Source organism: Symphalangus syndactylus, chromosome 19 (genome assembly GCF_028878055.3).
Source record: "Symphalangus syndactylus isolate Jambi chromosome 19, NHGRI_mSymSyn1-v2.1_pri, whole genome shotgun sequence".
NCBI classification, from domain to species: domain Eukaryota; kingdom Metazoa; phylum Chordata; class Mammalia; order Primates; family Hylobatidae; genus Symphalangus; species Symphalangus syndactylus.
In genome coordinates this window covers 61333082-62486514 of record NC_072434.2, presented here as the reverse complement: position 1 = coordinate 62486514, position 1153433 = coordinate 61333082, and the positions used below count along the sequence as shown (strand labels likewise).

Here is a 1153433-nt window from a genome sequence, read left to right as displayed (position 1 = left end):
GGATTGTGTTCCAGGAGGACTGCTGAGCTTGAAGCCTGCCCTTGGCTCCAGAGGGAGACCCCATCTCTCTCTTCTAAGGCTGTTCCCTGTACAAACATCAGGGAAAGAGGAGTCTAGAGCCAAGATAGAGAGTGCTTCTGCTAACAGTATCTACAGACATGTGAAAGACACATGGAGAGTATCTCCTAACAGTGATAATCTGGAAGTGTCAGATTGTTCACCTTTTATCTAGAAAACAGTTTTTTAAATTGAAAGTCACTTTCAGACTCACATGGTTAGGCCCCCTGTAGTACTGGTAAGACAGCAGCAGGGTTTTCTGGTATTAAATCACTTCTCATAGACTCTAACACAGATCTCCTTTCAAACAAATTCTTATGCCATCGTAGGATGTATAAAGGGTAAAAGTTACGCACTATTGAAATATAAGTGGTGAAAGCAGTTTTAATTTTCTTTCTGGCGCTATTATCTTTTAAGTCCTAATAATCTCTCTCATGCTCAGGCCATGAGCCTATAAATCTGTACAAGTTCAATTAGCAGTGCAGGAGAACTTTTCCTCAACAGTGCAAGGGACAGATAAAAGCAAACAATACAATTCTAGCATGCTGCTTATTAAAAAGAAGACACCCACACAGCCAACAGCAGACTGAAAGCCTTTTTATTTTGATGGTACTCTTTGACTGTCTATCATAAACTTAGCAAAGCAGGCTTTCTCTGTCCTGCTCTCCTTTTATTGGATATAAATCACCCCTGACAGGAAGTTTTATGTCCGAATCCGTTTACTGTCCTTGTTGGTAGTCTTTAAATTAATATTTATAAGCTGAAAGAGGCCTAAAAGGATGCAGCAGTAAAATAGCTAAATGCCTCAGTTGGGCTTGAACTGATTTCCACCTCCTTGGCCATTGACATTGTTTAATTACCCCTGACCCAGGCATCCATTGTCAATGCCGTCCCTATACCCACAAATCACTGGCTTTGGAGGAACCACAGTGGACAAAATAGGAGTTCAGAAGGGTTTAGCTTCCGTGTCACGTGATTTTTGAAAAGCTTTAGTAGTCAAGGATAGAGACAGAAGAAAAGAAAAAAGAGTTATATGAGTTAAACAGTGGCTGACCAGGTATGGTGGCTCACGTGTGGAATCCCAACACTTTGGGATTCTGAGGCAGGCAGATCACTTGAGGTCAGGAGTTTGAGACCAGCCTGGTCAACAAAGTGAAACCCTTTCTCTATTAAAAATACAAAAAAATTTTTAGCTGGTCGTAGTGGTGTACGGCTATAACCCCAGCTATTTGGGAGGCTTGAACCCAGGAGGTGGAGGTTGCAGTGAGCTGAGATCATGGCACTGCACTCCAGCCTGGTTGACAAAGCCAGACTCTCCCCCATCCCCCCCGAAAAAAAAGAGTTAAGCAGTGGCTGAAAAATAATGGCTTGGGAATTGTTCTAATTGGAATTGTATAATAATGGATTTTTTTAATTCCATAAAAATGCACACCATAGCCTAAGATTACCTGCAAATCAAAAATTAACTTAACCACTGAATTTTAATGTACAGCATGAGCTTCGCACCTTGGAATAATGATGGTTCCATGCCTCCATCCTCCACTATTGCCTTTGTCAGTAACCCTTCTGATATCAGTCTCATTGTGATCATTCCTGTTTTATTCAGGGTTCCACATTATTCTTCCTTTGTCTAGCCAAATGCTGCAGGCAGGCTGGCCCCAGCCTCTGGGGATAAATTTTGAATGGTTTAAGTCAATCATGGTGTAGGCATGGGCACATGACACAATTATTGGCTAATATGACATTAGAGAAAGTAGAGGAGGGGGCGTCTGCAAAATCCTTTCTCACTTTCAAGAGCACAATCAAGGACGGCCCTTTTAAGTTCAATGTCCTTGGAACTAACGTGGCCTTCTTGGCACTATGAAGGGAACGAAGATGAGGTCAAATTCAACACACAGAGGAGGACAGATCCAGTGGAATCTCAGAGAAGCAGAGCTGATGCCCTCACATGCCACTCCTAGATAACTGCCCTAATAGGGACTTCTTATGCCAAAGGTAATAAAGTCCTTTAGTGGTTAAGCCAATGAAAGTCAACATTTTCTGGTACTTGCATCCAAAGTCATCTGCTTTCTCTAAATCAAGATATATGGTGGCTGGGCATGGTAGCTCACACTTGTAATCTCAGCAATTTGGGAGTCAGAGGCTGGAGGATCACTTGAGCCCAGGACCTGGGCAACACAGTGAGACTCCGTCACTACAAAAAATTAACTAGGCATGGTGGCACATGCCTGTGGTCCCAGCTACCCAAGAGACTGAGGTGGAAACATTGCTTGAGCCTGGGAGGTTGAGACTGCAGTGAACTATGATCATACCACTGTACTCCAGCCTAGGTGACAGAGTGAGACACACACACACACAAACACACACACAAACACACACACACACACACACACACGGTATTAACTAGGATATTGAGACCTTAAAAGTTCAGCATTTATATTAAAACAAAGCAAGATAAGCATCTGTATGTTCAGGTTTTCTACAAGTCCTTACTTTTTGCTCCATAAAATCAATATATGCTTCTGTGTGTTGCATGTCTTTAGGAAAGCTTGTATTTAGAATTCTACTTTTCCTCCTCTACAATCCCCATCTATAGGATTACATCGGTTCTTGTGAATGTTGTTCCATACGCTTATTGTTTCCAAGCATACCTGTTAACTCAGTATCTTGTTATTCTACAGTCCTCTTTCTCCAGCTGCTCCAAGGGTGTATAACTTTGGCTTGGAACACAAGTACAAAAAAGTGAACTCATTGTCTTTCTCCAAATAAATTCAGCTTCCTTATTTTTTTCCATCTCTGACAATGGCAATAATCATGCATTCCATATGTCCCTTAGGAGTTGTCTTTGCTGTTTCCATCTGGTCAGTCATCTAATCCTAACAATTCTTCTCCTATAGTGTCTCCTGACTGCAGTCAGGGATTTGACCTGCAAGCAAGAGAAAAGAGATGTCAATATCTTGCAAAATGGGATTCTGTTGAAAGGCTATAGGCAGCTCCTAGAACTTACAGATGGCTTATAAAGCAAGCAAGAGGTGAGACGGCTAGAAGCCCAGGCAGAGGAAGTCAGGTCTCCACCTTTGCTGCATTGCCACTGCAATAATCTCACCTTCAACTCATTCCATATACCTTTATCACCTGTCCAAGATTCAATGTTCCAGGAGAAAACATTCCATTTGTCAAACTGAAGGCTCATATTCCATCCTCCCCTCTCATTCCTGCTGTTCAGCAGAGAAAGGGGGAATCTGGTCCCTTTAGATTCCAGAGTGGGAAATGGACAGATGGACACCAACCCATCAAGACCACATGCAGTGAGGGATTCCTTCAAAAGGGAAATCACAAGCTCATAGACAGGAGTGAGTGTGAGGAGTTAGACAGTCAATGGTTAAATAAAAAAAAATTGTGTACAGTAACCATACATTTTATCTTTCTCTCAATTTCCACAATATGGTTCTAATCTAGATCTCTGCCACTTTCTGTTCTTCTTGCTGGGTCAGCCACTTATATGGCTTTCCCACCTATATAGCTGTACACTTCCCAAGCCTACTTTAATCATCTTCAACTTCTAGAAATAGTGACCTCAAATACAGCCTCAAATTTAGAGATTTTCCTGCTTAAGGACTTGTCTGTCCTAACCCACATAGCCCATCACCACTTTTCAAGTTCTCTTTCTTACTTTATCTTCAATATGACTCATAAATTTTCTCCTAAATTTCCATGTTGCTGCCACATCTGTTTGATTTATGCACAATCCATTTTGCTTCTGTTTCCTTTTGCTCCTGCACTTACTATTTTTTAAAAATTATACTTTAAGTTCTGGGATACATGCGCAGAACGTGCAGCTTTCTTACATAGGTATACATGTGCCATGGTGGTTTGCTGCACCCATCAACCCATCAGCTACATTAGGTATTTATCCTAATGCTATCCCTCCTCTAGCCCCTCACCCCACAAGAGGCCCTAGTGTGGGATGTTCCCTTCTCTGTGTCCATGTGTTCTCATTGGTCTCAAGTGAGAACATGTGGTGTTTGGTTTTCTGTTCCTGTGTTAGTTTGCTGAGAAGGATAGTTTCCAGCTTCATCCATGTTCCTGCAAAGGGCATGAACTCATCCTTTTTTATGGCTGCATACTATTCCATGGTGTATATGTGCCACATTTTCTTTATCCAGTCTATCATTGATGGGCATTTGGGTTGGTTCCAAGTCTTTGCTATTGTGAACAGTGCCGCAATAAACATACGTGTGCATGTGTCTTTATAGTAGAATGATTTATAATCCTTTGGATATATACCCAGTAATGGGATTGCTGGGTCAAATGGTATTTCTGGTTCTAGATCCTTGAGGAATTGCCACACTGTCTTCCACAATGGTTGAACTAATTTGCATTCCCACCAACAGTATAAAATCATTCCTATTTCTCCACTTCCCCTCCAGCATCTGTTGTTTCCTGACTTTTTAATGATCGCCATTCTAACTGGCATGAGATGGTATCTCCTTGCAGATTTGATTGCATTTCTCTAATGACCAGTGATGATGAGCATTTTTTGTATGTTTGTTGGATGCATAAATGTATTCTTTTGAGAAATGTCTGTTCATATCCTTTGCCCACTTTTTGATGGGGTTGTTTGCCTTTTTCTTGTAAATTTGTTTAAGTTCCCTGTAGATTCTGGATATTAGCCCTTTGTCGATGGATAGATTGCAAAAATTTTCTCCCATTTTGTAGGTTGCCTGTTCACTCTGATGATAGTTTCTTTTGCTGTGCAGAAGCGCTTTAGTTTAATTAGGTCCCATTTGTCAATTTTGGCTTTTGTTGCCATTGCTTTTGGTGTTTTAGTCATGAAGTCTTTGCCCATGCCTATGTCCTGAATGGTATTGCCTAGGTTTTCTTCTAGGGTTTTTATGGTTTTAGGTCTTATGTTTAAGTCTTAATCCATCTTGAGTTAATTTTTATATAAGGTTTAAGGAGGGGGTCCAGTTTCAGTTTTCTGCATATGGCTAGCCAGTTTTCCCAACACCATTTATTAAATAGGGAATCCTTTCCCCATTGCTTGTTTTTGTCAGGTTTGTCAAAGATCAAATGGTTGTAGATGTGTGTCATTATTTCTGAGGCTTCTGTTCTGTTCCATTGGTCTATATACCTGTTTTGGTACCAGTACTATGCAGTTTTGGTTACTGTGACCTTGTAGTATAGTATGAAGTCAGGTAGCGTGATGCCTCCAGCTTTGTTCTTTTTACTTAGGATTGCCTTGGCTATGTGGGCTCTTTTTTGCTTCCATATGAAATTTAAAGTATTTTTTTCTAATTCTGTGAAGAAAGTCAATGGTAGCTTGATGGGGATAGCATTTTCGAATTTATAAATTACTTTGGGCATTATGGCCATTTTCATGATATTGATTCTTCCTATCCATGAGCATGGAATGTTTTTTCATTGGTTTGTGTCCGCTCTTATTTCCTTGAGCAGTGGTTTTTTGTTTTCCTTGAAGAGGTCCTTCACATCCCTTGTAAGTTGTATTCTAGGTATTTTATTCTCATTGTAACAGTTGTGAATGGGAGTTCACTCATGATTTGGTTCTGTGTTTGTCTGTCATTGGTGTATAGGAATGCCTGTGATTTTTGCACATTGATTTTGCATCTGGGACTTTGGTGAAGTTGCTTATCAGCTTAAGGAGATTTTGGGCTGAGACAATGGGGTTTTCTAAATATACAATCATGTCATCTGCAAACAGAGACAATTTGACTTCTTCTCTTCCTATCTGAATACTGTTTATTCCTTTCTCTTGCCTGATTGCCCTGGCCCAGAACTTCCAATGCAATGTTGACTAGGAGTGGTGAGAGAAGGCTTCCTTGTCTTGTGCCAGGTTTCAAAGGGAATGCTTCCAGCTTTTGCCCATTCATTATGATATTGGCTGTGGGTTTGTCATAAATAGCTCTTATTACTTTGAGATACTTTCCATCAATATGTAGTTTATTGAGAGTTTTTATTAGCATGAAGGGGTGTTGAATTTTGTCGAAGGCCTTTTCTACGTTTATTGAGATAATCATGTGGTTTTTGTCATTGTTTCTGTTTATGTGATGGTTTATGCTTATTGATTTGAGTATGTTGAACCAGCCTTGCATCCCAGGTATGAAGCTGACTTGCTCATGGTGGATAAGCTTTTGGATGTGCTGCTGGATTCAGTTTGCCAGTATTTTACTGAGGATTTTCGCATCGATGTTCATCATTGATGCAAAATCAGGGATATTGGCCTCAAATTTTATATTTTGTGTGTGTGTGTGTTTCTGCCAGGTTTTGGTATTAGGATGATGCTGGCCTCATAAAATGAGTCAGGGAGGAGTCTCTCTTTTTCTATTGTTTGAAATAGTTTCAGACATAATGGTACCAGCTCCTCTTCGTACCTCTGGTAGAATTAGGCTGTGAATCTATTTGGTTCTGGGCTTTTTCTGGTTGGTAGGTTATTAATTACTGCCTCAATTTCAGAACTTGTTATTGGTCTATTCAGGGATTTGACTTCTTCCTGATTTAGTCTTGGGAAAGTGTATGTGTCCAGGAATTTATCCATTTTTTCTAGATTTTCTAGTTTATTTGCATAGAGGTGTTTACAGTATTCTCTGATGGTAGTTTGTGTTTCTGTGGGATCAGTGGTGATATCCCCTTTATCATTTTTTATTGTGTCTGTTTGATTCTTCTCTCTTTTCTTCTTTTTCAGTCTGGCTAGTGGTCTATTTTGTTAATCTTTTCAAAAAAACAGCTACTGGATTCATTTATTTTCTTGAAGGGTTTTTTGTGTCTCTACTTCTGCTCTAATCTTAGTTATTTCTTGTCTTCTGCTAGCTTTTGAATTTGTTTGCTCTTGCTTCTCTAGTTCTTTTAATTGTTATGTTAAGGTGTCAATTTTAGATCTTTCTCGCTTTTTCCTGTGGGCATTTAGTGCTATAAATTTCCCTCTAAACACTGCTTTAGCTGTGTCCCAGAGATTCTGGTATGTTGTGTCTTTGTTTTCATAGGTTTGAAGGTACTTACTTATTTCTCCCTTAATCTCTTTATTTACCCAGTAGTCATTCAGGAGCAGGTTGTTCAGTTTCCATGTAGTTGTGCAGTTTTGAGTGAGTTATCCTGAGTTCTAGTTTGATTGCATTGTGGTCTGAGAGACTGTTTGGTATGATTTCTGTTCTTTCGCATTTGCTGAGGAGTGTTTTACTTCCAATTATGTGGTCAATTTTAGAATAAGTGTGATGTGGTGCTGCGAAGGATGTATATTCTGTTAATTTGGGGTGGAGAGTTCTGTAGATGTCTATTAGGTCCTTTTGGTCCAGAGCTGAGTTTAAGTCCTGAATATCCTTGTTAATTTTCTGTCTCATTGATCTGTCTAATATTGACAGTGGGGTGTTAAAGTCTTCCACTACTATTGTGTGGGAGTCTAAGTCTCTTCGTAGGTCTCTACGAACTTGTTTTGTGAATCTGGGTGCTCCTGTATTGGGTACATATATGTTTAGGATAGTTAGCTCTTCTTGTTGCATTGATCCCTTTACCATTATGTAATGCCCTTCTTTGTCTTTTTTGATCTTTGTTGGCTTAAAGTCTGTTCTATCAGAGACTAGGATTGCAACCCCTGCTGTTTTTCGCTTTACATTTGCTTGGTAAATGTTCCCCCATCCCTTTGTTTTCAGCCTATGTGTGTCTTTGCACGTGAGATTGTTCTCCCGAATACAGCACACCATTGAGTCTTAACTCTTTATCCAATTTTCCAGTCTGTGTCTTTCAATTGGGGCATTTAGCCCATTTACATTTAAGGTTAATATTGTTATGTCTGAATTTGATCCTATCATTATGATGCTAGCTGGTTTTTTTCCAGTTAGTTGATGCAGTTTTTTCAAAGTGTCAATGGCCTTTACAATTTAGTGTGTTTTTGCAGTGGCTGGTACTGGTTTTTCCTTTCTATGTTTAGTGCTTCCTTCAGGAGCTCTTCTAAGGCAGGCCTGGTGGTGACAAAATCTCTCAGCATTTGCTTGTCTGTAAAAAATTTTATTTGTCCTTCACTTATGAAGCTTAGTTTGGCCGGATATGAAATTCTGGATTGAAAATTCTTTTCTTTAAGAATGTTGAATATTGCCCCCCCAGTCTCTTCTGGGTTGTAGGGTTTCTGCAGAGAGATCCACTGTTACAGTCTGATGAGATTCCCTTTGTGCATAACCCAACCTTTCTCTCTGGCTGCCCTTTACATTTTTTCCTTCATTTCTACCTTGGTGAATCTGAGGATTATGTGTCTTATGGTTGCTCTTCTCGAAGAGTATCTTTGTGGTGTTCTCTGTATTTCCTGAAGTTGAATGTTGACCTGTCTTGCTAGGTTGGGAAATTCTGCTGGATAATATCCTGAAGGGTGTTTTCCAACTTGGTTCCATTCTCCCTGTCACTTTCAGGTACACCAATGAAAAGTAGGTTTGGTCTTTTCACATAGTCCCATATTTCTTGGAGCCTTTGTTCATTCCTTTTCATTCTTTTCTCTCTAATCTTGTCTTCATGCTTCATTTCATTAAGTTGATCTTAAATCTCTGATATCCTTTCTTCTGCTTGATCAATTCAGCTATTGATACTTGCGTATGCTTCAGGAAGTTCTCATGCTGTGTTTTTCAGCTCCATCAGGTCGTTTATGTTCTTCTCTAAACTAGTTATTCTAGTAAGCAATTCCTCTAACCTTTTTTCAGGGTTCTTAGCTTCCTTACATTGGGTTAGTACATGCTCCTTTAGCTTGGAGGAGTTTGTTATTACCCACTTTCTGAAGCCTACTCATTCTCAGTCCAGTTTTGTCCCCTTGCTGTCCAGGAGTTGTGATCCTTTACAGGAAAAGAGGCATTCTGGTTTTTGGAATTTTCATGCTTTTTGCACTGCTTTTTCCTCATCTTTGTGGATTTATCTACCTTTGGTCTTGGTGTTGGTGACCTTCGGAGGTGGTTTTTGTGTGGACGTCCTTTTTGTTGATTTTGATGCTGTTCCTTTCTGTTTGTTAGTTTTCCTTCTAACAGTGAGGCCCCTCTGCTGCAGGTCTGCTGGAGTTTGCTGGAGGTCCACTCCAGACCCTGTTTGCCTGGGTATCACCAGTAGAGGCTGCAGAACAGCAAAGATCGCTGCCTATTTCTTCCTCTGGAAGCTTCGTCCCAGAGGGGCACCTGCCAGATGCCAGCCAGAGCTCTCCTGTATGAGGTGTCTGTCGACTCCTGCTGGGAGGTGTCAGGGACCCACTTGAGGCAGTCTGTCCCTTAGCAAAGCTTGAGCGCTGTGCTGGGAGATCTGCTATTCTTTTCAGGGCCGTCAGGCAGGAACGTTTAAGTCTGCAGAAGCTGTGCCCACAGCCACCCCTTCCCCCAGGTGCTCTGACCCAGGGGGATGGGAGTTTTATCTATAAGCTTCTGACTGGGGCTGCTGCCTTTCTTTCAGAGATGCCCTCCCCAGAGAGGAATCTAGAGAGGCAGTCTGGCTACAGCATCTTTCCCAAGCTGCAGTTCAAACTTCCGCCTAGTTCGAACTTCCCAGCAGCTTTGTTTACGCTGTAAGGGGAAAACCTCCTACACAAACCTCAGTAATGGTGAACGCCCCTCCCCCCACCAAACTCCAGAGTCTCAGGTCAACTTCAGACTGCTGTGCTGGCAGCATGGATTTCAAGCCAGTGGATCTTAGCTTGCTGGGCTCCAAGGGGTGGGATCCACTGAGCCAGACCACTTGGCTCCCTGGCTTCAGCTCCCTTTCCAGGGGAGTAAATGGTTCTCTCTTGCTGGCATTCCAGGTGCCACTGGGGTATGAAAAAAACTCCTGCAGCTAGCTCAGTGTCTGCCCAAATGGCTGCCCAGTTTTGTGCTTGAAACCCAGGGCCCTGGTGGTGTAGACACCGGGAGAATCTCCTGGTCTGCCGGTTGTGAAGACCATGGGAAAAGCATAATATCTGAGTTGGAATGCACCGTTCCTAAAGGGCACAGCCCCTCAGGGCTTCCTTTGGCTAGGGAAGCTTTCCCGACCCCATGTGCTTCCTGGGTGAGCAAGGCCCCAGCCTTCTTCTGTTTGCCCTCTCTGGGCTGCATCCACTCTCTAACCAGTCCCAGTGAGATAAGCCAGGTACCTCTTTAGCTGGAAATGCAGAAATCGTCTGCCTCATGCATTGTTCTCACTAGGAGCTGCAGACTGGAGCTGTTCCCATTCAGCCATCTTGCCCAGCTCTTGCCCAGCTGGGATTACCTCTTTTTTTAGACAGAGTCTCACTCTGTTGCCCAGGCTGGAGTGCAGTGGCATGATCTCAGCTCACTGCAACCTCTGCCTCCTGGGTTCAAACGATTCTCTTGCCTCAGCCTCCTGAGTAGCTAGAATTATGGGTGCCCGCCACCACACCCAGCTGATTTTTGTATTTTTAGTAGAGACAGGGTTTCACCATCCTGGCCAAGCTGGTCTCAAACTCCTGACCTCAAGTGTTCTGCCCACCTTGGCCTCCCAAGGTGCTGGGATTTCAGGCATGAGCCAGCACACCCAGCCGCCTTCTTACTTTTTTTAAGCCCATGAAAAATGTTTTATTCAATTAATTAGTTGATCATTGTCTCCAGGAGTGCCTCTTACCAAATCCTACCATCTTTATGTGACCTTCTCACATCCAATATCCTTTAGTATTTACATATGAAGTAGTTTAGTGAGCTGTACAACATGAATTAGGCAGTAAGATGCAAGAAGGGCAGGAATTGCACCCTAGATCTTGTTGTAGGTTAAGCATGTAGGATCTGGAAGTAAGAAGACATTCGGTAAATGTCTCTCATCCTGTTTATCTCAATTCAAATGCTTGCTTCTCTGAGGCAAGCGCTTTCAGTCCTTCTGGGTGTTTCTTGTGTATGTGTGTGTTTATAATCTATTTCTAAATAACTTGGTTTTCCTGATTTTTCAGTTTTAGGTTTTTATATCCTGCTATGAAAAGAGTATATTTACCTAATATCCCATTTAGGTCTTAACCTTCCCACTTCCCTGCCCTAATACATCCGCATACCATCCCTCTTCCTATCTTTCCGAATTAGTTATACTGACTGCTATTTTGGCTGAGACTTTATTTAGTATTTACATTATGAGGACTATTAGAGTAGTACGTACTCTACTGGGTCACACTCTACTGTGGTAACATTTCCTTTTTCCCACAATCATTTTTTCCTGGCTTCAATTACTTGATTTTCTTTAGGAGATTAGGCTTTTATTCACCAGATATTAGTTTAACCCAAACTCCCCAAAAGATTTCTACAAGTTCTTTCAATATGCCCAGCTATACAAGACAATCCAATTGGTTTCATGTTTCTCTTGGCAACATCTCTCCTGGAGCCCTCTGACTTCCTGTGCTGCTAGCTCTCTAGGCTCCCACCCAGATGGCACTATGCACTGCTCTTCACTATCATCTTGGAAATCCTTATTGTCTCTCAGGTGTTAAATCCCTGGTCTTCTAGATTCCATGCCTGCAATCTCTTGTTTTCATAGAGCACATACTTTAATAGTTCCCTAAGAAAATAGTAGTAAGGGGTAAATTTTTTTCCTAAGCCCTGCATGTTTACAGTGTCTTCATTTAAACTCATACTTGATTGACAGTTTAGCTAGGAACAAAATTCCGAATTGGGATCATCACCTCAGAATTTTGAAGATATTTCTCCTATGTTTTCTAGCTTCTAGTATTTCTCCTGACGACCTGCGACATCCTAACCTAATCTCTGTATTTCGCCGGTTTTTTATTTTAGTTTGTCTGTTTGCCTTTTTGGAAGATTTTAAAATTGTTTTCCCTCTAGAGAACTGATATGCATGATGGCATGCCTTGGTGCAGGTCTTTTTAAAATTCGTTGTGCTATGAAGGAGCAGGCCCATCAAGAGCTCAAATTGTTAAATTCAACGTGCAATTCCTAAGCCTCATCATACTTGACTTATCAGTGGCATCTGACATCATTGGTCAGTCTGACATTCTTTGCCTCCTACTTCACTGGTCACTCCTTTGCAATCTTCTTTACTAGTTCTTCTCTACTTCTCAGACCTGTTAAATTTGATATGTCTCAGAGTTCAGTTCTTTCCTGTCTTCACCCACTGCTCTGGTGATCTTCTCCATGCCTCTACCTCTCTTTACACACCAGCTATAAGCTCCAGAACAACATGTTCAACAGCCTCCTTGACATCGTCACTTGGGTTGCTAGTAGACGCTTTAAATACCAGGTATGCTCCTGTCTTAGGGCCTTTGCTACGTGGAAGATTTGCTCAACTTTATTTTGTATTTATTCTGTTCAATTTTTTTTGTTTCTCTAATATTTACAGGAGTTCTTTCTCCTATCTTTTGAAAGCACCTTTTTTTGTGGTTTTAATATCTTCTCTTATTTTTCTGAGGATTTTCTTTTAATTAAAAAAAAATTTTTTTTTTTTGAGACAGAATCTCACAGTGGCATGATCTCAGCTCACCGCAACCTCTGCCTCGTGGCTTGAAGCGATTCTCCTGCCTCAGCCTCACGAGTAGCTGGGAGTACAGGCATGTGCCACAACACCTGGCTAATTTTTGTATTTTTAGGAGAGACAGGGTTTCACCATGTTGGCCAGGCTAGTCTTGAACCCCTGACCTCAAGTGATCCACCTGCCTTGGCCTCCCAAAGTGCCGGGATTACAGGTGTGAGCCACTGTACCCTGCCCTTTCTGAAGATACTAATAGGATTTTGAAAACGTTTTCATCCGCTTCACAGTTTTTCTCAAATCCCTGCATTGCCTTTCTTCTCTGCAGTTGCCTTGCTATTAGTCTCTACTTTTCTTGGTAGAAATTTTCCTCATATGTTAGGTCATTCTGAGTTGTCTGTTTATATCTCAGATTCAGCCACTAGCAAGACCATTAAGAGCCTCATGTGTTTTTGTAAGACTTGTTGACTGATGTGCCCTACTATAGATGACTCGGTGAGAACCAGGCCATTTCACAGAAGGACCTTCGACAACAGGATCTTCTTTTACATATGTCTTTTTTCTTGGATTTCTCATAGTCCTCAGGCTCCTTCCTCATGGGTGTAGTTCTGCATTTTGGTCACCAAGCAGAAAGGAGGCGGGGGTCTCAGTGTTCAGCAGATTTTCACTTAATGGCCTATTTATAGTAAGGACTTTCATCCTTGCCTTGCAGACCGTTGTTCCAGAATGCAGGTGTCTCTGGATTGGACTCTGCAGAGGATGGCACTCACTTCTTCTGCTGGGTTTGGGGAGGAACTGTTGCCTGGCTGGGGGAAGGGATCCAGGTGGGCTAATTTCTCTTTATACAAATTTTCAATGAATCTTCTTTTTTTCCATCCCCATGCTACATGCCTGCCTCCTTGAGTTACTTGTCTCCAATTCCCAAGGCAGGGTTCTGAGGTAAAATTAGTCAATCTCCTAACTTTCCTTATGGCAGGCACAAGTTTCATATTTCTTGGTCTGCTAAGTCCATGGCCACTTCTCCATCTATTTTCCAGTTTCTAAAATACTGATTCCTATTTCTTCCTGAACCTTCTTTCTCACTTTCCTTGTCTTTGCAGATTTATGCCTTTTTTTCTTTCTTCATTGTCACTTTAGTATAGTTTCAGAAGGAGGCTGACATAAACAGGTGTGCTTATACAATAGATCTTCTTTTATGACACATTTGACTCAGAAAACGTAAGAACTAAATCTGCTAAGTAATAATGCATCATCCTTCTGGGTAATGCTGTTTTTTGTCAAATGCAAACTGTGATGTGAAATAACAAGATTGGCTTTCTGATGTGGCTCATAATCTACCTCCAAAGGCAATTTAAAAAAATCAGTGTCGAAATGTTTTGAGCAATAGCTGCCTGCTCAGGATAAGTGTCTAACCTCTAAGGGGACTGCTTTGTAGGGGACAACAATCCTTTAGGTATTTCAATTCTGGTTTTGTATAAAAGTGAGTTTTTTACTTTGTTGGATCATACTTCAAAATTGCCCTTTCACTGTTTGCCTTGTGTGTGTTGTGTCAGTGAAATCATTAATGACTCTCCAAGAGTGGTCATTGGACTACCTCTATCAAAACCACCTGGGAAAGTCGTAAAAATGAACTTTCTTGAGTCTCAAACCAAGCTGACTGCACCTGAATTTCTGGAAGACTGTGGCCTGGAATTAGATTTTTCACAAGCATCTCAAGTGATTTTTATGAATAGTAAAGTCTGAGACCCACCACTTTAGCATTTTGTGTGATTGCTAGTAATCACTGACATTCATGGGGCCAGGAACAAGGATGCAAATGGAAGCTCACATTCCATGAGTCTAATATTTAAAAGTTAAAAATCAACCTAAAAGTTGTTAAAAATAATACATTTCATTCTCCCACCTTCACAGGTATTCTTTTATAATGGTACGGAGGGACAATTTCAAATGCGGCATTCTCAGGCTCAGTCCCTTGAAGTTCCAACTGGAACATGGAGAGAGCTGACCCCAGCCCCTGGACCCCAGCCTGTAGCCTCACCCCCTTCTCTTGTCATCCCAGCTCAGACTCTCACCGTGAATGACCTGAGGAGCACACGTATCAACACTGCAGCCCTGACCTCCAAGCCTAGCTCCTCCACGAAGAGCAACTCTTTAGTCCAGGGATGCATACATCAGTGGTACAATTTTCCCTTAAAAGGTCAGACCCCAGGAAGAGGCCTGTGTAGGTCCTGAAAGTGGACAGAAGACCATCTGAGCAGAGAATTCTTGGGTCTACTATGCCTGGTACATGGTCTAGAGGGAAGGTGTGGACTCCAGGTGGCCCCATAACTCCTTGCCTGGGGTGGGATGTGGCCAGATGAAAGCTGGAGGAGAAAACTTTTACCTAAATCTAAGGGTGGCACTGCTCTTCCTGCCTGGTGCAATATGTGATGATATTAAGCTTTAATTAGACACAGTAAAAACGAGACACAATCCAGTTTGCTTTATCCTGGTAAATGATTTTTAGGGCACTGCATTTGTGATCTTCAGTGAGGAACTGCTATTGTTTTAATCTCTACAGAGAGAGAAGCACAGAAAGACCAGGCCTGGCCCCCGCTCACTCAGGTGTGTCACCAAGAACACGCTGGCTCTTTGTCCTTTATTTTGCATGCCAAAACAGCCAGATAGTCCTAACTATCAAGACCCAGATTCCTGAGAAAGGCTCTGTATTATTTGAACCCATATGAAAAAATTCTAACAGAAGGTTAGAAAAGGTATTTGCAGAGAACATCTACAAATACTGACGAATGTGAATTGGTTTCAGAACACCCAGCCTCCGTGAGAACTTGCATGCTTTTTCAGACTTAATTCAGCTTATTTACATTTTTGAAGCATACAAATTCCAGCCAGAGGAAGCATTAAGCAAGTCTTGCCTCCTGAGGTTAAAGAAGGATGATAAAAGTTTGCATAGTGCAAGGATTTTAGCCATAGTGTCATAGGATCCTTAGGGTGTTGCTTTGCCAGCCAGAAACCTCTCTGGCCAGTGGTGCCTTTGCCTGAGTTTTCACTCAGGCCTGCTAGGCTCATTCTGCCCACTTTGCCTAGCAGGCTGCACTCAGCTCGCACTACCTGAATCTCATGCCTGCCAAGGGTCAGTCAGGCATGAAGTGGTGATGGGTGTGCGAGCAAGCAAGTGTAGGGTCCAGCCACTGCACCCAACCAGGCACGCTGGCTGTGGCAGGGCACCAGCTTCCTGTGAGGCTGTGGCTGGATCTGGTATACTGCAAGCAGCTTCCATGTCTGGCGCTGGGGAATGTGGTGGAACCTGGAAGCTTGGAGACACTAGGAACCTCAGAGACCCAAAGGGGGAGTCACAGCCTTGGCTTGGGGAGCTGTTAGGTCTGGGATCCCCAAAGGGCCACAGCTCTTCTCTCCTTTTCTCTTTTCTCCTTCTTGTTGCCCACAGCTCTTTTAGGCCCACCATTTGGCAGGTCCCAAGTTCTTGTCCTATGTCCAGGAAGAAAGAGGTACCTGGACAAGTGGAGGATGAGCAAGGCAAAGAGGAGCTTCATTCAGTGACAGAACAACTTAGAGGAGACCCACACTGGGTAGCTCCCCTCTGCAGGCAGGGTGTCCCAATATCTGCTCAGCTGTCAGCAGAGAGGAGACGCTGGAGTGGGTGGTTCCTCTCCACAGCTGTTTGAACCAGCGTCTTCTCAGCTCTCAGCAGAGAGGAGACTGTGAAGAGGGTAGCTCCTCTCCACAGGCAGGTCTTCTGTTTGTCTCCTGGAGTCTGGCTGAGTCTGGGGTTTTTATGGACTTCAGACAGGAGGAGGTGCATGCTGATTGGTTTCTGGGCAACCATGGGCAGGCCCAGAAAGAGCACCATAAATTCCCATTCTGTCTGATCAGCTTAGCCCCCAGGCTTCAGGCTGTCCCTGGCTTGAAGGTGGGGCTTCACTGGGGAGCCCCTAGCTACACAGGAACCTACCTGTCTGCCTCCTGCCATCATCCACAGTGCCCAGGCTATTTATGTTGAGGGGTGCCTGCAGGCCAGTGTTGAGCTGCTCTCAGCTCCCGCTTGGCCTCCCTCCCCATGCTCATTGACACCCAAAGTCCAGAGGGGTCCAAGACAGCAGGGAGCTGGCATGTCAGCGCTGCTCCAAGCATGCACGCACCCAGCTGGGTGCAACCAGGCTCAGTCTCAACTTTGGTCTGAGATTAGAGTGGATGCCAGGAGCAGGGAGCAGGCACTTATGAGGCTGCAGGGGTAGCGGGGCTTCCCGGGTCCCTGAGAGTCAGAGATGCCAGGCCTGCACCTACCACTGGTAGGCCGTGGCTGTGCCTGAAAGTGCAGGGCTCCTGCCTACTCCAGGTCCCCAAGAGCACAGGGATGCCCGGGTCTGGAGCCGCGGCTGAGTGGCTGCAGCTGTGCCTGGGGCACATGAGGCTCCTGCCCTGCTAACTCAGAAGCCGGTGGGGCTTCCGCCTGTTCCAGCTCCTGCAGGCTCTGTGGAGCACTCAGCCCCAGCTATGCCTCCCCCACTGCCGCCTGCGCCATGGCAGCGGCCACTCCAGAAAGGCCGCTGCTGCAAATAGGACTATATTACATTGCTTCAGAGTGAGAATAGACAAAACTTTGCCTGGTGGTGGCCTGGAGGCGACCTGGTCTGTAGCCCCAGGACCATATCTGGTGTCTCTGACTCCTGTAGACTCCCCTGGGTGGTGGCACAGTCAGAGGGAAAAGAAAGGCCTTCTGTTATTTTCTAACTCAACTCACAGGAGGAGGCTGCCATTGACTGGCAGCTCACTTCAGACTTGAATTTTATCTCAGCTGGAATCTTTTCCCATGCATTTCTTCAGGCACTAGTTTAGGCAAAGTATGGGTGAGGAGAGGGCAACAAACAAAGAACTAAAACAAACAAAAACCATGCATAGCAGGACAGCATGGTTCTAGGGCCACTGCCTTGAAGGATCTGTGCACTGTGTCCAAATGATTGTGCGTTTGTTCTAAGGCCAAGCAATAAATATTTGGGCTTTATTGCAGAAGGAACATGGAATTATTACTCAGGGCTTTGCAGTCTGAGTGACCAAGATTCAAATCCTGAGTCTTTGTCTCACTCATTGAATGCTTTTGGAAAAGATACCTAAACTTCCAAAGCTTCTATTTCCTTTCCTGCAAAATGCCAAAGATAACACCTTGTGGCAGGGTTATTGAATACTGAACAAGATAATAAATGAGCTCCAAAAGAGCAAGAGGTTTTTCCTGTTTGTTTACTACTTGTAATCCCAGCACTTAGAACAGTGACTGGTACATAGCAAGTGCTCAATAAAAACGTATCTAAAATTACTGCAGTCATTGGCATATGAGAAATATTCAAAAAATAAATTCTCTTTAATTGAATTTTATTTACTTTATGATGGTAGTACTGTTAGTGTTTCTATAACCCTCATAGATCAGAACTTTTGAATATGTTGAGAGTTCAGTCATTCTTGTTGACTGCAAATAACGACATCTAGATTTAATATAATTGAAACTCCAGTTGAATGATAATATAGCACAATTTTCATTTGGGCCATGATTCTTATATCTCAGATATCACATATAGCTTTGAACAATTTCATCAGTATTGCCTATTATTTGTATATTATATTGAATGAAAGATGGTGAATTAAATTACCATCTGCTTCATGATGTGATAGAAAGAGCACAGGGTTTAGTCTCTGATGATTAGATCCCACAGAATGTATCATATGGTGTCCATGTAACATTAAGAAGTCACTTAAACTTTCTGAGTCTCATTATTTTAAAGGTGTAAAATGAGAATGAACACATTTATATAGCTCCAGAATGACTGGGAAGAAAGGATGAAATAGGTGAAGTGTAAGTAAGTACTTTTATGCCTGTTCTGTTGGGCAGGACTGGAGCGCAGAGTGGATGAAGGCTACCGTGCTCTTCAATTGTGAGTGGGGGAGCCAGCATGGAGGACCCTTTTGACAGCGAAATTTGGTGACCTGTGTTGAGAAGTGGCTTTGGTGAACAGCCCATTTGGGCAGTTGTCAAAAAGAGAGGCAAGATTTGAGGCGGACCAGAAGGCAAAAAAGCAAATTACCAGTGAAAAGCTATGGATACAACCAAATACAGGACAGACTTTGCTGTGCATATGGCTGGGACTCCACGGTGGTGCTCAGTTCCTGTGCAGGTAGCCTCGCTCCATCCCCTCCACACATCTGCCTGACTTTCTCTCCACTGTAACTCTCAATGCTGTCACTACAAGGCTTAATGTTTATTTAGCACCTACTGGTGTCAGGGACTGAATTAGATTGCTAGGGCTATCCTAACCCAGTCTCACAGAGACGTCTTAAGCAACAATTTTTTTTTTTTTTTTTTGAGATGGAGATTGCTCTTGTTGCCCAGGCTGGAGTGTAATGGCACAATCTTGGCTCACTGCAACCTCTGTCTCCTGGGTTCAAGCGATTCTCCTGCCTCAGCCTCCCAAGTAGCTGGGATTGCAGTCATGCACCACCATGCCTGGCTAATTTTTTGTATTTTTAGTAGAGACAGGGTTTCTCCATGTTGGGTCAGGCTGGTCTCAAACTCCCGACCTCAGGTGATCCGCCCACCTTGGCCTCCCAAAGTTCTGGGATTACAGGCATGAGCCATGTCGCCTGGCAAACAGAAATATTTTTGTTGAGATTTTAGAAGCTAGATGTGTCTGAGATCAAGGTATTGGCAGCATTGGTTTCTTCTGAGGCTTCTCGGCTTGTATTAGGTTGGTGCAAAAGTAATTGTGGTTCTTGCATTACAAGTAATGGCAAATTACTACATTAAAAGTAATGGCAAAACCTGCAATTACTTTTGCACCAGCCTAACAGGAGGTCATCTCCTCCCTGCGCCCTCACATGGTTTTAAAACTCTGTGCTTGTCTGTGTCATAATCTCCTCATTTCATAAGAACATTAGTCATATAGGATTAGAGGCTACCCTAATGACCTCGTTTAACCCTATTTACCTCTTTATAGACTTTCTCCAAATTCAGGCAGCTTCTGAGGAACCGGGGGTTAGAACTTCCACATACGAATTTTGGGAAAGCACAACTCGGCCCATAACTTGGGCTTTACCCAGTGTCTCAGGATGGTTATTTTTTTTCTCATTTAAGAACTTTGGAAATTGAGGAACACGGAGGATGAATTAGTTGCCAAAGGTCACACAGAATTTCTACATGCTGAATTTAAATTCAGACCCCTTGGACTCCACTGCTTCATGCTGGTAAGCAACTTAGAGAGAGTCCCTAACCGCAGTGATGGCACTGGCTGCATAGACAGAATGGCAGTATATGTAAATAAAGACGCTTTAGGCTTCCTGTTGGGTTTTTCAAACTTCTCTGGTTTCTGTACCTGAGCTGAGCAGGATTAGAGTCCTGTGACAGATTAGATCTACCGGCACATCTCTGACACACCTATTAATGTGATCTCTGTCTTAACCTCTTCCTCTCCTCCTTTCCCCTACCCCAAATTTCCCGTGCTCTTAGCAAAAACAACTTGAAGTGTTTTTTTTGTTTTGTTTTGTTTTAATGGCAAGTGTTTCTGAGGAATGCGTTTCCTCTCTCCTTGTACGAACTTGTTTCTATTTCTGTTCTTTATTTCAAATGACATGAAACCCATATTGCTCAAAATGTCCTCTCTTCTGGTGTATAAGTTTGATAATTTATGTAAATTTACTATTTATAGGCTGTTTTTGGCAGGGCCAAAAATGCACAATGACCAAGGCCAGACTTGTAACACCCATTAGCCCTAATACTAACATTGGGCAAATAAGAGTCAGTAAATGAATGTCAGTGAGCTATAAAATACATGATAGTGAAAGAGTTCTCTCAGTCACCTTTTATAGGCAAAAGCTGGCCACCAGAAGATATATAGGCCCAATAAATCAATGAGAAGGAATTCCAAAATGGATAAATCAATACTCAAGCAGTCAGAGAATCCTACAGGTATATGAAAATGACCTATTGGGGCCTTTAAACCTCAGCCAGGAGGTTTTGCCAAGATAGTCTATAATGATAAATATCTCTGTGGAGGAAGCTTGTATTGTTTGTACTTTTTCTAAAACACCCTTCATACAATGGCAATATAAACTGACTTCTTTAAACTAAAGAACAGTTTCATAAGAGGTTCCAGTTGTAAATTCATACACCTGGGAGAAGATCTCCAAGGAATTGGGTCATTTGCATAAATAGTTTCAGGTGTGACTAGTCTACATCATTAAGTTGGTTACCATTTGCATTTTACAGATGTGCAATCATGCAGTGGCTGTTAATGGGAGTGTATATTAATGCCTTCCTTCTGGAATAGAATGTGACATATGTGAAAAACACTAATTGCCGTTTACTGGCTATTTGACTTCTAGGAGGCCAACCTAAAAAGATCATGTGATGTTAATAAAGATGTTCGTTTCAGTGTTATTTATAACTTAAAAAAAAAACAGAAATAGGCTCCTAAATGTCCAATATTAGGAGGGTATGTAAAATCACAATAATATGTTCATGAAAAGGTATTATAGGCAAATAGTAAACAGATACTATCAAGTAAATTTAATGATACAAGAAAATGCTTATGATTTAAACTTAGATTTAAAAGCAGGCTGCAAGACTGTATTCATATCCACAATATAATTGTAATTATGTTTTTAAATGATAAAAATTACAAGAAAATATACTTATTAAAATATGGTTTCTACATTGTCTTTTTTCATATTTTTCTGAGTTTTCTATAGAGATAGGAATTAATTTTTAATCAGAAAAGATCCTTATTTAGGAAATGTTCTTTTCCATTGATCTCTAGTTTTACTTCAGATAATATATTTTAAAGATACACTCCAAAATATTTCTTTAAAAAGTATTCACAACACATTATTTATAAATGTGAAAAAATGGAAACTTCCCAATTGTCTAAGAAACTAGGTTGATTCAGACAATTATAATGTAGGTACATAATAACATATTAGGAAGTCATTAAAATTATAATTTTGTGAACTTTTAACAATATGAAAAATATATATTAATGTTAAGTAAAAATTACAGCATAATATTGTATATACGGTATAAATATCCACAACAATAATGCCAAATGCTCCAGAATGCTAATTCTGGTTTAATCTTTGAATAAGACTATCAAATGTACATTTCTTTTTGTTATTATCTTATTTTTCAAATATTCTATTGCAAATATATTTAACATTTATAATTGGATCCTGGTAAGTAAACTTTATTTTGTCATTTAAAAAACCTTTTGTGAGGTATTGGCCCACTGCTGTGTATTGTCTTTCTTATATAAATCACATTTATAATATTCTCTCCAAAATTTTTTTTTTATTAAAATGTTACAAGAACTTAAGGATACTTGTAATGCAATCTGAGTGTATGCAGTCTGTGCTTCTAGATTTTATAATGTTACCCAGGCTTTTGACGTTTCTCCTCCTTTTCATTCTACAATACTCTTTAGTGAAATGCCTTTTTAGTTTACTTAGAAAACGATTTTTTTCTCACTCATATTTAATCCATTTTTATAATACTTAGTTAACTTATACTTCCAATAGCAAGTATAACTTGTGTAATTTAGCTTTAGCAACAACCACAACTGACCCTTGACAAGCACACATTGTGGCTGGGAGGATCAGAAATGCTCAGGTATATTAGAGAGTAGCCCACTTACTTAAGGCAGGGGACAACAATAACATGTTTATAGGCAAGTGAGGAAGCACTAATTAATTTGGCTACCAAAATAGAGAGTTCATTGAATGTTTAGCCCTGGTGCTAGATCCCATGGATGTAAAGGTTCATGCGTTGTTTAGTTAGGATTAGCAGTGGACACTTTTGGCCAAGCTGAAGCTTCTTAGCTCACTTACTCCAATGACTGAGCAATATATACTTAGCCTCCTCTGAGATTTTTATTTTTTATTTAATTTAATTAATTAATTAATTTATTTATTTATTGAGATGGATAAATCTCAATAAAAAGATGGAGTGCAGTGGCACAATTTCTGCTCACTGTAACCTCCACCTCACAGGTTCAAGTGATTCTCCTTCCTCAGCCTCCCCAGTAGCTGGGACTACAGGCATGCGCCACCACGCCTGGCTAATTTTTGTATTTTTAGTAGAGATGAGGTTTCACCACGTTGGCCAGGCTGGTCTCAAATTCCTGATCTCAGGTGATCTGCCTGCTTCAGGCTCCCAAAGTGCTGGGATTACAGGTGTGAACCACCACACCCGGCCTCCTCTGAGACTTTTAAATTTAAGAATGAAATTGAGAACACATGAAGAGATGTTCAACCTCATTTGATATTAGGAAAATGCAAATTAAAACCCAATGAGATATTAAGATGTTGTAACCTTAATTAAAACCCAATGAGATATTAAGATCTTAAGATAGTTACAGAAAAAAAAAATCCCTGACGATATCAAGCTTTGGTGAGGATATGTAACTACTAGAATCCTCATGCATTACTGGTAGGAATGCACAATGGTATTGCTGTTGTGGCAAATGGTTTGGCAATTTCATATAAAATGAAACATATACGTACTATGTGTTTCAGCAATTTCACTCCTAGGTATATTACCAAGAGAAATAAAAACATTAAGTCAACATAAAAACCTGTCTTTGAATATTTGTAGTGACTTTATTCATAGCAGCCAAAAATCAACACAATTGTTCCTCAACTGGTGAATGGATACACAAATTGTAATATATTCATACAATACTATGTATATATAAAAAAACACTAATACATAAATCTCAAATAAGTTTTGCTAAATGAAGGAAGTGAGGCTCAAAACTACGTATAGTAGGAGTTGACTTCTATGACATCTGGAAAAGGAAAAACAATAAGAACAGAAATCAGATCACTGGTTACCTGGGACTTCAACAGGAGATTGATGAGAGAGAAAGGGAGGAAAGGGGTGGGGGGTGGAGAGAGAGAGAGAGAGAGAATTGCTATCTGAATTGCTATCTCATTAATCAGAGCAATTTTTCTGCCTCAGCTTCATCTATAAATAAAGTGATACTTAACACCAAACTCTTTCTTGGGAAGAGTTCTAAATGAGCCTCAAAGCAGCATGGGAAGCACACTAGCTTTATAACAGGGGAGGCTGAGTTACCTTTCAGTCAGGAAGTTAAAGCCAGTATGATATAGTATTAATCTCTTCCTTAAAGAAGAAATAGACAGACCTAGATATTAGATAGTGAATAACTAAGGAGGTTTTCAGTTTCTGGGGCTCTTTGGAGAGCTGCATCTGATGAGTTAAATGTTGATTTTGTACAGGCAAAAAGAGTTACTACCAGGCTGGCTGAAAACTCCATAGTTACTAACTAAAGAAGTTTAATTTTGCCAGGTGAATTTTAGACATACATTGTTACTGCAGACAAATAATACTAGAATTTTAACTTTTCAAAATTAAAATATGAAATTATCAAAGTAATTCTGAATATTTTCTCATTGTTACAAAATCTCAAATATACAGTAATCAGCTCTCCTTACTTCACTCCACTAATTTAATCCTGTTTGCAGAGGCTACCACTGTTAACAGGTTACCGTGTGTAATCCTAGATTAGCCCTGTGCATTTTCAAACATGTTTGTATGCAAGTAAGTGTATTGTATATTTAATATAAATGCACTTTTAACTTATTTTTACATAAATATATACATTTATACAAACATACACACATACCTGTTTTGTTTCTTTCTTTTAACATCAATGTTATTGAACTGAATGCATTGTTACTCAATATACTTTTAACTGTTAACCACCTATCATGAACATATTTCTGTCACTACATACATATTTCTCCTATTCTTTTTAACTACCTAAGTTTTATTTATGATGCTGATGGTATTATAGTTTTTATTTGTGATGAATTTTATTTGAAAACTAATATACAAATATAAGAAAAATTCAAAGTACAAAAAATATGACAGAAAGTAAGCCTAGACTTCTTCTTACTCCAGACCCTCAATTGCCTTATACACTTCCATATTAGTTCCCTATACTTCAAAGGCATTCTATGAATATATAATCAAAAATATATATACATGCATACATCTATAATACATATGATACATTTTATATGTAATGTATCTATGGTATACTTCCTGTTGTGTTAAACATATTTCTGTGTGTATACGTGTATGTAGGTCTGTCATATGTACATAAAATATATATAATCCTTTTGAAAATTGGAAGTATACACCACACCCTTCTGAAATGTCATTCTTTCATTAACAATGTATCTTGTAGCCAGGCACAGTGGCTTAGGCACTTAGGGAGGCCGAGGTGAGTGGATCACGAAAGTCAGGAGTTTGAGACCAGCCTGGCCAAGATGGTGAAACCCCATCTCTACTAAAAATAAAAATAAAATTAGCTGGGCATGGTGGCGGGTGCCTGTAATCCTAGCTACTTGGAAGGCTGAGGCAGGAGAATCGCTTGAACCCATGAGGTGGAGGTTGCAGTGAGCCGGGATGGTGCCACTGCACTCCAGCCTGGGCGACAGAGACTCAAAAAAAAAAAAAATGTATCTTGTAACTTTTTCATTTTGGCATACATGGATACATCTCATTCTTTCATACAGTTGTATAATCTTTTCATATGAATATTCCAAAACGTATTCTACTACCTCCCAATTAATGGGCATATATAGTGTTTCCAGTTTTTTTCTGTAAGTAACATTCCAGTGAATTTTCTTGAATTACAATGTTGCATATGTCAACAAAAATTCCTAAATGAGCCGTAATTTATGTACTTATTCTTCTACTGATATTTAGTTATTTCCAATATCTTGTTATTATAAACAGTGCTGCAACAGACAACCTTATACATAGTACTCAGTGTCATGTATGAGTGTTGCTCTAGGGCAAATATCTAGAGTTGGAATTCCTGAAGGCTTATTAAAATGTAATCTGAATAGATGCTGTCAATTTGCCCTCCAAAAAAAAAAAAAGCCGATTTGCTTCCACTAACTGGTAATAAATAAACTTTGTCCATATATTTGCCATCACATATTGATTTTTGACAATTTAATGAGTGGAAGAAATGGTATTTAATGATTGTTTTATTTTTAATTATTTCCCTGACTCCTGGTGAAGTTGAGCATATTTTCATGTGACTATGTTCTTTGCAGTTTTCTTCTCTGGAAGTTGTCTATTCCTTTCCTTTTCAATTTAGTTTGTTTTTATTTATTCATAGGTGTTCTTTATATATTTCAAATATTATTACTCTTTATTCTGCATGATTGCAAATGTTTTTTTCAGCTTTTGGTATTTGCTATAATTTCTTTTAACGCAGAGTTTTAAATTTTTGATTCCGTCAAATTTATCCATTTTTTTCCTTCACAGCTAGCTTTTTATGTTTTATGTCTTATTTAAGAATATCTTTCACACATTTCTTTTCTCTTTATTTGCAACACTTTTATTTTTAACCTTTGGCTCTCTAATCAATCTGTAATTTATTTTTGTGAATTGTGTGAGGTAGCAATCTAACCTTTTATTTTTAAAATGGGTAATCTTCCAACACAATTTGTTAATGCATTTTTCTCCATGGGCCTGAGAGTCTACCATTATTATAACAGGAATTTTCATATCTTTTATTTTTGAAATAAATGTGTTTTGAAATCGATTTGTTTCTGAATTCTTTCGACTGTTTCATTGATCTATTTTTTCCTGAACCAACACCACGGCGATTTAATATTAAGCGCTTTAAAAATATTCTGAAATTTGGTAGGAGAAGCTACTGTCCTTACCCCAAAGAATTCTACTCCTTAAAAAATATTCATGCCTTTTTTTTTTTGGTATTTTTTGGTATTTTCTTTCTTTCAGGTGAATTTTAGAATTAATCTATCAAATATCATTCACAAATCATATTGAGATATTAATTGAGGTTGCCTGGAATTCAGTGGATAATTTTGAGAGTACTGTCAGCATTTAAATGCCAAATTACTCCATATACTCATAGTTTTTAAGAGGATAGGCAAAAAATTTCCATGCTAATTGAAGAAAACATACAATCGAGTTTATATTTGGAATCCTCTACTTCAAACTTCATCATTCAATAAAATTTCCAACACAGTTCTATAGGCGTCTTGCCTATACTATCCGGTAAGTATGAATCAGCTTAAGTGGAATTTTATTTTTAATTAGAAATGTTTCTAGAAAAAATGGCATTTTCAACTAAAGGAGAGCCAAATCAGGTTGGAACAGATCTACTTTTCCTTGTTACCTCAATGATTAACAAAATATCTGCACTATCGGTTTACTTGGACTTTATATGTATATTTTTACCACCTTTGTATGAGAAAAACATAATAACTTAGACTTCATTTATTTTAGGTTTTTGTGATACTTCAACTTTAACTGGACTGATGATTCACTTTTGTCCTACTTAAAAAGAAAGGTTTACTTAGCAAATTAATAGTATAAATAGGCAGTGAACACGTTTAAGCCATTATGAACACTATTTTTAAGGGCTTTAGCAAATTAATTTTATGCAAATGGTGTTTCTAATGCTAGTGCTGCTAATCTGTTCATTAAAGCCAGAGGAAGCAAACCTTATTTTGGCAATTAGTTGAAGTTACTATATGTATTAAAAAGCACTAAACTGCATTTCTTTTAAAGTGTACAATAAATTCAGACTTTTCACGAATTCAGACTTTTCTCCATTACATAGTATGGAAATTATGAGCTTAGATGCTTGCCTTTGGTAGTAGTTACAGGGAAGCTGCATTGCTGAGAAATTACTACAATAAAATATCATAGGTGCTTTGAGTTCAGGAAAAATGTATCTAGTGAACTGATACCTGTAATTGAAAGAGAAAAGCAACTCACCTGTCTGGAGGCACATGGCTGCCCCTCTGACTGAGGGAAGCAGGGAGACTGCACGGGTTCATCTTTCAAAGGCAGAGAAGAATTGCCTTTACTTAACAGGACAATGATGTGCCCTGATCTATTATCAAATGTCAGGCTGCTGTTGCATTTGACTTCTTTCCCTGCTCCAGAAACACCATGTTGTCTGATAGTGTTTGGAACGAGAGACATAGCAGGTGGCAACTATCGATGTGACCTTTTGGGTTATCTACAGAACACTGAGTGCATTTAAAGGAATAAAGTTGGCATTTGTTGTTATGATCATTCATATTCTTGTCATCTGTCCATTGATCTAAGACACTGGTCACATCAATGTCTGGAAGCCCAGTGACAAATGTGACATCTGACTGATAGGCAAAAGCTCAAGTGAATTTTGCCATTTATTATTATAATTATTGTTGAGTCAATTTTCCTTTCCCCAATTATGGGGCCATAGGTTAGTGAGCTGTCAAAAGAAAAGCTATGGCTGCCTAATGTCACAGAAAGCTATAGGAAATATTTTGATGTAGACAAAGGTTGTCTTTCAGCATCCATGCCTTCCTCTTCCATTATTTCCTCTATAAAACAAGTTTCAAAATAATGAAAACTATCAGATTATTTCGATGGGCACGGGGGTCTACATTATCCTAGATGTTTTATATGCCATATTGTTTTTATTCCCAGGTGTGTTAGTTATTTTTTGCTGTGTAACTAGTTACCTCCAAATGTAGCAGCTTTAAACAACAAACTTTTCTTAGCAATGAGTTTCTGTGGTCAGGAATCACGGCACCGCTTACTAGATACCTCTGGCTCAGGATTTTCCAGAAAGCTGCAATCAAGAGATCAGCTCAGGTCTTTCACAAGGCTATACTGAAGGTAACAGCTGGGCTGCAGTCCTCTCAAGGCTCAAATAGGAAAGGATCTGCTTCCAAGCTCACTCACATGGATGTTGGCAGGCCTCAGATCCTTACTGACTGCTTGCCGGACACCTCAACTCCTTAACCACATGGGCCTCTCCACAGGGCAGCTCACAAGGTGGCAGCTAGCTTCCCTTAGAATACGTGAACTTATTCCAGAGAGAATGCAAGAGAGTGAGAAAGAACACCTGATATGGAAGCCACAGCTTTTGGAAATTAATCTCAGAAGTGGCATCCCATATAGCTTTGGCTAGAAGTGAATCACGAGGTCCAGCTCACACTCACGGGGGTGGAGTTACCCCAACGTTGAATACCAGGAGGTAGGACTCATTCGAAGCCATCTGAGAACTTCCTATTAGACTAGGACAAATGGAGGAGGTGTGTTTCACATTCTTTATCTGCTTTAGAGAAAAGGCAACTAACATTTACGGAGTTACTTGTGTGAGAACATACTGCTAATCTTCTAGAACAGAGATTTGAATCAGATCAGGTCACTCCGATGCTTTTAATCACTGCATAGAGCGGCCACTCCAGGTCAGGGCACATGACTGACCCTCAGGTGTGCCAGAAAATGAATTCTGCTGTCTCAGGAAAGGCTAAAGTAAACACATTCCAACAGCTAAGCCTTACTCCCAGGACCAACACCCTAGTTTTTAAATTAAACCTTCAGGGTCTGACATAGCTGGCTTTGTTCAAATACTGGTTTTAACGCTAAGTGGCTCTGTGATTTTAGTCATGTTTCTTAATGTCTATGATTAAGATCAAAATAGATAATTTGTGTAAAGATATGTAGTATCCATATATTAATAAATAAAATGTCATTTCATCTCTTATGTATGATATGTGATAAATATATATTTTATATATATCTGTGTGTGTGTGTAAAATGTAGTATAATGTATAATTGATACTTAATTGGTTTTCTTTCTTTTCCGACCCCACCCAGTTGTGGAAATTTAGCAGACAGGAATGTTAGCATTTGCTTTAAGCAAAGGAACTTTTCTTGAGTTATAAAAATCAGTTTGGTAGTTATTATTGCCTACGCTTAAGGGTCAAACCTGTAAAGATATTTCACTCCTCATTAGGGGGAATTTTAAATGTCTTTACCTAAATCCTTCACTCACAGTCAGGGACATGTGCTGTGGCACCAGGCCAGGAGAGTGGAAGACTCTGACAAGATCAGCTGGATTATGTATAAGGGGTCGGTGCCTGTGGATGACAAAGGTGCTTTGGGTGGGACATTAACATTAATTTCACTTTTGTTTTCACCTCTCCCTCCCTGGTGCATATCCCTCAGTTGAACACCATGAATTGAATACTACTGCAGCTGAGACAGAAACACATGTTCTATCCACCCCATACTCTGCCCCCTGTCTACCCTAGACTACAGTTATTCTGAATCCCATTCTTCTGATCCTTACTGAACCCATAACATCCAATTCTTCATTGTGTAGTGTTGCTCTTCCCAATGTCGTAAATCATTCCAAAGGCCAGACCCGCAAAACACCAAAAGGGGAGGAAGTGAGTGGATGTAGAGGGCAATTTCTGTTTCCCCTCTGTATTTCTTTTGTAAACACAGACTTTTCTTGGGAATATTTTGTTACAGAAAAATCTCAACCAAACTTTTGATAAAATGTATTTCGTTCTGCAGCTTATCTAAAAATGAAAATGTTGGTGTTGGATGGTTTCACACACTGAAGTGTTAAGAGATTAAGCTGCAATGTATCCTTGGGCAGCTTATGATCATTGATTTTTTCTTAAGCTGATTTTTCAAGAATAATGGTAGTTGGCCCCATTGCCTCTACAGACTTATGGACAAAGACACCATGTGCATTTAAAAATTGGGCTTGAGTTCTAAATCATGTCTTCTTCAAACTGTCATGAATGCAACATTAATTAAATGGTATTAACTAGTATTTATAAAGCAAGTGCTATGTGGAAAGCATTGGGCTAAATATTTTCATCTCTATTATTTAATACTTATATCAACCCTGTAAATTATTACTATCATTGCCATTTTTTAGATTCAGGGGATAAGCTTAAGGAGATTAAATGATTTGCCCAAGGTTATATAGATAGTACTTTGCAGAGCTTAGATTGAAACTTATTTTTCTGATTCTACATGAAAAGCTCCTTCTGCTGCGCATCAAACATTGATAGCAATGTGTGGCCACATTTTTAAATAAGTTTGCCATAAATTATATAGGATAAATATATTTCTGATGGCATCGATTCTTCATATTTCAAAAAAGCACTTTGGAGGTCTTACTGTTTTGCAGAGGAGCAACAGGAACTTCTATTTTAAATTTCAAATTCTCTGCCAATTTCCTTGCCCAAATTGCTTGCCATTAGAATCACAAGATTAGCATTAAAGGATGAGGTGTTCTGCTATAAAGACACATGCACACGTATGTTTATTGCGGCACTATTCACAATAGCAAAGAGTTGGAACCAACCCAAATGTCCAACAACGATAGACTGGGTTAAGAAAATGTGGCACATATACACCATGGAATACTATGCAGCCATAAAAAATGATGAGTTCGTGTCCTTTGTAGGGACATGGATGAAACTGGAAAACATCATTCTCAGTAAACTATCGCAAGGACAAAAAACCAAACACCGCATGTTCTCACTCATAGGTGGGAATTGAACAATGAGAACTCATGGACACAGGAAGGGGAACATCACATTCCGGGGACTGTTGTGGGGTGGGGGGAGGGGGGAAGGACAGCATTAGGAGATATACCTAATGCTAAATGACAAGTTAATGGGTGCAGGAAATCAACATGGCACATGGATACATATGTAACAAACCTGCACATTGTGCACATGTACCCTAAAACCTAAAGTATAATAAATAAAATAAATAAATAAATAAATAAATAAATAAATAAATAAAAGGATGAGGTGTTCTCTAGGACTGAAAGCAGTCATGGCTGAAAAAAGAAAACATAGCCAGCTCTCCACTAAGATAATAGGGGACAGGAATTGTGTGCATAATTGGATCTGTAGTAAACTTTGATATTGTATTTTAGCCAGTAGTGTTAGTTTTTCTCAAATCATTCTGTTTCTAAATTTCACTAAGAAGCAAAATTAAATATTGTTATGTTAGAATTAGGTTCAGCTATGGTAAGCAATACTCCTCGAGTGGTGAATAAAACAGCTAATTTCTCTGTCATATGAAAACAAGCTGGACATAATTGGCTCCAGAGTGAGGTGGCAGCTCAAAGCCATCAGGACCCAGCCTTCTTTTAATTTTTTTGGATTTTTTATATTTTTAGTTTTTATTTTTATTTTTTTTTGAGATAAGGTCTCACTCTGTTGCCCAGGCTGGAGTGCAGTGACGTGATCTCAGCTCATTGCAATCTCCACCTCCCGGGTTTAAGCGATTCTCTTGTCTCCGCTTCGCGAGTAGCTGGGATTACAGGCACACACCACCACACCTGGCTAATTTTTGTATTTTTAGTAGAGATGGGTTTTCACCACGTTGGCCACCAGCCTTCTTTTAGATGCTGCATTGCAGCATTTCCAGGCTCTGGTCTTTGTGCTCCTGTCCAAGATGGCTGTGACCAACAGCCATCACGGATACATTTCAAGCTGCAGGATGGCAGAAGGAGGGAACAGGATTTTAGCCTCCTTCTAAAGAGACTTCCTGGAAGTCTCACGTAATACTGTCACTTATATCATCGTAAGCAGAATTCCTCCCTTGGGAAGCTGAAAACCAGTTTTAAGGGAATATGTCAATGTAACCGACTGAAAATAAAGGTTTTGTTAATTTGAGGGAGAAGTTGAGGATATATCGGTGGCAATGAGGAAAATCGACCTCAGTTATGCAGCTACTTTTAATTTTTAAAGGTATACAAAAATGATAATGTTTGGTGAAGTGGTCAAAAAGTTGGTGATCGGAAGAGGTTTGAAAGGTGATGTATGTATCAATTCCTGAATAAATAAAAGTAGAATTTCCACTTTACACATTTAATAATTGTCACTATTGGGAAGTGTGAAGTTCAATTAAAAAAAATAGGAACAGCAGTGTATGGCCCAGCCGATGATCCAACTGACTTTGACTGTGGCAGTAACGGATATTTATAAGAGAGAGGAATCATCTGCTTGATAAAAAGCTGAAAAGTCTGTTTTCCCAAACATTTTAGTTTTGAATAATAGCCTACATGGCCCATGCACACATTAATTTATTGAATCTAGGTTTGAACTGTTAAAAATAAATATGGAAGCCATCTGTTAGATACACCTTAAGGCCAACCACTCATAACCACATAGCCAAAGCTTAAGTCATCCTGATTTCCCTGAAATGCCATCCCTAATCATGGACATAAATAGGAGCTTTAGGTCCTTGTCACCATGATTCAGTGAAATTAAACCAATCAGCTATGGACAAATTGGCTTAAACAGCTCTATTTGTCTTAAAAAGAACGATAATGTATAACAGCAAATCACAAACAAAGATCAGAATACTTCCTCCTTTATGCTTTAAAATCTGGTAGCTCATGCCTCTAATTCCAGCACTTTGGGAGGCCAAGGTGGGCAGATCATGAGGTCAGGAGTTCAAGACCAGCCTGGCCAACATAGTGAAACACCGCCTCTACTGAAAATATAAAAAATTAGCCGGGTGAGGTAGTGGGTACCTGTAATCTCAGCTACTCGGGAGGCTGAGGCAGGAGAATCACTTGAACCTGGGAGACGGAGGTTGCAGTGAGCTGAGATCGCACCACTGCACTCCAGCCTGGATGACACTGTAAGACTCCGTCTCAAAACGACAACAACAACAACAACAACAAAAACTGCTGTCACTGCTGTAAGACCAGCCTCTTCCAACTTGGTTTGAACTCTCCCAGGCCACAGTCTGTACTTTCTCTTATTGTATGACAATAAACTTTTAACTTTTTTTCTAACTTGATCTGATTGTATTTTTGACAGAATGTATTCAATCTTCCATCTATTTCTTGATGTAATGAAAAATATATTCCCCACAACATAAATTGGTGTTTGCTTCATTTGTCCAAAATTTATCTCTGTCAAGCTTCAAGTATCTCCCCTTTGAGCTGCCTAGTGTTCTAGGTTATGAATAATGTCTGGCCCACTTTACTTAGTTCATGAAGAAAAAGTCATGTAGGTCCCCACCCTGATATTCTACCAATTACTAGTTGATCCTAGAATTCCCTTTCCAAAAGAAATATGCTTCTATTATTTTAGAAAATGCCCTCATACCACCCATGCCAGTATTTCTTTGTTTCATTAGCAATGTTTCTTTCTTGCTCCTGACAACATTTTTTTTTCTCACTGACAATGTCCTGACTACCCTAGAAACTAGTGGTAATAGCATAACTAGTTGTACATAAACATCAAAGACTTAGCACCTTCTAATTTTTCTTGTCTGGCCTCAGCTGTAACTATGTGGCATTTTATCTCCCTGGGCTTCAGTTAACCTAATGGTGAAATAAATGAAATTGGGCTAGATGGTTTCTGAGATCCCTTCTAGCCCAGGAAAAGTCAATGACCCTGTGACCCTACTGGTGTATGAGCTCATAAAAATGTTTCAGAAAGTCCCATTCTTTTAAACGCACAGTAGTGAGAGATATGCCTAGTTCTAAATATGACACAAAGGCTCCACCTGTCCTCTGCTAACTGCTAATGGCAACCCAATTGTCTAGTCTACATTCTGTACACTACTCAAGAGTGAAAAGAAATTACTCCATGACTTGACTTAACATATAGTCAATTCTCAATTAGCTAAATCATGAAGGTATAATGGCATGGACAGAGATTACAATTCATTAAAAATCACTCATATTTGCGTTTGGCACTGTTACATTTTCTGTGGAGCACCGATTTCTGAATAAGTATATATTGCTCTGTCTAAAAAATTACTCTTCTGTATTTTCTGATGATTCACATTGCATTACATTGCTCCATAGCTCAAGCTAGAGGAAATCAGCCAAAAAGAGTGGTGGGTAATCCACAAACAGATAATTGAAAATGTAATTTTATCTACCATCTTTCACTGAAATTAACTTGAAGCAGTTTACAAAACTACATACGACACCATGTAATTGAGAATTTATCATATTCTGTTAAATCGAAACCTCATGTCAGGGCAATTGAAACATTCAATTAGGTGAATTTGTCTTTGGGAAGTTTGCAACTAGTCAAGATAGACTCTTAGTATGCGTAAAACTTTTACAAATAAGGATAATAACAGCTCCCCTGCTGTATCAATAAATCACCACAGCTCCTATGTGAGAGACTGACAGCAGCTGTCAGAACACAGTTTCTTTAAAATGCTTTATAAACACCATCTAAAGAGCCAGATTGTCCTTTAACAGCCTTGTTATCCTAATGAAATCACTCTACTTCCTAATCTTTGCTCCAGACACCACCAAGGTTGGGCAAAGGAAGCCCCATCTCCCCAAATGACTCTAAACACCAAGTTTGGATGACAGATTAATGATTGGATCTGCCTCCCCATTAATTTATTTGCAGGAGACACCTGTGCCAATAACCTCGTTAGGGTTTGGAGTTTGTGCCTAGAAAGGCATGCCTTCCCTCTCACTGAATCCGCTTCCCATAATTCTTAATTACTTTCTATTGCCTAGTGGGGAAAAGGCACATGACATGGAAAATTTTACAGGATGTAATCATTAACCAACTCTGTTCTTGAGTGGAGTTAGAGTCTCAGAGAAAATGGTCTGTCTCAATCCCCCTAGCTACTTTCAAAATCATTGGCCAAAGGAATTTTCCACATGTATTTTCTGCCTGAGAGCCATTCCGTCAAAGATAACAGCAAATACTTTCAAGGCACTTGCTTTGTGTCAGGTACTGCTCTAAACCCTTTACATAGAATTCATTTAGTCCCCCAGCAACTCCACAAGGGAAGTTACAATACTTATCTCATTTTACAGATGAGGACACTGAGGCACAGAGAAGTGTCACTTGCCCAGGTAGTAGAGCCAGGATTCAAAACCTGGTTGTCTGGCTACTGAGCTCTTCCTCTTACAAACATGTTCTTCTTCTTCTAGAAAGGAGACTTTAGGAAAGAGAGAAACAAGTTTTGAACTTGGCCTTCTTTGTTTTGATAACTTATCAAAATTATAGTGGAGGTAAAGGGAGTTCTGAGATATCCTTTCGAAATCACAAAACTAAAATGATCAGCAATAACGTAGAGATTCCAGTTCCACTCTAGTAGTTGAAAGTCTGCTTCATGTGTTTAGCTCCTGCCCTCAAGTCCTGTGAATCTCAGCCCTGGAATCACCTGGAAACCTTGAAAGAAAGTGTGCTTCACTCTCTCCTACATCCTCTCTCATCTATCTGTGATCTACCTACCTACATACCTACCTACCTGTCCATTCATCCATCTGTATTAATCCATTTTCACACTGCTATAAAGAACTACCTGAGAATGGATAATTTATAAAGACAAGAGGTTTAATTGACTCACAGTTTCACATGGCTGGGGAGGCCTCAGGACTCTTACAATCATATTGGAAGGAGAAGGGGAAGCAAGGCAGTCTTTCACGGCGGTAGGAGAGAGAGAGAGAGAGAGCAAAGGGGGATGTGGCACACTTTTGAACAATCAGGTCTTGTGAGAACTCACTCACTATCATGAGAACAGCATGGGGGAACCACCCATATGATCAAATCAGCCCCCAACAGGTCCCTTCCTCAATATGTGGGGATTACAATTTGAGATGAGATTTATGTGGAAGCACAAAGCCAAACCATATCTCTATCTGTCTATCATCTATCTATCTATCTATCATCTATCTATCTATCTATCTATCTATCTATCTATCTATCTATCTATCTATCATCTATCTATCATCTATCTATCATCTATCTATCTATCATCTATCTATCTATCTATCTATCTATCTATCTATCTATCATCTATCTAATCTATCTATCATCATCATCTATCTACTGTCTATCATCTATCATCTCTGTCACATACATCAATCTATATCACATCTATCTATCATCTGTCATAACATAATGTCAGATAATGATAATGCTATGAGGAAAACTAAAGACAGAAATGAGAATGGGGTTGTTGGAGGAGGGTATTTTTTTTTAAAGAGGATGTCATCTTTGAGAAGGTGATATTTGAATAGAAACTTCATTGAAGTGGGGGAGCAAACCTCGTCGACATCTGGAAAAGTGTGTCTGCAAGTACAAAGGCCCTGAGATGGGATCACACTAATTTAGTTTGAAGAACAGCAAGGAGCTCAGGGAAGTTGGCTAGCAGGCAAGTGAAGTGGATACTGCTAGCGGGGGAAGAGGGTGAAGAGGTGGCCAACCACAGATGGTGTGAGACCTTGCAACTCATGATGAGGAGCCTGGATTATATTGTGAGTCTATAGAAAAGCCGTTGGAGCTAACAAGCAGGAGAGTGGCATGATTTCACATATTTTAAAAAGGATCACTCTGGGCATGTGTGGAAAATGAACTAGAAGGAGTGAGTATAGAAGATGCGGAACTAGTTAGGATGTGTATATAGTTGCTCATGAGAAGGAGACTGTTGACTTTAGCTGAGGGGTGAGCAGTGGAGGAAGGAGAAGGGAGATAAGCCCTGTTGACTGAACATAAGCCAAGAGGGAAGATGAATCAAAGATAATTCTTAGGTTTTACTGCCAAAAAATTGGATAATGCTGTTTATAGAGATTATAAAGAAAAAATGGAGAGTAGGATTATGGAGTGGGAATAGGGATCAAGAGTTCTGTTTAAGACAGTAAATTTGATTTGCCTTTTAGATCTCCAAGTGGGACTGTCAAGTGAGAAGTTTAATAATCAAGTTTGGAGCTCATTAAGGAAGTCAAGCATGAAGATATAAATCTGGAATTCATCAGTATACAAACAGGTGATTTCTGAATGCTTTACAGACCTCCTAAATTATATTTTTAAAAATATGTTCACTACTTAACTATTTTGCTAATGTATATTTCTAGATGCTTTAATCAAACTTAAGTGTGACTGAAAACATTTATGAATCATGTGCAGGCACCTAGATTCTCCTTGTCCCATCCCAGATTGAAAGTAAATATAGTTCTTTCCCATTCAATTTCCAACTCATTTTTTTCCATTTCAACTTCAAATTCTTCTTCTTATCTTTACTAGACCCTTCCCACTCTTTACAGGCCAAATCATTTCAAAAGGGGATTCTCTTTTACAAAGACACTAAAATCCTTCAGTGTGAGTTGAGCTATGAATGCCTAGGGATCGGGGTGGTTCAGTGAACTAATAACTGCCTTCTTACCTCTGGGATTCACGTTCCAATATAGCCTTTGATTAAAGTGCCTCTAAATCATCCTGATTATCATTGCCCTTATTATAAAGTGTGCACCACTCTAATTTGTGTCGAGACACTTTAAGAAGTTTTCTATCATTCATGTAACTGCCTGCCCATGAAACTCTCATTAGATTTGCTCTCTTACATCTTCTACATTTTAGTGCATATGTGTGGATGGCCTGATGAGAAACAAAGGTCCGGCAATCACTTTTTTAAAAACATATGGCTTGCAGGTGGAAATTTACCTGCAAAATGTTCAGGTTTCCAAAATGTTCAGGGTCCATTTCTGCCTCACTACTTCCTCCTCCTTTTCTTTTTCTTCTGCCTCTTTTTCTTCCTACTCCTCCTCTTCCTCTTATTCTTCTCCTCCTTCTTTTTTTCTTGAATTAGGTATATTAAGTGATTTTACTGCTAAAAAGAGAGCTCAAGAAAAAGAAACTGACAACTATCCACAATTCAGATTAATTCCTAGGATATTTCTTTTCATATTTGCCCCAAACATTGATGGGAAGTAAACATATTGATGACAGATGTAAGAGTCAAAATAAACCAAACTGAAATTAAAATGCATAGGTATAAAGGTAAAGTCTTACACTGAGATTGAAAGGCAATGACATGAGCGCAACAAATGGGTGGAGGAGCTTAACTGATCCAAACTCTAAATGAGCTAACAGCCTCGGAAAGCACCTAGATAGCTGCAAAGTACAAGCCTCATTAATGGAAGCACAGCAATCAGATCAAGGGAAGCAAGGGTTCCTTTGATCAAGCAACATCTAGATTTTATATTCATATTGGTGCCACAGAACATTGACAAGATGGAAACCATTTAATGAAAGATGATGATGGTGAGTGCAGAAATTCACATCTTATAAGGAACCGACGAAGCAAATGGAGATCTTCAGCTTGTGGAGAGGTAACAACAGGAGAGGAGGAGGTTAGAGCCTGAGAGTTATCTTCAAATCTTTGAAGGACTACTGCATAAAAAAGGGATTCACCTTCTTTGAATGTTAACTGCAGAGAACAGAACTAGAAACAATGAATGAGAAGAAGGCATATGACAGAGGTTCTTAACCCTGGCTACACCTCAGAATCATCTTAATCTTAAAGATTAAGATTTATGGGCTCCTTCCCTGTTGATTCTGATTCAGTAAGCCTTAGGTGGGGCTTGGTAATTTGCAGTTTTTAAAACGTTTTTGGAGAATGGTCCTCAGTTTGATTTGAGAACAACTCTAAGGAGGTCAATTTCACTTTAATATAAGAAATAATTTTCTAACAATTACAACTATTACAAAACTGAGATTAAAATTAGCCTGTCCTGTGGGGAAATAAGACCTTTAGAGCTGGAAATGTCCACATAGTGACTACATGCTGAAAGGAGGATTTATCTTTGTAAGGCAAATTGTATTTGGTGACTCCAGAGACTACTAGGTACTTTAAGGACCTGTAAGTTCTCTGAGGGCAGAAATGGGATCTGGTTGCCTTTTTCCCTGGGCCCAGGATATTGCAGGTGCTAGAATATCTGCTATTAAATGAATGAATGCCAAGGACCCTTTATCCAGCAGGTAATAGGGACACAGAAGCTGGAATCTGATTTCTGAGACTCATTTCTAAACCTGTGCTGTCTCACATTCAAACTTCGCTCCCTTTCTGCAGCATATTTCTCCCTTACCCTTCAGACTGGTGCAATGGAAAGTTCCAACATACAGAGCCAATGTCACAGAATGTCAAATTCAGCTAAAACATAACATAAAGGGTAACACATAAAAGTGTCTTTCCAAGAGAGGAAATAAAGCACAGATAAACATAGACAACTGGTGCTATTTTGTAGCAATGCCAATGACTACCACATCCTTGGACTCCAGACCTCATACCCATCCTCACTATTCACCTCCTGAGCATCTCAACCAAGCCATACCCCAGCATGAGTTTCCCCATTTGCCTACTCTTTTGAGTCACCCGAATACTGAGGATCTGCGCTCTTCAAAACATCATGTAGTACTTTGGAGATTTTTAACCTCAAGATTCTTTAACTCTGACAGGAGGAAATTACAATACCCTTTGGTGCATTTTTCTGTCAGCTCAGCATTAGAAGGATGTCCTTGCTGTTCATGATACACACCATGTTTATTTTCACTTCTGTGATTTTATTATATAAATATTATTTTTCCTTTCCATGAACCCAAATGTATCCATATTTTAAGATTCAACTCAAGCTACATTTTCCTCATAGTTTTTTCTCAATTACTCCAGAATTTGCTAATCTCTCCTGTCTTTGAATTCCTAAAATATTCATATTCGCCTCTCACCATTTGTGCCTTGACCAACTCCTGTCTTGAAATGTTGTTTGGCGGTGTGATCCTGTGAGTGAAGAGGATGCAACGTATTTCTTGGTATTTCCCAGTGTTTTGATCTGGACTGTACACAGCATATTTCCTCGGAAAATGTATGCCTATTGATTTCATGTAAAATTAAGTGCGTCAATCTGGTTATGTTGAAAAAGCATCTGTCAATGGAATTTCTTTGATAAATCTACAAGAAAAGATTCCAAATCCAAATTTTGGAACGATACACAGCCTCAGAAGCTCTTTGTGTGTGTACTTACATATGTGCTGTGGCTATGCCCAAACTCCCTGCCTGCCAGAAAGCTCCCATCTCCAATTCTACTTCATCTCCATTCTCACCACAGGCCTCACTCTCACTCAAGGCTGCAGAGGATGATGAAGTCCAACTTGTCAGAGTTGGTTACTTGCTAGCAAAATACTCACACCTTTGACAGAGCTGTCAGATTTTTGTCCCCAAACCAAATGAGCACACAAACGGAATTTTCCTCCCACTAGACTAGAGGGCAACGCTTTAAATCAACTCTCAGAAATAGTTCAAGTCAGTGGCTCTATACTAGCAAAAAGCCAAGGGAGAGTAGCTCTTCATCCATAGTTCATGAGGCTCCTAAGAAAGGTGCTTTCACATTAAAAAAAAAATTAAACATCCTTCCCTGGGTAGGGGGCAATGGAAAGCAGTAAAGGGAGGCTAGGGGTCAGACCGTGTGAATGCTTAATGCCTTTGTAAATGGCATGCAATCACCAAGTTTGGATTTTCACAATGAATGAAGAAGCTAGATTAGTAAATATTCTAAAGAGTTATCCTCAGAGACTTACAGAGACCAACCTAGTGAAAAAACAAATAAGAAAATATTAGCAGTAGTTAATAATTTATAAAGGTAATATATACTGTAAATGAAACAATGTGAGTTGAAGATGATAGATAGTCAAAGATACACAAAGTTAAGTGGTAAAAGGATAGAGAGGGCAGTGGATTCCTAGCACATACAGGCCCAGATCTGGGCTTCTGACATTTTAAATGCCATCAAAAACATCACTTGTAATGATTTTTATGACTAATAGCTACAGAGTAAACAATAGTAGCAAAACCTCATTTGATTTAAGAAAGATTTTATGTGAGTGATTCTGGGAAGAGAGTATCCTCAATATGTCTACTCTCCCTGGTCAATGCCAATCTAGACATCAAGACATCATCAATAGCCCATGGTGTTCACAGACTGGCAGGGCCTGAAGAGTAGTGAAAGCTGGGGCAAGATTTCTTTACCCCTGGGGAATACTTGGCCTGTAGAAATCCATGGACCAGAGAAGGGAGGCAGTGCCGAGCTGCGTGAGCGTTCCTGTAAGACACACTGAGGGATTGCTAAAAGATTTAGCTAGTGCTACCAACCCCCAAACCTTTGGAGAGCATGAACTTCTGCAGTTGGAGAAATGGGGAGCCATTTATCAACAAAGAATTGGCTACTTGCTGGCTATTGTATCACCAACTCACAGGGCAGTGGTTGCTGCTTCTCCAACCTATATGGATTTGCAAATGCTTAAGCTACCTCAGCAGCAAAAGCCGACCCTCAAGGATGAATTAAACCATGAAAAAGAAAAGGGAAATATAATTCATTTAAGAGGATCAGTAGCAAGAAAAAGGGAAAACAAGCAAAACACCCAGAAAATGAACTAGAGTCTTTAGAGGAGACAGGCAGGAGCTTAAACGGCTACCAAAAAAAAAAAAAAAACAAAAAAAAAAACCCCAAACCAAAAACCAAATAAACAAAAAACATATAAAAAAGACTTAGTCACAGTATTAAAATGCTTCCTCGAAAAAATACTAATTAAATGTTTAAAATCGAGTAGTTCCAGGATCCCTAATGCACAAATAAGAAGGGTTCCAGGAAAGGGAGTAACAAATAAATGAAAAGAGGGAAAATGTAAGCATGTAATAGAAGAATTAAATACTTTAGTCAGCATATTAAAAGTTTTCATAAAATTCTAGGCAGACTGATAAGAAAGCACAAGTTTAATGAGTGGTAAAATTCCTGGACTCCAAGAGAAAATTTTAAATATTCTAAATCAAACAAGTTACTTAAAAAGGATAAAGAAGAAGAATCAAATGAGCATCAGACTTCTCAGGTACGGCACTGAAAGCAAGAAGATTTTGGAACAGCAGCTGAGGATGACTGGGTGTAAAGACTGTGACCCAAGAAAGTTATTCTCAGCTGAGATAATAATTACCTAAAATAATTTTTCAAAAGAGAGAGAAACAGAGAGAAATTGCTAGATGGGCAAGAGCTCAGACAATTTTTCTCCAGGTACTTTATCAGAAGACAGCCCTCACGAACAGGCTTTAGTCAAACAGCAAATGAATCAGGGCAGAGATTTGAAGGTAGGAGATGAAGAAAAGGGGAAGCAAGGGATGAACAATAAACACACTATGGCAGACGTTTAAGTGAATAACGAGAGAGTAACTAGCAATGTGTGATATAAATGCTACATAAAGATCCTTAATATAGAAATGGCATTCTATAAGGAAAAGCCCAATGATGATCCAAAAGAAAAATAACTAAACTGTCTAAGCAAAATAGGAGTTTGTGGGGCAGGAAGTGTGAGCAATAAAAACATCTCAAACATTATATTCATATGAGATGGTGCGGATGCTGTGGATCGGGTCAGCAAAAATTTTCTGAGAGTCTCATTGAGATGGGCGGGAGCAGTGGAAGAAAGAAAATAGAGGGAACAACAATAGGTATGTAGTTTTCATGAAATAGTATATAAATATGTGATTATGTCTGTTAGAAATAGAAAAGTAAACACTAGTGGAATTATAAAAAATAAAAATAAGTTGTTATGCTAAAGATGAATGGGTTGGATTCTTCTAATGAAAGTCAATGTCATATTGAGTTAAAAAGCCAAACTCAGTTATGCTATTTAAAAGGAACATATTTATAAAAAGTGATTTTAAAATATTGAAAATAATGGGACAGTCAATTAAATGCCTGGCACATGCAAAAGAGGGTGGAAAAAGAGGTGGAGGAGGAAGAATGGGAGAAGAAAAACAGGAAGAGGGAAAAGGAGGGGGAGAAGGAGTGGAATAAGAGGAAAGCAGAAGTGATATGAATATTGGTTAAGGCAACACAGCTGCTGTAGTGATAAACCCTGAGATTTCAGGGGCTTAATATGATAGAGATTGTATCATCACTCAAGTGAAGTCCAAAACGAGGGAATTCCTTGCGGATCTCTTTTAGGCAGTGATTCAGGAAATCCTTTTCCTTTCACCATTTTATTCTATTATCTTCAACACAAGAGTTCTAAGCTACTGTACTCATTTGCATAAGATCCAAAGGGGAAAAAAAGAGCGAGGAGATCAAACACAAGTTTTTATGGGCTAGACCCAGGAATAGTACATGCCACTTCTCACATTTCATTGGCTGGAAGCTGTCACATGACCACACGGGCCTGAGCCGCTGGCCAATACAGTTTAGCTGGGTGCCCAGGAAGAAAAGGAAAAGGGATTTATTGAGTAGCAAGTCAATTTCTGCCACTTCTATATTACCAGTTATGCATTTTAGGAAATTAAAATCAAAAGAGAGAAAGAATTTTAAAATTTTCCCAGATAAACATACCATTTATAATGATAAATAATCTTATTTGTGATTTATATATACATCTGTATATGCAAAATCATATGCATGAAAGGATGATTACTAAATATTAATAATGGTTATTGGATCACGAGGTCAAGAGATTGAGACCATCCTGGCTAACACGGTGAAACCCCATCTCTACTAAAAATGCAAAAAATTTGCCGGGCGTGGTGGCGGGCACCTGTAGTCCCAGCTACTTGGGAGGCTGAGGAGGAGAATGGCTTGAACCTGGGAGGCAGAGCTTGCAGTGAGCCGAGATGGCGCCACACTGCACTCCAGCCTGAGTGACAGAGCAAGACTGTGTTTCCCCCCACCCCCCAAAAAAAAAAAAAAAAAGGTTATCACCAGATGGTGAAATTTCAGGTGATTTTTACTCTCTTCTCTTTACTTTTATTGATTGGTTGACTTTTAAAAAATTGATGCATAATTTTTTACATATTTATGGGGGCACGCATGAGTATTTGTTACATGCATAGACTGTAAAGAGCAAGTCAGGGCACTTGGGGTATCCATCATCTTGAATATTTATCAGTTCTATGTGTTGGGAACATTTCGAGTCTTTCTTTCTAGATTCTTTGCAATAATGTAATACATTGTTGCTAAACTTACTCTGCTGTGGAACATTGTAACTCATTAATTCTATCTAACTGTATGTTTGTACCCATTAACCAAACTCTCTCCATCCCACCCACACACGGTTCCTGTCCTCTAGCACCTACCCTTGTACTCTCTTCCTCCATGAGTCAACTTTTCTTTTTAGCTCCCACACATGACTGAGAACTTGCGGTATTTGTCTTCCTTAACATAATGTCTTCGTTAACTTAACATAATGATTCCAGTGGTTGACTTAATTTTTTTTTTTTTTACAGTGAGCAGGTGTTGTTTATATAACCAGAAAAAAATGAAACTAATTTTATTGTGGGGAAAAGAGTCTTTATGATAATGAAATGAAGTTTACTTGCTCCCATCTTTGGTTTTTGGTTCTTGCTAAGAAAAATGTAAGATACAACACAGTTCATGTCAAATTGCCAGTTAACAACAACTACATTCACACCATGGATGATTTAATTTTCAATATCATAATCTTATTTCTAAATTTTTGTTCTGCATATATTCTAGGAGCTGGAAGTTAGGAAGTACCTAGCATTTATTGAACATTTAATATACATCAGATCTCTTATGTACGTATCTCAATTTTTTTTCAAATAATGCTATCAGGCAAAAATAATTATTTTCATTTTTAAGATGAGAAAATTAACAAAAGACTAAACAGCTAATTAGCAAAACAGTCAGTATTAAAATCCAGGACTAGTTTTAGAGCTTGTATAATTTACCATGATCTCAATTTTTTTCTCAGATAACCCTATCAGGTAAAAGTAATCATCTTCACTTTTAAGATAAGAACATTAACACAAGAGTAAACAGGGTAAAAGAGTCAGTATTCAAATCCAGGACTAATTTTAGAGATTGTACAATTTACCATTATGCTCTATATAAGTTTTCAAAAATAAATATGTCATATATCCTCATGTTATGTGCCTTAAGTTTGTCTACTTATCTCAAAGGAAGCAGCTCATTTAATTCTCACAGCATCTCCATGAGGTAGAAATATCTATTTTTAGAGATGAGGCAATTAAACCTAGAGAGAAGTTAAATTCTTCCCAGCACTTCACAGGGTATAAACAAGGGCCAGGCCTTCTGCGGAGAGTAGTTCCTAAGCTCACCTCAACCGCACCGTTTTATTCTGGCTAGAACTTTTGTGCTTTAAGACTTCTCCCTGACTCCTGCCTTAAATTCTTCCCAGCACTTCACAGGGTATAAACAAGGGCCAGGCCTTCTGCAGAGAGTAGTTCCTAAGCTCACCTCAACCGCACCGTTTTATTCTGGCTAGAACTTTTGTGCTTTAAGACTTCTCCCTGACTCCTGCCTTGAAGCAGCCTATGTGGAGGTCTGCAACTCCAGAGAAATTGTAGACTCATCTCACACTAAAACTGAATAATTAAGGCTGTGAGAGGATTGATGAGTTCCTTCCAAGTTATCAGTGCCACACTAGACTTAATAAGCCATCTTTCCCGCAAGGCTTGGAGTTTTTCTTTCCATGGGAACCAACAGAAGCAGGATTTTCCCTCTTGTGCAGAAGAGGTTTAAAAGCACTGGAATCACCAAAAAAGATAATGTTCTTTGATATTCAAGTGTAATTTACATTTCTCTATTCAGCCTCAAGCATGTGCTCAAACGTAATTGAGTATACAGGAGACTTGCATGCTGCCCATTGACATACCTCAGGTCACAGATGTCCTACCCATTTGCATGGTGTGGCCTAGTTTTGTTCTCCTATCAAGAAAAATAAATAGGCTGCAGACGTGGGGAAAGGGAGTAAAGGATTGGAGGGGCTTTTAACATTTCTGTCATAAGACATTTTTCTCTTTACAGCACGGGTTATTTGAGTGCAAGCTGCTTTGCATCCATGAGGGGTTTCTCCAGCCCACCCCACCCCCATCTCTGGCCCAGACCCCTTCGCATGGTCCTGAGGCCCGTGTTCATCACCTGGAGTGAAAGCTGACAGGAATGAGCACAGGCAGGGAGCAGCGAGACACGCGGGCATTGTCATGCATGACTGACCAGCAGCCATCAACGGCAATTAAACATGGAGAGCTCGGGATCTTTTTGGACAGGTTCAAGTTCCCTGGCACTGCTGTGATTAGATGTTTTGCACTGTTTCCCTGTAGTCAGGATGTGACATATTCCCTTTCCCTTGCTCTTTTCTCATCTCCTTTGTGCTGTCCTGGTGCTGCCTGATCACCCAGCAAAGACATTTAGACGACTTTATTTCGACGAGAGTTTGGTTCAAGCAGATGCAAGAGGAACAAAATCAGAAGTGGTCCTAATTCAGGGAAAATTAGGGTTTTTTTTAGATGCATTTTTTTTCCAGATGCATGAATTTTAGCTTAGTAGATAGAACCTGCCAAGGGAGGATTCCTGCCACTATTTCCTTTTCTTTGTGGTAATTTACATCCTGAATTGGATTCTGCAATTTGGTTCGTTAGAACTCCGCTGTTTTCAAGGGAACTGAAAGAATGCTAAGCTGTGCTTTCTGAGTGTCTTTGGTCACTTAATTCTCACAAAGTTTGAGATAGTTTAAGTTGCTGTGATTTTTTAAATGGCTAGTATGAAAGTTGGCAGAATTAGACTTATGAAATGGGACTTGCAGGGAAAAGGAACTGGATCACTTTAACAGGGTTAGATACTTAGTTTGGGGTCTGGGAGAAAAGGAATTGATGAAGCAAAGAAACCCTGTCTCTCTAAAGATACATGAAAATAGAGAAAAGAAATGATCATTGTTCTCTGCTTCTAAGATCTACCTATGATCATGATTACCTCCCTATAATCTGGTCATTCCAATTGTTCTTCCATTAATTAATGGTTCACAAATATTTAGAGAATTCCTTTTGTGTGCAGAGTAGGACAATGGGTAGAGTGAGGATAGAGAAAGGTATAATTCAATGTAACAAACACTTACTAAGTCCCAATATGTGTCAGGAAGTGTCCTAAACATTGAGATATAATGAAGACTAAGATCAGGTGCCAGGTGTCAAGGAAAGCACACAAGCACATCTAAATACAGTGCAAATGAGGGTCTGAGAGGCAAGGTACAGGAAGTGAGACTCTGAAGTCACAAAATTATAAGGGCATCTGGTGCTGGAGCAGACAGGAGACAAATACCTGTAAATTAAATGCAACAAAGTGAAATGATTTTATAAGCCTGTAACTGAGGGAAGGAAAATGCTAAAATGTATCCAGCAGGTAAGAGATGATCACTTAAATGAAAAGCACAGTGTCCTTATTTAGTACTTTAAGATGTACGTAATATCATTCATGGAGATGGGTGTACTATGCATTGTTTTATTATTGGGAACATAAAAACAGTTATAAAGGCTGTTTAAGGCTGAGCTCTGTTAAGTTTTTAAATTCTGAGGTCCTTGTGGGGTTTTTAGAAATTCAATTCAGAAGTTTGGGAAGATAGGTACTATTGCAGCCTATTTGACTCTGAGTTAGGAAAAAAAAGCATCTAGTTAATAAGATAGTGTAGTCCCCTTTGTCACCTTAAAACTTGGATTGAAAAGTAAATGCTGCAGACAAATAGGAGGCTTTTCTAGGGGTATACCAAGGATAACAATCTTAAGGTATTTGAAAGTGAAATCACTTACATTTTGATACATGAGAGAGATTTTGCTTTCTTGTTGAGGAGTAGTCCCTGCAGGTATCCTTGAATGTGGGGCTCATGACCTGCGTCCTTAATATATGAAAGGAAACAGGAATTGTAGTGCAGTCAATGCAAAGGAGGCACGTGGTACAGGAGAGACTACGTAGGCTAACCTTGGTTTCAATTTCAGCTCTTGTCCTTACTAGCTGGGTGGTTTGGGGCTACTTTCTTAATTTTTACAGGCCTTAGTTTCCTCTTCTGTAAAAGGGAAATTATACTTCCTAATGTGGTTATTGTGGCATTAGAGATAATGCATGTGAAAAGTACCTAACACTTAGAAGATGATTAATGTATTAGCAATAATTATTGTCATTATTTTTTATATGGGTTGTAGTGACTGCAGCATTGGAACAGCCTAGGTATTCTGTGCACAATTGATCACTGCTGGTTAGAAAACAGGAAGTAAATGAACAACATCATATTCTGGCTTTATTAATTGTATAAACCCTACTTAAGCTCATGTTTATTGTTTTTGAGTCCAGCTTTTGGAAACTGTCTGCGTGTCCTTAACTTCCTAATGCCTTTCTAAACATTTTTAATAGCTGCTCCCTTAAAAAATGTCGAAGGAGGACTTATCTCTAATGCGTGGGATCTGAAGAATTAAACACGTCAGAGCATCAATACTAGAAAAGCCTCTTGAAATTGATTTTTCCTCTCTGTGAAATGGGGATAAGTGGACCATCTCCTAGGGAAGTGCACCTGAGTTGCAGCAAATAAAGGTGATTGGAAAGCAAGGTAGGACTCACAGTGAGTGTAACAGTAGCCTTTCCTGAGTAACAAACTATCCCAAACTATCCCAAAGCTTAGTGATTTAAAACAGCAATCATTGTTAGGTCATACTGTTGTCAATTTCAGACTGGGTTCATTAAGGAAATTCTTTTGATGGTTTTTTTTTTCCTCAGGCTCACTGATATGTCTATATATAGTGCAAAAGGCAGATAGGTTTGAGGCTGGATGGTCTAGAATGGACCCACTCACACAGTTGCTAGCAGTTGGTTGGCAATTAGTGAAAGCATCTTTTCTTTTGCAAGGAAAAGAAACTGGCTCATTCTAATAGGGTTAGATACTTAGTTTGGGGTTTGGGAGAAAGGAATTGATGAAGCAAAGAACCCTATCTCTGTAAAGATAAATGAAAATAGAGGAAGGAAATGGTCATTGTTCTTTTGCTTCTAAGATCTGCCTAGGATCATGATTACCTTTGTAAGCGTTCCTTTATATGACTTCTCCAGAAGGCTAGCTTGTATTTTTTTCTATGGTGGCTGCAGGATTCCAACTGCAACAAGAGAGGGCAAACCCCAATAAGATAAGCAAAGGCCTCGTTCTAATCATATTTGTTAATATTCCATTGAACAAAGCAAGTCACACGGCTAAGCCCAAATTCAAAAGGTCAAAAAAGAGACTCCATCTTTTTATGGAAAGGGCTGCAAAAGATTGTCCCCATTTTTCTGAATATACCAAAGTGAGGCAATATGAATGACAGCATAATCCCAGATCTGTCTTTTAGGCAGAAAGGTGGGAATAAAAAGAACTAAACAATTTACAGAGCATCTGATAAGACTAGAGTTGATTGAGATTACTCAAGAAAAACTTCGAAAGGATAAGATCTGAGTAGGACTGCTGTGAATGGGGATGGATAGGAAGAGTTTCTGCTTAGTGCAGTAGAGAATTGCTGCTGTTAAGAAACAAGCTATGTGTTGTTGGTTTGGTTGGCTGGAGTACAGAGTTTAAGTTGGGCAGTTAGGGCGATGTTGAACAGTCAAGTTGACTGGTACCAGTGGGAAAAGGCCCTTTAATTAATATTTATTTTTCTGGAAGTCAAAATACATAAATTTTACTCTAGGCTTAATAACACACTGAAAAATAAAACCAGTCAGGAAGAGTGGCTCACACCTGTAATCCAAGTGCCTTGGGGGGCTGAGGTGGGAGGATCACTTGAGGCCAGGAGTTCAAGACCAGCTTGGGTAACAGAGCAAGACCCTCATCTTTATAAAAATAAAAATTCAAAAATGAGCTCGCCATGGTAGCACGCACCTGTAGTCCCACCTCCTCAGGAGGCTGAAGCTGGAGGATTGCTTGAGCCCAGGAGGTTAAAGTTACAGTATGCCATGACTGTGCCACTGCATTCCAGCCTAGGTGACAGAGCAAGCCTGTGTCTCTACAAAAATAAAAATAAAAATAAAATCTTGTACAAATTATTTCACTTCCTTGAACCTGTAAAATGAAAATTCTAAAATAAGTACTCTCTTAATTCCATCTGAACTCAAAAATTGGTTTTACCTTAAATACATTTTTACTCAGAGAATTTAGAACCTGCCTGCTTACAAAATAATGTAGAAATAGACTATTCATTCCTCCAACATATACATATAGCATAACAGACCCCGTGCCTGGGACTGGGAAACATCAATGACCAAGGTGGACAAGGTCCAAGTCATAGCTGGTGAGTGGGATGGGGGCAGGGGAGTGATAACTCAAGGGAAGCAAATCAGTCAACATGACAGTCACCAGTCATGTCAAATATCATGAAAGCAATAAATAGAGTGAAGAGATTTTGTGTGTGTGTGTGTGTGTGTGTGTGCACATGCCAAGGGCTTCTTTATTATAATCATGGAGGGCCTCTTTGAGGAGAAGAATATTAAACTGAAACCTAAAAATGAGAAGAAGCCTGTCATGTAAAGAACAGACATAAAATAATGTTCCAGGCAGAGGGACTAGAAAGCCTAAAAGTAGTGAAAATAGAGTATTATGGTAGGGAAAATTCAAGGTGCTACCATAAAATTTTGTAATATCAAAGAAGAGAAACTTCTAGCATAGACAGGGATTCTCCCTAAGCCAAGTTCTTAAGCTTTGAATAATCCTATAAACAAAGTCTTTAAAAGAAATCCTAAAAGATACTCAAGACAGTTGAAAAACACTAAGGAATAAAATTCTAGCTTATTAATCACAAGCACTCAATGACCAGAAAAAAAGTGCCGGTAGGTTAATCTACAGAAACCAATGCAACTGACTACATAAGAACTCATATATAAAACTGCAACTGCAGAAAGTTAGGCCTAGAGAGGCCAACGATGGGCAAAGTTCGTGAAACTGGAAAAAACACAAAAGAAAAATCTAACTGTATTTGGAGACAGAGGCCAAAGATGAAAGAGGTATGTACATACCTGGGGGTTTGGGGTAATATTTAGCACACAGGTTATAGCAAGAAAGCCAAGTTATTCAACTCCCATTTGACCTCCGTCTTTCTCATCAAGAAGAATGATACTCGAAAATTAAGCATATTGAACAAGAATCTTGAAAAAGACATTGAACTCCAGGCTAGGCAATAGTGACAGAGACCCCTGTGCAGATGAAGCAGGTATAGAAAAAGAATAAGCTGAAATGTTGGGATATGCCTATGAAACTTTGACATTGCAGTGAACAGCTATTTGTTAGCAATACATCCTTAATTGCATTACAAGCCTGTATTATTTTGGTTTGGATTTTGTCTGAAAATCAAAGGCAAATAAATATATTCTCTTTATGAGTTTTTAATAGCACCATTGAATCATTTCTATAATGATAAATGTTTGCATTCTCATGAAACTTCTTTCTGAAAGAACTGTTTTTCCATTTCGACCACCTTTTATCACAAAGCTTAGTCATTTTTCTTGAAGACATACTAAGGTAATTGCCTTGAGCTAATACTTCTTATCATCCTCCTCCTCTTCCTCCTCCTCCTCATCATCATCATCATCTTCAACACCTTCACAGAATGTATAGTGCTTTGGCATTCTTCATCTTATAAATCTTTTAGATCTGTATATTACTCTGTGAGGCAGGCAGAACAAATATAAATTTACTTCCTTTCACAGATGAAAAAAAGAGGAGGCTCAGAAAGTGTAATATTTGATGATAATAGAGATATGGAGCTGCTGATATTACTCAGAACCAGGTCTTTGAATTCCACTTCCAGTGCTCTTTATACTTAACCATCTTATGTTGATTAAGTGCATCTCCCTCTTTCCCCAAAATGTGGAATAAACAATTCTCAAGTTTGACTTATGAATGTACCATTTGCATAGAGAGGACTGGACTAGGTTAGATTTGAATTCCAAAGAGCTAAAGAAGCTAATGTCTTTGATTTTTCTCATCCCCATGCTCTTAACATATGTGCTGCTCCTCCCATGGAGATAGTTCTCCAGTCTGGTTTTGTCTAGTTTTAGTAATGAAAGGCTCAGTGGGTTCCAACACACGGAGTTATTAGGGTCCTGTGATCACTTGCTCTGTGATATTGTGTGGCCAAGCAGATTGCTTCAGGGGAGCCCTATGAGTGTCTGATCACAGGGCTGGAGCTATCAAGTCATTCTGCAGATAAATTATTTTAATAGAACAGGTATGTAAGATCTCCATCGCTACCCCAGAGGAACCAGTTCCTGGATAATCCTCATGCTGGCTTATCTCACCAAATCCCTCTCAAAAACACAATGCTGTTCTACTATGATGAGCTAATCTGTAGGGGGGAAAGCTTACACTTTAAGGAGGGAAATGGACAGAGTGTCTGGCATTTCTTGTTAATTTGATAGCTATTTCTTAAACAACTCACAGGCATTTGAAATGAGTTATTTATTTTGCTTCTGATGCCCCTGTCTCAGAACAAAAGCAAATGTACTATTAATTCTCATTTGCAACAGTAGTTTGATTTCGATCTCCGTCTCAATTTACTTTGATGTTTCGTGGTGGTGTGGGTATGTGTTTAGGATCTAGGGATGCGGCAATAGAAAGGTTGGATTTATTAAAATAAACGCTTATGAAGTGTTTTGTTTTGTCTTTAGAATTTACCTGTCTTTTGGCAAGTTTTCCTTCATTCTTTAATATCACTAATTTGATGATACCTATTCTTTTAAAAAGTGACCCCTTCTTTTTTTTTTATTTTTTAAGGACCTCTGAGTATTCCATTAACTGCTAGATTGGTTCCACAGTGTCTTTCTAATGGCTTTTTGCCTCCTGGGAGATTTCTCTCTATTTTATATCCTTAATTAATAAGTTCTTTACCAATTGCTACACGATAGTAGAGTATTCTTTTAAGCTTAGCGAATATGTTGGTGCTTGTAAACTCATTCTAGGACCTAGATAATTTGAGTTGGTCCTGCTGATGGAATTTCAGTGGACATAACTGTAGGTACTCTAGTCCTAAGAGAAAAGGATGGCACAATCCATTCTCTGGATTTCAAGTGAGCACAGGGTGGTAACCACTTGTGAGTGGGAAGGGCTGAGTGGCAAATGACAGCAACAGATATAGGAGAACAAAGGTTAAGAAAACCATTTAGGTTCTTGAGAGCTCTTGAAGAAAGATAAAAACAAAAGATGGCATTACCAGTCTCCAGTCTGGAATGCATCTGACTCTAACTTTCCAGGGGCTAGTAAGCTGTAAGCCATGGTATGTCCCCACCTCACCACCTCATTGACTAATTCATTCATTCATCCCTCATATTTTTCAGCCATTATAATATACCACCCTTGGATTGACAATGAAGAATAAGATATTCTTCTTACTCATAAGACACGGGCCTATGTCAGTTTTTCCCCAGCAGACCAAATGATTAAGAGGATATAGAGTGAGGTAGTTCCCAGTTGAATAGTCTTCAGATGCAGTAGGGCAAGACTACTACACCTTGTACCCTAAAGGTTTATATGCTATACTGAATGATGTGTTAACCTGAATTTTTTTAAAGAACGAAGAGAGTCCAAAGGAAGAAGATGAAATGTTACCACAAACTGAGGTGGAGGACAAACGGAGGAGAGGAAGGGAGGTCTTGTTAGTTTATTAGAGGTTTGATAAGTTTTACAGAACTCTAAAATATTAGAAATCAGTAGGACTGAAGGGAATAGTTCAGGTCTCTCTTTCGGTAGATGAGAAGACAGGCAGAGAGAGGTTAAGTCTATTTCCTAAGATAAAATAGCCAATTAGTGGCAATATGACTCTTGCCTTGCCTTTTCCCATTGAATCCAGTGATGTTCTAATAGATATTTCTGAGCTCAGGTGTCAAATTCATCTTTTTTCACATTCCCTCTGCTCTACATTAGGCCTTCATTGTCTGCCATCCAGACAATGAAATATCTACCTTCTTGACTTTTCTCTTCCAGTGTTTTTTCCTCTCCATCGTATCATCCCCCAAAATAATCTTCCCCATTAAAAGCACCCTGTACCAAAGTCTTTGATGGATCCCATGCCTTACTGAACCAAGGCCAATCAGGCACAGCATTCAAAAGCCTCCTAGATCTGCCTCCAGCCTGTCTTTCCAGACTCTACATTTTCTCGTGCATCCTGTACTTCCATGGCCCCACCCATGCCTTTTACAGGCCAACTCTAAGTGTTTGCTCATGCTTTCCTCTCTGCTGTCGTTCAATTAACACATACCAGGGACTATCTTAAGCATAGGGGATAAAAAGTTGACCAGGATATGCAAGGTCCTTGTTTTCTTGGGAATTATCTTCCAATATAGAGGTTCCCAAATGGTAAGATGCAAATGAATTATGTATATGCCAAAAATACTTATTCCTTCAGCCTTCAGAGCAGCCAAGTTTGTTCAGCTTTGGTGGGAACCTGTGGCCAATTGCCTTTGGTCAGTGTCCTATATAAATATTAGCATTTTCTTTATGTGCTATGACCCAGAAAAGATTAGGAAACACAGTTCCAGTAAGTTACTTGAATACCTTTAACTTCCTTCACTGTCTATCAAAATCATACCCATTTTTCAAGATTCAGATCAAATGCAAACTTCTCTATGAAGCCGTCCTCAATGTCCCTCATTGGAAATTTCCCTTCTGTATGTTTATGTTTACATCCTTCATATATTTATTCTATCAATACGTATTTATTGGCCACTCAATGGGAAAGCTAGACATAAATTTAGGTTTTGGGATTACAGCAATGAAGAATTTATGACACTTTCATTATACTATAAGCATATTGAGGGCAGAGGCCATTACTTAGTCATCTTAGTATCCTTATCTTCTTGAAAAGATTTCTTGATTATTTCATTATTTTCTAGATCAATTCCAAAATATTTGCTTAATATAATACTAATAGTAGATTTCTGTGCACTCTCATTTAATCATCACAATAATCTTATGAAGTAGTTATACTTAATCAATATGCAAACTGAGAAAATTGAAGCACAAAATTGTTAGCTAACTTCTCCAAGGTCATCTAGGTGGAAGGTGGCACAGGTATTCAATAAATGCCTCATGAGTTGAAGTACTTCACGTACTTAATCACATCTTGAGGGGAAGGTAGTACTTACAATATAATTACTAAGAAATTTCTGGCATATTTTAGTGATTTTTGAATCCAAATAACAAGCTAAAAATCTGCATAATCACTTTATCCCCAAACTAAACCTAGATATTAACCCTGGGGAACTGAACAATAAACCATTTGCCAAACCAACACAAGAAACATAGGATAGTTTAGCAACACCCAAGCAGTAGGAGTTTCATTTGAAAATAAGTTAGAATCACCTGCCAGAAGAGTGATAAAACTGGCTATCTAACTCTAGAGGGTTATGGAGCCTTTATAACAAGAAGTAAATAAATAACATCAGTAGTTTAATGATGCACCTACCTAAGGGAGGAGACGGGATCGGGGGATCTCATGTGCTCTTTCATTCTTTAGGGCTCTCTGGTCATTGCTGCTTTCCCACCTTTACTTCATTGTATAATTCTTTTGCAGATAAAATGCAATGCCAGTGGGCCCACCCATCTCTGTCTTCTCTTTGAAAGGTAGAATCTCTTCAGAAAAATGCTGTGTCAAGAGCAATATGCCACAAAAACTAAAGACCGCAAGAAGACATACGAAAGGGCTAAATCTGCCAAGGGAGGATTTGGGTAAGGGAGAATGTAATTACCTGAGTTGGAACTTGGCCAGCAAACAAAGATTAATGCAGAAACAGGAAGGCTTCTATCCTCTGAGAAGTTCCAAGCAAGCCTTTGGGACCAGAGGTGGTCAAGGCCTGAGTGTTATATTTCATTTGATTTCTGCCATCCCTGGGAACACAGTGGCCCCTTGCTGAAACATTAGTTCCAAACTGACTTGAAGAACAGCCTTGCTTACTAAAGCATCAGCGTTATCAATTACTCTGGACAGTCTAGGAAGCAAAAGGGATTTAAGTGTTGGCAGGATTGTGAAACGCAATCCAGTGTGTGAGGAGAGAGGAAGGGAGGAAGTGCTGTTTCAGAGGCATGGACAGCTTGTACTTAGCAGCTCCCCAGTGGCTTTCAAATTGTGTCCCTCCTTTCCCCTCCGTCTCCATCACCCCTCAAGCTTTTTGCTTCGTGTTTGTTATTTTGGGCCCAAATTGTTGCAATGGAGACACGAAACTCTAGGGGGAGCTCCAGCCTCCCTGGTGGGTTCTATGCCCTAGGTTGGGAGCAGAAACTCTAGATGAGGCCTCCAAATTCACGATTGATGAGCAGTGTGGCTAGAACCAAAAAGCTGAACGCTGCCCTCTGTCAGGAGCGCCTCCTTTTGATTGCTCTACTCTCTTGTAGAATTCTATCTATGTCATGTGGTGGCAAAGCAGCCTAGGATTTCTTAGAGAAAAGCAAAACAGTTTAATGATGAAAAGCAAGGGCAGGTTACCAGGGGCTTGGGGGAGTCGGGGAGTTATTGTTTATTGGGGTCAGAGTTTCAGTTGAGAGGTTCTGGGGATGAATGGTGGTGATGATTGCACTGTGTAAATGTACTTAATGCCACTAACTGTACAATTGAAAATGGCTAAAATGCATATTTTACCACAATTTTTAAAAATGCTAAAGTGTATATTTTACCACCATTTAAAAAAGTCTTTCATTACAAGTTTGAATAGATTCGAAGGTCTAAATTCTTTGGTATATTGTAATAGTGGGATCTTTAAATGAAGCTATGACATTGCTCTTAAAAAACAAAACAATCAAACATCATTGGAGGCATTTAGACCTGAGTGATCCTCTCAGGTAAATTTCCCTCCAAATTTATTCTCTCCACAGGAAATGTGCTCAAAGTCAAGATTGGAATCTACCCTGTTATCTTGCAGAAGAGAAAACTTAGACCAACGCAGCAACCCAACTAAATCTCAGTCTGCTGTTCCCGTGGTCCTGGAATCTTTATCTGCTCCTTTGATGCTGTTACTCATTTCCACGCTTTTGTTATGCTGTTATTCCAACAAGACTCAACTCAGGTGTGGGATAAGTTCAGATCCCTCTTCTCTGTGCCCAGTTGCATTTGTTCTCTTTCTCACTAAATTAGACAGTGAACTTCTAGAGTGTAAGAACTATCTTTAAATCCTCAACACATAACCTGGCACATAGTAGGTGCTCCAGAAATATTTGTCAAACTCAACTTTACATGCTATGAATCCCTTACACATATTCCCTTTCCCAGTTTCCACAAAGACACCAGAATATCCAAGTTTAGAATATGACCCACCCTATGCAAAGATAACTAAAATTCCTGTGTAAATAGATCACAAAGTATGTAGATGAGAGAACAGGGGCCAGGAACAGAACCAAACACCCAAACCCTAAATACAACTCTTTAAACCCGAAGAAAGTTTCACAGAATGATAATCTTCCACCACAGCACCAAAGTAACTTGGGTGTTTCATTCACTCCTATCTCCACTTGATGTCACTCTCACTGCCCAGTAGAACAAGGTGTCAAAGGCCTTTGGTCACAGAGCTCCTACATTAAGACCCTTTGGAAAAGCATAACTATACCTGGTTTGGGAGGAGTTGAAGGTTCCCTGAAGACAAAGAACTGTCTACAATGCATCATCCTTCTTGTGTTCTCTCTTCCTTACTCTAAGAACAAGATACCCTCACCCTGTTTCATTTCCAAGTTCTTTGTCCTGAAAACACTCAGAGAGAGATCTAGTACTTGTGGAGCTTGGCACTGAGCCAGGCCTGAAAGAGTGAATGTTACTGTCCGCCTGGGAATATGGACTTAAGATTAAATTCAGGAGCTTTCCTTCTTGTTCTCATCCCAGAGAAACTTATTGTTTTTCAGCTGTGAATTCTCCATTTTATGAATTGACCAATTACATTTTCCCCCAAGATAGAATTTTGCTATATGCTAATTTGTAGGTCCTGAAAATGCAAAAATAAAACAAGAAACGTAGGCTTGCCCATTATAACAGTTGAAAAGAATTGGAATATCTGGGTTCTATTCCTGGCTCCTCTATTCACTTGCTAGTTGACCCTAAATGGATCATATAAACAGGCTGTGTCTTTTAAGTGTGGATTTTTAACTAGAGTGCATATGTGGGTAGTTTTAGGGTCATGGTGAAAATAATTTGGCAAGCTTTCTAGAGAACTTTTAAGGAAAATTCACAGCATAAAGCCTGGCTGGCATGATTCTCTTTTTCAAACCCAATTAGTGACATAACTTTGGGAATTCTCAGCCGTAAATATACAGGAGCTGAACTCTCAAATGCACTTTCCTCTCTTCCCTTTTTCACCCAGTAGTAGTCTCATCAAAATGCCAAAGGACAGAGGACAAAATATTTTGCCTCTTTAAGCCTGGATTTAAACAATTGTTCACAGTGAAACCCAGCTCTCCCTGTGAGCTCTTCATTGCCAAAGTCCATTGGCCAGGATGAAATACTTTGAGGATAGTCATCTGCTGCTCTGTGGAGCCCTGATCCTCTCACTACTGTCTGCTTGCAGCCTGAGTAGCAAACACTTTGTGTCAGTTCACAGACATCTCTTGGTGCCACGGTCCAGATCAGATCTGATGCTGCTGCAGGATTGTGCTTCTTTTTCCTCACCAGCCTGGCCATGAGTGTTCTCTTTTTCTTTGTGGCTTCTTCATAATCAGCCAGTTGTCTTGGGGTCTCAGACAGCGTCGAAGAGAGTCCAAGGAGCTGTTTGACAGTGTTCAATGACTCAGGAACACCTCCTATTCTTCCATTCTCCCAGGTGCCTGTGCCTGTGTGTGGCCCTTGCTGGTACTCAGACAAATGTCATTCAGAATGTGATAGATTGATTGAAAAAGCACATTTTTTTTTTTACCCAAATACATAAATCCACCGACGAGTTCAAACTACTTAAGAAAACTAAGTGATTTTCAGAAGTTTTTACTTCAAATCAATTACCATTAGTGATATGGTTTAGATTTCTGTCCCCCCTCCAAATCTCATGTCAAATTGTAATCTCCAGTGTTGGAGGAGGGGCCTGGGGGACATGGTTGAATCATGGAGGCAGACTTACTGCTTGCTGTTCTCATGCAGTGAGTGAGTTCTCACAAGATCTGGTTGTTTAAAAGTGTGTGCCACCTCCCTCCTCTCTCTCTCTTCCTCCTTCTCCAGACATGTAAGGCATGCCTGCTTCCCCTTCAACTTCCACCATAATTATAAGTTTCCTGAGCCCACCGCCCCCAGCCATGTTCCCTGTACAGCCTGCAGAACAGTGAGTCAATTAAAGCTCTTTTCTTAATAAGTTATCCAGTCTCAGGTAGTTCTTTATAGTAATGCGAGAATGGACTAATACAGAAAATTGGTACCGGGAGTAGAGTATTGCTTTAAAGATACCTGAAAGTGTGTAGGCAACTTTGGAACTGGGTAGTGATCAGAGTTTGGAAGAGTGTAAAGGGCTCAAAAGAAGATAGGAGGATGAGGGAAAGTTTGGAACTTCCTAAAGGCTTGTTGAATGGCTTTGACCAAAATGTTGATAGTGATATGGACAATGAAGTCCAGGCTGAGGTGGTCTCAGATGGAGATGAGGAGCTTATTGGGAACTGAAGTAAAGGTCACTCTTGCTATGCTTTAGCAAAGAGACTGGTGGCATTTTGCAACTGCCCTAGAGATCTGTGGAACTCTGAACTTGAGAGAGATGATTTAGGGTACCTGACAGAATAAATGTCTAAGCAGCAAAGTGTTCAGGCTGTATCCTGGCTACTTCTAACAATGTATGCTTATATGCCTGAACAAAGAGATGATGTGAAATTGGAACTTATATTCAAAAGGGAAACGGAGCATAAAAATTTGGAAAACTTGCAGCCTAGTTGCATGGCAGAAAAGAAAAATCCATTTCCAGCAGGGAGAATTCAAGCAGGCTTCAGAATTCAAGCAGGAGCTATGTGCAAACAGCCAAGACAATGGGGAAAAGGCCTTAAAGGCATTGCAGAGACCTTTGTGGCAGCACCTTCCATCACAGGCCTAGGAGGGAAGAATGGTTTTTGTGGGCCAGGCCCAGGGCCCTGCTGCCCTGCACAACCTCAGAACACTGCTCCCTGTGTCCCAGTTGCTCCAGCTCCAGCTCCAGCTGTGGCTAATGAGCCCCAGATATGTCTCAGGCCACTGCTTCAGAGGGTGTAAGCCATAAGCTTTGGTGGCTTCCATGTGGTGTTAAGCCTGTGGGTGTGCAGAGGGCAAGAGTTGAAGTTTGGTAGCCTCTGCCTAGATTTCAGATGATGTATGGAAATGCCTGGAAGTCCAGGAAGAAGTCTGCTGCAGGGGAAGAGCCCTCATAAAGAACCTCTACTAGGGCAGTGTGGAGGGAAATGTGGGGTTGGAGCCCACACATAGAATTTCCACTGGGTCACTGCCTACCCTACTAGATCTGAGAGAAGAGGGCTACTGTCATCCAGACCCTATAATGGTAGATCCACTGACAGCTTGCACCGTGCACCTGGAAAAGCCACAGGCACTCAGTACCGGCTCATGAAAGCAGCTGAGTGGGCTATACCCTGCAGAGCCACAGGGATGGAGATGCCCAAGGCCTTAGGAGCTTACTCTTTGCCTCAGTGTATCCTGGATGAGAGACATGGAGTTAAGGGAGATTATTTTGGAGCTTTAAGATTTAATGACTGCCCTGTTGGTGTTTGAACTTGCATGGGGCCTATGACCCCTTTGTTTTGACTGATTTCTCCCTTTTGGAGTGGGTGTGTTTACCCAATGCCTGTACTTCCATTGTATTTTGGAAATAACTAATTTGTGTTTTTTTTGTTGTTTGTTTGTTTGTTTTCTTGAGATGGAGTTTTGCTCTCTCACCCAGGCTAGAGTGCAATGGCACAATCTCGGCTCACTGCAACCTCTGCCTCCTGGGTTTGAGCAATTCTCTGCCTCAGCCTCCCGAGTAGCTGGGATTACAGACGTCCACCACCACGCCCAGCTAATTTTTTGTATTTTTAGTAGAGACAGGGTTTCATCATCTTGGCCAGGCTGATCTTGAACTCCTGACCTTGTGATCCACCCACCTCAGCCTCCCAAACTGCAGGGATTACAGGCGTGAGCCACCGTGCCCAGCCACTAACTTGTTTAACTTGTTTTTCACTTTATAGCCTCATAGGCAGAAGGGACTTGCCTTGTCTCAGATAAGACTTTGGACTGTGGGCTTAAGAGTTAATGCTGAAATGAGTTAAGACTGGGGGACTGTTGAGAATTGATGATTGTACTTTGCAATGTGAGAATGTGAGGACATGAAATTTGGGAGGGGCCAGGGGCAGAATGATATGGTTTGGATTTTTGTCCTTGCCCAAATCTCACATAGAATTGTATTCCTCATTGTTGGAGGAAGGGCCTGGTGGAAGGTGACTGGATCATGGGGGCCGACATCCCCCTTGCTCTTCTAGTGCTAGTGAGTGAGTTCTCACAAGATCTGGTTGTTTAAAAGTGTGTGCCACCTCCCTTCTCTCCCTTCTCCTCCTTCTCTTGCAGTGTAAAACATACCTGTTTCCCTTTTACCTTCCACCATTATTGTACATTTCCTGAGGCCACCCTAGCCATGCTTCCTGTACAGCTGCAGAACTGTGGTCAATTAAACCTCTTTTCTTAATAAATTACCCCATCTCAGGTTGTTCTTTATAGCAATATGAAAATAGACTAATACAATTAGTAATACATAGCTATACATTTTGTTTAAAATTGTTTTCTACACAGCTGGTGAATTCCACAGGAGCAGTGACTGTGCACTTTTGTCCTCAGTGAACTCCAGAGCCCAGGATGGTGTATGGCTCACAGTGTAGTCAGTAATATTCCATGAAAAAAATTAACCTTTTTGGAAATCTTTATTATGTAGAATCATAAGGCGTTAAAGCCAAGAAAAGAATATTAATGATTGTCTTCTTCAATTTCCCTCTCTTGAAGATCAAGAAATTCCGTCGAAAGAGTGAAGTAACTTACCTAAGATTACATATCAGCAGCAGAGAGTAAGCTTCAGGCAGTCCATTTCTATCAATTCTATTTTGTTCCCTTCTGTATCCCCAGGGCTCAGATACTTCCTGGAACATAGTAGATGTTGTGCTCCAGGGACCACAGTTTGAGATCCACTGGTCTTGTAACACCAAACTTCCTGTACTTAGCTGACACATCATCTACTTACCCCAATCATTTATGACTTGCTTTGCCTCCCCCCAGGGATGCCTTTCACATGGCCTTTTCTCAGTGGCAAACACAGCATATACTTCTACCCAGCACATACCATATTAGAATGAAATTTGTTCTGCATCCTAGTCTCCTGCATATGACTGCAAGTCCCTTGAGAGAAGGCATTCCATTCTTGCTAATAGCACTCTCAGCCTAGCACAGCACTTGGCACATAATAGGAGCCCCTTGAATGCTTATTTGTGGGAGAACGGAAGGCAATGGTGAACATTCACTGTACATATTCTTTCAAACCTATATACCAAAGGTATTGTTTTCTCACATTTTGGTCTTCCAAACTCAGCAAACACCAGAGAAGAGTTAAGGACAATTAGAATCATAGGGAATGTTTGCAAGAGGACTTGTTCCATTGTACTGTAAGCACACAACATAACGTGTGTTCAATGACAGGAGGAACAGTGCAAGAAAGTGCTGGAGGAATAAGGAGGTGTGTGTACAGAGAAGTGGTGAAAATATGATAAATGTGCATGTTTGCTGGCAAGGAAAATCTACTCTCAAATGTTCTTGTTGTTTATTGTGAATGTTGAATACATCAGGTGTGGTTTCCAACTTTCAAAATGAATAATATACATTGATGTAACTGCACAGGGTTAAAATGCAACAGGGGAATCCTGGAAGACAGGCTGTAGAGTGTCACCTCAGCTGCTGAAATGGGGTTGGGAGTGCATCACCACTGTGAAACTTCTGGGCAAGGCACCAGGTACAGATCCCGAAGGTGAATATTCTAGATGTCAGGAGTCCTGGCAAGGGCACATGCTTTGAGTTTGAAGCCCAGTGAAAATCAGGCCTCTTGCTATTTTCTGACCAGAGCAAAGTACTTAACCTGTTTGAGCTTTCATTCCTTCATCTGTAAATCAGAGCTAAAACCTGGCTTATCTGAGTATTACATATCAAGCCCTCAGCACAAGGCAAGGCATGTGGTAGATGATCAATAAACATTAGCTATTATTATTCCACAAGCAACTTCATAACACTGCATATAATGCATGTGTTCAATGGATTATCTTAATATTTTCAATTAAGAAATCAGAGGGACCTTGATCAAATGACTAAAACACAATTCCACCTTAACATGACAGGACCAATGACACCAGTGTTCGAGGAAATCTCTGGCACATTTATTTGGAATTGATTATTAATTTGTCAATATGGGAGTGAAAATTGTCACTCAAAATAAACACAAAGTTGAAGTAGTAATTGAAAATGGTAATGTTATTGTTATTATTATTAATAGCTCCCCTTTAATGAGGCACAGATATATGCTGGCAACTGTGCTAAGAGCTGTATAACCATGATTACCACTTAATCTCCCCAAGGACTATGAGGGATTACTCTTATTAAGAAGTAGATTCTTTGAAGTAGATACTGTTATTGTTCTATGCAGCAGGTACTATGAGAATCCCTATTTTGCAGATGAGGAAACTGAGGCTTAGAAACAGGCAGCTCAGGGATGAGCCCAGAGATGAACACACACGGAAAAAGCAACTTGCCAAGGTCACATGGCAAATAATGGCTGCACAGGAACTTAAACCCAGGTCAGCCTGACTCAAACGTCATGCCTTGCCCCACAACCCTAGGTGACTTCCCATGTGTGTAATATGAACGATCTCATCACACCTAATAAAATCATGACCCCTAGTTTCTTAAATCCCTAAGCGTGGTTTATTTTAGAGATCGACTTAAGAAACATTTAATGGGAATGGCATTATATGCAAAGTTCTGCGTTAGCCACAGTGGGGAATTTAATAAATGAGCAAGTCTTGATTTTGTCTTCAGAGCAATTTACAAATAACTCAAGGTATAAAAAGTATTAAATCTGGGTACAAAGTTAGGATCAGACAAGGGACTGAGTATGAATTCAGGCAACTTTTATCTTCCAAGTTGAAACTGTTTTTCTAGCGTGGGCCTCTTTTAACTCCTGTCTGAGTGGCACAGTTAAAGACAGACTTTTACTGAAGTCTGGGGCAGACAGGCTGGATGGACTGCTTTTAAATCCACAAACTCCCCCATGTCTAGCCCATCAATCCAGGATGTTGTTTCTTCCTAAGATATCTCAGACACAGCTCTCTTGGCAACTAAGTTGCATATCTAAGTTGAAATCATAGGTTCAACTCTGCCGGTATCTTCTTGGTAGGCTGACTTCTCACCTTTTCCCCTCTCTGTCTTTGAAAAATGTCAGCCTCTCATCTTAGCTGGCAAAAGAGTCTTTACGAAGCTCTCTCTCTCACACTTCTGGGCTCACTTCCTCAGGGTTTTCTGATTTCAGTGCCTTCTGGGCTAAGGCTGACTGGCTAGAAGTAAGGGTGGCTGGACTAACTTGCAAAGTTGGATCAGCTGGTGAGAGTTTCTTGCCATCCATTTTTACCATGACTGCTGGGTATGTGGGGAGTGAACGCACTGACTTTATGGTGTTCTTACGATTATTGGTTTTATAAATTAGTCTATGATTGACTTTTGGGGATTTTATTTTTTTATTTCTTTGAGACGGAGTCTCATTCCCCAGGCTGGAGTGCAGTGGCATGGTCTTGGCTCACTGCAACCTCTGCCTCCTGGGTTCAAGCAATTCTCTTGCTCAGCCTCCCAAGTAGCTGGGATTTCAGATTTGCACCACCATGCGCAGCTAATTTTTGTATTTTTAGTAGATACGGGTTTTCACCATGTTGGCCAGGCTGGTCTTCAACTCCTGACCTCAAGTGATCCACCCGCCTCAGCCTCCCAATGTGCTGGGATTAAAGGTGTGAGTCACCACGCCGGCCCTGACTTTGCTTTTGCCCAAACACTGGCTTCTATTAGAAATGAAGGCAAAACTTCATTTTAGTGAAATGAATGAAGATCATGTCCCCAAATGGCTTTAATATAAATACATATAGATGATAGCAGCTCATCTTTAGCCCAGTAGCAGTGGTTTATGAATATAGAAAAGTGTGAAGTACAGGAAGCAAACCTATACGGATAAGAAATATGCAAGAGACATTTCATTGTTCTTGAGGGGACAAGGACAATATCAAGAAAAGATAGTAATAAATAGTTCTGGACTGCTTGTGAGTGCCTGGAAAAGATAGATGGAAGCAAGGTAGTGAAAGTGAAATAGACCCACATGGACGTAAGCAGAAGGTTGTAATGCTTGGGAGAAGGAGAGAGCTGGAGACAAATTCCTGTGTCGTCACTGTGCTTAGCTCTAGGAACACTAGAGTCACAACAACAACCACACATAATAACAGTCATAATAAAAGTAGTTATTATTTATCGAATGTTGTTTTTCTTGCGCCAAAAATTGCACTAGGTGCCATCCAAACATTTTCTTTATTCTTCATAACTACCCTGCAATATACATATAAATTATGTTCCCACACAGAAACTGAGGCACAGAGGGGTGATTTGAGTAATTTGCCCAAGGTCAGACTCGTAAATGGCAGAGCAAAAACTAAACCCAAGTCTGTTTGACCTCAAAGTGCTCAAAAGTGCCTCTCCCCTATGCTTCATATAACACTTTCCAAAGTGATAAGACGACTTGGGGAAGGGGAGAGACCCAGCAGCACCTACTGCTCATTGGTTGTAAGGCCAGAAACCACGCCCCTTCCAAACCCTAGTCATGACACATCAGAGCCTGGAACGAGCCACTGTTGGGCTGGAAGAAAGTCTCAAGAGTCTTCTAGTCAACTGGGTTCATTCTTGGAGACATAAGAGAGACGAAGGACTCAGGTTTCCAGATGGCTGGTCCCAAGTTTTTCTACTTCTCTATAATTATTTCTTATCAATAATAGTGTTGGGACTTGGAACTCAATCCTGTCTAAAATAAATTCCTTACTCTTTCCAAGTTACTGTGTTAGATAGACACTTCTATTTGCCTTTCCAGAATGCTTCCATCCTTTGTCCTTCATAACAGGATCCAGCTTTGCTCAGGGTAACAGAGCTCCAGGTGATGGATCACAGCCAATCCTGACAACCCTGACGCTGGGCTTCCCAGCCTTCCTTGCAGATAGAGGTGGCTGTGCGATGCAGTCAGAACTCCGCTGGGGAAAATTCTGGGGAAATACTTTGTTTTCCCTATAAAAATAGACAGATGTGGCTGGTATGCATTCTTTTTCCTAGTTCACTTTATCCTGACTTAGATGTTGACATATGGTTGGGTCTAAAGAAGCTATCTTGGAACAGTGAGAGAAAAAGTCAAGGGAGTTGGAGAGATACATGCCTCAACATGATTGAACTGCTGAACCAATACCAGAAACCACTTAATTTTTACATCAGAAAAGTATGCTACTGTAAGTCAGGGTTTCTTCTTTTCTTTCTTTCTTTCTCTTTCTTTCTTTCTTTCTTTCTTTCTTTCTTTCTTTCTTTCTTTCTTTCTTTCTTTCTTTCTTTCTTCTTTCTTCTTTTTTCTTTTTCTTTTTTTTTTGAGACTGAAGTCTTACCCTGTCGCCCAGGCTGGAGTGCAATGGCACAATCTTGGCTCACTGCAACCTCTGCCTCCCGGGTTCAAACAATTCTCCTGCCTCAGCCTCCCGAGTAGTGGTGATTACAGGCACCCACTACCACGCTAATTTTTGTATTTTTAGTAGAGATGAGGTTGCACCGTGTTGGCCAGGCTGGTCTCAAACTCCTGACCTCATGATCTGTCCACCTGGGCCTCCCAAAGTTCTGAGATTACAGGTGTGAGCCACTGTGCCTGGCCAAGTGCGGTTTCTTATTAGCAGCCAAACACATTCTCACACACTAAGCTCTATTCTGTCACTGAAGTCTGTCCTCCTGTTTCTCAAATATGTATCTGGTGAATGGTGATCAGATATGTCATCTTTTGACCCTCAGCATAAAGGGGAAATTATTGCTCCAACTCACAGACAATGAGGAGATAAGGATCTTGTCATTTTGCTCCCAAAAGATGCCTTCATAAATAAATGATTGTTTATTTAAAGGAAGCTCAGGTTTTCTTCTTGCAAAACATAAGGAAACACCATGCCCCCACTTTACCATGACATATTCCATTTCCTTTAGTCCCAAATAAAATGTGCTTCAGTGCAACTAAGTAAACTCAAATGTTTGGAAGTAGAAGAAATTGAGTGGCATGCAGAGGCATTTTTGTGTGCAGCTCTTTTCAGCATGCAGCTCTCCTGCTTCGTTGCTATGTGAGGAGGAGCAAAGGCTCCCTTTCTGCTTTCACTTCCTCTGTGCTCTGTGGTTCTAAACTGTAAGAGGGCTAGGAAATCTCACTTTCCTCCCCAACCCTCACACCGAGGGCAGTGCCTTCACAGAAGAAAAAAAATCCTCCTTTGTCAATCGATATATGCTTGAAAAGGAAATTTTCTTTCCTAATTAAAAAATACTGTTGTGGGGTGGGGGGAGGGGAGAGGGACAGCATTAGGAGATATACCTAATTCTAAATGACGAGTTAATGGGTGCAGCAAACCAACATGGCACATGGATACATATGTAACAAACCTGCACATTGTGCACATGTACCCTAAAACCTAAAGTATAATAAAAAATAAATAAATAAATAAATAAATAAATACAATTTTTCTTAAAAAAATATGGATTTGGGAATAGTCTGGGGTCATCTGATTCAACCTCTCATTTTAAACAAATGAAAATTCAAATCAGACTACCTGTTTTTAAGAAAAATGCTATGAAGAGAGAGATATCACATTCATCTTTGGTAGAATTTAATCAAACTTGTGTCAGGTGGCCTAATTGACCTATATTTCTTTAATTAAAAATGGAAAATAGACAAAAGAAAGAGCAAAAAAAAAAAAAACCCCTCAGATTACTTCTTGTTCTCAAAATAATATTTAATGAATTTGCAAATAATTACTAATTCTCCCATCTTTCTTCCCTTTCCAAGATGAAATAAGACCAAGTGAAAATCTTATCAGACTCTTCCCATTTTCCATCTTTTCATTTTCGTCTTTCACAGTTAGTCCAGGTTCTATTGTAAAATTGGGATGTGTAGGCCATGTGGCCCTTCAGCCATACTCTGGTCACACACCAAGTCCTTCTCAAGGTCCTTCTCTCCTGCCATGTGACTCTCACCCCTCACTCCTCCCAAAACACATCTAGATTCACTTCTTTTTGGTTTTTGGCATCCAGACCCACCTGCATCTGATGGAGATGGTTTTGCCTACGTAAGAGGCTCCACATGCTCCCTGCGGGCCGTACACTACTTAGCCTTCAACTAGTTTCTTTACTATTCTGCTCACTACCTCCAGTAGATCCAGATTTTTTTTAATGTAGCAATCCAAACCAGACATGGGTCTGCACCCTCAAGAGGATGTAAACATAGTGCTTTCTTGCCTTTTTTTCTGTTTTTATTTTATGTGTGAGAAAATGCATTTTCTCTTCAGTCAGAGACCATCCCGGCCTGGCCCACGTGCCACCAGCCATCAGGCTTGGTATAGTCAGGGTGGAAGGAAGAGAGTCTAAAAGTAGGGCTCATTTCAGAATTAAGCACAGGGTGAGCCAGTGTTATCGACAGAAACTCTCTTTCTCATAATTGGTCTGCTGATATACTCAGAGACTTGGAAGGCCTCGGGCTTTGAAGAGGAGCCACTAGGTAGGGCTGAGTCCTGGCCTAGCCCAGCCAGCCGTTGCTCTCTGAGTGATGGCTTGACACTACCGTCCTCTGTCAGCACTATTGTTTCTGTCATCCCTCGAGACCAAAGCAAGTGCAAAAGCTAAGAAAACCGTGAACTCGAGAGCACATGGATTCACTCTCAAGCTTCATAAGGGAATTCTTCCTCAAAATGTGGACTAATTCCTTTGCATCTCGTAGCACAAGAGGAGAGGCCGCTGCCTCCCTGTCCCTGAAGAATATGATCTATTTTTAAAATTTTATATGCCCCCGAATCTGGGTTTTCCCTGTGGGTTCCATGATCGCTTCTCTTTTATTTACTTTTTCCCCAAATATAAAACATACACTGCAGGATGGGAATGACCACTACATAGATCCATGCTTTTTACTTTCTCTGTCTTTTTCCCGTTTCTAGTGCTACTTTATGACAGTATCCATGAGGATTTCCACAATCTTATTAATATTTAACATTTATTGTTAGTCTCTTGAGCCACCACAGGGACATATATTATCTCCTTGCAAGATTTAATGTCACCCTTAGTGACTCATATTCTCAATGGTATGCTTTCTACTTAGAAAAAAAAACCCTTCTTCATCTCCAAATTAAAGCATTTTGTGCTCGGCTGAAGTTCTAGCACTTGGGCAGAGGAGTGAGTAATAGACAATGAGGGATACTTTGTCTATTATACTTTGTCAGCCAGGGATCAGAAGTTTTTCACAAAAACTTTTGGAATTATTTAGCTCAGGTCCTGTGTGTATATTTACATTTATATGAAGTGCCTTAAAATGTAGACTTTAATTGAATTAAAAACATAGTAAAGTCAGACATTTAACTTTGCACAGTCTTGAAAGCAAAGTTTACTCTGCAAGCAAATATTATAAACTTAATATCATGGGATTGATTTACTCATCAATGGGAAGAAGTTGTTTTTGAATCTTTTAGCAGTGTCCTTCCACATACTAATAATGAGTGTACTCATTGAAAATGATTCTTATATATTCAAAATATGATCAGCAGACTCATTTATACTTTGTTGGCTTATTTTGACCAGTTGGAACTCCTGATTTCAATTGACAGATGCCCAATTTATTTAAAAGAAATATTCTCCAGTGCTGACTGTATAGTTTTTCAAATTAGTCATTGACCTGACTAGCGCTTTTGGCGTCAACCTTGCAATCAGAATTCAGATTTACCCTCTAGCATATGCAGCTCAAAACATTTAGGTTTGGATGGCAGACAGGCCTCATTTTATATTGGCTCCTCATTTCCTTCCTATGTGACATATAGAACAAACATTTAACCTCTTAAAATATATTGATTTGGCTGGGTACAGTGGCTCATGCTTGTAATCCCAATGCTTTGGGAGTATGAGATGGAAGGATCACTTGAGGCCGGGAGTTTGAGACCAGCCTGGGCAACATAGCAAGACCCGGTCTATGCCTGAAGTCCCACCTACTTGGGAGACTGAGGCAGGAGGGTTGCTTGAACCCAGGACTTTGAGGCTGCAGTGAACTATGATCATGCCACTGCACTCCAGCCTGGTGACAGAGCCAGACACTGTCTCTAAAATAATAATAATAATAATTAGCAGAATAGCAGGAATAACAACTGCACTTATTGAAGTATAACTATGTTTTAGTAACTTTCTTTGGGGAGTCTGCTGGTCATTTCTGATATACAGGAGAGTCCATGCGTAACTTGATCAGGTATCCCTAGCCATGTATCTTAGCTCTATACAAAGCCACATTAAGTCAAAGCAAAATGTTGGTTTCAGTTTCCCCCATCTCATTGTGACCAGATGCAAAGCTTGGTGAGTTTAGTAAAAGATTGGTGCATCCCCGGTGATCCAAGGTAAGTTATTTACTGCTGCATATAGGGATGTAATAATTACCACTTTTCAAGAAAGATTGTTATCTTTCTGCAGATGATCCTAAGCAGAAAGCATATATCACCTCCAAATATTCAATCTACGATTCAAGTATGTCTATAATGTCTTTCTTTTTACTTACTTAGTGCCCTCCTTCAATGTAGTTGAACTGGTTGTTGCATTTGCTCCTCCCTTGAAGGACCTTTAAGGTAAATGCTTCTAACACAAAGAATTAGCCAGAAAGATCTCATCTGCAGTGTGAACAACAAGGTACAAAGCATGAGAGAACAGCCTACCTTCCTGAATATTCTGTTTGTTTTAATAACTAATGCTTATTAAGTGCTTACTAACATTATTATTCCCACTTTACAGATGAAGAAACTGAAGACCCCAAGAGGTTGACTTGTCCAAGTTCCCACAGCTTATAAGGGACAAAGCCAAGGTTCACACAGGGTAACTTGCCTCTTAAGCTTGAGTTTGTAAACTTTGCCCTGTCTTGCCTCCTTCTGTAATCAAACAAACCTCCTCTAGCCTCTTTTGTTTTATTTTCTCAGTTGAGATCCTGCCTCTACTTCTTCAATGTACCCCATAGGAATAAATGAGTACATTTCTGCTAATGTGTCCCACCTGTCTCCAATAAACATCTCATTCAGCTTCAACTCCCAATAAGTTACCCATGAATTGCCTGAGAACTTTATCTTCTTTATACATCTCCTTCATAAAGTTATTCCATCAAGGATCTTTTTTTTGTGGTCAGAGAGAAGGTTGCATAAACAATACACATTTCTTACTCTTCCAAGTTAATAACCAATTGTCATATGGATATAAGAGACAGGTAGGTATAGATTTTAATTGGGTTGTTTGTCTATTACTGAGTTTTAAGAGTTATTTGTATATTTTGGATGCCAACTCTTTATCTAATTATGTATTTTGCAGATATTTTCTCTCTCCCAGTCTGTGGCTTGTCTTCTAATGTTCTTAACCGTGTCTTTGACAGAGCAGAAACTTTTCATTTTAATGGAATCCAACTTGCCAGGTTTTTCTTTCATGGATTCTGCTTTCAGTGTTATGTTTTTAGTCATTGTCATACCCAAGATCACCTGGATTTTCTCTTACGTTATCTTCTAGTTTTATAGATTTGCGTTGCACATTTAGGTCTGTGATCTATGTATGGGTCAACTTTTATGAAAGGCATATGTTTTGTGTCTAGATTAATTTTCTGTATGTAGATGTCCAGTTGTTCCAGCACCATTTGTTGAAAATATTATCCTCTCCCCACTGTATTGCCTTTGTTCCTTTATCAAAGGTAAGGTGACTATATTTGTGTGTTTCTATTTCAAGACTCTCTTTTGTTCCATTGATCTATTTGTCCATTCTTTCACCAATACTGTTTTGATTACCGTAGCTTTATAGTAAGTCTTGAAGTCAGGTAGTGTCAGTTCTCTGACTTTGTTCTTCTCCTTCAATATTGCATTGGCTATTCTGAGTTTTTTTGCCTTTCCATATAAGCTTTAAAACCACCAGTTTGTCAATATCCACAATATAACTTGCTAGGATTTTGATTGGGATTACATTGAATCTCCAGATCAAGTTGAAAAGAACTGACATTTTGACAATATTGAGTCTTCTTATCCACATACATGGAATATTTCTCCATTTATTTAGATCTTCTTTGATTTCTTTTGATTAGAAGGTTTTCGTTTTCCTCATATAGATCTTGTACACATTTTGTTAGACTTATCCCTAAGTTATGGTTGTTTGGGGACTTTTGGTGTTAATATAAATGCCATTGTGTTTTTTATTTCAAATGTCAATTGTTCACTGGTGGCATATAGGGAAACAACTGACTTCTGTATATATGAGAAGATTTTAAAAATCAAATATATTACTGATCAAAGCTGGATTTCAGGATATGAATAGAATTGTGGCTTTTTAACACTATATAACGCATTTGACATTTTTCCCTACCCACTTTCAACACAACTGAACAGCCACAGGCCTCTCCCAGACTACTGAAGGGAGATCACCACAGAGAGAAACTGAGAATGTGCCCTGAGAACAGGCACCTCCACAAGGAGAGAGAAAAGCCCAGGAGGGGCAGAGCCAGTGTTACCAGCAAACAGATCACTCCTTCTCTGTTGGGCAGGGGCAAGGTCAGCGGCTGAGAGAGTCTAGGAAACTCTACTGAAGCAGAGCTGCGCATCAAGGAGATCTGAGACTGACAAAGGGGAATTCTCTCAAACGTTCTCCACTAGTCACTCCAACCTGAAAAGACTTAAAACATTAAGACAGACAGTGAAAGTTAAAGGTGGCGTCAAAAACGTACTTTACTGTGTGTGTGCTTATGTGTGTGCAGATGCATGTGTATCCCTTCCATCACGTTCATCAAACCTCCGTAAAAGCAGTCCTATTAAAATATTGTCACTTAAGGCCTGGGCTTCCTACATACATGGTATGTCACCAGGAATTCTGTTTTTTGTTTTGTTTTAAACATAATATATCATTTATAATAAATTATTAATCTAAAATGTGGAAAATAGAAAAAAAGCACAAAATAGCCCCACATTATGTCATCAGAGTTCAGTATTTTCCTCTATGTGTGTGTATATATGTATATGTAATACAGACACACATATATACACACACATATACATATATACACACACATATACATATGTACATTTAAAAGAGGATTGCAGTCTACATATATTTTTATGATCTGATTTTTAATTAATATATCTTGAAAATTTTCTACCCATTAAATAGTCTTCTACAAGATTGCTTTTAAGGTATGAGTAGTATTCCATCATATGTAGATGTGTATGTATCATAATTTATCAAATCAACCCCTTATTGCTGAACTCTTACATTATTTATAAGGTTTTCTCCATCATAAATGATTCTACAATTAACATTTGTGTTCATAAATCTTGCACAATTTTCTAATTATTTCCTCAAGTTATAGCCCTGTAACTAAACTTACTATGTGACTAGGTATGCACTGTTATTTTAAGCCTTTTGAAGCATATTGTCAAACTATGCTCTTATCTGCAACTTTTAATACATTGATTCTCCTAGTTTCTCAACTACTCACTGGTACTAAGTTTGTCATCAGCGAAAACTGTTTACAGCCATGTGGTTCATGTTTAGACCATGGACACGTGGATTTGTTGAAATCACCCTGGAAGAATAAATTAATTAATGTAGATTCTAAAATTAGGAAGTAGCTGAGCTACAAAACTACCCTACCAAATATCGTGGTGCATACACTGTTGTACTTTTCTTCAACTTTCTAAACTTCTTAGAGAAATTGAGACTGCTTCTTTGGATAAAATGCTCATATGGAGAGAAAATCCTTAAGCTCTGAAATACCTTTTTACCTAGATCCTGATAGACAGCAAAATCTGTGGTGTGACAAATGGCATCTGACATCCAGGAAGGAACATATCCTAAAAAATAAGTCCATATCTCTCATCCATCTCTAATTTCAGGGGACAGGCTTTCGTGCAAGATCTGTATCTGCCTCTGCCTTCCACAAACACCAAGTCTTAGTTTTCTGGCTCTATAATCAACTTGGCTGAAACACAGCCACAACACAATTTGAGTTAAAATTTGTTCCCATAAAGAACGCTGACATGCTGCTTGTGTGAAAGTGATTTCTAAGGAGAAAAATATAGGTAAGTAAGCTATCAGTCAAATAACAGATATTTTCCTAGTTTTAAGAAGTGTGCTTAAAGAATTCATATTTTTGCATTTATATATAATATCTATCAATGTATTTGAGCTATTTCAGGAGAATATTTGTAATAGACATTAACTATTTAGGACCTTTCTTGTGAGGAGTTCAAAGCACAGTACTGTGTATTAGCCAGGGTTCTCCAGAGAGACAGAACAGATAGGAGAGAGAGGTAGATAGATGAAGGGATTTATTAGGAAATTTGGCTCACATGATTATGGAGGCTGAGAAGTCCCATGACAGGCCTGCTGCAAGCTGGTGACACTGGGATGGTGACAGTGTGGCTCAGTCCTAGTTCAAAAGCCTCAGAAGGGGGGACACAGATGATGTAATTCTTAGTTCAGTGGCAAAGGCCTGAGTGAGACATGGGGAGGGGTGGGCACTGGCATAGTCCTGGAAGCCAAAGGCCAGACAGCCTGGAATTCTGATGTCCAAAAGCAGGAGAAGAAGAGCATCCCAGCTCCTGGAGAGTAGAAGAGAAAGGAAATCTCTTTTTCTCTTCCTTTTCTGTTCTATCTGGGCCTTCATCCAAATGGATGGTGCCCATCCACATTGAGGGCAGATCTGCCTCACTCAGTTCACTGACTCACATGCCGCTCTCCTCTGGAAACACCCTTGCAGACACAGCCAGAAGCAATGCCTTACAAACTCTCTGGGTATTTCAAAATCCTGTCAAGTTGACAACTAAAATTAACCATCACAAGTCCACCTCGTGTCAGCTTGGCACCCATATGCATTTCCTTAAACCATACTTGATCTCCAAACAAAGGTAACAACAAGGTAATAGTTCCTACTGAAAATGCACTAATCCCTCCCTCAAGTGAAGACCTTGGGTAATGTTTACTATTCTCCCGATATCCCATAACTTAAATACTATGATGTAAAATGAACAGTATTTAAATATTGTTATAAAGTCAATATGTCTTATGTTACATGATAAAGGAATAAGAGAAGAATAAAAGCAAAGATATTTGCCTAATATATGTCTATACATGCACAAACATATTCTTAACCAAGTAGGGAAGAAATATTCATGAAATGGTTCTCCTTTTTGTAACTGGTCATGCCGTGATAGTCGATATTTATAACTACCTTCTGTAAACCATTCTATATTCCCTTTGCCTTCAGCAAGCACCCCAGCTGCTCATTGTTCTTTATTTGGCATGGTAACTCAAACCTTCATTCCTGAAGGGTCTGGACCATTTGTAGTCCTGCCTGGATTGGGTTGTCGTAATTTCCCATTGACCTTAATCACAGGCACATAGTAATACTAAGACACTTTCTAAGAGATCTCCTGTATTCCAGCCGTACTCTTCCTTACATCCATTATGAAATAGTAGTTCCAATTTCCTATGGGAAGCCTGGCTCAACCATCCCAGCCAACACTACAACTTCTTTCTTAGTCTGTTGACTCAGGAGCATTAAGTGCCCAAAGAGGCTAGGTGGCAATCTTAACTTCCAGTTCAGTGGAATCATTATTGTCTCCTCGTGGAAGTTTTCTTCCTCTGACTAGCAGAGCATAAAGTTGTGGGAACAGGAAACAAAAATGTTGCTAGTCGGTCGCTAGGGGAAATGGTGAGTGGTGCCACTTCCATTTCTATTCCTTGATTTCTGAACCTATGAATCTTCACTATGAAACAGTACCATACATTGAATGCTGATTCTGAACATATACAACCTTCCAGAGAACTTTTCCCAACCCTACAAAGTATGACAGTAGGTGACAATCCAGCTGGCATTGTAACTGCAACTTCAAGTCAGCTGCTTCAAATCAGTGAATGCCATGAGCATGAGGCTATTACTGCACTTCTTTGGCTGTGAAGTGAGTTGCTTGGTCAGAAGCAATGCTGTGTGGGACATAATGATGTTAGATAAGGCATTCTGTAAGTCTATGGGTGCTAGTTTTGACAGAAGCATTGAATGCTGGAAAGGCAAATCCATATCCAGAGTAAGTTTCTATCCTAGTAAGGTGCAGTTCCTTCCATGATGAAAGCAGTACCATGCAATCAATCTGCTGCCAGGCGGCTGGTTGATCACCCCAGGGATCATATCAGTGGCTCAATGCTGGTCTTTTCTGCTGGCAGATTGAGCATTCAGAGGTGGCCTTAGCCAGGTTGATCTTGGTGAGTAGAAGTCCACTTTGCTGAGCCCATATATAATTTCCATTCTTGCCACTATGGTTGCTTTTTTCATGAGTCCATGGGGTGGCTGGGAAAACAGTGACTAATATCCGTAGAATAGGTCATCCTATTTACTTGATTATTAGAATCCTCCTCTGCTGAGGTCATCCTTTAGTGAGCATTCATATGGGACACAAATACCTTCACATCTTTTGTTCACTCAGGGAAGTCTATCCATACTTCTTTCCCAGATGTCTTTGTCATCAATTTTCCAATTAAGTCCCTGACCATCCAGCCAAACCTTTGGCTACAGCCTATAAATTGGTATAAAATTGCATATATGGACATTTTTCTTTCCAAGCAAAGTGCACAACCAAATGCACTGCCTGAAGTTCTGCTCATTGAGATTTCTCTTTACTACTGTCCTTCAGAGATGCTCCCAAAAAGGGGTGTAGAGCTACAACTGTCCACTTTTGAGTGGTCCCTGCATATTGTGCAGAACAATCTGTAAACCAGGCCCTAGACTTCTTTGCCTCTGTAATCTTATCATAGGGTACTCCTTATGAAGTCATCAGTGCAGACTGGGAGAGAGAAAGCAGTGTAGAAGGAGTAGGAACCATGGGCATTTGGGCCACTTCTTCATGTAACTTTCTTGTACCTTTAGGACCTGCTCAGGTTTGATCATGTATATACCACTTCCATTTGATGAGAGAGTGCTGCTGTGCACATCCAGCCTTATGGCTTGATGAGTCAGATAACATACAATTAATGACAGGCAGCTCAGGTTGCATGGTAACGTGGTGAATGATGGTCAAATCTTCAGTTTCCACTAAGGCCCAGTGGCAGGTCAAGAGCTGTCTCTCAAAAGGAGAGCAATTATCTGCAGATGATGATAGGACCCTACTCCAAAATCCTAAGGACATTTGCTGTGATTCATCTATAGGAACCTGCCAAAGCGGCCAAACAGCTTCCTTATCTGCCATTGACATCTAAAGCACCATTGGATCTGCTGGATTATATGACCCAAATGGCAGAGCAGCTTGCACAACAGCTTGGAGCTGTTACAGAGCCTTCTCCTGTTCTGGGCCCCACTCAAAACAAGCAGGTTTTCCAGTCACTCAGTAGTTGCACTGGAATAACACACCCAAATGAGAAGTGTGTTGCTTCGAAAAATCCAAATAAGCCTACTAGGCATTGTACCTCTTTCTTGGTTGCAGGAAAGACCAGATGCAACAACTTATTCTTCACCTTAGAAGGGATATCTTAACATGCCCCATACCACTGGGCCCTTAGAAATTTCACTGAGGCAGAAGAACCCCAGACTTTAGTTGTATTTATTTTCCATGCTCTGACACGCAAATGTCTTACTAACAAGTCCACAGTAGTCACTACTTCACTACTCACTAGGTCCAATTAGCAGAATGTAATCAACATAATGGACCAGTGTGATATCCTGTGGAAGGGAAAATTGATCAAGATCCTTGCAAACTAAACTATGACATAGGCCTGGGGAGTTGATGTATCCCAGATGTAGGACAGTGAAGGTGTATTGCTGGCCTTGACAACTGAAGCAAGCTGCCTCATAGACAGAAAGGGAGAAAAAGGCATTTCCTAAATCAATAACTACATACCAAGTACCAGGAGATGTGTTAATTTGCTCAAGCAATGAAACCGCATCTTGTATAGCAGCTGTGATTGGAGTCACCACTTGGTTAAGCTAATAATTCACTGTTATTTTCCAGAATCCATGTCTTCTGCACAGGCCAAATAGGAGAGTTGAATGAGGATGTGGAGGGAATCACCACCCCTGTATCTTTCAAGTCCTTGATGTTGGCACTAATCTCTGCATTCGTCTCCAGGGATATGGTATTGGCTTCAGTTTACCATTTTCTTAAGTAGAGACCGTTCTAATGGCTTGTATTTGGTCTTTACCGCTATAATAGCCCTCAGTACACAAGTTAAGGAACAAAAGCTGCTGAGTATGTCTATTGTAATTACGTATCTGGAACTGGGGAGATGACAACTGGATGGGTTTTGGGTACCCACTGGGAGGCAGACTTGAGCTAAAACTACATTGATTACGGGACCTCCAGAAGCACTTACTCTGACTGGGTGGCTGCAGTGATGTTCCAAGACTCTTGTTAGTTGAGAGCCAGGATCTAGTACTCCTGAAAGGTCTGATTATTTTCTTTCCTCCAATGCAGTTACCCTGGTTAAAGGCAGGAAGTCCCTTTGGGGAAGAATGGGGGATAGATCAATGGTAAATTCTCACTAATGTACCAGGTTTCTTCCTGGAGGGGACCCAGCCTCCTCTTCATTCAATGGGTTCTGGATCTGTAAACTAGCTCAAGTCTAGGAAGTGATTGAGGGGCTGTGATTCCCTCTTTTTATCATTTGAATTCAACTCTTGTTCACTTGACCTGAAAGTTTTCTGCCAATACAAATCAAGTAAGAACTTAGTAGGTTTATTCTTTATTTCACTTCTAGGAGCAACATGATTTACTAGCCAGCACCACATTCATTCAGCATATGAATCTACATGAGTCAGACTATTCTGAATGTTGCTTTGCTTCTGCTGTCCATTACGGCACCTATGCCCACCTTGTTATGGATGATTGAATGCTGCCGCTTGTCCCCTTCCACCTTGGGATCCAATCATTACCATTGCATTTTTTTTTTCAATTGAATGACTGCAATTCTCACTTCAAGGACCTGTCTTCAGAGAAGAACAATCACGGAACTCTTCAGGGATGTTGGGGCCCCCCTTACAAATCTATTTATCAAAGTATTGGTGAAAGGTATGTGTGGATGAGTAGGTTTTAAGTGACAAATCCACTCTAGTATTGCAGTCTCCCTAAGCCTTTGCATGCCTTCCTCTATTGTAAACAGGGAGATAGGATGTTTAGGTCATCTCCTACTCACTCACGGTGGGCTAACTTTTGATCCATGTTTTAGCCAACCAGCCAAAGTGTTAGCACCTTTTCTAACTCCCTGAACTGCAACATTAAATGCATAAGCTCAGCTTAGTAGGCCCATACCAACAAACTTGGCCTGATCCCACTTTATGTTCCTTCCACTATTATCCCACACCCTTGATATCTATTCCCATATATGTTCCCCAGATTTCTGCTTATATAAATTAGAAAACTCAAGTAGTTTCCTTTGTAGTGTAGTGCACCTCCTGGTGGGCCACACTTTGTACCTCACTCTTAGGGGCCTGCTGGGACTTGAGTCTCTTTATAGATCTAGAAGCAAAGAGGGGTGATAGAGTTGAGTCCTGAGGAGCATCAGCGTTGCCTTGCTTGACAACTGACTCAGAGGAGGACACTGCCATTTCCTCAGGCAAATACAGAGTTAATCCCCTCTGTCAGAGGTGGAAAGGCTGATCGCACTATGGGTGGGAATGTGCTGCTGCTAGGAATGGAGAGCATTGGCAAACAATGCTCATCAGAATTTAGGAGCTTGAAGTCTCAGCCTCACCTGGATTTTCCCACATCATTACACTCTGACTTATGGGACCTCATTCTTTACCAACCAATGCCCTCACTTTAAGTGGACAGCCTTCGAGACTGAGAGTTCAACTTTTGTTGTAATTCAGCCAACTGCATGATGAGGGCTTGTGTTTGATTTTCAGCTATTTCTGCCCTGCGTCTACAGGAGAGAAGATTCTCCCTCAGGGCACACTTAGAAGCTCTTAGGCTGTTTATGGTTTTCCACAAATGTTCAAAAGTATCATATACACAGTTACCAAGCTCCTTGCCTTTTATAAGTGGTTAGTTAGGTGTATCAAATACAGATGTTTTGTGTATCCCGATAAACAGTTTATACCATGAACTATTAGTGCTGTCTGTACTATTATAAGTAGAGTTCTCAGCACTTTTATGTCTAATCAGATTAGGCAGCCAAATCTAGAAACCCCCAAACCAATTAAGAAAACTAATCCTAAAAATTCTGTTCTTCTAAAACCATTCCTGGTACCAATTGTCTGTCTTAGTCTGTTTTTTGCTGTTATAACAGAATATCTGAGACTGGGTAATTTATAAAGAACAGATGTTTATTTCTTATAGTTCTACCTCCTAGAGTTCTAGGAGGTAAGGGGGATGAACTCATCCTTTTATCAGGAACCCACTCCCATGTTAACTAACCCACTGTCAAGATAATAACATGAATTCATTCACGAAGCCAGAGCATCTTAAAGGTTCCACCTCTCAACACTGTTTTTTTGGGGGATTAAGTTTCCAATGCATGAACTTAGAGAAACACATTCAAACCATACACATACACAGAAACCATGCCCCCGCCCTTAAAATTCATGTTCTTCTCACATGAAAAATACATTCGTTTCATCCCAATAACCCCATATTCATTTCATCCCAATAGCCCCCTTACCTTCTCTTGCTCTCACACTCTCTTGCCTTCTCACTTTCTTCCATGTGATCATGCAGCATAAAAGCCCCAGTTGTGGGGCCCTTGATCTTGGACTTTCCACCCTCTAGAACTGCAAGAAATAAATCTCTGTTCTTTATAAATTAGTCTCAATTTTTTTTTTTTTTTTTGAGATGGACTCTCACTGTCTCCCGGGCTGGAGTGCAGTGGCGCGATCTCGGCTCACTGCAAGCTCCACCTCCCAGGTTCACGCCATTCTCCTGCCTCAGCCTCCTGAGTAGCTGAGACTACAGGCATCCACCACCACGCCTGGCTAATTTTTTGTATTTTTAGTAGAGGCAGGGTTTCACCGTGTTAGCCAGGATAGTCTTGATCTCCTGACCTCATGATCCACCCACCTTGGCCTCCCAAAGTGCTGGGATTATAGGTGTGAGCCACCGAGCCTGGCCTCAGATACTTTGTTATAACAGCACAAACAGACTAAGATAGAGAATTGGTACCAGGAATGGTTCTAAAAGAACAAAATTTTTAGGATGAGTTTCCTTAATTGGTGTGGGGGTTTCTTAACTTGTTTTTATCATCAACTCAAAAGTCCAAAGTCCAGAGTCTCATCTGAATCAGATATGGGTGAGACATAAGGCATGATTCATTCTGAGTCAAATTGCTCTCCAGCTGTGAACCTGTGAAATTAACAAATTATGTGCTTCTAAAAGACAACAGGTGGACAGGCATAGGATAGACATTCCCATTTCAAAAGGGAGAAATAGGCTAAAAAGAAGGAATAACTTCCCCCACATAAGTCCAAAACCCAAAAGAGAACATTAAGTCTTAAAGTTGGAGAATATTCTCCTTTGTCTCCAAGCCCCACATCCTGGGCATACTAGGGTGGGAATGGGCTCCCAAAGCATCAGGTAGCCCTGCCCCTGTGGCTTTCCTGGGCTCAGTCCCCTCAGTGGCTCTGCTGGGTTGGAATCTCATGCATGCAGGTTTCCCGGGATGAAGTTGCATGCTGGTGACCCTACAGTTCGGGGGCTTCTGAGATGGCCTTACCCCCATGGCTCCACTAGGCATTACCCTAGTGGGGACTATCTGTCGAGGCTCCAACCCCACATTTTTACTCTGCGTTTCCAAGCTGTCCATGACATTCTTTGAAATCTAAGTGGAGGCTACTATGGCCTCACAGCTCTTGCATTTAGCACACCTGTAGAATTAGCACCACATGGACACCACCAAGGCTACTGTTTATATCTTCTGGAGTGGGAGCACAAGTTGCAGCTGGGCCCACTTGAGGTACAGCTGAGATTGCCAAGAAATGCTGTGCCGGAAGGACAGAAGCAGAGACTCGAAGCATTTCAGGGCAGCAAATACTGATATCCCACTGGCACCTCTCTGGAAACATTGCCCTCAAGATCCTGTTCTGGACCAGTAATGGAAGGGGCAGACTTGAAGATCTCTGAAACGACTTTGGGGTCTTTCTCCTTTTGTCTTGATGAATAGCACCTGGCTTACTTCTATCCATGCTAATCCCTTTGTCAAAGGGTTGTTTGGCCCTTGTTCTCCTAAAAATGCCTTCACTCTTTTTTTTTTTTTTTTTTTTGAGATGGAGTCTCGCTTTGTCACCCAGGCTGGAGAGCAGTGGCGTGATCTCGGCTCACTGCAAGCTCCCCTTCCCAGGTTCGTGCCATTCTCCTGCCTCAGCCTCCCGAGTAGCTGGGACTACAGGCACTCGCCACCACGCCTGGCTAATTTTTGTATTTTTAGTAGAGACGGGGTTTCATCGTGTTAGCCAGGATGGTCTCGATCTCCTGACCTCGTGATCTGCCCATCTCGGCCTCCCAAAGTGCTGGGATTACAGGTGTGAGCCACTGCGCCCGGCCAAGATGCCTTCACTCTTTACATCTCCAGGCTGAGAACTCTGCTTTGCTTGCCTTTTAATTGTAAATTTCATCTTTAAATCACTTCTCTCCTCTTGCTTCTTACTGTATGCAGTTAAAAGTAGCCAGGCAGCTCCTTCAATATTTGGGCAGAAATTTCTTCCACGAAATATCCTAGTTCACTGCTCAATTCCACCTTTCATAATGCCCTAAGACATACATACAATTCAGCCAAGTTCTTTGCAAATTTGTAACACAGATGGCCATTACTCTGGTTTCCAATAAGATATTTCTAATTTCTGGTCAAGGTGTGTTGACATATATTACCTGAATTTATTGCTGATGTATAATAACACTTTAACTCTAGAATAATATAGCTTTTGGCTGAGAAAACCAAAACTTCCCCCAAATTGTGACAAACTTGGTTCCCAAAGCCACTATTTTCAGTCATATAATTTTTCAGAGGTCTCGAAATTCTATTTAAGAGAATAAAAGAAAGTGCTCAGAGTACTTGATTATCTTGTTTCCTTTTTTTTTTTTTAAAGAAATTACTTGGCTGGGTGAGGTGGCTCATGCCTGTAATCCCAGCACTTTGGGAGGCCGAGATGGGCAGATCACAAGGTCAGGAGATCGAGAACATCCTGGGTAACACAGAGAAACCCTGTCTCTACTAAAAATACAAAAAATTAGCAGGGCGTGGTGGTGGGCGCCTGTAGTCCCAGCTACTCAGGAGGTTGAGGCAGGAGAATGTCATGGATCTGGGAGATGGAGCTTGCAGTGAGCCGAGATCATGCCATTGCACTCCAGCCTGGGCGACAGAGCGAGACTCCAACTCAAATAAATAAATAAATAAATACATAAATACATAAATAAATAAATAAATAAATAAATTACTTTTATGTTTTTATTGTGACTTTGTAGAAATACAGGAACTATTCCAATAAGGAAAGGATAAAATGTAAAGAGAATCACAATTAGAAGACTTAAAGGGGCATACACTTAACAACACACACACACACACACACACAAACACACACAGATATTCCTAATTTCTGTCTAAGACCTCATCAGAATGGCCTTTACTGTTTATATTTCTACCAACATTCTAATCACAACCACTTAAGTAATCCCTAAGAAGATTTAGGTACTTCCTACAGCTGGTCTTCTCAGCCCTCATAGAATTGTCCTTAAGGCTTCATTAGTGGTAATATGGACTTTTTCTAGTTCGCTTCTCCAGATTCTTCTAGCTTCTACCCATTATCCAGTTCCAAAGTCACTTTCACATTTTCAGATATTTGTTATAGCAGAAGCCCCACTTCCTGGTTCCAAATTCTGTATTAGTCAGGGTTCTTCAGAGAGCCAGAACCAGTAAGATGGAAAGAAAGAAAGAAAGATAGCTAGATAGATAGATAGATAGATAGATGATAGGTAGATAGATAGATAGATAAAGATAGATAGACAGGTGATTTATTAGGAGAATTGGCTCACATAATTGTGGAGGATGAGAAGTCCCTTGACAGGCTGTCTGCAAGCTGGCAACCCTGGGATGCTGATAGTGTGGCTCATTCCTAGTCCAGAAGCCTCAGAACCAGGATGCCAATGGTATAATTCTCAGTCTGCGGCTGGAAGACTGAGAATCCAGGAGGCTGCGGTATAAGGCCTGGCGTGCAAAGGCCAGAGAGCCTGGTCTTCTTCTATCTAAGGGCAGGAGAAGAGGAGGATTCCAGCTCCAGGAAAGAGAGAAGAAATTGCTCTTGCTGTTCTATCCAGGCCCTCAGCCATTTGGATAGTGCTCCATTGAGGGCAGACTTGCCTCATTCGGTCTATTGACCCACACTCCAGTCTCCTCTGGAAACACACTCACAGGCACACCCAGAAGTACTGCTTTACCAGTTCTCTAGGTATTTCTTAACCCCGTCTAGTTGACACATAAAATTCATCATCACATACTGATAAAAATTAAATATGTATTCGTTCTTTTTCTAAATATTACTATAAATGTATCCCTACGATATGCCAGTTTGTATTTGGTTCTTGAGATAGTAAAATAAATAATATTTGGGACCCACACTTAAGAATCTTCCAGTGTATATTAAAAATGCTTAGCATCATTAATTACGTAGAGGGACTCATTATTAATCAGGGAAATCAAATCAAAACCACACTGAGTGTGTTAGGCTGTTCTTCGCTTTGCTATAAAGGAATACCTGAGACTGGGTAATTTGTAATGAAAAGTTTAATTGGCTCATGGCTCTGCATGCTGTAGAAGCATGGCACCAGCATTTGCTTGGCTTCTGGGAAGCCATCGGGAAGCTTACAATCATGGCTGATGCTGAAAGGGAAACAGGCATCTCACATGGCAACAGTGGGGGCAAGAGGTAGGGGGATGTGCCACACACTTTTAAACAACCAGATCTCATGAGAATTCACTCACTACGGTTAGCACCAAGCCGTGAGGGATCCTCCCCCATGATCCAGTTACCCCTCACCAGACACCACCTACAACATTGGGGATTACAATTCAACATGAGATTTAGAGGGGACAACATTCAAACTATATCAATGAAATACCACTTCATGCTCACTGGGTTGACTCAAGTCACAAAGATGGAGAATAGCAAGTGTTGCCAAGGATGTGGAGAAATTAGAAACTTCATCCATTGCTGGTGGCATTGTAAAATAGTACAGACACTTGTACAGCAGTTTGGCAGTTCATAAAATGTTAAACGTGAAGTTGCCATATGATCTAGCAATTTTACCTCTAGGAATGTATACAAAAGAATTGAAAATGTATGCCCACATAAAACATGCACATATTTTTAATGAATTAATGATTTAGATAATTATTTGATTTGACATTGTGAATGTACATGGCAGCATTATTCATAGTAACCAAAAACAAGTGGAAACTACGCAAATGACCTTCAACCGATGAATGAATAAACAAAATGTGGTGTATCTATACAATGAAATATTATTTGTTCATAAAAAGAAATGACATGCTACAGCATGGATGACCCTTAAAAACATTAGTAAATGAAGTAAAAGAAGGCAGACACAAAAGCCCACATATTTTTATTTCATTCTAGAAAATGTCCAAAAGAGGCAAATCTATAAAGACAGAAAGTAAATTAGTGGTTGCTAGGACGGGGGGTGGGAGAGGGAGTGGGGAGTACATGATAATGGTATGAGGTTTCTTTTTGGGATGATGAAAATGGTCCAGAATTAAATTACAGTGATCGACACATAATGTTATGAATATACAAAACCTATTGAATTGCACTCTTTAAATGAATGAAATTTGTGATACATGAATTATATTTCAATAAATGTGTTATTCAAAAAAAAAGAAGAAATTCCCAGGATAATGCAACTTACTCTACTCATTCTGGTTGAGTAGAATGAGTCACATTATCCTGGGAATTCTACCATGCCATCCTTTAAGAAAGGGTGGGGAGAGGCTTCATGAAGGCGCTAACATCTACCCTAAATATGAGTAGGAATAAAGTTCATGCAAGGAGAAGGAAAGAACATCCAGGTAAAGGGAATGACACTAGCACTTTATAGATATTGAATAAATATTTTTAAATAAATTAGTGATTTTAGAGAATTATTTGATTTGACAGTCATGAGAACTTCCTCTTCAAGGGCCAAGAAAGTTAGGGACTTGCCCCAAAACTATGATGAAACTGGGATGGGAACCACTGCTTTTTGGCAGATTGCACAATAACAAAGTTATGATCTTATAAGTTTCCTTTGATATAAAACATCTAGCAATTTCTGGATTGATCTCTGATGAGATCTTAGAAGAACTCTTTGCTATTTCTTTTATCCTAGAACATGTCTACAAGATACATGTGTAAAGCATAGTAAAATATCAAGCAAATGCTAATCATCTCACATCGTATAAATAGGCAAGATTAAGTTGAATTTTTCCTTTTTAAACTTTTCAACCAACTTTTTTGGAATAGGGGACTATAGACTCATGTCTATAAATTCTATACATTTTCTAAATTATGGGTGATGTTTATAGAATTCACAACTAATCTTTTTCTATCCCTAGATTTAAAGAACATTTAAACAAGCTAAGTGTTCAAAATATGTTAAAATTAAATTTAAAAAGCACAGTTTGAATCCCAATAGGGTTTCAGCTATGGAAAAATTTAGTTAAACCAGTGAAGGTAGGAGATGGCAAATGGAGTTGAGTGCTACATAATTTAACTTTAAGAAAAACATAATTAACCAGCTTATCATTTTATACAACTGATCATTTATAATGAGAAGATATGGGGTAAAGGCCAGGCATGGTGGCTCATGCCTGTAATCTCAGCACTTTGGGAGGCTGAGGTGAGTGGATCCCCTGAGGTCAGGAGTTCGAGACCAGCCTGGCCAACATGGTGAAACCCTGTCTCTGCTAAAAATACAAAAATTAGCCAGGTGTAGTGGTGGGTGCCTGTAATCTCAGCTACTCGGGAGGCTGAGGCAGGAGAATCGCTTGAACCCAAGAGGCAGAGGTTGCAGATTGCGCCACTGCACTCCAGCCTGGGCAACAGAGCGATACTTTGTCTCAAAAAAAAGAAAAAGAAAAAAAAAGATTTGGGGTAGGATGATAACAAGAACCAATATGAGTGAAAAACATTTTGCCTAGGTGAAACTGTCAGTGGTTTGCAAAAGTGAAGAGAAGAGAATAGATGTCTAAGAGGGTGGGTTAGAGGTAATAGGATTTTGCCCTACTGTGGAAACTTAAACTAAAGATTGCAAAGTTTTTATGTGATATCGCCTTTGGAGTGATAACTGCCAACAGGAGTTGAACGGTGGCGAGGTCAGTATAGATTTTTTCTAGGTCTCCCTGTTGCCATTTCCTGTTATGAGAGTTGTCATCTTCAAATCACTTACATACATTCAGCTATTTTACTGCATTGGTATATAGCAAAAACATTGGGTAGGAATATTTATTTAGTTTGAAAAATTTTCCATTTTAATGTATACCAGGTTGGGAAATGCTCTGAACACTGTTTAAAAATTCTTTCTTTAAAAATAGGTTAATAACCTGCAAGTAATTTTTTTCAAAGGCTTGGATAAGTGTATTTTATGTTTCCTTTAATGAATAGAAAAGTACTTTTGTTTAAAAGACTTTCATTTACTCTATTGTACATTTTTCATCTGATGGAGAGAAAAATCAATTATTTTAAGAGTTAAGTTCTTTCTGTCAGTTCATTTAAGTAAATCCTTCTAAGTTAAATGACCATCAGTATTTTTTTCTTATTTATCAACTCCAAGAAAAGTGCTATAACGTACAGAAGTGGAATATAATTTGCTGTTGAGGAAATGGCATTGATTTTTCTGTCTGTTAAAGACTGCTAGTTAGAAAACAAGAATAATATTTAACTTCTACTTCGAAAAATTTTCTTGGTAAGAATTATTCTGGAGTCAGAAAAGAAGGCAGCTAGTCCCATATCCTCTAAAACCAGCTTATGCCTGAATGTTAAATGCTCAGGTAGAAATAGAGAAAGGATGTTACATATGGAATAATTATAACCAAAATGTTTTACAATTTTATATGCATAATGTTTTTTGCAATGTATAAAAGACTTTTACATACGTGACATAATTTAATTACTAATACATGAATTTTATGTAATCTGGCATTGGATGGCTAAAAGAAAAGACTGCTTTCAAATTGCAAATTGAATTATAAAATACATCTTAAGGTTTGCTGGATTTGATCAAAACACATAATGTACCTATATCTGTTTTATTTCTTTAAGTGCTAACATCTGATTAGATGTCCACAGAACTGTCAAAATACATAAACCATCAAAGTGTAAAAACTAGCAAAATATATAAACTTTTCAAGGGCCAGGAGGATTTCTTTTCATTGTTGATTTTTTCTATTGAGGTCCAGATATTAAAATGATATCAATAGCAACTATTTTGTGTGTTGTTTCCCCAAAGGAGTTAAATAATAAAGACATATTTGCTGGTCACTTAAGGGGCTCCAAATGGGTTCCCTTGATCCCCACTTGGATTCAGAGCTAACTGAAAGAGAAACAAAAGAGCAAGGCACAAGGAGTTTTGGGAGAATGTGGCTTGGTTGTGTAGCAACAATGGGACCCCTAATGCCCTCACTCAGCCACTGCGTAAACTGTGGTCTTCAGGACCCCTTCACACGGACAGAACCTGTGGCAGTAACCACAATGGCACAGAGGAGCAGAGATGAGAAAGAACAGGGAGTGAAAAGAGATAGGCTATCAAGTCCTCTTTCTCGTCTAAAACTCACCAATCTGATCATTTGGAGGAGTGAGTGAGGTAACAGAGCCCAGCGGGGCTAAAAAGTTGTCCCATCATGTTAAAGTCCCTCCACTTAGAAACTCAAAACATGGGGATAACTACTGTCAACAAATAACAGAAAATAATGCATAATTACAATATTTATTTAATATCTAATGTTGCATTATAAGACATGTCTTCAAAAATAATTTTTAGAGGGAATTTGTCCAATACTTGTAAAGTATTTGATTGAGTATACCTGTAAAAAATGAGATTTGGTTAAGGATTTATCCTTTTAAAACCCAGATCTAAGAGAAACATCTCCCTGATTATTTCTTTCATTACAAATTATTCCAAGTCAAGAAAGATTTAACATAGTTTGAAAATGTGTATTCAAATATTCATAATAGAGCTGAAATCTATAATACCACCAATAAATTTTTAGTTTAAAAATTATAACCTTTAAATATATGTTATATGGCAGATAATAATAGCAATGGTCAAAATAATATGACCAATATTGATTGAGTACATATGATATTACAAGTATTATATTAGGTAAATTCATGGTCTCATTAAAACACAACTGCCTTGTGAGGTAAGTACTATTACTATTTGCATTTGAGAAATGTCTACTTGGCTTGAAAATTCCATATGAAGTATGTGAATGAGACTCTATTTGTGCTGTTTTTCCCTTTCACTAAAAAGAGAGACAAATATAAGCCCTGTCTTTTATGCTAGTAAATAAAACCAATATCAGTTTTCCACAGGTTAGCTCTTACAATTGTGCTAGTCAGGGATAGGAAAGCTATCATATGCCCACAGAGATGCAGGCATTGAAGAACATAAATAATTAGTTCAGAGAACCTACATGTACGTTTAGGAATTATCAGTAAGAAAATAATCAGAATGACCTGGATTCAAGTCTCACCAGTCCTCTTTTCTAGCTGTGTACCTTAATTCCTTGAAGATTTGGTCTAATAATCTCGAAAATGGAAATAATAAATGGTACTACCTCACAAGGTGTTGTGAGAATCAAATAAGATATTAAAGCGACCTAAAGCGAATTGCCTATGTAGACACAGCCTTTTCCTCCCCTGTATGTTGCTGGGCTGCTGCTTCTTTCTCCAGCTCAGCCCTTTGTGCTTTTGGGCACATTCCTCCCCAAAACTGGCTTCCTCCTTGGTAAGGGTACTGGGCGTAATCTTTACCTGCCAGTTATAATGATATCTGCGTCAGATGCCATTCCCTCCATCTCTGTGGTCACATCATGTCTCCCGCGGGTTGCTGTCTGCATTGACTATGAAATACTTACTTTTGATATAGCAAATACATATGAAACAAAAAAGAGGGAAAATATTCAATTTTGGGGTCAAGCTTAGGAAAAAACCACTTTTTCTTGCAAAAGTCAAAGGACTTGGAAAGGATATCTGTTATCAAAATGAGATGATTTGCTTTAGAAATACATATTTTTAACTAAAATGCATATATTAAAGAAAGCTCATGACATTCAAATCCTTAAAGATCCAAGACTTTGGATTTTGTTGTGAAAATGTCTTCTTAAGACATGGCTTTGATCAAGCTTTCTTGGATTCAGTTCCAGTCCATTTAGGTAGTTGTTGAATTTTATTTGGAAATGAAATCGGAAACCCACACTAATAATTGGGGACTGACATCTGAAAGATCAGACATGAACTGGAATCAGCTTTTATCAAGACACTGAAGCAGACGTAGCCATTATGTCTATCCTCTTTGAAACTTAAAATGCTTGTGTTGAAGGAACATTAGAGATTAGGTGGCTCAGAGATTCCCCTCCATCATTTGAATATCAGACACTTGACATTTGACATTTGAACAACAGACATTTGAATATCAGACACTACTATAAAGACACATGCACACGTATGTTTATTGTGGCACTACTCACAATAGCAAAGACTTCGAACCAACCCAAATATCCATCAGTGATGGACTGGATAAAGAAAATGTGGCACATATACACCATGGAATACTATGAAGCCACAAAAATATAAGTTCATGTCCTTTGCGGGGAAATGGATGAAGCTGGAAGCTATCATTCTCAGCAAACACAAGAACAGAAAACCAAACACCGCATGTTCTCACTCATAAGTGGGAATTAAACAATGAGAAGACATGAACACAGGGAGAGGAATATCACATACTGGGGCTTGTCGGGGGGTGGGAGCTAGGGGAGGGATACCATTAGGAGATATACCTAATGTAGATGATGGGTTGATGGGTGCAGCAAACCACCATGGCACGTGTATACCTATGTAACAAGCCTGCATGTTGTGCACATGTACCCCAGAACTTAAAGTATAATAATAATTAAAAAAACACATTACTTGGACTTAGCTTAAGTGAGTGGGTGGGAGAAGCAGATACTAATTTCTAGATCTTAAGTTCTGTAAGAGAGCTGGTCACCAAACTTGCTGCATAAAATACAAATCCTGCAAAAAGACTTCTAGCCTGTCTACCTCTGCTGGAGAGTCTGAATGAATTTTTTCACCAGGGTTGAATGTGTTGCTTATTTCTTCTCTTTCCATGATGGCTCATCTCCTCCTCTTCTACTGCAATGCTTCATCAACTCACTTCATTGCAACAAGATGAATCTCAGTGTCCTAAGGTGTATGAAGAGAGGTGACTTCCTTTTTACACAATTGAACATAATCTTTATTTCAAGCTTTCATTCTACCAGAGCGTAGAAACCCAATGTCAGGCCACTGAGAAGTGCTTCTGAGGCTGTTTGTAAAACCAAGACACTGAGGTGGAGATGAGCATTGGATTCTGACTGGGCATCGTTTGCTCCCTCAGAATTCCTCATTCCTGTGATCTATGGGCACCCCGTCCTCCACCTCTGCCCACCGTAGTCCACTTCAATAGTTTTTGGTAAGATCACTAATGCTCTCCATTGCCAAATACAGGGTACATTTTTCATTGTCACCTTACTAAGATACCCATTGGCGTTTGACCTATTTTCTCCTTAAGGCACTTATTTTCCTTAGCTTCCTCAGATAGTTTTCCTCTGCTATTTCCTGCCATTTTTTTCTTTTTAAAAGTCCATCTCTGTGTCTTTTAGGGGCACTTCTGTTTCTTAGTTCTCTCCTCTCTCTATATATTCTTCCTAGGTGATGTCTTTCATTTCCATTGCTTCAAATACAACCCAATTCAGATGACTTAGCATTTATATCTTCAGGCCAGAGAGAGTGTCTCAATTTATAACTGTATATTTGATGACAAACATTACATCTCTACTTAGATGTCTCAAAGACACTTCTAAGAACAAACCCAAAAGTAAATTCAGGGTCATTGTCTCCACAAAACATGTTCCTCTTTGAGTTTTTCTGCTCAGCATGTAGTATATTTTTGCTATCTCTCTATTTCACTTCTTCCCCTATACATCAAATATAATGCCTATCCTCCAAATGTATCTTAAATCCACCTACATCCTTACAATCTCCACTAATGACATGGACCCCCGCACTGACTTCTTATGTGATTACCTTGTAATCACTCTTGCCTTCCTCCAATTCCTTCTCTACAGAGTAACCAGAGTGACCTCTTAAAAATGACCTGAATCCCATTATACCCTTCCAAAAATACTTCAGAAGGCTTGTGATTGCCCTTATAATAAAGTATCTAATATTGAAGGTACCCTACAAGGACTTACGTGAGGTCCTTCCCAATTGCCTCTCCTGCATCATCATCCTGCATCACTGCTCTCCCAAACATCGTGGGCAAGATACATTTTCTCAATTGGTGCAGCCAAATATCTCAGATTTTTGGTACTTTCCTTAGAATGTGCAGGTTTCCTCTACTGTAATGGTCTGCAGCCTCCTGTTCACCTGGATAATCCTATACATCTGGACACTCCTACCCATACTTTGCCTTACTTAGGGCAAAATCTTCCTCAAATTCTCAAACAACTATACCCTTATTTTATATTCTCACAGTAGCATAAGTAGTCCATTGGTTTAATGTCTATCTTATTCATTACTGTATACTCAGCCCCTAGCACAGTGCCTGGCAAACAGTCGATATTTGATAAGCAATTACTGAATTTGAAAAATACAGCCTTTATTAGTTTCTTACAGCTGTCATAACAAACTTGGTGGCTTAAAACAATAGAAATTTATTCTCTCGCAGTTCTAGATTCTAGAAGTTCAAAGTCAAGGTCTCAGCAGGGTCATGCTCCAACTGAAGGCTCCAGGGAAGACACCTTCCTTGCCTCCTCCAGCTTGTGGTGACCCTGTGCATTTCTCAGCTTGTGGTGGCATAACTCCTATCTCTGTCTTCATCTTCATATGGCTGTCTCCTCCTTGTGTCTCTCTGTGTCCTCTCTTTTTATAAGGCCCTGCCATTGGATTTAGGGCCCACACTATGTCCGGGATGATTTCATTTTGAGATTGCTAATTAATTATATCTGCAAAAGACCCTATTTCCAAAGAAGTCACATTCTAAGGTTGCAGGTGGACATGAATATTGGGGATACTATTTATCTCTCTATGCATCTCATCTCCCAATACCTCTTGCTGTTTCCGTTTTCCTTCCTCCTTCCCCCTTATCAGCTGGAGTTCATTAGAAAAGCTGGCTTCATCATTAACATTTATAGCAGGATCTTTCTCAGCTGCTCAATTAGAGCTTAATTCCCAAGATCAAAATAACACCTTAGGGGGCAAAAGTCCTCCGTGATTATTTTTATCGGTGAAACAAGAAATATCTTTAGAAAATATAGTCCAGAGAAGGGAAAGAATTATTTAGCTTCCAAGAGACTGAAAAAATGACACACATTACTCTTACTATATGTGCCTTGCTTCCAAACAAGAAGTGAACTTAAACATTAATATTGACTTATGTATAAACATGGAAAAAAAGGAAGTGTACAGTTTTTGAAATCCACAATCATGTAATCAACTGTGAAGAGTGAAGGGTATAAAAATTCTTACCTGGCCCAAAACAAGCATGTGCACTGCCAAATGCTCGCTTTTCAAATATGCTTGGAAAGGACACTATGACATGGATCTTCTCATTCATAAAAAGACCCAGTCAGAAGCACTCAGGGCACCACACTCTTTAGGTAACCCCAAATCTCTGTTTCCAACCTACTACCTGAGAAATATAAGGTAATGATTTTCATGTTTCTAGTGTATGGTTATATTTTCTAGCATATTTCACACTCTGCATGCCCCCAGCCCTTGCCCTGCCACCCTTCCACCATTGCTGGTCATGAGTAACTTAAAGAAAGAGGTAACACCCAGTGCAGGTGAGCAGATGATGAAACTTGCATTAAACTTCTTCCACTTTTGTGTTCTGGTGACAATATAAATGAGTACAAATCATTTGTAAAGTTATTTCAGGATATATTTTTAAAAATATAAAATTAATTGTTTAGGCCTAGAATAAGTAAGAGATTTATATTTATTGAGCATGGCCAGGTCTAGTGTCTGACAGTGGGCAGACAGAAGTCAATAAGGAATGGTTCCTGCCATCGAGGAGCTCAAGTTTCATAGGGGAGACAGACATATAAATAAATAATTATGAAACAGAGGAAAATGTTAAATAATAGAACTCCGCTCTTGGTTCAGAAATAGTACCCCCTAAACCCACAAACAATAACAAAAAAAAAAGCAATGTGTTTAATCTGTTTGTGTACAAAGGCGGGAAAGGTTTCCCAGAATAGGCATCTGAACAGTTTTAAAGGATGAATGGGGATTTTTCCAGACACTTAGTCTTGGGGTGTCGTTGGGAGAACCAGGTGAAGGGAGGGAAGGAGCAGCAATGTTGAGAAAGGAAATAGATGTGCAGGAAATAGGAATAACAGGGATTGTCCTGGGAACTATAAAGTATTTGATAATGTTGGGACATAAAGTTAGTTGGGTGACCAGAGAATTGACTCTAGACCTAAAAGGCTAGATAGGAAGGTCTTATGCACCATGCTAAGGACCATGGTCTTAGACCAGTGAAGATTTGTTGAAGAGATTTAAGCAGCATGTGGTGGTGGTGGTGGGGTGGGGGAGATCTGATCATATCTTCATATATATTCATTAATCCCATTCCTATACTATTTCAATACATATTTATTCCTAATAATAAAATAAAATACATTTTTCTTCCAGACACAAAAATCGTTTATTATATTTTGCACATCAAATTAGAAAAATATTATGTCACACTTAAAGCATAATAAAGGATTTTGTAACCACGTGGCAAAAATGATATATTTTAAGCATGCCTTAGTATAAATAAAATGAGATGCAGTTATAAACTGTGAAGTTATTCTTTTATTTAATTCCCTGATTTTCTATTGAAATTCTGATGGCCTATAAATAAATGTCATAGTGAACATAAAATGTTTAACAAAAATTAAAATATATAATATTTATGAATTGCATTTGTTACTAGCATTTTTTTAAAAAAGAAAACATGAAATTCACCTTTTTAAAGAAAATTCTTAATTGTTACCACATTCTCATCCAGCAAAATATATTCAAACTTTTTCTCTTGTTGTTGGTACCAAAGAGTGCTCATTGTCCTCTAAGTGACTGAACCTATCAGCCCAGGAAAAATAAGTGAGTATAAATCACAAAGTTCAATTCCTTTCATTTGTACGCTGCTTTGGAATTTGTAAAGGCCTTTAACATAACTTATTAAAGCATGTGTCTGACACACAGGTATAATCCTTTGAGTGAACTGTTTGTTACAAGAGTTTAGTTCTTGCCTGGGAAGTTCAGAGTATTTGGTTATTCAGGAACAGAATTTAGTTTGTCTGGGTTCAGTCTTCGAAGCAGAGTCAAGTGCTGAAACTGCTGACAGTACAACTCTTCTCAACGTATATGCAGTATCTGAATTCTCCATGTAAGAACAACTCCGTATTCTACGATTCTGTATGGCTTAGAGAAGATACTAATGCTCAGACTACCAGGAAAATTGTCATGTCATAATGGATTTGGGTTTTAAACAGTAGTTCACGTGAACCAACTACAATAAGAAGTCTGGTTCAATACTTAAAGATCTATAACTAAATTCTTCCAATAAGGGCTTATTGGCTGCCTATTAATATCCAGCCCTGTGTTTAATGCTGGGGGGAATCAAAAGAGATGTAAGAAACTCTATAAATTTATCGAAAATTAATGTGTACTTACACTGAGTAAATTGAATGATATGTAAATTATACCTCAATAAAGCTGTTAAAGAATAAGGAGGAGGAAGACAGGGAAGGGAAGGGCAGAGAAAAGGAAAGAGATGAATCAATTTACCCAACTGCTGCAGAGGGGATTCTAAAAGGACAAGGCAGGATGGAATAGAGTCACTTTTACCAAACTGTAATTATTAATTGGTGGCTTTTCCATGTTGCCTTATCATGTAATGTCTGTATTTTAAATTATTAAATGGTTCTCTATTTTTGGCTGTTTTTTTAGTCTAAAAGCTTTATGTTCTCTTTAAACCAGCTCATCTTTTTGTGTGTACCCAAATAAATTAAACAGTAGAAAGCAAAAAAGATGTAAGAGATGTCTTTGCCCTCCAGGAGCTTACAATGTATGTAAATTACTGGCTGCCTACTAGTGCCCAGCACTGTTTTTAGAGCTGCGAGGGAATTAAAAGAGATGTAAGATAGAAAGAATAACTAAGATTTAGTATTTGATAGCACAACTGGGTGACTCTAGTCAATAATGACTTAATTGTACATTTTAAAATAACTAAGAGAGTATATATAATTGGATTGTCTGCAACACAAGGAAAGGATGAATACCTGAGGTGATGGATACACCATTTACCCTAATGTGATTAATATGCACTGTACGCCTGTGTCAAAATATCTCACATATCCCATAAATATTTACACCTACTACTTACCCACAAAAACTAGAAATTAAAAAAGAGAGATGTAGTAAACACTAGGGAAGATAATATATGTAAATATAGCAAGTCTTCAATGTCATCATTAAGTTCTTAGAAGCTGTAACTTTAAGCGAAACTTTGTATAACAAAACCAACTTTACCATAGGTGAATTGACATAAACAAGAGTTAAGTTCCCACGGCATATCTGTGATCACAAAACATAACCAAACATTTAAATAAAGACCAAAATAATATTAAACTTTTAAGTACATGTGAGATATATATACATTTAAGAATGATGACTACAACAAGTAAGATAATTATTTACCCAATTTTTGGTGAATCAGTAAATGGCTACCATCGTTGTGGTTGTAGGTTAAATCAAGCAATAAACGTTTGCATAGCAAAAATTATAAGGAGCACTTCCTATCACCAAGCAGTTCAAAAACAATCACAAATAGGACAGACTCACTGAGCAATTTCGTACTGCATCATTTACTGGCTTGCATTTGTGTGATTATTGTAGAGTTGAAGAATATTTATTTGACAATAATTTGTATCCATTCATTTTCCAACCTGCTTATTCCAGTTCAGGGTTGAGGGTGGTCAGGTCCCATCTGGGCAGCTCGGGGCACCAGGTGGGAACCCACCATGGATAGACCACCATCCCATCACAGGGCGCCCTCAGACACCCACACTCACTCACACTGGGACTAGGAGGACACTCCTATTCACCTAATGGGAGGAAACCAGAGTACCTCGAGAAAACCCACGCAGACATGGGGAAAATGTGCAACTCCACACAGACAGTGGCCTTGCCAGGAAGCAATTTTTTTGTCACCCGTGTTATAGCAAAACGACATTCAACAAAATGGCATTATTTGAGGACCTATCCAGGCAAAGAAAATTTTATAACAAATCAAATCTTATACAGTTAAGTGCTATAGTTAATGAGCAGAAAATAAACATAAATTAAGGGAAAAGTGACATTAATATGGGCTAAATTTGTGAGGAGAGTAAGTCACAGAGAAATTGGGACTTGAGCTGGACATTGCAGAATGGACAAGATTTGAAAAGTGAAAGAAATGAATTTTATCCAACATCCATCATTTATTGTGTCCTTCTTATATGCTAAACACATTATAGGCAATTCACATACAAGTGTCATGTATTATCTTATTTAAATTCCATAGTGATCATTTAAAGAAGTAGTACTCAGTTTACACATGAGGAAATCAGACCTCATACATGTTGATGGACATGACCAGTGTCACACAAGTTGTACTGCCGGATTTCAAATCCATGCCTGTTTGATGACAAAGGCAATGTTTCTTCTGGAGGAAAGAATATTTTAGATAGGAGAAACAGTGTGAGTCGGGGCATGAAGTCACGTGCATGGTGTGTGAGGAGCCTGTGCCGCTGTGAATAGAAGATTCTTGAAAAATAATTCACCCTCTGTCTCCACAGAATTATAATCTACTTATGATAGCATATCTATCCACAGAAAGAAAAGAGGTATTTACTATTAGAAGAGAGAGAAGACTTGGATCCCAGGGACTTCTACTACCAGCCAATTGGATGATTTAAGACTATGTGGTTATTTTTAGCAGGACTATATTCTTTAATACAACTGTATTTTTCTTTGTCTCTGCAATGGAGTTGTTTCTAAGTATTATGACTCTACTAGTCTACTACAATTATTTCATTATTCCATAAGCCAACTTGAGCATATGTAGGGAGAAAAGAGGTAAGAACTCCCCACCCTCTACACACATACACACATGGCTATTGGAGGGCATGAAAAGTAGGATGAGAGCATCTTCTTTTTTTTTCACGACAGTGAAAATTTATAGAAATCTGTAGAAATTATTACATATTAGACAATGAGTGCTAGACTGACAATATTATTGTTGACCCTTAAAGCAGAATGGAATTCTATGGACTCACACCATAATTTATGTAAATCAAGCTCCCAATAACAGATGAATGGATAAAGAAAATGTGGTATATATACACCAAACTACTCAGCCATAAAAAAGAGTGAAACTGTCATTTGTGATGACATGAATGAAACTGAAGGCCATGATATTATCAGTAAATTAAATGAGCCAGACACAGAAAGGCAAATACTGCATGATCTCACTCATATGTAGAATCTAAAAAGGAAGTTGATAAAGAATCAGAGAATAGAATAGTGGTTACTAGTCTAGGGTAGGGCAGTGGGGAGGGAAGGATGGGGAGAGGTTGGTCAACAGGTACAAAATTACGGTTAGATAGGCAGACTAAATTCTGGTGTTCTATTGCACATTCAGGTGACTATGGTTAACAGTAAAATATTTTATATTATAAAATAACTAGAAGAGAGGCTTTTGAAGGCTATCAACACAAAGATATGATAAATGCATGAGGTGTGGGATATACTAACTACTCTGGCTGGATTATTCTAAAACATAGATATGTATCAAAATATTAAGTTGTACCCTATAAATATGTGCAATTATAATGTGTCAAATAAATACACAAACAATTTTTAAAATATATTTTTACACTTAATTTGGAGTTTAAAATGGTACATGCTTTATTATAAAGTTTAGAAAGTATCAGAAGACATTAAGAAGAAAATAATAATTACCCCAAGTTTTATTACCCATAAAGGGGAAGGGGAAGCAAACACATAGTTCTTCACATGGCAACAGCAAGGAGAAGTGAGAGTGAAGTGGGGGAAGGCTCCTTAGAAAACCATTGTATCTCCTTAGAACTCACTCACTTTCTGGAGAATAACATGGAGGTAACTGCCCCCATGATTCAATTACCTCTCACCAGGTCCCTCCCAAGACACCTGGGGATCACTGGAACTACAATTCAAGATGAGATTTGGGTGGAGACACAGCCAAACCATATCAATATTATATATAAATATATTATATAAATGTATTTAACATTTATATTATATAAAATTTAATATATAAATGTACTATATCAAAGCATATATTTAAATATATATTATATATTTATATGTATAATATATTATATATTTAAGTTTCAAATTTTTGCTTGTGTAACTCTGAATATATATCATTTTACTGAAATAATTTTGCACATCTTTAACTGTTTCTTTAGGAAAAATTCCTGATGTGTAATTGCTGGGCTAAAGGGAATGTATTATGTTTAAGGCTCTTCATTCATACTTCAAAATTACATATTAGATAGCTTATATTAGTTTAAACTCCAACCAACAGTTTTTGAGAGTGCAGTTTCTACATGTCAACTCCCAGCCCCATTCCTCACAACCATGGTTACTATATCATTAAATTGTGCATATATACTTGCTAATTTGCTATGTGAAAAATGACGTTAATTTCATTGTAATCAGATTGACATTTTATGCTTAATTGATAGTTTGTATTTCTTCTTCTGCAAATTACTTTAAAAATATTGCTATTTTTTCATTGATTTATAAGATTCTCTCTTTGCATCAATAACATAAATTTTGTCATATATGTTGTAAATGCTTTTTCTAATTTTCATGGGTTCTTTAATATCAAGTTTCAAGGTTTATGTAACGTAATATAGCAATATTTGCCTCATGGCATCTTCCCTTCTTATATTTTAAATTTCTGTAGAGACAGGGTCTTGCTTTGATGTTCAGTCTGGAGTGAGTGGTGTGATCCTAGTTCACTGTAAACTAGAACTCTTGAGCTCAACCCATCCTTCCACCTCAGCCTCCCAAAAGTAGCTAGGACTACAGACACGTGCCACCATGCACTGATTTTGAAATTTTTTGTGGAGATTGGGTCTTGCTTTGTTGCCTAGGCTTATCTTGAACTCCTGGACTCAAGCAATCCTCCCACTTTGGCCTCCTAAAGTGCTAAGATTACAGGTATGAACCATGATGCCCAGCTGGCATCTTGCTCTATTTAATGTTAGAAATGTCTGCAATGCAGATGGTTTTATTTTTTATATTTAATTATTTAATCTATTTTATTTTAATTTTGTTATATAGTATGAGGTAAATATATTCTCTTTTTTGCCCAAGTAATTAATCAATTGTCCCAGAATCATTTAAAAATAATCCAGATTTTTACTCATTGATTTAAAACCACCAGTACTTAAGTATGTTTCTGGTCTTTCATTTCTGTGTCATTTCATTCATCTTTATGCCAGTTGTATCTCTGTTAATTAATTAGCACTGCATTGCAATTTTACTATCTTTAACAGTTTTCTCTGTTATTATTTGAAAAATAAATTATTCTAGATGAACTGTGAAATCATTACACAGATTAAACATTTACATTGTACAAATACATTATTTCTCCCTTTCTTCATTATATAAAAGGCAGCACAACTCTTATTTTTACACTATTCAGTCTCCCAGGAATGAAGTCTCTCTATAAAAATATTCCTTCATGTCCTTCATGTCCATCATTATAGTCTTGTATGTTACATATGCAGTACAAAACATATAGGTCCTATACATTTCTTATAAAGTTTATTCTAATATATGTATTTTAATTAATATTTCAAATGACTGCTTTTTCTAACTATATGTATATAGTACTTATTTTACTAGTAGTCAACTGAATAAATTTACCAAATCTTACTAGTTCTAATTGTCTGTTATTGGGTTTTCTGAATTTTCTGGTAGATGACTATAGTTTTTACATCTTTTAAATTAGTTTTTTCTTATTTCTGCCTTATCATCTATTGACTAGAACTCCTTGAACAATTTCAAATAATAGTAATCAGTTTGTGTTCATGCCTTTATTCTAACTCTCATAGGAGTACCTCCAGGAATAATAAGCTATGATTTGTTGAGCTTTTAGTTTTGGGCTGTCACAGATTGCTTAATGTAATCATAGAAACCTCTTTTAGGTAGGTTCAATTATTGTCCCCATTTTATAGGTGAACAAACTGAGTTTCATAAGTTAATTTGCACAAGATCAAATAGCCACAAAGCTACTGTTGAACCCAAAGGAGACTAAATATTGAGTAGAGTTGCTTAACCACTTTGGTGTCTCATCATGAAATATTATTTTGATTGATAGTTTAAAATAGTTATTCCCATTTAATCTAATATCTTTGTATTAATATTCCTCAATTTTTTTTAATTTTAAATTTATAGTGAATTTTATATTCCTTTTTCATCTATTGAGCTATCTTTTTTGCCCATTGAGCCATCCTTGCATTCCTAGAATAAAATTATTTGACCATAACATATTATTCTTTTAATATGTAGATGTTATGATTTGCCTAAATTACTTTATAAGTTATCTGTATCTCTACTATTTTTTTCTGCTTGTCCAATTAAGAAAGAGATAGTGAAATCTTTCAATTTATTGGAGATTAAATTTTTTCTTCTTCAAATAGGAATGCTTTTACACTATTGGTGGGAGTGTAAATTAGTTCAACCATTGTGGAAGACAGTATGGCAATTCCTCAAGGATCTGGAACCAGAAATACTATTTGACCCAGTGATCCCATTACTGGGTACATACCCAAAGGATTATAAAGCATTCTACTATTGACACATGCACACATATGTTTATCGAGAACTGTTCACAATAGCAAAGAATTGGAAGCAACCCAAATGCACATCAGTGATAGACTGGATAAAGAAAATGTGGCACACATACACCATGGAATACTATGCAGCCATAAAAAAGGATGAGTTCATGTCCTTTGCAGGGACATGGATGAAGCTGGAAACCATCATTCTCAGCAAACTAACATAGGAACAGAAATCAAACACCACATATTCTCACTCATAAGTGGGAGTTGAATGATGAGAACACATGGACACAGGGAGGGGAACATCACACACTGGGGCCTGTTGGGGGATGGGATGCTAGAGGAGGGATAGCATTAGGAGAAATACCTAATGTAGATGACAGGTTGATGGGTGCAGCAAACCACCATGATACGTGTATACCTATGTAACAAGCCTACACGTTCTGCACTTGTATCCCAGGACTTAAAGTATAATAAAAAAAATTCTCCTTCAGGTTTTATAAATTTTTACTTTTTTTGTTTTGAGTCTATTTTAATAGAAATATACAAGTTTAAAACTGTTATGTCTCTCTGGTTACCTAACCTCATATAATTAAGTAGTTGAGTCTTATACTGCTTGTCTCAGAGTCTACTTTGTCTGACAATCATATAGCAAAACTAGCTTATTTTTTATTTTGAATGATATAATTTTCCTTCTTTTTACTTTTATTCTTCTTTGTATTGTATTATTTTTAGTGTACCCTTTGTAAACAGCATATAACAGGATATTTTTGTCTAATCTGAGAATATATCTTAATGAGTTTAATCCCTTTAAATTTATTAAAATGTATTATATAGTTGGATATAGCTTGAATTTTGCTACCATATATATCTTGCACTTTACAAAACCTCAGGACACTTAACTCCAACATTTCCCTTTTGAATTAAGACTATTGCTAACAATATTTTAGTTCTGCCCTTAATACATCTGCACAAATTAAACATTATTATTATTTTATGCAAGCAATGTTTAAATTTACATTTTTTGGTTATTTTATATTCTTGGTATTTCTTTTTGAATGTCAGATAATCCTTTTATAAATCATTTTTGTTCTTCTCAAAATGCATTCCTTGAAGGTTCCATTGGCACGGGCCTATTGATAGGAAATGTTTTCATCATAAAATTATAAAATAAGATCCTTTTATTATAAAATCAAATGTCCATTATTTTACCCTCATTCTTGACTGACAGTTTTTCTGGATACTGAATTCTTGGTTGATAGTTATTTTCTATTAGTGCTCTGAAATCATTATTCCTCTATTTTTTGGCTTCTTTTGCTGTTGTTGAGGAGTCTCTTGTAGTCAAATTGTTATTTCTTTGTAGGTTATCTTCCTTTCCTTTGCAGCTACTTCTGAAAAGCAGAATTTTAAAATAGCTATTGGAAATGGGATTGCTTTCTTGATTTCTTTTCAGCTAGTTTTGTGTATAGAAGCATTACTAATTTTTGTATGTTAATTTTGTATTATGCAACTTTACTATATTTATCAGTTTCTTAGAGTTTTTTTAATGGATTTTAGGTTTTCATATATATATATATAATATATATATATATATATATATAAAATCATGTCATCTGCAAATAGGGACAATATGATGTTCTCTTTTCCAATTTGGATGGCTTTAATTTCTTTCTCTTACCCAATTGCTCTGGATAAGGTAAAAGAAGTTGAAGAGGAAACCAAAAAAAAAAAAAAAAGAAAGAGAATGCTATCCTTTGTTCATAGGTTGGAACAATTAACATTGACAAAATGACCATACTACACAAAGCAATCTACAGGTTCAGAATACCAATGATATTCTTCACAAAAATCGAAAAAAATCCTAACATTCCTATGGAACCACAAAGGACCCCAAATAGCCAAAGCATTATTGAGCAAAAAGAAAAAGCTAGAGGCATCACACTACCTGACTTCAAAATATACTACAAAGCTATAAAGTCCATGGCACTTGTATAAAAATAGATACATAGACCAACAGAACAGAATAGAGAACTCATAAATAAATCCACATATTTACAGCCAACTGTTTTTCTACAAAGGTGCCAAGAACATATATTGTGGCAAGGACACCCTGTTTAATAAATGGTGCTGAAGAAACTAAATATACATAAGCAGAAGAGTGAAACCAGCCCCCCACCTCTTACCATAGAAAAAAATCAATTCAAAATGAATTAAAGACTTAAATGTAAGACTCAAAACAATAAAATTACTATAAGGAAGGGAAGTGCTTCAGGACATTAGTCTGGGCAAAGAGTTTATGAGTAAGACTTTAAAAGCATAGGCACCAAATGCAGAAATAGATAAATGGGATCATACCAAACTAAGAAGCTTCTGTACGGCAAAGGAATAATCTTCAGAGTGAAGAGAAAACCTGCAGAATAGGAGAAAATATTTTCAAGCTACTTATCCAACAAGGAATTAATATGAAGGATATATAAGAAACTTAAACAACTCAACAGCAAAAGACAAAACAGAACAAAACAAAAATCAAATAACTTGATGAAAAATGGACAAAGTGTCTGAATAGACATTTCTCAGAAGAAGACATACAAATGACCAACAGGTATATTTAAAAATGCTCAATATCATTAATGATCCAGGAAATGCAAATCAAAACCATGAAATATCATCTCACCCCATTTAGAATGGCTATTATCAAAAAGACCAAAAATAGGCCAGCATTGTGGCCCACGCCTGTAATGAGCTTTGGGAGGCCAAGGTGGGGTGAATCACCTGAGGTCAGGCATTCGAGACTAGCTTTGCTTACATGGTGAAACCCCGTCTCTAGTAAAAATACAAAAATTAGCTGGGCATGGTGGCATCCGCCTGTAATCCCAGCTACTCAGAAGGCTGAAGCAGGAGAATCGCTTCAACCCGGGAGGCAGAGGTTGCAGTGAGCTGAAATCTCGCCACTTGCCACTGCACTCCAGCCTAGGCAACGAGAGTGAAACTCCGTCTCAAAAAAAAAAAAAAGACCAAAAATAACAAATGCTAGTGAGGATGCAGAGAAAAGCTAATTTATATACTCTTGGTGGGAATGTTAATTAGTACTGCCATTATGAAAAACAGTATGAAGCTTCCTGAGAAAATAAAAATAAAAACAGAACAACCATATGATACAGCAATTGCAGTACTACTGGGTATTTATCCAAAGGAAAGTAAATCAGTGTGTTGAACAGTTAACTGCACCCCCATTTTCATTGCAGCACTATTCAATATAGTTAGGATAGGAATCAATCTAAGTGTTCATCAACAGATGAATGGATAAATACAAGTTGGTATACGTACACAATATACACAATAGAATACAATTCATCCATAAAAAGGAATGAAATCTTGTCATTCCTGGAAACATGGATAAGCTTGAAGGATGTTATATTAAGTCAAATAGGTTAGGCATAGAAAGACAGATACTGCATATTCTCACTCATATGTGGGAACTAAAAATTTGTACTCACAGAAGTAGAAAGTAGAGTACTGGCTACAAGAAGCTGCAAAGGAGAGGGGGGAGATGGAGAGGATGGTTAACTGATGCAAAATTACTGCTAGATAGAAGTAATAAGGCCTAGCATTCTATATCACTTTAAGAAGACTATGATTAAGAATAATTTATTTAGTCTCAGCTACTTGGGAGGCTGAGGCAGGAGAATCACTTGAATCCGGGAAGCAGAGTTTGCAGTGAGCCGAGATTGTGCCACTGCACTACAGCCTGGCAACAGAGCAAGACTCTATCTCAAAAAAAAAAATAAAAAGAATAATTTAATGCATATTTTCAAACAGCTAGATTATAGCATTTTGAATGTTTCTGATACAAAGAAACTGTTTGAGGTGATGGATAAGCTACTTACTCTGAATTGATCGTTACACATTGTATACATCTATTGAAATATTACTATGTGCCCGATAAATATGTACAATTATTTTATGCCAATTAAATCTAAATTTTTTAAAACACAGACTTTAGTTTTCTGCAGTGTCACTGTGCTGTGTCTGGGCATGGATTTGTTTTTATTCATTCTGCTTGAGAAATGTTAAACTTCCTGAAGGTGGGTTTATATTTTTCATCACTTATGGAAAATTCCCAGCAATTATGACTTCAAATTACCTTATGATCTTCTTTTGGGACTCTGATTACTTGTATATTAAGCTTTATGTTATCCTTTACCTCTCTTAATTTTAATTTCATGTTTTATATCTTCTTGTTAATTTGTGCTGCATACTAATTTTTCAGTTATACCTTTCAGGAAATTATCTCTGTATTCAATCTGCTGTTTAATCCATTCACTGAGGGCTTTACTCAACAATTATATTCCCAGTTCCGGAACTCCATTTTGTCTCACTCAGATCTATGTAATCATTCCTGATAATCTCCTGTAGCTGCTTACTTTCGTGTGATTCCATCCTTCAGTTCTTCATGTATTTCATATATGAATATTCAATTCTGTTTGTGATGAATCAAATATATGAAGTCCATGGAAGGCTATATCTGTTGATTTTTTAATTTTCCTTTTTAAAAATGCTCCCCAATGGAAACTTGCTCACTTTTGAGCTTGATGATCTTTGTGAACTCCAAATTGCACCATCTTTATCTGTGGAGACACTGCAGGATTAAATTGGAGGTGCTTTCCTCCAGATACAATTTATGCTTGCCTCTGCTAGGAGCAGATGGTGCCACCAATCTACACTCCCCCGGAAGGGGGTTTCGTTCCCTTCCAGGGTTATGTCTTAATGAGAAGTTGTCTAGTTCAGCTCCCACTCATTACCACTGGCCAAAGCCTTGCATCTTACTTTTAGGATGGAGGGCTGCCATTGGCATTGCTGTCAGGATAGTGTGGGTCATCTGGCCTGTTCATGACTCACTGTCCCAGCAGTCATTCATCTCTATGGTTGGTTCTCCCCCTTTTGAAGCGGGGTAGGGGAGACATACTTGGAGATTTCCTTTCTTCCACTAGGTAGAGGAGTACATTCACAAGTATGTTTTGCAGCAGGAAGTTCCCTCAGTTTATCTGGTATACCAAACTTCTGAAAAGGGAAGACTTCTGTTTAAATCTTAGCAGGAAAATTATACTCATTGAATATAAAAATAAGAATAAAATTCTAGTTGTTATTGTGTGAAATGCAAATAAGATCCAGTTCTGCCTGATGCAACATATGTTGAAACACAGTAACAAATCATTTAACTCTGCCTGAGTGAAAACATAAAACTTACTCCCTGTGATAAAGAAGTACCTCTACTTACAAACAGTTTAGATTTCAAAAGGCATTTCCCAGTTCCATTTGTTAGCAAATCCACCGTGACATATTTCAACTGATGAGGGCATGGTATCCTGGTAAATTTGAGTTTCACTTCTAGGTCTATCATAATCGTTTACCTCTTCCAACCTACTCAACATTGTCACATTTTTTACACTTGTATTACAGAGAATAACCTCAAATAAGTAGAAAGACAGTGATATGCTGTAGACTGAAACTAAAACAGTGGTTTATGTTTGCTAACACTGTGCTGACAGTAAAGGTAATGTTCTCTTGCTCTGGTCATAGCTTTGTTCTAGCTACACATCTCTTTAATTCCCTTAGAGGCAAAACTAAATCTTTTAATGTTTCGTATACAAATAGATGGAGAAATTACAGCTCCTGGGAAAAAAAGATATGTACAGGAAATATGCTATATTGTTCAACATAAGTTTTTGTCGGAGCACATGTTTAACATCTAATTGCATGTAGTACTCTGCTAAGTACTATATTACATAACTATACAGGTCTGCTTCTGGAAACTAGAAGTATGCGGTATAAATCAGAATTTATAAAGTACAGTCAGGTGCCATATAACAACATTCTGGCCAATGACAAACCATACATATGGCGATGGTCCTATAAGGTTATAATACCATATTTTTACTGTACTTTTTCTATGTTTAGATACACCAATACTTATCATTGTGTTACAATTACCTGTAGTATTCAGTACAGTAACCTGCTGTACAGGTCTGTAGCCTAGGAGCAATAGGCTACGCCATATAGCCTAGGTGTGTAGTAGATTATAGCATCTAGGTCTGTGTAAGTATGCTCCATGATGTTCACACAATGATGAAATCACCTAATGACATATCTCCATCATTAAGCAAAGCATGACTGTGTGTGAAAGAACTACTGAGAGCAGAGTAAAAATATAAATTCATTCCAGAGTAAGGTGTTTATAGTATCTATGATTAACAATGTATGCATTTTGGAAGTAGATGGAAGAGAATACTCATTTTGGGAATGAAATCAAATTATAATCATTGGAAATCTAACTTGAGCTAGGTTGACAAGGAAATATCAATAATTTTGTGCCAATTTATTCTGTGAAGAAGAGAACACTGCTTTCCACTCCTAATGTTGCATTCATTGTCACTAACATAGAAAATATTGCTGGTAAAATAGGAAAGAATGAACTGGGAATACTCAGTCTAGTGCTACCTTCCTTACTGAAGCCAAGCTGTTCACAGTTATTTTTCCATCTGCCTCCACCAAGGCAGATTCTTTTCTTGTGACGTGATGGGTAGTGGTGAAAGGATGGGGCTGTCATCCACTAGCCCTACCTGAGATTGGGCAGGTAAGTCTGCCAGATCCTCTTGTTCAGTTAGCAGCTTGATTTGTCTCAAAATACCATGTATGCTGTATTGTTCGAATTATTCTTTAACAGTAGTAAAAGTGACATTTTTGTTTCACCTGCTGACTTTTGTCTTATTCTTCAATTGGCACAGAATTCACAATGGCAAGATACATGCTATTTATTATATTATTCTTTCTTCAGTGGCAGAACAGCTTAAGCATTCTCTTTGTTTTGTTTTGTTTGTTGTGTTCCTCTGGTGGGATTAGAAACCCAAATACTGCTTGTAAAATACTTTAAGAAATGTACTATGTAAGAAATGTCCTATAGTATCACCACACCCACAGAGCCCAGTTCTCATATTTGAACCAATTTTTATCATGCTTTGTACAAGGTAGTAAACAAATACTTCTTTTTTTTTAAATTTTAATTTTAAGTTCCAGGGTACATGTGCAGGATGTACAGGTTTGTTACATATGTAAACGGGTGCCATGGTGGTTTGCTGCACCTGTCAACCCATCACCTCGGTATTAAGCCCAGCACACATTAGCTATTTTTCCTCAGTCTCAGTGTGTCTTGTTCCCCTCCCTGTGTCCATGTGTTCTGATTGTTCAGCTCCCATTTATAAATGAGAACATGTGGTGTTTGGTTTTCTTTTCCTGTGATAGGTTGCTGAGGATAATGGCTTCCAGCTCCATCTATGTCCCTGCAAAGGACATGATCCCGTTCCTCTTTATGGCTGCATAGTATTCCATGGTGTATACCCAGTCTATCACTGATGGGCATTTAGGTTGATTCCATGTCTTTGCTATTGTGAATAGTGCTGCAATGAACATATGCATGCATTTATCTTTGTAATAGAAAGATTTATATTCCTTTGAGTATATACCCCATAATAGGATTGCTGGGTCAAATGGTATTTCTGGTTCTAGATCTTTGAGGAATCGCCACACCATCTACCACAATAGTTGAACTAATTTGCATCCCCACCAATAGTATAAAAGCATTCCTATTTCTCCACAACCTTGTCAGCATTTGTTGTTTCTTGATTTTTTAATAATCGCCATTCTGACTGGCAAAGATATATCTCATTGTGTTTTTTTCTTTTCTTTTCTTTTCTTTGAGATGGAGTCTCGCTCTGTCACCCAGGCTAGAGTGCAGAGGCGTGATCTCGGCTCACTGCAAGCTCTGCCTCCCGGGTTCATGCCATTCCCCTGCCTCAGCCTCCCGAATAGCTGGGACTACAGGTGCCTGCCACCACACCTGGCTAATTTGTTGTATTTTTAGTGGAGATGGGGTTTCACCACTCATTGCAGTTTTAATTTGCATTTCTCTAAAGGTTAGTGATGTGGAGCTCTTTTTCATGTTTGTTGGCTGCATAAATGTCTTCTTTTGAGAAGTGTCTGTTCATGTCCTTTGCCCACTTCTTAATGTTTTTTTCTTGTAAATTTTAAACACATACTTCTTAATTCAGCTCTTCTTCCATGCATTGCCTCAACGTTATCCATAGTATTGCTTCGATATGTCACATTTGATGCATTACATTCCTGTAGGACAGATTTTAAGTTTGTCTTTCAAATTCACTTTGTAGCAAGAGCTCTTCTTGTTGCATCTCTAGCAGTAGTAATTGCCAGAAAGAATGTGCAGAGAGAGGCTGCATTTATCATTTCTATTATCAGTAATTTGAGATAGTTTAATGAATTCATTTACCTGCTAAGGCAGGATTGAGAGAAGAACAGAGCAAAATCATAATTTTTAAAATAATGAATGTAGGAAAAGGTATATAGATAATCAGACCATGAGAACATTTAGATCACTGCTCAGTGTGTTTTGTCCCATTTCATCTCAGCAAAGAGCTACTTGCAGTGACAGAAACACTTTTTCCCATTTGTTCTGAATGCCAGTGCTGGTGTTCCTTAAACCAGTACTGTGAATCTATTTCCATGTGTTGAGGTTGATATCACCTTCAGCTCGGTTTTGCCCTCTACTACCTTCTTTGGATTGCTCTAATACAATACAGTGTTTCTGTTGATTATGGCAGAAAAGCTTCCTTTGGCTTGCTAATTATCATAAGTGGGTTCCAATGAATGTTTTATTCAATCTACTGATTCAACTAGCTGCTTTTTAAATATCAGTTTCTGAAAGGGATTACTGTACAGTTGCTCCTATTTGTTCATGGGGATGACTGAATACCCACCATATTGCCAGTGATGAAACTGACTCCTGGGCTGTGTCCATTCAGTTTAACAGTTCAGTTCAACAAATATTCACTGAGCGCTTATTATGTGTCATACACAATGCTAGGCTGGGAACAAATGCATATTGGCCTTTTTGCCAATCAAGTAAATGGTTACTTTTAAATCAATTTGATTTGTTGATATTCTAAAAATATTTTCATCTTTTTAGGGTTTTGTTTTCTACTCTATGCAAACTACAACCAATTGTCATGTTCCTCGTTACATATTTGAAGAATTTCTTTCATTCACTGAGTAGAGATAAGTTTCTGGGGCTGCCAAAAGGGTTGATGACAAGGAATATTCACGAATGGGCAATTTGGGGATTAAAAGTTTTAGTAAATGATAAAATCATTTTAAATCCACATTTTATTTATTTCAAACAGGAACTACTGACATAAGATATAGATTTCTCTGATCATGTTTTATTTCCAATTGGGTTTCCAGTCTGTGAAGTAGAACAACATGTAAATATAGCAAGAAGTGTGTACATATATTCAGTCTGGGCTAAATACTTTGTCTAATGCAGGTGGATACTGACATTAAAAAAAACAGGAGGGAGGCAAATTCAAACCCTTCCACTTTTGTGTCTCACACACACACATGCACACACACACCATAGTATAAGTATGAAAAAAATAATTACAGCAAAGGTAAAAAAGGAATACGAGGAAAAAGGCCAATAAATATTACTTTGAAAATACTGTCTCTCTAACTACCATAAACTTTTCAAATGTCTGTATTCAAACACAACATAACTATCTGATAAGAAATGTAAAGCATATTAGTCATTATATAACAAGCACTGTCACTTTTTCATTCTTTTCTTGAAATAGGAGAAATAATTTATCCATGAGTTTCTCAACATTTATTTAACATCTACTATGTGTCAAATTCTATGAAATGTGCTGCAAATACAAAGTAAAATCAGGTTTCTAGCCTTGGAGGATAATAGCCTGTTTGAAAAGACTTACATATAAGCTCACAAAAGTGTTTTATATAATTTGTGCTATATATGGTTACTAATGGCAGTTTAAATTCAATACATTGTATATTTTGCCTTAAAATAATAAAAATGATGAATCAAAAACCAGTCAGGAGAAAGTAATCATTAGGAATTTTCTTAATTCTAGTAGCATCTTTTCCAAGGGGCAATTGTTTCTCTTTAGTTTGGTGCCTTTCAAGGTTTCCTAAAATGGTTGAAAATATATGAATATTTTATTTGCACTCCTGTATATGAGATCTGTGAGGAGTTGTGGCTTTGTAGAAAATTCCGAGTTTATTTTACACTATTATTTTTACTGCTAAAAATAGTCTCCATTTATTGAGCAATGTATTAGTCCATTTTCATACTGCTATAAAGAACTGCCTGAGACTAGGTAATTTATAGAGGAAAAAGGTTTAATTGACTCACAGTTCAGCATGCCTGGGAAGGCCTCAGGAAACTTACAGTCATGACAGATGGCAAAGGGGAAGCAAGGCACCTTCTTCACAAGGCAGCAGGAAGGAGAAGTGCCATGTAAAGGGGGAAGAGCCCCTTATAAAACCATCAGATCTCCTGAGAACTTACTATCACGAGAACAGCATAGGGGAAACTGCCCCCATTACTCAATTACCTCCACCTTGTCTCTCTGTTGACACACAGGGATTATGGGGATTACAATTTAAGATAAGATTTGGCTGGGGACAAAAGGCCTAACCATATCAAGCAACTATTGTATGCAAGGCTCTATACACACATTATCTTAAAAAAATTTTTATTTCAATAGGTTTTTGAGGAACAGGTGGTTTCGTTACACGAATAAGTTCTTTAGTGATGATTTCTGAGATTTTGGTGCACCCATTACCCAAGCAGTCAGTGTACACTGTACCCAATGTGTAGTCTTTTATCCCTCAGCCCCCCACCCTTTCCTCCAAGTCCCCAAAGTCCATTGTATCATTCTTACGCCTTTGCATCCTCTTAGCTTAGCACCCACTTATGAGTGAGGACATATGATATTTGATTTTCCATTCATGAGTTACTTCACTTAGAATAATGGTTTCCAATTCTATCTAGGTTGCTGTGAGTGCCATTATTTCATTCTATTCTATGGCTGAGTAGTGTTCCATGGTGTGTGTGTGTATGTATATGTATATGTGTATATATATATCACATTTTCTTTATCCACTCATTGGTTCATGGGTATTTGGGCTGGTTCCATATATTTGCGATTACAAATTGTGCTATTATAAACATGCATATGCACACATTATCTTGTTTAAGCCTCATAGCCATCCTAAAAAGTAGGATATTATAGATGAGATGTCTGAGGCATGAAGAGATTGACTTTCCCAGGACTGCACAAAAAGTAAATGGTGACACGAGTATTTGAACTAAGGTCTATCTTAGTCTCCAGTCTCTGCTCTTTCCCACTAGCTCAATTGCCTCCCATTTTGTACAGAATCTTCCATGTGCTCTTCTACATTTCCAAGGAATGATGGCAATAATCCAAATAAAAGGAATGAAGTACATAGGTTATATTGATAATCTAGAACATTAGAAGCTATTTAAATTGTAGGGAACTATAAAAAATATACAAATAAGGGAGTCTTCATTAATATGTATCTCTGTGTTACTGATTGTTGTTTTATTGAAATACACCTTAATCTCTAGCCCAATAAAGCAGGAGTTAGACCAGTGATTCCTTTCTACTTTTTAGCAAGATCTTCCCACCCTGGTTTGAGGAGTACAATGAGGGCAAAGGATTAAAACAAATATTATTTCAGAGTGAGAAACCTGATGGGAAACTTTAGTTCTCTGAAACAGATTGTTTCTCATAATACCCAAGACAAGGTATCTGAAAATGAGTCTGGCTGGTGGGCCTATTTATAAAGTAGATCTTTTAATAAAAATGTATCTTGCAGCACATCTGGTTTGATTTAGCTAAGTCCACAGAAACAGTGCATTTGCCTTAGCAGCTTCATCTCTAGGGGTTTGAACAAAATGAATTATCCATGAATATTATCTAGACATAAATAACACAATGTTCTTGCCTTTATTAGCTACCTAAATCAGTAGTCATGAGCATTTATTTTTGATGTGTCATGTTACTTTTCTGATGAGTCATGTTACATTACATATTCTTTGGCAGGGAAGAGGCATGTCATTTTGCCAAAATGAGTTGCAGCCGGACATTGAAACAACCCATAAAATAAAGTACCTCGTCAGAAAAATCACCTAATCAATAGTCCTAAAATATCAAACAGCTATGATGAAAAGTACAGAATGTTCACACTGTAAGCGAGCAAACAATTCTCATCCTGTATACTTTTCACTCTGCAGTCTCTCCAATGAGCTGAAAAGGAAAGCCAAGTTTTCAGTTCCCAACACTCTCTTCCAACATATCACTCTATTTTAAAACAATAAATCACCTCCCTTTGCTCAAATGCTAAACAGCATATCATATTGACAAGAACCTGGCTTAGAGTCAGAAAAACTTAAGTTTCGAAATCTAGACCAGCCATTGACTAAATCCGTGACTTCAGCCAAGTTAGCTGAGTTCCCCCAGCTTCTCTATCTCATATGGAAAACTTTTTGGAGTTATCATGTGTTTTGAAAGATGTAACAGAAACAAAATGCCCAGCATAATGTTTGTGGAGTCAATGAATTAGTGGGGGCTACCCTGGTACTGGTTTCTTGCTACCCTGCCTTGTATAGATATATGAGCAGGATGTCTCTCTTCATGTGTTGTGATTATTCAATTCAATCAACAGTCTGTTTCCCTTTTTAGAACATCCATCATGAAATTGTGTGAAAAAGTGGCCAGGCCATAAACTATGAGTAAGAAACTACTAATTCTGTATGTTCAGAAATAAGTCATTTGATCTCTCTGGAATCCCATTTTCTCTACAGTATTTGGGAATTGAAATTCATTCTTAAGTTTCCTCCCAGCTCTGACTTGCTATAATTTTATGATTTGAACTCTCAAGACAGACAAAACCAGATCAAAGATACTTTGGGTCCTTGATTATTCCTTTAAATAATAATATAAGCTGGTTATTTTCTAGTTTGTGAACCAGGCCTATTTGATGAAAGAATCTCACAGTCAGAAAGAAATGTACCCAGTGACATGCAGGCAAGGCCCACAAGAAGGGTATAAGTGAGTGGTCAAAGAGAAAATTATGTCAGGTTTAATTGTGACTTCCTATCAGTATAGAGAATCTCCTAGATATGCTGAAAAAGAAAACAAGTTCTTTTGTAGACAAATTGAAATTGAAATTATTTATAATGATGGCTAGTCGATCTTTGTGACAAAAGTTTGATGATATTAACATGAAATGCCAAAATTTAATGCTGACAGTATGATGTTATCATATTATCTTTATAATAGATAGGTCATTATAATAAATCGATATAATAGATAAATCATAGATATTTGATAGCATCAACAGCATTCAATATTCAGTATATTCTATGACTGACGTATACACAAAACACAGTGTTTATTCTTTAAGGTAAAGCATTTCACACAGAAAGTGAACATTGATTTCCACTGAGTGAAGACTTTGCCTTTAGGAGGGATCACATTTTCTGAAACATTAGATTACACAATGTTGGGAACCATGAGGGAAAATGCTGCACTATTTAAAAGCTGTGTGGGTGGTAGACTTTAGCTTCGTGAGAAAGTGGAGGACCTATTTCAGTTTCAGCATTCTGGGGAGGTGATGACTTGCTAATGGGTACTTACAGTCTTGGTAATAATGCGTGTAGCGGCACACGGGAAGCCTACTTTTATCTGTAAAATAAGAGGTAGTAAGAGTATTTTCTAGGATTGCTATGAGGATTAAATAAGATATAGTTTTGCATATAGTAAGTACTCAATAAATGTAAGTCATTATTAGTAGTAATTATAATATACTACCAAGGACTACTTGGAACCGTCCTAGAAATCAAAGTTGCCAAAAGATCTCACATCCAGTTTTACTATGTTATCTTCAACTGTTATTAGTGGTTTTTTTTCATAGATACGAAATTAAAGCAATAAAGCAATCTGTCCCATGAGAATGTTCTGTGTGTACTTTAGAATTAAGAGCATTCTCAATGGAATGTAAGCTCTGGCATTTCCTTTTTTGAGAACTCATAGATTGGAAAGGGCTGGAATAAGGGCAGATTGTGGTACGTGGAACTATTGGGGAAATGAGCAACGTGCACAAATCTTTTAGGATCCACTGCGTGAATTGTAATGCAGGAAAGAGCAGTAATGACTCCCGATTGGCCATCTTGAGTCTAGGACACAGAGCCGAGTCAAACCATAGTGAGAGAATTGTCCAAAGAAGGGGAGAGGGGCTGGGAGCTGTGGCTCACGTCTGTAATCTCAGCACTTTGGGAGGCCGAGGCAGGAGGATCACGAGGTCAGGAGATGGAGACCATCCTGGCTAACATGGTGAAACCCCCTCTCTACTAAAGATACAAAAAATTAGCCAGACGTGGTGGCAGACGCCTGTAGTCCCAGCTACTCGGGAGGCTGAGGCAGGAGAATGGCGTGAACCAAGGAGGCGGAGCTTGCAGTGAGCCGAGATGGCGCCACTGCAGTCCAGCGTGGGCGACAGAGCAAGACTCCGCCTCAAAAAAAAAAAAAAAAAAGTCGGGAGACATTCTTTACCTGCTTCTGTGATGCTACCAAGAAACCAAACCTAACAAAGAAGTAGATATCCTTTCATGTTAAAGGAATATCACCAGTTACAGCAGAGACTGATGTAATGGAAGTATGTGTTTTATTCTTACATAAGATTTCTGGACAGTTAATTCATCTCTCAGGATTTGCTTCTGGAAATGCAGGTAAAACTAAAAATCTGTTAGAAAATTTTCAAGCGTCATGATAAAAAAATTGATTTTCATCTCTCTGAGAGCTGGAAAAGCATGCTTGTAGGATGTTTGCTTCTTGAACAACTATGTACTTCAAAAATTTCATGTCTGTTTGGTGATAGCAGAGATAAAGCCATTATTCACTGTCTGAATGCAGGATCAAACAACAGAAAAGCATTAATAAAATCTCAACTGAGTATACATGTACAGTAATGATTGAAGAAATAACTGAATTTGAATCAGCTCAAACTGAATTGGAAGATGAGAGAATTGTTTCTTGAAGTGACTTATTTAAAATTCAAACTACATGGTTCGCTTAGGTGCTAATTGTGTTACTTGTAAAAAAATTTTTCTGATTTTTTTTCTCAATATTGAACTAGGCATCTGCAAGAGGCCTCAGTTTAAAGGCATCCACAAAATTTTATTGCTTGGTCATATTTGGCTTTGACTGTTCCAAGACCATCAGCCTGATTCTCTCTTCTGCCTCCTGCAAGAATAATAAAACTTCTTCTGGAGCCAGAGACGCAAAGGTATTCTCACCACTGCTCTTGCAAAGAAAAGTAAGATTCTCTCCTATGTACACTTGGCAGAGCTGCCCTTCAGGGACCTTCAAACACCAGTCTCTACCAAGTGCCATGTGGATAGATCCACTCTTTTAATTTTTTAAGTATCAATATACAAATGGATGTGTGCTATTAAATTCCATGTTAGGCTAGAATATTATCTTTTATAAATTCAAAATCCTCATAAACATTATATCTATGTGGAGTACAAGGTGGTGCTTACTAGAGAAGTTTCTTCATAGACACTCAGTTACTGGGATTTTTGGCAACTGTTTTTCATTGTTTTGAAATGATTCAGTGGTTTCCGAGGGGATCAGATGTCCTAGACTAGAGCCTGTTATTTTGCTGATAAGGTCTTATAGTAGAAAAAACATTCTTAAAATACCACCTGGTGTCTTTTTAAAATTTCCAGTCGCTCCTAGAGTCTCCTAGTTGCCTACATACACATAACTTTCCACTCATATAATAGCATTCATATTTTTGAAGAGAAGGCAGATCCAGGCTTTTACTCAGCTCAGAGTTTCCAAATTAGTTTTTCAGAGCTCATAACAAAGATAATGGTCTGAAACCTCAAAGGGCTCTTTTGGTGTGTAGGAACCAAGCTGATGAAAGAGACACATTTTGAGGAAATGTAAAAACATGGTTTGCTTGGATATATCTTAAAACACAGTCTAGGAATCTTTGGTCTATGGGCTCTAAATTTTTTTCTTTATTCATTGTTGAAGTCTAGTTCAGTGAATGGGCTGAGGGAAGCAGGTGCAGCGGGGCAGAGGAATGGCTTCTTTTAGCTAGAAGTGGACTGTGAATATGGGTGAATGTATGGTTTTGGAAGATGAGGCTGAATAGAAAGCCAGAGGTCAGATAAGGAAATGTCCTTCATGCCACCCTGAGGTATTCAGATTTGATTCTAGAGGGCAAGAGGGAGCCATTGAAAGGTTTAGTACTGAGAGTAACATAAGCAGGTTTTCCTTTAGCAGGACTTCTCTGGTAGCAGTTAGAAGAACTTACTAAGATAGGTGAGTGATAGCTGAGTTACATCATTACAAAGTTAGGAAGTATAGTAATTGAGAGAAAGCATTAAAAGGGTCTCAATTAAGAACTGGAGGGAGAAAATTATAGGTCAGATTATTTAGGCATAAAATATGTGAAACCTGGTGACCGAGGATGTAGGGGAAAAAGGGAAAAAGAGGTTCATAGAAAGGCTTCAGGGCCAGGCATGGTGGATCATGCCTGTAAGTAATCCCAGCGCTTTGGGAGGCTAGGGCAGGAGAATCACTTAAGGCCAGGAGTTCAAAACCAGCCTGGCAACATCGTGAGACCCCTGTCTCTATAAAAAATTTTAAAAAATTACTTGGACATGGTGGAGCATGCCTTCAGTCCTAGCTACTCAGGAGAGGGAGGCAGGAGGATCGCTTGAGCCCAGCAGCTTGAGATTACAGTGAGCTATGATCGTGACACTGCACTCCAGCCTAGGCAACAGAGAAAGACCCTGTCTCTATTTTTTTTAGAAAAGACATCAACATTTCCATCTCAAGTACTGGTTGCATCATTCATGGAGCTACGAAACTGAGGTCAGAAAAAGAAGTTGGCAGGGACGAGTGGGTTTGAAGATAGTGTGAATTTCAGACATCTTACATTTGGGGAAGCATTTGGAAGGAGGTGAGGATTTAAATTTGAGAATCTAAATTTGGTGGCAGTTGATCTCAAACACCTGGGTGAGATTTTTGCCTATGTACCCTCTCTCACTCTGAGTCGATACTGTTTCTATCTCTTTTTCTACATAAGGAATGACCATAATGCTTTCATCCAAAGTAGAGTGGCATAAATTTGGTAAAGCACTTTTAATTTCTTCAGGCCACAGGAACCAGGCAATTAAAACCATTTTCCAAAAGAATTTCATTATAGTCTGCGATTTACTATAAGCTCCCCTAAGTTAGGAAAAAGTGGATTTGTGTATCTCCCAAGTACACAAACTGTCTTTGCATGACCAACCCTGATTTTTTTGAGTGAGTTCTTAGGACTGAGTTTTGAATTAGATTCCAAATCTAGTTTAATTCACCTTTTGATGAGGAAATTAAGACCTAACTTCAGTGCACCTTCAGAAGGTCATCCTCTAGTAGGGTTCCATTATTTTCTTCTTTTCTCCCTTCATCTACAGCCTAGCTATTTCCACCTCTGGTTCTTTCAGAACTACCCATCTTCTTTATATTTTTTCTTCCTCTCAATATTTCTTCAAGCATTCCACAGAACAAGCTTTCATTCTATGAAAAATTAGGTGATGAAAATATGTGTCAGTAATATTTGATATCTTTACATGGAAAAGACAGGTACCCTTAGGGTTATAATAAGTGAATACCCTACTTGATATCTTTTAAACATTACAGAGGGGGCATTTGTAAACCTTTTATTTGTTATGGCATAGGTCTGTGTATGCTTTCTTACACATTGAAAGAGTCTGATGGTATTTTTCTGTCTACAAGATGGTGTGCAATTGGGTCTCAATGATGTATAGTGGGACTAATATATTTTTTATGCTTCATGTACTAAATTTTAAAAAAGTTACACCTGCAGATTTTTATCTGTGTTCCATCAGCATAAACGCTCCAGGATCAGCACTTTTCAGTTCTCCCATGAAAAGTGATGAGGTCTTGCAAGGGCTGAAGTCATATGATCTGTCTCAGTGCTGTCTTAAACAGTTGCCAGAAGCTAGGGCATAAAGTGAGTGCTATTTTGGCCACACTTTATTGAATTCCCTCTCCAGATGCTCTACATATTTCACAGCAGAATTAGCAATAGCAATCATCGTGGAAGATCATAAATGTCCCAACTCCTCCTCAATCCCCAAACCAGTTCACAGCTACTACTAGCCGAAGATGACGACAAACTTGTTCCATCCACCTGACAATGCAAAAAGTCCATGTGCTTGAGGGCTATGGGATTCCAAGGGAGATAGGAGGGAAGTTAGGGGGAGCATCATGGGAATGCAAAAAGTTTGGCTTTAGTCTGAGACTTTTCCTTGCTTGACATTCTGTGTATTTTATAAGGCCTAAGGGGGCAGCCAGTAACTATCAACTGTGTTTCATACCCTGAGCCCCAAGCTGGACTTGTCATTTTCATTCCAAGCTCACAGAATCCTCCTGCAAGCCATTGCATCCAGATCCATTTTAGCAGGTAATTTGCATAGCCAAACATTTCTTGAAAACTCTCTCTGGGGTGAATTTACCTGGGAATCTCTGAGGTGTCATCTGAAATAAAGTGACCAGGATTCTAGTTTTCACTTAAAACTGCAATCTAGCTCAGCAGTTCCGTCAAAATGATGTTGATGCATACTAATATTCATAAGGGTCCATGCCTTGTGGGAAGATATATTTAGAAGTTTTTCTTTCTGTGCAGCTATTTAAGGCCTGTAGATTGGTCTCTTTATCATGGCATCCCCTCAAATACAGTAAGTTACTTCCAGCAAATAAGTGCAAAAGTCAGACTAGATCTTCATTTTTTAAAATGCTAGGGTTAAAACACATGCCTGAACCTCAGGGCTCTGTGATAATCTTGATTATTGGGTATCCATGTGGTCAACATGATCTGGTGATAATTTTTTGCATATATTTCTCTAGTATTTATTTTCCTGATCAAGCTCCATGAAACCTTAGAGTGGAGCCACTCTCCATCTCCACGTCCATCAATAATTTCATACCTTCAATACATGACTCTAATATCTGCCCTCTGAAGAATTAGAAATGCTAGGAGATTCATTTATGTGAATGATATAGGAATTTTATGACCTGTATTTTTTTTAAAATCCTATGTCTCTTCACTTTAATTATGACTGTTGTGGTGTTTAGATTTAGACTATAATCTTAGGTCCAAAAAATGTCAGATAATCTATAGTAATTATTGTAAATGCATCCACTAATTTCCCCCAGATTTTCAGGCTATTGGCTATAGTGATCAGCATATTTTGGACCGTAGCCCTATTGAAAATTGTCACATGGAAAAATGGTTTTCAGGAGTTTATACAATAGATTGAGCTCACTGTATGCTTGATCTAGTTGATTAAACTATTTAAGGTGCTGATAGTAATGAATTAATGAAAGAGTGGTCAACTTCGTGTCATCAAGTTGAATTGAGTTGCATTGCTTTCCATCTTCTTTTGGTTTATTTGTTGAAGTTTGGCCTATAGGATTTGTTTAATTATAGAGCAAACATGTTCTGCCATCCTTAAATCTCTCAGAAGAAAATCATGCATTCTTCAGCCTAGAAGCTATCTTGAGAAATCACCTAGTCCATAAATTGCCTTTAGGCAAAAAATATACCTAAATCAGTCTATTTGATTATATTTTAAGCCTCAAAAAATAATTTCACAGCTACATCTGACGCCCATTCCATGTTCCCTTTTCTATATCTAGAATGGTGTGTCTTCTCTTCTCTAAGGGTTCTGCTTTCCCTTCATTACTGACAAATATACACACACACATTCCCATGTACTATCCCCTACAATTGTCACCCATTTCCTGTGGTTTTATCCTTTACAGAAACCTTTGATTACAACACTGACTTTACAACAGTTGAAAACACATCCTAGTTTTCTTACCCAGGTTTCTCCTTTGGCTGGGGTTGTGAGAATGTTAATGGTGAATGGTGTGGGTGAAATGAAGTCCCTGTTATCATGCAAGCAATTGCTAACTGTGGACCTCTGACTTTGTAATTTGTTCTTTATGGACTCCCTGCAGCCAATAAGCAAAATCAATAGTCTTTGCTGAAAAGTAAGCAAGTGCCAGTGTGTTATGTGACAGGTGAAGATACATGTGCTTACCAGGGGTCGGGGGCCACATCAGATTTCTCTCTGACTTCTTTTCAAAAAGCTAAATCCATTCAGGGAGCATTCATCATTGGAAAATGTTGCAGCGGGGGAAAAGAAAGGCTGCTGTTCTTCTTTTCTCATTTAACGATGTTTGTTTTCAACAGCCTGTTCAATAATGTCACTGGGAAGAAATTATGTGAGAAGAATAAAGTGCTTAGAGTCTATTTATTTATTCATTCATTCGTTTTCGTACAATAACACTAGGTGTTGCTTTCTCATGTATATTAATACAGCTGTGGTTGTCCAAACATTTGTTTCCTCTATTCTTTTCCAAGAAATAGGTAAGTGTCTTTCTATTGCCATGGAATTGATTACCTGTAGTTTAAGTCAGAGGGAAGGTTATATGAGCTTGATGGGAGACATACATATCTCTAGGCCAACCTTACGGAGGGATGTAAATCTACTCAATAATTTGGCCTCTGATAAGATGCCAAGATCCTTTTCCATTCTATCTTCAGAACCATCAGACATCAGGCAATTTTGGAGAAGGATATAAAATAAAAGGCTAATGAGAGAAAGATTCAAAAGAACTAAAATAAAATGGGCTTTTAATCTTTGATATTTTATCACTGCACTTCTCTATTTGGCTTCTTGTACTGCGATTTGTTTGAATGTTCAACTCAGAAAACAGGATTTCAGTCACAAGTAGGATTTCTTAACTTGGTATTAAATTGAAACAATAAGTGAACAGGGGATTTTCTTTCCTATTACTTATTCAGGGGATTTTAAGGCATCCGCAAAAGACCATGAATCAACATATGTAGCATTTCTCAGGCAGGGGTGTCAAAGGAAGAAAGAGCTGACTAGCAGCCATGTGCCCACTGGCAGTGTCTGAGCACAGGGTTTCATGGGGCATGGGAGTCTCCTATTTTGACTTGGAAATTCTTCTCAAGGAAAAATTAAATTTAGGACATGTTTATGTAGAAGACAGCTTGACTTCCATGGTTTTTATGGTTCTTAGTGGTAAATTTGATTTTGTTTATATTTTACAATCATAATCAATATTTATTTTTGCAGTCATGTCATTCCAAGGGCAAACATACATGGTTTATTAAGAACCATTACAAAAACTAAGATGATACCACAAGAGCTGCTTGTATGTATGTATGTATGTATGTATGTATGTATATATGTATGCTTTTGAGACAAGGTCTCACCCTGTCACTGTCACCCAGGCTGGAGTGCAGTGGTGCTATCATGGCTTACTGCAGCCTTAACCTCTTAGGCTCAAGGGATACTCTTGCTTCAGCCTCCAAGTAGCTAGGACTACAGGCACTGGCCAGCACAGCTGGCTAGTTTTTTAATTCTTTCTACAGATGTGGTCTCTCTGTGTTACTTAGACGGTTCTTAAAAGGCTGGGCTTAAGTGATCCTCCCACTTTGGCATCCCAAAGTTCTGTAATTCCAAAGGGATTGCAGGTATAAGCCACCATGCCCAGCAAGAGCTGTTTTAAGAGTACTATGGGTTACTTTGAAATCCTTTGAGAATTCAAATTTCTATGGCATCAGAATTGATGCTCAGTAAGATTACCAGTCATCTATTACATGAATTCATTACAATGAAAATTCCTGCCTGCCAAAAGGATATGTAACACCTATCTAATATCTTGTGTATTTCATGTTATATTTAACATTACAGAATTCCACTGTGTGAAGGTAATTTGAGCAGTATCTTAGAGTGCATTGGAGCTCCTGCATTGAGAGAGAGTATAGACATTTTTCCTTAACTGGAGTGTAAATTCCTCGAGAGCAGGGACTGTCTTACATTTTTTATATTCCGTATATTTCAGCTACCAATTCAGAGTCTTTTATGAGCAAAACCCAAATCTGATTTTGAGACTGACATATATACAAATTTATCTACTATGTGTATATGTAAAATATGTATATGAGTTACATAAGGCTATGCCAGTCAAAGTAACATAATTTGTTTTTGAATTAGATAAAGCTATATATACAAGCTTCATTTTCAAGAACACATTACCATATTCATTTTGTATTTATGTTTTTAAATAACTATGATAATAAAAAAATGGGATAGAAGTCTTCTCTAAGGGAGTTTAACACCCATTCCAGTAAGTTTCCCTGCTACATCAACATGAAGTAATTGTAGAGAGACAAATACTCTTATAATTTTTAGATATATAAATTGCTAGAGAGAATATAAAACTTCACTTTCCAGTATTCACTTGGCAATTGAGCACTTGAAATGTAGCTAGTCAAAATTGGTATGTGATTTAAGTGTAAAATACACACCAGAGTTGAAAACTCAATGTGAAAAATATGTTAAATATCTCATTCATCATTATTTTATTGATAATATATTGAAGTGATAATACTTATTTATGTTGTATTTAATAAAATAGATTAATAAAATTAATTTCATGTGTTTCTTTTGACTTTTTGAAATATAGCTACTAGAAAATTTAAAGTTTCATTAGTGGCTCTTATTATATTTCTATTGGGTAGAGTTGATAAAGTGTGACTTATCCAGGTTAACACAGGTTGACAGATCTAAATTGCCACATCAGATCTACTTGACCATTGACATAAATATCATTTCCTGTTTCTCTTTGCTATAATTATAAGATCATATTTTGTGTATTTTTTCCTTCAAAAAAGGCATCTAAATAAATAGCTCATGTGGTTAAATATTTCATTTTCTTTATGCTTCTTGCAAAAATGAATTTATAAACCAAACCAAAGCTTTGTTTGACCTAGTGTTCTGAGTTTTGGGACATAAAGAAGTAGATTCACATGAAGCAATTTGCAACCTTATTCATTGACAAATAGAAAGCAGCTGTAGGTTTTTCCCAGTTAATAGTTTATTTACTTACCTATTTGCTGTCGTCTTCCTCCTCCTCCTCCTCCTGTGACCCAATGTTGTTTCTTCATGATTATCCTCAACATCACTACACCCTGTTTCACTTCAAATGATCTAAATCAGGGTTTTCAGATTTTAACAACTCTAACATTGGGATGCAACTTATAATCAATGACATCATGAACACTGTGGCACAGTGTAATTGACAACATTTTATCTTTCTTAGAACTAGGTAAAATAATGCTCCCATCTGTAGCTGATTGCATTTTAGATTTGTTGAAATCTGGTAAATCAGGTAGAGAACGTTTATAAAATACACCTTTCAGGGTGTCATCCCATGCACAAGGAACCATAATATTTGGCTGGTATAGCATGGTAGTTTTCTCTTGTTAAGCACTGTCAAAGTGATCCTGCTGTAGCCCTAGGACCAGCATCTCAAGAATCACTGATCTCAATTCTTATTTAACACAGTGTAGGTACCCTGACCAATGGTGTCAATTCAGTCAATCTATAAAACAATCAGTTAACCAATGAACAATTTTTACCTAGTACCAGCAATTGCTAGTCACTGAGAAAGCCATTAAAAATGGGTAAGATAGTCTTTTTTTCTCAAGAAATTTATAACTTGCCTTTCACATCGCACTAGCATTTTTTAAGTTCCAACATTGTCCTGAAGCTCAAATATTGTATCTCTTCTGTCATTCTAGATAATCAGAAAAGAAGCATTGTTCAATGAGAAGTTGACTACTACCTTTGTGAAGAGACCAGATTGTATGATGACCACTCTGGAGCGAAAGGTGCCTTTTGGTTAGAAGCAGAGACTGCAGGCCCACACTTATGGCAGTGATGTAATCTGCAAGCTAGATCACAGGAGCAGCACAGGAGGTAATGAGTTCCCATTTTTGACTTAATTAAGACTTTAATGGTTATAAGGACCAAAGACTCTCCTTAATTCCACACCAACCGAGGACAGCAATTTCAATCACTTTTATAGTGTTGACCCAAAGGTACAAAAAAGAGGAAAAAGCCTGACAGTACTAAGGATCTTGTGTTTATCCAGGTCACTTTAAGCCCAGGGCGAGGAGAACATTACTATCCCATTGCTTAAGTTATCTCCTAACTCTAACCTGGCTGCTTGATGTAGAGCCATCAACCCTGCAGGGCCATTTGGAGGAAGATGAGAGTTCACAGTCACAGAAAGGGAGCTGGAATGCGATGCACTCTGAGAATGCAGGCAACTATCCTCAATATCTTATTGCAACTTATTGCAGGGACTAAAAGGCCACTTATGTGGCAACCATTGAAGAGTGATAAGAGGAGCATTACCCCTTCCCAGGGAGAGTTTTCTCTTTGTCATGTTGAAGATGCTTGAAATTTTCTATTGGAGATTCCTGTAAGATATTTTCTCCCCTTGCCTGAAAATGCACTTAGTATATAGGACATATTAAACTATAATTAGTTATCCATACCTTGAACTTAAATACTTACTAATCCACTAAACAATTATTTATTGAACCACAAGATGGGTCACATACTGTGTGAGGCACTGGGAACATAATGTGAAGGAAAAGCTTCTGATCTCATGAGGTCACAGTCTAGTAGTAGAAACAGGTACTGATAGAAAAAATTGCAGCAATAAATGGCTGATCATAAACTGAGGTAAATAAAAGAGCATCAGCATATGTGTTAGTCACTAATAACCAGTTACAAGTGAACTTAAAACTAAACCAAGAAAAAAGGAAGGAAATCTTCTTTGAGGAAGTGACCATTGAAATACATCTGAAGGCTGGGCTTGGCGGCTCATGCCTGTAATGCCAGCACTTTCGGAGACTGACGTGGGCAGATCACTTGAGTTAAGGAGTTCAAGACCAGCTTGGCCAACATGGTGAAACACCGTCTCTACTAAAAATACAAAAATTAGCCTGGTGTGGTGGCGCACTTATGTAGTCGTAGCTAGTCAAGAGGCTGAGGCAAGAGAATCGCTTGAACCCAGGAGGCTGAGGTTGCAGTGAGCCGAGATCGCACCACTACACACCAGTCTGGGTGACAGAGCAAGACTCTTTCTCAAAAAAAAAAAAAAAAAGAAAGAAAGAAAGAAAGAAAGAAAGAAAGAAAGAAAGAAAGAAAGGAAGAAAGAAAGAAAGAAAGAAATATATCTGAAATAAGCATAAAGATAAGTAGAAATTGACTAGATAAAGAAGGGGGGCAGTGCTTGAGCCTAACTGGGATAGATTTCAGCCCTCTAAAAGACAGATTTTAATAGGTTTTACTATTAACAAATCAAGGAGAATGGTAAATCTGCTGAAACATGAAAAATATCTTTGACAGGTTATTTCTGGAGTATTCGTGAAATAAAATTTTACATATTTATAAAACATTAATTTAACTGTAAATAGTAAGTAGAATGTATTTAAGGGGGCAGAGAGTAGATAAAGCTCAGACAATTAAAATCTACAGGTAATATGTATATTTATTTTAGAAAACACTTTGCTTTCTTCTCTGAACCAGAATTTTTCTGGAGTATATAAAAATAATAAGTGCATGTGTGCATGTGTGTGGCAAATGTGTGTGTGTGTGTTTGTGTGTTCAATTTCTAGCACAGAGGCTGCTAAAATAAGAAACAACTGGTCATCGGGGGAAGAATAAAAGAAGACAAAAGGCTAGAAGAGAAAGGATATAAGGGTTTAGAAAATTTATTCTTCATGGTGGTGGGAGAAGTCAAGTTTCTGGGGAAAAGGAAAAATATGACATTCTAACAACTAATGGTTGGACAGATTGACACTGTTCAAATAGCAGAAATTGAGACTATTGAGTCATTGGTGCTGCCATGCATCTTTCGAAAAGGGACACATGCAAAGACTTATCTTTTTTCATAAATGAATTGAATTGCTTTAAATTATGTATAGCAACAACGCCTCGTCTTACATGCCAAGTCCCGTAGATGGAAGACCAATATCTAAGAGCATTGAATACAGGCTACGAAAACCATGTCTGGGCTTAGCAGGAAACAGCACCCTGATTAGTAAAGCCTATAATAGACAAGAGAATTGCTTGTCTATCAGAACTTTTGTCATCCTTGCTCTAAATAGTCTCATTCACCTGAATTTTACGTGTTTTACCTTTTTTTTTTTTTTTTTTTTTGGCCACCTAGAGCTACTCCAAGAGACAGAAAAGAGGAAACCATTTTTAACATCTTTAATAACTGTCATTATTATACAAGCAATATTAGCTCATCAGGGTTTTTTTTCCTTTAATGATTTTAGAGAGGAAATAAAATCAGCAAACAACAAAGGCAATTTCCTTAACATAAAGATGAAAGTTTTAAAGAAATTTGCATTTCCAGTGTTGAGAAGTGTCAGGCCTTTTTTGGACTCAAATCCGCTATGTCACAGCAGGGCAAGAAGGGTAATGTTTATAACATCTGAATCTCTGAACCAGTGACTATAAGATGTAAGTGTTACTTAGCTGAGATGTGAATAAATATTTATAACAATGGCACATGCATAGCTAATTGAGTGACTTTTGTTAATATTAAACTAGATATTCATGGACATGTGCCTTTTTCTATAATGAAAATACTGCCTTGGGCTAGTTTTGTTTTTCTTGTCTAGAACAATTTATGTGCTTTCACTGAAATGAATATAAACTCCTATTCTCATGACAAAAGAATTCACCATTAATTTGAGTAAAGAATTCCTTTATTCCCTTTGTAGTATACTTTACTGAAAAAGCAAATCCTCAATGTATCTTGAAATTTTGTTCATGCATTTTATTTAATTTCAACAACATATTCAATGTCTATAAATAGAGATTTCTAGGATTATTAGAACCAGATGTATTGTTATCAAGTTCATAAGAGATTTTCTTTTGATTAATTTAAAAAGTAATAAAAGCAAAGCAACAAAGCAAAGCAAAATAAAATTCCTCTGTGGTGGTTTGTGTGAAGTTTGAATCCAATATTTTCATTTCCTCAATCTTTTTTTCTCCCTTCTTTTTCTTCTCCTCTTCATTATTCCTTGTGTGCACTGCAATGGATATTTGGTTTGCTTTTTTTTTGAGACCGGATCTTGCTCTGTCACCCAGGCTGGAATGCAGTGGTGCCATATTGGCTCACTGCAACTTCTGCCTCCTGGGTTGAAGCGATTCTTGTGCCTTGGCCTCCCAAGTGGCTGAGATTACAGGTGTGCACCACCACACCAGGCCAATTTTTGTATTTTTAGTAGAGACAGGGTTTCACCATGTTGGCCAGGCTGGTCTTGAACTCCTGACCCCTCAAAGTGCTGGGATTACAGGCATGAGCCACTGCACTCATCTGGTATTTATTTTTTATTGGCTGCTTAGCATTTACTCTCTCTTCTTAATAGGACCTGACTTCCTTTTGAACAATGAGCTCTTCCTTATTGTGATCAGTCCTGCCTCCTACTAGGAAATCTGGGCTGTTGTATCTACTGTCTCCCTGCTACTGGCATAATCAAGGGAGCTGGCAATGACCTAACTTTGATCAATTAGATATTCTTCTTGAGAACTTTGGATGATAAACAAGGTAGGCATGGCCAGAATTAGCTCTTGGAGATCTTCTATCCAAGAGCTATGGTGGCAGCATCTTGACCAACCTGTTCCTGCTAATGAGATGATTGCTCTGTTTCCTGCTTCCTAGACCACCAAACTTCCTTAATTTCTGCCCATTGACCAGCCCTTTTTCCTACCTCCAGCCAATTTAGTGAATCCCTAATATCCTTCCAACAAATTCCTTGCAGCATAAAGTAGCCAAAATCTAAGAAATGCTGACACAAACTAATCTATTCCCTACTCTGTTCTCTTTCTTTTAAGTGATGCATTCATAGCTCAGTCTTTGGAGTTATACAATAGTTAGTTAGATCTCAGATTGCCAATACATTGACCTAGCCCCTAAAATTTGCCTGATATGGTCTCACGAAAGATTTCTGTAACCTGACTAATATACTAAATACAAGAGCATATAAAATTCACAGTGTGATCCAGGGTTTTCTCCAGTTCACAATCACTCCGTAGTGATGGTAATTGAATTGAACTTGAAGCTGTTTAAGTAATTAGACATATCCTGTCAGAGCCTCAGTGTCACTCATTTGTTGTTTTCAGGACTTAGGAAACCAAGAGAGGATCCATAAAAACATAGAAAAAATACAAAGGCATTGGTTGCTATATAATCTGTTATTTGGGCCTTCCATATATAGTGATTTCCTAATTTGATTGGTAATAAAAATTACTTAAGATCTTCTGTGCAAATGCAAATTGTGTATGCTGGCCCCATCTTGGGTGTTCTGAGTAACTAGATCTGGGGTGGGATCAATATTAGCAAACGCATGCGCTCTAAGAGAGGAAGACTGAAGTAGAGGGCCAAAAACAAGATGAATTCAGTGATTCAAAGGAGAAAATTTGAAGTTACAAATTAAAACACTAATAATGGGAAATGAATAGGAAGGAATGAATTTGAAATTTATTTAGGAGGTAACATAAGCCAGTCATGCTTATGATTAATTTAATGGAATTGAAATAAATATGGTTAATCTTGAATTCTAGGTTTTTAGCTTGTTCAGTTGGGTAAACGGTGGTTCCATTGCTAAGGCAGCAAATAAGGGAGAAAGATTTTGGAAGAGGTGCATTTGAACTTAATGAGGTAAAAGTTTTTGTGTGATAACCAGGAAAAATGTTCAGCATGAATGTAAGGTCCAAATATCAGGTTAAAGATAATGTCTAAAGATATAAATTTGAGTACTGACTGCATACAGGTGGTAGTTCTAATCATATGAAGGATAAGATCATTCAAGGAAGGTGTGGGAAGGGAAGCGTGCTGAGTCAGAATCAGGATTACTAAAATTTAAAGAGCATTAGGAAAGGAACTTGGGAGGAAGAAGTGAGTATGGACATAGGAGAAGACAGTACTATGAAATAGGAAGCAGTTCCATTGTCAGATACAGTGAAGGTTCATGAGTATAAAGACTGAAAAGTGCAGGTTGAGTTTGTAGAAGAACTCCATATGTTTTTTACCAAGATTGTCAGGTGAAATTTTGAGAACAGACTTTGGATAGAAATGGGTTAAGGAATCAATAGAACTATACATGTAGGCAATTCTTTTAAGAATCATCAGGTTTTTTATTCATTTCAGATCTTCCGTCCCATGTATAGGCCAATTCTGGGTTCACAAAAGTTCAAGCATCTGAATTCAGGATAACTATGCAATGAGATACTACCATGGTGTGTTCAGCTCGAAGGTAGAGATGGTCACCAAAAATTTATGCTCCCTCTTTCATGGTGTAGAGTTGTTTCTGATTGATAACTGTGCAGCCATAGATATTTTCAGAAGCCTTTGTATTTAAGTGTGGCTATGTGACTAATTTTCAACGGAATATAATAGAAGCAATAGTTAGCACTTCCTGTCTGAGGTTTTAAGAGGCAGGATCCTCCACTCTTTCCTTTTCTTTCCTTTTTAAAGTTGGGGTTTTGCTCTGTTGTCCAGGCTGGAGTGCAGTGGAGTGATCATTGCTGACTTCAGCCTCAAACTCCTGGGCTCCAGTGATCCTCTTGCCTTAGCCTCCTGAGTAGCTAGGACCATAGGTGTGCACCACCACACCTGACTAATTTTTAATTTTTAATTTTTTTTTTGGAAACAGAATCTTGCTATATTGCCCAGGTTGGTCTCAAACTTCTGTCCTCAAGAGATTCTTCTGCCTTAGCCTCTTGAGTTCCTGGGATTATAGGTATGTGCCACTGTACTTAGCTCACACTCTTTCGTTTTCTATCAGTTATGTGCAACCAAGTTCAAGACTCAAGGTCATAGCAAAGCACAGGGTGGAAGCAGTCTGTGAATCCTGATCATTCAAGAGGAAAGCCACCAGCCAACTAGGAACATCTGTGTTATGTTACCAAAATGTTAGTACTTATTTGGTTTATCAGCTTTAATACAAACCATGTCTAAGCATGATACGGACCAAAATTTTGGATAACTGACTTATAGCTTAAATGTATTAAATATAAGGATGTGTTGGCATCATATAAATGTAGGTGATAACATTTATTTGGTGCAACTCTGAGATAATGTGGTCCATGGCCCAATTCATTGTTTACAAACTTTAATAATTTAAAGTTTAATGATGCTATTCAAAGGTAACAAGTGGTCTTAAGCACTAAATTAACTAGTCAATTAATTCAATTCAGAAAGTAAATTGAGATGGTCTGGTAAATAAAAGACAACTCTTTCCACTAGATGATTAAAGCTTAAAGGTCCACCAACTATTATTTTCCTTGTGGGTTATATTAAGATATCATCAATCCATTATTTCTTCTCAGAGAGATAATTGATAGTATGCTTATGTGCCAAAAGAACGATGTTTTTGTTTCTTAAATGCCATTTTTAAAAGTAATGTAAGTGTTTGATCTGGAGCCAAGGTGACCACATATGGCTCTGCCCTCCATAAGGGTGTGAGATTGAGGACGTGAGTGAGGCTAAAATCTTTTCCTGCCTCATTCACAAACAATGGGTCCAGACAACTGTGTCTATGCAAAAGAAGAGGGCATCTTTTTCTAATTTTTACAAAAACACCATGTGGGGCAGCAATGGTCCTTGCTAGTGACCTTTTTTCTCCTCTTAATCTTGGAGGTCATTACATACTAACACATAGTTTTATTTTTAGTAGTTTCCAAAGTTTGACTGATGGACCTATTGAGTTACTTTCAAACATTTGCTCTTATAGACAATACTCCACTGAATATCTTTGTACATATATATGAATATCACTCTAGAATAAATTTCTTAAACTGGGATCGTTGCATCAAAGAGCAGATGTATTTGTATTTCTATAGGCATTATCAAGTTGCATTCCATAAATGGGTTAATTTACAGCCCCACAAGCAACATATGAGAATGCCTGTTTACTCACACCTCTAGACAACCAATGTGTTATCAAACTTTTTGATCTTTAGTAATTTGATAAGTGAAAAGCCCCTTCTATGGTAATTTTACTTTTAACTACTTTATGAAGAAAAGTTCTTTTTCATATGTTTAAAAAGCAGTTTATGTCCTTTGTAGTTAACTGTCTTTTTTTGTATAATAAACTTTTGTACATTTTATTTTCAACCTTTCTTTGTCAATGTGTTTTGATGGTTTTTTTTTTTTTTTTTTTTTTTTTTTTTCAGAAAGGGTCTCACTTTGTCACCCAGGCTGGAGTGTAATGGTATGATCTTGGCTCACTGCGGCCTTGACCTGCTGGGCTCCAGCGATCCTCCCACCTCAGCCTCATGGAGTAGCTGGGATTACAGGCGTGCACCACCACACTGGGAAAATTTTTGTATTTTTAGTAGAGATGGGATTTTGCCATGTTGCCCAGGCTAGTTTTGAACTCCTGAGCTCAAGTGATCTGCCCACCTTGGCCTCTCAAAGTGCTAGGATTATAGGCATGAGCCACTGAGCCTGACCTTATCAATGTATTTTAAATGTGTGTTTATTGTATATATCATATGATTGGATTTTACATTTTGATCCAATTTGAGAGGCTTTATGTTTTAATAGAAAAGTATATCCCATTTATACTTACTGATATAAAATATACCTTTCGTTACGGAAATGTTACCTTTTAATGTTATTCTTATTTTTGTGTTTTTATTCAATCTTTTATTCTATGATTCAGATTTTCTTTGTGCTTTTTAAGTAAAGGTTCCTTCTGAAAGCTTGCATTCTGTCTAGTGATATAATCTTAGAAATTATAAATTTAGAACAAATTTTTAAAAATATTATAAACATTGTTTCTTTAGGCAACATCTACTATCTCCCTACATCAAACAATGGCAAAATTCCTATATTTGTATTTCTTCCTAGCTCCCATTATTCCTCACTTGATTTTAGCTAATTATATTATTGTTTCATAGAGCTTTCCTATGTTTCTTTAAACATGTTTAAACATATACTACTTAATTTGTTAGATTGATGTCTTTTGACACTCACCTTTTCTCCTCCACTATAAAGGTTGAGGAAATCAGCCTACATATGTGGCTTTCCTCTTTTTCATCCCTCTTCTACTTCACTATTATTTATTGTATTATGTTGTTTCTATTGAAGTGATATTAGAGAGAAGAAAAGAGAAAAGGCATCTTTACTCTGCTGTCTTAGAAGTTCTAATTCATCTTTATCTACTCCTCAGTACCAAGAACATTACTCTGCATGTAGTGATTACACAACAATCTAAAATACTAAGCTTGACCTGTTCATGGTTGAGCTGGCCTGGAAGAGTGATCTCATTCATTTGAATATATCCACTCAGTCATATGCAGCACTAAACAAAAATTACAGGCCTTCCTCTACAGAGGCAGGGCATTTACTCCCTGAGCTTAGGCTGTGGCCAAGAGTGGACCAGTGCTCATGCTTCCTGCTGGCAGACAGATCCTAAATGTGACTTTCAACAAGAGCTGAACCATGCAGTCCTTGTTCCTCTTCCCAAAGTCACATAGTGGTGGGGGAGAATGAAGAGAGAGTATAAGAGAGGCCAGGAGTGTTTTACTAGAGAATCTTTCTCCATATCAAAAGAAACATCAGGAAAAGGAAACATGTGCCCCCAAATCTCCATCCCAGTATCTCACCTGCTTCAAATAGTTCTGTAATACTTCCCAGGTAAACAAGACAGGACCTAATAATCGCAAGAAATAATTCTAGAAGGAATATAATGACATGAGGACATATTACCCCATAATTACCTGTCTTTTGGCATTTGGGATTGTGGTAGGCAGGATAATACCTTAATCTCCAGAACCTGTGAATATGTTATGCTACATGACAAAAGGATCTTTGCAGATATGATTAAGTAACAGAGCTTTAAATAGGGAGCTTATCCTGGATTATCTGGTGGACCCAATCTAATCATTCAAGCTTTTGAAAGAGGAAGGCAGAACAGCCAGTCGCAGAGATGCAGCACAAGGGGAGGAGGGAGAAGGATTCAATGCACTGTTGCTGGCTCTGGATGCAGGGAACTAACATGCAAGGATGGGAGAGAGACCTCTGGAACTAATGGCAGTTCTCACCAGAGAGCCAGCAAGAAAACAGGACCTCAGTCCTACAGCCGCACAAACCAAATTGTGCCAACAATCAAAAGGAGGCTGGAAGTAGATGCTTAGAGACTTCAGAAAGGAATGTAGCCCTGCCAACACCTTCATTTCCACCTTGTGATATTCTAAGCAGAATATCAGCTCACTGTACCTGGACTTCTGACTTACTCAATTTGAGATAATAAATTTGTGCTATTTTAAGCCACTTAAGTTTATGGTAATTTCTTACAGCAGCAATAAAAAATACAGGGCTAATTCAGGCAACAGCACAACCCACTTTGGAACCTGGTAGTCTACAGTGGCTATCCTCAAGATCTGTGTAGCCCAGTCTATGATATGCAGACGTCTAATAGGCACCTGCAGCAATCACCAGGTTAGTATGAATAGACTGGAAGATCTACTACTTTCAGTTATTAATATTTCTGTGCTATTAGGAAACAAAATAAATGAACACAAATTGGTAATTTTATCTATTCATTTGATAATTGAAATATCCAAATCAGCTGTAGGCTTGGTTTTTCTAGTTTGTGTAAATTTTAAATTCACAATATAAATTTCAACACCCCCTCCTTACCTACTTGAGACCATACCAGCTGGGTCAATGAGGATAAGCTATGTTAGGCAAAAACATGTAAAAACTAGGGGCTGAATGTGTCTTCTGTCTTCACTTGATATCCTGGATTTCTGCAACAGCATTCTTAATACTGAAACTCACATTTCTATCTCTGAATGGACTTGGTCTCAGAGCACAAACTAAACCAGTAGGTATCTTGTTCAGTCAGGTAGCTAAACAATAGTGACAGTCTAAAAGTAAATCAAATTTTAAAAAAATTTGCCTACTAGCCCTATCCCTCACTTTAGTGTTATTATTACTAATTATATAAGTTATCTAAATGATTTTCTTTGGGAATACTTATTTTGTTTCATCCTTATATCTGTAGATTACACATGACCAAGGAAGCACAAAGTTAAGTGAACTGACAAAGATAACACAGCAAGTTCCTGGCAAAACTAAGGCTGCTACAAAGGTCTTAGCTTTTTATTCCTACTGTTGTTCTTCTCTATCTGTTTTTTGTTGTTGTTGTTTCTACTTATTGTTCTCTTTACTTTGACACTTTGATATTTTCCCAAATAAGTAAAATCCTCATTGTCCATTAAAGGTCTAGTCGGATGAATGGCCCTAAAACCCATCCATTGTCTTTCACTATAAGCCGTGTTTTACCAGTCCACTGTCATGATTTTTCTTTATTCACAGTAGATGGTTTATTTTGAGAGAAACATTTTTGTCACTATTGCTTCCTAGTACAATGGTGATTTGCTAATTAATATATGGGAAATTCGACCTCATTGTTGGTCCTTTCTTCTGCATATCATATAGTACTCAATAACTTAACAATTTTTTGTTTGTTTCACTTTTGCTTATGGGATGTCATCTTTGTTCTGGGTTCCCATGCAGAAAAGAATTGATTCCTTTAAATTAGAAGACAGAATTGTAAAAAGGGATTACATGTACATGAAGCAAGAGACTTGGTGATTTTTGCACCATGCAAAATCTGTCTCACGGGATATTTCTGAAAGGATATATAGGAGGGAGCTTTTTTACACTACACGATTTTTGACATTTTTAATTTTATTCTGCATGCAAACTATACCCAGTCCAAAGGTAAATTAAACTTGAATCTTAAAAAGAAAAAGATAAAAGTAGAATTCCTATAAATAAAACAAAAAAAAGGAAGCACATGAACAAAGAGAGAAATAGAACTGTAGCAGACAATATTAGTGGTCTGCCCAGATGCCTAGGATCCCTTCTTTCCCTCTCTGTGCACTCTCACCCCACCACGCCCACTTCTTCATGCCTGCCCTTCTGTGCACCAGCATCTGCAGCTTTTCTCTGGAGGATGCCCCTTGGGCCATTGGAGCCATTGTGCCCACACTACACAGAGGTTTGGAAACATCTAGGCGTTTGCTATCCAACTGGGTGGCTGTTGTCCAAAGACAGACAGATATAAATGTAGGAAAATCCAGCTCCTTTACTTCAGGCTGGGACAGCTCTGAGGTGTCACACTCCAGAGTTCCACTCTGAGATCAGGCTGAAGTCTACCTTTAGAGTGACCTTTGCCTGAGATTACACACATGCCAGACTTCCTCTCTGTCCCTATCCGGCATTTCCCATTCTTTTACTAGTCTTCTCCCAAGAATTTTCTGAATATTTTCTGAAATTCTTTGCATATGAATCCCCACTTCAGAGAGTGCTTCTGCAGAACGGCCCTGAGATAGTTGATACCAGAAGTGGTCCTAGGAAGTAGGAAATGCTGACCAGATTCTGGAATTGGATATTTGATGGCCATCTGAAAACACAGGGTCCCTTTATTAGTACTAAGTCGGGGAGTGACTATCCCTGGCAGTAGCATAGTTAGTAAGACTTCCATCACTGTTAGGTTGGGCTGGAGTAAAGATGGGAAGGATTCTTTGACTCATACAACCTTCCATTTGAAAGAAATGAAAAATTCATAATTATAAGAACAATGACATTGATTGGGTGTTACTGAGTGTCACTGGTGCATCAGAGAGAAAAAATAATACAGATTTAGGTAAGTCAGTTGTCAGCTTAAGGCACAAAATGAAAGCCAGCAAAACTTTAAATACATCCTTCAGCCAGAGGAAGGACATACTTAAGGCCAGGCATAGGACTCAATTGTAAGAGTAACCAAACTTCAGAGAAGACTGAATTTAACAACCAAGCCAAATGCCCTACACCAAAACTGTGGCCCTAACAAGAAAGAAAGGGCACCCTGAGACTCAAGACAGGTATATCTGAGTAGATGTGCTATAGAACGTTGGATCCCTAGGTTCTATTGGACCCTCTGAGCCTGCAAAATTGACACGCTCTCTCTCCTTTTCTAGAGTATAGCAGTCCCCTTGATTCTTGGGGATTACTCAGAAGCCTCAACTAAGGCAGGTGCATTGAAACGCAATACTTGCCCTCCTCTTGATCTGCCCCCACCTTCCCTCCTCACTAGACAGACACCTAAGGTGAGGCTTCAGCATGACTGAACTGGGGAGATTTTGGCCTTATGAAGCAGGGAATGAATTATTTGCCAAAAATAATCTGTAGGACTTGAGTAACATGTACTCTCAGATACTAGCAGAGCATGACTAGAAGTAGATTTTGAGGATGCCAGTTTAAGATGGTGAATAAAAGAGCGTTGACTGATATAGGGCCCTCTCCTGTGACTCAGTATTTAACACAACAGCACCTGGAACTGTTCCTCATATGCCACTAGAATAGCTCCTTGAGGCTTGAAACAAATAATGACCTGGCAGACTATTGAGAAAGGGATAAAAGGATTTAGAGGTGTATGCATGACTATGTTCTTCATGAAAGCGCAGAGGGAACTTCCTTCACTGGAGCAATGAAGAATGTGCTGGTGAGTAGGGCATAGCATTATTGTTAAATTCAATAGGAGTTGAGAAGAATCTAGAATGGATGGTAAAGAGGGGATGATGAAACTTTCTTACTTCAGGATCAGTTTGTGGCAGTAGAGACTGTAGCTTATTCCACTCACCTTCCACTTACAATTTTCACCCCGAAATTTTGAGCAACCACTGCTTTGAAGAATTGAAATGTAATAGAATTTGAGCAGGTAAGGGGTGGACTATAGCAGAAAATGTTTGTGCTTTGCCCAGATCTTTTGAGGTTTCTCATGATATCTTCTGTGCACATCCTCCATTGCCCCCAATACTAATTTTCCATTTTACTTTTTTCTTTTTTTTTTTGACAGAGTTTTGCTCTTGTTGCCCAGGCTGGAATGCAATGGCACAATCTTGGCTCACTGCAACCTCCACCTCCTCGGTTCAAGTGATTCTCCTGCCTCAGCCTCCCGAGTAGCTGGGATTAAAGGCATGTGCCACCATGCCCGGCTAAGTTTGTATTTTTAGCAGAGATGGGGTTTCTCCATGTTGGCCAGGCTGGTCTCGAACCCCTGATCTCAGGTGATTCTCCCACCTTGGCCTCCCAAAGTGCTGGGATTATAGGTGTGAGCTGCTGTGCCCGGCCCTCTGTGTTTTTAATGACTGGAACTTGAAGCTTTTCTTTGGAGAACTGCCTTCAGGTTACTGGAACTGCTTTACCTGAGAGCTACACATGCTTGCTTGGGGTTTATCTCTTCCCCAGGGTGGAACTGACAAATGACTATCAGAATATGGAGGTCCAGCTCCCTTGCCTCTGTGGAGCATCTTGCCTGAGAGTACACTTTTGTATGACTTCCTTCCTTTGCCTGCTATGTTTCTTTCTTCTTTACTCATCTCCCCATGAAGTATTTCCTGAATATATCACTTGCATCAAGATCTTTTTTACAGAGACTTTCTAGAGACTCAATCTAAGACGTCAACTTTTAGTCTCATATATTTTTGATGGAAGTAAATGTTAGCAAGTCTTTTTGGACAGCAGTTTAACAATATTGCCAAAGACAATCAACAGACTTTAAAATGTGTTTAACAGTTGCACTATCCATCCCATATAAATATTTATGCACAATTAGGTTTAATGCAGTGTGGTTTATAATAGCACTGAAATAGAATGAAAACAGTCTAAATATACAGTGATAGGAGATTTTGTAAGCTGTGATACATTCACATCATGTGATATTAGTCAGAGACTGAAGTTCAATTAAGAAACAAGAAATAGACCAAACACAAAAATTATTCCCATTTTCTCCAACTGGTCTTCACCTTCCAACCTGCCTCACAAATGTCTTCTAATATGGGGAAATAAGTTCATTCATGAATCTCAGAGTGATTTAGAGGGTACTTTTAAGTCATCTGGTAGTTAAGGGGGAACAAAATTATACTTGAAATGCCAAAACCTCAGTTCATATCCCAGTTATTCTATTTACTATCTTTGAACCTTTAAACAAATCATTTTACTTTCCTGGCTATGAGAAAAATTTGTGTTCTTTCTATTATGAGGACAAGAAACAACTGGGGTTAATCCCCAATTGGACAGACTGGCTTCATTGCAGGAGCCCCCAAAAAGCTGGCAACATTATCCAATGGCTTAGTCAGAGGAGCCAGGGTGCAGCATAGCAGCAGGGTTATAAACATTAAATATTTGATTCAGGAATGTCTAAGTCCATTTGAGGATGTGGGTGTAGAAAAGATTGACAGTTGGCCGGGCGCGGTGGCTCACACTTGTAATCCCAGCACTTTGGGAGGCTGAGGCGGGCGGATCACGAGGTCAGGAGATCGAGACCATGGTGAAACCCCGTCTCTACTAAAAATACAAAAAATTAGCCATGCGTGGTGGCGGGCGCCTGTGGTCCCAGCTACTCTGAGAGGCTGAGGCAGGAGAATGGAGTGAACCCGGGAGGTGGAGCTTGCAGTGAGCCGAGATTGCGCCACTGCACTCCAGCCTGGGCGACAGAGCGAGACTCCGTCTCAAAAAAAAAAAAAAAAAAGAAAAGATTGACAGTTGTCCCTCAATATGAATTATTTCCTTCTTTGATAGTGGTAGAACTTCTGATTTGAATAACTTTTCTCAGCTCCCCTTGCAGTTAAGAGCCTCCATGCGATTAAGTTCTGCCCAATAGGATGAATCAAATATAACTTGCGATTTCTAGGTAGGGACTCCAAGGGAAGGGATGTTCCTATCCTTCTTTCATGTTCTTGTAGTTGGAAGGTAGACATAGCGGTCAATCATCTTGGACTATACAAAAGAAGGTAACACCCTAGGAATATTTTCCTTCGTAAGTGTCCAATAAATATTGGCTGTTCTTATGATGCACAGATACTGGCACATAGCAGATAATAAGTATTAGTTTATTTTTCTATTAGATTTTCAGGATGCCATAACAAAATACCACAGATTGGGTGGCTTAAACAACAGAAATTTGTTTTTTCATAGTTCTGAAGGATGGAAGTCTAAGATCAGGTGTTGGCAAATTCAATTCCTGGTGAGGGCTCTCTTTCTGGTTTGTGGACAGCCAACTTCTGGCTGTGTCACGACAAAGACTTTTCTCTGTATAGATGCAGACAGACAGCGAGCCCTAGTTTCTTTTCTTCTTTTTATAAGGATATCACTCCTATCAGATAAGGGCCCCAACCTGATGACCTCATATAACCTTAAAGGCCCTGTCTCCAAATACAAGAGCATTTAAGAGTTAAGGCTTCAACACATTAATTTGGTGTGTGTGGGGGGGGCGGTGGGGACACAATTTAATTCACAAAAATCTTGTTCATCTGTCAGTCCATGTCCCTCATATACAGTTGTTGTAAAGAAGAGACAGAATAAATAGCAAGATTCCTGATAGTAGAGCACCTGCATTTCCTAAACATTGGTATACACTTGTTGAGTCATTTGTATTGGATATTCTGAAAATCATATTCTTGTTATAAAACTATATCTAAATGCTTGGTATCAATACATTGTGGGGAATTAGATTTTAAATAGATTAAATGTGTAATTGGTCTTCACAATGGCAAAGTTAGAATACCACTTTTTAAATTTTATGCTAATAAAAAGTGTTTAAGTTGGCTGAAAATTATGGCTGACAGTTTTTTTCTTTTTCTGAGTGTGTAACTTTGCCTGGAGACTCAAATCTGCAAATGCAGGAATGATATTTTTCTAGTGCAATAAGTGCTCAATAATATTTATGAATAAATGAGTCTTTATTTTTTTCTTTGCTTAGACTATAAGCTTTAGATGAATCAATTTCCACCTTATGATTTTTCAACTGATTTTATTTATCTCACTCAGTATCTAGTATGTTGGTATCCATTTGGAAAACACTTTATAAGGCGAAATATCTATGAAAAAATATCAAATGGCAATATTTTTAGAAGATCAATTGGTAAGACTCCCTTCAATTTAAGAAGGCTTTTTATTAAAAATCTGTATGTCTTAAAGAATATATTGTATATTTTGGCCATAAAAATATTAAGCAATGACTACCTCTGGGCTGTTTCTCAAAAAGCAAAATACAAAAAATATATAACCAACTTATTGATGTTATTTGCAAGAAGTTCCTTTTCCAAGAGATAATTTATCTTCTAATGGAATATTTGTTCAATGTTCAGTAATTTGTCTGTGAACACTACACCATTTTTAACAGAAAAGCCCTAAACTACTTGTAATTCACATGGACTCAGAAGTAGAGACCCAACCATGGGCTCTGCCATATGAATGAGAAGTCCGTTGTCAGCTACGTGTGCCAAGCAATGTGGAAAGGGGAATGAAAAAAGGTGTGGAAAAGAAAAATGTTGGGAAAGGCCACACAGGTAGGAATGGGCCTGGGTGTACAACACATGAAGACCGTGACAAGACTGGCCTCACAAAAATAGAGAGAGAATATTTTCGTAATTTCCTTATGAATGAGGAAAAAAACTTTTCAACTTCGTATGTGAAGAGTTAGAGAGCTCATGAAAGATAAACTCATCATATGATCATATGAACCCCAACTTTATCATTCTGTTGGATTTCAGTCTCTTCTTTAAAATACAACACACACACACAACACACACACACACACACACACACACACACACACACACACACTTCCTGGAGCCCAGAGGTCGCTCTGGCTACTTACCTGTCTCTCTCCTTCCCTTGGCAGTTACTTGTCCTCTCTGTCTGATACCACAAGTTAGCACCTACTTGTTCTCCAATTTCAGCTTAGTTCTCACCTTCTTACAGGGAATCTTTGGCTTTACACGGGCTATTATGTGCTCTTAGAGCCTCATACATTTCTTCCATTTCAAAATGAGCACAACTACAATTTCACAAATTTGTGTATGACAATTTAATATTTGTAACTCCACTAGACTGTAAGTTTAATTGGGGTAAGAATCGTATTATTGATTGTTATTATTCTTTCTATTTCAAATTTCTATTTCCCATATCTTAGCACTTAATGAAAGAAAAAAACTGGCATTAGGGGCAAAGAATTATGAAAATATGAGATGGCTCTAGCCCCTGAACAACTCCTGTGTGTCACATGAAAGCTTTTATTCCAAATAATTAGGACTCCTGGCATTCTCTGACACTTTTTGAGGTTGATACCCAGCGTGACTGTAGTTTTCTCTTACCGTATGTTATAGCTGTTTGATTTGCCATGTACCTGAGCTGCCATGAGCATGTGTCTCCATGCTGAGCTTTGCCTTAGCCTGTTTGTTATGATGGCCAGATAAGCTGTGGTCAACACAAATGGACTTGAACCTTACTGGCTTTCTTCCATGCAAGCTGCTCCTGGTAACAATACTTTTTTCATTTCCAGATGAGAAGTCGCTGTCAATCTACTTGAGACTGAACCTGGACATTATTTCCACTGTGAATCTCTTTGCTGGGGTTTGCTTAGCTGAACTGATTATATATTTCTGGATCTCCTACGAGCGAGCTGCCAACCAGGCCAAACTGTCTGCTGGGGAATTTGAGGAAAATGCTAACTGGAGCTGAGTATAAGCTTGCCAAATTCACGGCTCACCCTGACATTTAGTGGAGACATTTGGTGCACTTAACACAGTATCCCAGCACCCCTTGCCTTAGTTAGTATGATGATTAATTCCTTCCTTGCAGGGTGGAGTTCACTGAACCAAAGTGCACGCTTACAGCCTACATCTGGCCAGAGGACAGATTTCCCTGTACAACATTTATAGAACCCAGGCATTCGGTCTTATGGGACCTGAGCCCTTCTTGGAGTTCAAGTGCCTGAACTGACTATTTGCCATGATATCTTTGGATGTTATCAATCCTCCCTTCAGAAAAATGCAGGGGGATTTGGGAGTTTGCCATTAGGTCGCATGCAGCTCTGGCCTCTCCTGTGGCTCAGTGCATATATAATCTCTGGTGGGAACAATTTAAATGCATCATTAATCCCTTGATGGTCACGAGTAGTTGTACCCTCTGGGGTTTCAGTGGCAGGGCAACCGGCATCTGCTTTCTCATGATTTCCCAATGGAGCCAACAGTTTTTGGCTCTGCATCTTGGTCCCTTTCCACAGTTTTAGCCCTGATTCAATTTGTTAATTTTTTTTTTTTCTTGAGAACTTTCTTTGGCATCACCTATGTGAGTGCCAATGCTTGGGTACGAAGATAATGTTTTTGCTTCTTTTAGAAGGTGATAAAAGAAAGGACTGGGTCTTATCTTCATCTGTATTCCTAACATCTAATACAGCACCTGGAAAATTGTGGGTAATAAGTGCATACATAGAATGGAACCAAATTCTTCCAAGTCTTCTAAAATTAAGGCTCTGTATTTCCTACTGTATTATTTCCATTCCTTTAACAGAAAATTATATACCAAGGATTACCATTATGATGACACCATTTTCTTGGATGTTGGTAGGCATCCTAGAAAGAACATTTTACAAATGTAGTTTTGCTCCTGTAGGACTTAATCTCAGGATTGGTAACATTGCCCTGGGTCTATGTTACAGAAACACAAGAGAATAAAAGCTTTGAATCCAAATATAAATGGTTAGATCATACTTAGGTGGTGGAGGGAATGTTTGAAGTGGGGACTCAGATCTTACGTATACCAGTGTTGGACTCGGGGAGAGGATGAGAGTTTCTTGTCGACAGAGATCACAGACAGGGGAAGCACATTGCACACCTCCAGGAGGCACCATTAACATGGTGTATTATTGAATAGAGTCTTATCTGAGTCCCCTTCTAGATAGGGGCCTGCCCTTTGTCTAGAATTACTAAGAGTTAAGGCCTGGAAGAAACTATAGATGTCATCTAATCTGACTCCTTCATTTTACAATCGAGGAAACTGCAACCCAGACAGGTGAAAATAACTCTGAGGTAACATAGTCAGCTGGTGGCAGAGCTACACCTAGAATACAGATTTCTGAAATTCAAAGTTAACGTAATATATGGAGAGTGTCTAGAAGAGAACTTGACACATACATTTAATAATTCCTGTACCCCAAAGACAGGTCCATGTCCACATCCCTGGAACTTGTGAATGTTACCTTATTTGGAAAAAGTGTCTTTGCAGATGTAATTAAGTGAAGGATCTAGAGATGAGAGCCTCTTGGACTATCCAGGCAGGCCCTAAACCCAACGACAAGTGTTATTCTAAGAGACAGAAAGAGAGAAGACGTGGACAAAAGAGGAGGAGGCAACATGAACAGAGGCAGAAATCAGAGTGATGCAGCCACATTACATACCAACAAACACCAGAAGCTGAAAGAGCCAAAGAACAGACTCTCTCCTAGAGCTTTCTTCATGCTTCTGTACTCCAGAACCAAAAAAGAGTACATTTCTGTTGCTTTTAGCCATGAAGTTTATGATATGTTATAGCAGCCTCAGAAACCTAATGCAGTAGGTATTAAAGAAGTAAATCCTATTCCTTAATTCTGCTTCTCACTTCTTGCCTCTGCATAAAGATGTTCACAGATCACTTGTTATTTTAAGTAAGTGGCAGTTAGAGCTACCAGGACCTCCACTCAGTACCGTAGCCTCCCTGGGATCCAGGGTAATGTAGTAAAGAGAGAGACTGGTGTGGCTTATTGAATCTTAGGAAATTTTATCGATCTCAGGATGCTACTGGCATCTTGGGAGAAGGCAATAAAATTTCACAAGTCTAGTTTCCAGGAAGAAATTTTCATGACGATTTATATGGCTTCTGCCCTTGTTCGTGTTATATAATTTTTCCTAATTCACCCCACACTGTAATTGCCATAACCATCCACATCCCACAGTAGGCTACAGATGATTTATCAGGTGATCTGGAAGAAATAAACCCACAGGTATGATCTTAGCTTCTGATTCAGTGAATATTATGACTTGAGATCCCACTCAGTAGCCTCAGCTGCCACTTATGAGCTCCTGGCATCATGTGAAAAATGTACCAGCTTGCACACACTGGAGAAGTCCCTGGGTAGACCTAGACACTTTCAACATCTTGACACAGGGGTGCATATGTGTCCTCCGCAGTGCCCAGCCTCATTAATAGAGAAGACAAATATACAAATACAGAAATCACACATGACGGCTAAGGGGAAAAGAAAGCACACTTCTACTCCAAAAGTTCTGAGACAAAAGTGGATGCCAGCTACCACCAGATAGCGCTACATAAAATGAGATGTCAAATTGTAGAGAATAGTAAAGGTATAGTCCAGGGAGAGCAGGGGTGGAGAATAGTCAAGGCATGCTGATTGCAAAACCTGTCTTCCTAAGCTGGGCTGGTACCGCTTAACGCAGTTTTGAAAGAGCGTGCTCTCCTGCTTTCCTGAGACCAACAATGACTGCCAGGGAGAGAATGTCAGGAGGAGAAAACATGGCTGCTGACACCTGAGAGGTCAGAAGGGCTGTGTGAAGACCCACGCACAGCTTGACGCAAGCTCCTGACTAAGGCTTGCTCAGTGAACCCCACAGCTGCCATTACCATGAAAAACAAGATATTCCAGAAAATACTTGTTTTAAATGTTCTGGATTTTGCCTTGTGGAATGCAATTCTCTATAAAAGGGCCAATATTTCAGGGAGGTTTAAGCACTTTTTTCATCTATGCTACCATAGTCCTTTTTTCATAGCACTAATATAGCCCTCATCTCCCTGTGCAAATTGCACACACACCTGTCTCTGGAGGATCCAGATGGCAAGAAGGATAATAATGATGGATGATGAATAAATGAATGAATCCAATATTGTTTCTTTTATGATTGTGCACAAGAGTTTTTGTTCCTTAAAACAAGTATACCTTGCAGAGACCTTACGATACAAAGATGTAAGTAACTTGTCTGGGAGCAGGGCAAGTATCTTTATATATAGATAACTGTTTCCTCTTCCTTCAAAATCTAAGGCATAATCTTGGATAATAAGCTCACTTTTGAGGGAACTCTTGAATCTTTTGGTCAAGTATTTCAGGCACTTCAATTTCACCCTAAATAAAAAGCTGTGTAATAAATTGGTACGGTTCATTTTCAGGCTTTCCCTAAAGATGCTTTCATTCCCCAATGGGCTCAGCAAACTGACGATGTTCATTAAATTAGGATTACTATTTGGCTTTGACAGGTAAATGTGTTTCCCGGAGCAATGTTGCTTGTACATTTAGAGTGTTGTATTGCTTTGTTTTAAAAGGCATCAGACTGTTTCTTGTTATATTACCAGAAAAGCAATATTAATCCTTCTGGCCTCAAGTAGGAATATTTTTCAGCAAATACAGCAATGGGATTACATCACTCAGGAATATAAATCTACAGATTTTGCTGCTAGAAATCTAGGTTTTTACAGATGCTTGTATTTTAACCAATAAGTAACAAAATTCTGTAAGATTTGTTGATTCATTCAGATATTTTCTCATTCAACACTCAATGCATATCTATTCTTCCAAGTACTTATTCTTCTTCCTTTATTGCTGAGCGCGAGTTTCTTAAAATCTTTAATAGTAATAAGCTAATTGGCTTGTCTTCCATGAGTACTTAAGTTGACCATGATTTGCCTGTTTGGTCTTACTTGGTTCTTTGTTTCTCTTGGAACTACTCTTCTCACCATCAAACTTCTGGAAACTGCTTATTGAATATATTTAAATATTTTCCTAAACTGAAAAGAGAAATTTGCATTTTCCTCTCAGAATATCTTACCTTTGAATAATTTCCAGGGTGGCTTTGGTAAATATCAGTAAGAATTGAATTCATCTTCCTTTTCTATAAGAGAAGAAAACTAGCACGAATCCCTTAATGAGTCGATATTGTTCTAATGTCCAGTGTAGTGTTGCTAATCTGTCAGATATTTATGGGCTAGATAAATAGCTTTAGAAATAAAAGACCTTTCTAGCTTTTTCTGTTCCTACATTACTAAGAAAAGCAACATTCCTTCAGGAGCTTCTGATAAAGACATGATCCCACCACTGAAACTGAATGGAGAAAGGTTCCCGGCCTTACACAAATCTGTAAATCAGCTCAAGAAGAAAAATGTATTTTAAGAGAGTTTCGTCTATGAACTGACTCTTACTTAAACCCTCAGGAGCTGGTAACCGAAGTTTTGATTTTTTAAGTTATTAGTTTTAAAAACCAAGATAGAGAAATAATCTTAAAGTGGATGAATTTCTTGGACTCAAAAAAATTAAAGTTAAAACATGGAAAGTTTAAACCAGTGTGGAGAGGATAAGACATCACAAATAAGAGTTGAAAGCAGGATAAAAGAGTAGAATTGATGAGGGCAATTTAAATGGGTTTTTGTCAAATAGTCAGTGTGAAAAAAACTCAAATAAATCAACTGGATTCATTTTTATCAGAGGCTGACACCAAATGAGGACATTGGGCTGGGCGTCAGTCAGTCCCTGACAAACAGAATCTATCTAATTTTCCCTTCCCAAAGTGGTATACAGACATAGTTCAGCACCTGAATTAGTGTTCCTTATTTCACTTAAACCAATCAATATTTATTCATCTCATTTACAACAGAGCTCAAAACATAACACACAGCTGCTTGATCAGTAACTTAAACTCACATCTAATCTCCTAGATTACGTATGTGCGTGTGTGTGTGTGTGTGTGTGTGTGTGTGTGATGTAGGCAAAGTAAGTGGACAAATAGCCAATAACCATTTTGGCGTCTTAATAGGTTGCTTGTTTGGGATCTTAATAGGTTGCTTGTACTGAACATATTCAGTACTGGTAAAGCTTGAGAGGAGTACCAAAACAATATTCCTTTCTATGCTTTACCCCCTATATCAAGCCAATTCTAATGGTTGTGATTAAACCCTACCTCTTCCAAAAATCTCTCTGATTGCTCCAATGCACAGCATTCTCTCTTCTGAAATCTTATAACATTGTCAAATATAATTCTCGTAATAGACTTGATACATATCACACACTAATCTGCAGTGTGTTTGTTTATGTGTTGCTTGTGTGTGTATGCCTTATGACCTCAGTGAAACTACAAATTGCTCAAAGATTGGAATTAAGCCTTAAACTTCATGATCTGCCTACCTAGGAGAGAGCGAGGCACACACAGGGTCTTTATTCGTTATTATTCATCTTTAAAATATGTATTTAATTATAAACAATTGGATTAATTAACAGTTAATAATTATTAATTTACTCTACAAACATTTATACAGGATCTACTATGTGCTCAGCACTATTATAAGTGCTAGGGATTTAAAACGGATAATATCTCTGCCCTCATTGAGTTTGTATTCTACTCAGGAAGACAGGCAATAAACACATAATAAAATAACAAAATAATGCCAGATTGGATAAGGGTTATGAAGAAAAATAAAGCTGAGTGAGAGAATAGAGAGAATTGGGCTATTCTAGATAGGGCACTCCCAGACAACTTCTCTGAGGAGGTAATATTTGAGCTGCAGCCTAATATAATCAAGGGAAAAAGCCATATGAATATCTGGGCATTGAGTTTTCCGGGCACTTGAGGTTGGTTTATTTAAGGAACAACAAGAAGACCCCAATGGCTACAGGAAAATACATGTGAAGGCAAATGGTGGATTAATATATATGAAATAAAATACTTGTTTTTATATATTTCTGGGCATACATATATGCCCAGAAATATATATATAAATATATGTATATTTTTATGCACATTATATATATTATAAAAACCTTTTTTATATAATATATAAAATATATATATAAATATATATATATGCCCAGAAAACATTATTTTCCAAGAAGTTTCTCACTCTTTTGTATTTATTATATATGCCTTTTGTTCTCATTGATACCTCCAATGTATTTTGGTTCTGATCTCCCAGTCTTTTACCTCTCCTGTATTTACCTCTGTTAGGCACTCTTGAATCCAGACCAACCTTCTCAACTAGAGAAATACCAGAATCCTGTTTCATACTGGACCCCTCTCACTTATTCAAGCATCATCTTCTCTACTCTTCCCAGCAATCATCTTCTTTACTCTTACCTCCAAGTTCATGTGTGGTTGCCAGAAGGCATTTCCATAGTATATAATGGGTTCCACAGTATCCCGAGTTCCCTAGTCTCAACAAAGATCTGAAATCCTTTTACTCAACTCCGTTTAACTCCTGTCTTAGTCTGAGGTTCCTAGTAAACGGAGACTGAACATAGATTAAATGCTGATCATTTGTTTGGGAAGTGATACACAGTGGCAGTGAGAGTAAAATAAATGGTAAACGAGGCAGGAAAGGCTGAGTAGCAATGCAAGGCGACGAGTTACAGCTAGAGCCACTGCTTCATGGCAGGCCACGAAGAGACATAGGCAGTCAGTCAGCGAGTGTGTCATTTAAACTCAGTAGTGTGTATAGTAAATATTTAACAACGATCCCTCCATGGAGTGCAGTGTTTGCCAATTTCCATGGTGTAAATAGTCCAACCATGGCTGATTTTAAGCTACCAATGTGACATCACCGAATGCAGGATTGGAAAGGTGTGTATACAATTGGCTCTTAAAAACCTACAAGAGTCAGTTCCATTATACCACTAAATAGACTGCACAAGGTATATTCCCATAGGCTATTGAAAAAACATGCATATAAGAAGTTCCTTGGAGAGAGAAGAAATTTAGCTACTTGACTTTTTTTCATCTCCTTTCCCCATTGGTCAAATTTCACTGCATGAGTAGATAAGTACCTTGCACTTCTGGGCATATAATTGGGCCCCTTTGACAACTACTTGAGAAGCTAGATTCCTCTTTTTGTGGTGTGGTATTTCATCAGATCTGTAAGTAGAAGAAGTCAGAAATTTGGATGCGAGGTTGGTAGGGCTCAGACTGCAGAACCACAGATTTAGGTCAAAGTGTTGGTTTTGGCAGAACGAGTAGCAGAGGTTCTAGAAGGCAGATGAGGCTGAGAAAATCTGAGCAAATAAGAAATGCTTAATACAGTTATGCTGTGAACCACACATCCTCCCAATTTATGTCCAGTTCGCATACTTCAATATAAGGTCTCCTTTGTGTTTGTGTGTGTGTATGTGTGTGTGTGTGTGCGTGTGTGTGTGTGTGTGTGTGAATAAGACGTTCTTATTTCTTCCTGAGAGGACAATCATAAACCCAGACAGTTTCTTAGTCCTCTCATGGCAATAATCCTTCTCAAACCCCTGAAAAACCTAAGGCCTGATGGGATAACCTGGACCTTTGTCCCCAAGGAGTCTGAGACATTGGCTGCCCTTCTTTATTGGGTTGCAATTGCTGTAATTGTCCGTTAACAGTATTACTAGGCCTGGAAATTTAAAAAAAAAAAGATTCTCCTGGGATCCAGACATACTTCTCCCTGTCTAATTGCATTGTGTAGTAGCAGGCCCAACTTCTTATGGTAATCAAGGTCAATTGCTCTTCATGATAATCAGCTACAATTATTCCAGCAACTCCTGCTGATGTGCTGGCATGAGACGCCCAGAGTGGCCAAGTGTTAGTCAAAGCTTCCAGTTCAAATGAATTCTTGCTGTTTCCTCTGGAGGAAGCGTTCCATTTCTGACAATCAGGACTTTATCCTGGTAGAGCCTTAGGCTGCAGGTGCATGAAATATAAATTCCAAAAGTGAGTCATTCAGTGTGAGAGAGGCTGTTCCAACTTTCATTGTTTCCCAAATCCATGTATTCTAATATTAGAGAAATAATTCCATATATCATCCTTTGGCTTAATGAATATTCTGCATGCTGGAAAACACAGCCCAACCCTGCACAAGGTCCCCCATCTTGCATCTTAGCTAAGCTGTCAGAAGCTGACTGCTTTTGGACAAGGGGGTACCTGGTAAAACCAGTGGTTTTAAGCCATGGTTATAAGCCCACTCTCATCTCTTTGTTATAAAAGCAGCCCTCTAGTCTGAGGTTATGGTATATGGGTTATCATGTTGATGGCTAAGGCATTCTGTAAGCCCTCAGATTCTACAAGTGTTTTGCCAGCAGAAAACTAAGAGCAGGAAAGGAAAATCAATAATTATATTATGTATCAATTTGAGTAACAATGCATCTCCGCCTTTTCAAGGTAGAAAGAGCTACTTGATTGACCTACTACTGGTGGCTGGTTAGCCAATGGTACCATAAAAGGGGCTTGACAGTGCTGTATGCTACTAGCGGCACTCAGCAGTGTCAGCAGCTAGAACTATCTTGGTGAAAGAAAGCCCATGCTGAGCCCAGAATAACCTCTATCCTTCCCACCAAGCCATTCTGCTCATTGGCCCCTTGCAATAAGGTGACTGTGGAGAAAGGCTATCTGACATTCCTAGGGAATGTTATTTTGTCCTTCTGGCAGGACAATGAGAATCTCTACTGCAGTGAATGTTCTTTGGAGGCCATGCACCTGAGGCACAAAGATCTTCATGTTTGGGGCCCACTTTCATATATTTAATTATGTACTTCTTCCCTAGACTCCTTATCCCCTAATCTTACAGTATTATGCTTTCCAGGACCCTGATCAATTGGGCAAACTGTTTGCTTCTGCCTAGGAATAAATGCATATCTATATTTCAAACTTCATGTCATCTCCCTCCATACAAATTATAGGACCAAATGTATTTCTCAAAGCTCTGCCTATGGGGAGGATTTCCTTTCACTTCTATCCTTAGATGGGGCTGTGTTTCAGCAATGGTCCATTTCTAGTGATTGCCAATATTGTGTCAACCCATCTATTAATGAGGCCTATGCTCATTCTCTTCTCTTGCTTAGCTGAGGAATATCACCACCTCCCACCTCACATACACACACACACTTACCTGCAATGAGGTCATGATGTGAATTGAGGGAAGTGCCATTGGGGAACAGCCCAGGAAGGTGATGAGGTAGTATGGGCTCCTCTTCTTAAAATTTACTTGTGGCTTTCTGGATCTGCTTGAACTTTGTCCTGAATACATCACTCCCATTCTATAATCAATAACTGCTCTTTCTGCCCAAATTTATAACTAGGTGAATCTAATTATAATGAGTTCATGATGGCTAACTCAGGTTGTAGAGTCATTTGGGCTCTGTAGTGAGATGCTCAGTGTCTACTATGGCCAAATAGTAAAGCAGAAGCTATTTTACAAATGTAGAGTGATCCTTTGCCAATAACAGCATAGTCTTATGCCAGCACCCTAAGGTTCTGAGCTTTATAGGGGCTTGCTAGAGATGACATACTGCAATCTTATCCATCATAGAAAGTTCTAGCATCATAGGATTTGCTGATATGTCGCAAGTATCAGAAAAGCTTGCACCACAGCATGGGACCCACTGCAGAGATCCCTCTTGTTCTGAAGTTCACTCAAAACTAAAAAGTTTCTGGGTCACTTCATAAATGGGTCATTAATGTTCCCAAATGCAAATATTGCTTCCAAAACCCAAAGGGGTCTAACAAATATTGAGCTTCTTTCTTAAGAAGCAAAGTACAACGATTTCTTCTTTATCCCACAGGAGATATCCCAGCATGTCCAACTAAACTCAAAATCTTCACAAATGAAGGTCTATGAATCTTGATGATTTTCTCCCATAGTCTGGCATGCAGCTATTTATTTTACTGGGGCTATAGCATGCTTACCATTTCCTGCTTCTCGAGGCCAGTTAGTGTGATATCATCATTAGAGTAGACTGGTGTGATATTTTATGCAATATCAGGCGATTGATCAGTCAAGATGATTGAGGTCCCAGTAGATTATATTATGTCAAAAGGCAGGAGAACTAACACGACTCATGAATAAGATAATGTAGGTATATTCCTGTCTTTGCCATGTAAATGAAAACTGCTTTTAATCTTCTCTATTACTGAGTTTTGAGAAGGATTTGTCCAATCAATACCTACATACCAAGTGCAAGAGGTTGTGCTCATCTTCTTAAGAGAAAATACTATATCCACCACAACAGTTGCAACTAGCTACACTTATAAAAGTTCACTATCAGCTGGGCATAGTAGCTCATGCCTGTAGTCCCAGCACATTGGGAGGCTGAGGCAAGAGGATCACTTGAGCCCAGGAGTTCAAGGCTGCAGTAAGCTTTGATAGCACCACAGCACTCCAGCATGGGCAACAAAGTGAGATCCTGTCTCAGAAAAAAAATATCCACTGTCATATGTTAAGATCCACTAGCTTTTGCAAAGTCTAAACAGGTGAATTAAATGGATAGATGAGAAACCACCATGCTTTCTATTCTTAATGACATTACTGATGTTTTTCATTGCTTTAGGAATGTTATTTTGCTGCTGATTTACTACCTTAACTTGGGTGGGGAGTTGGGAAGGACATTTTTAGGGACTTCTACTTGGTCATTTTCCTATAATAATATCCCTTATTCCCATGTCAGGGAATAGATATGAAAATTCTGATACCTATTAAATATAATTAACCCAACTAAACATTTGGAAAGCACAAAATGAAAATGGGAGATTATAAGTGCCAATTGTGAAAGGAACTCAGACTACATCTGTATTTATCACTTGGCTTCCATTGAGTCCTCATTCTAACCAAAGGACTACAATGGCACTGAAGTTACTCTGGGGTTAAGGACAGCTCAGTACCCTTTCTAATAGTCCTCAAAAATACTGATATTCCCCTTTATCCAGAGTATACCATAGGAGGCTGCAGATCCCACTGGGAAAAAGGATTGAAAGAATATTTACTCAATATACTTGTGCTGGCATCTAAAACGTCCTTCATCTGGAAGACCTGACTTCCTCTTCAGTCAATGAGCCCCATCAGGAAGCTGACTTATATTTGAAAACTGGTGAGAGACCAGGATTTTCCTTTGTGGTGACTGACATCAGCTTTCTTCTTAGCTCTCAATTTTGTTGTCACATAACTGAGCAACAGCCTTGTGGGTTGCCTTCCCATTTTCCCCCTAGGACTACTATAGTTCCTGCAGATCAGGCACATTGATTGCCACTCTGACCTGGATAACTTTATGGTACATAACTGTGTGTAGTCTCTGGTGATTAACAGTTGCCACTTGGTCTCTGCCATTCTAGGATATTATTTAACACCACTGATATTAGTGGGCTCAGTTTTTTTTTTTTTTTTTTTTTTTTTTTTTTTTTTTTTTTTTTTTTTGAGACGGAGTCTCGCTCTGTCGCCCAGGCTGGAGTGCAGTGGCGCAATCTCGGCTCACTGCAAGCTCCGCCTCCCGGGTCCACGCCATTCTCCTGCCTCAGCCTCTCCAAGTAGCTGGGACTACAGGCGCCCGCCACCACGTAGTGGGCTCAGTTTTATGGTAGTATTTCTCACTGTCAAACTTGGCCTGCTGGGGAAAGTCACCACTGAGCTTTTCCAAAATGCTGGTGCTCTCCACCCCCCACAACTGGTGCATTCTTTATAACCTCTCAGAGAACAGAGATGGTAAGCTCTCAGGCCATACCTGATTATCCAGCATTCTCACTTCCCTGATATGCCAGCCTTACTTCCATGTTAACAAAGAAAGTTTTGGCATCTCCATTTCATTTAGTGAAAGCCATCTTTGATTAAGTCTTCCAAGAAGTATCTTGATAAACCATTAGGTCCAGTGCCAGTTGTCCCTATCAAAACATTGAACTGAACCATGGTTGAAGGCTCCCATGTCAATGAATTCTTTCCTCTCCAGCCTACATTCTTCCCTCCCTTCTCTTATCTAACACCTTCGAGATATATTTCTCCACTTCTCACAAGTGTTCCTCTAATTCCTTTGGCATGTAGAGTGTTTTTTCCAAGAGAAGAGCTTGTAATTTCTTGCTTGGGATGCTGAGAGGTGACTCTATTTATCAACCTACAGGTAATATTGGGTGTGGCAGATGAAACTTGAGGATAATGGGCATCATCTTGCAAGGGAACTACTTCCCATGTGGTCACTGCATGATCTTTAGGAAAGGGGAGACTATTTAGCAGTAAAATAGAGTCTGCTTCTGCTGTTCAGGACAGTTAGGGGAATCTGCGGGTTCAAGAGTCTCAGGGTTGTCCTAAATGTTTTCATACTAGATTTCCGAGTCCCACTTTTCCCCTGTCAGAGGAAATGCCCTGTCATAGGACACCTCCAGGCTCTTTGCATTTAGTCTTCTGCAATTCTACCACTTTACAACTCAAACTATGGATCTGATTTTCAGATCATCTGTCCCATAGCTGAATGAGATAAGGGTCTCTTTCGAATTTTCCACAGAGACTCTGTGGCTTTTAGAGTGTGCCTTATGTTAACAGCTAACTACCTTCAGCTTGTTATTTTATTTTTTTGCAAGTTTTCAATTCCATAGAAATGTTGCACTCACCAATCTCATAATTATAATTGCTCCCATTACATTAAGTGCCTCAGCTAATTGATTTCCCCAAGTCCTCTCCTTGCTTCCACCTCATTTCAGTTAACCGTGATTGTATTCATTGTGATGCTGTTGCTTGCCATGAATTACTCCATCCTACTGGCCAACTACACTGGCCTCCCTCTTGCTTTCACACACACTGGGAACTCCACTTCAAAATCCCATCCTGTAGGTGTGCTTTTTAAAACACTGTAGCAATTATCTTTGACCTGGTCCTTTAGAAAACAGAGACTGGGACAGGAATTAACCTTTGATGCTTTACTGTGGAGGTGAAATTTCAGAGCATTGAGAGTGAAGGAAGTGAGACAGGGAAGTGGGGGAAGCCAGACAGAGTGATGGATTACTACAGAGCCACCACTTCATGGGGGCGGCAAAGAAACAGTCAATCAAACAGAAACAAATATATTCACACTAAATGGGATCAAGTAAGACATTAATAACTTAAGGCCAAATCTTGCCATTGAATGAGTTCAGTTTAGGTCAGGTTTTGCTATCAAAGAAACTATGAAAAAAAAACCCTTCCATTTTTAGACATTGACACTGCAACTAAAAGGTTGTAAAGATAGATTTCTCTAAGGGCACATACTTCATTTTGTCTTTTAAGTAAGCTATTTTACATCTTGTATTCTAAACTGGCTTCCCTTTCTCTCCTACTGCAGGGTAGACACTGTCTTACATATACTGGTATCCCCAAGCATATAGCAAAGAATCTGGGAGTAGACACTCAGTAAATGATTTTAGAAATTAATTGAAAATAATATTGAGGAAATAATAAAAAAATCAATAACTGTGATCATTTATTGTGATCCTATTACATGATAAACGCTATGCATGGTGTCTGTATTAGTCTTCTAGGGCTGCCATAACAAAATCTTACATACTTGGGAGTTTAAATAACAAAAATTGTTTCTCACACTTCTGGAGGCTAGAAGTCTAAGATCAAGATGTCAGCAGGTTTGGTTTCTTCTGAGGCCTCTCTCTTTAGTTGCAGATGACCATCTTCTCATTGTGCTCTCACATGGTCTCTTCTCTGAGTTTGTGTATGTCTGTGTCCAAATCTCTTCTTCTTACAATGATACCGGTATCACTAGATTAAGGTCCATCCTAAAGACTTCATTTAAGTTAATTATGACTTTAAAGACATCATCTTCAGCTGGGCGTGGTGGCTTATGCCTGTAATCCCAACACTTTGGGAGGCCGAGGTGGGCAGATCACCTGAGGTCAGAAGTTTGAGACCAGCCTGGCCAACATGGTGAAACTCTGTCTCTACTAATAATAAAAAAAAAATTAGCCGGGCATGGTGGTTGGCACCTGTAATCCCAGCTACTTAGTAGGCTGAGGCACGAGAATTGCTTGAACCTGGGAGATGGAGGTTGCATTGAGCTGAGATTGCACCACTGTACTCCAGCCGGGGTGACAGAGCAAGACTCTGTCTCAAAAAAAAAAAAAAAAAACCCCTATCATTTTCAGGCCAGGTGTGGTAGCTCACACCTATAATCCCAGCACTTTGGGAAGCCAAGGCGGGTGGATCACCTGAGGTCAGGAGTTTGAGACCAGCCTGGCCAACATGGTGAAACTCTGTCTCTACTAATCATACAAAAATTAGCTAGGCATGGTGGTGGGCTCCTGTAACCCCAGCTACTTGGGAGGCTGAGGCAGAAGAATCGTTTGAATCTGTGAGTTGGAGGTTGCCGTGAGCCGAGATTACACCACTGCACTCCAGCCTGGGCAACAGAGTGAGACTCTGTCTCAGAAAACAAACAAACAAACAAACAAAAAACAAGAAAAGAAAAATAAATAAACACATCGTCTTCAAATATGATTACATTCTGAAGTACTGAGCTTTAGGACTTCAACATACAAATTTGGGGAAAATGCAATTCAGCCCATAACATGTCTTAGGTTGAATTCTATAAAATCCCATTATCATGAAATAATATATTAGGGAATTCAATTTAAGAGAAAATTCTGAGCCAGCTAATTTATTTTTAGGTTAGACTTCTCCTATTTCATTCAAAATAAGCCAATTCATAAATAGTCTAAATATAAGTTCTTAATTGGGCTTATGGTATACATTTTTTGAAACACCAGATGGTGCATGCTGCCTAGTTCTTGCTCATACTCATGAATTCTCTGGGTGCAGACTTGTTAAAATGCAGTGAGCCTGGGTCAGTGTGTGCAAATGTTTCTTCTAGCATCTGGGTGTTATAAAATCATTACTAAGGGATCCCATAAATGATGTTCTCAGGTGTTCCTGAAGCATTGACGCCCTGCACAGTTTTCCCAGGAGAGCTAAGTATCACTGTTGGTGCTCTCACATGTAAAGTAAAGAGGAGAATTGAGTCAATTGCCTGAATAATTATAGCTTGAACAAGCTCTCCTTTTGCTTATCTATTTCAGGAAAATATTTGAGGGCAGTAGCTTAATATAAGATGACTGGAAAATGGTCTCTATTCTCCACTTTGCTTAGGAGATATATATATATATATATATATATATATATATATATATATATATACACACACATATATATACACTCTCCATATCAGTGATTTTTTAACTGGGGTGATTATGCCTCCCCCACCCACCTTTCACCCCAGAGACATTTGGCAGTATCTGGAGGTGTTTTTGATTGTCACAACTTGAGGGTACTACAGGAATCTCGCAGGTGGAGGCTAGGGGATGCTGCCAAGCACTCTACCATGCACAGGACAGCCCCTCTGCAACAAAAAAGTTTCTAGTCGAAAACGTTAATATCATTGAGGTTAAGAAATTAAACCAGGCTCTATACACATCTACATCTATGATAGTTACACCCAAAGATTTGTGTGGGAGAATTATGGCCAATTAATAGGATATGTTTTCCTCTTTGATTGAGTTTATTGAAATTATTAAACAAAATCAGTCATGCAAGAAGAAAAGGAGAGGCAGTCTTACCTAAAATACTATGTAACTAGCTAAATTGGACTAGGACAGGCCTAGAATGCATATAGAAAACCGCTTCAAAAATTACAGTTCTGATTTTATTTTTAATAGATAAACCTCACATTTGAAATCCTAGCCTAGCACTGCAGATAACAGCCTCCTCTTTGGTAAGATTTAAGTGTTTCTGCTCTACACATAGTTGCATGTCATGTAGCTGAATTCTAAATCTTCAAAATCTTAATCTTTCAAAGAAATTATCTTTTTCAGAAAATTATACATCATGAAGAACAGTAATTAGTGTGACTGCATTCTTTAAAGTAGCAGATCCAAGTGGAAAATCCAAAACTTTTCTTGGGCTTTTCTTGGCTCTTCATTAATTTTTCCTTAATGAAATGGGGAAGTGATGACTTTATCCATTGTTGGTCTTCCCTGACATAAGAAAAACACAGCTGTGTATTTTGAGAAACCTAATAGTCAGTCCTTAGATGAGGCATGTGGCCCTATGAAATCACAGAAATCCTAGCTATCAAGAAATGTGATTTTTGATTCCTGCCTCACACCTCTGTGAAGTACCCCAAGTGCAAGGACACAGTAGGGTTGATTGTTTTCCCCAGGTTTTCCAAGTTTGTCAGATTATAAGGATTTTCAGAGGTGTTTTTTTAAACACATTTTCTGGTGAGTGTGTTTATTTTAAAAGCTTTGCAGATTATTCTTTTGATGCAGGAATGTTGAGATATACCATCATAGAAGGTGGGCCAAAATTGGCCTGCCACTTGTATTAGTACATAAAGTTTTATTGGAACACAGCCACATTCATTCATTTACTCATTGTCTGTCACCTCTTTTGTGCTATAATAGCAAAGTCGAGTAGTTGCATATGACCAACAAAGCTGAAATATTTACTCTCTGGCTCTTTACAGAAAAAGTTTGTTGACCCCTGCTCTAGGCTAGGATAAAGTAGGAAGGTAAATGTGGGCAAAACAGACTGTTCCCTGCCTGGAGCTGCAACACAGCACTTGCTCCAAAACAAACACAGACATTTAGAAATTTCAAGGATCTGATTTTCTCCTTCAGTAAATCAAGACTTATGGAGTCCAAAAATGCATTTAGGAATATTTTAAAATCTGAATACCCCTGTCCTTTGGGAAGATGGCCAAATACAACATATATAACCAATTAAAGCAATATTTTTGGGCTAAACTGTATGTTACTGACTAGAAAATCAGGAATTTTAAGAAGGAAGACATGAGTTCAGATAGGATTAATCTGGGAAGATAAGATAGGCAAGGGTCTGATTTTAAAATGTGACAGTATGCTGGGCATAGCAAGAGTGAGTGGTAAACACATACTTGGTTGGCTGATTGACTAATGTATTGGTTTATACATGTCGGGAGAGTTTGCATCTTGAAGAGCAATGGGAAATGAGGTTGAATACTAAATTAGTTGTCTGTTGCTATGTAACAAATTACCTCCAAACTTAGTGGCTTAAAACAACATTGATTTTCTCACACATTTTCCGAGAGCCATGAATCTGGCAACAGCTTAGCTGAGTGGTTCTGGTTAAGAGTTTCTTACAATGTCGAAGTCAGATATAGGCTGAGATTGTTGTCAAACGAAAGATTGCCTGGGACTGAATATCCACTTCCAAAATGGTGCACTGACAGGGCTGGAGGGTGGCAGCCACAGTCTCTTGCTGGCTGTGGGCAGAAGGGCTTTGCTCTTTAACAAAAGAACCTCTTCTTGTGGCGGCTTAAGTCTCCTCATGCTACCGTGGGTGGCTTCCTTCTGAGTGAAGCACCCAAAGGACGGAGAGTAAGAAGGAAACTGCAATCCTTTGTATGACCTAAGACAGACAGACCATCACTTCTGTCATAGTCTACTTATTAAAGATCAGTCAGTAAGGCCAGCCCATATGCAAGAGGATGGGAATTAGGTTCCAACATTTAGAGGCAGGGGTGTTGAAGAATTTGTGGACATATTTTAAAATTGCTACAGATAGTAGATGAGAGTCAAAGCAGGAACCCGGGACTAGAATAAAGAACTGCTATTTTCTCCAGTGTCAAGAAGACATGTGGTTTCTTTCCACCTGTAAAACCCCAAAACCATCATCCATCATTAATCAACTGAATTATCTTGTTTGTGGGTTTTTTCAACTGGCCTTGCTATAAAACAGCAGAAGGATGTCTTGTCTTGATTTACACAGGACAAAGGTCAGTTCAACAGGCTTCTCTCTCTACATACCCCTTCTCTTTTACCAGAGGAAAATATGGGGAAGGAGGTGGAGTACAAAATATAACATGTTGTCCCTTTCGTGGCTCCAGTGAGTATACTGCTAAACCATGAAGAAAAATCAGAAACTTCATGTTAAGATACTATAAACAAAAAGGAAACTATGGCTCTGGAATCGTTTATAAGAAGACATGTGAAACCTTGTTTTACATAGGTATTTAGTAATAGATCTTACTTGTAAGTAAAGTCGTTAATTTAATTTCATTTTTAGTATTGGTATGGTGTTTATACAGTTGCATTTTTATTCTTACATTTTTAAAAATGTTATCATTCATGAACCTGTGTGCTTAACATTATAAGTTTCTGGTGATAAATTATGGGTACAGGCCAACTTATCACCACACTTTTAAAAGTTGATTCCAGCAGTAGCATGGACTAATTCAGTAAACATTCCTCAAACCTGTTTTACCTGTCTCTACCAGTGGTTTTGGTCATACAGTATCTTCTCACCAGTCTTTTGGTAAAATAGTACCTTGAATTCCTTCTGGAAATCACTTCTGACAGACACCTCAATACTTGCCTTGAAAGGGTATGAATCCCATTCCTTTTTTTTTTTTTTTTTGGGACAGAGTCTTGCTCTGTCACCCAGGCTGGAGTGCAGTGGCACGGTCTTGGCTCACTGCAACCTGTGCCTCCTGGGTTCAAGCTTTTCTCCTGCCTCAGCCTCCTGAGTAGCTGGGACTACAGGTGCCCACCACTACGACTGGCTAATTTTTGTATATTTAGTACAGATGGGGTTTTACCATATTGGCCAGGCTGGTCTCGAACTTCTGACCTTGTGATCCCCGCCCCCGCCACCCGGCCTCCGAAAGTGCTGGGATTACAGGCTTGAGCCACCATGCCCGGCTATGAATCCCACTCTTAATGTCAGGATGTGATGTCAGGATGTGGCCTTAAATGAATCAGTACATCCTATCCCTCCTGCCACAGAGATAGGAATGAGCATGTGACTCTATTCAGGACCCTCTTCAAGAGACAGGACCCGGGCTTTGTTTTTTTCAACTATTATGGGAAAAGCTCAACTCTGTTCCTTGGAAGCCATTTCGCTGTCACGTGAAATGCCTTGCTTTCACATGGAGAATAAGGATGAAGTTGACACCAACAAGGAACGAACAGAAGGAAGAAAAGGAGGGGGCCTTTGTAACATCACACGAGCCCTGGATGGAGACTCAACCAAAGCTAGATTTGAGTTTTCTGTTACTTGAAAACAAAAAAATCGTAACTGATAAAATATGTACTTGTTTGAGCTCATTGAGCTCTTTTCGTTTGTCTGTATATGTCTTGCTTTCAAAACTTTTTGTGTATAGACAGCACACATTTTATCACTGGACACTTGCTGGGCCATTTTTCAAGTCTCTGATTCATGTAAATATTATTACAGTTGACTTGTCTTGTTTTTATGTGGGCTTAAGGTGGGAGAGTATGATGATTTTTTTTTAAACGTAAGTATCCCTGTGGGGCATGTCATTTGAGACTTCTTTTTGTCATGCTTATGGTGCAGGCAAAAACACTCACTAAATTCAATCTTTGAATTAAGCTGTAACCAAGCTTGTATATTCATTAGAGGAGAAAAATTCTCCTTGAAGAAGTTCAAATTGTTTATTGATTTTCATTTCTGTGTTCAAAGGAAGCCCGAGTAAGTCTGTCTCAGCACAGTCCCCACGGGGCTCAACAGCCAACAAGTGCATCACATTTAAACCCAACTGAACAGCTACGAACCAAAAAGGGAGGATTCTTCTAAAACTGTATTAATAAATAGTAAGTGGATGATATTTCCAGTTCAATAAAGTTGATTCTTAATGAGGAATATCAAATGTGCCACAGCTGGCAAGGAATGGCAATTTAGGGGAAAGCTTGGGGAAAAAGTGAAAACAAAATAATGGAATTTTGTTGCATTTGGATGGTCTCTTTTTGCCCATGGCTAGGGGTTAAGAGAGGGTGCTATTGAAAAACTACTTCCTCCTGGCCAGGCATGGTGGCTCACGCCTGTAATCCCAGCACTTTGGGAGGCCGAGGCGGGCGGATCACCTGAGGTCAGGAGTTCGAGACCAGCCTGGCCAACATAGTAAAACCCTGTCTCTACTAAAAATACAAAAATTAGCCAGTGTGGTGGTGCATGCCTGTAATCCCAGCTTCTCGGGAGGCTGAGTCAGGATAATTGCTTGAACCTTGGAGGCGGAGGTTACAGTGAGCCAAGATTGGGCCACACATTCCAGCCTGGGGGACAGAATGAGACTCCGTCTCAAAAAATAACAACAACAAAACAAACAAACAAAAAATTACTTCTTCTTTACCTTTGATGATCGAACTACATATGTGGTAACTCCATCGCATAATCATTGAGAGAGTGTATTAAATAGGTCATGAAGAAAAAATATGAACGTTCCATTTGTCAGTGATTACAGCTATCTATGTGAATACTCTCTCAGGCATCACTGAAAGAGGGAGATACTAGTTTCTGGAAAAGGAGTATAAATGTGAATATTTTATGTTTCTTGAAGCAAAATCTAAAAATCGGCGTTTAAAAATGAATATGGAAGTTGCTGACTTTTTATGGTCCTTTGATAGATGTCCACTACCAAAAAATCCTCATCACACACTGATACATGTGTCTCAGCACAGTCACCCTGGGAACTGGAGGCAGTCTCAGTCTGTATCAGGCTGTAAAGTCTTCTTTTATTGTCTTCATTTTAGAAACACATTTGGACAGAATTTTACTCTTCTAAGTACAAAAATAGCTTAGGAAGATGTATCTTCTCTCTTGAATTCAAGATTTATAATATAAAACATAATATTTGTAATAAATATAATATATAATAAATATAATTTATTATAAAATAAAATATATTATAAAATATGTGTTTGTATATGATATAATACATAATTATATATAAAATATTTATAATTATATTATAAAGCATAGTATATTTTATATGTATTATATATTAATATATGATATATAATATTAATACTAATTTGTTATTATTTAATAATTAATATGCTGAATATTAATTATTAGTCATATAGCAATAGTATTAATATATTAATATGATATATTAATATTAAATGCTAATTTATTTGATACTTAACAATGAATATATTATATATTGCTAATAGGTAAAAATATATAGGTATATCAGCCATGTGTGGTGGCACATACCTATAGTTTCAGCTGCTTGAGAGGCTGAGGTGGCAGGATCACTTGAGCCCTGAAGGTCCAGGCTGCAGTGAGCAGTGATTGTGCCACTGCACTCCAGCCTGGGTGACAGCAAGACCCTGTCTCAAAAAATTAAATAAATAAATTAATTAAATAAACCAATTTTTGAATTAGAAGATTATGTAAACTAAATCTTTACCTTTGTTGTAAAAAATAGGAGAGCAATTTCCTTTCCTATTCTATTCCTTGAAGACTCGGGTTTTAGCCTCTGTTCTTCCAATGTCTTCTGTAGACCTGAAGAAAATTACTTCATCTCTATGTGTAACAGCTTCCTCATCAGTAACTGAGAATAAAAGCATTTGTTCTGCCTCAAAAGGGTGTATTGAGGATAAAATACGGTAATGTTGGCTGTAATATTTTTGCAAGAATAAAAGCATATAAAACTATAAAGTTTAATAGCATGAGTGATGTTACATGATGCATGTCAGGCAAAAATCACATTGCTAGAAGAGCAACTGTTCAGAGCTAATATTAAAGCCAATTAACGCTTTCCGTGAAAACAACATTATAACAGAGAAAAGCTCTAATGCGTCCCTTGCATTCACACCAGTACAGCAAGCACAAGGAGTTCTGGGAAAGCTATCTGAAAGGTGTAAGTCAAGATGGTTCTCAGAAACTCAACATTGCAGGACTAGATTCAATTTGGGGAGGTAGAGAAAAGAGAACCTGTAATTATAGGATATCAAAATATTCAAATTAAAATGAATAATCAATCAACCAGATGCTTTATCTATACAAAGACAAGCAGTCAATATCTAGAAACCTGCATCAGGTTGAACACTTTGATTGGGTTTGATCCACGTGTTTGGCCCTGAAGGATTTGTCCTGGACACGTGGCTCAACTCTTCGGTGAGCAAAATTCCACCTCCGTGTATTGAAATAAACTTTATCAAATTTAGGAATCCGTAGTAATGTTCAGCGATATAAACCATCTCAGCATCATGACATTAGTGTGAGAAGCCTAGAGAAAATCCCAGGGCTAAGAGGATGCTTTCACTTATCAGCAAGGCTTCATTAAGATGTGTAATTACATTTCTAAGAAGACAATTTTCACTAGTAATTTGTATTGAAATAAATAATTTGTTATTGAAAAACAGTGTCTGAACAAGACATCTATTAAAAAAAAAACAGCGAAGTCTAGTGTAACAAAGTTCAGGCAAAAATCTTTTCATTCTGGTCCTAGATCAAGCACTGGTTTACTGTGCACACTTAAGTCATTGACTTGTCCTTCTCATGTTTATGAAGACACACCAAACACCCAGATAAGACTGAAGAGGATGAAGGCCTTAACTGAGTTATCTGTTAGGGCTTCAGGTGTGTACCTTTCTCTGGGGACCAGGAGGTACTCAGCAGAATCCCGAGGGCTTGGAGGTGCTTTGGGATCCTGTGTGGCACATGGAAACTTTAACAGAAAAATCCTTTGCTTTTAAAGTCCATGGCATCTAGCTATGCCAACCCTCCTTCCCTCATATAACTATAGTCAATTGACTTCAAGTTATTGCCTCATAGTCATTGGCTAGTCCAGTCTCCAACTTACAATTTTCCTATTGAGTCCACTTCCTGACACATTCCAAGAAATTACAAAATACTTGCTAATGATCCAGCCAATACATAAGTTCTTAGACTTCCTTGGCTTCAATGATCCTCGCTTCCAGCCCCTTGAAGCCCCTTGAACCTGGAGACATTCTGGACCTTCTCCCATAGTGTAAGTCCTTGTCAGGCTCTTTAAACTCAGGCATTCCACTCTCAGGCTATCCCATACTGTCCGGGAAGCTCTCACTGCTCTTTCTCTTTACCCCATGGAGAAATCAGGTCTTTGATCCTCTAAATGTTTTCCAGTCTGTCAGAGCTCTTCTAGCTTCAAGGCCTTTGCTTCCTGGCTAGGACCCTATAATTGATCACCTTGTCTATCTTTTTACCTGTGCTCACCTCCAAGGCTTTATATGATCTCCTCTGTACCCCCCAGACTCATCACCAGGCCCTGCCTGCCTCACCCTCTGTGCAGAAAGAGGATCAACTCTCATAGAGTTCTCTGCAAGCATTCCACTCAGCTGTTTTATGTCCTGGGAACTTACAGAAGGTTGCCATACTGTCTGAAGATTTGGCATTGGCATCCCCATACTTAGGCATCACCCCCTGGCACTTTCCCATTCTGAGATAAGGGCCTCTGCCCCTCACACTCTGCTGTTATAACCATCATGGCACTGACCACATGCTTGTGACAAGATGTGCTATCATTTCTGTCTTTCCCAGTAAACTACAAGCTCTCCTAGAAGAGAGACTTTATTTGTTCAATTCTTGACTCCTGTCAAAATAGTTGGGATATTACGGTGCTCAGTAAATATTTCTTGATATGAAATGAATGAAACTTTTGCCTTTCTTCCATATTTGCTTCTCATTTTTTTTTCAATCTGGAGCAATTAAACAACCAGCCTTCTTTATTCTTACACCAGAGAAAATGCCATGATTGTTATCCCTCCAGAAGATGAACTACATAAAATATTGGCTGTATCCCTTGTGCCTAGAACAATGAAGCACATATTAGGTATTTAAATATTTATGGCATTTCAAGATTCCATTTAAATATATGCCCTTCCAACATGAGATGGGCTCAAAACATAATTGAATTTTTTTCTTGCTGTTAACCAGGCTTTTCTCCTATTTTCTTCAGAGATTACTCCACAATGCTCTCAGTCTCCTCAAGCCTTACAACACATCTCCAACTAATTCCTCTGCTTCCCATTTCTTTGGAAAAAATGGACTATCAAGTATGTACTTTGTCAACCTCCCTCACCATGATTTGCTAGTGGCTCTATATCTACATTAGAAATGGTGAATTTTGGCCAGGTATGTTTGCTCATGCCTGTAATCCCAGCACTCTGGGAGGCCGAGGCGGGTGGATCATCTGAGGTCAGGAGCTTGAGGTCATCCTGACCAACATGGTGAAACCTCATCTCTACTGAAAAAAAAAAAAAATTAGCTGGGTGTGGTGGCAGGCCCCTGTAATCCCAGATACCTGGGAGGCTGAGACAGGAGAATCGTTTGAACCTGGGAGGTGGAGGTTGGAGTGAGCTGAGACTGTGCTCCAGCCGGGCAACAAGAGTGAAACTCCGTCTCAAATAAATAAATAAGTAAATAAATAAATAAATGAATAAAAAGGAAATGGTATCCATGCTAAATACCAGCATTTTCATCAACTTGATTACTGATTAACAGTAGGATTATAATTTTGTGCTTTCTAACAAGCACAAGTAATATAAATAGGTCTATTGAAAAAATTATTTTGCATTACTGCTAATAACTCTGTTTTATTAAATTATCTTGTAATAACAAAAAGTTATCTTTCACTATTATTATCAATAAATTATTCATATAGCCTGTGCACATGGATGTCTGATCACATAACCCATTATGGAAAACTATAAGAAAAGAGGCATGGAGATATTTAATCATTCAGTACTCTTGTTACTAAATATAAGAAGCAATTTTCATCAGGTCTGGGGCACTAGAAACATTGGATGGTAGTTGAAGATAATTGTAGATCTCACAAACAGTAACATATCTAAACATTCCCTTTATGCCTATTTATTCACAAAACAAAAATCCAGATTAAAATAAAGAGATTAAATATGTTTGATCTTTTATCTATAGTTGATCTATGTAAATCACAAGTCTAACTGTTTCGTAATTTTCAGACTTTGGCTTTAATTTATTCCTTTGCATATATGCACCACGTTTTAGCTCAAAAACTGTTCTTATCATAGCTTTCAGAAAAACTATAAATAAATTCAGGTAAGCCACTTTACAAAACTCTCATAGGATCAAACTTTCCTTATATTAGGGTTTTGTTACATCAAATATTATTTGAAGTAGGGGCAATGAGAGTTAAAAGTCTCTGGCTCTAAAGAAAGCTTTCATTGCAATGTAATTTGTTGCAATATAATTTAACCCTGGATATAAGCTATAATCAAAAAGCAGAAAATGGATCATTTGCAAATTAAGAGGCATGAGCCACCAAAGTACATAAGCTTTATTTATTACTTAAAAACATGAAAAATTTATTTATGACTTTAAAATGATGAAGTTAATTTTTAAAAAGTATTGAATTCAGCAATAATGGGTTTAGAAACAATTAAATTAATATCATTGATTTGAAAGTAAATAAAAGCTTTTTTATTATTGTCATTATTTTTGAACCCATGTCAACTCAATAAATGTTTGTTACTGAAGTTAATTGTTTTGCCTGAAGAAAAATAGACTTTTACATTAATGTCATCATTTGTTTCAATCCTTGAATCAGATATTTTTCACACAGGGAATGCTTCCTGCTGGTTTGCACAATATTTGTCCACTTTTCAAACAAACTGATTTTGTCACAAGGACCATTATATTCACTCAAGGTCTAGAAGATTCTCAGAATAAATGGAAAGATTGGAAAGATCAAACGTGATTTATACTGATGAATATGCTCTTCCTAGACCAGACTATCCCTACTACCGGAAATGAATATTGAGTAGAATTTTTAAGAGAAAGAATCTGAACTAGCAATATATTTCTGGAAGGAGAAATACCGTACATAAGGAAAAGAGGCAGCGCAAGATGGGGAAAAGGACTACAAAACATGTTTACCTGGAGATAACACACTCTACTATGGTCTTTCATAAGAGAAAGGCAGACTTTTTACACATTAAAATCTGTTGTTAAAGGCCACATATTTTTACATCAAAACCCTTCTGGAGATATTGTTTCCTATTAGGAAAATAAGCTCAGAAAAATAGGTGTTAAAAATCTGTATGTCAACATTTATTCTTGTAAGCCACTGGAGAAAATCATCTTTAAATACATTCATACCTGATTGTAGCTCAACTGGGTTTATAGTGACACTATATTGATCCAAGTCAATGAGAATTTGCCAGATTTTGTTGCTGTCATTTGCTTATAATACAATGGATATAATTTGGATTTTCTGTCTTGAGACCACAGCACAAAGTTATGGCATATCCACTTATGACTAAGAATGCTACCAAATTACTCACAGATATCCAAAATCTAGCTATGTGATCAAAGGAAGACAGATTTTGGAGGACAGCTATTAGTCGATACCACACTGAGTGTGGGCCACCATGTGTGATCTGCAAATGCAAAGTTGGTTTCTCGAGGAACTCACAATCCACTAGGAAGTCAGACACTGAAATAGATCATTATAAAACAATATAAAGATCCAGTGGTAGAGATGTGCGTTTATAACCATCTCACACTAGGCCTTCTATTGCAGTTGATAGTATAGAAAGCATTTAGCTGTTCAATTGTGATTTTAAAAAGAACTCTGTAAAGCAAAAAACTCAACAATTTTATGAACTTGGCCCAATCATCTTGGCCAAGGGTTTTATGTCAATTTTAGTGTGTCATTTTACATCTATGGAGCATATTGGATGATGAACAACCCAAGAGTTGATGGTTTAAAACTGGCCTGATTTTTAGATGGCTAAGAAAATTATTTCATTCCAATTTAATACCCTGTGCTGCTCAGAAAGTGTCCCAAACCTCCCTTGGTGTACACACTGGTAAAAGCTTACTTGTTGCAAAGTAATTAAAATTAGAATTCAAATTGGGTGCAATCTTAGAACTTATGAGAAAAAATTTTTTGCTAAAGGCCTTGCTATAGTAGTTCTTACAAAATACGGTTCTGTTCATCCTTTCGTGAGTGTACCCATGGAGATTCACATTTGGCCACTGCCTTTTGAATGGTGTCCAATGTGCCCAGGTGAGACCCTGAGTCTCCACATGCTGACAAAGCTGCAGCTTCCACCCTTCACAGTCATTGTGTGGATGTATGCCACTTTTATTTATATCAGTTTCTGGGTTGTGTTCCAGTTTCTTAATATTCCTGCCCTGAACCTCAGCACACTTGCTTAAAGTCCTAGTCCTCTAACTAGTTTCTACTTTATTATTCTCTCTTAGAAAGTAGACCTTGCTACTTTCTAAGAATCTAATAGAATTCTCTACAACAATGATTATGGGATCATACTCATTAGAGACTCCTGATGCCAACCCTTGCACCAGATTTGATCCTTTGGTTAATGACCCTCTGAAAGAACTGAATTTGCTACACTCCTTTGGAGGTAAAAACAATAACACTCCCCAGCCCCAAGTCCACTATTCCCATAAAAATGTTCTCTTTCTGTTGACTTGCTTTGGTTTCTTAATATCCTGGGGGAAAAATGAAAGTTATAATAAGCATTTATTTGGAAACTACAGCAAAATTTTGTAAATGCTGTTCTTTCATTTCTAAGATTGGCACAAAGGCTAGAAAAGAGATTTGGTTATAGACATCCAACATGGCAGAGGTGGTTCAAATATTTTTGGACCCCTACTGTGTTGCAAGCATGGTGTTTGGCAGAAGGGCTCTTATGGTAAACCGGATACAGAAACAGCCATAAAAAATGTTCATAGTCTCATTGGAGAATTGAGCAAATGAAAAGGTGGCAACATTTCACTGTGTACATGCTATCTTAGGTGCAAGAATAGGGTGTTATGGGGACATCTGAAAGAATCCTAATTCAGCCTTAAGGGTACAAGGAAAACTCTTTATTGACAGTGACAACTATGATTTGATATTAAGTATTAAGATGATTGATGGGTAAGATGGGAAGAAGTAGAGAGAGGCTAAAGTGTTACAAGCAGGGGAACTACAGACAATAAAGCATGCAAAATAACAGTGATGAGAGAGTATATGATGCTTTTTAAGTACCAGAAGTATTTCATTCTCACAGGATGGTAATGGCTAGAAGTAGATAGTTATGTAAAACCTAGAAGTAGGCTATTCTATCGATTTAAAATACCCACCATCCACAAAATTTACCTCCAAGTTTTTCCACGAAAAGCTTCCCAAAATATTTATCTGGCAAATGGATTAAAACTCTCTGACTTCCACTATGATCATTTGCTTTGATTTTTCAGTCTATTATCTTAAAATTCATTCTTCCTTAGTCTCTTTGCCTTCTAGTCTTCAAGGGCTATGATGAAAGCAAAAGTGGAAATTAAAATTAAACACTGAAGTACAGCTTGCATTGCTGCACCACAACAGCAGCCAACAGTCCCAACAGGTGTGTAATAAATGAACACAGAGGTGGGGTGGAGTAGGAGGACGATGGTGGAGGGTGGTGGGCCAGAAAGGATCTTCAATAATGATTTCAGAACAATTAGCTAATGGATAATAAGGGACTTATATTATTATTCAGAGCATTGTATGAGATTATGCCGATAGAATATAAGGCTCAATTTTTTGTCTGTTGCTTTATTGCATGTAGTCAATTGCTTTAGACAATTCAACTAGGACACTCAGATCCAGGCATTGGCAAAATGATAAAATTGTCTTCTGGGCTTTCATAACTTCCTTCAGCATATTGACATTAGGTAGCCAGTGTAGTTATTTCCTTTCCTCCTCTCCTCTATGAGAATTTCTTTCTCGGTGCCTCATTCCAACCAAGGTAAAAAAGGCCTTATAATAATTAATGTCCCCACAGGAATTCATGATTTAATGGATAAGTGCCTGCTCCTGAGTTTCTAGGCATTCAATTACTGATTATGTAAAAAAGATTTCAGGAAGGCAATAGCACCTTCCTGCTACCCAGAATCCACATCCGTAGATGGGCACCTACTCTGCTCTAATTTGTATTCCACAGAGAAACCATCCAAAAGTGTCGTTTTTAGGCAGGAAGGCTACTATGTCTGAAGGGTGTGAATACAGATGACAAACCCAGGCTCAGGAAACTATCTAACCTAGGAAGGTCAGACACAAAAAAGATAGCAATGGGAAGACTAGGCAGGACGAAAGAGTAGAAACGTACTCAAAAACCATGTGATTATCTCAGCAGATGCAAAAAAAAAAAAAGGCCTTAAATAAAATCCAACATCCCTTCATGTTTAAAAAATAGGTATTTTAACATGTAAACTCAGTAAACTAGGTATGGATGGAACATACCTCAAAATAATAACAGCCATTTATGACAAACCCACAGCCAATATCATACTGAATGAGCAAAAGCTGGTAGCATTCCCTGTGAAAACCAGCACAAGACAAGGATGCCCTCTCTCACCACTCCTATTTGACCTAGTATTGGACGTTCTGGCCAGGGCAATCAGGCAAGAGAAAAGAATAAAGGGCATTCAAATAAGAAGAAAGGAAGTCAAATTGTCTCTGTTCGTAAATGACATGATCCTATATTTAGAAAACCCCATCGTCTCAGCCCAAAAACTCCTTAAGCCGATAAGCAACTTCAGCAAAGTCTCAGGATACAGAATGAATGTGTGAAAATCACAAGCATTCCTATACACCAACAGTAGACAGAGAGCCAAATCATGAATGAACTCCCATTCACAATTGCTACAAGGAGAATAAAATACCTAGGAATAGAGCTAACAAGGAATGTGAAGGACCTCTTCAAGGAGAACTACAAACCACTGCTCAAAGAAATAAGAGAGGACACAAACAAATGGAAAAATATTCCATGCTCATGGATAGGAAGAATCAATATTGTGAAAATGGCCACACTGCCCAAAGTAATTTATAGATTCAATGGTATTCCCATTAAAGTACCATTGACATTCTTCACAGAATTAGAAAAAACTACTTTAAAATTCTTATAGAACCAAAAAAGAGCCCATACAGCCAAGACAATCCTAAGCAAAAGGAACAAAGCTGGAGACATCATGCTACCTGACTTCAAACTGTACTACACAACTGTTGTGGAAGACAGTGTGGCCTTTTCTCAAGGATCTAGAACCAGAAATACCATTTGATCCAGCAATCCCATTACTGAGTATATACCCAAAGGAATAGAAATCATTCTATTATAAAGATACACGCACGTGTATGTTTATTGCAGCACTATTGACAATAGTAAAGACATGGAACCAACCCAAATGCCCATCAATGATAGACTGAATAAAGAAAATGTGGTACATATACACCATGGAATACTATGCAGCCATAAAAACGAATGAGATTATGCCCTTTATAGGGACATGAATGAAGCTGGAAGCCATTATCCTCAGCAAACTAACACAGGAACAGAAAACCAAACACCACATGTTCTTGCTGATAAGTGGGAGTTGAACAATGAGAACACATGGACACAAGGAGGGGAACAACACACATTAGGGCCTGTTGGGGTGTCAGGGGGAGACAGAGCATCAAGATAAATAGCTAATACATGTGAGGCTTGATACCTAGGGTTGATATGTGCAGCAAACCGCCACGGCACACTTTTACCTCTGTAACCTGCACATCCTGGACATGTATTCCAGACCTTAAAATAAAATAAAATATTTTTAAAAAACAGTGGTAAGTGGTAGCAGAGAAGTCTGTGGTAGTAAGTTCCCAGATACCAAACTAAAACTGAGAGGCAGCACTGAAGTCAGAAAGAAGAAAGTTGCCCAATTATTTGACCAGGAGAATCAGAGGTCAGAGCTAGACTTAGCAGCAAGACTGATGATGGTGAATGTCAGACACTATCTTTCTTGACTTTTAAGCCAGCCCAACATACCTATCTGCCGTGTAATCATAAACGTGATGAGGCAGTAGTCAAAGACCTCCTTAGATCTTCTTGGTATTTAATCTCCCCAGGGCCTATCTCTTATATCAACCTTTTTTATGATCTTGTTCCTCTCCCTCCACATTTCAATCTCCTTTCCCAGGCTAGGACTTACCCCTTGGCTCTCCTTACTTCTTTACCACCTTGATATTCTTGCCATGGCCAGTCTATCATGAGGCAATCCTCAATCTGGAACTTTAACTGACTTTTCTCACTTTTAGTGATGGGACATTGAGACATTAGTATATTGTCCTTAGAGCTACAGGCAGGACTAAATTTACAGGTGAAAATTCAAGTATTCCAGCTTTAGGAAAAAATATGAATAGGATGACAACTACTAGACACACTTTTAAATATAAATGGCTTCTCAGACAATGCCCAGTATCTCTAAAAACATAAAGATAACATTCTGAACAGACTTTCAAATGTGAATTTATTCCCTGTTTTTCTCACATCATAAAAAGTCATAGTTTCAAAATTAGCTTGGTACTGAGAATGGTTATTCTCTTTCCAGCCCTGTGTGGATACTTTCCTCTTTGTACACTACTATTGCACATGTTCTCAATGTTATGGCACCTGGCTCTTAACTATCTCATGCTATACCTGCCCATGATCACTGGATGGACTATGATATATGCTTTTACATTTTACATCTTTTTCAGAACAAATTCAAGATGATTAACCATATTGCAATCTAATTCAAACATTGAAACAGTATTCTTATTTATTATTCTTATTATTATTATTATTATTATTATTTGAGATAGAGCCTTGCTGTCATTCAGGCTGGAGTGCAATGGTGCGATCTCTGCTCACTGCAACTTCCACCTCCCAGGTTCAAGCGATTCTCCTGCCTCAGCCTCCGAGTAGCTGGGATTACAGGCCCTTGCCACCATGTCCAGCTAATTGCTGTATTTTTAGTAGAGATGGGGTTTGACCTTGTTGGCCAGGCTGGTCTCGAACTCCTGACCTCAAGTAATCCGCCTGTCTCAGCCTCTCAAATTGCTGGGATTACAGGCATGAGCCACCTTGCCCAGGCTCTAACAGTATTTCTAAAACTCTGGTGTTTGAATTGGCATACTTTATGCATTAAGAACCCATGTAATTTGATTTTTAAATTGCTTTTTTTTTTTTTGAGACGGAGTCTTGCTCTGTCACCCAGGCTGGAGTGCAGTGGCCCAATCTCGGCTCACTGCAAGCTCCACCTCCTGGGTTCACGCCATTCTCCTGCCTCATCCTCCTGAATAGCTGGGAATACAGGCGCCCGCCACCATGCACAGCTAATTTTTTGTATTTTTTTTAGTAGAGACAGGGTTTCACCTTGTTAGCCAGGATGGTCTCGATCTCCTGACCTGGTGATCCGTGCTCCTCGGCCTCCCAAAGTGCTGGGATTACAGGTGTGAGCCACCGTGCCTGGCCTAAATTGCTTTTTTCATAACACCCAGAAGCATGCTCCATTCTCCATGTCAATGATGAAAATCTTAAAAAAGAAACAATGGCTCTAAGACCTATTCCTAAAGGCGACCTCTCGTCAGCAAGTCAGCTCACATTTGTATATTTCCATTTGCAGGAAATATTTCCATTGCTATGAAGATTCTAATCTGAAAAGTTTTTATAGTATGTCATTGGCAAGTCAACTTTCTGAAGAACATTCTAATTAGTGATGTTGAAAGCCTTCCATAAATAAGATGACTGTCACCAATATTCTTTTTTCCTGTCCTGAGTGACAATAAAAAAAGAACAAATTAAAAGAGAAAACTATAATTGGTCTGGTAATTGAGCCATGAAAATGTACTATAAAGAATGTAAACCTAAAAGAAAGCCACAGAAATTGTGGCATTTCAAATAATTCAGCTAGCATTCCAAATAAGTCACCAGTTCATCCTGGATGGCATACCTGACAATGGGTTTTTGTTTTTGTTTTACTTTTTAACATTAAAGGAATGTCAGCTACACTTTGGAAAACAACAGGATTCACTTCTGGATTTCCTCACTTCACTAGTGGAATGTAAAGACATCTGAAAAGCTGTCATTTTATTTAGAGCTTCACTTATTTGAGGCTTTGTCCTTATATTAGGAGAATAAACGGACACATTTATTACAGCTAGCTAAAACATAATAATCTGACATTTTTCCTGTCTCCTCTGCCCCCAATTCATTGTTTTCTATCTAACTCTTTATCCAAGGAAATTTATTAACAATTTATATTGCAGTATCATCCTACCACATAAGACCTTAGATTTATGTCTAATTCAATAAGTACTTTTTCTTTTGGATGAAGTTGTAGAATCTAATACTGTACTCTTTGGGCACTGTTCTCTCACAAACAGACAACTTTTCAGAGTCTGGGGAAGACTGATTAATACTGATCAAGAAAAAGATGTTTTTCCTACAAATATACTTATTGGTTTTACATAATAACTATAAAAACCAGATCATGGCATGATATCTATTTGGAAAATAGAATGAGGCTTCTGTTTTTCACCATGAGATGATAACTGACACTAGACTTGTCCTCCCACTGAAAAACAACTATAAAACTGGACAAAATGTATGAAGCACGTATTTTCAGGCATTGAGCAATAAGTAGAACAGAACTGTGATCCTTAAGAAAATGAAAACACACCAGATGAGTCCCATGATTTTCTTGGCTTCCTGCCTGAACCATTTACCTGTCATGGTGAAGGGAGTTAGAGCCCAAGAGTAGCAGAGGTCTAGCTGAGCAGAAGAGGCAGACATTAGAATTCTAAGCTTTTAAAGAAGCTGGAATTTTTCAGGACAAAGTACCACAGAGAATAGAGTTACAAGCAGAGAGAATCCCAGAAGTCTAGGTGGGGATTCTCTGCAGCTTCCTGAGTGAGTTTTGAGAAATATACACCCAGAGAGAGGCTTTGTGAAACCTAATAGGGACTTCTTCCTATGGGTCTGAGAGCTGAAGAGTAATACAGAGATCATGCTGTGTGAAAAACATTAAGCATCTCATCAAGCCTGAGTGAAAAGACCTCACTGAGCACATTTGGCTTTCCATTGAAATCCCCAAAACCCACAGTTTAGTAGTAAAGATCATGCCCGAAATGAGAGCCTCATGAATAGCACTTGTTCACATCACAGCAAGGCCTGCCCGCACAAAAAGTAACAAAGCCTGACAGGAACGAAAGACCTCACAGAACAGTATACAATCCCTTTAAAGAAAAATGAGGCCGGGCGCGGTGGCTCACGCTTGTAATCCCAGCACTTTGGGAGGCCGAGGCGGGCAGATCACGAGGTCAGGAGATCGAGACCATGGTGAAACCCCGTCTCTACTAAAAATACAAAAAAAATTAGCCGGGCGTGGTGGCGGGCGCCTGTAGTCCCAGCTACTCGGAGAGGCTGAGGCAGGAGAATGGTGTGAACCCGGGAGGCAGAGCTTGCAGTGAGCCGAGATCGAGCCACTGCACTCCAGCCTGGGTGACAGAGTGAGACTCCGTCTCAAAAAAAAAAAAAAAAAAAAAAGAAAAATGAATAATCTAGGCTATAAATCATATCATTTACACTGTCCAGCATACCATAAAAATTACTAGATATGGAAAGAAGCAGAAAAACATGAAGCCATGTTTGAGAGGGAATAAAAAACCCTCTCATATTGAGATGAACCAGATATTGTAATTAGCAGACAAGATATATACAGAAAATGTTAGAATATGACCAAAGAAATAAAAGAAAAAGTGGTCATAATGAATAACAGATGAGGAATCTAGAAGAAATGGAATCCATGAAGAACCAAATGGAAATCCTAGAATTGAAAGAAACAATAAAAGAAAACATTTCTGTATGGTCTGAAGAACAAATAGAAAATTATAAAATGAAGGAGTAATAAGCTTGAAGATAAAACAACAAAATGATGTAATCTAAAGAAGACAAGAAAAATACATTAAAAATAAATGAACAAACTCCCAGTACCCATGAGGTTGTGTCAATCAGGCCAGCATTTTGAGTACTTGGAGTCTCAGTGGAAGAGTAGAGAGTGACTAGAGAGTGAATGGGATAGGACAAGAAATGTGAAGAAATAATGGCTGAAATCATCCCAATTCAATAAAAATATTAAATTATATGCTTCAATAAAATCTCCTTGAGATAGGCCTTGACAACAATTTTTTGGCTATCACACTCAAACTCAAGCTACAAAAGCAAAAATAAATCAATGGGACTACATTAAACTAAAAGTCTTCTGCACAGAAAAGGAAACAACTAAAATGAAAAGGCAACCTACAGATTGGAAGAAAATATTTGCAAACTACATGTCTGATGAGGGGTTAATATCCAAAATTTATATTTAAAAAACACACACAACTCAATAGCAGAAAAACAGATAATTCAATTTAAAAAAACTGCAAACGACCTGAATAGACATTTCTCCAAAAAAAGACATAAAAATGGCCAACAGTTATATGAAAAAGTGCTCAACATCACCAATCATCATGGAAGTGCAAATAAAAGTCAATATGAGGCTGGGTGTTGTGGCTCACGCCTGTAATACTAGTGCTTTGGGAGGCTGAGGCAGGCAGATCACCTGAGGTTTGGAGACCGAGACCAGCCTGACCAACATGGTGAAACCCCACCTCTACTAAAAATACAAAGATTAGCTGGGCATGGTGGTGTGGGCCTGTAATCCCAGCTACCCAGGAAGCTGAGGCAGGACAATCTCTGGAATCTGGGAGGCATAGGCTACAATAAGCCGAGATAGTGCCACTGCACTCCAGCCTGGGTGACAGAGCAAGATTCTGTCTCAAGAAAACAACAACAGGCCGGGCGCGGTGGCTCAAGCCTGTAATCCTAGCACTTTGGGAGGCCGAGGTGGGCAGATCACAAGGTCAGGAGTTCGAGACCATCCTGGCCAACATAGTGAAACCCTGTCTCTACTAAAAATACAAAAAAATTAGCAGGGCGTGGTGGCGGGTGCCTGTAGTCCCAGCTACTCGGGAGGCTGAGGCAGGAGAATGGCGTGAACCCGGGAGGCAGAGCTTGCAGTGAGCCGAGATGGTGCCACTGCACTCCAGCCTGGGGGACAGAGCCAGACTCTGACTCAAAAAAAAAAAAAGAAAACAACAACAAAAAAAGCCAATATGAGATCTCATTTCACACCTGTTAGGACAGCTATTATCAAAAAGATAAGAGATAACAAATGTTGACAAAGGTATAGAGAAAAGGGAATTCTTGGCCAGGCACAGAGGCCCATGCCTGTAATCCTAGCACTTTGGGAGGCCAAGGTGGGAGGATCACTTGAGTTCAGGAGTTCAAGACCAGCCTGGGCAACATGGCAAAACCTGTCTCTACAAAAAATACAAGAATTAGTCTGGTTTGGTGGTGGGTACCTGTAGTACCAGCTACTTGGGAGCCTGAAGTGGGAGGATGGCTTGAGCCTGGGAGGTGGAGGTTGCACTGAGCCGAGATCATACCTCTGCACTCTAGCCTGGGTGACAGAGCCAGACTCAATTTTATTTATTTATTTATTTATTTAAAAAAGTTATTCTTGTATACTGTTGGTAGGAATGTCGATTGTGTAGATTGGTGCAGCTGTTACAAAAAAGTGTGGAGGTTGGTAAAGAAACTTAAAATAGGACTGCCATATGACCCAACAATGCCTCTTCTGGGTACATATCCAAAGACAGTGAAATTACCACTTCATAAAGATATCTATGTCAGGCTGGGCATGGTGGCTGCTGCCTGTAATCCCAGCACTTTGGGAGGTTCAGGCGGGCAGATCACGAGGTCAGGAGATCGAGACCATCCTGGCTGACACAGTGAAACTCCGTCTCTATAAAAAATACAAAAAATTAGCTGGGCGTGGTGGCGGGCGCCTGTGGTCCCAGCTATTCGAGAGGCTGAGGCAGGAGAATGGAGTGAATCCAGGAGGCGGAGCTTGCAGTGAGCTGAAATCGCGCCGCTTAACTGCAGCCTGGGTGACAGTGTGAGACTCTGTCTCAAAAGAAAAAAGAATGATCACCAAGGGCAGAGGTGGGAGGAGAGAGAGAATGGGGAGATGTAGGTCAAAGGATACAAAGTAGTAGATATGTAGGATGGACAAGCCTAGAGATTTAATGTGCAACATGAGGACTATAGTTACTGATATTATATTGTATTCATGATTCTTACTAAATGAATAGATTTTAGCTGCTCCTACCACAAAACTAAAAGGTGACTATGTAAGATAAGATGATAGATATGTCAATTTGCCTCACTGTAATAACCATTTTATACCATACTTATGTATCTCACAACATTATGTTGTATACCTTAAAAATATACAATAACTTTTTTTCAATCACGTACCCCATTGCTCAGCAAAACTTAAGCAGGGTAAATACAATGAGAACAACATTTGACTTGTACATCATAGTCAGAATGCTGGTAGTCAAAGAAAAAGATAAAATCCTAAAAGAAGCCAGACAATAAAAGACATTTCTCATAGAATAGGCAATAATATTACTGAGGGCTGCTATTTATCAGAAACAATTGAATGGCACCTTTAAAATGCTTAAATAAAAAAAGCTGTCAACACAAAATTTTATATCCAGTGAAAACTATACATTAAAAGTAAGGGTTGGCTGGGGGCATTGGCTCATGCCTGTAATCCTAGCACTTTGGGAAGCTGAGGCAGGTGGATAACTTGAGGCCAAGAGTTCGAGATCAGCCTGGCCGACATGGTGAAACTCTTGTCTCTACTAAAAATACAAAAATTAGCTTGGCATGGAGGCGCGCACCTCTAATCCCAGTTACTTGGGAGGCTGAGGCATGAGAATCACTTGAACCGGGGAAGCAGAGGTTGCAGTGAGCCAAGATTGTGCCACTGCACTCCAGCCTGGGGGACAAAGCAAGTAAGAATCTGTCTCAAAAAAGAAAAAGTAAAGGTCAACTAAAGACATTTTCAAATAAATAAAAGTTGAGGACCTTCAGCCCCAGCAGATGTACATTAACAGAAATACACAGGTAAAACTGTTTAGAGGAATGGAAATAACAATAGATGAGAACTTCGATATACCAGAAGAAATGAAGGGTATTTGATATACCAGAAGAAATGAACTAGAAATGATAAGTATGTGGGTAAATATAAAAGACTGTTTTCTTCTCTTCTTCTTTTTTTTTTTTTTGATGGAGTCTCATTCTGTTTCCCAAGCTGGAGTGCAGTGGCGCAATCTCAGCTCACTGCACTTCTGCCTCCTAGGTTCAAGCAATTCTCCCTGCCTCAAGTCTCTCGAGTAGCTGGGATCACAGGCACCTGCCACCATGCCTGGCTAATTTTTCTGTTACTTAGTAGAGACAGGGTTTCACCATGTTGTCCAGGCTGGTCTTGAACTCCTGACCTCAGATGATCCACCCTCCTCGGCCTCCCAAAGTGCTGAGATTACAGGTGTTAGCCACCACGCCCCGCTTTTTCTTCTCTTAATGTCTTTGAAAGGCAGTTGATGGTTTAAAGCAAAGATAATAACATTGTATTATAGAGTTAAATATATTAAAATGGTATTGGAAAGGATAAGAGGAAATGCAATTTTACTATTGTTAGCTTTTTACTCTTTACATGAACTAATATATTATTCTTTTATTAAGAGTGCATATTATAATCCCTAGTGTAACCACTAAAAAGCAAATATAATGGCTGTATTAGACCATTTTCAAGCTGCTGATAGAGACATACCTGAGACTGGGCATTTTACAAAAGAAAGAGGTTTAATTGGACTTACAGTTCCACGTGGCTGTGGAAGCCAAGGAGGAGCAAGTCACATCTTATGTGGATGGTGGCAGGCAAAGAGAGAGAGATTGTGCAGGGGAACTCCTCTTTTTTAAAACCATCAGATCTCATGATACTAATTCACTATCATGAGAACAGTGAAGAAAAGACCTGCCCCCATAATTCAATCACCTCCCACCAGGTTCCTCCCATGACACATGGTAATTGTGGGAGTTACAATTCAAGATGAGGTTTGGGTGGGGACACAGCCAAACTATGTCATGCCACCCCTGGCCCCTCACAAATCTCATGTCCTCACATCTCAAAACCAATCATGCCTTCTCAACAGTCCCCCAAAATCTTAACTCATTTCATCAACTCAAAAGTCCATAATCCAAAGTCTCATTCGAGACAAGGCAAGTCCCTTCCACCTATGAGCCTGTAAAATCAAAAAGCAAGTTAGTTACTTCCTAGATATAATGGAAGTACAGGCATTGGGTAAATGCACCCATTTCAAATGGGAGAAATTGGCTAAAACTAAGGGGCCAGGGGCCCCATGCAAATTAGAAATTCAGTGAGGCAGTCAAATATTAAAGCTCCAGAACGATCTCCTTTGACTCCATGTCTCACATCCAGGTTATGGTGATGCAAGAGGTGGATTTCCATTGTCTTGGGAAGCTCTGCCCCTATTGCTTTGCGGGGTACAGGCTTCCTCCCAGCTGCTTTCACAGGCTGGCATAAGTGTCTGCAGCTTTTCCAAACACATGGTGCAAGATGTTGGTGGATCTACCACTCTGGGGTCTGGAGGACAATGGCCCTCTTCTCACAGCTCCACTAAGTGGTGCCCCAGTAGGGACTCTGTGTGGGGGCTCCAACCCCACATTTTCCTTCTGCACTTCCCTAGCAGAGGTTCTCTATGAGGGCACCACCCCTGCAGCAAACTTCTGCCTGGGCATCCAGGCATTTCCATACATCCTATGAAATCTAGACAGAAGTTCCCAAACCCCACTTCTTCACTTCTGTGCACTTGTAGGCTCAACATCACGTGGAAGCTGCCAAGGCTTGGGGCTTGCACCCTCTGAAGCCACAGCTCGAGTTTTGTGTTGGCCCCTTTTGGCCATGGCAGGAGTGGCTGGGGTGCAGCACACAAAATACCTAGACTCCACACAGCAGAGGGACCCTGGACCCGGCCCACAAAACAATCTTTTCTCCTAAGCCTCTGGGCCTGTGATGAGAGGGGCTGCTGTGAATATCTCTGGCATGGCCTGGAGACATTGTCTTGGGGATTAACATTCAGCTCCTTGTTACTTAAGCAAATTTCTGCAGTCAGCTTGAATTTCTCCTCAGAAAAATGGGATTTCCTTTTCTATCAATTGTCAGGGTGCAAATTTTCCAAACTTTCATGCCTGCTTCCCTTATAAAACCGAATGCCTTTAACAGTACCCAAGTCACTTCTTGAATGCTTTGCTGCTTAGAAATTTCTTCCACCAGAAACCATAAATCATCTCTCTCAAGTTCAAAGTTCCACAAATCTCTAGGGTGGGGGCAAAATGCCACCAGTCTCTTTGATAAAACATAATAAGGGTCACCCTTGCTCCAGTTCCCAACAAGTTCCTCATCTCTATCTGAGACCACCTCAGCCCGGACCTTATTGTCCATATCACTATCAGGCTTTTGGTCAAAGCCATTCAGCAAGTCTCCAGGAAGTTCCAAACGTTCCCACATTTTTCTGACTTCTTGTGAGCCCTCCAAACTGTTCCATCCTCTGCCTGTTACCCAGTTCCAAAGTTGCTTCCACATTTTCGAGTATCTTTTCAGCAGCACCCAACTCCTGGTACCAATTTACTGTATTAGTCATTTTCACGCTGCTGATAAAGAAATACCCAAGACTAGGCAATTTACAAAAGAAAGAAGTTTAATTGGACTTACAGTTCAACGTGGCTTGGTAAGCATCACAATCATGGTGAAAGGCAAGGAGGAGCAAGTCACATTTTATGTGGATGGCAGCAGGCAAACAGATTGTACAGGGAACTTCTCTTTTTTTAAAACCATCAGATCTCATGAGACTTATTTACTATTATGAAAACAGCACAGGAAAGACTCCGCCCTCCCCGTAATTCAATCACCTCCCAATGGGTTCCTCCAGTGACACATGGGAATTGTGGAAGTTACAATTCAAGATGAGATTTGGGTGGGAACATAGCCAAACCATATCAATGGCATGTAGAAAAAGAGTCAGTTAAAAAATTAAAATGGAAAATGAAGAATGATCCAATTAACACAAAAGAAGATAAGAAAAGCTAAACAGAGGATGAAAAATCAACTGAGATAACTTAAAAACAAATAGTATGATGATAAACTTAACACAATCATATCAATTATCATATTAAATATACATAGACTATGCACTCCAATTAAAAGGCAGAGGCTATGAGACTGGATAAAACAGTAAGAGTCAGCTACAGGTTATGCAAAAGAAGCTCACTTTTCATATAAAGACACAAATATATTAAGAATAAAAGAATGAGAAAAATTATACCATGCAAACAATAAGTATGAAAAATGTGATTTCACTATATCTTTATTAACCTTTATTATATCTTTACTATATAGTGATATATTAATATATCTTTTGTCTAAAAAACAACATCATAAAAGAAATTAGAAAATATCCAGAAGAAACTAATAATAAAAATATGACACATTAAAACATATAAAATGTATCATTCAACAGGGAAAGGACAGTCTTTTTAATAGTGCTGGGAAAACTGGATATCCACATACAAAAGAATGAAGCTGGACTTTTACTTTATGTCATATACAAAAATTAACTCAAAATGGATCAAAGACCTAAATATATGAGCTAAAACTATAAAATTCATCTAAGAAAGCATAAGGAAAAATCTTCATTTTATTAGATTCAGCAGTGATTTTTTTGGATATGACACTAAAAGCACAAGCAATAACAGTAATGTAGATAAATTTGACTATGTCAAAATTTAAAATGTCTATGCATCAGAAGACACAATTAACAGTGTAAAAGGCAACTCATGGAATGCAAGAAAATATTTGCAAGTCATATCCAATAAGGGGTTAATATACAGAATATATAAAGGAACCGTAATTCAACAATAAAAAATGAAGAGTCAAAATAAAAAAAATGGACAAAAGAATAGATATTTCTCGAAGAAGATAGATCAATGGCCAATAAACACATAAAAAGGTGCTCAGCATTACTAATCATATGGTAAACGCAAATTGAATGCACAATGATATATCACCTCACATCCATTGTTATGGCTTCTGTCAAAAAAAAAAAAGGGTTGACAAGGATATGGAGAAATTGGAAAACTTGTTGTACTGTTGACAGGAATGGAAAATAGTAGAGCAGCTGTGGAAAACAATATAGTAGTTCCTCAAAAAACTAAAAATACAATTACTATATAATCCAGCTATTCCACTTCCGGGTATACACTCAAAAGAATTGAAAGCAGAGTCTCAAAGAAATAGTTATATACTCGTGTTCATATTAGCATTATTTGCAATGAGTGAAAACACCCTAATATCTGCTCATCAACAAATGAAAAGATAAACAAAATGGGGTATACACCTGTAATGGAATATTACTCAGTCTTAAAAAGGCAGGAAATTCTGATATATGCTACAACATGAATTAATATTGAGGACATGATGCTAACTGAAATAAGCCAGTCACAAAAAGACAAATATTATATGATTCTACTTATATGAGGTAGCTAGAGTAGTCAAAATCAGAGACAGAAAGTAGAATGAGGCTTTCCAAGGGCTGGGGGTAGGGGTGATGGGCAGTTGTTATTTAATGAGTATAGAATTTCAGTTTTGTGAGATGAAGAATTCTGGAGATTGGTTGTACAAGAATGTGAATGTACTCAACATTATCAAACTGTACATTATAAAATGATTAAGATGGTCAGTTTTTGTTATGTGTATTTTACCAGAATTTTTTAAAATTGAAATAAACAACATATAGCATGCAGCTAAAAAGGTGATTAGAAGAAAATGTACAGCTTTAAATGCTTCTAATACACAAGAAGAAAAGTTTATAATTAATGACCTAAGCTTTCACATTACAAAAACAGAAAAAGAAGAGCTAATTAAAGTCAAAGTAAGTAGAATGAAGTAAATAACAACTATAAAAGTGGAAAGAGATGAAATACTAAAAAAAAAAAAAAAAAAAACAAAATGAAAAATTGGTTTATCAGAAAAATAATTAAAATAACCCCTAGCAAGAGTGATCATGAAAAAAACACTAATTTCACTATCAGAAACAAAATTAATAATATATCTATAGGTCCTACAGATATTACAATGAGGAAATATTATAAATAATGTCAACAAATTCAACAACTAGATGAAATGGGCATATTCTTTGGGAAAATACAATTTACCAAATTCTGAATAGGCCAGCACTATTGAAGAAATTAAATAAATGATAGGGGTCCTTACACGAACAAAACTCCAAACCCAGGTTGTTTCACATGAATTCTATGAAACATTTAAGAAAGAAGTAATGTATTCATGCATAAATGTTTGAGGAAAATATGAAACAGTACATTTTATAGGTAAGCATAACCATAACCAAATTTGGCAAAGGCATTACAAGAAAACAGAATTCTAGGCCTCTATCCCTCATGGACATAGACATAAAAATCTTTAGCAAGTTGTTAATAAATTAAATCTAGAATTACATAAAAAGTTTATACATCATAAGCAACTAGGATTTATTCCAGGGATGCAAAGATGGTTTAATATTTGTAAATCAACCAATGTAATTTAACTAATTAACAGCAAAAGAGAGGATAATATATAATCTATATGATCACCTCAATAGGTGCAGAAAAAGCATTTGACAAAATTAAGCACATATTCATAATTTTTAAAAAACAAAATCCTGAGAAATCTAAGAATAAAGTAAATTTTATCATTATGATAAAAGGCATCTATGAAAAACCTTTTGCCAGCAAGCTGCCATGGTGAAACATTAAACATTAAACATTAAACTGTCCCCTTAAAAACAAAAATGAGGAAAGTATATCACCACTACTTTTCACCATTGCATTGAAGATTCTAGCCCATGCAATAAAGCAAGGTTAAAAGGGCAGATAGAAGAAGAAATAAAGTAGTCTTTATTTACAGAAAATATGATCATAGACGTAGAAAGTACTAAGAATCTGAAAAAAATTTTTAAGAACACTTTATTAAACTAATAATTTAGCAAAGTATTAGTATATAAGGTCAATCTACAAAAATCTATATTTCTATACAATTGGACAATAAAATTATAAGATTTTTATAACAGTATCAAAAATATAAGACAACCCACATAATAGGAGAAAATATTTTCAAGCTATCTATCTGAGAAGGAATTAATAACCAGAGTATATAAGGTGCTCAAACAACTCAATAGGAAAACAATCTAATAATCCCATTAAAAATAGTAAAAAGATAATAACTATTTCTCAAATACAAATGACAATCAGGTATGTGAAAATGTGCTCAACATTACTGATCATCAGGGAGTTGCAAATCGAAACTACAATGAGATATCATCTCCCCACAGTTCAAATGGCTTTTATCCAAAAGACAGGCAATAATGAATGCTGGTGAGGATGTTGTGAAAGGGGAACCTCTCATACACTGTGGGTGGGAATGTACATCAGTACAAACACTATAGAGAATGGTATGGAGGTTTCTCAAAAAAACTAAAAACAAAACTACCATATGATGCAGCAATATCACTACTATTGTATACCCAAAAGAAAGCAAATCAGTGTATCGAAGAGATCTCAGCACTCCAATGTTTATTGCAGCATTATTGACAATAGCCAATTTTGGAATCAACCTAAGTGTCCATCAATAGATGAATGGATAAAGAAAACACGTACATACACACAATGGAGTACTATTCAGCCATAAAATAGAAAGAGATCCTGTCAGTTGCAACAACATTGATGGAACCGGAGAATATTATATTAAGTGAAATAAGCTAGACACAGAAAGACACTCATTTATTCATGGGAGCTAAAAATTAAAACAATTTAATCTATAGGGAAATGGAGAGTAGAATGACAGTTACCAGAAGCTGGAAAGTATAGTCGAGGGGGTAAAGGGTTATGATAAATTGGTACAGAAATATAATTAGATAGAATGAATAAATTCTGATATTTGGTAGCACAACAAGATGACTACATTTAACAATAATTTATGACACATTTATAAATAACTAAGAGTACAATTAGCATGTTTGTAAACATAAAGAAAGGAAAAATGCTTGAGGGGATGGATACCCCTTTTACCCTGATGTGATTATGACACATTGTATACCTGTATCAAAATATTTCATGTGCCTTGAAAATATATACACCTACTATGTACCCATAAAATTAAAAAACTTTAAAACTACATACAGTATTTAGAAATAAACATTTTTAAAAGATGTGTAGTACCTCTCCACTTGAGTCTTCAAAATGTAGAAATTTAAAAAGGCCCGAATAAACAAAGAGACATAAAACATCTATGATTTGGAAGAGTCAGTATCATTGTCATTTCATTCCAAATTGATCTATGGAATAAACACAATACCAATCAAAATCTCATGGACTCTTTTTGGTAGAATTGACAAGTTGATTCTAAAAGTTATATAAAAATTCAAAGGACTTGGAATGGCCAAAAAAGTCTTGAGAAAGAACAAATTTGGAAGGTTCACTCTACCTGATTTCAAAACTTACTACAATGCAACAGTAATCAGGATAGTGTGGTATTAATGTAACTAAAGACAAATAGGTAATTGGAACATAATAGAGCCCAAAAATATACCCAGACATATCTTATCAACGGATTTTCCACAAATGTGTTAAGACTATTCAATATGGACAGGACAATTGTGCTAAAGCAACTGGAAAAATGTGAGAAAAATAAATGAACCCCAACATCAACCCTTAAAATATACACAGACATTACTTTGAGATGGACTGTATACCTAAAATTAAAATCTGTAATTATAAAACTTCTAGAGGAAAATAGAATAAAGTTGTGACCTTGGAATAGGCAAATATTTCTCAATGAGAACAAAAAAGTACTAATTATTTAAAAGTCATAGTGTTCTTCATCAAAATTAAAAGGTCTGCTAATCAGCAGACATATTAGGTAAATGAAAAAGCAAGCCTTAGATTGGAAGAATACTTGCATTACACACATGTGACAAAAGATTTAAAGCTAGAAGACAAAAGACAAGTATCCAATAAAAATATACGCCAAAATCTGGAACAGACACTTTGCAAAAAAAGTTACATGAATGGTCAAAAAACACATAAAAAGTTGATCAAAGTCATAAGTTATTGGGAAATGCAAAATAAAAATCACAATGACCTATCACTTCAGACCCACAAGAACAGCTAGAATTAAAAAGATTGAAAACACCAAATGTAGCCAAAGATGTGGAAAATGAGAACTAATGGTACAACTACTTCAGAAAACTGTTTGTTACTTTCTTATAAATTTAAAGGTTTGCTGACCCCAGAATTTCTACTCCTAAATATATGCCAATCATAAATCAAAATATGTATTCACAAACAGGCTTCTAGAGGAACATACTTAGTCACTTTCTTTATAATAGAAAAACACAGTAAAGAATCCAAATATCCATCAATAGGAGAACTAATAAGTAAATTGTATTACAGTTACATAATGGAGTACTGCTTAACCATAGGAATCTCCAAAACACCATGTTGAGTTAAAAAACCCAGACACAAGAATAAATATATATTGTATGATTACATTTACATGAAGCTCACAAATAGGCAAAAGTTATCTATGATGATAGAAAGTAAAATAGTGATTCTTTTGAGTGAAGTGGCTCATGCCTGTACTCTCTGGAGGCTGAAATGGGAGAATAGCCTGATCCCAGGAGTTTGAAGCCAGACTGGACAACATAGCAAGACTCTATCTCTAGAAAAATAAAATTTCCAGTTGATAGCGGGGAATGGAAGGAGGCAAATGGAGACTTTCTGGGTTGATGGAAATGCTCTATGTCTTGATTAAGCTGTTGGCTATACAAGTGCATATATTTGTTATAAATCATTGAATTATACACTTAAGATTGATGCATTTCACACAACAAATTTTTACCTCCATTACAAAAAAATTAAATTTGTAAAAAGATAAATGAAAAACATTCATAGACAAATCTTCCACACAAATAACTTGTGGTAGCTGGTAGTCCTAAAAAAAAGAGAATACTTTAGGATATGTGCCCAGGTTCAAGATGTTTTAAGATATAACATTAAAAATTGTCTTTAGGGCTCAGAATTTGATCTCATGTCTTCAAGTACAACAGTATAGTTATACATTAAAGGTGAGAAGATTAAAAACAGAACTTTCTAAATTTCCCCAGAAACAGATTAGCTGATGAAGGAGTAGCAGCAGAAGCAGCAGCAATGACAGCAGAACTGGAGTCCAAGGTTGATCTCTGTTGCTGTCTTTGCTCAGCTTTGCTTTGCAGACATAAGTGGGTCATTTGGTCTCTGTGGTTTTCACAGAGGCTTCTAATAAGAGGGTTAGTCAGGTCATTGGCTTTCTGAGAAACATCTTCCAAGAAGCACACTCAGATTGCCTGTTTTCTAAGTGAATCTGATGGAATGCAGTTGCAAACATAAATATTGGAGGGGATGTGTGCCCCAAATTCACCTGGTTAATAATTACCATAATGATGTATTTTCCTGCTCTGACCCCAGTTGCCCAGCTCTCCAACAGACTAAAAGGGAATTATGTGAAGTCTTGATACAGAACTTGGTACAAGGAAGCCTATTCTCTGCCTTACTTCTCTGGCTACCATTAAGTAGTAAATGAGCACTCTAGAAGATGGACAGATGGGAGCGTGGCCTGGTTCTTACACAGGCACACCTCAATTCATTGCACTTCACGTTATTGTGCTTCTCAATCACCAAGAGCAGTTATCTCTCTGCGGGACAGGACAATATTACTGAGATGGCCTGATATGCCTGTTTCACAGTGTCTTGGTTCATAATTAAAACAAAATTTAGGGTACATTTGGATCCTGTTTCTGTGAATGATGATCATTTAAGATTCTGTAGAATCTAGGATGACAGCTGAACAGTATAAGCATGAGTTTTATACTGTGGCCTTAAGGAATAAAGAAAGCTATTATTATAACTATAGGCATACCTCAGAGACATTGCGATACTGCATTTTTTCCACAAATTGAAGGTTTGTGGCAACTCTGCATTGAACAAGTATATATGTGCCATTGTTTCCAACAGCATGCACTCACTTCATGTTTCTGTGTCACATTTTGGTAATTCTCACAATATTTAAAACTTGTTTGTTATTATTATATCTGTTGTGATTATCTGTGAGCAGTGATTTTTGGAGTTGCTATTGTAATTGTTTTGGGGTGCCACTAGCTGTGCTCATATAAAGCAGCAAACATAATTAATAATGCTGTGTGTGTTCTGACTGCTGCACTGTCAGGCTCTTCCTCCATCTCTCTTTCTCTCCTTGGGCTTTTCTTATTTCCTGAGACACAAAAATAATAAAATTAGGCCAATTAATAATCCTACAATTGCCTCTGAATGCTCAAGTGAAAGAAAGAGTTGCACGTCTATTTCAATCAAAAGCTAGAAAAGATTAAGCTTAGTGAGGAAGGCGTGTTTAAAGCCAAGATAAACCAACAGACTTCTTGCACCAAACAGTTAGCCAAATGGTAAATGCAAAGGAAAAGTTCTTGAAGAAATTGAAAGTGCTACTCCAGTGAACACACAAACGACAAGAAAGTAAAACAGCTTTATTGCTGATTTACAGAAAGTTTGAGTGGCCTAGATAGAACATCAAACCAGCTCCAACATTCCCTTAAGCTATAGCCTAATCCAGACCAAGACCCCAACTCTCTTCAACTCCATTAAGCCTAAGAGAGATTGGAAGGCTGCAGAAGAATAGTTGGAAGCTAGCACAGGTTAGTTCATGAGGTTTAAGGAAAGAAGCCGTCACCACAGCATAAAAGTGCAGGCCAGGTGCGGTGGCTCACGCCTGTAATCCCAGCACTTTGGGAGGCCGATGCTGGTGGATCAGGAGGTCAGGAGATCAAGATCATCCTGGCTAACACGGTGAAACCCTGTCTGTACTAAAAATACAAAAAATTAGCCGGGCGAGGGGGCAGGCGTCTGTAGTCCCAGCTACTCGGGAGGCTGAGGCAGGAGAATGGCGTGAACCCTGCAGGACGGAGCCTGCAGTGAGCCGAAATCGCGCCACTGAACTCCAGCCTGGGCGACAGCGAGACTCTGTCTCAAAAAAAAAAAAAAAAGTGCAAGGTGACACAGCAAGTGCTGATGTAGAGGCTGCAGAAAGTTATCTAAGTTAACCAGAAGATCTAGGTAAGGTCATTAATGAAGGTGGCTACACGAAACAACAGATTTTCAATATAAATGGAACAGCCTTCTATTGGAAGAAGATGCCATCTAGGACTTTCATAGCTAGAGAGGAGAAGTAGATGCCTGGCTTTGAAGGACAGGCTGACTCTCTTGTTAAGGGCGAATGCAGCTGGTGACTTTAAGGTGAAATCAACGTTCATTTACCATTCTGAAAATCCTAGGGCTCTTAAGAATGATGCTAAATCGGCCGGGTGCGGTGGCTCACGTTTGTAATCCCAGCACTTTGGGAGGCTGAGGCGGGCGGATCACGAGGTCAGGAGATCGAGACCACGGTGAAACCCCGTCTCTACTAAAAATACAAAAAAAAATTAGCCGTGCGTGGTGGCGGGTGCCTGTAGTCCCAGCTACTCTGAGAGGCTGAGGCAGGAGAATGGCGTGAACCTGGGAGGCGGAGCTTGCAGTGAGCTGAGATTGCACCACTGCACCCCAGCCTGGGCGACAGAGCGAGACTCCGTCTCAAAAAAAAAAAAAAAGAATGATGCTAAATCTACTCTGCCTGTGCTGTATTAATGGAACAACAAAGCATGGACGACAGTACATCTTACAACATTGTTTACTGAATTTTTTAAGCCCATAGTTGAGATCTCTTGCTTAGAAGAAAAGATTTTGTTCTAAATATTACCGGTTATCGACAATGCACCTAGTCATCCAACAGCTCTGATGGACATGTACAAAGAGATTAATATTGTTTTTATGCCTATTAACACAACATCCATTCTGCAGCCCATGGATCAAGGAGTAATTTTAACTTTCAAGTCATATTACTTAAGAAATATATTTCATAAGGCTTTAGCTGCCATAGGTAGTGATTCCTCTGATGGATGTGGTCAAAGTAAATGGAAAAACATCTGGAAACGATTAACTATTTTAGATGCCATTAAGAACATTTGTGATTCATAGGAACTTGTCAAAATATCAACATTAACAAAAGTTTGGAAGAAGCTGATTCCAACCCTCATGGGTGCCTTTGAAAGGCTCAAGAGTTCAGTAGAGAAAATAAATGCAGATGCGGTGGAACTAGCAAGAGAAGAAGAAAAAAATGGAGCCTGAAGATGTGACTGAATTGCTGAAGTCTCATGATGAAACTTGAATAGATGAGGTGTTTTTTCTTATTGATGAGCAAAGATGTTTTCTTGAGATGGAAATGTATTCCTGATGAAGATGCTGCGAACGTTGTTAAAATGACGAGAAAGAATTTGGAACATTACATAAACTTAGTTGATAATGCAGCAGCAGAGCTTGAGAAAATTGACTCTAATTTTGAACAAAGTTCTGCTGTTGGTAAAATGCCATCAAATATCATTGCATGTAACAGAGAAATCTTCCATTAAAAGAAGTTTCAATCAATGAGGTAAACTTCACTCTTGCCTTATTTTAAGAAATTGCCACAGGCACCCCAACTTTCCACAACCACCACTCTGATCAGTTAGCAGTCATCAGCATCAAGGCAAGACTTTGCATCAGCAGAAAGATCACAACTTGCCGAAGGAACAATTGACTGTCTGCCTTTTTTAACATTAAAGTATTTTTAATTAAGGTATGTACATCGTTTTTTAGACATGATATTGCATACTTAATAGACCACAGTATAGTGTAAATATAACTTTATACGCACTGGAAAACAAAAAAGTTTACATGACGTGCTTTATTGTGATATTTGCTTCATTGTGGTTGTATTAATCTGTTCTTTTACTGCTATGAAGAAATACCTGAACATGGGTAATTTATAATGAAAAAGAGATTTAATAGATTCACAGTTCCACATGGTTGGAGAGGCCTCACAATCATGGTGGAAGGTGAAGGACAAGCAAAAGCACATCTTACATGGCAGCAGGCAAGGATGTGTGTGCAAGGGAACTGCTTTTTTTTTTTTTTTTTTTGAGACAGAGTTTCACCCTTGTCGCCTAGGCTGGAGTGCAGTGGTGTGATCTTGGCTCACTGCAACCTCCACCTCCAGGGTTCTCCTGCGTCAGCCTCCCGAGTAGCTGGGATTGCAGGCAACTGCCACCATGTGCAGCTATTTTTTGTATTTTTAGTACAGACAAGGTTTCACCATGTGGCCAGGCTGGTCTCGAACTTCTGACCTCAGGTGACCTGCCCACCTCGGCCTCCCTAAGTGCTGGGATTACAGGCGTGAGTCACCACCCCCTGCTGGGAACTGGTCTATATAAAACCATCAGATCTCCTGAGATTTATTCATTATCATGAGAACAGCATGAGAAAAACTCACCCCCATAATTCAGTTACCTCCCACCAGGTCCTTCCCATGACACATGAGGATTATGGGAGTTAATATTCAAGATGAGATTTGGGTGGGGACACAGCCAAACCATATTAGTGGTGGTCTAGAACCAAACCCACAATATCTCCAAGGTATGCCTGTAATTATAGTAATAGCTTTCTTTATTCTCTAAGGCCACAGTGTAAAACTCATCCTTATATTGTCCAGCTGCATCCTAGATTCCACAGAATCTTATATGATCATTATTCACACAAACAAGATTCAAATGTACCCTAAATTTTATTTTAATTATGAACCCAGATGCTGCGAAACACACATCAGGCCATCTGAGCAATATTGTCCTGTACCACAGAGATAATTGCTCTTGGTGATTGTCAGAAAATTTGATTATTTTTCTATTGGCTTTATGTGGAACCATAAAAATTTTGAAAAATTAATTAATATCTCAGTATTCATTTAGCTCGCTTCCACAACTGAAACTGCTCCTACACAGCTCCTTGGCTAGAGCGTGATCAGTGACAACAGTAGCACCTAGGTACACTTTAGTGACACTAATGGGTGCAGTAAATGGAGAGATGTTTGGCAAATGCTGTTACAGGGAATACTCCATTTTTCATTTACCTCTTAAGTCCTGCTTATCTCCTATTTTGTCACTTAGCCCATTTCTCACTCCAAAGCAAACGACCAAAACCTAGTGTCTGGCTTTAAAAAAAAAGACTTTATGCCAATCGTGCAGTAAAAGGGAGTTCCCCAGAGGGAAAAAAAAAAGCATACAGGCACATACACAACCACCCAACAAGACCCTCCATCATTTCTTCACGATCCTATAAAAGGGACAAAGGGGAAGACAAACATTTATGGAGAGGGAGATTTTTCTCATAATGGCCCCAATAAATATGTTTGTTGTAGAGAAATAAATGTGAAGGGAAGACATGCAAGTCTGATGTTGAAGAAAGGCTTGTTCATGCTTAATACATTGGAGAAATTTTCAAAAGCTGTTCATCCATGTTAAAAAATATTACCCCTGTAATGCTGCCAAGGACAGGGAGACCTATGGTGACCAGCGGAGTAAGTGCTGGCTGTCCAAGTTAAAGTGCTTAGGGGCAGAAATAATTTACGTACCCAATTTTTCCAGCATGTCAACAACTGAAATTTCAAGGAGGAATACATGTATCATGAGCATGCTTGTTTATAAACACACACATGCACACACATGGATGCACATACACCAGAAAGTCTCTGAAATATGCTTTTTGAAATATGCTTTTTGAATACGTGTATCACGGGCATATGGGCTACTTGTTTATAAACACACACATGCACACACATGAATGCACATACCCCAGAGAGTCCCTGAAATATGCTTTATGAAAGAAAAAATAGAGTGGAGGAAACTGTGTTGACCACTTCTACTGACAAGCATCCTGCTGCCTCCCCTATATCCCAGGATTATCTGTGGGCTGTGAAAATAATTTGAAAAACAATCCAAACACACAGCATAATTCCAGAATATAGGGTTAAAGACAGTGGTATGCTTCAGTGACAATAAGAAGACAAGCCACATATCTATAAGCTACTTCAAACCTTGTCCTCCAAGGCAAATTTCTGGAATTATTAAAGCCAGAAGAATTGGATAAGCATGATACCTTTCTTATGATTTATATGCCCAGTTAATTATTTAGCAAAAATTTGGGGGGGAGGTGGTAATGAATATGTTTTGGTCACTGTCCTTGGTGCTGGGACCAATGCTTGAGAATCTGGCATTGTAAGTTAAAGCTCTAAAATAGTATTTTAAGCACATTATAAAGATAAACACAATGTTTTATTATTTGGTGAAAATGTTTATTTTTATCAGCTCCTTTTTCCCCCAAAAGCTCCAAACAATTCACATTCATTGCTTTCTTTCCTGCAAATGAGACTGTTCACCAGTAATAAGATAGTTAAAAATTCAGATTTCACAATGGAATTGGGGTGGTACCAAATCCCTCTCTGCCTGTAGCAAAATTTATTGCAACTCTGAAAGCTCTCTGCCAATCACAATTATAATCACGAAACTGAACTAGTATTGCAGGTCATATAACCAAGTCTTCAAGGAGAGGATGACAAGATGGATAGGAATTTAATGGATTTATGGTATTAGACAATGAAGAAAAATACCTGTCTGGACTAATCATAAACTTTTCTTTAGCTGCAATTAACCTCGTGTTGAAATACTATGTGGTGGCTGTGTAACTGATAGCACTTAAGGAAAGCAATGAATGTGTAATTGTCTGGTGCTTTTTGGAAAAAAATGTCTCTTGAAAATGAACATTTTCACCCAATAATACAGCATTGTGCTTATATTTAGAATGTGCTTAAATATCATTTTAGAGCTTTAGCTCACAATGAGAGATTCTCAGGCATTAGTCCTAACACGAAGGACAATGACCAAAACAGATCTGTTGCTCCCAAAAAATTCTAAAGATTTTTTAAATAATTAACTAGACATGAAAGTAATAAAAAAGTATCATGCTTATTCAATCAATATAGTAAAATTTGAAATGTATATTTAACAACAGAATGAAATCTATAGTTAAAGGACTAGACAATAAGCTCCTTAAGAGAAGTGATCTTATTGTTTATTATCATTATTGTAGTTTTCTTCTTTTCCTCTCAATTTTGCATCCACCACATAGCACAAAACCTGAAGCATAACATTACTCAAATATTTGTTAAAAGTATATTCTGTAAATAAAGTCACTCCAGACACTGTCTCTGGTAAAAATAGTGCCTGATCCCTGACCTACACTTCAAACCAGGTCATCTGCCTTCAGTTACCTTCCTTAGCAAGTATTTCGTCCTGTAACAATCAGGAATTTTATTCTACCAGAGTGGGAAGGAAAATAATCAGTTAAGTTTAGAAAGATGAATGAATCATCGTTGGATTTTACTTGATTTCGTGGCATTTCTATATTCTTCGTCCTGGATTCTTTACCTGATGTTTGACCTCAGCTGCTTGGGTGAACTTATCCATGTAGGTACTTGAAGGGTATTACCTCTTAATTATTTGCTGCCAGGATTTGCATCCACAGTTTTCTATGACCTAGATATGCCTATGTCTTCCATTTTAACTTATCTCTTCAGTGTCTCCTCTTGTTCTCTTTTCCCTTCTCAACCTTATTGTGATCTATAATTGTCTTTAGAACCACAGATCATGGCAGAGCATTTCTGAACTTGTACAACATAATCGAATTGAAAAGTGGGGCTCCATTAATATATACTATTGATACATTCATAGTTTCAGAATACATTACTCGATTTTCTTAGTTTGGGTAGATAGATATACTTACTGGTAGGATTGTAAAATTTTTAATTAAAAAACGTTATTATTAACTACGGAACTAAGCCCACAAAATGCATAATGGAATTCAGAAAGCATAGAGTCAAATTTGTCAAACAATTTGAATTTTGCACATAAGCTGAGTTTGAATTTAATAAATACTTACATTTACTATTTTGTGTGTGTGTGTGTGTGTGTGCATGTGTGTGCATGAAGTACTGTTCTAATTTGGAATGTATAGTTCAATGCATCATAGAGTGACCATATAATTTATTGTCCAAACTGCAACACTTTCGAGAGTGAAAAGTGCATAGGGAATAATTATAGCAGAACGATAGTCATAAATTGAGATGGTTCTGAGAAAACTAGCATGTCTGGTCACCCTCAAAGAAGTGACTGGGGCTCATTTTAACAGAACTGACAGACACCTGAAGGTAACCTGCCTGGAAACCTGCAACAGAGAAACTGGTCAGCAGGTGCCCCACATGTAGCCAGATTGTGAGTCACCAGTCTGGGAGAAATTGAGTTTTCAGTTTGGACTTTAGTGGTGTGTTGTAATCTGTTTCCTAGAGATCTGCCAAACTCTAGGTTGAACACATGGATCCTTAGAAATTATCCATCTTGAATCGTTTTGTATAAAAATAGATTTCAGAAGTTCCAGGGCAGATATTACAAGATTTCTATGAAAAAGAAATAAAGAATAGAAATATAAACCTACAGGAATGGCGAAGCAAGGAGGATAATGGATGTTAGAAATACTGGCAAAGAGGGCAAAAATGTGCAGTTAGCTAATGATTACATGAATATAAATATGGAATATTTATAAATAGGAAAATTAGGCCCTAAAAGAAGTTTTATGTTACTGTTTTAATATCTTGGTTTTTGGTCATTTCCAAAACCAGGAGTTGAAGTGGGATCTATGTTACCTTGGTGATATCGTTTGGATGTGTGTCCGTGACCAAATCTTATATTGAAATGTAATTTCCAATGTTGGAGGTGGGGCCTGATGGGAGGTGACTGGATGATGGGCGTGAATTTCTCATGAATGGTTTAGTACCATCTCCCTTGGCACTGTCCCTGCAATAGTGAGTGAGTTCTTGTGAGATCTGGTCATTTTAAACTGTGTGACACCTACCCCCTTGCACTTTTTTGCTCCTTCTTTCACCATGCGACATGCCTGCTCCCCCTTCACCTTCCACCATGATTGTAAGTTTCCTGAGGCCTCCCCAGAAGGTGAGCAGATGCCAGCATCATACTTCCTGTACAGCCTGCAGAACCGTGAGTCAGTTTAAGCTCTCTTCTTTATAAATTACCCAGCCTTGTGTATTTCTTTATAGCAATGAGAGAACAGCCTAACACACTTTGAGTTCTTAAAGATATGCACCATCTGTAATTTGCTTGTATGCACATAAAACCCCTTAAAAAGCAGATTCTTACATGTATCTTTCTGTCCTGAGTACAGATAGTTTCTTATTCTTGTGGTATAAGGTACTGGGTAGGCCTCCAATATCCCCATTTCCTGGTCTACCTGCCCTGTGTGATCCCCTTCCCATCAGTATGGTTGAGATGTATGAATATGATATGATAATCATTCCCTTGATTGGGTAACATTATTTGACAAAAATAATGGAATAATCACTCCCATGATAAATTTGCTGGAAAAGCTGATTTTTGGTAAAGCTTAGTGTAAAGACCAAATGGGCTTGTTAGGATCTTCTGAATTGAATGAAACCTCCTGGGCACATGTAGTGGCTGGAAAACCACAGGCTAAGACATGATTAAAATGGAAAGGAGGAGAAATGACACAGTCCCTGCACACAACAAATCCCAGAGAGCCAAGAGCTTCACTGAACTCACTCACAAACTTTCCCAAATTCACCAATCAGCTAGCTCTTTAAACTCACCCTCTTGGTGAAGGGACAGGCAAAGAGGCAGAAAGGCAACTCTAGGTGAGCTGCCTCTATATATGGCACCAGGAAGGCAAGGGAAAATATGTTTCTCCCCCTACAGAGAACTGGGGATAAATAGTCATTGTTCTGTTTCTTTATCTTAGGTCTAGCTGGCTTAAACATGTCTCCCGTCAAGTGAAGACATATGTGAGGCTAAATAGAGAACTCTTGAATAAAGCAAATTTTCAACTCAATAAGAAAGCAAACAATCTAATTTTAAAAAGGGAAAAGATTTGAAGACATTTCGCCAAAGAAGATATGTAAATGGCCAATAAGCCATTGAAATATGCTCACATCAATAGTTATGAGGACTAATGTCCTTAGTCTAACTAAGCAAATGAAAGCTGAAACCACCACGAAATATCAATACATTCCCTAGAACAGCTGCGATTAAAAATCTGATAACACCCAGTGTTGACAGGCATGTGCAGCATGTGGAAATCTCATATGCTACTGGTTGGATGCAAAACGGCACAGACACTTCGGAAAAGAGTTTAGCAGTTTCTTATAAAGTTAATTACATATTTACCTTACAATTGAACAATTCCACTTCTACATACTTACCTGAGAGGAATAAAAACATATGTCTCACATAAAAAGTTGTACGTGAATGTTCATAGCAGCTTTATTCATAATAGCCAAAAGCTGGAAAGAATCCAAATGACTATCAATTGGTGAATACCAAAATTGTGGTATATCCATATAATACAGTGCAGACTACAACTACACACAACGATATATTTGCATTTTAAAAGTATCATACTAAGTGAAAGAAATCCTTTATGAAAGACCCCATGTTTTCTCTTATATAAAATTATCTAATAGGTAAAACTATAGTGACAGAAAACAAGTGAGAGATAGCTAAAAGCCAGATATGGGGAAAAACGGTTGACTGACTGCACGCGAGGGAAATTTTCGGGATGATGGAAATGTTCTATATCTTGAGGATGGGGGTTGCTACATGTTAAATCTCATGAGACTGATGCCGTCTAAAGTGAGTAAATTGTATTTTACAAAATCATATTTCAATAAAGCTAATTTTTTAAAAATGCTGTAAAAATGACAATTTTGGTTTTAAGATTATTTAACCCTAAAGATACTGGAGAGTGATGATCAGGACTGCTGCATATGGTTATGTAAGTTGTGTGTTTACGTAACTGTCCAGTTAAATGCAGATGCTCACTCAAGTATCCGAGTAGTACCAGCTGTCCACCGGCATGCATCATTTTCCTACTCTTGCCTCACCCAGAACAAGGGGCAGAGACCATCCAAAACCTGAATTGGTAATTAAATTTCCTTATAAGATTTTAGTTAAGAAATCTTATCCACAAAAGTTCAGAAACTTCAACGAAGTACCAGGTTTTATTAATGTCATATCTAGTAGAAAGGGGACTGGATAAATATTAATACAGGTAGTAGACAACTCCTTGTTTATCTGCTTCATACCCTTTTACGTGGATGCCATGTCTCCCCTATGTTGCAATTACCCAGTTGACTCAGCATAAATTAGGTGTGATATTGCTCTGCCCTTGCTCCAGGTGCAAGGGTGGGCTTATAACCCAGGCCCAGGCAGAGTATTTCATCTCCTTAGCTATGATATTTGATTCCTGGAAGGTCATGTGACCCAAGAAGGCCATCAAGAGATTGTGAGGTAAAAAGACCGTATAAAACTGAAGCTCTTGGTAGCTTTCTTTATGCCTCATAGAAAGAGCCTGCCTGGGAATGTAGCCAAAAGCTAAAAGCAAAACCGAGAGATGAAAACAAACAGAGCCCTGACAATACATTTTGGGCACTGGAATCCCACCATGCAGGGACTTTTCAGTTACTGGAGCCAATATATTTCTCTTATGTTTAAGCTAGTCTGAGTTAAGTTTCTGTCACGTGTAACCAAGAGTGCCAACTAATACTGAACAACAGCTATTGGAGACTTTCTATGACAGAATGAAAAGTAAAATATAAAAAAGTTTACTCAAAAATTTTTTTATAGTTAATTTGTTTTTAGATTCTTTCTTTCTTTCTTTCTTTCTTTCTTTCTTTCTTTCTTTCTTTCTTTCTTTCTTCTTTCTTTCTTTCTTCTTTTTTGAGACAGTGTCTCATTCTGTCACCCAGGCTTGAGTGCAGTGGCACGATCTTGGCTCACTGCAACCTCCACCTCCCAGGTTCAAGTGATTCTCCAGCCTTAGCCTCCCGAGTAGCTGGGACCACAGGTGTGCACTACCACACCCGGCTAATTTTTGTATTTTTTATAGAGATGGGTTTTGCCATTTTGGCCAGGCTGGTCTTGAACTCTGGAGCTCAAACCAATCCACCCACCTCAGCCTCCCAAAGTGCTGGGATTACAGGCATGAGCCACCATGCCTGGACTAGTTTACTCAAAATTATAGGTAGCTGATGTATAGAATATTGAAGTCAAGAGCCTCACCCTAATCCTAAAATTACCACTGACTTATTTTGTAACAATGAATCAATATCTCAATCTGGCTAGAAGCAGTTGTCTTATATCTAAAATGAGAGCATTGAATTAATCCACTTTGAGCTCTCTAAATTCACAGGGACTCCGTGGCTGGCAGAGCTAGAGCCCTAAAGTTGTTAGTGCTAATAACCCTCCTCCAAGCCTTCCCAGTAATGTTATCAACTATTGATAAGCATAGATTTTGTTTTATAAGCAGTAGAAAAGTTTTGGGTATGGGTAGGATAAAAAAAGTGCATGGCAGTAGCAACACTTAGACTTCTTCCTGGGATTTCACAAGCCATGTTAGAGGGAAGGCATAAAACAGAAAAGAGCAGCTGAGTGTGGTGGTGCATGCCTGTGGTCCCAGCTACTCAGGAGGCTGAGGCTGGAGAATCGCTTGAGGCTGGGAGGTTGAGGTTGCAGTGAGCCAATATCATGTCACTGCACTCTAGCCTGGGGAACATACTGCTTGATGACTGCGGGATGAATGCTTTTGTGGGAGGTAATCTTTTGGGGACTCAAAAAAAAAAAAAAACTGAGGTGTATTTCACGGGAAGTGAGGAGGAGAGATATTTGTCACAATTAGGCCAGTGGTGGCTCAACTTTAATACAACTTCATTAAAAAAACTGAAATATGAAAATATGCTCAACTCCATTCATAATAAAAATGGGAATTAAAATTATGCTGAGATAATATTTTAAACATTTTTATTATTCAATTAAAAATCACTCTTGCAGCATATATTTAGGGCATCTTGAGTCTCTATACTCTTAGGTTGCAGGGGAAAAAATCAGTGTAGAACCTAGCAGCTTGAAATAATAATGGTTTATTATTTCTCATGATTCTGAGAGTTGATGGGGCTCAGCAGGGTGGTTCATCTGGAGGTGGGAGCTGGGCTACAGTCATCTGGGGATCTGAGTAGGCTGCAGCACTCATGATGGCCCACTCATATGACTGGTGGCTGGTTCTGACTACCATCTGGCAGCTCATCTGGGACTGTTGACTAGAGCACCTTGGTTCTCCATATGTCTTCTCCATATGGGCTGGACTCCCTGTTGTCTCAGCTCCACAGGGGTAAATGTTCCAAGCTTGAGAAAGCAGAAAATACAGATTTCTTAATACCCTTTTATAACTTCTGAGTTTTGTATTATATGATTGTATTCTTATTAAAAAATAATTGAATACATTTACATTTTCTTAAATCCAAACAATGAGACATAGAAATTCCACTTCTGAGCATCAACTCCCAGAGAAATGTAGATCCCTTATAAAAGGAGACAAAATTAGAAATGTTATTATTGCAGTCCTGTTTGCAACAGTGTAAAAAATGGAACTAACATAAATGTCTACCAAGAATAGATGGCCAATAAATCACAGTGTAGCCATATCATGGAATACTATACAAATGTTAAAAAACTAAGAGTTATATACTTACTAACATGGAAAGATTTCCAAATGATAGTGTTGCATATTAAAAACTCAGAAAACGTATTATGAATTTAGTGTCAAAAGTGATTAAAAATAAATATGCATATACATATATATGCATACATGGTCAAACATAGCACAGAAAAGGATCTGAGAGTTCTAGGGAGCTTTAGTGTCTCTATGGTTTCCTGTTTACAATAAAAATTACATTTTTATTACATGTATTATTATATATTAACGGAATTAAATTAAAAAGAAAGTCAACTTTTGTCTCAAGATGGTGGATTAGCCATTCTCAAACCGTGGCTACTGTGTTTGTCTTCTAAGGCTCACTTTCACCTTATTTTTCTACAAACCTCACCCCACTTGATTGAAACACATGATAGAAAGATATAAGGACAGCTGAAGCAAACAGTAGAGTTAAATAGAATGTAGTAATAAGTAACAGTAAGGAAGATTAGAGAAAATGACTAAATAAAAACAAAAGAACACCATCATTTCCACGACCAGGATACCATGTAGTTTGCTAAAATGCGCTGTAAAAAATAATTATTTTATAGAAAGCAGTTTATGTGATTCAAATCAGTGAAACATGGGCTCATTAGCTGTTCTTCACATATTCTTGAAAACAATTTAAAGCCCATTTCCCAATAAAGAGGAGATTGATAATGCGCTATAAACTGTCATAAGGAATTCTCACTGAGTTGTAATGGGTGTGAAAAAAAAGTGTACCTTATTCTGCATTTACAGGAGCAGTAGAGAGAAGTTTTCCTTTTCCTCACTAATTCATTCAAAGACAGGTCCTGAGGCTCCCATGTAAGACTCACACACCCTGCAGAGCCTGTATGAGGAGACAGACTTTCAAACAATTACAGCAAGTGTCTGGGATTATGGCTGATAGACCACTTATCTGGACCTAGGAAAGGCATAAAAGAATGATTAAAAATTACTAATAACTTGGTCACATCTAATACTTCGAGTCCTTACTAACTGCCAGGCACTGTACTGTGAGTTTTACATACATTCACCCTTTGATTCTTTCATAATTCTTATAATGTAGATACCATTGTTTTTTTTTTTCTGGTGAGGATTCTGCTGGTTAGAGACTTAAGTAATTCCTTCCAGGTCATGTAGCCAGTCAGTAGTGGAGCCTGTATTCCAGCTCGTGACTGTCTGGACTTCATGCCCTGACTTTTTCCAAGATTTGTACAATATTGCTGGCCAACTGGCTCTTGATGCATTGGTAAGCTGGCACTATGCTAGTGTGGGGAGGCATAAAAGAAAGTAGTATCTTTGAAGACCTACTGGTGGTTTAACTTGGCTGAAACTCAGGAATGAAAAGTGGCAGGACATGAGGCTGAACACGGAGGCATTAGCTGAGCCATAAATGGGTCATAAGCCAGTAAAGGAATTTAGGTTTTATCATATAAACTATACAAAGATACTGAAATGTCTCTGGGAACAAGTCAAGTCAAATATCATAATTCTTGTAGCATAGAGTACAAATTATTCTAAAGGTATTAAGAAAGCAGAGAGATCATTTAGGAAGATGTTTCAAAGGGTCTAATCAGTACATAAAATGAGCTTGAACCAGTAAGAGTAGAGAGAGATAGTCAGTATGAAAACTGTTCTCTCGAATCCATTTGTTGCCATCCTTCTGAAACAAAAGTAACAGAATCATGCTGAACAAAACTTACCTATCAAGGCACCAAATATACTGTGTTATTAACATTCACATTCCAACCCAGTGGCCACAGCCATATGTTGCTATTTCCTACTCGATTTTAATTCCTGGACCATTGACCTCAGTCCCTGAGAAATTCCTGTGTTAACACAGGGCTGAGAGAATGTTGATTTGAGTTGTTAGGATTTCATAGCTCAGAAGAAGATTGAAAGATACAGTGCAGAGTTAATGGATTTTTCAGCAACTTTCTAAATACAATGTACGGCCTTTGCTAAATATCACCTTGTTTGCTAATGTATTAGCCAAGGTTCTCCAGAGAAACAGAATCAATGTGATATATAAAATAGGAATTGGCTTGCACAATTATGAGGGCTAAGAAGTCCCACAATCTGCTGTCAGCAAGCTGGAGGTCCAGGAAAGCGAGTGATACAGTTTCAGCCCAAGCTCAAAAGCTTGAGAACCAAGGGAGCCAATTGTATAAGTCTTGGTCTGAGTTCCAAGTCCCAAGTGCCAGAAGTGCCAATCCAAGGACAGGAGAAAGTGGATGTTCCAGCTCAAGCAGAGAGAGAGAAGAATTCACCCTCTCTGCCTTTCTATTCCATTCTGGAATTCATTGAATTAAATGAAGCCCACCTAAATTAGAGAGGGTCATCTGTTTTATTCAGCCTACTGATTCAAATGCTAATGTCTTCCAGAAACAATCTCACAGACATACTCCAAAATAATGCTTTACCAGCTATCTGGACTTCCTTTAACCCAGTCAAGCTAACACAAAAAATTAACTATTGCAGCTAATGTGTGAGGTCTTTGTGTTTCATATTTCCCTAGTGTTCCAGGATGAAATCATCCACAAGTCTTGAAGGGAGAAAAAGACAAAATTCAAGTAGGTCAATTTTACTGCATGATGGAAGCTCTGGTAAAAGAGTTGGTACATGGGGAGATTGAAAAGATTATTTAGAGTGAGACTTGGGATTATTGTTGTTTTTCCAGTTGTCCATGCTTACACTTTACCCAATGGCCATGGAAGATCAAGACTGTCACATTGTCGAGAATCCTCTTGTGAATGGCACAAGTCTCATGTAAAAGAGTATTTTATAAATAGGGAATTATTTGGGGCTACCTTTTCAAACGGAAGGGTGCTGATATTTTAAATGTGCCCACTTTTCTGTAGTATTGTAGCTACAACACGGCACTCTTCAGGCAAGTATTTAGGCACTTGAATTTTAAATACTAAGGACAATTTTTACTAAGGAAAACTGTTCTACTAAGGAATTTTACTAAGGAAAATCTTTAAGTTAGCAGAGAAAAAATATTTTTAGAATTATGAATGCTAATAACAATATGAATTGAAAAGAATTGCTTTAAGTCCTTCTGTCACAGAAGAGGCGTACTACGCAAAGAGTGACGGTGTGAACTGGAAGCTGGGAGAGCTGGCTTTGTTCCTTTCACCAGCCATCATTGGGGTGTGTCACTTAATATCAAGGATTTCCATTTATCAACTACAAAGTGGCGGTAAAAATGGCTTTCTTTACTGCTGGCTTCTGGGGTAGATAAGTGATAGTTAGACTCATGCCAACTACTTGGTAAAATATGAAGATTCTAGTTAACTAACCTTTTTTTTTTTTTTTTGACCGCCATAACAAAGAGTCAATTGAGTTTTTCCACTAGATTAAATGACTTTCAGTTTTCTTAAATTGAAGGAGTTGGCCAGACATTTTGATTTGAACTGTCCCTTCTTCCTAGACTAATCCTATATCCAATTAAGCCCAAGCCCTGCTGATTTTACTTTCTAAATGTTTCTCATATCTGTCTACTCCTCTCAACACCCATTCCGTTTCTCTAGTTCAGAGCTCATTATCTTTTCAACAAATGCTACAGTAGCCTTTTAATCTCCCTGTCTCCATTTTTATTCTGTTTTAAAATGTCCCTCTTCTTGTAGGCAGAGTCATTTTTCTAAAACTCAGCCTGACCATCTGTGGCTTCCCATTTCCTGTGGGCAAAGTCCATGCTCCTTAGCCCAGCTTGTGAGAATGTTCTTAGACTGTGTCCCCCTTTTCTCTTCCATTTTTGTTCCCCCTACTATCCATTTTGTATGGCATGCCCTAGTAATAGCAAACCACTTGCAGTTCCTTGCATTTGCCAGGGCATTTTATTCCTCTGTGTCCCTCTGCCTGGGACATCAGTCCTACCTTTTTTCACCTAACTTAACATTTCTCGTTACTTATGGCTTAGCTAGTCATCATCTCCTCCAGAGGCCGTCCCTAAACATTTCATTTGACCTACACTTTCTCCTCTGTTTTCATAGCCTTCTGGGCTTGCCTTTTCCAGTACATATTTTATATTAATATGGCATTTCCCCCACAAGACTACAAGTTCTTCAGTGTCAGGAACCGTATCTTGATCGTCTGTGTCTCTAAAACCCAGGACTGTGGGTGGTTCATGCTAACCTTCAATAATGTCCCTTGCTCTGATTCTTCCTCACTTTTCTATCCTTACTCTTTTGCTTCTATAGAAGTTTAATGCTGGAATTAGAGACCATCTGGTCCAATTCCTTTCTCTCTCACTCCATTTACAGAAGACAAAACTGAAAGTAGGATGTTGTGCCCAAAATTTTACAAGCAAATAGTAGCAGAGTCAGATACAGAACGCAGTTCTCCAGAGAACAAGGGTTAAACTACATGAAATAAAAGTTATGGTAAAGTTTTTGGCAGAATGCCTGGCATGTTGTAGGAGCTTAGTATGTGATAGGCCATTTTTGTTCTAAGCCAATTGTCTTTCCATGATACTCCATTGCCTTTCTGCAAGAGTAACTCTTCCAGTTGCTTTCTTTTTGCTCTTCAGTCTCTTAGGTTGATACGGCTATGGAGATTATAGCTTTCAAAGTGTTTGAGAGGAACCATATTTTATAAATCCAACATTGCTGACTGCTGAAGGTATGCTATTAAAAATGTTAACTCACCAGGACCAGAAACACCCTGATGAGGGTGCGGAGTTTTCCTGTTACATTTAATTAAAAGATCATTTTTATGACAACATCATATTAGGGGTGATAAAAGGATCGTAAATTGCTTCATGAGGTCACCAAGAAAGTTCCAATGCCCCATTAGTTTTCATTGTCCAGTCCCTAGATATCAACACTTACTTTTATCACAAAGTACATAAAACATACTGACCTTTCTGGTTGCCATACACAAATGTTCCCCAAAATCATATTGAACTTGTTTCACATCTGAAACTTATTACTGCCAAGGGCAGATGTAAAATGCGGCTAATATTTTATATGCTATAAAAGGATGAAGTTCTGGAAAATTACAGATGTAAGTGCTTTGATCTCTGAAACTTAACATGTCCTTCTGTAAATATAACAGCTTTGACTTCCTGTTTTTGATTATAGAATTACAACCTAAAACATACAGACGGAAGCCATGTATCAGCAAGAATACGGATAACCAGGGATGATTATTTAACTGAAGCACATGTTTGTTGTTTAGAATCAAAGGAAAAGTTATTTTAATTTTGTTACTTATGGAAATATAGATGTTATTCTACAAAGATATATTATCATTGTAATTAAGAAATGGTTTTACACAACATCAAAAAAAGGCTAAACTACTAACGACAATTTTATGAAGAAAGTGTCAATTTTCACAGAAGTGACAGAATCTTCTGTGTCTTTGTTACTTTGGTTTGGACATGCCTGCTTAATATTCAGAAAATCATAGTGCAAAGGAATTTCCAGAAGTCAGGTTCTCCAAAGTGGCTTTACAAAGCACTAATTTCTAAAACCTTTATAAAACGATTTTATTAAGACCTTCACTGAAAACCTTGATTTTTTTATCACCTGGTTCGCTCCTCTTTCCAAAGGAAGTGACCAGCCAAAACTGTCTGTATGCAACAAAAAGATAAAATTTTCAATTAGGCTCAGTGCTGTCATAAGCGGACCACATGAGAAAGCTTGAGATAATCCACATTACATATTGATGTCTATCAGCTTCGAGACCACAGCCGTGATTCATTCCAGTCCCCTTTTGTAGGTTTGGCAGCCACTGCACCCAATAAAGGCCTAATCATATTAATTTATGCCCCTATCAATTATACATTCAGATTCCCCAGATAGCTTGTCAGTTTTTATTCACTATTTTCCAAAAAATACGCCTATTACAGTTACTGTGCAAATAGTAGGACTGTCAGAAATGGAGATTTAAAGAATATTACTTAAAAGAGGTGGGCTTCCTTAATTTATAAATGTTGTATTATATGTCATACATGTGCTAGTTTTAAAATCAGGGGCAGTGTGAAGATGGATGTCACATGAAGGACTTTCTAGAAAGGGGGAGGGTGAACCTTCTCAATCCCTTTGTGGTGTTTTAATAGTTCTTTAAATCAAACAATCTTTGGTCTATCTGTAAAATATCTCAGATACTATTATTTGAAACGTCATTTATTTTTGTCTCTCAAACAACAATCTTCAATTAAATTACTTTACAGGCACTATCTTCATGCTATATTTTGCCATGTGGCTGAAGGTCTTGTGAAGGTGGTCTTCAGAGTATCTGCGTATTATCTTTGGGAATGGTATCAAAGGCTGCTTTAGGCAGGTATAGAGTGCCTCAGCATGGTGGGGGAATCCTTGTTCATAAGCAAGGGAGTATCAGGACCCCAGGAACTAGGAGCTATGGGCAATTCTGCAGTAAGGAATAATACCAGTTCTAAGGTACTGGGAGTCCGGCAGTGAATTAGCCAGAGCAGGGAGTAAAGTAAACCAAGCCTACCTCTGCACCCTTCTGCTTTTTCTTTTTTTTCCCCCACCATCTCCCAAATCAGCTGCCCACTCATGTCCACACTTGCAGAACTTTGTCCTCCTCTAGCTGACATCTAGTTCTTGATGACATATTTGTGAATCGGCTTAAAGCTGAGCCTTTTCAAGGAGAGATGTAGAGAAGAGCCTCTGTGTGGGTGACCTGAGCAGTCACCTAACTACCACAGGGAGGGCTAGAGGGATTGTAACTCTTTAGAACCTAGGGGACAGTAGAAAATCCTTTGTTTATTGAACAAAAACACATAGAGATCTGCAAAAAAGATGTAGACTCTGATTCATGGAGCCGAAATTCTAGTGGTTGAGTGGTAAAACAACAAATAAAGATAAAATTACAAATTGTGTTCAGGTTATGAAGACTAAAGTAGGATGTTACAAGAAAGCAAAAGAAGAGATCTTTTGATGGGAAGATCCAGGAAGTTTCATTCAAGCTCAGGATTGGTTACAACTCAGCAGGGGGAGAAGAGTGGCTTGAAGACATACGCTACCTCCACTTCTTTCCTAATCCCACAGACATCACAATAGAAATATACAACTATAAACCCATAAGGGACAAAAAGAGTTAGAGAAGAAACTGCAGCAGATGTATTGATAAGACACTGGCAGCTGGAAAGTCTAGTTGGAACCTTGGGTTTCCTGAAAAGCAGAAGATGAAACAAAGCCTTATATGGAAACTGAAACAGGACAGCAGAAGTGAGAAGGTGGGAAATGTGAGACTGGAACGGGCCTCATGAGCTGGCTCCTATGTTGCACAACTGGGTCTCAGATCCCTTGGGGGCTTTCAGAGGAGCCGTGTTGAAGCAACTTGGAGCAGGCTAGAGCATGTGTTCATGACTCCCTCCCCTACCTTTTAAGGGCTGCCTTCAGGAGGGTTAAAATCTTTATACCTCTGGGTTGCTTTCAGGCAATGACTTCAGACAAAACTTTGGGGTGGCAAAACAGAGAGAGGCTGAAGTCCATGCTTGATGTGGGAAACAGATCATGCACATGGGACTGTCTACCGCTGCACTGAAATCAGCTGGGCAGAGAGTTTGTGGCACACAGCGCCTTACAAGTGGTTGCTACAGGCAGGGAATAGCCAGGATTCCAACTGTCTACAGGGGAGAATGACAGTAAGAACAAAGATAGCTCCTATCACAAGCCCCACTACCTTTGAAGGCAGGAGTGTGATGTGGAGTTGATAACAGAAGAATGGCTTGGAAATCTGTACAAGGAGCATTCATTAACCTCACCATGCCTGCCCCAGCTCCAGCAATCAGGCAGTTTCTCCTTCCCTTGCCAGAAGAATGGAGGCTTTCTTTTCTAAGGAGCCCAATGTAGACTACTGCTGCAAGTAACTACTATTGATAGTAATTGTTCCTGCTCTCTGGCTATCCATTTTCTCTTTTCTTGTGCAGGTCTCTGAGTAGCTAGACTTTTTCTCTATACGTTTTCACTTTCTTATTTTATGTGGTTCTGTTAGTTTTTAGTAAGAAACTTCCTCTGTGCTTGTGAATCTCAAATGAACTTCTGTGTGGATGTCACCAGGAGTTACTGAGCATTATATGAATGTTTCCCAAGTTCTAATCTCATAATCTCACCCCATGGGAAGAAAAGCCTGCTTAGTTGCCTTTTAGACAGTCATCTTTTCCCATTGCCTTCATAATGATGGATAATCCTCAGAGAATTCCATTCTTTAATTGTGTCAAGCTCCTCTCCACTTTGCTGCACCAAACCTGAAGGTGGGGTGGATTACTTCCACAAACATATCATTGAGCCAATCTAGTCATATAGCTCCACTTAGATGCAAAAGAGGATGGGAAATGAGGGCTTGTTATGCCCAGAAGGAAAACAAAACAGCAAGTAAACACATAGTGTATTCTCTTCACAGTGACTTTGGTCAATGGCCACTTTCAGTATTCTAGAATCCCAGGAATATTACTCTTCTGCCACCTCACTCCAGCCACATTCAATTTGCACTCATCTCTATTTGCACATTGACTTTTAGGAACCAGATTTAAGATATCCAGTGCAGTGCCTGGGAAGTTCTCTGCCTATTGCCAGGAGAATGGAAATTTCCCTGGGGTATATGAGACGAAGTTGATGAATGCTGGAGTAGACTAGAGGAGACAAGAATTGTTTCATTTGAGAAAAGTGAATGGCGCTGGAGCAGACAAATGAATCTGATGCAAGGACTAATCAGAAAATACAAATGAAACAAGCTACAGATGTCCCCTGGAAAACAGAATCACTAAAACTGGTTGAACCAGAAAAAATGGGCTCAATGAGAAAGAGAAAGAAAACGGGTGAAAGGAGGGTAAGGAGGTATCTTAGCTCAGGCTGCCATAACATAATACCATAGACTGGGTGACTTAAGCAACAAAATTTATTCCTCACAGTTCCAGAAGTCTGAAACCAGGGCATCAGCATGGTCCTGTCCTGGTGAGGGCCCTCTTCCTGGCTTTCAGATGACTGCCTCCTTGCTGTTTCCCCACGTGGAGGGGAGAGGAATCTCTGGTGTTTCTTCTTCTTGTAAGGACATTAATCCCATCCCGAGGGCTCCACCTTCATGACCTCATCTAAACATAATTGCCTCTCAAATCCCACCTCCTAATACCATCATATTGGAGGTTAGGGCTTCAACATATAAATTTTGGAAGGACACAAATATTCAATCCATAACAGCCGGTCAGTTGAGAAATAAAATTTGTTAATGAGTGGCTTTTTGGCAAACATGTCAGAAAGGACAGGAAGTAAGTATCAAGGACTTTCCTATTCATTAAAGGATATTTGACGACTTGTTATGAATCAGAAGAGAACAGCTGAAAATGAGTGGCTGGCAAAGTACTAATCCAGGGACCTGGGCACTGTTACCTCTGAGTCACATCACCAAAAGGGAACTCCTTTAAAAAGAAATTTAACATTATAAATTCCTTTAAAAGACAGTAAATATTACCTGAGTGTCTAAAAGACATATTTGTTTCCTACTTTAAAATAGTTTTCTATTCTTTTATCATTTTGGTTATACAGATTTCATATAAATTTTAGCTGAACTGGGGTTGTTCAATTATAGTCAGCTCTCAGTTTCCTCATGTTAAATGAGAATGTAACAGTTTTCTCATGTTAAATGAGAATGTTATTTAACAGTTGCTTAAATATCCACTATATGCAAGGTGCCGTTCTTGGAATAAACAAAATGAAATCCCTACTCTTACAGAGCTCACTTTTTTTTTTTTTTTTTTTTGCAAAGGGGTGGTTGTCATGCGCGTGAAGCAATAAACAAACTAGAAGAAATCAAATGATCATAAATACTATAAACAGAATTTACCCAGAGGATGAGACAGAGAGTGATCAGGATATAGGAGAAGGTCTGTCTCAGAAGAATACATTTAATCTGAGGCCTCAATGCAAAGGAGGAGCCTGTCATACCAAGATTTGGGGGAAGTGCATTCCAGAATAAATTCCTGGGAGCTCAAGTACAGCACAGTGACTATAGTTAATAATACTGTATTGGATATTCAAAATTTCCTGAGAGTAGATCTCAAATGTTCTTACCCTACACACACAAAAAGACAACTAGGTAAGGTGATGGATAACTTAATTGTGGTAACCATTCCACAGTATATGTATATACCAAATCATTACATTGTATATCTAAAATGTATACAATTTTATTTATCAGTTATACCTCAATAAAGCTGGGGAAACAAACATTCCAGACAGAAGGAGCATCAGGTTCTTTGAACCAAGAAAAAGTTTGTTAACTTATGGAAAGACAGCATTTTGGCTCAAGACCTAGGATATAAAAGAGCAGATGGTGGGGGATGTTGATAATGGGGGAGGCTATGCATGAATAGGAGCAGGGTTATATGGGAAATCTCTGTACCTTCTGCTCAGTTTTGATGTGAACTTAAAACTGCTGCAGAAAAAAATAAGCCTACTTAGGCAGGGCACGGTGGCTCACGCCTGTAATCCCAGCACTTTGGGAGGCAGAGGCTGGTGGATCACGAGGTCAGGAGATCGAGACCATCCTGGCTAACACGGTGAAACACCGTCTCTACTAAAAAACAAAAAATTAGCCGGGCATGGTGGTGGGCACCTGTAGACCCAGCTACTCGGGAGGCTGAGGCAGGAGAATGGCGTGAACCTGGGAGGCTGAGCTTGCAGTGAGCCGAGATCATGCCACTGCACTCCAGCCTGGGCGACAGAGTGAGACTCCATCTCAAAAAATAAAAAAATAAAAATTAAAAAAATTAAAAATAAGCCTACTTAAAAAGAAAGACAGAGAGTAGGATATTAAAGAGAGAGCAGGGGTCAAATCATGCCAAACTTTGAAAGCCAGAGTAAGGATTCAGAATTGTCTTCTAGGTGCAATTTTAATTCTTCCCGGCTATTCTTTTCATATTCCTCTTTGCAGTGTGCCTTTGCAGTGCAGTGGTTCTCATCAAAAGGTATTGCCTATTTCTCCACCTCCTAGAGTCTGGGCAGGCCCAATGACTTACTTCGGCCTGTGGGTCATTAGCAAACATGACATAAACAAAGGCCTAGGAAGGTTCTTGCGCATTGGGGTTTGCTCTCTGGCTGCTCCTTGGAACTCTGAGTCCACCGTTGGAAGAAACCTGGTATAGCTTGCTGGAGAATGAGGGACCACATGGAGAAAAGAAGAGACATCCCAGCTAAACCCTCTATGACTTGGTCAACTAGGCAAGCACAAGACATAGGAGTGAGGCCATCCTGGATCATCCAGCCCCAGCTTAGCACTGGAGAGCAGAATAAATATTCAATAGACCCACAGAATCAGGAATGAAAATAAATGAATGTTCCTTCAAGCTACTAAATTTTGAGGTGGCTTTTAATACAACAAAAGCTAACTAATTTGGTGTGATGGGAATCCTCTGGAAGATATTAAACAGAGCGGTGACCTTATCTGATTGGCATGTGGGTTTAAAAAAAAATCCTTCCAGCAGAAGCATGGAGAATGGATAGTAAAAGGGCAGTGGAATCAGGGAGACCACTGGAAAGTTAATGAAGAAGTCCAGGTGGGAGATGGAGGGGGCTTGGACAGGTCTGGAAGTATTAGTAATAATTGCTGTGATCTCATCCAGTTTTAAGGTTTTAAATATCATGCATTTGCCAATGACTCCAAAATGTATTAATGTATGTCCAACCTGGACCTCACCCATTATTCCTAATTCATACACTCAAGTGGTCCTTCTGGACATCTTCACTTTGATGTATACTTGGGATTCCCAATTTAACAGAATTTGTGATTCTTACTGATTCAGTCTCTCAAAAAGATATCAAGTCTGTTCTTCCCATAGTCTTTCCATTCTCAGTCACTGAACATTCCAAACATTCAGTTGCTCAAGTCAAACATCTTGCAGTCATCCTTGAGGTCTTTCTCTCACACTCTACATTCAATCCATCAACAAATCTCATTGGCTTGACCACCAAAAGATACGGCATTACTACCCTGACCCAAGCCACCATCATCTCCCATCTGGAGGACTGTATAGCCTCTTAATTACATAGCCTCTCTGCTTGTTTTCCACCATTGCCAACTGGATTCATTTTCTATTGCTCTGTAAAAAATTGTTACATACACCATACACAGTGGCTTAAAAGAACATAAATTTATTATGTATTATATTTATTATTAAAACAACAAATTATTATCTTACAGTTTCTATGGGTCAGAAGTCTGAGTACAGGTTAGCTGGTCTTCTCAGTATTTCATCAGGCTGAAATCAAGGTGTCAGTATAGCTGCAATCTCATCTCAGGCTCATAGTACCCTTTCAAGCATACAGGTTGTTGGCAGCATTCAGTTCCTTATAGTTGAGGGACTAAGGTCCTTGTTTTTTAGTAGCTATCAGTGGCCAGGGACTACTCTCAGCTCCTAGAGGCTGCCTGCAGCTCTTTCCCATGTGGGCCTCATAAACATGTCACAACATGGCTCTTTGCTTTCTTCCAGGCCAGCAGGGGTGAACCTGCTGCAGCTGCTTTTCTTTTAAAGGGCCTATCTGATTAGGCCAAGGTTAACTAATTAATAACTGGATCACAGGTTCTACAAATCCTCAAGGCGAGGGAATTATATAGGATATGTACACCAGAGGGCAGGGTTCTTGGGGACCACCTAGAATCTTGTCTACCACACCCACTTTGTTTTTCCATTGTGAACGCACCAACTTTAGCTGGGTTCTCCAAAGGGCAGGTAGAAAAATCCTGCTTTTATGTTTTAAAAAGTGAGATCATGTCAATCTTAAGCTCGGGATATTCCAATGGTGTTTCACTCTGCGATAGAAAAAAATGCAGTCTTTATCTGGGTCTGCAAGGCCCTAAGACAGCTAGCTCTCCACTGCTCATATGCCCTTATCCCCTACAGTTCATTCACCCCCTTGCTCAAGTCATGCCAGATATCTTGGCTTCTCCTTGGTCTTTAAACACACCCAGAATGTTCCCATGTCAAGGTTTCTGCACTTGCTAATGCTTTTGTCTGAAATGCACTCCTTCTGGATATTGGCACACCTCACCCACCTACAGATTAACAAATTCTGCTCATCTTATTAAATAGGCATTCAGTAAATGCCCTGTGTATCTCTGAGTCACTTTCTAGCTCCCCGACCCTGTTTTATTTTTCATTTTAGCACTGGGTCAGTTTGGGTCTCCCAAAAAGCAGATGCCAAGATGCATTTAGATGTCCAAGAGGTTTACAAGGGAAAATGCTTTAGAAGGAGAGGTAAGAGAAGTGGGTGGGTAGAGCCTTCAGACAGCAATACAGGTCTGATATCTGTAAAAGAAGACAGGTAAGAGGAGAATCAGAAGAGAAGAATGGGTAGGGAGGATCTCAGATTACAATGCAGCTCTGAGAAAGCATTGGACAGGCTGGTGGGAAGCCCTGGAGCAAAGATGGCCTGTTAGAAGAGCCTCATGTTGAGCAGAAATGACCTGGCTGTAGCATCTTCTGGTCAGTACTCTCTAGGATTAGCCTGGGGAAATCCAGGCCTGTGTGGACACAGTAGGAGGGCCAAAGATGTCATAGGTAGAGGCCATCAGCCAGCTTCACTCCTCATAGCTCAACCTCCATAGTAACCACAAACACTATCATCACCCAATGTACATTACTGCTTTATATCACTGCATATCCACAGTGGCTACAACAGTGCCTTTCACATGATCGCCGCCATTCTATAGAATTTATGAACAAATGACTAATAATAGCTAATACTTTTTGAGTGTTTACTGTGCACTAGGGATTGTTAAAAGTGTGCACATTTTTACTGGGCTAATTATCACAAAAAACTCCATGAGATAGGTGTTATTTTGTCCTCATTTAGAAGTGGGAGTATAGAAAATGTAAGCAATTGAACCAAGATTTCACATCTAGCAAGAAGCAAGATGATAGACATATTAATTTGCTTGGCTGTAGTAATCATTTTACTATGTATATGTATATCAAAACATCATGTTGTACATTTTAATATATACAAAAATAAAATAAAATAAAAGTTCCTTAGAATACTTAAAGAAGAACACAGATCCCAGGTGTTTAACCTCTGCTCTCCACGCTCCGCTCCTCTAGAGAGAATAAATACATTCAAACTCAGGATATGGTTGTAGGTGCAATCAACAGAATTATTAAAGTATTTAATGAGAAAAGTAAAAGAAAAAGAAAAATCAAGGAGAGTGCCTCAATATCTATCTTGGCAAATAGTGGGTGTTGAAATGAAAAAGATTGGCGCTTTCTCCAATTCTTTTTAGTTTTAAGAAGAAATTGTTTTGGCCAGGTTAATTTTGGGAAATGTATTAAGCATTCACAAAGTCATAAAGTAGATATCTGAATATCTGAGACTGCATTTCTAGGAACCCGGAAATAAAGATTTAGAGGTCATTATCATTGAGTTTATATTTTTAACTACAAGACCAGAAGAAATTATAACAGAGGAATTATAGAGATAAAGAAGTGAAGTAGTGCAGCTATTGTGGAAAACAATACGGTGTCTCCTAAAGAAATGAAAAATAGAACTCCCATATGACACAGCAATTCCTCTTCTCGGTATATACCCAGAAGAAATGAAATCACCGCCTTCTAAAGATGTCTATGCCCAGCCAGGCGTGGCGGCTTACGCCTGTAATCCCAACACTTTGGGAGGCTGAGGCGGGTGGATCACCTGAAGTCAGGAGTTCGAGACCAGCCTGGCCAACATGGTGAAACCCCATCTCTACTAAAAAATACAAAAATTAGCCGGGCACGGTGACAGGAATGTGTAATCCCAGCTACTCAGGAGGCTGAGGCGGAGAATCGCTTGAACCTGGGAGGTGGACTTTGCAGTGAGCTGTGATTGTGCCATTTCATTCCAGCCTGGGAGATGGAGCAAGACTCCGTCTCAAAAAACAAAACAAAACAAAAAGATATCTGTGCCCCATGTTCATTGCAGCATTATTCACAGTAGCCAAAGTATGGAAAAAACCTTAGTGTCTGTCCATTGGCAGATGAATGGATAAAGAAATTGTGCTATGTACACAAAATGGAATAATATTCAGTCTAAAAACATGGATAAACCTAGAGGACATTATGTAAAAGGGAATAAACCAGGCCCAGAAAGAAAAACATTGCATGATCTTTTTGCATCATAGAATCTAAAAAACAAAACTGGAATACAGAGAAACAGGAAGTAGAAGATGGGGAGATGAAGGTCAAAGGGTACATAGTTACAGTTATGTAGAATGAATAAATTCTAGCAGTCTAATGTACAATATTAAGATTATATTTAATAATATTGTATAGCATACTGGAAATTTGCTAAGAGAGTAGATTTTAGGTATTTTCACCACACATGCTAAAACAGTAACTATGTAAGATGATAGATATGTTAATTTGCTTGACTGTAGTAATCATTTCATATGTATATGTATGTCAAAACATCATGCTGTACATCTTAAATATATACAAAAATAAAATAAAATAAAACTTACTTAGAATACTTAAGAAGAAAAAAAAGAAGGAGAAGAGAAGGAGGCTCAGGGCAAAGCCCTGCAGGAACCTCAAGTGCATTCTGCTGAGTGAGAAAAAGTCGATCACGAAACATACGTGGTGTATAATACCATTCATGTCGCATTGTCAAAATGACAAAATTATAGAGAATAGATAGAAAGTTGCCAGAAATTGGCCGGGCGTGGTGGCTCACTCCTGTAATCCCAGTACTTTGGGAGGCCGAGGTGGGTGGATCACCTGACGTCAGCAGTTCAGGACAAGTCTGACCAATATGATGAAACCTCGTCGCTACTAAAAATACAAAAATTAGCCAGGCGTGGTGGCGTGTGTCTGTAGTGCCAGCTACTCAGGTGGCTGAGACAGAAAAATCGCTTGAACCCGGTAGGCAGAGATTGCAGTGAGCTGAGATAGCGCTACTGTACTCCAGCCTGCGCAACAGAGCCAGACACCATCTCAAAAAAAAAAAAAAAAAAAAATTGCCAGAAATTAGTCTTGTAAAGTGATAACGTGAAGGAGATGAACACAGTTCTGTATTCTGATTATGGTGATGGTGGCACAAAACTATAGATGGGATAAAAGTTTTTAGAATTCTAAACAAAAAAAGAGTGTTTGTAAAAACTAGCGTCCCAAAAAACTTAAGTACAGCCCGTATTCTTATAATTGTTTGTACTGCAGCAAAGTCAATTTCTGGGTTCGAACAATGTATTCTATATGTACGTGCTGTGTACACAGGAACTCCCTGTACCATGCTGGCAACTTTTTGTGAATCTTAAACTATTTCAAAATAAAAACTATTTAAAAATATAAAGACAGTTTGTCTGCAAAAGTGGTATCTGTACATTTATTTAGATGTCTTTTCATATTTTTAAGAAACTTTTATAATTCTCTATAGCCAAAAGAATTTTAAAAGTATAGATTTGAACTAAATTCTTTTTGCTTCTAGATTGAAATATTTTAATAAAAGAAATAGAGTGCAGGGAAGAATAACTTAAACTGCTGGAGGCCATTTAATTTATTTATTAAACTAAACCTGATCACTCCTTATGTGGTGTGCAATATGCCAGAAGAAGGGGGATACACAAGTAAATAAATAGTGCACAGTCCTGGTCTCAGGGAGATCCCAGTCTAGTGTGGCACATACAACAAAACTCATATCTACAATGCAGTCTTTTACGGGTGATTTCAATTTCTCATTGTGATGATCTTATTATGGGAGTATGGAATAAGAAACAAGTACTGGCTTAAAATTCTATAAATACTTACATTTTTTAAAAAGGCAGAGACATTAACCTTGTATAACTTTTCAAGGTCTGAGGACAAGATTATTTTGGCTTCCAATTTTACCAGACTTTGGCTCCTAACAATATTAAATCATTTCCTAAGCAAGAAAAATGACTTGGGTCAATAATAATTAGGCTATCCTTCTACCACTCAGACCTCAGAAGTAAATAAACCAGTAGAAAGCCTGCCTGGTTTTGATGTACATTTAGTGAAGTTGGAATAGGCAGGAAGGGATCCCTGCTTCTGAAGATAGGAGGAGAGAGGAGAATTCCAAGTGGACTGAGTCCTGACCCCAAGAATGTGCTGTTGGGGTTGGTTTGTTATTTTTACTGAGACTCAAATTAACTCCTTCAGTTTTCTCCTAAAAGAAGCTTTACATGGACCCAGCAGAGACAAATCCTGTTTTTAAAGAGACAACCCTGGACAATCATAGCGACCTGCCTTGGCACCAAGGACAGGGAATTAGGAGTGACTGGATGTTCATGTCATTTCCTTTTGTTGCTCACTATTCCCAATGAATTGTCCTCTTTTCCTTTTAAAAAAGTGGCTGGAGTTTGATGAGGAAGAGCGTACTTACATAGGCTCAAGGTATCTTCCACAGATTATTTAGAAATTTAAAATCGTAACTTTATAAGAAAGCTGGCAGACACACCTTAACCAATCATCAGAGTTAACATCATGAGTATCTGGACAGACAGTATCATGTGACTGCTGATGTAAGACATTGAGAAGGACAGAATATCATTTCTGGTATTCCTGCCAAAAATGAAGAAGCTAAATCTAATCATATGGAAACATCAGACAAAACCATATTGCAGGACAGTCTACAAAATGAGCGTCCTGTCCTCTTCAAAAATGTCAAGGTCAAGATGCAGAAAGGCAGAGGAAGCGTTCCAGATGAAAGGAGACTAAAGATACCTGACAACTTATTGCAATGCATGATCCTGTATTGGATTTTGGACCAGGGAACGGGAGAAGGAATAGCTATTAAGGACGTTATTGGCACACATAACAAGAAAAATGGACTATGGATTAGATAATACTACTGTATCAATGTTAGCTTTCCTAATTTTGAGTATCGTATTCTAAGTATGTAAGAGAATGTCATTGTTTTTAGGAAATACACACTGAAATATTATTTACAGGCAAAGAAGTATACAGTGGTTCCAACTTTCAAATAATAAAAAGAAAAATTTACATACATGTATGTGTGTGTATAAATGTTTATATAGATAGAGAATTATAATACAAATGGGGCCAAATGTTAATTGGTGAATCTCAGGAAAAAGGAAAACTTTTCTCTACGTTTAAAATTAAATCAAAATCTAACATTTAGAAAATATGTGCTTGGCATTGAGTGCTCAATGTGATCAGCTTCCTTGTGTTCATCAGGTTGAAGTAGAGCAGCAATTTTCCTCAGCCCCTGATGCATCTGGCTCACGTGGGATCTATTCCAACAGCATGATAACCACAATAATCAAGGTCTGCAGAGAGGCTGTAAAAGCACAGAGGACAGCTCCCAACTTAAGCTGTGGGTAATAAATGATTTCCCAGGGTTGGTGATCCTTAAGCTAAGTTAAAAGGAGGAAGAAGAGGTACCCAGGCAATGGAGGGCCTTCTGGGTGACAGCTATGTTAGCAAAGGCAGGGATAACTTCTACCTCTTTTTGCCCCTAAGATCAGTTCTCTGCCCTTCCTTCTCTGTGTCCAGGAACCCAACCTCTTTGGCCTGCATCTCTCAGATCCCCTTGACCTCTGTCTTCCAAAGACTTCATCAATGGAAGTCACCAGTAGGAGATGCAAAGGCAGGCAGGGGAGAGGCTGGCGTACTTATTCTCACTGATTTTGACAGTATCTATGTAAAGCTATTGCTCCTGTTGCCTGGCCCCACTCCATTGTGTCGGTGCACTCCAGACTTTGTTACCACTATTTATTCCTCTTGCCTCTTCAGTCCTGTGGTAGTAATGGCTTCCTATTCTTGCTAGTCCCTAGGTGCCTTGCCAGCCTTTGTTGGTTTCCCCAGCTATCCACTTTTCTAAGAATAATTCCTCATTATTTTCAGTTAAACCTTTTTAAGTGTGCCATGTGTTTTCTGCTAGGAACCTTCCTAAAACACAAGGTGTGGCTGAAGCTGAGGCCATAGGGAGAGATAGTGGGAGATGAGGCTTATATGGTGCAGGGACCAGACCAGAAAAGGCCAGCTTTGGCTTTTATTCTGACACGCAGCAATCCAGACATTACAGAACAGACGTGCTGTGTAGAGGAGAGACCTACACAGCTCTCTCCTGTGTTAGATAGACCTCAATTGTGTGACCTTGGTAAGTGACTTAATTTGCCTGAGCTGTTTCCTCATTTATGGAAAGAGATTAACCTCACAGGGTTAATGTGAGAAATAGATGGGGATATAGCAAGTTCATCTCCTTTTATAACTATATCCAGACAGTATTTTAAAGATCAATTTCAGTACCACCTCCTTCATAAGACTTCTCTGACTGTATCAATCTCTAGTGACCTCTCCCTTCTTTGAATGTCTGTTGAGCATATACTCATAATCCAGAGTTTTATATTCCATCATTTCTCATTGTTTCATGTGTGTATATGCATATTTGTTTGCTGTGATTCTCCAACTAGGTTTTAAACTGTTTCAAGCAAAAGGCAACGTCTCACAGGTCTTTTACTCTCCCATTGCTGGACATGGTGGGGACTTATTAGGACTTGTTGGTTGACAAAAGGAGAGGAATGATTTTGAGTGTCATAGAGTTTAAGGGCAACATTCTTAATCCTCTTCCATTGTTTCTGACCTTTCTACCTCTACTTCTATTCTATTATTATTCTAAAACCAAAACAAATGAAAATTCTTTCATTCCTTCCTTTGCTCATTCATTCATTCAAGCATATCTTTTAGCACTTACTATATAAAAATTCATAGACATTTCAGATATTTTGTTAACTTTAATCATTTACAAGAGAAGGATTTGTAGTAGACATAGAGTTCCAAAATTAAGTTACGATTATGCTCCCCAAAAGGGCCGGGGTGATGTGACAAAGAGGAGATGGTACTTTAGATTTGGGTATAAAAAGGTCCCCCTCTGTGGCTGAGTAAATTTGCTATTTTCTTTGCTAAAGTTGTTTCAATAATGATTTTAGTTTTTTTCTACACTCTTTGTAGTACTAGGCATTTTTATTTAACAAATTTTTCCTAAAAGAGAAATGAGAAGCTTAAAAAAAGCAGAATTTGGACTAACATTACCACAGAACTTAACAATTTTCTCACATTGTCTCACTAATGCTCAGGGCACCCGGGAGGTCACTAAATATGATGATTATCACTTTCAGACAAATTAAAATATCAAGGAACAGAGAGGTTAACTGAATTCCCTATTCCCTACACATGAAGTTATTGTTGAAGCTTGTAAATGGAAGTCATTCTAAGATTCAGCCTGATTTTCATAGCTTCTTAGGCCCCTCTAGATGCTTTCTCTAGGAAAGAAAAAAAAAAAAAAAAGAAGAAATCCTAAGCCAGGGGGATCTAGAGTTGGTGTTTCTCAGTCTGGAGGATGTCTACCTCTTCCTCATGCTCAGGAAATGACCCAACACATCCCTGGCCTGGGCATGGTCAGAGGTGGGACTGGTCAGTAGCATGGGCCTGGTGTCAGGCCATCGTAGTTCTTGCGGGTCTGTGCTTTTGTATTTTCCTTTCTAGGTATCCTCAGAAAGTGAGGTTTCCTTCTGGTCCAGGGATGAAGTAGGAGGGAAGTTTCTGAGCCTTTTTTTTCTTAATGTCTGTGCTGAGAATGGGACGCTGTCCATCATAATCAACACCACAGGAGGAATGACTCCCAACTTGCTTCTGTGCATTTACCCCATATTTATCAGTGACAAAATGCCCAAGTCCAATGCCCATTATTGACTCAGTGCCTCCAGGGATCTGATGGATTTTGTCCATGAGAAAGGGAAGCAGGCAGTACCTGTATTTGCATCCCTAAAATGCATCAGGCCTGTGCTTAGCTGTAGAGTGCAGGACCAGTCTAAGGAGAGCAGTCACCCCTCACCACCTGTGGGCTGCTGTTGGGGGGATGTGGGACAGTGGAAGTAAGTAGGCCAATGTTTTTCAGTTTTTTTAGAGATGGCATCTCGCTATGTTGCCCAGGCTGGACTCAAACTCTTAGCTTCTAGCAATCCTCTCACCACAGCCTCTTGAGTAGCTGGGACCACAGGCATGAGCCACTGTGCCTAGCTCCAACATTTTCCAAGAACAAGAAATGTAGATTTCTGGGGAAAGATGATTTACAAAATCGCTGAATGTTGTTAAAAACATCATGTAAAGCAAATATCCTATGACTACCCAGTTTATGGTCCCCCTTTGATAAGCAGATTTCCCTCTTTATTTGCCATTGCATGAGATTTGGTGGCAGACTTGAAGTGTAAATGATCCAGGTGGAGAGAAAGTAGAGACTACGGATACTACTATTAGGACTATTTCTTTCCTGCAAGTGGCTCTAGCTAGAAGATAGAAGTGAGATGATATGGGTGTTCTGATGCAGATTAGAACTTAAAAGGAGGAGGTAGAACAAGAAAGTGCTGATGAAGCAGCATTTTTCTTTACTCTTTTAAGACAAGCAATTTCTAAATTAGTGAATGAGCTAAACCCATACATTGTCCAGCCATGGGCTGGGAGAAGTTTAAAGTCGTGCTCTGGTGTGGGATTGATATTTTGCAGAGCAGGGAAAAGCTGACTTACTTCGCAAAGATGATCAATCTCACAGAAAGATACAAAGGGACCCTGAGAGGTCACTGACTCAATTCAAAAAGTTTTTATTGAGCACCAATATTAATCATCCCACTAAAGGTCTATCTCCAAATACAGTCACACTAGGCGCTAGGGCTTCAATATATGAATTCTGTGGAAGCACAATTGAGCCCATAAGCGGTATTATTAGAATTTTAATTTATAAATTTCAATCAAAAACATTGTATATAAATAGGAAAATAATTCCTGTAACAAGATTCATTTCTATAAATGTAATTTGTTCCTATTTCTCCCTTATATGGTAATTTAGCCAATTTCCTAGAATCCTTTTGTTAGTAAATTTTATATATAGATATGGATATGCACTGTGTACATCTATCTATAGCTGTCTGTTTATAACTATATATAAAATACATCTGTATATGATATATAGATATATACAGCAATACACATATATAGTGTATCTATATAAACTTATCTATGTATCCATAACACATCTATATTTGTATATATGCAATATATCTTTAGATGTATATACAATGTATATATATAGATTGATAGCTAATATAGATAACTATATAGTATGTGCTTATGTACTGAAACCTCAGGTTGGTTCTATGATCCATCAAATGAAAGATAAAAATGTCCCATCCCCAAATTACCAAAGTATAGTTGTTTTCTTGGACTTACCCTCTGCTCTAGCCAAACTTATTTTCTTGTCATTTGCATTCATTTGTTTTTCACTCGGCAGACTAAACACGCCCTCTGTCCAACTTTCCACTAATCTTCGTCCTCATCTTTCTCCTAAAGTCTAGTTAAAAGGTACTTTGTGTAAGGAAAGGACAGAAGGAAGGAGACAAGGAAGGTAGGATCAGTTTTTCTACTATGCCTCCTTCCCCTAGAAATGTCTCCCTTCAATTCAGGAGTTTGTGGGCACCACTAATTGGCATTTCTTAGATTTGTACATTTTGTGTGTTCCTAAATACATATTTGTACTTCCTCAAAACACAGGGATGAAGACTGAAGCTAGATGATACCAAAAAATTCATCGAGTTGGAAAAACATCAGTCAGACTCTTGGCTGAATCCCCTGTCTACAAGACAGAATGACTTCTGCTTCTTCCACTTTGTTTGGATTTGCTTACAACACAGCACATGATGACAACCTATGTTCATTAGGCTGTCTCCAAGGATGTTGACACAGGTTACATCTATTCCATGGAAAACTAACTGGCTTAAAGCAAAATTTTAGGTTAATAAAATTCTCTACAGAACGATCTGAATTTGTAACCTTATTGAATTACTATGAGAAATGACCATCTGATTATTTGGGTGGAGGGGAACACAGAAAGAATTGTTTTTACGTCACAATACTTGCATTCTATGTGTGTTTGTGTGTGTACATATATCCTGTATATTTTATGTATTGAGTATATATTTATATGTTATACTTACATATTATATCTACATATATATGTGTATTTATATATGCACATATACACATATATTTATAGATATATGTATTTTCTCTTTATATATGAGGAAATATGTATATAATGAGATTTTATATTGGTCTAGTATAATGAACTCGAATTTCTTCTGTACAGAATATGTTTTATCATCAGTATATCTCCAGTGGTATTACTACAGAGAATTTATTCACATAAATGTACACACGCAGAGTAAAACCGTGTATATTAATATACTGATAGCACACAAATCAGAGAATATAAGGAAGAGTATAGTTCAAATTTGCAGGATTTTCCCACACTCAAATTTTACATTACGATCAATTTTCACTGTTATTTCTTTTTTATATATATAATCAACCAAGGAAAGGCTGGCTGCTTATTTTGTATCTCCAAAATTGTGTTCCGCTGCTCAGTGTGTAGTTTTGTTGAGGATGTTTGTATCATCTTCTGTAAAACCAAACCAAGCAGATCCTTTCAATGTAAAGAAAACAATAGGGCAAAATTACATTCGGATTGGCCCCTGCCACAAATCACCTGAGACCAGCTAGCGAGAAGGAAGAACAAGATCTTCTGGCTTTAAGGATGCTTCTGTTGAAACCTGTTTGAAGCAATGTTTAATTCAATTGTCTTCTGCAAAACATATTTCAAATAGATGCCCCACAAGAAAGGATTCTGTGGACAAGTGAGTTTGGAAACCCTGACTACTATGTCTTACTTTAGGAGATTCTTAATGTACCTTAGCCTATTATAGGCACTGCAAAACCCCAAAGAAAAGCAATCTTTTTAACTTTGTTTAAAGCACTATTTCTAAATATAGGTAGACATTAAAATTGTTTTCTCATATCATTCCTTTGGGAAATGTTGGTGTAGAACACTTAATTTGGTCTTGGAATAAGCAAACTGATGCAACTTTTCAATGACAGGGAGATACAGAAGACACTTTCCTTTTTCATGGTTGATTAATATAAAAGAAACCTCAAAGCTCTTCAAAAATTGCTAAGGAAAGCAATTATGACAAAGAGCCCACACTATACCCCTAAAGACAGAAAATACATAGTACAATGCCAAATGTCTAGTACTGCCTTACTTTTTCCCCACTGTTATTAAGCTGCCTTCCAGCTGATTCCAGCCCCATGCTATAGAGACTTACCTAGTAGGATCGCTGCAGGCTATTTCATATGAATTTACTGGGGTAAGATACTGGAGAGGCTCCACTGTATACATTTACACACAAAGATTATGCACTGATGAGAAATACATGCTGTTCTATATTTAAGTAATGACCCTTTGAGAGCTCTTATTTTGTGTCTTTTTAGGTGGTGCCTCCTGCTAATACATCTTAGAGATGATATTTTACTGTGAGAATGGTGTGTGTTTGTGTGTGTGTAAATCTCTGATAGTAATACCATTTGAGAAACAGAAGAAAAGCTACTGCATCAGACCATTGGTTCTTCCAATCCTGTATTTTATCTGTGCTTTGTTGTACCAAGAAAGGGTGGGATGAGCGTTTGTCGCATCCTTTGCTATCTTCCAGGCAGTATGTTTTCTTGGCTTTACTGTCATCTTGAGCCTTGTTTTGGAGGGCAGAAGAATGCTTAGGTCATGTTTAGTTTTTATAGCCTCATTTAGTGGAAATGGATCCTTTGGGCCCAGTCTATGCCCATTGACTAAATTTAAAGTTCCTTTTCTTGCAGGTGGCTTAATTTATATTTGTTGATGGCACAAGGAATGCAAATAACCACACAGGTGACCTTTAGGAGGCTGTGAGAGCCAAAGCAGTTATATGAGTGACTTGAATTCAGAAAGAGATTTTGATCTATTTTTAGCATTTCTACAAATATCTTTTTCTTGAGGAAAAAAAAGTGTTTAATTACCCAGTAGGCATTTTGGAAGCATATAGAGAGCTATTCTGAGGTAAATGATCATATATTCCAATACTATAACACTAGATGAGTGATAAGGTAAAAGGAAACCTGAGCAGAATTATAGAACCATTAGAATGGATCAGACCTTGTGGGGATTATCTGTTCAACCCATTTTATCATATTGCTTTCTATCCTGGCAGGTCTAGACCTATACCTCAAGTGAGAACATAATTGAGGGTGAATCATGACCTAATATGAAGTGATATATGACAGAAATAAATTGTTTTTTCATGATCTGAGAGCTCTTTTTAGAGATTCTGTCCAAGAATCTGTCCAAAATGATGCTTTGGCTGCTACTAATAATGAAATTAGGTAAATGAAATACCTAAACTTTACCACCTATAAGTTTCTAAGATACTTACTAGGTGATCACATGATTTTCTTCTTCAAGAAAAGGTGGGGCCAGGCACAGTGGTTCACACCTGTAACCCTAGTACTTTGGCAGACTGAGGCAGAATGAGTGCTGGAGCCCAGGAGTTTGAAGCCAGCCTGGGCAACATGGCGAGACCTTGCCTCTACAAAAAATTAAAGAAACAAATATTAGCCAGCTGCGGTGGCCCTCACCTGTGGTCCCAGCTACTGAGGAGGCTGAGGCAAGAGGATTGCTTAAGCCCAGGAGTTGGAGGTTGCAGTCAGCTATGATTGTGCCACTGTGCTCCAGCCTGGGCAACAGAGTGAGACCCTGTTTAAAAAAAAAAAAAAAAAAAAAGGTATTTATAGAAATGCCAAAATGAAAGAGATTTTCTATTTAGAAACAAAGTAGAAGTCTCAGAACTTTTAAATATTTACTCAATTTGATCAACAGAATGAATTCCATAAATCTGCATAGTTGAAACTAATTAAACATTTCAAATATAAACATCTCTAATTTAGAAACTGATTTTGGAAATAAGAATATAGACCCCTCTGCATTGTCGGGGGTGGGTGAAAGGGGGAAGGTAAAGATGAATGAAACCTGCCACGTATGTTTCACACTATCAAAATCTGTGTGGTTTCTTGCCTATTCAGCCCTCCTCTGCCCACATGGAGATTACTCCCTAACCCACCTCTAATTCCTATTTACTGTTTGAATGTCATTGTTGAGCTTAAGTAAGAATTTCAGCCCCACACCTTGGAGTCCAGTATTACCACTGTAGGCACTCTTATTGCTGGCACTCCTCAAGACTGACCTTCCAACTCTGCCACTGTACCTGATTCTCTGTCTCAGGAACCCACCTTTATTTCAGTCTCAAGAACTGGCTGTTTTGGGCTTTTCAGCAAATTAGAGACTAAAATCTGATATCTGAAGTTCACTCTAGTTGCCTTAATTTGAACTAGGCTTCTGACATCTGCATGCTTGGGGCGCCAGTCATCTGAACGTGGCTTCCCCCATATTCTTTACTTGAAAGGTGATTCAATTAATTTAACCATGTCCAGCTGTATTCTGTGACATAACAGGTATCTCATTCATAATTTTTTTTGAAAAGCTATAATATCCTAGTGTTCTTAAACTCTTCATTAGAAAGTTGCCAAATTAATGGGAATTTGACAATCTTTGCTGATTTATTAGGATCATTTATCTTTATTTAAAGAATTTTAGTATGCTTCAGTATGTATGGGAAGTAGGGGCATTTAAAGTGCTTAAAGTTAATAAAGAATGGACATAGTTTTATCTGGTTTCCCTTGGTGACTCCTTTGATGGAAAACAAAAAAGTGAACACTACTATGTAAGGAGCAAAGATAAAACCTCATATGATGATACTTATAAGAAACAGCTTTAGGCCAGGCATGGTGGCTCATTCCTGTAATCTCAGCACTTTGGGAGGCCAAGGTGGGCAGATCACCTGAGGTCGGGAGTTCAAGACCAGCCTGACCAACAGGCAGAAACCTCGTCTCTACTCAAAATACAAAATTAGCCGGGCATGGCACATGACTGTAATCCCAGCTACTTGGGAGGCTGAGGCAGGAGAATTGCTTGAACCCAGGAGGTGGAGGTTGCAGTGAGCCAAGATTGTGCCATTGTATTCTAGCCTGGGCAGCAAGAGCGAAACGCTGTCTGAAAAAAAAAAGAAAAAGAAAAAGAAACAGCTTTAAAACTTATGAGATTAGAAAGTATACACTATATTAGACCAAAAATATGAACACCGAAACTTGACTGGGGCTACCAAAAGTCCTTACCTCTGCGATAAAGTAAGAAGAGGAAATAAAAGACATACAGATTGGAAAAGAAGACATAAAACTACTTGCAGACAACATGACTGTCTATGTTGAAAATACCAGGAAATTTATTTTAAAAATCTAGAACTTAGAAGTGAGCCTAGTAAAGTTGCAGCATACAAAGTTAACATGCAAAAATTAATCTTATTTCTATATAGTAGCAATGAACAACTGGAAACTGAAATTGAAAATAGTAACATTTACAATACTACTGAAAAGTGAAGTATTCACACATAAATCTAAGGAAACATATAAGAGATCAATAAGCTGAAAACTATAAAAAGTTGATAAAATAAATAAAAGAAAACCTAAATAAATAAATGGAGATATATACTATGTTCATGGATTGGAAGAGTCAATATAGTAAAGAGGTTAATTCCCCCCAGTGATCTATATGTTTAACATAATTCCTGTCAAAAATACAAGGATAATTCTTTGTAGATATAGACAGCATGGTTCTAAATTATATGTAAAGGAAAGGAATTAGAATAGCCAAAAGAATTTCAAAAAAGAATAAAGTTGGAAGAATTGCACCTCTCAATTTTTAGACTTACTATATAGCTCCAGTAATCAAGACAGTGGAGTACTGACAAAGGGGTAGATACGTTCGTTGATCAATGTAAGAAAATTTAAAAATCCAGAAATAGACCCACACAAATAGGGCCAAATGACAAAGATGCTAAGCCAATTTTATGGAGAAAGAATATTTTCAACAAATGGCACTAGAACAAGTGAACATTTATGGGCAAAAAATGAGCCTAAACCTAAATCTCATACTTTATACAGAAATTAACTCAAAATGGACCATAGATCTAAATGTAAGATGTAAAACTTAAAAAACTCCTAAAAGAAAACATATGAAAAAGTCTTGGTAACTTGGGATTCAGCAAAGAGTTCTTATTGATGGTATCAAAAACACAAGTCAAAAAATAAAAGAAAGATAAATTGAACTTAAGCGAAATTTAAAACTTTTGCCTTGCAAAAAAACAATATTAAGAAAAGAGACAAGCTAGACTGGGAGAAAATATTTGCAAATCACATATCCAACAAAAGACTTGTTTCCAGAATATATAAAGAATAGCCAAAACTGAATAATACACACACACACACACACACACAAACTCAATGTTAAAAATTGGCCGGGCATGGTGGCTTACGCCTGTAATCCCAGCACTTTGGGAATCGGAGGTAGAAGGATCGCTTGAACCCAGAGGTTTGAGACCAGCTTCAGCAACATGGCAAAACCTTGTCTCAACTGAAAAAAAAAAAAAAAAAAACACACAGCTGGGTGTGGTGGCATGCACCTGCAGTCCCAGCTAAGGTGGGAGGATCACCTGAGCCTGGGAAGTCAAAGCCGCAGTGAATCTTCATCTGGGTGATGAGAGTGAGATCCTGTCTCAAAAACAAAAAGGAGGTGTGTGGAGGCAAAGACTTGGATAATTCACCAAAAAGAATATATAGAAGGAGAATAAACATATGAAGGCATGGTTAACATCATCAGCCAGCAGGGAAATGCAGAAACCACCATGAAATACCCTTACATATCTACTGAAATTCCTAAAATAAAAATTATTAATACACTGTGCTGGTGAGAATGTGGAGTAACTAGAATTCTTATACATTGATATTGAAAAGGTATAGCCACTCTGGAAAAAAGCTTGGCAGTTTCTTACAAAGTTAGGCATATGTTATTCATTCCAGCAATCCCACTCCTACATATTTACCCTAGAGAAATGAAACCGTGTGCACCCAAAGACCTGTACACGAAAGTTTATAGCAACTTCAGTCATAACTGCAAAAGACAGGAAACAACCTAAATGTCCTTCTACAAGTGAATGGATTAAAAAACTGTAGTACATCCATACAATGCAACACCACTCAGCAAGAAAAAAGAACAAACTATATCAATGATGCAAAAACGTGGATGAATCTCAGAGGCATTATGCTGAGTGAAAGAAGCCCATCTCACAAAATCATATATACTGTATAATTTCATTTTTATGACATTCTTGAAAAAATGAAGCTATAATGACAAGGACCAGATCAGTGACTCTTTGGCAATTCAGGTAGGTAGAGAGAGGGTGTGGTTACAAAATGATTACATATGGGAGCTTTTGGGAGTAATGGAACTGTTCTGTAGGAAAATAGATAAACCTCTCTCCTGAAAATTAATTGTGAGTACAGGAACGCATCCAGACAGAGAGTACAGAAACATTTACTTTTTATTTTAAAATAATTATAGACCCAAAATTAGTTGCAAAAATAGTATAGACTAGTCCCATGCCTCCTTCACTCAGCTTTCCCCCTGGTAACAGCTGACATAACTACAGTAGATTATTAAAACCAGGAAATTGACATTGGCACAGCAGGTTAGCCTACAGAAGAAAAGCTATAAGACACACATTTGAAGATTGGCAGAGTGCAGAATTAAAGGAAACTTTTAAGGAATTAAAGGGGAACTTTGGTGTCTTGTATCCTGATTTTATTGGTGATTACACAAATCTGTGTATGTGTTAAAATTCATAGAACTGTACCAAAAAAGGGTCATTTTTACTGTATGTTAATACATTTAAAAATAAAAAGTGAAAAAGTCATAGCACTGAAATTTCATGCTAAAAGGGATATGTGCATGTTTGATATTTAACGTATCTTTATGAGAAAATCTCTTTTAATGGAGGGATAGGCTTCTAACTCCTATTGAAGACGTGAAATTGAGCAATTGCTTTAGACTTGTGAATATAAGGTGATTGCTTACTACATGTATGTATTTTTTTGGAACATCTAAGAAAATTTTGGGTTTACCATACATATATGCATATGTTTAATCTCTTAGATGTATAGAAGTTATTTATTCCTTGCGAATGTTTTGTTTGTTAATTCAGATAAAAATAAGTGAATTATTTAAAAATAAATCTAGAATAAAATTATAAATCTGTTCAAATGCTTAAATGTATTCAATAAGTCTGTAAAAGCGAATAAACATTTTTGAAATGCTCCTTTGAAGTTATTGATCAAATCTGCAGACTTAAAAATAACATAATATGTATAGCTGATCTTAAAAGGGCACGAAAAAACTGACATTTGGCTGAGTGCGGTGGCTCACGCCTGTAATCCCTGCACTTTGGGAGGTCCAGGCGTGCGGATTGCTTGAGGCCAGGAGTTTGAGACCAGCCTAGCCAACATTGTGAAACCCCATATCTACTAAAAATACAAAAATTAGCCAGGCATGGTGGCACATGCTTGTAATCTCAGCTACTTGGGAGGCTGAGGCAGGAGAATTTCTTGAACCCGGGAGACGGAGGTTGCAGTGAACCAAGATCACACCACTGCACTCCAGCCTGGGCGACAGAGTGAGACTCTGTCTCAAAACAAACAACAAAAACAAACAAACAAAAAAACCCTGACATTTTATATGTGTAATTTTAATATATTGAATATCACTTTTAATGCTCAAAATGAACTTTCTGGTGAAAAATAGGCTTGACTGATTAGGGAAAGTCAATGGCGGTAGAATCTAGGACCAAAAGCAAACACACATATAAGACTAAAAGGGGTCATTTAGGAAATATCAATAATCTAGTTTAAAAAATGAGAAACTGAAAAATATTCTTTAGATTCTCTCTTTAAATTAAGAAGCTTGACTACAAAATTCTATTACATAAGTAAGATAAAATATAAAAACAATCTTGGTTTCTAAATTAAAGCAATGTAAAAGAATATCCAAGGTGGAAGAGAAGAGGGTCAAAGCATTACCAGAAAAACAGAGAGCTGAGAGACATGGGGGGACAGCCCCAGAGAGTTTCTCATAGGAAACACAGTCACAGAGTGATATATGGAGGAAAAAAGTTCATTAAGTATTTCACAGACTGTGATTTCTTAGGATATTGCTACTGTTTAAAGTAATTCTCTCCCCTATCCCCCACCAGCAAAGATAAAGCAAAGTAAACAATTTTTGTGGCTTTTGCTCCTTAAGCCAGATAAAAATAAATTCCAAACTTGGATATTATAATAATATATGGTACATTAAGAAGAACATCTGACTAGGAATTAGAAAATACAGGTTCAAGTCTTAGCTTCTCCTGAGAAAGTACACTGATTTTCTCTGGTCCACAATTTTCTCGTATTTAAATGGGAATAATAATCGCTGCTTTGCCTGTGTTACAGAATTTTTATGAAGATCAAAGAGATAATACATGTGAATTTTGAAAATTGTAAATTACTATATACATAAGGTATTATTATCATATTTAACAGATGCAAATGAAGAGCTCCAAAGAAGTATTAATTCTATTTGAATACATTTCATCGTGAGAAAGACAACTTTATGTGAACATGCAAAATATTTGTGCTTTTGATTACCTCCTTCTTAGACTTCAAAAAGCAATCTCTTATGCTTGTGCTTAAATCTGTTTCTCCTCCTGTCCCCTCATGCTCTACCATCCAGCTCCCAAAAGCCCCTCTCCAAAAGCAGTTAAAACTTCAAAATAGAAGATAACTCATGTAATGAAGAAAACAATCTCCCCTCCCCAATACCTCACCCCAACAGTAATTCTGAGTTGCATGATTATTTTGAGACTGCAGCAACGTTTTTACTCACATGTAATTATGAGCTGTAGGTGAAATTAGCTCTTAGTATGAATACGTCTGATTTCTAATTTTTTTATTTAGAAATAATTGCAGACAAAAGAATCTGCAAAACAGTGCAAGGAGAGCCCATGTATCCATCACCCAGCTTCCCCTCAATGGTAACATCTTACGCAACTATGGTAGCTTATCAAAACCAAGAAACTGACATTGGTGCAATTAATCATACTACAGAAGGAGAGCTGAAGACATAGTTTGAAGAGTGACTGGGAATCAAAGGAAACCTTTAGAAAAAGAAAGATATAAAACCCAAGGAGGTGGTTTCCAGAGTGCCCTGATCAAGTTGAAGGCATGGGAATATGGTTTATTACAAAAGAGAAGACAGAGTTCACAGGCCACTTATGTAAAGAAGGTGGCCAAGATGGGGTCTGGAGAAGTGTTTCCATCAGTTTCCCAGTGACTAAGGATGATATGGGGACCATCCTTAGGTTTACACTAGAAGTTTTAATGACGAGGAAAGAGGCAAGAAGAATGGTTAAAATGTTTGCAGTATTTGGGAGTTTGTCTACTGGAAATGAATCATACTGAGATTTTTCTACCCATGATTTGTCTTACTTTTGTACAGTTTGTACTTTCACCCTGTCTAGCTAGCTAGCTGAAGTATCTCTGGAATGAGGCAACTTGCACCAGGAGTATAGACACCATGCGTGGGGAGGGTGGCATTGCAGAGAAGGAAGATATATCAGGAAGGGGAAGGGAAAATTTCTAATTCTTCCAAGAACCCAGCCTTTGAAGGAGAAAACCCTAATTTTTTTGGCAGGTGGTGAAGTAAAATCCACTTTCCCGAACAGAACATTTTCTGTTTGCCAACCACCAGAGGACTTATTTTTGCATAACCTCAGTGAAGATTCTAAAAGCAGCCCAAATCAAATTCTATTCAGCAAATTAGTCACAACCAAAATTTATTAAAAGTAAAACCACTCAGTATTTCAGTAGGATAAAATAATTTTAATTTAATCTTTATTTATGTTATCCTCTTTGGTCTAGAACAAATAGTTTATTTAATTAACAAATAACTTCAAAATTCTCCTGCTCTCCTATAAGTCATACAGAGAGTTGGAAAAGAGGCTAATTTATGTCTTTGATGCACTCTCTGTGATCTTTATTTTGACCTTGTTTATATTTTCAGAAGCCATGTGTGAGATTGTGGAGTTAGTCAATATTATAATCCAATCATCAATAAAATACAAACTTCTTGTTTATTAATACATGATTAAAAAATGTATATGATAAAAAGATATCGACTGTAGCCAAGTGTGTGGATGACAAGAACAATTATGGTGCAGATTCCTAATCACTATGTGAGCTGTACACTCCAGTGAAAGTCAATAGTCTGTTTAAAAGTCACGATGCATCCTTTTCTTTTCATATCCTCTTTTTTTTTATTTAAAGTCCAGCAATGGGACTTGTTAGCTTTTATTTTGTAGCTGGATTTACTTTTGTAACTTTAACTCACTGAAGAAACACTTACTGTGCAACCAGCCTGACTTTGGCTCCACACCAGGCTCTGATGATACAGAAAAAACCGTGCCCACCAAGGGGCCATGCTGACTGAATGCTACCTAAATCTGCAAATGAAAACAAAGTGTATGAGACCAGGGGTGTCAATGCTTTACTCTCCTCATTTGAAGATGCATCATCAGTAAGCATGAGCTCTGAGCTGTTTTAGTGAGAGCGGCGATAACTTGTGATCTGCCTGCCTTCTCCCTCAATAAACACATTTTCAAGAGACTGTGGAGACTGGGAGTTCACTCTGTGACCAGCAAACCCAGTGAGAAGGACTGACTGTACAAGAGCTGCAGCTTCACCTTTGGCCTCATTAACCAACTGAGTTGCCCAGACAATTAAATTTTTGTAGGAAATACGGTTATTCTTTTCAAATATAGATAGCTATACGCATGCATGTATGATTTACATTCCAGCGAGTTGGAAGTGGCTAACCAGAGAGCTTCCAGGTGGCTATAGGCAAAGGGGATGGCTGCTGTTTATGTTCGATATAAGGAGGAATCTGTGTTTCCACAGGACAGAAGGAGGGAGGGGAAAGTTTTTGTTTGTTTGTTTTTGTTTCAATCTCAATATGGTAAGCATTCTTTCCAGCAGATTATAAACTGTGCCTTCCCAATGCCCAATCTCTGCCCCCACAAAAAATAGAAGACAGGTAGGAAAGACAGAGACAGAGAGACAGAACTGCAATATTCCAAACACCAAAACCATTTCCAAGTAATAAATAGCTGGTAGCAGTCACTTCACAGAGCCCACTGAAGGAAAGCAGTCCTCTTAAATGCTGGCTTTGAACAGATCTGGAGAGTAGCTACAGCTTAGCAATATGGTTAGCAATATGATAAAGACAAGAGGTGGGGTGTAAACTTTGGAGAACTAACACTAAGATTTGAGAGCCTTGGTATTCTTTGCAATTATTTTGAAAGCCATTAGACAAGAAAATGATTTCAGTCCATCCTGACAAGACAATTGGATGCACAGGGAAAAAAAGGATGAAGGATGATAAAAAATATAAAGGCACTTAGTAAGCCATCCATGCATGAGAGTTTCAAATTTCTTTAATTAATTTGTAAATAAAAACTATAGAAGTTAATATCCCTCCTGTATGCCATTTGTAATTGCTTTTATCTTTTTGCTAATATTATATCATCCTCATCCATGGTACAGATTCAGACACTCTCAAATAATTCTTTTGTAGCCATTATGAAGTGGCTACTTCACTTTCAATAAAAGCACACAGGAAGATAGAGGCATCAGGAAAAAGGTCAGTTTGCTGCCTGCCACAAGACTTTCCATGGTAATATTTTACAGTCCTGGATAATTTACCAGGTCCAGAATATGGTGCTTCAGAAACTTGATTTTGACACTATGTCAAGACTGTCCACTTCCGAGGACTAGACTCATGTTACCAGAGCTCATGAAAGACTGATGTATAAAACTAGGAGAGTGCTTCAGAGTGTGGGTGAGGGTAAAACAAACTAGAGTTTGAATCCTGGCTCTGCCATATACTTGGCTCTATTACCTACCCAAGTTATTTTTCCTCCTTACCTGCAAAATGGGTATTAAAACTAGCTTTAAAGGGTTTTACAAAAAGAATTATTTGGAAAATGTAATGTTATATAATGTAAATTATGCTTCCCAGTCGTATTGTATTATATTGTTGTTCCACTTAATATAATACTAAAAATCCTCCAAAATATGCTTGTTTTCTGTCTTGGAAATATTTCTTGGAGCTGATTTTGTTGCACTAATTCATGCTATTTACAAGGATATTTTCACATTCAGTATTGTATTCACTCTCCCTCACTGTTAATGAATAGAAATAAAAATATTTATGGAAATATTTTACAAAGCAGCAGGACCTAGTGCCTAGGAGCTGAAATATGCTAATAACAATTTATTAATATCATGACAAATCATTGGCTTTAAAAAATAAATAATTAATAAATTTTATTTTATACAGTAGTTTTAAGTTCCCAGCAAAAAATGAGCAGAAAGTTTCCATGTGCCCCCGTTCCCACACACCCATAATCCTTCCCATTGTCGACAGTGGTATGTTTGTTATAACTGATGAACACAAATTGACACATCATTACCAATGTCTATAGTTTACATTAGAGTAAACTTGTGTTGTACATTCTATGCATTATGACAAATTGATAATGACATATATCCACCATTGGAGCATCATACAGAAACATTTCACTTCCCTGAAAATCCTCCATGCTTTGCCTATTCATTCCCCCCCTCCCTTAACCCTTGGCAACCATTTATCTTTTTAATGTTTCCATAGTTTTGTCTTTTTCAGAATGTCATGTACTTAGAATCAGAGTATGGAGCCTTTCAAATTGGCTTCTTTTACTTAGTAATAACTATCTAAGTTTCCTGTATGTATTTTTATAATTTAATAACTCATTTATTTTTAACACTGAATAATATGGATGTATTGCAATTTATCCATTCACCTGTTGAAAGATCTTTTGGTTTTTTTCAATTTTTGACAATTATTAATAAAGCTCCTATAAACATCTATGTGTTGGTTTTCGTGTGGACATAAATTTTCAATTCATTTGGGTAATAACAAAGAGTGTGACAGCTGGATCGCATGGTAAGAGACAGCATGTTTACTTTTGTAAGGAACTGCTAGATTGTTTTCAAAAGTGGCTGTACCACTTTGCATTTCCATGAGTAATGAATGAGAGTGCTTGTTGCTCTATATCCTCGACAGCATTCGGTGTCATCAGTGTTTTGGATTTTGTCCATTCTAATAGGGATGCAGTGGTATCTCAATTTTGTTTTAACGTGCAATCCCCTAATGACATATGATGTGGACTATCTTTTCATATGCTTACATATCACCTGTACATCTTCTTTGATGAGGTGTCTGTTCTGGTCTTTTGCTCATTTTTGAATTGGGTTACTCATTTTCTTACTCTTGAGTTTTAAGAATTCTTTGTATGTTTTGGATAGCAGTCTTTCATCATATGTGTCTTTTGAAAATATTTTCTCCCATTCTGTGGCTGTTTTTCTCATTCAATTTATATTGTTTTCACAGAGCAGAAGTTTTTAATTTTAATGAGGTCCAGCTTATTAATTGTTTCTCTTATGGATCCTGCCTTTGGGGCTGTATCTGAAAAGTCACCACCATATAAAATGTCATCTAGGTTTTCTCCTGTGTTATCTTTTAGGAATTTCAGAGTTTTGTGATTTTCATTTAGGTCTATGATCTATTTTGTGCTAATTTTTGTGAAGGGTGTGAAATCTGTGCCTAAATTCTTTTTTTTTTTCCATGTGAATATCTAGTTGTTCTAGCATCATTGTTGAAAAGACTATCTTTGCTTCATTCTACTGCCTTGCTCCTTTTTCAAAGATGACTTGACTCCATTTGTGTAAGCCTATTTCTTGGCTCTCCATTCTGTTCCATTGATTTATTTGTCTTCTCTTTCACTAATGCCACATTGTCTTGATTACTATAGCTTTATAGTAAGTCTTGAATTTGAGTAATGTCAGCCCTCTGACTTTGTTCTTCTTCAATATTGAATTGGCTATTCTGGGTTTTTTGCCTTTCCATATAAACTTCAGAATCAGTTTGTCAACATTCACAGAATAACTTACTGGGATTTTATTGAGAAAACTTACTGGGATTACATTAAATCTACAGATCAAGTTGGGAAAAACTGGCATACTGACAGTATTGTGTCTTTGTATCCATGTCTCTTCATTTATATAGTTATTTGATACCTTTCTTGTAGTTTTTCTTATTTAGTCTTGTAGTTTTCCTTATTTAGATTTTGTATATGTTTTGTTAGATTTATATGTAAACATTTCAGTTTTTCTATCTAATATAAATGGTAATATGTTTTTAATTCAAATTCCATTTGCTCATTGCTACTATGTAGGAATGTGCTTGGCTTTTGTATATTAACCTTGGATCTAGCAACCTTGCTATAATTGCTTATTAGATCCAGTAGGTTTTGTTGTTGTTGTTGACTCTTTCAGATTTTCTACATAGGCAATCGTGCTGTCTGAGAACAAAGACAGTTTTACTTTTTCCTCCCCTATCAGTTTATCTCTTATTTTATTTTCTTGTCTTATTGCATTAGCTAGGACTTCTAGGATAATGTTGAAAGGCAGTGGTGAGAGGGGACATCCTCCCCTTGTTCTTAAACTTATTGGGAAAACTTCAAGTTTTTCATTATTAATTATAATTTTAGCTGTAGGTTTTTTGTAAATGTTCTTTATCAAGTGGAGAAATTTCCCCTCTAGTTCCAGTTTGCTGAGAATTTTAGCACACATGAATGTTGGATTTGTCAAATGCATCTATTTATATGATGATGTGATTTTTCTTTTTTAGTCTGTTGATATAATAAGTTACATTAATTGTTTTTTTTTAAATATTGAACCAGCCTTGTATACCTGGGATAAATCCCCCTCGGTTGTGGTGTATAATTATTTTTATATATTTTTGAATTATATCTGCTAATATTTTGTTTAGGATTTTTGCGTATATGTTCATGAGAGATATGTGGTCTGTAGTTGTCATTTCTTGTTATGTCTTTATCCACTTTTGATATTAGAGTAATGCTAGCCTAATAAAATGAATCAGAAAATAATCTCTGTTACTATTTTTTGGAAGAAATTGTAGAAAATCGGTATAATTTCTTCCTTAAATGCTTGGTAGAATCCACCAAATACATTTCATTCTGTTGAGAAGATTAATTATTGATTAAATTTATTAAATTTCTTTAATAAATATAGACTTATTCAAGTTGTCTATTTCTTCTTATGTGAGTTTTGGCAGCTTGTGTCCTTCAAGGAATTGGTCCATTTCACCTAAGTTATCAAATTTACAGAGATACAATTGTTCGTAATATTTCACTATTATCCTTTTAATGTTCATAAGATATATAGTGATGCTCCCTCTTTCATTACTGATATCAGTAACTTGTGTCTTCCATGTTTTTTCATAGATAGCTTGACTGAAGTCTTATCAATTGTATTGATCTTTTAAAAAATAGCTAATGGCTTTGTTGATTTTCTCTATGATTTCCTGTTTTTAATTTCATTGGTTTATGCTCTAATTTCAGTTATTTCTTTTTTTCTATTTACATTGGATTTAATTTGCTCTTCATATTCTACTTTCCAAAGTTAGAAGCTTAGATTGTTTACTTTAGATCTTTCTTTATTTCTAGTATATGCATTCAATGCTATAAATTTTTCTCTAAGCATGCTATATATTTCCCTATAAGCACTATTTTCCCTGCATCTCACAAACATTAATATTTCAATGTTTTCATTTTGATATTTTGTATTTTCATTTTCATTTAATTCAAAATTTTTTTAAGTTCTTTTGAGACATCTCTTTTTTTCAACCCATGTTTAAAAGTGTGCTTTTAATCTGCAAGTATCTGGGGACTTTCTAGCTGTTAATCATTGGTAGTTTAATTCCACTGTGATCTGAGAGCAGACATTGTATGATTTCTATTCTTTTAAATTTATTAAGGTGTGTTTTATGGCTTAGAATGTGTTCTATCTTGGTGAATGTTCCATGTGAGCTTGAGAAGAATGTGTAAACTGCTGTTCTTGGACAATGTCATGTATAGATGTCAATTATGTTCATTTGATTGGTGATGCTGTTGAGTTCAACTATGTCCTTAACTGATTTTCTGCCTGCTGGATCTGTCCATTTCTGCTAGGGATGTTTTAAGTCTCCAACTCAATCTAATAATAGATTGATATATTTATCCTTGAAGTTCTGTCAGTTTGTGCTTTACATATTTGATGCTCTGTTGCTGGGTGCATGCACATTAAATATTGCTATGTCTTCTTGGAGTATTACGTCATTACATAATGCCCCTCTTTATTGCTGGTAAATTTCCTTACTCTGAAGTCAGCTGTGTCTGAAATTAATATGGCTTTCACCTTCTTTTGATTAGGGTTAACAGGGTATATCTTTCTTGATCTCTTTACTTTCTATCTATATGTTTCTTTATATTTAAAGTAAGTTTCTCATAGACAACATATAGTCAGGTCTTCTGTTTTGATTAATTCTGACAATGTCATTAAATTGGTGCATTTAGACTATCGATGTTGAAAGTGATTATTGATATACTTGGACTAAAATATCTACTATATTTGTTACTGTTTTCTATCTGTTACACTTGTTCTTTGTTCCAATTTTGCCTTCCACTCTATTTTGCCTTTTGAGATTTTTAAATGAGCATTTTATATTATTATAATTTCTCTCCTCTTTTAGCATATCAGCTAAACTACTTTTTTTATCTTTTCTTTTTTAGTGGTTGACCTAGAATTTGCAATATACATTTATAAGTAATCCAAGCCCACTTCTAAATAATGTTTTCTACTTCACAGGTAATATCAGTACTTTATAATAAAATATTTCTAATTCCTCCTTCTGTCTAGTATTATTGCTGTCATTTATTTCCCAAATACGTACACATACATAAGCCCATATATATATATATGCATAAATGATAAAATACATTGTTGCTATTATTATTTTGCACAAACTGTTATTTAATCAATTAAAAAGTAAGAAAATAAAAGCTTTTGTTTTACCTTATTTTTTCTCTGATGGTCTGCCTTTCTTTATGTAGATCCAAATTTTTTACCTGTATCATATTTTTTTCTGATGAACTTTTAGAAAGATTTCTTGCAAGGCACATCTACTGGCAACAAAGTCACTCAATTTTTTTTTTTTTGAGAAGTTATCTATTTCTCCTTCACTTTTGAAGAATAAGTTCACAGGGTATAGAATTACATGTCTTAGAGTTTTTTCTCTCCATACTTTAAAAATTTTACTCCATTCTTTTCTTGATTGTGTGATTTCTGAGGAGAAATTAGATGCAATTCAGATCTTTGCTCCCCTGCAGGTAACATCTTTTTCTTCTCTGCCATCTTTAAAGATTTATTCTTTATCTTTGATTTTGTAGAGTTTTAATATGATATGTCTACACATAGTTTAGGGGATTTTTGGCGTTTATCCTGTTTGGAGTTCTCCAAGCTTCCTGTATCTGTGATTTGGTGTCTGATATTAATTTCGAAAAATTCTGTCATTATTGCTTCAAATGTTGCTTCTGTTCCCTTCTTGTGCTTCAGGTATTCCCATTGTGTGTATGTTATACCTTCTGTAGTTTTCCCACATTTCTTAGAAATGCTGTTTTTTATTTCAGACTTTTACTCTTTGCTTTTCAGTTTTGGAAGTTTCTATTGACATAGCCTCAGGCTCACAGTTTTTTTTCTCAGCTGTGTTCAGTTTACTAATGAGCCTATCAAAGGTATTCTTCATTTCTTTTACAGTGTTTTTGATCTGTAGCATTTTTTTGTTTCTTTCTTAAAATTTCCATACTTCTGCTTGCATTGTCCATCTGTTATTGCATATTTTCTACTTTTTCCATTAAAACTTTTAGCATATTCATCTTATTAAAAAAAAAAAATCCTGGTCTGAAAATCCCAACCTTCCTGCTATATCTGACTCCTTCTCATGCCCGTTCAGTCTCTTCAAACTTTTTTGCCTTTTAGTATGCCTTGTAATTTTTTTGTTAAAAGGTGAACATGATGTACTGGGTAAAAGCAACTGAAATAAACAGGCCTTTAGTAATGCGGTGACAAGGTGTAGGGGAAGGGAAGTGTTCTATAGTCCTGTGATTAGGCCCCAGTCTTTTGGTGAACCTGTGTCTCTGGGCTATGAGCCGCACCAGTGCTTCTCTGTCAACCCTCCCTATGTTGGACACAATGGCTAGAGATCACTGGAGTTGGGTGTTGCCCTTCCTCCAAGTAGACTAGACTCTGATAAAACTCTAATAAGGCTCTGGAAAAAATAGCGTCTCCTGAGGTTAGGCCTTGTTCAGAAAAACAGAATGCTCTGAAGTATTTCAAAATGGTTCCTTTTCCTTTCTCCCTGCTGAACATACAAAGGGATTTTTCTCAGATATTCACTGTGACAGCCTGGTAGAGTTCCAGGAGGAGGAACAGACAAAAGTGTAGGGGCCAACCTATGACTGAGGTTTTTGGAGTCTTTAACTCTCAGATTTGTCCACATTGAGCCTCCAGCAATTTGTCAATTACAGTTTAGGTTTTTCTACCCTGGCACTGGTTCCTACAGAGGTTTCTACTCCTAAGTACCTGCTCCAGTAAGTTATGATTCTCTTAACTGCTTGTATGTCCCTCCAATTTTTGGGACAGTGGTTTGCTCTATGACTTCATTTCTCTGGCAGATCTAAGAAGATTTGTAGATTTTTCAGTCCGATCAGTTTGTTTTTGTTTTTTTTAAACTTGTTGTTAGGATAGAGTGGTGATTTCTAAGCTACTTACATTCCAGACTGCAATCATTGGCATTTGCACAGACATTACCTAGCTCATAGTTCTTGGAAATGAATATGAATAAATGGCCATAGAATTAAGTACTGACTTAACAAAGTTTCTGTCTGTTTTTTGATTTGTATCTGCTGAACCAAGGATGACGAGCTGTAATGGTCTATGTTTTATCTTTGTTAGCCATCATATTTCAAAGAGGCTATGATATTGTGACCCATAACAAAGAAAGTCTTTGAGGGAGAAATAGAATTATTCTGCAAGCATAACCAAGAGATGAATGAATAAGCAAATATGTAACTCCTTCAGATCTCCCATATCCTAAGTTTACTGATACCATTAGTACTTCCAGAAATGTTTAATATCAATATTCAAGCTTGCAAACAAACAAATCTTCTCTCTACCTTAAAAAGATAAAATGGATATACTTTGAAGTAGTAGCATCCTATCTATAAAAGTTTTAAATTATATACCAATATCAAAGTAGGTCTAGTAGTTTTCTTCATCATGCCTAAGCTCTCCTTGTAGCCTCAATTAGGTATTCTTTGCTCCCTTTTCCTGCTCTCTGATAAATTTTGCCTAAAAGATTTCATTTGAATTGCAGACATATACTCCCTCTCTTCTGTATTTAATGCTGCAAGTAACATATGTTCTTTTTAAAATAAGGTTTTTCTTTGATATGTGCAGATTCATCTGCATTCTTGGTTGGTCTTCCAATCACCTCTGGCACACAATTGTTCAAGGCTGATTGGATTAAGGGATGCAGTATGTGACTCTCAAGTACAGACACAATTAACCACAGGATCAATTCTGGACCATGTTCTAATCTGAACAGCTAAGCCCAACAATTGGATGTTCTAATTATCACTGAAATAGTTGAGTAAAATACTGAAGTTGGTAATATTTTCCATTATATAATATCAAATAACAGTTTTTACTTTCACCCATATTATACTGAATTACTGTTTTAAAGTTACAGAGGTTTTTTTGTTTGTTTATTTTTTGTTTTTTGCCAAAAACGTTTTTGTGTAATGGAGGGCAAGAGAAAGTTGTTCCATGTGATACATAAAGCACCTAGGATTTAATTGAATGGCAGAGATCTTAGCTACCTTTTGGTTAGGTCAATTCAATGTACTGGTAGTATTTGCAAACATCTGGAAACAAGACATTAAAATAGATTATTATTTAGACTCATGCATATTTATGTGTCATTGCACATGCACATTTGTACAATAGTGCCTATTAGTTCCAAGTATGTTAGAAAAAAATGGATGGCACTATTTTACTAATTATTGTCATTTCATTTTTTTCTAAATATCTTTTTTTTGTGCCCAAAACACTACAACATGAATGAAAACCCATATCTTTACTAGCATAACTTGTTAGTCATCATAATTCCTGGTAAGGGTTATCTTTTTGTTTGCTTGTGTGTGTGCATGTGTAAGGTTTTTATTTCACCTTGCAATACACCCACACTTTGAATTTGACTTAATAGAAACATCTGAAGATGATTCAGATTATTTGCAAATAATTCCATGAAATATTGACTTTGACCACAAATGAGAAGTGATTTCAGAAAATGTACTTATGCTATATCTCTTGGTTTTGACTCCAAATACTTCCTAGTTACCCCAATGTTAAAATGCACAGTTTTCTTTAAAAAAAAAAAAATGCCCTGAGTGACTGAACTGAGTCAGACAAAATAAGAATTGAATTTTTTTTCTGATTCCAATTTGACATTGTAGTTCCTGTGGCTTATAGACCACTGGAATTCTCAGAGAATCAGACACATGAAATACAGTATGGTAGGATTCAGTGCAGACAATTGCTGTGGATGTTAGACAATGGCCCCTGTACCATCATACAATGTCTGGACAAGCAACCATCTTCCAGAACTGCTGTTGTGCTCTCTGACATCATCACTACATGCCAACATGCCAAGGTCTTAGCTATCTTCCCTCAAATGTGTTACCTCCATCAAGTATCAAAAAGTGAAGACTGATGACATAAAGAATTATCTAACGAAAAGTTCCTCTGGAATGTCTCTAAGCAAATCAGAAGGACATTGATGACAGCACCTTTTTTTGACTACAGAGTTGAATCATCAAGGCCCCTTTCTCTAGATAATTATTTTATTACATTTTATACACTGTTAATTCATTATTTTAATTTTAAAAAGTAACCAGGGAGGCTAGTTACTTCAAATATTCCAAAATCTTCCAAAGAAATAGGTTGTTACAGGCCACTTAGGTGCTGAGGGCCTGAAGGAAACAGGAATTACACATCTTTAAAGTCTATATGGTTTTCCTATAAGCCACTTACCTACTTCCTTTGAGAAAGACAGAAGGGAGAAAAAAAGATAAATGCTCACAGGAACTGATGATATAACACCGTGCAGCTGCTAATGCATATGGATGTGTCATGCAAATGTCCCCAGCAGAAACACATTCTTTAGTTTAAACCTGCAACCATATTCAGCAATAAAAGAGTTTCCGAATCAAACTGCTGACTCCTTTTTTTTTTCTTTTTTCTTATCAGAACACTCCAGCATACATCTTACCAGGCAGAGTAAATCAAAAGAAGAATCAGCTGGAGTTACCAACTCTTGTTTTCCCCTGGATATCAGGTGTGGGCTGCAATTTTGCAGATCAACTTGTGAGCTGAAGTAAGTAGCTGTGGCCATTAAAACTCGAAATAAAGCTAGGTTTGGGTGATACTTGTGCTAACTTTCCAAAGGCCTTATCTTTGCAAAGGGACATTGTAATTTACCAGCTGATTGGTTTTTCCCTGTCTAAAGATGTACGTTGATTACACCTTTATCTGAATATAAAAAGATGTGGAGGAGCTGAGAGGAATACTGAGTAATAGAACTTTGTTTTCTTGTCTTTATCTTTTCTATTCTTTTAGTCTCAAATTTTGCAGATTCTCTGATAAGTGGGTAGGAAAAGTAGACTCAAGAGAAGGACAAAAAAAGAATAAGAATAAGAAAAAAAAAGAGGTGGAATGAATTTGGGGAGCAATTTTGTCACATTAAATTTTCCAAAGCATCGACATAGTTAGAGCATATAGCTGTGAATTTATTGTGATATAGGCTTCTCCTCACGCTAGTACTGCGTATTTACTGAAAAGTTCTGTATTGGGGAATGAAAAATGTCAAACAAGAAACTTCAACTGTTACCTGGAGGGGACGTTAAATGGTGACTTGGGAGTGATTCACTCCAACTTCTTTATGGCTGGGAGAAGGAATACCACTCTGACATTTTTTTATAGGCTTGTGTGCAGAAGCTAAGCACTTAGAAGAGCGAGGCAGTTGAGATTAGATGCGAAAAGAGAAAATGAGTAAGTATTTGGGGATTAACCCGCATTTGTGCTCTACAGGGAAGCAGGCTAGGCACTCACTTTGAAGGCATCACTCCAGTGAAACGCCATCAATTCTGAATGAAATTACTTAGGGTGAAATTGCATATCTGCAGGTGGCATCATCTCTGCTGTGCTCCAGGTTTATTTATCCCTCCAGCCTGGGTTTGACTGGCCTTTGCTAAAGATCACCCCTTAATAGCCTAGACCTCTGGGAAAGGGCCTGGAGTCCTAAAAATAGCCACTCATTTCCGTTACCCTATCTTGACCACAGCGTGCTCCAAGCATGGATCCGGCGAAGGGGTGGGGAAGGGGGGAACACAAGTATTCCTTTTTCTGGGACCCGGAGCCCTAGAGTTTGTGGCTTAGCCTCGGAGAGCCTCCAGCAAAGGCGAGGAGGTTGGAAGGAGGAAGAGCAGAACCGCAAAAGGCAATCAGTGGCTCGTTCTCTCCTCCCACCAGCATCCTAAGGCATTCCCATATTCATTAGTAGAACTCGGTCCACTCCAAGAGCCCAAGCTGGAGTCCTCAGTCAGGCCCAAGGCAGGCTGGTTAGAAAAACAGCTCTGGCGGGCCTTCCCTCCCATTCCTCCAAGCCCCCTGCCTGGGGTCAAGTCACGCCTAAAGGATGTAAGAAGCTTGCTCCAGGAGCCGGTCATTTACTCTTTTTCTTTGTTGTTTTCCTAGAGGTGAGGCGAGAAAAAACGCTCACAGAAAGAGAGAGAACGGTTGCAATTTGCACCCCCTCCCGCCCCTCGACGCAGGCAATTCCTCGCTTGCATCTGGCGGAGCGGGCCGAGCCGCCTCCGCTCGGCTAATATACATATTTAGAGGGGGAGTCTGGGCGGCTGCTTCTTCTCCGGGTCAATGTGTTAATTAAAAGTTGGTCTGAGTTGGTCAGCACGCAGTCCCAGATGTGCTTAACAGCATGCAATTAACACATAAGGCAAATCTTTTTGAAGATACCAGAATTGAAAACCCCCCAAACTCCACCCCGCCCCAGCCCTTAACGTGAAATAGCAATGGCAAATAAGGGAAAAGTCATTAAAAGACGTAATTAAATGTGGGCCGCCATTCTTGAAGGGGGTCGAGCTGGAAAAAAAAAATTACCTAAATCTATATATTTCAAAAATAAATAGCAAATTGATTTTTTTTTTTTTTTTCTGCAGGATAGGCAGGCTCGGAGATCCGCTTCGCTCCGTTCCCACCCCATGTATATTAAATAGCCGCCGAGCGGCGGTCGCGCGGCGCGGTGACCTAGCAAGCGCCCGGAGTCCCCGGCCTCTGCGCGGGCCCGCGCACCGCAGCCGCCGCCGGCGATTGCAGAGGGGCCTCTCCCAGCCAGATTGGTTTCTCTATCCAGGGATAATTACTGCAAGCTCACTTGCCTAGCGTCCTTTATATTTTCAAAAAGTGCAGGGGAAGAGTACGTAAGTATTGGAGGGGGAGTGATAGTCATTCTAGATTTAAAAATATTTATATGAAAAGTAACGGCATTCGCGGAGACACCTAATATCATCATCGACCTCATCGGAGGAGCAGGTCCGGGTTCCACTGGCCCAAGGCTACATCTGCCAGCTCCCGCCTGCCAGCAGTTTTCTGCCTTATTTAGCCCTTTGCCCTCGGCTTTCAGGCCTCCACGTGTCACTTTGCTTCTATTTGTGTTTTCATTTGGGTTGACTGTGTGTATGTGTGTGTCACACTTCTCAGAATCCACCAAAGACCTTGAGTAAGAGCTGTGGACTGCATCTTCCCTCTCTTTGAAATCTGTTAGCACCCCCGGCCCAACCCGCCTCATTCTCCTACCTATACACATTCACAGGGGCAGGCGCTCCTATGCACGCCCACATTCACCCACACTCCCACACATCGTTCATTGCAACTTCCCCACTTGCAGAAGCCAGAGGAGGACTTGGTGCCCAGTTGGGCACCTTAAGGCCACACCGACCTCTAAGTCAACTTCTTGGTTATCAACCTAGACTTTTGTCTTAACATGTTTTGGTTTCAGGGATGCCACATGATTCCATCACCAACACCACCCAAAAGGGGGCCAGGGATAGCAAATCTAACCAATTAATTATGTGTGTCGTATCTAAAGGGCGTGCCTTATTGATGACACCTAATGAAGCAAATAATGGATTTGCAGTATCTCGGCTATTCATCTGGTCCTTCCAGAATACCAAGTATTAAGGAGAGATGGATAGTGATGGATGGAGAGACAGACAGAGAGGAGAGGGGGAGGGGGAGAAAGGGTCGGCTACAGATTCTTGGAAACAGACCAGATTTGTTGAGTGTCGGCTTGAAGAAGGCAGTCTGAGCCATGATTTAAACACCGGAGGCATCATTGTTAACTAGTGTCCGACGACCGTCCCCCGCCCCCACTCTGCCTTCCTCCCGCTCCTTTCTTTTCTCCCTTTTGTAGGATACAGAAGGTGAATAATGAAACCATTTTGCTAATAGTTTATGAGCCATGAGATTGGAAATGTATATGGATAGACCGGAGCACCAGACTAAAATCATTTGAAAGAAGCGTGAGGCTTGGCAGAGAGAGAAAGAAACCCACCCTGTCCTGTCTCCCCAGCCCGAAGCGGAAAGTGACGAATGAAGTGGCCTCTTGCCTCTCCCTCTCCGCTCCATCCGAGGACAGCGGCTTGGCAGGTCCTACCGCCTGCGCCTCGCCCTCCTAGTCTCCCCAAGGGGCTGGAGCGAGAGGGAGATGAATTGGGGCGATGGCGAGATAGCGCGAGCGGGAGATAATCGTTATCACCAGGGTTTTTCTTCCAGTGATGTATCTGAAAAGATCTATCACGCGGGGTAGCTCTCCCGGAGGCATAAAACAATAGACGTGAACTTCGCGCTGCAGACAGCCACAGGGACCCTGTCCGTGCGTCTGTCATTTCTGCCCCCATAGGGCCTGTTCCCCTAGTTACGAACACCCAGAACCTTGAGAAATGCCGCGAGCACCCACCCACCCACCCACCCGACCTCCACATTCGGCCCGCTAGGAGGTTTTCCGAAAGGCTTTCTTTGCGGTGTTGCTGCAGTTTCAAAGCCTGGACTCTGGAGGAGGGATGCGGGGGCACCTATGGGGATTGGAGGTGGAATAGGGTGGAAGGTGAGGCGCTGGCCTAGACCCACAAAGGGGCCGCAAAGCCTGGGGAAATCCTAGGAGCTGACTCGGAAAGGTGGCCCAAGCCAATGGCCCGCGAGAGACCGCCCCGCATTTGGCCGGGCGTCCCAGAAAGCCGAGGCGCGCGGGGGAGGGCGAGGGCGGGCTCCTCTGGAGGCGGCGGGCTCCAGGCCGGGCTCCCTAAACGAGTCAGCAGTTGGAGTGGGAAGGCTGGACAGGTAGGTGGCGTGGGGCGCACAAGCCCGGTAGCGGTAACCGGGGACGCCTATGCTGCTTCCAACCCCGTCTTTGAGAACTCTTAAGCGCGCTCGGGACCGGGACCGACGGGCGGCACCGCAGCCTCCCAGGCCCTTGGGGCAGCCTGGGAAGGGCAGTCCGTCAGCTCTGGCGCCCCGGGCACGGTCTTCGCGGGGGCTGGAAAGGGAGACGCGCGCAAACGCCTGCGTGGAGCCGTGGGCGGTGGGCACACCCCGCAGTGGGAGCTACTGCCGTAGCCCCCTTAGCATTTCTGCATTTTCCCACTCTTTCCAAACTGGATTCTGGGGCAAACAGAGTAACTTTTGCGTTTCAGAGGAGGTAACTAGTGGGAAGCGGTCTTAGGAGGAGGTAACTGGTGGGGCAGCGGTGTTAGGAAAGGCGCGATTGGGTCAGCAACGCCACCACATAAACTGCATGGCGGACCCTCTTTGGTTTTCGCCCTTTGGGGTACTAGTAGAGGTTAGGCGTTTGACCTCTTGTGTAGTGTACGGGCTGCTGGCATTGGGCAGAGGTGGGGCAATGGAAAGAAAAAGCACCACTGTCCTCTGGCTCCCTCCCATCTCCCCCCCCGCCCCGCCCCCCGCCTCAGCTACTGGCCGCTTTAGGCCCACGGGACGGGCTTGACTCCCACTTCGCAGGCCTGACGCTGAGGCAGAGAGCGTCCAAAGAGGAGCAGAGCAACGTCCCTGCATCTGCGGACTCTCCTCTCCTGGTACCTGGCGTCAGCTGCAATATCTCCAATTTCCTCAATCCCCACACCCATCCGTGTTGATCTTCTTATTGACTCTGGTTTCTGTGCGACATTCAGGATAAATTTAGCGTAGCAACCTCAGGAACTGGGGAGTTTGGTGTATGGAGCGAGTGTCTGTTATATTCAGGGGGCTTTATTTTTGAGGAAGCACCTAGAATGAAAATGAAAATCTTACTGAGCCAATCACCACCCACAATCCGGCCTGGCCAAAAGGAAAGGGAAAGGGCGGACAGTTAAGTTGTGTTCAGGAATCCTAGTCAAGTAGATCCCATCCGTTGGGTCTGCAGATGTGAGCGGGTGCAGCAAACGGGCGTCCAGGGACAGGGGTGAGGGCGTGCGGGGTAATTAGTAAGCAAGACCCCATAGCAAAACCCCACGGCGCTATTCCGCAGCTCACGCTTACCCTAGAGCTGGCGCCCCCAAGAAAGCGATGACGTGACCCGGGTGCCCGCGTTTGCCCTCCTGGTAGGCCAGAGCCTAGGGTTGAAGTAAAGTTGCTGAGTGGGTTATTGTCCTTTCTGGGAAAGGAAATCTGCACTGCAGGAACTCCTTTGTGCCTTCTGCACTCACCTTTCGCACTTCCATCCAAAATTCTGGGTTACCTAAATTCCTGTTCCAGTACCTCAAGAAAACGCCAACTCCTGGCATTGCTTTTCGCTTTCCCCTCCGTCACTCCGGTACTCCCAGAGGGAAACCCGGCTCCTGATCCCCCTACGCCCTCTGGCTTCAACAGCCACCCTCCCCGGGAACTCCGCTCTTTGCCCTTCCCAGCCAGTGCCAGTTGCTGCGTGGGGGAGAAGGGTAGCAAAGGTAGGTGGGTAGAGAAGGTCAGATAAATGGCGAGATTCTTACCCCCTTCCGCAAAAATAACAATACTACTGTAAATTCTAATAAAATTAAATTTCATCTCTCCCAATCTGTCCTTTCACAACTACTGCAAAGGGGGCGGGGGTGGGAGTAAGGTCGACCCAGGAAAAGGAGGGATCTTGAGCAAAATGCACGCCTGCTGCTCTTATTTGTTAATTGCTTCGGTCAAAAAGTTTGCTATTTATAGGCTACACGCGGCAGCCCGAATCCCCGCGCCTGCTGCCGAGTGCAAAGTGAGAGCGATCCCGGAGGCGCCCAGCGGCCCGACTCCGTCGTGTCCCGTGATTTGTTTTGTTTTATTTCTGCTCTCACGCGGCAAGCAGCCAGGGAGAAGACCGTGGGGAGCCCCGAAACACCCTCTGGTAGTGGCAAGGAAAACAGTTCTGCAGTCGGTGAATGTGAGTCCGCGCCTGACCCGGCTCCGCGCGCGCGGGCGAAAAGGCTGGGAGGAGGTGCAGCCGCCCTGCCGCCGCCGCCGCCGCCGCCACCGCCGCGCGCGCCCCTTGCTCAGTCCTTGGCCTCCGCCTCTGCCCCTTCAACCTCCAGCTCCACGCGCTCTCTTTCTCTTGTCCCTCCTCCCGCTTTGATTTCTCCCTTCTCATTCTCTATTTCGCTGCATCTCTTACCCTCTCCTCACCGCTCTGGCCCTACTCTCAACTTCCAGCTGAGTTTGCATCTGGGCGCAAAATGAGTCAAAACTGGCCTTTACGTGGGAGGCGGGGTGGGCGTGTGTGTTTCATAAAGAATAAAACTGTGCGGGGCTGGGCGGGGTAGGGGGTGAGGAGGGGGAAAAGCGCGTGCCTGAGCTGGCCCTAGAGCGCGGCCCGGCGCGCTGGGGGAGGGGACGAGGTGCGTCCAGATGGAGACCTTTCCTTTCGTAGTAGCTCTGACCTGGGGATGAGGACGCATGCCCAGGAAGCCTGGCCACTTGGGACCATCCCTCTGCGGTGCGGGGACAGATCTCTCTTAATCAAAATCTCAGAACCGCCCTAGGCGGAAAGCGGGGAAAGGAGAGGAAGGACGTGGTCTCAGGCTGGGGCTAGCCGGAAATAGAGTCAGGGTCAGGTCCCTGAATTCCAGGTAAACTGGGCGCTGCGGCACCTTTTTCCAGCGGCTGCGGCCAGGACTCGCTTGCTGTGAGAGCAAAGGTGCAAGCGGATCGCGGCAGTCGGTCCATAGGCCTTGACCTTGTCCTCTTTTTCTAAATGCCAGAGCCGCAGACTATGCGGTTTTAGAAATCAAACGTCAAAGGGACGGGACCACAGCAGGCTGGCGAGGTTCCTCCAGCCTCAGACCGGAACGAGAGAAGCGTAGCCGCGCCAAACGCGCGGGGAAGAGCTGTGCGCGCGGAGCAGCGACCAGGCGCTCTTTCTCGCAGGCGCGCAGCGTCTGACTGGAAACTCGCTCACGGCGGGTCAAAGTGCCCTTTCCCGCCTGAGCTGAGGCACACTTTTTGGGGGTACGGGGTGTGGAGAAGGTTGTGACTGAAAATAACCCCGGGGCTTGGATCCATGAGGCCGAAAATGAGAGGCCAGAGCGGGGGTAGGGAGGAATTAAGAGCAAGAAAGGGGAGACCGCTGGCTTCGCTTCTCTGGCGCGCAGGGCCCTGTTTCCTCACTGGGCGCATCGGGATCAACTTCTTAGGCACCACCAGTTTCTCCTTCCTCTGTAGATGTCGCAGTTAGAGTCCCCCTTTGACCACATTCCCCCCAAAGTGCCCAGGCGGTCTTTGCGTATAGATTGGCAGGGAGGGAAGATCCAGCGCCAGTCTGTGTCGGTGCCATTTGGAGGAGACCTACTCCCCAGGGTGTGTGCGCACAAAGTTCCCCGTCACAAACCATGGGGGCTGGGGCGCGGTCTGTTCCCAGCTCGCATCCCCAGTTCCCTCCGGAGCTCGCATTTCAGCAGCAGGCTGGTTCAGACAGGACCCGGGGCGCCCACGTCTGGCCCGGAGTTGCCCAGATTCTCAACCTGGCCCTCCCAAAACCGCTTTCCAAAACTCAACTGGCAAGTTAAAAGCAGAAACAAGTTTCTGCCACTAACTCTGGGCCACATTCGGGGATATGGGTAGATGTGAAACTTAGTACATCTTCATAGGCAGAAACCGGTGGCTCTGACCTCTAAATGTTGGAATTCAGGTACTGCAGGTGCGGTGTCTCAGTAGCTCTCAGCCCCATTCCCCAACAGTAAATGCGCCCAGCTCTTTGGTTGAGGGTTTATCTTAGCTGTTGATCTTTGCCCTAAGCCCTGGTGGGAAGGGAAGGAAAGAAGGAAAGAACAGGTCAAAGTAAGAAAGGCAGAAGTACTGAGGAAAAGAGAGAAGGGAAAGACTCAAAGGAAAAGCACAGTTAGGAAAGAAAGAAAGAAGAAAAGAAAAAAGGAAAACACCATTGCTAGCTGTCTTTCTTTCCACCTTGTTCAGTTTGAAAAGCCCATGACTTTCGAGAGTGAAGGAGTTAGTTAGCCAAGGACCCTCAGACACGTTTAAATACCCCATCCCCAAAATGTTTCTATGACACGCGTCGCTCAAGTATTGGCCAAAATTGGAGAAGGCCCCGAGCGTGGGCTCCCAGTACCTCCAGCAATTTTGCTTTAGCATAAACTCTGGGTCCTGAAGGTGGGGCGCTAGGCGCCAGGCTCCTAGGTAGCGGTGGGAGCAATTGTTTGTAGTCTAAATCATTCATTCCGCTTTCAAGAATTTTGTGAAGCATTAGGGCTTTTCCCGCCTTTGTCGGGATCTTAAAACTCAGGAGCTTCCGTCGCTTAGGAAAGTGACTTGCTCTGGCTGTGAGACTCGCTCGCTCAGCTCTCTATGCGGCAATGATGGTCATATCTTTCTAGTTCGCGCTCACAACAGCAGTCTCCTTTCTGGCCTGTCGTTCCCGCGCTAGGCCTCTGTGGCGTGACCTCTAGAGCCCTGGGTCTTTCCTCACAGTCTGGGGCTCTAGATAGGAAGGACCCCAAGTTCTCTTTCTCGTTGTGAGTAAAGATGACATTTCCACCGTGTAGAGAAAACTAGACAACAAACTTTTGGGGTATGGAAGGGAGGTGGTGACAGAGAACGGAGAGGCCCATTTGTTTCCAAATCAGTTAGTGAAGAAAGAAGAAATTTCATTTCCTCCAAATTAGCTCATTTTCAGGCAACTCTGGAAAATGGCAGAAAGAGGAATTGTCCTCTTACAAATACTTCAGATCTGTGACCTGTAACCCCCAAAACGAGGCAAGGAGGGGGTAACTATGCACCTGTAACCCCCAAGAAGAGGCAATGAGAGAGTGTCCATGCACGTGGAATTGGACAGAAGTGGGTACCTGTGCGCATCTGCATACGGGCCCTGCTTTACTTAGAGGACCTTAGATCATGGTTATAAGTGGCAGCCACCATTTTACCAATAATCAGAGCACAATCTCTTGACAGTTCCTAAACTGTGTTTTTCGTGGTGCCACTGGCTGCTAAGTTGTCAGGAATGTGATAATCAGCTTGAACCATCCCATACCAAGATAACTTTATGAACCTTAAAATTCCCCACCTTTCTCAATCCCACTTGCAATTCCTCAGCCACCATCCTTCCTTCTCTACCAGCATGGCTGTGTCATCTGGGTACTAAAATGGCCTGAGAACCAATCCCAGTTGTTCCTCTCCCTTTTCCCAGCTAGACTTTTGACTAGAATACAGAATTAATTGGCCTAGCTCAAGGTGTCACACACCTGTAATCCCAGCACTTTGGGAGGCCAAGGCAGGAGGATCACTGGACTCTGGGAGTTTGAGACCAGCCTGAGCAACACAGTGAGACCTCCCTCTCTACAAAATGAAAAAAATAAAATTACTGAGTGTGGACAGATGAAAGCAATGGCTAAACTTTTCCTAAAAGTTGGAACAATTCCTTTCCTCCCTCCTTTTCCACTCTGATCCCCAACACCATCTTTCTTTGGTCAGCAACTCCAGAGCTCCAGCAATGGGGTTTTCCTAATCTTGTGCCCTCCCTTATTGGGATTTCTTTTTCTAAGAGGTGAGTGTCTAGAGGAACTGAGAACAGTCTCCTTCCAGGATTTTATTTGATCATTAAATTTACACATTTCAAGGCAAAGAGCTGAGGCCTGAAATCCAGATGGCAGGAGGGAGGGAATTAGGGAGAACCCAGAGAACTAAGTGACTATTTGACGAGGAATTTCAATTAACTTGATACTCTTCTATTATGTCTCACCAATTCGAACTCGAATTTTTCCCTTTAACTGAAGAAATCAAATTCTCTGATTATGTGACTGTATTAGCCATACCTTCAGGGCTGCATTCTGGCTGAGCATTTTTAGAAGTTGACCACTGAATATGTATACAACCTCCAAAGTCTTCTGCACCCTCCAATATCTCACTTCATTTTGACATAAAATAAAAGCATTTACTTTCATCCAGTTCTTGGTCACCTTTAACAGGTTGGTTTCAGTTGCTATATTTCTCAAATTTCCTTACAATAACAGCACATGAACCAGATATGTTTGGATTCCGTGGGACAGGATTACTCCCTCTTCAGTTCTCCAGGTAGTTCTAGCTAAAACTGCCTTTGCTTTCATCTGAGTTAGACACATGCTTGAGATGAAAGTGAAGATATTTTTTTAACTTGAATTATTCAAATACTTGCTCACTGTTTTTTTTTTCTTTTCTGACTATTTGGAATAAAGCTGGTCATTAATAAATATGGTCATATTAACCTTTAAATAGACATGTCATAAAAGATAAACATGCCTTTTTATGTAGAAATTTTCTTTGAGGTGTTTAAAAGTCATAGCTTGGGTATTTAACATAGCTTCAGGAAATTGGACCTTTGCAATTAATGGACAACTGAACTTATTTTCAGAACTTTTCATTTAACTTTAGCATACTTCTTCAGAATTATATTCTCTAATCCAACTGAATCTGCCTTTAACTGCTTTAACAAGTACGTGTTTAAATCAGATTGTTTTCAATGTATCCACCTGTACAACCTGTTTGACAGGAGTTTACAATTCAGAAAAATTAAATTTGTGGCAATATAGTATATTCTACTGATCCATTTATTTAATGGATTTATATTTTACTGCTAACGTCTTAATAGTAAAAAAAAAAAAGACAATAAAAGACATTTCTTCGTGGGAGAAAATGTATGTGTTCTTTTTCAGGAAGGCTTGATGAATAGTTTTCTCTGACGTTCTTTATTTTTTCTGTCAGATACATCATTGCTTCTGATTCATTGATCCCATATAAGTTAAAAGAAGATTCAAGTTACTGATTTCTGAAAAATTATATCCCCCTCTTACCAGAATAATTAATATTCAATTATTTTTAATCAAACATTTTAATATAATTTAGAAGAGCGAAAACTCTTACACATATTCATTAATTGATGATTACCAAATTAGCTAAACTATTGACAGTGAACATTTGGAAGTGGAGATGTAACATCAAGAAGAGTGACATTTCAGGACCAGTGCAGTGGCTCACACCTGCAGTCCCAGCTCTTTGGGAGGCCCAGGAGAGAGAATTGCTTGAAGCTAGGAGTTCAAGACCAGCCTGAGCAACATAGCAAGATCCCTTGTTTAAAAAAAGAAAAAGAAAAATTAGCCAGGCATGGTGGTGCATGCCTGTAGTCCGAGCTACTCAGGAGGCTGAGGCAGGAAGATAGCTTGAACCGCAGAGTTCAAGGCTGCAGTGAGCTAAGATCCCACTGCTGCACTCCAGCCTGCACGACATAGTGAGACCCTCTCTCTCTATAAATAGGTAAATAAGTAAAGTTGCAGTTTCTGCTATCAATGTGACAAACCAAGAATGATATTCAAGATCAAAGGGCAAATGATAAGTGGCACAATGAAATAAAGGGAATAAGGACAACTTGTCAGCTGCTATCTTCTAGATGTAGTATTCCACTCCTTAAAATCACCTGGGTGACATATTGTGTGAAATTATTTTGTATGGGAAGAAGAAGCTTCTTGCTTCTTCTACTGGGGGTTCAAGTTAATATTTACTTTTTAATGAGGTAAACTTCACATAACATCACATTTATCATTATAACTATTTTAAGCAATATAATTTAGTGGCTTTTTTTTTTTACAACATTCACCATGATGTGCAACCATTGTCACCATCTAAATCCAGAACATTTTTATCACTCCGAAAGGAAGTCTCATCCCGTAAGCAGTCACTCCTCATTCTTCCCTCCCCTTCAGCCACTGTCAAGCCTTAATCTGCTTTCTGTCCCTGTGGGTTTGCCTATTCTGGACATTTTATAATTGGAATCATTTAACATTTGGCCTTTTGTATCTGGCTTCTTTCGCTTATTATCGTCATATAACTTCACTTGTTATGAAGGTTCATCCATATTGTGACATGAGTCAGTTCTTCATCCCTCTTTATCGCTGAATAATATTCCATGATATAGATATATCACCTTTTGTTTACACGCTCATCAGCTGATAGGCATTTGGGTTGCTTCCACCTTTTGGTTATTATGAATAATACTGCTGTGAACACCTGTGTACAAAGTTTTGTTTAAACATAAGTTTTCTGCTGTCTTGGGTCCAACTTTGTTTAGGAACCAACCATACTTCTTTCCAGAGCAGCTGCATAATTTTACATTCTCACTAAAAGTGTATGTGGGATTTGATTTCTCCATTCCTCATCAACATTTATTTTCCTTTTATTTCTGATAGCCATACTAGTGGGTGTAAGTGGTAATTCACTGTTGTTTCGATTTGTATTTTCCTAATGACTAATGATGCCAAGTATATTTTCATGTGCTTATTGATCATTTGTATATTCTCTTTGGAGAAATGTATATTCAGAGTCTTGACAATTTTTAAATTGGGGCTTTTGTCTCTTTGTTGTTGAGTTGTAAGAGTTCTTTATATATTCTGAATATTAAACCCTAAGATATAGGATTTGCAAATATTTGTATTTTCTCTTATTCTGTGGGGTTTTTTTATACTTTGTTGATAGTGCTCTGTTATTCATAGAAGTTTTTAATTTTGATGAATTCCCAGTAGTATTTTTTTTGAAACTGGGGTCTCACTATGTTGCCCAGGCTGGTCTCCAACTTCTGGGCTTAAGCGATCCTCCTACCTCAGCCTGAGGAGATAGCAGTAGTTATTTTTAACAATAAAGACATTACACATCCATGAAAAGACTCAGATTAAACACAACACAAAACAAAAATTTAAAACCCAAGTAAAGAGAAGACATTTCTTTAATGCCCAATCAACTTTACCAAATGCAGATTATCAGGGAGTATGTAAAGTTATTGCTGTTCAAGAAAAGGAAACAGGTGGGGCTACACTGACCTTTTCCTTCGAAGAAGTCCTGAGTTATTCAGATAAGGTGTGTAGCCTATGAATGAGATCTTTTATCTCAGGATGACAGTAGTTATTTTTTTTTAAATTATCATTATCAAATTCATCTACCAAGAAATTTCAAATAGTCTCCTCTGTTTAAATAACATTAAGGATCTGCCTTAAACCAACAACAACCAGGAAAATCAAAAGGTTGACAGGGTGTTTCTAATTTAGCAGTTTCTAACACATAGGCCACAGTAGTCAGATGACATGCTTGTAAAGTTACTGAGAGAAAGTTCTTGGAGTCAGAGAGAAGAGAAACTAAATCATTGCAAAACATTTTTAAGACAAAACTTAATAAAAGAGTAAGGATATCAATGGGCATTATTAAATGTAAAGGATTTGCCTATTATTTTAAATTGGTTGCTTTTAGGCAATTAGTTTATTGATTAAAAACAACGAATGCAGTGGTTTGGATGAGATCTTCATTTTATTTTAATTAGTTAGTTATTGAGTAAGAAGACTTATGATGGAAACTGGTTTGGAGACCTCTGATTTTGTCCACTAGAGGTCTTGGATCAAATTTCTGCATTTGTCATTTTATGGAGAGTGCTAATGGGCAAACCCCTGGATTCTTCCTAAGCACCTGTGCACAGTGCTCTTGCGTGGCCAATGAGCACATGTGTGGCTGCCACCTGAACACATCCTGAGGGATCCCAAGGGAAATTCTGTTTCCTTATCCGCAGGATAACACCTTTATCTGATAACTATTGTGGGGACAAAAAGGAATAACATATGTCAAAATATTTTCTACATATGAGACATTTATTTTTTAAAAATGGAAGCTTTAGTGTGTTTCCTTTTTAATGTAGCTCTTACATTCTACCAGATATTGTCCCAAGATTTAAAAAAAATTTTAAAATTAACTGAAACAATTCTACAAAGTAGGTACTATTATTTTCCCCCATTTTACAGGTTAGAAAACTGAGGCAGAGAGTTTTCCTATAACTTTCCCAAGGTCATATAGCTGATGAACGGCAGAGCTGGGTTTTTAAGTCAGGCAGTCTGATTCAAGAGTCCATGTCCTTAGTTACTTACCACATTATGTTGCTTAGAATAAAATAATCCAGAGATTTCAGATGAAAATTTGAATCTCTGTATTGAATCAACAAATACTTATTGAGTACCTATTATGCATTAGACTTCTCTTGAAACATTGGAAGGTCTAGCAATGCTGTGGCTGCTCTCCTGCATTCTCTTATGGCAACCATCAGCTGGAGGTGAGTTTTCAAGGCCATCTTTTGATGGGGTCACCAAACTTGGCATGATTTATTCACCTGTTTACCTGCATAAGCCCTGCCATTAATCACGTTTGTTACTGCTAACATAAAACACAGGCACGAAAAATAGCTTATAGCCAAAACATATAAGCAAAAGGCAATAATAAACATAGAAAATGAGCATTGTGGCATGAGTGTAGCTTTGCAAAGTTCTCTTGCTGTTAGCATTAACCACAGAGCAATGAGACTTTGAACAAGCATTTACAATTAGGTGTTTAAAATCAGAAGAGTAAGAAACACCAACACAAAAAGCAAATGGATATAAATCAATATGCCAGGAATATAGTTGACACCCCCCTAACTGGAAATCTCTAATAATTAATCTTTTAGGCAGAGATTTTTCAGTTGTAGAATTTATTTCCTTATTTTATGCACAAAAGGTAAATAAGTAATATCACATCTATTTCAAAAGGCAGGCTTCAGAATATGCCACAAAGTTGGGAAACAATCAACCCAATGTCTAATGCTTTCAAAGTATTCATGCAGTACAGTTGGGCAGTGTTCATAGCAATTAGCCTGAGTACTGTGGGCTCCAGAAAGGTCTCTTGAATGGAGAGATAATTGAATATGCAGAGTACCATATTATATTACATGTATTCCAACGCACTCTAATTTTTTAACAATTGTGAATTATTATTGATGAGGATACTTGATTAGCAGGAAACTTCCCTTTGTATGTGTGTCTATACCAAGCCAAGTTAACTCCTGCTATTTGTCTACTTAAGATTAAAGAGTCTGCTTTTTGAAGATCTGGTACCAAGCAGAAGAAATATTTTAATAGTTTAATATTTAAATATTTTAATATTCTATGTGTTGTGACCAATGTCATACAGCTTGACCCTCACCATGATTTGGCCAACACTATTTCCATAAACATGGGCCAAGTGTACTATGGAATTTGCCAGGCTGATGGCACGGGTGTGTACAGCACAGTTGGTTCAGGCATTTTATCTGTGTCTAAATAACCAGCAGAAAACCTTTCTGTGCTGTACCACTTGGTGTGATATAATTTGTTTAATATTATAGAATGTTGAAATAACTGCAAATTTATTGATTTATTGAACAATATGTGTTAAGTATCTGTTAGGCTTCAAGGCAGGCTTTTATAGATACTTTTTTCCTACATGGTGCTATGGGGTGGGTGGGTAGGTAGCTAGGTAGGTAGGTAAAGAAACATATTTTGAATCCCACAGAGAGGAAAGTGAGACTTAGAGATTACTGCCCATGACCCCACAACTAGTCTGGATGCAGAGCTGAGACTCAAACCTAGGCCTCTGATAACAAGTTCAGGCCTCCTCTACCACAATATCTCTTGATCAGCTTTTCTGAGAGTGCATTCCATCTAAAACCCTATGACAGAGTAACCTGGGTTATTTGTGTAAAATGTAGAGTCCTGGGCCCTGCTCTAGAAATACCGAATCCCTGGGCCCAGAAATTTCAATAATACCCTTAAGAGGTTCTCATACACAGCAAATTCAAGCATCAGGGATCTAGATACCAAACATCTTGAAATATTTGGTTAGATTAATTTGATACTAAGAAAAGAGTTTGATAGGAAAGAAGAAGTTGTCTGACCACATATGATAATAATCAATACCAATGTATTTTTAATGTTGCCTTACACGTTGGGATTTAAATAGATTCAAAGTGATCTTCCAGTTCAGGGAGGTTGTTCTTACTTGAGGTGTTCCATAGATACGTGATGTTTTTATCACATAATTTTACAAAGCTGGTTCTTTGGGGCCCTACTTCCATACAATATTCATTAATTTGTCAAATATTTATTAAACTATCAAATACTATGTTAAACGCTTGAGGAAAGAAATGAACAAAATGACATGGTTCCTGACCTCATGGCACCAACTCACAATCTATGGAGGGAAGATGTCAACAAGTGTTTTGTCTGAAGATTGTTCTTGCAGACAAATACATTTGTGAAACAATGGATTCAACAGATTTCTTCACTTTAGTATGTTTCAGAGTCTAGTATGTACTATTATGTACTGCGAATATCTGAGAGAGGACTATGGTATGTGATGTTTTTCCAGATTTATCACAGCATCCTTCGCACAGACAACAACTGCTAGGTCTAGTGCTATACAGGATACTCCAGTGAAATCCTGTGACCCCTGGAAAGCCCAGTACCCTTGTGGTACTGGTATGGATATAGAGTATATTATAAAAATGGAGTCCCACTGCCCTCAGTCCCCGGTGTAGTATTGTTCTGATAACCTAGCGAGCACTGGGATCTAGGACAGGGAATGGGCAGACTTGATACAGATCAGCCCTGAGCTGTCTTCAGAGGCCTGGAGTGAGAATTTAGAAATGGAGTGGATCCCTGGATATGTCTCTTGTCTCTTCAGCTGGGTGATGGTTAAGACAGAAGGGTTGTTTTAGCATCCTTCAGGAATTCTGACACCATCTTAGACCATTTGGTGTGAGAAGGGCAGCATGAGAGGGAATCATATACCATCTCTTTACGCGGAAGGCTGTGTATTATTTGAGGGATACTCAACCTTTGGCTAGGGGCATAGAACGAATTTATTTGCTGAAACATACCTCCTTTCTATGTATTGCCTACTTTTATGAAGACCATTGTTGGATAAAGGAAAATACAGGCATTTTCAGTGAGCTACCTAAGCCCGATTACCTTGGTTTTTTTCTTTCTTTTTCTTTTCCTCAGGCAGTGGCTATATCTAAGTAGAACAAAGTGACCTGGCAAGTGCTCAGATAACTCAAGAGTGGTGTATTCATCTGATGGATGGATTTGAATAGTTTGGTTGTTGACATTTATCAAATTACCCAGAAAACTGCCACATCACCACCTTGATTCATGCACATGGAGAGTTCTTAAGGAAGCCTCTTAAGAACTGTTTGTTTCTCTTAGGGATCATAATATTTAAAGATATGTTGCTTTATTCTTCGTTAAGTACATGCTTTATTCATGAGCAGGTCTTGCCACACATGCTTCCTCATGGATTTACAAGGTGAAATCAAGAAATATAGTACTATCCCAGTAATTTAGGTAGTCATCACCTGAGTAAATACTTGAGGCAAACTGCTTTTTTCCTCCTTTCCAGAGTTGTGGAATAAATGTTTACTTCTTCATTCATTGCTAGGAGACCTCAAATCTCTAAGTGTTGGTGTCTTCCTTTCAAAGTCTAAATTCAGTTTACTCTTTTAATCACTTTAAACAAAGAGGAGTTAAATGCAATTGCTGCCTTCAGGGAGCTTACATCTTAGGCTCAGAGATAATCAGGGAAGGTGAGTGCACATATTGTTATATCAAACCAACATCTAGAAAGTGCTAAATGCAGAGGTTGTATGTGGTGTGATAGTGGCTCAAAGGCATTTCATCTGCCCATGAAGAATTAGAGAAAGCTTATTCCAGGAGATGGCTTTGAGACTAGTCTTTTAAAATGGGTATTTTTAAAAATTATTACTTTATTTTTTTAAGCTCTGGGGTACATGTGTGAGATGTGCAGGTTTGTTACATAGGTGAGGGTATGCCATAGTGGTTGGTTGCACCTATCAACCCATCATCCAGATATTAAGCCCAGCATGCATTATCTCTTTTCCCTAATGCTCTTGCTGTCCCCCTACCCTCCCTGAACAGGCCCTAGTGTGTGTTGTTCCCCTCCCTGTGTCCATGTGTTATCATTGTTCAGCTCCCACTTATAAGTGAGAACATGTGGTGTTTGTTTTTCTTTTCCTGCATTAGTTTGCTGAGGATAATGGCTTCCAGCTTCATCCATGTCCCTGCAAAGGACATGATCTCATTCCTTTTTATGGTTGCATAGCATTCCATGGTGTATATGTACCACATTTTCTTTATCCAGTCTATCATTGATCAGCATTTGGGTTGGTTCCATGTCTTTGTTATTATGAATAGTGCTGCAATGAACATACACGTGCATGTAAAAAGGTGGAACTGGTGGAGCAGAAAAAGGAAGAATTGTGCTTAAAATTTTGTATACAAAGGCAAGAATGTAATTAATACACTGAAGTGGGAAAATTGAAGGCCTATTTGGGATATAATCCAAGTGTATAAAGGGTGGAGGAAGGAGGAGAATGACAAGGCAGAAGATGAGTGCTAACATTATGTAGGGCCCCTTAGGCATGATATACTGTTAGGTATATTATCTATTCCTTTTCATTTCCATGAGAAACAGAGCAGAATATTATTGAAGCCACTGCTTCACTAAAGATTCATGCACCATTTCCGTTTGTTAGCTTTTCTGCTGGAAAGTGACTGCTAGGGGGATAACATTTCCTAGGCTGTTTTGCATCAAGTTGGGATCAAATAGTTGCTCTCAACAACAAAATATGTATGTCACTTCCAGGCTAAAGTGGTTAAGAAGTGTGTGTGCTGGCCTGGCGCGGTGGCTCACGCCTGTAATCCCAGCACTTTGGGAGGCCGAGGCAGGCGGATCACCTGAGGTCGGGAGTTCAAGACCAGCCTGACCAACATGGAGAAACCCCGTCCATACTAAAAATACAAAAAAAAAAAAAAAAAAAAAAAGAAAGAAAATTAGCCAGGCATGGAAGCCCTTGCTTGTAATCCCAGCTACTCGGGAGGCTGAGGCAGGAGAATCACTTGAACCCAGGAGGTGGAGGTTGCAGTGAGCTGAGATCGAGCCATTGCACTCCAGCAACAAAAGCGAAACTGTCTTAAAAAAAAAAAAAAAAAACCTCGACGTTGTGCACATGTACCCTAAAACTTAAAGTGTAATAAAAAATAAATAAATAAAATTAATCTTTTTTTTTTTTTTTAAAGAGAAGTGTGTGTGTACCTTTCCCACCATGAACCAGGGAAGGAAAGTGGCTGTAAATGAAGGAATTTAAGATCCTAGGGGAGGAAGAACCACTGGATGAAGAAGCCTGGGTCCTCCTGTATATACACCCGGGCTTCATCTGAGTAAGAAATCTTCAATGTATTAAGCTACTGAGATGTGATGATTGATATTTTGTAGCAGTTAGAGTTACCTTAATACAGGTATCATTACAGGCCTATAGAATATAGGCTTTTAGAGGTAACTTAGTCAAAATAACATAACTAATAGGAGGTGGGGCCAGGATGCAAATCCAGGTATGTCTTCAGATTGCTTTTCTTTTTCTGGTCTATTCCCATTGTTTAAACTACTACTGTCTACATGCTAATTTATATTAGTGCTCCCTTGTCAGTCTAGGCCTCTGGAGAACCAGACCAGTGTTGGCAGTTGTCTCTTGGATATCTCTACTTGAAAGTCTATATTATTTAGCATATAAAAGAAGATCCCTTAAAAATGGAACTCCAATATATAATGGATTAAATAAGCAAAGTTTCTTTCTCACAGGATAAGTGGTCCAACAAGAGGAAGGATTGATCTGGCCTGTCTGCTTTATCTCCATATTGCTTCCCTGCCTTCCTCTACGGTGTTGTGTCATTTGCATAGTTAACCTAACTCGTGGTTATCTGAGCAGAAATTCAGGACAAGCAATTTCCTTTTAAGCAAATGGCAGAGAGGTTGCCTTCTTCTGCTCCTATTACACCATCAAGAACTTAGTCATATGGCCACATCTAGCTGCAAGGGAGGCTTTATAATATGGTCACTAGTAGGTGGTTATGTTCTTGGCTGAAACATTATTAGATGAAATACGAGGAAACATCATTTTGGAAGATAGTTTTCTTTCTGGCATAAGAATCTGGCTCTCCAATATTAAATCCCAATGGATTTAAAACCATACTCAGCCATCTTCCCAAATTAACTTCTCAACTTGCATTCCTGGACTTGGTTAATGGTCATGCCACCCTCCCAGATGTCCAGAGAACAGGGTGGTGTGCTTTGGCTTTTTCTTTTTCCTTCCTTTCTCTTGCCAGTCATTTTCATCTCCTAAATGTCTGTTGAAACTGCCTGCTTCACTTAATCCTCTGTTTTTATCTCAGTTCGTGCCTCATCATCTCCCACGTAGACTTGTAGAATGGCCTCTTAACTGGTCACTCTGTCTCCAGTATCAACCTATCAAGGACATCCTTCACACTACCAGAAGAGTGATTTTTCTAAAATGCAAATCTGATCATCATTTTACTCCCTTTTTACAACCCTTCAGTGATTTCCCATGGCAAAAGTCCAAATTGCTTTGCAGAGCACAAAAGTTCCTCTGTGGTTTAGTCCCAGAATCTCTCCAGCCTCGTTTCTGACACTTTACTATTCCCCTTCCCAAAATGGATCACACCTACAGCTTCGGTTATACTGAGTGATGTCAGAATGTTGCATTTCTTTTTGTCTCTGCTCATGTGTTCCTTCTGCCTGATAAATGAGTGTGTGTGTGTGTGTGTGTGTGTGTGTGTGTATATATATATATATATATATATATATATATATATATATATACTTCAAGACCCGACACAGCTGACACCTCTGCTGTAACATTATCCCTCCCCTCCCCCAGGCAAAGTCCATCACTCTTTCCTTTTTATGTTTTATTTATTCCACAAATGTAATGGATTGGATGTGTGTCTCTAGGCACTGTGCTGTGCATTGGACACAATGAACAGAAACAGATATGGTCCCTGCCCATGTGGAGCTTATAGTCTAATGGCAGAGACAGACATCAGTCAAACATTCTCACAGACAAATGTGAAATTGCAACTGTGATAAATACTATGAAGATGAAAAAAATGGTACAATTATGAGTCCATTACAGGAGGCCTAGTAAGGGAGACTTCACTAAGTTGGTACATTTGAGCTAAAATGTAAAAGATGAATTAACCACATGAAAAAGATGAATCGTAGGCAGAGGGAACAGTGGTTCAAAAATCATATGTTAAGAGGGAATTTGGGATGTATGAAACGGTTGAATAAAAACTGAGTTCAGTGAGGGTGTGGATGGCAGAGTGAGGTACAGGATGAGGCAGGAGAGGTAGGGGCTAGACGCTGAAGAATGTCATAAGTCATGTTAAGGAGGTTTCTCTTTATTCTAAGAGGAATGAGATGCCATTTTAAATGAGATAGAGAAGACATGATCAGATTTTTTTTTTTTTGGAAGAGTTCATTTTGGCTACTGTGTGAAGAATGAATTTGAGTGTTAGCTGATTGGATGACACTAGACTTGTTAGTTCAGGGGAGAGATTCTGATATATTGAATTAATGTTGTGATAGTGGGGATGAAATAAAATATTTCTAGGATTAGGTATGAAATAAAATAAAATAAAATATTTCTAGGATGAGGGAGAGGGAGGTGTCAAGAATGGTCCCTGTATTCCTGGATGTATGGCAAAGGTGATCATGGAGGCATGGAACCTGGAAGAAAATTAGTTTGGAGAGAGTTTAAATGTATGGTGCCTTGGAGAAATCTAAGAGAAGGCATCTCACTGTACATTAATCATATTTCTATTACTTCATATACTTTGTGATCACTTTTGTATAAGTTTCTCTTTATTAGACTGCGAGCTCCTCAAAGGAATGCAGCAACATCTAAGTATTTTGTGAACTCCTCAAAGGAATGGAGTAACATCTACGTATTATTACTGTTAATCTTTTCCATTTTTGTATCCCAAGTACTTACTACACTAACTTGTACACAATATTTGCCCAGCAAATTTTTGTGAATAAATTATCTAACTGGCCCCAAGGCCCACCCAATTTCTGCCACACCAGTAATAGGAAGGAAAACAAACTGGAAAGGCAAGTTGGGGCTCAATTGTAGAGTGTTTTAAATCCCTGGCTAAGAAGTTACATTATGACACAAAATGTAATTAAACCTTAAGTTTACATTTACTCTCCAATCCAACCTTTGTTTCAAATAATGCCTCTGTTATTTTTAAAATCATATAATGTTTACTCAAGGGATATTCTCTCCTAAGTAAATCAAAGCCAACTGAGCTACAAGAAAAATACAGAGATCATGCTATAAAAACAAACTATGCCCTTATGCTGCAGGACAAAATGAAATTAGAATGAATTCAGAGGAAAAAGGATTGTGGATACAAAAGAAATGTAATCAGGACTATTTATTTTTTAGCTCTTTTCCTTTTCATTTGTATGGGAGGTTAGGATTAGGTCGTTAGGGCAGATGTAGCGAGGGATTCAGATTTACATGGTCCATTGTTGGATTATTTTCACAGCATGTATCTGAAGGGATTAATGTTGAAGAGCTACCACTGTTTCTTGGAGCCAGAGTGACAGAACAATATTTTGAATCCATTGGATTTAGTCATAACAACACAAACAGCCTCTATCTGTGGTGAAACAAAGCTAATTCAATAAATGGTCTGTAAAGTGTTAGGGATGTGGACCCCTTAAAATTGACTTGTGCAAGACCTTCTTTGTGCACAGTAATGAATGGTGCTATTTTAATTGCATTAACCCAAACTGGCATAAGAATTCTTTTTATTCTACTCCTGAAATTGGATACATCATTCTTTATTGTTTTCTTGAAATCTATCTATCTGTATCTGTATCTGTATTTGGGTCTGTGTCTGTGTCTGTGTCTCTATCTGTCTGTCTATCTATCTATCATCTATCTATCTATCTATCTATCTATCTATTATCTATCTATCTATCTATCTATCTATCTATCTATCTATCTATCTATCTATCTATCTTAGTTTCTAGAGATAGGGTCTCACTCTGTCACCCAGGCTGGAGTGCAGTGGCATGATCATGGCTCACTTCAGTTTCTAATGCTGGGCTCAAGTAATCCTCTAGCTTCAGCCTCTGGAGTAGCTGGGGCTACAGGAATAAGCCACCATGCTTGGCTACTTTTTAATTTTTTTTCTAGAGATGGGGTCTCATTTTGTTGCCCAGGCTGGTCTTAAACTCCTGGCCTCAAGTGATCCTCCGGCCTTGGCCTCCCACAGTGCTGAGATTACAGGTGTGAGCTACCACATCCAGCCCAAAATCTACATTTTAAAGGCTCCGTACCTATCTTAACCCCACATTAACTATGCAGATAACTGAGGCCAAAAAATGTATTTTTCCCCTTTGTATGCATTCTTTTTGCATGTGTGATTCATTCTCTTCCTTTGTGAGACTGTATAATCCCTTTCTAATGTGAGCAGGGGGAACAGTGGTTTACTTGAATGAACCCACAGTTTCTTCTTGTCAATCTTGATGAGAATCAGAATTGAGCATCATGTGACTGATGGCCCAATCATATTGATTTTAATGACTGGCTGTGGCAAGCAGGACTAGATAGAGCCACAGACTCTGAGGCCAGACCTACGCAGTGCAAAGTATAGATGTGACAGTTATTCAGTAACTGCAGGCCGCAAAGACAGCCAAGCTGAATGTAGGTCTTGGATCTGCTAGTGTTTGCATTAAGACATTTAGTAGAGTGGTTAAGAGCCCAGGATTCAGAATCAGACTGTTTGGGTTAATTTCTTTCCTTAGCTATTTACTAGTGGTATAGCCCTGGGCAAATTATGTTACTCATGGCTTCTGAGTTTCCCCACATGGATGACGGGGTGAGTAGTATACTTATTGCATAGGGTTGTTGAGAGAATTTTAAGTGTCATTATCAGTAAAATGCTTAGAACAGGGTCTGGCTCATAGTAAGTACTAAATAATTTCTAGCTATTATTATTAGATTAGGAAGATGATTCAGATATGGACTTTATGGTGAGAAAGATGAATTTGTGAAAGTAAGGTCAGTGCAACTTTTGGTGAAATGTAAAGAATTTTGAACTTTTTGATGAAGCATTAAATACACATCATCTGCTTGACCTCTTTAAATTGAATTATTTTAGAGTGCTTTCTATAAATATACTCTAAAAGTAATGACAGTATCAAAAAATATTCCAGAGAAGCTGAAGATATGATGTCATTTAGTGAAGATTAAGGACCTCAGTTTGTTAAAGAGAAAGCCAAAGAAAATTACCAGGTTGAACTTGGAAATGGGTTTAATAACATATATAATAATATCAAGTATTTGTTGAGTGCTTATTATTCCATAATAACTTCATTTGATTTCATCTAATTTTTAAATTAATTTTTATTATTTATTTGTTTATTTATTTTTAGAGACAGGGTCTTGCTCTGTCATCCAGGCTGGAGTGCAGTGGTGTGATCATGGCTCACTATAGCTTGGAACTCCTAGGCTCAAGTGATCAATCCATCTCAGCCTCCAGAGTACCTGGGACTACAGGCGTGCATCCCTGCTCTTAGCTAGGTTTTTTTTGGTTTTTATAGAGATGGGGTCTTACTGTGTTGACCAGGCTGGTCACAAACTCCTAGCCTCAAGTGATCCTCCTCCCTCAGCCTCCCAAATCACTGGGATTACAGGCATGAACCACCATGGCTGGCCTACTTTATTTCATTTTAAAATTTCATTTAATTATTTAATCATTTTACTTAATCCATACAAAACTCCATAAAGTATTGTTATCTTCATCTTACATATAACTAAGCTGGGGCTTAGAGAAGGGATGTGGCTTTTCAAGGTTCCACAGTTGTTTAGTATGCAATTCAGGATTTGAACCCAATTATGACAAACTGCAAAGTTAGTCTTTTTAACCTCTATGCTATATTTTTCTCTATATGCTGTTATTATTCATATTAATAACTATCATCAATATGGCATTTTGGGGTTTATGAAACACTTTTAAAAGCCCTATAAGGTAAGCATTTTTTACATCCCAGTTTTACAGATAAGGAAATTGAGCCTTAATGCGGCTGACTGATTTGTCCAGGAGTCTTCAGTTACTGCATACCCATTCTTAAGTTTCTAAATGTTTAAATTTATCCCCAATCCTCTAATAGTAGAGATTCTTGCCAACTCCATGCCTAACAGCAGCCCAATGGGCTGATGTAGGGAGAGAGAGAGAGAGTCAGCAGAGTCATCAATGGGGAAGGTATTCAAAGAGGAGGGAAAGCAGCCAAATGTGGGAGAAAAGCAGAGCCCAAACTTTGCCCACACTGTCTTTGCAAGTAGGAAGCATCTTGGTTGCTACAGTCTCTGTAACAGGATGACTGACTCTTTTCATTTTCTGTCCTTCATCAGTGACGTCAAAATTATAACAGGAAATATCAAAGTTAGACTTAAGTAACAATATTCTGACAGTACGGGTTTTGAAATACTGAGGGATTATGGGAAACTGCTTTCCATATAAGATTGTAAGACATAATATTTGTTCTGTTACCGTGTTATATTTCAAGTAGGCATCATCACAGTCGAAACATTCAGCTTTTTGATCAAACGTCGCCCATAAGTCTAATAGATGCTACAGGAGCTCTCTTCTTAAAACACATCAGGAAACTCAGGGATTGTTAATAGTTTGGTTTGAATTAGCAGCAAACCTTTTTACTCTATTTGGGAACTTGCCAGTGAGATGACAACCAGAGTTAGGACCTGCCAGCAATCACTGTTCTTCCTGGTGATGGCTTTATACATTCCTCTCAAGATAATTAAGATATTTATATCCATAAAATGGAAAAGTTCCTATCTTAATCTATTTTATCTATAATGCCTCCATAGAATCCAGACATTTTAACAGGCTGAGCATGAGATCAGGATCTTGGTAAATAACACACTAATAAATCTTTTATTGTTTTCTCTCCTTTCTTCATCCACTTATGATAAAAATTACCCTTGTGAAATATCCTCAAAACTGCTAGTCTATGGATTGGAAGTTAGCCTGCTGTAAACTCACTCATGAATTTATTCTTTTACTTATCAACTTTATATTGAGCAGCTATTACGTATCAGGCACTGTTCTGGGGGCTGAGTTGTCATGAAACAGACAAAAGCCCCGGGGCTCTTGTGGCTTATGTTCTAGTGAGGAGATACTTAGTGAGCAATATGAGTAGGTAGATCGACAAGAAGAAACTGTTTCATATATCCTCAGATAATGAAACCTGCTATGAAGAAAAGAAACAGGAAGGGAAGAGAACATGGGAGGGCGAAATCTGGATCAGACAGACAAAGAAGGCATCCACGCGACAATGACTTTTGAGTGCAGACCTGAAGGAAATGAGGAAGCTAACCTTACAGAAGTTTCAGGGAGGAGCATTTCAGACAGAGGGGACAGCAAGTACAGGGTTACTAATGGAGGAGCATGCCTGGTATGTTCCAGCAAGCAGGAGAGTGAAGCTGGAGAAGTGTGAATAAGGGGATGAGCATAGGATATGCAGTAGAGAGGTTGTTGGGTGGGTGGGGGAAATGTTTATGGATCATATAGGGCACTGTAGGGTGCAGCTAGCAAAATTTGACCTCCTATCATGCTAAAGCCAGACTGGTTGGGGCAGACAGGAAGGGGCTGTTCTGGATCATGCATGGATGAGACTCTTTTCATGTCAGCTGACATTTGTTGCATAGGAGCCACATGGCATGTACTCTGTTGTGCTCTGAAGATCCAAAGAAGAAAGATAAATATATTTCCCCCAAGTTATTCAGTCTGGGAGAGGAGACATAAAATGCTGCATTCTAAACTTACTTTTCCCCAGGTGGAGAATTTTAATACAGGTAAGAATAAATGCCTAGTCATATTTTTCCTGAAAGATGAGAGAAGGAATTTTTAAAGGGAGGAGTAGCATTGTGAAGGCACACAGTGACACATGGAAACCTCTTTCCCTCAGCAGCACGGAGTGCCGCCCTCTTACCTACACAAAGCAGATCCCTCCAGAGAGAAGACACCGTTAACTAGAAAAACCTTGCCTGGGCGCGATGGTTCACACCTGTAATCCCAGCACTTTGGGAGGCCGAGGCAGGTGGATCACAAGGTCAGGAGATCGAGACCATCCTGGTCAACATGGTGAAACCCCATCTCTACTAAAAATACAAAAATTAGCTGCATGTGGTGGCAGGCGCCTGTAATCTCAGCTACTCGGGAGGCTGAGGCAGGAGAATCGCTTGAACCCGGGGGGCAGAGATTGCAGTGCACTCCAGCCTGATGACAGAGCAAGACCTCCGTCTCAAAAAAAAAAAAAAAAAAGAAACCTTTTGGACCGACCTCCATGCACAAATGACAGGTGTACCCCATTCAGGACAGTAAAAATGTTCTGCAGATAAACTGAATTTAGGTTCAGTTAATTATTTTCAGAGTCAACTCTGAGACATTAGTAACACCAATAAATCTACAATTGGAATGAAGAAGCACCTCATATTGATTGGGTAAGCCTAAATGCTCCTATTCTATTTTATCCTGAAGTTAGACCACAGCTGCAATTAGACACCTTAATCTGAGAAAACTAATTTTTTTCAACCTTGTTCAAATTGCTGTGCAGCAAGAATGCAAGATCTTGCTGGCTGAGAGGTACTGTAAGGAATGTAAGGTGTTGCTGGTACTGCCCTCTGTACGGAGACCACAGGTGTGAGGGTATAACATAACTCAGAAAGTGCATGAGGCTTCCTGAAACCTCTAAGGCCCACAACAAGGTTTATTTATCACTCACCAGAATTTTTTTGTGTGTTGGTTATTTTCTTCTACCTAATACTTATTTAAAGTTTCATGTATCAAACTAACAGTAATCTTTAAATCTTAATAGTTTTACTTTTTGTGGTACAGTATAAGGAAGGATCCCAAATCTCTTTGATGAGTCTTATCTATAAACAGTATTAGGTGCCCTACTCTCTCCCAGTCCAATTTCCTTTTTTTTTTTCTTTTAGAAACATGGCCTAACTCGGTTTCCCAGGCTAGAGTGTTTGCAGTGGTGTGTGTTCATAGCTCACTGAAGCCACTAACTCCTGAGCTTAGGCAATCCTCCTGCCTCAGCCTCTGGAGTAGCTGGGACTACAGGCATGCACCACTACACCCAGCTAATTATTTTTAAATTTTTTGTAGAGATGAAGTCTCACTATGTTGCCCAAGCTGGTCTTGAACTCCTGGCCTCTAGTGATCCTCCTGTCTCAGCCTCCCAAAGTGCTGGGATTACAAGTGTAAGTCACCGTGCCTGGCCCAGATTCTTAAAGGGAGGAGTAACAAAGTGTTTGTAGACACCTTTAATCAAGTAAAGTTTTCCTTCTGATAACAAACTATTTCGATTCTTCCCAAATGAAAAATACTCCCTCCCAATCCCCCAAAAGTCTCTTTCTATTGTAGCATTGGTTTAAAGTTCAGGATTTTGTCATCTAAATCATGTCCATATGTGGATGGGTTCCTGGGGAGAGGAGCAGTTCCTTGAAAATGATTTCTCTTAATCTGAAGATAACGTTACCTGCCCCACTCCTACTCAATATATGTTGGTGGTACAGAGATAACTCCTATGAACACTCCTATTCAGAAACGAGGGAGGTGGGATGGGAGACACACAGCAGTTACTGATCCATAGCAATTCTGAAATCAAGCTAGTCACATGTTGCCAGTTCCTTGATTAGGGTCCATTCTTAACTGTCTTGGAACTACTCTCTGAGGCTTTTGTCTCTACTGTCTCATATATTAGTTCCACCTTTAAATCAGGCTTCCTAAGAAAAAGAAAAAAGTCCATGTCTGCAACTGAGCTGCTTTCTCAGACTGTTTCCTGCTGGTAGAAAGGCCAGGAAACAGTCTGGCCTCTTTTCATTTTGTATTTTCTCTGTCTCTTTTAGTCTAAGTGGGCAGCTCTTCTATTGATACGATTCTCTTAAAAAAATCTATGGGTTTCCCATGACTTATTGGCACTTACACTATTAATAAAAAGCCTCACCTACATATCTTTAAGATACATCCTTATCTGTCTTGAGTCCTATATGAGGCTCCTATAGATTAACACAGTTCAGATGCTTACACATTCTCTTGATTCACAGGGAGGGTCTACAAAGCTTGCTGTTAGATCCTTAGAAAGCCCTTCATGTGGCTGAAAGTTTCTGTGGGGCATCCCTTTAAACCTTCTTGAGGTCGTAAGAAAGACTGGATTTGATCATTATCCTGAAGTAATTAACCATTTCTTACATTGAAAACCCTTTTAGAGAGAGATTGGAGATGAGAAGCAATTTATTTTGAAACCCAGCAAATCCTAGATCCTTTGTAATTCCTTTAAATTCTGTTAAAATTTTTTGAAGTCTTTTCTTTAATCCATCCCTCTCTTCCTGAATTTATTATAGGCAACTACAAAAAGCACTTTCAACATTCTGCCTGGAAATCTTAGTCAGATCCTGGAGATCTTTAGGTACACTGTCTCTTCTATTTTCCACATTACTGTAGGCAACAGTTTTGCTAACTGTTTGCCAGTATTTAATTCAGGTGCCCTTTCTCCAGCAACCAAATATAGTTCCCTCTCTCTTTCAAGTTCTTATCTCCTTGAAGGCCTCGCAGCTTTCATATCTATCTCCTCAAGGTCCTAAGATCTAGTGCTTGCCACTTGGTCCCAAAGCCATTGTTGTAGATTTTTATGATAGAATCCCTTTCTGATAACAAATTCTGCTGTAGTTACACATGGCTATGTGAAAACTCACCCCAAAACTTTGTGGCTCAAACATTTTATTTTGCTCATGGTTTTGTGGATCAGAAATTTGAGAAGTGTTTGGCTGGATAGGTCTTGCCTGGGTTCTCTTCTGCAGTTCCAGGCAGGTGCAGGGCTATAATTATCTGAAGACTTGAATGGGTTGTATGTGCAAATGGATCACTCACAGGCTGGCCATTATCTTGGAGCTCAGGTGGGGCTGTCAACCCGAGTACCTCCATATGGCTTCTCTCTGTGGCATTGGCTGGATTCCAAGAGGGAATGTCCTGAGAGAAAATGTTTCAAGAGATCTGGATGCAAGTGGCAATGTTTCTTAAGAGTGAGCCTTAGAAGTCCCAGATGTCACTCTGCTGAATTCTCATAGCCCATATTCAATGAGTGAGTCTGTGATCTTCTCAATGAGAGGAAGAGCACACAGTTTGTGGCCATCTTTAATTTTTCACAGTGACTATCAGAGCCCTCCCAACTACCACTCTCCCAGGGAGATATTGGTGGCATGAATGCCTACTGACAGACAGCAGCTGAAAATCTGGGAGATGGTTCAGGAGCCTCTGTGGTTTCACAGTGGAGTGGGGGAGACATAATAAATTTTAATCCAGAGAAATCTTGCAAAAAAACTTTTGCCTTGAAAAGTTTCTGAAGTTTATGAAGTCTTGCCATCTTTGTGAAGATGACTTTCTTCTTTGGTTCACTCATATTGTTCCCATAGTTTTGAATGCCATGGACTAATCTGTACATAAATTTTGAAATCATGTGAATCCCTGTCAGAATGGTCCATTTGTTAACTTCAGCTGGATAGTCCACCCTATTTTATAGTCTCCTGCAGGACTCAGTGACCTTTTAACAGTGGCGTGTCAAAATGCTGACCTTTTGTTTGGGTGAGCTGGGTGCTGAGAGGATTGGGGTGATGAAATAGTGCAGTCACATCCCATGTGTGAGAGGGGTGTGGTGAGCTCCTAGGCTTATACCTGCCCTGGGGACTTACTGGCTCTAAAGCTATGTGTTGGAAGAGGTGATAAGCGGGGCCCTGGGGCAATTTCAGTGAACCTCTGATGGTATCTTGGGCTCCTGGTCCCCAGTGTCTGACCTGTATTCTATTTCTTAACTGAGGGCCTTGCCCTAGGACATTTTCTTGTTTGGCTGCACCCTTGGAGCAAACAGTTAAAAACATGAAGACTCTTCTGGAACATTCACTAACACTGAGTTGCATTCATGATAAAACTTTGGTAGAAGCAGGGCTGACCAGTAGGAAATTAAAGCCAAGAGTCGAGGTGGGTAAAATTCAAGGTCAGATACATGCAATGGCTTGGAAACTGAAAAGACACAGCAAAAATTAGAGTCAGTGATTCCCTATGGTCAGCAATATAATAAGCCAGGTTGGGTGGATGATATCGAGTAATATAGTTTCGATATTTGTCCCTGCCCAAATCTCATGTTGAAATGTAATCCCCAATGCTGGAGGTGGGAGGTGTTTGGATCATGGGGGCAGATCCCTCATGCCTTGGCGCTATCCTATGATAGTGAGTGAGTTCTCGCGAGATCTGGTTGTTTCAAGTGTGTGGCACCTCATCCCCCATTCTCTCTTGCCTGTTCCTGTTTTCACCATATGATGTGCCTGCTCCCCAATTGCCTTCCGCCATGATTGTAAGCTTCTTAAGGCTTCCCTAGAAGCCAAGCAGATGCCAACATGCTTCCAGTAAAGCCTTCAGAACTGTGAGCCAAGTAAATGTCTTTTCTTTATAAATTATCCAGTCTCAGGTATTTCTTTATAGGAATGCAAGAATGGCCTTACACATCAAGAAAGAGGCAAACAGGCAATGGTTTGCTATGGTTGTGAGCAAGCTGAAGATCTGGATTTCAGGAAGATAAAGTGATGAGAAGTAGTCCAATTTTGGAAGCCCAAAAAGCAACTTTAGGTGATTTAAAGGGATTGCCATAGCACAGGAATGCTATAATGGTTTCATATCACTCTGATTAACTGGTAGTTGCTTTTCAGAGTGCTGCACTGAGAACAATTTTGAGGCCATGTTTGGCATGTGCATGAAAGGATGTTGTGATTGATGAGCAATGTTTTCCATGGGTGCCAAACCTGGGTGGGGCTGGCAGCCTGGGTGCCATGTGTTTGGTGACTGTGTTCCAGATGATGAAAAGAAGGCTGACACATGGACTTTAGGAAAGCATTCTCCTTAGTAACAAAGCAAGCCAGATGGGCTTAGAATTAGAAGCTAAATAAACAGGGATGATTTACCCGTTAAGGAGACTAGGGCTTACCTACTCCAACTTAAAGACCCTTTAAGGATATGGTGTGTTCGGGAAGCCAGAAATTGAAACCTCTTAGAATTCACTAACACCAGAGCTAATCATGAACTGTGGCCATTTTGCCCCTAGCCTCTTAGGGTTTTTTGCTTTCTTTCCCATTCATGTTTTGTAACTGCAGTATTCACCTATGTCATTCACCAGATTTTTTCTTGACTATTGGATGCCTTGAGATTTCCTTCCATCTGGAGTACTTGGCTCCCTTGGTGATGGGAGCAGGTGGGGCAGGTGAAGGCAACCTCCCACTAACCCCCAGGGCAGGAGTACATTTTATGGTAGGGGGAAATGTATGGTTTAAGAAAGTACTTAGGTGAGAATGGTCCCCTCCACTACCTTTAAAAGTGGAGAATGTTTGCTATCTCCTGGGATCCTTTAATGGTATCTGTGGAACTACTGGGTGCTTCATTTAGTTCAGCCCAGAACATAAGCAGGCAAACACATGGGAATGCATTTGATCATTAGAAAAGGGACTTTGCCTTTTACTGCTTGCTTGGGCTTAAGATGGTTTCTGGATCTGGGTCTGTGGGTGTTGTGAAAAAGTATATGGAAAAGAGTTTGTAGTCCATCTCTTGTGTTTTTGCTCAATGTCCGTGTAAAGTGGGCTTGCATAGTGTTTAAATGGAAGGAAGCTTCTATTCCCATTCCATTCTATGAAGTTCCCTTAGAATATTTTCGTCACTGGTTTATACAGATTTAAATATTTTCTTCATTGGTTTATACCTGAGCATCTTAATGGGAAAACCAGCTGATACTTTGCTCTCATACATTTGGTGTTGTCCAAAATCCTTCAGATAGGTAAAGCCCTTAGCTTTTAGGCTGTCCCATTACATTTTTGTGCATGGGCTATCAGATACCACAGTTTCAACACATGTACCCATGTAATCTGTTGTAAAGATGTTGTTGTAATGATTTTTTAAAGATCCATTTAATGTAACAATTTTGTTTTATTTCTCTCTGGTGCAGCTATTTCATGTGAGGTTGGGTTAGATGCTGAATTCTGCAAAGATGAGCAGGACATATCCTGTGTTAGGCCATTCTTGCATTGCTGTAAAGAAATACCTGATACTGGGTAATTTATAAAGAAAAGTGGTTTAATTACCTCATGGTTCTGCAGGCTTTGCAGGAAGCCTGGTGCTGGCTGTCTGCTTGGCTTCTGGGGAGGTCTCCGGAAACTTACAGTCATGGCAGAAGGAGAAGAGGGAGTAGGCACATCACATGGTGAAAGCAGAAGCAAGAGAGAGGGAGAGGGAGGGAGGGAGGGAAGGCGCCACACAATTTTAAATGACCCGGTCTTGTGAAAACTCTCACCAAGACAGCACCAAGGGGATAGTGCTAAACCATTCATGAGAATTCTGCCCCCATGATCCAATCACCTCACACCAAGCTTCACCTCCAACACTGGAGATTACATTTCAACATGACATTTGGGTGGGGACAAGCATCCAAACTATATCACATTCCTATCCTCGAAGATTGTATGGACTAATGGGGGCAAAGGAAGAATAACAAGAAAATGATACCCACAAGTATATACAGCAAAGCAGAATTGTGGCAAATACCATCAGAGAGCTGCAAAGAATGATGGGAGTCCAAGTTGTAGAGAAAAATTTATAGGAGGAGGTGGGGAATAACTAAAGGAGGTAGCATTTAGGAAGAGATCTGAAGGATGACTAACATTTTGGCAAATGGAAATAGTGGTGGAATTTGAGACAGAATCAAATGTTTCGGCAAGTGGCAACTGTATTTGCTCTCTTTTGGCAAGTTAAGAGTTTGTGTCGTCAAGAATTAGGAGAAAAAGCAGGAAAAACTTTTGGAAAACTTGGTAGAGACTTGAATATCAGTTTAGAGTATTTGTTTTTAATTTGGTAGGTTATGGGGAGGCACTGTTTTTTTTTAAACATAGCAGTAATATCATCAGAGTCAGGAATGACATGCTTTAAATAGAGTTCATCTCAAATGGGCTACTCTGTTTATGAAGATTTTTATCTATATATGCACATAAATATGTACATATAAATTTCCACAGCCAAAGGAAAAGTTGTATTTTATGGCATAAAATTATAGTTTTTGGCTCTGACTCAGCAGTCATAAAACCTAACTATTTCCAAGCATAAGAAAGATGGCAAATACTCTCTTTATAACATCTTAAATAATTGTATGGAGGCCAATCCTATGGCCCTTGTGCATAAGTAGCTCAGACTGAATTTTAGAAGAGTTTTTCATACATTTCAGCATTAAGTTTGGGCACTGAAACAGACCATATTTCTAATAGGTAACTTCCTTGTGAACTTTCAGTCCCAACTACCCAGAATGAAATGTTCATATATGCATTTAAATGCAACTATTAAGAAGAACTGATACCTTTTCCTATGTCTGTTGCCTAATAAAACAAACTTTGCAAACTAACCCCAAGGGAGAAAAAAGTGCAATACATAAGTTTTAGCTTCCAAGTAAAAAGACATAACTAGAAATCACACAGGACTCTATCAGGGAAGTATTGACATTTGATTCACCCATGAATAAATTATTGTTGTTGCCTGAATGCTGGGTAAAGTCATCAATAATAAAAATTAATGTGAGCTACACTATTAATCCAAAGCAGAAAAGTTGGAATCATGCAGAATCTAGTGAACGTTAGAAAGGGAATCTTATCCAAGGGTTCAAAGGAACAGGAGGTTTGACGTACTCTTATTTGCTTATCTTTAATTTTTCTGATGTAACATAACAACATAACAGATTGGCAAATTTCACTTTTTTCTTTCAAATTTTAAGATTAAGCCAGACTATTAATATCAGTCAGAGGATATTCAGATTAATCAGTTTGAGTTCTGCTGTAATATCTCTGTTGAGCTTACAAAACAGATGAATATATGAACAATGATCAATCTAATCCATACATCCAGGTCTATTAAAACTGTCTTAGTTGTTCTGGTTTAAAGGTTGTTTTGTTCCAGGTAGGTGATGAACTGAAAGGGAGAGACAGGAGACCGACTTTTAAATCATCATGGACACGCACAGCTTGGTGAAAGTATAAAATAATATCCAGTTCCTAAAGTAAAACCATCAATGTCTTTTACAACCCTGTCATCTCAATTCACACTGAACTAAATACTTTCAGGAATTAGTCATAGAATCGCTTAAAAAATAAAAAGGCTGAGACCCGGTTGTGTGTGTGTGTGTGTATGTGAGTGTGTGAGTAGATGTATGTGTGTGGTATAAACGAGGGGCTTCCCAAGTGGTGGCTGAACAGAGAGGGACAACCTAGAAGAGGTCTGACCTTCATTCATATTGCCATTTAATCAGAGATGCCGCTCTTTTCTTTGGATTATGTATTGAGATTTTAAATACCATTACTTACAAAAACAATGTTTCCCTTCCTTAAACACTATTTGAAATCTATCACTTAGAGACTACTGCATTTAAAGACATCAACCTTATCTCAGCATTTTATTCTTTTTCATTTTTGGAAGAACTTTTTTTACTTATGGCAATTAAGTGTATCATTGTGGCTGCCAATTTTGGGATGTTGCATTAATGTTTAACTTCTATACAAACAACTGAATTCATCACAGTCTGAATTTGGTCACTCTCATTTAGTTGTTAAAGTGATAATTACATAATTTCAAGGTTTATGCTGTTTACCTAGAAAGTGAAATAGGGTGAAATAAGTATTTTTGTTGGCATCTATGTCATGGCCTCCAACATTTTCACCTAGGAGACTCCAAGGTCACACAGCCAACTTCACATGCTTGGAAATCACAGGCTGGAAGAAACTGAGACTTGAGACATAGAGATGGCTATTAGAATGGGGCAGGTGCTAGGCTGATTGTCCAGGTGCAGAATGGGGGAGGAAAATCTAAGTAGGAGAATAGTATGCAGGATCTGTTACCATGGAGACAGGCAGGCGCTCCTGCAGGAGTCAGCATCGGGGAAATCCAGCAAGTGGTAAGTGGTGGCAATTCCAGCCAGCCAGGGAGTCCAGGGGAGGCCACAAAGACAGGAAGACTTTAGAGAGGACCCAGACACAGGGTCAGCATTCAGGAGCCAGGTTTGAGCACTCGGACCATTCTGACTAAGGCTGGGGAGATGAACAGCTCAATCCAAATCCTGATTTCCCCAATTACTAACACATGCCCTTGAGCAAGTATTTCAGCTCTCTGAACTGCAACCTCTACGAAGTCTATTAGAAGACAGTGCCTACCTTGCAGGATTATTGTGATGTTAAAAATAATAAAGGACTTAGCACATGCCTGAATCACACTAAGAGTGTAACATGTAACTGTTTTTTAAAACTGATTATTAGGATTATGCCTAGAGCTAAATGGGGATTTGATACAGAAGTAAGGAGTTTAGTTATTGGAGTTAGGATACCAGTCACCACAAGACCAAAGGAAGGGTGATCATGTCCTAATATTAGCCTTCTTGGATTGTCCATGACTGGGGGTCCGGATAGATGTCATGTCTCAAATTGAGCTAAATTTGCATGTGGTTTTGGTGGAGTCCTCTTTGGGAAAGAGAGGGTCACAGCATATAGGAAGTATTTGGAATCTTACACTTAACTGTCCAACTGAGTTCACACAGAACATGATTAACCATGATCATTCAAATGCTCTTTCCCAGAGATGAACTGTCATGTGAACTTTCCCCAATATTTGTTACTCACAATGGAAGCTGCATCCCTAAGGAAGAGTGTTATGATACATCTGAAACCACAGAGTTTATCAAATTTTTTATTGTCAATTAAAAAATATTGGATATAAAATCTATTATGAATGGAAAAACTGTGGCTGCTCATAACATGATAAAGTCACTGTTTCTTTCCCCCTCTTTTTACTTAAAGCCCAATGCTCTGTGCCACCCAATGCTTGATTCTTTAGACCCTTTCCTACCTACATTCCAGTTCTGTCACTTCAAGACCTTGCTTGGGGACCAGTCAACTGATAAGATGATGATATCTCACTCTCATTTACCCCATCATCATTTAAAAAGTGCTTTCACTCATTTGATTTCATTCGTATCTCCCACTTCAATACTGAGGCAGGACTTACCTTCACTCAACAGTTGAAGAAATGAAGCTCAGACAGTTGAATTAATTACCCAAGGCCACTGGGCTGGTGAATGATAGAGCCATGTCTAGAAGCCAGGCTTTCCGAATCCAGGCTTCATGGGTTTTTCCACTTTACCATGTTGACTGCAAGTTGATGGTGGCTTACTATTTGCTCTTTTCCCATTTCATCTGTGTTTTAAACAATAGCTTCCGGCATCTTCCACAATTAAGAACTCAATAGGTACCAACACTGTCCTTGAGTAGCTCAACAAGGCGCTGTCCACACCCACCCTGTTCACAGGGGCTACAAGAGACACAAAGACAGTCCCATCTTTGACTTAGGTCATTTTCTTCTTGAGTCAAAGGTGGAAGAACAGAAGTATGAATTTGTGAAGTTTAACAAGGAATAGGTGCTGAGGGAAAGCAGCATTAGAGGATGTTTTGGGTGCCAAGCCCTGTTCTAGGAACAGTTATGCATCTTTATGTGATATCAAGGATCAGAGCAAACAGTGCTTCTTTTCATAATAAGTGAAGTCGATCCTGCCATCGGAACCTTCCAATGGCTCCCATCTCTCTGATATTTTCCCCTACTATTTCCAGTGCCCCACCCTGTCTCACCTTGGATTCTACTTCAGCCACTCGAGTCTGCTTGCTGTTTCTCAAACAGAAAATGTGGTGACAGCCCTCAGGGCCTTAATGCTTGGTTCCTTCTTTGTGCATGAGGAAGGCACTTTAGAATTGTGAGGCTTGGAGGGGCATTAGTCATCTGAATATTCTATTCATTAACATAAACACAATCATGTCATTCCCTTTAAAAAATTATTTTAATTAATTATTTTTTTTTGGAGGCAGAGTCTTGCTCTGTCACCAAGGTTGGAATACAGTGGCACAGTCCTAGCTCACTGCAGCCTCAAATGCCTGGGCTGAAGTGATCCTCCCTCCTCAGCCTCCCAAGTAGCTGGAACCACAGGCACATGCCACCATGCTTGGCTGACTGTTTTTTGATTTTTTTTTTTTCTGTAGAGATGAGGTATTTCTGTGTTGCTCAGGCTGGTCTCAAACCCCTGACCTCAAGTGATTCTCCTACCTTGGCCTCCAAAAGTGCTGGGATTACAGGTGTGAGCCATGGTGCCCAGTCTAAAATCTTTTAACTGTTGCTCATTAAGCAGGAAGTCTAGACTCCCTGAGCTGTCTAGGAAACCCTCTTTCTCCTCACTCTCTGCCTCACATTTCATCTTCCAGCAGTACCAGTGGCAGTAGCAAAGTTGATTGAGGGAGGAGGCTTCCGTTCCTCTACTCTCGATCAACTTCCACTCCCTGCAAGCAAGCTCAAATGAACAGAATAGACATGTAAAAACTCTGTGCTTTCTATAAACCAAGCTTCAAGACAAATCTCCAATCCAAGCCTTCCAGACTGGGTCCCTAAACCCCTTTGACACAGAATGACAGAATTATTTGACAGTATGATTTGCAGTCTCCTGCTCACAGGAGTCTCTCTGCATTTGTTCATATTTCCCCTCTGCCAAGCAGGTCCTCTCTTCTTTATTCTCCTTCTCTCTCCCCCATCAGCTGCCTGGCTGACTGCATAAGCCTCTCAGCTTGTGCTTAGCCTTCTTTGACCCATTCTTCCCACCTGCCCCCACATGCCACCTTAGAGGCCTTTTTCTGTGTACCTCTACAGGACACATTTTACAATGTATAGAAATGATGTTTATGTGCCAGTCTCTCTCAAAGAGTAAGAGCTTGTTGTAGGCTAGGGCCATGTCAGATTTACCTATGAATGATGGATTAGAAAAACATTGCTTGGAATATAGTTTTTAATAAATATGTGTTAAAGAATAAATGAAGGACAAAAACCACGCTTTGGGGAAGGTTATTCAGAAGTCTGAGTGTAAAGTAGTTTGAAAATTTTTAACTTTTTAAAAGTGTGCAGAGAAAGGTTCAGAGAAGACTTGAGAGGGTAATTTCATTAGCCCAGGCAGTACACAATGGAGACCCAAACTAGAGAAGTGGCAACTCATACACTACAGGTTTCAACTCCCTCATCTGTAAAAGAGGAGTTTTAACAGCATGTACATCATAAGATCATCATGAGAATATGCTGTATTGATAACACATATTAATTATTATTATTTTAAAAATAATAGCAGCAATGCTGTATGGTGGTGAGAGGCATAGCTCTGGGCCATGCTGCTGGTATTGACTCCCAGATCCCACACTTACTTGCTGATTGAACTCCAGCAAATTTCCTAACCACTTTGTGCCTCCATTTTTACAGATTTAAAAATGGATGTAACAATACCTATTGCAAAAGGTTGTTAAAAGATTTCTATGAATTGATGCATGTGCAGTGTTTAAATCTGGAATGTAGTAATTTCTTTTAAAATGTTGGTTTAGGCAGGGTGCGGTGGCTCACGCCTGTAATCCCAGCACTTTGGGAGGCCGAGGCGGGGGGATCACCTGAGGTCGGGAGTTTGAGACCAGTCTGACTAACATGGAGACACCACATCTCTACTAAAAATACAAAATTAGCCAGGCGTGATGGTGCATGCCTGTACTCCCAGCTACTTGGGAGGCTGAGGCAGGAGAATCGCTTGAACCTGGGAGGCAGAGATTGCGGTGAGCCAAGATCACACCATTGCCCTTCAGCCTGGGCAACAAGAGTGAAACTCTGTCTCAATAAATAAACAAATAAAATAAAATAAAATAAAATAAAATAAAATAAAATAAAATGTTGTTTTAAACCACAAACACATACACACACAAGAATGGAAAGAAAACTTGTTGAGGTAGAATCTACATGACTTTATAAACTAAATGAATGTGCATGTGGGTGTGTGTGTTTGCTGATGTGGGAGGTGGAGTGAAGTAGGAGAAAGAATCTGAGGTAGATTAGGTTTGGAAACTAAATGATCCTACAGATAATGATACCTTGAACCAAGACTAGGAGCCAAGGAGCTAGAACCATTTAGGAAGTTGGGCCAATAATTAATTCAATTTTTCTATCTTATCAGTTTGAAATGCTGATGGGCATCTATGAACTAATGGTAAGGAAAGAGGTTGAGATTTCAGATCTAGAATTAATGATTTAAGAATCATTAACACATTTCAAAAATAATAACTAATACTAGTTGAAAGCTATGATCACTGTGCTAAACATTGCATATACACTATCTCACTGAATCCTGTCAGCATCCCTAGGAGGTATTAGCTACATTTCACAGATGGGGAAAACTGAGGCACAGACAGATTAAGTAACTTGCCTTAGGTTACCTGATTAGGTGGTCAGGAAGGGTTTGACTGCAGGCAGTTTTATTCTGGAGCATGTGCTCCTTATTCTCTTTCATTCTGTCTCCAAAGAAAAGGTTGAAATCATGAGGTTGGCCAAAAGAACCTGGCAAGAAAGAGGATGTGTCTCATACAGGCATGTTTTAGGCTAACAGTCAACACTTTTTGCTTGACTTTCTCATTACCTATAGGTTCCTCTTTGTAAAACAAATGGTAAGGGTTCCAAAGATGCTATGTCAGTGAATGAATGATTAGATGTTAAAGGTTCAGGCTTTGTGGCCATAAAGTAGAGGAAGACTAATGATATGGTTTGGATGTCTGTCCCCTCCAAATCTCCTGTTGAAATGTAATCCCCAAGGTGGGAGGTGTTTGGATCATGGGGGCCAATTCTTTAAGAGTGGCTTTGTGCCATCCTTGGGGTAATGAGTAAGTTCTCTGAGTTTATCCAAGATCTGGTTGTTTAAAAGAGAGTGGCACCTCTTACCTCTACCTCTTGCCATGTGATGTGCTGGCTCACCCTTCACCTTCTGCCATGATTGTAAGCTTCCTGAGGCCTCACCAGAAGCAGGTGCCAGCACTATGCTTCATGTATAGTCTGCAGAAATGTGAGCCAAAATTAAACCTCTTTTCTTTATAAATTACCCAGTGTCAGGTATTTACAGCAATACAGGAATGGGCTAATACAATTAACTGGCTCAGGATAAGGTTTAGACTCCAACCCTGTCCTCCAGCAAGGCACACTAACCCACAGTTCGTGAAGAAAACTGGATGAGGGATAAGTAGGATTGGAAAAGATACTTTCAAAGGGCACCTAACAGAATCACCTGGGGTGATCCATCGTTTAAAGCCAAACTCCCATTTCCAGCTCTGACTTATTATAGAGTGTTGGGGTCAGCCTGGCATGCTGTGCTTTTAACAAGATATCTTGACTATATTGACCACCCAAGTTGGCTTGGGAATGAAATGTATTTTTGTCATATAAAGTACAGCCTTAGAAAAATGATACTGGTTTTCTGTATGAGTCCTAAACCATCTATGAAGGTGATTTTAAAAGAGGAATTCCCAGAATGTCTAGAGCAATCTCAGGATCACTAAAGTAATTACATAGCTTCCCCAAGTGACTATTTTGAAGGGAAATACTTATTTGGATTTGCAGTTTCTGGTGTGTTTAATAAATACCACTTTCATTACCAAAATAATTCACTTCACAAATGCATTTTTTTTTTCTGGATACAAAGAAAATGTAGAGGAACAGAGCATTCATCCAACCTTATTACTACGGATTCTCCACTTTATTGTTATTCTCTGTGTTTGGAGAGGAATTGGTCAACTGGGTCATTTTCTGAGCTTGATGGGCCATCATCACCCCTGCTTACATTTGAATTGTTCACAGCACTTTGACCTTTACAGAGAAAAGCTCCACCTGGATGCAAAGCATTGTTATTGTATAGTGGAGCCCTTGTACAATTGTGGGGAGGCTCCAACTAACACCTGTGTTACAGGCTGGCTGCCGTTAGAACCCTAGAGAATATTTCTCAGAATCATGATTTCATTGATGGAGAATCTGAATACAGGCAATGATGAACATTTTTGCACCAGAGATCTTCTGAATTTTTATATCTCAGCCTGGTCTGGTGTTGGTGGCTAGAAAATAGCATCCTGGGCTGATGTATTGGTCCTTGGTACAATTCATGGCTATCCACATTATATTAGATTTCATAGATACTGTTGGAAATATCTAGCACATGTGCTTTATCCCACAATAATTACATAGAAAATTAAGAAGAATTAATTCTAATTTAACAGTCTTTTTACTTAACTATTTTTTTTTTTTGCTCTGCTCACAGGTCTAGTTGTTGTCATTCTCACTTTATTTTTCTATAAGTTAGGAATAATATCCACTTCATTAGCTCATCATGAGGGATAAGTAGGATTGGAAAAGATACTTTCAAAGGGCACCTAACTGTGAAGAAGATGCCTTCATTTGCATTTCTTTCTTGGCACATTTCCTGTTATCCAGTCATTCATTAAGACCCCATGTTTATTGAACACCTACTCTGTGCCAGGCACTTTTCTCGGTTCTAGAAATATCACCATGTAAAAACAAATAGCTGAAGAATGCCCTGCCCTCATAGAGCTTACAGACATAGAAGACGAGACAGTAAACAAAATAAATGAGTAAATTATGAAGTGTATTAGAAGGTGTTAAGTGCTATGGGGAAAAAGAATAAAGAAGGAAAGCAGGTGAGGACTGGGCTGCAGGCAAGGTGATGTTTCTGTTTTAAATCAGGTGACATAGGTAGTCCTCTCTAAGAGGGTGCTACTTTAACAAAGTCTTGAAAGAGCTGAGGAAAACCATGGCAACATATATCGAATCACATTCCATGGGACGTTAGTCCTGAGAAATGCTGAGCTAAAAGTGGTTTCACCATTCAATCGCTTTGGAAATAATAAGTTTTGGAAACTTAGAATGATTGTAGGCACATTAAATAATTTGAAAAAGCCTGCTGGAAAGGAACCTGTTTAACTCAAAACATAATGAACAGTATTTCCCTCCCTCCCTTCCACCCTCCCTTTCTTCCTGTTTTCCTTCCTAATCTGATAGAGCAGCTAGAACGCTGCTCTGTAGCAACCTTCAAATGTGGATACACTCCTACTTGCCCATCATCAGTGGAGCTTCTGAGGGGCTCTATGAAAAGAGCATCGATTCTGGAATCCCGGATCTCAGTATGAGACTGGAATGTGCCACTTTGTCCCTGAGCAAGCTAAGCTTTCTTTTTGGCTTTATCATCTATAAATTGGGCATAATAATAATGCCAGCTATGCAAGCTTGTTGTAAAGAGTAAATAAAATCAGTTGTTAAAGCACTTTCTAAATGGTAAAATACTATAAATATGAGTGTTTTATGATGTACTTTTTCATTTGCTTTTTGGTACTCAGAGAGTCGATTCACTGTTACGATTCTGTCTAGGGTTCATTTATAAAGAGCTTGCTGATGGAGGGTTGAAGGAGAAGGGATAAGCTTTATGTGTCTGTGAAAGTGTGAAGAACTGTCATGTTCTGGACAAGAATCCAACACTTCAGCCCCATTTGCAACAGGCTCCAGTCCACAAAATTAGCTGGCCACAGTCCCTTTTCCCTACATGTGCCAGCGATTCTCAAACTTTGGAGCACACTAGAATCACTTGGGGATTGTAAAGCAATACTGTTGCCTGGTTCCCACCCTCAGATGTTTGACTAATTGCTATGGGGTGTGACTGGGGCATTAGGATTTTAAAAAGCTTTCCAAGTGATTCCAATATGTGGCAAAGTTTAGGAACCATGGTCATAAACTTATCCCTGAGATCATCTTTTTTTTTCTTTTTTTTTCCAAGCAGCCTGGCCAAAAGAAATACTTAAAAGTTGATCATGGTTGCAAATCGATGAACTTGATTCTTTTCTTATGGGAAGGTAAGCAGTTAGAAAGAAAGAAAGGAAGAGAGGGAGGAGAATTGCTTTTATCAGCTGCCTAGTTTGACAAGGGATTATGCCATCACATGCATTGTCTCATTTAACTTTCCCAATAACCCCGATACTTAAATATTATAAAATTTCCATTTTGAAAGTGAAATACACGATCATTGAGAGCTTATGAAAATTTCTCAGGAATTTGAAAATAGGACATTCGGTTGTGCAGCCCTCCTTTACGTTTACAGTGGCTTCTCCTACCGTCATTTTCTTTTTCCTAGCTTTCTGGCGAAACCTGGTATTGAGCATTTACATATCAGTGTCAAATGAAGTCAGTGTTATTTTCTTGCCCGGAAAGTCAGCCTTTGAGTTTTAAGTCTGATTGGGAAATGACAGACTTTATTCCCTACAAGAATTGTACACATAAGGTGGCAGAGTAAACAGCAAATGTAGGAGTTTTATAGTAGAGAGGTACCTTTTTTTAACTTTTAGACAGGGTGGAGTGCAGTGGTGAGATCATGGCTCACTGCAGCCTCATTCTCATGGGTTGAAGGAGAAGGGATAAGCTTTATGGGTCTGCGAAAGTGTAAAGAACTGTCATGTTCTGGACAGGAATCCAAAACTTCAGCCCTATTCACAATCCTGATCCTCCCACCTCAGCCTCCTAAGTAGCTGGGACTACAGGTGCACATCATGACACCCAGCTAATTTTTAAAATTTTTGTTGAGATGGGGTTTTGCCATGTTGCCCAGGCTAGAGAGGTGCCTTCTAAGCAAAGCATCTGTATGTAGCCTACGGCCCAGCAGTAAGGCTAGCCCAGCTTTCTTCCATTTTCCAGTTCATCTTCAGCATTTTCAGAGAATTGGAACAGATGCAGGCAAATGTTCTCTTTGATCATTGTTTATTCATTTAGCATTTATGGAGCACCTACTGTGTGCTAGGCACTAAGAATAAAAAAATAACTAAAACATCTTTTACATAAAAGATGGCAAAGACAGATATATTAATAATAATTAAAGCATAAATACAATGATACCAGTTTGTGGATGGAAGTAGAGACAAAGGAGAGATTAACCGCAGTCGGCTGTCATGGGGAGGACAGTGGGAGGCGTCATCCTGGAGGAAGTTAGTCGAGGAAACGGCTTTTTAAACATGTGATTGGGTTCACTCAATCCACCCCTTTGGCGATCTCCTAAACACCAGTGCTCTAAGGATCGTTACCTGAGGATTGTTGGAGGATGGTAGGGCAGTTATTAAAGAGGAAATACAGGTTCTGGGAAGTTGAATGACTTGTCCAGGGTCGCAAAAACAGTAAGAGGCAGAAATGAGACTCACACTCAACTGTTCTAAGTTTAGTGTTCTTTCCATGATGCCGAGTTTCCTCTGCTGGTTCAGCAACTGGCAGGTCCGCATAGCTGAGAACGTAGTTGGTAGCTTGTGGCATCAGGTGACATCTTGATTATTTTTTCCAGTCGAACCTGGTTGCCAAGGAAAACTCTTTCTCCCTTCTAAAACCAGGCAGTGAATGTGCTATCTCAAATGGAAAATTGAGTCTTGAAATGCAAGAACTCCAGAAAACCCACAATGTAAAATAAAATTCTGAGGTGGATAGTTTTTTTCAGAAATGTATGGTACAAACACAGTTGTATAAATATTTAAAGTCACCAACACTATTTTTCCTTGGGTGTTATATAATTTCATATTTTAAAAGTAAGAACTTATTCAAATAAATGCAGCTTTATATAAGACTCTCCTAAGTCATTTACATTTATAATTTTCCACACTTTTATTACCAGCTTAAGCCATCACTAATTTACTGATGATTCTCAAATAAATTTCTTCAGCCATAAATGTCTTCTTTAAAAAAATATGTTTTAAAATGTGGACACAGAGTCTTGCAATGTTGCCCAGGCTGGCATGCACTGGCTATTCACAGGTGTGATCAAGGTGCACTGTAGCCTCAAACTCCTGGGCCCCAACCTTCCTCCCAAGTAGCTGGGACTACAAGCATGTGCCACCATGCTTCATAAATCTCTTCTAAATCTTTCCCAAGACCAGTGGAATCTGGCTGTTCCAGAGGCCTTTAAATCTAACATTTTAAACCAAATTAATTATTTTCTTACCAAAACGTTTATTTGTACCTCTTTAATATCCTACTGTTTTAATTCAGTTGCCCAAGCCAGACATTTAAGTCTGTTGATTTCAGTTTCCTGCCAAACATCCCTCCAGTTCCTCCCCCCTCCCCACTGCCAAGGTCCAGCATCAGTCCCCCATTCTTTGCCACCTCAACAACTGCAGTGGACTCCTAACTGTACTTTCTGAAACAATGCATATTTTTCTACACTAATCCACCTTGTTTAGCACACAGAGACTTGCCCAACTGGCTTAAACAAAAGCAGAAACCTCATTTTAAATCAATATTCAAATCTTTCTAAAAGGCTTGTTCATTTTCCCATGTCAGTTAAGTAAAATACCTTGAAAATAAATGTCTTTGATGACTGAGGCTTTTATTGTGTCTCAAGGCCATCACTCTGAATACTGGTGATTATTATACACTATCTGTGTTGTGGCCATCATGACATTTGGCTTAAATGAATGTGTTATTCTTTATAAGTTCAATTTTTAAATAAATGATTCTTACATCAGTGGTTCTTAACCTTTCTGGAGTCGTGCACCCTTCTGAGAATGTGACAAAAGTTATGGATCTTTTCTTGAGAACAATACACACACACACACACACTCACACACACACACACACACTCACTCACACACACACACACACACACTCTTTGCCTACAACTTCAAGAGTTTCTTAATTCATCCATGGATCCCTAGAGCTATAATGAAACCTGGTTAAGGAATTTGCCTTATATAAAACTGTTTTCATGTCAGAGGCTTGATATACATTTCTATTTTAAATAAATGTTTGAATGAATTTGGTCCTGGGTGAGATGTGATTGGCTGCCTATTTTCCCAGAGTTTGTACCATGTCTTTTGAGAATGGTCTGTGGAGAGGGCAGTTTATTTGTATAGCCATCTCAATTCTGCCCTTCACAGCCTACAGGACCTTGTGAAATCCTATAACTAGCAATATATGTAGAAATCAGCTCAGATTCTCAGCCAGGGGACCTGACATCTTGTCTCCACATGCTCTGCTAACTGGTAAACTTTTTAGAAATACAACTCAGATGTAAGATGAGGCACATCTGACATCATAATATTTTGTTGTATTGGTAGAGTCTGTCTCGTTTCCACTACTTCATTTTATCCCAACAAAAACCTGATGAGGAAGTCAATGAGTTGTAATTATTCAACACATGAGGACAAATAAGGAAAAGAACACAGGCTTACTCAGTTATAAACAGGAAACATGCAAAAAGTCTCATTCTGATTCTAGCCCCCAAGTCTCTGTAGACCTCTGTTCTTCATGATTTAATTCAAGCTACATGTGAGTTGACATCCAGGCAATAGGTTGGATCCATTCATATCAAATTAGGTCTATACAACAATTTGATACTGTTAGAAAGAAAGTTTTAGGCATACATGAATCATGACTAATAACATTTTGGCTGATATGGTAGGCTACTGGTAAACACGGTTGTTGATAATTTCATCTTGGGGTCTGGGTGCAGTGGCTCATGCCTGTAATTCCAGCAACTCTGGAGGTGAAGACAGGAGGATTGCCCAAGGCCAGGAGTTTGAGACCAGCCTGGACAACATAGCGAGGACTCATCTCTACAAAATAGTTTTAAAAAATAGCTGGGCATGGTGGCACATACCTGTAGTCCTAGCTGCTCCAGAGTCTGAGGCAGGAGGATTGCTTGAGCCCAGGAGTTCGAGGTTACAGTGAGCTATGGTCAGGCCACTGCACTCCAGCCTGGAATACAGAGCCAGATCCTGTCTCAAATAATAATATTTTATTATTAATAAAAAATATAATAATAATTTTATCTCATATAAAAAAGGGCAGTTTTGTAAAGTGTAGGGTTTTTATATGTGTGTGTGTGTGTGTGTGTGTTTTGAGACAGGGGTCTCACTCTGTCACCTCAGCTAGAGTGCAGTGGCACGATCACTGCTTACTGCAGCCTTGACTTCAGGGCTCAAGCAATCCTCTTGCCTCAGCCTTCTGAGTAGCTGGGACAACAGGCATATGCCACCATGCCCTGCTGATTTCTTCTATTTCTTGCAGAGACAGGGGTCTCATTACATTGCCTAGGCGGGTCTCAAAATCCTGGGTTGAAGCAATCCTCCCGCCTTGGCCTCTTGAAGTGCTGGGATTACAGGTGTGAGCCACTGGAAACCATAGGTTTGAACATATTTTTGCATGGATTTTTTTTTTCCTGAGCTATCTTTAATTATACACAGGAATTAGAAACATAAACTTGGCTAACTTTACCTGAGCTCTCCAGCATTTTTTTCGCATCCTTCAAAAAAACCAGTCTCACTCCAGGCTGAGTGTTCTTGCTCTTTCTTCTCTCACACATCCTATGTCATACTTGTAAGCTTGGAGCTGGAGGGACCTTGGAGATTGGTTCAACCCTTCCTTGTGCAGTTAGGGAACTGAGGCCCAGAATGGTTAAATAATTTGCCAGAGGCCACACAGCGAGCAGTAGCAGCAGCTCCAAGATGAGATCACATATCTCCTGCCTACGGGTTCTTATTTGTTTTCCTATCTTTTTAAATGGAAATTTTAATATCTTGACAGTCAAAAATTCAAAATATAGCAGAGAAAGACTCATAAGAGCTATAAAGTCATAATAATTAAGTCTACGTAGCTTTTCAAGTACTACAATTATATACCTGCTCACCCACCCCACTCCCCATATGAAGTTCTGCTTTATCATAGAATGCTTCCCTAAATTGTTTTCTAGGGACTGTCTAAAATATGGAGAAATAAACTTGTCATTTCTTCAGCTGAAAGGATAACACTTTTGCTACATAAAACTTAATTTCTATCAACTGGAAAAGTGGCATTCTAGGTCTCCATAAGACAATTTTATGTCAATTAATGCATCAGAAGGTATTTAATGAGAGCCAGTGTTGTACTTAGCACTATGTTAGGTAAACCCGAAGAGAAAGCGGAAAAATGCCTATTTGTTCAGAAAGGAATTGGGAAGTGAAGAGGGAGTTGAAAGATTTGACACTGGGATCGCAGTGTGAGTCAACAGAGTGTATGAGATGAACAGTGGGTGACCAGCCTAACTGAAACATGACTCAGTGATGCCAATAGTTGGAAATAAGTTTGAATAGGTAGGTAGGTAGGTAAGCAGAGAGCTTGATAGCGAGCACTCAGGGCACTTTAATTTGAACCCCAGCTGTGTAATTTTGAGCAAATTACTCAACTTCTTTGTGTCTCAGTTTCCTTGGCACAGAAATGGGGATAATAATACTTCCCTTCCCATGTTGTTGAGGAGGTTTAATTGGATTTACAAGGTCTAAGCACGAGTAAAGTTTAGGGCATTGCCTTCTATGTCTTCCATCTACCTTAGTAAGCATTTTTATGCCCTTTGGTTTGGTTGGGAAGTGAAACTGAACATGCTCCAACAATATTAACTGCGGAGTTTGAACTTGAATAAGCAACAGAAACAGAGAGCGGTTCCTAGGCAGAGCTGGATTTAGAGAATCTGGGCTGAGAAAGGATCTATTCAAACTCCAGAGTTCTTGGGTACGCTGCCTCTTCTCTTTGCTAGTTGCTCAAACATCTCACTCCTGGGGAAAGAAACCACTCGGCTGTCTGAACTGGCATGTAGAGTGGTGACAAACAGCATGGAAGACATTTGTCTGAAAAAAACAAAACAAAATTGGATTTCAGAGGATTAAAGTTAGTCAAATTGTTATGGTTCTTTTGCTTTGTGGTGAGTCTTTAAAGGTCCAATTCCAAGGTTAATAAGTACAAAAGCTGGAGAACCAGGTTGGTAGATTGAATATTAACGAGTACCTCTTGGATACTTACTGGAAAGTTACCAATAACGTCTATAGTAATCCCTCCTCAAGTTCTCAATAGGCCTTTGCCCTCTTTGGAAACATCTATGACTCTGGTAACATCTAAGCACCCGATAAGACTGCACCAATTCATCCTTCTGGCATGCCAAAGGGACAGATAAGCAAAGCGAGCCAGAGAAGCTACGTCCAATTTTCAAAGTGGAGAGACACAGGCCAAGTTTTGGGATCTGGCCATCAGTCAATAGTCCTCAGACCCTCTTAGTCTAGTTTCTCCAATTCAGATCATCTGGTCTCTGCATAATTACAATATCTTCCCTGTGGAATTTGCGAATGATTCTTGGACTGTGACTCTAAAGGGAAAAGATCTAGTAAGTTACTTGCTGTTTTCATTAAACTTAGCCAACCTCTCAAATAGGTAAACTATTTTTAAACCTTCGAGCAGCTGCAGATTATTATGGATGAATTCAAAAGTTTTTCTCTCAGTTGGCTGTGCTTTTCAGATTCAAAACTCTCCTTGTGCTTAATTTTTTGCAACCTCGGCCTCTGCTGTCATCTTTTAGGAATTTAGAATTAGTAGGAACAGTGACTCCACCAATACATGATGGTGACAAAGGTCAACTACAGGCTTGGTGAAAATAAAAATTCCTAAACAAATGTTGTTACTCCAAATGGATAATTATTGATAAAGCAGAGCAAAGCATTTGCTAAACCTGGTGCTAGATACTTATTTATCAGGAATATGCCACATGTTGGGTAATATACACATTATGATTAAGAGAAGCTACATAAAACGTACCAGAAAATGTACAAATAACACAGAGTAAATATTAGAAAAAGAAGTAATCTGTGCTTTACCTGTCATGTGGCCACACCATCTAAAAATGCATTTTCATATTTGCAGAAATAAACATTAAGGATTATTCTTGAGACCACTCCTACTGATTCTGAGCATAATTATAAAAATGACAGATACAGTGAATAATTAGCAATAACATCTTTGTATTAAAAAAAAAGTTTTCCTGCTGTTTTAGAATGAGTTAAATAAAACCTAGTTATCCTTCTTGCCCTTCCAGACTCCCCTGGTGGGCCAGATGCCCGGAGCCCCCCACATTTTATGATGTGTCAGTCGAGTTTCTCAACTAGGGGTTTGGGCTTCTCTCTGGGTCCCTTTCTCTCTATTTGTCTCTCGCTCTTTCTTCCCTGCCCCCTCCCCATTTTTAAAAGGCTTTAAAGAACATCTCTGGGAGACAAAAATAGCCCCAGTTGTGAGAGGCCTACACACCGGGAATGCAACTGAGAGATGCAAGTCAGCAAGTGCGAGCCGCGAACATGAGTGTCTGGCCCTGGGTGGATGCTCCTCGCTGTCTTGGTGCCGATTCTCTGCCTGGGCCCGGTGGGTAGAAGGGAAAATGGTTTTTCAGGGTTGGGAGGTGGGTTGGGTGGGTTTGGGATCCCTAGCCGAAGGAATGGAAACCCCAGCATTCGGGCTGAGGGGGCTCTTCCTTCCCCTCCCCCCACGTTTTTCAAATTTATTTTGCCCAGGCGGGGATTGGCGACGGTCAAAAGGGAGCAGTTGGCACTGAATGTCACCCTGAAGGTAAAATGAAAGACAAAAGATGAACGCATGCTTGCTTTCCGTTTGCAGCGGCTGCGGCGGCGGCAGGAGCAGCAGGATTTAAAGGGGAAAAAAATCACACGCATATGCACACATATATACACACCCAGAGGCGTCAATTATGCAAACGCAATAATGCAATCAAAGCATGACAGTGCCGGGAAATTTTTTTAGAAAAATATAGATATTTATTTTTAAAAAGAGAAACGCATGCAAACAGAATCGTGCACATACCACGTAACCACCCGAGGAGAACCTGGCAGCCTCTCTCTTCTTCTGCCAAGTTATCATTGAGAAAACAGACAGGCATCATGACGTCCTGGGTCACAGGGAGTGCGGACCGACGCTACCAAGAGAAAAGGGAGGCGCCTTGGCGCTCCGGCTAGCCGCGGGCGCCCCTCTGCCCCTCGCAGCCCGGCTCGGTGAGTGCACAGCCGCTCGGGACGCGGACCCCGGGTGCCAGGCCGGCCCCGCGCCCGCGGGGGCAGAGCTGGGGGCCGTGCCCTTGCCACCGGAGGGCCGGCCAGCACCCCCTCGCCTGCCGAGGTCGCGGGAGCCCAGTTAAAGGAGGCGTGTGTAAGATGTGCAATGTTCCTGCATGGGGGTTTTGTAGACTTTCATAGCCAAAGAAACCGGCTTCGGCTTCTTTAAAATCCCCGACGACTCACCTGATTAACCTGCTGCAGTTCTGACCCTGCCAAGGTAACTGGTCCAAATCCTTATCATCAACATCTGGAGACAGACATTTGCATCTGGGGCATTCTTTATTTGCAGTCCTGGTTGAAATCTAGATTGCTACCCCCTTCCCCCTTCACTTGCTTATAGTCTCTTGGAAAAAAAAAAAGCAACCCCTCCCTGAATAACACAACCATAAGTACTGCCCACCTCTTGTAGACTTGCCTTACCGTGACTGCAAAACTGTGAGCGTGTGTGCTGGAGACACAGATGAATTCTAATTGCAATTAGATTTGTTCTTTAAACACCCCTCCCATCCCCCTTCCTGTATAGAGACTTCAGTGCTTGGTAAAGTGGCAAAGAGTGAAGGCAGAGTTAGGGCGCTGGGACGGGAGGGGTTAGGGTGCGGGGATATGGAGCAGGGGTCGTTGGGGAGAGGGTGGTGCCAGGAGTTGAGGACTGCTGTCATGGGCTGGAAAATCCTTCTGGTGATTGCTGCTGCTGTAGTCCTAGGTGTCTCCCTCCTGTCCTCTACGCTGCTTTCCCTCCCTTCTCTCTCCCCAACCCTTTCACCTTCCCGAGGGAGTCGCTGAAGTTGCACGGAGGTCACCCGATCATCATTTAACTATTTTAAACCATCTACCTCCTTCTACCCCTCAAGTCTGTTACAGCCTCTGCAGGATAGACCCCTGCACCCCTTGTTTGGTGATGAGAGAGTCTCAGAGACAGAAAGACACAGAGGGCAAAGCTCCCCTCCTCCCTTTCTTTTCCCTTCCGGCAACCTTTTCCAAGCTGCACCCTCTCCCCCTTTCAGAATCTTAATGAGCAATTCTGGAAGAGTCCGGAAGGGCCTGTAGAAACCCCCGCATGCCTCAGTGCTGTGGAATGATTATGTATGTGTTTATTTATTGTGCTTGCCTCGGTGATGTTGTGAATTGCCACATGGGTCTGCTTATGTTAGGGAAGCACGTTTGCTATGTTTGTGTTGTAGTACCAGAACCAGTGGCCATGCAATAAGACACAGACACACACAGAAAGCAAATGATTTCACTAACACAAACCAGAGGGCAATGTTGAAAATAGCACTCTCTCTTTCTCAAAAAAAAAAAAAAAAAAGGAAAAAAGAAATTCTCAGCATGTGGGTTAAGAGAAGCTGTTAGGTCCATATGACCTCCTACTACCTTCAAAACACTCCTGCTTAATACTTTAAGTCAAGATCAAGAGACCTGCGGATGTTGTGAAGTATGTTTCAGAGCAGCTGAATGACTTGGTCTAGTTTTGAAGAGAAACTCTCGTTTGTTTCTCACGCTGCCCAAAGACCAAATAGGGGAGTGTGTTTGGAAAATGCCCAAATTCAGAAGCAGCAGGCGAGAGAAAAAGAGTCGGAAATGTCTTAGAGAAAAAGACAGAAAAATGGGATTGAGGAGTGGTTTCAGGGTTCTCTCTCTTTTTTTTTTTTTTCCTGTCCAGCAGATTTGATGTTGTCAAAATGAGTTAACCAACCTGAGAAACAGTTCTGTCATTGTGGGAAAGAGAGGGAAATTTGAACATTTCTCAAATCCCGAGCTGAGGAATGCCTGACAGGAAGAAGAGACATGAAAACACTGATGGAGACGAAGTGACATTGATGGGGTTTCATCTCCTTCAAATAGAAAAAGAATCAAGTATATAAGGAAGCAGGCCTGGATGATCATTTAAGCGTACATTTGTCTGTTATGCATGGCTTTGTTATTCTTACTAAAGCAATTCTCATAACTCTTTAAACTCACATTAAGTAGAATTAAACGTGTGTATATTGAGAATAGTATCATACAGCACATAAAACTGTCCATTGACTGGGGTGATGAATGTAGATAGAAGATCGTTCCTTCTCTTTAATAAATCAAAATAGCATCGAAGTCCTCGTGCATGGTATATACTGAAACCTGCTGGTCTTCTTTACCGGGAATTGCCTGGGAAGCCAGGGGAGTTTGTGATGGGTGTTGCTTTAACAAAATAGAGCGGATCAATCGATTAGGTTTCCGTGTGTGCTGCTCAATTTATTCTGTAAAATTTTTCCAGAAATTAAAAGGTTACCAAGAGAGTACCATGTTCCCATCTCTGACTGAGCACCACTTATTACCGCAACAGTATTTCAATATTAAGTGATCTTCAAGATATTTCAGCTTTCATTTTGAGTTCTGAATGTGAATCAGCATGAGAATGGCAGTGCAGCAAGATAAGGTATAACTAACCCGGCAGACAGCTGAAGGGCTCCTAGGAAAGTGTTGCTGAGAGGAATATCTGGGGCTGTTCTCAGTAACCTTGTTTACAGGGACATTTCAGTTGCAGCTAGAATTTTAGTGAAAGCCTGTCAGAGGTAATGGGCTTATGTTTGAAATGGATCCTAAGTGTCTCTTTTTTCTTCTGACAGACATGCTATGCACCTTAGCTGAACACTCAAGACAAAACTTTTCTGATGCCCTATGACATTTTCTAATGCAGACAAATCCTTGGATGAATGTGTCATAGGAAAGGGGGTTATTTATGAAGTTCTCCTTTTGTTTACAGATGTGTCAATACAAGTAGCTTTAGTCTTTAAAAAAAAAAAAGTCTTGTGTGCTTGACTCTGTTAGATGCAAAACAAATAATATCCAAGGAGGTTAAAGTATGCCTTACAGATTGACCTATGAAATTGGTTTCAATTAGACATTGAAGGTGTCATTATCCTAGTAAAGGGGATTTGTGATATAATATAGAAATTCCGTATTTGTTTCGAAATTGTTGGAAAAATGTGGGAATAGAAAGATTTTGAGGGAAATGCCAAAAGCCACATTAATGAAGAAAAACACTGTTGAGATACTTTTGAATAATAGATAGGATATGTAATGGTCAACCACAAGATAAAATTTTTACACAGTATTTTTATGGCTTTAAATTGGGTGCATTGTAAACTAAGCTTACTACGCTATTAAGTCATTATACTTTTCAATTATTTAACATTTCTGGCCAAGCTATCTTCTGTGGTCTTTTTCTGTACACATCAGAAATGATGCATACAGTAGTGGTTGTTTGTTGTTAGTGCGAGGACTTTGTGATGGAGCAAGCTTTAATTTAAACTTTTAGAGACAATATTATGAAGAATGCACAGAGGAAAAAGAATGTTATGGATATAATTTGAGCCCTACGAAATAGGGATAGCTACAGCATTGAAATGTACCTAATACAATCTGAGTTATTCTCACTAAGAAACCTTGATGGTATCTGCCTTCTAGGTACTGTGCTTTTGGAAATACTATGTATCCATTTAAATGCAGATCTTCTCTTTTCTCCAGGGAGCAGTTGGTGAATCTTTCAATTGAACCATGGGTATGATAAAACCAACTGAAAATTTTTCCGTGAACGATAGAGTCTGTCGTTTTGAAGTAATGATTATCAAGTTTCATAATATTGTGATTTTTTAAAATTCATTTAAAATGTCTTTATAAAGTCAAAATAATGTACCGGGGCTTCTTGTGCAAAGGAAGAAGTTTTCTCTTGTCACTTTGTTGTCAGTTTGTTAAAGCTGTGAAATCATATGGCTTTGCAATTCAGTTTTTAGGTTGGCACTGCCATCCCAGTAGAGTAAGTAGGCTTTAAGAATCAGAGCAAAGAATTATAAGTAAGTTCTACATGTTCTCACCCTCTCATGCTAGTGGATGAGTGTGTGGTGCTGTGGGAGAGTTTAAAGATCTTTCTCGGCTGGGCACAGTGGCTCACTCACGCCTGTAATCCCAGCACTTTGGGAGGTCAGGAGATCGAGACCATCCTGGTCAACATGATGAAACCCTGTCTCTACTAAAAATACAAAAATTAGCTGGGTGTGATGGTGTGCACCTGTAATCCCAGCTACTCAGGAGGCTAAGGCAGGAGAATGGCTTGAACCTGGAAGGTAGAGATAGCAGTCAGCCGAGATGGTGCCACCGCACTTCAGCCTGCGGACAGAGTGAGACTTTGTCTAAAAAAAAAAAAAAAAAAAAAAGAAAAAGAAAAAATGAAAAGAAAGAGAAAGAAAAAAAAATCTTTCTCCAGAACAATCTTTAGATAATTTTGAACCTAATCTATAATACGATGTTTGTATTGGAATTAGTGGTGGTGCCAAAAGGGAGAGCCAGAGCCCACAGGGCTTTCTTTTAAGAGATGATTGCAGAAAGTAACACAGCTTTTTGAAATAGAAGGTCAATACACACAGCCTTATGGTTCAGAGAACTAGAAAAATTCTTGCAAACCTTGAAGCAAAAATTCTTGGTAGTATTTTCCTGATAAAAATTTCTGTGAAATTATTGCAACTCTTTATGTCTATCACACAGAAAAGGAAGTTTTCTTTTTCTTGGAGGTTAGATACCATTCATTTACTCATCCTTGATTCACAACCCATTGTGAAAGGCCACTCTCTCCTTAGCTTGCCCCCTGCACTGTATTGGGGATAAATCTCATCTCCATTCCTCTTGGACATGTATACCATATACAGATGTTTATTAGTATATTTATAATATTATGCTTGACAATACCTATAGTTGTGAAGAATAATCATTTATAGTTTTAAATCAGGCCTTTAATTATATTTTTATTATGAAAGATACTTTGTTCATTTTAACAAGGTAATGATCATAGTTATCACACATACAAAAAAGATTGAGTGTGTTTGGAATACCTGTGGTAAAATGCAAGATACTGGGGAGTCAAAGATATTTTATTTATTTATATGGCTGTTTCTTATGGTGTATCTGCTAAAATAAATAACCTGGACACTTAAAAGGATGTTAACAAATGAATTTTCTCATTTTACTTTCCCTATACAAACAAATTTTTTTTAACTTGGAAAATATGCATGCCTGACAGTGATTGTTTACTGGTTTGAAGATTTAAATTCAGGTTGCCAACATTATGTGAAGTATAGCAAAACTTTTGCATTCCTATTCTGATACATACTAATGGAATAGGATAAACCACGTTTCCAGATATCTACGTTACAGAGTGGCTCATTTAAATTTGGTCTCATTCTAAGATGTATTAGATTAATAAGTCTGATTTTATGACCAGTGTAATTTACATTCACAAATACCTATTTTTATTAGCACACTTATAGGTTGTAAGCAAATTTCCATATATGTTAAATACTAACAACAAGAATAACTAACATTTGTATAGTGAGTTACAGTTTATAACCAAAATTATCTACAAGCTGTTCTTTAGAAGAATATTTATTGCACTTTCTTCCTTAAGGAGGCAATCAGTTTTTACATTGTAAACATTATTTGAAAATAGATCCTTTTGTCAGAGTTCCCTCCCTTCCTTCCTCTTTCTTTCCTGTTTCTTGTTTTTTTTTTTTTTAATCCATTCTTCCATTTTTCTTCTTTCCTCCCTTAATGGGGAAAAAAAACCTAATGACTTTTTTGGTGGAGCATGTATAATTGCTTATCATACATTTCTACGAAAGAAGTAGATGTAGCAAGCAATCCCACATGATTTTTGGAATATATCTTCTGCTCACCAGTGTTCTTGAGGAAAATGTAAGGTTGCAGAAATCATTTCATGCCCTGTATGTTTTCAAACATAAATCAGGAAAATTGTTAGCAAGTTATAGCTTTTCTTAGAGACTGTAGCTACAGTACTATAGTAAACACGGGCTATATATTTTTCCAAGTTATTATGTGTGGAGAGAAATCTGAAGTTGGCTATTTAGATGAACAGTTTAATTCAGTTATTAGAAATTCATTTTCTATTTAGTATGAACATTTATTTTACCAAGGTTGCAGAATTGGGATATAATACCTGATGATGCTTTGGCCCAATCACCTTCAAAGTTAGAACTGTGCTCTTTGTAGCTAATGTGCATACTGGCAGATATCAGTCCTCAGCTAAAGGTCACTCGAAATGGTGCTAAACTGGGTTTGTAGTACGAGCTAGTTACCCACTTCATCAGCGGGCAGTAGTGAACGTTTGTTTCTTCATTTCTAAAATGAAGGGGTTTGACTCGGTGGTCTCCAACTTACTTCACCCCTGCGATTCTGAGTTTAGTGCATGATTGATAATGAATCCATCAATTAATCATAAGCCTATTTATTTCCTTTCCATAAACTAACTATTTACTTAAGTATGGCCTTACGCCATGACTAGAAATATTAGTATACAGAGTAGTAAATGAGCTCAGTATCTGTGGTTTGGAATGAAAGCCTCATGAAATTTAGAGTCTGGTTTGCATTAAAATTTTTTCACTGTAAATCAATTAGTAGATATTTAAAACACTTTTTTTTTTGGTCTTGCAGAAAACAATCTTAAATTCTGATTAGTTTCCTGGGCTAGACCATACAAGCCCATTGTTGCTTATTGGAGTGAAATAGTATATTATCAGTGATGAACAAAATGTAAAGAACAGTTCTATTATAATACAAGTGATAAGCATAACACACAGGCAGTAAAACAGAATGATAGTCTATCATTTATCTAGACTTGCGATGGTTGATGTTTAAAAGCATGCACATATAACAGGAAGTTTAAAAGAGACAGAAATGATTGCAGAGTATCTGAAAGTGATTCTTAGAAACTTTCGGGACTTTTTGAGTCTAGTTGCAAAGTATATGGCTTTTTTCACCCTGATATACTGAAATATTAGCAGTACTTCTAAGTTTATCACTTGTGATAAGATGTGGCTTTTGACACCTAAATTCATTGAACAGGCGGAGTGAGGAAAAATGGAGACAGAAAAAAAGCTATTCTCTGAAGTAGTTGGCCAAGTTGTGAGAGAAGGAAAAATGGAAGCAGTTGGATGAAGAAGAGGGTGAGGTGTGTGTGTGGGGTGGGGGTGAGGGATGGGGATAAGGGTGGGGAATAGCCTTATCTGTATTTAACTGAGCTGTGAGATGTGAAGCCAAAAGGAAAAAGAGGCAAACTAGTGTGTGCACATATCCCCTGAAGGGAAAGGACAGTGTGTTATGAGAAAAGGCTTAGGAATTAGAGCTCTGATTTCAAAATCTCTACTGGATCACTTACTGCCTGTATGATTTTGAGAAATTATTTAATTTTAATTCTTTGAACCTCCATAATTATAAAAATGTGAATAATAAAAGCGTCTGTTTCTCAAGATGGATATGAGAGTTGAGTCAGACTCTTGAGTATAAAAGTGCTTATAAATGGTAAAGTTACTTGGTTTCAGGTGGTGAAGAAGAGTCATTGGGTCCACCAGTTCTCTGTGCTGAACAGATCTGGCCATTCTGAGGTGAATTTGCTCAGCTCCAGAGTGGTCTTTGGCTGGTACATTTCTTGTCTACTGTAGAACAAACATTGTGGTTGGTACTTTACGTATTACTTCAGGGAGGAAGCAGGAAGTAGTTGCTGGGCAACTGCTAGTTTCTCCTTGAAGTAGTTGCAGGGCAGCTGGGCAGCTGGACATCGAAGATGGTAGCAAGACTGATAATTCTCACGTATGCAGTGTCAGTGCTTGAGCATATTTACTTTCCCTTACAGATGGCCACAGCTTGTCTAAACAAACAAGTGACTGACTTTGGAAACAATGTATTCAGTAATTGTGTTCTTTATCTCAAATATCTCCTGTCATTTGCACTTTTGCCATGACATTGCTATTAATCTGAATTTCCTGGATTTTTGTTAAGGCTGAAGGAATCATTGTTTGGTAGTAAATACTTAGAAATAGTATTATAGATTCTATTTTAAAAGATGCCCAAGGTATAAGATTAGAACCAATGCACATAGTAAGTGCTGGGTGCAGTGGCTTACACCTGTAATCCCAGCTACTTGGGAGGGTGAGCCTTGATGATTGTTTGAGACCTGGAGTTGGGATCTGCCTGGGCAACATAGCAAGGCCCCATCTCTAAAAAATGCCAACCAACCAAACAAAAAGAACTAATGAATGTAATACATTAGTTGAAATCCAAGTTCTAGATACTATACATATCTCTTTTAAGAATATTTTTGGCCTGGCACGGTGGCTCACGCCTGTGATCCCAGCACTTTGGGAGGCTGAGGTATGCAAATCACCTGAGGTCGGGAGTTCGAGACCAGCCTGACCAACGTGGAGAAACACCATCTCTACTAAAAATACAAAATTAGCCAGGCATGGTGGTGCATGCCTGTAATCCCAGCTACTAGGGAGGCTGAGGAAGGAGAATCACTTGAACCCGGGAGTTGGAGGTTGCAGTGAGCCAAGATTGTGCCACTGCACTCCAGCCTGGGCAACAAGAGCAAAATTCTGTCTCAAAAAAAAAAAAAAGAATATTTTTATATATAATTCACTGATAAAATGTCTAATCAATTCTTCTATCAGAAATGGGCTACATTTTAATGCATAAAATGAAGCAGTAGATCGATAATTATTTAAGAAATTTGAGCTGTTTGTACAGATTATATATGTATAAAAAGCGAACTCTACACAAGATTGCTGGATACTGTGCTCTGATTTACAAGATAATGATCAACAGAACTCTACACTTTGTGAACTGTTAAACCTAGAAACTGGGTCTGGGTGCGGTGGCTCATGTCTGTAATCCCAGCACTTTGGGAGGCCGAGGCGGGCGGATCACGAGGTCAGGAGATCGAGACCATCCTAGCTAACATGGTGAAACCCCGTCTCCACTAAAAATACAAAAAATTAACTGGGCATGGTGGCGGGCGCCTGTAGTCCCAGCTACTCGGGAGGCTGAGGCAGGAGAATGGCGTGAACCTGGGAGGTGAAGCTTGCAGTGAGCTGAGATTGCGCTACTGCACTCCAGCCTGGGTGACAGAGTGAGACTCTGTCTCAAAACAAAAAAACAAAACAAACAAACAAACAAACAAAAAACACTAGAAACTGGAGTGGATCCAGAAATCAAGAGATGTCTTAGGTCAGGCTTGAATTAAAAAGTAAATATTTAATCACTTTTATCAAAATTCATCAGGGCTTCAATGTACAGGATACTTGCTAAACAAATGAAGAAAACAATCTTCAGGGAGTCTGATGATGAGTCAGTGTTAAGAACTTTGACATGTATATAATGATTTGGAAGTAATGACATAGACAGCAAGAGCACTGGAAGGCCACATATTACCTCCAAACCGTCATTTATTGAAGGGTTCCAGCTGTCTGTGAGGATGATTTTGGATGGTAAAATTGACCCATCTTGAGTTTTTTTTCAATTTAGGAAAATTTATTAAACAGGTAATATCTTTAACATCATGCTAGGCCTGTTGGAGAATATAAAGTAATTTTAAGATATAGTGCCTCTCTTTAAGGGACTTATGCTACCTGTAGGGAAGTGCATTATGTGTATACGTGACACTGTGAAGATAACAAGTATAATACCTAATAATGCAAAATATGAATTCTATGTGGCCAATTCACATATATTATATATATACATATATATACACATATACTATATATACATATATATACACATATATACATATATATACATATATACATACACATATATACATATATATACACACACATATATATAAACACACACACATATATATATATATATATAAAAGAGAACTTGACAGGGTCAGAAAGCTTGGATTGACGTTTAGGCTGCAATTTACCAGCTGTGTGACCCTCACTTTCAAGCCAAAGTTTTCCCATTTGTAAACTGGGTGTAACTTCATCTATCTCATAGGACTGTTGGAAGGATCAGATGAAACAGAGCATTTAAACAGAGACTGCACAAGTTACGGGAGGGAACGAGGAAATATGTAACACTTGTGGAACTGCACTTGAGGGTAGACACCATGTCTTAATTGACTTTGTGCCCCCAGTGTCTGGCACTGTGCCTGGCTCTGAGAGGAGGCTCAGTAAATGTTTGTAAATGCATGCGTGCCAGGCACTGTGGTAAGCCCCTTGACATGTGTTATTCTTTAAAACTTCACAAAAAATTGTGTATGGTAGTTATAGTGTCTCCATTTCACAGATGAGGAAACAGAAGTTCAGAGATTTTTAAGCAACCTCCAACCTCATGTAGGTAGAAAGTGGTAGAGACAGGAAGTTAGATCTACTTGGCACCAGAGCCCACAGTCTATTCATTACATTATGTGGACTCTCAGATGTAAGGGAATTATCATTATTCCTAAACAATAGTGTGGCCAAAATGAAAAGCAAACACCTTGGATAATTCACCAGTTGCCCAGGCAGTTCCTGGGCTGGCTTTCAGATAAGTAGGGGAACATTCTCCTGAGCTGCCTGACACATTTAACGTGGCCTTTTGTTAAACTGTCAGTTCTGATTTCTGGCTTTTGAAGTAAAAAGCGCAATAGTGAAAAATACCATATAATATACCATAACCTGGACTTGTCATAGAGACAGCACAGAAAGAAAGGGCAGTGAGGAACTCACAGTTAATGAAGTGGTTAACCAATGACTTGGATTAAGTTTGTTACTTCCACTAGCAGCCACCCTTACCTTCTGTCTCTGTCTCTCTCTTTCTCTCTGTCTCTTACTCTGTCTTAACTTTCACTACTACAGTTGGTAAGGTCTAGAATTTTCACTCTCTTCTATGTTAAGGATGATAATAAAGAAGGTGATTCCACTGCTAAACAGTGGAATATTTCATGTTCTTCATTGCTTGTCTGTTCCTAACATCTCTATAGCTCATTACAATAGTTGATTCTGTTGGAGTGAAGTTTTGCAGCCATCCCCAGTTTCTAATGAACAATACTAAAATGGCCCCTGACAACACGGTAATGTTAAAACTCCAGCCTCTGCATTGGGAGACAGAATGCAGAAGTTGATACCAGACTACCCGATCTTACATTATTTTGCCCTCAGTTTATTTCTGAGGAACAACAGAGGAAACTTACATACAAAGGTTTCTATAAGAAGCAGAGGGAAATGCATTTTAAAAAATCCTGATTCATTTTAAAGCTTCTGTTAAAATATAGTACACTGTAGGTCAGGACGGCAGAGACAGGAACTACGTGTAAGTCCCGAGAATACCTTACACTGTTGTCAGAATCCAGCCAGTAACAGTGTGTGGTTTCCCAGGTACTGCGCTAACATACCTGAGATGAAACCTGGTGGGGAGATACTTTCCACATTCCTTTCTGACCTGTGGTGAGTCTGCTGGGGTGAATCGTGTGAAGTTGTCAAAGGTTGCTCTGCTCTCCAGTACTTGGCACCAGCTCCACTGAAATGTGATGCCATTGGTTTTCAGTAAAGGTTCCTTTCTGCAGGGCTGCAAACACAGATCAGCTGCTACTGTGTATACACAACCAGGGAGCAAATCAACCAGCACATTTAAAGCAGCCTTTTTAACCCTGAGACTTTCCAAGATCTCCTCTTCACACAGGAAGTTTCCTTCTCTGTTGTCAGATTTAGCACTGTGCTCTTGTCATCAGATCCGAGCTAGGCTCCCTGCTGCACAGTAGAGAGGCTTCCTTAAGACATTTGTCCTTGAAACTGCACCAAACTCTTGGAAGAACCCAGAACGTGTAAGTATGTATGATTTAGGCAGCAATAGTACAGGGCAAAGCTGCAATCAACCATTATGCAATATCCGATTAGCAGTGCAGGAGGGATTTTTCCGACGTTATGTTACATTCATTTTCAATTCGTTCTGAGGAAACAAATCAATTCTAGCTTCTGATACAGTGACTTTGCAGTAGATGGGGTTGTAATATGTTAGCTTTAACTATTTGCTGTTCTCATTTAGCATTTAGATGTGACTTGTGGGACAATTACTGTGGGCATTAAACTGTAAAACTTCTAATATTTTATTAGGAATTGTAATTGTTGGTCATGTCCATCTCGAGAAACAAGTTAGCTTTGGGGAATGTTTTTAAAGAATTAACCACATAAATTCATGGACAATAGAATGAATTTGTACTGTTCTTGCTCTCAAAACATATTAGTTTGCAGTTTTAATTTACTCGTAAAGAGCATTCCACTGAGGTTTTGTCTTAATTGAATCCTACCCAGTGCTGTCTGTTTGGTGTTTTACTGTCTTATATATATCTGTTTGTTACTTTGCTAGGATTGCAGTCTGGTTAAACCTGTATTTAGCCACTACTTAGATTCTAAGAACATTCAGGTCAGATAAATGCTCACAGAATTTTGGAAAGTGGTGGATTTGTTTTCAAGTGTGGTCGTATTACCCTTGAAAGCTTTTTAGATGCACAACGTGAATGGCTGTCAGATGGAGACCACAGACTGAACACTCTGAGGCTCTAAGTCAAATCTCGGCTTGTCTACTTTCATAACTCCAGTTAACTCCAACCAATAAAAGCCCGTGCCCCCTTTCTATCATTTTTAATATGCAACAATACTTATGTTTATAAGATTAATTTCTCTCAGATTAGTCTGATTGATAGCTGGATTGTGGTTTCTTAAGAGCTTGCTCCCTGAAACCCACAGCAGAGCTGCATTCCATTTAACTAGTGAATGTAAAAACGGGTAACCGTGGATTCAGCCACCACTAACTGCCAGTGCAATGACTTGTTGTAAACAATACAAATGAGCCAGGAGAGCAGAGGCAACCAGACATGAAATGATTTTAATAGAAATTACGGTAAAAGGTCATGTGATTTGGTATCAGCTTCTGTTCAGTTTTAAAGGGAAAGTCTTTCTTTTCTCCCCCTTCTTCCCCCCTTACCTATTTCCAGCCAACCCAAGTAGGTATCTCCACAAACTTGGCAGGTCCCACTCTGTGCTTCCATGGAGAAGGGCGGCCAATGTGATTCTGGGCAAAGTGTGGTGACTTGTGGATTTTCACTGGTAAGTACCTTTATTTTAGAAACAAAAAGGAAGTCTGTATTTCAGGGCTTCCTTTATGGAAGGTCAAGCTAATTGCGTACTAGAAGTTCTCAAGTCTTGACATAAGAGGAATAGGTCATTTCGTTCCTTAGCTTTTAAATGGTACAACTGTCTTTTCTCTCTCTCTCCCTGTCTCCAGATTAATTCATAAACTCGGTCTTTCTGAAAACTGTTATTTGCTTTAGAAACAACTTCTGCAATATGGTAATAAGCACATGCAGATACTGTGAGAAGTGCTGTGTCCTAACCTCAGAGTTTTCATCCACCCAGATATTTTCTGAGTTCTACGAGGACCAGATATCACAATGATATTTGCATTTCTCTGGTAGAGGTGGTTTCAGTATGTGGAAATGATTGTATTCATAAATTTGCCTTCAACCAAGAAAAATGAGCAAATTGTACCTGTGTTAAGTGCTAACCTCGTGGTTTGTTTGGTGTGCTGTTATCTGCTATGCTTATTTTAAAAACTAAATGAAGAATGTCTAGTAGCCAAATCTGGGGGGAAAAGGGACACTTAGAAGCATAACCGTGTCTTTATCCAGATTTCGAGGTGGACCTAGTCAGTAAACAGCATGCATGCAGGAATGAAGATGCTCAGAGTCACAGTCTCAAGCAACCACAGGCACTTTAAGCAAAGGACTCTGCCTAGGTGTGCTGAGCTTCAAGGTGAAACAGACCTGAACTGGTTTCTGGAGCCATACCTCCTTCCACATACAGATGGTATAAATAATTGCATCATCCTGGAACAAAAGCTAATGTCTCTTTTAACTCCTTTTAACATATAGATTCTTCTGAATAGATGCATCATTGTACATATACAGGTGTCATACTGAATGATAGAATTTCAGGTGTGTATTTTTCTATTAATACCTCTACTGTAATAGAACTAATCAGCACATGAAAAAGCATGAGGGTTATAATTTAGAAGCTCAATAAAATGTAAAAGCATCAACCCCCTCTACGTACACTCCAGATTTTATCTGGCAAACTCTTTGTTTAGAACTGTAAGTGCTAAGTGTTAACATAGCACTTATATTTAAGCTTTTTTTAAAATCAATCTTTTTAAGATGTTGGAGAGCCTTATTGCACGCTTAGACTGAAAAATGTTTCAGAATATCATGGTTAATACTGTGATCTCATGGTGTGTTTTCTATTCTAATACCAGCTATGTTTATCAAAAAGATATAAAAGAATAGACTCTAGTAATTAATGTTGGGGGGGGAAGAGTAATTTGAAGCAAGTGTGGGAACACCAAGTATAAGTGGAGTTTGGGGTAAAATATAATAAAAATATGCTGTTTTTACTTTTCCTCACCTTGATTCTCCAAGCTGAAAGATAGGACTAAAAGTGTTAGGTACAGGGTGATTATGAAGCAAAATATTCAGAGTCAGACATGGGTTGGGGTTTTGCTCTGGACCTAACTATGTTTAAGATTTTTAGGCAAAGTGACTTCACCTACCTGACCTTCTGCATTCTCACCTGTAGAGTGAGGGTAATAATGTATACCAATGTTGGCTGAAAGAGTTACATGAGATAACATATGGAAAGTATTCAGCAGCGTGTCTGGCACAGTAAGTGTCCAGTGAACTGTTGCTGGTTTCATTATTATCTTGACCCTCAAACAACATGGGTTTGAACTGTGCAAGTCCACTTGTGGGTAGATTTTTTTACAACCTAACACCGATCAAAACTACAGTGTTTGTGGGATGCGAAACCCGTGTCCAGAGGGCTGACTTTTCGTGTGTGTGGGTTCAGCAGGGCTGATTGCAGGACTTGAGTATGCTTAGGCTTTGGTATATGCAGGGGTCCCGGAACCAAGGATACTGAAGGATGACTGTATTTTTGATTGAGGAAAAATATCAAGTAGAATCCTGCTCTGTGTGCTTCACAGAGAAGGACACTATTCACACCATTGTTTGGTCCTGTCATAGTGACAACTGTACACCACAGTAGCTTTCATCACTTGGGAGATGGTGATTCATTTTGTAGCATAGTATAGTGTTTTACTTTTAAAAAGTATTTTTTTTTTTTTGAGATATGGTCTTTCTCTGTTGCTCAGGCTGGAGTGCAGTGGCACAATCATAGCTTATTGCAGCCTTGAACTCCTGGGCTCAATTTTTTAAACGTTTTGTAGAGATGGCATCTTGCTTTGTTGCCCAGGCTGTTCTCGAGTTCCTAGGCTCAAGCTATCCTCCCACCTTGGCCTCCCGAAGTGCTAGGATTACAGGCATGAGCCACTGCACCTACCTTATATAACATTGTTATTAAAAACCAAAAGTAATATTTATATTCATTATTTTTTAAATTTTCATGCAAATTACTTAGAAAAACTAGTTGAGTTTTTTTGTTTTGGGGGGGATTTCTGATACTATGAGTATTGAGGCTAAATGCACATTTTATGTATGACTCTATTGGTAGAGTTAAGGCAGAGGAACATTTAAAGGGATTCATGGCTGGGCACGGTGGTTCACGCCTGTAATCCCAGCACTCTGGGAGGCCGAAGTGGGTGGATCACCTGAGGTCAGGAGTTCGAGACTGGCCTGGCCAATATGGTGAAACCCCGTCTCTACCAAAAATACAAAAAATTAGCCAGGCACGGTGGTGGGCACCGTAATCTCAGCTACTGGGGAGGCTGAGGCAGGAGAATTGCTTGAACCTGGGAGATGGAGGTTGCAGTGAGCCAAGATTGTGCCATTGCACTCCAGCCTAGGCGATAGTGTGAGACTCTGTCTCAAAAAAAAAAAAAAAAAAAAAGGCATTCATAATTATGCTAATCCTAAAAGCTTAAAAGTAGGGGTTCACAAAGATAATCATATATACTAAAAAGCAGTAATAATGAACAGACTAGTAAGTATGAAGTGTATATGCTACCAAAGATATATTTCTTGAGAGTATTGTCTACATGTTCACTGTGTCTTTTGACCTTCTTGAAATCTAAGGTCTCATTTTTCTCTCCTGTCCCTCCCTTCTTCTCTTCCCTCCCCTTTTTTCCTTCCCTCTTTTCTTTACTTCTCTCTCTTCTTCCTTTCTTCCTTGTTTTCTCCCTCCTTTTCTTTCTTCCTTCTTTCCTTCCTCCCTTCCAGCTCTTATATATTGTCCCAGCTACATAACATTTCATTTTTATCTGTGAATCAGAGGGTTCAGGGAATGAAAAAAGAGGGACAGGAGACCCACAGTCTTTTGATGCCAGCCCTGGTTTTATAAACGGAAACTTTAAGAGGAGTCAAAAAATCCGTTTTTCTTTCTCCTGCTATTGAACAGGAGAGCCACATTTGAAGTGACCTGCAGACCCCAGGGAAGCCTTGCTCAGTAACTATTTGTTGATTCATTGATTAAATGGCATAGAGAGAAGGGGCATCAAGCACGGAGATCCCCTTAGTAGTGAAAGCTTTGAAACCCCAAGCTGCAATGTGCAGTAGGATGGCTTCTCTGTGACCTTCCAACAACTAATCTCCTTTAAGAACTGAATCAAAGCAGTTAAGAGATTCTGTCAGATGGATTTTGCCTACAGTTGGGTTTTTGGCAGTTGCATGTAGAAGGCAATACATTCTTCATGATACGTTTTTTTTTTTTTTTTTTTTTTTTTTTGTCCAGAAAGGAATGAAGACAAGGTGCCAGCAGAGATCTCTAGAGAGAGACTCATTTAGCCATGGTACTATTCAGGCAGGGACAGCTGCAAGGTGAATGACTTTCTCACACTTCCCAGCCAACCTTCTCTTTAACCACCCTTGTCTGACGCTCCAGTCAACAAGCACATCAGTGCAGTGGGCTTCTCTCTACAATCTTCTTTCCCAAGGGCAGAGAACGTGCCCTTGGGAGATATCATATGACTGGATATCATATGAATGACAATGGCTATTTGTTATGTTTTTCTAGGGAAATCATAGCATGTAGCAAGTTACAGATGAAATTCCTCATTTTAATAGATAAATAAGTTGCTCACACAACACGTGAGCTGCAAAACCAGGGCTATGACTTGCGATTTCAGATTCCCAATCTAGTACTTTGTTGAGAGCTTCTGCTTTCTAATAAATAGATAACAAAAGAGACAGCTTGTGTCATAGGAGAACACACACACACCCAGTTTAGACAATAGTAAAACTATCTTAAGGGGACTGCTCAAAAGAATCATTATAAGTCTGGTTCAAATCCTGAAGCTATAATTTCAAAATTCTGCAATCCTTGGGAAAGATGCTTAGCCATTCTGAGCAGTGGTTCCCTTTGTTGTAAAGCTGGGGTTAAAATAGTTATAATGTCTATATTTTAGGCCTATTTTGAGGATTAAATAGGATTATATATTTAAAATGCCTATTTCAGTGATTAACACAAAATAAATACCAGTAATATTATTGTACTCTTCTTTCCCTCTTCAGGTCAGTGATATATGGTAGAATTATGAGAACAGTCTTATAAGTATGCCTCTGGAATGGTGTAGCTCAGTGGTTTTCAACATTTTCTTCTGCTGTAACACATACAGAAAACATATATGAAGAATCACCACATCCCTGGCATAGAGTGATCAATATATAGTAATATGATGGTGGTGATGATAACTGTGGTGGTGATGACAGAGATGCTGATGCTGATGGGTGACATGCACATACCACAGATGAGCACTAGACTCTGAGTAATTCCAGAGCTTTAGCTTGGATTGCACTGCTTTCTTTTCTACACTAGAGAGGAAATCTGAATATTACTGAGCATCAATAATTACATTATAAGTGCAACTGCACCCATTTAAATTAAAAAGAAAATAATCAGCAGACTCCAGTACTTTATTACTGGTAACAAATTACTGGCAACATACCAGTTGGTTTAGAAGATGCCATCTTTCCTGGAGGAAGATGATTTTGGAACATGCTGTACCTCAAAGCTCTAGAACTAGACCCCAGGGGTTTGAATTCTGGCTCATGTATCTGCGATGACCTAGGGAGTAACTGAACTACTCTTCATCTCTCTTTCCTCATCTGAAATTGAAATAATACTTATACCCACTTCATTGGATTGTTGTGAGGATGAAATGAATGAACACATGTAGATTACCAAGAAAACATCTGGCATACAGTAAGCATTCAGTGAGTATTAGTCATTATTGGAGGTTTTTGTCTCCATGCTATTTGATGGGCAGCATCGTATTTTGAAATTCTCCCTACAAATTGCCAATATTGAAGTTAGTCAAGATGCCATTAATACATAAAACTGATTTTTAGTTTTAACATAATAGTATCTGCTCCTTACTGTTCACTTACCATTTAACCAGGCATTAGGCTATGTGTTTTACTGGTATCTTAATCGATATAATTCTCTCATTACTCTTATCAGGTAGATATTGTTACCCCTATCTTATACATGAGAAAATTGAGGCCCCAAAAAATGATGAAACTTGCCCAAGTTCACACAGACTAATAAGTGACAGAGCCAAGCCTCAAATTCATAAACTTCCCTACATATATACATATTGCTTCATTAAGTTAGAGAAAATTTGCAGGGCTTGTGGGAAAGGTGTTTTTGTTTGTTTGTTTGTTTTTTGCTTTTTTGCAATGAAGGAGAGACACAATACATAACTGCATTTATTCTAGGGTATTCAGAAGTCTCATAGCAGAAACATGGAAGGCAATCACAATAAAAAGCAATTTAATTTTGCTATTTAATAATCACAGAAATATCACAGAACTCAAATTTAATTCTGTCTTGTGAAGAAGAAGAAATGGCAGTGGTGGACAAGAATAATGGGAAAATGAGGAGAAGAAGGAGGAGGAAGAAGAGAAAGTGGAGAGAAGGAAAGAAAGAGAAAGGCAGAAGTAGGTGTCTCTCAACAGCTCACCAGTTCTGGAAGTAGACCGTCTGGGATCCTCATCTCCATTTCAGACATTATTTTGTCCAAGGTAACACAACTAGAAATAGTGGAATTGAGATTTACATTATGGTATTTTACCTTCAAATCAAGTGAACTCTTCTACTCTATTTTGCTATCTTTTGAGACAGAGATTCATGTAAAAATATAGACACAGAAAGGGGCATGGAGAGAAAGAAGTATAGGTACATTTATGTGAGGACAAACAATGTTAGAAGCATTATTTTGCTTTTTCAGATTTTAACATTGGTCGGGAGTGGTGGCTTATGCCTGTCATCCCAGCACGTTGGGAGGCCAAAGTGGGGTGGATAACCTGAGGTCAGGGGTTCGAGACCAGCCTGGCCAATGTGGTGAAACCTTGTCTCTACTGAAAATACAAAAATTAGCCAGACCTGGTGGCACATGCCTATAATCCCAGCTACTCGAGAGGCTGAGGCAGGAGAATCGCTTGAACCTGGGAAGCGTAGGTTGCAGTGAGCCAAGATCATGCCACTGCACTCCAGCCTGGGCGATAGAGTGAGACTCCGTCTCAAAAAAAAAAAAAAATTAACTTTGGAGATTTTCTAAAGTCATGTTGTACTTTTGCAAATATAGACATAAATTAATCTATATTAGAATACTAGGTGTTTAATACTATTTGATGATTTTTACTTTAAAATGGCTTTTACTTCTCTTAATTGATTTTTTAAAATATTGTGAGCTAAATAAGTCACATTCTTCCCAATTTTACAGATGAAGAAACTGAGTTATGTAGTTTCCCTAAGATCACAGCAACTTACAGCCAAAATGAAAGTCATTCTCTGCATTTTACCCCCACTTCCTGGACCCTTGCCCGAGAAAGATTTTTCTCTCTACTTTGTTGATCTCTTCCCATTAGAATCAACTTATAGGAACTTGGGGACACGTGGGTGGAGGAGAGTCACATCTTTGTATATAATGAGGGTCTTCCTGGGAAATGGAAATAGGTGACCATTTTTTTGCAGGTTTTGCTATTGCCTTTGTGTCTGGGACACCATCATCTGGTCTTTAAGGAATGATGTGAGGGCTGTGATTTACATTATTTTTTTTCTTAGAATCCAGGCTGGGGCCTGGAGGGAATCCTGTCCCTTCTTGTGCTGTAGCTTCCTGGAGTCTACCAGACACTATGGTGTCTTCCCTAGAGAGTTGCCTGCTGCTTCTGTGATGTGGCCGACTGGCACTCTGTGGAGCAGACAAATTCCCTTCTGAGAGGTACTTCCTGCTTTGCATGTTTGTTTTGAAGATGTGGGTTTTGGTAAGCATAGGGGACCAGTAAAAGAGGAGAGGCCCTAGACTGTTGAATGAGAAATGAGATGAAATATAAGTCAGAGTGGAAGGAGGAAGATGAAAAGTCCTTGTATTTCCAAGGTTAAAGTCAAGGTTAGGCAACCTTCTTAAGTCAGTTTAATTATTGTATTAGGGTTCTCTAGAGGGACAGAACTAATAGGAGCTATCTATATATATGTATATATATCTATTTCTATATCTATATCTATCTATCTATATACATACACTTTATTATATACATATATATAAAGGGGAGTTTACTAAGTATTAACTCACATGTGATCACAAGGTCTCACAATAGGCTATCTGCAAGCTGGGGAGCAAGGACAGCCAGTTTGAGTTCCAAAATTGAAGAACTTGGAGTCAATGTTCGAGGGCAGGAAGCATCCACCACAGAAGAAAGATGTAGACTTTCACGTTTTTCTGCCTTCTTTATATTCTAGCTACCCTGACAGCTGATTAGATGGTACCCAAACAGATGAAGGATGGGTCAGCCTTTCCCAGTCCACTGACTCAAATGTTAATTTCCTTTGGCAACACCCTCATAGACACACCCAGGATAAATACTTTGCATCCTTGAATCCAATCAAGTTGACACTCAGTATTAACCATCACAGGTGTAATCCCTGAAGTTAGACCATTAGTCAAAGGCCCTAAGTTACTTCTTGGGAAAATACTGGGAACTGCCCAATTATTCTTTTAAAATGCTGGACGTGGAGGGGAAGGATTAAAGTTAGGCATTGGAGTATTTTAATGCTATAAGGGAGAAGAATGATTGGAAGGGGGAAAAAGTGATCACTTTTTACCTTTTTCTTCAGAAGGTCATATGACCAGCTCTGAGTAAAACTGCTTGAGAATAATTGTGCTTGTTGATTAGATGATTGCTTTCTTATCGTTTCCACTGAAATAACATGCAAAACTACTCCCTTCTACTGTTTTTCTCAATGTATTTCTTCTAATAATACATGATATTTTTGTAGTGAAAGTTTATGAAGTCACAACTTAGGTACCTGTCTTTTAGAGCTGAGTGAATTTAGTAAGATTATGTGGCTTGTTCAGAGTGACACGGCTTGTTAAAAAAATATAGCAGAAGACTAGAAGTGGATTTTCTGACATCTAGATCCAGGTTGATTTCACCTCTTAGAGATTCCAGTCTTGGAAGAGGGTTGGCGCAGGAGTGGACTGGAGATTAAGTGTGAAGAAAGTTAGGAAGGGGATTAAACACCCCTGGAGATGTTAAGAAAAAAAAAAAAAAAGACTCCTAAGATCATATTGTGTATTGAGTGTGGTATCCATGGCTACCAGATGGTGCAAGGATTCTGACTTGGTCTTCAATTAAATTAAATTAAAGAAAGGAGACAGGGAAGGGTACAGCGGCTTCTGAAGGCTCACATAGGATGCAGATCACTTATTTTCCCTCCTGGGTCCTCAGGTTTTCCTGTCATTGTGAGATCATGTGGTAGCATGGAAATCGTAATCTCTGCTCTTCAGAAGATGGAATTGAGGTAGCTCTACGCAAAGAGAAATGACCTTGTGCTTGAAAAGTGTTTGTCTGCAGTCCTACCCACTTTACCATGTAATAAGAGAGTAATCCCTGTCAGTAACATCATCTTAGAACGAGAAGGAACAACCAAATGAGATCTAGTGTGTGTGGAGATGGTGCAACATTCTTTCATCAAAGCGACTAATACCCTTAGGGGAATTGGCTTGATACTTTGCCAAAATGTGGGTGTCAGTGCTGTGGGGTTTTTTTTCCCCCTTTGAAATGAGACTTTGTTAGTCATGTGGTTATCAGAAGGTGAAAAAATGAATGTGTGTCTTCTCTCACATGAACTCTATTAATATCAGTTAAGTAAGATCCTAATACAGCTCTGTGTATTAGGTTGGATTTCTTGGCCTGGGTTAATTCTAAGACTATTACAAAGAAGTTATGTCTTATGATAATGGCTCTGAAATCTTCAAGTGGCATTAGCCAGCATTCGACCGTAGATTCCAGGTAGACCGTTTATTCAAGCTATTACTGATGCCTCAAAAATACCGTATGTTACTGGCAGACTGAACAAACTGGTGTCATATAGATGTCAACTCTTTGTCCTCAAACCATCATTAACTGGTAGCAACTAATATTTCAACATTACTTTTAGAGTGTCAAGCTATTATTTATCATATGTGCAACAGCTATGTTCAGTTGAAGGATACATGCTTATAAGCAAAATGGTCTTTGGTTTACCTTAGTGTTGTTTGTACATTCGAGTTGACTCTGTATTTCCCTCCATTGGATTATTTAATAATCAATTTAATTTTGGGAAAGTTTCACTTTAGTACTCCTAGAAATTAGAGGGAAATATTGCCTACATTCATTTGTTATGTTGCACAGACACAGTACACAGTAAAGGTAAAAGATAAAGGATCAATTCTTATGGATCTCATAGTTCCAAGCTTTTAAGGCTGTATTATAGAAACTTTGTAATTATTGTGGGTAATCTTGCAGAAAATTAAATGTTGAGTTTGCATATGTGAACAAGTTTAGACTATTTTGCTCACCATAACTTGTTAGTGCCAAGCATCTCACTGTTCCTGTTAGGCAATGGGTTTCAGTTTACTTCTAGTAAAATGCTATTTGTGGCGTAAGTGAAATCCTTGGTGACAGCATACCATCTCACATTTGAGGCACATTTTAGAGAACTTATGTCTGTCTTTCATTCGTCTATTTCAAAATGGCTCAGACTAGTGGTTCTCAGGGGCAATTTTGTCCCCCAAAGGACATTTTGGCAATGTCTGGAGAGATTTAGGATTATTAAGACTGGAAGAGGGTGCCACTGGCATCTAGTGAATAGAGCTCAGGGATGCTGCTAAACATCATGCAGTCCACAGGGCATCCCCCCACACAACAAGGAATTGTCCAGCCCCAAATGTCAACAGTGCCTAGGCTGAGAAGCCCTGCTCTAGACACTTACAAAGTTTAAAAGGTAAGAGAGAAAGTAGGTAGCTTAAATATTTTCATCCTTTTTAAATGGCTGCTTTCATGATTAGAATTCTCCCCATGGGAGGCCAGGCTCAGTGGCTCATGCCTGTAATCCCAGCACTCTTGGAGGCTGAAGCAGGTGGATCGCGGAGTCAGGAGATCAAGACCATCCTGGCTAAGACAGTGAAATCCTGTCTCTACTAAAAATGCAAAAAATTAGTGGGCACCTGTAGTCCCAGCTACTTGGGAGGCTGAGGCAGGAGAATGGCATGAACCTGGGCGGCAGAGCTTGCAGTGAGCCGAGATCGCGCCACTGCACTCCAGCCTGGGCGGCAGAGCAAGACTCCGTCTCAAAAAAAAAAAAAAAAAGGAATTCTCCCCATGGGATATAGAATACAGATGAAAACTACAAACAAGCCACATATTTGCTTTAAAAATATTTGGCATGTAATATGTGTGTTGTGGCTAATTGAGCCACATTTAACAACAGCAGCACAACAATATCAATAGCTACGACTTATAGAGAGCTTACTAAATGTACCAGACACTGTTCAGCGTGACTGTCCACATGATAATTCAGCTATTCCTCAAAGCAACGCCACTGGGGAGGGACAATGACTGTGCCCTTCAGTCTCGGAGTATGTAGGAATATGGTGAGCTCCTGATAGAAAATGTAAGGAACAGGGCAATGACAACACAATACTTGGAAGTGGGAAGGCTTTATTTTTCTAAATGCCCCTGGTCGCTCAAGCTTTTATTCTATGGTGTTACTATTGCGAAAGTGCTTCTCTGGGAAACGAGGACTGCCATCATAAAGTAGGTTTATATTTGCTTCTAGAGGGAGAAAAAGAAAATGATTGTGTAACTCTCTCTTTGCCAGTTCTGCAGCTGTTCCCATGAATGTCTGTCTTTTCCTCCCCAAAAGCTATATGTGACTGAACTGGTCTTCAGGTTCTGTGTAAATGGCAGACAGTATCCAGAGTGGCTCAGTCTTGTAAATATGAAGGGGTCACTCCTACCTGTGGCTGTCACCTTTTAGTTGACTGTTCTTTAAGCCTCCTTCCCAGCATTTTCAGAAGAGAGATGAGGCTGTCCTTTTAGATTTCATCATCAGGGTGGGTCAGATCCACTGAAACCTCATGTTTGAAAGAGAAATAGGTAAAATTTCTCTAAGCAAGCCTCATGGGAGATTCTCCAAGTACACCTTTAACAACAGAATTTTCCCTAGAAATGCCACATTGAAAGTCATATTCCCAGTGGAGATTTCTATGGGAATTGGGAAGTTAACTAGATTTGCTGTTTTCACACCTGCTGAGGGTTTTGAGTCTAGGGAATTAAGTTTGTCATAGCTAGATATTTTACCTTTGCCAAACCAGTCTATTGTATTAAACCTAAGTTGCCATCAAAAACTGGAAGGGAAAACATCACAAATCACTAGAAATATATCAGCATTCTGAGCAGCAGAATTTATGGGGCATTAATGGATATCCTAGGCTATTTATCTTTCTAGTAGCAGTTGAAACACCTCTGCCTTTTTCTTAATATAACAGGGCTTCCCGTCAAGGAGCTATAGAGTCCCCAAGCCTGGTACTTGAGTCAGGAAAATGTGGCATTCTCACATTTGTTTTGGAGCTCTAATGCTCCAAAATTATAGGAGGGACTATAATTTCTTTTTCTTCTCTTTTTGTCCCTACTTCTTCCTCATTAAAAGCCCAGAGTAAAACACAGTCAGGATATATTGAGGTTTAGGGAGTTTGTGCAGGGTCTAGCATAACCAGGGTAGGGTAGAGAGTGGAATAGAAAGAGACTCATTTCACATGTCCTTTATCCCCTTCTGACTCACAGGACAGCCATATTTCATTTACTCATAGTGGGCTTCTCCGTGCCTAAAGGCTGATCTCTACGTGAAATTTATTAGTGCAAGTTGTAATACACTTGGTAAGGAATGCCTGTATTTTGGACAACTTCTGATATTTTGTACCTGTTAGCTGTAGCCTTTTCTCAATCTCCTGGCCTCAATCACTCTTGTCTTCTGTGGAGGGAAGGCGTGAAAAGCAGGTGAATTAAACACAGATCAGGAAGGACTGCAGCTTCTTTGAGACTTCTCTCCATGGTGCTCTGTGGGTCCATTTGTTAGGGGCACATGTGGCTTCTGCACATGGCTTTGCCACTTATTAGCATGTGACCGTGGATCAAGTTACTTAACATCACTCAGCCTCAGTTTCTGTGGTTATAAAATGAATCAAATTATATATATGTGTGCATATATTTTTCATCATTTGCTCTTCAAAACATACATATATGTACTTATATATATGCACATATATACATATCGTTTAATCTTCACAACATACATATATACATACACATATGTATACACATAACACATGCATGTAATGTACATACAACATATATACACATACAATATATACATATATACATACAATAGCTATACGTGTATATATACATGTAACATATATGTATGTTGTGAAGATTAAATAATGAAAAATACACACATATACTAAGCCCTTGTGCTTTGCATATTTTACAAATATATATATATATAGGGTGTGTATATATCTATTGTGTATATATACACACACATATTTATTGTGTGTGTTTATATGGTGAAGATTAAGTGACATAAAATATACAAAGCACCACAGGGTTTAGTAGTTTCTGGGTAATAGGTGCATACCACTGGAGTCCTGAGAAACTTGCTTCAGTCTTTACCTTTCTAAGAAGTGTAGTCTGAGAACCACAAATTTTGAATCACCATTATACTCATTAAAATGCAGATTTTATGTCTCTACCCCAACGCTTTGAGTAAGACCCTCTAGAGGGTGGGGTCCAGTAACTGGTATACTTAGAAACACCTCTTATGATTCTGATGCACTCCAGAGTTTGATGATGTCTGGGTCAGCTGGTTTCTCTTTCCACCCTGTGATGCTCTTTCTCTTCTGCCTCAGGATAGCTTTATCTAGAGAGTTTTAGCTTCTCTAGTTGGAGGTTCTTCCTACCCAGGTGGAGTCTGTCTTTGAGTCTGTTAACTCACTATCCCAGTTTATAAGCAGCCCTTTTTATGGTAGGCCCCACGTGGTTGGGTAACCTAACTGATGTGATAATGAGGACGGACTAAAGGTCAAGAGATTGTTAACATGTATGAGGAGATTGTAGGCTTAGCCTATCAGGTGAGGGAAAGGTTAGCGTACCAACTGTCTCCACACTTCAAAGCATGTAGCTAGTTTGCTGCACTAACTTAATTATCTGTGCTATTGATATCTTTGAGGAACATATCTATACCCTGGATACAGTTACTTCACAGTAGGAGATAGCAGGAGGTGGCTTGCTCGGTTGCCAACTTCCTAAAATGCTTTTTAGAGTCAGCTGGGTTGCTTAGTCCTCTCTTGCTCTTGGATTAAATATAAAAATAACTATGTAAAGCATATCAGCCCTCTTTTCCCTGTCTGCTGAAACTGCAATCTCCTATGCTTTTTCTAGAACCCATTAAATAGGGAGGAGGAGGAGGAGGGGAAGGGTAACAATATATAAAACCCCAAAGTCCCAGATCAGATATTCTTCTTGAATGGATCCTGCTGTTAGATCTCAACGGAGGTAGAAAACAGCTGGTCACATAGGTATATACTAGAGTTCCTTCTTGATTATTTAAGAGCTGATGAAGTAGCGTGCACCTTATCCTTGTTTTCATGATCTTCCTGCTCTCTGTAGCCATATTAGTTTTATTGCCATCTTCACCAGAATCCTGGAAGGGAAAGAAATACAACCCAAACCAGGTGATGTTTTCATTTCCAAGCCGTTAAAGTGTTTGATGTTAAGAAACATTTGAAACTGTAGACTGAAGGGAGGTATTCGTTTGTACCTAGTTTTCACTGATCTAAACTGGCCCTGTCTTGTTACCACAAAACCAGTAGTGCTGGTTGCAGAGGCTTTCCAAAGAGAAGACCTCAAGCTCTGACACTCCTGTTTGGTTTTAGCTCTTGAGAACAGATTTTTCTCTGCCAGATGTTACTTTAATTTCTTACCTCCTCACAAGGAGTATTTTTGTGTGAGTGTGCCTGAGTTGTGGACATTATTTTGGAGCAGCTGATTCTGTTGACTTTTTTAGAAGTGCTGTGATCTCAAATGTAGAGACAGGATTACCCAAACCCCTCACTGCACCAAAATTGAATACAGTGCCCTGTTCTTTGACACCAAAATGTGTCCTGCTGTTGTAAAGGTAGGGTGTTTAACAGGCAGAGGCCAGTAGAGAAATTTCCAGCTTTTTATCCTTCTCACTCTTATAAAGTCTCTCACACGGTATGTCATTGCTTTTAAAACATGGTCATTTTAATGATAAAAATGCTGTGGAGAGAGTGCCAGAGTGACATGCAAAACCAGCTGTGGCATCCTGCGTGACATTCCAAATATTAATACAAACAGAATTAATTCACACGCCAGGGGTGTCTCAGGAATCCATTTTAAGTTGGCACTTAACTTGGGCTTGAGATTTCCCTGTGACTGCCCATGTTGAAAAATGTTTGCTAAACAAGGCAGTGCTGGGCTGCCCTCGATCTATAAATTCACTCAAACTAATTCATTAACGAATGCTTGATTTTAACTAGAAGCAAAAATAGGTTAAAATGTAGATGGCTGTTTCATGTCGTTGGTGAGCAGGGAGGTTTTTTGCAGATGTTATACCTGGGACAATACTCTGAATTTATCGTATTTGTTTTATTTTGAGGAAAGCACATAGATGATATATTTATTATTAGTGGATTGTTTAATTGCATAATTTCTTAGTTCATTAAGGATTTACTCTAGGTTTTTACATATATCTGATTTGTAGATACAGTAAAGAGGTGGTATCTTGGCATTAAATTTAGATTGTGGCAATGCTTAGGCTGGACAAAAGTAAGACATTCTGTGTCTTTCTAGTTCTCCCCTGGCCTTGTCTTTCTATTTCTGCACAGCGAATTTAATAAAGAAACTATCTTGGAGTAATAATTCCTACAAGCCCTGGACATTCCTTTGGGGGAAGAGGACTGACCTTTTCCTGTTTTTAATAAAACCTCTGTGAATTTGGGCTTACGTCTTCTACAGTCCGGTGCAACTGTCTTTTTATTCCATATTTAAGTGTGGGGGGAGCCCATTTATATCCTTTGAATTGGAAGCGTGAAAGCAGTCCTAGGCAAGATGGCTCCTGTGAGGTTTGCATTACTCATGCCTGTTAAATTTAGTACTTATTTACATGCATTTAGCTATTTTGATACATATTCTCTCTCTCTTTGGGGGCTTAAATTTCGTTATCTATTTGCGATTTCATACTCCACCTCTTTCTAAAGGAATTGGGAAGGTAATGCTTTGGTAATAGGGGGTCGAATTATGCTCTGGTGATAGGCAGCTTGTTTTATCTTAACTGTGACACCGGCAATTTTAAAAGCTTCATTTTTGTTTTTGTCTTGAACAAGGAACATTTTACACATTGTTAACTCCTGAAAATCCCCCTGGATAGATAATTTGGAATGGAAGAACTTAAGACCTTTTTTGAGGGGAAAAAAGAACAAATCCACAAAATCCCTTATGATTATTCTTTGTGGTCACTAAAAATATTTAACTTACTAAAAAAAGAGACTACCCATGAAAGTTTGATATATTTCAAAATAGAATAATGGATATAAAGTAGTTATTTCTAAGGAATATCTTCTCCACAATCTCAAGAAGATTCCTGTACATTTGTTTTGAGCGTTCAGGCACTAGGAATTCTCAGAGGCATTTATTCCCTTTTTTCTATCTATCTATCTATCTATCTATCTATCTATCTATCTATCTATCTATCTATCATCTATCTATCTATCATCTATCTATCTAGTGTTCAATATCGTTTTGATTTTATTACTCAAAGTTGACTTTTTTCTTCTGGGTCCTAGCCTATTCTCTGAGAAATTGAGGAATTTAGATGCTTGAAAAGGCAAAAATCTTAGGATAAACTTAATTTTATATGCATGGCACAGCGAGTGGGTTTCTATTAAATCACAATAAACAGGGTTAAGGTGGCTGAATCCACGAACATGGCACCAACCCATCACTCTTCACCTGCCTGGCACTACTTTTATAGCAAGGGTTTATTTTGCATCATATTTCTTTAGCTCTCTCATCTTAATTATCCAAATAGGAGAATCAAGTAAATGGAGGAGACATTAAGAAGTTCAGAGGAAAGGGGGAATTGCTGGACTCATGAAATCTTTTAAGTGAGTCTACATTATCTTCCAAATTAAATATAACTTTGCAATGATATTTGTGAACCTTCACAACATGACTTCAATCATGATTTGCTGACATTATTTTCCACTTCAACCATGTGCTTTACACTGTCTTCTCAGTAGGATATTGGATGGCAGTGAGAAACTCATAGTCTTTTAAAAATATATATATTTTTGTAATTAAAACACATAGAGAAATCCACATGAATACAATGCATGGCCTAGTATATTGTATGTTTATATATTGTATTAATGTTGCATAAGTATATACATATATATGCATATTATATATGTATTGTATGCTGGCCAGGACAAGAGATAGAATTTTGCCACCCCCAAAACCCCTTCATGTGCTTTACCCAATTATAGTCCTTTGTATTCTTCATAAGTAATCATACTATTGTAATAATAATTTCTTTGTATTTTAAAAAAGTACATTTGCCACCCAGTGTGCATCCTCAAACACTCTAGTCTAGTCTTTCCCATTTAAAAAATGACAAGCCCTTGAATGCTCTTTTAATCATTAAGTTCCTCCTTAATTCCTTTTATTTCCTTACAATTTATCTATTGAGGGACCGGAGCCATTTGACCTGTATAGTTCTTCTGAGCCTGAGTTGTATATATTATATACTCACAGTGCAGTTTGATATGTCCCTCTGCCCCCTGTATTTCCTGCAAATTGGTACCTGGGACTGGATCACACTCAGGCTGGATCCCTTTGGCAAGACTATAGGTGGTGGTTGGAAAGACTACAATCATTACTGAAGTTCAAACAGTTCCACGTTAGCCAGCAGGGGCAACAGCAAGTTGGTTCTTGAGTCCTTTTGTCATAGCCTTAAAAGCTTTTGATAGCTCTCCTGCTATGGAGCAATATAAGACCCTTCAGGCATATCTATACATTTCCTCTCCTAGAACTGAAATCAGCCATTTCTCCAAGAAGCTCTGCTTTCTTTGGGTAAGAAATGTTATTTGAAGACTACAATCCAGGTGCTAGGGGTGCTCGTTGGTACTGGGTTGGTCATTGTTTCTTAACATTTGTAGAGGAAAGAATTGGGGAGATTTATAAAAACTATATAAACTAATAAAATAAACTCTATGTAGTTATATACTATGGTTATACTATAGCTTACTTTATTATATAATCACCATAGTTATTATATAATATATCATAATTATTATATAATAGTAATGTAATAACTAGTATAGTTCGCCTAAGCCTGAGTTCAGGCTCACAGTGCCGTTCAGTATGTTCCTCTGTCCCCTGCATTTCTTAGAAATTGGCACCTGGGACTGGATCACAGTCAAGTTTGATCCCTGTGGATATATAGTATATTATTATATAGTATACTATAGTTATTCTATAATATGCTATAATTTATTTTATTTAGTTTTTATTATTTTATAGCTTATAATTTTTATTATTTTATAGTTTTATATTTTACTTATAGTTTATTAGTTTATATTCTTATATTTTATATAGTTTATTCTGTATTTACATTATAATATCTATAGTTTATTGTATTATGTTTTATGAACTTAAGAGTTCTTATTAGTACTCCAATTCAAATTTACTTTTACAGAGTTTTATTTAGCCTCTTCTGCATTAAAGTTAGATCTCCTTCCTTCCCCAAATATCTGGACCCTCAAGGACACAGGGAATAATAGAATAATAATATTCTAATAGCAATCATTGTTTTGTCACATATTATATGCACAGTAATCTCAGGAGGACAATACTAATACTAGTACTAATGTGGTTGTTGAAAACATTACAACTTTTTTTTGCATATGGTTGTCCCACCTTCCTTCATTTTTAAATAGTTGTGCTCTATTTACATTGTCAGAGCATAGAGACATCAGATACTCTGCTCTCTGTTAGTCCCCTTTAAACTTAAATCCACAGGAAACTGTATACTTAATATTCACTGCCAGTCCTTATGCTGATGTTCTCTCTAATTATTTTGATCATCGGAAGCTCATTCTCAAATATGCTACTCAGAAAGGACTTATGGAAACAATATTCTCTAAGTTCTTTTCTATATTCATAATAATTTGTTTGAGTCCTTCATACTTGCAAGTCAGTTTTGCTGGATATAAAACCCCTTTTTTTTTTCTAGCATATTAAGCAGGCTCTTCTATTTTCTTCTAGCCTAAAGCATTTGCTTTAGAAAGTCTGATGATAGTTTAATTTTCTTTATACTATAAGCCATGTATTCTTTTTGCTAAGAAACTCAGAGAGTTTACTAGAATATGTCTTGCTATTGGTCTTTTTTGGGTCAATATTTTCAGATATATGGCACAGCTTTTCAATATCATTTCAATTTTTTTGTACTTCAGGACATTTTCTTGAATTATAGTTATTAGTATTTGTTCTCTTCCCTTGCTTTTCTTGTTCATAATCTCTGGTTATCCATGTGTTCAATTTTTTTTGCCTATGTTCACTATTTTTTTTTCTCTTAATTCAGGGGCGTCCAATCTTTTGGCTTCCCTGGGCCACATTGGAAGAAGATTTATCTTGGGCCACACATAAAATACACTAAAACTAATGATAGATGATGGAGCTAAAAACAAAAAAAAATCTCATAGTGTTTTCAGAAAGTTTATCAATTTGTGTTGGGCCACATTCAAAGTCATTCTGGGTCACATGCGGCCCACAGGCCATGGGTTGGACAAGCTTGTCTTAAATCCTTTTTATCTCTTTATTGCTTTTAGAGTTTTTAGTTTTCCTCCTTTTCACCTTTTGTATTTGTTAACAGATTATCTGTCCTGTTTGTTTTTTTCTAGTTTAGTTGACATTTCTGAAGTGAGTTTTTCTTTTATTTATAATCATTTTTTTCAGTCCTGTCTCCCGATTTATGAGCTTTTCTAATCAGATGGTCATGTTCTTTGGTAGTTTGTATCACTTCCTAATGTCTTTAAGTTTCTTTTGGAATTATAGGTAACAGCTTTCAGCATGCTTTTATAAGATGTCATTCTGCTCCTTATTCTATTTTGTAATTATAATCACTTTCTATGGGATTTGACCTTGACCTTGATACTATTCCATTGTTCATTTTTATGTGAACTTAATTTTTCTGACATTTTAGAATGAGGTATGATTCAGGAAATTTCACTAACTTTACAGAACTTCCTTTTCATGTGTGTGTAGTATTTTAAAAATACGGCAGATATGTTAGATGCTTCCTGAGATTCCTCAGCTGTTTTCTCCCCAGCCACTTTGGTCAAGACCTTCTCTTTCTTTAGACTCTTGTTCCATATGGCTCAAATGTGAAGCCACTCTCAGTAGTTTCTCACTGGTGGGGGCTTACGCTGGAAGGGTGCCAGGTGGCTGCACACTTCATGGGGAGTAAACTGCTCCATCTCCCTCAGTCCTCCTTCCCATGTGCCCCTTGTACTCAGATGGTAAAGAGGATAAAACCCCTCCCAATGAGAGCTGTTGTTTCACAGTGGCGCATTGAACTTTCCAGTGAGTACTATTAGCTCTTCTGGGTTCTCTTGTTCTCAGATCCATAGATACCCATTGTTTCCTCCTTCTTCCCACCCAGGTGCTGATTCCATGCAGAATTTCTGGCAGTTGGTGGTTTGCCCCATTAACTGGTATTTTGGGGTTCAAGAGGAAACTATGTCTCCTAGTTTTGTTTTAAATGTTGTCAGGGATTTGGGGTTTTCTTATCTAGTTGCTCTATTTGTGTAGTAGTCAAAAGATTGAAAAACTATGCTGCCATCATGGCCAGAATCTTTCCAGAATTCCCCCTACCCTCATAGTATTGTAAATTATGTCCTTTATGTTTAGTGGCATACATCTGAGAAACAGCAGTCCAGCAGAAAGGAATGTAGCCTGGGCCCACACAAGGGCTTTCTTCTGGAACCCTCAACACAATATCAATGGCACCACGTTCTAGACAACTCAGCCAGTCAGCCCAGAAATGGAAAAAGTCTTGCATACTTTTGCTTTTGTTTTAGTATAAATTCTTTCCTTTAATAAACATGAGTTTCTATTTATACCCAGGCTTCTTCCAGAAATAAATATATGGTGACCTGTAAAAATAACCACAAAGACAATAAGTAAAATGTAATTAATAATATCTGGTTGAGTGTATTGGCCAAAGTAGACTAGCTAACAAACACCCTAATCCTTTTTTTTTTTTTTTTTATTTATTTATTATTATTTTTTTTTATTATACTTTAGGGTTTTAGGGTACATGTGCACAATGTGCAGGTTTGTTACATATGTATCCATGTGCGGTGTCTTAAAGTATTTCTCACTTACGCCACAGTCTAACATGGATTGCAGGGTTTGGTGAGTAGGCTGTTCTGCTCCACGTAGTTATTCAGGGACCCAAGGCCACTCCCAAGGGCCTCAGAGTTGGAATCACTGGGAGAAAGAGAACATGGAGGTTCCCAAGAAAGGATTTTAGGGACCAGAAATGTTAAATATAATTTTCACCCATGTTCCATTGGCCAGAGTTCCATCATGTAGACCTACCTGACAGCAAGGGAAGCTGGGAAGGGCAGTGTAGCTGTGTACCGAAGGAGAAAAGGAGATAGGGTTTGGTGAGCCTAGAATCTACTATGAAAAGGAAAAGGGGCAAGGAAAGAATGAAGGCATTGAATAGAGAGGGCATTGCAGCCAGAAAAGAATTGTATAGACATCTGGGTGTGGGGAAGAGGACAGTGGATTTGGAAAACTGAAAGAATTTTAGTATAGTTGGAGCCTCAGATGATCTGAAAAGGAGACTCCGGTGGCCTCATGTAGTGTAAATGTATCTGAGAGCAATAACTTAGGCATACCCTTAGAATGACCCTGTGTGGCAGACATATCTGAAGAGGGAATCCAGAAGTGGCCAACCTGGAGATTCGTTCTTTGTCTATGAGGAACATCTGAGCCCCAGCCTATCCCATGGCTGTACAGGGGGTTGAAGCCCTAGTTTTGGGGTACATGAAGGTTGCCAGGTGGAGGTCATTAAGGGGAGGTTGTTAAGTGGAAATGTTATATAAAGTGCATGCTGTTTGCAAGTGGTTGCAGTTTTTTTCCTGCCCAACCTGCCACTGGACTGTAGGAAAGTGGATATCTTGTGCAGCTCACTGCCACTGGACTGTTTCTGTATATAAGGTGGTTCTCCTGTACAGCCAGCCACCACTGGACTCTGTCCCCTCTATAATTCCCTAATGAAACGCCACATCTTGTTTATTGGCTCTAAGTCTCTTCTTCTACCCCTTGAACCTCATGCTTTCCCTGTTGAGGTTAATAGGGGTTCAGCACAACACCTCATAAGAAAGGCCTTGCCTATTGTCTAAGGATTCTGAACCTCATCATGCATGAAAAAAAGGGCTATTGGTGGTTTTTAAGCAAGACACTGGCATAATTAGATTTGTGTTTTTGAAAGTTTGCTCCAGCCCCTAACTATTACCAGCAATGTCCCTGAAATTGCAGAAGAAATCTATTGTGAACCTTTCTTGATCGCACACCTAGTCATCTAAACCCAGGAAAAACTGAATTCACCTCTGCCTGTGCCCATCTAAATCATGCTTACTTGGTAGGCTCCCATTAATGTGCTACAATCACAACCAGAGTCTGCAGTGAGTTCTATAAATTCAGACTGGAAATGTAATTTCAGATCTCACAGGGCCTGTGTTGTTTCAGTGATATTATAATCAATGACTGTAGCTCCCTTTGAAGCTCATAAAGTGACCTCTTTTGACATTGATTTCTCATCTGTTTTTTTCTTTGACCTTTCTTCACCTCCTATGTCTCTTTATTTGCTAAGGCATAGTATTTTATTGCCAGGCACCTGTATAATAACCACAGTAGCCATACATTTAGCTTTGTTCGGGTCATTACAACCTAAATAGACACAGCTGTGGCAAGATCTAGTCCCAGGAACTGGTGTTGCAACCTTCTTGAAGGGAGACTGTTTTTCTTCCATTAGAAGATACTGAAATATGCTGTTAAGTAGTCTTTGCTTAGACTAACATCTAGGAAGATTGTCACACATATTTTGTCCTTTCTTTTGAGTTGACTCTCAAATTGAGAAAATCTGAGAAAATGATGACAAGTACTATACCAAACCTCACGTGGACATTTCCAAGACATTTCTGAGTCTTGGTATTAATAAAAGCCCATATGAGGTTAAATAGGAAGGCAAATGAAATGTGCCTCTTCCTTAGAGAAGTGTGTGGTTTCTTGAGCATTTATGCTCCCCCCAATATGACCTTTAGAAGAGAATATGATCAGCAGCCTATTGGATCATCTCTAATCTGGCTGTCAAGTACAGGAGGGGGAAGTTGAGAGATTTTGATGAAAAACAACTGAAATGGCTAAGTGCAAACTTAGTAGAAAAATACCCATGTTTTGTCAATAGTTTCCAGAAACTTCCTAAGCACCTGATGTACAATGGGCTTTTTCATTGTGGGCATCTGCTGTCTTTGCCTAGCTCAACATTCCAGTGAGGTTTTTTTTTTTTCAGAGCTCAAAACCAAACATGTCAGCAGTAAGCAGCCACCCAGCTTTGTAAAGAACGCCACGGCTGACAACTTCACAGCTGCTGAGGAATTGGCTGAGCCTTTCTTGTAAAGTAGTACCATACACAAGAGCCTTTGTGCCATTGGGACCCACCATGGAGTTTCCAAATGCCCTTAGTCCTGGAAAAATGTGCCAACCCCTTCTTCCCATGTTGCCCCCATGTCTGGTGATAATAACCATGACGATAGCCAGCCCTTTGATGGCTGGCAAAAGAACACAAAGGGACTCTTCTTCTGCACTATCAGGGTAAAAAACAAAACAACTACCACATTTTAGGAACAAGGCCAATAATGTATTTGTCATGCCATGCAAATTATTTGGAACAAAATAACTCATTTTGGTAACATACAATTTTTTGTATTAATATTTATTCTTGAATAATCTATGGACATCTAATGACTAAAACACAAATGACATAATTTTTCTACAGCATTTTGAGATTTTGTTTTTGCAACCCCATTACAGCAGGCATTTCTTTCTTTCTTTTTTTTTTTTTTTTTGGCTTTGGGACAGAGTCTCACTCTGTTGCCCAGGCTGGAGTACAGTGGCGCAATCTTGGCTTACTGCAAACTCTATCTCCTAGGTTCAAGCGATTCTCCTGCCTCAGCCCCCTAAGCAGCTGGGATTACAGGCACCTACTACTGTGCCTGGCTAATTTTTGTATTTTTAGTAGAGACGGGGTTTCACCATGTTGGCCAGGCTGATCTTGAACGCCTGACCTTAAGTGATCTATCTGCCTCAGCCTCGCAAAGTTCTGGGATTACAGGCATGAGCCACCCTGCCCTGCCTTTTCTTTCTGCTTTTTTTGTTTGTTTGTTTGTTTTAGACGGGATTTTGCTATGTTGCCTCACCTGGTATCAAACTTCTAGGCTCAAGCAATCCTTCCACCTCAGCCTCCTAGCTGGGATTATAAGCGTACATCATTATGCCTGGTAAAGGATATGCAATTTTGATATAACCAAGGAAGAATGAATGAAGGAAGTTGAAACCAAGGTACCTCTGGATCTCCATGTCCATATTTAGATGGTCTATTTATTTTCATCAAAGTTCCCATGACGTGTAAAGCCGTCTTAGTGATCAAGGGTGACTAGTCCATGGACTCTGGCTGGAAGATGCAAGATTTCTTAACCAGCTACCCCAGACTGCCTCTGAGAAACCACTTAAGGAATGCCCTGCTGTTGTTAATGATCAACATTAGCCAGATTGCAGTCCTCATTATCCCTCACCCCAATAGGAAGGTAGAAGCCATCCTCTTCTAAAAGTGCTTATTTAGTTATTGACTAGCAGTTGTCCCTTTGGAAGTCTAGCAATGTTCAGTCAAGTCAAGGGAAACGTTTGGTTCTTTTGAAGAACTCTTGGATATTTTGTCAAAGATGTTATTAAATTCCTGGTTCTGAACACCTAGGTCTCTCTTAGATCCTTTTAGAAAGATGGGGAGTGAGACAGAGTAACATTCTAACCCGAATGCAATATGTGGTTACTACTCAAGCTGTAACAAATAATTCACATGGAATGATTTACAGATGGAGATTCTTTTGATGTTGATGTGTTTAGTCACTATGAAACCTGCCCCAGCATCTGCTTCAGGCTTGCCCAAAGTGCCTTTGGATATGTGGAGATCATTTTCTGCACCAAATCTTAAAGTTGATCTGTTTTGAGTCATCTCAATTCATTCTGTGGCACTTCTGCTGAAGTTGCAGGAACACTTTCTTCATAGTTTTAAAATTCAATCTAAAAATCCAAGGTGTAATTCCATTTTGCATTCTTAGTATGTCTTCCTCTACATCTTGAAATCATTCTGATTGAGTACTTTATCCAAAGTGATTTCTATGCTCTTGCCATTCTTATTTTCACAGAACCTTTCTGTGTTTTATAAATGGGAAATAGGCTGGGTGTAGTGGCTCGTGCCTGTAATCTGGGCAACTTAGCAGGCTGAGGTGGGAGGATTGCTTGAGCCCAGGAGTTTGAGGTCAGCCTGGGGAGCATAGCGAGACCCTGTCTCTAAAATAAATAAATAAATAAATATCTGGGTGTGGTGGTGTGAGCCTGTGGTTTCCAACTACTCAGGAGGCTGAGGGGGGAGGATTGCTTGAGTCCAGGAATTAGAGGCTGCAGTGAGCTATGATTGTGCTACTGCACTCCAGCCAGGCCAACAGAGTGAGACTCTGTCTCTTAAAAAAAAGGAGTAGGGGGTTGGGAGGACAGAATAGGACTCCAGATGGGATAAGTTGTTTTGCATATGGCCATTCATCTGTTTAAAAGCATGGTCAGGCCATAACCCAGGTATCTTGTCTCTTGGGCCAACTCCTATTCCATATGGCTCATTTCTCTCTCACTTCTTAATACAGAAAATGGAACAGTGATTGTTTCTGAAACATAAGTAAAGGATGGCCCATGCCAGTGGGGTGCATTGACTCATCATCATTGCCCTTTTAATTGGAGGCTCCAGCAGATGCAAAGTTATTTGGATGTTGCAGAAACAGCAAAAATAATGTTGGCTTCCTCTCAGCTTTTGCCTGGAGAAGCCCAAGAAGCCTGTTTCTTATAATTAGAAGGTGTGTGTGAACCTGAACAGTAGGACAGAGTCAGCCATTGTAAGCGTTAACTGATTCACCTTTTAGAAGTGACAAGTGAAGAATCAGCCTAAGGTTGCCTGGAGCTTTCTTCAGGATAATACCTAAAGGGAAACCCTCTTAGGTTCAAGCCAGGAATTGTCAAATGACCCAGTCTTACAATCCCCCTGGCCCCCACCCCTGCTCCCATTATCTGCTCCTTCTCCTCTTATCTCAGAACCACCTGAGGACACGTAACTGCTGACTTCAGCCTTCTGGCCAGTACTAGGCCTTAGATCCTGGATATAAAATAAGGAGGAAAAAAGTCTTTCACAAAACCTTTCTTCCCGATTTCATTTTTCCCTTTGTCAGTCTATATGCATGCCTTAAAAAAGATTCTTCTTTCCACCTTGGAGTCTGTTCTGTTCACTGAGTCCTTCCCACACCTGGCTATTTCTAACCTGAGTGGCCAAAGCAATGTTCCTTGACCAGAGCAGTCATCTAAAACAGCACTATTTTAATCATTTGGAGCCCTAGAAGGGTCTTCTAATAGCCCGTACTGACATTCAAGCCTGGGTAACACAGTGAGCTGGGCTATGACTGTCCCCAGACTTACTGAGTATTAGCTTTGTGCTTCATTTATTTTGGTGAGAGTCTATCTGCTGTGACCATTTGTAAACAAAAACATTGAGGAAAAGGCAGTGGCTAAGAGAAGAGAGATGTGGTCCACATCTTGGTTTGGGTAGTGGATGGCCTGAGCTTTCTCCTTCTACCCTGGAAATTTTGCTCTGTCAATCATAACATCATTCTTGCCATTTTGTCAATTCATCCCCAGTCACCTGCCTCTCTGTGTAGTTTCTTATGAACAGGAGGAGAGGCTTGGCTTCTCCACCAGTAGCCTCCAGGTAAGGCTTCACTCACGTACAGAATGTCTGGCTCCTCTTGTTCAAACTTGAGTTGTCCCCAAATGACCTAAGACCCCAGATGATAAAGCTGCACAGGTTATGTGATCTATCCCATCTAATAGAAAATAATGTAGTTTTTCTGGAGAGGGGCTATATTTTATCAAGATCTTTCTCATGTGTAACCTAATTTTTGTTGGACTACGTCTCGTTTTACTACTTCAGCAACTTCTCTGGGCCAAAGAAGCCATTTATTAAGCTGTGTTGCCAGAAGTTCTTTTTCACCCCCCGCGGCTCAAATATCTTCACACATCACTGTAGATGATCCCTGAGGTCCAGGTCAGAGGATCACATAGGTAAGATTGCCTTCTAATAAGGTTCTTTGACATCTCAGTTATTAAATTCCCTTGACTGGGATTCAAACACATCTGACTTACAGTGACGTTTGCTCCATGTGGATAATGCCATAAATCTTCTGTTGCGAAGTGTTCTCATATTTCTGCTCTTGTTCATAGATGTACTTATTTTACTTATGCAGAATGATGCCATCTGTATCTCAGAGCTAAGCCCTTTCCATCCAGTCTTCCCAAATGGGAGCAGAGAAGACCAGCTGCTTTCACTTCACTTTCTGCCCCATTCTGGCTCACTTTCTTTTCTTGTGGCCTCTTTCTTCTGGCTGCCAGAAAAGCTGCTGTTGACTTCTCACGAGTGACACTGGCTGGTCTCCCTGGATTGGAACCAATTCTAATGCAGCCTGTGGTGCTTGGAGCTCAGGCCACAACCATGGGCCAAGGAATTGGGTGGAGGACCTTGCCCAGTGGGGAGATCATAAGTGCCCTACACAGGGCAAGTTCCTACACTCGCCTCTAGGTCTTCTTGACAGTACCGATGGACACACAAGTTACTCTTTCTTCTTCTCTTCTCTGCTATATGACTGCCTTAGCACCTTCTCAGAACAAATTCAACAGTTTCTGCCCTTGATAGGAATAGTATATCTTCTCTTTTCCAAGAAGCCTTACTACCTTTAGTTATGCTTTGGTCTTCAAACAGACATGATTCTTGGTTCTGTGAATCTCATAAGTCAGCAATTACCAAATGATTTCCTGCAGATACCAATTCTGTGAGAAAGAGAAAAGTGTACTCCAGGCAAATAGGTTCATTCCGCTTCTTGGAGATTCACAGTAGCATAGTAAAGGCTCTGAGAATTCCTACACTCAGAAAATTAGTTTGCATAACCAAGAATTTTTCAAAGATGAAAATCCTGGTCAGGAAAGGCTTATCTAAGAAAGAAATAGCTGAGTTCCAACCTGAATGATGAATAGAATTTGGAGGGAGGGGGGAGCTTTGGAGATAGCATTTTGTGTTGAGAGAATGTTAGCTCGAGAAACTGAGGAGACCATGATGACCAGGGCCCTGGAGTGGCAGAGGAGCTAGGCAAGGCAGGAGGTGGTCATGGAGAGGAAAGGAGGGCCTGATTATGAAGGGCTTGTTAGCAACATTAAGGATTTTGATCACTATCCAATGGGCAAAGGAAGACATGGGAAGCGTTTTCACAACCTGTACTGTATAATTCAATGTGCATTGTCAAAACCCGCTGTGGCTACAAGTTGAGAGCAGATAGAGTGGGGCCAGGGTATGTTTCAGAGTTGAAAATTTACTCAAACTATGTTCAGACATGTAAAGAAAATGTTGGCATCTTCATTTTCTCTGGCTACTCTGATTTTCCTCGTAAGTTCTGATTCCAGTGGGTAGCAGGGAAATACATTATATCCTAGTCTCTCCAGACTTTCCTTTAAAATGGCTCATTTCAGGGAACTTCTGAGTCAAGAGTTATCTACCCAGTTGGAATGCAAGAGCTTCTTGTGCCTGTGGCATTGGTGGAAGGGGGCCTGGTTTCTGCATAGGAGTGATTGGGTGACTTCTGGGTCCTCACTGCTGCCCTCTGCAGGAATAGCACCCTCATTGTTGGCCTGGTCATGCAGCCCTGTCTCCATTTGCAGTTGAATTCTGTAGCTGCTGAACTCAATGTCCGTTCTATTTCAGCTAGATTGGGGCTTGGCGGTCCCCTCTGAGGCCTCATTGCACCTGAGCTGTCTCTGACACTATTGCATCATGGCTGTCTGAAGTCTGACTCTGTATTCCATCTGGAATCCAATAGAATACCCTCTACTCTCCACCTCCCAGCCCAAGCCCTTTGTGGCCTCTCTAGCCAGTACCGTCAGCGACTGCCCTTGTCCCTCCACTGAGCACGCAGGACCTCCTAGATCCTGCTGTACTACCTTGAAGCCAAAGGGACAACTGGGAAGCTACCCTTACACTTACTCTCTGCTAACTTGTGTTACCCTTCACCTCTACTCTGGGCTGCTGTAGTTAGGGAGGACCCTGAAAGACAGACTGAAATAGGAAGGAGAGAAAGACTCTTTACATGCCCACCTGATCCAGCACTTCAGAGAAGTGAGTTACTACACATATTTCTTGGTCTGCTACAGCTACCTCTGTCCATCTTCTTCTTCCTCCCCAATACCATGGTCTGGAAATGTGGGCTACTTCTTTTCTGTAGTTCCATTGCATATTCTCTCTCCCTTGGCCTATAGTCAAACATACAATCTAGTATAAAAGCCAAAGCACTTAACTATGGGATTTAGAATTCCTTTACTCTCTTTGTACAAAGCCTGGCTTTTGAGGCTTCTGTCTAGCTACAGAGATCAAGCAAGTCAGCTTTGAGACTCAAAGCTGAACAATGTCTTCTTTCTTCTTGGTCATTCCCATCTGCTTCCCCCATTGGAACAACGATCATCATGGCCCAGCTGTGAAAATGGATAGGTGCAACAGAATATGATTTAATGCATCTATTTATTATTTCCAAAATATTCTCCCTACTAAAAATAGAAACAAGATATCCTGAGAAAGATATTCGTAGTTTGGACTTGAGTGATGACAATGGGGATGGAGGGAAATTAATGGATTAGAAAAATATCTAGAAGGTGGGATTGACAGTATTTGGTGCTTAATTAGATGAGGTGAATTGATTGAATGTGAGAGTCCCAGGTTTCTGGTTTTCATGGATGGATGACAGTGCCATTTACCAAGATGCAAAACACTGGAAAAAGAATTGGTTGGGAGAATTAGCCCAGTTTTGGACATGCCAAATTTGAGGTTCCTATGAGACATCCAAGTGGAGGTATTTAGTAATCAGTAGGATATACAGATTTATGGCTCAAAAATGCATACTTCTTTAGGAAATCACATCATAATCATAAAATTGGTAGATGGATATTAAATTAGAAGATGGTAATTAGATTATTCGAATGATAAGTAGTTTGATACAACCACTTCGTGGTAGGCACAGGCTTACCATTGAGACCAGATGTTATGTAAGTCTATTGATTAGTACTCCTTCTCCCATGGCATATCCCATGGCTGATCATGCCGCCTCCCTTTTTGAGTAACACATCCTTCACTTACATATGTTAATATATTCAATCAGCTTACAACAAATCTAACAACTAAGGAATAATTTTGTCTCTTTCCAATGATGTTGCATATCTTCCATTCCCCGCTTTTTTTTATGAGACAGGATCTCACCACTGTTGCTCAAGCTGAGTGCCTGTGGCGTAATTACGGCTCATTGCAGCCTAAAATTCCTTGGCATAAGCAATTCTCCTGCCTCAGCCTCCTGAGTAGCTGGGACTACAGGTGCATACCACCACATCTGGCTAATTTTTGATCATTTGTAGAGATGGGATCTGTGTTGCCCAGGCTAGTCTCGAACTCCTGGACTCAAGAAATCCTCCTGCATTAGCTTCCTGAAGTGTTGGGATTACAGGCGTGAGCCACCATATCTCCATTCTTATCCCATTCTGTGTGATTCTTAAGATTTTCCTCTCAAAAATCAACTTTATTATTACTTTATGCCCCAAATACTTGCAAAATTCTTGATGAGAGATGAAGCTATAAATGTAGGTAGGAGCTAAATAATTAGAAGATGCTTGGATGTTATCTGAAGGTGGGTAATGGAAAGCCATCAAAGGATTTTAAGCTAAAGAGTGAGTAAACTAATTTAGGTGTACTTGGCTAACATGTCTTTCTTGCTCTAGTGCTAGCAGGTGGATTCATTTGGTCAATCCAACACCTATTTCTTGATCATTTCTTTTCTATAAGATACTGTGCTGGGTGCTATAGGGATATAAAATTAAAAGTTAGGAAATATCTCCTGGTATTATGCTAGTATCCATCAGGGGTATAAGTAGAAAAAGTTAGCACTAATTTTAGTTTGTTTTTTTTTTTTTTTAAAGTAGTGTGCAGCATGGGCTCTCAGTGGTTCCTGACATAATTCCTTTTACTGGAGACATGCCTTAACTCTTTTGGGTCACAGCGAGCTCCATGGACATTATGTTTTTTAGCACTGGAAATGCCAACCTACTTGCTCTTATTGTGTTCCTCTTGTCATTTAGCAGAATTGTAATTTTCTTCTGCTCCCAAATGGAAAGGTGTCTCAATCTATACTAACTATATACTTTGATTTTATTTTTAAATACATAAAAAATCCTAAAGAAGCAAACACTCCAAAGGTTTTTTCGTGAAAATTACATATTTCAAAAGAAACATAGCAGCAAAGGACAGTGTGCCTCTGAGGGATAGTGCCCAAGGGAAGCTTTCAGAGTTGGGTTTTAGCATCTCTGACCAGTTGGGTGAAAATTGTTTTGAAGATGTATTACATTCCCTGATCAAATGGAAAAAAAAACGACAACTGCCATCGTATCTAGGAAACACCCGGTTAACATGGCCAAGAGCCACACATACTATCCCACATGGCCTTGCTGTGCAAACCTTCCAATATCCCATCCTTGGCAACTGGGGCAACCTCGTGCTTCCTCACAAAGACCAGCCATCTCAGGAGATCAGGGAAAGCTTGAGACTTCTCATCATTTTCCTTTGGGAGGTCCCAAGGGTAGTTAATGGGTTTACCCTAGCAGGTCCCCCCCTTTCTCCCACTTTTAATACCGGAGTCAACTCTGCAGACCCTCTCACTTTGAATATATGAGTCTGGAGATTTTGTGGGGAGACTGTTATGTTAGAAGTTTCTCTTGGATTCACTTTGGGGTTGTGTCAATGGTTTCCTGGTTCCTGAACTTCCTTTGACCTGGTCTTATGGGGTTTTTGTCGTTTACAATCCCGCAAGGGTTAATTTTCTTTGCTGCTTTTAGGGGTTGATGGGAATCCTCCGATATTAATGTGGTTTTTGAAATGAAAAATCTCTACATGCACAAAGAGTGCCTTGGATAGTTTTGCATTTGCAAATAAAGCCCTAACAAATGCTCATTTAAAAAAATATATTTCCCCAGCTGAACACATTAAGGCTATATGCTGCATCTTTGTATTCACTTCAATAAACCAGGTGTGCTTCTGGAGATTAGCTATTTTTTATAAAGAATGATTTTAAAATAAATGACAATGGGCTCATTTCTCTTTATGCTGAGGATAACATTAAAGGAAAACTGCCGTGATTAGTTTTAATATCTCAGATAGCTTAATGAGTACTTACTAAAAATGTGAGTGTGTGTGTGTGTCTGTATGTGAGCGCACAAGCACAGAAGGTAGATATATGTGTACACATGTGCCTGAATAATTTTCTAACATCTTAAGTAATACCTATCAGGGATTTTAATAACCCAGTGCCAGTGAATTATTCTGGTGGCTGTTTTTGCTGAGGCTTTCGGCAGGAAGTCCATTTTCCCACAGAGCTGGTTTTTTTCTTAAAAAGTGCCAGTCAGAAAATATGAAAATGGACTGGGACTTTATGTGTCATTTATAGTCAACGATTGTGTGCCTCTTTCTAAGTTATCTGGAGCTGCAATTGCCCTTTTGTCTCACTGGTAAGCTGAGTTGGACGTCAGCATAGGGAGTGGAGGTGTACGGGTTAGGTTTGGAATAATTAGTATGTGAATTACGTTAGGAACCAACAAGAGATGAATTAAAGATTTCCAGGAATGGGTCACATTAATTTAATTTAATATAGAAGAAACTTGCAATGGGATACAATTGTCATTACATGAATCTTTTTAGCACGGCCCCGTAGTTAATGAACACAGTGAGTGTGTACAGATGGCGGGAGGGTCCCCATGGTTGAGAAAGTTAGGGAGGCAGGAGAGCTCAAGGTATTAGGGAGGCTAATGTGCAGTGGCTAGTCACAGAGGCCAATCTGGGCAAGGACTTCCATGTAGCCAAAAAGGAGGGTGGTCAGTGGACAGAATGTCAGAAGGATCTATTATACATCCCACGGAGGAAGAAGACGTGCCTTGGACTTCTGCATTTCAAAGTCTGCTACCTACTTCAGTAAACTTGAGAGCCAATTATTGCCTTATGCAATAATTGACTGGGTCTTGAGATTGAGGGTACAATAGTCAAATGATCCACAGTTTTTTTTTTTCTATTTTTATTTGCCTTTGGCTATGTTATTCCTATCGGTATCTTTTCTAAAAATTGGAGAAAGGTAAAGTTAAAATTTGGCAGTTTTTTTTTTCTTTTCTTCAGATCTCTGGGTAGTGGTATTAGGGAAGGGATGAGATTGAAGCTGTTGCTAATATGTAGTGAGTTAGTATTCAGGAGGGACCATTATCTATATTTTCTGTAATCCCGGATACCTGACATTTAGCTCTCTATTTTGAGTTCTTAGTTTTGACTTGCTCCTGTATGGGCACAATCTATATAAAGAACATTAACACTTTTTTTTTTTTAGAAATATGACTCAAATTGTTGTTTATATATGTTTTTAAGAGCCAGGATGTGGGTGCAAAAAAATCCCCATTATTCTTTTGCCTCTTGTCCTGAGAAGTTGGCTCAATGTAAGAGTAATTAAAATAAGTACAAAAGTAGCTAAATTTAAAATTCTGGTTAAGATGATGGCTCTTTAATAAAAGTACTAAGGAATGGTATTGTAAGACCAAAAAGGGCCAACAATGATGTGTTTCATTTTAGGAAATATAACTGAGAATTTTGGTTAATTAGAGATAAGTTGTGCACTATTCATTTATTATTGATAGGCTTTGAAAATGACATAAACTTTTCAGGTTGAATGTGGCAATTTTATATTGTTTGTGTAAATGGGAGAGAAAAGCTTCCTTTTTGTAACTGAACCCAGCTTCCTTCTTTCCATTTATGGAAAGCATCTTTGAGGCCCAATTTAGCTGCAGCCGGTGAGGGCAGCTTACTTTGCTGGGTCTAGGATTGGAATGTGGTGTGATAGCCCTACAGATGTATAAAGTTTGTCTTCTTTGCTGAGTTTCTTGATGGATGTCAAGACTTGAGTATCTATACAGAGGTTATTATTGAGTCTGTGGGTGTGTTTGTGAATGCCAAGTAATGCTTAATGTTTGGCATTAAATTTGCACTGGAGCTGGAAGCAAAAGGAAAAATAGGAATTTATGAGAATGCATTTTAACATGTTTTTGAGGTTATAAAGGGAGGTATCAGGCCACCAAGTATTAGAGGTGTCATCAATGTCCTGTCCCAGAGAAGACAGTATCATACTATGACAATGGATGAGAATCATGGCTTTCTTCACTAGGAACTAGGAAGCATACCTCATGGCACAGTGGAAATGCTGACAATTAGCAGTTCCCTGGCTGTGTCACCAGAGTTCACCACTCCTTGCCAAATCAGAGCTTACTGACTGCTTTATTTAAATAGACCCTTTTGGAGAGCTTTTTAAAATTTTTTTTAAAAAAGTGAACAGATCGAGTTTCTAATTTTAGCTCTGACTGTTTATAATTAGAATTAGAAACATCTTCAAACTTACTTGTTTACAAACACTTGTACCAATACTGTTTGCACGCTTAGAACGGGCATGTGGGGCAAGGGCAGGGGGGAGTGTGGGGGGCTAGGGACGGGTAGTGGAATTCCTCTGTGTGTTCTCTTACTGCTGCAGGATGTCAGAGCACATGCAGTGTGTGTGTGTGTGTGTGTGTGTGTGTTTGTGTGTGTATGTGTGTGTGCATTTTTTCCTTTACTTTCCTCCTAGGTGAGTGCTCTAAGCTGAAACAGCCAACATTCTGTGCCTGAGTCACACTGCAGAGCTCTCCATTCTTGGGAATCAAAGAAATTGGTGGTCAGTTGTTATTTGGGACAAGGTTAGATTTGAAATGCCACCCTAGTGAGAAATTTTAGTGACTCATTTTTAGCAACTCAGGATCTGCATTGGATAAAATGCTTTCTCTATTTCCATAATTTCTATATTTATATGTCATTCAGCATACTGTATAGCTGAGTGATTCAAGAAAAACAAATAGAGCTATCCATAATATAAATAATTCTACATTTTATCAAAGCAGAAATACATATCTATGGTTAGAGCAAGCCCACCTATTAGAGTGATGGGTTCTTTCAGACTGAAATGGAATGCTATCAGGGACCATCAAAAGATGACAGCAGCACAGCCAAATGACAGAGCCCTCAATGGTACTCATGAGTTTCAGATGACACATGCCAGAATGATGTGAACCTACTGGGTGCATTGCTTTGAATATACCCTACTGGTTTCTTGGGATAAGCGTACTTATTCCCTTCAAAGAATCTAAAAAGATATTGCATGCCAAAGCAAGATTTAAAATAAAAAATAAAATTAGAACACATACTCACAGACCAATATCTAATTCTAATTAAAGTGAGGATTCTGTAGGAAACTAAGCAGGTGTGGGCTTTAGCTGTGACACTTGAATCTGCCAGCTGGTAGGGTGACAGTCAGATGCCTGTTTACTCTCTGATATCCAAGATCACTTTAATGTTCCAGGGAGGAAACAATAAACAAAAACTGTATATACTGGGCTTGTTGTGGTGACTGATTTTTCCAGAGAAGCAAAAGATGGAAAATGTACTCCTCAAATCTAACTTGGACATAGCTAGCTTCTTTACTGTCATACATGGCATCAGTTAGATTAAATGACCATTTTAAGTCTCTACTGAACCTATTTTTTAAAAAACTATGTAGTATTATTTGTGGATGGATGTATACATATGTGTGTGAGTGTGTTTATAGACATTCTTTCAACTCTTAAAATGTACTACCTTTATACCAACTTGCTATGAATGTTTAAAGGATTTAATGCATTTGCTGTCTTGTATCAGAAGAATGATGGGGGATTAGATGAGGAAAAAGGGCTTTTGGCACAGCTTGCAGGCTGTTATTTTCACCAACTGTGGTGTCAGCTATGATCTTTTTACAGTGTTTCTGACTATGGGGCCTCTTAGCTAGAGATCCCTGGGTCTCTGTGATTTCGTGTTTTTTTATGAAAAAGATGAGAATATTTTTTCATGCTTAGTTTAAAATTCTCTACACCCACTCTGTGGAGAATTTTAAACTAAGATTGGGGAGCAGGAAAGGAACTGAACTAAATGTAAGAGATTATCTGAGGTGTTGAGGGTTCCCAATGTAAAAAAGGGGTAACTGAATATACTATAAGGCAATGGGATACATTGCCAGAAACTGCAGATCAAACTCAGAATTCCCTGTGTTGATGTAATTGATCTGGTATGTATTTCCTTTAGGTCCAGGAAATTTCTGGCCCTCCATCTGTGTTGAGTGGAGTAGTAGGCCAAATAGTATCTACTGAGGTCCACTGTGTAGCTAGCATAAGTACAAAGAGTAGGATTTGGAGACAGATTGGTTTGGTTTGAGTCTCAACCCAAATTTTTGCTAATAGTGTGTTATTGGGCAAATTACTGAACCTCCCTAATTCAGTTTTCTCATAATCAAAACAAATAAGCTCACAGGATTTTTGGAAGTGTAAAGGTGTACTAGCAATGTGAAGATATTTCACAGGATAGGAAAAAAAATTTTAATAGAAAAATCTTGAAATATTTCAAAACTAAAACATTCATCACCATGAAAAAAGTTTTTGATTGCTAACTTATTGCTGAAAAAGTTTAACTAAAGCAACAGCTTTACTTACTATATCCTGAAGTAACAAAATGAATAGTTTGAAGAGAATTATGAAATTCTAGTCCAAGGGCAGGTGATGTAGAAAAAAAGGGGATATTTTTCTCTCTGTGGAGGCTGGGGTCAAGGCATCCTCTTAATTGCCTTCTTCATTGGACTGTAGACAGGGAGACAAGGCAATGACTTCCTAACTTTCTCAGCAAAGCCACAGAAGAGACAGAATTTGAACTCACTAGCCTAGTGACTCTTTTCTTCCATGACTAGTCCAAATACCTATTTTCTTACTGTCTAAATAACCCATTTTGCAACCACCAGCCTGAAATTTAAAAAAAATGTATAGCAACATAGTTCTTATGAACCAGAAGATTTAAGAACATGAGGGCAATTAGGAATGTTGTGCAAGATATCACTACGTTAAAATAATTTAGCCATTGTTGCCATTCCTCACCTTACACACACTCTCTGTCTCATTCTCACCCTGCTCTTGTGTGTGTTGTGTGTTCGTGTGTGTGTAGGGGAGGGGTGTTTATCTTTATTTCCACATGTTTCCATGGAGCCTAACCTACAAAGCTTAAGACAGAGTGGATGCAGTTATGTTGATTACTTTGTGACTGTGTATAGAATACTACAATTTGGGAGGCATTGGGATGGGGTGGAAAAAACAAAAGCCAGTCTTCAAATTGTAGGAGGATGAACAGAACATAATGAGATACAAACAATTTGAAAACGTATCAAAAGTTTGTAAAAACAAATACAAATAATTGGTAGGATAAAGCCTTTATTTAAGTGCTTTAAAGGAAACTTATAATGGATTTAGTGAATGAAGTGGTTTGGCCCTGTGTGCTCAACCAAATCTCATCTTGTGGCTCCCATGGTTCCCACATATTATGGGAGGGAGCTAGTGGGAGATGACTGAATCATGGGGGCAGGTCTTTCCCATGCTGTTCTTGTGATAGTGAGAGGGTCTCACGAGAGCTGATGGTTTTGAAAATGGGAGTTTCTCTGCACAAGCTCTTTCTTTGCCTGCTGCCATTCACATAAGATGTGACTTGCTCCTTCTTGCCTTCTGCCATGATTGTGAGGCCTCCACACTTACATGTGGAACTGTAAGTCTAATAAACCTCTTTGTTTTGTAAATTGCCCAGTCTCAGGTACATATTTATCAGCAGCATGAAAATGCACTAATACAGTAAATTGGTACCAGGAGTGGGATGTTGCTGAAAATATACCTGAAAATGTGAAAGAGACTTTGGAACTGGGTAACACGCAGAGGTTGGAACAGTTTGGAGGCCTCAGAGGGAGACAGGAAAACGTGGGAAAGTTTGGAACTTCTTGGAGACTTGTTGAATGGTTTTGACAAAAATGCTGATGGTGATATGAACAATAAGGTCCAGGCTGAGGTGGTCTCAGATGGAAATGAGGAACTCATTGGGAACTGGAGCAAACGTGACTCTTTTTCTGTTTTAGCAAAGAGACTGGCAACATTTTGTCCATGCCCTAGAGATTTGTGGAACTTTGAACTTGAGAGAGATGATTTAGGATATCTGGCAGAAGAAATTTCTAAGCAGCAAAGCATTCAAGAGGTGACTTACTTGCTGTTAAAGGCATTCAGTTTTAAAAGGGAAATAGAGGATAAAAGTTCAGAAAATTTGCAGCCTGACAATGTGATAGAAAAGAAAATCCCATTTTCTGGGGAGAAACTTAAGCCAGCTGCAGAAATTTACATAAGTAACAAGGAACTGAATGTTAATCCCCAGGACAATGGGGAAAATGTCTCCAGTGCAGGTCGGAGGTCTTCATGGCAGCCCTTCCCATCACAGGTCCAGAGTCCTGGAAAGAAAAGATGGTTTCCTGGCCTGGGCCTAGGGAACCCCCTGCTCTATGCAGCCTAGGGACTTGGTACCCTGTGTTCCAGCTGCTCCAGCCCTGGCTAAAAGGGACCAAGGTACAGCTCAGGCTGTTTCTTCAGAGGGTGGAAACCCCAAACCTTGGCAGCTTCCATGTGGTGTTGAGCCTGTGGGTGCACAAAAGTCAGGAATTAAGGTTTGAGAACCTCCACCTAGATTTCATAGGAGGTATGGAAACACCTGGATGCCCAGGCAGAAGTTTGCTGCAGGGGCAGGGCCCTCATGGAGAACCTCTGCTAGGGCAGTGACAAAGGAAAATGTGGGGTTGGAGCCCCACACAGAGTCCCTTCTGGGCACTGCCTAGTGGAGTGGTGAGAAGAAGGCCACCATCCTCCAGGCCTCAGAATGGTAGATCCACCAACAGCTTGTACCATGCACCTGGAAAAGCCAGAGACACTCAATGCCAGCCTGTGAAAGCAGCCTGGAGGGAGGCTGTACCCTGCAAAGCCATAGGGGCAGAGCTACCCAAGACTATGGGAACCCACCTTTTGCATCAGCATGACCTGGATATGAGACACGGAGTCAAAGGAGATCATTTTGGAGCTCTAAGATTTGACTGCCCTGCTGGATTTTGGACTTGCATGGGTCCTGTTGCTCCTTCATTTTGGCCAATTTCTCCCATTTGGAATGGCTGTATTTACCCAATGCCTGTACCCCTATTGTATCTAGGAAGTAACTAACTTGCTTTTGATTTTACAGGCTCATGGTGGAAGGGACTTGCCTTGTCTTAGATGAGACTTTGGACTATGGACTTTTGAGTTAATGCCGAAATGAGTTGAGACTTTGGGGGACTGTTGGGAAGGCAGGATTGGTTTTGAAATGTGAAGATATGAGATTTGGGAGGGCCTGGGGTGGAATGATGTGGCTTGGCTGTGTCCCCACCCAAATCTCATCTTGTGGCTCCCATGGTTCCCATGTGAGAGGGACTCAGTAGGAGATGATTGAATCATGGGGGTAGGTCTTTCCCGTGCTGTTCTTGTGATGGTGAGTGGGTCTCATGCAGTCTGATGGTTTTGAAAATGAGAGTTTCTCTGCACAAGCTCTTTCTTTGCTGCCATCCATGTAAGATGTGACTTGCTCCTCCTTGCCCTCCACTATAATTGTGAAGCCTCCCCAGCCATGTAGAACTGTAAGTCCAGTAAACCTCTTTGTTTTGTAAATTGCCCGGTTTCCAGTATGTCTTTCATCGGCAGCATGAAAACAGACTAATACAGTGAAATAAGAAAAAATATAAAACATTTGGAGTAGTGCAAATAGTCTTCTCTTAAACAAAGGAGGGAAGGGATAAATATCTACCTTATCTGGGTATTAGAGAGGAATCTCAGATCAGAGGTAAAAAGGAAAACTGAATATTTGTTATCAGGGAGCAGGATCAGGCTCTCTGAGACATTTGTCAGTCCCTTACCATTTGTGCAGAACAAACTCAGCCTTGTGGTCCACGGGAAGCAGCTTGAAAGTGATTCCTCTGGCCTGGGAGGACAGATTCTTCTCTAGTGGTCATCTCCCAACTCAGGCATGACTGAGGAGAGCTAAAAAGGAGTGAGGTCAGTACCAGCTTGAGGGAAGTTTCACGCTGCTGACTGATTGACTGGTTTCCATCGCCTATACTCTTTTTTTTTTTCTTTTCTTTCGTTTTTCTTTTTTTTTTTTTTGACTTTTAAGTTCAGGGGTACAAGTACAAGTTTGTTACATAGGTAAAATTGTGTCATGGAGGTTTGTTGTACAAATTGTTTCATCAGCCAAGTATTAAGTCCAGTATTCATTAGTTACTTTTCCTGGTCCTTTTCCTCCTCCCAACCTCCACCCTCCAATAGGCCCCAGTGTGTGTTGTTCTCCTCTATGTGTCCATGTGTTCTAATCATTTAGCTCCCATTTGTAAGTGAGAACATGCAGTATTTGGTTTTCTTTTCCTGCATTAGTTTGCTAAGGAGAATGGCTGTCAGCTCCATCCATGTTTCTGCAAAGGACATGATCTTGGACCTTTTTATGGCTGCATAGTATTCCATGATGTATATGTACCACATTTTTCTTTATGCAGTCTACCACTGATGGACATTTAGGTTGATTCCATGTCTTTGCTATGGTGAATGGTGCTGCAATGAACATACACATGAATGTGTCTTTATAATAGAACAATATATATTCCTTTGGGTATATACCAAGTAATAGGATTGCTGGATCGAATGGTATTTTTGTCTTTAGGACTCTGAGGAATCACCACACTGTCTTCCACAATGGCTGAACTAATTTACACTCTTACCAACAGTGTATAAGCATTCCCTTTTCTCCACAGCGTCACCAGCATCTGTTATTTTTTGACTTTTTAATAATACCCATTCTGACTGGCTTGAGATAATAGTATCCCATTGTGGTTCTGATTTGCATTTTTCTAATCAGTGAAGTTGAGCTTTTCTTCCTATGATTGTTGGCTGCATATATGTCTTCTTTTGAGAAATGTCTGTTCATGTCCTTTGTCCATTTTTTAAATGAGGTTGGTTTTTTCTTCTTGTAAATTCGTTTAAGTTTCTTACATATGCTGGATATTAGACCTTTGTTGAATGCATAATTTGCAAAAATTTTCTCCCATTCTGTAAGTTGTCTGTTTACTCTGTTGATAGTTTCTATTGCCACATCATCCATACTTTTATTAATGGGGAAGGACACTGGACAGAGGCATAGATATGACTTGGGCTAATATTGGAATCCTAGGTCTCCTTAAAACTCTGACAAGTTGTTTAGACTTCCTTCCTTTGGAATGGTTCTGCCTCCAGCTCCTGATTTTTTTTTCACAGAATCCCTAGAGTTTTTACTTTATTAAAGTTTTTGACTTTTGTATTAAACCTAAACATCCTATTAAATATCACAGGGCCTAGTAATTTTTTTTTGTTTATAGCTCACTTCTGTGGCCAGACACATTTGGAAGGGGCTGGATTTGTGGAGAAGATTGTCTAGGGGAGAAAATTGTCTGAAATTTAGTAAAAAAAACAGGCCTCCTTTGACATTGGCAATATTGAGTAACCTTGGTCTCATTCCTCAAATTTTTCAGATCTTATGTACCCACTAGGACTAGCAGTAACAACAATAGCTATTCTTTACTGAGACACCACATTGCTACTTGGCTCAGCACTTTTTTTTTTTTTTTTTGAGACAGAGTCTTGCTAGGCTGCCCAGGCTGGTCTCGAACTCCTGGCCTCAAGTGAGCTTCCCACTTCTACCTCCCAAAGCACTGGGATTTCAAGTGTGAGCCACTGCACCAGGCCTGTCAGCACTTTTTATACATCATCTGTTTAATTCTCACATCAATCCTAATGAGGTAGATATTATTACTCCTACTTCAACAGTGATGAAACTCAGGCTAAGTCCTGTAAGGAAATCTGGCCAAGGTCACACCACTAATCCACTAAGATTTGAACTCTGGACTAGCCTGCTCTATCTTGTTCTCCATCAGCAAGGAGAATTTGACATTTAATTAGAAGTCTTTTTTAAAGCCTTGTTAAAAATAAAGTAACATATAGATACCTAGAAGGTGTTATTTTCCATGTTTTTCCATGCAATGCAGGAAATCCTGGATCTTGACCCTCTAATTTATGGTGTACTGTTTCATTATGGGTTGCTTGCCCACCATTCCTCTGTGTTATTACAATTATCATTAGGCACAGAATGTACCTGGTGTTACATATCGTGCACTGCAGCCTGGTCCCTGTCCTTCTGGATCTCTGAACAAGATGCAAGAGGAGCAGGAGTGTGGACCAACGCTGCCCTACCTGCTCCCATGCTTTGGGTTTGCTCCTATCTTTGCTTATCTGTATTAAAAAGATCTTGCAGGACAAAGTTGGCTTTTGTCTCATGGGAAGCAGTGATTGCCCTAGTGGTTTAGATGTCAGTACCCTGGATAACAGAGCAATGTGCTTAATTGTTTTGTGGCCAGAGTGAAGCTTGCTGCAGAAGGCCAGGTCCACCAGTGGTTCTCAGAACTACACTGAATTGGGAAGAAAATCCTCCGGGCCTATCCAAGCTAGACCCAGGAGTGGCAGCATTTCAGACAGACCATCGGGGACAAAAAACTTTCAAAAGAATGTGTCTCAAACTGTCAAACTCTAACAGTTGTCAGAATACCTTGCTTGAAATAAGTGCAGCCTAAAAATGTGGCTATATGGGTATGAAAAATATTTACCATTTTTATTTATGTAGGAGCCATAGAGATCCCTTTCTACAGCAAGCTGTTTTATCCCTGGATGCTTTAAAATGTAATTCAAGTTGCAAAATCTCATAGACATTATTATTTTCAGCAAATGCCTATTAAATTATAGATTATTGAGGATCTATTATATGTAAATAACTGTTTTGTAGGTCCTATTGCATAAAATCAAGCCATAGCTAGATGAAAGAACTTGTCTGGGTCTTCAGAATGATACTAACATTCAGGATGATTGTTGTTTATAGTGAAGGGCAGTCAAAAATCAAGCCAGTTCTGGATATTCAGATAAGCGCAGTGTTTCAGAAACTGAGCTCTGGAGATGGAGGCCTCGGCTCCAATCTCAGTGCCATTCCCTAGTAACTGCATAGCTTTAACGAAGGTATTTAAACTCTTTAAGTATGGAGTTCACATTTGTGAAATAACAGTGTTTCCTTCCTCATAAGCTTACTATGAATATTAAATAAGACCCTATATGAACTGCCTACTCCAAAGAACCCACTCAAGCTACTTTAGCTATTATTATTCACAGCAGAGGGTTACTAGGTCAAATTAAGCTAACTGGTAACTATGCTTCTTAATTACTTGAAACTAAGGTATTTGGATTTCTATGGCTTTTTGAAAACAGCTTATTGAGATATAATGTACATGCCATACATCTCTCCCTTTTAAAGAATGCAATTTCATGGCTTCTAGTATATTCAGAATTTTATAACCATCACCACAATCTAATTTTAGAATATTTTACATCTTTTTTGGGCTTAATAAATTAACGTCTTAAAAAAAAAAGACGTCCAAACATTAATCATTTACAAAATCTCCAAAGCGTGACTTTGACATAAAAGGAGTTCAGAAGTTAGGAGGGAGAATTTCAATAATGTGGAGGAAAACAAAACGTCTTCAATATTCAGAGGCCATCTCTACTGTATGAACTCACAGGGGTGGAGAGGCATCAGTGATAGTTAAGGTAGGAAATGGCCTCTGAGATTTGTGGGTTTAGCATAGGTGGAACTGGGTACTGCACAAAAAGGGGACAGATGCTTCTGCAAAGAGGAGAAAGGCTAGGACACAGCAGAACTTTTTGTCTTTCAGTGTCTTCCCTCTGTCCTGGGCATCGGCCACTACATTTCCCTTAGCAAGCTCCACTCTGGGCAAAGCCCTTGCTGAGGACTTGACACAGCACTCAGCCATTGCTAATGAGGTTTCAGGGGTGCCTTTCTAATATAAATAAAGGATTATAGGTGCACCCCCTTTTAATCTCCCCCTCCCCTTCCATAATCCTTAGTCATGGGTTGCTGCAGGCACATGGCCACAGGGGACCGTCTATGCCTAAGGCCATCAGTGGAGATAGCTATTTAAGAGGTTTTACTTTTACATGTGAGCAGCCAAATTGTGCATGTAACAATGGGGACCAATTATTGCACAATAGAGCATCCCTGATGAAACATAGAGAGTGTGTGTTTAATATGCAACGAATGACACCATCTTTTCCTAAACAATGAGAATATTTTCATAGCATTTGGGAGATGGAGAATTCCATTCTTGAAGTTTCAATTGTTTGTGAAACTGATATGTACTATCCACAGTTTTCAAAACAATCACCCCCAAATAATGAAACAAATAATAAAATATCTCCATTAGGTTTATATGTACAGAATATATAACTTTTTCGGGTTTGAAGTGCCATTTATATAATTTTTTCTTTAGAAGCTGGATCGTACTGAGTTCTATGTTATCTCCAGTTCAAGCAATTACAACATTGAACAATTTAAAACACTTTAAAAAATCTATCTTATGGACAATTGTTGTCTAGTCATCCTGTATTGACCATCAATCTTGAATTGTGAATCCTCAATTGACTCAAAGTTCTTTGAGTCTATTGTTTTATCCTCCACTAGAAGTAACTGGGAAGAATGCACTATCTACTCAGTATATTTTTACAGAGGAAAAAGTGAGGCCCAGAAATGGTAAGTGATGTGATCCAAAATCATAAAATGAAGGAACAGAATGGTCAGTGGAGAACTTACTGGAAATTTAATTTTCAGTAGTTAAAAAGCAAGGAAAGTAGAAAAGGCAAAAATTCAACAGGTAGCTTGTTAAAGAAGGTATTTCTATTTTAAAAAATGTGATTAGTATTACTTTCTTTATATAACATAGTGCCATATTTTTAATTGGTCAGATTTGAAATGACCAACTCATTCTGGTTTGCCCAGGACCGTCCTGAATTTAGCACCTTAGCAAGGGGAAAGTTCCACATTCACAGAAAGCTCTTGATCCTGGCAAACTGGGGCAGTTGGTGGATTAGTCTGTTCTCATGCTGCTATAAAGAGCTGCTGAAGACTGAGTAATTTATAAAGAAAAGAGTTTTAATTGACTCACATTTCCACAGGGCCTGGGGGGCTTCAGGAAACTTCCAATCACGGTGGAAGGGGAAACAAACACATCCTTCTTCACATGGTGTCAGGAAGGAGAAGAATGATAGCTGAGCAAAGCGGGAAGCCCCTAATGAAACCATCGGATCTCCTGAGAACTTATTATCATGAGAATGGCATGGGGGAAACTGTGATTCAATTACCTCCCGCTTCCCTCCCACCACATGCAGGGATTATGAGAACTACAATTGAAGATGAGATTTGGGTGGGGACACAGCCAAACCATATCTGTCGGTCTCTGTAAATGTGTCCCCCCAAAATATGCTACAAAATTAGATTAAAGTTGTCATATGTTTCTCCCTTGGCTGAGTTTCTTCATGCTAAGCCATTTTCTCTTAAGAAGAAACCTGAAAGCTGTAAGGTTGAAATGTGTGTAAGCATTGCTGCTACTCTGGTTAGACAAGGAAAAAATAAGCATTGAGTGTGGACTCTCCTTTCCTTCTCTTTCTGCGATTCTCCTCTTATTCACTCCCAACACCTTTAGGACAATGGTGGGAATATGAAGATTGGTAGGGGAATTCTCTCTCAGTGCATGTTTTCTGGCACTGTGTTGAAGACTTGGGTATGACTGTAGTACCCGGACTCTGGAAGGAGAGGTGTGAGCAGTGGTTGGCAAGCTGCTTTTGTAAAGGGCAAGATAGTAAATATTTCAGACTTCACTGGTCACACATGGTTTCTACAACATAGTTTTTTTTAAAACAACTCTTAGAAAATGTAAAAACTATTTTTAGCTTTCAGGATATATCAAAACAGGCCATTGACTAGATTTGGCCTGCAAGCCATAGTTTGCCAAACTCTCCTGTAGAGCATGGCTGTGCAACAGAAACACAATGTGAGCCACATTTTTAATTTTAAATTTTCCAGCAGCTTCATTTTAAAAAGTAAAAGTAAACAGGTAACTTTAATTTTAAGTCTCATGCTCTACTGACTGAGCCAGCTGGGCACTGGTGATTTTAAAAATGCATTCTATTTATCCTAAATATTAGCATTTCAATGTAACTAATACAAAAACTATGAATAAGATATTTTGCACTTTGGGGGTACTCTCTGGAATCCAGACTGGCCACATTTCATGTGCTCAATAGTCACTGCATGTGGCCAGTGGCCACCACATTGGATAGCACAACCCTGGAACATGTTTATAATGTAAAATTTGACAAATGCTCAGCCCTTCTCCTTTAGTTTATTGACATATTAATGAGCAAAGAAAAAAATAACAATGAAGACCTTAGAACTGGGAGAAGGCTTAGAGATCTTGTCTAACCCTTTATTTTGTAAATGAGGAAGCTGGGGATCAGAAAGGCTAAGCAGTATGCTCAAGGTCACACAGCTAGGCTAGCTGCAGACCTCATACTATAACTCAGATTTTTAGACCTGCCAGTGGCCTTCCCATCACACTGTGAAGTTTTTCATAGTTAAACATAAAAGGTAAAGTGGGATTAATGGTTCTCTACCTGGGAGTCATAGGAAAATGGTCGATTTTCCGGTAATGGTGGTGTGTTTATCCCAAGCATGGATCAGTGTCTGGTTCTACTTATGGTCTGCTGCAAATCTGTGAAAGGTCTGGTTGGGAAGAGGGCTGTTATCTATGGCCACAGAGAAGAGTGAAGGGACGGGAAGGCTTGTGCTTTGATCACTTGGTTTATGGTCATGTCCATGAGAGAGACAGACAAAGAGAAAGAAAAAGAAAAAGAGAAAGGGGAAGGGAGAGAAAGAATCTCTGTGTAGGCACTGCCTCTGCACCACCTTATTCTTTCTTTGACATGGGCAGCATCCCAGTAAAAGGTGGAATCCAGGGCTGTAGTACAGTGTGCTAGTGAGGATACCCAGCTTCGGTTTTTCTCTTTTCCCTGCCTGGGAAATGCCTGTCCCTGTGCTAAACGGAGGGCTAAGCTGAGTAAATATTAGTTGTGTCATCAAAGCAAATGGAAGAAAGAGCAGTTTCATTGCTTTATAAGTAACCTCAAACCCACGCCTTTCCTTAGCCATTCCTTTCTTTTTGGTCAGCTGCGTTTTTATTTTTTGGACCTGACTCCTTTTCTTTTCACTTAAGGGAGTTGCAGACCAGCTAAAGAATGTTATGAATAGAAAAGGCCTGTAGTGCATTTAGCTTGGGAAAATATCCCCTAGAATAGATTGTTTCTGAGTCAAGTGTGTAAATATTCTGGCTCAAGACTATACCCTTTTTCTTAATGAATTGGTTTGGCGGTAGTTAAAGCCAAGTGTGGTCTAGCAGAGTGCTCCAGAGAGAAAATTGAATGGACACAGAGCCCAGTCATAGTTTTCAACTTTATATAATGCATTTCGCAATATATTAGAAAATTAACTTTATGACAACTGGCAGGACCTATTGTGTAAGTCAGTCCGTTTGGAAGCAGTTCAGTGTCTTTTCCTGCTTCACCTGGGCCTCCCTACTTAGTGAATTTTGAAGACACAAACAGCAACCGTGGGCCTGCTCAGTTTCCTGGTGAGTCATTCAAGTTTTTCTTCCCTTACAGTCGGTTTCTGAACTAGTGAGTATAAAAAAAGGAATTTTTCATGGACTACTTTAAAAAACGACTGCTAATCAATTTTTCTTATTATTTTATGCCCTCTGCTTTTACACTACCCCCACCAGCTGGTTAATCATGCAAAAGCTGAACACTTCATTAGCTAGTACATGTTCGCCCATGGGCATTTCTGTAGTAAATTAGTTCTTTCTATTTATACAGGTAAGTCATGGCCAAAAGTCTTATAAGATGCCAAAGGTAAGGGTTAGAATTAATTTCTTCTTTTTTTTTTTTTTTTAAGTTTTTCAGAGAGCTCGTTTTAAACTCTAGCTGTAATGGTACACAATTACTTTTGAATTAAAGATAAATTAAAGATAAAGAGGGGAGATAGTTTTTGGAGGGTCCAGTGTTGTAGTATAGAGATGGCTAACACAGCTTTTGGTGCAATGCTTGCATTTCAGAAAGCAGGGGCATAAGGTACAATACTTAGTATTTTTTCAAGGTAGGGCCTAGAAAACAATTGGGAAGAGGCATTCTCAATGCAAGCACAAGGCAGAATAGAGGCTAGACAGAACCATCAATGAATTCTGTGCTAGGGTTGGTGCCAGATGCCCATGTAATGAGGCATATAGCCCATGCACAAACCTATGAACTACCTATGTATTTTTTGCTATCTTGTGAAAACTTCCTGGAATTTGAAAATATTCTTTGCCAATTTTATTTTGTCAGAAAAACTACTTGTGTAATTGGAAGGAAATAGTGATGCTGGACTCCTAAAATGTGCTATTCCCAAAGACATAAAATTGAACCCAGAAATTTCTCTTACCCCTCTCCTGGGAGAAATTATTTTCACTAGGGGCTCTGCAATTTTGCAAATTCACCTAACAGGAAAAGCTTGGGCCCCTCTGAACTTGGCATCAAATATCTTGACATGTCTGTCCTCCAAAGCAGTATCGGACTTGTGTATTTACCAGCCACAATTCTTTGCAGGTATGAGGAGAGTTGCTGTCTCCAATGTGGGTTCTCTCAGTCTTTCCATTTTCTGTAGAGCCTTTTCAGCAGTAGCATCTTCTGGCAACACCTACTCTAGTTGTTTCTTGCATATTTTAAGTCCTTCCAGGTCTATACATGGAGAGGTAATGTAGATACAGGCTGAATTAATTTCTTCCATAAAGCTGAAGTAAGATGCTATTCTGTAAGACTGATATCCCTTTGTAGATTATAATGAGAATGTCCATGCACTGCAGAGGTGATGGAGTGGGGGCATGTATAGAAATTCTAGACATGGGATCCAGAGGGAAATGCAAGGCCAAATCTGTGTGCCACTTGAGTTTTTGTGATTCTTGTGACAGTTTCTAGAAAATGGAATGAATTTCAGTTGATTGTTGTTTGTTCTCTTTTCTAACCCTGATAGTAAGGCATTAGTTTAGAAAATCTTGGTAGGCATAGAGATTGGGGACAGGCTGCATTGAGGCAATGATTATGCACAAGGAACACTCTTAATACAGAGGCTTCTTTTATTCATTTAGCCACTAAAGGGTAAGTGTTGTCCTGCATTGTTATTTGTCTACTTTAACGTGTCATATTTTTATGCCTGGGGTTTTCATAAAATCCCATCCTAAACTAGGAACCCAAGCTTTACCTCCTGTGTTCCACCTTCCTTCTGATCTGTGGGTAGTTTCTTTTTGCATGGTAGGCTGATGATTGCTGGGAGTGAAACTTTTTCTTTTTCACATATAGCTTTAATTCCAGTTTAATGGTGTGGTTTGCGGCTCTCTGCTTGCAGTTTCAGTTCCTGTTTAAATACTAAAATCTATTGTTTGTCTCCATTTCTAGACAACATAATTGTGTTGTTAACTGGCAGGAGCAATTAAGTGTACAACATTATGAAGAAATAAAGGTTCCAGGCCCTAAGATTTAACTCGATTTCTAATTACACTGAATCACCTCTGTAAGGGTGGTTTGTAAGGGCTGAAGAATGCATGTAACAAAGAACTAGGGTGTAAGGAAAGAGGACAATAGTTCAGTGGGGTTTTGGTGAGCTGGTCTTCTCTAAGGGGGTGCTTGTCATTGAGCAGAAGATTAGTGACTATTTCTATTTATAATGTGGGTTCAGGATGTATTTATTCTTCTCTGGTTACTGGAGACAGTAATTCTCTGTGGCTTTTCTGGAATTACTGTAGACATTAGGAAGTTGTTCTTGGGGACAGAATGTTTGGGGAACAGAAGGAACATGTGGCCTTTGTGGTGAGAGATTTAGAAAAAAATCTACACAGAACATTTAAAATTCTTACTTTAAAAGATACATCATTTCAGCCAATCTTGGGAGACTTGACCTGCAGTAAAACCTTGAAGGAATAGGAGTCTTACATAGTCAGAGAAAATCTGGCAATTGAATAAAACCATGATACCCTAGACTGGGCTTCTCTCTCTCTCTCTCTCTCTCTCTCTCTCTGTGCGTGTGTGTATGTGGTTGGGGGCGGGGTTTTCAGCCAGGATTGGCAGGGTGGACATCCCTTTTGATGGAACACAATTTTTCCAGCATTGGGGACTCTGCATGGAATGTTTATTGCTAAGCAAGTCATCCACATGGCACTGTAGGCCATTTGTGTGTAACAGTATGTTGCAGGCTGCAAAGTTAATGTGGTTAATATTCAACTGAACTTTTGGGGAGTGACTAATCCCTAAGGCAGATTTGCCAGGAAAGGCTACACATTAATAATACTCCAAATTAGATACCCACAAGCGGATAGCCACGTGTTATCAAATGTAAAGCATTCCACCATTTCACCCAAACTCAGGACCTAGGTGCTATTTAATAACCTGTAAGCTGGAGCCCTCACCTGCCTTGAACCCATAACTCTTTGGGAAGAAGTGAATCACCTTGAGTGCACATACAATTTACCTATTCTTTAGTTAACTGTGAGTGGTGTCTTCAAAACTCTTGCCATTTGCAGGATCTTCTAATAAATGTGACTGATTTTGTTCTGATTCTCTGCTAAGTTTAATTCAAATGAAGCATTTCTTGGCATCTCTTCCTTTTCCTTAAAGGGGAAGATGTTCTGTCCCTCCATTTGGCCAATGGGATGGATCCAGAAGAGCATCTAGTCAGCAGGTAGAGCTGTGGCTGTCACACAGGTGACAGGTCAAGCTCTTTTTATGCCTCCAACTCAGACAGGAATTAAATCACGAGTTGCCGAAAGCTGTGTGGGGCTCAGCAGGCCAGATGAGAGGTCGGGCAACTAAAGGCAAAGTGTTAAGTCACCAAGCACGGCTGACCTCAGTGGATAAAAGTGGGGCAAAGGTGGTCCTCTGCTGGGGGTCATGGGCTTAGTTCTTATCATTTTACAAGAATTTTCCTTTTTTGGCTATTTCTTCTCTCGTCTCAGGCCATGTATTATTCCGATAGGAATAATGTGTAAAAGAGAATAGAAAAACAAAATGAAAATGACTTACCAGGACTATGGAAATTAAATGGTAGTATAACTATATAACCATATATTAGATATTTTCCAGGATCTTCCTATGATATTGGCATGGCCCTTCCTCTTAAAAACAATTTATTAATATAATAAACATTCACCCAATAATTTTCAGGACATTTGACTTTGGTTATGTCCTGATCCTGAGTTTCTATAAAGTAGATAGGGACTGTGTTTGGACCCATAATTGTATGGCCAAAGGTAAGGGGCCAGGCTTGTAGAGATTACTCTTCTTTTCTGGTAAACAGCTTTGGTAGGTGGGAGGAAGAACATTAGCATGTGAAAATGACTAAAATAGAGTTTTCAATGATCTGTGGACATCCTTTGATTTCCCCACTGTCTTTGAAAAAAACAGTTGAATTTCTTGTGCATATACTTTTTTCCCAATTGATTTACCCTAGAAGTTAGAACCAAAAGCCCTGGACAGACTTTACTTAGAAATTTTTTTTTTAAAGCAGAGATTTATTTTTGGCTGCAACTATTTGAAATAGATGTCACCCTACTAAGCATTTATTTTTAATGACTGAAACTGGCAAAATCATTCTCAGAAACATATGCTAAATAATTCTTGCCTTGTTTTCACAAAACAAAAGCACTCTGCAGATGCCTTTTCCTGATTCCCTAGATTTCTAAATACATTTTTTAACCTGATGATGCTGTAGATTCTGGACTTATCGAGCACAGCTGTTTGGCTTCAGCATTACTCCTGGTCCCTTAAGCCTTCTAGCTTTGGGGTCCTGAGCAGGATAACGAGGAAGGTGGTGAGTGTATGCAGGGACTCCACAGTCCTGGTGCTGCTTCTTCCAAGCTGAGTGGCCTTGGGCATGTTACTAAAACTCTTCATGCCTCAGTTTCCTCCTATGTAAGTGGGAAGGATGTTTTAAAGTATATCTCTGCTGCTAATTGGCTGAGTAATCTGGAGCGAGTCACCTAATCTCTCTATACCTCAATTTGCTCATCTATAATAAAACGCAGACAATAATAGTGCCTCCCTCAGAGAAATGTTGTGAATATCAAATGAGGTGGTGAATATTAAAGCTCTCAGAATAGTTCCTGGTATAACAAGTGCTTATTATTCCTACAACTGCTAGGAAGGAAGCCCTGAGACATAGTCAGGGAGAAGTAAAAGATGATAAAGTGGTTGAGAAGAAATGGGGACAATAAAGGAAAGATGGGGTGGAGAGGAAAAAATAGAGATTAAGAATTAAGAAAAGAACAATTGCATTTGATGGTGATTTTGAATGATGCTCATGTCTCCAGGCTTTGGTGTGTTTGTCTCTTACACGGGAATTGGAGTGGGTGTGGGTGATTGGGAAGGTCCTTCTTGGCACTAACCTCTCTGGTGGTGTCCTCAGAAGCAGCCATGATAAACTACCTACCTATCCTAGCCTGAAGTTATGCAGTGCTCTAATTTTTTTTTTTTTTTTAAATGGACTCTCACTCTGTTGCCCAGGCTGGAGTGCAGTGGCGCGATTTCGGCTCACTGCAAGCTCCGCCTCCCAGGTTCACGCCATTCTCCTGCCTCAGCCTCCCCAGTAGCTGGGACTACAGGCGCCCGCCACCGCGCCCAGCTAATCTTTTGTATTTTTAGTAGAGACGGGGTTTCACCGTGTTAGCCAGGATGGTCTCAATCTTCTGACTTCGTGATCCGCCCGCCTCGGCCTCCCAAGGTGCTGGGATTACAGGCATGAGCCACAGTGCCCTGCTGCACAGCTCTAAATTTATTTGAAAACCCCCTACAGTTATGTCCCTGCTGTTAATCACAAAACCATTTTGTGTTTCAAATGTATCTTTTAGGTTTATGATATCTTTAATTTCCTTGTATGTCATGATTGTATCTTCTAGCTACCATCTCTGTTTAAAGGATGGCTCATCTGCTCATGCATTGCCACGCATGATGACTTCACAGACTGATCTGGAACTAGTTAGCTCTGATGGACAGTTAGGGATGGCTGATGTTTGACAGAGGTTCTAATTTTTGGGTGGGTAAATATTCTCCTTTCCCATCCCTAACCTTTAGTTTTTGGGGCAAGGGTTGGGGTGGGGAAGTGAGTGGGCAGGGAGCAAATCATTTCGTGACAGAGACACCCCAAGGACGTCCACGCCCTTGTGATTGTTCCAGGAAAGTATCTCAAGGAAGGAGATTTCCAGAGTTGTTTGAATATGGGTGGAAATTACTTTTTTTTTTTTGAGACAGAGTCTCGCTCTGTCTCCCAGGCTGGAGTGCAGTGGCGCAATCTCGGCTCATTGCAAGCTCCGCCTCCCGGGTTCACGCCATTCTCCTGCCTCAGCCTCTCCGAGTAGCTGGGACTACAGGCGCCCGCCACCACGCCCGGCTAATTTTTTGTATTTTTAGTACAGACAGGGTTTCACCATGGTCTCGATCTCCTGACCTCGTGATCCGCCCGCCTCGGCCTCCCAAAGTGCTGGGATTACAAGCGTGAGCCACCGCGTCCGGCCTGGAAATTACTTTTTAATTTGCAACAGATATTATATAAATTTTGCTTTCGAAGATTTTGCCCTCCTTCCAAGTAATTCCAGAAATGACAAAAACCCACCCTCACTCCAAAGGGTGATTTCAGTGTCTCCAGGCTCTACCCCTGCATTGAAGAATTGGCTTCATGTCACATCGAACTTCTCCCACAAGAAGTGGGAGTAACTTGAAGCTCCAGGAAACTCCCTCTGGATGCCACGTAGGTGCAGATAACAGGAATCGTTTCCCCGAGAGTCTCTGGGAACCCTCTTCCTGGTGTCTGGTATTCTGCTTTCCTTCCTGTACCCTCCAGATGGGCCTTATTGGTTTACGTGGTATTGATGTACGATTGCAACTGATTCCATTTCTGAAATATATTAATGGAGAGGTAAATTGCAGGGAAATCTTAGGGAATCTTTTAGAGACACATTGGTTTTTGTTCAAGCTAGTGTACATTTTGATAGTACATGCATTAAATTAATATATTGCATTAGCTTCTTTTCTCCATTGTGAATGGATCTTGGCCAGAGTAGAAAAAAGTAATGCTTTGATAAAAGATAACTGATTTGGCTATTTTCTGTGCCTCTACACTAGATTAGTTTTCAGAAAGGTGTCCATCCCAGCACACAAAAGGAATATTTATTTAGAAGACAATACTAACTTAAACTCTAGGTCCCACTGGATTGTTAGTCTGCCTCCTTTCCTGCCTTCCTTCCATCCATCCTCCCTGCCTTCCTACCTTCCTCCCTCCCTTCCTTACTTTCTTCCCTCCTTTCCTCCTTCCTTCTTTCCAGCACATATAGCTTGAGTGCCTACAAGGGACAGGTATTGCTCCAGTTGTGGGGGATGCCACACTGAACAAAACAAAGTGTACATTGCTTCCTAAAGCCCTAGAAGGGCCATTTTACAGGGTCATGAAATGCTACAGTCACTAGACATACCTGTCGAGGTGCCAGGCAAGCACAGGGTCGATGCCCCCATTAATCCAGCCTGGGCAACTGCTGTTGCTGCAGCCTTCCAGCCGTGAGGACCATTGGGAAAACTCATTTGCCGCAAAGTACAATCAGCGTTAAAAAGAAGTGACCATCAGTAAATTTGGGAAGTCTTAGTTTTAATTTCCTCACCTCGCTGTGTGCAAATGAGCAACTTGCCGTTTGCATGTGGGAATCCTGTCATAACAGTTTCAGGAAGTGATTTGTTAATAATCAAGTTCTCTGAATGGCCTTAAATCGGTAATTGATGTGGGTCTGGATAAATCAACCCTTCCACCCGCCTATTTTGGGGACCATTTTTTTGGCAGGATCTGAGCCCGAATGAAAACTAACCATCAGAACAAAATTTAGGACAGCTGGGATGCTTTGCAGCAAAGACTTTTGGCTCCACAGTTCAAATAATCACAATAGCAGCTCAATTTAGCCTTTGGCTGAATGGCTTTGGCAGGGCACAATGAAAAATAATTATTTCATGGCCTGCTTATTTTTCCCTTAACCAATAAACTCTCAGACCTCTTCAGGCTTATGTAAATATTCTGCTGTGGATGAGGCCGAGCACACCATAATATCCCTATTTAGGAAATGGTTGTATTTTACCCTTGTGGGGTGGAAAGCAAAAGTTAACAACTTTTTGCAGTATCTATTTAGAATAGGGAAAAGAGAAAAGATGGGAGGACATTTAAGAGCTGGAAAGCGAGCTCATAGTCACAGCTGCAGAGGAAAAAAGTTTAAGTCCCAGGCCCTCACTTAGAAGACAGGGCATTAGGATGGGTTATTTTATCCAATGTGGAAGGAACAATATTGCACAAAGGATGCTAAGTGTAGCGTAATATCAGCAAGAGACAATGGTTCAATCCTTTGTAGCTGCAGCTTTTTAGACTATATATAACAGTTCTCAAAACTTTTTATTAAGTGCTTGCCTGATTTGCTCTCATTACATTCAATGTGCTGTAACTCTCTGTCCCTGTTTCGTAAGTCCTTGCTTTTGCCCTGGGTGATTTGAATGGAGTCATGGAGAGGTGGATGGGATAAATTAAGCATGGCAACAAGCCTAACAGCTACCCTAGACCTGAAGCCCTTCAAGGTTTTTGCTCAAATCCCATCAATCTCCTGCATTTTATATCTGCCTTTTCAGGTCAGCTGCATCTTAGTGCAGGGCATCTGTGCCACTTGATGACCAATTCCTATTCAATGAGAGTCCATGGCTTTGCAGCTCAGTTGGTCAAAGCAGAGTGTTAATGAGATCGGTCATGGGTTTGATCCCTGCAAGAGCCAGTTAACTCCATTCTGTCCCATTAACCCCTGCCAGCTGCCTTAGGTCATGGGTGGAATGGGGTGAGAGAGGTGAGAGAGTGTGAATGTCTCACGACAAACCATCCCCTCTACTGGGCAACCAGCTAGTCCCACTAACAGTGAGTCCAGAGTGTTGTCTGTGAACATGAGGAACAGCAGATGGGTCATTAGAAAAAGAGAAACAACCACGAGCTTAATGCTACTTCTTCTCCCTTGTGTGAGTGAGTGAGTGTATCTCTCTTTCTCTCTCTCTCTCTCTCTCTGTGTGTGTGTGTGTGTGTGTGTGTGTGTGGCAGGGTTGGGGGATGGGGGTTCTCCTAGTATGAAAGGGTAGCGTTTCCTTGCTTTGAAAACCCTGCACCAAATCAAGCTCATACTTTGATCCTCATGATCTGGGTTTAGTGAGTGGCATTTCTTCTCAAAGTATCTTTAAAAAAATTGGTAGTCATGTCATGCGTTAGGATGAATTTCTAAATGTAAATGAGATTCTCTCAGTAATTTATTTACATTTGTTTTCAGCACAACAAATGAGACATCACGTAGCTTCATAATTTTCCATGACCGAGTCACCAGCATGCAGTGTGTAATTTACCATGATTTAAGATGCTTATCTGTAGATTTTTCAACAGCACCTTGTAAGTCTTAAACAAGAGAAAGAGCTCCTCTGTCCCATTTCACTTCTTGTTCTCCTTGTCCTTGCTCCCTTCAAACAAGTGTTCTAGGCCCACTAAAATTTGTAATTGTGCTTTCATCTTTGAAGGATTTTATATGGAGGGTAGAAGATACTGGTCATTTCTCCATTTCAAGTAGGGCTGTAATCAAGATAAAACTCTGATATGAAGGAGAGGAAGGCAGTATTTCCCTTTGGATATTAGAATGTGTGAACTCTCATAAGTTACCTTTCAAGTCTCAGTTTCTTCACTGTAAAATGTTGTGGTAGATAATCCCTACAATTAAGCAACGGCACTCTAGGCCAAGGCAGAAGAACATAGACTGTGTCTGATGAACAAGTGAGTATTTTACAAACTCCACTCAGAAGTTCTGCGAATTTGTCATATTTTACTGGGGTTTTCCTACATTTTTATTTTTAAAATATGGTACTGTGATATCAGCTCTCCTTAGTGGTTAATTCATTGTCACTTAAAATTCATTGTCACTGAAGTGCTGTTTTTCCCCGGGATTATTTCATGCCTCCTTATTTATTTGAGCAAAACCATGTGAGGGCATACCAGGACCTTTGTGATTCAGGGAAGAGGAGGAAAGGGAGAGTGTTCTGTCACTTATTCTATGGCTTTGACTGAGCGTGTGGCTGAAAGTCCATGGCAAGTAGTATTAGGGATACCAGAGTTCAGGTCATTTTATCTGGGTACCTGATCCTTGGGTAAAAAAGTACCAAGCCCTAACTCCAAGCAGCCACCCAAATCAGTACATTAGAAATACTTTCTAATTAGAGCTAAGATATAGAAAGAGATTTTTGAAAGTATGTTCCCTAAGTGAAAATTTTTAATTTTGTTCAATAAACAAGAGCTTTCTATGAGACAGACACTATACTAGTCATGGAAGATGAATAAGATAAGACAGAGCCGTTCCCACCTGGAGATGACTCTGCTCTTCCTAATGTAAAAAGAAACCTGGTTTCTATAAAGACAAAAATGGTAAGTGGAAGAAAGGAACCAATATGACAGGCTCAGTGTTTCCTAATACATAAAGTATCTTTAATTATTCATCCCAAATACCCTTGGAATGTACTAGTTAGTAGTGTCTCTGAATAGTATCTGAGTCCTTCAGACATGTGTTTTGGTCCTTGCAGGTTTTCCTGTCAAGACTATCCTTGCACACTCTAAGCATTTTTCTTCCTGAAACATTTTTCTCTTTACCATGGATATGCTTGTGTGGTAGATGCCAGGGATTTTCAGACACTGGCATGTAGAGTAAATGTCACCAACACGTGAAGTAACTCCCCTGGAAGTGGTGGGAAAGTCATGCCTTTATGAAAAATTCTATGGACCTAAGTCCTCTCTCTGCATTTTTCTCTCTCTGAAAGCTTTCCAACTTGAAAGCAAACTCTTGTTAGCTAAATTCTAATCTTTGTCTAGTGCTAGTGATACCTGCTTAAATGCTTTGTATTTCTTGTTTTAGGAATAGACTAAGGTAAAAAGAAGAGAATTTTGTTCAACTTGAGCAGCAGACTGTTTAATAGTTCTTCCATGAGAACTGCAGTTAGAGAACAAACCTAAATTTTATCTGAGAAATAAAAGACATCTGAACTTTTCTCCAACTTTAAAGTTAGTGAGTGGTGGCTTTTCATATACCTTGAACATCTGTAGTTTTGATGAAAAGTTATAGGAAGCACTTTTATTCATGAAGCAGATGCTCACTAAGCACTCACTTTGTAAAGTGCCTGTGCCAGTTTGCTGTACCAAGGATGCCTATTTAGGAGTCTGGGAAGAGGAGTAGATGCATAATTATAGCAAGTAATTGTGCCATAATGCGGTCCACGTGGCAATGTGATTAGGGCATGATAGCCGCCGGCTTAAGATGGCATGAGTGTTAGAAGAAATGTGGAAAGGACAGGGTGGACTTCAGAGGTGAAATTTTTTTTTGAGAGGATGGACAAAGGATGAGTAATAGTTACCAGGCAGACCTAATTGGGGAAAGACAGTCATAGCACAAGGGACGGTGTGAGCAAAATGCAGAGGTAAGAAATTGTATATTGACTTGTATATTCACTGTGAAATTGTATATTCACAAATGCAAGTCATTTGGCTGGACTGAAATATGGGCTTTGTGGATGGGGAAGGAGGGAGCTGAGCAGCAAAATGAGGCTGGAAAGAGAGGCAGGAACCAGCTCAGAAAAGGCTTTGTGCACGATATTAAAAAGTTAGATCTTTGTTGAGTAGAATTATGGAAGGGCATTGAAAGATTTTAGCAGAAAGGTGCCACATCTAAATTTTCATTTTAAAAGATCTCTCACTGCTGGGTGGAGGATGGGTTGGAGGGAAACAGGACCAGTCTAGGAGACTGTCATCATATTTGGGAGTGTTTGTCTTCCTATTATGCTTGAAAACTTGTCCTAGCAATGTGGAGACTGGAGAGTATTAAAAGAAGGGCAATGGAATGATAAGTTTAAAAAAAAAAAGTTGAGATATTAGATTAGGAAGGAAAGTGAAATGAGAATAGTTGAGATGCAGAACGGCTAGGAAGACATTTAATAACCATTATTTCCATAGTAAAGTGTGGCTCGTATGTTGGTTTATTAGTTCAAATGCAAAATATATCCATAATTCTGAAATCCAAAAAAAGTTGTCGTTGGTTTTTATTTTTAAATTCATTTTATACGTTTGGCCACAAAACTTAATTGGCAGCAAAATCTGACCTTGACTGACAGCAGGCAATTTATATTCTTTTGTTTATTCCACTGTCAATATTCATATCTTTTGCTGCAGGAATATTAACGTGTTTGATTATGGCCCTGCTGAGGGGTTATGCAATCGATGATGTGTGCCTTTTGTTATTGCTGTTTCTGTTACTGCTGCCACTATGAACTATTACTGTCAACTAACATTTATAGAGCATAATCGAGTTTTCAGGATATTTAAGAATTTTTTATTTTAATTGATTTTTTTTCCAGAAATCCTATGGAATAGATATTATTCTTACCTCACTATAAACACATGAAGAAAACCGAGGCATAAAAAAGTTAGCTGACTTGCCTAAAATAACAAATTTGGGAAGGAGTCATCCTGGAAATTAAACTCTAATTTTCCCTCTTTCTATGACTTTAAACAGGATAATCCAAAATGTGCTGAGAGTGAACAGTGCAAACAGTGGAGTGGTTTTCTCTTTTTTTTTTTTTGAGTTCTGTAGATTCTCTTTTCTCCAGGGATCTCGTAAATAAAAAATCAAGCTAGATTCAGTTGTGTCTGATGTGACTCATATATGATCCTGTCTGACAGCAGCATGAATAATAACATTTTCATTTATTCTCAGTGTGAATGAGGCTGAGAGGGGTTATTTTTATTATATTAGGTTTTCTGCATTTGTGTATTGGTAACTTTCACTGTAATGTATTGCATTTTCCCCCTCCCTGGGTAGAAGCTGTAGTGAAAAGACTAGTGTGATGGCCATAGATTACACTGTACTCCACAAGGTAGTACAGCTGTAGAGCTGGTCATTGGATAAGCTGTCTACAGTTCTAAAATAAGAAGCTTTTTACTTGTATATCATAGCAGAGCATTCTGTCCCAACTTCTGATCTATAGCATGCTTATTGCTGAAGTCAACATCCTAACGCTACCAAAAAGTAAAGCCCTACATCACTTATTGATTTGCAGTCTGTTAAAAAGTGACAACAAGCTTTTCGGTTATGTCTCTTAGTAAAAGAGTTTACTTATTGCATTTTCAATTTTCTTGTATTGCACGAGGATAAACTGTATGGACGTATGCCTAGATATATAGGCATCAGATATTCTAATTGGCAATTACAGTTTGCAAGTGAATTACATAAATACTCATTGCTTACTCCAGATTAATAATTTAATGTCATTGGCCAAATTGGACCCATTTATAGCAAAATATAGCAGAACACCTAGCTTTAGAGATGTGATCAGCAAAGTCAAATAGAGGAGATATAAGGAAAATCTCTTTTGAGGGTTCTTTTCCCGAATTTGTAGGTAAATCATTTATAAGTATATGACTACAGGGAACAAATGCTAAAACAGGATTTCCAGCCCAGATACTTTCCCCTAGTGATGATAATGACAATGATGATGAGGATGATGATGGTAACTGGTAGTAGAAGTTGGAGAATGAAGGAAAGAAGGAGAAGAAAGATGAAATCAATAATAATAACTTAGATTTGGAGAGTAGTTTACAGTTTTTCTAAATGCTTTCTGGGTTGTAAGGGAGGCAGGGTGTTGTTTTGAAGAAGAGACGGTCTCAGCTAAATTGTTACTTGCCCAAGATCACATATCGGATCACATGAGAGCCAAATTCTAGCTCATCTGACTCCAAATTTAGTAATTGTCCCATTATACAATCTTAAAAAAAAAGGAAATGGCACTTGGCTTTATTAACAATGTACAAATAATGTTATACTTGTGATGAGTAAGCTGCAGACTATCTCGGTCTACATTATGATAATATATTCTCAGCACTTTTTAACATTTTCTTCGATTGAATTTTATTCCCATACTATCACTCACTTCTTTTCCTAACCTCTTTTATTTTGTTCATCATTTTTCTCTGTTCTAAGATCTCCCTTCCAGTCTACTCCTGAAATCAGCTATAAGAAGGGGAATGTAAGATCAACACAAAATTTCTAGGCGTATTTCTTTCTCACTTTAAATCTAGCCGCCCCCATTCACCTGAGGTCAGCAGTTTGAGACCAGCCTGGTCAACATGGTGAAACTCCATCTCTACTAAAAATACAAAAAAATAGCCAGGCGTGGTGGCATGCGCCTGTAATCCCAGATACTCGGGAGGCTGAGGCAGGAGAATCGTTTGAACCTGGGAGGTGGAGGTTGCAGTGAGCCAAGATCGTGCCATTGCACTCCAGCCTGGGCAATAAGAGTGAAACTCTGTCTCAAAAAAAAAAAAAAAAATCTAACTGCCCCCTCTCACTCCCCCACACAAACAAAACCTGAGGTTCCTGAAATATCAAACCACGCTTGCCATATGTAATTAAGATCCTCACAAATCTCTTGCAATTTGATGTTCATGTAAAAGGAAGCAAAGAAAGACCAGTAAAGAGATGGTAGAAATTGAATGCAGCCAGAAAAACACAAAATAATACAAACAATCAGCGCCTGCACTATTTTCAGAAATCCAGAAGCTAACCTATACAGGGTTCTGCACTGTGTGGGTAGGTGGAGTAGTATAGGGAGGTACCTGTTGTCAAGAAAAGAGATGATTGGATTCAGGTTCATAGAAAGCTGAGTTTAGAGAAGGGTTGATCTTCTTTATTTTCAGGGCAGATTGTTCAATGGGATTTCTGCTTTTTTTTGTCATTTTTCTAAGTGATGTTTGGAATGTATTCAGAATTCAATTGGTTTAGGAGCTGTAATGAATCACTGTGGAATGAGCAACCTGAGAAATAGAAGATTTGAGGCTGATTAGGATTTGATGTAGAACTCCTGCATCTTATTTAACCATCTACTCAAATCTCTAAGAGGCTACTAAAGGTAGAGAATAAATAAATGAATAGAGATAAAAATAATTGAATCCAACTTAAGTCTAAGATAACTTATATGCTCCTCTTTTAACTTGCATATATTTACTCATCTCCTGAATTTCCTCTTTAACATCCCAAGATGAAGAAGTTGCCCAGTAAATAAAGCACCAGGATGGAGCTTATAGGTCGCCCAAGTCCATGGTCACACTAGTTGAATATTTCTTTGGGATGACTGTTGGATGCCTTTTATTACTTTGATTTCCTTACCTGTATGATTTTATAGAGGGCCAGTATCATAGGGGAAATGTGAAGAATAAACAACCAATGAGAGAAAACCATATTGGAAAGCACTTGTTTTAAAGAAAAAAGTTATGAATCCATATGCAGAACAGAGCGGTACAGAATGAAAACTATTGCAGGTTTTGATAGGTATGTTAGAGAAGAGTCACTGAACAATTTCCTATTAATTCTGGGGCACTTTTACTATTTTTAAAATATCCCACAAACCTTTGCCTGACAAAAGAAGAGTACGAAATAAAGCCTTAGTCTCTGCAATGACAGCTGTTCCCATAGCAACCTGTCTGTCAGTCAACACCCACTTCATCCAGCTTCAGAAAACACCCCCAGAAATAAATGTCAAAAGTCTTATGCAGATTCCAAATTTAAATCAAACTTTAAAATAAATTAAAATAAGAACCCAAACACCCACAGCAGTCACAAAAGTAAATTTTGGAAGGAGGGAAAGGGGGTAAAAAACAAAGGTCAAAGGAATCCTCCAAGCAGATGCAGGAAGTCAAAGAAGGGTAGATAGGCACCCTTCACTCCTTTTGGAGCATCACTCTGATAAAGCATTATTTACCTAGGTGGGCACTAAATGCAATCGGTTCATATCTTGTTCCTCTTTTTTTAATAGTTGGCTTTCATTTTCATGATCATCAAATCATATTTACCCTCTTCATTCACTCTGGCGTGCTAATGTTTCAGCCCCTCATTTTAGTGGTAGGAGGTAAGAAGATTCTAATTACCAGTCAGGTGGAGCACTGTGCTTGGCCACTCTTTCAGGGGGGATGACATTTAGCTAATAGTGACTGGCCCTCCTAGCAATTAAAATGATCTCACATGCTGTCCTTAGGTCCTGTGCTGCTAATGTATGCTCCAAAAAGTAAGCACTAAACAATCTTTTATCCAGAGATGAAATACATTTAAAGCCTAATGTCATACTTCAGGGGTAAGTGATAGGTCTTAACTTCTCTTTTCTGTGAGCCCTAAATTATCTGGCAGAGGGGCATTTAAAGGAACTATAGATTGTCAGAGATTACAGACTGTCTGTCCTTCAAAAAGCTGTAATGTATTGAGTTTACTTGTTCAAATGTCCACGGACGTGGAAGCAAAACAACAAAGGTTACGCAATTTTACATTATTCTTTGCTAAATTTATACTTGTTACTCAACATCATGTTAGTTCTCAATCTGTTTTTTGCATTAGTGTAATGCAGTCTTCAAACACCCCTTTGACATTTTAAGGTAATATCTGCTTTGCTCAGTGAACTAATGGTCACCTTAGCTGCACATACTTTTTCTTAGCATCTAATAAAGAGAGCTGCTTATAGTTTTGTTATGGGTTGAATTGTATACTCCAAGAAAGATATTTTGGAGTCCTACCCTCCAGTACAGAGGAATGTGACGCTGTTTGGAGACAGAGCCTTTCCAGAGGTAATCAAGTTCAAATGATGCAATTAGGGTAGGCTCCAATCCAGGATGATCCTTTTATAAAAAAGGAGAAATTTGGACACAGAGACAGACATGCAGAGAAGGAAGACATGACATGAAGAAACTCATGGAGAAGACAACCATCCGTAAGCCAAGAAGAGGAGCCTGGAACCTTTTCTCACAACTCTCAGAAGGAACCACCCCTATCAACACCTTGATTTTGAACTTCTAAGTTGTAGAGCTGAGATAATATATTACTGTGGTTTAAGCCACTCAGTTTGTGGTACTTTGTTACAATAGCCCTAGGGCAAACTATGAATAGAAATCCTGAGGATATAATACAGCAATATTCAAAGAACTCAGAAAAAAAAAGGAGCAGGGATTCTTGCTCACTGGTCTGTGTATGAAATTAGCTTGAGAACTCCCTGGCCAAATTGTAGCTACTGAGGGCAAAGTGGGAGGCCAGTGGGGAGAGGCAGCTTGAGGAACCTGTGGAAGGAAAGGACGGAAGAAGTGTTCTTGTACTCTGTAATTTCCTTAGCCTGAACTTAGCCTCTGAGTTTGCCTTTTCTAAATTGCCAGTATCAGTATCATTTTCTTGCTATCAGTAACTCAAAACAAGGGTTTTCTAATACTATCTAGTTAGGAGCTATTTCAAATGCTATCAAGCTAGGTATGCAGCAGTAGCAGTTTCCAAGATAATGGGTGGGGTTCGTGAGCTTCTTTTTCCCACATTTTATGCATTGAGAGTTTGGGGCCCCTGTGATCACATCTTATCATTTTTATTATTTATATTTGCAGATATTGATTGCATACCTCTTATGGGCATAAACACTTTCAAGTTTTATTAAAATCTCAAATTCTCAAGGAAAAAGTCCTAAGTGCTGTAGAAATAGATGGGTTTCTCAGAAGACGGGCCAAAAGCCTTTAATGGCAATCCACTAGAATGAGGGCGTCCACAACAGAGGCAGATTTATTAAGAAATGGATGAAACTCAAGCTCTAGGTCACCTCACTTTCATGGGTCCCCTCCAAAGTTTTGCTTATGACTTTACATTTATATTTGTGTACTCATCTTCTTAAAAAGAGTCCCTTTTCAATTGCATGCATTTCAGATACCTCAAAACCTGAATGTGTCCCTCGTTGCAATGATAATGGGGCTTCTAGGAATCTGTAATCCTGCAGAGGGGGTACAAGCTAGCACAAAGAGAAGTGAAAACAAGGCTGTATACAAAACTCGAGGCTAAAGAGATAAGTAGTTCAAATTAGGTAAGTGCTAAGAAACTAGACATCCAGGCTGAGGTGGGCCAGAGGGTGAGCCTGGGGACAGAGTAGCCACAAGAGGAGGAAGGCAATCGCAGCCTGAAGCTGGGAAGTCAGGATCACAGAGGAATCCCTGGAGAATTTAGATTAGGAACTAGATATGAGGTACCCACAGTGAGGTGTGTGTTTGTGCATATGTGGAAATTATGTCTTCTCCAAGACAAAACCAATCCCAAAGCAAGGAGAGGAGAGGCTAGGTTCTCCACTGGACCTACTGAAATGAGGAGTGAAGTCTTTTTTATTTCCTTGGGAGAGTACCTAGCAAATGCTTTGCATGTAGGCAGCCAACTAATTAGCTAATGTGTAGAGGAAGCGGGATAGTATGCAACCATTTAGCCACTCACAGCCTCTGTTCCCTCCAGAGCCAGTACAATGATTCAGCTTAATTCACAGTTTACCAAGTCACCACTCAGACTAGCTCCAAGGAAGGCCAGCCGTGGTTTCTAGTATTGTAGTGTCCCACCGATAAACCTGTTTATTGAGTGTCAGACAACTCTCATTTCAGTTGGGACTTCCTTTTATGTTCCCCACAAAACCTAAAATCAGGAGAAACAGGTTTGGAAGACTGATTTTATAAATCACATTCACTTGGCATCTTTTAGTGATAGTCAGGCAATGTGTCATTTTCTCTGTAGAGTGTGTACGCAGCTGGGAAATGAGTTATTTATAATAATCAGACTTCACACGTATGTACATATTTGCATACTAAGCAGATCATATGGTACTATGAGTTGATGGAGTTTGGTGGTAACCTTGGTATCGTCAGTATATCTAAGCAGTTAAGGTGGCTTGTTGGAATTTGCAGGCTGTTGCCCATGAATATTTTAGCCTGTTGGTGCTGCAACCTGTATACCAGAGATCAAAGGCATTTTAAGATCTAATCTGTCTCAAGGGATGGGTAAGGAGGTAAGGGGCTAATATTCTATAGAAGAGAATTAAATTTCCCTATCCTCTTAATTTCCTACCTTAGCTTCCTGGTCTACACACAGCTACCTTAATCATATTTCCCATAATTTTCCATTCAAGGTCATTGTTTTCCTAGTCTTTGCCTATTTTATTCAAAGTCACTTGGCCTCTTCAGATAGTCATTCTACATCTTCTTTTCATGGGGCCAAATTTGGTGTGGAGTTAACATCTCCATCTTTCATGTGGTACCTTTGAATGAAAAGATAACCTCTGACAAGCCTCAGTTCTTTAAGAAGATCACTGTCAAGCGCATTGCTTGATGTGTGGCATATATGTGGGAGAATTCATTTGAACAGATTTTCTATCGAAGGATAAATACACCCCCAAATCACAATGGTAATCAGAGCCAGCCACCTCATTTCTAATGATTTTACAAATCAGTTAGTCTTCAGAGATGAGTCAACATGACACTGTTCCCCCACTGAGTTGTTTTGGCTGTGGTGGGGGGGGTTGCTTTTCACTCTCTCTCTTTAAAAATTTCAGCTGCATTTGTTAGTGTTTTCATCCTTTGCTAAAATATGTTTTTAAAAATGTGATTAACAGTCATTTTCAGACCTAGAAATTGGCTCTCTTTTGCCAAAGAGACACAGCATGAAGAACAGGCAAACAGCAAAATAATGAAAGAGGGTATGTTTATTCCTCAGAAATTGTGTTGATGACTACATCTGCCCCTTTCATTTTGGACTGGCTGGGATCATCTCTGCACTTCTGATTTGCTGATGTTTCCCCCTACAGTGAAATCTCTTCATATTGTACTCCATCAGTAAAAAAGTGCCCATGGCTGGTCTAATGTTTATGCTCTGAGTGTAAGTTAGAGCAAGTTAAAATTTGAAAACTATACTCAGGCCGGGAGTGGTGGCTCACAATCCTAATCCCAGAACTTTGGGAGGCCGAAGGGGGGTTGATCATGAGGTTATGAGTTCGAGACCAGCCTGGCCAAGATGGTGAAACCCCGTCTCTACTAAAAATACAAAAATTAGCCGGGTATGGTGGCAGGTGCCTGTAATATCAGCTACTTGGGAGGCTGAGGCAGGAGAATCACTTGAACCCAGGAGGCAGAGGTTGCAGTGAGCCAAGACTGTGCCACTGCACTCCAGCCTGGGTGACACAGCGAGACTCCGTCTCAAAGAAAAAAAAAAAAAAAAGAAAAAGAAAAAGAAAACTATAGTCAATGGATATGCTCATGGGAGACATGGATGTAGAGGTCTGGCACTCCCAGTGTTCCTTAAGCAACTTTCAGGCCTAAAGCATTCTTGCCAAACACCATGAACAATAGACAATGAAGTTAATGTAGTAGCTGCACATCATGGAACAATGGGAAGTTTTATACTTGCTTTATAGCTTGCCATTTTAATTGTTTATTATTGTTTACTTTTCAAATGAAATAAAATCATGAGTGTATTTGAATGACTTGGGCTGTCCCTCTGTGTCTTTTGGAATTGAGAGCTTTAAGCCTCAAAGCCAGTGACCTGATCCCTTAAAGGTGTGGCATCCCCTGTAGGCAAGTCTCAACAAAAATGTACGTTATCTACCATCCTGTGGAATGAATTTTAAAGAGCAATCTTCAAATTGTACATTAAAAAAATAAGTCAACCAATATATAGATCCTCCTGTGGGCCCTGCATTGTGCTGGGTGCTGTGAGAGAGGTAAGGGGGTAATACCTGGTTTTAAGCATGTAGCATTTAGATGGATCAGATTGACTTGAGCAGGAAGCATTTTAGTAACAAGGAAGCAAGGTGAAATTATGGAGATGCAAGTGAATGTGACATACTGAGCTGTAAAATATTTTTTACCGTGAAGAATGAGAATATTTTCACTGCTTCCAAATAAATTTCTGGACATATACAAAAATAATCCCCTCAAATATGATCACATCAGGTGACATTGAAATCTAGCCACTAAAATCTCTGATCAAAGTCTCAAGATGGTGTTTCTTCAGTTTCTAAGTCCTGCAGAATATGCCTGGTTTTTGGTGGGAAGACGTTCATTTAGGTAGCAGTTAGTTGGGGAATGCTAGTCTATTTAACTGGGTCTCTTTACCACAGAAGCAAGTGGAATTTGTTTCAACTCAGTCACAGTGCAAAACCCTGGAGATGTGGACTTAAGAGGTATATCAAGAGCCATTTCCCCGATTAATAAAATAAAGCCTTTAAGATTTCTGGTAGTAGAAGTTGGGATGTTGCTTTAAATGGCAACTTGTCACAGATATCTGTGTTGCCCTTGGGGTTTAATTCATTATCAATATGTGTCTTCTCTACTCTTCTCTCCACTCCAAGAGTTCTCACAGTCACTAGCAACACCAGCCTAGAATGTAGAGAATGCAAACAATCTAAGTAAATATAGTATGTTTCCTATGCAACTTCAAGGAAATCTTTCCCTACTGGTTGCCTTCTAATATTCCATTATGTAGATATTCTAGAGCGGTCACTGGAGTCCAGGGTTTGAATTCAGTTGCTAGATTATACTTTTGTTGAGCATATATTCTGACTGTGGAGAAATCATGTATGGAAGAAGCTCTTCATTTGAAATCAGAGGTCTATGTTCCAGATCTTAGTACTACTATTGAGCTTTGTAACCTTGAACAATCCTTTTGCTAAGATTCAAGTTACTCATCTGTAAAATGGGGAGAATAATAGTTACCTTACCCATATCACACAGTGGCAGACAGGCTGAAAGGAATTAAAAGGTGCAAATGGTTTGCAGTGGTGAAGATTTTAATGTCTGCTGCACTGGGTTTAAAGTTTCTGTTGTTGCAGCTCTTGGTTTGTCTTAAGTGCCTAGTTCTACTTTAGGATACATTTGAGCATAGCAGGTGAAAGGTAAGACTATAATGTGAGACTAGACATACTGTGCAGAAGATCTGAGGTCTGTGGATCCCTTTGATAGATCATTCTTCTTGTTTGCATTATGGCTCTTCTCTTGGACTCATCTCTTAATGCCCTTTCCTCCCCCTGCACCTGCTTCCACCTCAATTCCATAATTGGCTTGGGATTTTTCCCCCCTTATTTGCCTCTGAATGTCTAGCACCTAGAACAGTGTTTGACATATAGTAAATGCTTAGTCCATATATAGTGAATAAGCATCAGAAGAAAGAGGGAAGGGAGGAAGAAAAGATGGAAGGAGGAAGGAAGTCAGTCGGTCCAAGTAAAATCTTCTTTGATAGGTTTAGAAAGCTCAGTTTCATCAAAATAAATAGCTTAAGAATAAGAAAGGAAGGAGAAGAATTTTATGGAGACTTCTGATAATGATATTTACAAGACTGAAGTTTATTATTCTCTTATCCTCCAAAAGGAAGTCATAAATGGTTTTTGACAATGATCCTTACAAGTATTTTTAGACATTGAGCTGAGGGTGAGGATAATGTCCTCGAATTACCCAACAGCACCATAAGAGTGTTCCAAAGTTTGTTATGAAAATGTCATTGACTTAGTGTTTCTTTCCTTCCCCTTTTCCCCGCTTTGGAAGAAGAGACTAAAATTGTTGAGTTAGCAATAACATAGAAGTATGGGAAAATATTTTAAAAATTTTAGCCTGAAACCATATGGTGATGGTGCTGGCACTGGCCCTCTCCCCCTTGACCCACATAATTTTCAGGAAAATTGAGAAGTCACACTCACATCTTAATGCTTTGGGATAGTAAAACAACCTACTACATTAGAATGTTGTATGTGCATGTATATGGGGTGATGAAATATTCCTTTTGCTCTCATTGTGAGTATCCTGTAAATTTAATCTCTATCATCTCTGAACTCATTACAGTCCTTTTAAAGATCTAAGGAAAAATCCTGATGGATTATTGAAAGCATTAAATCACATAGAATTAAAATAGTTTTTATAAGCCTTAAACTGGTGATATGATTTATAAAGTACTTATGGGGAAGCTGGCTTTTATCGCTGATGACAATAAATAAAATAGCACAGCAGTTAAAAAATTACTTTGACCACAGTTCAGTTTACTAAATACAGGTGGAGCATGCCTAATCTGAAAATCCCAAATCCAAAATGCTCCAAAATCTGAAACATTTTGAGGGCCAACATGACACCACAAGTGGAAAATTTACACCTGACCTCATGTAATGGGTTTCAGTCAAAGCACAGTTAAAACTTTATTTCTTGCAAAATAATTTAAAGTATTGTATAAAATTACCTTTAGGCCATGCATATAAGGTATATTAGAAACATAAATGAATTTTGTGTTTAGACTTGAGTCCCATTCTCATGATGTGTCACTATGTATATGCAAATATCTCCAAATTCAAAAACATCCAAAATCGAAAACACTTCTGGTCCCAGGCATTTTGGATAAGGGATACTCAACTTATAGTTAAAATTAACCATTGTTATTAAGCCAGTTCCAACATAACTGTAGTGCAATGTTAGCTCCACATAGCCTGTGAGACTTATTGAAGTTATATGTATATTGTAGTATATTGTATACTACTATATAAACGTAACTTAAGATTACTAAGCAAAATTATCGATGGTGTTATTTGTAGAATAAAAGTTGTATATGTCGATTACTCAGATGAGCCTAACACCAGTAATATTAAATAAAGACTATGGGTCTTTATATTACCTAATCATCATATTATTCAGTTACATTTTACTTTTTAACATTTTTAAGTGATTTATAAATTCATTCTTAGCATAACTTATGTTGAACATAGAGTGTATGTTTATTTTTCTACACTCTATTGTAGAATACACAAGAAGTCTGATAATAAGCCAAAAGGACTCAATTCTATGAGTTCAAAGCCATTCCAATTCAAACTGGACTCAACTGTGTTAGTTAATCATTAGTCTCTGGGTTTTAAGAGTGAACCAATTCTGTCCCTAATTATTAGTTATTGTTCTACTGTAATTAAGTTGTTACATAGTTGGGATCAAATATTCATTAATAAAGACCACAGTGATTAACATAGTAATGAAGACTGGCTCTGAAGTTGACACATTAAAAGTAAGCAAAAGCAATTTTCCTATAAATTTGTATAGGCTACTTGACTTTAAAATGCTTAGAAAAAAAGAAGAGAGAATTTTGACATAGAAAGCTATGGTTTTAGACCTACTATCAAAATTTTTTTTCCTAATGGTCAGAAGAACCATTTAAGACCCAATTCTAATGTTATTATACAACATTGTTAGGGAGAATTTATGGTATTGTAAATGTGAGGTTATCTTTGGAGTTAAAATACAATAAACAGCAGAACCACCTCTTTGGTTGACAGTGACACTTTGAGAAGGAGAACATTACATAACAAGTCCTTCTATTAGTTGTCCTATCTGTTTAGCATTATGCCAGGAGTCTAAGAGTTTCCTGTTATTTTAGAGGGCTTATCTGTGTATGCCAAGCAACAGTTGTGATTGAAATTTTTATTGATTTGGCTGATTGAGCTGGTAGTTGTCATGAGCAAACCTCCAATCATTTTAGCACAGTGGAGAAAAGGCACTGGTCTTTGTTTTAATATGTAATTTCCTGTCCAGCTTATGCCACTATTTATCTGTGTCCTTGGACTAATCATCTAACCTTCTGGTCATGATCATCTTACAAAGGAGGTGATTGGATCTGAATAGTTCTTCTCATTTAGAATCCTTGGAGGAAGTAATAGGAGAATGACTCATTTTTCAGTATTTAAAAAAGTCTAATGGAAATAAGACATAAAATCACACTATACACAAGCTAACTAAGACATCTCTTTGGTTTTGGTCTTGGTTTGGCTGATATAAACTCACCTCTCCTTTTTTGACAACACTGAGTTATCCTGTGCAAATCACAAATTCTGAATGGCAATAAATAGCTTTTTATTAATAAGGGTAGACCCATTATTACTAACTAAATGCAGTTTGTCACAAACAAAACAATAGGACTCGTGGGAGAAACCAATAAAAGCTATCAAGTGTCCTTGGTAGTAAAAAGTCCAAAGTCCCTTTTGCTATTTTTAGTCCAGTGATTTCAAAGTGATATACCATTTATCATGGCAGCTAGATTCTAAAATAATATCATTCTAATTTCACAGGCACTATATAGATAATGTGTCAAGCAGCATCATTCATGAGAATACATATTTTCAGAATAAATTAATTGGTTGATATAGTTATACAGATTAATTTCTTAACCAGCACAATCTGTTTTCTTTCAAAGAATTAGATTATATGCCCATGGCTTACCATATTTGGGGGGAACCTTGGGTTGGGTACTGTTTACTTCATTGTTGGTCAGTATATTAGTTAGTTTTCATGCTAATGAAGACATACTGGAGATTGGGTAATTTATAAGGGAAAGATGTTTAATGGACTGATAGTACTACATGGCCGGGGAGGCCTCACAATCATGGCGGAAGGCAAAGGAGAAGCAAGGGCATGTCTTACATGGTGGTAGGCAAAAGAGCTTGTGCAGGGGAACTCCCATTTATAAAACCATCAGCTCTCCTGAGACTTATTCACTACCACGAGAACAGTTTTGGGGAAACCATCCCCATGATTCAATTATCTCCACCTGGCCCTGCCCTTGACACATGGGGATTATTACAATTCAAGGTGAGATTTGAGTGGAGACACAGCCAAACCATATCAGTCAGTAATCCATTCTTCCTTTTTTTAAAGTCCTCTCTAAAACTTGTGAAAACAGATAGGATAAATCAAAGAACTGGGAAAATATACTTCATCGTCTGTCAATTTTACGTTGTAGAAATGTAAACGTTGTTTAATAACACAATCTATGCGTTGGTGAACATTGTAGATATTGGGATCAAGATTCTGATAACTCCTTGCTCCCTTTTACCCCTATAAGACAATGTGTTATTTATTTATGAGATTATGATTAATAAGATAATTATGAATATTCATTGTGAATCATTGTGAATTCATTGTGAATCAAACCATATTTCCAAATTTGAGGTCATAGACTCAGTTAATTGTGCTATTGAATTAATGGTGACTTCTATTTTTTTTATTTTTTTGGTCCATCCATGTATGTACACATATGTCATCGGGACATTGAAATTACATTTATGATGAAAAACAACAGACTGAAAATAAGTCTCATATCTGACCTAGCCTTAGAAGTCACACAAATATTATGGGTAATCTGATTGGGCAATGTATTTATTTAGTCATTTCCCCTTTCCAAAATGTAAATGCCATTTCAGTGGCCAATAACAAATTGAATTACTGATTGTAAATACTCTTGAGTTTGGTTAGCTCAATATTAGGCCTTATATTAGTATTAATACTAATACTAGTTAATATTAGTATTAATACCAATACTAATTAATATTATAATAATTAATTAATTAATATTAATGTTAATACTAATATTTCAAGCCTAATATTAGTATTAATATTAACCAAGAGACAAGCAAATAAAGCTTACATAATACATTAAATTATTATTTTTAGAGTATTTGTCTTTACAAAACAAACATGGCCCAGATTCATTTTAAGAAAAGGGAAACTAATGTTTATTGAATAAAATTATTTTTACACATTATCTCACTTAATTTTCTCAACAGGGTAAGCTAAGTATTATTTTCCCTGTTTTATAGATTGAGAAACTGAGATTTTCCCTGTTTTATAGATTGAGAAACCATTTTTTTCTGACTTAGGTCCATGCTTTCTCCAAGATTATATCACTTCAAATCAGTACTTTTTCAACGTGATATCAGTCAAATGAAAGATTTTTTTTGCAACTTCCTGATGTAGTTTTATCTGGCTGTGATCTTATTACTGAATTTTTAGTTGAGTTGAGAAATTCAAAAGCGTATCTCACAAAAGTAAATGTTTTGAACAGTAGCTAACTGATGATCACTGTACAGATTATTTGGAATATAACAGTTATCTGCGATTAACAAAAGCTTTCATGGCTTAAAATAATACTGAGGACTTTATTTATCATGATTTCTGTTGATTGGAAATTTAGAAGCAGCTTGGTCGGGCAATTCTGGCTCATGGTCACTCATGGGGTTGCATGTCACCAGGGAGTTGCAGTCACCAGTTGTTGGCTGGAGCTGCAGTCAAATGAAAGCCTGCGTGGGGCTGGAGGTTCCACTTCCAAGGTGACTTGCTCATATGGCTGGCAAGTTGGTTCCTCTCCATGTGGCACTCTCCTTATGGCACAATGGCTGTTTTTCCTAGAGCAAGTGATTCAAGAGAACAAGGTAAAAGCTACAATGCCTTTTATGACCTAGCTTTGAAAGTCACACACCATCACTTCTGCCATATTGTATTGGTCATACTGGCCAGCCGTGATTCACTGTTTATTCACTGTAAAGATGTGAATATCAGGGGCAAACGTCATCCTAGACCACCATGGAGGCTGACTCCTACAGATATTAATACTGTATATATGTAATTTTATAGACAACTGTCAGAATCAACTCCTTAATTTTAATGAGTAGGAAATAAAATCTAAGCCCATATAACTTTAGGGAAGGATCTGCCCTAAAATAAATATTATACAATGTGCATAATCTCTGTTTCTTTTCTTTGCTTTGCTTTGCTTTGCTTTGCTTTGCTTTGCTTTGCTTTGCTTTCCTTTCCTTTCTTTTCTTTTCTCTTCTCTTTTCTTTCTTTTCTTTTCTTTTCTTTTTTTTTTTTTTTAACAGAATCTCACTGATGCCCAGGCTGGAGTGCAGTGGCACCATCTCGGCTCATTGCCATCTTTGCCTACTGGGTTCAAGAAATTCTCGTAGCTCAGCCACCAGAGTAGCTGGAATTACAGATGTGCACCACCACGCCCAGCTAATTTTTGTATTTTTAGTAGAGACAGGGTTTCACCATGTTGGCCAGGCTATTCTCAAATTCCTGGCCTCAAGTGATCCACCAGCCTCGGCCTCCCAAAGTGCTGGGATTACAGGTGTGAGCCATCATGCCCGGGTGTTCCTTTCTTTAAAAAAAAATTATAATGATGCCAAACTTATTAGCAGTTGGAGATTTGAGCTGGGATTGTGAAGGGCCATTTCCATGTGCTGAACTGGCTGAAGCTATCAATTCTTGGCTTTTCACTTTTGATGTACAAATGACTTTTAAGGTAAAGAGATTTTAAAACAAAAGTCTGGTCATTCTCTCTGTTCAAATTGCTGGTATGGTTCTCCATTCAGTAAAAGTCAAAGTCTTTATAGTATCCAAGAAAGCCTTGTGTGAACTGGTCCCTACCTCCTCCCTGACCTCCACTCTAACTCCTCTCCTCTCACTGTCTCTGCCCAAACCACCCTGGCCTCCTTGCTATTCCTTGAGCTTACCAGACTTGCCCTTGTCTTAGGGTCTTTGCACTGGCTCTTTCCTCCACTTGAAATATTCTTTATATATATTTCATGATCAATGCCTTTTGTAATTTAAGTCTTTTCTCAAGTGTTACATTTTCAATGAGGTCTGTATCCACTACCCTGTTTAAACCTAAAACAGTGAACGTGAGACCAAATATGTGTTAAAAAATTGTGTGTGATTGAATGAAGGAATTATTAATGGAGGAATAGGGAAAAGCTGCGGCTGCTTTTTTCTGCCCAAGGCAGTTTGGTATCATCCACTTGACTCATTTTCAGACTCTGGTGCTTTCAAAGGGTCTCTAAAGACAGTGATCAAGTGTGGATTTGCTTTGTTTCTGTGGGAGAGTTCCTGCCATTCAGAAATCAGCACTGCATCCATTCCTATATCTTTACAGAGTTCCAACATTAAGAAAAAAAAAAAAAACAAAGAAAAGAAGGCAGCTTCCACTAAGGTGTATTATAGTAGACAGATTGATATTACTTAAAGGAAGAAATTAGTTGAACCATTTCTGTAGACATTAGACAAATTGTTTCACTCAGAGCTAAAAAGCAGCTTGGGAGTATTAAAGTATAGGGTGCTTGCATGCACTTTATGATGGTCTTAGCTTGTGATCTTATATCACTTTTATTTCTCCATTAAATCAAGATGTATCTCATTGAGGCCGCCATCCTACATGACACAGCATGGTTCATTTTGGTGCCAGTGAACGGAATTGTCCCTGATTGAATGGAAAAGTGTTTTTGTCTTTAACATGTGCATAGTGTGGATAGCTGGAGTTTCAATTGGCATGGACGTCTATGGAACACAAACAGAGTGCACAGGCCTTGCTGCATGAGACCAATGCTTTGCTGAACGCCTGCCCTTTCTAAACATGAAGCTGTGTCTTGTCTTTTTTTCTGTGGGTTTCCAGTGACAATGTTGCTACATGGTCCTTCACTTGGAGTTAGTGCAACAAGGAGACATCTGAGCTTAAAATTTATGAAACATCTAAAGAAATCAAGCTTTGTATAGGATCACCGTTGTGGGTTGAATTGTGTATCCCCAAAAGATGTTGAAGTCCTGACCACCTCCCTATACCTTACAGTGTGGCCTTTAATGGAAATAGGGTCTTTGCAGAAGATCAAGTTAAGATGAAATCATTTGGTTGGGCCCTAGTTCAATATATCTAGTGTCCTTATAAAAGGGGACAATCTGGACACAGGGACAAGGGGAGAATGCCACATAAAGATTGGAGTTATGCTGCCATAAGCCAAGGAACTCCAAAGATTGCTGGCAAGCCACTAAAAGCTAGGAGAGATTCATGGAACAGAGTCTCCCTCACAGCCTACCAAAGGAATCAACCCTGCTGACATCTTGATTTCAGACTAGCCTCCAGAACTGTGAGACAAATTTCTGTTTTTTAAGCCACTGGTTTGTGGTACTTTATTATGGCAGCCCTAGCAAACTAATACAATAACTGTTCCCTTATGTATAATAAGGCAAGCATTAAGCTGCATTCAGATGAAAACATAGCACTCCACTTAGTACATTTTACATGTAAAAAATCTTGGGGATAAGCAAAGATGTATGAAATAGATTATGCTCTTGTAATGAAGTCATTGTTTAGCCCACATTTCCATGGAATGCTTATTAATTAACAATAGCTTGGTACTGGTATATCTGCTACAGAATAATAGTAGATACTGTTTGAGAATTGGAACAGAAGCATAAAGAGTTTCCCCTTTTAGAAACAAACATGGGAATAGTCATATCTAATCTTTTCACATTGAAGATGCAAGGGTTGAGTGGTTTGCTGTGGTCGGAACACAGAAGCTAAGAAGGAGCCTTATCAGTTTATCTCAGAATCAATCTGAGATTCTAAACCACACTTTTTAAAAAACAAAAACAAAAACAACAAAAACTACATTTCTTCTCACAAACTATAAATCATCACAGAGTAACTACTCAGCCAATGTTTGCTGAATGAACAAGCAAATCTACAGATTTTTCAGCCAGGGTGTTGATAAAATACTGGATCTTTTTTAGTTTTTAAATCCATGTCACATACCTCTTGAACTAGAAAGAAAAATGAGAAATTTGGAGTCCGACAGACCTGGGATGGGCTTGAACCCCAGTGTGTCCATAACAGCTGTGTAAAGTTTGTCTAATTAACTCCTCTAAGTCTCAATCACATCCTCTCCATAACAGAGAAAAAATACTTTGAAAATTTATTGTAAATATGAGATAATGTATGTAACATATTGAGCACAGTTCCTATCATATATGTGCTTGATAAAGAGTGGCTTTTTTGATTTAAGTATCCTTAAGGATAGTACCCATAGCAACAATATCTTTACGTACACCTAGACTGTGCTGCCACTGTGGCAGGTGCATGTGAGTTGGCTTTGTAAAAATAATGATAAGATGTGAACCCAGTTTCAGCTCTTGTCTTCCCCCAGTCCTCCTTTAACACAGGAACTGGGCATACAGATTCAGGTAATTGGGGCTGGGCATGCAGTCTGTGGTCCAGAGAGGGCAAAACTAAATAGTTCACCCAAGCCACTGATCCACAGCATTCTCTTTTCTGACATATTGTTGTATTCAAGCCCAGGAGAGTCACAAATAATCACAAGAAACAGGACCTTGCTGTGTGTGATTACCTCAGTAGTATGCAGGAGAAGTGGCACACTAACTCCAGCCTATGGTTCATGGGTTATATGAACCACACAAATGTGAATGTCCATGTTTTGTTATCTTCTCTGAAATCTCATTCAAAGGGTGGACATCACCCAGGTGCTCTCAATGGTCATTTATAATTTTGTCATAAGATTTTATAAATTGTACAAATTTGTTGAAATGTGTTATAAATCCATTTATATTCTTCTTACTTGTCCAATACCTTGGAATTTATGAGATATAGAATTTTATTTCATGCTATGTGAAGGAATATTTCTAATTATCTCTTATAAATAGCGATTAGGCTTATCCTCATCTATGCACATTGCTGAGATTAAAATAACTGAAAACTGATTCTTAATTGTGATAACAGAAATAACAAAATGTAAGCAAAATGCTAAATTATGTAGGGATAATTAAACGATAACAACATTATAAGTGGATTTATATTTGCAAAAAAGAAGTAATGTCTAGATAAAATATGCCATCATGCCATCTTCAAAGCCTATTTTTAGATTGCTATCACTCCATGAAATGAGGGTGGTATAATACAATGATAACATGATTGTCCAATGTTTGTAGGCAAGCAGCACTAGCAAAGGTGTAGAGAAAGCATGTCGTTAACATTCAAAATCTCATTTTTAGTTTCTTTTGTCTTTTTATTTGTCTAATTTTTTCTGAGCTTTAAGAAGTAGAGAATCATAGACAATGTTAATATCTATTTACAAATAAAACATCTATTTGACATTTTAGGTGTTTAGTGTTTCTTGCATTTTATTATCAGAAACAATGGCTTGAAAACAGGGTTTTTGTTTCACAAGAGGTTGGCTGCTTCTACTTGAAATCACAATCCTTTGTGATTTTAAAATTAGCTCCTTAGCCAGAGCTATGATGTCACCAAGGTGCAGAAGAAGCAGTAGCAAGTAGCAAATGGATCATTCCTTAGGAAACGAAGATCCTGTTTTCATGCAAAAATCTTTCGTGATTAAAAAAGGGAAGAAAAAAAGTCCCTGAGCATGAGTGAAAGAGTTATTGGTTCTACATTTTTAGAGAAATTGCTGAAAGCTATTTAGCCATGCAAACTAATGACCTTTACAGTTCTCTCAAGGTTAATGGGGTCCAGGAAAATGGTAATGTAATAATTTGGGTTCCTTGGATGTCCCAGTGACTTGTCTGTTCCTTATATTTGCTAGTATTGTATGGTGAAAGAGAATAGTGTTCATTATAAAATGTATTTGGAATCCTCTGTCCCTATTTATACCCTTTTCCATATAGAATAGCAAAAGTATTTAGGAAGGATGACCTCAGTGGGAAATTTTGTAAATTCTCTCTTTATTCAAATTAAGTAGGAAGCTAAAATTTGTAGCCCAAATGTAAAATAGTAAAGATACTTTGTTACAGAAAACCTATAATGTAACAACTCAAAGTCTAAGACATTCATAACCAGGAAACATCAAAGGCTGGGAACTCAGTAGAACCATGTTGCTGCAATATTTACCTTAAAGGCCTCCCTCATGGGCAAAGGGAAGCTGTTCATTCTTTTTCTGTACATCTGGGGAGGAAAAGCCAGACGTTGGTCTGTTTCACTGCATGCCAGGCTGCTAAATGAAGTGGCTGCTAGTTCCTTGCAGGAATATCCTGCTAGCGGCATGTTCTGCAGGGTTGCCTTTAAGGAGCTCTTGAGAGGCCAAGTGTTTTGGTGTTATCAAGAGGGGCTCATTATACCGAGGGAATCAATTTAGAATAACTTTAATGGGGCTGGGAGTCAAACTGCAGTACAGCCCTATGACAAAGAGAATTTAAAGTACCCTGTATTTATTATGCCTTTCTCTCTTTAATTATGTCTGTCTTTAATATTCTACTGTTAGCTCCTTTAATGTTTTTCTTCTCCACGTTTTTGGCATTTTTATGATTTGCAGTTCCATTCTAAATGGGCACACGTAATAATGTCATCTAATTCTATTGAGAAAAATGCCCCTGTTTCCTGTGGCTTTTGGCCAAGACATACTATTACTTTTCATTTTGATTTTTTTTCACAGATTATGTAGCCTGTGCAATATAAAGTAAAAGATTCTTTCCAACCTGCATTGATATGTAATGCTTTCTTTTGCAGTCTCCTTGGGGCCATAGGTTGTGTGTCTTACAGTCAAATTCTTAACACCTAATATAGTGTCTGCTGGCCCACTGAGAGTGTTTAGTGACTATTGGCTGAATGAATGAATGAATGAATGATATTAACATTCAGATTATTCTTAATATAGCTATAATAGTGTTTCCTCTCCATTGACAGGATTAGGGGAGGACTTAGCACTTTTTGAGTGTAATGCATACAGTATTATGAATATATAACGTGGTAGACTAGAATCAGATTGTGAATATTTTCACCTTTTTTGGCTACTCCTTGACTCTTTCTCACCTTTATTTCTCACCTTCATTTATTCAACTTTCAAAATAAGGCCCCCAGTATGCATAAATTACTATATTCTATTTCCCCCTTTCCTTCTTTTTGCCTGTTATTTTTCACTTTTTTTCTCCTCTGACTTATCTGTACTGTTACCTATCTTCTTCTCTGTTTTTCCTCCTCTCGTCCCCTTACCCTGTCCATTTTCCCCATTTCCATTCCTTGTTTTCTTTTAGTACTTACCATTTCGACTTCCAGTCCTCTGCATGTACACTTTTTATTCTCTCCTTTTAAAATATAGCATATCATCTTATCTAACTCTTCCTCCTCTTTTCCCTCTTTTCCTTCTCTGTAAAGTCCAAAGAAGCAGAGACATAGTCATGGAAGAAATTGTCCTAGACTCTGCCCCCTCATTTTAAATCTGCACTCAGATTTGTTTATAGCAATCACCGATCCAATCTATTTCATGATCTTCAGGTAGGATCATACCTACAACTCTTTGAGCAAGGGGATAAACTGCCTTTAATTTTTTTTTTTAATAAAAGCCCTTCTAGAAAGGTTATTACTTGATTTTCCTTAGTCACCCACATTTTGAATCCTGGAGTTGAGTGGAGATTGCAGCTCACTCTTCATTTCTGCTGTCCTGTGCTTTATATGCATAGGAGTGAGTGTCAAGAAAGAAAACAGTAGAATGGGATCAGGACACAAGTTGGTTTACGATAGAACAAAAAGAATAGGACAAAATGTAGTCAGGAGATAGAGGAAATGGTGTAAGCAATTCTTAATATTCTGACCTCATTTATTTATTCATATTATTAGAATCTAGATAGCAATATCTAGAATCTAGATATTAGCAGCCAGGGACTTGACAGTGAATAAGATTCAGATTCTGCCTGAAGGAGATTCTAGTATAGGTGGAAAGTGAAGTGATACGGCTATAAGAATAACACCCAGCCTAGAACTTGGAAGGATCAGGATACCCTCTGGCAGAAATGACAGCCAGGTTGAGTCAAGAAGGATCATTTAACAGTAACTAGGGAAGTGGTGGAAAGCAGCAATTCATGCCTAGCCATTGGAAGCATGCTCCTTAGAGGAATGACAGTGAAGGAGCCCAGAGGGGTGAAATCCTAAAAATCTTATTGGCTAAGCTAAGGATTAGGGACCTCATCCTGAAGGCAATGGAGAGCCACTGAAGGGTTTTAGGCAGAGGAGTGACATTTTGGAGAGACACTCTGGTAGTATCATGGAGAATGAATGGAGGAAAACCACAGACAGGCGACAGACAGTGAGAAAGTTGTTGCAGTCATTAAGGTGAGAGATGGCAGTGGCCTTCCCTAAGGTGGTGATGATGCAAATAAATGATGAATTCAGGGCACATAAAGAGAATAGAAGGACAGGCCATGCATATATATTGGATGCAAGAGATGAAGGAGGGGCAGGGGTCAAGAATGGCATTTGGTCTCCCGAGTCCTGAGGAAAGGTTCTATTTCGGAAGAGTCATCTCAGTCATCTTTGATCTTTAAGTGCAGGCTAGTGTTCCTAAAAGCTTCCAGATTGATATCCCTGAAGACGAATGCCACCTTCTGTTTCATCACAGTGAACAGCAAGGCTGGCTTGTGAAGGTGCTCTCATCTGTGTGCAGAAATCTGCACAGCAAGAGCAGGATCACTGAGGGTTGTAGGCAAATTTAGAAGCTGTTGAACAGGGCCGGGCACGGTGGCTCACACCTGTAATCCCAGCACTTTGGGAGGCCAAGGGGGGTGGATCACGAGGTCAGGAGATCGAGACCATCCCGGCTAACACAGTGAAATCCCGTCTCTACTAAAAAAAAATACAAAAAATTAGCTGGGCGTGGTGGCGGGCGCCTGTAGTCCCAGCTACTCGGGAGGCTGAGGCAGGAGAATGGCGTGAACCCAGGAGGTGGAGCTTGCAGTGAGCCGAGATAGCACCACTGCACTCCAGCCTGGGCGACAGAGAGAGGAGTCTCAAAAAAAAAATAAAAATAAAAATAAGTTGTCGAACGGTTAGGACTGAATTGAGTGTTGTCAAATAAAAGGCCAGTATATACTTTTTTACCGTCTCTTATGGATAAGCACAAGGTAGTTGTACCAGGATGTGTGTGTGTGTGTTTACACACATGGGTTTATATGTGTGTGCAATCACATGTATCTGTGTGTGTGTGTGTGTTTGTGCAGATAGCATCCCTTCTGGATGCCCCATCGCTGAGAGGGTCTCCCTTAATGCCTCCAAGATGATGGTTGGTATTTGTAAAATGCATACCTGGGACTAGAGAGGAGCTACTAACTCATCTTCCACAAAAGTAAGACAAACAATTGTCAGTTGAAATGACGGTTTTTTTCGCTGCTTAATGTCTAGACAAAATTTGAACTGGTGACTTCAAAGTGAGTGACTCTATAGCCCATTACCAGTCCCCTGAGACATGTAATCTACTTTAAAGATACATTTTAAATAACCTACTATGGAAAATGTAGTTAGCAAGCTCAGAGATATGCTTACATTTAAGAACTCTCAGAAATGCACTTACAGATTTTTTTAAAAGTCTTTGCAAGGAGTAAAATGAGAATGAAAGAGATGACTCATTTTATTAGAGCAATTAAAACATTGGCTCCTGTTTTCATCCATCATATTCATGAAATAAAAATATATTAGAGAAAAAGTGATATTTACCTGGAGATAAAATTTAAAGTATAAGGAAGATAAAAGTCCATTTTTCTGAAAGAAGTAACTGAAAATCTGCTATAGGTTATAATTCAGGCAGAACCTCATCATTATGGACCAGGAGCTGGAGTGAGATCATTGTGGAACAGGAGCCAGAGTGAGCGCAATCTCTACCCAATATTTTTTGAGCCACAAACGTAGCCAGGAGTGAGTCATTCAACAGGGTACCTCAGAGGTGGAGGGTCTTGGATATAAATGGGCAAGACTGCAGTACGGGAAAAATCTGTCACCTTAACCTTGGATCTGCCATCATCATCTCCGGGTGAGTTCAAAGTAATCAACGTATCTGATTCTGGTCTCTGCCTTAGGCCACGTCCCCACCACAGGGATGCTTCAGGTGACTCAGAGATGGTTCTTAAATCCAACTGTCTCCGCTCCCAAACTCCAAATGATATAACCTTTTCTTCTTGGGTTGCATATAAGTCATATAAAAGTAGCATGGGAAATGATTATGTGTGGATTTTGCTCATTTTGTTTCCTGAAAATGGGCAAGTGAAGAGAGAAGTGGAGATTTCAGTTGTACCATAGAAAGGTAGGAGAAGGAGGGAGTAGGTGAGGGAGGAGGGGTTTCTCTCACCTTTTTGTTTATTCAACTCATGTTTGCATGAGGTACCAGGAAGAGTATGAGAATTAGAGAAACGTAGGTTCAATTTCTTGTGGCTAAATGTACTACTTTGCAGAGTTGTTTTAAAATGTGAATAAAATAACTCATTCATTCATCAACTACTTATTGAATTTCTACTAATTGCTAAAGATCTAAGAGTAAACAATGAAGTTAAAGCTCCTACTTTTGTGAAACTTACATTTGGGTTGGTAGAGCTAAACCTAGTAAACAATTGAAACAAATATATCAGTGGGTGGATGATAAAACAAGGTGAGGAGTGACAGGGATCAAATGGAGGTGATATTTTAGATGGTGATTATAGGAAGCCTCTTTGATGTGGGAGGTGACATTGTGTAGTGACTTGCTGAACAAAGACAGAAGGACATAATGAAGCATCTGGAACCATGGTTAGCACTTAATTAATGGTAACTATTGTTATAATCACTCTCATCATAATCTTTGATAATAATGGTATACATTAAGCCTGCATGTGCTTTGTAAATTTTGGGAATCTGTAAAGTATTATAGGGAGTTTGGTCTGAAGCACACTTATACTGGAATTTGATATCTATGTTTATAAATAACTTTTATTTTCAGTCACAGTTTAACTTTGGAGATATCTAATAATGTTTAAAGGAAAATCAACAAAAGCTGAGTGTTTTGTGTGGTTAAATATCTTACAACTCTCCTCCATTAATACAATTAAACAAATTTTTTGATCATTTACTTTGTGTCAGGCACTATGCTGGGTACTGGGGAACAAAACAATGTAAAATAAAATCTTTACCCTCAGGAAGCTTATAATCTGATTTTATCTCTAATAATTCAAGACTCTAGCACTATTTGTTTTAATAGAACTTGCAGGAGGGATTGAGATGCTGACAAGGCGCTGAGAGTTTAAGAACAACAAGTTGCATTTGAGTGTTAACTCTGATGTTTGTTTAGTTTTATAAAATATGTAAGAGGCTTTCCCATTAGCAAATAAGACTTTCAAAAAGCTTTCAAAATCACATGTCATAAGTAGTTAAATATCACTGAAGGGGAGTCACAAAGACTGACAGCTTGGAAGCTTAAGCACTGTATGTGATTTAGGATGTGTGACCAAGGTGAAGCCCCCATTCCCATCTTCACTGAGGTTATGTAGGTCCAACAAATTCATTTGGTCTGAAAAATCCAGACTACATGGGAATCCAAAATCAACTTGGCAATCCCCTATTATTTTTTGGCCTCTGAAAGTAGCATATCACACACTGTCTGGTAAAGGTTAGGGACGAAAAATCACAGCCCAGGTGTATCCCAAGATGGAATGAAGTGGAACTTGAGCAAAGTGATTTACAACAGTCACACATACATATGTTGCACATTTAGTGGCACAAATAAAACATGCCTGGAAATTGCTTTCTAGGGAGAATTCATGCTTGTTTGCAGAATCTACACTTTACATTGGGACCAGACATGGCTTGGATTCAGAGACCTATTCTAACCTTCTCTAAAATAGCCATGGCTTATCACACTCTACCTCCCTTTCCTGTTTCTTGTTCTTCAAGAAATATTCTATCCCATCCCATCCCATCCCATCCCATCCCATCCCATCCCATCCCATCCCATCCCATCCCATTCCATCCCATCTCATCCCATCCCATCCTATCTCATCCCATCCCATGCTATCCCATCCCAGCCTATCCTATTCTGCAGTTCTCTAATGGGAATATATTTACTTATTAATTAGCTATTTCCCCCATCAGATGTGTAAACCTCATGAGGGCGGACACTTTGTCTTGTTCATCTGTTCATCCAGTGCTTGGCCCAGAGTAGGTTCCCAATGAATATATGCTGAGTTAATAAGTTTTAGCAATGATGGATGATAACAGCAGCAGCAGCAGCAACAACAAAACGCTTGGGATTCCCTAGAGGTTGGCTGAGGACAGGAAAAAATCCTGTGACATCAGAGCAAGGATTCTATGTTGGTTTCAATGGTACAGTATTAGTGCTCTTTATAGCAACAGTCCCCAACCTTTTTGGCACCAGAAACAGGTTTTGTGGAAGACAGTTTTTCCATGGATGGGTGGGGGATGGTTTTGGGATGAAACTGTTTTACCTCAGATCATCAGGCATTACTTAAATTCTCATAAGGAGCACGCAAACTAGATCCCTTGCATGAACAATTCATAATAGGGCTCATGCTTCTATGAGAATCTAATGCCACTGCTGATCTGACAGGAAGCAGAGCTCAGATGGTAATGCTTGCCTCCCTGTCACTCACCTCCTGCTGTGCAACCAGTTTCCTAACAGGCCATGGATGTATATAGGGTGGGGTTGGGGGGCAGTTGGGGACCCCTGCTTTATAGGACCACATGAAATAGCAATACAGTACAATTGACCCTAGAACAATGCAGAGTTGAAAATCCACCTATAACTTTTTGATTCCTCTAAAACTTAACTACTAACAGCCTACTGTTGACTGGAAACTTTAAAATCAACATGGTTCAACACATATTTTGTATGTATATGTGTTATATACTGTATCCTTACAATAAAGTAAGCTAGAGAAAAGAAAATGTTATTAAAAAAACCATAAGGAAGAGAAAATGTATTTACTATTTGTTAAGTGGAAGGAGATTATCGTAAAGGTCATGACTCTCGTCATCTTCACATTGAGTAGACTGAGGAGGAGGAAGAGGAGGAATTGGTTTTGTTGTCTCAGGGGTGGCCGAGATGGGAGAAAATCCACATGTAAGTGGACCCACATAGTTTAAGCCCATGTTGTTCAAGGGTCAACACTATATGAAATTAACTCTTTAACTCTTTTTGCTGAACTTTATGATACAAAAAGTTACTATGCACCAAATGTTTAAAAATATATATAAATGGGGCTAAAACATTGTTTGCATTGATAATTTTTAAAGTTATGTGCTTTTTACTTTAAAAAATATTTTTGAAATTTGGATAAGTGGTGCTATTATTCAAATTTAACAATAGGACTCATTGGTTCAGTTTGTAAAACATCCATTTTTTAGGGTTGGGGTACACATTGATCAGCATCCGTTGTTCTAGAAACGTTATCTTTGCCTGTCATGCCATCCCTTCACTGACACCACTGTGAAAATCTGAATGGTTTGACCCAAGAGTAGAACCGTGTTGGACAAATTTCTGGTGACATTCCTTTGTGAGTTCAGACAATTTTTTTGACTCTAAAGAATTGTTGGGTATAACAGAGAATTTCTCAGTGTTCCTGTAGATCATTATGTAGCTTGTTAACCATCCACATCTCAACTAAGACACATTATAAAAAGCTCCGGATATCTTTCTCTGTCTCTTACCCCATGCACACTATTCATGTAGACTAAAGCTAAGCCACTCATTTTAGAAAGTAAACTTAGGAACCCATTGAAACATACCAGCAACTAGTGATACAGACGAACTTTCTTCTCACCAGGACTTTCCAGTGGAAAGTGGCTTGTAAATATCTATTGCTAGGCCATAAGTAGAAGCCCATGGAAACCAAGTCATATTGCCTGGAAACAGGAAGCTGCAGGGACACACTTTTTCTCTGAATATGAAGGAAAGCGTGAGCCATCACTGAGCTGTTTGACATAGGTGAATAAGAAGTACGTATCAGAATAGGAAATTGCATGAAGGAAGTTTGGGGCTATATTTAAATACACACATGTATATACATGCTATCAAAAATTTGGGTTGGGTTTTTTGATTGATGAATCCTTGAAAGCCTATTTTCATCTATTGGTTGATGATTTCCACTGGAGAAAACATGATGCATTAGATAAATTTATAAATCACCCCCAATGTTTTGTTTTGTTTTGTTTTTTTTGAGACAGAGTCTCTATCATGCAGACTGAGTGCAGTGGCGACATCATGGCTCACTGCAGCTCAATTGATCCACTTCAGCCTCCTGAGTAGCTGGGACTACAGGTACATGCCACCATGCCCAGCTAATTTTTGTATTTTTTTAAGAGATGGAGATGGGGTTTTATCATGTTGCCCAGGCTAGTCTTAATCTCTGGGGCTCAAACAATCCACCCACCCCAGCCTCCTAAAGTGCTGGGATTTCATATGTGAGCCACCCAAATCTCCCTTTTTGAATAAAAAGACACCAATATCTGGTATTCAGTTTTGTTGTATGAAAAATTACCCACTCCAGGATATTCAGACAGGTCATTAAATACAAACAATAGGCACTTATAGCTGTGTGGGCAAGAAAGGCTGTATCTCCAACATCTGTCTTTCACGTCTCATGGTGGAAGTGTGATTGTTGCAATCTCAATTAAAGAGCTATGACTGTGGTTAACTCTCATCCATTTTAGTGGACTGGAAAAGTTGAGGTACTTCAAAACATAAGGCCCTTTCATTTTCTTTAGGCACACTTATTTTCTCATTCAGTTTTGTCTGAATGTCATAATAGACATTCTCCTTGGGGCTGTGGTAAATGACTAAGGTTAAAGGAGAAGAAATCTCAGAAGTGTCCATTGCTGCTGTCTGAAAGGCATGAATCATCTAGGAAGATATCTAGAGTAACTCTTTCAAGAGTTTTACCTTCAAGTACCAGAATCTAAGCCAGGGAAATATACAAATATGTTATTACCAAGCTCAAGTAGCTACCCCTAAAGAGGAACTAAGTACGGATTGAATATCCAAGCCTCCGTATCAGAACCCAGTAGATCTAAGGGTTGGGGTTCTCCAACAGAAGGACAGAAATTGAGAATGAGTCCACAGCCAAGAGCTAGATGGACAGGGAACATGAAGGAGCCCCATGTAGTAGGTAGGAAGAGGGAGGCAGTGAGTTTTGCTGCTGAGTTCCTGTGTTCACAAGCAACATACACTGAGGGTTGAAAGTTACAATAAGGAAAACAACTGATAAGTATGGGAGATCAAAAATAGTCTTTTACAGGTAGTCCAAAAAGTTTCTACAGTGATAATGGAATACCTAAATCCTGATGATAAGTAATTTCTTTCCCTCAAATGTCACATTCAGGGTAACTAGAAAGCAATGATGCTGTTGGCCATATATGGCTTCTGGACTTGATGATAATAAGTAAAGTAATAGGAATTATGAAACTCTAGATGTACTTTTACTTTCTTCCAATTGTGTTTTCTCTAATAAGGCTTCAATAACGCAACACCTTAGTTTGAGTTTCCACAGGAACAGACTCCAAGACAAAGATTCAGGGGCACATAGTTTATCTGGGAGGTGATCAGAGTAGAAAAATAAGGAAATAAGACAGAGAAGGAAAGGCAGCCAATAAAGGTTTTGTTATTAAGTTACCACTGTGGATAACTGGAGTTCAGTCTTGCTGGGAAACTCTGGGAAGCTTTAGAGTGATGCCACCAAAGGGTGAAAAAGATGGAATATTTATATACTAACTCTTCTGTCGATCATTGGATAGAGCTTGGGTGAGGGATCAATTCCCTGGTACAGCTCCACTGCCATGCAAGCAGATAGGCAAACCATTATAGTGGCCAGAGAATGCCTTTGAGCAAAAAAGTTTTAGGTGATGGCAGCTAAGCCAGCCTTCACTAACTTGGTAAGGAAGAAGGGATGGGAGTGGGGCACTGGCAACTCCTGCTGTTCCCAGGGAGTGCCTGTCCTGGACTTAAGCTCATAGGGTAGAAAGTGGGAGAAAGGAAATGAGTACTTCATCAAACTCTTGACCAAACTCTTCTATAGAATAGAGATAAAACTCTCGGTATCCCTTCATTTGTCTTCTTCCCCTGAAATTCGATTTCATCTCAAAGAGGAAGTAGGATTGTAATGGTATCATCACATCCCTCTTTAAAGTACACACACATTCAGACATCCCAAACCTTCAGTATGAGAAAGAAAGACATTTCTAAGCAGGAGAGGGAAGCTGGACCAGGCAGCAGCAATGACGTTCTCCCCTTGGGGTCCCTGGTGCCACTAGCATTCTGCTCCTTCATAGGTTGATGGCTTTTCTTTAAACTGGGTCATGCTTGGAAGCATGCTCTTTTTCCTTAAGCACAGCTATGTTAGAGAAAGGATATCAAACTAAAAATGCAAAATTAGGTGCAAAAGTGAATATTTGTTCAGAATGAGAAAGAAAATCACGACAAATTTTAAATATAACAAAGCTTACAAATATCACAACTTTCAAAAAATCCAGAAAAATAAAATTCTAATGAACTGTCTGGCACTCCTCTGTAAAGTATTTTTTTTCTGTATTTTTTGGCTACGTGCTCTTCTATTGCCTTTTCTTTGACAACAAAGGTTTTGTAATGTCATTTTCTATAGAGAGAATAGAAAGAAAATTTAGTCTTTTCTCTTGCATGTTGACTGAAATTTGTTTCTTGTTATTGATGGTTTAAAAAGTCTTCTTTTAGTTACACTACTCATTATTGGCAACATTATGTAAATTTTTAGGATTGTTGTCGAATTTTTGGAAAAACTCTATCAAGCTTCTTTCATATATGAGCTGGGAGATTTAGAAGAATTTTCCAGACTAGGTCTATGCATTTCAAGCCCTTTTTCTTCTTTTATTTCATTTCATTTATTTATTTAGAGACAGCTTTCGTCTGTATTGCCCAGGCTGGAGTGCAGTCATGTGATATTAGCTCACTGCAATCTCTACCTCTTGGGCTCAAGCGATCCTCCAGCCTCAGCCTCCAGAGTAGCTGGGACTACAGGCATGCCCCACCACCCCGGGCTGATTTTTGTATTATTCTTAGTAGTAGTATTAGTATTATTTTACAGAGACGAGGTTTCTCTATGTTTCTCAGGCTGGTTGACTCCTGGCCTCAAGTGATCTGCCCACCTTGGCCTCCCAAAGTGCTGGGATTAGAGGCATTATCCACCATGCCGGCCTCAAACCTTCTTTCTCTTTTATGACCCATTGGTTTGGAGCCAGGCCACATGTTTACATCTCTATACAGTTTCTGAATCTGCATTCTCAGACATGGTACCTGTACAGAGTGGATGGAGTGGTAGAAGCATTCCGGCAAGTTATTCCTACATGGGGATAACTAACAATAATTTAAGTATATGTGATTGTGAGCCACCTAAATATAAACTACAAAACCCAAAATAAATATATTGACAACTCAGCTGTTCCTTTGCCAAATTTCCAGGAATGTCTGGGATCATTCCTGGGTCACCCAACCCAAGAGATATGTGGAGGGAAAGCCAGAGATCAATTGTGGTTAAAATATCTTGCTATAGGAAGTGTCACCAAAATATACAACTATGTGTACACGGGGTCTTGAGAGGAGCTTCCACAGTGAGGGGACCTAAAGATTAGACTCCTTTAGCTTCGTGGTAAAGCTATCTTTGCCCATAGCATGGTTTTAGAAGTTGTCATAGTCTTTACCTATTTCATGTCCTGTCTAAGAGACCTATATTTTAGTTCCCAAGGACTGGTATACATTTGTATGACTCTTGCTTAGCTTTTTGCTTTCTAATTCCTTGCCTGTCTCTGTGTGGCAGATGCCATCTACCTTGGCAGCCAACCTATATCCAACCTCAGTCTTCTGGATCAGATCTAAGATAAAAGTTTGAATACATTTACCCTCTAAGAGTTTTGCTACCAGCAGTCCTGACTGCCCCCCACCATAAATGATAAGATTATGGTAGTTGATGAATGGTGTCAGACAAATGGCCTTCAAGCAAGACTTGACCAACATTGCCTTACACAATATAGAAGAGGTGAGTTTTATTCCATTTAACCCAATGGAAAAGCAACTTCCTGACTGAAAATGAAAATCATACCATTAGTATCAAAGATATGGAGATGGGGAAGATTAGTCCAGCACATGGAGATATAAAGCCATTTACAGGAATTCAGTTATGAAGGGAGCAACTTTGCCTTTGAAATATTTGGAGGAGCCTTGTACTACCTCTTCCTTCTCCAGCCTGAATCAGAGGGTAAAGCTTCCAGCATGCTACTCTGAGTTGTATTGGCTCACCTCTTCCAGTGTGTGAAGGTGGGTTGGGAAAGGTACATCTTCTAGCTAAAGAATTCCTTTACCAGAAGTTCTTTCCTGTGGCGTTGGGAAAAACTGAAAGGTGATTTATTTGGCTGTTCAAAAGAACCTCCTGCCCGGCTGGGCGCGGTGGCTCACGCTTGTAATCCCAGCACTTTGGGAGGCCGAGGCGGGCGGATCACGAGGTCAGGAGATCGAGACCACGGTGAAACCCCGTCTCTACTAAAAATACAAAAAATTAGCCGGGCGTGGTGGCGGGCGCCTGTAGTCCCAGCTACTCAGAGAGGCTGAGGCAGGAGAATGGCGGGAACCCGGGAGGCGGAGCTTGCAGTGAGCCGAGATTGAGCCACTGCACTCCAGCCTGGGTGAAAAAGCGAGACTCCGTCTCAAAAAAAAAAAAAAAAAAAAAAAAAAAGAACCTCCTGCCCTACAACACCTGACTCTGATACTTAGAAATATGTTTTGAAGTTCGTAGTTATTCACAGCTTCTCTCCAGCTGATCTTTTACGGGTTAGGTTTTGTAAAAGTAGCCTTGGAAGCTGAACCTGCCATAAAGGGGTTCCGTACTGGCAAACCCAGCCACGATTCTGAAACTGGAGCCATACTTTTGCCTGTGAGGAAACCATTGAAATAACAAGAAATAATATTTACATACACTGGTGATTTGTATGAAATTATTCTTGAGTTTATTATTTAATAAAGAATATTCAGAAATAGTCAAGTAAAAAATGTCATTGATGTCACAGATGAAGAAGCTACGTATTTGTGTTAATGGGATTCATTCACTGGTTTATGGACCCAGACTTCTCCTGGGATGCCACAAATCCACGGGTATGTAGACCCCTTTCAATTTGACAGGAATGCAGATTAGTCACCAAATATCTGTGAATAGCCAAGGATTATGCAAATAATTCTCCTGTGGGCTCACTAAGGGATTCTCTTCTCTATCGTGTAGGCTAGAAACATTTTGAATGGAGACAGCCCAGAGATTTCAGCAATGTTGGTTGTGCTTTTGCTGAGCAGACGTTTTTATGGACACCTGGGCCATCCTCACTGCACAAAGTATCTTCGTAAACATTTCCTCTAGTCAGCACTTTCCCATTATAGGAATGGTTAAAATTATCAGGTGTCGTCCCCAAAACAGATGTTTGTTTCTGCTAAAATATTATAAGAAGCTTCCATATTGGAGATGTTAGAGAAATACTTGCAACTGAAATATGTACTCTGCTTGTTAAGCCTTTGCCAAAATACCCTTTTATGTTTAGGGAGCTATTTTGCATGAAGCTATTGTCAGCTTGTGTGGGCAGGTCGTTCTCTAAGTGTAGTATGGATGCAGTTTGGGGATTAGAAGATCTTAAAATGATCATGAGGATTTATTTTGAGTTCTCAGTTCTTCAAAAGAAAAAATATACGGAAGAGTATATTCCTGCCAGGGGCTCCCAGAAACCTGAACGAAGCTCTCATTTCTTTTGTTTCAAGAAACAAAGCACAAGATTTGCTTGAATTCTACACATGGGAAGTTCTAAATGTAGTCGTGTTCTTTGGTTATTTATAGTGATTGAGCCTCCACATACCTTCCTTTCTTATTATCTCTCCGCCCCCTCTCCCAGCACCATGACCCTATATTTAGATCTGAAGCGTCATCTTCTGTGACCACAGCAAGGTTGTGTCTCTGAGAAGGATTCCAGGTTATAATATAAGGATATTTCACCAAATGGAGGAGATATCCATTTAGGACATTTTCACCTTCTGGGAGATAAGACCCCTATGTAAGAAACCCAATTAGCAGGCAGGTTATCGTTTATATCATTTTATAGAAGAATGCATTTTTTATAATAACTTGGTATGCATTGCAAAAAACACTGCTGTCATTACATATTACTGACTTTTTGGAGTAGATCCTTATTGTTTACACACACACACACACACACACACATGCACATGCACGTGCAAGGGATTATTTTATTTGGTAAAATTTAAAATTCTAGTATAACAACAACAATATCAACAAAACTTTTAACCCAGGAAGATCTTTGATAACTGCTTTTGAAAAAAGAAGTAAGTCTTTGAAGATATATCATGGAACTCCCTCACCAAAAAAATCAGTACATCACCATTGTAATCCCAGCACTTTGAGAGGCCAAGATGGGAGGATCGCTTGAGCCCAGGAGTTTGAGACCAGTCTGGGCAACGTGGCAAAACCCTGTCTTTGCAAAAAATACAAAAGTTAGCCAGGTGTGGTGGCGCATGCCTATAGTCCTAGCTATTAGGGAGGCTGAGGTCAGAGGATCACTTGAGCCTGGGAGATTGAGGCTGCAGAGAGCCTAGATCACACCACCAAACTCCAACCTGGGCGACAGAGGGAGACCCTGTCTCAAAAAAAAAAAAAAAATCAATACCACTGTCTTTGATACTAATTCTAATAATAGCTATAAAAGTGCTAAGCACATTTAATGAATTCTTTCATTTAATCTGTATGTTACACATCAGGTATGTGGTAGCATTCCCACTTTACAGATAAGAAAGTTTAGGCTTAGACAGTTAAAAAAAAAAAAAAAACAGTTCAAAGTCACATAACTAGTCAGGTTTCAATTTCAGATGGTCTGACTCCCAGACCAGAGCTTTAAACCATTATCCTAATGCTCATAGATACAATTCTCTGATGACTCATGTTATCTTGTGTGTGAAGATAAAATTATTGATGATTGTGACCTAGGCATCAGCAGTTGGCTGAAAAAAACAGTGTCTGTGATGTCACCTTTTATATGTGCCGGGTTCTTACTGCTCATTAAACTCTGGGTCACAATTTAGAAATCACCAAAAGAACCTCTTTGCCTATTGCTTATTGTAAAGTGGAGTTCTCCTTTATAGTTTTCTTGCTACCAAAACCCAGCAGTTATATGGCTAAAAACACTTAAGTTTGGAAGACAAAGATTGGTTTTAAGTAAGGTGCTCTTCTACTCTCCACTATTCCATTCTTTTTGAATACTTTTCTTTCTCTTTTCTCCTGAAGGTGTTTTATAAAACCGTAAGCTCTGCAGAAATTGCCCTCGTCACCCTCCAACTGTATTTCTATCCATAAGTACAGTGTTAGATGGGCAGGTGCTCATCGTATGGGAGGAATGGTGGGGGATATACTCCAGGTATGGCAGTGCTTTGTTTATGGGGAGAAAAAAAATCAAAGAATGGGAGATAAGTGCTCAGATCTCTTGCTTAGATAGCCTGTCATTGCCATCTAGAACAGAAAATTTTGGCTCATTTCTTTTCAGATCCCAAAAGAAAATACTTTTTTCTTAGAAAATATCCAACTTATACCTGCATGTTTCTATCCAGTGAAAGGCTGTACTATGGTATTTGAATCAGAGAACTTACATTGCATGATTTTCTTCTTTTTCTCAAAGTGGCACTGAGTGCAGCTAAGCTGTTACACACTTAATGTAAAATTTTTCCATTTAAAAATCACCCATCTTTAAAAACGGAAAAAATAGTCCTGGCATTTTGGGGAAAGAGTTTTCTCTGAAGGAGGGAGGAGAAAAATATGGAGAATAATGAATTCATCAAGCTGAAAATGCACGAAGCAGCGAAGCGCTCAGGCTTCAATACATGGCAAATGGAAAGAGAGCTCGCATTACTGTCGAGATGCACAGACACAGCCCCGCTAATCGCTTGGTCATGCTCGGGAGACACTAAGCCATCACAGGCCATGACATGGTGAGAACAGGGTGCCAGGGGTTTGTTGTAAGAAAAAATTGTTTATTTAACATCCATAACCAGCAGCACTCCTTTCTTCGACCCTCATCCTCAGGTGACAAGTCTTGGTTTGGAAAATGCATATGTATGTGTGTGCTATGTGTGCATGCATATGTGTGCATGTGTGTGTGTGTGTGTGTGTGTGTTTAACTCCTTAGGTTCAACACAATTGGAGATTATATAGGTAGTAAAAATTATAGCATAAGTAACTATTTGAACCAATAAATTAATTTTTATTTCTTTCTATAATTCGTTGTCTCTTATATGTATAGATGAGCAGTATTAAATATAAAATAATAAAAGTTAACATTTATTGAAGAGTTGTTTTGTGCGTGGTGCTGTTTTGAGTCATTTACACGAATGGCTTCATTGACTCCTCATGAGAGCACTATGAAATAGGGTACCATTATTGTCTCCATTTTACAGGCCGTAAGTAGCCTGTCCAAGGTCACAGAGCTAATGAATAGTGAAGTCAAGTTAGGGACTGAGATGGTTTGACTCCAAAGCTGGTACTCTTGACCACTGCACCTTATATCAGATTATGTTCTGTGAGAAATCCAGTGAAATCAGAGGACAAATTAGTTGAAGAGACAAATTATAGTTTTTTATTCTTTCAACATATATTTTATTGAGTATTGTGCTTATGATAGAATGGAAAGACAGATGTATGCATAACTCCCACTCGGTAACATTCTTGCTGTAATGGCAAGATGCATTAGGGGCAGAGGTAGCATGGATGAAGGGGTAATTGAACCTTTGGATGTTGCTTCATGTACTCTGCTACGTCATCAGTGACTAGCATGGTATCTGGCCTTAGTAGGTACTCAATAAATAGTGCAGTCAGAAAAGGATGCAAATGGGTAACATTTGAGCTGAGACTTTATGGATAAATAGTAGCTTCCATATGGATAAGGTGGGAAATGGTATTCCAGGATGAGAGAAGAGCATTTGAAAGGCAGGACACTGCCTGATCTGTTCAGACAACTACATTAGTTCTATATTGCTGAAGCATAAAATGGAAGATGACGAAGTAGAGGCAAGAGAGGGAGCCAGGATTGTTCAATTAATGAGCAGAGTTGTAATGGACATTGTATGCCGTGCAGTGGGATATGTATTTATCTGGAGCAGTGGGGATGCCATTTAAGTAACATGAGTATTGTGGGGGAGTGGTTCAGCTTGAGGTTACAGAAACAGCCCCTTGGAAGCTGAATTGAAATGGGTGGGGGAGCAGTCAAGATTAGAGGCTACTGCAGTGAACCTAGATGAGATGATGTGGGTAAACAGTACAGTTCCTGTGGAGTTGGAAAGGTCCCACGGGCTTACTATATATTCAATAGATGGGGATAAATATGGCTGGTCACTCATTAGATAGATTTCTGGAAAATCTGGAAAATATTAGTAAGCTATGGTGCCATTAACCGGGATGGGGAATAAAAATAATAAAACAGACTTGGAGTAAAACATTGTGCATTGTCTCAATGTTGTCAGGTTTGAGGTTTTTCTGGGACATATAGCTGGAGCTGTCTAAAAGGCAGTTGAACACACATGACTCAAACTTATACAATAGGACTGTGTTTGAGCAAGTATCAGCAGCAGACATGGAGGTAACAGCCTGTGAATTTTACTAACCAAAGTTACCATTTCTGTGCTCAGTGGTGTAATATGGAACGCACGCATTAGTGCTACACAAATTCATAAATAAAACAAGAAAAAGTAGGATTTAATAATCATGGAGGGAGTTGTTAAATGGACATCATGAAATAAAAGAATTGGGATTGAAAAGTGAGCGTTTTAATTAGGTAGAAAGAAAATAAAGGGGAAAAATAGCATTTTGTATGGAAGAGTCCTTAGGTTTAGCAGTGTGATGCTTTAGACACTTCCCTGGGAGGTGTCCATTTTAAATATTGCATCATTTGATTCTGGAAGTTTTGGAGCCTTAGGAATTACTTTACAAACAGTGAGTGGCTCAATGAAATGTGTGCATTTTTATTAAATCACTATTAAACCCTTTTTTGTGTTTTTTTTTGAGACTGAGTCTTTCTCTGTCCCCCAGGCTGGAGTGCAGTGGCGTGATCTCGGCTCACTGCAAGCTCCACCACCGGGGTTCACGCCATTCTCCTGCCTCAGCCTCCCGAGTAGCTGGGACTACAGGCGCCCGCCAACACGCCTGGCTAATTTTTTGTATTTTTAGTACAGACGGGGTTTCACCGTGTTAGCCAGGATGGTCTTGATCTCCTGACCTTGTGATCTGCCCGCCTTGGCCTCCCAAAGTGCTGGGATTACAGGCTTGAGCCACCACGCCCGGCCTTAAACCCTTTTTTGAAATGGACAAGCTGACTATATAATAGCATGATGTGTTGGTGCCAGTTTTCCTCTAAAATCTAATTTAAATTTTCATTCCAATTATTAAACACTTATTATAGTCTTTACTTAGGGAGCCAGAGTTCTAAGTCCTTTATATCTATTAATTCATTTAATTTTCACAATGTTCCTATGAGGTAGGGGTTATTATCATTCCCATTTTATAGATGAGGAAACAGAGGCACGGTTTGAGTGACTTGTCAAGCAGCTAGTAAGTAGGTGATCCTGGATTTTGAATTCAGATGTTGTGGTTCCACTATCCTGCATTATACTGTCTCTTTGATATCATGGCCAGAAGACCCAAGAATCTAAGAATCTTGGCCATGCTCAAGCTTCCCACCTCTTGGAATCCCCAAGGGATATTTGTGAAGAAGACAGTGACTGGCAAATGGCAGATTTGGGTGTGGAATGGGGAGTGGAGGAGAGAAAAATGCATACAGTATTGTGGCTGGCTGTTTCATGTCAAATCTCAAAGCATAACTCTAAAGTTAGTTGAGAGTTGGGAAGAGAGGCATTTTATCCCTTAAAGCCAATCCCGAATCACACATTAACTCCCTGTAAGGAAAAGGCTTGTTCAACATGTCCATACCATAGTCTGAGGAATGGGGGCAGAAGAAGATAGGGCCAGCGATATGGGGTGGGAAGGGTAGGGATCTAGACAGACTTTGCAGTTTGCAAAATCAAGCCAGTCTAAGCTATATTTGTGAGTATACCCAGCTAACTTCTAAATAAAAAGGGAAAAATGGGAGGAGGGGAGGGAGAGAGAGCATGCAGCAAACTTCTCCTCTCTAAGGCTGGATAACTGTTTAGATTAAGTGAGTGAAAGAGAAGAGGTCCCAGTCCATGTGCACATGGTCACTGTGGCTTTTGGACCTGGGAATATTTCACTTCTTTAAGCATGTAGCCTGATCAGCTCCAGGAATTTGAGCTCTCTGGGGAAAAAAAGCTGAAGAGGGCAATAAAGGAAAGAGACCTTGGCCTCCTTTTTCAAGAAACCACAGTGGCTCAGAGCTCTCATTTCATTAGTGGACATGTGGAAAAAACTTCCTTTTCAACACAAAATTACTATACCTTAGGGGAAGAGAATAGGGTACTTGTATAGAGATGGCTCTTTCTGCTCTGACTGTCACGGAAGAGATTGACATTCAGAAGCACTGCACACAGCATTGGGGTACTGAGAAACTGTGTTGTCCATGAGACTAGAGATGTGGATAGAGGTTGAAAGATAGATATTGGATGTCCCTTTGCAGAGCTGACGCCACAGTGTCCAGGAGATCCTTGTTGATTCTGGTAGGGTGAGTATTAGCATGTTTGACTAGATTAAATTTTATTCTCTGTGTGAAACAAGTTACTAAACGTGGGTTTTAGTACCAATTTTGGCACTGTCCGTGTACCTTAGGCCAGGAACTGGCAAACTTGTTCTGCAAAGACCAGAGAATAAATATTTTCTGCCTTGCCAGCTATATAGTCTCTGTTTCACAGCTACTCAACTCTGCCATTGTAGTGCAAAAGTAGCTTTAGGCAATATGGAAATGAATGAGTATGGCTGTGTCCCAATAAAACTTTATTTTAAAAAGGTAGGGGTTGGAGGGTGGGAGTTGGGGATGGTGAATTTGGGCCACCAGAAGTCACTTGCCAGCTCTCGTTTTAAGCAAATAGGTTCTCTTTGTCTCAGTTTCCCCATTCTTCCGTGTCTTAGTTTGTTTCCTTCTGCTATAACATAATACAGCAGACTAGATAATCTATAAAGAAAATAAATTCATTTCTCACAGTTCTGGTGGCTGGGAAATCCAAGAGCATGGCTCCAGTATCTGATGAGGGCCTTCTTACTGCATCATCCCATGGTGGAAGGGAGAAGGGCAAGAGAGCACGTGCAAGCAAGAGGAAATTGGACCAAACTCACTCTTTTTATCAGGAATCTACTCCTGAGATTATGAACCCACTCCTGCATAATAAAGCATGAATCCATTCAGGAGGACAGATCACCCATGGCCTGATCACCTCTTAATGACCCCACCTCTTAATGCTATTACAATGGCAGTGAAATGTCAGTATGAGTTTTGGTGGGGACATTCAAACCACAGCAACCCAGCTGGTTAATTATTCTTAGCCACCAATGCAGGATGTTGCAGATACGTGGCATGATAAATGGTGCCTAGAAGAAAGAATGCTGAGTAGGGAGTCAGGACACTTGGATTCCTGGAGGCCCTGGCACCTGCCAGCTGAGGAAACTTGGCCCTGTACTTATTGTCTGTGCTTCTATTTCTTCTAGTCAGTAAAGGGTTACCTTTAAGTAGCTTCCCAGTCCTCACATTCTATGTAGAAGGGTTTGAGAAAGTCCTTTATAAATATTAAGTAAAATAAAGATGATATGTGTAGCTAAATGTCTACTTTTAAAATTTAGTTCATATTATATCTTAGGCATCTATCTATATGTATATATGTATGTGTGTGTGTGTGTGTGTGTGTGTGTATCCTCCTTGGAAAATTTGTTTGTGTAGTCTCTCATTTGTAAGGATTTTTCCTGCTGATGTCATTAGGTTGCATTAAAACTTGACTCTTAAGAGCTTGACAGATAGGTCCAATACCCTAGAGTAAACGTGCGAGTCTACAGGACAGTAAAGGAAGTTTATGCTAAAAAAATTTTTAAGCCAATAATGGAGCAAGTATGTAATTACTTGCTCCAATAAGACTCCCAGGATTTCTCCAAACAATGAAAGAAACACCTTGAAAACAAGAGAGAGAGAGCAAGATTCTACTGGCTTTCACTCTTTTATGACTATAGGCATGACTTGTACCAAGTGAGCACTACATAAGAAAGGAAATGACTCCATCTCCATTCTAGATGCTCCATACTGTGGTGTCCACTATAATTAAACTAATAAAAAGAGTAGGAGAAGCTCCAGATTCACTTCTTTTCCCTCTAGTGAACTTGACTTAGGCTGGATATGGAATACAACTACCTAAACTCTCCCTCTTTGTTTTTCCTTCTTTATGAAAACCGTCGGAGTAATAAGGAGGAAAGACAGACTTATTTGACTACAATCCATGATTTAAGCACAAAACAAAACACAAACCACATTATTGAAGGGTAATAAAAATGAGTCTAACTGGCAGTTAGGTTCCTACAAATAAAAATTGCTACCATTGCTGCTGTTGCCTCTCTTTGTAAATGAAGAGATGAATGCTACCTTTGTTCAATGAGCCCCCAATTAAGAGGTGTTTAGCATTGAAGGATATTGCTTTAAAAAGATATTGCCAGGTAAATGTCAGACCTATGGAGACACTGGGTTATGAAGGCTACATCTGCTGAAGGTAAACTTAATAAAACAGCCAACGGCACAGACATGGTTTAGAGATTCACCTAATAGCTTAAACATTTGCAACCTCATGGAGTAGTGTCCTAGTTTAATTCTCTCCAACTTATTTTTGTTTTAAGCTATGGAGGTTGGAGTGGATGAGGGAAGGGGAGTAATCATTTTCATACATACACACACACACACACACACACACACACTTAGGGACATTTTCTACTTTGAAGTGCTGGGTTATGCTTATATGGCTTTAAATGGGTTACTCATTTAGAGTTATTGGAGTGATTTGTATTTTTTATATTTATCCACCTTTAATTTCTACCAATTTTTTTCAAACTTTTGGGATTAATGTAGGACTTTACTAAGAATTTTTTTAGATATACCTTTCCAAGGAACTTGGATTGGAAGTTTCTATTAGGTGTTAGATAATTGCTTAACCTGCTCTGAAGGAAACTTCAGCCCTGGCAGAATTGTGAAGCTCATGGACATTTAGAAGGTGGTTGGATCTGTCATGGAAAGCAGCCCTTTTTGAAATCTTTGTCATGGGTCAAGACCGTTTCCTGCTGAGCTTTTTGGGATAAGAAGGTAAAGTGATTTCTCCTGGGGATCTCTTCCTTCAGATGATATATGTGAAGAATCCCACAGGGAACCAGCACATGCATGTACTCAACAAATGTAGTTCTTTCCCATTGACGTAAGAGATGTCTTGGTTATTCGACCAGTTGCCTATTCCTTAATCTCTTTGATTAAAGGGCACTCTGCGATCAAAGGGATTAGATCCCAGACTACCTATTTTTCTCTAGTACCTCCCTTCAAGACTTAAAAGTAGAGATGCAGACTATATAAAGGTTGAGAACTGAATACTTTCAGAATTCTGAGTGTCTTTTTAGTGAGCACTGTATATTTCCAAAGTGCTTGAGATCATTTATTTCTGTGATTTAATAGAGACTAGAGCCAGAATAAAGGAAGGGCCCTCCAAGATTTTCCGCCAAATTGGCAGGGCAATTGCATCACGATAGAAGAATTTATGGCTCCTATTACCTGGGCTCAACCCTTGCACCTAGCTTTTTGTACTTTCTGGTTTTCCTTCTTTGGATGCTGGTTTTACCAAAAGTTAAACAGAGGTTGCTTCTTTTTGTCTTCCCCTTTCCATGTCTGTCCTTGATCTGACCAGATCATTGTATTTAAAATGGTTGGTAAGAGAGAGGACATTGAAAGAAGAATATGAACTATGTGAAATAGAACGATGGTTGTTCCTTGGTTGATAAAGCAATCTGATCTCATTTCTGAGTCCACCCAGTTGTTGTTGTTTTTTATTAAAAATGTCTGTAAGGGTAACTGTTCTGAGTATATATCCAGGATAATAACAACATTAACTGGCTTTGCTGCAGAATCAATAGGAGTAACAAAACTATATGTCTGTTGATTAAGAATGACATAAAACAAATTTGTTAACTAAGATAGTGTCAACAGTTTAAGCAGATATCATATGATGCTTAAATCCTATATTTGCAGTTCTTTTTTCTGGAAAAAATATTTATAAATTACTTTTTGAAGCATGATTGTAGCCTGCTGAGAAAATTCTGAAAGAAAATTAAAAAAAAAACACACAAAAGGAAGAGTAACCCAGAAACTGCCCTCCCTGTCCTCCAAGGGGAGAGAGAGAATAAGAGAAAAGGCTGGGGGTGGGGAGGGAAAGAGACCCTTATACTTCATCCAGGGAAAGTAATTGAAAATGCTAATTCTGTGCCCACAGACTAAAACTTTGAAGGACAGGTCCTTGTCATTGGACTCCTCAAGAAACAGCAGAGCAGAAATAAAAATAGATCATTGACCAAACATATCTCTTTCAAACTGAGAAGTTTTAAAGTGCTGCTGCCCATTTTTTTCGTTTAAAAAATTATAAACCTTTTTATTTTTTTACCCTGAGAACTTTGGAGGCTAATGTATATGTGGTTTAGGAATAAAAATATTATGAATCTCAGCTAAGAAATGTTGAGATCTTTTTGTTGTTATTTTTTTCCTCTTTGGAAAATGAATACCTGAAGAGTTAGGTCTAGGTTATTGTCAGATCAGGAGTTTCAGAGACATAAGTCAATTGGAAAGATTAAAAAAAGATATATAATAGTTGCATGTATTTTGCTATATACGTGATATTTGGATGCATGCTACAATCTGTAATGATCAAATCAGGGTAATTGGGATGTCTGTCACCTCAATCATTTATCTTTTCTTTGTTTTGGAAACATTCCAATTCTTCTCTTCTAGCTATTTTGAAATATACAATAAAGTATTTTTAACTATAGTCTTTTTAATTAGCAAGACTTTTGGAAAGATGAATATAGTTGAAAGTTACCTACTTATGTTCTTTAAACAGAAATATTAATGATAATGATTCCACTATGTAATAATCTTTTTCTATTGTAATTGTAAGCTCAAAAGTTATACCGTGGTTTGTGACTGAGTTACTGTGTTATAACTAGTGGAGTAGGGACCATTAGGATAACACAGTTTTTGAAAGTGGCCTGAACATATAGTTTGTTAAAAACCAGAGATATGCTTATGGGTTTGTAAGAATCAAGAATGGTGTTATAGTAGCTAGATTTGGGATTCATTTATTCATTCATTCATCCTTTTATTCTTTTTTTTTTTTTTTTTTTTTTTTTTTTTTTTTTTTTTTTTGAGACAGAGTTTCACTCTTTTTGCCCAGGCTGGAGTGCAATGGCACTATCTCGGCTCACCGCAACCTCCACCTCCCAGGTTCAAGCAATTCTTCCGCCTCAGCCTCCCAAGTAGCTGGGTTAAAACCATGCACCACCACGCCCAGCTAATTTTGTATTTTTAGTAGAGATGGGGTTTCTCCATGTTAGTCAGGCTGGTGTCGAACTCCCGACCTCAAGTGATCCGCCCGCCTTGGCCTCCCAAAGTGCTGGGATTACAGGCATGAGCCATCGCTCATGTTAAGATGTTAAAGCCATCCTTTAACATCTGCGTATGGGTCCAGCACTGCTTCTGGGCCCTGGGGCTACAGCAGCGACCTGAAGACACGGAGGGAGTGGTTGTGTAGATGTCTGGGAGGGGCGTATTCCAGGTAATGGGAACAGCAGGTGCAAATATTCTATGGAAGGGGACTGAGTGGTACGTTCAAGTAAAGCGAGGACAGCAGAAGGACTGGGCTGAAGTTCCTCATGGAGAGGACAATGAGAGGCGATGCCAGAGGAGAAACAGGAGTACTACAGGGTGTATAGGCTCATTAGGCCGATATCTTGGCTGTGGCTTTTACTCTGAATGAGATAAAACCATTTATAGGATTTTGAGGTGAGGAGTGACACGATCTTACTTACCTTTTTGAAGCATCATCCCAGCAGCTGTTTAGAAAATAGACTGACGAGGGGCTAGGACAGAAGCAGGAAGCCTCATTGAGAGGCTGCTGCAGTTCTCCAGGGAGAGTACACAGTGGTTTGGACTCCAGCGGTAGACATGGAGGTGGGGAGAAGTGGTTAGATTCCCTGGGTCTGCTTCAAAGGTAGTGCCAACAGGATTTGGTCATGGTTTAGATGTAGGGTAAAAGAGAAGGAAAATCTTCAAATCACAGACTCCCATTCCACTACCTTAAATACCTTAATCTCTCATTTTAATATCAACCAGAACAACACAAACTTTTACATGCACCTGCACTGTACTTTAAACATTTAAAAGCTTTTATTTACTTTGTTCTTGTTGCACTTATATAGTACATACTAGTTCATCTTTCAGATGAAATAACAGTGGCCTGGTGACATTAAATACTCTGACTAAGTGTATGCAGCCAGTCAGTGGCAGAGCAGACACTTAAACTTGTGTTTCTACAGAATTGATGTTATAAAGATAATCCTCCTTATTAAGTGCTGGGACCATACCTTCTGAGGTTCCAGCATGTCAGTGACCCAGACAGTCCATTGATGAGCAGAGTCAATGTGACACATTCCTAATACTGTTAGATGCTACTGCTGTATGTTAGCATGGATTATAGTTTGTGTATGAAGATGGAGGTTCTGGCCTACAGTGAAGTACATTTGACTATGTACTTGGTGTTATTTTTTTCTGGTAACTAGCAATTAATGTACTCAGTTTTGGCCACTTCACTCTCATCCAGTGATTCTTATGTGTCCCATTGGCAGTTATTTGTGGTTCAGGGATGTTTCCTGAGTTACTAAGATAGGAGCAAGCCTAATTAGCTAAGCCAACAACTATAACTCTGACTGTAACTCCTGATAGATTGCTGACCACTTGACTCATCTATCACAGTTGCCATCTTTTTATGAATGTGGACAAAAACCGGCATAATTTTAGCATATCAGGTTGGTAGTTGAGAAAGCCAGTTGGCACTCCAATTGGTCTGATAGGTGGATTCAAGGCTAAAGTGCAAGTTGAACTATTAATGGAAAATAACATAAATAGAAAAAAAAAAGTACCAATTTAGTTCATCAGAGGTAATGTCTAAACACCCTAACCTCAAAATCATTAGTCCTGAATATCTCAATCAATATGAATCTCTCAGAAATCAATTTGCTGCTACAAATATGATTGTTTAATAATTCACAAGTTATGGGCCTTCAGGCTTGAAGAGATTAGCGTAGCTGAAGGAAAGGAGATAATCTTCACCTCAGATAAGATTTCAATTAAAAGAAGACAATGTCTACGAAATATAGTTTAATGTTTGACGTGTCAGTCTTTTATGTGTGTGTGTTTTGAGCTGTATGTCCTACTGGGGAGAAATCAATTTAGTTCCGTCTCATTGTTCATTTTCAGATCAGAGCTATTTAGCTGTTTTCCTGAAGCATCATAAATATTTTATTAAAATAAACCATTGCAAATTTCGGTTTTACTTACTAGATTAAAACCAATAATTTTAAATAGCTAATGACTGGTGCCAAACCACACAGACATTTTTCTCTGCAGTATTGAGGAGAAATAACAGATGAATCTTTTGAGGCATTTTGGTAACTGTTTCATGGCTTTTCTGTTTTATATCAGAGAGGGGAATATTGTTTTACGAATTTTACCTTTGGAGTGGCGTTTGCCCAATGTCATCAGTTTGGATGACATGCATTTCCAATACTTGTACTTCTTCCTAACACGTCGTTTTCATAATAAATCTGTTCACTGTAAAGATATTGCTAAGCCTGGCTTCATGAGTGCTCTTCCTCTATTCTGCAGTTATGCAATGTGGACATTCCAATTACTAATGATTCTTATAGATCTCACTTTGATTCTCTTCATTCTCTATTCTTCATCAAGAGTCCTCTGGCCTAAGAATCTCTTTAAACTGTTCTAAGGAGAGAACATATTTTTTTTTCTCAAACAGTATTTTTCTGCAGTCAGTGGCTGAAATGTTCTTCTACACTATTTTATAATGGAGCAGATAACTATTGGAATGAGGGTTGCCAGGGTCACTGCTATACACCCAGGAGAATGTCCTGTCACCTGAATGACTTGGTCCTGCCCCTACCCTGGGCCACACCCCCATGTAGGGCTGGGTGACCTTTCTGTCTATTTGCATAATCTTCCTTCCTTGGATTTATTCTCTGTACCTGGGTCAAAAAAAAGGGGCTCATTAATAAACATTTATTGAGCACCAACAGGGTATTATGTTCCGGATATATTCCCTTCCCTGTAGGCTTGGAATCCACAATTTTGGCTCCCAGCAGTCACCTCTGCCCTGATTTTGAGAAGAGTAAGTTATCTAAGCAATTGAAAGGACATTCAAATATTTGTGAACTTCAAAGGGAGATAGTCCTTCATCTAAAATGTCCTTTTAGATGGTCAAAACTTCTAAATATTCTACTTGTCTAGCAAAGCACAGTGAACTGTGAGTTTCTGGGATGCAGATAAACCATGATTAGGTTAAAAATATTAACACTCATAGATAATAATTAGGTTCTCAAGTTAAAAACATCTGTTCTGTTAGGTGTGAGGACCAGAGAGAAAAAAAGAACCACATAAAAATTGAAGAACCTTGTCAAGGTCATTGGCATATAATGTTTAATGTTATTTGAGTTAGGTATCCATTGTGCTAAAAATTCCATCAGGAGGCAAAGTTGAAGAAGACACTATGTTGTTAGAATGTGTGAAGCTTTTTACTGAAGCATGATACATAATTGAAAATGCCTTTAGCAAATTCCTGCTTTAATGGGAAAATACTTTGTCATGCAGTTTTTCAATTAGTATTCACTAATTCAAATTGGTTTATCATCTACCCAACTGCACATTAGATTTTTAGTGATGCATTTTCTCATTTTATTTGTGGATTTTCCAGTTGATAGTAAAACTTTGGTGGCTTCAATAATGTTTCCATGGGTGATTCCCAGCATTTTTCTGCCTAATATAGTGGCCCACTTGAACTTGACTCTGGTGAAAAGCTATGGGGTTGTAGCTGTTTGAATTAGAATCTGGGATGGGAGGAAGGGAGAAATTTGAATTTGAAATAAAGAAGGTGATGATTCTTTTATGTGCCATTGTCTCTATCCCTCAGATTCAAGAGAATTCACACCTCAGTTATGAAAGGCATCTTCCATCACAAATTTAACATTCTTGCTTGAACATTTCTGCCAGGCACAGTGGCTCATGCCTGTAATCCCAGCACTTTGAGAGTGCTGAGGTGGGCGGATCACATGAGGTCAGGAGTTCGAGATCAGTCTGACCAACATGGATAAACCTGTCTCTACTAAAAATACAACATTAGCCGGGCATGGTGGTGCATGCCTGTAATCCCAGCTACTCAGGAGGCTGAGGCAGGAGAGTTGCTTGAACCAGGGAGGCAGAGGTTGTGGTGAGCTGAGATAGTGCCATTGCACTCCAGCCTGGGCAACAAAAGTGAAACTCTGTCTCAAAAAAGAAAAGAAAATTTCTATAGAATGGCCAATAGTCCAAAATATGGTTCCTAAAACATCAGTCAGTCAATCACTTAAGTATTTACTAAGTACTAAAGGTAAACTTACAATTAAGTTAGATCATGGGTTGTGGTCAGTGGAAACATAAAATGGGTCCTCTACCTATGTTTTTTTTCAATTTGGATGAGGAAAAAGCTTAATCAAAAATAAGCTCCTTGAACACCATAAGGGTCAGAAAATTTCAACATTCATTCATTCATTTAGTCATTCATTCATCGAATACTTAAAGAATATCTCTCCTCAAGTGGGTTACTAATATCAGATTTTCTATGTTTACATTTATTCTCCTCACTGGAATGTGAGCTTTATGACAGTAGAAAATTTAGGCCACTGCCATATCCTCAGAGATTAGAATAACAACTAACACATAGTAAACACACCATATATATTTGTTAAGTAAATGCATGAGTGAATGAATGAATGATTAAATATGTGCTTAAGAAAGATTTCCCAAAGTAAGAGTACTTAGACCTGAAATTTCTAAAGGAGTTAGTCTAGGAAGAGTGGAAGCAAAGGAAGAAAATTTCTTGCAGAAGAGTAGTAGACTATTTATATTAGCACCCCAAAAAGTAAAACACTTGAGTATAAATCTAAGAAAATATGTACAAGAGCTATACAAAGAAAACTACAAAACTCTAGTTAAAGAATAACTAAATAAATGGAGATATTCCATGTTCATGGATAGGAAGACTCAATATTGCCAAATGTCAGCTCTTGCAACATGACCTATAGATTCAATGCAATTCCAATCAAAATTTCAGCAAGTTAGTCTGTGGATATCAACCCATGGATTCTTAAATTTATAAACACACACAAAAAAGACCCGTACTAGTCAACACAATAATGAAAGAGAACAATAAGAGAAAACTGATACTACTTTAAAGCTACAGTAATCAAGGCAGTGTGGTATTGGCAAAATAATAGGCAAGTAGATTAATGGAACAGAATAGAGAGCTCAAAACTAGACCACATAAACACAGTCAGTTAATCTTTGACAATGGAGCTGGGGAAATACAATGGAGAAAATATAGCCTTTTCAACAAATGGTGCTTGAACAACTGGATATCCACATGCAAAAATAAAAGAATGAATCTAGACATAGATCTTACACTCTTCACAAAAATTAACTCAAAATGTGTCATATACCAAAATGTAAAATGTAAAACCATAAAACTTTTAGAATAGAACATAGGAGAAAATGTAAATGACTTTGGGTATGCCAATGACTCTTTAGATACAGCACCAAAGGTACAATTCATGAAATAAATAATTGATTTCATTAAACTTAAAAATGTCTTCCCTGTGAAAGACACTGTCAAGGGAATGAGAAGACAAGCCAAAGACTGGGAGAAAACATTTACAAAAGCCATCTCATAAAGGATTGTTATCCAAAATATACAAATAACTCTTAAAACTCAACAATAAGAAATCAAATAACCCAATTAAAAAATAAGCAAAAGACCAGAGCAGAAAACTTAACAAAAGAAGAAATACAAATAGCAAACAAGATAGACAATCAACACCATATGATGTGATTCGGGAATTTCAAATTAAAACAGCAATGAAATACCACTGTGCACTTACTTGAATTGCCGAAATCCAAGACACTGACAATACCAAATGCTGATGGGGATGTGAAACTACAGGAACTTTCATTCATTACTGATAGGAATGCAAAATGGTATAGTCACTTTGGTTTAGAAGACAGTTTGGGCAGTCTCTTACAAAACTAAACACACTCTTACTATATGATTCAACAATCATGTTCCTTGGTTTTTACCTAAATAAGCTAAAAACTTGTGCCACACAAAAATATGCATACATATGCTTATAGCAGCTGTATTCATAACTGCCAAAACTTGGAAGCAACTAAATTGTCTTTCAACAGTGAATAGTTAAATAAACCATGGTACATCCAGACAACGGAGTAGTATTCACTGCTAAAAAGAAATGAGCTATCAAGTGATGAAAATACATAAAGGAAACTTAAATGCATGTTACTAAATGAAAGAAGCAAATTTGAAAAGGCTATATAGTATGTTATTTAAACTATATGTCTTTCTAGAAAAGACAAAGTCCTATGGAGACAGTGAAAAAACATCAGTGGCTGCCAGAGGTTGGGGACTGCAGGGTGAATAGGTGAGCCGCAGAGGATTTTTAGGGCAGTGAAACTATTTTGTATGATATTATAATAATAGGTACGTGTCATTACATTTATCCAAACCCTTATATAACCCCAAGAAATAACCCTAATGTAAAGTCTGGGCCTTGGGTGGAAATGCTGTGTCAATGTAAGTTCATCAGTTGTAGCCAATATACCCCTCTGGTGGGGAATATCAATGGGGAGGGGGGCGGTGCTGTGTATGTGGAGGGTAGGTAGGCGATATTTAAGAAGTCCCTGTACCTTCCTCTCAATTTTGCTGTCACACCAAAACTACTCTAAACAGTAAAGTTTATTTTCTTAAAAAGAGTAGAAGACAAGGCCAAATGTAAGGTCTTGTTTAGGAAACTCAGGTAGTCCAGTTCAAACGGATGTGTACACAAAGCTGAAGTGCTGAGGGATATGGCATGAGATGCAAGTAGGGCCAGCCAGAAACAAGTAAGGTGACTAAGAGTGGGATTCCATCCTTTTCGCTTTTGTATGTATAAGTTTTTGTTTTTATAAAAGCAACCACCCTCTGTAGGATGCATGGGTTTTGACAGCTGGAAGGCCATTGGTTTACAGTGGCTTATAATACAATGGAATTTGCGATATGGAATTTTAGAGGCACAGGGAAAACCTCGGGCTGATTTTGTTCAGCAGGAATAGACTGAAGTAGACTGAGGTTCCCTGGGACCTCAGGACGATGCTGGGATAAGAAAACAAGAGCCGGAAGTTGAGCACCATGATGGGGGAAAGGCATGGAAGAACAGGCATGGAAGGAAGCCCATCCTGGGAGATGCCTATATATCTAAATTCCTCACAGGTGAGCCTGCACCCACTGAAGGCGTATGTTTTCCTAGTAGTGTGGCTAGTTTCTACCTTCTGGTCTTCTTCTGGTTTCTGTTTACAAGATGACTACTCCTAGAGGTGGAGCCCAAGGGCTTGGGAATAGCAAAGATAAGTAAGTGGACTTGCTGCCAATGGACAACAAATCCTTACTTTGCTCCTAGTATCAGAATTCATATGTATAGACAGCCTGAGCAACCATCTGGTGCATCATTTGAAGCAGAATGAATGGATACAAATAATCTTTTGTCGACACATTATACTCCAACATGATTCTTCCCTTAACATGAGATTTCTGTGGAAGTGGGCAGATCATTCTGATGAAAGATAAATGCAAGAATGTCCCTAACATTTGCTGGGCTAGGACAAGTGTCCAAATGGGGACTCAGGTACCATGAATATACCTGGCTTATAAATTGTTAAATAAAACACGTTCTATTGTTCTGCCTTGACAAATGTACCTTCGTGATCCTTTTTACTTAAAATGTGGCCCACATACCAGCAGTGTCAGTATCATTTTGGAGTGCATTAGAAATGCAGACTTTCAGACCCTACCTCAGATATACTGAATCAGATCTACTGAATCAGATCTGCATTGGAACAAGACCCCCAGGTTTTTTGTTAGTACATTAAGCTTTGAAAGGCACTGTTCAGAATGACCTGGAAGGCCAAGCTCTAATTTAGAATCCACAGACTTCTTAGAGTAGTGCACCAGACCATGGCAACATGACAAGAACTGTTTCTCAGCCCTCAGCCTCTAATCTGACCCCCTTCCTACTCCCAGCTCCTTCCAATATCTGAGTGCCTTGTGCACACCTGTATGGATGCCCTAGTCTGCACATTCATATCCCTTTAATATAGCTGTCCTTTGGCCTCCCCCCAGGCCTAGGGATGTATCTAATAGACTAGTCAGCCACTGGGAGGATGGAGACAGGCCTGAAGTAGGCCTAGAACCACTTGAGTAGGGAATTCCTAGAAGAGGGGCATAGGTTCTAGATGGGCATGTCCCCTCAGCCATACCATGGAGAAGGGTACAGACACAGGAGGTCAGGGCCTCTCATGCCCTGGTTTGAGTAGTACTGGGTGAATGTATTTCTTTCAGTGGGGAGGAGATGATTGTGGTGATAACATTCAAACTAGAATGTCTTCAGTAAGTTGGTAATTAATAGATGGAGGCTTGCCTTAAAAATTTCATCTACATCTTGAAAAAATGGATCTGCTGATAGGCATCAAAGATTGTAAAACATCTTAGGGACTGACAGCCTACACTGAAGTCTGAATTTCTTGCCATTCAGGTTGGGATGGTTTGGAGGAAAGATGTGTCCTGAGGGATTTAAGAGATTGACTCTTGACACAATGAAGTCAAGAAGTAGGGAAAAAAAAGGCATATGTGTAACTTTTCGGTTGCATAACGTTTGACTTGTCCATAATACATTTGACTTGCATTTTCATGGTTAGCCAAAACTAGCTTCCCAAAAGATATTTTGTGCCCTCTTTCAAAATCTGACACTCCATCAATGGAATTTCTTTTAAAAAATGTAATGTGATTAGTGCAAATGTCTGTGAAATTTATTGAACTATTAAAATCCTATTGGGTCTTTGTTTATGAAATGTGTTTTTCTGCATTTGAGGTTTAGGGAAGCTTGAGAATGAGGCTGTGAAGATTCATGGCCTCTTTTCTATGGCTTAATTTAGGCTCTATATCAAATATGTAAAATAACATTCTATCTTCCCACCACCTCTGTGGATCATACATTTTGTTATTATTTCTCTGCCAGAGGTTTTTTTTCCTTCTCTTCTCCTTTTATAAAGAACTACTAATAGTAGGAACATTTTTAATATAGACAGCCATTATCTAGACCAGAAAGAAGAAGTGAGTTTGGATAATGATTTTTCCTTCCAGGTGTAGATTTAGGGTTAGGTAGACACATACAGATTCACACTCAGTGTCAGCTGCCACCCTCACCCCTCCATACACTCATTCCATTTTAGGAAATGCATATTCCATCATATACTGCCATTATCTAAACTCCCCAGGGCCATCGTCATCTTCTGTGAGGCAAATGACTTGCTCAGCAGAGTTGCCCATGGGGTAGGGAAGTGGAGATGATCAGGCTATACAGTATCCTTTGGGGATGGGGGCATGGAGTGGATGATGTTGCTGTCAGCAGACCTGTGACTTAAGGAGGCAGCCAGTGATCTTTTATCCATTTCATTGCAAAGCAGCTAAGGCCATCCTTGATCCCTTCCACATGCAGTTTTTACATCTGTTCTGTGATTTACTTTCTCTTCACCTACATTTACATTGTGCCAGTGACTTTGCTTTGCTCTGAGGATAAATACCAAAATCCTAAGCATTCCCTCAAAGTCCTAGTTAATCTGGCCCTACCCACGTCTTGCACCTCATCTCACCCCATATCCTCCACTCTGTGCACCTGTCTTCCTGCCTTCTTTTAGATCCTTGGAATCACCATGCTCCTTTTTGCCACAGGACCTTTGCACCTGCTGTTCTCTCTGCTTGGAAATCTCCAGGCAGTATCTTTGCCTGATTAAATCCTACTCTTTGCTCAGATATCTACTTTATCTCCTCATCTTTAGGGAATCCTTAGCTGGCTTCTCTCTGTCAGTCAAATCTCTGTTTTGTGTACTTTCAGATCACTTCTTTTCCTAATGTGGCTTTGAGTAATGGCTGACTCTCCCACTAGACTGAGACACTTTGTTTTTGTTTTTTGGTTTTTTTTTTTTGTTTTTTTTTTTTTTAAGACGGAATCTCGCTCTGTAGCCCAGGCTGGAGTGCAGTGGCACCATCTCGGCTCACTGCAAGCTCCGCCTCCTGGGTTCACGCCATTCTCCTGCCTCAGCCTCTCCGAGTAGCTGGGACTACAGGCGCCCGCCACCATGCATGGCTAATTTTTTGTATTTTTAGTAGAGACAGGGTTTCACCATGGTCTCGATCTCCTGACCTCGTGATCCGCCCGCCTCGGCCTCCCAAAGTGCTGGGATTACAAGCGTGAGCCACCGCTCCCGGCCTAGACTGAGACACTTTGAGGCAGAGACTGTGTCTGCTTTAGCTTCTCCTCTGCCTTCCTTGTACTTTCCATAGACCCCTGCACAAAGTAGGCCTCTGGTGTCCCTCATGGAAGGGATCAGAGAGCACAATGTGATTTTCCTCTTCTTGGGTTTCCCTAAGGACACCACTGCATGGTTTAATATTTGGCAAAATATCATCAAATTATTTTTATAGATTGGTGGCTCATTTTTAAAAGCTTCATTTTAGGATAATAGAGGAGGATAAACAAGTCTTCATTCAACTTGTACAAGAGGAAGCCAGCAAATGCTCTAGAATTACATGGCTTGACGCTGTTAGATTCCTCAGGACCTCAAGAAACAGGGTTTAAGCCTGTCTTTAGAAGACAGAACTATCTAATGAATTGTATTAACTTTGAGCCCAATTATTTTTATCCTGGGTGGCACCAAAAAGTGTCACATACTCTATGACTTTACCTCTAAGCAAGATTGTTTTCATTCTGTCAAGCAGTGGTGGTTTATAACCTCAGAAACCAACTCTGTCACTTCCCTAGTAATCAGTGTCACAGCCAGGATGCTTGTCCCACTGCGTGATATACATTCCTTTCACTATAATTTCATTGACTCATTTCCTTTTGTTCTTTCCTCAGGGATAATCTGTTTTAATAATTATTCTTTAGGTAGATGAATCACATTTATATAGCGCCTTATAGTGTACAAAGTGCTTTAAGTACATCATCTCATTAAATCGCCAAACAACTCGGTGAGTTGAATATTATTTTCCTGTCCTTTCACAAAACAACCAAGAGAAATTATAGAACTTGTTCAGGGTCATATGGCTTGTAAGTGACACGTATGGGTCTCTAACCCAGGTATGTGGATTTCCACATTTTCACAATATCAGGAGCCATTCTCTGTACACAGGAACTGATATTCTACCTGGTTCTTTTTCAGACTTCCCATCTTGTCATATTAATTGTATATATGTTTTCAGTTGCTATTTTCTACACCTATGTTCATGTCCACTGTTTTTTTCTGAGCTCTAAGTTTTCTCTGTGTAATATATTGGTTATGCAGTCCTGAAATACAGCGTCTTTTTAGAAAGCTTTAAAGTGATTAGATTTCAATGGTTCCTATACAGTGCACTTCTATTCATACGTTCTGATAGTATGCTGGCTTTGTTTTTTAGCAACAAGATTTGTTAGCCTAGCAGTGACTTTTATAATTTCACAATAAGAAAGAAGAGAAAAGAAAAGAAAAAAGAAAAAAAAGATTCCTTCTTGTGGAAACACACCATCTAATGGATAAGACAACAGATGCAGGACTTTACAGATTAAATTTGTAGCCCGAAATGTTCATTTACACCTCTGTCTCTGCCATGCTTTCAAGTGGGAACACGTTTTTAAACATTCACAGACAAGGGAATTTTAGGCACTTAGCTACACTAAGCCCTGTCTTCTTGGAATGAAGACAGAGAAGAAAGCAGAAAAACTCAAAGACTTGACCAGAGATTCCTAGTTGGGAGGAAATAACCAGGTCACCAACATTCAGTAGTACTTAGGCAATGCCAGGGCCCCACAGAGGTTACCAGCTTGCCAGCCATCTGTAGTAAGGGGGCTACTCTCAGATTCTCCCAAACCACTTTCTCTCTCTCACTAGTTCTTTTGATTCCTTTGTGTTTATTCCATAGTTTCGAATAAGAACAAAGCTTGAAAACTGGACTTTCTATTTGCAGTTAAAAAAATAGCAGAAAGCACTGATAATTTTTCTTTCTTTATGGTTGTAACAATTATGTCATGTTTGACTATAGGGTTAGAAGTATCAAATAATTTCTTAGGTAAAATAATTGCAGTAATGATCCTGTAACAAGAATCATAGTGGGTAATTCCTTTAAAATGAATAATCTGTAGTAAAGATTATGTCACAATTTATTTTGTGTGTGTATATGTGTGTGTTTTTCTCTTTTAGCCAAATGGTTTTCAATAGCAATTACTGAAGTGTCAATAACCTTCTCGTTCAATTGAATTAAAAAACTTAAATGAAGTTTTACTACTATCAGTCTTTGCTGTCATACAGATAATTGAGAACATGATATATGTTACAACAATGCCACCTATAGTTAGTAGCCTTTGTTTAAAGTAAGGTAAAATTTTACATATGCTGCAGTAGAAAACAGCCTAAAATAAAAGGTTGTTAATCAACAGTGTATCAAGTACCAGGTACCCTTCCAAGCTCTAGGGAGAAATAGACCAAGAAACAATAAGAGTAAATTTCTCAAGTTGTGACTGTTTCGGGGAAGGTAGGAATATACTTAAAAAAGAAATCCTTGAGATAGATAGTTTATGTTCTAAATATCTTCTATTAGTTTGTGGTTTCTTTTATTTTCTTTATGGTATCCTTTGATAAAAATAATTTCATACCCAGATAGACTTTATCATTTTTTTATGGTTGGTAATTTTTGCACTGGCAAAATAATTTTTTTTTTGCTGACTGAGAGGTCATAAAGATATTCTGTTATATTGTCTTCTTAAAGTTGTAGAGGTTTGCTTTTCACAACCTTTAGTCCAGCTGGAATTTGTTTTGTGTGGTATAAGGTAGGGTTTCTTTAAAGTTTAATCAGTTATCTCAGCACAATTTACAGAATAGTTCATCTTGTTCCCACGGATCTGCAATTTACTTTGTTAGATTCCAAGTTACCATCTGGCAAGGTCTTTTTTGCAAACTCTCTATTTGGTCCCATTGATCAATTTGTCTCTTCCTCCTTGTATAAATATCATATTGTCTTACAGTAGCTTTGTAATATGTTTTGATGTCTGATGAAAGAAGCTTGCAAAAGGATGAACAAATAAATTTGGTATGTTCCTGCAAGGAATACAGTAGAGCATTAAAATCAATGAACCACCACGGCTACGTGCATTAACATGAAGGAACTGGGCCAGGCCTGGTGATTTATGCCTGTAATTCCAGCACTTTGGGAGGACTAGGTGGGAGGACTGCTTGAAGCCAGGAGTTCAAGACCTGCCTGGGTAACACAGCGAGACCCTGTCTCTACAAAATTATATTTTTAAAAATTAGCCAGGCATGGTGGCATGCACCTATAGTCCCGGCTACTCAGGAGGTTAAGGCAGGAGGATCACTTGGGCTCAAGAGTTCAAGGCTGCAGCCAGCCATGATTACACTACTGCACTCCAGCCTGGACAATAAGTGAGACTCTGTCTCCACAAACAAACAAACAAACACATGGAGGAGTCATAAAAGCATAGTATTGAATGAGAAAACAAAAAACAACCAGAGAGGACTATAGATAGTATGATACCATCTTGAAAAATCCCATAGAAATAACCTAAACAATACCTCATTTAGGGACACATTCATGTAATCAAATTTCTAATTAAAACAAAGGAATGGTATGCACACAATTCAAGGTGGTGTTTACTTCTGGTGAGGAATGTAGCTGAATGGAATTGAGGAAGAGTCCACAGGTAGCTTTAATAGTTTGGCAATGCTCATTATTTAAGCTGGTTGGTAGATCCATGAGAGTTTATTCGGTAGATCCATGAGAGTTTATTCTGTTATTATGTTTCATGACCTACATATATGATATACATGTCGCTAATGATTACAAAAAGAAAATTCAAACACCATAAAATATGTACATAATGATAATCTTATAAAAGCATTGGAAGGGACTAGATATTTTTTTTTACATTACAGACTTTATTCTTCAATGTTCTATTTGTAATTCAAATTAAATGTACACACACACACATACAATATTTAGGCAAAGCGATACAATGTAATATAGTTTAAATCCTGACTCTGGAACCGACCAGCTGTATGAATTTAACAAGTTACTTAAAAATCCTAAGCCTCAATGTTCTTATCTGTAAAGTGGGAATAGTTCCTCCTGGGATTCTTGTGAGGATTAACAGTTCCTTAGTAAGTGCTCAGTATAGGTTAGTTTATTTGTCTATTTTATTATTACTTAACAGATTCTCTATACATGTATATGTACAGATGTATGTATACATGCAGATACATATATAAAATATATAATTTTTCACTTTGTTCTATGAAGTCTATTTGATTCACATGCTCACTCAGTCTCAGTTTTTAAAAACTCTTTTAAAAACATTTATTTATTTTAGAGACAGGGTCTTGCTTTGTCACCCAGGCTGGAGTGCAGTGCCACAATCAGAGCTTACTCCTGCCTTGAACTCCTGGGCTTCACGGATCCTGTTGCCTCAGCCCTCCAAGCAGCTGAGACTACAGGTGTGTACCACTGCATCCAGCTAATATTTTTTTTTTTTTAAGGTAGGCTCTTGCCATGTTGCCCAGGATGGTCTCAAATTCGTGGGCGCAAGTGATCTTCCTGACTTGGCTTCCCAAAGTGCTTGGATTTCAGGCACGAGTGAACATTCCTGGCCTCATTTCTTTAAAATCAAATTGATTTAGTACAGTGTTTGGGAGCACAGATTTAGGTTTTTTTTTTTCTTTTAAATAGATATATCTGCCACTTTTAAAATATAGTTAAAGACTAAAATGTTATGAGTTTAAGTTGGTAAAGAGTTCAAATATATGGTCCTCTCAACACTTCTGGAGGGTTAAAAACTTGTTCTAGGATCTGGGAATCAGTAGTGAGCAAAAGTTGTGGAATGAATGGGCAAAATTCCTTGTCCTCATAGAGCTTATATTTTGGTTGAATGAGATAAACCATAAATAATAGGAAGGAGAGAAGGAGGGAAGGAAGGAAGGAAAGAAGATAAAAGTGCAAAAGGTAGGGAAGGAGAGAGGGACGAAGGAACTAAAAAATAAGTGTAAAAATAATCACGTCTTCATGGGTAAGTGTTACGGGAAAAATAAAACTGGATAAAGGGAATAGGGAATGCTGGAGATCTGGCTGCTATTTTGTGCAGAATATTCCAGAAGGTACTAAAGGAAGTGAGAAAACAGGCAGGTGGATCTCTGGGACAAGAAAGTCCCTGCAGAGGGAACAGGAGCTCTGAGAGGTCTGGTGATTGGTTGCTCAAGGACACCAGGATAATGAAGAGTCTAAGCAGATGGAGCAGTACTAGGAGATGAGATCATAATGTTACCCGAGCGGCAGATCGTGTTGTGCTTTAGTGGATGTTGTAAATATTTTTGGCTCTTAGTGAGTGATCTGAAATGCTATTGGATTGCTCTGAGCAGAGAAGTGTTAAGAACTAACATATTTTTAAAAGATTGCTTTTTAAAAATGGGCAAAAGACTTGAACAAACACCTCACAGAAGAAGATATACAAATGGTCAATAAGCATATGGAAATATGTTCACAATCATTCATCATCAGAGAAAGATGGATTAAAACCACCGCGAGATGCCGTTGTATATCCATTAATATGGCCAAAAGTAAAACAAACAATATCAACAAGAACCCATTGACAAATGCTTACAAGTATGTAGTGTTATCTGAACTTTTATCCATTGCTAGTGAGTGTGAAAATAACACAACACTTTGAAAAATAGGCAGTTTTTATCAAACTAAAGATTTTTACCTATGACCCAGCAATTCCACTCTCAGGTGTTTACTCAAGAACAACAAAAGGATAAGTCCACAAAAAAGCTTTGTGCAGTGTTTATAGCATCTTTATTCGTAATAGCTAAAATGTGTGAAACAACCTCAAATGTCCATCAACAAATAATGAATTAAGGGATATTTATACGATGGAATACTACTCATCAATAAAATGATATAACTATGAATACTCTCAATAACAGATGAATCTCATAAATGTTATGCTGCGGTAAAGAAAGCCAGGGACACATGGTGGTGCGTACTATACGTTTCCATTCATGTGACCTTCTGAAACAAGCAAAACTAAACTTTCATAATAGGAATCAGAACATTGGTTTCCTCTGGGAGGCGATTGAGTGGACAGGATCATAAGGGAAACTTTTGGGGATGATAGGAATGTCCTGTAACTTGGTGGAGATGGTTTTACATTAGTCAAAACTCATCAGACTTTACTCTTAAAATCTGTGCATCTTATCGTAGGCAATAATTAGTTATTTAATGGATAACTTAATGCTTAGACTTTTAAAAAAGAAAAACGTGTCACTGTGGCTTGCCTATAGAAAATAGATTGAAGAGGCCAAGGGTGGAGACAGGGAAACCAGTTGGGATGCTGTTGCCCTGGTCCAGGAGGGAGATGCTGGTGCTGTGGATAGAGGTGGTAAGGATGAAGTGAGGGGAACTGGTCAGCTCTGGATGTCTTTTGAAGGAAAAGTCAAATGGATTGCATAGATGGTGTTAGAGAAAGAAAGAGTTGAGGATGTTTCCGAAGTTTTGGGGCTGTGCAACCAAAAGATGTAAAATATTGGGGAAGGATAGATTTGCTTAAAGAGTGAGCGTAATGTGGATTCATTTTTGGAAATGTTAATTTTGAGATGCATATTAGACAAATATGTATATTCGAGCCAAATAAATTTGCTGAGTAGGAAGATAGATAAATGAGTCTGGAGTTCACAGGAGACATCTTGGCTAAAGTTATAACTGTGGGATTTGTACGTATATATATGGTATTCAAAACTATAGAGACTAGCTGTGACCACCTAGGGAGAGTGTAGAAAGATAAAAGAAGAGATCCAAGGTCTTGGCTTCTTTAACATTTAGAGGACTGGGAGGTGAGCAACAATCAACAGAGAGTAGATAAAAGAAGCAACCAGTGAGGAGGAAAGCAAAAAGAAAGTGATATTCCTAATGTTCAGCAAAGAAGTATAAGAATCTAACCACGTCCTTTTCACATTTAAATTCTTTGGAATCACTTTTATCCACCAGTCAGTATTTTTAATGTCACAGTGATATGATGCTTTTCATAACCTGCCTTTAATACCTTTAAGATTGAAAGTATAATTTCAAGACTTGCAGAATATTAAGATTTCATCTCATTTTTGTTCTATTTTGTGGTTTTTCCTATTTGGTTAACCTTTTGGTTTTGTTTATTCCTTGATTGAGAGCTTTTGACAGATAAATATTGGCACGCAAGTGACATAGGAATTGTTCACGCCAACCTCTGTTAGCTTTCAAAATTTTATTTTTTTTTCTGAAAGACTTGGCTATTTCTATTCTCTCTAACTGCACTGCCAGGCATGTGACAGGATAGCTCCTTTGTACACAATGACATTATACCTAGTGCATCACCACAAGACAATCTTTTTTGAAGGCATTTTAAGAGATTCAAATTTAAGTTAAAACAAATTCCATAATATGGAACCACAAAAGACTTCAAATAGCCAGAGCAATACTAAAAGGAACAAAGCTGGAGGCATCACACTACCTGACTTCAAAATATACTACAAAGCGATAGTGATCAAAACAGCATGGTACTGGTATAAAAACTGACACATAGACCGATGGAACAGAATAGATAACCCAGAAATAAATCCACATATTTATAGGCAATTGATTTCCCACAAAGGCGCCAAGAACATTCATTGAGGTGGTGTTAGAGAAAGAAAGAGTTTAGGATGTTTCTGAAGTTTTGGGGCTGTGCAACCACAAGATGTAAACTATTAGAGAAGTATAGATGGTGTTGGGAAGTGGATATCTATACGCAGAAGAATGAAACTACATCCCTATCCCTTACCACATACAAGAATAAACTTAAAATAGATTAAAGACTTAACTGGAAGACCTGAAACTATAAAACTACTAGAAAAAAACATACAGGAAACTCTTCAGGACATTGGTCTAGGAAAAGATTTTGTATGTAAGACTATAAAAACATAGACAGCAACCAAAAAGTAGATATTAAAATGAAAAAGCTTCTGCACAGCAACGGAAACAATTTATGAAGTCAAAAGACAACCTGTAAATGGGAGAAAATATTTGCAAACTGACACAGACTAGCTGTGACAAGGGACCAATATCCAGAATACACAAGAAACACAAACAACAGCAAAAACAAAGCAAAACAAATAATTCAATTAGAAATGGGCAAAGGATCTCAATAGGGATTTCTTAAAAGAAGATGTACAAATAGCCAATAAGTATTTGAAAAAATGTTCAACATCACTAGTCATCAGGGAATTGCAAAAATCAAAACCATGGCGAGATATCATTTCACTTCATTTAGAATGGCTATTATCAAAAAGACAAAAAAGAACAAATGCTGGTGAGGATGCAGAGAAAAGGGAAGTCTTATACACTGCTGGTGGGAGCGTAAATTACCACAGCCACTATGGTGAACAGCATGGAGGGTTCTTTAAAAAAAACCTAAAAATAGAACTACTGTGTGATCCAGCAATCCCACTACTGTGTGTTTATCCAATAGAAAGGAAATCAGCATATCAAAGAGATATCTACACTCTTATGTTTATTGCAACACTATTCACAATTGCCAAGATATGGAATCATCCTAAATGACCATCAAGGAATTAATGAATAAAGAAAGTGTGGTATATCAACACAATGGAATACCATCCAGCCATAAAAAAGAATGAGATTTTTGTCATTCACAGCAATGTGGATGAACCTGAAGGATATTATATCAAGTGAAATAAATCAGGCAAAGAAAAGAAATATCCTGGATGTTCTTACACATGGGAGACTAAAAGTATTGAGTTCATAGAAAGAGAGTATAATTATGGTTATTAGAGGCTGGGAGGGGTAGGTGTGAGGGAAGGATGGGAGAGGTTGGTTAACAGATACGAAGTGACAGCTAGATAGAATAAGTTCTAGTGTTCTATAGCACTGTAGGTTAGATATCATTAACAATAACTTAGTGTATATGTTCAAAAAATCTAGAAGAGAAATTTTGAATGTTCTCAATGCAAAGAAATGATAAATGGTTATGATGATGGATATTCTAATTACCCTGATTTGATCATTACACATTATGTACATGTATCGAAATATCACTCTATACCACCTAAATATGTACAATTATTACATGTCAACTAAAAGTAAAGGGAAGAGAAACCCAACTCCATATGCTGTTGCCAATGCAAATAGTACCAATGAAGTGACAATCAGATGAACAGCTAAGTTCACACATGCTCAGGCAGGATCACTACTGAGATGTCACAACTTACTCCTCTGCCTGTCAGCTGGCAAGTGTCTTAATTGAAGAAACATAGCATATATATTAACGTGAACCATACTGCTTTATATGTGATAGCCTTGATATTCTGAGGCATACATTATACATACATTTAGAACCTGATTAGGTAATCAGAATATTGTTCAACTGGTGGAATGCTCAAGGCATGATCTTTGACTCATTTTATATAAGGTCTTCTTATTTACGTATGCCTAAATCAAGTAATTAGGAGCCTTTAGTGCATTATATTGAAAATTGCATAATGCACTCTGCTCTTGTTTCCCTAGAAGAGGCCAAGATTCGTCATGTTAAATTAAGCAGCAAGAAGCAGGAATAATGATGGAATTTCTAGGGTATAGAATGAAGCAAACTGAACTTGGTTTTGATGGCCCCAGTGCAGGGATAGGGAGTTCTTGAGTATCTTTACAGAGCTTTCCTGAAAATGGCCATCCAAGAGGTGTGAAGACTTCTTCAGTGGAGAGGGGCTGTGTTGAAGTTTTTATTTTTTTAATATATTGAGTTATTACTTATAGCATTTTTTTATCCATGGAGTAGTGCAATTAAAAAAATACTGATTGCGCTCATATTAACAAGTCCATTATCTCATAATCTAAAAAATATGTTCAGAGATGAGATATGATGTAACTTGGCTCATAAGCTAAAGAACCAAGATGACAATTAAGTGATGTTTTAGAGATATTTATCTTGTCTTTAACAATTGAAAAATAGGAAGGAGCATGGAATCTATAGAAAATCTAAAGTAATGATAGTAATATAAAGTGTCTGGGCCATTTTCCATTTTGCATAGGCTTTTTAATGTTTTCCTTCTTACTAGTCTTATGATTTTTTCCATTGCCCCCAAAATTGATATATTATTAATGATAAGCCATATGATTGTTTTAATATTTATAATTATATCTGTTATATTATTTCTTTAAGCATTTTAAAATAAGACACAAAAGAATACTTGAGCTATATTTTATATAATTTCCAAATAATTTTAGCATTCTTCCACTTTGCAAGTAGAACCTTTACCTGTACAGCTCTGTGATTTATGATGACATCACGTCCGTTCAGAGATAACACTATTATGTCACTGAACCCGAAGTGGTGAGGTCAAAAGTACATGTGAAGTAATTATGGGCCTGAACTGAAGACCATGCTTCAGTTCAAAGGAAAGCAAGCAGGGCCAAGAGTAAGGATGAAGGTATCAGGGGATAGGGAACAGAAAAGAAGACAACAAATTCTGAAACATGGTCATTGGCATGAGCAGAGATTTTACCCTCAGTATTTTCATAGTATGGTTTGGAAAATGAAAAAAAATAATGATGGGAAAAAAAGCCTGCAAGCCTTTAAAACTTTGCTCTATTGCATTACTAAGAAAGGCTTTGGAAAACAGGGGGGTTACATAAATGAGAGCAGGTGCAGTCGTGCAGAGGTAACTATTCAGCATATGTAAGTGCAGTTGGAAAATCATTGTCTTGCAGAGAATACTTGAAATTGGTCCCTAATGGCCTTGGTTTTTGTCGTATGGTCTTGATTATAAGGCTAAAATTGCATTGCCATGCCTTTAGTGTGAACGAGATGGATGGATAATTATTACGTGTGCTGAATACCTTTCTGCATGGAGGAACTAGGCCATCCCCTGGTCATTGTAGCTACCATTTCGACTGGCTGTCAGAAAAGCTCAAAGCGGCCAATTCATCACCATATTTATGTGGGGAAGAAATGGAAATGTGCCTCTGTGGTTGGGTGTGCACACTCCCACATACATATACATATGCAGATTGTAGACATGCTGAAGTGGCCCAATGTAAGTGATTGTGAGGCAATGTTCAAAGAAGCAGTAGAATTAGTGGAAGTGAGGGGTACAAAAATGAAACAGCGAGCTCTGTAGAAAATTGATGACTCTTGGTGGTGTCCATGTGCTAGTAGCTGACAGCAAAACAGTGCCAGGAAAGATCTGGGGGCTCAGTTGGAAATGTTGCAGGAAGTTTAAAATTATTGACAATAGGAGCTGTTTCTGGAAGACTGATGATTTTAGACACACTAAGAAAAAAAATCCTTTTCTTTGTTATGCATGTATTTTTAACCAATTTTGCTATCTTGCATGCCTCTCAGGATCTTCTCAGAAGGTGAATATAATGACAGTGACAAAAATTCCAGCAGCTATTTTTGCCGAGAATAAATTGTGTGTCTGTCTCATAGTTGCTACTACCATCTTTACTGGTTAGGATGCCACAGGAGGATGCCATGGGGGAATAATAACAAACCTAGTGCTCTGTCATATCTGAACGGGTAAGATTCAGGAATGCAATAAGATCCCCGACCATGACCACACAACTCATTCATCATGGGAATATTTATTAGGGATCCTGTCTTTGTAAGGCTGTGGCTCCCCGTTTCCATGCTGCCCTTTGCAAAATATGGGCAATTAGCTATGAGGGCCACTATCTCTTCTACAGTAAGCCTTGAACTTTGGGGCCAGCACTGAGGGGAGAAAACAAATCACCCTTTCCTGAAGAGCTTGTAGAACATCTAATGTGAGAGCAGTCACAGGTTTGAGAGGACAGTGTTCTGAGCCCCAAATCAGCATTTGAAAGTTTTTGGGTTGTGCTATATAATTTGCCACTCAAAGACCAGTGGGGGTGTTGGCAAGGTGTGGGGCGGAGAGCATTTACACAAGTTGATTGATCAGATGTAGCCATCACTCTAGCTGTTCTACTGATGATATTTAGATTGTTTGGATGCAGGGTGTATATTTATGGTAAGAAGTGGCCAAAACATTAAGGAATTAAGGATGTATGTTTCTTTGTCAATTAAAGAAAGAGTAGGAAATAGAAGTGCAGAACCTTTATGTATATATTTTATATATATATATATATGCAAACATATGTATGTATAGTATGTGTATATGTCTGTGTGTGTGTTTTCTTGTGCAAAATACTTAACAGTCAGAATTCTGTAACAATTATTTAAGCATATTTAATGCAAGCTTTTATTTTTTGTTGTATACACACACACACACACACACACACAGTGATAGTTCCATTATACCCATTATTATGCTATATAGTAGTTAAATCTGGGATTCTAGAGCAATAAAACATGAGGGTTACACTATTTTGGTGCTGTTTTTAGTTTTCATTTCTATTGGAAAGTGCTAAATTAGTAGCATTTTGTGATTCCTGATTTAGCTCTTTTAATAAGAAGCAGAAGCTAAAAACAGCCCAACCAAGCAGTTGAAGTCTTATCACAAGCCCGTAAGATCAATAAGCTAAAAAAAGTATGAAAGTTTTTGAGTGACAGCTTAAAAATGGAAAATTTAAATATATATCACTGCCTTCTGCTCCATTGTGTAATGCATAAAGCCCATTTTGGCAGTACATTTTTAAGCAGTCAAGAAAGTGATTTATTAGTATCACTAGATTTGTGTTTATGTTCCATGCTGTAAACTATGCTTATAGCAATATATCTGTATTAAGGCATTAATACTAGGAGTGCTACCTAAGCTTAATGTTACTAATATTGTTCAAAGTATAGTTTATTGGGCTATAAATAGTAACATCAGTATTGACACTTGCTGCATCATCTAAGTCCCTGAATAACTTGTGTCTGATGCTAAATGAACATGCTGCTGTTGACAGGATATAAAACATAAATAGTGGACACAAGTGATATTTCATGGCTACTGCTGGTCTTTTCCACTCTCTTTTGATCTGCAGAGAAGGAGTTCTCTGTGTGCTGAGACCATCATAGATTTTCCCAGTGTTTGTTAGAGGATTGTAATTAGAAGATACCACATCTCGGTTTTAAACATGCTCATTTCATGTGACCACTAATTTTAAACTAAATTTCACAGTCGATGTCTCATGCAAGTTCTATATTATGACACTTCTCAATAGGTGGATACTCCATATATTTTTTTTAAAAATAAGAGAAATGTGCTTTCAGAACAGGGGTACAACTAAGAATATGAATTTCTGAAAGAGTTTTTGAACATCTTCAATAATTATGTAAAATGGTCTATGTCACAAATAGATAATCATTGCTTATAATTATAGACGAATAAAATATAGGATAGTCAGCAAATCAGGAATTGAGTTTTTGTTTAACCTTTTCCACTCAACCTGGGTCTTTACTTTGATATGAAGCTGGTTGTTATTAATTCATTTAACAAGTTTTAATTGAGAGTTTACTACTATATGGTGGATGCTGTTTCCATAGACAAGTATTTTCTAAGCTTGATTTCTTTTGTTGAAAATCAAGGCAGTATTTCAAGTCTTTTGAATTTCACCAGATGCACTCCCCTTTATTAAAAGCTATAAACAATGAAAGAGCTCTTTCTTAAAAGTTACCTTCAGAATAGGGGGCAAAACAGTCACATAAATCGTGAATTTGCTAATTTATCTAGGTGTTCCTACTTTACATTGTAAAGTCTGATGACATATATTAAGTTTTGAGTTCATTAGAATTGGAAGATAGTCATATCTAGTAGATCATTCAACATACGATTATGGAACACCAATTATGGGCCAGAAACCACGTTGCTCTCTAGATAATAGCAAATGAAGCACATTCCTTATCCTGAAGACATAGTCAAATAATACCTCATTTTGCTGAAGTAACTCAAAAGAAGTAAGGGCTGGGTGTGGTGGCTCATGCCTGTAATCCCAGCACTTTGGGATTCCTAGACAGGTTGATCACCTGAGGTCAGGAGTTCAAGACCAGCCTGGCCAACATGGCGAAACCCCTTCTCTACTAAAAATACAAAAATTAGCCGGGTGTGGTGGCATGCGTCTATAATCCCAGCTACTTGGGAGGCTGAGGCTGGAGAATGGCCTGAGCCCAGGATGTGGAGGTTGCAGTGAGCTGACATGGCACCACTGCACTCCAGCCTGGGTGACAGATCAAGACTGTCTCAGAAAAAAAAAAAAAAAAAAAAAGAAGTTTGGAAAAAGTCAGTTTTTTCCCCTTCCTAAACTAGTAAAAGAGAAGAATAAAATGATAATGATGAAACACAATTTTGGTTCGTTTATAATTTCTTGCTCATTTGTTGTAGAAGATGACAGAGACAAGCTCACAGAAATGTCAAGATATTCTTGTACTTTCCTTGCCTTTTTCACCTCAAATATTGTAATTTTTTGGAACTGATTAGGTGGTGACAGGAAAGAGACCAGTTTGGGTAACACTTATGATCTCAGATGTTAATATCATGGGTGCTAACTGTGATGGACATTATTCATCTTGTTAAAAATGAAGAGAAGCAAGCATTGACTGCCTTTCTTTCTGTTGAAAGAAGGTTAAGTACAAAGCGGACAGTATGCCAGGAGAGGGGTAATGTTCTCATCCAGAAAACCAGAAACACACACTTATCTTTTCAAAGCCATAAAAGTTTGTGCCTTGATGAAACCTTTTATTCTCCCTTAAGAAACCTTCAACATTATTTCACTTGTTTTGCGATAAATAAACCTGTGCCTTTGCATGTTTGCAGATAGTGGCCATGTGGTTAATGTACAGGAAACAAAGAATGAGGGAATCACCAGGAAAGTTTTCTCTCTCATTTCATCTAAATCCAGAAGGAGGGAGCTGGAGACGGATGTGGCTGGTCAAAACAACCCAGTGGGAGAAGCCAGTTAAAACCGGAAACATACTAAATTCTAGAGCTTCAGCATGGTGAAGGTGTTGGGAAGGCAGAGCGCTCTCTTCTTTCCTAGTTGATTCACTGACAGCATCCAGAACAATGCTGAGCCCAGCGGAGAGGCCTCCTTCTCCCAAAGTATGCTGGAGTCCCATAAACCAGAACTCAAAGTGCTCTAAGCTTATGTTCTTGTTTTGGGGGCCCTAAGTAGATCCTTGAAAAAGTGCACCAAATGGTGTCAGAGTGAAGGCAGGAAACCCAGAGACTTAGGAAATCCAGTGGTTTTTCATTAATTCCTCAGTGCCTTATTTCTTAGTGGAAATATTCAGCTTTGGTCTAAAAAACAGCTAGAAACCTTATGCAAAGAGCTTGTAAACAAACACCCACTTGAACCATCTGGTTTTGTAACACATACAAGTGATTAAGCCTCAGAGCTATGATTGTTAAATTTTTGAGAACACAACAATCCCAAATACCCCCAAATAGATTCCTTATACCAGTTTATGGAGGGAGAAGGGGTACATGATACTATATATAGTAGATAATCTGGAAAGGTTAAGACAGTTTTTTTGTTTCCTTACTTTCCTCCCTCCCACCCTGCCACCCTTCCTCTTCCTTTTCCTTCCTTTTTTCACTGAGTATTATAGAAAGATACAACATATGGACTAAAAACATGTTTGTAGTTCCACTATACTAAGTCTGCATTGTTAACAACTTAGAATATTCCTTATCTTTACCTTCGTTATTATTTTTGCCCTTGATAGAGTGAGAAACATGTGTGCTTGAATGTGTGTGTGTTGTGTGTGTGTGTGCGCGCACACACACAAGGGGGTGTCTTAGGTCCTTTTAGAATACATTAAACAATCTGGGCTATTTGCAAATAATGAATTCATACTTTTTGTTCATAATGACTAAAGAAAGTCAGGTCAGGGGGAAATTAAATATGTTAAGAGCTCTCATTTTAATTGTATAATATCGATACAGTCTTTATAGTTAATTTCCTTGACAAGTCGTAGGGCATATGGATTGGATTCTTCATATATTTCTAACGTGGAAATGATTCTAAATTGGAACATTTCACTTAGGTGACATCACCGTAGGGAAAAAGAATAAGCTGCACCCTGTACTGCAAGTATATGGAAATAACACAGTTCTAGCTGATGACTTTTGAAATGAATTGCCCTAGCAGGCAGAACCAAAAACTCTAAAATGAAATAAAAACTCTAGGTGAGAAAACAATATCTATTAGGTCCCCTGTTTCTTTTTTTTTTTTTTTTTAAGATGGAGTTTTGCTCTTTTGCCCAGGCTGGAGTGCAGTGGTGCCATCTCTGCTCACTGGAATCTCTGCCTCCCAGGTTCAAGAGATTCTCCTGCCTAAGCCTCCTGAGCAGCTGGGATTACAGGCGCGCACCACCAGTGAACTGCCCGCCTCTGCCTCGCAAAGTGCTGAGATTCCAGGCGTGAGCCACCATGCCTGGCCAGGTCTCCTCTTTCTTTCTTCCTAATCTTGACCATTCCTCATCTCCAGATTTATCATAGTAGCTGGTGGGAGGAATTGTTGAAAGAAGAGGGGAAAGAGAGTGTTTAGTTACAGCAGTGGTGGTTGGGGTATCAAACAAACTCCCAAATATTTGATGGTTCAGACATAATAAAAGTTAATTTTTCTTTCACATAAAGTTTCTAATTGGTGTTCCTGATTGGGGTGAGTCTCTTTCAAGTGATGATTTCAAGGCTGGGCTCCTTTATCTTGTGGCTCTCTGACCTCAATACACAGCGTCCACAGTTTCCTTTATCTATCATCTGCAAAAAAGGGAGACCATATGGGATATTGTGTGGGAGAGGGTTTTATGGACCAAGTATAGGTATGCTCCTGTCACTTCTACTCTCTTTCCGTGGAGGAAAACTCATCTCATGACCTTATATAAGCATAAGAGTGGCTGGAATATGGTTAGCTGTGTGTCGCTTTCAAGTGATGATTTCAAGGCTGAGCTCCTTTATCTTGTGGCTCTCTGACCTCAATACACAGCGTCCACAGTTTCCTTTATCTATCATCTGCAAAAAAGGGAGACCATATGGGATATTGTGTGGGAGAGGGTTTTATGGACCAAGTATAGGTAGGCTCCTGTCACTTCTACTCTCTTTCCGTAGAGGAAAACTCATCTCATGACCTTATATAAGCATAAGAGTGGCTGGAATATGGTTAGCTGTGTGTCAAGGAGAAAGAGGAACTGCTGGTTAGTTTCCATGGCAAAAGGAAAAGAGGAGTAAAAGATGGGTGTTGATGAAGGACACTATGGATCTTTTTATTTGCTAAGAAGGAAACAATGAAAGTAAAACCCTTTACAGTGATGTGCTGGTAAACTGGCTCTTCCAGGGGGAATAAAACCACCTCACCTGATTTGTATTGTTTGCCAATTTCCTTGGTGTAAATACTCACGCACAGCCCCAGCCCTAGAAAGCTAGGAATAAGCCATTGTAGCTTGTCATTTTACTAACTAATTCTGAAAAAAATACATCTGAGGAAGCCCATTTATGGGAAGGAAGTGAGCATGCATTTTGACTTTGGTATTTGACACAAAGAAAGATTCACTTTAGAATGAATCTCTTTATCATCTGAAAAACCATCAATATGATACATTCGTATCAACAACAGGTGTGGGCATACAATTTTGAGTCAGAGAAAAATAGCACCAAGGGCACAGTGAGTCAAGGCTACCCATCTGGCCTGAATCCTGGGTCACGCTCAAGCAAAATGTAAAGCGCCTAGAACCACTTTCCAACGAGTGTACCGAGAAGATAGATGCCACTTCTGGGATATGTATATTTATATTTTTTTCTTGGAATTTCATGTGATTGTTCCTGTAATCATTTTCCAAGAAGAGGGAAAGACTTGGAGATGAAATGGATAATGGTGATTAAAAAAATAGATGCTAAGGATAATTTCTCTGTTTCTGATTATAAAAGAAGTTGGATGTTGGTGTCATTCCCTGTGAGAGAAGCAAAGAAATCAGGCTGGGTGTGGTGGCTCACACCTGTAATGGCACTTAGGGAGGCCGAGGTGGGTAGATCACTTGAGGTCAGGAGTTCGAGACTAGCCTGGCCAACATGATGAAATCCTGTTGCTACTAAAAATACAAAAATTAGCTGGGCCTGGTGGTGGGTGCCTATAATCTCGCTACTCAGGAGGCTGAGGCAGGAGAATCACTTGAAACCAGTGATCTAAGATCATACCACTGCACTCCAGCCATGGTGACAGAGGGAGACTCCCAAAAAATCAAAGAAAGAAAGAAAAAGAAAGGAAGGATATTGGGGGGGTGGTCTGTGTTTTAAGAACACAACGTTAAAATTTAAATGGTTGCTCAGATCTTAATCGGCTAATTAATCGACATTATTAGTAGACCAATGGCTGTATATCCTTTGGAAATTTTCACTATTACTTGTCAGCTTTTGCTGGCCAAAGAATCAGGCCATGTAATGATCAGTTTGATTTGCTCTTTCCATTCTGTTTGATCCATGCAGATGTGGGTGTGGTGTTCCTGAATCACGGTGTAGTGGTCCAGATAGCTGGTCAAGACATGCAAGGGCCTATGCTGCAGCCCAGTTGCTTTTGTTGTGTGTGGGTTTGTTTTCAGAAGTGTTAAAGATAAATAGCACCTCTCGAACAAATGATTACCCTGAGTCTTCACTGTAAAGGCTTGGAGTTTCCTATGAGGTGCCTGTTGCTTTGTTTTACTTGGGAGGGTTCTGATAGCATCATGAAGACTGTGGTCTCTCTACGATTCATTTGCAACACTAGCTGAGGCTGATCAAAACCTAAAGATGAATTAGATCTGTAATTTCTTGGTTCTAGTTAGTACTGGTTTATTTTACGTCAATTGCAATTTTTGGAAAGTACTAAAACTGGTAATGATAGACTCAGGTACTGAGATTTCTCAAAAAGTTAATTCATTCACTTAGTAAATAATGAGCTGTTCCAGGGAGCAGCTCTCCTCCTCCCATATTTCATTATGATGGTGAAAAGTAAGCTCCTCTGAAACTAACTTTTCTCCTGCCAACCATCTCTATTGAATTTTTCCTTAACTGTGGTCTGCCAAAAAAACAGAACTGAGGCTTGGCACACCAGTTTTGATCAGACCAACCATCAGAATCATAATGTCCTAAGTACAAAGCCCACTAATTGAATTTCATTCACTGGACTGAAATACAGCAGCCAAGGCAGAGAACACTGTCGGCTGTTTTTTATGAGGTGCAGAGTCTAAAGTCATTTTTTAAATGTGAGTGATGCAATTTCTTGTATTTTTCATTTAAAATGCTACGTGGTAAACAGTGTTTCAGATTAGCGTATTTGTAATTTAAATGAAGACAGTACATCAAGCTGAATCTGAAAAGAAAGGAGAAGTTTGCGAAATGATTCATTCCTCTTTTTGTGTGATCTACTGTAGAAAATAATAAATAAATAGGTATAGAGGGGGGAAGAAAGGCTTGTGGATTTTAGGAGACAAAATTGAACCATTTCTAAAAGAGTCAGTTCAATAGCTAAATCTTTGTTTTCTTCAAGCACACTAATAAATTCTGCCTAATTCATTTTTTATTTTCTCTCGGGGTCTGCTTGCAGATTTGCCTCAACAAAGGAAGCATCATGTTACATCTTTTAAATAATTGATGGCTCTCAGTTCAAGCCAGCTTGAAGGAAATTCTGAAAATAGGTACTGATTGAGCAACTACCTCCTTCCTTCCCATATTCCCCTCCTCAGCTCTCTCTCTTCTCATCTCTGTTTAACAAAACCCACTTTTCCCTCCCCTTTTGTTTCTTTGCCTCCTTGGTTGAGAGCAGAGGGTGCTTTCACTTGGGTTTAGGCTTTAGCTAATTCTTGGTATCTCACTTATTTCACATCATTCTATTTACTTTATTAAAGATAGGGGGAGCTGTTAATTATAAGCTGACTGATCTAACGAAAAGCTTTTAAGTAATCATCAGAAATGTTATGTCATAATAACCACTGGAGACGGTTTGCTGGAATTACGAGAAAACTTGGCTTAGAGCTTGTCCCTCTAAATTTGCAGTGTGTTATTCTCCAACCGTCAAATTACCCTGGAAGCTGGGTCAGCTGCAGTCTTGCCCAGCTGTTCCTGTAGGTTCTAATACTGTGAGTTGATCTCTGTTATTCCCCCAGAGAGAGAAGAGCATCTCCATTTTACCTCACTCTTGGTGTCATTAGCAGTTGTCTAAGACTTGGAAAAGCCATTACCACTTTCAGGCAGATATGGTTGGTAGAACATTAGACTGGTCTATTGTGATTCTGGCTTCTAGTCATGACTTTGTAAGTCACTTTGCCTTACAGGACTTCCCTTTCCTTACTGGTAAAATGAGGGCTTTGGAGTGCATTATCACCAAGATCTTCATCAACATAGCCTTCTTGCATTCTCCAGGGAAAGGGATGATAAACCAAGAAGAACTTGCACTGCATTTGATTTTGGGTGCATTAATGGCATTCTGACTTTGAGTGAATGGAGATCATGTGCTCCTTCTTTATTAACCTTCCTGTTTCTTTCCATCATGTTTCTTTTCTCTTAATCTTTCATTTATGTCTTCTTCTCTTATTTATTTCCCTTCCTTTTCCTTTCTGACTTTCCATGTTTCCAGTATTAAAGTGGAAGGAAAATGATTGGCAAAGTGCTAGACTCAAGGATCTTGGCCAACTTAATGAAGAAATCTCTTATTTTAAAAATATTTTGTCCTCACAGAAAATCTTCCTCCGTCAGAGTTTGCATCAGAAAGTAGCCAATATTATTGAATTTGTGAAGACTAAATATAGAGTGGCAAATATTGGGAGATCTAAATCTGGAATTTTATGCTTGACCTCAGTTTAACTGGAGGGAGCCTTACATTGTACCCATCACTGAAAAAGCTGTATCTAAATTGATGGATTATTTTCCACTCTCAAAACTATTTCACAATCTTTGAGGCACTTTCTTTTTTCAAAAGATGCATCACATAGATTATATCATGACATTTTATCTCTTAATAGAGCAAGTTTCCTGGCAGGGGGGAGCTGAAGTTGTCTTTGCCCTACATCTCCCCAGCATCCAGTAGCTTGCTTGTATATCCTGTGCCTGCCCAAGATAATCCTGCCTGATTGCCTTTATTGAAATCCTGAAAAAAAATCTTCAAATAATCAAACCCACATGTATAACATATGGTAGGGGATCTAGAAAGCTGAGGAATTTCTTCTGTTTATCTTTTCCTGGCTGTACACTAGGGTTATCTTCAGAACGATGAAAGGAAATATGTGTTTCCCCTTTTAAAAATGTTTACTTCTGCTATCCATTCACTTTTTGAGAGTATATGCTGTTCAGGCTTTTATATCTGTGTGTAGTAAGTAGATGACAGGTAAACCCTCACAATAAGATATACTCCTAAGGTTTTGGAATTCAAAATGTGTTTTTCCCCAAGGACAGCTGGGTGAATGGTTGGGTTCCACTGTCATGCTACCATGTTTCAGGAATATCATGTGCTAAGTGGCTTCTCCTTTTATTGGAATATCTATTCTTAGAACCCATTCCAGACCTGAAGAACAGATCTTTCTTCCTCTGTATTTAGAGAGGCAATTCCCCTTCTAAGAAGGTTCCAGCAACAATGCAGAGGCAGCTGCTGGTGATGGTAGAGGGTGATGGTAGGGATGGTGTAAGTCCTCTTGCCTTGGGGTCACTGACTTTGTTAGTGAAGGGATACTGGTAATTTAGTTATCTATATTTGTTTTAAAAATATTCTCTGGGATAGGAAAGAGAATCCAGAGGCTTCCTCTTCCTATCTCATACTACACAACCATGGTGGGGTAGATCATTCACATTGTAATACATGTGAAAAGTGCACCCTGGGAATCGTGCAATGCAAAATCCAGGCAACTGCACCTGATAGTTCTTAATCCTGGAATTTTTTTTTGTAATAAGTTTATATGCCCAATCTTAATAATTAGTTGGGCATAGGATAGGCAATCACCAGCTTACAAAACAGTTGTGAGTTGTGTGTCAGTCTATATTTTAAAACTGGTTTTTCAAAAACAAAACTTGATAACTGAGACCTAATTAAACTAAAGAGCTTCTCCACAGCAAAAGAACTATCAAAAGAGAGACAACCTACAGAATGGGAGAAAATATTTGTAAACTATGCATACTACAAAGGACTAATGTCCAGAAACTATGAGGAACTTGAACAATTGAACAAGAACAAAACAAATAACCCCATTAAAAACTGGGCTAAGAACGTAAACAGACATATCTCAAAAGAAGACATACAAGTGACCAACAAACATATGAAAAAATGCTCAACATCACTAATCATCAAGGAAATACAAGTCAAAACCTCAGTGAGATACCATCCTATACCAGTAAGAGTGGCTATTATTAAAAGTGAAAAAATAACAGATGTTTGCGAGGTTGTGGAGAAAAGGAAACATTTATAACTATTTGTGGGAATGTAAATTAGTTCAGCCTCTGTGGAAAGCAGTTTGGAGGTTTCTCAAATAACTAAAAACAGAACTACCATTCAACCTAGCCATTCCATTACTGGATATATACCCAAAGGAAAAGAAATTATTCTACCAAAAAGACACCTGCCCTCATATGTATACCACAGCACTATTCACAATAGCAAAGATATGGAATCAACTCAGGTGCCCAGCAGTTGAGGTTTGAATAAAGAAATGTGGTACATATAGAATATGGAATACTATGCAGCCATAAAAAATAATGAAATCATGTCCTTTGCAGCAACGTGGATGCAGCTGGAGGCCATTATCCTAAGTGAATTAACAGGAACAGAAAACCAAATATTACATGTTCTTACTTACAAGTGAGAGCTAAACATTGGATAGAAACAGACAAAGATGAGAACAATAGACATTGGGGACTCCAAAAGAGGGGAGGGAGGGAGGGGATCAAGGGTAGAAAAACTTTCTGTCGGTACTATGTTCACTGTTTAGGTGACGGGATCAGTAGAAGCCCAAATCTCAGTATCACACAATATACTCTTGTAACAAACCTACACATGCACCCCCTGAATCTAAAACTGAAAATAAAATAAAACAAAATAAAACTGGTTGTTTGGAATGTAGAATATTTGCATACAAGGGATAAAATGAGATAAATAGTAGTGCATTTCCTGGGTTATCCACAAAATTCTTCTCAATCATATTATTACTGAACTTCTAAAGGCCGTTTACAATCTTTTCCCCCACTATTCTTAGTAAATTACCTATAGTATTGAATAAGAAATCTTTCACCTGGATTGGTTGTCACCATTTAAAACAAGATTTATCTGGGGAAATGTGTACTGCATTTTGTAATAAGAGGAAATCATAGGGGTAACAGGAACTGATTCCACACACCCTTCTAATGCCCCACCATCTCCCCTGGCCCACAAACTGAATCTCCTGAGTTGAACGCCTCTGCTTAGAGATAGTTGTTGGTGTGGGATCAAAAGGAGAACTGGTTCCCAAAACCATTGTTTTAACATTAATGTTATTTCAAATTTTCAGCCATTTCAGAGATGGAGTATGACAAGTTGTAGAGTTTAAATGTTAACTTGAAATCTACGGCCACACTGGCTATGAGCATTAGCAATATTACACAGAAAGCAGCCATATAACTTTTGAAATCAGCACCTGAAGGATTTTTCTTGATTCAAATCCTGTTTTTGTACCTCCTGAGTCTTGTGCTTTCTTTTTAAAAAAGCAACAACCTAAATTAGGTCTTCTTGGGCTTCTGACCCTCTAGTGTCAGTTGGGTGGGTCCTCTCCTAGTGTTTCTTTGTACTTATATAAATTACAGCTTTTTAACAGGCTCTTATGTTCACAATCCTAGAAAATAAATAGGGTTGGATTCTCACATTCAAGTCATCTTACCTCCTGTCTCTTTCATGAGTGTGTTTGAAACACCATCCTAGTTTTATATGTAAAGCACCCTTCTTTCTTGATTCTAGACCCTGTCAAATTCCAACCTACACTGGAAACCTCCTTGGTCTCTTGTCTTGGTTGATCTTCAGCTCACTTTATGCAAGAAATTATTTTAAAATGATCCCTTTGTTTTCTAGTATTCAACTAGTTTCTCTTTAGCATTACAGTAAATTACCAAGGTATGATTCCAATTGCTGGGCGTAGGGGGAAGCTGGGATTGAAACCTCAATCTAGTTTATTTGTCAAGCATTTTACTTTTAACCCCATTCTTGAAAGAAAGTGGGAAAGCTATGAGTCTGAAGGGTGTCTTTAGTGAATAGATTTAGAGGTCCCTCTGAGGGTCTTCTAATGCAATACAGGCATCTCTTTGAAGTGTTCACTCCCCAAAGTCTATAGTTACCACATTCATGCCTCAAGGTATGTGATGCAAAGTGGCCTGGTGCCACCCAAGTAATTATTTTCTCCACATCTTTTACTTAATAAATTGCACCAGAGTGTGCACCAAACAAACTGTCAGGGGCATTCCAGCCTCCTGTTGGTCACAACCTTCTCTTCTCCCTTCTCACCCCCTGAGCTGCAAGTTCGACACAGAATTTCCCCGGATATCCAAGGGATTGCTTTGTTGCTCTGAACAGTCTTTTTGTATTTTAGTAAAGATATGAGAAGCATTAAGTTAAATCATATGGAATTGCCATTTTTGTAGGTTGAAATTGATAGAATAATAGCAACTTCATGAGGTTCAACCCAGTAGCTTCCTTTGATAGATATCTCCCTAAAACATAATTAGTGTATGTTTAGTGAAAACCCACTTGGAGTTTATTTAAAATAGAAGCTTCAAGTTTTTCCACTTAGAAAGCTTGAGCCTCTCTACTCGCTCTCTTGTGTTTTTTTCTGAAGATCAGAGAAATAGGACACAAAGACTTCATGTTTGGAGAAATGCATATATTTTGAGACTAATATGAAGTAAGTAAAAAGTCCCTTGGTCTTGGAAGAATTTTTTTTTCTGAAAGTTATATATGGGTATTATAATGGAGAATACTTTGAAACCCTAACCAGAGCATTTGCTATAAATAAGAGAGGAGCAGAAGATTAATAAATCTGATAAAGCTGAGAAGGAAGAAATCTTAAAATAAGAAATGAGGACTGTACCTTCGTTGGAGTGTTAATACAGCCCTGAGTGTATATATAGGAAAATCAAAGACTTGCTAAAGGCAGAGCGTACTAAGTCATAGCTATTAATGTGTGCTTAACTCTACTGCCTGGGAGATTTTATTAAATGCAGCGGCCAAGAAAATTGACCTTACCTTTTTTTTTTTTTTCCTTTTTTGGGTTGGATCCTTGCTCACGTCACATAAATGAATAGAGCTGACAATTTACTGGTTCATCAATGAAACGATATTAAATTATGAAGATGTAAGGAAAAAATCCTACGCTAACACTGTCGCAGTTTGAAAGGTAAGCTGCTCCTTACAAGATTAGGAGATATTAATGTTCTTTTAAAATCTATATAACATAATGTCATGTGATACACATTAGAGGGTTAAGTGGCCCCTTGACATCTTTGACTACTATTGTGGTGTTGGCAAGTATTTCATAGTAAGGTACCATGTTTTCTGCATTCTACCTTTTAAAATGTAGAAACATCATTTTAAATGCTTTTAAAGTGTTTTGTTTTGTTTTGTTTCTTTCTTTTTTTTTTTGTCTATGTGTGGGATATTCTGGCAGATTGGACTTTACCGAGTGTGTGTTGTAGTGATCATGTAGGTGCTTTGGAAAGGTTTTGCCCATGTTTCTATTGATTCACTAAACTGACCAGTAAGCTGAGGTTGTGAAAGTCAGACTATTTCTTAATTCTTGTCTTTCGGTGATGCCTAAGAAGTAAAATATTACTCTTCTTTATGTCTTGTCCTGTGTTTAAGATAGGGATCCTTCTCTTTCTAATTCTACCTTCTGTGAGCTTGCCAAAAGTCCTTGGTATCCATTAGATGCCAATTGAATACCCATTTCTTTCCAGAGATATCTGTCTACTTCACTCCATTTTTGAAGGGAAATTATGTAATACTAACATTCCCAGGTTACCATCCATTAGTCAATAAATATCCTAGACCCAGGTCCTTCACTTGGATCCATGAACTCTGTTGTAGTTGTAATGACTGTCATACAAGGATCATAGCATGGAAGGATTCTTTTGTTGGAGAGTGTCTGTGCATTCATCCTACTCTCACATGGGTTTGTAACTCATGAAGGATGAAGAGCCACTGCCTCCTCTAATGCAGGATCTCTGATGTATTAGTTACTCTGAGTTCCTGCTGCAGAGGCCAGCGCAGAGTAGGTGCATACGAATCCGTGTGCGCTCACTGCCAACGATGCCTTTCAGTGGTGCTTGCTACTGAACCCTTTGGAATAAGGCATATTTTTGAACAGCATTCAGCAGACTCCTGCTTCAGTGTAGAAAATGGCACTTTAGAAGTTGAATTACCTTTTTCATGGCACCCAGGTTGCTTAATTTGCAAATTGAGAGTAATTTAGTCAGCGGGAGAATATGTTTTCATGTTTGAAGTCCGTTGGAATGAATTTGGCGTTCTCTCTGCTCCTTCAGCTTGAACTATCATAAAATGGAGTTCTGGCCCCAAGTCGTTCAGTTACATGATGCTGGGATATCATCTGTTGTTTTGCGTAGCATCAGTTTAGTTTTAAATATTGGTGATACCTACATCTACTTCTTATGGACTACAGGTGTGCCCTGCTTTCAGAAAACTTGGATATGCTTCAAATTCATGCTTAGTATGCCATTGCAGGAAGGGGCAATGATTTGTACACTAAAAATAGATTGGCTTTAAAATATAATTTATCACAAGATTCCTTTAAATAACCAACTATGTTAGAGCATTTAAAATATGATTTGATTTGAAAAATCAATAGCTTCATGCTCAACTTTTCAAGAACACGTCTGCTTTGTAATGTGAGGCGGGTGAAGGGCGGGGGGCACCAAGCCGCAAGGAATGAGGGACTTAAGTAAGCTGAAGAGGAATTAATTTTAATTTAGAAAAGAATTTGCTTTTCCAGAGTTTCCCAAGAAAAACACCTTCACCTTTATCACCTCCAGAGTACGTAAAGAAAAAAAAATAATAAAGCAGGCCAATTTCAGTTTGGAAAAGGTAAATCTATTTCTTTGGTGGGTCACATTCTGCATTATGCATGTGTGTAAAAGTGAGGTTTGCTTTGATCCTGACTATAAAAAGTTTATTTTTAAACTCAGACTGGGCAGGAATCCAGCGATGCTCTTTCCCCTGCAACACATCCTGGGTTTCAGGTCCCCAGCCTGGCGGAATGCAGCTAAGCAGCAGGAAGTAGTTGAAGAGTGTAGAGACTTGATGGGTGCTGAGGTTTTTTTCCCCCCTTCCTCCCCTCCATTTTTGAAATTCAAATTGAATGCAATTTTCAGCTCATTTGAGCCAGAATATACTGTTGCTGAGCTTCAGTGGCTCTTAAATTCAAACTCACAGGAGAAAACAGATATCATCTGTCACAGAGGGTGAGAGAGAGAATACTCCCCGCATTTATTCACGGGAGGCAGAGCTCTAGTAACTAATTCAAACCTTTCTGACTAATTGACTAATCACTCACCGGCAAACTTATCAACTAATCAATGAAACCTTTAGGACACCCATCTTATGTAGTCTGGGAGTAGCTACCCCCTTCCTTTAGAAAAAATTGTTCAAGTCCATTTTTATATCATTGGTACTTTAATACCTTTTTGGCAAAACGAGACAGAATATCATGGCAATCTTTTTTTTCTGCTCTTCCTGACTATTTTTATTGTTTCCATCTTTAATGTCTTTGTCAATTCTATTTATTTGTGACTGAGAATTAGCAGAAAGCTTATGGCTGGCTAAGTGGAACAAAAAATTTGAGTTTTTTTTTCTTTTTTTGTTACTATACAGAGTACTTGAAAAATATCCTTCTTTCTTGGGGGCAAGCATAAGTACCAATTAAAAGGGAGAAACCCACTCCTACAGTTTTTGAGTTTGCAAGCGTGGCGAATCTGCAGGGTGGATGTTTCAGGATGGCTTGAGAATGCCTCTCAGTTAAGTTCTGCCCCTGGGTATATGCCCAGGGAATGCAAATAGATTTGAGCAAATAACAATCTGAAATTTCTCCTTTGATTTCAGAAAGGGTGCAAGGTGGCAATTTTGATTCTGAAATGTAGGTTATATGATTTACTGCTGATGCTTGTCCTTGAGTGTTTTAGTATAAGCCAAAATTTATATGGGGATATGAAGGCCATTGGCTGTCTCTTGCTGTTTGTCTTCTTCTCCTTCTTCTTTTCTTTTTTTTTTCCTCAAGGTTCATGAGAGAAAAGTTAATTATGATGTTATTTCAAAGTAAGTAGAAGTAAAACAATTTGATCTCTAAATACTATTTTTAATGAAGTTTGTTCATAGCTATCATATTTGGAGTTTAAAATTGTTTTACATAAAGTAAGTATATGGTCTGGCCATACATATTTATATTTATACTCGTGTGTGGGTGTGTGTTTGTGTGTGTGCTTGTATGTGTGTGTTTGTGTGTGTGTGCATTTACCCATCCCCAAAGTCTCTAAGAAGGTGACAGTAGGAACATCCAAATGGTGGTCATTTTCACATTAATAGTCATCAACCACTGTATTCTCTTAATGGTAATATGCTTGTGAATTAGATCCTTCATAAAAGACATTTATTTCATTTCTTTCATAAGAATGATACTGACATGCTAACTTGTTTTCTCATGATTGTACCTCAGTACAAGTACCACAACCATATTGTTGTTTCTTGGACACATGGTACAAGAAGCCAAACATCTACTATGAGGTTGTGATTTATAAAAAGAAATATATATTTGTTCTTTGTTGCCCCCACAACACCCCCAACCTTCACATTCCTGACTACAGAGCTCTTTATCCCTTGGAATTTCCTGTTTGACAAGAGTGTCTTCATTCTATTGAAGTGACTTTTGGAGGGCTCCCAAACGGGTTCTGGTCACCAGAAAAAAACAAGCCATGATTACAGGCTTGGAACTTTCAACCATACCCCTCATCCTCCAGGAAGGAGAGAGAAGCTGAAGATTGAGTTAATAATCGACCATGCCTACAGGATGAAGCCACTATAAAAATCCCTAATCTGGGCCAGACACGGTGGCTCACACCTGTAATCCCAGTACTTTGGGAGGCCGAGGCAGGCAGATCACGAGGTCAGGAGTTCAAGATCAGCCTGGCCAACATGGTGAAACCCCATCTCTCCTAAAAATATAAAAATTAGCCAGGCAAGGTGGCAGGTGCCTGTAATCCCAGCTACTTGGCAGGCTGAGGCAGGAGAACTGCTTGAACTTGGGAGGCAGAGGTTGCGGTGACCCAAGATCACGCCACTGTACTCCAGCCTGGATGACAGAACAAGACTCCATCTCAAAAAAAAAAAAAAAAAAAAAAAAAAAAATTCCTAAACTGTGGGATTTCAATTTGCAATTTCAGAGAGCTTCTGGGTTGCTGAACATGGGGAGCTTCTGGGAAGGTGACATGCCTGGAAAGGGCTTGGAAACTCCGTGCCCCTTCCCATCTACCTTGCCCTATGCACCTCTTTATCTGGCTGACTGTTCATCTGTATTCTTTATAATATCCCTTATAAATATAATAAACCAGTAAAAGCAAGTGTTTCTCTGAGTTCTGTGAGCTGCTCTAGCAAATCAATCAAACCAGAGAAGGGGATTAAGGAAACCTCGAATTTATAGCTAAATCAAACAGCAGTTGTAGGTAGCCTACAACTTTCAGTTGATGTCTGAAGTGGAGAGAAGTCTTGTGGGACTGAGCCCCTAACCTGTGCTGTGGGACCTGATGCTGTTTCCAGGTAGCCAGTATCAGAATTGAGTTAAATCGTAGGACACCCACTTGGTGACCACTGGAGAACTGACGTGTGGGAAAGCAAAAGCAAGCCCACACGTCTGAACACAGAAGTGTCTGTGTTGAGTATGAGAGTAGGAAAAACAGTGTAATTTTTCCTATGTTATTACACCTACATTGGCCAGGAATCTACATTTTCAGCTAATTACTGGTTATTAGAGTTTTAGTTTTTCTATTAAAATATCTTAAATTTTCAGTTTACAAGTAATTACTGAGTGCTTACTACATACCAGCCATTCATTGTGCTAAGGTTTATAATGTGTAAAATAGTAGTTCTCTAACCTAAGTGAAGTGGACATTGGAGGTGAAATATCAATAGAGTCACCAATACGCACTCTCCCAACCCTTTCTCTCAGCGGATAACCACTTTTTAAAAAACAATGGATATGGTTTGGCTGTGATCCCATCCAAATCTCATCTTGAACTGTAGCTCCCATAATTCCCATGTGTTGTAGGGGGGACTGTGTGGGAGATAACTGAATCACGGAGGCGGCTTCCCTCATACCATTCTTGTGGTGGTTAATATGTCTCATGAGATCTGGTGGCTTTGTAAGTCTCACAAGATCTAATGGCCTTTCTCTTAGCTCTCATTCTCGCTTTTCTGCTGCCATGTGAGACATGCTTTTTGCCTTCCACCATGATTGTGAGGCCACCCCAGCCGTATGGAACGGTGAGTCCATTAAACCTTTTCTTCAGAAATTACCCAGTCTCGGGTATTTCTTTTTATTTTTGAGATGGAGTCTCATTCTGTCTCCTAGGCTGGAGAGGAGTGGAGTGATCTCGGCTCACTGAAACTTCCGCCTCCTAAGTTCAAGCAAGTCTCCTGCCTCAGCCTCCCAAGTAGGTGGTATTATAGGTCCCCGCCACCACATCCGGCTGATTTTTGTATATTTAGTAGAGACGGGGTTTCACCATGTTGGCCAGGCTGGTCTTGAACTCCTGACCTCAAGTGATCCACCCACCTCAGCCTCCCAAAGAGCTGGAATAACAGGCGTGAGCCACCATGCTCAGCCTCTGGTATGTCTTTATCAGCAGCATAAGAACAGACTAATACACCAACATCTAACTTTGGGAGAAAGAGTTGGGAGAAAGGATGATACACAAAATAATCAGTAATAAGGATAATAAAATACACATACTGAGCTGCTAAATATATAGTATTCTTCAAAATTGCTAACAGAATCGGGCAAGGAAAGGGCCAGTGGGGTGCTGACATCCTGCAAGAAGGCATTGCAGGGTTGATAGGCCAGGGGTCAGTGGAGGCAAGATGGGGGAGCTGGCCAGGAGGCAGGCAAAACTATAGTCCAAGGGAGAATGCAATTGAGGAATACAAGTGCAGAGCTCTTGAAGCAGAGAGTTCAGTGATGCACCAGAGCCTGTTCCTACTAAGAGAATCACTTGTTAAATTTCTAGGAATTTTGTGATCCAGTTATAATTTAATTTTCTTAAAAATTGAATGATATGAACATATAATAAGTCAATATATTAAAACCAAAAGTAATAAATACTCCAAATTAATCACTTTCCAATTATTCGTCTTCACCACATTTTGGTCTTATCCATGTTCTCGAGGTATGGAAAGTCTAGAATACTGCACTGCTCTGCATCTCCTCATCAGCTCCATGTTCACCATGTCATGTTGGTAGCTCAAATCAGCCATGGAGGGAGTATTTACAGCACAGAAATTGACAGTGCCCCAAATTTTCAAATGAAAATTTTTTTTCATTTGAGAGCCAGTTCTTAAAATTTACCAGACAAGCATGGGGTGGGAGTAGAGGTGGGGCTAGAAAATTAGAAAGCCTAAGTGAAAAACTTTGAGAAGGCAGGGCTACATTAGAAAAGTGGCTCCATTTCATTAAGTTAGGCCAATGGTTTATAGTCCATTTAGAAATAATTGGGAGCCGTTGTCTTCCTTTAAATACTTTTTTATTATAATTAGCATATATTGTCAATACAGAAAATTTGGAAAATGGGAATAACAATGACTATAATATTTTCTATATGTTCCACACTTTTTAAGTGCTTTAAATATAATAAATCATTTAATCCTGGAAACAGCCCTATAAGGTAGTTGCTGCTATCCTATTTCAAAGATGGAGAAATTGAGTTACAGAGAAGATAAAAGCTTTGGCCAAGTAGAAGAGCTGTGATTTGAAAGCAGGAAATTTTTTAATTCTTGTGGTCTTATTCTTGTAGGATAGTTATCCAGAGTAGGATTGCTAAGCCAAAGTGTTTCTATATTTTCAATTTTATAAGAAATTGTCTGTGGATCTAAAAAAAATTATATAAATTGGCTGGACATGGTGGCTCATGCCTGTAATCCTAGCACTTTGGGAGGCCAAAGTGGGAGGATTGCTTGAGGCCAGGAGTTTGATACCAGGCTGTACAATGTAGCAACACCCTTTTCTCTACAAAAAAAAAAAAAAAAGCCAAGTTTGGTAGCATATACCTGTATCCCTAGCTACTCAGGAGACTGAAGGGGGAGGATCACCTGAGCTCAGGAATTCAGGAATTTGAGGCTGCGGTGAGCCATGATCACACCACTGCACCTCAGCCTCAGGGACAAAGCAAGACAGACCCTGTCTCTAAACACACACACACACACACACACACACACACACACACATCCTTACCAAAATTGTGCGAGGACCCAATTCCTAGTTACCCATGGTTCTAACAGACTTTACTTTTTGTCAATTTATTATAGGGAAGTAGTATCTTATTTCAATTTGCAATTTTAAAATTATTAATGAAGCTGAAGATCTTTTACAATTTTATTGGTCATTTATATCTTCTTTACATGAATTTACTGCCTTGCCAATTTTTTTTCTATTGAAATCTTGTCATTTTCCTTCTTTGTTGAAACCTCTTGTGTACTAACAATATTAACCTCTTTTCCTTAAATGTGTTCTAAAAATCTTTCCTTATTTTATTTTTACCTTTTTTACACCCCCAAAGATGGAGTTTCACTCTGTCTCCCAAGCTGGAGTACAGTGGTACAATCTCAGCTCACTGCAACCTCTGCCTCCTGGATTCAAGCAATTCTTCTGCCTCAGCCTCCTGAGTAGCTCAGATTACAGGTGCACACCACCATGCCCGGCTGATTTTTATATTTTTAGTAGAGACCACGTTTCACCATGTTGGCCAGGCTGGTCTTGAACTCCCGACCTCATGATCTGCCTGCCTCGGCCTCCCAAAGTGCTGGGATTACAGGCGTGAGCCACCGCGCCTGGCCTTATTTTCACCTTTTAATTTTGGTTTGGATTATCTTTCATGACAGAGAAGAAGTCAAATATATTTATTTTGTGTTTTTGTTTTGTGGTTTCTCATTTTTCTGTCTTGATTAGATTGGCTTCTCCTCTGAAAGAAGGAAAAACAATTTTTTTATTCTAAATATTTTGTATGTCTTTTCAACATGATCCCTGCTTCCCATAGCTCATAGACAAGTTGGGCCGATGACTGCAGAGCACAGGGATTTCTGCTTTGTGTGATCAGTGCTGTAACCAAGGGTGCTCAGAGTCCCAGGAGAACCCTGAGGAGGGCACCTGGGCCAGTTAGGCCAGTTGGGAGGCGGGGTGCAGCTGGTTCTCCTGAGAGCAACATCCCAGCTGAACCTCTAAGGCTGAGGCAGCAGAGAGGGGTGGGAAGATTTCCAGGGGAGGGAAAGAGCAAGCCAGGGAGCTGGAAAACTTTGAAAAGACAGAGTCCATTTTCCAGAATAAGGAAAGAGCAGTTCCTCAGTGTGGGTCAAGGGAAAACATTTTTCATAGGAAGGGAGAATTATTTTCCTGAATTTCTCTTATTTTACACAAAGGATAGGCCAGAAAAAGGTATTTTAAGCTGAGGACAAAGAAAGCTCTGAAGGTGAGATTAGAAAAAATGAAATAATAAATCAATAAGGGTAAGGAATACCTTCCCCCAAAATGGTTAGGGATGGACAAGGGACAAGCGTCCTCATATGAGAATTAGGAGAAATGTGCATGTCATCTTTAATATCCATGTACCTTCTCCTTGTTGCTTTGGGACCAGACAGTGACAGGTGCCCCCTCACTGAACTTGGCCATTAGCCTCTCAACTTCCAAGCCCCACATCAGCCACACTAGAATAATATCTCTTAACATGCCAGCTTTCCTTAAAAAATCACATGAGTTCCCATTATCTCTGGTGAGATCTGTCCTCGTTGGGCAGTTAAGCTCTCCACAGCATTATCCCATCACCCACTTCTAGTTGCTCTTCTTCACTTTAAAAATCATAATCACTGTGGAACCTTGTGTGTTCTACAGACAATGCTTCCCATTTGCAGTTCCTTCTTTTTGGGGCCTTCTCCATTACTCTTTGACAAGCTAACTGGAGTCCCATTTATCTTTCAAGGCTCAGCTTAAATGTCACCTCCTTCCTGCAGCCTTTCCTGACACCTCGAGCTAGAAGAAACCTGGATGTGGAAGTGTCTGTCAGTACTATTTAGGAGTCATGCTGAAACAACAGTGTATTATAGTGCTATATTTCTACAGGTTCTTAACTGGATTGAAATTTCTGGAAGGACCAGAACTATGTCTTATATGTCTTTGCAGTTCCCAGGTCTTTAATACAGTGAAGGCTCATCCACCCTGACAAAGACTAGAAGACTAAACTCATCTCTAGAAACAGACCCATGGACAGCAGAGACAAGGGCAGAGAGGACACTCACAGAATAAACAGAATGTAAAGTCACTCTGAAAATGGGGTGTTGAAGCTTGAGGAGAGAGTAATTCTAAATAAACCCCAGAAGGAAGTGAGCCAGGAAATGCTCAGGGGATGAATAAATGGATCACCTGGTATTCATGGTGGAGGGCAAAGGTGAAGTTAAATAGAATGAATTGGTAATGAGCCATGTTCACATCTTCCTTTGCACTTGAGAACCAAAAAGCAATATGGATATAGAAGAGACTGAGAATATCTGAAGCAGAAGGAAAGAGGTTAGAAGGGAGATTAAAGATGCAAGAGAAAAAGAAGGATGTGTGAGAAAAGGGAGAAGTGAGTCAGAGAAAGGTTCTTCGAAGGGGTTGTGAGTCAGAAAGGAAGACGACATAGTAAACTTGGCAGAATGTCCATGAAGACAGTGGTGAGGGGTCTCTCCTGGACTCAGAGTCCAGTGAAATCAGGTCCAGTGAATTCATGTCCAATGAAATCAGGTGGTGACTAATAACTTGGATAAGGTAAAAGTGATACAGTATGGGTGTTAGGGGGTTTCCTGAGGGCTGGAAATCAGGTACGGTTTCTATGAGAATATGGGGAGGGTGATGGCAGGACTGGCATGGCAGTTGTGCTTGGAAAGGGATCACAGATGTAGCGTTTTATAGTTGAATAGCATCATAAAGCAGGAAGAGACCTGCGGGGTCTGGTCCAATATTCTCATTTACCATTTAGGACAAAAAGTCTAAAAGTCTTAATGCCATCTCCTAGGCCCCCTGTGGTCTGCACTCTGCCCACATTTCAGGCCTGATCACGTGCTTCTCTGCTTTCTTAAACTCCTGCAAAGCCAAACCGCCTGTGATGCACTAAGCCTTGCGTTCTTTCTCATTTCTAATACCATTCTCTCTGTCTGGAATGTTCTTCTACATACTCCTTGTTTTTTTGCCCAACTCTTATTCAAATTCCAGGTCTCAGCTTAAAAACATTTCTTCCAAGCACTCCCTCTCCCAACTCCCCTCCACACACGCACTGGGTCAAGTCTTCATTATATGTTTCCAAGTATTCATTTCCTATGTTTAAAATTTGATGGGAGATGTATTGCCTTTTTGATGGACTCTTTTCTCTTCTGGGTTGTGAATTCTATTGAGTCCCATCTTTTAGTATGGTACTTGTCACAGAGTAGTAGCACAATAAATATTTCTTAAGGGAAGGAAGGAAGGAAGGAAGGAAGGAAGGAAGGAAGGAAGGAAGGAAGGAAGGAAAGGAAGGAAGGGAAGGAAGGAAGGAAGAAATTTGAGTGACCAACTTTCACCACCAATTGTTAACAGAGCCTGACAAGTGTCTTCTGAAACAATCAGGTATGACTTGAACATTCACATTCAAACTTGGGAGACCAGTGTGGTTTTTTTGCCAGTTTTTTTTTTTTTAATTGTGGTGAGAAAATTAACTACTTTAGCCAGTTGTAAGTGTACATACAGTTCAGTGGCATTAAGTGCATTCCCATTCTTGTTCATCATCCATCTCTAGACATTTTTCATCATCTCAAACTGAAACTCTGTACCTATTCAACAATAATTCCCATTTCTGCTCCCCACCTGTCCCTAGCATCCTCCATTCTTTCTATCTCTATGGATTTGACTACTCTGGGTGCCTCAAATAAGTAAAATCACACAATGTTTGTCCTTTTGTATCTGGCTTATTTCACTCAGTGTAGTGATTTCAAGGTTCATCCTGGCTGTAGCATGTATCAGAATCCTACTCTTTTCCAAGGCTGGATAATATTCCACTGTATGTAGCTACCACATTTTATTTTTCCATTTGTTCATTGAACATTTGGATTGTTTCCATAGGAGACCATTGTTTTAAATCCTAAAATACATAATCCTCCATGTAATCTAGTAACCTGGGTGATGGTCAGTGGCATGCAGCTGGAGGATTTAATCAGGGAAGGAAAGGTTAGATGGAAGAATCATCAATGTGCTTAGGAAAGTCATCAAAAATGTCCATTAACATGGAGGCCGTGACAGGAGGAAGAGGAGATGTTCCCATTGGGTCATGGCAGTCTTGACATGAAGAAGGCAATGAAGATGGATGCTGTGAATTTCTTAATGATAGTAAATATTGAGAAGTGGGGTTGAGAGATGCTCCTTTTTTTAACCTTCCCTTGTTATTGAAATGGAGGAGTGGGATGGCTAGAAGGGGCAGAAAAAAGTGAGACATCCTCTGAGAGGAGACACTGGGGAAAAAAGGTGAGAAAAAGTGGAGGCTAAAAGGGAGTTTGCCCACAGATATTTTACAGGGGAAAAATTCAATGGTGAAGGAAGAGTCAATCAATTCAAAGCCATTCTACAAATTTCATGCAGGGAGAGCCCTCAGCACAAGACTGATGCATATCTATTCTATAATTAACGACAATATGAAGAAAGTGATTCCACGGTCACCATTAGGTTCCAATCCCTCATGGTCAAGACTTTCTTCTTTTTAACTAGACTATTTTGGGCCCTTTTCTTCTCTTTGTCTTTTCAGTAACTGGAAAAGAATTACTAAAACTCACCCCATGAAAATCCCTCATGTGCCTGAATTCTTTCGAAGTTAAAGATTGGAACTGGATTAAACTCTTTTCCCTTAACAACTTCTTAGCTACAGTTTTCTAAGCCTTTAATGCCCTTTGAATTGTCTGCTCTAAGTTCTCTTAGGTTAAAGTACACCAGTAAGAATAGCCAGATTTCGTCATATCCCGTGCAAAGCTAGTGCTCTCCTTCATGATCTGGGAGCCCCGTCCCGTGGTGCCAGCATCCAGTACGGCACCAGTCCTGCCTTGGAGTAAAAGAATGCCATATTCCTGAAGGAAATTTCTCAGCCTGCAGAGAGGGGCCTATGGCGTGCCTTAGCCATCAAGCTCAACCTCTCAGCCTAAAGGCAGAGCAAGTCACTTTCCAAGATATGGCTGGCCCTAAGATTGTGTTAGCATTTTGGAAGTATTATCCTTTTTTTTCTACCTCAGAAGCTCAGCACGTTGGCCCATTTCAAGTTGCCTCTGATCTTTAACTGCTGCTCCTCAGCCCCTTGGATCCATCCTTGGGGAGATTCTCACTGGTCACTTTGCAGAGCTCCCTCAGGCCAAGAAAGCCTCCCTCGCTTTGTTTCTACTTAACCCTTGCCCTTCAGGGCGGTGAGGGGCCGTCTTCAGGCTCCCTCCCTTGTAGTCTATTATTACTTGCAGGTGATTAGCAGGTCGCTTCTAAGCAAAAAGGAACATTGCCCCAGGCACCGCATTCCCATAGGCTCTTGCCATTTTGCTACAAAAGAGAAAAATCGAGCCTTTGAAGAGTGTATATACACTATTCATGTACTTAGAAAGAGAGGAGTGTCTATAAAATTTCAGGAACAGCATTGGATTTTACTCAGTTATCAGATGGCAGAACTCTTGAGTTATGGTTCAGATTGCTTTTGGAATTAAAAAGAAGCAGTTGCCATTTCTAAGCATCTAGTCTTTTAATAAAAGTTTATTTGAGAATTTCTCTCTAGACACTAATCCCCCAACAAGCTGTATTCCAGTGAGACAGAGTGTCCATGAAATATAGTAATTGGGGCTCTGTTGGGCTATTCTTCGTGCAGGGAGAGCTCGCTTAGTGACAGCGTGCTGCATTCAGCATTCAGCATTCCACCCTGCGCTCCGGCTACTCATTTGACCAGATGAAAGCTTCCTTCTCTACCTCAATCCTCCAGGCCTTTTTGTCACCTACACTGCTACCTTCAGATCCCCCAGGGGAAATATTATATGCTTCTTTCAATATCTTGAGCTACTGTCCCCAGCATTAAGTGAAACATTATACTTTTTTTTTGTATCTCTATGGCTGCAAGTGCAATGTCCCTCTTAGACCACAAAAAAAGTAACTAGTTCATTTTCCAGAGTTTTAAATGGCTAGTTTCTCTCCTATTATTTTTCATTGAAAAATAAAATTTTAAAAATAAAGGTAACTTTTTCCCATTCGCTCCTCTGCCAAATAAATATTGCCAAACCATTTGGTCTTTGGACTCCATGGATTCACATTTCATGTGTAAGAGCCACAGGAACGTAACAAGAGTGTTTTTTTTTTTTTTGTGGGTGTTCTTAGTTTTCCTGGGATGGAAAGTGGTTGAGCTGAAGTACCTGTTCCCACAGAACAGGCCAGGAAACAAGTCCTCTGTCTCCTCAGTTTATTTGGCTCTGGATTTAATTTTTTACTCAGTTATGAGAGTGTGGTGTGTCCCTTAGAGCACCTGGCCAAATTCATCTGATCTGGTGTTTCCCAGGTGTGTGCAGATCTGCGGAAGCAGCCGCTCGAGGGCAGGGGCCTGGCATCTGTGTTCTAACAAGTGCCTGAGGTGCTCCTTTGGGTCTGGCAAGTCTGGAAAACACTGGTCCATCCATCCCAGCATTTTGCTTGCAGATGTGTACCAGATTTCAGGGCTATCTGAGGGCTGTGGAGTTATTTGTGTGGCCTTTTTCTCATGCTCGCTCAGATTGTTTTCTCCTGAGGCGATCGTGAACTGTGAAGAGCAGACCCACTTTGGTGTTTTCTGGAGACACAGTCTAGCTCTGTCGCCCAGGCTGGAGTGCAATGGTGCGATGTTGGCTCACTGCAACCTCCACCCCCCGGGTTCAAGTGATTCTCCTGCCTCAGCCTCCCAAGTAGCTGGGATTACAGGAATACACCACCACGCCTGCTAATTTTTGTATTTTTAGGAGAGACAGGGTTTCACCATGTTGGACAGGCTGGTCTCAAACTCCTGACCTCCGGCGATCCTTCCTCCTCGGCCTCCCAAAGTGCTGGAATTACAGGAGTGAGCCACCACACCTAGCCGAGCAGACCCACTTTGAATAAGCCAGGAAAAGAGGGAGCATTCCGCCCCCCAAAAAACCAAAAACCCCACCCCTGTCCCCCCAAAAGCAGAAAAACCTCAGGGGCATGTTCTTCTCTTGTATTTGAGAATAACCTTAGAAGGTATAAAATTGAAATACTCCTTCTGGGAACCGCTGCTGTCTTGCTTGTCTCAACATGTTTGTTGTTGTTGTTGTTGTTGTTGTGGTTTTTGAGATGGAGTCTCGCTCTGTCACCCAGGCTGGAGGGTGGTGGCGTGATCTCAGCTCACTGCAAACTCCACCTCCGGGTTCAGGCAATTCTCCTGCCTCAGCCTCCCAAGTAGCTGGGACTACAGGTGCACACCATCATGCCCAGCTAATTTTTGTATTTTTAGTAGAGACGGGGTTTCACCATGTTGGCCAGGCTGGTCTTGAACTCCTGGCCTCATGATCTGCCCGCCTCGGCCTCCCAAAGTGCTGAGATTACAGGTGTGAGCCACCACACTTGGCCAACATATTTTATATAACAACAGTCATGCAGCCTGTTGAGCCATCCTATTTAAGTCCCCAAACCTTTGTCTCCCTGTGGGAGAACTGCCTGTGGTTCTTATTGCTTGATAAGGTGGCTCAGAAAAGGGACCTGTTTTAAGGACCTGGAAATCTTCTTGGGTAGATAGTAGCAGATGATACAGAAGAAAACCAGGAAGTTTTGGGGTATGCTGGGGAGAGCTACTAGATATAAATATGCATAAGAAATACCATATACTTTCATTATCTATGGAGTAAGTCAGGCTAGGGGCTGAGGAACAATTGAAAACAGTATCTTGGGTACATAATGAAGTTTTAGAGTTTCTCACCTCACCCACTACGGCTTCCTGTTTGCCCAAGTCACATTTCCACCCTGTCATAAATACACCCTGGCTGGAGCTGCAAACTCTATCAATAACAACAAAAAGCCATGACATGAGCCTTTTCTGTATTTGCAACACTCTTTGGATTGCCATGGCAACAATAGTTTTAATTATGGAAAGGCAAAATGATAACTTGTATATCAGATGTGGCTCACTCTTCCCTGTGGACAAAACTCTGATTTGAGAGAGGCTTTGCATGTGGATTTTCCTTCTAGGCTGGATTTTATTATCTGCTCTAACAGACAGCTCTTTTGCTTATGGAATGAACCAGAAGAAGCCGAAGCCCTGGCTGAAGGGGCTGCTGGACATTGGCCCTCGTGGAGGCGAATTGGACCTTTTGGTCTCGGAGGCAGCCTGATGTGCTTGTCACGTGTGCGTTTAAGAACCAAGCGAGCCATTGCTCTCGAGGGCTGCTTTTGGCCTCCCCTTTCAACCGGTGGAAATCTGCATGTTAGGATAGAGACTTGCGTGAAGTATCATCTGGTAATCATCCTTGACAATGTTCAGGATTATGCTGGAGGGACAAACAAGTAATTCCATTGCAGTAGCAGTCATGGAAATATACAAATCATAGCAGCTTTCCAATCAGAGCTATGGAGGGGGAGATGTGGGAGAGAAAACCTCTTCCTCTGTCTGCTCCCCATGCCCTTCATTTCTGGATCCACTTGCTCACTCCTCGAATTTCTCTTCAGGTTTGGAAAGGTATCACACCATCTCTAAATAATTCTGGGCTCCCTCATTTTGAAAGCTCTTGCAAAGCTAAATAATCTTCTTCGTAGGTAAACATAAATCATTGTCTACCTCCTTTGCTCCTTGAGTAGACCTTTTGATACATTCATTAATTATGGTCACTGCCTGGTGGTGCAGTGATGGCTGAGTCACTGCCGTGAGCATCTTCCCTGGAACGCCCCCATTTCTGACACTGAACCCGAAAATCCAATTCAGTGTTAAAGAGGCCCTTCACTGTGACACTGGACAGCCAGGTGGTCAGGCAAGTAAAAGAAATATGCCTGAAAAATGCAGCAGTGTGTAGGAGTGAGGGTTGGAGAAAGTGGGTGCATGGAATGTTGTTGGAATGATGCTGTCCTTAAAACCTGCTGCCACTGTTTCTAATCTCTGGCAACCTCTGGAATAAGATCTTGATCCTCTGCTCAGATCTGCCGACTCCACCAACAGTCCAGTTAATCACAATCCCAGCTTTTGAAGGCTAGAACGCCCATGCAGAACTATTGAGTAACAGGCATCATGGTTCTCATTTCTAATCCTTTCCCACATTATTTTTTGGAAAAAAAAATACAGAAAAGTCCCGATTTTTATAAATCTTGCTTAACGAATGACACAGTCTCTGTGTTTGTTTTGTTTCCACATTCAGGGAGCTTTGCAGCTATGATTTTGATTTTGGAGTTTAGGCATGTTAATTAAGTCTTTGTATGAAAGCAGAGGGGTTCTGTTTCTTGTTTGTTAGTTTAATAAGATTTAGTGTTAAGAATGGCACTGAGAATCTGTCAGAATTAGCTTGGCTGCATATGTGTAGCTCAGTGCTTTGAGACCCTTGAAATGTCTGTTTTTAGGACATCAGCAGGGGGCTAATGAAAAGGCTTTGTTGATTTTAACGAATTGCAAGCCACTGTAGCCAAAATAAATATAATCTGCTTTTTGGATTAGTTGTCACAGATGATTTTACCTACTAACAGTGATTAAAGAACCCGAGTGGACCAGAAGCGTAGCTGCTCTCTGGTGACTCTTGCTAAAATAGCAATAAACAGAAGTAAATAAAGACTTACGGCATTAGTTATCTTTAATAAACAGTGACACCAAATATACAGTGTGCAGGCGTGAAAGAGTAGGAGTGGAGGCTTAGGGAAGATTGGGGTGTCAAATACCTGTATGGCACACAACAGTATGGCTCTTGCTGCCACAAAAACTTGCAATTGTTAACAACAACAGAAAACCCACAGGAAACACTAAAGTGCTTGCTGGTATTGTTCATGTGTTGTAGTTGTGGCTCATTAGAAAGTGGTTAGAAACCCAGGGCTATCTTCTTGTTTCCCAGCTCCTTTTCCAAAGCCAATCCAATTCATTGCCATTCTGCTCTCATCTTCCTTCGGACTCGGGACCAAAGTTGAAATCCTGCAACTATAGGATTAGAGTATGAAAATGAAGGAAGTGTTAATTACTTGTGTAATTATTAACCTTCTTGCTACAGTAATTCTACCTAGTTAATGAACAGCTGACCAGCACTATATCCTTCTTTGTATTTTTCTACCCTGATGAAAAGAATGACTTACCCCCACGGACAAATCTGATCCTTAGATTTCCCCAGGAGTCTCAGTCTTGGTTTTCCCTCACTACTGCTTAACTACGACTCGAACTAAAAAGGTTGTGTCTGAAACCCTCTTAGGCAGGGCCTGGGAGTGCTGGCTGAAAGATGCCTTTAGTAGCCAGAAAATTTATCAGGTGAGAGAAGCTACAGTTTTCCCTATTATTTTTAATTTTATCTAATGTTTTAAAAAATGCTGTGTATGCTTCATCTGTGATGGCAAACCAAGTGACATTCAGAGCCTTCCTTAGCTTCTCTTTGCCCTGGAGGGTAGATATTATTGTATTTGTTTACAGATGCAGAGACTGGTGTGCCCAAGGTCCATGGTGAGTCATAGAGAGAACCAGCAATAGATCGTGGCCTTCCAGTTAGTTCCTGGTGGTAACCAGGGTGTTATCCCACTGTTGATTGCCCCAAAGCAGCGCCACCCACTCACAATTTCAAAGATTATAACCTTCACCCTCCAGAACTAGTAGCTGTCATTATTAAGGTTTTACCATGTGCCAGGCACTGTCCATTATAGATAGCATGCCATTTGATAATGCACAATAAATGTGTTCATCTCATAAATATTTGTTGAGTGATCCCAAGTACCAGGTTGTGCCTTAGAGATGCAGCAGGGAATAAAATTAATACAAATTGCTGCCTTCCTGAAGTTTTTATTCCAGTGAAAGGAGTTAAGACAATAAATGCAATACATTTTAAAAAATTCTTTATATTAGAAGGTGGTAAGTGCCATGGAGAGAAAGCAGGAGAGTAGAGTTGCAATTCAAAATAAGATGAGTGAAAAAGCCCCACTGAGCAGGTGATCCTGGAGCAGAGACTTGAAGGAAGTTAGTGAGCAGCCACCTAGGTGTCTGGGGAAGACTGCAAAGTGAAGAAGTGCAGAGGCTGTCACCAGAGTGCCCTAGGAGGACTAGGGGAGGTCAGAGTTAATAAGAGGTCAAGTTCGTAGGAGTTTGCAGTCCATTGTCAGGAACATGTCCTTTACTCTTTGGGAGATGGGGAGCCCTTGGGAAGCTTTAGACAGAGTCTTGACACTGTGTCTCTTACATTTCAAACCCTGAGAAGTAGGTAATGTTATCCTCATCTTACTGATGGAACACAGAGGGAGCACAGAGTAAGTTCAGTTAAGTGCTTGAAAAAAGTCACCATGTAGTCGACTAAGAGGCAGAGAACACACTGTCTTACTCCTCCATGCTGCTACTACTCTCCGCCTCCTGATGAAAGATGTGTCTGGTATCTACGTGATGTCTTTCTTACCATCAAATGGGAAAAAAATTTTGCCAACTTTATTTTTTAGATGATATACTCTTTGAATATCTGGATTCAAAGTCATGTAGTAATTGAACCATTCAGGATACCATTTGCATCATTAAGTCTAGTTTCCAAATGAGACAGCAGAGCTTAGGGAAATCTTTAAGTTGGGTAAAACTGCTTGAGGTCACATAAGCAGGTAGTGTTGGGTCTGGGATTTAAACCTAGTTCTGCCGCCCAACTCTGAGTGATGTGCCTTGCTCTTGCTCACAGCATAATGCTGCCTCTACAACACTAATAATTTTAGACACTAAGATACATTAAACATATGTAGGGAATGAGATGCCTGTAATAGTGACCTTTTCATGCGGCTCCTTCCCTCAACTTCCTTCATGTTCCAGGACAGATCCTGGGGCAGATGTTCAGCTATCTGCCGGATCATATTGAAATTCTGTAAGCTAGAAAAGGCAGCAGTGTAATAAGTGAAAGCATTGTGTTGAAGTAAGTGTTTGGGGACTGTCCTTAGATTTCATTTGTCTCAGGAATTTCTTTTCCAAATCCTACAAACCACCACAAGGTGATATAAGTCTCTTTCTTTGTACATCAGTAACAATCTATTCTGGCTTGTTTCTTTTATGGTGAACTTGAAAGATAAAAAGGCATCATTAAATATCCTCATCTGTTTCTTATAATGAATGTGAAAGGCTATGCCATGGCTGGCAAATGCAGGCACACAATTGTACCTACAGAAAAATATGCACACACACACACACACACACACACTCCCATACATTCACACACAACTAGAGTTCTCTATTTTCTAGGTCTTGTTTGTAATTTTGACTCATGTTGATTATCTTGATCAACTCTATTTGAACGATTTACATCATTATTTTCCCTGACTGGAGTCCATACCAGCTTCTGGACATGACTTTTTAAAGAAGCCTTTACGTCCACAATCTTTAGAATTTTGACGGACTAACTAAACACTCTTTTTGTAGTGTGAGCACAGCATTGCTCTTTTCCTTCACTAAATAACTTTGCATTTCAACCTTGTATTTTCTGTGAAGGAAACACTGCCATGTGAATGAATGATATATTATACAACTTCATCTTACTGCAGGCAAGTTCTTCCCCAGTGCATTTCTGATGTTCTCTCGTATCGTAGTGCTACCCTTTTGTAGGCTTCGCCTGGCATCTGCCACCATTTCCCTGAATAACATAACAAGATGCCAGTGATACTGTCTTAGACTTATTAGAATAAAATTTAATGCAGGTGCTCTGTTCATTTTCCATAGACTCTTACTTGGGTGTCTGGCATTTTGAAATAAGAGGAAGTAATTATCTTGTTCTCCTACCATACACTGACAGGTGGGACGGACCCAAGCAAAAGCATGGTTCTGCTTAAAATTCAAATTAACACCCGGGTCAGGTCTGTGGTGGTATAGAAACATGATATTTCTCCTCCATGCAAGACTAATTCGGATGTGCAATGTGAGTTTTTCTTGTCTGATTTCTAGAGGGGGGGCCTAGCTGTGGTGATAGGCTGTTTGTTTTTTCCTTGAATTCTGTAAGAGAAGAATAAATAGAAAATATTCTGTTTTAATGCCTTATTGAAGAAGCAACTTTGTTTACTAGAAAACATTGTTAACCTAGCAACGGATTTATACTGGTTGGTGTTCAAATTTCAGAGCTGCTTTTCAGCCCAAGCCTGAGTGTTCTAGCTGTATGATTGGTCTCCTCACCAAAGCCTTTGAAATATGATGTTTCTCAGTTCAACCCCCAAAGTGCTGTTCCTAAAATGATTAACATTTTGACAAATTGAACATAAAATTATCTGTGCCACGTGGATGGCATTTTCTCTATGAAGGGAAAGACTAGTATCCCTTGCTTAGCAGGTGACTTGGAATTAGCAAACCCTTGGCTCTAGGAGAAAGAGCATGAAACCAGAGCCAATAAGCACGTGAGGCCTCCCGTTTGTGAGTTTCAAAGTTATGGCAAGCTAATTTTCCATAGTTTCCTTAGTGGCTGGATATAAGTACTTTTACTCTGAAATGGAAACATTAGATAAGGAAGTGAATTTATACAGGTTTATATTTGAAACTGACATAAAAGTATGTAACAGCTAATACCAGATATTAAGTATCATCATTAATCTTTTTGTAGTTTATAAATGTTATATTATTCAATTGATATTCATAAGTGTGTGATGCAGGTAGTATAGGCATCATTATCCTCATTTTCTAGATTAATAAAGGAGTTCAGAGTTTATCTGATTATATATATGTATATATATATACACATACCTATTATATATATTATTACATACATATCTGGGATCAGAAATCTTACTCTGGTTTTCAGGTTCTCTGATTTCAAATATAGGGCTTTTTAAACAATATAACTTTGACTTTTATAGATTTTTTTATTTTTAGCTAACATTCTGCTTTATTATAAATATTTTAAAATTTTAACTCAAAGCACAATCAGTTTATCACTGAAATTTGAGTTATGGAAAGGTTCCATTAGGTCATTATCATCTTTATTTTTAAATCTCACAGTGAAAAGTTAAATAATAATAGAGAACAGGAAGAAGTCTCTAGAGACAGGAAGAGGATTTGATGAAGTTTGCATGTGAGGAATAAGCTAAGCATACAGTGTATCTACGTAGAGAAGCTTGCACTATCTAGAATTATAGAGAAGAAAAATTTGCAATTTGTTTCAGCCTTAAAAATAGGTAACACATGGCAGGCTTATTTTCCCCACACCAGTTTATAGAGTTGAGGCAGAATCAGATGACCGAGACAGCAAGGTGTTCCTTTCAAAGAGACAGCAGGGCACATATTGCTTTTCCAAACTCTCTGTGTACATATAGCTGATTCCATTCATTAGTACATTTAACATGAAGAATATGAGAATGTGGAATACTTAAATTAACCTTAAAAGTCCATATTTGAAAAGAGGAATTTTCCCAGGAGTAAACAAAATTAACTGTCCCAGAAGCTGATGTTTGGAATTGAATTACAAATGCCTTTGTAGATTTTAAATTTCACAAAACATGTTCTAGCATCATTTAAAAATAACAACTTTAAAGGGCTCATAAATAAAGACATAAAAGGCGTTTTGACATTTAATACAAAAACAGCATTTTGATGAACTGGGTAAAAATGAATCAGAGACATATGGATTACATATTTCTTATAGTGCGCCTGAGTTTTAAAATTGAGGCAGTGGAAATCTGGCAAAATATTTTTGGGGAATTTGCTACATATACTATATTTAAAAAGAGGTGAAGATGAACTCCAGACTGCTATGATTGCTCATGACATTGAATTTGATAACTTTTAATTTGCGGATAAGAAATTCTTGTGAAATAGCTCAATCTGTCTATGTGTTGTAGAAGTGAGTGGCTGGAGACAGTGAGTACCAATTCATTTGATCACATAATCATTCAACAAACACACAATGCCAGGTTCTGTACTAGGCACTGGGGTGACTTCTGTGATGGCTAATATGAACTGTGGACTCTGCTCTTGTGGGAAAGGTAGACAGTTATAGGAAGGGACTCACAAATTTCTGGGTGTTGCAAATTCCAAATACTTTGGGATATATGAAAGAGACCACTTACGGAGTATTTACTGGGTGTCAGTCACTGTGCTAACCACATCACATTGATTACCATGTTTAACTGTGAGATCTCTATAAAATAGGAATTATTATTTTCCCCTTTAATGGATAAGAAACAGAACATCAAAGTGTATAGATCAGGTGACTTGTTGCGTGTCAGTGGTAATTGGCTACTTTGGTTGCTCACAGTGAACCATGTCTTTTATACTCACACTCGTGTAGTCACCACTCCTTGAATCAAGGCTAGCCCTGGGATTCACTTTAACCACTAGACTGTGGCAGAAATGATCTCGTTCCACTTCCAGACCTAAGCATTAAGTAGACCTGGCAGCTTTCACTTCTGTAATCTTGAAAGCCCTGTCACCTGCTTAAAAAAAAAAAAAAGTCTATTTATGCTGCTGGAGAGACTATATGTTGAGACGCTGTAGAGAGACACAGGAAGAGGGAGAGACCCTGAGATTCTAGGGGAGGAGAGAGAGAGGTTCAGTTGAGCCCAGATCCCAGCCAACTAGCCAGCTGAATGCAGCCACATGAGCAACCACCAGTAAGATGAACGGAACGGTGCCGCTGAGCCACGCCCAGATTATGGACTCCTTAGCAAATACAATGGTGGTTGTTTATAACCACTGAGTTTTGGGTGGTCAGTTACATAGCAAAAAAAAAAAAAAAAAAAAAGACCAAAGCTGAGTGGAATTTGAACCTAGATCACCCTGGCTCTAATGTATGTATATTTTTTCTCACTGTGTTTGCTCATGAGATGAGGGTGAGGAGTAGAGGAACGGGATCCCGTGGTATTTGAGCACTTCTCAAAATGGTCTACATCTGACATGAACAAATTCTGAAAAAGAAAATGTTAGAAGACTCTTTACTTTGTACTTTAGAGGAAAAGAGGAACACAGCAGTGGTATAGGACCCATCCCCAGGGCCTTCCTGCTGCGCGTGCCTGGCTGTGCGTGTATGAGAAAGAACATGAGGATGTGTCCCCAAATTCTCATTCCTCATCCTCTTCCTGGGCAAATGCCATGTAAATGTTTGTATTGATTTTATTTAGAATTATCAAACTAATAACGGATGCTAATGAATTCCTGTCTTTCACTTGGGAGTTTATAAAGTGAGCACTGACAGGAACTTTGAAAAGTACACAATTCAACACATACATACACATATGGGGTGCATGATGAACGGTGACATGAAACAAATGGTGATCAAAAGATTTGAAACAGGGGCAGCATGCAGCGGTCAGGGAGAGCTGAGGGTCCCTGGCTGATAACACAGGGGAGCACTTGAAAGGATAATTTTCTGGCAAGTCCACGTTTGAAGTGATGTCATCTTTTTTATTCTCTCAACTCAATTGCTTCTCTGAAGCTCATTCTTTCCATTCTGATGAGGAGCAAAAATGTTACATCAAAGGTTAATGCTTGAATTGGGGCTGAAAGGGAGAGGAGAGTGGGTGGGCACATGTACACACACACACAGTGGTAGAGAAAGAGAAAATCACAAATGACTAAAAGTTCTTAAAAGTACGATATAAAGGAAAATAGCCATCTTCCTCCCCTGGCGAATAGTTCACAAGATCTCCTAGAGTTTGGATGTGAACTGTCACGCTGCATACCAACGAGGGTACTGTCACTGGCTGTTTCCTTTGGAAGCCCGCGGTAGTACAGTGTGTGAAGAGGGACGCTGTGATACCATCAGCACTTCCGGTGCACGCAGCAAGTTCCTGATTTGCCGAAATAGACATTCCTGGGTTCTTCTCTCAGCATTACCTGGATATCAGTTAACACTGCTCTTTATCCAGTCTTCCTCAGGAGACTGTCTTCAGTAGATGCAGCCTTGCATCCTGTGCATCTGCTACTGTAACAGCAGTTCAGATTTCTCTTTGTAATCAAGTACTCATTTCCAGGGTGTGTTTGTTTGTTTGTTTTTAGCTATCTTGGCTGTTTTGGGTTGGATGGTAGATTGATTTGATTTTGTATGAATGCAAAATGTTGCGTTTAAAGTGTTGAACTTTGAATGTTCAAAGTGTTGAAAGAGCACCTTCTCCCTTCTTCCTCTTCATCCCATCTGCAGCCTCCTTAAGGAGAGAGGAATGCGTGGTGGTTTTTCTTATAGTTGTTTTTTTCTAAGTTGTGGCGACATATTTGGCCTCTTCATGCCAACCAACAGATGCGAGGGTGAGGGACCACCTGGCTCTTGGGCATCCTTTCAGATGCAGAGCAGTGGTGATCTTGCTGCTTTATGTATCTTCTTTGTCTTCTTCAAGTTGCCCCACACAGGGCTGAGCCAGAAGCTTCCTGGGTAACTAGTAACCACAGGATGCGTGCTGCAATTCATGAGGAGGTGTGGCAGTCTCTGGCAGTCATACCAAAGGAAATCCAGCAGATGGAAGAGATTCTGGGGACCCTCCCATGTTTACTGATGGAGAGTTGAGGGAGGAATTTGGAAATCGTGTACATGCTTTGGCACACACTGGTGACTAGCAGTACTATTCTCCCTCCAGGTTCTTCAACTTATATTTAGATCTTTGAATAAAGGTCTGGGAAATTAGGACTTAAAAACAAATCCCTCCAGTGTTGTGAACATTTTTTCAGAGCCTGAGACTTCTGGATGGAGTAAGGAAAGAGGTAAAGGGTATCTTTCCTGTTGCCTGTCTGTCTTCTGAATCCCTCTGTCCTCCATCCAGACAGTGGTTATGGTGGCCAGTGCTTCATAGACTGCATTAGGGTGGGAGAGATGGTGACCTCCTGCAAATGGTCGCCACTGCCAGATTATTATGTTGAGCATCAGGAACACTGGCATCAGATACGCTACTGGCTTGGCAGAGGAGGTATCAAGGGGTGACATGTGCAAGATCAAACCACTGGCACTATCAAGTGAGCACTTTTGAAAATTGTACAATTCAGTTTCTTTTGGTAATGTCAGCAGACAATTGGACGTGTTTACATGGTCAAAGTCTTTTTTTTCATACTGAGATGTTTTATATGAGCATTCCTTCTGAGAAAAGCTGAAAGTTTTTAGAGAGTTGCAGGGCCACCAATGATTTGAAAAATGGCCTCTTAGCAATGTGTTTAACTTACAATGGGAAAAGAGTGAGCATTTTTATAAGTAACATTTTATTTCATTCGTGTGATGAGGCTCATATAACAATCAATGTTAAATATGCAATACTACACTAGAGTCAAGTACACATATGAATATGCTGCTAATACTAATAAAAAACCAGTATTTTCCTCTTCAGGAAACATTACAAATATTTGTTTATTAATCCCCCGTGTCAGAGCTGAGATTAGAACTCAAGCTTTTCCTGCCAACGGATTCGCTTTATCTTCAGCTGATAGCAGAGCTCATGGAAATAGCAGTACAGGAAGATAGTGTAAAGTTAAAAAAAAAAAAGGGGGTGGGGGGAGGGGGAGCTAATATGATTTTTAAGAACTTGAAATGGGTGTTTCTTGACCAGGACCTACTGGAATGAACTTTTCCAGTGCTTTCCATGTTGTCATTTCTGTTTGCAAAAATAGCATTGTAGTTTGCTGTTTATTAGTATAGAAATGAAACACATTGATTTTTAAAAATTTTCTCCTCATCCTAATTCCCCTAGATATAACTGTGGATCTCTCAAAGTCAGAAAAAGGTAAAAACCTTGCAACTACTGCTGTAATTATAATGATAGATAATTTCTCAGGCTTCCTCAAGGTTTATAATTATTAATAACAATGACTTACAGCATATAGAGTTTTTTACAGTGTAAACTGCTTATCACATGGACTACATCATTTGATATTCATAACCACTCTTTGAGGTAGACAGGGAAGCTATTTTTATTCCCATCTTAGAAATAGGAAACAGACACAGCACACTTGAGGAATTGGCAAGGGTCGCAGAGTGAGTAAGCTTGGAAAAAGTGCAGCGTTCACGCTTGGACCCAGGTCTCCTATCTTTGAAGCCACAATCCACTGATTATGTGAAGCAATAATGACACACTATTTTAAACCCTAAATATTAAACATAATGTTTTCTACACTTTCCTTTGATATCATTGGATAAATATAAAGGATGCATATTCATTGATTCCTCAGTATTTATGAAGGATTGTTTCCAGTAGCCACCCCCATCCCCGACCAAAATCCATGAATACTCAAGTCCCTGATATAAAATAGTGTAATATTTGCATGTAACCTATGCACATCCTCCCGTATACTTTAAATCATCTCTAGATTTCTCAATACAATGTAAAAGCTATGTAAGTAGTTGCTATAATGTATTAGTTAGGGAGTAATGACAAGGAAAAAAAGTCTGCACATGTTGAGTAGAGATGCAACTATCCAATTTTTTTCAAATATTTTCTTTTCATTTTCTTTTCTTTTTTTTCTTTTTTTTTTTTTTTGAGACAGAGTCTCACTCTGGAGTGCAGTGGTGTGATCTCGGTTCACTGCAACCTCCACACCCTGGGGTTCAAGTGATTTTCCTGTCTTAGCCTCATGAGTAGCTGGGATTACAGGCATGTGTCACCACACCCAGCTAATTTTTGGTATTTTCAGTAGAGATGAGGTTTCATCATGTTGGCCAGGCTGTTTTTGAACTACTGGCCTCAAGTGATCCACCCACCTCAGCCTCCCAATGTGCTGAGATTATAGGTATGAGCCACCATGCCCGGCCTCAAATATTTTCAATTAATGGTTGGTTGAATCCAGGGATGTGGAACCCAAGGATATAGAAGGCTGATTGTGTGTGTGTGTGTGTGTATATGTAATTGTGTGTGTATATATAGATATATATATATGTAATTGTGTGTATAATGTATTCAATATAATATATACATATATATGCACACACACAGTGTCAGATGGACATACCTCATGATTTGTAAAGAATTATTGTATCAGTAGTATCTAATTGAACGTGTAGTAGGTGTTTATTTAATAGGATGTAATTACATATTATTTACTAGTATGAATAAAATCACAAATGTGTTTCGGGAGGGACAGATGTAAAAAAGACTGACTTGAGTGAAGATATGTGTATCCCCCAAATATTTTAAAAATATAAATAAGCACAAGGAAAATAAGCTTTGACATTACATAGGCCTACATTTGAATCCTACTACTACCATCTTGAATGACTGTAAGACTTTAGGGAAATTAATGTCCTTTTTTTCTTTACCTTTCCTTTCCTTCCTTCCTTCCTTCCTTCCTTCCTTCCTTCCTTCCTTCCTTCCTTCCTTCCTTCCTTCCTTCCCTCCTTCCCTCCTCCTCTCCTCTCCTCTCCTCTCCTCTCCTCTCCTCTCCTCTCCTCTCCTCTCCTCTCTTCTCTTCTCTTCTCTTCTCTTCTCTTCTCTTCTTTTCTTTTCTTTTCTTTTCTTTTCTTTTCTTTTCTTTTCTTTTCTTTTCTTTTCTTTCTTTTTTTACAGGGTCTTGCTCTGTCTCCCAGGCTTGAGTGCTGTGGGACAATCTCAGCTCACTGCAGCCTTGACCTGCCAGGCTCCAGCAATCCTCCCACCTCAGCCTCCTGAGTAGCTGGGACTATAGGTGTGCATCACCACACCCGGCTAATTTTTTTGTGTGTTTTTAATAGAGTCAGGGTTTCACCATGTTGCCCAGGCTGGTCTCAAACTCCTGAGCACATGTGATCCACCTGCCTCGGCCTCCCAAAGTGCTAGGATTACAGGCATATGTCGTCACACCCGGCCTGTCTTTTCTTTTTGTAATAGACTTTAGGTTTAGAGCAGTTTTAGGTTGACAGCAAAATTGAGAGGAAAGTACAGAGAGTTTCCATATACCCCTCCCTGACACTGGCACAGCCTGCTCCATTATCAGCTTCCCCTACCAGAGTGGTACATTTGTTACAATTGATGAACATGCACTGACACATCATTATCACCCAAATCCAAAGTTTACAATAGCGTTCTCTCTGGGTGTCATGCATTCTAGGGGTTTGGAAAAATGTACAATGACATGTATCTACCATTATAATATTATACAGAGTAGTTTCACTGCCCAAAAAGCCTTTGTGTTGCACCTATTCTTCCCTCCTCCTTGCCCAACCTCTGGCAGCCAATGATCTTTTAGTTGTCCCCACAATTTTGCCTTTTCATATTGTTGGAATCATATGATGTGTGCCATTTTACATTGAGTTATTTCATGTAAGAATATGCATTTAAGGTTCCTCCATGTCTTTTCATGGCTTGATAGCTTATGTCTTTTTAGCACTGAATAACAGTCCACTGTCTGGATGTACCATAGTTTATTTATCCTTTCACTTACTGAAGGACATCTTGGTTGCTTTCAAGTTTTGGCAATTAAAAATAAAACTGCTATAAACATCTGTGAGCAAGTTTTTGTATGAAAATAAGTTTTCAACTGTAAGGTACTTTTGCCAAGCTTTTTTCCTTTTCTTTGCAACTGTTAAATACAATTAAAAGGCCTACAAGATAAGATGATGTATATTGAATAAATAAATGCAGAATAAATGTGTGTAAAGTGCACTGTACTGAAAAATTATTCAGTAAATGATTACTACTAATAAACAAAAGTAACAGATGTATGGGCCTAATGTTCGTGTTGAAGTATAGAGTTACCTGTGCTTGAGTATTTGCTTTCTAATGTAGACATGCCTACAGTCTCAAAGCTTTCTTAGCAGTGATCTTTGCAATTCATCTTTTCAGAGTCCAATTCTTATCAGTGTACACAGGCAAGTTTTTAATAAAGTAAAAATCCTATTAAGGAGTGCTTCACTTCACACATTTGGTTGGCCCCACCAATAGAGTCTCCATATAGTCGGTGATGTATAATGCCCCTCACCATAACAAAGAAAGCATTGTCGGCCCCATTTCCTGACATCAAGAGTATAATAGCCTTCTGTCAAACTTATTCAATAGTGTCCTATTTATTAGAAATGCCAAATTTTTGTCCTCTGTCCAGTCCTGTGACTTGTGCTGAATTAATGTGAATTGCTTTTGTAAGGTCAAGGCTTTTGTGAAAATATAGTGAAAGTTTCAAGGAAGGTGGTGATGGCAGATTTTTCTTTAATTCGTCGGAGTGCTTGTAATAAAACTAATGAATAGAAAGGACTGAACACTTTCAATTAGCGGCGTATAGTAAAATCCTAAAAATAATTAGTGGCTGAGATGGTGTGCAGTTATTTAAAAATACTGTTTCTAGTTTGTAAGGATCTTGGTGTAGTTTGCTTTGGAATCAAGCCATGTGAGAGAGAGAAAAACCCACAATGTGTGTGTGTGTGTGTGTGTGTGCATGTTTGTGTGTGTGTATGTGTGCATGTTTGTGTGTGTGTGTGTATGTTTGTGTGTGTGTGTGTTTCAGCCAAACTTTTTCATCTTCATGCAATAATATAATGGATAGTAACTAATGGTTTTTAGTACTTTATTATTTGGCAATTTTTTCTTATATTCATATAAACTCATTCCTTACAACACTCTAAGGTTAGTATTATTATTCTATTTAACTTAATGAGGAAATCGGCTGTATCTGATTGAAATTACCCCCTTTAAGTTTATATAGCTAAAATGTTTTAAAAATCAGGGAGTTAAGCCAGGTTTTATGACTCTACATCCAATGTTCTTTGTTCTGAATCACATTTATGTTTCTGAGTTCTTTTGTTTTTGTTCATTTGTGTGTTTTGTTTGTTGTTATTAATGGTGCTAGTTTCATTTCTGAAAAGAGCCCATAATAATTTAGTGCTTTTAGGTTTAATTGAGTCTGTCCCTCAGATCTCTATTCAACAAATAGTGGTTCTGATAACATTTACTACATGCCTAATATATTGGGTGCCTAGTATAAGCTTTGTGCTTGGTTTAGGAAGTCACAAATAAATTAGGTAAGGAGGCCGGGCATGGTGGCTTACATCTGTATTCTCAGCAATTTGGGAGGCTGAGGTGGGTAGATCACTTGAGGCCAGGAGTTTGAGACCAGCCTGGCCAACATGGAAAAACCCTGTCTCGACTAAAAATACAACTGCACTCCAGCCTGGGTGAGAGTGACACTTTATCTAAAAAATAAACAAACAAACAAATAAATAAATAAATTAGATAAGGCTTTTATCCTCAAGCAGTGTTTAGTATACCTCATGATGTCAGTTCTTTCTGGTCTAGTGTTACCTGATGGGAACTGGTTACTATCCATGGTATTGCGATTTGGTAACTCATAACCACCAGGCCACTCCCTGTGCTCTTACTTTCATAGATAGGGGAGGGCTGTAGAGGTCTTGGTGAAAACTGAAATTTTGTGAATCTAAATTGCATGTGCTTTTGATTGAGATTTTATAGTTATCACTCCTTCATAGATGATGATATTCTTCACATATACGTTTGAAGGCACCCAGTGAAATATTATTACCCTCAGTTTAGAGTCTAAGTTTCAACAAGGTCACACCATTGGGTCTCATTTTCCTTTTCTATAAATGTGATCTAATCAGATGTTGCTCAGAATTTCTACCCATGTACTTGAAAAGTAGAGGTCGAGGAATATGTATGTGTGCTTTGTGAGGATCTGGCCTGAAATGGCCAGTAGCAAACAACAACAAAAAATTTTTAATCCCGGCTTTATCTGTTGTGTGCATGTGAAATTTGCATTCTACCCTATAAAATATGTTTTAATATTGAAAAAAATTGTTCCCTAAACCCAAATTTAAGAGTGAAATCTATGCTATGGAGGATGCTCTATGTTTTTTTTTCTAGGAGTGTGTACCCTACGGCACACTGCCTTGTACCTAGGGAGTGCCCAACAACATTAGGTAAATTCCAAGTCCTTCCAGGTCTCACTATTCTGTTATGTGATCTTGTGTTTTGCCCAGTATTTTACAGTTTGTCTTTCTTTGTTCTCTCTCCTTTTGTCCAATTCATTATCTTACTTTACTCCAAGATGATTTGAAGGGACTCTCACAAAGACATATGGTATAATCTAAAACCTTTGAAAATCAGGGTGAAAAAAAGCAGACTGTCTTAGCACTTGGTGTGTGTGTGTGTGTGTGAGAGACGATACCTATATTACGGTCCTGCAAATTTGCTGGAAATAGACAATTGATTTGGCTCTAAACTGCTTCCCAGCACCAAAATTCTCAGCCCTAAATTTTTGCCTTGTCTGCGTGATCCACTCTTAGGAGAATCCCAGGCTATCCTAGCCCTGACGTCTGAGGGCAATTTCTCCTTTGGGTACACATAAGGTGGACACGCTCTGTAATTGCCAACCATCCTGATTAACACTCCCATGGCAAAGCCCATGCAGAGTGCTGTTTGCCTGCCTATGATAGCTTCCCTCAGGAAAGCTGGAGGATATAATACCAAGACACAGTGGGCAGGCCTTAACCCAGGGTTTCTGCCGGCAAGACCACTGTGATTTCCGACAAGGATGGATTATACTCTTGTTTCTTTTCCATCCAAATAGCATTCTGGACAGAGTTGAGAGAAATTTGTAATAATATTTTCAATGTACTGTTTTTCTCATTAGGAAAGAACATGAATAAGTTGGAATTTTAATGGTGAGCCTTTTAATAAGCAGTGCTTATAATTTATTCTTCTTCTTAGGATTTTATTCATAGTCTTATAATCGTAATAAAAATAGACATAAAAAAGAGGTTTTGGCTTCTCCCTGTGGAATATATTTTAACATGAGAGAAGAAGGGTACATTTGCACAGGGGACTCAGAAAGGGTGATCTCGATTCTTTGTGCCTGGCTTCCTTTAGATAGATGTGAATTAGAGCCAGCACGAACAAGAAATACGTCAACCGGCATTGTTCTGATCAAACACTCTTTGAAACTTTTGATTTGATGGGGGAGGTGTCTTAGATTATGCACTCTTTAAAAAGATGCATCTAGAATTTACATATGCCTGGTATATTCTATTTTGCACACATAGTAAACCACATGTGATTTCAAGTCTGTGAGCTATCTACTGGTGGTGGTGGTTACAGGGGTACGAGGGAAGGCGCTATTCCTTGGCTCTTAATCGTGGCCAATAGTAGTGATAAAAAATTACACAGGATTGCTTATACCATACTTGTTCATTTTGAAGTAGGCTCACAAATTGCTGCTAAGCACTCACTGTTCATCTACAGTCCTTTTTCCCAGTTCCAGACGTTTGATCACAAGTGCAGCATCTCCCTCCTAATGCTGTGCAGGTTGATAAAACAGTTGCCGAGCCGGAATCCCTAAAGAAATTATTAATTATCTGGTTAATGTGCATCAGGCTGTGGGAGTATGAGATTAATCACCAGCAGTGGGATGAGTTGCTGAAGTGGATTTTGGTTTTTTGTCTCCTGTCACTTGGTAATGGCTTTTCCTTCCTTCACCATCAGGTGAACAGGTGCAGAGATGCTGTATTTTCATTTTCCCAGAGTCAGTAACAGCCGGTGGCCAGGCGATGCCTTTTCCTCAGTCCTGCTGCATGAGCAGTTTACAACATAGAGTATTACCTACTCAGAATATTCCAGCTCTTGGAGATTCTCCCAGTGTGACAGGTCCTACCCCAACTTTTTCAGTGTTCCATATTAATGCACATGTCCACACACATCCCCACCATATAGACTCACATACACAAATATATACACATATGCAGACAGTTATCAATATATACAAAAAACATTAACAGTACCTCTGGGTGCTATGCATGAATTCATGCTTAGCATTTTATCTCATTTCTTGTTTTAGAAACACGATCTTTATCTCTGTACAAAAATTAAAAGTGAACCAATGTGTTGAACTACTTCTTTAAGAAAGGGAAAGAGAAGTTCTATACTAGTCATTTGGATGCAGGTAATATTACAAGAATTCCCTAGATTCTTTCTTTACTTTCTCTCTTCTAGGTGTTGGGTCCCATGTCCTAGGAAGTAATCTTCATTCAGGTCAATCACTAGTGTGTGACATTAATCTTTTCATTATGATAAGTGTATTTTCACAATGCCCATCTTTTGTTTCCAGGGTGTTAATGTGTCTTGGAGTCTATGAGGCAATTTGGCTGGTAGGGAGGGAAGCAGGAGGGAGAGTGCATCCCTAGGGTGAGGCATGGGAGGGCTCTGCTGTTCAATTGAGGCTGTACTCTCCTGGCCATATGTGTGATAGACAAAGGCCCAAATAGCCTGTAGATGCTGGAGGATTACATGGATTGGGAGAGTACAAGTCACCATTTAGCCTCTCCCTCCACCTTAGTCTGGAGACTGAGATTTTTTTCAGGAGCATATTCTGCTGCTTCACAGCGATGCTAAGGAAATAAAACTATCAGCAGTACATTGATTTTAGTTTATTATATTTATATAGAGTTTGATAAATGAAATGGAATGGAGGGGATATATAATGGAAAGGTAGAGAGCTCGCTAGTTCAAACTAGGAAAAAGTCTGAAATGTCAAGTTTAAGAAAGTATGTTTTGTTAATCACTAGTACATACTGTGCATATCCTCAAATTGTTTCTACGTAGAGGTCTTTCAGAAACTTCTTTAACAGGGCTGGGCACAGTGGCTCATGCCTGTAATCCCAGTGAGGCCAAGGTGAGGCCAAGGTGGCCAGATCGCCTGAGGTCAGAAGTTTGAGACCAGCCTGGCCAATATGGTGAAACCCTGTATTTACTAAATATACAAAAATTAGCAGGGCATAGTGGCATGTGCCTGTAGTCCCAGATACTCGGGAGGCTGAGGCAAGACAATCACTTGAACCTGGGAGGCGGAGGGTGGAGGTTGCAGTGAGCTGAGATTGCTCCACTGCACTCTAGCCTGGGTGACAAAGTGAGACCCTGTTTCAAAAAAGAAAAAAAAAGAAGAGGAAGAAATTTATTTAACAGGTATATTAGTATTTTGTAATTAATTTTCCTTTAATAAATATTTTTTGGAGTCTACTAATTACCAAACCCTACTCCTGACTCTGAAGCTACAGTGGTGACCAAGAGACAGAGCCCCAGCACTCACAGACCTCAATGTCTAGTGGAGGTGTTCCATTATTACATAAGTATACAAAGAGGACTATCCAGAATTCTAGAGGGTGGTGGTAGGAAGAAAATAAACTGAGGATATGAGAGAGAACACCTGAACAATCAGAGGAGGGTTGAACTTTAAGGGGTAACCTTTGAGCCGAGAGCTGAACAAGGAGGAGGAGCTGATCCTGTGAAGATTTGAGGGTGGAATGTTCTTGGCAGACTGAAGAGCAAGTGCAAAGGCCTGGAGGTGGGAATGAGCTGGGGTGGTTCAAAGAACAGGAAAAAAAAAGGCAACATGACTGGAGCCTAGTGAATGAAGGTGTGTCTGGACTTGAGGCTGGCAGGTAAGCTGAGACCCGATTGCATTCAACCTTGTTGCCCCCAGTAAGGCGTGCGCAATGCATTCTGTGTGTGATGGGCAGCCAGAGTATCTGCTTACAGACAGTGTGTTGAAAGTCTTAAGGTTTATTGAAGTCCCATCCCTGTAGTATTCCTTGCATCTTTAATTTGCTTGGCTAATCTTTCCTTACATAATAGTATGAAGGAAAATTCAGCCTATATTGGATTTTCACAAGAATTCTGAAACCATTCTAGTTTAAATGAAATAAAATGCTATTTTGTGTTGGATGGTATTGAAAGGCTGCTCTATCTGCACTAGGCTCTTAATCTCATTTTGGGTGCAGAATTTTCCTTGGGCAGTTCAGAAGAGGGTAACTTCCTGTTTCATGCATTCTTCTTATCACTGTCCAATGTAAAGATCCCAGCAACCGCTTTGGACCCCAGAATGCCTGCCTTGTCGTAGACTTCCAGGCAATGGCTGGGGTTTGCAGTCACATACAATTCAGATGACCCATTTGTGTTTCTAAAATCTGAACCCACCTAATGACCACGCCACAGCCGGGGAGTTGTTGGCAGAAAGCTGTCTTCCGGGCTTCTCGTTGAACATCTCATTCTCTGGTGTTTGTGTTGCCCCTCCTCTTAGGGCTTCCTGAGCTCACTCTGATAAGTAAAGCCAAGTTTACTTTGTTAAGCTCAGCAGTTCCCAGCAGTAAAGAGATAAGAAGGGGGTAAAAATAAGTATCTTTGGGAGAAAAGAAGCTGTTTCTGTTTATAATAGACGCTAAGTACGCTTTTTAATGACTTTGTTTAATTTTAGCAATCTCACACTACATTTACCAGAATATCCAGAATATCCCCTAAACTTTGAAGTTTAACAGAGGGTTTGATTAAACTACTTGTCTCTTGCAGAATCATCACATCTGCAGGTAGAACCCTCTGAGTTATTTGAGGAATGTCAGTTTTACTATGTCATCTGTGAGGGTCTGTTGTTGTTTATCTTGTTTAGAGAATTAAGAAATTATTATCTCACTAATTATCAGTTGGGGGGGTGATGATTGCAGCTGCAGTAAATGCCGTACTAAAACTTGTAGCCTTCTGATGAATTTTCAAAGAGGTTACTGCTTACTGAGTCCCTTTGTGCTAGGGGCATTTTTGAAATAATCTTTAATACTTATAGCAACCCTGCAAGGTAGGTACGGTCACTATGCTTGTTTTGCAGGTGAGGAAACTGAATTATCAAGAGGTTCAGGGATTTCTGCCCAGTGGAGATGTGAACCCAGGCTCTTTGAATCAGACCCACTGCCTCCTCCCTCTTGTGCCCCAGGCTTTGCATGTCCTCCTTAAAACAAATGCTCAAGTGTCCAAGCAAGAACGTAATTGGATCCTGCAGAGAGTTACCTCTTGTCTTTTTAACCAAATAATGATCCGTACCTGGTAGCATGCTGCCAGAGCTGCAGAGGGTGGTTGGTGTAGATGGCATGTCAGGGGCATTTAGTTTAACCAGGACATCCTCATCCTCAATTCCCCAAGGCACTTCTTACTCTTCAGAGTGTTTTTTTTTCTCTTCTGCCTCTCTGGGTATTTCTCCAAATGAGATTCAGTCTATCCCCTGAGTATATAGGCCAGCAGGGACCAGCTGTACAGGGTTCCACTGCCTGCTGTTTCCTCTGTGAATCATGTTCACACCCTCCATTCCTTACAGCTGAGCAATCAGATTCTAACCATACCGCCTCAGACCTATAATCTCATTCTTTCCTTTCTTTCCTCCATAGTCCCCCGACACACACACACACACACACACACTTGAACACACACAACCACACATATATATGCACATACAGCCACGGACACACAAACACACATGACTCTCTTTGCCTAAGTGCCTTTTAGCTTAAAAAAGATCTTGGCCCGGTGCTACAAGGGTCATGATCTTTCAAAAAGCACTCCATGAAGAATAACATGCTGGGTAATGTCTCCTGTAGTCATTTCCCATGACAGGGATTCCCTGCAGTGCAGCATTATGTAGCACTGGCAGTCTATGCTAGATGGCATGGGCCTGGGACACACAGAAGACTAAGAGAATAACAGAGTACATGATTCCAGGTATGTCTTACAAAGCTCAGAGAAACAGGTATACACATACACACAAACATGCAAACAAACACATGTATACAATTATGCACAGGTGTTACCTTAAAATTGGGCTATGAAAGCAACCCTAGGACTGTGCTTTTCACACAAAGGCCATTCATAAATGCTTGATGAAACAACGACAGCCTTGTACTGTTTCAACAAGTGGGAACGTGCAAACAGGATGGAGTTCAGTTGGCCAGCAGTCACTGTGAACCACAGGCCAAATGTGTCAACAGTGAAGAACTGCCACTAAAAAGGCTGGCAGATCCAATGCTATACACGTGGTCATGTAGTAGATCAGCATGTTCCATGAGGTAGTGCAGCCTAGGAAGTGAGTGTCATTTCAGCCATTAGTGTTGTGTTCAATGTGGAGCTGCATAGCCATTTCAAAAGCTCTTATGCTTCCTTAGCTGGTGGAAGTCTCAGAAGAGATGGAACGATTTACTAGCTTATTACAGAACTCTCAAAGATGTTAAGAATGGGTCCAGCATTGAGGAGTATGTGGGCAATATGTGGGAGCATTAACAGAAAAGACTTAGTGGTTTCTCTCCTTTCTTTTGTCATAGAGGCAGAAATAATTCTCATTATTTTCCTTTTCCTTTTTTTTTTCTTTTTTATCGAGACTCTGTTGCCTAGGCTGGAGTGCGGTAGCGCGATCTGGCTCACCACAACCTCCACCTCCCGGGTTCAAGGGATTCTCCTGCCTCAGCCTCTCAAGTAGCTAGGATTACAGGCACCCATCACCACACCCGGCTAATTTTTGTATTTTTAGTAGAGACGGGGTTTTGCCATGTTGGCAAGGCTGGTTTCAAACTCCTGACCTCAGGTGATCTGCCCACCTCAGTGTCCCAAAGTGCTGGGATTACACGCGTGAGCCACTGCACCCAGCTGATTCTCATTATTTTTAATATCAGAACCACCTGGACTGCCATACAGGATTGTTATAGAGAATAAAGAGATGATTCAGAAATTAGAAGCTTAGGAAATAGCAGTTGGGAGAGATGTCTTGAGAAGATCATGTAGATGAACTTCACATATAAAAAGGAAGTATTGACTTACCTGTTATTCCTGCAACTTGGGAGGCAATGGCAGGAAGATCACCTGAGGCCAGGAGCTTAAGACCAGCTTGGGCAACATAGTGAGACTCCATCTCTATAAAAATAAATAAATAAATTAGCTGGGCATGGTGGTGCATACCTGTAGTCCCAGATGCTTGGGGGCTGAGGCAGGAGAATCACTTGAGCCAGGAGACTACAATGAGCTATGATCATGCCACTGCACTCCAGCCTGGGCAGCAGAGTGAGACCCTGTCGCTGAAAAAAAATAAAGGAAGTATTGGTAGGCACTTTGCCACTGATTATTTTTTAAGAATACAGCTGTACTGCTAAAGAGAATGCAGGTAAACATTAGAAAGATGGGAGAAGGCTGGCGTGGTGGCTTACACCTGTAACCCCAATACTTTGGGAGGCCAAGGTGGGAACATTACTTGAGCCCAGGAGTTTGAGACCAGCCTGGGCAATATAGGGAGACCCCGTTCCTACAAAAAAACTTAAAAAAATTAGCCAGATGTGGTAGTACACACTGGTAGTCCCAGCTACTTGGTAGGCTGAGGTGGGAGGATTGCTTGAGTCTGGGAGGTCGAGGCTACAATGAGATGTGATCACGCCACTGCACTCCAGCCTGGGAGACAGAGAAAGACTCTGTCTCAAAAAAAGAAAAAGTAAAAGCAGAAAGACAAGGCATAACTTGAATTACATACTGAAAAGAATCTCTTAAAAATCAGATCTAGTGTCCTATATGTCAGGAAGTTGAGAAGGGGGAATTAATTCTCTGTAATTCTTTACTTGGGGGATCACATAAATTCCCAAGGAGTTTTTGTAGCTTCTGACTCTGATTCTGTACCCATCCTGTAACCCCCGACCCCCATGCACACAACAAGGCAGATGCAGTTTTTGGCTCTCCCAGCCCGTCTCCATGTAGTTTTTCAATTCCAATCATGTTTTGTTAACACAGATACATCATCACAGGGTTAAGAAGCAACCCCCAGCAGCAGTGAATCTGGGATTGCTTCTCATAGTCTAGCCTTGGTTTCCTCTGGTTTGACAGCTGGAAGCTAGCAAGTCAGAAATTTGGGCTCCCTGCATGAATATTCTAGAAGCTTATTTCACTTGGCAATGTGACACCCTTAGTGCACTTCTAACTTCTGCTATTTCTCTTCATAGTCATTATCTGAGATTCACGAGAACTGGATATGGTTACATGTCCTGGAGTTCTCTCCAGTGTACACTTTGCAATTTAAAGATACAGATATAGTAAATGTATTATGATTACCTGTGAGCCCTTAGTGTAACTAAAGGGGATCAAGCTGCCGTAGTTTAAAATGTTATTATATAATCTACCCTTGGTCCACTCCTTTAAGTGTCAAGGTCCTTATGATTTGGGACCAAGAGAGAAAACGTGAGGCTGACTCTTCATATAAAAGTTTGAGGTAATATGGCTCATAGCTTAGGATTAAATTTATACACTAGGTCAAAATTCTTGTCCCCCCTTCACAGACCAAACAATACACACACACTCTTGCATCCACACACCAGATATAATTTTGCTCAATTCTCTAACTGCTTCAGGGAGTGTTCCCATTCCTGCTTGATTCTGGGAGCTTTCCAATGTCAGCAGCCTGAACACCAACATGAGTGGGCAATATCTTCCCCCATGCTTCTGGGGAAGCAGTAAGCCTCCCGAATCAAACCTGAATATTTAGGGTTTTTTATTTGTCTTTGGCAAAGCTCTAAAATTCCAGATTTGCGAGTTGTCAGCCCAGGAGCGCTGGCACATTGTTTGAGATAACTCATCTTCTTTGACTCTTCTCTGTAGCTCCTGACCATGGAAGTTTGTAGTTAAGTGCAACAAACACTTATTTATGGGATATCCATGCCTTATTATTTAAATCTTTTATAATGAGGTTATAGAAGCTCCTGATTCTGTAGGGTAAAATCGCTAATTTGGATTTCTTAAGCAGCTTTGCGATAGCATATAGAGATGACAAAACTGTTGAATTTACAAAAGCGAGGGATGAAGGAAAACACCTGTCTAGTGCATTGTGATATACAGTGAGTGATTCTGATGTACAAGCCTTAGGCATAAGACATAACTCAGATGAAGCAGTGCATTATGCCTCCACATCCAGAGACTTGGCAGGTAATCCAGCTACCTTTTGGGCCTCTGTAGCTGCCAGCATCTGCCAGACTCACCTTCTTGGTGGGCTGATTGGCTTCTGTCCCCCATCTTTTGTTTGGATTTTAGCCAAACATTCCCCGTCTTCCCTCATAAGCACATCAATGTTAGCATCATCCCAGTATCTCTGACAGCTTCTGTATGTGCTGTGTGAGATCTGTAACTGCATTGTATGCAGATGGGGAACAAGGCTGCAAGGGGACTTATGCAGAGCCCCTATAACTTCCACCATGGCTGCTGATTACCTTTAAGTGTTCACATGTTGAAGTCAGAGAGGAATGTTAGCAGACATTCTGTTCCAGGGGAAGTTTCAAAATGATCTCCTAAGCGTCCTAGGATTGCAAAACATAAATGAAGCATTTCTCTTCCTCATCTTCAGTGGCCCTAAGCAGACGACCCAATGCCTTTGAGACTGCTTCAAAGCCTTTGTTTTCAAGGCTAAAATTAGTGGGGGAAGAGTAGAAATATGACATAAATCCATTTCTTTTAAATCACTTCTCAATGATATGGAAGAATATAAACACCGTCAACATTATCTATAAAGTTTAACACTAATAAAAATATTTATTCAAAGACTAAATTCCAAGTGTCACAGATTATGCCATTAATGACAGTGGTCAAGTAGTAATACAGAAACAAAGTCCAGGTGTCTTTAGTACTTAGCCCTGAAACTTTCTTGTCATTATCTATAAAGTTTCTTATCCATTCATTTTCTGAAAACAGCCCAAATGTTTTCTTTTTAAAGAATATATGTACAGATGATCACTCAGTCACACCCTGTTACTGCTTCTCCTGAGACCCTTAGGAGATGTTGCCAGTCCTACCTGTGACTCAGGATCCTGCCAGAGGAGAGAATGTGCTGTTCTACTCCTGAGGCCCTTGAGCTAATGGGAGTGTATTGAGCAGAAGAGGCTAGGGCTGGGTGGCCTTCCCCACTGCCTAAGATTTCCTTTCCACCTGGGACAACAGTAGAAGAAAATGTATCCTAGTGTTCCATAGACATGTTTTCCCATAAAAACAATAGTTCATTTACTTACGTGTTCTATAGCTGTGGTGCAGTGACCTAGAAACCTAGGCTCCATTGATGACTTGGTTTCTATGGAAAAATTCTAAATACTAAATGATCATTAACTCCAAATGCACTTTCAGGATATAAAAGCTGTGACTACCTCTTGGTCAATGGTGTAACATAACATACCAACTTCTTTAATTTATTTATTTATTTATTTTTTGAGACGGAGTCTCGCTCTGTCGCCTAGGCTGGAGTGCAGTGGCGTGATCTCGGCTCACTGCAGCCTCTGCCTCCTGGATTCAAGCGATTCTCCTGCCTCAGCCTCCTGAGTAGCTGGGATTACAGGCACCCGCCACCACATCCAGCTAATTTTTGTATTTTTAGTAGGGACGGGGTTTCACCATGTTGGCCAGGCTGGTCTTGAGCTCCTGAACTCAAGTGATCTGCTCACCTTGGCCTCCCAAAGTGCTGGGATTACAGGCGTGAGCCACCGTACCTGGCCACGTACCACCTTCTTATAGTAGTCTCGGCTTAAGGGTAATGATATATGAAATGAGTCCCACCTTCCACTGCCAAATCTTAATGATTCCTTAAGTCACTTCAAGGGAATAGTAATTCTCATAAATTGAGTGGAGAAATTCATGGTGCAAAGTGAGTTGCTGAAATGTAAGTCCTCTTGCTTAGTTTGTCTAAAAATCTAAAATCAGATTTTTCTGATTTTTTCCCCCTGCACTTCTCACGGTCCAGTCTCTATGCTAAGGACACAGCTTTATTATCTCATTTCAACCTCATAATTTGAGAAGTGGTGGTTTAACATGTGGATGCATATTCATTGTGCAGATGAGGAAAGCCTATTGTGTACCAGGAAAGGAGCTAGGCCCTGCCCAAGGTCTCACTGATAAAGGGTGACAGGATGGGACAGTACATAGACCCACCTCCATTTCCTTGGCTGCTAGGCTGCCCATCTGGTTACACCAATACTGAGCTAGTAGCTGCTCTCTCAATAGTGGGGTGATAGCTCACTTTTTTTTTTAAAGGACTGGGTTCTTCAGAAATTGTGCCCCCTGCAAAAGAAATGATTGCCAGTTTTCCTAAAATTGAACTGAGGCAATTGAACCCTACCATGACAATTAGAACACCACCATCCTGTATTTTGGATGAACAAGGTTATTTCACTTATTTGAGCCATTTATTGATTCTTCTTCTAATCTCCTTCTCTCCTTTGCTCCCTTGCTAATTATATTCCTGTAGGCTTGATTATAAGTCAAAACTGGGTACTTTGCAGGGAAAGCCTATATAAATGGGTTGTAAGTCTGTTTGAAATGGCATTTGTCATTTTTAAAAAATATGTGTGCTTTTAACATTGTAGAGCCATTTTCTCAGTGCAGTCCACAAACTCACTGGCAGTGCTAGTTAAAAATGCAGATTCCTTGATCTGTTTAATCCAGATCTCTCAGGGTGGCTCAGGACTCTGAATCTTAAACACTTCACAAGGTGATCTTTAGGCACATTGATGTTTGAGAAACTAGTGACCCCAAAAAAGGTTAACTAAGGCAAAAATGGCCAGTGGCATCTCAATTCCCCACAACCCCTAGAGTAATTTAGTGGTTTTACTCAGAGGTACTTTGTACGGCAAATCCACTGGGTCTCTCTCATTTGTACATTTTCTTTCCTCCTCATTCATTTCTTCCCAGGGTTACTTTTCAAACTTCCGTGCTCTTCACAACGGCTGATCAATGAACTTAAACATAAAAGACAAACTTAAACTCTTCTCATCTCTTTTCATCCCCTCCACAGCAAATGCCCTTTCATCTTCTCAGACATTCCAAAATGTGGCAAAAAAAGATGGCTCTGCAACAGATGCAATTCTTTCTAGGTCTCTAGGTAACATTTTAACCTGTGTAATGTTCACTGCACAGCATCTTAAGTAATATTCCAGGAAATACGCTGCTGCTTGTTAAAAAGGATAGGACCCAAGAGATGTCTTTAAATATGCCTGTAAAGTGAGAGGTGCCAAGAGAAAGATAATATGGCTGATTATAGTTATTTACCTTACATTTTCATTTGCTTTTAACTGGGTGTAATTTAGGGGCATGAAATCTCTTATTGGAAGTGTATTTGCATTAAACAGCTCTAAGCAACCATGAAAGTGCAGAAACTGAAAAATTGACAGACTGGGTTCCTAGAATCCCAAAGTAGCATTTTTGTAATAGGCATACAAACAAATCGAATAAACATGTTTTGCTTCAGCGATTTAAAGAATATGGTCTTTGGAGTAATTTGTCTTTTTTTAACTATCATTTCTAACCTTTTCATTGCCTATCTCTAGTTTGCAGCTCCCCCTAACAATCTGTGGCAATTTCCTAACCAGCTGTTGGTGTTCTAGTACTGGTGTTTTGTTTCGATTTCCGTGAGCTCTCAAATCAGCCTATAAAGGGGATTACCTGAGTGCTGTTGTTTCCCAGGTTTGCATTTAGCAGTGGGTTTGTTTTTGTGTTTGTGTTTTTGTTTTCTCAAGATACTTTATTCTATGGAAAATATGCTTGAAAAATTGCAATGGGCCTGAATTGCGATGCTCAGGCCAAGTATCAGAAGACGTTTCCAGTAACATGAGTAGTTCTTCTTTCCTCCCAATTAATAGCAGTGACCCTCAGCATCGATCTGCTAAAATTTTAGCCTATTTTTTTTTCCAGATATGAGTAAAGGTTTGCATAAACTTTATTTGGGAGAGAATTCGTGTATATATCATTGGTCTTGATGTGATGTAAGAAACCAATCATTCGTATACTCTTACCTTTGGTATAAATAAAGTCAGTGTTTACACTTGGACTTGGTAGACGAATGAGTACAAGGAGAAACCTGATATTTTACTTTGGATTTTGAATCTCTGGTTAAAGAGAAAGCAAGGAAACCTATTTTTGTGTCTTTTATGGTTAAGTTCTGATTTCCATTTGAACTCACTGCAAACACTAATTATTCTGTATGATGAGGGAATGCTGCCACTTGTTAAGTTATTAAATAGAAAAAGGGAAGGAGAAAATGAAAACAGGCACGAGATAAGAGCTCTTTTTCGTTCCCTTTTTTTTTTTCTTTTCCTTGCCCTCCCTTGCCCCGTAAGTCACATTTTCATTCAGGTCAGTTGGACTATAGTTAGTGAATGTGCTTTCACTAACATCTCCATCATTAGAAGGAATAGTTGACTGTAAGCCTGTTTCCAGAGTTGTGAATAATATTTGCTCATTTGAGAAGTCCCTTTAGTTTATTGGAACTTGCTAAGGTAGAAGAACATTTGTATCCTTCAGAGGAAAATTTTATCTTCCAATTAGAGCCGAAGAAAAAAATTCTCAAAGAGTGACTCTGTTTAAACTGACTACCCTGTTTTTCCACCATCCTGATAAAATGAAAAAGATTTTTTCACCCTAATTGGCCCTTTAGTTTTGGATCCCCATATATGTCATGATGTGCCTTCTATCAATAAATCCCAGAGATCAATAGGTCTTAATTAATAGGTTTTATGAGTTTGCTCTTAGATGGATGACAGTCATGTTTTTAAAAGTCAGAAACAAGCAAAAATTTTCTAAGTAATTTTCCTCACACATGAAAGGAATTGTGACAGGGTCTTATTTGCTGTCAACAGTATTTCATTCACAGTGCATTTATTAAAAAATTAGCTCTGTTTTACACTTCAAGGAAATGCAGTGATGTTTTAGAAAATAATACTAATATGGATGTCTATCTAAAGATGGGAAAAAGGAAAAAGCATATTTCTGGCATGGTGCAAGGGTTTATCACCGCCCCCCAGCCCAATTTGTATGGTTTGTCCATACAAGTTGAAAAACAGCAATTATAGGGAATTATAATAGAGATACATAAATCAGAGCTGTACTAGACTTGAAAAGAAATGTATTTTAGCAAGTTTAAATCTTTTTTAAAAAAATTAATGGGGATGGGGGAGGAATCAGGATAAAACAGACTAAAAATAAACAGCTGTATACTACTTCATTAAGCTGCTGCTTGGAGTGATTTTCCCATTGATTAGTCTAGGGGCTAATGGTGGTTCATTCCTCATTTCATTGCTAATTAACATCAGTGCTGCTTCTGACCACTTGACTGTGTTCTCTGGTGAACATGTGCTGGTTTGGCAAGTAATCGCTCTCTTCCTCCTCCCTCCCCATACTGCCTCTTTCCCGAGTCCCCAGCTCCCTCATCTTTTCTTCTTTCTAAAAATAAGATTTTCAGCTAGGAGGGAAGGAGGAGAGCCTTTAAGTTATAGCCTGCTAGTTCCTCTGTAAAGACAACAAACTTAATAAAGAGATTAGATGCCACCAGGAGAAATAAACACAGCTACTCTACCCAAGCATTTGATTGAGGGGCTGTGTAAATATAGATGATTCACTCCAGCTACCATAGGACCTGGCTGGCGTGGTTCATTTTGCGTTTGTCTCGTTGATTCTGACTCTTTCAGAATATTTACAGGACAAATTACCTGACTCAGGGAGTTATGACCAAAGACCTTTAAAAGAGAAATTGAGCATTGGCTTTAAGGCATCTATTTTTTTAAGACTGTGTACATTTTGGCTCCCGATTCTGTGAAATGAAATTCACTACCAGGTCATAGTTTCCTGATCTGACCCATAGTTATAGCTTTTGCAGGATGATCCACAGTCAAGCAGAACACAGGTTATAATTGGGACAGAATACTCAATTTGGCAAACCAGGATTAGAGATGAGAAAAATCCACAGTATAAACACAATGAAAATCACTTGCCTCTGTTCCAGGTCAGGAGGTCAACATTTCCATACACTGAAGCCAACATACATTTTGGAAAAAGCCTTTCCAGAATCATTGAATAATGTGTTGTTTTGACTCAGTTCCAAATCATATCATCTCTTTTAATTGAATCAAACATTACATTGCATTTAGAAAATAATTTTGAATTAGTTTTGATTTCTGTAGTTTGGTGCATTCGATTCCCTTAGTAATTGTGAAGCAGCCTTTCTTCAAATGTACCCTTTAGGAGCAGTCACTAAACAAAGTTTACATTTATTTTACTTTGCAGCATGTCATTTTCCTTGCCAACATTGTTTTTCCAATAAGCTTTTTAGTATGTACTTCTACATGCTTAGAAATATGTATGTAGAAATACATACTTTAGTATGTATTTCTTGCCTGTGTGTTTACATCTTATACATTTCTATAAGATTTTAAGCTCCTTGAAAGAAGGAAATATGTCCTTTCCTGTTTACAATTAAATGAAGATGTATTGATGGCTTACTGCTTGCCAGACACTGTGTCTAGGACAAATGACATAGACAACTGCATGAATGGAAGGCTGAATATTTCTTTAATAGCAACATAATTATTTCATGATTTATCTTTAAAGTTCATTTAATTTATATCCTTAAAGCTCTTATTTATTCCTGTGTGCCTCATGGGGCCCTGGCACTACATTAGACACTGGAATTTCAGTCTTATCTGATATAGAATGGAATAATTCTTGCTGAGCCTCAAAAGATGGTGTAGATGTTGAGTAAATTGTAAGCTCCCTCCTTTCAGGAACTGTGTCTATTTGGCCACCAATAGATTTCCATTATCTGTGATATTACCTGGCAGAATGTTTGCTCAATACATGCTGTTAAAGGAAACAGAATGGATGGAGGAGCATTCTAGGCAGCAAGGACTCCATGAACAAAAGCTTGGAAACTGGTCCCATATTTGTTTTGTTTCAACAAATAGCAAATAGTTTGTTGAGTCTGGTACATATCAAAAGGAATCACTGAACGTAAGTTTGGAAGGGTAGCTTAGGACCAGATTGTGAGCAGTCTTAAATGCGCAGCTAAGGAATTTGGACTTTATTCTTGTGGACAGAAACTGGATATGGTTAATGACTGATCACGGTAACCTTTATTTGAAGAAAATCACCTTAAAACAAGGCAAGGTTGGCCATCATATATTAAGAACACAGAGTAGGGGGAGGAGTTGGGCTTTTATTCTGGTTCTAGAGGTGCCAAGCAGGGCGGGTGGTGGAGAGAACGATTAAATAATTCAGATGTGCTGGCTGTAATTGCTGTAATAGCTGAGTGCTGTTGAAGTATGTGAGGACAGTGCTGTGTTCATTGCCATAGATCAGCTTGCCACTGCTGCGTCCTTTTGCTGAATTTAATTTCTCCTTACTTTCTTTGCCTTCTAGACCGTTGGTATAAATTGGCTCAAAACAAATCCTACAGACTCAGCCTGCATGAACTGAGGTCCTCCAAACCCCCAACATCCACTTTAGCTTCCATAAAGAGGATGGAAGGAACTGAAATATTTCCTCATAGCTTGAAATACCACAGCTAAACTCCCCATAATATGATTTTTTGTTACATAGAGGCTAGTTTTCTTTCCTCCGGGAGAGGTAGTATATAAACGCTGTAGGGAACTTTCAGAAATCAGTGCTCTTTCTAGAAATCTAGGGCTCCAGGGACCAAAAATCAGAAAGTATGCCCTTTCCCCTTAAAACTGCAAAATAAACAGATCTCTAGGGAGAGGGTCTCCTTCTTGGTAGGCATGCCTGATATATTTGCCCCTAAAGTATCATATTCTAAGATCAGAGTTTAACATTATGTTCTAGTTATCTGAATGCCATAAGCGTCACACCAAGTTTTCCATTAAATAATGTTTTCTTTTATTCATTATATAACTTCAAATTTAAATATCTGTTCACAAAGAATCTACTTGCTTAAAAGTGAGCACCAGCTGGGCACAGTGGCTCATGCCTGTAATCCCATCACTTTGGGAGGCCAAGGCAGGCAGATCACGAGGTCAGGAGTTCGAGACCAGCCTGGCCAACATAGTGAAACCCCGTCTCTACTAAAAATATAAAAATTAGTTGGCCATGGTGGCACATGCCTGTTGTCCCAGCTCCCAGCTACTCGGGTGGCTGAGGCAGGAGAATCGCTTGAACCCAGGAGGTGGAGATTGTGGGGAGCTGAGATGGTGCCACTGCACTCCAGTCTGGGCAAGAGAGCAAGACTCCATCTCAAAAAAAAAAAAAAAAAAAAGTGGGCACCACACTAAGAGTATATTTGTTTTCCTTAAAACCTCCTCTTGTTTCTTGATAACTTTATTTCCTCTGCCCCCTAAAAAAGGTCTCCATGAATAAATTCTAAGAGACTAAGATGGAAACTTTATTGAGAGTATACCATTAGTTGACCCATGTTTTGCCATCTCTATGGTATGGGTCCTGTCTAGGATGTAAACTGATGAGCAAGACCAAGTGGCTGTTGCCAAGCCTGTGTAGCTTCTCAAGACAAAAGCAGGCTTATTCTTCCAGATCATAAGTGAACCACCTAATATGTATGTGTGTATGTGTCTGCTCATGCATGTGTGCATGTGCACATGTGTGCATATGCACTTCCCCATGCATGCGTATGTGTGCAAAGGAAAGGATTTTCTATTTGAGGTTCTGGAGAAAAATAAGTTTCATTAGTTGAGCATCAAGAAGAGATTCAGCCACAGGATTGATTGTAATAAGCTTCACCATTTTACTAAAACTCCATTACTTGTTGAGCTATTAAGTGATGAAAAGGATTAAGAGAATATAAAAAAATCTAATAAAGATGATAACAGTGGAGCATTTTATAAAATTTGCATGTGAATTTATAACGTTATAATCTGTCGGCAGACAGCGTTGTTCAAGAAAAGGGAAAAACTGTACCATACATATAGGCATAAAAAATGCAACAACAGAGTTTCCGGCCAGGAAACCTTTTTTTCCATATGGGCGTCCATATGTTTTTTCTTGAAATCCATATTTTTGGCCTTGATACCCATATGTTAGCTTTTTGCCCAAATAAGATCGTGTAATCATTCTTTATTATTTCTTCTTCCCTAGAAGTTATTACTCTAAGGTTTGGGAGTTGGGTGGGGAAATTAAACGGATGATTTTGCATAGTAGGGACACAAACATGTAAAAGAAACAGTGCGATAGAAGAGACATGCACACAGTTTTATGTGTTTTTGTGTATGTGTGTGAATTTGTATTTATTTTGAAACTACATGTGTGTTTATTTGGTCTAGGCAAGACTCCCATAGTTTGGGTTTTTATATCACAGGTCATGTGTCCCAGGTTGATGCATCCATGTGTCCATCTAGGCAATGGAGAACACTTTCAGGGTGGGGGCAATAAGGGGATGTATTTGGCTGAGTTTATTCTTCTATACATTGGAATTGCTCAGTAAATGTTCACTGTAAAACCCTAATTTTGTTATTTCCAGCCCAACAGGAGCAGTGATAGGGTCACATAATTTATTATATCATAGTGGTCAGTTATATTTAAGATTTCCCCTCTGGACCAAAAACTCCTGAACAATAAAGTTGGAATTGTATTGTATTCACTTTTGCATCCGCAACTCATGGCTTGTGGCTGGATTCCAATAAGTGACTAGGCTCATTAATCTATCAAAGTTCATTCATAAGGACAAAATGATATGGGCTTTATAAAACACCCCAACTCAACAAGTTTTCAAGCAAGCAAGTTCAGTTTATTGCAAGCATATATTTATTTTTATTTTTATTTTTTTGAGACAGGGTCTCACTCTGTCACCCAGGCTGGAGTGAATTGGTGCTATCACGGCTGATTGTAGCCTCAACCCTCCAGGCACAAGTGATCCTCCCACTCCAGCCTTCCAAGTCACCGGGACTACAGTCATGTGCCAGCACATACAGCTAATTTTTGTATTTTTTGTAGAAACAGGATCTTCCCATGTTCCCCAGGCTGGTCTTGAACTCCTGGCCTCAAGTGATCCTCCTACCTCGGCCTCATAAAGTGCTGAAATTAAGATGTGAGCCACCACACCCAGCCTATTAAAGTCATTTAATGTGGAGAAAAGATTGACTTTATTCAATCTGCATGCTGGGCTATCTCCATATAAGATTTCAGTATTTTTAACCCTGGTCTAAAGTAAATAAATAGAGACCTTTTCATATTTTCCTCCACTTTCTATACACAGTAAAATAATTATTATACTTAAATGTCTTCACATATATTCACCTAGAAGTCACTTGATTTATTGAGAATTGATTTATCAGGAAAGCGAAATCAGTGGATATGTGAGACGTTCTACCCACTGAGAAATACTGTTGGCAAACAAAACAAAAAAATGTTAAAACTATAAATACCTGCTTTTGTGGAAATTGCTAAAAGTGGTGCCCTTTTACTTTTCTGACAGCACCTCATTTGGCTTCCAGAGATTTAGGTGAAATCAGAGTATGCTGCACGATGGGTTTGCAAAGAAGACCAGAATGGAGAAACTCCTTTTATAAATAGATTAATTTCATTTTCCTTCATTGGGGGGATTTCAGCTGTCAGTCACTTTCTATGCTCCTTGTCCTGATAGCCCAGCAAGGTCAGAAGTGGATGTCCATGGTCTGTCAGCCTCAGGACCTTTGATTGACAGCCTGCTGAATTGCTTTCCGCAAAAAAGGCTGCTGCAGTGTGCCTAGCATGTGCGAAAACCCTCTACGTTGACCATTTCCCAGGCATTTTGGCTTGAAATTTGTGCTTCAGCAACCTTCTTAGAAATGTCCAGTCAGAGTATGTGTCAGGGCCACCCCTGCTGGATCTCTCAGTATGGAGAGTCAGCATTTTGACACCCTCCCACCAAACTGGAAGGATGTCAGCAATCTTTCGCTTATTACATTCCTAGGAAAACATGCTGAGATAACACTACAACGGCTCAGGGTGTAACTTCAGTTGATAGGCACAGGAAGTAAAAGTTCACACTTCTCAGTTCCAAAGGTTTTAAACTCTGAAATTCTGTCCTTTGCCTTTTCTCATTCTTCTGAGGATTGGGATGCAAGGATGAGCTTATTTTAAGATTCCTCAGGGCAGCATTTCATTCCTTGACTCTTCTATTCTTTGCCGCATTACCTCACTGCATTAGTACTTGTATATCCCTCTGATGGCATCTAGTTTCCTTTCCATTCACAGTGGCCGGGGATCATATCTCTGATCCACTTAGAAACACAGTGAACTCTAGCCCTGAGAATGTAAACGCTTTCTCAGTCACATCTATTGATCTTCGGGGCTCTATTTCTGGATTTCCATTCACTCTCTCATTTGGCGTTGGGGATATTGGCTGTTCCTTTGAGGGGCGAGTGTTAAGGTGGGTGCCAGGAACCAGATAAAGAATATTTCTGTGATTCTGTAGAAGCAAGTTTTGATATAGCTATTGGTGAGAATCTGTATGAATCCCATGCCCCTGTAGGTAAAATGGAGAAAGGTGAACTATAGTAAATTTATCTTGCTGGACATGCTGAAAGAAATGAACACTTAAAAAAAAAAGATTTTAACACTATCGTTTATTGAAGCTTGTTATTATAAAGCCTAAGTGTAAAATATATGAATAAATAAGACAAACAAGCAAATAGTCTCAGAAATTTAGCAAATTATTCCTAGATTGAAATTCCTTTTTCTAAAGAACAACAGAGCATATTGCTTTGAAGAGCCTGAGGTTACTACAATTTGAAGGTAACACATTTTATGATGCCATAGGAAATAAGGAAAAGGAAGCCCAGAATTGGATTTTAAAAATTCTGCAGCTGTAATAATGAATTGTTGCCATGAGAAAAACACCTAAATTAGAGGAGAGTGACTGTCGGTCTTAATAAGAGGCATAGTGGAAAGCCCTTCTTGAAATAGAAGTAAAATAAAGGAAAAATTGCATTGTTGCAGGGCTAATTTGATGAGAGGACCTCAGTAAATTGTGATTGCACAGTTAATAAACCCTAGAGCTTTTTTTGGAAGACAAAATTAGTTGTTTGGTGTTAAAAAAAAAAAAAAATTACAAATTGTGTTGTCTTCTTTAACCAATCAGGCAGAGAAACCACCATAATAATGAATACTCAAAGTGAATAGAACTTCACTGCATCTAAGATTTATCTCCTTTTTGTCACCAGGAGACTGAAAACTAACATTTTTAAACGGGGAAAGTGCTTCTTCTTACAGCTTTAACGAAATGTTTTCTATCCTTTTTATATGAAAGGTCTATGGAGAGATATGAATGCATTTAGGTATATCTTTTAATACAGTTCAATGATGATGAGTACCTTGTAGCTTTTCAGAGAGGAAAAACAAGCCATTCAGAGGAAGTGGGTAGGAGTTTCTGCATGTGGCAGAAAATTCTGAAGCATTTATGAATAGGTCAGTTACGTTAATAAACAGAAAAAATGGGGTTCCATAAACAGAACCATAGTATACATACCCTTTAAAAAATTAAACAATCATCACCACTTTAAAGAACAATTCCAAGTACATGCCAGGATATACATGCAATATCATCTTTGTATAAAAGCGACAGCATGTTTAACAACCAAGAGTAAATTTTCCTGTTTTTCTTGACCTAATTCAGGCATGTACTAGCATAGAGAGTCTCAGAATTTAAAGTGCTTGTGTTCTAATAGTTCTGATAGTTCAAGTTTGAAATCAGTTCCATGAAATTAAAAAGCTATTTTCCTACAGTATGAATGTAATATATACAATTTGGCTATTCCAGGAAAGTTTACTTAACTGATATGTAGCTGAAATACTGTATATATTAAACTCTGAGTCAGCGTGGTTCTGTGGGAGGATCTGGGCTTTTGAATTGGCCAGAACAGAGTTGGAATCTTTACTTTGTATGCTTAATGACTATGGACAAATTAATTGCCACTTGAACCATCGGTTTTAAATCTGAAAAGTGAGGAAAATGATACTTTCTTAAAGAGTTGTGGATAACTGCCCCAAGAATGAAAGCAGTTGTTATAAGGGGTAGGGCGCCGTGGCTCACACCTGTAAATCCAGCACTTTGGGAGACCGAGGTGGGTGGATTGCTTGAGCCTAGGAGTTTGAGACCAGCCTGGGCAACATAGCAAAACCCTGTCTCTACAAAAAATACAAACAAACAAACAAAAAATAGCCAGGCATGGTGTTACACGCCCGTAGTCCCAGCTATTTGGGAGGCTAAGGTGGGGGGATCACCTGAGCCCAGGAGGCCAAGGCTGCAGTAAGAAGAGATCATGCCACTCCACTCAAGCCCCAGTGATAGCGTGAGAACCTGACTCAATCAATCAATAAATAGAAGGAAAGAAAGCAGTTGTTATAAAATATTTGTGGATCCTGGCAATCTAGTAATTAAGATAATAGAAAAACAAAATGCAATTTTTAAGTGGAATAAAAATAGCTGTTAAATGAATTCTTGAAGGAATACAGGCATATGGGAGGATGAGGAAGCCTTTCAAGGCATATTTACAGCACATTCATGGATTATGATGTTGGTATTGCCAATTCTTTACTATACTTTTTCATACCCAAACATGGCTTCTATTTCTCATATGTTTTGTTTGCCATTAGATATATTTCCTCTATGACTATATCTTCGACTGCATTTAAAATAGTAGACAGTAGCTATCCGTTTAAATGAACATCGCCCCACCTTGACCAAAAGAGCATTCTTATGTTACCCAGCCAAATAGATCAGGAGATCTGGAATTGTTTTAAGCTCTGGCCAGTCAGGTATAAGGAGAGAAAATTCCCTGTTCCAGCTCCAGGTGACCCTACAGGACAGTGCATTGTCTCAAGTGAAATGTAAAATGAAGTGGATACATATAGTTCAGGTTGGCTGGAGCAGGGTAGGGAAGAAGATCCCAGTTGTGTTCAGCTGGTTGTTCCTACCTAAGGGACACATATACTCAGAGATTATTCATATTAGGCTTACTCTAGCAATTCAAAAATAAAAATGAATTGCACAACCAGGAAAGTATCTTCAGAAACCCATAGAGGAAAACGAGTTTTTTTTTTTTTTAAAAAAGGGACGAAGATGGTTACAGGCTAGAGGTTCTAAGAATGGATTTATGTAGGAATGAGGCATGAGTTTGGCCTTAACGAGTTGTGATTGAACAAGTGGAAGGAAAGGGAGCTAGGAGTAAGCATAGCTTGTTTTATCAGAGGGAAGGAGGAGGGCCACATGGAGATCAACCTATATGAGGAAAAGATAGCGCGTATATTTGGGGAGCAGCAAAAATGAAAAATAGTGCAGCGTCAGAAGACACTAAAGGAAACACAAATATATTTAAAACTTTCCTATGAATCTAAAATGATCTCAAAATATTTTTAAGGAAAATCCCTGGCAAGATAAAATTAAAATGGATGAATAAGGAAATAGATAGAAATCATTAAAAAAAAAAACCTTTAAGATTGCATCAACATTCAATAAAAACAAAAATGACTATTAAAAAAAAAAAGTAGTGGGAGAATGGGTGACTTTTCCCAAGCAAAATCTAACTCGGAAACTGGGAGCCTTAATTTATAGATGGATAAAATCGAACTGCTCAGACTAGTGGTTCCTCATACTCCACCTGCTCCTCGGCACCCCTCATCCCATGCCTCCTCTCCCCAGACATCTTTAGAAGCCAATCTGTGAAACTCCATCTCATTGTTCTGTACACAGGCATATCCATATGTCTGTACAGTGAACATATATCCTATTTGTGTATTCTACTATGTACTATATATTCTCATATAGTGTATATCTTATATGTTCATACATATTTTATATATCATTAAATGAATATGTTAAATGAACACAGATTTTAATATAATTCTATTTTTATTTAAATGAATCAAACATCTCTCTCTTTCTGTCATGTATCTTGCTGCCTTCCTTAAATCTGCTCTGAACCATAAGTCATCTAGCCACTTTTCTCCTCCTACTTCGAATAGTTGGACTGTGTGGTGTAGTGATTGATTTATCCTTCCTTTCAGGGACCCAGTACAAGCTGAGAGGAGAGGATTAGCAGAATACAAAGTCATTTGACTTCATCCTATTTCCTGTTCCATAAAAGCAAAACACAACACACACGCACACAAAACAAAAGCAGAAAAACAAAAGAACAAGGCAGAACATGTGTGTGGAATGTGGCCGGCCTCTTTACATACTGCTGTATCGTGTGGCTATCACCAACGGTTTTGTTAATTTATTAAGAAATTATTTATAAACCAGAACAAAGCAGCTGTAAACCTCACTGCAACTACAGCAGAGCCCAATATAGAAAGCAGCCAGTCTGTGTTCAGGCATGTTCTAAAGGAGACATAATGTCCATTTCTCTCTTTGGATCTTTGACAAAAGGTGCCAGAGAAGGGTGTCTTGTCCTAGACTAGAGGAAACTGAGAAGACTGCTCCAGGTACTGAAGAATGCCAAAAGCAAAGATTTTAGCAGCTAATGAGAAGTTTTGAAGGCCTCTGACAAGCCTTCCCTTTGCTGGTATGATTATTCTAAACCTTGAACCCACGAGAAGCCTAAGGAAGTTTTGGGCAGCTACTGCACACATAGACCAGGGCAAATAAATTGATCTAAAAACAAAGATAATGTTATCAGTAGCTGGCACAATGCCTTGAACATAGTAGGCTCTCAGTAAATGTTTCATGAATTGAAATGTGTTTTCTCTGGAATCATGTGTGTAACAAAGAGTGAATTTGATTTTGTTGGCTTTTGAACATGGCATTTGCCCTGCTATCTAAGTCTTTTTTGCAAGTGTATCTGTCACGCAGCATGCTGTGTTTTTACTATATATTCATAAAGCAGGAGATTTATGTTTCAGTGTAAAACCACATTGACAAACCTAGTTTCCTGCAGCAGAGCCTTAAGTGACTTGCTGATGGGATTCTGGAATGTTCCCTCCTAAGCCAAAAGGGGAGCCAAGCAAAGGTAAAACTTTAGGAGAACATAGTCAACAAGGTAAGAAGTTTGGTAATGCTGATTTATAAAGACACTGGAACTTTTAAATACATACTTTCATTCTGAAGGACTGCAGTGGGGATTTAAAATACGACTATTTAATTTTTTTAAATTACATAAATTAAGTGAACAGCCCATTAGCAGGACGCCATCAGGATCACATGGCCAATTCAGATCAAGTTATATTATCTTGCCTGCCAGATTTGAATAAGAATTAAGAAATTACTATTCCAAAGTGGTGTTGGACATTGATCCTCATTTGCAGTGATATTCTTCACAGTAACTACCTGGAACTGACGGCTCTTACAGGCATGCCTCTGAATCTTTGTGGTGCTACCATTAGGGGGTGTATTAGTTGGAGAGCAGCAGCTAATTAATTGTTCTACCTGCCTTTGATGAAACCTTATACTGCAGGGACCTCATGTTGGAGCAGGAAGACATACCTAATGGAAAAGGACTCTGATGAGACAGACTTAGAGCTTTACCTTTTTGTCTACTCTGCTGGATTAAGCTTAAGCTTTATGGCCCCATCAAAGCAATAGAATCTCTCGGATTCCATTCGCTACTGTCTCCCTTCTGTAACCTGTATATTCAAACTCTTTATTTTAAGCAAGTGTTCATGGCAATCACATTCAGCAATGTATCTTTTTTTTTTTTTTTCCTCAAAGAAGTCTTGCTCTTGTCCCCCAGGCTGGAGTGCAATGGCTAGATCTCGGCTCACTGCAACCTCCATCTCCCGGGTTCAAACGATTCTCCTGCCTCTGCCTCCCAACTAGCTGGAATTAAGGCGCCTGCCACCATGGCTGGCTAATTTTTTTTTGTATTTTTTAGTAGAGACGGGGTTTCACCAAGTTGGCCAGGCTGGTCTCGAACTCCTGACCTCAGATGATCCGCCCGCCTTGGCCTCCCAAAGTGCTGGGATTACAGGCGTGTGCCACTGCGCCCAGCCTGAGCAAAGTATCTTAAGAGCAAACCCTGCTTGGGATTTAACATGCCTCTGGGTCTGCCATTGTCTTAGCACATTGTTGGTACTCCACATAGTTTAAATAAGGAAAGCAATAGATTTCGGTCAATATAGGCTTATGCTTTTAGATAGCATTATTTTTTTTTAGACAATGACTTCCAAATTGTGACTCTTAAAATAAAAGAATTAAAATATCAAAACATGATTTCCCTCTTGGACAGCTGACAAAGTATGAAATGATTAGGTTTCTTATTATATAAACTTAGACATTAAAAATAAAATAAATACATTTTCAATTTTACAGAGATATTTTAATGCTACTTTTAAAAACTCTATTATTTTTCTTCTGCTTTCTTTTAGTGTGTTTAAAAGCCACCTTCTACCCCCACCCATTTTCTGTATTAATAATAATTTTATTATTTCCAAATACAGCTGAAATCCTAACTTCTCTGTGAGATACTCTTGACTACACAAATACGTATGTTTATATTGAACAATTCAGTTCTTATAACAACTCACACTTTGCGCTTTCCATTTTGATGGTCTTACTGGGACACAATCTGTATTTTGTTTATTTATTCCAGCATCTATCATGTTGTTGAATATATTCTAGGTGCTAGGAATTACTTGGCTTTCCTTTTTTCATTAATTCATTCAACAACCCTTTGCTGTTCTCCTGAGAAAGTTAATTTGCAAGGCACTCAGAATCCTTAATCCCTCCACTCAAGGAATTTACACCTTGTTCAGAGCAGTCTGGTGAGCCACAGGAGGATGAATACTCTGGTAGCTGACAAAGCTTGCATTTTGTTTCAAGGCTGATGGACCATCTAAGGAAGTGAATAAATCAAGGAATGTATAGCTCAAGGTCCTGGCTATGCACCCATCACCCACATAACCTTGGGAAAATCACTGGTGCTTTCTGAACTCAATTACCTCATCTGTAAAATGGTGGTTATAATTATAATGCCCACCTGCCCATAATGTGGTTGTGAGGGCTAAACGAAGGTATCATAGAGTGCTTATGTGAATCAATAAAACACCATACAAAATGTTATTTAGAGGTCAAGTCCAAGCCTATTTTCTTAAGGAAAAAAAAAAAAAAAAAACACCAGTGCATACCAAACTCATTGCATTCAGAAGGCACAGTTTTGGAATTCTGTACTTTGAAAACATGACAACAGATGCTAATGTATGGGGCTATATAAGTCAGTTACCAGATGGTTCACAACACATCTTTCCTATTAGATTTATGCCATAAATCTTCATTCCCCTTGAAACATTTGCTTGAATGTGTCCATAACTTTTTATCCTCCTTTCATATGTTTGTGTAGTACACATCTGGCTTCCTTAATGTCAGATTATCATTAGGGTCAGGTATTCTTTTCCTTGACCAGTATGGTAAAATGAATCCCATTTTTTGTTGTTGTTGTCGTTGGGGGAGCTGGGAGGTAGCAACAGAAGGGTAGTTAAGGATGGTGATGGGAACCCTAGATATACAGAAAAAAATTTTTTTGTTCTTGAATTTTTTTTTTACTCCTCCTTTCATATAGCTACCAGCCCTGTCTCCCCACCAACCCCTAGTTCCGTCCCCACTCCCACTTAATTTCTGTGCAATATTAGAAGAGGACCAGAGGAAGTTGGTGTGGCAATTCATGGGCACAGGAAATGTAGCTTACATCTGTTAATATCTCTGAAAAATGACTTTCCATTGTTATTGATGCTTGCTAACTATAGTTAATTTCTTCAGATGAGGATGCTATATTTGACAAGCTACCAATCTTTGCAATTATTTTGAGGATAATCTGCATCTGCTTTCTATAGTCTTTATACATCTGGAGAATATCCTGTCTTAGTGAGGAAATTACGGAATATGTTGAAAAAAAATTGAGGGTTTATTTAGGAACTGGTTCACTCCAATTTTTACCAAGATTTTCTTTGGTATCATTTATTCATACTCATTATAAAAAGCATGTAATGTACGTAAAAGTAGAAACATTTAAACTTTGCCAGTTTAATTTATGCATTTTTTTCTTTTATGTTGTATTTTAGGGATTTTCCCCGTGGCTGACTGCAGAACAACTCATTTTCAATTAATATTTATGTTTTATCTTTAGGTTCAATTGTTTTAAGGTAGGAAGAGAGCATATTAAAAGGCAATAATTATTCTAGTGAGTGTTCAGTAATAGTGGATCAGCAATGCTTTTTATCTTTGTGAAATAGTTACAATTTGTCTTTCATTGAATACTTTTAATATAAATAAGAATATATTTTGAAAATTCCAATTTTTCTCATTTATGGATTCATACCTCATATTGCTTAATATACTTTCCTGCCATATTTAGTGTTTTACTGTTATAGATTATAAATCAATATATCCAATAGCTTCTAAATTAAATAAAAAGGAGACAGTAACTGATGTTGGTGTTATAAATGTAAATACTAATATGTTAGGAACATTTACCTGATTAAAGTCAAATGAAACATTAATAAGTGTGTTAGAAAATTATGAATGCAGTGTTGAAACTACATTTGGATATAAGCTAATAAAAACTGGCTTCGTAGAAATCTTTAGGTGGCTGCCTTAATGATGGTATCAAGTTCTTTTGCTTTTCAAAGCTTTATATTCTTCATCTGTAAGATAAATGCTAGACAAAATTATCTGCATGTGTTTTGTCTTTAGCATTAATGTTATCAATTCTCTAAATGTTAATGGGTGTTCTGAAAGTATTTACGGTGCATGAAAACAGTTTTTTCTTTTTTTTTTTTTTGAGAGGGAGGCTTGTCGCTCAGGCTAGGGTGCAGTGGCACAATCTTGGCACACTGCAACCTCTGCCTCCCGGCTTCAAGCAATTCTCCTGCCTCAGCCTCCGGAGTAGCTGAGATTACAGGCACCCACCACCATGCCCAGCTAATTTTTGTATTTTAGCACCGATGGGGTTTCACCATGTTGGTCAGGCTGGTCTCAAACTCTTGACCTCAAATGATCCAACTGCCTCGACCTCCCAAAGTGCTGGGATTACAGACGTGAGCCACCATGCCAAGCCTAGTTTATCTTTTTAAAGTAGTTTACTTTTAATTACAATAGTTTTAAATAAATACACACCTTGTTGATACAGAGGCATTTAAAATTAACAACTATCTATATAGTTCACAAATATAAAGTTCAGGACATCCTAGTTAGTGATGTTTTATTGATTTCGTTGGTGCCACCAAGATATTTTGCCAGTTTAAATGTGTTGCTACACATATGTATACCATATTTGGAAAAGGGCAGTGGGAGATGGAGACAGCTTAAAAGAGGGAAGACTGCTGCTAAATTCTCCTACTCTAGAGGGACAATGATATTGGGATTGAGGTAATAATGGAGGGTAGCCATTTTATTGCTCAGAAAATTCTACAACAGTGCTTCCATTAACTCTCTGGTGATATTGTCACTAAAGGAGTCGAAAAGAAGAAGAGAAATGAAACAGCAAACAGAGATCCTCTCTTCACTCTGCTGTGTTTGCATTAATGCAGCATCGTGGCAGCTGGTATCTTTTTTAAACAGCCTTTTTCTTCTTCTTCTTCTTTTTTTTTTTTTTTTTTGGTGGCCTTTTTTTCCCCTCAAGAGTAAGCCGACCAGATTTTCACTTTATGAAACTGGGACAGCCTAGCAGGGGATGAGAATTTCCATGAACCATCTTCTGGGGATAATAATATCAGTAATCAGAGACTGTCATGGCAATTGCAGAGAGAGATGAATTGCAGTGGACAGCAAGTCAGCACTGTTTTGTTTGTTTGTTCTTTGAGAGTGAGTTCAGTGCTCCGTAACCATTTACCAAAAAGTTGAGCTTCAGTGCAACCCCCTGTAAACTCTTGAACTCCAAGTTATTTAGAGACAAAGACAGATGGCAAAGCAGATTTGCTAAAGAATTACATAAATGGGCTATATTTCAGTAGCTATATGTTCACCTATTTGCCTTTAGAACTAAACTATCTGTGCTAAAGCCAAATTGTTGGTTAAAATCCAGTTTCTCTCATCTCACATATAGTCTTTGGCCGCTATGCTCACCTAGTGCTTTTTGTCCATCTACATAGTTGTAATTTAATCTTTTTTATTTAAAAATATATTATTTGGCCTATTTTGTCTCAGGCACTGTGCCATGTACTGGGAAATATAAGGATAAATACGATGGGTAAATCTGAAATTTATGTGGAAGAATAAAGATCTAGCCATTTATCCATATTTTTATAAAGTTAAAATGTAATACTTTTGCAGTATTTTTTAGTATTTTGAACAGAATTCTTCAACAGCCTATTTTGAATATTTTGAAAAGACAAGCAACCAATAGTACTGAATAAAAGCACAGAGAAACCTAAATTTTGAAAACTTAATATTTACTAAAGGTGGCACCAAAAAATTAATGGGGAAAAGACAGACTATGTATTATTGCTTTTTGAAAATGTTACTACATGGAGAAAAACAAAACTGGGTTTCTTCCTAATGCCTCTTACCAAGACAATCTCCAGATGTATTATAGAGATAAATGTGGAAGGTAAAACTATAAAAGAAATAGAAGAAAATGCAGGAGAATATCTTCCATGATCTACAAATGGAAAAGGAGTTTTTTAAATCTCAAAGGCATAAATAAAGGCAGACATTGATTAACTTATTTATATAGAATTTAAGTATTTATATTTAATGAAGAACATATTAATACTCAAGAGAACAAAATAAATTATTTACAGTGCCTAACACTGATGAGGGATTAGTGTCTAGTGTATAAAAAGAAGCCTACAAATTAAGAAGAAAAAGATAGCAATCTCAGTTTAAAAGGTAGGCAAAGTATATGATCAGGCAATTTACAGAAGAGGAATCTTGAAGAAATAGCTGGCATAGTTAGTGCTTAAACTCATTAAGTGAAATGCAAATTCCAACAACATGAATTAAATAAAAATTAGAAATAGGTATTATATAACACCATGTTGGCAAAAATGTGGAAATTTGAGACTCCTCACATAGGTTGTAGAACTGTAGACTGCTGTAGCCAGTATATGCATACTGTATGACCCAGCAGTTTTATTCCTGATATGCCTCCCAATGAACTTCTTACACTGTCCATGACATACATGCAATGGTGTTTGTTGCAGTATTAAGGAGCTGGTGTGTCCATCACTGGGTGAATGGATACATAGAACTTGGTTGGTGTACATGTGGAGTACTGCTCAGAGGTTAGAAGTAGTGGTCTAGGTGTGTACATAGCAAATGTGGATGGATCTGTAAAGCATAGCGCTGAATGAAAAAAAAAGGAAACATAATGGATTACATAACACAGTACCATTTACATATATTAAAAACATACATACAGGCCGGGCGCAGTGATCTGCCTGTATGTATGTATAGGCGCCTGTAATCCCAGCACTTTGGGAGGCTGAGGCAGGTGGATCACAAGATCTGGAGTCTGAGACAGCCTGGTCAATATGGTGAAACCCTGTCTCTACTAAAAAATACAAAAAAATTAGCCAGGCATGGTGGTGCGTGCCTGTAGTCCCAGCTACTCGGGAGATGGAGGCAGGAGAATTGCTTGAATCTGGGAGGCAGAGGTTGCAGTGAGCCAAGATTGTGCCATTGCACTCCAGCCTGGGTGACAGAGTGAGACTCTGTCTCAAAACCAACAAACAAACAAAAAACCACCATCCATATAAAAGAGCATTGCATACTTTGCAAGAATACCTAACACATATGAATGAGAATACTTGCAGTTTTGTGGGAGGGGGATGAGAACAAATATATAACATGAAATGAGTCTTGCACAGACCAACAATAAGGATGGTACAGGTGGTGGGTTAGGGATGATTACTATCCATAAGGAGTTCATAGTATAGTGAATGAGATAGATGCATACATAATTATAATGAAACATGGTAAGTACAATTGGGGGATCTGAACAGAGTATTAACATGTATTGCTTTCCTACTAGACTAAGGTTTTCATTAGGGAAAATATTGTTTTGTGGTAGTGTTTTTACACTTTTATTCCGTGCTTCATAGATCACACACACACACACACACATTAGTGAAGAGGTTCTTGAATCAGACAACCCATTAACATGACTTGGGAAAGTTTGAAAAGTACTTTCCTTCATCTTTGACACTATGCATTTGTTTTTGTTCAAGAAGATTCTATTAAAAGGTGTAAAGTATTTAACCAAGGTACATATTGTTTCATGTTGAGCATTTAACATGACTGCGGGTAGGTCAGTGGACTGCAGCCTTATGACACGGTGCTGGTTAAATCTGCTTCAGGTCAGTTATCTCATGACTGAACAATTGGTTCTTTGGGTCTATGAATAATACTGCCCATAATCAGTCATCTCACAATTTCCAAAACCATAAGATGCAAGTGCACAAATGCCTCAGCATTGATTGATCGCCCCTGAAAAAAATAAGGTATGACAAAAATGATATTATCATTTAAAAAAACAAGTAAAAAGTAGATTTTCTTTGTGTTTTTTCCACCTCCCTGGAAATATATATTCTAGATACAATGATCAATTGGTCTTTAAGACAAATGGGAATTATAGTGGAAATTTCTGACATTATAACAGGCTTGTGGGGGATTCTTGTTTGGCAGGTAGGGCCTTTTGAGACTTTCAAAAACATTCCCCAGGCAGCCCCATATATTTCCTTCAGAATGTCAGTAATGAAAGGTAGCTCATAACTTTATATATGTGACTATTTGTTATTTAAAACTTTTCAGAAATGTTTGTAGTACTTACATTTTAAGATCTATTAGGTCTCTTTGAACCATTTAAAGGTTGGAGCCCTTGCAGTTAAAAAAAATCTTATCGAAAATAATATTTTAATCTCTGTGTGGGATAATCCAAGATTGTACTGTTCCAGGAAACATATACCTTTATTTTATTTCACATTTTAAGGCTTTTCTTCTTTCTTCTATGCCTTCAGCTTTGTCAGTTTAGAAGGGCATCTTCCAGTGATTACATTGGTCATAAGCCTGAAGGGCCAGGTTTAAGAAAAGTCTAGGGAGCATTGTCATTATAGTTTTTCATTTCTTGCCTGATGTTCATTCTAGATGATGACATTTCCCTCTAAATAAGGCTGTTTCTGTCTTTAAAAATACCTTCCTTCTGGAAATAGAATGCTCATATCTGCTTGTGGGAGTGTAGATTGAGAAAACCACTCTGGAAAACTGGTAGTATGTACTGATGCTGAACATATGCATAGCCTGTGACCCAGAAATTTCACTTGCAGGTATACGCCCAACAGAATAAGCACCAAAAGATACATACAAAATATCTTCATAATATTATTTATAACAATAAAAAACTGGAACAAACCCAAATTTTCATCAACATGAGAATGAAGTAATAAATGAGTATAAATAAATATAATATAAATATAGAATTCATATATAGGAATACTATATGGCAATGAATAAATACTGTGCTATATGCAATAAGGTTGGATCTCATAAATGTAACCTCAGGGAGAAGAAGCTAAACATATAACATGCGTTCTGTAGGTTTCTATTCATATAAAGTTCAGACACAGATAAAAATAATCTGAGATATTAGAAGTTAGCATCATGGTTACCTTTGGGGAAGAAGGTAGAAATAGTGATTTAGAGGGTCTGAGGGGACTCTGGGGTGCTGGTGATACTTTATATGTGGATCAGGTAATGGATAAAAAGTGTGTTCACTTTGGGATAATTATTCAACTTCTAAAAGTATGATCTGTGCACTTTTCTGTATAATACTTAATTTTAAAAAGTTAAAGTGTAAAAAATAAAAGCCAAACACTGTCTTGTTCAGGGCTTGTATTAGGGTTCTCTAGAGGAAGAGAATTAATAGGATATATGTATATACGAAAGGGAGCTTATTAAGGAGAATTCACTCACACGATCGCAAGGTGAAGTCCTACCACTGGCCATCTGCAAGTTAAAGATTAGGGAAACCAGTGGTGGATCAGTTTGAATCCCAAAACCTTAAAAGTAAGGAAACCGATAGTGCAGCCTTCATTCTGTGGTCAAAGGCCCAAGAGCCCCTGGCAAACAACTGGTATAAGTCCAAGAGTCCAAAAGCTGAAGAACTTGGAGTCTGATGTTCAAGGGCAGGAAGTATACAGCATGGGAGAAAGATGAAGGCCAGAATACTCAACAAGTCTGCTCTTCCATCTTCTCCTGCCTGCTTTATTCTAGCTGCGCTGGCAGTTGATTAGATGTGCCCACTCAGATTGAGGGTGGGTCCGCCTCTCCCTGTCCACTGACTCAAATGTTAATCTCCTTTGACAACACCCTCACAGACACACCCAAGAACAATACTTTACATCCTTCAATCAAATCAAGTTGGCACTCAATATTAATGATCACAGAGTTATATACTAAACTGGTAAAACTATAAAGGGATGCAAGAGAATGGTTGCCTTTAAGGTCAAGTTACTGATTGCCTTTGTGTGGAAGGAAGAAGGCTAGGCGTGGAAGACACAAGAGCTTCTCAGGGAATAGTTTGTGTGTTAAGTTTTTAACTTAGATGAGGGTACACTGGTATGTATTATATTATTCTTCAAACTTTATAGTAGTTTTATTTCTTATATTTTGTGTGCATAATACATTCAGTTTGGAATTTGTAATTTTTTTTACCTGAATTTTGGATATAATGGAATAAGCACAATTCACCCTATGTCTCCCACTGAATTTGAGCTGTAAGAGCTGGACAGAATTCAGAGTCACTATGTGAGAATTTTGAAAGGCAAAGAGTAGGAGATCAAAACTGGAAATACCCCTAAGCTTGTGGTGAGTTTATCATTGTTGCCCTTCTGGTAGCTTCTAACTTGATCTCATAGTTGAAACCCAGAAGTGGACAGGGAGAGGTCCAGGAGAAGGCCTCTGGTTTGGCTTGAGGAGTGGTAGAGGTAGAGAGTGGCCTTCCTTCCTTCCTTCCACCTCCCTCCCTCCCTCTCTCCCTCCTTCCCTCCCCTCCCCTCACCCCTCACTCCCCTTCCCTTCCCTTCCCTTCCCTTCCCTTCCCTTCCCTTCCCTTCCCTTCCCTTCCCTCCCTTCCCTTCCTTCTCTCCTGTCCCTTTCTTCTTTTTTCTCTGTTCCTTGTACCCAGGCCCCAAGTGCTAACAGTGATTGCAACAGGTGCCTACAGGGGCCAGATGTCTGAGGAAGAGGAGACTTCTTCTCATTTCAGTGGAGCTGTGGTCCCAAGAGGGTGGAGCACATCCATGTAACTTTCCCTCTCTGTCTCTGTCTCTCTCCTTGCACTGTGTGGGAAAAATGTGGGCATATGTGGCTGAGTAGGATAACTAAAGCCCCAGATTTCTAATTGGAGGACTGAAAAGAGGAGCCCAAGAAAGTAGAAAATTAAGAGAATCCATTGGTTAAGAGCTTGGGAAAGGGACCTCTGGAAGATGTTTATGAACTCCTGGCTGGGCCTGGTGGCTCATGCCTGTAATCCCAGCACTTTGATGGGGACTGAGGCAGGTGGATCACCTGAGGTCAGGAGTTCGAGAGCAGCCTGGCCAGTGTGGCGAAACCCCATCTCTACTAAAAATACAAAAATTAGCCGGGTGTGCTGGCTGGCACCTGTAATCCCAGCTACTCAGGAGGCTGAGGCAGGAGAATTGCTTGAACCCGGGGGGCGGAGGTTGCAGTGAGCCAAGATCACACCATTGCATTCCAGCCTAAGCGACAAGAGTGAAACTCCGTCAAAAAAAAAAAAAAAAAAAAAAAAAATCTAAAAAGATGTTCATGAACTCCTGGGCTCCCCAGTGGAGTGAGAATCCAATCCTAATTTAGCATATCAAAAACTTCCAGAATTAAATCAACAGATCCACCTGGGCCTATGACCATACTGGGCACTGGATGGTGCACACACAGGAAAAATCTGAATAACTGCAAAAACTTTGAAAACTGACCAAATTTTGAAACCATAACCATGAGGAGGTCAGTTGGAACTTGTGGACTGAAACTCATCAATTTGATTGGTTGGTAAAACAAAAGCATCACATATTCCGTAAGAGTTAAGCAAGACACATAGTCTCAAAACACATTAAAAATGTGCCAGATACTATCTAAAATTATTTGGCATAAGAAAAACCAGAAAAATTTCAACCTACATCAAGAAGGCAATGAACAGATATGGATGTTTAGAAGATACAGATGTAGGACTTTTCTAACAGCCTTTTAGAGAAACTATTTAAAAAATATTCCAACAAGCAGTCACAAACACTCCTGAAACAAAGTTAAAATAGAAAACCTCAGCAATAGGAAATAAGAAATAGAAAGAAAAATCAAATGGAAACTTTAGAATTGAAGAATACAATAATCCACAATAAACATCTTATTGGATCTGCTCAATAGCAAAATGGCAATGGAAGAGGAAAGAATCAGTAAACTTGAAAATAAATAAGTAGAAATTATCCAATTTGATAAACAGAGAAAAAACAGACCGGGAGAAAAAATGAACAGTCTCAAAGATGTGTAGTACAATTTAAAAAAAAAAAAAGGTTTAACATTTGCATCATAGGAGTTCTAGAATGGGATGACAAATAGTGTGGTGCTAAAACGCACTTGAGGAAATAATGGCCAAAAACTTCCAACACTAGGAGAAAGAAAATAACCCATAGATTCAGGTTCAGTGAAAATCAAACAGTATGAATCCATATAAATCCATGTTCAGACACATCATAATCAAAATGCTACAAAAATAAAGACAAAAAAATCTTGAACAAGGGCAGAGATAAATTATGCATTTCCTATAGAGGAACAATTTAAATGACTGGATTTCTCATCAGAAACCATAGAGGGTAGAAAGAAGTGACACATATTTTAAGGTGCTGAAAAGAACTGCCAAACCAGAATTCTATATTCAGCAAAAATACTGCTGAGAAATGAAGGTGAACTAAAGACATCCTCAGATGAAGGAGAATTAAGGGAATTTGTTGCCGGCAAGTCAGCTCTAAGATAATTTCTAAAGGAAATTTTTCAGATAGAAGAAAAATAATACCAGAAGGAAATTTGGAACAAGGATGAAAGAACAGCAAAAGAAATAGTAAGTAATGGGGTACAAATAATAGACGATTCTTTTCCTCTTGAGTTCTCTAAGATCATTTGATAATTTAAAGCAAAACATTTAACATTGAATGATAGAGTTTTCAATGTATATAGATCTAATATATATGGCAACTATGACATAAAGAGGAAAGGATAAAGGGGACTATAGGATGATAAGGTTTCCACATATTGATAAAGGAATCAATTCACCAAGCATATGTAACAATTCTAAATGTGCACTGAAAATACAGGAAGCAAAAACTAACAGAACTGAGAGTAGAAATAGGCAAATCTACAATTATAAACTCTTCTTTCTGTAATAGTCAAAATTAAGAGAGAAAAAAATCATCAAGACTATAGAAGAACTGAACAACACCATCAACCAATTGAGTCTAATTGATATTTTTAGAGCACTCCACCCAGTAACAGGAAAATACACATGCTTTTCAAGGGAGCATGGAACATTCATTTAGACTATATCCTAGATCATAAAACCAATGTTTAAGATGCAAAAAAAGAAATGATATAAAATATGTTCTTTGACCTCAGACAATTAATGTATAAGCAAATAAGAGAAAGATAGGAAAATGTCTGAACAAATATTTGACAATGCATTTCTAAATAATCCATGGTCAAAGATTAGAAAATATTTTTAACTGAATGAAAATTAAAATACACATATTAAAATGTATGTGATACAGCTAAAGCAGTGCTTACAGGGAAAGCTGATAGCATTATATGCTATTAGAAAATAAGAAAGATCTTCAGCTAATACTCTAAGTTTGCACCTTAATAAAATAGAAAAAGAAGACCTAAATAAACTGAAAGTAAGCAGAATGAAGAGTATAATCATAAAGATATAAGCATAAATTAAGTTTAAATCAGAAAAAAATAGATAAAATCAGTAAAAACAATGAGCATGGTTTTAGAAATCAATACAATTGATAAACTTCTAGCAAGATTGACAAAGAAAAAAATGAAATACACAAATTGTCAATATCAGGAATAAATAGGGGATATCATCACAGATCCTACAACCATTAAAAGGATAATAAGATAATACTATGAAAAAATCGATGTAAAGGAATTTGGCAATGTAGATGGAATGAACATATTTTTTGAAAATCATGAAGTACTACCAAGATAACATAGGCAAACAAATACCTGTTAAAGAAATTGAATTATTGTTAAAAATCCTTTTGCCAAAGAAATCTCCAGGCCCAGGTAATTTCATTGGTGTATTTTACCAAACAATTATAGAAGAAACAATGCCAATTCCAAAAAATTCCCTTCAGAAGATAGGTGAAGAATGAACACTTCCCAGTTCATTTTACAAGGCCAGAAGAGTAATCCTGGTCTCCAAAGAGTAACGCTTATACCAAAACCAGACAACGAAACAGAAGAGAGAAATACAAAGCAATATTTCTCATGACCATAATGCAAGCATTCTCAATAAAATACTAGCAAATCAAATGAAGATGTAAAATGAATAACATGTAATAACAAAGTGAGGTTTATTTTGTAAACTAGGATTGCAAGGCTGGCTCAATATTAGATATCAATCAATGCAATCCTCCAGAAAACAAAAACAAAAACAAAAAAGCACATTGACAGGTTTATGTAAATTGATGCAGAAAAAATGTTTGCCAAACTTTAATATCTATTCATGATAAAATTCTCTGCAAAGTAGCCATAGAATGAAACTTCTTCGTCTTGATAAAGTCCATCTACAAAATGTCTACAGCTAATAGAGTTAATGGTGAAACACTAAATGCTTTCTCTCTATGATCAGGAACAAAGCAAGGATGGTCTACCTACAAAACTTCTATTCAATATTGTATTAGAAGATTATTGGAAATAAATAAAACACAGGTGACTTGATTTTCTAGGTAGAAAATCCCAAGAAAATTACAATAAAAACTCTTGGACATAATAGGTGAATTTAGCAACTTTTCAGATTACAAGGTTAACATACAAAAATCACTGCATTTCCATATACTAGCAATGCACAATTGGAAACTGCACCTTAAAAATTAAAACAAATTATAATAGCTCCCCAAATGAAATATACAGTTATAAATTTAATAAAATATTTCCAGGATCTATTGCTGAAAACTACAATACAGATGCAATAAATCACAGACTATCTAACCTAAATAAATTCAGACATACACTATGTTCATGAATCAGAAGATTCAACAAAGATGTTGATTCTCCCCAATTTGATCAATAGATTTAATGAAATTTCTATAAAATTCCTAGGAGGATGTTCTTGTGGACATAGACAAACTGATTCTAAAGTTTTTATGGAAAGGCAAAGGAAGTAGCATAACTGAACTGATTTTGAAAAAGAATAAACTTAGAGGAATCATACTTTCTGATTTTAAGACTTACTGTATAGCTACACTAATCAAGACCATGTGGTATTAAATAGACAATTACCAATGGATCTCAACAAGAATCCAGAAATAAACTCACATAAATATGACCAATTATTTTTTGACAATGGTATAAAAGTAATTTTGTCCTTTCAGCAAATGATGTTGAAACAACTGAACATCAATGGGGCGGGGGGAAGTTAAACCTTCACCTAAACCTCACATCTTACACAAAAATTAACTCAACTTAAAAGTGAACAAAAATCTAGAAGTAAAACATAAAACTATAAATTGTTTAGAAGACAACATAAGAGAAAATTATCATTATCTAGGGTTAGGCAAAAGGTTCTTAAACATGACTCTAAAAATATAATCTATAAAACAAAAAATAGATAAATTGGTCTTCAACAAAATTTAAAATGTTTGCACTCTCACTGTTAAGAAAATGAGAGGACAATTCTCTGAGAGGAAATATTTGCAAAGCACAAAGCAGACAAAGCTCTTATAACAAGAGTAAATAAGGAATTTACAAGACTGAGTAGTAAGAAAACTAACAACCTAACTTTAAAATGTGCAAAAGACTTGAACAGACATTTTAAGAAAGGAAATATATGAAATGCATAGAAACACAGAAAAGACGTTCAACACCGTTAGTTATGAGGAAAATGCATATTAAAATATTGATGAAATTTATTGCATATCACTAGAATGGCTAATTTTTTAAAGTGTGACAATATCAAGTGCTGATGAGACTGTAGAGCAATTGAAACTTACACACATTGCTGATAGAAATGCAAAATGAAACAGCCACTCTGGAAAAGAATTCAGCCCTTTTTAAATAAAGTTAAACGTGATCTACTGTAGGATGCAGAAATCCCAATCCTGGATATTTACATTTGAGAAATAAAAAATGGATGATCACATAAAAATCTGTATATAATTGTTTATAGCAGCACTATTTGTAATTGTCCAAAACTGTAAACAATGTGAATGTCCTTCAAGGGTGAATGGATAGATAAACTGTGGTGCATCCATACAATGAAACACTACTCAGCAATAATAAAGAACAAACTATCTTCCTGGAGCGGTGGCACACACTTGTAATCCCAGCACTTTGGGAGGCCGAGGCGGGTGGCTCAACTGAGATCAGGAGTTTGTGACCAGCTTGACTAACATGGTGAAACCCCATCTATAATAAATAAAAATAAATTAGCCGGGCATGGTGGTGCATGCGTGTAATCCGAGCTACTTGGGAGCCTGAGACAGGAGAATCGCTTGAACCCAGAAGGTGGAGGTTGCAGTGAGCCCAGATCGCTCCATTCCACTCCAGCCTGTGCAACAGGAGTGAAATTCTGTCTCAAAAAAAAAAAAAAAAGTATCAATACACACAACAATTTGGACAAATCTTCATGCTGAGTGAGAGGCCAGTCTCAAAAAGTGACATACTGTAGTATCCCATTTTATGACATTCACAAAAAGATAAAATTGTAGTGCTGGAGACAGATCAGTGGTTGCCAGGAGTTAGGGGTGACAGGCAATTTGCCTATAAAGGGACTGCGAGTAGGAGTTTTGTAGGGCAGGGAATTGTTTTGTACCCCGATTCTTGTGATATTTACATTAACCTATTCATGTGTTAAGATTCATAGGGCTGTACACCAAAATAAGTATTGATTATGCTGTATTATAATTTAGAAAATAAAATTTTTACACTGATAAGAAAAAATAATCTTAGCACCATGGAATTACAGTATAGTGGAGAAGAGGTCAGGGAGAGATGACAGTTGATAAAATAAATGTCTCAAATAAACAGAATTGGACTTGGACTTACAAAGCATGCTAATAAAGGTGTTTAGAGTCTTTTTTCTTACAAATTTAAGAATGATTTCTTATCAATTTTTTTGCAGTGAAATAGTTGCTTTCAAATTAACAGGGACCCACAAAGATATATTATCTTAAGTAGTTAAATAACCCCTATGCAAATTTGTTTCACTATTCATTCACTTAGAGAAATCTTTCTTCATAAATATATGAAGAGAAATTTCTGCCTAAACTTTAAAATTATTATAAACTTAAGATAATGACATTTGGATTGACTTTCTGGTTATCACTGAGAATTTGGCTGTGTGAAAATGAAAGTTTAGAAAAATACTATCAAAGCAAAAGGAGAATTCTTTTGATAAGTGATTTGAATTAAATTATGTCTCCCTCTCAATTATTTTCTGTGCACACTTACAGTTTTTACAAGATGTTGGACAAGTAATTTTGTTCTGTGCCTCAGTTTTCCCATATGCATAATGCGAAGATAGTTATTCTTGCAGCTAATATACTTCCTGAGACCATGTCAGCATGCACGTTGCATACATACTGAAACAGAAGACTCAAAGGCCTTTGAAGAAGAGCACCAGTATCACAAAGTTTCATCATTTTATTTTTTAAAACCGAATATATCTTGTTATCATTTCACAGTTTGAAGACTGATGAAGAAAATGACAGAAACTTGTAATTAGGGAAATGTAAAATATTTAAAGTTAAAAATTGTCTATGTAGCAGAAAATAAAGAAGAGAGATTACTTTATACTCTCTTTCTAAGTTTGAAAACCCACATCAAAAAATGAAAGAAAATCTAATCACAGATGCCAGAGTTTGAAGACTGTAAGAAAGGCCACGTGGAGGAAGAAATATGGACATATACTTTAAGCTGTTTTAAAAGATAAAGAGATTAGTCACGTGTGGTGGTGAGCACCTGTAGTCCCAGCTACCCAGGAGGCTAAGGTGGGAGGATCACTGGAGCCTAGGAAGTCAAGACTGCAGTGAGCTGAGGCCGCACCATTGCACTCCAGCTGAGTGATGGAATAAGACCCTATCTCAAAGAAAAAGAAAAAAGAAAAAAAAAAGAAAGAAAGAAACAGAAAGATTTCTACTACATTGGAGAGCTAGTATATATGATTTTAATATGATTATTTTAAGAAAGTGGATCTTCAGTAGGAACTAAGGTGCATGCTTGTTGCTTTCCCCTAAAAAATATATATTTCAATATTGTTAAGAACATATATGTTAAATAACAATAAGAGCAATCTTTAAAATGCCATTGTATTGCTATAGTTGCACCATATAAAGGAGATGTACATATGTATCATATTGGATGTGAACACTTCAACTGTGGTCACTTACTACACTGTCCAATAAGATGTGTGTATGTATGTACATGGCTCGTATGCAGAACTGTTTAATAAATATGTTGACTACTTGATAGCATGTTTTACAGTATTACTTTTCGTAAAAATGGGAGACATGATATTTGTTGCTGTTAAACAGCATGTTCACAATATTTGCATTTACTGAGCAAGAACTAATGGTAACAGAATTTCTGTGTTAACACAAATATCTGGGCAGCTTATTTCAAGCACAGTTTATAATTATACATTCTAAAGATAAACTGAAGACTCTGCAAAATGTCATGTCTGCTTTTGGATGGCCTTTCCTTAAACATTTTTGTTGGCACTACTGTAAAGTGTTAAGACTTGTACAATATAGGAAAAAAGAACGTTATATTAGGTATGGATATAAAAGATGCTAATATTGTCCAATGTAGGGACTCAGCACATAGAGAATGCAAAGAAAACTTTAGTTCTGATTTCTCAAAAGGAATGCCATTGTAAGAGACAGTTCTAATATCACAAGAGAAATTCAGTACTTTCTTAACATTATTAGTCAAGGGGTGAAAGTAAAATCTTGAAAATTAAATGGTCCATTGGATTATATTTTTAACATGCATTGGAATTTTGTATTGTTCCAAGTGCTAAACAAGTATACCATTTTTCCTTTTAAGTTTACTCCTTTTCCCTTTTTTAATTGTAACAAAGTTTTCAAAGACAAAAATGAACAAAGACCAGCAGTCCCAATTGTGCTATGAAGCCAGGTAGGAAGCTTGGCTAGTTCCCACTACAGCATACTTTGTAAATGTGTTTCTTAAACCCTTAAGGTAAGACTTAAAAAAAAAAAATGGACAGTTGTCAAGGATGGTTGATTTTTAAGGCTTAACTACCTGAGCAATGTTCATTTAAAATAACATATGAGTCTCAATCCAAATGATCTAAGCTGAGCAAACGGCCGCTTTGTCCTTCCCTTCCAAAGGAAGTTCTGAGGTGCTACAAAATCTATGAGAGTGAAATTTCTTTGGTTAGTGCTCTTTATTCCTTTGTGGTAATTTTTTTTGTTTGTTTGTTTTGCTGCACAGCTTTAAAAAATTGAAGTCTATTGGAAACCTTCTTATAAGAAACCTTCCTAGTCAGAGAATTCAACTTTCTTCTTTTCTTCATTCATGAAAATGCAGATCCACTGAGAAAGGGAATAAGGTAAAAGTATCATTTTCCTTTGGGAATCAGGTTTTTCTGTCAGAGGAATAAAGGCCTTTCTTTCCAGGTCAATTCCTGTTGTGCTGAAGGCTGAGAATCATCATGCCCTTTGGGTGTGGGCGCCAGCTTTAGGCCTCTGTGATGATGGTAGTATCTGGAAGTCAGAAGCCCATATCCTAGATCACCTGCTTTGCTGGGCTGACCTTCTTCAGTGTGATCCTGCATCCCAAACTCTTGACCTCTCCAGAGAGCTCGGGGTGTTCTCCCAAGATGCTGGGCCTCTGAGAAGCATCTCCTTAGGTGAACAGCCCCAGATGCCTCCTTCTTAAGTTGATCTAAGTTACTTCACCCTGACTATCAACCCCCAAGTGTGAAAGATCACAGTTATTCCTGAAGGAAACATGGAGTTGTTCTTAACTCTACTTTGCCTTCTTAGAACACGTTTGCTTCTGGTTGAAGTGAGAATTTTCAGTAAAGTGTTTTCTTTTTTTTCTGTATTATTATTATTTTTTTTATTTCCTTAAACCTCTGTTTTGGGCGAAGCAGTACCACGGAAGTCTAGTGTCATAGAAAAGTACAATTGGAATCTTTGAATGTAATGCTCATCCAATAGCAGACATTTTAAAAATCACTCTTATAAATGTTTTAAATGTCTTCCAAACAGCATTGACCTCCTCAATAGGTAATTTTGTTAAAGGACTGGGCTTTGGCTGTTTTTTTTTGTTTTTTTGTTTTTTTTTCCTGACTTGTTGATTTAGAGACCGGCTGCCTCCTAGGAAATTGTGATCAAAAGCTATAAAAGCAGACCATAAATATGTCAAATGCATGAGTAGGAATTGGGAAACTTGATTTGTCCTGTGATTCAATCTGGGTTAAAGATTGGTGCCACTTGAAATTACTATCCTTAGGGAAGTCATTAACAACCCCCCAAATGTTTGTATGTGCCTGTATGCAAGTGTATGTTGTATATTTACAATTTCACCCCATGTTCTTTCTCTCCAGTTTTATGATTCTAGATTTGGTGACTTCTGACTCCTCCTTCTCTATTCCTAACACTGTGTAACTTAGAGAGGATCCGGGAAGCTAGGATGTCCCAAATGCAATTTCATTAAATTAAAGAGAAATACACTAACTAAGAAGTAGAAAAAATGGGATGAGTGTGATGAAATGATTTAGTGCAAGATGGCGGATGCAGTAGAGACAAGGAGCACAGAGGAGGAGCTTCCTGTGCAGCAGGGTGAGCGGAATTGTGCCCAGGAAAATTCTGCAAATAAGTACTGTCTATCCCAGGCTTGAAAGGCAAATTAGAATTAGCCAGATGAAAGTGAGCAGGTAGGACAAAAAGTGTTGCAGAGGAAATAGCAAAGAACAAAGCCCATGACTCCTGAGAAAGAAAAACTATTTTTATTTATTTTAAACCTACAATAATAACTATTTCTCAAAAGGGTATAGGAGAAGAATAATTGAAATATGGCAGAAAGTGGGAATAAAAGGTTTGACTAATCGGACTATATCCTCGCCCTATTGTTAACTTATTCACTGGTTTGATATTTACTTGCTCTCTAAGAGGATATTGACTGTCTCTACACCAGTGAATTCTGCAACTAGGTAGTATGAGATCTACTTGAAAACTGGAATTTTCAGTAGGAACATAGTAAAATTTTGAAGGAAAGAAATTCTGAGAATAAAATAAAATTTTATTCACTTGAATTCTATTTCATTGTGAGCTTAAGGAAAAAAGAAAGCTTTTCAAAAAATGCTATAATTTCTCCCTTTTCTAAATTGGCCCTTTATTCTATATTGTCCTACTCTCATATATATCAGTGATTCTAAAAGTGTGGTCCTGGGACCAGCATCGTCAGCATTCACAGAGAGCCTGTTAGAAATGCAAATCCTTAAGCCCCATCCCAGGCCTACTGAATCAGAAACTCTGGGCATTGGACCCAACAATCTATGTTTTTACACTCCCTCCAGGCAACTCTGATGGGTATCAAAGTTTGAGAATCACTGGTCTCTACTTTTCATGTATTTTTTACAAAACACTTTATATTATCTTCTTATTCATTACATTAATTTTGTATGTATATTTTCTTTCAATAATTAACTTTTAAATTCCTTATGGACAATAATCCTATCTTTGTTTGTACCAGCTCTGTGAGATATAACTGAAATACAATAAACTGCACATTACAGTATACAATTGGATCCATTTTGACATACATATACATCCATGAAACCAATACCTTAATCAACATAATAAACAGGGATCTCACCCCAAAAGTTTTCTTTTGCGGCCTTATAATCCTTTTCTCTGACCCCTTTACTGACCTGCTTCCCCTATCTCAAGGGTAATCACTTATCTGCTTTTTGCCTCTATGGATAAGTCTGCATTTTGTAGAGTTTCATGTAAGTGGAATCCTACAGTATATATTCTTTTTTATCTGGTTTGTCTCAATCAGCATAATTATTTTAACATATATCCACGTTGTTGAATCGGTAGTTAGTTCCTTTTTATTACTGAGGTACCATCAAATTGTATAAGCTACAATGTGTTTATTCAGTTACTGTCAGTGGATTTTTGTGTTATTTTAGCCTGGGCTTTTGGGGGCATCACGAGGTCAGGAATTCGAGACCAGCCTGGCCAACATGGTGAAACCCTGTCTCTACTAAAAATACAAAAATTAGCTGGGCGTGGTGGCATGCAGCTGTAATCCCAGCTACTCAGGAGGCTGAGGCAGGAGAATCACTTGAACCCAGGAGACGGAGGTTGCAGTGAGCCAAGATCACGCCACTGCACTCCAGCCGGGGCAACAGAGCAAGATTCTGTCTAAAAAAAAAAAAAAAAAGAAAGAAAGCTATTAGAAGTCTTTGCATGGACATAGACTTTCATTGCTCTTTGGTAAAAACCTGAGAGCTGATCATATATTAAGTGTATGTTTAACTTTTCAGAAAACTGTCAAGCTGTTTGTTTTCCAAAGTAGTATCACTTTACACTCTCAGCCAACAGTGTATGAGAATTACACTTGCTCCAAATCCTTAGTTTGGTCGGACTTTTCAATTGTATTCATTCCAATAGATGTGTAGTAATATCTTGTAGTTTTAATTTGCATTTCCCTAATGACTAATGATGTTGAGCATCTTTTCATGTGCTCCTTTATCATTCATGTATCTTTCTTGTTGAAGTTTCTGTTCTAATCTTCTGCCTACTTTTGTATTAGGTTTTTCGTTTTCTTGTTATTGAGTTTTGATAGTTCCTTCTATATTCTAGATATAAACCTTTTATTTGATTTTATGATTTGCAATATATTCTGCTAGTGTTGGCTTATCTTTACCTTCTCACAACAGTATCTTTTAAAGAGTATACATTTTTAATTTTTATAAATTCTATCAATTTGATATTTTATGGGTTATGCTTTTCATATTGTACCTAAAAGAAAAAAATTTTGACTAACCCAGGTTACAAAGGTTTTTCTCGTGTGTGTATTTTTGTGGGAAACATATAGTTGAATTTTGCTTTTTTATCGAATCTAACAATCTCTACTTTTTAAATTTTTTTTGCTTTTAGTACTTTTAATTGACATATAATAATTATACATATGAGATGCAGTGTGATATTTTGATACATGTATACAATGTGCAATGATCAATATTAGGATAATTAGCATATTCACCACTTCAAACATTTAGCATTTATTTGTATTGGAAACATTCAAAATCTGCTCTTTTAGCTATTTACAAATATACAATAAATTATTGTGAATTATACCCTGTAATGCTATAGAATATTACTTTTTAATTAGAATATTTAAACCAGTTATATTTAATGTGTTTATTGATATGGTTAGGTTTAAATCTAGCATTTTTCTATTTACTTTTTATTTATTTCATCTTTTTTTTTGTTTTCTTTCTCTTCGTATTTTTACCTTCTTTTGGATTAACTGAATAAATTTTATGATTCCATTTTATGACCTCAGTTGGCTTATTAGCTATAACTCTTTGCTTTATTATTTTAGGATTTATAGTATACATGTTTTACTTATCACAAACTACATTCGACTGATACTATACCTCTTCATTTATTGTTTGAGATTTACAATAATATATTTCCATGTTTCCTCCCTTGACCTCTGGGCTATTCTTTTCATGTTTTGCTCTTACATATATTATAAACCCCACACTACATTGTCGTTACGATTTTTGTTTAAAAAGTACATTGTTAAAGAGATGTACTAATAATAACAGCAAATAAATTAACTCACCTAGTTACCATTTCTTGTGTTCTTCATTCTTTTATGTAAATTCATATATCCATCTGGCATCATTTTCTTTCTGTCACAAGGACTTCCTCGAATATTTTTGTATTGCAATTTTGCTTGTGATGAATCATTTCAGCCTTTGTATATATGTAAAAATATATTTTGTTGTTTTTGTTTTTAAAAGATATGTTTCAAATTCTCAGTTGACAGTTTTTTCTTTCTTTATATTGTTCCAATATATTATCTTCTTGCTTTCACTCTTTCCAATGAGAAATCTCTATTTTATTTGCCTTCAGGTCTGCATGGAGTGTCTTCTGTCTCTGGCTACTTTTAAGATTTTATACCTTATTAGTCATTCTGAACAACTAGGTTATGATATGCCCTGGTGTCATTTTCTTTATGTTTCTTATATGGGGATCTGCAGAGCTTCACTAATCTTTAGGCTTATAAATCTCCCTTGCCTCTGATTTGGGGACATATAAAATATAACCATTGTTTTAATGTCTTTGTCTGGTATTTTTTCCTTTTTCTTATTTTATTTATTTATTTATTTTTGACAGAGTCTTGCTCTGTCACTCAGGCTGGAGCACAGTGGCACGATCTTGCCTCACTGCAACTCTGCCTCCCAGGTTTAAGCAATTCTTCTGTCTCAGCCTCATGAATAGCTGGGATTACAGGCATGTGCCACCATGCCCAGCTAAGTTTTTGTATTTTTAGTGGAGACGGGATTTCACCCTGTTGGCCAGGCTGGTCTCGAACTCCTGGCCTCAAGTGATCTGTCCACCTTGGCCTGCCAAAGTGTTGGAATTACAGGCATGAGCCACCGCACCTGGCCTTTGTCTGCTGTTTCTAACATCTGGGTCACTTTGGGGTCTGTTTCAATTGATTGTTTTTTTTCCTTCTCGCTTTTGGATTCGCCTGCTTCTTTTGAGTGACTGGTAACTTTTGATTGGATGCCAGACATTGAGAATTCTATTTCTCATATGTTGGATATTTTGTATTTCTGTTAATATCCTTCGCTTTTTCTGGGATGCAGTTATTTGGAAGTAGTTTCATCCTTTAGATTCGTACTTTTAAGATTTGTTAGGTAGACTGGAACAGGGCTCAGACTACAGCTAATTATTTACCATTTTTGAGTAAAGACCTGTCGGTGTACCCCACCCCATATCCCATGAATCATGAGGTTTTTCCAATCTGGGTGATGAGAGCAAGCACTATTCCTAGTCTTATGTAAGCACTGGGCTTACCTCTAAACTTTTTAATGTACTTCTAAAAAGTACCTCTAAACTTTTTAATGATTCTTTTCCCAGCCTTCAATAGTTTCCTTGCATGCATGCGCTGTTTAATATTCAGTTGAACACTTGAAAAGGACTATCTGCAAATCTCCGGAGTTCTCTCTTTGCAGCAACATCTTCTCTAGTACTCTATTCTACTCTTGCCTTGATTTCCTGAGCCTCTTAGATGTGTCTCCTGAATTGAAGGAGTCTGTTGGCCTCTGCCTGACTTCACCTTTTGCATTTGGCCTGGAGCCTCTCTCAAGGGAGTAAGCTGAGATGATCATAGGTCTTACCTTATTTGTTTCTAATCTCTTAGAGATCACTATATCTCTTTACCTTATTCTAGGATCTTACACATTGTTCTGTATATTTTGTGTGTGTTTTTATTATTTTAGATGGGAGGGTAAGTCTGGTCCTTGTTGCTTTATCTTGGTTAAATGCGGAAGCTACTGATCCTATTTTATGCTTATTTTACAAAGTAGAGTTTCTCACACAGCGCTGGAGGATAGAGTAATAACACACATTCACACTTACTGAGTATTTTTCTAAACATTATACATGGACTTATTTGATTCTCACAAAAACTCCTGTATTTTACAGATGCAAAACTGAGGAATTAATGGCTGGCCCAAAGGTCCATGCCGACTAGGGTCAGAGCCAATATATCGGTACAGGTTGCCTGAACTCATCTCTTAACCTTGCTTCACAGAACTGCTCTCTTTTACAAGATGCTCACCATGGAAAGTCACCTTAAGAATGGGTCACAGCTAGGGACATTTATTGAGTGTCTTCTATGTGATCAGTACTGTGATTCAAATCTCAACTCTGCCACGTAGGCCAATCACCACATCTCCCTAGGCCTCAGTTTCCTCATTTGTAATCAGAGAATGATCATCCCTGCCAAGAGAGTTCTTGTGTGAAGAGCCTAAGATAGTTCCTGGCCCCTTTACAAAAAACTTGCTGAGTAAATATGTTAGGTCTGGCCACGCCTAGCGTTTGAGAGTCACTCACTACTAATCAGAAAATAAAGCTTTCAGTGTAACTCTAGCGAGGTCGTAGAACAACTTCGTTTAATTAATTATTTTATTTTATTATTATTATTATTTTTTGAGACAGAGTCTCACTCTGTTGCCCAGGCTGGATTGCAGTGGCATTATCTCTGCTCACTGCATGCTCCACTTCTCAGGTTCACGCCATTCTCCTGCCTCAGCCTCCCGAGCAGCTGGGACTACGGCGCCCACCACCAAGCCCAGCTAATTTTTTGTATTTTTTAGTCGAGACAGGGTTTCACTGTGTTAGCCAGGATGGTCTCAATCTCCTAAAGTAGTGATCCACCCGCCTCGGCCTCCCAAAGTGATGGGATTACAGGCGTGAGTCACCGCGCCCAGCCTTAATTATTTATTTTAATTACAATGTATTATGGTTTAATTTTCAAAGAGTTTTCATATCCATCTTCTCATTTCATCTTTACAATTGTGCTTGAAAAAGGAGCTATTTTTCTCCTTATTTTACAAATGAAGAAACTGACACTCAGAGAGATTACAAGATTTGGTTGAGACCCAAGATTCGCAGGTTTCAGGGCCAAGGTTGCAACTCAGATTTTCTTATTTTATTTCTTCTTATACCATGGGGGAAATGTTAGTGAAAATTTGAAAATCTTTTTAACAAAGTTAGTGAACTTTTATGTGGGTATGTTTATATTCTGTATGTTATAATTAAAGTTCAAATAAAGGGTATTTTTCCAGTAAATGGGCGTGTTGTTTTTGGTGAATGAATCCTTATATTGCTAAGAATGAAGGGACTTTTTTTTTTTTTTTTTTAATCTGGCTTTGTGGAAAATCAGCATCTGGACTAGACTTAGTTTTCAGAATGCCCTGTGACTCTCTGGCATGGTCCCCAGAGAAGATGAGATACACAGAGTTGCAGAATTCGATATTTCTTTCTCTTTCTAGACTTTTATATTGTGTGCATTTTTAAAGAATACTTTTAATGCTTATTTTTAAATATGATAGTATGTGGGTGATATTGGTGCATTTCGTTTTATGTGTCCAGAATTTAAACCTGCAGGCAATAGGAGCGTTGAAGTGAAATTGGTCCTAGACAGTTAATAAATTCTAAGCAGAGATGCATAAATCAGTAAAGGGTATTTTTTAAAGTTTTTTTCTTTTTTTTCCCCCAAAGGGTGGTTAAGGGAGAATAGGAAAGAAATGTCTTCAGAGAATTGTTTTCTATCAGTTCAGAAAATAGAGAAAAGCACTGAGCAATGCCCAGTGCTGGTTAGCAGATTGTCATTTTTAGGTTTGATGTTCCAGGGTTTAATTGTCTTTCATGTGAACAATAGCAGACACTCTCTGGTGTGCTATGCTAGCATGATAAAAGGGGGTCGTTCTTGCATAGCAATGCCTTTTTTTATTATTAGCGTAAAAAATTAGCAAGCTGGAAGTCGTTAGAAGGAGTTCCACTGGCATTAATTGTAATGCAGCCTGAATTTGTTTGCAGACCAGTGCAGCAAGACAATAGCAAGGAGAAAAAAAAGAGCAATATTAATAGCCTTCTACTTATTGTATCATTTTAGTGGGCCTTAATAAGGTGTCTGCTGTCAACTGGATTTTATTTTTAAAAAAAAGACATAGTAATTGATGTATTGCAGTAAGTATGGATGAGGGCTCAACTTGATTAATGTATGAGTTGGCTTTTTAAGGCATTTTAAAAAGGCTTCTTAACTGGGTCTTAAGAGACTGGCACAAGCCCGCTGTAAACTACCTCTTTGCAGTTGGAAAATAGCCTGACAGCTGCTGATGTCTCTTGTGGGGTTTTCTATTTTTTCCTCTTCCTGATCAGAGAAAACTGAAGTAATATACTCTTCGTCAATAATTGCAGTGCTTAAAAATCTTATAAAGGGATTTTGACTCTTCTCTCCAGAGATAACTTTTCAAAGGTTAAATTAGTTTTACTTGTGTGTGCTTCAAATATCACCACTTTCAATAAGGAGTGGATTTGGTTTTTAAATAAGCTGCTATTTTGTGGGTTGCTTAAACCCAGACACTTTGACAGAAATTGTTTTGATGTCAGAGATGGACTTGTTCCAAAAGCAATTTCAGGTCAAGATGAATTTCTTCACTCTTGAATCGCTTCTGTTCATTCCAAGGTGCGTGTGTGTGTGTGTGTGTGTGTGTGTGTGTGTGTGTGTTGAAGAGAGAAGCAGAGACAGACATATTGATTAAGCAACTGGTAATATCTATATGGAAAATGTAAGGAGCATGCTTTCCAGGAAATTTTCCTTTACATCAGTTTGAGATCCATTCATCTATTTTTCTTTATATTGAGCACATTGTGTATCTACTCTATTCTATATTTTCTTTTCATAGAATTTTTTTTTTTCATAAGAAACAAAGCAAGTGAGTTACAATTCCAGGGAAGACCGGGAAAAAAAGGAGAAAATCGAATCCTTTGCCTCTTTGGTATCTATAGGTGTCAACACAATGCCCCAGGTAGTAGGTCACCTCTTTTGATAACAACAAAAAGAAGACATTTGAAGAATTCCAAGCTGGCTGAAACTATCAGGCTATCACTGTGCAGCACTGGAGGAAGCACCTCATCGTTATTCAGCACAACTGCCTTCACTCAAATTGAGATAAAGTCCATAAACATGAGAGAAAGAAATGAGAATGGAAAGAGTGGGAGGGAAAACACACTCTGCACAGTCCTTTGCACAACTGCATTTTCAAGCGGGGAACTGTCACAAGGCGTGTCATGCAGATGCAGCAGCCGCAGGATCTTTGCAGCTGCATTTATCTTGTTGGTTCACAGGTGTTTTGCCTTGCTGGGGAGCAGGGGAGGGGGCAGGCAGAGACACCTAATCGAGTGGATTAAGTGCAGATGTGTCACGGAGAGGACTCTTCCTTCCACATGCCACAGACTCAGACTTGTTGGACCTAGGCAGACTCGTTGCGGCCTTCGCAGTATCATCTTTATATTGAATTCAAAAAGCATTTTGTTTTGCACTTTAGCTGGCCTCAGGTTGTACGTTACCTTTTGAATTTGTACAGGTTTTTTAATCTGTCAGAGTTGGGCTTTTCTTATCTGTAAAATGGTGAAATAATATACCAACAGAGACTTTTTTTCTAACAATTAAATGAGATAATTCACAGAAAGCTCTTATCCCAGTGACTGGCACCAAAGAAGCATTCAAGTCAGCTACAGTAACAGCAGCAACAACTTTAAACTAAAGAGAGAGCTACTGTTTATTGTTTCTTAGATGCTGTTGCCAGGAACATGGCTTTGTACCTAAGCCCTGTTATTGTTCAAGCCAACTTTTACATGTTTTTGTTTTAGAGTATTGAATCCAAGTGTCATATCAGTGGCCCATAGGTCCTAAATGATTTTGAAAAAAAGCATTACCCTTTCCTCTTCAGGGTGAAAATATATATGGGAAAAATTCTTCCAAAATGGAGCCTGACATTGACCCATAGAGCTTAAAGCCTAACCGGACAGACTCTCCAGCGAGGAGCTTTCTGTTGGTCCACGGGCATTTTCAGAGGACCCAGCACTTCTAGAGGATTGCTCAGTGTGACCAAAAGTAGAGCAACCAAACGTGAGCAAAAATGCTATGCTTTATGAGCATCTTATAAACCAATATTTTATTCAAAATTCAGTGAAACTTAACATGTAAGTGCTTGCTTACCTCAGCTCAATTTTGTCAAATTTTTTTTTTCTTGCCTTCCAGGAGTTTACAATTTCACTGTAGAAATAAAACACAAGATACGTTAAATTGTCAAAATGTGTAGTAAACAATGAAATCCTTAACAGAGAAAGTGAGCTACCTTTTGCAATTATATCAGAGCTCTGGTATCCATCAGCCAAGACTATTGTACAGTCATGAGTAGTTACCTCAGGCTCCATGTAGACATGATCATTTCTCCTGCCCTGAGAAGTGAAAGTGGAAAGGGTGAGTGCTCTTAGTCTGGGCAGTTAATTAACTTGCATTTCCACAAAATTTATCAGTTCCTGTTGATCCTCAGACTTGTGTACACATTTGTCTACCTACCTGGTACTCGTTAGATGCTTCAAGGCGTGTAAAAATGAATAAGACAACTCCCTGATCTTCAAGAATATTACAGTCTAGTTAGAAATACATCTAGGGAGTTTTTTCTTTCTTTTTTTTTTTTTTTATGGAGTCTTGCTCTGTCGCCAGGTTGGAGTGCAGTGGTGCAATCTCGACTCACTGCAACTTCCACCTCTGGGGTTCAAGGGATTCTCTTGCCTCAGCCTCCCGAGTAGCTGGGACTACAGGCACACGCCACCACACCCAGCTAATTTTTGTATTTTTAGTAGAGAGGGTTTTATCATGTTGGCCAGGATGGTCTCCATCTCTTGACCTCATGATCCACCCGCCTTGGTCTCCCAAAGTGCTAGGATTACAGGCATGAGCCACCGTGCCCTGCCACATCTAGGGTGATTTTGTGGCAGCTGCAGAAGCAGCCAGCTGAGCCTAACTCCCAGCTGATTCACAAGGTAATTGATGGCATTGTGTCTGGGCTCATGCTCTGTGTCAGGATTAGCACAGTGTTTCAGTTTCAACAGAAGGCACACATGTTCTGAAAGGTATAAACAGACTTTTGAAAACCTATAAATGGTGAAAAGTGTATATCCAATGAAAAGATAGAAAAGAAATTGAATCAGTTGAATCATTTCACCAAGAAATTATCATGAAGTGCTTGAAATGCAGGAAAGATGAAATAAAACAGATGAAAGCTAGAAACAGCACTCAAAGCAACTCGCTGTGCAAGTTTGCAGAAATGAATACTTTATTGACGCTTGGGGGATAAGGAATGGCATCTTGGAGGATCAGTGAGTTTACCCAGTCTTTGGAAGAGAGGTAAAATGTGATGGGTGGATACACTGAGGGTGGGAGACAGGGGTCTTAGTGAGGCTGTATGTTGCTGGACCAATGAGGGTTCTGGGGCTGCATGAATAAAGACAAGGAAGTGTGTGAAAGGACAGAAAAATGGAAGAGCTAGAGCGAATGTGTGTGTAGAAACTGAGTGTAATTGCTAAATAGAACACTGAATTGAAGACAAAATAGGAAAGATCTCAAATATTACATAAGGGAGTTTGGACTTTACGATTTCTCACGTTAGAATGTGTACCATTGAACTTTTTTGAAGTTGGACGTGGCATGATCCACGCTGGATATTTCAGAGTGAACTTGCAGCATGTGAAAGGTAGGTTGGTAAAGGCATAGGATCTACTCTGAAAGTGAAGCCTCAATCAGGAGGACTTGTCATTTTTCTTTGCTACCAGTCAGCCATTTGGCCTATATGTACTGCTCTACAGTGTGTACAAAAGAGGTTTGGCTATTTTTACCATTAACTTGATTCAGTCCTTTAGCCTAATGCATACCTGTCAGAGTATAAACATTTTTGATATGTGTTTGTGTCCTTGACTAAGATGTAGAGTACTACAAAGTTTGGGAACTGTTTGCAAAGGACAGGGGTTCTAATAGGCTGAGATGCAGGCTAGAAGCACTTTTATAAAATCTCACAGAAAATGTGTAAAACAAGTAGGTAGTACCTGGTGCATATTAGGTTTCCTGGGACCTAGAAAAGTAAGTTAGGCCATGGTCAGAGTGACTCAAATGTGTTTCAAGACAGTCGAACAATTAAATCTTAACGCAGAAAGAGCCCTGGTGGGAAGAAGTAAGAAGATAAGGTAGGATGAGTCCTGTCTCTAGACCTAAATGTCTGGACTTTGGATTAGAGTCTCTGACATTTAGGGCTTCAATACCTTAATCTGAAAAATCAGATTATTCAACTGTTTTTGCTCAAAACTTCTATGCTTTTTGAGCATCCTATAAATCAAATTTTACTCAAAATTCAGTGAAACTTAACATATAAGTGCTTGCTTACCTCTGCTCAATTTTGTCTTATATTAAACAAGATAGTATGAACACGTTTTTTTTTTCTTGCCTTTCAGGAGTTTACAATTTCATTGTAGAAATAAAACGCAAGATATGCTAAATTGCCAAAACGTGTACTAAATAGTAAAATGCTTAACAAATAAGTGAGCTACTTTTTGCATTTATATCAGAACTCTTTGATCTTGTTTATGTCTTCAGTTGCTAATTTGTGTACCACAGTTTCTCCTCCAAAGAATTTCCTGTACAATATCCTACTCACCTTGGTTGTGTTCACCATCTTGATTAACTAATAGTGGTTCTTTACTAATATCATTGTAAGGGAGTGCCAAGAACCCAGCATATATCAGTGCTGTCTATGAAGAAGCCAACCTTTATCACTAATCTCTTTAAAGATGGTGATGATGAATTTCAAGAGTGAAGGACTTGGACAAAAGAATACTTTTAAAGGGGCATTTCTTAAGTCTCAAATAAACCAAGCCTAAACAACCCTTTTGGGAAACTCTTTTTACTTTGCTTTAAATCTTTATTCATCTATCTGACAAACTTCTCAGCAGCAATAGGTGGCATGTAGTTCTTTCTCATATTGCTTTTCTTTCTTACTGTCCCTTCTAAGGGCTCTTTGTCAAAGTTTTGAATTCTGTTCTTTGGACCAATCCATTTGGTGATTTTTTTGTATTTTATTATTTTGTAAAGTTGATATCAGTGTGGCCCCACTTGGGTGATTTTTCTACTCTTCCTAAATACCAGTTTCCTAATATTTGTTTGATGGGTCTTGTTTATTTCTATAATGTTCAGGAAAAAAATGAAAGGATCCTTAGCAGGGTCAATGAGAGATGCACATTTCTGCAAATTAGCAGCCAACAGTAGTGCCTTAGTTCGGCCTGCTGTAACGAAGCACCATAGACTGTATGGCTTATAAACAACAGAAATTAATTTCTCACAGTTCTGGAGGCTGAAAGTCTGAGATCAGGGTATCAGCATGATCATGTTCTGGTGAGGGCCCTCATCCAGTTTGTAGACTGTCATCTTCTCCCTGTATCCTCATACAGTGGAAAGAGGGCAAGAGTGCTCTCTGGCCTCTTATTTTATAAGGGCACTGATCTCATCCAGGAGGGCTCCACTCTCATGACCTAATTACCACCCAAATTCCTCACCTGCTAATACCATTACTTGGTGGGGAGTGGGGAGGATTTCAACTTGTGAATTTTGGAGGAATACACACATTTAGTCCATAACAAGTAGTTCTCTCCTAAACTACTGTGTTTCAAAACGAACTTTGATGCCAAAACAAGAAAAGCAGCAAATGTATCTTGTTGGTTTCAGGTCTGCTGACTCAAAGCACACAGCTTTTAGTAATGAGCAGGCACTCTGAGAAGTATAGTTATTCTTTCTTTACAAAAAATTATCTTTCTAATTAGTCATAGATCTTTAACCTTTCTTCCAGTCCTGCAAGGATTCTAAAGGTTTAGAAAAACATACTCACGTTATCTGATAGATAGTATAGAATGTATTCAGCAAAAACAAAATATCATGTTGGTGGAGGAAGTGTTATACATACTAGATAAGGAGTCTATGCATCTAAACACATGCATGTAAACCATACCTTTTTTAGTGCTTAGACACACATTTCTAGAGGGCTGTATCTTCCAGAAAGATAAAACATTTATCAGCACTTTACATGACAGCCTTGATAAAATATTGTGATATTATCTAAGCACATCTCTTTCTTAAGTAAGCAATATTTCCATAGATCTTTTGTCCCGTTCATTCTTGGTAAATGATTCATCAATAGATTCAATGAAAAATATGAAACTTATGATCAATATCATCAATCTTATTCCCATTTTGTAAAACAGCAAGGTATTTATTACAGATCACAGGAAGAGTTTAATTCCTAGGGGAAATGATATATATCTTTTCATATTAAACTCTGCTACATATTAAACTCTGCTACCTTTAATTTTGCATATATTGAAATGTCATCAAGAAATGCACCTTTGATTATTGGAATAAAGGAGATAGGAGTACAGTGTATTATATAATTACTAGACTAAACATATACATTATATATTTCACTATATCTTATTTTTAGCCTGTTTCCAGACATGGTACAGTTTCTACATAAGGTTTTGGTTTAAAACTACCTGTGGAGAGTTGGATAGTGACTACATCTTTTTAACAATGCAAGTGTTAATAAACTTAATGTCACTCACACCAAAAATAATATGTTTATACTAAGAGTTCTTAAACTAACTAATGAATTGATGTTTTCTTCTGGAGAAGAGGAAACATAATAGGTAGCATTTATTAGAAAGTATATACATATTGACAACATTGGTAGAAAGCAAAAATTCAGCTATCATTTAACAAATATTTTCACCATTCATTTCTTTTGAAGAAATAAAATTCAAAAGGAGTGATTTCAAAGAAAATATTTATTTGGATGATGCCAATGGTTTGGCCATCTACATTTTAAATTGTGTATATATTTCTATTTGAAGTCTCAGTAAAAATATTTAGCTCATTACAGACATAATAAATGTTCTGTAAAACTGGTAAGAGAAATAAATCTTATCTTGCAGAAGGATATAAAGTGCATTACACCTTTCACAGTCTCCATTTATTTAGAATGAAAATTTTAAAGTGCAATTAGAAATATTTACAATAAATCATTCACCAAAACAAGAGAGTTCATAAACTTCTTTCTACTGAAGAAGATACCTTCCATGTGAATAGTTGAAAGAGTCATGTCCTGTTTATAACCCAAGACATGGTCTGGGAAAACTGTAGTATAGATGGCTCAATATTACTGTTGTTTGTGTAAGCTACTTCAAAGGAATCCAGAAAAAGTGCTATTGGGAAGATACTGAAATTTCTACTAAAGTAGTTGACATTTTTCAATATTTGAGGAGTGTGAGCCTTTTTATTTTCTTATTAATCTGTTTCCTAAATAATCTGTATCAAGAAAAGTTTTTCAAGCAGATTGTTCCCAGTAGCCAATGCTGAAATGAAGTAGGACGAATCCTTTTGATCTCTTGGTAGTAAACTGTTTGCAGATAATACCTAACAAGGGCATTTCTGTTCATTTGCTATCAAATTTAATAGAAACAAGTGGAATCTGAGTTCAGCAAAAGATAAATAAATAAATATATAAAAGCCTTACATAGTTTTTGAATGCATACCTTTAAATGTCGAGAGATAATGACTTGTGTAGCATTGTTATATAATGTATTTCTTGTCTTCTGTTGGGTTCATGTGACAAATTCCAGTTGATAAGCCCCAGACTCTGGAGTCAGTTGTCTGGCTAGTTATTAAGATTAAGATAAGTACTAAGAACGAAAAATACAGTGCATTGTACTACCTTTATGGGTCTGGGCCACCTAGGATTCTGAATGTAAACAATGAATTAGTTCACCCTGACTCCTTTTCAAACCTGAAGTGAACAATGTAAATATTGGTGAAGAATGATTAGAGATTATTTTTTAATGGAAAATATATTTTAATTACCAAAAATTCTAATATATGTATAATTGTGGCAATAAGTTTATAGAAAAGAGATTTACTGTCTCATTTTTCTTTTTATATTGGTATTCAGAAATAAGAAGATAATTATTTAATGGGTCATAGGTAGTTCATATTAGAAAGGCATTTTGTCCTCATAAAATACGCCAGGAGGAAAAAATACAAGATATTTAAGTGCAGTTAAGGGACTTTCAGAGGAAGGACAATATTAGTAAAACATATATTTCTAATGCATATTCAATGCTAGTATTACCTATAAAATGTTTCTCGGTGATTCTTCAAAGAGTGAAAAAAGTGCATGTACTGTTCTTTAAAGCTGATAGAATGTTCCAGGGGCACACCAAACAGAGACAAATATTTTCTGAAGTGCAGTCAATTATTCACACTAAATATAGTAAATATGAGCTTTGCTGCAAATTGGTAGGCAACATTTCCAGCATAGCAAAGTTTAACTGTCTATGAGATCGCTGGAGGAGTGATAGAAAGGGGTAATTTAGCAAGCATACCATAGCAACATGCTGCGCAATGTAGAGCGCTGGGTAGCTATTAATTTTTGTTAATGAATTTAAAACTAGATGTATGGAAATGGTTATATGAAATGTATACACTGCTAAACAGTTAACTAGCCCTTAGGGCTTAAGTTTAATTATCTCTGTGTAAATCATTTTGAGCAGGGCAACCTAATGAGTCAAAAAAAAAAAAAAAAAAGCCAAGAAATTCATATCTAGCTTTGTGATGACTGCTGAACACAACAAGCCAGACATTCTAAACCTCAGGTAGAGAAAAATTTCCATGTCCATATAGGGCTCAGTCTTTCTGGTGTCTCTTCCCGGGGCTGCGTTCCTTTCTTCATTCCGACCCCAGAAGCATATTTGACAGAGGAGATGGGCAAGTGCGGTGTGTACTTTTACATGTCTTTCTGCCTTTGGGTTGCCATTCTAGGTCCTTCTCAACCAGGATGATTTCACCCCCCACTATTACCCCAGGAGACATTTGCCAATATCTGGAGTCATTTTTGGTTGTCACTGAGTGGGTGGCAAAAACCATGGATGCTGCTAAACATCCTACAATGCACAGGACAGCCTCCCACAACAAAGAATTATCTGCCTCTAAATGTTTATAATCCTGAGGTCGAGAAATGCTGTCCTATACCAACACCTTGGAACAGCATTTGTTTATGATTAAAAAACATTAGCCACAGGAGACAAGAATGGAGTGTCCCTCTTCTGCTCCCTGACATATTATTGTACACTAGAGAGTTAGAGGGCATAGCCACTGCCACTGTGTTTCTTGCCAACCAGATGCCCAATGTCTATATTTGAGCATGGACCCCTCAGCTCAGCAGTCATGATGCTTTGATAATAGGCCACGGATGAAGAGCAGGTTCACCCAGGGTTTAATATCCATTCATATCATAGTAGAATCACAGACCTGGACATGCCTAGTTTAGAGAGAGATGATATGCTTAAGAATAATGAAAACTGCTCTGCCGACACAGGAGCCTGGACTGAAATGACTCATGGGATTCATCCTGGCTCTCATTGTCTCTGGTTGGTTGCTGAGAAAGGATGTGTTGGTGTAGTTAAAAAGAAAACATGACAGAATGCAAAAAATGTTCATACTCTCCCAAAGAAAATCATTTTGAGAATTAAAATTTATCCCTTTCCTTTCTACTCCAGTTAAATCATGGTACCTTTGAACTCTCTTGAGAATGTATTTAAATTCTTTGTCTGTTGAGAATAAAGATAGCAAATAGGCTGTCTGCCCCTATATAGTTTATTAAGTAAAACTAAAATTGCAACATAATGCCATGTTAGAGCAGATTTATAGTGTAAATACTAAACATTACTTGAAAACTTTAGATAGGGGTCATTTATACCCTCACACATCTTCAAACTTTAATAATATAGAGCCCTAGTAGCAGAAATTGTGCACGGCAGACCTTGATGTACTGTAACGGGTGCTGTCAACTCTCCTTTGTGGCCTAAGCAGCAATCATAATACATGATTAACAAGCCTCTTATCTTATTCATTTTAAACTAAAAAAGCAGTAGTCATCTTGCGGTGACTGCCATTGATTTATTTACCTGGAAGGAATGTTGAGTTATCAAAGCCATGAGAATTCAAGAAATTGTCTTTTCTTAGTTTAGTGACTGCACTGTTGCAGTACTCCTGGAAACTTGCTTTTTGCATCTGAATTAGTTATATATATATATATATATATATATATATATATATATATATATCTTTAAGGAGAACTACATAAGAGGAATGTCAAATAAAACAGAAGAACCAGGTTCAGCTTTATCTGGGCCTCAGTTTCCCTCCTTTTTGAGGAATGTTAATTGGGTCGGGATTCCTCTAAGTTAACTAAATTAGTGACTTTGTTATTGGGAAAAATCAAGCATGCAACCATATTTAAGATGAATAATAGATATTTCAATATCTGTTACGAATGTTCACCCGTTTGGTTCAGTGATTCCACTTTTATGCATCTTGAGAAAGCAATCAGAGATCTAGGCCAGGGGTTGGGTTGGCAAACTGCTGCCCTCAGGCCAAATTCTGTCCAGTGCCTGTTTTTGTGAATAAAATTTTATTGGAACATAGTCATAGCCATTTATCTACTAATTGTCTCTGGCTACAGCAGAAATGAGTAGTTGAAACAGAGACCTTATGGCTCATAAAGCCTAAAATATTGACTATCTGGACCTCTACAGAAAAGTTTGCCAACTCCTCTAGACAAAGACATATGTTTATTGTTTCCTTGTTTATAAGTAAAAATAACCTAGTAATTTCTTATAGGGCATTGTTAACTAAATGGCAATAAATCCCTATAGTGAAATATGCTCTCCTGTCCAAAATGGTGATCAAGAATACGTAAAGATGTGGAAATATTTTCACAATATATTAAGTGGGGAAAAACTAAATACAGCGTATGATACTGACCATGTAAAGATGTCCAAAAGAAGAGACCAAAAAGAAACAAACTACGAAGTTGTTATTTAGGGATTTATAGGTTGAATTTTGTTCTTTTTACATGATTTAAATTTGCTACTGTGTTTTTAGAAAATTATTTTTACTATCAGAAATGAATACGGTTAAGTGGTTACTGTGACAAAGAAAAGAAAGACAAGAGACACTGGGAGCCTTCTGTAGACGGTTTCCTTCCTGGTGGAATAGAAACGCAGCTTTCTTTCCCTTCCTCTCAAAGAGGAGTGGAGTGGAGACATCCTGAGTGGAGGGTGTATCACTCTTCCAGGAAAGTGGGGTCCTGTTCATTATTATTGCCAGCTGATGCTTTTTAAGTCCAGAGGTTTGCCAGGTTAGCTTAAGTCTAAGAGTAGCGACTGGGAGAATATTATGCCTGAATCTGGATGTTTTGGAAGAAAGACAAGGATAGGATGAGTCAGAAAGTTCCAGAGTAGGAGTGTTTTCAGGGGAGGGGAAAACTGAGTCAGGTACTGACATGAAGGCCACTGGATGCTTCGGAGTAGAGGCGATTAAACAGTATAGCTTACAAGCCAGGAAAGGGCACAGAACAGGAGAGATGGGGGCACAGCTTGACAGGCAACACCTATTTTCCAATTTTGTCCAGAGGCAGCTTTTCTCTATGTCAGCCTTTTCTTCAGAGCTCTTCTGTGTCTCCTTACTAAAGCCAATGATAACTACCATGACCAGCTTTGTTTTTCTATAGCAGGTGGAATAAATTATACCCCATCAATGTTATCTTTATACCAGGTGAAGAGAGTTTGTGTCATCTACAACCCTATTTTGACAAAGGCTCTTTCATGTTTGACTCCCTCTGGTTCAATTAATTGCATACACATTTAACAAATGTTTATAGTACCCCTTCTACATGTCAAGTGCTGTTCTTAACACTAAAGACATCAAATTGAACAAGACAGAAAAACATTTCCCACCCTCATGAACTTTAAGTAATAGGATAAAGAAATAGACATTAAACATATGCAAACATACGAACATACGCACATACATTGATATTTCAGATGTTGGTAAAGGATAGTAAGACAATAAAACAAGGCAGTAAGGGAGAGGATGGGGAAAGTGCTACTTTAGATAAGGGTCATCTGGGGTCCTCTGTGAGAAAATATTGGATCTGAGACCAGAATAATAAGGCAGAATTAGCCATGCAAAAACTCAGTTCAATCCAACTAAACAAATATTTGAATTGTGCCAGGTACTATTCTGGTTACTTGTGTTCTAGTAGTGAATGAAACAAAGTTCCTACTTGTACAGTCATTGTTTTTGAGTGTGTGTGTGTGGTACATATATTTCTAATTTGCATGCATGTGCGCACACCACACACACACACACACATGCACGAATGCTATGAAGAAACATGAGGTAGGGGAGGAAAGAGTGCACAACTTGGGAAGGATGGGGGCGCATTAGTATTATTTTATAGCAGGGTCAGGGAACTCTATAAATTCATATTTGAGTAGAAATCTGAAAGGAGTGAGGGTGAAGTCTCAGAGTAGAATGCCTAAGGCAGAGTGCCTTAATGGAAGAGGAGTGTGGTGCACTTGGATGACAGGAAGAAACTGCATGAGGACACAGCCTGGTGCACAGGTTGGAGAGCAATCAAATATGACATCAGAGCTGAGCAGGAAGAGCACGTAGGACCTTTTGGACTCAAGTGGGGAGTGTAGATTTCATTCAATTTACCATAGCAAGCTTCGGGGAGGTTTGACACAGTGATGCTATGTGATTTCCCTTTAGTTGAGAGACTTAATGGAGATTAAGGTGGGAAAGAAGGTCAAAATCCTTATTTTGAAGTTTAAAATATCCAGACAATACCCACCTATTTAGTTCTTCCTTAATCAGAACTTTTACTTTAACCGACCTCAGAAGGAGTGAAAGATTTAGGGAGGATCTGGATCTTAACTCTCCAGGCCTGTGATGAATTTCAAGTGCTATCCTCTGTGTTCATAATGAGGTTCATGTGGCTGGAAGGAAAGAGAAGCAGAGCCTTCTTCCTCTCCTTTCCCCCCTCCCCTTATTCTCTTAGTTTTTTAAAGAAAAGAATTGTATTTTCATTGTCTAAGTGCTGCATATTAAGATAACAAGCTCAAAGAAGAGTGCACCCAAACAGTGCATGAGGTAAAATGAGGACAATACTTGGATTCCTGAGGGCTGTAATTAAAGCTATCTGGATTAAAAAAGAGTTATTTCAATTCAGATTTATGTTCCAAGGAAACAAAAAAAAAGGAAGAAAGAATGAGAAAGTGAAATACAGCAAAAAGAACTCTTAATTCCAATGTATTCAACTCACCCATCAGAAGAAATGGCATTAATTCAGGTACCCAATTACAGTAATGTGGTTCAGAGCACCTCAATAGGTGTTTCAATCTCAAGCCAGGACTAACATTTGTAATCCTTTAAATGCACTTAAGAAATTGATGTTACAGCCCCACAATCTGTTAGGGGCCTTGCTTGCCGGATGATTGCAAAGTATCCCACCATTAATTGGATCATCAGAATGTGATCCGCGTCTTGGTCCCTGGATTATGGAAGACTGACTCTGCTCTGACGTGTTGAACCAGAAGCTCTTTTTGTGAGAGATTTTGACCCTTAATGTAGATAAGTGGTATTTTTCATCAATCTTAGCTTGCATTAAAAAAGGGGAAATGTCAATTCAATGTGGGGCATTTAACGTAATTCAACATCTTTTAATTTAATACCTTGAAAAACTTAGTCTTTCCGACCTGCCTAACACTTCTGCTGATGGAATATTTTGTAGAGCCCTGTTGAAAAAAGGTTGTCTTCTATTCCTTAATAAAATCACAATCTTGAAACTCCCTGCTTGCCATGTTGTAGTAGCAAAAATAACCTCACAAATCTCATATAAAATATTAAAAAAAAAAAACAAAATTTGAATCTTAGCCCCCTTTCTTGGGACAGTGTTGTAAATATGCATGGAAATTTAAGAGAAAAGAAAGAATATCTCTCATTTATTTTCCATTCGTGAGTGTTTGGGCTGTGGAACAACTAGGTTCTTTGTCCAATTCCCTGATCATCATGAATTTGGACAAGGTAGAAAAGTAGTTTTAGTCTCTTTAAGGCAAAAAGAAAGATTTAATCCAGACCAGCGTTTGTCCACAGTCACTAATATTTTGATGGTATATATCTCATAGGTCTGAGTGTGGATTTCAGCTGGTTTTTATGAAATTCTACCAGCTCAAAAAATAATAATATCCCTACATTTGTGTATGTCAGATCACAGCTAGCACGAGGCAATAAAGCAGTTTTTAACACTCTTTTACTTCTTCAAAGATTTGTGGTATAAATGCACTATCAAAATCACAGCACCTTTGCTTCTTGGATTAGTGGTATTGCTTTCCTGCCAATGGGTAGATAAAGATGCATGTCTTTACTCAGTAAAATGGGCAGGTTGATCTTTGGCTGGGTTGCCTTAGAATCATGTCACATACCACTTAATTAGAGTCTTGGGTGACAGTCTGGTTGCTGCCACATCTCTGGGCAGAAAGCACATCTGCCTCTTGCATTAAGGACACTGTGGGTTGGAGAGAGAAGTGGAGTTTGTGACAGAATACATATATTGTCTGCTGATGCTCTTAAGACAAATGGAATCTCAGCCATAGCTGCTGCAACCAGCATCTGGGTGTTCCCTTTCTGACAGCTTTCAGTTCAGACTTCAGTGTGCCCTTCTTTCCTAATAGGCTCCCTTGGTAGTGAGTGCCACGCAAGCACAGGATGGATGAAATGCCCTACGGACCTGCGTCAGACCTCCCTAGAAAGCAATGTCTTTCTGAACTATGAACCAGGGTTCTCTTAAGCCTCAGTATAAATATATAAATTCAACTCTGAGACAAAAAATGAAAAGGAAGTTAAGAACCTCACATAGAACTAGGCACAGTAAATAGGTTTAATAGCAAAGATTTCCTAAGAGTAAGATGGTCCTGCATCAAAAATGATCTTTGGTTGTTGGGTGTTTTGTTTTAGTCTTTCTTGCTACCGTGAATAATGGAGAGGCTTATCTTCTGGCCTTACTTTTACCAATCTGACAACAAGCTTCTAGATCAATTAATTTTATTCTCTTTAATGGCCAAAGCTTATTTTATATTAGAGGGTTACTTAATTTAGCATTGAAAAATGAAAACTAGATATGAAAACTGGACCTGATTATGGAAAGTAATGTCCCTCTTTTTTTTTTGTAAATCATCTGTACCATTCTAAACCCAGATATTTTCTTCTTGTTTTTTCTTTTTTTAATGTAAAAATTAATGAAGAAGTAAAGATTGCTCTATTTGCTGAACCCAGATGAACTAACATGTTCATTTCCCAAAGGTTTTATGTTAGAACCAGACACTTGCCTTTTTTGTCTTTTATTCCAAATGACCAGCTACATCTGGCCCTGCAGGCTGAAGGGGAGGTTAAGAGGTGCTGGCGTGATAAAGTAAACCTGCCATAAGCTACCTGTCTTATTCTTTCACGTTTTCACCTGGCCTGCCACTGTCCTGAGGAGGCATTATTCTTAACTGCTCTCCAAAGTGGGCTGCAAAATGCTCCTAGACCTTGTTCCTTCATGTTAAAGTTCCGTCCTAAATGAAGTTGGCAGCTGTTTTTGCCCAGTGTTCATGTACTTCCACAGTTTGCTTCCTGATTGAATTCCTGTAAAAATCCCTCAGGACAAGGATAGCGTACAAACTGATGCTGACCAGACTGCCAGCCCCTGGTGTTAAAAGTTAGGTGTTTGCCCTGAAAACAGGTCTGCTTCTGTGCTGTAAGAGCTTCTCAAAAGGGAAAAGGGCTGCGGGGTGGAGAGGCCAGTGCTGGGAGTCTACCCTGAGTGTGCGTGCTGCTGCTTCTCTCTCACTCCCTCCCCAGAAATTAGAAAAACAAATTCTATTTTAAATATCCACAATAACCTTTAACAAGGGGGCCACCAATTTGGGGTGAGTTGATGATGACTACAGGTATACCTCGTTCATTGCATTTTGATTTACTGAGCTTCACAGATCTTGCATGTTTCTACAAATTGAAAGTTTGTGGCAGCGCTGTGTCCAGCAAACCTACTGCCATTTTTCCAACAGCCTGTGTTCACTTCAGGTCTTTGTGTCACATTGTGGTAATTTTTGCAGTATTCCGCTGTATTGCAAACTTTCCCATTATTATATCTTGTATGATGATCTATGATCAGTGATCTTTGATGTTATTATTGTGCTTGTTTTGGGGACCACAAACCATACCCATATAAGACCAAGAACTTAATCGGTAAATGTTATATGTATTCTGAGGGCTCCACCAATGCACTGTTTCCACATCTCTCTTCCTCTCCTTGGGCCTCTTTATTCCCCCAGACACGACCGTATCAAAATCAGGCCAATTAGTAACCTTACAATGGCCTCTAAGTGTTCAAGTGAAGGAAAGAGTTACACACTTCTCACTTGAAATCAAAAGCTGGAAATGATTTAGCTTACCGAGGAAGGCATGTCGAAAGCTGAGACAGGCCAAAAGCTAGGTCTCTTGCACCAGTTAGCCAAGTTGTGAATGTAAAGGAAAAGTTCTTGAAGAAAATTAAAAGTGCTACTCCAGTGACCACACCAATGTTAAGAAAACAAAACAGCCTCATTGGTGATATGGAGAAAGATTTAGTGGTAGAAGATCAAATCAGCCACAACATTCCCTTAAGCCAAAGCTTAATCAAGAGCAAGGTCTTAACTCTTTTCAACTCTATGAAGGCTGAGAGAGGTGAGGAAGCTGCAGAAGAACAGATGGAAGCTAGCACAGGTTGGTTCATGAGGTTTAAGGAAATAAGCCATCACTGTAACACAAAAGTGGAAGGTGAAGCAGCAGGTGCTCATTTCAAAGCTGCAGCAAGTTATCCAGAAGATCTAGCTAGGATCGTTGATGAAGGTGGCTACAGCAAACAAGAGATTTTCAATGTAGATGAAACAGCCTTCTATTGGAAGAAGGTGCCATCTAGGATTTTCCTAGCTATTAATAGAAAGGAGAAATCAATGCCTGGCATCAAAGCTTCAAAGAACAAGCTGACTCCCTTGTTAGAGTCTACTGCAGCTGTTGACTTTAGGTTGAAGTCATTGCTCATTTACCATTTTGAAAATCCTAGGGCTCCTAAGAATGATGCTAAATCCGTCTCTGCCTGTGCTCTATCAATGGAACAACAAAGCCTGGATGACTGTTTACAGAATGGTTTACTAAATATTTTAAGCACACTGTTGAGACCTCCTGCTCAGAAATAAAGATTCCCTTTAAAATATTACCGCTCATTGACAATGCACCTGGTTACCCAGGAGCTCTGATAGATGGACAAGGAGATGAATGTTGGTTTCATTCATCTGTTCAATAGATGAATGAAAAATACGTGAAGCTGCGGTTACCCCAGAGATCTGATGGAGATGGACATGTGGATGAATGTTGGTTTCATTCATATACACAACATCCATTCTGCAACTCGTAGATCAAGAAATAATTTTGACTTTCAAGTCTTACTATTTAAGAAATGCCTTTTATAATGCTATAGCTGTCATAGACAGTGATTCTTCTGAAGGATCTGGGTAAAGTACATTGAAAACCTTCTGGAAGGATTCACCATTATAGATGCAATTAAGAACATTTGTGATTCATAAGAGGCAGTCAAAATATCCACATTAACGGGAGTTTGGAAGAGCTTAATTCCAACCCTCATGGATGACTTTGAGGGATTTAAGACTTCAGTAGAGAATGGATGAGCAGATGTGGTGGAAATAGCAAGAGAACTAGAATTAGAAGTGGAGCCTGAAGATGCAACTGAATGGCTGAAATCTCATGATAAAATTTGATTGGAAAAGGAAATGCCTTTTACAGATGAGTAGTTTCTTAAGGTGACATCTACTCCTAGCGAAGGTGCTGTGAAGATTGTTGAAATGACAACAAAGGATTTACAATATTACATAAACTTAGTTGATAAAGTAGTGTCAGGATTTGAGAGGATTGACTACAATTTTGAAAGAAGTTTTGTGGTGGGTAGTAAAACTTCTTTCAAAGTTTTACCCTGTGTGCAAGATAATCTTTCATGAAAGGAAGACTCTATCAATGTGGTAAACTTCATTGTTGTCCTTTTTTAAAAAACTGCTACAGCTACCCCAGCCTTCAGCAACCACCATCAGCCATCAGCAGCCATCAACGTTGAGGCGAGACCCTCCACCAGCAAAAAGATTATGACTCACTGAAGGCTCAGATGACCATTAGCATTCCTTAGCAATAAGATATTTTAAAACTGTTTTTCAGACATAATGCTATTGCACACTATATTATGGTATAAATGTAACTTTTAAATGCACTGGAAAACCAAAAAATTCCTGTAACTCAGTTAACTGTGTTATTCACTTTATCGCAGTGGTCTGGAGCCAAACCCACATTTTCTCCGAGGTATGCCTGTATAACTACCTGACAATTATTTTCACCTTAAACAATTGTTATTTAAGGTAAATTTACTTGGTTAGAGCCTGGTGAGTTGAGGCTAAAGTCAGGAATTTGATCCCTGGCTAGGCTAGTTGTTTTTGCTCTTCAAAAAAAAATCACTGTATTCCTCTAAAATTCATTGAATGTCTTACCCATGTGTCCCCCTAGTCACTACAGTATCAGAAAAGGGAGTGTCAGTGTTTCAAAGGCATTATCAAAACCAGGGAAAAATGACAAAATGTGTAAATGCCAACTGTCAGTGGTGTGATCTTCATGTACTAAAGACAACACTTTTATAGACTGAAAAACCAACTAAACCCAATTTCTGTTGCCACATTAGAGCTTGTTTCATTATTATCAACATGAGAACCAATTTTTACTTGATATTGACAATGTATGATAGGAGTAAACACATAATGATCTCACTGTTCCCTCACAATTCCTGGCTTCAGGTGCTTGGCTAGGAGGAGATCTAAGGCAAGAGAAAGGTGTTTCACCAGCTGAGTGCAGATAGAATGCAAGAGTCAACTGTCATGGTGGCTTTAGTCTCCATTTCATGCCTTCTTATGTGCAGTTATATATAAGGCATAATTCTGGGGAACAGACTAAAGAAAAGCTCATCTCCCAAACCTAGGCTGTGGTAAAGAGACTTTCATTTATATCCATATTTTGGGCTTGTAGCTGCATGCCACTCTAAGTCTACTCTCTCTGTTGGAACAACAACAATGACAAAAACGCCTCACAACGTAAAGCTTCTGAAAGCTGGCTGACCTTGTAACCTACTTTGTAAAAAGCCTGCAGCCATAACTATTTGACAAAATTCACTTCAACTCTTTTAAATTGTTAATCTTACAGAAGACAGCTCCCCACAGGTCGTCTTTCCTCAGGGTGGAAGCCATGGCACTGTAAGCTGTGGTCAAGGTTCGTGGCTCAGGACCCCATCAGCCTACTTTTTAGCTCTCTGTTGCCTTTCATGAGGAATTCCTCATCTGCAGCCCACTCTCTCAGATTCTCTTGATGACCAGGGGATCTTTGGACTCTTGGCACCAACCCACTGGGCTATCTTTAAGCCAAAATTTGCCAGTCCTAAATCAGCGACTCCCATCTTCCCCACAGTCATGGCTATTAGACATCAGCACATTTATTTAAATACGAAATGACAATTTTAGTATTCTAAAAATTGGAGATTTCTATGGAAAAAGTTGTATATATATATATATTTTTTTGATACGGTGTCTTGCTCTGTTGCCCATGCTGCAGTGCAGTGGTGCGATATTGGCTCAAGGCAAGCTCCACCTCCCGGGTTCAGGCCATTCTCCTGCCTCAGCCTCCCGAGTAGCTGGGACTACAGGCGCCCACTACCACGCCTGGCTAATTTTTTTGTATTTTTAGTAGAGACGGGGTTTCACTGTGTTAGCCAGGATGGTCTCGATCTCCTGACCTCGTGATGTGCCCGCCTCGGCCTCCCAAAGTGTTAGGATTACAGGCGTGAGCACCGCACCCAGCCTAAAAGTTGTATTTAAGAAAAAAATAAATAGAATATATCTTTACCTGTGACTGGACAAATGCTTATCATATGTAATTTTATTTAGTATTTTTATTATAAGGTGGTTGCATATTTGATCCGTCTAGTACTAAAGCTTGGAAGCAATTGTGTTCCTGCTCTGACTGTGTGTGTCTGTGTGTGTCTTTTTGTTTGTACACATGTATGTATATAGCAGCCTGTTTTATCTGGGATTATTCTCAGTTATTTCTCTGCTTTGCCCCTCTTTTGTCTCTGCCACTCAAACCAATTTCAGCCGTCTACCAACTCTCATTTGGGATAATAGCCTCTCTTTTTGCCATCGTCTTGTCATGTTTGATTCGGCTGCACAAGGATTTTAAATTAGCCAAAATGTTTGCATGCTGGGCTCACTCTGCCGCCACAACTCATTGTGGAGCCACTGCACCACTTGATGCTGACACTGATGATTGCTCAGAAAAAAATAAGCAATGGCTGGTGGCTGTTGTAAAACTCATTTATGCCAAGCTCCTTGTACACACAGAGAGGGAAGAAGAGAGCGATCACCTGTTTTCCTGGCACCTCCCTGGGGTCATCCTGTTGTGCTATGCCTGGCTCCCACTGGGAGATTACAGTGTTGGTAGGCCCGTGATTGTAGAAAGAAAGACAGTAAAAAGTGAAATAAAATAACAAAAGATGTGCAGTTAAATTCAATGGCTTACTGCTGATGGGTTTTAACTCACTGGTGAGACAGCAACCTAATTTTCTTGTTTTCTCTTATTCTTCCTGTCCCGAAGTTTTCTTTTTGTTGATGAACAGACAGATTCTTGAAACTTGTGGGTATAATAACAGAAAGGAACTAGAGGACAAGGAACTTTTTGTTTTGTTTTGTTTCTAAAATTGTGCTGCGAATATGTCAGAATTGAGTCTTTACATTGTCGAAAACCTTCCTTAATTATTTTTGTTAGGTTTGAAAATTGATCTAATGATAAAAATATAGGTTTCTAATGTATCATTCTTGATTTCTTTTTTTTTCGAATTCGCAGCATCGGCTGTGTCCCTCACCCTGCACAAGCAGAACCTAGAGCTCCTAAAATATTTCACTTGATTGAGAGGTAAACACATAATTAAGCAGGTACTTTTTCTTAAACTCTGCTTTTTGATACAATGGGACTCTATCGAACTAGGGCCACATGATTTCAGAACAATGGAATAAAAAGTAGAAGCTTCAATAAATCAAGCGGTTTTGTTCTCAAGACATTAAAAAATTGCTTTAGCTAAGTTCCCTCATTAAATGTTGTAATATAAATATTACGGCTGTGTATTTGTTGAGCCTTGTTTTGCTGTTTGACCCGACTCCCGTTTCTGGTAGTTTGTAATTCTTTTAAGAGACTGGAAGTCGTCACCCACTTCATTGGCAGTTCTTTTCCATTGTTAAGGTAAATGGAGGTTTAGGCATCTTCTCTCCTCTCTCACCTCCGGTGGAAGGTACCTCCCTTCCAAAACTAATGCCAACCTTTCCGGTTGTTAAAGTGAACTAAATATGGCCTGAGAAGGACTTTGTACTTCTATATTTGAGGCCTTGAGGATGAACTGCAACCCAAATTACTAGGTAGATGAGATTGAGAACCTAACTTGGGAGTGTGCGCCTGTAACAGGCTGGCCAATCCCAGCAGCCGTGTCAACCACTCATACACTGTAGAGTGTTCAAACTGTGTTCAAATCAGGCAAATGCTGAGTGTAACCAATCCAGTTGTTTCTGTACCTCACTTCCGATTTCCGTACGTCACTCCCCTTTTTGTGTATATAAATCTTCCACCAAGTGGCTGCGCTGGAGTGTCTCTGAAACTGCTATGATTCTGGGGGGCTGCCCGATTTGTGAATGACTCATTGCTCAGTTAAACTCCTTTAAATTTAATCAGCTGAAGTTTTTCTTTTAACACGATGTTACCAAAGATTCAACTCTTATCAGTTTGTTCCTCCATTTACATGCCGAAGTTCTCTTATTCCAAAAACAAAGCAAACAGCAACAAAAAACCCCACAGCTGCCTGCCTTGCTACTCTCATTCCTTCATTATCAATTTTATCATGAAAATGTTTCATCTGTCTGATCTCCCCCTGATTATCATAGAACATTTTTAACCCCTTGTAATCTGGAGCCTGCCTCCCTACTGTACTTCAATTGCTGCCTCTGAGGCTCCAATGAGCCTCCAATCACCAAAACCACTGACTGTCTCAGTGCTTTCTGCTGTATTTAATGGCCTTTTCCTTACCGACACTTTCTTCTTCTTTAGCTCTCATGAGCTATGCCTGACTTTCTCCCTGTTTCTTAGACAACATTTTGTTTTCTAATTGCTAGCATCTGTTGTTGTCATTCTTCCATGAGCAGGGCCTCAAAGCTCTTATCTATGCGTGTAATACCCAATTGTACATTCCAGTCTTGACCTGTCTTGTAATTTTCAACAACACTTCAAGATGCTGGTCAAAGACAATCATTTTTCAAACATTTTTTATCTTCTTTTCCAGGTTATCACCTCCTGACTATGATTTTGTTAATGACTCACTGTTTTACTCCAATATCCATCTCCATTGAAAAATACCTAAGTCACCTTTTAAAAAAATAAAAAATAAATGACTTTATTTGTCCTTTATATTACGGGTAGGGTTATATTGATTTTTTATTTTATTGTATTTATTTTATTTTATTAGAGATGGGGTCTCATTCTGTTGCCCAGGCTGGAGTGCAATGATGCGATCACAGCGCACTGCAGCCTCAAACTCCTGGGCTCAAGTGATCTTCCCCCCTCAGCCTGCTGAGTAGCTGGAACTACAGGTGCAAGACACTGTATTTGGCTAATGTTTTTATTTTTTGCAGAGATGGAGTTTCACTATGTTGTCTAGGCTGGTTTCAAACTCCTAGGGTCAAGGAATCCTCCTGCCTCAGCCTTCCAGAGTGCTGGGATTACAGGAGTGAGCCACAGCACCCATCCCTAAGCCACCTTTGGCTCTACCTCTTTCTCTTTCTACTTCATAGCTTGCAAAATGTGTGAATTGTACAATATTTTATTTCACCCTCACTGCAGCGCTGTTATTTGGACCATGGTGTCCCCATGATAACTGTACAGATGAAAAGCTAGAGACTCATGGTATCACCTCAGCTTTGATGGTCAGTGCACTCTAAATGCCATTGCATAGGGAATAACTCCATTACATGACAGTTGGGGCGCTCCTCGAGCCAGCCTCAACATATGTGCTATCCGTATTATTTTACTGCCACTTGCTTGTTCTATAGAGCTATGCATGGGTAGCACAATGCTGGCAGATTTTCCCCAGCAAAATCTCTGAAGAACACTTTTCAGATGAACAGTGATATATGGTAGCCTGAGGGCAGCTATACTGAGAGAAATTTGGTAATTGGATTAACCACCTTGATTTAGACAGATGATCTTTCTCTCCCCTAAATTTAGCCTTAAGCGGTATCTATTGGCTGCTCTTTTTAAAGAGGAGTAGGAAAAGAACAACAAATGATGGTACTAATTGGCTAATTTTGTGTGTCAAATTTGTCACAGAAACGATGAATCTAGATCTTGAAGAAGGACCAAACTAGCTGGAAGCACTAAAGCATCAACATACCATAAAGCCTACAAATCTACAAGCAGATATCTTGTAATTATTAGAGCAGATAGCCCAGGAAATTGTAGCTAATGCTAGTAACAATACATACAGCCTTGGAACTGGATATCAAATGCTGTGGATCTGATTGAATTCTTATGACTAAATTGATTTCCTCACCTTATACGTTATTTCTAAATTACACATTTTCAAAACACTGTGTGGTTGAATAATTCTTTTATAACATTTGAAGTATAACATTGGGTGTTTTTTTTAGAAAACATGCAATTTTCCTTGCAGAACGGTCAACCCACAGGTAATTTCTTGAGCACTTCCACTGTGAAAGATCCTGACACGCTGACTCTGCTGGAACTGCAAGTGTTAGTGCAGTCAATGTCTTGGAATTGTTCAGTACTGCTGTAATTCTCCTAAATCTTGGAGAATTTTGGGTGTCCTACAGGGAAAAAAAAAATAAAAGAAATTAATTTAAAAAGCATGATGGCAGTAGAGGAATTTTTTTTTTTTTTTTTTTTAACTGAGTCCCACTCTGTTGCCCAGGCTGGAGTGCGGTGGCGCAATCTCGGCTCACTGCAACCTCTGCCTCTGGGATCCAGGGATTCTCCTGCCTCAGCCTCCTGAATAGCTGGGATTACAAGCACACATCACTATGTCCGGCTAATTTTTGTATTTATTTTTGTATTTTTAGTAGAGACGGGGTTTCACCATGTTGGCCAGGCTGGTCTCAAACTCTTGACCCCAGGTGATCCACCTGCCTTGGCCTCCCAAAGTGTTAGTATTACAGGCATGAGCCACTGCGCCCAGCCAGTAGAGGAATTTTAAAAAGAGTATAGGGAAATCAGGTAGGCTTGTCTCCTCCCAGACTTTGGTGCGTTGGGTGCACCACCAGATGGGCCAGTTTACTCTGTTAGCAAATGTGGCCATTTTGCTGAATGAGCTTGCAGGGCTTTCATTCAGAGTTGTTGAATGTAAGATGCTCCTCAGGCAGTTGCTGTTTATGTAAAGGGTTATACAACATGACCCTGAAGCAGGATGACATTTCAGCAGGTGACTTGTCTCTAGCTCTCCCGGATTAGGAGAATAGTGCTAGTGTTCTCCACCTACCGGAGAAACCTGGCCAAGACTAACAGTCAAAAGGAACTTTCCGTTCAGCTTAGCAGCGTCAGTCAATGTTGAGCAAGGAATTCCCGGAAATGTATATTATAATTGTCCTTTTGTCCATCTAATGTTTTACTTTTTGCTAAAATACCTGCTGTTCCTGAGTAAAGATGATGGTGGCCTTAAAAATAAGGGGGTACAGTGAGGGAAAAAATTAATCAAAATGATATTAAATGTACAATGATTCATTGTAAATGAGCTATTGTGTAGTGCTTGCTCATAAGAGCAAATGCACTGCCTTGTTTGGCATTAGCATATTGCCAATTGTACAACATGAGAGAGCCCAAAAGGACCTGTGGGCACCCTGAAGTCTCTGTGTAGCAAAATAAAGCATGAAGAATCATTTGCAGACAGGCAGCTCTTGGCTGTCTACCCAGGAGAAGTGTAGCAGCATCTTTGGGGAAAAAAAGAACAATAAATAATAGTCTTCTATTTTTAAAAAATGTATATATATTCACATGTAAGTGCCCAGTGACTTGCAAACATCTTTCTCCTCATTCTTGGGCTTTATTTTCACCCCATTTCTGACCAGGCCCTACATTTCAAAACCGAAGAAGGTCATAGTAATAATGAATCCTGGTTTTTCTCACTTCATTGCCTGGAACATTTTTTGTAAAGGATCAGGAATTGGCTATATCCAAACGCATATCATGTTGTACTTAGTAGGAATTATCTAAATTTGTTATCTAATGTTAATAGTTTACCTTAAGTAATGTTGCATTATTCACGACTTCTATTAGTATTTAGTAATCTCTCTCTCTTCTTTCCTTCCTCCCTTCCTCTCCTTCTTTCTCTCCCTCTCCCCTGCCTCTTTCTCTCTCTCTCTTTTTCTCCTCCTCTTTCCTCCCCCTGTTGAATGAGAGGCTGAAAAACCTTTGTTTTCCCTTGTTTTCCTCAGAGCTCTGTCTCCTCAGGCTTCATTTGGTAAAAGCGAGTTTAGATGAGATAATTTTAGTTCTTTGTGTGAAGCTATTTTTAAATGTAATTTTTGCTAATAATGCAATTAGTTGTGGTTTTTGCATAATTTGCAGTAAGGTGATGAAGTTTAAGAAGCTTCATTTTATTTTAATTAACAGTTGATCGGTACTAATAACCAAGCCTCTGCTAACAACACCAGTTTTAACTCTTAAAAAATATGCACAAGACACACAACTCCTCCTCCTCTTTCCCCTCCCCCCTTTGAAATATTTAATAAGAATGCCATGTATAAAATTACCCTGTTGGAGAGAACAGGAGCTGCATCCCAATATAGATCACAGTGGAAAATCACTCAAACATTGCATGATGCGTTTCCTCCCCCAACCTCCCCACCTTGCCCCTTTCCTTCCTCTCCTCCCCCCGCTCTTTTCCAATTGTCTGTCTCATAGTTCAGTTGTAGGAGGTGAGAGCACGCCCGGGGTTGGGGGTATTATGACATTTCAGTTTACCATTCTTAACAATTCCTTTGCACATTCCATTAGCACATTATTTATAGCTTCATAAAAGCGTCCCTTTTTTTTCCTTCTAACATTATCCCTGTATCTCCGATGATAATGCTATCTGAGGATTGAACTGTTATTTTTAAAAAATCTATTCCCTAAGTTGACTCCTCATTGGCTCCCGCTATCCAGCCTCCCCTCCGGTCACACTTAAAAGTCTGCCCACAAATCCTCTCAAGAGACGTGGCTCAAATCTAGCGGGTGAAAAAAGTCTGAGTGAGGCTTGGAGCCAAGATCCTGCATCTTACAACCTGCAGTTTCTGAGGCTGCCGAGAGCCCTGAACTCCAGATGCTTGTATAAACAAGACTTCCTAGAAGTCATTACCTCATAACTCCTCATAAGCTTACACCTGACAAGCCTCTCAAAGTGAGAGGGCTGTGTTTTCCCTAATAAATTCCTTTTTGAACCCACTTGTTAGTCAAGCGTTGTGCGCACTAACTACACAAAGGACCCTGTGCCTTGGGCATAAATTATTCTTCTGTGCCACTGTCTCCGAGCACCCCCCAGTTATGGATTACTTCGTTCTTGACTTGACAGGAACATAATTAGAACTGTTGATGAAATCTACCAAATTGTTCCTCCGTGGCCTCAGTGGTCAGGAAATTTGGCTGAGTCGTATTTGTCACCGATGTGGAGGCTCTAAACACTTCATATTAACTACGTTATTAATGTGCCCTCTAATCTGCCCATGAATTGGTAACACTTGAAGTGAGCCTGGCCCTAATGGCACCTTGCAGTGAATGCACTGTAGGGCTGCATTAAAAGTTTCAGCAGGGAGAGGATGTTAATAAAATTCCTGTGTGTATGTGCATGTGTGTGTGTCTGTGCTGTCAACGCCTTGATGCCTCCATTTAGAAACATGACATTGCTTAGGCCTTTGCTGATACCGAAGTTTGTGCATTATCAAGTTGGCTGCTATTTTAGCCACTGCTTTGTTCCATGAATCCCCCTCCTGAGGTGAGAAGGCAGTGAGGTAGAGTGGTTAAGAACGTGGCATTTCAGGTCGAGCACGGTGACTCACGCCTGTAATCCCAGCACTTTGGGAGGCCGAGAAGGGTGGATCATTCGAGGTCAGGAGTTTGAGACCAGCCTGGCCAACATGGCGAAACCCCATCTCTACTAAAAATACAAAAATTAGGTGGGCATGGTGGCGGGTGCCCATAATCTCAGCTACTTAGGGGCTGAGGCAGGAGAATCACTTGAACCCGGGAGGCGGAGGTTGGAGTGAGCCAAGATGGTGCCACTGCACTCCAGCCTGGGCAACAGAGTGAGACTCCATCTCAAAAAAGAAAAAAAAACCGTGGCATTTGGAGTGAGGCAGGTCTGGGTTGAAGTCCTAGCTTCTGCCCTTATTATCTACAGGTTTCTTAAACATGCTAACTTTGTTATGCCTCATTGTTTCCATCAGTAAAATGAGAGTAATAGTATCTACCTTATAGGGTAGTTGTAAGGAACTAAATGGAGACACCTCTGAAAGAATCTTGCACAGTATCTGGTCAGTAACCAGTGAATGGCCCTGTCATGTTGATGGTGATGGGGGTCAACAATTGCCTCACCCCTCTTGTCCTTAAAGATTTCTTGTTGTACATGTGTGTATGTTCACACACACACTCCAAGTGTGTCAGGAGCTCTGGTGCTCTTCAGGTAACAGTTATAGTACTGGAGAAAGAATAAACTTCACAGGTTAACAAAACAAAGGGGCTGTTGGCTGTAAATTGATTTTCATAGCCATTTTATCAATACAATTCATATTTACTGAGGTAGATTAATCTTCTAAAATACAGGAATAAAAGAAATGTCACTTAAAAACATACATATGTACTTATATCCTAGTGTTTTTCATATCTTTAATAAGGACTTGAGACCCTTCTCTGTGTAATGCTGCACATAGTAAGATATCCCTGACCGTGGGGCATTGAGACACGAATGGGAATGTTCACTGAAATGTGCACCATGATCAATTATTATAAATACCATGCAGACTAGGATGATAAGTTAATAAAAGAGAACAGGTAAAAGATGAGCCACTAGCAAGAGGACGTCTTTCTTTACATATAAGTTCCAGCATCAATGAGAACACAGCAACAAAGTTATTGGTCACTGAAATACAGCCTTTGGTTTCATCTGTTAACTAGGCATGAAAAATTAAAAACCTGACATTTTATGACAAGTTGTTCTTTGGGGGTTTATTCCCTGTGCCTGAGTTTTCTACTTGTAGAAAATACAATTGCCAGTACTTGTAGAGACAACAAATGATCTCTGAAATATTAAGGAAATGATCATGGTGAAGGTGTGTATTCTGGTCACATGATTTTGATCTTCCTTGTTTTAAATATTTATAAAACTCTTACTATTGTTATGTGCTTTTAATAAGAGCCCTCTGATACAGGAGCTGTTGGCATCTCCACCAGGCAGATGTGGTAACATACGAAACCTGGTCTCCCTCCATCTCTGTGAAGAAAGCACTTTGCAAAAAACCCAACTAACCAACCAAAGGAACAGGTAAATAAATCCATACATTAAGGTACTTTCAGGGTTTTAAACCCAAACCAACCAAACAAAATCACAGCTTGTTTTCAGTCCTTAAATTTGCAGAATATATATACAAATTTGGCTCAGTAAATTACTGTTAAGTGTCACAGGAATCCATTTCCATAATAGCTAGGAGGACTATTAAGATCCCAGGCTCTCCTCCCTCTGGGATATTGCTCCCAGGTGCAAGCTCTGGTTCGTTCTTGAGCTTGAGAGAAATGGTCAATCCTTGATAATTTCAACCAAGAAAGAGTTAGTTTTAAGCAAAGAATAATGAACAATGACATGGTAGGAAATGATTTGTGTAGGCACAATACTAAGAGGTAGAGATATAAAGAAAATTCAAAAGTTCACAATTTTTCTTGCATGTGAGTCCCAGTTTCCAGCCTATGAAATTCTGCTCCTCTTTCAAAACCCTAATTCAAACGCTACCTTATACATTAAGTCTTTCTTGATTCAGATTCTATTTGGAATTAAGCTTACTCTTCCCCAATTTCCCTTACCATTTAACTTGTATTGTGGTTATTTACATGGATCTATTAGGTCCTACTTGACTGTGAGTGACTAGCTTTTATTTACCTTTCATTTTATCCATACATCCTACTTGACACTGTATGCACCCTTGCATACCTTTTCATTCATTTATACATTTGACCAATTCGTGAGACAGAATACGTATACAAACTGTCGATTTAAGACGTCAAATGATTTACATGAAATAAGTTCTATATTTATGAAGAGGAAAAAATTATGGATAGCTAGAGAATTTTAAGGAACTTCACCTGCATAAGAAGACATAGGTCATAATTATTCCTGTTTTATAGATGATGAAATGGAAAGGCTGAATTACTCCAGGTCATGTAGTTAGTGAGGGATAGAGCTAGGGTTTATCTCAGCATTCCCTGCAGTTATTGTCAGATGCTAGAAATCAGAAGACAAACCAGAGCAATGAATAAATACAGTGTAACTATGGATCACATTTGAGTATGTTTTAAAAACCAGGACAGAATAAGGTGAGTGTCTTAGTACAATAAGAGAGAACATTTTACAGACTTCTTTTTCACTAAAATCAGATCAGTATATCACTGCTATTTTTAAACTATTTCTTTTGGTAACAAAATAATGCATATCTACTGTAAAATATTTTAAGAATAAAAAACCTGAAGAAGAAAATGAAAATCACTCATTATTCCATTACATACATACAGAAAGCCACTGTTAACATTAAGTATAAATAATTTTTTTCAGGCTTTTTCGATGATCATAATCTGTAGATCTGAACTGTATTTTTCTTTTGGTTTTGAAGCAATCAATGCTTCCGTATCAATGTCTGTGATGGACAGCAGGGATCACCCCCCTGCTCATATAGTTGGGAAAGAGAGATGAGCTTAAATGGCCCTCATGAAAATTGTAGATACTGAAGGTCACTTCATGTGATCAACTGATTATTGCAGAGCTTACCAAGCCCTTCTATAACCAAAGTGTGTAAAAGTATGAAGGAGCAATTTCAGATTCCTTTCTGAACCAAAGTCCAGAGTAATACTAACGTCATTCTAGCTAAAGACTCTGGGATCAAATCTGAAATTGGAATTTGTGTAGTATGGCCTAAAATTAAGACAAAGACTTTTGGACTCAGAAAGATTCAATTCCTTACCCCTCAGTTTCCTTATCTGAAAAATAGAGTCAATGATATTCACCTCCAAGGCTTATTAATATAGGGTTGAAATTAAACCAGAAAATGTCTTATAAATTGAGAAATATTTATAAGAACAATTTCTCTTGATATTCAATAATATTGTAATAATCTAATAATGGTATTCTAACAATAGCATTATTGTCACTAACCTCTGCTTGTCACTGATCTTGACTTCTGAGTTGGGTTGTAAACTGTGCTGATATGGCTGGTGATCCCAGATCATGCAGCTAGCACTCAAAGCTCAAGGTCAGTAGGTGTACCAGCTCTCATTATTCCACACTGTACATTTGATCCTGATACTACATTTCATTGTACCGTTTGTTTATTGGTTCAGATAAATATATTATATTAGATTGTACCTTTATCCAGTGTGCATTGACATACTGATTGCATGCCGTCCGTATGTCCCTATGGGTGGGTGTGTGTTTTTTTTTTGTCCTTAAACAATTTGCTTGGGTCATAGTGACTTGAGCACTTTATCATTAGAACTTAGTTTAAATTCAAAGTAACTCTACCTGCCTGTCCTTTACATCTTTGAAGATGAGAATTTTAGATAAACTTTGCTGCTCCTCTAGTTTTGTTAGCAAAGAAAATATAAGCAACTTGAGTGGGAGTTTGTGCTCCCAACTTGATGCTACAAAGTCAACATTGATTGACCCGTCAACTCAGACAATATGTGGACTTCATTGGTTGGGAGGTTTTTGCCACTGAAGAGCTAATAGATTTAGTTTAAATCTGGATAAATCGGAATGGAAAGCCCATCTGCCTGCAACTATGTATCTTTCAGTAGTGCTTGGCTGAAGATTCCCTATCATTACATTTCCAGAAGGACCTTGTTAAGATGCTGATGCTAAGGAATCATGTGACCTCCAGTTCTTCTCAGACTAAAATGCTTTGTAGAGCATAAGCAATCTCAACTGGTTCATAGCCCAAGGCTGCCCAGCTTACCACTACATACACTTCTAGCATCAGTAGGAATCAAACTTATTTGTCTTGTGCATTTATTAACTTATTTCTCTTTCCCATCTGTCTTCCATTTAAGTTACATTAATTTAAATATAACTTAGAACTTACTACCTCAGATTTTCTGGCTGTGCCTTCTTTCTCTCAGCCTCTGAATTGTTGCTAAAAAAAAATTCAAAGGGCTGATTTCTTTTATGATGATATATTGCATTTGCAAACCTCCTTATCTTTGCCTGCTTTATCCCAGTGGACACTTACAACAACCCAATTTGCCTATTACTGTATCCACATTGTACTGTTTTCATTAGAACATTTAAGCAATATTCAGCTGTATAACCAATGTGTGATGGAGCTTAGTTCCAAGCACTGTTCTTCTGAGGCTTAGGCCAATGATTTCTCTATTGAAACCTTTGCTTAAGGGGCAGGAAGGTTGTGGAAGAAGGACTTGTCTCTGGGCCTAGAAGCTTTCACAACTGACATGTAGAGGTAATGATGCCTGCATTTCCTGCATACTTTGGCATGAAGTGGGGAAGAGGGCTCACCATTACTGAAATGATGTTTATGGTGTGGGACTGGAAACTGATGGCAAGGGGAAGGTCTGGTAAGAAGCAAGCAGATGGATCAAGTCTTCAAGGACAGGCCTCTGTCACTGTGACACATTCTGTAGACTACAGACCTCCTGATATAGTGAATTCTCTATTTCCAAGCAAGACTACATGCAGACAGATAGTGATTATATGTTTTTAAAACATTATCCTTCACCTAGTAAGGCAAGGCATGTAGAGAGCAAACTCAATGTGGTTCATGGTTCATTACTTCCCATCTTCATTTCTCAGATAAAAATCTGCGACAAATTTGCCATAATAAAACACTAGTTTGGTAAACTGGCAAGTGCCTTCAGCATTTCTTGTGAGGAGCATATGCTAATGGATGCTTGTATTTGAAAGGATGACTCACAGTTAATCATTATAAGAAATAGGCTTACCACTTCATAAACTCTAGGAAAGATTGTTTTCTTTTCTAAACATTTAAATTGCCTAGCCATTTTATGCATTAAAACCCAATTATAACTTAGTATGTCGGAGAATTTCAAAAGCTATTCCCTGCAGGATCTGTGCCTAAGACTACATTTTATCGTTCTGTAGTTCACACTCTGTCTAGTACAGGCAAAAAAAAAAATTAAAATGATTATTTATTATTATTATTATTTTTTTTATTTTTTGAGAGGGAGTCTCACTCTGAAGCCCAGGCTGGAGTGCAGTGGCGCGATCTCCACTCACTACAACCTCCCCCTCCCCTGTTCAAGTGATTTTCCTGCCTTAGCTTTCTGAGTAGCTGAGATTACAGGCACCCACCACCATGCTCGGCTAATGTTTGTATTTTAGTAGAGATGGAGTTTCACCATGTTGGTCAGGCTGGTCTCAAACTCCTTACCTCAAATGATATGCCTGCCTCGGCCTCTCAAAGTGCTGGGATTACAGGCATGAGCCACCTTGCCCAGCCTAATAAAATAACTTAAAACACATCAAGGCACTTGAAAAGATGTTGGGCATTGCTCCCTAATGTGGCCTTGGGGAATGTAGGGGAAAGAAAGTCGTTTTACATATTTTCTGGACTTGCTTCATCATTACTGGTGATTATATCAGAAAAAAATAAATAAGAAGAATGCATTGCAGTTGGAACCTGCCCTCAAGTCCTGTAGAGCTCAGCCATGTCCATTTTGTGAAGGATATATACAAAACAGACTTCTCTTTCATTGCAATGAAAGGCAATCAATCAGTAGCTGAAGATGTGAATACGGCTTTAATCCTTTCTGCACTGTAATTTATAAAATCATAGGCCAGGAGCCAGTAGAAGTTTTGGAATTTTCCTGGGAAACTATTTTAGTCTATTGCCTTGCATCTTATAAAGAAAGTTTGCATTCGTATCAGAAATGGGTGGCTCTATTAAGTCTGAAATTAGAAGATAAACAGATCTGTTGAATTAGAAAACCTAAAAGTTGAGACAAGCTAGAATTCAACGTATTTGTCAGCCTAGAAAGGAAAATGGAAACAAAGTTAAGTGATTTAAATTTTTAAAAGAGAATGAGTTTTCTCTTGTGTTTTTCCTTTTAGTGCCAAAAGGAAAGCCATATCCAAGCAGTAACTAAAGTAAGATTATGAAATTCCAAAGGAAGAATGGAACCCAGCATCTCCACACCATTGCAATACCAATCTCCAAAGAAACACAGATATTTTCTTCCTAAACACAAAGAAAACAAAACAAATAATCCATTAGTTTCACTTGAGAATATTTTATGCAACCTTATATACAACAGTACTGTGGCATCTTTCTCTAGCTATCGGTATAAAACAATCAATTGATTTCATCATTGTAAATACATTAAACAGTAAAATAATTATCTATTAGAATTGAAAGAGGTCTTTGCATCCAGTTTTACTCCCTTCTTTTACAGATTCAAGACTTTGGAGCTCAGGAAGGGTTTTTGACTCATGCAAATTCTTTCAGATAATGGGAATATTGAGATGAAATCCGGCACGGAGATGTTAATTGAAGGTTCTCGTCACAGGATAGCGTTCTGAAATACCTTTCAGTTTGGGAGGAAATAGGAAAGCTGGAAGGCTAAACTACAAGTCGAAGACATTCTTTCCCTTCTCTAATTGGGTAAACTCATCTTCAATCTCAAGAATAAAAATTAAAAAATAAAATAAAGCAAAACTATTAGATGGGAGCATTGTTTTTGGAACCTTGTCTAAAATTAGTACAGTGTCTTCTATGTGGAATCTAAATGAAGATAAGCATCTGGGTTGTATGGCTTCCTTATCAATCTGTAAGATTGTATTAAGGTTCCAAATAATACTGAGATTTGCTAAGTAAAGTCCTACTTGTCAATAGCTTCTCTTGTTGGATATTTAAAGTTCAAGAGCTTTGTTTGCTTTAGTTAAGTGTTCTGAAGTGTTTCAACAGCCATTGGCCCATTTATATAAACAAATGAAGGAACCTGAGACTCAGGAGTAGCAGAAATCCTTGATGACTTAAAGATAAGCCTTCCACACACCTGCCTAATTCACTTTGTTAAATAACAACAGGTGTGTGCCAATGGATTTGCCTTGGAGAGGAGGACTGGGAAAAATATTTACCACTTTAAGGCCATGATTCCTTCTTTAAATATGTTGATTTGTGAGCATTTTTGTTAAGAAGTACAGTGACAACCTTGATACCATTGTTTGTTATCAAGAGATAAATTTTCTTTGGTTATTGGTCATCTCTTTCACAATTGAGACAGTTTAAGTTTTTTAGCTGGGTTTGGTAATTGATTTCCTCCAAGTGTTAGCTATTTTGTATAGATTATTATCTATTCAGACTTTAATTAGAGAGCATCAGTATTTATTTCTTAATGAAATCTCATTTTAGAACAGTGACTTTTAGAACCGCTACTTGGGCAGAGTTGCATATTTACATGTAGGCTGGGCACAGTACATTTCTATGCAGAGGCTGAAATTCACCATCAAATGATTTCATTTTATACAACTCTAAAAAAAAAATACATCTCCATCTTTATAGAGAAATGTAGACGGTCCCAATCTGAGATACTGTGATTTATCATGTCAGAGTTACCAAATACTTAAAAGATGAATATGTTTATGACAAAGATCTAACTCCCCTTCTGCTTGGCCAGGCAGTGGAGAGTTACCTAGGGACATCAGAATATGGAGGTCAGCATCCCAAGCTTTGAACCCACATAGACCCAGTTTTAAAGCCCAGCTTTTGTGTGTGAGTAGTTGTGTGACACTGCGCTATAATACTATCCACCAGAAAATAGCATTGTAAGACACATGAGATAAGGCATTAGGTTGAATCGTAAGGAAATTTCATTTTTTAAATTTTTAAAATGTTCTTATTTTTTTAAATTAAATTTATTTTATTTATTTATTTATTTATTTATTTATTTATTTATTTATTTATTTATCCTGAAGCAGGTTCTTGTTCTGTCGCACGTGCTGGAGTGCAGTGCTGTTATCATGGCTCATTCCAACCTCAAACTCCTGGGCACAAGCCATCCTCTCACCTCAGCCTCCTGAAAAGCTGGGACTACAGGAATAGGCCACTACACCCAGCTAATTTATAAATTTTTGTAGAGACAGGGTCTCACTATGTTGCCAAGGCTGCTCTCAAACTCCCGGGCTAAAGTGATCCTCCCGCCTTGGCCCCACAAAGCCCTGGGATTACAGACAGGAGCCACTGTGCTTGGCCTAGGAATTTTTAATATTTAACCATTAAGATCCCCACAAAAAAAACCCCACAATTTCAAATGGTTCAGTTGAATGGGTAAAATATTTAGACTATTTCCCAGCAAATAGAAAATCCTACTAAATAGAAACTGCAAAACAGGGAAAGTATGGTCTGGAAGGTGGGAAACTGCACGTCCTAGTGAGGGTAAACGGACACATTTGTCCTGGAAGGAGGGAGCAAGAGGGGTGACAACCATAGTTACCAATGGCTTCTCTTTCCAACTGTTTGTATCACTTGGCCTAACCCTAGTGTATTTTTATTAGCTCAGACTTTTTTTTTTTTAAAATGAATTAGCACACATGCAGCTGAATCTATAAAACCAAGTCAGGCTCTTCATAATGTAGTTTATTCCTGTTCTAGAAATATTTTCAAAAAGTCCAATAAAATATGATCAGTCCACAAAGGCAGGGAAAGCAAAGATCATGCAACCATAAAGAGGATAAATAGACAAGAGAAGGAATGCTTTCATAGGAAAGGGAAGACAAGCCTTCATGAATGGAGTTGGTGTTTGGTATAGAATTTAAAGGTTAGCAAACTTTTACTACTTTCTCTGCCCCATCATATGTGACACCCTTGACCTGTTGTCAACAGTTATAAATAGCAGGTAATTTATTAACCCTAATAAGAACGGGTGGCTAATTGCAAAGCAGTGTATTGCTTGTTAGAGGCTTTAGCCAAAGGCTGGATATACTCAGCAAAGAATCTCAGAGCAGCTGAACCACCTGCTGTGGGTTGACACATCTTGGTTCACACAAGAACTTGAGAACACTCCTGAATTTTTGAATGAGTGCCTACAGTCGAAAGGCTTACTGGCATGGGAATTTGAACTGAAAAAAAGATGATATCATGTCGTAGATAGGATCACTGTGTCATGATCAGAATTGAGGAGTTTGCTCTGACATAAGGCAGAGGGAGTGTCAAAGACATTAGGTTTGATTTTTCCCATAATTTACATAACCTTTTATGAGCTGTTTGTTTCTCTTTTCTTCTTGCCATTCATCACTCCATATTTTGAATATTTTTTTTCTCAAGCTATTTCATGTCTTTAAAGGGGAATGTAAAAATAAACTTAAAACATTCAATAAAGAATAGAAGGAAGAAAACTGAATTCTCAGTTTATCTCAACTCTGAAATGTATTATGTATTGTGAGTGTTGCATGATCACTGATACACAAATGACAAAAGTCTGGAATATGAGAACTTCCTTAAAACTTTCCTCCTTATTTAAAATCTTACCAGGCTATGTTTTTATATTTATTAAATTTGGATGTAGTGCGATCTGTCTCCATAAAGAAACCCTTATTTTCTCCCCTAAATGGAATGATGAACACTTCTTCTTTCCTCTGCCATATGCCCCTTTGAAGTGTTACATGTCTCTCTGTTACTTGGCAATAATGGGAATTTTTATTTCTACAGTTGTATTGTTTTGGTCTGCTCCATACCCTGTAAACATTTCCATTGTTCTACAAAGCTGTGTACTCTCCTTTCTGTTAGGGTCAGTGTTTTAGGTGGGAAAACAGGCTGGTTGTCTCCACTTTATTTTCTAAAATGGTGTTATATCCCTCTGCTTAGGATTATTAATAGTAACAAACCATGTTCACAACTGGTAGAACTGTCTAATTTGAATAGTGAACTGAAAAACACTGAACATAGCCAAAATAAAACATTTAACTAGCTTCCATCAATTCAATGACAGTGACAAAAAAAAAAGTACTAAATACCCACAAGGTACAAAGAACTGTGATCAGTATTGCAAGAGAGAAAATAATGGAAAAAAAGACTCAGCCTTTGCCCTGAAGGGACTTAATCCCATAAAAGACATGCTTATAAAGCAAAGGACCATTCCATGAAGTGGAATGTGATTTGGGCCACAAGAAATTTGCGGTTAACATTCGCACAAAGTAGGGATGAATGCTTTTGGGTGAATGGAAAAGAAAGTCACTTAAAAAAGGAAGAAGATATACAGAAAACTTTAAAGAATAGGAAGGATTTGAAGTAGTTTTTGTTTTGTTGGTTTTCCTCCTTGTTGTGAGAAAATAAAGGGTCATTAATCAAAGAAATAAGCATATGCAAACAAACCAAAAGAAGAACAGATGCTGGGGAGGTTGTGGTTGTGGAGAAAAAGAAACACTTTTACACTGTTGGTGGGAGTGTAAACCAGTTCAACCATTGTCGAAGACAGTGTGACAATTCCTTAAAGATCTAGAGGCAGAAATACCATTTGACCTAAAGGAATATGAATCATTTTATTATAAAGATACATGCACACATATGTCCACTGCAGCACTATTCACAATAGCAAAGACATGGAATCAACCCAAATGCCTACCAATGATAAACTGGATAAAGAAGATGTGGTATATATACACCAAGGAATACTATGCAGCCAAAAACAGGAATGAGATCATGTCCTTTGCAGGGACATGGATAGAACTGGAAGCTGTTATCCTCAGGAAACTAACACAGGAACAGAAAACCAAACACCACATGATCTCACTTATAAGTGGGAGCTGAGTGATGAGAACACATGGACACATTGGGGGAACAACACACACTGGGGCCTGTGGCAGGTGGAAGGGAGGAAGTGAAAGCATCTGGAAGAATAGCTAATAGTTGCTGGGCTTAATACCTAGGTGATGGGATGATCCATGCAGCAAACCACGATGGCACACGTTTACCTATGTAACAAACCTGCATATCCTGCACATGTACCCTGGAACTTAAAATAAAAGTTGAAAGAAAAAAAAAATAAACACACAGCAGCCACTGGAAGATAGCTGCTAATTCTTGGCAATGAGGACATGGGATAAGAGGATGAGGACCATGGCAGGCATCTTGTTGAACAGGGCATCTGATGACCAGTGTGCCTTTCTTTTTCCTAGAGTTTCAAGTGCTCTCCAGAAGTGCCCATGCCAAACCAGATGATGGTTCCTTATTCCTCTACAATTTTCTAGTCCTTGTTACAATATTGAATAATGCCTGATAGGCACTCTCATCTCCCTGCAAGGGAAGGTGAGTGAAGCAAAAATAAAATGCCAACCTTAGCTCTTCTCAGTATTTAAATGCAATATTATATTATAGTATCAATCTATTAATTGGTAATTAAATGACAAAAACATCACTTCATTTCCCCCCACAAATAATGACAACTTTTCTTCTTCCCAAAAAGCTGTTTCAGGAGGTTTTAGTGGGATGAATAAATGTATTTCTTTTTAACACCTTTGTTGTTTAAAAATGCTATTGTTTCATTTGAGGTGTGAGGAAATGTGCTAACCCTGTCACTGTTGGTGCAGCAGTGCAGAAATGATAACTGTATATACTTTTTTCTTTTTACAAAAATAGAGAGGAGCAAGAAGGAGACAACTTATTTAAATCCCGAATACAGTCAGACCTCATATGCATTGTTAAAAAAAAGCCCAAAGAATTGCATATGGATTAGAGGGATGAATATTCTATTATTTCAGTCTGTTCTGCTGATCTTCTTATTGTGACTTTGTGCTTCAGAAATCTGCTAGGAATTTGGCTTTGCCGTAGTAGGCAGTAATTTTAAATGTGTATCAAGCACTTGATAGTGTATGATTTGCGTGCTGTTGCATTCCTATTCCCTAAATTTTCCACCAATTTATTACTTTTTTCATACTGTTTTAATATTTCAGGATGATGAATATATACAGCATCATTAAAGGTAAATAAAAAATGCATGAAATTAAAAAATGGAATATTAGATGTTTCTTTGCTGTAATCCCTCGGCCCAATAGGAATGAAATGTCTCTGTTCTGTCGAGTAATCCCTAAACATGATTAGGAACCTGGGAGTGTCCACACAGCCCACATAATATTTGTATCATCTAAGCCTATTTATGTAAGGTTTGAGTAAAAGTTGTTATTAGAAGACCTATAAACCCGTTTTACAATTCCGAAAGATATGCTTGCCTCTTAATCTTTTCTACCTTTATTATTTTTCCTGGAGTTGATGACAATGTGTTCCTAATTCATTTTTCAGAATGCTATTATGATACATCTTTTTCATACTTAGATGATACATTGGCTATTCTATTGAAATACATTTTTAAGACCAAGGATTGAGTTCAGCAGTTCATTTGCATCTGGTAGCTGTTTTCTCAGTGTCTGTAGAAAGGAGAAGACTTCATTTCCTAGGGTCTTTTCACAACTTCCAGACATTATTTGAATGTGTGTTTAGGGTAAGTTTTGCCAAAATATTTCCCCTTTTAAGAAAGTCTGCTCCATATTGACCCACAAAACCTGTGTTTTTTTTTTATCGTTTTCTTTCTTTAATAACAACGGTTTGCACTCTTTGATGCTTTCCTACAAAATTGTTTAAATTTGGTTGTGATATTTGAAAGAAGGCGGTCAGTGTTTTCTAATGAGACTATCTGGTTACTGAAAGTTTAAGGAACGTTTTCTCTAAACCTTGAGTAGGATAATGAAGCCGTGATAGATGCCCCACAATGTTTGAATCACTTATTTGGGAAGATATTTTTCTTTATTAGCAATTCTTCAGTGTTTGCCTTCTCTGAAAGCCTTCTTTTTAGGGGAACTTGTTTCAAAACATCTTAAAAGTCGTACGTATGATTCGTTTTTTTCTCTTCCCTTCAATGAGATTTTAGTGGATACCAAGCATCTCTTAACTCGGTTTAGATCTTTTAAATGTGCAAATGTTGATCTAGCAACTGCATGTCAAAACTCTTGAATTTCAGGAAACTTAGGCATGCACCATTTGCAACCCTATTCCAGATATGTTAAAGTACTCGGGTGTGTTTCTTAGAGTATGATTCTTTTACTGTAGCTTAATGCTTATTTGCTTTTGGCCTAGCCACAAAAGGCATTATGTTAGTATTCACTGTTTAACCAACATCATGGAATGTGAAGATCAGTAGCTCTTTTTTTTTTAAATTGACAGATAAAAATTATATATATTTATTGGGCACAACATGTTTTGAAATATGTGTACATTGTGGGATGGTTAAATTGAGCTAATTAACATGTGCATTACCTCACATACTTATCATTTTTAATAGCTCCTATTAAGTCCACAATTATGAGATGTGTTATTATTAAATGACCATGGTTTCTAATGAACACCCATGAATGTGATATATTTTGAAACCACGTTCCATACAGCACCCCAGGATGTGATGTGGTAAGACCTGTAAACCTTTGCTCCCATTTTGGCGAGTTAACTCTGATGACCCATGATGAATGCTTGTAGTGAAAGAGGTATTTCTTTAGCATCTGTGCAAGTCAAGTTCAAGTTGGCTTTTCCTGCAGACACCAGGTTTGAGCAGAGGAGCTGCAGCGTTGTTCCTTTACACTTTGCATGTGAGCCATTTGGTATCCAGGCTGCCAGCAATCATAAACATTTTCCTCTGGAAGCCAGTTTCTGTGTGTTCCCCAATATACAGAAAAAAAGTGACACCAAATAACATATGGCCAATAGACCCCTGGATGAACTTGACTCCTAGGCAGGCATTTAAGAGCTGGGCGGGGGGGAATAGTTTTAAATAGTCTACACCCTTATGCTACAAAAATTAGCTAGGGAGCATGTGCTTTCGTAATGGTCCTGTGACAGGGCTGCTTCATTGTGTTCAGTGCGGCGGAAATCTGAGCCTCCCTCCACCAGCTGCGCTGAACCGAACACAAATGTCTCGAGTTCAGTTGGCAGATAAAGCACTGCTGTGTCGCAACTGCAGTATGTGGGGGTGACCAGGTGCAGCCAAGCCAGGGAGGCCTGAGCCCGGGTGGTCTTTTTCCCAGGGCAGGTGGCACAGAGCCCCAAAAGGAGAGAGAAAAATCTGGGCCACTATTCTGGAAATTTTCTGGATTAGGTGTGTAGCATATTCCACTCCACAAAGCCCTTCCAGATAATGCCAAACCAACAATTTAGAGAGCAGTGTTGTCTATGGGTTAGAGCTCAGCCTCCGCAGTTGGCTCCCAGCTGTGTGGCCATTTACTTAATATCTCTGTACCTCAGTTACCTTATTTGTAAACTTTGAATGATAATATTATCTACTAAGAAGTAGATAATAATATTGTACAAGGTAATCCTTTTAAAGCCCTGAGCATGGTGCCTGGCACATAGTCAGCATTGAACAATGTCAGCACAGTGAAGCTCTCATTTTCAGTGTGTGCAATGCTTTTGGTTTTATATATGGAGAAACTGAGGCTGTAAATAATGTGCTCACCTAAGACCACTTGGCCCAGAATAGATTTCACATTTCCTGGCTTTCATGCTATTATGCTAACCACTAATCTATGCTTCTTCCCTGTGTCAAGCCCTTAACATTCCTATTCTTGATTAAAGCGAGGGGAGGATTTAAGAAAATAATGGTAAGAAATAACCTCATAGAGATTAACTTAATCTGCTGCATCTCATCTTTGGTGCTGAACATCTTTGAAATAAATAACAATCTGTTTTCAGTCAGTACCTCCTCACAGCTAAAATTATCAAATTTTAAAAATATAAGTTTTACGTTCTTGGGGAAATTGGCAAGTTTTGACAATAATTATTTTTGGCGACTGTGGAGTCTTGTATGTTTCTGAAACTATCCACCGACACTTAAACGGGCTTTGAGCCTTGGACAGAAAAAGGCAGAGAAATGTTTACAGTTTATAGTTGTGAAGGTGTGCTGGAGTATTTTGCCTTAAGCAATACAGAAACTCCTGGGATGAGCAAAAAGCACATTTCAAAGTGAAAGACTGAGGAAGGTAGCAGAAATATTACATGGTTAGGTTAAAAACCATTTATAAGGCTGGATTTAAAAGCATAGAAAATGAGAAATCTTTATGCTGCTTCTATTAATAATGATTTGTGTCTATATTCACAAATTAGTTTGCAAGTTAATATTTGGATTTGGCTAAACAACTGCTTATTAATTTTTTGAGATGAAAAAGTTGAGTTCACCAGTTATTTGAGTGATTTTGACCAGCAATTCCCCAAACAAGCAAACGAAACAGTTTGTGTATATAACCATCGTATAATTCAACTCCCTGTAGGTTGTGAATTTCATTCTATAGATGGAATTCTCTTCCACCCAAAAAATAAATACTAAATAAGCACAGGTCTGCTGCTCATGTCCACAGCACAGTCGGGCTGCTAATTTGGTTTGATTACTAGATATGGCCCAGTGGTCCAGGGGTGTTTCTTGTCAGCAAATGACAATAGCATTGTGGCGGGCAGAGAAGCAGCTTTTTTTTTTTTTTTTTCATGACCAAGGACTAAAGCCTTTTGGGCATATTAGCACTACTTTCAGCAGTAATGCAAAATGGGAAATAATTGGGTTGAGGAGCTCCTGGGATATTAGTGGTGCTGCAGGCAGGAAAGCAGGCATTGGAAAATAAATGACAAATTAGTATGCTTAATCTCTTTATTGTGAATCAGATGCCACGGCAGAGGCTCATAATACATTAATAAATACCAGTTAATGCAACTGAGATACTATTCCTCAAATTCACAAGAGTGGTAAGAATTCTTTCCTTGGGGAATGAGTATGTTTTCTGAATGATTCCCCCCACCCCGCCCCCCGACATAAGCAGGACTTTGTAGTACAAATCTAGGGCAAGAAGAATAACAATTATGCGTGTATAGTGTGTAGGCACTTATGATCACTTTCATGCATATCCACCTGCCTGAGCTTCACTATGACATCCCTGAAAAAGGCAGGTTTTACTATTTCACCATTTTACAGACAAGCCACAGATGGACTTATATGACTTACCAAACATTGCTCACCATTGGTCAAGCAAAGATTTGAACCTTAATTTTATGGCTTCAAAAAATGTATATTCTTGCCACCCTATCACCCAACCTATGTAGAATTAAAATATATACTAGTTATAACTCTGTATTATACAGATTCGATATCCTCTGAGTTGGGACATACTCCATGACCCATTATAACTAAGTTCCATAATATTACAAGTATAACGGGATTCCAGAATATTATTAAGTTACTGATACCACAAAGTCTTCCTTTACATGTCCTTTATAATTCAAAAGAGTCCCATGACATTTCCCATATGGAAACTCTGAGACACACAGAGGGTCACAGCTGAGCCACTTAGTGTCCAGAATTATCACTAACCAGGCTTGGCAAGGTTACGACTTGAGGTGCTCTGACTTGTAGCTGATCATATCACGTGTTTAACAGAGGAAAGTATCTGAGTCGTGGGTTTTCTACTCTAGCATTCCCAGAACAGGAATCAGCCATCACAGCTCACGAGATCTGTTAGTGACTGGGCATCTGTGTAACAACCCCATCCAGCTTAATTCTAGTTACTCCTCTAGCTTGTACTCCACAGCATTCAGCTGTTCAGCTGCACAGCATTCTTTTGTCTCAGTTAACATCATGTTTTGTAATTGTTCCAATACTTGTTATGGAGGCTGATGTTTTTGTATATGGAACCCCTTCTGTCCTCATTTATATCAGCCCTGTCCTCATTGCTATATGGCATAGAAAATAGACCCTAAATTCGCGTTTGCTGGTCAACTGACCTGAGGGACTTTGGCCAACAATGAATTCTTCTTAGATGTTTATGCAACAGCATGTACTATACCATCAGTAAGGATATGATCACAGTAGTAATGAGAAAGAGAAGTGAGTATCTGGCCAAGGTCATGGAGAAAAGAGGGTGGATTAAAAAGATGTGCAAGAGCTGGAAATCATAGAAATTGAATTTATATTTGAGCCAGAGTTACCAAGTTTATTTCTAAGAAAGAAAGACTGATTGCTAAAGAGAGGAAGACAAAACCTAGTACATAGTGAAGAATGCTAAAAACAACCCTATATTCTTATAGCATCTATGAATGCTATGTCTGTGTGGTCAAAAATAGTTATTCTTTTTTTTTGCCTTGTTCATTATGCAATCTACTACATGAACACACAGCTCTGCAGAAATTGGAGACCAAGGGACTCCCCGAAATAAGTAAATAGAAACATTACCCATTGAGTGGTTGTGCAGATATAACCTTATTTTTAAATTTGGTTTTTGCAAAGCAGTTCAATGTATATCTACTTATGGTTGTTCAATAAAAGCAAAAGTTTCCCTATTCTTTCAAATTGAGCTTTAAAGAAATATGTTAAAAACAGACAAGGTTAAAAAAATCAAGGATTTACTTATTTTATATAGTAACTCTTTAAGTATATGTTTGACTCTTTAACGTAATTGTTTCGTTTGGTATCTTCTCTGGAGAGTGGGACTTGGAGATTTCCAGGGTAATTATGCCTCCTACCTTTCTAAGGACAGTCTGTTACTGTTTTCCCTAAATAACCTGTGATCATGTAATGGATAAACAGTATTACCTCTGTTTTAATGACCCCCCTGATTTGACAGTGGCCGGCAGTGTGCCAGAGTCAGCTCCTTGGACACTGTTTTTGTTCTACATTCCTCAGTACTATGACAAAAACTATTTACGTTTTGCCTGAATAGCTTAAACGCCATTTTAGAAGACTTTAGATTGCTTTTGAACATATTTGAATGCATCTTTAGCCATCACTAGGCTTAAAATGGAAACTCTTTTTTCAGCTTATCTGTATTAAACACCTGTAAAAATCAATGGTACTGTATTTTTTCTTCTTATAATGCTCTGTTCCTTTAACTAATGCCAGAAATAATGCACAATTTATTCTAGCGTGTTCTTTTCCCTTTGCCTGATGTTCTCTGGTAGTAAGTGGCATAGTGTATAAGAACTCACTTCTGCTGACTTAATAGTAAAATTGCCAGGTTGATGTTGAAATTCAACCAATTGGAGCCTAATCCTCAAGAAGAAATTTGCTGTCTCTCCTACTGATTGTCATCCGTCTTCTTCATAATGAATATGCAGAAAGTTTATTTTATTTTTTGCAAGTGCACATACTTACATAAATGACCAATAGGAGAGGTTAGAGTTAACTAGTGATTTTTTTTTTTGAGCATTGTTACGTTTCCCTAAAATCAGAAGTCATTACATTTATATTGAAAATATTGAGTGGTTTGTATGAGCTTTATGCCAAACTAAGATTAGTGTGCTGTAGCCCATTACAAATGTGGAAGATTGACCATTTTTTATGAGTTAGAATAAAAATATGATAATAATGTCTTCTCATCATCATAAAGAGATGATAACGACTAAATGAAATATTTATATTATCTCATCTTATTTGATAGGTCCCATCTTCTCCCATACCAAACATTTCCTCAAGAGCAACCATCATCTCTTATTTAAAAAAGAAATCTTTGTAGAATTCACATTCTTCCTATTTGTGCTAAATCCAGTAATCCAGTATTTTACTCATTGTTATTCTTTTTAGTTTCTGAAATTTATTTTTCCTCTCAAAACAGGGCCCAGTGATCTGGTATGATCAGGGCTGTGTATAAAGGCAGGTTACATTTTAGTTTCTCTATGCCTCTTCTATTGGTCTGTTCCTAAATATGTTGCTTTTTGGAAAGCGAGGCTACTTAAAAATGGATATATGTATATATATATATATATATCATAACGTCATATATATGTGTATATATACACACGTACATATCATAGAGTTATATATATGTGTATATATATCATAGTTATATATTAGTTAAATATACATGTATATATATCATAGTTATATATATCATAGAGTTATATATATACATGTATATATCATACACACACACACACACACACACACATCCATTTTTGTTTAAAACTTAGCTCTACTTTCCAAAAAGCAATACTTGGAAGGCAGATTTTATATATAAACTATATACCATATAGAATATCATGGAGATATATATATATATATATATATATTCTGCCCTCTATTACTGACCACCACATTCTGTATACCACTGTTCTTTTATCAAATATATTTTGAGGCTTTCCAGCTGTTCTCTAACATTGTGTCTCCTCCCCTTGTGTACTGTCTTGCCGTCTTCCCGGCTGGATACTTTCTGGACTTTTACATTTTCTTTGAGACTTAACATACAGAAACACTGACATATATGCCACTGTGAAATCATGTAAGGATTGATTTATAATGCTGCATGCTCTGAACATAGATAAGCAGGTTGTAAGCAAGAGCAAAAGGAATAGATGGCATAGAAAAAAGGGCCAAGTGTTTCTGCCATTTGCACAAAGGCATGGAGGCATGTCTTGAAGTGTCTGGTGCAGGTGTGGGGAAGGAACTTGAGTCCTGGTGATCTGAGTGCAGGAAAGTGGTGACTTGGCCCTGCTGCTTCTCTGTTTCACCACCACCACTCATAAAGGATTCTAAGAGCTTCCAGGAACAGTTTGCTGGTGTGTAGCTGTGTCATAGTGCTTTCATGTGAACTGAACTGTCCTTCTCTTTTCCTCCCCCTTTCTGTCTCTCTCTTCCTCATTCATTCCCTGAGCTTATGCACTCATCTCATTGATGTCAGAGAAAAGAAAAAAGATTTGAGGCTTGCCCAATTTGTTCTGACATAAAGAGATGTTTAGCTCTGTACAAGGTGGTGGAGGTGAGCCAAGTGCCTGACTGCCATTTCAAGAATGTGTCTGTGAGGACAGCTCATTTCATGCCCCTTAGCTGTGCCACATCCTGGTCCTTCCAGAGAGCCCTCCTTTACCCTTACCTCTGCGGTAAGAGTGGCAACAGTCCCGTTGGCTTGAGGGGCCCACCTGTTAGATGGGCTGGTGAAGATGTTGCTTTCCGTTGAGTATTGTTTTCTGCACGTGTTCAAGGTTTGCTTAAAACTGAAGAAAACATTTCTGAGGGATTTTAGGTTTTAAGGAGAACAACATACCAAAATACCTTGTTTTTTAAACACACTGATTTGTCTTAAAATGTTCTTAAATTTCAGAAAAACATTTGGAATTCAGCACAAAAATGTTGCTATCACTCAGCATTCCTTAAATCCCTCATCCTCAAGACCTCAAATGATAGAAATGTAACTCATCATACTGCTTCATAGGATGGAGCTAGCTATTGCCCCCAATTCATTTTGTTCCATTTTTAATGATGACAATTGGAGGTGCTCTCACGGGCTTTTTTTATTTTTTATTTTTTTTACTGTAAAAAAGCAGTCAGACCCTTGTTCAGTCCAGCTTTTACCATAAAATTTAAAAACAACAATAAAAACACCAAACAGCCTTGTGCAGTTGGAAGGAGTAGAATTTTAGAGTCAAAGTTAGTTTCAGAGCCTTGGCTTAATTATCCTTTCTAAGGCTTCTTGACTTATCACTAACATTGGCAAAAAGATATAGCTGGAAAAATAGTACACACCTTGCAGGGTTGCTATGAGAACTTGATGAGGTAGTACAAAAATTTAGTGTAGTGCCCTGTACGAAAGTACATAGACATGTAAGCTAGTACAGCACCTGGGCAACTAATAGTTACTTAACAGTTTCTTCTCTCCCTCCTTTCTTTCCTTCCCTTTTAACTCTTTTCTTCTTTCTTTCCCATTTGAGAAAAAAAGAAAAAAAATAGGAGGAAAATTCTTTGACAGAATTATATCATATGAAACTTGATGTTCTGCTAAATCATTTTTATCAACTGAGGAATGGTCAAATTGGGACCTGAGCTGGGAGCAAATAATATTACAAGTAAACCTTTGCACTTGTTTGTGATCAAACCTGATGTTATAGTCTCCACATTTAAAATTTTATATTCAGGGCAGGCATGGTGGTTCACATCAGTAATCTCAGCACCTTGGGAGGCTGAGGTAGTCAGATAGCTTGAGCCCAGGAGTTCAAGACTAGCCTGGGCAACATGGCAAAACCCCATCTACAAAAAATACAAAAATTAGCCGGTGGAGTGGCACCTGCCTGTAGTCTCAGCTGCTTGGGAGGCTGAAGTGAGAGAATTGCTTAAGCCTGGGAAGTTGAGACTGCAGTGAGACATGAGCATGCCACTGTACTGCAGCCTGGATGACAGAGCTTGTCCCAATAAAGAAATACATAAATAAATAAATTTTAGATTCACTGATGCTCTCTCATTGAGACTCACCCAAGACTCTTGTTCAGACAAGACTTTTATTCAGCCAAGCCTTTTTACATGGATTTTGTCTTGTCCTTCCAAGTAACCCATGTTCAGAAGTGTAGCACCTCACATTATCTATGAGCTCTGCCTTAGCTTTACTGTAATATAATAGCAACCAAACATCAAGAATTCTAAATTTTCTTATCAGCATGAATCCAAAAACTTTTGGAACATGTTTGGATGTTTCTCCAAATTCCATCAAAGAGACCCCTCCTTGAAAGGAGTCTCAATTCAATCTGTCAGGGCTAGTATAGAAAAAAATTCCACACTGGAAAGGAGGTTAAGTATGTCTCTAAGATTTCACTCAACTATAGGGTTCTAAGACCTTTTGATTCCAAAACAGGAGTGTGTCAGACACTCTAGAGTCTCCATGCCCAGCTGTGAAATTAGCACATTTCTTTTGTTGTTAGCTACCTCACATACTAAGCCCCTGACTCTATTGGGCTTTGTGGTTTGTCTGAAATGTAGAAAGGGACTAGTACTATACTTGGCACCGAGAAAGCACTCAGCAATGGTTAGCTATTAATACTATTTAATGAGCCAGGCTTCTTAGATAGCCATCCTCATTTTGGTTCTCTTTCACCCATCTACTCCCTGTAAGGACTGTAATTACAATTCATGATGAATTTTTTTTTATTGGCAAAGGGAAGAGAATCTGCTGCAAAGAGATTAAGAGAATACCAGAAACTTACTGTCCTCTCCCGTCTAAAACAGCTGAGATCTGCCTCCTTTCTGTCAAATATCTGTACCCCAAGGTTCTTTACCCAGCATCACCAAAATGAGAAACCTATACTCCAAAAGAAAAAACATTGCCCCTTTATTTAATATTTTCCATATCATATTTTAAGGATTTTAATGATAGCAGAAATAAAAGAAACTACGTTGAAAGATGGAGACAAGTTAGAACAGCAAGTCTAGTTTGTAGATTAAACTGACCCGAAAATAGCAATGTGGTGTGTTTTTCTCAGACTCCTGAGCAACTTTGTAATATGACTGTCAGACCTGAACCACATCCAGAGAAAAATTGAAGGGTTTTTAAGCACCCACAAAATGGTAACACATTTCTCATAGAAAATTATGAGATCCCCAAGAGAACCTCTCCCAGCCGTCTTTGCAGGTGAAACAATGCCATTCGACAGTGGAACAATTGTATTAGAATTCGGGGGACTTCCAACTTGTTCTCCAAACCAGAAGCTAGTTTGCTAATATTCATGTCAAACCATGGCATAAGTCTGCCATGAACTTGATTGTTAATTGTCAGTTACTGATGGTAGCTACTCCCAGAATGCATTAAAGCTCAAGAAATTCAGAATTGGTTCCTTAATCAAGAATGTGGAATTGCCAAGCTATCACATATGAGAGGAAGCTACAGATGAGTTACGGAGCCCTGGCCTCACAGATAGGATTCCTTTACAAGCCCACAGGTGCCCATTATGCATTCTGTCTCTACCATAGTGAGGTAAAGGCAATAACATCATTTGATGATGGGTTTATGCTCTCCAAATTTCAAGATTGAAATAGAAAGCTGACACCTGAATGTAATTCCCAGGGCAGCTGAGCACTGTCCAGCCCTGGCAAGATGCACAAAAACATGTGAGACCCCAAAGAAGTCTATTAGGGAATTTGTTTCCTCAAGCTCAGTATTTCTTACATTCGAGTTTTACCCGATACTTAATTTAACTCCACAAGTAATATAATACACCGGGGCAGGACTAGAGTGAGGTGAATGGTATTGCAGCCTGCACATTATGCCTGACCTTGCAGCTGGGTATTAATTTGAAGTAGTAGAATTAAAATTTTCTATTCTTTTGCATCGTCATGCCTCACATTGATAAGCACAAAGAAATGTAAATAAAAAAGACCTATTTCAAAACCTTTCGTACAACCTTTTTGTTTTATGACAAAAGACAGTTAATTAACGTACTAGCAGTAAGCAGCCTTCCCAAACTCATGCTAATTATGTATTCTGTTGACCGTGACTCTAGTCATAAGGTAATTGGCTTGCAGCAACATGACATTTCAAATCATCTCTTGAAATTACATCAAAAAGCCAGCCTGTTTTGTTTTGATAGGGGAACAATCAATTTGATAAGTGGTAACACAGCTCATTGTTTCACATTAATTAGACTAATTGCTGCGTGTTAGCCTCTGAAATAGACAGAACTTGGAGAAGACAAAGGCTGCGGCCTTTAGCATGCAGGGCATGTGATGGTTCCACTTGCTTGCACATACTGTAGGCAGAAAACAGAGCTGTTAGGAGGCAGCCTTGCAGGAGGCTGGATGTTAACAGTAGTCTGATGTGTTATGCTTAATATACTGGCTTTCAATTATAGCATCCAGGTTCCAAGTCCCATAGAGGAAAGAAAGGATGGCTCTGAAGAAATGCTGTTTCCCAGCTAACCAGGTTTGGATTCTGAGGGAGTTATAACAGCCTTCCAGTCATCTTCTCTCCTTCAAAATCCATACACTCTTATGTCCCTGGCAGGGAGGCTGTACTTATTTCCCTTTGTAGTATTCTGGGCTTAAATGCCTTGACAAACAGACTGAAACAAAAACTAATAAACAAAACCGAATACCTAAAGGTTAAAAAAAAAATCCTTTTTTTTTTTCTTCCAATTACAAAACAGTGTTTTAACAGAGATTCAGCAAATTGTCATTGCGGAAGCCTAACACTTGAGCATGGCAAATGCCTTTCAGTTTGACAGACTATACCTTTGTTTATTGTCAAGACCACCAATTTGACCAAATTGGACAGTGTGATATTTATGACAACAGCACATGTCAATCTCAATTGGCAACGAAGGGAATTTCACTTGTGACCCGCCCGAACTTGTGACGCTCACATAGGTTCATGGTATCGTGTTACTGGGTGTCTGATGCAATGGAACAGAGCTCTTTTCCAAGTAAGAGGCATCCAGCACTTTAAAACCCAGATGCACTGCCTCTGTCACTCTGACACTGTCTAGTTATCCACACACAGCATCGGAATATTGCTAGCTAACTCAACAAATGTGCAAATCGGGGGACTGTTGTGTGTGTACCAATTCATGCCTATACTGTTTTTATTAGTGAAGTGGGAAATTAGTCTAAATATTTGATTCTGCAGTTGTATGTCATCAAATTCAGTGAGGTTAGATATTAAATCATCTTGTTGGCTTTGGGCTGAATTTGATCTAAGAGACAAAAGTCTCAAACAACAGACTGCTTACTGCCACCGCATCTCGATTCAAAGAATAGTTTTCACATGTTCGTGGTGTGGAAAGGACTTTCTGTTTCTCACTAGTTTCTTCAGCTATACCAAGAGTGGTGTTGTCTTTGAACAGGAAGGACAACAAAAATAAACATAACAGTTTTTTCATAAGATACACAGCTGCATTACACATCCCAAAATTGTAAGTACAATGTTCCTCCATTTGTAAATGCTATGGGCTTTCATTGAAATTGCAGAGGGAAATGTGACAATGAAATTCTGACCTGGCTTAGAAAATGAATTGGAAACATTTAAAGGAGAAAGATTTGCTTCTGTAATATGAAGATGTCTCAGTTGGGGAAGGGGGGTATGTGTGGACATTTGTACCAAAGGAGAGCATTTCAATTCTTCTTTTTTTCACTCCCTCAAAGGAATGATCCTTTCGCATGAACTTCAAAGCACAAATTTGTGCAGCAGGTTTAATTTGGTCATTTAAAAAAAAAAGTGTGTGGTGTAGCAGAAGCAAGCAATTAAATGATTGCTCCTACAAGTTAATAAATCTTCAACAGCCTTTTAAAAAGATGCAAGGATTTGTGATTTAAGTGTGTTAATATGCTGTTTTCCCTCTAAAATCCCAGGGCTTGTTCAGAAGGTAAATGATGAAAAAAAAAAAAAAAGCACCAAGATTGAAGCCCCTTAACGTTCAGTTTAAGTGTTGGTTCCACTTGCCTGAGCACAAGTTGGAAGTAGCTTTGTTAGGATTCTAGCTGGCATCCTTGCTGTCACTACTGGTTCTTGTATAGTCGAGCCCCACTCTGTGCAGAGCAAATCTTTGCTCAGTTAAGCGAGCGTCAGTCACTGGTAAGCTTGGCTGCCGGCCAGGGGTTGTTAGGCTTTTCCATGCTACACCTGAATGAGATATTGACGAGAAATTGTTACCTAAACAGAGTTGAGAAACTGGATAAATAAATAAATTAATTAAATTGTCACAGGGCTGACAGAATAATTTTGAAAATGCAACTTACACTTCCAGTGCAGAAACAGAACAAGGGAAATACTGCCTGCTTGGTGTGAGAGGGTATACCATTTGGTGGTGTGAAAATTTTTTTTTTCTTCTGCCTTAAAATTGTGGATTTGGAAAGGGAGGGCAGATGGAGGGAGAGAGGTACTGGCAGATTAACCTGTGTTAGAACCTTTTGGCCAGTTAGTTGTTTAATGTGAGTAGGCTTTGCCCTGTTATCTACTCGACAAAAGCTCCCCGAAACAAAACGATGTGGAATAAAGTTACAAGGCTTTGGAGTGGGAATAAAACTCTTAACAGTGGGTAATTTTTACTGGGGAGAAAAATAAGGATCAGAGAAAATCAGGGACGAGTAGAAAAAAAGACATAAAGTAGGAATAGTTTTTAAATAGGAATGCCTGGCAGGGCTATTAATCACGCTAAGGGCTCGGAGCTGCAGGGATTGTGTGAGTACAGCTAAGACCAAAGGCAGAGGCTGGACAGACAGCCCTGAATACACCACCAAAACTCCCAGCCGAAATGTAAGAGGAACGTCCTGTTCAAATAAGCGAAAAAAAAGTCTAGACAAAAATCTAAGGGATATTAGTAAATATTTAGATTCTTTGGTGCTTACTGTTGAATTAATATTCTGTTGTGATTGTGGCAGTTCTTATTCTCATCTGTAAGTGAAAAAAGTGGATTGTATGGATGATCATAGATTGGTTATTCAGCAGCATTTGGTGATGGGGCGGGGGACACTCAAGAGTCTGAACACTACTGAGCCTTTGTTTCAAGAAACTATTAATTGGAGGTTTGCAGGGAGAAATCAGAACTTACTGTAGGTTCTGAAGATTTAATAACTTATTTTAAAATAGATTTTGTACTTGTGTAGTGTGGATGTGCTATTTTAATGTATAATTTATCCTTAGAACTGTGTCTGTATTGAAAACGGACGTTTCTGAGTGTGCCAGCATTCCGTTCCCTCCACATCCACCCCATGTTCTTACCAGAGAAAGCTGTTGGGGGACACTGTGGGGTAATGTCATTGGAATGGTGAAATGTGGCCCTTCTCACTCCAGTTTTTACTAATATGAGCACAAACTCCCTGGCTGATGTCACAGAATCTGGACTTTCATGGCTCAGGCAAACACGAATCCATAGAAAGAAATGAAAATAGCAAAAGACGATTGAGCACTCACTAAAACAGCATGGCATGAGAAATTGAGGGAATGTCTTCAAGATGTGTAAAATCACTTTTCCTTTTAGTATTGCTTTTCCTCTCCTAGCTTTGGTTTTATAATCTATAAGTGGGGATAGTAATATCTAGCTCATAGGTTTGCTGAGAAAATTAAGTTAATTAAGTTCCCAGCCTGGTACTTAGCACATATTAAGTGCTTCTTGGTCATCATTTTGAGAAATGGGGGATATTTAACTGGGGTAGTAAAGGATGGGCATAAACCTCTGAAATGTTCTGTCTAATACAATCAGAATTCATGGCTGTGTCACCTGTGCAGTCAAACAGGGCCCCATGCTCAGAAGTGCCCTGTGCTTGGTTTACTACTCTGCTGTTGCCATCTTGAAATTCTGAATAATATTTCAACAAGATGCCTGATATTTTCACTTTGCACTGGGTCCCACAAATTATGTAGCTGGTCCTGAATATAGTTATTTGATTTTGTTCATGCATTTCTATTTCTTTTCCAACTACAACTTTTGTTGGATATTTTAAGCTAGCTTTTGGCAATATCAGGCACTTCTCAGTGAATTCTCTCTTTTTTGACTTTTCTTACTGCCATGCTTCTTCTAAAAATACCCAATTTGACCCAACCAAACTATAATTGTCCCACTTCCTTTGTCCCAATGCCCCATTTTCTTGGGAAGATGTGCATTGCTATTCCTTCTTCCCTGGGTAAAACTTGCTTGGCCTCCATACGGCTCAATTTCCACACTTCCCCAAACAGAAAAAAAGCACCCCTCAGGCTTTCCACATAGCATCACAGCCTAGTTTGATGCTTCTCCAGTCACTGCACTGGATGGTTTGCTCTTTGAGGGAAGGGACATTGTCTTTTTTTAACCATTATTCTGACACATAGTATTCATGGTTTGTTGATTGAATAAATAAGCAAACAAACTGATTACCAGAGCTAACAAGTGTACAATGAACTTATTTTTGTCTCTCCTTTTTATAAAAATGTTCTCTGTTTTCCATCTGCAGAGCATTTTTGAGTAATGGGATGCCTCAAATATGTGCAATAGGAACCAAATGGAAAAACAGATAAGCAGGATTCCCTCTGAAGTAGAAATCAACTCCTAATTATCAAGAATTGGTAACTGACACAACTCAATAGCAGAAAAACCATCCAATTTTTAAAAGAATGGGTAAAGGACCTGAATATACATTTTCCCAAAGAAGATAGAAAAATGACCAGCAGGTATATGAAAAGGTGCTCAACATCACTAATCATTAGGGAAATGCAAATCGAAACCACAATGACATGTCATCTCACACCTGTTAGGATGGCTATTCTTAAAGACAAGAGATAAGAAATGTTGGCGAAGGTGTGCAGAAAAGGCAACGCTGTACACTCTTGGTGAGCATGTAGATTGGTGCCCCCATTGTAAATACTGGATGATCTCACTTATATGTGGAATCTTTGAAAAAGAAAAGTTGAATACAGAGTGATAAAGAATAAGACAGTGGTTAACAGGAACAGGGGGCATGGAGTTGTCAGAAATGGGATAGGTAGTAGTAGGTCACAGGATACAAAATGGCAGATACAGAACTAGGAGTGCTGGCATGCCTGTAGCCATAGCTACTCTGGAGGCCAAGGCAGGAGGATTACTTGAAGACAGGAGTTCGAGTCCAGCCTGGACAACACAGCAAGATCCCATCTCAAAAAAATTCAATTAACTTTTTTCTGAAATAGCAGATATGTTGGATGAACAAGTCTAGACATCTAATGTGTAACATGAGGACTACAGTTAATAATATTGTATTTGGAATTTTTGCTAAAAATGTAGATTTTAGGTGCTCTTGCAATCAATAAAAAATGGGCAACTGTGAGATGATGGATATGTTAATTTGCTCCATTATAGTAACAATTTCACTATGTCTATATCAAAACATATTGTATGCCTTAAAAATACACAATAACATTAAAAAAAGAATTGGTGTGAAATTGGATGGATATCATTGTATACCACACAATCAATTAAATGAAATGTTTCTTGTAATTCCTATTCAGTTTGTTAATATATTAATACCTTCAAACCCTTGTCCTAAGGTCAGAATGCACATTTCTTTAGCACAGGGCTTTATAAACTCATGGATTTACAAGCCTTTAACACATGAACCCACAAGATAACAGAGAACTTATGTAGGGATGAGTTTGACAATGGGCAGTGATGGGAGTTAGTAAACTCTGTGAAATGGAATACTAAATTGTATGAGCATATGCAGTTTTCTTCAGAGAAAGTCCCCAGCTTTCATCAGATCCTCAAAGAAGCTTCTGGCACAGAAGTAATTAAGGACCCCTGCCTTGTTATTTCAATTTGAGAAAATGCTGTTTCTTTCTTGTTAAAATACAGTACTGTGTATAATGACTTATCATTATTAAAGGGATGCTTTCGTGGCTTTTGACAATCCCCTATGTATATCCCTGTTTATTAACTGTGTATTTTGGATAGATGTTTCTTAAGCGGTCTTCTGTGTTGGTTGAAATATTTGTACTTGCTTTTCAAAGTTGTCTACCACTTCCCTCTCTTTTCTGTCCAGCCTGTGTTCTTGCTGCTTTTGCAAATTCTTCAGTGTCCAGTGGCACACCATGAAAAGGCAATTGAGAAAGCCCGTGTGCCATCGGTTCCTTGGTGGTTCATTCCTTTTGTTGTTCTGGATTGTTTTTAGAATTCATATCATCCATGTGCTGGGGGCATTGGTGACAATATGTTAATGGTTTCCTGACTGGGCAGACAGCTGTGTTGAGAGGTGTTAAGTTTTCAGTAAAATCATCTGTTTTATTAGTTCAAATTTACCTGCAATGTTAGCTTATTTACAACTGAATTTTTAGTCTACATTTCTTAATTTAGCACCTTCTGTTTCTTTTCTTTGTTTTAGCATAATTCTATTTGAGTGCTGAGATTCCTCTCCCCCTCACAGCAATAAGTAAGGATATTTTTATTTGCAAATAAATGTGGTTTTTTTTTGGCAGGGAGACTCCCCTTCCTCAAGAACATTACATGGTTCTAGGGCTACATAAGTGATAATCCCAAATTACTGACTAATGAAACATGTGCATTTATCATTCCAGATAAATTCACCCAGTCCCGTGGAAGTGCCTGGAATGTTTCTGTTTTGCTTTTTCTAGTTTGTGTTTATGAATGTATGATGTGCCTGGGATTGGTAGAAGCAAAATTTTGTCCCCTTGGTTTGTAAGATTTTGCAAACATTTTACTGATATGAAAACTTAATTGTGATTATATATGCCAGTGTTCTTGGCTCTTTCTGTCATTGCATATTCCTCATTTTCTTTCCTATACATTCTTTCCAGTCCATCTAGAGTCTGAATTGAGAAACCATTCATAACTTCTACATTCTTATATTCAGTCTTCTTTTGTATGGATTAACCTTCCTCGGTAGGTAAATTGTGAGCTCCTGGAGGTCAAGGGCCCCTCTTCATTGTGCCTCCCTGCTTGAGTGATTATAATCATCACCTCCTATCCTGAGGAATCAAAATCATCATTTAAATTGTGGTTGTGTGTATAAAGCTTGCTGGGGAAATATTTTTAGAATACAGAAGAAAAAGCAAGGCAGGACCATTCTGAAACCAACAGAAATGGTAGATCAAATTCTGCTGGTCCTGAATGTGAAATGTTTAGGAATGAAAAATCAATTTCATGTTTATCGGAATTCCTGAGTCAAGAGAGTATTCTTCCCTCTTTGTCAGTGTTTTTGAAAGGGTCTGATAGGAATTGCAATGGTATAGGTTAAGTAAGAGAAGGTCACATTTACTGAGTGGGCTCTTTGGGGACAGCATACATCAGAGCATATAGTCTTCTTGGTCTAGCAAAGAATAATGGTTATGAAAATTAACCATTTAGGGCTAGAGAAGGTCTTGGAAATTGTATAGCCAAGCCTCTTCATTTTCTCAGTGAGGGGATTGATTCTCCAGCTGATTTAGGTCTAAATCTGTGATGATGATTTAGATACCTATTCATGATCATTTAACTGGTATTATTAATGGCAATTAATATAAGTCAAGCACTTGTTTAAATGCTTTGCATATATTAACCCATTACTCCACAACAGCTCCGTAGGCAGGTATATTATTATCCCGCTTGTAAAGGTGAAGAAACTAAGGTAAGAGAGTGTAGTTCACTCAGCTAAGACCACATATTTCAGTCTGTTTGTCAAATCTGTTCAATTTTCTCTATCACCACAATCCCACTCTGAGCCAAGCTGCCATCACCTCAATCTGGACTTCTGCAAAGGCCTCCTAACCAGTCATCCTACATCCACTCTTACTACCTATATGGATTCTTCCCTTGTAACAATCTACTTAAAATTCCAGTCTGGTCATGACACTGCCCTGCTGCTATTGACCACAAGTAGCTTGCAGGATTTTCAGGACGCAGCCTTTCCTGGCTTTCTGGAGGCCTTTTTCATCCTCTTTCCCTTGTCCACTGTACTACAGTGCTTCCTCCAAACTCTCTCACATGCAAGAACTTTGCACACGCAGGGCCTCTATCGTGAATGCTCTCTTACTTATAGTGGAATTTGTTCATATACTTACCATTCAGATCTTAAAGGTCACTTCCTCAGGGAAGCCTTCTGTGACTCCCTAGCTAAATTGGATGGCACTATTACAAGCCTTTGAACCCTCAAGGACTATGTCTGTTTGGCTTGCTGTTGTGTTTCTAAAGCTAATACAATGCCTGGGAGGTTGCAGACAAGAAGTATGTGTTGAGGAAGAGAAAGAAAAAAGAAACAAAAAGAAAAGAGAAAGAAGGAAAGATGGAAGCTCTAAGGTCCCAGGAATAATTTAATTTCTCTCTTGGTTCAATGAAAAGAATCAGGGTTTTGTGTTACAAGATCTGATTCTGGCCCTAACCATACTGCTTACTTTTGGGAAAATGAACAAATTGAGGAGGAAGGACAAAAGAGGGGTCAAAAGTGATGCTGAGAAAAATTCCAAATAATCCCTATAGATACTCTGCCCTATAGGAGGTGGAACATGACTCCCCAGTCCCTAAGTGTGAGCTATACTTCCTTTTAAAAGTACAGTATAAAATAAGGGGTGGAAAAGAGTAACTTTACAGTGGAGAAGCTGGCCAAACACTACCTTAAGCAGGTGATCAAGGTCAGCATCAACAGTATTAAGTCATGTTGGTAGTATACACCCTTGATACGATGTGATGAAAACAACACTCAAGGTCTGTGGTCTCCCTCCCCCAAAACCCACAACCCCTGTCTGATCCCTCCAAAAAAAACATCAGGCAAATCTCAGTTGAGGAATTCTACAAAAGGCCTGACCAGAACTATCAAGGTCATCAAAAACAAGGAAAATCCTATGGTAATGGGATTTTTTTTTTTCCTCTTCACGGAACCTGTGTTTTCCCAATAGGAATTTATCAGACTATGTGGGTTGGTGGATCTGGAGGGATGGGTATACTGTGAAGTATCTATCGGAACTAACTCCTGGTACCGCAGAACATAGTTCCCACTTACGGAAACTGAGAAGGTATTTGGTGACATTCAGGAGAAGCCTAAGGAGTTACGGCAGCTCAGTGTAACATGACATCCTCATCCTTGGTGGGATCCTGAAACAGAAGAAGAATAGGTAAACATTAAGAAAATCTGAATAAAGTATGGAGTTTTGTTAATAATAATGTATCAATATTATTTTGTTATTTGTGGCGAACATACTATACTAATGCAAGATGTTAACAATAGGACGCTGCGCGCGGTGGCTCACACCTGTAATCCCAGAACTTTGAAAGGCCAAGGCAGGTGGATCATGAGGTCAGGAGTTCGAGACCAGGCTGACCAACATGGTGAAACCCCGTCTCTACTAAAAATACAAAAATTAGCCAGGTTTGATGGTGCGCACCTGTAGTCCCAGCTACTCGGGAGGCTGAGGGAGGAGAATCACTTGAACCTGGGAGGCAGAAGTTGTAGTGAGCCTAGATCGCGCCACTGCACTCCAGCCTGGGCGACAGTGTAAGACTACATCTAAAAAAGACAATAAATAAATAAATAAATAAATAAATAAATAAATAAATAATAAATAAAATGAAGTTTATTTTTTTAAAAAAGTGATGCTGACATTTTGAGCTTGGGTGACTGGGAAAGAGTGTCATAGAGGCAGGAAAATCAACCAAAAAGTTTCTGGCTTTGAGCATAAGGAAGGGTGGAGAGGGCTGGTGGTAAAATCAGACCTCAGGGTTAAAGAGATGCCAGGAGTTCAGGAAGATGGAAGATAAGGTTCCTCAGAAAGTGAGACAGGGAGAAGAAGGAAAGAAATTGGATTAAAGCTAGAAGAGACAGTAGAGGCCAGTGAAGGACTTTTTCTTTTTTGAAGACTTGGAAGACTGTATTTATTAATAACAGAGGAGAAGAAACCGCTCAAATGCTGGTTTCATTCATATTTAAGAGTGAGGCACTACAATAGCGATCCTTAGATGCAAAGATAGGAACTGTGAATGTGTTCTTTCTACTTTAGGGTGATCTTCTAGGGAGCCAGTTTTGCTATTGTTGTTTTTGCTATTGAGGGCATCCCAAAATATTGGTGTCTTTGTGCCTTTTCTCTAGAACATTCTTTTTCTCCAGAGCAGGGTCCTCCAGTGTTCTGCCTTGGAGATATACAATTGCCCGAGGGCATCTGGGAGCCCAGTGGGGAAGTGGGGTAAGGGTGTACATGCTTTCCTGTAATGCTCTCATTTTCAGCAGGGTGTCCCACAGCACCCCTCTGCTTTTTCCCCACCCCACTGCTCCTTCTATTTCTGTTATCAGAACTTCTCTAGCTAATTTTTTACAAAGAGAAAATAGGGAGGAAGAATGGTTGCTATGCCTTTTAGGATGTAGGTGGAGGATATTGAGGCCGACTTTCATCCAGCCCCACTTGTTTTCAGCCCCAGGCCTCACAGGCCTGACCCCTGCCCTACACCAATACCTCGTATACAATGCCCCATGATGCCCAAGATTTCGGGGAGAAGAGTCCTGCTTCTTGCTGATATCCCATTTGGTCTGTGTTTATGGTTCACTTCCTATATACCTCTTGATCAGTTACTACTCTGCACTCTGCTTTGCAACTTCATATACCATGGTTCGGGTTCACCTGTGACTCCTATTTCCATCAAAGATGGAGAATGTATTTCTGTTTTTGTCTCCTTGTTTTACAGATGATTCCTGAGAGGAAGGAGACATCACAATCTTTACCTTCTTAACATCAAAATTTCAAGATTCAAAATTTAAATTGCTTTGTTTTCCTAGAATTTTATTGATGTTTTAAATATATACATTAAAATTTAGAGACCAGGTGCGGTGGCACACACCTGTAATCCCAGCACTTTGGGAGGCTGAGGCAGGTGGATCACTTGAGGTCAGGAGTTCGAGACCAGCCTGGCTAAGGTGGTGAAACCATGTCTCTACTAAAAATACAAAAATTAGCCAGGCACAGTGGCACATGCCTGTAATCCCAGTTACTCGGGAGGCTGAGGCAGGAGAATCGCTTGAATCCAGGGGGCTGTTGCAGTGAGCCAAGATCGCGCCATTGCACTGCAGCCTGGGTGACAAAGTGAGACTCTGGCTCAAAAAAAAAAAAAAAACATAAAATAAAATAAATAAAATAAAATGTATTTTTAATCTATTTGTTTATTTTAATGAAAAAATAGATGTACATTAAAGAACACAGCTGTTCATTTATTTTTCCAGTGAGCCTGGTTAGTTTAAGGTTTATTAGTCTTTAGAACACATTACTTCGTGTCTTCAGGTCGGTACTCACATTTTTGAGAAGTAAGCAGTCTTTGTCAAGTGATGCAAGAATCAAAGCTTGTTTTCTGGAATGGAAATTAACTGAACCTGAGGCCCTTTTTTGTACCACCCCATTCAGTTCTTTTCTCTTTTAATATTTTAGTGAATTTCTTAGATGTCAAAAATAAAAAATGATTCTGGCTGTTGGCTTCCTGAGCTGTGTTTAGTTGTCAGCTAGTTTAGGGTGGAGACAAGAAAGACAGCATTTCCTGAGTCTTTTCTTTCCCTGAAAAGAAGTCTAGAGATTATCCTGGTTCATGGTCCCTGAAGGTATAGCTTGTGCAATCCAGGGAAATTATTTCCCAGTGAAAGGCTGTCCTTTTCATTCATGCAACTTGAACTTCCCTTTGGTAAAACTTTAACTGTGTTGAGCAAAACCTTTGCTTTTCTTCTTTCTAAACCCTTTTCACTAACACTCCGGAGTAATAATTCTAATAACTTTCTCCCAGAGGAGATCATTGTCTAGGAAAGGGGCTTAGTCAGTGGGAAAAAAAAGAAATGTAGAAATGTTGCTCTGTTAGTAAATGTCAGCTCAAGCAAGCACATCTCCTAAGAGGTTTCCAAATGGATGCATCTTTATTTCTCTACATGGTAATGGGATTATTTTACCCCTTTATGTAACCTGTGTTTTCCCGATAGGAACTTATCAGACTATGGGGGTTGGTGGATCTGGAGGGATGGATATACTATGAAGTATCTATCAGAAGTAACTCCTGCTACTGCAGAATATAGTTCCCACTTATGGAAACTGAGAAGGTATTTATTCCCGGATTCCCCCCAAGCGGTCTAAGTTACCAGGAGATACTTACCTTTAGGAACTTTTTCCCCAACTCATAATGAGTGTAAATACTGCTCCCTAAACCCAAGACCTATGGGAGTTTATTTCTTTTACACTTACGTCAGCCTTTAGTCTTTCCCATCATGCTGTCATGTCTTAGCTGGTGAGGCCAAGTTTTAGTTTGTAATCATGAATGCTTATAAGGCAGAAGGCCAAGGCTTCCTAAATTGCTCAGTGAGCCTCATTGTAAATTTATATTGAACTCTTAATGGTAGGAGCATTTAAAAAATTGGACCTTCTGAAAAGTGATCTCATTTCAGAATTTTTTTCTCTTCTATATTCTCTGGGTTAAACCACAGTATTAAAAAAAAAAAAAAAAAAATCCTTAGTTAAGCCAGAAGTCTGGAAGTGTAATTGTCATTGAATATAGTTTAATGATAAAAACAGGAAGGAGAGGATCATTCATTCAGAAAATGGTTATTGGATCTGCTATGTTCTTAGGCACTCTGCTAAACCAGTAGATGAATAAGATGTGGCTCCTATCCTCAAGTCACTTAAAAATTAGAAGAAAAGCAAAACAAAACAAAATCCTATGGTATCTTTTGCTTTGTATTAGGCCACATAACAAATTACTTGAAAACTTTAACAGCTTAAAACAACAAATATCTATAATCTTATACAGTTTCTGAGAATCAGGAACTTGGGAGTAACTTAGTTGGGTGGTTCTGCCTCAAGGTCTCTTATGAGGTTGCACTCAAGGTGTTGGGCAGGGCTGCAGTCATCTGAAGATACGACAGGGCAGGGGAATCCGCTTCCAGCCTCCCTCATGTGGCTGTAGGCTGGAGATCTCAGTTCTCACCATATGGATCTCTTCATATGGCTGCCTGCAACATGGCAGCTGGCTTCCCCCAAAGCAAATTATCTAAGAGAGAGAGAAAGAGAGGCCAAAACAGAAGTTGCAGTGTCTTTTATGACCTAATCTCAGAAGTGACATACCTTCACTTCTGCTGTATTCCATTGGTCACACAGACCAATCCTGGTAAAACTTTGGAGGGGCCTATGCAAATATATAAATACCAGGATGGGGGAATCATTGGGGGAAATTGTGGAGGCTTACTACCCCAGTCATCCTTCCAAATGCTGACCTGCTCAGTGTCCAAGATTAGCAACAAAGAAGCATGATCAGAAATATCAAGACTTTAGCCAACACTATGGGACCAAAAGGGCAGTAAAATTTAGAGATGGAGTGGTGGACATAGAGGATAAATATGGATTTTCCAAAAGGAGCAGGAACCTCAGATACCTGTCTGGGAAATTTGTTTTATAGAAATTCTGAATTCTAACTGTATTGCATGATTCTGATTTTACAAAGAAAGGGATTTAAGGTTACTGAACATATTCCTATCTGCAGCAGACTAGGAGCAATTCTTTTCACTAAGGGATCATGGTGCCTTATGAAAATGGAAATGGGAACAGTATGAAAAGCTATATTGAATGAGTCCCCTCCATGGCTCCTATGGTATGGCATCAAAACCAACTGTAGCTAAGCAATTTTTCTTCATGTGCCACTACATTTCATGCAGAGTTTGTTGTAAAATAATCTAAGAAAAATTTTTGTGAGTGCATTTGCAAAATTATTACTAATCTGGACTGAAGTAGCATATTCTACTGTATAGTTCTCTTCTTAATGACTAAATTATTTCATGTAGTCTATTAAATAGCATTTATTCAATTTGAGGAAATATGCCAGAGCCTGTATGCATTCTTCCTAATGCCACTGCCTCATCTTTACTTTTAATATGTAAACAATGCCTAGGCAGATTCGACTTTTACCTCCCCTTTTTCCCTGAGTAGTTGTTTTTGAAGCAATCATTGACGGCTCTAAGTATCTAAGCATCTTGTCTCCCCTGGCCTTCCCCTGCTTTAACCTGGCAAAAAACCCTGGAAATATATAGAGAGTAATAGCTAGAGGGACAGGAAGAATAAATTATATTTGTATTACTTTTAGTACTGTACTTATGCTTAGACTGACTTCTAGTTCTTGCACAATACAGGACTAGGTCTGGAGAAAAAGGCCTGATAGAGGATATGATATAAAATGAGATATTTAGCAAATATGCATGAATGTCACAGAGATAATGAATGAGGCTGACCACGTGCTTCTTCTTCTTATGTATGCACTTAGGTAGGTCCTTTTGGTTAAGTTTTATTAAAACATTCCACTTTAAATTTGATATTTTAGATGCATATGTTATTGATAAGATATACTAATTATAGAGAATTCCAATAAAACTTAACCCTTCCTCTTAGAGATTTAAAATAAGTTTTCTTATATTTCTTATTCTGAGAACAAAGAGAAAATCTACTTGATGGCAATGGGACTAATTGTAATTTTTGTGGAAAAGAAAAGAAAAAAAGGAAGAGTTGGTTCTAGGATTTTAGCAAGGCATTTAGTACAGCATCTAGGTCTGAATTTCCTTATCTGCAAAACTATGCAGAAGATCTATTTGATTTTTCCGTTTTTTCCTAGCTCTAAAGTTTTATCCAAAAATTTGCACTGGCTGACTTTCTTGTGAATATGTAATTTTTATTCACCAAGTGGTATGATAAAAATGATAGTGCTTATAAGTACAAATTATGAATAATAAAAAATGTTCTTACTTATAAAGTGAATTCCAAGATTACTTTTGTAAACGTATCTTAGAATGTGATTGTGAGTATGGGAGGGCCTATGGCTCCAGTGTATTGATGATGAAGGGCATGTGTCTGAGAAATTAAAGTGATGGTTTCCAAAGAATCTTTTCAGAGATCAAATCTTTCCTCTGTGCATTAGACCATTCCTGTACTGCTATAAAAAAATACCTGAGACTGGGTAATTTATAAGAAGAGAAGTTTAATTGGCTCATGTTTCTGCAGGCTGCCTAGGAAGCATAGTGGCATCTGCTTCTGGGGAGTCCTCAGGAAGCTTGCAATCATGGCAGAAGGCAAAGGGGGAGCAGGCCTATCACATGGAGCAAGCAGGAGCAAGAGGGAAGAGAGTGGGGGAGGGAGGTGCCACACACTTTTAAATGACCAGATCTTGCAAGAACTCACTCACTGTCATGAAGACAGTACCAAGCCATGAGGTATCTGCCCCCATGATCCAAACACCTCCCACCAGGCTCTCTTCCAGCATTGGGGATTACAATTCAACATGAGATTTGGTTGGGGAAAATACCCAGATTCTATCACCCTGATATGTTGTTCTCTGTGATACAGAGTTCACTGCTTACACTTCTTACTCTAAGTAAAGAATGCTTTCGACTACAAGTAACAGAAATACCAATTAATGTTGAAATAAGCATTTCATTTTCCCCTATCACAAAAATCTTGGAGACAAATACTTCCATTTTTGTTCAACTGTTTCACAATGTTGAGGTTCTGGCATCTCTCTGATTCTCTTGGCCTTTCCATTAAGAGCATAAGATGGCTGTCCCAGATCCAAGCAATGCACCTCTATACAACAATGTCTCAGGCAGATATCTGTCCTCTACCAAACATGGATAAAGAGGATGAAATTACCACAACTGATCATGATTCATTATTCTTGTTTTCAAGTCTTTTTTACTCCCTACAATCTGGTCCTCAAATTTATTTTGCCAGCCTTATTTCCTATTACCCTTCTACCAGATTCCACTACTATAGCCAAACTCTCTTCTGCTATTCTCTGAAAAATGTACTATATATTTTTAATCTTACACCATGATTTTTTCCATCTTTGCGCATCATCTTTGCAAGTTAAAAATCCTATCCAAACCTTACTAGGATTCATCTCAAGTTCTTCTCTTTAGTCTTCTCTGGTCACTCCAGCCAGAAGGAATTGTTCTTTCCTTTGCACTCCTATATTGTTTTATCTTTTATGTTTGTATGAAAGCATTTTATAGAGTGACTTATGTCCTTATTCCGTTAGTTTAAAATAAAGCAAATATAACCGTGTCCATTTTATAGATGGAGAATGGGCTCAAAAGAAGTGAGTGACTTTCCCACAGCATCATACTACCCTATGTTAGATTCAGGACCTGAATAAGCTGGGGGTAATAAGTTTCTGTGACAGTCTCCAAAATAGTGTAGAGCAAATAATATAAATGCCTACTTCTCTGCCATGTAACAGACCAAAGTGACTATGGCAGGTTGTCAGGCAGCTCTGTTCCTCACAGTTATTTAGGAGATCCAGCCTGATGGTTAGTTTTGTCATCTTCAACCCATGATTTTGAAGGTCTCATTGGTCTTGGACATTCTAGCCAAGGAAAGGGGCAGAGAGCAAAGTTCAGGTCAGGACGTTTTCTCTTGAGTAAGTGAAGTGGAAATTGCACTTTTGCTCATAATTCATTGGTAGGAACTTACTCACGTTGCCCATCTGGCTGGTACAGTGGGAAGTGCAGCCTCGCCTTGGGTCCAGGAAACAGGGTGGAACAGATTTGTATGGACAAGTAGCAGTTTCTGCCAAAGAGCTGGAATACAGATCTTACACTTCCAAGTCTGGTGCCCTTTCTCCTATATGAGGCTTTATCTTTTATATTTCTACCAGTGAAAGAAAACATGGGATTGTGAAGAATACTGCATCTAAAATTTTATCTAGTTAAGCCTTGCTACAGTTCCAGAAAAGGCACTTAATCTCCAGACCTTAGTTTTCTCCTTTGTGAAATGAAAATATTAGATTACAAAATCTAATCAGGTACAGGCATACCTCAGAGATAGTGCCAGTTCTGTTCCAGACCACGTCAATCAAGCAGTTACCAAAGTAAAGCAAGTCACACCAATTTTTTCATTTACTGATTATGTTTATACACAGACTGGTCAAAAATGTTATGTTTATACTATGCTGTGGTCTATTAAGTGTGCAATAGAATTAATGCCAAAAAATAACATCCATGCCTTAAATTTTAAATATTTTATTGCTAAAAATGCTAGTGATCATCTGAGCCTTCACCAAGTCAGACATGTATTGCTGGTGGACGGTCTCGCCTTGGTGTTGGTGGCTGCTGACTGATCAGCATGGCAGTTGCCGAAGGTTGGGGTGGCTATGACAACTTCTTAAAATAAGACAACAATGAAGTTTGCCACATTGATTGACTCTTACTTTCATGAATAATTTCTTTGTTGCATGCAATGCTTCTTGATAGCATTTTACCCACAGAAGAACTGCCAAAATGAGAGTCAATCCTCTCCAAACCTGCTGCTGCTTTATCATCCAAGTTTATGGAATGTTCTAAATCCTTTATTGTCATATCCACAATGTTCACAGCCTTTTCACAAGAAGTAGATTCCATCTCAAGAAACCACTCATCCATAAGAAGCAACTCCTCCTCCACTCAAGTTTTATCCTGAGATTACAGCAATTCAGTCCTACTTTCAGGCTCCATTTCTAATTCTCTTGCTATTTCCACCACAACTACCGCTCCTCCCTCCACTGAAGTCTTGAATTCTTCAGTCAATCATAAGAATTGGAATCAAGTTCTTCCTAATTCCTTTTAATTTTGACATTTTGACCTCTTCCCATAAATTACAAATGCTCTTAATGGCATCTAGAATGGTGAATCCTCTACAAAAAGGTTTTTCTTTATGGACTTTGGTCATATTCATGAGAGGAACCACTGTCTATGGCAGCTATAGCCCTACAAAATGTATTTCTTAAATAATGACCTGAAAGTTGAAATTACTCCTTGATCCATAGGCTACAGAATAGATGTTGTGTTGGCAGACATGAAAACAACATTCATCTCCTTGTCCATCTCCATGAAACCTCCTGGGTGACCAGTACATAGTCAATTAGCAGTAATATTTTGCTTCTGCTTTTTCTAAGAAGGCCTCGACAGTGGGCTTAAAGTGCTCAGTAAATCATTCTGTAGGCAGATGTGCTATCATCCAGGCTTTGTTGTTGCAGTGATGGAATACAGGAAGAGTAGATTTAGGATCATTCTTAAGGGCCCTAGGATTTTCAGAATGGTACATGAGCACTAGCTTCAACTTAAAATCACCAACTGTATTAGCCCCTAACAAGAGAGTAGGCCTATTCTTTGGAGCTTTGAAGCCAGGAATTGACTTCTCCTTTCTGGCTATAAAAGTCCTAGATGGCGTGTTCTTCCAATAGAAGGCTGCTTCATCTACATTGAAAATCTGTTGTTTAAAGCCACCTTCATAAATGATCTTAGCTAGATCTTCTGAATAAATTGCTGCAGCTTCTACATCAGCACTTGCTGCTTCACCTTGCACTTTTATATTATGGTGATGACTTCTTTCTTTGAACTTCATGAACCAATGCGTGATAGCCCCAACTTTTCTTCTGCAGCTTCCTCATTTCTCTCAGCCTTCTGGAAATTGAAGAGAGTTAAGATCTTGCTTTGGATTAGGCTTTGGCCTATGGGAATGTTGTGGCTGGTTTGATCTTCTATCTAGGCACTCAGACTTTCTCCATATGAGCAATAAGGCTGCTTCACTGGAATAGCACTTTTAATTTTCTTCAAGAACTTTTGCTTTAGATTCACAACTTGGCTAACCATTTGGTGCAAGAAGCCTAGCTTATGGCCTATCTTGGTTTTCAACATGCCTTCCTCACTAAGCTTAACCATTTCTAGCTTTGGTTTCAAGTGAAAGACATGCAATTCTTCCTTTCTCTTGAACACTTGGAGGCCATTTTGGGATTTTTTTTTTTTTTTTTTTAATGGAGTCTTGCTCTGTCGCCCAAGCTGGAGTGCAGTAGTACAGTCTCTCTCACTGCAACCTCTGCCTTCCAGGTTCAAGCAATTCTCCTGCCTCAGCCTCCCAAGTAGCTGGGACTACAGGTGTGTGCCACCACACCTGGCTAAGTTTTTTATTTTTAGTAAAGATGGGGTTTCACCGTGTTGGTCAGGCTAGTCTTGAACTCCTGACCTCGTGATCTGCCCACCTCGGTCTCCCAAAGTGCTGGGATTACAGGTGTGTACCACTGCACCCAGCCTTTTTTTGGGTTTTTAAATGGCCTTATTTCAATATTGTTGTGTCTCAGAGAATAGGGATGGCTAAGGACAGACAGAGAGACCAGGGAATGGCCAGTTGGTGGAGCAGTTCGAACACACACAACATTTATCAATTAACTTTCCTGGCTTGTATGGGCACACGTCGTGGTGCCCCAAAACAATTACAACAGTAACATTAATGATAACCGATCACAGACCACCTTAAAGTTTGAAATGTTATGAGAATTACAAAAATGTGACACACAGAGAGAAAGTGAACACATGCTGTTGGAGAAATGGCACTGATATACTTGCTTGATGAAAGGTTGCTACAAACTTTCCATTTGCAAAAAGTGCAATATTTGCAAAGCACTATAAAGTGAAGTGCAATAAAACAAGGTATGCCTGTACTAAAATGTTATGTATGTCACTTATAGTAAGTTCATTCACAGATGTTTTTTCGGTGTCCTAAATGTGCAAAGTGGAGTCTTAGACACTTAGTGTGTATTTCGTCTATTGTATAATTGTATTTTTGCCTAGATAGTGTGTGTCAACAAATATTACCTGGCTAACTCCAATGCCTCTGTAAAGAAATCAGACTGGAATTTGATGATATTAGTGCAAAGCACATATGTACTCGTTGTAATATAGCCTGCATTCTGTTATTTGCTTTATGGATTATCCAGAGCTTCCTTTAGTATTAGCTAAAATTACGTTTTTGAACTATATGTGGCTTTATTGATGCTTATTTTCTATTTTATCTTACGTAGGAGTTTGTGTGTGTGTCTCTGTTAGTTTTACTTTCTCAATATATTTGTTTGCTCCATGAGGGCAGCAAACATTTTAAATTTATTTCTTTGGTGTTAACCCCACATTTACTAGTCCAGAACTTAACCCATGGTAGGTCACTCAATACACATTTTAAAAATCAAATTATTTGCCATTACATGTACTTTATTTCTGTATGAATTCAACGTTTGAGATCATATTCCATTATATTTAGTTTGTTCTCAATTTCTGTTAAGTATCATTGGCTTTTGTTTTTCTCTTGCGATAAAGCCAGAAGGGAAGGAAGTCTATTGCAGGTCTTCATCCTTGCAGCATATCAATCTCTAAGTGAATTGCAGCAATTAAACAATATACAGGAGAGAATCCCTTAGTACTCCTGGGCCTCTCACGTCCCATTTTAAAAACTGTGAACAGCAGTTTTCTTTGATAGACACAAAGAAATAGCACACCAGACATTTTGCACTTCCCTGGTGGCTGACCTTTAGGGAGCCGCGGATAGACACGTTCTGTTCCATTCCATTGATTGTACTGTTCCTGAACTCCCACCACTATGATCTAGGCATGCGATGTGCTATCCTTGCTTCAAGCATGCAGCAAAACATGCAAAATGTTATGATTTGTTGCCATGCTGACAGTGTCAACTTAACTACGGCTGACAAACAGTTTTTAAATAGAACATGTCAGTTCATTATAGTATTTTCCATCTGTGTTTTTTTTTTCCTTTCTCACACTTAACACTGAACATTTGAAGAATGTTGCTACAAAGGTTTAGTTTACACTTCCGTACTTAGGTTAATGACTTGCTAAAAATTATATTTTGGAAATGAGCAAAAAAACAAACAGTGATTTTTTTTTTTTTTTTAAAGGAGATCCTTCTCTTGTGGAGAATGCAGTTCTCACAACCATTTTTGGTTGTTTGGTTTTTATTGCATAACAGTCTTTTTTCTCTTTTTGCTTTCTTCAGTTTCTGTCTTGATATTGCCACTGAAAATAGCTTTTCCCTCCCACTCTGAGCACAATTCCTACTGCTCAGAGGTAGGGGCTTGCTGTATGATGTACAGGCCAGTGCAGACTGTGCCCTAACACCGTGGTGTCTAGAATACTGACCACCATAAGGGCCCACCTCGCAGTGCTTGACATTTTGCTGATGGTGCAAGCTGCATTTCTATTCCTATACCCTGCTCAGCTGCTTTCCCTCCTCTCCTCCTAAAGAGAAAGATTGACATTGCCCAATAGTAACTTTTAATGCCAAAGCCACATTAAGTGCCTTAATTGTGTTTTAAATGATGCCTTAGGTCTGTGTGCACTTGTAATAAAAATACAGGGTGACAATGAAAGTCTTCAAAGTCTGTTCCCGTGATGGTTCAATATTGCTAGCTTTTGTGTCACTAAAGATTTTTAAATTCTGAAGAAATTTGATTTTTTTTTTCTGAAAAATGTCTTGTTAATACTCTACTTTTTATTCTGGGCACTGAGGATATTCCTTGCTGTTTTTGTAGTTTAGGCTTTGGCTGCAAATGTTTGGACATCAGCTCAGACCATCGTCTCGGAGGGAACATTTTGTAAGTGTTATCTCCTTGTTCACAGGAATCCAAGGTAGACCTAGTGGAGAATTGTTTAGTGATAGAAACTGAAATAGCAATATAAAGAGGGTTGGCCAAATTATGTAAAATCGGAGTGCATGAATAATTCAGTGCTCGCTTGAGTGTGATTTTTATTTTTATTGTTAAATAATACTAGCATTTCCATGAACTAATAACACAGAGACTAACCAACTGGTAAGCTTTTTGTTGGGGGTTTGGGGCAAAAGGGAGGAGGAAGGAAGAAGGGAAACTAAGGCCAAGTAGTAATTTTTAAAAAATTAAGTGTGCTCAGTAAAACATTGATACAATCATCTGTTTTATAATTCTTTAACTCTATGAAGATAAGTAAATGAAACCACAGAGAAATTCATTAGTACATAGTGGTTTATAGATAATCTGGAATAAATTGTTATGTTTTATGAAGTCCTGTATTAAAACTCAGAATCTTAATCTAGTGCTTTATATGTATTTTTTACCCATATATTCTAGATTGTGTATGTTGTTGTATTGATAGAAATAAAGTATATAAGGATTTCTTTCTTTTACTATGACTCATGAGAAGTAACTCAGAGAATTACTATGGAGTAGAAGAAGGCCTCTGCATATAACTTATTTTAATCCAAAGCAAAAGTATTCTTATCTAAAAAGAGAAAAATCTTGACTACAATTAAGTATAACATCGTAGATATTTTCAACATGTTAGGAAAGAAATGGAAAATGAGAAAAAGATGCTAAAATATTGAGAAAACACTAAGCATTGGATATAGGAAAAAATAAGACATAAAAAAAAAGAAACTCAGAGGAATATTATGGGGTGGTAAGAAATTTTAGCTGGTATAATGAACGGCCAAACACCGTTTTTAATGGCCTTGTTTAATTGAATGAAATGTAATTTGCTCAGGAGGAACTGCCTTAACTAAGAGATCAAGAAAGAAAAGGAAGAGGCGTGGTGCAAAGCAAGTACATGGTACTCAGAATGACGGGGAAACCATCTGATATTGCAGAAAAGTGCAAGCTAATATGATTTGGAAACCTCCACAGTATTCTTTTTATTCTAATTCTTCGAGAGAGGGTGCAAGAGATTTTGTAAATCGATAATGGGAAATATTTCAGACTGAATCCAACCTTGAAAATGTCAGAAGAGTCAGGACAAAGCTTAAGTAGGCGTCCTATGGGAAGAATTTTGGGAAGTCCTTTCAAATGTAGTTTTGTCATTCTAGATATTACCACAGTACTGTCAAGGTCCAAGAAAGGGTCCTAGGAGGACTTGAATTCCTTTAGGAATTTGTGACCAATTGAGGAGGGAGTAGCTTAACCTCACCTGGGGACCTCAATTCCCAAGTGAGGTTGGGAAACTGAATACATAAGCAACTAGTCTTTTAGCATGAGAAGAAATATTTATAGATGCACAACAGAAACTAAAGTTGGAATCAGAAAATGTGATTTCCGATGAGGTAAAGTAATTTAAGCTATTTTTTATTTTAATTAAAGATTAAAGATAAAAAAATTGAACCTGTAAAAGAGAATTTCTGAAGGAGCTGTGTTATAAGACAGATTATACTGTTGCTATGTACATTAATGCTAGTAATTGTGCAGCTAATAAAGTAGCATAGCTCTCACAAACATCTCGCATGTGTGGTAGTTGTCATTAGTCCTGTTTCTCAGACATGGTCACTCTGCAGAGGGTCCCTCCTGGTAAATGTGTTGTTCTAAGGGAATAGATATTGGAACTATTTATAATGTGATTGAGACCTATGACCAGGTAAACCAAGAAAATAATTTCTAAGTTCTCACCTGAAAAGCATTTTCAAATTATATGGCTCATCCCCCTGCCCCATGGAATCCCAGCCACCGGGAGATTCCAATATGCCCTCTAACTCTTCTGAGTGGGAATGTAAGGTTGTAGTTATTTCATTTCTTCTCTATTTCATCTTCTGGGTAATTATACATGAGGCTATTTATAATGAACAGAGGGCATCCAAGTAGGATTTTTTTAAGAGGAGACCAGTATCTCCCCAAATTTCTCATTGATTCAAAAGATTGAATACCTGTTCAAACTGACAAGGGATATTTTTTGTTTTCGGCCACACATTTCCTGTCACCTTCTCTGGCATGCTTGTTTTATTTATTTGTAAGGTGGAAAATGTTTACTGTAAAGCTCTTTTTGTCTAGATCCCACAGTTTGGTAAAAGAAATCAAATGGAGGTCTCAAACTCACAGTGGGCTTTCATTAATGACAATCATTAGTCCCGTTCTGAACTATTGACAAAATGTTATAGCATTCTTGAGAGTGGCACTTGTATTCTTTTTAATAAAAAACTAGTTCATTAAAGGTTCTTTCTAATGAAAATGACTCAATTCTGCTGTTAAGTGCTAACCTTAAAAAAGAAAAGAAAGCTAAAAGATAGTTTACAAAAATGCATATTGTTTCACAAAAATCAGTAAGTTAAAAGGTGATTGAGGCTTGAATTTCTTTAGTTTCTAAAATGTCCTCTATCTTCTCTGTGTAACAGCAGAAAATGTTTGCCTGCATTTTGATAACCAATATGGAAATTAGGTATTAATATATACAGGGAAAGACAGAGACAGAGAGAAAATACTTAACACCCCAAGAAGGAAGGAATCGTGCGATTACTCACAGGTGGCAATGCCATGAGAGACTTACTCAGTCATCCTGTAACAAGTGCAAATCTGTCCCTGGACCAGAAAGAAAAGGAATGTAAAGGGCAGATATACCAGCCTTATTGTACGTAAGAGCTCTTGTGTTTTGCTTGAAAGCCAAGGCCTTTGTAACTGGTCTGTAGCTAGTTATTCACACAAGACTTGCAAATAACAGAAAGAAATGTGAAATCAGTTTCTTTTTTGAAGCTGGAAGAAATGGTGTGTCATAATTATTTTGGAAAGGGAGTCCTAGCTTTGAAAAAGCTTATTCGGGTTTCTTCTCTAAAAATCTCCTCTTTGTCAGCTGAGGTGACTGCAAGGCCAGGTAACCCCAAATGAAACTTATCAACCTTCAGACTTTTCAATCAGAGGCTTGTCACCTTGAAATCGCCAGCATTTGCACACGGCGTGTTTCTCTACCACTGTGCAGGACATAAATATGAAACTGGCCAATCTGCCTGCTACTTTGCACAATAATAATTCTTAGGAATTGTCCAGAAATAAGTTAAAGAGTTAGGCTTGCCACTCCCCCATGACTTTTGTCTTACCTGATTACATGCTTGGCTTTCTGAGGTAACCACGAAAGGAGACAGAAGTGAAGAGAGGACCATTTGCACATGTAAAGGCGGTCTCTTCTGCATTAGGTACCAGGGGTGGTGTGTGTGCTGGCTGACTTCTTCTGACTTGCTCTAATTAGTCCACTAAGATATAAGCTCTCTTGAACCGTGACGGTATGTTTGGTGTAGTGATTGGAGTGCAGAAGGCATTACGTAAATGTTAACTGACTTGTTGATGGACCTCTTGTGCATATGCTCACACAGGTAAATCCATTGTTGGATGTTGAGAAATGGGAAGAATTTGAAGGCCATCTAGAGATACTTGCAAATGTGGTTATTTATTATCTGCTACTTTTAACACTGCTCTTAAAAAGAAAAAACTAAATACATTTACCTCATTTCTCTATGGCCTTACTCAGCAAAGATTGAGGCAAGCGATTTTTTTTTTTTTGGTTGTTCAGGGATGCATTCCTAGCACTGCACACAGTGCCTGTCACATAGTAAGTACTCAATAAATGTTTGTTGAGTGAAAACATGAATATGTTGTGCCAATAGTGAAGATGTTAAAATAGTAATATATACTATCATCTTCTATATACTTATTACTCACAAACCAGGTGTATTTCTTATTTGTTTTGGATAAGAGATTGACATTGCTTATTAATTTTAACTTGGGTTAAAAATAAGTGCTTAGTTAACCACATTAAATGATACCACAAAATTATTTATTTTGAAATTATACTAGTTGAATTTAGCGCCAAAGTAGAAAGGTACAGGATCCAGGATCCATATGTGTTGTTGATAAACAAATGATCTTTAAATAGAGTCACAATACTTAGTTCTGTGTCATGAACATATGAAGCTTTGTTTCACGTTTTAACCTCTCATGCTAGGGCTACAATCAGAGAGGACATAAGGCACGTGAGAATGCACACGGGTCTGGGAACTTGGTTCTGTTCATTGCCTTGGCACTAACTCGCTGTAGGTCCTCGAAAATCCCTTCTTCTCCCTGGACTCTGTTTTCTCATCTGTAGGAACCCACTCCCTCTATGTGATTTGTTATACAGATAATATAGATCAAAGGAGAATCATCTGGAACCAAAGGCACACAGCCTCAGATCTCTAGTTTTCTGTTTGATAACATGAAGATATTGATAGTAACAGAGCCACAGAATTTCTGTGACAATTAAAGAGATAATGTACACACGGTATCTGATTTCGTAAGGGTTCAGTACATTTCAGCAATTTCTAGCTCTTATTCCATATCTAAATATGTGTGATTCCATGAGAAATTGTTCCAATCTATCAATAACTCAACTTAAAAAAATGTCCAGGCACTCCCAGGGTCCATCCTGATAACTTCTGTCAGAGAAAGAGAAGAATTGCTGGGTTTTCCATTTCAAATCTTATACATGGAGCATTTTCAATTTTGAAAATGTCAGAGCTTTGACAGTACTCCTTTAAAAGCAGCTTTGTTGTTTTTAAATTACATTTATTAAGCTTGGAATCCATAATGTGAATGATAGGCCCTGGTGGTATTTATATAAAAATTAAAACTGTCAAGTTGTATTAATGTTTAATCATTGGCTATGGCACATGAGCCACAATTTCTTTGCCTGAGCCCTCTTGACATACTTTTCTTTTTCTTTTTAGAGCTCAGCCATAGAAACGTGCACATGGCCTTTAAAAAAAATTTCCTGAATGAGTTTATGTAGAAGAAGACAAGGCAGAAGAAACTAATAAACATGCTTCTATCTTAGGTGTATAGAACATGCTGGCTGCTAGTCACTTTATACATGGCATCTTGTTTGATTTTTAATGTGAATCGAATGGTACATTATGACGCCCTTTGAACAGATGAAAGTACTGAGTCTCAGAGAAATAAGCCAGCTGTCCAAGGTCATTCCCCAAATACCAAATCCTAACCTTTTATTATGTTCTTCTAACATCTGCCTACATGAATCACACCTTCCCTTTTGTGATCTCAAAGACACTTCTAATTACATCAATATTTGTGACTAAATTGTTAGCAAGAAGTGCTAAAATACTTTTAAATCCATTACAACTCAAAAAGTAAGACTGTAACTAGTACTTTTTAAAAACAGTGCAAGTTTTTCTAAGGCAGACTGAATTAGGATATTGCCCTAGCCATTTACAAATTTTATATATATATATATATAATTATATTTATATATTTATATTTATATATATAATTATGTATATATATAATTATATTTTTATATATTTATATATATATATATATATATATATATATATATATATATATAGTTTAAGCCTCCACATAATAACAGAGATAGAAAACAATCTGAATAACCACTAAGGAAGGGATCTTTACATTCAGCTCTGTATTCTGGCATTGTTTTGGCATTGACATAACAGAGTTGATGAGTGACTGAGGAAGAGGCCCATGGATTCAGGTTAGCATTGCTGATTCACCTGTTCCTCTGAGAACCTGTTGCATAGATAGGTTTCTTTTCAAAAGCTTACTCTCTCTCTCAACTCCAGTATGTTTATCAGATGTTAGTAATGAGCCTCATTTCATAGTATTTCCTCCTTTCAGAACAATGAAGTTAGATACTTCTTCCACATAGGTTGAATCCCAACTGGATGACTCTCAAAAGTAGAGGAAGTCTTACTATTTCTAATCAAGTAGTACAATTTTGCAATGGGTGTACAATACATTTCAGGCAAAAGTGTGGCTCCTCCTGCGTGTCTATAGTCTGTTGGGGCCTGTTGACCGCTTCCTGGTCAGGAAGTACTTCAGGGTCACAGGCCACTTCTGACCTCTGTGATGGGCCAAGAAAAGTAATTAGAAACTGCTGCTTGACTGCCAAGTGACCCAGGGATCTGCAGACACTGACTGTCAGGGCCCGACACAACACTTCTGTAGTGGACACTGTGGTGTGCTGCTCAAACCTTCTTCCAGGACCAAGAAATTCATTCCCTCTGCTATCAAAAGTGGTGGTTCACAGTTGAGTCCCTCCCCAAGAATTATCCATGCCTCTCCCAAGGATCTAATGACTGATCTAAGTAGAGGTACAAAGGACCAGCTCTCTTGTCTCGAGTAAGGACAACTCTGAAGAGGCATTTGAACTTTGGAGCTCCTGGTGGGATCCACTGCATTGCACTTAAACTCCTTCCTCTGCCCTTTTCTATTTCCCTCCCCACTCAGTTCTTAGGAGCACTCTCTAATAACACCCCACCCCCAGCACGCAAATCTCAGAACTTGCTTCCCAAGAAAGCTCACCTATACAAGCTTCAACAAGTTTCTCTGTTTGGTCCGTTTTATAATTTCTATTGACCCGAGACCGGGTAACTCAAATGACTCCTAGATTCTTACTCTTTAATTAATCTGAGCACGTTGCTTTTCTGATCATTAGCAGTGATAGGTACCAGGTAGGTGAAGGCAGGTGGCAAGGCTAGGTTTGACTGTTGATAGCAGGCCTGGTTGTCTTCATAAGTCAGCATGGAAGAGATAATGGAATAGAGAGTACTTGTATCGTTCCATGATAAGATATGTAAGTTAAACAATTTATCAGCTTTTTAAGAAAACATCCCTGCATTCAGAAAAGTAAATGCCAAATTTATGTGTATGTGTTGTGTGTGTGTATAAGAAAGAGAGAAAAAGGAATGTGAATTACTTACAATAGGACTATTACATTGTGTTAGATGTTGGGACGATAGAAATGAAAAAGACAAGATGCCCATTTTAAAGATTAGGAAACTGAGTCCCCCTAAGTATCCAATAGGAATATAATTATTCAGTGATTGATTCAAAACTCAGACTTAGATTTAAGTCTAGCACTGTGGTTCTTGCACAACCCCTTGCTGATTCTTATCCATCATTTTCAGTGATCTGTAACAGATTACAAAGAAAAACCTCTTCAACAAAATGAGTGGAATAAAAAGTGAAACAGCAGTCTGGATGTGTGATATGAGATCATAAATGTCTGTGGCAGCTCTTCATTAGCTCTTGTTGAGAGGGTTTTCGTGTTGCACTGGCTGACAGCTCAACTGTGGGGACACTGTTGGGAATGGGAGGAGCTGCTAGGCAGACTCTTAGCATTGCCTCGGAACACCGTCTCTCACAGACTGAAATCTTGGCTCCTCATTGCTGGAGGAGTAGATCTGTAGTGCTTTTAAATTTTGTTACCCCATAATATACAGTGCATTTTATTTATGTTAGCATCATCTTTTATACAGAACTGTCACAAAATATGTCACTGCTGACTACAGCCTGGGTAGGCAAGCCCCATCTGTGAATTATGCCCTTCCCATGGATCATGCCAGTAGTACCTCACTGGGAAGAGAGTAGGATAAATCCAAAACACTGATAGATACACTTCAAAAGGTTAAGAGAAGACTAGGTATAGAGGCCAACCTACAGTTAAAAATGCCTAGAGATGCCCTCGTTTGTCTTCCAACTTCTTGGGTCCTCTCCTTAGCACATGCTATACACAATGGTTGTGAAGGTGTGTGGCTCCTCTGTCCCTGTCCCCATCTGGCCACACTTCTAGTGTTGCCTCAGTGCTACCCTTCACTGGCTTCCATGACCATCACTACTTTCTTCTTTAATGTGATCAGGACTGGGGAGTCGAGATTAGTCCTTGTCTCTTGTGATATTTTCTTGGAAGCCATGGAATATTCTTTTACCTCTCAAACTCCGTAAAATCCCTTATTACCAATGTATTTGAAGGTGGTTCTATGGAATGGTGTCCATGCCAACATACTGTAATTTTTGAATAGATCTTGACATTTAGATGTAACCATTTAGCATTTATTTATTCCATAATTAACTGTACTAGGAACTACGCTATGGACACAATGGTGAATAAGACATAGTTCCAACTCTCAGAGAGTATGAAGTCCAGTGAAGGAATGCAGACCCATGAACAGGCGATTATAATAGAGTGTGGTAAGTGCTAGAACAAGGCTAGGGTTGGGATCCTTGGGATCACCTTGGGATGCAACTCAGGTGCCTCTAAGTCAGCCTTTGAGGCAAGGAAAAGTCCTGAAGGACACTAGGTTAAGTCAGGGAAAATGTGTGTTGGGAGTAGAGTGGGGAGTTGTTGCCATATGCCATATGTGCCAAGGACAGGGTATTATGGGAGAACTGCAAGCCACAGATTATCATTATTATGGTTTGTTATTAATAAGCTTGGTAGGGAAGAGAGTGGTGATAGTGAGAAAGGATTCTAAACGTAGGCTCAGGCCAGGCCAAAAAGCACCTTGTGTAACATGTAAGCACTGTGCCCTTCATCTAAAAGTAACAGGGAGCTATTATAGGGATTTACATAGAGGAGTGATAAGAAGAGCTCTCCATTTTAAAGTGATCACTCTGGTTTTGTTGGAAAGAATCGAGGTGAGATTATAAACCGGAAATCACTTATAAGAAGCCTTTTGCAATGGTGTTGGTGAGAGGCAAGAGTAGCTTCAATTAAGACAATGGCAATGGGTAAAGAAATAAGAGTGATAAATTGGGGGTGATATTGTATAAAAAAATAGCTTGGCATGGTAGCTGACATCTGTAACCCCCAGCATTTTGGGAGGCCAAAGAAGGCAGATTGCTTGAGCCCAGGAGTTCAAGACCAGCCTGAGCAACATAGTGAAACATCGTCTCTACAAAAAAATACAAAAAAAAAAAAAAAAAATAGCTAGACACGGTGGTGCACACCTATAGTCCCAGCTACTTGGGAGGCTGAAGTGAGAGGATCCCTGAGTCTGGAAAGTCAAGGCTGCAATGACCAGCCTGTGCGACAGAGTGAGGCCCTGTCTAAAAAAAAAAAAAAAAAAAAAAAAAGATGTGACATTTTATTTAGGTAGGAAAGACTCCATGCTGTCAGGGTTGAGTAATTGGGAATGGAGTGGTGTGGTCCACCAACATGAGAAACACAGGAAGAGGAATGGTTCTGGGGAGGGGGTGATGACTTTTGAGGTGCTTATTGAACAGTCAAGTCATGTCATACATTAGGCCACTGGTTATATGGTTGAAGAGCCCAAGAGCTAGAGATAAAGATTATGGAGATAATTAAAGTGATGAAATGAATGAATTCCTATAAGAAGCATGGGAAAACCAAGAAGAAGCTGATCTTAGAACCCAGGAAACCCTCTTGTTATACAGTAAATAGATGAACAACAGGTGACAGAAGGCAAATGGCAAACTGGAAATAGGGCGATATTGCTATGTTCACATTTTTACTACAATACACATATCATATTCAACAATTAAAAGCTAAGAAAAGAGGCTGGGCACGGTGGCTCACGCTTATAATCCCAGCACTTGGGGAGGCCGAAATGGGAGGATCACTTGAGTGCAGGAGTTTTAGACCAGCCTGGGCAATATAGTGAGACCTTGTTTCTACCAAAAATTAAAAAAAAAAAAAAATAGCCGAGCATGTTGGTGTGCACCTGTAGTCCCAGCTACTGAAGAGGCTGAGGTGGGAGGATTGCTTAAGCCCTGGAGTCCAAAGCTTCAGTGAGCTGTGCTCACGCCACTGCACTCCAGCACGCCAGCCTGGTTAACAGAGCAAGATTCTGTCTTAAAAAAAAAAAAAAAAAAAAAAAAAAAGAGAGAGAAGAAATTATTCACTGTCTTACTGTCTTATTACCTTAATTGTTTCTATATTCCTTTTTAGATCCTGTTCGTACACAGTCACAGTTTTCACACGCTTTTAATCAGAGTGTGGATTTAGTGCTACATCTGTGCCTTTTCATTAATATGTTATAAGGATTTTTTGTTTACTTCAAAGTCTTTATTTATGAACAATGGCTTTGAAACATGACAGTGACTTTAGGAAAGTACGCGGTAGTAAATTTGAAGGGGGAGAAGAACAGACAGTTTTGGAGGGTCGAGCCAGAAAGATTTTCATTGATAAAGTGAGAGAGTAACATGATTATAGCACAGCATGACTGATGTACAGAGGAGACTGAAGTTTAGAATTTCATGTCGCTTTTGCAATTCATAACCTCCCACTGCACTGCGTAATGGAACATCATGTGCTTTCACGTCCATGACATGAGTAGCACTCTAATACAGGCTAAACTGTGGCCCCTGCTGCAGACTTATGACATGGACTAAATCATCATCCTGAAAGGAACCTAAATGATTTCTCAGAGTTCCCTACACAGAAGGTAAGGAGGCAGGGAGAGCTGCCAAAATACCAGTTCTGTTGCTACTGACAACAAGTTCTGACTGAGCTCTCTAAGGAGGCACTGAGGCTAGGTGCAGTGGTCTTGATATCAAGAAGTCCACGTTAGGGTTCAAATCTTAGGTCTTCCACTCCTAAGCTATGTGGCCTTTATGGCTGTGAACGCATTCATCTTTAAATGGTGGTTAATGCTCTCTATATAGTACTGTTATGAAGAGTAAATGCAGTGGTATATAAACAAAAGATCATACTCTAAGGTATTAGTAACCACTTTACTATTTTTAATAATAAAATTATAATCATCTAGTACTTATGTATAAAATCCATTCAGTCCTCGGGCATATTGTGACTAGAATGTTATCTATGACAAGGAGCCTATCAGGGGCTGTACTGCCTGATTTATAAAGGCCTTCTCATTTCTAAAAGTGCATGATCCTATTAATACCTTTTACTCCCCACTGTTCATCTTATCTGTTGTAGCCTCAAAACAAGCTGATCTGCAGCTGCTTTCTCAAAAGATCCAAGTCTGACTATTTTCCCTTATATAAAAGATAGCTCTATCCTTTTTCTTCATGAAAGACCTTAGAGACCACGTGTTGGGGATTTGTAAATGTTTTTCTATCTTTTGGATATTTATTGAAGCCCTGAGACCTTCTTATTTTCTTTTTTGTCCCTCTTATTAAGTCTATGTAATACCATTTATACGAAGCATTTTCATAGTTGACTACAATTGACAATTTTTTCAAAAGTGGGAAGATCCCGAAGGTGTTCGGTAATCTTCAGTGGGATCAGTGGCGCAGAATTAAATTCCCTAAGTAAGATACCATATCTACATCAAGGCAGTCCATGAAGTAAAGAAAACTGTATGTTGCTTATATTGGATCATTGCATTTCTGGTGGAAGTTTTAAACCAAAAACAAGCTATATCTGTGTGCAAAATGCATGAATTCCATGGTGAATCCCTTATCTGCTTGGTAAGCTATCCAATTTTCTAATTCCAATCTCTTGAAAACAAAAACAGTTTACACTATCTTTCACTATGAATATTACAGAAAGGCATATGCATTTTAAGTTCAGTTTTTTCCTTTACTTGATTGAGATTCCTTGGTTAAGATTTTTCTCATGCCTTGATTTGTTTGTTTGACTTCTCTGCCAACCCAAATGGTCAGATCAAGGGCAGACCAAGACCTTTAGAAGCCATGTTGCGCATTAAAAGGGAAACTCATCTCCTGATCTCCTATCTAGAGGTAATTCCAAATAAAAACAATAAAAAACTAAATGGTAGTTTAAGAAAACAATAAAGTTCTGATTTTTCCCCCAAAGATTTTTTTTTCTCCTTTTGGAAACACCAAATATCAGCTTATTAAAAAAAAAAAAAAATGTGCTAGTGCTCCTGACTTGCAGCTGCCCAAGTACATTTCTTAGTCTCTCCTTGGGTAATCTGACAGTGGGTCAGATCCACTAAGCTATTTGGGAATCTAGTTCCAAAGCCAGAATAGGTTGTTAAGTGAAAAAAACAAACAAACAAACAAACAAAAAAAAACAAAAAAAAACTCACTATGCCATTGTTTTCTAAGATTAACTCTCTCTGAGGTAGGTCACTGGTAAATACATACACCTTTCAAGCTAATGATGCTGTTCTCATGTATTGAGGAATGACAAAGAATATGTTTTGACAGCTTGAAAACTTATGTTAGGGAAGCAGCTTAGGTACTTCAGTGTTCATATGTTAGTGTCACAATTGTTTTTCTCACATTGTGCTCTAGCTACTGGATAAAGGTAGAGTGATATACATCTAGAGGTTTTTAAAAGGCTGTGGAATTGAGGAATCTTCCCAAACTAGTCATGTGCAGCTTCTACCCGAGCTGCTGAATTCTGGGATGTTAGAGTAGAGAGAGAGAGAGCAGAGTTCTGTTGGGAGCTCAACATCATAGATCCACCGTTTTAGGACTGGAAATTTACAGTCCATGCAGATTTTGCAGCCAGCTGTATGAGGACTGCAGGTATGCTTTGCTTATTTCTCTTACTATTGGTGTGAACAACGTATGGCTGTGGTTTTATTAGATCTGAATGTGAATGCAGTTAGATGGGGGGCCTCCATTCTTCAGCTCACCATGGATCCCACTACTCTGTATGGCGTAAATCTGTCGGTTACCTGTATGGACCCTGTAGGTATTTGAGTGTGTGAAGCTGCCCCCTTTATAGAACTCCCATCAGTTTATGCTGATGCCATCTCCTCTTCATAAACAGATTGTCTCAGAGGCTATGAGAAGTTAAATGTTCACCTCAGGTCATAGACAGCTAGGATCAGAACTCAGGCCCCTAAATAATACTACAACAGTGTCATTTTCACCACACAATTTGGGGTTTGATACTTAAATTTTTATCTCATTAGCTATGTCTTTCAAAAAAAAAAAAGAAACACCACTAACTTAAAAATAAAAATACTATAAATAAATTTACCACCTGTATTTCTAATGATATCACAGGAAAAATAATACTACAGTACAGTAAATAAACAGCAATGCTGTTCCACATTACTTCCTCAAAATATTTCTAGGTAGAGGCCTATTAATTGTTCTTGCAGTACATAAGGAAGCTTCTAAATACAGTATATAAGCATCATCAAATAAAGGCTTTTTTCCCATGGCAGGAATCTTTTAGACGCATACTTGGACATAGTTGTCAGCATCTCCCAGTTAAAAAATTTTGACAAATTCTGAGTTTAGATGTATATTTCACACACCATTAGAATACATTAGAATATATTATAAATTCCCTTAGGGCAGGGTTCTTCTTCCTTGTTCTACATATTTTACTTATTAGATAACTGTATGTACATGCTATGGCAAAGATTATAAGGCATTAAATTAGAAATGTGCCTAATTTTAATTTTCCATTTGAATTTTTTACATACTGTTATAAGCATATGTGTATTTGTGCTAAAGCATTATTGAGCATCTTTAGTAGATGAGTAAAACTAATATAAAAAGCAAGTATCATTTTCTTCTGTTATTTATTTTAAAAATTTCCACTAATTGAAATATGATAGTTTTGTTCATTTGGCAAAGAAATGTGCCTTTGAGATTATTTGTTAAAAAGTGGAATTGAAGTGCATGATGGCCTCCTGGCTACTTGGGAGGCTGGAGCAGGAGGATCCCTTGAGCTCAGGAGTTTGAGGACAGCCTGGGCAACATAGCAAGAACCTGTCTTTAAAAACAAGACAAAAAGTGGAATTGGTAAATCAAGGCTGATGTTTTATCTCGTCCAATATCTAGCATAGAGTAGGAATATTTGATGAATTAGTGAATGAGTGAATGAATGAATAAATGAATGAATGGAAGGATGGGTGAATGGGTGGGCAGGTGGATGCATGGTTGGATAGATGGAAAGATAAACGGATAGATAGGTCATTGTGGTAGGGACTTGACAGTGAATCTACTATTAGTTTTTGAAAAAAGGGCAGGAATTGTTGAATAGTTATGTACAAAATATAATCCAAAGATGAATCAAGTATTTTTTGTTGTTGCTTAAAATGTGGTTTTTTAAAGAGATGAGATAATTCATGTAAAGTATCATGTATTATGCTTAATATTTAACCTGTTATTTATTGTTATAATCGTCATTATCTACTCTTTTTTTCTTTCAATTAAAAACTGAATGTCTGAGAAATACATATATATGCAGAAATATGGTCAATGAAAGAAGGATATTGATCTTCTACTCTGATTTGATGTTAGGTGGAGAGCAAAAAGAAATATCTGATCTATCTCCCAATGCTAAAAGGCCTTGGCTCATGCTGGAAATATGTACTGGTGAAAAGATGCAAACATTTATAGAGTAAACAATTAATAAATGCTAATTAATGCAGAAGAATCCAGGACAGTGGAACTAGCTCTCTGGTCTCTTCCTTTTCTTACATGTTTAAGTCTCCCATGTGTTTATAAAAAGTTAAACTCATCTCTGTCACAGGGTACTTTTGAATCAGTCCTATTTTTTTCCCCTCTATAGACCACCAGATTTCCTAAGTGATGTGCACTCTTGAACTCCAGTTATTAGCCCACCAAAAGACTCACCAGGGTTTTCCTATTGCCAAATTGGGTGACCTTTGTTTCTCATTTCTCATTTCTTCTCCTTCCTTCCCTCAATGTCTGTGGTATTTTCTGTCTATCTTTCACCCACTTGCCTAGCTTCCCTTGCTCTTTTGCCCTACCCTAATTCACTTCTCAGTTTTCCTTGTTTGGTAGCTCTGTCTCTTTGTTTCTATTCCTGAAAAGTGGACTTATCTTTAGTTAATATTCCTCTTTATAATTTCTCTATTCTCTTCCTTAACAATATTATCTACCCACCATCTCTATGCAAGAGTAATATAATATCATAGTTTCCATGCCACCTTATATCTTTGTGTGATTTCCATATTTCTGTGTACAACCGCAATTCAGATGTCCATTTAGCATTTCAAATTCAACGTTTATAAACCTCTATTTCTATTATCAGTCACTTGAAAATTCCTGACAATTTGTCCTTAACTTGCTTCCTGATTTTGTCATTTCTTGCCATATCCCTATGGCTAGTGTGCATACCTATAATAGAAGAGAATTCACATTTTTTCTCGCTCTATTGAAGTAAACTTAAAACTGTTTCTTGACTAAGTAAATGCTCCTGGTCAACTTACATGTGATGGCTTCATGTATGCACCAGATTGTTCTCCTCACATAGTATTATCTTCCATGGCTCACCAAGACCTGTAACTATGCCCATAGTTTTAGCTTAGAAGTTGAGGCCTTTGATGATCTTAAATGATCTTTCCCAATGTCTTCTCACACTATTTGCCAACATACTTATATAAATTTGGTTCGTTACTCTTTACCTTCTCTTCATGGTTACTTATGTCATTCCATCTACCTGGAATACCTTGTGAAAACCCATTATTCAATGACTACTTCATAGAACACCCCTGGGAAGCAGTCCCTGATCACTCTGTTTGCAGTTGGTTCTTTCTTTCGTCTGAAATGCAATTATATGGTTCATTCTTATTTTGGGACATTAATCAAACATTCCCTGCCATAATGGTCTTCACTCTCCTCAATTCTCCTGCTAAATTCTAATCAATTGATTGTCTCCTGAAGTAATCCTAAGCTGGCTTCTGAGGTCAGGAGGCAATCTTTTAATCATTATTTTTTTTGGCCTCCTTTTCCTAAAACCATCTATTCCATGCTTCTCATGTCAATAACATACATTAGGCATTTGTTGAAGTATATCATGATTAAAATGTGACTTAATGTCAGTTCTATTTTAAGGCTTAAAATACAGTGGTGCCGCATAGACTCTAAACCATACATATCAGGGGGGGATTTAATTCCTGACTCTTGTTCTTAGTAGAGTGTAATCCTAGATAAGATACTAACTTTTCTGAAGTTGAGCTTCCTTGTATATTGAATTTATTTATGTAATATTTACCTCACAGAGGCTGGGCAAAGTGGCTTACACCTGTAATCTCACCACTTTGGGATGCCAAGAAGGGAGGATTGCTTGAGGTCAGCAGTTTGAGACCAGCTTGAGCAACAGAGCTAGATCCCATCTGTATAAAAAAATTTAAAAAATAGCCAGATGTGGTAGTGCATGCCAGTAGTCCTAGCTACTGAGGAGGCTGAGGCAAGAGGATCACTTAAGCCCAGGAGTTCAAGGTTTCAGTGAGCTATGATTGTGCTACTGCATTCTAGCCTGGGTGACAAAGTAAGATCCTGCCTCTAAAATATAGATAAATTGATAGATATACAGATAAATAGATGATAGATAGATAGATAGATAGATAGATAGATGATAGATCTATCTATATCTATTTACCTCACAGGATAATTATATGTAGTCAATGAATACAGATGATTTATCCTTTCTCCAAGAAATGTTTTTAAAGAGGGCTTTTGTGAGGAAACTATAGATATTGGGATATTACAGCATCACTTGTTCTCCTGAAATTTTACATCAACCCTTTCTCAATGGTGTATGATTGTTTTACATGCTGTAACGGGGCAGCATAGTTCAAGGATATATCTTGGAATTTGGAGAGACACATTCCTCAATTTGAGAATAGAATTTGTACTTGTTAGCTATGGCCTTCGTCTGGTTGCAGAGAACAATCCCTGGATTTCCTCAACTGAAAGTGCGATTATAACCCCTTCCTTTCAGGATTTTGGTGAGGGTTAGAGACAATGTATGTTCAATGCCTAGCACATAATGGGCCAGCCACTTTCAATAATAAAACATACTAACAATGTGGGTAGGTGCAAAGAATTTGTTGACTTTTCGCCTTGACTTTAAAAATTTTATTTTAGTTAATAATCTCAACTATAGCTTCTTAATGGGTTTCTGTCTTCTCACAGAAGAGTTGTGTTGGGAACAAAGTCAACTGACAGTTTTAAATCACCTTCTTTTCTTAATAGGCCACACTTTTTCTACCCATTTTGTCCCCACGTCTTGTCCTGGGAGCAAATACATACTTAAGTTTTGAAGCCCAAACTAAATATAAGCTACTGTAATGAGAAAATTCATTTGAAGAAGAAAATTATGTAAAGGATTCTCGTGTGCCATTTGTACATTCACATAGCCACAGGCATGTGACTGCTCTCTAGTTACTCAGTTATCTGCTTTGCACTGTGTAAGTTTTGTATCTGTTTAAGTAAACTGTACTAGTAGCAATCAAAGGCTTAAAGATTGCTTATGTGTTTCCAAAATGAGATATATTGAAAATTACAGACATCATGGAGCTATAGCTGACAAAAACTCAGTATCTTGTTATCCAAATAGCTTTAAACTCATTGTTACCATAACCCATGATAAACATTGCAGGTGATTAGATTGCGGTTAACATATCTAGATGGCATTTGAGTCCGCAGGCTCAAAAATCCCCCTCCCTTTCTTTCTGTATGCCCTTATTTTTCAGAAATAGTGTCTTTGAAATTTTGGCCAATACCCACTCTTTTGAGTGTGTGTGTGTATGTTTTTTGTCCCTTCTTTTCTTTTTTTAGAAGCCAATGTAACTTCAAAAACATGAGGAACTAGGAAAGAAAGGAAAACCTTGTTAACTATGGGTAGTTTGCTGAGTCAGCATGATGAGACAAATAAAAAAGAATACTTTGAGTCAGGTTCACTACTTATTATGATCTTGGACAAGTGCCTTTCCCTTTACTGTACCCCAGTTTTCTTGCCTGTTAGAACAGGGAGTTGGATTATATGATTGTAAGATCACTTCTAGTTCTAAAGTTCAGTGGTTATAAATGATTCGAGCTTCATCAGGTTTTATTTGTAGGGGAAGAAAAATTGCTTTAGATCAGAAAAAGATTATGTAATAACCACAATCAAATATATAACATCTATGCTAACTGAATAATGGATAGAGAACACTGGATCTACAGCCAGAGGCATTTGGTCTGAGTCATGTCTGACCCCAGAGAGCAGAATTATTGAGATCAGTGATGGATAAGGTAGAGCCTTCTAAAGAGACTCTGACTTTCTTTTTATATAAATGCTGGCAATAGGTCAGTGTCTCTGGTGTAACTTCTGATAAAAAATTAAGGACATCTTCTTGATAGGTGGTGAAGCATTTGTTGCCATCACATCAGATATCACACTGGTTTTCCCACTAAATCAGGTACAGAATTCCAAAGTGTTGAGATTTTTTTTTTTTTTTTTTTTTTTAGCACTGAAACCTATCGAGTGTGCTGCGGTCCCAAAGCAGTTCATATGGTATTGGGAAAGTTCCAGTAAATGAATGAACAGTTTTCTTATTTCTTTTTTTATCTTAGTAATCCCCAAATTTGGACTGGGGCTGTGAGAATGAAAGGGAAAGATGGAAGGAGTGGGGGCATCAGTAAGAATCAAGGAAAAGTCAGGGTTGATTTTCGCCCACTCTCTCCTTACATTTTCCTCACTCCTCCTCCACATATACGTCTTCTCTGCATAATTGTACCTCCCTCCAGAGTGCCCCAAACAGCAGCAGCTATAAATTCAAATATCCAATGCAGGGAGTTATCTTCGTCTTTGTGGTGGGCTGAGAATTGATTAAGCATAAGAAAGTAGAGAAAAAGAGAGAGACGTAATACTAACATAATAATAAGGACCCGGTTCCTTTGTCCCAGTTTTTCCATGTGAGTGCACCTCCGTGAGGACAAGTATGCTGAATGAAGAGATCAAAACCCGACAGGTTCGCTTTACAAGATTTGTGACGAAGATTGCTTTGCTTTACTATTACATTCTATTTTTACCTCCACTGCCTTGAGATATTTTGAGTTTCTGTTTCTATTGCTACTGATATAAAAAGTTATATCAGTCGCAAGAAATGAAAGGTGAAAAAGAACCAGGGATCCATAATACTCCATTTGTGAGTAACAATAAAGCTGTCTTCAACCTCAGCATGTCGAGTTCAGCTAAAGTCCGGGGATTAGCTCAGTACCCACCTTATAGGAACAGCATGTTCAAAAGCTTTGTCAGGCAGTGGAGCACCCCACTGCCAGTAGGAAAAAAAGCAACTCCAAGGCTGTTCAAGGCTTTCTTGTCTCTCTCCAGATCCCTTAGTGTCTGACTACACCATCATGTTTCATGTTTTTCTCACACCCCAGGCACCCTTATGTCCTCTATTTGTTTGCTCACCTTCTTCCCTCAGCATGGAACCCACTTTCCCTCAGAGAACGACTTTGGAGAGAGTAGAGCAGGAAAACTGTCAGTACAGTCCCAGGGGACTTGATAAACTAGGCAAACTTGTCCAGATAAATGTGGCTTCCTGCTAACTAGCTGTAAACTTGCACAGTTAAGCTAACCGTTCCCTGCCTCAGGTTTCTCATCTATAAGACTAGGGGTGATCACAGGGCTGCCTTATCAGGCTGTTGTGAGCATCAAACAACTTAATACATAGAAAGTCCTTATAGCAGTAGAACACACTAAAAATTCAGTACACAGAGCCATTATCATCATTATTATTGTTGTTAATAGTGTTTTAGTCATTCACAACCTCAAGAGCTGTTTTATTTGTGATGTTTTCCCCTTTTCTGCCTCCACCCCTTCCCTTCTCTTCCAAGCCAGACATCTTCCACCTGCCCCTCCAGGACAATCTCCAGCCTTTCCCACTGGCTCTGTGGTCCAGATGGCACAGAGAGTCTTATCAATGAATAAGACAAATATTGGTAATGGGGCTCCTGGGTTTTCTCACTTCCACTTGGCTCTGGCCATTGGGGAAACTCAGTAGGAGATTGGAGAGAAGAAGAAGAGTAAGAACAAGATATTTATACTCCAGATTATTGCCCCCCCGCCCCCACCAAGTCTTGTTCTGGATATATCACTTGGTCAAGTGTCACCGCTTCCCTAAAGGGTGGCCGCTCCACAAAACTCTCCCCCTCCCAAGTTCTGCAATCCACCATCCCTCTCACTTTGGGCCTTGTGGACTATTTCCACTGCTCTTCACCCTGGGTTCCTGCAGCATCTGTTGTTCCCCTACCCCTGTAATTAGTCTCTTTAAGTTAGACCCTTTGTAAGTCAACCCTCCTAGAATGATCAGAGGTTAAATGAGCCATCTGTTTGCGGTTGGATCTCTTAGGGATACAAATTTTTTTTCTTTCTAGTAGAAAATATCAAATTTTAGTGAACATAACAATCAAGTATGTCCCAGTGAGGCAGCACACACCTATAGTCCCATCTACTTGTGAGGCTAAGGAGGGAAGTTCGCTTGAGACCAGGAGTTAAGAGTCAAGCCTGGGCCAGGCATGGTGTTTCATGCCTGTAATCCCAGCACTTTGGGAGGCCTAGGCAGGAGGATCACTTGAGGTCAGGAGTTTGAGACCAGCCTGGCCAACATGGTGAAACCCCATCTCTACTAAAAATACAAAAATTAGCCAGGCATGGTGGTGCGCACCTATAATCCCAGCTACTCAGGAGGTGAGGCAGGAGAATCGCTTGAACCTGGGAGGCGAAGGTTGCAGTGAGCCGAGATTGCGCCACTACACTCCACCCTGGGGGACAAGACAAGACCCTGTCTCAAAAAAAAAAAAAAAAAAAAAAAGAGTAAAAGAGTCCAGCCTGGGCAACCGAGCAAGACTAGCAAGACCCAATCTCTAATTTTAAAAAAGGGGGGGTGGTGGTGGAGAGAAAGAATAAAAAAAGGATCAATTAGGTAGTTTGTTGAAAATGCAGATTTACACATTTAATCCAACCCCTAGAGACTCTGCCCTATAGATCTGAGATGAGACACAGAAATCTGTGTGATTAACAAGATCCCCTGGAGATTCTGATAGCCACAGAAGTATCATACCTTGTAGGACATTGCTTTGAACTATCTCAGCATTTATTTCAATCTGTCCTGAATTTTATTTACTTTTTTTCCCCAGATTAGTCTTCAAGACTATAACACATTGAATACCTACTCAGTGCTAAATATTCTCATACGTTTTTATATTTATTATAGATAATAATCACAAACCTACATAGGCCATTATTATTCCGTTTTATAGATGACAAAACCAAGGATCACAAACCTTGAGCAGTTTACCCAGAGCTGGCAATTATCTGAGATCCATCCACCTCTACATCTGTTGGGATCCAAAACCTTCGCTCTCTTCATTGTGTGTGACTGCCTGTGCACAGTGAAAACTTTAACAACTTAATGTTGGAGTAAATTTAACTGGGAAGAACAACTGCAAATCAAAAAATAGAATTGAACTTAACCTTACAATATCAGGGGAGGTAATAATCGACTTTAGCCCAAAATGCTAAGCATGTATTAATTTGTGACCAGTTTTCTCTTTGATAATTTATTTTCAGGTTTCTCTCTCATTCTCCTCCCTCTTTTTTTCCCCTCCCACTCCCTCTCCCACTTATCCTCTGATACACCTTACTGGTTAGGTAGTGTGAACTCAAATGGGATTTGTAAAACCAAAGAGTTCAAAATCAGTATATCTACTGCAGTTGAGAGCAAAGGAGTTTGTTTTTTGTTTTTTCGAAATAATAAAGATTCTGTTTTTCTTAGTGATTTATTGAAAATTATGGTGCTTCCTGAAGAGACTTCATAGCCAGCAACAACATGTTATGGCCTGAAAATACACTCCAAACATTTTTATTAAATATTATATGAAAATATATCTAATACATTTAAGGAGGAAAACCCAAAATGAAGAATTGAGGAAATGAGCTCAACTGATTTTCTCACATCAATGCCATTTCCCAATGTAAATAGCTTCCCAGTATAATTGTCTCCCCTTCTTGCCTGCACTAACCCATTTTTTTAGTTGATTTTTAGCCTACAAATGATAAGAACTGATCAAAAGAAAATTTCTATAGGAGTTAGCACTCTTAGGTAACTTATGAGTTTAATCCAAAAATCGTTTGTTACATGCTTGCTTCATAGGCTATCAAAAATGTACAATCTTGAGAATTTCATATGAATAATAATCCAGGGATTTGTTTGTGTAAGGTACTTCTACACTTATATTGGCATTCCCTTTCCTTTCGGAAAGTGTTTTGAGCTCAAGAATTAAGTTTTTAGACCTAAGAACCGTTGCAGAAAAAAAAATGCTCCCTAGCCTGATCTATTACTACAGGGTGCTCATTCTTAATAGCTCCAGAACCCTGGGCAATTTACACCGCCCTGCAAGCTTCATTTTCCCTATCTGAAGGAAAAAAAGGGCATTTAATAATATAACACCCATCCTGGAGTGTTATTGTGAGAATTAATAAAGCAATGGGTCTAAAGCACTTGGCAGAGTGTTGGTATGACTATTGTTATTGTTAATAGCCACTACAAGGTACCATTATTGCAGTACTTGAGAGTCAGACAACTGGAGAACTATATATACACCCTCAGGGTGTAAAGCATGAAACTGATTCCCTGAAAACTGGGGAATGGATTGAAGAGCTGGACAGCTCCAAGTTGTATACCTTAAGTCACAAACTAGTGGAAAGGAAGAAAGGACTTGTAAATGAGCCATATCAATTTTCCCCATTACTTGACAAGTATTAAGGTATTTCAAACTGTGGTCATGTTTAAGCCCAATACAGAAAGCACAGCCTTTTAATGCTTGGTAATACAGGTAAAAGATTAATTTTGCTTCTTTTCTAAGTATTGCCTTGTTGCTGTTATTACTGTTTTTAATTGTTGTATTCTTTAGATAGTAGGCACTGGCAGAGACAGGAAAAATACAGTGAACCTAAGTCAGCCCATTTGATTATTTGTAACCACTCTGATTTGAGATTTGTTGAGACAGAAGCTACTGGTGACAATGAAATTGTAGATCATTTATGCACTCACCAAATATTTACTCTGAGTCAAGATATAAGATTACTTATAAGATTGTTTTACTTTGTTTTCTGGTTTCCATTAGTGAAATTTGCCACTTTTCAAAACCTTGTTTGATTCTGAAGACCGGTACACTTATGGTATTAATTGTATAAATTAGGAAATAATCATTTTACTCAGAGCTGACTCTAGAAGATCTAGAGTTTACAAAAGGGAAATGCCAGGTATTGATTAAAAAGAAAGTATGTGTAAGGTAGTAAAACTCACTTGCTTTCTAGAACGAGAAAAAATGGTTTTATTTTATTTGTGTAGTAGGTATATCAGGAAGCAAATCTCAGTTTAGATCTCACTTTCTATATCTCTTTTTTTTCTCTCCTAGACATTAATACCTCTCCCCAGGGGAAGGTTGAGGTGGACTTTGGAAGGGGCAAAAGTGGGTTGAGGCTGCTAGATGGAGCTGATATGAACAAAGGAGACTGAGCAAATGAGAGACTCGCAGCCCTTGAAAGGAATGTCCACCTGTCTTTGCTGTCTTGGCCCTCCTTTCTATGCCTCTGCTTATACATTCTTACAACTGGGATGTTTTATCACCTCCCACCACCTCATAATGTCTAGTAGAGTGTCTATCCTATCAGCTAACAATCAATGACTATTGATTAAACTGAACTGAATTCTAGGTACATATTAATAAAATAGTGATTTTCCTGGTTAAAACTGCAAAACATGTAAAGTGTACATGTCCTCCTTCTTCTGATCCCTCTGCTGAAGCCTCCCCTTATCCTTTCTGGGATGTTTTTAAACTCCATTCAAAATGTCCTTTATTCCCTCTCAATTTAAATTAATTAATTTATGTTATTTTTAGAGAAAAGACCTCCCTGTGTCACCCAGCCTGGATTACAGTGGTGTAATCACAGCTCACTGTAGCCTCAAACTCCTGAGCTCAAGTGATCCTCCCACCTCAGCCTCCTGAGTAGCTGGGACTACAGATGCATGCCACCACACTGGGCTTTCAATTTGAATTTTAAGAGAGCAAAATCTCAGGCCATGGATATCAGTTATTATATATAGTCATATATTGCCATATATATACACATATATATGCTTATTTATATTATTATATTATTCTCTATATCTTTTCTTATATATATTCTTTAGAATATAAATATTCTATCTTCATTTTAAAAGAATTTGAGATGTTTTTGATTGGTTATGAGAAAAAAAAACTTATTCTAAGATACACACCCTTTTTTTCTATGCATCCATCCATGCAGGCAGTATTTATTGGGCACCACCTCTGTGCCAGGTATGGTCCCTTGTGCTGGGGAGTCAATGTTGAACAAGACAGACCAGTCCTTATCCCTCATGGTGCTTACAGACATGTGGGAGACATGCACAGGATGTGGGAAAATCCTGGATGCAGTGGAAACCAATCAGAGGGACACTTACCCCGTTTAGGGATGCAGTGAATGGGGGCATACACCTGAAGAAGTGACATGTGATCTAAGAGCTGAAGGTTGAGCAGGAGCTAGGCAAGTAAGGAGAGGGATGATAATGTACTAGGCTAAGGAAACCATATGTGCAAGTGCTTGGAGGCAAAAGTGCTTGTCCCCTCGTCCCCTCTAAGGAGCTGAAAATAATTCCAAAGGCCAGAGCAGAGAGATATGAATGAGGTGTGACCTTCAGATTCTCTTCAACAAATTATTAGAACAAGAAAAAAAATTGTTCTATTAGTGTAGTAGGTATATTAGGAAGCAAATATTAGTATACCTGGTCCTTACCTAGTGCTTGGGACTAACAGGTATTCAATGAATAGATGTTTTCCAGCTTATCAGCTGACTGATTGGCTACTCAATACTATGTAAAGAGCTTCAAATTTTGATTTCTGCCTTCCATTATCTTTTGGTTTTATTTGGGAGCAGGTGGAAATTTAAAAACAACAAAAGGGTTTTAAAAATCAAAACAGAACTCAACAGAAGAGCAGGCAAAAGTTTAAAGGCCTTGAGTGAATGGGGGGAAAACCACGTGGTGGATAGAGGAGACCGTTAGGAGGTTTGTCGGGGTACACAGGGCTGTAGCTGGAACCTGAAAGTTTCCACCTGGGGAGACTAAGTCAGAGAACTTGGACAGAACCCCTCCGTTAAGCTATGGTGGCAAAACTGGGTAGTTATTTGTTGAAGCAGCCTTTGCTATCTGAGCCTGAGCAGCAACAGGCAGGCTTCTGCTGCTAGAAACTGTAGCATAGAACCATAATATTTTCCACTAAAAATCTGGGGCACATTATCTGGCAGAGGTACAAAAACTTGCATATTAGAACTCTCCCAGGGACTGCAAAATATATGATTGTTATAGACATGGATTTTCAAATTGGTGTGATAGCCCATTTTAATAGGGCCTTATGGCTAGGAACATAGGCTTCAAAGCCAGTTAGACCTTGTTTGAAATGATGGTACCAGCAGTGTGACCTCCTGCAAGTTTCTTTACTTCTCTCAGCCTTAGCTACTTCATCTGAAAATGGGGATAATAATACCTTCTTGGGGGTTATTTGGCTGTTTCCATGAAAAAAAAAAATATAGTAAGTACTCACTACTATGCCTATGCTAAATAATAATATTGTTATTAAGATAATAGTGATTGAGCCTAATTTATGGGGGTAATCAGACTCTTTTGGGAGTACATAACCCCTTGAATTCTTTGACTTTCCAAGTACCCATCATTCCCAGGTCTGTAAATGTGCTTTTGTTCTCAGTTTAGCCTTTTATCAGGATTCCCAAACTCACTGATTACACTGGCTTGTAGGCGCCAACCTGAAAAAGAATTTGACTTTGTCAGTATTGGGAAAATATTTGTAAAATAGTACAGTCAATAAATAAATATACTGTAGACTTTGAGTCGCTTTAAAAAAAAATTGCCCAGGAGGTTAAAAAAAAAATTCTGGACTCAAAATGTTAACTGGGTTTGGTTTAGTATTTGGACAAAGAAATCCCTGCTCTGAACTGAGCAGAGAGATAAGCGCCTTGACTTGCAATAGATTAAGAGACTTGCATTGGTGAGAACAAACCACGTCTGAGGCTCTCCCTGAGTGCCGCCACATTTAGATTTAAGATTAACTGCAGCCGAATGGTGGAGCGGCTGTTTGTTTTATGAAACAATCGCTAATGACATTAAACAGACGGAGCCCCTTCCAACATGATTGTTCATTTGCGATAAACTGAGAGAAGCCCACAAGAGATTGAAAAAGAAAACTCATAAGTGCTTCATTTTGAGGCTCTTAACAATATTCTATTGGAGGTGGCAATTAATGGAAGTGAATGGGAATCTAATTCAGAGCACATTTAGATCACGGGAGGAGGAGGTATGGCAGGAAAGAATCAATATGAATTTGCTTGCTTTTATATTTATATTAAGGAATCAAGTCATCATAATTTCATGACAAGTTTTCCAAGGAGGATTTTCTTTCTTTCTTCCTCTTCTTTTTAAATGCTGTTTATTTGTTCATTTCTCTTCTTTCTGCAGCTCCTGGGCTCCTAAAGCTGGCACTAAGCATTAACTGTATTAAAGAGTACTATCTATTAGTTCAATTAGACGTTAGACATTTACTTTTCAATGTATTTGAAGCCTGATTTGATTTGGGTTCAGTCATTTAAAATTAGGAGAGCAGAACTGTGTACAGAACCGTGTACAGATATCTGTGGCTCTGAAGTCTTAATTGCAAATTCAGATAAGGATTAGACAGGACTATATCTCTCTAGACCAAAGGTATTTGCTAATACCTGAGATAGAAAGGTTGTTAGATTCTAAATTTACTACTTCAAGCTTTTTGCCTTTGGATTTTTGTTGAACTTTAATATTTTGGTGGAAAACAACACAATTTACACCAGCATTAAGAGTGTGGATGTGGGTAAAATCTCAAACAAGCCTCACTTACATTTTCATTATTTTAGTCTAGCTAAAAACTGAAATAGTGTTCATTTTTGCAAAAAAAAAAAAAAATTGTCAAAGGCCATGTTGCAGCATTAAGCTTTTGTTTTATACACAAAGAAATATATTAATGAAAAGTGTTTTAAGTGCTTATTATAGAGATGGTTTGTTTTGAAACATGGGCTTTTTCACAGCAGTTTTACACTTCATTGTGTACCGTGAAAGACATTCTAAGTAGAGGTTGTCAGTCTCCCATCAGAAGTAGAGTACTGCTGGGGAATGGAGCCATTTAGGATGTCACTCAAGCAGGACTAATCTAGAGTAGATATCTTATAAATAACCAGTAACGAAAAAACAAATCATTCCTCTCCCTACCAGAGCAGAGAGAATTACTGCTTAGGAGAAGGAAATCTTTATAATAAAGATTTACAGTCTGAATTAGTGAATTGTTTAGAGCAAAGCATTGCATAAAGTTGCAATGACAACCTTAGACAGAAATTCTGGGAGCTGTGGAAATGCCTTTATGAGGAGAGGGAATGAGTTTAGAAGGACTCTTGTATACTGGCGTCTCCCACCTTTGTCTTGGGGAGATGGGTGTGTGTACCCTAGATATCTACCAGTTATGAGATATGGGCTTATTTGTGATAATATTTTTCAATCTCTACTCTAGGTCATGCTGTTCCTGTTGGATCCCAAAGATATTCTCAGACCCAATGAGGACCATTCTTTGCATAGAGAATTGTTGTACACATTTAAAGTGTACAACTTTTCTATTACATGATAGAATATAATAAGAGTACTAAGAGTATTTTCAGCTTTCTGTTATTTCAGTGTCAACATTTCACTTTTTAATTTCTTGAAGTAAATACTGGCCTCTTTAGATATTTGCAAGTTCTCTAGCTTTGGAAATCTTATTCATACCTCCCCTTCCCTGCCTTGTTCTCTTTTAAAGTAGCTAGAATGAGCTCTCTCTCAATTCCTAGTGGGGAAAAGGCTTTATCGAGACCCATTGTGAGAACTATATCTGTCAAAGAGAGAAAAAACCTGATTTTCTTGATTCTGATAAGTACAAATTCCTCTCGTTGAAGCTCCTGTTGTGTACAAGTTGTGGCAATATGCAGAGAAAAATGAGTAGGAGTGCCTGGCTGGTTAAAATAATCTTCTCAATCCCCTACCCCAAATCATTCTCTTATTCTAGGACCAAGAAATGGCACATTTCCCAAACTCTTTGAACTTGTCCACCATAATATGTCATTCTGATATCCTAGAATACAGAAAGAAGAGAAAAAACCCTAATATTTATATATTGCTTTTTTTCAGTAGTTTGGTTTTGATGAGGTTGGGAAGAGAATGGATTTTATTGAATGCCAGGGCTTTCCATTTTATTGCATCTATTTCCACACATGCCTGTAAGTTAGATAGAGCAGATGCTATCTACATTTTTCAGATGAGAAAATTAAAGTACACAGGCTTCCTTAAGATCTGGCAGCAAGAAGCTAGATTTATCTGGGGTACAACAGCATTTTGGGACTGCACACTACTTGGGTCCAAACTATTTCAGGTTTCTGGGGGAAAGTTAGTTTTTTTAGATTCCCTGTAATGTGCAGGGGGGGGCCAGGGTCAGGCAACATCTCTGGATTGCTACTAATAGGGATCCCTCATCCAGGAGGAAAGTATTCACTATTTAACTAGAATCGTTAGCAAATACAAATAGCCCCTGGAATAGAAGAAGTTGAAAAGCTTTTAAACAGTATATATTGCAAAGTAAATCCTTAGCATAAAAATGCATACTGTTTCTTGTTTCTGCCATTGATGCTCTACACTAAAGAAAGAAGATTCAGTTCTATAAACATCTACTGATTGCTCTGACTCAGCTACTTGATACTTCACAGAATTTGGAGATTGGGTTTTGGGGACTGATAGCAAGGATTGACTTAAAAAGGTCATTCTTTCCTCATATGTGGGGACCATGTGAGGTAAATATAAGAAAATAGAAGTAAAAAGGAATTTTATTTTCACCAACAGCAGTATAATATGCTATTGAATATATTAAAGCTATTTTCTATATAGTATGTAGTTTGTATATAATTGATAATTTGGGATATGATATATAGTCACTTTGATAATTTAGCCATTTATTTAACCAAATGCTCCTTTTTACAATATGCAGTAGCTGAGTTTGGGGGGCTCTAAGATCTAGAGTCCTGGTCTACGTGGAATGTGGAATGAAGGCAAATCATGACTTGAAATTCACAAATTAATTTTCGCTTTAAAGGCAAATCATGTAATTTGCTACCACTCTGGGAGGAATGACATTTAATATAAAACCATAATTTGGGAAATTACAGAACATCAAAAATTCACCAATTTGCTGCTTTGAAAAAAGTAAAGTCAGTTTTTATTTAAAATACCATATTCAAAGAAAACAGTAGATGTGATAAAATCATGAATTGCTTTGGAACCCACAAAATATCCGCTATGCAGCCCCTTTCTCTTTATTGTTCTTTGTAAATGTGTTCATGGAATACCCAAAATATATAAACATGAAAGCTATACTTTCCTTCTTCCATAGTCTATCATAATCTGCCTCTTTTAAGAAGGCCTAGTTACAAATTTGATGTCCCTGTCATCATCTTGAAATATTTGTTGAATGAATGGATGGATGCATTCCCCATCTGTGTAGTCAGTTCTCAATTATCCGTTATAATGGAGATGAAATAGAAAAGGAAACTTTGAGAGTGAAATCCACAAATCATTGAGAAAGTTCATGTGATTCATTACTTTCAAAGTTTCCCACCAAATTTTTTATGCAACTAGATTAAAATGTGGCAAAAAAAAAAAAGTTATTTGTCTTTTGCCTGGTTGTACTGACTTAGATACTAAGGAATAAAATTTGAAATTAGTGACTGAAATAAATATCTAAATAGAGCCTGGAGGCTGAATGATTATCTCTGAACCATCACAGCAGTAGCTTAGGCCAAACTCATTGTTCTTATATAGAGTTCCCAGGCGGATATTTTTTAACAGTTGCTGGTAAATCTGAACCAAGGGTACAGAAGGAAAGATGCTCCCAAAAGGATGTTGAATGATAAAAGTTGGCTGTCACATTTGCAGTGTGATAGAGAAGGGAAAACACAATTTAAATGTTTTAGGAAATACTGAAAAGATACGGGACTCTAGAGTGAAAGTTCGAGATACTTCTGTTCTTTTGTAAAAGTTAATCCTAAGACAGCACTATATCATGTGAGTATGTGCATAAGTGTTCTGGAGGGGAGGCCTGGGATTCCCCAGAGCTTAGATCTCTTGGTGAAATGTATAGGCTGGGTCATCACATTCATTTTTGGTCTTATATTTCAGAATATTTGGAAGGAAGAAGGTTTCGGGTTTTTGTTTTTCCTCCATCTCTTTTAAAATGTCTAGCTGCTTCCTATTAAGTTACTTTTGAAAGCTCTTATGGTTTGGGAAGAAAAAAATGGCAGTAAAATCAGCATGGTTTCTGACAAAAGGCCTGCGAGCAGCCATGGTAGGAGAACCAAATGCCACATGGAGTGGATAACACTGAGTGGAGTCACAGCTGAGCAGAACAAGCCCAGGAAGCCCAACTTTATGTTGCATGCAAGATCACTGTGACTGATTTTATTCCTGCTCTGAAGAAAATGTAGACAATGCATGCACACCCGGTCCTTCTTACGACTCCCCACCTCCTCCCTCCTGTTATATCTGAAGCCAGGGTTTCTGACACTCTGATATGAAGTCATAATACATAATCCTTAATACTTCCAAAGGGTCTTGGCTTTTCAGTTAAGAAATTAGGTATGCTTTAAGTTTATTTGGACTATACCTATACACTTTGTTAAAGGGCTATACCACAGGAATGTAAGAATATATACACTTTCATGTATTTGCACAACTATTATAAAATATGCGAAAGCCCAAATGCACCTCTGAGATTAACTTTTTCAAAATCAGAACATAGACTTAAGATAAAAGCAAACTATAAGCAGTAGTAGTATTAGTTTGTTGCACTCCTTTCCTGACATTTTCTTTTACTGTTTTTTAAAAGGAGGGTGGCAGTAATCATTAATATGGACTTTAAAAATCCCCTTTGATGGTTTTCTCTTGCCATGTCTCATAAATTCCAACCTTCTTTGATAAGAAAAGTGTCTGACATTACAGACTAGGCAAAACACTCTGAACATTAATTGAAATCATCCAATTGAATTGTCATATCTTTGCAAAGAAGTAAGCATAAGCACTAGTGTGTAGTTTGAAACTTTTGATACAGGAATTCAAGAAACATGTTTATGTGTGCATAGGAACTTCTAATGATAGGTACTACTCTGTGTGTGTGTGTGTGTGTGTATGTGTGTCTGTGTGTGTGTGTGTATCAATATATAGATGTATGGTCCTTTGCCTTTGGTTATCATTTGCCCATGTTAATTGGTAATGCTTACAGGTTATAAAGACAGCAAAGCCAAACATATTATTTCCATTAATAAGAGTGAGACATCATCCTCATCATCCTGGTATAGACTTACTGGTGGTTCTGCATCTAACTTTCTTTTATTTTGGTAACTTTTAATCTTGAGAGAGAGAAAAAAATTGGTGAGAAGGCAGCAAAAGATTCTTCTTGAAACAGTTCTCTTCTAATCACTGTAACAAATTTACTATTTTAATTCTCCCAACAGTTCAATGAAGTAGTTACTATTCTAAGCCCATTTTATAGAGGAAGAAACTGAAGTACAGTAAAGTTAACTAACTGGCCCAAGACCAGAGAGCTAATAAGAGGCATGGATGGGACCCAGCCACTGTTCCAGAATACATGTCCACTATACTCTACTGTTCTAAAATACCTTAGTATAGGAAGAAAGAAATGTCTCAGACTCAAGTAATTAGTAATTACCACCATACTGAATCCATGCTGGGCCAAACAGTTCTTTGATTTGGCCAGTTTTAGTTCAAATGCCCAGAAGTTCTTTCTGAAGAGAATAGGACCTCTAGCAGTGTGTTCTGAACTGCTTTCCAGAGGTAAAGAGAGGTAATGTTTCTCCTGTTTGCTTCAGGAAAGAAACGTAAATAAAAGTAAAGAATTTGTTCCTGTCTGGCATTTTATCAACTTCACTAAAAAACTTTTATTTTTTTTCCTTTAGAGGCAGCTGAGATGAATTGTTGCAGAGTGCCTACCTCTTCAATAAGAAATTCATTCTCTCCTGTCACATGCACCCGTAATTTCCATTGATAGAACCTTTCAGAAAATGGAAATGAAATGTATCTGAGATTTCTTATACAGCGAGAAAGCAGAGAAAAGCAGACTCTGCTCTCTTGCTATTGAAGCAAAGGGCAAATTATACATTTTTTTTTTTACTGGATTTTTTACAAAAATACTTAACTCTTTTACATCTCAGTTTCCCCATCTGTTAAATGGGAATAATAGCCCTTCCAAGTGCCTGAATATTCTAGGTTTAAAAGGCCAAGTGAGCTTAGAATGAAAACATCTATTTTCTTTCAGTGCTGTGGCTAAGGACGCCTTGAAGTAACCAAGCCACAGAGCAAAGATGATGGCCTTTATCGTGTAGAGAGTGGACGACCAGATGGCAGAGCCCATTCTACATAATGACTCTCACTCTGGTGGTTTGTAATTTATGAAGTAGCCTTCTAATCAAAGGCACTGTTGGCTGCCAGAGAGTTCAGCCACAGCATGGAAATAGCTTCTTCCAAAAAGAAAAAAATACATATCAGCTGATTATTTTTCCATCTAATATGATAAACAGGCTAAAACACAAAAAAGGTTAACACCAATGATTCTGATTTTTATTTTGTAAACCTTGAGGAAAGAAGTGAAAGGACAGGTTATCTAGGGAGGCCTTTTCCCTTGACTTTATCATGGAAGAAACAGGAACTATTCTAGCCACTCTTGTGTCTTTTGGGTCTACTCGTGGCTCCCAGGCCCTGATGCCTAAGCAGGGAGGAAAAAAAGGGAAAAGAATAAAGGGAGTGGAGGGGCAGGCAGTGAAAGGGCAGATGAAAGGGACAGGAGAGAAATGATGAAAGGGGTTTGCACAGCTGGGCTGAGGCAAAATACCCCCCACCAAATGTCAGTGGTTGCTCAGAGACATCAAAAAGGCATTGGAGGAATTTCTCTAATTTCCATAACCAAAGTTAAAATAAATCAGAAGTATGATGAATATGGTAATAATTCTGCAACCTCTTCTCACAGTCCCTAAGATTTTGTCCCTTCATCTCTTTTGCTGTGACTAGCATTTCTATTGTTCATGATCCCAGTTCTTTCTCTAATATGACAACAGCCTCACTAATCTAGCTATAGCTGAAGTCATAGTTTCCAAAGAACTTCACTTGATTTAGAGACATACACTGCCCCATTTTCTCTTAAGCTTGTAAGGAGACTAAGAATAACCCATCCACTACTTGGTGTTGGGTACATTTTCAATCTGGCATGCCAAAATTCCCAACTCCAGGGTGAGAAATAAATCTGTTTCTTTGAATAGCAATGAGAAAGATGGGTAAGCATTTTAAAAGGGTAGATGATGAGAGCGGGTAACAGTGCTAAATGGAATTTTATGTTCTTATGAACCATTCAGTGTAAAATGATAGAGTGTTTTCTGATTAGGTGATTTTAGCTTTTATGGTGAGAAAATGGTTAAACACAGAGCACTCTCCTAAGGTATTTCTTATGAAGGCTTTTCTTCTTTACTGAAAGCACATCAGGGAAATGGATAGTGCATCTCATTTGATTCAAGTGAAACAGTTTAAATTGTTATGGCTTTGAGTTTAAAAAATATGGTAAATAGCTCTCTTTAGTAAAGAACTCTATCACAATATGTCCTTCTTCAGGTGGTGGCCTGGTGCCTATCAATGTATTAATTTGTGACATTTGATAAATACATGCCACTGGACAGTAGGTTGTCAGGACATATATTTATAAAGGGCCCTAGCCTATAGAGTTTTCATTTTTAAGCCAAGATGCTAGCAAGTAGCATCATCTCTGAATGAAATGTATTTAAATAGGGTTAGGAAGAAGAGGAGTAAGGTAAGAAGAAATGCTTTAAGAACAGCCATTCATAATCGAAAAGCCAGGAGATATTTTTTTAAAAGACCACAAACTATTACTGAAGAACAGCTTTTTAATGCAGAGCTTTGAAAACTGGACATAGAATATCAACTAATAGAGAAAGACTAGAAATAGCTTTCTTAGGAGAGAGAAAGTCTATCACAAATGGAATGTAGTACCGAGAGGTTGGCTAGCTGGAAGGCAAGCCACAAGTAGAAGAGCGATTTTGTTGTCTCTGAGGCGATGTCTGCCAGATTAGAAGCATCAGTGCCCTCTATTGTTCACAGGAGAACTGCAGAATTGCCTGAGAACACAGGCCAGGCATTTTTTGCCTTGTAAACAGACTTCTCTACAAACTGCAATGGATGATAATCAATAAAGCTGAAGGGAGGGAGGGAGGGAGGAAGGAAGGAAGGAAGGAAGGAAGGAAGGAAGGAAGGAAGGAAGGAAGGAAGGAAGGAAGGAAGGTTGGTTGATTCATTTGTGGTCCTCTTTGTATTGTTTGAGCACTATTGTCCAAATGTTTTAAACATGAAATCTTTAAAATGTTTTTCCTAGACGAGCTATTTGGGTTTATTAACATAAGACATATTCCTCAGAAAAAAGGTGCAATTTACATTTAGTGATAGATGGGGACAAAGTTTATGATGCAAAAATTCTTCTGTTAACTTCATTATACTTATTTTTTGTTTTGATAAACCTCTATTTGCCAATTAGCATTTGACTAACTTAGGTAGAAAAATGCTGATATTAATATCTAGTTTTCTCCTTTGCGTAATTATATTTCCCAGTAATGATTTCGATCTGGCATCGTCATGGAAAATACGTGGAGGGGAAACTTTTTTAAAGCTAAAATAATATTAAAAATAGCATTGCTTGGCTATGTGTTTTACCAAATTAAAGATTACTGCAGGAATGACAACTTCATTCAAGCAAATCATTTGGAATTACATTAAACAGCTGCTGTTAAACAGCTGACGACAAAGGAGACCATTTTGATCTCCACAGCACAGGGAATCTAGCAGGGCGCTCCCTGCATGGGGTTATGAAGAACATTGTGCTCCTGTGGACCCACACACAGCGTACTCCCCATCGTGCTTGTTGCCAAACACTGGGCTCTCTAATCACTTTGTATTCAGTCAGAGATCCAGGAAGTCCAAATCCAGCCAGACAAATGCAGAACAGCTTAGCAGAAGCAGCTTTAACAGGTGCCGTCGGTATGGTCTTAGGGAACCTGAGAGACACGACAAACCATGGGGAGCATTGGTCATCGGTGTCAGTTTGCCCAGCGCACTGGATGGCACCAGTCACTGAACAGCAGTTTGTCACAGAGACCGGTTAATTGATCCTTAAGTGATGGCATAACAGTGCAAAAAAAAAAAAAAAATATTTAGACACCTTAGCTGTGCAATTTCCCGGCAAACAGGCTGCTGCTGGGTCTCTTGCCGCTCTCCCTGCTCCTTATAGTGCTAGAAAGAGAATGGACTGGAATAAAGAGCATGTAGCCATGACAAATTAAAAGGGATGGATGAGAGATTTGATTTAAGCAGGTGTTGTCTTTCTACGTCGACTGTAGGCAACTGAAGATTGCCACCCCATAAGCATAGACACACATGGATGGGCCACTCCCCGACTCTGTCCCTGTCTATAAGTGTATGTGGTGCCCCCCAGGAGACCACACTCACATACCATGTTTTCAGATTATTTCTAGTTGGAGACGACCACTGCACTCAGATGTGGACTTGCTTTCTGTGTGTCGTCTGCCTCAATAACAGCACTTGATTTAAGTGAGTTTGAAAAAGTTGGCTGGCCTGACAACATCCTTCCAGATTCTGTCACTTTATAAACACAGGGATGACTTATATTCCCCACAAAAAAATCAGAATTTGTGTATTGGCAAAATGTTCATGAACTTACTTATGTAACTTGAGCAAACACGAGAGAAAAAAAGGTTCCTGTGTGTTCAGATACAGCAAGTTGCAGAAGAAATTTGAAAAATCTGCATTAAGGTGGACAACAGCCTGTATAAATAGTTCTATTAATATTTAGACCCTTGGCTTGGTACTGATAGTAAAAGAGAGAGAAAGCAAGGCCACATTTTAAATTATTTGGAATTACTGGCAAAGTGTTTGCTTCTGCAGTTGGGAAAACATTTGACTTTCTTGTATGTTTTTCATATTCTGCTACTACTGCATTAAAAAAAATGGGGTCCCAGACAGATTAGAGTAGCTAGGCATTCTGGTACTACAAAATGTCCATTTCTGTCCTGTCTGGGTAGCATGGATTAACTAGTGTGATACTTGTAACCTGTTCTAAGCAAGCGTTGATCTAGGATGTACATTGACAAGTGAATTGAGAGTCCATTGCTTATGAGGGATACCAGCTTTACCCTCTGCTTCCAAAGCCTCTTATTTTCTAAACTTTATTTGTAAATCAATAATTACATCCCAAAATAGTCCTATCTGAACCCCCTGCATTTTAAGAATAGTAACTCTATTTTTTATTAAAGTTCATGTGACTAACATCATAGAATTAATCTTTATACAATCACCTTTCTAGTTCATTTGCAAGAAACTAAAGCAAAATGGAGTTGATAGAATAAGCAACATTATATACAAAATGAAGGAGGAAACCTACTGGATTTTATTAATTATATCTTAGCCTCCTGAGCACTGTTGTTTTTTGAATTATGCCACATACTGTTTTCATAGATTAATAATATTTTAAGGTTTGAATAGACTTTGTATAAATTAGTCCTTTTTTCTCACAGTAAAGTCGGTAGGCCGAGGCCTAAAATGATTGAATGATTCGCTCAATGCCCACAAATTGCTCACAGCAGACCCAGAATTATACCAGTAAGTATTTTCGTATTGCTTATGGATTATTTGACAAAAATCATCATAACTATTTTGGAAGGAAATGCAATCATTGTGGGCCATATACCCAGTTGCCCTACCTTCCTGTGTCTGGTATATCCAGAGAAATCAGAGAGAAGCTGTGTTGCTGAGTGTAGGGGTAGGGGAGAGGGATTTCACCCTATCTATCATTATATCCTTGTGACGCTGTAAAGGACCTGTGCAGAGGAACAGAGCCGTATGAATGATATTGCGAGGACCAAGCACGTGAGACAAAGAGGTATGTGAACACCGACATTATTCCCATCACATGGTATTGCCACAGAGTGAGGCAGAAGAATAAACACAGGGCTAAGACAGAAAGAAGCCTGGTGGGATGGGGGTAATTACTCTCAAGTTTGTCTCTGCCACTTATGGGTTGATATAATCCCAGGCAATTTAAATGACATCTCAGAATCCTTGTTTCATAATCAATAAAACTGGAAAACTAACATCATTTATCTCACAAATAGGTAAAATCAGATTGGGGTGTGCAAGCATTTTTGGAAGCTTTAAAGTGAGATATTTGTGCTAGAAATTAATAAAATAAAACAAGTCTATAAAATACAAATTCTATGAAGCCTGTTTTATGAATTCTTTGATGAGGTTTCCTTTGCTAAGTCATACTGATAATTACTGATAACAATCTAAGGTCTTTTGAATATGTTGAAGGAAAAAAATTAAGTTAAATAAGGCCGTTTTAAGGAAAATGGTTACAATTCCTTACAAACAGGTATAGCATAGAACAAAGCACAATAGTGTGTGCATGTGGGTTTACATGCTTCATTTATTTGATGAGCAGACAGTTTTTGGAGTAAGGGACCAGTCTTTGTTTATTTAGCATTTGACAACTCTGTAAGATCTTTAAGTTAGGAGATGAAGATTCAGTGCATATGTTTATTATTTCATCAAACATTTACCAGTTATATCTGTTTAAACAGGTCACTAATCAGCTATAGGATCTAAATAAATGGTATGACGTTCCAAGTGATACCTTTAAAAATGAATACATCTGCCTACATTTTCAAATTTGACACCATCATTCTATCATTAGGCAAGCAAAAATACTATGAAAATTAAGAACTTTAAGCAAAGAATTCTTTTAAAATTAGCTTTGGTAATTTCTGTTATTTACAGTTATGTGGATGCCATACTATTTGGGATATAAAACACAGTATATATTAAATTAATATTTTGCCAATGAGGGCATTTTGCCTGTAAATATAAATATTTTATTAGTTTGGTATCATTTTTCTTTTCATCAGCCTAGCTTGGGCCTCCTCTATTATACATTGCTTCCATCTAGGAAAAGCATGTGTTGTAGCAGAAAGAGCTCAGACCCTGGCAGCAGATAGTCCTGGGGTCATATCCTGGTCCTGTCACTTACTAGCCAGGTTTCCTGGGATAAGTTAATGTTTGAGCTTCATTTCCTTCTTTTTATTTCTTCATAAAATCAGAATCATTATCACCATAATATCTACTTTTTACACTATTAAGATTGTTAGATAATTGCACAGTAAAAGAAGGCTGTTATTATTTTTACATCATTGAACTTTTTTGAGGTTGAGCAAAATACTATAAGTAAAGCTCTCAGAACAATGCTTAAGACATAGTAGGTGTTCAACAAATATTTTTCACTTCTCTTTGACACAAACTACATTAAAGCCTATATTAAACCCTGTATTAACTAATAACACCACATTACATTTGTATACTTTTTTACAATTTACAGAATGAGTTTGATACACAGATAATTGCCTTCTACATGAAGACTGAAATATAAATATACATCACCATAATACAATTTAAAGATAATAGCCATTCTTTATTGAGTGTGTCTTTTACAGATGAGTAAACTAAATACAGAGAGGTTAAGTAACTTTCTCAAGGACAAACTCCTAGTAATACACAGAGCTGACATGGAAACTTACCCAACCTCCTAACCAATTGGCTAACCAGCCTACATTGAATACATGCAATGAGAGACTGGACAAAGGGAAAGGAGGGGGCAGGGGGAACCTCAGCCTTCAACTCAAGAGGGTAAAAACTCCTATGCATAGCACAGTGTCTGCAATAGATAAAAATATTACTTAAGTGAATGAAAGAAGCAAAAACATATTGGGCATGGTGGCTCATGCCTGTAATCCCAGCAACTTGGGTGGCCAAGGCAGGAAGATAGCTTGAGGCCAGGAGTTGGAGATCAGCCTGGGCAACATAGCAAGACCCTGTCTTTGGGAAAAAAATGATGGGAAATAAACAAACAAACAAACCACATAGATGTGCATGATGGTGTGTGCCTGTTGTCCCAACTACTTAGGAGGCTGGAGGTGAGAGGATCGCTGGAGCCCAGGAGTTTGAGGCTGCAGTGAGTCATGATTGTGCCACTGCACTCCAGCCTGGGTGACAGAGTGAGTGAGACTTGACTTAAAAACAAAACAAAAAAAAGGAGGAAAGAAAAGCAAAATGTGAATGAATATAGCAAAATCCAGGGAGTATTGTCTTTAACAGGCACACCTCTGACTGACATCCCATTATAAAAGAAAAATTGAGACACTGGGCTGAGTTCTCTCATGGCTCAGCCAGCAATTTCTTGAGGAACTTTAGACTCTGTTTTCTACTCTAGCAAAATAGTTTGCAAACTTTGGTAAATAGAGCAGAAACATACACATTTGCTAATATAGAACTAAAGTTAAACCCTGCTCAGAGAACTACAGAAAAATGTATATGCCTACCCTCACCTGGAGAGCTAAATGAACGGGTACTTGAGAAAACCTAGTCAAAAGACATCACGAAGGCTGATGTAGCTTCGATGGCAGTAGGCCAGCAATATTGCTAGAAGAACAGATGGAAGATGGGACACATTTGTAGCCAAAAAGAGACTACTCATAGGTAACACAGCATGTAATGCCAGGAATAAAGATGGTGAGATGTAGAAATAACCTCTATAAGTCCTATGTGTGTACATTTCTTAAAATCAGATTATTTGTACTTGTTGGACAAATTTTGAAAGTTTTTGCCTGAAATCTGTGTTTTTGGCATTGTTGAACCTTTGCTTTTAGGAGTGTGTACAGAGGTGTGTGTGTGTGTGTGTGTGCGTGTCTGTGTGCACATATTCCAGTGTGTGGTACTAGACTCAGATGAGATGGAGTTGATTAAAACATCAAATGAGTTACCCTATGAATGTTGTACAGTTGATGTTTACTTCCCAAGGCAAGAATATGGGCTTGCGTTTCTCCTGTGTGTAAATATTTTGTTTAGCGCCTAGTGCAGTGCTAACAACAATGTAATAAATGCTTGCCACATATAGTATAAATAAATACATTGATTTAACACCCAGAAGTTTCATGCTCTTTATTTTATTGCCATTTGTTCAGAGTCACAGAGGAAGAGACTCTTAACGGACAATGTATTTCTTACTCCCTCATGGTTCCTTATCCATCCAAGATTGATCTCTATGGCTTTGTTCTCTTAAAGCACTTAACCCTTTAAAACCCTCCTAGCAAACCTTTCTGCTCATCACTTAGATAAAAAGAGGAATACAGCAGATAAATGAACAGAATCACACTCCACGTGGCACTATGTCCAGAGGAATCACAAGTATAATCTGGTACCTAATGGCAGTCAATATAGTGATTAAGAGCAAAAGTTTCCATGAGCAGGATTAGAATTGTTTCTGCAAGTTACCTACTATGGAAGTTATAGTAAGTTACTAAGTCTCAGCTTCCTAGTCAGTAAAATTAGAATGTTATTGAGATGATTGTGAGGTTCAGATGAACTAAATGATGTAAAATTTTGAGCACAGTCCTAGCACATCATAAACCTGTGATACTTACTTAGCAACACTGACCATCATGTCAATGACTGTGATCACAACGACAGGGACAGTGATGATGATGAGTGTTACCCATGAATGGTGATGATGATGATGACAACAGTGAAGATGATGGCAATGGTGAGAGCACTTAGTGGCTAACAGCTTGCTAGAAAAACTCTCTCAAGGAATCATGGCGCAATCTGTTTTCTAATTTATGTTTCTGGGTTTAAGACTGCCTTCAAAACATGCTATTAGTTTTTGGAAAATTTAAACCAGATCTCTAAATTAAATTACCCTGAAGAAGAACACTTTTATATTTTTTAATATAAGGGACTTTCTGAATTCTATGCCATAGCCAGAAAAGTGATTTCACACTGAGATATTTATTCCAGGGTTCTCTTCATGAACCTAAGAGTCACTTTAAGGAGGGTGTATTGTTTTATTTCAGCTGCATTGGCACAGTGTCCCACCATTAATAGCAAATGAATAGACTGTGCCTGTTTTGTAACTTTCATTCTCTACTCAATGGCTTTTCTCATGCTTAGCAAATAAATAAATTTCCATTGTATGCTGTTGTTGAAAAGTCATATTGTCTTAGATTTTAAAGCACACCTTTTATACAGAGGACCTGTAGTACAGCTAGCAGCCTCATTCCATTGGTCTCTAATGACTATCATGGTGAGACACAGTGACTTTGACAGAAGGAGGAATTCACTCCATTAAGCAAATATACTGGAGGCTCCATACTTTGTTGGAATTAATAATTTCATCTTTAACAACTGAAGCAAATTTGAAAGATGCTGCACCTCTCCTTCAATGCTACTCATTTTGCCTTGATCAGGGAAGGTTGAATGCTCCTATTTTGATGTAAAATCTCCCTGAACTGTTAAGTTTGAGGGTTTTTTTAATTGTCTGGGAGAGTCCAACACCAGAGGGCGATGTGAATTCAACATTTTTACTTGTTTTCTTGTACAGTTTACTTTTGGTATGTAAACAAAATAAGCATATTTTGTGTTCATAACGATTCATTTTCTTAAGATTTTTTTTCAGTAACTGCAATTTCACTTACTCTGTTCCTCTCCTCACTTTTGCATTTTAACAAGGAATGGAAAGATTAAGAAATCATTCATTCATTTAGCTGTCATTTATTGAGTATCTAGTATATGCAAGGTACTATATGAAAGGGTTGCATGGAGTTAGGACAGAAATGGATAAAGAATCGTTAAAGAAATACTTACTAGTCAATTGTTGCATACAAAGCACTCTACTAGGTACTAGTGGAAATATAAAGATGAACCAGGTAGTTCTTGCCTTCAAGGAGCTTACATTCTATTGGAGAAATATGATTCCATTATTCTCTTTTATCTTAAAGTTTGCTCACTTACCCCAAATTTTTCTTTCCCCAAAAGTCTTTAGAAAACCGGCCTCTTTTGCTCCTCTCTCAAGTCAAATTGGCCATGCCCTTTTTTAAGGCTCTAACCTACTTTATAAAGACATATCACATGTATACAGAGCATTATAAATGGGTGTCCTTTAAATATAAGATGGTGAGAATAGCTGAGGCAAAAATCCTGGAAATAGGAATGCATTTGGTATGTTCAGGTTAAGTGAAGGCTGTGATACTCAGGCTCTTTGAAGCAGACTTGTGGGAAACTTGCCAGGAAAGAGGGTTTGGGTCCGGTTATGAATATACTTGAATTTTCAGGTTAAAAGAATCTTGACTTTGTTCTGTAACAGTGGAAAATGTGGGGTAAAAGTACTTGAAAATGGCATACAGAATGAATTAGAAAGAAGCAGAAAAACAGAGGGAGGGAGACCAATGAAACCACCAGTGAGGAAATTCAGGCAGTTGGAATTTAACTTTGAGAATGTAGAGATGATTTAGAGTCAGAACCAATAGGACTTAAAAGTTGACAAGTGTATTCCCAGCATCCATGTACAAAAGTGTGGTATTTTTTGACATCAAGAGGGTTGCATGAATTCATCTGTTTCATAATAGTAAGAACTCAAAGCTCAGAAAGCAATTGCCCAGCTAGGCTTGCATTCATTCATTTATTCATTAAACAGCCTGTTTAGTAACATCCAGTCTGTCAGGCCCTAAGCTGTGTTCTAAGCATTTGAGATGAGACAGGGTCTCTGCCTTCAAGGAGCTTACAGTTTAATAAGAGAAGTAAAATCACGTACAGATATGAAAATGCTAAAAGATGGCAGGATAAGAGATGCCTCCAGAGAGGAGGTGATCTTTCTGAGTTTCCATCTGGAAAAGAGGTATGTGTGTGTGTGTATATGTGTAGGGGGGTATTTTGGGGTGTGTGTAGGGGCAGGGGGAAGTGTTAGGGGTTGTGGGGTTAGTGTTCTAGCCTGAGGGGCCCACACGTGTAGTGACACAGGATTGTGAACAGGTATAAAGAACTAATTATAATATAAATTATAAATATAAATTATATAATATATATTATATAATATAAATTATAAATTATAAATATAAATTATATAATATAAATTATATAATATAAATTATAAATTATATAGTATAAATTATAAATATAAATTATAAGTATAAATTATATAATATAAATTATAAGTATAAATTATATAATATAAATTATAAATATAAATATAATATAAATTACCCTGACCCCAAAGAGCTTTCAATCCTCTGTTTAGACAATGTTCTGTTTTTATATCCAATGCTATCCCATTATGTTGGACAGTCTTCCCATATGGGAACGGGGGCGTGAAAGAAGAGAGAAGGGGGACTGTGATAACTCAATGCCAGTTATATTTGAGAACCAATTTCGTATATGACTTAAAAAAATTTATCTGAGAATTAACACTTTAAATTCTGCCCAATGAAATAGTTAAATTCAGAAGGTGGAAAAATGAAAGAATGTCAATATATATATATAAAATCCCATTTTGATAAATGTGACATGGTAAATTCAAAGCCACTCCAATAAATGTCAAGCTTAATACAGGGGCACCTCTGCCTGCAAATAATCTCTAGGAGTGAGGAAAACACTACAAATGAAAAAATGGAACACTTTAAGTTCTTGATAATTTTTTAGTTCCTCTGTCGGTGATATAGAAAGGTGTGTAGAAAGCATTATTTCTCCACAAGCATCTAAGGCAGGGTTACAATTTCTTTCTTTCTTTTTTTCTTTCTTTCTTCTTCTTTTTTTTTTTTAATGTTAAGCACATTCCTTTGCAGGGCTTAGAAATCTCTCTTTTCCAAAATTGAACAAAAAAGGCCTCCCCTTGTGCTTTTTTTGTCAGGCTGATGAAGCTGTATAGAAATGTAAATGCAATATAAGAGATGGTAGTGGGAAGCTTGTGTTGTGCTCTTCTCTTCTCTGGGGCTCCCTTGTAAAATTATTCTCTGATTTTGCTGTGTGTGCGTGCACCTCTTGTGTAAGGGCATTTAATTAGCTACAAGTTACAACAAAGACTTTTGAAAGGAAAACATATCTGTGGTGCAGATGCCTTTATTTTCATTCTGTGAACAGCTAGGTTTTTAAGTCCCTTATCAAGAGCTGCATGAACTGCCCAGACTAAATTGGGAGCATCTCCACACTGTTTGACAAATAGATTTTTTGTAAACTGATTTAGCCTTTTCATTGTTTGCATTTCATTATATAGCAGACTTCATGTCACAAAATCGGTATTCATTCAAAATAGAGAATTTAGAGATAGGACTGTAGCCAGATAAAAAATATTGCACAGGTCAGGGCTATTAAGCATAGAATAATAGCAAGTCAGTGATCTAAGGGGCTGTTCTTCAGCAGCAAAGGGGCTAACATAGCCGAGGTCAGGAGTCAGACTCAGGACTGAAGATGTGTCTCTGTCCACATTTACAAGACAATCTGTAGGGAACAGAGTGAGGAATGAAGGAGTCTGGCAGGATAAACTGTAGGAAAGAGACATCTCTGCATCTCAAACTTCATTCTCCTGAGGGGTCGGAGATGGGAATTTTAACAGTCGAGATGTGTCTTGGTCTGTTTTGAAACATTTGCTCATCAAAGTTTGAGGTTCCATGGCACATATAGGAGAGCCATATTAGGGAAATAGATTTTGAGAAGGAGTTAGCAGTGAGCTGGGTTTTCATTTCTTCTAAATCTTTTAGCTTAGACCAGTGGGTCTCAAACTTCAACATGCATCAGAATCACCTAGAGGACTTGATAAAGCACAGATTGCCGAATCCCATCCCCAGGGTTTCTCTGGAGTGGCAGGGGCGAGAATTTACACTAACAGTTCCTGGATAATACTGATGTTTTCCTTTGAGAACTACTGGTATAAACTCTACATACCAGTCATCAGAGCATCAAATGATTTGCATTTTTAGAGCACCTATCGGTTAAACCCACTGAGCAATGAGCATTGGCATCTCTTCACTGTTAACCTCAAATAGAAAGTCCAAAAGATCACAGAAGGTAGTTTATGTGTAGGACTTGTCTTTGTTTTGTTTTTATTTAAAAAAATAGCTTATGTAGAGCTATGTTTATATCACATCTTATTCTGCCTGTTTCCCACAGCCGGCGAACCTTTTTTTTTTTTTTTTTTTTTTTCACTTTAATGAATCTTTGGAGATACATTTTATGCACTTGTCTCTCAGTGTCGGAATTATTTATAAAGATAAACAGGATGCAGTTTTACTCTCAAGAGGCTTACAGTCATGGGAGAATCAGATAAATACGAAGAAAACATTAATAGCATTTGGTTAGTTGAGATGATAGAGGGATGCTGAAGTCTCTATCCTACTGGGAGCCCCCCCGACCTCCGCTCCAAGGTAAACTAAGTATTAAGGATAAGTAGGGGCTGGTTGCAGTGGGACATACCTATAATCCCAGTGCTTTGAGAGGCTGAGGTGGTAGATCACTTCAGGCCAGAAGTTTGAAGCTGCAGAAAGCTATGATTGCACCACTGCACTCCAGTTTGGGTGACAGGCCTGGGTGACAGAGTGAGACCCTGTCTCATAAGTAAATAAATAACAAATAAAATTTTTAAAAAGGATAAGTAAAATTTTGCTAGGCAGAGAGAAGTGAAACATTGGCGTGTATTCAGGAATCTGCCAGTACTTTGAGAGTCCTAGAATTTTTTTTATTTATAAGTGCACGCTGCTTCATCTTTCTCAGCTCTGGCATTTATTTTACTGTCTCACCATTTCTCATACTTTTCCCTGACTTAATTTACTTTTTCCCCTTACTACATTCTGTTTGACTATTATTTTCTGTTAAATAAATAATCTGCATTCATTGTAAAATTATCTAAACAATACATAAGAATATAAGGAAGAAAATGAAAAGCAACTAAATGTTATTGCCTTATGATACCACAGATTTTTTTTAACCATTTCACATCTGTTTTTACTCTGAAGAATACTATTTAGAATAGATTTTTACATATACTCAGCTCTTCATTGATAAGCATTTTGTGGTTCACTTTTTTCTCCTTAGATGCTTGGCAGTATAGGACTTATTTTAGTAAAGTTTCGTAAACTGATGGATCCCTGGAAATTTGGTTTCTCAGCATTGTGTCACTACAAAAGCTGGAGTCCACAGATGGTCTTCACTTTACCCTAAGCCCCTTCCTCAGCAGTTAACTTCACCTTTTTCCTTCTTTTTAATGTTGGCTGCAGTTTGAATCCCCAGTAGATCTTATCCCAAAAATACCACTGTGTGGACCCCACCCTCAGAGATTTTCACTGAGTGAGACCCAGGCAGCTGTACTTTTAAAAAGTCTCCAGGTGATTCCAGTGTGGAGCTAGATTATCTCATCCTATGATCACTGTTGGGCTTTGGGGTATTAGCATGGCCTAAGAAAAATACATAAATAAATAAAAAAGTGATGTCTCATCTGCAGAACTAGTGAAGGTCTGGAAGTCACTTGCATTTAGTGATTGGCATCTAACACAAGCCACTCATAGTTTTTGTGGGCTGTATGTAAGGATGAATATTTTCTTATACTTGCATCATTCACAGTGAGCTTGGATTTATGTTACCTTATTTGTTTTCACAACAATCTTATGGAGTAAGCAGATATGTTTATTGTTTGTTTTTTTTAATCTCTTCTTGCTAATTGTTGTTCTTAACAGATGATAAAACCAATAATTCAGGTACGTGTCCAAGGTCACACAGCCAACAGTCTCTACAGCCAGGATTAAGATGAGGCCATCTGATATCAAAGTTTATGCTTTTACATACACTTCCTTTATACGGTTCAATAATGGTAAAATAATCATTCCAGGACCTGGGCTAAGTAATTTAGCGGTGGGTCCCAGTCGCTACTTTGGCAGCGTATTGAATTCACCTGGGAGCCTTCAAAACTCCTGATGCCAAAGATTTTAAATTAATTGGCTGGGGTGAGGCCTGAGGATTGGAATTTTTCAAAGGTTGAAACCAATGCTATATATAGACCATTTCATTTAATCCCCTTAGCAACAATATGAGATTGGAGTCATCACCAGGTTAAAAATGAGGAAACTGAGACATACAAGACTTTAACCCACCAGCCAAAGAATAGCAGAAGCCAGGCTCAAAACAAGGGTGAACCACTGTCTGCAGCTCTTCTGGTCACCATATCTGTCTCCACCATTTTAAGGCTTTTGCTTCAAACTTTGAAGCAGATGCAGCTGAGTGAACCATGAGACATATACTAGCCAGAGAAAGAACTGAATTTAGAGTTTTTAAAAGTTCAAGGACCACATTCCTGTCTGTAAACTGAGCCGTAGCAGCCAGCATCACTTTATTTATCAATTTATTTGGTATTTCTTGTTGCAGGATTTGATTTCTAAGACTCAATGTGTTGAAATATGAAGTTTAAAAAACGTAGGGGCTGCGGGTGGAGAATATATGAATAACAAAGCGAATTCTGAGCCATTTATTTTTAATAAAAGCTCTGTTCCTGATGATGAAACTGTAGACTTTTAGAGCGAAACAGGTCTCTAGAGATCCTATTCTCACATCTTGGCATGTCCCAGAATGACCTGCAGAGCCTGTTAAAACACAGACTGCTGGGATCTACCCCCAGAGTTTCTGACCCAGTAGGTCAGGGGTGGAGCCTAATCATTTGTGTTTTCAACCAGCTTCTATTGATAGAGATTCTGCTGGTCTGGAATCCACACTTCGAAAACTACTGCACCCGTTCCCTCTTGTTCACTGAAGCCCAGCGAAATGCAGCACGTAGTGCAAGGGTACAGATGACCAAAACCCATTCTTCCTCAGCTGTTCTTTCCACCACATCTTGCTTCTCTGAGAAGGAGATGGGAGCTTCAGAGATGGTATTTTTACCCTGACCCTAAAATTCAGCGTGACGTCAACTTGAGTGGATATCACAGTTAAAATAGTCCTTAACGGCCGGGCATGGTGGCTCACGCCTGTAATCCCAGCACTTTGGGAGGCCGAGGAGGGTCGATCACGAGGTCCGGAGATCGAGACCATCCTGGCTAACAGGGTGAAACCCCGTCTCTACTAAAAATACAAAAAATTAGCCGGGCGTGGTGGCAGGCGCCTGTAGTGCAGCTACTCGCAGAGGCTGAGGCAGGAGAATGGCGTGAACCTGGGAGGCGGAGCTTGCAGTGAGTAGAGACAGCACCACTGCACTCCAGCCTGGGAGACAGAGCAAGACTCTGTCTCAAAAACAAAAACAAACAAACAAAAAAGTCCTTAACTCCTTTGAAGCACCATATTTTGGATGGATCATAGGGTCTAGAAAGGTGACTCATTAATACCCTAGTAATGGGCACTTGGGAAATTCCCCTCCTATTGTCATCTTTCTCAAGTGAAGGTGAGTGTAGTGACCCAGGAAAGCAAATATGTGTGTGTGTCTGTGTGTGTGTGTGTGTGTATGTGTATATATATATGTGTATATATGTATATATGTGTATATATATGTGCGTGTATATATATGTGTGTATATATATATGTATATATATGTGTGTATATATATATATATATTTTATTTTTTTGGGGGGGGATGGGGAGTATTGCTCTGTCACCCAGGCTGGAGTGCAGTGGTGTGATCTCAGCTCCCTGCAACCTTTGCTTCCTAGGTTCAAGCAGTTCTCTGCCTCAACCTCCTGAGTAGTTGGGGTTATAGGTGCCCACCACCATGCCTGGCTACTTTTTGTATTTTTAGTAGAGACAGGGTTTCACCATCTTGGCCAGGCTGGTCTTGAACTCCTGACCTCATGATCCACCTACCTCGGTCTCCCAAAGTGCTGGGACTACAGGCATCAGCCGCCACTCCTGCCCTGAAATTTTTAAGTAAATTATTTAATTAATTGAGAACAGTCAGGGTCACGGAAATACGTAGATTTATTTATAAATGTAATGTTAAAGATTGAAAACTAGTGAATAATTGTTCTAGAGGTTCTCTCATGGGTGACAGAGGTGGAGGCAGGGCAGGGATTTGCCATTGCTGCACAACACTGTCTTAAGAAAAAGAAGGGCCAGGTGTGGTGGCTCACACTTGTAATCCCGGCAATTTGGGAGGCGGAGGCTGAGGCTGGAGGATCCCTTGAGGCCAGAAGCTTGAAACCAGCCTGGGCAACAAAACAAGACCCTGTCTCTACAAACAATTTTTTTTTTTTTTTTAATTAGCTGGATATGGTGGCACACACCCAGTTACTGAGGAGGCTGAGGCAAAAGGATTACTTGAGCCCAGGAGTTTGAGGGTGCAGTGAGCTATGATTTCATCACTGCACTCTATCCTGGGTGACATAGCCAGACCCAGTCTCAAAAACAAAAAAGGATGAGGCTAGGCATGGTGGCTCATGCCTGTAATCCCAGCACTTTGGGAGGCGAGGCAGGCAGATCACCTGAGGTGAGGAGTTGGAGACCAGCCTGGCCAACATGGTGAAAACCCATCTCTACTAAAAATACCAAAATTAGCCAGATGTGGTGGCAGGCACCTGTAATCCCAGCTACTTGGGAGGCTGAGGCAGGAGAATCACTTGAACCCAGGAGGTGGAGGTTGTAGTAAGCCGAGATTGCACCACTGCACTCCAGCCTGGGCAACAGAGGAAGACTCCGTCTCGAAAAAAAAAAAAAAAAGAATATGGAAATATGTAGTAGCCAACTTTTTTTTTTATTTAGTTACAGGGTAGAGGGGGGAAATTCATAAGTCAAAATGTTTCATTTAATGAGTAGCTAATTTTGAAAGGGTAAATATATTAGCCCCATTAAAATACTGATAAATTTTTTTCAGAGAAACATTGAAAGTCATTTAAAAAAAAATCAAGTTGTATGCGTGCGTTAGTCTGTTGCTGCATTGCTATAAAGAAAGACTTGAGACTGGGTAATTTATAAAGAAAAGCGGTTTATTTTGGCTCATGGTTCTACAGACTGTACAAGAAGTATAAGTGCCAACATCTGCTTCTGGTGAAGCTCCAGGAAACTTACAATCATGGAGGAAGGTGAAGGTGCAGCGGCATATCACATGGTGGGAGAGGGAGCAAGAGAGAGGGGAGAGGTGCTACACACTTTTAAATTTTAAACACCCAGCTTTCTAGTGAACTACCAGAGTGAGAACTCATTCATCACTGTGAGGACAGCACCAAGCCATTCCTGACAGATCTGCCCTCATGACCCAAACACCTCCCACTAGGCCCACCTCCAACATGAATTACGTATGGTAAAAATAAACAAAATATTTACATTTACTTTCTTTATATCTCGAAACATTGATTAGGATTGAATAATTGAATAGGTTTAACTGCTCAATGATGGCAATGAAGTCAATGTTGGGGCCGAACGTGGGCAATACTAGAAAGCTCTCACCACAAAAAGAGCCCTTTAAAGCTAATATTGTCTTATTTAATCATCTTTGCTAATAGGGAAAGCAAAATGTGGCCGTGCTTTCTCCCAAGATCTTCTTAGCAGTAACATACCCAGGCCCCAAAGCACCTGGTAGTATGACAAAAAAATGCCCTTATATTCTAGGCTAGCAAGATTATAGAGATGAAACAGAATAATTCTGAAGAAAACACGAATGTTTGAAAGCTGTTATGTTGTATGGGTTGATCATAGTTCTATTTTATTAACAAGGGAATCTTTGAAAAACTCTAAGCAAATATGGTGGTTTTAAAGTTGAATTATATTTTTTTGGATTGTTGTTGCTTCTGTCTTAATGAGGAATGATTTTACTCCTCTTTAAGTCTCTTGGTTCCTTAGCTCAGTATCCTAGAATTTTACTGTGGCTGGGAAACTTGGCAAAGAGAAAGCAGTCAATTTGGAGCTATACCTAACCAGAGTAAAATTCCTGACAGAGAAGGGAAATTATTGAGACCACAAGATTCCCCCTCCCCTTTTTTTTTTAATTTTAGAGATGGGGTTCCACTATGTTTGCAGGCTGGAGTTCAGTGGCTATTCATAGACAGGTGCAATCATTGATCATTGATCATTGATCACTGATGCCTTGAACTGCTGGACTCCAGCAATCCTCCTCCCTCAGCCTCCGGAGTAGCTGGGACTACATGTGCACACCACCGTGCCCAGTGGTTTCCTTTTCGTATTGTACATTTTCACTAGTAGGGCAGATCACTTGAGGTCAGGCATTCGAGACCAGCCTGTCCAACATGGTGAAATCCTGTCTCTACTATAAATACAAAAATTAGCTGGGTGTGGTGGCGGGCACCTGTAGTCTCAGCTACTCTGGAGGCTGAGGCAAGAGAATCACTTGACTCCGGGAGGTGGAGTTTGCAGGGAGCTGAGATTGCGCCACTGCACTCCAGCCTGGGCGACAGAGTAAGTCTCTGTTAAAAAAAAAATCAATAAATCCAGATGTTAACTTTGCAGCATGAAAACTGAGTGCTGTTGGGCAATCAACAAACTCTTTGAATCTCAGTGTCATCTATAAAATGGGGATGATAATATAATAATAATGAAGTTTCTAACTGCTACAGCGAGTTGTCGTGAGGAACAAAAGGAGCACATGTGAAATTGCCTTGTTAATGTTAAATTATAGCAAAAATATTGGATATTCCACTTCTTAATTAGAATTTTTAAATGTTCTAAACAGCTAACTTTTCTGTCCATATTTTAAACATATAAAAATTTAAAAAATATTTATTTGTTAAATTTCACTTCTTTGTTTAACGTTCTAATTTATCGAAGGATGAATTAATCTATGTCTGTTCTCACTAATGAAAATGGTATTTGATTTATATAGTTTCCTAATTCAACTGGTAACTGAACTCTTGCTTTTTGGTAACACAGTTTGATTGGATGAACCTTCGCGATCGAAATAGCTGTGCACTTAGTTACAAACTGTAGGTGAGATAAGAGCCCCAGGATTTCAATGTCCTGAGTACAGTCCTCATGCCCCTCCCCCATCACCATTCCTGGTAATTTAATCTACCACAGAAATGAGAAAGGAATTCTTTGTCTCACTCTCTCTTTTTAAAATTGATACATAATAGTTGTACATATTATGGGGGTACATATTGTATTTTGATACATGCATATGAATGTGTAATAATTGAACCAGGGAATCTCACTCTTTTTTGCATCCAAAATGTGGTTTTCTAGAGATAACAGTTGGCTCTCTAGAATGTGATATGTTCTCATCAGGGCCTTGCTCTTGCAATGAAATCATCAAGCAAAACACACAGGTCTTGTTTTAAAAATTGCAAGGAGTAAAGAGAGGTAAACAGCAGCCTAAAAGTAAGACCTTTGTCTTTTTCTGTTGATTAATTCCCTTCTTCCTCTCCCCAAAAGAGGAAAAATCCACCTTCCCACTGAAAGTATTCAGTGTTCACTGCTTCTCCAGTCAAACATTTCATAGAAATAGGAACTCTGTGACCATTCTTCATGGGATCCTTGTCAACATTTAACCAAAGAAATCTTGAGATAACGAAAAGTACTTAGAATCCTTAATATAGAAATTTTTATGTTGCATACAAGAACCGTTTTTGAACACTTAAAAAAATTTGGTTTCAGGACATATCTGGGATCATGATTTTTAAAAGCATTTGCTGTCAGATTAAATGAGAATATGTTTCCATGTTACCCTGGGAAGGGTCACAGTTTTAGGTACTGATATGGCAGCTTTGTTTGCTTTTGTTTTAATAATAATTGTTTTCATTATCCAATACTTAGTCAATATGAATATTTACAAAACATGGAAAGTTAGAAAGTAGAGGAAGAAAGCAGTCGTTCTACATTGCTCCTTCTTAGCTATCAGAAGAATAAATGATGATGAAGTGCTGGTGCGCCTTAGTAGAGCATGGAGCAGGCCTTGTCCTCAATCCTTTTTTCCTCTTTTTATCTTTTTCTACCAACTTTCCACCTCACCATTTACCTATTTTTTCCAATCATCTTATCTCTTAAATTTTTCCTATATTACTGTAGTTACCTGGCTTGAATTATCTCATTAAATTTGGCAGCCTCCCTTAAAATGAATAATTAACTGAGTAATAGCATTGGTCATTAGTCCATTCATTCATTCACTCATCCAAGACATATTCATTGTGTTCCTGTAACATTGACAGGAATATTTCTTGAGCTCCATTACTGGCCCTGGGCATACTGTCAGGCCCAGCTCAGCTCACAGATTACAGTCAGATAGAGTTTAGAGTAGGGAAAGGTGTGGCCATTTAACAAAACTGAATCCCTGAAGGAAATGATAGTTAAAATGTGCTTATAAAAGGACAATAATTAGCTGGGGAGAAGACAGAATTTATTTCTACCAGTACATTCCCAATTCTTTTTAAATATGTAACTTTTTTTTTTTTTTACCTTTCTAAGCTTTTGGAGAAAGTAGAGGACCGTTTGGTTTACACTTGGCTATTTATCTCTTGGGTTCAGAACTCCCTTGGCTTTTACTGGACCCGTGTCCTCAGAGAGGTCAGATCTCTGTCGGAGTTCTATGCGCTAGTATATTGTCAACAATTGTGACACTAACATTGGTAGCTTGTTGCTAACGAAGCACTGGAAGGGGGAGAAATATAATCTTTTCTCATAGGAGCTTTCCTACTACCTAGGTATGTAACCTGGGTTAAGGCTCTTAACCATTCTGAGCCTGATTTTCTTTACCTATAAAGTAACCAAGCTGGACTCATAATCCCTATGGTCTTTCCCAGCCTGTAATTCCCCATTGTCCAGACTTTATGTGCTGCCATAGATTAGTGGCCATTCAGTGTAACAAGAGCAAAGCCTTGTGAAGAAATTGAGTTCTTGGGATATCTGATCAAAAGAGCTCCTAGGTGAATGAGCTTGTGCTTGGGATAGTAATAAAATCAACAGCATTATTGACTGAACTGCTAGAGTAGAGGGATGTGGAAGAAGTGTCTTAAAGGAAGAGAAATGGAGTACGAGCAATTTCTCTCTCCCCTTCTTTCTGGTAAACAATGTACAATTGAATTCTCTGGAGAGTCAGCAGAATCAGTTAACTTTCCCAAGTTTGTCTTCCTCATCCTCATGCAGAAAATATCATGGTAACTTTAAGGGGAACATCTTTTAGTTTTCCCTTTCATTACATGCAGCCAATGTATATGTGGCAGTATGGCAAGCAATTCATAATGTAACATACTTGCACTTCACTTTCTTCTCTCTATCCAGTATCTTCCACTCCTAGTCAGAGATGGAGGCCAAATGAATTACAATGCCTTTCTCTTGAATCTCTCTGTTCAGTTTTAAAAATTTGTAAAATAATTTTTAAAGATTTAAAAATAATATAGCTAACATTTATGGAAGGCTCACTAATTGTAGGATGACAATAAAATGTATTCTCCAAACGGGGGCACTATTGAGGGTGTAAGAAGGTGCTACTGTAAATTGTTACGCTAGGACAACTGGCACAAGCCAAAATTTCCTCAGCCCACGGGATCATATGGTCCCCAAACTGGGGCCAGATATTGTGCTAAATTGCTTTAACCTTCTTAATCCCCATAAGAATTCTATAAGATTGTTATTGTTATTCCCATTTAGTAGCTGAGGAAACTGAGATTAAGATGGGTGAAGCTGACTCCAGTCCAAAGCCTCATCCCTCATAATTGGAATCTGAACCCAAGGCATGTTCCAGAATGACCTGTAATCCCTTGCTCTAAAACCTTCTTCCAGGTCTGACAAACACACACCTCTAATTAATTTGCCTTGGTTGGGGGAAGGAGACTCTTATCAAACATAGTCATTTATAAAAAGAAATCTTAGAAGTGTGTCAGAGAGTTCAAACATCAAAAAAAGTATAACTCTTTAAACCTGTTTGTATGGATACCAGATGTTAATATCTTACTTTTTTTTTTTTTTACTGGTCCTTTGAAAATTCGGACGAAAGGATTAACACAAGCCATAGGAAAAGGGAGCTTTTAAATTTGTATTGAACATCCATATACGTCAGGAAAAAAATACATTGTGCTTTTTTGATGTTTTATGATATATATATTTTTAGACTCAAATATATGTTGAATGGGGTGGTTAGGATGGGTAATTTGATCATTTTACTGGTATCAAAGCATGGATTGCTTATTCTGGAATCTGTCATGTTTGTTCCACTTACCCCTTCTTCTCTGTCTCCACTACCCCCCCTCCCCCACCTTCCTCTCAGAGTTAAGCTACCCTTTATTTTGGACAACACTATCACACACATGATTGAGTCAACAATTTATGGCTTTTAAAAGTAGGGATTTTGTCCTCTCTTAGGTTTATTGTTTATCATAATCATCTTTCAAGTGAACAGGCTAATTTACTCTTTCTATAGGAATACTTTGAGCTTGATTATCATAATATTACAGCTGCCTCAAAAGGTCTAAAACGAGACATTGACCTTGAATGTTTTCTGCATTTAGCTCATGGTGCTTAACATTCAGGAAAGCATATATCTGCAACTCATTTATTAATGTATAATCTCAAAACGTTAACTATTGCTCTGTAAATACCTGCCATGCAGATTATAGAAAGCTTGTAGGATACTATCAAATGCATTTGGTATCTTACCAGGGTAAGTATGATGGAAATACAACCTAACTAAAGTCAGTTTTCCCATTGGAGCTACTGTGGTTTATAATTTAATTTTTACTGACATTTCGCTATGTGTATTATTAGTTTGACAAAACGAAGGTGAAATAATCCTGAATTAATTAAACAGAAACTGAATTGCCTCTATTAGTTTCTCTGTCTTTCTCTGATTCTTTTTTTTTTCCCCTCCAACTTTCACAAACAGTGGGAAAAGAGTTTAGTGTGTTATGGAGGTGAAACAGTTGCTCCCCAGAGAATGGGCTTTTTTTTATATATAGACTCCATAATTTGGGAATGGGATGGATTTATAGGACAAGAGATTTGTCAAAAGGAAAGGTTTTTATTAGTGCTTCTGTGGAAGTGATCACTTTCAGTAGAAATGATTGCTTCTTGCCAATCGAGACAATAATTTAAATATCAAAGCCTGTGCCCTAGAAATGAAAGGCAACAGAAAATGAGGAATGATGAATTGATAGAGGGCTGGTGGTAATATAGTGTAAAGTAGTCATCCTGACTTCGAAAGAAGTCTGCGTGTTCTCAGCGGGAAAGGTGTGTTCTTAAGCAGGTTTATAGCACAAAAGAAACCCCAATTCTCAGATGAGGAAATGAGGGACAGATAAGTGAGGCGACCTACCCATGGCCACACAGCTCATGAGGAGTAGAAGGGAGCCTGGTGCCTTGCTTGTCATTTTAGGTTCTTTTCCCAAGGTTGTCTTTTGGAGTTAAAGATAGTAGTTTGTAATTGTCTTGGTTTGCTTTTTGTAAGATGGTATATTATACTATATGTGATACATTTAAAACAGCAGGGAAAATAGTTCAAAAAGTTAAACAGCTTTTCAAAGATTTTATAATCCTGAGGGAAGATTACTAGGCAATTTGACAATCTAAATTTGTTACACCTTGTTTAGTTTTACATATTTAGTAAATGATGAATGTGTAATATAAAATAAAAACCTGCTTCAAAAATGACAGTGATAAACTTGAACATTTTAATGCAGGTTAGTACTGTTAATTTTCAGAAAAGAAAGGTAGGAGCTAAAAATAGCTATTAATACGCAATAACAGCAAGACTAAGCATTTCTCATCACCTTCTAGCAACATAAGAATTCCTAGTTAGAATGTTGCAGGAAATGATTCTGACTTAAATGTAGTAAAATGTCTGGTGTATATGACTATAGGAATCTTCCTGTTGTTTCCACTTGAGCTTTGCTTGTTTTTATTCTGTTCTTTGAAATGAAATATATTCTCTGCTTGGTGACTGCACATTAGTTCGGGACTGAGAATGAATTTTTTTGGATATTTATGACTGCATTGTTTAAGGAAGAAGAGATTGAAACTATGCATACACTAAGAGCCTGATGCATAATAGACTGATATTAACTAATTTATTAATATTCTTTGTGAAACAATCGTGAGAGATCCTTTTGTTTAGTTCAGTTTTTCTTGATTTGGGTAGACTCCTTGTGGTAAGATTGTGAAGTGTATAGACTGGGAATATATGTGTATCCTAGGCTGTTTATCTGTTTGTTTGTTTGTTTGTTTTTCCAGATTTTTTTGTAATTGAGATTCTTGAAGGTTTAAGCTCAGTATTACTCATGGTGCATTTATTTCCCATGATTATCCACTGTTTTCTCCTGCAAGGTGAGAAAAATCTGGGACCAGGGAAGTTTCTTGAGATGACTGAGCTGTGTATTTATAAAATATTCTGGAAGCTGTCTCACAAGTTTAGTGAAGAGGATTTTTTAAACATTTTAAATTGGTTAAACTGGATTCAAGACAGTAAGTACAGTCTTTAGGTCCTTGACTTGTACAGGTGATACTTTGATCCCAAGGGGAAAATATCCAACTCTACAAACCTAGTACACGTCTGGTCACTCAGAAAGCAGCGAGCTCAGTGAACACTGCACCTTGCGTAGATGAAATATGGTTAGTGAAAAATCAGTGGGGATGACACTATGTATGTTTGTACATGTATCTCTGTGAGCACAGAAAAATGACTTACGCATAAGTGTGAGTCTAAATATCTTTAAAAATATACACCAGTGAAGTCAAATGGATCATAATGAGGGCAAATAAGTACCCAAAGGGAAATAAGAAAATTATGGGAAATTAAAGATCACTTGTACGAAATTTGGTGACTTGAGGTCCATCGGTAAATACACTACAAATCTTGTCTTTAAAAAGCCATTTCAAAGGAGTAATAAAGAGGTTCTATCACAGCATAATGCAAACTGAACACAATACAGGATTCTGCCCAGGTGCAAAATCGGAAGGCGTTCTTTGAGTACATTAAGATGCATTGAGTACATTAAATAATTTATATTTTTTAAAGAAATATCCATAGCCAAACCAAGAAGGAAAGTTTCTTTTTTTTTTTTTTTTTGGTATATCTTTTTTAAAGTATGTGCAATTGAATCTATTAATTACCCTGAGAATTTTAGTTTATTCAGAAATCAAGATAGTAATCATACGAATCAAAGGATGTTTTTCTGTCTTTGTAATGCAGTATTAGCTTCCATATTTCTTTGAGTGTATTTTAGAAAAATCATGTTTCTTTTGCAAAATGCCTGTTTTATTTATTTTTTAATTGTAAAATGATTACACGTCTTATTTTAGATTGAATAGACAATTTTTTTTTCTCTCAGTGTCTGCAGAATGCTTGGATTTTCTTCTACATCTCAAAGCTCTTTTAATTCACTGCTCACAACCAAATTTACATCTTAATTGCAGAGTTCACATTTAACAATATAGACAGCATAATGCTACTGGTAATTAAGCTTTTACTACCTGCTTTTATACAGTATTCTGAGGCACAGTTTTTGCTATGTGAGTTCTGATCTAGAAACTTTGTATGCATTTAGAACACAAATAAAAGGAATCAGGCCTATATCTTAGATATAGCTAAATACAAGGCAGTGAAATTGCTTTCTTCTGTGGGGGGACCAAATCATGTCTGTCATTTTTATATTCTGAATTTTAATGTGGCTGCTCTATTTTAGTGTTTTGTTTTTTTAAAGACCTAGAAAATTTGAGAGGGTTGAGAGAGTTGAGTCCTAATTTAGTGAATTTAACACACGATGAATATCTGAACTAATTTATTTTGATCTCAAAGATTATACTATTTCTATCACGTAGGACTTAAGATGTAAAAGGTTGATAAGCAGTAGAGCTGAATTATATCAAAATTGTGGGTTTTTCACTCTCCATAAGGTAGCAGTTATCTCTTTGCCATAAATAGCTGGTATCTATTCCAATGTACATTTGCTAGTATAAAAAAATCCCGTAGATTAAAATAGGACCTAAGCAAACTCTTTGTTATATGGAAATTAAAGGCACGGTATACACAACTGAAGGAGGAAAAAACACACTTGTCCTCTTATATCCTCCTTTTATTTTTATTTTTTTTTTTTTTTGAACACTTTTGATTGAGAATTCTTAGTTTTGTAAATTATTATCTGTTTGAAACTAGTTCTTATAGTGACCAGACTGTGTGATGGTTTATAAAATGTTTCTGGGTTGATTTTTTTAAAGCATATAGGGTGCCTTATGTATAGAAACAAATATGTACACTGTGTTTTATTTGAAAGCAGGATGTTTTGGGTAAAATCATATATAAAATTATATGCCTCCTAGTTTGGAAGCTTGTATCGAAATATATACATATAATTAAGAATACTTTTAGTGCACTGTTTAGTAATGCTCTCCCTACAAAAAAAAAAAAATGCTGTCTTTATTTTGTCAAAATGCATTGAGAGAGATTTAATTCGCTATGTACCCCCACAGCCCTCAGTCTCCCCACCCCTAAAACTGAAGAAGCCAATTTGTCCTGCATTTGTTTACCTTTGTTTTGAAAAGCTATGCGTTGTATCTATATGTAAAGAGACAGTCGCAGGTATAGAAAGGTTTACACATATAATTTACTTAGGCATTCTCTCAAATTGTATTGTCGCTATTTCCTCTTCAGTAGTTGTGTGAAACTGCATTCCACCTCAGAGATGACGATCCCAGTTCACATGCTCAAACAATTTAGAAGAATGCCTTTATTATTATTATTTTTAATGCCCAGCATACATCAGGAAAACAGGAAAAGACATGATTAGGAATACATGAGAAAGTACAGCACCAAATAAGCAGCGGCCCCCGGTGTAATAAAAACACAGACAACGGCAGGACAAACTTAATTCTCTACCTTCCGCAGAATCCTTTCCCAAATTAACTGACAGTCTGCGTGAGTTCTCCTTTTCAAGGCAAAAGAGATCTTAGGTTAGAAATCAAAGGCAAATCCCTCCAGTGCTTAGAGAGTTAAGTTAGTTATGTTTCTTTTGTAGCTTCCCAGAAGAAAAAAAAATGGGAGAGAGAGAGAGAAGGGAGGAAAAAAAAATCAAACCCGAGAGTGTGTATTGGGAGCGTTTCAATCGCTCCCTTCTCCTCTCCCTTTTTCTCTGCCCACTCTCAGTTTCCAGCCCCCTTCGGCTCTCTGCACCCTGCCTACCTGCCTGGCTCCTCTCGCTCCGTGCAGCCTCCCGTCGCCTCCCTCCTGATTGGGCAGAGGCCCCCCAATCGGCTGCGCGGCTGGGCCGGTGGGACTGCATATGTAAAGCCCTACTTCATATTAATAAGCTCCAATCGGGGCTTTAAGTCGTTGATTAGGAGAGTGTGAGAGCTTTGGTCCCAACTGGCTGTGCCTATAGGCTTGTCACTAGGAGAACATTTGTGTTAATTGCACTGTGCTCTGTCAAGGAAACTTTGATTTATAGCTGGGGTGCACAAATAATGGTTGCCGGTCGCACATGGATTCGGTAGAACTTTGCCTTCCTGAATCTTTTTCACTGCACTACGAGGAAGAGTAGGTACCTTTTTTCTTTCCTTTTTAAACTCGTCGTGGGGGTGCGGGGGTGGGGGCGGACAGACTATATATTTACACACTGATTCAGGTAATGCCCTGGGTATTTTGTGTGCACGAGTGCTTGTTTGTGTCTGTCTTGTGCCTTTTGTGTTGAGGGTGATCTCCTAATTCAGTAAGTCGAGAATTGTTCTCTGACTACAATGTTACCTTTGAGGCAAAGCTCAGTGACTGTCAGTAAAACAGCTGTGTGACAGTCACTTCTTATTCAGGTGCTAAGAATAGGCACTTGGCACAAATGCTTAGTGAACTGTTAAAATGCATCTTTTACTAGGACCCATTTTCCCAAGGAAAGATGTTTTAAAATACAATATTCAAAATGATTTATACTATTGAGTGCCTCTTATGTATTTGCAGTTTGACAGATATTTTCAGCTCCTTGTCATTTCTTACCGCGCAGAGTTAGAGGCAACATTGCACATTTACTAATTCTCCTTCAGAGAACAATTTAAAAACTAGCCCTATGTAATTCTGAGCTAGAATAATGTTATTTGCATGGTTAGCGTTAAGTCAGCACTTAACTGACAAATCAGTCCATTAAGTAACATGAGATTTTCACACATTATAAATATTTAAAGGGGGAAAAAAAACTAAAGAAGAAACAGTAGTGACTTTAAAATTTTCCTCTTAAATACTGCTCAGAGTGTGGATTTGTCTCGTTTATTCTGTCCAGAAGATACAGAAAAGTACTTTCGTTATTACATGCAGTTTAATTAGAATTTATGAATATCTTTATGCATGTGGAAATATATATTTAGATTACTAAAGGGGGGGAGTGAGTAGGGGGTACGAGAAGTAAATTAGGCGTTTTTGTGTAAATGAGTAGGTCATAAACTTAATTTCAACCTACTGTTAAGATAAAATATTAGTATATCATGAGAGCTGTCACTGGTTTATCTCCCTTTCTGTTGAGTCAGTTATATTGCTTTGCTTTCACATTACAGTGATACCAACTGTTATAATTCTGAAAAGAGTGCCCTTGGCAAACATTTCTCTCTATAGATTGTGAAGAAAATATCAAACTCTAGAAGATGAGGTAGTGCATTATAGGTAGATGTCCACTAGCTGTCCTTAGTGACTGCATATTGCATTGCTTTGTAATTAAGTAAGAGATGAAAAGTGACTTGCAGTCTCAGTGGCTGCTCCTGTATGTTTGAGCGTGAGTATGAGTGTGTGTGTGTATGCATGCTCACACATGCACAACCACCCACATCCATGCTCACACAGGGAATATTAGCCAAGAGATGGATTTAGGAGGAACTGAAAGATTATAAGGCTGTGTTTGCATCAGTTTGAAACACTCAAGGGAAGAAACAACCTTAAGATGTGTAAAAATAAAAATGAAAAATAAACAAAGGTAGGACTGCCCACTCAAGTGTAGTTTGAAGGTTAGTGTACTTGGGGCTGTAGAATTGGAGAGCTTAAGATGTTTTCGTGTCAGGAAGACTGTCTTATCCAAGCACGCTCAGATTCTGAACTTTCTCTTGTAAATAAATGAAGAAAACAAACTTTAAAAATCCCCCAGAGGCTTCTTTTTGAAGTAGTTTCCTTGAATTTAACTTCTTATAGCTAATTTGAATAATTCGTTTAGATAAGCCTCTTAAAGCAGATGCATTTAAATGAAGTCAAGGCACATGTCCTTTTGGCTTTGGCGCAAGTTTCAAACTAGCTTTCTTTGGGGCTCACTTAAAAGTCATCTTTAAAAAATACAGATTTATTGTCTGAATGCAGTTCTGATGGTTACGTGGTTCACTGGACAGACAGAAAGATCTAACGCTAAGCAATGCATCTGCCTCTCTGTCTCAATTAATAAACCACAGAATTTATACATGCTATTAATATTCATAGTAATTGTACCGGGTTAAACCCCATCACGTGTGTGTATACACAGAAATGAAACCAGAGTTATACAGTTTTAGAGGAAAATATTGGACAGTTTCTGCTTTGGAGGCTGTTAAAAAGATTCATACAATTTATTGACCACCATTAAGAGAGCTTAAAATGTTAACCTCTAACTATGTATTTTTTTATTTTAGGAACTGTGCCAGCACATTAAAGAACATAATACTTGAAAGCTTGTTTCACATTTAATAGCAGTAATAGCTGATAGCATAAATAGATGAAAATAATATATCTGATCATTTTGACATATGTGTCAGTCTAATCATTCTAAATGAGTGTGCTCATCACATGAATCCCTTTCAACCTCTGATTAAAATGTAACATTGACTACAGGATTATAGAGCGGACTTAATTTTACTGACTGTTTTAACAGTTGTCACAGCTGTTGGAAGAAGGAAAGGCAACTGAAACACTCCAAAACAGACAAGGCGAGGAGGGAACAGTTTAGTAAATTTCAGCCTGATCACTGAAGTCCAGACATTGAAAATTTAAGTTCCGTGTTTTAAGATTTGTGTTTGGAGCTACACAAGTTTTATTTTGTACGTTTCACTCTTTCTGTTTCAGGGTTTTCATGTTTTTTTCTTTTTCTCATCTCTTCTTTCTAAAATCTACACTAATTAAAAAACAAGACAATCCCAAAGTAATTCCATAATGTCAAATTATAGGTGATAAAATAGGCAGAAAGGAAAAATTTATACAGTAACAGTAACAACAACAAAAAAGCCGAAATCAGAGGGGATGCCTTTTTTTTTAGGGAATGATAAGAGCTTGGCTAAGTCACTTTAGATGTGATATTATTTGAGAACTCTAAACAGACACTTTAACTTTATTTTTTCGAGTAAGACTACTTCAACTCTAGACTTGGAGCTCACATGACTTTTCTTCATGTTTTGTTTTTTATTTTTTCCCTACAAATCTTGAAAACACCTGCAGCCTTAAAGGTATGTGGTGTTGGTGGGGTTTTCAGATGATTTCTCTGTAAACTGCTTGAAGTGACAACCAGCTGCAATTAGTTGTGAGCCTTCTTGAGCTGTAGTCTTGTAACCTTGCCCATTACATTACTAAAGTGAGCAGATTAATTCTATTATCCTAAAAATTAAATAATCATTGTACATGTTCCAAACTATATATAGTTGAAATGGCCAGATGACGAGTACTATGTAACATATGATTTTCTCCTTGAAGTAAACAACAAAAAAAAACTGTTCCTGAGTTAATGAAATATATGTTGAATGGGAGTGGTGGATAAATGATGGGTATCCCATGTTTCACTAGCCCTTTGTGTCAGGGTATTTATGTATTACCCTATACACATTTGGTGGTAAGTTTAAAAATCCCTTTTTTGTAGAAAGGACTAAAAAACAGCATTCGTTTCCTGGGCAGAGCTAAGGGTGATGGTGTTGGCTATTTCTTCTTACAGTGATGGTTTCTCTTCTTAATGTGTTTATGGCACTGCTGCTTTATTTACTGAGCCTAGTGTGTTGCAGCGGTAATTAACCCATGTTATTAGCAAAGCCCTTGTGGATATCCATTAATTCTCTTGCATGGATGATCATTTTTCTAGTGTTTTCCCCAAATAAGGTATCATTGTTCTGTTTTTTTTTTTCCCTAAATTGACGGCCTTTGATATATTTCTTTGATTTAATCTGACCTGTAATATATATTGGCCATTTTATAAAGAATGATAATTAATTCAGCTTTTAAAAATGCTAATAGAAGCAAGAGGAAAGATTTTTTTGTTGTTGTTCTTTTTAAAGTGAAAAAAGAAAAGAAAAGAAAAGGTTTAAAAATAATGCAGGAAATCAGTTTTAACTCTAAATTTTTCAGATCTTACAATTTATAATAATTTATATCTTTGAGGTATTTTAATCAGTTTTTTTCTTACTTAGTTAATAACACTTTAGGCATTTTTGTAAAATATTGAGCCAGCAGAAAAATACTTGTGCTTCCTGGCTGAGAAAAGATAAGGACCATCTCATTAGCCGGGCCATACTTTTGCAATTAATTTTAGATACCTGGTGCTATTCATCAAAGAGGGAAGCTAACTTCTCTATGATTCTATTTAACAATACTTTCACAATACCTCACTCCTGCAAGAATTACAGACAAAGAAGAAACCGTTCTTTTGGAAGGTAGGCATAATGCCCAATCTCAAGTCCCTATCACTTACGAAAAATTCCTCAACATTTGTTTTAGCTCAATGACTAAACAAAATATTTCTTTGTCTTATTTGTAAAGTGATGTTAAGCACTGAAGGTTTTGCTTTATATTATTTTATAAAATAAATTATATGCTGATGAGAAATACTTTTTCATACAAATGGCAATTAATAGCAATGATTTCTATTAAACCAATTAATATCAAATAAACTTTTTAGCATCACCTATCCAGCTTTTAGAAATAAGAGGAGAGGATCTGAGGGATCTCAGTAGAACTTTAGAGTCATTGCAGCAGATAAGCTTTGCTCTGAATTGTGCTTCGTGGCAAATTCGTGGAAGAGAGAAACAATACAATGTTGATCTGTTATAAGTGCGTATGAGCTCCGGCCCTAGCCAGCTCTCTGGAGAAAATCTTTGATTACACTAGCCCAGTTTGTTCAGTTTTTATCTCTTTTACATCCACTGGCATTGTATTAAATTGTCATTGTCCTAAAGCACAAGAGATAGAAATGAATTGCAGTTCTCTACATTGTCTGACAGTGAAATATTTAGCCTCTCTTTCACCAATCATACTTATGTGTATATTTGATACTGCAAGGATGACACCAAGCATCTCTGCTGCTTGACAATCTTTCCATTGCATTTTGTATGTTTTTGTCATTGATTTTTTTGATAGCCATGTATATGTGGATATACATGATCTATACTATTATTAATAAATAAATACACACATGGTACTTTAAAACTCAAAGCAGTCGATAGGATACACAGGAGTATATTTGTGTGCATGTATAGTATGCATGTGAAATATGCATGTATGTGGGATGAGGTAATGTATATGTAGATTATAGGTAAGCTGCTAAAAGTATTCATGTACATTTATATAATAAAGTAGAACTCAAGTATTATTCTAATCAGTTAGTTGCCAGTTAAATTTGCCAGGCATGATTTTAACCTGGAATTGGTATTTCAGGTATTTACAGATCTGATTTTAAACTGAGTTTATTTAACTACTGTGTATTAGACAGGTAACAGGTAACCTAGTAAGTCAATTTGTTTCTGATCTTAGAATTTTCACATAATTGTCATTCATGTATTCAGTATCTAGAAATCATAAATAATTTGTAAAATAGGAAAGAAACTACTGATATTAAATGTATAATTTAATGGTTTGGGCCCATATCCAAGAAACAATTTTGAATTAGCTCTTGGCTACATTCTTTTCTTACACAATTGGGCCTGACAAATACATCTTAATGTAAAGCATGATAGCTTTCAAACAAATGCAAAATATGAATTTCATTTATCTGCACTACATAAACATATCATTTGCTCTTTTTCTGAAAGCAAATATATAAAATTAATAAGTATTATATTTCTATAAAGTACATTATAGATTTCAGAATTATTTAATTTTATTCTAAGAGGTAAGTTTAGAAGTCTGTGAATTTACTTAGTAAATGACTGTTGAGAGAAAGCACTTATGCAATTGCTTTTTCTATTCTAATTCTTGTTCTAATTCATATTCTTTTTAAAATTCCTAGATTCATTGCCTACCTTTATTTATTTGCATAACATTTTAACAAATTTGCTGCTATTGCGTTTTTTAAAAAATTCTGCTAACCTCTTCTTTATGCCAATCTATCAGATCAAAGTTAGCTCCTTTATTATCTGAGGGTGGGAAATGACAGCCTTTTGAAGGATTTACCTGGCCTTTTATTCTTGTTTCAAGTTCATTTTTAGACTTGTACTTTGTAAGGTCTAGGAAACCTTAGCTAATAAAATAATTTCCATTCAGAGTTTTAGCACACACATCTCTCCACTCTACTTTTTCTTTCCAGAAGTGACACATGTTTCTTGTTCTATGATTTGGACAATATTTCTCAGTATTTTCCAAACGTGTTTTCTAATCAATTATCCAGGATTTTCCAAATGTATCTTCCAATCAATTATCCAAAACTATTGAATTGAGAGAGTTTAGATTTATTGAGTGTTGTATATATGTGTGTATATACACAAATTTCCCCTTATAATGTTTAAAAATAATTTTAAATGTTTGAGGGAAACTTGCTTTTGATGTTTTGATTTCTTCAAATGATATGTCATTTTAATTTATGACAATGCATGTATACTTGGAAGGTAACTTACTAAGGCAAAACAATGAAAGAAAAGGTACAGTTCTAAAGAAATTGGCTTCTTTCTGGTCAAAGTCCATTTTAGTATACTTGCATAGATCTATATGTGCATTTGAATGTAGCTATAAACCACACAACACTGACAATTAAAAATACAACCTATGGCTATATGGAATTCTTTCAAACAATATAGAAAAGGAAAACACTTGGTTTTGGCATTTAAAAAATTTTAGATACTTATTAAATTCCTAAACTTACAGGGAGCCTACTTCAGATTAGATTAAATTCTAAAAGAAGAACTGAAAAGTACATTTATATTTTAATTATAAACAATAGTCTTTGCCATATATATTCCTCTGTGACTTCTCATTTTTCTTTGAGTGAAACAAAATTTCATATATACTTTTCATCATTTTGGTTGGAAGTACACATTATGTGTAATATACTTTGGCAGGACTTACCTAGCCAAAGAAAACAAATTAATATTGGGCATACTGAGGGCCGTCAGGCATATCACAGACACGTCAATTTAACTTTGCTTCATTATACACCTTTTCTGCAAACAGTTGGCTAAGATGGTACTAAATAAAAGAGAAGCTACCAATACATTCTCATATCAGATTGATGGCTAGTATAAATGTAATGAAAAAATAGCTTGCTTGCTTACTTATCTTTAAAAATGAACTGTAGGAATACAGATAGCATAGATAACAGTAAGTTTCCAATAAAAAAAAAAAACTCAGGTTCATTGAAATTTTTCTACTACCTTGAAAGTAAAATAGGTTTAGAAAGACAAAAGTCTCTGAAGTGGTGAACCTCAGTTGCTCTTATTTGTGAAGTAAATAAAAACTTAAAGAAGTGGAGAATCCAAAGGAACATGGACAATCCACCTTTCTCAGGGGACACCTCTTTTTGTTGCACTTTGCATACGTTTCCTGGAAAACAAAAAAAACTTACGCTTTCTTTTTGTATGACATATTCAATATGCAAAAACAAAAGAAAATTAAAACATAAATTAAGAACTTATGTACAGAAAATAGGCAGAAGCACACGAAATTCTTTTTTTTCCATGATCAGAACAATACCGTTGTAAATGATAATTCCTTTTTCATCTACTCTAGAAAGATTTTACTCATTTTTCATGGCTTTTGAGAATTTGAACAAAGGACTCGTTAAAGAAATATATATTTTTTTCATACTCACAATGTGAGTTAAAATATCTTAAAAGGATACTTTTCAAAGCAGTTGTTATGTAACAATATTTATACGAACTTATGTTGCTTTTAAAATAATCGTAAATGCATATTAATCATATATCCAGAACTGCATCCAAAATTAACCAAAATAACAGGTCATATAAAAAATTATAGACCGAGGTACTCATTAAAGAGAAAAAAAATAAACTGTGTGGTTGTTCAATTGATTGCCCTTTGCCCTCCATAATTCCAAATTATCCTAGTACATTAACTTCTCCAAAAATGTAAGATGGGCATGTTAAATTGTATTCATTTTCCCATAAATAAAAGAATATTCTGACAATTTTAAATTTCTTTTCAGCCATTAATCCATTAAAACAGATCAGATAATTTTGAGGAGGAATCATACCCGTAACCAACTGTTCATGACCAAAGAAAGGGAAAGATGTATATGGTTGGTGAGAACCATGTCTTTTTCCTATGAGAAAATGACTGTATACAGTTGGGGCTGGGTCCTATGAAATGACAGAAACATCCCTTTTATCCATAGACTTGAATGAGACCTGCCTCATCAGTCATGGGATCATAGTGTCACAGATGGAAAAGCAACCATCAGCTGAATTGTACTGAACTACACACTTGGCTAATTCATCTTATTGCTCTACACATCTAAAGGAAGGCTCATTCTGTTCTTGGAGTCTAGACAGCATCAGGAGTTGGGCTCAGGTGGGAGCATGTGGCCGCCTTTTTCTGTTCTCTCTTAGTCATTCAGCAAAGGGAGGTGAGGAACAAATGGACAATTTATGAACAGAAGCTCAGGCAGAGATTCTTTCCTAGGCTCAGGAATTTGTTGTTACTCAGTCATTCAAGTAGATTTCCGATTTCTCTTATGCTCTAGAAATGTCATTGCTATCTTTCATGCTCCAAAGTACCACCCGTAAATGATTAGGTGTGTCTTTCAATTCGTATGAGCCATGACCTAGTTTAAGCATTTTTTAATAGATAGAAATGGAGAACAGATCATCTATTTACGTTAATGTGAATGATGATTCTTTTTTCATGCCTTTGTATTGAACTATTCAGTTGGTTAAGTCTGAAGAATAAGACAAATAATAAGAGGTTAAAAACTCAAATTGTATTTTTTTATTTCTTTATTTTCTTATAGTGAACAAAACTTTAATGTCTAGAGCATTTATGAGGGTTTTAATGATTGGAAAATCTATCCTGAGAATGTGGTCACCATATGTGACAGCCTTGCTTTCTATCTTGTCTTCAGTTTCTGGGGTAAGTTCGGTGATATTGTCTATTGTCTTCCTTTGCTTACATTATAGAACTTCTGTGCTGCCACATTGAGATAACCTGAAGTGTGGGGGGAATGCCTGCTCAGTTCTAAAACACTTTCCTAAACACCTTCCCTTCCTCTATCCCAGCAGTATTTTCCTTTACAATTTCTGTTTCTATTCATCTGTTTTATTAAATGGTCATTTACTTTGGTAAAAGGTAAGTGCATGATATTCACCCATATTTGCATACAGAGTACACTTCATTTTCCCTCTGAATTCCAAAGAGATTGCCTTCAACTTTTTATATTTGTTTTTCTTTTTGTTTCTGTTTGTAGTGCATTCTACTTGAGTGCTTTTATAGTGTTTTCTTGATTGTTGTCAGTCTGGGATACTGGAGGCTGACATTTTTGCTAAGTTAATGTCACAGCAGAAAAACCTATGGTAAACTGGAATCTGGCTGTAGTGCATAGAAGATACAACTTATGTTTGATTGTGTGTAAATACAGTTAGTTAGTTGGGGGTTTATCAGATAGCTTGGCAGAAAGAGAGAGGAGCACTACAAACTGTTTTCAGTTAACTGTGCTGTTCATACACCTGATAAGATTGAGAGAGCTTTTCGAAATGCTGATAGGCTTTGAATAAGAAAAGAATAATCACTTCTACTGGCACCAGCTTATCAGGAATGAAGTAAAATGCCAACACTTTTACATTAGCAAAAGTAAATGTTTTAGACACTCTGTGCCTTTTTCATTCAAGTTAAATAGGAGGGGTGCTTTTGAGTGTGCTGTTATGAATAGAGGGATTTATTACCTTGACGAAATTACAGGTGAATATGTTGATAAAAGAAACTTCAGCATCAACAGCAGCTTCTTTGATAAGCAGGTGCATCTCTGCTGTACATTCTCTGGAGAAATTAAGTACTCCTTTCTCCACTCCAATTCTATTAAACATCATTTCTGATGTTAGAAGATGCAGTTATGCCCTATGTCAATCCAGTCTCCCTCTTTTCTCAGCAGATGGGTTACAGGTATTTGAAACTTAGCTGATCAGACCTGTAAAATGCTAGTGTGCTCTGGTTAAATAAGTTAGGGCATCTGTGAGTTGTGCTGAACAAGCAAACTTCTATAGGAGAAATCTTTTTTTTTTTTTTTTCAAGAAAGGAATGAGATCAATTATAAAGTTAGGATTCTTTAATGAGAAGATAAATGTATTTGTCCAAGTAATAGTCCATCTTAAAGCACCTCCCTTTGAAAAAAGAGATACTGGTTTTTTTCTTCAATATAAACCATTAACTCTCCCAGTTCTGCCATTTTCTCTTCTTTGTAATTTGATGCCTACAAATAATTTGGCGTATTCAGATTTGATAAATGATAGTGCAAGAGCAGATTGATTGATTTTGGATTACTATTGATTACTCTCAATGAGATCACTGTGACACACTCGAATCAATAGTATTCGATTAAGCAAGGCACCACTGTTCTATACATTCAGCAGCAGTGGGGAATTCAGGAACAGAATGTTCACAAGCTGATAAATTGACAAAGCGTTCAGCTTTAAATAGCCCTTTGTTCAGCACTATTTCCTTAAAATATATTTCATTGGAAAGTTCGTTTTTGCAACTCGGGACCTTTCTGTGGAAGAAAGGTCATCAGTTTAGGGTTTATTAAATTTTAACTAAAAACAACTGGGCTCCATTTAGGTGTAAAATAATTTAAGTACTTACTGCAGGCAACCTTCATGCTTTTGAGCTGTTGCTCAAAGGTTTCATTCTTTTATGAAGATGTCAATTGTAAACATAAAAATGCATCACTGGAAATGTAATGGTTTAAGATTCAACGGAAATAAAAATTCCTGCCCGAGGAAAGCACTATAATCAAAATAAGGTGGTCTTCACTTTCTTCAGAAGTGGGCAAGCTTAGCAGCAGTGCTGGGAGGCAGCAGCAGGTAGCGCACCTTGATCAAGCGCACAGCTGCTTATATTTTTCTCCTTCTCATCTGAGGGTATTCATCATGTCGCCAATACTACATGCAAAACACTAAATATCATTTGATCTGAAAACCGCCACTACTGCTGATACACTGAAATCTTTTTGTCCTGAGTAAACTTACAAAGTCGCTGGAAAAAAAAAAAAATTATCCATGTCTCAAATCCTTTAGTCAAGGACCTCAAGGATAAGATTTTCTATCATGTTCCATTATTGTGCAGTCTTGGCACTTGGAATGAAGCATTTGCTCTTCCATTATATAGCATTGCTAAGTGGCTTCACCAAAAGGGGACGATATAGTAAACACGCCATTGAATAAGTAAATGTTCTTACATGCAAAAAACTTCATTTCACGTGAAACGTTTACCACTAGGGCCTGTGTACCCAAGCCCTTAATAGGTTCTAGTCTTAAAATAGACTTAGATAAGTTCTCTCATTTTGATACTAATTAAAAAATTGATGTAGCTTTCTGAGGGAAAAAGCAATAGGAAGGTCAAGTTTGAAATCATAAAATTCCTTGATGAAACATCAGACTTTTTTGAATGAAAGCAAGGTAATGGGATTCTAATTATATTAGAAAGAATCATGTGAAGTTGCCATTTTTGTAGGTCAAACAATGGTCAAATATCAGTAATTTCATATGATTCAACACAATAATTGAATTTATTTCTCTACCATTCATATTCCATAATCAAATTGAAAGCAACAACTTTTTTTTATTATTTTTCTGATGGGCTGTCACAGATGATGGGAGACACATGAATTCTATATACAATTATACCAAGTATATTATAACAACATTTTTAGCAACTTTTTTTTCTCTAACATCATTAAAGAGCTGCCAAGTATAAAGTATTGTACACACTGAAAAAGTGTGCATTTATCTGATATGTTGCTTAGATGCTTTTGAGAATCCATGTAAAATTTGCATCTGCTGAGGAAGACCATGTCACAAATGCCAGAGAAACCTCCTATTAGAACACAGTAGTGACCCCCTAGAAAGAGCACATTGCTAAGGATAAATAGTTTCAAAACAAATTGGGGAAAAGATAACAACACCTCAAATATTTCATCCTCACATTCATTCGTTAAGAGAACCTTAATATGCTAGTTAGTGCTTTTTGTGCTTCCCCCAGAGAAGTATTAAAACTGTGCTCCATGAAATCTGTGCACCACTGTGGAGCGGGCAGCTGCAGAACTCCCCGAGTTGGCAGTGGAGCCCAGGATGCTTTATTGGCTATTGCAGTCAGGAAAGGTGCTCCAGGAGATGTAATAAAATGATCCCAGAGCCACCCTTTGACCCCCCAGATGTGCAGCTCCTGTTGGAGCTGTCCTGCAGTGGCCAATAGGAGCTTTCTTTAACCACCTGCGGGCAGAAACTGGCTCCCAGATAGGAAGGAAATTGGCTCGGTCGATAGGTAGAAGGGAGGGGCTCTGATGCCACCACTAGAAATGTCAGCACAAAGTGCTTGTTAACTTAGGGTCACGTCAGGACTCAGTACGTTTTTCTCATTCTGGGTAAATGCACGACAGCTTACATCTTGTTTCAACGAGGAGGGTGGGCATCATTTACTGAAACTTGATTGAGTGAATGCCTCTGCCTGGTCCCACTGTCAGTCTTGGAGTTTTCCCTTAGTAGTGTATTTCCCCCCTGTCTGTGGCACTGAATTTGATTTATCGCTGGTACTAAGATCAAAAAAGAAATCATTCCTTTTGATGTTTGCTATTAGGCGCATGCAGTGCAGCGGGCTGGGGGTGGTGGGAAGAGAGCAGTCTTAGTACACAAGTCACTGTCCTGGCCACACCATGGACACTGATGGCAGAATATATTTATTCTCTGTTCACTTTGGATGCAAAATTCTGTGAGTGGAAAGGTTAGCCATGGAGTATTTTAAATGAATAATTATGTTTAAGTACAGATTCTTTTGCTAAGGACTCAAAGTAGTGACTCACATGTACACCTGATTACAATAGCATTTTTTAAAACTGTATTTGCATCAATTTTACCAAAAGACATAAAAAGCTCAGGAATATAAACAACCCAATGGCGGTCAGACTTTTCAAAAAAAGCAATTGGTTGCTTTTCTTTGTTTAGTGGCAAACTTGGGACATTGGAGCCTTATCTGCAAATGACAGGAAAGATTTTGTGGGGTTTGCCTCTCTTGTCTTCTGGACCCTGGGCAGGCTTTGTTTCCAGCTCTGTACAGTAGCTTTTGTCCAGCTTCTTCGTTAGTTTTAGTGGGATTTCTCTGAGCAGCGTGAGCCCCAGCCCATCAGCAGGCTGCTAGTCAGCAGCAGGTGTGAACAACATAAAACAGGATTAACACTGAACCGAAGTGTGTACTAAAAACAGAACCCCTGCCTTGTTTTTAAAAAAGACGGCAGGATTGGAAGATAGAAGCCACTCTGGACTTGTACCCGCTTTGTTTACTAAACAGTGTTCAATGGGCTATGTAAATGGCTCTGTTTAGGTGCAGAGAAGGCATGCGAGGGAGCATGCACTCATTTTCTCCTTTTTTAAAACTATAAACTCAAAACACATGCAGAAAATTCTTCTAAGACTCTCAGAAGAGAAAAGCAAAATAAAACAAAAATTAGGTAAATCCTGAACCAGGATTACAGGTTAATATCGCAAAGATACTGTCCTTATTTACAAATTTGGTGTGTTGTATTTTCCAGCTCTAAAAAAAAATAGTTTGGTTTATTCTAAGATTTTTTTGTGTGTTTAATTATGTGACTTAATTTATATTTTCACCGAGGTCGGCAAACCACAAATAAGTACAATCAGTAATTTCATTAGAGAGTATACATACACCCTCCAATTTTTTTTTTAAAATCAGCACTACTTACATAGGAAAAAAAAGCTGGCAAAAAATCATAGTTAATAAAGGGATCTGTATGAATTCAGAAAATGGATCATTGCATTGAATCATGGCATTTGAGTCACTTTGTGAATATTTTGTTTGGCAAAGAGAAGGGGGCATTTAAAATTATGTTTCTCTTTTTAAATTAAACTAATTCTAGTATATATTAGATTAAAGGTTGGATATATGTTTTCTTTATTAGGTTCAGAATAACATGTATTTTGAAACTTCCAGACTTAAAGGAATATCCATATCCAGGAAGAGGTCTGAAATAAGAAAATAGCAATTTAATTAATTAGAGAAATTGAATATATATATACACACCCACACACATATATATTTGTACACACATGCACATACACATAACTCTTCTTTGAACACATGCAAATGTAAACTTGTTGCATGTATATGTATTGTCATCACACTGATTTCTTTTTTTTAATTATACTTTCAGTTCTGGGATACATGTGCAGAACATGCAGTTTTGTTACATAGGTATACACGAGCCATGGTGGTTTGCTGCACCTATCAACCCGTCATCTACATTAGGTGTTTCTCCTAATGCTGTCCCTCCCTTAGCCCCCCACTCTCCTGCAGGCCCCAGTGTGTGTTGTTCCCCTCCCTGTGTCCATGTGTTCTTATTGTTCAACTCCGACTTGTGAGTGAGGACATGCAGTGTTTGGTTTTCTGTTCCTGTGTTGGTTTGCTGAGAATGATGGTTTCCAGCTTCATCCACGTTCCTGCAAAGGACGTGAACTCATCCTTTTTTTATGGCTTCATAGTATTCCGTGGTGTATATGTACCACATTTTCTTTATCCAGTCTATCATTGAAGGGCATTTGGGTTGGTTCCAAGTCTTTGCTATTGTGAACAGGGCTGCAATAAACATACATGTGCATGTGTCTTTATGGCAGAATGATTTATAATCCTTTGGGTATATACCCAGTAATGGGATTGCTGGGTCAAATGGTATTTCTAGTTCTAGATCCTTGAGGAATCACCACATTGTCTTCCACAGTGGTTGAACTAATTTACACTCCCATCAACAGTGTAAAAGCGTTCCTATTTCTCCATATCCTCTCCAGCATCTGCTGTTTCCTGACTTTTTAATGTTCACCATTCTAGCTGGCGTGAGATGGTATCTCATTTTGGTTTTGATTTGCATTTCTCTAATGACCAGTGTCATTACACTGATTTCTAACACTCCAAAAATGTGTTCAAATGTAGACATTTACATAAGGTGGATCTATTTGAGAATATAATGTAAACTTTACCAAAAGAATACTATTGAAATGTAAAAAATTAAAATTTTGTTTATAATTTTCTTTCAGTAGCATCTTGGTAATATATATTACTTTTATTATCTTTTATATTCCAGGCTTAAGTTGTAATTACATACTCATTTCTTCATTTTTTATTTACACTTATTCTTTTATTTTTTTAAATGGCTTTTTTTTTCTGAGACTTTGCTACTAATTTTATTTTAGAAGTAATATTGCCTACCAGTTTAATTATGACTGTCTTAACACATGTTGAATATACCAAGAATATCCAAATTATTATGAACTACATAAATTCTAAAAATTATGTTTCTATTCCACAGTTGCTATCTTCAAAAATTAATTTAACACCACTTGCCTTCCAGTGTATTTTTTCTTAAGAAATGTTTATTCTCTTCTGTTTAATATTTTAAAGTATCCTCCATTATATACAGTAATTAGGTTGTGGGTACACAGCTTAATGATAGTTAATAAAATCAGAAAATACCAGTTTAAAATTGATTTTGAAGTGTATTCCATGTAACCAACTCTCTGGTGTCAAATTAATTGCTTATAGTCTCACGTTGCATCAAAAAAATATTACATGTGTTCTTTTGCAGTTTTTAAAATCATTAAAGCTGTCAATTTAGTGCATTAAACTGCATTTTCTTGATCATTCGAAAGTATTTGGCTACGTGGAGACACTGTCTTAAGCACTAAGATCTTGAAATGAATGATAAAAATATGTGAATGCATGTAAAACATTTAAAAATGGGATTGTTCATACCTGTCTCCAATGTAAAAAGGAGTCAGTCTTCATAAAATAAATTCGGGACTTAAGTAGCAGTAGTTTTACATAAAACTTCAGCAAACTGCAACTTTCACCCTAACTTTCTGGTTTTGGCTTTTTAGAACTGATGTAAAGTTCACATCATGAATGTAATTAGGAATTGTGCATTTAGATCCTGAATGTGGCGAGAATGTGATTGGGGTCTGGGAGCAGTCAAGTCTAATCTGGCCTGTGTTCCTTCAGCTAAAAGGTGGGCCCGATTATTTTTCTTTGAGAAGACTTGATCACCAAAGTTGCCATTAAATCTTAAAATGCTCAACATTACTTGTATATGGTTTGATTTTTTTAGACTGATTAATGAAAAGAAAAAAAAATTCTTTAAAAGATCATGTAAGACAGTATATTTCCCAGGTAGCAGAGAAGGTAAGAAGGATTTGTTTGAACTCTAGAAGGTTTATGTTGTTTGACTTTGAGGGAAAGGTTTGAATTAGTAAACTCATTCCAATCAAAGTAAATGACTATTGAAAAGTAGTTTTTGTAAGGAAACCTTGCCCTTAATCTTGAGATAATCTCACAGCTATTGTCTTCGTCCAGCATTCCTACAACACTGCCTGATAGTTCCCCAAAGCCTGGGATTTCAATTTGCCTGAGGACTCAAAGATTGAATTCAAAGCAGTTCTCTGTTTGCAGCATCTCTTCAGTGGATGTATTTTATTTAGGAGTTTTATTTATTTATTTATTTTTGAAGATACAGATTGGTTTGCTCCAGGTCATTAAAATTATTGTCTTTCACATTTTTAGATGTTTGTAATTAGATGATTAGTGAAGTTGGGTAATAAGATTTATATTGGCATCAGTTAAGTTTATAGAAGGATTAAAATCATGGTATCATGGCACCATTGCCAATCGGAATATGCCAGAAATATCTCGAGAGAGTTTTTGTCAAGTGTTTATGCTCAATTAAAATTTATACTACATGTTACTGAGCGCTTATCTCAGGATAGCTTGGCATCATGATGTTGTAAGTTTCCAATTGCAAGTGATATGCAATGCAGTTTTTTTGTGTGTGTTATAGTATTACAGGATTACAAACTTTGGAAGGGAAATGCCACACTTTTAGAAATGACACCAGCAATATGAGACAAAGAACTATTCCATCGTGGGCACAGCCAGCATTTTCTGCAACATCAAAAGGCTGTAAACATATGGTTTTTATCTTTTCCACTCCATATATGCAAAGGACCTTTATGTAAGCACTGCAGACATGAGCTGAGTCATCTCACCTATGTTTTTGCTTCGTTTGTGGGTTTTTTTGCAAAATATTTGTGAACATGCTTTATCCACTCTCCCACCCCTGCCATAGTCTTTCTGAGTTTTCCCGTATCACTCCCTTTGAATTCTCTTCACTTTTTAAAGCTGAGGTGGACTGTTTAAAATGGATGCATTCTTCGTCATGTATAGTGCCAGAATGCTTCGGAAACCTTCACTGTAGTCTTAAAAAAAGACAAACTCACTAACAAAGCAACAACATGAAACATCAGGGGTTGCTGGGGGTGGGGGACGAGGAGGAAGAGGGCAGCTGGTAATTTATGATTTCTCTAGTATTGCATGTAAAGGATTTGCCAGTGCCCCACTTCCACCCCACCCCCAAACTACACACCGCTCAGTGTTAGGATGATGATAATGTACCTGGAAGGAAAAGGCAGTCCATGCCCAGGCAGGCAGCATCAGACAGGGCGCCTTGCCATCTGCCCCACCTGCTGCATTCATGAGTCCATCTGGTGACTGCAATAGCTCATTGTAGGCCTCTTCTGAGGAACATTCGGGCTGAAAAGCAGGCAGTGTGAATTATTTAGGTAGATAGTATAAATAAATAGAAGGAAAGAAGAAGAGTAACAGGGGAAGGATCTGAAAGAACCTGCTGCTCCCTTGGTCCTGGGTGCTTTGGAATGCTTTAATGCATGAAAGCACTCGATTTGCATATAGATTTAGATGTATAGATCACTGTGCAGATTACAAACCAATGAGTTTTATCTAGATTTAGATAGTGCTCAGCCTGTTTTGCACTTCAAATACAGGCAATTCCAGGTAGGGAATCTTTGGGACGTTCAACGTAAGTGTAACTGATGAAAAGTAACATTTTTGGGTATTGATTTAGCAAAATAAAACAACTGTGTGTCCTTTTGGAAACATATTTTTTAAAATGGGGATAACACATTTGACTTTTTAGCGAATAATTTACACAGATTGTGTCCTTTTTTTCCTTACTAGATATAAAAAAAATAGAAAATAATTTCTATGTCAATTATATTCGTCTATGTGGCCATTCAGAATATTTTAGTTAGCTACCATGTACAAAGCGTTGTTTTGGATTTTGCATATACATTAATATATACTAACTATTAAATGAAAATCTTAAAACATGTAAATCTCTATGTAACTGTGTGTTTTGTGCCTAGATAAACCACATGGACAGGTACCTACATGATTAGCCCAAAAAAGAAATACTTAAAGCAATTGTAAACTAGAGTCAAACAAGTCATTTATACTGAAATAGACACTGTTGCAATTAGGAAAGTTTAAACATACTATTTTTCAAAGACTTACTGGAATCATTTTGTATCTAACAAGATAAGTTTACAAAGCTGTAGTGTCATTGTGGTCTAGGAAGAGCTAATTTGTATAAAAATGATTATAAATTGTAAATCAAAGTTTAGAACTGTGAATGGAATTGGTAGCTTCCAGACTTGAAACAAATTTTGCTATTTTTCTTCCTCAGAATCATTCAGAACATAATATCAGTTTGGGCTGTGGGTAGGGGGTTTTATTTAAATTATGATTTAAAAAAATCTACTCCTCCCATTTTTACATTATAGATTAACACAGACATATACATGTGGATAATATGTATTATATCTAGTGATTATATCTTATTATATCTTATTTGTTAACTGAGTACCTACGATAAAGTCATGAAAAGATCATTTGTTTTTTAATATTTCCTCTGGCTCCATATGTACAGAAAGGTATGTGATGTTTTGCACTTTAGAATTTACTTGATCTTTTTTTCTTCTCCTTCTTCTTCTTTTATTTTGGAAAGAGACAGAGTTTTGCTCTTGTCTCCCAGGCTGGAGTGCAATGGCATGATCTTGGCTCACTGCAACCTCTGCCCCCCGGGTTCAAATGATTCTCCTGCCTCAGTCTCCCAACTAGCTGGGATTACAGGTGCCTGCCACCATGCCTAGCTAATTTTTTTTGTATTTTTAGTAGAGATGGGGTTTCACCATGTTGGCCAGGCTGGTCTTGAACTCCTGACCTCAGGTGATCCACCCGCCTCGGCCTTCCAAAATGTTGGGATTACAAGCGTGAGCCACCGCACCCGGCCGAATTTACTAGATGTTTAGGGTTAGTTAACAGTATCCCACTTGCCTCAATTCCGTTCCAAAGTAAATTTAAAAGATCTGCTTTTTTTGAGCCAGTGAAGTGCTAGCCTTCATTTAAATAAGCAAGGTCTATATGGGGAACGGAACATACATGAAAATGAATCACATTGCTAACTCAAACGGTAACCAGTAATTCTTTTTATATTTTTTCAATACTTTTTACTTCAAGAAAATTTATTTATACCCAGTCTTTTCCCAAAAAGTCTTTGAGGTGATTGATTCCTTTTTACCTGCATTTAAAACCATTTTCCAGCACCAAATAAAATGAGATATTTTCCTTACGTCAAGCAACTCTGTAAAATTTAAGGGCCGTCAATAAAATTCAGGTGAGTTAGGCAAGACTGAAGTTTATCCCCCACTCACTCATTCTTTTTTGGCTCTACACTTCCTCCTTTGACATCCCAGCTCTCTCTCTTCCCACCCCCACATTCAACAACAAGCCCACTCCTGCACAAGCACAAACACACAGAAACACACACACACACACACACACATCTATCCAGCTTTGAAAATATGCCATTAAAAAAAGCCATTGTCTATTTTTTCCTTGCAGTTAAAAAAAAGCAAAAAAAAAATTACATTTATACAGAATTAGTAACAAAGACCTTCACTTATTCTTAAATTACCTTTTCCTGAAAAGCAGGCTACTTCTCACAGAGTCACTAGAACACTGTTTGCTACTCTAGACAGGCAAAGAAGGACAAAGTTGACAGACACAAAACTTAATTAGGTAACCTTTATCAAGCTTTTCCAACATATGGCCTAGGACGGCTTTGAGTGCGGCCCAACACAAATGAGTAAACTTTCTTAAAACATTATGAGATTTTTTTGTGTGACTTTTTTTAAAGCTCATCAGTTATCATAGTGTTAGTGTATTTCATATGTGGCCCAAGACAATTCTTTTTCCTATGTGACGACCCAGGAAAGCCAAAAGCTCGGACACCCCTGCACATGTTAGTGGTTAGTTAACTGCAAGAACAGTAGTTGGCTCAGTATTTATTTGACAACTTCAGGGAACATCTATAGATACCTTGAGGCTCCTTAGATAAACAAAGTAATTAAATGTTTAAAAAATCTTTTAACTGCCTCTATACAAGAATACTGAAGCTTTTTTCTTACTGCCTTGATTGGTTTGTATTCACCACAACTCACGGTGCTAATTTATTATTATTTGTTTAAAATTTAAGATATACTGGCAAGAATCCTCCTGGGCACTCTTTTCTCTCCTTTTTTATTCTGATGTTAGAACTTCTTATAATAATTCTTCTAGATTATTATAATTCTTCTATTATTATTATATTATATATTATATATTTAATATATATTATATATATTATATTCTTCTATATTATTCTAATATTATTCTAATAATTCTTCTAGATTATTAGATCTTCTCTGATCTAATATGGACAGGACTAGAATACTAGAATAATTCACATGTACATGATTTCACTAACTCATGTGCTTCGGTCAACTTTGCCTGGAATATCTTTTTTTTTTTGAGGCAGAGTCTTGCTCTGTTTCCCAGGCTGGAGTGCAGTGGCGTGATCTCGGCTCACTGCAACCCCACTTCCCCCGGTTCAAGCGATTCTGCTGCCTCAGCTTCTCGAGTAGCTGGGATTACAGGTATGCGCCACCATGCCTGGCTAATTTTTTATTTTTATTTTATTTTTGTATTTTTAGTAAATACGGGGTTTTGCCATGTTGGCCAGGCTGGTCTCAAACTCCAGACCTCAAGTGATCCACCCATCTCAGCCTCCCAAAGTGCTGGGATTACAGGCATGAGCCACCATAACCGGCTTGCCTGGAATATCTAATAACTTACTTTACCCTAAGATCACATAAAAAATATATTTGTTTCGTTGGGGGAAGTCTAGAGTGGGTTTATTTTCATAAAATGGGAACTGAAACTTAGTAAATGAGTATGAATCAGCACAACCTACTGGCTGTGAATGTCTCTTTTTGGCCTCTTACAGATTTCTTTCTTCACCCTCTCTCATAAGACTAGAGAATCTATAATCTGGATGTTAATTTTATTTTTATTTGATCTGCGTTTTCATCAAAGGTGTTATTTAAAGGAACAAATGTCACCTTTTAAAGCAAGCTATGGCCTAACTATATGTAAGAAATTTTAAAAGGGAGATATTATAATTTGTCAAGGAGATACCCAGAAGAAAATTAATTAGCGATAACTACTTGCTTTTAAGAATTCTGACTTTATAATTACCTAGCAAATTGGTAAGTCTAGTGATTTCATTAGAACCAAAACATAAATAAAATAAATGTGAATAAAAGCCTTTTTGTAATATATATTTCAAAAGTAAATCTCCTTTTAGTGGTTCTTCTTGAAATTTGCCATTGACAGTTTAGTCAAATCAGCCATATTTATGATAGTCTGGCTACTTTAAATACTGCTCTCTAATAGCAGTTATGGTGTTATTAATTATATGGGATAAGTAGCAAATAGTAGCATCCATGTTGCTTCTTAATAGCCTCCCATAAAGAACTTCATTATCCCATTCATACAGAAGAAGGGGGATGCAATAATAAATCATGGGCATTTTTATGGATTCATAAGTCAGGAGGTAAGGTGACCATTTGGGGTTTCCCCAAAGCAAAGCTAATAAATAGGGTGGTATTTACTTAAGCACTGAAGACAGCATGGCCTGGTGATCTTTTGTTTTGGGATGTCACAGCTGGTCCAGGCGTAATGCTAGATTCCTTTGTTTTCTTAAAACATGTAGTTTAAAACCTAGTTGTATTTGCAGGAGAGAACCCATGGCAAGAGAGGAGACAGGTCTGCTGATGAATGCAAACAGAAGGAGCAGCATCTGTGCATAGAGGAATGAAGCAGTTAAGAGAAATCTATCAGGTCCTTTCTGCTACCATTTCCTGACAGGATCTCACAGAATGTCAGACTGTTAATCTCAGGGTCATAGAGTAAGGATGATATTGGGTGCAGGTTTTAAAAATAATGCACTTTATTTTGGGAAGCAAGATAGTATGGTGCAGACTATGAGTTTGAAAGCCAGAGAAATTTATGTTACTGCTTAAAAGATGTTAAGTCTAGCGATTTCATAAAATAGCGTGCAAAAAATGCTTGGCAAAAGCAGGCACTCAATAAATATTTCATACCCCCCCAAACTCCACAAACTTGCTCTTAATAATGGGGTTGTTAATAGCGCTAGAAGGAAAATACAAAACTGAGATTTTGCTTCTCAAAGCCAAATTAGCTTCTTACCTCAACCGACAAATTCTGAAGTCGAAATGAGTCATAATAAGGATTAGTCAGGGAAGCTTGAATTGAACCTATTTCTCTTGCATGTGTGACTCCTTATCAGCCTCACACTACTTATAATTGCTGGATTCACTTTCTGAAATTAGCAAAGGGGGAAAGCAAAGTAAAGACAGAAACCTAGCCGCTCACTGGTTTCTTCTCTGCCTAGAGTGTTAGGGTAAGAATAGGACTATAAAAATATAATATTTTCTGATATTAAAGGAAATGTATAAGTCACCTACTAAGGGTACTAAAGGAGAAAGCCGTAGACTCTAGCAGATTACACTGAGATTAAAGATACTTGAAGAGGTTCTCATCTTCAGTTTCTCCTATCTTTTGAAATGCATAGGAATACCATCTTTCATACTAATCCAGTAAACAGTACTGTCTGGCTCTGATGTTAGGAGGCCTTTACGAGCCTTGTTACCAGTAGTATGAGAGTCCAGCATACATGTTTTAGAGTGAGCAAATGAGCACGTAAGTGTGTGTGTTTGTGTATGTGTGTGTCTGAGAGGCGGTCCTTAATTTATTTCAGGTGAGTTTCTTGAAGGACAGGTTAAATCAACTGAATGAGCTGATTTTATCATCCTGTGGTGATTTTTTATTTATCTGATAAAATGCTTAGCAAGTAATTAATTTGTCACGGAAACATCTTGCTACTGTATATTTGCTGAATGTGTGATAATATTGCCATGACACAGGTGGGAAAATGAAGTTTTTTAAAAGTGAAAATAGCCAGAGTCTTCCTATATTTCCATCAGCTCATTTTTACTCAGACTTCTCTCTTTAAAAGCAACAACTTTGCAAGACTTCCCGCTTAATAGTTAAGTGAGGTACCTAAGCTAGTGAGGTTAAAAAAAACGGTGCGGGGCTGGGGGAAGTATAATAGAAGCAGCGGAGATGAGGTAGTAGATGTTGGTGCTTCGTTCTCTCTCCCCGGACCAGCGATGACTGATACATCCATTAAATTTCAGCCCAGGCTGATTGACTGAGTGGATTTATATAAATTAAAAAATGCAGGTCATATACCTTTTCTGATAGACTGTAAATGAGAAATAGGAATTCCTTTAAACCTCAAAGGAGGAAATCCATAGGCGAGGCTTTCTAGTCAATAAAGCTCTACAGTGTCACTCTTCTTGCTGTGTTGGTACAATAAGTTTTAGTTAATAGACAAATATTATGCCAGCCTCTCCCTGACTTTTTCAGCAAGAGGTAATTTGTAAATTAACTCACATGGTGTTGAAGGTTTTCCAGCTTTTGTTGCAGTTTGATCTCCTGCATTTTAGACATGAAGGGGGCAGAAATCATCCCTCGCTCCATTTTTTTTTTTTTCAGTGTAACAAGTGAAAATGGCATTAGTTAAGGAACAATGACTTTTATTCACATCCATTCTCTCAGCTCCATGTCCATTTGTCCAATGGAATGAGCCACTTATCATTCTTCCAGGTTTTTCCTCTTTCAACATCAAGAGTTATGAAAGGAAAATTCCATTTTTTTCTGGCCCTCCATGACAGGTAGACTGAAAATTGTGGTCATTTGGATTAAAAACATATCCATCACTACCAGCCGGCAGGTTATTATGATGTCTCCTTTGAATATATGAATTTCATACACTGCATGTTGGAAGTCTAAGAATGCCAACTTTTTAGATAAATAATTATCCTGTTGGTGATGTACAGCACACTGTTGCCATATTTTCTCGCTTTTACAGCATTCTTGCCCTTATCACCCATAATATAAATCTTTTGCTTTCATATTTAATAAAACTACTAGGTAACAACCCCGTCTACTCAGTACAGTCAACCAATCACACACCATCATTTGGCTATCATTATTTGTTTTCTTGTGGCAGATATTTTAGTAGCTCTGTAGTTTAAATGTGACAGCATATTTGATACAGCAATGCAGGTAAATAAGCAGATGACCTTATGTATGTGCTGGCGATGGTCTCGGCATGCAGCCCTCAGCCTCGTGAGGTTCCAGGGATAGAAAGATAGATGAATGAATAAAGTTCACAACATCAGTCAGCATTATTACCTGAACTGGCTAATCTGTCAGCCAAAATTTGGAGAGTGGGGAAAAATATGTACATGTGGGCATAGGCTAGGATGGAAGTTGCCATTTTTCAAGAGATTGTTTTTCCTAAAGCTCAGTTCCCTGAGGCACAGACGCTTAGGTTCCTTAGACACTGGAGAGAGGCATCTCTTCGACAGAGGTTTCTGAAGTGATGAAACCAAACTCCTTACTTCATTTCCATTTCTTTCTCTGACACCCCCTAAGTTTATTTTTTACTATCGACCATCATGTTGATTTTTTAATCTGTAAAGTTAATGCCTCTATACTGACCATCACTTACTGTTTGTTTTGTGATTTTACCATAAAAAAAGAGGCTTAGTTATGAGCAGTGTTTGCATGGGGACATACGTGCTCCAGGAAGAAACTGGCAATTTTTTTTTTTTTTGAGACTGAGTCTTGCTCAGTCGCCCAGGCTGGAGTGCAGTGGCGTGATCTCGGCTCACTGCAAGCTCCTCCTCCCAGGTTCACGCCATTCTCTTGCCTCAGCTTCCCGAGTAGCTGGGACTACAGGCACCCCCCACCACGCCCGGCTAATTTTTTTTTTTTGTATTTTTAGTAGAGACGGGGTTTCACCATGTTAGCCAGGCTGGTCTCGATCTCCTGACTTCGTGATCCACCCGCCTTGGCCTCCCAAAGTGCTGGGATTACAGGCGTGAGCCACCACGCCTGGCCAAAACTTGCAATCTTATACATCTAACTAGTTAGCTAATATGTAACATTGGCCAAGTGTTTCATGAGATGGATTGCACTAATTTTTCCTTTCCCTGTTTTCCCTCAATAATTCCTACTGAGCTTTGGATAAGAACAATAAATATCCCTGCCCTGTCTAGTTCCTTTCTGGAAACTGAACAGATGAACTGTCAGCATTTTAGGGGCAAACGGAGGGGACAGGGGCTTAAGTCTCTAGGGTGTGGCTAGCAGCTACTGACGCTGAGAAGTGTTAATACTGTGGATTGTTAAAGTAACTCCACAGAGAAGTTTCCGTGGCTCTTGGTTGAGACTATGCCTTTATTCACAGGAGTCATTTTTATTTCCAGAAGTAGTGACAGATAGGTTTCACACCATCTTGTCTTATTTTCTTTGTGTTTAGTGGCTGAGATGGTTGAATGTAGCTAAGCAGTTTTAGAAGTTGTCTGCACATTTTCCCCTGACCTGTGTTAAATTAATTGTTATCCACATGGAATCTGATGGAGGGCTCTAACCTCATTAGTTTCTTGCATAACTTCCACACAACCTTAATTCTTAGCATGGCTATTTTGACCTTCCCTGAAATTCACCACATTTTCCTTTGGAAAAAGACCTCATTATCACAGCTAGCACCATGCCTTGTGCTTCGAAGATACTCATAAAAGATCTGTGTATTGACTGAATTAAAACTGTGCTATAAACACCTAGCATAACCTCTTAATCTCAGGTACTGAGAATTAAGGAAATCATTTGGTATAACATTGTGTAAATTGATGAAAGACTGGTAAAACTCAGACTACATTACTAAAGTACTTAAACAAACACAAATCACAACAAATCTCAAAAATTGATTAACTTTTTGTGAGTATTTCAGGTAAGTTTGGATTTGTATTACAAAATCAGATGCAGATTTTAATACTTGATTATTCCAAAAATTAAAAATGATATTTTGGGCCAGGTGCAGTGGCTCACGCCTGTAATCCCAGCAATTTGGGAGGCCAAGGTGGGTGGATCACTTGAGGTCAGGAGTTCGAGATCAGCCTGACCAACATGGAGAAACCCTGTCTCTACTAAAAATACAAAAATTAGCCAGGCGTGGTGGTGCAGGCCTGTAGTCCCAGCTAGTTGGGAGGCTGAGGCATGAGAATGGCTTGAACCTGGGAGGTGGATGTTGCAGTGAGCCAAGATCATGCCACTGCACTCTGGCCCAGGCAACAGAGTGAGACTCTATCTCAAAAAAAAAAAAAAAAAAAAGATATTTTTTTCTACAAATTTGTAAAATTTGTAGTAGTACTTTAATTTTGCATAATGCTTTAAGCTTTTCAAAAGATTTGATACCTATTTTATCTTGTGAGTCTCAACATTCCTGTACATTAGATAGGACAGGTATTAGTACCCCATTTTATTTAACAGATGACTGAGGCACACTGAGTTAATTAATTTATATTAATTATACATTTTAATACAGTTAATTAGTGACAGCAACTATTTGGCCAGGAAGTTCTACCTAATATCTAGCTCCAGTTTTCCATGGTGTGAAATAAGTCAGCTTCTCCTTGTTAGAAGACTCTAATTCTGTACCAATTAGAGAGTAACTATGATATAAATAATCTTAGTATGTTTTATTATCCTATGATATAAATAATCTTAGTATTTTTTAAGTTGCTCTGTAATTTTGACTTTTCAACACTATTATTCTTTGTTCTTGGGCATTTAAGAAGGACTAAGTTACCTTTTTGTTCTTATTTTAATTTGGTCACAGTTTTGTTATTTTGGAATCAAATAGTCAAGACAGGTACATCATGGAACTTATTGAGTACACAGTTGTTTAAGAAAATTAAAGAATAAAAAAAGTTTAGAAGATTAAAGTGTTAAATATAGGTATGTCTACAGTTGATATATTAAGTTGGCTATTTTAAAATCCTGATATTAAATCTTTGGGGTACAGCATTTTGTAGTGCAGAGTGAAGGATTTGAACAGAAAATTTAAGTTTGGTTCTGGTTCTACTACAGCTTTCTTTCCTCATCTGTGAAATGGAGATAACACTCATCTTACAAGGTTGTCCTGAGAACCAGTAGAGTTGTAATTTTTTTCCCCGCCATAGCAGAGAAAAGAAAAAGAACAAACTTTCCATATATCTTTTTGGGACATATAAAATTATATCAGTATTTCTTAAGAACATTATTTTGAGAACTCGCCATACACTGTGAGATGTGGTGGCAGAAGAGAGAAACATCCAAGCATCTATGCCAGCGTCTTCAACGATCTAGGTTGGTGTAAATACACTTTAGGATGTTCCCATAAGGAAACTGCCTAACGATAACTTTCCCAGAACATATCCTTGTTGATAAATAACACATGGCTGTATACATGCAATGCTTAACGCTTTGTAAGTCCCATGCTAACCACCTTTTCACACTGTTGAAATCTTCATGATCTTGACTTCATGGTATCTAGAATCAGATACTCATGATTCTATTATTTAAACTAATGCCATAAACATATATTTCAGACATAGAAACTCATAAGATCAGGTTCGTAACATTAGTAAACAGAAATGATGTGTTTATTTGATGTGATGCTTTCTAATTCATTCATTTGCTTATTCAACAAACATCTCTTAAGTAACACATTTATTAAGTAGCTGACATGAACTCAGCATAACATGAAGTACTGAGGATACAAAGTCAAATATGATCTATAGTCTAGCCCTCAAGGAAAATGTTAATTAAAAAACTTTTTATTTTGAGATAATTATAGACCCACATGAAGTTGTATGAAATCATACAGAGTTGTATGAAATCATAAAATCCTGTTTACCCAGTTTCCTTCAGTTGTGACTATTTGCATAACTATTGTATAATATTACAACCAGGTAATTGCAGTTCATGGACTTTTCAGATAGCACCAGTTTTACTCATATTCATTTGTGTGTGTGTGTGTGTGTGTGTGTTTAGTTCTACATAATTTTATCACATATGAGATTTTTGTAACCACTACCACAGTTCAAGAAAATGATCAGTTCCATGACAAAGCATTAATTTGTTTTTATATTATATAATATATTAAAAATTGTACTTTGTCAAAGAAATTGTAGCTTGACTAATTATTTTATATTATTTGTAGAATACTAGGAGTGCAAAAACCTCCTCTGATGATTCCCATAATATTCATCTCCTTTCTTTTCATTCTCTTTTCCACCATCTTAGTTCAGGCCTTTTCCTCATGATTTATCTTCATGATAAATGAAGATAATATAATAGCTTCATAGTTGGGCTGTAAACACTGAGTTCAAAGATGTGGTCTGTTTTGTTTACCAGGTTATAGGCTTAAAAACATGATAGGAATGAATGAGTGAATACATGGAAAATGCTGGAGCCAAAACAGTGTTTAACAGAAACAAAAAATGGGCCAGGTGCAGTGGCTCATGCCTGTAATGCCAACACTTTGGGAGAGACCGAGGTGGGTGGATTGCTTGAGTCCAGGAGTTCAGGACCAGCCTGGGCAATATGGCGAAATCCCGTCTCTATTTAAAAAAAAAAAAAAAAAAAAAAATTAGCCAGGTGTGGTGGCACGCACCTGTAATCCCTGGTACTTGGGGCTGAGGCAGGAGGATCACTTGAGCCCAGAAGGTCAAGAGGCTTCAGTAAGCTCTGATCACGCCACTGCACTCCAGCCTGGGTGACAGATTGAGACTGTGTCAAAAAAAAATAAAAAGAAAAAAGAAAAGATAAGAAAAAGAAAAGAAACACAAATTGGCTGATTTCTCTTTTCTCCTTAGTTACCTTCAGTAGCTTCCCATTTACAAAGTGACATCTAATCTAGGTAGTGTAGTATTTCAAACCTTCTGCAATCTGGCCCCAATGGGCTTCTGAACCCATTTCTGATTCCATATCCCCTACAGTATTCTTCAGAACCACCCCCTCCTACATTCTCTGAGACTGCTCCCTACTTTCTCACTTTTGGGGTCATCCTCCTTTACCCTAAAATGGTATTTTTCTTCCTTGCTCAATGATATCCTTCTGATTTAATGCAAATAGTTTTTATTTAATCTTCTTAAAATTCACAATGAGATATACCTTCCGTTTAACAGCTTTTGCAACCAAGGCTTGTAGATACCATGTCAGAGTTTACCTTTAGCAAATGACAGTGCTGGTGAACTCAAAAGCAGGCCTTCCAATTAAAAATCTTATAATCATTTTACTACTTCACACAGCAGGTTTTTGGGTTTTGTTTTGTTTTGTCTTCCATAAAATGGTTTTTCTATGCTTAATGTTTTATTTCACAGCTTCTTGAGATTGTATGAACAACACTTTTATTTAGGAAATGTGTGATCCAACATTTAAAGTCCACAACTTTTTGTGTGTGTGAATTCATGGTTTGTTCATTTACTCAACAACCCAGGAACAGGGTTAAATAGAAGTATAAAACAATTAAATCATAGTGGAAGGATGGAAACATAAGTTTGTACAGTCATTTCTCCATGTCTGTGGGCTCTGCGTCTGTGGATTCGACCAACTGCAGATAAAAACTATTAGAAAAAAAGTATGATTGTATCTGTACTGAACATGTACAGACTTTTTAATTGTCATTATTCCCTAAACAATACAGTATAACAACTATTTACATAGCATTTACATTGTATTAGGTATTATGAATAATCCAGAGATGATTTAAATTATATGGGAAAATGTGCACAGGTTATATGCAAATACTACATCACTTTATATATGGGACTTGAGCATCTGTAGACTTTGGTATCTGAGGGGGGTCCTGGAATGAATCCCCCATGGATACTGAGGGACAACTGCACATTAAAAAGGATGTTAAAGCTGGATGTGGTGACTCATGCCTCTAATCCTTGCACTTTTGGAGGCCAAGACAAGAGGATTGCTTGAGGCCAAGTGTTCAAGACCAACCTGCCCAACATCGCAAGACTCCATCTCTATTTTTTTTTAAATTACACACACACACACAATTTTTAATTACACACACAAAAATATTTTTAATTACACACACAAAAAAGATGTTAACCGTAATTATAGAAATAGTCTCATGGTATTATGAGCCTAAAGGAAGGAGTATCAGGAAAGACTTGCTGAGGAAATAATAACCGAATTGTACTTTTACTGATGAATAGAAGTTGCGCAGAAAATGTTGCCAAGGGCAAGGAAGTTGAATTCCAGAGAGAAGGAAAAGCAGTGTGAAAAGCTGATTAGCATGGGGACTTACAAAGCGTTAAGCATTGCATGTATACAGCCATGTGTTACTTATCAACAAGGATATATTCTGGGAAATTTCTTGTTAGGCAATTTCCTTATGTGAACATCCTAGAGTGTATTTACACCAACCTAGATCATATAGCCCACTACACACCTAGGCTATGTCATATAACCTAGAGGCTGCAAATGTGTACAGCATGTTTCTGTGCTGAATAATGTAGGCAATTGTTACATAATAGTAAGTATTTGTGTATCTAAACATAAGGTACAGTAAAAATATAGTAAAAAGGATAAAAAATGGTACACTTGTAGATGACACTGAGCATGACCGGAGCTTACAGGGCTGGAAATTGCCTTGGGTGAGTCAGTGAGTAAATGGTGAGTGAATGTGAAGGCCTAGGACATTACTGTATCCTACTGTAGACTTTATAAACACTCTACACTTAGGTGACAGTACATTTATTTAAAAATGTTCTTTGTTCACTAGTAAATTAGCCCTAGCTTACTGTAACTTTTTAATTTTATATAAACTGCTAAAATGTTAAACAACTTTTTGACTCTTAACACTTAGCTTTGAACACAAACATGTTGTACAGTTGTACTTTTTTTCTTTACATTCTTACTCTATAAGGTTTTTTCTATTTTTCAGATTTTTTTTACTTGTTAAAGTCTTTTATTAAAATCTAGACGCACACACACACACACACACACACACACACTAGCCTAGGCTTACACAGGGTCAGGAGTATCCATATCACTGTTTTCCACCTCCACATCGAGTCCCACTGGAAGGTCTTCAGGGCGGTAGCATGCATGAAGCTTTCATCTCCTATGACAACAATGCCTTCTCCTGAAATACCTCCTGAAGGACCTGCCTGAGGCTGTTTTACAAGTAACTTTAAAAAAAATTTTTTTTAATAAGTAGAAGGAGTACACTCTAAAACAATGATTAAAAAGTATAGTAAATACATAAACCAGTAGTCATCTATTATCATTATCAGTACAACATACTGTACATAATTGTATGTGCTATACTTTTATATGACTGGCAGTGCAATGTGTTTGTTTACACCAGCATCACCAAAAACATGTGAGTAATACATTGCACTATGACGTCACTAGGTGATAGGAATTTTTCAGCTGCATTATAATTTTACAGGACCAGTGTCGTATTTGTGACCTGTTGTTGACTGACATGTTGTTACATGATGCATGATAGTTTAAGATACAAGGCTGAGGTTGAAGAGAAAGGCTGGGTCAGCTCAGGGAAGGCCAGGTCTGAGCACCCAGATTAAGAGACCTGGTATCCTGTAGCATGTGTGGAGCCATTGAAAGGGATGGATGGTGAACTTGGCCAGATTTGTCTTCAGGGATATACACAGTTTTATTATTCTACAGAAACCCCTTTTCAGGAAAACATGAATTAGCTGTATAATTATGTTGTTTCTCCTTAATACTAAATGCTGTAACCTTTGTGTGTGTGAAAGTTAAAGAAGGCAAGAAATGTTCTCTATGATTTATTTCCTTTCCTGCTAAGGAAAGTCATCTAGGTATTACTACATCAGAAGCATTTGGCAAATTGGTGATGAAATAATTTTTAAATTTATTCCAGTTGCTATGCAAGTTTTCTTACCTGGTAGCCTCTTAGAAATTATACATTTCTTTTGAAATGTATCATTTTACCTAGTCAGGTTTTATATGTGGTATTTTTCTCCCTAATACGTTCTACTTTGTATGTATATACTTATAGCTTAACCATATTGTAAAAAAATCAAATGACTATCCTCTTTTTCTTATTTCTACTTCCTAAATCCTACATTTTTCTTTATTCTATATTCTATAGCATCTACTTCCTTATTGCCAAAGCCAAACCAAAGGAAACCAAGAAAATGTTTAAGCCTACCTTGACTGACTTACACTGACACATTGTGACTACTCACACATTGCAGATTTCCTAAAGCCATTTTATTATTGGACATATTTTGAGGGAAGAAAATGGCGAATGAAGGCAGGTGAGCCTTCTTTTCTTCCAAAATATACACATAAATGCATTTATGTTATGTTTATAGTTGCAAAGATTTTATAAGTTTTTAAAAACAGAATATGAAAAGCATTTTATCATTCAAGTCAGTGAAATATTTTTCACTGCAGGCCTTAGTTAAGAAAAGAGCTGGCCTAAGAGATGGAAATCGGGACTTTGAACTGGGTTTTCCCTGTAATTCTGGGAGTCGTTTAATAAGTCCTCTCACTTCCCTAATCCATTGTGTGTAAATGAGAGGTAGAAGTAGGCACTGATAAAAGAATATTCTAGATCTGGTTACTTACAATCTGGTACAGAGCATAGGAATCAAGGAAAACTTCTGGTAATGCATAGTTATTATGTTTAACCCATTGTTTAAAATTTTTTTTAGATTACCTTTTAGATACAATTTATAACAAGACATATTTTCTGTGCAGTTAGATGGGGTTTAACAAATATGACCCATATAATTCATAAAACCACGAGCTTCCCTATGTTCCTCTCTAGGCAATCCCCACTCCTTGTTCCAGAAAACCACTGTGATTTCTATTATGATGATTAGTTTTCCTTGTTCTGGAACATCACAGAATTTTACAGTATATATTCTTTTGCATCTAGCTTGTTTTACTTAGCCAGGATGTTTTTCACATCTAGCCATGTCGTTGCATTTATCACAGTTCATTTCTTTTTATCTTTGACTAGGATTCCTTTGAGCACACACACATGCAAACACACACACACACACACACACAGGTATATTTTTCATAATTTGTTTATTTGTTCATCAGTGATGGACAGTTGATTTGTTTTCAGCTTAGGGCTAATATTATATTATAAATAAAGCTGTGATACACATTCCTAAGCAGTTCTTTTTGTGGGGATATGTTTTGACTTGTAGTAAATATCTAGGAGTGGAAATGCTGTGATATGGTGTCCCTTTAACTTTATTAGAAACTTCCAAACATTTTTTTTCCAATGAGGTTGTGTCATTTTATACCCTCCCAGCAACATATGTGATTTTCAGTTGCTGCACATCTTCCTCAGCATTTATTGTTGTCGGTCTTATGAATTTTAGCCTCTCTTATGTGTGTGAAAAACTGAAAATTTTCTTTAATTTGGAACTGAAATAGAAACTCTAAAAATTATGGAATACATATTATAATTTAGGGATATCAGAATTAGCATATTCCTTATTGAATAATGAAAATCTTAAGAGTGTTGCCTTATATTTTTTCATCTGTGTAATCTTTAATCAGTTACATTTGTTTATAACATCCATTGATGTTTTTATAGGGAGTGTATAGATAATATGTTTGTGTGTGTAGGTATATTTATTCAGGTCTCAAGTTTTTTGTTTGTTTCAGTGTTATAAAAGTTTATCTTCTTTCATAATCTCCCACATCTCTTAAAAATCAGGCTTTTAGGCTGGGCACGGTGGCTCACACCTGTAATCCCAGCACTTTGGGAGGCCGAGGTGGGCGGATCACGAGTTCAGGAGATAGAGACCATCCTGGCTAACACGGTGAAACCCCGTCTCTACTAAAAATACAAAAAATTAGCTGGGTGTGGTGTGGGTGCCTGTAGTCCCAGCTACTTGGGAGGCTGAGGCAGGAGAATAGCATGAACCCCGGGAGGCGGGGCTTGCAGTGAGCTGAGTTCACGCCACTGCATTCCAGCCTGGGCGACAGAGTGAGACTCCATCTCCAAAAACAAAACAAAACAAAACAAAACAAAACAAAACAAAACAAACAAACAAAAAAATCAGGCTTTTATTACATCTAATAGTTGAAATACAAATTTTTAAAAATCCAAAAAATCCCAACATTTTGGATTTTAAAAAAATGTATTAAGATACTACCAGTTCAGCCATGGACTTTACATGTTAAAGTCTGCTCTATAAAAATGCATTTATGGATGATAATCAGGCCTGTGATAAATATAAATTTTATATCACAGTCTCTCCAATTATTTCTGAAAGTAAGGGAATGATATTATGTAACCTGGCTGGTGTTCTATAATACTGGGTTAGAGAACAAAACGGTAATTCCTGTAATGGTCATAGGAAACTTAGGTAGTGAGCCAGTTGACTAAATGTGTAATCAAAACTCACCCCAGTATTCACATGATACCTTTTTTTGCATTTTGTAATGGATGCCTGTGGGTCTTTATGTACTATTGCCTTTAGAGATAACAAATTTCCACAGACTTGGAAAGCAATAAAATACATTTAACACTAAATCTTTACTGAGCATAGTTTAATCTTTCTCTGATGCAGAAAGCACTTTCTAATTTTATAGCTCTGCAGACTCATTATTGCGAATGCCAGTTATTATATTGGCTAAGAGTAGAAGCAATGGTGAATCAAAAGGATGTGCTAATAGAATCTTAGATTTAGGGAAGTTAGTGTGTGTTTACCCATATGCATCTCTGTATTTTAAGATATATATAATTGTTTTCCATTTCTATTTCTCCTAGGTTTTTTCCCCAACCCTTCTCCACTCTTTCTGAATATATACACCACTCTCTCGAGTTTCCTTACCAAAAATACAATTTCAGCCTTTCTCTATATGAAAGCGATGACAAAGTGATTTTATAGCCAGTTCTGAAAGTGACTAAACTTGACAACAATTGTATTTTATGACAACCTCTGCTTTCATGTCCCCGGCCTACTTTTATATCATCTTTTTTTTTTTTACCCCAAATATGAACAATTTCATATCTCTGCATTGGCTGAAAACAAATCCCCTTACCAGGAATACATTTTAATGGAAGAGAGCCTGCTTCACATAAGTCACCAGAGCCTTAACATCTTAACTCTGTAATGTTCAATTTCTCACTCACTGAGAACCAAAGCCTTGTTTTTTGTTGTTTTATTTTTGTTTTGTTTTTGTATGGTTTGTGTTCATAAAGGTTGGGGAAGAATTAGTATTATGGAACTAAACCAGATTAAGGGGGAATGTGAATTAGATTTGGTAACAGATGGTGCTGTGGAAATTAAAGGTTCTTTGCGAATGGAAGCGACAGCAGCTTGCCTCTGTTCTCTCTGTCTCTCGTTCGTGCACTTGATAGACGGGTATAAATCACAACAATCCTGTCTTGACAGCCAATTTCGAGAATTTGATCTGGTTAAAGACATGGCTTTCCTGCTCCACTCACCGAAACCTGCTTCTTTTTTATTTTTACACAGCACCTTGTCATATTTAGAAAAGCAGGCTCGCCTGCTTCCTCTTAATGAAATTTTTTCTTAATTACAGTTTTAGTTCTTTAGTGTTAATTACTTTTTCATTCAGCCTGAATTTTCATAATATCTCTCAGGGATTGTTTTTTCTTTTTTTCTCACCCTTTTCACTCATGGATATTCTTTCGTTTTTTTCCCAAAGATCCTTTTCATTGTCAGAAGTTGTTGTCAGAGGCACTATTTGAGACTCCTAATTACCAAAGTTATTATTTTTTAAGGAGAAAGACTTTCATGTGATGTAGTAAAGTTACCAAATCAGAAAAATTTTTTAAAGTGCCAGAAGCAGTCACCAAAACTAGCACTGATTTCAACAAAATTTCACAAAAAGGTGAGTGACAACACTTATTTTCACCTAATAAGGGATGCAGAAATATCTGTTCTGTTGGCTAAAATAAACCCCAACATGTAAAAAGATATGGCCACAATGTGGCAGAACCACTTCATGCCTGTGTTGACCTTGGAGTGGTCTAGGGATTCTGAATTAAAATGCAATCTTCAGATGTAGGAGACGCTAAATGAGAGACCAGGAGCATTGAACAAATTGCATGGATCCCTAGCATCCAGATTCTCAGATCTGACAAGCTTAGGGGCCAAGTACTAAGGTTTCCTCTTACAAGTCCACGTGGCATTTGGGCTTCTGACATATCAAGGAACGGGAAATAGAAGAGAGGGAAAAAATCACTCCAAAAATGAAGAGAAGATTCTTTGAGCGAGCAACTAACAGTTGGTAGAAATGAAGCTTCCTACTGGCAGTCAAATCAAATGTAGTAACAACTCAACAGCTCCCCGCTGCTTGCTGACAGCGTGGTGTCACACACTGGGACAAACATTCACTTAAACACTGATTGCAGGGAATTGCCCTTCCGCCAACGCCTCCCACCAAAAACGTAATGAGCAAAAGCAGAACCATTTCTAGGAAAAAACCAAGAGTCCCATTCCCCAGCTCCCCTAAAATGATCACGTCTCTGTCTGTCTTTTTTGTAGCCCACTGGGAGTGAGTCTTCAGTTGAATGTGGTTGCTGCAGTTTCATTGTTATGTAGTAAGTTGTTTAATTATTCTCCTGCAACACACACACACAGACATATACACCACACACACACACACACACACACACACACGGGCCCTGCCATGTCCCTGAATGGTGACTCAGTGCAGTGGCAGCAAAAGAAATGGAAGTTTGGGAGTTTGAAGAGTGCTCCTCGGTGCAATAGTCCTTGCTCTCAAGATCTAATCAGACTTACAAGCCAGTGTGTTTTTTTATCTGAGTAGAATATGTGGTTTTTAAAAACGGCTGAAGTTCTTTACAAAACATGTAGGCAAATGCTCTCGTTTTATAAATGAGAAAACTGAATCAGGGTAGTACAATGACTTGCCTCAGGTTACACAGTGCCTGGATCCAGAGCTAGAACCCGTCTCCTACTGTGTCGAATACTACAAGAAGTCAGGGCTCCCTGGGAAAGGAGAAGAGAAGAAAAGCAAGCGGCAGAAGCTCTGGTATAGTCTTTTTTTTTTTTCAGTTGATTTTTTAGAATGGCAAATTATATTTAGAAATTTTTCTCTGCATGTTTGCATTTGGACTTTTGAATGTAACAAACGACAAGCAGGTCCTGATTTGAACTCTTGGCTTTTCAATGGCTTCTACTGACTTCACTGGATGCTATCTTGCTGCTGAATAATCCTTTTTTTTTTTTTTAACAATACTCTGTCATGCTACAAAATAAATCTTTAGTCATTTCCATGGCTTGAATTAAATATATGTGCAGATATATGTTATTTTCTCTTGCCTGTAAATAGTGGCTTGTGTGTTTTAGCTTTACTTTCTCTTCAAGTAACTAGCTCGAGGAAATGTTTATTTAAAAAAAGGATAGAGGAGGAATTTTTAGGATTAATAATTAGCTGAGTTCCCCTCCTCCCTGCCTCCCCACTACTCTCCTACTTCAGCTGGACAACACCTGATACCAACAATATAATGTCACCTCTGCTATAGATCACTCAAGACCAGCTGCATTTACATCCAGATGTTAACTACTGCAGACTAAGCTATTAAGGTAAAAATATAAATATAGTTTAACTGCTACCCAACAGATGGGGTTTATCATCTCTGATTGTACTGCAAATCTCTGTCTAACACAGAAATTTTCATATGTGCTTGAAGCAACCTTTAGTTCAACAACGATTTCCTAGCATTTAGATTTTCTCAACACTGTGATTCACTCAGTTGCAGAGTACCTTTTAGAGTTCCGCTCCTGGTGAACTGATCTATGTCTATAGAAGCAGCTGGTTTATTGGTCATTGTAATTGCTTTTGCAAAACTTTATCTTAATGAGTAAAGAATGACATCAATACTGTGATCTCCATATCCTTATATCAACTTGTGATAGCATTTGCATTTCCTGTTTCAGTATAGCAGAGAATAGGAAAGGGAAGTTAAGGAAGCCTGAGCTTTCACTGACCTTGATTTGATGTGTGAACTCCATCACTGGAGTGTCTGTGAGTAAAGCATCTATATTCAATTGTAATTTGTAGAGATCAGTGCGTAGACTTTCTATGAGTTGAATGTCTGTCTATTTCTTCTGTAGCACGGTGCTGTGGGAAGGTCTTCATTTAGCTGTCAGTCCCCTTGTGTGTCGAGTTCTCTTTGTTGTGCTCCTTGACTGCTTGAAAACAGAATTGTCTGAACACAAGCAAACTTTATTGATCCATATTTCTAGAAGTTTGAAAGAGGAGAGATTTGTAGAAGTAGGAGACTATTGCTTTCCCCTAGAAAGCTTACTGCAGAGGAGGTCTGCTCGTGGCATAGTAAATCTCTAACACCGAGTAAATGTTACATTCAGCATATATTGTAAGCTTCATTTTAATAATTTATCTTGGGTACTTTTTTTTTTTTAATTTCATAGAAATCTTTCGTTTTAGTGGTGGTCTCCACCCATTGCCTAGGGCTGTTAGACCCTACCCTGGGCATAGTGACCTGGTCAAGACTGGGACATCTACTACCTAAATGGTTGACTATAGCACACTATTTGAAAGCCCTTCTGTCTTTAGGCTTTTGGTTCGCAGAAGAGTAGCTTGTGTAAAGTAAGAAATATTTTCAGGGATCGGAGACAAAATGCTTGTTTTTCCATCTGCTGTGCATCTTTGTTTCTGTCTAGGAGGTTTTCGAGATTCTCTCTTCGGATCCATTGGCGTAATGTAGTTGAGCAGTTGTGAGGATATAGTTAATTAAGCTGCATTAGGGCAAATATACACACTTGTTAAAACACTTAATTTGCCTCAATAATATTGATTACATGGCAGAAGTTTGTTTAAACTAAATGGTATTCCCCCCCCCACACTGTTACAGTTTTTGAATGCAATCTGTATAATAGCTAATAGCCATCATCAGTTAAATATCATGTTAGTTATAAAGTAATGTCATAAGAATTGATTTGGACTTGGCAGTGGAGGAGAGCTCTCCCTTCAAAGCTGATGTAGATGATTAGTCAGAGTTTTAAGCAGAATCATGGTTCATATAAACTGTGTATATTTTATAGACTTATAGCTGCTCTATATTACATGAGTGCCCATCATATTAAAGAAAAGCTCAGACAGTTAATTATGCAAAACATCATGTATGCAATTACTCGGCATTATTATGCATTTAACAATTTTATTGATTTGTCAGTAGCTCACTTACTGTATTTAGAGCCATAAACAAGAGATGCTCACCCCCAGATTGAAATAGGTCCAAGGAAACAAGCTAAGGATAAATTGCACTACTAAGCGCCTCTGCATCAGATCGAATCCTTAAATACAGAAACTGTCAACAATCATAATGTGCAACACATTGTGATATCACAGGACCATTTCTTTTCCCATTAATAAAGTTTATCAACCAGGAAGCATAAGAAATCACCTGGCAATACAAATTGAAGCAACTGCAGTTTCCTACATCTAAAATAGTCTGGATGACTTCAGGAAATCAGCAGTCACTTCCAGCTTGCACAGCATAGTAAAATGGGATGCTGCTGTGTCCACAGACACTTACACCACACACATACTTACAACACCCCTAGTCTTCACTAGTTTAGTCGATCTTATTAGTGCATTTCTCTTGCCATATTTCTGGGCCTCCGTTGCAAGAAATGAATTGTCTCCATTTCCAAATCCCTTATATTTTGCAAGAGTGAAGACATAGGATTCTATAGGTATCTTTATATGTCAGATTGAGTGACAAACCATCCTGGTTTACCTGGGTTTAGGGGTATCCAGGACATGGGATTTTACTGCTAAAACCAGGATAGTTGACCAACCTAATAATAGAAAAAAATTAAATGAGAAAGGACCATTGAACTCTACAACCCTAAAAGCAGGTAGGGTTTCAGTGAGGTCCTGCCGTTAAGAATTTGGTCAGTAGGTATGAAATTATAATGCATGGGACACTTTTATTTCAATGATCAGCCAGAAATGAGTTGAAGGTCTTGATTATTTGTACTGAATTTCCTTTTTGCTTGCAGCAGAGAGCCTTTTACAGAGTTGGGAGAGCTTTCAGCTCTGATTTTTCTTTTTAGGGGGCTGCCTCTGTGTCTCCACATTACATAGCTCTATCTCTTGTCAGCAACTCAGGCACCAGCTTTGAGGGCAGCTGTTTTCTTACTCTTGTTCTTCATGGAGTAAGCTAGAGAGAGTCTTTTGAACTAAATGCACAAGTTATTTGTTCAAAGAATCAAGAAGCAGCATTACTAAATCTAAATTGTTGTGATCCTGATATACAGAAATCCATTCTATTAGATAGGGCTCAATGTTTATTAAAGGAGGCCTTAAAATTATACAGAAGCATGTGTGCATAAGTTGTCCGTGTGTTTTCATCTTTCTGAGTGTGTGGGTCAGGATTCACAATTCTTCCTTTACAACTAATGATCTCCTTCCGTTAGGTTAACCAGGCAGACCTTAAGATATTTCTTATCAAAAGAAAAAATCCTTTCTCTTCTTTTCCCAACTAAGCCAGTGTACCTTAATGCAATGATGATATGTTAGACCCAGCAGTTGTCAAAGCATCGTATTACTGTGATGCCATAATGACACCCTGTCTCTGTAAAGTAGTCATGTTTTCTCAAATCACACGTTGCACCGTTGATTTCTGACATGACACTTCATTCGGTTGCTTTCCCTTTCTTCAGCATCACCATTCTCTGACAATAGCAGCTGGTGCCCATTTTGTTACTAAGTGATTCACATTTTGCCACTTTACAAGTGCAATTAGTTGAAGCAGGGTGGAAAAAAGCTCATTGTAAAGTAGCGTGCTTGAAGTTGTAACTCAGGCTGCCATGGGAGCTGCTGGGGTCATGGGCTCTGAAGCCTGTACCTATGGGAGCTGCAACATTAGTCTAGAGGTTTTCTTCTAAAAGCATAAAACACACACACACACACGCACACGCACACACACACACAATAGACTATTAAGAGCTTTTTATTTTTTAAAACACAAATACTTAAATATTTAATCTGGTAATTTCAGAATGTAGAAAATCAACCAGTCCCCATAGATTCATTTTTGTTTTGAATCAGTAGTGATTAGGTGGTGGGACTTGATAACCTTCTTTTCTGTCCCTGAAATTCTGTGATTCTGATGAATCACACAGAGGAGCTGAGGACTCTTCTTATCTCTGTATTTGTATGTAAACTTGGAGATTTGCTGCATTGTGTCCTTATACAAAAACATTGGAAATAAATTTTTAAAGCATTTGGAATTTATAATGATGATGATTACCTTTCCAGGCCCTTAAGGATGACAAAGAAGAATAGAAAATGAGTTAACTTCTTTAACTGACATTTATTTAGCTTACCAAAGGGTTTATTATTGGTATAGATATAGTAAAAGTTGCAGAAGATATTGCCTTAGTATAACAAATGAGAAGATCTAAGATGATCTGTACACACATTCCGTATGAGAATTTTGTGCACCCATTTTCCCATTTATTTCTCCATTTGTTTTAGGGTGGAAATACAGTAGCAAATGAATTCAAGATCTGTGTAAAATTCACATGGTGAAATACAGCTGCTTGTTAAGAAGTTGTATTTCGCTGAAAGGGTTAATAGTGTATAACCCTATGGAGCATTATTGTTATACCAGAGTTTAACAAATACAAGCATTGGCTGAGCTTCAGACCTTCCACCGAAATGCAGACCACTTTGAACATCAGCACATGCATGTGGGAATTTAAACTCCTGACGGTTCATTCACGATCACACTTTACCTGGATGTAGGTAGAATCTCCAAAACCAATTAAGCTTGATAATTACAGTAGAAATTGAACATTAACTTACAGATTATCCTTTTTTCCCCCACAGCAGCAACTTTAATTGATTCTTATTCTTTCTTTCTCTCACTGTATGTGCACACATATACACACCATTAATTAACTTTCAAAAATTATGTCTTTAAATAGTCAAACAACTAAGGCATTTTATTTGGCTGATCATTAGTATCTAACACCAAAGATAATTTTCACCCTTGCTGACCCTAAGCAGTGCTAGGCAACGACTTCTTAGGTTGAAGTATGATCATCAGAATTATTTGATGCTGTATCTCAAACTGTGTTGAAATGCTTTTTAAAGCCCTGAAATTTCAGGTAGGCTGTTAAATTCCTCAAACCTAGTGTCTCATACAGGAAGGGGAACATCACACACCAGGGCCTGTTGTGGGGTGGGGGGAGCGGGGAGGGATAGCGTTAGGAGATATACCTAATGTAAATGACAAGTTAATGGGTGCAGCACACCAACATGGCACATGTATACATATGTGACAAACTGGCATGTTGTGCACATGTACCCTAAAACTTAGAGCATAATAAAAAAAAACCTAGTGTCTCATGTAGAAACTAAAGGTTATTCTTGACATTGTTATTTCCCCCTCCAGTTTATTCTCAGGGGGTTCATACAGAGGTTTTGGGAAGGGAGTTAGCTGGTCTTACTCCCTGTTCATCTCACCATTTCTCTTAAAATAATAATAGTAACCATACTAAGGCTTTAAAATAAATATTTCCCACATATTTCGACACATGTTATTTCTATTCATAATTCTTAACTAAATTTAGATTTTTATTAATCCAATGTGACTTAAAATTTCTGCATTAACAGCACAATGTGGAATTGGGCTTATTCTCTTTGGCTACAGATAAAGCCATCATTTTGAAAATGGCTCTTTCTCACAAAAAGGTGTTCTTTTGAAATAAAGTCCTATTCACTACATTCCTCTTAGAGTTAATGTGAATTTTAGTGCCTCTAATTTTAGATTGAAGTGAAGTCTAGAATAAAACCCACCAGCTGACAATTGAATTTATAGATAGTTGTGAATATTTCAGGCTTGAATAATAGAGCTGTAGAATTTCAGAGACAGAGAGGCAGAGAATTAAGGCTCGCTGTAGTTTTAGGTTATAATATAATAGTGTCTAGGAAGTGTTCAGTGTAATGAGCTAAGTAGTAATTAGGAGACAACTGTGTTCGTTCAGAGATTCTGTTTAGGCGTCACTGCACACCCTGGGTGGGTGATGCAGTAGGGCAGACCTGCAGCCAGCGCAGTGGCCCCTTCACCCCTTTTCCACTTATGCGTGGGCTGTGGATATAATTGCTGAGAAATAAAAGTAGTAGATCTCTGCGTGCCACCTCTACCTTGCTTGCTTGCTTATTTATTAAAATTGAGTAAATAAACACCATTTAAAACTCTGTTGTCTTCAAGACATTTCTGCTCTGGACTTTGGAGTCAGGCCTGAGTTCAGATTCAGGCTGTGCTGCTTCCTAGCTGTATGACCCTCAGCAAATTTTGAAAGGTCTGAGGCTCAGTTTCCTAAAGAGAAATACCTCCCTTACGAAGTTATCTTGGGGATTCAATGAGGTAATATTTGTAAAGTGCTCAGCTCAGTGCCTGGCACATAATAAGCGCTTGATAAATGGCAATTCTGACTTTTATTATTTCCACTGGGCAAAAGCTATTAGTTAAGGAAACAGTTCGTGGCAGGCCAAAACCACGTACAACCTACAGCACAAATCCAGTTGGTTCACTTTCATGTATGGCTCCAGTGGCCAGACCTTGTTTAGGAGAAGATAGTGCTTCTGTTTCAAGGACCTCTCTGGCAGCTTGTACCTCCTGAATTTCCTTGTTTTATCCAGCCTATTGCCAAGTTATGGACTGAGATTTTGGATGAGACAACTTGCTGGAGAGTCCCTATTTTTCAGGGACTTTAGCAACATGCATTTGACACATAAATATTTGATGGCTTAGCAAATAACTGATCCGTAAATGGGAGGGCAATTTCTGGCCTTGTTCTTTAAATCAAGAGTTCTGCAAATTTTACAAGTCCATGAGGAAGAGCCTGAAAAAAAGAAAATTGGGGTGAAAGTGACCATGGAAGATACAGGAAAAGAGAGAGAGGAAAGTAAAAATTTTAAAAAGAGGGTCTGAAGATGAAGCAGCCCCAAGCAACTCTCCTATGGATGAAAAAAAAAAAAATTCTAAATTAGAAAACAGTGCCTTGTAGGCAGATGGTGAAAGAGTTAATTGTCATAGCTGTGGGAAATTCAGTGCTGGAGAGAGGAAAGGGGAGCAAGCATGGTTTAGTATCCTAATAACTTCTAACTCTAGTCTAAGATCGTAATGTATGTGCGCGCAGTCCGGTAATTATAAGGTAATAAGTGAAGTGGTGGTGTAAGTGCTCTAAATTAAAAGGAATTCACAGGGCTGCTGTAAGTCAGTGCCGACCCGCTTTCTTTCAAACGTTGACTTGAGGAAAGTGCTTACCCCAGAGTGCTAAGGAGACAAGGAGAGCGATCTATTAATTACAACGTTCATTAACAGTGACGGGTACAAGGCAGCAGATGCAGAAGAGAGAGGACGCCGTAGTTCAGGCTGGTGAGGGGGATATTTTTTTCTTTCGTTAGTTCTTGAGGAAAGGACAAGACAAGTGGGTGGGCGAAAGTAAGAAGATATTTTGGTGGCTTTCTCCCTCCTATTTGCTTTCTTCACATCCTGATACTGCTTGACTTTAGAAAGCTGTGCAAGATTTTTCAAAGTGAATTATCTTTGGTAAGAGGAAAATCTTGCCTCAACACTTTGCTCCTGAGACCGCCTTCTTGGAACAGTTAAGTGAAACTTCCTGCCAGAAAAGTTCCATATTTTTCTTCATTTTAAAGTAACAGAACAATGGAGGACCTGGAGGAGGGCATGAAATTTGTGCAATGATCAAATATTAGATTTATAGTGAAAGAGATAATTGCATCCCTTTGGTTATCCTGTGACGAGTCCCCCAAATTCTAGTGAATGACCATTACCCAGAGGGATTCCCATAAATCAACTTTCCACTGGGAGGCAATTATCTAAGTCCCTTTCTTGACTGTCACCTCTTCTTTCTATAGTGGGCTCTCAGAAGCTTCTTAGACATTTTGCTAAACGAGGTTTTGCACAATGGCTAAATGAAAAGAAAATAGGACCAATTATATCTTTTCATCTAATTACCTTTCCAGAAATTCGTTCGCTTGTGAGACCAACAAAGAAAAAGGGATGAAGTGTTTCTTCTAGATAAGAGAAACAGTGTGTCAGATTAGATGCTTCATCATTTTTCCTTTTAGGAGGTATAATGTTAAATGACAAAAAGAAGTGGGGAAAGGACCAGCACAAATATATTTTTTAGGACAAAATATGCTACATTTCTACTTTACTGAATATAAATATAACATCAGATTTTATAACATCAGATATTATAAATATAACATCAGATTTGTGGACTTACAGGTATACTGAAGGCTCAGATGGCTTTTACTGATTAATCTCTTAAATAATGGCAAATCACACACAAGAAACATATGCACGTATTTATTAATCAATGTTGGTGATCAGTCACTAAGTTTTGCAGGCTCTGGGAAATAATCTTTAAATATTGGCTGGAATTTTATACTTGATGTCTCTCTATATTGCCAAATAGCTATGAAATAGAGCAATTTAAATAAAGAAACAAAGTGATTGAGGATATATTCCCTATGTGTTTTAGTCAGATCAATGAAAGACACAGTTATGCTTATGGAAGCGTGCTGACAAACAGTAATTACAGAGCTGAGGATCATCTGTTCAGTCTTGAAAATAAAAGTTTTATTCTGCTCATAATAAAATGATTGCAGCATCAGAATGAGGAGGGAAAGGTAGAGTGAGGATAAATACAATTTTAGAAACGGTATAGACTTTGCAAATCACCACCTCTTCCATTGATAAATTTAGAATCTAGAGTTGATTTAGATATTGACACTGGTTCTCCAAGAGAAAGGTAAAACAAAAGCAATTGGACCCTTTAGAGCTTTTGTTTATGGCCTGTCTGGGCCCTTTGTTGTAACCCTGTCATGCCCTTATGCTGATTACCTTCTTGTAGAACAAGAAGTATTAACTAGAGAATGAATGATGTGTAGTCCCTAGCCCTTAGGAAACACTCTCAAAGAGCAATGTCTTTAACATATGAATTCTGTTTTTTTCCTCCTTTTACCTTTCCCTTTCCCTTTCTCTATTTTTTCACCATCTCTTTTGTTTCTACCTCTTTTGGTCTCTGTGTTTGACACTCTCTCCTCCTTCTTTCTCTGTTTGTATCTCCTCAATCTCAGGCTTCTCTGCAGAATGTCAAACAAAGATCGACACATTGATTCCAGCTGTTCGTCCTTCATCAAGACGGAACCTTCCAGCCCGGCCTCCCTGACGGACAGCGTCAACCACCACAGCCCCGGTGGCTCATCAGACGCCAGTGGGAGCTACAGTTCAACCATGAATGGCCATCAGAACGGACTTGACTCGCCACCTCTCTACCCTTCTGCTCCTATCCTGGGAGGTAGTGGGCCTGTCAGGAAACTGTATGATGACTGCTCCAGCACCATTGTTGAAGATCCCCAGACCAAGTGTGAATACATGCTCAACTCGATGCCCAAGAGACTGTGTTTAGTGTGTGGTGACATCGCTTCTGGGTACCACTATGGGGTAGCGTCATGTGAAGCCTGCAAGGCATTCTTCAAGAGGACAATTCAAGGTTAGTGTCGGACCTGGGAATACTCTCCCCACTTCCAACCTCACATGATGGGTTTTTGTTTTTCCTTATTCTTATTCTCGTAAGTCAAGCACCATAGTTTTAATTCTCTCTTGAGTAGAAAATAGAAATAGATTACAATTGATAGTGGAAGATTTATAGAATAAAATCCCCCCAGATATGCTCCATATCTATTAATTTTCCTCTTACTGTTAAGCTTTAATGGTGCAAGGATAATAAACTTTGGGTAGAGTTTATAAGAGCGTAGTTATTATTAGAGCAATGTGGGTCTATATAGCAACTGTACAAATGCACATTGGACTAACAGTCTTTTTGACCCCTTTGGATCTTCCTACAGATGCATGGAAACAATAAATACTTAAGACCAGTGATTTCCAAACTTGAGTGTGCATTAAAATCATCTGGAAATCTTGTTAAAATGCAGATTCCTGGGTCCTACCTCCAGAATTTCTAATTCATTAGATCTGGGGTGAGGGCCTGCCTGAGATTGTAGATTTTTAACAAATTTTCAGGTAATGCTGATGATGCTGCCAGTCCAGGGACCAATTTTAAGAATCACTGCTCTAGACAAATTTAATTACCTACTCATCTTTCTTTTTTCCTTATGGTTGGATATACTTTTTCTAACTTTTAAATGAATTTGTATTAAAAAACTTCCAAATTATACCAATAAAATGTCATTGAATGATAAAATATACCTCCAACATATATAAGTGATATATACCCCAAACTTCATAGATTTCAGATTTATAAATAACATTATTTCCCCCACACAGTGTAGAAAAATAGGACTGAAATTTGTTTATGCCCTTTTAAACTGGTAATCTACAGATCTAGAATTCAGTTCATGAAAAAGCTATAGATGTATATTCTGGCAAAAAAATAGATTTCACGTTTTTAGGTCTCTTGTAATTCACTTTTGAAGAAAATAGGGGAAGAAAAAAATATATTTTGAGGATCCACAGCACACCAATGGTTCTCCTCAGTGGTTTACAAAATGTGTCTTCCTAACAACCAGTTATGGACACAAAGTCTATCTTCCCACATATCAGTGGTTCTCAAGCTTGCCAGCTCATTGGAATCAGTGAAAGACTTAAAAAAACATGCTGATGTCAGGGCTCATGTCCCCAAATGCTGAATTAATTGGTCTTGGGTACAGCCAGGGAAAGGGGGTTTTTGAAAGCTTCCTAGGTGATGCTTAATGTAAAGGCAAAGTTAAGAAACACTGTACTATACTGTGTTGTATTATTTGCCAACAGTTCTCAAAGTGAAGTGGCTGTACCAGCAGTACCAGCATCATCTGGGAAAATGTAAGAAATTCAAGTTTCTAGGCCCCATCCTGTATTAACTCAAACAGAATCTCTGAGGATGGGCCTAGCCATCTGCATTTTACCAACCTTCTGGGTAATCCTGATGCTAATTCAAATTTAGACCCACTGCTCTAGACCATGCTACTGCTGATTCACCACTGGCCATAGACCATCATCATCTAATGGCCCCTTGCTGGACAGAACTGAAATCAATTTATTTGGAGCCTTCATAATTTTGTGACATACTAGTTTTCAAAGTACAAAAGAAGTAATGTTTGTTAAGTGCTAATCCTTTTAAATATTTTCACAAAACATGATTCTGAAACCCTTTATGTGTACATAGAGCAGTCTCCCACCTTCTCCCTTTTTTTTTTCTTTTTGAGGCAGATTTTTACTCTTGTGGCCCAGGCTAGAGTGCAATGGCATGATCTGGGCTCACTGCAACGTCCACCTCCTGGGTTCAAGTGATTCTCTTGCCTCAGCTTCCCAAGTAGCTGGGATTACAGGCATGCACCAACACGCCCCGCTAATTTTGTATTTTTAGTGGAGACAAGGTTTCACCACATTGGCCGTGCTGGTCTCAAACTCCTGACCTCACGTGATCCACCCGCCTCAGCCTCCCAAAGTGCTGGGATTACAGGTATGAGCCACTGTGCCCGGCCCACCTTTCCTTTTAAGAGCATCTGGAAATCCAACTCTTCTCCATCAGTTGCACTGAATATTTTAGTGACAATCCTTACTTGTACTGGCTCTCCCTTGCTTTTTTGTTGTCTGTTACATAACTTTCTTGATCTGTGGCTGATGAGAACACAATCAAAATGTTTACTTAGTCAGGTGCAGTGGCTCATGCCTGTAATCCCACCACTTTGGGAGGCTGAGGCTGGGGGATCCCTTAAGGCCAAAAGTTCAAGAGATTAATCTGGGCTACAAAGTGAGAACCCTATCTCTGTAAAAAATTTACAAATCAGTTGAGCATGGTGGCTTGCGCCTGTATTCCTGGCTACTGGAAAGGTTGAGGCAGAAGGATTGCTTGAGCCCAGGAATTGGAGGTTGCATTGAGCCATGACTGCACTCCAGCCTGGGGTGACAGAGCTAGACACAGTCTCAAAAAAAAAACAAACAAAAAAAAAACAAGTTTACCCAAAGCACAATTTCTCAAGACATCATACTCTTACAGAGTAGATGACATACTTAATCCTAATCTTTTCATAGCCTTTCATAGTTTTAAATGAAGACCACAAAGCCAAGTTAGTATGCAGTACATATGAATGTCCTAAATATCTTCATAGCTGTATCTTCATAATTTCTGGCTCATGGTTGCTATATTTATTGATATTTTCTTACAAAAATCTTTCATTTACTGGACTTTTATTTTCTTTATCCTCATCTATAAACTGAAGGCATTAACCTCAGGATACTTAAGTTTAAAATGAAATATAAAATCACATGGAAAGCAAGTAAGCTAAAAACAATGGTGGTCTGTGCACAAGGCTTTTCATCACTTCTGGGCATTTGAGAAATCTCTTCAGTCTATTTGGTAACACTATGAAACTTGAGAATGAAAGCACACCTCAAATCTTTGGGTGTTTACCAGCCATTGTTCCACAGTGTTGTAATCCTTATGGTTACAAAGTATATAAAATTCAAACCGTTATTAATTTGATTTTGTTAACTCAGTTTACACGGCTCTGAATCTTAACTACACAAAGATAAGCAAATATTTTGGGATAAATTCACGAGCACTGAGTGCGCTGATGTAAGCAAGAGGTTCTCAATGTGAAAACCACTCCCATTTATTCAACAAATATTTACTGAGAACCTGTGATTCAGACAGCAGGCTGGTTGGAGTGTCCTCTTATCCACATTTTATTAAAGCTTTGTTCCCAAAGGTTGTGGATTGAGATGAATTCCTCTAACAAATGTCTCCTGCCTTGAGGAAATACCAATTTTTAGGGTTGAGGGGATTAAACCCTCGAGTCTTTGGTATGTTTTGTAAAGATAGAATAACAGTGTGAAACAATTTCCTGATACATGTCTCAAAACATTTTATAGGTTAGACATTAATAGCTCTGCAATAGTTATTTACTGAGCAATAATTAGAATACAGCAATTGGAATTCTATGCATGAGTATTCTTTAGGATGCTGAAATGCTACCAAAAGCTTAACAGAGCAAAGCGCAGGGTGATTCTTGGCATTGATGTATGTGCTCAGTTTTACTCCATATTGGAGAGAGCAAGTTTCAAGGATTTTGAGCAGGAGACAGAGATGTCACTGTCCAGATTAGCACTCTGGACTTGCCCACCTGGCTGTGCTTGTAGCTGGCAGCTGCGCAGCACTTGGTGAGGCTACCCTGCTAGCTACATCATCAGGCATCACACTGTGGTGCTCACTTAGCCCCAAAAAGGCAGTGAGGCAAATAAAGGGATTAAATTGTGAAAGTATAATGTAATAATTAGAGTGGTAATTGTAAGGAAGATTGGAACAGCCCCTCCTTTCTGTGGCCAAATACAGTAGTGATAGCTGTTGAACTCCAAAGATGTTGAGTGTGGCCCAGACTCATATTCCAATGCTGAAGCTGCCTTAGAGTTCATTCTCATGCCTTCAGAAAGCATTGCAGCCAAACCACCCTTAACAGATTGTAGTCTCTCCCTCCCCTCCATTAAAGCTCTCCAAGGAAAAAGAAGAGATTATGTAACTCCCCTTGACAACAAGCCTTTCTAGACTAGACGCCCAGTTGGACAGGCCGTTACATAAATGTGACTCCTGCCTCACCAGGGCCTGGTTCTACTCTCATTGACTTAAAGGACACGTGCATCCATAGGTGTTTTCATATACGCCATCATCTGTTAAGATCTTTCCTTTTTAATGTATCTTCTTCTTATTTTTGAGGCAGGGTCTCACTGTGTTGCCCAGGCTGTTGTACAGTGATGTGATCTTGGCTCACTGCCTGTTGTACAGTAATGTGATCTTGGCTCACTGCAGCCTCGACCTCCTGGGCTCAAGTGATCCCTCCCCCTCAGCCTCCCAAGTAGCTGGACAACAGGCATGCACTACCATGCCTACCTAATTTTTCACTCTTTTGTAGAGATGGGATCTCCCTATGTTGCCCAGGCTGATCTCAAACTCCTGTCCTCAAATGATCCTCCTGCCTCAGCCTCCCAAAATGCTGGGATTACAGGCATGAGCCATCTTATTTCTTATTTTAACAATTTATTTTTAGGATTGGTTATTGAGTGTGTAATAAATATATAAGTTTAAAAAGTTGGGAAAATACTTCTTAAACTTGGAACCAAAAGAACATATATCCAGAGCATATCTTGAGAAAAGTAATACAAATTGTTCTTTTCAGAGCTGAATGTGCTATTTCTGTTGTGAAAGACAATTAATCATGGATTTCAATGAAAGGTAAATAGAAAGGAATATTTTACTTATTGACTATTTTCAAGTTATCATTGAAAAACTGTTGAATTAGGTCAGCATTTAGTTGGGTAGAAGCCAACGTTTTGCTGTTTTGTTTTTGTTTTTGGCCGACCAAAATACTTTTTACAAAACTTTGACAGCTCTACTCTGTCATCCAATAGGGTTACAGTGGCAGCAGTGATTTCATGTCATTTTCTAGGCATAGTAATTTTGGGGATGTGATATTGTTATTCTTCTGATTTTTTTCCAATTCCAATTTTGGCCTTAATTCATAAATGAATGGAGCCTGCCTTCTTGCCTGCCTGCCTGCCTGCCTGCTTGCCTTCCTTCCTTCCTTCTTTTCTTTTCTTTTCTTTTCTTTTCTTTTCTTTTCTTTTCTTTTCTTTTTTTTTTTTTTGGAGCTTCTCATTAAGAGTTTCCCCTAAACTTTTGATAGGGAGGCAAGAGAAGGAAAACATCCTTATACCCAAGTAGGTCAATACATATTTCATTATTTAATCGACAAAACACTAGCTCATATAATAAGGAAAATAATTTTATAAATAGTTTTCTTTGTGTAGATAATATAGCCATTCTAACTGCTCATTATAGTGCTAAAGTATTCTTCTTTCCCCCACATTTAAAAAGTGGGAAATTGTATATTTAAAAATATGAGATTTTAAAAAGACGTTCATTATAGCATGGGTTTTGGATTTATATAAAGCCAGGCCCAAGTCTCAGCCACTTACCAGCTGTGAGATCTTAACCCCTCTTTTCCTCTGTTTCCCAAGTGATGAGGGTTACATGAGACAATGAATATCGAAGTACTTGACCCATAGTAAATGTACAATAAATTATTAACTTTGGTTGATATTGGGAATATGACTGGGATACCCAGACACTGGATAGTTCATGTAATCTAGCACAGAGTTATCCTTGATGCTAAACTAGAAGGACAGGTATGTCACCTTCCTGAGCTCACAGCTGTCTCCACCCTTTAGCTATGATCGTAAACCCTCTCTCCTGTAGCCATTTCTCACTGATGGTGCCTTTATATGATTGGAGGCATTTAGGTGAACTGTCTGGAAATTTGTTTAGTTTTATTTAGCTTATGGTGCTCAATTAACTTTATTTCCCTGTGAATATGGATGGGAAACTGCATACATCAAAAAGCAAGCCTGAATTTTGGAACTTGCATAAAACATAAAATTCCCAGTTAAGCTTCACATGTGAAATTTAGGTGCTGAAGTAGTAGCATATCTTCCCTGCGTGAGGTGTGGGAGTGACCATTATGGAACTAAGTCCACTGTGAACGCTGTGGGACCTAGGACAAGAGTACAGCAAACACCCAAATACTGCATAGTATATGTAAATATGTTTAAGTTATAAATCAAGATACCAAATCACCAAGTGAAATTTGTTCTAGTCTCTTATTTGACCAACTATACCTTCATAATGGTCTGGGAGACTGACTTTTTATTGGTCAGTCTTTGACTCCAAGGAGCAGTTTTGTGTCAGTGAGAGGCAGTGCAAGGAGAGCTGGTTCATAGCCTGCAGCCCATCCCCTTTCTCACTCCTCTATCTACCAATCTTGTACATAGTGTGGACACCCTTGCCCACATGTCTAAGGCCCAGTGACCCCTTCCAAACAGCTGTTCCTTGACCACGCACAGGTCTAATGTGCACACCAGAAAGGCAGTTTAGTCCAGTCTAGCTTCCAGAGAACAGACCCAGGAGAGAGTCCCGCTCAGGCCCTGGCACCTCCATGAGCTTGTGGTGATCTAGCCAGGGAGTTTGAGGGTCCCAGATACTCAGGATCATGGGGTACACAGGGGATGGCTCCAGGTGGGCTTTGTTCCCTTCACACTTTGAATGGGATCCTTGTGCTACGTATACCTTCTAAAGCCCATGGCCTTCAGGCAAGGGCTTTTCTTGTCTGAGGTTAAGGTGGCATTAATGTGAGCCTAAATCTCACCTTAAACATAGGGCATTAAGATTAGTCATTTTCCTGCAAGCCATATGCTAAAGGCATGCGGGCATAGCCCTTGGATCTGAAGTGACCAACTGCTTTCCTGCACTGTGAATTGTATGACTCCTTCCTGAAGCAGGCAGTATAGTCCCAGAGGATCTTTTCTGGTGTTGCATTTCTTTTGCCATCATGTGCTATTTCAGTCTTAGAATGTCTTCAGCCATAGAGAAAATAAGAACTTACAAACTGAGTGTACATGATATGAACCTTCCAAAGGAAACTGATAAAATGTATTTAACCCAAATAGTGTCTAGAGAAAATAACTGCCTCAGTTTATAGTAATTGGTAGCTTTAAAACTCAAATATGTTATAAAATTGAAATCCAAAATAATATGGAAATGTTTAAATTGACTTGACGAATCACAGTGATTATCAGTTTGAATGCAGTGTTAAATTAAATATGGAAGTAATATTTTCCAAAGAAATGCTGTCTATAATTCATTGCTTTAACTTTTTTTTTTGTGACAGTCTCTTTCTGTTACCCAGGCTGAAGTGCAGTGGTGCCACCTTGGCTCAATGCAATGTCCGCCTCCTGGGTTCAAGTGATTCTCCTGCCTCAGCTTCCCAAGTAGCTGGGATTACAGGCACACACCAGCAAGCCTGACTAATTTTTGTATTTTTAGTAGAGACAGAGTTTCACTATGTTGGCCAGGCTGGTCTCAAACTTCTGACCTCAAGTGATCTGCCCACCTTGGCCTCCCAAAGTGCTGGGATTACAGGCATGAGCCACTGCGCCCAGCCTGCTTTAACTCTTAACTTGCTTTTGTTATAAGTTTGACTTTTCCACTTCTTCTTGCATTTGATGCCAATTATGTCTGAGTTTTTGAAATGCATTAATGTTGCCAAATTATAAATAACAAATATCATTCTACTCTTGCTATTTTAATTGCTAGGTTCAGTGTTTATTTTAATAGTAAAAGTTAGTATTGCAGATTTTCTTTTTTGGTGAAGATGTACTGTTTGAATGGGTGTCCTAAAACAGCATAGTTTAGTTTTTCTTCTGGTTTTGACTTACTGGAACCACTTCTTGGGACAAGTGAGTAGTGATTCCTTTTCCATGGTTTGTTCTAACTTGGGGTGTCACCTAAATTATACTTTTGAGGTTGTCAAAGAGCTACTGGTCAGCAGGCATTTTCAAGAGACAGATAATAAATTAGATAGTTTAAATATCTTAGGTTATCACATATCTTAGGATCTGTGGGCCACATGCCTTCTTTGTTCCACACTCTTTGTTTTGCTTTTTTAAGCTGTTTAAAAATATAAAAAAACACTCTGAGCTTAAGGGCATTCAAAAACAAGCCCAGACCTGGATTTGACCTGCTGGTCATAGTTCGGGTAACTTCTAAATCGAAACACTCTATTTATCTTCCTTGTAGGCAACATCGATGAACAAGATTTTTATGCCAAAGGATTTCCTAGGCAGTTTTGTGTACATATCATTTATAAAATTGAAACCCAATCTCTATCATGATTTTTTTTTTAGTCTATTATTTCCCTTTTTCAGAATATTTTTACTTCTTCAGAATTTTCTAGTCTCTTTTCTCTGTTTGGATATTTCAAGCCTGTTTGAACTACACATCTGTGAGCACTATGATATATACACGTGAATATATGTGTGTGAGTGTGTGTGTGTGTGTGTGTGTTGGCTAGCTAATTAGAAAACAGAATAAATGTAAATTAAGACAAAGTAACAGAGTGGCTGATGAAAAAAGATCTTTGGGTTGTGCAAAATCAAAGTGATTATTTTCAGAGATTTTATTTCATGGTTGATCTTTGATCAAGGAAAGAAAAATAGAATAAAATGTAATGATCCTCACTAGATTTTTGTCCTTCAAATATTAGAAACTCCAGTTTGCAGGAAACAGAATCTCTGGTGCCATTTACATGTTTATTAAACACATAGCATTACATTACTGTATTTTGAAAGTCATTTAAAATAGGCACATCATTTTAGCTTTGAGTTGTAGCGTATATTTTCCTGTTGGGTGACACTACATAAGAGCCTATTCCATGTAAGGGGTATATGCCAATGGCATTCAGGATGGACACAAATTTGCAACAAAACTTTTAATGCCCAACTATGGCTCACGTTATATTAGGCAAACAAAATTAACTTTCCTAGCAATGTATTTGCAAAAGGGTAACCTTCTTTCCTACTGTCTCTGTTACTTCACAGTGATTTGGAAGAAGTGATAGTATGTGTTTCATATTCCTCTGCTGATATTAAATATTTATTTATTTATTTATTTTTTGAGACAGAGTCTCGCTCTGTCACCCAGGCTGGAGTGCAATGGTGTGATCTTGGCTGACTGCAACCTCCGCCTCCCGAGTTCAAGCGATTCTTCTGCCTCAGCCTCCTGAGTGGCTGGGATTACAGGTGCCAGCCACTACACCCAGCTAATTTTTGTATTTTTTAGTAGAGACGGGGTTTCACCATGTTAGTAAGGCTGGTCTCGAACTCCTGACCTCAGTTGATCCACCCGCCTCGGCCTTACAAAGTGCTGGGATTACAGGCGTGAGCCCCCACATCCGGCCTTATTTATTTTAAGTAATACATTTTGTAGTAGTAATATCACTAATTCATGATAGTTACATTTAATAAAAGGACAAGCTTTTTCATAATTTTTCAACTTAGTTCTATCTTTTTTTTTTTTTTTTGAGTTGGAGTCTCGCTCTGTCACCCAGGCTGGAGGGCAATGGGGTGATCTTGGCTCACTGCAACCTCCACCTCCCGGATTCAAGCGATTCTCGTGCCTCAGCCTCCTGAGTAGCTGGGATTACAGGCACGCACCACCATGCCTGGCTAAGTTTTGTACTTTTAGTAGAGACAAGGTTTCACCATGTTTGCCAAGCTGGTCTCACACTGCTGACCTCAGGTGATCCACCCGCCTTGGTCTCCTGATGTGCTGGGATTAGAGGCGTGAGCCACTGCACCCAGCCTAAACTTAGTTCTATCTTTATATTTTAACAGAACTTATAATATATCTGTTACATAAGCCCATATTTTGTGGCTTATACTGTGTGATATGGCCTATGTTAGAATCCAAAAAAATACGGATGTAATTCTGGAATAAATTATCTTTACATATGCATACTTAATCAGAGCCTGTATCTTATTTATTTTTCCTTTAATTAAACCCTCTGCACTCAGAAAATAAAATCAATTCCCCATAGATCTCCTGAGCTAGTGTCCTCAGATAGAGTAGCATGGATGGAAAGCTGCCCTTCAGGTGCTGACTGTGGGTGCAGCTGGCATAAGACCTGGTGCCTCTCTGGTTCCAGTGTGGAGCATCCCCTATCCTGACCCGTTTGGGTTACTCAAACGTACCTGTTCGAAATTCAATCATTCTCTTATGGAAAAGAAGCCCTTACATTGCCATTTCTTCCAGTGATTTCTTTTGAGGAGAGGGGAGTTCTCTTAACCTGTCCCAAAGTACAACCTGTTAAGTCTCTGAGCTCTCCTAGCAAGTAACTGTTGAGAAGGAAGTTTGTGTCTTTTTATGTTCCAGTCTAAGGGAATTCACAGATCACTTCCAATTAATTCTTATAAAAATGCCATTGACTTTTCTGCCTTTTGCAAGGTGTAATTTTACATTTGTGAGTGGACTTTCAGGAAGCGGGTGTGGCTGACTCTTTGCCTACAGATCACTGGACTTTCCCCAGAGGACATGCCATCCATAATCTCTATTATCTGATGACTATTTGTTTTGATGAAGGTACTGGAGGCAGTTCTTTGATTACAAGATAAACTCCCAAACAAAGACATCAGTGCCTTTCTTAGCACTCTAAGAGCTTTCCTTCATTCCTCCTTGTGCTCGCTTAACCCAGAACCAAGTCATGACAAATAAGGCTGCTTCAGACCCTGCTAGAATAGCCTCAGTCTACTGAACAATATGTTAAATGCTTGAGAGCAAAACAATAGGAATGATACTTTGTGCTTTATATTTTTCAAAATGCATGTTTTTGTACATATGTTCAAATAATTATACAATAAAAGCCATTCCTCCAGTAAACTCAAAATTGGTTATGGCTAAAGCCAGGTAGGGTATATTAGAATGTTCACTCTAAATGTAGGAAATAAAACAAAAATGAATGATGAGAGTTGTGTTGTCAGAAGTTCCTATTGATGTAGGTCACTTCTGCTTGGTAACTAGTTGTGGGGGAATATGACTCAATATGATTTGCTAAATCCATAAGAAAGGGAACATCAGTTCTTGTTAAAAGTCAAACTATAGAAGCTGTTAGGCAACTCGTGAGGTATGGCTGGGTGGGGTTCAGAATTTTGACATGAGTAAAAGTCATGGGTCAGGATTTTATTTTCTTTTTTTGGTAAAGCCCAGGGCAGTGATGTGTTTTCCTGATATACTGCTAGAAAAACTTAGACAATTTCTTAGAAGTTATAAAACACATTAACACACTCAAGTTATAAACCACATGAATTCACTTTCTTTTAAAGTTGCTGATAATGAGACTTCAGTGATGTAACGGCCTAGTCATTAAGCTCATTTATACAATTTAAAAAGTTTCACATAAGCTCAAAATTAGGTACAGGGTGCTGGTGTAGTATTTTAACTTTTATAATTAAAAGCTAATCTGTTTGTATTGAAAAGAAATGACATTTAAACTTAAAAAATGATTGTGGTAAGAAACATAAAATTTACCATCTTAACCTTTTTTTAATGTATAGTACATTAGTGTTAACTGTATGCGCATGGTTGTGCAATAGCTCACGAGTCTTTAGTATTTCATCATGCCAGATGTAACCTCTGCACTCATGAAACAACTCCTCATTTCTCCCTACCCCCAGTCCCTGCTAGCCACCATTCTTCTTTCTGTTTCTGTGAGTTTGTCTGCTCTAGATATCTCATATAAGTGGAATCATGCAGTCTTTGTCTTTTTCTCACTGGCTTATTTCACTTAGCATAATATCATCAAAGTTCATTCTTGTCATTGTGCATGACAGAATTTCTTTTTAAAAACAGAATAATACAGGAGTCCCCCATTATCTGCAGGGGATGTGTACCAAGACCCCCAGAGGATACCTGAAACCATAGATAAGATAGGACTGAACCCTATAGAGACGAGGATTTTTTTTTTTCTATACATACATATCTATGATAAAGTTTAATTTATAGATTAGGCCCAGTAAGAGATTAACGAAAGTAACTAATACTAAAATAGGATAATTATAACAATATACAATACTAAAAGTTATGTGAATGTGGTCTCTCTCTCTCTCTCAAAATATTTTACTGTACTGTACCTTGGGTAATTGAAACTGCCGAAAGGGAAATCACAAATAAGAGAGGACTACTACATTCCACTGTATGGATAGACCACGTTTTCTTTGTGCTTTCCTCTCTTGGCTGACATTTAGGTTGCTTCCATTTCTTGGCTATTTGTAAATAATACTGCAGTGAACATGGGTGTACAAATACTTGTTTGAGATCCTATTTTTAATTCTTTTGGATGTATGCATACACCAAGAAGTGAAATTACTGGATCACACGGTAATTCTATTTATAATTCTTAGAAGAACTCCCGTACTGTTTTCTAGAGTGGCAGTACCATTTTATATTACCACCAACAGAGCACAAGGGTTCTAATTTCTTCATATTCTTTTCAGTGCTTGTTATTTTCTGTTTTTTTTTTTTTTTTTCTTCAGTAGCGACCATCCTAATGGGTGGGAGGTGAATGTTTAAATATTTTTGAGAGTTTTATATATATACCAAATTTATATATACACTAAAGTTCCAATCTTTTATCACCTTAGGCTTATCCATAAGTAATTTTATATATATGGATAATGTACATAGTTGTTTTAAGGTTCCTGAGCTTAATGCAATGCCTTTAGATGAAGAATTTGTTAACCAATAATATTAATAGTAATAATAAATATATTAGTTTAATTTATAATAATAATGAATATATTTGATTTTGGAAAGTGCCACACATTGTTCTATGTGCTTTACATTAATTATCTTATTTCTTTACTCATCCCAATGAAGTAGGCAGTCCTATCATGATTATATTATCTTCTTTTATAGATGTGGAACCTGAGGCACAGAGAAGTAATTGCCCAAAGAACAACTGGGTCCCCGAAATCTTGAACCCAGAGCCTGTCCTCTTAACCCCTTCATTGCACTGCCTTGTATATTTTAAAAGCTTTTAAAAGATTGAATGATTATAGATTGTATTTTTCTTGAGAGAATTTTAATCCATGGGCAAAACTGTTTAAGTTATTAAAATAAAAATGAGGAATTGAGTATGCCAAATGTTATGATTAGATAATATTCAAGGTTTTTAGAAAGGAGACAGTAAGAACTAAGTCTTAAAAATACCTAAACGTTTTGTAATTCATTTTTAGAAATCCCTTAAATGTGAAGCTTGAGAGCACAACTCTTCAGTGCCTCCACCATTTCCATTTCCTGTGTCAGTTCTCTGGATTTTTATCATCTGACATGCATTTCTCCACCCAATTTTTGTTTGTTAGTCTTGGACTGATCCTAAAAATCTGTCTCCACTGATGACACTTATGTATTCTTTAATTATTTCTTTTAGGAAGAAAGAGGCTTATTTCTCTCCTGTTTTGATGTGAGAATAATTGTCCATTTGCGTAAACTTTGTGACCACTCCAGAAGGCAGCTCAGAATCAATCCCTTTTTGTTGTTGTTGTTGTTGGTCTTGGTCTCTTTTTTTGTTTCTCTTATGATGAATGATAGTTAGAAAGAGACAAATATTTTTAATCTATTTTTAACAAAAAGTTGCTATATTATTTTGAATTAAATCTCATTTTATCTTGGTTTGAGCAGACTTTAAAAAAAGGGCATCTCTGATAATACTAGAAAGAATACTACTGAGAGATTATTTAGTTCAAGGACATCTTTGTTAATTTAGAATGTAGAGCTGAAAATCTGAATGTACCTTTAGAATGAATCTGAATACATATCCCAAATCTACATTTTGATATCCATTTTGTTTTCAGTGCGTACTATTTACAGTTTCCACTTGAGGACGATCAGAGATAAACACAAAAATCTTCAAAGGAAGGAATGTAGCCCAATATGTTGTCCTCGAGTGTACCTTTTTTTCCCCGCTTTTGCCTCCAGAGCATCTTCACTACTCCCAAAGTACATCCTGCTTTTGGAAAAACCTCACCGTGCCCCAGAGCTTTCGCTTATGTTTTATATGGAGAACAATGTCAAATTTTGTAATACTTAAAGCAGAAGTTTTCCAACTCATTCTTCCGTTTGTTCTTCTCAGTTATTATCAATTTATAAAGATTTCTTTAAAAAGTTTCTGTGCCTAACTTGGGGGAAACTACCTTACAGAGTCGTGAGCAAGAAAGGAAATCATGGATAATAGACTGTAAAGTATTTTTGTCATTGCAGCCTTTTGTCCATATGGTTTAGACAAGAGATGGCTAAACCAAGGCCTGCGGGCCAAATCCATTTTGCTAAAGAAAGTTTTATTGGAACATAGCCACACCTATTCTAGTATAGTCTGTGGCTGCTTTTGTGCTATAGCAGCTGAGTTAAGGAGTCACAGCAGAGACTGAATGACCCGCAAAGACAGAAATATGTACAATCTGGCCCTTTCAAAAAAGCTTGCCAACCAAACCCCTGCTCTTCTGTGGAAGACTTAGCGTTAAACAAATATCCCACAGTGGAGGAGGCATTTTTATCCTATGTCCCTTGGACAATCATCAAACAGGAACCCCCCGACTCTCCCTGCTAAGTTTTCCCCTATACTTTTCTTTCTTCTCTTCGTAGGGAGATGCGAGGCACTTATCTGAAATCCCTAACTTAGCAGACAGTTCAGGTATACAGATTTTATTTTAAACTTCAGGTACAGACTACATTTGGTACTACACTTCAGGTACAGACTACCAGGAGCTTCTATTGTTTTCTGGACTTTCCTCATCTTTCTCTCAATCCAGCCAGCAGCCCTGTCTGAGTTCCCTGACCCTTGGGGTAATTACTGTTTTTTGAATGTTTTACCTTCTTTTATGACCGAGTCCATCGTTGGTTTGTTTGTTTGCTTTTGCTTCTCACAAACTGCCTTTTGACTCAGACATCAGTTCTTTGTCTTCTGGCTGACAAGCGCAAGGCCAGAAGAAATTCTCTAGCTAGCACTTCCTTACTTCTGTGCTGAGAACCAGCACCTGGGCACTTCTTGAGTCCCTCTTAGCTCTTTCTCCTGCATTCCTTCCCTGAGTACAGTAATGATGCTGTAATTATTGCTAATATTATAATCAATACTAACTCCCTGTCAGGAACTCTGCTAAGCGTCTTAAATACATGATCTTACTTAATGTTAATAGCAATCCCATAATGCATCAATTATTATTACCCATCCACGTCATTCATAAAGAAGGTAACTCCGAATTTAAGAGCTGTTCCAAAGTCACATGGAAAATGGTAGAACGAGGCAGCCCAATTTGACTCCAATATGTTAGCTCATAATCCATATGTTATACTGCCTCCTACAGCTTACACACAGATCAATTACTATTACTTATGTCAAGAACGAGTTCCCTAAATCAGTATTCATTTTAGAGGATGCAGATATTTGTTGAATATATGAACTTGATCTTAAAAGCACACTCTAATTCCATTTTTTCTTCTCTGACAAACTTTGGGCACATTGATAGCATCCAAGAACAGAAGCACTTAGGGATGGTGTTAGAAAAGTTACACTTGTTTAAGGTAGAAGGAAAATCTCAAGAAGTAAAATTTCTATTTAAGAATCAACTGCTTTTATCATATAGGATATCATCCAAATGCCTCTAACTGGTCATATGCTCTTGTACCAGTCTGTAAAAGTTGCCGTAAAATGTACACATTGACGCTGTTTCCATCCAAAGATAGTGAATGCATTAGATGTAATTAGCATTGCTTTCTTTTCCAAGAATATTTTATTAACAAGCCTTTTGTTGTTGTTGCATGTTTTGAAAGACAGATAAGCAGACTTGCATCGAGGTTGTTTAAAATTCACAGGTAGAAGAAGAACACGTAAAAATTGATGTTGGATAGAGAACACAGCAAATTTGGAGGTTATAGTCAGCTCAGATATTATATATTTCTTGTGGCAGTGGTCACCTTTGAGCTCTTTTATAACGACTTCTGTGACATGATCTGTGTACTATAAGAGCTTAAAAACTAAGAAGAAGAGACTGTACACATCATGTAGGATATGCATTTTACACTGTAAATAACAGTTGCCTTTTACCAGAAGACATCATTATATCAGAACTAAAAACATTGAATTTCTTTAGTCCTTGGATGAGAAACATTTATATTCTCCATCATTTTCACCAGTGTATTTTTATTATCCACTTACCAGTCCCTTTTAAATGTATTTCAGAACACACCCTCATGATTATGGATTGCTTTTTTTTTTCCATCATGAACAAGAACATTATTTTGGGATTGTTAAAATGCATTGTGTACAACCTGACACCTGTTGCTTTGGTGACATGCTCTGTTTGGTTTCTGTGGAATTAAACAGGCCATCAACCATACTGGTACAGAGACAAGTTGAGGGATTTCTGTTTGAGGTGTTGAGAGATTCCGTTCTCTAAAAGCAACCCTATCCTATCCCACAGCTGCCCTTACACCATAAGTCTGACAACAGCAAAAGACAATGCCAAGATCCACCCTGAACCTATCACTCTCAGGCTCCTATGTCAGGCATCAAAATTTCCTTTCTGACTGGCAACAATAGCAGCAGCAACAGCTACACAAAGTGCTCTTTCAGAAGATGGAATTTTCATTTTTATTTCTATTCTAAACAACGTTCAATTAATTACTTTTAAAAGATTAGAGTTAGGCAGCATTGCCTCATATTTAAGAGCACAGACTTTGGATCCAGATTGCCTGGGTTCAAATCCTGGCTTTAGCGCTTGTTAGCTATATGATTCTGGGTATGTTACCTTATTCTCTCTCTGCCTTAAATCTCTAATCACAAAAAGGGAGTTCAAAATGTAAAGCACATCGAAGAGTACCTGTGAGTCTTACTGTTTGTTATTATCCTGTTCTTAGGTATTGATATCTAAGCTTTTTGTGGATGCATTTAAAGGCCATTGAACTGGATGTTGGGATATCTCAGTTTTAGTCTCATTTCTGCAGTTAACTAGCCCATATTCTAAGAAAGAGGGTGGAGCAATCATAGGTTCTAGTGATAATAGATAAGTCATTACATATTTACCCCTTTTATGGTCTTCTATATAAAACAAGGGGGCTGAAGCAATTGGAATTTAGAATCTCTTTGAAATCAAATATCCTATAAGTCTGTGTTGTTTTATGCCAAATAATATACTATTGGTGGATTGCTAACACCTTTATTCTAAATTTTTAATGAATAATTTGAAGCTAAAAACTAAAATGGGGGAATGAATAACAGACTCACTAAAAATTAAGTTGACAAATGAGTGTCTCCTATGTGTCATTGACTTGACCTGACACTCACTTGGACAGGGGATTCTGAAAGGAGTAAGACACTGCCCTTAAAGAACATACAGTTGGGACAGGAAGGGGGCAATTCCACAGACACATATAATAAAGTGTGTTAAGTGCTAACAGAGGAACTCAGCTGAAAGGTAAGTACGGGATGAACTAGTTACATCCACAAAGACCCCTAACTCAGTCTCGGGAGCCCTGGGATCATCTCACTGAAGAAATGATAGAAGCAGCACACAGAGAGGAGCAGTAGGAAAGGATGCTGCTTTCTAGGAACTTCAGGTAATGCCATGTGGGTTTCAGACAAGGGGGTGAGCTTGAGATGGGGTAGAAGTCGACCTGGGACTGTGGCAAGAGATAAGGCTGGGATAAGATTTTTGAAGAGCTTTGCAAATGCTTTGCCCTCTGTTCTAATCAGATCATACCCAGCGATAGGCACTGTGTGTGCTCCAAGGTAGAGACAGGAAGTGTTCATGAGGAGATGTGGTTGATGCCTCGCAAACTCACTTCTCAGACATTCTGGTACTTTTAAGACCGACTATCTTCCTTTCCTTCTCAATATCTGTAAAACATAGCTAAATGCTCTCCCTAGAAGTGTTGCAAGGACAAAATCTTCTTTCGGTGTTTCTGAGTGAATGGCATATTCATTTTCACATCCTTGTGTAAATCTGAGGAAGGTGGTTTTATTTTATAATATTTGCAAACTGGAGATTAAAGTCTTAGGATTCAAGGTAAATAACAATAAATGGGATCTTAGGACAGTTCTCTCCTTTTTCCTCAGAAAAGAGACCAAAACTGTATGCATATGATCTTAATACCTTCATTTCATGTAATTCTTACAAAGTTATAGAGCAGATATGATTATTCCTCTTTTGTACTTTAGCAAACTGAGGGTAACAAAGGCAACTAGTTTAAGTTCACACAGCCAATAACATGGTAGAGCTGGAACTTGAACCTAGGTTTGCATTTTCTTTTCTTTTCCTCTTCTCTTCTCTTCTCTTCTCTTCTCTTCTCTTCTCTTCTCTTCCTTTCTTTTTTGGAGACAAAGTCTTCCTCTCTCGCCCAGGCTGGAGTGCAGTGGCACGATTTCAGCTCACTCCAACCTCCGCCTTCTGGGTTCAAGCGATTTTCCTGCCTCAGCCTCCTGAGTAGCTGGGACTACAGGCGCGCACAACCATGCCTGGTTATTTATTTATTTATTTATTTATTTTTTTTTTGTATTTTTAGTAGAGATGGGGTTTCACCATGTTGGCCAGGCTGGTTTCGAACTCCTGACCTCAGGTGATCCACCTGCCTCAGCCTTCCAAAGTGCTAGGATTACAGCATCAGCCACAGCGCCTGGCCTTTCTTTTCTCCTCCCCTCCTATCATACATTCCTCCTCAGACATTTTTCTCGACTATATGCAAAGTAATATGCTAAAGATGGACATAGAATGGACATACAAAAATTTTGTCCTAAAATGAACATGCACAATGCCTAGTGTTTAGTTGTTGGTTGTAGAATTAAAGTGATAAAGGAATGTCCATGTTTACAAATGTAGGGGAATCTGAGGGAAGATGTAGTTTTTTTTAAACTGGAAAAAAATCAAGGCTAAGTAATTTGTCCTCATTTTATAGCATTTTCAAATGCTAAGCATTTTTCATTCAATACAGTGGAGGAATAGAATCTTATTGTTAGAAATTTTGCACAGGGAGGTGGCCAGTACTGGCACAGACTGCAGCCTTGGTGAGTCTCCCAAACACACGACACTGTAGGATGAAACCAGAGTGTGTGATCTCCAGTCACTAGACATTGCTGAGGGTTTAAAAGCCTGCCTGCTTGTGAATATCCTTCCAGTCTTTTTTCCTTAAGGGCAAAGCATCATCCATTCTTATTTGGAAGTGAGGCTTGAGTTTCACCCAGAAAATGCAGCAATTTGCACCGCTATGCTGTGTGCCTCTTATATACTACATTTATGATTGTCAGAATTTAATACTATAGAATGCTAAAGAATCAACTAGCAAAAGATCTTGTCTATACCCTCCTGTCCCCCACCTCATGTTTTATGGGGTAGAGAGACAGTTCAGAGGCAAAGAGCATGAGACTTTGGCACACTCCTGTGTATGAAATTGCTTTGATAAGAGCCAGCTCTAACAATTAACCTGATGTGACGCTCCTCTCCTCCCACTTCAGTATGCCACAACCTCACCTGGCAGGTGGTCTGGGGTCCCGTTAGTAGAGTGATACTACCCATTCCTTATAGTATTTTTGGAAATCCTCTTTTAGAGTCTGAGACAGAATCTCACAATAGCTTCAGTGATGGCAAATCATTGACCTTTAAGGGTAGACTTAAAATTTAGTAATGAACAAAAATCATCTGACTTCATGTCGAAATGCAAAGGGCAGTAAGTTTGGGTGAAAATGAGGTATAATATAGTGCCTCCCAAGCCCTGTTCATACCTTCTAAAGTGGCTCTGGTGGCAGTTCTAAAGGAAGCACCAAAAAGTATTTGGTGGAATCCCTTGAGAACAGATGTAGTGTTCCTACACAACTTATTTAAAGTCGAACTGTGGATGTCTTCTTTGAAAAACAAATAACTCCCTTAACTTACGTGTGCATTGATGTAATTATGACTTTTTAAAAGCTACAGATATAGAATAAATTACTATTCCATAATATGAATCTCAGCTATAGATAGTATTATTTTCTCTTTCAGATGGAAATGAGCACAGAGTAGCTAGAAACAAAGCATTGAAAATAAGAAAGAAAAACAAAGAAAAAAAGGAAAGTTGGATCACTGTAAAAATGGAAAAACCTTTGCCACTATACAATAAAGACAGAGTTTTCTTTCTTTCTTTCTTGTTTATGTTTTAGGGCCTTTAAAACAAAAATACTACAGATTATTGCTTGCATGATTTCAGTGCTCTGTAATTGTGTACTGAGGCAAATCCCATTATTTTTAAATCACTTAATGTTGAAAAACAATTGGATAAATCCCACTTGGAGTGCCCCGTGGGTCATTGCAAGCTATTTGGTTCTGTTAATAAAATTAAAACAATTGGGAGAAATATACAGATGCTTTCAAATCGGCTTTACAATTATGATGTCTATATGTATGAAAAAGAGGACAAGTCTTAGGAACTACATAAATCCAAATGCATCATTACCATGTGGGAGTGATGTGATTCAGGAATAAAGATTTGACATATATTTTTATTTTGAGATGCCATGCTAATTTACATCATTCAGCCCTTTCACTGCCAAACTGTAAAAGTCCATTAAGTGACTGAAAGGAATACACAAATTATCCACTGGCACTCCAGGCTGGGGTTTTACATACACCCTGTTATTCTATCCGCCAGCTAGCTGCAAGATTCTATTAAGCAGTAAGTGAGAAAATTATATTGCCTGCAAACTAATTGCACAAAAGACTCTGAAATAAGTAATCAGAGCCCGGGACTTTCTGAAAAGCCGCCAGGAGATATTATAAATTGCTCTATCATTCTTGTCAGCCTGGTTTAAAAACCCAGAGCTTCTATGTTTATTGGTTCCCTCTGCAGCAGAGCACACTTCCCTAGCTATTGACAAAACTGGGAAAATTCCAGTCGTGTCATCAGTAGCTGCCCAATTCAGTCCCTGGTGCCATCTAACAAATGTGTCCCAGAAAATAGCAAGCTGTAATCCAAGAAAACTCCATGTCTGAAATGAAAATCCTATGCTGTGAACAATAACTTCTGCATCCTCCTGAGTGAATATCCAGTGTTCACATTCCAGGTGCCCATAGTTGCTATTGGAAATATTTTCGTCTAGTTTCCACTTTTAGAGAATGGAAGGAAAACAAGTGCCCCATAGAGATCATATGGTCTACTGGGAGTCGTGTCTTTGAACCATTACCAAAATAGATGTAACATTGTTACCCAGGTGCTTGGGGCAGCACATTTTTAGGATAAAATGCTTTCTTTATTGAATAGAAACAGCACCAGGGAAGGTTTTTCAAGGGCACAATCTCTGTAGACTCTAACATGGATCAAAGACTTTGTTGGGTGGGTGATCATAGCCAACAACAATGAACTAAGTGACTCAATGGGAGGGCTTGGAAATTAGAGAGGTTTTCCTCCAGCAAATAAGTTATTTAGAATGATGTTGACTTGTTTTTCAAGATATAAACCAGAGCCACTTAGTGAAATCAAGGTTATTATCCGTATGTGTCAAGGCAACTTTATTGAAAGAAAATATTTGTGAAAGAGACCTAGTTTATCAGAAACAATTTCTATACACTTCAGCTGAAAATATATCATTTGTGAAGACAGTAGGACCACTGATTTCCATCCATTCATGGTGAAATTTTTACACATATGTTGTATTTGCTGTCGCTCTGGGAAGAGTCCTTTACCCCAATGTAGTCATTTCTTTATTTTTCATGGCATAGTTCAAGCATTTGCTCCTATGTGAAGAATTTGCTGATCTTCCTAAGCATAATCCTTGTGTTTGTGGGAATGCATGTACTTGCCAGTACGTCAGTACTGCATCCTGAACCACGACACCACCCACTAAACTGTATTGTTTGTTTATACGTCTTGTCTCCTCTCGGTGGACTCCTTAATATAAGGAACCACCTCTCTCTATCCCAAACCAGCCATAATACAAAACTCCTGGCTCATCGATTAGCACTGAGGATTCAACAAGGAATAACACAGAGGTCCTACTTCAGGACTTCATTCTAACACACGAGGAAAACCTCCCCTGCTTTTACATTTCTCCTTATCATTGAAGAATTATGGAATGTAATGGATAGAAAGGAGACCAGAGTCCTTTAAATGTGATCTAAAACTCTCATATCATTATTTGACAGATTCCCTTCTGCCTTTTGAAGAGATTTAAAATCTTTACATAATTATTCCTAGATGAGTCATTCATAGATTTAGCTACAATTATTGAATCAATCCTAAATATTTTCCCAATGTAGCTCCAATTATAAAGTAAGATAAAAATTATGAAACTCATTTGGCACCATCTATCTGTATTATTTTATTTTTCTTTTATTCTTATCCTATTCGTATCAGTACGGATTTTTATTTCCTGTATAATATAATTTCCTTTATGGTTTCCTCTTTTATTCACACTTTACTTCTCAGAAGTTTTATATTTTTTTTTTGCATAATCTTTCCCCCTTTGCCACACTATTTTTCCATTTTTGTCAAAGCTACTGTTCACAATTTCAAAAAATTAACTAGACTTTTTTTTTTTTTTTTTTTTTTTTGAAACAGAGTTTTGCTCTTGTTACCCAGGCTGGAGTGCAATGGCACGATCTCGGCTCACTGCAACCTCCTTCTCCTGGGTTCAAGCAATTCTCCGAGCCTCAGCCTCCCACGCAGCTGGGATTACAGGCACGCACCACCACGCCTGGCTAATTTTTTATTTTTAGTAGAGATAGGGTTTCACCATGTTGGTCAGGCTCATCTTGAACTTCTGAGCTCAAGTGATCCACCCTCCTCGGCTTCCCAAAGTGCTGGATTACAGGTGTGAGCCATCACGCCTGGCTTTTTCTTCTATTTTTTAGATTATTTGTGGAATGATTTTCCTACTGTTTTTAACATTGCTTCCTAATGGGACATGCAGCTCACTTGATCCTGTGACACTGCGTTATAGCACCATAATTGATGTTCTTAATAATGACCTTGAGATAAGAAAATTCTAAGTTATTATAAGTATATTCTTCTACTTATATATTACTTTTTGGTGGATTTTTTTTTTTCTGGACGGTGGGGATGAAGTCTTGCTGTTTCCTAGGCTGGAGTGCAGTGGCATGATCTTGGCTCACTGCAACCTCCACCTTCTGGGTTCAAGCAATTCTCCCACCTCGACCTTCCAAGAGGCTGGGACTAAAGGTGCACACCACCATGCCTGGCTTATTTTTCAATTTTTTTTTGGTAGAGACGGGGTTTTGCCATATTGGCCAAGCTGGTCTTGAACTCCTGACCTCAAGTGATTCACCTGCCTCGGCCTACCAAAGTGTTGGAATTACAGGTGTGAGCCGCTACACCTGGCTTGGATGGTTTTTATACTGCATAGGAAATGTCCATTGTCCTCTAGTGTCTTACCATCCAATGGGTAATATATGTATGAAAGGTATAACAAAATATGGTCTGTCTGGATATGATGAGAGTACCTGAAAAAATACGAAAACCAAGAAATCATTTTCTGCTGGGATAGTCAGAGAAGTTTCCATGGAAGATTGGAATGGAGTTTGAGTTGAACAAGGAGGCTTGGAAATAATTTTAAGAAGAAAAAGTGGCAAAGATAATTCTCAGAGGAAAGTCTGAAGGACGCTTAGCAAAAAAATGAATAAATCAAATTGGCTGCCTCAAAAAGTTCATGTCAGGTAATAATAGCAATATTGCTGGAAAAGTAAATGAAAGGCTGGAAGAAGACCCTGTTTGTAAGCCTTATAGTTTATATTTCATTCAGGAAGGCAAATAATTCTACTGATTTTTTAAAATCAGCGTCATGACGTGATCAAAGCAGTCCTAGGGAAAGGAAGATGACAGCGGTATGCCGCGTGGATTAGAGTGGGTCAGGACAGAGGCAAAAAGCCCAGGGAGGGGATAACTGCCATAGTCCAGGTGTGAGCTCACACATGCCTGATGTGCATTCTTGTCAGAAGTTTGTTGATGTGAAGGATGGGGATACAGTTTTCAAAGAGGAAGTGGAACAGGTTTTAAAAGAATGATGATTATGTTTGTGGCAGTGGATCATCCTGGTAGAAAGTTTTTAGCACTGGGTTAAAGGTGTGTAGGACTAGCACTCATGCCTTGATAAGGGAAGTGATGAAAGTGTTACTTCATACTGACTTTTCAGGCAGAAAAAAGGAAAAGAATGCTGTTTGGCAAACTTTTTTTGCTTTCTTTCTGATCCTTTTAAGCAGTCACTCTTCAGTCCTTCCTAAGACAGCAAAGGCCTGTTTCTTTTTAAGTAAGTATAGGGGGAACCGAACAGGGTGAAAGGATCTAGTAGTGGAATACTAATTAACCCTTAGAAAATTACTAGCAACACTCTTTTGATGCAAAATAAATATTCAGAGATGGTTGAAGAAACTGCAGTGAAGAGTGGTTCATCTAAAGTTCAGATTATAAATCCTTTTATTCTTAGCTGTGACCCGGCCACCCCGGTTTCTTTCACTTATCCTTGGTTTTCTAAGAGTATAGCATCAGTAATATCTCCAAGGAAGGTGATGGTATATACTTCTGTTGATGCCATTAATATTACTCTTATTATTTAACCTCCTGTTAAAAAGTAGTTGCTTTTATTATTATAAATGCCCTGAATTAGAATGCTAATTTAGGCAATTTTGATAGGCTATCTCAAATTATAATGTGTCTTTTTCAAGTCATGCATACTGAACCAGTTTTCAGTAGTTATAAGTGGTTAGGTATTACTTCCTGTTGAATTAGCAGTTGCTGAGTAGTTGAGTCTTTGTACTACCCTGCAATCCACTAATGTGATATTTAATGAGGAGACATCAGTCTGAAGAAAGGTAGTCAATATAAATCAGTGTTTACAAAGTGTGATTAACTCTGAAATATTTCATCAATGCTGTGGTCCCAGGCAGACTGTATGCTAATTACTAGAATCTGCGCATGTTTCAGGGGACTTGGACGGACCCTGAGTATTGCAAACATGGAGGAGCAAAATTGCAATTATGTTCGGACCGTCTCTGATGACAATTTATGCATTTGGTGTGATGACCTCCCCCTTCCCAAGAGGGCAATAAACAGAATGCATTTTCATTAAGATACTAATGCACTTAATCACAAGGGGAAAGGGTTAGGAAGTAACGAAAGACCTTCAAGCACTATGTGACACAGCTGATTGGGGAGAAAAGCTTTATTTTAAAGGCAGCTTCTTTACAAAGCTGTAGGCAGCCCCAGAGCACATCCCACACACTGCCATTGGTACTAATCGAAAAAAAAAATTAGTTTAGATCTTTTTCTGGTTTCTTAGTTGCCATTTTAAATATGTAGGTACTACCATAAGTGATACAAAGTCTAATATTAAAAATATAGAATTTCATAGCAGTTTATTCTTTGTTCTAACATCAGGGAACTTCAGTGTTTGGAATTAATTATGCAAATTATGTAACACACATCATGATGATGATGATAATGATGATGACCATCGTCTTCATTATCATCACCATCATCAGTAAGCATTTACCAAGCACAGAATTGTGTTGTAAGGCTCTGGTAAGTGCTAAAGCAACAACTATGTAATTTCTGTCCCTACCCTCTAGGAGCTTACTATAATATGCCGTATTTGTTTACATATCATTTTCCACAGTGAAGTTTATATTGTTCAGTGTCAGAAAGACAATAAGGCTGATGCACCAAAGTATTAGGAACCAGAATAAATCCAGGATTGACAATCCAATAATCTGGTTTTGATATTTGTGTTTTCATGAACATAATCTATTTTGAAATTTCTTTTGTATCATAAGATTCTGGAAGACTCTTACTTTGCATGGGTGGACTCAGCATAATGTTTTGAAGGCTAATTTTAAACTTCATCTTCTGAAGCATTTCACCATGTTTATTCTCGTTGCCCCACGTATCTTTTGTGATTATAGCAGAACATCCAGCTTGATGATATTTGTGACATTTCTCTTGAGTCTCATGTGACATTTTTTGGGGTGGGGGAGTAAGAATAATAGAGTTGACATTGCCTTTGGGATGCTAATATTTCCTGGATCTTGCAAATCTGACAACTTTTCTTCAAACTTGTGTTTTAGGCAATATAGAATACAGCTGCCCTGCCACGAATGAATGTGAAATCACAAAGCGCAGACGTAAATCCTGCCAGGCTTGCCGCTTCATGAAGTGTTTAAAAGTGGGCATGCTGAAAGAAGGTAAGGCTCTTTGCTAGTGCCCCTGAGCTTTTGATTTTGGTGTGGGGATGGGAGGCAAAAAATTCCACCAGTTTTAGAGAAACCAGAAAAAGATGAGGTTAACAGTAAGTACCCTGACTCTGATGGCAGAATACTCCTTTATACCTGGACTTTCTGATAACTTATGGCTAACCACTTCACATTGACAGGAAGGGACAAGGTAGGAGGATCTGATGTACAGCGAAACACACCAGGTATGCTTGACCATAGTGCTTTTATCATCTTTACAATCTGCAGAGAGCAAAGGATGAAGACAAACCAAGAGGCTACTGTCATTGAATTTTTGGTTTTCTTCTCATTACTAGGTTTGCAGAGAGATTTTTTTTTTTTAATTAATCTTGGGTTTAAAACACTCTTTATTCTTTCCCAACCTTATCTTTTGGACTTTATTTTCTATTACAAAGAGCTGAAAATATCATATTAAAATTGCTTTCTATTTGCTTTCAGTTGGGGATAACAACAACAAACATAAAATAGCAACAGTGACGTGTTCTGTGCTAAACAAATTGCTTAAGCTCACACAGTTTATAATTGGTGGAGCCAGGAGCTGAACCCACTGATTCTAGATGCTACTCAACTATTCCACACATGTCAAAGGTCCTGAAATATTTGTATATTTCATCATTTCTAGTGAAACTCACATGTTAGCTTGGAGATGGATAAAAAGTTTTCTTTACTTTGTGAGGCCTGTGATTCAGTTTTTGTTCTGTAATGCATTACTTTACTTGTGTGTGTGTTTGTAAATGTGCACTTTACATACTGCATTTAGAATTTTCTGTCTCCTTTTCTTCAGGAAATTCACCAGAGTTTGAAATAAACACAGTTTTATAAAGTAACACAATGAAAAGGTGGTAATTAATGTTTGACAGAAAATTAGATTCATTTAATATTTAGATGTATAACTTCTGTTGTATTATAGAACTATGCTTTGTTTCTGGGGCTTGTCCTATTATTATATTTTGTTCTTACTGGAGATCCCCTATTTTTAACTTTTAAATCCAAATAGGCTCACATATTAATTCACCAAGAGTGAACCAGAGTGTCACTGAGTGTGTGCCATCACGCGGTGTCATAATTTTTCCTGATTTGTTCTTCTTTCAAGATTTTTACTGTGAACAATATTATAGGAAGATGAGTGGATCAGATTATGTTTGGATATATGGAATTCACATCGTATTTCTCTGACTTTCACTTATCAAATAGGAACAAAGAAGACCCTCTCAAATTCTTCTAGTCTTCAACTTTGCTCTTCCCTTGAGAAAGAGCTATAAACAAAGAAGTGTATAATGTTATAATAAAATTTTATAAAAAGATGACCAAGATACATTACTAAGTAAATATATATATAAGAACAAGATTTTTAATAGTATGATTCATTATATATCTGTGTGTGTGTATGTATGAGAGTGTGTGTGTATACGTATATATATGTATATAGAGGGAGATGGAAAGGAGAATGGATGGCAGACATCATACACACTGTGACAGATATACACATGTGTATACATGGAGAAGTGGAAGGAAGGAAGGATACCTAAAGATTGGTGACAGTGTCACATTGGTGAATGAAAATGAGGATGGGGGTACTTTTTACAGTATAGCCTTTGGCCCTTTTAGGATTTTTCAGAGTTAACATGTTTTACATTTGTAATCCATTTGCTGAATATGTACTAAAGTCTTCCCATGTTCCAGGCACTATTCCAGGCTCCAGTGATACAACAGTGAAAAAGACAGATAAGGTGGTTCTCTTGCACATAAGAGAAAACTTATGTGAAATTGCCAGAAGGACAATTTTGATAAAGGAAAACATATAATTAAAACAACAACCACCCAACCCACATGACAGAGTTTTTCTTTCAGCTAAGATGATGGTGGTAGCTTACGTTTGTGAAGTGGAGCTCTTTATCTTAGCCATTGCCTTAACCCCTATAGCAGAGTAACAAACAAAACATGTTTCTGAAAGTTAATGATCGGTGATTGACAGTCAATTTCTGGCCTTAATTATATTTATGTTGCCACTTAGTTTCGTTGTAGAGACTCAAACTAAACTTATGCTCATTCAGAGAGAATTAAAAGTGATTTCAAATCCTTGAAAGTTGAGGAATCATTATTTTTCAAAAGCAAATCCAGTTTTTAAAAAGTTCTAAAATTAATACAACAATGAACACTTGTATTGATGTGGCATTGATCTATATTTAGGTTTTATTTTGAAAAACTGAATTACATGGAGACACTTCTCCAATTCTAGGAATATGTAATTTTTTTATTAGCTTGATTTACTGCCATAATTTACATACTATTTGCTTTTCCAGGTTTAAAGAAGATATATTTCCTTAAATATTTTTTCCATTGTGATTTCTAGCAAGAACAATCCTGAAGGGCGGTAAGAGTGAATGAAGAGGTGTGAACTGTGTTTAATTAAACATTGCTGGTGAAAGTGAATGGGACAGCGCTTATCTATAATTCACACCTCTTCAGTTGCTGTTATCAAGCAAGTATCTGTTTTCTAGAGAATCGCTGCTGTTGCTGATATACTCAAATAATAATTTATTTTCCTTTACTTCTTAATGCCCACTTTGATGGCAAAATATCCGTTCTTTAACCACCTCCCCCCACCTCCCACAACCACCAAATTGAAAGGATGGGATAGTTATGAGTAAATATGGAATATTCTTTTTTCTTTTTTACTTAAAAAATGCAGTGAAATATTGCATTGTACCCTGCATATAAATGCACAATTATGTTTGGCCATCTCCTTGGCTCAAGACTTGCTTTCCAAGCCTGGAGAGAATGATAGTGTCTTAAATGTATCTTCATGGATGGAGAGGGATTTCAGTCCCATGCAGTATGTCAGAGACCATGATATAGTAAATCTATTCAAATGTAAACCTGTTCAATTCAATTACCAGTCCATAATAAAATTTGCTGCTACAACCCCCGTGTTGACCACAGCAGTCCATACAGGCTGATGGCACAGCAGGTCTGGAAATTGACAGACAAAATCTATTTAAACAAAAAACAACATTAGTTCTAGAATCTGAAATGAAATCAGATTTCAACAGCTTTGATGGGAACTTTCTCTCCTTTAACAGGTATTTTTATTCAGCTGGTCAAATCCATTGTAGATAAAGTGTTGCCTGAAGGAAATGAGGTTTTATTAAAAAGGGAGTTTATAGAAAAATGAGAATTACATTGTTTTAAAAATAATAATCATTAGCTTTATTGACTGGCATTTATGTTACTTATGGCATCTCACTTTGAGAAGATACCTGAGCGTTGGTGGGATTGTGAAGGAGAAAGTGATGGCTTGGTAGGTAAACAATTCCAGTTTCATCACATTGTACATAATGAAAATTCTTATAAGATATGCTTTCTCATTAGCAAGCAATGGAATTATACTTGAATACACTACATTTGATTTTAATGTTAGAATTTTTCAAAAAAATTGTATCAGTTGAAGAAAAGGAAAACGTGTTTTCTTAGAGAAAGCAACAAAATGCTACACTACAACAAAACTTTGAGAAGTACAGTAAAACAAATGATAATTTATTGAAATCCAAGTGGTGGCACCATTCAGCATCCTGAAAAATCCTCTTTGTCTTTCTCTCTGCTCTACTTAGCCGGTAAGTGTCACAAATGATGGGCCAGCCTTATTTTTTTGTCATTATACCATACTGTATGTCAGAGAAAGCCCATCTATTACATGATATCTGGTCTCAACATTCCCTTTTCATTTTTTTTAGGTATTGCTTATTTGAAGGAAAATCACAAGAACTAATCAAGGTGCACCTATAAATCTGGTCAAGATTTATTTTTATTTTGATCTCTCTCCTTGGTTATTTAAAGGCTATTGCAGGACATACTAGCTCAGTTTGCTCTCTGTCAGTAGCAAACAGAGACATTTTATGAAAGCAATAATCATTTTATTTAGATATAGAATTCACTGATCAAAGGATTAAAGGGTGTTTTGATGTTTATTGGCACGATGGCTTTCACCTTAGCAACTCAAATATTTTTCTTTTACTCTTGCAGGTGAGCAAAAGACTCACATTCACTCACATTATATTCTTTAGCCAGGCCAGCCTGCATGCCAAAGTGTAGATGAAACGAGGCAATTTAGAGGACCAGTTTTGTTATTTTGTGCCAAAAAATGTGCTTTTTCCTTTGCCTTAAAAAAATGCTACTTAACTTTTCTAATCTCCTATTTTGTCATCTGTAAAATGATGGCACCACTAATAGTATTTGCAAACAACATGTTGTAAATAGCCAATGAGATACTGCAGGTTGAGAGCTTAACATACCATGTGGCCTAGTGTAAGGAACAGGTCAACATTAGCTACTGTGGCCAGAGACAGTAAGGGTCAAGCTTCGGGGCCAGGTGGCTGGTAGATTCAAGCCCTGGTTCTACCACCTCTGAAACTTGGAGCAAGTTAAAGAACTTCTCTAAGACTCACTCGCTTTAGCCTATTTATTTATAACTATGAGACTGAAGGTGGAACTTACTTTGTGAGGTTTTTGTGAAGACCAAAAGATTTAATGTAGATACAGGGTCTAGTACATGCTTAACAGGAGACACTATGAGCTTGACTTGCTAGACCAACCCAAGGTCATGTAATTTGTTATCCTTTGGCAATGTCAATGGCCTTAGGGGTGCTTTCCAAACTTTTTATAGAAGCACATCAATAAGTGAAAATTTGCTCAGAAATTTCATGAGGAAATTTAGTCTTTAATACCTGACCTCAGGTCAAATGAAGAGAGACAACAGTATAAAAAGGAAAAAAGGGGCTTTAACCCAAGCAGGGTCTTCACTAACAACATTCGAGGTGAAGAAAGCTTTAAAATTACTGGTTTAGCTTCAGGAAGGAGAACTTACTCCTTTGTCTTGAAAGGAAAAGGAAGAGGAGGAAGAAGAGAAAGCAGAGAGGGGGGAGAAAGCTAATGTCCCACCGAAGAAAATGGACAAGTGGCACACATTTTAAAATGAGCAAGGAAAATCGTAAGAATCCTGTTAACTTCATAAGTAAATTTTTGAGGGTATTTTTTTGTTTTGTTTTGTTTTGTTTTTGAGAAAGGGTCTGGCTCTGTCCCCTAGGCTGGAGTGCAGTGGCATGATCTTGGCTCACTGCAGCCTTGACCTCTAGGGCTCAAGTGATCCTCTTGTCTCAGCTTCCTGAGTAGCTGGGACTACAGGCACATGCCGCCATGCTACTTTTATTTTAATTTTTTTCTGTAGAAATGGCATCTCACTATGTTGCTCAGGCTGTTCTCAAACACCTGGCATCAAGTGATCCTCCAGTTTTGGCCTCCCAAAGGACTAGGATTACAGGCATGAGCCACTGCGCCTGGGCCTATGCTTTAGCTTTTAATTTTGATTTCTCGACTACCTAATACTGTGATGTGATTTGGAGCAAGTCCATTCATCTCTAAGAGTCTCCATTCCTGTATCTTCAGGGGACCAGCTAGACTATATTCTTTCTTACCCCTTCTAATCTGAAATTATATATATTTTATTAAAAAATGATATAATGCCTATAGAAACATTATTCCAATATATGACACCAAGAGACTTGTAATGATGATGATGATGATGATGATGGTGATGATGACTATATCAATGAAGTTGGAACTACCGTAGGAGCTCTGGTTTGATAGATACGGATAATGAGATGTGCTATTTGTGAATTTTGTCTTAACTGAAAATTCTTCTGATGCTTTTCATCTTCCTAGGGGAGCAAGAAATATGTTATTTTTTTCAAAGTTAACAGACGTGAGAGTTGAAGGCACAGTAGAGCAATTAATAGGTATTTAAATAAGTAGGAACTGAAGTATTGATTGTGTATTTTTGCCTGTGTGTGAAAAACTTTTGCTCTTTATTTCCTCACATTTTCTCCCAGCTCTTGTCAATATATTGAAGTGCAGTCAGTATGGTTTTATTTCTGTGGGCATCTGAAATCTCAACACAGATTGCTGTGATTGCTAACAGTCAGATTTTATTTGAAGTTTGTTACTTTTTAAATAAAAATATTGACAGCAGTAGGAAAGGAGAAGAGCAGGCTTATGTAATTTTAAATGGCTTCTAAATATTTCCTCTGGAGGAAACAATAAGTTATTAAAACAGGCAAAACAAATCAGATAGTTATGTGTTTTATTGATGCCCATTTTTGATTTTCATACTTGATCTCTTTAAAGTATCTTTCAGCCAGGCGCAGTGGCTCATGCTGGTAATCCCAGCACTTTGGAGGCAGAGGTGGGAGGGTTGCTTGAGCACAAGAGTTTGAGACCAGCCTGGGCAACGTGATGAAACCCTCAGTTCTACCAAAAAATAAAAATAAAAAGTAAAAAATTAACAAGGAGTGGTGGTGCACACCTGTAGTCTCAGCTACTCCAGAGGCTGAGGTGGGAGGATGGCTTGAGCCTGGGAAGAGGAAGTTGCAATGAGTGGAGATTGCACCACTGCACTCCAGCCTGGGTGACAGAGTGAGAGTCTGTCTCAGAAAAAAAAAAAAAAAAAAAAAGAAAGAAAGAAAGACATAAAGTATCTTTTAATTACAGAGGTGCTCAGTGTTATGTATGAATATTTTGCCACTTTGTAGAAGTCTAGAAAATACACACAGTATGAAGATTCCAGGTAGGTAGTGCAAACAATGTAGTAGAATTGTGAGTGCCCATGTTCCAGATGAAGTAAAAGCAGAGGTTGAGAATTGGCATTTGGAATAAGTCACCATTTGTGGTGAGACAATACATGGTATTAAGATTTAATTATCATGTTAAGACCCCACCCAGTATAGAAAAGTGGGACGCTGGGTGTCAGATTCTCATTAGTCAGATAAGGAACCCAAGGTCAGAGAGTTTTAGTGACTTGCCCATGGTCCCACTGCAGATAAAGTGGAAATGGGATTAAAAGCCAAGCATGTCATATGCCCAGGACCATCCTGTATCTTTGCCAACCTGTGTGGCAGCCTTGGCCAAATAAGGGGCCTTTCCTGCTCCATGCTTGGGTTGATTGCCTGCATCTGCTGGTAGGCCAAGAGTGATCTGAGCTACTTATTTGGTGGGTGGACAAAATGGGAAAAAGTCCTGGCAATCCCAGTGAGCAGCAGAGTTTATGAGTCTAACAAGAGGTTTTGAGCTTAAGATATATAAATAAATGACATTATTTAGGAGGTGACTTTTCCTTAGGATTCTGTTCTGAGGGAACCAGTCTTCTTACCTAAAGTTTGATGGGACTGCTGAAGTCACAGATAATGATGGGGATTGGTCCAGGAAAAGTCTTTATGGGATAACTGAGCAGGCTAGAGTATTGGACTGATTGTGAGTTAGAGAAGGGAATGTACATCAGGAGTCATGAAGGTCAAATGGTAAGGTTGAGGACACTGTATCTCAAAAGGGTCATGCCATTTTTGCCCAGCTTAAATCCTTTAGCTTGACAAATTATTTTAAATCCATCAATAATTGCCAGTCTCTATGAAATAAAAGATCTTCATCTTTTGCTCTGACTCATAGATTAATAGCACTGACCTAAAGTTTAGGAAGTTCTTGGGTGGAAGAAATGGTAGGAGTATGGAGATCCTCTTCTTTTACATTGGGTAATTAGTTGTCCAGATGCTCTGTTTATTCTGAGTGATCTCAACACAGTCCATGGAGTATATTTTCTGTTTCCACCCTTTTAGAGAAGGCAATTTGTGCATGTCTACGTATACACACATATATGAGAGAGCACAGATTATACATTTATTCATTTAGCTGCCATTACATCTCTCCAATCAGTTGGCCTGAGCTCCAAGGATATAAAGAAAAATTATCCCAGAACTGTTTTGCTGCAACCACAGCTTGAGTCTTGATTTATATATGGCGGTGGGAACTCTGAGAGTCTTCTGAGTTTACTCTATCAGCAGGAGTAGCAAAGAGCAACTTACTGGTCTAATTACCCTTCTGTTTCATATTTTCCATTTTAACAAAATGTTCATTTAAAGAGTGTAGTGTTTTCCAGGTAGGTTCTCTTTAAAAAATATAAAGCTACTCAGGTCATTTAGTTACAAGTGGATTTGTTTTTGCTTAGTTAAAGAGCCTACTTAGTATAATTTATCCTAACAGAATATCTTTTGTAAAAACCTCTGAAGAAGACATTGCCAAGGTGATTTTTTTTTCCTCAAGTCTAGTATCATTATGCTGCCAAGTCGAAAACAGAAATTATTAGTAGGGAAATTTGGGCTCCTACTGCCTTCAAAAAGCAGAACAAAGAAAAGGAGAAAGCTTTAATGGTATTCAAGGAAAATATTTCTGTGTTAGATGACAGTTAATAGAACTGCATTGACCTCACAGGTATTTCTTGCACTCTCTGTTGTAATATTATCCTAAGAAGCTCCCTCATTAATGCAGAGTATTAAACAAAACTCCCAAGTTATAATATAAGCAATAGCGAAGAGCACCTTCTCTGTGAGCTTCGTCTTGACATTAAGCCATTTGGGAATGTACTTAAGGTACCACGAAAAGTTAGTTTATGTACAGATACTGCATTACTAGATGGTGATTTTTTTCACGTTTTGTTGATATGAGACTTGAATAGTCAGTCTCAAAATGAATAGTAAAGATTTTGAAGGTAAGACTAATAACACAGATTTTTGAGAGCTGAATATACATTAGGCTATGTGCTATGTGCTTTGTTGGGGTTGGTTAATCTTTACAATGACCTCAGTGGTAGCTATTTCCCCATTTCACAGAGGAAAGGGAAGCTTAGAGAGATTGTGTTACCTTCCAATGTTCTCATAGTGTATGAAGGAGTCTAAGTTCTGTAGCAGGTATTTTGATTCTACTGCCTCTGCTGTACATTTATTTAATGTAGTTATTCTTTGGGAACTTCAGAAATATTCATGTATGTATTTGGCTTGGGATTCTTCAGAGGCTATGGTTATTATGAGATACTGAGCTCTTAAAAGATGACTTAAGCAACCCATCCCCCTTTTTTTGAACTAGGGCTCACTTCAGTGCTTTGAGTTCTTCCCTTAATGTCCAGAAATAGAATGAACTGTGTTGGAAGGCAGTAAGTTTCCCAGCACTGTGAGAGATGTTGTAGGGAACAAGTTCAAGTATCATGTGAGGATTAGACCAGACTATCTTTTACAGTGACTTCCCACTCTGAAAGTCCTGACATCCCAACATAAACTTTGGAATAACTTAACAGTTACAAACTATGTGAATAAACATCAGTAATACTGAAGCTGTTCAATTCCTGGGAACTCTATTTAGGGGTCTGTGTTTTCATCGGTGTATGACATCTTATTTAAATCCAAATTGGAACATAAAGAAAAATTTTGCCTTGTGGCATAGCTTTAGTTTCTGGCTGAGTTTTTAGAAAATGAACTCCAGAACCACATTTCTTGTAAGTCGTGCTTTTGTAGAGAGGAATGAATCTGATGCACTGACTTTGTGCACCATCTGCCTCAGTTTTGAGGATATGGCCATAGTGTACCACTGGAGTATTATAATCTCATCTATTATATAAAAGAGGAAAATTGAAGTTCTAATGTTTTAAAGATTTGTCCATGATTCTGCATATAATCCATCTGGCTTGTAGAAGACTATCACATACTCCCTGCATACCTGGTTCTCCAAAACAATTTTATATTTATGTATATATTTTAAAATCACAATTACATTAGAAATGAAGTAGATAGAATCTTTGATGTGAACTAACCAGTTGCAGCACTACAGATTATTTCAGCTGAATAAATCTGTGCTCTCTGCATTTGTCTTAGAGAGGACAGAGAGAAGGACTGAAATCCTAAGAAACAATTCCTTTAGCTTTCTTCCCCCTGATTTAGTAGGGATACTATTAAAAGTTAATCATTTATTTGATTGTTTCCATTTGTCATTTCCATTTGTGAACTTGAATTAGGAAGCCAGCATTTATCTAATAGGTTACATATTTTTATTCTTTTTGGATTAAAAAAATCCCTGGCGGATTTAGCCCCAAGCTGGGGAAACCTACTTGAACATTTGCTCAGGCACTGGAAAGCCAGCCTGGTAAGTGGTGAGGGGTGGCCAGAATCATATAGGACTCTGTTTAATGTGGATTTTTTCCCCACAAGCCTTCAAACAACAGATTTTTGTTCCTTGTCACCAATGCATATGTATATCAATGTGACATCGATGATGATGACATTGTGCTTGACTGTAACTAAAGGAATTCAGGTGTACATTTGAGTAAGACTCATTTAATGAAGTGCTTCATGGTTGTATTTCATTTGGGCCCCATTCCTAAATTCTTAGTTATCTTTCTGGTTAAGGCTATGCAGAGTTCTACTCCACCTATTAATATATCAGGTATTAGGGACGATTTGAGATTATAATACGATTTTGTCCCCCTCAACTGACACTGAGCGCTGGTCATTTTTTGAGAGATTGTTCTGTAGTTCATCCTCTCTCGCTTTCTCTCTCTCTCTCTCTCACTTAGTAGGTTGAGGAGCCACCAACCAGCTTCCCTAAGGCAAGCTGTCTGCAAAGGAACAAGCCAGCTGGCTTGGCCAAGGTTGATCAATGATGAGAAGCAGGCTAGGTTCCAGGTTCACAAAAGCCACTCAGTGGAGAGTAGGTCAGCGGCTTCCCCAAAGCCAATTAGCTGGCAGAAGTCTGAGGTGCCCAGTGCTAGCCAAATTCCCTGAGCCTGATGGTACTAGTGGGGAGTCCATCCTTGGGCTTGCTGGCAAACCAGACTTAAGTGAATGGCAGATTGTGCTTTTTGAGAGCCAGTGCGGCTTTGTGGCTACTAGAACAGGTATCAGGACCTGCCACTGCCACTCACCCTTACCCAAGTAGACCGCACAGCCCCAGCACAGTAGTAACTGACCCTCAGGTGTGATGGATTTCAGCTGATTATCCATAACATAAATTTGTTTTTACCTTACTTCGGCTTCAGTGCTTTTTCAAGTTGACATGAATATGAATCATGCCATTAGAAGAGAGTGATATGGAAATGATTTTGGAAGCAGGAAGCATTACAGAGCCCTTTGACAGGAATGTCAGGATTTCTACTATTTTAAAAGCCCCAAATGTAAGATGCTCTTCTTTTATAACTTCTTCTTTTATGACTGTCTGAGATGAAATGGGACCTATGGCAAAACCCAAAGGGAGGGTATCTTAGCAATTGCCCTTTGGTTAACCTGTTTCTTGAAAGACTGTGTGTATCTAGGATCAAAATCCCTTTCCCATTTTTCTCAAGAATTACATTTTCATCTATTAAATATTTTCTACATAGGCTGCACAATCATAATTTTATTATGTCTGCACCATTTTACTAGCATTTGTATGTATCTTGGGGATGTGGGAAATTTAAGGAGCAGAATGTGTAAAAATGAGGTAATTTACATTACCTGGTTTAACTTAATATGTGTTTCTACTTATATCTGGTTTCTGTACCAATTTCCGGTTTTGTGTCTCAGTTCAAGCCAGCATGTTACCCCCATAGGAGGTCAAGTCCGTTTTGCCTGGCCTCCCTCTCAGTTCTCAGCTATAATAAGTGTTTTCCTTGAGGCCACCTGAGCCCTTATTTAGTGGCTTCTCCTGGGATTGTCCAATTAATATCCCCCAACCACGCTTCTTCACACAGAAGTTTTGGAGCAAATACAACTTTCTCTCCCTTCACCCTCTCCACTCCATTAAGTTTGTTCTTTTTTTGGGGGGGGGGCGGGGTGGGTTGTTGTTGTTGTTCTAATAGTTTCCTCTAAAAGCCAAATTTCTTCACAACTCTACTGAATTACCATTTGGTGATTTCCAAACTTGTGACTTCTATAATGGTCCCCTCCCTATTCCTGCCTCTCATAATTCACCTCTCTGCTCTCTTAGACATTTGTCTCCAGGCCTGTTAGGTTCTTCAGTATCAACATTATCATAATCATTAGTATATTTGAAGCCAATTAAATGGCAATTACTCTGACCTTAGCCAGTCTTAGGTTATTATCAATTCATACATAATTTGGAAGTATTTGGAAGGAATGTGGATTCATGCCTTATGGTTTGATCTATGTAAATATTTCTATCTGCTATGGCAGAAGTACATCTTGTTCTTTACAACATCTAGAGTTGGAGTGAGGTTATTCTGCCCAGGAGCTGTTTTCTATGTATCAGTCCAAATAATACACATTGTAAGTCTATTTCCAAACTTTTATTCACTCATCCTTGACTCATCCATTCAACAAGTGTATTTTGAGAGCTGGCTCCATACCATTCACTTTGTGAACACAGACAAAAGAGTTTCTAACCTTGTGGAGTTTATGATCCTTCATAAGCCTAAAGACTTAAAATTACAGATCTGTTACCCTTTTCAGAATTTCACCAGCATTTATATTCAGTTTCATACTGTTTAGCATTTAATTTCATGTTTTCCACAGGGGGAAATAGAGCATAAAGATAAAGAGCATGGACTCTGGGTCAAATGGAGTCTGTGACTATTGATTGAGCCCTTGAAATGTGTCTAATGCAACTGAGGAAGTCAGTCTTTAATTTTATTTAATTTTTATTAAATTAAATTAAATAGCCCCCACATGGCTGATGGCTACCATATTGGAGAGTGCAGAGATAGACTCAGGGTTCACTGTAAACTTTACTGCTTACTAGCTGTGTCATCTCAGACAAGTTACTTTACCTTTTTAAGTCTTACCTATGAAATGGAGATTGTAATTATACACACATCAGAGGATAGCTTTGAGGGTTAAATGAGATAATATATGTAATATTCTTGGTACAACATCTGGTAAACAACAGCATTAGGAAAATAATAGGTGTTATTAATTTTTAGTATTCCATTCTTCACTTGGGATGTCTCATGGAGCAAAGCATAAACAACTTGAGAACAGGAACTGTTTGTATTTTAGTCCTTCATGGCACCTAGTACAATAATGATCACATAGTAGGTGCTCAATAAAATATGACTTCTTTTTTCTTTTTAAGTCATACTTCAGTATACTTTTCAATTGCATTTTTATAATTTAGGTGCAGGAATAATTCTTCATAAATAATAACTTTTAGAAAGTTTTCATATATGCATTACGAATAAATGTTCTTTTATATTCATGTGACCATGACAGAATTGTGTTTCAGAAATCCTGTTTCATCAAAAGTATATTGACTACACTGACAATATAGTAATTGGTATCCAAAAAAAGGAGAAAGAAAAAAAAAACATGAGGAATAATGTTGGTTTTAATCTGTCTTCTCCATAGACATGTGATAAGTTAGTGAATATAAATGAGATGACAACTAAGACTTATTCTAAATAACTTGTATAAATAACTTGCCCAAGATCAGACACCTATTAAATGGTAAAGCCAGTATTCAATCCGAAATTCTCTGACTCTGAAGCTCCTATGCTATACTGATATTTATAATGAAGTCTTCTGGTTCTTCTCTTAATTAATCTTACCAGAGTGTCAAAAGGTGAAATATCCTTTAAGTCACTTGGAAGCTGCTGTTCTCTGCTATTACTTCCTTTTGTGAGCAAGGAGACGTTTATTTTAGGGAATGGTCTTCGTGCTGGAGCTGTTACAAAGTCCAGCATCATTTCTTGCTGTAGGCATTCTAAAACAGAAGGGCTGTGCAATAACAAGAACATTTTCTGATTTCTGTAAATATTGCTCTTTGCAGGACTAGAATGTGATTGCTGAAATGTCTGTGTAGAGTATTTCTGCTTTATCGTAGAGATGGTTTGAATAATATTTGAGCTACGTATATTTCTGAATGGCACCCCTTCCGTGTAGACTATCATAGCCTATTGTTTAGCAGAAGAGGTTCTGCCATTGCCTAGCGTCTGTCCCCGAGAGGCTGTCCAGGATGCTGTCTGATTATTTCATTTTCCGTTTGTAGCATCACTTTCATGCTCTGTAGACAACTGGTCCAAATTTGCGGTCCGTGAACAAATGTACTTCTCAACGATTCTGTATATGTCTGCAGGTCTCCCCAGCAGTCATTAATTAGGATCTAGAGGGGATAGTGTAGAAAAATAAAGCTTCACTAATGGTGACAAAGTAAAAGGAACAGAAATTCAATTCAAACCCTGGGTGCCTAAGAAATGTTAGAGAATCTCCTGGTTATCTCACAAATCTTTAACTATTTGGTTCTGTGCTCCAGCAGAGAAAATCTATCAAAAGTTTTGTTAAGGTAGGAAAGAACAAAATCCCCCAGCTTTTACAAGTAATGCTATTTCTATTTTAATGCCACTCAGGAACTGGCCTCTTTGAAAGTTCCCAAGTTTGTAAAGCTAGGAATTCTTCCCTCCCTCTCCTGTCTTACTTAACTTGCAGTTCTAGAATCTAACTTGCAGCCTCAGTTAATGCATTGATTTTAACTGGAAACCCAAAAGGAGACAGTGCTGTAGTCAGCTGAACTCTTTAAACAGTCCTGGGAGACCAGAGTGATTTGCACGTTGGAAAATAGCTAATGTGCCAGAGAAGCAGAGGTTAGTTTCAGGGCCTTTACTACTGTCTCTTTTCGATCACGATGAGAGAGATCACTGATAAAAAGTCTCTAATGTGAAGTGCTAAGGCACACCTTATTCTTTTTCTTTATTTTGGCTTTTATTTTTCTTCAGGGCTGGGTATTTTAAAGAAACTCAAGGCTGAGAAAAATGGAGGAAGAAATTTTGGTCATTAATTTCTTCTCTCATTGCAAAATTTCAGTAAGTAGTATAATATCTTACAAAGTTACAGGTTAAATACAGTTGAAAAATGAAGAGAATGCATTTGGAATTGTATTGTAAACACATTATTCCACATAGCATACTAATAAGATCACAGAATTTACTAATAGACAGCCCTGAGTTGCTATTAAGTCGCCAATTACTGGCAAGATTCTTAATGTCTCCAGCCTCAGTTTCTTAGTCTGTAAAATAGTGATAATAATAATGGCCTATCCTATGGAGTTTGCTCTGAGGATTAAGATAATGTATTTAAAATGCTTAGCACAGTGTCTGACAAATATTAAGTCCTCAGTAAATATTCTTTATTATTATCATCACTATAATTTTGTTGCTCAAACGTTTAGGACCTTGCATAGCTACACCAAAGATGAATCGGTTCTGCTTGGTCTCAAATGTCATCTTGCTGGAATTTTTTTCCCTCCAAAATGACCAAGTGCTATGTTCACAGCAGGCTTAGGTTTTCTTCACATTGCTTGCTGTCTGTGTCTCGCTGGGGTCAGAGGTCCCCGATAACGCTCTGTGTGACTCTGGCCCAAGACCCTTTCCTGTGTGCAGGAGAGCTGAAGGTGACAGGCAGGGTCAGCAAAACCTGCCAGAATTACAGAGACCCCTCAGTGGATTGTGGGGAGACAGCAAGAAAGTCTGTCATGGACCAGAAACAAATGACCTTGAATCCATGGAATCACTTCTCATCCGGACATTGCTAACTTTTTCTCAGGTGTAATTTATGAAGGCATCTACAGTTACTTTTGCACGCGCTAATCTGTTCATTCAGTTCTAGCATTTCAGGATAAAAAAGATATATTATAGGTGAAGAAAGCGCTACTATCACCACCTAGAATATTTAACAACCATATTGTCCCTTAAAAACCATTTGCTATAGTTGTTGTTTTTAAGTCTCTAAACAACTTGGGTTCAAAGCCGCGGGTAGCTTAGAACCTGTGAGCTCTTTACTTGCCTGCTCAAGTTCTGCCTCAAAGACATTATTCTAGCCAGAGAAGTAGCAAGTACAAATTGTTCATGCATAGCAATTGTTTCCTCTCTTCTCTGCTCTTTCTCCTTCCCCTGCTGCCTTTCCACCCTTTTATTAACCCCCGAACATCAAATTAACGGCAGCATATCAGGATTCTGTGTGGCACTTATATCCTTTGATGCTGGTTTTGTGCCTGTACTACACTTCTCATGGGAATGGTTTCATGGTTTCAGTATAGGGTTTGGAAGGAGGATTGGTGGAGAGAGAAAGCAGAGAGAGAGAGAGCAAACAAAAAAGGAGGGAGGAGAGAGAAAAAGGAGAGGAAACAAAGAAAGAAAAAAATAGGCTTCCATAGTGCAGATGACTTTGTTCTCTGTTCCCCTTAAAACTTGCATTCTTTAACACACTTTCTGTTCTTTTTCTGTATGTATAATGGTAAACTGCCAGAATACTGATGAGGCCAGAATGATGTTTGAATCTTTCTCTGTAACCCACCAACCCACACACATCCTCCCGTTTTCTTTTGGGGAAGGAAGAAATGTATCCGCATCCCAGTCTGTCCCTTCACCAGTTGCATCAGTGAGGTGGAGACTGTCCCCCCTGGGCAGTCTGCTCACTGGGTGGACGCACTGCCTGTCCAGCTATTCTGCACTGGCTCGTCTCTAATTAAAGTACTTGCTATGAATGATTTTTAAGTACTGGAGCTTAATGAAGTTAGAAAAAGGATTTGGATGCAGTTTGTGAAGACTTCAAATTGTTTGAGTTTTTTCTCTAGGGAGAATTGTAAAGTCTGGAGGCATTCTGAATTACTTACAATGTATTCCATTTTGTTCTTTTCAAAAATTCTCTCATAGTGGTGAATAGCCGAGAAAAAAAAAAAAAAAAAAAAAAAAGCCCACTGCCCATCTTTTCCCCCAGGAGCACACTGTAACTCTTGCTTTGCAAAGTAGCTTCTTGGGAATTTACAAGTCTTTGAATACTGTTATCTAATTAAAGGGATCTTTCATTCTCATTGGCAATTCTACCTTTGACCCTACAGTATCTAAGAGTTGAAAGTAAAATCACATTTATCCAAGATAACCTGAAGCTTGTACATTTGGAAGCTTATCCCTTTCACTGATGCCTGAAGCATTATGCTTCAGAGATACTGGGCTGAGCGTGGAAAAGGAATGATCAGTGTAGTTCTATGTAGATCTATGAGGTGAATTTCTTTGTCCATTGGTGGTTTACTGCTGACCAGTAAAATGCTGGCTAACACCTTCTGTTAGAGATTGGAGTTGCAGTAATTTGTCATCAATAACTGTAATTAGGTTTATCTACCCTTTTAACCAATACCATAATCTTTACCAAACTGTTATTGTTTGGAGCTATTGAGAGAAATTCTGGAAAACTATTTTGAAGATTGATCTCAAAGCAGTTCAACTCTGTAGGGATTCTTCCTTTTATCCATCTCTTACTAATTTTCTTCTGAAATATTCAAATGCTTTCTCAGAATAAAATGTCATGAAAGCATGTCATGTATCTGAAAAATAATTAATATAATTGACAGGAATGTCGGTTTTCTGCTGAGGTGTGTTTCTCCTAATCCCACTGTGCAGTCTTTAATATTGATCCAATTGTTAGGAAATCTTGTCACTCTCCGCTCACCATACCTGGGCTAAATATTTTCAGAACTGAGGATCCTGAAGGTACAGAATATTTACATCTGTATCATAATCATCATTTGACAAAAAGAGGTTTCCTTTCACTTATGTGCTGGGGCATTGTATACATAACATCTATGTATGTAAGAGGTATATGCAGCATGTGTACAATGCTTGCTCGGATTTGACAGTTTATTCATTGTGTACATTGCATATAATATTGCAAATGACACATCAGAGTATTGGAATCTAGGCAATAGGAGTTCAGCACTTAAAGTGTCCAGGTTGCACCTGAACTAGTTGGAGCCTGCCAGCCCCTGCAAGCCCACTGAGAGCATCTGTCTCGCCACCACCTTGCTCATGCTGTCTCCTCCGCAGGCCCTCCGATTCTTCTGACTATGAGCATAAATCATCCACCTGTCAGGAGCTCTTGCTGCCTGGATTATGCAATGTGCCTGCCTTCATTTGGAGGTGGTGTGAGCAGGAGATTGCTGCAAATGGTTTGCATTCATTTTAATGCCATCCCAGCATTTCTTTAGCTTTAATGAGGGGATTAGGGTGGTGACAATGACTTTCAGAGACAATGAAAGTCTTCAAGATTCTGAAATTTGCTTTGTATGTTGAGGATAGCTCAATGTGAGATCTCGTTCTCTCTCTCTCTCTCTCTCTCTTCCTCTTAAAAAAAAAATCCCAAATGAACCAATAGTTTAAACATTTAGGCAAAGGAAAAGGATATTATACAAAGCCAGCTGTCTATAGCTCTATTTGTTGGCTTTATAATAGTTCCCTCCAGCTGACAAACTTAAAATCAGTCAAATTTATTGCTGATTCTCAATGAGTTACTTTCTTTCGGGCATTGACTTTACACATATTGGAGAACCTCCCCCCCCTTTTTTTTCTTTGCCGGCTTTTCTTACTCTGGAATTAAAAAAAAAATAAAAAACCTAAAACCTCTTCAATAATTTTAGCTTCACTAACTGTTGACTAGTACAGGTAAATCATACCTTTACAAAAATCTCTATTTTGTGTTTTAAATTTTAATCCTTCCTGGTATACCCAGGATAACCTCTATTGCAAAAATTGAGATCCCCCTCCTCAACCACCAAAATATATTAATTTTTAGTTAAGAAAACATTCTAGTCATGTCAGCTTTATATCTATGATACATACAAAACATGAAATTATCATTTTCTTTAATTAATAGGTCCTTTTGGCATAGTCAGATTTCAACTCAAATGAGATATAACTAGGACTGTGTTTATTTCATTTGAAATTGGAAGAATGAAAATTACAGTTGTTTTCTTGCTTATGAATAGCAAAAAGTTTTCACAAATGCTATCATCACCTATAGATACATAAGTTGCATAGAACAGACGAGTGAAAGAAAATATTGCTTTGAAAATGAGGCTTAAGTCAGTGAGCCATTAGCTAAAGTCAGGGTAGGGAGACACAAAGTTATGTATGTTTGGTAATATCTTTAAAAAAGTGTTTTGATATAGTTTGATATAGGCATACTAGTGAATTAAATGACACACTGGACAGAGTATGTGTTTTCTAAAATATAAGATTCTTTTATTGTCACAGAGTTTTAGATAAAGTAGGCATTAGATTTACATGTCTACCTATGTTTCATTTCTTAGAAGCCTTCGGGACCTCCTGCATGTGTTTATTTGCTTAAGGGGGTATGGAGGGACCTCAGGAGGGAGAGAGTGACAGTTCTTGCTGCCTTCCTGTCCCCCTGCTTCCTCATACCAATCCTTGTCCCACCTCTTCCACTGTCAAAGCCAGAGAGCTTCTCAGTTTCCCTTGGGCACATGCGTGTGAATTTTATCAAATTCTGAGACACTAGTATTCACAAAGAATAAACACTTTTGTATTCTTTCTACTATGTGTGTATGTGTGTATACATGTATGTGTACCTATGTATGAATGTACATTTCATATACATATATAATATATATATGTGTGCTATGTATTTTATATATAGTATATGTACTTATACACGTACATATATCCCTTTTGAGAAATCACCTAAATTAGGTTTTGGCATTAATACTGAACACACTGAGATTTGGTCTACATTAGAGAGGGAACAAAGGAAGAAAATTAAATGATGTTCTAGAGAACCTGGGCTATTTATAAGTCTTCATAACATAAGAATAATTATTTTTCCCTTGACAGTAGTACTTCTAAACATCTTAGTCACACACAAAAATCTTTAATGCGTTGAAATATGATGTAAATGCATTTTCCAAGTATTCATAAAACAAACACTATTTACCAAGATAATAAGTAGCCCGCGAATCTTGAAGTAGGAGCTTTCTCCTTGCTACTAACATGGTTACAGATTTTCATGTGCACTGAGAAAGTGACGGTATAGATACACAGTTGGAACACAGCAACTTCCTGTGACTATTTTTGGGGATGCAATTGGCCTTATGAGTGACGCATACGGAATCTGAGTTCCATGCTTGGAAGTTTATTAGGTGAGGAGTTAACAAGCTAGCCTCCTGCTTTTCTGCCTGTTTTTAATGTGATAGAAAAGTATCGGGATTTTTTTTTTTTTTTCTTTTCCCTCTGTGGTAACCTGGTGGACTCAGCTTCCTACAACAGAAAATGTGTTTCATCATCATTTTTCCCCATCACTGACAAATCTAAATTTATGTATATTTATAAAAAGAAAACAGGAACATTTGAAGAGATAAATGCAACACAACACTGACAAAATCTGATGAAAAATCTCACTCTTTTATCTATGGAGAAATTAGGTTTATCATCAGGACAGCATTCTCTTTTCATTTTCTGAAAGGTGCTTTTTGACAGACCCTTTGCAGTGGACGTCACACTCACAAAACATGCTGTCACAGGGCTATTTGAATATGGTGACAGGCTCATTATCATGTTGAAGACTCCTGACAACACTGCAGAGGGGAAATGGACAGGGCTGCCAATCAGCTGTTGAAAAGACTGTGGTTGAAATAGGGTTTTTTGTTCAGAGAACAGTAGTACAAATTGACTGCATTAATTCTTTTTATTATAGCTGTGCACACTATAGTTAAGGGCTCGGGAGGGTTTCCATTATCAACCCCTGTTTTCAGCAGGTTTATTAGCTAACCATAAAAATTTGTTCCCAGCTGAAATTTGGCAGAGATAGACGCCTTTTCCTATAAGATTTAATTGTGTGTGTGTGTGTGTGTGTGTGTGTGTTCACACACACATGTGCATGCACATGTGTTAGTCTTACTAACAATTTTAAAAATTGTCAAAATGGAGTTTGATGAGCAGGTAGACATGACTTCCAAAGTCTAACTGTAATTCAGTCATCATTCTATGTTGAAGGGAAAAATAATTCAGGCTGATAGTCTATGATTGTGATTTAGAGCACTGAAGTCTCTCTGATCACAGAGAATGAAAGTAACAAACGAAAATTCATAAATGTTGCTGTCATGAAGCAAATAGTTTTTCATAGCACTTTTCCTAGTATTTGTCATCTAATCCTGACTTCGTGATAAGGAAAGCCATGTGTGCCTAAAAGTCAAGTTACTTCCCCAATGTTTTTAGTGACTTCACCAGGGTTTTACTTAAAATGGCGGTGTCAAAAGTTTTCATTTTCGTGGGTAATTTGTGGGGAGGCAGTTGGCCTCAAAAATTACTGTGTATGTGTGGCCTTTTTTCTTTTAAAATTTTTACAAGCAAAGAATTAACTTGGGAACATTATTCAAACAGTGTTTGAAGCCAACAATAGACAACGAGAGGAATTGTAAACTGGCATTTCCCCCCTCTTACTTTGAGCTCTGTGACTATGGGTATGATCTGGTATTTTGCCTAAGTCTCCACCCCAAGGACACCAAGAAAAGATCATCAAATTCTAACCTTCACATAAAGCAAGGGTATTTCTGTTCATAAGTTTTGCATAACTGTTTCTAATGATCCCTGTTCTGTTCAGTGCACAAGTTACTTCCCGGTGGTAAGACACTTCAGGAACCCACAAGAGGAACATTAATTCTCCTCTGCCATTTGGTGTATTGCAGCATTTACACACTTGATTAGAGTCTGCTCTGGTGAAAAAAGTTAGCATTCCTATATAAGAGCCAAATTCTCCCCAGGGAGTGACTTAGATATTGGAGCTAATAAGTCCAATAGGGAAATTTTACTTATTTTTCGTAGTTATTCCATTCTGACTTGACTTGCTAACTATGTCTTAAATTTGCTTCTCACAGTGGTGTCTTATATCCATAAAACCCAATGGGAAAAATTATGTGCCTTTTATACTTTATGCTTAAGAAAAAAAAAACTTTCCTTCCCACTTTTGTCTTTAATGAAATAACCCTGAACTTTTCCACTGTCAGCTTATTGGTTTATGTGCTGATGTTTCTCTCGTGTCTTGGTTTCATTTCTTCCTTTATACATTGACTTACTCAGCAAAGATATATTGACCATCTCTTGTTCCAAGTGGTAATCTAGGTGATGGAGAGTTCTAGGTGAACAGGAGTTTGAAGAGTTTGCCATATAACTGGCTGTGGGGTATAGGACAAGGTGGCATGGGAGCACAAAGGAAGGGCATCTGTCTTAGTCTTGTGATGTGCAAAGTGAGACCTGAAGAATGAGCAGACATTAACTCTTGAAGGGTGGAGGGAAAGAGAGCAGGTATTCCAAGTGGAGAGGTCAGTCATTGCACAAGCTCAGAGGCTGAGAGAGAGTTTTGCTCCTTTGAGGAAATAAGGGTTGTTACAAATGCCCAAAGGGTCATGGATGATGTGAAGAGGCAGGTTACTAGTGATGAAGATGGAGTCAGGAACTTGATAATGAAGGATCTGGAAATCAATTTAAGGGTTTTGGACTTTGCCTGAGGTTAATGAGAAGTTTTGAAGGTTTTGCTTTTTCTTGTTTGGGATCATATAAGATTTAGGTTTTAGGAGGAACACTATGGCTACAACTTGAGGGAATGAATGAATGAGCCAGTGGTGTTGGCATGAGGGGAGGGTATGCCTAGACTTGTTGTCATTTTCAGAATGAATTTTATTTCTTTCCTTCCTAGTTGATTTCTATGATCTTTCTGTCCCCAATCAAATTTAAAAATAAGATTTTTTATTCATTTGATGATAATAATAGGCCCCATGTTTATTCACATATTTCTCAACTCCAGGAATAAAATCATAAGGGAATCTACTCCAAATTGGCTGTTAGCTTGAGTCTTTAGGATTTGATCCTTGGCCAAGCACAGTGGATCGCACCTCTAATCCCAGCTAGTCAGGAGGCTGAGAAAGGAGGTTTGCTTGAGCCCAGGAGTGCAAGGCTGCAGTGAGCTATAATTGTGCCATTGCACTCCATCCTGGCTAGTAGAGTGGGACCCTGTCTCTGAAGTGAATGAATGGATGAACAAATAAATAAATAAACAAATAAAGATTGGATCCTATCAGGTTCAACGGAGTTATTTGTATTCATTTAGTGTACACTGGAAGTATAGAAAGGACATGAATTAACATTTGTGGCTCTAGATTCTAAGATGCTTTCTAGCTCTAAAAATCCATTATTCCAATTGTGAAGATATCATGCTCAGATCAGGATACATCTGAAGAAAGTACACCATCAAGCTCTAGGTTGATTGTGTAGTTCATACCCTATGAATATTGTAAAAATAACTGTCTAGATAGAGGAATATATGTTTTCCAGAGAATCATACCCATGCCTTTGTGATGAAATTAATTTTCACATGGTTCCAAGTATACCTTGCATAGTGTAAATACAAAAACAAGCATAGGGATACTTTCATTTTCCTAATAGTTTAACTTTTGTCATTCGGTACAAGAAAAACATAAACTTCTTAATGGTCCCTGGAGCATATTTTACAATTATCAAATAATTTACATTAAGAAGACTGTGCTAACAAAGCTTCAATAACAGAGAAAATAATCATTTGCCTTTTATTTCTTGATGGAGTAGCCGTTTTTGAGCCTCATGCTGCTATTGGATTGAACATGTTTCCACTTTCTTCACATAAGCATGCTTGTTGAATTCTGGTTTCCGTCCAGTTATTTGGGAAATGATACTTAATTTATCTATCAAAAGTAAAAGCTTGGTTTTGTTTCAATGTTTATTTCTTGACCCCACACAGCAAAGTAGAGTAAGCAAAGCTGGCACCACACTGTAAAAATCAGCATTCCACTAGATGGAGCAGAGTGGAAATAGAACTAAACAGGACTGAGATGTGTTGAGGAAGCCGAATTGGCATCTGAGAGAGTAAGAACCAGAAACAATGTGACCAAAAAGAAAAGGAAGGGAATTCAGGAATGGGGTGCACGGGAGGTAGAGGCAGAGGGACCTGGTGAAAGAGAAAGGATTGAGTGACCGGGAAATTTATGCATTTTAAAAAATGGCACCTATGAATTAAGAGGTTTCCAAGTTTACAGATACAATCTTAAAATTTGTAGCTACAAACTAGTTATTCCTGTATGGATTCGAGATGTTTATTATTGACATCTACAAAGAACAAGGCTTTCCATATCAAATCATGCCATCGTAACCATATGTAACATTTCTTCCAGTTCTGGAAACAAGTCCCTTGAAAATGGGTTAGAAAATCTGCTTTGGAGGATTTCCTTGCCGTTTAATAGACTTTAGTGGTCACAAATTCCAGAAATACTACTTTCCTTATACTTTAAGTCTTTTAGGTTCTGGCAGAGCCCCTGGGCACAAAGATAGAGAAAAATAAACCTTAGCTCCATGGAATAACTTACAGTGCTGTTACTTTTGATTCTAATCTATTTGGCTATCCATGCCCTGACTCTCTCTAATATAAATAACTATACCGCCCTTTTGAACATCAGCTGATCATCCCCACTTTTGCCTTGTGGTCACACAGAAGTCTATACTTTTGTGCATATGTTAGTACTTTAAAAATCAGAAATTGTTCATTCTCCCCCCACTTCATGCTTTTCCAAGTTAAGTTATCTTTTGTCTTTAGCTCTTTCCAAAAACTAATTGTAGACTCTTTATTCTGGTTGCTTTCTTTCATTATTTTTTACATAATAAATGTTCTTCTTTAAAGCATGGTTATCAGACCTGCACAAAATGGTGGTGTTTTAATGCTCAATATTGTTTACCCAGATCCCTTGGCTGCAACAGCTCTCTCCATATTGTTCATGCTATTAACCTTCTCATTGGCTTCAATCCTTAGGTGTTTTTTTGTTGAATTATCTTCTAGTTTTCACTTTCTTATTCTTTGTTTACCTAATTGATTTATCATCCTAACCTTGAACTTTACATTTAACCTTATTACATTTAAAAAAATCTTCTTGAATTGTACCCTTTAGAATAGCTTTGCTATCCTACATAAGCTAAGTGTTTTCTTCTACATAAGCTAAGGTCACCTGCAAATATAATCAATTTTTATTCTTTATCTTCAAGTCCTTATAAGTAATGCTGACATTTTCATTTTATAAAAGTTTCTAATCCACCTCTGGAGTTCTCCTCCCCTGCAAATTGACATCAATTCATTAATACACAACATTTGAGTAACATAGCACATTCAGCTGTGAGAGTGCCTAACTGTAATATCATTTAGCCTTAAATTCTTCTAAATTTACTGTTATCCACTCCACATGTTTCTGTCTTGTCTACGGGATTTTCATGTGGATTTCGCTAAGTCCTTGGTAGAAAGCACTATCGAGATATCTGTGGTATTCCACTCATCTACTAGGAGAATACCTCCATCAAAAAAGGAGATGAGGTTTTTTATGGTATGATATGATTTGACCTTTAAGTTTTTTCTTCTGTTTTAAAGGATTAACTACTATTCATTACAGAAAATGAATGTAGAAAATGTAGAGTAGAGGGAGGAAGAAAAATTCACCACTAAAAGACAACTCTTGTGTGCTTGAGTGAATGCATGCTTGCTCATGGGGCTTTGAACTTAATTTACTCTAAAATTTGGTAAGGGATACACATCAGGATCTGTAGTTTATAAAATTTTCTATTTCCTCTCTTCTAGAGAATCTAGACTTGGTCACATCCACAGATGGGATTCTTTTATTCCCAGGTTTTCTTAAAGATTAGGAAAAGTGCTTCTTTAGTTTCATGAGCGTATTATTCTAGCAATCTGGATGTGATTTCCCTGTGATTTAATTCTTTGTAATAAGAGAAATTTGACACTTTAAGAGTATAGGTGCTCACTTATTATTTTATTTTGTGGTTTATTCATTTGTAATCTAGTTAGAAGATTGTTCTCTTTGATGGAGAAAATGGGAGAAAAATCTCTGACAAAAGAGTATATTATCACTTGGCCATATGTTCTGTTACACTATTTTACCAGCCAAGACTCTTGCAATCAATATAAATTGATGTTAGTTAAACAGAAAAGGAATAGATACGGGCAGGAGGATCAGAGGCTTAACAGTAGATGGGAATACTAAAGAAACTGGCTCAGGATAGGTGAGGACTGTAGGAAGCTGAGTGACTGAACCACAGTTAAGTTAGTGCCCAGGAATATCCCTCTAAGGACACTGCTGTGGCCACCACAGGAGCCACTGTCACTGGGCACTGAGGGCTGCTGTAGTGGGCCCTGGAGCGAATTCTCAACATTCTCCTCTTCTTTGATTCATATTCAGAGATCAGGCAGGGTTTTCTGATTGGCTGAGCACCTACCCATCCCTTCACTGCTGTGTTTGAGGTTAGCAAGTGTTTTGAGCTTTAGTTGTCTTGTGGTGGGAAGTGGGACTCTCATCAACAGATAAATAAGTACATGCTATAACCATCCTTCCTAAGCAAATGAAAAGCAAGACAATCGAAACAGACTAAAAGATACTTGTTGTTTTGATGTCTTTTATAAACCTTGGCTAATTTGGGAAAATACATTTCTTATTTATAATTTCTTTTCTTCCTCTTGAATGTTTTCATTGTTCCCTCTCTTTACTTTGGAACTCTTTGTTTTTTTTTTTTAAATTTTAATTTGTGAAAAAGTATCCTGCCACAGGTTGATGCATAGAAAGGTTCTAGGCCAGAACAAAGGCGTACTTGAGTTTGACTTCTGACTGTACCACTTAACAGCTTTGAGCCTTGGATAAGCTGTATAGCCTCTTCCAGACTCAAAGTCCTCACCTATAGAATGGAATGAACAGTACCTACACTGTAATTATAAGGGCTAAAAATAATATTTTTAATCTTAAAAAGTTATTGATGTGCAATAATTGCACATATTTATGGGATATGTGTGATATTTTAATAAATACATACATGGTATAATGCTCAAAAAGAGTATTTAGCATATTCATCACCTCAAGTATTGATTATTTCTTTGTGTTGTCAACATTTCAAATCTTCTTTTCTAGCTATTTTGAAATACAGAATATATTATTGTTAACTATAGTCACCCTACTGTGCTATCAAACAGTAGAACTTATTCCTTGTAACTGTATGTTTGTACCCATTAGCCAACCCCAACCTCTCATTATCCTCCCCTGCTTTCCCAGCCTCTAATAACTATCATTTTACTCTCTACATCCATGATACCAACTTTTTTAGCTCCACATATGAGTGAGAACATGCAATATTTGTCTTTCTGTCCCTGGATTATTTTACTTAACGACCTCTGGTTCCATCTATGTAGCAATAAATGATGGGATTTTATTCTTTTTTATGACTGAATAGTATTCCATTGTGTATATATACACCACATTTTCTTTATCCATGCATCCACTGATGAACATTTAGGTTGATTTCATATCATGGCTATTGTGAATACTGCTGCAATGAACATTAGGGTGCAGGTTAAAGATAAAATGTTTTAAAGAACCTAGTCCATAATAGATGTTCAATAAATGATAACTTTACATTACCATTAGCCACATTGGATTTTGAAGATACTGGATTATCTTCTTCCCTTTGAAATTGTTAGCAATTTAACACATAATAAATCTAATGTTTTTAAATAGAAAATTTAATGTTTTAAAAACATTAGATTTTGCTAACAACGTAGTGGTTTTAATTTTAAAAATCTACAAAAACATAATTAGATATCTGAAAACTGACTTCCCAATTGAATACAATGTGTTTTAGTTTTTAACTTTTCTATATTGAAAGCAAATTTACAGTGAATACAATTTTTATTTTTTTATGATCTCTTTATTCACGCATTTATTTTGTAGTTGTAATCCTAGTGTATAAATTATTTTTTACATATGCTTTTGTATTTTCAAAATGGTATGTCACTAAAAACTAATGTTATAGTTAACCTAATTATATACTTCATGGGATAACTTGTTGTTTCTCTTTTTTTCTTTACTATAAATAAGATCACCCTACGTATCTCTATAGTATTTTTCTTCTTTTGAGTAGTTTCTTTAGGGTAAATTTGTAAAAGGAAAAACTGGGTCAAGTTGTGTGGACGGTTTTATAGTTCTTGATATGACATACATATCACTCTGGATTTTTAAAGAATTATATCTATATATCCATAAAATATATATATATAATATAATATATATGAATAATATAATATGTATGTGAATACATATATGAATAAGTCATGGATCCTGTCTCTTAGGAGGGACAGAAGGTTATTGTAAGATAGTAATAATTGCAATATTATATCTATTATATATAAAATATATAATATCTATTATATCTATTATATATAATATATAATATCTATTATATATTATATATAATATCTATTATATATTATATATAATATATAATATCTATTATATATAATATATAATACCTATTATATATTATATATAAATATATATCTATTATATAATATTATATGTTATATATCATATAATATACATATTATATATATGATATATTATATATATTTATATATCATATATATCATATATATATGATATATATATATATATATACATACACCTTAGAGTCTAAGGTACATGGATGGGCATTCTTAACGTCATCTTCTTTCGTGATTATAAACTGCAAGATGATATGATCACTCGCCCTTGAAGTTTCCTTCACTGCTACACCCACCAATATTTTTACCAACAGTTTTTCCTTATTGGAGAGAGTGACGCTATTAATTTTCTTGATATAAGGTTTGTCTCCTGAGACATATTTTCATTCAAGCTACTCATGGATTTAAACATTTATATTCTTAGACCAAAAATAACATGATGATACCCATTATGAACTGAGAGCTGCAGTTAGGTTCATTCATTCATTCATTTAATAAATGCATATTAAACAGCTACTAGGTACTAGTTACTCTGCCATGCACTTGGGCTAAAAATGATGAATAAGACATAAATCCTGTCCCTTAAGAGGAACAGAAGGTGATTGTAAGATAGCAATAATTGCAATATTATAGGTATGCAGGAGATGCAAATGAAACACAAAGAAGGATTACCTGATTCAAATTTGGGAAATCAGGGAGCGCTTACTGCAAAGTGACAGCCAAACTAACCTTAAAGGACAAGTAGGAGTTAAGTAGGGAACCAGAGAAGGGGAGCATAAGAGAATTCCAAATAGAGGGAGTAGAATCTACTGGAGAGAATGGCACCTTTGGGAATGACAAGTAGTTCATTCTGGTTCAGTTTAGTGTCTAAGGAGGTGAACGATGAGGGATGAGGCTAGCAAGGTAAGTGAGATCTTGAAGAAGAGCATCCCTAAAGAGTTTGTATTTCATCCAGACAGTAGTGGGAGATCCAACGAAGGGTTTAACCTGGGGACTGATATGATTAGATTCTCATTTTTAGAACAATGAGTCAGACTGCAGTGTGGCCAAGGGATAAGGCAGCTGGCAAGGCCAGTTACAAAGATACCAGCGAGGAACCTCCTTCAGTAATCTAGGGTAGAAACAATGACAGACTGAAATAAAATATTAGTCCTGCCTTGAAAGAAGTGAACAGAGTAGGGAGGTAGTAAGAAAGTTGAATGCACCGAATGTGGCGGGTGGGTTGCTGGACTTGGACAGGCACAGGCATCTCTGACTGTCAGTGGTGCTGCATTTCATTGCCCCAGGGCACCCAAGATGAATGGGATTTGGGGAGTGAAAGGGGAGAAGGTATGCATATAGCTTTTGAAGTACTGGGTTTGAAGTGTGATAGTGGAGCCACAGTATCCAGTAGACAGGATAGAGTGCTAGAAGAGATCTGGACCGCAGATTAAACTGTGGAAGCTGTCAGTGTTTGGATGGGAATGAAAAATAGAAGCCATGGGGAAATTGCTTTAAAACACAAGATGGGAAGTGAGTTCAGGACAGAATCCTGGGTTTGCTGATAATAAGCTGAGGGTAGGAGAAGAGGAACTCAAAGGAGATGAAGATTGGAGTTGTAGGAGGAAAATCCAAGAGAACGTGGTATTGCAGAAACTCAAGAGTGGAGATTTAAGGAAGAAGTGGTAAAAAGAAATGTGAAACACTACAGAATTGTCAATAAGGAAAACTGAACATATCACTGGGATTGGCAACAAAGAGGTCAAAGCTGATTTTGGCAACAATGGTTTCATTAAAATGGTGTGGGCAGAAATCAGGTGCTTTGAGGAATGCATGGGATGTCATGAAGCAGAAGTAATGAGAATGAACAACTCTTTCCTCCATCTGGACTGTGAAGGGGAAGAAAAACAGAGACAGAGGGAGTGAGAGAGGAGTCAGAGAGAGAAAGGCATACAGAGACAAAGATAGAGACAGTAAGACAAGGAGAGATATAGGGACACAGAAAGACGCAGAAAGAAACAGTGAATAGTGGCTAAAAGAAATACATAATTACTGAAAATAATTGACTGAGTAACCATGCCATGTCCACTTCTAAGCACTCTATATGTATGTAGAAGCTCATTTGATTCTTACAACAACTGTATGAAATAGATATTATTATCCCCATCTTACAGAAAATGATGGACACGAAGACACAGAAGTTAAAAGGCTTGCCTGAGGTCATATAACTTTTAAGTGCTGGAGCTGGAATTTGGAGTTGAGCAGTCTACTCCAGAGTTTGAATCTTAATTACTACAGTATATTGCTTCCTATGTTATCATCTCTAGACACCTGGAATTTAGTGTTTGTGTAGGGAAGCATGATGTTTCCAGGTGAAAATAGGAAAAGTAAGACAGTATTATAAGGATCAACTTCATATGGAGAACAAGTGTTAATATAGATTTTTTTTTTTTTTTTTTTTGCCAAATGAGCATCACTAAAGAGTTTTCATAAGTATAGTGAGGACGAAAATGATCAAATGGTACTATTGGGACATTTGGTAGGTGATAGGGATTGATAAGCAGGGTGGACCCAGTTTAGAGAAACATTAGAATAGATGTGGTAGTTAAGAGTTAATGTAACAACAGTTTTGAGCCAGTATGTGTTTCTGAGAAAGGAACAAAGCTATTGTTATTATTATTGTTTCATGAATCCTAATCCTGTAGAAATAGTAGAATTAGATGAAAGGGGAAAGAGACAGTTCATAATTGGGCTAAAAGAGGAGACAGTTTCATTGGCCCACGTATAAGAAGATCACTGTCTGAGAGTGGTAGCATTTAGAGTTAAATCTGACAGAGTCTGTTATGAAAGAATTGAGATATTTGGTGAGCATTTTGAATGAAGGTTCAATGAGGGGAACAATGTAAGACAACTCAATTATTTCAAAGAAACAAAGTAGGATACCAGAAGCCAAGTAACCGAATTGAGGAAATTGAGAGTAGAAACTCGGATGAGAAGAAATAGTAGTTTACTTAATGAATATTTAGAGTACTTTCTCTGTTGCTTATAAGCCCTCTGATAAGTACTGAACTTATATTCATCATGAGTTTAGTTAAGGTATGCTGAGTTTTAGGTAATAATGGGGTATCCAAATCAAAATGACTTAGAAGCAGTTAAAAATTTGAAGCTTGAATCTGGGTGAGACTTTCAGGGATGGAGATATTAACTTGAGAACAGAGGCATAAAGATGAAGGTTCGGTTTTGTATTAACTCACGAATAGCCTAAACTGAGAAGGAATGTTATTTTTTTTCCCTTTGTCTCTGTGTGATTTTCCATGTGGTGTTGAAGGCAGGTATGCTGAATATTCATTTCAAAAGACATTATCTGTTCCAGATAAGGCATAAAAATGATGTCTTGATCGGCTGTCATCAAATATCTCATGACACTTTTTTAGAGTTAGCACTTGGACCTGAGGGTCATGGCCACAGTCTACTGTAGGGTCATTGTTTCTTACCTCTGGGATATTTTGACAGGTTTCTTAGAGGGCTGGAATTATTTCTGTCCTAAACTGTCTACTATTATTAGACACTGTTAAGTATCTGAATGCTTTTTCATCTTTGCACTGATAATTGAACACAGTAACAGAAACTCACAGTATTGCTGGAAATGAGCAAAGCCATGTTTCTGTTCATGTTCTAGGAATTTATTCCTCTTTAGCCTTTTAGAGCTCTAACACTCTCCTGCCTATGGCTTAGGGAGAAAGAGACCAAGGCCGGCCTTTGGTGATGGCTCATGGGTCTTTTGTGTCTCCCTGGGTTTTTTTCTAGGTGTTAGTGGGAACCATATTGCCTTAGCATATTTTAGAGGAAAAGAGAGTGTTCCAGATCTTTTCCAAACATTATCGGTCTTAGGTATGGACTTGGCTAGTAGAGTTTGAGTCATAAATAATGATCCCACTGGCATAGTACATTTGGACCACCTGAATATATGCCCTTGAGTGCAACCAATATCTGCTCTCGGTGTAGACCTGTCTTTGTTCTGTATTTGTTTGTGTTTCTGGGCATTTTGCTATGTATGAACACACATGGGCATTTTCCTTTCATGCCCATTTCAGCCTGTATACAACTCTAGCAAATCCTCAGTATATTTCTCATATTTAGTTATTATTAACTTTAACACCATTTAGAAGGTTATGTCTCCTAGAAAGTTCGGTATTTAACGTGACATTGGGTAAGTTTTCAGTGCTACATGGTCTAGTTATTCTTATCAGTAGTTGTAAGCATCTGGCTAGCTTTGTTTTATGTTTCCTTGCACCCTCAGAAGTTGATAAAGTAACTCTTCAATTTCCTTGGTCCCTCAATAGTATAGTTTTTTCATTGGTACCTTTTCTCTTTGCCAGAAGAAGAGGGACAGGGGATATTTTATGTTGGTATGTTCTAATCTCCACATGTGGGACTGTTATTTACAGGATGCAGGAATTTAGTGAGATAAAAATGGTATCACCTATATGGGTGATGCTAATCTATATAATGCTACAAGCGGTATCTTCCCTGTTCTATGTATCGTATTTGTTCTTAAAAGTTAGAGTTTAGGTCAGGAGATTGAGACCATCCTGGCCAACACAGTGAAACCCCATCTCTACTAAAAATACAAAAAATTAGCCAGGCATGGTGGCAGGTGCCTGTAGTCCCAGCTACTCGGGAGGCTGAGGCAGGAGAATGGCATGAACCCGGGAGGTGGAGCTTGCAGTGAGCCAAGGTCACGCCACTGGGCTCCAGCCTGGGCGACAGAGCGAGACTCCGTCTCAAAAAAAAAAAAAAAAAGTTAGAGTTTAATGATTTCAGCTGATGCCAATTTTAGTCATAAGTTGCATTGAACTGTAACTATAGAAGTAAATATTTTGTACTTCTAGAGGAAAAAAGGATGAATATTTTAAACATGATGATATCTTCTATAAGAACTGTTTAGATTACTTCACATGGTTATATCTCCCTTTTTCCTTTATTTCCATATCTCTAATAAATGCTAATCTCATCTAAAAATAGAGAGATTCCTTTCAAAATATACTAGTAATTTATTTTCAGGCTTCATATGCTCAAATTAATGTAGAGTATTTTGATAAAGAAATGTGTAACCAGAGTGGTTGATACACATCTAAATTTCTTCTTCAGGAAAATTCTGAGCTTATAAACTGAGTTTATAAGAAGCAAAACACCGATAAAAGGCATGCCCTACTAATGAAATAATTAGATGCACTATCTTATGGGAAGCATGTGTGTGTGTGTGTGTGTGTGTGTGTATAATTTTCATTTGTTTTCCATTGGAGCTACTTAATAAAAAGAAAAAACATACCTTTCTCTTAATATCATAGTAAACAAAATTTTTACAATATATAGGCCATTCTAACATGTGAGGGAATTTCAAGTATGGAGCCTGTATTCCTAAAGGGCTGAAGATTCAGTTGAGAAGGATCAGAGAATGCCTAAAAGAAAACTAATAATTCAAGAAAGCAGAGATGAGTTTCCATATAAACATGGCAGACACCAGCTATCAGAGTTTTGTTCCTGAACTGATTTAAGATGACCAGAGTGTTTTAAGCAGTCCTTTAGAAGTGAAATTTCTACTGTTCTTAAAGAAATGTTAGTTCTTAGAACTGCAGAGGTCAAGACAAAGGACTTTCTCCATTGAGGTCATTGTGGTCAAATGAAGCCTCACAAGGACAACTTTCATGGTGTTTTCCTGATATAGTAAGTGTCATTTTGGCTAGAGTCAAGTTTTTGTAAAAGGCAGAATTTGGAGCTAAGGATAGAGAAGTAGGTAAGATCCAGCTCATGGAAGGTGTTGCTTGAATTCCATGCCAACTATTCATCCTGTAGTTTGTAGACAGTAGTCATCCAGCTCAGGCCTTTGTGCAGGGAAGTCACAAGTGCACATGTCTGTGATGGCAGAATGGAGAGGATAGGCACAGTCTAGTGAGCACATCACTGCAGATACACAAAGTGTCAAACAATGAGGGCCCTCATCAGATTGGTGGCAGTGGAACTAGAAAGGAAAAGATGGACTTGAGAAACATTCCTAAGGCAGAATTAACCTGACCCAGTGCCTGACTGGATTTGGGAATATTGTTGGAAGGAGCAATAATCACTTCATGAGGAAAATCAGTGGAGCCATCTGTTGCAATAGACTAATCCCCATATGCCATCAGTCTGCAGTTCTGAACAGCAAAGCCAAGATGACTTTGGAGAGTAAAATTTTGTCTTCAATTGTTGATGGCCTGCCCCAGATGGCCTGATCAATCATGGGGCATTCAGTTTCCTCAAGATGACAATGTAGAAATGGGACTATGGACAACTTGAGATGTTGACTAGAGATGAGGAGTATCAGAAGGAATCCTTTCTTCTAAGGGGCATGGCTTTACCATCACATACCCAACATATGTGGGCTAAGATCTTTCTCCATCTCCTTTTTCCTTACCAGCAACAAATGGGCTGCAACCAACAGTCATCTTTTGATTCAACGTATGGAACTGACAAAAGTAATTACTCTGTGAGGCTCTTGATATTGCACATCTTTGTCAAAATTCTTTTAAGCACAGATCACTGGGATGTTTCTTTTAGTAGTGCCATGAACTAGACAGGCATAATTTTCCAATAAAACATGAAAAAAATGTTTAAATTGGATAATAAACTGGATTTTTGCCCATTTCGATAGGGTAGGTCAAAGTTAGTACTTTGAAAGTGTTAGCCTAGAATAAGTAAGCAAAATTTTATACATAAATATCACTTATTTGCCACTTACATTAAGCTTCTACTGTGTATACATATCTAGGGCTGCTTCTAGGATCTTATCCATATTCATCAGATGTTGTAAAAGCAAAATGGGATGGGAACCTTCATTGGAAAACACCCTGCATCTTGACATCTGGTGTCCAAACATGATGTCAATATTGATATTATCTCAAGGGATAGCAGATTTCACATTGGTAAGCCAAACATATCTAGAGATTAATTCCTTTTTCTATATCATTCAAAATACTGCTGTGCCTTGAACTATTTTCTTAAAACAGAGAATATTTAAGTAGAAGAGATGTTCCAAATGGTAACTATAGACACAGTTCAAAGGACAGTGGGTAAGGGCATATTGCCACCTATCAACAGTGAACTTTCTTCTAAATACTTACATATTTTTTTCTCTAGGTCGAATAAAATATGTGTTAAGCGTCGTTCTGGGTCACATATAAATGACTAAACCCCTTATTCGTTTTGTTACCACAATGCAATGTGAATGAATTACAGGTGAAGGGAGGATTGGCTTATATTAGTCAATGACTCCAGCTCACCAAAATGCATGCTTATTGTCACATTTAGGCCTCATTAATTCTTTTTAGAGGTTTGCCAGTCCTTAAGTGGTATATCCTTCTCCAAACTGTTTTTGAGAAAATGAACAATGGAATAAATGAGTGGATGAAAAATTAAGTAGATAAATAGGATTCTCTGAGGGCAGTGTAACAGTTAAACTAGCGAGTTGGTCCTGTGGTGGTGGATGGGTCTAAAATAATTTCATCCTCAAAACAATGCTATGAATTAGATACAATTTTTAACCCATTTTGTGGATGAGAAAATTGGGGAACTGAGATATTAGATAATTTGATCAGAATCACATAGCTGCTGAGTCACACAGTAGGGATTGAAACCCAGAAATTGGCTTCTGAGCCTGGACTTAAAAAAACTACACTATATTCTTTGCTATTAGAGAGTGGAAGGCTCCTAAGTTATAGGAAAAATTTTTCTCTACATGTATTTATGTAGATTTTTAGTACCTAATAACAGGATTATGTTTGACTTGTTGAAATTTCTAGAAAGATCATAGACAGAGAAAGTGTGTGTTTTCAATCTTCTTGACTCGGTGTTGCCTACTTAGAGCTTTTCTAATTCACATTGAATAGGAATTTTAGTTTGAAAACATTTTAAGGCATTTTACTGACTAGATATTTGTCGTTCAATTTGACTCTCCTGGCCACATGCATTGGGCGTACTCCGTGGATTATTTGGTTATCAAGTCAATTCTTTAGGCATCTGTTAAGTCTTCAACTAAACAAACCATTCTATGTTGTGAAAAAATACAATTGGATTTTAATATTAACCTCAAAAATTATGGTTGGGAAGGTAAGCAGGCTTCAGGAAAAGGACCCATATATTACTTGTGGTCTTTTGTCTTCTGTCGCTGTTGCATATATTTCAGAACATAACAATATTTCTAGCTTAGTATTAGATACAGTTTTACGGAGAAAAAATTAATGCCCTTCCTGGAAAGCTCTTACGTCTGCCATATAAATTGTTGCTCAAGCCTACTTACTTGAAAGCCAATGAAGGTAAGAGATCTTACTTCCCATTTCCTTGAAGAGAGAAAGCAGGAACAATGAAGATAATGGGCTGTTTGATGAATTGGTCATCCACAATAGAATGAAGGTGGACCCCAATATTTCCAATGACGTGTTTTCTTTGCCTATTTAGATAGACTTCTGGAAACATCATTTGACATTTTGTTTTGTATTTAATATTTTTAAATAGATTTCTGATTATAGGAATCACTAATGTTCCCTCTTCCACACATGTGAGCATGCATACATGTGCCTAAGCGTGAACACACATACACATTCCAACCACCAGAACTGTGTGATATTAGCAAGTCTTTCCCTTCTCTGATTTCATATTAGATATTGTTGTAAATGCATCAAACAAGATAAAGAGCTAAGAATGCATATATTGGTGTGACTTTTGTATTCCTCATGGGATCTGGTGGAGCTGAATGCCTCGCCAAATTAATTTGCCACTCATGAGACTCAAATTCTGACAAAGGCTACAGTTCTGGTGGATGTGTTTGCCAGTAAATCACACGTGCCAAGGAAACCACAGTGACCTGTGTCAATGGCATGGGCTGTTCTCCGTAGGCTTGGTCATTGGCCCCAGGCCACCCATCTTCTCTGAGTGCCTACATATATCTCTCTCTGAGAATTTCAGTGACCACTGTTCACTCAAGTTCATTGAATTTATAGTGATCACTCCTAACCTTAAACATAGAAGGCAAAGAAAACAAATCACACTATTTTTTTTTGAGGTTTATGCCCTCCCCTGGATTAGGAAAATTTCGAAAATTATTTTCTTTAGCATTCTAAGATGCTGTGAAAATCAACTGAGATGCTAAATATCAAAATTGTTAAGGGCTACAACTTGCATAAATACTGTCAAATATTGAAAATGAAAGTAAGCCACATAATGTATACATACGGATGTCTGAATCATTATATACATATTACTTATTTATATATATGTAAATTAGGTAGATAAATATGTAACTTTTTAGCTGAACAAAATAGGACATGGTACCAAATGAAGCTAAGGTGGCAGATTCAATTCCTGTATAACCTGCTCAGTTAATTCTGTTCTTTATTCATAGATTGAACCCCTGATTCTTAGTCAGACCTTGTATAATGTTTATAATGTTGCAGCTGGTCCAAAAAGGCAGTGTGAGTGAATCAATGCAACTAGCCCCACTATTGGGAAAACACGCAAACCTATCAGGGTATATCCATAATGTATCTGTTCTTTTGAGGGCAAGTGTAATTTTACTCTCAAATTCAATGTGTGATTTTGATATTACTATGTGAGTCTTGTTAAAATATGTAAATAGGGCATTTGCTAAACTGTCTTTATTTAGTGTTCTTTTAAGTGATCATAAAATTTTAATGACTATTATTACTGATACTCTAATAAGTACTTCAATGAATTTTTTGATGGTTAAATATAATTCGTATGTTACTGTAGAATCTCAATATGGGGATTTTAATATTGAAGCATTACCGTGAAATATTCATGCCATCAGCCTTCCATATTGCTGTACCATAGAATAAATGCATGTTGATTTGAACTTAAATCTTTCTGACATCCAATGGTTTGGGTATCACAAAATCTTGTAAAGCATTAGCCATTCAGCTGAGGGAAAGTGACTTGCATTTTCAGAGTATTTATAAATTGATGTTAAAAACATTTTATTCTAGCCAAGCAGGCTCTTGCTTTACAGTCTAATTTTGGACATATATGTGGGTTACTTAAATAGAGAGATAACATTAATCTTTCAGGAGCAACAAGTGCTGGGTGGGGTTAAGGCCAAGAGATTAGCATTTCTGTTATCAACATGCTATTGTTGGACTTAAGTACTGCAATATATGATCATTGCAGAATGTCCAAATAATTTAGATTCCTTTGAACTCTGCTGTATGATACTACATTTCCTCACATTGTAAGTCCCCTATCCTCAACTTTTTTTTTTTTTTCTAAAGGCTGAGCAGCAATTAGTAGGAAATGTTACATCTAATATGCCTATGATTTGCTTGAGGCCAAACAAAGCAGCTCATGATACTGCATTGCTGCTGCTATTTATGTAGACATCAGGCACAGGAGCAGGTTTTTAACAATAGGACTGCTTGGGCTTTATGTTACACATCATGAAACATTTTGTTTATGCTTTATAAATAGTGTCACCTATTTATAACTTTTAGCCACTATTCTTTTAATGGCATTCTCAAGTGGCCTTTGGTTTGGTTAACATCAGCCACTCATGCCTTCTGTTCTGTTGCTTGAGAAGTTAAATGGGAATATGTGAGTTTTAGCTGGCCAATCTAATAAAACTCTGGGAAATCGTTAGGGTAAAGGAAGTTAAGCTATAATTGACATCATATAACAAACATTGAAAATGTTGAAAAGAAACAGATTGGATGAGTTTTATATTATGAAAATGTCATCTGACAGATGCAGTACAGTAGTTTCATTTGAAAAGATCTCTACATACACTGAGAGTCTTCTATTCCATTAAAAGAAGAAAAAAACCTGGGGTGACAGGAGATTCCTATGGGGGATTAGCTGTCTATGCATATCTCAGGGAATCTTTGGGGGACATTTATTCTCATCTTGGGCGTAGAAGGAAGATTTTAAAGTTAATAATATTTCTGCCACCTTACTCTTTCCTCCCCTTGTGCTTACAGGCAAAGGTGAAAACCTGCCCTGTATCTCCTGTGTCTAATGGAGAATCTACATCAAAAGCAGGAAGTGCTTTTAGAGATAATAGAGAGAAGAGGGAGGAAAGTGAGATCAGCTCAGTGGTTTGTGGCGGCCTATAAAATCAGCAAAGGCCTTTACAGAAACAGGAGCCAGACAGAACTCACAAAAAGTAAAGGACGTAATCTGTTCACAAATGCAGCCAGTTGGCAAGCCTGAATGACTGCCCTGTGTCATCACAGTAGGTACAGATAAGCACACAATCCTAACACATTTGCATTTATAAACAAAATGTAGAGAAATTGATGAGAGAAAGAGGGAAACAAATCAACCTTTCTAAAAAAAATTTTTTTTATCAGACATGCTTGTTTTTTAGTCTGGCACTTTTTGATTTGAGAAAGATGATTGTGAAGAGGACATTAGCTAAAACTGCATTTTTCTGTGTCACTGCGCTCATTCCCCCAAATGGTTCAGAGTAGAACATGTATCTTAAATTTACTACCAACCTCCTGGTAGGCTTTCACTGTTAACAAAAGCCACCTGCACCCGCGGGTTTGGGTAGCTTTGGGGTAGTTACTTTTCAAGTCTCTGTGGGCACACAGTAGTGACAGCCAGGATCCAGTGGACCCTCTTCTGTGATCATCCACCACAGCGACCCTAGTATAATCCTGACACATTGGGCTTAGGCCCTGGAGCCTCCTTATATGGGGTGAGATGCTTTATCCTGTCTATAGAAAGCAAATGCCTGACGTCCACAATGTGATCAGGCTGAGGTGGAGACCCTGCCTAGAAATAGGCAAGGTTGGCCGGGTGTGGTGCTCACGCCTGTAATCCCAGCACTTTGGGAGGCCGAGGCAGGCAGATCTCCTGAGGTCGGGAGTTCGAGACCAGCCTGACCAATATGGAGAAACCCTGTCTCTACTAAAAATACAAAATTAGCTGGGCGTGGTGGTGGGTGCCTGTAATCCCTCCTACTCAGGAGGCTGAGTCAGGAGAATCTCTTGAGCCTAGGTGACAGAGTGAGACTCCATCTCAAAAAAAAAAAAAAAAAAAAAAAAGAGAAAGAGAAATAGGCAAGGTCTGCTGGTCTTATGGACAGTATTCCTTCTTTCCACATATGGGTAACACTAGAGTGAGGACAGCATTAAAGCCTGGAGAGGATAAAAAGGTCTATGATGGTAGGGGGAGATTAATGTGTATCACAATGCCATGTGCCAAACACAGAGTTGACTTTTCAGTTCCAGCTGACTACTCTGAAATGCTATGAACTGGGGTCTTCCCTGTAGCTAGCTGGGCTTCTGATGCAAAGTTATTAACAGAGATTGTACATGAAGCAGGAAAGTTACCTTAAAACATGTGTAAACAAGCCCTAAGTTAAGGAAATAGACCAGGGTGAGTAGACTAACCTACAGAACGAGCTCCGTACTAGAAAAATATGCCAAAGAACTTTAAAGTATAACCCGATTTCTTTAGGAAAGAAGTGCTCAAAGAGTCTAGATATAGTTTTGTTCTTTGTAAGCAAAGTTATTTCAGAGTGATTTCCCTGAAGGTTGGTGTTAACCTGCCTAAAGGTTTGTGGTCAACAAAATCTTTTGAAAAAGCTCCTCAGTCACTTTGAAGTAGGAAGTCAATGCCTGTTCTGAAATGTGACAGGCTCATCACCCCCAGACAGGTCTGAATAGAGTGGAGGCATGAGAGAATCAACTCGCCCTGACATTCTAGTAGTTAAAAATACTAGAAACTATCTTCAATCAGTCTCTTGAATTTTTCATTTTACTCCTTATGACCAAGCCGCCTATAATCTAGCAGATTATATAATTACAACACACCTAGAGGTCGGTTCATTTATTTGGGTCTTGGGTTCTATTGTGCATTTCCCCGTTATTTCCCATAGTCAGTATTTTTTAAAACCTGGCAATAATGTCAACTTCAGTAAGTTAAGATGCTGTGCAACCTTCGCTGTTTATGCTTCGGTTCCTTATTAAATGCACCAGCTAAACAGAAAATGCGGTATAAATATGTTTCATGAGTCATTTAAGGATTCAGCCAAGAGACATTGCAATTGACTTTTGAGTCCATTTTTAGAACCAACTCTTTCAAGACTCTTCTCAACAGGAACACTTCCCCCTGCACTAGAACTGACAAGACTGTATGCATTACTTTATTTTGATACTGACATTTAAACAATAAAATAAAGCCATTTAAAACAAATAGTAGTGCTTTAAGTGTCTGGGCTGTCAAGATATCAAATTATATAACTTGGAAAAAATCAGAATTCATTGTTAATGGTATGCACTTAACACAAAGGGTCGCTGGAGTACTCACCAGATATATATTCAGCTACCATGTTGGAGCTAACAGGCTGTATTCCTTTAGATAGAATTGACTATATTCACTTAAATGGACTTGACTCTAGTACAATCACTGTATTCAAATGTCAAAAAAAAAAGAGAAAGAGGATGTCACAGAGGGTCACAAATTATGTTGGATTTTGACAGATTGTAGCCTTGCTTTACAAGAGCAGTAACATCTCATTTGTCACCGTTTGATCTGTAAGTGCGGGAATGGGAGCGGAAGGCCCTCCATCTCCGCCACAATTTAATCGCTCTGAGGCCGAGAGTGGTGGTGGGAGCCACCTGCCCATGCACCGCACTGCTGATCTGTTTTAATTTAATCGTCTGTCAGCTGGATGAAAGCATAAATCGTCTCTCTTTGATCTGCAAAATGGTGTGTTTTTGTAAAGCAGGGTGTGGAAGTCGGGGAGAAGGGACTTACAATTTAGTGCAGCTTGGACAATGTGGCCCTACGAAGACACTAAAGTTGCAAACCAAGCAAAGACTCTCCCATGAAACTTAGGACAAAGAGGGGAAAATGATAGAAGGAAATGTATTTGTGTTAAAAGGTTGACAATAAGATAAAAGCTTTGTGCATAAGATATTGGTCCAGAAAACTAAAACTAGTTCTCTCATTCATATCCATCATCTTTCAAATACATTTTCCATTGTTAGTTTTCGAACGTTGGCTTCAAGAGAAGAAAAAGAAGAATGATAAAGGAATTTTTATGTTGCCACTGTGAATGGTCAGCATTATTAATGTAACCTGAAGTTTTCTAAGCCAGATGTGAACAGTAAAATACAATTTTGTTAAAATTGGTATATGTAGAGAGGCACACACTTTTGAGTAAAACAAATGATGTAATGATTGAACATGACAATGTTATATCACAGTAGTTATTATGAGGCTTTACGTGGTCTCATATGTAAACATTTTAAGGTGCTTTCCACGTCATTTTGTAGTCAATTTCCCAGAATTACAAATAATGTATTTTTATAAATAAAGAGGGAAAACTTCATAGCATCTCTGCCAAAAATAATCGGGGTCATGAAGAATTGTAACAAACACATTCTGTGTTTGGCACTTTAAAAAATAATGACTTCTTACTGCAGAGATTAAAGCAGTGGTATGGGGTTTCATACAATTAGTAGAAACATTGCCACCATTACAAGATGTTACCATCACAATAATATTCTTATGAATCCTATAAACAGAAAATTGGGGGCACATTACAAATCTTTATGCAGAAATGTTCCAATATATTATTTAAACTAATGACCAAAAGACTTCCAAAGAAGAATCCATTTCAGGAAAAATTCCCAACAGTAATCCAGAAATTTCCAAAAAACTTCCCCTAGTCTGCAGGGAGTCACTCCACAAACCAAACAAAAATTCCCCCTGAAATCCCTTTAAGATACTATGGAAAGCAGAAACAATTTACAGTTCAATTCGAAAAGCTGAAAATTTCTTCACGGGTAATGGTTCTAATAAAATTACCAGCAGAGGAGAAGGCCCCTGAAGACCAGTTGAGTCATCCTGCTTATTCTGGCCCATGCATTTAGTTGGCTTTCCCCTTCCATAATTCCCATTAATGGCTTTTCTAAGCAGTATTTGCATAGGAAACATAAAGGTGTCTCTGCCACTTCCATTTATTAAGTTATTCCACTGCGCTGCTGCAGGCTCAGAGGTAAACATCACTGAGCTTTTAGGTTAAATAAATCCCACAAAGCAGTTTTGGAAGAACCTGAATTTTTATTGTGGGATTTTGAGGAGTGTAAAGTAAACTGCGGTTGCGACACTGATGTTACTATGAGTGAAATGGGAGAGTAGATTATATGGATTCTTCCTGCCTTGTGGGGCTAAGCTCTGCTGATGTGTTTGGGCTAGCACAGACCAGAGAAGTGGGGAGGGAAACAAGAAAGGAGGGGGGTGGAGAGGAAGGAACTGTAAACAGTGTTATGTACACATTTTGGGAAGTAATAAAAGAGTGCCAAAAAGTTTCTTTGGATGACTTCTCTGTAACCCAAGATATCAGCTAATCTACTTAAATTTCATGACACCTGGGGATTGAAATAGTTCTATTCCCACCCCTCCCTCCTTCCTTCCTTCCCTCCCTCCCTCCCTTCCTTCCTTCCTTCCTCCCTTGTCTTCCTTCCTGGTTGAGCAAGAGTAAGTGTTAGGATAATTAAATATATAGATTGCTACCATTAGACACACCCTGGGATTCATCCTTTTCCTTCTCCCTACATCTCTTCAGTTACTAAGCCTAGTAGGTTCTACCTACAGAGTATCTTTTGAATTCATCTCTTTCTGTTCATCCCCTTTCCCACTACTTTAGTATAGATAATTTCCCTTTCTCACCTGGGTTACTGAAATAATCTCCACTAGTCTATATATCTTTGGTGACTTGTGCCTGACCTGTCTTTTTTACTGCATAGGAAAAAGTCCAAACTCCCCAGTAGTTATATAAGCAGCCATTCACAATTGGAACTTAAAATGTTCTCTTCCTAGCCTTCTTTAGGCACTAGATGTTTCAGCCACTTGCCTGCTCATAGCATGCTTTTCATACCTCCATATTTCTGCTTGTTCATTCTCTCAACCTGGAATGCCCTTCTCACCCTCATCTTTGCCTGGAGAAATTCAACATATCCAAAAGAAAGCACCTCTATTTTGTGAATCCTCAGGAAGAATTAATTGTTTCTTGCCCTATATTCCCATAGGATTTTTTTTTTTTTTACTCTAGCACAGTACAAAATATATGACAGTGAGTTATTAGAGTTCCCTGGTGGATTCTGGGCCCTTGAGGGCAGGCAATAAGTTTTATTCTTGTCTCACCTCCTCCTCTCACTGCCCCTAAACCCAGCATAGTTTTGTGACCTGAGTTCATGTTCCATCAATACTGGTGATAAACTCATTGGCAGCAGATATTCCAGGAGACTTTCTTTGAAGGCTTATTTGAATTTCCTATGTGTGTCTGAGGGCACACGTGAGTGCATGAGTGTGTTTATATGTGTGTTACATTAAGTAGACTTCGCATTTATACACACTTCTATAAGATTTTGTATCTAATGACTCCCTGCTAAGATCTGGTATACCAATTGAATTAGGTCTTCAGGCTACTCTAGGAGAATCTGATTATTGATTTATATGAGAAGAAAACATAAGAAACAGACAGACAAATGGGGAGAACTTACCACTTATATCAAATACGTGCCGTGTGCCAAACTGTGTCTGAGATGGTTTTTTTTTTGTTGTTTGTTTGTTTTTTTGGGACGGAGTTTCGCTTTTGGCTCTTATTGCCCAGGCTGGAGTGCATTGGCATGACCTCAGCTCCCTGCAGCCTCCACCTCCCATGGTCAAGAGATTCTCCTGCCTCAGCCTCCTGAGTAGCTGGGATTAAAGGCACCTGCCACCACACCCAGCTAATTTTTGTATTTTTAGTAGAGACGGCATTTCATCATGTTGGTCAGGCTTGTCTCGAACTCCTGATCTCAAGTGATCCTCCTGCCTCGGCCTCCCAACTGAGATGCTTCTTGCAATGTTAGTTATTCCTCTCAGAGGCAGTACAATAGCTAAATCCCAGTTCTACCTCTACCATTTTAAGGTAAGTAAACCTGGGCACTTACTTAACCACTGTTTCCTTTCCTTTTCTCTCACAGGTTTGTTCTAAGGAATAAATGAGTTAATACATGTAAAGCACTTAAGACAATGTTTTTCACATGATTAGTGCTCAACATTATCAATACATAAAATACACACACATACATGTACATATATATATTTATTTATACACACACACACACGCACACAATTTTTTCTTGGTACCACTTAGCTATCCTCATATCCTTACAGATGAGGAAGTATTTGGGTATCCTTCCCTAAGTCACATAGCTAGTAGGTGGCAGAGCTAGGGGAGAGGAATATCAAATTAAGTGCTTTAGACAACTTGTTTCTCCTATACTGCAGTGCACCTCCCCCTCAAACACTAACGATCAGAGACTGTTTAAGATGGTCTTATCACGCTAAAGCTAAGTCAAATGGAAAAAAAAAAATGTTCCTTTAAATATTCTTCAAATGCCCTCAAGCCCTGCAAACTGCATGGACTTAGCCTATTATGGATGTGGGGAAATTAGGCAGGGATTAAGCTGGTTGATGGGCATACTGTAAGCCTATATTTTTCTCAACTCAGTGTTATCCTGCCAACAATGGGGATTCTGGTTTGGGCAATGGCAGCATCTTTAGAACCATTTTGGAACTGGAGCAAAAAAAAAAAAAACAAAAAATAGAAGAAAACTGAATTTTATACAATTATCTACACTTTAAGGGCGCCTTATGTTTTTTAAAGATGATGAGCCTATTTTAATAACGTTTCTATTTCTAAATGTATGACCACTAAATTGAAGGCACACCAGCTATCGTATACTCTGCCTCTGTACCAAATACCGTATAGGGAAATAAATGAGGGCTAGGCCCTTCTGTGACAGTGAACTTCACTTTTGTGGAGACTGATCACTCTTGAGAGGTGATAAATGCCAGTGGAAAGGTACAGTAAGCCATCATATATTAAATATGGAAAAGTACTTTTAAATAATATTGAAATGTTTAAAATACAAGCTGACAGCTACCACCAAATAGAAATGTAGGCCAAGATTTTGTTTGACAGAATTAACCCCTAATGAAGATTTTGACAGGAAATGCCAGAATATGCAACACCTATGTTAACTAATTTGTCAATAATTTTGCTATTTTTATGCTTATGTCCCCTGTCTTTTTCATGGCAGGTTATTTTAAGAAAAAAATAGACTAGTTATTTCTAAAGTTGTTTTTAGCTAAGATTATTTAGTGAATCACAGAGTATTCCATTTTATTGAATCTGACTTAAGTAGTTAGGGATCCTATTTTCATTTTTTCATAAAATGGATATTATTGAATTATGAAACTTCAGTTATTACTTTTGTTATTTCTAGAGAGAAGTGGAAATACAGGAGTACCAGGGACTGTACTCACCTGGGCTTCAGGGCTCTGCTGCCGAAGCCGTGACAACAATGAAGTATGTTCTCCAGGGTAGATAAAGTTGTGACCCACTCAAAGGCTCTCCTGAGACAAATACAGAATGAGTGTTGACTTCTTTGAGGGATGGTCTGTGTTCTTTTCGTTTGATGAATGTTAATATGCCAGGCATTGTGCTAGGCTTCAAGTTACAATCATAAACAAAAGCCATGTTCTAGAAAAGCTTATAATCTAATGTGTAAATCTGACATGAATCAAATGATTCATGAGTAAATGTAGAATAAATGTAAGTGGGAAATCCTATGTAGCAGAGGCATATGATGTCATAAGTGTGTGTAATAGATTAACAAGCACAGCTGGTATGAACATCTAAGGTTCTACACATTGCAAGGTACTAATTTTTGACAGATTTGTTACAAAGTGTTAGTTTTCACTGGAGACTGTAGAGTACAAAAGAGAAGGTGAAAGAAAATTCAAAGCCTGTAGCCAAGAAAGATGCTTATATGTACTGGAGACCATTGTGCTACACAGAAGACATGTATGTCATGTATTTGTACATCTTTCAGAAGATACAGTTCCTCCTCTTTTTTTGCTATATTACTCTAGGTATATTAATTTCGGAGGTGTTTTGTGAACTAGAGGGAATTGGTAAAGCGGTTTCTGTAACAAGATGCAATCTGATTGCTTCATTAGATTTTAATAATATGGTTAGTGATTTCTGCCTATTTTAAATGAGCTTAGATCCCCAAGAACCATCAGACCTAAGGAACTGTTTAACAGTGCCTCTGGATGAAAAGGCAGATTAAGCTAAAGGTGGCCACTCATCAGTAGTAGAGCCAAAAATGGAACATTGCCTTCTCAGTTCAGTGTCTGGGCACTAGAATATCCACACATTCCATGCACAAGGGCCCAGTAATGTTGTCCAATCCTACCATTTCTGTGAATTGAACTCCAGGAGCTCCAGGAAGGATTAGGTTATGATTTGGTGAATCAGCAATTCCCTAAGAAGGTCTTAGATGTCTAAAAATATCTCCCTCCTTTTCTTTCATCACTTAGAGGAAATTTATGATCCCCTAAGAAAGAAGACTGAAATGAATTTATGACCTGAATGCCTATATTAAATATTTGCCCCAAAAACAATGAGACCAGGGCAACTATGCATACATGAAATACGCATTGTTTCAGAAGAACATCTTCAGAATCTACAGTCATGACAAAATCAATAAAGGAGGATAATATTTAAGTTGATAAAAGATGCAAACATGGCTTTATTGGGTTTCTAAATTCAAATTAAAAGAATAAATATTTCATCAGTGATACTAATTAAAGATTGGTCAAAGATTTGTCTGTGTCTCATATAGCAAATACCAATCAGAACTGATTAAGAGAAGTAACATTTATTGGACTGCTCAGTTATAGAAAGAAATGATTACTATGAAGTCCATTTTACTGAATAATGGTTATTTGATTATAACTTGATTTTCAAATGACATTAATACTCCTTGATATCATGCCACCCTCTTCTTTCAATCGAGTAAAATTGGATCTAGGAGAAATAATGCTTTGGGATGTTTAATTACATAAACTTATTAGTGGTTTTGTGTGATTACATGTGCTTTCAGTGTTTTCATTTGTTATCATCCTTGCTTTTTAAAAAATCCACGCAAAGAATTGATTGCAAGGATTATGAAATTCAGGCACTTATCATTTGATCATCATAGTCACATGTTTCCTTTCTATTTTGTTTATACCTCTCATTAGATGCAAAATTCTGATAATAAAATAGTTGTGGTCTCAGTATAAAATAGACACTGAGAAAATAGGGAATAAACGAGAAGGAAATGTAATATTCAGGTTGTGGTTACTGGCGTGGGTGCTCTGGTCTTCACACTGGAGTCATTTTATAGTAAGGTCTAGGGAGTGGTGTTTCAGAAACAGGCATGAATATGCACACACAGAGTTGATGCTGTAACATCTCTTCATTCAGTTTATTTCTTTCAAATGAAAAGCATGTAAATTGCTGTACAAGCGTCCACTCTGTCCAGCCTTCCTGACCATTGTGCTCACCCTGGATCTCATTTACTTTTATTTTGTAAGTTAGGCTGATGCTGAAGTGTTCTTGCTTGTCTACATAATAAATGTAAAAAAGTGACAGAGAGGTCATGATGGTCAAACCTGTACTATTGTCAGTTTTGGTGGCCAGTTTTTTCCACATCTAACTCCATCCACTTTTCTCCAGGCCAGGGTCATGGGGGTGCAGGGATTGTGGTCAGCATTCAGCTGGAACTGTCTTTAACCCTCTCAGGAGTCTGAATGTGATTGGAATAGACAAGATTTCTTTTATACTTTCCAGGTAACATGATTTTATGAATGTAGAAATTCTTTACAGTTTCCTAAGGACAACAAAACCATTATGGGTTCAATTGCTATTATATAACAAGAGGGTTCCCTGTGAACAGCCTCTTTCAAGGATTCCCTAGAATATCTACAGATCAATCTGTGGGTTTATCTAATGATAAATTACCTTTCTCTGTTAACCAGATTTAAATCTTTTCCTTTCCACCCCTCAACAGTGGTGCTGTGCAGTTATGTAGACACATGTCTACTTGCAGCCAGTTTTGTTGGCAAATATATGAACAATGAAGAGTTAAAATAATTCTCAACCTGACCTATGCATGCTGCTCCCACACTGTCTCTTTCTGTATGTATGTGTTACATACCAGGTACATTAAAATTCACATTTAAATTTCAAATGAGCTAAATACACCATTGCTTTCAAATAAGTGACTGATTTTTGTTCCTCTCATGTTATATTAATATTAATATTATGGAATCTTCTGTACCCTTGCGTTCCTTGCTGACTATCTGATAATTGGGTTGTGGGGGGAGTGCTGAGGGTCATCTTGTTTAGCTTATCTCTGCAAGAGAAAGAGTGGCCAATAATAAGAGAAAGCGGCAATAAAATGGTAACAAAAAATTGAAAAGAAGATTTAATCTCTGGCCAATTTGAAACATATCCCAGAGAATCCATAGAGAAAAAGATAAAGTGTGACTATGAGTAAGTTAACTAAACACATTACACTGTGTGAGAGCAAATGAAGTTGGTCCATTGTACATGTTTAATTTCCTATTAGTCTCTGGCGTTTACTACCACGTCTGAGTTGGGGCATCTGTAAATTCAGTTAAATACAGTGCATTGTCTAAACATATCACAGCTCCAATCAGTCACCCCAGCTGCTGATAAGAAGCCTCTTGTATTATTGAATCTACAATGGGGAGGCTCTGCAGGCACCAAGATAACAGCTAGGTATTTCACTTTTAAGTGTGTGGTGGTTGGGGTTGGGTGGGGGGAGTGAAGGAACCTAGCTGCTGCCTTTGCTGTTACAGCTCTGACATTTATTACTGCTCTCTGATTTGCTTTATACCAGTGATGTGATTTTGTTTTTGAATGTATTACATCTTTCTTTAGTTTTAGCTTAAACTCTGTGAAGCAAAGAGAAGGCGAGCAGGGGCAGCAAAGTATTGCAAACAAACAGAATCAGCTTTCTTGTTATTAAGAAGATAGCCAACAGCTTCTTCAGGAGGGTCTTTTTTTTTTTTTTTTAATTTAAGCTCTCTTTATTGATTTTTGCTTTTCTTGCAGATTGGGTGCATAAGGATGAAACCCAGTCTTTCGTTTACTTTTCTCTTTCATAGTTTCATTGAAATTTTTATTAGAGTTCCTCTAATGATTGACCCTCAGAAAGCAAATCATTTTGGCACTAATGAACTAGAGGGCAGATCTATACATAACATAACAAATGTCTTTCCCGAGTTCCACACAAAATTTTTCTTTCCTTTTGTTATTATTACTTTAGTTTTGTATAATTATAGTACAACAATCATCTTACTATTGGTGATAGTATACATAGACACATATAGTTATTTTTAGATATAATCCTCTTTTACACCTTAAAAATTTCCTTTTGTAAGGGAGATGTTGATAGCTATTCTCATTCCTGAGAGACATTCTCATACCCTTTTCTAAAATCTCACTCAGATACTGGCTAATGTGTTGTGTGAAGATCATAATGTTACCTGTTTCACACTTTGTTTTTTTTAATAGAATGATTGATAATCTTTTGCAAACTGCTCCATATGTCTAGTTTTCGCATATTGTGAAAGTACAGATCACATTGCCTTCATTTGATTTTATGAGTTTATATTTCCTCTTTCTCAAACAGATGTTTTACTACAGCTGCTATTTGTTTAGTAAATTGGTTCACATGCCATAGTACTGTTTTCATATAACACTGCAAATCTGACCAACAATATTAATGCAAAAAAAAAAAAAAAGAAGAAAATGGAAAACTCCTTTAGTAAGATCTAACTTGAGCTCTGTTTCTTGGTTACGTTTACTGGCCTAGTTCTGCGCTGTGTGTTTCTTTACAGTCACAGCCTCATTGTACACACATATTCATACCTCCCACTCATATAAGCATCTCCCCCTCCTCCTTCCATCCACCTGTCCACCTGGTAATGAGCCAAAGAAGTCCTAAAGCCAGGCAGAGGGCTAGCATTTCAATATATTCCAAAGATAATTCATCCAACACAAAAATGTTACAGTGTATTTGGTGAAAAATGATGATATACTTTGTGCTTTTAAGTCAAAAAGGTCAAGAATTCATGTTTAGATCGAGGAACAACAGGTAAATATTTTAGATGATACAGGCCAAGGAAAAAAATGTATGCAGGGTGGTTAGGGCGTGAATGCTAGGTATTAGCAACAGATTATTGGATCAAGAAAGTGACCCAATCCCATTCTAATGTCATAGGATGCACTTTTATGGAAAGATCACTGTTTTTTAGAGATGAGGTTGATGATCCGGTTATGAAAGCCCTCTTAAGCCTATATGCCCCTTATTAGGCTATTGTCTCTCAGCTCTAAACCCACTCTTCTTTGTGATATGGTGGCTGGGATTCAGGACACTAGGAGAGATAAAGGATTTTATCCTTGTGTCTGTTTCCTATTAACTTGTTCCTGACAGTGCCACTCTATTAAAGACCCATTGCACTGACATTGACAGTTGGCACAGTTTCTAGCTTTCTGTGACACTCTCAGATGAAGCCCCATTGTGCACTTGGGAAAGCCGAGCACTGGCCACTGGCTTTCACTCCTCTGATACCGGTCTCAGTCCAACAGGGCCTCTTCACTGAGCTTCTAGATTCTGATGTGCCGAACACTTCCTTTTATTCCCACCATTTCCAGAGGCAGTAATTGCTTCCTGTAGTTACAATCCCTGTTCCGTTTTTGCTCCTGTAATTCTCCAACACCCTTTGAACCAAGTTTTCATATTGAATTCTCCCTGTTGAAGTGCCTACTGTGGTTTCTGATTCACTGTCTGGACTCTAACAAAGGTGTAACTGCGGTTTCCTAATTTTATATACACTGTTTCTTTTAATGTCACATCCTCATTTCTTCACAGGATGCTAGAATGTGTGACTAGGGTGTGATGGCATAAGTTAAACAATTTTTCTTTCCTTTTTTTTTTTTTTTTTTGATTCAGAGTCTCACTCTGTCATCCAGGCTAGAGTGCAATGGCACCATCTAGGTTCTCTGCAACCTCTGCCTCCCGGGTTCAAGTGATTCTCATGTCTCATCTCATTCCGCCGAGTAGCTGGGATTACAAGTATGCACCAACATGCCTAGCTAATTTTGTATTTTTAGTAGAGATGGGGTTTCGCCATGTTGGCCACGCTGGTCTTGAACTCCCGGCCTCAAGTGATCCACCTGCCTCAGCCTCCCAAAGTCCTGGGATTACTGGCGTGAGCCACCATGCCTGGCTGATTTTTCTGTCTTCTTTAATGGAAATCTCCAAGTTTTATAGAATGGCTTGAAAATTACTGAGGTCAGGGAACAACTGTCTTTGGTTTTTTATTTTTTGCTTATGTCTCCAACTTAAACTGATCTGCAATGAAAGATCCTTTATAGAGTATTCACAGGGTCTTTAGCATTCAATAGTGTCTTTTTTTTCTGGTGAGGATTAAGTACAAATCTCTCCACATCTAGCTAAGTCAAACCAGATAAGGCAGATAGGTAAAGTTATAATAAATATTTGCACGCTACTTCAACGAAAGTTAGGGTTAGTTCACAGATCGTGTCAGTCTTTTGGAGAATGGATGCATAAGATAATTTTGAAAAATTTTGTGTAGAACATGGGCTTTGAGTTATATTTTAAAATAAACAAAGGAGTTTATTGTTAAAAAAAAGAGGGAATGCTAATGAAAATGAAATATTTTTAAGCTACATAGATTAATTTCATTCGAAAATGTCATTTCAGCACCTTTAATCATTAGAATGGGATTTTTTGTAATACCAAATATAAAATCAAGAAAATTAATGTGTTATTCTGATCAATGTAGATAGCAACTAAATTCAGTAATTCAAGTAAAAAGATAATGCTTTAAGATATCTATTATTAGATTTTGTTATCTATAGCAATTGAATTAAAAGAGTCTCTCCATCTATATAGATGGGGCTATACAGATGTAGTTTAACACAAAGTTATAATACAGCTGAAAAACTGTTTTGTCTTAATTTTCTTCATGTAGACAATGAAAACAATGTCAGATTATTGATCAAGTATTAATTTAAAGACTAAATTAATTTACAGTCAGTTTGCATTTATTTTCTGAACCTTGAGCTTGTGGAAAATCATTTCAGTGTTCGGTTAAACTGTGAAGATGTTGCTTGACTAGGCAATTCATTGAATCATTATTTTGAAAACATAGTTCATAGTAATATATAGTGTATGTCAGGGAAATTCTTGTGAAATGTTAGAATAATCCTTGCAGATCTTCTCTCCGCTGCACAAATCACCAGTCCACTTGGGAACATTTAACCCAGAATAGATAATCCAGGGAGCTTGGTGTTAAAATGACCAAAGCGTTCCAGGTCAGGCTGGGGATTAAACTGACACAATAGTTCATGGAAAAATTCTATTAGCACCTGTTACAGTTGGCCCTAGTTCTGGTCTTCTTATCCCAGTCTTATTGTTTGAAAAATGTAAAGAAACAGATTATACTTGGTATTGATGAATCTTTGCCCTCACAAACAACATTTTATTTTTTGCATTTTGTTTTGTATCAAAAGTTTGTTACATGTATGTACTCTTAACAGTCACAAAGTCTTTCAGGCTCATGACAAGTGAGGGTGTGTGACCCTTTAGCCTCCTCTAGTAAATGTAATGGAAGAGGAACCATGTACAACATAGTTACTCCTCAGTGATTCTACAAAATCCCTGAAAATGTTGAAAGCTGCCTTCAGTACCGCAGTCTCTTTGCTAATGGGGATAATACCCTCAACTGTGTGTGAAATAACAACTATATTTAAAATTGAGGAATTTAAGCAGAACACAGAAAGGCTAGGATTGACTCAGACATTCCATACATTTTTATCCAATGCTTATTTACTAGCTGTGTGATCTTGAGCAAGTCATTCAACCATTTTAAGCCTTCATTTTGTTGTTGTTAATTGAGAGGATTTTAATAACGCTCCCAAAGGCCCTATCGGTTGTAGGGCTTTGAATGGATTTCAGTGTTTAAAGATAAGTAGAGTACTTTTTAAAAATTCCAGAATATTACAAAGTATATTATAGAAAGCCTGGCAGATAACTAATTATATTTAAGGAGCTATAAACATAATACTCTTTTTTGAACTTGATGCAAGCCCCTTCATCTATGCCTCTATTTCCCCTTCTAAATCTTAAGTAACATCTGCCTCCTGTTGTGGTGATTAATGAAATAATCTTCCAACTTGTGGGCAAGAGGGGAGTGGGTCCAACAGCTCTTGCAAGGGACCTGGGAAATACGCCACTGAAAAGAACGCAACTTGCACGAAATAGGTAAATCCCAAAGCCACCACATTTCTGCCCTGAATAAGGGCACCCCCTTGCTTATTCACTTTGAAGTCTTCTTCCTATGTCATAACCAAGACAACTCGCGACAAGGCATCCTCTTCAGGAAATGTGTTGTCTTATCCGCACTTGTGTCTCTGATGCGCTCCCTCCAGCTTTCCTCTCTAGCATGCTGGGAGCCCCCCTTCTTCGCGGCGTTGGAGCGGGCTTTGGTTTCTGTTTGAAGCCCGGCGTCGGCCCCGGACGCGCGCAGCGCCCTCCGCGGTGGCTCCGAGGAAGTCCCTGGGAGTCTGCGGAGGGAGCCCCTGGGAGGCCCAGGGGTGCTCGCGGGCCGACGGCCGGGTGTCCTTCACGGGGCGTCCTTTCCACCCAGCTGTCCATGGAGCGAGCAGAGCCCCTGGCCGGGCGCCCACCCGGGAGCCCCGGGCAGCCTGCGGGTGGCAGTGGGCAGGAGCCCGCGTTCCAAGTCGGCCTTGCTCCCCCACCCGCTGCTGCCGCCCGCGCTGCCGGGTTTCCTAGGCCTCCGCCAGGGCCTCAGCAACCCACGGGAGCCCAATCTAGGCAGAGAACCGGGGAGGAACGCCGAAGCAGCTCTCTCTCCCTCATAATTTGAGATGCTATTTTATCATTAGCAGTCTGTGTTCAGACGGGAAAGATTGGTCTGAATAAATGTGTCCGGGAAACAGGATGCAGCCTGCGTCCAACCAGAGCGCAGCGGTTGTGTTCTGTGACTCTCTGTGAGGCTGGTCATTCTTCTTTGTTTACTCTTGTGCGTACATTTCAAAACACGGAATTACATCCGGAAATCTGGGTGAAAACGACATGGGCCCTAATTCTAAAACAGGACTTCAGATACATGCAGTCATCTGTATACCTCAAGAGCGGATTTATTTATTTGGGATTTTTTTTAAGACTTTATTTTTAAAATAACTAATGGGTACTAGGCTTAATACCCGGGTGATGAAATAACCTGCACAGCAAACCCACATGACACAGTTTTACCCATGGAACAAACCTGCACATGTACCCCTGAACTTAAAAGTTAAAAAACAAAACAAAAACCCAGCACTTTTAGGCTCACAGCAAAATTGAGCAAAAAGTACAGAGTTAATATCCCCTGACCCGCCCCTCTTCATCCATACCCTCCCTCATTATCAACATTTCCCAGTAGACTGGTAACATTTGTTAACAATCGATGAATCCACATGGATACGTCATTATTACCCAAAGTCCATAGTTTATGTTGAGGTTCACTCTTGGTGTTATACATTCTCTGGGTTTTGACAAATGTATAATGACACGTATCTACCATTATAGTATTACATAGAATGGTTTCAGTGTCCAAAAAATCCTCTCTGCTCTGCCTATTCACCCTTCCCTTCCCCAACCCCTGGCCAAAACGGATTAAAAAAAAAAAATAACGTATCAGACCAGAAGTTTCTCCCTAATTAGTTGCTTGTTTTTTTCATGGACTGCTTCCGGCTCCTAGAGAAGACATCATAGCATGAAGCATTCTTGCACGGTTTAGGTTTTGCTAACAGGGGCTATTAGTGTGTGTGACTTCTTAATCCCCCTTCTGCTGAGGGGCATCTCCAGCCCAGTTTTAATTAACAGGGAAATGTTCATATTATTTTGGTACACTGATTATAGGCGAAGCCTAAGTGGAAGTCACTTTGGTGTCCCAAAGGATTTCAGTGTTAAAAATGCATAGGGTACCTTTTTCTTCTCTTTCTTTCTTTTTTTTTTTTTTTTTTTTCCTGTTAATTCTCCTCCTCCATGAACTCCAGATAAGCAGCAGGCCCGAGCCAGATTTCATTACTATCACGCACTCTTCATGGTCATCTTTTAATATTTGAAAGGATCATTTGTTAACTGGAAATGGTCAATTTTTTTTTCTTTGGCTTTTGAAATATAATTTTCAATTTTTAATTTGATTCATTTAGATGAAATCATTAATCAGGGTTGAAACTGAGTTAATTTTCTGGAAAATAAATGAGGTTGTTAGAGTGAACATTATTAAGTGGGCTCTTTGTGAGAAAGGATAATAGCTGAAAATATGGAATACTTGGAGAACGGTAGGACTTGGGTAAAAATCGAAAGTATTTTTTTTTTCTTGTTAAGTGGAATAATTCATTTTCAAAATTAGATCAGAGGATTTTTAGCATTAAGCATTATAAACACCCCATTAATTATATTAGAAATTGTAAATAGCAAAGCTTCAAGAAATTGTAAGGAAAGTACACTGTGTGAAGTTCTTCTTGTTGTGAGATATTAGGACATATACTTTCTGATGTGGTTTTACTCTTTCTTTTGAAATGACTTGTGAACCAGTACTAGCTTTGGTATATTTTATCTCTTGTGTCTCTGTTTAAATTTTCAAGATCTTTAATTGTGGGTTGATTATAAAATAAATCAGAAAAAATTTATTGGAACCCCTTATGAATATCTAAACTTATAATATTTTTCATTTTCTGACTCTTTGCAATCTGATTTGCAACCAATCTCCTTCAGATAATCTTCTTTTTTAACTACATGTACCATACCCATGTCTTCACCTAAATTCCCAGATCCCTCTTGCACTCAAACATTCAATTTATAACATATTATTTTAAATATTGATTATTTAATATTTCTTTCTATAGGTATGTTTTCTTGCTTACCTAGATTTCAAACGCTTTGAGTGTCAGAATTGTGTCTTTGTATACCATATGGTCTTCTCTGCACACAGTAGGCATTAAATTAATTCTTTTTGACGGATTGACTCAGTGAGTTATGGGAAACTGATGAGGTATACAAGTAGCTTAGAAGCAAACCCAGATCCCAGACCATATCAAGCCTCTTTTTTTTTTTTTCCAGCCAAACCTGGATCAAGTTTTAGCCATTAAAGAAGAAAGCATATTTCACTGACTTGCTGTGAGAGCACAGCATGACTTTAAGTGATTAGGATGGTGAGCAAAATACCCTTCCCAAGAAAACAAAGAAAGCTGAGATTTGGCCAGACATCCAGCCACCTCAATTCACCATTTAAGTAAGATGCAGGTCACTCGAGAATTCCCTGCTCATTGTTGCTTCTAATTGTTGCCTCCATTTCTTCATTCCTTACAGTCTCACAAGGTGGGTTGTTCCATATGAACAATTTCTTTCAGGGATTTTTGTTGAATATTCTATGTAGAGAAGTTCCCATTAATGCAATTCAAGAGATTTTTACTGGCACTTTCCCTCAAATGCCATATCTATTTGCAGATACATGTAGCAGCCACAGTCCACTCAGCCACCAGGTTCCAAGCTAAACCTGCTTAGAGCTTAAATTTGGCTGGCAGGATGAATTACACCATCGATTCAACCTGTCTATATGTTTTTCTACAGTTTTTCTATTCACAGTTCTATATTTCCTATAAAACAATATAAATGTAGGATTAAATTGAACTATTGGTCTTTAGAAGTCAACATGTATCTCAAAGATGCCCTTCCATTCCTTGATCTTGATAAGTTGTTATGTATGAAGTATTCAGGGCAGTGAATGTTCCACAATAAACATTTAATAAATGTTAATTATTATTATTATTACTCACTGAAACAATAAAGAAGGGAAAAGCCTATATGGGTTGATAGGTATACTGTAGAATATTGTATGTGAATGTGGATGTACATATGTGTCACCCTTCACACTGTAGGTTGAATGAAGGTCTTTCTAAAATACGAGTATGATCAAGTCACTCATTTTCTGTCTCCTTCATTTATCCACACTACGTCACTGCTTAAATCCATCAGTGGCTCTAGAAGTATTATAAGCTGAAATCTCCATTTCATTGAGTGATTTCTCAGGATCTGCAGGACCAAGTCCCTTCATACATTTCACATTTTGTAGTATCTCAGTTATCACTAATCTACATTTCCAAATCAGCACTGTCCAATAGAACTTTCCGCAGTTATGGGATTGTTCCATGACTCCACTGTCCAATATGATAGCCACTGACATGTGACTGGGAAGCATTTGAAATACAGCCAGGGTACCTGAGTAGCAGCATTTGAAATTTTATTTTATTTTAATTAAGTTATATAACACATGTTGGAAAACACAGTTCCAAATCCTGTTTTTTCCTGCTTTTCTGCCACAGCTGTTCTCTGTGACTGAAATATCCTTCCATCTTCTTCGTGCACATAGACACCTTCGCAGCTTAACACAGTGATACCGGAGTTCCTTCTTCGACCTCTCCAGAAAGAGTTCAGTTTTCTTTCTTATACTCCTTCTAGGGTCTAGCCCATGCTTTTATTAAAATGCAAGCATTATACAGCTGTAATTATTTTCCTGTGTACTGGCCTGACTATGACAGTGAGCCCTGGAAAGAATGTTCTGGTATTGTCCCATGCCTAGCACAGTGCCTGGTGCATAATAAGCACATTGTACACATTTGAATAAATTGAATTGGGTGACTATAATGAGGCCAACAGGTAAAGCCAATTTATCTTAGCTGTAATAGACAATTAAATGTGGGTAAACGTGGGTTCCGTTTATTACTATTATTGTTATTATTATTATTGGATGGGGAAATTTTAAACATTTAAAAGGGATAACAGAAACTCCTGTAGTTGGTCAGCAGCTCTTACCTGTATCACAAACATGGTAGATCTCCAAAGGGCCAAAAAAAAAAAACCCAATATATATCTGTAATTAATTAACCTGTCCCCCTCTGGTATTTGCAATACATTTAACACCAGGAATTGTATAGCCTTAGTACTCAGGATGCCATGGCCAGATCAGATTTGGCCCAAGTCATATTGTAGACAGATGCAAACATATGCCACTGATTGCAAAAAAATTAAATTTAGTTACTGTTTGGACGAGGAAGCCTAAGCTGGGATTCACTTATTTCGAAATTGACTGCATTGTAATGGTTTAGCCATCTGTCCCACATGTGAAACGTTCAGCTCACATATACTTGGAGCATTGATATTGGCTAGTGGTGTTGGCCAAAGTGAATGCAAATGTTTAATGTTCACAAACAGAAATTGGTTTAGAGATAGCTGGTCTATTCTCCTCCCACTCTCCCTCCCTGCACTCCCAAGTCTTCAGGCATTGTAAAATAAAAGTGAAGCTAGTGGAGGAGTATAATGGCTTGGCTTTAACTTCCTTATTCCAAGGGAGGCTCCCTAGGTCAGTTTCAATCCCTTTCAAACATCCTCCTCTGTCTTTGAAGACAGAGCACTACCCCCTCCATCTCTGAAGCTGGGCAGTGGCCCTTTTTGTTTTCACGCACTAAAAATGAAGTGTTCACATGAGCTCATTTACAGAGACTGGAGTTGGCAGTCTTATCAGGAGAGGAGAAAGAAGCCCTGAAGATGAAAAGCTCTCGCAGTGACAGAAGTCTTTATTACTTTGGGCAGTAATGGAATGCGGTGTACACAGGGTAAAGTGACGGCTACCTAGAGCATTTAGGGAAAACTAGAGCAGTGATCGTGTTTTATGTTGTTCCTCATTCGACTTTCTCGGTGAGCCAGTTGACCCCAGGGATGGGGCTTGTTCAAGTTGGAAGCAACGTAAGAGACGCATGTTCTTCTCCAGAGTAAATGAAGTTGCTGCAGTCCCTGACTGCTGTTTGAATTGGCTTTGGGGCAGCATGCATCAAAATCATGCATATGAAACATGGCAATAAACCTTTGTCTTTTCTTCTACACTGCTAAAAACACCCAACTTGTTGCTGAGTTTTATTCTTAAAGTCCTATTGTTTTTCTACCAAAATTATGTGGAAAAAAATTCTATTGATGCTGTGTTTTCATAATCCAGCATTGTAGAAAATAAAATTGGCAGTTGATCCCAGGGTCTTTGAGGGAGTTTAAGCATAAATTCAGCATTCTAAGGAATCAGAAGTTGAGAGGAAACAGCCAAGAATACTCTTAGCTTTTTCACTGAGTTGTGCTTGAATAGACAGCTAATTAGGCTTCCTCAAAATTTATTTGTCTCCAGAAATAGAGAAAAGGTGCTAAAAGCATAATAGAAATGAAATGTGCTGCACCCTTTCCGAGAAATTGACATTTTATGCACTTGACATTTGATACTAGCAGTTTATTTTTTGAATTATTTGATATTTAATTGTTTAATTTAACCAGGTTCTTTTTGTGCATGCTTCTCAATGCATTTCCAGAATATATTTATCAAGTGGAAAAATAAATAAATTCAATCATAATTGATTGTGCAAGAATATAGCAGCTTTGCCACGTTGGAGTTTCCTACTTCTATATGTATCATGCCCTGTCATTTTTGAGCTAACCTGAGTTCTTAACATGATGAGCACTGAGTGCTATGAGCACTAGATAATCTTAAACATAAGTAAGACTTCCCAGGTAATAATATCAACTTTGAAAAAATAAGCTATGTTTTCTATCATTAAATATTTTAAAAATGTGCTATATAATGTTTAGTTTTAATCATACTGATTTTTTCATTTTCAAACATTTGTCTAGAAAAAAAAAAGTCCCTGTCCTCTTTCATAAAACAAGGGAGATAGATTTCCTGCTGTCACACAAGTACTTGCAGAATTTTTCCTTGGGGAGTTTATGGAAACATCACCTCTAGCCATAGTCTACTTTCTGCAGGATGGTTGAAGTGGTTGCCTCTTGTGATATGACAGATGCTAGAAATACTCCAGGCCTCAAAATATCTTCCCTACCAAGGTACTACTGAGTCCCAAAGTTCTACCACTAAAGACGAATTTCTTTGCATTGCAATTGTTTTCTTCTTCTGTGCATCCTCCTAGAAGGGAGTGAAATGAAGGCCATAGATAATAAATATTTACTGAGTGTCTGCTCTTTGCCAGGTAATGTGCCTTTTAGTGATGCTGTCTTTCTAAATCCTAAGTCTCCAGGAGAGGAGGAAGGTGATAATGGTGTTAATGAACTATGTATGCAAAGGTCACATAGCAAGAAAGCGATAGAGCAGTGATTCAAACTCAAACCATTTTTTTTCACTTCACTTTATTGTTAATTGAGTGCTCAGATTTCACTAGCTGGTTCTAGATGCTGAGTGCTCCAGTCAGCTGATGAGGGGGAGGTAGAGGACCACTTTAAAAGGCAGGGTTGATAAAAGACAGTTTGCCTAAGGTCTTCCCTCTAGAGTAGATTCCTGGCCATGCAATAGGGCTGATGGCAATATTGAGCAAATAGATATTCTCAGGCATTTTACTTTCCTTAAAATATTCCAATTTGGAATAGTATTCAAAGAAATTTAAATAATATTATTGTCTCTAGATTACATTCATTTCCAGAGATGAGAATATTTATATTTGTAATACAAATGTAAATGCTAATAATAACGAACATGTTTTGTACCAGTGACACCTCATCTTATTTGGACATCATGGGTCTGAGAGATACGTAGTATTTTTACCCTCATTTTACATATGAGCAAGCTAAGGCCCAAAGAGATAAAGGGCACACATCTGAGAAGAGATGAACTAGGAATTTGACCTCAACTCTCATAAATATGAGGTCACAATTGCTTCCTTATGCCAATAAGATTCCTTATAACAGGTTTCTCTTGAGTTTCAGAATTCATACTATTAAATTCACTCATGCCTATAATCCCAGCACGTTGAGAGGCTGAGGCAGGAGGATTGCCTGAGCCCAGAAGTTTGACACCAGCTTGGGCAACACAATGAGACCCCTGTCTCTACAACAATAAAAAAAAATTTAGCTGGGCATGTTGCTGTGCCATCGTGGTACCAGCTTTTTGAGAGGCTGAGGTGGGTGAGACCAGGAGGCAGAGGCTGCAACGAGCCATGATCGTATCACTGCACTCCATCCTGGGTGACAGAGGGAGATACTGTTGCCCGCCCCCCCCCAAAAAAAAGTCAGTATGGATGGAATAAATCGTAGAATTATTCACTGGGAATCCGTTCTAACTTATATGCAGTTTATTTTGACTTAACATTTGCCAACCTTATCAGATTACTTCAAACTACACAATGATCCAAACTTTACAGAAGTGTACAAAGCAGTGGACTTGTTATTAGTTGGATTTTTAGAGGAATAATTAGAATGCAGGTAGTTATTTACAAGTGGCTGTTATCAGAATCTAATCTTCTAAACCGCGGTTAGCCTAGTTGTCCTAGATGTTCCACTTAAAAAAGATGGGGTTGGGATATGGGGAAGGCCCAATGTCAGGGTTTGAATTGTCTTTTTATTGTCTTTAAAACAATGAGCCTATATTTCCATTTAATTAAAACAGTAAAGTTGTGCCTCAAATATATGGAATTCACCAACAACTATAATTGATTTTATTCATTTTCTTTTTCTCCCTCTTCTTTAAAAAGAAAACAATTAACAATAGAAGACTGCCCATTTTAGTTAAAAAGCTAAGCAACAATGGAAAAGAAGATAGATTACTACAGTCATCCATTCATTAATTGAGATGGAATAGTGACTGTTATTCATTCACATTGAGCAACCTGAACAATACCAACTTATTTCGGTGGCTGTTCTTTCTCTAATAGATTTCTTCTTCTTTTTGATAATGCTGAAATGCAGACAGTCCCTTGTATGTAGGGAAGACAGCTGTGTAGTACTGACGTTAGAAGTACTCACTGTAATTCACAAACCTTGTAATGGATTGAATCTGCCTCACCTTCCTCATTTTTAAAATGAGAAGCATAGTAATACCTATCTCATATAATAAATATGCAAATCAGATGAGGTAAGCTAGATGAAGTGCTTCATAACCTGAAAAACGATACACAAATTTCCTTCAAATTATCACCTCTGCCAGATTATACCAAGATGGTAACACCAGGCCAGGCGTGGTGGCTCACGCCTGTAATCCCAGCACTTTGGGAGGCCGAGGTGGGCGGATCACCTGAGGTCAGGAGTTTGAGAACAGCCAGGCCAACAGGGAGAAACACCATCTCTACTAAAAATACAAAATTAGCTGGGCGTGGTGGTACATGCCTGTAATCCCAGCTACTTGGGAGGCTGAGGCAGGAGAATCACTTGAACCTGGGAGGCGGAGGTTGCAGTGAGCCAAGATCGCGCCACTGCACACCAGCCTGGATGACAGCGAGGCTCTGTCTCCAGAGGAAAAAAAAAAAAAAAGATAGATGACAGCACCATCCTGAAACTGTAGCAATGCCAGTGCCATTAAAATGAATGGAAAATATAAGAGGTGTGGAAAAAGAAAATCAAGATCTACTGGAGGTAATATTACTTCCAGGCAACAGTAACTTTTTGGAGTCTGGAGAAAAGGAAAAATATGGAAAAAGGGAGAGAATAAAATAAAAGAGAGTGTGAGCCACATGGAAGGAGGTAAAAATAAAGATATTCAAAGGATTACTGGAAATTCTAAGACCAGTTTAATTTCATTGACACAAAATACGAGTTTCTAATTAAATTGACATTCTTTCCCTGACTTTCATGACTAGCAATTTTGAAGATTACAGGCCAGTTATTTTGTAGAGTGTTCCTCAATTTGGACTATTATGGTGTTTCTTCGTGATTAGATTCAGGTTATGCATCTTTGGCAGGAATATCACAGAAGTGATGCAGTGATCTCATCGCATTATATCAGATGGCACAAATTGCCCTTTGTCTCATTACTGATGACATTATCTTGGTCACTTGACTGGGGGTATCTACCAGGCTTTTCCACTATAAAGTTGCTCTTTCCCCCTTGAAGAGTAATAAGAATTTTGTGGTGCGATAAATTGAGACTGTAATTATTCCATTCCCCATCAGCTTATTCATTTATTTATTTATGTCAAGGTAGACCCATGGATTCCCATTTTATTCAATGAGTTATAATCCATTGCTATCATTATTTATTTTGATCCTCAAATTGTCCCAGATTTTTCCAGAGAGAGCCCCTTCAAGCTGCCTTCTTGTGATTTATTGACACATCCCCATAACTCTTGGTCCATTTTCTTACTTTTCTGGCACAAAAAGATGCTCCAGGCTGGTTTTGTATGTTCCATGCCACAACCTCAGTGTCAGCCATGTCTTCCAGGAGCTTTATTTATTTGTAGTATAAAATGATATTAAGAAACCAAGATCTAGATACTATTGTTATTGTTTTTGAATGTTTTCCAACACCAACAACCAGTTCTCTGATTCTCTAGACACCAACTGGGTATCCAGTACTTCAGTTCAATTCTGATGCTATCTACGATGCTACTAGCAACAGATCACACATGTAAAGAGCTCAGTCCCGTAAGCCTGACTAGGAGGGACACAGAGCTTCCATGCTCTCTCTGGCACACCACCTTCCCAGCACGTTGAGGTGTTCACCAGCCTAGAAGCTCTTTGAGCTCCATCTGTTAGGTGGTGTTACAAAGTTCCCATTATGTAGGCATGAATGATTAAATCATGGTCATCAGTGATGAACTCAGTCTTCAGTCCTTCTCTTCTCTTTGGAAGTTGATGGGAGTGTGGCTGAAAGTTCTAAGTTTTTAATCAAGACTTGGTATTTCTGGTGACCAGCCCTAATTCTGAAGCTATCTGGGGGCCTGCCAAGAGTCAATTCATTAGAAAAAAAGAGGTTCTCCTCACCCTTTTCACTCAGGAAATTTCAAGGGCATTAGGAGCACTGTACCAGAAACCAGGGACAAAGACCAAGTATCTTCCTATGATACCACAGTTGTTGTTTGTTTGTATAAATGGAACATCACCTTATGGCAGGGTTGTGGTCATGTGTCAGCAAAGCTTAAGCTTAGAAAGTCATGTGCCAACAAAGTGTAAGCTTTAGGAGATAGAAAAAGAAACTTACGTTATCATCCCCTTCTTTAGTTATTGAATTGGAGTCTAATTGAGATACTGTCTTGTGGCTTATACTTTCTTGTATAAAAAAAAAAACAGGTTTGTAGTTGATTACCTTTCTCCCATACTCTCTAATAATGTATTATACAATACTGTCTAAAGACTTGAAATTACTGAATAACACTCAGTCTTTTTGGCAATTCTATTGCCTTCTGCCTTCATTTTCTCCAAAATTCTGTAACTAAATCTTTAGCACAGAGAGCATATTAATGTACTTTGTAAGTGAAACAATTTATCAGGGTGTAAGATTTCAGTAGACTTCTTATTTCTTAAATTCCAGACAGAGATGGAAGAAGCCAGTTTGGACTTTTTAAAAATGTATTCATCCAAATTCTTTTGTCTGTTCTTAACACATGTGACATCATTACATAAATCAGTGTCGATTGTATAGTTTAAGTTCATAATGTTCAGTGTAAAGCACTCTAGGGTGGTATCTCATATGAGGTTTTTTTTTCTGGAATTTAACAACAAAAATACCAAAACTAATCCAGTTCCATACCATGAATCTTAGAACTGTTGGAAGTATGTAGCTTTGTGTTTTTTCTAGAAGATACTAGACTACTAACATTTTCTAGTTTAATTATGATATGATGCATTATTATATATTAGTCATATTATTAATAATCAACAACCATTACAGTTAGAGGGTTTTGGCATAGATAAGGATCTGTGATATTGAATATGTTTTCATCAGGATTGATTGAAAAAGAAACATCTTGGAGAATATGCATTTATACTATTTTTAAGATACTTTTAAGTTTTATTATCTTGCAGTAATATCACCATGTTTTCATTAAATTACTGTTATATATATTTTTTCAATTTTACCCTCTCTATTTTTTGGGCTAAATTTCTATGAACCTCACCTATTTTTTTTTTTTTTTTTTTTTTTTTTTTTTTTGAGACAGAGTTTCACCCTGTTGCCCAGGGTGGAGTGCAGTGGCATGATCTCGGCTCACTGCAACTTCCGCCTCCCAGGTTCAAGCTATTTTCCTGCCTCAGCCTCTCAAGTAGCTGGGAGTACAGGTGCACACCACCATGCCCAACTAATTTTTGTGCTTTTAGTGGAGATGGGGTTTCATCACGTTGGCCAGGCTGTTCTTGAACTCTTGACTTCAAGTGACCCACCTGCCTCGGCCTCCCAAAGTACTGGGATTTGAACACCACTTCTTAATGGTTTCTCTTCCCTTAGTTTGGATGGTACAGTAGTCACCAATTTTCTCCATCCTTTCTTAGTTTCCTTCTCTGGTTACACTTATTGCTTCTCTTCTACATTTACGACTGGTTTCCAAGATTAATCCTTGTCTTTTCATTCTACATCAGGGGTATCCAATCTTTTGGCTTTCCTGGGTCACATCAGAAGAAGAATCATCTTGGACCACATATGAATTACACTAACACTAATGATAGCTAATGAGCTAAAAAAATAATAAAAAATATTCTCATAATGTTTTAAGAAATTTTATGAATTTGTGTTGGGCGACATTCAAAGCTGCCCTCGGCCACATTTAGCCCACATGTGGCCCACATGTGGGTCGGATAAGCTTGTTCTACATCCTGCAAAGCAGATCTGCAATTATATTTTCATGTATCTATGTTGGTGGCTCAAGTTTACAACACTAGTCCTGCATTCTTACCTGAATTTCAGTTTTGAGTTCTGTGCAATACATCTTGAATTTCTCAAAGTCATCTCAAGCATAAAACCATACGTCTTATCTTTCTTTAGAAACTGATTCCATCTTCCAGTTTTTCCATTTTGGTCAGGTGCACTGTTTTTCTTTCCTTTAAAATCTGAGTTTTGGAATTTTCTTTGACTTCATCTTATTTTTCCTTACACCTTCAGTCATGAATATTAATGATACAGACTTGGTGGCTTATGGATTCTTGCCTTTCACTTTGTTCCTATTGACTGAAAGTCCTCAGAGAAGTACCCGATAGATTCCCAAAGTGCTTGTTTTGGGGGTGGGGAGAATCAATGAATCAATTATCTGCTTTCCTTTTTTCCCTTCTTTTTCTGTTTCTTCTTATTAAAAAATTTGTTTAGAGTTTTGGAAAATGGAGATATCAAATGGTAGTATTGATGCCCTTTAAAGAGGACTTGGAATTAGAAAAACAGGTGCACAGTATTAATCGTGAATTGCTTAACTTCTCTGAGCCTGTAAAGCAGAGATAGTAATCCTATACTTACAGCACAGAATTGTAAGAATTAAGTAAGATGATCTGTGAAAGTGCTTTGTAAATATTAACGAGTCGCTTGGGAGTAATAACTGCTTTTATTCCAAAGTCTTTGAAATGCTGATGACTAGTATATTTGAAATATCTAGAACATAAAGGCCATAAAATTATAGTTATTTATTTCTATTTTATGTTTGATAATGCCAGAGTTAAATTTATTAATAAAAGCGGTCCAGATTGCCTTGGCTTTGTTGTTGTTGTTTGTTGTAGTGGCTCCTAACCCTCAGATCTTTGCAAATCAAAAGGTTGCAGAAGAATCAGTAGCCCAAGGGAACAAGAGACATGATAGCAATATAATTTGTAAGTTTGCTAAACTCAAATAGTACCAATTTCATATGGGAAATCCCTAATGATCAATGGACATCCATCAAGTTAAATCATTAGATTGAAAATAAAGGTGAAGTCACAGGTATACTTCACTTATTTATCGATATTCGTTCACATAATTAGTTGAGCATCCACCGGGGGAATACATGTTAATATACCATACCCACAAAGACACAGAAGAATTCACAGGACTCTCTGTGATACATTTTATATTTGTTTCCTATTTATACTGTTGCTGCTAAAATAGGATCTTACTCTGTTCAGAGCACATGGAGTTTCACAAGATGTTTAATGTAAAATTAGGATTAATGACTCAATGTAACCTTTCTAAACAGTCATGCTTAAAAAATGGACACACTTCAGCAATAACGCACTGCTTGCATGAACACTAAGTTTCATGTCTTATGTTTATATCAAGCACTGTATTTAGACTGCAGGCGCTCCCTGTTTTAAAGAACGTTTATTACTAAGGAGGTGAACTATACATGCTTCTTACTCCTTAATGGTTTCCTTGCAGATTCTTTTCCTGTTGTTTCTTTCCAAATGGTTTTATTTAAAAATGTGAATTTTTAAAAAATTCTGAGCATAAATGCTTTTATAAGAGGGGGAAGGGAGACAAGTCTTCTCTTGTGACAACAATTATTGTCCTTATTTTTTTATTTATTCATTTTTGGGTTAATTTAGCCTGGCTAAAATTACATACATATTCATGTTTCTTAATAAGAACAAAGCTTTACTCTTGGTTATTTTCCATAAATTTGTCCTCATAAGCAATTTGATAGACATCTACTTTAACTATTAGAATGAAAGTTCACAGTGAATCCATGAAACCCAGTTTCAGATCTATAATTCATTAACTCTTTCAAGAAAGGTCCAAATGCTTCTTTATCAGATTACTATAAAATTGCTATTCCTTCTTTTTAAAGTTCAGAGTGGGCACATATTGCAATCAAGGTATAGATTATCTAACCATTACTAAATGCACTAGAGTTTTTTTAAGATGTAATTCCATTTTGGTCCAAAGCATTAGTTTGAAGCAACATTATGGATTGTGAAACAAGTTATAATTGTGCAAAAATGATTTTTTTGCTCAGAATACTATGGAATGTATGTCTAAATTTTTACATGAAATATACAGCTATCTTACTTCCATTGTCATTTTATCGCAGATATATATATATATAGGATTTATAATGTCTAATTTGTATTGAAGTATCAGTAATGTGATATTATTTATTAAACACTTACTCATCATACAGGTATTTGTTGAACAGCAGATATTGAAGTTGCAAGGAGGATAAAATGTCACCTTAAATATTATGTTGGTGCTGATAAAAGAAAGTGTTGAAAGCTTAAAAGTTGGCCAGGTGCGGTGGCTCACTCCTGTAATCCCAGCACTTTGGGAGGCCGAGGTGGGCAGATCATTTGAGGTCATGAGTTTGAGACGAGCCTGACCAACATGGTGAAACCCCATCTCTATAAAAAATACAAAAAAAATTAGCGAGGCATGGTGGTGGGCGCCTGTAGTCCCAGCCACTCTGGAGGCTGAGGCGGAGAATTGCTTGAACATGGGAGGCAGAGGTTGCAGTGAGCCGAGATGGTGCCACTGCACTCCAGCCTGGGTGACAGAGTGAGACTCCATCTCCAAAAAAAAAAAAAAAAAGCCCAAAAGTTACTTAGGTTACTAGTTTCTTTGTATGAGAGGAAGTTGACATAGAGTGCTCTATGATTTCACTTAGTAGTTGTTTAATTACTACATATTATATTTCTGAAATAATTAGCCCATTCCTCTAATGGCCAAAATTAATGAAACTTTTAACTTTGCTTTTAATTTACCTTAAGCTTGATTTAACAGAAAACATTAGCTATTATTTTTACAAAATGCACTTCTTTCATCTATGACAATGATTTCTTTAGAAGCCTTTATTTTGAAATATGGTAAAAGTAAGATTTATTCCAGCGTCTTAAAAAAATTATGTTAAAATTTGTTTTGGTAAAGAAGCTGAAACCCAGGTAACTTCAGAAATTGGGCTTATACAGTATTGGAGAGTGGAAAAGTTTATGAAGATTTGAATGTTTAATTTACAGAATCATTACTCTGGTTGTGAATTATTTGTTTAAATTTCCATTTTATTATATGAAAAGTGGGATATTGTTTTTACTAAGACTTTTAAAAAATTATTTATTTATTTATTTATTTATTTATTCATTTATTTATTTTGAGACAGAGTCTCCCTCTGTCGTCCATGCTGGAGTTTAGTGGCACAGTCTCAGCTCACTGCAAGCTCCGTCTCCCGGGTTCACGCCATTGTCCTGCCTCAGCCTCCCGAGTAGCTGGGACTACAGACACCCACCACCATGCCTGGCTAATTTTTTGTATTTTTAGTAGAGATGGGGTTTCACCATGTTAGCCAGTATGGTCTCCATCTCCTGACCTCGTGATCCGCCCACCTCGGCCTCCCAAAATGCTGGGAAAAGTAACTTTTTAAATATAAAATTTAGCTATATTTTAATGTAATTTTTATTGGAATCAGTTATTAGGATCAATAAAATTTATATGATTTGATTGGGCCTATTTTTCTGTTTATGTTGCCTTATTCAATAGAATATGTTATAATGATTTTTTAAACTTATACACAACTGTCCACAAACATCTGGTTTGACATCATTTAAAATAAGTAGACTTCTTCTGAAGAGTCTTTTTTTCTCAAAGATGTTAGATCAGATTTCTTCCCCCATTTATTTTTGCAGTGCATATTTTGGGATTTATTTACTCTTTTAGTCTTTGCTTTTTGATTTCAAGAGAAATTTTACAATTATGTATTCTAAATTCAAATCTGTTCTCCTTGTTCTCTTCTAAATAGGTGAGATATGACTCAAACTTAGAGACTGCAGCTTAAATTTAGAGAGCACATTGGTGCAATTCCACATGAAATATTTTACATGAAAATTAAGAGCATGTTGGCAGTTTACTAAATGTGAGTTAATATAAGTCTATAGAGCTCTGCCATATTCTTTATTTTTCCATATTTCTCTAAATGTATCCTATCCTTGAAAAACCAAATCCATAATACTCATCAAGGAAACATGAAAAATGTCAAGCAATATTTTCTGTAGGTGATTTTTTTTAACCTTTCTACTAGGCCCCTACCATCTTAATTAGCTTTTTAAACTTTTATCAATTTCAGGCTGAATACATGTTGATAGATGAATGAACTCTCACTTTATTAGAGCGAATAATTAAAATAATTCCAGCTATTTTTATTTCATTCTTGTTAGCAATGAATTTTTATTGAATAACTTTGGCCCTATGGCATCTGAAACGTTTAATACTTACCATCATTTAGCAGACAGCTGGTCTTAAAACTACTCTGTTACACATTGATATTCTCCAATCATATCCTCAGCAATAAAAAAGGTAAATCCAATTAAGGAGGAAAATATAGGGAATTACAGATCTGAGCTCTATTTTCCCCATCTGTAACACCAGGTTACTAGTGCCTTTCTTATTCTCCTTGATTTTATAAGTAGCAAGTAAAGTACATGTAGAAGTAATCTGAAAAGTTATAAAGGATCTTAAATTTCTTCTTATTGCTGGGAAATTTTTAAAAATCTGAACTAATTTGAGTAGTGGCTATGCAAGGAATGCTCAGAAGAGTTTACTGATGTATTATGTTTTTTCCCATTTATAACTTGTAAGTTTTGGGCCAGGTGCGGTTGCTCACACCTGTAATCCCAGCACTTTGGGAGGCCGAGGTGGGCAGATCACGAGGTCAGGAGATGGAGATCATCCTGGCTAACATGGTGAAACCCCATCTCTACTAAAAATACAAAAAATCAGCCGGGTGAGGTGGCGGGCGCCTGTAGTCCCAGCTACTCGGGAGGCTGAGGGAGGAGAATGGCATGAACCCTGGGGGCAGAGCCTGCAGTGAGCTGAGATCGCGCCACTGCACTCCAGCCTGGGCAACAGAGCAAGACTCCGTCTCAAAAAAAAAAACAAAAAAAAAAAACTTGTAAGTTTTCTAAAAAAATAGAATTAAAAAAACAGAGAGTACCTTGATTTAGAAAAAAGATAATTTAGTTTAGAAAGATCTCATAGGTCCTATATGTATATACATAATTAAAATGTTTGGCCAAAGTGGGGAAGGAAAGGAGAATGAGAGGAAGAATGGCTTTTCTATGTACTTTCATGTCAAAACATATATTAACTCTTGGCTATGCTCTCTCCTTTATGACATGGTGATATGGTTTGGCTGTGTCCCCATCCCAGATCTCATCTTGAATTCCCATGTGTTATGGAGGCAACCAGTGGGAGGTAATTGAATCATGGGTTCAAGTCTTTCCCATGATGTTGTCATGACAGTGAATATGTTTCATGAGATCTGATGGTTTTAAAAAGAAGAGTTCCCCTGCACAAGCTCTCTCTCTCTTTGCCTGCTGCCATCCATGTAAGATGTGACTTGCTCCTCCTTGCCTTCCACCATGATTGTCAGGCTTTTCCAGCCACGTGGAACTGTAAGTCCACTTAAACCTCATTCCTTTGTAAATTGCCCAGTCTCGGGTATGTCTTTATTATGACATTAAAGCATGTTCCTGGGCTGCTTTGGTGGCCCAGTTTCTGTGCTTTCTTTACCTACTGTATGGTAACTTGAGTTCAATTTCATGGTCTTTCATTTATTCAGCCAGCAGGGACTCTGAATCCTAAGAGGCCAGCCATGAAGCCCCTCTAGAGGGAGAGGATGCCTCATGCTGCCCAACAGCAACCTTCTTGACTGATGAGGGCAATGCAATGACAACTTCCAAGGGGATTCCAATCTAGTTCCCTCAATGGCAGCAGAGATGAGAGGCTTTGTAGAGTGAGTTTTTGAAATACATACATTGGGAGAAGCCAGTACCTCTGTCAAAGGCCTTGCTGAAGTGATTGGGCATTGACAGGAATTATGGAATAACCATTGACTTCAGTAGGTGTACACATTTGACTTTCATCTGTTGCTAACAAGTTCATATTTTTACTGTCTCTAGCTGCAATGATACTAATATTCTGGTGGTCTAGGATATATTGCTGGCCATCCAGTATGTATCATGTCCTGTTTAAAGATTCATTTTTTCACCCTACGTAATATGCTATTTGGCATATGGGCAGTTCTTCATAATATGCCTGCATAGTCTTGAAAGTTGATATAAAAATGATTTTTACTGCCTTCTTTCAAATTTACAGTTTTTTTTCTTCAAACGCTCAAGAGTCTTTTTAATTTCCTTCCCTTCCCTTTTTTTATGAAGTCTTTCCTGGCCATTCTCCCATTCTCCCACCACTTTAGGTTTTCTATTCTAGCGGTTTCTTCTGCTCCTTTGTACTCTAGGATTGACAAACCCTAAGAAAGCACTGTTAAAACCAAATTCCTCCTAGACTGTTCCAAAAAGCATTTAGGATCCTCTTCATCTTTTGCCACTTCAAAGACCTTCTCTTTCATACAATGCAAGAAATTAGAGAAAAAGCATCCAGGCCAACAGAAGAAAAATTCTTTGTCAGCTAATTATCAGTGATGATGAACTTGGTGTAATCTGAGTGAAAATGGAGCTCACCACTTGTACTTTAAGAACTGACCACTTAGACCAGCCTGGCCAACATGGTGAAACCCCATCTCTACGAAAAATACAAAAATTAGCCAGGCATACTTGCACATTCCTGTAATACCAGCTACCTGGGAAGCTGAGACAAGAGAATTGCTGGAACCTGGGAGCAGAGGCTGCAGTGAGCTGAGATCATGCCACTGCATTCCAGCCTGGGTGAAAGAGCAAGACTCTGTCTCAAAAAAAAAAAAAAAAAAAAAAAAAAAAGAATTGACTTGCAGTTTCCAACAGATTTCACTCAGCAAAAAGGCATTCCTTCAGAGCATGAAAACATTTAGTAAACACAATGGATGAATTTAAAGAGACCCTTTGTTGCCACCTGCTATAACTACCAGTGGAGACCAGAGCTTAGCAAGAAATTCTTTAGGAGGGGTTTTTGGACCAAAACAGGTCAGCATTCTTAACTAACAGGTGCTAGGTCTGGATGTGGATGATTAAATTTTTACTCTTGTTTGAAATGATTTCTAATGAAAACACATGTATTTTATACATTATTATTATGCCTAAAGCCCTACAAAATGACATATAAAAATCAGGATTTCAAGATGTAGCCTATAGAACAACTTAAGTATTAGGTAATTTAATCTATGCAGATATAATGGAGGGCCTAAATAAATAAAAGAGTAAGTTCTAAATAGTGACCAACTTATAATGTAACCAGCCGATTGTCCAACTTGACTTCTATCAGGAAACTTCTAACATTTAGCCCCTGTGTAACTTTGGTATAGACACCAAAGACTAGAAACGGGTGGCCTGAGGGCCACACAATTAGCAAACACTTTTGGGAAACACTAAAGCATCGGATGATTTTATAGAAAGATCCAGATTGCTGGCTTCTTTTCGGAGTGGAAAATCTGATAACACTGGACTCACATTCAAGATTGCCCACCCCACTCCCATAAGGCAATAAATATCTGACTGGCACTGAGCAGTGGCTGTGTCCTTTGGGGGTAAATGCTCTTGGGTTCACCACAGTTCATGCCCATTGTTTTCTCTCTCTCTCTCTCTCTCTCTCTCTCTCTCTTTTTAAACACGTAGTCCATTTCATTCACTCGGTTTGTGTAGGTAGTCCCTGTAGTTGTCTGAATTTGTGACTTGATGTAAATGCTAATATAAACTCGTAGAACATGGGTTCTTTTGGGAGGGAAACTTGTGCAAGTGAATAATTCTCACAGAATCATGTGGCTGGGCCAAATCATTACCAGAAAAATAAAGAAAATTGATAATGTCTTACTGGTTTAGGATTGTGTTTGTGTTTTTATGTTTATCTCTATGCATGTATCCGTGTGTATGGATATATGTACAAGTATGCATGTATATACATATATACAGAGATATACATATATATGTACACATAATGTGATTTCTGCCAGAAGGGTGACTGTAGATGTTGAGATGAAACATTAATTTTCACAATTGTGGCATACTTAATGAAATCTGGTCAACTTTAGCCAAATGCCTTTTGATTTTTAAGACATTAGATGGAATTCAGGTAAATAACAGAACAGTCATTATCTATTCTTTGGTTGCTTTCAAAATATGTTATTTAGTCATATCCTCCTCACCTCACTTTTAGTCTGTATGTTGTAAATTTCTACAAATCTGAAGCTGTATATGATTTCCCATACTTCAGTTTCCACAGTGATGTGCAACAGACATTGATCTTTTCCTAATGCAATAATAAGCTAGAAGCATTTTTCAAACATGGGCACTTTATTTGCTTTATTATCATCAAGAACAAAAGGAAATGCATTTGGCCAAGGTCAGTGTGAGGGGAACGCTAAAACCTGTGCCAGAAAGCCTTCTGCTCTTCTGGTTCATTAATGCTATCCATTTGGCTCCAGTCTTCCCTGATTTAAGATATGAAGTATGTTGATGTTTCCAACTGCCAAGGCAGTTGTCGGACTCTGAATCTGTGGGTCAATTCCATCTTTTTAAGTACACCATTTCATTCATAGACTTTTAGAACTGGAAGAGAGCTTAACATGTGATCAAACTCATTCATCTGCTTCCAGGCAGGAGAGCAATAAAAATGTCTCAGGAAGGGAATGGTTTTCTTCATTTGTCAAATTTTCTAAGTATAGCAATCTATGATCTTTCTTGTTCAATATTCAGTATCTAAATATAATTCTCTCATCAGTCAGTTCTTCTTAATATCTAACTGAGGTTTTCCCAGCAAATCAAATGCTGTTTTATGTTATCTATGATGAATAGTTAAAAAATAAAACTGAGAGTCTACCTTTCAGCCAACTCCTTTTTTTTCTTCAATGCTTCATGATATGTTGTTATCTTCAAGTTTTCTATACTTTTCTTAATTTACTGTACACTGGTGCATTAAGAAAACGTGCCAAACAAGAATTACTGAAAAAGATTGACAAGAGATTCATATTTGTGTGTGTACATTCTAGTTTTAGAATTACCAAAAGAAAAACAAAAATCATCATAGTGCATGGCTATAAAGCATGTTGTACATTTATTTATTCACTTACTCAGTATTTTTGAGTACCTACTGTGTAGCAGGCGTGTGATACACACTGCATGGCTAATGATGATGTATAGATACTTACAACATACACCAAAATCATTTGATTATGTTTTGATCCTTTGAAGCTTTTTCAATTAGTATGTCATTTTCACTATGCACTCCGCTCTCAAATTTTTGTGGAATTAAGCTGAATATATGTAACAAATGAAATACCTTGACGTTTGCAGTTAGGCCAGTCTATATTCCAAAAACATAGAGGGAGACAACTGACAGAAAAGACTAAGAAATTTAAGTTTGGAAAATGCAAGGAAATTTTCATGGGGAATTCTGCCTCCTTCTACCTGAGGGAGTGACATTTGGAGTCTCCACTCTCAACATCTAGCCTTCAGCAGCCTTGTGAATGGGAAAGTGTGTTTGTTGTTTTCTTGGCACACACTAGAATTTAAAGATGCATCCTTGCATTGAGGATCATGTTGACTAGACTGGCAATTGCCCTTCCTATGACCCCTCATATAATAACAATACACAGGGAAGTCTGTCAGGAAATTCATGCCTTGATACAAATACAAGCTTTTTTCAGCCAAGACTCAGTATGTTTGGTGTCTGGATATATCATTGGTGTTTTCTGTGTTTTCACACATGTTTCACTCAGTCTAAGAACAAAAATACAGGCTATGGACTTCACCCTACCACAATACTTCACATGTACAGTTTCCTCACTGGCCCTCAGAGTATATACTTTCCAAACTGTTAATTTCTTTGACAAAAAATTTTGGTATGTTTAGATGGACATGTAACTATGCATACACATAAGTGTAACTCTCCTCCAAACCTTTAACATGATATATCAATTTAATGTGAATCTGGAGTGGATCCATATTAAGACCTAGTTGCTCAGAGTAGCAAAATAAAAATAATATTGAATATTTAGCCTGTAATCCAGATGTCCAAATATAATGCCTTTTGTATGCATATTGTGTGCATCAAAGCAAACAGAATTTATAGTCATCTTACTGAAACCAGATAGAATTGAGATGCTGAAAACATACAAGAGATCAAAAGATGCCAAATGGAAATAAATTGAACAGGAAACATTGCTTATTTAGTGTGTCTGTAATCTATAGTATTTTCATATTTGTGTTCATTTTAATGAATATATATCACATATATATATATATATACACACACATAGATTTCTTATTTTCACCGCTATTCATAATTCTCTTACCTCAGTTTTTCCCATGAGATCTTACATTCCTCAAGAGTTGAATTGTCAACTCTAGGAGAGAAAAACTATATGTTAATTGGCTTGAAAATGTGCCCTCAGGGGGCTACAGGCAACTGTGGATAGCTCAGGGCTCAAGGCAGCTGAGAATGTACTCTAAATCTTTTGCGCTTTTCTTCTCAATTTCTGAATTTCTACAGAGCTTATATTTTTCTCTCATAATCTCTGCTGTTTTTTCTTTACTAACTTTCCTCGTGAATATTTAAGAACACAATTGGTAGATGAATGGGGTTCAGTAATGGTATATAGAGTTGGTTGAGAAGGGGATGGAAACCACTGTATTTTGTTGATTTCATATCAGACTCTGAATCAACCCATTTTAGAGTATCCTAACTGCTTTTTCATGTTCCTTCATTATTTCTTGTTTATTCTACTAAGACTTACAATGGAGTCATTAGACTCCACTTTATTTCTCTCTATTGCATAAACAGAGAGACTGTGGCTTGCAACCAAGCAACCTGAAGACCAGCTTGCATAGTTTTATATTTAGTTATTTTTTATGGGGTTTTGAATTTTGAATAAATAATATTTGGGGCTTCTTTTACACAGAGCATTCCCATGGGGGTGCTATGCCCTGTTATTACTACTATGACTGTGTTAAACTTATTGCTACTAATGTTACAAGAAATAAGTGTCACAGTGTAACAAGAAATCTCTCGCTTGTATTGTATTTACATTTAATATCTATAGAACTATTCTTTTCCTAAGAGGAAACATTTTTTCCTAAAGAGTTATAATTTTCTCTACACATGATCTGGGAACATATACCATATTCTTTATACTAGATTTCCTTTATTTTGAATTTCGGCTTTGCCAAATTATAATGATCACCAGAGAAGTATTATCAAACGTCATGCCTCTCTTTGGTATCTAATAATTGACACTCAGGATTTCTGCTCCAGTCTGGTAATACATTTTATTGTCTTTAGTGAATTACTAACACATTGGCTGGGAGATAAAGTTTTCCCCTATTAGAATCTCCATAAGTTGCTCTTTGAGCTTCATAGGCTCTTCCTAGTTTGCCCGTATGATCTAGATTCACATATGCTGAAACCAAATGACCTCCAGGCTCATATGGCACCTTTCTCTGCCATCTATTTCCTTTTTTTAAAAAAAATCTATATTTTAAATCCATGTCTGCTTTTTTGATCATTAGACTCTGCTATATTCCACTATATTCATTTCCATCAAATGAACCAAAGTGACTTGTGGGCTGCCAACCCAGCAACTTGTAAACCTGCTTGGTTGATTTCATATTTAATTCATTTTACAGGGCATTGAATTTTGCATAAATAATATTTGTGCTTCTGTTTATACAGAGCATCCCCATGGGGTGCTGTGCACTGTTATAACTATTATTATTGGGTTAAACTTATTGCTGCCAGTGTCACATTTAATTGTGAATTAGTAGAATCACTTTTCCTGATGTTGATGTACAACCCCGTTTCATGTCTTTACTCATGAATTCGTAACTATTCATATGAGAAGGCAATTTTGAAAAGGATAAAGAGAAGATTCACCCATCTTAAATAGTAACAAGATAAAATATAGTTTAGATATGCATGAACCATAGTAGTATCTTTTTTCAATAGGTTATGAAATTTTTAACAGGCAAAAGGAAGGAAGGGGAATATTTTCCTTTTTTTTTTTTTTAAAGACAATCCCTATGTTCAGCAAATGCAGGCCAAGCATCCTCTCATTCTCTTTCTCTCTCTCTCTCTCCCTCTGCCATCAAGCAAAGTAAGAAATAGTGCCTTTTGAATAGGAGATTTCCTTTAATTACATTGGGGAAGTGATAATGGTAGGTATTGCATGTTTAATGTAATGTTCTGGATGCCCCTTTTCTTTCTTTCTTTTTTTCCCCCTTCACAGCCACCTCCTCTTGAGCAGAAATAAAAGGTTCGAGGCTTGTCAGCATCAGTTTATAGATAGCTGTTTAAAAATAATGAGATATTGGGTATTGTAAGGCTCAGGGCTGTCTTGCCAGACTCATTTATTTCCATTCACCTTTTGTCAGAATTGCAGACAGAAGACATTCAATTAAAACTTGTCACCTGTTGCAGATGACATAATTTATACTTGTATGTGTCATAGATTAGGGCTCCATGCTTCAGATGAAGCAACTTTACCCCTGGTAGAACAACATTTCTCCTGTTAAATATTTTGTTTATGGTTATTTCTGATTTCTGTCATTGCAATCTCAGCTCCAATGCAGATTATAAACTTAGCACATGATCCCCAGAACCAGTTAAGAGCAGTCAATCACGTTGTGGAGGGGAAAAAATAGAAGAAGAGACTTATTTGGGGTTATGTCCTATGCACAGAAATCCACAACTGTATTTTGGATGCAACTTGAATCTGAAGCGGAGGGAAGCCTTTGTAATTTCCTATGCAAGCCTCACATGTTTAATAGTCCAGATAGCTATCAGGAGACCAAAACGAAAGACTTCCCCTTGCTAATTGTTAATTCATCTGTAGAGCAAGGAAGCTTTAATGTGAGTCATGGCTTTTATCTCTTTTAGTGACTGAGGACTCTGTTTAAAAAAAAAAAAAAAAAAAAGCCCGCCTAATGGATATGCATTTTCTCTCCCTGTGTGATTTTTCTCTTTTATATCATCAGACATTATAACGTTTCCACATGCAGCCAAGCAGTTTCCAATGTTTCTGAATTGTTGTCATGATATTCCAGCACAAGTAAATGTAATCATTGGCTGGGGGAGTTTAGTGGAAAATAGACTCTGTGGGACTCCCTCCTGAACTGTAAAATTCAACTGGAAGGTGGCTCTGCCTCCCTGGCCCTTGAAATACACACCTTGTCTAATTTGCAGTGAAGACCAGGAGCAGGAAAATTAATATCCCTCAGTCCCTGTCTCAGTGGAAAAAAAGAGGAATGGAATCTTTTTATCACTTTTGGTTTGTTCACGATCTCATAGCTGTAAACTTTTAAAGGTGAAATCACCTTATAAAGTGATAGAGGCAAAATCACCTAGCCCTTTTGAGTAAGAGTGTTCATTATTTTTTCCTCCTGCTAGTTCATCATTCTTCCTACCTTTTATATGTGCCCCATACCATGATGCAGGTATTGTTTACCTCCATAATTGGTTTTCATCTGCCTGTGTTTCTGCTTTTGGAATATATACCAGATGCTGTCTTCCAAAAATAGACTTTGACGGCAGAGAAGCAGTTTAAACATAGTGCTTAAGAACGTGAGTTCTACAGCCATTCTCCCCACTTCCACTCCTGTTTCTGCCTCTTACTAGTTCCAATTTTCTCATCTGTAAAATGGGATGAATATAGCACTTGCCTCTTAGGATTGCTATAAGGATTAAATGTGTTAATATGCATTAAGTCATTAAGCCATTGCCTAGCACATGATAAGTTCTCAATAACCAATGACTGCTAGTCACCAGCCACTATTTTGGTTTATCCGAAGATACTTCATGCACAAATTGATTAATTCATGTAACAACGAAGATGTTGCTAGGTAGGGAGAGGTAGGTATGATGAGTTAAAGACTGTTGAAATAGGAAGAAAGAGGCTGAATAATGAACCATATTTAACAATATCATAATCTATTTTGAGAACAGGCAATATAGTTAGAGAAAATATCTACTGTTTGGTTCCTTTAATTATCTTATATGATCCTCAAGAATTTAATATGCTTAGATCCTCCTTGGAGTATACGTGTGAATATACAAATAATTTTCACTACTCCTCTTACTGAGAAGCCTGTAAATATGCACAGCTACTCTAGGTTAAACTGGTACACTCTCTCAGGATATTGTCCCGAAGGAGAACCCCATCAGAGGCTGGCATTAAAATTGCCACTGCTGTGTCTGATACTGCTAATCTGCCTTTGCTTCTTTTCCTGCCGCTCCTTTAAGGGGTGTTTTCTCTGTTTATGATGGTTCCCTCATAGAAATCTCAGGAGAATTCAAGGGTGGTGTTGGATATTTCTCTTTCCCAAGGGAAGGAGGGAGGTGGCTTTAGGCAGCAAAGTGAACTACTGTATCAGGAAGACATATAGTGCAGGAAAAAAGTACCTGTCCTCTTTACCTTATTGTTTCGGAAGTCTTGCCTTTCCATTCTGCTCCCTATACTCACTTGCAATCTATGATAACATTTATTTAACACAATAGTTTGCTTATTGTAGTGTTCATTAATGATCTTTTCGAAATTATTATTACTTTAATGTGAATATTTGCATCTATCTTAAGTATTCCAGGGGTCTAGATAAATTAATGTTTTTTCAGCAAACTTGTATTTTGGAACAACGTATTAAATGTGTTATCTTTAAATTGGGAAAGTAGGCTAGAGTATCCTTGTGTAATTCTCTGAAGAGAAGATTTTTTATTATCCTATGAAATGCCTCTGACTTTGTGCTATTAAAGATGTGAAAAATACTTTTGACTTTGGACTACAGAATATTATAAAAATTTGCATTTGGGCACAAAATATAGTCTCAAAATTAGCTGACCTAAGAAGACCTTGGGTTGAACTGTTTTACTTCTATTGGTGTTTATTTGCCTCACAGCATTTTTTTTTCCTCCTTGCCCTACTCTTGCTTTCTCAATTTTGTAAATTCTGACAATGTATAAGATTTGTAATTCCCTTGTGGCAATGTAGGCAAATGCAGCACATGAAAGAAGAAGCAATGTGAAACATTCTGGTAGGTAGGTAATGCCAGCTATTAAAATCTTTTATTTAAAAGAAAGATAATGGCAGTCTACACATGAATGGAAAATCTAATTGCCTTAATTAACTTCCAATCCTGTCAAACATTGAACACTGTGGGTCTTTTATTTCCTGGGAGAAATCTTATTTTTAAACTTCTTCAAAAGTGGTTTTCAAGTGGAGTCCAAACAGAAATTGTTTGTGTTGAAGACTGAAAAGGTATACAGAGACAGGCTTTGCCACCTTTAGTGGAAATATTTGGATTATGTTGTTGTTTCTTTATGACAAATCTGGATTTCCCAGGTTCTGATCATAAATATTATTATTGTTTGTTTCTGCTAAAATGGCTAGTTTGAATATTTTAAATGTATTAGTTTAATTAGATAATTATAAATTCTCTAACTTTGTGTTGTGTACTTACAGCTAAACTCAGGAAAAGCATCTTTTTTAAAAAATAGAATTTTGATTTGTTTCTGTATCTCTTCTAAAATAATCACAATCTAAATAATATTATTAGTGATGGGAGGGGGCAGGAAAGGAAACGTGATACTAGATATTTCTATAAATCATTTAGACATCAAATAGTATTATTATTTGGCTGTTATCCTTTAAATTATTTTACCGTTCCATCATATCTCAAATCTGTTTACCTACAGAATTGAGATGGGATAGATTGTAACACTCTATGCAGATAGATGTTCAATAAATGATCTTGGCATTTTAAGATTTATAAAATATTTTTAAGTGCATTCGTATAATAACCATAATATAATGTTATTGGATCATTACAGCAAAACATCATGGAGGATATACTCTTTATATCTATCTTATATTTGGAAAAGCAAATAAGTTAAGAGATTCATAAAAGTTTATAGAAATAGTTATGGAAAGAGCCAGACAAAGAACTGAACCATTCTGACTAGCAAACTATGCTTTATTTGCTTTGACATATTCTTTGCATAATATTTAAGATAAAGGATTTAAGATAAAGTATTATATTATTACAGTTGAAAACCTTAATAAGGGAAACTTTAATCTTCACAAAATCATGATTGCAGACAATGGACCAAGCTCATAGGGATTTAACGATTGATTATTATTTATCCTTCATTTTGATGTATGCAAGGCTAAAAATTTTAGGCCAGAGCATATAACAGAATTACTATAAATTAGTGGTAGTTACAAACAATTACATAAAAATAATCTTATTTGATAATGTGTATTATATTTCTCTTTCTCTGGCCTGTCCATTTTTTTATTCGATTTGTATTTATTTTTAACTCAACATATTATTTGCATTTATTACTACTAATGAGAAATCATGGCTTAAGTCTATGTCCAGGGAATGGTGATAGAGATAGAATTTTCATTCAATGTTTTTGACTTAGAATATTTTAATCTTCATAGCATTACTTTTTGGTTAAATACTTCTGTCCTTTGCAATGTACTTTTTATCACTATAAAATTTGCCTTTTAATAAGAAGAAATGTAGTATCCCAATTATGCAGAGTTTGTTTTCCATTGACTTTTCTAAAAGTTATGAGAGGTGCTTTTCATAATTTAATGTTTGATTTTCTGAGATCCTGCCTCATTTATGACATGGTGCTTTAATTGTATTGGTGTCTTTAATTTTTAAAAATTTGTTTTTCTGGAAAAAAACATTAAAAATAGAATTATGTTGAAAATATACAGATATCATCATGATATCTATGCAGTATTGTTTTATCTGAGCATTTAAAATGTTATTGAATTTAAGTGCCTATATTATTATGATTTACATGAATAAACCTATTTTCAAAGTTGCACAAATAAAGAGGCTTTGTCCACATACTTGAATACATATTTTGGACTGTTTTAACTTTTAGAGCTATGTCCCTTGTGTGTAGGTTTTTATATGATTGTCCTGGGGGGAAAAACTGGTTTTACTGGGTGGTGTTTTCCCCCAATGTAACTAAATAAATTGATGATTACTTTCAGTATGATGTGGAAGTAGTTGCGTCTGTCTGTTACTAGGATTTTGGTTCAAACATTTCACCAAGCATGAAATCAGGTAAACCAAATAATACCAATAATAAGATCATCATCCTACTAGACAATGCATAAAAGACAGATTTTTCCAGATTTTGAAAATGAGTTAAAAGCAGTATAAATGTTTTCTACTTGAATTGAAAAAATTGAAGTTGGAAATATTTGCCTGCTTTTGACAGGAAATGAAAAATCACGAGTATCAGTTATTATGATCCTTTAAAATATATTGGCTCTAGAAATTTTTACCATTAATCGCTATCTAAACTTGATGGAATAATACTGCATGTGGAGTCCCTGTCAATTTTTACTATATAATTATGTAATCAGTTTTTATGAGTATCAATAACTAATCTTTTTTCTACTATCGTATAAATAAAATTACAAGTCTTAGAAGAATGCATTATCTAATTAGTCTTTATTTTAGGAAATAAAGTGTAAAATCAGGACTTACGTGAAAGGTTTTTCACTGGTTAGGTGTATAGCTAGGATAAATGAATGGATAGATGGGAAGGATGAGGCAAATGTATGAGTGAATGGATAGATTGTTATTGATCTACACACACACAGGAAGGGATGTAGGGGACATAAGAGAGCACCCCCTTAGATTTGTGAGGCATGGAATAGGTAATATGACTTTTTCTATGGTCACCTTTTGAAGTTGAAAGAGAAATTCATTGCAATGGAATGTATTTGATAATACTTTTTGTTTGTTTGTTTTATGTTTGTTTGTTTGTTTGTTTTTTGAGATGGAGTTTCACTCTTGTTGCCCAGGCTGGAGTGCAAGGGTGTGATCTTGGTTCACTGCAACCTCTGCCTCTCAGGTTTAAGCGATTCTCCTACCTCAGCCTCCTGAGTACTTGGGATTACAGGCACCTGCCACCACACCCAGCTAAATTTTGTATTTTTAGTAGAGATGGGGTCTCACCATGTTGGCCAGGCTGGTCTCAAACTCCTGACCTCAGGTGATCCACCCACTTCAGCCTAATAATACATAATACATAATAAAAACCCTGTCAATCAATGATGTGTATTTTTTCTTCGTGATGTGTAATAGCTAGCTTTCACTGTTGCACTTCCTCTGTAGACTTAGCCCAGTTAACTAAACTACTTGATGGCTGTAAAGTGATATAATTGTATGTCTGAATTGTTTTCCACCAAGATCTTGAATCGAGTCACTCAGCCATGGTCTTTTTCCACAGATCTTCATGATGGACAAAACTCCATTGTGACAAACTCGCTAGCTCTGACTTCCGGGTTGGAGAATATGTAGTGTTTTGTTCAATATATGAGGACATATTGCTAACGGTGAATACATTCCTTGACAAGCATGAAAAGCAAATTTAGGGAGTCTACAAACTCAGTCAAGATTTATTCTGTCAGCTTTCTTGGCTCTAACAATTTTAGAGATGTCCAAAAAATGTTCCCTCTCTCTTTAGCTTTTGCCTGTCATTGTTTCTCTCTCTCTGCCTGCCTTCTCTTCACACTTCTAATAATATCAGATTAAATGTTCTCATTGGGTTGGAATTGGATGACAAACATGTGAGGATATAATTAGTGTCATATGCTTTTGATTTTCTAGTAAGATTTTTAATTTTCAAAATTCTTGTAATGAAACAGGTTTGAATGTATCTTAGATGACCAGAAAAAATGTGGTCACCTTCAACTGGAAAAATATTCTGAAGAAGATTTTGAAGAGAAATAGATGAAAAAATAATAAATCATGATAAGAGTGGAGAGAAGTAGAAGGCATTAAACTTTATTAAATATAGATACAATAAAAATAGAACATTAGAAATTAGATGAACAAAGGAACACATCTGCTGTAGGCATGAAGTGCTTTAAAAGCAGCAATAAAGAAATATAACTTCTTTGTGACCAACATGCATGGCAATTTTCAGTGAATGCTTAATAACCTTACCTAACTTTTTTGGGTTTTGATATTTGTTTGTTTAACCTATTTAACTTTTCTCAAAGTTGTCTCCTGATTTTATTTACGCTATATTCTGATGTTTCAATATGACAATTCAGGCTTTATCTAGAACCAAGTATTTGTGTGTTCTGCTAAAAGATAATCAACTCTTAAAGTAGTATTATTAAGATAATATGAAAAATTGTCTTCCTAATAATCTTTAACATTTGAGTAATATATTCACTGTAAATATTCACATAGAAATAGATCTGCTTTTCCCAAATTGTTTCATGTAACTCAGATAACCCACAGCTCACATATTCTGCATGACATTAATCAGTATTCCAAAAAAAGGGAGCTCTGGTTCAATTGGTTTGCAAAACACTGCATGTGCTATGTAGCTTCCTCTTAGAGTTTTACAGAGCCCGTCACATATTAATGGCCCTGAGAGGGCTTAAATAAAATAGTAATACTGATGATGCTGTTAAACCAAATCTATTTCCTCAACAGTTTGAGAAATGCCAAAATATGTACAATGAATTACATGGTTGAACTTCTTAATGGATACTTTTACATTGTTATATCAATTAAGGTACAATGTAATACTGCAAAAGAGTGTCTCCTCACTTCTGCTCCCAAGCAATCATCCCTGTATTTGGTAGGGATTTATATGGTCCTGTGCTAAACTTTACAATTACAGTCTGGAAACTAGATTGACAAGCTCTTTCCTATCACTTCCTGATATTAATGAAATTTTCCTATATTTGTAATCTCATTCATTCCCTTGCCTTTTTTCTTAATCTTTTAAATCCACTGCCAGCAAATCCGCTTTGAATCTTGACCCATCCCATCACTATTTGGGAAAAAGTTCTATTCCTGCCAGTCTACTTTTGCCCATTTTCCAGCTTCACCCTTTAGCCCTCTCCTATTAACATGCACTTCCTTCAACATCCAAGCATTTGGAATTCTTTGAGAAGCTCTTCTTTTCCTTCCTTCCTTCCTTCCTTCCTTCCTCCCTCTTTCCTTTCCTTTCCTTTCTTTTCCTTTCCCTTTCCTTCGCTTCCCTCCTCTTCCTCTCCCCATTCCTCCTTCTTTCCTTCCTTCTTTCTTTTCTTTTCTTTACTTTTCTTTTCTCTTTTCTTTCCTTTCCTTTCCTTTCCTTTCCTTTCCTTTCCTTTCCTTTCCTTTCCTTTCCTTTCCTTTCCTTTCCTTTCCTTTCCTTCCTTTCCTTTCCTTTCCTTTCCTTTTCTTTCCTTTTCTTTTCTTTCCTTTCCTTTCCTTTCTTTTTTTTTTCTTTTTTTTTCACAGAGTTTCACTCTTGTTGCCTAGGCTGGAGTGCAATGGCACAGTCTCAGCTCACTGCAACCTCCGCCTCCCAGGTTTAAGCGATTCTCCTGCCTCAGGCTCTAAGTAGCTGGGATTACAGGCATGCACCACCACGCCTGGCTAATTTTGTATTTTTAGTAGACACAGGGTTTCTTCATGTTGGTCACGCTGCTCTTGAACTCCCAATCTCAGGTGATATGCCCACCTTGGCCTCCCAAAGTGCTGGTATTACAGGCGTAAGCCACCATGCCCGGCTGGGAAACTCCTCTTTCTATCCTGTGTTCAGCCCAACTCTGCTCTCAGTTTTCTCACATATGAGAGGAAATACAAATTTGTGCCAAAATGTAAATAACATTTCCCTTGAGACATATTGACATTTTGAAATAGAACAATTCTTGCATCTTTCAGAACTGAATCTTGTGTAGTGTAATTACGGCCTCCCTCCTCCCCAGCACAGAGGTGCTCTTTATTCAGCTGATTTCCACAGGTCCATCCTGAGGCCTCTGGCAGACTGGAGGACAGTTGGATAGCTTTTGGTCTACTCAGTCCTACACATTGAGCTTTCAGGGCTGACTGACGAAGAGGATGCTAAATGCCAGGGTCTTTAATTTAAGAAACTATACTAGCACCAAATAGCGGCTTCTTTGTATTAATCTACATGGAAATCTGCCTTTTCTTTGATGTGCAAACAGTGACCTTGATGGCTTTGCATAAAATGTCTTTCAGATCTGTCATCTGCTGATAGGTTTGGTTTTCAACCTCTGGCAATTTTGATTTAGCCACCACTTATTTACATTATTTGAGTACCCCTGGTCCATTCTGCATTCTGCTGTTTGTCACCTATGTGCCCTTGGGGGATACCGTCTAGGTATTTGATTGGTCTCAAACATAGCTACCTTAATAGTAAGCCGGTGCCTGTCTTTGCTCACAGGGGTGCGTCTTGACAGAGTACGTGGAGGTCGGCAGAAGTACAAGCGCAGAATAGATGCGGAGAACAGCCCATACCTGAACCCTCAGCTGGTTCAGCCAGCCAAAAAGCCATGTAAGTACAGCAGATGTGTCTGGCTTCCTAGAACATGAAATCCTCCCAGTTGGCTCCAGGTACATCAGCTTTGGCATGCCCATCCCTACTGACTCCAAGGAGACTTCTCTTTGTTGGAGAACAGTGGCTCTATTCCCAAAGATTGTCTGTGAGGAGCGACAGCAGCTCAGCTTATTATCTTGTTTTTTCTTTTAGAGATATCTGTGGTTTTCTCTCTCCAGGCTTTTTTTACCTAGTCATTTTGTGGAAGCATAAGCATATTAATGCATAGCTTATATAGTGTGAATTTTACATTTACTGGTTATCTTTATTTGCAGAGGTACATAAAATGGATCATACTGTGATCATTAGTTCATTGGAGCTGTTAGTTTCAGATTTCACAAGAAAGTGATTTTCGTAGTTTTCACTAACTAAATGAGTTTGACTGCTCAACCTCCCAATGAAAGTACATTAGGGGCCTCATTAATTTGGAGCTATAGAAAGTTAACACACTAGCTAGCAATAGATTAAAACAAGAATGGGCACTACTAATAACAAGCATAGGTTGCTGGTTCCATCTGAGATGCCCTTATGGACAGTATGAATTGTTTTTAAAGAGCTCATGGTTTTATGGAGCCAAGTTGCAATTTGAAAGGATGACTGGTACATTGCTAAAATGCAAGCCCCATTCTTTTTGTCATTAACGAAAAAGAGTTGGAATATAGATTGAGGCAATCACTGTATCCCATTTTCTGAAAATCAGTTAACAGTTGTAGTGCAACAGAACTAGCATTTTAGGATGTTTATGAATAGGGATCCTACAGGGCATGGAGGAGTGCTTTGGTGAAAACGGTTTTCAAGTTTAGCTGTCTTTGTCTAAGAAGACACAACCAGCACTCACCAGAGGAAAATGCATCTGTAGCAGTTCTAGGAAAGACAAGGGTAATTTTTGATCTGCCTTCAGGGGAAGAGAAGCTGTCCACTTCTAATTCAGATTCTCCAGGAGGGGTCACTGCTGTGCATCATACATATGTGAGCATATGGAAATCTGTTAAATAAATAAAACAGACCCTGAACTGTAAATGAAAGGACATTTTAGCTATGTCAAAGGAAAAACAACCAGTTTTACATAAAATTAAAGCTTAAGTGAACATATGGCATAGTTTCCTTTTGCCTTTCCAAAAAACATTATGTTGATTATACCTTCAATTGTCCAATCTGGCATCTTCTCCTCAGCCTGCATAAGCTGTTTGGCATTCTGCAAATACAATCGAGGACTGCGTTAAACAGATTTTGCACATTACAATAAAAAAACCTCTCTGATATACAATAAAATGCAATAAATACTAATGCTTAATTTCATTAGAGGTTTAGTTTTCCTGAATTCACTAATATACGGACTGCCCGTTTCTCATTTATTTTATACAAACATTGACTGAAACTATTGATAATTTCCTCTACTGAAAGAAAAATGAGCACCAGCCCATGTGTAAGTTGAAATGATAGAGAAGCATCTACGGTTTTCTTCGTAAACCTGAGAAATTGGGAAGTGGCTTGTCAAGTACCTTTAAGAAGATTACAGCAATTTCAGTGAGCTCCATTTGTCTGAGATAAAGAGGACTCCTAATAAATCATTACTCATTATCTAAAGGCCTCTGTGTTAATTTTCCTTAGTCCATCCAATTAGTGTGTTTTTGTAACAAACATTTATAAAACTTAATTTTCAGATCCTGTCAGATAAGTGTCAAGAGACTGTGCTTGAGCTTTGCTAAGAAAGTGGCTGGGGAGATTTCTGGACCCTGACTGATTGTGTACTACAAAGGCCCAAGAATGAAAATTGGGTTCTATTGATTCTAATTAGGGAAACATTAAATAAGATTTACCTAGAAACAGTGCTGCCGGCTATTCCATTTTCTGAATGATAGGAATTTCTAAGCTTCAACCAAATTTCTCTGACCTCTCATGTCAAGTATCCATTGACTTGGATAAAGCCAGTGCTATGTTCCCTGTACTAAAAAAAAACTAGAATCATGATTACCTTTGGATATATTTTTATGCTCTTTACTATTGGATTTTCTTCTAATCCTGAGAATCTAGTATTTGCTGACAGGTTTTGTTGCATTGTCAGAGCAATGAAAGTTGAAACTTTTCCAAGCATAACAAAAAGTACGGGTGTTGTTTCTGTAGCATATACAAAAAAAATCCAAATTAAAAATTAAAAAATTAATCTCTATTTAATTTTTAATTCTTTTCTTGTCAACGTAGTATTTGGGAATATTTCCTCCCAAATCTGCCTACTCAATTTGATGATTATTGAATATTATCTGTTGTCTATTTGAAATAAGTGTAATTAATATGGGAGCCATATTCATAAATGTTTAAATGTTATGTTAGAAAAAGTGCTAATTATAGCTTGGACAAGCCTCATTCTTTCATGAAAGGAGATAAAAAGGATGCTATATTTAATTTTAAGTTATGTAAAGTCTTTTTATATTGGGTTAAAAAAGTTAAAAACTTATAGCAAGAGGCAAATAGTCTGGTAAACACATTGGGAACTTTGGCTGTGTTCACAAGAACCTCATTTAAAGTCCTGGTTTTCTACAGTAATAGTACATAGAACATTTAAATATGTGGGTTTATTCTTACCCGTTTTGTATCTCCTCACTTAGAAGAAAGTATAAAATCTTAAGCTACATATAGAAATTGAAAATAGGGCCAACAAGAAAAATCATTCTGTTACCAAGACTTTACAGCCCCTTCCATAAACTCTCACATGCCCCTGAGCAATAAAACACATTTGATGTGATGCTTTCCATTTGTCTCTAGTGTTTATTTTTTGAAGGATTTTTAAAACATATATCACAAATTTCAGACAGATAAATCTGCACCAGAGAATGAACTAAGGACAGCTGATGAAAATAGAGGATTAAAGAATTTGACACACAGAAGAGAAAATGACTGTAACATTTAAGGAGGAGTATTTTTATGGAAACATATTAGATGTATTTGGAAGATTGGCTGGGTGTGTGGGGAGGGGGAGAAAACTATAAATTCCTGTTTAATGCATCCCACGGAGATAGAGTTATATAGTCAGTAATTCACCAAGGCAGAAGGGCTCTGACCTTTGCTCTTCTTTAAAGGAATTAAGACAATTAATGACTTTCATGCCCATTATGACTATAGGCATTAGTAGTTCTTTGCCTCCTGTGTTATGATCTATATTTCAATGGTTTACTGGGGGTTTTATTTTAAGCTGTTGTATACCATTTAATCTACTTCACCAAATCCCACTTAAGAATCAAAGCACAAACCCAGAAAGCATCTAACTTCTCTTATCTGTTTGCTATAAAAATTTTCACTACAGAACAGACGCTTCATTCCAGCAAAAGCAGGTAGAGCAAAGAAGAAAAAAAAAAGACTACATTCTGTCATGACTGCAGTGGCGTACGTCTTGCTATCAGTTTTCCTGCACACTGTTTAATATATACCTATTGAGCCATAATTGGAATATTTAGAGTTTATTGTAGGATATTTGGATTGTTTTTCAAAACACAAAATACTCTAGGGTTTATAAAAGAGGGATGATACTACTAGTGATCTTGTAGTGCTCTGGTCTGATCCTGCAGATAACAAGATTGTCTCACATTTGTTGGTGGCTGAACCGGAGAAGATCTATGCCATGCCTGACCCTACTGTCCCCGACAGTGACATCAAAGCCCTCACTACACTGTGTGACTTGGCCGACAGAGAGTTGGTGGTTATCATTGGATGGGCGAAGCATATTCCAGGTACATTTTCTGAAAAGAAAAAGAAAAGAAAAGGTTGCAATTAATTCCCTAGGTTATGTATATAGATTTGGGCGAATTCAAATTTTTCTCATTTGGACTTAAAAAAACGCTTTACATTTATTTTTAATCATAATTTAGAGCTTTGCATATCCTAATAGAATCCTTAGACTTTATATTATTTATATTGGCACCACCTTGAGTTCTTGCTAGTTTTTCATATGTACAGGTACTATTGCCAGTGTAAGCTAATGAGAATATAAATTTAAAACATTCTTTATCCTTTGTCAAAATTCCTACCTTTATCCTAGCAAATACTCTACTTTTTCTTTTCACTTTAAAAAATGTTTTTGTCAGCGGTAGCCTAATGTACTATTTTCCCAACTAAGAATCACTAGTTTTGTTCATAGTGGCTAGTTATATCCTATTGCTAGTCATATTCACAAGCTTTGCTTTGGTTTAGCATCAGATATTTATCTTAAGTTTACAGATAAATTGTGAAAATAAATATTAAATGGACATGGTAAGTTTTCCTACATGGTAATTTAAAGTCAGCATTTAAAAATATTTCTCTTCTTTTTTTCTGACCCATCCTGTAATATGAACAAATATATACATGCTTGTAAGTTTTGAGAATTTTAGTATTCTACTTGAATTATTTTTTATTTGTTTGGAGTTGAATTTTCAAATAGTTTATAAACAAGTTTTCAAATGAGGAGCAATGTTTTTCTGGTACAGTTAACTTATTTCTGTCTCCTTAAACTAGTTTGTCTTTATGCTTTGAATGCTACAGTAATTTCTTTAATCAAATTGATGGAAGTCCCTTTCCCAGCCCACACTGAAACCAATTTATTGGTCATGATACGCCAGCTATGTTGCTAACAGTCGTAACGAACTGTCAGGCGATATCGCAGTGAAGCTAATTTGAAGTCATTAGGTGTGCAGCGTTCAGGCGACAATTTGTTACAGTGGTTAGGAACACAGCTGACATTTCTGAATGGCTTTGTTCGTTGCAGTTCTAGATGAGGCCAAGCAAATTGTAAACTAATTTAAACATCACTCTGTATTATACCAGCTACTTTGTCTTACACCGTTTGCTAATAAAGCCCCCCAAATTAAGTCAAAACTAGTTAAATAGGTGAGCTTGTATATTCTTTAGAAGACACCTACACAAGGATTACTACATATAAAAGAAGAATAAGAATTTGATTGTGTGGATATTTGATATTGCAGTTGGACTGTAATCACATCTGTATGACTTTTAGAAAAATAAAAAGAAAGGATTTACTGCAGGATGTAAGACGATTGTTGATTAATGCAATGGGAGCAGCCAGAATTTACTTCAACAGTGTATGAAAACTTATTTGTAAGGAAAGCACTATTGAAGGGTTTAGAGATGAAAGAAACAAGACTAACATTTGTTGAAGTGTCCATAGACACTTTTTTAGATGATTGATATATATCATTTATATTAATATATCATTATGATATATATACACACATTTTAAATATCATTTTTTCACCCAGGATTTCTCAGCCTTGGCATTATTGACATTTGGGATAAGATAATTCTTTGTCATGAGGGGCTGCCCTGTTCATTGTAGGAGGTTTAGCGGCACCCATGGCCTCTACCCACTAGATGCCAGTAGCACCCCTGAATTGTGAGAAACAAAACTGTCTTCAAACACTGCCAAATGTCCTCCAGGAGATAAAATTGCCCCAACCTGACCCTCCTCCCCCAAACTGAAAACCACTGTTCTAACCCAGGCATCAGGTATTATTATTCTCAATTCAAAATAGGGAGATTAGAGGTAGAGAGAGGTAGAAAACACTTGTGCAAATTCACAGCCATATCCAGTACCTTCAGAGTGGTTTCCTGGAGTAGAATCAAGATATTTTAGTCTCCGGTTGATTGCATTTAAAAAACCTATTTCAAAATGATAATGATGATAATATTGTTATTAACAACAGCGTGAAAAGCTGTGTCACTATGGTTCCAAACCACCCATTATTTCGGAGAGTTCTGCTCAAGTTCTCCCTGAAATAACAGACTTGTAAAGCCAATATTTTGATATCATACAGATAAAGCATAATAAAAACCAATAAAAGTCAACAATTTCTTTTGAACTTTCTAGTAAGGAAAGAAAGTGATAAATATGTAGGTCCGACTGTGCATCCAAGTAGAAATGTCAGCTTACAAAGGGACTTGTCACAGTAAAGGGGCTCTAGTGACTTTTGTAAAGATAGCAACTTTAAATAACTATGAGTAACACCATTTCCAGTGGTGGAAACAATTACTATACGATTATGGGTTCAGTCTTAAGCTGAGGCTTAGAATTGGTGGGGACTGCCGTTATTCTCTCTCTATAGCAAATGTCAGAAGAGTTCACTGTGGAGTGGTGATTCACAGCTCTGATTTTCGTGATACACTGAGGGTGTTCTAAATGATTGCAAGGAATATCTTGGCTTTTCAGAAAGGGATTAGCAAAACAAGAGTTAACGGAAATTAAAAAAAAAATTTAACAATACCTGTGCCATACAGTGCTTGAGGTAGAAGGAGAGGGTGTTCTGATATCAAAGTGTGCTGCCTTACCCTGGGTTCAGGAGTTTGGTCAGTAGAGGACCACACTACAGCTATACGGACTGAGAGACAGGGAAGTAAAGGCTGGAGAAAGTAAAGATTAAAGTCACATTTCTGCCTTGATAAAAGTAAAATCGTGTTCTTGATAACATGAACCAATCCTGATAACTGGGGTCATACCCGGAGTTAAAGTGAAATCAGAACTGAAATTTCATCCGTCTTGGTCTTAACTTTAAAACTCTTTGTTTTTGTAAAGCTTATGTTAAAGTGAAGTCATTTTTTAATACACTAAAATTCAAGCCCCTGTTATCTTTATGCTGTTCTCAGTTTGTGTAATCACACCCATACACATACATATATATTTTTAAAATTAAGTTTAGCATAGTAAATGAGTAGTTTTTCTGTGCTGCTTCAAATGTACTTTTGAACACTTTCTTTTTTTTTGGTATCTTTTTTTTTTTTTTTTTTTTAAAAAAAAAAAAAAGATTGAACACTTTCTTTATAAGAAAGTGAAGGATACAACGAAAGAAGATATTGAAGAAAATACATATGGAATGGGTTTTTTTATCAGTAAATAGAATTAGTTGACTTACATTAATAAATCATATAAATGGGAAAGTGTGTTGTTATGAAACATGACCATACTTTATCTCTAGAAGAAAAAAGATCACAAGGGCTTTAGAAAATGCTTGACTTTAGTTGGAGGAGCATAAGGGCACAAGAACAGATGATGGTGCCCTAATAGCCCTTTTTAAGAATGACAGGGCCCAGCCATTAGCATCCTTTTATATCCTTGGAAATTGCTCATGCCTCGCTTTTCTGGTTCCTATCTGCCTGACTCTTTTTTATTCCTCTTTCAATTTCGTCCGCGCTCGGATAAGCGCATGCTAACACAATATGATTGAGCTGTAAAATGGAACGCTGTCGCCTCTAATCTCCTTTATGTAGATACGGAGGTACTGCACACTCCACTTCACTCCCGCTCCATTGTTGGCCTTTTTTAGAATGGGTTGCCAAGTAATGGAGGCTCTGTCAAATATTACAGCTAGGTTTCACAGGGTGTGATAAGACGATTATCAGCCCAACAGTCAGATCTATTATTGTTCTTTTTGGTTGATTAAAATATTATTACGTACTGTAACTTTGTTAGCAAAATGCAGAATGTGCTTAGTCAGATGGTGCTTTAAAAAGCATAACCCATATTAGCTGACCTATATAAATGGCTTAAATATATTTATGGATCTTGCCAGACAACTTAGTTTAAAAGAACAGAATGGTATTTTAACAATTAGATGAATGAATGCATTTTAGAAAAATAGTCTTTGTTTAATATGGCAAATCTTCGGGTCTGCTTGTTTATTTTTGACATGACAAATTAAATAATTACCCATTGAAGAAGGAGGACTTTGCTCAAGTTTGGGGGCCTCAGTTACATTTTTCAAAAGATCTCTATTGTAATGATATCAAATAGAAAAAATACCTATAATTTTTCTTCCTATCAACTGGAGGCAGGAGATATTAAACTCTAAAAGAAAACTACATAAGGAAGATGATGTAATAAAATAGTCTTTAAGTATATGTATTCACATAAGAAACAGAAATCTAATCCATATAAACAAATATTTACTATTTGCCCTGAAACATTTTTTAAATAAAAACATTCAGTTAGGAGAACATATCAAAAATTGCTCATTGACTTAGCTTTTTATAGTTTTCTCAGAAGCATTTAGACTTCTCTAACAATGAAAGGAATCTATAAAGAACATGGATAGACTGTTTCTATATTTAGGGTATAAACTTTGAAAAAGAATAGCCAAGCATGTGTAAATATTTATTGCTAAAGATACTGCTTGAAGATATATTTATTGTTCTAATAAATTTTAGAGAGTCCAATTTTTAAGATTATATCATCCACCAACCAAAATTATGGAGGTTTCATTTTTAAAATACTCATTACTGGGTGCTGATGGATAAAATACCCATCGTAAAATAGTAGCACCATTAAGTGACTAGGATACGTGCAAAAGCACAAGAAAATGTGGCAGAAATAATTTAATGTTATGTTTCCGTTTGTAATGTAAAGTATGTTTCTATGTATATATGTGTGTGATTAAGGTTTGATGTACAGGACACAGGACATGGTTGACTAAGGGTGAGTTATACCATATGTTAGTCATACCTTATATTCTCTTTTGTGTCTGTATCATTGGCACTTGAAAAATGTTTATTGATTTGTTGACTAAAAATGTACATGGCACAAAACTCTTAATTGGCTCTAAGTTTCCACCCTCTACTCCATCCCATAACTCAATTTACATGGACTTACAATCTTTCTGCTTTGCTGTGAATGAATTAAAACACTTGCAGCCTCTTTTTTCAGGATTAACTTTTCTTTTGTATATGTAACCAAATGATTTTAGAACTGTGAAGTAGTTAAGTCTTTTAGTTAAGTGGAAGAAAGTTAAATGTAAGACCCAAAACCTTGGCACTTAATAAGACTGTTTAAATTATGAGAATATTCAATTATGGAATGGGTGCGGTGGCTCACGCCAGTAATTCCAACACTTTGGGAGGCCAAGGCAGGTGGATCACCTGAGGTCAAGAGTTCGAGATCAGGCTGGCCAAGATGGCAAAACCCCGTCTCTACTAAAAGTATAAAAATTATCTGGATGTGGTGGTGGGTGCCTGTAATCCCAGTTACTCAGGAGGCCAAAGCAGGAGAATCACTTGAACCCAGGAGGCGGAGGTTGCAGTGAGCTGAGATCATGTCACTGCACTCCAGCCTGGGTAACAAGAGCAAGACTCCATCTAAAAAAAAAAAAAAAAAAAAGAAACAATCAGAAAGAAAAACAAAATACAATTATGAAATATTTAAAGGTTATTTTTAATGTACCTGGTACATATATACCTGTATACCTGTAGTTGTGATTAATAAGGGTCAAATGATTCTGAAAGTAAAATCAGAAAACTTGAGCTGTCATTGAATAATTTTTTGTAAGTTACTTAATTGCCCTCACTATCAGTTAAAGTAGAAATCAAATGAGGAAAAAAATACACATGCAAATTATTTATATATATAAATAATTTTCAAATTATAAAGCATTATCTAAATGTACAGCATTCGGTGTTCATTTTTATTTTCAAGGTACTGCCATAGATTGTCATTGCAATTAAAACCAAGTGATCTAAAAAGTTAGTATTCATAAAAGCAATTTATAAAAATTCAGAACAAACATCAATTTCAATAGAGAGGGGAGAAAAGTTTATTTAACCAAGAGAATCATTGTGTAGATACTGTCATAATTTTATTCTACATGGGCAGGACCATTGGCGTCTAAACAATTTAGTCCAGCCTCTTTGGTTAAGACTAAAACAACTGAAAATTTACCAGTTTAATAGTTTCTGAAGTCACAACTAAGGCATCGAAATAGGAACCAGTAAGTTGAGAAATAAGTTTTGAAAAAAGTAATCTGAAGTATTACCCAGGGACTCCATTTTCTGCAGCTACCCTTGCTGGAAACAGAAAAGTCGACCAACAGAGAAGTAGCTAGGTTTCCTAGGCAGAGATCTAGTTCAAGAGACAAGCCAAAGTTGTGAAAAATGCTCAGAGAGGCCTGTCCTCACCACTCATGCCATTGTTTTTGACCTAATATACAATTCTGTCATCATACTAAATATCCTGTGCTCATGTGATCTCCATTCCAGCATTGCTTTTGCTTGTTCCCAGGACTCCCCAAAATATATTTGCCATCCATACATAACCATGCTCTTGTATATCTGTGATCAAAGTGAAATAATCATTTCATAGTAATCACTGAATGCAATTTAAGTATTTGAGTGTCTGCTGTATGTCTAACACTACACTTTGTACTATGGGAAATTTAAAAGAAGTACATGACATAACATCTACCCTGAATGTTGGATCTATGTCTGCATAAATACATATACATGCGTGTGCATATATTTGTGATAATCTACTTGGTTTACAACTTTAATAGTTCCAGAATTTATCCAGCTTTATTTTTTTTCATGGGATTAAGCTTTAAATATAAAACTAATTAACATCTCCATAGTTATTTATTGTTTACAAAAGACCCTTATAAACTTTTATGTGATGTCCGCAACAATTCTGTAGGTAAGTTTTAATCTTATTAGTCCCACTTTATAGATGAGTAAACCTGAGAATCAGGAACCTTGACACACACCGTTGATAATGATACTTACACACATAGTATATTTAACTTAATGTGTTTTTTGGTTTTGTTTTGTTTTGTTTTGTTTTTTTGACAGTGGCTTCCTTATATCTTTCTTTTCATTCCTTGTCTGCTCTTCTTTTGTTCATTGTCATTTGTTCCAGATTACCTACTTCTGTTTGATAACAAGTTAAGGCAAAAGTAACATATTTGCCCTATCATTAAATCTTATCTATACATTAAAAAATGAAAGATTAAAGGGAAGGAGAGTGAATTTAAAAAGGAAATGTATGCCCCATCTTTATATCAATAAAAATCAAGGTGTTTGGACAAGAGTATATTCTAAACATTCCTGATTACAAGTTTTACTGAAACGAGTCAATCACTAGCTGCTCATGTGAAGAGCTGGCAAAGTCCTCAAATGATTGGTTGCTAAGATTGGATGCTCCCCTTCTCTGACTCTCTTCAGATCACTGGGCAATTAATCTGAGTGAAAGTTACAGGTAAATTGGAGCAGAAGTGAGTAGTTGTGCAAGACTTTCGACCATATAAAAAATGTTAGCTCTACCACTTAACAGTTTCTTCTTAGTTTCTTCCTCCCTCCTTTTTGCCTTCCTTTCCTTCCTTCCGTGCTTAAGCATTTAATGAGCTCTATGTCAGACCCTGTGCGCTAAGGATACACGCATGAATACAGCACAAATTCTGCTTTTAACATCTTCACAGTGTGGTGGGTGATTCAGAGAGATGATTTGACAACTATAACTGAATGCTGAGGGCTACGATAGTCCTCTCCTACAGAGTCACATGGACACTTAGAAGGAGGAGCATGGGAAGAAGATGTGACTTGAGGCTGGAAAGATCTGCAAGGACCCCATCACGGAAAACCTTGAATTTCATGCTAAGGAAAACAAATTTTATTCTGAAGGCAGTGAAGTGCTATTGAAAGTTTTAACTGAAGATGACCTGAGTTGAACTGCATTTTGAAAAGATTAAAATTGGAACTTTTGAATTATTTTACACGCAGAAAGATTTCCCAATACTTTCAAAAACAATTCCTGAGTGCCAAGGATTTCTATATGTACTGTGTCCTAAAATATGTTATCATTTGAAGGCAAGTTCATGGTAATTGCTAAGCTCTTTTGAACGATAAAGTGACAGGATGAGCTCAATCATTCAGTTCACCATATATTATAATATTTTAGAAGCCTGAAATTTCCTGAAACTTACCTGAGGATTATCAAAATATCAATATCCTGTAGACCTGGCCCAGGTCATATATTTTTTTTTCTGGCACCCTTCTTTTTTGTTAATGGAGCTGTTACCTCTGACTTTTTAGTTATTCTTAAGCTGCTTGATAAGTTAGAGAAAGCCTTGTGGTTTTGTGAGAAAATTGTTGTATAAAAGCTGGCATAATTAGTATCATTCATAGATGCTTAAATGCTTGATTAAAAAAGCTTTTTCCACCTCTAAAAGAAAAGTTGGGGGAGGAGTGCAGAACACGGCGCACAGAATGTTTTGTTTTCCCCTTTGCTCCTTTTTGACCCTCTCTCCAACCCTAATCCCACTTCCCTTCAGTGGGCTGGTTGCACTTTTTCCCCTGCGTCCCCCTTTATCCGCCTCAGCCAATCTCCAAATGAGTGCGTGTCTATCCTGGCCTTGGCTTTGACACTCTGGATATATTGATTAATAGTTGCCCTAAGCTCCTTTTAGCAAATCAAATTTTCACTTTTAGCAAGGATTTCGCCTCTGATTTATTCAGCAAAGTGAAATGCACTAAATTGACTTTGACATTCAGGGAAAATGGCTGAAAAACAAAGAGCAGAGGAAAGAGATATAAATTGTGTGGCAGCTGGAGACATCAGGCATCTGAGAAACAGTTTTGTATAGAATACAGTCACTTAAAAGCACTTTTTAAACAGGCAGAGAAGTGATTTCTTAAACTTGTTTTAACTATTCAGGTTTTTTTTTTTTTTTTTTTTAAAAGAGGGCACCTGTATTACTCAGCTGAACTTAGAATTTCTGATAGGATAACACTGTATTTTGTGCATATAATAGCTGGGTAATCCAGCTTTGTACCTATCAAAATTAGTTCGTGAAAACTGGAAAGTAACCTAATTATTTTGGAAGAGAAATATTCAAGTCACTTTAAACACAAAATAGAATTGTTACCTTGAAAGTGCTAGTGATTTATAGTAAAGTGTGTATGTGTTTTAAAGGATAGAGCTTTTTCCACCAGAAGGAGAATTTGAAATAATTTTGGATCACAAACCTCAGTAGAGAAAAGCCATGTACCTTTGCTCATCTGTATGCTTTTTTCCCCCCAAGAATATCAGCCTTGGCTGTGTTCTTTTATGTGACTGAGTCAGCCTACCTCCTTGTTAGACCAAGGTTCAGTGAATAAGTAACCACCAGGTTCAAGAAACAAAGTGTGGTTTTGATGTGTAAAAGGCAGTGGTGCTGGTGTGGATGAAGAAAAGAGAAAGGGAGTTGAACTGAACTCAATATGGACACTTGGGGAGGAATTAAAGGTGTGAGGAATATCAGGGAATATTTTTGATATTGAGATCTAATAGACTGTTGCATCGCCTCTCTTGAGAGATTATCAGGGCAGTGAAAGGAGAAGAGGAAGGAAACGCTACAGCAAATTCCTTTGCTGTTCATTTCCCTCTTTCTTGTCGACGATGAATTTTCCTTATTAATCACAGTAAGGGTCCACATAGATGTAGTCGAAGCACTATTCTCCCTTTAACTGTACATTTTTATTATTCTCTTTAATTTTCAACAAATCTAACGGGAAAGCTGTACTAACTGACATCAAAAGTGACCCCAACTATCCATACTAATGGCATTTTACAAATTAGTTTTTTTAAGAGATGGGGTTTGGCTCTGTCACCCAGGCTGGAATGCAGTGGCATGATCATAGCTCAGTGCAACCTGGAACTACTGGGCTCTAGCAATCCTCCATCCTCAGCCTCCTAAGTAGTTGAGATTACAGGCATAAGCCACTGCACTCAGCTCAGATGAGTTTTTTTTTTTTTTTTTTTTTTTTTTGAGACAGAGTCACTCTTGTCGCCCAGGCTGGAGTGCAGTGGCACGATCTCGGCTCACTGCAACCTTCGCCTCTTGGGTTCAAAGGATTCTCTTGCCTCAGCCTGCAGAGTAGCTGGGATTACAGGTGCATGCCACCAAGTCCGGCTAATTTTTGTATGTTTAGTGGAGGAGGGATTTCAGCATGTTGGCCAGCTGGTCTCAAACTCCTGACTTCAGACGATCCACCCACCTCAGCCTTCCAAAGTGCTGGGATTACAGGCTGAACTACTGCGCTCAGCCTCAAATGATGTATCTTAACACCGTACCAAGTGTGTCCACAGCACTAGACTCTTATAGAAATATTATTTCACTAAAATCCTGCTGCTTCCTCCCCAATTCAGCCATCATAAATAACCTCAATTAGAAGATTTCAATTAGAAGAAACAATTTAACCTGCCAAAATCACTCACTGACAACAGTCTAAGCAGGCTATGTTGTATGCTAAATGGTCGTAACACCTCCATTTGTTTATACATACTTTGCTGTGACTCTTAAGAAGAAAACTTTTTTTCTCCCAGAAAAAAAACACAGTTTTTAATTTTTGATTTCTGGAGTAGTCCACAACTTTTATATTAATTTTTGCCAGGTTATTTTTTTTTCCTATAGCAAGTGTCAGGAATGATATACAAAGTATGTAAACTCGAAGTAGGGGTTTTGTTTTAGCTTTTTATGTACACTTGGATCTCTTATGGTGCAGTAAAATATTATTTTCATATGAATTTAAAAGTACTAGTGCGTTGTATTTTGGAAAGGAGAGAAATATAATGAATAAACCCAATCCATGATAATTCTGAGAGCAATAGTCAATTCAACTTAATCTGAAACTCTGCTAGTCTCCAGTAATCACATAACTTTGCTTCCAATGAGGAAATTATATTTTCATTGCCAGAATGGGCATTATTCTGGCAATGACAAATTGTTAATATTAGAAAGTCCAGAAGGGGAAAAGACCAATTTCTTCAACTGGATTTAGCTTAAGCAAGTTGAAAACTGAATGTCCAGGTCAGCAACACACCTACCCAGTTTCTGAGAATCATCTGAGCCCAATTAAATACCATAACACTAGGGGTGTCTCCAAAGAGCAGCCACCTCCTCTCTGTATGAGGGAGCTTCACACCTGCTTAACCTACATTAGGAAAGGATTAATTACCTGAAGTGCTGGGCCTCCTCCACCAGTCAGCACGTTTGTGCCAGGGCACATGGTGGCCTGGGCTGCAGAGGGAGAGAGGGAGAAGGAGCAGCTGTGAGTTCCTGGAGAAACTAACTCTTCCTGACATGGTCAGCATTTTAGGAAAAAAAAAAATAATAAGTCAAGCTGCTCTTATTCTTGTGATTTGTCTGTGTCATGGCAAAGCCCAGTGGCAGGGTGTCCTCAGCACAGATTTGTATACCTAAAAGAGGAATGCACTCTCAGAGGTTCAACTGCAATGTTTTTTAGATTCATCTTTTGCAGAAAAACATGGAATAATTACTTCAGATTTTTCAGCTTTGTTTCTGTGAATTGCTGTTATTCTAAAAGAGAGAGCTTTATAATAAATGTTCCCAAACTTTCAAAGTATGATTGTTTATTTAAAAGCATGTCTAGAGGAAGCTTTGTAACACCCCTTTCTAATATATGGAATAATATCAAAGCTAGATCCCTTTCCCCAAAAAGTCGATTCTGGGATGATAGAGCTGGAATGGCCTTTAGAGATAATTTGCTAGACCATTTTATTTTAAGGGGAGGCACCATATTGTAGTCAGCAATGTACTGTCTTTGTAGTTAGAGACCCTCGTTCAAATCTTGGTATTGCCACATCCCATGAACTCAGTTTGCCCATATATAAGTTGGGGTTAGCAATACCTGCTGTATGGATTGCTGAGATAATCCAATGAGCTAACATAGGCAAGGTGCCCAGTCTAATCTTTGACATATAATTTCAAGTGTTCAACAAATGTTAAACGCCTTTACTTGCACATTCACTTATGGATAAAGATGCTTAAGATCAAGAAAGTTGAATGATCTGCATGAGGTCACAAGCTAGTCAGAGACAGAGTTGAGACTAAAACTCAGGTCTATTAATGCTCAGTTGTGCATTATTGATATTTATCATTATCACTAATGGTTTTTCAGAAAAGAGTATACTATTCCTGCTTATGCATGTTATTAGATATTTAAAAATTATCATCTTAACTTTTTCCTATATTATATCACATTACATATATATATATACATGTATTTATATGGACAATATATTATATTTCTTGAAGATAGATTAATAGCAGTGAATATGTTTTAGGAAAGTTATTTTGGTATATTTGAAAAATTAGATATCACAAAGTATAAACAATAGGCCTCTGTTATTTGACATAGCCTGGGTATACTCTGTGAATATATCAGATTAAATCTGTTTCTGAAGGACTATTAATTTATAGATATGGTTCAGAATCTTTCTATTTTGTGCAGAGAGATATAGTAGAGAGACTGACTGAGGTTTGTGATTGGGGAACATGGCCAACAGCACAAGTGGCCGAGAGTTTGGTTGATGGAACAACTGCCAAGGATCTTGATGCAGAGCTAAATAGTAAAGACAACAGAAGGATAAAATAACATGAATTTAAAGATGCTTTAAAGGCACACCCCAATAATAAATCTCAGTCAGCCTCTCTACTATATCTCTCTGCACAAAATAGAAGCATCTTTGAACATACCATGTAAGCATTGATGCTATCTTTGAACAAACACTGTTTCTGGCAGATCAGTACATAACATTTGGTTAAAATTAGCTTGTGAATAATCCACGGGTTTTAGTTAACCCGATCGGTTGTCTGACCCTTTACACTCTGAGGGTTTTAAAACGTCTGTGTATTTGCCGTGAAACTTTAACTCAAATTTCCAAGGCAATATTTTATAGTTAGAATAGAATTATTTATTATTTAATTTGAATCTAACCGTACTATATTGTATGGTTGAGTACATTTTATACGGCCTGAGAATGGGTAGCCAGGTTATCACGAAACATCAACTAGGATATTTTTTGAGACATCTGAATATGGAAATAAGCTTTATAAATTCAGTTTGACATTTTCCTAAACACTTTGTAATATTCAGTTCCTCAACAAAAATACCATGTGCAATATATTTTTGTAGCAAGCTCATGCCTATTCATTTATGCACTAAACAAAGTATATATTAAGAGCCTACTATATGATAAGCTTTACTAACACTGCTGTTCTTGGGAGACTGTCTTTGTGAGTATTTTATGACTATGAAGCATGGTTTATGCATTATCAAAATATTTTTTGAAATTTTATTTCGAGACTGTTGTTCTGCAGCCTATTCGTGATCATAATTTTAATTCTTCTGTCTCACATAGTCAAGAGTCTTGAAGAAGTGTTTTGAGAGTGATGTAAGTCAGATGTCAACCACGCCTCCTGGCCTAGTATTTCAGCATTGACTGTTCTGCGGCTCTCTATTCCCATGTTCTGATTATCAGCCATAGTCTGTGGACTAAACTGAGAGCCAGAATCTGCCTGAAAGGGCTTTTATGCTGTTCTCAAACTCTGTATGCATGGTTGTTCTGAAACCATTTGGATTTTAAATAGTTAAACTACTTCAGAAACGGAGTCCCTTTATGAACAGAGACCTGTTTTCTGCATTAAGGAGGATGGCAGTATCTTTACTTTAAGAAAAGGTTCTTCATTGACCATGACTTAATATGGGAATATAGAACTGATTACAACCATTGTTTTTCTCCAGATTGTTAAGGTTGTGTTACATCTCCTGCCGTTGACTTTTGTTCTCTCCGGCAATAACACAGTTCAGAGGTGTGGGCTCCATGTTGCGTCCATACTTGGCTTGTTATCCTCTTATCAAGCTCTTAGCATCCCTTTGTTTATTTGAGGTGACAGGAAGACTGTGTAAAGGCTGCTTAGTCAGGGATATCAGCCTTGTTGGCAGCGGAGTGATTGCCAGTTGAAAAACAAGGCATTATTGCTCATTTTTTCCCTCTTATTAGTTTGATTACATTTGCAAATCAAATCAATCCATCAGACATGATCAGGCCTCGTCCGCATTTTAAGGAATAGTAATCTCCGTCTAATAAGATGCAAATGTGTCACATCGGTAAGTAACCAATAAATCATCGTCTTGTCTTTGGCAATCATTAAATATCAGAACCAACAGTCAATTTTTAGTATTTTCAATTTGCGATATGCCGCTGGAATATAAAGATAGATGGACGTAATTACACAAACCAAACACTATTTCAGTTCATTCCAGACAGCAAATTTAGTGGAAGGTATAACTGGCTTGTCATCACACTACATTATTCCTAGCAGTTCATGCAAAGTTCACAGACAGGCTTCAAATGGACATTGCTTTTTTTTCAACTGCTAACAATGTCCCCACAATGGCAAGCAAACTTTGATGTAAGGACTTGAACTGACTTCCGCACGGCTGTTGCAGTCAGATGCCAACATGACAGAAAACATATGCTCTCTCCCATCAGAAACTGCTGGCAGTGCCAGCTCCAATCTTCTATATTTCCTCTCTTAAAACAAAATGAACTTACAGCTGTAAAAATAAAGAAAAACAAGAACAACCAAGAACTCTTCAGGTGATTTATGCCATGCTCATGTGTTTGAATGGAATGGTTTTCCTTCAGGGGGAAAATGTGAACAAAAACTTTATTTTTCTAAGTTTCACATTTTAGAGCTTCTCTGTGTGGGCAATGTATTCTTTTGATCTAAGCCATTCTCTGTGAAGATGTGCATGTATGCAGTGCCCCAATATGGCCAGGAAAGAGAAAGAGTGTGTTAATTTGGGGCACATACTGAAATCTTGGTAGATATAAGATGTTATAATTCAAAGGATAAGGAATGTAATTGTTTGGATGGACTATCTGATCTGAATGTCTTTTCTCTAATTATGCTCGCCTGGCAACTCAATATCTGCTGATGACCTGTGACACTTTTCCCTTTCTTTCTTTATTTGCAGAAATTGTCCTATCACAAATGAAGGACCCTCCCTAATATCTCTTGGTTCTATTTGATTATCTCAATGCAATCAATATTCATACTTTCCCTCCTTTCCAATATTTTTCTCTTATCTGTTTCTCTTTCTTTAGAGTTCTGATATAAAAAATTCTTTTCCATCATTGATCTTACGGTATTTAAAATTTGCAACTCTCTGATTTTCTTTTTGGTCTTAGCCTTACCTAGTTACTGACATCACTTTTGTTCTTTTTCTTTCTTCTCTGTAAAAGTTATTTGCCTTCTCCAGTGTAAGTTGCTAAATAGCATGTGAAGAACATATTTATATGACCTTGGTGCACTTGCTACTTATTTCTGTGGCACTTGAAATAGTCATTGATAGAGTCTAGTTTGTCTTGACAGATTTGTCATATTCTATATAGTTAAAATTTAGAGCTTAACATTTGGCAGTACCAATCCTTTGGCCTGCTAGGTCCCTTATTTGCATGGAGAAAAGCAAATTCTTTGGAATCTTACTTAATGAACACTCTCATTTGAAATTGACAAAATTAAAATTTTTACTGCATTATTTACTTAATTATTTTAAATGTGTTGGTTACCTTTACGGTAATTACTCTGCAAGGCAATATACAAAAGTAAGTAGGGTAGATGGAGGCACACTTTCCTAAAGCTTAGAGTCTATTGGGGAATACAGACAAGCAAAGAGGCATTTATAACAGTGCTCTATGTGCACTGATGGAGTAGCACAGCATACTATGGGTATACCATGGTGGAAACTCTAACATTTGGAATCAGGGCAGACTTCTTGAAGAAAATAACATCTCAGCTGGATTTGCACAATATAGAGTAATCCAGTAAAGATAAATGTATGGGAAGGTGTCAAGGTGTCAAATGTATGGGAAGGTTCAATTATTAGCTTCCTTCTTTTGGTTAAACTTATAGTATAGGTTAAACAAATCCATTTTCAATAACTCTGCCTCATTTGTTAGCAGAACTGAAGAACATCATTCATCGAAGAAAGAGCATTCTTTTCAGTTTTAAGGAATTATACTATAAAAGTTGTATTAGACTCTGGTTATAGACCAAGCCAGGAGGCTTCAAATTTCGACAATGGGAACATGCAGTCACTTGAGAGAGAGATCAAGACAAATTTTTGAATCAACATAATCAACTTATAAAATGTCACATGTGTACCTATTTGATTCACCTTTCATGCCATACAGGTGGGCAGACAAAATGAGCCAAACCTTATAAAAATCAGCCAAACTTTACAAAAGCAATTTTATGCCGCTTCCAGCATTGTTTTTCTTTCTGCAAAACCGATGTGAATTTTTCAAAATACAGTCCTGGTCTTTCCAGGTGATTGTTTTGGTAGCCAACCCACATAGCTCAAGGAACCCCATATATAGCAGCAATTGCCAGGAACCCCTATGAGTTACTGCTGATGAAAGCCATATAGCTCATGCCTTTGAAGCTTTGTACCAGAACCCTATGCTCTCTCTAACCAATTTACATACCACCATGGTATGTTTAATTTGCTTTTTCATCAAATCAATAATGGGTCTAATTGAAAAAATTGGCAGTGCTACGTGCAACCTAACTACTGATCTCAATGTTTGCCGGCTAAAGGGAATGTTGCATAGCTCTGTGTCAGACACCTGCGTTATTGGTGTACTCCTGCTACTAATGTGTACAAAAACAAACATTAATACAGGTGGAGCATCTGCACCAATTGATCACTATGCTATGAGAATTAATCACCTGGCTTTCAGCTTGAAGAATAAAATTTACATCTTTAATGTATGAAATGTATTAACACACACGCTTGCACCATCGACAGGGTGATGTCAGCAGACGTGTATGTACAGCCCCATTAAATGTGTGCCTCTGGACAATTGTACCTGGGAGTGTAAATGTAGGGCTAAGTTTTAAACACTTGATAGCATTTTTAAAATTTAGAATTGAGACTTTTTTGTTAGCAGTGATGGAAAAAATTTGGCAGTAATTCAAACAAAGGGACTAACATTGAACTCTGGAAATCTGCCTTCAAAAACTGTATGAGAAAGATTTTGAGGTTGAATTTTACTCTTTCTCATCCCAATCCAGAATGGGTTTTGGTATCATCATCATCATCATCGTCATCATCATCATCATCAACAACAACATCAACATCATCCAGCTACATTCATTGAGCTCTTGCTAGGTGCCAGGCCTGATATTGATTATTTTACATATATTATCTCAATTAATCTTAAACCTAGACTTGAAGATGGCCTCTCCTACCATTTTATAACTGTGAAAATTGAAGTTTAACAAAGTCCAACAACTTGCCTGAGATCCCAAAGCTAGTAAGATAGCAGAGATGAGCATGTTCTCACTCACTCATAAGTGGGAGTTGAACAATGAGAACACATGGACATAGGGAGGGGAACATCACACACCAGGGCCTGTCAGGGGGTGGGGGGCTAGGGGAGCGATAGCATTAGGAGAAATACCTAATGTAGTTGATGGGTTGACGGGTGCAGCAAACCACCATGGCACATGTATACCTATATAACAGACCTGCACATCCTGCACACATATCCCAGAACTTAAATTATATATATACATATGTGTTTATATATATATGTATTTTTATATATATGTGTGTGTGTATATATATATATATATATATATATATATATAGAGAGAGAGAGAGAGAGAGAGAGAGAGACAGCAGAGGTGAAATTTAAATTTAGGTCTATGATTCCAAACCCTGACCATTATCCACTATTCTAAACCAAATTACTAATATAGACTAGTCCTTTTTAACTTTCAACCTGATTTTTTTTTTTAAAGCACACAGTATCTCCAAAACTTAGGCTGACAAAATGTAGATTTCATTGATACATCTGATAATGTCGATTTGATCATTATTACAGGACTGGCTGTATATTTGGCAAAGTCCACTGCAAAATGAAAATACCGATCCTCTTGTTAAAAATTTATTATGAATTTCAAGGTGGTGACAACAGAGCATTAAACCGAGCATGGCTTCCTGCACAGTTTGCATGCCCATGAAGCCGGCCTAGTATTGCTATGAGAGATGGAGATTTTGCTTGGGAAAAAGTTTAGGAAATAGAGGAGGCCCTTTTGTTCAAGTTTGTGTAGATTAGGTTTGCAAAAATGCCGCATAGACCCAGACAAGCTTTTTTGATACCATTATTCTCAACAACGAATAATTCATTTAGGAAGGAAAAATGTTTTACATCATCACAAGCCAGTAGTTGACACATGGGGCAATTTTGCCTCACAGGGAACATTTGGTAATGTCTGACAATATTTTGATTGTTACAGTCAGGGGAGAGAGATCCAGTGGATAGAGGCCAGAGCTGCCACTAAATAGTCTATCTTGAACAGGACAATCCCCCCACCTCCTGCTCTCATCAAAGAATTATGTCAATAGTGCTGATGTTGAGAAATCTGTCTTAAACCATCCTACGAGTGAGGTTTTTAGTTTCCTATTCAATTTTGCAAGTCTTATAAATTAATACATAAGTAGGATAGTTTTATTATCATCTCTAGTCTCTCACTTGACAAGAAGTCATCTTCATCAATAAGATCAATAAATATTTTTGGGGCAGAGCAGACAGGGTATATTTGCATGAGCACTCTGTGACCGAGCAGTACATTTCATCTTTGTTATTTAAAAATAAAACAGAAAAAATAGTGAACTCTAAAAAGTGGCCAGGGAACATTTGAATTAAGAGTTTTCTTGGAAATTTCATGGGAGATATTTATTACATTGTTAATTACATATTCACATATAATGGGGAGAAAGAGGCCATTGTAGCACATCGAGTAAACAGTATGCATTTTAACAAACATATAAATATGTATGTATTCATCAAACAACATTTTCTTATTATAAACACTAAATGATAAATGTTCTAAATACGCAGATCAAAGCTATGTATATTTGAAGACATTTGAATTTTTAATAGATAAATCTTTTATATGAATTTATACAAATAACTTCAGAATAATTCTGAATTTTAATATTAATCTGGACATTTTTAGAACTTATGCATTGGGGTGGGTATGTTACAAGCTTGACAATGAATTGTTTAAAGCTTGTATGAAATCATTAATACAAGCCAGGTACAGTGGCTAAGGCCGTAATCCTAGCAGTTTGGGAGGCAGAGGCAGAAGGATCACTTAAAGCCAGGAGTTTAAGACCAGCCTGGACAACATAGTGAGATCCCGTCTTTAAAAAAAAAAAACATAAAAATTAATAAATTAGCTAGGCATGGTGGTGTATGCCTGTAGTCCTACGTACTGGGGAAACTGAAGCAGGAGGATTGCTTGAACCCTGGAGGATGAGTAAGCTATGATTATGCCACTGTACTCCAGACTGGGTGACAGAGTGAGCCCCTGTCTCCAAATGAATAAAATAAATGGGTACATTTTAAAAAATCATTATATGTAATATATTGTTACATTGCATAAATACCAGGCAATTACTTGAAAATATGTAAGAGGCTATATGATTCAATTCTTACTGTCATTTTCTAATACTTAAATTGTTTTCCTAATCATTTAAGAGAAAAACACCTATACAACCATAGTTTTATGCAGAAATTTTTATTAAAGTCAGTTTCGTGTCACTGTCTTTCAATTCAATTTCTCTCCATCTAGGACATATTATACCAAATTTTGAATAACTCCAACTCCTTACAGCAATGTTACAAAACAAAACAAAACAAAACCAAAAGTCTTTTTTCTAGGTAACCTGAGAAGGTATTATATTTGGAATAGAGTCCCTCAGCTCTTCAAACTCGTTCTATGTACCATTCTAACTAGATTAACTCTTCTTCCACTCCACAGCAGATTTGAGGGGAGGTTGATGCTAAAGGGAATTCCATGGACAGCAATTAAAAGTAAGAGAGCCTGCATGAAAAAATATGAAACGCAGATTAAGTACCAAAAAGCCTAGCACTGGAAGCTGTGTAATGTGGGTTTGGGTATCCCCCATATTCCTCAGTAACCTTGGAGGGCATCTCCTTACAACCCTGGATCTCCTGATTGGTTCCTGATATTGTGCAGATTCTAAGTCAGCAGGAAAATTAAATATGTATGTAATAGACTTTGTTTAGGAAGAATGAGAAATATGTAATTATTTTTAAGGAATTTAATCAGGGTGACTAAAATCTTTAAAACATGTTTTGGAGTTTTATATAATGAAATTCACCTATGTGAAATGTCTCTTCACTTTGCAGTTCTGAATTATTATTACTCTTGATGAAAAAATAATAATGACAATGATTATCACATGCACAGTGATGTTCAGATTATAAAATCATTCCAAATAAATTTAATATTCACTTGCATTTGATACCTACAACATCCCTGTGAAGTTGTTGTCGTCATCCTCCTATTTTGTCCGGATGAGGAAACCAAGACCCAAAGTTTATTTCCAAGTGCACACAGTTAACTCTGTATGAACATTTGCATCCTGAATAGTATCACTCAAGTAATTGCTATTCATATTTTACAACACATATGAATTCAAGTTATCAAAAGTTTCTATTCAATATTTGGAACAGATCTCTAAGTTTTTTTGCATTTTCAGCATTATTGAACATAAATGCAAAAAAATAAGATTTTATAATCTCTTCATTTTTTTAAATGAACTATCTCTTAAAAAGACATGTTAGTAACTTCTACTTGTCATTATCATGTTAAATATAAATAAAATCCTGCAAAGTGTAGAATACTGTTTCAACCCTGTTCATCTGATGGTGGATACTATTTTTCCAGTGAACAGACTGAGAGACTACACTGCAAATGTAATCATAGTTTTCGTAGTGAAGCGCCAGAAACACATTACAAAATGTGATAGTACATGTTGAAATTCCATGTATTTGTAATCCAAAATTTAGTGGTGAGCCTCTAAAAGGCAACAATCAAACGTGAATATTAAGACGATAAAACAAAATTAGAAGCTTGCTGGGATCCTGGTGTGATATAAACCCATGTTTCCAGGATGAAGTTTAAACCTTGAGGTTCAAGGCAGTTATTTCTTTACTCATCAAGAGCTGTCAGGGATTAGAAGAGGCATGGAAGAAATTTCTTGGATGTTTTGTACAAAAGAATAAAATATATTTTTATCCCTAAACTTTTTTAATGATGATAGAAAACTTCGAAACATTCCTGATGAATACAAAAATGATAATCTTCAAGGCAGGTTTGGAAACAATACTACAATCCAAAAAAATAGTGTCATTCCATGGATTTAATGGATGGATAGTACAGTGCTGCAGGCACTATCAGAACACACAATTTCTTGTCAGCGATTTGAAGATTGTCCCATGTGCATTGTTGCACGTGGCAACTAGGTAGTCAATTTCCAGTTGTATTTTACAGTGCACTTAATTCACAGTGTTTGTCAATAGGGTGCTATGGCTATTTTGAGTGGAAACATATGTGTTTTGTGGAACTTTTCACATTCTTTGGTTCTTCCACTAAATCCCTCAGTTCAAAAACACTGCTGTACATTTTCAAATGCCATCTGCTTGAGGGGAAGGGGGAGATAGAAGTAGACTTAATTGAGAACAATTTGAGTGCAAATAAATACTAAATTAAAACCAGTCCCCATCAAAATGGGATTATTCATGCATGACACAAGCAAGACTGTATTGTCTATACAAAATGTGGACCAAGAGCTACATTCATAAATGAATAAATAGGTAGAGAGAAGAAAAATTCAATCCTACAACATTACTGATGTATTTTTGTGTGGAATTCTATGTTTTAAAACACAGTTGGAGTCATTAAGAACTTTAAGTTTATTTAGTAAATGAGTATAAAAATGTGAAAGTTTAAAAAACAAAGTTTTGAAGGACAATTAGAGATATATGTGTAACAAATGCTATAAAATAATAGTTTTCTGAATATTATTGAAGTATAAGCCTTCATATGGCAGTTTTCTATCTCTTAATTCTCCCTCTTACATTGAGACCTAATAGGAAATTCTAGGGATATGTGTGATGCATCATCCACTGTTGCTGAGATGTGGCTCTCTCTTTCATTATTACATGTTGATGTTTCATTTATATTTGTATTTAAGAGCTATAGCTACTTTTAAAGAGTTGCTTTATAAGGAACCAAAAAGAATTGCATCTTTTTATTCTTCCAAGAGAGAAAAAAGCCTGAATCCTACTGAAGTGGTTAAATAAGAAGTCCCACATCTGGGAGGAACATAGAAAATCGTTCAAGAAAGAGGAAAAAAAATGGAATTCAACAGGATGTGAGCATTAAAAGAGATGCCCTTTGTAAACCAGATGAAAAGGATAGGAACTGATCAACAAGGATTAGTACTAGAATCAGAAGACATTCTCTCTCTCTCTCTCTCTGTCTCTCTCTCTCTCTGTCACAGACACACACCTTATAGCCACAGAATGCAGTATATCCATTTCATGAAGAATTACCAAGAATACATCTTAGGCCAGTTCATTACCAGGGAATGTCTTGGGTTCGGCTCCCGAAGTATGGCCAGAATGAAAATCCCAAACCCTTGGTAGTCGAAGCTCCCAGGAATCTTTTGTGTGATCACTCTCAGGGATGCACAAGAAGGTTTGGTGTGAGTCACGATTTTCAGATAAAGGTAAATGGACTATTTGAGAAAAACTAAAGGTTTGGCTGAAAGGAATTCAGTCACAGTATTGGCCTAAAAACGATTGCAGACATAGAACAAAAATAGAAGTTAAAAAAAATTGTAAACCATTCCCTATATCCTGGCTTTGTTTAACAAGCAAAGACTTTGGTCATTATAGCTTCTCTTTATATAGTCCCTCATCTTAAGCTCTTGGCCAGGGTATAAATAGCTGATCACACACACACACACACACACACACACACACACACTAACCGAAAGACTCAAATAGCTGAGCAAGCCTCCCTTACTTCAATATCATTATTTCCCAAACTTATTATTAAACTGAGGTTCACACTCCATAATGTGTAACAACATACAGGAAATGATAATGCCATTGACTAAGAGATAACATTTAGCTCTCAATCCTTCTGTGATCCTATTGAATTTGCCTGTTAAGTTCTTGGTGTAATTAAAGCAGATAGAAGCATTCATACATTTTGTTGCAAATTGATATGATCTCTTTTGTCTGTGATCTAAGTGAGATTGCCCTGTAGTTTTTAATTTAGCAGGTTAAGAAGCACAATTAAAATATCATGAAAAAGATCATAATCAGAAACCGTCTTTTGGGTTGTTCCTGCCAAGTAGATAAAGGGGTTGGTGTATTTAATAATTACCTCCTTTGCTGTATATTAGTTCTATTTGTGGGTTGAAGTGTTAATAAATACCTTGCACTATTCCAGTGGGAAAAGCTTTCCACCTAATTAATAAAACTTGGAAGAATACCTAGGACATTGAACCATATCTTTCTTATTAGTGTTGCCTGCCTCAAAAGAGAATCCCTGTCTCTTCAACACATTAGTAAATGTCATCTTCCCGGGTTATAAAGAAACATCTTGAAAAACTGCCTGTTTTCAGTAGGACTAAAAAAGCAAATTCTCTGATTTTTTTTAAAGAAATAATTCTACTGTTAAATTTTAAGTAGTGAAAAATCCTAAACAAGCACAACAGGAATGATTCTATCTAAAGAGCATACCTTAGTAAAAGCACCACAATAAAGAAAGTTTCACATTGGGATATAATTGGCTTTGAATTAGCCTTTATTTCTGGCTATTGTTTCTCCTATATTTCAGTTACTCAAGTGCTTTCTAGGTCTTGATCCTAGAGAAACCGAAACAGAAATTAGCAAGTAGCACTATTACATCTACATCTTTACTGTTATTAAAGGCCATGTTACTTGCAAATACATTTATTTATGTTAAAATTGAATTTAGAGATGAAAAATTTGAAAACATATTACTTTAAACATAATATTGACTGATATAGAGAAGTTGCTCTTGTGAGTTGGTACATTTAATGAATATTTCAGCACATATTTTGTGGTTTGAAAGATAGAATACTCAACAAATTAAATAAGGTCCCTTGTCTATGGCCATGTCTAGTCTTCTGTTAGAGGCTTTGATTATAAGTCTGATATTATGCATTTTAGTTCTAATTTAAAATGTGTAATAAATGAAAAATATGTGTGCCACATGATCTGTAGAATCTTTTTCTGCATAGAATACGGAAGTTTACACCTGTTTTATCATATATGAATTTCTGAGTCTATTGGCTTTTCTGAGATTCTTCCAAATATGAAAATATAATAACAGTATATGAATTCTATGGGAAATATTAATAAGAGAGAAGGCTCACAAGGTTACCTCTATAATAGATATGTAATAAGGTGGAAATATTAAAGTACATAAATTCTACATACAATGTGGCCAGACAGCATCTCCAAGAATGATTAGGTTAGCAGAAATAGGACCTATTTTAAATTTCTTGGTTAAATTATGATTTTTTTCATTTTTCACTTCATTTCAAGATTCTTTTAATAAAATTAAAATTCAAAGTAACTTTTTGACTGTTCTTTAGAGGGTAGAATTAATAAATATTTTGGTAGTAATGATTTTTGTATGTATGTTTACATCTCAAATTAACTTAATTTGTTTTTTTTGGCATCAAAGGTGAGACAACAAACTAATATATTTTGAGCACATTCCATTATAAAACTACTAAATTCACAATACACTGCTAATGCTGTGCATATTGTCATTCATCTCTTCATTTTTTCAAATATTTTATAGAGCACCTACTATGTTTGAGTCTCTGCTAAACACTAGCGATCCAGCAGTGAACAAATGTGACCAAAAAATCCCCACTCTTGTGGAATGTAAATTCTAGTGAAGGAGACAGAAAATGCACAGGAAGGACAGCATATGCAAAGGTCCTGAGGCAGGAGTGTGCTTGGATATTCCAGAAATAGGAAGGAGGCCCAAGTGATTGGAGTAGAATGAACTGAGGGTCAGGGAGGGTGGCAGAAAACAAGGTAGGGGGCAAGGGGAACTGACTGTCCTGATATTTTCAAGTATGTTATCTCACATAATAACCTATCTGTTAATAGCCATATTAAGCAACCAAACGAAAACTGTATATTTTTAAGTGATATCAGGGACATGCCATTCTTACTAAAGGCTTATATATATATGAAAATTCTTCAAATTCACTAAATAAAGAAATTGTCAGCAAATATATTTAACCATTAGCTAAGATGTGGATTGGTATCTATCTATCTATCTGTCTGTCTGTCTATCTATCTATCTATCTATCTATCTATCATCTATCTATCTATCGATAGACAGATATATCTCCAGGTTGACTTTTTCCTTCCTTGTAACCGAGGAGTAATCCCTCCAAAGATTTGAAGTTAGACTTTATTTGTGCAACTAGAATGGTCTTCCTCATCTTCTAGACTGTGTTTGAAATATTAGAATTATGAGTTGAGAAACGAGCATGTATCTCAAAATCTGTTTTAAATGTGTATCATGACAACAAATGTTTAAGTCCTATGCTTGCTAGAGTAATTGTTAATTGACATGACATGCCTAATATAATGGTGGAATTTGTTTATCTAGGTGGCATCATCTCCCTTGCCTGTTCGATGAATATTTTGCATATGATAACTTCTAAAATAACTTCCTGAGCTTATTTTCTATGGTCTTATGGACTTTATTTAATAAACCTCTTGCAATCTCTTCATACTGGTGCATTTAACTTTTCAGAGTTACCTTGAAACAATTGCTGTTAATTGGGTGCATGCTTGCTCTAGATGTAAACCTAAGAATGTGTAGCCGTAACTTGGTGTTAAGCTGAGGGATAGGAAGATGGGTAGAGTTCATTTAAGAGGTTTTAGCTTGTTCTTTTTAAACTAGGGGATGCATTTGATGCGTTTTCTCTCTCAAACTCTTCAAGCTTCTCAGGCTTATCCTGCGTTTCCCTGGAGGAATTACTCAGCTGCCCGAGTCACCGCTAGCTGTGCGGTAGCAGTGGAAAGGTTTCACCATGTTCTGATTTCCATTTCCTTTAGAGCCGAAAGACAGACAGTAGTGGGGTAGGGAGATAGGTGCCAGGAAGAGCTCTAGCTGCCATGCTCTTAAGTGCTTCTCACAGACTCACGCTTTTGTCCTCATTCAAGATGTGACCATTCCCACCAGTTGTTGATTTTTCAATTCTGCAAACATGAATTAAGACAATTTAGGTCCTTGAGACCTTGCAAGTTCTGGGCATACACATAAACAAAATTTTTAATTTTTTAAAAACAAACTATTTGCCAAGCACGAGAATTACAAAGAGGAATACATTTTGATATCATAGAAGAGATAATGACTTCAGTAGTGTCGACACAATGCAGTAATAGAAATAGGGCAAAGTAGTAGAAGAGAAAGCAGGAGAGAAGGAAGCGCCTCTCTGTTTGAGATTATTAAAGAAATACTTACAGAAAAATATTTCAGATATGTTTGGATTGTTTAAGAGGTATTTGCCTGCAGAAAGGAAGGGAAAAGGCATTTCACACAAAGGTGAAGAAATATCCAATGCACAGAAATACAAAACAGCATGGCTTGTTTGGGAAAGGAAAAATGAGAGTTGGAACACAGGAAGACACACAGTGCTGCATGGTGGTTAATTCTAAGTTCTCAAATGGCATCAGTACAAATCATACCTCTAATAATTTTAGTCAGGTGACTTGGAGTGGGTTTGTACCTCTGTTTCCTCAAATGTAAAGTGGCAAAGAGAATAATGTGTTCTCCATAAGGTTTTAGTGAGAATGCTTTTGACTGCCTTACTCCTATCCCATACCTAGTCAGCTTTCAAAATACAAATCAGATCCTGTCTCCTTTTTGTTCAAAGCCCCCGGTGACTTCCTATCTCACTTAAAGTAAAGGCTGCAAAAGTTTGCACGAAGTTGCAAAGCCTTTGTGACATGCCTGCCCCATTCCCCAGTCAACACCATCTCCTGCTACCCCTCTCCAGCTGCAGTGGCCTCTGTAAAATTCTCTGAACCAAAACAAGAAGGCTCCTTCTTTGGTATATGTGTCTTTGCCATTCCCTCTGCCTGAAAGCTCTAGTGTTCTAGTCCATTTGGGCTGTTACGACAAAAATACCATACAGTGGGTGGCTTATAATGAACAGAAATGCATTTCTTATGGTTCTAGAGGCTGGGAAGTCCAAGATCAAGGTGCTGGCACATTCGGTTTCTGGTGAGGGCCCCCTTTCTGTTTCATAGATGGCTCTCTTCTCACCGTGCCCTCTTATGGAGAAGGGGCAAAGGGAGCTCTCTGGTCTCTTTCATAAGGGCACTAATTTCATTAATGAGGGCTCCGTTCACCTTCATGACCTAATCACCTCCTAGACACCCTCCTTCCTAATATTGTGCCTTTGGCAGATAGGATTTCAGCTAAGAATTTTAAAGGAATATAAACCGTCAGTCTATAGCACCCTGATAGACAAAGGACTTGCTGTCTCACCTCCTTCAGGTTTCTGCTCAAAGCTCAGGTACCAGTGAAGCTTTGCTTGACCCCCTCTCCCACTGCTTACAACAGCAGCTCCTCCTTCCCCACGCCCATCCCAGGGCCCATTTTCCCTCATAGTTTTGTATTCATGTTTCTCTATTGCAGTATTATATCACTGCCTGCTATATTTTTATTTATTCTACCCCACTCCTTGAATATAAGGCCCCAAAGAATCCATATTTTTCTTTTGTTGCATTCATAATGCCCAGCTCATGATAAATGAAAGCACTAGCATGGTGACTGGAATTTAGTAAGCACTCAGTGAATTTTACAAATTTTTATAGTAATAATAATTGTCATCATCATCATCATCATCATCATTATTCTTACCAAAAAATGAAGAAAGAAAAGTAAATTGGGCCCTGACAATGAAGGATTCTGTGGATCTCACAGACAGAAACCATCACAACAGGGAAGAGGTGACCCCTGATTAATACAGATCTAGAAGAAAGGAGACTTGAGTCAGGGAAATCATAAGTTGGGAGGCCATTGACTTAGTTCAGGTGGAAGACAATGAAGAACTGAACTAGACAGTGGGACTAGAAATTAGTTTTGGAAACGAGATATTTCATAGGAAAAGTTGGACATAGAAGTCAAAACATAACTAACTCCCAAATTTCAACATTGTGTTGTTCAGTATTTAACAATGCTCTAAGTCTGGGAGGAAATTGAGTTCAATTTTAGACATTTTGATGTGAGTTGCCAATGAGACATTTTGATGGGAATGGCCTGTAGAGAATCAGAAATATGAAGTCTAGCTCTTTGGGGAGAAGGGGGTACTGGTCATATAGTTTTGTTACATTCATAGAAATGTATGGATGGGCAGGTAGAGGAAGAAGAGAAGAAGCGAACACAGAATTATTTAAAGTATTACATTAAAAGGATTGGCATAAAAGAAGAAAGACCAGGAGAAAGATGTCTTATCAGTACAAAAGGAGGAAAGAGCTTCAGGAAGTAAGAGAGGGGTCAGTCTGGACAAAATAGTCCAGAGAGATCAAATCGGATCTGAACAGCCATGGGATTGGGCAATTAGGTCATTGGTGATTACAGTATGATAGAGCTGAGATGCAATCCAGACTTTAGTGGAATGAAGATGAATTTAGTGGAAAATGCATGTACACCATTTTGTCAGGAATTTTCGTGGTGAAGGGATGCAGTGAACAGAGAGGGAAAAAACAGACAGATGGGCAGACAGACAGAGACAGAGAGCTAGCTATTGAGGAAGAGCTAGTATGGAAGTAAGATTTTATCAGAATAGAGGGATGAAGGAATGGAACTTGAGGAGAAGGAGAGATTAATAAGTATAAGAAATGAAGAGGGGCCGAGTAGAAAATTGGTAGATCAAAATCTTCAAGGTGGCCAGAGCAGATGGATTGAGAACATAGGAAAGGCCTTCCTTAGGAAGAAAGAGCAGTCTCTTTAACTTAGAGACAAGTCAGAAGGTATTAAGAATTAGTCCTGCTACAGATAAGAAGGGAAATAGGTCAAGAGTATTTATATCTGATGTCCTTCATTTATCTAAAATATGGGAGGTGAGATCACGTTTGTAGGATAAAATACAGTCAGCCTTGATTCGGACAGGAAGACTGTCCATTCATGCAGGAAAGGCTTGTTTTGGATCCACGTTTTCCCTGCCCGTATTGAGGAACATCAAAGATGTTCAGTGGAAGGTTAAGTCCGGAGCACACCATAGACCAGAGAGAGCATCAACCAGTCTAGCAACCTTATTTGGCAGACAAGGAAAATGATCAATTCAGTGACTGGCTGAAAGTTACACAGCTAGTTAGTATCTAGTTAGTAGCTGAGATTGCACTGAAGTCAGCTTCTCTCACTCTTAATCTGTACTTTCAGTGAACATTCTCAAGCTGTGCTTTCTGAAGACTTGATGTCACTTAAACCAATATTAAATCCTTTTGCCTATGAACACCCTTGCCTCTTACATACACACATACACCCTATCTGTCAGTCATCAACCCTCAGTCTCCATGCATCCTGCTGCTTTTCTTGCCTTCTCTGCATGGTCCATCATTTCAGCTTGCAGGCTGACTTGGATTGACCCACTGATGGGCTTTTCCTTTGGGATAAGCCACATTGAAGACAAGCTATCTGGTCACATTCATGAAATGAACGACCATGAGGCTGATGCCATCAAAAGGACCGAGGGCATCAGCTCTATGATGTTGCCACAACCCAAAGGCAGAGTTGAACTAGATGTTCCCTGGAGTGTACTCCTACGGTTGTCAAATGAACCTCGTAGATGACCTTTTTTTACATTTATGTGTAAAACAACTTATGGAAATGCTTAATTCACCAAAAGAGATATGTCAGAAATACAGTAAACAGAATAGTTGCATCAGTTCTTTGGCTACATGAACTCCTACATTCCAAAATGAGTCAATACGTGTGAACTACAAACGTTTTAGTTATGTATAAATACAATGTTATTTTCTCTGCCTACATTTCAGCATGGATTTTTGTTGTTCTTGAATTATTGTTTTAAAGATGTTAATATCCATGAAAGAGATACTCATGAGCTATAATCGAATTTGTCTCAGATTACTTATTTTGGATTGCTGTGTTAGTGCTATGTGCCGGGAATATAATCCCATATATCTAGCTTTCTCTTTCACTACTGAAATAGATGTTAAGATATCTGAGTATTCTCTGCCCTTTAAACAATGCACTAAATACAATGCTCATGGACACCCTTTCCTTCTCTCATTTGATTGCAAGATACGGAGAATAAATGAGATGTTCACTGGGGTTCTGCTGTCTTTTATAAAATCCACCCCATTCTGGAGTGAATGAGCGAGAAGCGCAGGAGGCGGCCTTTGTGGGAGCAACTACCTTTCCCAAGTGTCTCATCCTCTCTCCTCTGTCATCCCCAGGCAATGCGCCTGCATTTGTGTGTGTAGATTTATAGTTTATCTTTATCTATGGCTTCATCTGTAGGTAGCTATTATAGCTGCCTCGCCTGGATATTGTTTGGGCCTGATAGATCTGTCTGTAGTTCATCAAAGAGGAGCCGAGAGCCTAAAAGCCATTGGGTCCAGCTGAGGATGAAATACGAGCCATCAGCCTTGATAATGGCTGTAAAATTTCATAATTACACGGCCTTTATTACATTGCATAATGATCCTGAAGCAGTATGGAACAATTAATTAAGATTTTCAACCGTGGCTCTTTCAGAAATTAAAAGGTGCTAGTAGCTGAGAAATGGGGATCTGTCTTGTCCTAAAAGCATTAGGGATGCTTAGGAAATACTTTCCAATTGCACTTTTATTTTTTGTTAAGAGGAACATCCGCTAGTTAGGGAACACGCGTTAGTATACCATGCCTATTATCAAGTTTTTATTTCAACTTCAAAACTGATACTTTAAAAAGAATGGGAGTAAAAGAGACTGCTAAGGATCTCTAGAACTCCCCAACTTCCCTTTTCTTTTCTTTGAAAAATTCTATTCAGCCTCCTGCTGTAGCCATTTATCACATTTATGGTTGTTCATCTCTACACATTAAATAAATGCAGGCTCTGAGATAGGGGGTCAGTTAACTGCCTACTATAGTATACTGACCAAGGAGTTTTTCTTATACACTCTCTCATATCTTGAGGCATTAAAATTCTTTCAAGATCTCTACAGTTTTGACAGGCATCCCCAAAGGAAGACTTTACCGTTTTCATTTATTATCCTGCGAATGCAGCATGTCACATCTAATATATACCTTTGATTTTTTTCATAATCTCATCTTCACACCCCATAAAGAGTAATTAAATTTGGTGAGGGCCTGTAAGCGCCACTAGGAGTTTGCTACATGTAAATAATAACAGAAACTAAAGTATTTAGTATTTATACACATGGATGTGCATTTACATATACAAATTATAGCCCATCCTCGACTTTATTTTCTATCAAGAAAATTATAATTGAGTTAGTCAGGTACAATAAAATGCTAAAGAAAAGATAGTGAAAACAAGTCTAATATTTTTATTATAATTATTCTAAGCTATATCCCAAGCTTTCATCCATGTACTCAGTAAGAAATAGATATGCTTCCAGGAAACATCATCAATGGTATTGTCAATTTAAATGAGAGAATATGAAAAAAGAAAACCCCCAACCTCGTTGTGATTTACACATAACTTCTGGATATTTGTTCCCGTCAAGTATTATTGTTTTTAAATTGACAATCATCATATAATGTCTTATGGATCTAAATATTTCATGGGAGACTAAAACTTCCCTTGGGCCTCCCCAATAATAAACTTTCAGCAGAAAATTTAGAAAGGATTATGTGCTTCAAGGAGGAGCTGGTGCTCAGAGTAAATTCTCTTGTTGAGGCATTTAGTCCCTTAATAGGAATTTTCTGATCTGCTGTCATTCTTGTTCACACACCGAGTGTCACTGCCTCTAAAACACTTGTCATTCTTTAATGGAAACAAAATAGTCATTGCAGCCAGAGCCGCAGTGTCATTCCGCTACCCCTTGCTGCGTCGGCAGTAGTGAAAATGACAGAGCAGCTCTCAGTAGGGGTAATTAAAATGTAAATATTGATATTTTATTATTTGAAATTACTTTCCAGTGCGGCATTTAATATCTCTCCATCTGTGCGGCTCTGTTGAGCGGTCACTTTAGTGCAGCTCTGGGATACCAAGCAGCGGCTTGATCCCCGTTATGTCAAAATGCTTGTTGCTGCTTAATTTTGATATCTAATTAAGTGGAAAAGTACAGTCCACACTGTAATCCATGGCATCTTAACCAGCTGCTTGGGTATATTTAGAATTAATCTCCACTATGGAATCATCCTAATGTATGCAATTAAGAGTCTGCCGATGGCTAATTAGGTGTATTAGAATCAGGCAGCTTTTTTTTTTTTTTTTTTCGTCCATATTTTTCCCCCTTTCATTTTGGACTGTTGCAGACAGAAGAGTCTCTGCCTCCAGAGGTAATGTTCATGCTACTCAAATCTAGTTAGGAAACAGGGCAACTTCCAAATATGGTAACCCTTGTATTTTCCTTCACGTTATTTCCTTGAATCAATCTGATATAAAAACTTCTAGGATTTCCTGGGTTTTTTTTTGCAGGGCTTCAGTGACATGAAATGGTCACAGCCTGGGAGAAAGGTGGGATACAAAGGCAAATGCACTGTCCAGCAGATCAAAGCAGGAAAGCTGAGAGGGACTGCTGTGGGTGCTCTTGTTCATTTGGGGAGGAGAAGAATTATGGCATGAGAGCTTTTAACTGCAGCTACATTTGCCTCCTCCATTCTACTTTTGAATGGAGGATCTTCACAGAACGAATTATTATAAGAGGCACAGGTTTGGTTTGTGTATCATATATCCATAGTAAATATATACCACTGGCAGCCTTTTACCACTGATAACGATTCTGCATTCATGTGGTTGAGGAATTCCGAGAGCCGTGTTGTTTGATGTTTTTGTTTTGGTTTCATTTTAACTTGGCTAGTCATCCAAACTGGGGACAGTGTAGAGAGGAAGAAGGAAGGGCTGAGAGGAATCGAAGGGGTTGCCTCTATTGTCAATGAGAAGATAACTGGTCGCCTCCCCAGTGGAACGTGTGCCAAGCCATAATGACTTAGCTCTGCTTGAGCCAGCAAACACCAGCCGTGAACTTGGGAGTAAATATTCGCAAACAGATCTTCATTAGCCACAGAGAAAAATAATGTGGGAGGCTGACTTTAAACTGAACTCTCAGAGCTAGAAATTCAGAGAAGCTGTTTTTCCATGCTGTCCAGAACACGAATTATGCCTAGGTCTTTAAGCATCATAGTAAGGATTTCTAATATTATTTGAATGTGGAGTTTCAGGGTCAGCGTGCTATAATTTCATATCTGTGACATGCATCTCATGGATAACATATTTCTTCTACGTTCTTTCATGAATACATATGGCACTTTGTTTTTAATGGCCTATGCTGTAAATCCTTTAACTTCCATTTATGCAGAAGACCTCCTGATTTTTTTTTTTCTGCCTCTCCTCCCCCTAGGGCATATGTTAGAGACACTGAGTTATAGTTTCTATTTTAGGAAAATTGAGAAAAGCACACCTGAAGGATTTTCATTTTTTTTCTGCTTTACTTGTAACTAGTAATAGTAAGACAAGGAGAGATAACAGTGTTAAAACTCCACAAACACTAAGTCTTAAAAATTAGTGCTTTTATTGGAATTTGTATTTCTATATCAAGGGACCAATTAGGTAACTCTGAAAGGATTTGAAGTTATGTTTTTAAAGGTAGTACAGAAATTATAAGTGATTTTTCTTTTAGAGATCCAAGATAGAATTGATTCTTGGTCATTTCAGTGAAAGTATATAAGATAATCACAACTCCCTTTGTACGTGGCAGCTTAAATACAATTTTCAAATTTTTAGATTAACCCATATGAAATGACCCAGGTTCTCACAACGCCTGTCATTCTGTGCTTAATGTGTGTGTAGGTAAGGCCTTCACAAATGGGAAAACTGTTACACAAAGATCTTTTTGACAAGATACCCTGAGCCTTAAAGCCAGCAACTCTACCTTCATTAATGCAAGCAGTATTAGGAGAAACTTTGAACTTTCACCTTACTTGAATAGGCAGTGTTTAATCCAAAATCAGATTGGGGTCCAGTGAGCACTTCTCTTTTCCTTCTAGTTTTGTTAGTTTTGTCTTTTGTACTACATCAGTGAAGATAGATAGATAGATAGATGATAGATAGATAGATAGATGATAGATAGATAGATAGACCGAGCTTAATATATCTATCTATATTTTAATCTAATTCACTACAGCTTATTTCAATTTATTCAGTGTGTGGAATGTGCTTTTTAAAAGGTTCTTAAATATTAGACTCTAATAACATAAATGAAGCAACCATAGCAGTTACTATTCGTTTTCCTTTTTTTTTTTTGATGGAGTCTCGCTCTGTCACCCAGGCTGGAGTGCAGTGGTGCAATCTCAGCTCACTGTAACCTTCGCCTCCTGTGTTCAAGCGATTCCCCTGCCTCAGCCTCCTGAGTAGCTGGGAATACATAGCCATGCCACCATGCCCAGCTAATTTTTGTATATTTAGTAGAGACGGGGTTTCACCATGTTGGCCAGGCTGGTCTCGAGCTCCTGACCTCAAGTGATCCACTCGCCTCGGCCTCCCAAAGTGCTGGGATTATAGGCATGAGGCACCACACCTGGCCAGCTAAGTCACTAATTATAAATTTCCTTTAATTGTGGAATATTCCCAAGAAAAGCAGTTCAGTTCACCTTTAAAAATATTATTATTAAATTTCATGTGTGGGAAAAAGAAAATTCATAAAAAATTATTTTATACTTTAAATATATTTTTGAGTTAGAAATAGTGAAAATCAAATCTTAAAAAGTAGAAAGGCAGAAGTGCCAATAATTTGTTGTTGTTTGAAAAAAGTTAACCAAAAATTATAGCTGGGATTGCCTCTTCAACAGCTTTAAAGAGTTTTCGAGGCAAGCCTATCTCTTTTTGAAGCCTGACAAATGACATTGTCTACTGATAACATATTGGTTGGTTTATTAAAATTTTGCATGACTTAAAAAGCATATTTTGATTCTAAAATTTATATTCTCAAAATTCATCTGCTTGTGATTCTCCTCCTATCTCTATTTTCAATGAAAAATTATAATCTTTAACAGAACAATTTTCTCATGAATCCAAACTCTCAGCTAGCCGTAAATAGAAAAACAAAGTTCATACCAAAATAATGTGATCCTGGTTCTGACCTATTAAAAAATATTTTTGGTTCCTGCTTCATTTCCTCAAAGTCCTACCTGATTTCTTTTAGATTTAAATAGATTCTGCTTGACTTGCCCAGATTATTTGCATAGAGCTATCTATAGTTATGCTGGTTCCCACAGCGGGTAGAAATGGTTCCTGTTCGAAATTATCATGTAAGAATGGATACACAAACTAGTCTGATAAACCTGAAACATATCTAAGTGGCATTTAAATTACATTAACACCCGTGTGTACAGACACAGTGAAAGGACGTAACAGACAAGAACCCTCTTTGCTGTTTGTAACTGTCTAATCTGCTGCTTTATCATAGGAAGGGCCCTTACTCCCTCGGTGCTGCGGTGACTGTAGTGTTGCAAGTACTTCTGACAAGTGAGTGTTTACCTAGTGAGGAACCATTGTTCTAAACTGGGCTGAGAAGGAAACGCCTTATGTATGCATTTTTATTACCTTGTCTCCTCCTTGCTGTTCTTGATTCAGTGCGAAGCAGCCCGTAATGATAAAATGCCAGGGTTTCTCATCTTCTTGCAAATGTTTTAGTGTGGAAAATGTTCTCATGAGAAGCTCCTTCTTAGACTTGACAAAAATTAGGTTGGAATTGCCTGAAAATTTATGTTGAAAAAGTAGACATACAATATTTTATTCCTGCAAGTAGTAAGAAGCAATGAGCATTGTTTTCATCCATGACTTCACTAGGTTAGTATTTCAGAGGTTTAAAATCCAAGCTACAGACTATAAATGTATACATATTGTCAAAATAATTATGTAACTAGGATAGGTAGATAAATTAATGACAGTACTTATAAATAACAAAAAAGTAATTGTGAAATTATCATGAAGTCTGTTGTGAATGGTTACTTATAAGAGAAGCAGCTAGTCCATATGACCGAAACATCAACGTTAGTTCTAAACTGAAGAGAACTGGCTGAGGTGAATAAATTTAGGCAGGACTTTATCAGAGTCTAAGTGGCTCCAAATAAAAATCCTATATACTTTATAGGCACTTATAAGCAAAGAGCTTTGTACAAAATCAGTGCCTTAATAAACATTCATTGAATTAATGAAAAGGCATTAGGCACCCCTTTTTGTTATATGTTGATATATTTTCTGTGGGGGAGGGATCTGGTTTCTGGAATGGTCTTTTCATTCCTAATGTCCCATCTTTTTGAAAGGCAGTCAATGAGCTGTTGAGGAATTCTCTATTCATTCATTTAGCACATATTTACTGAGCACCAGCTATGTGACAGGCACTGTTTGAGGAGCTGGAGATATAGCAGGAAACAAATCAGAGATCTCCACCCTGAAGAGCTTATCTAGAACATGGCAAACCACTGTCCAGAGGATACAGATGTATCTATCAAGCAGCAGATCTTCACATCTACTCCCTTACTTCAGGGGTCACATACACTCAGCTCTGTGTCTCCTGCTTATGTCTTCATGTTCATCTTCACATTTATATTTTACTAGTGCCCTTAGATGCTACCCAGTGACAATGATCATGGCAATGAGAATGGAAAGAAGTGTGTGTATTTGAGAATGATTTCACAAGTATAAAAGAGAAAACTTGGTGATAGATCAGTGAAGGGCCAAGAGCGAGGCGGCCAAGAGTGAGGTGGCAGGTGGATGGCGGTGCTTAGGGAAATAGTGGAGCTGTGGGTTTTGACATTAGGATTAGGAAAATGAGCTCACTTAACATGTAAGGAAATCCATGGAGGAATTACTAGAGGAAGATTTTTTTAGGAAATATGGCAGGAAAAGGGAAAAGGAACAAACAGTGAAAGAAGTTCTATATTCTACCAGAGAGTTTCAGTTTTATCTTGTAGGAGATATGGAAATTAAGAAAGCATTTTGATGAGTGGATGGCATAGGTTTCATATTTTAAAGATTGCTTGACTAGCCATGGGTAGGATGGGAGAAAGGAATACCAGATATAAAAGGATTTTGGTAAGGATGCTGTTAAAATTTACCCCAAAAAGATGATGAAGGCCTAACCAAAACTGGGGTCGGGGGAAGGAGAGAAAGTGATGGATATGGGTACATTTAGGAGGATGTGTACAACCAAGCACTAAACTCTCCTTTTCTGCATAGACATGTACTTGGATCCATCCTTGCAATACTTTTCTTTTTTGGTTGTTATGGTCTTATCCACTTTTACTGTGCTATAAAATCTTAGATGACAAAGATTATGTCTTATTCATTTTGCATATTCCAATGGTGTTGAGCATAGTGCTTCACTTGTAATAGATACTCTAAATGTTAGTTGATTTGAATTTTGTCACGGTAGAACCATTGGAAGCCTAATAATTTTAAGGCTGAAATAAACCTTCAGGAATACTTTTTCTACCTTCTAGTTTTACAGATGAGAAAGCAGGAACCAGCAAAGTTGAGTCATTCCTCAGAGTTTCGCAGTTCCTTGGTGGCAGAGATGGCACCCAATTCTAGGTCTATTTACTCCCAGTCCATGGATTTTGTCTGAAGTGCTCACCGTTACCCAGACAGCCTTGTGCTTCATGAAATTAGCTCTGTTTATTATTCTGAATTAGAAACTGTTGGAACTGGAAGATTCCTCAGAAGTGTGTAGTCCACAGTTTGCAACTGACAGATAAGAAGGTCACCTGTGGGTCTGTATTAGTTTGCTAAGGCTGCTAAAACAAAGTACCAAAGATTGGGTGACATAAACCACATAAACCACAGAAATATATTGGCTCACAGCTCTGGAGGTTGGAAGCCCAAGAGCAGGTGGCAGGAGATTTGGGTTCCTTCTGCGGGCTCTGCAGGCAAATCTGGTCATGCTTCTCTCCTGTCTTTCCTGGCTTCTGGTGGCCTCAAGCATCCCTTGGCTTGTAGATAGTATTCTCCCTGTGTCCTGACATCATCTTCCCTCTGTACATGTCCATCTCTGTGTCCAAATATCCCCTTTTTATGAAGATGCAGTCATATTACATTAGGGCCCACTTTAATGACCCCATCTTAATGTGATCATCTACAAAGACCCGATTTCCAAATAAGGTCATGTTCCCAGGTCCTGGAGGTTAGGACTCTAAGATCTTTTGGGTGGGATGGCACAAGTCAGCTCATCACAGGGGCTAAGTTAATACCATTGGTTGTAGTCAGATCTCTAGACCTCAAAGTTATAGTTCCCCTCGCTATCCTCTCCCCTCAGGTGTCACTTCATGACTATAAACCTTTATCTTACGGGTATTTATTTCTAAATGTTTTCCTCATACTCTAAAGGCTTGTGGAGATATCTGTCAGCTTTCTCCAAAGTTCAAGATAGAGCCTGTATGTGTTTATTTTGGAGGCTTGAATTTTAAATTATTAGACCAAATTTGATGGGGACCCCTTGGGAATTTCCTGAAGTGGATAGTGTTTAGATATCTGGTTCCAAAGTGGGACTGGTTTTCTGTGGACCACTGGTCAGTTCCCTGAAGCACTCTATGATATTTCTTGACCTGGTTCTACCAGTGCACTGGGAAAGCAAGTCAAATTCAAGCACGGATCCTTTTTCTTTCAAATCAGAAGTGTGGCTTCCAAATGGTGTTTTTCCCTATTCAGTATCATCTATTCCCAAAGTGAGACTCAAAAATGCCATTTTTAAATATATTTTTTAGAGTCCTATGTTATATGGCATTGCTTTCCTTTTTTCTTGATGGCCAAACAAATTTCACTCAGTCTGCTTTCCAGGCAGAACTTATTTTCAACTAGTAAAAAATAAAGGTTGTAGGAAAAGAAAGCCATTAGATTTCTCTCTTTAAGGCAGCTCAACCTATACTTGCCTCCATGCCCCCCAACAATTTTTCTTTCTTCTTGGCTTAGATGAAAGGACAAAAGAAGTAAAGTTGAGGTCAAGTAAGAGGGAGTTTGGGAAAATCTAAGGGAATTATTTCAGATCCTCTCCAGTTATTCAGAAGTTCTAGGTAAGTAGGGGTAAGTAAGGACTTCCAAAGAGGAGCTGCACACTCCGTGTAGATGGTCTTTACATTCTTATAGGCATTCATTGGCCCTGTGTCTAGTATTTTTCAAAGTAGGTTGGCAGTTGTTAAAAAAAACTCCCACTCACAGGAAAAAAACAAAACAAAACAAAACAAAGCCTCTTGTCATCATGTGGAGTCTTTCCTGTATTGTCACTTGAAATATTTTTTCTTTGCTGCCATTATTTTTTTTAATTTTATTATTATTATACTTTAAGTTTTAGGCTGCTATTATATTTTAAATTTTTCTAGCAAGCTGATTGGAAAACCAGGAATAATTGCTAAAGAAAGCATTTCACCACGTCTATGGGGGCATGTTTTCAATTTCTGTTCCTGTAATCGGGCTAATTGTAAACTCATTTGGTTGTTTATATAATCAGCATGAGTGGTCAGTGGTCAATTGCACCTGTAAATTCAGTTAACAGTGATAATTCTGTTTTGGACTGGTAGATATTACCTTTGCGTTTCTGTTCTCCTCCCTTTTAGTTCCTCACAACTGCTTAGATCATTTGCTCAGTTTTATAGAAGGTGGTCACTTCTGCCCTTAAAATTGTATTAAATTTTGTATTAAATTTATTTTATACCTGTATTGTATAAAATTGTATTAAAACCTGAGTCCTGCCTTTTAGATTTTAGAAATATGTACTTGTCTTGTTTGACCACTATTTTAAAATAATAGTTCCATAAAATCAATGTGAAACCTACTTAAAGTATAAAAACAGAGATAAAGAAACAGATTCCTTATGGAATCAACAAATGTTGAAACAAATTATTAAATTAGCTAGCAAGGGAGCTATTTTCCATTTTTGTCAATTATTCTTACATTTCACCCAACTGTGATTGAATCTAAATTATTGAAATCTGGATTATGGTTAGCCGAAAGGAGTAAAGATTCAAAGAATAGTGTTATAGGTATTGTATCTAAGGCTTAAGTACAAACATAATATAATCATTATCATCTCTTTTAAAGAAAAATTTTAAATAAAATGCTTCTGATAGCACCATGTAGATGTTCCAGCATTCACTTCTGCAGTTAACCATCTGTAGCTGTTTAACACTAGCTCCTACTGAGTTCCAGTTCATGAAAAAAAACGTGTGTGTGTATATATATATATATATATATATATATATATATATATAACTTACATATATATATAAAACTTACATATATATATATATATATATGTGTATATATATATTTAAAGTTTCCTACAGGCCCCTGAGCTATGTGTTTTGTGAATCATAGGACAAAGTGATATGTCTGCCCCATATGTGAAAAGAACATCTGGCTTAAAAATACAAAATAAGTTTATCTCTGACAAGGGTTATGCATCTGTGTGTCTATTGGTAGCTAAGACCAAATGTTAGTGCCACTGTTATTCTTTTCTTCTCTGGGTCCTGTAAACATTAGGTTTATTTGTACGGGAAAGAAAAGAATCTAGCTTACGTTGCATTGCTTAATCAGCTTCTCAAAATGAACTTCATTTGTGATCTCAGTGAGTCATTATGGCATAATTACAGTTCTAGCATGATATGCTAGTTGTTGAAAAATGTTGATTTTTTTTTTTTGTGGAACAGAAAAACTACAGTTCAAAAACTGTGATCAGGCAAATCAATGCCATGATTAACTGATATTAACAGATACCCTGAAGATTTAAAATGCTTGCTCTCTATTTCAAGAAAGCAGCCGAGAAGAAAATGCCTAGCAGGGGTTAAACCCAAATGCCTGTGCTGCAGCCTATTTCTGTCAACACTCTGTTCAGGAAATAAACATTTATGCTTTCTGAAATGAAAGTGTATTTTTGAAGACTAGCCGTCAGATATTTTTTGCCCTTCACACTTTCAAATGCTTAGCCTTTTTTGTAAGTTGACTGCAAAGTGCATCAGTTTGCCAGGCTAAAAAAAAAAAAAACAAAAAAAAAAAACAGTGCTTGACGAGTGCCCATGGCACCACTGTCAACCTCCGAAGTTTCCAGTAGAAGAAGGCAAGATGGTTGGCACAAAACATGCTTTCTTCAAGCCTGTTACCTCAGGGGTACCTGCCTCTTGAGAAGCTTTTCAATCCTTCCAAATGATGTTATTCCCAACTGTCATCTGGTTTATTTGGAGCACACCGTATTGCAGATAAACATGCTATTTAACTGCGGGTCAAGGTAGAGAGTCATTCTGCAAGCAAAATGCCCGAGATACATTAAATGGCACTGACTCTGGGACGGAGATGAAGAGAGATCCGAGTTGTCAGCGATATGCATGGAGTGGGCTGTAGCTGGGGAAGAAAAAATGTGCCATGGTATCAGTGTATTTTAAAAAGCTGTAATACGGCTGAACATTTAAAACTATAACCTGTCACACACCAGAGATTAAGGTCCCAGGATGTACAAAACATGAAGTTCAAATGACACAACTGCAAAGCATATTTTATTTCACTTGGGAAAGAGGTTTCTCTCCAAAGATAGCTAAATATTACAGATGATGAAGACCTCTAACTTGTAGCCCAAGAGCTATAAACGACCATTAAATACCTGGTAAAAACACAAACAAGTAATTATTATTTGGATACAAGCATGTGTAAGCCAATAGAGCAATTATGTTTTAAGAGAATTCCTTAGACTCAGCTTATTAAAACATGCATTTTCATTTATGCCTTGGTTATTTAGAATTTTACACATTGCTCAGGTCTATTGATAAAAATGTTATTTTATCCATGCGTTTTTATGTATGTGCAACATAGCTAGAACTCCTAAAGAAAGGGTAAAATAATTTTATGGAATTAAGATAAAATTTCTATTATGTATTTGGCCTCCTTAGTGACCAGATGAACATGACTATCTCATAACAAGGCTGTCTAACTGCTGCTCAGGCATTTGGGCAGGAGAGCTCTTTGTACTAGCTTCCAGATTGCAGTGGTGTGGTAGGAAAGGGGTAAAATGAGAGCCAACAATTTCTAGACCAAGAAAAGATAGAAGTTCAGACTTTTATTTTATTTTATTTTGTAAGGCATAGATTGTCCTTTTTCCTTTGGATTTGCAAAAAGTATACTTCCTTTAATCAGCTGAAATATACTTGAGGATATCAGTCAAGCAAACGTGTCAAACCTTTTGTGCTATATCCATCTCCCCATGCTCCCTGACCAAAAAAAAAAAAGAGCTGTTTCTTCCCCTTTTTTCCTTCTCTTCATTTCGTAGAGAAGCAAAATGAAAAAGTTAGGTTTGCAGGAAGGATAAACACACACACATGCACACACATACACACACAAAACCATCAATATAGAAGAAACAAATTGCAGGATCAACTTTAAAAATGAAATTTTATTGTTTTTTGCTTAATTAAACCCCAAAGAAATGTGTGAAATGTTGTTATGGCTGTAACATTGTTAATTTGTAAATCACAGGGACAAAGGGGGACCGGTGCAACTTTAAAGTTTCCGTGCACGTAAATGTCGATAGCGTGCCTTCTCCATCATCAGCACTAAATTCACATTGATGCCTCTTTTCTTCTCCGTATTGATCCTTCCATGAGAACGTAGATTTGTATCTGTTAATTAATGCGTCCTGAAACAGCGTTTGTATTAATCAGGCAGATAAGAAAAATTGGATGCCTGCACCCCCCTGACAACCGTAAAAGTGCTGGCCCTGATAAAATCATGGATGGACCTCAATAAAAAAGTTCCTCCTTCCACTCAATAAACTAATCATCCTGCTTTTAATTATTCGGCAGAAAGATGTGTGGAGATTGGAGAATGTGTAAATCTATTTACTAACAGCAGCGTCTGGGAGGGAGAATAGGCCTGTCACAGGAAGGTGCTGCGGGCTACACGCTCTGTCCATCTGCTGCTGCAGAAAAACTGCGGCTTGGGAGCGTGAAAAGGAACAAGAAAACTAAGGCAAATTGAAAAGACCCATTCATTTTTGCTCATAACTTTCCAGATGATTTTTTTTAGCATTTTAATTTACACAAGAAATTCTTACTTAGTATGTTTTCTTGAGATTGATATTTGGATTTGCATTGCACCTTTTTTCCTTGGAGGGGGATAGAAAAAAGAGCAATGTGGTTTTCTGTTTGTTTGTTGTGAATATAACATTGCTAAAATTAAAAGCATCTGAAGCCTAACCTATTTAGGTTAAATAATTAGTTTTCTGTGTTGAATCGCTGTTTAAAATGTTATTAGCTATTATATCTCTAAGAGGATATTTATTAATTTAACCCCAAATGCAATGACAAAAACAGAATAAGAAACAAGACTTACACAGCCAGTCCAAAAGAAATCCTGTCAAATAACGTGTAAGCGCCGTGATAAACAATGAAAGAAATGCATTTTTACACATATCTTAAAGATTCCCTTAAGAAAAGCTTGACTCATCCCTTCTGATGATTTTATTAAGCACTTACAATTAATGGTACCAAATGGCAAACCACTATTTTTCACCAATAGGTCAGGAAATCCTTTCCTTTTCTTTACTGTGCTGTAGTTTCTAATATCATATGGGATATGCACAATTTGATATGAATGAAAAGGACAGCAACAGTGACCATAAGCAGCAGCCTAAAAAGGTTGGGCATCAGTGGCTACTTATGATTTGGATAATAAGGTCTAGAAAGGGAGTAAAAATAGATTTCATAAGTTGCATTATTAAAAATGGCCCTTCCTTTCTGTAGAATTACTGGTGGCAGGACCTTAAATGATGGTACCACTGTCCTCAGAAGCCATTAGGTGGATGGTTACCCTTAGAAGTTTTAGGCATACACTTGGAAATAAAAGTGAAGTTTTAAGAAACATTTCTTTTTTAGGACTTGAGAAAAGCTTCTGATCATCAGGTATCTTCACTTTAGAATACAGATCTAGTCCCTCTGATATATATATATCTTTACTCCTAAGTAGGCTTAATTGTACTGCTTCCTCTTTCTCTATTGAACAACATTTTCTTTTTAATTTTTTTGCATATGTTTTCTCAAGCTCAGAGGGACTTTAAATATGCATGTATGAATGCATCAGGTTTGCAGAAAAGAATTGATCACATAGGTAATTCAGATAAAAATAACATATATTAATCATACAGCAACACTTACTGAATTGCAGGTTATAGCTTAATGTTTAGGTAGGTGATATTTTATATTTCCCAAATACGAAATTTAAGATACAAGTTAATTTCTCTTGCTCAAGGTGAAAGAGCCAGTAGCTAAGTGGAGCCCATATTTACATTCAGAATCTGACTCCTTTGCACCAAACCCTGTTACCTTTATTTATATTTAACTTTTTAAATAATTGGATCTTAACAACAATAGTGAATGAGGCTTTTCTATTTGGTGAGGAGGCCAGGCTGCCAAGTATTCCACTTTCTTTTATACCAATTATCACTAATTTTAAAAGAAAGTCATGTTAAATATCAGTGGGGGGAAATAGCCAATTAAGAAGGCTCACCTAGTTGTAACTCATCATCCATTGTGCTTGTAACTATTAATATTATACAGAAATGTTTCCAAGTTGTGCTGAGCTCTATGGCCTAAATTGTTTGTTTACCTTTTATTTTTAGCTGCTGCTTCTTCTCTTTCTTCTTTTTTTTTTTACTTTTATGTTGTTTACCAATAGTAGTTTTTAGAGATGAGATAGTTGAAAATCTGACTTCCTATAAGATGTTCCTAAAGACTTCAACCAGAAATCAAGTATATTTAAAGATTACATGGTATTTTCTTCTCGAATGAAAGAAAACGACATCTCTATTATATTCCCCTAAGCTGTGTCTATAAAACTTAGAGCAAATACCCACAAATTGAAGAAGCTGGTTTGTGACTTTCACTTTGCTGTTCGCAAAGTGATCCAGGGAAAATTTTGAGAGCTTCTAATCAAAGCTCAGCATAATTTTGAGCACTGATGCAGAAGCCAGCTACCATATGAAACTAATGTTGCATTATGAAATTATGGCTTTAAAGTAACTTGATCTGCCCATCTTTCCATGCAGGCTTCTCCACGCTGTCCCTGGCGGACCAGATGAGCCTTCTGCAGAGTGCTTGGATGGAAATTTTGATCCTTGGTGTCGTATACCGGTCTCTTTCGTTTGAGGATGAACTTGTCTATGCAGACGATTATATAATGGACGAAGACCAGTCCAAATTAGCAGGCCTTCTTGATCTAAATAATGCTATCCTGCAGCTGGTAAAGAAATACAAGAGCATGAAGCTGGAAAAAGAAGAATTTGTCACCCTCAAAGCTATAGCTCTTGCTAATTCAGGTTGGCATACTGACATAGTCATTGTTACATTTTTTTAATATGTCAGTTTTACCCCTCTCCTTAACTTCTTCAGGGATTTGCTAGACCTGGTTTGTAAATTTTGTATAAGTCAGCAAAATTATAATCAGTATAGCTTTCTAGTGAAAAGTTAGAAATAAGAAAAATATACTTAAAGGGAATTAATTTCATTTGACTTGCTTATTGAATGCTTTGAAACTTTTATCAACTAATGCATGTACTAATTTGGATCATGGCAAAGCAAAATCTCTTGTAGTAATAGCATAAATGGACACTCCCAGGACAAAATTAGTTCCATTGTATTTTATGCATAAGTTAAAACAAGGGAATTGTTGATACACACAAATCATTTTTCCCTCAAAAATGCAAATTGTGCAATTGGGAAAATGTATTTAGTGTTGCTTTGAGTTTTGGTTATCAAAGAACACTGTTTTCTTACATTCTGGAGTTCTTTAGATGTCAAATTCTGCCTATGCAGTAAGGGTTAAGAATTATGGGACTAACTGGGCTTTACATTTGAACTGAAACATGCTAAAATAGAGAGCAACCTCTAATAAGTAAAAATCGTTGGTGCTTTGTTGTTTTTCCCTGTGTGCCTCTCTTAATGCTTTATTATGGTCTTAAGTCTCTTTTAGCATTTGCATAAAGTTCAGGATAGATCCCTCCTTAATGACGTGCCGATCACTAGATACCTGTGTGTCAATAACGTGCTCTGATGCTATGTACCATTGACAGTCACACCGTGCCCCTCCATCTGCTTTTGTTTTGACCCTATCTTTGAACTTTATCTTGGTTGCCGGCCAGTAGTTTTCCCTTTAATTACAAGAAGGAAACTGTCAATAAAATCTGTTAAATGGGATGCAATGAGTGGCTTGAATGGGCGGACGGCTATTTGTTCAAATTCTGCAGCATTCAAGGTATTGACAGTTTGTTTTCTGGGGCCATATGTGACGATCAATCTCAGGCTGGGCTCAGCCGCGCTGAAAAATGAAAAACCAGATTGCTTTTGCTTACTTGTGGATGACGACTTTGTGATTTGGCGCGGTCCTAGTGAGATGAGACCTTCTGCCCAAATTGCCCCCATGAGAGCCAGGGACGCGTGACTGTTTTTAGAAATAATTTTTAATTGATTTTGTAATTAACAGTTCATCTACAATATTGATGCATGAATCCTTGGACTGATAGGAGGGAAATTGTTTTCAACAATGGAGTTGTACTTTCCTATTTGTCTTCATAATGGAGTTTAGCATTTCACAGTTTCAATTGTGAATATAACCCTCTTCCTCACCACACCACACTCTCTTCTTCTACTCTCCTGTGAAATTATAAAATATGATTTCTTATGACAAATGACATTGTTATTATGAACCCTGAAGAATCTCCTGCCCTCCCTCTCCAGAAGATCAAAGTGAGAGATGGGGTAGAAATTTTCTGAGGATTTATTAGTTTGTATGGACTTCACATTATACCATCTCTCATAATGAGATGAAATATTTTATAACAGTGGTTTTGGGAAGAATTTTTATTTGGCAATCATGAAACAATTCTAATTTAAAACACTTACTAGGTTAATTGTTTTTAAAATATACTACAGCCTGTGTTATACCTTTTGTTTCAAATTGCTTTTAAAAATTATTAACTAACCATGAATGCTGAGCAATGCTAAAACTTTGTCAACAAAATTGCTAAAAATATATAATTTTAGATATTGGATGTATACTTTATGACTAAGTATTATAATTTAGAGTACCTGAATTAATTAGTAGCAGCATTTCTGTCTCTGTTGCTTAGAAGTATAAGCATTAATATTTCTGATAGATAAATATCCTAATCCACATATTCTACTTCTGGGAGAGGAAGTGACTACCTCACAGCAGTGACTGATGATTAGAAAGTTTTTAAAGAATTAGTTCATTTATTTGTCATGTCTAAAGTCAGAAATGGTCAATAAGCTCTCCTTTCTTCTCTTATCATGGTAGTTGAGTAACATTGCTTCTTCTAAAAAAAAGTCTCTGTCTCAAAATATTCTTGCAGGTGATTCCATCGTTCACTTAGCCCCTCAATACCAAGAAAAATCAATTGAATCAGACTCCATACTGAAGAATAACTGATTAAGTACTCTAAGGACTATTTTAATCTCTAAATTGTGCCACCTCTACTGTGTTGTGTAATTATGGCCTTTTCTTCACCCACCTAACCTGCAAGCCCCATCATTTTAGTTTGGGGTAAACAACTCAGAAAGTCATTTTCTTTGATATTGTTAATATGATGTTATTTTATTCCATTTTTGACTGTTATTTAGAGCACAGCAATAAAGTTGTAGATCCAAGATTGAATGTAGACTCAAACTTGCTTAGATCCAATGTCGGTTTCTTAAACTGCCCATACACATATCAGTATAAAAATATTTTAATACTTTAGACACCCTAAAGGGCTTCTATTATTTTTTGTCGTTTCTGTGTGTGTGTGTGTGTGTGTGTGTGTGTGTATGTGTGTGTGTTTAGGAATTCCAGATTAACATAAGTAACTTTTTGTGCAAAAATGAAAATCTATTTCAGTGTAATTTAGGTAGGTATCTTAGCTTTTCCTGCATGGCTGTAGGTGTTAACAACCATTGTCTCATTTATTTAAATTTTAGCTTATTTTAAACATTGGTCTCTATTCAATAATTATAAATGTTGTGCTTATGCTTGGAAAACAGGTAACTGGCTTCCTAATGATGCTTTCATATTTTTATAGCATTGTTTCTGTCATAAGTGAATTCAGGAATACTTATAACACCAGAACATCACTGGAAACTCTATCTTCGTGTGTATGGCCAAAACAACAATATGTCATGAATTGTTATAATTCTGCAGTTTTCAAGTTCAGATCTTTGAAAACCCTAAATAATAGTTCCAGTTACTTTTGAAGATAAGAAACTTACAGTCTCATTTAAGCTATGTATTCTCTTATTTTTTAGCATTAAAAACTTCTTGAGTAACTATCGCATCCCTGATATATCTCTGTGCGACTGAATTTTAAAAGAAAACTCTAGGTCACAATTTTAAATCGTAATTCTTAGGCCCCAGTTTTTTCATGTATATAACAAGAGGTTTCACTAACATCAAATTCTTTCCAATTCTGGAATTCTATGATTCTATAATTTCATCTCTGTATTAGAAAATATAGTAAAATATTTCTATAAGCACTTAAGTAAGATTATATGATGGGATTTATTTCTCTTAATTGGATCTCTTGATTCTTATGTTAAGAATTTGTTTGAAATTATGTACGGTAAGATTAAAAGCAGTTGAAGCTAATGAATCACTTTAGTCTGACCATTCTCTGTTGCTCAAGTCATAAGACCTTCAATCTCTAAATCTGCCACTCACATCCCAGTCTTTGTCACCCCTGCCTCACCCCAGCCTGAAGCCAGGTGAGTCCAATCCATTCAAGAATAAACATGTTTCAAATTGAGTTTTCTTTTTTACTTCTACACATTATTTCCAGAACAATATCACCTATTGATATCAAGCTAAAAATAATTATTTGGTTATCAATTTAAGATCACAAATAACTCTAACAACCTCATGACAGCATTCTGTTGTTCTTAAGGACAAATGGTTATGTATGTATAGTTGTATGATTTCAAGGTATAGAACGTTTATGATTTCTGTAGGATACTGGAATGGGCACCATATTTAATTAGGATATTTGAACCCTCATATAGTTTTGACTTAGTGTGTTTTCATTATCACTCCATTAGGGGAGCCTTTTTAGATATGGTTTTCCTAATAACCCCCCGATGAAACAGTAATACCATCTATTTAGGATATATACACACACACATACATACATACACACACACACACACACACATACATACACACACATATATACATGCATATACACACATCCATGCATATATATGTATTATATTGTATATATATGCATTTTACCTAAAAAGAGGAATGTTTTCTCCTCTGTAATTCCAAATTTCGCCTCCTTTGAGACTACGTTGCTTAAATACGTAACTGTTTTCTCATCTGTAAAATAAGGCAGGTGAATTAAATAATGCCTAATATCCCTTAAATGGCCTGAAAATTTTAGATTGATTACTTTTAAGTAAAGGTAGCCAGTTTGGTTTCATACATGTATATATGTGCATACGTGTGTGTGTGGTGTGTGTGTGTGTATGTGTGTAAAGTAAAACTGGGCCTTAGCCAAGTTTACAAAATTTTGACTAAATTAGTTGATTTGGTATTCTGGAGATAGTTTTAGCTGGTTTTAGCTGCTGGTCAAGAGATTATCCTTTTTCAGAATCTTTCTGTAGACATTTCCTTTTTTAAGCTTCTTCTAGGGAATCTTTTTTTTAAAATTTATTTTATTATTATACTTTAAGTTTTAGGGTACATGTGCACAATGTGCAGGTTTGTTATATATGTATCCATGTGCCATGTTGGTGTGCTGCACCCATTAACTCATCATTTAGCATTAGTTATATCTCCCAATGCTGTCCCTCCCCCCTCCCCCCACCCCACAACAGTCCCTGGAGTGTGATGTTCCCCTTCCTGTGTCCATGTGTTCTCATTGTTGAATTCCCACCTATGAGTGAGAACATGTGGTGTTTGGTTTTTTTGTCCTTGCGATAGTTTACTGAGAATGATGGTTTCCAGTTTCATCCATGTCCCTACAAAGGACATGAACTCATCATTTTTTATGGCTGCATAGTATTCCATGGTGTATATGTGCCACATTTTATTAATCCAGTCTGTCGTTGTTGGACATTTGGGTTGGTTCCAAGTCTTTGCTATTATGAATACTGCTGCAATAAACATACGTGTGCATGTGTCTTTATAGCAGCATGATTTATAGTCCTTTGGGTATATACCCAGTAATGGGATGGCTGGGTCAAATGGTATTTCTAGTTCTAGATCCCTGAGGAATCGCCACACTGACTTCCACAATGGTTGAACTAGTTTACAGTCCCACCAACAGTGTAAAAGTGTTCCTGTTTCTCCACATCCTCTCCAGCACCTGTTGTTTCCTGACTTTTTAATGATCGCCATTCTAACTGGTGTGAGATGGTATCTCACTGTGGTTTTGATTTGCATTTCTCTGATGGCCAGTGATGATGAGCATTTTTTCATGTGTCTTTTGGCTGCATAATTGTCTTCTTTTGAGAAGTGTCTGTTCATATCCTTCGCCCACTTTTTGATGGGGTTGTTTGTTTTTATCTTGTAAATTTGTTTGAGTTCATTGTAGATTCTGGATATTAGCCCTTTGTCAGATGAGTAGGTTGCAAAAATTTTCTCCCATTTTGTAGGTTGCCTGTTCACTCTGATGGTAGTTTCTTTTGCTGTGCAGAAGCTCTTTAGTTTAATTAGATCCCGTTTGTCAATTTTGGCTTTGGTTGCCATTGCTTTTGATATTTTAGACGTGAAGTCCTTGCCCATGCCTATGTCCTGAATGGTATTGCCTAGGTTTTCTTCTAGGGTTTTTATGGTTTTAGGTCTAACATGTAAGTCTTTAATCCATCTTGAATTAAGACAAGCAAATGCTGAGTGATTTTGTCACCACCAGGCCTGCCCTAAAAGAGCTCCTGAAGGAAGCACTAACCATGGAAAGGAACAACCAGTACCAGCCACTGCAAAAACATGCCAAATTGTAAAGACCATCAAGGCTAGGAAGAAACTGCATCAACTAACAAGCAAAATAACCAGCTAACATCATAATGACAGGATCAAATTCACACATAACAATATTAACTTTAAATGTAAATGGGCTAAATGCTCCAATTAAAAGACACAGACTGGCAAATTGGATAAGGATTCAAGACCCATCAGTGTGCTGTATTCAGGAAACCCATCTCATGTGCAGAGACACAAATAGACTCAAAATAAAGGGATGGAGGAAGATCTACCAAGCAAATGGAAAACAAAAAAAGGCAGGAGTTGCAATCCTAGTCTCTGATAAAATAGACTTTAAACCAACAAAGATCAAAAGAGACAAAGAAGGCCATTACATAATGGTAAAGGGATCAATTCAACAAGAAGAGCTAACTATCCTAAATATATATGCACCCAATACAGGAGCACCCAGATTCATAAAGCAAGTCCTGAGTGGCCTACAAAGAGACTTAGACTCCCACACAATAATAATGGGAATCTTATTTGATTCCCACAACATACCTGTGCAGTAGGCATGTCCAATACTATTTCACAGGCATGCGAAGAAAGCTGATAATCATGCACGGCTATTATGAGGCAGAAGGTGGGACCTTTTGTCCTTTGCTATCAATGAGCTATTTCTATTCCACAAATAATTATATACATGTTTCTAAAAGGATTAATGCAGAAGACTTTACCTATTACAATTTCACATCTGGGAGCCTAAATAAGTATTTTTAATTTGATTGAGAATTTCATGCCCACTTCCTTCATCTTGCCATCTTCTTGGAGTTAGAGGACTATAAAAGTACCCAAGAAAGTGACAGACAAAATTGGACATGAAACATTTACCAAGAAATTATAACAATTTATGAGAAATGAATATATGTAAGCTTTGTGTGGCAGGTAGAACTTTGTTCCTACTTTTTACCCAGAACAAACCATAAGTAATACTAGCAGGTAAATAAGAAATCAAAATTATAACCTTCCATCTCTTGGTTTACTTTTCATTGGTTTTTATTCAAGGCTGCCTTCACTGGATTATTTTAATTCTATTTAGAATAATATATTTTGGAAGTGAGTTTTTTTTAATTTAATACAACCCTTAAATTTTAAACATATTACAGTATTGCAATTTTTAGGTAAAAACATAAAAGCTGGCTCTTAAATGTTTCTTTTCATGTTCGGTGGTTGCTGTGTCTTGGCATGGTATCAGAAATATTTGCTGCAAATAGCTTTGGCCTTCCAAAGCTACCTGAGTAAATACCTGGGTAATATGTGCTTATTACCTGGGCAATAAGCACATAAAATACTCTACAGTTGCTTATTTCCAGGAAATGATTATAGCATAACATTGTTTTCATCTATATATTTTAAGATAATGAGCTCTGTTACAAAAGGTCATTAGCATGGTGCAGATCATCTATGATGTTTTGAAATGTTGAACTATTCACCACCCAAATTGATATCAACGTTCACTTACCCAGTATACTGTAATTGTCCTTATGACTTTTAGCAAAATGAGTTAAAAACCCCCTGGAAAAGTGTAAGATATGGAGAGAGAGATGGAAGGTCTTAAGTAATTATAGAAAAATAGAAAAGACCTAGCAGGTAAATCTCATTACGCAAGGTAAACATAACAATATTAATAGTAATTTGGGACTCGTAAGAAGCCTGAAGGAAAGAAACTACAACCACGACCATGGAGGTTTCCTGTGGTTCATTATTTTATATAAATACAGTCAGAGTGATTTGTGTGGCTGGTGTAAATGTCAAAGAAAGCTAGCTTTTAGCCACAGCAAGAAATGAGGAAAACAGGCCTTCTAAAAAAATCTAAAAGTATCTTAATGGAGAGCTCTGAAATGGAAAGTTTATTATTGTCACCATGGTTAAGCAGAAAAATCAGAATTATTATTACTATTTTCAATATTAAAATCATAAGATTTCTGGGTTGGAAGAAACCTAAACATTTTTTTGATTCAGCTTCCTACTTGATATGTGAAAGCCTTCCTTGATATTTCTGCCACCTGTTTCTACAGCCTCCATAGAATTCTGCTTGATTCGTTACTTTCTAGAAGAGACCATCCATCAGAAATTTCTTTCTCTCTCTCTTTTTATCTGTATCATTTTAATGCAAAAGAAAACACAAAAAACACATAAAAATATAGACCTTAATGAGCGTATGAGTTTCTTATGCTACGTTGACAAATGACCATAACTTGATGGCTTTAAATGACACATATTTATTCTCTTACAGTTCTGGATGTCAAACGTCGATCAGTTTCACTAGGTGTAAGACAATGTATGGACAGGTTTTCACTCCCTCTGGAGACTCTAGGGAAGAATCCGTTTCCATGACCTTTTCCAGCTCCTGGTCCTGAATTCCTTGGCTCAGGGCACCCTCCTCCGTTTTTAAAGCCAGGAGTAGCATTTTGCCTCAGTGGTAACATTGCTTTCTTCTTCCTTTGCTTCCAAGGACACTTGCTTTCATTGAGGGCCCACCTGAATAATCTAGGATAATCTCCCATATCAGGATCCTTAACTTAATCACATCTACAAAGTTCATTTTGCCATAGCAGGTAACATTCACAGGTACTAGAGATTAGGACCTGAATATCTTCAGGGCCATTTTTCAGCCTACCACGATAAGTACATAAGCAAGGTTAAGAATAAAACTTGTAACGTAACCCCTGAAAGCCCTTCAAGTGTCTTGTTCCTATCTCAGCCCTTTCCCTTCCCACAAAAGTAATCACTATCCTATCCTGAGTTTTATAGTCATCACTTCCTTTTATTTTATTATAGTTTTTTAAAATAAATGTGTATACTTAGTTACTACAATTTAGTCTTGCTCATTTACCCATAAAAAAATATGGATGAATTTTTAAGTCTGTACTCCAAATTTCCTCCTTCATTTTATTTTTCCTACAGTTTATTAGTTGAAGATGCCAGGGCATTTGAGGTACATGGTTTTCCACTGTCTGGATTTTGAAGATTGCATAGTCTTGGAGAAGTTCATCATGTTTTTTCTGCCCTTTGCATTTTGTGCAAATTGGCTACTGGATCCGGAGACTTAATCAGACTCAGGTTCTATCCCTATGGCACCTATAAGTGATGTATTATTCACTGCAAGATACAAAATGTTTGTTTCTGTCTCTTTTTGTGATGTTAGCAACAGTTGACGTTCATTACCTAAATTTATTAATCACTTGGGGTTGAAAAACAGTGATTTATAATTTTGTCATTTTTCTTCTCTTTTTTCATTCAGTAGGTGGGATATGTATAAAGTAATGCTTTCTCTTATCTCTTATTTGCTTACCAGTGTTACAATTTGTTTAGGAAAAGTAGTATAAATGCTTGATTATTTCTCTTTATTTACCAGCTTTCAGAGTAAATAATTGGTGTCCTATTAAAAAAAATTATAAACACATGTATTCAAACATATTTAATGGATTTCAATCAGTTGCAATTATAATCCTTTCTGAAGCTCAAATTGTCCCATTTTTGTCAGTGGGAACCTCTTTGGGTTGGCTTCTGACATCTTTTTGAATACCTAGTAGTTCTAGATAATATCCTTTCTGTTTGGTGTGACAAAATATTCCATGTTCATTTTAAATATTTTCTGGCTGAAGCCTAGAATCAGATTACAACCTGGGCACTCGAGGTGCTTTCCAGGGTTGGCCATTCTTCCTAGGCCAACATCATCTGCCTACATAAGTACAGAGCTGGGGATACAGACACACACAGACCTCATTGTGTATTTGTGCGTGTGTGTGTGTGTGTGTGTGAATTTATGTATATTTTGGGAATACCCTGTGACCTAGTTTTTCTGTAAATGTCCCTGAGTTTTTAGTTTTGTCATGTAGTTGCTCTGTTTCTTCTTGTTGCTGCTGTTGTTGTTTATGTGAACATTTGGAGAGGTTAAAAAAATTCTACCATCTCTGTTAACTTAGAGTCCATTTGACATGGCAATCAACCAGTGTTCCTCAATACGCTAGCCAATTGCTACCCGAAGAACCACTCTGTTAGGTGCCATATATATGGCATATGGAAATTGAAAGATACAAATTCTCTTTTAGAAAATAGACCTTTTTCCACTTCTCTGTTCTTTCCATCACATTCTGTTTCATTCATTCAATGATTGGAGAGAGTCCTATTCACCCTTCCCTTACTACTCATATTTATGTAGGCAGTTCACAAACATCAAAGAAAATCAAGTCCTGCGTTTCACAGAAAAGTTTACACTGACTGTTGGTTTATGTTATATACTAGGCTCAACTCTGAATATACTGTGCATGTATCTAATATTCTATTCCATACTCAAAATGACATTTGGCACTCTTGAGAAAGTATTGCCCAGAATGGTCTAAAAGTCCAGAAGAAAGTTCCCAAGCAGAACTTAGGTATTTTGGAGTAGCTTTGTCTGTGCACACAATGTTTAATATTTTCTTCTTCTTTTTCTTTTCTTTTCTTTTTTTTTTTTTTTTTTTTTTGAGACAGAATCTGGCTCTGTCACCCAGGCTGGAGTGCGGTGGCACCATCTCGGCTCACTGCAAGTTCCACCTCCCGGGTTCATGCCTCAGCCTCCCGAATAGCTGGGACTGCAGGCGCCCACCGCTACGCCTGGCTAATTTTTTGTATTTTTAGTAGAGACGGAGTTTCACTACGTTAGCCAGGATGGTCTCGATCTCCTGACCTCGTGATCCGCCTGCCTCGGCCTCCCAAAGTGCTGGGATTACAGGCGCGAGCCACCGCACCCAGCCCACAATGATTAATATTTTCTAACATAGAGAAGGGCAGTATTTTATTCAAGGGAAGATATAAAAATAAAATCTTTTTCAGTGGCTCTGTCTTATTAAATTTGCAGCTGCAAGGATGATGATATTTAGCTATCTTCCCAAAGTAAATGATCTGAACTAGACACATTTTTTTAGGATCTCTTTCACAGAGTAAAATATTGGAAGTTTTGATAAAGTTCTATTTTATTATTAGGTATTAGACTTAATATATAGGCAGTAATATGTGTGTCATATACACTCTGGTTATCTTTTGAAATATTGATTCTTTTAGAATAGTATTTGCTTGTCTTATTGTCTAATTCAGTAGTAGTTCTTAATCCTGGCTTGGCAGTAGAACTACCTAGATTTTTAGCAATGCTGATGTCCTAGTTCTGGTCTCTGACTTCATAGATCTAGACTTGGGCTCAGTATCCAAGGTTTTTAAGAGCTCACCCATTGTTTTTAATATGTAGCCTAGTCCTGTCTAGTTAGTTCATAAACTTATGGTATCCATTAAGTTTAGCTGGTTCCAATTAGCACAAATACTAGGACTATTTCCTTTAAAGCATAGTTAAAAAGAAACCAGCATGAACAATGAAAACAAAATAATTACATACATTAATGCCAGTTCTATTGAGCCTGGCGTCAATGTGTAAATTTAACCAAAAGAACAAAACAGAGATTAAAACCACAGATCCAGAACTTGAACTAGGATCCCTAATGGAGATTAATATTTTCTTCAGCAGTCTGCCAGCTGAATCATTGTCTAATTAAATAGTTCAGATTTAGTGAGTTTGCATTTAAAGTATTAGCAGATCTGAGAATGGGTAAAGCTAAAATGAGTTAGAATCTTTTCTATAAATGAGAAGTTAAATTATCATAGTAATTTGATTAAATCATTTTTAAATCTCTCGTGCTAAATCACAGCCTTTAAAGAACAGTTTGAAATCTTAATTGCTGTTTGTGAGCATATCTCTCTGCTATTTGTTCTTGCCTCATTTCCCATGACATCCTATAATATATCTCCTGCTGGGCAAGAGTAGTGGGAAAGGCAAGACTATGGGTAGGGCCGAGGTAACTGTGTAGCTGACTTCAAGCATTTAAAGATATGCCATGTAGAAAAAGGAAATTTATCCTGTATTGTTCTAGTAGTTAGAAACAGGACCAAATGATAGAATTTGGAGACAGATTTAGGAAAATTTAAAGAGGAAATTAATAATAATTAGTTTTGCCTCTTATCAAGGAGAATACTCTACATACTTTTCATATGACTGGCAATGTCTTCGTTAAGAATGCTGTAAAGAAGATGGCTGATGAAGATGGGAGTTTGAATAGGATGTGTTTAGAGGACAATTCATCCCATTTTTTAAGGGAATGCACATTTAGTGTTCTACATTCTAGTAGCATTATTGATTTGAAGAATCCTGAATTTAAACCTGAGTCTGACACATATTACCAGTGCCATGTGTCTTCTAGGGTTTGGGGAGGTAAAATGAGGCCATGTTCACCTGAAATAGGTGCCTAATAAATGGTAAATATGTTATTTTTATTCTGGTGTGTTTTTGGTCTAGTTGGAAAATAGTTATTTCAAGTTTGTTTTGTCACTGTAGAGTGTAATTCCCATTTTCTGCTTCCATCTATTACTCTGTTTTCATGTAGAGAGCTAATTATTAGACCCGGGATAAGTTGGGAAAATCCAACTCATCTCTGTTCCCTTATGCACAAGGTCCATATTGCAGTGTTTTGTGTACCTAGAGACTCACCATAGTGTTTCCCCATACCTCCCATTTTTCCTTCAGGTAGCATTTAAGTGCAAAAATAGAGAGAGAGAAAGAATATCAGAGCATGTCACCATCATCTCTATGAATTTTTTTCTGTCCCTAACATTACCAACCCCTAGACAACTTTAGAAATTATATGTGTTTGTTTCTAAGAGACAGTACCATAGGAGGTGGATGAGATTGTCATGCTGAGAGGAACCAGACTGGAGAGAAGCTGGGTAGGAACAATCCACAGGGAAAGGCCAGGCGTATGTTGGGGAGTGACTTGAGTCCCGCTCCAGGGCACCACTATCAACGCTATTTCCCACTTGGAAAAATTCCTTCTTTTTGCTCTGCCAGGCAGAAATTGAGTCTTGAGCAGTAAATACTTATAAGCAACTTTGTTCCAGATTATTCAAAAATTTTTTAAAGAGGTGTCATTAAACTACCTAATGTTAATAGTGGTCAGTTCACCAGTGATGTGGTGGAATGATTCAAAATGACAATGTAAATGAAAAAAACACTAAACAAAATACGAATAAATTTTTAAGACATGCTACTGGTTATCTATCTTTTAATTACTTTGCCATATTTCATTTTTATTATATATTTAGCCACTTGATTGTAAATTACATTCCCTCTCTCTTTTTGTTCATGTGATCTATGTTTGAATTGTATGAAAGATTAGGCTAACTACATATATCTTAGAGCTCAGCATTCTCAGAGAACTAGAATTATTAAACATGAAGAATCCCCCAAAGACTCCATTATGTGTAATTAACAGATAAACTGTCATCAGAATCAATAAAACGTGCTAAATGATTCAAACTTGTATATAATTAAGCGTCTGCTTTAGAGCTGGAGCTGTAACTTTTATTTTTTCCCCACATCTCACATTTCTCACAAGAATAATTTGGCAACCTGTTAACCCTTTCTTTGCTTGATTGAATTAGATTTTCAAATTATTCATTTAAGGGCAAAGTTCACCTTTACAAATGTGAAAAATATTTCAGAACTCAGTGATCTGAAGACACCATTTGTTTTTCATCAGGGAAGTAGACTCTGTAAGGACGCTTTAATCAACTGATACTAGAACATTAAACATCCTAAAAGGATAAATAATTTATTGTGATTTCTGTATAGTGCTAGATTCAGTGGAGTCACATGGAGTTCTTAGGATCTTAGTCATCAATTTTTTCCCTTCTTTGGGAAATACTGGCTTTTCCAGGCAAGATCAGAATTTTAAACAACCTTCCCCCACACAGCACTAAGATAATACTTTTAATAGATGGCCTTCCATGGTTGTTTGTTGAGTGAATGAATATACAGCTGGATGAGACAATGAATAAAATAGTCAAGACTGTAATCTGTTAAAAGAAAGCCTTCTCTGGCTCAGCCTGAGGAAGAAAAATACACATTTTAAATCATAGATCTTTTCTAATAATTCCCATCTTCTAAGCTAGTATTAGAAATTATGTAGGGAAATTTGGAAAGAAATAGAGATTGTAGAAATGTAAGACTCTGAACAAATCATAGTTTCAAGCTTAGAGAAGTTCAAAAATAATTTAATAACTAATTTTATAACTCTAGTCTACATAGGTTTGCTATTATTATTATAATTACTTATATCTTTTGCTTCATTGCACAGACTCCATGCACATAGAAGATGTTGAAGCCGTTCAGAAGCTTCAGGATGTCTTACATGAGGCGCTGCAGGATTATGAAGCTGGCCAGCACATGGAAGATCCTCGTCGAGCTGGCAAGATGCTGATGACACTGCCACTCCTGAGGCAGACCTCTACCAAGGCCGTGCAGCATTTCTACAACATCAAACTAGAAGGCAAAGTCCCCATGCACAAACTTTTTTTGGAAATGTTGGAGGCCAAGGTCTGACTAAAAGCTCCCTGGGCCTTCCCATCCTTCATGTTGAAAAAGGGAAAATAAACCCAAGAGTGATGTCGAAGAAACTTAGAGTTTAGTTAACAACATCAAAAATCAACAGACTGCACTGATAATTTAGCAGCAAGACTATGAAGCAGCTTTCAGATTCCTCCATAGGTTCCTGATGAGTTCTTTCTACTTTCTCCATCATCTTCTTTCCTCTTTCTTCCCACATTTCTCTTCCTCTTTATTTTTTCTCCTTTTCTTCTTTCACCTCCCTTATTTCTTTGCTTATTTCATTCCTAGTTCCCATTCTCCTTTATTTTCTTCCCATCTGCCTGCCTACCTTCTTTCTTTTCTTTGCCTACTCTCGTTCCTCTCTTTTCTCATCCTCCCCCTTTTTTCTAAATTTGAAATAGCTTTAGTTGTAAAAAAAAAAAAAAAAAAAAAAAAATCCTCCCTCCCCGCTTTCCTTTCCCTTTCTTTCCTTTTTCCCTTTCCTTTTTCCTTTCCTCTTGACCTTCTTTCCATCTTTCTTTTTCTTCCTTCTGCTGCTGAACTTTTAAAAGAGGTCTCTAACTGAAGAGAAATGGAAGCCAGCCCTGCCAAAGGATGGAGATCCATAATATGGATGCCAGTGAACTTGTTGTGAACCATACCGTCCCCAATGACTAAGGAATCAAAGAGAGAGAACCAACGTTCCTAAAAGTACAGTGCAACATACACGAATTGACTGAGTGCAGTATTAGATTTCATGGGAGCAGCCTCTAATTAGACAACTTAAGCAACGTTGCATCGGCTGCTTCTTATCATTGCTTTTCCATCTAGATCAGTTACAGCCATTTGATTCCTTAATTGTTTTTTCAAGTCTTCCAGGTATTTGTTAGTTTAGCTACTATGTAACTTTTTCAGGGAATAGTTTAAGCTTTATTCATTCATGCAATACTAAAGAGAAATAAGAATACTGCAATTTTGTGCTGGCTTTGAACAATTACGAACAATAATGAAGGACAAATGAATCCTGAAGGAAGATTTTTAAAAATGTTTTGTTTCTTCTTACAAATGGAGATTTTTTTGTACCAGCTTTACCACTTTTCAGCCATTTATTAATATGGGAATTTAACTTACTCAAGCAATAGTTGAAGGGAAGGTGCATATTATCACGGATGCAATTTATGTTGTGTGCCAGTCTGGTCCCAAACATCAATTTCTTAACATGAGCTCCAGTTTACCTAAATGTTCACTGACACAAAGGATTAGATTACACCTACAGTGACTCTGAGTAGTCACATATTAAGCACTGCACATGAGATATAGATCCGTAGAATTATCAGGAGTGCACCTCTCTACTTGGGAGGTACAATTGCCATATGATTTCTAGCTGCCACGGTGGTTAGGAATGTGATACTGCCTGTTTGCAAAGTTACAGACCCTGTCTCAGAGGAGCTGTGAGCCAGTATTCATTTAAGAGGCAATAAGGCTAATGCCAGAATTAAAAAAAAATCATCAAAGACAGAAAACGCCTGACCAAATTCTAAAACCTAATCCATATAAGTTTATTCATTTAGGAATGTTCGTTTAAATTAATCTGCAGTTTTTACCAAGAGCTAAGCCAATATGTGTGCTTTTCAACCAGTATTGTCACAGCATGAAAGTCAGTCAGGTTCCAGACTGTTAAGAGGTGTAATCTAATGAAGAAATCAATTAGATGCCCCGAAATCTACAGTCGCTGAACAACCAATAAACAGTAACCTCCATCAAATGCTATACCAATGGACCAGTGTTAGTAGCTGCTCCCTGTACTATGTGAACAGTCTTATTCTATGTACACAGATGTAATTAAAATTGTAATCCTAACAAACAAAAGAAATGTAGTTCAGCTTTTCAATGTTTCATGTTTGCTGTGCTTTTCTGAATTTTATGTTGCATTCAAAGACTGTTGTCTTGTTCTTGTGGTGTTTGGATTCTTGTGGTGTGTGCTTTTAGACACAGGGTAGAATTAGAGACAATATTGGATGTACAATTCCTCAGGAGACTACAGTAGTATATTCTATTCCTTACCAGTAATAAGGTTCTTCCTAATAATAATTAAGAGATTGAAACTCCAAACAAGTATTCATTATTAACAGATACACATCAAAATCATAATAATATTTTCAAAACAAGGAATAATTTCTCTAATGGTTTATTATAGAATACCAATGTATAGCTTAGAAATGAAACTTTGAATATTTCAAGAATATAGATAAGTCTAATTTTTAAATGCTGTATATATGGCTTTCACTCAGTCATCTCTCAGATGTGGTTATTAACTCGCTCTGTGTTGTTGCAAAACTTTTTGGTGCAGATTTGTTTCCAAAACTATTGCTACTTTGTGTGCTTTAAACAAAATACCTTGGGTTGATGAAACATCAACCCAGTGCTAGGAATACTGTGTATCTATCATTAGCTATATGGGACTATATTGTAGATTGTGGTTTCTCAGTAGAGAAGTGACTGTAGTGTGATTCTAGATAAATCATCATTAGCAATTCATTCAGATGGTCAATAACTTGAAATTTATAGCTGTGATAGGAGTTCAGAAATTGGCACATCCCTTTAAAAATAACAACAGAAAATACAACTCCTGGGAAAAAAGGTGCTGATTCTATAAGATTATTTATATATGTAAGTGTTTAAAAAGATTATTTTCCAGAAAGTTTGTGCAGGGTTTAAGTTGCTACTATTCAACTACACTATATATAAATAAAATATATACAATATCTACATTGTTTTCACTGTATCACATTAAAGTACTTGGGCTTCAGAAGTAAGAGCCAACCAACTGAAAACCTGAGATGGAGATATGTTCAAAGAATGAGATACAATTTTTTAGTTTTCAGTTTAAGTAACTCTCAGCATTACAAAAGAGTAAGTATCTCACAAATAGGAAATAAAACTAAAACGTAGATTTAAAAAGAACTGCACGGGCTTTAGGGTAAATGCTCATCTTAAACCTCACTAGAGGGAAGTCTTTTCAAGTTTCAAGCAAGACCATTTACTTAATGTGAAGTTTTGGAAAGTTATAAAGGTGTCTGTTTTAGCCACATGATTTTAATTTTAATTTTGCTTCTTTTAGGTTCGTTCTTATTTAAAGCAATATGATTGTGTGACTCCTTGTAGTTACACTTGTGTTTCAATCAGATCAGATTGTTGTATTTATTCCACTATTTTGCATTTAAATGATAACATAAAAGATATAAAAAATTTAAAACTGCTATTTTTCTTATAGAAGAGAAAATGGGTGTTGGTGATTGTATTTTAATTATTTAAGCGTCTCTGTTTACCTGCCTAGGAAAACATTTTATGGCAGTCCTATGTGCAAAGATCGTAAAAGGACAAAAAATTTAAACTGCTTATAATAATCCAGGAGTTGCATTATAGCCAGTAGTAAAAATAATAATAATAATAAAACCATGTCTATAGCTGTAGATGGGCTTCACATCTGTAAAGCAATCAATTGTATATTTTTGTGATGTGTACCATACTGTGTGCTCCAGCAAATGTCCATTTGTGTAAATGTATTTATTTTATATTGTATATATTGTTAAATGCAAAAAGGAGATATGATTCTGTAACTCCAATCAGTTCAGATGTGTAACTCAAATTATTATGCCTTTCAGGATGATGGTAGAGCAATATTAAACAAGCTTCCACTTTTGACTGCTCTTTTGTATTGCGTTTCCTTTTTTTCCCCGCTAAAGAACCAAATTGATAAACACTGCCCTTTGTTGCTTCCATTCAAAGAGTATCTCTGTGTACCTGTTCCCTAAAAATAAAGTCAGAGTTTAAATAAGTGCTATATAAAAGCTTGTCAGAATGAATTCTAGGGTGCCAAGAGACATTTTGCATATTTAAGAGTATGCAAAGTGTCTCATGGCACATTAGAATTCATTCTGACAAGCCTTTATATAGCTCTTATTTAATCTTAAAGCATCTCCACATCATCCTGCATTACTCAAAATCATCACCTCTATGTCAATGTCATAACAGAAAACTCTCCCCCTATTTTAAGATCATATTAAAACCTGCTAGAGATACCCATTATTTCCCTCTATCAACAATTAAATCATGCGCTTGCTCCGAGCTCATCGGCAAGCTGCAGGCTGTGTGGAGCAGCAGTGGAGGTGCTGACCAGATTTCCTGAATGGGAAGTCAACAAGCAGAGCTTAGAGATCTGTGTGAATTAGGAGAGGGAGCTGTCTTCAAATTCAAGAGGGTTAAACAGCACTGCTGAAAGCAAATGGGCTCCTCTTGCCTTTTACACTCAGACAGGTTACAGCCCTTGCTGCTCAGGGTCAAGTTGTAGCTTCCACTGGACCCTCCTGGAGCCATCACCGAAGTGCTAATAATATGTGCTTTCGTGGCTTCTCTGCCTATCTTGAGGGTGTTTTGTCATTGTGTTTGCCCACCGTATTTCTCACCTTTCAGAGGTGGTTGGTTCTCTAGAGAAGCAAGCTGATGACAGGAAGGCCACCAAACTGAATTGGTTTTAGGGGCATGAGATTACCTAAATGACCAAGATTCACTAGCGAACAAGATAGCTCGGTATTGTATTTTTTACATTTTAATGTCCTTTGAGTGGCAACAGCTCAACATAAAATCTGACATGTTTTACTTTTAATATTTTTTAAATGCTTGGATGGGACTGAAACAATGCAAGATACAAACCTAAAAGGAAAAATCATGTCTGTAATCTTCTAAAGAGGTCCTCATTGTAAAATATGTTAGGCATAAACACACACACACACACACACACACACATACACACACACACTTTAAAGAATTCCTATTAGAACTGTCTTGCTGTTTTTATAATTTAAAATTCTTACAGGATAACTTTTCTGGTACTGACATATTTATCATGGATGCCACAGGTGTAAAAGAAAATAAAGTAGGATTTTGACATTTCAGCATGTTGTGTTTCTCAATACATAAACAAGTACCTCTGACAAATGCATTATATGTTTGTTTTAAGGGATCACTTTTATTTTCACCAGTTGTTTATAAGCGATTTTTTTTTAAGCTAGTGGTCCCCAAATTTGTCTGCATATTGAAATCACCTGGGGAGTGTAAAAAATTCCTGCTCCTCATGTCCCACCCACAGATACTGTGGTTTCGTTGATCCAAGATGTGGCCTGGGTTTTGGAATGCTTACAAAAGATCTCCAGGTGATTCCAATATCAAGACAAGATGGAGAAACACTTGCTTAACATTTTTATACTTTTCTCAAATAAACCAAAAATAATGAACTTTTTAATATTGGTTCTAAATTTTTGTTAGGGTTTCTTTTTAATAACAAGATGAAAGTACTTAATCTTTTTTTCCCTTACCAAACCAATGAAATGCACTTTGTTTTGACCTCCACAAAACATATGAAAAATATATTTTATTTGGTGACTGCCAAGCCACATCTTCCTGTGATATCTCCATATAAAGATGGAGATGGATATCTACTCAAAAACTTGTTTGCAGAATATCTCACAACCTCCCCACCCCCAACCACTTTTTAAATCCTACTCATTTGGCCCATTAATGTGCTTTAGAATTAATTTAGGTGGGATCCAAAACACCCGTCTTTCCCTATTGACAAACAAAAGAGCAACAAAATTAGAAAATTTTCATTTCTTGGAAGGACTTCTCTTACCTATAGTTTTCAAGTTGTTGATTTAGGTGAGAGGTAGAAACGAGATAGAATGCTTCATCCTTGGGCCTCTGCAAAAAACTTTAGGTGCACTTTGCTTATTATAAAATTTAATTCGTGATTAACTTGTGAAAGAAAAGAGAGCTATGCTTAAGGCTTTTGTTTCATCCACAACGGTTTACATCCTGAATGGACAGCACTGTAGACTAACAGATAAGAAAGTGTCGAAGTCAGTGCATCTGGCCTTTCAAATCTCTAAATCTAGCTTCTCATGCCCCCTGGTAGTGTGGAAAAAAACCAAAATGAAACAAGTAGCAGTAGATGGATTGTGTACTGCATCTTATTGTGAAACAAATAGAAAAGAAAGGAATTTCAAAATATAATCCTGCTTTCCCAGGAGTATTTATCTTGTTCTTCATGAAGTTAAAGGTCTGAAATAATGTGACCATCAGGGGCTCAATGTTGCATGTCCATGCCAGTTGGTCCAAGGGCTTGTTATGATGGTAATGACCTACTGAAACGTGAGCTTGGATTGCACAATACAATCGCTACCAGCTCACCCGCTGGGAGAAATATTTTATTATTGTCAAATATCCTCCATAGAGATTTGTTTTGCCTGTTTCTGTTTAAATTAAATTCAAAGCAGAACTGCATTACTATTTCTCTGGAGTATATTTCAGATAAACAACTAGTCTCAAAATTTCGGATTCCTGGCTAGTTCAAATTTGTTTATTAGCAGAAAAATTACAATAGGTGACACCATAGCTGCAGGAATGTTATGATTGCAGCAACACAAGAGATTTACACACTGAGTCTGCGGCCTAAAAGCAAGAACTCCCTTTTTCATTACGGATGCCAGTCAGATTAATAATTAACCATTTCATCTATTGTACAATCTTTAAAAAGTACTAATATAGTCATGTATTGCCATAACATGTCACAGAATTTCAAACATGAGAAACTTTGCTACAAGTAAGAAGTGTTTTTTGATTTAAGATCATAAACCAAAAGTGTATATGTGTGTACATTAGAAAAAGAAACATAGTAGACATAGCAGAGCCCATGAATGAAAATGTTCTTTACGCATAATATATATTTAACAGTATTATTTTTTAAAAGAACTGAAAAGAGGCTGGGCACAGTGGCCCATGCCTATAATCCTGGCACTTTGGGAGACAGAGGTGAGAGGATTGCTTGACCCCAGAAGTTTAAGACTAGCCTGGGCAGCATAGTGAGACCTCATCCCCTAAGAAACTAAATTTAAAAACAAAAGAATTGAAAACAATGTCTTAGAGTATATGGGATTATTTGGACAATTTTGCCAGAAGTCCTATATCACAACTTTGATGAAGGATTCTGAAACAGTGAAGCTTTAGACTACAAATTTTGTTACATGCAATTAAACGAGAAATGGACTTTACTGTGTGAAAAAAAAGTGTTTAGCATTGTGAAAATAATAGCAGCCTGTGTGTTTTGCAGTGTGGTGAACTTTGGAGCGCTGATTTTAGGTAATGCAAACAAACTTTTGGGAGGGGTCGCTAAAAGGGCCTAACAGGAAAACATTTCAGACTATCGGGAGCATTAAATCACACTATTCACACTCCAATTCAATCTGCCATTCTCAGTCGAATTTCACAGTTTTATTGGGAAGTGAAGAACTGTCTGCTATTTTAAAAAAACACATAGAAAGCTAAAGTCACAAGAGCAATTTCCAAAGTGAAGTCTATAGCCATACAAGTGTTAACTTTTTCCCTTAAAATATGGGATTTTATATCATTACAAATGAAGAATACTAGAGATTAATATTAAACACTATTTTGCAGGTATTTTTGTAATAATCTCTCAGAGATTCTTTATATCCACTAGACTTTTATTTTGCCTGGGTCTTCCTTTTGAAATCAAAATGAATTGGCCATCCCTAATGTACCAAATTTGTTCATGCTTATAAATCAAAAGAAGATTTGTAACCTATATTTTTAACTGTACATATAGAAAAAAAGCCACTTTCTCCACAGAAATAAGCAAGTAGTTCAGAGTAATTTCGGTGCTGGTTATTAAGTAAATAGATGTTTAATATGAGTATGGTTTTACACACAAGGAATTCTTTGACACAGGACTTACTTGTTTGGGTTTAATAAGATTTGGTGGTGCTTAAATATACTGGGGAAAAGTGATAAAGAGTAACAGTACGCCATACTGGTTACATGCATAAACTGAGTGTTTAATGTATAGGTTCAAAGCCAACTCTGCCACTAACTAGCTATGTGATGTTATTCCTAGTTAAGTATGTTCAGCTTAGACAAATGGGGATAAATATACTATCAAAGGGTTGTTATTAGTATTAAATTAGATAATTTAGGGTAATACTTTATATCTATTTTAAAAGTTCAATACGTTGAAAATGTAATTTCTTTCTTCCTCTTTATGTCTTTTTCCAAGAGAGGCTAGATGATACTCCAGGATAATTTAATTTAATCTGGGAGAAAAGCCTTTAGGGCAGGGGAAAAATGCAGGTGTTTGGGATGCAGATGCATAGGAGGCTGCTTTGGGGAGCTTCTCTTGAGTGGGCATTAAAGTAGTATAGAAACAGGGTTGACCTGATGCACAATGCAAGTCCAGCCAGAAACCAATCGTGGGCCTAACTGTGTGCTGGACACTATGCTAAGTTCTTTAAATACATTATACAATTTAATATTCCCAATTTCTTTATGAGGGAAATAACATTAATATCTTCATTTTATAGATGAAGAAAAGGAGGCTCAGAGAAGTTAAATAACTTGCTCAAGGACCAAATAATTAGTGCACGAGTCAGCTAAATTTGAATGCAGCTTGTCTAGTTCCTGAACCTAGTATCTTAAAACACTAACCCTGTATTTAGCAATTTCTTGAAACTTAATGATAGTACATTTTTAAAATTTTGAATAGGTAGAACACAGAGTGAATTAATTCTGTTGCTTAGATCAAGAAATACTCTCATTCCCTCATGTCTCTTTCATTCTGCAATGTCTCCTTGTGAGTCCTTGAAAAATATATAATGTTGGTTTATGTAAGACTTTTAATATACAGAAATGGTGCTGTGTTGACTATCTTATTCTGTTTTTTATTTTTTACTCTACATTAGATTTTTAAGACTTATCTGTGTTTTAGGAGGAAATCTGCCACATAGTAAGCCATTGAAGGCATATAGCGTATTTTATCTACTCCCCTTGTGATGAACAATAAGGTTGCTTTCAAATTCTTAATACAATATGTGATGTTACAATGAACATCTTTGGATGCTTTTCCTTCTGGACCAATGTAATTGTTTTTCTGAAATATATGTCCAGGCATGGGGTTACTAGGTCATTGACCATTTATATATTTATTTTCAGTACAGAAATTATCCTACAGAATTAGATTAGTTTGAACTCCCACTAGCAGTATATTTATTTCATTTCCCCTCAGCAGCATGTACATTCTATCTGGCTATTAAACTTTTTCTGATCTAATTGTTTTAAAAATAGTGTATTTTTGGTTAGATTTATATTTCTCTGAGCTTCTTTTCTTGTTTTTTGTACCTACTCTGTCTCTCCTTTCTGTGAATTTTCTATTTATACACTTTGCTTTTTTTATATTGGGTTTCCTACCATTTTTTTGTTCATTTGCAGGAGTTCTTTGTATATTCTACATATTGATCCCTGTCACTTTCAGTTTTTGCAACGTCTTCTCCTAGTCTATCATGCATCTCATAACATTGACCTTTGCCTTTGTTGACTAGAAATTATTCACTTCAATAAAATCAAATTCATCAATTTCATCCTATGGCGTCAGAGTTTAAAATATATTCTTTCTTTCTTATGCAATTATTTTGATAATTTAAATGTCACATTTTGGTCTTATTTAATCTAATTTGAATGTTTTCAATGTATATAAGATTCTATTTATATCCCAATCTCTTTTTTCCACATCGATTTATGATGTCACTTTGATATCATACAAAACTCCCCTAGGTAAAGAAGTTTATTTTATTATTTTATTCTGTTCTTTGGACAATTTATATATTACAGCCATAATGCCATATTATTTTATTACCATAGTGTTATAATTCATCTAAATATCTGATAGAGTGTATCCTGCACCCATGCCCACAAAACATAAGACAACACGCTTTGTCTTATGTTTCAAATTCCTAGTTACTTGGGAAATTTTATTCTTCCACTCAAAATTCAAAATCTTATTTTGAATTCTAAAACTGATCCTTCTATAAATATTATTAGATTTTGTAATGTAGAAATTAATTTGGAGAAAATTAACATTTTTGTGAATCAAATTCAATGAATGTTTATCTCTCCATTTATTCTTATATATTTAATTACTTTAATAGAGATATTTTTAAACTGTATCATCATGAAGTCTTTCTTTAACCAATTCCTAGATGCTTCATAGATTTGTAGCTTTTGCAAATTTCAAGTTATTTTTTATGTTAGTGTATTTTTTTGTTTTTTTTGTTTTCGAACAGAGAAATGATATTTCATTTTGTATATTGATCTTGTACTTAGAAACTGTTGAATTTCCTTATAATCATTTGTTTATAGTCCCAGATTTTCTAAGTAAATAATCTGTATTCCCTCTAATTCAGCTTGCTAACTGACCAGTTTACTTCTGAGTATATCTCTTTCTCCTTATTATAAATCCATTTATCTTATTATAGACAGAGCAATCAACGCATGCATTTATCATTTTGACTATAAGCCATCTTTCCCAAGTCCATAAATGTGTTACATTCATTTTTTTTATTCCAAGTTACTGCAGCCAAAACTGTTACAAATGGGTTGCTAGAATGTAGCATAGATTGCCTTCCCCACCCCTTCCCCCACCTTTGATAACATTCTTTTTCAGCTCTCCACAGATGTGTCCCCCACTGCCTTTGTCCCAAACCTACTTCCAGATATTTTAATTTTATGTTATGGCAGCAACTCAACTTCTGATTTTTCTATCAGTCAGTTTTCGCTGCATAACAACCACAAAATCTCAGTGAGTTATAAAAAAAGCACTTATTTCTTCGAGTTGTTCTTATGGCTAAATAGGGCTTGACTTAGTGGCTGTGCTTCACCCTGCAGGTCTGGATGGCTCAGGTCTTCTCCACTTATCTCTCTCTGGGGTCCAGACTGCTGAGGTGGCAGCTACTCAGAAGACAGTTTTATCATGATGATTGCAGAGGTACAAGAAAGCAAGTCTCAAGGCATAAATACATTTCAAGCCCATTGCTTGTCTCTATCTACCCACCTACCATTGGCCAAAGTCCATCGTGTAGCCAACTCCAAAGTAGTTTTGTGGGATGAACTGCACATTTACATGGCAGATATACAGAAAAGTAAGTAAATAGAAACAATAATTCAATATATCACAGTTGCTTTGATAATTTCTATTCAATTTCCATTTTTTAAATGAATGTGTTCAAAGCTATATATTTCCCTTTAAATACTGCTTTAGCAGTAGTCCATGAAATTTGACGTGCAGTGCTTTTACTGGCATTTAGTTTTAAGGATTCCACAATATTTCTTATGATGTTCTCTTTAATTGAGGACTTTTTAGCAACTTGATATATGTGTATAAATGTATATTCGCAGAGATGTATTTAAAAATATTTGTTGTTAATGATTTATAATTATATGTTGTTTGTTTTCAGAGAATGTAGTCTGTATGTGGTTGAGTCATGTAATTTTTAAAAAATTTCCATTGTGGTTGAGTGTCTACCCAATTTTTGAGAAAGTTCCACTTGAGCTTAAAAAAGCGTGAATAGGCCGGGCGCGGTGGCTCACGCTTGTAATCCCAGCACTTTGGGAGGCCGAGGCGGGCGGATCACAAGGTCAGGAGATCGAGACCACGGTGAAACCCCGTCTCTACTAAAAATACAAAAAAATTAGCCGGGCGTGGTGGCGGGCGCTTGTAGTCCCAGCTACTCAGAGAGGCTGAGGCAGGAGAATGGCGTGAACCCGGAAGGCGGAGCTTGCAGTGAGCCGAGATTGTGCCAGTGCACTCCAGCCTGGGCGACAGAATGAGACTCCGTCTCAAAAAAAAAAAAAAAAAAGCGTGAATATTCTGAGTGGTAGGTGAAGTACCTACTTTTAACACATTGTTAATGTTATTTAAATATTTCCCAACTGCTTAGTTTTTGTCCAGTTGGTATTAGTTTCTAAGAGAAATGTCTCAATCTCTAATTACAACTATTGATTTATTTCTGTCAGTTGATGCTTTGTGTATTTGGGGGTTGTGTTATCAATGACATGTATGATCATTATCATCGTGACATTTTAATATATCATTGTCTTTAAGAGTACATAATATCCCCTTTAAAACGTTTTTAAACATAGCAAAGTGCATAAAACATAGACATTTGTTAATGAATTCTCATAAAGTTAACACTCATGACAGCATCATCCAAGTCAATAATTGAAACATTGTAAGCTTCAAAAGCATATCTATTCCCCTTCCCCAAAACAAAGGTAACTGTGACCCATTTTTCCTTCTAAACACACATCCAAAACATCATAGTAGAAGTTTGTCTGCTTTTGACACCTCTATAATTTGAAATATACAGTGTAGGATATTTTGAGACTGGCTTATTTAAATCAATATTACTTTTGAGAAATTCACCCATGTTGTGCTTTGCAATCATTTGCTTATCTTCATTGCTGTATTCTACTGTTTGTTTTACCAAATGATGGAATTTCGGTTGTATAGAATTTTTGCTCTTACAAATAATGCTTCTGTGAATTTATCTATTCGCACATAGCACATGGCCTAAATGTACATGCTTTTGTTAATACATTACTAAGAGTAGCATTGCTGTGCCATAAGGTCTATATAGTTTTCAACTTCAACAGATAATCCTAAACTGTTTCCCAAAGTGGTTGTACCAATATACTTTTCTAACAAGAGTGTGGGAGAGTTTTTTAAAAGTTTGAATTTTATTGCATATTTTAAATTTTTAATTATTCTGATGACTGTGTAGTAGTATTTCATAAAAGTGTTCATTTTCATTTTCCTGAGGACTAATAATATTGAACACTCTTTTATACATTTATTAGCCATTTGGATATCTTTTTTATGAAGTTTCTGTTTAAGTAAATTGCCCTTTCAGATTTCTGGTGGTCTGTACTTATTGATTTGTAGATGTTTTTAACTTATTCTGGGTATGATCCAGTTATAAGAAAATAACTTCTCTAATTCTGTCTTGAATTTTTACTCTCTTAATGGTGTCTTTTAATGAAGTTCTTAATTTTAACATGATCCAAGTTATCAATTCTTTTCTCTATAGTTTGTGCTTTAATTCTGTTTGAGAAGTACTTTCCTTCTTTGAGGTTAAAAATACTGCCGAGGCTGGGCGGTGGCTCTGCCTGTTATCCCAGCACTTTGGGAGGCCAAGGTGGGTGGATCACAAGGTCAGACGGTTGACCTCCTGGTCAACATGGTGAAACCCCATCTCTACTAAAAATACAAATTTAGCCAGATGTGGTGGCGCATGCCCATAGTCCCAGCTATTCGGAAGACTGAAGCAGGGGAGTCACTTGAACCCGGGAGGCAGAGGTTGTGTTGAGCTGAGACTGTGGCACTGCACTCCGGCCTGGCGACGGAGGGAGACTCCGTCCCCAAAGAAACCAAACAAACAAAAACTGTAAATCATTATTTTCTAAAGGTTTCATTGTTTTACTTTTCTCTTTTAAAAATTTAAATGAGCTGGAATTCACTCTTGTGTGTGATATAAAATTGAGGTTAAGTATTATATCTCTCTGTTTTTCTATACGGACATCCAGTTGTCTAAACACCCTTTGTTGAAAAGACTGACCTTTCTCTACAGCTCGAAAGGGTTGCCTTTGCAATATATGCGTCTTTTTCTGGCTCTCCTTTTCTGTTCTATTCGTTCAACAATCTTTGTATCAATGCTACACATTCTTAACTACTTCCTAAAATACTTAGAAGGCTTGATATCTGACAGAGCAGTTGCACTTTACTGTTATCTTTCCCCTAAGTATCTTGGCTTTAGCATTTCTACATAAAATATAGAATCATCTTGTCAATTACACACACACACACACACACACACAGAGAGACACACACCTGTTAATATTTTAATTAAGACAGCATTGATTCTATAGCTCAATGTGTAGATTTACATCTATGTTACATTGAAACTTCCTATTAATGAGCATGTTACCTCCCACACTTTATTTAGGTCTTCTTGAAATTTTTGATGCTTTTATAAAATAGCATCTTAAAATTATTTTGAGTTTTTACAACATATCATAAATATAAATAATTTGCTACTATTATAAAGGGAAACTATCTTTAGCTAATTTTAAATTTTTCATGTTCTGCTTTTTGCTGATATATAGAATTAAAATTGATTTTATATATTGATTTTGCATCCACCAACTTGGATAAACTTGCCTATTAATTCTAATAATTTATCTGTGGGTTCTTTTGAAATTTTTTACACACATAAACATATTATTCACACATAATTATTGCTTTATTTCTTCCCTCTCAACTCTTTACTTTTGGTTCTTATTTTTGTATTATTGCACTGGTAAAGACCACTAGCTCATGTTGAATAGAAGTGGTGACACGGCTGGGTGTGGTGGCTCATACCTGTAATCCCAGCACTTTGGGAGGCCGAGACAGGTGGCTCATGAGGTCAAGAGGTCGAGACCATCCTGGCCAACATAGTGAAACCCCGTCTCTACTAAAACTACAAAAATTAGCTGGGTGTCGTGGCACGTGCCTGTAGTCCCAGCCACTTGGGAGGCTGAGGCAGGAGAATCGTTTGAACCCGGGAGGTGGAGGTTGTAGTGAGCCGAGATCGCGCCACTGCACTCCAGCCTGATGACAGAGTGAGACTCCATCTCAAAAAAAAAAAAAAAAAAAAGTGGTGACAAGAGGTAACTTTGCCTTATTTTCTACCCCAGAGAAAATGCTTTCAGTTTTTACCATTACGTTTGCTATAAATTCCTTATACACATTATTTAATAGACTAAGGATTTTCCCTTCTTTTCCACTGATTTCTAAGAATTTTTGTATTGGCATGGACTTTGAATTTTTTGTTGTTGTTGTTGAGACAGAGTTTCACTCTTGTAGCCCAAGCTGGAGTGCAGTGGCACCATCTCGGCTCATTGCAACCTCCTCCTCCCAGGTTCAAGTGATTCTCTTGCCTCAGCCTGCTGAGAAGCAGGGATTACAGGTGCCGCCACCACCACGTGCAGCTAATTTTTGAATTTTTAGCAGAGACAGGGTTTCACCATGTTGGCCAGGCTGGTCTTGAATTCCTGAACTCAGGTGATCCGCCTGACTCAGCCTTCCAATGTGCTGGGATTATAGGCGTGAGCCACCGCACCCAGCCAGACTTTGAATTTTCTTAAAAATAGTTTTTCTTGCATCTATTGAGCTATTCTCTTATTTTTCTTCATTTTTTTTTTTTTTTTTTTTTTTGAGGCAGAGTCTCGCTTTGCCGCCCAGGCTGGAGTGCGGTGGCGCGATCTCGGCTCACTGCAAGCTCCGCCTCCCGGGTTCACGCCATTCTCCTGCCTCAGCCTCTCCGAGTAGCTGGGACTATAGGCGCCCGCCACCACGCCCGGCTAATTTTTTGTATTTTTAGTAGAGATGGGGTTTTACCGTGGTCTCCATCTCTTGACCTCATGATCCACCAGCCTCGGCCTCCCAAAGTGCTGGGATTACAAGCGTGAGCCACCGCTTCTTAATCTGGTAATGTGACAACTTACTTTGATTGCCATTTTAAAGTAGAATTGATTTTGCATTCCGAAAAAAAAAATCTAATTTTAACATGGTGTATTAATCTCTTTATATATTGCCGGATTTGGCTTGCTTGTATTTCTTAAAAGATTTTTTATATCTCTGTTTATAGATAAGAAAATACTACAATTTTCTCTTTTTATAAGATGATTTCAGGCTTTGATATTTGTAAAGTTATTACAAAACAATTTGGGAGAACAGTACCTCTAACTTTTTTCTTTCAATCAATTCATAGGACATGGTGTTCTTTGGTAAATGTGTGGTAAAATTTGTCAGGGAAGTATGTGGGCCTGATATTTTCTCTAGATAAAGGTACTGATTTAATATTATATGTTTGAAACAATTACAACACAATTCAAATTGTGTATCTCTTGATTTTTTAACAAAACAAGCCAATTAAAATATGTATTACCTCACATACTTATCTGTGTGTGTGGTGAGAATCCTTAAAGTCTATTCTGTTAGCAGTTTTCAAGAATACAATACGTTGTAATTAGCTATGGTCACCATGTTGCACAATAGATCTCTTGAACTTATTTCTTCAGCCTAACTGAAATTTTGTAGCCTGTGACCAACCAACTTCCATATCTCCCTTCCAGCCCAGGTAACCAGTATTCTACTCTCTAATTCCAAGTTCAACTTTTGAAGATGCTACATGTAAGTGAGATCATGTGGTATTTGTCTTTTTGTGCCTGGCTTATTTTACTTAACATAATGTCCTTCAGCTTCATGTATGTTGTCCAAAATGACAGGATTTGCTTCATTTTTTAAGGCTGAATAATATTCTACTGTGTAGACATACTACGTTTTCTTTATCCATTCATCCATTGATGAACACTTTGGTTGATTCTATATCTTGGATATCGTGAATAATGATGCAATAAACATGCAGGTGCAGATATCTCTTTGACATACTGATATCATTTCCTTTGTATACATACCTGGTAGTGGCATTGCTGGATCATATGGAGGTGCTATATTTAATCTTTTTAGTAACTCCTATAATGTTTGTACTAATTTATATTCCCACCAACATTGTGCAAAGGTTCCTTTGTCTCTACATCCTCTCCCACATTTGTTATCTTTTGTCTTTTCAAATAGTAGTCATTTTAACTGGTGTGAATTGACATGTCATCGTGGTTTTACTTTGCATCTCTGACAATTAGTGATTTTGAGCAGTTTTTCACATAACTGTATATCTTCTTTTGAAAAATGTCTCATCAGATCCTTTGCCTTTTTTTTAATGAAAATACAGAGAATTATCACAAAGTGAAAAGTACACGCTCAGGAAAGGGGTGTAAGGGGGTTTGGGGTTTCTATCGTTATGGGTTTGTTTAACCAAGGGGTGGAAGAGCCATGAAGATTCCTGGAGAAAGTGGAGATTTCTCAGAACTGTGGTGCCATCTGTTTTTACACCAAATATGGATGCTCCCAGAACCGTCATGGCACTGGTGGGTGTGTAATTTAGTATGCTAATAAGCATATAGTGAGGTTATAGGTGAAACCTAGGTCAAACCCATCACCATGTTGGGTTCAGTCTCTCTTAGCCATCTTGGTCCACACCCTGGTTTTTAGGGTCTTGTCGCCCCTTGCTTATGCAACTGCTTTAAGTTTCCTTTTGCTAGTCATGTGCAACTGCTGCCTGGCATTTTCTATTCTCCTGCAACCATCCTATATTATTCCTATCTTATTTTCCTCCTTCAGATATTTCCATCCCTTATTCTTAACGGTTGAAGAGGGAGGAGGTCAGTTTTCTGTATCTTCTTCCTGTTGATTTGGGGTGTTGGTCCTGCCTAGTGAGTACTTGGAATTCTCTGGTTGCCTAGTTTAAAAGTCCCATGGGTGAGTCATTAGGAGAGTGAATCTGAGGCAGATATTGGTTGGCAGGCTTGCATGACCAGTATTTTGACATGAAACTGTTGCAACCTAGAAGACACAAACTTTACAAGGAGGTTAAACAAGCAAGGACCAAAGGTTAGTAGTAATAATATAGCTATTAAAGGTCCCATGAAAGGTAGGAACCATGTCACATTTGGTAGACATTATTTGATGGAATCCCAGATGGTTTGAGTGGTGGGGTTATTGAAATTATGTAGCCAGGTATTTGGCTGTTAAATCTTTTGAACTTGAAGTTTAACCAATCATGAATTATTAATATAAGAACAGCTGGTGTGGTTTATTATTGCACAAACCTCTCTTTGTTCAGCTAGAAGCTAAAGTCTCTTGTTCTTTCCCTGACCATTTCAGTGGTTCACGCTCTGGCCGTGTTAGTATCTCATACAATGGATTAGCAATGAGCCCAAATCCTAGGATCCAAATCCTGCAAAATCCTGTCCTAACCAGCAAAGTTCTGAGTTTCTTCTTCATTTGTGGAGGTAGCCCTTTCTGATGTTGTTCAATGGACAAGTTCTGGTTACCTGGACTTAGAAGTTACCCCAGATATTTTAGTTTTGGTTTAGAAATCTAGGCCTTGAATGGAGAGACTTGATACCCTCTTTTTCCCGGGAAGTTTAGGACTTGAGTGGCATTCTTATCTGAGTCCTCTTTAATGGGACTGCATTACAGGGATGTTATTCACATATTGCAGTATGGCTCCCCTTTCTGGTTGTATCTACCTTAATTCTTGTGCCAAGGCATTTCTGAACAAGCGAGGGCTCTCCCTAAAGCCCAGAGGCAGTACTGTCCAGGTATACTGCTGGGTAATATAGTTCCAGGATTAGTCTGCTCCAGAGCAAACAAATATTAAGGGTCAGGGTGCAAAGGGATACAAAATGAAAGCATCCTTGAGATCTAGTATCATGAACCAATTGTTGTCTCCCAGTATTTGGTTAAGTATGGCATAAGTATTTGGCACTATAGGATGTAAGGGAATTAATGCCTCATTAATGGCTCATAAGTCTTGAACTAGACAATATTCCCCATTTGGATTTTGGATAGAGAGGACAGGAGTATTACAAAGAGAGTGACATGGAACCAGGAGGCCATGTTTTAAAAACTTCTCAATTAGAGAGTGTAGACCTTGCCTGACTTCTGGTTTGAGAGGATATTGATCTTGTGTGGGAAATTATTTTTGTCTTTTAAAGAGACAATCACTGGCTGAGAGTGTATTGCTTTGTCAGAGGTTTCTTGGTCTCACACTTGAGGGTCTACTTGAGACATTAGTTTGAGGGAGATTTCCTGTTTTTCTGAGGTTGACTTAGAAAAAAGAAGCATTGCTAATAAGGGGGGCTCCTAAAGGCCTGATGCATGTAAAATGACTCAGAGGGTGGCTAGGAAGTTCCGTCCTAATAACAGAGGAAGACACTGGCATAACTAGAAACTCGTGAGCTACCACATAGTTTTCTAACCTGCAGCTCAGGGGTAAAGTAAAGCATTCCTGGGGGTGCCATTGACACCTGTGACAGTGCAGCTTTTGGAGGGATAAGGGCCCAGAGAGTGGCTGTTTAAGACAGAGTAACCAGCCCCCAGGTCAATTAAGAAATTAATATTCTTACCTACCAGGTCAAGAGTGACCCGAGGCTCCTCAGTTGCGATGACCATGCCTTTTGTGGGAGCTACTAGGAACCTCAGGCCCCTTCAGTCCTCAGTTTTGGCCATTATAGCATCAGGTGTCTTCCTCTCCCTTTGGAGCTGACAGCAATCCCTTTTCCAACAGCCGTCCTGGCTTGCCGTGAGGACAGGGTCCAGGTGGGCTTCCCTGGCTGGGACAGTTCTTGCTCCAATGTCCTGGCTTCCCACACTTGAAGTAGCAACTACAGGTTTGCTGGAAGCGTCCCCCTCGGTGACCCTGAGGTTGCGGGTCACTGCTTACAGCAACTGCTGTCATTTGGGCTGGCTGTCTAGCCCATTGTTTGATACACTGGGTCGAACTTTCAGGCTCTTCAACCCTGTCCCTATTATTGAATATCCCAAAAGCCACATCAAACATTTGATTAATAGGCATTTGGGGGTCCCAAAGCCAATTTCTGTCATTTTCTCCTGATGTTGGGTGCTGACTGGTTACTAAAGTGTTTCCCTGGTAAAATTTGGCCAGTACCAATACTGAGGTCGATGTTAGTATATTTTCCTAGGGTCACTACAAGGCATCCCTGGAACAAAGCTGGGTTTTCATGCTTTCCTTATTTCTCTTATTTTATCACAGTTTACAGGCTTAGTGGTACATTTTTCCATTCCCCTCCGTAAACAAGCCACCATATGGTTCCTTATTCTTAGATAAGCCCGGCACGGTTGGTAACTCCAGGTAGGGTCATTGTTAGGCACAGACGTGGGCCCTGCAGTGTATTTTTTCAGAATCCCCTGCTGACAAGCTGCCAGCATGAGCCTGGGCCTCTACCCAAATATGCTGCTTTGCCTCATGGGTACAAGACATGGACAAGATAATATGAATATCTCCCCAAGTTAACTCAAATGAGAATGAGAACCCAAAATTCCTCCATGAATTTAGTTGGGTTATGTGAAAACCACCCCAGCCTCTGTCTGCATTGTGCTAGATCAGACACTGAAAAAGGTACATATACCTGGATGGCCAGCATCCCCATTGGCCACCTTCCTAAATGGGCATAACTTAGAATAGTCAGGAAGGTAGAAAATGCCAGTGCTGGTGACCCTGGCAGGGCTCTGTTCCTTTGGTAGGGAAGGGCATATATGTTGGTAAGGAGGTGGAATAGCAGGAGTCTGGGTGCTGAAGATGGTGGAACTAGCAGAAGACTGGGGAGTCTAAGGTTGGGTAAGAAGGAGGAGCTGGGGGTACAGGAACTGGGTCTGAGTTAGGACGTGAGAGAAGGCTCTGGGGAGGTACATTTTTCAAAAGGGGATCATCTAGCATGTCTAGTTCCCCATTTAGTTCCCCTAAAGGGATATGAGCATAATGAAGGTGGCAATTTCCATGACAGTCAGAGCTCTGATGATGAGTCATGAAGTTCTGTACGTATGATATTTCAGTCCATTTCTCTCAACATTTTTAAAAAGATCTAACTGCAAGATGGTATTAAAAATTAAGGGTCCTGTTATCTGGCCATTGCACCCCATTTTCTAAATTACAGTTACCCATACCCTTGACTTGTCCTTGGCATGAACAAATGCTGATGGTCCTAAAATGGGAGTGATGATGATCCTGGCTGGTTCACCATGAAGATAATGCTGGTGAATTTGTGGGGGGTGGTCCCCAAATGTGGGTGGGACCTTGACCCCAGCCAGTATCCAGGCTTTTGACAACTTCTGAAGAAAGAATTCAAGAATGAGTCAGAAAAGAGTGAAAGTATGGAGATTTATTACAAAGTGAAAAGTACATGCTCAAGAAAGGGGAGTGTGTGTGTGTCTGTGTGTGTGTACTCAAGAGAAAGAGTCACTCCTTTGCCCGTTTTTAAATTGAGTTATTTGTTTTCTTCCTATTGAATTTTTTGGGTTCCTTATACATTTTAGATACTAACTGCTGATGAGACATACAGTTTGCAAATATTTTCTCTCTTCCTGTGGATCTCTTCACTCAGTTGATTGTTTCCTCGGCTGTGCAGAAGCTTTTTAGTTTCATGTAATCCCGTTAGTCTATTTTTGCTTCTGTTGTCTCTGCTTTTGGGTTGATATCCAAAAAATCACTGCCAGTATGAACCTCACGGAGTTTTTCACCTAGGTTTTCTTCTTGTAGTTTTACGGCTTCAGGTCTTAGTTTAAAGTATTTAATCCAATTTGAGTTGATCTTTGTATGGTGTAAGGTAAGGGTTTAACTTCATTCCTCTGCATGTGGATATCTACTGGACTGAATCCAATTTATTGAAGAGGTTCTCCTTTCCCAATTGCGTATTCTTGGTGTCTTTGTCAAAAATCAATTGACCTTATTTACATGTATTTGTTTCTGGGCTCTTTATTCCTTTCCATTGGTCTATGTGCAAGTACCATGCTGTTTTTTCTGCCAGTACCATGCTGTTTTTGATTACCTCAGTTATTTAGTATATTTTAGGGTTAGGTAGTGTGATGCCTTTGACTTTGCTATTTTTGCTCAAGACTGCTTTGGCTATTCAGGGTCTTTTGTGGTTCTACACAAATTTTAGGATTTTTTTTTTTGAAAAATATCACTGGTATTTTGATAGGGATTACACTGATTCTGTAGATTATTTGGGGTAGTATGAACATTTAAAACATATTAATTCTTTCAATCCAAGAACAAAGATATCTTTCTATCTTCTTCAGTTTATTTCATCAAAATGTTATGGTTTTCAGTGTGTAGGTCTTTCATCTCCTTGGTTAAATTTATTTGAAGTATGTTTTTCCATGGAATTGTTTTCTTGGATTTTTTTTTTTTTTTTTTTTTTGAGACAGGTTGTCACTCTGTCACCCAAGCTGAAGTACAGTGGCATGATCACAGCTCAGTTCAGCCTCAGCCTTCTGGGCTCCATTGATCCTCCCACTTCGGCCTCCTGGGTAGCTGGACTACAGGCACGTGCCACCATGCCCCACTAATTTTTATATTTTTTGTAGAGATGGGGTCTTGCTATGTTGCCCAGGCTGGTCTCAAAATCCTGGGCTCAAGTGATCAGCCCAACTCAGCATCCCGAAGAACTGGGATTACAAGCATGAGCCACCATGCCTGGTTTGATATCTTTTGTGGATAGTTAGTAGTTAGTATATAGAAATGCTACTGATTTTTGTATGTTTATTTTATATCCTGCAACTTTACTAATTTATGTATTAGTTCTAATAGTTTTTAGTGGAGTCTTTAGGGTTTTCTATACGTAAGATCATGCCATCTACAAATAGGAACAATTTGACTTCTTTCCAGTTTGGATACCTATTATTTCTTCTACTTGCTGAATTGTAACTTCTAACACCATGTTGAATAGAAGTGTCAAAAGTGGACATTCTTGTTATGTTCTTGATCTCAGAGAAAAAAACTCCACTGTGCACCATGGGGTATGGTGTTAGTTGTGGGTTTGTCATATGTGGCCTTTATTGTGTTGCAGTATATTCCTTCCATAAGTAATTTATTTTATAGTTTTTAGTCATGAAAGGATGGTAAATTTTATCAAATGCATTTGTTCCTCTACTGAGAGGATCATATGTTTTTGTCCGTCATTCTGTTAATGTAGTTTATCACATTTACATATTTGTGTACATTGAACTACCCTCACATCCCTGGGATAAATCCCACTCGATGGTCGTGAATGATCCTTTCAATGTGTTGTTGAATTCTGTTTTTCAGTATTTTGTCGAGAATTCTTACATCTATGTTCATCAGGGATATTGGCTTGTAATTTTCTTGTAAGGTTCATGTCTGGCTTTGGTATCAGGGTAGTTTATCTCTTATTATATCATATTCATTAGTTGGTATTTTTGTAAGAATTTGTCTGTTTCATCTAAGTTTTCAAATTTATTGGCATAAAATTGTTCATAGTTTTCTCTAGTTAATGTCTTAGTGACTTCAGGATCTATAGTAGAGTGGTTATTTTAGTTTTCTGTGGCTACTGAAACAAATCACCACAAACTTGGTAGCTTAAAACAACAGGAGTTTATTTTCTTACAATGATGGAGGCCAGAAGTCTGAAATAACCTTCACCAGTTTAAAATCAAACTGTTGACAATACTGTGTTCTTTCCAGAGGCTCTAGAGCAGGGGTCACCTACCCCTAGGCTATGGGCCAGTACTGGTCGATGTCCTGTTAGGAACTGGGACCCACGGAAGTGAGCGGAGGGCCAGCGAGTATTACCACCTGAGCTCCACCTCCTGTCACATCATAGGAGAATGAACCCTATTGTGAATTGCACATGCAGGGATCTAGATTGCATGCTCCTTATGAGAATCTAACTATGCCTAATGATCTGAGGTGGAACAGTTTCATTCCCAAACCATCCCCCACCCCCTGCCCAACACATCCGTGGAAAAATTGTCTTCCACAAAACCAATCCCTGGTGCCAAAAAGGTTGGGGGCCACTGCTCTAGAGAATCATCCACAACTTGTCTTTTCCTAATTATGGTGGCAGCCAGCCTCCCTGGCAGTGTGGCCATATTAATTCAATCTTCAAGTCCAGTATCTTCAAATTTCTCTCTGTTCCATCTTCACGTGGCTTCACCTTTGTGCATGTGTGATATCTCCCTCTGCCTCCTTCTTATAAAGATATTTATGATAGCACTTAGGCACTAGGCTAGTCTAATATAACCCTCCCAACTCAAAATTCTTAATTTAATCACATCTGCAAAGATCCTTTTCCCAATTAAAGTTACATTTTCAGGTTCCCAGGACTAGGACCTCATGTCTTTGGGAGTATAAATCAAACTAGACAGTGATGTTCCCGTTTTTATTTCTACTGTTGGTTATTTGTATACCCTCCTTTTATTTATCAATCAGTTTCCCCAAGGTTTATACATTTTAAAATTTTTCTCAAAGAACCAACCTGGATGTGTTCATTTCTCCTCTTTTATATGATTGCTGATAGGTTAATTTCTATTTTTCCTCTATCCTTTACTATTTGCTTTGATAATTTTGCTTTCATAACACTCCTTAAATTCAATGCTTCCTCATGAGTTTTTATCTTTGCCTTTTATCTAATGCACACTATGAAATTTCCTGGATGACAGTTTTGTCCCCGGTCTTCCTATTCCTTTTTTCTACCTTATTTTTCTCCAGAGCAGTCATCACCACTGACATTCCTATATAACATACCTTACTTATTTTGCTTTTTGCTCACTTTTCTCCTAGAACATAAGCTCCATGAGCAGAGTTTTTGTCAATTTTTCTCATTCCTGTATATGATATGTACCTAGAACAATGTTTGTGACACAGACTGATGAAACATAGCTGGAAATTTCATCACGTACTGGGCACTGTGGTACCTGGGGAAGAATGGGAAGAAATGGGTACATTCCCTGAATTCATATGGTTCTGGGTTAGGAGGCCAGGCTTTGAGTGAAAGATTAAAGTCATAGTAAGTCCTTAAACAGAGGAAGTACTGCCCACTAAGGAGTATGAAATGAGAGCACTAATTCAGCCTCTGTAGATGAAGAAGGCATTCTTGAATAAGAAATAGATGAACCGAGGATAACTAGCTGTTAGCTTCCCAGAAGAGAAAGTAGAAGAGAAGAGGAATAAATTGATACAGAAGATCTTAAGCAGAGCTATCCACCAAAACATGCTGAACGACAACAGTTAGAGGTCAATTGCTGATCTCCCAATTGTACCATATTTGATAGCATGGAATCCACTTGGGTGCCATGGGTGTTTGCCTTTCTGATTGGTTCTTTCAACTCCCAGTAACAACGATGCTTTGCCAATGTAAGTGCTCAGGCTAAAACTATCAGACATCTTATAATATATGTTCTAAGGGAAAGCATGAACATAAAGTAATAAATGTCCTATAAAGCAGTCCTAATTATGAATATATTGAGTAAATTCTAGCTATTCAGCCACAAAAGTTCTTATCTTTAATTTTTCAAGATTGCATTTTGTGCTTTCTTATACAAAATCTATATGGCATTTCTGTCCATAGAGGATTCCCTGGCCTGTGTCAGAGCTTGGTACCATCTGGACTTGCTACTGTTTTCCTTGTGCCAGATGCTTTTTATGGATGGGGAATTTGTTCTCATCCTTTTGCCCACAGCCCTCCCTTCAGTTTAAGGGTTATATTAATTGAATTCAGACTAAAAAGTAGAGAAGTGATATTTTACTTGAAAGTAGTTCTGTCACTATCGAGCCTTCTGTATACATCCTGTAAACCTACCCAGTGGAATTGGAGAGGGATTTAATTGCTTATTTCAGACTAGCTTTAATAAAGTTTTGTAGGAAGCAGTTTTCAAAATTTAATATCTTTGATTTCAAAGAGGCATTGCTGATATATAGATCTTTTCACATCAAATCTCTACTTTTTTGGCCTTCATCAAAAGGAGGCAGGGCAAAAGTTTAATCACAGGAAGGAAGCATGGGGCCAATAAAAAACAAAATAAAAGGGGAAAAGGAAATAATAAAATTTCAGTGACTCTTTCCAGGACCACTGTGGGATCTGTGTTATCTCCATTTTAGGGGTTAGAAAACAGAAAAAGATACAGATCATGCAGAAAGCAGGTATAAGAGTCTAAGATTGGTATCTGAGTCTGTATGACTCCACAGTTTGTGATTTATCCAACATCCCAAGTTGCCTATGGGAACAAATGAATGTCTGAATAAAGCAAGGTGAAGATAAGAGAAACTAGAAAAATGAGAAAAAAATCATTTGTTTCCTTCATATTAATCTTTCATTCAACAACTGCAGGTAATGAAGTGGATTCCTGGCTATGATGTTACTCTTTGCTAGTTTTATTTGGGAACCAGTATTTTCTCTCCCCTTCCTTCCCCTTCCTTCCTTCCTTCCTTCCTTCCTTCCTTCCTTCCTTCCTTCCTTCCTTCCTTCCTTCATTTTCTTAAACCTCCAGAGTAGCTGGGATTACAGGCATGTACCACCACACCCAGCTAATTTTTATCTTTTTAGTGGAGACCAGGTGTCACATATTGACAAGGCTGGTCTCAAACTCCTAGGCTCAATTGATCCAACTGCCTTGGCCTCCCAAAGTACTGGGATTACAGGTGTGAGCCACCACACCTTGCCCAGAAACCAGTACTTAATTTCTGAGTATAATATTTACAGATATTGGAAATTCTTTTTACCTACTTTCTAAAAATTAGAACATCAGAATTTTCTTTAAGCCAAATAACAACCTTGAATATTTGTGTCCATGGGATGTGAAGACACTTACATTGAAAAAAGCCAATTGTGAAAAATAAGAAAAACAACAGGACAGTCTGCTATGTCAAGTTAGAGCCAGATAGAGGTTAAATGAGAGGAAGAATCATAACTCAAATTCTCCTCCATTTCTCTTTACTTCCCAGAAGTCAGAGACAAACCACAGTGTGTTCTTGATCTAGTTCTGGAAGTTGCTCTTCTATAGACAAGAAATGATATAAAATGAAATGAAATAAAATAAAGGAGAATGTTTGATGACTCTTCCACAGAGAGCTGTTGGGTGATGAGTGAGTAAGTAGCTGTGTGAGCTTGGCCCTCCATGGATGTACTGTCTAGGAAGGGAATCAAACACATCCATGTATTTGGAGCTATGAGAGCTCAAAAGAGAATAACTTTTACCAGGGATATTCGGGAAAGGTCTCAGTGAATATCCTTTGAGGTGACACCATAGTACAGAAAATCAAGGATCAGGATCAGGGAAGAATCCCTTAATAAACCTTGTCTGGAAATTAGACATCAAATAGGGTAAATATAACTAGTTTGGAGTCTTCAAATTGTAAAAATGACCGGAGAACACAGAATATATTAAGCAAGTCTTATATAAAGGATAGAATGATACATAAGAAACAGTTAAAAGAATTCATGTCAATAGACAATGGCTGGAGAGAATAACTTACCTTCAAATTCAATGAGTTTTATCTGGAATGAGCATTGGGTAGCATCCCAGAATATGTGGAGTTTTTTTTCTTTATAATTATACCTGTGACTTTGTACAAGTCATGTCACCGCTTCAATACTTAGTTCCATCATCTATAAAACAAGAAAGTTGCATGCATTATATACATGGTCTCTCTCAGCTGTAAAATCATGTGATTCCAGATATGTAAAGGATGTATATATAAGAAAGTTGATGAGAATACATTCCAAGTATTCAAAGAAGACAATCAAGAAAAGCAATAGATTTAAATAAAAGAAAAATTAATTATATAATTAAAAAATTAAGAATATTCTCATCTCCTTAGATTTTCATTAAGTCTCCTTAGATACTATAAAATTATGACACGACCAGTAGCTAGAGAGAGTTTTAGCATAATAGCTACTACCATTTATGTGCTTCTGAAGGGTCAATTGCTATAATTAACACTTTACATATTTTGTTTAATACTCAGTATCTATGAGGTAGGTTCTATTATTGCCACCACTTTGATAATGCAGAAACTGAAGCTTGCAAAGATGCAATAACTTCCCTTGGGTTACATATAAACTTAAGAGGCAGAGCTGAGATTAGACCTCTGTCTGTCCTATTGCAGAATATGTGGAATAAGCCCTTGCTCTTAGCTTTTATAACCTCCTATCTTAGACCAAGAATGGGCCCGGTCAATTTGTAAGATCCCTTTTTAGATTTTGCAGTCATGAAACAGCTGACAGAATTTTGAGCACAACCTTTTTTTCCCTTCAGATGTTACTTATCATGGAACAAATATCTCCTGTTTACTGAAATAAAAGTTCTATTACATTGCTTCATGTCAGAGTATACAGAAGGTTTACGTGCTTCTCTGGGAAGAAAAGGAAATACAGCTGTTTTGCAGGTAATAACAGTTTGTTTTATATCCTATTTTCTTTAACAGTGATTGCTCTTACTTGGAAACTCTCCTGGCATTTTGTAGGCAATAAAGATGTAACAAGAGTGCTCTTTGCAGAGAATTTCACAAGCCTTGCCCCCAGTTTGTAATCTATGGCAGAAGGCATCTACAACCTGATTCCAGGGCGGCTTATCAATACTTCCAACAGACACACAGGGACCAGGGCCACTCTCCTGATGTGTCTCAGGTCAATTCTTCCATCACTAGAGCCTCTGATACTCTTGTGAGAAAAGCAGCACCATGCCAATTTGAGAAAATGCTAAGGAAAATACGTTTTACAAGGCAGAAACAGAAATGAAAACTTGACCTTTGCAATGCAAAAATTTGTAATTTGATGTCAGTAAGACTTAATTGCTCTCCAATTAAATATCCTCATCCAGGCCCAGAGCTAGGCTAGAGCAGAATTATACAACAACTACATTTGATCCCTTGGAAAGTCTGTTTTTAGGTATTCTCCTTTTTTGTTCCTCCTCATTGTTTGCTCCTTCTCCCTTGATGTCTTAAAGGTCCTATTCCAGGTGGTCCCCAGGGGATGAGTATTGTACTCTCAACCTTTTCTGCTTTCTATTTGGATCTCATTGAGTCTGACTTGCTACTAAAAAATTAACCTGGATTAATGGACATGGGCATCACTACATTATATGACTTTTTAATTTTTGAAAAAATATATTATCTATTCAAAAATCACTTTTCTATAGTAAAATTATGCTACGTGTACATATGGATGAGCTTCCAAAAGCCCGTTGAGATGGATATCTATGGGAGAGGAATGGGGGCCTACAGAGGTGAAGGGATTTTCCCAAGGCCCTTCATTCAGAAATGAAGCAGGAGATGGTGGCAGCAAAATCTGTGCTTTCCCCACTCTCCTGCATTTCCTCCCCATGATATTTAATCATGGCTATTGGATATATTGGTAAAATTATAGGCTTCTCAGCCTTCAGGCAGACCCATGTGTAAGAGTGAGAAAGAGAAAGGATGCCTAGCAGGTCCATCTCTCTTCAAGTGAATTAGCTCAGGGATTTTCTATCCTCCTTGTTCATTCTTTCACTGGCTGCAACTACTAAATAGCATAAAAATAATAATAATACCCTATCATGCTCTCTTATAATTTTAGAACACTTCATTATATTGTTTCAGCTCTCTCCAGAATGGGATCTTGTTCCCAGTATTGTTTGTTTCTCTTAGTCACTCTTTGAAAGTTTGGAGTAGCAACAGCACATTCAGAACACCTTGAATTTATAGAACTTGGCACAGTGGAAATTAGGGTAATTTTATATTAATTATTATTATTTTATCCCATTGCTAGGGAATTTGAGGAAACATTTCACATATGTGAATAGTTGATGTTTGTTGGTTTTAATGGCAGTGGCTGTTCAGGAGAAAATCGATTAAGAAAATGTCATGACCTACTACAAGTTATTGCTATTGAGGTCAGAATGTTCATGAGGATCTGTCAAACAGTATTTTGTAGTTTTTAATGACATTCTCAGGTAAACTGATGACTAAAGGATAGTGATACTTTCTGGTTTGAGACTAGGACCTCCTAAGCACACAGATTTCAGCATTTTAAAGCTCAATTACTAGTTCAGATCACCAAGAACAACACCCTGGAACACTGTCAGTCTACAAGCATCAGCAATGGGTACTGTAGTACCTTTTCATTGATTAGAACAAGGGCAGCAGAAAGTGCCCACAGGGAAAGTGTGCAGAAGTCCCAAATCATTCCCATGCAGTGAGCAGGAATCCGGCACCTGTGTGCAAGCCCAAGGCAGGCTTCAGAAACATTTGCCTAGACACAAGCTGCTGGGAGAAAAATACACTAGCATTTAAGCATTTATTGGCTATAACAGCCTGCTGGAGGCAAGCTGACCTTTTTTTTATCTACTTTTGCACAAATGGAAAAACAATAAGATCTAAAAATATGGACAGTGGATGTTCAGTGGCAAAGCTAGAAACTTGGTATCTCACATAAGAATTTCAAAATGGGATAGATGTCTTACTCTCAGAATATGAAAAATGTCAACATTGTTTACAACTTATCTAAGGAGGAGTCTCTCCCTTGCTCGGATATTTTGTTTCCAATAACTTTTTTACATTTTCTCATATAGAAGGGTTGCTGGTATCATTAACCCTTAAGAAGTTAAATAGCCAAATCTTAATAAAGTGTCATTGTAATATCAGCAATGTTACTTGAAATGCAGTGGTTTTTGTTTTTATTTTTTTAAGTCTTGAAGTTCCTGATACTATCCTGCAAATATAGGTCTTATACATTATCTTAATATTCCTAATAGTGAAAAGTCATCCCATGTGGGCTAGATGGGTTTTCCTGATACTCTTGACCACCAAGTCACTAAGTCTTTCCAGTATTGCTTGGGTAATAATCAATATATATTTATAATAATAGATAAGTTAAATGTGACTGGAAAAATACCTCAAGAAAAAGCCAATCTAGGATGAATGCACATCTTACATAGGTATACGATTTCATTTGTGATTAACATCATTCAATAATAAAACCACTTCACACAATCTTTGGGTCATAGTAGGACTTAATTACTGTATATGTAAGCTGAAGTTTATACAATTGATAATAACACAGAGTTTTTTTAAAAGAAAAAACAGATACTACATAATAGTTTTAGCAAGTAGGTCAATTGCTCTGGCAGCCTCAATACAGCAGGGAAGACCTAGATATTAAAGATTGAAGACTGAATATACCCAATAAACTAATATGAAGTATATGTGCGTATTTAGCTGAATTGATATGTGTATGTGCCAGGTATCACACTTAAGAGTGGAAAAATCATAGATAAAAATATAGCCATATTTCCAAAGGTTTTGATGGGTACTTAGACACAAGTGTAGAATTTACATGTCACATTTAGTTATATTGCATATTGCATATACACTGTATATAATTTTATATATACAGTTGTCCCTTGAACAACACGGGTTTGAACTGTACAGGTCCACTTATAAGTAGATTTTCTTCCTCCTCTGCCACCCCTGAGACAACAAGAATAACCTCCCCTCTTCCGTCTCCTCTTCAGCCTACTCTGTGTGAAGAAAATGAAGATGAAGACCTTTATAATGATCCACTTCCACGTAGTGAGTAGTAAATGTATTTTCACTTCCTTATGATTTCTTAATAACATTTTCTTTTCTCTAGCCTAGTTTATTGTAAGCATGTAGTATATAATACATATATATATACAAAACGTGTTAATAGACTGTTTCTATAATCAGTATGGCTGGTTAGTAGTTAAGTTTTGGAAAAGTCAAAATTGTATATGGATTTTTGATTGTGTAGGGGGTTGGCACCCCTAAACTCCTTGTCTTTCAAGGATTGTCTGTAAGTGTAAAATTGTATGTGATGTCTACATCTATTGATCACCCAGAAACATTAGAGAATGGGAAGTGAAAAGGCGATTGCTGATCTGCAAGGCAAATATCTGCTATGAGAAGTATTGTGATATTACTTAGCACATTTATCTACTATAATTCTGATGATAATCCTCATTCTACAAGGATACTGAAGTTGAGAAGAACAAAGCAATTTCTTTAAGGTTATGCAGCTAGTTAATAGAAGTTATGTTGATATCTTTTGCATCTTTTGTATTGAACAAAGTATTTCTGGCTTCAAAGCCATTATCCCCAAATTTTACCTCATCTTCCCTTTCCTTCTATCCCCATTGCACCATGCTGCCTCAAATGATTCACACGTTTTGAATTTATTTGTTTTGTTTTCCCTTGATAATGCATTTCAAATATTCTTTATTGGCCCACAACACGTGCTTTTGCTGAATGTGTAGGGACAAAAGAAGATGAGGGATAGCCCATCAGTGTCTGACTGCGCAAGGCTGACCTGCTGCTAAAAAATGGATAACTTATAAAATAAATCTAAATTATTTTCTATTTAAAATATAAAATGTAGAAGCTGCAAAGGACCTGAGAAGTTTCCTCTTTCATTTTACAAATGCAGAAACTGAGCCTCACAGTGGCACAGCTAGTTATACACCGTTAACCAATCACATATCAGTGGGGCAGCAGATAATTTTATTTGAGCATTTTTCAATGATTTGCAGGAAAATATCTATCATTTGTCATTTGGCTTTTTGGCACCACTTTTAAAACCATGTTTGCTAAAATAAATACATGCCTTCAGAACAAATGAATTACTGGTATGTTCTTCTTGACTGGGATTATGAGTTTCCTAAGTGTTGGGTGGAATCAAACTATAAGAAAAAAAACTAGAGGAGACTAATCTTTATAGATTAATTTGGTTCTTCCACCCCAGTTTATGAGGCAGCAATCTTGCCATGCTTATTGATTATCAGACAAGACTACTAATCCCCTTAAGGTCATTAAGTGTACTTAATTAAAGAGCAGTTAGCAAGCTTCTCTTTACTAAAGTAATGTGGCTGTTAAAAGTGATTTGTACTTTACCAATACGGTAGCTATTAATCTGAAGGACAATTTTCCATTTATATTTTCCCAAACAAATATATTTGGTAGGTCAAGCGAGCACTGATATTTATTATGAACCCTCTTGATGCACTGTATCTGTAATTGTCAGTTAAGAAAGAAAGGCTCCAATCATCCCGTCTGTTTAATAGAACAGTCATTTCTGTCTTTCTGAGTGCTGCAACCAATTATTGCTTGCTTAACTGTCTGATGCCCTCCTCTTTTGCCAATATAGGGAACAATGTATGCCAATGTAGGGAACAATGTATGCCAATATAGGGAACAATGTATGCCAATGTAGGGAACAATGTATGCCAATATAGGGAACAATGTATGCCAATATAGGGAACAATGTATGCCAATATAAGGAACAGTGTTGATTTGAAAAATAATGCTATTTCTTTATAATCTGTTGTATTTAAAAGAGAATTTGAACAAGAATAAAGGAAACAGCTAAATTCACATTATGGAGTGTTTCCTGAGAATGAATAAAACATAAAAACTGGGTTGACAGAATTCAGAGTTGGAAATCATAGGCTGCGGTATTTATGGTATATAACTTCACGGTGTAGTTGTAGGAATAGTTAGATGATTGAATTGTTAACTGGCCTCCCACAGCATTCTCCATTTCAACTTATACCCTTTTAATACCTTCACACGTAATTGTTTCAAGACTGTAGGGGCAGTGAGATAAATGCTCAATGGCATTGTACCTGTTAACAAACATTCATGTGGATGATTAGGTACTAAGGATCCCCTAACAAAAAGGAAGAGTAATCACATACAACAGTCCCGGCTTTCATAAACGCCATGGGCTACTCCAACACCGTTCAATTTGAGTTATTTCAGGAAAAAGTGGAGACGTTTCCAGCACTCAGAAAAGTGATGGCAAGACTGGGTGTTAGTAATGAATTACCTTTTAGACTATTTTAATTCCCTCGCTCTTTCTTTTATCCTTCATTTCTATTTCCCAGTTGGAAAATGGATTCGTAAAGATGACCATCTTATTTGGGAACCCATAAGAAAACATTCAGTTCCCTGGAGAAAAGAAAACACAACAAAGCAACAAGATTTTATTAACAGAGGTTATTTTCAGTCTGTTTCTCCAAATTACAGTTCGAAAGGTTAGATCATGATAAATGGGGAGAGAAAAAACTGTGTGCCTTTGTGAGGTAAACAGCAGGGGAAAATATATCTAAACATCATGTCACTGAATGATGGGAAGAGAGATTATTGACCCATTTTAACTCCAGATCCCTTTGCAACCGTGACATGCTTCTCCCAGTGGTATCCTCCCTCAGAACTGGACTAAAATTGTAAAACCTAACAATGTAATGTCTGCTGGGGTTGGCACAAGCTCCAACCAACTAACATCAGTCAGATCTCTCTTTTTACTCTAAGGTATCAGTATTATGGCAATGAGACTGTCTAGTGATTCGAATTGTGCAATTTGGATGGAGATAAATGTTTTACAATACTCGGTTCTTCGGGACTACCTCTGTTTCTGTTTTGCATTTTTAAGCACAATTGATTTAGCATGCAAATTTAAGATTCAATATTATGGTGCCAGAAGAGCAATTTGACAAACTATGACCCAGATTACGGGGTTCTCAGATGGCCAGCGGTGATGGCTTGAACCTTTGGTTTGGAGGAAGTTGGTAAGGCCTATGAACTAGAGGCATAGTGTGAGAAGTATGACAGCAGGTAGTATTTATTGAGCTTGCTGGCTTTACCAGGAACATGATTACGTCTCTTATCATACAACCAGCTGTGAGAGGGAGTCCATTTTACAAGTTTGGGGGCTGATGCCTAGGAAGATCACACCTAGTAAATTAACTGGAGAGTGAAATGCTTCTCCATTATATGACGACTTCAAGAAGGGAGAAGGACAGATGAATGAGCACTTAGAAGGGGTAGAAGCAATCATTCCCCAAATACCTACCATCAGCACTTAAGTATTGAAGGAATCAAGATGATCATTACTAGTGATCATGACTCTTACTGTTAAGGTGAATGGTGGAAAAGAGGGGCGGTAGCTTCAAGTATGTGTGTTACAGAAGGCTGAATAAGCTCTCTCTAGTCCAGTGGAAGAGTTGACTTCTAAAGTAAAATTAACCAAATTCCAGTGAAAAGCATTTGGCCATGTTTTATAGTATGAGAATGGTGTAATTATATGTTAAAATATATATTATTCGCCACTTTTATATGTGTGGGGATTGATGCAACTAAGGTTGCTGAAACCAAGACTTAAGTAAATTAACCAAATTCTTAACTTTCACCTTGTGAATTGTTTTCCTAGCTGTTTTTTTTTCTGTATGTTTCTTTAACTTCCTTTATACATGTTCATGTTTGCCAATGCCATAGTCATATCCAGGACATCTCTTAATATTCCTTCAGTGACTATTAAATTTGATTTAAAAATACATTAATTTAGATAGTTTCAAGCTGCTTACCAGTTAGCAGTATTTTTAATGTCCTATTTATCTAATACAGTTGCTTGTGCCGTTTTTATAATCAGATAAGGGTCATTAAACCATTTTTGAGATTAAATAGCACAAAACCATTTTTTCTGTTTATGTGCCCCATTAATATTAGAGCTTATGCTTACTATGGCTTAATGTTTCAATTTTTAAATATCATTTATGTTAATATGAAAAGGCTCTATTATCTAATTGTAAGGATTACTTCCATTACTTTCCAGCATAATCTCTACAAATATTGGCCTCCATATTGCTTTGAAGCTGACAGATTTATAACCTTGGGCATTTCTTAGGACAACATTTGAAATGCTGTCATTTACTCTTACTTGATCAGTTTATTATGTTTGGTGTTTTGTTTTTTCAAGTGTAACAAGTACCTAAATGCTTAGCTTCTTGTTTTGGTCCAGCTGTTACCTGAAACATTCATAATATAGAAGGCTCAGTGAACCTTCCTATTAAGTCTTCTGAAACAAGACAGAGAAAAAGCTACAGGCAGAGAGAAAGACCAAGAGAGAGCAAGTGGGTAACCAAACAAGTTAAGGCAAGCACGTCTTAAGCAGCCAACCTTTTGATACATAATCACTCAAACTACACTTTTTCAAAACAGGGAAAAATGTCAATTGACATACAATGTCCCGGATTATGCACATCATAGTAACCATAAGTCCCTTCCACGACCATAGATTATAAATTCTCCGGAAAGTTTCTATTTCAAACATTGTCTTCCGTTATTGATGTAAATACATCCAGGTGTCCTGTTACTTCCAATTATTACAAGAAACATAAAGTCATTGTAAATTTTATCCAACAGCACTTACAATGAGTGGAGAGACAAGAAACATAAAGTCACTGTGAATTTTATCCAACATCACTTACAATGAGTGGAGAGATCTTTTCATGCCAACACTACCAAAGTGTCTCTTTGTTCAGCCTTTCAATCCACAGAAGTGGGGTTGCTGTGTGCACAGTACACTCTCCCCTAGGTGTAGCCTCCTTAGGTGGCCCTGCTGACTTGGATGTATCAGTCCTACAGGCTAGTTTCTTTTATTGGTGACCTAGGGCACCCAACACTTCTTCCTGTACACCCAGCCGATGTCATCAGTGAATCAGACTCTTTTATTTTTTTTGAAACGGAGTCTTGCTGTGTTGCCCAGCCTGGAGTGCAGTGGTGCGATCTCGGCTCACCGCAAGTTCCGCCTCCCGGGTTCACGCCATTCTCCTGCCTCAGTCTCCCGAGAAGCTGGGACTACAGGTGCCCGCCACCACGCCCAGCTAATTTTTTTGTATTCTTAGTAGAGACGGGGTTTCACCGTGTTAGCCAGAATGGTCTCTATCTCCTGACCTCGTGATCTGCCCGCCTCGGCCTCCCAAAGTGCTGGGATTGCAGGCGTGAGCCACTGTGCCCGGCCCAGACTCTTTATATATTAGCTGCCTCTGGATAGAGTGGTTTAGTTATAGCTTCCTAAAAGGAGAATGATCCATGTCAAGTATAGTTGAGAATGCAAACATTGTGGCAAGAGCACTTGATTTGGATCCAAGAGCGGGTTCAAATCTCCACTCTCTAATTTATGAGAGAAATTGCTTAATCTCTCCAAACTTTAGTATTCTTTCTTAACAATGGTGATCAATATAACCTACTTTCCAGGGCTGTTATGAAGATTAAAATAGGTTCATATACATAGATATGGTTTTTAAAATTTTAGATACCATGTTAAGTTTGGATAGCACCAAACTTGCTACTCATAATAACATATGTGTATGTAAACACCTTAATAGAATCTATTATGTGCCAGACTCTGTTTCAAGTGCTTTGTTATATTATACCTCATCTAATCCTCCTTACATCCCTCAGTAGTTGGTGCAGTGAATATACCCATTGCATAAGAGGGTAAACTGAGAGGTTAAGCAACTTGCTGCTGAGTCACATAGCTAGTAAATGAATGAGCTGAAATTTGACTCCAGGGTCCATGTTCATAACCAGTATACTATTCTGCCTCTTAAACAACATAATAATGATCATGATAATAGTAATTACACTCATATCATATATATATATATATATATATATATATATCTTCTGATGAGTCAGTATGTTTGACATTTTCTCTAACTATCCCGTACTCTTTAATCATTGGCCCAGCTCCTGAGCGAATATTTTTTAGTAAAGTAAGGGAATGACTCAGTGTGTAGAAATTTAAAATACATGTCCTAATACAGTGGGTCAACAATCTCATCTCCCCTCTGGGTGACCGTATTATTAGGGACAGTGAAATTTAAATAGTAATAGAATATTTTCATTTGATATAAAATATTAATGATGGTTTTAAACTATATTTTCAAGGAAATTACTGGTCACATCTGTGTCTACAATGTATTCTGCCACCTCTTTTATTTTAGCTGTGTTCAATTTAGAGAAAATGCATTAAACTTGTATTTATCTCTTCTCAGGTATTCATGACACTTTAAAGATTGCTTAGTTACACTTATGCTTGTCATCCCCAGCATGTAGTTTGCCAAATGTAGTTACAAAAGATGTGACTGCTGTCTGGTCATACTGTAAAACTTTTTATCTAATGCCATATTGAGTTCCCATTCCTCCCAATGGCAGAAAGTGTTTTAGTCAGTTCTGGGTTTTCTCAGTCATTTTAGACTTTAACTTGGTTAATTTAAAAATTTCCCCTCTTTATTCTACTCCCACAAGTAGTGTTTAATGCCTGAGGCTCATGCCATCATGGAGAAGCCTAGTCATGATGCCATCTGCTGAGGTAGTCACAGTTCTGCATCATCTCCGGTCTTCTAGCTTCCTTGTCTTGAACTCAAGGCCCTTTCTTTTGACATTGGCCAACCATCAGCATTTACATAATTCTTTTGGGGGCATAAGAAAGTTGGGGATAGTATCTTGTGCTTTCTGGGCTTTGGGAGGTTTGCAGGGGTGGACGGGGGTGAGTTGGGGGTGGACAGTGTCTCCTGTTTTCTCTACCCAAACCTGCCCCTATTTAATATCCTTGACTTCTGCTGCTGTTACCTTTCAGCATAGGATATCCTTTACTTGACTGGGTTCCTATTGACCTTAAAGCCTTCCTATTCACAGGTAATCAAACTTACTGGGGATTCATTCAGCCCTTTCAACTCTGCTCCTCTCCCCTCCCTGGAGGAGGATCTTATTTTTTCTAGTTTGGGGTTTGGAGTTGGGCAGAGTACAATATAAAATTGGTTCTGTATGCTTCCACATGCTTGCAAATCTTTCCTTGTAGGAAAAGTGTTTACACATGGACTAAGCATTTTGATGTGACAGTCAAGGTGACGATGGTTTTGTCCAGTGATCCCAGTGTAACTAGGTCCCTAGCTCTAGGTGCTCCTGAAATGGGAGAGGGTGGAAGTAAACAGAGAAATGGACTGGGCAGGGGGGTGTCCTGTCAGTATCATCTAACCACATCTATTTAATTGCGTTTCTTTTCTTTCCCTTCCTTTCCTTTTAAAGACAAACGATGGAGAAACGTGGTGCAGTTTGTGTTGTTTGAAGAAATGTTTGGAGTTCTGCTTTTCTGTCTGATAAATGTCCTGCTTTAGCTATCTTGTCTGGCTGCTTATGGCAGTGAATTCAATCTCTATCTATCTCTCTACTTGGGCTATATTATTTCCTTCCATTTAAATTTTTATTTAATTATGTACATTTATTTTTGTTAGCAACTTAATGTTGAATTCCATAATTTACTGAATTTTTAGCATTTTAATAAATAAGAATTTGTAAATTGAGGCTCAAATATCCAAACAATATACACATTGCTTCTTTTTGGCTTATTTATTTTTCAAATATTTATTGAAGTGCCCGTATAATTCCTTATGCCATCATTATTCTGGGTAGTTGAGATACGGCAGTGAACAAAGTAGATAACAGTCTTCACTTTTACGGAGTTTGTATACCAGCCATAAAAGGTGGGAGTTCTATAAAGGTGAAAAAAAAAGGTTGTCTATGTTATAGCCGTAATTTTCCAAATGTGCCATGTGATGTGGTGTAAAAATAGAAGAAGAGTTATCTTGTGTACTTGAGATCAAACTAAGTTAAATTATTCCGTCACCATTCTTTGTGACTCAGAAGTAGGAATGGAGTTGGAATGTTAAGTAATGTCAACATTACTTAAAAGGATTACAATTGACTACGTTTACATTTGATGCTTCTCAGGGTATTAAAGAGATAATCACTGATAAGGAGATACTTATAATGAAAATACCATTTCTTTTATTATATAAGGAGGTACAAAATATATTTAAATAAATACATTTTATTACATCATTAAACGTTATAGATATATAGCATGCTACTGATGAGTTTGACAAAACTATTCTAGAGTGACATGCAGCATATTCTTCTGCAACAATGGTCCTGACTACATTGGAATTCAATGTTAAAAATAAGCCAGCATGGAAATATGACTCATTTGCAATCAACTGAAAGTTTTTGTTAGAAAACCTGTCCCAGTGCGGCAGAAATATTTAGGACACATAGTTGTATGATATTTCATGGTGGCATCTGTGCCAATATTTTTAAAACAATCACCAGAAATTTGATTAATTGGCCTTGGACTAGTCAACCAGAAACAAAATCCAATGCTTGGGAGTCCTCATCACAAATTGTATTTGTTTCTGTAACACTTGTTTTTTTTTACCTCCAGGGCTTAAAAAAAAAAAAAAAAAAAAAGATTTCCTTTCACCAGAATTGTGCCTATAATGTGCAGCCGTATCTCTATGAACAGTGCCTGCCCTGTGTCTATCCAGATGAATATGCAATTTGCATGTTGCTGATTAAAATGAAAGTCTGCACATGTATATGAATGTCTGGTCACATTTTAAAAGGAAATCTCAAATGCTGACAGAACACCTTCCCCCTTTCTGTACAATCCAACAGCTGGAATTCTTGTATACACACTAAGCCTTATGCCATATCTTTTAAACAAAGAATGAACCCTTATATGAAAAGCAGCCAGGAAGACTTTGGCTCCATGGCTCTGCATGAAACAAATGCCCCCTGAGAGCCTCTTCCTGCTCCTCTACTCCTGTGCTTCAGAATCCCTGGCTGTTGGTATTGGAGTGATGCGGCAATAGATGCTCATGGGATTTCTACAGGCAGTGAGAAGCCCAGTCTTAGATTATAATAGACCAGGTACTGGTGAAGAACACAGAATGTTATCAGTCAGTGTTTACATTGGTGTCTTGGGAAGGGATTTGGGGGATGGGGGTGGGGAGCAAAGGAGAAACTGGGTAGAAGAAGATGCTATACCCTGTTAGTTTCCTGAGTTACACTAGGAGACCACGAAGACATTTATTCTAAACTATATGAAAAGTAGCCATTGGTAAGAATTCATGTTCTTTTAAGAAGTGGCAGGTTGAGAATAAGACAGCTACTGCTGATATGGTCAAAGGGGTCATTTTGTATACTTACATCTTAAAGTGTAATTAGAGAAGTGCTCACAAAACTCTTAACTGCTTGGAGTAAATTATGTGAAAGCTCACTATTTTCCTAGAACACATCAAGGCTGCACATATGAGAAAAATGCCCTGCCTTCTAGTTCTGAAACCAATATGTCCACCTACATCAGGTTTCCCATTTAGGTCATTTATTCACCTTCTAACTGGTTAATAATAATAACAATAGTTGAAATGGTCAAAAGGCAAAGTTTCTTCCTCCTTTATCTGGAAGAGATAAGAGTAGGGTTTATTTTAGATTAATTTGTCTTGCCTCTGCTGTCAGAACAAGGCAATTCCTTTGACCACACTACTTTTTTATATTTACAAAGTGGACCTAGAAAAAAAAATGTTACCTGACATATGTTTAACACTTGGTGACCATTGTGTAAAGTGCCAGGAATTATAAAAAAAGAATAAGTAAGTAGAAAACTACAATTCATCATCTAGCACTTAGCTGTTGGCTATGTTGTAGAAGTTGAATGAAAGTTTATTAATTGAAGGAAGTCTATTGTAGGAATAAAACCCTATGGGTAGCTGTAACAGAGTAGTCTACCCTCTCTGAGAGCCAAGAAATCTTTCTTAGAAGAAGAGACATCTGACTTTGGTATTTATATATGACTAGGAATTCGCAATTCAGAGAGAGAAAAAAGAGCAGGTCATGTTAAAATAGAGAGCCTAGGATGTGTGAATGGCACGGAAGCACAACACACAGAGCATGTTTAGGAAACTGGAAAGTGTGGTGTGAATGGAGCACAGGGTGGACGTGAAGGAGGGAAAGAGGATGGGGTTGAGGCTAGAAGGTGTGATAAGGGCCAGGGCTCAGAGAAGGCATGGACTTGTATTTTACTCCCTATTGCATGTTCAAGACAAAGAGTACCCGGTTTTTCGGAGGGGTTGACTATTTGTTGAGTAAATGAATGGATAAATAAATGAATAAATAGATGGATGAAATGATGACAGTGAAGCCACTAATTTATTGTTATAGATAGGGAGAGGTCAATGAAGACTTTTAAGCAGAATAGTGACATAAGATATATAGCGTTTATGGAAGAGTTTGTGGGCTGGTTGATGGAGAGACTGGGGTCAGGGAGGTCCTTGAAGTAGCTATGTATCGTCTGCTGATGAATTTCTAAGGAGAATTTTGTTTAAGGTAAATATAGTACTGAGAGAGCTACATATAAAGCAGAATCAATAAATACTGTTGACTCATTAGATATAGTGGGTAGATAGTTGAGAATGCCTGGCTGAGCAATTGATTCAGACAAGTGGCTTGTGAGGAACCTGAGCAGGTTTTAGGTAGAGATGTTCTATACATTGTTAGACACGCAGGTCTAGAAGTCACAAGAAAAATGAGAATTCAGGATAGAGCCTCAGGCACCCTTACACTATAGATGATATCTGAGAAAAAAATGTGAGGGTGGAATTTTGAGGATCATCAAACAGAAGGATCTAAAAAGGATCTAAAAAATGTACTGAAAGGGAGATTACAAAACAACAACCAGGTAAGAGGACCAGGAAGAAGTAGGACCGGCTATTTCTGGTTTGTTCATTAGGACATTCTGAGAAATGTCATCTACTGGAGTTGCTGAATGTAAACTCTTTTTTCAGTCAGTTTCCAATTTTCGTTTATTATAATGCTCTAACACTTTTCTTTGGTTGCTCATTTAATGGGATTGTGCCATACAACTTGGCTTAATGAATATTTAGGATACAATGGTGCTTTGTGATAATTTTCAGAAAGCTGCTTCATTTTCTTTATCTGTACTTTATCTGTAATACCAGGTGAAAACTTTGCCCCACATCCTCACTTTCAAAGTAATAGTAATGACACAGGTATTCTGTTAAAATCAGGCCCAAACCTGGGGGAAAAAAAAGTAAACATACTTAAGTTAGGACTCATTATTTTCCAAAGGAAAGGAGGAAGGAGGGGTAGAATTCAGGGGTTGGGCGGGGTGGGGGGGGGGGGGCAAACCACATCAATCCTTAGAGATTAGAAAATTTCAAGTTTCCTTCCTTTTTTGAAAATTATTTCCCTTTTGGGATTTAACAGCTACTCAGAGTAACCAGGTGAGTCAAACACAGTCTCAAGTGGGCATTTGTCCAGATCCCCAAATTGGAAACAATTTAGCACAAATTGTCAGTCTATGCTGAGAATAGCAGGGCCTGCTTTTTTGCAGTTCTCTAGCTCGTTTGACAGATCTTTGAGGGGAAATCCAAGCACTTACTGGCACTAAGTCATTAGTCAGTGTTTCAGTCAGCACCGGCCCACTATGTCTTTCAGGCCCTAGAAAGCAACTGCTGCCCCTTCTAGAAAATCAGGGATAGTGTGGCGAAAGGGAAATCAATTAATTTAGCAAATAATAACAAATACTCATAAGGTAAATGAGATCATGGAAACAAATTAAGAAATATATTGTACTTTTATTTCCCTTACCATACAAATTGGTTTTTATAAATTAGGACGTTAATGTATATATAAATCTGGCTGCTGCTTACACCATTAATTCATTATCCCTTCCCGAGACAAATGACAACGATTTAGATTCTATTAAAAGTGTTAGTTGAATTTTAAGTTCATTTATGAAATGAGAACTAAATGTCCAGTTTCCTTTGGTATAACTATCATCTATTTTCATTCATTATTTACTTTCTGAGGTTAATTAAAAAGATAGCTTTACTGTTATCTTTCAAAGCAAAGTATTTTTTAGCCTATCTATAAACTTAGAGTTAATATACCAAAATACACAGGGAGAGAGCTTTGTATGGTAGAGTATTGTGTTATAATAAAGGTTTCCTTTATTGTAGAACCCTGAGAAAGTTTGGCTTACTTAACCCTAACTTAGCCTTAATGTGAACACTACAGGCATTCATCATTTTAGATAAAGCTTCTCCCATTTTTCTCCTCTTTTTCTAAAAATTGAAGTTCCTTACTGATAAAGGCAAAAGCGCACATAATACAGTGAAAAAGATATTCTTCCATTGAACAACCACTGAGTGCCTTCTATGTTTTAGAAACTGTGATAGGAACTATGAATACAACAGTGAATAAGATGTTTCTCGAAGAGTCATGTGACATAATTAGATATGTATAAGTACTGATTTATACTAGCTAGAATTTTTAAATTACTAATTAACTTACATACTTGTACTCAGTTTGCTCCACAGAATATTTGAAGTGAAACACATGCACACACACACGCACATACACACACACACACCCCTTTACAAGAGTAAAAGTAAATAACCAAGACAGTTGAATATATGGGCAGTAAAATAATAAATAAAAACCAGGGGTAAAGTTGCACTCAGAAATGTGTATCATCTGGGCCCATGCAGTTGCAGTTACCAAGACAGTCAGAAAAATTGGTCTATAAGCTTCCCAGAGACCGAGGCAAAGAGGAAAACAGAGTAAACAGTCATTTAGAAGATTAAATGCCCACTATTTCAATGATGTCATCTGTAGTCACCATTTACATTGGGCACTTATTTTTTTTTGTTGATTCTCCCAATAACTCTGATGGAAGAAAGGTTCAGTAATTTGCTCGAGGATCCACATCCAGTAAATGGTAGAACTAAGATCAGAACTCACGGCTGTTGGACTTCAAAGCATGACCTCTAACTAACCTATACAGTCCTCTCCTCTGAAGTTCATTGTCTCACAGAGTGCATGGGAGAAGCCTTGCGTGGACTCACTGTAAGGTGATATCCTAAAGGAATTTCGGAAATGCCGTGGAAACATAGAGAAGGAAATCCTCCTGCTTGTATATGTGAGAAGAGACAGTGAATTTATATAAACATTGGCATATATGTACATACTTATAAAAGAAATAATTTGTATGTTTTTAGAAAACAGTTTTTACAATCACTCAGATTCCTTCCTGGTTGTTTTATTTTAGACATGTGAGCACACCGCTATACATATGATCCTGTTCTGCTCCCCAAATTTGTCAATGATTCCAGAAGATAGAATGCTAATTATTGAGACTGGCTCACAAATCTCATATTAAAACATAATCTACAATGTTCAGATGATAGACATAGGCCAAAATTTGGTGGTGACCTGTCATATTTCTTTGATCAATAGGCCAAGCACAAATGTGTTATTTCGGAGCTGCGTTTGAACCTTGGTAATGAGTAAAATGGTATTTTTTTTACAAGTTGCATAAAGGCTTTGTGATGTTACTGAAATATCTTAATTGCATTTGTGAATGTGTTTAATGAGTTCCATTTAAAATGTGATGTTATGTACCTCATGGGACTAAATGACTCATTCTATCCAGACACAGTGCAAACCCAAAGGAACATTGTTTTTTGCCTGCGGTGCAGGGTGAACCAGAAAGCTCTAATCCAACTGTTAGTCACTCTGCTCTGCCTGTGTGAGCTGTGTGCTGTGCCCACAGGAGATCTGAGCTGGGGACTCTCTGTCCGGGAGCCTCTGGTCTGGTATCCAGGCTTAATTGAATAACAGCAGGGGCTTCAGCTGGAAGAGATGAGATGGCCAGTCAAGATGGCTACAAGGTCAAGAAACAGCCTCAGAGGAAGCAATGTTTATGTCACAGAGTTGGTAGAAGATCAATTTCAGACAGTTAGTGAGTTGCTGAGAAGAGATCTGCTTTATTGCAGAATGAGAAAGAGTGAAGGCAAGTGTAACACCTACTTTGCTAGAACCCTGATAATCAGTGTAGTCCAGAGGCAAAACTCTAATTTTCCTTTCAAATCTTTTTTATTCCCATTCCTCCTCCATGATTTTATACTTCATTTATGATGCATATGCTTAGTAATAATAGCTAATTTAATAAGCACCTACTATGTGCCAGCCACTGCACTAAACACTTTTACGTGCATTATCTCCTTTAGTTTTCCCAGCAATTCTATGCAGTACATATTGCTATTACTATTATTCCAGTTTTATACATAAAGAAACAAAGGTTTGGCAACATTGCTCAGGGTTATGTAGCTATTAACTGCAAGAGGTAGAATTTGAATCCAACATTTAGCCACTAAGTTGTCTTTTCATTTATATACTTATATTTATTTATTGTTTTGAGCCAGGTTTTTGAGTTATAATTAACACATAGTAAAATTTACTGGACAGTTCAATGAATTTTGAACGGACAGTTCAATGAATTTTGCCAAATGTACACAATCATGTAATCATATCTCAGTCAGGATGTAGATGAAAATATTTCTACAACCGCAAAAGGCTCCCTCATGCCCCTTTGCATTGTAGGAATATTTTGTACAGTCAGTCCCCTCCTCTCTCACACAGCCCCTGGTAATCAAATTTATTTCCGTGTTTATGGTTTTGCCTTTTCCATATTATTTTCCATAATAAAATAATACAGTTTTGGTTCTTTGTTTCTGGATTTTTTTCACTTAGTGTATGTTTTTTGGATTCATCCATGTTGCATGTATTAGTAGTTTCCACCTTTCCGTTGCTGAGTCATTTTCGATTCTATGGAGGTGCCACAATATATTCATCCATTCACCATTTGATGGACATTTACAGTTCTGGGTTACTATGACTAAAGCTGCTATTAACATTTGAGTATAGGTCCTTGTGTGACATGTCTTTATGTTTTTTGAGTAAATGCCTAGCAGCGGGATTAAGTTGTGTGGTGTGTGCTTAACTTTATTAGAAGCTGCCAAATTGTTTTTCAAAACTGGCTGTACTATTTTGTGTGCATTTTAGTTACTCCATATCATCAGCACTTCCTATGATCTATCTTTTCACATTTAGCCATTCTTATATGTCTATAGCATTATCTTGTTGTGGTTTTATTTTGTATTTTCTTTTCTTCTTTCTTTCTTTTTTCTTTTCTTTTCTTTTTTTTTTTTTTTTTTTGAGACCGAGTCTCGCTCTGTTGCCCTGGCTGGAGTGCCGTGGCACGATCTCGGCCCACTGCAAGCTCTGCCTCCCGGGTTCACGCCATTCTCCTGCCTCAGCCTCCTGAGTAGCTGAGACTACAGGCGCCCGCCACCATGCCTGGCTAATTATTTGTATTTTTAGTAGAGACAGGGTTTCACCGTCTTAGCCAGGATGGTTTCAATCCCCTGACCTCGTGATCTGCCTGCCTCGGCCTCCCAAAGTGCTGGGATTACAGGCGTGAGCCACCGCGCCAGGCCCCTATTTTGTATTTTCTTAATGGCTAATGTTGTAACATCTTTTCATGTTCGTATTTGCCTTCTGCATATTTCCTCTGTTGAAATGTTCATTGAGCTCTTTCGTCCATTTAAAAACTTGGATTCTTTGTCTTATTATTGAGTGAAACCACTTTTATACATTATGGATATAAATCCTTTTGTTCATTCTGTTATTTATTCATTCATTCTACCTACCAAATAATCAGTAATCATTTGTTGACAATTCCTTATTAGACACTTCAGTGGGTTGATTAGTGTCCCCCAGAATTCATGTCCATCTGCAACCTCAAAATGTGACCTTAGTTGAAAATAGGTTCTTTGCAGATGTAATTCATTTGGGAAGTTCAAGATGACATCATCCTGGATGGATGGTGGGCCCTAAATCCCAGGACTGGTGTCCTTATTAGAAGAGAAGAGGACACAGTGAAACATACAGAAGGTGGCTATGTGAAGATAAAGGCAGAGATTGAAGTTAGACAGACAAAAGACAAGAGCACCAGGAACCACTGGACACTGGAAAAGGTGTAGAAAGATTTCCCTGAGAATCCTTTGAGGAAGTATGGCCCCACTGACACCTTGACTGCAAACTTCTTGCTTCCAGAACTGTGAGAGATAAACTGCTGTTGCTCCAAGTTAATAGTAATTTGTCCCAACACCCCTAGGAAATGAATACAGTCACTATTCCAGGAAAATGGGGCTACTACAATGAATAAGATGCAGTAATAAGATGCAGTTAAGAAGTTCAAGGAGAGCTGATATGAAGTAAACTGGCATCTATTTACAGAAAGCATCTGCAACATTTTTACAAAATTAGCAATATTTGAAATTATTTTTAAAAGGATGATTAGGCATCGCTTGGTCAGATTTAGGGTGGGAGGAAGGAACAGAGATGCAAGGTGGGCAGAGCAGACATAGCAAATAGTGAAGCCATGAGAGGTCTTGATGGGGAGGAAAATTGTGTGTCTATGAGCAGAGCATAGAGGGGACAGGGCAGGAGATATGGTTGAAGAGTTTGGGAGGTAGACATAATCTGAACGGCTTTGTATGTCATGCTAAAGTGTCTGTTTTATTCTATAGGCAATGTAGAACAAGCCAAAATCTTAAAGATGGAAAACAATGTAATCAGATATCAGTGTAGGGGAGTGATTCAGAACACATGTGCCTGGGCCTGAATCCTGGCTCTGCTGCTTATTAACTATGGAAACTTGAGCAGGTTTCTTATCATCTGTCTTTCATCTGTACCATGGAGATAATAATGGCACCTATGGCAAAGTGCTGATGTGAGGAGTAAATGAGTTGAACAGGCATAATTCTTAGCAGTGTCTAGCATATACGAGACACTGAACTGAATGTTAGTCATTATTATCTGGCATGCATTTTATTAATGGAAAGTTCATCCTGGCAGGAATGTGGAGATAATTGAGGCAGAGAAAATGTGTATGAGATAGTAGCAATTATTTAAGCAAATGTGTGAACAATGTAGGGAGGAAGGAGAGATTTGAGGCTATTTCTTATGTACAATCGGAGTTGTACTGGTCAATACGCTGTGAAGAATTGGAAAAAAGAAAATACATTGGCTCAAAGATTTCTGCCTTGAGACACAGTAGATATTGATGCCGTTAGCAGTGAACAGAATCATAAGCAATGGCATTTGGGGAAGGAATGGTGAGGAGTGGGGAATACATTTTATTTCAGAGATGTTAAGGTTAACGTGACTGTGACATCCAGGTAGAGAAGCTTAGAAGGCAGGTTGGAAGGCATCTTCAAAGGAAGGGAATAGATGTAAATTCCTAATGTTTCTCAAGGAGGGCCCCTTGAATACTTTATGAGCATCATCTGGAGCTCTTGTTGAAAACATAAATTCACGAACCCTATTTGTATTAGTCAGGGTTCTCTAGAGGGACAGGACTAATAGAATAGATGTATGTATGTGCAAAGCAGTTTATTAAGGAGTACTGACTTGCACGATCACAAGGTGAAGTCCCACAATAGGCTGTCTGCAAGCTGAGGAGCAGGGAAGCCAGTCCAAGTCCCAAAACCTCAAAAGTAGGGAAGCCAACAGTGCAGCCTTCAGTCTGTAGCCAAAAGCCTGAGAGCCCCTGGCAAACCACTGGTGTAAGTCCAATATTCCATAAGCTGAAGAACTTGGAGTCCAATGTTTGAGGGCAGAAAGCATCCAGCACAGGAAAAAGATGGAGGCCCGAAAACACAGCCAGCTTAGTCCTTCCATGTGCTTCTGCCTGCTTTTATCCTAGCTGTGCTAGCAGCTGATTAAATGGTGTCCATTCCAGATTAAATGTGGGTCTGCCTCTCTCAGTCCACCGACTCAAATGTTAATCTCCTTTGGTAACACCCTCACAGACACACCCAGGAACAATATTTTGCATCCTTCAATCCAATCAAGCTGACCCTCAATATTAACCATCACACCATTCAAGTCCTACTGAATTTGAATAGCTGGCAGGCAGGCCTTAAGAATTTGCATTTAAGAACTCTTCTAAGTCATGTTTGTGTATATAAGAATCATTGGCTTCTGGAAAACCTGTGGGCCTCCAATCCTTAGTTGTTTATGAAAATCACCTTGAGAACTTTAAAAGAATCACCTTGAGAACTTAAAAAAAAAAAAAAAAAAAAAAAAAAAAAAAAAAAAAAACTGATGCCAGGGCTCCACCTCCAAGATAATCAGATTTAATTGGTGTGAAATGGGGGCCACAGCTTCAGGCTGTTTAAAAAGTACCCCAGGTAATTCTAATTTGCAGCCAGAAACTAGAGGGATAAAAAGGCAATATTTAAGAAGATGCGAGAAATGACCTGGTGATCAGAAGAGATCCGGATGTCAGGTGAGGAAAATAGTTTTAAAAGTAGGAAGAGGTAACATTACTAAACTTGACAGTGCTGATAGCTGCAAGAAACATAGAACTGAAAATAGGTTAGTGGATTTGACCGACAGGAGTTCAATGATGATTTTACAGAGGGTATTTTCAATGGAGTGGAATAGATATAGAAACGAGAAAGAAAGATTTAAGAGCATGGAGAAAACAAACACAGACTATGCTTTCACAAAGCTTGAAAAGAGATGGAACACAGCTTACAGCGAGGACAATATATTCTCTGTGTGTGTACACACATGCACAGTTGACCCTTGAACAATATGGGTATGAACCAGCAAGTCCTCTTATACATGGATTTTCTTTCACTTCTGCCACCTCTGAGACAGCAAGACCAATCCCGCCCCTTCCTCAGTCTACTCAATGTGAAGGCAAGAAAGATGAAGACCTTTATGATGAGGAGTAAATATATTTCCTCATCTTTATGACTTCTTCTCTTATTGGTAAGCCTTCTTTTCAACATTAGACTACTAGTAGTTAAACTTTGGAGGAGGCAAAACTTATATGAGGATTTTTAACTGCACTGGTGAGTACCACAACCCCTACTTTGTTCAGGGGTCAATTGTATATGTTGTTAGAATGAAAATATGTAGAACTTTTATAGGGAAAAAGAAAGCACCAGAGGAGAACATGTTGAGGATATAATTTTAAATAGTTTATTTCATGGCGCAAACTCTAGAAAAGGAGAAGAAATTCAGTTTTCGATGTGCAGTAAGTCTTCACTCAACATTGTTGAAAGATTCTTTGAAACTGTGATTTCAGTAAAATGATGCATAACAAACCAATTTTACCACAGCTGATATAAATCAGAGTTAAGTTCTTACATCATATTTCTGCTCATAAAAACACCACCAAACCTGGAGGAAGACCCCACATGCTTCTAATATTTAACATTGAAGTAAATATGATCTATACAGCCATTTTAGAAAGATTAACAAAAACAAGTAAGATAATTATTTACCCAAGTTTTGGTGAGTTAATGAATGAGTGTGGTCATAGTGGTGAGTTCAATCAAGGAATAAATGTTTGTAAGAATCCCCTCTCCCACCACGTAGTTCAAAAACATTAACAAGTAGGGCTGCTCGCTGAGTGCTTTCCTACCATTTTTGTTTTTGTGCATTTGTATGATTATCATTTACTTAACAAATTTTTATTTTACAATAATTCGTATTCATTATTTTCATTTTCTGACATGCTTATTCCAGTTCTGGGTCATGGGTGACTGCTGGGTGCCCAAAGCCTCTAGCAACAGCTCAGGGGCAAGGTGGGAATCAGCCTTGACCAAGATGCTATTCCATCATAGGGCGCACTCACACACACCCACACTCACTCAGGTGGGGACGAGGTAGACACGCCAATGAACCCACCAGGCACAGCTTTAGTTTGTGGGAGGAAAATGGAGTACCAAGAGAAAACTCATGCAGACACTGGGAGAACGTGCAAATTCCACACAGGCAGTGGCCCTGGCCAGAATTGCTTTTTTTTTCTCCATCATCAGTGTTATACTGAAATGATGTTGAATGAAATGACATTATTTGAGGATTTGCTGACCAGAGGAAAAAGACACTGTTCTCTCCCTGAGAATAGGAGGTAAGGATAAAAGAAGGAGTAGTTTGCTGGAATGGGACAATATTTGCTATTTGTGGCCCCACTTTTCCAGTACTGTATGAGGTTCAATCCTCTGTGAGAGAAGGGATTGGGGGTCATTGGAGAGCTTGAAGAGGCAACGAATTGTTTGTATGGAGAATGTGAGAGGAAGCTGAATAAGGACCAACATAAACACTGCTGGACAGTGTTCGAGAGTCCTATTGGGATGTGAACTCATAGATTTATAGTGGCGGCAATTCATAGAGCCAGGTGATTTTCTCTAGCAACACTTAGCAGTTCATACTTGGGAAATAGGAGGCTGCCTCTGGGTTAGGACTGGCAGGAGTGGGGTGGAAGAGAGAAGGAGAAGAACTGACAGCATTGTTAGAGCACTGTTAAAGTGATTGATATAATGAGTTTGTGGTGTGGGCAGGAGAGGCTAGCCCGGGATAATAAAGAAGGATGATGCAAAGATTAATAGTTTTTAGGAGCCCCTGATGTAGGTTTAATAAAAGTAGGAGAGTGAGAAGAAGGTGGAAAGAGTGAAGGTTATGAAAAGTAAGCGGGATCCTTAGTTTAAGATTTCAGAAGGGGTAAAGATGTTGGTAGCTATAATGGCCTTGGTTTAGTTAGGACAGTGAATTGCTGATTGTAGCAGAATAATGGTAAAATGGGATAGGAGAGAGAGACACCGAGACCAGATGCCTGGGTTCTTCATGAACTTAGGTAGTAATCTGGTGGGTTCTAGACATGAAGGATGAAAATTTGACAAGGTGTGGGGTGTGGCCCAGATTTGAGCACGTCAGAAGGAGAGACGGTCCTGCGTTGGAATCCTATCACCACCTGGGGAGTGTTGGCCGTGTTATTTCTGTGAGTCTCAACTTTTTCATTTATAAAACCAGATATTACAGTAGTTACTTCCTACTGGGTTTTAATTATTTTATTTCTAGGATAAGGAACTTAATACATGTAAAGCACTTAACACTTAGCACGGATGCTGGTGCTTACAAATGCACATGAAATACTAATTCTCGAATCTCCTCCCACCTCCCCATATTCTTGTGCCTGAGAGGCCATCAAGTAGATACTTACTTGATGAAGTGCTGTGTACTATGAAAATCTGTAATTAAGGTAAGCAAAAGCTACACTTTTTTTTTCTGAGTTTAATTTCAGCTCATGGAAGTTTCTTCCCAAATTGCAACTAAGTTTTGTGGAGCTTACCTAGCATAAGAAGACAGTGACTAAGGAATCCTCTAGTCTAATAGATAGCCAGCCTCCAGGTTTTTCTTTGGCTCTTGATTCAAGCATGCTGTATGGAGAGATTCCTTTTTGCTTCTCTTTCAGTGCAGTACTTTGGGGTGTCTGAATCAGCCTGTTGCTTCTGGACCATTGAAGGGCAGCAGTAGTATTTGTAAGGGTTTTGTATTGTAAGGGTTTTGATCTTGTTCAACGTAAACCCACTCTGTAGCCTTTCTTTCTTATGGAGCTTGTCACTTTTTCATGATGCCTTCTGAAGGAACAGGGCATAGGATTCTACTGTCAGATTCTATAAAATGATCTTAGGAACTGAGAACACAGGACCCATTCCCCTCTCTCATCTTTTGATCTCCAAGATTCTTGGAGATTCCCCTCTCTCATCTTCTGATCTCCAAGATTCTTTTTTTTTTTTTTCTCCCATCCCTTCCCATTACCCCCACAGCCTCCATCCAAAATACCATAGGTTAGAAGATTTGGGAAGGATTGACTGGGAGTCCTACCCTTTATAATTTTCAATACCCCTGCCTACAAACATTTTATGACTGTCTAGGGAGCTCTTTATTTTCTGAAGGGCTTTAGGGTTTTTTATTTATTTTTATTTTTTGAGATGAAGTCTTGCTGTGTTTCCCAGGCTTGAGTGCATTGGAGTGATCTTGGCTCACCTCAACCTCCACCTCCTGGGTTCAAGCGATTCTCCTGACTCAGCCTCCTAAGTAGCTGGGATTACAGGCATGTGCCACCATACCTGGCTAACTTTTTTGTATTTTTAGTAGAGACGGGATTTCACCATGTTGGCCAGGCTGGTCTCGAACTCCTGACCTCAGGTGATCCGTCTGCCTCAGCCTCCCAAAGTGCTGGGATTACAGGTGTGAGCCACTGTGCCCAGCCCTTAAACCGGTCATAAACAGAACTCTTTTGCCCCCTCACCCCTTTTCTGCCCTATCTTATCTCACCCTTGAGGCCATAATCAAACAGATTAGCTACCCAGGAAAAACAGGATGTGAAGGAAAATAAATTTTGTGGAAAAAATAATTCAGAAGGGTCACTCCACTATCTATATCTATCTATGTCTCTTGTAAATTGTCCCTCTGTAGTTAATGCACTTTCAAATCTCTTATCTAAGCCAGTCCAGAAAAAACAGTGATGAAAATTCCAGACACAGGAGTTGGCGCATTTTGTAGGTTTGTCAGCTGAATTGAGGAGCTGAGACTCCAAAGAAGGAATGAGAGAGAGACCCTGGAATTAGACTGAGTAAATAGCAACCTATTTGGCTCAGCTTCTACATAGAACATAGGGCTTTTACACTTGATCAAATGGTAAATAAGCCTTTAGAGAGATTGTATAATAAGGCTGGGGCACTGTATGCTATTGACTCATCTCAGAGGAATGCTTATTTCCCACTTTAAAAATTATTCATTATTATTTACCTTAGAGTAGAAGTTTCTTGTTTTTAAAAGTCTAATAGAATACAATAGACAGAAATGGTTTTAAAAATCAAATCTAAAGGGCTTAAAGGCAAATGATAACAATTTTCTTTTAAATGTTCAAAACATTCTGTTAGCCTAACTAATGTCATCTAACTGCAGACCACTCTTTTACCTTAACAAATCTCAGAAGAGAAAATGTTACCCCTCTGCTTTTCTTTCAAAATAAACCTGCCAGGACTATAGTATTGTACTAACACATGGGATGCTATTTACATTTTATTCTACATGAAGGGTTTTTTTTAATTTAATTTAATTTTATTTTACTTTAAGTTCTGGGATACATGTGCAGAACATGCAGGTTTGTTACATAGGTATACATGTGCCATGGTGGTTTGCTACACCTATCAACCCATCATCTAGATTTTACACCCCGCATGCATTAGGTATTTGTCCTAATGCTCTTCCTCCCCTTGCCCCCTACTTCCAGACAGGCCCCAGTGTGTGATGTTCCCCTCCTATGTCCATGAGTTCTCATTGTTCAACTCCCACTTATGAGGGAGAACATGTGGTGTTTGGTTTTCTGTTCCTGTGTTAGTTTGCTGAGAATGATGGCTTCCAGCTTCATCTATGTCCCTGCAAAGGACATGAACTCATTCTTTTTTATGGCTGCATAGTATCCCATGGTATATATATGCCACATTTTCTTTATCCAGTCTATCATTGATAGGCATTTGGGTTGGTTCCAAGTCTTTACTGTTGTAAATAGTGCTGCAGTAAACATATGTGTGCATGTGTCTTTATAGTAGAATGATTTATAATCCTTTGGGTATATACCCAGTAATGGGATTGCTGGGTCAAATGGTATTTCTCGTTCTAGATCCTTGAGGAATCACCACACTGTCTTCCACAACGGTTGACAAATGGGATCTAATTAAACTAGAAAGGTTCTTTTAAGACACAATTCTATTCACCTGCTATGTGAAAGAAGCAGCAATGTCAAGAAATTAAGAATAGGGAAACTAGGAATAGCTGTGATATGAAAGACCAGAACAAGAGCATCATAACCTATTAAATAGAGATTGAAGTCAAGTTGTCCTAAATTTGTGTAAAATTAGTCTGAAAGACGATTCGTATAGCAAATAGCAGAAATAAGGATTCTAAACATTTAAAAAAATAGGACGTTAGATCAGGAAGAGGTAATAGTAGAGAGAAGTAAAGGTATAACTATTTCAACACTTCTTAAAACTGAAGGCAAAAGACCTTTGGTTGTATTAATAACTTTGACAATTGTAAATGTGTTAGGAAATGTTTTGAGACTTATGATTCAAAATGATTGAATCATGTTTTAGAGGTAAGGTCGGAGGTGCTATAGCATGTGAAACATGTTACAACACAATGTGTTGTAGTCATGTGCCTGTAGTCCCAGTTACTCAGGAGGCTGAGGAGAAGAGTTCAAGTCCAACCTGGGCAACATAGGGAGACTCTGTCCCTAAGAAATAAATAAATAACATAAGTATTTTTTTAAAGTTAGTAAAATGATTAAAAATCAACACAACTACACGAGAGAAAAAGGATAAACCTCAATGCCAAAAGCTATGGGAGAAAATTAGAGATGGTAAGAAGATGGATCCAGCTTGAAGAAATAAATTGTAGTTCAATGCTAAATGGCACCTTAACACCAACAAAGGTGGAAGTAGCACCTGGGAGCAGGATGGGACAGAGAGGCATTTATAGGCTGATGACTTCCAGCTGCACTTGTTGGTCGACTATTGCATCCTCCTGCCCCTTTTCCTCAGGCTAGAGAGAAGCAACAGAGGTGGAGGTGAGGGAAGGGAGCTTAAATGGAGCCAACTGGAAAGCAGTGTACCCAGAGGCTCCTTAGATGTGAGAACAGGGAACACCAGCAGCCATAAAACCAATGACTAAGACATCTTGATTTTTTTTTTTTTTTTTTTTTTTTTTTTTTTTTTTTTTGAGACAGTCTTACACTGTTGCCCAGGCTGGAGTGAAGTGGTGTGATCTCGGCTCACTGCAACCTCCGCCTCCCGGGTTCAAGTGATTCTCCTGCCTCAGCCTCCTAAGCCCAGTTAATTTTTGTATTTTTAGTAGAGATGAGATTTCACAGTGTTGGTCAGGATGGTCTCAATCTCTTGACCTCATGATCTGCCCGCCTCGGCCTCGCAAAGATTTTTTTTTTTTTTGTCGCTTCAGTGGCCTTTTTTTTTTTTTTTTACTGCAGGAATACAGTGTAGCCTTAAATTCCCTATGTCTTCTCAAGTAGGCTGCCCAAATAGAAACTGCAGGCTAATGGACAATTTCTACTAAACCGAATTGTACATTCAGAACTCATCAAACATTTGAGGAAAACTTGCCATTTGAGAGAGGACAGATGCAAAAATTAAAAAGTTTCTAACAGTTTGTATTATAAAAAATAACTAGAATAAATATAGCTAATGTCATAACAAATGAACTATAAGAACAGATTAAAGCCAGAGAAATTAAACTTTTATTGTTGCAATAAAAAGCTTAAAACCTGATTGAATTGGCCGAAGGGACATAGCCAAAGAGACCAGTTATAAACTGGAAGATGAACAAAGATTACCCAAGATATGGCACGATAGATGAATGGAAATAAGTAGGAAATATGTAGGATGAATACGTTGGTTTTTATACTTTGACTAATAAAATATCTAGAAGAAAATATAGAATTATGAAAAAGAGAAACTATGTAAACTAGAAACAGGATAATTTCTAAAGTAGAACTTTCACATTGAAAGGAATACTTCTGACTAGCAGCAAACATTTAAAAAATGATCCCACACCTAGATTCAACATATGGAAATTTCAGAAAGAAAACTGTAAAACCCCACAATGAGTGTGGAGTGAAACCCGCTTAGCTACAAAGGCATGATAATCAGATTGACATCATTTTTCTTAAACTGGATATAAGAAGGCAGAGGAACAAGATCTAAAATCTGGGGACAAGGAACTTTAAACCTAGAATCTACGCCAAGTCAAAGAATCATTTAAATGCAAGAATGAGATAAATACATAATCAACAAGTAAGAACTCAATAAATCTGGTCATTCACAGACATTCTCTGGAAAGAAAAATATTGCTTCAGAAAGAAGAAAATGAATGTAGGAAGTATAAATTGAATGCAAGAATAAACATTTAGGGCCGGGTGCGGTGGCTCATGACTGTAATCCCAGCACTTTGGGAGGCCGAGGCGGGTGGATCACGAGGTCAGGAGATTGAGACCATCCTGGCTAACACGGTGAAACCCCGTCCCTACTAAAAATACAAAAAATTAGCCGGGTGTGGTGGCAGGCGCCTGTAGTCCCAGCTACTTGGGAGGCTGAGGCAGGAGAATGGCCTGAACCCAGGAGGCGGAGCTTGCAGTGAGCCGAGATTGCGCCACTGCACTCCAGCCTGGGCGACAGAGCAAGACTGTCTCAAAAAAAAAAAAAAAAAAAAAAAAAAAAGAACAAACATTTAGTTATGTTAGTAAAACTCCTGGGTATGGCCAGGTAAATTTTGACTATTTATTTAAAATACAACTTGAAACAAACATTCCAGATGGCATTTACATGATAGGTGAGAGGAGAGGACAGAAGTAGAAGTAAAAATATGCCAAAATTCTTGATTTCTTTATGTAAAAGACACAGATTCTGATGAACTCTATACATTTTTCTGGAAAATAATATGTGGGCAAAAAATGGAATGATTATTATAAGAAAGTGAATAAAATATGTACCTTTTCATCAATGAGGAAAATAAAATGAATCAGAAAACTTGTTCAAACTTTATAAAAGGAAGAAGGGAGTAAAATAATAGGTAGAATACATAAATTCCAAGAAAGCAGAAAAAAAACAAATGTTCATGGATTCAACTCACCCATTAAAATGCAGACAATGTCTGATTGGCTTCTTTCTAAATGTTCTATTGAATTATAACATATATACAAAGTGTACCAATCATAAATATATATTATAGAAATTGAATGTTTGTGTTCACAAGCTGAACATACTTTGGAATCACAATCAAAATCAAGAAACATTTACGGACCTGCAAAAGCATCCTCCCTCCTTTGGCTTCATACTTCACCACTACCATCTACCCCTTTAACACAACCTCCATTCAGATATTACCTTTTCCAAGGGAAAGCACTATTTTGACTTCTATTATGATAGATTAGTCTTCCCTGTTCCTGAATTTTATGTAAATGTGATCTACATTATGTAACCTTTCATGTCTGGCTTCTGTCGCTCAGCATCATATTTGTGAGATTCAAACATGTCATTGCATATAGTTGTAGACTATTCAATCTCAGTGCTGCAAAGAGTATTATTGTGACAATATTCAACACTTTATTATTTGTTCTGTTGTCGATGAACATCTGGATAGTTTCTGGGTTTTGGCTATTATAAATAGCACTGTTATAAACATTCTAATTCATGTAAGTATATGTCTTGTGGTAAACATGTGGGACAAATTTCTGTTGAGTTGAAACCTAGGAATGGAATTGCAGTACATGAGATCTCTAGTTGCACTGCATCTTTGCTACACTTTGTATTTCTTATCTTTATAACTTTATTTTGGTTGAGGTGAATTGTTTTTAAATTCTCTGATCACAGGAGAAGCTGAGTACCTATTTATATTATTGTTGATCTTTTTTTGTGAAAACCTTCAAGTGTTTTACTCAATTTTCTATGTTGTTTCTATTTTTCTCATTGACTTGTAGGTGTTCTTTATATACTCTGATAATAATTGTCACATGTATGTATTGCAGGTATTTTATTCCACTCTGTGGCTTGCCATTTTACTCTTTTAGTGATGTCTTGGATAAGCAGAAATTTCTAATTTTAATATACAGAAATGGATTAATATTTTCCTTGTGGATAATCATTCTGTGTCCTGCTTTAAATATTTCCCCCAGCCTAAAGTCATGAGTATATTATCCTATATTGTCTTCTAGATGCTTTGCTATCCTACTATTCATATTCATCAATATACTTCATCTAGAATTAATTTTAGTGTATAGTACAATTATTATTTTTTCTTTCTTATTATAGCAAGTCAACACAGAATCACTTAATTGTTTTTAAAGCAAAACCAAAACAATAATAAATCCACTACTCTGAAGTGTATCATTTTCACATTGTGTCTATATATGTCTGAATATGTTTCTGGACAGTCTATTCTGTTTTCTTTGGTGCATTTTTCTATTCTTTTCATCAGTGTCACACTATCTTAATCTAGCTTTATTACATCTTGGTGTCCTTTAGTGTTCTTTGTTCTTTACTTACCCCCAATTCTTCTTCTTCTCCTCCTCCTCCTCCTCCTCCTCCTCCTCTTCCTCCTCCTCTTCCTCATCCTCCTTCTTTTTCTTTTTTTTTTTAGACGGAGTTTTTACCCTTGTTGCCCAGGCTGGAGTGCAATGGCAGATCTCAGCTCACTGCAACCTCTACCTCCTAGGATCAAGTGATTCTGCTGCCTCAGCCTACCGAGTAGCTGGGATTACAGGCACCCACCACCACTCCCAGCTAATTTTTGTGTTTTTAGTGGAGACAGGTTTTCACCATGTTGGCCAGGCTGGTCTTGAACTCCTAGCCTCACGTGATCTGCTGGCACTGGACTCCCAAAGTGCTGGGATTACAGGCGTGCGCCACCATGCCCAGCCTCCTATTTCTTTTTACCTGTCCAACTATATTTTTCTTCTTCATAGTTGTCTTGAGTATTCTTCATCCTTTCAGTTTTATATACATCTTATAATTAATTTGTCAGTCCCCACCATCAAACCTTGCTTGGATTTTCTTTGGGCTAAAATTAAATTTTGTTGCTCAATTAAGGGAGAATTAACATCTTTATAACACTAAGTCTTTGAATTCATGAATATAAAGTAGCTTTCAATTTATTCATGACTTATTTTACTTATCAAAATAAAATTTTAACAGTTTCTGTGTCTTTCATTACAGTTATTTCTTTGATTTGCATAAGCTATGCTTATAAAAATTTTAAAATTTGCTTTAATTGCATGTTGGTAGATAAAAATGTAACAGATTTTTCTTTGTTTTGATCTTTTATCCAGCCACTTTGGTAAATTTACTTATTAATTTTAATTGTAGATTTTTTTGGATTTTCTACATGTTCATTAATGTTGTCTGTAAATATTGACAGGTGTATTTATTCCTTTCCCCATATTTCCACAATTTATTTCTTTTATTTACCTTATTGCACTGGTCCAGATTTTCAGTTTCATGACAAATGGAAATGGTGACAATGGACATCTACATCTTGTTCTCAATCACTTCATTTTATTTTTCACAAGTTTGTATATTTGACCAATAACTATAATATCTATTATAATCCTTTTATTTTGTTGGTTTTGTTATTAGATGAAGGAATTTTTTTTCGATTCCTAGCTTATTGGAAATTGTTTTCTTTTTAATCAAGAATGAACGTTAATTTTATACAATGATTTTTCTGTAATCATTGAGATGGTCACATGCACTTTCTCCCTAGTTAAGTGGCATATTACACTGGCTTTCTAAAGGGTAAATCAAACTTGCATTTTAGGAATCAACTTGACTGTGATGCTTTGTACTTTATAGACATTACTGTATTACGTATGCTAATATTTTTCCAGATTTTTTCACACTGGAGGAGAGATTGACATGTAAAGTTTCTTTTTTTTATATATCTCCTTTTCAGATTTTAGACTTATAAAACTATTTGAAAAATTTCTTCTTTATATAGTCTGTAGAAGAATTTCTATAATCATGATATATCTTCTTAAAGGTTTGGAAAAATTTCTTGGCAAAGTCATTTGGGTCAGCAGTTATTTGTGGGAATATTTTAAATTATAGAACTACTTCATTTAATATACACAGAAATATTCAGCTTTTTGCATGTTTCTAAGCATTTTCTCAGTTCATATAATTTTCACTTTTATTGACATACAGATGTTAATAATGTCACATCTTTTCTGTAAATTTTGTAGAATATTGCTGTGATATTGGTAAATTTTGCTTCTTTTAGTTTTTTACTCATTGGTTATTAATTTCATTAGTTTTTCCAAAGAAATAATTTTGGTTTTCTCTATTTTTCTATTATATAATTTTCTTTGCATTGATTTCTTTTTATTGGTTTATTTCCTTTCTTCTACTTTTATAAATTTTAATTTATTCTTTGCTACGTATTTGAGATTAATTCGAGTCACTGATTTTTAATCTTTTTATCATAAATGCATTTAGGTTTCTCATTTCCTCTTAAGGAATATTTGATGTCTTATTTTAATTATTGGTAAGCTCAAAATATTTCCTAATACTTATTTTCTCATTTTTCTTTGATCCATAAATTACCTTAAAATGTATTGCTACATTTCTAAACTCTTGAGATTTTCCGAGCATCTTTGTCATTGATTTCTGGCTTGATTTCACTGTGGTCTGAAAATATACTCTGATTGACTTAAATCTTTTGAAAGTTCTTGGGAATTGCTTCGTGGCCAAGCATATGATAAATTTCAGGAAACAGGCCATGTGTGCTTGAAAACAGTCAATTATATTATGATTAGAAACTGTGCTCTCTTTATGTTGAGTAGGTAAAGTGTGTTAACTCTCCTAAATTAAAAAAAAAATTATCGATGTTTATTAATTACTATGATGGATAAGGTAAAATCTTGTCCATATGGTTGTGGGTTTGTCTATTCTTTAATTTTATGTATTTTTCACTGTATATATTTGGAAGTTGTAACTACAAACATATATAATTTCTTATGCTGTTTTTGCGGATTGACCCTTTCAGTATTATACAATGTACCTTTCTATCTCTAACACTTCTTCTTTAAGTCTATTTTCCTGAATATTTTATTATGATTACCACAGATTCTTTTAGTTAGCGTTTGCGTGGTATATCACGTCCACTTTCAACCTTTCTAAGGTAAGCAGCATGTAATCTGATAATCGTATCTTAAAAATTTAACTATAAACTCTTTAATTTCATTTAATCCCTCCAAATTTTTGTTTTACTTTTGTTGTTAAATTTTTTGGGGGGCCGGGCACGGTGGCTGACACCTGTAATCCCAGCATTTTGGGAGGCCGAGGCAGATGGATCACGAGGTCAGGAGTTCAAGACCAGCATGACCAACATGGTGAAACTCCGTCTCTACTAAAAATACAAAAATTAGCTGGGCCTGGTGGTGCGTGCCTGTGATCCCAGCTACTCAGGAGGCTGAGACAGGAGAATCTCTTGAACCCGGGAGGCGGAGGTTTGCAGTCAGCTGAGATTGCACCATTGCACTCCAGCCTGGGTGACACAGAGAGACGCTATCTCAAAAAAAAAAAAAATTTTCAATTTAAATGCCGAAAAACTTTACATCTATTATTTCGTACAGTAAATACTTATGATTACAAACATATTTGCTTTTTATGTTTCTTTACGTTTTCTTCCTGGCATCTCCCTCTCAAGCTCATTTTTCTTCTGACTGAAGGACTTCTTTTAGTTCTACTTTAAATGAAGGTCTACAGGCAACAAATTTTCACAAATTTAATTATTGGATAATATCTTTATTTTATCCTTGATTTTGAAGGTTATTTGTAATGGTTATAGAATTCTAGGCTGTCATTTACAATCCATCAGCACTTTAAAGGTGCTGTTCAGTTGTCTTTTGGTTTCCGTTGCTTCTGTCGAGAAATCAGCTCTCAGCTTTGTTTATTTAAACCTTGTTATTAACTTGTGGTTTTAGTCATTATGGTTGGAGAATGTGATCTCCAAAGCATCTTCTTTTTTTAACATATAGAAGTTTCCTTGCTGTGTAATATGCAATATTTGTACATGTTATATCATGCTGGAAAGGAATTTTAGTCTCAGTAGATACAAATTTTAACGTATGTCCATATCAATATATTCTAATTATTTTGAAATTTGTCTATTCTAATGTAAGTTTCAAATTTTGTTTTTCAAATACATTAGAATAAACACATTACATTTATTTTTTATATTTAAAATTTCGATCTCAATGTATCAACTTTGGGGAAGTAAATATGTTAAAATCTCTACAATAATTTTCTAAAGATTTCTACTTGTATTTCTAATTGTTTTAGCTTAAAAAAGTTTTGGACTCTTCTCATAAATCTCATGCTAGCTCCATGTTCATTGTGAACTGCACTTTGGAGTAGTTTTTTCTTGACTTCTACTTTCTTTTTTTTTTTTTTTTTTGGAGACAGAGTCTCGCTGTCGCCCAGGCTGGAGTGCAGTGGCGCGATCTCGGCTCACTGCAGGCTCCGCCCGGGGGTTCACGCCATTCTCCTGCCTCAGCCTCCGGAGTAGCTGGGACTACAGGCGCCCGCCACCTCGCCCGGCTAATTTTTTGTATTTTTAGTAGAGACGGGGTTTCACCGTGTTAGCCATGATGGTCTCGATCTCCTGACCTCGTGATCCGCCTGCCTCGGCCTCCCAAAGTGCTGGGATTACAGGCGTGAGCCACTGCGCCCGGCCCGACTTCTACTTTCTTATCTCTGTTTTTATGTGCTTTATATATATATATATATATATATATTTTACTTTTGCTTCAGTACAGTTCCATAATGATTAACTTTGGTTTTTCAGTTATGCAGATTGGGTTTCAAATATGACCTCTGTCATTTATTGGCCATCTATTATTGAATTCCTCAAACAATAGTTTTCTCATGTGATAAGTATTCTGAAAAATGAGAAGGTCTGAAATATCTTAGCATAGTAAGTGTATCACAGTGTAAGCACTGTCACAGTGATCACCTATCAGAGTGTAAGCACTCAGTAAAAGACACTGATATTGTAATTGCCTGAGTAATATTAACATTATTTAATGATAAAAAAACAGTAATTGAATGTGCAATGCCAAATAAATCCAAGAAAAGCATAAGGAAGAATTTAATAGGGATAAAACAGAAAAATTACTAAGAATATAAAAAACAGTTATACATTGATAAATACATTTAAGAATGGATGCTTAAAATAGATAAATTTCTGTCAAATCTAATAGAGAAAAGTAGAAAACCAAGTAACAATAGGTAGGGGTCGATATAATTATGAGACCATTTCTATGGTAATCAATTTAAAAACATTGATAATATACATAATTTTCTAGAAGAATACAAATATAAAATCATGCCAGAGAAAGCATGTCAATAATACGGTGACATTTTAGTTATCCAGTAATTACACCCCTTCACCAAATAAAAGCACCAGGGCCAAATGGTTTTGTTTTGAATCCTTCCAAATTTTCTTTTTTTTTTCTTTTTTTTTATTATTATACTTTAGGTTTTACAGTACATGTGCACAATGTGCAGGTTTGTTACATATGTATCCATGTGCCATGTTGGTTTGCTGCACCCATTAACTCATCATTTAGCATTAGATATATCTCCTAATGCTGTCCCTCCCCCCTCCCCCCACCCCACAACAGTCCCCGGAGTGTGATGTTCCCCTTCCTGTGTCCATGAGTTCTCATTGTTCAGTTCCCACCTGTGAGTGAGAACATGCGGTGTTTGGTTTTTGGTCCTTGCGATAGTTTACTGAGAATGATGATTTCCAGTGGACATGAACTCATCCTTTTTTATGGCTGCATAGTATTCCATGGTGTATATGTGCCACATTTTATTAATCCAGTCTATCATTGTTGGACATTTGGGTTGGTTCCAACTCTTTGATATTGTGAATAGTACCGCAATAAACATACGTGTACATGTGTCTTTATAGCAGCATGATTTATCGTCCTTTGGGTATATACCCAGTAATGGGATGGCTGGGTCAAATGGTATTTCTATTTCTAGATCCCTGAGGAGTCGCCACACTGACTTCTACAATGGTTGAACTAGTTTACAGTCCCACCAACAGTGTAAAAGTGTTCCTATTTCTCCACATCCTCTCCAGCATCTTTTGTTTCCTGACTTTTTAATGATCGCCATTCTAACTGGTGTGAGATGGTATCTCACTGTGGTTTTGATTTGCATTTCTCTGATGGCCAGTGATGATGAGCATTTTTTCATGTGTCTTTTGGCTGCATAATTGTCTTCTTTTGAGAAGTGTCTGTTCATATCCTTCGCCCACTTTTTGATGGGGTTGTTTGTTTTTATCTTGTAAATTTGTTTGAGTTCATTGTAGATTCTGGATATTAGCCCTTTGTCAGATGAGTAGGTTGCAAAAATTTTCTCTCATTTTGTAGGTTGCCTGTTCACTCTGATGATAGTTTCTTTTGCTGTGCAGAAGCTCTTTAGTTTAAGTAGATCCCATTTGTCAATTTTGGCTTTTGTTGCCATTGCTTTTGGTGTTTTAGACATGAAGTCCTTGCCCATGCCTATGTCCTGAATGGTATTACCTAGGTTTTCTTCTAGGGTTTTTATGGTTTTAGGTCTAACATGTAAGTCTTTAATCCATCTTGAATTAATTTTTGTATAAGGTGTAAGGAAGGGATCCAGTTGCAGCTTTCTACATATGGCTAGCCAGTTTTCCCAGCACCATTTATTAAATAGGGAATCCTTTCCCCATTTCTTGTTTTTGTCAGGTTTGTCAAAGATCAGATAGTTGTAGATATGTGGCATTATTTCTGAGGGCTCTGTTCTGTTCCATTGATCTATGTCTCTGTTGTGATACCAGTACCATGCTGTTTTGGTTACTGTAGCCTTGTAGTATAGTTTAAAGTCAGGTAGCGTGAGGCCTCCAGCTTTGTTCTTTTGGCTTAGGATTGACTTGGTGATGCGGGCTCTTTTTTTGTTCCATATGAACTTTAAAGTAGTTTTTTCCAATTCTGTGAAGAAAGTCATTGGTAGCTTGATGGGGATGGCATTGAATCTATAAATTACCTTGGGCAGTATGGCCATTTTCACAATATCGATTCTTCCAACCCATGAGCATGGAATGTTCTTCCATTTGTTTGTATCCTCTTTTATTTCATTGAGCAGTGGTTTGTAGTTCTCCTTGAAGAGGTCCTTCCCATCCCTTGCAAGTTAGATTCCTAGGTGTTTTATTCTCTTTGAAGCAATTGTGAATGGGAGTTCACTCATGATTTGGCTCTCTGTTTGTCTGTGATTGGCGTACAAGAATGCTTGTGATTTTTGTACATTGATTTTGTATCCTGAGACTTTGCTGAAGTTGCTAATCAGCTTAAGGAGATTTTGGGCTGAGACAGTGGGGTTTTCTAGATATACAATCATATCATCTGCAAACAGGGACAATTTGACTTCCTCTTTTCCTAATTGAATACCCTTTATTTCCTTCTCCTGCCTGATTGCCCTGGCCAGAACTTCCAGCACTATGTTGAATAGGAGTGGTGAGAGAGGGCATCCCTGTCCTGTGCCAGTTTTCAAAGGGAATGCTTCCAGTTTTTGCCCATTCAGTATGATATTGGCTGTGGGTTTGTCATCGATAGCTCTTATTATTTTGAGATACGTCCCATCAATACCTAATTATTGAGAGTTTTTAGCATGAAGGGTTGTTGACTTTTGTCAAAGGCCTTTTCTGCATCTATTGAGATAATCATGTGGTTTTTGTCTTTGGTTCTGTTTATATGCTGGATTACATTTATTGATTTGCGTATGTTGAACCAGCCTTGCATCCCAGGGATGAAGCCCACTTGATCATGGTGTATAAGCTTTTTGATGTGCTGCTGGATTCGGTTTGCCAGTATTTTATTGAGGATTTTTGCATCAATGTTCATCAAGGATATTGGTCTGAAATTCTCTTTTTTTGGTTGTGTCTCTACCAGGCTTTGGTATGAGGATGATGCTGGCCTCATAAAATGAGTTAGGGAGGATTCCTCTTTTTCTATTGATTGGAATAGTTTCAGAAGGAATGGTACCAGTTCCTCCCTGTACCTCTGGTAGAATTCGGCTGTGAATCCATCAGGTCCTGGCCTCTTTTTGGTTGGTAAGCTATTGATTATTGCCACAATTTCAGAGCCTGTTATTGGTCTATTCAGAGATTCAACTTCTTCCTGGTTGAGTCTTGGGAGGGTGTATTTGTCGAGGAATTTATCCATTTCTTCTAGATTTTCTAGTTTATTTGCGTAGAGGTGTTTGTAGTATTCTCTGATGGTAGATTGTATTTCTGTGGGATCGGTGGCGATATCCCCTTTTTCATTTTTTATTGCATCTATTTGATTCTTCTCTCTTTTCTTCTTTATTAGTCTTGCTAGCGGTCCATCAATTTTGTTGATCTTTTCAAAAAACCAGCTCCTGGATTCATTAATTTTTTGAAGGGTTTTTTGTGTCTCTATTTCCTTCAGTTCCACTCTGATTTTAGTTATTTCTAGCCTTCTGCTAGCTTTTGAATGTGTTTGCTCTTGCTTTTCTAGTTCTTTTAATTGTGATGTTAGGGTGTCAATTTTGGATCTTTCCTGCTTTCTCTTGTGGGCATTTAGTGCTATAAATTTCCCTCTACACACTGCTTTCAAGGTGTCCCAGAGATTCTGGTATGTTGTGTCTTTGTTCTCGCTGGTTTCAAAGAACATCTTTATTTCTGCCTTCATTTCATTATGTACCCAGTAGTCATTCAGGAGCAGGTTGTTCAGTTTCCATGTAGTTGAGTGGTTTTGAGTGAGTTTCTTAATCCTGAGTTCTAGCTGGATTGCACTGTGGTCTGAGAGACAGTTTGTTATAATTTCTGTTCTTTTACATTTGCTGAGGAGAGCTTTACTTCCAACTATGTGGTCAATTTTGGAATAGGTGTGGTGTGGTGCTGAAAAGAATGTACATTCTGTTGATTTGGGGTGGAGAGTTCTGTAGATGTCTATTAGGTCCATTTTGTGAAGAGCTGAGTTCAATACCTGGATATCCTTGTTAACTTTCTGTCTCGTTGATCTGTCTAATGTTGACAGTGGGGTGTTAAAATCTCCCATTATTATTGTGTGGGAGTTTAAGTCCCTTTGTAGGTCACTCAGGACTTGCTTTATGAATCTGGGTGCTCCCGTGTTGGGTGCATATATATTTAGGATAGTTAGCTCTTCTTGTTTAATTGATCCCTTTACCATTATGTAATGGCCTTCTTTGTCTCTTTTGATCTTTGTTGGTTTAAAGTCTATTTTATCAGAGACTAGGATTGCAACCCCTGCCTTTTTTTGTTTTCTATTTGCTTGATAGATCTTCCTCCATCCCTTTATTTTGAGTCTATGTGTGTCTCTGCACGTGAGATGGGTTTCCTGAATACAGCACACTGATGGGTCTTGACTCCTTATCCAGTTTGCCAGTCTGTGTCTTTTAATTGGAGCATTTAGTCCATTTACATTTAAAGTTAATATTGTTATGTGTGAATTTCTATGTTACATACATTTTTTTCAGAACTAAGTCGATGAAGGAAAATCTTTCAAATTATTTCATTTAATTAACAAAACTCTAATATAATTGTCTTACAAAAAATACCATCTGATGCCATGAATATAAGTGTACAACTCCTAAATAAAATCCTAGCACATCTAATTCACCATCAGAAGCAGCAGCCACCACATGAAGCAGGGTTTTTCCTTCCATAAATGTATAAAGCATTTCATTGTTATGCCAAAATAAAAAAAAATCTGTTCACAGTATGAAAAATGAGAACACATGGACTCAGGGAGGGGAACAGACACTAGGGCCTGTCAGGACATGTGGCGCTAGGAGGGATCGCATTAGGAGAAATACCTAATGTGGATGACAGATTGATGGGTGCAGCAAACCACCATGAAACGAGTATAACTATGTAACAAACCTGCGTTTTCTGCACATGTATCCCAGAACTTGAAGTATAATAAAAAGATAAAAATCTTAAAGGCAATATGAATAGCACCCTAGAAATAAAAAAAAAACACATTGGTGACATTTTAAAAGAATAATTGATTTTTGCAGTCAAACTCTGTGTGTCTTGGCCTTATGGTTTTCCAACGGTGTGAGAAGCATTTATATTATATGAAGGAATAAGATAACAATGCCTGCAGTTACCCCTATTATTAAGTATTGTTCTGGATGTTTCAGTAAATGTGATACTGTATAAAATAAGAGCAATTACTCTTAGAATATAGAGGATAATATTATCAATATCACCACTGATATTCTGTAATTAACACCTAAATTAATTAACTGAAAGCTTAATATATGATAATATTGTTCAATCAGGTAGCCAGATACATAAATGTACAAAAAATATTAGTAGCTTTTTCACATATGGCAATGATCATTTTAACAATATAATGAAAATAAATGATCCTTACATAATATGCTTAATATGTAAGTTACGTAAGAATAATAATAAATATGTGAGACTTTTATGAATAATTGTAATAAAACACTTTCCTGGGAATTTTCAAGAAGTCTTGAATAAACAGAAAGAAATATCATGTTCCTGGAAGAAAAGGATAAAGATTTTGAACAATGTTAATTCTTTATAAATTAATTGCATGTTTAGTATCATCTCAACTATGTATAATTTCTTTATTCAACTTTGAATAAAGCATTTATAATAATTCTAAAAGAATACATGTGTAAGAAGACCAATGAATTTTTCAAAGAATAGGGAAATAAAGGAGTAACATGTTACTTGTAACAAAAACGTAATATAGCTCTTCAATATTTAATTCAGTCTATAAGATTCAATGGAACACAATAACAAATAAGAGAGTTCAGAAACAAAACTTAGCAAATGTATAAGGAATTTTGTATATGATAAAAACACCATTGTTACATTTGTGGTAGAAATGGAAGTATCCTTAATAAATGGTGCTCTATTAATCAGTTAACTTCAAAAATAATACTCGAGTTAAAAATTATAAAAATTATTTGAATACATAGATGAATTTCTTGCAGATCATGGGATAGTTTTTTTGTTTTAAGCACGAAACAATAAAGCAATCACAAAACAAGTTTGATTTGGATAAATTAACATCTAAAGAAATAGAAATTACATTAAAACACATAGTCAATAAATACATAAAAAGATGCTGAACATCACTAATCATTAGGGAAATGCAAATCAAGACCACAATGAGATACAACTTCACACCCATTAAGATAACTATTAAAAAAAAAACAAGCAAAACTGTAACAGTTGTTGGCAAGGATTTGGGTAAATTCGAGCCCTGTGTGTCACTTTTGGGGATGTTAAATGGCACTACCACTGTGAAAAATAGTATGGTAGTTCCTCCAAATATTAAACAGAATAGCCATGGAATCCAACAATTCAATTTTTGGGTATATACTCAAAAGAATTAAAAGCAGGGACTTGATATTTGGACATCTATATTCATGGCAACATTATTACAAAAGCTAAAAGGTGCAAGCAACCCAAGCATCCATCAATAGATGAATGAATACACAAAATGTGGTATTTGTGTATATAGTTTATTTGTGTATAAAAAGGAAAGAAATTCTGACATATCCAACTAAGTGGATGAACTTAGAGAACTCTGCTAAGTAAAATGCTCTAGCCACAAAAATAAAAATATGGTACGATTTCACTTATATGAGGTGAGGTACCCATAGCAGTCAAATTCATACAAAGTGCAATGGTGATTGCCTGGAACTGGAGTAAAGGGGAATTGTATATTGTTTAATGGGCACAGAATTTCTGTTTGGGAAGATGAAAAAGTTCTGAGGTGAATGATGGTGATAGTTATACAAAAACGTGAATGTACTTAGTGCCACTGAACTATGCCTTTAAAAACGGTTAAAATGGTCTGGGTGCAGTGGCTCATGCCTGTAATCCCAGCACTACAGGAGGCTGAGACAGGAGGATCACTGAGCCCTGGAGTTCAAGACCAGTCTGGGCAACATAGTGAGACCTTGTCTCTACAAACAACAAAAAATTAGCTGGCTGTGGTGGTGTGTGCCTATGGTCCTAGCTACTTAGGAGGCTGAGATGAATCACTTGAGCCTGGGAGTTCAAGGCTGCAGTGAGCCATGGTCACACCACTGCATTCCAGCCTGGGTGGCAGAGCAAGACCATGTCTCCAAAAAAAAAAAAAAAAAAAAAAAATTAACAAAGTAACAAAAATGACTAAAATGATAAATATTATGCTATGTCTATTGTACCCCCAATAAATAAAATCACATTCACATTCCTTGAAAAAATAAGATACACAATAATCTAGAGAAAATGTTTTCTGCAAGCATGCCAATTAACATTCTCAATATATAATATAAACCTTTTTTTTTTGAAAACCTAACTCAGCAAACACAAGCAAAGAATATGAACTGATTAAAAAGAGATGGCAAATAATCATAAAATGTTCAACTTTACTAGCAAATAATTTTAGAACAAGAATAAGATTTTATTCACCCCCTATCAAGCTAGTGAAGAGTAAAAATTGGTAATATTCGGTGCTGATTTTGGTAAGGTGACATGAACACTTTCACATAGTGCGTAAGAATGTCAGTTGGTTATGGCACTTATGGAAAGCAATTAGGACAATATGTTTTGTATTACAATGTCCATAGTCTTTGATCAAGTCGTGTCACTTTTAGGAATTACATTTAGGACAATTAGTTTAAATGGAGGCAAAAATGGTCCTGATGTCATTGTTATAATAGGCAAATATAGTGTTAAACACAAAAATACTGAAAACAATTAACCAAATTTTGTTAAAAATATACGGACCATAAAGACTGGAAGAAAATGTAGCAGTGTATTAGTTGTGGTAATCTTGGTGCTTGACTTATGGGTGTTTTTTCTTGCAAGTTTTCTGTGTTGAAAAATGAATACTGACATGTATTAGTTTCATAATTTGTTCATAAAAGGATTATTAAGTAAAAGTATATTCACTTATTTTTATCTTATTTCATCTCTCCTCCTGGCTTGTTAAATCATGCTGGGGAACTACTGTGTTTGTTATTGAAGAGGAAAAAAATAATGAAGAAACAAAATGCTGTAAGTGTCTTAAGACAGGAGTGTCCAAAGCCTGCTGAAGTGACAAAGTACTGGGTACAGAGCGGTTGCTGCTGTTGCAGACTCTCTCTTTGCACCTAGAGGCAAATTCAGTAGACTTTATTTTTCAATCTTTTGTCCTGACAAGAACAAGCTGAGCCAACATGTTAACAATGGTGTAATATTTAACAAAATGCTGACTTTTAAAGGCAATTTTATTTTCATTTTCCCTCTGACTCTTTCGTTTTCTCTTTCTTCTCTCCTACATCCCTCTTCACCCTAAGTTGGTATTTTTAGGAACTCTGGAAGCTATTGAGTCCTGTCATGGTTTTTTGTTTTGCGGGTTCCTCTGATGCTAAATCTGGAGCCCAGAGCATGGCTCTCAGCTTCTGGGTTGATACCCCAGCTATCATCTGCATTATAGATCTGGGTCATCCCAACATGCAGAGTGGCCCTTTCTTTGACTGAGCTGCTGAGGATACAGTGAGTCCCTCAATCATTCTTCCAGTGATTCTTCCTTGTGCCCCATTTCCTTCCCTGTTATCTGTCCCATTTGGCCTTTGCCCGCACTACTTGCATTTTTCTAACTACAGCTACATTTGGTGGGTCATTTGTAGACTGTACTGTTCTATTTCAGTTCTGGTGACCAGCCCTGCAACTGCCTAACAAAGAGCTTTTCTGTGGTCATAGCGTCTTGTCAAGTGAGGCTCCTCTTTATTACATTCTCACTGCAAGCTGCAATTCAAATAGAGAATATTTATCCAAGTAGAAAGAATTTTACAGCCCCTATAGTGTTACTTTAGGTTAAAATTATAGTCGATTCATTTGCCCCTACATAAAGTGATTCCCTTATTACCAATAACTTCAATCGTATCAAGTACTCATTCAAAACTGTGCTTTCTTCCTCATTTTTTCCATCCTTGTGGCTTTTTCTCAGATGATCCTTCTGAAAGTGCTCTACTCATGTTCTAGAACAACAGAATTGGAGGCATCTGAGTACACTACAGTCCAGCAGGGCCACCTTTGTGGATCTCAGTTAAACTAAGGGCTTTCCCTTTTGCCCTAAAATAAAATCCTTTATTTATTTATTTATAAAGCAAAAGATCAGTGCTTAATTTCAAGAGTTGTCTTAGGGTTCGCATCCATTCACCAGACAGTAAATATCGACAGTATTCCAGGCACTCTGTTACACTATCACCTAAGTTACTTTAGAAGATACATTTAGAATGTAAGAAAATGTCTAATCTTAGTATGTTCTTTGAGATTGTTGCTTTCAAGGACAACTGGTATTGTGATAAAGGTTTGGATGGAGTTTGATTTGAATCTCTTTTTTTTCTTGCTAAATATTAATTGTCAGATTTTAATGAATTATTTACTGTCCAAGACTCAGCATTCTCATATATATGAGTCTCAACATTCATATATGTGTATATATATATATATATTCAAATCTCAACATTCTCATATAGTGGTAGTATTATTGCTTGAGTTTTTTTGTATAGATTAAATGACATAGTATTTCTGGGTTTTTTTTTTTTTTTTTTTTTTTTGAGATGGAGTCTTGCCCTGTTGCCCAGGCTGGAGTTCAGTGGCACGATCTCAGCTCACTGCAACCTCTGCCTCCTGGGTTCAAGCAATTCTTCTGTCTCAGCCTCCCTAGTAGCTGGGATTGCAGGTGCATGCCACCACTCCCAGCTAATTTTTGTATTTTTAGTACAGATGGGGTTTTGCCATGTTGACCAGACTGGTCTTGAACTTCTGACCTCAGGTGATCCGCCAGCCGTGGCCTCCCAAAGTGCTGAGATAACAGGTGTGAGCCAGCGCGTCCGGCCAAATGACATAGTATTTCCAACATGATGCCTGACACATACTATGCACTCACTTAATATTATTATTAGCATTGTTACTATTTCAAAAGGATTGCTTACATACCCATGTTCTTTAATTCCTTTTTTCATGAATATTTTGATTTTACATAGTACTTTAATATGTTTGTGGGTGTGGAAGGAGGTAAAAATGCTGATCCGGTCCTCAGGGCACATGGACTTTGGTTCAAGCACTAACAGTAATTAGCCCCATCAGAGTTGAGCATCATGTCACTTCTCTCATATTTAATTTTCTTTTCAGTAAAATCTCTTATGTCTCACATTGTTTTAATTATACTGATAATGATGGTGTTTGAAATGTCTTAGAAACTGTACTGCCAATGCATTTTGCACAACTTATTATCCTGATCATTTTTCTAATTCTTGCTTTTCTCTTCTTTGAAGGCTTTGTCTACTGAACCAAAAAAATCATATTAATAAACCCCATGAGTAAATTACATAGAAAAGGAGTTACAGAACATTTTTCAAAGAGTTTATTGATAGACCATACTCCCTATGATTTCCTTTCAACGAAAACAAACAAACAAAAAAGCTCTCAAGCACTCAATGCTGCTTTTTCTCCCAAACAGAAATATTTTTGTTCCCGCCATCATGACTTTTATGTCTTCCATTTCACTGTAAATGTTGCACGTATTTTTTCACTCCATGGGACTGTGTTAAGTGTTATTCAAATGGATTGAGTTTCTAAGACCAAACATACCACCCTTCCTGCTTAGCTTACTGTCCCCTGAATCCTGATGTTTTTGTCACATTTCCTCCCTCAATATATTGTCACCTTCTGAAAAAATTTTGTAAAAGCACACACTCATGGGCTTCAGGCAATCCAGCGCATTCACACTTTGTGAAAGGGGGACCATGTCATTGCTAGGAGCATAGCTCTTTGTAGAAACTTGACCCTTAATTACTGCCGATTGCCTGTTTGGCTTGAGCTCAGTTCTGTGCTCCGCTTGCCTGCTGTCCCCCTCCACATTGTGTCATTTTCATTTTCAGATCCACACCCACCTCTGTGTCCTGCTCGCCAGCCATTAACTTGCCTGCCGCTACCTGTCCCATACTGCTTCGCAGCTGTTATCTCACTGCCAGGCTCAGACCTCGAAAGCCACTCTTGAATTCACCTGCCAGGCTCGGTCTGGGCCCTTGCCCAGGTTGATGAGAATGAATGGACAGGAATTAGATGGCCTGCCACATGCTATCAAAGGTATCAAGTTCTCCCCTTGTCCCAGGCTAACCTGAAATATCAACGTGAAGCTTTTATGCCTCAGACAAACACAAACTTGGAGTACCTGAGAGTTTGCATAATTTAAGAAGTATAAAAACGGTTGAAAAATTTTGACCAAGCCAGTAGAATATGAACTACTAAGACCCAGGTATTGAATAAAAACTGAAGCTCCTCCAAATTACTTATAATGCATTTGTTAATGCTCTGGAAATTTTCAGAAAAGTCTGGAAATCTGGTAAGTTCTACGTTTGAGATCTGAATTCTGTTACTCTACATATTTCTATAGAAAAAGTCCCACAAATATAGTACAATCTTATTCCAAACTCAGTTCATGTCACATGAAATTCTCATTGTTTTCTCTTCTGTCTACAAAAATCCTCAACTTTCAAGGCACAGTTCAACACCTTGTCACGTCCACAAAACCTCTGATCAGTTCAGCCTTAGTGTAGGGGGACTAAATGTGTACTAGGCTTAATCTAGATAATCTGGACTTTTTCCCAGGCTTTTCCACTTGCCAATGAAGTGACTTTAACTAGGCCACTTAACCCATGGTTCTCATTTTCTTCCTGTGTACACTGGGAGTGATATAGGCTCTGTCCAATCTGTAGTGTTGTTATAAAGATCAAATAAGGTAATCTATAAAAGTGTTTGGTAAACTATGATGATAGAGAAATGTAGGGTAGTATTTCCTCCAAATGTCCTTATTCTCTCTATTATCTTTAATGTATAATTATAGAAAATGTGGTAACTCTAAATTGGAAAAAAATAATACATAAAGAGAGCTTCGGTCATTGTTCTACATTCTTCATATTTTTTGTGTGTTTTTTAAATATTTTCTTTCACACAGAGATCAGGAGCAACATTCTTCACATTGAACCCTTCAACACCCCTAGGAAGTGGGTAATATTATTCCCACTTTACAAATAAAGAAGCCACTGCCAAAAGAGCTTAACTAACCTGCCCAAGAACACACAGCTAATTGTTTGTGGAGCCAAGATTCTAACCCAGGCTGCAGTTTGCATTCTTTTTTTTTTCTTTTCTTTTCTTTTTGAGACAGAGTCTCACTCTGTCTCCCAGGCTGGAGTGCAATGGCACCATCTTGGCTCACCACAACCTCCAGCTCCTGGGCTCAAGTGGTTCTCCTGCCTCAGCCTCCTGAGTAGATGGGATTACAGGCATGCACTACCACACCTGACTAATTTTTGTGTTGTTTTTTTTTTAGTAGAATCGGAGTTTTGCCAGGCTGGTCTCAATCTCCTGACCTCAGGTGATCCTCCTGTCTTGACCTCCCAAAGTGCTGGGATTACAGGAGTGAGCCATTGCATCCAGCCCAGTTTGCATTCTTAACCACTAAATGGTCTTGGCTTTCATAATGCTCTAGGTGATGGAGGGTATATGCTCCATTAATTTAACTTTATCTTTTTTTTTTTGAAATCTCCCTTAAACATACTGTGTCCCTCATTGTCTTCTCTGGATCTTATGGGAGATAAGGCAGAGCAATCACAGCAAGACATGGTACTTTGCTAGTCTTTTCAGTGACTGCCTCTTCAGGTTGTAAAACATTCCTTCACTGTGGCCTCCCTAGCCCTCAATGGTCCAGAGGGCAAGTTTCTGGCTACCCCAACAGTTAGTGCTGTGTCATGTGGCTTATCTCCTTATGTCTTATTTTATTTTTGGCTGTGACAGGTTCTGAAATTTACAAAGTTCTCTAGGAGGCAAATACTCTCTTATCTGGATTCTAGGCCTGGCTTTGGGGATCAAGCAATTCCAAGAAATCATCTTCCACTGAGTGCCTGGGTGAATCCGTAACCTCCAAGGAGGGAGGCTTCCCTTATGTGGGATACTGGGGGATTTCCTAGAATCATGATGCAGCTTCTGCCTGAGACTTATATGAATGAATGTGGATGGTATAAAGGGGAACTTCCTAGTTCTCTACTAGATAGGATGTTTGACTGATAGTTTCACACCTAATCCGCCTGCCAATGTTTCTGATTGTTTTCTTTGACTTGACTTTGTATAACCTCTGCTGCTTGATTTCCAGCCATTCCCATACCTGTCATCTTTTTCCCACATGCCTTTGTTTGGAGGTTCCTCTATCTCTTGGAGGGTTTTGTTTTCTAGAATGATATGCTAGCACTTGGTAAAATGCATTATCTCTGTATGTAAGACCCATCTGAGAAGATTGTGGTTAGTTTTGTTTTAAAAATATATTTATTCTCCAACCATGTCCAACATTTCTAAAGAAATTCTAGCCACTTGTGGGCCAAATAGCTACTGCGTCCTCAGCTATAACTGAAAAATTAAAGATACAATCACTCCCTTTCAGGCACCACAAGTAGCTGCTTCCAATCTGCAAGGTCAGGCCTGTCAGCTAACTGAAGGAAATATGCTTTTATGGATGCAGATTAGGTAATGCTTAGTGTCCACTGAGTGCATCAAACCTTGCCCCCAAGTCCGGTGGATAGGAGTGTCAGTAATTTTCCTAGTGCAGGTAGAGCAAGATGATGTAATGTAGCAGGCCCTGTGCATCACATAAGGATAGTCTATATTGTCATTACAATCTTAGAATCTGAGTGGTTGAAAACCATATGGGTTTGCTTCTGCATGGTCTTCATGCTACCTGTTCATCACAGGACCTCAGGGTGTTCTGGGTATTGTAGTCATTCAAAGACCTGGAAGATGGATGTTACATTTCAATATTGACACGTCAGGGGAGAGGACATCTTCAGCACTGGCTCTTCAGTTTTTACCTGCAAATGGCACGTCACATTTGCTTGCATACCATTTCTTAAATTTTACCTTGTAAGTATTAGCAACCTTAGCAAGAATTCAGAAACAGCATAATGTGTGCATTATTGCTGTTCAGAAAGAAAAAACTGATTTAATTTGCTCTCTGAAATTTAAGCATTGCAACGAATTGTATTGGTTCAAAAAATCACAAAAGAAAATAAGAATTTCTGAAAATAGACTGGCTAAATTTTTCAGAACATTAAATCTGTTTTGTGTTGTATACATGTATTTCATGTGTATAGAAAAAGTCACAATTCTAACAGAAGAGGCATAATGGATAGATGATAGTGGGAGGTAGGTGAAGCCTGCAATTTTATCTCTCCATGTTGCTTGAAAGAAATCTTTTTCTACAGTAGTCGTATATTACTTGTGTAATTTTAAAAGACAATGAAAATGTATGGGGTGAAGGAAGGAATAAACTGATTTTTCTCACCTCGTTAAATATGCCTTGACATGTATTTAAAGCACATCGGTCGGAATGGGTACCCCTTAGCCTACCTATCTCAGATTCTGAGAGGTCTTACCTCACCTTCCTTCTCTGTTTCAGGATCAATCTGCTGATGCTGGCAGTCATACGCCTTTCTGTACTGTTTTCAGTAACAGCTCAGTAATTTACCTCTATTCTCCTCTTCCCTCTCCCCATTGCCTCTCTCTCCTTCTTTATGGGATATTCATTTCCTGACTTTAAAATTGCCAACCATGCCTTTGCCTTTCCCACTATTCCTATTTTATTTAGTGGAAGAGAAAACACAGTAAATGCACATGGTACTTATACCTTCACCCTGGTAATGGCACATGTCACTTCTCACATTTCATTAGCTAAAGCAAGTCATATAGCCACTTTTACAATGGGTAAAATGGTATGTACCTTCAAAATAGTATATATATGTGTATATATATGTGTGTGTGTGTGTGTGTGTGTGTATACAGAGTAAAAAATTGATGGACAGCATTTGTCATGTGTACATCTTCTCCTCCAGACACCTAGGTCAAATATTTATCTTTAGACTGTGTTATCTAAAGTGATATGCACATTTGATGATCTCATGTCCAGTACTTTTCCATTAGTATTTATTTTCCTTATTTTAATTCGCTGGCAATCGAAATGTTAAATAGAAGCAGTGGTAGTGGTGGCTTTGTTCTACTCCTGATTTTAACAAAAATGCTAATTATTATAAAGAAGGTTTTTATTTTTCATGATGTTAGTTGTTTTCTTGCAAATGACCTATGTTAAGTTACAGAAACTTCTTTCTGTTTTCAGTTCATTCCATATTTTGGGCCTAAATAAATAAATCCTTTAGTCAGGATTTTGGTCCTAAATAAATCATATGAATTTCTCCCTTTAAGATATTTTATGGTCAATTATAGTTATATATTTTCTAATTCAAGTCAGTTTTGCAAATCAAACCAAACTTGGTCAGGAGACTTAATCTTTGTATACATTCCTTGATTCAGCTTGTCTATGTTTCATTTAGAAATTTTTTTGTGTTTATATATATGAACGCCATTGGCCAGTAATTTTTCCTTCTCATATATTCCTGTCTTTCCTAAATATCAATATTATATTAGCCTCATCAAATAAGTTGTGAGAAAGAGAAAACAATATCAATTGGGAAATAGTCCCTCTTATTGTTTTAATAAGAGGGTAAAGATTGGAATTACATTTTCCCAGAATGTTTGGTATAACTAATTACATCACTATCTGGACCCATTGTTTTCTTTCAGGGAAGAAATTTAACAGCAGACTGCTTATTTAGTGAATGAAATGATTTGTGTTTAATATTTTTTTATGATAATTTATTTTCTTGAAGTATAATTGGGATCAAGTGCACAAATCTTGTGTATAACTTGATGAATTTTTTTCAGTGTGACCACCTGTGTAAATGCAACCCATATTAAGATACGGAATACTATTCCCGGCACTCCTGCAGGCTTCCCTGAACCCATTCCCATTTGATCCTCTGCCCTAAAGAGAGTATTATTCTGATTTCTATCACCAAAGATTAACTTTGTCTATGTTTGAACTTCATATAAATGGAATCAAACAGCATGTTCTTGATATGTCTGGCTTCTTTCACTCACACCATGTCTGTGAGATTTATCCATGTTGTTGCTTGTAACAGTAGCTCATTTTTCTTTCATTGTGTTATATTATTGAATTGTATGAATATACTATAATTTATTCATGCATTCTATAATTGATTGATTGACATTTGGGTTATTTCCAACTCTTTCTTCTTAGAATCAGCTTAGGTTGGAAATTGTTTTAGGAATTTGTCTAATTTGTTCAAGAATTCAAGTTGTCATAAAATTATCTACAATATTTTGTTATATTTGTAATCACATTGTATCTGTAGTTTATGCCTCTATTTTTATATCTAATATTACTTATACACCCACTGTTTTTTATATTGATCAGTTATGCCAGAGTTAGTCAATTTAATATTAAATCCATGGGTACCAAAATATCCAGGAATAGGGGATACCCCTTGTTTCTTCTCCATTAATAGAGCTAAGCCTCAAGCACTTGAAAAACTAAGCTGATTATAGGCTTATTATAGTAAGCTTTTCCAGACTAATGAGCAGAACTTGCTTATAGTTGTCTAACTAAAACATCATTTTCTTGACTTTTTCAAAACAAGGAAATCCTGATGCAATGTGACTTGGTGTTTTTACAACTAGAAAAAGAAGTTGCTAGTTACTCTGTAGTAGCTTGCAAAATGTTCACAAATTCTTTCCGTTCCTGTTAGCTGTGTTCCCCTTTGCAGTGTGACTTTGCCATTCAGTCTTTGATAAGTGGAGTTGATTTCAAAACCCTTGAATCTGTGCTAGGTCACACGACTTGCTCCAGCCAATGGAACATTAGCAAATGTGATGTAAGCAGAGGCTTGAAAATACTTTCACGTCAGGGCCTCCCACCTTATGTTGCTGGAGATTTTTCTGCTGCTATCAGAATGAGCCTGGAGTAGACTCCAATGCCTGTCAAACCAACTGCTAAATGAGTGAGGACGAAGCAGACCGTCCAGCCCCAGACAAGCTTATGCAGACCAGCACTACCTGGTGAATCCACAGAAATGTCAAGAAAGGAAATAGCCCATGGTTACATATGTTTAACTAGACGTGCCCCCCATATACATCTACTTTCCTTTTAAAAAATCTGTACTTATTTCCCAGGCACTTATAGGGGTGATGGAACTCTTAGTGTCTAATTCATTTATCAGACGCACCCTCAGGATTGATAGTCCTGAATTTCAAAAGTTGAGGGATATGTCAATCCATTGTTTGCCTTTGCAAATAATAGGCAGAGTTTCTTAATGTGGAGTAGGGTTGCTAATCTTAGATTATCCATTTGAGTCATGATTTCCTACTATACAAAGCAGGAGTTGTTATCGGGTAGAATAATTTTTATCCCAGGAATGACAAAGATAAATTGAAGCGCTACAGTAAAAAATTAGAGTTAGACATGGACACATAGAAGGGAACAACAGACTCTAGGACCTACTTGAGGCTGGAGGGTGGGAGGAGGTGGAGAATTGAAAAACTACCTATTGGGTACTGTGCTTATAACCTGGATGATGAAATAATCTGTATATCTAACCCCCATGACACACAATTTACCTATATAACAAACCTCCAAATGTACCCCTGAACCTAAAATAAAAGTTTGAAAAAAATTAAAATTAGGTCTTGGATTCACAAGATATAAAGAGAAGCCAGCCATTGAATACCTTGTTTGTTTGAAAATAGGTTGACTTCATGTTTTTTAGCAGGTCTGAATAATCCATTTGTCTAATTCACTGTGCTCTATAATGCCTATTTTCAAAGACAGTTTCCCAAGTTCTGAGAAGCCCTTACATATTAGCTGACTATATACTAAAATTTGGGTTTAAAAAATTTTTTTTTAGAGACAGGGTCTCACTCTGTCATCCAGGTTAAAGTGCATTGGTGTTATAATAGTTTACTGCAGCCTTGAAATCCTGGGCTCAACAACCCTCCCACCTCAGCATCCTACGTAGCTGGGTGCCACCATGCCTGGCTTAATTTTTTTTTTTTTTTTTTTTTTTTTTTGGAGATGTGGGATTTCACCATGTTGCATATCATGGTCTTGAACTCCTGGCTTCAAGCAATCCTCCCACCTTGGCCTCCCAAATCCCTAAGAGGCACAAGTGTGAGCCATTGTGCTCTGCCCTAAAATTTGTTTTAAATAAAAATTTTTCTGGTAAGAATGTCATAGCGTATTTTGACAAAGGGTGAGAAAGGTTTCTTCTGGAAGCAACTAATGCTAATTGATAAAATTGATATATAAATGGGTTGTGGTTTCCAGCTCTCTTCTGGGAGAGAAATAAAAGGGAATCAAGAAAGAACAATGTTGTTTTTTCTCTGGCTGCTTTACTAAAAAGAAACATCATGAAATATTTCTCTCATTTCTAACCATTACTATAAATAAGGTAACTTATAGAGAATAAAATCACAATTGACCGTTTATTTCCCAAACAAATTTTTCATTTTTACAACACAAAGGGAAAGCTAGAAGTATTAGCTGATTTAGAATATTTCTCATCTAGGATGAGATGTCCCAGATGGCAGAGAAGAGAGAGTTTTGGATGTAATTGAAACTCTATAGAACTGAGGGCAAATGTGCACATACACACACACACACACACACACGTTTCTATCCAATTAAGCAGCCAAAAAGTCAGCAATCCCATTGCTTCTTTAGTTTAATTAAAGTCACTGATTTTCCGAAACCAACATTTAGAGATCACATCAGATGCTACTCATAATGTAAAGAAACATGTATTATGGAGAGGGTATCCTGGGTGAAAGGTACAGCAACAACTGAATAGTCAACAGAAACTTCTATCAATGGGCCAAGCTTTGGGAGCATCAATATATAAAAGTTTAGAATTCCATTTTGTATCCTCTTCTCCCCCAAAAAGAAAGAGCACTGGAAATTATTCCTTGTGTGGTGTTTAATAGTGGTAGATCATTTTGATTAAGGAATTAAATGGATTGAGGTTCATGAGAGCAAGAAAGAGGAGGGGCAAGAGGGGGGATAATAGGATAAGGTGTACTGCTACTTTAAAATTATGTATGCATGGTCCCATCCAGGTCCCTCCCACTGCTTGAGGTACCAGCGGAAAGCTTGGGCAGCTCAGTTCCAAGAGGGCCACCAAGAAGACTACGCTCTGAGTTTCAGGTAACCAAGTGTTTGCTGTGCAGAATACTTTACCTCGGCACCCAAGTCTTCCTTCCAGCATTCCTGCTGCTACAGCCTATTTGCTAAGAGTAACCAGGGGTTACAGCAGTGTTGCCAGGCAACGAGGGACAGCGGTCCTGTTGAAGAGCCATTTGTCACACTGAGGGGACTGGTTGAAATGCAATAAAGAAATGGTAACTCAGCTTATTTATCAATACAATTACTTGCACAGTATTAGGGATCCATGTGTAATCTACAAATTCATAGTCATATGAGGAAACACACAAACATTTTGCTAAATATTAAAGCATAGGACAGACAGATGGTGTTGGGTTTCTAATCAGCTTTACTCTCAGCTTAAAGTTGCTGCACATGCTGGGATAAGGGGAAAGGCCCAAAGTGCTTTGCCAGCTTTATTTTGGGCATCTGCAAGTTAGCTCTGTGTTACAATGTACAGTGCATGTGTAAAGAAAATCTACAAGATTCTTTTCCTTGTTAAGTAGAGCTGGTAATGCTATTGCTAATTCCCTGGGGTGAAGTAGCAACATAAAATTATTGTATGTGTAATATATTATTAAGAATTATATAACACACATACACACATATATATATATGTATAACTGGTTATAAACATTACTGGTTGTCCTGTGGACTTATAAAGTGCTTGATTTGCCCAAAGAAATCAAGAGATTTACCAAAAGAATGAGTATTTTACTCTGAGCACTGTGCTTCAAAATGTTTTTTGAGAAGTTCAGTAGTGTTGCTTCTAGGAGCTCAAAGTCCTCATGCCTGGGATGAGCTTCAGTTTTAAAGATGCGGCAGCTTTCCCTTGACGCTCTATGTTTTTGATTCCCAGATACCAGCTGCTACTCATGTCTTCGCCATTGCTAAGAACATCGTTGGTATTACCTTACTCTGAGAACGTGTCTGCAGTTTCCAGAAAATGGAGTATCGCAACATCACTTAAAGTACCCTGCTTTAAAGTATTGCTGGCAAGTGGCGCGGGCCTGATTATTTATTTAGAAATGCTTTATCAGGAGGAGAATGCTTTTTTGTAAACATGAATTGCCTGGTTCTTTCATTGGGCTCTGGCTTCTTGTTTCAGGTCATTGAAATGTTGATCTTTGTCTATTTTGCTTCAATATCCTTGGCTGAGTCACGAGGTCTTTTCCCAAGGCTGGAGAATGTGGGAGCTTTCAAGAATGTTTCCATCGTGCCAACCCAAGCAGTATGTGGACTCCCAGACCGAAGCACTTTTTGTCATAGCTCTGCTGCTGCTGAAAGTATTCAATTCTGTACCCAGCGGTTTTGCATTCAGGATTGCCCATACAGATCTTCACACCCTACCTATACTGCCCTTTTCTCAGCAGGCCTCAGTGGCTGCATCACACCAGACAAGAATGATCTGCATCCTAACTCCCATAGCAATTCTACAAGTTTTATTTTTGGAAATCACAAGAACTGCTTTTCTTCTCCTCCTTCTCCAAGGCTGATGGCATCATTTACCTTAGCTGTATGGCTGAAACCTGAGCAACAAGGTGTAATGTAAGTAGTAGTGTGGGTATAATCTTTCGTAGGTCCCAAAAACCCGTAGTAGTGAAGATCATTGCAGCCTGAATTCCAAACCGGAAGTGAAGGCTAACAATATAGAATTCATGCTATTGAAGACTAACTCTTCTAGTTGTTTCCCCAATTTAAATTTTTTTCTCTTGTATGGATGAAGTGGACCATGAAAAAAAAATGTGTTAAAATAGTTTGTTGAAGGCAAATGTGTTTATGCAGAATCATTTATTTTCTATAGCTTAGCTCGACCTTTGGTCTTAGCCTTCAAAGCCTAAAGCAGACTCAGAGTGAGTTTTAAGGCATGGAAACTCATGATACAAATAATTAATATTTTCAAAGTCTTGATCTGGGTTTATATAATCAACATTTCCTTACTAGGGTGTAACATTTACATTAGGCAGATAGTTCTCTCAGGCCTTGGGACTGTTTTCTTCATCCTCGTTTCCTCAAGAAGAGCTGTTTGTTTGACTCATGGAAGATGTTCAGTAATATAAATTGAATACATAAAAAACCCTCCTTCTCTAAAAAGATATAGCTTTTAGTCTTTATCTTGTGGTATTTTCATTTTCCAATTAGTTAGGAAATATGTAGGTAATATGAGAGATTCTCAAAAGCTTTCATGCTGTTCATCCCAGAGAAATGCCTTCAACGAGTCTGGGTCTTATTACTGCCATTTTTTGTTCTTTAATCACAAGTTTTTCATTCTGTAATCTTTTCTCAAGCTGAGATCTAATGAGTTTCTCCTAAATATTTATCACCATCTTGGAGATTTTAATATATAGGACAGTTTTGAGGAATTTTTGCTTATCTTTTGTCTTCCTAGAGGGCTTTTGGCCCTTTCTCTTGTGACATTTTCTGTGTATGACAGCGTTGGCTGGATATCTGAAAACTTGTGAAACAAACCAGAAAAGTATTACAATCTCATAAGCAAATAGGACTTAAATGTCTTTGGTGTTTAGTTTCAATTTGCCAAGTGAAAGTTGGCATGTCTTCATTTTTGTTTTAAATTTGGATTAATCACAAAATTAATCACAAACCATTCCCATTTCTACATCTCTCCTCAAAGAAAACCTTGTTTTCTTACTGTTTGAAATTCTAGTAAATCCAAACTACTCACTCTGTATAATTAGTATCTGAAGAGTCTTAAAACATTGTCTTTTGACAAATAGGCTAAGATAAAATATCCTTCTGAGCTTGTAGGGACATATCTGTACCAAATTCATCTTCTATTGACATCATTTTGTATAAATAAGACAGAGAAGTATTTACAGGGTTGGAAGAATATGGTTAATGGTTTTGAGAGTTCCTTGTATCAAGGTCGTTTCCATTTTCAAAATTAAAATACCTTTGGGAATTGGGGGAATTTCGGGGTGTTTGCACTAGATAAGTAAAACAAACAAAACATGGATTATCCAATTATTATTTATTCAGGAGCAGAATAAATCCAGTTCCTAAATATTTTGCTACCTGCCTTCCTCTCACATTTATTATCTACCAAAGCTAGTATGTTTACAAGCAAACAAAATAGCAAGGAAGATAATCAATAACATATTAAGAAATGCATTTTCAGTAAGCTTGGGGAAATAAGTCTGCATTTGGTAAATACATTCTTGAGTAATGGTCGAATTCTCACTTGTAGATTTAAACGGAAGAAAAATGAATAGGGGCAAACTCTTTTCAGGTTAAGACCTGATGGGTAGGGATAAAAACAAATTCACTTCAGTAAATTAGAAATATTCAAATACTGAAGGGTTAAAAATATAATTTGCAGTAGAATTTATATAAGACTTTTATTTCTACTTATATAAAACCTTTGTCATCTAAATCTATTTGCCTAAATTAAAAATATACTTGCACTCATAACTTTACACCAAATATACATACAAAATACAGTAAAATTGTGACAGTAAATGAGAGACTATTAGTGTTCTACAATCTTATTCTTACCTCCCAACTCAGGAAAAAATAGATGCAAGTGAGAAGAAATTATGTGTGAAAAACATGCCCTTTAAGGAAAGCTTTAAACCGTCTTTAGCAGTAATTCTTGATTGGCTCAATTTTATGCGTTTGCCTCTCTGATACTTCCTACCAAATTTGATTACAAACTCATCATTTTTTGAGAGACTACTGTATCCTAGGTGTGTGTGTGTGTATCCTTCGAATACTCATGATCTAAATGATCAAATGGAGGGTACAGATGGATGAGTGCTATTACCTAGGCAGCACAGTGTGTTAAGTGAGCACAAAGTGAGACCCCTCAACCAACCCTGAGCAGGAAGAAGGGTGCCAGGACCAAGCATAATCATTCAGATGCCAAAGCTAAGTAGGAGGTAACCAGGTGAAGAAGAGAACTCAAGGTCTGAAAGGTGTGTCACTCTAATAAGGATAGAGATCACTTAAAATAATTTGATAACTGCCCTGACACAAGACCTGGCAGTTTTCTGAAAACTCTTCTACTTTTACAAAATCTTATTTCACTGTGTTCTAGAAGGCTGAATGACCTTTCACCTCAGATATTTAACATGATCTGAGTGCCTCAGTTGGACTGTATGGTCATGGAGAGGTAGCCAGTCATCTTACAGACACTGGCTTTGGCTTTGGGCCAGTTGGTGATGGGGTGAGTAGGGACTGTAGCTGTGCACTCTTCATTTCACCGTGGGAATTAAATAGAGTGATTCTGACTTCAGGGCTACCAATTTAGAGCCTTCTGTGGACACTAAATTTGCTTTACATTAAAAAAAATTTTTGCACTGATGACTCAATACTCAAGCGGCCTGTAGTGTGTTGCACCACTTCCTCTAAAAGAAATAGCAGGAGAACTAATGAGCCAATAACCTAAATGTTAGTTTTGCAGAATGATTCCACCACTTTAGTTTCCATCATGAATCTCTAATGAAGGGTGCTGAGGCTCTGGGGAATATATTGTAAATAAGAATTCTATTTTTTATTGAAATAAAGGGGCTTCTTCATTGGAATAAAGCTTGCATTGAATATAATGACATTCAGGCACTTATTCATAGTACACCATTTTGAGCAAAGTTTGAGGTCATTTTAACACCACTGTAACTGCACAATACCTTAGCATGTCTTTTTGGTTGGATGCTGACCTTTTCTCTCTTTTCTGGTTGCTTCCTAAGGTGTGTTATAGAAAAGACAGTAGATGGGCAGATTGTGTTCAAACTTACAATATCTGAGGAAGAGACCATGTTTTATTATCGCACAGTAAATGGTTTGCAACCTCCAATAAAAGTAATGACACTGGGGAGAATTCTTGTGAAGAAATGGATTCATCTTAGTGTGCAGGTGAGTAAAATAAAAAATATTTAACATTTGGTTAAACACAAGGATTTGTCTTCCTTTCTCTCTTTTAAATGGCATCTACTCACAAAATCTGCAGCAGTATCTTTTAGATTTCAGGTGTGTATAAATGATAACTAAAGAAGAAAAATATTTAAATTACCTAATGATGTATCTCTTGATATACTAGCATTTCCTCCCCCAAAATTGCTGTAAAAGCTCTCACAGAAACTTAAAGACAATGCTATCTGTAATTATAATATCCTCAGAAAATTTTTGTTTTATTGGGTTCATATATTCTATTTTGTTTAAAAATGTGTAAGGGCTTATTTGATGTCTGGTACTAATTTTACTAGTCATGGATGTATTAATACCCCAGCTTGATTTTTACATCTGTCTTTCTCAGATAGCAACTGATGATGTGAATAAAATTTGTCTGTTGCGTTAAAATGGTGACCGTAGAACTAATGAACTTTACACTTGAGGCACTCAAAAGGTGTTATATTATTATTTTAGTTGTCAACCACAGTTTGTATGAGCCTTAGAAGCTGCTAAAGGCTGAGAGAGCTGTGACATGTCTGGTATTTATAGTCTCCAGAAGAGAGGCACAGTTCATCCTTTTGTTTTTTCAGGGCACTGGAATGGCCCAATACAGTTAAAGCCACACCTGCCTTTCAAACCAGGTGTATTAGTCCATTCTCACACTGCTATAAAAAATACCGGAGCCTGGGTAACTTATTACGAAGAAAAGAGGTTTAATTGGCTCATGGTTCTGTGGGCTATACAGGAAGCATGCTTCTGGCATCTGCTCAGCTTCTGGGGAGACCTTAGAAAACTTACAATCATGGCAGCAGACAAAGGCTGAGCAAGCACTTCACGTGGCCAGAATAGGGAGGAAGAGAGAGAAGGGGAGGTACTTCACACTTCTAAACAACCAGATATCATGAGAATTCTATCAGGAGACTAGCCCTAGGTGGATGATGTTAAAGTACTGATGAGAAAACGCCTCCATGTTCCAATCACCTCCCGTCAGGCCCCACCACCAACGCTGGGGATTACAATTGGACATGAGGTTTGGGCGAGGGCACAGAGCCAAATCATGTAACTTGGGGTGCTGTGTACCACAGTTTCCAGTATGAGCTCTCATATGAGCATCTGTCCAGTGGCTCATGTGAACCTCATTTGAAGTAGAGGACATTTACACCCTTGTTCATTTTATAAAATTTATCTCTGATTTCTCACTTTTTTTAATCGTGAAGCAGATAATGAGTGTGCATCCTCAGAGGGTCTTGATAATTGTTTTGGCTTTCAGATACTAAGATATGAGTTTAGCAAATGTGATTGGCAGGGATCAGAGTTTTCATACACAGCTAGGGTTGAAATGATACACAAAGGGGACGTCATGTCTGAAGTCAAGCCTTGTCCATAGGACATGAAGATTTCAGATTCTCAATGCTTATTCTCCATGTGTTCAGTAGTTAACAGATAGGAGACCAATTTGTCCTAGTCTTGAAGTTTCCATTGTCTTGAAGTCTCCATTCTGCCCACTGACCAGTCCTACAGAATTGGGTTTTAATATTAAAAACGTAGAAATAGAAACTTTTAAAAACAATGCCTCTTTGCAGAACATGCCAAATAGATATGTTTGTTGCATATTTTTGTATCAACAATGACAAAAGAAATTCTCTTTACTTGCCTTTATTTTGTGTTATCTGTGAAACTGTGCCATGTTTTGGCAGGCAGTAGTACATTAAAAGCTTTACAAAGAAAGTTTAAAATCTAAATGCAGAGCGGTAACCATGACTGAATTACTCTCTTGGGAATAAAATGCTCTTAGAGTGCCTACTGAAATCAGCATTATCATTTCAATACATGTCAAATATGAGTCATTTCCTAGTTTAGGCAAAATTTCTTCATAAATCTTTAAATCTTTCTCTTCTTTCAAGAAAAGGTTAAAGTACTTATGATTTAATGAGACTGCTTTATTTCATAACTGTTTGACTATCAAGAGAAAACTTGTCCTTTTCAATTTGTACACTCTTTTATTTATTTTTTTGCATAAGTTTTAAACTATTCTGCATTTTATATTAAAACTACAGAACTAGACGTTACAAAATGTTAGAAAACCATTCAGATCTGTCATTTAATCATCTAGCACTTATTAAATATTTGAGGGGTACCCAGCATTATGGGAATCTGGATTCATTCAAATGAAAATTAAAGAGCAATTATTTACTCTAAAATGGAGATCTATATAAGGTTCCTTTATATTGGGCAACAGTCTGAATATGTTTAAGGTATTATGAAATTTATAAAAATCCATATTATAGATTTTTTTTTTGAGACAGAGTTTCTCCCTTGTTGCCCAGGCTGGAGTGCAATGGCATGATCTTGGCTCACTGCAACCTCCGTCTCCTGAGTTCAAGAGATTATCCTGCCTCAGCCTCCCAAGTAGCTGAGATTACAGGTGCCTACCACTACACTGGCTAATTTTTTGTATTTTTAGCAAAGAAGGGGTTTCACCATTGTTGGCCAGGCTGGTCTCGAACTCCTGACCTCAGGTGATCCACCTGCCTTGGCCTCCCAAAGTGTTGGGATTATAGGCGTGAGCCACAGTGCCCAGCCTAGATTTTGAAAAAGGAATGTACTAATTACTCAACAGTTGTTATAAGAAATAACGGAGGCCAGGCACAGTGGTTCATGCCTGTAATCCCAGCATTTTGGGAGGTAGAAGTGAACGGATAGCGCGAACCAGGAGTTCAAGGCCAGCCTGGGCAACATGGCAAAACCTCATCTCTACAAAAAAACACCCTAAAAAAATTAGCCAGGGGTGATGGTGCGTATCTGTAGACCCAGCTACTCAGGAGGTTGGGGCTAAAGTGGAAAGATCACCTAAGCCTGGAAGTCAAGGCTTCAGTGACCCACGATCATGCCACTGCATTCCAGCCTGGGCAAAAGAGCAAGATCCTGTCTCAAAAGAAAAAAAAAAAAAAAAAAAAGTAACAGGAAGGACAGGAGATTAGGAGTTGGGAAATCTGATTTAGGTTATGCTACTCTGTAGTCTTAAGAATAAAATTTATAGGAATCCATATGATAGTTGTTTAATAAGGAATGTACTAATTGCTTAAACGTTGTTATAAGAAGTAATGGAAGCTGGGCACAGTGGCTCACACCTATACCCTGCCCGCCTCGACGTCTCAAACTGAGTCATTTGACTCAGTTTTCCCATTTACATAAGAAGATTGAACTAGATGAACAAAGTGAGGGCCTTTTGAATTCTTCATTAAAAAGTAAGTGGAGTGTGGAGTGTAGCACAAGTCATTAAAGTATGGCAAGCTGTTGAGTTGTGTAGGGTTATTTAGATAGTAAGTGACAGAGCCAGCCCCATTAACCAATGATCAGTCTTGTGCTTTTTTTCTCTTCTCCCATGCTGCCTGGCATTTACATAAAAACATTTTTTTTTTGCTAGATTTTATGAACAAAATATAGAGAAATGTAGATTACTATTCCATTGTATAACTGCAAGAACATTTGCAGAAAAAATATTTTAGTATAAAATGTAACTTACTGTTACATGATTATATAATGCATCTAAACTCCATTTAATTTGGGGATTAGGGACTTTTATCATGCTAGGCATAAGACGGAACAAATGATTAATAATCTTGTTTAGTCAAGTTTCAAACTACAAACCTGCACTTTATGTATATGTGTATTTTCACCCATCTTCCAAATGGCCACAGATTGATGAATTTATATAGTGTGTGTGTTTCTGTGCATGTGAAAAAATAAAACATACAACTCTATTCATGGAATGGCCCAGAAACCAGAATTTTACTTCGTAGCTTATAGTGGTTTTTTACTGGTTAGCTTATACCTGGTGGCATAAAATTAATTAGCAGATCTCAACTTATGCTTTATCTCAGACAGTTCACTTGTATCAGCTTCCCATCAGTAAAATCAGAATTCTAATTTACCCAAATCAGAAAAAAATGATTTTAAATAATTAAATCTCTGGGGGAAAAGATGTCAGGAAATCCAGACATACCAAAATTGAAAATCGAATTTCCTAAACAAACAAACGAACAAACAAACAAACAAAATGCTCAGTATTCCTATGGTAATGAATCTCACAGCTTTTATTCCAAAACTAGCATTTTAAAGCATCAACCTGTTGGAAAATGATTAGTGTTTAAATTAATATTCATTTATGGTGTTGAATCTGACAGGATTGCCAATTGAAATTTTACTTTGGGGTTTAATATATTGGCTATTTCAAATTATATCAAGCTAAAATTCATTATGTCATTTTTTATACTAAAACTAGAAAAAATCAATTCATACTTTTTATTATCATATAGGGAACACTGATCATATTAGCAAAATTTTTAAAGCTTAGTTTTTATATTAAATCAGCACATGCTGTAGTTATAAGATTTCCTTTGGTTACTCTTATAAAAGTTTTGAAATATGTAAAAAAATTTACTTTAGCATTTTGTTATGGATTGGTAGGTAAAACAATTTGGAAATAAGTATATGTGTTTAGTGGCATTTCATTTAAAAGTAAAACTTTAGGGTTTTCTTTGACAATATATTTTGCCTTAAGCAGTTCCACACATTTTATAGTGCAATTAGCATCAAAGAATCATCAGTATAGTCATCCTTCTAGTAATTATGCAGAATTGCAGTAAAACAATTACTACAATTTGAAGCCGATGAAATACTACAGCTGTGGAACCAAGAAATGATTTAGCATTGGGCTTGTTCACATTTTCTATGCTATTTTGAGGGGTCCTTGATACATTGACAATTCAAGAGCCATACATGACTCTAGCTACAATAGTGTGAAAAAGAGCAGTTCTAATATGATACAATGAAGAAAAGAAATGCATGGGTAAATAAAGTTTTAGGAATCAATAGATGAAGGATAGGAGTTTCATAATCCTAGTTCATGAAGTATGCTTTTTTGATTTATGTATTCAATCTAAGAAAGAAAAACTATTGATAGTTCTGGAGGAAAAGAAAATGCAATTTAACTAACATTTGTTAGAATAGATAAACCAAGTCTCTCAATTAATCTCTGAACTGTATGCCCATGTGCACACTTTATAAAGGTGTTTCCATGTTCCTATTGATTGAGGGAACATAAAACATCCATGTCACCTTATGGAAGCCTCCTCATTCAGTTCAGTAAGCTCTACGGCATAGAATTGTCATAGAAATACTGTCCCAGCCCCACTCCCACTCTAAGAGAATCTCAATCCATATTATTTCTTTAATATATCATTGCATTTAGCTCTGACTCTGTGTGTGTGTGTGTGTATGTGTGTGTAAGTATCCATGCATATGTGTGCTAAATGTTTCTTTGTTCAAAGCCTTCTGTTTATATCTAGCTAGCTGGGTTAACAGCTCAAGTTAGTTGAATAGTTTTGGGTTATTCAAAATAAATTAAGATCAATATAATAAAATGAAGTTTTTCAGAAGAATCAGTTACAAATTTTCATAGCTGCTATTAATCACTGATTTATGTGCACTATATTAAACACGTTACATACTTGCAGTTATACAATGAAATAGTGACATACTTGTAACATCTTTAATATAGTGTAATAATAGTTCTATGCCATTGACTTATAATATCTCCATTACAGAGATTTTAAAAAATTAGCCTTAGGAAATTTAAACTACCTGCCTACATTTATAGTCTCAAGTTTCTCTGACCTTAAACTAAAAATAATAACTTGCCATGTACATGGGTCACTGAGCAGATCTAAATAATAGTTTTCAAAATTCTCCAAACCAAAAAAAAGAAATGGCACAGAAACCCAAAAGAACTGAAAACATATATTTATAATGTAAATGTAATTTTGTATATTTATACATATTTGCACATATTTGTAATATAAATATTTGCAATGCTTCAGATATTTACATGATTTATACAAATAATTAAAGTCAATATATTTTGTAACTATACCGCTCATTGATATAAGCAGTTTAAATGTACAATAGAATGTAATTTTGTATAAAGTTCTGCTCAATATTTGCATGTTTTATGGCATTTGTGATAGACTACAATGGCTTAAAGAAAGAATATTTCCCTTAAGCCAGCCTGATCACCTGACCCATTCTGTATAGAATCAACCCTTATTACAATAAAATATAAAGAAGGAAGCACTTGCTACTTTATTATGGAAGAGGTAAAACCATCCGAGTAAAAAAGTAATTATTCTCTGTACGTTTTTTGCTTGTGATTTTAAAATGCCATATTTAAGCAGAAGGTAAGGCTTTAATTCTTGTCCTTTTAATAAAAAATTGTGCAACCCTGGGAAAACTATGTAACTCCTCAAAATGTTAGGATACCCATTACAAATTGGAAACAAACGAACTATTTAGCTTACACCATAAATTTGAACATGTAAAGAAAATAATGTCTGCTAAAACACTTTATAGCCTATAACTTCCTGCTGTGATGGAGCTTACAGTCTATTCAGAGGATAAGCAATCAAATAATTATGCCAATAAAAGCAAAATTATAATTGTGGTAAGTGCTACATGATCATATGAAGAATGATTCGGTCAAACCACTGAAGTCAAGAAAGGCTTCCTTGAGTAAATGTTATTGAATATGTATATTAGTTTTCTAGGCCTGTACTAAAAAATTATCACAAACTGGCGGCTTAACACAATAGTTAATTCATTGTTGAAGAGTTCTGGAGGCCAGAAGGCTGAAATCAAGGTGTTAGAAGGGCCATGCTCTTTCTGAAACCTCTAGAATCCTTCCTTGCCTCTTCCAGCATCTGGTGTTTGCACAGATACCAGAGTATGTAACTGTGCTACCTCCTGGGGTTTGTCTACCCACAGCAAGGCCAGGAACCCAGAAAGGGAAAGAGGAGTGCCCAGTGTAGCCACCACCTACCGCATGAGAAACAGAGCTGGCAGCAATCCTTGATGCTCCTTAGCTTGTAGCTACATCACTCCAGCCTCTGCCTCCGTTATCATACGGTCCTCTCCTCTGATCGTGTGTGTCTTCTCTTCTTATACGGACATCAGTCGTACTGGATTAGGATTCTTCCTAATTCAGTAGGACTCATCTTAACTCAATTACATCCAAAAATACACTACCCAAATAAGGTCAGAATCACACGCACATAGGGTTAGGGCTTCAGTATGACTTTGGATGGGACGCAGTTCAACTGATAGTAAGATTTATTCAAAAGAATGCGTAGGATCCAACTGGGCAAAGATAATTGATAAGAACATTCCATAAATGCATAGCAAATAGTGTAAATGTCCTTGCATAAAAAGAAATATGTTACACAGACTAAAAAACCAATGTGGTTAGAGTGTCGCTGGCAAAGTGGGACATGGTGTGAAATGAGGACAGAACAGTAGGAAGAGGCTATGTGTTAAAGAGAATCACTGGATATATTAAGATTTTTTTTTAAATGGGACTCTATTGAAATATTTTATGTGAAGGACAGGAGATGAGGGATGAGGGTAAGGAAGGAAAACGTATGACATGCACAGATTATCTTTTCCTAAAGACCACTTTGGCTGCAGTGAGGGAGAATAGTTTGCTTGAAGACAAGTGTGAAGGGTTGTTAGGTATTTTCATGGACCAAGTCAGATGTAAGTGTTACTTACTTACAGCATGAAGACAATAGTGAATATGCAAATGAGTGGTCAGCTTTGAGAGGAGTTTAAGAATTAAATTAAAGGGCTTGTTGATGAAGGAATGTGTAATTTGAGGGAAAGGGAGTTGATGAATCCCAGCTTTCTGGCTTATATAATTGGAGGTATAGTGATTTCTTTTTCTCAAATAGAAATACTGGAAGAGAATCAGATTTTGGATATGGAGCATATATGAATTAGATTCCAGTTTAGGATAATAATTCTCAACTATAGAAATTATTAGCATTATTGAGAAACTTTAAAAAATACTCTGATGCCCATATCCCTTTATGTCTTCATTGGTCTAGGTGGGGCACAGGCATTATTTCTTTCTTTCTTCCTGCCCCGATGGATTTAAAAAGGGTGTAACAAAGAAAATATCAGTCTACCATTGATGAGCATTTAGGTTGGTTCCATATCTTTGCTATTGTGAACAGTGCTGCAACGAACATATGTGTGCACGCGTCTTTATGATAGAATGACTCAGATTCCTTTGGGTGTATACCCAGGAATGGAATTGCTGGGTATAATGGTAGTTCTGTTTTTTTGGTCTTTGAGGAAATGTCACACTGTTTTCCATAATGGTTGAAGTAATTTACACTCCCAACATCAGTGTATTAAGCATTCCTTTTTCTCTGCAACCTCACTAGCACTGTTGTTTCTTGACTTTTTAATAACAGACATTCTGACTGATGTGAGATGGTATCTTTCTTTGTGGTTTTGATTGACATTTCTCCAATGATTAGTGATCATATGCTTGTTGGCCACATGTATGTCTTCTTTTGAAAAGGGTCTGTTTATGTCCTTTGCCCACTTTTTAATAGGGTTGTTTGTTTTTTCTTGTAGATTTGTTGAAGTTTGTTATAGAGGCCAGCTATCAGACCTTCGCCAGATGTATAGTTTGCAAAACTTTTCTCTCATTCTATAGGTTATCTGTTCACTCTGTTGATAGTTTGTTTTGCTGTGTGGAAGCTCTTTAGTTTAATTTGATCTCATTTGAAATTGCTTTTGGCATCTCTGTCATGAAATCTTTGCCTGTTCCTATTTCCTATGTCCAGAGTGCTATTGCCTAGATTGTCTTTCAGGCTTTTAGTTTTGGGTTTTATGTTTAAGTCTTTATTCCAACTTGAGTTGATTTTTATATATGGTGTAAGGAAGGGGTCCAGTTTCAATCTTCTGCATATGGCTAGCCAGTTATCCCAACATTTGTTGAGCAGAGAGTCCTTTCCCCATTGCTTGTTTTTGTCAGCTTTCTCAAAGATCAGATGGTGGTAGGTGTGGTGTCTTATTTCTGGGCCCTCTATTCTTTTTCTTTGGTCTGTGTGTCTGTTTTTGTACTAGATTCATGCTGTTTTGGTTACTGTAGCCCTGTAGTATAGTTTGCAGTCAAGTAATGCGATGCCTCCAGCTTTGTTCTTTTTGTGTAGGACTGTCTATTTGGGCTCATTTTTGGTTTTATATGAATTTTAAAATAGTTTTTTTCTAGTTATTCAAAGTATGTCATTGTTTGTTTGATAGAAATAGCATTGAATCTATAAATTGCTTTGGACAGTATGGCCATTTTAATGATACTCGTCCTTCCTATCCATGAGCGTGGAATGTCACACAAACCAATGATATTTGTTTTTGTCGTCTCTGATTTATTTGAGCAGTGCTTTACAGTTCTCATTGTACAGATCTTTCCCCTCCCTGGTTAACTGTATTCCTGGTATTTTATTCTTTTTGTGGCGATTGTTTCACTTCTTCTAATCAAATCTATTTAGTACCTGTTATTAAACTGTGTAGCCATTAGTATACAGTAGTACTCCGTTATCGTTGGTTTTGCTTTCTGTTGTTTGTTACCCACAGTCAACCACAGTCTGAAAATATCAAATGGAAAATTTCAGAAGTAAACAATTCATAAGTTTTAAATTGGGTGCTGTTCTGTGTAGTGTGATGACATGTCAGGTGGTCACCGTACCTCCTGCCTGGGAGGTGAAGCATCCCTTTATCCAGCAGCTTCTCCTTATTGTCTATGCTCCTAGCCCTTCAGTCACGTAGTAGGTCTCTTAGCAATCAGATCAGCTGTTGCTGTATCACAGTTGTCGCTCGTGTTCAAGGAAACTGTATTTCACTTCTTAATGGCCCCAAAGTACAATAATAGTAATGCTGGCAATTTGGCTATGCCAAGAAGCCATAAAGTCCTTCTTTTAAGTGAAAAGATAAACACTCTCAACGTAACAAATGAAAGAAAAAAGATCATATGCTGAAATTACTAAGAACTTCAGTGTAAGAATGTATCTTCTGTCCACGAAATTCTGAACAACATATTGTTATAATTGTTCTATTTTAATAGTTATTGTTAATCTCTTACTGGGCCTAATTTATAAAAAATAAACTTTATCTTGGGTATGTATGTATAGGAAAAAACATAGCATATATAGGGTTCAGTAATATCCACAGTTTCAGGCATCCACTGGGAGTCTTGCAACATATCCTCAATGGATAAAGGGGGAATACTGTGTGCACAATATATGTATACACTCAAAAAGAGTTTTGTTTAGCTAGTGTGTGTAAGAAGATTATCACAAGTCACACTGCAGTGTTTGCCTTTTGCCAGTCCGAATGTTATCATCAGTCTAATATTTTATAGCAAAGATTTAAGTTCAGTGAAAACTTCCCTATGGAAACACTTCCAATCAAGACCTACAGCAAGCTATGGATAAATTAACATTTAAACTTGAAAACTGATATTTGAAGAAGAATTAGCAATTAATAATTTCTGCTAGAAAATGGTGGTTTCTCAGCCAATAGCTATAAAGTGTCTAATATATGTAAAAGGAAATATATACAAATATGATATTGGACATATATTACATGTATGACTAAAATTGAAAATTGCTATAAATAGAAGAGTATGTTCCAATGTCCACTGATTTTTTTTTTTTTTAACAATCTCTAGTCTTGAAAATGCCACTATGGTAATTCTGTCAAATTTGTAATGGTTGGAATTTGATGGTAGTGCTTTTGAAAACCTGTATTATCTCATGGAATTGTCATTTATATTATATCATTTTCACCTAAAAGCCAAATACAATAAGACTTAAATTATTTTTGCTTTTTTTTGTGGATAGTCATTTTTGTGCCCAAAGGGCTAACTGATGCCTTCAGTTATACATGAACAATTCCCACTAACGTCAGAAAGAATAGTATGCGTATAACCTAGGGCAGAATTTGGCCTATGGAATGTATCACTCAGTAATGGAATGGAGAATATGACTTTATTTAAACATGGACTTGAGTAGTTTTATTTTTCCTTACTGTTTCCCTTGGCATTTCTCTCTCTAAAGTTCAACATTCAAAAGTATTCTATGCAGCTGTAGTGTCCTGGATGCATAATAAGGGCATATGTTCAAGGCAAGTTTAAATATCCATCTAAGCCAAAGACAGAGTAATTAACATTAAAAAAATTAAGACAACTTTTCCAAGAATGAAAGGCCTTAATAGATTAGCTAATTTTAGAATTATTTAACAACCGTGAAAAATTATTAGTATTCATAAATAAGCATATAAAAATACATGTAATGTCTTCTGTTAAACAGCAATTTCATTCTGCCCTCTAATGATCACATGACATACTTCTGAAAAAAGTCAAACAGTGTGTTATGGAAGGACAAAAAAAAATTGGTTCATTTTTGCTTATACTTAGTGTTCAATTGTTTTCAATCTGGGGAGGGAGGAAGGGAAAGAAAGAGGGAAGGACAGAAGAGAGCAAGAAAGGAAGGAAGGAGGAGAGAAAGGAGAGATGGAAGTCATGTGACATAGCTAGGGATTTGGGGCAAAATTCAAGACCCATGTTTTCCTTGATGGAAAGCCAAGGAACCTGAGTAGGAGAGTCAGCCCACGCCAATTTGACTGTGGTAGAGGTGACCAAGAAAGTTTAGATTATGGATGTATAGTAGGTAATTTTAGGTTGTTTTTGTCTGGGATATAAACCCATTGTGTTATTCCAGTTATTTGGCCAAAATGTTCCATGCAACCATTTTGGAGTGCTAGCACTTTAGGGAATTTATAAAAAGGGGTGGTGTTCAGTGCTTGGGTTGAATACAAGATAGGTAGAAAAGGACAATCAAAGGAATTAGCTGCAAATGAGATGAAATCTATGGGAACATATATTGAGAAAACTAATGACCATTGTAATTTAATCCTCTGAAATACCTGCAACAATCTGAGAACAAGGTAGGTGGCAAGATGCACTCATAAATATTAAAGAAACACAAGACCCCATACATTTTGAAAACTGGGGAGTACCGAACTTGGAGAGGTCTAGTATAGGTAGTGCTTGTTGGTTTGCATATTTTTAAAAACACTTTATGGAGGTCTGATTGACATAGAAAATTCTGTCCATGTTGCATGTATGCAACTTAATGAGTCTAAAGATAAATATATGCCCATGAAAGTATCACCATAATCTGTGGCATAAACATATCCACCTATTTGTTTATTTTTAATTAAACTTTTTTTGAGATAATTGTAGGTTCACAGGCACTTTTGAGAAATAATACAGGAATCCCATGTACCCTTTACTCATTTGTTCTCATCAGTAACATCTTTTATAACTATGGTACAATGTTACAACCAGGATATGGACATTAATATAACCCATATTATGCACATTTCCCATTTTTCATATATTCCTATGTGTATATGTTTAGATCCATATGATTTTATTAAAATTTTATCCACCACAGCAGAGTTGCAGAAAAGTTCCTACAAGGACACCTCAAGCTGCCTTTTTATAACCATGCCCACTGTTTCCCTTCCCCTACTGCTGCCACAGATGTCCCTAACTTCTGGCAACCACTCACTTGTACTCTATTTCTAAAATTTTGTCTTTCAAAATGTTGTATACATGGCATCACACAATATGTACTCTTTTGGGATTGTTTCTTTCTTTTTTACCCAACATAATTCTGTGGGAATTCATTCAAGTTGTTAAGGGTGTTGATAGTCCACCTTATTGCAGCATAGTATTCCATGGTATGCGGATACAGTGGCTTGTTTAACCCTTCACCTATCGAAGGACATCTAGGTTATTTCTAGTTTTGGGTTGTAACAAATAAAGTTAAAGCATTAGTGTGGATGTTTTTGATGTTTTTGTTAACATACATATTCGTTTCTCTGGAATAAATGCTCAAGAGTGCAATAGCGTATGGCAGTTACATGTGTAGTGTTTTAAGAAACTCATTTCCAGAGTGACTGTGCCATTTTAGAATCCCACCAGTGATGTATGAGTGCTCCAGATTGTGCACATCCTTTGTAGCATTTAAAATAAATGCTACATTTATTTTACTATTTAAAATAACATTTTAGCCATTCTGATAGATAATGTATCACTGTGGTTTTATTTTGCATTTCTTTAATGACTAATGGTGTTCAGCATATTTTCGTGTGCTTATTTACCATTCATGTGTCCTATTCGGTGATGTCTCCCCATGTCTTCTGCCCATTTTCTAATTTGATTGCTTATTTGTAGCGTGCTGTTTTTATTCTTTTTACAGGGTTTTGCTGAGACTGATTTGGTCCAATTTATCAATCTTTCCTCTTATGTATTGTGTTTTCCATGTCAAGTCTATGAAGCCTTGCCTACCCCTAAATCTTGAATATTTTTTCTAAAAGTTTTTTAATTTTATAATGTTAAACTTAAGTATGTGTTTCAGGCCAGGCATGGTGGCTCATGCCTGTAATCCCCACACTTCAGGATGCCGAGGTGGTTGAATTGCTTGAGCCCAGGGCTTTGAGACCAGCCTGGGCACCTTGTCTTTACAAAACATTAGCTGGGCATGGTGCTGTGTGCCTGTAGTTCCCTCTATGGGGGAGGCTGAGGTGGGAGAATCAGTTGAGCGCTGGAGTTTGAGACCAGCCTGGGCAACTTGGTGAAACCTCATCTCTACTAAAAATACAAAAACAATTAGCCAGGCATAGTGGAGTGCACCTTGTGTCCCAACTGCTCAGGAGCTGAGGTAGGAAGATCACCTGACCCCAGGAAGTCGAGGCTGCTGTGAGCAGAGATCATGCCACTGCACTCCAGCCTGGGCAACAGAGTGAGACCCTGTCTTTAAAAAAAACAGTAATAATAAGCCTATGTTTCACTTTGAATTAATATTTTTTTAAGATGTGAGATTTGGTTTTGGCCAGTGGATGTCCAAATAGCCCTTAGTTGAAAAGGCTATATCCTTGCTTCACTGAATTGCTTTTGCACATTTGTCAAATATTAGTAGAAGATATTTATGTTGACTTATTTCAGAATTCTATGTATATCCTTCCACCAATACCACATGTTCTTGAGTACTGTGAGCCATAATATCTAGTAGAGTGACTTCTTCTACTTTATCCTGCTATTTCAATTACAAAAAAAAAAAATCCATAACATTGCTATATACCAACAATAATCATGCAGAAGCCAAAATTTAAAACACAAAACCAATTACAATCACTAAAAAGAAAATGAAACACTTTATGGTTAAGCTCAACAAAACAGGTGCAGGATGTATGATATGGCCCTTTTAGGGCCTATGATTTTCCATATAAATATCACAGTAAGCTTGTTGACATTTTCAAAATATCTTGTTTAGATTTTGATAGGAATTGCATTATATCTATAGATGAATTTGGAGTGATTTGAAATCTTTGACTATGTTGAGTCCTCTAATATATAAACATGGTGTAAGTATCACCATTTAGGTCTTCTTTTATTGGCATTTTGTAATTTTTAGCACATACATTGTATAAGTCTGTTCTCACCCTGCTATAAAGCTACTACCAGAGACTGGGTAATTTATAAAGAAAAGAGGTTTAATTGACTCAGTTCCACATGGCTGGGGAGGCCTCAGGAAACTTACAATCATGGCGGAAGGTGAAGGGAAAGCAAGGACCTTCTTCACGTGGCGTCAAGAGAGAGAATAGTGAGGTGGGAAGAGGAAAGAGCCCCTTATTAAGCCATCAGATCTCGTGAGAACTCACTCACTATCATGAGAACAGCATGTGGGAAACGGCCCCCATGATCTAATCACCTCCCACTAGGTCTCTCCCTAGACACATGGGGATTATGGAGATTATACAGTTCAAGATGATATTTGGGTGGGGACACAGCCAAACCATATCATACATCCTGCACCTGTTTTGTTGAGCTTACCCATAAAGTGTTTCATTTTCTTTTTAGTGATTGTAATTGGTTTTGTGTTTTAAATTTTGGCTTCTGCATGATTATTGTTGGTATATAGCAATGTTATGGATTTTCTAGGTTGATCTTGTATTTCAAAACTGTGCTGAACTCACATTTATAGTAGTTCCGGAAATTCTTTATTTGTTGGAATTTTCTATGTAGACAATCATGACATCTGAATTTGGAGCAGTTGTATTAATCTTTCCAATATATAGTTTTTATTTCTTTTTCCTTATTGCAGTGAGTAGAATTTTTAGTAGTATGTTGAATAAGAAAGGTAAGAGCAGAGATTCTTGCTCTTCTTGTTCCTAATCTTAGAAAAAAAAAGAGTTCAACCTTTCACCATTAAGTATGATGTTAGCTGTAGATTGTTTGGGTAAGTGTTCTTTATCAAGTTAATGAAGTTCCTCCCTATTCTTAATTTCTTGGAGTTTTGAGTGTTGAATATTGTCACAAGGCATTTTCTGATTCAATTGTTATGATTATATGATTTTTCTTCTTTAGTCTATTGATGTGGTTGATTATACTGGTTGATTTTCAATTGTTGAACCAACCTTACATACCTGGAATAAATCCTACTTGGTCATAGTATACAATTATAGTATATATAGTGTACAATTCCTTTTATATATTGCTGAATTGATTTGCTCTTCTTTCTCTAGTTTCTTGAGGTAGAAGCTTAATGTTTTAAGATCCTTCCTCTTTTCTAATATAAGTATTAGATTTAGCTTAGTGTTATAATTTAATGTGTAATTTAATTTAGTATTTAATTTAGTTTAGTTCAATAAATTTCCCCTTCCATGCTGCTTTAGCAGCATCTGACATATTTTATTATGTTGTATGGTTGACTCTTGAACAACATGAGGGCTTGGAGTATTGACTCCCGACGGAGTTAAAAATTTGCATTTAACTTTTGACCACCCCAAAATGTAACTACTAATAGCCTACTGTTGAATGGAAGCCTTACCAATAAGATAAATGGTCCATTAACACATATTTTGCATGTTATATGTTTTACATGCTGTATTTTTATAATTAAATAGAGAAAGAAAACATTGTTAAGATAACTATAAGGAAGATAAATATATATTTACTATTCATTAAGTGGGAGGGGATCATTATATAAATCTTCATACTCATTATCTTCACATCGAGCAGGCTGAGGAGGAGGAGATAGAAGGGTTGGCCTTGTTGTCTCAGGTGGCAAAGGTAGAAGAAAATTTGTGTATAAGTGAATCTGTGTAGTTCAAAGCTGTGTTGTTCAAAGGTCAACTATATTTTCATTTGCATTCGGTTCTATGTTTTTAAAATGTCCTTTGAGGTTTTCAAAATTTTCTTTTACAACTTTCTTTTTGACTCATGAATTATGTAGAGATGTATTGTTTAGTTTCAAATAATTTGGAGATTTAAAATATTATAATTCTGTTATTGATTTCAAATTTGAATCAATTTCAATCAGAGAACACATTCAGTGTGAGTTCAGTTCTTTAACATTTGTTCAGGATTTTTTAACAGGCCAGAATATAGTCTATCTTGGTGAAAGTTTCACGTGTATTTGAAATTAATGTGTATAGTTTGTTTTGTGTTTACACACACACACAAACACACATGCATACACATATAAATCTTCTGTTATCTTTTTATTTCTATTTAAAGAACTTCTTTTAGTCATTTTTTAAGAGTAGGTGTGAAGAAAACCAATTCTCTTGGAAATAACTAAGTACATCTACTTTGTATGCTTTTCTTGAGTGATTCTATATTGTAATGATGTTCCTTTTACTAGTTCTATCAATTGCTGAGAGTTTGCTGTTGACATCCCTGATTTAATTGTGGGCTTATCTATTTCTCCTTTCAGCTGTTATCAGTCTTGCTTCATGCATGTTAAAGTTCTGTTGTTAGATGCATACATGTTTAGGATCATTAGGTCTTTCTAGTGGAGATAACATTTTATTATTACGTAATGTCCCTCTTAACCTCTAGATACTTGGTTTGTTCTGAAGTCTATGTTATTTGAAAGTAATATAGTTATTCCTTTTTTCTTTTGATTAATGTTTGCAGATACATTTTTCTGATTAATTTCAACTGACCTGTGTTGATGTCCATGAAGTGAATTTTGTACAGATAGCATATTTTTGGATACTTTTTTTAAAAATTAAGTTTACATTCTAATACACTCTGCTAATCTCTGTCATTTATTTGTATATTTAGACCATTTATATCTGAGATTCTTACTGATATGCTAGACTTACGTATGCAAATTTATTTTTTCTATTTCTTGTCTGTTTTGAGTCTCTGCATTTCTCTTTTCTCACCTTGCTATGGGTTGCATGAACACATTTCAGGATTCTATCTTGATGTTTTAACAGCATTTTGGGTATATCTTTTTTGTATAATGTTTTTAGTGGCTCTAGGTATTAAAGTATATGTAAGTCACTTATCCACTGACATGGACATATTATTACTTCCATTAAAGTGTACTTTTATTTCCACTTAGGTCCTTTACTCATTCAGCCTTTTCAGTATAATTGTCTTAAGTGTTTCCCCTACATACAATGAGCACCACATTACACAGAGTTGTAATTTTTGCTTCAACCATGAAATATTATTTAACAAACTAATAAGAGGGAAAGTCTAACTTATTTACCCCTAATTTTATTCATTTTGATATTCTTATTTTCTTTACAGGTTCTGACGCTTTTATTATCATTTTGTTTCTATTTAAAGAACTTCCTTTAGTCATCTTTTAAGAATGGGTTTGATGAAAACAAATACTCTTAGTTCTCACTCATCTGAGAGTGTCTTGATTTTTCTTTCATTCCGAAAGGATATTTTTGCTGGATATAAAATTTATGATTGACAGTTAATTGCTTTCATTACTTGATAAATGTTGTGCCACTCCTTCTGGCTTCCAGTTTTTCAGATGAGAAATCTGTTGTCATTTGAACTGGTATTTACTTATAAGTTTTACATCATTCCTCTGGCTGCTTTCAAGGTTTTCTCGTTGCTTGTTTTGTATTTAGCAGTTTAATAGTGAAAGCCCTAGCATGAATTTCCTTGGTTTTGTCCTATTGTTTGAAATTTGCTCAACTTCTTGCATGTGTCTGTTAATGTCTTTTGCCATATTTTCAGTATTTTCAGACATTCTTTCTTGAATACTGCCATTCTCTTCTCTTATTCTAGGATTCCAGTTATACAAATGTTAACTCTTTTGTTTTTAACTCACTGGTTCTTGAAGCTCTCTTCATGTTTTTTTCCTTTTAATCTCTCTTTTCTTATTTGTTCAAATTAGGTAAATACTTTTGATTTCCTTCAGGTTCAGGAATTCTATTCATGTCATCTTCATGTTACCCTTGAACCCATATAGCAAGTTTGAGTTTGTTTCAATGGTTGTATGTTTCAGTTATTTAGTTTCCATTTGGATCTTTTTTTATATATATAACTTCTATTTCTACGCTGAAGTTTCTCTCATTTATTTTTCTTGCTTAAAAGAATTCACAATTGCTTGTTGATGCATTTTTATGGTATCTGGTTTAAAATCCTTGCCTGATAATTCCAACATCTGATTCATATCACTGATGACATCTGTTGATTTTCTTTTTTCATTCAAGTTGTGATTTTGCTGGTTCTTAGTATGACAAGTGATTTTTATTATATCCTGGATGTTTTGGGTATCGTAGTATGAGACTCTGGATCCAAATTCATCTTCTTTTTTTATTCAGAAGCTGTCCTTACATTGAGGTGTGCACAGAGGCCAGGTGGGTGTGTATGTTCATTCATCACCCTGTTGTCCCTGCCAACATCATCCAGCAGAAGTGGAGCACTGACTCACACTGCAGCAGATGGGTAGGGTGAAACTTCAGCTTCCCTGCTGACCCCTTCCCAGTGAAAGCGGGCCACCTATTCCTGCTGCCTTGTTGCCCCTCGTGTTGACATATTCCTAACCCCCCACTGAGCCACGGAAGGGAAAAACTCATTGCTTGTTCACACTACTTTGTTGCTGCAGGTTAGGGGTGGAACCTGAGCTTCCTGCTGGTCTCTGTGACACCAGGGGAGGTGGGGAATGGAGTGTCAAGTAACCTTCCTCCTATCACCTTATTCTGCCTCATTGATGCCAGGTGTGAGAGAAGGTTCTGCTTCCCACTGGGTCCAATTCACAAGGAAGGGAAGAGGGATGTGGAGTATTGATTGGTCCTAACACCTAGCACACAGTCTCACTAATACCACTGGGAGTGGGGGCTGAGCTCCCCACTAGGCCCTGCTCACTTAGTGAGGGTGGAGTGGGAACAGAATGGAGACTAACCCTGATACACGCCACCTCATGTGGTCTTGTGCTGTGAAGAGAGTGGAGAAGTTCATTCCCTCCTTGGTCCCACTGACACCAAAGGTTGGAGTAAAGTGTTGATGAGCCCTGACTCTCATGTCCTTGTTTAGTCTTGTTAATGTTGAGTGGGTGTTGAGCTGCAGCTCCTGACTGGGGCCCTACCAGAGCTGGGGGGAATGTAACATGCTGACTAGTCCTGCCTTGCACCACTTCACTAAGTCATGCTGCTACCAGATAGGGGTGGTGGAGATGGTTTAGCTACTTGCTGGGCTGAGGTGACACTAACTTGGTAGAGAATTGGAGCACGGCTGACTCCTTTCACACAGGGGATGAAGGATCAGCCCCCTGCTCATTCTGCCAATACTATTTAGGAAAGAGAATCAGAGTGGCACAACTTCCACTGAGCAGAGGACAGAAAATAAGCTCCTTATTTGATCTCATCAAAACCACCCCTACCTACAGTTAAATTAGAAAGCTGCCTGTTTCAACAAGTGGAGAATGGAAGATCAGCTCTCTGTTTGGTTTATTGGAACCACCAGGCAGGGGGAATTGGAACACTGACTGCTTCTGCCAGTGGGAATAGAAGATTAGCTGCCTCTTGGCCCTGTCAACACCACTGTGAAAGGGAATCAAATACTACTGCTTACTTCTGTTGGGTGAGAGGGTGGCGTGAAAGATTATCTCCCTGATGAGCTCGGCTGCTGGAACTATGAATGCGTGTGAGTGTGGGTGGGGAGAGTGTGTTTGTGTGTGTTTGTGTGTGTGGGTGTGTGTGTGTGTGTGTGTTTGGTTTTTCCACTGGAGTTTGGCTAAAGTACGACAGGTACTTTTTGCTAAAAAGGTTTTCTCTTTTAGGCCAACATTTTCCTGATCTTCTGTCTAGGAAAATAAGTCTTTCCTTGGAGCTTATTTTATCTGTGCCTGTTGGTTGTTCTAGGTTAGATGCTTCTGGATATTAAAACAACAACAAAAACTAAGGAATTTGCCATGTTGTTCCTCAAGTCCTCAGATTCCTAAATTTTTTTTCTTCTTCTACCTACTTCGCAAAGTCATCTTACACTTATTTGTTTTGTTATGTTCAGGGCTTTTTAATTATAGAAACAGGAACTGGGAGGAATAAGGCTCCTCCATCTTTGTCAGGATCAGAAGTCATGTAGTGTTTTAAAAAGGACTTTGTCTACCATTTTAAAATAGCTGTTGGCTATAAGCTCCTTATGATATTTAAAATATATTGGCTAAAATTGTGGGAGGTAAGGAAGACTCTTTGTAAAGTGAACTGACGTAGTGAAAAGAGAGAGAAGATATGCTTGTCAAATATTGCAAAGTCTATTTTGATCAAGCTAGACCTGGTCTGTATTAGTCAGGGTTCTCCAGAAGAAAAGAACCAATAGGAGGTGCGTGTGTGTGTGTGTGTGTGTGTGTGTGTGTGTGTGTGTGTGTATGAAAAGGAATGTATTAGGGAGAATTGGCTCACATCATTATAAAGGCAATGTCCCACGACAGGCTGTCAGCAAGCTATAGAATCATAGAAGCCACTAGTATGTCTCCCAAGGAAGGTGGTACTATGTCTCAGTCCAAGCCCCAAAGCCTCAATACCAGGGAAGCTGACAGTGCATCCCATAGTCTAAGGCTGAAAGCCTGAGAACCCCCAGATCTCCCAGAGACCACTGCTGCAAGTCTCAGCGTCCAAAGGCTAAAGAACCTAGAGTCTGATGTCTAAAGGCAGGAGGAAGAAAGGGCATTCTGCACTGGAAGAGAAAGAGAGAGGCAGCTCACAAAGCAAGAAAAGCCTGCAAGCTGAATGTCCCCCTTCTTCTGTCTGCTTTGCTGTAGACACACCTGCAGCTGATTGGATGGTACCCACCTACGTTGAGGGTAGGTCTTTCTCTCAGTCCACTGGCTTATATGTTAATCTCTGGAAACACGGCAACAGATACATCAAGAAACAGTGCTTTACCAGCCATCTAGGTATCCCTCAATCCAGTCAAGTTAATATTAACCATCACATGGCCTGTTCACAATTTAAAAATTTGGCATAAATTGCAGCAGTGGTCAGGTGTATTGGCAAGTTGTAAAGTGCCTATGAGAAACATATACATGAGCATTTGCAGATTCCCTTAACACTTTTCAGCAAATATTTTGTTACAATTGAAATTAAAAGGCAGTTTGAAATTGTTCCTCTACCAAATATCACAGTGGATATGAATAAAATAACTAGATAGACTAACAAGGTACGTACTTTATTGCCTGTGATTATTGCAACTACCACTGCTGGTGGAGAGCCATTCTTCTCAGGTGCACAAGTAGAAGATTAATTCTCAATCAGGAATATAGATTTGATACAAGGGCAGCATTTCACTTGGCATTAGTGTGTCAACATTTCAGCTAATTTGCCTAACCACAAATACTTCAGGGGGAAGAGAAATTGCTAATGCTTTATATTAAACATAGGGTGGAGCTTGGGGAGATAATACAATTTGTACTTTTTTACATAGTTTCAATGAATTTTGGCAGATATGTCTTTTTGAGGCAACTATAGATGTTGAAAAGCTGCTTGTGGATCCTCAGGACTTGTCTTTTTTTCCTGCTACAATGACCATCACCATAGTTAGTATCTGATTCTTTTTTGTGAATTGAGGAACGTGGAGTCATAATGCAAGTCATTGCCATAATTCTCTGCAGATCTTTTTTTTTTTTTTTTTTTTTTTTTTGAGATGGAGTCTCGCTCTGTCGCCCAGGCTGGAGTGCAGTGGCATGATCTTGGCTCACTGCAAGCTCCACCTCCCGGGTTCACACCATTCTCCTGCCTCAGCCTCCCCTAGTAGCTGGGACTACAGGTGCCCGCCACCAGGTCCGGCTAATTTTTTGTATTTTTAGTAGAGACAGGGTTTCACCATGTTAGCCAGGATGGTCTCGGTCTCCTGACCTCGTGATCCACCCGCCTTGGCCTCCCAAAGTGCTGGGATTACAGGTGTGAGCCATGGCGCCCGGCCCCTCTTTGCAGATCTTATGACTGGAAATTCTTGTGTTACTATATGTAGTTTGATATTCATTTGTAACACATGTAACTGGTTCGTGTAGTGATTAAAATGATAAGTAATGCTTGATCATGGTTAAAATAAATACCAATGATAAATTCTTCTATTAATTAGTGTAAGCTTATCCAAATTAGCATCTTTAATTATGGGCTGTTGTTAATTTTTGTCGCAACCTATTAGATATACTGTCCTAAATCATTAACACTACTGTAACTGAGCATAAACTCTAGGTGACTCACTGGTATAGTGGAAGTTCCCATGGAAAATATATACTTATACGTACACAGTTTAGATAATTCAAGCAGAATCAGAAAATTCATGTTGAATTCTAAATTTAGTATAAACAGAAATGTATTAGGTTTGGTTATTGAGCCAAGCTTCAGACATTGAATATCAGAATTGTGTCCATTTGCAATGAGTAAGTCTTTGATTCAAGTTTTTTTTTTTTGTACTCACTCATTTTTATATATCTTTCTGTTTAAGTCATATTGTATTTACTTCAATTACAGATATTTTACATATTCCTTAAACTGGTTCTATGTTATGCCATTATATAACAGGTGATAGGGAATGTACTGTTACCACCCCTTGACAATTAAAAGGGGACATCTCTACTAGTGTATGTGTATGTAGCTGTGGAGTAATTGAAACAGTGTAAGTGAAATGACTGGAAATTGCCCTGAGTTTTTATTTTGTTTGTGCTTACATTTTTATTAGTATATGTACTTTCATGAATAGATAATTGATTTGGGGCAATATTTCTCAATCTCAGCACTACTGACATTTTGGACTGGATAATTATTAACCAATAATTATTAACCAATAATTGGAGTGTGAACACTGTAATTAGGGAGACCCAATAATGTTACTTAAAGGATGTATTTTTATTTAAAGTAGGATACAAGCTGAAGAAATTAACATTCAGTTGATTGTTAAATATTTTGATTCAAAGAAAGAACATAGAATTGTCAGCCTCAAAAAATGTGCTTAAGATAGAAAAATAATTTTGGTTGCATGAAAAGGAAAAGATTTCAGTAAATTGTTGACTTGAAAAGGGGAACTATTTGACAGAAGTCTCAACAGTGTTTTGGAGTGGCATAGTAATGGGGGGTGACATCAGATGATTAGAGTTAAAAATGACTGGACTGGCCGGGTGCTGTGGCTCAAGCCTTTAATCTCAGCACTTTGGGAGGCTGAGGCGGGCGGAACACAAGGTCAGGAGATCGAGACCATCCTGGCTAACACGGTGAAACCCCATCTCTACTAAAAATACAAAAAATTAGCTGGGCGTGGTGGCGGGCGCCTGTAGTCCCAGCTACTCGGAGAGGCTGAGGCAGGAGAATGGCGTGAACCCGGGAGGCGGAGCTTGCAGTGAGCCGAGATTGTGCCACTGCACTCCAGCCTGGGGGACAGAGTGCGACTCCGTCTCAAAAAACAAACAAACAAACAAAAAGACTGGACCAGTTATTAGGCCTTAAGTTGATATAAACTATATGACAAATTGACAGTTTAGAGACATTGTGGGGACATTTCTATGAAACATCTGTCTATTATTCATTCCTGTGATGATTTTGAAAGGGCAAATAAAATCATAATCACAAATTGTATAATACTTTTTGTCTTTCAAAAACATATACATTAAAAATGATTTATATAAAGCAAAATGCACCTTTCTGTACACAATTCTATTGGCTTTTGTGAATGTGTACTGTTGCATAACCACCATCTAACCAATACACAGAAGAGTTCTATAACTTCAGAATATTCCTTTGTGCTACTCTTTTATAGTTATTCCCATCTTCCCACCCCCACCTTCTATTGACCCGTAAACTGTTTTCTGAATAAATACCTGGGAATAGGATTGCTGCGCCACATGGTAGGTGTATGTTTAAATTTTCTCAGAAGTTGCCAGACTTTTTCCATGGTGGCTGTACCATTTTGCTTTCTCACCAGCAAAATGTGAGATTACAGTTGTTTTGCATCCTTGCCAGCACTTGGTATGGCCACTTCATTTATTTATTTAGCTCTTCTTCTGATAGGTGTTTAGTGGTATCTCATTAAGGTTTTAATTTACACTTCTCTGATGATTGATGATTTTCCCCGGTGTCTGATGATGATTGAGGATCTTTTCAGGTGCTTATTTGCCTCCCATGTGTGTATCTTCTTTAGGGAAATGTTTGTTCAAATCTTCCCATTTCAAAAAATCATGTTGGCCCTTTTCTTATTATGAAATTTCTATGGCTCTTTATGTCTTGTGCATAGAAGTCCCCTGTCAAACAGATGTCTGTTTTGCAAATATTTTCCCGATTTGTAGCTTGTCTTCTCAATATTTTAACAGTGTCATTTACAGATCAGAAGCTTCCAGTTCTTCAGGTCTGGCTCCCCTCCATAATCTGTTTGCTTTGATTCACTTTTCAGCATCCTCATGTAGTTGCTTTTTGTGTTTTGTCTGAGATTTTACTTGTGATGGGCAGGGAGAGATAGGCTGAACGTGACTGAGTGCAGTAAAGCATGAGAAGACTTGCATAAATTTTTTAAAATTTTCAATGTTTTGCAAACATTATTTTTGATCCATTAGTAATGTTAATGATTGCCATTTTATATATGAGAAAATAAAAACATCAAGAGTCATAAGAGTTTAAGTTCATAAATAATAAAAAGCCACATGGAAATAACCAGTGATCTAAATCACCTGGAACAACTAAAACCTTAAGGTATTATATCCTAGTTTGTATGTTCTGACCACAAGCCCCTAGAATGCAAATTACTTATGTACCTTATTTAATTATGTTTGTTTTACAAAATTTTGGTACTTTAGGAACTTCCTTGATTAAATTTCAATTCGTACATTTGCTGAAAAATAACAAATTTTAAAACTAAAGGTTATTAAGTAACTTTTTTCCATATGGAGGAGAATTGTTTTTGTTCCAGATTCTTTACTGATACAATAGTAGCACACTCGAATAAGTGCATAGTGTGCTTCACGGAAGATCATGTGCGAAAGCCAGGCTTAGTCAATGTTTCTTCTGTTAATAATGTGAAAAGTTGAAAAGAACCTTTATGGTCATTTTCCTAGTAAGCAAGTCAATTCCTTTTGCTTAAAGCATTTTAACTTCATTAATGTAAAAGACAATAGATATCTACTATGTATACGACACTTTTTAAGAGGTCTTCAGGTTGCAGAAGAGAGTAAAGCCATGGTGTCTATCCTTAAGAAGCTATACATAATAAGAAAGAAAGGTATCTCACTATGATATTGAGTATACATTTTTGGAAAGTAATTTTTAAATAAAATCAGATGTTTTAAAAAATTGTGAAAAGTTTTGAATGAACATTTTCAAATATTTAGAAAATAAATGAGAAAAAAGACAAACCCAACCAATTCCTTCCAGTAATTTTGCTCTAATATTAATGTAATTCCCTGAAGCTTTTATGTGCGTATTATATATGTTATTAGCCATAGTACATCTTTAAAACATACATAATTTTGTCTGCTCACTTTTTTTTTTTTAAACAGCATTGTATCACAGTTTATTTTCATGTACCTTCATGGTTCAAGGTACGAGGGAAGAAATAGAGATTCCCCGAAAAAAGACAATGGATGTTCTTAAGAAAGGCCTAGTGTGAGAGTTCAGGGAACTGCTACACTTTGGATTGCTTTTTTTTTTTTTTTTTTTGACGGAGTCTCGTTCTGTCACCCAGGCTGGAATGCACTGGCGCGATCTTGGTTCACTGCAAGCTCCGCCTCTTGGGGTCATGCCATTCTCCTGCCTCAGCCTCCCAGGACTACAGGTGCCTGCCACCAGGCCCGGCTAATTTGTTTTGTATTTTTAGTAGAGACAGGGTTTCACCGTGTTAGCCAGGATGGTCAGGATCTCCTGACCTCGTGATCCGCCCGCCTCGGCCTCCCAAAGTGCTGGGATTACAGGCATGAGCCACCGCACCCAGCCAGGACTGGTTTTTTAAAATAATGTAGAATGTTTCATATTTGTACTTGCATCCTGTAAAGATTTATCCTTAAAAGTGCAATTTGTCTTTGGACTATAAACTCTTCGAGGGACAGGACAGTACTTACGTAGCATGTTAAAAATTCAGGTAGCAATCTACCCATTTAGGCCTATTGACTCTTTACTGAGTCAAGGGTTTTATTTACATGTATCACTGGATGAATGGCCTTATGAAGAAGGTACAGATGAGACTACTGAGGCATAGAGAGATTTAACAGAGGCAAGCAGAGCATCACAAGCAGTTTGGAACTCAACACATTTTTCTTATTTGAAAATATGCACAGACAAAAGAGGGATGGATAGAAAGTTGGTTCTATATAGGATTAAGACCTGGAACAAAAGCACGTGGGCACCGGCAGAATCTACTTGAGAGGTCACAGCGCCCAAGGGGAAACAACCCTAGGCAAGTCACTTAACCTCACTCACCTTACTTCTCTTGTTGGTAAAATGCAGAGCTTATGCAAACTCAATACATGTCAAGAAATATCTGCAAGGCATTGTTTAAAATTGACCCTCTGGATTCTTTTCATGCATGCCTGGTTATTATTTATTAAGATGTACTAGGGGCAAGTCTCAAATGGAAGAAAAAATAAAAGGCACATGTGCTAAGTGAAGAAGTGGGGTTAAGCGCAATGCAACAGAAACTCTTATACTAATCCAAGAGGACTTTACCTGTCAATCAAATCTATATTCATTATTTTTTTTTTTAAAGATTAATAATGGTTTGTTAACTGAGTAAGCTGGCAGATGGTAGAGTAATGTGATGAGATCTTGGGGCATCTATGACCAGTTGATGACTGACTGACCAATTTCAAAAGATGCTATGAAGGATCATAAAGTTTAGTTCCATGTGGATTTTGATGATAGTTGCATCTATATTTAAAGCTTTCTGTCACTGGAAGCACTCTTGGTGTTGTCAGACTGTCTATTGGACTGGATGAGCTGCAACTTCTCGCAATTGAATGTCAATAAGACCAAAGCAATTTTGGTTGATTCATAGCACCAGCTTAAGCATATTCACTTGCACAGATTACATTTGACAGATAGTTACCTTCAGCTGAACTCTGTGGTTAGAGGCTTGGGCGTACTCTTGACAGTGAGCTTAGAGTTGATGTCTAATGTTTATTTCATATCCTGTTTTTACCTTCCCTAATACTGCATGTGTAAATCTATATTTAAATATATTCACAGCTGATGTTCTTGTCAGTCCACTTGTTATCTCTGGTCAGAATGCTGTAATGATTCAATTCCATTATTTTAATAAAAATAACTTGCACCCCTCCAGTTTTAGTTTCAATAAATCTGATGAGTAATGATTAATTTTAAGGAGTCTGTTGATGAGCAATTGCAACACTCTAATGCAGAAAAATGCCCAAGTGGTGGGAGCATGCTTACATCTATAGTAAACTTAAAACCTTCAAAATACGGTGTGTGATTATGAACACCGAGGAAATATATCCACATTTATTTACCAAATTATTATTCCTGTATCTTTTTTAAGTTATTTAGGTCCATCAGTTATCTTCAAAGTTTAGGTTTAAAACTATCCATTTCAAGAATACTTAGCCTTTTAAGATGAATATAATTTAAATAACATATTCTAAAATGTTTTAATTGAACAGTAGAATGCATATAACACAATACATTATAAAATTTAAAAAGTCACGGCCATTTTTGAATATTTGGATTTGGAAAATAATTAAGATGTGGTTTTATGTTCAAGAAGAGGTGCAATGATGGTATGGATTCACTCATCATTATGTTATTGTATTGTCAACTTTTCAGTTATGTTCAATTGTTAAGAAGCTGGGTGGGAAATTTAAGGGACATATAGATCTAATAATCTGAGCCTAAATCTCCTGCTCTATACAAATAACTCTGCAAAGCTTTGGAATCCCTTTATTTGACTAGGTGAATGGCAGTTCTGTTTGCATCAGCCTAAACCTAGCTTGGAAATCGTGATTTTAAAGCAAACATGTTTTACTCATGCATTTCCATATTTCCTAGAATCTATGGTTTTAAGACATCAGACAATTCAAATTATGTAGTTATACATTTCACACAGGACAAAAACTCATGCTGAAGTAGGTAAAATATTTTTCAAAATTATTTTCTCTACATTTACTGGCGTACTTTCTCTTTCTTACTCTCTTTTAAAACTGACAGTCAATTTTTTTTAATTTTTCTCTTTTACTGACAGCTAGTAAATGTACTGACAGTTCAGAAGCAAGATGTAAATGTAAGTCACTATTATTTTGTTCACCTGATACCTGAGCATTAGTAGAAATGCATGGCTATATTTTAAAATAAAAACTAAATTATTTCCAATGGTTCTGAAGGGAAGATATATAGAAAAACTGTCTTCTGTAAATAAAAATGTGTTTGAGGCAAGATTGCATTACATTTAGAAATAGCATACTTTCCTCATTAGGATGTGATTGGTATTTGTACTGAAGAAAATAGGCTAATTATTTAAGGTGTATATTTACTTTCTGTTTCATTAGCTGTAAATCTTTATAGCATATAAATCTCCTTTAGAAATTAATGGGAAGTATATAAGTGAGGGAAAGAAAGCAGGTTATGAAGTTAATAAATACCATGTTAAAAATTAGTTTCTAGTTAAATATAAGGTTCAAGATTAAAAATTAAAAATTGTTTTATTTTAATTAGAAAAATCTTGCTTAGTTAATTTCTCTGGAAGAAATGCCATATAAGCAGTTAAATGTGGAGAATTATATTCTATTGATAAAAGTATGTTGGGCCAGACTGAACCAATAACATCATAGAAGGACTAATTCCTTACTTCCTTTCAAAAGTGATCTGTCATTTGTCTACGTTATAAATAACAGCTTAGTTTTAAAACACAAGGAGATTTTTAAAAAGTGGCAGCATTTATTTATTTACTGCTTAGACAGTATTCACAGTATTTTATTTCATCCTTAAAACTCTTTTTTTGTTTTGCTCCCACATTATTGTTACACATATAGGAATTGGTAAAGTGGGAAAACTTAGCATTTATAGATTTTTATACTGAAGCATGCGATGATAAGCTAGTCACTTTCATCCAAGAACCTTTTCCTCTTTTCACTTACACTAGCTCTTCCAGAAATGGCCCCTTTAGTGCCTTTAATGGTTTTATTCTGCTTCTGCCACTATTTTTAATATTCTTATTTTTATACTGCCATCATATATAACTTTGTGAAAATTTGTCATATAAGGTTAAAATTGATTTGCCTTTAAATATAGTAGTTTCTATTTTCTGTTAACTATTTGAAGAACACCTATTGAGAGGCAAGGAAAGACCTGCGGGATAAGTTACAAAAGGCAAGAATTCCTCACAGAAAAAGCAGCAGGAGCTTCCTTGGCAAGAGCTTCAGCAAGTAGTGTCAGCAGCTTAGAAGTTGCTATTGGACTGTTGAGTGTTATGCAGATAAATTGTGGCTCTAACTTGTCCTCCGATGTCATTCTTTGATTTGTCTCTGTTAACACTGCATTTGCATTTGGGTCTCACTGAGAACAAGGACCTGTGCAAATGCCTCATGGCATGTGTAGAAAGCTGCTTTTATGTTAAAAGTGATATGTTTTCTTGTTCACTGTGTTCACAACAAAAATTCATCTTCTGAGTCTTGGAATTCCCTTGTGTATTTGTAATTTTCCTTCCAAGTCATAATATTCATATATAAAGAGTGGAAATTTTTCTTTAAAAAAAACCCACCAGACAACAAAAACAGTAAAGTTAGTTGGTTACTAGCAGCAACAACTGAAAAGCAGCATCACCAAAACATACACAATTCATGGGTTTCCAGCAAAAGAGGAAATCCGGAAAGAGAAGATCCTTAAGTATTGCTTTAAAGTGAGCGCTGAAGGACAGCCATTAAAACAATCCCAATTTTTAGAAAAGGTATTATTCCCTGACATTTACTTGTTTTATTCCCTTCTCAATCTGAAGACACATTTTAGACAGACAGATGCTCTTGTCTTACATGAACATTCAATTCATTTGAGAAAATAATGGTTATACTTAAACTCGTGAAGTGAAATGTATGGAAGTCTGTTGCTTTATAACTTTAAATAGCCATGTAACTTGCTCATGGCAGAATATAGTCAAGTCCTGGGCAAGGACTTTTTTCTCCTCTCCAATAATGGTATTCAAGGGGAAGCTGGTTATTGTGTGACACATGCTTGATTCTCAGGAGATTTGGACAAAAGAGAGGGTTAGAGGGTCAGGAGAGCCTGACGCTATTCAACTAGATATTTGAGTAGAATTCCCACACCAGAATTTTGCCTCATACCTAATTCAGACAGTGTAATAATGGGGGAAGGGCAGAGAGAGGGAGGGCAGATGGAGGTGTCCTTTCAGGTTAAATGTTAAAATAAGGGTCTTCATTTCTGTCTCTGGTGGCACAGAGCATTAAAAACCCTGTGACACATTTCGGAAGTGTTGCTATAAAATAGATTTTAACGTTTGAGGATCTATAAAGGATATTATTGAGTACTTAATAGATTCTGTGTTTGCCTACTGAAATCACTACACTGCCGATATATACCTCATTAATTTGTAAAGGAGTTTGGCCCAACTGGAGACAATGTACTGTATTAAAGCAAAGTCTATATCCCAAATTTTCATGGCTAATAATTACCAAATGTTCAGCATCTGAAGAAAATTATCTAAATGTGACAATATTGGTCTTGGATAGTTTAACTTGCAAGAAATGTTTCACACAGAAACATTTGATCTATATTGAAGACTTGTTTCTTTTTTTTTATCAGATCAGCTATATCACAGTAAATTGTGGAAATAGAAAATGGAAACTAAATTGTTGAAAATGGATCTGATAGTTTGTTTTTATTGCCAGAATGTCATTGTCCTTGAGGTCCATCACTTTGTAGCTTAGAAAAAACAAATTTAGGCATTACAAGTGAGAAGTCATTGACTGTTTTCCTTGTAACCAATTTCTTTATCAAGTTGGTAAGTTTCAGAAGTATTTCCAGTGTTCAGCCTATTTCTTCATTTTTCTATTTTCCAAATTATATCCTATTACTTCAAAGATGTATAATCCACATTCTGGATTCTTTATCTCTTTTATTGTTTTCTCCTTCATACAAAGTAATTAAAGTATGTTCTTGAAGTAATTTCTCCTATCTTACTTAAAATCACCTTCACGATCTGTCAGAGTTTTCAAGTTGTTCTGTGATAAAGTTCTTAGAGTTTGAGAAGCTAAATGGTGGAGTTGGTGTTTAAGGTCTTCACAGAAAGCTGAAATAGTATAAACAAAGTCAGAAATTACTTTTTTTTTTTTTTTTTTTTTTGAGACGGAGTCTAGCTCTGTCACCCAGGCTGGAGTGCAGTGGCGCCATCTCGGCTTACTGCAATCTCCGCCTCCCGAGTTCTTTCCATTCTCCTGCCTCAGCCTCCCGAGTGGCTGGGCCTACAGGCGCCCGCCACCACACCAGGCTAATTTTTTGTATTTTTAGTAGAAACGGGGTTTCACCGTGTTAGCCAGGATGGTCTCAATCTGTTGACCTCATGATCTGCCCGCCTCGGCCTCCCAGAGTCCCAAAGTGCTGGGATTACAGGCATGAGCCACCGCGCCCAGACTTTTTCTTTTTTTTTTTTTGAGTTGAGTCTCGCTCTGTCCCCCAGGCTGGAGTGCAGCAGCAGGATCTTGGCTCACTGCAAGCTCCGCCTCCCAGTTTCACGTCTCAGCGTCCCAAGTAGCTTGGACTACAGGGGCCCGCCACCACGCGCAGCTAATTTTTTGTATGTTTAGTAGAGATGGGGTATCACTGTGTTAGCCAGGATGGTCTCGATCTCCTGACCTCCCCGCCTCGGGCTCCCAAAGTGCTGGGATTACAGGTATGAGCCACCGCACCCGGCCAGAAATGACTATTCTTTTTAATAACTTCTATTTATTGTTTTGTGTTATTCATAATTGCTGTGCAATTTAATTTATTTCACTAGTAGAACACTATGTACAGGACACTGTACTGTGTAGAGGTTTTAGAAGTGACAAAACCAGTTAACTAGAATCTTGGTCCAAAGGAATTTAGTGGAAGAGATAAGACAAACACTAATGACTGTAACATTTATGGAATAATAAATAGGAGCTGCTGAAACTTGTGATTTCTTCTCATTATGATAGTGCTTCTTGGATTATAAAGAATTTAACTTAGAACATGAGGTTTCAAGAGGCAGATGTGGGGAGAGAAGAATTCCAGGTTTGGGACTAGGATGTAGAAAGGCAGAAAGGTGAGAATATTCTTGTGATGATGGCAAACAGTGACTGGTCAAGTTTGCCAAAAATAGGTTTTATGCAAGAGTGTAATAAGATGAAACCCTGAAGGAATTTTAGTGTCAGATGATAGAAACCGGAATAAAGCTGAGAATACAGTTCAATAATCAAAGGGAACCAAATGAAAGTTTTGAGTAAAGAAGGGATCTTATTAAAAGAGCCTTTTATTATTCCTTTTAAACTAGAGGTCGTTTGGCATTATCTGTGCCAGCTCAGAGTGGTCTTCACCCCAAAATTCTAATTGGATTATGGAGCAGTTAATCTTGCAGGCTCTAATAATTCTGTCGCCCTTTGTTGTCATCCTATATCTGTGTCCCTTCGGTTATGTATCTTCTCCCATATTCTCACACCATTATTTCTCTGTCTTTCATTTCTTTACTTTCATCATCCACATCAGGACAACATTTTTATTCTACAGTAGTTTGTAAACATGTCACGTTATTTAGACTTTCAAGCTCTTTGTCAACAGTTTTTTGAAGTCTTTGCCTTACATAAACACTAATTCTTTCCCTTTAGGGACCCCTTTCCTGGCCTTTCCAAGTGAAGGGTGCTCATTCATCCACTCCTCATGCACCTCATTGCTGGGAGTGAGTAGACATGTAGGGATTGCATTCTTCTTTTTCTTTTACCTCATATTAGAAAGAGATGTTTCCTTTAAAGCTCATGTTAAGTAGTTGTGTATCTTTCTTCAACACATGCATCAATTTTTGCAGCTGCTGATGCCTTGGGTTCCCTGGCCCCTGCCTGCCAGATAAAATGAAAAATTTCATCTCTGACTCATAGTGTTTCTCTGCATCATTATCAGCTTTTGGTTAATGACCATGAAGCTTCACTTTTTCACCTCTTGATAACTTTTGGCTACAGAGTGAAGTTAAGTGCCTAGGTGCTTATATTGTCTTTGAGTCTGTTGGGTTCCTTCTAGGTTCAGTTTCTTCACTTCTAGCCTAGCCCACAAGGAAAATATCTTTAGTAGTCTTTTAACCATTTTATTTCATTTTTTTCATTCTGTTGCCACCAGACATCTATTCTCAAATCATTCACCTGACTGCCTTCTTAATTCCTGTGTATAGATTGCAGAATATTACTAAAAAAAAAACCAGGTGTGTGGATTGAGGCCACTAAAAATTAATGATTTCCAACTAGAGCTGGACCCTTAGTGCAGCCTTAAGGTGAATTTCAGAGGTGCAGCTGATTCAAAGGGTGTGCACAATTTCAGGGGTATATATTGACATACTGTCTTCAGAAAATGCTTGAATAATGGAGACTCCTACCAAAAGAGAATCAGAGTGTCTATTCCTCAAATTATTGTTAATACAAGGAATTATCTTTTCTCATTTTTTTCTAATTTTATGGGCAAAATAGTATAAGTGTATTCTTATTTCATTTAGCATTTCTTCCCCTACCTTGTACTTATCTTACCTTACGTAGGCTTATTAGCTAGCCACATGTATTTTTTGCTTCTGGGTAATAGCTGTGCATTGTTCTCTTATTTTTTTAAATAAAGGGGTCTGCATTTTTATTAATGACTAAGAAATCTTGATATATTTAGAAATTATATGTAAAAAATAATTTTAAATATTTTTATTATACTTTTAAGTTCTGGGGTACATGTGCAGAACATGCAGGTTTATTGCATAGGTATAAAAAAAGAAAGAAAGCATAGGCAGAGAAGGAAAATCATTTGGGACAGAAAAAATAATTTGTTAAAATATTAAAGAATAAAATTTGTATGTAAAAATAATAAATTTTAAAATGACAATTTAAAAATTTATATGTAGGCTGGATGTGGTGCCTCATGCCAATAGTTCCAGCACTTTGGGAGGCCTACGCAGGAGGATCGCTTGAGTCCAGGATTTCAAGGCCAGGTTGGGCAACATAGCAAGACGTCATCTCTACAAATAAAAAAAAAAAAAAAGAAAGAAAGAAAGAAAGAAAGAAAGAAAGAAAGAAAGAAAGAAAGAAAAAAAATTAGCCAGGCGTGGTGGTGAATGCCTGTAGTCCCAGCTAGTCAGAAGGCTAAGATGGGAAGATCACTTAAACCTAGGAGGTCAAGGCTGTGAGCCATGATCGTGCCACTGCACTCCAGCCTAGGCAACAAGCCAGATCCTGTCGCAAAACAAACAAACAAACAAACAAATGATATGTGAAAAGGATTATACGTGAAGATAATAATTTCAGACATAAAATCCTATGTTAACTCCCATAGAAAATTAAGGGAGTTATCACACCTTTGCTTTTAACAATTCTTTCTCTTCCCACATTCCAGTTTTGTTGAAATAAGCAGAGCTTCTTATCCCAGCTTATTATGGAGAAATCATTATAGTAAAATGATATTTTTATTTCAAGCATTACAATAGCACTTTATAACTTATTTAAAAATTTGTATGATGTTAAAAGGATTCAATACTCATTGAGTATCCTTTTATAACATACATCTCTAATTGCTTAATTTGAATTCAGCTTTCTATTTGGTGAGAGTATTTCTATTTTCTGAAAAGGAACATGGCCAGTGATGTACCTTCTGAATCTTTGCATAGTTGAGCCTAACTTTCTAATGCCTGTATCCATGAACAATGTCTGGATGATAATGGATTTTTTTTCTTATACCCTTTCGTTTGTGAGCTTTTAATACATTGCATCGTGTTTCTGAAGAGAAATCTGAGACAAGCTTGAGGATTATTTTTCACTGTGGGTGACCCGTTTTTGTGTGTGTGAGTGAGATTCTTACGGGTTTCTTTCTTTATCCTTAAAATCCCAGGACTACCAGCCTATAGCTTGGTGTTAATTAATCTTTGTTTTCTTGAGAATATGGTAAGCTTTTCTTAGCTGAATATTCAGGTCATATTTTTAATCACTTAATGTTGGTTTCTATCATGTCTTTGAGTTTATATTTTCATTATTTGTTTTCTTCAGGCTTTCATCTTGTGAAATTTAGTGACCAATATAGTTTTATTCCTTTTATGTCCAAGATACATAAGAAGTTGTATATACTCTAATGTCCATTCATTCATCAACTTACTCCAATTACCCCAAACCCCTTTTTCCAAGAGCTTTTCTTCTTCCGTTCAGACTCTTTATTTGGTTCTTTTCATGGTTCCTTGCTTAACACTATGCACTTTTCACGGCACACACTTTCCCTGGGAATTCTTACAACCATGACTCCTAGTACTATTTTTATACGCATAATTATAAAACCTGTTAATTTCTAAATTTATATTGCCACAGTGCTATCAGTGAGCTTTCAAAATTCAAATTCAAGTATGATTTTTCTCAGTTTTAAGATTTTTTCGGTTGGAATGGAGAACCTTAATGACTTAGCTCTGACAACTGTTCAGCCTCATGTTCTGTAAGGTCTCCTCTGGGACCTCACATTCTAGTAACACTGAGCTGTCTAGTCTTTAATTGTATCCATCTTTCTTATGTTGCTACAACTGCACATGTTCTTTACCAAGAATACTCTCCCTTACTATTTATTCCGCTTAATCCTACTTTTTCCTTTCACTCATTTGGCATCAACATTTTCAGGAAGCCCTTTCTTACCTCAAAATCTGAGTAGACCTGCACTCATCCTTTCTATGAAATTATCACCATTTACTTGATTTGCTTTATTTGTGTCCATCACTAGACTCCGGAACTTTTAGGTCAAGAATTTTACCTTATTTAGTGTTGTTCCCTTCAGGGCTCGGCATCATGTTTGAATGTGATCCATTCTCAATAAACAAAGTTTGATTGAATGAGTGATGGCCTCATCCAGTATTAGAACAAAGTTGATAGGACAGTTTGTTTAGAAGCTCTTGCAAGAATACAGTTGACCCATGAACTACAAGGAATTGAATTGCCCAGGTCTGCTTTTATGTGAATTTTTTCAAACTAAACACAGATTGAAAATACAGTACTTGCGGGAGGTAAAATCTGACTATGCACAGGGCCAACTTTTTTTTTTTTTTTTTTTTTTTGAGACAGAGTCTTGCTCTGTCGCCCAGGCTGGAGTGCAGTGGCGCAATCTCGGCTCACTGCAAGCTCTGCCTCCCGGGTTCACACCATTCTCCTGCCTCAGCCTCTCCGAGTAGCTGGGACTACAGGCGCCCGCCACCACGCCTGGCTAATTTTTTGTATTTTTTTTAGTAGAGACGGGGTTTCACCGTGATCTCAATCTCCTGACCTCGTGATCCGCCTGCCTTGGCCTCCCAAAGTGCTGGGATTACAAGCGTGAGCCACCGCGCCCGGCCGCACAGGGCCAACTTTTTGTATCCTTGGGTTCCACGAGGCTAACTGTGGCACTTGGGTATGATTAGATTTTGGTTGTTTATGCCTGGATCCTGGACCCAATCCCTTGAAGACTGTACAGATGAGAGATATTAGTTGATCGAATATGTAGCAGGAGAAAACTGAAAAAGAAAAAGAAATTTATGAGGTAAATTAACGAGAACGCTGAATTTCATTACTACTTTGGAGATTAGAGGAACAATAAAGGTGACTTTAAAATTTTGAACAAACTTCTCTATAACATGGTTTACAAGTGGTAGCTAGAAAGAGGAGGCTTTGTTACCTTTTGCTTTGTATATTGCAATATATTTCTGATTGTTCTCTTTCCACTTTTCCCCTTAATATTGTTGATTACTTTGTCTTTGTAAAATCTTCATAGTGAAAATTTCTTTCTAAAATGTACATGTGATTACATCCTTCCTTTCCTTAAATAAACACTATGCTCACGGTTGCTCACACTCCAGAGAATGAAATTTCCTTCCCTTAGCAAGATGTTCAAGATCCTTCAACATTTGTTGGATGGTGCCTCTATAGCTTCATTGTCCTTTTATGTACTTTGAGCTTTAACCATGATATTTTTTTGCCTCCCAAAATCATGTACTTTGTCGTCTTCATGCAAGCTCTTCCTGTTTGCCTTATTCAGTTTCTTCTAGCTTGTACACTTTTCCCTCTCCCTCTTCAACTCCATTTCTTTGTGTACATATCTCAATGACCAGCACAAATACAACTTCCTCTGTAAAACACACTAATTCCCTCTTTCCTTTTCTCCTCTCTGCTCCTATAGCACTTTTTTTTCTTATTGGCTGTATGACATTTATTACATAGGCATATTTTATTAGATATTAAGTATGTTTTGCATTAGGTATATTTTTGAATGTACTGAAAGGCAGATACTTTATTCATTCATATGTGCTCAGAAGAGCAAAATATCTCTTAAGTAATGTATGTTTAATATAAGTAAATATATACATAAAAAGAAATACTGAGTTTGGTAAAAGATGATATTGAGAAAAAGCGATATGTGATATAATGAAAAGTTACATATATTTTCTAAATGTTGGGTGGACATTTACAACTTTGCTAAATTATATAGTAAATCATCTCTTTATCCTGAAAAAATTATCTTTTCCATGATCAGTAATTACTTTACAGTCTCTTCTAGGTTATAAAGTTCAGTACTCTAATTAGTTTTAGAAAAACTGTGGCTAAACTAGCAGTACTGTTTTTTCTCCCGTATTTTGTCTCACACTGAAGTCAATGATATTTTTTTCTCTTCATAGATGTGTTCACTCTTAGCCTTCCCTGAGCTCTATTATAGCCTGGAAAATAACTGGAATTTCCTTTAAAATAATACACATTTTCTTAACTTTTCATATTAAGTGAAAAACACACAAACACTGGCCTCCTTTCGCGTTCCCTAGAACTTTTTGTTTTTTCTGTGTTTGGCATTTCTGATGTCTTTAATTTTTTGTGATTCTGGCTCTGTATTCTCGTGCCTGGAACAGTGTTGCTTCCAAGTACATAGGCAGTAGTGATAGTAATACTCATAAATATTTTAAGCTACTTGGAAAGAGATATTATTTAGAAGGTGTGTTTCGAATGACCTTCCATTTAACTACAGTGAATTTCATTCTTAGTTCCTTCCCAATATCTATCCTCTTGCATCTTCTTTTATGTTGTTTCTAATGTCTTTTGTGGTACCTATCAATTTACTGTCATCTACTGTTTTCATTAAGATTGCTACTTGTAGATCATTAATGAAAAGGTGAAATAAAACTAAATTCCTTATCAATTGTCTCCTTAAGTCAATAAATATCCAGTTTTAAATGACAGTGCTTGAATTCAAGTTCATGTAAAATGTTACTTCAAATAAGTTTGGGAGTTTACACATACATGGCTCTTTGGCTCAATTACATTTGTCTTATTTATTTTGTTTTCTGTTCCTTTGTAGTATTCTTTGATAAGCTTGTCCTTTAAAATATATATTCCAACTAAACTCTGCTTAGGGCCTAAGTGGTGTAGCCCTCTGGGGAGGGTTGCAAATGTAATTTGTTTGATTGGATACTCAAGTTTTTCAATTGTTTTTTTTCCTTAGAGAAATAGAATCTTTTTAGCTTTCAGGTCAATTGATGTAATGGTTGGATTCAGATGGAATGACACTTTCTCCCCGTTGTAAGTCTCTAGTTCCTCAGAGAAATCCTTGGGAAATCTGTTGACAACTTGCTGTCATCCAGCTGTTCTGATGGTATAAATGACTTAGACACTGATTCCTGGTAGTGTAAAAGTCTAATGGAACAGTGAAATTTTGAGATCTCAAGTGCATCATGAATAAAGCACTTAAATAGCACGTGTATATACTTCTTACAATTTGTTTACTGGTTTTCTGCTATTTTTTTTTTTTTTTTTTGCTGGAGAAAGAGATTTACAGTTTTAATCTGATTAGACATTAGCAGCTGGTTGAAGACGCTATTACTGTGAAGTATGGGAAAGAACACAATGATGATGAAAACTTTTTACAGGAATCCTTAGAAAAAGAAAGCAGATGAAATTAGATTGGCAAAGGAAACCACAGCCCAAATTACACACAGGAGAGAAATGCAGCAGAGGAGAGTACTAAGTTGGTGCTGCACGCACAGAGCTGACAGCCTCCATGGGCAGGGGACATGTGGGTGTGACTGCCAGGGACATGAATTGCAAACAGCATTTGGAGTGACAGTCTGGGTTGGCTTCTCATGTTCTTTCCCATCACCAGACATCAGCTAGTGGAAAGATTTGACCTCAATTTGGAGCACAGAGTGTGGGCTCTAAGGCCACAAGAAAGCAGGTGGATGGGACTAGGATGTAGTGGAGTCCCCATGGCTAAAAAATAAGTTGTATTGCATACCTGCCTTTGCTCCACAATTATCAAATCCAATCTAGGGTGAATAGAAACACGTCTGAAGACAGATCCAATGCCCACCTACAACAAGTTTCAGAAGATAAAAACAGATAGAGAAAAAAATTATAAAAATATATAAATAATTCTGGTAAAGTTGCCAAAAGAACTGCATCTTCTAGTCAAATGGGCTTTGTTCTATTAGTAGATGTTGAGACGAATGCAGTGAATTGATTAGAGCTGATGTTATTTGCTTGTGTGCATACACGTGTGCCTGGTGAGGGGTGGGTGAGGGAAGAAAAAAAAAACAAATAAGAAATATATTGAGAGAAAAATAATACCCCGAGAATTAAAATAGTACAATATAACAAAGTTGTTGAGTGATTATTAAGGCTTGCATGGGTATTCAGGGGCTTTCTGAGGTGTCAGTATGTAAACTGAGATCTGACAGTAAAGACTCAGCTACCTTATATCTCTTCATCCCTACATCTTGTTGTAAGAAAACATCAGAAGTCCTGTGATCTCAGCATAAGTTGAAAACTCGTAGTCATTCAAAGGTGGGTTTGTGGAGGGTAGAGGTAAATCACCTTGATTATATTTACATAGAATGGAAGTGATACTAATTTAGAAATGTCCATTGCTGTAAGTCTTAGGAGATATAAAGTACCAATGAAAGATCCTGAACAGTATTATGTGACAGAAAATGAGTATTACACTTTAAAAAACATTAGATGCTATAACTTTAGTCATTCTCACCTTTACCTTTTAAATATTTCACCATTTAATATCAACCTTCGTTACTGATTTATTTCTAAAGATACGCTGAAAATAGTTTAGGCTCATTATTTTTCTTTTTAAGGAGTAAAATCAGGATGCAAATGTTTCTCCCACCAAGAAATTTTTTTCCTGGACTTCACCTTCTGAGGCATGTCCACCTTTGAGGCAAGCTAAGCCAGGCTTTGCGAAGGCAGAACTACCCGAAGCACACAGCCCCACCAAATTTCTCTCCCTCCTTCCCTCCCTCCCCTGTTCCTCTCTCCTTCTCTTTCTTTTTTCTCTTTGTCTTCCTTTCTTTCTTTCCTTTCTTTCTTTTTCTTTCTTTCTTTTCTTTTTCTTTCTCTCTTCCTTTCTTCTTTCTCTTTCTTTCTTTCTTTCTTTCTTTCTTTCTTTCTTTCTTTCTTTCTTTCTTTCTTTCTTTCTTCTTTCCCTTTCTTTCTTTTTTGCTTTCTCTCCTTCTCTCTCTCTTTCTTTTTCTTTCTCTTTCTTCTCTCTTCCCCCCTCCCCTCCTCTCCCCTCCCCTTCTCTTTCTTTCACCTGCTGCTTACCTGGGGTAACATGGTTTGGGAAGAAACATGTTAGAATTGGAGTGAATAAATATAAATGATAAAAAGACAAAATGAATATTATTTTCAAGAGTAATTACCAGTATGAAGTTCTTCAGATGATAACAAAAACTATTGCCTTATTTTGTCTAAATTAATGCCACTATCTTATCTTTGTGATTGTGAAGGGAGGAAAGGAAACTGTTCACTGAATATTCTGCATTTGACCTGTAAATACCTACTTTTGTATTCAGGGATGATATATATTCTTACTTTAAATTAATGACTGTTTTCTACTGCTCTTTTTTGGTGCAAACAGATTAAATGTGTGCACTTCTCCATGACTGATTGTGCAAAAACTGCTTAGACAATTACTATCTCTCTAGCTTTTGATCAGAAAGGACTACCTTGAAACAATGACCACAATAAAGGTATTATTCTCAATTCTAGAATTTTTTTTAAAAAACAATTCAAATCATATTTCATAATACAGTTCTCTGAAGGAGCTTAAAGAGATTCACATTTTTCCTTTTGTTTAAAATGGCTCTTCATTTAGTTTTTGAGACATACTTTTAATAAATTTTGCTCAGTACTGTCTACTGGAGCTGAAAAAATCTAAGAAGACACAAAATGGCTGAAGCATAGGTACTTACAGAAAAGCATGCCTTTCTTTTAAGAATATAAAAATAATACATAATTTATTTATTACATAATGGGATGTTCTACCCTTGAAGATTTTAGCAGATGTAACTCATGCACAGTGTAAGTGAGGATTCACCCCTGTTTTGTTTATGTGGCAGGACTATTTCTACAAATTTTATAAATTACTGTTGAGGATCTTTATGACATCCGTTGAGTGCTGGCATGAAGTTTAGTTTTGAACTGTACACATAAATGATTTTCTATATATCTGTCTACATATTGAGGGCCTGATTGATGGCCCTTCTGACTGGGGGTCAGCAGTGAGTTCACATCTCTTGTAATACTTTGTCTTATTCCTTGGAAGTATAAACAGAAATCCAATGTCCACTATTTTAATTATTTTCCTTCAGGCATAATCTGACCTAATGGTATGTAACTGTATTACCGTGATTTAAGAGATTTTTAAAAAACTATAAACATTTTGAGGAAAAGTGAAAATGGAGATTTTAAATTTAACACATTTAAATATTCATTTTATGAAAGGAATATTTGAAAGAATAGGGATTTATTAGGGATTTATCAGGATCAATAGAAGGCTTGGAGTAACCTAATCATTTTAAATTTTATTCCTTCCTGTTTTTTTTCTGTTTTCCTACAACTTATTCACTACCCTCTATATTCTCATACTTTGCAAAATCATATTAATCCTTCGAGTTGGTTTAGATGAAGCTTCATTCATTTGATAAAGAGTAAATGAGTGTCCAGTAGTTGCTAGTTGCGAGCTTACTTTGTTCCATTGTGCTTCACAGACAATGTGTTTTATTTTTATTTTTATTTTATTTTTTTACAAATTGAAGGTTTATGGCAACCTTGCTTCAGGCAAACATGTAATATATTAGTGCTATTTTTCCAACAGCATGTGCTCGTTTTGTGTATGCTTCACATTTTGGCAATTCTCACAAAAATGTAAACTTTCTTCCAATTATTATAGCTGTTATGGTGGTCTGTGATCAGTGATTTTTGATGTTATTATAATTTCGGGGGGTGCCATGAACCACACCAATATAATATGGCAAAGTTAATCAATAAATGTTGTGTGTGTTATGACTTCTCCACTGACAGAATGTTCTTCTGACTCGTTCCTTCTCCTTGGGCCTCCCCGTTCCCTGAGACACAACAATATTGAAATTAAATTAGACCAAGTAATAACCCTACAGTGGCCTCTCAGTGTTCAAGTGAAAGGAAGAGTAACATTTCTCTCACTTGAAATCAAAAGCTAAAAATAATTAAGCTTAGTGAGGAAGGCATGTAGAAAGTTGACAGGTTGAAAGCTAGTCCTCTTGCGCCAAACAGTCAAGTTGAATGCAAAGGAAAATTTCTTGAGGGAAAATTAAAGTGCTACTCCAATGACCACAAAAATGATAAAAACTGAAACAGCTTTATTGCTGATGTGGAGAAAATTTGAGTGGTCTGAAGATCAGACCAGCTACAATATTCTCTTAAGCCAAAGTCTAATCCAGACAAGGCCCTAACTATTGCATTCTGTGAAGGCTGAGAGAAGTGAGCAAGCTACAGAAGAAAAGTTGGAAGCTAGCAGAGATTGGTTCACAAGGTTTAAGGAAAGAAGTAGTTTCCATAACATAAAAGTGCGAGGTTGAAAGAGTAAGTGCTGTTGTAGAAGTTGCAAGTTATCCAGAAGATCTAGATAAGATCACTGATGAAGGTGGCCTCACTAAACAACGTAATTTCAATGTGTATGAAAAAGCCTTCTGTTGGAAGAAGATGCCATCTAGGACTTTCATAGCTAGAGAAGAGAAATCAATGCCTAGTTTCAAAGCTCCAAAAATAAGACTGAGTCTCTTGTTAGGGGCTAATGCAGGTGGTGACTTTACTGCACAGGTGGTAGGTGCCCTAACCCCCATATTGTTCAAGGGTCAATGGTTTATAGAAATAATATAGAAGTAAGTGTGTGATTCTATCTAATCTATCTATCTAGTAGTATCTATCTATATTCATATTCCCTATATATCCATAGTCCCTACAGCCATCCACTGAGGGGAGAGAGTGGGCCTGGGAGCAGTAACACTGAAATAGCATGAATCTACTTAGCATTGAATCTTTGTTCCTAAAGAACATTCATCTCTTAGAGGAACCAGGATTCCTTGGAGAAATGGCTGATTCCAGGGCTGTGGTGGGGAAGTACAAAATGAGCCTAGAACATCTTGTGTCATAAAGTAAGAAGATACTCAAAGAATTATTAGAACATGTCAATATGACCCAGAATGCGGCTGTATGGGGTCTATACTGTCCAAATCTGGAACAACTTGAGCACTGAAATACATATTGAGAGTAATTAATTATATCCCACTGAGTAAAATAGAGACTCGTGAGTCTATACAGATAAAAATAAGCCTATGCATACATTGAATTTTTAATAAGCAATAGGATATTTATACAGTCTCAAAGTATCTGCTCTCAAAATGTTTGCTAATTGCAAAGGGGAAAATTGTATTTTTACAGTGTGGAAGCCTGGCAGATATATTAATGCAAATGATTAAAGTTAACATCATTAATAATGGAACAAATAGAAATGATGTAAGACATGATAAGATATAATATGATCACTGTATCACCTGAATTTAATCATGAGGAAAAATTAGACAAACCCAAATTGAGAGGCAATCTACAAAATAACTGGGCGGTCCTCTTTAACAGTATTAAGATCAGAAAAGCCAAGGAAAGATTGAGGAACTCTTTCAGATCAAAAGAAACGTTAGAGTCATGACAACTAAAGGCAACATGTGATTCGGGGATGGAGGTGTTTTTTCTATAAAAGACATTTTTGGGGTCATTGACAAAATTTGAATGGGCTTTAAAGATAAAATGGTAGCGATGTACCAATAACTGATGTTTACATCGTGCTCATGTAAAAGAATGTCTTTTTGTAGCAAATACATGTTGCAGTATTCAGGGGGAATGGGTCATTAGGTCAAAAATTTAATCTCAAATGGGTCAGAAAAAATTCTTTGTACTATTCTTGTGACTTTCCTCTAACTTTGAGATAGTTATTTTTTAAAGTAATAAAAAACAGAAACTACTGATTGAGCTGCATTACAGATAGAATGGGAAAAGAGAAAATGGACAGAGGAAGTACAAACAACTCATTTGAGGAACACCTCAATAGAGAGAAGAAGAGTAACAGGGAAATATTTGGTGGAGGAGACTTCCAAGATATTCTCATATTCTCATCTTTGTTCCTAAGCACTTTATTCATATTTATTTATTATATTGCCTCCTTTCATTGAAAGTATTTTGTATGCCATTTCTATTACAGATTGTAAATTCCTTGAAGAAAAGGTCTGTGTTTTATATACCCCTTATGTGCAGTATAGGTAGCATCACACTTAGCATATCATAATGTGCTTGTTTAATATTCAAACAACAGGACCATTTTCAAACAAGTGATTGGATTTTAGTAAGAGTATGAAGAGCAGTTTTTTTTATAAACATGGGAGACAAAAGAGGTTGACTCACTTTTAAGGAGAGGACATGGTAGTTATAACAAGTAACTTCTTGATCATTGGGATGTAACATACTGAAAAAGTTTTCTAAGGTATTTTACAGCTAACTTGATAATCTTTTGGAAATCATCTGTTCTCCATGAGTAAAACAGAAAAAGGCACGATGATATATTGAAATAATTAAGAGTGTCTAATATTGTGATCAAGTACGTGCCAAAAGCTTTCTTAAATGTAGAATTGTGCATGACACATCTTTAAGCAGTATCTACAAAAAACCGGCTGGAACTCTCCCTATTCCTTAGGAATTCAATAAATCAGACTGTTGGCAGATTTTCCATCATGTATACGTGTAAATTAATAGTTTTTTTTTTTTGGCAGAAGAGAGAAGAGAGTAATTTAAATGTGTAGGAAGAAGAGGCCATGAGAGTTTCACATCCAGTCAAGATAGAACAAAACAAAATCTACTTGCATTCCTATGTTAAATTTTTAGAGATCAATTAAATGAGGACTTGTTTGGTGGAGGTTGCAGTATATGAAGAGCTTTAATAGAGATCAGGGGAGAACAGCAAATCCAGAGAATCATACCTAGGGCGCAAATGTAATACACGTAGGCTTTTTCTGTAGATCGCTTCAAGAGCCTGGCTTGGCTTGTCTGAGTTACTCAGAGAGGAAAAAATGAAAGTGAGTGTATATATTGGTTTGGGATGTGTGAATGTGTGGGAATGGAGAGAAGTGGACAGAGGAAAAAGTGTTGAAATAAAACACCAGGAGCTCGTGGAAAATACAAAACAGAAACAAAACCAAGAAAAAATCTTCGAGGGGCATACCTGTGTATGAATTCATTTTTCCATAGCACCTTTAACATAGTCAAAACAAATAAAATTTAAGCAGTTATTCAATCAATCAAACTAGTAGCAGACACACATACACATTCCAAACACTACAAATATTTGTGGGCCACCCACCTGGTTAATTTCTGCCAGAGCAACTATCCCTGAATAATTTCCTCAAGTACTTATTCATATTGTTTGTATAAACATCACTCAATAGAGAATATTTAATAAACTGGAGCATTTATAATTATATAAAAATTCATGTCAGTAAACAAGGCCACTCTGAAAAGTAATGTGAAGAATCACAGTATGACACATTTTGTTAGAAAACGGTGCCTTTTCTTTATTGCTTAGAGTTGTAACATCACGTAGTTCATGTTGTTGGTTTCATTTTCGGGGTATCAATTAGCCAATCAATCAGTTGGTGTTTATTAAGCTTCTGTCCAGCATGTAAAGCATGCTCATCAAATTTGCAAATGACATAAATCTTAGAGGGATGGTAAAGGCACTGCATGACAGACATAGCATCCAAAAAGATTTTGACAGCTCGGAGCAATGGGCTGAATCTAACAAGATGAAATATAACACAGATAAATATAAATGCCTACCCTTGGGTCCACAAAGCCAACTGTATATGTATAGCATGGAGTAGATGTGAGTTAGCAGTTGATGTAAGTAGGAAAAAAAAAAGACAGTATTTTAGTTAATAGTCAGCTCAACTTAATTTATCAGTTTTAGCTGCATGATGTCATTGCCAAAAATCTAGCCTGCAATTTTGAATTGTATTAAGGTGACAATCCTGTACAGTTTGACAGGTCAGACCACATCTAGAGATTGTAGTATTTCTGGAGCCACATTTTAAGAAGAGAGACACTAAAAACTATGTCATATTTAGAACATCACAGAAACTAAACACATTTATCCTGAAGACGACTTAGGAGAGGAATGACATCCTTCTTTACGTTTATGTAAGTTCTCACGTGGAAAAGGGATTAAATTTGTTTGGTGTAGTCTCAATAATTAGAACTGGAGCTTGTGAACTGAAGTTATAAGGAGATACCTTTGGGTTCAATCATTTATGATAATTACATATAATAGTAACAGTTGTTCAAAGAGAAAGGCGTTCCCAAAATCTGCAGAGGCAGAATACTAGAACAGTTTAGTCTGAGTGTCCTCCTTTGTAATGTGGGGACAACACCATTGTGAAGCAGCGATCTGGGAAGGCAGTGGGATGATACAGGGAAAATGTTCAGCATAATGAGGGGCACGTAGTAAGTGGTTATAGCACACAGGGGATGTCACCTTTCCTATTGTGGGAGGTGGTGACACCAATCCTGAATCATTACTGGGTAGAGGTATAGAAGAGATGCTAAATGGATGGATTTGACAAACTAAATGACTGTTACTTCAAAGCCCTAACTGGCTATAACTTATTTATTAAATTAGCCATTTAAAACTGTCTCTGAAACCACCAGTCACCCTTCTATAGCAACTTGAATTTTTTTTTTTTTTTTTGAGACAGAGCTTGCTCTGTTGCCCAAGCTGGAGTGCAGTGGCGCGATCTTGGCTCACTACAACTTCCGCCTCCCGGGTTTAAGCAATTCTCTGCTGCAGCCTCCTGAGTAGCCCGGATTACAGGCTCGTGCTACCACACCCAGCTAATTTTTGTATTTTTAGTAGAGATAGGGTTTCACCATCTTGGCCAGGCTGGTTTTGAACTCTTCACCTCTTTACCTACCTTGCGATCCACTCACCTCTGCCTCCCAAACTGCTAGGAATGCAGGCGTGAGCTACTGCACCAAGCTTTTCTTTTTTTCTTTTTTTCTTTTTTTTTTTTTTGGACAGAGTCTCATTCTGTCACCCAAGCTGGAGTGCCATGACGCGATGCCGGCTCACCTCGCAAACTCCACCTCCCTGGTTCAAGCAATTATCCTGCCTCAGCCTCCCAAGTAGCTGTAATTACAGGAATGGGCCACCACAGCCAGCTAATTTTTTTGTATTTTTAGTAGAGACGGAGTTTCGCCATGTTGGCCAGGTGGGTCTAGAACTTTTCAGCTGAAGTGATCCGCCCACCTTGGCCTCCCAAAGTGCTGAGATTACAGGCGCGCACCATTGTGCCTGGTCAAATTTTTGTTTTCAATCCTCTGTGTTTATTTTTAATTATCTTTAAAATGGAGAAAAAGGTAAACCTGCCTTGGGTAATTGTAAAATTAAAAAGAATGAATATGCATAAATATTTTAGCACAATGTCTGACATACTTTTTTTTTTTGGCAGAGTCTCACTCTGTCACCCAGGCTGGAGTGCAATGGCGCCATCTTGGCTCACTGCAACCTCTGCCTCCCAGGTTCAAGAGTTCAAGTGATTCTCCCGCCTCAGCCTCCCAAGTAGCTGGGACTACAGGCGTGTGCCACCACACCCGGCTAATTTTTGTATTTTTTTTCTTTCTTTTTTTAGTAGAGATGGGGTTTCACTATGTTGGCTAGGCTGGTCTCAAACTCCTGACCTCGTGATCTGCCTGCCTCACCCTCCCAAAGTTCTAGGATTAGAAGTGTGAGCCACCACTGTGCCCGGCCCATACTAGCTTTGTAATATATGTTAACTACTTTTGTAATGCCAAAGTAGGTGGCAAAGGATTATTGGAGAATAGAGGACTTGAGATGTGTGTTTTGAAAAATACTAAAAATTTAGTTAAGTGCCTATATAGAAATAGCTTGAACACATTATGAGATTAAATGGTGTGTGATCATCAGACAGTGAGGAGACTTTACCAATTAGATTGGAGGTTGGCTGTTGGTGAAGGTTAGAAATAAATTGGGTGAGATGAGTGAGGAAAAAACTCAGAAGGCCTTAGGTTTAGAATGGTAAGCAATTGGATGGGATGTTTGGGGATTCCACGTGTTCGTAGGTAGGGGAATACAACATACATGTGATATTTTAAAATAAACGTATAGAGTTTTCAGGATACATTGCCTTACTTTAGCTTAAAAATTATGGATGGAATAGTGGAATCTTTTTATGCAAATCCTTCTTTCACTTAGAAATAGAAATTTCTATTTCAGGGCAATTTCTATTTCAGAAAGTCCAAGACTTTTCTCCTCCATAAAGTTTTCTCTTCTGATTCATATTACAGTGGTTTTCTTTTTTGTTTGAATTTCTTAGCTTTCAAAATGATGTTCCTTATATTTGTATCATCCATCATGATCTTTTAAGGGGAAATTTAAATTTAAGATACGTTGTCAAATCACTTAATGTTAATCTATTAGAAAGGTGTTATTCTGAATGCATAAAATGGTTTTGCTTTAAATGAGGCCCTCCAAATTAATAAAACTGCTCTTCCTGGGAAGCTTCTAAGTTGGTTCTGGGAAAGCAAGTCACACAGAGAAGGTCCAAAAATATGTTATACACCACACATATTAACAAATTAAGACAAAATTTCTCAAAGCAACTCCTTGGAAACGATAATCCTTCTAGACTGCATTAAGATTCACTATTTAAGTTAGAAACAACCATCATCATTTATAGTGATTCAAACACTATCTAGTATATTAAAATGTATTTTGTTGTTATCATACATACAAGCTCCTTGAGAGAAAGGGTCATGACTTAACTCTTGTTGGTGTAGCTCATAGGGCCACTGTGGGTGCCGAGTTGATGCTTTATGAATTCAGTTTAAATTAGAAGAATGTAGGCAATGGGAATGCCATTTGTCCAGTAAGAAATTCAGCACAGGTACTCTGTCTATTTCCCAGCCTGAGTCAGCAGTTTCTTTTAGTTTTGATGGCCAGCAGGAGTAAAATAGCAGCAAAGATCTGGCATTTCAGTGGAACAGGTGATTGTGGAAAATTACTCTAGTCTAGGTGGACTTGATTCTATTTTCCCCTTGGTAGGTACTGAGCTATTGTGTAACTTTCTAGGCTCTTGAATTATACTTCTCACTAATCAAGCATGAGAATGGGAGGATAGTGTCAAGAATTCTACTTAAAAAAAAATCTAGTGTACTCTTGTACTCAAAGGGATGAGTACAATCTATCACACGGATGCAAATGTGACCAAAAAAGTGGTTAAAATAAAATATGAAACTGAAGAGAATGAAGACTTGAGCATGACCTTCTCTGTATCTTCTTTCCGAAGTGTTTTTGGATCTCTTATGAAGGGGATTTAAAGGCTTTTCTACAACTGCTACTGCTTTTGTCAATTCATTCATTCAAGACACACCAATAAACATGCGCAAGCTCCTCTTATCCTCACAGGGCTAGAGAATGAGATAGGTGCAAAGTTTATTTTAGCAGAAGGCCTTCTTTTCACAAATCAGAAATTCCATTGTATGTATTCCCTTAAATAACTGTCAAGGGGACCATCAGAATGAGCTATAGCAAAAATCCACCTCAGTATTTACAGCTTCAGGGTGATGGGGCCCCAGATCAGAATTGTAAAATAGTTTAGAGAATCTTGGAACACAAAACACGGTGCAGAAAAACCAAGGAAGATTTAATCTTATGTATGGAAAGGTGGTTGGTAGGGGAGGGGTCAATGGAAGAGAGTAGCTTGGGATCATCATTAATCATTATTTAAGTACCTACAAAGTGAAAATATCCTTCTGGAATTCACTGCAAGTGACACTGAATTCTTCTACTAAGCAAATATGTGATGAGTTGATAAAAAAGAAGGTCCCGAACTCTTGACAACAGATATAATACAGTGAATACAGAAAATCAAAAACATGCTTTCTATCTGACTCAAAATAAAGGTGCACTTAAACTTGTAAAAGACAACATTTTTATTTGAATGATATGACAGAACTGTCACAGGAGTGTTACCTGCTATAAAGAAAGCCTAAGAATTATTACCTTTATTAGACCAGTGACACTGAGCTTTAGCCATACATTTCTAACTTCTGTCCCTCTACAGAGACAATTTTCTTTTCTTAAATAAACTGTCATGCTAGTGTTAATATATTGTTGGCTCTCTCATGCTCTGAGAATACTGCTGATATAAAACATGTATATGTTAGATTGGTAATAGTATCTTTAGTGTAGCTGACTAGAACAAATGTGTTTCCCTCATGGCTGTGCTAATGTGATAAAGGAAAATTGGCTGTTCATCAGCTTTTGGCTGGGTAAAGACAGTAGAGATGGAACCACATTCTTTTTTATGCATTAATACCACCGAGAACTTTTCACTAGTTATATTTCATGTGCCTGCATGTTGTGAAAAGATGTTGTAAAACATGAGATAATGCTACAAATAACAAAGTAGAAAAGCCTGTATCTTTTATAATGATAACAGTCAAACACCAAATGACAGTAACAGGCTGTAAAAAATGGGATGCAAAAAAAATGCAGCCCTACTACCCAACAAAGCGGAATATATCCAGGCCCTTGAGGACTTGGTATATGACTTGAGGTATATTAAAGCTTTGTTTTAAAATTAAATCAAATGCAACACTAAATCAATGGATTTAAGAAAGAACATGGTTTAAATGAAAGAGGGTGGTTAGAATGGAGAAAAGCCATTGTGGGTAACTTTTTGAAAAAATCCATATTACCAAGTAATTATTGGATTAACTTCCTGTTTTTTTTGTTTTGTTTTGTTTTGCTTGTTTTTTGGGGGGGGACTTTGAAAAAGATTTTTAAGGCAGTAGTTCACATGATTTTAAGATGTTTGAGAATAAATGTTTATCTTCATTAATTATTGCAAGTCTCTTTAACATAAAAGCATTAAAAATATAACCAGTTTCAGGCTCAGAGCAAAATTGAGTGGAAATTACACAGATCTCCCAAACACGCTGTACCCCCACGTACCCACAGCCTCCCACTCTGTTAAAGCCCTGCACCAGAGTGGTGTTATATTTGTTACAATTGCCGGACCTACAGTGACACATCATTACCACTCAAAGTCCATAGCAGAATAGCACCGTTGAATGTTTTGCTATCATTTTAATTAAAATGTTAACATCCAACCTTTCCATTGCATGACCTTAAATCTCACTCTCTCCTCCCCTCTCTCAACCCCTCCCCTTTCCAGAGCCTTTTATTTGCCATTTCAGCTCCTTCCTAACTAGAGTACCAATTATTCCTTTTGCATTTAAGCTAAAAGCACTTGAACAAAAAGACTATTTGCAGAGATAAAGTTGATATCCAAACAGCTGATTAGTTTATTTAGAAGTGTATGCAATTAAAAATTTTGTGCAGGTATCCATGGGAGTTTTCCATAAAAATTTGATAGCATTGGCTATTCTGGGCTCCTGTCACATAAACAAAAATCCCATAGCTTTTTAATCATGTAATCCAAGAGTTATCAAACTACAACCTATGGGTCAAATTGTCTGGCCACCTGTTTTTATAAACAAAGTTTTATTTGGACACAGCCATGCTCATTTGTTTATATATTGTCTGTGGATGCTTTTGCATTACAGCATTAGAGTTGGGCAGTTGTGTCAGTAACCATTTGGCCCACAGTACCAAATCATTTGACTTGCAGACAAAAAAACATTCTCTAGCTATTTACAGAAAAAAATTGCTAATCCCTAATATGTGCAGTTATTAGACTACTTGCTTGATTGATTAGTCTAGAATATATTTGGCAATTTTTTGTTACCCTACATTGGGAAAGTATATCTGAAAATCACCAACCCGATACCAATACCCAAGACAGTAAATTCAAGAAATATTTGATCCTAGTAACTTGAATTATATCCACATGCAATTCTTTGTTGTTATATCTGGTTTTAATTATTTCTTTCCCTTGTACTCATTTTGCTCTATTTCCAAATATAGCCATAACAAATTTAATTTGTATTTAAAGAAGTAACATATCCTCAAAAACCCTGTGAAAGCATGGCAATCAGAGCTGTTACATGTATGGGACAAACTATTATATATATCTGTGAACACTCTGGGAGATATCATCACAGCACAAAATGACACCATATAGGTTTATATCTAGATAAACACATGGAGATATCATTGAGCTATTAAAATAACGTTTTCAGTCTTCCCAGCTGAACAAAGAAGAAAGTTACTTAATAAAAACTGTTGAGATGTGTTTAATATAAAATAAAATTTTATGCACTTAAAATAATAATGGTGGTAATTTCTTACAGGTGCATCAGACAAAAATCAGCTTCTTTATCAATGGCGTGGAGAAGGATCATACACCTTTCGATGCAAGAACTCTAAGTGGTTCAATTACAGATTTTGCATCTGGTACTGTGCAAATAGGACAGAGTTTAAATGGTAAGTTTCTGACTTCAGAATGTTATTTATTTCATCCAATTACATTGTTCTTAAAAATGCATCAAACAAATAATATTTTAAAATATCTACGTGTATTCATCTTCTAAGGCTACTGAACAAATTATCACCAACTGGGTGGCAGATTAATAAACGTAAAATTTATTTTTTCACAGTTTTGGAAGCTGGAAGTCAGAAATTAAGGGTTCAGTGGTGTTGGTTCCTTCTGGAGGCTCTGAGGGCAAATCCATTCCATGTCTCTCTTCGTGGTAGCTGCTGGCAATCCTTAGTGTTGCTTTACTTGCTGCTTCCTAACTGCAATCGTGCCTCAGTCTTCATGTGGCATTCTCCTCTGAATCTTCTCCCCTTTACCTCTGTTATAAGGATGCTTGTCGTTGGATTTAGGGCCCACTCACAGTCAGGAGGATCTCACCCTGAGTTCCTTAACTTAATTATACTTGCAAAGACCCTTTTTCCAAATTAAAGTCATAGTTACAGGTTCCAGGTGGATAATAGATCTTTTGGGGTCTACTATTTAACTTACTACATTTGGGAAGCTTTCAGATAGAAACTTCTTTATTCTGATTAGTTTTTAAGTAATTTCAATGTGTAATAAACTGTATTTCCTTTCTGTCTCTTTTCTGAGGGATTTTCATTTTAATGTAGAGCATTGTTAAAGTAGGACTATGAAGTATTAGATGGAACCTTAGAAATAGTATTAACATGTAATTAACTGGACTGATGTTTACATTTACTACATTAAAAATGGGCCATATAGTTTAAGAAGATATCATATACTATATACTGAATAAAACCAGAAGTTGAAATAAGAAATTATCTTGAAATATCTAGTACAATTGTCTTTAAAATGCCTACATATTAAAATAAAAATATTATTTTATATTATTATATAATACATGCTCATTATAAAAAAATCTAAACAATATGGAACTCTGTGAAATGGAAAGTATTTTCCATATTTCTATCTTCAGAGGTAGATATAATTTAACTTTTTTATACTCCTACAGATTTTTAGTACATTTTTAGCTAGAGATATAGTTATAAATATATTTTTCCAAAAATAAAATTACAATACATATGCTTCCTCTGAGCCTTCTAAAAATAAATACTTCTCCTTCAAATGTTATAAACAATGTTTCATGTCAATGTATCTTCTCATTTAGAGATATGTTCTCATTTAAAATGGCTGTATTGTATGCAATTGTATAGTTGCAATCCATGAGATTTCTTAAGCTCCTATAATGAACATTTAGTATTTTTAATGTTTCAGTGCAATTAGCAGTTATTTTATAGAAAATATTATATATCTCTACATATATTTATATATCTGTGTCTATATCTACATTTCTACTTATATATATCAACCATCAATCAATCATATACATAGACATATACATACATACATATGTATTTGAGCAGTTGCCTGATTGCACAGTTCCTTAATACCCTATTTGGTGCCAACCTGCGTGAATTCATATCCCATTTCCTCACTTACTAGCTATATGGCTGGCAAGATATTTTAATGTCTCTAAAGTGTAGTCACCCCAACTTTAAAATGATGATGATGATAATATTGATATCCCATAGGGCCAATGTAAGGATCAAATAAAGCAATGTCATATAAAACATTACTGTGTTTCAAGCACCTGGCATGTATTAGATACTCAATATTTATTTGTTAAGTGAATGAATGGATGAAGTGCTAAGCACGATGCCTGTATATAAATGATATTTTCTCTCTCTTGGGCATGGGGCTGGATTTTAATGTACAGCATTGTTACAGTAGGACTATACAGTAGTAGATGAAAACTGAGAAATAATATTCACATATAATTAACTGGACTATGTGGTTTATATTTTCTTACACCAAAAATTGGCCATGTAGTTTAAGAAGATAACATATATGCTATATATTTTTTAAAAAAGAATATTTACTAAACTATATTAGTAAATAATAATATTATTATTATTATTTTTTTTTTTGAGATGGAGTTTTGCTCTTGTCACCTAGGCTGGAGTGCAGTGGTGCAATCTTGGCTCTCTGCAACCTCTGCCTCCGGGGTTCAAGCGATTCTCCTGCCTCAGCCTCCTGCATAGCTGGGATTACAGATGTGTGCCACCACGCCTAACTTTTGTATTTTTAGTAGAGATGGGGTTTCACCATGTTGGCCAGGCTGGTCTTGAACTCCTGGCCTCAGGTGATCCACCCACCTTAGCCTCTCAAAGTGTTGGGATTACCGGCGTAAGCCACCTCACCCGGCCATAAATAATACTATTATTAATGTTAATATAATTATTTCCCGAAAATAAATCCATAGAAGTTGAATGGCTGGGTTGAAGTATATGGTCATTTTATATTTTAATACATATTACAGAGATTGCTCTAATGCATAATAACAGGCTACCTCCAGAAAGGTTGTGAAAATTTATAACCTCATTAAAATATATAGCCAAGTACTTGTTTCCTTAAACACTAACTAACCTTACAAATTATCCACATTTTTTTCACCCTTGCCATTCCTCTAAGTGAAAAATAGTGTTGAATGCCGACTTAGAATTATTTGGCCATTAATGAGTTTGAGTAGCTTTTTACATATGTCTTGATCATTTGCATTTCATTTGTGAATTCCTTATTCATACAATGTGTCCATATTTATACTCTATAATTCCTTATTTATAAAAACTCATTTATGTTAAGAATATTATGTTGTATATGTTTTCTTCAGTTTTTAGATGGCTTATGAACTTTGTGGTCTACATATTTTAAAGAAATCTTTTAAGATTTAAACAAAATAAAACATGTATGCAAGATAGTGCACAAATATAAAAGGTATAGCTTGATGAGGTTTTTAATATTTATATACACCTATGTAACTCTCATTTAGAAAAAGTTGTAGAACATTTCCAGAATCTCAGAGTCCCCTCATGAACCTCCACTGTAAAGGTGAAAACAGAATAGCATCAATGTAGCTCTCTATAACCATAGATTAATGTTGCCTATTCTTGAACTATCATACAAATAAAATCATGAAGTAGGTACTCTTGTGTTCTTTTCACTTAGCATTATGCCAATGAGATTTTTCCATAGTGTATGCAGTTATATTTTTGGCTTCAGGAAATACTTCTGAAAAGTCTTCCAAAGTGGGTGTCTCAACAAGCAATATTTGAAGATTTCAGTTGTTCCACATCCTTACCAACTCTTAATAGTGCCAGATGTTATCATTCTTTGCCATTCTGGTAGCCATGTAGTGCATTTCCTGATCATTAGTGATACTGAGATCTTTTCATGTGCTTATTTGCCAAGTGAATATGATTTTTTTGTGAAGCCTTTTGCCAATTCTTATTTGGACAGTTTGTATTTTTCTTAATAATTTATAGGAGGTCTTCAATATTTTGAATATGAGTTCTTTGACAAATACCTGATAGCAAATATTGTCTTCAGGGCTAAGGTTTACAGTCTCATTCTCTTGATGGTATTTGTTGATAAGCAGAGCTTCTTAATTTTAATGAGTCTAATTTAGTCATTGTTTTATACTTAATACTTTTGGTGTTCTGTTTAGATTATTTTTGCAAACCCTGATATCATGAAGATATCCTCCTACAGTTTATTCAGGAAGCTTTATTATTTTACTTTTCAAATTTTGGTCTATGTTCTATCTGGAATAGATTTTTTGAGATTATATAAGGTAGGGGTCAAAAATTTTTTCCCACCTGAATGCATAATTAACCTAGAAAACCTTGCCTCTTGAAACAAATCATTGTTTCTACCATTCTGCAATGGTAATGTTGTCGTGAATCAGGTCTCTGTATATGTGAAGATAGGTTTGTTTCTGAACTTTCTGTTCTGCCCCAATGATCTGTCTGTCTGTCTATACTTGGGCCAAAATATTTAGTTTTAATTACTGTAGCTTCATACATGTCTTCATATCTACTGGTTCTCCAACTTTTTTTCTTTTAAGATCGCCTTGGCTATTATATACGAATTTTAGAAACAGTTTTTCAATTTTCATAAAAAATTCTGTTGAGGTTTAGATTACTAATTTGTATTTGGGAGAATGGGCATCTAAACAATATCAAGTATCCAGCCCATAAATTAGTATATTCCTTGATTTCTCCAAGCAATGTTTTTAGTTTTCTCTATAGAGGTCTCACTCCTATTTGTTAGACTTGTTCAAACATATTCATTGGTTTTCCTTTTTAATAGACTGTATTTTTTAGAGCAATTTTAGAGTCACAGAAAAATTGAGTGGAAAGTATAGAGAGTTCCAGTATACTCTCTGCTCCTACACGCGCACAGCCTTCCCCAATGTCAATATCCCTCACCAGAGTGGTATATGGTATATTTGTTACAATTGATGAACCTACATTGACACATCATTATCACCCACAGCCCATAGTTTATATTAGAGTTCACTCTTGGTGTTGTACAACGACAAGTATCCACTACTCCAGTATCCTACAGAGTAGTTTCACTCCCTAAAAATCTTCTGTGTTCCTCATATTCATCTTTTTCTCTATCCTAACCCCTAGCAATCACTGATCTTTTCACTGTCTCTGTATTTTCACCTTTTCCAGAATATCATATAGTTGGAATAAAAAATCATGTGTCCTCAGATTGGCTTGTTTCACTGAGTAATATGCATGTAAGATTTCTCTATGTCTTTCATGGCTTGGTGGTTCATATCTTCTTAGTACTAAATAATATTCCATGGTTAGATATAGCATAGTTGATTTATTCATTCACCTACTGAAGGACATCTTGGTTGCTTCCAAGTTTTGGCAATTATGAGTAAAGTTGCTATAAACATCAGTGTGTAGGTTTTTGTGTGAACATAAGTTTTCAATTTATAAATACCAAAGAGCGCAATTACTGGATCGTATGGTAAGATATGTTTAGTTTTGTAAGAAACTGTAAAATTGTCTTCCAAAATGACTATATCATTTTACATTCCCATCAGCAATGAAAGAGAGTTCCTGTTGCCCCACAGCCTCACTAGCATTTGGTATTGTCAGTGTTCTGGCGTTTTGGCCTGTTGGTTTTCATGCAATTATACTTAGTATTGTTTTTGAACTTCGTTTGCTAATTTTGTTACTATTGCATTAAAATAAAATTAGTTTTTATATTTACCTATGTTCAGTGACCTTGCCAAACTCATTATTAATTCTAATAGGTACACAATCCTATCATTTGCACATATCAGGAACTCAACTCTTTTTGAATGCTTGTAATAAATGTATATAAACGACATGCCATAAATATCTCCTGTAGATAATTTTGTATGATGCACTTATTAATTCTGAAATAATATAAAATGTTAGTTTTGTTTTTCTGTATGACCTGAGTTATTAGACCAATGTCTAGTTTTAAAAAAGAAGGTATATATTTTTGATATTCAAAACACTGTGGTTAAATTGCCAAGCTCTGGTTTAAATATAACCCAGGTGGGCCGGGTACGGTGGCTCACGCTTGTAATCCCAGCACTTTGGGAGGCCGAGGCGGGCGGATCACGAGGTCAGGAGATCAAGACCACGGTGAAACCCCATCTCTACTAAAAATACAAAAAAATTAGCCAGGCGTGGTGGCGGGCGCCTGTAGTCCCAGCTACTCGGAGAGGCTGAGGCAGGAGAATGGCGTGAACCCAGGAGGCGGAGCTTGCAGTGAGCCGAGATTGCGCCACTGCACTCCAGCCTGGGCGACAGAGCGAGACTCCATCTCAAAAAAAAATAAATAAATAAATAAAAAATATAACCCAGGTGTACTTCTTTGATCAAAATATTCACTCCCTTTAAATCTGGTTTCTAATCTATTAAATGGTGTTTTAGTATATAATTCATAGGAATCTTATAAGAATTATGTGAGATATGTATGTTTAGAATATAAATTGCTTGTTGTATAGTAAATGTGCATTAAGTGGTAACTATTTTTAAACTCTTTGAACATCTATTTTCTTATTGTGAAACAATAAGATAGGGATAACACTATCTTTCCATATGATTGTTGTACCAATCAAAAGAGAAAATATGAAGACTGTATTACTTTAGTTTGTGTATGCTCTTAGATCAAGCTAAACTCATGCGAAGAAGCAATATTTTAAGGAACTTATATATTTAGGAACTTGGTTTGAGTAATTAGTATATTGCATAATTTTATAAAATACTCTGCGTGAAGAATTTTTAAATAACACATTAAATCTTGTGAGCCTTATTTCAATGTTTAATCCCCATTAGTACTTCTAAAAGTGTTTTATTGCACCAAATGTTGCTCAAAGTATTTGATAGCGCCATAAATTAGTCTACTATGCACTGCAGGGTTAAAATGGCTTGCTTCTATTCTACTTCAGTATACTAAATGTTGGATTAATGCTTCCAAAGAACAGTGTGAACTGAAGATGATATTTTTAAACTGTGTAGAAATAAATTTCACTCCTGATTAGAAAACATGTAACAGGAAACCGGTTTATTTCAAATATTATTTAGTTCTTATTACAACTTTCTCCTTTACGTTCTGGACATCTAAGAGCTACAGAAAGAAAAGAATATTTTAAATAATTTTTATCTTTATTCTATCAATTTATATGTACAGTCGTACCTACTGTATCTTTTCTCTAATTAGACATGGCATATAGACTGGCTCATTACTTCTGCCTAATGAGCCAGGCTCCATGCCACCTCTCTAATCAGAAAAGAGATAGGTACAGAATGTTCCTATGGACTTATTATAAATCATTTTCTTTCTCTCGCTTGGTCCTTTTTTTAATCAAAAAATTAAGTCACTGTCCTCCATACTTTTGTCCATATCCAAGATGGTTTCATTCAAAAGAGGTAATTGTGCAAGCGATTACTGAGCTGAATTAAAGGTGCTCTCATGCAGTGCCAGGCCGGCTGTCTCTGCTTTGGAACAGACACTGCCTCAAACACAAGCACATCAAATGAAGGCCTATAGCAGATCAAGATGGATCTTTTCTGTCTTCCTCTGATTAGGTTTGATTTGGTTCTCTGTTTCTGCACCCAGAAAGTAACAACCTTCCATATGAGTGTTGGCTACTACAGAGCTTTTTCTCTGAGTCTTACCTCTAGCATAACTCTCTAGAAAAATGTGTTGCCAGTGACACTTTCTGTTACTGCAGGACTTGTCTTTGCTTTCCCTGGAAAATTAATCAATGGACCAAATGCATGCTTTTTACTGAACCCTCATCTATCCTTATTAATGGTATAATCTGATTTCATCAGGCTGAATTTTATGTATACAAATAGAAACACCTTAGACCATCTATATCAACCAAAGTGTGATGGCTCCTTTTTAGAACATTTTCTTTTAGTTGTAAATTTATTTTAGTACTTCCAATTGGATATATAACCTAGAGCACTTGTGTTAGCAGATATGTAGTTATGAGGAGTCACCAATGTCATCGTGGTAATAAACCATACTAGCTCTCCAAATTTTGGATTTAAAATTACAGAACTACAAGAATCAAAACTTTTCCGAGTTATTTCTGAACTCATTTATCAACAGAGTCCCAGTTGCCGATTAAGGGCGAGAATTTCTACATTATACATTCAAATGTGTGTAGCACTTTCTGAAGAAGATCATTGGTCATTAAGGAATCAAATATTTGTTGAGTGTCTGTTAAAGCGAATATGCAGGGAAGAAAAGGATCATCGTCTAAATCTAACTCCTACTTGCCTTCCTTTCTGTATTTTCAACGTTGTGTGTCTTAGCCCATATGCTTGTACTTGATTCTAAAGTTGGAATGCTACTTCTAATTTCTACCAGTTTCCCATGGGTTCACATTTCTAACCTCTGCTAGATACACAAACTCCATTTTAGTTCAGCTGAAATCATGCTAATTTTTTTCAGAGAGAATTATTTTTGGGAATTAGATAAAAAGAAAAAAAACTTAGAAAGTATTGAAATTGACTAAGAGAATGGAATGGAAGAAGAGTATAGGAATACAGTATATAGACAGAAAGGAGTTTACTTAAAGTTAGTTTCAGAACGTTGCAGACAAGGTATCTAGCAGTATTATCAGACAAGTTATGTTGTATATTTAAAAAGATGTTAATGTAGCTCTCACAACCATACTAAGTAAAAACTGCTGAGTAATTAAAATTTGAATGCAAAATATGCAATCATAAGGTAGTAGAGGAAAATGAAGGCAAGTGTTTCTATAATTCTAGCATATTAAGGACCTTTATTAGCACGATACCATGTCCAGAAACACTAAAGGAAAATATTGAAACATCTGACTAATAAACTGGGAATTTAAAACTCAAACAATGATTATCATTTTGTACTTGATAGTTTGGCAAGGACTAGAAAAGCGATTTTACCAGTGTTGGAAATAGTTTGGGGTAACCTGGCAAACTATCAAAAGTAAAAATGTGAAAGCTACTTAATCCAGGATTTCTACTTCCAGGACACTCTCTCAAGAATATAATTAGATAAAGACTTAAATACATACTCAAAATGTTCATTGTAGAATTATTTAAAGTAACAAATAACTGGAATCAGTTAAAAACTTCAAAAAGGAATTGATTTAATAAATTATAATTCATGCCTACTGTGGAATAGTATACACCATCAAGAGGAATGAAATATGTCTCTTTCTATGTACATGGAAATGGGTTCATGATGTGTTATTACATGAAACAAACAAGATTGTATAGTACAAAATTCTATAAATTTAATGTATATGTTATGAACATACATATATATATTAAAGGTCTGGAAGGAAATATGCCAAAATGTTCTTCAGAATGTTAGTAATGGTAATCTCTATGAGTGGGATTGCAAATAATTTCTTTTAAATTTCTTTTTGTGCAATTTTTTTCAGTAAACTATAATTTTATAATAAGAATTAAAAATATTTTCCAATTTTGGACAAAATAATAAATGGAAGCATTTTCAGAACAGATTTATTCTATGAATGTAACAAGTTCAGCCAGAGACACCTAATTTGTATAGTATAGAGGGCGGTCTTGAAAATGTTAGTCATTTAAATTCTGTACTTGTCACATGGATTCAGGAAACACAAGCATTCATTGGACATTTAACTCATTGTACATACAATTATTATTACTATAATAATTTGTGCCTGAGAAGCAAAGCATGAGATTTAGAATCAGATAGATTTGCGTTTGAATACTAGTTCTGCTTCTCAACAGCCAAGTGACTTTGGCAAAGAATATAACTTCTCAATCCAATTTCCTAATGTTTTCTCATTTATAAAATGTGTTTTATATACATGCTTTTCAGGGTGATCAGAGAGCTTATAAATAATACATGTTTGATTCATGTTAGGTATTCAATAAAATTTTGCTATCATAAATAGTATTGTTAATTTAGTTATTGTTTAAGTTTATTGACTGTGATACTTAAGTATTTTAAAATAATGGCCATGACCATATTTAATTTTTTTGGCTGAAAATCAAAATTTACTTAGGGTGAGGGAGAAAAAAAAAGTCCATTTTAGATTCATTATATAGCAGATATTTTAAAATTCTGTGTTTTGTCTATGCAAACCCCACAAAATAATTTCTCTCTCTTTTTAGAGATCTGTCGTTTCTAGTGTTCTTCAGTGTTTCCTGTTCATCCTCACTTCCACCTGACGTTATTTCTTCTTAACCCAAAAAACCTCCCTTTTCATTGCTTGTAGCTCAGCCTGCTGAAGCAAATTCTCTCAGCTTGTGTAAAAATGTCTTTCCTTTTGCAGGATATTTTCATTTGTTATAGAATTCTACATTGATTACTGTTACTTCTTTTAGAACTTTAAAGATGTTGTTTCATTGTCTTCTTGCCTTCATTGTTTCTGGTGAGATATCAGCCACTATTTATATAAATGTTTTCTTGTATACTATATGTATGTTTGTTTCTTTCTTTCTTTCTTTTTGAAGCAGAGTCTTTCACGCTGTCAACCCAGGCTGGAGTGCAGTGGTGTGAGCTTGGCTCACTGCAACCTCCGCCTCCTGGGTTCAAGTGATTCTCATGCCTCAGCCTCCCGAGTAGCTGAGATTACAGGTGTATGCCACCATGCCAATTTTTGTATTTTTAATAGAGGCCATGTTTCACCATGTTGGCCAGGCTGGTCTCGAACTCCTGACCTCAGATGATCCACCCTCCTCAGCCTCCCAAAGTGCTGGGATTACAAGTGTGAGCCACCACGCCTGGCCCATATGTTGTTTTCCACTTGATACTGTTAAGATTTTATTTTTGTCTTTCATGTTATCAGTTTATGATATGCCTAGGCATGATTTTCATTATATTTGTCCTTCTTGAGTTTTGCTTAAATTCTTGAATATGTAAGTTGGTGTTTTTATTACATCTGGAAGTTCTGATAGTTGTATCTTCAAACTTTTCTTTCTTTTTTTCCTTTTTTTGCTTCCTTTTCTTTCTTCTGTAATAAGACTCTAGTTAGATTTGTGTTAGAGCACTAGATAGTGTCCCATAGATATTGGGTACACTTTTGTTTGTTCCTTTGTTTTCATTTTCCCCACTCTTTTTTGTGTTTCAGTTTGGATACTTTCTATTTGACTTGTCTTTATTTCACTGGTCAATTTCTCTTTTGTGTCTAGGCTGCTGCTAAGCCCATCTAGAAAACTGTTGATTTCTAAATTATACTTTTCATTTCAAGTATTTTCATTTGGCTGTTTTGTAGACTTCATCTATTGGCTCAAATTCACCCATCTATTTGCATGCATTATTCACTATCACCCCTAGATCTTTTAGCATTTATATTATAGGTATTTTCAAAACCCTATTTGATCATTCCAACATCTGGGTCATGTCTGCATCTCCTTCTATTGACTCCTCTCTTTACAAAGGGCCACATTGTGTTGATTTCACGTGTCTTAAATGTTTTTATTGTATGATAAACACTTTGCGTAAAAGAATGAAAGAGGTGGAAGTAAGTCATATTTTTTTGTGTTTTTCCCTTTACAAAGAAGAGCACTGCTGGTTTTATGAGACCTTTTGAATGGGGGTGGGCAGTAGGAAAGAAAAAATATCAAACTGATTTGAAGTTGACTGTATGTGGGCTTTACTACAGTTTTATATTATTTAGCTCACTACTGGTTTCAGATATCTGTGGACAGAATCGAAAATAGTTAGACACATGTGTGGTGGGGCCTCCTTAGAATTCTAATCTGCCATTCTGGCCTCTGTATGGCTGCTTCCTTCTTACTCCTTCTATGCCTGAATCCTCTATTTCTTACCTCTGAGCTAAGTATGAGAGCAGCCCTGGGTCTCGTCCAATGAGTTATATGTCCAGTAAATGTTTGTGTTTCCTATAAAAGGCTTATTACTTTCTAGAATTTAATTCATTTAGTTTTTTTGTGTGTGCTCTACATTTTGATGGGTTAAAAAATAATGACTTTAGGGCTTATCTGGCTTGTTTTGGTTGTTAGATTGACAGCAAAGTGATGGTCCCTTACAACTTTTTACATTTAAAGCAGATGTTGAACTACTGTAACAACATCTAATTTATACCTTTTTTTTTCTTTGGCACAAGTCTGTCTATACTTAACTCTCCAACCCTCTAAATTGTTTCAGCTATGGCTGGTCACTGACTCTGAACAAAAAAGGTGCGTATTACTTGGCCCCAAAGATTATTTTGGTAGAATTCAGGCATTGACATTTTAATTACCTCCTCTAATTTTTCGTGGGGATTTTCAGCTTTTGTGGGCCCTAATTTTATCTCTGACTCTTAACTTTTATATCTGTTTCTTCGGTTTGCCTGAAACCTGTTTACTGCAAATATTTAAAACTGAAACATGTTTTTTTATAAATCTAGCAATTGGATCTTGTTTCACTAATGATCATGTGGCATTGTTTAATCTCAGTGCCCCCAGCAGCTCTGTTTGTTCAGTTTGTATAGCGCATGCATCTCTTGTGTTTCTTTTTCTGTCAGATACATAATCATATTGATTAGTGTATACCCTTTATACCCTGAGTCCAAAAATTCCTCATCCCTCAGGGGATCTTCATATGATTTAACAACTTTCCACTATCTCTCACTTTTTGATGTGGTCTATTCCCTCCTTACTCAACTTAAGTTTCATGCTCAGTTATTATAACCACTTCTTTTCATGGAACTGGACTTCCCTGCCTTTTTTTCTTCACTTCTGCTATGATCTTGGCACTACCACAGCATAGGTTAAATATACCTAAAGAGGACGACTCTTCCCACCTTAAACTCATGACCATGAACTTCCAATGTTTCCTGATGCTGCCCTGTAATCATTCCATATTTCCCTCATTCATTCACTTTCCTGTCTTATGCCAACTATTTATACACTTTCCTTTCTCCTTATTCTGATCGTCAGTGATTATATTACCTCCAATTTTACTATAAAAATTAACAAAAAGAATAAAGGAGCTTCTATAGATTTCCACTGCTATATTTATCCACCACTGGCATACAGTCTATTAATAGATGTGACCAAGAATATTCTTGCCTCATTTTTCCCCAGTTTACTCCTGTATTGTAAAATTTTCTTGTATTAATGGAACATTTTCAAGAGAATGAAGGCATGTTGTTATTTTTCCATGAAAAATTATTCTTGACCCTCCCCCATTTCTTCCACTAGCCATTGTTTTATTTATTTGCTCCCCTTTTAGCAAAACTTCACCAAAGTATATTCAACCATAGGAGCCTTTAATTCTTCTTTTCAAATTCCACCATCTACAGTCAGACTTTAGCTCATGACTGCACTTAAGGTACACTTGTCAAATCTCTACTCACCTTCACATTATAAATCTAATAGTTAACTTCAAGTCTTTATCTTTTTGACCTATTAACATCATTTAATGGAGCTGATCACTCCTTCCCCCTTGGTATACGTTATTCACTTGGCATCTGACACTCCATCATCTCTCTGAGTTTCTAGTTGCTGCGTCTCTGTTTGATTTACTGGTTCCTCTTCATCTACTTGACATCTTAGTATTGGTACCCCAAGCCTTAAGACCTCACTCTGCTCCCATGTCTATAGACACTCACTCCCTTAAAGGTCACCTCCAGTCTTATAGCTTTAAATGTCATCTAAGTGACTTGACCTCCAAATATAAATCTCCCCACTCAGGCCTCTTTCCTCAACTCCAGACTACTCTGTTACATGTATCAAACTACCCAAAGTCTCCATTTGAATGTTTAATTTACGTTTCAAACTTAAACTTACTTTTTTTCAAAATGGAACTGGTTTTCTTAAGATCTCTCACTTTGATCCATATACTACTTCTTCCATGGTCTTCCTCATCACAAGTGAAGGCAATTTCATTTTTCCACTAAGACAGAGAAAAAGAACTAGAGTCATCCTTGTCGATTCTCTTTATCTCATATTCAACATTTTTTTTGTTTCGCAAAATCTTGTTGGTGTTAGCATCAAAATATATCCAGATTTTGAATCCTTCTTAGCACTTCCACTAGAATCATCCCAGTTCAAGTCATGGTTGCTGCTTTGCCTGGATTACAGCATTGTCTTTTAACTACTTCCACCCTGGCACTCCACTTTATTCTCAACACAGCAGCCATAATTGTTCTGTTAAATATCAGTCAAGCGTATTACTTTTCTGCTCAAAATGCTCTATTGTTTCTCCATTTTACCAGAGTGAAAACCACCATTCTTACTATAACCTACAAGACCTAACTGAGCTTACTGCAGTTACTTCTCTGGCTTTATTTCTTACATTTGTTTATTTTGTTCTCCTTGCTTTACACAAATTGGCCTCCTTGCCGATTTTTGACTATGTGAGGTGCACTTCTGCCTTGAAACCATTGGCTATTCTTTCAACCTGGAACTTTTCACCTCCTGACATCCATCAGGCTGACTCCCTTACCTGATTAGGTCTGCTCAATACCAGTTTCTTAAATACACCTTTCTTATCACCCTATTTACATGTGCAAACACCAACTCCCCACTTTGGGTCTCATTATGTTGCTCTATTCTTTTCCATAGCACTTAGCATCTTTAATGTATTATAGGGTTGACTTATTTTTGTTGAATATATCTGTTTTTCCCTCTAGAATATAAAAGAGAAAGCAAGATATGTTTATTTACATTACTCAGTGATATATCCTAGGAGCCAGAAGATTGCCTATGACATGGTAGCTACTCAATACATATTTTCCAAGTAAATGAATGGATGGGCAGCTTCCATGCAGCATTAAGCCTGTGGGTGTGCAGAATGCAAGAGTTGAGGCTTGGGAGCCTCTGCCTAGATTTCAGAGGATGTACAGAAAAGCCTGGGTATCCAGGCAGTGGCCTGCTGCAGGGGCGTAGCCCTCATGGCCCTAGAACCTCTATTAGAGCAGTGAAAAGGGGAAATGTGGTGTTGGAGTCCCCGCAGAGTCCCCTCTAGGACATTGCCTTGTGGAACTGTGAGAAGAAGGCCACCATACTCCAGAACCCAGAATGGTAGCCACCGGCAGCTTTCACCCTCAGCAAAGAAAAACTGCAGGCACTCAGTGCCAGCATATGAGAGTAGCCACTGGAGCTAAGCCCTGCAAAGTCATAGGGGTAGAGCTTTCCAAGGCCTTGAGAGCTCACTCCTCCCACCAGTGTGCCCTGGATATGAGACGTGGAGTCAAAGGAGATTATTTTGGAGTCATTAAAATTTGATGACTGCCCTTTTGGGTTTCAGACTTGCATGGGGGCTGTAGCCTCTTTTGTTTGGCTGATTTATCCCATTTGGAATGGAAATATTTACCCAATGCTTGTATCTGAATTATACTTTGGAGGTAAATAACTGGGTTTTGATTTTACAGGCTCTTAGGTAGAAGGGAATTGCCTTGTCTCAGATGAGACTTTGGACTTTGGAGTTAATGCTGGAATGAATTAAGACTTTGGGAGACTGTTGGGAATGGATAATTGTATTTTGCAACATGAAAAGGACATGAAATCTGGGAGGGGCCAGAGGCAGAATGACATGGTTTGGATCTGTGTCCCCATGTATGTTCAGTTGTAATCCCCAGGGTGGAGGTGATGCCTTGTAGGAGATGATTGGATTCTGGAGGTGGATTTTTCATGAATGATTTATGGTGATAGTGAATGAGTTCTCACAAGATCTGGTTATTCTAAAGTGTGTGGCACCTCCTCCCACTTTGCTCCTGCTTGCCACATGTGACGTACCTGCTTCTCCTTCACCTTCTGCCATTACTGTGGGCTTCCTGAGGCCTCTCCAGAAGCCAAACAGATACTAGCACTATCCTTCCTGTAAAGCCTGCAGAAATATGAGTCAACTAACCTTCTTTTCTTTCTAAATTACCCAGCCTCAGGTATTTCTTTATAGCAATGCAAGAATAGACTAATACATTATCCTTTGTTACTGATGTCTAAAAATCTTTTTTTAAAAAATTAAAAGCAAGTATATTAAGACAGTAAAGGAATAAAAAATGGCTACTCCATAGGCAGAGCAGCCCCAAGGACTGCTGGTTGCCCATTTTTATGGTTGTTTCTTGATTATATGCTGAACAAGGGGTGGATTATTTGTTAGTTTTCCCTGAAAGGGGTGGGCAATTCCCAGAATTGAGGATTCCTCCCCATTTTAGACCATATACGGTAACTTCCTGATGTTGACATGGCATTTGTAAACTGTCATGGTACTGATGGGAGGGTATCAGTAAGGACAACCAGAGGTCACTCTTATTGCCATCTTGGTTTTTGTGGGTTTTAGCTGGCTTCTTTACTGCAATCTGTTTTATCAGCAAGGTCTTTATGACCTGTGTCTTGTGCCAACCTCCTATCTCATCCTGTGACTTAGGATGCCTTACCCTCTTGAGAATGCAGCCCAGTAGGCCTCAGCCTTATTTTACAGAGCCCCTATTCAAGATGGAGTTGCTCTGGTTCAAAAGCCCCTGAAAATTCCCCCCTCCCTTTTACAAGAAAGCTCTTAATCTTAAGAGTTGTAGAGGGATGAAGATCCATCTTTTCTAACTTCTTCAAGCTGAATAGGGGTGATGATATTCCTGCCTAACAATTAGGGTCTCTTGTCTTTGGGATAGAGAGGAACTCAATCAGAAAGTGTTGGTATGTCAAGGTCCGTTCAGAATGCTTGAGTTCTGACAAAAGTTGATACCTGGAAGATTAATAAGTATTTAATTTAAGAAAACATTCAGTAAGCTTATCCTACACAAAGAGTATAACAGCAATACATTCCACAGCAGTAAAGCAAAATAAATAAAATTATCACAACCAAACTAAATTAGAAGACTTTCCATGAACTGGGCAATTGTTGGAACCAAGCTGATATGGGGTTGCTAGTAAATCCCAGTATGTGCCCAGAATTAGAATATTGATTCAGATTTTGCCATTGCCCATTCATTTTGTTTCTTTTGAATCATAGTCAGAGATCACTAGGTGGTTCACAGAAATAAGCAAAGTCTGTCTAAATTACAGAAAAAAAGCCTTAAACACAACTAATGAGACTAGACTCTAATAACAGGTGTACCATAATTTTTGAAGCAATTCTATTTTCTTTCCAGTCTCTCATTTTTAATAAAGACAAATTATAATAGAATCGATTTACGAGCAAAAATGAGCTTTAGTCTTATACTTGGCCTTATTACTTGTGTAAAATGCTAAAAAATAATTATTTTTCACATAGGATTTTAAAATTGGCTTTGATGGAACTTTGTTCCATAAAAAGGAATCTCAGATAAAACCTTTTTAAAGCTGAGCCCAGCCCTGGGTTTGTACAATCAAATACCTATGAGTTGGGTTAATTCCTTTACTCTTGAGGTCCTAAGACATCTTGAGGCTCCTGAGTCTGTCAGAAAGTGACATTCTTTACTTATCACAGGTGAGGAACCCTGTACAGGGCATGTGTAAACAAAGAATGGAACCAGTTTTCCCAAGGGGTTTTTATTGGCTTTATAAGTCAAGATTGATTCCTTAAAGGAAAGCACACTGTTCCAGTGAAAGTCTTGGTAAAATAACAAATTTTTCCAATTGTGTCCTGTTACAAAATAAAACAGATGCTTATTGCACTTATGCAAATATCTATTGTCATAAGTTAGGAATACTCACAAATAGTTTCCAAATTCTGAAGAAATTAGGTAGAGAGAAACAAATACGCTCGAAATTTTGTTCACAGGAGTAAAATTTACTCAATTGTTAAAAAGCTGTAAAGAGCTTAAAAGTTGCCCTGGCTCTGATACAAAACAAAGGATCAGCAACATTTTAAGCAAAAAGTTGTAAAAGATTACTTCAGCTATTATTCAGCCCATGCAGTTAACTCTTGTTCAGCTTGATATTCATGAACATTTCAGCTCTCCATCAGTACTGAAAGTTTTATCCTCTCTTCTAATGTCACAGTCTTCAAAGTTATTAGAAACGTGCATTCAAGAGCACCTGTCAAAATCCTATAGCTGACTCTAAACTTACTTTTTAAAGAGGATTAAAACAAGTCAACAACTTTCTACGGATGACAAAAAGTTTTAGAACAGCAATTATTAAAGCCACAATTGATAAAGAAATTTTGATTAGTTCTGTGGCATTCAATGATTTTACTGACAATTATAACTATTACTGATAATGTACACTAAGTCATATCAGAATTACAGGACTTTCCCATAATTTTGGAACACAAACCAATAACATATTTATACAAATACAGTCCAAAGAAAGCAAAGACCATTTCATATTTTTCTATGCTTCCTGTATGATATTTATACCAAATAACCTGAATATGCCATTTTGGACTTTAGGCACCTAATAGCTAAGAGATTAGTTAGGTCAGAAGAAGACATACTTTATAATTTTATTTTGGAAAGCTTGTCAAATATTAAAGGTTTAAAACACTGGATATCATAAAATATAATTCCAGGTCATCATAAGTCATTCATTTAGCCAAAATAATAACTCAAAAATATTTAAAAGGGAAAAACCTTTACTCATCAATAGAGGGAAGACTTAGATCTCCAAACCATCTGTCTCTTTTCTTTCTTTTCCTATATAAGATTTCTTTTTTAAAAACAACCTCTTTGCATAGTTTGGAATATGACTAATTCCACATGTCCCCAGGCCTTATCTAGAATCTAAAGTCTCCAAAGTAGGTAAATTGAACAATTTTCAAAAGTCAAAGAAGCAGTTTCTGACCTTAAAGCATTTAGTAAGCTTAATATGTGACCTGCCTAATTTAGACCAAATGTCTTTATTTTATCAATAATTTTTAAAGCTGTTTTTATTTCCCAAACATTCCTAAAGTCACATGAACTAAAAGGGATTACACTTTTTACTTTTGTGACAAAATATTTGATTTAGACACTTATTATTTTTAAACCAATTAATCAAAGCTCTTTTATATCACATACGCATCACATATAAATACACAGACAGAAAAAGATCCAGTAATATTTTTCATTTTCCAGTTTCTTAACTGGATTACTGGCTTCAGAGTGGAGCCTTAGAGGAACAGAGCCAGGAATGCATGCAGTTTCTAAAGCCTAATAAGCAGGCACAGCTGAAAGGCAAACTAGATCTTCAGAAATTAAGGGTTCCATTTTAATACCAGATTCTGGATCCCAAAAAAAGGGATTTAGCCCATCTCCCATGGGAGTCTTACCTCTCAGTGGGGAGTGGGGACATTTCCATAACTTCTAAGTGACCAAGAGCATGCTTCTCTGATCCAAATGTACAAAGAGCCAAGTATTCCATAACTGCCATTAGCCATTCTCAAAAGTTTATTTCCTACCTAGTTATTGCACACCAAAGCTCTTTCATAATGTAAAGTGATTTCTGATACCCCCAAAAGTAAAAAACATCAGATAATGCCATGCAAAACACAAGACAGCCTTAGATTTTGAGAGGGATCTATCCATTTCCAATTCCTGGGGTTTCATGAGGAAAACAGATGTTTTTTCTCAAAATGGGCTCTGTGGTGCTCTGTTTTTCCTGAGGAGTCCCAGGCTGTTAGAACTTAAATGTCTGCTTTTAAGTAAGCTGACTTTTAATGGTACTGCTGTTTTTAAAAAGTCCTTTTAAATTTCTTATTACCTGACTTTAGCCAGGCAAAACTGTCAATAATTCTGGCTTTTGAACTTTATCAAAGGTAACCTCCCAGGTGTTCAGAGAAAGGAAAATTCAAGACAGAACATTGAGGGGAAGAGAATCAACAAATGTTCATGCACATATCAAACCAGAAAGGACTCATTCCCTAAGCTGGGAATTGAACCCTGAACCTGGGTCACCATTGTGAAAAGAAAGCCTTAGCTACTGAGTTACTCACTGGGCAGTTTCCATTGCTCTTCCCAGAAGGAGTCTAGAGCAGCAAATTTTGAGCTTGTAAAGGTTTTAAATGCTCAAGATAATTTTGTAGAGCTTACTATGACACTAACCCCCAAATTCCTGTTTTCTGGATGGTAGAGACCTAGAGAAAGTACTGACATGTGGTCACAAGGTCAAGCTCCCAAGGACATAATAGCCAGTTTTCTGGGCTATCTTGAACAGTAGGCTTGTGGGCTCCTAAGCTTGTGTTCTATCCTAAGGTACCCCTCTTTCTAACAGAAAGATACAGAAAGACAAATTCACAGTGCAAAGTACAACAGATTCACTACAGCTTAGAACTAGCCTCACAAATCCTTTTTCACATTAATCAGAACTTTACAGAGGAGATAAACAGTGATTTTTACCATTCTTTCAACTAGTTTGGACAGAGAGAAAGAGAGAGGACAGAAGTCTCACTGGTAAGAAATTCTCACCCTTTTGCTGGCATGCCAGGCTTCTGGGTTCCCTTTCCCTGAGCAGTCCTAGTGACCCAGCTTGCCACACCATAGCCCTGGGGGCCAAGCTGCAACACAAAGGAAAATTATCTTTTTTTTCTGTCCTGGCCAGAGCAACATATGTGTGACACAGACATTAGCCACTCTGCTCAGCACCCAATATCAAACTAGCAACGCTCAAATTTGCCCCTGGTTGGACCCTGTCATCATTAATCCAACCTCTGACCAGAAGTTTCAACATGTGGTCTCTGGGCAAGATGGTCACCCTGAGTAAGAGAAAAGGTAAGAAAGGGAAAGGAGAGAAAGAAAGAACAGCATTGGCTGCATAAGGCAGGGTGGGGAAGGCAAAATATTCAGGGATGCCAGAGAAAGACCCTCCCATTGCGCAAAAGTTCAGGCTGCCGCTTGTCAGTCACGAAGGGATCTTTTCCAGTAGTCCCATTAGCTCTCAAGCATCCCCCTTTTGGGAGGAAAAAGCTCCCCAAGTCCCACAATCACATGCATGCCTAATTAGGTCACCCACAGCCATCAGCAAAGAGGGCAAGGCAGATTAACCCAACAAGAACAGCAGTTAATATCTCGTATTGCCAAACCCATTATTAGCTGAGAGGGACTTTACTGAGAGGGGCCTGAAACCCCCTAAATCTTAGGAAGGACTCTAACCTTCTTAAGTTGGGCCTTGAATCCATGTTCTGTCAAGTGTCCTTGTCTTTTATTAAGAGGGGCCTTTAACCCCCTCTGTCTTAAGAAAGACTCTAACACCCCTAAATTAGGCCTCTAACCCATTCCCATCCTTTACCCGAGCAAATGTACCCCACTTACCCAGAGTCAGCCAATAAGTGCTGAAGTCTATTTCCTTTTGGTCAGGGTAGTCTCCTCAGTGTTGTCCCTTCCATGGTTCACCAGAAAGATGTTACCAGAAAGAGGTCCAGATCCAGACCCCAAGAGATATATTAAAACAAAGCAAGTTTTCCTTTTGAACTTGTCAAAAATTCCATCTTGTAAAGGATATTAAATGTTGCTTTAAGCTGAACCTTGAGCAAATTAGGTGGTTTGTGTGATCATACATGTATGTGGTGGCTTCTTGTTTGCAACTTCAAGGAATAAGTATTAATAGTTCAGTGTATGATGTTGATTTGAGTTGAGCATTTGCACAGTTTGGATAATCTTAAATTTTGACGGACACTAGCTGTGGAGACTCTTTCTGTTACTAAATCCTTTTGTTTTGAAGCTATTGCCATTCGTATTTCTCTTGTCCCTTATATTTTTTGTCTGTTTCTTTAAGCTTTTATTGGAAATGTGAGTAAGTAAAGAATTACTTGTGTTACTTGCCAAGCAATGCACATTTCATACTTTTAAATTTGTAATCAGCAATAAAAATCCTAAAATATGTATCTAAGAACATCTTAAAAAAATTCTTTCTCACTCAAGAAAGAATTCAAGGTGAGTCCATAGAGTAAAGTGAAAGCAAGTTTATTAAGAAAGTAAAGGAATAAAGAATGGCTACTCCATGTAGAGCAGCACCCCCAATGTCTAAAAATCTTAACAACAATGATAATTAAAGCAGAAAACATATGGTAATTTTTTGGCATAAAACTCTTACTGTAATGAGCATTAAAAATAAATAAACTGCTTTTGCTCTTCATTCTAGAGACATCATATTTAAAAACAGATTTTTATTATTTGATTTTCATTTTGTTTCAAAATAAAATATTCTTAGTGTCACACTAAACAGAGATCAGATAATTAACCTGACCCTATGATGCATAATTTTAATTTTAATTTCAATTTGAGTTATTAATAGAAGTAATGAAAGGCTGTTACCATGTTTTGTTGAATGGACACAGATCTATTTTTTATTGTACCACATTGAGAATTTGTTTTTTTACATATATAAATCTGTTAATTGTATTAACAAAAGACTCAGTCTTTTTTTTTTAGATGTGGTCTTGCTTTGTTGCGCAGGCTGGAGTGCAGTGGCATGATCATATCCTAGTGCAGCCTCAAGTAATCCTCCTGTCATAGCCTCCTGCGTAGCTGGGACTACAGGTGCACACCACCATGCCTGGCTAATTTTTTTTAATTTTATTTTTTTGTAGAGATGGTTCTTGCTATGTTGTCCAGTCCAGTTTGAAGCAATCCTCCTACCTCGGCCACCCAAAGCATAGGCATGAGCCACCATGCCCAGCTAGTCTTTTAAGCTTTATTGTTTTGAAAATAATGAAGATTGTCATTTTGATATCATATTAGAATTTTTTCTAAAAATTTAACAAGAAATTATCTGTTCTTTATAATCTATGGGTGGCTATATCTATTTATAAGCATCTGTGCCAATTATTACTTTACTTCTAGTTGTAATTTAGTTTTCAAGGACACAGCTAGTCTTAATAACTTGATTTGTTTTTATTTCCATTTATTGAGTTTAGCATTTATAATAACTTAAAAATTTTTTTTATTTCACTTTAAGTTCTGGGATACTTGTGCATAATGTGAAAGTTTCTTACATAGGTATATGCATGCCATGGTGGTTTGCTGCACCTATCAACCTGTCATCTAGGTTTTAAGCCCCATATGCATTAACTATTTGTCCTGATGGTCTCTCTCCCCTCCCCATGCCTGACAGGCCCTGGTGTGTATTGTTCCCTTCCCTTCATCCATGTGTTCTCATTATTCAGCTCCCATTTATGAGTGAGAACATGTGGTGTTTGGTTTTCTGTTTCTGTGTTAGTTTGCTAAGGATGATGGCTTCCAGTTTCATCAACGTTTCTGCAAAGGACATGATCTCACTCCTTTTTATGGCTGCATAGTTTTCCATGGTGTATATATACCACATTCTCTTTATCCAGTCTATCATTGATGAGAATTTGGGTTGGTTCCATGTCTTTGCTATTGTAAATAGTGCTGCAGTAAACATATGTGTGCATGTATCTTTCTAGTAGAATAATTTATATTCCTTTGGGTATACGCCCAGTAATGGGATTGCTGGGTCAAATAGTATTTCTGGTTCTGGGTCTTTGGGGAATCATCACACTGTTTTCCATAATGGTTGAACTAATTTACATTCCCACCAACAGTGTAAAAGTGTTCCTATTTCTCCACAGCCTCGCTAGCATGTTGTTCCTTGACTTTTTAATAATCGCCACTCTCGGCTGGGCGCGGTGGCTCACGCTTGTAATCCCAGCACTTTGGGAGGCCGAGGCGGGCGGATCACGAGGTCAGGAGATCGAGACCAGGGTGAAACCCTGTCTCTACTAAAAATATAAAAAAATCAGCCGGGCGTGGTGGCGGGCGCCTGTAGTCCCAGCTACTCGGAGAGGCTGAGGCAGGAGAATGGCGTGAACCCGGGAGGCGGAGCTTGCAGTGAGCCAAGATTGCGCCACTGCACTCCAGCCTGGGCGGCAGAGCGAGACTCCGCCTCAAAAAAAAAGAAAAAAAAAAAAATCGCCACTCTGACTGAAATGAGTTACTATCTCATGGTTTTGATTTGCATTTCTCTAATGATCAGTGATGTTAAGCTTTTTAAAAAATGTTTGTTGACTGCATTAATGTCTTCTTTTGAGAAGTGTCTGTTCATATCCTTTGCCCACTTTTTGGTGGGGTTGTTTGTTTTTTTATTGTGTATTTGTTTAAGTTCCTTGTAGATTCTGGATATTAGACCTTTGTCAGGTGGATAGGTTGTGAAAATTTTCTCCCATTCTGTAGGTTGCTGGCTCACCCTGATGATAGTTTCTTCTGTTGTACAGAAGCTCTTTAGTTTAATTAGATCCCATTTGGCAATTTTTGCTTTTGTTGCAATTGCTTTTGGCATTTTTGACATGAAATCTTTGCCTATGCCTATGTCCTGAATGGTATCACCTAGGTTTTCTTCTAGGGTTTTTATGATTTTGGGTTTTACAATTAAGTCTTTAATCCATCTTGAGTTAATTTTTGTGTAAGGTGTAAGGAAAGGGTCTAGTTTCAGTTTTCTGCATAACGCTAGCCAGTTTTCCCAGCACCATTTATTAAATAGGGAATCTTTTCCCCATTGCTTGTTTTTGTACAGCTTGTCAAAGATCAGATGGTTGTAGAAGTGTGGTGTTATTTCTGAGGTCTCTGACCTGTTCCATTGGTCTATACGTCTGTTTTGGTACCAATACCATGCTGTTTTGGTTACTGTAGCCTTTTGGTATAGTTTGAAGACAGGTAGCATGATGCCTCCAGCTATGTTCTTTTTGCTTAGGATTGTCTTGGCTATATGAACTCTTTGTTATTTCCATATGAAATTTAAATTAGTTTTTTCTAATTCTGTGAAGAAAGTCAATGGTAGTTTGATGGAAATAGTACTGAGTCTATAAATTACTTTGGGCAGTATGGCCATTTTCATGTTATTGATTCTTCCTATCCATGACGATGGAATGTTTTTCCATTTGTTTATGTCCTCTCTTATTTCCTTAAGCAGTGGTTTGTAGTTCTCCTTGAAGAGCTCCTTCACATCCTTTGTTAGCTGTATTCCTAGGTATTTTACTCTCTTTGTAGCACTTGTGAATGGGAGTTCATTCATGATTTGGCTCTCTGCTTGTCTATTTTTGGTGTATAGAAATGCTTGTGATCTTTGCACGTTGATTTTGTATCCTGAGACTTTGCTGAAGTTGTTTATCAGCTTAAGGAATTTTGGGGCTGAAACAATGGCATTTTCTAAATATAGAATCATGTCTCCTGCAAACAGAGACAATTTGACTTCCTCTCTTCCTGTTTGAATATGCTTTATTTCTTTCTCTTGCCTGATTGCCCTGGCCAGAACTTCCAATACTATGTTGAATAGGAATGATGAAAGAAGGGATCCTTGTCTTGTGCCAGTTTTCAAAGGGAATGCTTCCAGCTTTTGCCCATTCAGTATGATATTGGCTGTGGGTATGTCATAAATAGCTCTTATTATTTTGAGATATGTTCCATCAATACCTAGTTTATTGAGAGTTTTAACAAGAAAGGGTGTTGAATTTTATTGAAGCTCTTTTCTACATCTATTGAGATAATCACGTGATTTTGTCATTAGTTCTGTTTATGTGATAGATTACGTTTATTGATTTGTGTATGTTGAACCACCCTTGCATCCCAGGGATGAAGCCAACTTGGTCGTGGTGGATAAGGATGTGCTACTGGATTTGATTTGTCTGTATTTTCTTGAGGATTTTCGCATCAATGTTCATCAGGGATATTGGCCTCAAGTTTTCTTTCTTTTTTTTTTTTCTTTTTTTTGTCATGTCTCTGCCAGGTTTTTGGTATCAGGATGATGCTGGCCTCATAAAATGAGTTAGAGAGGAATTCCTCCTTTTCAATTGTTTGGAATAGTTTCAACGGAATGATACCAGCTCCTCTTTGTACCTCTGGTAGAATTCAGCTGTGAATCTGTCTAGTCCTGTGCTTTTTTTTTGGTTGGTAGGCTATTCATTACTGCCTCAGTTTCAGAACTCATTATTGGTCTATTCAGGGATTTGACTTTTTCCCGGTTTAGTCTTGGGAGGGTTTATGTGTCCAGGAATTTATCCATGTCTTCTAGATTTTCTAGTTTATTTGTGTGGAGGTATTTATACTATTCTCTGATGGTAGTTTTTATTTCTGTGGGGTCAGTGGTGTTATCCCCTTTGTCATTTTTTATTGTGTCTATTTGATTCTTCTCTCTTTTCTTCTTTGTCTCGCTAACAGTCTTTTTTTTTCAAAAAAAAAAAAAAAAAAAAAAAAAAAAAGAATCCCAGCTCCTGGATTCATTGATTTTTTGAAGGGTTTTTCGTGTCTCTCCCTCAGTTCTACTCTGATCTTAGTTGTTTCTTGTCTTTTCCTAGATTTTTTTTATTTGTTTGCTCTTGCTTCTCTAGTTCTTTTAATTGTGATGCTAGAGCGTCCATTCGAGATCTTTCTAGCTTTCTGATGTGGGCATTTAGTGCTGTAAATTTCCCTCTTAACACTGCTTTTGCTGTGTTCCAGAGATTCTGGTATGTTGTTTCTTTGTTCTCATTAGTTTCAAAGAACTTCTTGATGTCTGCTTTAATTTCATTATTTACCCAGGAGTCATTCAGGAGTAGGTTGTTCAATGTCCATGTAGTTGTGTGGTTTTGAGTGAGTTTTTTAATCTTAATTTTAATTTGATTGCATTATGGTCTGAGAAACTGTTATGATTTCAGTTCTTTTGCATTTGCTGAGGAGTGTTTACCAATAACTTTAAAAAATATCAGTGATTTTTCCAGGTATTAGACATTTATGGCTTTGAAATTTCAAAGTATGTTTAAACAATTAAAAAAAATTCATCAACAGCCTCCTCCCACATTCTGCATTTACATTTATCATTATCATGTGTGTTCTTACACTTTTATCATTAGATTGAAAAATATACAATTGCCATTCTTATAAATTAAAAATGGTCAAACCTTGTCTATTTCAAATAGTTCAATATGTAAGTATCTCAAAATAATATAATATATGCTATTATCTTTATGTTGTTAGTATTTATGTAAGTGCTCATATATATACATATGCACATATATAAAAATACAGAGTAATCTTCAACTTGCCTTTTTCATAAATAATTTTTTGAGAATTACCCCTTTTGATATTTTGTTCATTCATTTTAGTTTCTCTATTAGTATTTCACTTTATATAAAAAAGTATGGATTATGTGTTTGTTTCCATGTGGAGAGTTGGCTTTTCTCTTTATATAATTTACAGAAGATTGCAATTAATATTTTGTATGTCTCCTTGTGTGCATTTGTGAGAATTTTCATAGAAAAAGCACTATGAAATGTATCGTAGACTTCTTAAATATTCTTATCTCCCACTTTGTTATATCACCAAACTGTTATCTAAAGTGGTTGAACCAATTTGCCTTTCTACAGCAACAGGTAAAATACCTATTTGCCTGTGTTATCAACATGTTGTGTTTTCCAACATTTTTGCCCAAATCATGAGTATAAAATACTCCCTTATTTTTGTTTTAATTTTAATTTCTTTAGTAACTATTAAAATATTGAAACATATGGCATTTGAGTTTTTGCCTCTGTGAATTACTTGTTCTGGTATATCTTTTGTTAAACTTTCCATTGCATTTCCTTGTCAGTAAAAGTTATGCTTATAATCTGCATTTTACATGTTTTAATTATATTGATTGTAAAAATATTTCCTTCAGTGGTTTGACTTTTAAAATTTTTTTGTATTTTTGGTCTGTCACACAAGAGTTTTAAATTTTAACATTGGCCAATATATCAGTTACTTTTTATGGTTCAGATAGTTTTATATCTTACTTAAGAAATTCTTTTTTATCCTGATATAATATCTATAGCCTTCTATTTTCTCTGAAATTAATTTTTGTATAATGTGTGAGCTAGAGATTTAATTTTAACTTATCTTTATTGGCACATTCTTGTCTCACTGATTTTTACTGAACACACATTATTTCCTCACTGATTTTTAAAGCCACCTCTATTGTATCTCAAGCTCCAATTTGATGGTTGTGTGTTTAACATCTTGTTTCAGAGGTCTGTTTGATTAACTTCTTGCCAAAGGTTATAGCATTTGATTAACTTTTGATATCTTGCAGTGGATTCCTTCTTACCAATCTTCTTCAGGTGTTCTTAGGTCTTACTCCTCCAAATGAATTTTAGGATCAGTTTATATAAAAATCTTTATTGGGATTTTTTATTGGAATTGAATTAAACTTATACAACAGCTTAGGGAGCATTTATATTGTTATGCTGATTTTTTCATCCATGATCATAGTATATCATTCTATTTATTTAGATCTTCTTTTATGTCTTTTAATAAATTTCTATAAACAAATTTCTATAAACAAAAATTCATAACTTATAATAAAAGGGATAAATATAAAATTTATTCCTAGGTATCTCAAGGTTTTGGTGCTATTGTAAATAGTATCTTTTATTAAATTGCATTTTATATTTATTGCTGATATAAAGAAATATTATAAATTGTTATATACCATTCTTATTTCCAACACCATTTTGGAACACATTAATTCGAATATTTGACTGTAGATTTCTTTGAATTGTTGCAGTAGAAAACCATGTAATTTGCAAATAATATATTTATGTCATTCTAATTCTTATGGATTTTACTTGTTTTCTTTGTCTGATTGTGAGGTGTAGACCTTCCTTTATCGATGTTGAAGAAAAGCAGTGAGAGCAAGCATCCTCAACTTGTCATTACTTTAATGGAAATGGCTTTACATTTTTTCCTTTAAATAAGATGTTTGCCATATCTCATTAAAAAGTTTCCCACCTATTCCTAATTGTTTATGGTTTTCTGTTTGTCTGTATATGATGTATTTTTCAAGACGTGGCAGATTTAATTTGTTGAGATATAATTTTCATGCCTATGGTACCAAGTGAGATTGGTCCTGTGGTTTTCCTTTCTCTTACTGTTCTTGAGAACATGTTTTGGCTCTCCCATTTGTGACCTGTTTTACCTTGGGCAAATTTCTTAATATCTATATGCTTCAGTTTCCTCATCTTTAAAATTAGGATCAAAATAATATCTTTCCATAGTGTTTTATGAGGATTAAATAAAATAATATACATAAAGCACACGGAACAGGGCCTGCTACTCAGTATGCAATAGTTATTAGCTGTCATTGTCATCATTAATATTAAGATATTTTAAAACACTTTTCCCCTAAAATACATAGAAGTGAAAAGTACTTTGGTGTATATCCTAAGATCTGTCTCTGGCTGCTATTTCTGGGCATTTCTTTGTTCTAATATTTCTGGTAGCTCTTACTCGTGACTGTGAATTGTAGACATTTGATGCCTAGAGACTACTCAGCTCTTTCAACTTCTACCTTGTTCCTTAGGAATTCTGAATCAATTCATCAGGGTCTTTCCTAAAGAAATTTGTCAAGGTTATCCAATACAATGCCCTGATTATATTTCTTCTTGAATGATTGTGTTTTTGTTGTTTGTCAAAGAAATTTTTTCCCAAGTCAAGGTCACAAAGAATTTTCCTGTAATTTTTTCTAGCTATATTGTAGTTTTAGGTTAGTTCTATCATCCATACTGAGTTAAACTTTTACATAAGGTGCATGATATGGTTTGAAGTACTTTAAAAAACATGAGATATCTAATATTCCAGGACCGTTCTTGGAAAGAAGAGTATTCTTTTTCCATTTAATTTTCTTTGCTACTTTGTTAAAATACAGTGGACTGTGTATGATTTTATTATCAGCTCTTTCATTGCTACTATAGTAGGTATGCAATTGATTTTCATATATTGATATTGCAACCTGCAAGTTTGCTGAACTCATTTTTAATTCCTAATAGATCTTAGTAGATTTCTTAGAGTTTTCTATGTACAAGAGATAGTTTTACTTCTACTTTTTCAATTTGGAAAGATTTATTTCTTCTGCTTGCCTATTTGCCCTGTCTGGTAACTACAGAAAAATGTTGACTAGAAGTGGCAAAAGAGGACATTGTTATCTTTCCCTGATCTTAGGGAAAAAGCATTTTTTCACCACTAAATATGATGTTAGCTGTTGGTTTTTTACAGATACCCTTTATTAGACGAGGAAGTTGCCTTCTTTAATAGTTGCTTTTTAAAAATTTTATCATGAAGTGTTAACTTTGACAATGTAACTATTGAGATGATCATGTGGTTTTTGTCCTTTATTTTTCCAAGTTTGTATATTACTTAATTTCTTTTCGTACATTGAACCAGCCTTGCATCCTTGTGATAATTCCACTTACACATGATGTATAATCCTTTTTGTTAGTACTGTATTTGGTTCACTAGAATTTTTTTGAAGACTTTTGCTCTGTATTCATAAGGCATATTGGCCTATAGTTTTCTTTTGACGTCTTTGATGTTTTTGGTATTAGGGTAATACTGGTTTCATAGAATAATTTGGAGAGTGTTTCTTCCTCTTCTATTTTTTGGAAGGGCTTATGAAGTAATGGTGCTACTTCTTCTTTAAATGTTTGGTAGAATTCGCCAATGAAGGCATCTGGTCCTAAGCTTTTCTTTGTTGAAATTTTTTTAAAATTACTAATTTGATCTCTTTCTGTGGTATAGATCTATTCAGATTGCTAATTTCTTCTTGAGTCCGTTTACATAGTTTGTGTGTTTCTTGGAATTTGTCTATTTTATCTAGGTTGTCTAATTTTTGGCATACAGTTGTTCGTAGGATCCCTTATGATCCTTTTTTGTGTCTGCAAAGTCAGTTGTAATTTCCCTTGTTTAATTCCTGATTTTAATCATTTGAGTCTTCTCTTTTCTTGGATAGTCTAGTTGAATGTTTGTCAAATTTGTTAATAATTTCTAACAATCAACTTTTGTTGGTTTTCTTGTTGTTTTTCTATCCTCTATTTTATTTGTCTACTCCAATCTTTATAATTTCCTTTCTTCTGCTAGCTTTAGGTTGAGTTTGTTTTTCTTTTTCTAGTTTCTTAAGGTAGAAGTTTAGGTTATTGATTTAATAAATTTCTCTTTAAATGTAAGTGTTTACAGCTCTAAATATCACTTTAAACACTACTTAAATCCCATAAAGTGTGATATGTTGCATGTTCACTTCCATTAATCTCAAAGGATTTTTAAATCTTTTTGTAATTTCTTCTTTGATCATTAGTTATTAGGAATGGGTTAATTTTCACACATTTGTTAATTTTACAAATTTGCTTCTGTTATTGATTTCTAATTTTTTCTATTGTGATCCAAGAATATACTTCGCATGATCTCAGTTATTTTAAATTTATTGAGACTTGTTTTATGGCCTAACATATAATCTATCCTGGAGAATGTACCATATGCACTTGAGAAGAGTTTGTATTCTGTTGTTGTTGGGTAGAGTGTTCTGTTGGAGTCTGTTAAGTCCAATTGGTTTATAAAGTAGTTCAGGTCTTCCATTTCTGTTTATATTCTGTGTAGTTGCTCTCTCCGTGATTGAAATTAGGATATTGAAGTCTCCACTATTGTTGTTAAATGGTGAATTTTTCTCTTTAAATCTTTAAATTTGTCATTTTTACTGTTGTTAGACACATACATGATTATAATTGTTTTATTTTCCTGATGGATTAATATCTTAACATATCCTTGTCACTGCTAACAATTTTGTCTAAAGTCTATTTTGTCTGATGCTAGCATAGGAGCTCAAGCTCTCTTTTGGTTATTGTTTGCATGGTGTATCTTTCTTTTCATTCTTGAACATTCAATCTATTTGTTTCCTCGAATGTAGAGTTTGTCTCTTGCAGAACTCCTATAGGGGGTCATGTTTGTTTGTTTTTCCATTTTGTAAATATCTACTTTTTGATTGAAGTGCTTAAGCCATTTACATTTAGCACAGTGACTGATAAGGTAGTTACAATGTCACTTTGCTGTTGGTTTTTTTAAATATGATTTATGTCTTCTAAATTTCTCTATTCTTCTATCACTGTCTTCTTTGGGTTAAAAAGTTATTTTCTCATGTATAATTTAATACCCTTATCATTTATTCTACTATGTTTGTTGCCTAGGATGTTATCATTAACATCTTAATTCATAAAAATCTAATTCAAATTAATACCAACTTAATTTTAAGAGTATACAAAATTTTGCATCTATATAGTTTTTGTTCCCTATGCTTTCTTTTGTGCTGTTATTGTCTATGGAGATTTTTTACATTGGATGCCCATCAACACAGATATATAATTATTGCTTTATAAAGTCATCTTTTAAAACAAATGTGAGAAAGAAAAAGAATTACAGTAAAAATACATTTATACTCTTTTTAAATATTTACCTATTTAATTACCTTTACAGGTATTCTTTATTTCTTCATCCAGATTACATTACTCTCTAATATCCTATCATATCAGCCAGAAGGACTTCTTTTGGTATTTCTTGTAGAGCAAGTCTGATAGTGATAAAACCTCTCAATATTTCTTTATCTGGAAATGTCAATTTATCCTGCATTTTTGAAGGAGAGTTTTGCTGGAAAAAATAGTTTTTAGTGTACAGTTTTTTTTTTTTTTTAGGACTTTAAATATGTCATTCTACTCTCTTCTGGATGCCATGGTTTCTTCACAAGAAATCTGTGGTTAATCTTATTGAAGATCCCATGTAGGAGATGGCCTTTTCTCACTTGCTGCTTTCAAGATTTTCTCTTTGTCTTTGTCTTTCAACAGTTTGATTTTTAATGTGCCTGGGGCGTGGATCTATTTGAATTTATCCCACTTGCAGTTCATTGAGCTTCTTGGATGTGTAGATTAATAGTTTTCATCAAATTTCGGAAGTTTTTAGTAATTATTTCTCTAAATATTCTTTCAGTCCTTTTACCTCTTCTCTGAAACTCCCATTATGCCTATGCTGGTTCTCTTGATGGTGTCCCACAGCTTTCTGGGGCTCTGTTAATTTCTCAACATTCTTTCTTTTTCTGTTGCTCACACTGAATAATCTCAATTGACCTGTATTCAAGTTCACTAGTTATTTCTTCTGATAATTTAGATCTGCTAGTGAGCTCCTCTAGTGAATTTTTCATTTAAAAGTTTTCTATTTCTTTTTTCTTTTTTTGATGAAATGAGGTCTCACTATGTTTCCCAGGGTGGTCTCAAACTGCTGGGCTTGTGATCCTCCCTCCTCAGCCTCCCAAAGTGCTGGGATTACAGGCATGAGCCACCATGCCTGGCTAAAAATTTTCTTTTTCTTTTCTCATATTCTATATTTTCTAAAGCATCATTGTCATACTTTGCTTTAGTTCTTTGGACACTTTGTTTTGTTTTGTTTTTAGTTATTCGAACATATATAAAATAGTTGATTTAAAGTCTTTGTCTAGTAAGTTTAATGTATGAGCTTACAATTGACCCATTTCCATTGCCCATTTTTCTTCCCCTGTATATTGTTTGTAGGAGTTTCTTTGCATATGTTATATTCTTTGTTGAAAACCAGACATTTTAAACACATAGTGTAGCAAATCTGGAAAGCAGATTCTTTCCCTTTCCAGAGTTGTTTTGTTGCTGCTATTTGTCACTATTACTACTGTTTGCTTGTTTAGTGGCTTTCCTGAACTAATTCTGTGAAGTCTGTTTCTTTGTCATATGTGATAAATGAAGTCATCGTTTGCTTATCTTAATAGTCAGCCAATGATTGAACAGAGAATTTCTTAAATGCCTAGAACCAATACATTCTCCAGTCTCTGGTGAGAGATCTGTATGCTTGTTGCAGAATGCGATCAACACTGAGGCAGTTTAACCCTCTCCTTTAGTCCCCACTTCCTGCTTGTGCAGAGCCTCAAAGTCAAGCAGAGGTGAGACCTTAGGACTTTCTCAGGTCTTTCTTTAGCATGCTCATATACCTGAGCACATACCTAGCCTTTTGCATGTTCGTAATCTTGTAGATTCTCAGGCATTTTTTAAGGATTTGCAAAGCCCTTATGGACATGATGTTTCACATTTTCTCCTTTTAAGTATTTTGGATTGTTTGTTGTTTCTTCCGACTGTTGTTGCTGCCTGGGTCAACTGCAATGTTAAGCAGTTGCCACTGATTATTTTTAACAAATAATTGTTTTAAACAAACAGAGTAAATGCTGTTTCCAGTGGATGAACTCTGAGTCAATTCAAGCCTTACTAGTGGGGCTTTCCATGGTACTTCCAGGCAGATCAAATAATGACAATCATCTGAGGATAGAGCTTTGAAATAGCTCCACTCCCATTCTGATCCTCTAGCAGTAACTAGGCTGCTGGTTTTCACCCTGATTGCAAACTGTTCATATTCAGGGCTCCCAGTGAGTGGCAGAGAGGAGTATGGGAATGGGAAAGCTAAGATGCCATAGAACATGTTGTTCTTACCAATATTCAGTCATTTAAAAAATAAACACTCTCCACATTGTTGCAAGTCTTTGGTTTATTTCCAGAGTTCTCAATTAGTTGATGTGATATTCTTTGCCGGCGTTCCCATTGCTTTTATGGAAGACACAATCTTCCATTGTTTTCACTCTGCCATTGCTGATGTCCTTTTATTCATTTCCTCAATGTCTTATAGTTTTTACCTGTATACATTGCCATGCTTTATTAGGTTTATAACTAATATTTCACATTTTCAGTGCTAATGAAATAGTATTTAAAAGTTTTAATTTCCATTGGTTAGTCACTAGTATATAGAAATTAAATTATTATGTATTTAAATTCTATCAAACAAAATTAACTAATTCACTTGTTATTTCTAATAGCTTTTATGTACATTCATGGAAATTTTCTGAGTAGATAATTATGCTATCTGCAAATGAGAGTTTATTTCTTTCCTTCTGATTGTTGTGACATTTGTTTACTTAGCCTTCTTGTCTGTTTTTGCCCTGATTTATATGTTGGATTACTTAGTCAGTTTTCCCATTTGACTAATTTTGTTGTGCCACCCAGTTGTAATGCATAACAACTTCTTTCCAGTCATCACCTGTCTATTTTCTGATTAGACAACTATGAGGTCTTTCTTGTATGAGTCATGTCTATTTCCTTGATCAATTTATATAATTTAGACATATCTTTGCCATATGAATATTTTTCAAAGAAGGATTTTTATGGAATGTTTATTCCAATGAATATCTATTTTTAAAAAATTGGCAAGTAGCAAAGGAATAAGTAAAATTTATTTCTTTGACTGTCCTTGAAATATTTGATAGTATTCTCACCTCAAATCATAATTCTTATTTGGGATGGATGATTCACATTAACTCTAGGTCTTTAGAAAACTTGCTGTAACCCTTTTTGAAGAAGAATTCCTTCAAATATGAATTCTTTAGCAATGGATATGATTGCAAACTCCAAAATTTAAAACTAAAATGGTTTTTAAAGGTTATAAATCCAGCCCCTTTATTTTATAGATAATAAAATAGATTTCATTATCCCTCTGCAGCAGAGCTTCCCTTTAGCTATTATTAAAATATAGGGAGTGAATTCTAATTTGTCAGCATTGAAAGGTATACCTCCACTTCTAATACCCTGGTCTGACTGCCAACATTTTTCACACATATGACTGTAATATCCTCCTAACTGGCCTCTTAGCTTCTACTCTTATCTTCCTAGATTCTAGTCTCAGAACTTTTGAATAATCCTGAGATCACATCACTCCTCTTCTCAAAACCCTCCAATGGCTTCCCATTTTACTCAGACTAGAAATCAAATTTCTTACAGTAGGCTATAAGACTTTGTATGTATAACAATTTGTACCTCCATCCTCCCCTCTCCCCCAGCCAGTACTTGTCTGACCTCACCTTCTAATAACCTCCCCCCTTTTATTCTGCTCCAGGATGCTAGCTCCTTGTACCTCCTCTAACATGCCAAGCATACTGATTTAGAGGTCTATGTGCTTATTAATGCCTGCCTGGAACATTTTGCCCCTAGATATATGTATGACTCATTCCCATTACCCTGTCAATGCCACATTCTCAATGAGGCCTCTCTTGAAGATAACATCCCCACTAAAATCCAGCCGTTCTCTCCAACCTGCTCTAATCCTTCTGTTTTTCATAAAATGTATTGCATTCTAATATACTATTTGAATTACTCATTCATTATGTTTATCTACATGAATGCAAGCACCATAAAAGCAAGAGTATTTTGTTGTTGTTAACTGATTGTACCTTTGGCACTCGTGAAAGTGCCTGGCACATAATAGGATTCCAATAAATATTTGTGAATGAATCAATATGTAAAAGAATGAAGCCACCTTGACATTTAAAGTCATGGTTCAAGTTTTAGCAACATCACAGTCTTCATCAGTTTTGTTCTCTTTCATTTATGGTAAGTCTTTCAAAATTATGAATGGCTAGCCCCTGTTTGTTATGATCTGGGTTCTTTGAGATAAAACATTTCCCTAGAGGTTCTATATAAAACATTTTAGACAATATTTTATCCTGAGAAAGCAAATTGGATAACATGAAATACAGGTAATTTTTTTTTCTCGTTGGTAACTCATTATGTTGACAAAAATAGGAAATGAAGACTGTCAGTTTTCTAGGGCTGCCATGCAAAAGTACCGCAAACTGGGTGGCTTCTCCCAGAAAGAGAATGCCTAGGACTATAGTGGGACACAGAAAGTTCCCCACAAGGAATATTTCAAAGCTGAGACATTAAGGGCTGTATGAGGCAGAAAAATTGGAGGCAGGGGCAAAATTGGAACCTTAGGGCTGAGAGAGCCTGAAGGTTGTGGGGCATTAAAAATTTATGCTGTAGATTAGCAGTGTTGGGTATAAAGGATGCTAGGAGAGGAAGAACTGAGCATGGTTAGGGATAGGTGAAGGTAAAGAACAAACAGGACACAGGCCCAGCTTCCTTTATTCTTGGCAGACAACATTATCTCTTACCTCACAAATAAAATGTATGCTATGAGGAGTGACTTTCCTATTCGTCTTTCCTACTCTCCAAATAAAAGCATGGGCATACAATGGCTTTGCTGTATTTGCATGTATTCTTCTCACCTTTCTTCTAAGAATGACATGTCCATCCTTCAACCATTCCCTACTTTGTTTAACTTTAGATCCTGGATCCAGGTCAACTGATCATAAATCATGTTGCCTGGATGGCCAATTAACTGAAAGAATATTTTACCATGTTTTCTTATTTCTTGTAACTAATTATAAATTTTAGAACAATTTCTGTTGGAAATCTTCTAAAGATTTCTGCAAAGTTTTAGTAGATTTTGTTTTGTCTTCATAACACCACTTGGAAGAACAATTCTTTGCACTTGGGCCAGCTGCCTGTTTTAGGACAGATAGAGTAGAGAAACTCTCCCTACGGGAAAGTCAGAGCAGGAGGCTGCCTAGAGCACATCTTCCTGTGGGCCTCAGCTCATGGGGTATGTGGAAGACTGAGACTAATGGGCAGAAAGGGAGAGCCTACAAGTGTATTTTTCTTAGAATATATCAACTGAGAATACACTAATGAAGAAATATTTTTATATATAATATTTTTGTTATTTTCTCAAATATATAATTTAATATAAATATAACATAAATATGTAAGTATACACAAATATATGCATACACACACTCACACACAGACACATACTCTTTTTAGGCTCCTAAGTCTCACACTTTGCTTGTGAGTTTCTTCCTGATTCTGAGATCACTATCTCAGATTACTTTTTGTGCTAATTCTCCTCTCCATGTTTTATTTATCAGCCATATCCTCACTCTGTCCCAGTTTCCTCCAAGCAACCACCAAGGAGCAGCAGAAAACATAAATCAAACATTCTTTAAAACTCTATCAAGACAGAGTGAAAACTGAATATTTAAAAGAAAAAACACATTGGGAAAATGGTCATTTGATGAATTAAAATTGCTCTAATTTTATTTTTTAGAACTATTGAAATAAACAATTATTGAAATAAATTTTGTTATTAAAAATATAACAAAAAACTTGGAGTTGGTATTTTTTCTGCTTTATTCTGTCTCCAGTCTCTTGGGCTTATTTGTCTTAGTGAGTTCTGAAAAAATATTTGCCAAACAAATAAAATAATACCATGTGGATTAAGGTTGATAGCTACATTTGCCTTGAAAGGTCACCTAATTCAAAGTAGATTGGTCTTTGAACCTGGTTTTCTTAGAAGATTTTCCCTGAGGCAATAAAATTCTGAGAGTGAACTATGATACTATTGATATATGTGAATGATAACAGAACCCACAAGTAGGAAGTCTTCGATGGGTCCTCATTTGGAGATTTTCTAGAACACACATTAATTTAACTTTAGAGAGGACCCAAACAGATAGCCTGGAGCTTGGAGCTATAACAGGTGGGATGTGAGAGTGAGGAATCTTCCTTTTGGCATTGCAAATACTCTGGAAATTGCAATCGGAAGCAGATGACAATCAAATTTAGGGCTGATGAGATAATATATTTATGGAGTTATAAACTAGAGAGAAATTTGACTTGGGAAGGGACTTCTGGATAAAGCCATGAGTTCGATCAATAAATAAGCTGGCCAAAATATTCACTTTGACTTAAGTCCTACAATGTCCATGGAGATAACTATGATTATTTTTGTTATTAATGTGGAATTAGCAAACTAGAGATTGACCTGTAAAAGTTTCAAAGGGCAGTGACATAAATATCTTTTTAACCTTAACATCTTCAAAGGAATATCACTTAACTACTTGTCAGGTATTGCTTGGTAAACAGAGACTTCTTATATTATGTACATGTGTGTATTTGCAGGTTTAGAGCAGTTTGTCGGAAGAATGCAGGATTTTCGATTATACCAAGTGGCACTTACAAACAGGTAAGCAGATGCTGCATTGTAAACCTCAAGAACCGTCAGGATAAATGCTGAATTCATGTAAATAAGAATACCATGTAGATTATATCATTTTTTATCTTTATAGCATTTGGCAAACTTCACCTAATTAATGTTTACATTGTTTGCTTTGGCTTAGTCTATGGTTGTTATTCACTAGTGCTACTCTTCGGGAACTCCTTGTAATATGAAATTGATCACATTTTTCCTAAGGATATTCTGTAAGAAAACTTGATATTTGAACATTTTATAAAACTTGGGATACAATGTTTAAATTTTCTATATGAGGTAGTTTCTATTAACAATACTTGTGAAACTTCTACATCTGCCTTTTTAAAATCGGTTTGTTGACTTTATACCTACTAGAGAATGTAGAACAATAAACATGATTAATTATTTTGATATATGGGAAATTCTCAAGAGACTGGTCTATTAGACTTGGAGACAAGAAGAATGAACATTTGAAGTATTGTGATATATTTTTCTATTTTCAGTGAGCAGATAATTATATAGTCTCAGGCTAGCTTTAATGACGTTATTTCCTTATCTTGAGAGTAGATGGGAAATCTTTCTTAGGGCTTCTTAAAGGCACACAGAATTTTTAAAAATTTAAGTGAAATTCTGCTTAGGATGCCTTTGAACTTTCTTCTTCAGCTTATGATATCATGGTATAATAGTATATTGTTGTATGGATGAGTTTATCTTATTCTATTAAAAATCAAAAAGAAGAATGTTCATTCATATTTCTTCAAGGCAGACGTAAATTAGTGTGGTGGGTTTCCAAATGAGAAGTCTAGCCCTTGTAAATTTAGAAGCATTGCTTTTGATGTGGTTCTTAGTCCATGGCAGATGATTAACAATGTAAACATTCTTTCTTACCAGGCTATATAATCAAGGTATGCCTCAATAAAGGGTGCCATAGCCCAGGAACACAGTGTTAGGTGTATTTACTGCCAACAGCCTTACTATATTTTAGATCACCTTTGTCTAAAATGCTGAAGGGCAATGCTGTAGTAATTCTTTGGGAATAAAGTTTTTCCTTGGGAGTGAAAGATTTTATACTGGATTCTATACTGATGGCTTTTGGTCCCATTCAAAACTTGATATCAGTTGAAAGTATTGATGAAATTTAAAGAAGGTATGACTTCATGTGATTTAATGAATGGAAAAGCTGCCTGACTCCTTCATTGCTCCACTGGGGTCTGAGAGGAAAAGCCTGGTTTCTCTGGTAAGACCTTGGTTGCTAATTTTGGCCTACCTGAAATGTCTGGGAAGGTGCTATGTGGAAGAATGCCTATAAATAGAATGACTAATTCTGGTCTAGAACAAGCATATTGCTCTTAATGGAAAAATTAAATATATCTACCTGGAATTGGCATTCTTTGACTGTTGGCAGCCGCCGTATGATCTGAAGCCATTGAAGCATTACAGGATGTCAGTATCTGTACTGATGAGTCACAGGAAACCATTGACAAATGGCCTTGGCCTCAGTCCTTCACTTAAAACAGAAGCAGATAAAATGATACTTGCTTTCGTACTTCTTTCCCATGGATGAACTGAAAACTTTGTCTATAACTCTTATTATTTTCCATATATTATTGTTCACTCTCAGTAGTTAGTTTAGCAACCTAAGTAAATGTGATAATTTCTGTATTATCACAAATAGACACAGTAAAATATTGTGGTATTTAAATAAGTATCTTAATAATCAGACAAGGGCTTATGCATGCTTCTTGATGTAAATAAAAAGTTAATATTAAAATGTGCAGGTTTTGATATGCATTTTATGATAATAAATTTGTTTATTTGGCCAAAAATAAGTTTTATTTTATGTTTCATGCATAAAATTGTTAAAGCTAAACGGATACTCATGAAAGCACTAAATGAGTGACATTCATTTGTAACAACTCTTAGAAGTTCTATTACTGTTAAGCTCTTTGACCTTACAGTCTCCCTCTTGACTCCCACAGAGAGATTCTGGAAGTTTTTTCTGGAGATCTTCTCAGATTGCATGCCCAAACACATTGCCGTTGCCCTGGCAGCCACCCGCGGGTCCACCCTTTGGCACAGCGGTACTGCATTCCTAATGATGCAGGAGACACAGCTGATAATAGAGTGTCACGGTTGAATTCTGAAGCCCATCCTCTCTCTTTTGTCAATGATAATGATGTTGGTACTTCATGGGTTTCAAATGTGTTTACAAACGTTACACAGCTTAATCAAGGAGTGACTATTTCAGTTGACTTGGAAAACGGGCAGTATCAGGTAATTAGAAACGATATGGTGTACATTAATTTCCTGTGGTTATTGCAACAAATGCCCACAAATTTCATGTCTTAAAACAACAGAAATGTATTCCCTAACAGTTCTGGAGACAAGAAATATGAAATTAACATGTTGGCAGGGCTACACTCCCTTCAAAGTTTCCCGAGGAGGATCCCTCCTTGCCATTTGCAGCTCCTGGTGGCCCTTGGTGTTACTTGGCTTGTGGCAGCACAACTTCAATCTCTGCCTCCATTTTCACATGGTGTCCTTCCTTGTTTCTCTGTGAGCATCAATTATCCCTTTTCTTTATCTTATATAAGGCCCACGATATTAAACTCAGGATGATCTCCTATTGACATCCTTCATAATACTGCAAAGACCCTATTTACAGATGAAGTCACATTTATAGTTTTGGACAGTGGTACTTGGGAACACAATTCAACCCACTAAAAGATGAAAACTGAGCTAAGCAATTGAACCTTGCCTCAATAAAGTAGTGTATTATAATGTATGCAATAAAAATATCTAAAAGAAAACATGTAGGCCCTTATGTTTGAGATTTGTATCAAAATGATATTTAAGAAATGTTGAAACTAATTCTTTTTATTAAGTAGCAAAAATTAATACAAACTAAGGTGATTTTTCTAAATTACTTAAGAAGACTATATATATGACATTTATATATAGACGTAATGTTCTTTGTTTATGTCTTTATTTGCATGTTGATATATAAAATCCTTGAGCAAATGAACAGATATACAAGTATAGAATGTGTTGGTTTTACCACAGGGCTATGAAGTTTCTGGATGTCTAATACATATTTGATAACTATAATTATGATGAAATGAGCCAATATATTTGAATCTAATAATTCCGTGGTTTGATATATACTGATGGTTAAACTTAGAACTTTAATTACATCAATTAACTTTCCATTTTCAGGTGTTTTATATTATCATTCAGTTCTTTAGTCCACAACCAACGGAAATAAGGATTCAAAGGAAGAAGGAAAATAGTTCAGATTGGGAAGACTGGCAATATTTTGCCAGAAATTGTGGTGCTTTTGGAATGAAAAACAATGGAGGTTTGGAAAAACCTGATTCTGTCAACTGTCTTCAGCTTTCCAAGTATGAATATATTTAAACAATTAATTTAATAGACTGATTGGTTAGTAATAACGTACAAGTACGCTAGCTCTCTAGGCTGGTAGAGACTTCCCTTCACCACCAACTTCCTTGAGGCAGATTCTCCTAAGTCTTATCCCTAAAATGGGTATAAAACTATGTTTAAAGTTCTTGTAAAAGACATTAGAATGACTCTTATTTCACTCTCACTGGTGTTTCACAATCTGATTTTCAGATTGTTTAGCAAGTTATCTATGTAAATAGAATTTTCATTATGTTTTCAAGGAACTGTTTTAATGTGGCTTTCTATGATAATCCTGTATTGTTTATATATGAAATATATGGAATATGCTTTTCCTAGAATGAAGAATTTAAGCTTTTATTCATACTGTGTAGTAATTTCTCAACATTTTGATTTCTGTTTTGCCAAAAATGTGAATAGATTTTCATGACATCGAATTTCTTTCATTAACAGTTTTACTCCATATTCCCGTGGCAATGTCACATTTAGCATCCTGACACCTGGACCAAATTATCGTCCTGGATACAATGACTTCTATAATACCCCATCTCTTCAAGAGTTCGTAAAAGCCACGCAAATAAGGTTTCATTTTCATGGGCAGTACTATACAACTGAGACTGCTGTTAACCTCAGACACAGATATTATGCAGTGGACGAAATCACCATTAGTGGGAGGTATTATTATGAATTTTGTTTTCAACAAGGTTTTTGTCATACTTATTGTCTTAACAGCACATTAAGATGTCAGAGCAAGCCAGATTTCAAGCTTTACATTTTGAAATGATTTCATCCTCTAAGATTTTAGGGGAAGATCTGTATGTGAGTCTTTTCTCTATGTAACATTGTTATAGATATATATAACATTATATATATAAAACATATTTTATAAATATAAATATATATATATACAGGAATTGATTTTCAAAAGCTGTTTCTTTTAGAAGCTATGATACTCTGAATCTGACTTAGAAGTGATTTATCCAATATTTTACTTGATTTGTTCTGGAATATAATTTTCAAATATTCTTGAAAGCAAAGAGATGGAGCTGAATTTGGAGTTGTAACTATAGCACCAGAGAGTTTTTAAGTACAGATCTTGATCTACCTGAGTTCATAGTGCACAGTTCCATGGGGAATACTTGTTTTTCTTTCGTGGAAAGATCTGATACACCCTAAGTAGTTTATAAATGTCGGATCATAATTGAGAACATGTCTCACAATATTTAAAAAGAAATGATAGCTGCAAACCTAGGCAGCATACTGTCTAATATAGAAATGTACATATAGAGTATATTTAGAATGGATTGTTCTAGAGGAATGATAGGCCTTGTGAATAAAATGTGTCTTTAAAAGCAGACCAAAATACCAGTATATAAGCATTGTTTGTTTGCTAAGTCATAGCATAATGAACAAAGCAATACTATTAAATATTCATCATCTAACTTTGGAAAAAAAGAACAAAAAATTGAAATATGTTAACTGCATTCTGCAGTTTATTGTCAACTTTACATTCTTTTTTTTTTTGACAAGGCTTTTCTCTGTCACCCAGGCTGGCGTGTGATGGCACGATCATGGCTCATTGCAACCTTGACTTCTGGGCCTCAAATGATCCTCTCATCTCAGCCTCCCAAGTAACTGGGACTACATGCATGTGCCACCATGCCCAGCTGAATTTTTTTTCACTATTTGTAGAGATGGGGTTTTGCCATGTTGCTCAGGCTGCTCTCAAACTCCTGAACTCAAGTGATCTACCCGCCTCAGTCTCCCAACGTGCTGAGATTACAGGCGTGAGCCACCGTGCTCAGCCTGAGCTTTATATTCTTAACTGTATTTTAAATAGTTTAGTAAATGCCTTCCCTTGGTACATGGTTGGTATAGATATAAAAAATTCCGTTTCCCTTTAGAGGTTGGCTTGAAAATTATCTTTACAATACACTGGTTTGGATATTGGTGAAAGTCCTTCTGATATTTCCAGATAAATTAAAAACTTGTATGGATAGCCACACGATTAAGGAGAAACTGATTTTGTATCAATTAAATATACAAAAATCTTCCCTGTTGAATTCAAACAATGTATATAGTCCTAGGACCTTAAATACATTCACAGTTGAGTTGGTGTTCCTTAGAAGTGTGTGATGCTCATGTTTGCAGATGTCAGTGCCATGGTCATGCCGATAACTGCGACACAACAAGCCAGCCATATAGATGCCTCTGCTCCCAGGAGAGCTTCACTGAAGGACTTCACGTGAGTTCTATTTTATGCATGGAAATCTAAAAAAAAAAAAATAGTAGAGATGGTGACTATAAATTCTATGAACTTAATTTTGGCCTAACAAATGAAAATAAATTTAAAAACTGATATGAACTTAAAATGTCAATTATTGCAGAGTTTTTCTAAGAAAAATAACAGCCATCAATTAAGTTAAAATTGTACTTTTTAAAAATAATTTCAGCCAGAGAAATTACAACTGAAACCAAACCCTAAGGTTTTTTTCTCTTTTGTTTTTCTTTCTTTGTTTCATCAGCATTATCATGTTTCATAAAACAATTTTTAATGTGTTTGGATAGCATGGCACTAAACAAAAAATAATTTGATTCTTACTAAAGGGTATTTATACAAAGGTATCAATACAAGAAAAGCATCGTTAGATGCAGAACAATTTTTATGTATCTATGTCAATCAAGGTTCATTTATTGCTAATATCGGGCATTTTAATTAATTGAAAATCTGCAGTAAAATGATGTATGAGTTATGTTACTTTAGTTTTCTGTGACGATCAGGGGAATTCCGTAGTTGAGGTGGAATTTTAGCTTCATCTTTAGGGAAAAGAGGTAAATGGAAATAAAATCAAGAAACATTTGTTGGTAGGAATATCTAGCAACGACATCAGAAATAGCTGATATGAAAGAGGGTTCAGCAGCAGTAACAATTATACCAATAATGAGAGTAGACAATATAGACCCTTCAGTAAATATGTTTGAGACAACTGGCTGCTAATTTGCAAGAAAATAAAATTAGAGCTCTACCTGATGGTATGTACAAAAATGCATGTGGCTTAAACTTTTAGTGAAAAATAACTATAAATATATTAAAATAAAGATTAGAAGAATACTTCTGTATCTTAAATTGAGGGCTTTTATCAGCTAAGCAAATGAAATACAAACAGAAACAAACATCTGGAGCTATGAAGGAAATTAATGACATATTCTGTTATACAAATATTTAAAATTCTACACAGTGTAAGGGTTAATATAAATGTAATGTAGTGATAAATGATGGATTGATAGAAAATATTTATATCATGTTAACAGGTAAAGAGTTAAGTTTCCTAATACCCTCATACATAAGCATTTACAAAATATTAAGAAAAATATAACAGTCTGATAAAAATGAGCAAATATATGAACAAGCAATTTACAAATGAACAAATTATAATTTTAATAAACATATAAAAGGATACCCAACCTCAGTTTTAATCATATTCAACAATTGTTTCTAATATTTCAAATTAGCAGAACATATAAAGATTGGTAACATTTAGTACTTGTGAGACTATAACCTTTAACACATCACTGATGGGATTGCCAGTTGATGTAATAGTTTCGGGAACAATTTGTCCACCTCTACTAAAATTAAATTTTCAAATATAGTGAACTACATTATATAATTGCTGTCATTCTGAAAAGCAGTTCTTCAATGACAAGTGTATGGAATGGTGTATTAGTCTGTTTGCATTGCTATACAGGAAGACCTGAGACTGGGCAAATAGTAAAGAAAAGATGTTTATTTGGCTCATGGTACTGCAGGCTATACAAGCACGGTGCCAGCATCTGCTTGGCTTCTGGTGAGGCCTCAGAAAGCTTACAATCATGGCAGAAGGCAAAGCCAGAAGCCAGCTTTTTTTAAACAGCCATGTCTAAACAGCCATGAACTAACAGAGTGAGATCTCACTGCTGAAGGGAGGGTACTTCATGAAGGATCCACCTCCATGACCCAAACACCTCCCACCAGGCTAACCTCCAACACTGGGGATCACATTTCAACATGAGATTTGGAGGGGACAAACATACAAACTATATCAAATGCTTATATTTCTATCATTTTGTTACATAAATATGGGCTTATATGTCAGTGCATTTTAGCTTTTCAGATGGTAGCACTGTCTCATACACTCATGTATGACTTGTAAACATCTCTGCCTCTTGGACCTTGCCCTACACTTGTGTTTTAGTTAGTTACTTCACTTCTCTGTGCAATTTATTTTAAGATATTATAGAGCATCTTGCTTTTTAAAAAACCATCTGTAAAGGTTTTGGCAAACTCCATTTCTGTCTTCTGATTTTTACTCTGATCTAATTTACTTTTGACTGTAACATTAGTAAGAATAGTTCAATGGCAAGAATATTATCTATAATGCAGACTTTCTTTAGCACATTTAAAATGTAGTCCCACTCCTCAGTTTCAACTCAGTCTTTGATTTAGTTATGGCCTACTTTCTTTCTTTCTTTCTTTGTGCTCAGACCAAAACTTTCATGTTCTAATTTAGATATCCTTTTGAATTTATTTTCTAGATCACTGCTTTATATACATGTAGTCCTCACCATTAGTCAATAGTTGTTTTAAAAGAATAAATCTTTTATGGTTTTCTTTTGGATTTCTAATGTCTAGAGTCTTTGCATTTGATTTGATTGGTATATTATGAGGAAAAATCTTTTAGAAGAACTGATTTTAATATGCTTGATTGTATGGCTTATCATATTGTCACAGAAATGAAATTATTTGGATTATCTCGATTGATTCACGCTTTACTGAGCCATAATTGTGTGTTTAAATTTTTGCTAATTTTATTTGTTCTAGATTTTAAAGTTAAAGTAACATTTATTATATTTTTCTACTGTCTTCTTTTGATCCCTTAAGATGGACACTTACTTCCTTATAATCAGTGGTTTCTTTCATTAACCTTGTCCTCTCCTCCAAAAAGCCACTAACACCCCAATTAAAAAATGCTTTGGGATGAACTTAGTAGGGCACCTTGAACTGAATATGTCTAGTATTTGCAAGCTAAAGTTTGGCTAATACCTTCGTATGATATGTTCTTTTCTGGGCTTCTCTTGCTTTCTGTTGACTAGTCAATTGGTATTAATCTCTCTCATTTGCTTTTGATGTCCTGTCTTGTTTTTTTCTTTCTCTCTCTTTAATTGCTCACAGTTAAGTGTTTGATATTTTCTGATTCTTGGATGATTTCATGCTTCCCCTTAGAAATAGAGCCAATAAATGAATGAAGCCTCATGATTGGTTTCAGAAGTCAAGTTGGGATTTTCAGACTTGGTCTCAGGTGGTGACTGTTGGATTATGAACTAGTGAATTAATTGACTATAATTTGGGTTGAGAATACATTTTAATGCTTCTTATTTAGACCTTAAATATCTTTTGAGAACAAAAATGAAGAGGTAAACTTTTTTGTTATTTTCCTCCTTGACATATTTTGATAATTTATGAATTTAGCCATAAATTTTAAAAAGCAATGAATATAATTTACTTAGCAAAGTTTGGCAAATGCAAATGCAGCTGCAAGGAAAAAGTCAATAGACTGTTAAGCTGAATGATTTCTCAGTCCTATGATATTTTCAACAATGTGTTGAAAATGAAAAATGATTTTATAGAAGCATTCATAGTCATGACATTCTCTTTTGTTATCATTCAAAGTACTTTAATACATGTAGAGACTTACGTATCTGAGAAAAGTTGTCTTACGGTAATTTGAAAATATACCTATTCTAATGCTTTTCGTGTTGTTCTACTTTTTAAAATAATACGTTTTAATATAAGCCATTCATTTCCTATTGGAATCCATGTTCTTTTTAAAGACCTGGACATAATCCAAAAAGAATGTCTTCAATTCCACAGTATTATGCTATCCATTAATAATATTACTCAATAAACAGGGCTTTTGTGAATTATATTACGGACATTTGGCAAACAGATGAAAATGTAAGCACTGAAAATATGCCATTCTTGGCAATTGTCTTTCCTATGAGAAACTGTTTTGAGTAGAAGCGAAAATGAATGAAGTTCAGAAAAAGTGGAATGGTGAATTCAGGGGCAGGTTCACATACTTAGCCATCCTAAGGAATTTTGCATACAAAATATTCTTCATTTGTTTATAAGGTCAGTGTCACAAATTGGTGGCTCACAGGTAGAAACAGTGTTTAAACAGTTTTAATTTAATTTTCTGCAAGAGTTTTCACTTTAAAATATTTATTCTTCAATCTTTTTTCTTTTTTTTTTTTTGAGAGGGAGTCTCGCTCTGTCACCGAGGGTGGAGTGCAGTGGCATGATCTTGGCTCACTGCAACCTCAGCCTCTCAGCTTCAAGCGATTCTCCTGCCTCAGTCTCCCAGGTAGCTGGGACTACAGGTGCACACCATCATACGCGGCTAATTTTTTGTATTTTTTTTTGTAGAGATGGGTTTCACCTTGTTGGCCAGGCAGGTCTTGAACTCCTGACCTCAAGTGCTCCACCTGCCTTGGCCTCCCAAAGTGCTGGGATTACAGGCATGAGCCACCACTCCTGGCCCTCAACTTTTATTTTAAGTTCAGGGCAACGTGTGTAGGATGTGCAGGTTTGTTGCTTAGGTTAAGGTGTGCCATGGTGGCTTGTTGCATAGATCATCCCCTCACCTAGGTATAAAGTCCAGCAAACATTAGCTATTCTTCCCGATGCTCTTCCCCCCACACCCCCCACCATCCCTAAGAGGCCCCAATGTGTGTTGTTCCCCACGATGTGTCCATGTGTTCTCATCATTCAGATTCCACTTATAAGTGAGAATATGTATTGTTTGGTTTTCTGTTCTGGCATTATTTTGCTAAGGATAATGACTCCCAACTCTATTCATGTCCCTGAAAATGATTTCTATTCCTGGTAATACACAGTAATTGGATTGCTGGGTCAAATGGTATTTCTGCCTCTAGATCTTTGAGGAATTGCCACACTGTCTTCCACAATGGTTGAACTAATTTATACTGCCACCAACAGTGTAAAGGTGTTCCTTTTTCTCCACAACCTTGGAGCTTCTGCGCAGCAAAAGAAACTATTGTCAGAGTGAACAGACAACCTATAGAAGGGGAGAAAATTTTTGCATTCTATCCATCTGACAAAGGTATAATATCCAGAGTCTAGAAGGAACTTAAACAAATTTACAAGAAAAAAACAACCCCATTAAAAATTGGGCAAAGAACCCTGAGTCAGCAAGTTGTTGCCAGGGGAGGACATGAATGTCTTCTTCTGAGAACTGTCTGTTCATGTTCTTTGCCCAGTTTTTAATGGGGTTGTTTGTTTGAGAACAGTTCTCAGAAGAAGACATATGTGTGGCCAACAAACAAATGAAGAAAAGCTCAACGTCGCTGATCATTAGAGAAATGCATATCAAACCACAATGAGATACCATCTCATGCCAATCAGAATGGCGATTATTAAAAGTCAAAAAATGACACCAGTTTTTAATTCCTCACTTCTCTTAATCAGAGCATAGTCTAACACTGTGTCCATTTCCTCCCCTGTCAACAACTTGCTGTCTTCGGGTGGCATTTACCCCACTTACAACAGTATCACTCTTTGGTTTGCTACAACATTCACTACTATGTATATCCTTATATCTGGGCAACCTCACTTTCGTGAACTACCTGGCCTTCAAAGACTTTGAGCTTCTGAACCTTGTAAAGCAAAACCAATTGATAGATTGAGACACTGGAAGCTAGAATACATTATTAATTATTCTGAGTATAGCAAGACCAGCTGTTCATTGGTATATTCATTGTTAACTCCTATTTCTTTATACCCCTTTATAAAAATAAAAACTCACAAATAACCAAAAACAACTCAAGAAAGTCTATTAGCAAAGACACTGTTGACTCTGAGATGAAATTAAAGCCATGCTTACTTTTTTTTTATTACATTTTTGACATTTAAAAACATTTACCTTGGGGAGCCTCACTGATTCTCCTCTGTACTCTTTGACTAGGAACTCCGATACATTTTGGTATTGCATTGGCAATTTTAAGGCCTTGACCTTAATGTATGATGCATACCATAAATAATAACGGCATATTTCACTCATTGAGAATATTTTTAGAATACTTGTCACATTTATTCCCAAGAATGAAAAAAAGCAGTAAATGCTTAATTTACTAGGCCCACTTTAGAACTGATTTAGGGTGAAACAAATCCAAAAGCCTAGATGCTGTTCATTAACTTTCATACAAAGTTAAATATTTCAAAGTAGAAATTAGAAATACATGGTATTGAACTTGCATGTATCTTTATATATCTCACAAGTTACAAACATATGTTATTTATAAATGTTTAATTTTATTTGAATAAAAAATAGCCACTGTTACTTGCATTTTTAAGTAAACTTTTAATTTTGAGATAATTGTAGATTTATATACAGTTGTAAGAAATAATATAAAGACATTTTGTGTACTCTACCAATTTGGCCCATGGTAACATCTGGCAAAACTAGTGTTTTTTTCTTTTTAAATCAAAAGTGTGATTTGTGTACGATAAAATATACCCACTTAAAAATATATAGTTTGATGAGTTTTGGCATATGTGTACCCTGTGTAATCACCATCCCTGTCTAGATATGGAATGTTTCTCTCTCCCAAACATTCTCTTATGCTTCTTTGCAGTCAGTGCTATCCCTGAACCCCCAATCCCAGGAAACCGCCAATCTTCTTTCTATCAATACAGATTAGTTTTGCCTGTTCCAAAATTTCATAGCATAGGGTTCTTTGATATGTAATATTTTGGTACACAGGCTTTTAAATCCCACCTCACCCCCGCTTTTAGATCATTCCCTAATTACCTGTGCTATTAGCTTTACTGCAACATAGTATCTCTGGCCCACTTAATCAGAAATCCATTATAAGTATCAAAGTGTATATATTAAGCTCATAGGTACACAATACAAGCTAGGAATTGGAAGCCTCGGTTTATCTGTCAACTAACATATTTGCAAAGCTATAACATATTTATTACTTCTTTTTCTTATCTAGTACTTTCTTTTTTTTTTTTTGCCATTTTATTTATTTATTTATTTATTTATTTTGCACACAAAACTAAACATTTTCTAAAAGTACATACAAACAAAAAGATGCATATCAAACATATTAGGAAGGTTGCACATGGGAAGACAGGGAATAGAAATGGGGGGTGGGAATTAAAGAAAATAAATGAGAGAGGGACTTTGTATGGATCAATGATAATAACTCAATCCTCTATTTGACAAAGAAGAAGGAGAAGGAAGAGGAAGAAAAAGAAGGTGGGATAAAGGATCAGAAAGGGAGGAAAATAGAAAAAATTAGAGTATGACTCCAGGGTCTAGGAAGTGAGGAGCGTCTCTGCCCGGCCGCCCCATCTGGGAAGTGAGGAGCACCTCTGCCTGGCTGCCCCGTCTGGGATGTGGGGATCGCCTCTGCCTGGCCGCCCCATCTGGGTGGTCTACCACAGAGGCCAGAAGCAATGTGGGGGCTGGATGTGGTGGCTCACGCCTGTAGTCCCAGTACTCTCGGAGGCTGAGGCGGGTTGATCGCTTGAGGCTAGGAGCTCGAGACCAGCCTGGCCAACATGGTGAAACATATGAAAAATACAACAGACAAACCAACCAACCAACCAAGCGACAACAAAACAGGTCTACCCTGGAGTTATCTAGTACTTTCTTTACTTGATCTAAGAGTTCAAGTGTTGAATAGAATCTAGTTTTAAGAAAAGTGTTGTCAGTTGAAACTTGAATCCTTATGAGTTGTCTTTTTCCTTTAATAGCTACATTTACCTTTTGGGGCTCTGGCCAAGAGTGATGCAATGATCAGTGTCTCAGCCAAGCATTGGCACTTCATTGGCTACTTAGCTATTCTTTCAGCATTTTGTGACATCATTACCTGCAAGGGTAGCCAAGCCTTCACAGAGCAATTTATTAGTAACCATGAACACTTCTTATTCTTTGGCTCTAACTTATGACCCTTTTATAACATTAATCATAGATCTTATGAATTAACTACAATCAAACTATCAGTATAAATTTTTGTTAGCATTATAAATAGCACAGCCAGCTTGAAACTTTTTATATAATAAGCCTTCCTACCACTCAATAATTTGAATGGTGCCAACATCACACTCTAGAATGCTTATCATATAAATGAATATTTCTGTTATTTTTGAAAGTATGTTCCTTTAGAGCACCAAAGTCCAAAAGTATGAATCATCGTGACTAATTTGTGTCATATTTATATTATGCATCAGGCTTTACCACTGCTTATTTTTTCTCTGTTTGTTCACAGATTTTACCCTAAATATATTTTATTTATATTTTAATTTTTGTACTGCTAGTAAATTAATTCATTTTTATATAACTAGCATTCACACAGTTCATATTATAGGATCTACATTTGATATATGTTTAGTAAGTCAAGGTAAAGAATTTTCTTTCCTCTCTGACATGATGATATTATTAATCTTTGAAAAACACTTGTACTAGTTCTTTCCCTGAGATAGGTATGTGCATAAATGCTTTTAAAATATAAGTTGAAAACATGAAAAAGAGGTTATGAGCATGGAGATAAATTAAGACAGCCTTACAGAAGAAGCAAATAGAGATAGTGAAAATATAAACATAGCAAAAGACAATATTTGAAGGGATAAGAGTAAAGAATTATCTGAAGGTGAGGAATGACATGATTTTTCTGAATTCCAAGTAGGCTAAGAAAAGTAAGTACATACATAGGTATAATATAATGAATCCAATAATCACCAAAGACCAAGCAGCCAGAAAGACAGAAATCTGATAATCACCAAAGACAGAACAGCATCCTAAAAACAGCCAGAGAGAAAAATACGAAGTGTAAGAAATTAATTTTTAAGACACTACTGATAAATTTCTCAATAGCTACAATGAAAGCCAGAAGACAGCAGAGTAGTGCCTTTGAAATGCAGAGAGAAGGGGCAAGAAATATGGAATTGTATTTGTAGTAGTACTATCAATTAGAAACAAGAAAGAAAGAATGCATTTTTAGTTTATAAATATATATCAATGTTATCAGTAGTAGACTCTCAATAAAAGAATTTTTAGAGAATACTTTTCATAAGGAAATACAATGTTTCCAGAAAATAGGCCTGGTGTGAAGGAAGGAATTGTGAGCAAGTAAACCAGCAAATATATGGATAAATATAGAGGAAAATTTACTGCATTAAATAAAAATAATGTTGTATGTAAGAAAGAGTATAAAAAGTAGCAAGATACCATTAAATGGTCATTAAAAACAGCATTTAAAGGGAAAGGATAAACTCCAACTTCAGCTCCCTCTAGCCATTGTGTTGCACCTTAGGGTAAGAAGAGCAGTTACTGAGAAATACTTGTAAAGTTCACAGCCAATGAGCACAGGGCTCATTAAAAACTGAAAACTAATCCTAGAATCATAGAACAGGGGTCCCCAACCCCTGGTCCACTGGCTAGTAGTGGTCTGTGGGCTATTAGAAACTGGACTGCACAGCAGGATGTGAGCAGCTGACGAGCTATCATTACTGCCTGAGCTCCGCCTCCTGTCAGATCAGCAGTGACATGAAATTCTCACAGGAGCATGAACCCCATTGTGAACTGCACATGTGAGGGATGTAGGCTGTGCACTCCTTATGAGAATTCCTGATGCTCTGAGGTGGAATAGCTTCATCTCAAAACCATTCCCCATGTCCTGCCCTCACACCCAGTTCGTGGAAAAGTTGTCTTCCACAAAATCGATCCCTGGTGCCAAAAATATTGGGGACCACAGCCATAGAACGCTTCCCCCCCCCATCTTACCACCACACCATGAAAGGCCTGTTTACCAGAGTTCCCTTTACTCAGTACATCATGTCTGGATTTCAACAGTTACAAAGCACACTAAAACACCAAAAACAAGGAAACAACCTCACAGTTTGAAGAGATAGAGCAAAAATGGGAATGAGACTCAGACATGGAAAGGATATGGAAATTATCAGACCAGAAACTTAAAGCAGCTCTGATGAATACACTAAAGGCTCTAATGGAAAAAGCAGACAACATGCAAAAATAGATGGCAATATAAGCAGAAAGATAAAAATTCTGACAAGCAAAAAGAAAAGCTAGAGATCAGAAACACTTTCATAGAAATAAAGAATGCCTTTAATTGGATCATTAATAGTTGGGGACAGCTGAGAAAAGAATCTGAGTTTGAAGATGTGTCAATAGAGACTACCAAAATAGGTAAAAAGAAAAATGACTGAACAAATAGAGCAGAATATCTAAGAACTGAGGGACAACTACCAAAAACGTAAGTACATATAATGGGGAAGAAGAAAAAGAGGAAGAGAAAGGAACAGAAGAAATATTTGGAACAATAACGACTAAGAATTTTTCATATTCCAAATGCAGAAAAATCAAAGTTAGAGAAAAATATCTTAAAAGGAGCCTGGCTGAAGGCGGAACATCTAGCCTATGAAAAAGCAAAGATAAGAATGACATTCTACTTCTCCTCAGAAAGTATGCAAGCAAGGAAAGTGGTTAATACTTAGGTGTTGACAGAAAAAAAAAATTCACCTAGAATTCTGTATCTTGCAAAATTATCCTTTAAAAGTAAAGGAAAAATACTTTCTCAAACAAAAACCAGTAGACTTTTCTTGCCTTGCAAGAATGTTAAAGGAAGAACTTCAGAGAGAGAGAAAAAATGATACAGGTCAGAAAACTCAGATTTATGTAAAGAAAGGAAGAACATTAGAGAAAGAATAAATAAAATAACTTATTTTTCTTATCCATAATTGATATAGTAGATACCAGTTTGTTCAAAATTATAATAAGAACAACGTATTTCATTATTATAGCATGTGTGTAAGTGAAATGAATGACAGCAACAATACAAGACACCAGAGAGAGGAACTAGGAATACTTTATTATTATTAGGTACTCATGCCACCCTTTAAGTGGTATCGTGTTATTTTTGGAACTCTCGCGTGACATTATTTTGTCTTAATAGTTCAAGCTCCGCCTGCGGTTCTCCCGTCCTCCATGCCAGGTGTCAGGGGCTGCTCTGGATGTTAACTCTTTAGCCCCATGACTTCCAGTTCCAAAATGGCGGCACAGAAACAAGCTGCCACGCCACAACCCCACCACGCTCCCGCCCCCCCCGCCAAAAAAGAAAAATTAACAAATATACAGTGCTGAGATTATCACCAGAAATTGTCACAATAGTCCAGAACTCAAATATGAAGATATAACTGTTCTCAGGGCCATAAGGAAGTGAGAAACACCAAGTGGATAGTAAGAGAACCTGACTTTCACATTTGTAGCACTCGTTACCCCATTTTGCCTGACACCAAATATGCAGAAGATTTTCCTCCAACTCACTTTTTTCTACACTGGAAAAATTAAGATTGAGGTAAACCACCAGCTTCCCCAGCCATCCTGGGTTACAGGAAAGAGACCTGTCCTATCCATGCCTCAACCCACTGGAAGCGTCATGAGTGTCTAAAGGGAGACATATTCCTGAAGACAGGCGGAGACAAAGGGGGATGTAGGTCTGTCATCCCCAGCCCAGGGAAGTCTGCTCTGTAACTTGACCAATGGAGACACAAGGTCAGAGTGGCTGCTTGGCAGTACTATGATGCAGGAGGATTATTTCACAATTCTCCTCGGCACAAACCCTTAGGCAGCCTTCCCATACTGTCAGGATATTCCCTTTGGGACCTCTCTTGTTAAGAAGGGCACAATTGGATTGTTTACTGAAGCCAAGGCGAACCTGGGCTTAAAGCGCCCCCTATAGCTCCCTAGAGGAAGCAATTTAGCCAGAAAAACAGCAGTAGGAAACTATGATGTCTCCAAACAGACAAAGCAGGGAACCAGGGACTGGCCCTAACAAGACAGTAATATGTAAGCTCTGTGACCAAAAATTTTAAAATGCAGTTTTAAGAAAACTCAGTGATCTCCAGTACAACACATAAAAATAATTCAGAAATTTATTAGAGAAATTTAACAGAGATTGAAATTTTAAAAAATCAATCAGAAACCTTGGAACTGAGAAATAAATTTACCGAACTGAAAAATTCACTAGTAGCTCTCACCAGCAGAATGGATTGAGCAGAGGAAAGAATCAGTGAGCTTGAAGACAGAATATTTGAAAATATATAGTCAGAGGAGAAAAAAAGAACACAAAGAAATGAAGATTTCCTACAATATATAGAAAATTATTAATACCTCAAAAGGCCAAATCTAAGAATTAGTGGTATTCAAGAGGGAGTTGAAGAGGAAGGATTAGAAATCTTATTCAACAAAATAATAACAGAAAATTCCAAAATTTAAAAGTCTACTTGGATTAGTTATAAATGTATATTACAAGCTTTATAGGGCAACCCCCAAAAAAGTTTTAAAAAGATATAGTTGATATATTTAATACTTACAAAGGAAAGAAAATGGAACCATGTAAAAATGCTCAACTAAAACCACAAAAGATAAAAAGTATATAGAAAACAAGAATAGAAACAAAGAACAAGGGCAATGAGTAAAAAGTAGTAGATATTAATCCAACTATGCCAGTAACTACTTTGAGTGTCAATGGTCTAAATACATCAATTAAAAGAGACAGATTGTTAGAATGAATTGAAGAATAAAACCAACTCATTTTATAATGCCAACATTACCCTATACCAACACCAGACAAAGAAATTACAAGAAAAGAAAACCACGGACCAGTATCTCTCATAAAAATAGACGCAAACATTCTCAACAAAATATTCAAAATAAAACTATTCAGCAATGTGTAAAAATAATTATATATCAGAACCAAGAGGGATTTATCTCAGGTTTGCAAGACTGGTTCAACATTCAAAAATCAGCTAAAGTAATGCCTCACATCAACAGGCTAAAGGGGAAAAATTATATCAATAAATGTAGAAAAAGTATTTGACAAAATCAAACATCCATTCATGATCAAAACTCTCCTCAAATAAGGAGTAGAGGAGAACGTAGTCAACTTAATAGAAAATATGTATAAAAACCTACAGTGAACATCATACTTAATGATAAGAAACCAGAATCTTTCCTGCTAAGATCAGGAACAAGAAAAGAAATGTTTCCTCTCCCCACTCCTTTTCAGTAATGTATTAGGAAGGAATAAAAACAACAACCTCATTTCAAAATAAGGCAATAAAGGAGAGGGAAAGAAAAAGGATATATAGAAGACAGAAATTCCAAATAAATAATCATAACAAATCTAAATGTGCTGAATGTATTAGAATTATGAGACTGTCTGGCTGAAAGAGAAAACAATGTCTACCTATTGACTGAGCAGAGGCTGAATTAGGGCAAGAGAATGTCTTAGTCACAAACTTTACAAAATCACCAAAAAAAAAAAAACCCTATTAAGCAAGATTTATAATATTTTTATGTTATATTTCAAAAAGTCAAATGATTTAAAAACATATAATTAAAAATCAAAATTTTAAGTAAAGACATGTTAGTGTTGCTTGTTTTATGATCCTGTGTTATTTTGTAATGGAAACTGTTGTTTCTAATCAGTCCATAATTCCTACCTACCAGTTTTATAAGGTTGGCATGTCCCTGTCTCATATAAAGTATTATAATGGTCTAGAAACAGACTAGGCATGATGGGACATTATACATAGCTATTTTTTTTTAAAACTGTAGAGTGTTTATTAACTTTTTCCATTTGGTTCCAAATATTGGTAAATATTTTCTAGTTGTATACAGAGGTTCATATTTTTCCTTTGGCCTCATGCTGCAATGCAGCTCAGCATGGCACTTGTACTGAGGGTGTGAGAGACGTACTTAAAAAATAAGCACACTTCAAGTTTGAAAATTTAAGAAACCTGGCATGAGCTACATAAATATTAGGCAGAATAGACATTACTGTTTCATTAAGGAAAAAGAGGCTTATTATATAATTATAAAATGTAAAATTCTAAGCTTACATGCATCTCATAATGTAGTTTCAAAAGTATAAAGCAAAATTTTATAGAACCAGAAAGAGAAATTGGCAAGTTCTACCATCAGCATAGAAGAATTTAATACATCTCTTATTAAAAATGTCTTTTTATAAAAAGAAAGAAAAGCTACATACTAGCAGTTGTCATTAGCAAGACAACACATATATAACTGACAAAGGTAACATTTAAATTAAGCAAACTATTTGAAAAACAGACAAAAGAGGTGAACAAGTAATTCACAGAAGAAGCCAGAGTGGCAACTGAAATGGTCAATATACATGTAAAGACATGTGCAACTTTACTGGTTATCAGTAAACTAAAAAAAAAGAATGTGATAATATTTTATACCCATCAAGTTGGCAAAGATTGCAAAATCTGGAAATTTCAGGAACTGATAAGTGGCGACTCATACAACACTTATGGGAAGGTGCTGCTGCACTATGGAAAACAATTTGCAAATGTCTACGTGGAACACTTTACAGTAGTGGATATGAAGGAATATAGCTATCACATCAACATGACCAGACTTCTCAAATAATCATACTACAGAAAGCTTGTTTTAGAATAATACATACACTGTATACACTTATATAAATTTTAAAATCATACAAATAGAAGAAACTGATAAAAGGATAGGAGGCAGGACTAACTTGCAGCTCCCCCTCGAACAGACAGAGCAGCATGTGGAGACACACATCATGAACTTTTGCTCCAAGAACTACTGCAGCAACATACCAGGAAAGCCACGAGAATCCACAGATCCTTTGAAGGAAATAGATTGCTACTGCAGGCTCCAGGAGACAGCCAAAAAACTGTAAGTGCCCAAAGTGTGAAAGGGGGATCTTCCACCCCTGAACACATACCCTTCCTGGGGAACCTGAAGGTCCAGATCACAGGTGATGAATTTGGCCTTACCTGGAGCTGAGACAAACTTAGAGAGCTGGACAAAATATAGGGGTAAAGGAAGCAGGGGGAAGAGCCCTGTGGACTCTCTCAGCCCCCAGGAAAACCATTCTGACTTTGTCTCGTAGGGTCCTTGGGTAGGACTGCCAGTGGAAGTGGGGAAAGACCACATGGAGAAGGAAACTTCCAGATGAACTCTGTAACAATTTCGACTGAATGCGAACTTTCCCAGCAGAATCTGAGGGAGAGGGTGAACTGGGAGTGCAGACACAGCACAGAAGTTGCATCAGGCAGGGAGGTGTGAAACCTGAAAGCCCTGCTTGCTTTCCCAGTGGGGAGACCTGGAGCAGGGACAAGTCCTCAGCCCTGTTCACCCATTGCCTGGAAATAAACTCTGTGCTGTTGCGGAGGGTATTTTGGGAGTGAGACTGGCCTTTTGGGTTGTGTGGGAGCTGGGTGAGGCCTTTCACTGCCAGCTTTCCCCTACTTTCCTGGTGACCTGTATGATGTAGCAGAGGCAGCCATAATCCCCCTAGAAACATAACTCCATTGCCCTGAGAACCACACCCCCAACACCAAGAACAGCTTCAGCAAGCCCTGCCCAAGGAGAATCTAAGCTCAGACACACCTAACCCTGCCTCTACCTGATGGCCTTTCTCTACCTGCCCTGGTAGCCAAAGACAAAGGACAAAATCTCTTGAGAGCTCTATGGCCCTGACCACTGCCTGAGAAACTTATCCAGGAGACTCTAGAGCAAGCTTGTATCCTCCCTATACTACTGCTGTTGATGTTCTCTTGAAAGCGCCACCTCCTGTCTGGAGGCCAACCAACACAAAACTAGTGCAATAAACAAAAATACAACAAAGGACCCTCACAGAGTCTACTTCACTCCCCTGCTATCTCCACCAGAGCAGGTGCTGGTTTCCAGGGCTGAGAGACCTGAAGACTGATCATGTCACAGGGCTCTTTGCAGACACTCCCCACTACCAGTCTGGAGCCTGGTAGCTCCACTGGGTGGCTAGATCCAGAAGAGAAACAACAATCACTGCAGTTCAGCTCTCAGGAAGGCACATCCTGGAGCACCACATCCAGGGAGCACCCATATCCAGGGAGCACCCTGTGGGAAGAAAGAATCTGAACAACAGCACTTGAGCCCCAGATCTTCCCTCTGACATAGTCTAACCAAATGAAAAGCAACCAGAAAAACAGTTCTAGTAATATGACAAAACAAGTTCTTTATTATCCCCAAAAGATCACAATAGCTTACTAGCAATGGATCTAAACCAAGAAGAAAACTCTGAATTCCCAGAAAAAGAACTCAGAAGGTTGATTATTAAGTGACTGAAGGAGGCACCGAAGGCGAATATGAACTCAAAGGAATTTCAAAAATGTTACAGGATATGAACAGAAAAATCTCTGGATAAATAAATAGCATAAATAAGAAGCAATCATAATTTCTGGAAATTCAGGACACACTTAGAAAAATGCAAAATACACTGGAAAGTCTTAGCAATAGAATCCAACAAGTAGAAGAAAGAACACCAGAGCTTGAAGACAAGGCTTTTGCATTAACCCAATCAAACAAAGACAAAGAAAAAAAATTTTTTTAAATGAACAAGGCCTCCAAGAAGTTTGAGATTATGTTAAATGACCAAATCTAAGAATAATTGGTGTTCCCAAGGAAGAAGAGAAATCTAAATGTTTGGAAAATCTATTTGAGGGAATAATCAAGGAAAACATCCCCAGCCTTGCTAAAGATCTAGACATCCAAATACAAGAAGCTGAAAGAACACCTGGGAAATTCATCACATAAATGTCATTGCCGAGGCACATAGTCATCAGGTTATCTAAAGTCAAGATGAAGGAAGGAATCTTAAGAGCCGTCAGGCAAAAGCATCAGGTAACCTATGAAGGAGAACCTGTCAGATTAACAGCAGATTTTTCAGCAGAAACCCTGCAGGCTAGAAGGGATTGGTGTCCTATCCTTATCCTCCTTAAACAAAACAGTTATCGGCCAAGAATTTTGTATCCAGTGAAATTAAGCTTCCTAAATGAAGGAAAAATACAGTCTTTTTCAGACAAACAAATGCTTAGAGAGCTTACCACCACCAAGCTAGCACTACAAGAACTGCTAAAAGCAGCTCTAAATTTTGAAACAAATCCTTGAACTACACCAGAATACAACCTCCTTAAAGCGTAAATCTCACGGGACCTATAAAAAAATAACACAATTTTAAAAAAGCATTCAGGCAACAAATAGCATGATGAATAGAATGGTATCTCACATCCTAACACTAACATTGAATGTAAATGGCCTAAATGCACCACTTAAAAGATACAGAATGGCAGAAAGGATAAGAACTCACCAACCAAGTATCTGCTGTCCTCAAGAGACTCACCTAACACATAAGGACTCACATAAACTTAAGGTAAAGAGGTGGAAAAAGATATTCCACAAAAATGGACACCAAAAGCAAACAGCAGTAGCTATTCTTATATCAGACAAAACAAACTTCAAAGCAACAGCAGTTAACAAAGAGGGACCTTATATAATGATAAAAGGACTAGTCCAACAGGGAAACATCACAATTCTAAATATATACGCGCCTAACTCCGGAGCTCCCAGATTTAGAAAATAATTACTTCTAGACGTAAGAAATGAGATAAACAGCAACACAATAATGGTGGGGGACTTCAGTACTCCACTGACAGCACTATACAGATCATCAAGACAGAAAATCAACAAAGAAACAGTGGACTTAAACTATACCTTAGAACAAATGAACTTAACAGATATTTACAGAACATTCTACCCAACAACTGCAGAATATACATTATTCATCAGCAGGTGAAACATCCTCCAAGATACACCATGTGATAGGCCACAAAACAAGTTTCAATACATTTAAGAAAACTGAAATTATATCAAGTACTCTCTCAGACCACCGTGAAATAAAATTGGAAATCGACTCAAAAAGGAACCCTCAAAACCATGCAAATACATAGAAATTAAATAACCTGGTTCTCAGTGATTCTTGGGTCAACAATGAAATCAAGATGGACATTAAAAAAGTCCTTTAACTGAATTGTTTGATATAGTGACACAACCTGTCAAAACCTCCACGATACAGCAAAGGTGGTGCTAAGAGGAAAGTTCATAGCATTAAATGCCTACATCAAAAAGTCTGAAAGAGCACAAATAGACAATCTAAGGTCACACCTCAAGGAACTAGAGAAACAAAAACAAACCAAACCCACTCTTATTGACTTAATAAGGAAATTAAAAAAAAGTATGCTGAGATTGCTAAGATCTATTATAATAATGAATCTTCTATCTGTGAAATAGTGAAGAAAAAAAGAAATTAGTGCTAGATTTGCTGTCACACCACAAACTGCAAAAGTTACGGCCACAGTGCTAGATAAGTGCCTAGTTCAGATTGAAAAAGCATTAAATTTGTGACTGGAAGACATGAACAGAAAATATGTACTATATGGAACCAAAATATGTACTTGGAACATAGAGATCTGGCATCTACTGGAGGTCTTAAAATGTATTCCTTGTGGAAAACAGGACTACTTACTGTATTACTAAATTCAGATATTATTAGTGGAGTGGAATATATATGACAGTGTCTTGTTTCTAAGTTGAGTGGTACATAAAATGGTACAATTCTTTTTTTAATTATTTGTAAATTTATTTTTAATATTTCAGTATAATTTCCCTTAAATACAATAATATGATTGATTAATCTATCAGGAATAGATTATCTATGTAAATACTCATGCTACTACTAAAGATAGAGTGGAGGTGACTCTATTCACAATGGAATAACCATTACTAAATTCATGATTACTGTGTACATTTATAGTTTTAATGTGAAGATTGATCATTTGCTAGCTTTAGCACTCAACAGATATTTATAAATGCCTTCTATGTGTAGAACATTATGCTAAAGTACAGCCATTATGTCTTGATTACAGATGCAAGTATTTGAAAATATTGAAGGACCTTCATTTGTGAAATTCAAAAAAGATTCCCTGACAGACACTAATTACTATAATAAATAGAGATGACTTCAGTGTAAGCAAATGATTCAGGCTAACAATTAGTAATTAACAAATAATATAAATAGCATAGACATTTTAAATCTTAAAGAGAAATTTAAATGCAGCAATACTTAAGGGTTTTTTTAATTTACTAATGTAGTAATCAAGTCTAATACTACAAAAAATTTCTAATATGAAATACCCTTTATATTTAAATAATCAAATACCTTTTATATCAGTTGACTAAGTTTAGAGGAATCTTAAATGTTAAAAAACATCAATAACGCCTTATGCTTCTTAGTATGTGAATTCGTATTTGTATGATGTATATTATTTTGGAGAGTTGCCTGTAAACAACATATTAATATAATGAATCAAGGTTTTCTTCATTGAAGTCCTTTGTAAAATAATGCAGGTTATCCTGAATAAATACGGTCTCTATTCCAGGCCGTATTTCCTGGAATATCAATAGAGTTAAATTATTATGGTTGTAGTAAAATAGAATTGCTTTATCTCATCCACTATCCACAATCTTGAACAAACTTTAAACTCCTCCTTCTGTTCTCTTAAGGGAACGTGGTGTGTCCACATGGGTCTTTTTTATTTAGTGCCCTGAACAATCCATAAATAAGAGGAAGAAGGAATAAAGAAGGACAGGGATTTCAAAGGAGAAATCAAATACCTAACAATATACAGTATTGAAAATTTACAAATAAGAATCCAAGGCCTCTCATGCAAATGGTTGCATCTCATTCAACCATTAGACATAATTAGGTCTGTATTCACAAGGCCTGTAGTAAGGAAATTCTGCTTAAAAATAAATAGGCTATCAGTTATATTTTTATATAGACAACATGTAGACTGAAGGATTATCCGAACAATCCTGCCTCCAGTTTCTGTTTTTCCAAATATAGGTTTTAGGTCACATTATTACAATTTGTTTTATTGGATAATTTTCCAATCTTCCATTTCACTTTGCCCATAGAATTAGACTAGGCATTACTTGAATTAGAATGTTTCTAAAAACAGCCACTTATGTTAGTAGTTGAAATATTGAAGTAACTATGTATGATGTGTTTGTGATCATTGTATTGTCACCTATATTCTATCAGTATTGTCCAACTGTATTAGTAGTCATTTATTTTATGCTATTAATTTCAGTATCTAGAGAGTAAGTACATTGTTATCTGTGAACACTTTAATTATGTAAGAATTTCTAGCCAAGGGAAAGATAATTACTGAGAAAGGAATATGTCATTGAAGGATAAACACATGGCATTTCTGTCTTCTCAGTGGTAAAGGATAGTATTTATTTTGGCTTTTCCAATTGAAATTACATAATCTGTAGGTAGAAATTCACAGTGAAGTATTATTGCATTTGCCTTTACACCTTTAATGTTACTATTCAATTAAATGCTAGTCACATTAAAGTACAGTCCTGTAATGTGTCATAAATGCAAAGAGTCTGTTAGGACATTCACTCACACATTCACCAAATATATATGATCACCTCCCATGTGCAAAGCACTGAGCCATTTTCTATCTAGATTCTCTATGTAGTTTGGCACTTTATCTGTGTCCCCCTCTGAAATCTATCACTGATAATAAATTAACAAGTTTGTCTAACATTACCTTTGCCATGGTAACATTAGAGCTACCTAGGGACACTTCTATTGGAAAAAAGATACCCGAGTACACTAAAGTTTTTATGTTTATAAAGATGATTTCTCTACCTAGTAGACAAATCACAGTGAAACTGGGAATTACAACTGAATTGCTCCAGCCAGAGGAAAGGGGAAGCCTTGAATAGAGCTGGAGGACAATTAATATTATTAGAGATTTAGGCTCTTAACATTTCCAACATAGGGGGCTGGTTTATACTGATGGCAGAGGGAAAATTTACAGATTTTCAGAGGGTCTGCAATTCATTCAGGACAGTCCTGGAATAGTTTAAAAAATTACTTCTTTTATTCAGTGAGCAGTACTATAACAGTACTAAAAGGTGATCATTTTATAATCTCTCACTTTGAAGCAGATTGTCTTTCTCTCCTTCTCACATAGGCAGTGCTGCATCCATATCTCTAGATTTTATAGCTAGGAGTGGAATAACTACATCTCTTGGTTTCTAGGGCTTTGCTGTCCAGTTTAGATTCAGCAGAAAGTAAAGATGGACTGAGCCAGAGTGACTCCAGTCAACCCCTCTCTCCCTCAAATACTATTTTCTGTCCCAGAAGCCAATATAAACATGGAGATTAGAAGTGAGGTCTTTGAAGGAAAGCATCCAGATATATAAATTGAGTACCTACTATGTTGTAGGGCTCCTTCTAGGCACTTCTTCAACATATTGAAGACAAGTTGTTTTCGATGACTCGTTGTGATCTTTATGAACTTAAGCTTCCAAAGGTCATTGACACTGGGAGCTCTCAGGACCTTGAAGGGAAATTTTCTCCCTAGCCCCCAACCTTTTGCAAGGACTTTATGTATCTTTGTCTAAGAGGATATTTTTCTTCCTTCTTTTTTCAAAGATACATAGTAGGCATTTAAGATTGTTGGATAAGTGACTGAATAAATAAATTGCTCTTGCAGTTAAACTACTTAAACTTGTATTTTACACAAGTTTCTACTTTCTCTGTAAATTTGAAGGTGTTAAGAAATAAATAAAATTCAGTGTGTGGCTTGTCACGGTGGCTCCCGCCTGTAATCCCAGAACTTTGGTAGGCCGAGGTGGGCAGATCTCTTGAAGTCAGGAGTTTGAGACGAGCCTGGGCAACAAGGTGAAACCCTGTCTCTACCAAAAAATACAAAAATTAACTGGGCATGGTGGTGTGTGCCTGTAGTCCGAGATACTCAGGAGGCTGAGGCATGAGAATCTCTTGAACGTGGGTGGTGGAGGTTTCAGTGAGCCCAGATAGTGCCTGGGCTCCAACCTGGGCAACAGAGCAAGACTCTGTCCTTTGTCTCCAAAAAAAAAAAAAAAAAAAAAAAAAAAAATTCAGTCTATTAGAAGTGGAGTTGATAAAAATGCTTTGGAGACTATGGGTTATCTTTCAAAGATTGTCTTTGCTGCTCTGTAATAGTAACGAAGGAACACTATACTTTAGTTTAATGATCCACAAGAAAGAACTGTCATTGTGTATTATTAGAATATAATGTAATAAAATAAATTTCATCAGTGTCTTCTAGATTCAATGATTTTCATACCTGAACATGTCAAAGTATTTGGCTGCAACTTAGTGGAGTTGATTAGTAGCCTTTAAGAAGCTATCAAAATGAAAGCAGTTAAATGAATCAGTGATAAAGGTCCTTGACCCTGATATAGCCATTGTCTAATCTCATAATTTGAGCATTCAGGGACATATCGGGGGAATCCAGTTGTTACAGAAGAAACCGAAACATAATTGAAAGTGACAAATGATCAACTGGAGATTGGGAAAACATGAAATAGAAAACCATTTGCTTCAGGAGCTGCATAAAATATAAGATGCACACAGAGTTCTTGATTTTAAATCAAACTTTAAAATCACTGGTAGAAAAGGTAGATGAAAAATATGAGAATTCAAAAATTTACTTATAATGCACTTACCAATTATTATCTCTTCCGTTTTTTCATGGTTATTCTTGTATTATCTGAAAGGAGTTATTAAGAACCAATTATGGGACGAAGAATTTAATACTTCATGAAACTTTATAATCAAAGAATAGGCTACAAAGTATTCCTTCTGTCTGTCTTTGCAAACCAACAAAATGATAATAGAACAGTATCATCTTTAGAATCAAAGACCCAAATAGGCATTGGTGTGTCATTTAGTTGTGTATGTCTTCAATCAAATTTTAAAACAAATTTAGGCATCATCTCTCAACATCTTTGCTTCTGTATATTAATCCCATTGTTTTGAAAAAAATGCATATTTTTTACAGATCATACTGTGTTTACTGGTGGCTCAACAACTTTTTAGCTTACATAGTACTTGAAAAGAGAATCATTTTTTTCTGCAGTTTTTTGCTCATCTATGTGTAATTTAAAACTGAAACATATTAATTTTCTTAGGTTTTCTTAGTGAAATGTTACATGCAAATGCTGTATAATTATCTCGTAACCATCAATGCAGTTACATTTTATTTGCCCTCAATTTTTAATACATTAGTAATAAATGCACACTGTGGAAAAAATAAAGTTATAAACTTTATCTGTAAACCTACCACCCATTGGTAACCCCAGCCAATACTCTTAGTTTATATACTTTCAGGCATTATATTATTTTTATTAGTAGTAAACCTGTCTCATCTGTCTCTATCTTCTTAAAATTGCATATTTATATCTATAGATAAGTCCACCTTTATCTAGAATAGAGGATTATACTCCATATATTATTTTTAACTTGATTTTCAATTCAAACTGTATTATGAATATATTTCTCTATTTATATTTATAAATGCTAGCCTTATTTTTTTTTAGGAATTCGGACATCTTAAACCACTCTCTTGCTTTTGGGCATTTAATTTGTTTCCTTCTCTTCAGTATTATCAACACCCCGTTATTAAAACAGAAAATCTTTATCAAGCAGCTTTAAAAACATATTCTCGGCTGGGCGCAGTGGCTCACGCCTGTAAACCTAGCACTTTGGGAGGCTGAGGCGGGTGCATCACGAGGTCAGGAGATGGAGACCATACTGGCTAACACAGTGAAACCCCGTCTCTACTAAAAATACAAAGCAAATTAGCCGGGCGTGGTGGCGGGCGCCTGTAGTACCAGCTACTCAGGAGGCTGAGGCAGGAGAATGGTGTGAACCCAGGAGGCGGAGCTTGCAGTGAGCCAAGATTGCGCCACTGCACTCCAGCCTGGGCAACAGGGTGAGACTCTGTCTCAAAAAAAACTATTTTCCTAAATTATCAGTGGAATTTCTGGGTCCTGTGGAATGTATACATATGTTGCTCCTCATAAAAGGAATGGATAAACTCCTCTCCTGTAAGCAGTGTTCTGCACTGGCCCTTTCTACAAATTCCTTTCACCCTGGTATTATCATAATCCAAAAAATACTAATTTGAGAATCAAAAAATAACAGCTATGCTTGTTTTCTTCAGGAAAACAGAACAGGTTATCCATATATCTGCAGGGTTTTTTTCTCCACAAAAGAAAGGCCAGCCATTTTCAATAACAAGTAGTTTGGCAGGACCAGAGCCATTCCATTGGGTCAGTGGTAAAATTTGTCTTTGGCTTTAAACATTAAGGCAGCCAGGATTGTGTCTTTGGAACATTGATACAGCACTTAGTCCAGTCTTATTTACTATTAGGCTTTTTGATAATGGCTTTGGGCTGACGTTAAGTATAAAATCTGAAATTAGATTTTTTTAAAGATTATAATCAAAAAGCAAAAATGTCTTCCTAGAAATAGCAAAGGAATGCTTTTGCTGGATTTGCTCCACTAACTCATGTAGGCAATATCCCAAACTCAAACAGCCAGCAGTTGCTTTGTAAAAGACAAACTGCATCTGAAATCAGTATGACAGGACCACAGTTTCCATCTCATCACTTCCACCAACTTATATTTAAGAAAGCACAACTTGAATAATAAAAACTACCATAGAGTAAACAAATTCTTCAATGAGAATGCTTTGAAGTCAAGAGAAAAATAGGCTCAGGGCATTGTGTTACAGCAAAATTTTGCCTTTGGCAAAAGTTTTACAATGGAATAGGGTTTTTAAAATATTGGGAATCAGGTTAATTGCATGGCTAATTGAACTGGGGAAGACAGCTTAATGAGCTCATTTCTCTCCCTCAAATCCAAGAAGTCAGAAGGCAAGTTTTCATCTATTCTTTCATTTATCCAATTAGAACACATCTTCCCCACACATAGGGCTACTAGAAGAAGTAATAGTTATGTCTGATGGCTCTTAGGAAGTATTGTCGATAGATAGGACCTCCTCTGTAGTTACAGCTACAGATGATCAAATTAACCAGAAATAAATTTTGGTCATAAATTTCTTCTTGCTCCACTCTGTAGGCTACCACCTCCAAAGCAGATCATAGACCAGCGCATTTATGAATCACAGAATCACGTTTTAATGGTTATAGACTATATATAGCATAGTGATAGTCATATACTGCTGGTGCTAGTCAAACTTGAGATCAACAATTCTGTTGGGTTTTTACCCCTCTCTTCCTTCTTTTTCCTCCTCTTCCATCTTCTGACTTTCAGGTTTGAGCACGTAATAACTTCCAGGCTTTGTTTTGGGCATTATTTATATATTACCACTTATCCTAAGATTATTTTGAGTCAGATAAAAGTAAGACATTCCATTAAGTTATCTTCATTTTGAAGATGAAGAAACTGAGATTCACAGAAGTAAAGAGGACTCTAGGACTAACTAACTGTCCATTGTCATTGTTCATGTTACTTAACCTCTTTAATCCTCTGTTGTGAATCCAATAACGATCAAAGTAGTAGGCAAGTTTGCTGAGGGCCAACTGTGTGACAAGCACTTTGATAACTGATTGGTCTTTACAGCAACCTTATGAGAGAAGTATTATTACTCTCATGTTACAAGTGAGAAAAATAAGGATTAAAGAGGTACAGGCAATTACTCAAGAACACAGGGCTAGCAAATCAAGAAACAGAAATTAGATGTGAGATATTGTATCACCCAGGCCTAAAAGATTCAATGAAACAACCCATTTTAAATGTTCAATATAGTAACCAGAGTATACTCTCATCAAATGAGAGTATACTCATCAAATGAGAGTATGCATTTGATGTTACTTTTCACAGTGGCCTTTTTGCGGTTAGTAAACAGCAGCACCAATAATAGAACTAAGCTGTCTGACTCCCAGCCTGTACCTAAATCTCTAACTTTTGATTTTATGAAATAAATTTGATTTGCATATGGGCATTGCTGGTGAGGGAAATGTAAAGAGGTCAATTTCCCCCCTTTAAATTTTTTTGGCTAAAGACCCATAGCTGAAAATATTTTAATGTTTGCTACATATTCTTCTTTTATGAAGTGAGTTTCATTTTATATTTGTAAGTGGTTTTTATTGCAAATCATCACATAACAGTCAATTCTGAAGACTCTCCATAAATGTCACTTTGTGAATTGTTCTCATTCTGTTTCCTCTCTAAATTCCCTCAAGAACAACTTTCTTTGGACATTAATATCATTATTAATTGTGAATTGTCAGTTAACAGCTTAGCAATTGTCTATCATGCTCCTAATGCATGGATGACACAGAGAATATAAAGTCAATAACTTGTATTTCCTGAAAGATACATATACATAAGCCAATCATTTCAGTAGAGTGACAGGAGCAAGATTGAGGTATTAATAGAGTACTCTGAGAGATGAGAAGAGGGACAACTACCTTAGCCTAAAGTTTTGCAAATGGCTGTGGGGAAAAATAGTCTTCATCACTCCAAAAAGAATATTACAGTGGTATTTTAATTGACCATAGAGTTTAACTTGACCATTGTAAAATGACCAAAAGGGTGAATTATTTTTTACCAATTATTAAAATGTAGCACTACCTGTTATAAACATTGTGACCTAATGTTTACATTCTTATTATTTTTTCTCCTTTTTGTCTTTTTCTCTCTCCCCAGCTAAGTAGAAAAAACTCACTTTGTTTTCATGCTAAAATTTTGGAAAACCATTAAACAGCAACACACTGGACAACTTAAATTCTTATATTTTGTCTTCTGCCTTTAAGATTGTTAAAGGAAGAAATTGAACTAGTGGGGAAAATTAAATACTGGCCAAAAAAAAATGCTTTTGACTAGTGTATGTTCCAATAATGATTATGAAATATGTCAAACTGTTCTAAAATACTAAATATTTGTTGCTATTTATTCTATATTAAAATAGAACAATAGAATAACCTTTGTTGTCCCAATGTGAAAATAGTTTTTAACAATGTTAATATAAAACAAACAGCAAAGGACCATTATCATGGATAAACAGAGAGACATTACTTTACATGGTTTGACTCTCCTGATTCATAATTTAACATGTAACTTTGGCATATGCTGGGCACTTAGGGAAGTCACATTAAGTATTTCACAGCAAATAGAGAGTGAGAAAAATGATTTCAGAAATCTTGGTATTTGCTTATTATAAATCTTATCTTGAATTTATTGTACTTTACATGAAATATAATTTGATGAAATGTAATTGGTTTTAGTGTGTGTGCAAAATGAGAATTTTCTGATCATTCAGATATTAAAATTAACTTTATAAATACAAGTACATTTATTACCTATTAAGATTCTAAGGTGTATTTATTTTAATAAAAGTCTTTATAAAACCTAGATAAATCTCATTTATGATTATAAATGTAAAACTCCTGAATTTTTTTTACTTGGCATTATTTACTATTAATGATGTTGGGTTTATTAAAAAATGCAAGCACAGACTCCAACTAGCCTACTAACCTATTGTATAATTTATCAGTTCAATAGGTCAAACAATTAAATCAGAACATTTAATAAAATTGACATTTTTTTTATTTTTTTTACATAAATCCATATTGGTTGTTTTGAAGTAACAATTTCTTCTTTAAAATGAAAAAAATTGTCTATGTAAAATCAATAGTCAATACTATAAAAGCTGTAACATTATAGACATTTTCATTAAAATGAGTAAAAAGATAATTATGCCTATCACACTACTATACCACATAAATTAACTATTATGCTGAAAATTCTGTCCAATAAAGTAGGGGAAGGAAATAAATATAAATGTGTATTTAAAATTATGAACTAAATCTTCACTGTTTTACAGGCAAAGAAAAATTCTAATATCTGATAAAATCTTTGAAGTCAGTTAAAAAAGAAAATACTAAAGAAAAATGAATAATTTTCTCAAAAAGGACTATATCTAACCAAGAACTAGGTGAAGATTGTTTGGCATTACTAGTATCCAAAGACATAAATACTAAAACAGTAATTGACATATTATCTAAAATCAAAATATTGAAGATGTAACAATTATGGGCAGAACACAAGAAAATGGACATTCTCAGATATTGCTGGTGTATGAGTTTAATTTTTCTAGAAGGAATTTGACCATATTTAACAAAATCTTTAAAATGTCTATACTCTTTGATAATGTAATTTCATCTCATAATTTTCTTAAGGTAATACTTAGATATATATCCACTCTCCATCCCCAAAATAAAATGGAAAAAAAATACTAAATGTGTAATGATTGCAGAAGGGTTGAATGTTATTTTATGAGAAATATAAGAAATGATGCAGCAAAATACATGATGTTTAATAATACAAAACTATGTAGTAATACAAAATACGTGATGTTAATAACACAATACCCACATATATTCATAATTTTGAAAAGAAAAAATATATGCATATAGAAATTTGAAAGAAATTGTCTCATGTTGACATTTTGACTTATCATTTGCTAGTCAAATTATCAGTGCTTTTAATTTTCTACCTCCTGCCTTTGTTTTATAAAGAATACTTTTATTATGTCTGTAGTTACACTAAACTCAGTTCAGCTGAATTGTTATTTAAATCTATGGAAAAAATTTTACTTTGTCCATAAATTGTATTTATATTAGAAAGTTAAAATAATTAATTATAAAACATATATCCAGGTTTTCTTATTTGTTCCAGTACATGACAGACCTATTATGTAATGTGAGTAAATTTTGTCTTACAGTTATACAGGCAGTTCTCTCCTTATACAATTCTGATATGCATGAATATCAGTTATCATAGTTTAGTTAAACTCTACCAGTCCTCCAACAATGTAGCTCAAGTATCGGGTAACATTGAATATTACTGTGAGTAATTACATAAACAAACATTGCTGCTGGCTCTGCAGTCCACAAATTACCGCATAAAATAACAGATGCACATTGTGGTCAGTGACCAATTACGTTTACTTTTTTCAGTATCTGTTGGTGATTGCGCACTGCACATTTATCATTCAGTTTATTCATAGACAGAGAAGCATGTGGTTGTGTTGCCTCCCTGTGAGTGATAAACCCGAGCACTTTACAAACGCAGATATTCAATAAAGAAGAGAAATCAGACAGCAAAGAGGAAAGCACCGCAAAGAAAGAAAATACTTGAAGTAAAATTCAGATTGAACCTAAGTGGAGTCATAGAAGAAATAGTTACTACTGAGGCTTGAGAGATTCTGAATATGTAGTCAGAGCTACTTAGTGAAGGTGAACTTAACATAAGTGAGGAAAGTGCTTGCCACGAATAGGGTGAAGATGTCCTGGAGGAAGTGACACCCAAACACTTCACATTAGAGGAATTCTCACAGGTACTTCACAACACTAAAAGCATAAAAGTTAAAATGTTGGAAGCTGATTCAAACTTAGAAAGGAGCGTGACAATTCACCAAGGCATAGAAAAGATGTGGCTGCGTGCGGTGGCTCACGCCTATAATCCCAGCACTTTGGGCTGCGGAGGCGGGTGGATCACGAGGTCAGGAGATCCAGACCATCCTGGCTAATACGGTGAAACCCCGTCTCTACTAAAAATACAAAAAATTAGCCAGGCGTGGTGGCGGGCGCCTGTAGTCCCAGCTACTCGGGAGGCTGAGGCAGGAGAATCGCTTGAATCCGCCAGGCGGAGCTTGCAGTGAGCGGAGATCATGCCACTGCACTCCAGCCTGGGGGACAGCGAGACTCTGTCTCAAAAAAAGAAAAAAAAGATGCTGGTGTTCAGTGTGGTAAGTTATAGGTGAGATGAAGGCAAGCACTGTTCAAAGTACTTTTAGTGAGTATTTTACAAAGGAGTAAAACAACTGCTCCAAGTTTTTAATGTTTTAAATTACAGAGTACTAAATAAATGGTCGATTTTACTGGTTTATTTCTTTACATTTATAACCGGCAGTGGGGAGTTGTTAACATGTTGAAGTTTTACAAAGTCTTAGAACTATCATAACCTTCCCTGTTGATTATTAAGATCACTTTGCATGTTTGTAACACAAAGGATAAACACTTGAGGGGATAGATGCCCCATTTTCCAAGATGTGATGATTACGCATTGTATGTCTTTTTCAAAACATCCCATGTAGCCTATAAATACATACACCTACTACGTACCCACAAAAAATAAAAATTAAGAAAAAAATATCATTTTGCATGGTTCAAGCTTGCATGGTCACTTTTACAATTCCACCCTACCATGCCCATAAATATGCTATTTCTGACTTATGAAATATTTTTCAAATAAAATCATTGCTGACTTTTAACTCATTGATATGTGCTTTACTTCTGGTGAAAGGCCTAACATATCAATAAAATGAAAGAAAATCACAGCTTTATTTTCTTTACTGTTCTGATATTTTTTGTTCTAGTGTGATCGCTGCTTGCCTCTTTATAATGACAAGCCTTTCCGCCAAGGTGATCAAGTTCACGCTTTCAATTGTAAACCTTGTCAATGCAACAGCCATTCCAAAAGCTGCCATTACAACATCTCTGTAGACCCATTTCCTTTTGAGCACTTCAGAGGGGGAGGAGGAGTTTGTGATGATTGTGAGCATAATACTACAGGTAAGTAGCAAATAAATTCCTGAGTTGGTTTGGAGGCCTGTGTGCTTCTATCTACAATGCATATTATTTTGAATTATGTTATTGCTATCTTATTTAAAGATGTACTTTCATACCTTTAAGTTTGAAAATCAAAGCTAGTTCACCAAATCTTCCTATTTCCAAATCACTAGGTACTTTTCAGAAATAGCACTCTAGTCTTAAACTATATCTTTTCAGGAAAAGGATTCTGTTGTTGTTGTTGCTGTTGTTTTGTTTTGTTCTTTAAAGAGTTCACACCATTTGACTAAACCACAACCATATTTAGAATAACTCAGGAATGCTTACTTTGAACACATATCCTTAAAATAAGTTTCCTTTTGTCCCCTTTGTTGTCCATTATGTCTGGATTCTCACGTGGAGATTGCATTCATTCAGATTTGGCATGGACACTGGTAATCTGAGAATACTCTTTTTGAAAACACTAATTAAATGGAGATGATGATAATCAAAGTCCTGTTCTAAAACTACAAAGCCTTTGACTAGTCATTGAAAAATACCATCCTTTTTTTGAAAGGCAAGCGATGGCCAACATCTGAATTTGTAAAATATAATAGCGTATGTCTGATGGGTTTCAAAGTGGTACTCTTAAGCATGAATCAATTTATCAGCTGATTATTGATAACTTAAATATCACAAGATCTTGGGTAGGTGCTGGGGAAATGAAGATGAATAAGACAATGAATTTTCTGTCTTTGGGTTATTGTACAGTGGGAAAGACAGACTATTGAAAGGAATGATTACAAAGTTGTCTGATGATTGCTAAGATAGGGCAAGGACAGTAGGAGTTAATCAGTTGAAGGATTAGGATGGTGAACTAAGGCTTACAGTTAGGGAAACATTTTGTGCAGTGGCCTAGAGGAGAGAGAAACATGACACCTTTGAAAAACCGAAAGATGGGCAAATGGCTGGTGGTAAGAGATATTAGGAAGGAAGGCAGGGCAAGATCATAGAGGACTCTGGAGCCATGATAAAGCATTTGGCTTTTATCTAAGGTCAAGGAGATGACACTTAAGGGTTTTATATGGGAAAGGAGCATAATCAGTTACTTGTTATTAAAAGATACACCTGGTTATAAAGTAAAAAATGGATTGGAGAAGGTTAGAGTGGTTGGGGAAAACCAGTTAGTGAGGTGCTGCAATTATCCAGGTGAGAAATAATGTCAGAATACATTTCAGATGGTATGGATAGAGAGAAATGGATCCAAGAGATATTTGGGATAAAAATGTGAGTGTTTTGTGAGCAGAGTGTAGGCAAGGGAAGGAAGGAGAGCCAAGACTGATACCTAACATTACATTCTAGCTTGAGCAGTAGGCTCAACGTTGGTGCCAGCCATTGAGATAGAAAATACAGGAGGATTGAGATAAGGGAGGAGATGGCAAGTTCTGTTGTGGATATGTTCACTCGGTTTCCAAGAGACATAGGAGAAACTCCTGGGGGCAGTTGGAAATACAGTTCTGAAGCTCTTTTCTTCAAGGAAATCCTCTCATGATGCTTTAGAGAAGATCAGAATCACTTATACATGTTAGTGACAACTATGCTTATCATGGTTTATAAATGTGTATTACTCCTGGTATAATTTAGTTAAGATTCCTCTAACCTCCTAGACTGTAAGAGAGCTTTGTGAAAGAGATGCAATGGGTATTTCATATTTAGTTCACTACTGTATTACACAGCACTTAGCACAGTATTTGGTACATAGTAATCACACAATAAATATTCACTAATTGATAAATAAAAGAGAGATTTCTAGATTGGAGATACAGATTTGGGAGTCAACAGCATATGTAAATGGAAATAGTCTAGAAATATTATAAATCAATTTAGTTTTTAACTAGCTCAATAGCCAATATCTATCAGAATATGAGTTTTCATATTATTGATTATTGATTATTTCTGTAGTCTTCTAATATTGGGGCAATTTCAATATTTTTTGAGCAAAGTACATCATGTTTAAAGGGGGAATTGATAGTCTTGAGTTTTATTTCAGCTTATTTCAATTATCTTATATATTAGTCACATTCACTTTAAAAACTCCTTGTAGTTTAGGTTTTTTTTATTGCATAATATAGCAAAGAAAATTTGTAATTATAAATTATAAACTATAGGAACTACCTGATATATCTAACATGTCAGGCTATTCTAGTATTTAATATGAAAAGTACTTGGTATCTCTAAATATAATGAATTTCTATTTCAATCTTTGAAATGAAAAATAATGGCCACTAACATAATCATTTGTTTTTAATTGTGTTAACTACAGAATAATAAATTATATTAAGAGAAGTCTCCCATTTTACGTGATTGAGTTCTAGAAAAATATTTCCAATACTACATAACTGCTTGCTTCTTACTATATAAGTATCATCTACCACATATGTAGAAATTTCTCCTACTGTATTGAATTTAGATAAAGTGCCTGGCCCCAGACATAAAGTTTTAAGTTTAGGAACAAACTCTTTCCAAATGTATGGGCCCCTATAAAGCACAGCTTTTTAGAAGTGTGGTATTATATAACAGATGGGAGTTTAATGAAGTAAAGCACAGTTTGTAACAGGTTCATTGTTTCATATGCTCTGGATCACTAAATTGGCAGGTAGAGATGAAAGGTGCATTAAAATGGACGTCCCGAAAATTATAGAATTCCCTCAAAGGAATACAGTCTTTAATTTTGAATTATGCAGCTGATTTTAATGAATTAGAAGTCATAATGCATAACCTTTCCCTGATGCAGGAAGGAACTGTGAGCTGTGCAAGGATTACTTTTTCCGACAAGTTGGTGCAGATCCTTTGGCCATAGATGTTTGCAAACCCTGTGACTGTGATAAAGTTGGCACTAGAAATGGTAGCATTCTTTGCGATCAGGTGAGTTTTTCTGAGTATTTAAGGTAAAGGATTACTCTGTCCGCCAGAAACTTATTTGGATGTTATTTCACTAGTAGAATTGAAGACTGCATTTACCAGGAAATCCTCTATGTGCATTTGCATTTCAAAGAGATGGTTGTTCCTGTGCAACTTTTAGTATGGACATGAAATATAGCACTAGTTCGGTGGTCCTTTGCATATAAAAAGGCTTATTTTAGTTTTAATTTTACAAATGTCAAAAAATCGAAGGGTAGAGGTTCCAAGTAAATTGGGGTATATGTCTTGGAATTATTGGTGAATTAATATTAATACATGATATAAATAAACAAGAATAGTTTCTCCAAAAATTCCATAGAAGATCGTATAGCAAAAGTCACTTACACTTAGGGCCAGATGGAAATTATGATAGCCTCGCTTCTAAATTTCTTAGTCTAACGTTCCCTCTTAAAAGTACAATGGAGTTTTTATAATTTTAAAACATTCTTTTTACTTACATCACAAATATCGATGTCTAGCCTACATGCACACAGGTTCTAACTAACCTCAGTTCATGTATCCTACCTCAAGCAGAAAAATGCGCTTCTTATTTAAGCTGGAGTTTTTACCTGTTCTGGTAATACTAATAAGTGAAAATTGTGAAAATCCGTAAAAGAGAAATTTACTTTGAAGAATCAATTCAATGATTGTATTAATTTTAAACAATTATATATTCTGTTATAAATACATAAGGCTAGGAGCATAAACCACAATCCAATTAGAGAACATTCGTTAAAAAGTTATATTGTGAACATAATACATACAAGACAAAATATCTTTCTCATATAATTTTGAGAATTCATTAAAAATTGCTTTCCCAAATAAAAGACAAATATAAACCAAGACAAAATATAGATTCAAAGACCTTCAGAGTAACCGTCATGTGTTAATAAGGGGGCATTACATGCTTCATTAGAAAGCTGAAGAGTAGAAAAATTATTAATAAAGACAATTTCTACTATTTTTATTTTATAACATTGAGAGACTATTTTCTCAGAAAGTCATACTACAGTTTTCCATATATTAATTAGTAAACTCTGACTGTATCTTTATATTATATTTCATTTTTACACATCCACCCTGAGTTTTCAGCATGGCTATCTTTTGCTTATCATTCAAATATCGATATATCATATTTTGAGATATCTTTGCTGACCACCCAATTACAAAACATTCTCAGGTTTTTCATATTATCCCATGTTACTCTAATTACAGGCTTTGTAAAATTAATTTATTTGTTTACTTTTCTTCTCTCTGTCCAACATAAACAGAACAGTTTCGGTCATATAAAAAGCCCCCAATAAGTATTTGTCACATAAATGTTGAATGAATAAAGAGAGATTATCTGAGCACTGATCTTATAGTTAGATTGTTATTTTAAACGGTCATTACAATTATCTGAGCATTATGTAAATTTTCACTTGCAGAACAGTTTTTCTCCCTGAAAATCTAAGGTCAAGAGCTTTGTTGTATAGTATAGGAAGACTGTAAACTATAGTTTTACCTCCCAGAATCTCAGTTACGTGTCTAACCTACACGAGTTACAGTGCATCAGATTTGTCTCTCCATTTCACCATTCAGATCTACAAGAAATTGAAACCTGATTTTTCTGACCTCAAAATTCTATTTCAGGTCCATTTTATACTGGCTCTAGATTTCTTTCTTAACATCTTATAAAGTGGAGCTAATTATTGGATGGAATTATGAAAGATTGTACCATTTATAAGCAGGATATTAGCTGTAGATAGTGTTATTTTTTAAGTTGGAGAAATTTTTCTCTATTCCTAGTTTTTCTGAGAGTAGTTTTTATGAATGGCGTTGAATTTTGTCAGCTGCTATTTCTGCATCAATTATTATGATCACATGATCTTTTTTCTTTAGTTTGTTAGTAACGTAGAATACATTGGTTGCTTTTCAAATCTTGAACCAGCGTTGCGTCCCTGGACTAAAACCACCTTTGTGTGTGTCTTTGTGTGTAATTCTTTTCATATATTGTTAAATTTTATTTGCTAAAATTTTGCAGAACTGGTGTTAATTACTCTTTAAAGTTTACCCCATTCTAATACATAGTATTCTAATACATAGAATACCCCATGTATTAGTCCATTTTTATACTGCTGTGAAGAAATACCTAAGATAGAGTAAGTTGTAAAGAAAAATAGGTTTTTATTTATTTATTTATTTAGAGACAGTCTCACTCTGTCACCCAGGCTGGAATGCAGTGGGATGATCTCGGCTCACTGCCACCTCCACCTCTGGGGATCAAGCTATTCTCCTGCCTCAGCCTCCTGAACAGCTGGGATTGCAGATGCTCACCACCATGCCTGGCTAATTTTTTTTTTTTTTTGTATTTTTTAGTAGAGACAGAGTTTCACCATGTTGGCCAGACTGGTGTCAAATCTCACCCACCTCAGCCTCCCAAAGTGCTAGGATTACAGGCATGAGCCACCACGCCTGGCCAGAAGAATAGATTTAATGGAATTACAATTCTACATGGCTGGGAAGGCCTCACAATCATGGCTGAAAGCAAAGGAGAAGCAAAGGCATGTCTTACATGGCAGCAGGCAAGAGAGAAGTGCCAAGTGAGGAACAGGGAAAGCCCCTTTTGAAACCATCAGATTTCATGAGAACTAACTCACTATCATTAGAACAGAATGGGAGAAACTGCCCCCATGATTCAATTATCTCCACCTGGTCTCTCCCACAACACTGGGGATTATGGGAACTACAATTCAAGATGAGATTTGGGTTCAGACACAGCCAAACTCACACTTGGCCCCTCCCAAATCTCATGTTCTCACCATTCAAAACAAAATCATGCCCTTCCAACAGTCCCTCAAAGTGTTAACTCATTCCAGCATTAACTCGAAAGTTCAAGTCCAAAGTCTCATCTGAGACAAGGCATGTCCCTTCTGCCTACAAGCCTGTAAAAGCAAAAGCAAGTTAGTTACTTCCTAGATACAATAGGGGTACAGGCATTGGGTAAATACATGCATTCCAAATAGGAGAAATTGGCCAAAACAAAGGGCCTACAGTCCCCATTCAAGTCTGAAACTCAATGGGGCAGTCATTAAACCTCAAAGTTACCAAATGATCTCCTTTGACTCCATATCTGACATCCAGGGCATGCTGATGCAAGAGGTGGCTCCCACAGCCTTGGGCAGCTTGGCCCCTGTGGCTTTGCTGGGTACAGCCCTCCTCCTGGCTGCTTTCACAGGCTGGCATTGAGTGTCTATGGCTTTTCCAGGCGCACAATGCAAGGTGTTGGTGGATCTACCATTCTGAGGTCTGGAGGATGGTGGCCCCCTTCTCACAGATTCACTAGGCAGTACCCCAGTGGAGACTCTGTGTGGGGGGATCTGACCCCACATTTCCCTTCCACACTACCTTAGCAGAGGTACTTCATTCATTAGGGCTTTGTCCCTGCAGCACATCCTCTGTCTGGACATCCAGGCATTTCCATACATCCTCTGAAAGCTAGGCGGAGGTTCCCAAACCTCAATTCTTGTCTTTTGCACACCTGCAGGCCCAGCACCATGTGGAAACTGCCAAGGCTTGGAGCTGCCATTCTCTGAAGCAATGGCCTGAGCTGTATGTTGGCCCCTTTTAGCCAGAGCTGGAGCAGTCAGGACACGGCACCAAGTCCCTAGACTGCACACAGCGGGGTGGGCCCTGGGCCCATGAGACCATGTTTTCCTCCTAGGCCTCCAGGCCTGTGATGGGAGGGGTGATAAACATGCCCTGGAGACACTTTCCCCCATTGTCTTGGTGATTAACATTTGACTTCTTGTTACTTATGCGAATTTCTGCAGCCAACTTGAATTTCTCTCCAGAAAATGTGTTTTTCTTTTCTACTGCATTGACAGCCTGCAAATTTTTCAAACTTTTATGCTCTGCTTCCTCTTTAACACTTACTACTTAGACATTTCTTCCACTAGATACCCTAAATCATCTCTTTCAAGTTCAAAGCTCTGCAGATCTCCAGGGGAGGGGCAAAATGCCACCAGCCTCTTTGCATAGCAAGAGTGACCTTTACTCCAGTTCCCCACAAGTTACTTATCTCCAGCTGAGACCACCTCAGCCTGGCCTTTATTGTCCATATCACTATCAGCATTTTGGTTAAAGCCATTCAACAAGTCTCTAGGAAGTTCCAAACTTTCCCACATCTTTCTGTCTTCTGAGCCCTCCAATCTCTTTCAAACTTTCCCACATTTTCTTACCTTCTTCTGAGCCCTCCCAACTGTTCCAGCCTCTGCCTGTTACCCAGTCCCAAACTTGCTTCCACTTTTTGGGTGTCTTTACAGCAGCACCCCACTACCCAGTACTGATTTACTGTATTAGTCCATTCTCACTCAACTATAAGAACAAACCTGAGACTGGGTAATTTATAAAGGAAGAAGGTTTAATTGACTTACAGTTTCTCAGGGCAGGGGAGGCCTCAGTAAACTTACAATCATGGCAGAAGGGGGAACAAACTTCTTCACATGGTGGCAGCAAGGAGAAGTGCCAAGTGAGGGTGGGGGAAAGTTCCTTATAAAACCATCAGATCATGTGAGAACTCACTATCAGGAGAATAGGATGGGAGAAACTGTCCCTCATGATTCAATTAACTCCACCTGGTCCCTCCCACGACATAGGGGATTATGGGAACTACAATTCAAGATGAGATTTGGGTGGGGACCCAGCAAACACATATTGCTCCAGTAAAACTATCTCAGATTTCTTTCGAAACAGAAATAATTTATTATTAATTCAAAATAAAATACTACATATATATGTACATATATATGTGTGTATATATGTATATATATATAGAGAGAGAAAGACAGAGAGAGAGATACAAGGAAATGAGAGTCATATTAACATCATTAGGAATTTAATATTACTAGAAGACAGTTGAGAATTACCTTAAAATCCCAAAAGAAGACATTTTGAAGAAAAGCTTGATACCCAGTTCTATCCAAGCTATGGCACCAACATGAGGTTAAGATTCTTTTTGTACTGAGAGATGGTCAAAACATTACCATTCATAACCCCATATTAAAATATTTAATATGCAAAGTGAAAAAGGAATGTAAGACTGGGGACAACATTAAACAAAGGAAATGACAAACAATTATGATCCAAAGAAATAAATACATAAGTCAAAAAATATTTTCAAAGTATCCATTGGTCTTTATGGTCTTCAAGGATCATTTCCTTACATAGGTGTTTAATAATTCAATTTTATTTAAGATCAAATCACAATTTTTTGTTTTGTGCTGAATAATTTTCATGTGAACATAATACAATTAGTTTATATTAAGTATAAGGTTCAATCAACAGGCAAAGGATATATGACATAATGGCTATGAAATGAAAGATAAATAATATAAAATTGATTCTCTATATATGGATGGATAGATATAAATTTAGAAATTATGGATAAAAAAGAAATAGTAAAAGGTAAAAATGCATTAATTTCTCTAAATTTCAAGTAGAAAGTCATTAGATATTAATTAGGTATGTTATTTAGAGATAAACAAATAACAAGTAGAGGGCTAAAAATACTAATATATCCGAATATTTCAGTGAGAAACTGGATGCTTTTTTCCTAAGATCAAAAGCAAGATAACAATATCCCCTAACATTGTACTGAAAGTTCTAGCCAAGAAAATGAAATAAAAGACATTGAGATTGGAAAAAGAGAGGTTATTTGTATTTGCATATGGCATTATCTTATAGATAGAAAATCCTAAGGAATTAATTCAAAAGTATTAAAACTAATAAATTCAGGCTGGGTGCGGTGACTCATGCCTGTAATCCCAGCACTTTGGGAGGCCAAGGCAGGTGGATCACGAGGTCAGCAGATGGAGACCATCCTGGCTAACATGGTGAAACCCTGGCTCTATTAAAAATACAAAAACAAAATTAGCTGGGTGTGGTGGTGGGTGCCTGTAATCCCAGCTACTGGGGAGGCTGAGGCGGGAGAATGGTGTGAACCTGGGAGGTGGAGCTTGCAGTGAGCCGAGATTGTGCCACTGAACTCCAGCCTGGGTGACAGAACTACATCTAACAACAACAACAAAAAAAAAACCTAATAAATTCAGCAAGGTTGCAGAGTACAATATCAATACACAAAGATCAATTATATTTCCATATATTTGCACTGAACAATCTGAAAATAAAGAAAACTTCTTTTAAAATATCACCAAAAGATTAAAATATTTAGGAAAACATTTAGTAAAAGAAGTGTAAAATTATATTCTGAAAACCATAAAACATTGCTGAAATAAATTAAAGAAGAACTAAATAAATAGAGTGACATCCCATGCTCATGTATCAGAAGACTTAGTATTATTAAATTAACAACACTCTCCAGTTGATCTACAGATTTATTGTCATCTTTGTTAAATGCCCACCTTACTTCTTTGCAGACATTGACCAGATGATCCTAAAGTTTGTATGAAATTCATGGGACTCAAAAATGTCCAAGATAACCTTGTAAAAGAAGAGTTGGAAAACTCACCCTTCCCAATTTCAGAATTTACTATAATCAAGACAGCATGGTACTGGGATAAAGATAGACATAGAGACATATTCACTGAAATAGAACTGAGAGTTTAGAAATAAGCCCTCATATTTATAGTCAATTGATTTTTGACAACAGTGCCAAGACAGTTCAGTGGAGAAAGTGTAGTCGTTTTAACAAATAGTCCTGGGACAATTGTGTTTTTATATGCAAAAGATTGAAGTTGGACTCCTACCCCACCTCACATATAAACAAATTAATTCAAATTAAACAAAATATTGAATATAAAAGCTAAAACTGTAAAATCTTGAGAAGAAAATATAGATGCAAATCTTCATGTCCTCAGATTAGCCAGTGGCTTTTTAGATATGGCACCAAACGCCTAAGAAACAGAAGATAAAATGTGTAAACTGGACTTCTTTAGAATTAATATTTCAAAGCACACCAACAAGAAAGTGAAATAAACAACCCAAAGAATTAGTTGCAAAGCATATAATAAATATGTAATAATGAAGAAAATATTTGCAAAGCATATATCTGATAAGAAGCTTGTCTAGTATATATGAAGAACATGAAGTGAATAATCAAAAGACAAATAACTCAATTTTAAAATGGGAAAATAATCTGAATAGATATTTCTCCAAGGAAGATATAAAATGACGAGCAAGCACATAAAAATATTTTTGACATCATTAGTCATCAGGGAAATACAATTCAAAACCACTGTGCAAGCCCACTTCCCAACCAGTGGGATGAATACAACTCAAAAAAAAAAAAAAAAAAAAAAAAAAAACAGACAAAAACAAAAGTTAGTGAGGATGTGGAGAAATGGGAGTCTTCTCATAGACTGCTTATGAGAATGTAAAATGTGCACCGACTTTGGAAAATGGCTTGGTGTTTCTCAAAATATTAAAGATGGAATCACCATATGACCCAGAAGTTTCACTCCTCTGTATGTATCATATATCCTCATAAAATCTTATTGGTGAATGTCAATGCCACATTATTTATAATAGTCAGAATGTCCATCAACTGCTGAATGAATAAGTAAAATGTAGTATAATCACACAATGGAATATTATTTTACATTAAAAAGAAAGAAAGTACTGGTACCTGCTACAAAATGGACTCACGTCTCAGAAATTAGAGTAGGGGAAGGAAGAGGAACGAAGAAGAGAGAAAGCTTGTTTTGTTTTGTTTCCAAGTGCAAAAATTTATTTTAAAAATACATGGAAGGAAAGACATGCTTTAAAATGTTAACTTTTTTGGTTTTAAAAACATTTTTCCTTTTATATAGACTTTTTTTCTCTTTCCAAATCTGCTTTATTTATAAGTTTTATAGTCAGAAAAAAAGGAGAATTTTCATTCAACCTGATATATAGCCAGAGAGAATTACACATAAGAATAGGAATGTACATAAGAATGATAGAACTGTTTTCTGACTTTAAAACCCCACATTGTTTATCTTTAAATCACATGCATGTATTATCTTAATTTTTATTATTTTATCATGCTCCAAGTATAGAGACAAAGTTTATGGAATATCGTTACATGTGGAGATATTGTGTCAAGTCTACCTTGCCTAATTAATGTTATAAAAGATTTCTAAAAATGTTTCCAGACATTGTCAATAGGATAACAGAACACACACTAAAAAAGTTGTCAACAATGTCAGAATTATAAACTGCGAAATTGAATTCAAGGACATTTACAAAATTCATGCAATTTCAATCCTTAATAATAGGGAGCACACAAGGAAATTAGGCAGTAGTTCAAGTCTCATTTTATTATAATAACTTAGGAATGAAGCCAGCCCCAAATGGCCTGAGTGACTGTGTCGTGCGCCCTATGTTCTGGAAGGGAACTTTCCCTTTGGCACTTGTCATTTGAAACTCAATCCAATCTCATAAGATATGGCATGTTTGCCTCATTCTTCCATAAGAAATGTTGTAATTCTTCCTTATGTGAATGCCAAAATCTTGAGAGGGGCATAAAGTAATGCTCTGAGTCACCGAATCCTAAAAATACTGATGCCAAAGTCAAGACACAGAGAACATCTAAAGCACAGTACTAATATTAATAAGAGAGAGGAAAATGAACAGTAATAATGATTATTGAGGAATAACTAACATGGAATCCTTGGATCCCTTGGGTTACTATGTGAGTGTATAGTTTATGTCTGTATAAATTGAGTAGGATACAATTTATGTCTGTGTCATACAATTGTAAGTCTGTGTATTTTTCTTTTCTTTTTCTTTTGTCTCTATTTTTGAGGGTGAGAGCTTTCAGTACTTTCATCAGATCCAAAAGGGATACATGAACCAAAAAAGATGATGATTACTTCACCATGGAAGTCTATGTTATGAACAGCCTTGGTTATTAGTTCAGGTACATATAATGTGAGTTTTCCAGGATACCACTGCACTTCCCTCTTGTTTGCTTCAACTTAATGCATGAATTACTTGACATGCATCCTGAGATGGAGGTTAACTCTCCTTTTCCATTTCTTCATCTAGTGTGACTTAAGTTCAGGTCAATCAAATAGAGTCCCAGGCCTAGATGATGCCTCTTCTGTACTTTGACATATCTGGAGAAGGATCTGTGGATCCACACCTAAAGTGCATACATCTAGAGATCTCAGTCTGATCCTGACCCAAGGTGGGAGTTATCCGTTTGTCTCCATCCTTTCCCTCCACCGACCCCACTCCTCCACATATTTGCTGGTAGTCCTAGAGTCCCTGCTATAGCCACCTCCACAGGTGAGGGTGATAAGGTAGGGAGACCAGTGAAAATCCCTAACATAAGTCCCTAGCATATGGCCTGACTCATGTAGAATGCATTCAAGAAATATTGTCTGAGTGCATTCTTGCTTGGGACTTTTTTCATCCCTGCTACCTTCTCTCCCGTTTACTTTGCTTGTTATTGGGTTGAGCTGAGGAAGCCATGGGGGTTCAGCCACTATAGTCAAGATAGTGGTCGTCAGCTAGGGTAGTCCTCAAACTTTTAATGCATATGTGAATATCCTAGGTATCTTTTTAAAAGACAGATTCTGATTCAGGAAGTTTGGGGTTGGGGCTCAGATTTTACATTTGTAGAAGTTCCCAGGTGATACAATTGCTGCTGATCTGTGAACCACTTTTTGATAACCAAGGAGTTAGAACACTGTCTATCAAAGATATGTAGACCAAAGAAGTTGAATGTAGATGGGGGTGGGGGAGATGTATACACTTTGTCAGTTGTGGGTTACTTTGCTCCATCCTCTGAATCCCGTCTTAAAAGCAAGTGGTTTTCCAAGTTGTCCAAATTAAGTTAGGCTTGAATTGTCCCCTGGGCTCTACCTTTAATATTAGAGTATATAACCTAATAGCCATTTTTAAAAGGAAATAAAAACAACAAATAAGGGAATTAAAAAGTTGTCTGAAAACCAAAAATACAGTTGTAATTATATAAAAAGAGATGAGAATAGCAGACTGTAATGCTCAGTAAAGCATCAATATGTTACTGCAATAGCACCAGAACAGAAATAAATGATTAAGAGATATATAAAAATAGATTAATAAGAAAGGAGACTGAGGTTGAAATGAATTAGATTAAATGGAAAGGCATCAGTGAAGGAAGCATTTCTAGGTCTGACCTATGGAAGATGGAATAATAAGGAACAGAGACCCTACTCATGAAAATTGATTGTTCTGCTGAAGTGATAATTTTCAAAAAAATACATTTAAAGTTTTTGAACAGAATATACTTTCTCTGCATAATGTACCATTTTTCTGCAGTTCATTAATGGTTTCTCTTCTGTTCAGAATTAGGTATTTGTCATTAATTACCATAACATGTCCAAAAGTCATCAGGTGAACTTTCCTGAAGTATATTCTTATATTTTGTATGACTCAAATATTAAAGTGTACAAATAGAAAAAATAAGTATTGCATAAGTTTCCTTAGCTTATGAGAAACCTGACCATGAATAGTATGATCCATGGATATTGGATGTATACATTGAGGTGGTGAAGGATGTGAAAAGAGGGGAGTTTTCCCAGAGCTTCAATAGAGACAGAAAGGTCTTGGCACAAGCCATGCGGTCTCTCCTTCAGAGAATTAGGGAAGTTTAGTAGTAACATTTCTCATAGAGCTGGTAAATTGAGTAATATCTGATTATTCTGAGATTGTAGAGGATGAGATTCACAAAGACAGGAACAAAGGTCCTGGGGTATAAATGGGAAAAGAAGGGAAAAATTAATCTTAGCTGGATAGGAAGGTTAGTATTGAGGGAGTTATCCAAGAATCAAGGTTGTAACAAACTGCCTGAAAGTAAAAATAGATGGAGTTGTAACTGAGATGAGGTCTTAGCCTCCAGTTTATGTTGAGTTCCACATGTTCGAATACATCCGACATCTTCTTGGGAACAAGCTCATCACAAGGGCCCAGGTATACAAAATTGGCTAAATACTAATACCTCAGGCATTTAAGGCTAGATTCAATAGCCTTAAATAGCCATAATAGCACTAGCAGAAGCATTAGGTAGTGACTGGATATTGGAAGAACTGATTTAACTAGTAAGTGCAAGATAATGCAATACAAGGCCCATTGCTTTGCTACCAATAGCAATGTAGTTAGAATAGGCTAAACAGATGTAACAAACCCCCAAATATCTAGTGGCCCAAACAATATATAGGCTCATTTGTTGCTCATATAACCTCTCCAAGACAACTGTTCCTACCTCCTTGTTGGATCTTCTCTTTGTGACAATTCAGGGACACATCCTCCTTCCATTGCCTGGATCTGCCTTTAACTAGGGAAGGAAAAGACAATGTGGAAAACAATTTCCACTTTTAAAATGCTTTGGTCCAAAAGAGGTGTGCATCGCTTCTGCTATCATTGCCATTGACGATAGCTAGTCACATTGCTAACTAGTTATATAGAAGGCTGAAGACATGTAGTCTCTAGCTGGATAACCACTTTGCAGCTACAGTTGTGTACTATCGAAGACTAGGGAGAATGAGTCTTGGTGGGGAGCATGTCATCTCTGCCTAATACTCAGGCAACAGAAGGTAGCCCAAGAGTGAAAAGGGCATTCTCTTCTTTTCTACACACAGAACAGGATAGCTTCTGTTTAATGAGGACCTCTGAGAATAGAGTACCCCATCAGCATCTCAGTGGTGCCAAGCCATTAATATTGGTGGGAGTACCTTCTTGGAGGTGGACCCTGTAATAGTGGTAGATGCACCTGTGAAAGCATATATGATAGCAGCATGTATCAGCAAGAGAGAATTGGATATAGGAGGAGAAACATCTTGTGTGCAAGGTTAAAAGATTTGTTCATGAGCACATGTGAGAGAGAAGCCCCAGGAACAAGGAAATGAGAAAACAATTACTGCCCCCTACATGTTCCCACGTGTTGTGGGAGCAACCTGGTGGGAGATGATTGAATCATGGGGGCAGGTCTTTCCTGTGCTGTTCTTGTGATAATGAATGAGTCTCATGAGATCTGATGTTTTTAAAATGGGAGTTTACCTGCACAAGCTTTCTCTGCCTGCTGCCATCCATGTAAGACGTGACTTGCTCCTCCTTGCCTTCTGCCATGATTGTGAGGCCTCCCCAGCCATATGGAACAGTAAGTCCAATAAACCCTCTTCTTTCGTAAATTGCCCAGTCTCAGGTATGTCTTTATCACCAGTGTGAAAACAGACCAATACACTGGCTTATTGAGGAACAGAGTATAATCAGCCTCCTTCATTCCTCACCCACTAAACCAATGTGCTGATCATTTCTAGAGGCAAGGACACTCCAAGAATCAAGAAAGAGCCGATGATGAGGCTTCCTAATATTCTCCTGGACTGGATGTTGTCTCAGCTTCTGCTGAGCCAAAGAACCTGGCCTCTACCTTGACTTACCCACATGTTTTGGTGCCATGTATCGAGTGCTGCATTTTGGGGTTTACAAGACAGATTGGCATATTGCTAAAAATGTGTGAGGACAGAAACGACAGAAACTAGTCTGTAAGATTCTCATAGGTTCCACTTGTCTTGCACTCGTCATGTACAAAAATATGCCAAGCATTCTAGTTCATTAATTCAGTCCTTACCAAAGCTGGTAAAGCAGTTATTAATTTATCCATTGTAAAGTTGAGGACACCCAGCCTTTTGGAAATTAAATAATTCCTCCAATATCACACAAGTAATAAGGAGGTTGTGCAGAAATTGAAAACTTGTGAATTTCCAAAGCTCATGCCCAGCTGGAGGTTAGAGACATAGGGTTCCTACCTAAAAATGTGTTCCTAGCACTCATCATAGTGTTCAGCACTTAAGAGGAACCCTACAGCAGATTACTAAACTGGGTATTTACTTACACCATCCAAAAGTAGGAAGGAAACATACCCATTTGTTTGTGAATTATTGTATCAAATCCTATTAATTTCATCCTAAATATTAAACAAAATTCCTAAATAGGAAATAGCAATGTTTATATAAAGAAGCAGGAAATTAATTTATTGGAACCAACACGTTCCTCAAATAGAGATTTGGTTGATATTAGAGACTTAATGTACCTCCCTTAGTGCTTAATGTATAACAGAGATTCCACTTATCTTACATATATAACCTAAGAAATTTGAATATTTTGTAAAGTTACTTTTTAGAAAACCTGATTTATTTGTTTTCCTTATCATCTCAGATGGATACCTTCCTCTCAAAATATATTTGGAATTTATATTTTCAAGTATTCAATTAACTAACATATTAAGTAGGCATTCTCCTATGTAAGTTCCTAGCAACTTTTACCATTTGTACTAAAATAAAAAAGATAGTTAAGCCAAATGAGTTAACTTTTCTAAAAGTGTATCTTTCTACAACATTAACTATAGACATGGAAAATACATTTATTCGTGTTAGAAATAAATGCTTCTGTGAGATCTTTCATTTTGATAAAGTCAAAACACCATCTTGTTAATAACTACTATATTAATTTTGCAGCAAATTACAATAAGACCACACTGTATAGTTGTGCCATTCAGATGACATTTATGAAATGCTCTAATTTAACATGGTGACATATATTACTTGCATCTTTTACACGTTATAGGTTATATCCTCTGAGCGAAATAGACCTAAACCAGCCAAAAAAAAAAAAAAAAAAAAAGAAGAGAGAGAGAATAATGCAATGTGAAATTATACCCCTTTGAGAACTAGAAGGACTATAATTACATTGCTTCCTCTTAAAACCATTTAAATGTGTAACCATTGCTGGGAACAGCAGTATGTGGGGAAAATCTTTACACTCTTTCTGTCTTGAGCACTCAAAAGATTGAGAAAAAAAATTCCTTTCCTACTATAGTTTTATTTGAGCATGCTTCAGAATTTTACCTTTTTGCACACTCCTTAGAGATTATCGTGGGGAAGTTTAGAAATCAGTTTCTTGGAAATGCCTTTTGGAGTGGGAGGGGAGCTATAAAAATATACCAGCATGACAAATGACAGGCATTGTAGACTGGAAAAGAAAAGACATCTTGGTTTTACACCAATGTAGAAGCTTTTCTTCTCAAATGAATATTTTCGACAGCTGAGCAAGATGATAAACAGCAGTATCACAAAACACTTAAATGGAAACAAGTATTATGATATACATTATTCACCTGGCATTCTCCAATTCATGACATTTATATGTGGCAGAACCCACTGCAGATTCATTTATTTATTTTTGAAGTGGAATGAGTTCCTTACAAAGGTAGCCTGTTACATTAATGTGGACTTTTCTTCTCTAGAGAGGCAGAAGCTTAAGGAAAAAATTATTGTATCTGTACTAGAAATATGTGGTAAGTCTCAGAATCCACATCTTAGGGCTGAGAAGGCTCCTAGCAAGCACAATATACTGTATAAATATAGACAGATAAATATAGATACAGATTTTTTGTGTAAGCCCCAGCAGTGTTGCAAATGATTAGATATTTCATAAATGCCTTTTTCTAAAAAGGTATTGCTGAAACCAGTCTATTTCTAGAACTTATATTCAGATGTTTAGAGGTACAAATAATTCAATACTGGCTAAGCTTAGAAAGGCTATGTTTCTCTGAGGCTCAGTGATGGACCTACAACAATTTGATGAGATGCATGACTAAGAAGAAAAAGAGAGTAAGACTGAGTCCCTGTGAATTGATTGAGTTGGTGCAGTGGCAGTGTAGGTAGCAAGTATTAAAGCAATAGTTCTTAAATGTTAGTGTTCATAAGAATCATCAACAGAACTTTTTAAAAATGGAGATTCCTAGGTTTTAACTTTAGGGACTTTTAATTCTTTAGGTCTGGTATATTTGGTTGTGGGAAATAAAAAGACTCAACTTCGGAATACACTGAACAGATGTTGACTATAGATTTGTATATTCATAATTTTTTGGTATTTAAAAATGGTATGTATGGTTTATTAAGTCAAATATTTTAAAAACTATGAATGTGTGCTGGTTTTTTTTTTTTTTTTCTGGATTGGAGGACAATTTGGGGTAAGCATTCTCTATTTAACAAGTCATAATTAACTCCCTGCCAAAACTAAGTAGAAATTGTGATTTCTATAACTCCTATATTTGATAATATCTCCTAAACATATTTCAGTGATATAGCATTTAATTGCAAATAATTCATCTAGTCACCAAACAAATATAGGGATGTTCCTATGTACCAGGCACTGTGCATATCAAGGTGTATGTTACAGTGAATAACAGAAACACTCATGAAGTGTTCAACTGAATTTAACCTTGAAACGTATTATTTATTATTATGATGTTTAAATAAACTAAGTGAGGTTTTTTTTTCATTGCCAATGAGAAACCCATCCTAACTTCAGAATTTTTATCTTTAAGTATGTCCTGTTTTAACCACCCTTACCCATCCACTCTCAATGATTTCTCCTCAGTGTGAGGCCTTGCCATGGAAGTGTGCCCTGGTCAGTGAGTTTTGAGAGTCCGTGGAAGCTAGATTGCCCTCGGCTCTTCAGTTCCTACTGCAGAACTCTTGCAGTCACTGGCTATTGGATCAGCAGAACCTCTCCTATTTTCAGTCGCCCGTTTTCAAATTGGCTCACTGAACTTTGGGTTCTCCAGTGTTCAGGTCTTTCAAAAGTCCAGCACCGCTTTACTATCATCTGCTTTCTCCTACATGGGGGCTAATGCCATGCAGGTTTTGTGACTGCTGGTGGTGTGTTCCTACCTGCTTTTCTTGGGAGGCTTCTGGGCACAGCTGGTCACCTAGTTTCATTATAAACATTTTTAATGGCTTTGCTGTTGTTGTGTTGCTATTTAGTTCTGTCAGCTTTTATCCTGGGATTTAGAGAGACCCAAGAGTTCTATGGCCACACAACCATTGATCCTGATTCCCCTGGCATCTCTTTTGACTTTTACTGCCTAATTTAAGCTGAACATATGAAATACATGAAAAAACTGAAAGCTCAAGCTCGTTTGTTGTTTGTGTTCCTAAGTTATGGTTTCCATTTCTCCCTCTTCCTCAACCTATTTTGCCCATCAATGTCTATCCTTCCTTCACTTTTTGCCTACTCACTACAATATTCAATTACACAAACATAATTTTTCCTCTGCCCACCCCAGCCCCAGCATTTTTCTGGGAGTTTAAGTCTCTTATGAATCTGGGAAGAAAGGAACTAAAAATGAGCAGGGATAAATAGCAAAATGAGAGAGTCAACAAGTAGCAGGCAGGACATTAGAGTGAAGCTGTTTTCTTACCCAGAAGACTGATGATGGGAAAGGAAAAAATAACAATGCAAAATTAGTAGAAGAAAAGAAATAATTAATAAAACATGAATGGATATTAATCAAATAGAAATTGAGCAAAAAATAGTGAAAATGAACTCAATACTTTGTTCTTTGGAAAGGTTAATAAAGTTGATGAGCAGAAAACACAAAATACCAACATCAAAAACACAAATTACCAATATCAGAAATTTAAAAGAGAGACATCAGTGTCATTGCACATTTTATAAACATTAAAAATACAGTTTTATGACCAGCTCTGCTAATAAATCTGATGTACTTAATGAAATGAACAAATTAACACAAAACCAACAACAAAAAATAGAAATAGCCTCACATATATTAAAGACATTTAATTCATATCTAAAAACCTTTCAACAAGGAAAATCTCAGTCCCAAATGGCTTCACTGGTGAATTCGCCACTAACATAAAGGAATAAATATTAGTCCTACACAAACTCTTTCAGAAAACCAAGGAAGGGCATATATTTCTCAGCTCATTTTATGAGGGCTACCTAACTTTAATCCCATAACCTAACAAAGCATTAAAAGAAAATCCCATTAGAATATTCCATATGAACATAGATGTAAAATACCTTAACAGCATATTAGCAAATGGAATCCTGCAATATATAATAGGGTAATGCATCATGGCTGATTGGATTTCTCCCAGGAATGCAAAGTTAGTTTAACATCTGAAAATCAATTAATGTAGTAAGCCACATAAATAGAATACAAAAGAATTCCCAGGTAATCATCTCAATAGATCAAAAAACTTTGAAAAAGAATTCAAAACACTTTCATGATAAATACCCTCTGCCTACTAGAAATAGAAGAGTACTTCCTCAAACTGAAAAGGGCATCTGCAAAAACCCTATAGCTAATATTATGTTAACAATCAATGTTAAATTTTTTACCACTACATCAGGAACAAAGCAAGGAGGTTTGCTCTTATAACTTCTACTCAAAATTGTGACAGAAGTCTAATGTAGGACAAAATGAAAAAACAAAAAGCCATGAATATCAAGAAAGAAGTAAGACTATTATTATTTGCAGAAAATATGCCACTGTATAGACAGTGGGAGTATAAAAATTGCTTGGCAAGCATCAAGTTCCCCACATCCACTCCCCTCCTCATACTACTCTCCTTCATAAAGCCATGCAAAATTGCTTTATATTCTAAGTAAGGACGGGATGTTTGATGTGCAAATGCAGCTGTAAGATAAATCCCTGAGCAACATTTTTGGCCACTCTGCCCTTCCTATAGAAACTCTGGGGCTGTCACTGAGGTAGGGTTAGTAATGGTATGTGAGACAGGAGAGACATGTGGAAACCACCTCATGGTATTTGGACTTCACTAGTTAGGCAATAGGGAGCTATTGAATATTTCTGAGCACAGAAGTGACACAGAGGTGTACCAAGTAGGTAAGAGGCAGTGGAAACAATCTACCTCAGTGGGGAAGAGTATTGTATCACAAAATTTGTTTAGAATTGCTAGTACTTGGTGATAATTAAAAGCAAAACAACTTTAACTGAATTTTATTATTTTAATTTTACTTATAGAAAGTGCATCCTCTTTTGTGTATCCAGGTGTTTCATTCTCACCACCTTACTGTAGGATTATTATCATCAGAATTAAAGTAGATGAGGCAAGGCACAGTGGCTCATGCCTGTAATCCTAGCACTTTGGGAGGCTGAGGTGAGAGGACTGCTTGAGGCCAAGAGTCTGAGGTTATGGTAAGCTATGTTCGTGCCACTGCACTCCAGCCTAGGCAGCAGAGTGAGACACTGTCTCTTAAAAAAAAAAAAATTGGAATGAATGAAAATTAATTTGATAGCAATTTATTAAATGGATTGGGGAGAGGAACAGACTGGTAGATATCATTCAGTATACAATAGCTGGTTAGTGATGGCAGTTCTGAAAGAAGAAGTGGTAGAAACTGGGAGGTATTGCTAGTGTAGTATGACCTTTTAAAATTCACAGAGTATGTAGCTTGTGGATGTATAGAACAATGTGAAAGAATAAATTCTCCAGAAAGGAAGAAGAGGAGTTAGAGATTTTATAAAGGAGAAGTCTATGATGTTCTCTAGGAAAGAAAAGAATTTTCTGAAGAATGTATGCATTGATTAAATGATTTTGCCCTCATTTATATTTATTTTCTGTTCAAATGACACACTTAAACTACCACTGAATTTCTGGGACAGATTTCCTGTTCCTACATTCTTCAGTTTGCTTTTTAAATTTGTACTTTGTTTAGCAATATCAACATTGCCTCATTGGCTTTTAGTGAGTTTCTTGAGAAGATGTAATCTATAGAACATTAGTTCTTCTCTCCCACCAGACAGATGAGTGCATAGAAAGACATATAGTTATACTGCTGCTGTTTTAAAAAGTGTTGCTTCAAATTACCTAAAATATAGTGACTATTAGATAGAGAATCACTGATAAAAACTGTGTTCATCTAATTTATTAATCTTGAAATCATGCTTCATATTTCCTTTAAGCACAAAATAATTATGTTCACACATGCACAATAAATCATATATGGATTACTTGATGCCTTGAATTCACCCTCAGAATTTCATCTCCTAATGTAAAGAAAACTGACTAGGGTAATTATTGCAGGATCTTACTCTTTTCTGTTGTCAGTAACCTTCCCACCAAATTCATTGTGACAATTGTCACCCAGTTGACTGTGCATATCCACCATTGCTCCAGAGCCTAGGCCAGCAGACTTTTGCTGCATGGTCCAAAATGGTGAGGTCCTGGGTGTGATTGCAAGGCAATATGCAGCAAACATTAGTGACCATCAGTGCCAACAAAGAAATTTACAAAATAACGACTTGACCACTTGGCCAATTCTTCCACTGTGTTTTCAGCTCTTCACAGGTGTAGGCCATGCCTTAAACTTAATTGAGTCTAGCACTCTTCGTGTTACTATTATTATATTTGTAGCTTATGATAAGCAGAGTGAATTTAACATAGCGGTTATGAACATGCATTTGAGAGTTGGGCCACTTAGTAACTGTATTAGTCTGTTTTCACACTGCTGATAAAGACATACCTGAGACTGGGTAATTTATACAGGAAAAAGGGTTTAGTAGACTTACAGTTCCACATGGCTGGGGAGGCCTCACGATCATGGCAGAAGGCAAAGAGGACTAAGTCACATCTTATATGGGTGGCACCAAGCAAAGAGAGAGCTTGTGCAGGGGAACTCTTGTTTTTAAAGCCATCGGATCTTGTGAGATTTATTCACTATCACGAGAACAGCACAAGAAAGACCTGCCCCCATGATTCAATTATTTCCCACTGGGTCCCCCCCACAACATATAGGAATTCAAGACAAGATATGGGGGGGGATACAGCCAAACCCTATCGGTAACTGCACCACCTTTAATAAGTAATTTGATCTTTCTAAGGTTTAAATTATTCTTCTGTAAAATGAAGATTCATGTATTTTCACAAATAATAAAATGACGAAAATTCCTGCCACTGTGGAGCTTACATTGTAAAGTGATTTGGGGAGTTGGAAGAGAAAGAACGATCAATAAATATAAAATTAAGTAAGTTTATTTACTAAGTTAAGTGCTATAGGAGAAAACTAGACAAAGTAAAATGCCTTGAGAGTACCATTTTAAGGAAAGGAATTGCAATTTTGGAAATGTAGCCAAGAGACTTTTAATTGAAAAGATGGCATTTCACTTGAGACCTGAAGGAGGTAAGGGAGTTAGTCATGTGGATATCTGGAGGAAGAGACCTAGGCAGAGGCAGCAGCCTATGCAAACACCATAAGGTGGAAGCACCCCTGATGTATTCAGAAAAGGGGCTGTATAGCTGAAGTGAGCAGAAGAGAGAGTAGGAATGTCCCAAGCCTACAGGATCCTTGTGCAAGCTGCAAATAATTGGCCCTTTCACTTTGCAAGTACTGCCCCACATCCATCGAGTACTTTAGAAGGGTTGAAAAAACTTTGACTATCAATCATTTGATGAATTTTCCTGCCCACTATTTGTTCTATACCAGTGTGAAATATACAGAGTAATACTTCTGCCTCATCTTTACCAAGCACTTACTATGTTCTAGAGATGATGCTAAACATTTTTACATTAATAATCTCAGTTAATCCTGACAACAGACCTATGAGGTACATATTATTATGCTCATTTTACTGATAAATAAGTGAAGACTTAGGTAGATTTAGGTTGTTCAGAGCATAGTTAATACTGTGGCTAGTAATTGTGGCACATAATCCTAATGTTTTAGGAATTTATATCATTTAGTTGACGACTCCTGTCTCAGGTGACAGGAGTAAGTGAAATTCTAAGGCACAATAGCATGGTGCATAAGCAGGCAGGACTGCAGCCACAGAACCCTCAATTTTAATTCAGGCTAAGTCACCTTCCCTTTTATGTTAGAGACGTCTGTTAGTTTTTCTACAGGAAGTATAATACCTCACAGGGTAATTTATTCACAAATAGGAAAACATGTATAAAACATCATAGCAGTCTGCCTGCAATATTGTAAGTGTTCAAAAGGGTTGTTGATACTATTATTGTTGTAAGCTAAGGAATGCTAGAAAAACATCAAAGGTTCAATTACTCAAAACAACTTTTGCTGAGCATCTACTGCATGTAAAATATGCATACTGTGGGATCAATGGATGGTGTAAAGGTGCAAAAGGTTCTGGCCCTTTGGGAGTGTATGGTACACTGGGAAGATATATTTTCAGGCAAGACATAATAATTCTAATACAAGCTAGACCTTAAGAAATTGAATGACAGAGGTAACAAGAAAATGCTGTAAAATAGCTGAGGAGAGAAAAATCCTCTAATTTGGGAGCAGCTCAGTATTGACAAAGGCTAGAAATGGGTAGAGAACACTTTCCCAAAAGAGATGTCATGGTGCCTGGTGAGACAGGCCGTGAACTTGACCTCTCTCATCCCTTGCATTATTAACGTATGTCTCTGTGCTCTAGCATTCATTTCATCTTGCGGACATGCTATTGTTTGCATTTAAAAACTCTCTTGATCACAGTTTCTTCTGTAGCGATGGTCTCATGTCCTGCTCTCCTTTTTGGCAAAACTCCTTAAAAGACTTGTCTAGGCTCATGCCTCCAAATCCTATTCTGCTATTATTTCCGGGAAATATATCTGTCAGGCCTTCACTCTCATCATTACTTTGCAACTTTTCTTGTTAAGGTCTCCAAAGACCTCTGTCTTTTTAAACAAAGCTAAATTCTGTCTTCATTTTATTTGACATACAAGCAGCATTTGACACAGTTGATCACTCTCTTTTCATTTGGGTTCCAGGACTCCACATTCTCTAGGTTTTCCTCCCAAATCCCTGTCTCCTTTTTCTGTGCCCTCCTCTTACCCTTGAACACTTATTGTTGGAGTGCTCTGGAACTCTCTTTACATGACTTTCCTGTATCTACACTCACGCCCTCGGTGATATTTTACTTCAAATACCAATTATACACAGACAATACTCAAATGAATTTCACAATCATATTTCCAATTAAGCACTTAACATGTTTTATATATATATATATATAATATTCTTTGAACTTAATTATCTTTATCTTCACATCAGTACATAATAATCTATCAGCAAATCATGTTGGTTCTATTTTCAAAAATATCCATAGTCTTTCATTCTTCCTAGATTCAATAATTCCTTTGCTTGTCTATTTAGTTTTCTGTATGTCATTAATCTTCCTCATGCTGACATCTTTGCTACGTGAATATATACATATATATGGTACACATACATATATATTTTATGCACACACATACATATTTATGCTCAAGGATAGCTATTCCATCAGCACAGCCCTACCTTCCCAGAATATTCTGGCCCTTTGATCTAGCATGGACCTCCTGCCCTGCTATCAGCTTAGAGCTTTTCATATACCTCTACATCCTCATTTCCTGAATCCCATGCCTTCCATTCTTGTTGCTGTTGTCTGTTTACTTTCTTTTTGCTGGAACTATATTACTTAATAGCTTCCTGATATAGGAAGTTAAAGTTTTGAATCCTTGCAAATCCAGAAAATGTTTTTATTCTTTCTTTACAGGCAACCAATAATAAAACATGGTATAGAATTCTGGATTAGAAATAACTTTACTCATAATTTGGAAGGTGCCATTCTTAGCTTTTTAGTTTACTATAATGTTGCAGAATACTTCAGTGATATTCTGTATTTTCTATGTGACTTGTTTTATTAGTCTCTGGAGATTTTTGTCTTCCTTTTTATTTTTGGAATTTGAATGCTTCATGAGATTGCACCTTGATCTGGGTTTTTCCACCAGCATGTGGTGAGCCTTTTTTAACTTTTTAATATTTTATTTTTAATCAATCAACACATAATATTTATACCGATTATGGGATACAGAGAGATATTTGAATACATATGTACAACGTGTGAGTATCAAATCAGTGTAATTAGCAAATCCATTACCAGCAACATGTATCATTTCTTTGTGTTGGGAACATTCAAAATCGTTTCTTCTAGCTATTTGAAAACATATAATAAATTGTTGTTAACTATAGTCACCATACAGTGCTATAAAACACAGGAATTTTTTCTTCTTACCTATCTGTGATTTTGTATCTGTTAACCAACCTCTCCCTATCCCCTTCTCCCTGCTATCCTTCCAAGACTCCATTAACCACTATTTGACCTTCTACTTCCATGAGATCAACTGGTTTAGCTTCCACATATGAGTCAGAACAGGTAATATTTGTCTTTCTGTGCCAGGCTTATTTCACTTAACTTAATGTCTTCCAGGCTAAACATAATGCCCTCTAGGCTAATCCATGTTGCTTCAAAACACAGTGTTTTATTCCTTTCCATGGCTGAATAGTATTTCATTATATATTTATATATATGATATATGATATATATATATATATCAAATTTTCTTTATTCCTCTGCTAATGAGCACTTAGGTTGATTCTATATCTTAGCTCTTGTAAATAGTGCTGCAATAAACATGGGAGTGCAGATATCTCTTCAGCATACTGACTTCAAAACGTCTGGATATATGTACCCAGTAGTGGGATTGCTGAATCATATGGTAGTTCTCTTTTTAGTTTTTTTAAGTGACCTTCATACTGTTTTCCATAATGGTATGCTAATTTACATTCCTACCAACAGTGTATAAGAATTCCCTTTTCTCTGCATCCTTGTAAGCATTTGTTATTTTTTGTCATTATATAACACATATTTTAACTGGGAAAAGATAATATTGTGGTTTTGTTTGCATTTGTCTGATGATTAGCAATGTTGAGCATTTTTTCATATATGTATGTCTTCTTTTGAGAAATGTCTGTTCAGACCATTTGCACCTGTTTTAATTGGATTATTTGGGGCCATTGAGTTGATTTTCTTATATATTCTAGGTATTAAACCTTTCTTGGATGAAGACTTTGCAAGTATTTTTCCATTCTGTAGGTCGTCTCTCCACTTTGTTGGTAGTTTCCTTTGCTGCGAAAGGGCATTTTAGTTTGCTGTAATTCCATTTGCCTATTTTTGCTTTTGTTGCCTGTGTTTTTGAGGTCTTACGCATAGAATTTTGCCCAGACTAATGTCCTGAAGCATGTCTCCTGGGTTTACTTCGAGTATTTTCACAGTTTTGGGTCTTACATTGAAGAATTTAGTCCATTTTGAGTGGATTTTTGTATATGGTGAGAGACGGGGGTCTATTTTCATTCATTTGCACATGGATAGCCAGTTTCCCCAGAACCATTTATTGAAGAGGATGTCCTTTTCCCACTCTATGTTTTTGGTGACTGTGTTGAAAACCAGTTGGCAGTAAATAGGTGGATTTATTTCTGGGTTCTCTATTCTGTTCCATTGGTTTCTGTGTCTGTTTTATGCCAGTACCATGCTGTATATCTTTGTAGTAAATTTTGCAGTTAAGTAGTGTGATATCCTCAGTCTTCCTCTTTTTGAACAGGTGACTTTGTCTCAAGATTGATTTGTCTGGCTCAGTGGGGTGGCTCACACTGGTAATCCCAGCACTTTGGGAGGCCAAGTTGGGCAGATCACTTGAAGTCAGGAGTTCGAGACCAGCCTGACCAACATTGCGAAACCCTGTCTCTACTAAAAATTCAAAAATTAGCGGGGCATGGTGGTGGGCACCTGTAATCTCAGCTACTCAGGAGGCTGAGGCAGGAGAATTGCTTGAACCCAGGAGATGGAGGTTTCAGTGAGCCAAGACTGTGCCATTGCACTCCAGCCTGGGTGACAGAGAGAGACTCCACCTCAAAAAAAAAAAAAAAAAAAAAATTGCTTTGTCTATTCTGGGTCTTTATGGTTCCATGGGAATTTAAAGAATTTTTTCTTCTCTTTCTGTGAAGAATATCATTAGTATTTTGATAGGAATCATATTGAATCTGTATATTGCTTTTGATAATACAGTCATTTTTATAATATTAGTTCCTCTAATCCATGATGATGGGATGCCTTTCCGTTTTCTTGTGTGTCCTCTTTAATTTCTTTTATAAGTTTTATAGTTTTCCTTGTAGAGAACTTTTACCGTTTGGTTAAATTTATTCCTCAGTATTTTTGTTTTTTTAGCTATTGTAAGTGAGATTTCATTTTCACCTAGTTTGTGCTTGGTGTATGGGAATGCTACTAATTTTTGTATGTTGATTTGATATCCTGCAACTTTATTCATTTAGCTTATCACTTCTAAGAGTTTTTTGGTGGAGTGTTTACTTTTTATTACATATAAGATCCTGTCATCTGAAAACTAGAACTAGTTGACTTCCTCCTCTCCAATTTGTATTCCTGTTATTTCTGTCTCTTGCCTAATTGCTCTGGCTAGGAATTTCTAGTTCTAGGTTGAATAAAGAGTAGTGAAATTGGCCATCATCATCGTGTTCCAGTTCCTAGAAGAAAAGTTTTCACCTTTTCTCCGTTTAGTAAGATGTTGGTTGTAGGTTTGTCATATATGGCCTTTATTATTGAGGTACATTCCTTGCATACTAATTTGCTGAGAGTTTTTAGCATAAAGGGATGTTGAATTTCATCAAATGCTGTTTCTGTCTTTTGAGATTGTCATATGGTTTGTCCTTCATTCTGTTGATATACTTTTATTTATCCCATTTATTCAGTTTGCTCATATTGAATCATTCCTACATCCTCGGTATAAATCACACTTGATCCCGGTATGTAATATTTTTGATGTGCTGTTGGATTCAGTCTGCCAGTATTTTATTGATGATCTTTGCAACTATGGTCATCGGGAATATTGGCCTGTAGTTTTTGCTGTTGTGTATTTGGTTTTGGTATCAGGGTAATGCTGGCCTTATAAAATTAGTTTAGAAGAATTTCCTCTCCTTCAATTTTTTGGAATAGTTTAAGAAAAATTGGTATTAGTTCTTCTATTAAAGTTTGGTAGAATTCAGCAGTGAAGCCATTGGTCCTGGACTTTTCTTTGTTGGGAGACTCTTAATTACTGAATCAATCTCATTACTTGTGAGTGTTCTGTTCAGGTTTTCTATTCCTCCTTGGTTCAATTTTGGCCAGTTGTATGTATCCACAAGTTTATCCATTTCTTCTAGGTTTTTCAATTTGTTGGCATATAGTTGTTCATAATAGTCTCCAATGATCAACTGTATTTTTGTTGTTTCAGTTGTAGTGTCTCCTTTTTCATTTCTGATTTTATTTGAGTCTTTTTTCTTTTTTTCTTGGTCTAGCTAATGGTTTGTCGATATTATCTTTCAAAATATCAACTTTTTGTTTTGTTGAGCTTTTGTATAGTTTTTGGTCTCAATTTTATGTCCTTCTTCTCTGATCTTTTTTATTTCTATATTGTGCCTTGCAGAGGACCTTTCTAGTTAAATATATTTGGAAACTTTTGAGCTTCCTGGATCTAGGTATCTATGTCTGTCCCAAGACTTAGGAAGTTTTAAGTTAGTATTTCATTAATAGGTTTTTATCACCCTTTTTGTCATCTCATCTTTCTAAGCTGCCACAGTATGAATAGCTGTTTGCTTAATGGTGTCCCACAAGTCCTGTAGGCTTTCTTTATTCTTTCTTATTCTGTTTTCTTTTCCTTTCTGTCTGCTTGAGTTATTTCAATAGACCTGTCTTTGAGTTCATAAATCTTTTTTTTTCTGCTTGATCTAGCCTGTTGTTGAAACTCTTGATTGTATTTTTATTTCATTAACTAAATTGCTCAGCTCCAAATTTCTGTTTGGTTCCTTTTCATGATACGAATTTCTTGTTGAATTTCTGATTTAGATCGTGAATTCTTTTGCTGACTTTTTTCAATTGCATATCTGTATTTTCTTCTATCTTGCTGAGTTTCCTTAACATCATTATTTTGAACTCCTTTTCTGGCATTTTGTAAATCTCTTTTACTTTGGGGTCTGTTAGTAGAGGATTATTGTGTTCCTTTGGTAGTGTCATGTTTTCTTGCTTTTTCATGTTTCTTGTGTTCCTACATTGATACCTGCACATCTGGTAAAGTAATTGCTTCTTTTAATATTATGGACTAGCTCTTATAGGGAAAGATTTACTCCTATAGATAAGTTCTAGAGTGTTAAGCAGAGGGTGATAGCTTTGGTCCTGAGTGGGCACAGTAGTGTAGTCTCTGTGAAGTTTCTTCAACTGTAATCCATGTCAGTAATGTTTGTGAATGTTTCACTGACCTAACCTGTGGGAGTTTGTGGCAGCAGTGACATGACTTTACTGGAATCAGGCTTATTGAGTGAGTTATCAGGATGGAGGCATGTTTGTGCATGTTATGGGTCACCTAGCTTAGGAACTGGCTTGCTTCAGGTGAAGCCGTGGGCTGTTTCTCAGGCTGGGGGCATGAGTGTTCAAGGGATCAGCTGGTTCTGGAACTGGCTCACCAGGAGTGAGGCTGTTGGGTCGTTTCTCAGTTTAGAGGCATAGGCACATGATGGTTTGCTAGCCATTAAGCCTTTTAAAACTATGGTTTCATGTCTGGAAAATGTTTATTTTATACTAATTCTTTATTAACTTCTTTTTTTAATTTTTTTTCCTTTTTGTGTATTTCTGAAAATTATATATTTTTATTTTGTTTTCATCTCATTATTATTATTAGCCTTTCTGAAGTATTTTCTTATCTTTCTCTTCTAATCTTTTAGTTGAGATTTTTTTCCAGCCTCTTTTTTTTTTTTTTTTTTTTGGATATAGAATCTTAGTATATTGTCTAGGCTGTACTCAAACTCCTGGGCTCTAACAATACTTCTACCTAAGCCTCATGAGTAGCTGGGACTACAAGCATATGCCACTATGCCTGGCTCTATATTTTTAATATTTAAGAATTCTTTCTTTCACCAGTTGTTTATTCTTTTAGGCTTTTTTTTGTTTCTATATTTTTTAATGAATGCAACTTTTATCTTCTGGGGATAACAGAGATATTTTATTAAATTGTTATTAGTTGATGATTTCTTCTATCTCTAATTCCCTGCATTGTTTGTTTCCTCATCTGGATTATCATTTTTCGTCCTCCTCCTTTATTTTTGTTTCTGTCATTCACATTGTATATTTTGCACGTTTGATGAATTTTGCCATCTGCTTTATTCTGTAGAGAAATGATAAAACATTTCCAAAATGGCCTTTACTCATGTTTATGAGCAGCAATATAGCTTTACTTTGCAGAGGTTAAAAGCTCAAATATTAGTTCTAGAGTTCTTATCTTTGTAGTTTTCTCTGCCAGTTTCCTCCTTGTGGAAAATAACTCTGGCTCCCGGCTTTCCATAAACCGTGTAGAAGGGGAATTGTGGTGGTAAAGGGGAGAGGCAATGTATACAGACTTTCACTTAATCCTTTCATGTCTACCTTGTGCCTCTTCCAGTAACAAATTGTTGATGTTCCAATATAATGGAGCAGGTTAATTTCAATTATTCTTGACAATAAGAGTGATGTCACTGTGGAGTAGGATTAGTTTGGCTGGCTTAGTGGGGTTGAAAAGGGGATCTGAAAATCTAAATACTTTCTATGCGGAATACCTCTAATTCATGATTCTCAACCTTGGCACTATGGCTATTTTGGGCTGGGTAATTTGTTGTGAGGGATGGATATGTGCATTGCAGGATGTTTAGCAAAATCCCTGGCTACATGTCAGTATACTACATGCCAGTAGAACTCCTCCCCCCACTGGGACAACCGGAAACTTCCTCTGGGGACAAAATCATCCTCAGTTGAGAACCATTGTTTAACTTTAGACCTGTGTGTGTCCTCTTACTTCTCTCAATGTTTCATTATCTTCAAGTCTTCAGGCTCTGAAAGATTCTATAGGAAAAGTCAGTTTTCATGTTTTAGGAATGCAATTCAGCCAGCACTCAAGCTGTAACTTCTCTGATTATTCAAGAATGTTGTCAATATTTATTTCTATTTCTTAATTTCATTTTCTGTCTTCAAAATGTTTGTAAAATGTATTTCTTCCCTATTGGTTTCTCTGCTGGCCTCATTAAAATTGTGGGTTATACTTTTAAAATTCCTATTTTTTATTGAAGTATCAAGAAAAAAGGAAAAGGCATATGCTTGATCTGAACCTTATCAAAAATTGGTAATTGTTTTCATCTCTTACTATTAACTCTTTTTTAAATTGATCCTCTTGCTTTAGGAATCCAAATCAGCCTGCACTCATACTCCAGTTTCTCTGATTAGTCAAGAACGTTGCCAATATTTATTTATATTTCTTCATTTCATTTTTCGTCTTTGAAATTTTTGAAAAATATATTTCTCCCGTATTGTTTTCTCTGCTGGTCTCATTAAAATTATGGGTTTTACTTTTTAAAATTGCCATTATTTTAAAGTAGTGAGAAAAAGAGGAAAATACATGTGCTTAATCTAAATCTTACCAAAAATTTTATATTTACTAAATGTATTTAGATGCATATTTTTCTGACAATGGGCAGTCTTAGTTAACACCTGTATCCTTTTTCTTGAGCAAGAAAATAAATTTATTATAATTTTTACTTATTCTGCCCTAGTATTCCTCATGGATAAATCGTGTCTTAATTTTATTAATCTTTGAATGCATCACTTCTAATAAGTTGGATCCTTTGTCAGAAAGCAGAATGTGTACAATATACTTATCCTTTAGTTTTGTCTTCCTGGGAACTGGCTCTTGATCATAGTTTTGTCTTCCTGGGAACTGGCTCTTGATCACAATAGGATATATACCTACAGATCAGCTTGATTATAATTTAATTTGCTGTATTTGGCAGCAACATCTTATAGTGGTAACCTAGACTGAGATGAAATATTCCATTTCAATTGACAGTTATAAAGCTACAGACCATAGATTTAAATTATTTGAGTAGTTACTACATTAAAACACATCTTTTTTTCCCTTCCTTTGCTCCCAACCACATGCGCAGTAACCAGTATGTTTCTAAATTTTGCTCCTGTTTATAATGCTATTTCTTAAGCTTCTAAACATCACAGTGTGCATTGCGCCTCTGCTAATCTCCATCCAAATTCTGCTATGTTTTGGAGTTTGTCTGTAAGAAAGCGTAGTGCTGATGACGGGATTGAAGGTTCAGGATTCCAATTTTGGCTGCTTAACAGGAGCAGTTGAAGGATGGCATGAGGTTTTTGATCCATGGTTTTCCATTTCCCTGGTATAGTAAGCATAGGTATCACTGCCAAACTTCTTTGGAGCTCTGTGTTATTTGGGTTTAGAGCTTGGAGCTATGTTAAACAGCTGAATAAATGTTTCCAATGCAACTCCATCTATGATGCAGCTCCTGAAAATTCTCTCTGAATGTTGTCAACTAGTTTTCTCTTAAATTGAGTTTATAGTTGTTGTGTCAGGTCCAAATGTCTTTTTGAGACTTTACTTCTGACTGAACAGTGTGATAGAATTTATCTTCCCGCTTGAAATGATAAAAATATGGACAAAATGTGTTAAATAATTGTTTGCTAGATGGTGGACATCAGGCAATGAGGACAATGTTTGCTGAGAAATAGGAAATAAATTATGTGAATCTTACAATTGACCCAGATTACTGCTTACAGAGTATTTGCAGTCCATCACTTAGGGAGAGAAAACCCAGATGGAGCTCAGAGGGTTCTCCAAATTGAAGAGATGTAGCCAAGTGTTTCAGGAATTCAAAGTAGTTAGAGTTTGCAGAGAGCAGAGAGAGGAACAAAGAGATAATTCCACAGATCTACAGAGCATCTTCCTTAAGAATTCACTGTACTACTGTTCATTGCATGTATGAGGCTGCAGAAAGCACAACTTTGAATTATTAAAAGTAACAATAATTAACACTCATGTAATGCTGGGATATGTGCCTATTTCCACTAGCTGAACTGGTGAGAAAATTTATGATTCATGGGACATTTGATAAGAGTACACAAAAGAGTCTAGCCTCAATAGTGGAGAATAGCCCTAGGCTGATAACTACTTCAATACCACCTAATAAATCTTAAGAGCAAGACTCAAAAGGAACTGTTTCCAAGTAATTTAACTGCATCCAAGAACAAAACGCAAATATATTTGTAAGAACACTAAAATATATAGTACCCAACAAGAAAAAATTCACAGTCTCTGGCACCAAATCGAAGATTATCAGGCATGCAAAGAAGCAGGAAAGTACAATTCATAATGAGGATGTAAATGCATCAATCAAAACTGATCCAGAATTGTGAGAGATGTTAGAATTATCAGGCCAGTATATTGAAACAGATATTATAACTTTACATAGTTTAAAAGTTACATAAAAATATGGAAGGTACTAAATAACCCCACAGATCAAAATTCCAGAGAAAAACCTACAGTGTATGGAATGAAAATACACTGGATATAACTGATTATATATTAAACATAAAACATTTATGTTATATATAAAAAATTAGTGAACTTGAAGTCATAGCAATATAACCTATCCAAAATGAAACAGAGTTGAAAGAGCACTTGTAAAAATGAAAACAGCATTTGTTAGCTGTGGGACAACTTTTAGAGCCTTGGTATATGTGTAATTGGAGTCCCTAAAGGAATGGTGGGGTGGAGGTGGGATCAAAAAAAATATTCAAAGAATTTATGGCTGAAAAATTCCAAGTACAGTACACTGAAAACCATAAAGCCACAAACTCATGAATCTCAAGAAAACTAAAAAATAAGTAACATGAAGGAAATCACAAAAGGCATATTATAATTGAATTGCTCAAAGCTAGTGATAAATTTTTAATGATAAAACAAAATACTAAAGCAGCCAGAGGAAAAAGACATGTTAAATACACAGGCAAAACAATAAGAATGACAACAGATTTCCTATCCAAAATAATGCAAAGAAGAAGACAGTGGGGCAACATTCTTATAACCATGAAAGAAAATAAATAGTGCACTTATGATTCTATATCTAGTAAAGATATCTAAGATGAAGGTGAAATAAAAACTATTTGCAATACATATAATGAAAGAGTTCATCACACACAAACCTATACTATAAGAAACATTAGAAAGAAGTCCTTCAGTAGGAAATAAAATGGTATCACATGGAAATATGGATCTGCACAAAGAAACAAAAAGCACACAAAATGGCAACTGCATTGGTAAATACGGAGGGTATTTTTCTAATGATTTAATTTTCTATAAATATAGTTGAAAGTTTAAAAAATAATAATAATATAGTAAAGGTTTTACAACATGTATAAGTAAAATGTTTGGCAGCAATAACACAATAATCAGGAGGGGGAAAAGGAAGTACCCTTGACCCTTGAACGACATGGGAGTTAGGGGCACTGATTCCCTGCAAAGTCAAAAATTCATGTTTAACTTTGACTCTCCAAAAACTTAACTACTAATGTCCTACCGTTGACCAAAACCTTACTGATAACATGAACAGTCAATTAACATTTATTTTGTATATATTATTTACTTTATTCTTACAATAAAGTAATCTAGAGAAAAGAGAATCTTTAGGAAAATCATAAGAAAGAGAAAATGTATTTACTATTTTTAAAGTGAAAGTGGATCATAAAGATCTTTGTCCTCTTCATCTTCACTCTGAGTAAGATGAGGAGGAGGAATAAGAGGAAGAGGAGAGATTGGTCTTGTTGCCTCATGACTGGCAGAAGTGGAAGAAGATTCTTTTGTAAGTAGACTCATGCAGTGATAACCCATGTTGTTCAAGGGACAATTGTATACTATTGTAAGATCCTTATACTCCATTTGAACTAGTCTGTCACTTAAAGCTAGGCTGTGATAAAGATGTAGGATAAAAACCACTAAAATCATAAAACAAAGAGTTATAGCTAATAAACCAACATGGAGATAATTTGAATCATAAGGAAATATAAAATAACACAAAACAGGCAAAAAAAAAAGAGGAAAAAAGAAATCCCAAACAGATGGGACAAATAGAAAATATCTAGATAATAGATTTAAGCCTAATCATATCAATAATAGTGCTAAATTTTCATGTTCTAAATACTCCACTTAAAAGACAGAGATTGGAAGATTGGTTACAACAGGAAAAAGTACAACTTAACTATATGCTACTTACAGAAAAGCTATTTAAGTATAAGACACAAACAGGTTAAAAGTAAATGTTGGAAAAGATAAATCCTTTGAGTACTAAGCATAAGAAATCTAGGGTGACTTTACTAATATGAGAAAACATGAATTTTTAGAAATTTTGTCCAAGATAAAATATTGCCCAGGATGAAGAAGGTAATTTCATTTTGCAAAAGGAGTCATTTTATCAATAGGACATAGCAATTCTTAATATTTCGGTACCAACAACAGAGCTTCAAAATGCACAGAACAAAAACTAATGTAACTGAAGGAGAAAGTAAAATCCGCATTTGTGGGCAAAAATTTCAATACCCTTCTCTCAATTAATAGAACAAACTGACAGGAAATCAGTAAATCCATAGATTAGAACAACACTGTCAACCAACTTGACCTAATGGCCAGTTATGGAACATTCAACCCAACAGAGCAGCAAACTACACCTACTTTTCAGGCCTACACAAAACATCTACCAAAATAGATCAAATTCTGAACCATAACACAAGCCTCAACAGATTTAAAATAATTCAAATCATATAAAGTATATTATCTGGCTGCAGTTAAATTAAATTAGAAATCAATAAAAGACATGTAAGTCTTTAATCCATCTTGAATTAATTTTTGTATAAGGTGTAAGGAAGGGATCCAGTTTCAGCTTTCTACATATGGCTAGCCAGTTTTCCCAGTACCATTTATTAAATACAGAATCCTTTCCCCATTGCTTGTTTTTGTCAGGTTTGTCAAAGATCAGATAGTTGTAGATATGCGGCATTATTTCTGAGGGCTCTGTTCTGTTCCATTGATCTATGTCTCTGTTGTGGTACCAGTACCATGCTGTTTTGGTTACTGTAGCCTTGTAGTATAGTTTTAGGTCAGGTAGCGTGATGCCTCCAGCTTTGTTCTTTTGGCTTAGGATTGACTTGGCGATGCGGGCTCTTTTTTGGTTCCATATGAACTTTAAAGTAGTTTTTTCCAATTCTGTGAAGAAAGTCACTGGTAGCTTGATGGGGATGGCATTGAATCTATAAATTACCTTGGGCAGTATGGCCATTTTCACGATATTGATTCTTCCAACCCATGAGCATGGAATGTTCTTCCATTTGTTTGTATCCTCTTTTATTTCATTGAGCAGTGGTTTGTAGTTCTCCTTGAAGAGATCCTTCACATCCCTTGTAAGTTGGATTCCTAGGTATTTTATTCTCTTTGAAGCAATTGTGAATAGGAGCTCACTCATGATTTGGCTCTCTGTCTGTGATTGGTGTACAAGAATGCTTGTGACTTTTGTACATTGATTTTGTATCCTGAGACTTTGCTGAAGTTGCTAATCAGCTTAAGGAGATTTTGGGCTGAGACAATGGGATTTTCTAGACATACAATCATGTCATCTGCAAACAGGGACAATTTGACTTCCTCTTTTCCTAATTGAATACCCTTTATTTCCTTCTCCTGCCTGATTGCCCTGGCCAGAACTTCCAGCACTATGTTGAATAGGAGTGGTGAGAGAGGGCATCCCTGTCTTGTGCCAGTTTTCAAAGAGAATGCTTCCAGTTTTTGCCCATTCAGTATGATATTGGCTGTGGGTTTGTCATAGATAGCTCTTATTATTTCAAGATACGTCCCATCAATACCTAATTTATTGAGAGTTTTTAGCATGAAGGGTTCTTGAATTTTGTCAAAGGCCTTTTCTGCATCTATTGAAATAATCATGTGGTTTTTGTCTTTGGTTCTGTTTATATGCTGGATTACATTTATTGATTTGCATATGTTGAACCAGCCTTGCATCCCAGGGATGAAGCCCACTTGATCATGGTGTATAAGCTTTTTGATGTGCTGCTGGATTCGGTTTGCCAGTATTTTATTGAGGATTTTTGCATCAATGTTCATCAAGGATATTGGTCTGAAATTCTCTTTTTTGGTTGTGTCTCTGCCAGGCTTTGGTATCAGGACGATGCTGGCCTCATAAAATGTGTTAGGGAGGATTCCCTCTTTTTCTATTGATTGGAATAGTTTCAGAAGGAATGGTACCAGTTCCTCCTTGTACCTCTGGTAGAATTCGGCCGTGAATCCATCAGGTCCTGGACTCTTTTTGGTTAGTAAGCTATTGATTATTGCCACAATTTCAGAGCCTGTTATTGGTCTATTCAGAGATTCAACTTCTTCCTGGTTTAGTCTTGGGAGGGTGTATTTGTCGAGGAATTTATCCATTTCTTCTAGATTTTCTAGTTTATTTGCGTAGAGGTGTTTGTAGTATTCTCTGATGGTAGATTGTATTTCTGTGGGATCGGTGGCGATAACCCCTTTTTCATTTTTTATTGCATCTATTTGATTCTTCTCTCTTTTCTTCTTTATTAGTCTTGCTAGCGGTCTATCAATTTTGTTGATCTTTCAAAAACCAGCTCCTGTATTCATTAATTTTTGAAGGGTTTTTTGTGTCTCTATTTCCTTCAGTTCTGCTCTGATTTTAGTTATTTCTAGCCTTCTGTGCATTAAAGACTTACATGTTAGGCTTAAAACCATAAAAACCCTAGAAGAAAGCCTAGGCAATACCATTCAGGACATAGGCGTTGGCAAGGACTTCATGTATAAAACACCAAAAGCAATGGCAACAAAAGCCAAAATTGACAAATGGGATCTAATTAAACTAAAGAGCTTCTGCACAGCAAAAGAAACTACCATCAGAGTGAACAGGCAACCTACAGAATGGGAGAAAATTTTTGCAACCTACTCATCTGACAAAGGGCTAATATCCAGAATCTACAATGAATTCAAACAAATTTACAAGAAAAAAACAAACAACCCCATCAAAAAGTGGGCAAAGGACATGAACAGACACTTCTCAAAACAAGACATTTATGCAGCCAAAAAACACATGGAGAAATGCTCATCATCACTGGCCATCAGAGAAATGCAAATCAAAACCACAATGAGATACCATCTCACACCAGTTAGAATGGCAATCGTTAAAAAGTCAGGAAACAACAGGTGCTGGAGAGGATGTGGAGAAATAGGAACACTTTCACACTGTTGGTGGGACTGTAAACTAGTTCAACCATTGTGGAAGTCAGTGTGGCGATTCCTCAGGGATCTAGAACTAGAAATACCATTTGACCCAGCCATCCCATTACTGGGTATATACCCAAAGGACTATAAATCATGCTGCTATAAAGACACATGGACACGTATGTTTGTTGTGGCACTATTCACAATAGCAAAGACTTGGAACCAACCCAAATGCCCAACAACGATAGACTGGATTAAGAAAATGTGGCACATATACACCATGGAATACTATGCAGCCATAAAAAATGATGAGTTCATGTCCTTTGTAGGGACATGGATGAAACTGGAAAACATCATTCTCAGTAAACTATCGCAAGGACAAAAAACCAAACACCGCATGTTCTCACTCATAGGTGGGAATTGAACAATGAGAACTCATGGACACAGGAAGGGGAACATCACACTCCGGGGACTGTTGTGGGTTGGGGGGAGGGGGGAGGAACAGCATTAGGAGATATACCTAATACTAAATGACGAGTTAATGGGTGCAGCAAATCAACACCACACATGGATACATATGTAACAAACCTGCACATTGTGCACATGTACCCAAAAACCTAAAATATAATAATAATAATAAAAGAAATCAATAACAAAATAACCTGGAATTGCTTTAAATATTTGGAAACTAACACAATTCTAAATAATCCAAGATTAAAAGAGGAAACCTAAAGAGGAATTAAGAAGTATTTTGAACTGAATGAAAATGAAAACACAGCATAACAAAATTGTGAGATACCCAATATGGCAGGACTTAGTAGTATATTAATAGCACTAAATGCCTATGTTAGGAAAGGATGAAGATTTCAAAGAAATATCTTCTACTTTACAAAACTAGCAAAAGAAGGGAAGACCCAAGCCAGGCTAATGAAAGCTATTTCTGAGTTTCTAACTGCATCTCGTGGGGATGATCATTTCTTTTCTCTGCTCTTGTGGCTGAAAGCATGTTAAGGCCAAAACTGTGATTCAGGCAAGACCCAAATTTATAAGACCAAGATTGCATTTTAAGCCATAAAGAGCAGGAGAATCTCCATGGCTTGAACTGTGAATAGATATTTGTTTGTTATCAGAGATAGTAATTGTACTGCTTTATCTGTATTTCCTTCCATGTTAGTAAAAGAAAGCTCAAAAGTAGTTGATCACATGATCATAGAGAATAAACTACATATCTCAGCCTCCTTGGCAGCTAGGTGTAGAAATGTGGTTTAAGTTCTGGTCAATGATATTGTATCTATTAACTTTTGCTGTTTAAGTTAATGGCTAAAAACAATAAAAATTGCTTATTTATTTAAGATTCTATGGTTTGTCTCAGTGCTGGTGTGCACTGGCTTGTCCAGCCTCTTCTGGGCTCTCTCATTTGTCTGTGATTAGCTAGCTGGTCAAATAGCAGTTAGATAGGAAGACCTCACTCACATATATGGTGGTTGACAAGCTGGCTGTTCACCAGGGCAATATTAGCTGGGGCACCTCAGTTCTCTGCCATACAACCTCTAATATTCCAGCAGGATAGCATGAGCTTGTTCACAAGGTGATCTCAGAGTTCCAAGCCCAGCAAGAGAGAATGAACTCCAAATTTGCAGGCATTTTTAAATGTCTGTTTGAATCATATTTGCAAGCGGTATATGTTCTAGTATTTGGCCGAAGAAAACCAATAGGTCAATCTAGAGTTATTGTGGAAGGATCGTACCAAAGAGTGTCTTACTGTATTTTTAAAGGAAAGGGGAATGCCTTTCTCTCTTTCTACTTCTTGGTGGACAGGAATTGGTTTTAGAATATGAGTAGATTTGTATTTTCTCACATTAAAAAGGGAGAATCTACAGCTATGGAATCTACAGAAGTAAACTTGGCAGAGTTGTTCATATAAAAAGAATTGTTTTCATTGACAAAAATATCTGGATAAGACTTAGGTTTTGGCAAGAATCAAGACACTATTATACACTTTTGAGATGTCTGTGAAAAAGTGACCATGTAAAGTCAGGTGTATAGAAAAAAGTGGATACGCTTTATGGCAGAGCAAGGAGGAAGAAGAGAGAAGCCACAGAGATGGTAGATAATTGGAGTGCAAGATGGTAGGTAATTGGAGTGCCAATGAAAATCTCTAGCTATAGGGAAACTAAAGGGATATTATGAATTGCAAAGTAATGATTTAATTCCTCTTTTACCCGGAATCTTTAATAAAGTTTAACAACTACATTTTGTTTGTTTGTTTTGAACAAGAGTTCTTGAAATTGAGGCATTAGCTGAGTTTCACCTGTGGGTGACATAGGGCAGTGCTGGCAGTAGCCAGAAAGACTTCAAAATGGAAGAAGCAGAAGTGTAGGGTCAGGGCGACTATGAGATGATCAATACGCACAGAATTCTTAAAAACTTAAGGAGGACTTCTGTCATTCAGGGATGGAATTAGGGTCATAGGCAGCCTTATCTAGATTTCAAAAGGCAAGGACGCTCCAGCTGATACATGCATTACATGTAAATAAGAATACAACAAGGCCAGGCACGGTGGCTCAGGCCTGTAATCCCAGCAATTTGGGAGGCCAAGGCGGGCAGATCATCTGAGGTCAGGAGTTGGAGACCAGCCTGACCAACATTGTGAAACCGTGTCTCTACTAAAAAGACAAAAAATTAGCCGTGCCTGGTGGCCCAGCTACTGGGGAGGCTGAAACAAGACAGTCACTTGAACCTGGGAGGTGGAGGTTGCAGTGAGCTGAGATCGCACCATTGTACTCCAAATTTGCAGGCATTTTTAAATGTCTGTTTGAATCATTTTTCAAGAGTTAAACTCCATCTCAAAAAAAAAAAAAAAAAGCATACAAAAGATACAGGTTTTGCACTTTTATTTCTCTTTACCTTTTGCACGCTTCCTTGCTCTTTGAAAAAGTATTGTTTACATGTGAATAATGTTTAAGATTATTCTTTGACGGAAACATCACGTATGTCCAATGCCTTAAGGTGTTTACTATCTCTTTGGAGAAAAGGACTGATCCTGTAAAGTACCAGCAAAGACTCAGGCCTGAGTTGTGGGTTGATGTACTTGAAGTGTTACAAGTACGTACTCCCAGGCCTATTGGATTTTCATGGTATGCCTATATGTTACACATATCCACCAATAAATGCCATTTATTTTTGTAGGCTGAATCAAATCTCTGTCTTGAGTAATGATTTTGTATTCTTTGGACTAGATGTGAATAAGACTGAGAAACAGCCAGACACAAGAAGGCAATTCATCGTTCTCACTCATCTTTCTAAACCTATATGCATCTTTGATATCGAGGTTCATTATTAGCTACAACTACATTTGGTTTGCATATAACCATTTATTTTTCAGTCTTAGATATTTTCATATCAATTGTCTTAATTATCCTTAAATAAAGCTTCCAGTGAGTCTCTATTTCTTGGATAAGGACAATTGAGGCAGTGACAGTTCTTTAAAAATTATTTAATTTCTAAGTCCTTCCCTATATCTTGTAACTGAATCCCAACCTAGATATTTTTTAATATCCTTGAAATTAAATAGAAATCAAATAATATCTTTCCACATGTAGGTTACTTCCCTCTATGGTAACTCTGCCTCCAAATGTGAAGAGCTGGATTCAATCCAGGTGAAAGAAAATCAGGAGGGAAAATGTCAGGGACTGTAAAAGAGATTTGAAGTCTGTACCCACATTGCTGTGTTAGAGTCCTGAGTTATTAAATTTCTCATATTTATTTGACATTTTATGTACATATGTCCACTTATGAAGAGTTTAGTCCTTATCTTTCTTTAATCAACATAGTATTATCTATGCATATAGTAGATGAACACTATATTTTATGTATTTTCATTCTTTTCAAACCAGATGCTTAAAGAATAAAATGACACAGTGTTTTAGCTGTTATTTTGCTTGAAAATGCTTTAAAGCAAGAAAAATTTTTGGAATTTCTTATCACAATATAAATCAGCTAAGTACATTTAATGTGGTGAAATGAATCATAAATAGGCTGAAATAGTCCTAAAAGGGGAGTTGGGTAAGAAAAAATGTATTAGGGTCAGTATCAATAGGCATAAATAATTCTATTAACAAATAACATTAAACATTGTTACACTGTTTATGGGATGATATCATTATATCATTATAGAAAGATTCTCCCTTAATGTAAATACCTAGCATGTACAAAACAAGTTTAAATCAATGAGACAGTAAACAAGAGGAATAAAATAGAGAGGTGGGCTGGGCGCGGTGATTCATGCCTGTAATCCCGGCACTTTGGGAGGCTGAGGCGGGCGGATCACGAGGTCAAGAGATCGAGACCAATATGGTGAAACCTCGCCTCTGCTAAAATTACAAAAATTAGCTGAGCGTGGTGGCGGGTACCTGTAATCCCAGCTACTCGGAAGGCTGAGGCAAGAGAATGGCATGAACACAGGAGGCGGAGCTTGCAGTGAGCCGAGATCTCGCCACTGCACTCCAGCATGGGGGACAGAGCGAGACTCCGTCTCAAAAAAAAAAAAAAAAAGAGAGAGAGAGAAATGGTGTCCTAAAGACTAAATGAACTGCTGACTGTTTTCTATTTTCAGTCTTTAAATATTTATATTTTTATTTCTTTGTATAGTATTGAATGGTTAATTCCCCCATTTCCCTTTTATTCATATACGACTAACTTCTATGGGTTTTATTTTCATTCAGTTCTATGTATTCCCCCTGCTGAAGCCTCCCATGTTGTGTGTCAAGAGGAAAAATATCTTATTACCTTCTTGTCTGTTGAACATTTAGTTTTCTTCTCCCTCCCTCCCTGTCTTGTACCTAATGAGCAAATTATCTAAAAATAGATACGTTCATCATTCTACAAAATATTGTATCTTCTCTAGATTGGAGGCCAGTGTAATTGTAAGAGACATGTGTCTGGCAGACAGTGCAATCAGTGCCAGAATGGATTCTACAATCTACGGGAGTTGGATCCTGATGGCTGCAGTCCCTGTAACTGCAATACCTCTGGGACAGTGGATGGAGATATTACCTGTCACCAAAATTCAGGCCAGTGCAAGTGCAAAGCAAACGTTATTGGTACGTGTAATGCAAAAGTTTACAGTCACATCTCTATTACCATCTGGAATAAAATTCTCTATTTGATTTCTTAACTGAAGAGTAAAGCAAATTTCTTTGCTCAAGGCAGGCTGGAAAAAAAAAACAATTTGGATGAAATTAACTGTTTAAAATGATTAAATTAATAATTCTATCAAACTGCAGCTTGAAGCTTAGTTTAATCAACCCTTTAGAAGTTTCTTTATTCTGTAGATGCATTAATTCACATGGTACCATACTAATAAGTCATAGAAAAAATATAATTTGCTTACTGCATAGATGTTTCTTTCAGAAAATTAGCACTTTTTCAAAATGTTTTACACTTAATGAGTTCTAAGCAAATCATTTCCATGCTAGTTTTCTTAATAGACCAAAATAAATGGATTTTTTTCAAAATATTCTGTGCTACAGGGTCCTTTGTGATAAATCTTTCCATTTTTTTCTGTTATATTTCTTTGAACTGTTCCTATGAAATGCAAAATAAGTCAACATAATTCTACAGATCATGTATATTGCTAGGGTTACTTATAAAGGGCTATATAATTTTAATTTTGTAATTCAGCACCAAGTTGATTATAATAAACAGCTACCTTCAGTGTTATTTATCATTTTTTTATACAAGACGTGCTTTTTTGTTTGTTACTCCCACAGGTATTTTTCAGAAATTAGATTTGATTATAGCAATTTATTACATTCAACATTTTTGAGGGGAACCACCGCCACATAAGGACAAAATTTATCAAGTGCCCGAAATGCGCTATGTACATAATGCACTTTGAAATTTTGATATATGAGAATATTATGAGAGGAAAGTTTCCTGATGAAGTGAGCCCTGTATTGTAACTGAATATGTCTTGGTTCATATAGGAAGTTTAAAAAAGACCTTTGCCTTTCTATTGTCATTCAAGACACCAAGTCATCCATGGTTTTTCTAACACTGACCTGAACCTTACAATAATAAAAATATGCCTGGCAGTGATTACACACACTCCTCTCTCTCTCTCTCTCTCACACACACACACACACACGAATGCTTACATGTACACATGCATATGTACATATCATTCTGAATACTATTTTCATTTCTGTGATATACCTCTAAATCTAATTCTTTATCTTTTATTTATGTAAGTATACATCATGCTACACAATTCAGCTAGACAAGCATTTCAATTTAATAAAGAGAATGTAGGTGTGTTTAATGGCATTACACGAGATTTCTCTGGTTTAAAGAAACATTACATGAAAATCTGTAACATAATTTACCTTTATGCATCTCAAGCCTACAAAAACTAATTTTTTAGAAAGAAAGAATAACGTGTAAAGAGAAGTACGTATTTGTATGTGCTATCCATGATACCGAGGGAATTCTAAGACCCTGAATTCAATTTGTATGGCATCCTTTGTTCTTTAATGTGAGATATATTTTAAACTCAAGATGTGAAAACAAAAGTTAAAGCAAGGCCTTTAAAGACAGTGAAATAATTACTTCTTTGTATCAATGGAAGCTTTCTTGTGATGGTTAGATTCCAGAGCTTGAGGAAGGGAAAAATCAAAATTAATTTAGAATGTATTATGCTATCCCTACTATTTGCCTGTTTTGTTGATTGATCCAGATGGTTTTCTGCAGGAAACATAAAATATATTTTGTGAAGACTAAATTACTTCGGTATTATAAATAATTATTATTTCTAGTGTTATTTCTGCAAATGTAGTACTTTTATAAAAACAAAAACTTGATATGCATATTTATTTTCCTAATGGGATCAGCAAGTAACTTTATTCAATTTCACCTTGTTAATATGAAAAAAAAGAAGCCCAGAAAATACAAGTGTGTGTTGTATATGCTTCAGAAAGCAAACTGTTAGAGTTAACAAAACTGTTAAATCTTACTAATGATTCTATCACCAGTAAAATACATTAGCACCAATAATTTTATTAAAGTAGGTCATTCATCTAGAATAAAAAGGGAGAAGAATGTGAATTAAATGCCAAGTGTGCTAACTCGCCTGTACTTGTTAACACCGAATGTGATGCCCTGTAGGCCTTTCTGAGTATCGTTAGGAATAGATTACCTGTCAGGAATATGTATGGCATATTCAAATAAGCACTGCGCATATTTTTAAAACTGATATGATATGAATCCATGTAGACCAATTTTAATAGTTCAAAATGAGTCATAATTCTTTTTAACAATACAGTTATTTTTAAAATTTGCAGCAATAGTGGTCCTTTTTTATTTTCCTTATTGAAATTAAATGATATGCCTTAGGTGAGTCATTCATCACTGTTAAAGAACTTGCCTTCCATTGGAGTTCTTGAATTTTTATCCATATATATACATATATATTATGCATTTCCTTCCAGTTTAGGAAATGCTTTTCTACATATGAGTTCCTGAGTGTGTTTTTGACTCTTATTTTAAGACTAATTTTTAAACTGCAATTATAGCTTGAAATAAATGTTTCAGTTGATTCAACCCATGCAGTCAGTTATTTAAATTCGTGGATATCTGGAGACTATCTAAAGGAAGTATTTTGCATCTAAACATTTACTATTCTAATTTTTTTATTTCTTTGCCTTGCAATACCCTTTTTTTTTTTTTAGAATAACCTTACTTGTCAGAGATTTAAGTTTAGGTGATAAAACATTTTTCTTCATTCGTAAAATGTATATGTGTACTCCTTTAAATAGAAGTAATATAAAAAACAGCATTTTCTTAGTGTTTAAAGAGGTATGTTCTGAGTCACACAAGATGACAAGCAATGTGATTGCTTTATGAGCCAAGGAGAGCATAATTTATATTAATTGAAAATGATAAAATAGAGGAGCATACAAAAGGATTAAACCAAAAATTGCCCTGGATAAGTTTTATTTATATTAATTACTTAAATGTGTGGATTCAGAAATAAGTATATATGCTGTTTTCACAAAAATAGTTATCAGCTTACATTTTTTCCTTTTTTCCCAGCTTCACGAAGGTATAATTAAATAAAAAATGTATATATTTATGGCCGACAACAGGATGTTTTGATATATGTACACATTATAAAATGATTAATTCCAGCTAATTAACATATCCATCACCTCATGTACTTATCATGTTTTTGGGGTGAGAACATTTAAGGTCTAATATCTTAGCAATTTTCCAGTATACATTATTATTAAGTATAGTCACCATGCTGTACAATAGAGCTCCAGAACTTATTCATTCTGTCTAGCTGGAACTTTGTACTCAGCTTAACAGTTTAGTAAACATCTTTAGAGATTTCTTATCTTTAGGAAGACAACTAATTTGTTATATGTAATTCTACTATAATTTTAAATGAACACATTTGTTAAAATAGTTTTTAAGATTTGTTAAAGAGAAAAAGAGCTCCAGCATATGTAACAGAAACAACGTTTGCATTAAGCATTTTTCTTTGCATTAGTAATTAAAAATTTACGAAGTTCATTGCAAACAGTTGTATATTAAAGCTAAATTAAATATTGCCATTGAATTTTGAGAGTATGATTAGGCCCCTATGGCATTGCTTAGGAGAAAACACTCAATATTTTGTGTTCGTATCGTCTGCAGTAGCATCGTTTGTGTCTCATCTATCTTGAATGAAATCATTTTCCCATCTTCACCTTTTAAATATATTTTATCTTTAGGGCTTATGTGTGATCGTTGCAATTTTGGATTTAAATTTTTCCGAAGCTTTAATAATGATGGATGTGAGCCCTGCCAGTGTAACCTCCATGGCTCAGTGAACAAATTCTGCAATCCTCTCTCTGGGCAGTGTGAGTGCAAAAAAGAAGCCAAAGGACTTCAGTGTGACACCTGCAGAGAAAACTTTTATGGGTTAGATGTCACCAATTGTAAGGCCTGTGACTGTGACACAGCTGGATCCCTCCCTGGGACTGTCTGTAATGCTAAGACAGGGCAGTGCATCTGTAAGCCCAATGTTGGAGGGAGACAGTGCAATAAATGTTTGGAGGGAAACTTCTACCTACGGCAAAATAATTCTTTCCTCTGTCTGCCTTGCAACTGTGATAAGACTGGGACAACAAATGGCTCTCTGCTGTGTGACAAATCAACAGGACAATGTCCTTGCAAATTAGGGGTAACAGGTCTTCGCTGTAATCAGTGTGAGCCTCACAGGTACAATTTGACCATTGACAATTTTCAACGCTGCCAGATGTGTGAGTGTGACTCATTGGGGACATTACCTGGGACCATTTGTGACCCAATCAGTGGCCAGTGCCTATGTGTGCCTAATCGTCAAGGAAGAAGGTGTAATCAGTGTCAACCAGGTAAGAAAGAAATGTGTTACATTTTCAGTGCACAATGACATTCCTTTTGTTAACTTATAACAGGTAACTTTTCCCTGTTTCTGGTTTGTGGCTTCTACATATTTTATTTCCAAAATCATTATTGTATTTATATCATTACCCAACACAGCTATAACTATTTAACTTATTCAAAATTATCTGCATATTTATGTTACTATTTTGGGAGGATACTTCTGATAAAATGCAGCCGATCAGATTTATTTCATAATTGAAAATTTCTACACTTGAAATAAATCTCCTTTTAACAGTTTTTTAAAAATCAGATTAACAAGAGTCAATTTTATTTTCCAGAGAAAGGAAAATTTGAGTTGAATATCCATACAATGCCAAATATTCAAATGATGAACTAAATCTGTGAATAAAACTGGCTAAATGTTTTTACCGAAGAGGCTATATATTCTAGTTTTATATAGAAATACTTAGAATTG

The 1153433-nt window shown here is 37.7% G+C and overlaps 3 protein-coding genes, 2 long non-coding RNA genes and 1 other non-coding gene across 19 annotated transcripts in view; 4 read left to right on the top strand and 2 right to left on the bottom strand.

The window, feature by feature from the left end:
* The first annotated feature begins 83056 nt into the window (after positions 1-83056).
* On the top strand, positions 83057-83139 carry LOC129459079 (small nucleolar RNA SNORD45). Its single transcript, XR_008649887.1, has one exon. It is a non-coding gene; the product is annotated as a small nucleolar RNA SNORD45 (small nucleolar RNA).
* A 209970-nt stretch (positions 83140-293109) lies between these two features.
* On the bottom strand, positions 293110-300087 carry LOC129458106 (uncharacterized). The gene is made up of 2 exons (XR_008649537.2): positions 300018-300087; positions 293110-298006 (listed from the first exon to the last, which is right to left on the bottom strand). It is a non-coding gene; the product is annotated as an uncharacterized lncRNA (long non-coding RNA).
* ESRRG (estrogen related receptor gamma) lies at positions 299474-894108 on the top strand. 14 transcript variants are annotated; one of them, XM_063613921.1, is made up of 9 exons: positions 300126-300205; positions 451970-452061; positions 526196-526313; positions 712696-713111; positions 739094-739210; positions 827128-827238; positions 830823-831005; positions 876047-876316; positions 890169-894108. In XM_063613921.1, the coding sequence occupies exons 4-9, from the start codon at positions 712709-712711 to the stop codon at positions 890411-890413; spliced, it is 1329 nt and encodes a 442-aa protein (XP_063469991.1). In that variant the 5' UTR covers positions 300126-300205; positions 451970-452061; positions 526196-526313; positions 712696-712708; the 3' UTR covers positions 890414-894108. The 14 variants fall into 14 exon arrangements, with proteins under 14 accessions (XP_063469993.1, XP_063469991.1, XP_063469990.1 ...); XM_063613920.1 differs by lacking the exon at positions 300126-300205 and adding an exon at positions 300400-300485; XM_063613922.1 differs by lacking the exon at positions 300126-300205 and adding an exon at positions 313047-313182.
* LOC129458107 (uncharacterized) lies at positions 313051-321720 on the bottom strand. Its single transcript, XR_008649538.2, has 4 exons — positions 321391-321720; positions 319046-319115; positions 317560-317683; positions 313051-313190 (listed from the first exon to the last, which is right to left on the bottom strand). It is a non-coding gene; the product is annotated as an uncharacterized lncRNA (long non-coding RNA).
* Positions 550782-553893, top strand: LOC129458274 (tigger transposable element-derived protein 1-like). Its single transcript, XM_063613594.1, has 5 exons — positions 550782-551360; positions 551791-551847; positions 552669-552700; positions 553589-553654; positions 553742-553893. Exons 1-5 carry the CDS (start codon positions 550876-550878, stop codon positions 553891-553893), a joined length of 792 nt encoding a protein of 263 aa, XP_063469664.1. The 5' UTR covers positions 550782-550875.
* Positions 894109-972852: 78744 nt separating the features above from the next.
* The window catches only part of USH2A (usherin), an 801829-nt gene continuing 621248 nt past the window's right edge, over positions 972853-1153433 (top strand). The window contains exons 1-13 of the mRNA XM_055233796.2: positions 972853-973089; positions 973752-974440; positions 977596-977761; positions 1030855-1030987; positions 1068873-1068936; positions 1070922-1071216; positions 1072159-1072343; positions 1072816-1073037; positions 1074514-1074607; positions 1104647-1104842; positions 1107613-1107743; positions 1148457-1148652; positions 1152325-1152966. Of these exons, the coding sequence (XP_055089771.1) occupies positions 973956-974440; positions 977596-977761; positions 1030855-1030987; positions 1068873-1068936; positions 1070922-1071216; positions 1072159-1072343; positions 1072816-1073037; positions 1074514-1074607; positions 1104647-1104842; positions 1107613-1107743; positions 1148457-1148652; positions 1152325-1152966 (2809 nt within the window). The 5' untranslated portion in view covers positions 972853-973089; positions 973752-973955. The remainder of the gene's footprint in view (positions 973090-973751; positions 974441-977595; positions 977762-1030854; positions 1030988-1068872; positions 1068937-1070921; positions 1071217-1072158; positions 1072344-1072815; positions 1073038-1074513; positions 1074608-1104646; positions 1104843-1107612; positions 1107744-1148456; positions 1148653-1152324; positions 1152967-1153433) is intronic.

Excerpts from the sequence above, each read along its gene's own strand:
- LOC129458274 (XM_063613594.1), top strand. The coding sequence starts at position 550,876 with ATGTTAAGAAAACAAAACAGCCTCATTGGTGATATGGAGAAAGATTTA. Across the intron at positions 551,848-552,668 it reads GATTCTTCTGAAGGATCTGG|TGGTCTGGAGCCAAACCCAC; the intron begins GTAAAGTACATT and ends ACTTTATCGCAG. Across the intron at positions 553,655-553,741 it reads CACTGTAAGCTGTGGTCAAG|ATTCTCTTGATGACCAGGGG; the intron begins GTTCGTGGCTCA and ends CCACTCTCTCAG.
- ESRRG (XM_055233687.1), top strand. The coding sequence starts at position 682,293 with ATGTGGCGAGAATGTGATTGGGGTCTGGGAGCAGTCAAGTCTAATCTG. Across the intron at positions 739,211-827,127 it reads AGTGGGCATGCTGAAAGAAG|GGGTGCGTCTTGACAGAGTA; the intron begins GTAAGGCTCTTT and ends CTTTGCTCACAG. Across the intron at positions 827,239-830,822 it reads TCAGCCAGCCAAAAAGCCAT|TGCTCTGGTCTGATCCTGCA; the intron begins GTAAGTACAGCA and ends GTGATCTTGTAG.